A 1,153,433-nucleotide genomic window follows, 5' to 3' on the forward strand; every position below is an offset into this window, starting at 1 on the left:
AAATAATCCTTCTTTGCTGTAAAATCATTATAACACACAGTTCTAACACAGTTTTCACAATAAATGGTAATAAATGGTCTTAACGCATAACTGCTAATTCAACCTTTAACAACTTTAACAAGACTGACGTACAGACTGCTGGTCACATAGCAGCACAAATAACAAAATGGCAAAAGAAAAGATTTAAGAGAAACATCAATTATTTGGAGATGAATGGACTTATTTACTTTTATAAGCACTCAGTTGATTTTCTGATACGTTTAATCTGCAACAACTTGTGAAGCTGAAGTCAGCTTCTCATTTTAAATGGCGCAGCAGTACAGTTAGACAATTTGCTGTGGAAAAATAACACATTAAAGTGGATATTACTCTAGAGCAGTTGGCTCCAGCCCTGGGACTACTAAAGTAGTATTATGAGGATAATGTATTATGCACCTATTTGCTTTCTATATGGCATGTTTTGGCTGATCAACCATCCTAAGGGTAACTGGGAAAACTGGATTATTAATTCTTTTTGCCAAACTATCTGTTTAATTAAACCAACTTTTATGAACTTGCTAGTTCTTATTCTCCTTCACAGTTCACCTTCAATCAGAGCCCTAAATATCAGTCTGGATTCTGGCACCTCATAGTACAGAGGGACATCAATAGTAAAAATTGTAAACAATGTCTTATTGTTTTCTGACAAAGGAAACATGTTTTTGCTGGTTTTGCTTGATTATAGGGTGGCATTTGATACAATAGACCACTCTGTCCTACTAGACAGACTACAAAATCTTGTAGGAGTAACAGGAATAGCTCTTTCCTGGTTCAGATGTAACCTGATTGATTGATATCATTTTGTGAATGTAAATGGAATATTATCTTACAAATCTATGATGTTCCACAAGGCTCTATTTTAGGACCTTATTATTTACACTGAACAAAAATATAAACGCAACATTTTTCATGAGCTGAACTCAAAGATCTATGACTTTTTCTATGTACACAAAGGCCTTTTTCTCTGAAATATTGTTCACAAATGTTTCTAAATCTGTGTTAGTGAGCACTTCTCCTTTGCCGAGATAATCCATCCACCTCACAGGTGTGGCATATCAAGATGCTGATTAGACAGCATGATTATTGCACAGGTGTGCGTTAGGCTGGCCACAATAAAAGGCCACTCTAAAATGTGCAGTTTTACTGTATTGGGGGGGGGGGGGGGCGTAAACTAGTCAGTATCTGGTGTTCTGGTGTGACCACCATTTGCCTCATGCAGTGCAACACATCTCCTTTGCATAGAGTTGATCAGGTTGTTGATTGTGGCCTGTGGAATGTTGGTCCACTCCTTTTCAATGGCTGTGCGAAGTTGCTGGATCTTGGCAGGAACTGGAACACGCTGTCATATAAGCCAATCCAGAGCATCCCAAACATGCTCAATGGGTGACATGTCCAGCGAGTATGCTGGCCATGCAATAACTGGGATGTTTTCAGCCTCCAGGAATTGGGTACAGATCCTTGCAACATGGCGCTGTGCATCATCATAATGCAACATGAGGTGACGGTCGTGGATGAATGGCACAACAATGGGCCTCAGGATCTCGTCATGGTATCTCTGTGCATTCAAAATGCCATCAATAAAATGCACCTGTGTTCGTTGTCCATAACAAACATCTGCCCATACCATAACGCCACCGCCACTATGGGCCACTCAATTCACAAGGTCGACATCAGCAAACCGCTCACCCACACGACGCCATACGCAGACTGCCATCTGTCTTGTACAGTGAAAACCGGGATTCATCTGTGAAGAGAACACCTCTCCAACGTGCCAGACGCCATCGAATGTGAGCATTTGCCCACTCAAGTTGGTTACGACAACGAACTGCAGTCAGGTGGAGACCCCGATGAGGATGACGAGCATGCAGATGAGCTTCCCTGAGACAGTTTCTGACAGTTTGTGCAGAAATTCTTTGGTTATGTAAACCAGTAAAGGAGAAATGCTCACTACCAGATTTATACACATTTGTGAACAATATTTGAGAGAAAAAGACCTTTTGTGCACATAGAAAGTCTTAGATCTTTGAGTTCAGCTCATGAAAAATGGGAGCAAAAACAAGTGTTGCATTTATATTTTTGTTCAGTGTACATTGTACATGCTACCAATGGGTACCGTGATCAGCAAACATGGTATAAATTTCCACTGCTACGCTGATGTATATATCATGCAAACCAGATGATAAATTCCAACTTAAAAGATTGAAGACTGTGTAAAAGATGTAGGAGACTGGATGTCAAGTAATGTCCTTCTATTCACCTTGAACAAAACAGAGGTTCTTCTTCTTGGTCCAAACACTGCTAGAAACAAACTACCTAAATTAATGCTTAAACTTAATAACTTATCAGTTGCATCAGGTACATCTGTACAAAAAAAAGCCTTGTCATAATTGATCCTGATCTGTTCTTTGACACACAAATAAACAATATACCTAGAATACTGTAGCTTTCCTTATGCCACATCATCTGCCACCAGTTCCCCTCCTCGCCAACAGAGGTCTCACTCTCCTGCACACTGAGCCTGTAGCACACGCCTATGTTTCATTAAATGCCATTTTGTAGGATATTAAAGGGGCATTGAGACTATGTTCTGTGTGAATTCTTGTTTGGGTATATCCTAGATTTCTAAACATTGTGTTTCCTGTCTAACTTCTCTGGTTATGACCGCATGTTGCATTTTAGAGCACCGGATCCTGATTTTGGATTGTTTGCCTGCTATTCTGTGATGTCTTGATGGTTTTGAACACTCCCCTGTTATAGTTGATACCCCGTCTGGTTGTCTAAAAACCTGCCTCTGATTTATGCTGATCCTGTGTGACCTGTCACTGTTGCTTCTCTGCCTTGATCAGGTGCCCCTGCTCTCCTGGCTTTGGACCAGTTTGACCACCATGGAGCTTCCTGCTGTCCAAAGCTGTGCCTCACCTGCATGCCACTGACCCTTTTGATGATATTGCTGCTGTGCAGACATTGCTTCACTTGCCACAGCATTCTGAGCTTTTCTCAATTTCATACTAACAGATCATCATTGTAGGCTTCCAGCAGTAGCCACCAGTGGTGTACAGTAACAAAGTAAGCGTAAGTAAGTAGTTTTTTGTAAATAAATCTTAAACTGAAACTTTTTTTGTGTGTAAAAAGTGATTTCAGAGCCACTCGGTTCTACCTGATGGAACTCAAGTACATGATTTATGAACTTTGTCCACCGCTGGTAGTCACTGATGTTTGGATGTTTAGGGTGCCAGGCTCGAAAGATCCAGCTTCAGGCACAGCAGCTCTGATTCCCCATCTCCATACCCACACTGATGAACCACCTGTCTCCCTGTCTCTCCATCCCCTACACCCCTACCAGTGAACCAAGCCTGTCTCAAATTGCCCTTCTTAGGAACATGATACAAGCCTCACAGAGACACAAAGCCAAAGATCCATTATTTCTAGGTGTAAGAAATATATTCTTGAGAAAAATATTCTACATTAAAAGATTTAAATTTAATTATTGGAGATCATTTTATCCCTTCAGTGGTGATGCTGTACAGTGCTTAAAAACATCAGTTTTTCAAATGTCACATGATTATATTTGATTATGTACATAGAAAAGTCATGCACTGGTTATTATTTATTAATTATTAATGGAACTGACATAATGCCTGCTTACCTCAGGGGCTTCTATCTTGAAAGAGTGACCACATAATATACTACTGCAGTTTTTAATTAAACTTTCTATGATGCAGATACTTAAAATCATAACTCACTGACATGTGAACATTAGGGTTTTGCTTATAGTTTCAATAAAAGACATGAATACAGTATATTTTCTTTGTGAAATAATGAATACTAACAGATCAACATTGTAGGCGTTTGAGATTTCTAACAAGTACTTTAGAAGATGTAAATGAAAAACGTAAGAAGTAAAGAGTATTAGAGTATCTAGCATTTACAGTTATTTTACTAGACAGTCAAAATGATTCATTCATTCATAAATGATTGTTACTTGTATGCCCTGATAAGTTTTCTTAATTTTGATTTTAATATTTGTATGTGTTGTCTATTTTTATGTAGGCTTGTTCATGAATTTTGCTAGGTATGCATTTTTGTAACTGTTATTTTTATTATTTTTTTTTATGTAAGCTATTTGCAGTTTACTCTTAACAACAGATCACCATGACAGGAACAAGAGATTAAACAAGGCTTTTGGTGAACTCTGGCTCAGGTGATTTAATTTTTTTTTTCTTTCTGGTGGAAATACCATTGAGAAAAAGTAACAGTATTCAATTTCAGCAATAAGTACAGATTTTACTAAATAATGCTGAACTTTAGTAGCATCATTCAGTATATTCACTCACAAATATTTTCCACATGTATTTTACATTTTCCAAAGCCTTGCAGTATTGAATTTGATCATAAAACCTGTGGGCCGATCTATGCAAATTTCAGGTTATCAAACGTTCATTTTACTTAAAAAAGCCCTATTCCATTTAACCAATACCTAACAGGGGGTATTTTCTAGCTTTAAATCATTATATAAATCGCCACAGTTACAACTGCCCTGTATCCAGTGTTGTGGTATGACAAACAATGCTGTTTTTGTAGGCTTGTCTGGAATATTTCCAAACCTTTTTTTCACCCTAGTGGCCTGCCGTGGGGGACATCGCTGTCTCGTCGAGGAATCCCCCGAAGCCTAATTTTATTTTGGGCGGCCTCTTCCTGCAGGCGTACTGACAGTCTCACCAACAGGGGCTCCTATGTAGCAGAGCCTAGAAAATGCAGATGAACGATCGAGTACACAAATATGCTGGCAATGCCTCCTTGACTTCAGAAGGTTCTCAGAGACCACAGGAACAACAGCCTGCTCTTGCTACAACGCCAGTTTCTTTATAGCAGACGCCGGCGCTGTATAGCGATCATCAGTGACAGTTTAAGAAATTGAACAGTTTCTTGTTAGAAGCAGGCGTCGGAAATGAAGAACCCTCATGTAATCGTGGATCAGTGCAGTCCAACAGATGGAAATAAGAAGTTTAAACGAAAAGTTCGGGGTCCTTTTAAACGTGCCTTTGCGGAAAAGGACAAACATGATTCTAAAAAACTCGTCGATGCAATGGGACTTCTTGTGGATGAAGTTTATGGAAATATTTGCGAAAAAGGGCTCCAACACTTTGCTCCAGCCGGATCGAATGGAGAGCACATGCAACAGCCCGGTATTTTAAATACTGCTCTTGATATGAAAATGTATAGCTTGCCTTTAATAACTGGGAATATGACTGAAACACAACCTGGGTCGCTTTCCGAGGCAGCAGCTGAGCACAACAAAACATCGCCACCGGATACAGTCTTTGAGAGTCAGCAGGCGTTTCCAAAAGATTATGCTCCGCAGACGCGTATTGTGTTGTGCAAACGTTCTGAAAGGTCTCTGTCTTCAACCTCTCGGGCGTCCTACACCAACAACAACGCTGAGCCTATAGACTCGTCTAGGAAACGACTGGTAGAGCCGCCTGGCGTCGTCACAGAGATCAAAGCAATTCAGCAGACCCGAAGACTGCTGGCGAATGCTAGGGAGAGGACCCGGGTGCATACTATCAGTGCCGCTTTTGAGGCACTGCGAAAACAGGTATCCCCACTTTATTTACTAAACGCACAATATATTACTTTGCTCTGTGCATCTTCACCCCACTTCCATCAGAATAAGGTAGTTATCATCTTTTAGTCAAGTTATTTGCCACCTCTTTTAGGTGCCTGCCATTTCTAGTTAGTTTGTGTTAATCAGTTTGTTAATGTTATCAGTTTCTTTTGCTATGGTCAGCTCAGAAAGACTTCATTTACGGAATCTAGTGTAGCCTGCTTAAACTAGAGTGAAATTACACTCTGGCTGACTTTAACTGTGCACAGGATGATTCTGGTTGGTTAATGGGTGCTATTAAAAAAAAAAAGAGTTCCAGCCCCTAAAGAACATGGATACAATAAAACATCCCAAGCCTAACCTTAGCCTCATTTTGGTTGGTCCTATGAATAGGATTTGGGCCCAAAACTTGACCTTCTATCACACATTGGCCAAAGCATTCATCAGTCTATATTGCAGTAAAATCACTTCATCTAACAAGGAGTCAAAGAGTTTTTAATGCCATATAACATGTACTGAACAAAGGAGGTACTGTAGCAAAATATGAATTTTACATTACTTCACAGCACTTAGAAACAATGTCTACCCTAAAGGTACTCATCACACTGCAAGCAAGGAATGCCTGTAGCTTCTTTAAATCTGTCTGATGAGCACATTGCTGATCGATGCTGAGATACTAATTCTGCTGTACTTCTTAATAACTATATAATAATAATAATACTTTAAGCATTAGAAACTCTTAATATCTCATCCTTTGATGTTTATGTTTATTGATAGTTTTGTCATGGAGACTGTGGGGAATTCATTTATACTTGAGGATTTTTGTGTGGTGTCTATTTTACATGGTTGAATCACAATGATGTGACCTAGGTAGATGCCTGTGGAGTTAATTTTGTTTCAAAGGTATCAGTGTAAAAATTCTAAACCTCAACCACCTAAGTTGATTCTCCTTTTCGTTAGCCAAAGTTGTACTGCCTCAAATGTTCCTCATTGTGCAGACATATCTGTATGTATAAAGAATGATACACTGCAACATTTTCTACTTGAACATGTAGTTGTCCTAAATTGCTTCTTGAATACACATGAAAAGAAAGACAGAACTGTAGAAGTGCTACAGTATAATTACTGCTAGAGAATTAAGAAGTAAAGATTGCTCCTCAATAAATCCAATATAATTCTTTAGTATATCTTATGCAATGTTATTTTATTTGCAATATGAAAATGCACTTAGCAAGAGTATGTGACGGGCATAACAAATGAATGAATGCTACACGTTTCCACTGGTAGGATAATGGCTGTACCTGAAGCCATGTATGCTTGAGTAACCATGGGAAAGCTGTCAGAACCATGTAGAGAATGCATCAGACTCAGCGTTGCTAATAATTGGTATGCATGCCATTAGTTGTGGAGCACTTTTCTAATGAAACTGTCAGTCAAAAATTCAAGGTACATAGTACATGTGAATGTTTCTATGGCTGTGCAGTAGGTTGTGCTATGAAGATTGGAAATGTACTGTTTAAACACACTAGTAAAAAAAGCAGGCTAGACTGTCTATATATCATCTGTTCAACCATTCATCTAACCCAGGGGTGTCCCATCTTATCTATAAAGGGCCAGTGTGGCTGCACATTTTCATTCCAAACAAGCAGTATCACACTTGATTCTAACTGTTTATTGATCAGAACAGTTGATCAGGTGACCTGCTACTTTGCAGCCATGCTGGCCCTGCAGATCTGAAAGATTGGACACCTGCCCAGTCCACCTATAGAGCTAATTGTGTCAAAATAAAATCTACAAGCAATATATATATATATATATATATATATATATATATATATATATATATATATATATATATATACATACATACATACATACAGAGAGAGAGAGAGAGAGAGAGAGAGAGGGAGAGAGAGAGATTGAGAGAGAGGGAGAGAGAGAGTGAGAGACTATATTGGCAAAAGTATTCACTCACCCATCCTGATCAATAAATTCAGGTGTTTCAGTCACTCCCATGGCCACAGGTGTATGATATCAATATCTATGGCTGTGCAGTAGGTTGTGCTATGAAGATTGGAAATGTACTGTTTAAACACACTAGTAAATAGTTAAACAGCCTTATAGTTGTACAGCAAAGTCTTTAGGAGACTCTATACAATCTATTTAAAAATGCTATTGTTGTCATCTTTGGAATTTAAACTGAGTGCAGGCATCTAATGTTGATGCATAATTATTCATATAAAATTAGCTCGCTCTTTTTGCTTAAATGCCATATCTTCACTAGCAGAGAATTATTTTTATATTTGTAAGCATAAAGAAATGTATGCTTGCATATATAAAAAGAATTCTCTGCCTGTGAACATGTGGCATTTAAGCATAAAGACATTGTTTGCGTTTTTTAATGTCCAAAGTTGAAAACAACCAAATGGAGATACAAGGGTTTGTTCTGCAGCAAGATATAAGATATTCCAGTCCCCTGGTGCACTGTAACTGAAAGATGATTTTCCCAATTCAGTAAAAAATGTTATAACCTGACAGATCCAGGCATTAGAGCAGGTCTAGTAAACACTATACTTTACAGAGGGCACAGATTTGAGATAAGATGGCATTTGGCTGGAGAGCGCCCTATCGATAAAAACAAAATAAGGAGTTTCCCATCCCACAAGTAGAGCAACCACCCAACTTTTCCATAGAGTTTGCAGTGATGAACTGAATCTAGCGGTTTAAGGCTACTAGTAGACATGTGTCTATAGATTATGTCACCGTAATCTTGGATGGACAATGAGGTTTTCTCCATGATCCTCTTCCTAGTGTGCACTGTCTTATTCTGATATAAGTATTTTAGCTTTTGTCTACATTTACTGAATAGCTTATTATTGTACTATTTAAACTTTGTTAGTCTCTGAGGACATGTTATAATGTCCTGTGAAAAAAGTATGTCCCCAATTTCTTTTATTTTAGCACATTTCTCACACTTCAATGTTCAGATTACTTTTAATACAAGACAGAGATAATGCAGCACCAACACAATGCTATTTTTTAAATGATACCATTCATTAAAGGAAAAATACTGTTCAGCCCTACCAGGCCCTACGTGAAAAAGTAACTGCCCCAGTTAACCAAATTCAATTGACTGTTGGGTTTAAGTTTACTAGCCACACCAGGCATGATTACTGCCAGGTATGATTATTGATCTAAACATCACTTAAATAGAACCTGTTTGGCAATATGTTGCAGGCTAGAAAGTCTGAAAAAGCAACGGATGATGCCATGTTTTAAAGAGATTCAAATACCGATCTTCTTCTTATTCTTTCGGCTGCTCCCTTTAGTGGTCGCACAGCGGATCATCTGCCTCCATCTTGCCCTATCCACTGCTTCCTCTACTTTTACACCAACCATCTCCATGTCAACCTTCACTACATAATTCACATGCAAAGAGATTCAAATACAGATGCAGAAAAAAAAAAAACGAATCGAAATTTACCAATCTGGAAAGGGTTACAAAGCCATTGCTAAGACTCTTGGACTCCAGTGAACCACAGTGAGAGCCATTATACACAAATAGAGGAAACTTGGAGTAGTGAACCTTCCCAGGATTTCCCAAAATTTCACCAAGAATGCACTGACAACTCACCAGATCACAAAAGAACAAACACAAACATCTAGGCCAATGTACATGATTCCACAGTAAATAAGACACAGGGCAAAAATGGCATCCAAGAGAGAGTTGCAAGGCGCAACCCACTGCTGAACAAAAAACCACAAAGGCTTATCTCACATTTGCCAAAATAAATCAAGACTTTTTTGAATAATATTCTGTGGACTGATGGGTCAAAGGTGGAACTTTTTGGAAAACATGGGTCCCATTGTATGTATTGTAAATCTAACATCGTAATCAACCATAAGATCATCATATCAGCAGTCAAACATGGTGGTGGTAGGGTGATGCTCTGGGGCTACTTTGCTTCTGCAGGATCTGGTTGACTTGTCATTGATTGAACCCAGAATTCTGCTCTCTATCAGGAAGTCCTGAAGGAGAATGTTTGCTGTCAGTTCCTGACCTAAAGCTCAAATGCAGTTGGGTTATGTAGTAGGGCAATTATCCAAAGCACACAAGCAAGTCCACCTCTGAATGGCTCAAAAGAAACAAAATTAAGGTTTTGGAGGGGCCAAGTCTTGACTAGAATCCCATTGAGATGCAGTGGCAAGACCTTTAAGGGGCAGTTCACGCTTAAAATTCTATAAATGTCGCTGAATTAAAGCAGTTCTGCAAAGAGTGGGCCAAAATTTTAGAGGCCAGTCATGGGCTGGAGGTTAGGGACCCAGCCTTGTAACCGGTAACTCGCTGGTTTGATCTCCCAGGACATGACTGAAGTGCCCTTGAGCAAGGTACCAAACCTCTAACTGTCTCCTGGGCACAGTGGATAGGGCTGCCTACCACCCTGGGCAAGTGTGCTCATTGCCCCCTAATGTGTGTGCATTCACTAACATGTATGTGGCTGTATTATTGTATTGTATTAGTGTATTCCCTGTTGTAGGATTAATTAAGGGTGGGACAACCAGTTAATGAGCATTTACTTTTTTACATGGGTGCTACACATTTTGAATAAAGCTTTATCTTCATTAAATGGAATAATTATGGTCTTAAAAACACAAAATGATTGTTTTCCTGAATACAAAGAAGCCATAAGAGGTAAATGCAATGCAACTGCCCCCACTGACCATCACCAAGGATGATGTGGAATCTCACTCTGAGACTGAACAACTTGATGATTGAAGCTAACTAGCAGGCTAGCTTATCTGACTGTTTATATTATATATCTGTAAAGGTGTGTATCTGTAGGTGTGGCTACACATTTTCATTCCAAAAAAGCAGTATTACACTTGTTTATTGATCAGAACAGTTGATCAGGTGACCTCCTACTTTGCAGCCACCCTGGCCCTGCAGATTTGAAAGACTGGTCACCTCTGATCTGCCCAGTCCATATATATATATATACATATTCATATATATATATATATATATATATATATATATATATATATATATATATATATATATATATACTGCTAAAAAAATAAAGGGAACACTCAAATAACATATCCATAACATATCCTAGATCTGAATGAATGAACTATTCTCATTGAATACTTTGTTCTGTATAAAGAATGTGCTGACAACAAAATCACACAAAAATCATCAATGGAAATGAAATTTATTAACCAATGGAGGCCTGGATTTGGAGTAACACAAAATTAAAGTGGAAAAACACACTACAGGCTGATCCAACTTTGATGTAATGTCCTTAAAGTCAAAATGAGGCTCAGTATTGTGTGTGACCTCCACATGCCTGTATGACCTCCTTACAACGCCTGCGCATGTTCCTGATGAGGTGGCGGATGGTCTCCTGAGGGATCTCCTCTCAGACCTGGATTAAAGCATCCGCCAACTCCTAGACAGTCTGTGGTGCATTGTGGCGTTGGTGGATGGAGCGAGACATGATGCCCCAGATGTGCTCAATCGGATTCAGGTCTGGGGAACGGGCGGGCCAGTCCATAGCTTCAATGCCTTCATCTTGCAGGAACTGCTGACACACTCCAGCCACATGAGGTCTAGCATTGTCCTGCATTAGGAGGAACCCAGGGTCAACCGCACCAGCATATGTTCTCACAAGGGGTCTGAGGATCTCATCTCGGTACCTAATGGCAGTCAGGCTACCTCTGGCGAGCACATGGAGGGCTGTGCAGCCCTCCAAAGAAATCCCACCCCACACCATTACTGACCCACTGCCAAACTGGTCATGCTGAAGGATGTTGCAGGCAGCAAATTGCTCTCCACAGCATCTCCAGACTCTGTCAAGTCTGTCACATGTGCTCAGCGTGAACTTGCTTTCATCTGTGAAGAGCACAGGGTGCCAGTGGTGAATTTGCCAATCCTGGTGTTCTTTGGCAAATGCCAAGCGTCCTGCACGGTGTTGGGCTGTGAGCACAACCCCATCTGTGGACATCGGGCCCTCATACCATCCTCATGTAGTCAGTTTCTAACACATGCACATTTGTGGCATCCTGGAGGTCATTTTGCAGGGCTCTGGCAGGGCTCCTCCTGTTCCTCCTTGCACAAAGGCAGAGGTAGCCGTCCTGCTGCTGGGTTGTTGCCCTCCTACGGCCTCCTCCACGTCTCCTGGTGTACTGGCCTGTCTCGTGGTAGCGCCTCCAGCCTCTGGACACTACGCTGACAGACACAGCAAACCTTCTTGCCACAGTTCGCATTGATGTGCCATCCTGGATGAGCAGCACTACCTGAGGCACTTGTGTGGGTTGTGGAGACCGTCTCATGCTACCACGAGTGTGAAAGCACCACCAACATTCAAAAGTGACTAAAACATCAGCCAGAAAGCATAGGTACTGAGAAGTGGTCTGTGGTCCCCACCTGCAGAAACACTCCTTTATTGAGTGTGTTTTGCTAATTGTCAATAATTACACCTGTTGTCTATTCCATTTGCACAACAGCATGTGAAATTGATTCTTAAATGGACAGTTTGATTTCACAGAAGTTTGATTAACTTATATTGTGCTGTTTAAGTGTCCCCTTTATTTTTTTTGAGCAATGTATATATATATATATATATATATATATATAGAGAGAGAGAGAGAGAGAGAGAGAGACTGTATTACCAAAGTATTCACTCACCCATCCAGATCATTAAATTCAGGTGTTCCAGTCACTTCCATGGCCACAGGGGTATAATATCAGGCACCTAGGCCTGCAGACTGCTTCTACAAACATTAGCGAAATAATGGGTCGCTCTCAGGAGCTCAGTGAATTCCAGCATGGTACCGTGATTGGACGCCAACTGTGCAAGTACAGTTGTGAAATTTCCTCGCTACTAAATATTCCACAGTCAACTCTCAGTGGTATTATAACAAAGTGGAAAAAATTGGGAATGAACACAACTCAGCAATGAAGTGGGGGGTCACCAGATGCGGAGACGCATTTGGTGCAGAGGTTGCCAACTTTCTGCAGTCAGTCGCTACAGACCTTCAAACTTCATGTGGCTTACAGATTATTTCAAGAACAGTGCATAGAGAGCTTAATGGAATGGGTTTGCATGGCTGAACAGCTGCATCCAAGCACAATGCAAAGCATCAAATACAGTGGTGTAAAACGCCACCACTGGACTCTAGAGCAGTGGAGATGTGTTCTCTCGAGTGACGAATCATGCCTCTCCATCTAGCAGTCCGATGGATGAGTCTGGGTTTGGTACAGTATTTGTCTGACTGCATTGTGCCAAGTGTAAAGTTAGGTGGAGGGGGGATTATGGTGTGGGATTGTTTTTCAGGAGTTGGGCTTAGCTCCTTAGTTCCAGTGAAAGGAACTCATAATGCTTCAGCAGACCAAGCGATTTTGGACAATTTCATGATCCCAACTTTGTGGGAACAGTTTGGGGATGGCCCCTTCCTGTTCCAACATGACTGTGCACAAAGCAAGGTCCATAAAAACATGGATGAGCGAGTTTGGTTTGGAAGAATTTGACTGGCCTGCACAGCGTCCTGACCTCAACCCGATAGAACACCTTTGGGATAAATTAGAGCATAGTCTGTGAGAAGAATGGTCAAAAATTCCCATAAACACACTCCTAAACATTGTGGAAAACCTTCCTAGAAGAGTTGAAGCTGTTATAGCTGCAAAGGGTGGGCCAACATTATATTTATATTTTATATATATATATATATATACATACACACACACATATATAATTTGGTGTAACAGGAGCTTATCTAAACGTATCAAATGTAACAGCGTTACAATGCCGAAATAGAGGTTCATGGGTAGCTCAAAGAGACTTGCAGAGGCCACAATGTACAAATGTCTAAAATCTCAACTATACATTGTGCAAATCTGCAGATCTGTGCATCAAGCAAATGCAGCAATTATTTTCAAGCAATAAGATGATCTGTAGTATTAAATAATTGCATACTTTCAAATGCACGTTATGGCTATGCCATGCCACTTCTCACTGTAGTTAACCTTGTTTTTACAGGTGCCCTGCTATTCCTATGGACAGAAGCTCTCCAAGCTAGCTATATTAAGAATTGCTTGCAACTATATCCTTTCCCTGGCTCAACTTGCAGACCTGGACTACACACCAGACCACAGCAACATGAGCTTCAGAGAGTGTGTGGAGCAGTGCACCAGAACCCTGCAAGCAGAGGGTCGCTCCAAGAAGAGAAAGGTGAATAGATATCTGGAAGGTTTTTCAGCTTCTTATAGTAGGATGTGTGTGTTTACCAGTGGTGGATGGTAACTAATTAAATGTAATTAGTTACTGTACTTAAGTAGTTTTTTCTTGTATCTGTACTTTACTTAAGTATTTCCATTTTGAGCGACTTTTTACTTTCACTCCACTACATTTCAAAGTCAAATATCTTACTTTTACTCCACTACATTTTGAGAAATCTGTTGTTCCTTTTGGTTATGTATCCTTTTGGTGTGTATAAAAAGTGCAAAGCAAGAACACCAATCAGGGCACAGCGGTCACTTTGTTCTGAGCTTGTTTTGACCTGTTGGTCATACTAACCCAGTGCAAGCACACGGTTCAATGTCAGTGCAGCAGTGTAAAAATTTGGGAGCATATATGTCTACCTAAATGATGAAGCTAACCTAACTTTGTGTATATAGACCACAATATAGAATTATGTACACATACATGAACACTATTTCATTTTATAGTAACTTAGTTTCGGTTAGATTATGTTTATGAACAGAGACCTACAGATCAATATAGTAAAGGAAAACTTATTTGTGAACCTGAGTTTAAAGCAAGTTTTTCTTTCAGCTTGTAACTAAGTTGCAAATCAATCTTAAACCGAAACTTATTTTTTTTTGTAAAAAGTGATTTCAGAGCCACTCAGTTCTCCCTGATGGAAACTTATGCTTATGATCATTTTAATAGACCTCAGCATCACTAATTAATGATGTTCTATTAAAAGACTGGTTTACCAAGAGAGACACTGGAGTATTTTCACCTAAAATGAGTTCATGAAGCAACAGTCTTGTTACAAAAATGATAACAGGATATTAGGGCCATAATTAATCTTTTAGTACTTTTACTTTCAATGCTTAAGTACATTTGAAGGCAAATACTTTTGTACTTTTACTCAAGTTGAGGTCTAGAGTAAGGACTTCTATTTTTACTCAAGTAATATTTTACCTTGGGTATCTCTACTTTAACTCAAGTACATGATTTGTGTACTTCGTCCATCTCTGGTGTTTACTAAAAGCACAAAAAGTACCCAATGCATAACTCATGCTGGAGGCTTGTTATTGTGGCAGTAACAATGGTAACATTATGGCAAATGTGAACTGATAAAATCATGCACTACAGTGATGAAATTATACGCAATGTATCATAACAAGATTTCTTTAGAAGCTACTTAGATCAAACCATCACTTATCTGTCAACACACTTAACAGTATGAATCTCATATTTTTTGTGAACATCCAACATTACACCAGACATACCTGTGGTATATTGAAACCAAAAAGCATTTCATATTCAGTTATAATGATGTTTAGCAAATTCTTTATGGATTGATGAGAGTAGAAGCTTTCACAAAAGTTTTCACAAGTATGTAAGGATGGAAAAAAGTCATGGTTTTGTTGACTTTCTGAGATATCAACAGCAGTTCTTCTATTCACTGATCATTGGAAAATTTCTTGCTTGACTTCCTCTGTGGGCTTTGAGACAGTACATATCCATCCTTTTCCGGGCAGTTTCATCACATCTGTCTGCAATTTAAGTGTTAACAGTTATTTCAGCTTCAATTTAATGATCACATGCTTATTTTTCATAAAAATGCACCTTTTTAAAACATCTGGCTTGCTGGTACAGTTGTTTGTGGGCAACCATGCACAAATTATTGTTCATTTTCAAAGAAAACAAGTTAATATAGTACCTACAAGGCACTTCAATATGACATATTTCACAAATGTTGAATAGACGATTACCATCCATCCATCCATCCATCCATCCATCCATCCATCCATCCATCCATCCATCCATCCACTAAGCTGCTTCTCCGTCAGGGTCGCCTATCCCAGCAGTCATTGGTGACTATCCCACCTATCCCACCGCCCGATGACTAGACGATTACCATTTATTTGCTAAATGTAATATATTAGGAAAAAAACTAAAATAAAATCTATCATGTACAAAAGTTGATGTCCACCTCAGCTGATCCATTAGTGTTATTGTTTTGTAAGGTCCCAGAGCTTATTTGACTTATTAGGGCTTATTCCATGTCAGTTATAGACAACTCTGGAGCGTTATAAATTATGTGATCCTTTAAACATTTCAGGGTGTTGTGCATTCATAGGCTTAGATTTATATGGTTCCATACTTGTTAAACGCAACTTTAAGATATTAGAGATTTTATATTCAAAATAGCAAAACTATAATGTAGTACAATTCACTTTTTTAATCTTAACAAAGTCAATACCTTGAGATAATTTTGTCCACTAAATGTTAAAGTTCAAAGACGGACCAAAAGATCTGTAGGACAGATAACAGATAGAACCTTTTAATTCTCTCATTAAGTTGGCTTGACAAAGTAGTCAACTACTGTTATTCTACAACCATAAATCTCTACAAGATCGTAGAGCCATTACTTGAATAACACACTTGTTTTTTGGGACCGAACTCACGTATGGTTTTTGAACTCAAACACAAGTTTTTCCCCATATGAATTGAATGGTAATATGTTAAGAAAATTCAAATGGCAGTGTTCTAGCAATACCTTAGCAACCACATGGGATACCACAGCAGTGGCCTAATTAGACCTTAGTAACCACTAAGAATAGCACAGCAACAGCTTATCAACACCTTAGCAACTATGTGGGATACCCTAGTAATGGCCTGAAAACACCTCAACAACCACCCGAGATATCACAGCAACAGCCTAGCAGTGCTTTATCAACCACCAAGCAATGCCCTAAATCCTAGCTGAAATACCATGACAACCTCATAGTAGCAACTACCTAGAATTTTTAAACCCAGTTATCAAAAACAATTAACTGTCTTCTGCAACTGCTTTAAAGTGTTTTTTGCTGGCTTAGTCAAGCAATCTTTCTTTGTTTAGAATAGGTTCCATCTTCAAAATAAAAACCCAGACAGGATTGGAAATTTCATTTACATACTCTCTTGTCATAAATACTTAAAACACTTGAACAGTTGGTATATTCATAGGCATTCAATATCATACAGTTTAGTACACTGTATGCTTGTTTTATTTTCAAGTATTTGAACAGGTGTCATGAGCCATTACATTATCAACAGTATGTTGATTAAAAATACATCCAGATAAGAAGTATCCCATGCATACTTTCATAAATCTATTGTGCTACATACATACATATATGTGAGAAAAAGTAGTAAGATGAATCACATTTGCACATTGTTTTATATAAGAAGGTTAAATCTACTGCGCTACGTTTTTTATGGTGGGGAAAGCAGTGTGAAGAAACAAGAGCATCCAGCATTTTAATTTCTTAATATATATTTATGTACCATTTTCTAATAATTCAAATTTGGATAAACTAATTCTATTGTTCTGTACAAAATTTAATTGTTTCTCCTTGTCAGTTTCTCATCGTCACTGTTAATTCCCAGCAGACACCATTTTAATTTGATTAGTAGTACCTTTATAAGCATACTTGTTAGATGCAGAGCACCTGTTTAGCAGATTGAAGACAATGTACTCTTTGTTTCCAAGCAATATTAAGAAATTGTATAATACTTTGTGAATCAGTTCCTTGTATAGTTAGTTGTTCAGCCACACTGGTCTGTCTGAAGTATCATTACAGCACTCAAGATATTCAGTTCCTTTGAATGAAGTTTATGACACAGCAAGCCATGTCAACTGGACCTGAACTTCCTCCAGTGGTCCTACAGGTCTCTACTCTCAAGAAGATGAATGAGCAGTATTTTGATTTATAAAGATCTGAGCAGGATACTTTTGGTGTTTTTCCCCCCACTGTTTTTTTTTCAGTAGGAAACACTTGGATCTTCTGCATTTGTTGTCTACATTGAGTGCATTTTAGAAGAAATGTACTGAGAAATGTGTCAGATGAGGAGAGTACAATGCGCATGTACAAACATATCTGTACTCTAAAAGTTTTGGAATCATTGCAAGCAGTTTTGCAAAAAAGAGTGAAGAGCTCTAGATCTAGATTTTCTGCTCCATGTGTGTGTTAATGTGCTTTCGTCGCATAAGCACATTCAGAGGGAAACTGGTGCGCCTCCCCCGCCCCCTGGCAGTCCCAGACACCAGATGTTTGCAACGCTAGCTGGGAAGTCCTGCTGGCGCCACTCAGGGCAGAGGGCAGGGTAAAGGCACGCGAGCTGGAACCAGAAGAACTCACTCACTGCAGGAATTGGCACATTCCCCAGTGCAATCTTGGCTGCCTCCCCAGTTCTCCCTAAGCCATCTGTTCTAAAAAAACACTTTGGAAAAAAAAAAAACACTGATCATCACTCTCTCTCGATACAGCACTAAGAAGCAGCTGTTACAGAGGGGAAGAAGGAGGGGGCAGGCCTGAAAGAAATCCTTTTGTCAGAGAGAGCCAGTGAGTCTGAGGGGAAAGTTTCTGAAGAGGAAAAAAATGTTTTGGCAGAGGAAACTGATGAAAGGCATTCAGAGTCTGCTTAAGCTGTTCTAAAGTGAAACATATGTGGATTTTGTCATTCTGGCTTTTTCACTCTTCAAGCTCTTTAGAAAAGTAATGCATATTTAATGTGTTCATTTGTAGATGAAATTATGTACTACTAAAAAAAATTTTTTAATCACACATGCATTACAACTCACAAATGCTTCTCTCTGTACAGGAATAAAATGAAGACTTTGGAGAATTTTTCCACAGTAGGATCGTGACAAGCCTTATTCTACATGTACACTTGGAGCTCTATGCTTGAAATGACTCAATATAAATACAATGATTGCATTTTTATACTAGATTTTAAATAAATTAGTGTAGTAGGTTACACAGACATGGTTCATGACTAATAAAATATTCCAGTTAACATGCAGACTCTCGTTGAGCCAGAATACATGCACCACAAACATATGCAACTTAAAAGAACACACCATATCATCTTTGTAATTGTTTAGACCTAAGACTATAGATGATTACAGAACTGTAAACTGTAAATTACAAAACCCATGATATATGTCTTGATTTCATTTTGCATTGTAACTTTTTTCTCAACATATTTTAGCCATATCTTAATATCGTATGCATATGACATGTTTATAAATTATTAATGTATGTAATTGTTTAATGGTTCAAGAATGCTTGTGTCAGCCTCAATTTGTTTTGTGGCATCGCAAATGTGGAACATTGTCCATTGATTTCGTATTTAGTTTTTTTTTTTTTTTAAAAAGATCCCAGAAATATGTCAGCATATTTTGGACTCTTAGAAATTATTTCCCCTTGTCGTCAATAGGCATAAGTGTTTTGACAGTCAACATTGTTATTTTGCACAAGAACTTTATATGAAAAACATTTGTGTTTTTTTGAATTACAACAGTTCCACCAACTTTAGGGTGGTTTTGTAAACTTTTATTGCTGCCATTTGCTGTTTGGATGTGTTTGCTTGAATGGCAAAACTATAAAGTAAAGTACTGTTCTTGGGTTATGTTCAGTTTTATTTAAAATTCCAGCCATCTTCTTCAGGAAGTTTCCAGCTCTGCTCTTGCTTGTTTGGCACAGCATTAAACAAAAGAGGCAATTCCAGAGAAGTAGCAGTGCACTACTGCTGTTCATTATTGGACGAACACGTTTATCAGTAAACTAGTGTGCCTTTATTACAGAACATTATCATGATAATTGTCTTTTTATAACAGTTTACAATATTATCACAATATTGCATAGAAAAATATTTTTATTATTATAAAGATACATTCTGATGTCATGTTTTAAATTAGGAGTATATGTGTGCAATATTTACAATGCAACAATCAAATCAAAAATAAACATTAAAAGCTGTCCACATATGATGCTTACTGTGTTATCATACAAGACTTTTAAGAGTCAGAACTGGAGGTAAGAACCCTTGTAACAGATTTTATGATCTTTATATGTTCCAGGTTTACAGTGAATCATTTACTTAATGTTCCATCTTAATGCTGCACTGCTGGATTGGTCTGTTAGCTCATTAGAAATCTGTCAAACTGCTTGTTTGCTTTCATGTCCTGTTCTTAGGGTGTCCTGTTCTTCTTCAGTTACACATAGTTTGTGACTGTATTCGTGAGACTGAGTATTTCTTCTTCTCTAAGCTGGGTGGGATGTGACCCATATGGAAAAGATGTTCCAAATGTATTGGTCAAATACATTTTTGTAGTGTATGAAAATGCCAAAAATGTATTTGTCAAATACACAACCCCATTTACAAAAAAGTTGGGACACTGTGCAAAATGTAAATAAAAACAAAATTCAATGATGTGTAAATCAATCAAACCATATATTTCATTGATCATAGTACAAAGGCAACAAATCAAATGTTGAAACTGAGAATTTTTCATAGTTTTTTTGAAAAATATATGCCCATTTTGAATTTGATGGCAACAACATGTTACAAAATGTTGTGACAAAGGCATGTTTACCACTGTGCTGCATCACCTCTACCTTTAAAAACACTGAGGAGACCAACTGCTATAGTTTTGAAAGTGAAATGTTTTCCCATTTTTGCCTAACATGGGGTTTTAGCTGCTCAACAGTTCAGTGTATCCTTTGTCGTATTTTTCATTTTATGAAGTGCCAAATGTTTTCATTGGTGAGAGGTCTAGATTTCAGGCAGGTCAGTTTAGTAGCCAGACTCTTTTAATACAGAGCCAAGCTGTTGTAATACATGCAAAATGTGGTTTGACAAGGCCTTCCCTGAAATGGATGTTGTCTGGATAGCAGCATACAGTATGTTGCCAGAACATGTATACATCGTTTAGCATTAATGGTGCCTTCACAGATGTGCCAGTCACCCATGCCATGTGCACTAATGCCCCTCTATACCATCATAGATACTGGCTTTTGAACTGTGCACTAATAACAAGCTGAGTGGTCTTTAACCCAGAGGACACAGTGTCCATGATTTCCAAAAAGAAAAATTAAAATGTCAGTTTGTTGGACCACAGGACACTTTTCCACTTTAAAAGTCCATTTTAAATCAGCTTAGGCCCAGAGAAGGTGGCAGCATTCCTGAATCTATGATTGCTTATTTGCATTTATGTTTTTATTTGCAATTTTCAATGTCCAGTTTTTGGAAATGGGGCTGTATTTTTAAAATGCATTTTAAACATATTTTCCAAATGTATTTATCAAATATGTTTTACCATGTATGAAAATGACCTAAATGTATTTGTTAAAAAATATATTCTTTCAATTATATGTAACAATGTAATAAAGGTTACAGATATAATTAAATATACATAAACTAAATGAATGTAATAATGTCTGTGTTTAAAGGTGCTCACACAAAATGTACACAGTGTATCAATACCTACAACATTTGACTTTGCCAGGTTTATTTGCTAATGAAAATTGGGATACTGGAATACATATTTATTACAATAGTCACTCCAATCAGGAAAGTGCGTTTTGGCTTTTTTCATGCATTTTCAAATGTATTTGATAAGCACATTTACATACTTTTATTTTGTTATAGTACATTTGTATGTTTATATTTCTATATTCTATATTTCTGTGTCACAGATTAACCACCATACTTCACAGTGAAGTACAAACAACCCTTTCAAACAATGTATGGTTATGTGGGTGACACCTCATTGTAGTTTTGGAGACCTGATGTTAGCAATTCCCCAGCTGTGATCCGTGGAGATTCTTTTGCCTCTTGAATCATCCTCTTCACTGTGTGTCAAGATAGACAAGTAATTTCCCTGGCAGATTCTTCTTAAAGGCTCACCCCAGTATTTTTACTCCTTACTCAACACGTTAGCAGGAAGTATGTGATCATTTTCATACTTCCGAAATTGAACCTAATCTGTAGTGCTTTAAGCTGTAGCCTGTTAGGTTCAGCTAATGCAAGTGCACGGTGCCTCCTGCTGCAGTACAAACTAGGTTCTAGTGAATTGATGATTAAAAACACCAGTTTGAAACATATAAACACATACCTAAGAGCTCATATTTGAATGACTGGTGCTGAAGTGACAGAAAGATTAAAAAACTGATATGTGGTGCTTTGAGCTGTGCACTGCTGGATGACACTAATGCTAATGTAGCTAGTTATTCGGTTACAGATGCAACCCACCACAATACAGTAACAAATGTTTCAGTAACAGATGCTCGAATAACACCTGTTTAGAGGACAAAGATGAGAGTATGCAGAGAGACTGGAGTTGGAGTGACAGACAGGAATCAGGCATGTTTTATGGTGGGTGGTATGTGCATGGGTATTATCCTGTTAGCCACTCGCTTGTATATTTTTCTTGGGTATTTCCTGGTTCTGAATTTGCGGTACATAGATGGAAACAGATACTGTAACCTAGTCTGGTAAAGCACAGAACAGAACAGCCCAGTATGGCCCTGAGAACCATTTGGCTGAATAGTGGAAAAGCGGCCTAGGTGTCAGGGATAATGTACTATTTATTTGTTTATTTGTATACAGCGATCAGGCTTAACTTATTTCTACGCTCATTGTGCATTTTATCTGCACAACTTACTCTGTAGGTGCACTTTGTAGTTCTACAATTACAGACTGTAGTTCATCTGTTTCCCTGCATACATTGTTAGCCCCCTTTTATCCTGTTCTTCAGTGGTCAGGACCCCCATGGACCCTCACAGAGCAAGTACTATTTGGGTAGTGGATCATTAGCAGCACTGCAGTAACACTGATGTGGTGGTGGTGTGTTATTATGTTTTGTGCTGGTATGAGTGGTTCAGACACAGCAGTGCTGCTGGAGTTTTTAAACACTGTGTCCTCTCACTGTCCACTCTTAGTCAAAAAAGTCAAAAACGATAGCTTATCTGCTGCTTCAAGGTTTGTGTTGGTCATCCTCTAGTCCAGAGGTCACTAATAGGGGGACCGCGGTCTGAGTCCGGACCCAGACGCTGTCCTATGTGGACCTGGGCCTCTAACCAATAAATGATTAATTTCGACGGGGTGGTTCTATTTTAATCGGCGTAACTTTTCTAGCATTTACGGTACTGCGTTAGCGGCCCAGGAAACTCACAGACCAATCACATGCGTTTTAAAAATCACAAGTGATTTTCTAATTTTGCTATTTTTTTGTTGCTTCTGTAGTCATTCTTTTGCCTGATTTTAGAAGAGGTCATTCACCTGCACTTTCTATGGGTCATCTGATTTGGAGGGACAGGTTTTCTGACTACATAGTCACACCCACTTCAAGAGCTGTGATTTTCCTTGAACATGGCAGAGCATTTTATACTGAGTGTAGTCCTGCCAGACAGGATTGAACAGATATGTCTGTCATTATTAACAATTTTGGTCATATTTATTGATGTAACAAACACACAGCATTAAGGTAGCACTGGCATAAGCACAGTTAAGAGTGAAAAATACCAGTTATTACTGCCAGCTATGAGTTACTGCTGCCATGAGACAGCTGATAGGCATTAATGTTTTATCACTAGGAAGGCAAAAAAGTGTCACAAAAACCACATGTCATGGTTGTTCATTCTGTTCTAGTATTAATAAAGACTTTTATATCAGTCTCTTCTTGTTTCTACCCACAGTGTCTCTGTGTCAGTCACTGAAACTGGTTTTGTATCTCACCATGCCCATTTACAGAATGCTGCTGCTCCAAAACACTGTCTTTACATTATTGCAGTCAACTAACATCAGATATTTAAGTGGTTTAATTCCATTACTTACACTGCTCTTCTAGTTAGACCTAGAGGACACACCTAGGCTAGTTGGTGCTAGCAGTTGCAAACTCAAAAGGTAATACTTCTTCGTCCATTCATAAATGAAAAAGTTTATGCTTGTCTAAGCCCAAAACAACAGTTATATCTATTTAGACAATGTTGACATAGAACCCATAAAAATGTGTTACAATAATAATTTAAAAGAAATAACAAATTAAAACTCCTAATGTCAGATTTGCCAATACAACACTGCACTCATAGTAGCACTCAGTATGACATGAACCGCCATGCTGGGGGTGGGTCATGCTGAGTGGCTATGTGCTCAGAAGACCTGTCACTCCTAATTAGTTGACCAGTAGAAAGTACAGGTAAACACCCTCTTCTAAGACCCACCTGTTAATAAGTGCCAAAAATCAAAAGCAAAAGAAAAATTTCAGAAGCAAAAGAGGCAGCAAAAAATGCATCAGCAAAATTAACCAATAGAAATAAATGAAAGCAAAAACTGATAAAATGAGTAATAAATATACCACTGAATGAGTAAAAAAGAGTAGAAATCTTTTTGAAAAAATAAGTCTGACTTATTTTATGACAGTTTAATATTTTGCTAGTGGATTTTCTAATTTTATTTGAAACTTTTGGCACAGAATTAACCCCATGAAAGGAAGGACTCATGATATAAAGCATACCACATCATCTATTAAAAAAGTGGATGCAGTGTTATGGCATGGGCAGGACAAACGGATAATGACAAAAAACAAATCATGAAAGCAATCCAAGAGATTTTTAAGGTCAAGAAATGGAATGTTCTGCAATGGTCAAGTCAGTCACCTGACCTAAACCCAACTAAGCATTCCTTTCACTTTCTGAAGACAAAACTGAAGGCAAAAAGACCCACAAAGTGCAACTGAATGCAGCTCAGTTAAGGCCTGGAAAAGCATCTCAAGAGAGGAAACTAAGCATTTGGTGATGTCCATGTTTTCCAGATTCAGGCAGTCACTGACATCAAAGGATTCACATCCAAGTATTAAAAACTATTTTTGTATTTAGAATTATGTTCATTGTTAAACCCCTTGAGCTACTCTTCAATCACATCTTGTCTGCTTCATTCAGAGAGAGAGAGAACATGCAAGTAAATTGTAAGTAAATTCTGTACCGAATCCATAACAATAATCTCTTCAGCTACACTTCAGCCCTTGGTATAAAAGAATTGAATATATTGCTCAATAACTTCAAATTATAAAACAAATTACAACAATATAAAACAAATGCCTTTCTTCTATAGACAAAGTCTGGTGATCATATGAGTAATGTCATAAGGCAAGCAAGACCAAAACCCAAAGCTACCATAAAATTTACAAACATTGGGCCTCATTCAACATTATCTTCCTAAGTTTTTATCTTAAATTTTTTCAAGAAAGGTCCTATAAAAAATTCATGATCTGCTCTTAAACTGCAGAATTGTTCACACCTTTGTGCTCTTGCATGTGTTTAGATTTGGCTCTTATCCAAGAACAAATTTCAAATAGAAAAATGTTCTTGAATGTCAGAATCTTAATGAAAACTGCACAAGTGTGTTTTAAGAAATGTCTTCTTCAAAACATAATAAAAAATTGATTGCAAAAAAAAATCTTTTTAAATTTAATCATCATTTTAAAAATTATGTACATTCCTGTCACAGTACAAATAACATATCTTCTTTTATGACATTTAAAATACTTTAAAACTCTTAATGAGTATCAACATAACATCACATAACCTTGAATTGTTTTTTTTCCTGTCAGAACTGTACTCTTGGAGCGGAGTTGGGCAGAGATCACAGGCTGCAGCTGCTGAACTCACTTTCAAAGTAATGCTACCATGGTGCTTCACAGCGTGTTTTATTCAAATGGATATACAATTATATACAATTATATACAAATGGAACATTGATAGCTTTCAGACCTTAAGTGTTAAAATACATATGCCACATAAACATGTAAACTCACTAGGAGGTTTTAAAACAGACAGCTCTTCTTCTTCTTTCGGCTGCTCCCTTTAGGGGTCACCACAGCGGATCATCTGCTTCCATCTTGCCCTATCCACTGCCTCCTCTACTTTTACACCAACTATCTCCATGTCCACCTTCACTACATCCATAAACCTTCTCTGAGGTCTACCTCTTCTCCTTCTACCCGGCAGCTCCATCTCCAACATTCTTTGACCAATATATCCACTATTCCTCCTCAAAACATGTCCAAACCATCTCAACCTGGCCTCTCTGTCTTTATCTCCAAACGGCTCCACCTTCACTGTCCCTCTGATCTGCTTCTAATCTTGTCCATCCTTGTCACTCCCAACGAAAATCTCAGCATCTTCGTCTCCGCCACCTCCAGCTCAGCCTCCTGTCTTTTAGGCAGAGCCACAGTCTCCAAACCATACATCATAGCAGGACGCACTACTGTCTGCACTACTACTGCACTATTGTAAACCTTCCCTTTCACTCTTGCTGCTATCCTTCTGTCACACATCAGCCCTGACACCCGTCTCCACCCACTCCATCCTGCCTGCACCCTCTTCTTCACCTCTTTTCTACACTGTCCATTGCTCTGGATATTTGAAGATATTTGAAGTCATCCACCTTTACGACCTCTACTCCTTGCATCTTTACCTTTCCACCTGCCTCCCTCTCATTCACACACATGTATTCCATCTTGTCTCTACTGACCTTCATTCCTCTCCTCACCAGTGCAAACCTCCGCCTCTCCAGATTCTCTTCCACCTGCTCTCTACTATCACCACAGATTACAATGTCATCTGCAAACATCATGGTCCGTGTAGCCTCCTGCCTGACCTCATCTGTCAACCTGTCCATCACCACTGCAAACAAGGAGGGACTCAAAGCTAATCCCTGATGTAACCCTACCTTCACCATGAAACCATTTGTCACTCCTACTGCACACCTCACCACTGTCTCACTATCCTCATGCATGTCCTGCACCACCCTAACATACTTTTCAGCTACACCTGACTTGCTCATACAGTACCACAGTTCCTGTCTTGGCAGCCTATCATATGCCTTCTCTAGATCCACAAAGACACAATGTAGCTATTTCTGACCTTCTCTAACAACACTCTCAACGCAAAAATTCCATCTGTGGTACTCTTTCTGAGCATGAAACCAAACTGCTGCTCACAGATCTGAACCTCTCGCCTTAGCCTTGCTTCAACAACTCTTTCCCATACCTTCATGGTGTGGCTCATCAACTTTAAACCTCTGTAGTTACTGCAGCTCTGCACATCACTCTTGTTCTCAAAAATGGGCTTCTCCACTCATCAGGCATCCTCTCACTCTCCAGGATTTTGTTAAACAACCTGGTTAAAAAGTCCACTGCCTTCTCTCCTAAACTCTCTGCCTTTACCAGTCATTGTCCCTATGATCAGAGTCCCTACTCTAACCTCCATACTCCTGCCTTTCCTTCTCTCTCTCGCTGCCTTCTAACCCGCCTTCCTCCTCTCCTCTTCGACCTACAGTAGTCCCAACTTCCACCGGCCCCCTGCTGGTCAACAGCACCGGAGGCGGTCGTTGTTAACCTGGGCCTCGACCGATCCGGTATGGCAATCATATTTGTGATCCGCGTGATAGTTTTGGCACAAGTTTTACGCCGGATGTCCTTCCTGACGCAACCCTCACCATTTATCCGGGCTTGGGACCGGCACCATAAGTACACAAAGTACACCCCTAATGGCTCGTTTAAAAACAGACAGCTCTAAAAAAAAAAACAAAAAAAAAAATTTGCTTGCATGTGCACCTGTGACTGATATTAATTTCCAATGTAAGCTCTCAGAGAAGACTTGTTTGGCATCAATCAACAAAATAATTTCTGAAGCTACTGCAACATTTCCTAACATTTTCATGATCATTTAAAGTCCAGGTTACAATTGGACCTTTAAAAGGTCAACTGAAATGCTTGCCCAGACCATACTTCATGAATAGTTTCTTGCACTTTTTAAAAGAGGACATAGAATTCAGAGAAAAAGCTGTAACACTTAAGTTTTATAATACCCAATCGTTTTGAGAAATTATAGCTGGGGCAATTTATACCTAGAAAAAAAAGTGTTGCTAAAGACATTATTTGCTGTAAATATTTTATTAAAATGTATCTTGTTTCTCAGAAACTGTTCAAATAGGATATCAAACATCAGTGCACATTGTTTAATATGCAAGTGAACCATCTCATATTTTCATTTTCTCCCAGCCATAGATGGTTACAGCACAACAGGGAACTAACCTTGAGTAGAAAAGCTAGGATACAATATTTTATATCAACCATACCATTCAGGATGCCACAAAAGGAAAAACAAAAGTTTTAGTGCAATTTTCAGTAGTATCATCAATAAGTGTATGCCTGGTTTCTATTTGCATGCAACTGCAATGCAGTAATGTTGTACCTTTTTGTCAAAAGGTTCTTTACACATGCAAACCTCTTTATAAAATGATCCATCTAAAGGAAATTGCTCTTCTTGTCTTTTCTGACAAACAAGAGTCAAAGATTTTTGGAAATACATCTCCATACCACTGGAAAGAGATCTATACCAGATACTGTATATTTGCTATTTATTCACATTTCTGGTACCTGTTCCTCTAGAACCACAAGCAAGTTATAAATCATTTATACATAAGTGTGAAATAAAATTCAATTTGAGGCATTTCAAATTTCAAACTCTAGACAAAGACATGGAAATGTATGGCAAACTTTAAAAACTGAACAATTTTCGTGGCACAGTAAAATGAGTTCAAATAGGGTAAAAATATTCAGGTTTATTTTATAATTTTTTTTTTTTTACATATAGTACATACTTTTTTCATCTCACAAACACACTTTGCTGCATATATTTTACTGTACAATTATACCTGGAACTGTAAAAAAGGCAACTTTGTAGAGTAATTCAATAATGTATTCATTCAACAAGGCAGACATCTAAAATGCAGAACTTAGCCCTACAAGTGGGACAAGGTACTCTGCTGCTGAGCCATGTCTCGGGGCGAGTCTGGTCCTGGCGGCTGGCAAACCATTTGCCCATGCAAAGGAGACACCACATAGGGCGGCAATAGCACTGCTGGCACTCGCCATCACCGTCATCTTGACATAGTTGCATAAGTTTTATGTTGGCGCTCGCTTGCATACATCCAATACATGGCTCTAATTCCTAAGACAAAGAAGCAGAAAAGTCATGATCAATGTTTTAATTTATACACATTCTAATGATTTACACACATTCTAATTTTAACCATCTGTTACAACTGTACACTTTGGACCTGAGACATGAGTGCCTAAGTACAAGGACATCAAAAGAAAGAATGCTTTTTTGCTGATTTGATGAAAAGCAGGCAAGGTAAAAGCACAAATATGTCACCTATATGTGTTTCATTTTTGACTTATTAGAGCAGAGAGTTACAGGTATTAACTGTTAAGAATGCACAAGATCAGTGGATACAGGGTGTGGTTCCTTTGGAACGACATTTCCACCTAGAATACTAAGATCTAACAAGATTTTTGATTTTTGTAAAACATAACCGAAAATGACTGTGATATGATAATGATGATAATGTTATGATAATTCCAAATTAAACAGAGCATATCAATTAATTATCTCAACAGTGCTTAAGCAGCAGATGTTGAATTTCACTCCTGACAATCTGTGGTCGGATAACTTGGGTGTTAAAAAATTCATATATAATCACACTGGCCAGGATAGAAAAGGGATGTTACAAACTACTGTTGCATATTAGTCAAAGTAGAGGAAACATAATTAACCAGTTCCCCTGCTTTACGTTGTTCCACACTTAGTGGTGGACAAACTATTTCAACATGTACATGTTGATTGTGCTGGACCATTGCCAAAGACAGATAAATAAGTTTTGACTTTGAATTTGAGGTAATAACCTTTGTCAAAAATGAGTGCTTCAGTTTTGACTTAAGTTTTGGTGAAATTGTTTTCTACTTTTGGTCTTCCAAAGGTGGTCCACACAGATCCAAGTACAAATTTTCTCTTTACATATTTTACACAGGTTAAGACAACTAAGCAGATATATGGTCCATAAAGCACACAATTCTAATGTTGTAGAGTTCTCATAATGTACAGAAAGATGAGTGAGATTTGATCATTAGGACATTAAGAATATCTTAAGAATAACTGTGTTTCATATGTTACCATGTTGGCAGCTTGTCAGCCTCACTAGACTTATGAATTATGGAGAAGTCATAAACTGTAAGACCCCTGTAGTAGGGACAAGTACTTAATGTAATGTAGCCTTAACAACTGAGAATGCAGATAAGCTAAATATATGCAGTCAGTCTCTTTCTAGTGCTGGGCCTTTAGACCAAGAAATTTTGTCTGATTTATCTTAAAGTTGAATCATTTGTCAGAAGAGCAACACATTTGCTCCAATATTAGGAAATTTTTCTACCCAAACTACTATTCTTCACTATGAAATTAAAGAGTGTAAACTGGGGGTTGACTTTACTGCTTGGCAAGGATGCTTTAAACCTGATGTTGACTAGTTGATGGTCATGTGATTAACACTATGGATGCCTCAGAGAAGACAACATGTGAAGAGCCTCGTAATTTCGGGATCTGGACATCCAGTTTCTTGAAGGCAAACAATGCAATCCTGGAAAAAGGCCATCAAACTCTGCTGACCTGTGGAGTTTGGCTACATTAAGGATTTTATAAGGCAGATTTTAAAAGTCAGTCCCTTCTGTTGTGGTTTTATTCATGATGTCATCAGTGATTAGTCAAGGTCAACTTGACTTATTACATAACTGTCAATTTTTTTAATTGTTAAATCATGCAACCCCTACTGACGTCGTGCAACCCTCTCAAACAATTTCTCTATCATGCTTATGCTGCAAAAAAGACTTGTAATTAAACAAGGAGTAGAATACTTGCATGGTTTTGCACCCAGAGTCTCTTAAGGGCACCTTGCTCACTAGTACAAAAATCTAAGCTTTTAGACTTTAGCAGACTATAGAAAAGTTAGCACAGCTACAATTTCACATCCACTGCATACTCATCGAACTTTAGTTTGATTGCATTGACAAGGTGCTTTTATGGTAGTCGAACACCTCATGAGTTACTTTTGTGTCCTTGAACAATCTTCTGCTTCCGAATAAGTTTTTGATAAATGCTTTTAAATAATATTTTCATGTTCCATGCCCTAGATTTAGTAAAACAAGGTCAGAAGTTGTTACAAGCTCAGCAGAAACTTGTAGTACTTTTGCAGGAGGACAGTTATGTTGACCATCCTGTGCGTGCTCACTTGAATTTAATGAACACCAAATAAACTACTCCATTAGCTTTATTGTTGTTTGCACTTTATTCTGAGGTCTGTGTAGGTTCCAGTATTTTAGTTATTGTACAGTTGTATGAAAATATTTGGGCACCCCTGGCCACACTGTATATTGTGTGATAAGAAGGTGAACAACACTTCTGCAGCAACTTAAAAATAATAACACTAATAATGCATCATGTTTGGACATCCAGTTGTAAAGTCCTAGAATTCCAGTTAAGACAAGTTAGGCAGGTCAAGAACTGATTTTAATTCCAGAGTGCGATAAATTAAGATTCCTGATTTTGCATTACCAATTATACCATAGTACCATGTAAATACACTCCAATTTGGCATAATCCCAATATCCTGCTTAATAACTCACCACTAAACTTCACAGCATGGAAACAGAACGGGATCACGCATCTATATCATGTTTTTTAGGGTAACACCTTTATCTTGTTTGATGATTTGGTTCAGATACTCAGTGCCAGGAAAGATCAATACTTATAATATCTTCAACTGAAATCTGTATTGAAGCCTAAAATAAATATTACAAATAACCATCTTCACCCACCCAAACCAAAAGAAGGAGCTAGAGCCTATCCTAGCTGTCACTGGGCGGAACCTACACAACAATTTTGGCAGTCTTTTAACACACACTGGAGAGATCAAATTCTATAGAAATGAATCAAATGGCAATACTCAACACTTCATGGGAACTGTTTATTAAAAATAGACACTAAAATATCACTAATTTACCCACCACTGTCTAAGCCTGTTAATCAATACCCTCACTTCAGTAAACACTAAAATAATTGCAGCAGTTAGTTCACTCATACCAACTTACACACACACACACAAACTCAAACATGATATGAATATGAAACCCTTTCTAACATTATTGCATTGAAATCATTTAATATACATATGCCTGTCTGTTTGTCTACTTCTTGGTCTGTTTGTCTACTCTTTCATCTATGTTATACTGACAAACACACATGTGCACACACACTCTCACACTAACACACCTGCCCAGTCGTTTATTATTTTTGATTATTATCTTGGTTATAATTGTTAAAATTGTAAAAGTTGAATGTTGCTTTTTGTTTTTTTATTCTAATCTAACTGTTCTAATAATAAAAATAAAGTTGTCCTCCAAAGAGGGGGAGGAGGAGTATAGATTTAACTACAGGTAACCAGGCATGAATGAAAAAGCAGCAATTTTCAGTCATACATTTTTTGTAATACTCTTGTCACTTTTCTATAGATGGAGGTGTCAAACAACAACAATGAAATTTCTTAAACTGAGACCTACAAACTGTCAAACATCTCCGGTATACATGCATCAAAATCAACCCAACGAGTTTTTCACACATGTAAAAGTTTTTTTTTTTTTTTACTTTTTTGGGTCTTCATCAACATTTTGAATCATGCATTGTACTACAGACTATAGCCCATGAACAAACAATGTGACTGGCTAGTTTTAATTCGATGCACAGCTAAATTTGACAATTTTTCCACAACAAGAGAGGGTAAAAGTGTATCAAGGCAGTGAATAGTACACTGTTTCCTGAACAGATGGAGTGAAGAAACTTAATGAGTGCAGAACTAATTATATACTTAAGCAGCCATCTCCGTAAAATCCCAGACTTCTTATTCAAGAACTACAGGGGTGTCAGTGCAAACTGGTTGAGCGATTCTTATGTTATAGAAGTGTGTATCAAAACTTTGGGACTGCCACTGGGCCCTGGCCTGTTAAGGGATTAACTATTCTTCTATAACTATTCTATGAGGCACATGTAAAAATGCTTAACAATTTTGGATCAAGATGTCAAGAAAAAACAATGTAAATTAATTTGAAAGGAGGTTTGTTCCTGGGGCACAGATGATAGGAGTTTCTGCCACAAAGACTGATAAGCCATCTAGTAGCTCAGTACAAGTAAAGACAACAGACACATGAGAATTTGGAGTTGAGAAGGACATCAGTAAACGGCAAATACTAAGTGCTGCCTCACATTCAAATCATGTTATGTCTTATGTGTGTACATCTATGACAATCAGACTGCTAGGGTGTTGTCTAATGCAGCTGACTGCGGCAGACAGCTGCTCAGGCAGTGTGAGTTGAAACAGAAAGTGTCTATGCTACGCTAAAGGCTGACCACAAGAGACTGAATGTTCCTTTCATATTTCTCTTGCTAATGGTTGCTCCCTCAATAACAAAATGGACACAGATTAAACACAGGGCAGAACCATTGTCTGTGGATGACGCCATTGGCTTATTTTCAGCAAACACTCAATATTTAAACGCAAAAGATGGAGAGTGTTTGTTTGCCATGTCCTCTCTGAGACATGTCATTTGGAATTCTTAGGAAAGTGTTTAAAACATGCCAAGCTGACACATCACTTGTTACGGACTCGTTATGTTGACTGGCGAAGAGATGCACATCAGCAGCACTGTAAATCAGTTTATAATGAGTTTCTATTGCAAAATGATGTGGAAATCAGCAAAAGTTCAAATTTTTCAGAAGTTGAAATAACCAATTAAAACAAGACCTTTCTCCTGAGGATATCTCCAAAATGCTTAATAATTTATTAGTCATACTCTTCAATAATAAGCTAATTCCTCAACCTCAATGTTGAATGACAGACTAGATAAGTGGTCCAGCAAAAATCGTAATTAATGGTATAAAACGTATCACGATAATGGTGGCACAATATGGCCCAAAATACCAAACATTTTTAACCAATGAAAAGTTAAGGAATCTTCTAGGATTTTTATAGGTGTAGTTAATTTTGATGTGCTGGTCAGGGTATAGTGATGATATAAGAATGATCATTTGTAAACACAAAAAAGCAGCGGTCAATTTGTGATCTGTGCAAACACACAACACCATAATAAAATTATCGGATTAGCACATATCAGAGCAACAATACAAAACAACACTACAACCACATAACCAACATGCTAATGGCTAAGCACAAACCACAGCAAGCTACAAACTAATAACTTACTACAACCCCACAGGCCAACAAAGCTCATAACTGCCTTAAATAACAGTTAATAACAGATGCTTGCTTCATTCATGCCCACAACAGTACAGATAAATGTCATGAATTACCCTTCCTGCTAGACCTGCTTATTTAGAGAATTTATATAATAGAATACTCCCCCATTCTTTGGCTCAGGGTCTAATTATATTGACCCCTAAACAAAAAAGATGCTTTAATACTAGAAAACCTTCATTTATTTATTTTCACACAAAATAAATAAACAAACAAACTAACAAACAATAATTGATGAAACAATCTGTGAATTGTGAATAAAAAGACTCATGTTGGAAAGACACACATGAACCTAAGGTCACTATGCCCAATATTAAGCACTGGCTAGAGGTATAAAGCAGTTCATTCTCTGGAGTGATGGAAGGAGTGGTGGAGTGCCAAAACTAATCATTTAACATCAGTGCTTACTTACTAATACTCTTGTGGCTAAATGCAATTAATTCCTCATAGTAAAGTCACACCAGCCTTATCTGCAAAGGGCTGGTGTGGCATCAACTTTTCAGATGTGCTCCAGATGTGTTTGGAATGGATTTTGATGTAAGCTCAAGTCTATGGTGGTGCTCAAGCCTAATGTGGCTTCAGTAATATTGGCCAATATTAAGATTCTCTAGATTTATTGAAGATCCTGCCGATAAAGCACCAGTAATGTCTTGTTAAATGTTATACATGAAAACTACATTTAGGTATGTGATGCTTTTGAATAAATACTATAAATTTTATATATAATTTTTATATATTTATAAAAATGTTTTATTGACAATTTCACATAATTATAGCATGCAAATATCAGATCACAGAAAAATGTAAGACAAGAGTTCGAAGTGAGATTTAATTCATTCATATATAGCGCTAGCTTTCCTCTTATATTTGCAAAGCCCAGTGAAACAAATACTTGACGCAGTTTACACAAGTTTTTTTGCATGGTCAACATCTGACATGTAGAACTGAAAATACAAAAACTTGACCCTATGCAAAAGCTTTTACAATAAGCCTTTAGCCAAAGTCATCCTGTATGTCTCCATGTTTAGCCTATGAGCCAATTTTTAAACAGTGATTATTAGGGGTACTAGATGAAATGGGCAATAAGTGTAGGGATAGCCAATTGTGACTATTAGAACTAGACCTTCATTTCAGGATATAAATGTCAAAACTCAAAGGAAAAAACCCACCTCTTTCATAATGCTAATTTCTGCTTCTGTGCCTATGGGATTTTAGTCATTTGTTAACACTAAGCTACTGGCAATTTGTATGAACAATTCTGGGCCATTCTAGACTAAATGCATACATAAGAAGTTTCTTAAAGACAAATTTTTTACTTTTTAAAATTTTTTGCTATGACTGTTTTCATGTTTTCCAAGCCAACACATTTCCAGATCATCCATTAAGCAGAAAATATCATTATTTTGCACTGTGAATGAAGTGACTTTGTATGAACTGCCTCTCAACTAAAACTGTAGTGTTTCTAGTGCAAGTTCATAAACTGATTTGACCCACAGATTTTCCTTCACTTTAAAACACTACTGCAGCAGCAGTTTGCCTTAATTTAAAAAATCCTTTACCTGCTAAAAATGACCTTTTGTATTATTGAACTTGCTTAGTAAAACATTTATTTACATACACTATATTGCCAAAAGTATTCACTGGAGTGACGAATCACGCTTCTCCGTCTGGCAATCCGATGGACGAGTCTGGGTTCACGGTTGCCAGGAGAACGGTACTTGTCTGACTGCATTGTACCAAGTGTAAAGTTTGGTGGAGGGGATTATGGTGTGAGGTTGTTTTTCAGGAGTTGGGCTTGGCCCCTTAGTTCCAGTGAAAGGAACTCTTAATGCTTCATTCTCCTAACTTTGTGGGAACAGTTTGGGGATGGCCTCTTCCTTTTCCAACATGACTGTGCACCAGTGCACAAAGAAAGGTACATAAAGACATGGATGAGCAAGTTTGGTGTGGAAGAACTTGACTGGCCTAACCCCATAGAACACCTTTGGGATGAATTAGAGTGTAAACTGCAAGCCAGGCCTTCTTGTCTAACATCAGTGTCTGACCTCACAAATGCGCTTCTCGAAGAATGGTCAAAAATTCCCATAAACACACTCTTTCCAGAAGAGTTGAAGCTGTTATAGCTGCAAAGGGTGGGCCAAAGTCATATTAAACTCTATGGATTAAGAATGGGATGTCACTCAAGTTCATATGCAGGTGAAAACAGATGAGCAAATACCTCTGGCAATATAGTGTATATACAATAAGTCATAAATCATAAATATTGTGTAATGCAGAAATATATTGTATATTTTTGTATTGTACAATGTACTAAACATATTAATACATTGTAATACATAGGGAACTATGTATTACAATGTATTATGTATTATCACCAATATAAATCATCAATTCTCTATGTATTCATTTATAAGGCTGAAAAATATGTTTGTAATTATTCCCTTATAAATTAATTTAAACTATCTGTAAATACATAAAATTCTGCATTAACAGGATGTAAAAATCTATTGCTTGTTTATGTGCTTATTAGTAAATTTCAATTAATAATGTGCTGAATTTGACTCATGAGTCAGTTGTATGGGTAACATATGAACTGGCTTGGCAATGTTGACTGCAAATAACTTTAAAATGCTGCAGTGGATGGACTTCATCTTTGATATGTTCATAGTATGGTAAACCTTAAACCAAAGTGTGCTGTTTTTTGGTCACTTATTGGTAATGTTCATTTTTATAATGTATTGAATTTGACTAATAAGTAAATAAGATAGAGCACATAGCACTACTTTAATAAACTGATTTGGTAACTTTGGATTCCAAATACATTAACATGCTGTCTTCGTAAGAGTTCAACTTTCATATATTTATAATATGACTTTAAACCAAAATGTGCTGTTTATTTGGTATTTTTATTGTTAGTTTTAGAGTGTGCTGAATCTGACTCTTGGGTCAATTAGGGCGGGTACAAATGAACTGATTTGGTCATTTTGGCTGCAAATTACTTTAAAATGCTAAAGCAACGGACTACAAAATGTGCTGTTCTGCATTCTACTCATTGGAAATGTTAATTTTAGAATGTAATTAACTTGACTTTTGAGTCTATTAAATGGGGTGCAAAACATCATCATCAACAGATTTGGTAACTTTGGCAGAAAATCCTTATTTTATATGCTCCAGTAAAATGACTTTATCTGAAGTTTTCTTTAATTGAAAGAATGTTTTTCAAATTTGACATCAGCCTCATAAATACTGATCATACAGGACAGCACACATGTAATCAATGTCAATGTCAATCAGACAAACTTAGGAGTTATAGCACCACCTAGCGAGGCAGTTCCACCAAAATTTGAAAGGTGCTTATGATTTCTCTTACAATACATGCCTGTTAAGTTTCCTAACAACCAGTCGAAGTGCTTCAATGTCAGACCTGCATACATATGAATTTTGAAATATGAGCTCCACCCCTATATTCAGGTTGGGCCTGTATGCTACACAGTGTTGAAATTCCAACATTTTTTGATAATTATTAAAAGGTTAGGTCCTAAGGATTCTTTTGACACCAAATTTGTGCAGATTGGGCAAAAAAACACAAAGACTAAAAAAAAAGAGATTTGTGAACCACTGAGCCAGGAAATTAACAGTTAAACTGTTATATTGTGCACTTAATTTGAGGAACATCTAAGACCTTTGCATAGAGTATCTACATAAAATATATATATATATATATATATATATATATATAAAATCTCACCTGCCCACTTGTGTGTCTGTAAACCTGATTCATCTCTACTTGAGATTTGAAGGTCTCCAAAAAGAGCTCACTCAGAGTCAAATGGACAACCACATTAGCAGCATTTCTGATTGGGGAACGCAATTTCTCACATAGCTCTGCATACTCTGTTGAATTCAACCTAAGAGAAACAACAGATAATCAGTGGCACAATAGGAAAGCACATTTAACATATTTTAAAATGAGACATAAGCTGAGGTCTACTTAGAACGACATGTACCCTATGTAAAAAGATTTGACTCTGGGATTGATGCTGGCAACAGTAAGAGTAAGAATCTGAACTGGAGTGCGTGAATCAGGAGACAGGTCATGTTGTTTTGAGTGTATGACAGTTAAGTGTGCATCCTGCTGCAGAGTGACAAACAAGCGGTAAACTGTAACCTTCATCACCCAAGTATCAGTGATAATCACTCTGGCATCAGGTGGCCCTGTAGCAAATTTTTCAATCCGGCGAAATTCTGTGTTGATGGATGATGCAACTGCCCTCCAGCTGGACTGTGGTAAGGCAAATATGCCAAGGGTCTTAGATATCGGATGATTTGCCCAATCATTTTCAGACCAATGGAACACAAGAGCAAAGCTGAAAAGCTGAAAAGCCATCGACAGTCCAAAATAAAGTTGCCATGCCTGACTTGCTAGATGGATGTACACAAGATTCTCTTCAGGTGCAGCAATACACATTCCTATGTAGTAGCCTGCAAGAGATAACAAACTGGTCTGAACACACAGGTACATAAAAAACATAATTAAAAAAAACACAATACTTCAAAAACAATAATCAAAAGCCTTTAGCTCCAAAGAAAATCAAGTTTAAAATTCTACATCAGACTAGTTCCCAAAAATGTATCATTATGGAAATCAACCAAACTGTGTCAAGTCACTGCACACTTGTAAAATTCTATCGTGTGTGTGTGTGTGTGTGAGAGAGAAAGAGGGAGGGAGTATGAGAGAGAGTGTAAGTGAGTGAAAGAGATGTTTTAGGTATTGCTTAAGTGCAAATGATGTGAGAGTTCTTGTGCATATTAATATTTGAACCGCTAAATTCATAAACCTATATCAGTTACACCAATGTCAAATTACAGTACTGCATCTGTTGCTCCTCGTATTACTAATTATGATGTCTGACCTTTGGAATGTAAAGAGAACTATGTTTTAGAGAGAAATTTAGCTGAACATCAGGCTTATTTATTTTCAATCAATTTGCCCTGCAATGGACTGGCAACCTGTCCAGGGTGTATCCTGCCTTCCGCCTGATGACCACTGGGATAGGCTCCAGCACCCCCCGCGACCCTGAGGGAGAAGCGGCTTGGAAATTGGAATGGATATTTTCAATCATCAAACTGAACACTGGCTAGTGTCCAGGTGCAAACTGCCATTTGCTCTTTCTCTTTGGAGCATTTTATCAAGTCAATCTTCTTTTTTAATTTTTATTTATTAATTATTCCTTCTTACCAAAGCCACATGTTGATTGAGGGATGAAATACAGTTCCTCAAGAATATGATGTTACACTTAACATGAAACTATAGCAGACAAGCCTGCAGGTGATAACAGTACAAAACTGAATTTGCTAAGGGTCCAGACACACCAACCTGACGAGGAAAACCAGCACCAACCAGTCACCATGAACTCTAATCTCATACTTTACACTCAAATGTGACAAACATGACAGCTGACACGAATGTACTTAATGTGCCTGCATAGAAATGAACAACTCTGTCGCAGGAGCTAGTGGTCTGTAAAACTTTTAAACTAAAACATACAAAGTAAAAAATAAAAAAAGTCTGAATGTATTACAAGCTTCAAACATCCATGCTTAAGCTGGACCTATAGGTGGAAGTGAAAGTAATCCACTGTTAGCTTGTTGCTGGGTGGGTAAAACGTAGGCTAACAAGCCTGTACAAAATTCTGTACATTAAACAGTGAAATAAAATGTGTGGGTGGTGCAATTTCACAATTATAATAAAAAAAGCAAGTCCATGAAATGACAAAACTTATTATCATCTGACTGGGAGCATGATATTCAAATAATGCCCACTTAAAATTTTTAACAATTTAATAGCAAAAACTTGTTGAACTGCCCATCTCTAGTAATAAAACATTGCTATTTGTACTGGCATTAAAAAAAAGGGGGGGGCACTCTGTTTTCTTGCTTTGCTCTCTTGAGCTGATTCTCAAATCCTTAATGATCCTCAAATGATTCATCAAAAACAGCTCTGATGAGAGCTGACTAAAGCTGGACAGAGTTAACAGTGTGAGACACACCACACAAACTATGATCTGCCACAGACACTCACGTCGGCCCAGCAGTATCGGAGAGCCAACAGCAGGTTGGGTGTGTCAGGACCCAGCGCCATAATGACCAGGGACAAGTGTAAATTCCAGTGATACCACCGCCATCTGTGAACAGCATGACTGGTCCTGCTGCTCTCTTCCTCTATCAATGGCTACTTTCATGTGTCTCAGACGAAGCATCTGTTACTTTATACCCTCTCAGGTTGGGAGCACTGTGTGACTGGGGAAGACCTAGCTAGCAAGCTGAAATAAGCAACAACTAAACTTGAAACAAAATGTTTAAAAATCAATAAAACAAAAAACCCATATGGTTTTATACATTGCTTTTAAGTGTGAATATCACTTTGGGACAGTCTGCTTTTGGCACTGACATTGGTTCAATGATATCAATGATATGATGCTATGTCTAGAGTAACAACAATTATTTACCTTAATAGAGTTGATGCAAATCCCAAGTGAGACAAGGTACAGCTATCATTTTAATCATGTATGAGGTTTCATATACTCTGAAAATGTCACACCCAGGAACTGTGTACTAGCCAACTGCTGCCAGCTATCGTGAGACGCATTGAAAAAAAACAGTCTTGGGTTATTCTCACGAACATGACAAATACTAAATATTTAATATTTAAATATTCAAACAGTGAGGCATAGCTGAATATTTGAAAATATTAATAATAATAATAATATTGATTTCAATATTTCTGACAACATTTTGTTTTATTATCTGTTTAGAGCAGTCACATTAAGTATTTTAAAGCCAACTATTAAAACACATATATTACCACAACACACTGAGTGCATTTACATGCACTTAATAATGTGAAACTACAGAATGATTTCTGAGATAAAAATCCAGCTCTCTTGCAGGATTTTTTAAATCACATTTACGGCTATAATTCAGTCTAAGAAATCTGAATACGCTGTACTAACCTTGCACTAAACGCGTGACCACTTGAGTAAGCATAAGTGCCAAAATGCAAAAACGATTGAATTGTTTAGGTTATGTTCAGACTGCAGGTAAACTCAATTTGTTCCTCATATCAGACCTTCTGAATATAATCTGGATATGCCAAAACTCAGTTCTGTGGTAATCTGGTCATCTGAACAGAAGCACTTGTAAACACACTGCATCGCCACAGAACAGATTTCTTTTGTCTAATTCACAAGAAAACATTTCAATTTAGAATTTCAACAGTTAAAATGAAAACAAATTCCTTATTATATTAAAAAGACAAGCCATCTAAATATGGTTACAATCTAGATATTATTGTAAACAACAACAATAATAATTTTCCTATTCGATACACAGCTCCAGGTCCTACTAAAACGTCCGAATATTTTTACCTGCGTGCCGTTTATGACACGCCAATATTTATGGAGGATTCTTGATGAGAATGACCCGCTTGATCAACACCTAATATAGCCCAGTAGAGTTCTAGTGTCGCAAGCTAAAGAGCACCTTACAACTGAGAATTAACCTATAGCTTCCGAAGATCTGACGATGATTAAATTCTTGTTTGATCCGTTTCAAGGACCAGTTGGGACGCTGACACGCTCTAATGAAACGCTAACAAACCTTTGCGTGTGGCAAAAATGGGTCCAGAATCTTGAACCAGAATTCAAAACACTGATAGGTTATGTGGTTGGTCGACGCCCGCGTTTTGCCTCCTTTGAAGAAAAGGCTAGCGCGAAATCTCACCAAAGTCCCTCACAATATTTTACGATTAGGAGCATAGCTGCGAAACAAATTCTCAAGCACTGTATTACAGAAATACATAAGAAAGTGTCTTAGAAAACGAGGCCTACCAAGCGGTAAGGAGGAGTGGATTAGCACAGTTAGGGCTGTTCTCTTGATGTGATATTGAATAAAGCCAATGTCTTCGCTGCCAAGCCATTCTGAGAAAATGTTCTGTATCGTCAATCCCGCCGAACGAAATTCATTAGGCGTAAATACAACACAAACTGTAAATACAATGTAGGCTAAAGTAAAAGTTGCGTCTGACTGATCCATAACGTAGCAGCGAAGAGCGTTGACTCCTGGGTTTCTTCCGCGTTTGGTCACGTGGTGTCACCATAACAGTTTAAGCGGAGCCTGGCCAGAGAACTTGTAAACCGGCTCTGGCCTGGCCACCTTTTTCTCCCATTCTTTCAAAAACATCACAGCGAACCGCTAGAGGCCGCTCGCAAGGGAGGCCTCGCTGACTGGGGTGATATAATTCAGAACCATTTTTCTCTGTGTTTGCACACTGTGGAATTAGACCTCTGCATTTAAACCATACGTGCAGTGAAACACCCACATACACGCACACTAGTGAAACACACACTATGGGGCAGTGAGCACACTTGCCTGGAGTGGTGAGCAGCCCTATCCACACTGCCCAGGGAGCAATTGGGGGTTAGGTGCCTTGCTCAAGGGCATTTCAGTCATGGACTGTCAGCCAAGGGTATCAAACCAGCAACCTTCCGGTCACAGGGCTGGTTCCCTTCACCTCTAGCCCACGACTGCCTCCATCAGAAGTTTCTAACGTTTGGTGCCGAACCACATGGAATTTCAGAAAGTAGAAAGATGTATTCTGTTAAAAATACAAGAAACCTATAAGTGTATTTCCATTTTTTTCCTGCAGCAAACTGATTTTGGGCAGTAGGACTGGCATTACAGGTACTGTAGTGTAGTGTAATTTTCATTGTTCATCTATTTCTTGTCCAAAACATATTATTTGGCTATGCCCAAACCAAATATGTAGACAAATTATGCACTTGGCTGACATATTCATTACCCCCAAGACATCACACTGGGGTAGATGTGCATAAGTGTGCGAGCGAAGCACAAATTATGCCTAAATTTGCCTAATATGCCCACAATACACATGAATTTAATGGTACACTTACGAAGACTGCAGACTAGTACACAAAATGTGTACCACTGACCACAATTTGGTAGCTTGAGAGGCACAGGGTTTAAATGTAACATTAAAATTACAGAGGCCTCAACTAGACATAGACAAAACAGAAAATGAAAGTTCAACGATGAAGAGATAGTGATAATGAAGTTTTTTCCCTATGAGAAGTGAAGTTTTTTTCCAACAGTGGTGTTTTATTCAGGCTAAATCTCTGAAACAGTAACTGACTTTGGGGGCCAATATTGTGGCTGCACCTCATTTTGTGCTGTGTGTACTCATACACAAAAATATGGTACAGAGAGTTAAAAAAAATGTTATTCTGATGGAAACATTCTTTCAGTATGTGTTTGAGGGTCATGCCTTAAACACATCCTGAAAACACTGAAGTATTTTTTTTTCATGGTGTATCAGGCAGAACAGTGTTGCTGGGAGTATTTAACACTTCAGTGTCACTGCTGAGCTAATAATAGTTTGCCAGCTGGAAATACCCAACCAAAAGTGTTGCTGTGGTTATAAACTGGCCATTTATGAAGAGCTAAAATGTCTAACAAAGTATCTGCTCAGACTATCTTCCATTTGTGCATGGGAAAATTTGAGTACTCCACACCTACAAGGTCTACCAATAAAGTAAGTGAGACTATTAAAATTGACAGGAAATATGCTGAGTGTTTAAAAATCCCAGCAAGGCTTCTGTGCCTGATGATACACTTAAAGTCACATTCATATGAGACACACACATGGGCAACAGAAATTCTCTGCAAGTTTATTTATGTAGCATCTTTAATACACTGCAGTCATTCAAAGTGCTTTACAATGATGAAAACAAAGATAATTCAAATTATTATTGAAAGGGTAACAAAGTAAACAAGAATAGAAATTAAAAGCAAAATTAAAACAATAGATTTTAAAAGAGAATAATCATTCAAATTAAAAATCTAAATAAAAATTCAATTAGAATAGTACATTGTTTTCAGCCCAGATGTAAAAGTGTCTGGTGTCAGGGCTCTTCTAATGCTCTCTGTCAACCATTTAAGAGCCGCATAGTAGCTAAATGCTGCCTCTTCATGTTTAAGCTTTACCTTCAACAGGACAAACCAACTAGTTCCTAATGATCTGAAAGTTGTGCTTGGCTCATCGTATTGCTGCAGCATATCAGATAAATACACTGGCCCTACACCATTAAGTGATTTATAGATCAGTACCTTATTAAACTCTATTCTGTAATTTACATTTCTGCTTTAGTCAGAAAATCTCAAATCTTGATGTTCTTAAGGTAATAAATGCTAATTTAGTAAGTGCTTTGACATGACTGCTAAAACTGTGATATGAGTCCATTAGTACACCAGTTCCTTATATTTTAGGGCTTGCAAATCCAGATAGACATCTAGTATGTGCCTTTTATTGCTATTCCCAAATAAAATAATCTCTGTTTCATCTTTATTCAACTGCAGAAAGTTTTGTCCCATCTAGTTAGTGATGTGCTCAAAGCACTTACAAAGTGAATCAAGGGGACCATTCTTATTTGGGGACAGGGCCAAGTATATCTGCCAAGTAGATCTGAGTATCATCTACATAGATGTGGTAAAATATCACACAGTCTTGGAGTGTTTGGCCAAGAGGAAGCATGTATAAATTAAAAAAGAGCTGCCCAAGAACTGAACCCTCGTGGACACCACAAGTCACTGGCACTCTCAGAAACATCATTTTCTATTTCATTTTCGTTTTCAGGACTAACTATAATAATTTTATGGTCAATGGTGTCAAAGGCAGCACTGAGATTGAGACATTGTAGAACAGATATTTTACCAGAGTCTGTACATAACTTAATGTGATTAATAACCTTAATAAGATCAGTCTCACTGCTATGATTATGGCTGAAATCCTGACTGAAATCTGTCTAGACAGCTATTTAAGAACAGAAAGCCAGTAAGTAGCTTGAAGATGATTTTCTAAGTGATTTTTCCAATTAAAGAAATCAGTGACTGATTACTCAAGAGTTGTTCCTAGTTTTTTCTTTTATAAGAGAGGCTTCACAACTGCAGTTTTTAAAGTGTTCGGAAAAACACCAAATTCAAGTGAGATGTTTACTATTTGAAGTATGTCCACTGCTATTGAGTGAAACTCTCATTCTTTAAAAGTTGGTTGTTAATGTGACTACAGGTTAAATGTCTACAGTTGGATGATTTGAGATGACTCACTGTATCAATTACAATTTCATGATTAATAGCACTAAAACGGGACAATTTAACCATGATATCTTTAGCAGTAATGGAGGGAACATGGGACCTTTGGTGGATATAGATGTTTAAATGGCTCACCTGATATTATGGATTTTAGTGTTAAAAGGTATGCACTACATCGCTTAACTGATACTAGTTCAAGGGCCATATATGTAGATGACTTTGTTTGTTTGTCAATCAGGGTGAAAAGCATTTTGCTGTTGTTAATATTATGGTTGATAATGCCGAAGAAGGATTGTCTAGCTTTGTACACTATTGTGTTGCAATCACACAGCTCATCTTTGAAGATTTCTATGAGGATCTGAACCTTGGTTTTAGATCCTTGCTGTCTGTTGGTGTGACATGGTCATGAACTTTAATCTAGTGCAATCTAATCTATAGCACTGACAATTTATAAGTTGAAACTACCCAGCAAAGCGTCAACAGAATCAAATGATTTGCATGGTGCAGAGTACACTGTGGTCATATAGCTGTGCTGACATTTATAACCCTTAAAGCAAATGGGTCTAGTGAATCAAGTCAAGCCAAAATTTATTTATATAGTGCTTTTTAGAATAGGTGTTATCACAAAGCAGCTTTACAGAAAGATCTGTATCCACGCCCTCAGCGAGTAAGCCAATGGTGACAGTGGCAAGGAAGTAGTGCCCATTAGCAATAGGACAGAAAACCTTGAGAGGAACAAAGAGAATAAGGTTTGACAATTAGTATAAGATACGGAAAAGTGGAAAAGCAGGTGAAGCAATGGCTATGATTAAATAGTTTCTTTAAATATTATTCTTTAAATATTCTTTATTCTTTAAGTATTCTTAAATGTGTCTGTACATGCAGCAGTATCACAGGAGGGTCAGTGGCCTGCAGGTGAGGTTTGCACAGCGTTGTACAACTAGTGAGTTCCACATCTCAAAGAAAGTATAGTAATGAGTGACATTCTTTACAGGTTAACAGGGCTGATATTTTGAGACCTTTTGATAACCACATTCAGAGCATGACCATGACAATGTGTGCTCGTGGTGTGCTGAGAGAGTCCAAAATAGTTCAATATGGCCCAGAATTCCTTGCAATAATTATCACTGGGATTGTCAATATGTATGTTAAAAACACTAGCAATAACAAAATAATAAATATAGTTAACAGAATCTTTGCAGCTCTGTCCAGACACAACCTAATACTTAACGCTGATAAGTGTGTCCTCTCTGTGCAAGCTATTGTGAATCTGTGGGCTTCCACTTGTCAGTATGTAGCATTACCCAACTTCAGTCTAATGCAGATGCCATTCTAGTCATCTTTAAGCCCAGCTGTCCTGCTCAGCTTCTGGGTATGCTGAGCTACTTAACGCTGATAAGTGTATCCTCTCTGTGCAAGCTATTGTGAATCTGTGGGGTTCCACTTGTCAGTATGTAGCATTACCCAACTTCAGTCTAATGCAGATGCCATTCTAGCCATCTTTAAGCCCAGCTGTCCTGCTCAGCTTGCTGGGCATGCTGAGCTACTATTTACTATTTACTATTTATTCCCTCAGTACTCCACCACCACAGCCCCATTTCACCAGCTGCTTTTTCAACATTTTGGACTTATCTTTGTAGTATTTGTACTCAAACTTGTCTTGGTTTCGGCCGTCAATCTCATAAAATTTATTTTCTAGTCTCATGTGAAACTGCCATTTAAAAAATTATTTTTTAAATGTTTTGACAGTTACTGGTGTTCGCTGACTTGCACTCAGCAGCTCATGGTTTAAATTGGGCTGGAATGAACCAGAGTGAACCAGAGCTTTAGTGTGTTTTGTTCTTCTCAGTGGTAAATAGAGCTGAGTTCTGGTGCTGTAATTTGATTTAAATATAAACTGATTTATAATAAAACATTTGTGAAACTTATCTAAATATTCAATGTGATTAACCACAGTGAGAAATAGCCTGAACCTCGACCCCCTCCCTTCAAGTTCATCTATTTTTCGCCATCACATGTTTAAATGGCCATGCTGTTAAAAGGCAATGTTTTAACTTAGTAAACATGTTTCAATTTGTTATAGCTTCACAAGTACCCCAGGTTATAATTTTTATTCTGTTACAGAGGTGCCTAATTGAGTTTGTGTGGCCAAATAACCTACAGCTGTCATAACTCATACAGACATAAGGTAACTCAAACATTTGTTCATAGAGTATGTCTGTTCCAGGGAAAAAAGTTTTTAGTGAGCAGTATTGTCTGCTGTTTTGCTGTCTTTGATAAAAGTGCTCAAAGGCACATTTGAACCTAGTCAGTCAGCTTACAGTGTCTTTAGTTTAATAGCACTAATCAGTGATAAATTGGTTAGTAAGGAAGTTAGAAAGGAAGACTGGTTTACAGTTTTAAAAAAAAGTATGTTTGCAAAACCTGATTGTAAGGCATTGAACCTGACAGTAAAGTGTTGCATAGAGGAGAATCATTTCACAAGTTTTGTGAAACTCTTTTGTACTGTATTATACTTTTGAAAATAAAGTTCAGATGATCCAAGCAGATAAAAAGATAGGAAAAGTTGTTGATGTAGGATGGGTAGCATTATGGATTAGAACATTTAATTTAGCTAATTTAAAGGTGTTAGCTTTACTTATATTTCCAGTAGCAATCAGAATATATTGTATCTTTATATATTTTTATTACCATAACCGATCAATAATGATTACTTAAAATAGCTAAGCAAATTAACAGATTATATAGCCATGCTTTTATAATACATGCAGAATGTGGCTTGGTGACGTTATGTTGAAATAAGCATGGGTATCCCTAAAAAATGGTGTCTAAATGGCAGCATTTGTTGCTCCAAAATGTGTTGAGAGTTAATGGTGCTTTCACAGATGTGCAGGCTATACACTAATACCTTTCATGCCATACAGATGCAGGCTTTTGAACTTCATGCTTGTAACAATATTGGTGGTCCTTTTGTTTCTTGCCCACAGAACACAATGTCCACTATTCCCATAAACATCCACATTCCCATTCAGAACATAATGCATGTTTCCACTGTGCATCAATCAATTTCAGATGAGATGAGATGAGTCCAGAGAAGTATACAATTTTTCTGGGCATTGATGACATATGGCTTCCACTGAGCATGGTCCTGGATACCTGTTTTATATCCGTGCATAATTGCATCACATGTTTAAGATATTTTTTAAACATTTTATTATGTTTGTTGTTCTTTTTTGATCAATTTCAGAATAAGTTTATATTTACAAAAAAAACAAACAATGACGTTCATAAGATAAAACTTTGTTCTTTGTTCAAAAACAGGTCAATGTAGATTTGTAAATCACTGCTTTCTGTTTTTATTTGCATTTTACCTACACAACTTTTTTGGAACTGGGTTTGTACATGTAGGAATGGTCTCTGAACACTTCTTTTTTATCCTTTATTGATTTTTCATAGAAAGTAAGAGTGACAGTTTTCATTTAGCTATTGTTCCTTAGTTTACCCAGAAGGATAAGCAGTTTAGATGATGATGATGTGTGTGTGTGTGTGTGTGTGTGTGTATTGTTCCGTATTTTTCCAAAACTTTTAGTGGCGTAGTTCAAAGAATGCATCTGCAGTGGAACAAAGCTAAATGATTACATGCCCTGTATTGACTGCAGTCAACAGAAAAAGCAAGCTGGTGCAATAACAGTGAAGGTGCAATAGGGTTTGGGTTAGGGCCTAACGTAAATCAGTTAAATGTTTTTTATTTGTTGCCAACACAATGTTGACAAAATAAAAAAAAAAACAACATACAACCTCATGTGGGAAATGTAGAAATGAGTATTTTTAAGTATTATATAACTAAAGATGACTACAATACAATGACCAAAATTTGGTAAAAGAATATTTTCTGTATATTTATTACATTTCCTTTAGACTCATTGTATTCTGCTTTTAACATGAAAAAGTACTGAAACATACAGTATGAAACTACGACAGCACCATCAACAAAAAGTTACATTTACAGCATTGAACAGACACCCTTATCCAGAGCAACTTACAAGAAGTGCTTTATCTAGAGAAAGTATCTATTATAGTATAACCTATTGCTAGTTACCAATAGGTTAGAGAGAAAGACAAAAAGTCACTGTTGATACCCAGAGAAAAGGAACAGAGTTGAACACAGAACAGTGCAATACAATAAAATACAATAGTTAAATGTTCCAGTAATCCACAGCTAGGGCTGTCATGGATGCCTGGTCACAAAAACTAAAATAAATAATATAAAGAAAATACAACAAATAAATAGTATTAATTGTAATCGTTCTAATGGAATTAGCTACTTCTTTGCTGACTTTTATATTTTTGGTGCTCAATTTTAATTTGGCGCAAAAAATCTTTCGGGGCCATTGGTGTAACACACATACTTGTCTCATCCTTCACAATATCCTGTGGAAAAACAAAGATAATTAGAGAAAAAAGAATAGACGTTATGTTTTGGGTAGATTTGTATAGGTTAGCACAATAATTAAAACATCATCATGTCTTGTCTAAAACAATCATTCCAAAAGCATTTTTCTAAACCAACAATTAAAAAAATGTACATACAATATTTTTAAAAGCTATGCATCAGAAATTAACAGAACATTAACATGCCCCATGATAAATATGTAAATTGATATAGAGCTCTAAAATACATTTTCTAGTTCCATTACTGGGTATCCATAATTGTTGGTAAACAAAAATGTGTTTTATGTGATTCTGATGTTTAATCAATATGCATTCTTACCTTCAACCTTTCAAGCACTTGGCATATTTTTTGTGTCATGATGTTGGAAAAAACACAGTGTAAGTTTAAAGTTTTCAGTCCTTGTTCAATATATTGATAATTAGTGCAGCCCTAGAAAAAAAATAGGAAACATTGGTTGCACATAATCAGGACATATATAAATTAACCCATTTCCATTTGTCTAACATTTGTTTAGAAAAGGGTTACTTACAGTTGTGTTGGGTAGGTAGACACACTTGCATTCAGTCTCCTTTAGTAAAGAAAAGTAACCTCTGTAAACTTTTGGTCTATTCAAGAAACTCTCAAAAAGGTTGAATTCTGAATCTCTTTGCCTTATCTGAGGTCTATTTGTAGGAGCTACAGGTTCAAAAATAGATCTGACTAAAACACTGTTTCTAAAAACAAATTGTACAAGTATTTCCTCTATTAAGAACTACGTGCATTCTTCTGAAGAAGTCTAAGGTAGAAAGGAAGTCACTGCAGTGCATATGAATGATACAATCTAACCATCAGATAACAGCTCGGAAGAGATTCTCAATGCAGCGACTGCTCATGAGTTCTATCAATTCTGATTTAACAAACACCAGTATTCAGCTACAAAACTGTTTCATTATGCTCACTCACATTTCAACTTAATGTAATTGTAAAGCATTGATTTTTAAAAAAGGAATTGATATGTTGAGAGTACTTACATTTGTCTCTTGGCAGTCACTTGGACACATCTATGAAACAAATACAGTTCAATATGTTAAATACTTCTTAAAATATCATTCATTAAACATGTTTTTATGTATATCTGGCTAGGATAGAACAATTGTATTACATCAACTTACCTTGTCTGATTTCTCTAATATTGTTAACATTTCGCCTATTTCTTTAAATTCTATGTCAAACTCTGTTTGAGGGATTGAAGCAGAGTGACATTCTGCAATCAGTGAGACCAACAAAATGAAGCCTAAAACAGCATTCATTGTTCTTTCTAGTAGTTTGAATCCTATCCTCTCTGTGTTTTATGAGTTGAGCGATGCAGCTTTTAAAACTCCTGAATATAAATTCCATGGAATAGGGGAACTCCTTTTGCTTTGCTCGATGCTATAGATATTTATCATACCCACACAACAACAGTTTTACCCAAGCAGTAAGGAAAGGTCCTTTTTGCAAACGTGTCAACCACTTATCTTTTCAATCTCCTACTACCTTGAATCACCCAGTAAATTCAGCTGCATCATTATGATACTGTTTTTCCACCTCTTCCATGGGCATTTTCTGAATGTATTGTCATAGTTTAGGTTACACAGACAATGAGTTTTTGTCCTGAACCTCAGTCTTAATATCAGCTTCGACCCAATTGTAACTTTCCTCTGGTTACAACACCTTTGATTATATATATATATATATATATATATATATATATATATATATATATATATATATATAAACACCTTAAAATGTATGTAGCATTCTAAGCACTCTGCACTCTCATGATTCACAAAGCAGGATTGTTTGAATTAAATCCTGATTTGAGTTTGTGCTGTAGTTCCATGACACTGTAGAGTGGACACCTGTTTAAATATGCCACAAACAGTCCACTAAGCCAAGCTGTTGAGAGAGTACTCATTGAGGTCAAGAGTTTTCAGGTTCCCATTTAAGCAGCATGAGAAAGCATTCTGTTAAAACCAGCTGTACTGTGGAAAGGAAAAATCACTAGCTTTACTCTCTTTCAAACAAAAGAGAATACTTCCCTTCTGAGGATTCACTAAGGAGCATCATGCCATTACCTTTTCTAAGTTGAAGAAAGAGCTCAGGATATAAAAGAAAAGTGTGAGAAAAAAGTGTTAACAGTGTACACAGGTAGAAGACAGAAAAGTAGATCTTCATGGGGCTGTGCATCAGCAAGACTACGGCTTCTCTGGCTCCCAGCGCAAGAGTCCTAAGTGTTGAAGAAGCACGTCAAGGAGCCCAAGGCAGTGCCACACAGAGTCCTACCTGGGGGGAGCGGACCTTGGCCTCGGGCACCAAAGTGAAGACGGACAGCATGCTACGGAGTGTGGGAGCTAACCTTCTTTCCAAAGGCTACATGGAGTTGGGTAGTAAAGGTGAGGGGGAGCCACAAATGTCCAGGGAGGCAGAGGAGGAGGCAGATACAGATGGAGATGAACTGGAGAACCTCCTGAACTTCTCTGACAGTGTGGAGAGCCTAAGGAGTGAATTTCTGGAATGATCTTCTGAGGTGGAACAGGCATTCTCTGTATGCATCATAACAACAAATCAATGTCATGCAGCACATAGTGTAAATTACTTGTGATCTAGATTCATTTGTTGTCCTGCTCTCTGCCCGTCATCTTACAGGGTGCTTAATATCCCCTCTTTTTACTTGTTGGACATATTACAGTTTTGTTTTTGCAAACAAACAGATTTACTTTTAGACTCTTCAAAGTTTAGAACATCTCTTTTTTAAATTCATTACAATTTAATGCATTAGATTTGCTTCTGTTATTTACTATTTAATAATGAAAATAAAAATTACAACAATACACATGTCTCTCTGAGTTACTTGGTTGCTAGAATTTGGCTTTTATGTACAGGTAGGAACCAACTTTAAAAATCAGTCAAACGTTTATTATGTATTTATTCTACAGATATTTCAGCATTTACAATATACTTCTTACACATGCTCACCAAACAAAAACTATTACTTTTAGAACCTTAGCATGTGTGAATGTTATGTCACATAATTATACAAACTGCTTACTTGATTTTGCGTGAGTTTAACCACATGCTAGTAATGGATTAACTGGGTTCCTTATCTCTTGTGGGGAATCATGTTTTTTTCCCTTAGAAAGACAGGGAAAACCCCTTGTGTGCATAGTAGAAACATGTTCTCAGTGGGATTTCTATGTAATGACTAAGCAGTGGGATGCCCATCATCAGTTTTCAGTCATACAGTTTGATACTACAGCAATTTGTACGGTGTGTACAATTGTGGTCAGAGGTGATGAGCACTTACCAAAAAGAAATTTGCCAAAGTGCTTCAGTTTATGTAAAGTTCATGGAAGTACATATTTCAATGAATGCATAAATTCCACTGTTGTGAAAAATGATGTTAATTAACAATGCACTATATAGATTGCACTATCAGAACTAACTTTCTCCAATACCTTCTATCTAAGATATATTGACAAGTTGATTTTGTATTTAAAAATGTTTGATGCTAAATAAAGAGTTCAATAATTTTTTAATAGGAGTATCTCATTAGTGGTTATACATAATGTGGTATGTATACAAGGACATTTTGGAATGTTTGGAACAGCTGTTGAAACAGATAATGTAAAAACATTTTATTCTAAGGAATTTTTGACCATTTGTATTGGCATTTTTCTTTGGAAATTTCAAAACAATGTAAATGGAAACTAGTACACATAAAAATACATAATAATAAGTAGTAACAAGTAAATAAATAAACAGCAAAAATGAACAATGAAAAGCTTATTCTGACATTGACCATATATATGTTTTTACATGTGTGTATAATCATTAAAAATACAAATAAAAAACCACACAGACGATGTTCACTGTGAATGTAATTATCATATAGGTCTACTATCATTTAGGATTTGCATCGAGAACTCTTTCTAAAGAACACTGCAACCTTTGCTGGGTGCTGTACATGCAAGTACACATCATAAGTATATCTCCTTTACTGAACAATGAAGAACAGGGTGAAAAGGTATGCAGACAAAGAGATTGTTGACTCTCCATAATTGTAGAATTAGAAAGTATGACATATGAATCATATATATATATATATATATGATTCAATTAAATCAACTAAACATTATTATTTGTGATCCTGCATGATTCTGCACAATTGAGGAGATTTGGCTGTTATGGAAATAAGCATAATAACAAAAAAATTATGCTTTATAGAACCTAAAAGATTTACATATTGTGGCTTTATTGAGACAAAATCATTCATATGACCGGGGGTCGGAAAAGTATTGAGGTACTGCATTCAGTACCTTACTCAATTATGGATAAGGCATCAAAACCTTACTCAATTATAAGTAGAAGTATGGAGCCAAAATGTTATTTAGTTAAAAATAGAAATAAATAAACATTTTAACAGATAAAATTAAGAATCAGCAAATAATTTTATTGATTTTTAATTCAGTTATTTTATCTCTCCATAACTCCACCGCATCACCCCATTCAAGGCTGGAATCTGAAAATGTTTCTGTTTTTCAATATTTTCATTCTTCTTTTCTCCTTTACACCTGCCACTACATGATGATGATGCTTAGCCCTTTTTTGCACTGGTGCAAAATAAGGGGTGCTGTGTGACATGTCCTATCATTTTGACATGTTTGAGAGTAGCCTTTCCTAACTTTCCTAACTACAAAACAAAACACCTAAATATTGTGCTAGTATGCCAAAAAAGGTCTGCTGCTCATAACAGTCAGTTACCTCATATGAGAAGGTATTTCTGGCTGTTGTAATTACTCATGAAATAAAGCAGATAAAGCAGACACAGCCATCAGCTGTCGTATTTTAAAAAATATTTCCAATAACTCAAAACAGATACTTTTTTTGTTTTGCAAACCACAAACTGCATTTTTAGAGGGTCATGGCTCAGAAAGGATTGAGAACTGTATAGCACTACTATTGACTGCTCCAATATTTATCTTGGCTATTCACTTTGAGTTTGAGCTAACCGCAGAACTTGTATCTCACATGTCATGCACTCCAGCAGGAGTCTGCCTGGTTGTGACTTACCGTCATGATGTTTATCAAATTGGCACTAAATATTTTCATGTGTATTTAATGCAAACTGTTTGCAACATTTAATTTATGTAAATATTTTCTAAAACATGTATTGCAAAATGCAGTTTTATTTCAGTGACAATGGAACAAAATCTGTTAAAAGCCTCTGTTAAGAGCAAGAAACTGATATACTGAATATGCATCAGAAAATACATGTTATTATTCCTGTTAATAATTCCCGTTTAGTATTGTTTCTTTTTTACTGATTTACAAGCCACTTAAGGCCACTTAATATATGAAAATATCACATCCTTCTTCTTCTTCTTTTTCTTTCGGCTGCTCCCTTTAGGGGGCGCCACAGCGGATCATCTGCCTCCATCTTGCCCTAACCACTGCCCCCTCTACTTTTACACCAACCATCTCGATGTCCACCTTCACTACATCCATAAACCTTCTCTGAGGTCTACCTCTTCTCCTTCTACCCGGCAGCACCACCTCCAACATTCTTTGCCAGTCTTGTCTCCACTGACCTTCATTCCTCTCACTATTCCTCCTCAAAACATGTCCAAACCATCTCAACCTGGCCTCGCTGGCTTTATCTCCAAACTGCTCTACCTTCACTGTCCCTTTGATCTGCTCATTTCTAATCTTGTCCATCCTTGTTACTCCAAACGGAAATCTCAGCATCTTCATCTCCGCCACCTCCAGCTCAGCCTCCTGTCTTTTAGACAGAGCCACAGTCTCCAAACCATACATAATAGCAGGACGCACTACTGTCTTGTAAACCTTCCCTTTCACTCTTGCTGCTATCCTTCTGTCACACATCACCCCTGACACCCGTCTCCACCCACTCCATCCTGCCTGCACCCGCTTCTTCACCTCTTTTCTACACTGTCCATTGCTCTGGATGGTTGACCCAAGATATTTGAAGTCATCCACCTTTATGACCTCTACTCCTTGCATCTTCACCTTTCCACCTGCCTCCCTCTCATTCACACACATGTATTCCGTCTTGTCTCCACTGACCTTCATTCCTCTCCTCTCCAGTGCAAACCTCCACCTCTCCAGATTCTCTTCCACCTGCTCTCTACTCTCACCACAAATTACAATGTCATCTGCAAACATCATGGTCCATGTAGCCTCCTGCCTGACCTCATCTGTCAACCTTTCCATCACTATTGCAAACAAGAAGGGGCTCAAAGCTGATCCCTGATGTAACCCTACCTTCACCTTGAAACCATTTGTCACTCCAACTGCACACCTCACCACTGTCTCACTATCCTCATACATGTCCTGCACCACCCTAACATACTTTTCAGCTACACCTGACTTCCTCATACAGTGCCACAGTTCCTCTCTTGGCAGCCTATCATATGCCTTCTCTATATCCACAAAGTAGGTCCTTCTGACCTTCTCTGTACTTCTCTACCAACACTCAGTGCAAAAATTGCATCTGTGGTACTCTTTCTGGGCATGAAACCAAACTGCTGCTCACTGATCTGAACCTCTCGCCTTAGCCTTGCTTCAACAACTCTTTCCCATACCTTCATGGTGTGGCTCATCAACTTTATACCTCTGTAGTTACTGCAGCTCTGCACATCACCCTTGTTCTTAAAAATGGGGACCAGTACACTGCTTCTCCACTCATCAGGCATCCTCTCACTCTCTAGGATTTTGTTAAACAACCTGGTTTAAAAGTCCACTGCCTTCTCTCCTAAACATCTCCATACCTCCACAGATATGTCATCTGGACCAACTGCCTTTCCATTATTCATCCTTTTTAAAGCTACCCTCACTTCCACCTTACTACTTCTCTGCACTTCCTGATCCACTATCTCTCCCCCTGTTGTCCTCCTCTCTCTCTCTCGTTTTCCTCATTCATTAGTTCTTCAAAGTACTCCTTCCATCTACTCAACACTCTCTGTTCACTCACTAGTACATTTCCCTCTCTATCCTTTATCAGCCTAACCTGTACATCCTTTCCAGCTCTATCTCTCTGTTTAGCCAAACGATACAAGTCCTTTACTCCTTCTTTACTGTCCAGCCTCTCATACAGCTCATCATAGGCCTGAGCCTTTGCCTTTGCCACCATTCTTTTTGCTATGCAACTAGCCTCACAGTACTCCTGCCTACTTCCTTCATCTCTCTGGTTATCCCACTTTTTCTTAGCTGCCTTCTTCTTCTGAACACTCTCCTGGACTTCCTCATTCCACCACAAACTTTCCTTGTCTTCTTTCCTCTGACCAGACGAAACACCCAACACATTTTTGCTAGTTTCTCTCACCACCTTAGTTGCCTCAGGTAGCTCCTCACTGCCCCAAAGGGCCTGTTGCAATTTTTCCCTGAACTGCCTGCAACCATCCTCCACCTTCAGCGTCCACCATCTAATCTTTGGTTCTGTCTTCACTCTCTTCCTCTTCTTTGTTTCTAATCTCATTCTACAGACAACCACCCTATGCTGCCTTGCTACACTTTCCCCTGGTACCACTTTACAATCTCCAATCTCCTTTAGGTGGCATCTCCTGCTAAGGATATAATCCACCTGTGTGCACCTCCCTCCACTCTTGTATGTCACCCTGTGTTCTTCCCTCTTCTGAAAATATGTGTTCACCGCAGCCATTTTCATTCTCTTTGCAAAATCTACAACCATCTGACCTTCTGCATTTCTGTCTTTCACACCATACATACCCAGCACCTCTTCATCCCCTCTGTTCCCCTCACCAACATGTCCATTGAGGTCTGCACCAATCACTAATCTCTCCTCTCTAGGGACACCATCTACCACTTCATCTTACTGCAAAATTCCTCTTTCTCCTCTAACTGACAACCAACCTGTGGTGCATATGAACTGACCACATTCAAAATTACACCATCAACCTCCAACTTCAGGCTCATGATCCTGTCTGACACTCTCTTTACATCCAGAACACTTTTCACAAGCTGTTCCTTTAGGATTATCCCTACTCCATTTCTCTTCCTCTCTACACCATGATAGAACAGTTTGAATCCACCTCCAATATTCCTGGCCTTGCTTCCTTTCCATCTGGTCTCCTGGACACACAGGAGATCTATCTTCCTTCTCTCCATCATGTCTGCAAGCTCTCTGCCTTTACCAGTCATTGTCCCTATGTTCAGAGTCCCTACTCTAACCTCCACACTCCTGCCTTTCCTTCTCTCTCGCTGCCTTCTAACCCACCTTCCTCCTCTCCTCTTTGATGGTCTTTAACCTACAGTAGTCCAATTAGTAACTCTAATTGCAGGTGTACTTTTTCCACTTAATTTTATGCTTCAGTTTTGGTTTGTCAGCTTCAGCCTTATTATGTTCACCCCCTGCCCCACTTGTCATATAAATTTGCACCGCTGATTGTATTAATAGAAAAAATTCTAAAATTTGTGATAAAACTCAACTGCTATGCTAGAGGAAAAAAGGGAAAGATTTATTTGTATATTTAGTTGTAACAAATACTTTTAAGGTGAAAATGTATAATATATAAACATTTAAATAAAAGTAGTGTAAATAAAGGTAAATGAGTTACAATACATTATACATTAGTATATTTATTTATTAGTATTATTCATTATTTAGTACAACAAAGTTAATGGTGATGTTATAAGTGAGTCAATGAGTAGAATGAGTTTCTTGGTAGAATAATGCCTGCTGTTTTTATGTTAGTCTGTAAGGAGTGACCTACAGTATCTCACAAAAGTGAGTACACCTCTCACATTTATGCAAATATTTTATTATATCTTTTCATGGGATGACACTATAGAAATGAAACACAGCCATTAATGTCTAAATAGCTGGCAACACAAATGAGTACACCTCACAGTCAACATGTCCAAATTGTGCTCAAAGTGTCAATATTTTGTGTGACCACCATTATTATTTAGCATGGGCATGGAATTCACCATAGCTGCATAGGTTGCTACTTCTCCATGTCCTCCATGAGACATCACAAAGCCGGTGGACATTAGACACCTTACGCTCCTCCACCTTCTGCTTGAGGATGCCCCACAGGTGCTCAATTAGGTTTAGGTCTGGAGACATACTTGGCCAGTCCATCACCTTTACCTTCAGCAAGGCAGTTGTCAGCTTGGATGTGTTTTTGGGGTTGTTACTGTATTGTAAAACTGCCATGCAGCACAGTTTCTAAAGGGAAACTTACGAAGGGAAGCAGGAGCTCTGCTTCAGAATGTCACAGTACATGTTGGAATTCATGTTTCCCTCAATTAACCACAGCTCCAAGGTGCTGGCAGCACTCATGCAGCTCCAGACCATGATGCTACCACCACCATGCTTGACCGAAGGCAAGAGACAGTTGTCTTAGTACTCCTCACAAGGGCACCACCACACATGCTGGACACCATCTGAGCCAAGCAAATTTATATTGGTCTCGTCAGACCACGGGACATGGTTACAGTAATCCATACTCTTGGACTGCTTGTCCTCAGCAAACTGTTTGTGGGCTTTCTTGTGCATCAACTTCAGAAGAGGCTTCCTTCTGGGACAATGACCATGCAGACCGAATTGATGCATTTTGCGGCGTATGGTTTGAGCACTGAAAGGCTGACCTCCCACTTCTTCAACCTCTGCAGCATTGCCGGCAGCACTCTATTTTTTGAAGCCAACCTTTGGATATGACGCTGAACATGTGGACTTCTTTGGTCGACCCTGGCGAGGCCTGTTCCGAGTGGAACCTGTCCTGGAAAACCACTGTATGACCTTGGCCACCATGCTATAGCTCATTTTCAGGGTGTTGGGAATCTTCTTATAGCCTAGACCATCTTTGTGGAGAGCAACAACTCTATTTGTCACATCCTCAGACAGTTCTTTGCCATGAGGTGCCATGTTGAATTTCCAGTGGTCAGTATGAGAGAATTGTACCCAAAACATCAAATTTAACAGCCCTGCTCCCCTTTCACACCTGGAACCTTGTAACTCTAATGAGTCACATGACACCAGGAAGGGACAATGACACAGTTGGGCACAATTTGGACATGTTCACTATATGGTGTATTCACTTGTGTTCCCAGCTATTTAGACATTAATGTTTGTGTGTTGGGTTATTTACAGAGGACAGTAAATCTATACTGCTATACAAGCTGTACACTGGCCACTTTAAGTTTTATCAAAGTTAAATTTCTATAGTGTTGTCCCTATAGTGAAGATATAATAAAATATTTGCAGAAATGTTAGGGGTGTACTCACTTTTGTGAGATACTGTATAAGAAGAAATTTTTAAAATATTTTAAAATACAGAGTTAGGTTAGAGTGAATATAAGGTGATAGATATTTTCAGGAATGCTATATTTTATTTAAAAAATTTTTTAAATATATATATTTTTTAAAAGTTTGATAAAAGACAACATCTTACCTAGTCCACTGATTAACTAAAAAAGCATAATTTCCCAAAGTAAGTGCTTTGTATAAAAACAAACAAACAAACAAAGAAAAAAATGTAATGTTTTACTGACAAAGTGGGGAAAAGTATGCCTCATAGAAGCATGAGCAACAAACTTGCAGGCTAATGTAATTTATATGAGTGATTAACAGTCATGATATACACTGCTCAAAAAAATAAAGGGAACACTTAAACAACACAATATAACTCCAAGTAAATCAAACTTCTGTGAAATCAAACTGTCCACTTAGGAAGCAACACTGACTGACAATCGATTCCACATGCTGTTGTGCAAATGGAATAGACAACAGGTGGAAATTATTGGCAATTAGCAAGACACTCAATAAAGGAGTGGTTCAGCAGGTGGGGACCACAGACCACTTCTCAGTACCTATGCTTTCTGGCTGATGTTCTGGTCACTTTTGAATGTTGGTGGTGCTTTCACACTCGTGGTAGCATGAGACGGACTCTACAACCCACACAAGTGGCTCAGGTAGTGTAGCTCATCCAGGATGGCACATCAATGCGAGCTGTGGCAAGAAGGTTTGCTGTGTCTGTCAGCATAGGGTCCAGAGGCTGGAGGCAATACCAGGAGACAGGCCAGTACACCAGGAGACATGGAGGAGGCCGTAGGAGGGCAACAACCCAGCAGCAGGACCGCTACCTCTGCCTTTGTGCAAGGAGGAACAGGAGGAGCACTGCCAGAGCCCTGCAAAATGACCTCCAGCAGGCCACAAATGTGCATGTGTCTGCACAAACGGTTAGAAACCGACTCCATGAGGATGGTATGAGGGCCCGATGTCCACAGATGGGGGTTGTGCTCATAGCCCAACACCGTGCAGGATGCTTGGCATTTGCCAGAGAACACTAGGATTGGCAAATTCGCCACTGGCGCCCTGTGCTCTTCACAGATGAAATGACAGAGTCTGGAGATGCCGTGGAGAGTGATCTGCTGCCTGCAACATCCTTCAGCATGACCGGTTTGGCAGTGGGTCAGTAATGGTGTGGGGTGGCATTTCTTTGGAGGGCCGCACAGCCCTCCATGTGCTCGCCAGAGGTAGCCTGACTGCCATTAGGTAACGAGGTGAGATCCTCAGACCCCTTGTGAGACCATATGCTGGTGTGGTTGGCCCTGGGTTCCTCCTAATGCATGACAGTGCTAGACCTCATGTGGCTGGAGTGTGTCAGCAGTTCCTGCAAGATGAAGGCATTGAATCTATGGACTGGCCCGCCCATTCCCTAGACCTGAATCCGATTGAGCACATCTGGGACATCATGTCTCACTCCATCCACCAATGCCACGTTGCACCACAGAATGTCCAGGAGTTGGCGGATGCTTTAGTCCAGGTCTGAGAGGAGATCCCTCAGGGTACCATCCGCCACCTCATCAGGAGCATGCCCGGGCGTTGTAGGGAGGTCATACAGGCACGTGGAGGCCACACACAATACTGAGCCTCATTTTGACTTGTTTTAAGGACATTACATCAAAGTTGGATCAGCCTGTAGTGTGTTTTTCCACTTTAATTTTGTGTGACTCCAAATCCAGGCCTCCATTGGTTAATAAATTTGATTTCCATTGATGATTTTTGTCTGATTTTGTTGTCAGCACATTCAACTTTGTACAGAACAAAGTATTCAATGAGAATATTTCATTCATTTAGATCTAGGATGTGTTATTTGAGTGTTCCCTTCATTTTTCCATTGTTACAGCTTTAGCCAATCATAGTAATAATGAGAATTCAGAACACATTTCCAAACTTCCTAGTGGGAATTGCAAGTTAATTAAAGGAAACTTTAATTTGTTACCTATTTTGAGGTTGAACAGTCAAACGTAGCATTATGCAGAACTAATTTCCAATCAGGTTGCTTCCTGAATTGTGAAAAATACATGAAGTTAATCTGGTCTTTACAATTAATGACACTTGATTTGTGTATTAATATGATTTGTGTATTACATATGCTTATTAGTGTACTATATGGGGTATCAGGCAGGTAATTCTAATTAGAATCAACCACTACTACTTATTATTATTATTATTATTATTTTTTTTTGTATTAGTAGTAGTAGTGTGCATAGGAGTAATGTTTTCCTGTGTTGACTGCAGCATAAAATATGTGACTATACTGCGATGAAACACTGTTCAGCGTTCATAAGTTGATATCCATTTTATCCATAAAATCATTCCAGTAACTGTGATATGTGATTCTATATTTCTAATGAAGTTAATTTGCATTGCTGACCTACATCTTTTTGTCAGACTGGTTTTAATCTCAATTGACCCCAGTATCAAACTTCACATGAGAACACACGACTTGTTATTGTATCTCTATTGCCCTAGAGACACAGTGACCAGTCTTTATTCTTCAGCAGAGACTGCAGTTGTGCTTGATGTTTCCTCCATGTGTACCATGGGAAAATCTCGCCGACTATCTGGTCTGGCCTTCTTCACTTCTTCTATCTCTGATTTGGTTGAAGATGTTTTAGGAGAATGTTTACTCTCTGGTAGCATATAAATTTTCTCTTCTGAGGTCTTCAGAGAATTTGTATTAAAAGACTTTTTGTCTGAAATGTCCTCTGTATTAGTTTCAGGAACCTGATCTGAGCCTAAACATTGCTTTGAAGGAGTAGGGAACTGATCAGAGGTCTCATGCAGGGTGTCTCTCTCAGCTGTTCTCTGATTCCCTTTTGAAATCACTGTATCACTGTCCTTACGCAAGCCTAGGAGACTAACACTTTTCTTCCTTTTGGATGCATTTGGTACAATGGCATTAGTCGCTTCAATTCCTTTGAACATATTACGGATATTGTAACTTTCTTGAACTGTTTTAGGAGTATCCTTCATTCTTGTCCCAGAATTCAGGGGTTCTGTAGGATCTGAATGATCTCTTGATTCATTTATGGGCAGATTTGTCGGGTCTTGAAGATTGTTCTTCTTCTCCATGTGGGTGACACGGAACCTGTGATTTTATTACAAAAAAGTAGGATATTTTTTACATTTTGGGAGGGGGAGATGCGGTCAAATATCTACATTTCATCTACAAAAATGCACAAAAGTGACAATGCTCACAATTACAATGATGTTTTCTTCCAGACACCAGGACTATCTTATTGATAAGTATACTTCCCACTGCACATGCACATTCAGTTTTGGGTTTTGTATCTCACCTGCCTACAGAGAATACAGTCTGCTCTCCAGGTCTGCCCTTGCTTCTGACCATGTGGTTTCTGCTTTGAGTTTTCTTGGAATGACCTTGCCGACAGTGATGGCAAAAGCTCTGATTACTTCCCAAGTGGATTGTATGATGATGAAGGGGAATGCCCTGCAAGCTCTCCTTATGTAGTGTTCTAAAAAAAAAACAAAACAAAAAAAAAAACACTTAGTTTACTCTAAGACTCATAGATATACACCAGAAAAAAAGAGACTAAGAATATGCTAACCAAATCAAATATTTTATTCTGGATTTAAAAATACCTATTGAGTTTGAATTGCTAATATTCCCTGGAATGCTAATGTTGAGGAACTATACAAGAACAGGCACAAACAATCTGTTTACACAGTGACCAAGACATCAATACATAAGTTGGCTTGACAAAACTAAATTAGACTTCAAGCCAAAATGATACCCTGTATACTTCAATAACCAAAACATCTCATATATCAGAGTCAGAAGCCTAACTACAGTCAAAACACAAAAACTTTGCAATCCATTTTTTGCATTAGATTCAAGCTAGAACCTCCAAACTTTACACAGCATTCATCTTATAGTAGTCTCATACACATGCACATACGAGCGTGTCACTGCGAGCGACTGAGAGCGTGTCACTGCGAGCGACTGAGAGCGTGGTAAAGTTTTTTGCGCAGAGTGTGGCATGTTTAGCCTAACGCCCATTTCCGCCTCTAGTGATAGTGATAGTGTTTGTGCTAAGTGCCAGCTAGTTAGCTGTTTGGTGGAGAAGGTAGACCAGTTAGAAGTGCGTATCCAGGGATTATTAAGGGATAGGCAGCCAGAGGCAGCGTTAGCAGCTCCGGGTACCCTAGGGAGAGTTAGGACCCCCTCGACTCCGGCGTCAGAGCCCTCACAGCGTGGCGAATGGGTGACGACTCGGCGTTCTAGCCGGAAAGCTAAGGCTAATGCTAACGCTGAGGCCAAAGCTAGCCCACCAGAACACCACGCTCCTCCGATTCGTGTGTCAAACAGGTTTGCCCTCACCCACTGTGAAGCATGTTAAAAGCACTCTGGTCATAGGAGACTTGATTGTTCGACACATGAAGTTAGCTACTCCTTTAGGGTCACCAGCGGTTACAGTTAGATGCTTATCGGGAGCCAGAGCGCCGGACATTAGTGGCAACCTTACATTAGCGGATAAGAGATATTCGAGGATAGTCATTCATGTAGGGGCCAATGATATCCGTCTGTGGCAGACTGAGGTAACTAAGGCTAATATTAGAGAGGTGATGAAACAGGCCCAGACAATGTCCGATGCCGTAATCTGCTCTGGCCCCATCCCAATGTGGCGCGGCGCTGAAACCTACAGCAGGCTTACGGCGTTAAACTGCTGGATGTCCAAGTGGTGTTCCGAAAATCAAGTGGGCTTTATAGACAATTGAATAGAATAGAATAGAATTCAACTTTATTGTCATTGCGTATGTCACAGGTACAAAGCAACGAAATGCAGTTTGCATCCATCCAGAAGTGCTTAGCAGCAATATAAATATATATCTTACAATGTACAGTAAGTATAGTATATACAGGTTAAAAAAATATGAGGGGGTATGAAAATGAAGGGGGTTATACAGGTTATAAACAAGAATGTACAGGTTATAAATATGAGGGGTATAAGTACTATGAACAGGTTATAAATATGAGGGGGTATAAAGTACTATGAACAGGTTATAAATATGAAGGGGGATAAGTATGTACTTATGAACAGGTAGAGTATTTACACAGTATGTACAATATTGGGCAGTATATACAGCAGATGTAAGTGCCGGTAAGTGGTGTTGAGTGGTGTGTAAGTCTGTGTGTTAGGGTACAGTCCATTGTTATTTAGATGTCAGGAGGCAGAGTTCAGGAGTGTGACAGCTGTTGGGAAGAAGCTATTCCGGTACCTGGTGGTCTTAGTCCGGAGGCTCCTGTAGCGCCTCCCAGAGGGCAGGGGGGTGAAGAGTCTGTGTGCTGGGTGACTGGGATCTTTGATGATTTTCCCAGCCCTCTTCAGACACCGCTTCCTGTAGATGTCCTCTATGGCAGGAAGTGGTGCACCGATGATGCGCTGGGCAGCTTTCACCGCCCTTTGCAGCGCCTTCCGGTCTGAGGCAGAGCAGCACCCGTACCATACTGTGATGCAGTTGGTCAGGATGCTCTCAATGGTGCAGCGATAGAAGTTCACCAGGATGTCTGAGGACAGGTGATTCATCCTCAGCCTCCTCAGAAAGAAGAGGCGCTGGTGAGCCTTCTTTTCCAGCTTGGAGCAGCTGGTCGTCCAGGTGAGATCCTTGGAGATGTGGACACCAAGGAACTTGAAGCTGTTCACACGCTCCACTGCCGTCCCCTTGATGTGGATGGGTGGATGTGGGTCAGCATTCCTTCTGAAGTCCACAATTGGTTACGTTTTGAGGGCAAGCCTGGTCTTATAGGTAGGGATGGTGTCCACCCCACGCGGGAGGATGCTGCCTTACTTTCGTGCAGCATAGCACATAGTCTTTTAGTTAGTCGGCAGACTAGTGTAAACAGCTGCTGACAATCCAGAGCCGGGACCAGGCCGCAGACAGACAGGCTAAACCAACCGTCTGCGATCCGCCTTGAGGCGTCACCCAAGATCAGCTTTATAGAGACTGTGTCTTTGCCCCGAATTAAAACTAAATTTAATCATAGGAAAACTCAATCAGTACGTTTAAATAACCTAATCAACATATATCCATGTTCTGATGATAGCACTAACACCTTAGATCTAAAACTTGGACTACTTAATATAAGATCAATAAACTCTAAAGCAGTCATCGTAAATGAAATTATAAGTGATCATAAATTTTTTTGTTTATCTTACTGAAACGTGGGTTAGACCAGATGAATATTTAGCTTTAAATGAAGCTATGCCTGTAGGCTATAATTATGCACATAGGCCAAGATTATCAGGCAAGGGAGGTGGAGTCTGTATAATATACCAAAATACTCTCGATATTAGTCAGAAACAATGTGACACTTTTACTTCCTTTGAGGTCCTTTCTATTCACGTTAAAATTCCGGTCACAAAAAAGGTGTTTTCATTATTTAACATTTACAGACCACCAGGGTCATACTCTGAATTTATAAAATAATTTAGTGACTTCGCTGCAAACCTGGCTGTGTGCAACGATAAAGTAATAATTGTAGGGGATTTTTATATTCACTTTGAGAAGGTAGATGACACATTAAAAAAGGCATTTACCTCAATCCTAGACTCTGTTGGTTTTACCCAAAATGTAACAGGGCATACACACTACTGTAGTCATACATTAGATTTAGTTTTGACACTAGGTCTTAACATAGACAAGCTTAATATCCACAGCAGTCTCCGACCATTACCTAATTTCATATGAGCTACGACTTAGCCATAATATATATACGTCCCCTCGTTATTCAACAAAGCGCTCAATAAAACCTTCTACCGCCCTACAATTTATAGAAAATCTCCCAGAGTTATCAACCCCAGTCTCCACTGCATCAGACCCAATGTAACTAGATTTACTAACTGATTATTTAGAAAATACCTTACAATCCACTTTAGAAAATGTGGCCCCATTTAAAATAAAAAGAATAAGGCAGAAAAAACTCACCCCGTGGTACAACGATAAAACCCGGACCTTAAAACAAACAGCTCGGAAATTAGAGCGGAAATGGCGTCAAACCAAACTGGAAGTGTTCCACACTGCCTGGAAGGACAGCCTTATAGAGTATAGAAATGTTCTCACTGGCCTCGCTGATCGAGAGAAATAAGTATAATCCTAGAATACTGTTTAATGTGATTTCCCAAATCACAAAAAATCAGGCAGGTACTGAACCAGAAATTCCAGCAACTCTCACAAGTGAAGTTTTTATGGACTTCTTTAATAATAAAATTGAAAATATTAGACAACAAATTCAACCCACAGTATCAAATTCAAATCCAGCTTGGCTGTCATCTGACTTGGCTGATATAGAACAAAACACAGCTGTAGAAAAGAGCCTGGAAACCTTTTACCCACTCCCACAGCTAGAGCTAGAGAAGATTATCTCTTCTGCAAATTGCACAACCTGCATACTCGATGTAATTCCATCAAAATTACTCAAAGAAGTACTGCCAGTCATTATAAACCCTATTTCAACTATAGTAAGCTCGTCCCTTAGTCTGGGCCATGTACCCAAAGTGATAACTAGCAGTTATCAAACCCCTGATCAAGAAAACAAATCTTGATGTCGCCGTTTTGTCTAATTACAGGCCTGTTTCTAACTTACCGTTTGTATCAAAGATCTTAGAAAAAGCTGTGGCCCAACAACTTAGTTCATATCTACACAAGAACCATATATATGAAAAATTTCAATCTGGATTGAGGCCACACCACAGCACTGAGACAGCTCTAGTTAAGATAAGTAATGATCTTCTTCTTGCCTCTGATCAAGGCTACATATCTCTCTTAGTACTACTTGACCTTAGCACGGCTTTCGATACAATAGATCACAATATTCTCCTTGAAAGGTTAGAAAACATGGTTGAAATCACAGGGACGGCCCTATCATGGTTTAGATCTTACCTATCAGAACGTTATCAGTTTGTTAGGGTAAACAATTTATCTTCCAATTATTCAAAAGTGAGATTTGGAATTCTATATTCTATATTAGGACCATTATTATTTACACTATACATGTTACCGTTAGGCACAGTTATAAGTAACCATGGCGTAAACTTTCATTGTTATGCAGACAATACTCAACTGTACATATCAGCCAAGCCTGATGACAAATACAGGTTAAAGAAAATGGAGGACTGTGTAAAACACGTGAAAGGCTGGATGTCTATTAAACAGTATCAAAACAGAGGTTATCTTTCTGGGTCCAAAATTAGCAAGAAGTAAATTACCAGATTTAATCTTAAATCTCGCCGACTTTCCAGCCACACCTGGCTCAGCAGCAAAAAATCTTGGCATGATAATATATTCAGATTTATCATTCGATCAACACATAGGCAGCATCACTAGGACAGCTTTTCTACATCTTCGCAACATTGCCAAGATAAGAAATGCCCTATCCCTGCGTGATGTGGAAACACTAGTACATACCTTTATTACTTCTAGGCTAGACTACTGTAATGTGCTACTGTCAGGATGCACTAGCAGGAATTTAAACAAACTCCAACTAGTCCAAAACGTTGCAGCCAGGGTCCTCACTACAACTAGAAAATTTGATCATATTAATCCAGTGCTATCATCACTTCATTGGCTGCTTATTAAATTCCGTATTGATTATAAAATCCTTTCACTGACTTATAAAACCCTACATGGCCTCGCTCCTAAGTACTTACAAGACCTTGTTTCTCATTATGAGCCATCACGACCACTCAGACCACTCAAGAGTGCTGGCTTATTAATAGTCCCCAGAATTCAGAAGGTTTCATCTGGGGGAAGAGCTTTTTCTTATAAAACCCCCAAACTCTGGAATGATCTTCCAGAAACTGTTCGGGACTCAGACACAGTCTCAATCTTTAAGACTAGGCTGAAAACTCACTTGTTCAGTTTAGCTTTTGGTAGCTAATGTTCCCCCTTAGATAAAGGCAGCAGATCCATGGGCACAGGGAATTACAGTAAACTGAGACGCTGGTGCTGTCGTCCCGCTGCTTGCACGCGGTCACTCAAGTTTGTGGACGGTGGAGCGGAGGGATGCCAAACTGTTTCAGAGTGCTGCCGTGTCTGTGTGTCCTTCTGGTTCTCTCCTTTTAGTTAAGCTGTCATAGTCAAATCTGCCGGAGTCATTAGCAACACTCTTCACTTTACATTCCCTGTTTATGTACAAACAGATAGAATAAAACTAATTCCATCTCCCTGCTTTCTTTCCGAGTATACGATCACCCATATGTCCGGCTGGACAATGAAGGACGACCGACTGCCGAGCCCTCCTGCTACCCACTTCAGACCAGCTGCCCATGCCCCAGCTGCCACCACCTGCCTTGGACTAGCTGCACACCCTACACTGATGTTTTCATAGACTCCTAGTTATTCCTAATACCAATATTACTGCTATTAATATTAGTAGTATAATCACTTGTAGGTAGTTTGACCAGAGGAGGATGGGTCCCCCCTGGTGAGCCTGGTTCCTCCCAAGGTTTCTTCCTCAGTTCTGAGGGAGTTTTTCCTTGCCACTGTTGCCCCTGGCTTGCCCACCGGGGGGGTTTCTGTACATTCTTACAGTCCTGTTAAAACTTTGTCTTTTCCGAAATTCTGTAAAGCTGCTTTGTGACAACATCCGTTATAAAAAGCGCTATACAAATAAATTTGATTTGGTTTGATTCAGACTGATCTTTGTGTTCAAATTTGACCTCAATAGTGAAACATTCTGAACTGCAGCTAAAAGGTGACTTAAACATTTAAAGTATGATGAAAAATTAAAAGTTATATTCTTTTAGACACTTAAACAGTAACTGTACAGTTTAACAAAGCAGTAGCATAGCTTAATGCAAACATTCAAACCGCTGCAAGTTCTTCACATCTACTGCTAAAGCCACTAAACTTGTATATTTTTCAGTCCTTAACCAGGCTCTAATACTGTTCACATCTCAAGTAACCTTCACCTCAAATGAACCCTTCAGTTGTCCTGTATATGTATAGCACTGTGCAAAAGTCAAAACCGTTCATCCTTCATTTATTCATTTATTATTGTTCAGGATATATTTCTGAGGAGATTATATATAGATAATCTATTTACACAAGGGAAAGACATTTTAGTCACTACAGTTTGTAATTTTAGTACTCAGACTAATAGTTTGTCCTTGCACCGAGCACTTGTTTACTAAGACACAATCCCATTTCAATCCCTTGCCCCTACCACTTAGTTTCTTAGCATTGATACCTAGGGAGAGGGTGTCCTGATTTTTGACTTTGAGACTCAAAGAAACCCATTAATGTAAGTACTTTCTTCGTCTCCCAGTGAGAGTTGGACTCCGTCACGGCTGCCCTTTGTCACCGATTCTATTCATAATTTTTATGGATAGAATTTCTAGGCGCAGTCAGGGGATGGAGGATGTCCGGTTTGGTGACCTCAGGGTCACATCGCTGCTGTTTGCAGATGATGTGGTCCTATTGGGGACATCAGGCCGTGAACTTCAGCTTTCACTGGATCGGTTTGCAGCCGAGTGTGAAGCGGCCCGGGATGAGGATCAGTGCCTCCAAATCCGAGGCCATGGTTCTCACGCGGGAAAGGGTGGAGAGCCCTCTCTGGGTCGGGGATGAGCTCTTGCCTCAAGTGGAGGAGTTTAAGTATCTCGGGGTCTTGTTCACGAGTGATGGTACAAGGGAGCGGGAGATTGACAGGCGGATTGGTGCTGGGTCAGCAGTGATGCGGGCTCTTTACTGGTCTGTTGTGGTAAAGAAAGAGCTGAGCCATAAGGCAAGGCTCTCGATTTACTGGTCGATCTACGTTCCCACCCTCACCTATGGTCATGAGCTTTGGTTAATGACCGAAAGAACGAGATCGCGAATACAAGCGGCCGAAATGAGTTTCCTCCGCAGGGTAGCTGGACTCTCCCTTAGAGATAGGGTGAGAAGTTCGGTCATCCGGGAGGGACTCAAAGTAGAGCCGCTGCTTCTCCACGTCGAGAGGAGCCAGTTGAGGTGGTTCGGGCATCTTGTTAGGATGCCTCCTGGACGCCTCCCTTGGGAGGTGTCACAGGCAAGTCCACCGGGGAGGAGTATACAGAACCTTTAGATATTTTCACATACATAAAATCACACACACACACACACACATTCTCTAAACTACTAGGGGAGCTAGTACAGAGACAACACTAGTGAAAACTGTAAATGATCTTGTATTATTCTCTAAACAAGGAAGCTTTCTTTGCTGTTTCTGCTCGATCTTAGTGTGGCATTTCATACAATAGACTACTCTATCCTAGAAGACAGACTAGAAAACTGGAATAGCTCTTTCCTGGTTCAAGTCTTACCTGACTGATTGCTGCCAGTTTGTGAATGTAAACTGCAAATCCTCTGTTCATACAAATGTAAAGTATGGTGTTCGACAAGGTTCTGTTTTAGGACCTGTTTGCATTATTCATGTTACCAATGGGTACCGTAAGCAATAAATATGACATCAGTTTCTACTGTTATGCTGATGACACACAATTTTACATAAATTTACATAAAAAACATCAAGATTCAAAATGAAAATACATTACTCCTTTACATTAAATTGACTTACGCTTCAATTGGCTTACAATTGTATATGGAACAAAAGCAGAATAGAAAGTATGTGAATTGTTAAGGTACTTCACTGTATCTGTGCAATAGAAAGAGAGTGAAAATTCTTTTATCTGCTTTTAGTGTACAGTTAAATCACAAATTGCTCTGGAAGAGAAATTATATTTCTAGATCATTATCTAAGAATATATACAGTATTCAAATCACAATAACTCTAAGCATACTGTTGGCCAGAATACATACAACATGCTCTTAAAATTATACCTTTGGTCACACTGTTCAGAAGGATTCTGGTTTCCCAACATTTTGCTGAAAGCATCCAGATTGGCTAGAATCAAAATACAAAGAAGAAAAAAGTCAAATTTGCAATGTTTGTCTAAAAAAAACCCTACAACAACAACAGTAATAATAATAATAATTATTATTATTGAACTGAAGACTGAAGAATCCAGAGTTAGTAATTATACAAATAAATAATTGTTAATTTGCAAACGGATTTCTTAACAAATAAGTCTAAAGCATCCAATGTGTGACACAAATTTTATGTGACACTGAATTGCTTGACATTCATTGCAGGATACAGAAAATAATGTTTTGGGGAATTTGAATGACTTTTTGGGCTGTATAATTTCTCTCATCTAAAAGTTGGTCTATGAAAGAGTTTTAAATGAGGTGATCAGGCTACCTGTTTTAAGGTATTTAAGGCTAAAAAGCCAAGGCCTCAAATATTTATGTGAAGGCCATTCTAGTCAAGCATTTTGATGTTTGAATAAACATTTTTGCATAATTATTTATTAGCACAGAATATTGATTGCTTCAGTAATAATTTTTAAATGATTAGTGTTATTATCTGCTGCTATTAGTGCTATTATCAAACAGTTGGCAAAGGCAAAAATACTATGCATTTTGAGAAAAAAATTCCAAAATAATGAAAAGCATGCAAAAATTCAGCTTAACCGACACACATAACAAAGTATCGACACACCAAAATTGATAGACATGTATCTTTAAAAGTTCCAATGGAGCCTATCAAAATTAGACAAAGCATTCACATGCTCCAGCTGTTCTGGATCTGGAAGGATCGGAAGGATCGACTAGCATGCTGTAGCCAGTGTTGGAGGTAACACAGAACAAAGTAAGGCTTTGCAGTAAGGTAATTATTTTTCCTGTGATGAAGTAGTGTAAAGCTTTGTGGCTTCAATTCTTATAAACACCTTAGTGTTTCTGACTTCACAAAATTTGTGTTAACTTTATCAAATGTCTGCAAGAAAACAATATTTATTTATTTATTTTTTACCCCCCCCCCCCTTTCGAGGATGACTTTATTCTTTATTTTTATTATACAGTTTAAAAAAAAGTATAACATTCAACTTTTATGACTTTTGGCATTTTTAACAAGTATAACCAAGATAATAATCTAAAATAATAATGCCAGGAGAGATTCTGAGATCTTTTTCACATTTTAAATTTGGAAGTACAACAGTATTATTCAAATCAGCAAGAGGTTTGTTGAATTTTGAGAGCAATTTCTTATCAGTTTTTATTTTATTAATGTCTTCAATTAGTTTGGGTGGGTGAGGATGGTTATTTGTAATATTTAATTTAGATTTCAATAAAGATTTGAGTTGAAAATATCATAAGCATTGATCTTCCCCGATATTGTATATCTGGACCAAATCTTCAAACAAGATAAAGATATCCTTAAAAACATGATTTAGATGCGTGATCCCTTTTTGTTTCCAGGTGGTGAAGTTTAATGGTGAGTTGTTAAACAGGAAACTGGGATTATGCCAAATTAAAGTTTATTTACATGGTGATAAGGTGTAATTGGTAATGTTGAGCATTTTCCACTAGGCCCTCAGAGTTGTGGATATGACAGCATTGCGGAAACATGTATACTGTTTTACTGTGTGATTGATAAATGGACGGTCTGAAACAGATATGTCCTTACAGATTTCCTGCTCTATTTTTAACCATGAATGACATTTTTTGGATGTGTCCAGATATATATGTATTGCAGTTGGCTTGCCAGATAATATACATACAACCCCAATTCCAATGAAGTTGGGATGTTGTGTAAAACATAAATAAAAACAGAATATGATGATGTCCAAATCCTTTTCAACCTATATTCAATTGAATACACTACAAAGACAACATATTTAATGTTCAAATGGATAAACTTTATTGTTTTTTGCAAATATTCACTCATTTTGAATTTGATGCCTGCAACACGTTCCAAAGAAGTTGGGACAGGGGCATGTTTACCACTGTGTTACCTCACCTTTCCTTTTAACAACACTCAATAAGTGTTTGGGAACTGAGCACACTAATGGTTGAAGCTTTGTAGGTGGAATTCTTTCCCATTCTTGCTTGATGTACAACTTCAGTTGGTCAACTCCGTTGGCGTATTTTGTGCTTCATAATGTGCCACACATTTTCAATGGGAGACAGGTCTGGACTGCAGGCAGGCCAGTCTAGTACCTGCACTCTTTTACTATGAAGCCACGCTGTTGTAACACATGCAGAATGTAGCTTGGCATTGTCTTGCTGAAATAAGCAGGAGCGTCCCTGAAAAAGACATTGCTTGGATGGCAGCATATGTTGCTCCAAAACCTGTATGTACCTTTCAGCATTAATGGTGCCTTCACAGATGTGCAAGTTATCCATACCATGGGCACTAACACACTGCCATACCATCAGAGATGCTGGCTATTGAACTTTGCGCTGAAAACAATCCGGACAGACCTTTTCCTCTTTGGCCTGGAGGACACAACATCCATAATTTCCAAAAACAATTTGAAATGTGGACTCGTCAGACCACAGGACACTTTTCCACTTTGCGTCAGTCCATCTCAGATGAGCTCGGGCCCAGAGAAGCCGGCGGCATTTCTGGGTGTTGTTGATTTATGGCTTTTGCTTTGCATGGCAGAGTTTTAACTTGCACTTGTAGATGGAGCGATGAACCGTGTTCACTGACTATAGTTTTCTGAAGTGTTCCTGAGCCCATGTGGTAATATCCGTTACAGAATGATGTCGGTTTTTAATGCAGTGCCGCTTGAGGGATCAAAGGTCACAGGCATTCAATGTTGGTTTTCTGCCTTGCCGCTTACTTGCAGAGATTTCTCCAGATTCTCTGAATCTTTTGATGATATTATGGACTGTAAATGATGAATTCCCTAAATTCCTTGCAATTGCACATTGATAAACATTGTTCTTAAACTACTGGACTATTTGCACATGCAGTTGTTCACAAAGTGGTGAACCTTGCCCCATCCTCGCTTGTGAACAACGAAGCCTTTCAGAGATGCTCCCTTTATACCCAATCATGACACTCACCTGTTTCCAATTAACCTGTTCACCTGTGGAATTTTCCAAACAGGTGTTTTTTTTGAGAATTCCTCAACTTTCCCAGTCTTTTGTTGCCCCTGTCCCAACTTCTTTGGAACTTGTTGCAGGCATCACATTCAAAATGAGTGAATATTTGCAAAAACAATAAAGTTTATCAATTTGAGCATTAAATATCTTGTCGTTGTAGTGTATTTACAAGTTTCTGACCACTTTTACTCCATAAAATGTGGCCCACGACGACCAATCCACTTTGGAAGCTGGCATGTTCCCTGAGTTTTTCCAGCAAGATGGTGCACCACCACATTATGGGTGTCAGGTCCGAGCATTCCTAGATGAACAGTTTCCTGGAAAGTGGATTTGTCATCGTGGGCCAGTTGAATGGCCCCCAAGGTCTCCCGATCTGACCCCCTTAGACTTTTATCTTTGGGGTCATCTGAAGTCAATTGTCTATGCTGTGTAGATACGAGATGTGCAGCACCTGAAACTACGGATACTGGAAGTCTGTGGTAGCATTCTTCTGTAGTGTTGCTACTAGTGTGTCAAGAGTGGGAGAAGAGGGTTGCATTGACAATCCCACACAAAGGGGCAGCACTTTGAACACATTTTATAAGTGGTCAGAAACTTGTAAATAACTTGTAAATTATGAAATAATAACCCCATTGTTTTTCTTGTGAAATTCTCAATAAGTATGATGTGTCACATGACCCTCTTCCCATTGAAAAAAACTAAAGTTGGATCCAAAATGGCCAACTTCAAAATGGCCGTCATGGTCACCACCCATCTTGAAAAGTTTTCCCCCTCCCATAAACTAATGTGCCACAAACAGGAAGTTAATATCACCAACCATTCCCATTTTATTTAGGTGTATCCATATAAATGGCCCACCCTGTATATATAAATTTGGTGCTTTAAGTCCCACTAGTTCTTTGTTTTTTTGTAGTGTAGAAAGTTTAATTCTTGGGTTTTTATTTTTCCAATAAAATGTAGTTTTTGCAGAATCTAATGATTTGAACCATGGTGGTTGAACAGGTTTCATTGTAAATAGGTAATTTTGGGAGGATTGGCATTTTTATAGTTGCGATTCTAGCAAGTAATGAAATAGGTAAGTGCATCCAATGTTGTAGATCTTCTATGGTTTTCAGCAGTCATTTGAAATTAAGAGTAATCAACTCTGACAGTTCGGAGGATGTAATGATGCCTTTAATAAAACCTGTCTGGTCTGGGTGAATAAATACTAATACTAATTATTTTGATATCTGTGTTAATAAGTGATATAGGGTGATAGCTAGAGGGAAGTGTTGGGTCTTTGCTAGGCTTAAGCAGTACTGAGATAAGGGCTATGTTCATATGAGGTGGAATTTTTGAGTTGTGCTGCATATCTTCTGTCATTTTTTTTAAATTGAGGGGAGATGATGTGTGAATGTTTGTAGAATTCTGCAGGAAAGCCATTTGGACCAGGAGCTTTATTATTGGGCATCTGCATGAAAACATAATAAAATTCTTCTTCAGTTATTGGCTCATCTGGTGTTTCTGCATTTTCTAAGATCAATTTAGGTAGATTAATAGAGTTTAAAAAGTGCTTAATGTCATCTGGGGATGGATCTTGTTCAGAGGTATGAAGTTTCTTATAAAATGCTTGAAACATTTTATTTATTTCCAGAGGTGTGACCAAGGTCTCCCCTGCAGAACTCTTTATAGCTGGTATAAGAGACTTTTCTTTGTTCTGTTTATTTGCTAAATATTTCCCTGATTTTGTCATTATATTTGAAGTGTTCATACCTAAGTCTTTTAATCATAAACTGGGTTATTTTATTGATTATATCATCTAACTGAGATAATAGTTGGTTTATTTCCAGTTGAGTTTCTCCTTTAGGGTCTTCATATTTAACAGTAAGATCTTTGATTCTTTAATTATTAAATAATTAATTAAATTATTTTCTTTGGTTATTTATGTTATTTCCAATTGCCAGTTCTTTTTCTTCTTATTTGTTGAATATGCAATAATTTTTCCTCTCAATACTGCTTTATCTGTCTCCAAGATTAATGTGAGTGAGATTTCTGGGAAATTATTTATTTCATCGAGGGATACTTAATTTCTTTTAAACTAGGAGTCAAAGTCAGTCTCTTTAAGCAGAGAGATGCCATCTTGGTGCAGGCAGCATGGGTTGCTTACAGTTAAATTGAAAAGAAACTGGGGCTTGGCCACTGATTACAATTGGGTGTATTTTGTTATCTGTTATGTCAGGCAGTATGGCTTAGCTGGATAAGAAAAAATCTATTCTTGAGCATGTTTTATGAACCGATGAGCAGTATGTGTATTCTTTTTTTTGCAGGTTATTTACTCTAAAAGGATCAACTAGACCAAAAACCGCCATATACTGGTTTAGTGTATCCATGGAGTCAGGGTTGTGTGGCTTGTTCACGGTATTTGATCTGTCCAGTGTATGGCTGATAATTGTATTAAAATCACCTCCTATTACGATTATTGAGTTAGTGATAAGTGCTGAAAGGATTGGAAAAAGTGGGGGTGATGTTTGGGCCATGTAAGTTGAATTGTAAATGGTGAAATTTTTATCATATATTGAGACATTAATGATAACATATTGTCCATCTGAGTCAGATATTGTAGTCTTATGAACTAATGGTATTCTCTTGTTGAATAATATGGAAACTCCTCTTTGTTTTGAGTTATATGTCGATGAAGATATTTGGTTGAATTGAAGCAATTATAATTTGTATTGGTCTGTTGGAGTAACATAAGTTTCTTGCAAGAGACATACATCAGCTTGCAGTTTAATTAGGTGACTATTGATTTTTGGTCTCTTAGCCTGTGAACCAGCTCCTCGTATATTCCAGGTTTCAAATCTGATTTCTGACATTGATTCTACATATATACAGAGTTTAATATAAATATGTGTTTACTTGCATTATCCATTACATGTGAGAGTTTGTTCTCAATTGATCTGTAGTGTGTGGTTGATGTTAAGCTTATATGGTTTGGAGCAATAGTTAGAGCTGCAGGCATTTGTAAGAAGGTTGTTATGATTGCAGTGGCACATTTCATACACAGCATTTGTGATCATTTGGCGCTTGAGTGTAAGGAGACTCAGTGGTTTTTTTTCTTCTGCAACCTGAGTCTCGTTACTTTAGAATAACCACAGTGTTATATTAGAGTCATAATACAGCTGGTTTTCTATATAAAGTTTGTCCATTATAATGTTTGCTCTTCTCCTTTGCCGTTTTTCATTATAGGGACAACTTTTCTTCTTCAATCATTTTTTTTCTTGGGAAATTGATCAGTCATGTCGTAGCATGTTCCTTTTAGTTCTTTCTTCTGCTTTTAACCAGTTCTTTATGCTTGTAATGTTCAAACTTAGCTATTATTTGGCCTTGTGCAAGAAAATTAATTAATTATGTGCAATCCACTTAAAACATAAATTTGATCTATATGTATTATGAGTGCCTGTCATTGTACAGAATTTTCACGTGCATGTGTTACCTGTCAGCTGACTGTATGACTTTGTAAATTAGGCTAGCACAGAATGAGGGTAAAAGCTTTCCATCAATGTAAATTCACTGTCAATAAATAATAATGCTAATATGAAACTGATGGAACAGAACTGTAAGTTTTATATTATTTCATTAATACAGATTTATTTTGAACTGTTATTTTTGAGGGTCTTCTGGTTCTTGTGACACCAGTTTTGAGAGGATTCCACAACAAAAGCATGCTTTGCATATTATGCAAAATAGCAAAAAAAAACTTTCCAGGCAGAGCTTTTTGGTCCTTGACGCCTTTCATTCTGGTTTTAGCCAAGGAAACAGCATTGGATATATTCAGTAAGAACAAGTTATCTTGATTTTGCATTCATGGCACATTAACAAATAGCCATTACTTTAACAATTTTACTAGGTGGACTTTTTAAATAAATCAGGTAAGTATTTAATTTATATGTCTAATTATGACATATGTAATATGCTTATAGCACTTTACCTTCATTTTCAATAATACATTTAAGTATTTTCTCTACAGTGTCTTGATTGTCTTCGGATTCATCTGTAAATAAATAAGCAAACAGAAAGAAACAAATCAATGAAAAGTATTTAGAGAATAATGCTACTTGTATCACTTGGACTGTGACAGTCATTTTGCCCTAAAACAGCTAACTAGCAAAAACCTACAGCTAAAATTTACTGTATATACTGACTGGAGTTACAGACATAATGAAGTTGACAAAATTCAGGAAACCTAGATCTGTGTTTTCTTTCTAATTATGTTAATCTTGTTCTTGTAAACAAACAGTAAACATGCAATAAGTATAACCCTTAAATAATGTTCCATTCTTAATCTTTTGCAAAGGCTAAATTATACACTGCTCAAAAAAATAAAGGGAACACTTAAACAACACAATATAACTCCAAGTAAATCAAACTTCTGTGAAATCAAACTGTCCACTTAGGAAGCAACATTGACTGACAATCAATTTCACATGCTGTTGTGCAAATGGAATAGACAACAGGTGGAAATTATTGGCAATTAGCAAGACACACTCAATAAAGGAGTGGTTCTGCAGGTGGGGACCACAGACCACTTCTCAGTACCTATGCTTTCTGGCTGATGTTTTGGTCACTTTTGAATGTTGGTGGTGCTTTCACACTCGTGGTAGCATGAGACGGACTCTACAACCCACACAAGTGGCTCAGGTAGTGCAGCTCATCCAGGATGGCACATCAATGCAAGCTGTGGCAAGAAGGTTTGCTGTGTCTGTCAGCGTAGTGTCCTCCAGAGGCTGGAGGCGCTACCAGGAGACAGGCCAGTACAACAGGAAACGTGGAGGAGGCCGTAGGAGGGCAACAACCCAGCAGCAGGACCGCTACCTCTGCCTTTGTGCAAGGAGGAACAGGAGGAGCACTGCCAGAGCCCTGCAAAATGACCTCCAGCAGGCCACAAATGTGCATGTGTCTGTACAATGGTTAGAAACCGACTCCATGAGGATGGTATGAGGGCCCGACGACCACAGATGGGGGTTGTGCTCACAGTCCAACACCATGCAGGACGCTTGGCATTTGCTAGAGAACACCAGGATTGGCAAACTCGCCACTGGCGCCCTGTGCTCTTCACAGATGAAAGCAGTTTCTCACTGAGCACATGTGACAGACGTGACAGAGTCTGGAGACACTGTGGAGAGCGATCTGCTGCCTGCAACATCCTTCAGCATGAACGGTTCGGCAGTGGGTCACTAATGGTGTGGGGTGGCATTTCTTTGGAGGGCCGCACAGCCCTCCATGTGCTCGCCAGAGGTAGCCTGACTGCCATTAGGTACCGAGATGAGATCCTCAGACCCCTTGTGAGACCATATGCTGGTGTGGTTGGCCCTGGGTTCCTCCTAATGCAGGACAATGCTAGACCTCATGTGGCTGGAGTGTGTCAGCAGTTCCTGCAAGATGAAGGTATTGAATCTATGGACTGGCCTGCCCGTTCCCCAGACCTGAATCCGATTGAGCACATCTGGGACATCATGTCTCGCTCCATCCACCAACGCCACGTTGCACCACAGACTGTCCAGGAGTTGGCGGATGCTTTAGTCCAGGTCTGGGAGGACATCCCTCAGGAGACCATCCGCCACCTAATCAGGAGCATGCCCAGGCATTGTAGGGAGGTCATACAGGCACGTGGAGGCCACACACACAATACTGAGCCTCATTTTGACTTGTTTTAAGGACATTACATCAAAGTTGGATCAGCCTGTAGTGTTTTTCCACTTCAAATTTGTGTGTGACTTCAAATCCAGGCCTCCATTAATAATCAATCAATCAATCAATCAACCTTTATTTTGACTCGGAAGTACATTGAGGACAACCCTCATTTTCAATGTAGACGAGCATTTACAAAAACAGGGATTGACATGATAAAGAAAATAATAACTACATTTAATCATTTAAATTAAAAGAACATTTAAAGTAACAGTGAATAAAAGATAAAAGTAGATAAATATAGAACTTGAGATTTAAATGATAAGAAATTAAGATCAAAAGGAAATAAGAAATTAGTAAGGTAATAAGTAAAAAGAGATAAAGAACTAAGGAGAACTAACACAAAAATAAAAGTTACGAATGAATATGATTAAGTAAAACAGGTACAGGCTGTCTGAAGGTGGTTTGATATTAAAAGTTTAAGAGTTACACTCAGTACATTCATTCAGATCTAGGATGTGTTATTTGAGTGTTCCCTTTATATTTTTGAGCAGTGTACTTTCTGCATACAGCATCCATTGCCTTTGAGGACGAAAGGGGTGTGCATACCTCGCGATGAAGATACGTTTCATACTAAATTATAGCATGTATAAAGGTGCAACAATATTCTCCACTATGCTAGGTGGCCCTCTTCAAAAAACTTAATGTTCCTGTTCGGTATCCATGTCGGCAGTGCTGCCAGAGCTGGTTTATGAGACACCTGGCCACTTCTTATTTCCTGTTATGTCAAAAACATGACTGCAAAATACTACAAGGTTCCTGCGAGCAAGTCCTCAATGGTTTACTCAATGAGTAAATGGTTTGACAGGGCTAAAAATGAAAATTCAAAATAGTTTCTTTGCCAAAAGTATTCGATTGACTGCCTATGCATACGAACTTGAGTGAGATCTCATTCTTAATCCATAGGGTTTAAGATGACAGTCAGCCCACCCTTTGCAGCTATAACAGCTTCAACTCTTCTTATGGTTTTCCACAAGAATTGGAGTGTGTTAATGGGAATTTTTGACTGTTCTTCCAGAAGCGCATTTGTGAGGTCAGACACTTATGTAGGACAAGAAGGCCTGGCTCGCGGTCTCTAACTCATCCCAAAGGTGTTCTGTCGAGTTGAGGTCAGGACTCTGTGCAAGCCAGTCAAGTTATTCCACACCAAACTTGCTCATCCATGTCTTTATGGACCTGCTTTGTGCAATGGTGCGCAGTCATGTTGGAACAGGAAGAGGCCATCTCCAAACTGTTCCCACAAAGTAGGGAACATGAAATTGTCCAAAATCTCTTGGTCTGCTGAAGCATTAAGAGTTCCTTTCACTGGATCTAAGGGGCTGAGCCCAACTCCTGAAAAACAACACCAAATCATAATCCCCCACTCCACCAAACTTTACACTCAGCACAATGCAGTCAGACAAGTACCGTGCTCCTGACAACTGCCAAACCCTGAGTCATCCATTGGATTGGCAGACAGAGAAGCGTGATTCGTCACTCCAGAGAACATGTCTCCACTACTCTAGTGTCCAGTGGTGGTGCTTTACACCACTGTATTCCATGCTTTGCACTGCGCTTGGTGATGTAAGGCTTGGCTGCAGCTGCTAGACCATGGAAACCTATTCCATGAAGCTCTATGCACTGTTCTTGAGCTAATCTGAAGGCCACATGAAGTTTGGAGGTCTGTAGCGATTGTCTCTGCAGAAAGTTGGTGACCTCTGCGCACTATGCACCTCAGCATCCGCTGACCCCACTGTCATTTTACGTGGCTGAGCACTTTGTGACTGAGTTGCTGTTGTTCCCAATCGCTTCCACTTTGTTATAATACCACTGAGAGTTGACTGTGGAATATGTAGTAGTGAGGAAATTTCACGACTGGAGTTGTTGCACAGGTGGCGTCCTATAACAATACCACAATGGAATTCACTGAGCTCCTGAAAGTGACCCATTCTTTCATAAATATAGATTTAGAAGCAGTTCTGCATGAGTAGCAGAGTGGGCTATGAGTGATCAATCAAGCTGCTGAGAGTTGAGTGATCAATCAAGCTGCTCATTAGCCATGCCCATACAGTTCATACAGGTCTGATCAGCAGTTTTTAAGACATGTTTTATCCTAATTATATCTCATTTCACATTGAAGCATTTCTGGAAGTTTAATACAACACTCAAGTTGTATCATATATCATACATCATACATCTCCTGAATCAAACATCTCAAACATTATATATTATATCAAACATTTTTTATATGTGTTCCCTGGGACTATACACACATCAGTTAGTATCAAGAAAACTGTGTGCCTAAAACCATGCTGAGCTGTTACATAATCTCAAATAAACTCGCAAATGTTGTTCATGACACTGTATATGGCTGCACAATGTGACAATATTGAAATAATCATGTGCAGACACAAAAGAGATCACAAAAGACCTTGCAATTGCATTGTAGTTAAGACTGCTAGAGATGAGTACAAGCTGAGTCCGAGCCAAGACTAGGAAGAATAGGGCACGGTGAGTCAGAGTCAAGGCAGAGACCAGATTAAGATTTTTTCCCCCAAAATATATAAAATAAAAAGATTGTTAAACGATATATGCTTCTGTTTTTTCTGTTAAAATGACAATATAGTACACTTATAATTGAGATAAATACTTATTATATGCAACTTCCTTTTTTTAATATCAGCACTAAAAATAACTTGTATTATGACTTTTAAATTATATTATGAGTTTTCAAAAAATTCTCTTATTGCAATACCATGGTAAAAATGAAATAGGCAGACACAGCAATAAACAGCAAAATATATGACACACAAAATGCTAAAATCATTTTTAGTCTGTCACTCACCATCACTGTCTGCCCCAAATGTGTTTTTACAGTCTTCATTTTCAGACTCAGCTCTACGACAGCGGTATCCTTTTTCCTTAAGCATGTGGCAAATGATAAAACCCAAAAGACCCGTGATGAAAAAGCAAAAGACCAGGACAAATATTATATATGGAGATCCGGTGTTCTGGTCAGTCATCCTCTCCTTAGATCCCCACACACAGTCTCTGTTTAGAGTGCAAAGAGAAACAAATGGCTTTATACCAAAAATTCCATATGATGGGGGCTTTCTAGTTGACATATGTACCCTCCCTGCAGAGTTCATGGAGAACTGATATCTTGTCACACCATCGGACTGTCTTGGCTGTGTGTGATAATTTCCCTCTCAGCTCTTGCGGTACACTTCTTGCTAACCCAGTTTTATCTTACTCTGCAGATGATTAAGGAGAAGAATCCACACCCTCTTCTGTTTTTAACAAGATGTATTAGACTTGCCAGAGAAACATGTAATTAAGCTACAAACTTGTTTGTACTGGAAGCTGGAGCAAGTCTAACAAAGAAAATAGTTAATTACATTTGGAATGTGAAAATTAATGTTACCTATTCAGGTAAGGACCTAAGGAACTAGGCCTGTTCATGTGCTTGTCCAGACTTGTTTTTAATGTGTTGTACATGCGAAAATTCAGTTTTTCAATAGTGAATTTTTATCAGTGTTGGAAAGACAAAACCTGTCTCCCTAGGTTGAATTTCTGGCAGAGTTATACAGGTTCTGTCTAGTCAGTGTATGGTGCACCAGTCATGTTACCATCAGTCCTCACTGCATAAAACATAAATACAATTTTATTCAATTGCAGTTGCAGGTATAGCTCTACTCTTGCCCTCTACAAATAGTACTTGGAAATTTCATACACAAAAAAGAAAAAGGAAAAAGAAATTTCATACACAATATGTCACAATATTTATTTTTCAGACATGTGATCAGTGGGAACGAGAAGAGCAAATAGTGCTACACATAAAAATACTGTCAAAACTGTGAATCCAGTTATTTTTATTTGTTATACTGTGTTGCCCTAAAACTCATTAAATGGGACTAATTGTGCTCTCTTTATAATGAAACACGCAGTTCGTCAGTGTACTAAAAGTGCTGACTAATGCCTTTCTGGGCAAAGGTATAAACTGATCCCAGTGATGAGAAACAACATAAAGAAAAATACATGGATGCTACAAAGTTTTCATAGCCTTTTAAAAATAATATTTAGCAATTTCATGCTGAACTTTTTCTTGACAGTGACTTCATCTTACCTTAAAATGCCCATTATTGGAAAGTTGTGAGGAACAAGCAACTGCTTGAAAAACTGTTTTGCTGTCAGACTGATGAAAGTACGTACATATAAATGTGTGGATGGCCAATGAGAGTGGAACTGACGAAATTTCAGTAGTTGTGGCCAACTTAATGTAAGATGATCCAGGGGCTTCCGAGGCTGAGACTAGATCATTCTCTTAATGCAATTGTATAGGAACGTTTTATGCTGTGATTAGAGTTTAGTAACAGTGCCACACACACACATTCTTTCCCTTCAGTAAGTTCTTACCCCTTAAGTATATATTTGCACCAGGTAGGCATTTTATTACACGAAAGTGGTCTGTTTCAGCAAGGAATGGAAAATCTTGCCACCACAAGGACATCTACTTATTTTTCAAATGAGCCTTGGGTTCATTTCAGAATGCAGAAAAACACTTTCGAAAAGCTGTGTGCTGTGATCGGACCCCCTGTAGGAATCACGGTACCATGTGACGTATGGCTTAATACCTAGTTGTTTATTTGAAAAACTCCAATATTTTCCAATATTCTATTTTTTCCACCTCATCCTAATGCAAAACTCTTTTTGCTGTTTTCTGGTGTTTTTGCGTAAAAAAATAATGGATGTAAAACATCCATCCTTCCATTTTCTAAGCCGCTTCTCCGTCAGGGTTGCGGGGGGATGCTGGAGCCTATCCCAGTCATCGGGCGGAAGGCAGGATACACCCTGGACAGGTCGCCAGTCCATCGCAGGGCAGACAGACAGACACAGACAGTCACTCACACACTCACTAAATTGCCCCTAGGTGTATGTCCAATTGGCCTGACTGCATGTCTTTGGACTGTGGGAGGAAACCGGAGAACCCAGAGGAAACCCACACAGACATGAGGAGAACATGCAAACACCACACAGAGAGGATCCTGGCCGCCCGGCCGGGGAATCGAACCCAGGCCCTCCTCGCTGTGAGGCGACAGCGCTACCCACCACGCCACCATGCCGCCAGATGTAAAACACACTAACCTAATTAAATATGAGAGAGATGACCCACCATTACAGTGCCATCTCTGGTGGCTTACAGTTTACAGACATAGCCTGTTATTCTCATCAACAAGCCACGGCCATCAAAGCATGCCCTGCCTTGGACAGTACCTCGTCAGCAATATAACAGTAAGGTCATTTGATTCTATTAAAGCAAAACTAAGTCTGGCATACACTGTCATGTAGGTAACCCCTTTGAAATTTTACATGAAGCTTCGGCTACTCCACATCATTTTTGTGAATGAAGTGATGATATGATTGTGAATGTAACAATTAAAAGCAGATCTGCTTTATTCCACAGTCATTTAATTTAATTATTTATGATCGGCTTACTTTGGATGATGCGGCGATTACTGCACCCAAAGGTCATGGTCCTCTTGTGGAGTCCTGAATCAGCGGGGGATGTAGTACATAGATAAACTCAGCACATCACAGAACAGCAGACTGTCTCTCAGACGTCTCTCATCCAGTGTTTATAAAAAAGCTAAGAGCTGGCGACTTGAGGATGAACTATTGCACCTTAACTTGAAACTACAAAACAGCTTACATTGGTCATTCCGGGCGCAGGTTCGGTACTGGTTAGTCTAAAGATTAATGCCATGTCTTAGAATGATTCGGTGACATTACCAAGATGGTTACTCTAAAGAACTGCAGTAAGCGGTGACGATTTATACCTTTACAAACAGTGACGCTGACTCTACCACCTCAACAACGCTTTCACCTTTTACTAAACCCACCTCTAAAAAAACGCATGTGCCACTCTGCGCGGCATGACACAGCACCAATCCCCATGATATACCAAGCCGAAATGATCCTTACTTAATGTCAATCTCCTACTGCCCTAATCTCTAACATCCACAGAGAAAATCAGCTTCACCAAACTAAACCAAGGACGGACAATGACAAGCGAGTGAACTAATCTGCAGGTGAAAAAGAGTGCATATATCCAGTCCCGGACTGCTGCAGAACGCACACGACACGTCGTTGTTTAACAGCATAGAAACGTGAAGCTTGACTGACCAGTGCATCATCCGAAAACCTGCAGGCACTGTAGCTTCTAGCGGGCACGCACAGAAACAATGATGCTGGCAGCTAGCCCGTCCAATCCTAACAAGCGCATACGCGTGCACTGCCTGCCCGCTTAGTCGCGAAACGACTGTTTAAACCAGATATTTACGCACCTAACATTTGTTTGCTAGTTTTATGACTGTATAAAATTCTACTTGTTTAATATAGGATCGAGCAGGGTTGGTTATTGTCGCTCTCTGCTGTATGTATCAGGTGTATTAGGATAATATATGGTAATAATAACTAGCTGAAAATGAGCGCTGAACATCTTGGCTAAAATAAAGACGCGTTTAATGTTAGTAAATATTTTTAGGTATTTGATCATTTAGCTTATTGTAAGCGTGACTTCATGCTGTGCCAACCAACCCCAACATGGCACAATTTATGTTTGGCCCAACGTTAAAGGCTTCCTATAGTTTAAAAAACAAAGCAAACAAACAGAAATATTCTGAACTTTTCATTTGAACCAGAGTGCTATTATAAACATTCACATTCATTTATCATAGCCCTGTATTGCAAAGTCCTGTACTCGAGAGAAAGGAGAGATACACTTTACAAAATGTTATCAGAGTACACTTAGAAATCTCCGATCTATATTTCAAATTTAAAAGTTCACTTTTAATACATAAGTAGTTTGGGTTTAAAGTAAATGTTCTACAGCTTAGAAGTTTATTATAATAAAGATCTAATGTAAATAACAAAAACACTGCATTCCGGGAGTGGAGTTCGACAGTTACAGACTAGTCTATGTGTTCCACTGATATTTTGTTAGCCCGCTTTTACCCTTTTCCTCAGTAGTCAGGACCCCCATGGAACCTCACAGAGCAGGTACTATTTTGGGTGGTGGATCATTCTCAGTACTGCAGTAACACTGACGTGGTGGTGGTGTGTTAGAGTGTGTTGTGCTGGTACGAGTGAATCAGACACAGGCAGTGCTGTTGAAGTTTTTAAACAGTGTCCGCTCGCTGTACACTCTATTAGACACTCCTACCTTGTCTGTCCACATTGTAGATGTAAAGTCAGAGACGATAACTAATCTGCTGCACAGTTTGCATTGGTCATCCTCTAGTCCTTCATCAGAGGTTACAGGACACTGTTGGCTGAATATGTTTGGTTGGTGGACAGTCCAGCAGTGAGACTTAAAAACTCCAGCACTACTGCTGTGTCTGATCCACTCAAGCACAACACATAGACCACAACAGTGTTATAGCAGTGCTGAGAATGATCCACCACCGAAATAGTACCTGCTCTGTGGGGGTCCTGACCACTGAAGAACAGGGTAAAAGGGGGCTAACAAAGTATGCAGAGAAACAGATGGACTATAGTCTGTAACTGTAGAACTGTAGAAGTCCACCTATATAGTAAGTGGAGCTGGTAAAATGGACAATGAGTGTAGAAACAAGGAGGTGGTCATAATGTAATGCCCGATGAGTGTACCTTGTGGCTTTTGTAGTCTTCCTCTGAGAAACCTATTGAAGGTACAAGGTTGGACTTTAAAAACAACTGTACCTTTGAGGGTACATTTGCATTATTTGTATCTTGATGAATGAAAGATGTACCTACACTTCATCTTTTTTTCCCTGACAGTGTGGGGAAACCCTGACTTCCACTACTATACATCACCAGGGCAACGGACCCATAACCTTTTCAAGAGTAAACTACCATGTTGAAGCATTACTACATCTATTGTGCAGTTCTATACCTTTAGTAAACCTTAGCATATATATTGTATGCAGAGTGTGTGCTCATTTATTGGAACCCATGGGCTGTTTCCAGAGCAGGAAAATGGAAGATGACAGCATACATAAGGATAACAGGTATTGTGGAATGAAGCCTAGGAGACACTGGTGAAGTTCAGGAATACAGATCTGAACTAAAAAGACGTTGGAAACAAAGACGACAGACCAACAAAAAAGAGAGAGCACTTAAAAAGAAATAGAAAAAAAAAAACACAAAGAAACCAAGCTGAAAAGATGGTATTGGAGTAACGAAAAGCTTGAATCTATGATTATTAATAGCTAAAATGTTTACTGTTGATGAAAAAAAAAGTGTGAGGGCAGGAAGGAAAGCGCTGGGAAAAGGACGGGATGGAGTAGACAGTAAAGGGGTCCATAATTGGTTTGGAAGGTACTGCCAAGTGCAACAACTTGCTGAAACAATAGGAGAAGGAGTTTGAATGTGAAAGACAGATGTTGAGAACATTAAGAGAAACGATATGGTTTGTGGGAAGCAAGTAAGCCAAAGCCCAAATAAGAAAGACTGGAAGAAGATGCAGAAAAGAAGTAGTAGTAACTCAAAAGGCCAAAATACACCAGGAGAAAACGACAAATGAACAGAAAGCCATTAAGGATGTGAATGAAAAAAGGCTGAAGAGAAGCTTCTGAAAAAAGACTTTAATAGAATGGAAAAAAAGAGAGCAACTTTAAAATGAAAGAAACGGAATGAGTTTTAGAAACATGGATAAACACTCCATGTTTCTCTTGATGCTTGTTAAAGTAATGCATCTAACATAAAGCAAGAAATGCAACTATACAGGAGAACCAGAATCTTTAGACACTTTACATTATTTTATTTTATTTATAAATTAATAAACAATTGGATGTTACAATGGTCTAAATCGTTGATTGTGACCTTTATGGCACATGGCACTTTTTAAAAGAGATTTTGACTAGACGATTGCAACTACTAGTACCAGTCAAACAATGTCTGTATAATTTCGATAATGTCCCTTCACTGCAATATCTTTTATGTTTGGACACTAATAATTAGAGCAGAGGGACAGTTCCCCCCCACACAAAAGCTGTGTTAGCCGTTTCTTTCTGTGAGCACCACATGCTCCATAACCATCAGGGGACACAATCTTCTTAAAATATTGTTTACTAAAAAGCACAGTGTGCAATGATTCAGGCCAGTAAATTATTAGTGAGGACAACTGCCATGTATTAATCTTTTCCAGATGGAACACTAGAGGGCTCTCATGAGACTGCAAAATGAATGGGGATCCTGTGGAGCCTTTGAGTAAAAGTGCAATTTGTAGGGTAAATTCAACAACAATAGGACACTACAGAACTCATATAAAAGCTACATATTAGTATACAATATTTTTATGTTTGTACTATGATATAACTGGTACCACCCTTGATCATGCATGTATTTAGCTGTGAAGTCAACAAATTTTTTTTTTCTTCTTCTTCTTCTAATGTCTTCTGCATTAACTAAAGACCAGGCCAAACTTACTGGGCATAAGAACAGGCAATAGCCAAAATATGCCTTTGACAGTCTTAAGGTCATTGGTACATCTCCCAACTCTTTTTTAAGCAATTCAAGTGCCAATTTATCTAACTCTGCAGATTTCACCCACATGTGCACATTTATTTTAGGTTTGTCATCTGCAGTGATATCTGCAGTAACTGTTGCAGAAGTTACTTCACAACACCCATGGCATCCACCTATGAAAATAAGAAAATACTATGCTTGTTAGAAGTCTGACCTGTGATGGACAAGCATGTATGCCTTTAAAGACTCCAAATGTTGCTATACATACCCAAACTGATCCTCCACCATGCTTGACTGATGGTTGTAGGGTTTCATTTTGCATGCAGAATCTTGTTACTTTCAAAGATTTCAAATTAAGACTCAGCACTGCATAAAACTTCTCCACATCTCAGATGTCCAGCTTCAGTGTTCTTGTGCAATTTTTCTGCTTTATTTTATTCTCGCAGTGATGCCTTAAGTTACACATGCTTTCAGACCCATAGCCTTGAGCAGCTTTCTCACAGTGAAAGGATGTGCATATACCTGCAGATTTTTCAGAAGCAAAAGAGGAAATGATGTTCTCCCAACCTCTCACATTTCATCAAAGATGAAAGCTTTGTGCTGTTTTAGTCTACCAGGCCTTGCACAGTTGTTAAGGGTCCCATTTTGTCTACACCTTTTAATAATTTTTTTTTTTACTTCAGTTTTGGAATCTCCTGTTTTTCAAGTATTTTCCTTTAGTTTCCCCCATCCTTAGCACAGTACTATAAATGTGAAAACTAAAAATGTGAAAGAAGCTACTTATTTGCCGAAGCTATGACCAAGCTGACAGGAAATTATAGATGACGACAAACTGAATAAAGAATGGGGTTAAAAACTGAAATCCAGCTGTGAGTGAACATATCAACAAACTTCTGTGACAAGGTGAATGATTTTCATCTGTTATTAGTCCATACTTTAACAAGCAATATGTATAATTCCAGCTCTAACATTTACATATGTCAAAGAAGACACCATAATGTGTTATTTCAAGTGTTACACAGCATAGGCTGAAAGAACTGACTTGTTTTGGAAGAAGATCCATTGTGAAGCATCTTATTTCACTAGGAAAGACTTTTGTGACCAGTTCATAGTTTTACAAGTTTACTGCAAATAATACAAAAGAAAGTAACTATTTAAGAAAGCTAAAACAATAATACACAAGAAACATTTTCAAGTCTGAAAATGCTACACAGGCGAGTGTCCTATGTTAAAATACTATGCATTTACAGTACAATAACCAACAAAAAAGTACTTCGAGATGGCTTTTGCTCAATTACATGGCAAGTCAGCTTTTAGTAAACAAAGTCCAATTTTTAGAAGAAATGTGGAGGATTTCCACTGGCTGGAGGGTCAGATTTCCACATCACTCTCTTTGTCATTGTCATGATCGCCGTCATAAAATTCATTTGCTGCCTCAGGCCTGTTGATCAAAGGGAAAAAAAAAAAAAAAAAAAAAAGACACCTGAAGTAATCACTTATGATTAATATCTTGAAAATTTTTGTTCTTTGAAATGTGAAAACCCCAGAAATTACTGTGAATATTCATGCAATGCAGTTTCTTCATGGCTGCAAGAGAAAATTCACAACCTACATTACACAAGAGAGTGTCAGAACCTACTCCAGTTGGGATGTAGATCCCAGATTTTAATATCCTTGGGATGTGGTTAAACAAATAATTTATATCAATTATTTATAACAGGGGTCCAGATGTTTTTCAAAGGAGGGCAGAACAAATCCTATCAAAACACCCAAGGACCAGTGCAGAACAGTGCAACGCATAGTTCACGTGCTTTCACAGCACTTTGCTTTGCACATGGTCGTTTCCCCACTCGGTGTTGCATCATCCAGTTTCAGTCAGTTAACATATAATTTGGCTATGAAGGAAACAATACAATCTATATTTCAATATAACCTATATTTCTGAGAAGATGAAAAGACATTTACATTTATGATCTGCTCCTCTGATTATGGTCATGGGTTTGTCATCCATGCTTGATATTTGGCGAATGAATCCAGCAATATGACTGGTAATTTTCAGAAGGCTAAATGCTGCTGCATCTTGCTGTTATTCTGTGTTTACATCTTTGAGGTAGGTGAACAACAACCAACCAGATATTCTATTATTTTCAGTAGACCAGCAGAAAAGTCTCCCACCAGCGCCTGCATTCCGCAGCTTTTCCCCAAAGTTTGCAGTCAATTAGAGTGGTGGAATAAGCCAGATGTTGATTTTTTTGGGAGCCACGGATGCCAAACATCTTTTTGTTGAATTCCAGACAAACTCAGTATTGCACAACAAAAATAAAAGTGCAGAGCGTCCTCCCGCATTTTCCCACCTTAAATAAACATAAAATCTACACTGCTAAAGCTCTCCCCTGATGATCAGTCATTTTTGTTGGCACCATGGTCACCATGCCAACATTGATGTAGCTTCATGCCACCATCGGTTGCGTACTGCTGAGTTGCAGAATGACTTTTTCAATGCAATCAGAAAATACTGCACATATTGCACAACTGAACTCAAAGATGTCACCAGCTTTCTGCACTGACAAATTACTTTGTTAAAATGTGTACCTGCTATGCAAAATGTGCACAGTTTAGTAGGACTGCCCTTGATTGAAATAGTATTCTGATTTCCACCTGTCTTCAAACTGCTGGTTCTCATGGTCAAGTCTGTGTTTTTTTGGTTGTAGTCATGTCTAAAAGTTATAAAGTAAATTAATTTGCAGGTCTACTCAAAGATAAAAAACAAAACAAAAACAACAACAACAACAACAACAACAAAAACAACTTATACTTTAGCTGGCAGGCGACATATAATGCATTCTAGCAGAAGTCACGGGGCCAATTAAAATCCTACCATGGGCTGCATTTGGCCCAAAAACCAGACTTTGGACACCCCTAATCTGTAGGTTTTTACTAATATACCCTCAACTCACATATAAGCATCAAAAGGTGTTCATGTTAATGAAATGTTCCAGCCAATGTCAGGCCCTGTACTGCAGTTTCTTCCAGGCACTGAGGTCAGCCATAATTTAGTTCTTACATACTTTACAGTTCTTCCTGTTGGTCTGCAGCAGTGAACAGAACAGGCATGCTCACATAGCTAGTTATAATAACGTAACAGAATTGCTTGCATGTTTGAATTGTTTAAATGTTTCATTCATAACCATAACACAACTGTAGGCTACTCAAGCTTTTACATTTACATTGCATTTACAATACATGTCCAAAAGTGTGTGGAAACCACCTTGTCTAACATTACTTCCATAATCAAGGGTATTAATTAGATTAGATTAAGATTAAATTAAGTGACCCTTATTGGTCCCACAATGGGGAAACAAAGAATGATTAAGGGGCAGTGAGCACACTTGCCTGGAGCACTGGACAGCCCTATCCCCTAAGCAGTTTGTCCCTGCTTCGCAGCAGTATAGCCTGTACTCTTTTGGAGAGGCTCTATACTAAACATTGTATGTTAAATGGGTACATAAATGGGTGCATGTTAAAAGTTCCTGAATTCACAAATCAGAAAGGTTTGAATACTTCTGGTTTATGTGTGCACAGTTTATGCATCTTAAAAACACTGTACATATCTAACAGCAGATAAAGTAAAAACAGCACAGGATAGTGCAACAGTAACACATTCAACAACCTCTACCTTAAACTGAAAAGAAAGAGAAGCTGGGTGATTGTTTTAAATGCCGCAGATTGGACTTGCTTCCGTATTTTAGTCAAATATTTTAAAAATAAACATTTAAAAAGCAGCAATCCTACCCACATTCTCTGGCTGCCCTACAACAGGTTTCTATGAGACAAAAAAAAATATCCTGTTAACCACCCAACAGCAGGTAGCTCACCTGGAATAGTTCTCTTCTGAACCTCTTTCATCAGGATCAGCATCATCTGTGCGCTCATAGCTCAGCAGGTCTGAGGGAACGTCATGGATCTGAACACTTGGTGCATGGTTTAGCATCTTCAAATTCTCAAAGACAGTCTGACGAATCTGTTCCAAGTACTGTGGGAAAAGGGGAATCACTATGTTTTTAAGGATTTTTTTAACTGTTCATTTAATGTCCCCAGTCAAGATCTTCATGAAACATTTAAAAAATAACTTGTTTGTAATACCCAGACATTAACAAATCCTAATATAATGAACTTCAGACACTGTTAGTCACTAACATTACAAACACTGCCATACCTGTCTGGAGTTTTGGTTCTCAATCCTTGTGCTGACATCTGGATGAAGTGTGAAATCAGGTGCAAAATATTCAAAGTACTCTGTGTTGAAGAAGCAAAAGCCAAATATCAAAATCAGCACATTTCTTTGAGGGGAAGTACCAGATGCAGAATGATCTGAAATTTAAGTGATAGTTTAAAGTTGTGAAAAAAAGGAAGGGCCAAAAATATGAAACTAGGAATGCCACTTTGGTGGTATTAGGTAGAATTTTTTCTTGCAAGAATCTAGAGTTTCTAGCTTGACCATCGTCAGAGTTTAACATTTAGAAGACTAAAAAAAAGTTTTAGTTGTTTTTAAGATTGGTGGCCTAGCTCAAAAGGTCAAAAGCCGTAAAAATGATTTGTACTATTACATGATTTGAGGAATGAATGACGGGGCAATCTCAAATCAGAAGACACTACATATGAGAATCATAAGCACTACATTTGGTGATTATGGGGTAACTAGAGCATTTGGTATAAGTGCAAAAAGATCATGTTTAAACATTAAACATGTAATCAATGTAAGGCTTTAGATCAGAGAGGTCACAATGGGATCCTTATGAGGCACAACTCCACAGAGATTAGCATTTTCCTCGTTACCACTCAGCACTTGCCAATTAGCTGATCAACTGAATCTAGTGAGCTTATTGACACATGACACTAAACTCAGAGATCTGGCCCAAAAGGAACACAGTTTGACACTCTTGCTTTAGATGACATGATTTTACTGCAGCTGTAAAAGAAATCTGATACACTTTTAAAATGCAACTTAAAAAAAATAAAAATACTCAGACATACCACTATAAGGTAGTTCGTCACTAATGGACTCTTCAACTAGCAAAGATGTTTCATATGTCCTAAAATCAAATGTTACAGATACGGTGCACCATTAATGAAAAGTACAAATATAAAAGTCTTAATCTTTATTTTACAAACTCTAAATTAAGCACGTACAGTATACAGTACGATTAACCCACCAACATCTAGCCACGTTGCGTACAGTGTACCCTCCTCCACCCAGCACAAGCAGGGGGATCTTGAAACTCTTCACAAACTCCACACATTCCCTAAAGTAAAACACAAGTTAAAAAAAGGCATATTAAAAGAGACACACAAGCATCAAACAGCATTATGAAAATATACCCTCTCACTGACCCCCTCACTTCACTCCCTGACCGCCTGATTCACTCACTCAGTTGACTGACCAACCCACTAACCAATTTGGTCAGACTGACAGACTCAGCAAACAACTGATTAACTTACTCACCTTTTGTACTAATTTACTGGTTCACTGACCAAGCAACCAACTCATCAACCCACTCATGCATACAGACATTTACTTAGCTACTAAACGACTCACAAGTTCACTCATACATTTCTAATTTCTGAAAATTTCACAATAAGTGTTTGTCGTTATTTAGTGTGGGCAATATATGGGCAGTAAGATGTCAATATATCCTAGCAAGGCTGGCTATCACAGTGAGTCACTCAGAGTGCATTACATAAAAAATTATTCTTACCCATGACCTCGTATACTGAGATTGAAGCATCCCAGTCTGTCACAGCCCAGTGAGTCTGCTCCACACTACGGACACCATGTATTGATGAACAATATAAACAGAAATATTTATAAGGAAGACCAGAAGACATTTATAAAAAAAAACAAAACAAAAAAAAAAAAAAAAACACCACACATCAACAGGGGATATTCACTTTTACCTGAAGCACAATACAGGTTGGCTGATAGAAGTCAACTACTTGCTTGATCACAGGCTGAAACAATTGTCTGTAGCCTATTAAGAATAGCAATGGAGAGATCATCATCATCATCAACATCATCATCATCATCATCAAGATTATCTTCCAGGCACTGATCCCTGACCAGTAATCTTTGGAATAAGTAACTGCATTTTTGCACTGATGTAAGAAAATTCAGTCTGCAATTTCAGCCTACCATTAAACTTTCACTTTACTTACTGAAAGCTGCATTCAATAACAATACTAGTCTGGAATACTAGGCTCTTTCTGAGACTTTCTGCTCTGTTTAATCACTTGTAGTGCCCCTGATATTGTGGCTTTATTAACATTAGCCACCAGTACCTTAAAAGAACCTAGAGAGGCAATTCCACAGTTTGTGGGTTTAGGAATTCAGTGTTCAAGAGTTCAGTGAACTATTAAGACATTCAGTATCAAAGCCACACACACCAATTCTGTGTTATAAAATATTCTGCATCATGTACATTTTGATGTAAAGTATATTTGGAGTATATTTATAGCTTCTTGAGCCATGTCAATTTCATTGGCATGTTAATTAAAAATAAATTCAGATGAAGAAATATTTTTCAAAATAAACATTGAAAAAGGTCATAGTATGAATCTACTTTGCTGCATCAGTAGTAGAATTTCCTGATATTTGCGCACACATGTACAAAAATAGGAAAGTTTTAGAATAAAAATTGAATCCATCTCTGTACAACATTTATGAGTTAAAAAAGCTGTATTTAGAAATTTATCAACATTAGAAATATTCTCTCCCCACAACTGTGTTCGTGGTGTTTACTTCCCTCCCTCTTATTTTCCATCATTTTTTCAAAAATTCCTTAGAGTAAACCTGATACTGAACAGTTGTTAATCTGATTTCTTTCTCCTGTTAGACAGGGCCATGTTTATTTGTTTACACTGCCTGTGACTCTGTAGTTCTCCAAAATGAAAGACACAAAGTGTAACCACAGTATCCGGCATACCAACGATGCTGAAGTAAGAAGTCTGATATCATCACACTGGTCCCATGATGAAAACTGACTGACGTAAAAGTTGCATGAATTCCGACCTGGTTGTTCAGAAAGAAGCGGCAATGCCACATGAGATCTGTATCAGCATCACATGTAAAAGTGGCCAAAATTGGAATAGAAAATTGCTGCTTAAGTATTTTCTTCTTGACTCAAGATGTTTCCATGGATTTGCATCGTTTACTTAGGAGAAAACTAGGGTCAGATGTAACTTTTTGGCGCAAATCTCAGTTTTTCGAACACATATCTAAATTTGAACAGCAGTGAAATACATTCACGTCCATAGACAACAGCAAAGGGAACAAGACACACGAGTCTCACATGGGTGAACTGTGGTGTCGTTATCAAAAAAAAAAGACGAAAAAAACAGTTTCATTTTCTCAAGAACATTTTTCTGTTATTTCGGGGAAACAATGACACATAACTTGAGATCTCGATAATACAAATAGTAATTAGTCTTTACCACTGGAAAAGGAGGGGTGGGAGTCTCACATGGGTAAACTGTGGTGTCGTTATCTTTAAAATTTATATATATTTATAAAAAAAAAACCTATAATAAGGCTATAATAACAAATATCTCTCCATTCAAAATGTGTTTCACATTTGAAGATCCTGGGCCACATTTACGTGTAGTGAGCAAATAGCCTAAAATAGACAGTATCAATATTTTAGATGGCTTAGCCATTAGTATAGTATAGGGTGTTTAACTGTTTACCCAGGCATAAAACAGGTAAACGTTGAAGGCAGAGGTGTTACCCCACTATGCTACACCAACCACCATGATAAAGCTGACAAGTGGGAAAAGGCAGCTAAAGTTGTAAATCACTCACAGCTGCAGCTTATCTGTCAGAAGTTCCCTTCAATATGTGAATATGTTCAAGTTTGTGTAACAGCAAAAATTTGAGAAGTGAGCGATTGATCATTTAAGGTGTTAAATTTGCTTCATGTTGTAAGATGTTAAGATGCTAACAATATTGAGACAGTGCTGCCTGTAATTGTTTTCAGATTAATTTTGATCCATCAGTGTCCATTCAGTTTAAACTGCATTTTTATATAGATATACACGTTCTGTGCTTTGTTAATGTTAATCCAGTTATCACTCATAAGAGGAACCCCCGCTTCCTTTTTTTTCCCCTCAAAGACTCCAGCAAGGATTAACTGGATGTTAGGGTACAGTGGTGAAGCAGTGTTGGTGTTTGAAAACTATGTTGTCTACAACACAAGGTAAGTTTTTAATTATATGACTGTAAGGGATTTAAAAAAAGACTTCCAAGAATTTAGTCGTAATAGTAATGTCGCTCATTTCTTTTCATAGTGGACAAGACTAACTTCTTGACTGCATTATTAAGAGGAAAATCTTGGTTAATGGTTAAATACACTACAGAACCATCGAAACAGCTGTAATGTACAAAATGCTCATGCAATTCTGTCAGCTAAGGCTAAACTTTAACATCTCGGCCGTGCATTCAAAAGGATAAAACATTACAACAGGACAAGGACATTAGAGCCCACAGACAAATGATACAAAGTCAAGAATTCCAGTAAATTGACAAGAGTTAAGCAATAAGCTTACTCTATTCATGCACTCACTCTGGTCATCAATCCCATCACGGAGAGGCACATTCAGGCAGTAGTAGCGACCACTCTCTGCACCAACTTCATACATGTCACCTACAGAAAATGTCAAAACATTTAATATGCAAGATATAAAAATACACTGATTTTCAAGGCCATAGTCTTTCATGCAACTGACTGGCTCCAAACTGTACAGAGAATGATGATATGAAGGTTTATGAAATGGACTGAACAAAAAAAATAAAAAATAAATCTAAATTACACTTCTTGACAAAGACTTACTCTGCTTTTATTGCAATCACTGCTCTTCTGCTCTGCAATCACTCTTCAACAGTGTTATTTACCTGCTATCAATTTCAGTCACTCATCATTCATACTAGCATTCAACTGCAGGGTGCTATGACTATAGCTTGGGCCTGATGCCCAAACTCAAAATCGATCCCACAATCTGTGGTGGCAAGCAGAGGTCCCCAAAGTTAAATAAGGTTGAGATGACACCCCAAGCAAACAGGGGTTGAACCCACTACCCTAGCATGCACACCAGAATGTAACAGTAAGAAAAAACATTTCTATGGTGTTTTATTAATTCCCTTTTAGGGGTCAGAAGACCTAAAGAGGAATTCTGCTGTATTTTCAAAATTTCAGTATAATTCAAACACTAAGACGTAAACAAAGTCATTCAGTGTGGTTTGACATGATGTTTGAATGGTTTGCTGTAGGGTAATTTCTTTACAATGACGGTGACAGGAACCTGTGGTCATGATGTTAAAAATACAATTATAGCCATTTTTACTGTCCCAATCCATCCTGTGAACCTACATGTATATTTAATGCTGATAATAGTAAAATAGTAGAAAGCTGGGAAAAAAAAGCTTTGCCTTCCGACATCTTGAAGACACATATTGGCCAGTGTACAGTTAGAGGCTATAGCTCATCTTTTTCATACACAACTAGTTTCAGTCATTCTGTAGTGCTTCACACAACCGCTGCTATTTGGATATGTTTATTTGGTTGCCTAATGGTCTCTTTTCCACTGTTCAGGCAAATGGTTGTCAGGGCTGTACTGTGTTGTTCCATACTGGTGCTCATTGGACTGGTTATGATTTCCTTTTCAATCTGTTGTGCTGCTAGAAGTCAGAACCAGGAAAACTGAAGAAAACTGCACATAAGAATTTTAACTGCTAACAGGCTAAAAGCTACACACACCACAACACACATCTGAATCTGTCAAGCCACTCCAACACCAGTCTTACACTGTGCTTTCAGATGACACTTGGGCATCAAGGACTGACACTGAGCATGTACTTTGGCAAGTTGATCCTGTAGTTGGCTAACTGTGTAAGCATTGGAATAGAACAGGAGGGTACAGCTCAAAAGCACCACACAATTCTTTATCTTTGTCACTTGAACTGACACTTCAATTTGAGATCTAGATTTGAGTCTTTATCCTCTAAACAAGTGTTTTTAAGCATAATATCGCTGGACCTGAGCCTGTGCTGCAGTGGGAGGCATCGTACACTCACCTTAGCAGGCTACAGCTTAAAACACTACTCTGATCTCCGCTTTCTGTCACTCCAACACGAACCAGCCAACTTTGCTCTTGCTGATTTAAATTTTTATTGTCTATACCTATGATAGCAGAGCACCAGTTAGTTGAATCAATTCCGACTTCCAAACACCACAGGACAGGTTTAAAGGTTCGGCTTTAAACTGTCAAAGTTGATCAGCTTAATCAGTATCATCTAAACTTGTGTCAGTAAAGCTTTCGTTAGTCAAACTCATACATGTTCTGTGATCAGCAGAGCTGGCTAAGCTAAAGCTGTCTTAATAGGTGTTAGATTAAAGCTTTGCCGTTTGTTGATAGAGTGCTGATCTTAGGTTTCAACGTTCTGTGCTGGATTGTGTCCATGTGGAAATGCCACTGGAACGGTTACCCTCTGCGCTCAGAAATCTTTAGTCCTTCAGTGGAAAAGAGGCCAGTGATTTATAAATCCCATACAAATATTTGGAATATGTAATCAGATTATGGAATGAAGTATCTGTATTCAGTTCGAGTTCAATTTTGTACAGGCAGTATTTTGAACACAGTTACATCTTTATACACAGTTAGTTCTTTATATTTTTAGGAGAATACTTTTAAAATGCTTACATACTAAGTAAAAAAAACTACAATCTTCAAAAGAAACACCATAATGCTTGTTTATAAACTACTTTAGAATCAGTGTAGCAGTTATGCTCGTCACAAAACCTCAATCAACAGCTTCTTTACAAACGCTGAAATTCCTAATAAAACCTGAGCAGACTGATTAATCAATGTGATCAGTTATTATCGTACTGTTAGCTCTGCTAAAGCCAGAGTAAACCAATACATCAATGTGCTAATGAGATCAGTTATTAATCTGTGTTACTGAGCTCTTTTAGAGATGATTAAAATAATAATCTTCTCAGTAGTGGACATGTTTGTAAGTAATAGGCTTGCATTAATGTTGCACTGGATTCCTGCTCAGGGGATTATGGGAGCCACAGTGGAGGATTTTCTAATGAAACACATTACATAAAAAAAACTGCCAACCAGTAACAGCAAAGAACAGTGTGAATTAAGTGTGTATTTAAAAAAAACAAAAAAAAAAAACAAAAAAAAACACAACCCCATGTATTCTAAGTGTATTCTCTATATGTTACATTTTGTGCATTGTAAAGGAATACACTACAGAACACACTTAAAAAAGTGTGTTTAGAAAGTGTATTTTTAATTTTGCCCAATCCTGCTAATAGACTTGTACTAGCACAATGGTTAGTGAGAATAAATACAACGCATCTTCACTTAATAAATTGTTCAGTGTATACAGTAAGATAGGGACTAAGAGAACAGAACCCAGAGTTATTAATAATTATAATAATTAATATCATTAGAGAGGGGTATTCATCAGACATACCTGTCCCTGGAAAAAAATAGTTCCCATACTTATGGAAGGACACGGTCATGACCCGATCTGTAAGATAAAAAGCTTCCTGAACTCCATCACCATGATGAATATCAATGTCGATGTACAGCACACGTGGGTGGTACCTGTTCAAAGAAATTTGCAAAGAGGTATATTGCATTTGAGAAAAATTTATGTTTAATTATACATAAACCATGCCAGGATAAAACTGATACATCTCATAAGAACAATTGAAAATGCTTTAAATAATTAAGAACAGATTAATCTTCATGTGACAACCATACTTTGCCCTTACTTTAGCAGTTCAAGTATGCTGATGACAATGTCATTCACATAACAAAATCCAGAAGCCTGAAACAACCAAAAAAAAAAAAAAAGGGGCATTTAGTAATTAAAAAAATAACATTAAAGGGCAAGTCATTTCAGACTTATACAGAGCAGCCTTCAGTGCATTCTGGTTTAATTGGCACTCATGGTGAAGCTTTGCAATAAAGCCTGTGGGAAAATGTCTTATTACAATTCTGCAGGGCTCCATATTAAAAACAAAAGAAATCTAATATTCAATTGATATAAACAAAAAAAAAATGTAAATCTTATTTATTAAACATTGTATATTTTGTATTGTAAATATCAATTATTTCCTGTAGAGGAATAAATATGAACAAAGATAATAAATGTCATTACTATTAACTATTGATCAGAGAATACGCAAATATAATTAAACTAAAAGTAGTGACCTTGAACAATTTTACATTAGTCATGAAAAATAGCTAGCTACCCCAAAACATACTGTAACTTTTAATGTAGTAGGTTTAAAATAATAGGCCAAATATTTCTTGCAATAGCTGATGAAGAAAGAACATTTTGTTTAAAAAAATAGTGCAAACAGAATTAATACATAATGTGAGATGCTTTACCTTCATAATTGAGTGAATAAGAAAGTTTAATAGCATTGCCCCAATATATACAGATGACAACATGTAGAACCATCACTCAACAAAATTCATAAAAAAAAAAAATAAAAAAAAACCACACAACAAGAAGCATACAAACAAACACAACCTTACCTCAAACTTCTTAGCATGATGTAAACCTCCAGCCCAGTTGATAGCAATGTCACAGATCTATAGATGATTTGGTTTCATATTATTACATGTTCAGTTTGCCCTTAATTTCAACAAACATACAAACGTAATGCCAAAAATACAAGCTACAAATACAAAATATTTTCTCTTGAATGTTAAGGTGTTTCTAATGAAGCAGAATGTGGAATGTAGACAGTCTCACTTGTATCTACAGATTACCTTATGATTTAGTTGAGTTGCTCCTTGCAACGAAGCACCAGTGTATCTGGAGCAAAACTCAAACAACCCTGGAAAGACAGGACTAAAATCCAAAAAACAAACAAATAAAAACTCTTTACATTAGAACAACTACAGACAGAAGAGAGTATGGGTGAATGTATTACATAAACTAATACAAAAAGACAAACTCAAAATAAATAAATGTCACCCGCTTACCAATCATCTCCAACATTGAAGGTATTAAGGCTCTTTGTGAAGCCTTGCATGTTGTTTGGGCTGACCTTCTGCAGAAAATCAATATAGTCTTCTGAATGGAAACGACACATATCATGTTGGGATGCCTTGTATGGTTTGAAAACCTGTTGGGGGGAAAAAAGCAAGCTTAACAAAGCTTAATATAAAGCTTGTGCAGCAGGTATTTTATGTACAATTCTGATATTAACAGTGAAAATGTCAAAATGCAATACCATCATTTTCTTATATAAGCCATAATGCAAGACCAGACTGTGGGTTAAGGACAACCTATGAGGTTTCATTGGATGTCCAGCACCTTAGTGATAAGGAGGGAAGAAAAGTGTTGGAGAAAAAAAAACAAGATACACATGAAGCAAGACATCTAGCATGTAAACAATTACATTATTTAACATATCACTCCCTATGCTTAAAACTGGGATATCACAACAGCTGCAATGTTATGAGATTTGTTTCAAACTAAATCCAGAATAATGTGGATTGTATAATCTATACTTAAGGTTACTTATTTTTTGAGACCTTTTTCCCAATCTTTTTAATGAAACATACTCATCATGTTGACTGAACCACCTGGAAGTGTGACCTTCTGCCACAAATCTTGGCACCACATTATTAACCTATATTAGCCTGGAGTGTTTTACCCCCTCAAAAAAAATACTTTTAAAAGCGTTTACCCAAAGGTATATGGATATAAAACACACCACAGGCTAAGCATTAGATTACCCTTTTTAACGCTCAGTACCAAACCATTTCCAAGCAAATTTATATGAACTATAGCTAATAAAAATCATATTAAGAGATGAGATGTCATGGCTACTCTCTGGGATATTCTGATTAGCGTCTGGTTTGCACCAACGAACATTCCAGGACAAAAAAGTGTAAGATTTGAAGTATAAAAATGGTACTGAAGTCATGTATTATTGCGCTTGAGAATTTCTAGCTTTTAAATCAAGCGACAAATGCTGTAAACAGCCCCCGATGGGTTTGATCTCCAGCTCGAGTTAAGCTAGCTATTCGCAATAGCGATTTATCCGCTCATATTTATCTCCGTAGAAAGCCATTCTGTTTACACACTGACTGTACGCAAATAATGAATGCCTAAAGGGGAACATGTACGGCGCGTGTATGTTGCAAATCCATGAAATGTTTATTAGCTAACGTTAGCAAATTAGCTTCACCGCTTGCAGTTAGCACTAAACCTGGTAGCTAGCAATGTTTGAGGTAACAAACAGCTAGCTAGCCTAGCCTAGCCTAGCTAACGTTCAGGTTTTGCGGTCCGATGATTTTGGCTTTACCATAGTGAAAGTTCCCAACATCTGGATCATAGAAATAAGCCGTCCGGTTCGTCATTTTACTTCCAACCCAGACTGAGAGTGCAACTTCGAAGCTATGTTTTAGTAAACGGCCAGCTAAGCTAAATGTTTCTCACAGCTTCATTCACCAAATGGTCGCCATTGTAAGTTCGTCATCATCAGTAGACGGAACGTCTTTTGAATATTTACAGCAGAGGCTACCGCTGTGACCTCAGACTGTCTCTGAATTATTTTAAATCCCAATTTGATCCACTGCCCAGATAGAAAGAGAAGTAAAATTCTGCACAAGCACTCACCAAATATCAAGTCATCAATGCAGCGTCTATAATGACAGTAATTTTTATTTAAATAGGAAAACTATTACCTCTAAATTTCGTTGCAAAGATTTAAATAGGACATAGAAATTAACTGCACTTTTTGTAATTTAACTCCTAGAATGGATTTGATTTATTAACTGCCTTCACTCTTATGGCTTTTGGAAAAATATTTGTTCTTTGATTATACAATCATCAGTGCTTTTATAAAATTGATAGTAACTTTTATCTTTGTTTTAACATGTTTGTTGGTTTTATAAAGATCCTCCCTAACAAGGCAGAGAAATATTATATAATGGTTTTTTTTTTGCTAAGTTCCATTTTTATAAATGTAAATATTCAAATCAAAATCCTCTTTTCATTATATTTGTTAATGAGGCCAAAGAATACTTAATAAAAGTTGCTGCTGTAAACAATAAGAAAGCGCTGAAATTACACATGGTGTACGGATCATAGTGTTTTAAGTATTTACAAGAGTGGCTGTTGCAGTGATCTCTTAAATGGGTTGCTGTTTCTATGTTGTTTTAAGTCTAGACTAGATCCACTGCCCAGATTAAAGGAGAAGTACAAGTGGATCTACACAAATTCCCCCAATACTTTGAGTGAGTGTCAGATCTTTTGATATATTTGTGTAAAGTGATGTCTGTTTTAGTTTATGAATCTCCTGGTTGTAGGATGTAGGTTACATTTTTATTTTTTGGATTTCTTATCATACTTGTATGTCTGCCTTGTTTTATGATGCAAATGATTATAGGTTACAGGGGTGACATGTCCATTCAAGTTTGGCGGGAGGGGGCACATGCACCACCAGATTTTTGATATCTGTATTTTTAAATATTTTTATTTTATTTTATTACTATTATTTCTATAATAGATAGTTATGGTCATTTTATGTTATGAGTCAAACTTCTCATTATTCCTCTACTGACCACTGTAGCTGTGTGTCTAGTCCTCATTATGCCCATATTAGGAAGTCCGGGTCTAAGCTCTATTTCTCTATGGGCCAGAATGAACAGGGTTTTCGAAAAATCGCCTCTATCATCCCCTGTGTTAAACACAAATCCTGATACGTTTTGTCCTGTGTACACCTTTATCAAGAATACCACTGGATCCTCTAATGACTGCCATTAGGTACCGAGATGAGATCCTCAGACCCCTTGTGAGACCATATGCTGGTGCGGTTGGCCCTGGGTTTCTCCGAATGGAGGACAATGCTAGACCTCATGTGGCTGGTGTGTGTCAGCAGCTCCTGCAAGATGAAGGCATTGAAGCTATGCACTGGCCCGCCCGTTCCCCAGACCTGAATCCGATTGAGCACACCTGGGACATCATGTCTCGATCCATATTCTCTGAATGTGCTGACAACAAAATCACACAAAAATCATCAATGGAAATCAAATTTATTTAACCAATGGAGGCCTGGATTTGGAGTCACACACAAAATTAAAGTGGAAAAACACACTACAGGCTGATCCAACTTTGATGTAATGTTATTAAAACAAGTCAAAATGAGGCTCAGTATTGTGTGTGGCCTCCACGTGCCTGTATGATCTCCCTACAATGCCTGGGCATGCTCCTGATGAGGTGGCAGATGGTCTCCTGAGGGATCTCCTCGCAGACCTGGACTAAAGCATCCACCAACTCCTGGACAGTCTGTGGTGCAATGTGGCGTTGGTGGATGGAGCGAGATATGATGTCCCAAATGTGCTCAATCGGATTCAGGTCTGGGGAACGGGCGGGGCGGGCCAGTCCATAGCTTCAATGCCTTCATCTAGCAGGAACTGCTGACACACTCCAGCCACATGAAGTCTAGCATTGTCCTGCATTAGGAGAAACCCAGGGCCAACCGCACCAGCATATGGTCTCACAAGGGGTCTAAGGATCTCATCTCGGTACCTAATGTCAGTCAGGCTACCTCTGGCGAGCACATGGAGGGCTGTGCGGCCCTCCAAAGAAATGCCACCCCATACCATTACTGTCCCACTGCCAAACCGGTCATGCTGAAGGATGTTGCAGGTAGCAGATCGCTCTCCACAGTGTCTCCAGACTCTGTCACGTCTGTCACATGTGCTCAGTGTGAACCTGCTTTCATCTGTGAAGAGCACAGGGCGCCAGTGGCGAATTTGCCAATCCTGGTGTTCTCTGGCAAATGCCACAACCCCCATCTGTGGACGCCGGGCCCTCATACCATCCTCATGGAGTCAGTGTCTAACTGTTTGTGCAGACACATGCACATTTGTGGCCTGCTGGGGGTCATTTTGCAGGGCTCTGGCAGTGCTCCTCCTGTTCCTCCTTGCACAAAGGCGGAGGTAGCGGTCCTGCTGCTGGGTTGTTGCCCACCTACGGCCTCCTCCACGTCTCCTGGTGTACTGGCCTGTCTCCTGGTAGCACCTCCAGCCTCTGGACACTACACTGACAGACACAGTAAACCTTCTTGCCACAGCTCGCATTGATGTGCCATCCTGGATGAGCTGCGCTACCTGAGCCACTTGTGTGGGTTGTAGAGTCCGTCTCTTGCTACCACGAGTATGAAAGCACCACCAACATTCAAAAGTGACCAAAACATCAGCCAGAAAGCATAGGTACTGAGAAGTGGTCTGTGGTCCCCACCTGCAGAACCACTCCTTTATTGAGTTGATCTTGGACAGGGCCTTTGCCCACCATTCATGGCCCAACTCCCTCCCAAACTCCATCTCCCACTTGTCCCTGAATGTAAGACCCACCTCCGGTTGGAGAGACATAATACAATTATAAAAAGTCGACAAAACCACAGGATTAACTGAGTATTGTTCCTGGGACAGTGGAAGAGTAGAAAAGACCATAGCAAGCAGGGAAGTAGAACTACATGACAAGGATTCCAGTCTACACCAGTCTATCTCCGGTGAATGTAGCCAAAAGCAAATCTTTTGCACATTGGCGGCCAAATAATAATAAAAGAAATTGGGGAGTGCTAATCAACCATCAGTTTTAGATTTCTGCAAAATAGGTTTCCTAATCCAAGGGACCTTCCCAGACCAAATGAAATTAGTAACAGCCTTATCGATGTATTTAAAAAAGGATTTGGGTAGGAATACAGGAAGGCATTGGAATAAATATAAAAATTTAGGTAAAATGCTCATCTTCACACATTGGACTCTACCAGCCAGAGAGAGAGGGAGACTATTCCATCTCTGAAAATCAGCATTCATCTCTGCAATCAAAGGGGGAAAATTATCACGTTCTATAGATGATATATTATGCATAATATTAATACCTAAGTATCTAAAGCCCACTGGTGAAAGGCGGAACGGGATAGCGGCCTGGGTTAAATTATGAGCATCCCGACTCACAGGGAAGCACTCGCTCTTCTGGAAATTTAATTTATAACCTGAAAAAGAACCGAATTCTTTTAATATCGATTCTGCTACTGGGATCGTTTCCAGAGGGTCTCGAAGATATAAAAGTAAGTCATCTGCATATAGAGAAACTTTGCTCTCTATACCTTGTCACAGAATACCTTTGATACGCAAAGATGACCGAAGAGTAATGGACAAGGGCTCCAAAGCTAAGGAGAATAACAACGGGGACAAGGGGCAACCTTGACGAGTCCCACGAAATAAAGGAAAATACGGAGAGCTAACCGAGTTAGTGCACAAACCCAAATTTACTTAGAACAAGAAACATGTAATCCCACTCAATGCAATCTAAGGCTTTTTCCACATCTAAGGAGATGATAACTTCTGAGACAAGGGGCGTACTTGGAGTAAAAATTATATTTAATAACTTTCAGATATTAAAAAATAAGTGTCGTCCCTTAATAAAACCTGTTTGTTCCTCTGAAATAATCAAGGGTAAGGTGTTTTCCATACGTTTGGCCAAGATTTTAGCTAAAATTTTATGCTCACATCTATCTATGGCTATGTTTGTTTTCAACTTAGCCTGACTTTGGTTAACTTGGTAAACCTAAATTGCCAATGACTACAGAGGTGGGGTATAAAAACACTGCCATCAAAATGGACATAATTTACTTCTCCTAGCATGAACTCAATAGCCGATCTTGCATTCTTTTTGTTTATTTTTTGCAGACGAATTAGAAGCGCTTGAAAGTTTACATTAGACTTTTGACACACATCACCTTTTAGACATTACCTGCTACAGCCAAACAGATTTTTTATTTTTTCTGTTTTACTAAGAATCATGTATTTGAGAATACTATAAAAACCAGCTTACAATAGCAATAGCAGTAGCAATATTCATAATTCAACTCATTAATGACTTTGTAATTCAGTGGAACCTGTGATACTCAAGAGAAGAATGTCCACACAAATAATACACAAAATGTATTAGCTTTAGGACATTTTTGATTATCACAGGATGTGAAAGAGGCAATTTTCAAAACTCTGTTTATTTTTCTCATAGAGGAATTCCTTTCAGACCCCTAAAATGGGCATAAGAGCATATAAAATGACATATAAAATGATGACACAACTACAGTGGTCTATTCTCCCTCAATGTATTTGTATCCAAATGTTTTTGTTTTCTCCCCAAATGCTGTTGTATTCTCAATGTTTGCTTCTTAAATGTTGTTGCAATCTGACTCTGACCCTGGAATAATTGTTTCAGTATTTTAATTTCAATATTAAAAAAAATCTTTCTCTCTCTCCATGTAGATGTAGTTAAAAAGCAAGACATCTCTCTTTCAGTGTAAATTTACAATGCCACTTTATGCCTGATTTTAATGTCTTTATTTGCATTTTCCAAGGTTGCTATTATTGCTGTACAAAAGTACCTGTAAAACACATACAGACAGTGGCAGGAGTAGATGCCAAATGTTCTGACACAAGATCCCAGCACGTTCACTCTCTATAGCTTAAGTTGAATGGATGCCCTGTGAATATTTAGCTCGACACAGCTGATTTTTTCCCATTTGTATACACAATATGACTTTTGATAGCATTTTTACATTTAGAACAAAATACCCACAAAGGCAGATGAATAATAGACATTTGATTACAATCAATAAAGATAATCTTTACATTGTTTGCATACGCAGGGATTCTAAAAATTTACCCACTTTAACACACAAGGAACACCTTCCCAAAAACATATATGGGGTGGATGAAATATGAGAAACAGTACATGAAAAAGAATATGAAACAGAATAAATCCTGACATTAGTTTTAAATGTGTTTTTATAGTCCAATGTAAGGATTAGGTAGAAACCTGGACCCCTAAGCAATGGGAAACTGTAGTCTAAAGAGCCATCTTTAACACTGTTCCCACATAAAGGTCTATATAATAAGGAAACAACCAAAACGTCTTTACCTTGTGTTGTCTCTTGCCAACTGGTCATGAGTTCATAAAGATGTGGCTAGCCATCATTAGGTCAGATGACTGCTTTTTGGGGCACACTTGGGTGCAAACATTGTTCTGTGATGTTCCCATATTCCCCTGTGCACATGGCCAAACAGGTGTTTGAAGCTGTTCTGAATAAAAAGGGTAGCCTTAATCTAAAAAGGCAACTATACCTTATATATTAAGTGTTTCTGTTATTTTGTCCACCTTCTATATGCTATATGTATATGGAGTCTACAGAATGGAACAGTATGATGCACAGTGAAGTTTTATAAGATAATTCTTTCAGCAAATTCCATTTTAGCTCTTAAAGGAAAATTCCAGCAAAACTGAACACTTTTTCGGTTTTATAAATATTTAAACATTAGTGTGTGTGTGTGTGTGTGTGTGTACACATGTACATGTACACAAGACGTGCCTCAAATTACCACCCACATTAAACTGTTCTATACCATCAACAGTAAACCATCATGACACTGACATCATGGCAATTCGTCAGTGAAATTTATCTCTGCAGCAGATGGTTGATTCTGTTGGAATGACAAACTTACTTGAAATCACTCATTAGTTGTTTGGATGTTATGATGAAACACAGGCTAAAGTGCAGGATGAGAGATACTACTTTTAACAGCATAAACGTGGCTTATGTAAGTATAAAGAATAAGAATAATGCTTATGATTCTACAATAATTCTCAAAACAAAAATATACTTGAAGGCTCACAGGAAAGTCTATAACTCCTCACTCTCATACAGAGGGGCAGTGTGCCGAGGGCTACTTTCTGAGCCCAAAGAGGAAAACTGGTTGATGATAGGAAGCATCTTCAGTGGCTTGGCTGGAGGGCCTGTCTTGTTCAGCCGAGCTGGAATAAAGGACATTATTAGTTGGTAGAAAAGAACGAACTAATGGAGAAGAAATATGACAGCAGGTATATGTTTTAGTTTAAAATCTGATGGAACAGTATCTCAAATGGCTTACCATCAATTAGGTCATTTGAGAGAAATAACAGATGATTTAAAACTTATGATTTAATGATTCAAAACTTAAATCAGTGCAGTTGGGCCACAAAAAAGTTTAAAACTGTGTTGTTTTGTTTTATAGAGAAGAGCTTGTCCTCTCGTGCACATCACTAGACACAATATTTCAGAGAATAAAAAGCTGTTAAATGTTCCAGGTTTCAGATAGTCTTGTTAGAACTTTGTTTTACTTCCATTCACTGGCCACTTTATGAGCAATGAAGTTGAGAGAAAATCAGAAGCCACACAACCCACCTTCTGTTAAGTCTTTTAAGTTGCCTGTACAACAAATAATCTACAACACTCTTTCATGTGTTTTTTTTTTTTGTGCTCACTGGAACAATAGCTCTTCCACGTCATAGCCAATGTGATCTGTTGCCCCCTGGAGTACCAAAATTTATAACCATCACTTATCACAGCAAAGAAAAAAAATACAGGTTGAGAATGTACAATAGGACTGTATACTTACAATATATTTTCCAGCCAATGCTCTGTGATTTGCTTCTTTACAGATGATGCCCACAGGTTAAAATGCCCCTCCTCCACCTTAATTTCTCATCTGACCAAATGATAGGGAAAAACCTAATCCCAAACCCATTCATTTTCTGTCTAATTTTGAAATTTTATCTGGAAGACTCTGGTTCTTCATTGCCTCAGACTATTTTTTTTTTCAAGTAGTGATCAGTGCATTTGTATTACGTTGTACAAGAAAGGTAAAATGGTGGGTTGGGTGGTACAGGGGGTAATAGGTTTTTTATGCCATAAGAAAATTGACTGCTGTTTGAGTGTTTGTCCTTAGTGATGTGTTGGGTGTGGCACAGACATTGTGTTATCTTATGATGTATTTGGCTGTTCCTGTCCTTAAATATTGCATAATTAACAGCTTAAAAAATGATGCATAGACAAATTTAAAATAAACCAAAATGAACTTTCAACTGAGGAGCAGCTGTGCCCCTGTTAATAAATTCTGAAGATTTCACTTACCCACACATACGTTGATTAATATAAGCTGGATATTAAAACAAAATTAACAGGAATACTTACTTGCCACATCCAACCTAGCATTGCAGGTGGACATTCCAGCCTCGTTAATGGCAGATACAGTATACCAGCCTGCATCAGATTTCACCACCCGGTCAATGAACAGACACTGATGTCCAGAACTGTCATGGGACAGACTGAAAGACACCAAAGGCAACAGTACTGTGGTACATACAGCTGTGCAGAATATGAGGCATAACTTAGCCTTTTTCAAATTATGTGTTTTTCTAACACTCTTATAAAATTATATTGATCCACAAAATACAAGTATGAAATAAGTCATACTTAAATATTCTCTTTGCTGAGTAGCAGATTTAAAAGTTGTAGGTTTTGAAAGCCTTTGTGATACCTGTAACGAAGAATTTTTTTGGACAGCCAATATTTTAGTAAGAGCTGCAGAACTTAGAATGAGCTACCTGTATATCACTGCTGTCCGAACAAAACCTGTTATCTCAATTTTTCAGTTTTTGACATAATTTGAAAATACTTGTTGTTCTTTACATTTTGCATAAATTTCATGATGAATGGACCAAAAGAAACAGCCCAAAATGACTTGGAAAAAGTTCTGGTTTCATTGACTTACATTAAAAGTAATGTATGTTTTTTCCTTCTCCTGTAAAGTTACCATTTTGAAGATACAAGGTTTTGATCCGACAACAGTGTTATGCAAAACATTTAAAATCATAGCTACAAAACAATCAAGAATGCCATAATAATATGCAAATCATTTTACAACCGTTGTATGTCATTAATGTTTTATGCATTTTTTAATGTAAATGTATTATGTACGCTTTTGTCCTTTTGTATCTGCCCAGGGACTACAGTTTCGGCACATTTACAGAAATGTTTATTAATGTGCATTGTTCCTGTAAATCTAAGGTGAATAAACTGAACATTATGTGAAGGTTCTTTAAAACTTTAAAAAGGTCCTTAATGCTTGTAAATCTCTGTTTCAAACATGGTTCTTTAACAAACTTTCAAAGTCATGAAACAACCTTTTGTGGCAATCTTTTAAAGAGTGTACTAGAAGCATATTAGTAGTAATTCATGGTTTCACAAACTTAAAGTCAAAAGTATTTTTTTCTCTGATTCTAATGTCACATTTGCACATGATCCACTTGACAGATTTTTCTTAAGTCACCCAAACTTTACAAAACATGTTTTTAATAATTACATCAACTTGACAGGCATAAGTGCACTAACTGGTCAAAATGCAAAAACTACCCCTGTTGCCTACGCCCACCAAACACAGACACACATGGTTTTAAGAAGCAGGGGAGCTAAAACAATATTTTGTAAAATCATACTTTTGTAAAATCAAGTTAGCATTACTGCATCATATACATACATATGTATTATTGCCAATTAACATACCATTAATCAAAGCCTTTTAAATGAAATTAATATGATGCTACAAAGAGTAAAAGACACATTTTAACAGGGAGTTTAACAGGGAGTATCAAGGAAGCATTTTGTAATACCTAACTACTCTTCAAGCTCAACAAGACTCTCTAACATGCATATAACTGCTGTCAGAACAAAACCTTGTATCTCCATTTTTGTCATTTTTCAGTTTTTGACATAATTTGAAAATACCTATAGTCCTATATATTGTGTGTAAATTCTATGATGATTGGACCGAAAGACAACCTAAAATTACTTGACAAAAAGTCTGGTTCCAATGGCTTACATTCAAAGTAGATTATGGTTTTACCTTCTCCTGTAAAGTTACAATTTTGATCCGACAATAGTGATATATGCCTATCCCACAGAACAGGAACCATGCTGCTCTTTTATTTCCATGTACAATAATAACTGTATGTTGAGGCTTTTCACTGCCAACATTATGAAAGTAGCCTTCAGATGCACATTGAGACCTTTTTATCTACTACCTTCTAAAATTTTCTTTGCCTTTTTTAAACGTGTATATGTGTTTCTCATTCCTCTTGACAAATTAAAAGACAACACTGTGATGCATAGTGGTGGTAAACAGACCTCATTCTGGTGGGATCAATGCGCAACATTTCCTTATCTTTCTTCCAGTAGACCTGTGGAGAAGGAGAAGCGGACACTTTGCACTCTAACCTCACTGTGTCACCTTCAAGGACCCGTAGGTTCTGCATTTTAACCACAAACGTTGGTGGGCGCTGCAATTCTTGAGCTAAGAATGAAAGAAAAGACTCCAAATAAATTTTTAAGATAAAGATATCAAAAACCTTGGAATGATGAGATTATTTAATCAGTGCCCACCAATTACATCCAAACGCAAGGAGAAGCGATTCTCTCCGGCGCGATTCCTGGCAACACATTCATATACACCTGCATGGTGAACGGTCACGATCTCAATGATGAAGGAATGGACGCCTTTCTCACATACAAGCATCTTATGATAATCGTCAGGTCGGATAGCTTTCCCATCCAGATACCAAGTGACATCAGGGGTTGGTAAACCTCCAACCTACACAAGAAAAAAAGTATGTATATGTATACACACACACACACACACACATATATACTGTGTGTGTGTTTGTTTGTGTGTGTACAGTTTTTAGCCATAATCTTAAAATCACCTCCTTGTTTCTATGCTCATTGTTCATTTTATCAGTTCCACTTGCATTTTATCAGGTCCACGTACTTATGCAGGTACACTTTGGAGTTGTACAATTACAGACTGTAGTACATCTGCCGCTCTGCATGCTTTATTAGCTCCTTTTCTTTAATAGTCAGAACCATCACAGAGGAAGTATTATGACAATGATATGGACAATAGTGTGTTAGTTTGTGTTGTGCTGGTGGATCAGACACAGCAGTACTGTTGAAGTTTTTAAACACCTCAGTGTCACTGCTGGACTGAAAATAGTCCACCAAGCAAAAATATCCAGTGGACAACATCCTGTGACCAATAGTGAGGGGCGAGAGAATGACTAACATAAACTGTGGAGCAATGTCTGCCTCCAGGGGTGTAAGGCCCATTCAAGCTGGGGGTCACATGACCCACCAGATTTTTGTATTTTTTATAATATGTAGCTATAGTCATTTCTTATTATGATTATTATTATTATTATTATTATTATTATTATTCTTTATCAGAGATCATACCTTAAAAAGTCACACACACCCTTTTCCTATGGTATCGGTTTCTTCCAAAACTGAGCAACAGCAGGTACAGACAGACATAGCACTCAATGCTGATGAACTGTGCTGACTCAATGTTGATGAACAGTGTGTTGCTGAAGTGGTTATTTGTGCATCAATCCCTTTTTCATATGTGTGTAAATGAAATGCAATGAGTTATACATATTTATGTGCCTCTGAGAAACATTGGCATAGTTTGCTTTGCAAGATATTTGGCTATAGCTAGTTTTGGTTAAAGTACTACAAGCCTATTTGCACTCTCTGATCTTATACAGCCGGACTCCTTAATTCTCCTTCATCCAATCTCCATCGCTTTGGTGAGCAAGCTTTTTCCAGACTTGGTCTATGCCTCTGTAACTCTCTCCCTTCACAAATTCAACAGTAAAACTCTCTGTTTTTGTTCAAATCCAACCTTCTTTATTATTTGCATATAAGCTTCATTTGTCTTTAATATATTAAAACTCATTTCTCATGTCAATTTCTTCCTATTAGTTATTTAGTAGCCATCCCTCAATTTAATTCTTTAGCCTTCTGGCTCACTAGCTAGCCATGATTTGTGATAGCATAGCATCCTATTTAATATTGGTAAAGAAGAGCTATGTGAATCTTATGGCAGTGAGCAGTCTCATCTTCTCTTGCTGCTTCCTATGCATTGTGTTTGAAAATATAGCTATTGGCAGGTTAATTTCATTTGTGGTTTTATTATCTATGTTCTCTAAATTGATTTGGATTGTAGGTATAGACCTTTTATGTGAATTTATGTTCCTTAATTTATGCCCCTTTTTAGGCGAAGCAGACAAAATTTAGCTCTTTTTCCACAAAAGAAAACAAAAATCCACAAAATATTTTCATTCCTAACAACACAAATGTGACATGAAAATCTCAAATAAGTATGCAGTATTTACCATAACATAAAATGAGTGAAGTACAAAAACTTTTGTGAATTTAGTAAAGTTTTAAAATAATCCCCCCCAAAACTCTTTAAATACATATATGTCAAATTGCAGAAAACTGCATCATTGTTTTCTCTTTTTTTTCTGAGGAGGAACCCCAGGATAAGACACCACCACATCAGCTTCCCTGCAGTGCTGAAAAAGATCCACCACCGGTGTCCTGACCATTGCAGAACAGGGAAAAAGAGGTATGCAGAGTGACATATGGACTAGTCTATAATTTTAGAGGTGCAAAGTGTATTCATATGGTAAGTGGTTAGTGAATATATTACTGAATGTCATGGGTATCAGGATATTTGCCTTAAAGTCAATCCGGCAGAAACGGCCCTCTTCCACAGTAAGGTCCTGGGGCACCTGGATAAATCGAGGGGCATAACACTTTTCCTGAATGGCAGATCCCTCAGGCAAATCCCCTCCAGGAAGAAGCTTGCTGCTGCTGGCAAAAAAATTCTATTACTCATAGGGTATTTTTTCGCTTAACACTTTACAATACTGGTCCACAAATAAGCATGTATTAACACTTAACTAATGCTTTTTATCACAGTGAATTAATGCATGTACTAATCCTTAATACATCAGGAATAAAGAACTGTGTCAGATATAAATAGTCATTAATAAAGGTAATTATTAAGTATTAACATATTTATAAAACCTTCTATTAATTAATACCATGACTTGATATATTATTAAAATCCTTTCTATAATGTTTACTTTCAGATGATGTAGGTTAATAGAAATTATAATAACACAATAGGCTTATAATTCATCTGCAGGAAAATCAGCGGCTTGCATCCAACATGTTAAACATTTTTACCAAAATGCAAAACTACAAATTTTTAAAATTGTTTTGGGGCTAAACTCAGACTGAAAAAGCACACATTGTGTTGTTTATTTATTTAATCAATAATGCGACTGGAAAAAGGTGGCTATGTAATGATAAATTAGTCAATTTATGGCTTAACGTAATTATACCTTATCCATATTATATGCATATAACCTATGTCAAAAAAGGTACTAAACATAAATATTAAAGAATGTATAAATTTGTATGTGTTGTGTCATACTTAATTATATTCTATGAATTTATATAATTAGTTAACATCTTAATATATAGTCTATTTATTCTATGTTCAGTGTTAAGTAATGATGATGTACCCCACCAAGTAAAGTCATGGTGTAAATATATGTTAACATGTCAAGTACACATTAGTGTATCATTAATTAAACGTGGACAGGATGCAACCAGAAAGACTAGCGTCTCTGCTAATTTAATACTATCCAACCTTATTTACTGTCATTCTTTTGTTATGACTTTTTTTCAGTCATTGTTTCTGATACTGAACTAAATTTTTCCTAAAGGCTAAAATGAATTCATTGATCAACAGTAAATAAGGTTGTGATACTTTACAAATGAGCAAAATGCTACTCATATCCAAAAGAAACGTGCTATAGAGCGCAAGCGTCAAGTGAGAGCCCTGTGTGTGCAACTGAAATTATGCCTGAACATAAATACCCCGTAGTGCTATGTAGCCTTAGCTACGTGAACTGCATTGGAAAAATCAGAAAAATACTATAATATTTAATAATAATTATAGACAGTATTAAAACACTCAGTATTCCCGCTTCATCTGGAAAAATTTGGAGAAATTTTAGTCTATGCTTGTCCGGCACGATTGTGATGGAGTTTCCACAGCGCATTAATTTGATGTGAAATACATAATGTTATCTAACTGATATTGTTTTATTCTCATATGATGCTCTGTTATGCTGCAAGAGTTTAAAATGGTACGTTTTAATAAATTATCTTCACTGATAATTCTGTGTAGTGCTTTTCAGTCATTTCACTGATCAATAATTTCTTATACACTGTAAATTAACAATATATGGATGTATTAACTAATTATTTGTAAATATATATTTACATCATGACTTTACTTGGCGGGTCACATCATAATTAATTAATGATGAATTTAGACATGCTGTGAGATATATAAATAATGGTTAATGATGCACAGACTTGTGAATCTGAGTGTAAATCAGTGCCAGACTCTCACTGAATTCATTTCATGCACACACTCCAGTCAGTGCTTTCAGACAAAAACTGCTAGGACATATGAGGTATTCTGCGCAGATGAACAGTACATGCACAAACAAAAACACAGCACATATACAAATATTTACCATATTCCAGTCTGTTGATCTTCTTGTGAAAATGTCTGTTAAAACAGTTGATGTAGTGCTTAGGGAGTCACAAAACAACACAAAGCCTGCAAAGACGCTGCTCTGCTACCATAGATTCATTAACATAAAGTGAAAAGTGGAACCTCTTGTCATGTATTGAATATCTCTTAGAAGTACTCTAATGCACTAGGAATTGCTGTGCATCGGACTACTTGTGTATCCCACTGCATAGGTGAGAGTTCAACATAGTAAACAAAATGTTGAGTTGAAGACACCATTTCTCCATCTCCGTGTGCTATATGTTGACATAGTATAAGTTAATGAAATGCTAAAAACACAACAACTTGGCAACGAGGATAAACGACTCTTTTCTCCCTTACTTAAAGAGTGAAATTTTGCTGTGTGGGTACTCTCCATCCAGGCAAAAAACAAAAAAGTGGCACGATGGGTCGTGAGTAAACAAGCAGACAGAATTTTCTTTTTTAAATGCAGATGTGAGAGTTTGTACTTTAACTGGGCATTTGGAGACATGGATATTAATAACTAACTGTGTGAAGGGAGCTGATAAAAGTTACCAACCTAAAATGCAATGGGGAAGCACACAGAGCTAAACTGGCTGGGACAAAATCCTGCCAATGTTTTGAGTATAATGGTGCCAAAAACCATTCGATTTACAGCGCTGTTTAGTGCAATCAGACAAGCCAGGTAGTAAGACCTATGCAACAATCGTTGCTACTCTGTCAGCTCATTTCTCACCGAAGCCCTTGGTCATTGCAGAATGGCAGTTTTAGATTCCATAAAAGTAACCAAGAGGACAGGGAGTCAATAGCACATTTTGTGGCAGCATTAAAAACGCTGGCAGAGCACTGTGAATTTGATACCACACTGAATGACACCATTCGTGACAGGCTCATGTGTGGACTGAGAAGCGAAGCTATTCAGAAGTGTTTACTCACAGAACATGCACTCACGCTAGAAAAGTCCATTGAAATAAGCATGTCTATGGAGCTAGCTGATAAGGAGGCTCACCAGCTCAGTACTAATGGAAAATTCTACAAGGTGGCTGTGGAAAAGGACAGGGCCATGAGCAAATGTTACAGGTGTGATAAAATTGGCCATCTAGGCAGAGTATTGGAGCAAGGATATGGAGTGCAGAAGATGTGGAAACAAGAGTCACATTGAACGTGCATGTAAAAACAAAAAGGGGACAAACAAAAAGCACAACAAAAAAAGATCTAATTTTGCTTTCTATCAGAAAAAGAGTGTGCAAAAGATTCAAGGCACTGAGTGTGACAGTTCTGAAGCAGAGATAGGGCTGAACATACTGACTGCGGGTGGGTCAAAAGTATACTTGGTCTCACCATTAATAGAAGGACAGATGGTATGCATCGAAATTGATAAAGGTGCCACAGTCTCCATTATTTCTGACAGTGTGTACAAAAAGTCACTACAGCACCTGTCTCTGAAACCGTAAAGCATTACATTGAAGATGTACACAGGCAAACACGTTCCTGTTAGAGGTGTTGTTTATGTCACTGTCCAGCTGAATAAACAAACAGCTAAGTTGCCATTGTCTGTGGTGAAAGGGGATTACTTGTTGATCCTGTTTGGTTGTGCTTGGCTGGATGAAATCACACTGGACTGGCCTGCTATTCACATGATGCTAAAGGAGGAAACTGGACTAACTGAAGTTCTGAGAAAACATGATGAAATGTTTAAAGATGAGCTTGCGAGCATGAAAAACATTTCAGTCAAACTAATCACCAAGCCAGGCAGCAAAACAAGTTTCTGAAAAGATTTTGGCTAAAATCTAACTAAAATAAACATTAAACCTTATTAAAGATCTATAATACACAGAATGAAAGTTAGCTAGACAGCTAATGTTAGGTTTATGTGAGTATTTGCCATATACTGCAGTTTACAGTAAGTTAAGCAATCCCTGAATTCCTCAACCTGACCATGAAATTTTGTCACTTAACAGCTTGGCTGTTCCTACTACATGGTCAACGTTTTGGTGCCATTTAAAAAAATTCTCTTGGGGGACGCTTTGATGCCCCAGGTGAAAACAAAACCTGTGAGACTGGGTAGTCCATCTTAAAATGTAAGGATAAACAAAAAATGCTTGGCCAGCACAATGCAAATACTTTTTAGTTTAGAAAGTATAATGCAAATTTGGAACCAAATCCCAGAAACAAATTTATGATTTGTACTCTATTTGTTGTTCAGGTACAAGCATAGTTTAGTAGTTTGATTCTGGCATATTGTTAATCTGGTTGGAGACACATTTTTCCACTCTTTTTGTTTGGTTGGTATTTGGCATTCACACAGTGCTATTTTCAAAACAGTTTTGACCCAAATAGTGTTTGCACTACAACCTGTCAAGACCTTTTAATACAAACACATAATGGTATTTTCTTGGTAAACAACTTTAGCTTAAATTTAATTAATAATATTTCTAAAATAAAAGTTCTACTACAACCCCATTTCCAAAAAAGTTGGGACACTGTGTAAAATGTAAATAAAAATAGAATGCAATGATAAGCAAATCATGTAAACTGTATTTTTTAAAGGAAAATGCTACAGACACAACAAATTAAATGATGAAACTCCTTACTGTTTTTTGAAAAAATATATGCCTATTTTGAATTTGATGGCAAAAATATGTTCCAAAAAAAGCTCTCTTCTTTTAACATCACTGTGTAAGCGTTTGGAAACTGCTGTAGTTTTGAAAGTGAAATGTTTTTCTGTTCTTGCTTGATGCAGCGTATCAGCTGCTCAGGATCTTCTTTGTCATGTTTTCAGTGGCTGACAGGTCTGAACTGCAAGCAGGCCAATTTAGCATACAAAATATTTTAATATGCAGCAATGCTGCTATAATACATGCAGAATGTGGTTTGGCATTGTCTTGCTGAAATAAACAAAGCCTTCCATGAAAACAATGTCATCTGGATGTCAGCATATGTTGCCAAAACATGATCATATCATTCAGCTCTAATGGTGCCTTCACAGATGTACACATTTTAGCATTACACAATTTTACCAGCCTTTTGTTGCCCCTGTCCCAACTTTTTTGAAACGTGTTGTTAGCAACAAATTCAAAATGGGCATATATTTTTCAACCAACAATACAATTTCTCCGTTCCAACATTTAATATGTTGTCTTTGTACTACTGTCAATTAAAAAGAGAGTTTAAATGTCTTGCACATCATTGCATTTTTTTTTTATTTACATTTTGCTCGTCCCAACTTTTTTGGAAATGGGGTTGTAGTTTGATTGGCTGGCATTCAAATCTGTTGTAAAATATAATGAACTGGAACTGATGTGAAATGGAGTGCCCACCCACCTGTGGTGTAGACAGTGCCCTCAAAAATGTTTAGAACAAATAAATTCTTTAAAAATCCTGCAATGTGATTTCCTGGATTTTTTTTTCTCATTTTGTCACTCATAATTGAAGTGTATCTATGATGAAAATTACAGACCTCTCTCATCTTTCTAAGTAAGAGAACTTGCACAATCAGTGGCTGACTAAATACTTTTTTGCCCCACTGTGTGTATATATATATATATATATATATATATATATATATATATATATATATATATATATATATACACTGCTCAAAAAAGGTAGCCTGATTGCCATTAGGTACCGAGATGAGATCCTCAGACCCCTTGTGAGACCATATGCTGGTGCAGTTGGCCATGGGTTCCTCCTACTGCAGGACAATGCTAGACCTCATGTGGCTGGAGTGTGTCAGCAGTTCCTGCAAGATGAGACCTGAATCTGATTTAGCACATCTGGGACATCATGTCTTGCTCCATCCACCAACGCCATGTTGCACCACTGACTGTCCAGGAGTTGGCGGATGCTTTAGTCCAGGTCTGGGAGGAGATCCATCAGGAGACCATCCGCCACCTCATCAGGAGCATGCCCAGGCGTTGTAGGGAGGTCATACAGGCACGTGGAGGCCACACACAATACTGAGCCTCATTTTCACTTGCTTTAAGGACATTACATTAAAGTTGGATCAGCCTGTAGTATGTTTTTCCACTTTAATTTTGTGTGTGACTCCAAATCCAGGCCTCCATTGGTTAATAAATTAGATTTCCATTGATGACTCTTGTGTGATTTTGTTCTCAGCACATTCAACTTTGTACAGAACAAAGCATTCAATCAGAATATTTCATTCATTCTGATCTAGGATGTGTTATTTATACATATACATATATACAGTGAATTAGTGATGTGTAGTACTTGTTACATATCCTCCATACGATTGCTTTGATTCTGCAAATCAGACATCACCAGCTGCTGAGTATTTTAACAGCTAGAAAAGTATTTGGTCTTTAAATATATTGTATTTATTTAATAGATAAAATATGTCATTCCAACTCAATCACTGAAATTCTCTCTCACACACAAACAGGTGTGATGTAGCTCTTACTGGCACTGTGTTACCCAACAACAGTAGGGGGTTTCAGTTGTGAGGTGATGGTGTGTCAAACCATGTATAATGACAACTACATATCTTGTCAAATTAATGAAAAATTAATAAAAAGCATTAACTAATACAACTGTTACTCAGTGACAGCCAGAAATGAACTGACTAAAGCAGCAATTTGTGCCTTGCTTGTTTTAACTAATGTATTAGTTAACATGTGAGGTTTTACCCACATATTTAAAAAAAAATAACAATGGGATGTTTACCTGCTTAGGCTGAGATTCAGAAGAATTCTCAAGATCAAACACTGAGGCAGCATTAGCTCGACCCAGCAATCTGCGAGCCATGCGTTCCTCATAAGAAAGCTTCTGTTAAAAGACAGAAAACAAGGGGGAATATGTCACTTCAGAGGACAATACTGAAGACAGCGTTGAAGAGAATATATATATATATATATATATATATATATATATATATATATATATATATATATATATATATATATACATACATACATACATACAACCCAAATTCCAATGAAGTTGGGATGTTGTGTAAAACATAAATAAAAACAAAATACAATGAATTGCAAATCCTTTTCAACCTATATTCAACTGAATACACTACAAAGACAAGATATTTAATGTTCAAATGGATAAACTTTATTGTTTTTTGCAAATATGCACTCATTTTGAATTTGATGCCTGCAACACGTTCCCAAGAAGTTGGGACAGGGGCATGTTTACCACTGTGTTACATTTCCTTTTAACAACACTGGAGCTTTGTAGGTGGAATTCTTTCCCATTCTTGCTTGATGTACAACTTCAGTTGCTTAACAGTCTGGGGTAGCCGCTGTTGTATTTTGCACTTCATAATGCGCCACACATTTTCAATGGGAGACAGGTCTGGACTGAAGGCAGACCAGTCTAGTACCTGCACTCTTTTACTACAAAGCCACACTGTTTTAACATGTGCAGAATGTGGCTTGGCATTGTACTGCTGAAATAAGCAGGGACATCCCTGAAAAAGACGTTGCTTGGATGGCAGCATATGTTGCTCCAAAACCTGTATATACCTTTCAGCATTAATGGTGCCTTCGCAGATGTGCAAGTTACCCATGCCATGGGCACTAACACACCCCCATATCAGAGATGCTGGCTTTTGAACTTTGCGCTGATAACAATCCGGACAGACCTTTTCCTCTTTGGCCCGGAGGACATGGCGTCCATGATTCGCAAGAACAATTTAAAATGTGGACTCGTCAGACCACAGGACACTTTTCCATTTTGCGTCAGTCCATCTTAGATGAGCTTGGGCCCAGAGAAGCTGCCAGCGTTTCTGGGTGTTGTTGATATATGGCTTTCGCTTTGCATGGCAGAGTTGTAACTTGCACTTGTAGATGGAGCAACGTAGCGTGTTCACTGACAATGGTTTTCTGAAGTGTTCCTGAGCCGATGTGGTAATATCTGTTACAGAATGATGTCGTTTTTAATGCAGTGCCGCCTGAGGGATTGAAGGTCACAGGCATTCAGTGTTGGTTTTCTGCCTTGCTGCTTACTTGCAGAGATTTGTCCTGATTCTCTGAATCTTTTGATGATATTATGGACTGTAGATGATGAAATGCACATTGAGAAACATTGTTCTTAAACTGTTGGACTATTTGATCACGCAGCTGTTCACAAAGTGATGAACCTCACCCCATCCTTGCTTGTGAATGACTGAGCCTTTCAGGGATGCTCCCTTTATACCCAATCATGACACTCACCTTTTTCCAATTAACCTGTTCACCTGTGGAATGTTCCAAACAGGTGTTTTTTGAGCATTCCTCAACTTTTCCAGTCTTTTGTTGCCCCTATGCCAACTTCTTTTCTTTGGAACGTGTTGCAGGCATCAAATTCAAAATGAGTGAATATTTGCAAAAAACAATACAGTTTATCCATTTGAACATTAAATATCTTGTCTTTGTCGTGTACTCAATTGAATATAGGTTGAAAATGATTTGCAAATCATGGTATTCTGTTTTTATTTGTCTTTTACACAACGTCCCAACTTCCCAACTTGATTGGAATTGGGGTTTTATCTCTCTCTCTCTCTCTCTCTCTCTCTCTCTCTCTCTCTCTCTCTCTATATATATATATATATATATATATATATATATATATATATATATATATATATATATATATATATATATATATATATATATATCCTTCTGATAGAAAACTTAAAAAGTGTGTCAAAGGTGGACTCCTGAATGGTTGTTGGCAACAGTTTAGTTCCCATAGCTATTTCATCTGTAAATCCAAACGGCCATCTTAGGCCATGTATGCATTATATTTGACCTCAGATAACTTTTTTATATTGCATCATTGGTGTCAAAGGTACACTAAACTGGCAAAAGTATTGCGTTACCTACATAATAAAACTACAGAAGCTCTTATGACATCCCATTCTACATCCATAGACAATAATACAGAGTTGGTCCCCCCTTTGTAGCTACGACAGTGTCCACCTTTCTGGGAAGACTTCCAACAAGATTCTGGAGTGTGTCTGTGGAAATCTTTGCCCATTCTTCCAGAATGACTTTTGTGATGTCAGACACTGATATTAGACAAGAGGGCCTTATTATCAGTTTCCATTCTAGTTCATCCCAAAGGTGTTAGATGGGGTCAAGGTCAGGGCTCTGTGCAGTCCAGTCAGATTCTTCCACACCAAACTCCAACCATGCCTAAATGGACCTTGCTTCGCACTGGGTCACAGTCATGCTGAAACAGAACATGGCCTTCCTAAAACGGTTCCTACAATGTTGGAAGCATACAATTGTCCAAAATGTCTTGGTATGCTGAAGCATTAAGATTTACCTTAACTGGAATTAAGGGGCGTAGGCCAACCCCTGAAAAAAAACCCAATAGCATTATCCCTCCTCCAACAAACAGTACAGTTGGCACAATGCAGTCAGGTAATGTTCTTCTAGCATTTGCCAAAACCAGACTTATCCATCAGACTGACAGAAAGAGCAGTGTAATTTGTCAAATCCACAAAATATGTTTCCATTGCTTCAGAGTCCATTGGTGGTGTGCTTTACATCACTCCTTCTGACACTTCATTCAAGTCCTACATGCACTGTGCACTGTGCATGTAGGACTTGAGTGAAGTTACTAAGCCATGGAAACCCATGCCATGAAGCTCACAGCGCAGTTTTTTTTACTGATGTTAATGCCAGAGGAGGTTTAGAACTCTGCAGTTAAAGAGTCAGCAGAGCATTTGTGGCTTTTATGCACTATGCTCCTTGGCACTCTGTGACTCAGCTCTGTAACATTACATGGTCTGTCACTCTGTGGTTGAGTTGCTGTGGTTCCTAAACACTTTTCAATATAACAACTCACCGTTGATCATGGAATATCTAGGTGGGAAGAAATTTCATGAATTGACTTGTTGCAACAGTGGCATCCTATTACAGTACCATGCTCAAATTCAGTGGGCTCTTCTTTCGCAAATGTTTGTAAAAGTAGACTACATGGCTAGGAGCTGAAACACCTGAATTCAATAATTAAGAAGTGTCTCCCAATACTTTTGTCCACATTATGTACATGAACTATATGATGAGAGTCTAATGATAAGAAAGGTAGATTGACAGCAGTACAAAGTAAGGGAAATAAAAGGGAAATGGACATTGATTGCAAACTATTATGCATTAAAGATCATACATCACAATATCAATCATATTTATTGATTATAAGTATAGTGTTTCTTTTGGGGTAATATTCAGCACCAACTGTGTATGCATTTTTCTTTCATTGTGTGTATGTTTTTTTCTACTTCACTAATACACAAGGTGTTTTAGATACCTGATTGCTCTTTTGGCGAGCCTCTTTACTGCGTAGCTTCTTCTCTAGGTCTTGTATGAGAGCATCCTTTGAGCCTTGGATCTCTTCATCTGTAGAACGCAGTACTGGTTGGGAAACAGTCTTCTTCAATATTGGTTTTGGCAAGCTATAAAATAAGTGGATAAAACTTTTAGCACACTGTATTAAAGAAACAAACATTAAACATTTTTTGTGAATTCCACACTTACATGTTGGGGGTTTCCTTGTAGTTAACAGGTTGCGAGACATGTGAAGAATGCTGAGGGAGAGCAGCTGTTTTCATAGGCTTTGGGGACATTTGTGGTGGAGTTGGAGAAGAAGGAATATTACTTGGTGGCTGACTTTGGGGAGTTTGTTGTGAGGTCCTTGGCAAGGTATTGGGGGATGTGGGGGAGTACCGAGGAGATTGGGATTGGGGCAGAGACACAGAGATGTATTTGCCTTGTGAAGTTGGTTGCGAAGGAAGCATAGAGCATAGAAAATCTGCAGATGATGTTTTGTCATCACACCGGGAACTTGATACTCTAGGGATCAAAGTCACACTAGTACGCATGGGGGCAGGAGGAGGTGCAGATGGAGGAGGGCTAAATGATGATGGAGTGGTTGCAATGGGTGAGCTTAAATTTGAAGAGTGTGGGGAGGGGTTGCTGCTGCCATTGGACTGGAGGCTGTCATAGCTGGGTGCCTGAAATGTAGGCTGAGACTGAATAAAGTGGCGGGGGCGCTCATAGTTGAAGGCACAGGGTGGATAGAGTGTGTGTGAGAAGGTGGGGAGGTCAGCCAAACTCTTGGTAGTGCTGCTTGGTTGCGCTTGGTTATTCAGCTTGCTTGAGGGAGTGAATGGTTTAGGAACAGTGTTTTGGAACTCCTTCAGTGGAGATGTGGGGGTGTAGAGGACCTTTGAAGCCTCTGCAGAGTTTTGAGAACCAGAGCTAGAATTATTCTTTGACACACAAATGCGGGTCTTCTCTGGTGTTCCACTCGCAGACTGAAACTCTTGCATCCTGTTGAAAAACAGTTTTTATAAAAAGTTTTGAATACACATGAAATAATTATTATATGTTTCAAAATAAAAAAGGAAATTTCTGACAAACAGGTGTTAATGCTACTCTTGTAATAAAATAGCTATATGACATGTCAAAATTACTCTTACAAAAAGATCATTCTGTCATATAAAATATGGCATATATTTTTCATTTTTGTTACAAACAAATGCTTTATTTAAGAATACAAGTAAATAAATAATAATAATAATTTTTTTCCATGGAACACTATTCCAGAGTTTAGGAGCTATAGAAAAAAAGTATCTTCCACCAGCTGAACTGTACGCAATTCTAGGAGTTGCAGATAGCCTCAGATATGTCCTTACATTTTATCTTTATCACAAAAATAAAAATCACAATTTAATATTATGTATACATACATAGTATCAGATTGTGATTTTTTGCATGTTCTTATGGGTATATATATATATAAAGCATACATTAATTTAAGGCTGATAGCAACAGAGGCTGTTCTTACAGGTCATGCAGCTAAAAACAGTAGCCTGAAGTAGCTGTTGGCTGACACATACTAGCAGGTGCAATTCATTTAAAGCTACTCTGGCAGTAGCAAAATGTCTGTAAGGGATTACAGGCAAATCCTAGGCTCATAACTCATCATTCAGTATTGTCTAACATAAAAAATATGCAGCACAATGCTCTCCCAACAAATGGCTGTAATAACCCAACTCCTCTTATTTTATACATGGAAAGTAATGTATTATCACTCACTTATCTGGATACCACCAAAAAATTTAATAGTTGAGTAAACCAGCAATAGTCTGTGAAAACTATAAACACATAGTTGTTTGCATTATTGTCTATTTTGTTTTCCTGCCCTTTTCTTTGAGACAGAAAGAGTTAGATAGATAGATAAAGCAGTTAAGTGAGCAATAGGAGCATACATTCACCATCGTCTGTCAGAGAGACATGGAAAACTATTTTTTATGTGACAGATCTAGGAAGAGGCAAGCTGTGACACAAATACTGAACTACATCTAACATGGCAGTCTCTGCAAAATTTCTTTCTACAGCAGATCTGTACAAAAACATTTTCTAAATTAGCTGTGTAGTCTAGTCACTTTGTCAGGGTAAAATTATTAGTATTCAAGAATTTAAACAGCAAAATAAGCATGAAGCATGCACAAGAATGCTGTGATTAATTGTACAGAGACATTGGAGTGGATTTTCCTGTTTAGTAGTTGGTTGCAAACCTCCATGTGCTATTTAATAACTATTATTTTTGATTCTATCATGATTCTATCATTCTATCATTCTATCATAGTTCCAACAAAATGAAAGCCCATTTCTATTGTTTTGTTCACTATATCGGTGTGGTTTGTATAGTGTAGCTTAACACATCTGCCTTCTACAGTGTAGACTGGGGTTCAGTCCCCCACAAGGGCAAGCACCCTACACTATACCAATAAGAGTCCTTGCGCAAGACTCCTAACACCACTTTGGCCTACCTGTGTAAAATGATCAAATTGTAAGTTGCTCTGGATAAGAGAGTCTGCCAAATGCCGTAAATGTAAATGTATATTTGGCAGCAGTATATCAGCTTTTGGCATGACTAACCTCCTGAAATTTTGAATTATTATAGCATAATTTATTTCCTCAAAATAATGACTAATCTCAAATTAGTTAGACTTATCTGAAGAGAAATGACACAAGAATTTGACGTTCCAAGTCAAACTTTGAAGAAATTAGTCGATATTTAAAAATATTGAGAAAATAAGCTATTAATGACAGATAAAATGTCAAACTTTCAACATGAGTCAGCAAAGGCATATAGAATGATTTTTTCTTCTTAAATGGTAGACATGGGCTTTCATACAAAAATAGCCATTATCCTAAATTAATCTGTGATTAGTTCTTTGATCAAGCTACATGGTTTATCCCTGGCCAAACAAACAAACAAACAAAAAAAAATGCTTTCATGCATCATTTCTTATGCTCTCATGAGTGAAATGACATCTAAAATAATATTATGAAACCAAATGCATCCCCTTCAGTGCCCACAGTGTAGCAGAGTATCGAACACAACATACAGTATACGTCCAGACGTACCCATGTTCCCCTTCCATTTAGTGATTTCAGCTAACTTAAGGTGCACCCATTGCTGACACAGACATTCAGTTGCACCTACCTAGAAAAGGATTCTGTAGAAAAGTAGTGCTAAAACAATGGGATGCTCTGGAACAACTGCACATCAGCCTAAGCTCATCATGACCATTGCTAAGTGAGTTGCCAGCATCAGGCTGTGGAGCAGTGGAATTGTGTTCTCTGGAGTGAAGAAGTGACATCAAATACCTTGGGGAGTTGGAGTTGATGTGGCATTTGTGATTCAGAACTAAGAACTGACCTCACTAGTAAATGCAATCAAATCCTCACAGCAATATTCTAGCATTTAGTGTAAGACTTTCTCAGAAGAGAAGTGGCTATAACTGCAAAAAAGCAGGGACAAACTCAATAAGAACTATTGATTTCAGAAGTAATGTTAGACAAGCAGGTGTCTACAAAGTTTTGGACATATAGCGTAGGTCACTGTGCTGTGTGGCCATTCCCAGGTTGGGGATGTCCTTGTGTCTTGTCTAGGGCACCAAAGGTTACATTGTAGCAGTAAATCTAATTATATTTATTAAAACATGTATCTACTTAATATTCTCAAAACAGTGACTTATCTCAAGTATGTTTACTTGTTTACTTAACTTCTCAAAAACCTTTGAGAAAGTAACAAGAGTACCGGCAAACTTTAAGACAACATTCAGAAATTTTCAAGAAAACTTTTCAAATTTTCAAATACAATAGTACAATAAAATGCTTCTACAAATAAATTCTTAAAGCATTCTGGTTGCAAATTTTGTAAACTGGTTAGTGACCACTGGAAGAAGAAAAGACCTTTTTTGTTGACAAGAGCCTGTTATTTCATAAATGTGTTGAAAAGGCTAATGTTTTAATAGATTTTTGTAGTTTATAGTGTTGCAGTTGGTTTTGCATCTTTATAAAAGCAAGCAATTGAAATGTATAAGCAGCCCACAGTGAAAACCAAACAAACATACAAAATTACAAAAAAAGTTCTTGATAATTTTACCTGAAAAGGCTACTTCAACACTCTGAGGTCGTCTCTGAATGAAAATGTATACAAAAGACTGCTGGTCAGTCAGAAAAATGACAGTAACGTTCTAGGAGAGTACAGAGCATGAGTGTCCGTCTCTTTATTTCCCTTGTCCAAGACTGCGTGACTCACATGACAGCTTTAGCTGGTGCTACCACTCAAGAGTGCTGAAGAGTTAATTTTGGCACTGTAATTTGAGCCACCTTACTCTTTATTCATGTCTCAGCTTCTAGACAACTAATCACTGGCTGTATCTCTAGAATTTCTGCACCTTTAGCACATTTGGATACATTTTTCTAAAGATTCTTAAGTGGTGGAAAAGTAAAATTTCCCAAGCTTTTTAAGCTTTTTAACTTCTGCTTCAATGTGTGACAACTGGTAAATTTAATAGGTCATAGTCTAACAAATACATCTAGACAGGCTAATGTATGGAGGCATATGTAACTATCTATCAATCATGTTGTGCATGCATATGGATAGCACACAGACATATCTTAGACCTTGTGTTATATATATCTAGTTACAAACTTAAGTTGACAAGATTAGTCTTACTCCTCAGACTTGTGGCAAATGTTCTTTTTCTTGCTAAGTTTTCTTGTGACATACTGTATACATGTACATGTACATACTGTACATGAAACAGGTAATGTTAACATTGTAGGTTATAACTATTTGTACAGTTAGATTATTATCCAAATATTACAGGTAATAATTCATGCATAAAACAGTGGTGATGCATACCACTGGAAATAATTTTAATATTTAGTAGAGACTTTGGCATTGTAATTGAAATGGCACACATCCAGCAGGGAAAGAAATAGTAACTGAACTAATTATTAATTATTTATTAAAAACTACTTTTCTTAGGTCACTGGGAAAAAAGGTACATGGCCACTTTTTGCATTGATTTCTAGCACTGTTAATTTTACAATTATTCTGTATTTTCCCTAGACAATTTTCAACAGAGAAAGAGGCATTACACCTATATGTAGGTATTATTCATACCTCTGTTGCTTTGTGTCATTTTACAGGGGAAATATGGAAATATATTAACTGTTTAAATAACAACAACAGGGCAACATTTATTTAGAATCGTGTTTCATGGCTTACTATTGTTTGGCCATGCATTTTTCTTTCAATTCATGATGTGATATATAAGCTCCTTGAGGCTGTTGGCCAATACTAAACACACTGTCATTGACTCCTGCTGCTACTTCATCATGCCTATATTACAAACTCTGAATTTAGGGAGACTTCTCAATGTGGAAAAATGAATGCCATTTTCATACCCTGTGACAGATGAAAATATTCTAAACCCAATATTTTGTAAGTCATAAAACTGTCACTGGACCTTCAAGAGATCATTAAAGTGTAAACCTTGCATTAGAAGTGTTAGCTTGTTTGTTGCATTATTCGTATTTCAGCTTCTAAATTATGTAATTCAGTGATTAAATCCAGTGAAAATGTACACAGGACAAAAAATGGTTTTAAACATAGTGTTTATCCCAGTGTATGACAGCAGCATTAAAAAAAAACAAAAACAAAAAAACAAAAACACTATTCACTTCATATTATTATATTTAGCAGTTGGAGACACACACACACACACACACACACACACACACTTTCTAAGCCGCTTATCCTTCTGGGTCGTGGATGGATTTCAGTACAATAACTGACTAACCAATCACTTATACAGAGCTGAGCAGTTAACGCTTTTAAATGCACCAAATTGTCCTGATGTTGTGTGAGCAGAGTTAAAACCTCACTCTTCCTGATTGGTAGCTAATAAATGATGGGGGAGAATGCAACTATTTAAAGAAAAAACACAAAATATCTTCCACTGAAAACAGTATTCCCCAAGGTGCGGGGACAATTTACTATTTGCAAAAAAGATAATTTATGAAGGTTACACTACAGGATGCTAACCTTTCAGGACAAACATAGTGAAAATATACAGAAACACAGTTGCAACTAAAGGCAAGAGCACCACAGGTACTTTGAGCTTTACAGAGTTGTCGGTGTTACAGTAAAATACCCACAAAGCGCAAAGTTATCTCAAAGTTAACAACTAAAAATACCAACCCAAACTTCATCAGGGAAATGCTTAGAACTAAGAATAAAATACTAAAGTCACCTGGGGCAAAAATGTCATATTTTGGATTACAGGAGTTGTAATTTATGTTCACTCAAGTGTCCAATTCACTTGGAAACTGCTGGAAAAAGGAATCCCTTGAACATAAACAACTACACTATGCCTTTACTAAACTGTTTACTAAACTACTTGCACAGAGCAAATGAGAATAAAACAGATCAAATCATAAAAAGTGAAACAGGGCAGAAATTAATATAAAGAGTTTTAAGATTTGGACTGAAGCAAAAAATATTTTAATTCATGAACTGCTTTAACATAGAACTGCCAGGTCAAGTTTGCTGTGCAGTTGGTCAAGAAACTTTTCAAAATGTATGTCACCCTTGCACCATAAAAATGTTCATATTTTGAAAGAAAACGATGAATAAAACAAGTGGATTTGTGAAAAAGAAAAGAAATGGAAATAGGCTGCCTTTGTGTGAAAGATATCCTCAAGGGTTAGAGTGTATATGAATCTAAAAAGTGTCTGTATAACAAAAAGAAGCCTGAAAGCCCAAAGGTAGGAATGCAAACATTTTCAACAAACACATTTAAAAGAAAACAGAGATCATTACACTGTAAAAAGTGGGACTGGGGTTACTAAATAACTAATAGTAACCTCTACATAATAAAAAAGACTATGCTCAGTTAGAAATCAAACTGAGCTGAATCCAATGAATTTAAATGTTTTATTAATTGTATTTTACACAGTTTTTGTTAAATAAAATTATCTGTGATACATTGACTAGAATTTACTTATGTTTTACAAGGAACAACAACGATGCATAAAATCATTAGATTTTACTCATTGGGAGGTCATTGGTTTTAATCACCTCACATTTCTCGCATTGAAGTCCTCCAACTTTCCAAAGGTAAGACCTTTTTAATTATTGCTAGGAAACAAATCATTTCCAAGTATGTTGCTGTAGCAGCTGCCCTTTCTTTTAAGTTGCTGCAGCTACCAAACATGTCAAATTTCCTGTGCTGCATATCAAATTTAAGCCAGCAGCGAGCTTATGCATTTTAGTTTTGATTAGCATAGAAGCCAGGCCTCGACTTAAACTACAGATTTAGCTGTTGAGGTACGGATAAAGGCGAGGCTCTGATGTGTTGGCAAAAACATACGGGAAGATTCCACTATTGAGCTCAGAGCGATAACTGCGCATCTATAGCCGCTTCTGGATACTTTGGAAGGATTCAAAATGCATTTGGTGAATAAATTATTGCTTTGTTTGACGCAACAGCAGCTTTTCACTCGAATATTTATTCAAACCTAATTCTGTAATTTGTGAATGTTGAACTGTTCATATGTCAAAACAAAAATAAGTATCATTTGCTAACAGCTATCGTTAGCGAGCGAGTCATCTCTTTTAGATGACAGCTCTCACAAAATATGAGAGGCAACTTTTTAGCTAAATTACACTTTTAAAGTGTCAAATTTATTGTATAGTAAACTAGTGTGTAAATAATAATAGCTAAATAACCTAGCAACGAGCTTAGGCTAAGTTAATAGCTCTGCTGGCCGACCCGTTCACTCCGGCTGACTTGTGCTGACCATGATGGGCTCAGATTTGAATGGGAGACGTCGAGGGACTCACCGATGTTTGAATGACAGAAAAGCAGAAACTAGCTCGGTTAGCTTACCTAGCTTAGCTAGCTAGCTAACTATGATGTGTGGGGCTGTTAGCTTGGTGGCCAGCAGGGTGGCCAGCAGCACTCCATAGAGCAAGTTCGATGCTTCTCTCACAGTTTAGAGGTTAAACAGAGAAATCTGAGGGAGAGATGTCGAGTGACTGGTACAGTTAATTGCATTAGTTTAATAAGGATAACTGAACTTCTATTTGGCAACTAACATTAGCTGCCAAGTGATTTTCTATGCTAACAATCCTATAATGTTATCACACTAAAGTTTGTGAAATCTGTTCTTTCTTCTCCTCATGTCACTGTTTTCAGGCTTAACCATGTCTTTTCTTCTTGCAGTTATCTACACATTTCCCACATCTACCACCAGCATTTCTCAGGTATGGAAGCAGCTTGGATTATACAACACATGGATTATATATGTTATTTATGGACAGATGGATTATATATGTTATTTAAAAGAAATAATTAAACAGAGATTCAATGGGAAAAATGCTCTGTGCCTTATTCTGACTAAGTTTTTTTCTAGCGAATTTAAGAAAATCTCTGTTCCAAGCAGCACATTTGTTAAAGATCTCCAAATTCAGAGACATATACATCTATATATTTATGTTTAAAAGTGTGAGATTTCTTACATAGATGTATCTGGAACTGTTTCTTCTTCAGGACTATCAGGCCATTCCGGAGGGGGAATCCCTGCTACGTCCTGTAGCAATGAGGGAAAGCTGTCCTGTTTCGGTCTATCAAAGTCTCCAATTGCATCACCATCTGCTAAAACCTCATCTATGTCTGAAAATTGGCAAATCACAATAATTACTTTGTTTTTTTATTATTTGCTCCTTTTTGATTCTTCATTCTATGAAAGCCAGTTTCTATAGAGTTACTGAAAAAAGAGCACAATGAATCCATATCATACAAATGATTTTTATTTTCTGATGCTTTCTTATCTTGTTCAGTGAGAGTAAGGTTAAAGCAAAATGAAACTTAGATTACCTGTGTATACTTCAAGCAGGGCGCTACAGGATGCTGTTCCAAACTGATTTGCAGTTACACACTTAAAGATGCCCGAATCCTCAGGGTAAGCCTCGGTAATGACTAGAGTGCATAACTCCTCTGTGGAACAGGAGAAGGAGCTGTAAGTATGAACTGAGCCCTCTGATTCAATCATTCTGATACCTATTCATAGGCAACAGAAGCCAATAAATAAATAAATGGATAGTTGACATCAACTTTACCATTATTAGCATCATGAAAAAAAAAGGATTAAATTAAGATCTTCATTACTTAATATATGAACATCTACTGAAAAAAGTCAATGGTTCCTTAAAATAAATTTTAAAATTATACAATGTAAAGACAGAGTAGCCGAGACATAGAGATCACACCTCTACTGTGATTGATGTCTGTTGGTCTTTATTATATCCTAAATATCCCTTTTGGCATCCCCTTTAGTGTATATATTTGCATTTTTTCAATGTTAATATTTTCAGATGGATGTCTGAATACAAGAAGGGCCTAAACATTTTTCTCAATGATGGCCAAAATAAATTTTTTGATGATTTTAAATTTGGCCACCTCCTGCATGAAATGGGTTTCCATGGCTGAGCAGCTACACACAGGACTAAGATCATTATACACAATGCCAAGCGTGAACTGATGTGGTGTAAAGGAGAACACTATCTATCAAAATGCATAGTGTCAACAATAATGTTTGATGGAGGAGGGACAATGGTCTGGGGCTGTTTTTCAGGGTTTCTGAGGACCAATGAGTCAAAGGTGGAACTTTTTTCAAAGACATGGGTTCCATTACATCTAGCGTAAAGCCAACACTGCATTCCACCATAAGAACAGCATACCAACAGTCAAACATAGTGGTGGTTGCACGGTGGTCTGGGGTTACTGTGCTTTTGCAGGACCTGGACGATTTAACATAAACATAAATTCTGCTCTGTATCAGAAAATCCTGAAGGAGAATGTCCTCCCATCAGTTTGTGACTTAAGGCTCAAGTGCAGTTGAGTTATGCAGCGGAACAATGATCCAAAGCACACAAACAAGTCCACTTTTGAATGTGTTATAACAAACAATTAAGGGTTTGAAGTAGCCAAGTCAAAGTCCTGACTTGAATCTAATTGAGATTTGTAAGAAGTGGGCAGACTTTCTCCACAGCATAGAAGACTCATTACAATTTATTATTAAATAAGAAAAAAGAAAAACAGATGGACTACAGTCTGTAATTGTAGAACAACAAAGTGCACCTATAGAGTAAGTGGAGCTTATAAAATGGACAATGAGCGTAGAAACAAGAAACAAAGTCATAATGTTATGCCTGATTGGTGTATATTACTGAGTAAAGGATCTTTTTGCTGAGGTATATTTTACCTTTCATATTTAGTTATTAATTCCTTTTATATGTTTAATTTCAAAATATTTTGAAATGGGCAATATTTGTACTGTTTTGTGATTTTGTAGTTACATTTCTCCAATAAACAAACAGAAAAAAAAATCTGTGATGCAAGATCAGGTTCAGAGAGGGGAAGGGTAGTCTAAATCAATACTCAATTATAAGTATTGACTTCCATAAAATAATTAAGTAAATTTAAAATTACTTTCCCCAAACAACTTGAGTAGAAATATAAAAGCAGCAGGACTTAAATACTAGGAACTGCAGTGGAAGTTCTTATTAAATCCAGCATTTATTAACCTAGGAACTGAAGATTGTGCAGCTCTGTTCTGTTTTGAGATTTTTCTTGGTCTAAAACACAAAGTCAGAGATGTAAGCAATCACAAAGCCGTAAAATTATTGCCACTGTCAAAACACACTGAAATTAAAAAAAAAAAGAAAAAAGAATTAGTAACTGAATACAAATGACAAAAATGTAAAGGATAAAAAAGATCCTTTAGTCACTAACATTCTTTTGTAGAAGTAAAAGTAATATAATCTGGAAATACTTATGAGACTAAAATACATCAATATTTTACTTAGGTACATGAACTTGAGTAACTGTAATTAACTCCTACCCACCTTTATATAGGTTTGTAATGACATTAGCATGACAAGAAAGGACATTTTGGTCAGAAGCCTAATTGCATTTCATCGCTCAGCCAGCAAACTTTTTTTTCCCCTGTAACAATATGTTTTGCCCCATCACTTTTGGATGTGTGGTGCCACCCCTGGGCTACTCTACCCACCTCTGACCTGATTATGAACATTCAGTGTGTGACTGATCCAAAGTTGCATGTCGTTATTTTGTTGCTTGTCTCTCATTATTTACAGCAGCTTGCAGTGCAGGAATGATATGACTGTTTTAAGTAAAATCTAAGCACCCGACTGTGCATATAATACTGCAAATATGTGCACTGGAAAAATTGTACTCTGAAACTTCCTTGTGAATTAACGCGGTTTGCTGTGGATCTGAATACGGGTGGAGTCACATATCAAAACTAAAAAAAAAAAAAAGTTATGAACCACCCACAGTAGGTCTGACAGCTCCACCTAGCTAAAATGGAGATTCTGATTCGCTCCACCGCTGAGTTTTACTCGGCCTGTGCTGGTCAGAGCTTTATGCAGTTTATAATTATTATACTGAATTCATTCATGTGTTACTACTCTAACCTAGACTTATTTAGAACAAAAAAATCTTATGAGATTAATGACATGTTATAACATATTGTTCTGTTAAAATAAAGGTAATAGTGGTGTTATTTCACAACAGTAGGTACGCACCTGGGATAGTTGTAGAACTTGCTTCTGAAAATTAAAAAATAACAGTAAAAGTTAAAAAGGACACTTTCCAAATAAATCTAATTAAATGCATTGATTTACCTTCAAATTAAAATCTTTGTTGTCCAAAGTTCCTCAAAACATGTTGCTTAATACAGCTACTTCAAAGACATAATATATTACTTCCCATCTATTGATTTTGCAGATGCTTCTGGTAATTAGTTACATTTGCATCCACTGATCTGAACTTCCTCTCACTTTTTCTAAGAATGCGGAAATCCGCAGAGTCAGGGATCTGCTCATCCTCTCTGTACCAGGACACTTGTAGTGGTGGTGTTCCCCTGATTCTGCACTCCAGCACCACAAGTTGTCCCTTCACTGTGCTCACATCATGAAGACACTGTTAAGGCAAAAATATGCATAAAAGCCTACTTAGATTTACACATTCTGTGACATCAGAAAATTTATTGCAACTTCATACATTTAGCATATTACCTTGACAAATGTCGGTGCAATGCCTCCATTCCCTGAATATTGGCATGGGGTCTGTGTCTACAGGAACAAAGAAATGAGTTCTTGTGAATCCATACCCCGTGGTTGTAAGAATACTGTTGACGAGTGTGATAAGTTTGTATTTTTTTTCTTTACAATTGTCATAAAACATTATCTTGATTCTTGAAAAATGGTTATTTTCAGTATGAGTAAATTAAGTGCATTATGTTTTGTTGTATGCACATTCTGTTCGTACTCTCTGAGGGCTAATGCAGAGGGGCTGAACCAGGCTGGAGTGTTTCTGCTGAAGACTAGAGGAGGACGTGGAGGAAGAAGAAGAGGAGTAGGAAGAGGTTTCTCGGGAACATGATGAGATGGTTACAGACATGGTGGAGGTCTTCTTCTGGACCCTGGAAGCAGGCGCACAGGATTACTCACAAGTTAACAGAACATTTGAAGGGACAATTGCTTAGGATGAATGTTTTGCGACAGGCTAAACTGTTTGTGTCTGAATTAAACACATTAGATAAAATAAGGTTAGAGTTGTCAGAAGCATCTAATTAAGGAAGTGAAAGAAGGAAAAAAAAGAGTAGAAAAGGGTTTTTCTGGAGCATGACAAGATGGTTAGAGACAAAGACAAATATAGTTCTCTTGCTGTAGTTCCATATTTGAACTTAAGTAAGCAACACCCTCAATTACATCACTGTGCCATTCAGATGTATCAGCATTGAGATAGGATGGGACTGTTTCAGCTCACTCTCACTTTTCAAGACTCAGTCAGAAACTGCCTCTACCAATGCACTTTCTAAAGCTTTATCATCCAGTCTTCTTAGATCTTCTTAGCTTTTATTTGGTATTTAGCTTCTTAAATTGTAAATACTGTTTGACAAGAGGAGGATGGGTCTCCCCTTGTGAGTTTTGATTCCTCCCAAGGTTTCTTCCTCCAGACTGAGGGAGTTTTTCCTTGTCACCGTCAATCATGTATACATGTTTGAGATCAAAATGAAAATTCAGCAATGACATTTATGCTTGCCATTTGTACTAGTACTAGTAAATTTTATTTACCTAAATAACTGTACACTTTCTGAGTAGAAAATATTGCTTTTAATATATTGTATATGTGTAGATGAGGAGGCAGCTAAGTCATATGGCAAGTTCTGTCAATTAGACTGAGAAAATGCTCCAAATGTAGTCCTGACATAGCCACTTAATGGCAATACAGTAGTAAGAGAGCTAGTTCTGGCAATGATGCATCTAGCCGGTAAGTTGTCAGGTAAAGAATGAGAATAAAATAAAAGCACACTATGCCATAATGTAAAAATTGCATGAACAAATAGTTGACCTACTGTTAAATATTAAGTATGAAAGAAATGTGATGGGTCTGAAATTATGTTCTGCACAATACACCACCAAAAAGTATCCAGATGAATGGACTAAAACTTTGGACTATGCCTTTCTATTGTCTGTCTGTAGTGTGATGTGAGAATGTCATGTGATATATTGGCAATGTAATGTAATTTCTAACAAGAATATTTCCTCATTTACTGGATAATAATTTTACATCTCACACCTAACGACCACATAACACTTTATGGTTAATTGAATGAATGTAGGCTGCTTTTGCTAATGACACTAAGTGCTGAGGGAATGCCTACTGATGCCACATACACTAGCAATGGTTGCAGTTTAGCTCATTTTCTGGTAAAATTATGTATTTTGTTATGTAATCTCAGTTTTTACACATGCAATTTATTATACAGTCTCAGTTTTTTGTCAAGAGACAGTTTATGCAAGGCCATACTGGAGATGGGCGGTATTAAAAATACAAGAAATACAACAATTATGCAGGACAAAGTGGACCAGTACTTCAACACTAAGTGCATCAACAAAAACTGCCACACTGTTTTTACTTTAATCACAGTTAGTCACATCTGAAGATGGTTTGGATGTTGATGATGCCGCATGAACTGTTTGGAACACAGGTCAACGATCCTGAATGGATTACTTTATGTCTTGTGTGTGTGCAAATATCTAAAAAAGAGCTGTCTCTTACTGTGCCATATTCCAGACGTCAGGTGACGCTGTAGAGCTTGGTGCTGCCTAAAAACAGAAACATTGTGAATGAAATATACACCATAGAGATAGACTGAACTGCAGTAGTATACCCATTGAGAGTAGTTTGTTGTGAAGTGCATCATTCTTGAGAAACTTGCTATGTCAGAATAGTTGTGGTGATAGGAACCCAACCAGTGGTGATAGAAACCAAACTTCCAGAAGGTTCACTGCAACTAAAAGCTGTAATATCAATCAATCAATCAATCAATCAATCAATCAATCAATCAATCAACCTTTATTTTGACTCGGAAGTACATTGAGGGCAACCCTCATTTTCAATGTAGCCGAGCATTTACAAAAACAGGGACTGACATGACAAAGAAAATAATAACTACATTTAATCATTTTAAATTAAAAGAAAATTTCAAATAACAGTGAATAAAAGATAAAAGTAGATAAAAATAGAACTTGAGATTTAAATGGTAAGAAATTAAGATCAAAAATAGATAAGAAATTAGTAAGGTAATAATACAATATCACAAATTACTTAACTTAAAAATAAAATGAGAGGAAATAAATAAATAAATAAAAAGAGATAAAGAACTAAGGAGAAGTAACACAAAAATAAAAGTTACGAATAAAAATATAGTGGTTATGAATACAATGTCTCATGTCTGAGACATTGTTTTATGATATAATAGTTATAAAAACCTTTGGCCTAAAACATTTTAAAAATACATTTATGGCAGAGAATTACATGCAGTCTGTTGTAAGGTAACATAAAACATGTCTCCAGAAATCAGTGCTTTTGCTTCGAAATAGCAGGAACATGTAGTTATACATACTCTTAAATGAACACATTCAAATGTATTATCCTCTCAGAACACCATGACACATAATTGGAAATGGCAAACACAAACTGCATCAGTTTTATGTTTGTCTTTGTTTTAGCACCTGGATCTTGTCCAATGTTTTGCTGAAAAAATAAGCATGCTTGTGTCACCGTTTCTCATTTTATGCTCCGTCTCCACACAATTCAGTTTCCCTAATTTGAATGCTGCATCAGAGAGCAATATGACACTTTAATATGCAAAGCATGAAGACAACATGTCTCATGTGGTGCTCTTAAAGCAACAACACAAGAGGAACCTTAGTTTCATAATATTCGTGAAACTGATGAACCTCTAGATGACATACCTTTCATTTAACAAACATACATTAAATATGTACTCAGAACCCCACAAAAGAATCCTAAAACCAGACAGTATCTCATATTTGTCATGTGGATGAAACTACGGAGCTGCTGTTTGTATATATTCATCATATGTTGATTCATCCGTGACAAACTAGCCAAACAAACAAACATTTAGCAAAGCTGACAGATTCTTATGCAGTATGTGTGTGACTGCTAGACAGACTAATTTTATGCACTACAGCTTCAACCTTCAATCTCTCCTGATTTTCACTGTGATCCATTGCAACAGTCTAACAAAACAATGGCCAGCAGTGGATTCTACATGCCTTTGCTGGAGCTTGGCTCTTTAGACTGTGAGGTAAGATAGAGGGTACCAAGCGGAAACCTGAGCAGAGTGCACAGGGCTAATTTTGTCACCCTTTTGCATGGTGGATTTAGAAACACATGGTGTAGGATAAATCTTTCCCCCCTGTCCTAGAATGTCACCGACTGCGACAGTGTGGCTCACAAGTTCTCTGAGACCTTTATTTTCTTAGAGGACATTTATGTGTTGGCATATCTTAAAAATTCAGTTAATTTCTGCTTTATTGTCATATTATATACAGCAGTTGGACAAAATGGAGACTCTGGATGAAAATACATTTTTACATGGTATAATAATGAGTATATATTTTAAAATAATTTATAAGGAATAATGGTGAAAGCAAGTGAAAGCATGTCAGTGTTTCTAGTAATTCCTCTTTGCAACATTAAAATATAAAAAGACTAAACTGTAACTGTGCATCCATCACATATCTGAAATGCCATAACCACTTGTAACCAGCAGTCAGGGTTTAAAAAATAACCACCCCCCCAAAAAAAACACATCAATAAATAAATAACCTGGTGGTATAATGACCACAAAAAGACTATTCCAAAATCAAAAGGCAGCACAACACCCAAGTACTGATATGTATATACAGTTCACATTGTGTGTCCAAGTGGGACAGCATTTATATTCTTCTTTTTAGAGCATAACTTCGATGTAGCAAGATACTTGCCACTCATGTTTAATAATAATAATGATCAGTAAAAAAAGTAGGAAATATATATCCATACTGTAAAGACTGTAAACATACTGCATGTCAAGTGTTTAATCATCATGCAACTGATGTTTTTTTTAAACAGTTTTCATTGATATCCATAAGCAGCTAAAAACTCTCATAGCTGATCATTTCAGCTTCTGATTTTATATTTGTATTTTATATTTTAAGATTATATGCTATTAGTTTTAGTCAAACGGTCCTTTACTAATTGATATAACTTTGCATTATCAATTATCTTAGCAGAAATTCATAAATAAACGCACACACACACACACACACACACACACACACACACACACACACACAATATAGGTCTCTAATTTGTATATCTATGTTGTTACAAATTTAAACATTATAGTATGATGAGTGGAGTTTCCAAAAATTGTTTCTATTTTGGTTTCTATTAATGTTTAACAGATTACTGTCCACCAGAGGCAAGACAGACAAAGGTTATCCAGTCTGCTACTAGGGAGCAAACAAAGATCATAAGCTTGACAATCCTATACACACAAGGAATATAAACCAAGACTATTCAGATATTTACAGTGTAACATAAACTTCAGATAAAGATAGGATGAAAGTGATAAAATTCAAATAAAGATGAAAAATCTATGAGACAGACTGGCAGATTTTAGGTATAGTTATATCTGAATGTGTACAGTTGTATGCAAAAGTTTGAGCACTGTTGGCCAAATATATACATGTCAATAACATATATATATATTATATATATAAAATGTTATTAACATATTTTGTCAATACTTTGTCAAAAAAGGTAAACCTACATCTTTCCACAAATATAAATACTTCAAGTAATGATTAACTTGATTAACTTAAAAAAAAAAGCCATACGAAAATGTCCTACCAGTTGACAGTCTCAGAAATGTATTAATTATTAAGCCTTAATTCACATATTAGGACTGGTTACAGCTGATGACAATTTCAGAGCATAATAAATTCTTTGCCACTTTTTTTGACAAATTTGTGGTAACACTTGGCTCCTCAAAGCAGCCAGCTTGAGATTAGAAAAATAGGAACTGTGGAAGTCAAGACATGATCTCGAAAACAAAAAAAATTACATTTTGGAAACAAGTGCAGCGGACTGATGAATGAAAAATCATAATCAATTACTAGTGGCGTGTTTGGAGAGAAAAATGCATTTGATGAAAATACTATTTGCCAACTCTTAAGGGTCAAGAAATGCTGAGAAAAGCTGAAAAGAGGTTGTCTTCTACAAGAGGACAATGATCCAAAACATACATTAAAATCCACCATGAACTACTTTGAGGAAAAGCTTTTGGAATGGTTCTTAGAGTCGCTTGACTTTAACATCACTGAAAATCTTTGGGTAGATTTTAACATGCTGTCATACAAGATGGCCCAAGAATATTACAGAATTCAATGTGTTCTGCAAGAAAGAGTGGGTGAAAATTCCTAAAACCAGAAGAAAAAGACTCCCAGCTGGTTACAAAAGCATTTGCAAGCTGTGGCATTTTCTAAAAGTGGGCATTAGTAAGTACTGACCTAGCAGGGTCAAATTTTGCATGTCACAATTACTACATTAATTTATTTTCTATTTATTTAATCAAATATAAAGTATACATTCTAAAATACATTTTTTGCACAAAAAATAAAATGCTTTGCTGCAGACATTGTGTTTTCTTCTTACCTCTTCAAAAATCAACACAAAATGTAATTTGAAATTTGATTTTGAAACTCTTAAAGCTCATATGCAGACTTCACTACGATAAAGTAAAAGAGGCAGAACATATCTTGCTATAGACACCAATAAACAGTCTTACCAACATTAACAACATAGTATGGACTGTCACTGGAGAAGTACTTCCAAGTGTCTAATATACCTTATAGTTCTTTGGCTGAAAAGGAAACTAAAGATGAATATTTATGAGCATAAGAAAATATATTGATTAGAGAAAGTGCTTTGAAAAGTATCTTAAAGGATAATCAGATCATGGGACATAGATTGGAGAAGGTATTGCATGCAAATGGGCCAGCAGTGCAGAGCCTTTTTCTTACACAGTAATGTTATATGCTACTTCATTTAGTATTTTTATAATATATACAATTTATACGACTTAAATGATTTGTCCCCAAAGTAAACTAAGAGATGTCATTTTTTGTCCAGTGATGGCACATTTAAAAAAAATTTTTTGCTATTAATATACTTGATTATAGAAAAAAATAAACAAGCTCATGTGTGCAGTCTGTTAACTGCATATTTCACGTTACCTTGGATAAGATAATGCATAAGTTGTATAAGTTTCTGTTAGGCACAGAAAAGCATGTGTTAATGTTCCAGTTAAATTTAACAAACATACCATACCAATATATACCAATATAACAAGTATATTTGTACATATTTAAACTTTACAAATCATCACTTTTGGTGCACAAGTATACACAAGTAAACTCCAAAGTATGTCATGAGCTTCTTCTGAGTTCAAATATTGAATTCCACACACACTAACTTCTTCCACATTTCCAAACTCATTTCCTACAAACATCTCATGCTACTTTTTAAAAGAGACATTCCAAACCCCATGCAAAACTAGAATCCTTACTGGTATGACTCTTGAGATTTAGGTGCCAGTAACAATCCCACCAGGCTGATGAGAGAGTGAGACAACGCTTAAAGTTTGCCCACCTTCTTGTTCCTCTCTCTGGCAGCTTGTTGTTTATACAGGGAGTGAAATGAAGGATTGAGGTGGGGGGAAATAAAACTGGCAAACTAACAGATAGTCCACCTTCACTGCAGAGTCTGCCTGAGTGGGTTGGGAGAAAATAAGGAAGTGAGCGCAAGCACATCTCTCAGGTTACAGATTCTCTTTCCAACAGAGCTGACTCCACAGTAAGTGAGTAAACTAAACACTCGGGTCTCAAATATAGCACATGTCCCTGCACTTCCTGCTGCAGAAACTGAAATAGCATGTAGGACAAGGAGTGTCTCATTCTGGCAAAATTTGGTTTTCCAAAGGTATCCCTGGCCACAAAAATACAATGGCCGATTTTAAGTGTAGTAAAATAGATGCTCTCTGATTTAGGACTACTTGTAGAATGTGTATATCGAGAAAAATATGCATGTTTTCACTGTCCAGAAAAAGACCTTTTGGACAGTGAACTTGAACTGTTAAGAGTCTTTCATTGTTGGAACAGAAAATCTTTTCATCACAAATTCATTTGCATAGGGAAAGTCAAATCCATTTCTGATTGTCTCAAATTAAGAAGGGATAACACACACACAAACCTTTGTATATCATCTGAGCAATCATTTAAAAACCAGGACCTGGACCCTATCCCAGCAGTCATCGGGTGGAAGGCAGGATACACCTTGGACAGGTCGGCAGTCCTGTCACACACACACTCACACCTAGGGGAAATTTGGCATGTCCAATTGGCCTGACTGCATTTCTTTGGATTGTGGAAGGAAATCGGAGTACCTGGAGGAAACCCATGCAGATACAGACAGAACATGCAAACTTCACACAGAAAGGACAACAACAACAACAATAACAACAACAATTTTTATTTACTGCAACTCAGAGTGATTTATAGCACTTAGAATGCTAACTTATAATCATATAAGACAATGACATAGATCACACACAGAATGTCATAGAAGTTAAAAGGTAGACAGTAAGAGATGTAGAGCTTTAATTAAGTAACAAAAACCTGTAAGTTAAAGAGAGACATTTTTACATATTACTTAAAAGATACACTGAGCTTAACTGTCTAAAAAGAGGAATTGAGTTCCACAGTTTAGAAGCATAATAACTGAAAGAGGCCTCTCTACATTTTCTGTATTGTACAGAAGGTATTTGCCGAAGGCCAGTCTCTGCAAACCTAAGATCACATGCTGGAATGACCTAGCATCACAGACAGACATTATGTGATGCTAGGTCATTTACAGCCTTAAACACTAGTAGCAAAACTGAATGATACAGGTAGCCAGTGCAGTTCTTTCAAAATACGATGATATGTAATATGATCTCTTTTTGTTTTTTGTTAGGATGTGTGCTGATGCATTTTGTATGAGTTTTGTACAGATAAATTTATTGAAAATGCATATAGTAATATCTATGTATTTTAATAAAATATATAGATATTACTTCCTCTGTGTAAGATTCGGGTCATAACTGACTGTGGTAATAGAGATGGCTATTACTTAGCGAGACTTAATCTATGCCAGATGCTTAAAATGTGCAAATAGTCAAAACACAGCTGGAGCTCAAACTCATGTTATTTCACTCGTTATAAGGTTTTTTTTTTACAAAATTTTACTATGGCGTGTTTTAGGAATTGTGTTTCTGCTTTCTTTTCGTATTTGTTAGTGCTGGTAAGCTATGGGGAAGACATTTAAAGGTGTGTAGCACCACCTGCTGCTGGGATGCAGTGATGCTTGCTATATGTGTGTCAGCAATAGTCAGTGAGTCAGTAAGACACAAACTCACAGGATTTTCACTATTCATATTTGTTTTGAAGCACATATTTTAGTGTATTTTTGTTGGAAACCTCACTTGGTTCAAGCAACATAGAACTGAAATAAATGAATTGTGCTTGCATCACATTACCAGACTTTTGACTCGTTACAGTTAACCCGCCTATGGTAAGTATGGTAGGTTCTAAAATTTCCTCTCATGCTGAATGCTATCCATTAATAAAATTTATTACATTCGCTGAACTGTTTAGCAATGGAGCAGGCACTTGGGCAGAAGTCAGGAAACACCCTGGGCAGGCCAGCAGTTTTAAATTATTTTTTTGCTGTTGTTTGCTGTTGTAATTTCTGTCTGAAATGAGCACCTAGAGAACATTGATGCTTGTATTTTACAATATGTAAAATTCAAATTGTGACTGTAATAAACAGGGAGAATCTAATGAGGCAGCAATAATGTTGGAGAAATAGAGGATATACTACAGCAATAAATGTAGCCTAACAACAAAATGTCATTTATTATTTTTAACTAATACAACACTATTGTTGCAGCAATTAAAAGAGTAAAATTCAACTTGTTTAATCTAATAATTTTCTATTTATACTTTATTGTAAGTTGGTAAACTTAATAGGAACAAAAACACAGACAATTTCATTTAAGATCTTTCAACATATTACTGCGAGAGTCAGATAGACCTTGCTAAACCATCAAAAATCTCACATAATTCAAATTAAGCTCTAAAACATGCATGAAACAGTCAAGAAATAATGAGATTTACATGAGTAGGCACAATACAGTAGCAATGGTGCTACTTAAACATCTTCCATATGGCTTGTACAGTAGTAGAAGTACAATAAGTAGAAAACATTAGGTACATCACAAAAATACAGACATAAGTATTTATTTATATGCTTACAACAATATTGTTTTAGTTTAACCAAAGACTCCAAAGGTGCAAAGGCATAAGTACTTTTCCAATTCAATTTACTGTAGACAGATGATGAGTAGAAAATATGTATAAAACAGTGCAACTGGTATGTACATTCACTATTGTACAAACAAATCCATAGCAGAAGGTAATGTAAACACTTCATTAGTATCTCCCCATGCTTTTCAACAAATTGCACCTATTTGTTTTATATTAATACTTATTCTGGCAAGTTAGACTGATGGAACAGACATTATATTTCTAGAACTTTAGGAACTGTGAAACATGCTTTCAGGACCTGCCGTTTTTCTATAACATATGTATTGTTGTAAAACTCTATCCTATAACAGATGATATTAAGGTCTCTCACATACTTAATCATGAGTGTTCTGGCAAGATCATATGTCAATCAGTTATTACTGAAATATGCTCAAATCTGGGCCTAATAATTTGGGACAAATTGTGTATAATCTGCAGGTTATAAATTTTAGTACCTACATTTAGGAAATTTAATTAAATGAGAGTTTAACATGTTTTTCTGTGCTACAGATTCCCAAAGGAACCATATTTTCTTTCTTTCTTTGACACTTATTTTTGAGATGATGTAATGAACTCATGCTAATAATGTTGTAATGAACTCACACTTTCTAAAAAGTCCTTAATTTAGTATTACATACCTATATCACACAACTGGATCAACTTCATTTGGCCTCCTCACTTCCAAACACTGCCCTTTCTACCTGCTTTGTCTTTGTGTCATTATCTCTTTCTTTATAACAACAGGACATGTTACATTACCAAACCAGCAACATTATTAAGTCACATTACATTACCAAACCATCTGCGCCATGCCTCACTGACATGGCGAACCTCTACTAATCTGGTCACTTTTATTCATCAATGCATCCTCTAGAAATACTGGTGACCTTCATTAAAAAAAAAGAAAAACAAGAAGATGTAAAAAAAAAAAAAAAAAGAAAAATTGTCTTTGGTGTTTATCAGCTTGACTTTGCTCTGGTAGTGATCTTTTATGCCTTCAGATTTACAGTCTTTTTTATGTTCTTTTTAAAAGGTTTAGGTTGGTAGGTGGTAGGTTTGTGTTTATTGTTCTTTAGTAAGAATGGGCATTATTTCACCAGTATTGTTCTAAGCTTTTTCTTAAATTGAGTCTTGAGGAAAAAGTCTGTCAGATTCATGACGTCTTCTTAAACTGCAGAGTTGTTCACAACTTTTGTATTCTTGAGTGTGTGGAGATTCTGTTCTTATCCAAAAAGAAATCCCAAATAAAAAAACACTAGTGATTCTCAGAATCTTTTTGAAAACTGTAATCTCCTTAAGAACGGTTGGTGAATTGAACGGAGGCCATTCTTTTTAAATGTCTGTTGGTCCATGTGAATGAACTTTAACTACTGTTCTTTCTCCATAACATGACTATTCCTAATATGAAATAAGCAAGCCATTATTCTGGGTAATTCTCTCTTGGCTTGATAGTTTAAAAATGTAGGCTTCTGTGACCAGCACATTTGCTATTTAAGAACCCAACTACATATTTACATTTTTTTCTTCCTATATATCCTAAGTTGCTTAGAAGCTCAAAAAGCTGTACTCTACTCAAAATGATATTCATCATTATTATTATTATTAGTCACAACAACTTTTCTATTCATGGTTACTGGTAGTTATTTAGTTATTTAATGAGTTGCCGATGTCAGCTAGAAAAAAAAAAGAAAAAAAAAAAAAACAACAACAAATTTTGCTAATTTTGTAAATGATTGCAAATTAGCAAATAATATATGATCAATATGAAACAAGCAGCTCATCTGTGTTTCTTTTGTCCATATTCCATGCACTAAAGCAGTCACGTATATATATATATATATATATATATATATATATATATATATATATATATATATATATATATATATACACATACATATATATGTGTGTGTGTGTGTGTGTGTGTGTGTGTGTGTGTGTGTGTGTGCTTGACCTTATGTATGATCTTATTATAGATATTTGTGAAATGCTACCTCTGTGGCCATTAAAGCCTTCACCATTTACCACGCACCACGCTGCTTACCACCTCAATATAAAATAAGGTTATTCTATTTTTTATACAAGACCTAGTGTTACATTCACTCACTTTGGCAAGGTCCTCTAATTCCCATTTGGAAGCAGACTGCTTCTGTCTTGTCTCAATCCCTGAGTGACTATTGCTGTGCATTTCCTTTTAAAATACATTGAGAAAAATTAACTTCACATGATGATGAACAGATTTTCTTATCAACCCATCAACCATGCATATCCACGGAGGATACCCTTAATAATAATAATAATATGAATTTAATATGGGGGTGTATTTTAGGTTGCATTATTTAATCTTTGGGCAATTAGATGCATACAATTGTGGTTCTGCAGTTAAAAAGGTTGCATTGAAACAATTTAGCATGAACTGCACAGTTTAATTATATGTGCAAGGTACTGCATATCAAAATGGATAATAACTTTAAATGATTAAAATAAATTTATTTTCATAATGACATAATTACTACATATATTCACATTTATTACATTACATTTTTCCGTCACATTTCATCTAATGATCTTTAGAATTATTCATAACTCAGATACAATTATACTACTTTATATTTGAGTCTATTTGAGTTGTTTCTAAATACCAAATTTAGTGAAAATGCACGCACTGTGGTAGTGTGTTCATTAAGTAAGCATGTTGTTAGGGAATGTGCTCACATAAAGTGCACTGTTTGCTTGCTTAACATCTTACAACTTCCACTGATATCCTAGGATAAAATAATGTACACAGCTTTCAGAGAATTAGGTGGCATTTCATGTATTTAAGTGGTGGGGTCAGGTAAGTTTGCTATAAATTTTTATAGTAGCATTGTATGTAGCAGAACTGACAAGAAAAGCATATGCAGAACAGACTCCTACTAAACAAGTCAGTTGAACATTTCCAAAGAAAGTTTGAGTTAGCAATCCAGCATAATAAAGCACAAATGTTGACAGCAAGTCTAGGCAATATAACACTCGTTGTAACCCATTTAGCTGCCAACTATGTGAATTAGCAGTCAGTCCTTTTCACTCTATGTCTGTGGTGGATGTTGTGGTTGAAGCACATAAATTTAGATTTGTTCTAAATAGATTTTAAAATCAGCATTAATTATTCAGGATCATGTTTTTGACTGAAGCAGGTAATAAATGTTTTTCATTTAATTTCGTGATTATTAAAACTGACTGCCAAAATGAACAAGCACATTAAAAAAAATTTGGAAATCTTCAATTTGGGGAATGATTCTTGCATTTTTATACTTTATTTAAATCTTCTGAAGCATTCTACCCTGAGCAAAGCTCTTTCTCAAATCTAAGAAATCACCAGTTGAAGAGTGAGTTCTGTCCCAGCGTCATGAAGTAGATCTGACTGCTGCCTCCTGACTGCACAGAGGCAAAAAAGACCTGCACAGAAACACAGTGGGGTGAAACACACCTTAGGTAAATGTCTCTTCACTCTTAAATATAAAGGTTTATAAATAATTACTAGGTTGAACTTATAGATCTATAAAAAATAACTTTATAAGGAACATTTGCATTGCATTACGCCTCTTTTGCAAAAATAGTCCTTAATAATCTCTGAAAAGCTTTCTAAGGAGCCAATGGTGGTTTTCTATAGCATCCAAAATAAACCTTTTTAGCACCTTTACATTTAAGAGTGCAACTAAGAACTTCACTTTATAACATATGAGAATAAATAATATACTAGTATACATTTCCTAAGTTTCAATATAACTGAAAGTGTTAATATACAATATACAAGAATATACAATGTATATTTAATATTAAATATTAGACCACTTATTAAACAGATCATTTATATCAACAATACATACTGAAATATTTTTGGTATCAAATCATTATACCTTGTCATTTCTCTCACACAAGAATTTGAGTTTCTGGGCCTTTTTATGCATGAAGACTCCTTCTAAATTTCCAGTTTCAGCTGATCTCAGTTCTATGGCTTTTTCTCCCCAACCCATGACTTGGTTTGACTGAAGATATGCTGTGAAAAGCACACAAATGAAGAGAACATACATTTTTAGTTAACTATACATATACTAATTAAATGTTTGCTTGCTGTTAAAAAAACAAAACTATAATGAAATATTCATGTGACTATAAATATTAAACATTTAAAAACAAAAACAACAAAAAACTTCAAGCAGCTTTACAAAATTTTTAAACAGTAATATCCCATTAAGTACACATAGAGTATTAAATAAGCACTGGGGCAGTGAAGCTGAATGTTATTTGTGCTGCATGCTCAAGCCTGTGCTTAATTAAGAACTTTATTATGGACAAAATGATGGATTTAATGAAAAAAAATTGCTGGGTATATAAGTAGGGTAAAAAGATGTATACAATTAGCACTGGAATAATACCATATCTTAGAATAACAGCACTGTGTTTAATCCCTCATTTTAGATGAAGACAACTATTTGGACAGAATAACTTCTTCCCTGTGACCAAATCATAGCCATGATGTTATTTCATGATAACACCCCTCCTCTTGTGTTCTACTGCTTAAATGCATCATTGAACTGAGCTGCAATATTAACTGGGTATAAATACAACACTAAGAATAACATTTCATTTTTAATTACAATTGTGCAATATTTCATTTTTAAATGCAATCTTTCATTCAGTTTTGCAATGACAGGACTGGACAGGCTTGAGGTGAGTCGGTGTAGACCCATATTCCATTAACCATGACTTTGGAACCCTTCAACAAAAAAATCAGGTCAAAATAGTTTGAACAAGCAAGAAGGTACGTAACAGCACATACTGGATATTTCTGATGTTTAAGGGATTATAACATCACTTTAATATATTACCTAATTTTTACAGTAATAAGGAGGTGCGGAATCAGAGCATTTCCTGCAAAATGGCTCCATCTGCTGGCTACTGGGTTCAGCCAAGCAAAAAGCAAACTGCAAACTAGAGACATGAGTGTTTGGCTATGGTCTCATTACACGCCTTATTACTCAGCTCAGTTTTTCTGCTCAGATCAGATTTTGTTCAGGTTTTTCTTGCTTAGTCATTGTGGCTTGAAGGCTCATGCTAGTGTATGAAAATGAATCATAGCTATCATTAGTATTAGCAGACCCAAGATAATCAATTAACATACCTCACACACACCATGTGTACACCCCTCAAGCATCATATAAAAAAATAACAAATTGACAGAATAAACATTAATCAAAAAGCTACAGACATCATAACACTCCAATCCACAAAAAGGTTATGTGCTATAAAGTTGAATGACCCAGGTCAAAGGTATTGAACATGTAAAAAAATGTATTTAAAATTAAAATTGTAGATGTACAAGCTACATGGTTCACAATGTTACCGAGTTACCACAGAGCAAGGGATTGATCATGTGTAATGTGCACCTTGCACATTTATTCATTTAATAAATGAAGACAGAGATCAGGTGAGTATAAAAGAGTGAAACATTAGTAATAAAAATACATAAAAATATCATAAAAAATAATAAAGCAATTAAAACATAGCTAAAATGTAAAGGTTAATAAAACCAAATAAAATGAGAATAAGATAAAAATAAACAATTTTATTAAAATGACAAATAATAAAATAATAAAAATAACAAAAAAAAATTTAAAAAATAATTAAGAATAAGGATAATAAAGGACAAACTAACAAATAAATAAAAAAATAATGAAAATAAGATAAAAATGTTTTTAAAAAAATCCGATGGTTAGAGAGTAGAAGTTTAAAAGTGAGATCAGCGAGCTGAGCTTTAGTGTTTCCTGTAGTAAGTTCCAGTTTGCTGGTGCTGTAACTAAAAGCAGGTTTTCCCAGTTCAGTAAAAACCCTCGGTACCTGGCATGTGATCCAAACACTGGAGCGAGTCTGATAAATACCATTATTTATAGATATCACTGAAGTAATATAATCTGGCATATGGCCAGAGAGTGTTTTATGAATAAAAATAAACCAGTGTGTTTCCCGGCGTGCTGCTAGTGAGGGCCAACCAACTTTTTCATACAGTCTGAAGTGATGAATGCTATAAGGGTCTCTAGTAATGGTCTCCAGTGCAGAGTGACAGAGTGACATATATATATATATAAAACTGGGCCAAAAATTGAACTTTGTGGTACTCCTTTGGATATACTAAAATAATCTGATTTATAATTACTCAACACTGTTGTCTGTCTGAAAGGTAATTTTGAGTCCATTTTTGTGCATTTGTATCAAAGCCAATCTTTTGTAAGTTCCTTAAAAGAAGAGTGTGATCAACTGGATCAAACACTTTTGATAAATCAATAAAAATGGGAGCACAATGGTTCTTCCTGTCTATGGCCATATAGAGATAAGATAATTTAAAACCAGTGTGATAGCAGAGATAGAATAATTAAATAGGACACAATGCTCATGCAGAAATGATTTCAGTTGATCATTGATTAGGAGTTTTAAAACTTTAGCTAAACATGACAATTTAGAGATTGGTCTGTAGTTACAGTGGGGCAAAAAAGTATTTAGTCAGCCACTGATTGTGCAAGTTCTCCTACTTAGAAAGATGAGAGAGATCTGTAATTTTCATCATAGATACACTTCAACTATGAAAGACAATATGAGAAAAAAAAATCCAGGAAATCACATTGTAGGATTTTTAAAGAATTTATTTGTAAATTATGGTGGAAAATAAGTATTTGGTCAATAACAAAAGTTCAACTCAATACTTTGTAACATAACCTTTGTTGGCAATGACAGAGGTCCAACGTTTCCTGCAAGTCTTCACCAGGTTTGCACACACTGTAGCTGGTATTTTGGCCCTTTCCTCCTGCAGATCTCCTCTAGAGCAGTGATGTTTTGGGGCTGTCGCTCGGCAACACGGACTTTCAACTACCTCCACAAATTTTCTATGGCTAGGCCACTCCAAGACCTTGAAATGCTTTTTACGGAGCCACTCCTTCGTTGCCTGAGTGGTGTGTTTGGGATCATTGTCATGCTGGAAGACCCAGCCATGTTCCATCTTCAATGCTCTCACTGATGGAAGCAGATTTTGGTTTAAAATCTCACGATACATGGCCCCGTTCATTCTTCCCTTAACATGGATCAGTCGTCCTGTTCCCTTTGCAGAAAAACAGCTCCAAAGCTGATGTTTCCACCTCAATGCTTTACAGTGGGATGCAACTCAGCATCCTTCTTCCTCCAAAAACACTGAGTTGAGTTTTTACCAAAAAGTTCTATTTTGATTTCATCTGACCACATGATATTCTCCCAATCCTCCTCTGGATCATCCATATGCTCTCTGGCAAACTTCAGACGGGCCTGGACATATACTGGCTTAAGCAGGGGGACACGCCTGGCACTACAGGATGAGTCCCTCTTGGCATAGTGTGTTAATGATGGTAGCCTTTGTTACTTTGGTCCCAGCTCTCTGCAGGTCATTCATCAGGCCCTGTGTAGTTCTGGGATTTTTGTTCACAGTCCTCATTATCATTTTAACCCCACGGGAAGAGATCTTGCGTGGACTCCAGACTGAGGGAGATTATCAATGGCCTTGTATGTCTTCCATTTTCTTACAATCGCTCCCACAGTTGATTTATTCACATCAACCTGCTTGCCTATTGTAAATTCACTCTTCCCAGCCTGGTGCAGGTCTACAATTTTCTTCCTGGTGTCCTTCAACAGCTCTTTGGTCTTGGACATGGTTAAGTTTGGAGTCTGACTGTTTGAGGCTGTGGACAGGTGTCTTTTATACAGATAACGAGGTCAAACAGGTGCCATTAATACAGGTAACGAGTGGAGGACAGAAGAGCTTCTTAAAGAAGAAGTTACAGGTCTGTGAGAGCCAGAAATCTTGCTTGTTTGTGGGTGACCAAATAATTATTTTCCACCATAATTTACATATAAATTCTTTAAAAATCCTACAATGTGATTTCCTGGAATTTTTTTTCTCATATTGTCTCTCATATAGTTGAAGTGTATCTATGATTAAAATTACAGACCTCTCTCATCTTTCTAAGTAGGAGAACTTGCACAATCAGTGGCTGACTAAATACACTGCTCAAAAAAATAAAGGGAACACTTAAACAACACAATATAATTCCAAGTAAATCAAACTTCTATTAAATCAAACTGTCCAATTAGGAAGCAACACTGATTGACACTCAATTTCACATGCTGTTGTGCAAATGGAACAGACAACAGGTGGAAATTATTGGCAATTAGCAAGACACTCAATAAAGGTGTGGTTCTGCAGGTGGGGACCACAGACCACTTCTCAGTACCTATGCTTTCTGGCTGATGTTTTGGTCACTTTTGAATGTTGGTGGTGCTTTCACACTCGTGGTAGCATGAGACGGACTCTACAAACCACACAAGTGGCTCAGGTAGTGCTGCTCATCCAAGATGGCACATCAATGCGAGCTGTGGCAAGAAGGTTTGCTGTGTCTGTCAGTGTAGGGTCCAGAGGCTGGAGGCGCTACCAGGAGACAGACCAGTACACCAGGAGACGTGGAGGAGGCCGTAGGACGGCAACAACCCAGCAGCAGGACCGCTACCCTCGCCTTTGTGCAAGGAGGAACAGGAGGAGCACTGCCAGAGCCCTGCAAAATGACGTCCAGCAGGCCACAAATGTGCATGGGTCTGCACAAATGGTTAGAAACCAACTCCATGAGGATGGTATGAGGGCCTGACATCCACAGATGGGGGTTGTGCTCACAGCCCAACACCGTGCAGGACGCTTGACATTTGCCAGAGAATACCAGGATTGGCAAATTCGCCACTGGCGCCCTGTGCTCTTCACAGATGAAAGCAGGTTCACACTGAGCACATGTGACAGACGTGACAGTCTGGAGACGCCATGGAGAGCGATCTACTGCCTACAACATCCATCAGCATGACCGGCTTGGCAGTGGGTCAGTAATGGTGTGGGGTGGCATTTCTTTGGAGGGCTGCACAGCCCTCTATGTGCTCGCCAGAGGTAGCCTGACTGCCATTAGGTACAGAGATGAGATCCTCAGACCCCTTGTGAGACCATATGCTGGTGTGGTTGGCCCTGGGTTCCTCCTAATGCAGGACAATGCTAGACCTCATGTGGCTGGAGTGTGTCAGCAGTTCCTGCAAGATGAAAGCATTGAAGCTATGGACTGGCCCGCCCGTTCCCCAGACCTGAATCCGATTGAGCACATCTGGGACATCATGTCTCGCTCCATCCACCAATGCCATGTTGCACCACAGAATCTCCAGGAGTTGGTGGATGCTTTAGTCCAGGTCTGGGAGGAGATCACTCAGGAGACCATCCGCCACTTCATCAGGAGCATGCCCAGGCATTGTAGGGAGGTCATACAGGCACGTGGAGGCCACACACAATACTGTGCCTCATTTTGACTTGTTATAAGGACATTACATCAAAGTTGGATCAGCCTGTAATGTGTTTTTCCACTTTAATTTTGTGTGTCTCCAAATCCAGGCCTCTGTTGGTTAATAAATTTGATTTCCATTGATGATTTTTGTGTGGTTTTGTTGTCAGCACATTTAACAAAGTATTCAATGAGAATATTTCATTCGTTCACATCTAGGATGTGTTATTTGAGTATTCCCTTTATTTTTTTGAGCAGTGTGCTTTTTTTACCCCACTGTATTTACATCTACTGACTCACCTCCTTCATGCAGTGGAGTTATATGAGCTATTTTCCAAATCCTGAGAATTCTGCATGCTAAAAAAATCATGTAGTCAAGTGAAAAACTGAATATTTTAATTGTGGTTGTTGATGTGAGGTGCAAAGAGAACAGGGGAGTAAAGTATAGACTTTATAAAGTAAAAACATTTTCTTTTATGTGACAAATTTGCTATATGGTCAATTGGCACTGTAAGAGAAGTGCATTGAAATGTCTGAACAAACAGCAAGGCATCACTTTAATATAATACCTCATTATTTTACAATAATAAAGAGGTGTGGAGTCAGAGCATTTCCTGCAAAATGGCTCCATCTGCTGGCTACTGGGTTCAGCCAAGCAAAAAGCAAACTAGAGACATGAATGTTTGGCTATGGTCTCATCACAGGCCTTATTAATCAGCTCAGTTTTCTCAGCTAAGTCATCTTGGCTTGATGGTTCATATTTGTATATGAAAGTGAGTCATAGCTGTCATTAGTATGAGCAGACCCAAAATAATCCATTTACAGGTGTACACCTCAAGCATCATACAAAAAAAAATTGAGTGACAGAATAAAAATTAATTACATTACTATTTTTTATCTACTCTCTGCCTGTCCTACAAGCATGAATTGGATATGTATCTGATATGTCTGTTACGTATGTTAAATGTCTGGAGGCCTGCTAACTGAGCTCAAAATGCAAATATTCAGAAACATTCACTTAATTTGATTTTTCTTCTTTCAAATATGCAAATATGTTTGCATTTTAAATACTCTTTCTTTCTTGAATCACTGGACACTAGGAAGGTTGAGGGCCTGCACATACACTTAATGCTTTCATGCGTGAAAGGTTTAAATATGTGTACAAGCCCTCAACCTTCCTATCCTGCAATGTAAGTTCATCTAGTAGTGTATGAGAGAGAATTAGCTATGACTAATGTGATATTAAATGTTAAATCAACAATGCCTGTATTTTTAGTCTAATAGTGCGTTGTCTCCATCTCGTAAAAGGCAAAGTTCTTAAAAAAACTAAAAACACTACCCACTTCAGAACACACACATGAACATCTTTGTATCGTCTCTCTTGCAGCTACTGGTGGCTGGTTTATTTTCAGCTACTCACCAACAGAAGCAGGCATCTCTCCCCATTGCAACACCGTCTCCTTGGTGATGCGGCCGTAGGTGTCGATGTAGATGCCTTCGTCCTCGTAGCAAACCAACAGTTCCATCCCACTGCTGTTGGGCAGGATTATTATGGCATGAGGACGGATTGAGCCTTGGATCTGAAAAACACAGATGCATATTAAATAAGCATTATGTCATACAGGTGTGTATAAATATTTTCCTGTAATTATGTGCAATTTATTTACACATCTCATTATAAAGTAATATATTTTCTGTCAAAATGTCACACGGTGAAATTCTATTGCAGTCATTCTGAACACTGGACACAGAACAAATCCCCCTCTTATCCTTAATAGTGATGAGCTTGACAGTTGCACAAATGTGTAGCATACTCACTTTTAGATTCTCTTTATTAATAATTCATTATAAATAGCAAGTATTTCATTTTCAGGCAGGTCCTGGTTAATGTCATGTTTAGCAATGTCTGTAGTGAAATACTTCTCATTAGCATATCTGCTGCACATTGCAGGCCTTGTAATTTAGCAAGCTAACTTAAAACATAATTTTTAACTTAACAGATTTATAAACATTTATGAATCATTTAGGAATTTGTATCTATTCAATAAATCTATTGGATTTGGTAAACTTCAAACAATACTCAACACTATCCATGCCTACAAGATGTTGGGGAGGCTTACTAAAAGAAAACCTAAGTGTAAGGCCATGATGCCCATTAACAAGTATTGGTAAAAGAGTTTTAATTGGCTCAGAAAAGTAAAGGCTGTTAGTGCAACACACTTGATTATCAGGGGCTTAGTGTAGTTAGTAAGCATCATACTTAGGTCAGTAGCCTAGGTTTAGGGTTCATCAATCAGCAGGTGTAACAAGTGTAGGGTAAGTTGTGGAAAGACATTGTGGGCAAGGCTTAAAAGACTCATGCAGCATGGCAATATTTTTTTTAATCAATTTTAAGTCATTCTGATGAAACTGGCTTTTACATGGAACTGCATTTGCTGCTTTGTGGATGCTCTCAAAGTTCAAGCAAATTCAGCTCTGACCCAGTTTGACGCTGACCTTTCCAAAGTGTAGTCAAGGAGATGAAGTACTGGATATGATGTGAAATATGACCACTCTCATTTTTGTAGTATTTTTTCTCAAAATCATAACCATTTTGGTTTTAAACTAAGGCACTGATTTGCAAAACTCAATGAGAATATGCTAGGTTAAGTGAATGTTTTACATACTTTCACTGATCTGCAGTGTGTGTTATAGTCTGGTTCTGTTTTTCTTTCCTTTGGCGTAATACACTCCATCAAATACCAGGAAAATATAAATAAAAATGGCAAGAGACTAAGACTTTCCCTGACCACAGAATCAAGATCTTGTAAGGGCCATCCCAATCCCTTGATCTAAACTTCACTGAAAACATGTGGGCTGAGCTGGAGAGTCCATGAGTGAGGACCAAGCACTCTGAAGGATCCATAGAAATTTTTTGTACAGAAGGATCCTTGATCCCTTTATGTGTTCTCCCACTTCACCAAGCATCATGACGTTGTTAATTTAATGTTATTTTGGGAAACAGATGGTGCACAAAGTACTAAATAGAGGGGTGTTAATTGTGGCATGTGTTTTTCAGTAATCATTTGTTTCTGTAACGCGGAGCGATGAGTCCGACGCATGTGCGGAGGTAAGCGACTTTTATTAAGGGCAAATCCAGGGTCGTGGTCAAAACGGTCCAGGGTCAAATAGCCAATACGGACAGATTGGGGGACAGACATGACATAAACCAGAATCAAACAACAAACAGAGACCGAGACATCAAACTAAGACCGGCAAACAGAGGTCTTAAATACACAGAGAAAATGAGGGTCAGGTGAAAACAATCAGGGCGGAGTTACAAAACCAAAACAAATGCACATGGACAAACCAAAATAAAAAGACACATGGAGTGGGAGGAGCCAATCTTAACAGTACCCCTCCCAAAGGCACGCACACCGAGGCGTGCCCAACAGAACAAAAAACAAAAGGCACAGAAACAAGAAGACAACACGGGCACAGAAACAGGAACAGAAATGGGAGACACAGACACAGGAACAGACGAAACAGAATGAGGACAAAACACGGAGGGAGGACGAGGAGGCTCAACACAAAATGACGCCGAACGAGGAACGACCGGAGAAACAGGACGAGGAAAACAAGAATGAACCACAGACCACGCAAAAGACAGGGGAACAGGTACCAAGACAGACACAGGCACAGAAACAGGCACACAGACAGAAACAGGAACAGAAACAAAAGAAGACACAGGAACAGGAACAAAAACAGACACAACAGCAGGAAACAAGACAACACCAGGGACAGCGGAAGGCAAAAACACAGGAACAGAAATGGAACGACGACGTCCACGGGGGCAGGCAGGCCTGCTACGACTTCAAACGAGACTGGCGGCGGTTTCGTTCCAACGGAACAACCACATGTCTCGCTTACCTGCATCCTGTGGTGGCCAGTGTTTATGTAACGCGGATGCATGTGTGGAACTAAGTGTCTTTTATTAAGGGCAAATCCAGGGTCGTGGTCAAAACGATCCAGGGTCAAATAGCCAATACGGACAGATTAAGATTAATTAGATTAAGTGACCCTTATTAGTCCCACAACAGGGAAATTTCACCTCCGCATTTAACCCATCTGTGAAGTGAAACTCCACATACACTCTAGTGAGCACACTTGCCCAGAGCGGTGGGCAGCCCAATCCACAGCACCCGGGGAGCAGCTGGGGGTTAGGTGTCTTGATTAAGGACACCTCAGTCATGTGCTGTCCGCTCTGGGGATCAAACCGGCGACCTTCCGGTCACAAGGCTGGATCCCTAACCTCCAGCCCACGACTGCCCCATGATAGACATGACATAAACCAGAATCAAACAACAAACAGAGACCAAGACATCAAACAAAGACCAGCAAACACAAGAGGCAAACACAGGGCTTAAATACCCAGGGAAAATGAGGGTCAGGTGAAAACAATCAGGGCGGAGTTACAAAACCAAAACAAACGCACATGGACAAACCAAAACAAAAAGACACATGGAGTGGGAGGAGCCAATCGTGACAGTTTCACTGAAAGATAAAATTTCTCTCATTTTCAGTGATTAATCTAATAAACATCTAGCAAGATCTAACAATGTTGGAAATATTGAAAAGAAAAATCACTAAAAACTAGACTGATTTCCTCTAATTTCATTGGGGTTTGTAAGCATGGACCTCAACAACTAAAAGGGATCTGCGATGAGGAGCTCTGGAGGATGCTCCCTAGTGGTCAAAATGGTTATACTGGACTTAAGATGGATGACAGAATGCCTTCCTGTAGTCTGGCATTGTTGTACACTATTTCCAGTTGTTGCCATTCAAACAGACTTGCTGTATGTTTGGCATGGAGTGGAAGAAAAATGCAGGCGTTTAATTGAACTAATACAAAAATTATAGTCTTAATCTGGGGTCAAAACACATAGGATATACAGAGTAGAGCAAGACCAGAATTATGGGTTTTGCCTCAAAGAGCTGCTCCTACCAAGCAGCTCCCAAGGCACAGAAAGGGATCCACAAAGCAACAGGTGGAGCTGGATCTACAACAGGAGCAGCGGCAGATTGGAAAGACCAAAAAATTACAGAGACTGGAAAGAGCAGGAATAAAATCAGAAATGGGACTGGGATTGTACACAGCACTGCTCAAGAGACCAAAATCAGAGAAGTTTACAGGAGTGGAACCAGAGCTACAAGAACGTCTGGATTTGAAGTTGCATGAATGATCAAAATAATGAAGCACCAGAACTAGAGTCACTAACAGGGCTGAATCATAGTAGTCTGAAAGACTGAAAAGGGAATTAAACTGGAGCACGGAACGTGGTCCCTGGGATAGAAATGGACTCTGGGAAACTAGACTGACCTGGGGAAGAGAGTGGTGCCGGGAAACACGGTAAAGGACAGCCAAAGCAGCTCTATCAGTGAACATGAAGCAAAAGCAAACATGACTGATATATGGACAAGAGATGAGACTGAAACCAAGTCTCAAGATCTGAAAGGCGATCCAAACTGAGGTCAGGAATTGGTACAGAAGCAGGGGACAAAGCTTGACAGAAGTCAAGAGCATGAGCCATTGTCAAGCTAGAGTCAGAAAGTGCAGCTGAATTTGGCAGGGTCACAAGATCAATAGCCAAGTCTATAAACAGTCATTTGTCAGTGATTCCTCTGGCCTGTGATGCAGTGGCCTCGGGAGGTCAGTGGTGCAGGGGACTTCAAGATGGTTTAATATTCACAGGAAGTGGGGCAGGATCACAAGTAGATGAGACATGAAGAGCTAGTCATCTGCTAGTGCCTGGGTGCCAGCCAGGAGATACAATCTGGGGCCTCTGGCTTGAGGAGTTAGTCAGGGACCTCTGGCTTGGGGTGTCAAAAGAGGCCTCTTGCAAGAGGAGCATGGCAGAGGTTTAAGGCCTGACAGAGACTGGTATGGGGTGACCCATGGACTCAAAGATGTTGCAACAACAAAATGTCTTCTTGTAGTTTGTCACTGTTGCAATCTATTTACAGCTGTTATCATTCAAAAGGATTGTTTTTTTGATGCACAAGAGAAATACAATACTGTTGCAGCAAAATAGCTGCATAAACAGCTAAAGTTGAGCACTAAGAATTTTTTTAAAATAGATTTTCATCCACTTTTCCATTTGCTGACTTTGAAGTTTATAATTATGGTTAATTTACACCCAGTTTGATTGTTGTGAGCTATGACAACCAAAACAAAGCTACCAGAGTATGCACTCTTATTTCAGGATGGCTGTGATTCACTGTGTCTGCCAACACTTCACTTTATTATGCTACTCAACTCTCAATTCCAACTCATAGCAGCCTCGATGCATAGAAAAAAAATTGTGGGGGTGTACTTTGTGAGATCTCATGAATGTTTATTTTTAGTCTCTTACTTGACCAAAATCATCTATCACGTAAGGATAAAGAAGCCAGTTTCAATATTTTTTTAAATAAGCATGTTCACTTTATCAATGCTAACACTGACACCTGATAGAGGGTGCTGAATGCTCATTACACGCATTTTATTAAATTTATGCACGCTTTATGAAATACTCATCACAGACATATTACACAATGAAAATAACAATATTTCTTGTACACCCACAATCTAGTCAACACAGGCATGCAGATTCTCTTACTCTCTTTCTCTCCCTAACACACACACACACACACACACACACACACACACACACCTATCCACTGTACTTGCCTGACTACAGGATTGCCTCACACAAACTGTCCCATCTTCCTGCTGAGCCACTACAATCCTCAGCATCAAAACTGGCATCCAGAGCCGCAGCGCAATCTTAATTCTTTGCCGTGGTATTCTCATGAGCACCGCTGGCAGGGATGGAGTGGTAGAATGTGTGGGTGTGTAAGTGTGCGTGCCTCTATGAGTGTATGCGTGTAAGTCAGAAAGAGCATAGAGATAATTAGAGAAAGGAAAGAGTAGAAACAGTGAAAGAGGTATGAAGAAAAGTGCGTCAGCGTATGTAAATATGCATGTGGAAAAAAGCATGTGATGGCATGGAGTGAGAATGGCAAAAAGTGCTGCACAAAGGTTGCATTTGTGTGCATCTGTATATTGGAGCAAAAAGAGAAAAAGAGAGGGTTGGAAAGAAAGCAGAATGCAAGTGCAATAAAGAGAGAGCAAATGAAGATATGTGTTGCTGCATGTGCAAGAGAGCAAATGAAGATGAGAAAGCATAAATGGCAACAGGAAAGCTATGGAACACAGTCCTGCACTGCTTTCAGTCTCTGCTTCTCTTGTGCTAGCCTCCAAATATATCTACTGTGTCATACTAGAAAAAAAACAGTAGAATAACAGGTCATTTCGACAGGCTTATGCTTTGGGAGCACTTTAAGGTTGGGGAGGGGTATTTTTAGGCGAGCTATTGGTTAGGAGAAACTAGCACAGGGACGCATGCACACACACACACACACACATACACACGTCTTTGCTACATGGTGGGGACACATGACTAAATGCAGCCGGGTGGGGACCACCCTTTCTAAAGTGTTTAGAGGCAAGGCAGAAGCTGATCTGAGTCCAGTAAGATCCCACTACAATGCACATCACTTGAAAATACAAGAATTCAGAACAGAAGCCAGACCTGACATTCTGCATACATGCACACACATGCACGCACGCACGCACGCGCACACACAGAGCAAGATTTTGAGGGTGATCTATGTGGGGCACGTCAGCAGGCCTATACTGGGAATGGATATTAAGATTCGTAGGTGGCACCATAGCCCTCTTTCCCTTTGTCGCTGTGTGTCAGGGAGCCACTTAGTGCTGATACACAGCCATGGTCTGTGGGTATGTGAAATTCTCCTCAGAATAGTCATGAAAACAGTGTCCAGCAACTCTGTAAGTAAAAACACTGATATATTGGTGTGGAACGAATCTTTCTACATTTCAATAGCTTCACTGCTTAAAACTAACAATATTTTGTTAACATAATACACTGTGAAGCAGACTGCCTTTTTCTAGTACAGATCTTTTTTTGTTTTGAAGTTTCTCCCAGAGGCATGCAGCAAACACAGATCTGTTGCTTTAGGCCTGCCAAATAATATTTGTGCCATAACTGGATGATCATGTGTGTTTTTCAATGGCTTCCAAATGGAGCACTGCAATGATCTAGCTTTATACGCCTGTGTTGCGTCCTGATTTAAAAGTGAATCACAGTGTAATGGCAATTGGTGGTAAACAGCTCCTTCCTACACGATTACTGTAGTCAAGAGTAAAAGCTCAGCAGTGTGGGCGAAGCTGAGCTGAGAAGTATCCATCCTACAATTGGTCCAAATGCACCACACTGACAATGCATGGTATTACTATACTTAGGAGGACAGGAAGACTGATGTTAACCTTAAAGGAGAATTCCACAGATTTTGCAAACTTTCTGCATAATTCAGTCACTGAGAAAGTCATTCACAGTGTTATGATGGGAAATGGTTTATTGCTGAGAAACTTACAGACTCTGATCTCTTTACAATAGTGTAGGTAGAAACCAAGGGTCACAATGTCTACAACATTTATTTACTATCCAAAACTACCTGTCAGGCTACACATGTATGAGTTTGGAAATATGAAATGTTGATAATGGTAAAACAAACAAAAAAAAGAATAGAATAGAATAACAAAAACAAAACATTGCTAAAACATTTTTTAAAATAGTGTTTTATCAGGCATTTTTATGTAGTCACTTTCTGTAAGTTTGCTTTTAGAAGCATCAAACTCCAATCAATACCACTGTAAACAGTTATGACTTGGTAAGTCAACATGGAGGATGTCACATTAAACCACTCTGAATGACTGTATTTATATCTTAATCATTCAATTATGCAACATTTAAAAAAATTCAGGGGGATTCCCCTTTAACTACGTTAACTACTTATTATGCATACTATAACATATGTTAATCCTTATCACTATAAATATCACACTATCATTGTATATTCTGACAAATGAGCCCTCTAACAAATTAAATTTATTAAGGGATTACATTTACGGCATTTGGCTAACACTCTTATCCAGAGCAACTTACAATTTGATCATTTTACACAGGTAGGCGAAGGTAGTGTTATGTTAGGAGTCTTGCCCAAGGACTCTTATTGGTATAGTGTAGGGTGCTTGTCCAAGCAGGGGATTGAACCCCAGTCTACAGCACAGAAGGCAGAGGTGTTACCCACTACACTATACCAACCACAGGGATGACAAACAATTAAAACTCTTTGTGATTAATCCTATTATGTTGTACACATTAATAGCAATAAATCACATCTTATTTTCTTCAACTTAATCCAAAAGAAAGATTTTTTTGCATTTAAAAAGTTGTTCATTTAGCTATGTTTATAAGTGGATACATTGCATCAGAGTGTACTGATTACTTTCAAGTATTGCTTTCATGACCGTCATTTCGATAGGGTGAATGCAGTTTCCTATTTTAAAATTTAAAATGTATAGGATCAGTGGTTGCACATTCCAAATAATGGCCCATACTCAAGAAGTGTCTCAGGTTATGAGTGCTAATCTAGGTTCTGTTCCCATCAGTAAAATCAGAGTAAATAAGACATAAATCAGATTCTATATCCTCACTCCTATCCTAAGAAGCTTTGTGAAGCCAATGACTGTGTTCATCATATATGCAGTCAGTGATTCCAACTCTTCTGTGATTATAGCCCTCTCCATCTCATTATCTTACATACAGCTTGTGAAATCTTGTTATAGTTATTAATTATTGCAGATGTTTTCATACAATGTACAGTGTATAATCAGCTGGGTTCCAGCCAGCATTATTATTGATGTTTCGAAGGCTTTAGAATATGCACTAACACCGTTAAAAATGTGCTATTTAACAAGTTACATTATCAATATTTGCTAATATTTGACAACTAGTTTTTAAATTGTGCACAATGAGCATTCTAACCAACTTTAGATGTTCCAGATGAGTTTCTCTGTGTGTTTTCATAAGTCAAGGCATTTAAATGATCCAACAAAACCAATACAACTGGTCAAAAGAATAATAATAATCTTTAATTATATCTTCAGAAGTTCACCATTCTTTTTATATTCAAATGTATATCAACTGTTAACTACTGTTAACTGCAATATGTAGTTAATGTAATTAAATTAGGTTGTATTCAATGTTAAAAACTAATTAAAGGATAACAGTGCCCTCCTCCCAAAATATTACTGCTTATGTGTCTGATGTGTTTTAGACCAAACATGCAAATATGACAGCAGTGTTGGAGACAGATCAGCACACATATAACACATATATATAACTTATTTGACCAATTTGTCAAAATCTGTCCTCTTTTCAAACTCTAATGTATTACAGATAAAAACAGCAATAAGTTCTTTTGACAAATATACTTTGTGAAACTAATTTTAGCTAAATATGTAGTGTGCTCTTTAGTATTTTGACTTAGGTGTAGTTGATCTTATAATATTATATACAGTATGGTACTTTGTACAAAATCTTTAAAAGGTAGTGAGTATTAATAACACTTAAAGAGTGCTTTGGGACTTTGAGTGTTAAATGTAAGTATTTCTATCTGGCATGTCCCCTAATAAGGCTTGATCTCAAAGCATGTTTGTAAGGCAGTCTGAAGAAGAAACTCACATGTGTGGGCAGATACAGGTCATAGGGTGTTCCAGAATCGACATCGATTGCATGAAACCCACATACTGATCCATAGACGACCTTTAGCCTCTGTCCATCTTCAACAGTCAGATCCACGGACAGTGGCTTCTGAGGCAAAGAGGTGAATGACTGCACAAAGATAAAGCACGGATAAAGACTGACTGTATCACAGACACATTATTTAAATTTATGGCCAAAGTAACAGAAAGAAATCACTGATATTTATTGCTAGCATGCTGTATTAGATGCTGTAAAAACTACTTATTTTTGAAAGGGTTTTCTTAAAAGACTATACATGTGACACTTTGTCCAATAAATGAACACAGCTACACAAAGCACAAAGAATATAAACACCTCCTGAATGTGCTCTTCCATATATGTTTGGAAACCTTAACTACTTTTGTGCATTACTCACAGTTAAAAATATTTAGTCAGCACAAATAAAGCAAGGAGAGCTCAGACTGTCTGTAAAGCAATCCATTTTTCACAAAATAGGCAGGGCAATGGTGTTACACAACTTGTGCTTGCTTTAGGGTAAGAAGGCATATATCTCTGTGCTAAAATAACCAATAAATGGATGAGTATGTCAAAACTGGAACAAGTCTCTCAGGACAATACTAAACTAGGACATTCTTCAAGGTGACCTCCTTAGTGAGACAAGCACTGTTTGACTCTATTCAAACTAGATTTATTTTGACCTGAGGAGGTACTTAAATTTAGGTGATTATAGATTGGATCCATGATTTTAATTCAACAAAATGTCCATTGCTTTTGTAAATAAACTTGGGAAAATTACACAGATACTACGCTACGCATGACCATGAGTATACAAGAATGCAATATATGCAAACAGCATAAAAATATTGCCTGTAGGTGGTGGATAGTTAGGTAATACTACACCTTATGGCTATGGCTTTGTTTCTTATTTTTGGTAATATATAACAAGTTCACACAAGCAGTTTTTACTCAGTATTTACTTCATTATGTTCAGTGTTTCCATTATTCAAATATGTGAAAATTAAAACTATTGCTTGGAAGATAAATGTTAACATATGCTAAGCTCCAAAAGAACTGGGGCAGTCATATTTGCTGTGCTTTTAAAAATTTACTGTCATCTAAACTCAGAAATCACTGTACATTTTATGTACTGAATCTGGACAGACGTCCTGAGATAAGATGTCTTGCATCTAAAACACATATCTTAATGAATTCTATAAAATAAGCCCAGAAAAGATACAAAATCTAACAGTAATACAGGACTACATATTGTATTATATATTAGTATTATGCTATGGGTATATGCATGTGTGTTAAAACAAGCCATTAGAAGTTGCTTTTTAGCTCAGCCATTTGTAAAATGAACATAAATCGACACGCAGTATACAGTAAAGTGAAAAGGCACTGTATCTCTAAATAAATGTTTACTTGTGTAATGTTACTCACTTTACTCACTAAAATATGACACTTACTTTGAAAGCCATAAACTTGTGATATGGCTTAGGAGCCCATGCGTAGACTTCTACAGCATTCTTCAAGGCAATAACCAGGAATTTAATCTTTTCGTAACGCACTGAAATCACAAGTCAGATGCCACCGTTCATTACAACTGGAATTACAATATATGATCTATCTAAATTTTCTTACCTTGGTTAATGCATGCAGATTATCAATTCACTAAAAACAGTAAACATAACCGCATCTGACCTCTACCGTTAAAGAAAATACTGGGGACCTAGAAGACATCTCTGACTGAATGTAACTATGAGCCTGGCAACACAAACTCATTGCTGTGGACAGATTCTTAAAATTATGGTTGTAGCCTTTGATGACTAATCCTATGTTACCATCTCTCCATTAAGACATGATTTGAGATTGCACATGTGCTCTTTACGTTTTCTTGTTTTTTCAGCATCCAAGCAGACATGGTTTGAGATATGGAGATGGATGTCATTGAGAACCTTGAGAATGCTCCAGATGGACCTCGACCAGGAAATAGGGAGGCTTCTCCATACACAAGGCTTTGTAATCACTGACACCTACAAGCTCATTATTATCCTCACCCCTTTCCAACAAACTCAGCAACATAAACACTTTCATCCGTTTCCAAACCGAATATTTAAAGCCATAATAGCAAAACAATGTCACATGAAAAATACGTCACATGGGTACAGAGGAAAGATAAAAAAAAAAAGAAAAGAAAGGAAAAAACAAGAAAAGGTTGAGTGAACAGGGGAAGATAGGCTGTGAATGGGCTCAAACATGAATGACACCCTCCCCTCCCCATGATGTCATTGTCAATCGCAACGTTTCCCAGTAGACATTGTCATGTGGCAGTTAGTTAGACATCACCCTACCCTAATGTCAACATTCACCAATTAGAAAGCAATCATAGATTTACAATCCCTAGGTCTTTAAAGTACCAGGGAACACAGTATAAAGCCTGAAAATGTTTGTATGATACTAAAATTCAGTGCAATTTGAACATCCAGCAAAGTTTGAATGAAATAAATAAATAAATAAAAGACTGCTTTAAAGCCAAGTGCAATTGCTGATTAGACCCATTTGAAAACTACCTGAAAAAGGAGTCTGAGAACAGAAAAGTCTGTTCTATGACAACCCCAAAGTAGCTAAGAGAAATAGTTTAATTTGAGACGTCATTCAGTCTACTTTCAAAATGAACAATTCTGTGACATATGTTGCAAGAGCCACATATAAATATCATTTATATGTCACAACATAGACAGATTCAACATAACAGGGTAATCGAGGTAAAACAAGGCAAAATGTATATAAAATATTATAGCCTAAATGTCCTAAACAGCCAACAGTTTTCTCTGACAATTCAGGCATTATGTGGAGACTCACCAACTTTGTAGTGCACACACCCCTCCATGTCTCCCACTGATGTCCAACCCTGTCTCTTCTCCACTTCAGGGTCATTATGCAAGATCTTATTCCTCAACCATGACAGGTAGTATAACCTCAGCTTGTTCTTTTTGCCTGCCCATTTGACAATAAGATCACAAATATTATGAGTGGTATGAGCTCTACTATTATTTTTCAGCTAACATAGTGTATACATTTTCTTTTTTACCAGTGTAGTTTTAAGCAGGAACATCTGCCTAGAGTGTGCTTTTGTGACAAACAAAAATATAACAAGCATATGTCATATTAAGAAATTTGATATAATCAGCACTATCATGGGGCTACATAGAAACATTATAGAGGGACTGAACAACTGAAGCAGATTTCAAGTAAATCACTCAATCACTGTTTACACAAAATATGACCCAATATGCTTACAAGTAAACCAGTGAAAACCAGTGAGTAAAAAAAGGCAGATGTAGCTCTAAATATAATGTGATAAAGATGATGGAATATAATGCGATATTTCCTCCTGCAAGACATTGTACTAGTTTTGCTGCCCAAGTCAGTAACTTGATTAATATATAATGTTTCAATACAAGTCTAGATGCTTGTACAAATGATAATGTAACTAACATAACAGAATCTCACTTAAAAACAGCTACCTCAACAGAGCATGGGCTAACACATGCATCTTTCTTCAAGCTATATCTTAGGATTATAGTAACATAATATCATAGGATATTACTAACAGCACAATTTTAAATTGATCCACAGTTGATGACCCTGCCACAGATAGGCCAAAAATCAATCCTGGTTGGGGATTAGAGATGGCTTATCAATATTGATGGGTATCGGGCCAGTGCTAGCCATAAAACAAAAACTGAATTGGCCATAAAAAGAATGAATCAGATCCAATCTTGTAACAAATCTAGCCTGACATAGCAGACTCTCATACTGCATTATGTCATGTAGTTAAGTGTGCATTTGATCTTGTGGGGTAGTAGTGTCTGAGAAATTTAAGCACTAAACCTTGTTTTAGATGCCTCAGTAGCTCAGAGTAACTTTTCTTTGTCCTGTAAACAAAGTTACTATAACTTCAAATCATGTTCAATAAAGTTACTACACTTTTATATATGTAACTGGCTGTACAAAAAAGCCTGTTCACTACTTAGTCTTACATATTTTTGACCTAGATGTGCAACTATGTACTGTACCTAATGTAAAAAAAAACAAAACAAAAAAAAATACAACAACAACAAACAAAACACAGCTACTAGTGTAAGGGCTAACCTATGCATGCATTTATTTATGTTTGAAGTAATTTTATTTTGATCATAGAGAGGAAAACAGCCCAGCTCCAAAGCCAGAATTGTTAAAAACTACACTAGCAGCAGCTGTAATTTTCTTACACGTAACATTTACATACGCAACATTGTAGAGTGTCAAATAATATGGGAATAAATTAACTTCCATTTGTTTTTTTTTTGTTTTTTTTAGGCTTTCATTGCCCTGATATGTGCTATGTAGCACTATAGAAAAACAACTTTGTATAGGAAATCAAAGATGTATAGAAAAGAAATGTAAGCATAGTAAACACAAAACAAGAATGAACTTTAAGTTCTATTAGACTACCTTCATATGATATGTAGATAACTTAGTGGCAACAGGTGTTCTTATTATATAAGGGACAGTGTTAAAAAGATGCTTTTACAGTCTAAAACAATTACCACATTTATGAACATTGTGTATATGTGTAATCTAGACATATGGATCACATGGTTTACAGCAATTTTCTGCAAAGGACAAAGCTGGTGCTCAGGCTCTTGAAAATGGGGAAGTTTTTTTGTTACTTTACATCCGGTATACTAAATGTAATTAAAGCATTACAGTACTAAGCAATAACAATAGTTTATGTGGCCCATTTAAGAGTTTGTATGTATTGCAGAGGACAGTAGCACAGAACTGATAAAAAAGGGTGAACTTTGAAAATACAAGGTCCCATAGACATGCAAGAAAAAATGTTAAGACGTATTACAAGTAGAGTGAGAATAGAATGACAGGAGTACAACAGGAATAACAGAGGAGGACTGAGAAGAAGTGAAGGCAGGGAGAACTCATCAGTCAAGTCCTGCAACAGCCAACCTCGTGTTTGTGTACAAAATTAGTTATTCAGTTATTGCCTACATTTAAGCTAAACACAGTTATACTAAATCAGTACACCTAAAATAACAGTAATAATAGTAGTCTGTGTCAATTTATCAGATATAAGTTAAGATTTAATGATCAAAAACTTTTCTTAATTATGCTGTGTCAGATGACCTTAGGGCTGCCTCATGTAGTAGGTTCCACTTCATATGATCAAGTTAAACTACTGTTCATTTTAGCAGTTTATTCACTGTAAATTCCATTAAACACAGTAGTTTAAACTACAGTGGCTCCAACTAACAAAACTGTTGTGGTCTGAGCAGCTGTTGTAGAAAAATTTTTAATTGACTGTTTGTTAGTTTAACGATCAATCACATATTGTTTGGCGGTGACTAGCATAATTCTTCTGGAAGTGCACCCCTGATATTTCTAGCTGAAACTATTGCTGTAATGGCTTTGCCTCTTACAAAAACACAGAGCAAACACTATACCTTTAGCTATATATCCTCTGTCCAGCAAATTATGAAATGTATGTCCCTTGTGATTACCTGAGATAGTTATGAGCACATTGAGGCCTTCCAGTACATCCATCTGTTGGAAACGCCTGCGGGTGATGAGTGAGTAGACTTTACCCTGACCACTGCGGTCCAGCAGCCACAGACCATTCTCAGTACCAACCAAGAGATTCACACCTAGATAACGGAGAAAATGCCCTATTTAGCACTACATATACATCAAGTAATCTACAAAAATGTAGTGAATACAGTTTTAATTTTCCCCATTCACAACACAGTTGAAGTATGGCTTACCCCACAGACCAGCACACAGGACCTCAGCATTGAACTTCTTTTTATATTTGCGTATCTCTGGTGTGTCACTCTGTGGACGGATGTTGGCAGGGTTCACATTGACAACTGAGCCTTTCCTGTGGTTCTGCCTCTTGATTGGTTCAGCCTTTACACTGTCTACAGAGCCATATATATATATATATATATATATATATATATATATATATATATATATATATATATATATATATATATATATATATATACATATATATATATATATATATATATACATATATATACATATATATATACACATAGAGAGAGAGAGAGAGAGAACCGATGTATGGGCCATGTATGCTACATCTCTTCTGCTATGACTAATAATATACAGCAATATGGATTTCATGATGACTAAAAAAAAATCTGAAACAACAAACTGGCTAAAGACAGCTTAAGACAAAGAGCAAGTTGGGCAGAGATAATGACATACTCTGACTATTTCCTTGTGGGCTCTGAAGTGGAGAGATCTGTAGCAAGCGAGGATCTATGAATGGCGTGAAGGAAGATGAAGAAGATGAAATGCTCTTTGCTGGCTGGCCATTAAGTGGTTTCTGCAAACACATTCATCTCACAATTATCAAAGCTCAATACAAATCAATTAGAAGAATTTAAGATTACTATATATATACTATGCATGTAATGGTCGCTACAAGAAAATGCTGTCCAAAATCTCCAGAGTAGAATATTTTGGAGAGTTTTGTATCAGGGGTCTCAAACATTGGACTTGATAACATCGCCTGCTGGTCGATCAGTTTTTAATCGTCAAATTTCTTTCATTCAAATGTATATATATATATATATATATATATATATATATATATATATATATAGTGTTACATATAGAGTTTGGCCATGTCCTTGCTTTGATTTATATGAAGTCATATGTTTCTAATGTTTTTTTCTAAGCAATACAGTGTTAATGTATTTAGATTATTTCCTTTTTTTTAGCAATGAAAATGAAGAAAAACCTCTGTGTGAACCTAATATTCTTAATGTAATAAGGTTCTTAATGCTGTTAATGGTACCTTGGAATGAGGGCTCCATTGAGAAGGAGACTGAGGGCAGATGAGGTCATTCTGGTTCAGGCCTAGGGGCTCATGGCTTGGACTTTTGTGCAAGATGTCTGGGAGAAGGTAGTTGTCATTTGACTCCAATCCAATATTACTGTTACCAGCTCCCACCTTGGAGAAGGACACAAGAGCACATCTCATTTCCTAACATCAGTGATGAAAACATTACAACTAAAGGAAGAAAGGAAGCTCAAATGCAAAATGCTGAGCTTACTTTCAAACTCTCAGCATACAGAGGATGCCCTCTAGTGTACATCAGTGAAGCACACAGGACAAGCAGTATGTCTGTGAATGTTTCTACAGACAGTTATTACAGAGCACCTCAATGAAACATCCAAATCTGTCATAAAGCACTATTTAGTCTGATCTGAGATTAGCACCATTCTCTCTTTTTTATACCTACATAGCTGTTATTACACTGCTAGTGTGTTTTCTTCTATTTTGTACAGTTTTGGCTGTTTTTTTTATTGTACTTAGTTTGATTTGTACTGTTGTCTGCTGTCCCATGTTAAATGTAGAACCATGTCTTGAAGCAACATTTTTTGTTCAATGTAGTGAGTATGAATAACAATAAAGCTGACTCTGGCTGGAGCATGCATCTAAAAACCTTTACAGTTATTTCAGGTTAACAGACCACTTACCAAATTGCTGGGCATACTCAGTGGGTCCAAAATGTATTTAGGCAATTGTACAATATTTACATATATTTAATGAATTGTGACAATTATCAAAAAAATGGGATTATTTTTTTAAACAGACCAATCCAAGACTGTAAGTAGCTTTCAAAGAATAACTGGTGTGTATCCAATCATCATAGTTTGAACAGCTTCTGTGAACACTTCTTCAGGTTTGCATCCAAAATGCCTTTGTTTACTTTGGTACATAGAATACTATTACCAAATGCAGTAATGAATAGTGATAAGTCAGTGAGAAACTGTTTGCCACACTTAATTAGTGGATAATGTCTATAAATATTGCATAAGAATCCTTGGTAGTTATTGTGCTTTATGTTTGAAGATGAAATTTACCCGTTGTGGAATAAGATTGCAGTGAGGCTGTAGAACTATATGTTCAGGTGCTCTTTGGGAAAAATTACTCCTGTCATTACTCAGTGGTGACCTGTGTGTGAAAGAGTAAATAGATATAGTAAATGTTTTAGGAAACTGCAGTATGATTTCAAAGATTCAAATAACACTGCAAGACAAAAGACCAACAACAGTTACAAAGAAAACTAATTTCCAGTAGCTGATCTTTTCACTTATGGTGATCTATAAAGCAATCACTGCAGGGAGTCCATGTCCATCTTGAATTGTATGGCAAAATCCTGGTACTGTAGGTCTTGACAGGTGAGTGTAAGGTTTGATATCAAAATATGTCAATGCTCTTCAGCACAGTGCAGGCATTCACTTCAAATATACACACATAATGTTGTTTCTTTTTATGTATTCGTAAGCATAAACAAAGATATGTTTTAAAAAAACCAAGTGATAAAGATTCAGATAGCACAAATTAATAACAATAGTACTTTGTTGCAAAGCTATTGTTGGCTATTACAGCTTTGAGCAAACCAGCTTTAGTTCCCCAAGGTTATCAGGGTCCCTTTGATGGACTTGTGATTTTAAATGAAATTCTTAATGAAATTCAAGTCAGGAGACCTGCATGGTACATCAGTTTATGACCTTTCATGAACTTTCCTGCTGGCAAACCATGATTACAGGTTTCATATTCAACATTTATATATATTTCCAAAAGTATTCACTCACCCATCCAAATCACTGAATTCAGTTGTTCCAATCACTTCCATGGCCACAGGTAAATAAACCAAGCAACTAGACATACAGACTGCTTCTACAAACATTAGTGAAAGAATGGGTCGAGCTCATGAGCTAAGTGAATCCCAGACTGGTACTGTGATAGGACGCCGTCTGTGCAACAAGTCCAGTCATGAAATTTCCTCACTACTAAATATTCCAGTCAACTGTCAGTGGTATTATAACAAAGTGGAAGCAACTGGGAATGACAACAACTCAGCCACATAAAATGACAGAGTGGGGTTAACGGATGCTGAAGCGCATAGTGCGCAGAGCTCGCCAACTTAGTCAATCACTACAGACCTCCAAATTTCATGTGGCCTTCAGATTAGCGCAAGAACAGCGCGTAGAGAGTTTCATGGAATTGGTTTCCACGGCTGAGCCTTACATCACCAAGCGCAATGCAAAGCATCGAGTACGGTAGTGTAAAGCACTGCCACTGGATTCTAGAGCAGTGGAGACATGTTCTCTGGAGTGACGAATCACAGTTCCCCATCTGGCAATCCGATGGACGAGTCTGGGTTTGGCGGTTGCCAGTAGAACGGTACTTGTCTGACTGCATTGTGCCAAGTTTGGTAAAGGGGGGATTACGGTGTGGGGTTGTTTTTCAGGAGTTGGGCTCAGCCACTTAGTTCCAGTGAAAGGAACTCTTATTACTTCAGCAGACCAAGAAATCTTGAACAATTTCATGCTCCCAACTTTGTAGGCACAGTTTGGGGACGGCCCCATCCTGTTCCAACATGACTGTGCACCAGTGCACAAAGCAAGATCCATAAAGACATGGATGAGCAAGTTTGGTGTGGAAGAACTTGACTGGCCTGCACAGAGTCCTGACCTCAACCTGACAGAACACCTTTGGGATGAATTAGAGTGGAGACTGCGAGCCAGACCTTCTCATCCAGCATCAGTTACTGACCTCACAAATGTGCTTCTGGAAGAATGGTCAAAATTCCCATAAACACACTCTTAACCCTTGTGGAAAGCCTTCCCAGAAGAGCTGAAGCTGTTATAACTACAAAGGGTAGGTCAACATCTTATTAAACCCTATAGATGAAGATTGGGACCTCACACAATTTCATATGCATAAAAAGGCAGACGAGAGAATACTTTTGGCTATATATATATATATATATATATATATATATATATATATATATATATATATATATATATATACACACATACATACATACATACATACATACACACACACACACACACACACAACATGCTTGAAAGTTTGTGAACCCTTTAGAATTTTCTATATTTCTGCATAAATATGACCTAAAACATCATCAGATTTTCACACAATCCTAAAAGTAGGAAAAAGAAGGAAAAAAAAATATTTAGTAAAAAGTATTTATGAAACAGGCTGACCTGGCCTTTTCGTCATCATCACTGCTCCCCACCTCATCACTGGAAGAAGAATACTCTGTGGCTTTTACAAATGGACTGAGGTGAGACTTGTGCCTAGGGCTCAGGTGGAAGTCCTTAAAAAACAAAGAATTTATTCTTAACTTAGTGACTGATTTTATGTCAAAATTGATTTCAAAATGCTTTATAGCATGTAGCTTTCTTGCTATGCCAGGATATGTATATGTAGTACATATTATCACTGTTCAAAAAAACGCCTAAGAAACAAATATCTCCATTTTTTTATTTTTGACATCATTTGAACACAGCAGCTGGATTTTACACGGTGTGAACATTTCATAATGAATAAACCAACAGATATGATCCAAAATTGCTTAGAGTAAAATCTCTTTACATGAACTTGCGGTAAAAGTAAAGAACATTTTGCCCTCTCCTGTAAAGTTACTATTTTGGAGATATTTGTTTATTTCTTTGCATGTTGATTACATATATCCTCTAATGTAGGTCAATTAATCTAAAGCAGAATATAATCCAGCTTTCCTACTACAGGATTCATTAATGAAATCAGTCTTGTAATATATTCAAGGGAAAGATCATTGTCATTATGAATGAACTGCATCTTCATATGAGTAATTTTTTTTTAATAAAGCAACTTATAACAACATTTGGCCAATATTCTAATGTGTTACTTAAAATGTATTTTGTGAAGTCTACTTGAAATTGATACTTAATGTAAATATATAATCATAATGGGTTGTTTTATTGTAGAAAAAACATAATCCATGCACACATGCATACAGACAATACCTGGGTATAATAACCTGAAGTTACCTGATATTTAAATGATGTTCCTGAACATGTATCTGGAGAGTTTTTGAATTGCCGAATATGACTGTGAGAAGAACTTTCTGGATGATGGTAACCTGCAACAAAATAAGAGAAGATCATCTCCTTTACCTAATTTTAGGAGCATGTCCTCTGTATATTGTGAAATTGTACTAGTTTTAGACTGTTCTTTGTAGGCAAATTTTTCTTTCTGAATACTACACCAAAAACACAAAAAATCTAAGCACAAACCCAAGTAAAAGTGATATATTCTATCCAGCAACATTCTTTGACACTTTTATGTGTAAATATGCATAAATACTCAGACACTTTTATATTTGTTATTTAGTACACTTCCAGTGTGAACATCCACCTTAAATGTACACATATTAAGGAACAGTTTCATAAAACACAGCTGTAACCACACCACACAAAATGTGAGGTAAGGTAAAAAAGGCCTTCATAAAGTCACTGCAGCAGTGATTAGTAAACCAGTGTCTTTTTAACGCTTCATACATGTTTAAACCCCCATCTATTTCGCCACCCAAATGGATACAATGAAAGAAATAAAAACAAACAAAGACAAGCTATATTGTCAGAAACAAAGCATTTTTAGGAAACAAGTGATAAAAAATAAAAAACTTTTAACCAGGGAATTTATCAAAATACACTATATTGCCATATAAAGTATTCGCTCGTCTGGCTTCACATGCATATGAACTTGAGTGACATCCCATTCTTAATCCATAGGGTTTAGGGTTTAATATGATGTTGGGGAATTTTTAACCATACTTCCAGAAGCACATTTGTGAGGTCAGACACTGATGCTGGATGAGAAGGCCTGGCTCCTAGTTTCCTCTCTAATTCATCCCAAAGGTGTTCTATGTCTTTATGGACCTTGCTTTTTGCACTGGTGCACAGTCATGTTGGAACAAGAAGGGGCTGTCCCCAAACTGTTTCCACAAAGTAGGGAGCATGAAATTGTGCAAAATTTTTTGGTCTGCTGAAGCATTAAGAATTCCTTTCACTGGGGCCGAGCCCAACTCCTGAAAGACACCACTGCATCATAATCCCCCTCCACCAAACTTTACACTTGGCACAATGCAGTCAGACAAGTACCGTTCTCCTCGCAACCACCAAACCCAGACATCGGACTGCCAGATGGGGAAACGTGATTCGTCACTCCAGAGAACACATCTCCACTGCTCTAGAATCCAGTGGCGGCACTTTACACCACTGCATTTGATGCTTTGCATTGCGCTTGGTGATGTAAGGCTTGGATGCAGCTGTTCGGCCATGGAAACCTATTCCATGAAGCTCTCTATGCACTGTTCTTGAGCTCATCTGAAGGCCACATGAAGTTTGAAGGTCTGTAACGACTGACTCTCCAGAAAGTTGGCGACCTCTGTGCACTATGCACCTCAGCATGCGCTGACCCTGCTCTGTAATGTTATGTGGCTGACCACTTCATGGCTGAGTTGCTGTCGTTACCAATTGCTTCCACTTTGTTATAATACCACTGACAGTTGACTCTGGAATATTTAGTAGTGAGGAAATTTCACGACTGGACTTGTTGCACAGGTGGCATCCTATCACGGTACCACGCTGGAATTCACTGAGCTCCTGAGAGCGACCCATTCTTTCACTAATGTTTGGAGAAGCAGTCTGCAGGCCTAGGTGCTTTGTTTTATATACCTGTGGCCATGGAAGTGATTGGAACACCTAAATTCAGTGATTTGGATGGGTGAGTGAATATTTTTGGCAATATAGTGTATGTTGTTGATACAAGAAAAAAAAATTATTTGTATACAAATCTAATTATAATATCTTTTAAATTCAACTGATTATCTGAAATGCTTTTTTCAAAAAAGATTTGTGTGGCATGTATGCTGTGCAGTTTATTACTTAATGTTCTCTTCTCTTACAGGTCATCCTGCAAAGTTGTTTTCTTTTGTCCTATCCTTATCATTGGTCTAAAAGTACAGGCCGCATCTGTCCAGGGATGACTAGTTGTTGTTCCATATTCAATTGGATCCAAACTGCATTATCAAACTAATTGTACTGAAAGGCGTGTTTAAGGTATGAGGTAATCATCTGTAGCTTTTCTGATTTAAGTGCTGTTTAAGAATGCTGTCTCTGAAAGGTTTATGAAGCTCACCTTTGCCATAATTGCTACTTGTTGCAGTTTATTCAGTGGGCTAGCTGAAGATAAAAGATTAATTGAAAAAAGAATATCTTTTACCTTCAAACATTATGCATATAATAAATGTAAATGATAAAAACAGATAAGGAGAGCCGACTAAGAATGTAACTGGCCAACATGTGAAAACAATAACGAACAACATCCTAAGTTTTGAACTAAGGCTAGATTTCAGTAGTAGCCATGACAACAGAAATAAATCACAAACGAAACTTCCACTATACTAAGCCTCCACTAGATGGCTCCACATTCAACAAGCTAGAACAAAATGCACCTCAGTATGCAACACAGTACATGGTGTAACATGGTATTACAAAGTAAGTATCATTCATAAAATTTACTCTGAAGGCTCCTCACATGCACACACCTGACTCAGCGCTGCTTATGCTGCTATGAGAAGCTGGGAACAGTACCCTTTTCTCCTCAGGAGACTGGAGACTTCCACTGCAGATGTGGCAAACAAAATGGAAATGGATGAGAAGAACAGAGCATAGGTCAGTGTTGATCTCAAGAACAAGAAGGAGCTACAGCGCTACGAGTATGTAGTTGCATTTTTTAAAGATGTAGCTTAGCTGAAACACTGCTAACTGGCATGTATCTGCAATAAATCCAAACACAGATTGAACATGACGTGAATAAACTTACTGTGATGTAGTTCTATGGTGGCTCATGAGCTCTTTACAGTAAAATTTTGAAGTTGTACGCTCTGGTACCTTGTGAAAATGCAGGACAGAAAATGTTAGGTTTTTACTGATAACCTTCACACAATGTTTATGCAACTGAAGCTTCTGAATTAACAAATCATAATCAGTTATCTCATAAGCCAGTATATTATATTCATACTTAGGATTCACAAACTAGGATAATGGCCAATTAAGTGCCAAGTTTAGTATTCTGTGAATATTACATGGCTAGTACTCAGTGTATGTAACCTCTCCACCCCCACCACCCATTTGTTTGTGGTTTTCTGTTTCTTTTTACTAATGCGGTTTTCTAACCTGCTGACAGCCTTCCCATCCTGCTCTCATGTGTCACATAAGGGAAGGAAGACACCACCCAGTGAAAAAGGAAGCTGTTTTTGACCAAAGTTTCAGTAGGGTGCCAGCACCTACTTTCAGACTATTTCTTTTAAACTAATGATCACCGTTTCCATCATTTAGCCCACCTTTCGTTGCTTTAAGTATCTATATTAAACGCATGAGCTTTAAAATTAATAAAGCCGTATACTTGTTTTTTTGTGTCACAAGTCTGCATTAACAGTAAGTATTTCATATTTAATTATCCCACAGCAGTCATAATGTCACAATAAGATTTTGTGCTAGAAAACTGTTTTAATGAAAATAATATATAGAAATAACTATATTATACAACCCCAATTCCAATGAAGTTGGGACGTTGTGTAAAACAAAAATAAAAAAAGAATATGATGATCTGCAAATCCTTTTCAACTTATATTCAATTGAATACACTACAAAGACAAGATATTTAATGTTCAAACGGATAAACTTTGTTTTTTGCAAATATTCACTCATTTTGAATTTGATGTCTGCAACACGTTCAAAAGAACTTGGGACAGGGGCATGTTTACCACTGTGTTACCTCACCTTTCCTTTTAACAACACTCAATAAGTGTTTGGGAACTGAGGACACTAATTGCTGAAGCTTTGTAGGTGGAGCTCTTTTCCATTCTTGCTTGATGTACAACTTCAGTTGCTCAACAGTCCGGGGTCTCCATTGTCGTATTTTGCACTTCATAATGCGCCACACATTTTCAATGGGACACAGGTCTGGACTGCAGGCAGGTCAGTCTAGTACCCGCACTCTTTTACTATGAAGCCACGCTGTTGTAACACGTGCAGAAAGTGGCTTGGCATTATCTTCCTGAAATAAGCAGGGACATCCCTGAAAAAGACGTTGCTTGGATGGCAGCATATGTTGCTCCAAAACGTGTATGTACCTTTCAGCATTAATGGTGCCTTCACAGATGTGCAAGTTGCCCAGGCCATGGGCACTAACACACCCCCATACCATCAGAGATGTTGGCTTTTGAACTTTGCGCTGATAACAATCCAGACAGTCCTTTTCCTCTTTGGCCCGGAGGACACGACATCCATAATTTCCAAAAACAATTTGAAATGTGGACTCGTCAGACCACAGGACACTTTTCCACTTTGTGTCAGTCCATCTCAGATGAGCTTGGGCCCAGAGAAGCCGGCGGCATTTCTGGGTGTTGTTGATATATGGCTTTCGCTTTACATGGCAGAGTTTAACTTGCACTTGTAGATGGAGCAACGGACTGTATTCACTGACAGTGGTTTTCTGGAGTGTTCCTGAGCCCAGAATGATGTCGGTCTTTAATGCAGTGCCGCCTGAGGGATTGAAGGTCACAGGCATTCAATGATGGTTTTCTGCATTGCCACTTACTTGCTGAGATTTCACCAGATTCTCTGAATCTTTTGATGATACTATGGACTGTAAATGATGAAATCCCTAAATTCCTTGCAATTGCACATTGAGACACGTTGTTCTTAAAAAGTTGGACTATTTGCTCGCGCAGTTGTTCACATCCTTGCTTGTGAATGACTGAGCCTTTCAGGGATGCTGCCTTTATACCCAATCATGACACTCACCTGTTTCCAATTAACCTGTTCACCTGTGGAATGTTCCAAACAGGTGATTTTTTGAGAATTCCTCAACTTTCCCAGTCTTTTGTTGCCCCTGTCCCAACTTCTTTGGAACGTGTTGCAGGCATCAAATTCAAAATGAGTGAATATTTTCAAAAAACAATAAAATGTATCTGTTTGAACATTAAATATCTTGTCTTTGTAGTGTACTCAATTGAATATATGTTGAAAAGGATTTGCAAATCATGGTATTCTGTTTTTATTTATGTTTTACACAACGTCCCAACTTCATTGGAATTGGGGTTGTAAAATATTATATAAGAGTTAAATCATTCAAAACAAACTGCATATTCCACTTCCCTCAGAACAGTGTCATGAGAACTAACCTTAGGAGGATGCTCCTTAGGACATGGGAAAAATACGTCATCAACTGTAGGTGACAGACCAGGACTAGCCATATCAGACATGGAGTTACTGAGTTGACTTTCTCGACTTGAGCACAAGTTTGCATTCTGCAAAAGAACTTCAGGTTAGCCAGTTCATCTCAAGCCTTGGTGAATTTAGTGTGCTGTAAATGGTACTTACTATATAAATTAAACAAATATCAGTCAGAAGACTACACAGTAATTTATTTATTTATGAAAATCATTTCAGGAAACTTTTTTGACATTCAATTTTTTAGTTACAAGAGTTGTTTGTAAGAGTACTACCAGTGTAATGGCAGCCTGGGTTTAATTATTTATTTATTTATTTATTATTTAATTTACTTTTCATCCAGCACCTGTTTATTGCTGGATTAAGTTAAATCAGGTGTGTTGGTGATGGATTTAAATAAACCTAGCTGATGGCTGGGACATCGAAGACATCGAGGACATCTTCTTAGTAGATTCTTAGTAGAAAGTTCTTCTTAGTAGTCCTAAAGTACTTAAAAATGAAATTCTTGTTTCTTTTCACTTTATTTATGAGGATTTTTATTTGTTCTAATGTTCTGTGTAGTTTTTACCTGCAAAGACAGACTTACTACGGAGATAAATGGTTTTAAACAATTTGTTTGAGTGACTTTTGCATAGTACTATGTGTTATAATCAAAAAGCTAAAAAAATCTGCCAAGTCATGACAGCATATTCTGTGACAATATTATGTAGCAGGGTTCAAGCCAAGTATTACCAAATTATTCATTGACCTCTTAAAGTACCAATGGTGCTACACACACTGGCAAACTATGCATGAACCTATGCTTTCCCTACCTCTTCTTGATTATTATAAACCTGGTAGTTCCATTTCAGAGTCACATTCAAAGTTGCAGTAAAATACTCTACATACACATACATAATCAATCATATCAGTAGAATTCTATGTTGTTATTGTTATTAAAAATATTTTGGTGTTAATGGAAAAATGTTGTGCTGTCTGATAACCATAACCTATGAATGTGATAAGTTACATTGCCTGGCAGAAGATTTTTTTTTTTTGAGTTCTTAGGTATTAAACATGATATGTCATCATGTCTAACAACATGTGACTTTTTAAAAATCTATCTGCAGTATTTACAAACCCATGCATGTGCATGTTCTACCTTCACTATGGTCTTATATTTAGTAGCCTTTAAAATATTAATCACTAGTGATTTTTAAAATGACAGTTGAGAAGCATAATCATTTTGTTACTGATTGTCTTTTAGCAATGTACCTGAATGGCAGCTCTCTGGAGGGCTGGTGTACAGGGACTGGAGTTGCTTCCTGAGCTCAGTCTTGACTGGTTGTGCATGGGAAACCCTGCATCTGTTTTGTTCAGATTAGCATGATGGCTCTTCAAAGCTTTCATTTTGTCCTCCATCTGATTGTTAATATGAGCAACAGAATTGTTTACTGAATGACAGACAAATTGATATGGATACTGATACAGATGTTAAATTAAACTGTGTGTACATATTTAGAGTGTCTTACTGAGGACATAAAATCATACTTGTCAAATCAAAGGTTTAGCATAAGTAAACAAACCTTTACAATATAAAGACAGAGGTAATAAATAACTCTGGTCTTTAAAATGTCATTTTATAAATACACCTGGAAATTAGCCCTATTTTGCTGCAATGTTACATTACTACTGTCATATAGCTGAAGTAAATTCCAATACCGATACACAATAATATCACAGAGGCATTATATTGTTTGGGCTGAATCGAACATTAAACATGCTGAATCAGCAGTGAGAAAATAAGTCCATACTGAACAGGTGTTTTGCAGTCTGCAAGCTGATGATGACAAATGCATGCTATAAGATTTTTATATCTTAAGAACCTTAAAAAAAAATCCATGCACTCCCGGCTGTAGGAACTAAAAAAGACACTTGTTCAGAAGGCAGAGAGAGTATCTTTACAATACTGACATACAGAGGAGCAGCAGGGTAAGCTTGCCACAGCATTTACCAGTTTACGCTGGCTGCTGGCAAGATAGTTAGGAGTGGCACTAGCAGGCTTCTGGGCATCCCTTTGCTTGTGCCTGTGGTCGTGCTGAAGCAAAAGCAGCTGTGTCTGATCTTTGGGAAGTGTGCGGTGGATCTTTCTAGCCAGCTGCTGCTGGGCTGGCTGTTTGGCCTTCCCCTACGCAATGACAAAGACAGAGTACATTCATCCTGTGCCCACCGCCAGATGACAAAGCCAGGAAGCCATGTTAGTAACCACATAGACCAGGCCAAGGAAATTCTGACTGAATCTTGAATAGCATTTTACTCTTAGACTCAAACAGAGATGAGTCTGGATATACTGCTAAGAATGAGCAAACTTGTACTACGCCAAATTTATAACTAATATAGACTGTACACCTTGGACTTTATAAGTCCTCATACTGTTGGCTGCATGTATTCAGTCAGTATCACTGGTTTTCTAAATGTCTTCAAGGGTTATTAGAAATCAGGATGTTTTTAAGCTTATTTAAAAGTTGCTAAATAGAATTTTGTTGTGCAATTGTTGTGGAATTTGTGACAGCAAATTCCTTACCAAATTAAAAGCTGAAATCAAATGCTATGTACCAGACTAGTATTTATTCATTTAAATGCCATGAAAATGCAGCAAAGCTCTAAGCAAAATCACAAACACATTGGCACGAGAAAGCACAAGAACAGTAAGCTTTAGCAAGCATTTAACATTTACTTCTCTGCCATGCTATAATAGTTTTACCACTCTTTACATTAACTGAGAGAGTTTAATTAAGACAACATACACATTGACATATATTAAACTTGAATGAAGTTAAGCTGTGGCGTAATTTAGTTCAAATCAAAATTATTGGATTAGAAAAGCATAAACTTTTTAAAACATACAACTGCATTTTATGCCTGAAAATGAAAGTCTGAAATGTTTTTACTGAATTTCCACTTCAAGATTAAGAAAAAAGACTTTTGAAAAAGTAATGTTTTGGATAGGTAGTGAATGTTGTGTTTATACACCGTTCAGGCATAAAATTATGATCACCCCCTTGTTTCTACACTCACTGTCCATTTTATCAGCTCCACTTACTATATAGGTGCACTTTGTAGTTAATAATAATAATAATAATAATAATAATAATAAAAATGAGTTCAACTAATACAGCGCCTTTCATAAACCCAAGGATACTTGACATAGTGTCAAAAAAAAAAAAGACAAAAACAAAGACTAGAGAGAAGAAAAAAGGATTTAGCAGAGACTTCCAAGGAAGACAAAGTAGAGCAATTATGAAGGTGGAGAATTCCAGAGTTTGTGGGCAGCAGCACTTAAAGATCTGCAACCCATAGTAGAAAGTCTAGTTGAGGGAACTGTGAGGAGTCCAGAATTAGAAGATCTGCAAGCATGAGAGGGACAATATAATGAAATGAGATCAGAAAGGTATGTCAGAGCCAGACCATGTAAAGCCTTGAAGGTAAGAAGAAGGATTTTGTACTTAATCCTAGAACTAATAGGAAGCCAATGAAACTGTCGAAGAACAGGGGTAATATGAGCTGTAAGAACCCTGGCTGCTGAGTTTTGGATGTACTGAAGACGACTGATTAGTTTAGCTGGAAGACCACAGAAAAGTGAGTTATAATAATCAATGTGAGAGGAGATGAAAGCAGCAATGAACATTTTATCTTCAGTGTCACTCAGCATAGGGCATAAGTGTACAATGTTACACAGATGATAAAATGCAGTTTTGGTGACTAGCTTATGTGAGACTCAAAGACTCAAAATCAAGAAGACAGCCAAGGTTCTTAACAAATAACTGGCTTAATATCAACACCATCAATGTTGACTGAAAAGTTCAATAAGCAGGAAAGTGAGGTTTTATCTCCAACTAAGTTGGAGAACTTCAGTTTTATCAGAGCTTAGTTTCTTCTAATTGTTTAGCAACCAAAATTTCAAATCTCTGACACAAGAACTGAAAGCCTGGGCAGAGTCAGAGAGGGAAGTAGTGCTGATATAAATCTGAATGTCATCAGCATATCAGTGAAAGTTAAAACCATGGTTGTGGATGTTCTGACCGAGTGGGGAGATTTAAATGATAAAGAGAAGAAGTCCAAGGACAGATTCGTGGGGTACACCTCGATCGACTGAAGCAAAGACAGATTTTTTGGGGGGGGGGGGGGGGGGGGGGGGGGCACAGAAATGTTTTGATGCTACATTAAGAAATGCATTATCTCTACAGGATGCAGAAAAGTTAGTTCATGCATTTATTACTTCAGGGCTAGATTACTACAATGCCCTTCTGTCTGGATGTCCCTGCAAAAGCCTTAAGAAGCTTCAGCTAGTCCAGAACAGGAGCCAGAAAGTTCCAGCCAATTTTTATCAACCCTGCACTGGTTACCAGTAAAATTATGCTGCATAATCAAAAACTAATCAAATTAACCACTGCCCACCTGTTTTTCCTGCTTTGTACTGTAATACTTTACACTAAAAATGTTTCCTATCCTGTGTCGACCAGAGGAGGATGGGTTCCCCTTCTGAGTCTTGGTTTCTTCTTCCTGCCCTTAGGGAGTTTTTCCTTGCTACTGTCGCCACTGGCTTGCTAATGTGTGCTTGGACCCGGATTTTCTTTCTGTAATATTGATTTTTCTGTTAAGCTGCTTTGTGTAAGCTTACCTGCTGTAAGATGCGCTATATAAATAAACTTTGCTTACTTGCTTTGCTTGCTTGCCTATCAGCAAGGTACGACTGTAACCACTGAAGGGCAAGGCTAGTAATGTCAACAGATGACAGTCTAGACATGAGAAGATGGTTAACAGCATTGAAAGCTGCTGTTAAATCTAAATGAATATGGATGTTACCCTGTTCTTCAGTGGTAAGGACCCCCCTGAACCCTAACACCCTCACAGAGCAGGTACTATTTGGATGGTGGATCATTCTCAGCACTGCAGTAACACTGACGTGGTGGTGGTGTGTTAGTGTGTGTTGCGTTAGCCTGAATAGATGAAACACAACAGTGCTGCTGGAGTTTTTAAACACCTCAGTGTCACTGGTGGACTGAGAATAGTTCACCAGCCAAAAATATCCAGCTAACAGTGTCCTGAGGGCAGTGTCCTGTGACCACTGTAGAGGGACTAGAGGATGACCAACACAAACAATGCAGCAGCAGATGAGCCATCATCGCTGACTTTACATCTACAAGGTGGACTGACAAGGTAGGTGAGTCTAATAAAGTGGACAGTGAGTGGACAGTGGAGTGTTTGCGCAACTTATTGTGTAAGGGGTTGAAAGAGGCCAAGACACAGGTAACAGCATTACTACGCTTCAGTTCAGTGTTTTAACCTCCGTTAGTCAACAACAGTACTTCTTTAAGCAGACATTAAGTAGTATTTTATCATTTAATACTCCTACAAACAAAAATGTGAAGGTTAAACCTTTAATGGAGCATCCCACTTACAATTTTGTGTATGTTTTTGATAAAGGTTAAGTTTAAAGCTACATTCATAAAACCTTAAAACACAAGCATTAACACCAAACAATATATAAATGAAGGAACAGTTTAATATTGATAAACAGCTTATGCCAATAATCGTGAAATGACACAATATGTTTTATGAAGTAAATGACATTGTGCTGACATAAGGGCCCTTAAACTAAATTGACAGACAGTTATATTGAACAGGGGTGTACTCAATTATGTTACATACTGCAAAGTACTGCAAGCTCAACTACCTTAATAACAGTGTTGCAAAGTCACTCAATTCATACAATATTTGTCTTGCTATTTGCAAATAGCTATTTTTGGCACAAGCTGTTCATAAATATTCAAATATTGTCTTATAAATATGTATTCAACTCTTACACATGTATTTCAATGTTCTGATGAGGGTACCCTTTAAATAAAATGCTGTGTGTTGTTTTTGTTTTATTTGCTGCAGATTTACTCCTACTCCTCAAGTACTTTTTTAGGAGGTCATTCAATAAATGAAGAGCATACCTCAAGTTTAGTGACTTTATGATAAGTAAGATAGGTAAATGAAGGCTCTCCTTAGGGGAGACAGTACAATCTGACAAAGTGAAAAGAAAAAGAAAAAAAAAATCAAATTGAACATTCTATAAGCATAAATCAACTGTTAATTGTTGGATTCATAAAGCTTTTTGAACAACTCTATAGTACCTTAATGATTCCTCATGTCATTTCATAAACAAAGACATTCACTTCCCTATCATACATAAAGTTACATGACTACTAAAATCAACTACCCCAAGACATATCCACCTAACTTCCAAAGTCTGAGCATTAATAACAAATAGTTTTCAATAAAATTACTTAACACTTTTGATTGGACTGTTTTGTTGTGTTCTGCTTCTCTTAAAATTACATGAAACAGAACCTTACAGAGTACTGTTAATCAGACCGACACCACATTGGTAGAAAGAATCTATTTTGAATTGCTTTTTAAAAATTATTTAAAGCATGTAATATATGATATACATTACAAGTATGATTTCCATTGTAATGTAAGCTGTAATGTATGTCACTAAAATAAAAATTTATATTGCTCGGTAGCACCACAAGCTGTTTGCATCATGTAAGTATTCTATCACTGTGTTTCAGTAATATTACTTAGTCATGCTGCACTAGAATCAGTTTTCACTGGCATGTCAATAACCCTGACCTATTTGCACAAAGTCAACAGAGAATTCCAGGTTTTTCCACCTTTTAAGATCTTAATTCCACTTAACTCAAACCTTTAAAATAAATCAACAAAGTCCCATTTTAAGAACTGGAAATTTGTCTTTACCTGGTCAGCAAATGGACCTAAAGGCCTGGATCTCACATCAGCCCTTTGACGTCCAGAATCTTCAGGCTGCAATTCAGCAAGAGTAAGATTAGAAGCAAGCACACGGTGCACTGCGACTTATGCAAAGCAATGATGGAATATGAAGGGAAAATGTAAAATATTCAGTGTTTTTCGCCTTGCATAAGTCTCTAAATGTTTTACTTTGGGAATCAGTCCACATCATTCCAAATAGCTTAGGACAGTAAATAAAGATATAACTGAATACATTACTGCTAGGAATTTTGTTCTTTAACTGACCTTTCTGTTGCAATTTATGTTCAATCAGTTTACATTAATTATGAATATGTACGATGCTATTAAACAATTATTTAATTGGTCTGTCTATTCTTCTTATGTACTAGGACAATCAGGTGAATCATTTATATTTTATTTTGATAAATTGTTTACCAATTTTTTACTGTATCCCAGGCTCTTATGCTAAATATCATGCCCTATATTATCTGAATCAAACACACTGCAATTTGAATATGTACCAGAAACAATCTGTACTTAAAAACATCATAATAAAAAAAAAAAAACTGCAATCAGTACAACAGCAATTGGCCAGTTTGACTTACATCAACTGTTGCTGATGATGGAAGAAACGACTGGCATAAATACTGGCTTATATTACTGATGACCAAAGTTATTTAAATTGTTGGATGATGCTAATGCTTTGGATTATTCAAGCACCCCAATAATGTTAGTGATTGGTTAGTCTGTTCATTGCACATAATAAAGCATTTAGTAATTGACTGTTAGCAAAATAATGATTGGCATGCCTCTCAACTAATCACAAGCACCTCTACACATGTCTTTCTCTGTTAAGTGAAGCAAGAATGACTCTAAGCTAAGAAAAAATTCAATGCCAAAACTAAAACTGTCTCAAGGTAAACTAAACTTTATATAAGTAGCTGTATTTGCTAACACTCACTTTAATATGTCTAACAATAAATATTGTTAAATAATAATGTTATGACCTGTTTCCTTAGCTTTAGCATTAGATCTAGTGAAAGGGTAATGTTAGCCCCATCACAAACTCCTCCATATTAGACATAAAAATCTGATGCTTTAATGTGTAGTGAATGAAAGAGTTTGATTAATGTAAATAGGGTCTCCAGAATAATTTTTTGTGCTTTAAATTGGACTACATTCATATATTGTCACTTCTCAGACACGTCTGTGCTGAACTATAGTTTTTATAGAATGTACTCCAATGTGTACTTCTGGATTTTTCGTTATGCTAAGTCTGTTAACACAACTGGACAGAATTCACACACATTTCTCTGATATCAGTATTGCAGCTGATGTCACAGTAATGCTTAAGAAAATATTTACTATGTAGCCCTAGTATGTGTGTAGGACAGCTGTGGCACAGTGGCTGAGCATGAAGAAATGAGAGCTGGAGCAGTGTCCTGTCAAGAGCATGTCATTTCCTCAAGATGCAGTCATGAAAGTTACAGGAACTGCATCAAATACAAAATTGCATGTGTCGACACATTATGAAAGCTGCTATACACACTCACTGATTGAAGCAGTATCACCATTTAACATTTAAACAAATACATTAATATTTCTCAAAACAAGGTGCCTAAAAAGTTACATCTGCACACAATTTCGATTGACATTTATATCAAGTGTGACTTCATTAATTAATTATTGGAACATTAATTTGAAATTGGGGAACATAAACACCAGTACTCTGAGCTATCAAAGTAGGGGTAAAGGTCTCAACATAGCAGCTTATAAATCAACTGGCATATTAACAGTTTGGATGTGAGTGAAATGAATTTTATCTAACCTGTTTCTTGACATTACATTTAGCGTTCTCCTCTTGTAGGCTTCTTTCATCATGATCAGCCTCTTCTTGCCATAACAGTTCCTGAAGCTCTGGGCACTGAAATGCCTGTAACTGCCTTTTTTGCTGCTGCTGCCACACACATACACACACACACACACACACACACACACACACACACTTTTAACCATCCTGCTTTTCAACAACTTTTAAACAAATGCTTAAATCGATCGAAATCATGGCAATTTTGACCCAAATCATAAAACATACTAAACTGGCTCACACCAAACCTAGCTTACTCTGCACATTTTGCTGTTTTATTCAGTATCATAAATAGAAACAGATGCTCAGAGGTCTTGCAGTGACTACTCAAAAACACTTTCATTGTAAACCATTCAGTCCCCAGCTTGTTCTGTTGAAACATTCTGATCCCAGAACCTACACGGTCTGGCAGTTAAAGCAAAGAACAGTAGGTGCAGGCTTTCTTACAGCCTCCTTGGGCATATTAACACCATACACAGAGTCTAGCACTCTTAAAAGTTAAATGAATTGTTCAGGCTTAGATATGCAATCACAGTCATATGCAAAAGTTTTAATACCCCTGGTCAAAATATGTTTTGTTGATTTTCTAAGTGAAGGTGTATAGGGAAGAAACTATATGGCATGCAAACTTAGTGCACATTTTCTATTTATTTGCTGAATTTAGCATTTTGGAAAAAAACACAAACTGAAAGAAAAATGTGTTGTATTTTTTCCCAATGTGTTAAATTCAGCTTAAAAACAGTGGTGTCGTGGATACACACTTATTTTTACTTAGAAAATCAATAAAAACATATTTGACCAGAGATGCCCAAACTTACAACACATAATTGTATTTCACTGATCTTTATGGTATTTTTCCTATAAGCTATTAACATGAGAGTAACTGCCATTATGTGTGTTATTAGGGCTATCACAAACTATGCTGATAGACATAAATGAAAATATACATTCTTGCTATGTACTGTAGTTCAATTACATTATATATTATTAGACATATCGAAGTATCTCAAAAAAAACTATAGGAGAAGGTAAAAACATTCTTAATTTTCAGTGTAAGTAAATGCAAAGAAATTTTATTACAAGTAATTCTGGAGCATTTCTACTGGTCTATTCTTAATGAAACATCACATAATATAAAGGACAGTTGGTGTGTTCAAATGATGTAGACAAATAAAAATAGACAAAAATGGAGATGTGTTTCTTTTTGGACAATGACAATATGTAAATCATGCAAATAACAGCAGATTATTTTCAAACCACATATCATAGACAAAAAATAATCACAAATTTCCATATTAGAATTTGTTGACAACTGCCAATCACCTTTTGTAAAATGACATTACTAAAGTCATGTATTATTGCATTCTGTCAAGTATAATCTAGTGCATCTATTACTATTATTATAGCAGCCATTTTACAAAAAATTACATAAAACAATGTTTTTTATATTTCAGATTCAGTTATATGAAGAAAAGTGTCACCCATACATCTTCAAGGAATTTTCTCTGCTCCTGTTGATGCTCAATCCTCCTCTGTCTATCAGCAAGTAGCTGCTTCTTATAACGTTCCTGATCCTGAAGCTGATGCTGGAGGAGCTGAACCTGTCTCTGAGCTTCAGAGCGGCTTTTATTCTCCTGCTGTAGTCTGAGGAACTCTCGCCTTAATGTGGATTCTCCAGGAAGGTTGACTATAGAACTACAGAGAGAGAAAGAACATTTAAGAACACACAAAAACATGCACGCACACACACACACACACACACACACACTTACACTTGCTTTTATGTAATATCAAGGAATTACACCATGCTGTGCATTTATGTATGGACCTACATGCATGGGAAAAAAATTTACTAAGACTAACCCTACTTCTGCAACTTCTGTATAAAACACTTTGCGACATCAGAACCTTTAAGATGGAAATGAAAAGGGGATTAGCCCTCTGTTTAGCATCTCTGATTTTCCTACATTCAGAAATATTAGTCCTGAAAGTGTAGAAAAACAAGTACAAAATCACAATACTTTTTAAGCCATTGGCATATGGCTTGACAGGGCCACTCACAAATCACATAAGATGGAGCATCTGGTGACATAGTCATGTCACTGCTGATAAGAAGAATTCAGATAATCTAATTTGCAAGGCCAGAATGTGGTTACATAAGATGGTATGCTGGAAGTCCAGAGACCACATTGCTGCAGTCGATCTTCCACACTGGTCACTTGATGTGGACTTAATCTGAATTCATGCATACCTGGGTTCTCCCTCATCTTCATTCACTTCATCCTCATCATTGTCACTTCCACTGTATTCATATTCTGTTCCCTCTGTTATTTATTAGCACAAAACAGAAAAACAAAGATTAAGTTCCTAATAAAATGTATTAAATGTATTATAAGTGAGTGATAACCACTAAAGTTAACCAAAATATTTAAATGAGGGAATTTTAAATAAATTGAACAGTGCCTTTATCGAACACTATGTACAAACACAATTTCTACATATACCATATGAAAACATATAATATGTGCTTTCCTAGAAGGTAAAGATTACAATAAATTAACTTGGCTTCATTCTTATAAACTATGCCCAGGTATCATTTGTATCAGACATAGGCGGTCGTGATAAACATGAGTCATCGGTCATGATCAATTACTGATGACTGTAAAATCTGTTGTGACAACTCCTGACAGTACATGACATCTGCCATGACATCTTTATGTTATCAGTGTTATGCAGCAGGGTTCAAGTAAGGTGTTATTAATGATTATAAGTCTCTGGTATTGGTAAAGTACACCCTCATTTCATTTGACAAAGCCTCTCCTCTCCTCACCTTTTTCTCCTTTCTTCTTCCTAGTTCTGTCCAGATGATCTCTAAGCATGATGCGCACTTGTCTTTCATTCAAGTCTTTGATGAAGGGATGACGTAGAAGAGTATCGGTGCATGGCCTGTGCATGTAGTTCTTTACCAGACAGCTCTCCACAAAGGTCAGAAACTTCTTAGACCTTAATTAAGATTAGGATATACAGTGTGAGGGATAGAGGTAAGTTTGAATTTTTTTTAAAATTTCTCTCAGTTCCTACATCCAAAAAATAAAAAACATTCAAGTTAACATCAAAGTTAAAGTGCAATCACTAATCTGAGATTTGCTCTACAAGCCAGCCTTGCAAGTGCTAACTTCACTTTGACACAACAGGTCCTTTCTGTTGAGCAGTGCAATGCTAAGAGGTTTCATACCATTTTCTGGATTTAAGTTTTGGGGGTGGGTTGCGAGGAATGAGAAAGAGGGCTCTCATTGGATGCATATCACACAAGGCTGTGGAGAAAGCCACAGGAAAACAATCATTATAAATATGGTGAATAACTCTGATAAGACCAAAATCATAGTGGCACAGTTAACCTGAGCATCTTTTTATTTCTTTGAACACACAAAAAGCTTTGTCAGCACAGTAAAACTCACGTGGTGCACCCTCTGCCATTTCTAGAGCTGTGATACCCAGAGACCACAGATCACTCTATAATTGGAAACAAGCAAAAGGCGACTATCAATGGTAACATCAGCTTTCAGTTTCCCACTGCAGTGGACATAAATAAACAGGCCAAGACAAATTATTCTAATAGAAACAAGAAATGGTATATACTTTAAAAAGATGGTTCTTCAAGGCTTCTTTAGTATAGAAAATGATTCTATATAGAACCGTGAAAACTTAAGGAACCCTTTGGGTGATTGACGGTTCTTTGCATCATTAAATGGTTACTTAGATCAATGGACAGTGTGTTTTATATAGATCTACATAGAACCTTTTTTGAAAAGGATTCCATATAGCACCAAAAAGGGTTCTTTTAAATGTTACAGACTTGACATCGTAACAGTAGAAGAACCTACTGTAAGGATACACTGCATCTCAGACTCTATGTACATTTTAGCTGAAATCCTTCCTCTGCTGGGAGGTTAAAATGGGATCATCTTGCACGTCCCACCAAGACAATAATCAAAAGTAGTTCTCTATACTCTCACAAAAATAGCTTACTGAGCACAGAATCATCAACAACAAAACAACAAAAGATTCAACATGGGGGAATGGTACCAGATTCCTTCCTTGCTGTTACTCCTAAAAGGTCACATTCACCATATTCGAGTGCAAAGTTAGTATATATTTCAGGGTCTGATCATTATAAAAATCTAATTTAAAAATCACAGACGCTAACTTAAAAAAGCTAGAATTTCTGATACTGTCAGCCAGTGTAATTTTAAATGGTCAAAATTAAGCAGGCTTCAGCAGTTGTAAATAAATATTACTCAAATAAAATCCAGGGAATGTCATCTGATTTTGCCCGCAAAGCTACATATAGCTTGATCCTCGGTATGTTTTTCAAATGTATGATTCAAACTAATGACGATGTTGAGTTGAAGCAAGGTGTTGCACAACCATGTCCTAGGTGTATAGTACTCACTCTGTAGTCATATGTAGATTCTGGGTTTTCATCACAAGCAATTACTTCAGGCGCCATCCAGTATGGTGTCCCAATGAATGTGTTCCTCCTTCCAATTGTCCTATCTAGCTGAGCACTCACACCGAAGTCCACTGATGTAAAGAATGCAAAGTCAGTACATTCCTCTTAAACAGTATTTTACATTAAAAGTTAGTCTGAAAACACTAAAGGTCTCATTGAGTATTATTTTACAGTTTTTAAAATATGTGAAAATTTCTGAAGGCATTAATTTTACAGATTACTTGATGAAATTAAAGAATGAATTAAAGACCATAATTTGCAATGAGTGACTGACCTCGGGTTTTTGATACTCTTGTAAGTTTTAAAAACTTTCAAAGTGACTACAGGATGAATAATGGAAATACGAATAGTCCCATCTGTTCCTTCTCCTTACCCAGTTTAACCTCAGCATTCTCAGTCAGCAGCACATTCTGCCCTTTGATGTCACGATGGATGACATGGTGTGAGTGAAGATGAGACAGACCCTAAATGGTGGTACAGTGTCAAGAGAACTTATGAGCAGCATTGATGGACAAAGGAATGTAATCAGAAGTTCTATATCACTATCTATCACACACACACACACACACACACACACACACACACACACACACACACACACACACACACACACACACCTTGTCAGAATGTGGGATCATACACAGAGTATTTTATATGCATTTTATACAGACTACCCTTCAGTTATTTGGAATTATTTCATGTGCAATAACTCAATGGTTGATTTTTTTTAAACAGTTGCACAAAGGCATTTTTATATTTCATTCAATATTTTAAGGGTTTTGAGTTAGTATATGCTGTAATTATATATACTGTAATTACACATTTTTACAGTCTTCTTGTCAAGTTATCTACCCTCAGTTGAATAAGGCAATCATGATGTTACATTTAGTACTGTTGCTATATGATATTCAGCTGTCCAATCTTTTTAAAATCATTTACAGCTCTGATCATAATTTGTTATTTTTGTTTAACTAGCTTCCTACTATCTGAAAGCTATGAAGTTGCATAGAACTAGCATATTAGAATCACTTTATACATTTATCTGAAACTAAACTGATTTTATATTGTTGAAAGCATTCATTTAAAAAAAATGAAAATCATTCCAAACTTTTAAGAGTGCAACTACATATAAGTAATAAACATTGAGCACACATGCTCTAACCATAGTAACCAAAAAGAAATTTTACAAATTATTTTATTCTTATTTTCAATACTTCCAAAACATCTGGGCTATTTTGCTGGACCTGACACAGTATGTTATTCTTTTTTTTTGTGTTTCTTTCTTGTCAGACACATACACATGTGCATTCGCGCACATACACATACACGTGCACTCACGCACAAACACGTGTGCACATATACAGCGTAGTTCTGTCATGGAAGATTATCCAAGACACTTCTGGTAAAACACATCTGAGGTCAAATCACTGAGGAAAAAGTATTAAATGAGAATTCCGCCTATTATTCAGTACTTCTGAATGTTTTCTTTGGGTACTGTTTTTCCTTACAATGACCAGCACGTACAGTGCAAAAGTCAGACACCACCCTTTATTTACTCAATTTACAGTAAAAAAGGGCATTAAATACAATAAAGCAAGATACATCAATTTAACAGAAGATTATACAGTAGCCCCCACACTAAAAATAATATCTAATCATTACTTAATATGTCCACCCTTTACTTTTGTGACAATTTACCTCTTCCATCTTTGCATTCTCAAAACTAACAAGTTACAGCTATAATATTTGGATAATATAATATAACACTTGCAGGAAGGAAAAAAAAGGACAGGAGTTTTAATTAGTTGTTGAGGGTTCTGTGTAGTTTTAAATACATGTCAAATATACATTTTCTGTTTTTTTCTTGATGAAAATAACACTTCAACAGCTATAATGACTGGAAATTAAATTAATGAAAAGGTTGTCTCTGATTTTTGTATAGCTCTGTATCTCTCTACCATGAATGGATTTTAGAAATTATGTTTTAGGCCTTACTTAAAAACTATAGTCTCTATAAGTATATAAGTATAGACAGACAATATGTAACCATTTCATGTAATAACTTTGTGATGTAGCTTTTAGAGGCATTACACACTTCTGATGTCTGGTTCCTGTCACCATCATTGTACAACCCCAATTCCAATGAAGTTGGGACATTGTGTAAAACATAAATAAAAACAGAATACAATGATTTGCAAATCCTTTTCAACCTATATTCAACTGAATACACTACAAAGATAAGATATTTATGACATTTATGACAAAGACGTATATATTTATTTATGTTCAAATGGATAAACTTTATTACTTTGACTCATTTTGAATTTGATGCCTGCAACACGTTCCAAAGAAGTTGGGACAAGGGCATGTTTACCACTGTGTTACATCACCTTTCCTTTTAACAACACTCAATAAGCGTTTGGGAACTGAGGACACTAATTGTTTTTTTTTTAAACTTTATTTTTTATTGAATTTTCTTAAACAACACAAAAACACAAACAATACAAAATAAATGTGAACATAAACATAAACAGAGGTCAAGTAGGACAGCAGCAAAGGAACAGAATACCATACATCTCTAAGTACACCATTATTTATATACCCATAGGAGGAAAATGATGGGAACAAACAGATTGTTCATTGTTCTTCACTTGTAGATAATTTGGCTATGTAATTAGCCCACTTCCGCCAGTACCTAAATCTTTTTTCTTTCTGTAGTCTCAGAGAGAATGTCATAATTTCAATCTAGTGTAGATAATTGACAGTCTACACACATGCACCACACATTTTCAGTGGGAGACAGTTCTGGACTGCAGACACGGCGAACTGTGTTCACTGACTATAGTTTTCTGAAGTGTTCCTGAGCCCATGTGGTAATATCCATTACAGAATGATGCCGGTTTTTAATGCAGTGCCTCCTGAGGGATCGAAAGTCACGGGCATTCAATGTTGGTTTTCTGCTTAGCCTCTTACTTGCAGAGATTTCTCCAGATTCTCTGAATCTTTTGATGATATTATGGACTGTAGATGATGAAATCCCTAAATTCCTTGCAATTGCACATTGAGAAACATTGTTCTTAAACTGTTGGACTATTTGCTCGCACAGTTGTTCACAAAGTGGTGAACCTCACCCCATCCTTGCTTGTGAACGACTGAGCCTTTCTGGGATGCTCCCCTTATACCCAATCATGACACTCACCTGTTTCCAATTAACTTGTTCACCTGTGGAATGTTCCAAACAGGTGTTTTTTGAGCATTCCTCAACTTTCCCAGTCCTTTGTTGCCCCTGTCCCAACTTCTTTGGAAAGTGTTGCAGGCATCAAATTCAAAATGAGTGAATATTTGCAAAAAACAATAAAATTTATCTGTTTGAACATTAAATATCTTGTCTTTGTAGTGTATTCAATTGAATATAGGTGGAAAAGGATTTGCAAATCATTGTATTCTGTTTTTATTTATGTTTTACACAACGTCCCAACTTCATTGGAATTGGGGTTGTAGACAATTCTGACTTTGCAAGTTTCTATAGAATGGTGACTTTCCAGTTAAACCAATCCAGAGATAATTTTTTACATCAATGAATTTTTGAAGAATGTGTAGATTTCTCCTTTAAAAGAAGCAAAACCTTGAGCTAATTTGACCAAAAATGATCTGAGCAATGGTAAATGACAATGGGCCAAGCACTCACTCGAAGAACCTCTCTACAGATGTAGGCAATCCAGTCTTCTTTCAAACAGTTCCCTTTAGTCTTCTTTACCAGATCTGTAACTGAGCCTGCTCCACAGTACTCCATCACAAGCTGTGGGGTGCAGAGAATAGGTAGACAACAGAGAAAGCACAGTCATTATCAGTAATAATGACTAATAATCAGAAATTATGAATTTGTTGCCAAGTACAACTGCTCAGAAGGTACAAAAATCCAAATAATTACAAAAGTTCTCTCTCAAAATATATTATGGGATGTATGTACCATATAATTGATTTCTTTTGTGACATTTTATTCAATGAAAATTTAGACAAAAATATTTGTTAACAACATTTTATCAATTTTAATATGAACATTAAATAGAGAAATGTGAGTTAAGTACGTTCATATTTTTGATATGCAAATAAGTATGAAAGACTTCTATTGCCATCGTGCATTAATCCACAACACTGTCCTTACATTTAATGGAAAAGCTCTGCAAAATTATAGAATTACATCAAACTTTTAGCAACTGGCTTAAAAGATTGTTATAAATGTACTTTTTTTCTTTGTATCCATTAAAAAAATAAAAATCACAAAAATGCACACACAGTAATAACCCTTACCTGAACTTCAAAAGGGAATAAAAATTAGCAATGCTCAGCCAAGCTTCCACCTTTGTCAGGTTTACATTCATTTGAAGCACGCATAAAGAGATAAAAAAAAATTTATATCTGAAAGTGACCAACATGCTTAAACAAGGACAAACTAATATTCATCTCATTTAGTTTCCTCCTACATTAAACAAAAGAGAGGATATGGGGTCACTCACCCATAGCTGGTCGTCCTGACCTGCAGGACTTTTCTTCACAAAAGCGCCATAGTATGTGGCTATGTTCCTATGATGAGAATATGTCTTGAGCATGTTTATCTCCAGTTTGATCTCATCTTCCTCCTCCTACAAAAAGTCAACAGAACAAATGAAATTGTACACATATCCCAGAATGATTCAAGAATACAATCAGCTTGTTTTAAAGATATGTTAAATTATATATATATATATATATATATATATATATATATATATATATATATATATATATATATATATATATATATATATATATACACACACACACACACACACACACACAATAAACTGTATCAGTGATATTCTCTAACTAGCCACTATCCCTTTTAATAATGTTTACACATTTGTTGAAAAAGCAAAAATTCACTTCGCTATTAGTTATCTTTCTCTTTTTTATCTCTATAGGAGGTAGGTTACACAAGCTCAACAAAAGCCAGCCAATATTACGGTTTCACATTTTTATCACTATTGGTGACTAAATCAAAGCACCATCACTGTTTTGAAGTAGCTCATTTTATATAGTAATAAACACATGCTTGATAGCAAGCTCATTTTTATGGTAACACATTCTCATACTACTGTTTGCAAGCTCAAGCAGAAGTCATCAAATACTCTATGTTACAGCAATTACAGGCTAAACTGGTAAACTTAATCATAAAACATCATCATGGTCAGAATCGGATTGTAATGTAATACAAGTATTTGTAATAAGTATTCAGAATACAGAATTTAAGTATATTTAGTCTAAGTTACATTTTGTAAAGGCACTATTCAGAATACCATTATTTTTTAGATTTAACAGGAATACTTTTAGAATACCCACTAAATAAAAATACATTTTCAAAAGGAACACCATCAGTGCTTGTTTGTTGACAATTTCAAAATCAGCACAGGGCAAAGAGAAAACATGCTCACTCAGTGAACTCTATAGAGGACTTTAACGGCTTCTTTACAAATATAAATTCCCTACTGATGTCTGAGTGTCACGATTGGTCCCTCCCTGTCCTGTCCATGTGCTCGTGTTGTTTACTTCGCAGTCCTGTCCATGTGCTTCTGTTTTGGTTTTCAGTCCTGCCCTCTTGTTTCATGGCTCCATCCCTGATTGTTTCCACCTGTTTCCCACCTGTCCCTTGTTATCCTGGTTTGTATTTAAACCCTGTATTTGCCCCTTGTGTTTGCTGGTCTTTGTTTGTATGTGCTGTTTGATATGTTTCATGTTTGAAGTTTGATGTGTTAGGCTGTTTGATCTTCTGGCCCTGTTGTTTGTTTGACCCGTTTATTTTCATTATGTCCGTCCCACCTTATCTTCGTGTTGGCTCTCTGACCATGGACTGTTTAGACCCTGATTTCGGATTTGCCCTTATTAAAAGTTGCTTATCTCCGCATGTGTCCACCTCCTCGCTCCCTGTTACACCAAGTAGATACAGCAATGTCATAATCAGTTATTAATCTTTAAGCTCTGATAAAGCCTGAGTAGACTGATAAAGCAATGTGGTAAGTTAGTTATTAATCTCAGTGTTAATACATTCCATTGACTGATGATCCAACTAATGTGAGTAATAAGTTAAGCTGTTGTACTAGACTCCTGCTTGGACGATTGTGGGAGCAGCAGTGGACTGAAGCAGGCAATGACAGACAAAAGAAAAAAAAACAAAAAACTTAATTTAAATATTAAGCAAATTTTCCATGAAACATATACATTCAGAATACATGCAGAATACATTCTATATGTATTTTCAATATGTGATTTTTATACAATTTAATGGAATATGTTACTGAATACATTTAGGACGGTATATTCAGTATTTAGCCATCCTTGCATTTTTTAAAGTATTTTGCCCACCTCTGATCAAGGTTAAAACAATTTAGATTAAAATACTCATTTAAGACTTTGAGAGTTTTCACTCAAGATATTGAACAAAATGGTCATATTTGATAATTCCCCCAGTCACATCAGTCATTAAAACACTGCTTAACTAAAACTATTGAAGCATAGCTTAACCATATAAAATAACACTGATATTCTCACTTATTATAATTGTCAGCTCCTTAAAATCAGCATCAGTTTTAAAGCAAGAGATGGCAAACCAGATCCAGATCAGTATTAGTGAGGCAGGATACGCAATGACAAATCAAGTTATTATTAGGAGCCAGACTGAGCTTCTTGTGGCAAAGAGGAAGACAGGAGCAAAAGAATCTAATCTAGTATGAGCATTCATTTTGGGAAGTGAAACCATATGAGAACTGACAAAGTCTAATTTAAAAAAAAAAAAACAAACAAAAAAAAAACAACAACACATGACTGACATAATGAAAAAATGCAATGCGTCAAATGAATGATTTCAAGCTTAGGCTTATGCAACCAGTATGCTGGAATTTTAATTCTGACAGAGATGCAACCACTGCTTCACCAATAAACCAAGAGTATTGAAATACCACTATGGAGCTAAGACAAGACATACAGGCTGAGAAGCAACAGTAACAGCAGACAGCAGATACAGAAAGCAGATACTTAAACTAAACAACAGTCCACTAGCAATCCATTTCTATTCAAATCTTCTAAAGTAAAAACAGACTAACAATGAGAAGGAAGTAAGTGTCTTATAGACATTCTCAGTATATTAACCAAGAGCTAGTGCACTAAATGACTGGTTTATCAAAGGTCTCAACCTTAAACACAGCAAGTAATAGTGGAGGATAACGTGAAGAAAGCCTGTCTTAAAGGCAACTCAATTCACAGAACATGATAGGTAAAACTTGCACTAGAACACTAATGTAAAGTATATTTCACAAATTTCAAAATAAGTGTGTAAACTGAATAGCTTTTCATGTGAATTTTATAAACGGTTGAAATATTTATGTCCATCAGCTTAGGAAGCTTTGCCTCATAGCCTCTCCCGATTCCAAATCCATCCTTTTGTTTTGCTCACACTGAGAGGCCCATTTCCCCAAAACCTGGATAACCCATAGTACTTTTTTGTTTATCTATTGCGTGATTGGGCCAATAGTCCATAAATACATACTGAATGAAACACAGCAACATGTACTCTCTTGGCAAGGAATAAATGCTTTAGTTTAGACATGCCTTCTTCGAACAATACTTGAAAGAGTACTTCCTCTGGGACTTTTTTCAAAATCCCTCTGATCCATTCCATCTAAATCCTACCCATGATTCACTTCTGAACAAGCTTGAAGATGACAAAAACAAACTATGCAGTCTTTTTACACCAAAATCTTTTACTGTCAAAAAAAAAAACAAACAAAAAAAACCCCAAAACAAACCAAAAAAAACAAAACAAAACAAATATCCACCTAAAAAGACATCAAAAAATATGGCAAAAAAGTACATCAACAAGTATGCCTATCAAGTTCTTATTCTTAGATTCCGTGAGAGAGACCTGTAAAATAATTTAAAATATATAAGCTTCCAACTAATCACTACCAATTCACCAAGATAAATTGTGATCATAATTATCATTACAATCAATAACTATTCTATAGGGAACTATCCCATGCTTCAATAAATATCAAACTTCACTATAACTTCACACTAACTCTCCAAAGGTATTCCTTTTAAATACTGAATCCAGCTCCTTTAAGGTGCAACCACTGCTAACACAGGCATTCATTTGCACATACACAGCTTTTAATCTCCACAGAAAATCATTACCAATAGAATGGGACACTCTGGAGTAGCCACACATGACGTCAAATACAATCGTACAGATGGAACAAACAAACAGGCATATACAGAAATGACAGACATGTCTTAAACATGAAACAATGGATAGTAATGGCTAAGGTACAGCTTGGTCTGCCTTAGGGTTGAAAGTTTTATCGTGTTCATAGCAAAATTGTAATTTGACAGAGTGTAATTTTCAAATGGGAAAATCTGAAAAAACTTACTATTATTATTATTATTAGAATCTTACTTTAGTGTACATCATTATAGTGTCTTAAGTTTTTTTTTATTTAACAAGCATTGTAAAAATAGTAATAATAATAATAATAATAAAAAAATAAAAATAATAATAATTGACACCAAAAAGAAATTAATTTAGGGAAAGTGAAGTCTGAGTGGCTCTGTTGCTCTATATTAGACTGCTCGGGACTGTGCATCTCTCTTGCTTCTTGCTTTGGAGTTGAATGTGCCTCAAAGCAGGAATCAGTTTCAATTAAATCTCCTCGTGTGTACACAGTGCTATTGTAATAAAGCTAGCCTTTGTTCTTGTGGAAAGCTATAGGGTAAGCTCAGCCTATTTTCCTTCTCATCACTGAGTGAGTTTTATTGCCCAAGGGGAATAAGATGATTGAACTTTCCCTAAGTAAACATGGCTTCCGCCAGCACTGCTACTGACTGACAGGTAATGAAATAATAACCCTTGGTATGCAAAGGTAACACTGACTCATTTGCATGCTTTATAATACTTTTTCCCCAAGACGACACAGAGATGACTTTGATTCAGTGCAACTCTGCAATGCTCTGAACTGAACTCTGAGTTGAAGGTAGGCATCTGCTATGGTGAGTCCTGTTTCACTGGCCATGGCTTTCAGAGTCATAGCAGAATCTCTCACCTCTGTCACATCCATGACCTTGATTGCAGCCAGCTGTCCCGTTTTGACATGTCGACCCTGTTAAAGCACAAGGACAAGCTTAATCTTTTCATTATGGCAGGTTTAATGCTTATCACGTCATAAATTAAATCCACCTCACTGAATTAAATGATGGGTCGATCATTTCAAACTATATTTAACAAGGGTTTTTATTAACAAGCAGTGAACTTCAAGTCATTCAGTTAGTACTGTGTCAGTAATTATCTTTACAAACCCATTAAACAAAACAATCTTATTTTCATATCTCACAACCTCTTTAGCAACCCTTTTGAGCACAAAACAGCTACATTACATCACACTCACATAATAAGCAGCTTTATGGACATTTTTAGATTACAATTTGTTTGCATTTTTCATAAACTGCAATCTCTCTGAAAGACAATGTCCAGAAATTGTTGACAATGTTCAGAAATTAACTCTTAAAAACAAAAGTTTGTAAATGGTTACTGTTTGCAAAAATGAATCCACAAATACTGGCTGGCTATGTGGTCATTTATGGTGAGATATCAAGGAACAGGTGCTGTGGTAAATACTAGCAATATGCATTTTGACTAATTTTCATATTAAAAGTATTAATGAGAGAAAGAGTTAATGAATGGATATCAAGTTAACCAAGGGATAGATACTACGATTTTCAAGGGAAAGAAAAAATGTAGGTTTCTGAATCTACAACTCTGTTAACAAGGGAGTATAGGTCCTACTACCTGAAACCAGTTCAACAGAGTAAGCTGAGCAGCAGCAAAAGGAAGGAACATTAATCAATGCCATACTCTGAAGACAGGAACTACTTTCATTTGAGGAAAAAAAAGAGAGACACAGAAAGCAACAGTGCTACGGAAATATTGAAAATGTTGTAGATGTCAGAGCCTGGGGCAGGTCAAGGGAAGTACATTCATCCTTAAGGCAATTACTTGTGAAATACACTGAGAGAAAATGGTACATGGGACTTTACATATCTCATAGGCTGGCCTCTGCTGTTTATTTGAAAAGAGGTTCTTCATGTCCAAGCCAAAATAAAGCAAAATGAACAGTGCAACCTTTATGCACAACCTACTTCCTCTTATAAACCAATATTTTTGTATGTAGCAGGTACACTTCCATTTTTCACTCTTATACCATTAATTGAAACATCTGAAATGTTTTATAAATACATTCACAGATTTTCTGAGTCATTTGTTTACAGTAGTATAAATTCAGTTAAAAATATGTAAATATGCATCAGTACCTTTTCATACCAATTTAGAAAATATAACGTCAAAGGATTATGGTACAATTATGTTCTCTGACTAAAGGTACTACAATGTACCCTTGAGGGTACCACCCTAGTGACAAGAGGAGTACTGCCCCAGTGACAGTTTCATACATTTATTTCTGAGAGTGTAGACCATTTGAAGTGACTTACACTTAATTACATTTTATTATGATTAAACTGAATTGAGTATGAGAGAGCACGTTAAATTGTGACAGTTGCGCTGAACTTTCAGTAGCCTCATCTATGATATCCATTTTAGGTAATTACAACTGGGGAATTAGTTCCTTTATTCTCCTCCGGATTTCAAAATGTTGTTCTCTACAGATTACAAAGCCACTGTTACACAAGCACAGCTCTTTTACAACCTTACTTTCAACTTGTATTGCACAGTTGAAATAACTGGGTCAGGCCTATATGACGCCAACCAAACACAGATGATTACTGGCCAGAGAAGCAGGTAATATGTGCAACGCAATGGTGAGATAGTGAGCCTTGCTCTTATAGGGTTAGGACAAGGCGATTCAAAAACAGCCCAGGGCCAGGAAACCGCTTTCTCAACAAATGCTTCCTGCTTCGACCTTCTCCAGCAAATGGGCCACTCATACAAACCAGATGGCGTCATGCTAGCACACTCAGTCAACATAGAGGAAGTTAGAAGGTCCACATTGCTGAATAAAGGAGGAAACTGTTCTTCAGCCAAAACACTCTCATCATATATATATATATATATATATATATATATATATATATATATATATATATATATATATATATATATATATATAGACATATATAGACATATAGACACACACACACACACGTTGAAACTAATGCTAAAAAGTTTCAATAAAATAAAGCTGAAATACACACTGTGGTACGCAGAGAGAACAATTATTTTTAATCATTGTAATCATTTTGGTGAACAATAACCTCTGCTCCTCAGCTGTCTGTCCATACCTATGGAGGATATTTCTGTCGACAGGGGATTTCCTTACATTCCCCTGGTTTCTGTGAAGCCCCTCTCACTAGCATCACATTGCATTATATGACAGAGACAAAAACAGGAAGTGCTGTCCAGGGGAAAAAAAAAAACAACAAAAAAAAATACTTCTAACAGTGGACCGGCCATCTGCAGCACTGGAAAATATCCCAATGAAATAATCATTCTGTGGCCCAGTTTGTTGGGGCTGGCTCGACACAAATGTAGTCAAAAGTTGTACAAAATAAAATGTAATATATATATATATATATATATATATATATATATATATATATATATATATATATATATATATATATATATAAAACAATTAATAAGTAATATATAACATAACCAACATGATCCATTCCCACCAGCCCTTCATATTTCTCATCCTGCACTAATAACCTAGTCAACGAGGACTAAGGACTGACTTGCTAATTTCACCAGAAATTAACTCTTAAAAACAAAAGTTTGTAAATGGTTACTGTTTGCAAAAATGAATCCACAAATACTGGCTGGCTATGTGGTCATTTATGGTGAGATATCAAGGAACAGGTGCTGTGGTAAATACTAGCAATATGCATTTTGACTAATTTTCATATTAAAAGTATTAATGAGAGAAAGAGTTCATGAATGGATATCAAGTTAACCAAGGGATAAATACGATTTTCAAGGGAAAGAAAAAATGACAAACATGACAAATTGCCAAAATAAGAAGCAACTAGCTGAAAATAACATAGGGTTGGGTCTGGGAGCTAACTCTTTCAAGTAAAAGCTTCAAAAGGGTAAAAAAGATTAGTTACATAAACATATGTATATTAGCAAGCAAAAGAATTTGAAAATGTTTTTAATTCACAAAAAAGCTGAGAAAAATCAGAATACTGCAAAACAAACACAATAAACTACTAAAAACTAAAAACAATAAAACAACTTACGACAAAACTGCAAGTATATTTTTGTGCACTGTAATGTTGAACAAAGACACGCAGCGACGCTGATGCACACCCCTGCTCCTTTAAAGGACTGAAAGCTTTTTGACTGCTAATGGAGCCCACTTGAGAAGAATCTGCAGACGGGGAAAAAAAACTAGTTTCTTCACTGAAAAATGAGGTTCTTCATTCTGCAACCAGTCAGAACGCCCTGACCTGCTTTTGCTATTCATGTTTGCAGTCAGGCTACAAACATCAATAAATCTGTTTCATTCTTTAAATATCACCTTTTATAATGATTCAGATTTGTTGTGACATACATCATGTTACTGCTTTGTCTATTTTACTATAATCCATGCATTTTACACAAAACTCTGAAAGTAAGAATATTACTCATGTTTTGAGCATTTTTACAGGCTAGTAGTTCAGGACAAAGCAGTTTTTGGCTGTGTGTGTGTTGTAATTGGCTAAATGGAGCTCAATCTACCTTTCTGCCAATCTAATTACCTCTTTAGTGCTGCCAGTAAGGCAAGTTGATTTGTTCTCTCATTGCATCGCTTAACAATGAGTCTATCATGGAAAATCATATTTTTATTGACATGAGTTATTATGCAATCCTCTTAAAAAAAATACGAAAGCCTTGAATTGCCATAACAGCAAATTAAAGGGGGCCCCCCTTTCTTCCCCCTTTCAAATGTCTTATATTGCAGGCTTGTGAAATGTTTAAAAATTGTTTTGTACTTCTCATACGCACAATATCACTCTGTGAATAAAGGCATGCACACAAGTTGCAGCAAAATGGTTGGTGGGTGTTTGCAGTGGCACTTACTATAACAGATAATTTACTGTTCATTTTCATGGTTATACTAAATACGGTAATTCTGACTCATTCCTGCTAGTTTAAACTAAACTAAAATGAATGGTTCTAATGTTACACATCAGTTTAGCTTAGTTATGTTTAATCTTATATTAGTTTCATTTAGTTTTAAAAAAAACTAAAATGTTTTAGAATTTTGACAATACCAGAGCAAGATATTTTGTGAGTACTGGTAGCGCACTGTCGGTTCAGGTTTCAAGTTTAATATCCGGAAATGTTCTCTGTCTGGTTAATATTACAACACTGTAAGGTTTTCAGAGAAGAAAACAGCTATTTTGGATGTGTATGTCATTCTTGTAGCACTGAGTTCATCAAATGTACAATTGTAAATCTAAATGTAACCAAACTATGATACAATTGAAAAATATTGTGATATTAAATTGTATAAATATTAGAAGAACCTCTAGCCATACAGGCATGTACCCAGACAACTATGCACACACGCATGCACAGAGAGAGAGAGTGAGTGAGAGAGAGAGAAAACACTAATACAGCTTTGTTTGGATCCGGGGACGATATTCTATTGTTCACTAAGTCCAATAAGTGAAAGGCTTTGGGAGAATGCAAGAAAGAGAAAATGAAAAAGGGACCATTGAGCCACATATGTAGAAATTATACATGGCATTTGCACATTTAACCTGGAGTTAATTTATAATAATGACTTATACACTGAAGTTCTAAACACAATAAATATTATTCTAATTCAAAGCTATGTAAATAGGATAAAATCTGTGGTACCTGACTCAGATGGCTTATGCAACATTCACTACAAATTCACAATAGCACAGTCATCTTTTCTCTCTACAGTGTTTCTTTTGTCTTACTTGGTATTTTGACACATTTCCTTACCGGTAAGAGAATTGCAAAATTTAAAGCATTCTGCGTTGATGGTAATAACCCAAATTGGAAATAATCAGTTCCCTGAGAAAAGAGTAAAAACTGTATTATGATGCCAGGTAGATGACAACACACTTCCTTTTTGGAAGACAGACTAAATTTATTTTTAACTTTGATGAGAAAGCTAGCTCCACCCAAAGGGTGTGAAATATGTATATCCAAAACCACACTCAAGAGTCACTGCCTGTTAGTATATGAAAGGTGTTGACAGATATCAAATTTAAAGTAACAGATCAGAAAAACAGAGCAGCATGTTTTCAAGAGCATAGGAAATCTTCTTCAAAGAGCAGATGCAAGTTTTGGTGCAGGTTTTCACTGGGCTAGAATCTCACAATAGGTGCACAATCTAACAATTCTAACTTAACATAGAGACCAGATTAAAGAAATGGTTTGGAAGAATGTCACAGTTTACCACTTAACCTAGATATAGTCAACTGGCTAAGACATGTATGGAAATTTTGTTAGTCTTTTTTTCTTAACTGCAACTGGAGCAGTGAGGCTAACGTGGCTAACAATTACTAGAATTCAATAGTCACCAAAACAGCTCAAATCACTTCTGGAAAAAAAAATACATTACTACAACTTATTTTACCGCAACCTATGTTTGCATTAAGGTTGCACAGACTTATCAATGTGGTGTAGGACACAGTATGACTTACTACGGAAAATAAAAAAAACAAAAAACTAACGTGGGCCCCCACGTTAGACAACAGGGTCTGTATTCACAAACCACCTCATGCTATGCCATACACTACATCAGTACACTTAATGAACATAAAGACCTGTGTGCAGCTTTGGGAATGTATTTCTACATGAAACTTCTTGGTCTATTTGGGTGACTGTTGAGTTCTAGTGTTTATTGGAAACACTGCCATCTAAAGAGGCAAAATTTGGACTCAAAATATATCTAGATTGATCAATCTATAGCAAGTGAAATAACTGGGTAAATGAGTTTTTCCATAAAACTATTAAGCCAAAATATACTTGATATAATTTATTTTATTGGTGAATTAAGAATGCATTGCAATTTTCTCCAAGACAAGACTTAATCCATGCCCTGGAGACCGATCCAAGTTTGACTTATGACCACAGCCTTCATTGCATTCTATTTAAGGCCAAATCAGACAATACTAGGCTAATATCTATATTTCTTAATACACAGTGTCTTGAAGACTTCAAGCATTTACTGAATAACATGATGAGATATAATAAATTTTACATATTTTAAACCTAGGTACTGGTTTAGCTTAACAGATTGCTCACTAATATTACCAATTCCCCAGCTACTGAAGACAGAATACTACAGTATAATTTAATTTCTTCGCCCATCACAGAGTGCAAAATTAAAAATGCAGGATTCACAATCTAATCCACATCATTCACATACACACAATCTATCATAGGTTTTGCACTACCGGAAACGCGTCCAGCAGTGTCCCACTGCTCAGCAAGTAGTTTTCTTTTTTGTCTTAAGTATGAATGAATATTCACTACATACTGCTGTTCTTGCATGGTGGTGGTGACACTCCACAAAGCAAATTCCTAGTATGCTTGCCATACTTCACAATGAAGTGTTTCTAATTTTGATCTTGAAGTGATCTTGAAGGTGACATTGGATAGTGGACTTCTATTTTTTTCTTTTAAAGGTAGAACTTCTGATTAGCTAAAGGTCCAGCAAAACATATATATATTCACTTTAAATGAAGTGAAAAAGATCAACACAAAAGCAATACACAAATGCAGTGCACAACAGTTGTCCAACTTATACGATTTACCTAGACTGTAGTGTGCATTTGCTCAGACACAAACACTAATATAGCAACAAATATAAATACAATCAACACTCTATTGCAAATAATCAGTTCCCTGAGAAAACAGTAAAAACTGTATTATGATGCAAGCTAGATGACAACACACTTCCTTTTTTGGAAGACAGACTAAATTTATTTTTAACTTTGATGAGAAAGCTAGCTCCACCCAAAGGGTGTAAAATATGTATATCCAAAACCACACTCAAGAGTCAATGTCTGTAGACATCAAATTTAAAATAACAGATCAGAAACACAGAGTAGCATCTTTTCAAGAGCATAAGAAATCTTCTTCCAAGAGCAGATGCAAGATTTACCTAGACTGTAGTGTGAATTTGCTCAGACACAGACACGAATATTGCAATAAATATAAACGCAATTAACACACTAAGTAGATTTTTGTATGTATGTGTTCATTTAATCATTTCCAAAGCTCTGCTTGTGGCAGCCTAGTGTTATTTGTAGTTCCAGTACCAGTTTGACCTTCTTGATGTTAAATCAACTGTGCAAATGATGGACTTTAACAAATCCATGCAATAGCTGGGGGCATCAGGGAGAAATCTGAACAGTGCAGCTTAAGCAGTTCCCAGGTGGTTGCTAGGATGTTGCCAAACAGCTAGTGGTTACTAGTGTGTCACCAAGTGGTTACTACGGTATTTTGAGTGGTTGCAAATTGAGTGGAATCCCAGGTGTTATAATGTTAGCTTAAAAGATTTAGAAATGGGTAAAAACCTCTTGGCCTCAATTTTTCCCTATTCATATGACTCTTGGTCAATAAAAATGTATTTAGTAAATTACCAATGTTTAAAGAAGGGTCTAGCAAGTGAATAACCAAACTCAGTTGGTATAAAAATTCTCTTTAGGAATCTCATAATTTATTAAGAGCTCAGTCCAGGATGTGAATGTTGTGTGTAGGTTATAATGTTAAAGACACACAGACCTAATTTAGGCAGTCCTGAAGTGGCTGCACCGGCTTCAACCTTCAAACTACAAACCGCCATGTGGAGACTCACACTAGGTCACATGGAATATACAAACAGTTACACAAACCTTATAAACTTGACCATATGTTCCATTGCCGACCACCTCAACAAGTTCAAATATCCCAGCAGGGTCCTAAAATGAAAAGGGACATAACGTTGAGTAAGTGACAATACTGAGAATATTTTATTAAACCGGGCCATATAGTAGCCTAGGCCATTTAATGTCCCTAGATCAACTGCGTGTATGATGTCTGCAAACATCATAACGATTGTAACACCACACATCACAGTGAACATACATCAGACTTACATCATCATCATATGTTAAGGCTACTTCTGCTAGTTCTGTCACCCGTAAAAGAACTTGCACTGACATATAACGGTTTTTTTGTCTGACAAAGACAAACTAGCTACAGCGTATAGCAGTCAAAACTTGACATGCCCTAATTTTATCGACTATTTACTGTCTTGTTGGGGGGAACCTTCGTGAACAACCACTGTTAAGGCTGGTTACTTACTGGAAGACACAAAACATTAAAACGTTAGCATTTGTAGCTGACGACAAACATGATTTTACCCGTAAAGCAGAGAGGTCAGTGTTATCCAGGCTCCTTGCAACGCAGTCTCTTGCCATTTTAACAAGTCCTTTTCTGTGTTCAAACGACAAACTAACTTTTCTAACTTTTCAGAGAAAGCTAGCGCCGTCAGTGTGTCTGTCCATTCGTCGCTGTTCTTCTCTGAGACTGTAGACAAACACTGGTCTCTCATCCAGCGAAACCCGGAACACGCTCAGGAAACCGAAAATGTGCCCCCTCCTCTGCACATTTCAGCTGTTTTCTTTGTAAACGCACGGCTGTCCTCCTTGAAAGATGTTGACAGCGCTTGAACGCTTCTAAAGTTTCGACTCTAACGTTACTTAAGCTACGATAATGAACTTCTTTTCTGTTTTGGTTGGGCTACTATAGTTGTCTTCTTGTGACTGTTGTGACTGGTTGCAGTTTTCGTTTTTTTCCTCTTCTGTTCTGGGATTTACTGGTTAACACCACTAACTTAAAAGGTGCTATCATCAGATAAACCTGTCTTTTTCCAGTTCCTGGAACTGTAGCGGTCATACACTGTATGTGGTTTGTGAATAAACCTCTTTTATGCCTGTGCCATTCTCCTTCTCTTCGTGACCCAAGGCTGGAGAAACCCAGCCTGAGCAACAGCTGACCTCTAAACAGGGCCACTGTGTACAGGCTACAGAGGAGCCTTTATTGAGACGAAGCACAGACAGAACTTATGACATTATGAGTTAGCAAAGGATAGCATAGCTTTAAAATAATATTAAGAAAAAGAACTGTAGTAGTACGATAAGACACTTTAAGACTCCTACTCTGCTGTATACTTCTATAAGAATCTATACTGCGTTTTCCTCCATATTATATTTATGAAGTGTCTTCTTATAGCAATCTATAGTACCCTTTAGCAGACTATAGTAATTGTCTATAGAATTTCCTGTAAGATTCCTATATAGTAGTCCAAGGGAAGTGCTCATAGTATTACTATATTTCTTTATGCTGAATTTGGTTAGAAACTGATTTTCATCAACCCCAGGACTAAACGACCAACTTTGCACAATGAGGCAAAGCAGGCCTACTGTAAACTGATAAACTATGATATTCAAACTAATCAGTTTGAAGGACATAGCAGGAGGACAGTATAGTGGAATAATCTCAAACATTGTCCCTGTTGGGTTGCATCAAGACTATACAGCTAAATACTCAGAAACAAAACATGCTTAGATTTTTTATAGTTTCCTGTGTGTGATCACTAGCTTGTTTTCTTGAACTGCTAGGTTCCTGACTGGACCAAGTTATAAAAACATCATAACTTCCCCTATTTCCAGCTGTCAAAAGCCCCATCTGTAGAAGCTTAATAAATGCTTGAATCTCAAAGAGTTTGAAAGTAGTATGTGGGACATTACATATTATGTGTATTAATGTATTGTTACTGTCACAGAAAAACTATAAGAGATGAAAAAAACTTGTTAAATTATAATAGAGGTTAATGTAAACAGAACTGGTTTAAAAAAGATGTAATTGTGGACCATTTCTCTTGGTCAGTTCATCAAAACCCAAAGCAAAGCTAAGTTAGAGATTTAAATTATGTTAAACAAGTGATACAAGTTTTTGTTCTGACAGCAACACTATGTGTATATAGTACATTACAGTATCTGTCATCTTCACAGAGAAATCATATGTTGCAAGGAAAAAGCCAAGACCAAAAATATAAAGAGAAACTTCACTATTTTAATAAGTGATGATTGGTTTTACCTACTTGTTATGGATTAAAGACTTGGTGATTTGAACACTTTTTGCCATGAGCTTTTATTGCACAGAAAAATGAGAGTATGTAACATATAACAAAATCAATTAAACCATTAGTCTAAATACTGTCTACTTCAAATAGATTAATAGGGATACACATGAAAATGTTTAATGAAAATAATGCTATTAAAAGTGATCATTTTCATAATAAAAATAGCAACATCATGCTTTGTGATGGCCACAATGCCTATTTATTGTCTCTAGATGGTGCTATTGAGTTATTTACTTATCCCTGGTTTTTGAGTCTGCTGCTTCTTTTCAGGAACCTTTTTTCCATGCAATAAAGTTCACATTGATTGTCCAAAGTATGCTATAAATACATGTCCATGTACAAAATATAATCTCTCCAGAACTTTGACATATAATGTCTTGTAGAGAGGCATGGAAGCACTGTCTCTGGAGTATAAAATGACATTATCAAGCCATGAAAAAATGACATGAAATCACCAAGAGAATTTGGTGTCCTTTAATCTTTCTAACAATATCATTATCAGTGTTGGCTACAGAATGCATTTTACACCAGAGGCCCTTCATGAGGGTCAATGCTTTCTGATAGAGGTGTCATGACATACAAATGCTATGAAAGTGCACAGAATAATATTTGTAATAAAATCAATATAATTGATTGATATCATTTTGGATTCTTGTGCCTGATACAAGAGACATCTGGAAGGTCAGTCAGATAAACAAACAAACAAAAAAGCAAGCTTTTGATAAAACATGATTAGACAGAAAGTCCTCAAAGAGGAGACAGCAAACTTGAATAACAGAAGATCAAGCAAACTGTATTTGCATCAAATACTCAGATATCCATATTTAGGCTTCAAACAAACACAATTTTTTTTGTAAATTTAAACATGATTTATTTGTTTAAATATACTGTAATGTCTTTTTTTTTAAAGCTCACAATGAAAGTGTTCCACCTGCCTTTATATAATTGTGATGCAATGACCAAAGCAGCCATTCACCGAAAGAAAAAAAAAAAAAAACTTTGAACTTGGGTCCACTCAACTTACACACCAATATTAAGGAGTCATCTTGAATGTTTTTTAGCAGATATGAAACTGTACATTACATCAACACCTTGAACATGAAAAACAAGGTCTTTTTATTACTCCATCTCCAAAAAGGAGAAATTCAAGTAGGAAAATTATATCCATATTAGGTTTTTTGTGTTTTTTTTTGGCTAATAAAAGGAAAAATAACATGGCTAATTAGAGATTTGGAAAGAAAAAGAAAGAGAAAAAAAACATTATGTATTTAGTCTGTTTTTGAATCAACTTAATCTTCATGCAGATTAAAGGAAAGAAAAAGCAAAAACAAAAAGGGTGGAATTCAGGTAATATTGCTGGTAAGATTTCTACCAGATGTCACTAGTCAGTTCTCGGCCAGACAGCGGGACGAATGTGCTGTTCAAGTGAATCTCCTGCTTGGCCTTTCCACCGGTATTGTTTTGCGTCATCTGTCCATTGAGCAGCGTCATGGGGATATTGCAGTACATGTGGCGATTACTGAGCGTGGCTATTTGTAGTGTTGAGGCTGGAATTTCATACTCATAACTCCTGCAGAAGTGTCGCATTTGCAGGTGGTTGGACTGGTTAAAGTCTGGGATGTCAGCGTGGGTAGGTGCCACTGAAGGCGAAGTGGTCGTCATGGCGATGGTGGAGACAGCCTGCAGGTCACCAAAGAGGCCTTGCTCGCCCGAGTCTAGCACCTGCCGGCGAGAGAGAGTCTCCTTTTTTTTTGTTGGCATCTCATAGATAACCTGCTTCCAGAACTTGGACTTGAGCTGGTTGCTCTTGGGCCCTCGCCACTTGACAACGGAGAGAGCTTTGATGGTGTGCTTCAGTGCCTCCACTTCTTGATAGTTGATGACATTGCGCAGATCAGTGCACTCGATCATAATGACCTTGATCTCACCCGTCACCAGCATGCCGTGCAGCCGAGTCTCCAGCTGGAAGATGCTCCATCCTCGCCTAGCCACAAACTCGGGGGTCAGTACGATAATGAGGCGTCGGCTCTGCTCCACGCTCCGTGCCAGGTCCTCAATGTAGACTAGCGAGAGAGAGAGAGATGTGATTAATGTATGTTAGTATGTTAGATACAGAAAGAGTGAGCAAGAGACGTGATTAATGTGTGTTAGTAAAAGAGAGCAAGAAAGAAAGAGAGAGTGAGAGAGACAGAGAGAGAGAGATAATTAACTTGTTACAGAGAGAGAGTGAGAGAGAAAGAAATGGAGAGAGAGAGAGAGAGAGAGAGAGAGAGAGAGATAATTAACTTGTTACAGAGAGAGAGAGTGAAAGAGAGAATGAAACAGGGACAGAGAGAGAGAGAGATTGTGCAAGGCTGAAATGAAATAATTGGTAAAGTGTCCTTTTCATAACGAAAAAGTTCAGCAAGGTCAGTGTAAACCCATTTACTAACTGTAGCCTATCTATTGTTGCATAATTTGTCAGCCTCCTTCTACCTTGTCCATCCAAGGAAATACAACTACAAGTGATCAGACTGATCACATATTTGTCAGATGGTGGACCATCACAGTACAGCAGTGGGAATAACATGGAAATGCTATGTAAGTGACTGGTGCTAGTGCTAATGTATCAGGCACAGCAGCACTGGGTTATTACGCTGCTGGATTGAGAATAATCCACCAATCAAAAACATCCAGCCAGCACAAATTTAGATTAATTAGTATTAACTTTAGACCTTGACAGTCTTCAGGGTCCAAAGCCTGCTGTAAAGTACTCACTATGAAACAGATACTCTGCCATGTTTAAAGACATTTTTAAAAACTAAAAATACACAATTATGATTATAAAATGATGTTTAATCTCATTTTCTTAACGTTTAGGACAATTAACTCAACAGATAGCTGACAGGTTAGCAGGCTTAAGTGTGAGGTTTTGAAGAGATGTATTTACTAAAGGATTCACTGTAAAATTGCAAAATACTAAGTAAAGAATGTTAATAGAATGGTTTAAAAGCATCATACACTCACCAGCCACTTTATTAGGTACACCTGTTCAGTTCAGTTTACACAAATAGCTAATCAGCCAATCACATGGCCACAACTCGATGCTTTTAGGCATGTAGAGGTGGTCAAGACAACTTGCTGAAGTGCAAACTGAGCATCAGAATGGGGAAGAAAGGAGATTTAAGTGACTTTGAACGTGGCATGGTTGTTGGTGCCAGACGGGCTGGTCTGAGTATTTCAGAAACTGCTGATATACTGGGATTTTCATGCACAACCACATTTAGGGTTTACAGAGAAATGGTCAGAAAAAGAGAAAATATCCAGTGAGCAGCAGTTGTATGGATGAAAATGCCTTGTTGATGTGAGAGGTCAGAGGAGAATGGGCTGACTGGTTTGAGATGATACAAAAGCAACAGCAACTCAAATAACCAACCAAAATCTCTGAGGGATATTTCCAATACCTTGTTGAAAGTATGCCACGAAGAAGGCAGTTCTGAAGGCAAAAGGGGGTCCAACCTTTTACTAGCAAGGTGTACCTAATAAAGTGGCTGGTGAGTGTATGTCCATGTTTTTGGTAGACCTAACATAGGTATTATTAAACTCATTGCAGGTTATGTGTGATTCCCAATTTTGCAAACACTTCATAAAATAAATGTGATTATTTAAACAAATGGTCAAAGTGATCCATGAATGCTGCCTTCTGTTGCTCTTCTAATGATCTGTTACCTTCACTGCTTCAGTCTTCTGATTGTCTCTCCCAATCTTGTCCTTTGAAAATCCCATGACCCTTTTGCAGCAATTTCAGATTGCTTAGATGTCTTTTTATTATTAATGCATTCTGATATCTGTTGGTGAATGTACTGAGCATAAATACATCAGCAATGCAGTTTCTTTAGTCTTGTTTTACATCATTTGTCTAATAATGCTTAATTAATCTAATTAGTTGTGGACATTGCAGTATACACTGAGAACAGCGAAGCACTAAATTTACTTGATTTAGCTGTGAACACCATTTCCACATGAACAAAATATATAATTTCAATACACTTTTGGCTTTTAGTGTACTTACTCATAGCAATAACTGTGCTGATGTTATAATATATTTCATCCATGTACCAATGATCTCACAGTTGAGTCAAGTAAATTCAGTGCATTATGTTTTTAGTGCACAAAATATTTGGTAGCCTATTTATGTAGAAAATGTTTGGAAGAAAGAACATGCGTAGGTGGTTTAGAAAGTCAAGGCACAAGACAAACATCAGTCAATAAAATATGGGTTACAGTGATATTATTTTCAGACAGCTGTCATATATTTTTGTGACATGAAATAAGCTCTGTAAGTCTTTTGGGTGACCATGGGACAACTTAAACAGATTGAGAAACCTGGTGCATTGTCCTCTGGGCCAGAAGCCTCACAGTTATCACTGTTTATTGGCATATTTGTTTGCCTCTGTATTTGTGAAAAGGTGACAAATGTAGGGCAGCAGCTGCATATGAGATTAGGATATGCTCTTGATTTTATTCCCTCTGACAGTGAAATAAATGGCAAGACAGATAGAGAGAGAGAGAAGTTTCCCACAAGGGACAGGAGAATGTAAGACAATCTATCATCGATCGTGTGTACTGGGCCACCTCACCATCATTCTTTCTGATATAACACATTTGGATATCTAGTAATGCTTCAGAAAAAAACATTAATGGTTTAAAAACATCTTTCACATCAAACTAATTCAGTCTACTTTTTTGTTGCCTACACTGAGGTGCCAATTTTATCAGGTACAATATGTAGATATACTGAAATACTGACTGTAGCCCATCTGTTGCTGCACAATTTGTTACCCTTTATCAGTAGAAGGAGACCACTATAGGACTTCCACTGACCACTATTATTGGAGCGGTGGAACATCTCAGTAAAGCACTGGCATCAACATGGTAGTGGCGTGTTAGCATGTGTTGCACTGATACGAGTGTGTCAGATACGGCACCATTGCTGGTGTTTTTACAATGTACACTTACTGGCAACATTTTAGGCACATTGACCTTGTTGGTCCACCTCACAGACATAGAGTTAAGAGGTTGCACATCTTTTTCTATGCATAATTTGTATTAATCATCCTACAGCCCTTTATCAGTACTAAATTTCTGATCATTCACTGTTGACTGGATTTTTTGATTGGAGGGCTGCTATCAATTTAGCAGTGAAACTGAGGTAACCAAACTTAAGAAATACTGCAGCATCTGATATACTTGTACCAGCACAACATATAATAACATGTTATATATATATACAGGTAATCACTGCTGTGGTAAACCTGGTCCACCTCCTAAACAGAAATTGATCAGTGGTAGTCCTATGATGGTTCCTTTTCATTGATGGACAGGGTAGCAGCTGGCTGACAAATTGTGCAGGAACAGATGGACTAAAGTCAGTAATTGTATAGCTACAATGTTCATCTACATAGTAGATATATCTGTTAAAATTACCAATAAGTGTAAGCACCAAGCAGATGAAGCTAATAAATTGGTAACTTAGTGTAAGCTAATAAGGTATTGCAATAGAAATCTTATATTTAAATGGCCTGATACTTACTGCTGCTGGGAATCAGGTCACGGTCTGGAATGAAGAGTTTGTAGCCATAGTGTTTCTCCAGCACATCAGGCAAGATCTCCAATGCAAACTGCTCCTCCTCGCTCACCTCCCGGTCTACTGAGTCTAGGTCCACTTTGGTGTATGAGAGGTAGGCATCATACTCCTTGTTGTCTGTGAGCAAATATGTCTGTTATTAATTAAGCCTTGAAAAGAAACTTTATTCCATCACATTTTTCAGCAAAAAGCAAATGAAAGACTGTTTCTGTTAGGCCTTTCATTATCAAGGTGAGAAAAAAATCAATTCCAAAATATTCTGACTGCTTAAGCCCTTAAATATTGTGGATATCCACATTATAAAGTTTACTATTTAGTAAGTTCAGGGAAAATTCATTATTATTAAGTCTTAAGAATGTAACACTGTACCTGGCTGCAGGTCTGCTAATGTTATCAAAAATAGTTCAACCAGAATTTAAAGTTCTTATAATTTTTCATTCAGCCAAATTATGCCCATTAAAATCAAACTATTTCTCAATCAGAGCAGAACTCAGTTTGAAAAATAAATAAACAAATAAAAGGGGACAGAAGATGTCAGAAACTCACTTCATACATCCATTCTCACAGGAAAGCAAATACCTGTATTTATTTTGTATTTATGTCACCAGGAAATGGACTGAGAGCACTGAGCTAAATGAAATGATCTACAATGTATAAATCTTGAAATACACTTGCACACAAGTAATCTTGTGTCAAAATGTATGGATGATACACAACTAAGCTTCTAATAACGCAGACAGTTCTGCTATCTCAGTAAGTATATAAGTATGATATGTTTTGACTTATGGGTTGTGAATCCACAACTTCAGTGTTATTTCAAGTCTCTAAGAGAAAAAATCATAAAAACCACAGCCAGAGAACCTTTTATGTTACAGTGCTATTTAAACGTAACTGCGAAGTGAATGCAACACAGCAAAGGCATAGCATTTTGAAGGCTCTTTCCTTAAAGATTTGAAGGCGGACCATCAAGAGCTTAATACACAAGATCAGTATGGATATTCAGTACGATTATGAAAACAATGTGTACAAATGAAACATAAGAGTAAAGGTCTAAGCTTAACTATGACTGATGCTCTTCCTAAGCTCCTTATTTTGTTTTGAAGAACATAATCATCATTTCATTTATCAGGGTCACAGTATCATGGGCCATCATAGAGTTGTCCATATAAGATGAATAGTACAAACAAGGATGACCTTAGAAGACTTGTTTTCTGAACGTTATGTACTTGTTTCAAGTATGGATACGTTTAGGAAAATATATACAGGTAAAGGTGTAGAACTGACTGTTATTCTGTCAGTTCATCACAGTAATATTCTGTGAATGAGTAGATGGTGACTGAAGTGAGTGGAGCATTATAAGTGCTAGAATGAATTTTCCAAACAAATATTTCTTAAATATCCTTTAAATTAAAGGGATTTTATTAGACTTATGGACATCATCAATGGGTATTTTTCACAAAATGTAATAAACACAAAAATGTTCACTATGCTCAGGTATTAATCATGCTTTTTGGTATTGCTGTTTCTCAGGGCTTAAAACTGACATATTTTGAGCTTTTTTGACATTTTACACATTAAGTCTAAAATAATACACTCTCACATGGGAAATGGAATTGTAAATACATATTTTTGTAAGCATTTTTAAATTGACATTTGAATTTGAAAAAACAAAAGCCTGGGATATGCTGCCACAATTAGTTCTGAGCTTGCGATGTGATTTACTGAGGGCCATTTCACATAGAGCAATGTGTTGTTCTGTCATAGAACAGAACTGTTTAATGAAGAGAAGTCTGTGCCTACAGCAAAAGTGTATTTTATCACTTTTTCTTCATGTATAGTTCCCCTTTCAATGTTGTTAAATTGAGGATCTGTAATTTTACAGACATGCACAACGTCTTTCAAAACAAAGGATTGCTCTCACTGGTTCCTCATCTCAGTGATCATCTGCATTGCTTATGAGTTGGCTGGTTACTGGTCAATGTTATACAGTCTAACATTAAGATCAAGAAGAGAAATAGCTTTACCTTACTTTCATTTGCTTCCAAAACTTAGTATCAAGAGCTGAATTAGGGTAAATAACTAAATGACTGCTGGGTAAATAATGTTTTTATCAATAATGCACATTATTTATTTATTTATTTATTTTTTTTCCCAGTGGGTTGTATTTGTTCTAGTGACACACATTAAGGTGGAAATAGTTCAGAAATGCTGCTGTAGAAGACATTTTTTTACCTATAAAATCAGCAAAATGTGTAAATTGACCAGATGAGTTCAAACATTTGCAGATGATTGTATGTGGCATGCAAATGGCCGACAAATGGCAAAACTTGCAATAAAGTCACTGGGAGAGCTCAACTTTAAAGCTAATCACCTGACTGGTCTTTTTATTTTAATTGCAGGACTATTTAAAGTAAACTCACCATCCTCTGTTTCATCACTGCCAAAATGGCGCCGATAGCAGAGCATGATCTCGATGTTATAACACTTGTAGATGGCCGTGAAGACCCCTAGCAACAGCAAGATGGCCCCTAGTCCACCAGCCAGCTCCAGCCTGTACATATCTGTGAGGATGAGCACATGTAAGACAAGGCATGAGAGGGACAAAGCAACTGTGACTTATTGAACACATGCGGCAAGCTTTCCCCTCCTTTTGCTCTGTCACTTACTACAGCAATTTAATTTCACCCTTTTTGTCATTTACTACAGTAGTGCAAAAACAAGAGCATAGAGAGAAAGAATGAGAGATAAAGAAAGAGAGAGAGAGGGAGGGAGGGAGTGAGGGAGAGAGGAAAATAATTTCCTTAAACTGATGAGAGAAATGTGGATGTCTGGAGAGGGAACCTCAAGATTCCTTGACTCACTGTAATCGTTCATGTTCGCCATACTGTCACTCAACAAAATGAGCCATTAATCTCTGTTTCAGTCAGCCTCTCTGATAGCAGTATCATTTTTCACAGACAGCAGCATCTGTCATATAGTATAGAATGTGCATTTGCCACTTGTTACGGGCACACTGTAGTGCCTGGGGTGATATAGTGTACGTGACTCCAATTATAAAATTTTATTATCTGTAAAGTAAATGTATAGCCACCTTCCTCCAGTTTAAGATTATGACTGATAAATGTATGCTATATATTTCAGCAAAACTGCACAAAATTTCAAATGCTGATCGGAAATTTCTAACTGACAACATGACTGCTATGTTAACTATAGTAGACTTTACCAAAAAGAAGCAGAATCTAATTTTTCTGTAAAATTTACATTCCTGTAAAATTTTGTGCTATTGATGTTTTCTGACTCTTAGAAATACAAGTAACTTTCTTATTTCCATAAAAATGCTTGGCATGACTTACTGGAATAATTCAATCACAGCATGCACTCAGCAAAAAGTCATAAGTTTTAAAGAGGAGAGTTGGAGACTCCAACCCTTTTCAATGCTTCCCATTGCAACCATAATTTGACCCCTAAATCCCAATCCCTAACCAAATTCTATTAATTACCTACATTTTGGATTCCAATATTATTTTGTGGTCTACTGACATACAGACTTCAATATGAGTTTTAGACTTTAAGGCAGGATTAAAAGTGTTTTGATTTTACAAAGTGCATCTCACTTTTTCAATCTCTGCTACCCCAGATCTCTAAAAAAATTAAGCTCCAAAAATCACAACCCCTAGAATTTATTAAAGACTTCAGTGGTTTCCATGAAAAACTGCAAATGACAGACCCTTGGTTGAGTTTAAATTTTTTCCCCCAATCTTCTACCCAATTTGGTCATATTTAATTTCCCCCATTAATTAGGACTCCCCCAAACACATGATGCCACCAGCGCTTTTTGTTTTTGCTTATATTGCCAGTGTCTTCTTATGCTTTTGTTTTTATATCCACCACTTTCACCTTTGTTCATTACATTCTTAAAAACAAATGTTCCTAAATAGTTTATGGAATTAATACATGGCTCTAGAAAAAAAAACACTTTTTATCAGTATAAATTTATAATTTAACAGTTCTTTACTCTTATACATCTCATTTACAAAAATGTTTTTTTAAAGAACAATTCATTGGACCGTTATTCAGGGAGCTGAAAGAGGTTCATCTATAGCACTGGTCACCAAACCTTTTCCTGCAGAGTTTAGTTTCAACCTGCATCTGCATGCCACCCCTCCACCATACAACCCCAATTCCAATGAAGTTGCGACGTTATGCAAAACATAAATAAAAAAAGAATACGATGATTTGCAAATCCTTTTCAACCTATATTCAATTGAATACACTACAAAGACAATATATTTAATGTTCAAACTTTATTGTTTTTTGCAAATATTCACTCATTTTGAATTTGATGCCTACAACACATTCCAAAGAAGTTGGGATAGGGGCAACAAAAGACTGGGAAAGTTGAGGAATGCTCAAAAAACACCTGTTTGGAACATTCCACAGATGAACAGGTTAATTGGAAACAGGTGAGTGTCATGATTGGCTATAAAGGGAGCATCCCTGAAAGGCTCAGTCGTTCACATGCAAGGATGGGGTGAGGTTCACCACTTTGTGAACAGCTGTGTGATCAAATAGTCCAACAGTTTAAGAACAATGTTTCTCAACATGCATTTCATCATCTACAGTCCATAATATCATCAAAAGATTCAGAGAATCAGGAGAAATCTCTGCAAGTAAGCAGCAAGGCAGAAAACCAACACTGAATGCCCGTGACCTTCGATCCCTCAGGCGGCACTGCATTAAAAACCGACATCATTCTGTAACGGATATTACCACATGGGCTCAGGAACACTTCAGAAAACCATTGTCAGTGAACACAGTTCGTCGCTCCATCTACAAGTGCAAGTTAAAACTCTGCCATGCAAAGCGAAAGCCATATATCAACAACACCCAGAAACGCTGCCGGCTTCTCTGGGCCCGAGCTCATCTGAGATGGACTGACACAAAGTGGAAAAGTGTCCTGTGGTCTGACGAGTCCACATTTAAAATTGTTTTTGGAAATCATGGACATTGTGTCCTCCGGGCCAAAGAGGAAAAGGACTGTCCGGATTGTTATCAGCGCAAAGTTCAATAGCCAGCATCTCTGATGGTATGGGGGTGTGTTAGTGCCCATGGCATGGGTAACTTGCACGTCTGTGAAGGCACCATTAATGCTGAAAGGTACATACAGGTTTTGGAGCAACATATGCTGCCATCCAAGCAACGTCTTTTTCAGGGACATCCCTGCTTATTTCAGCAGTACAATGCCAAGCCACATTCTGCACGTGTTAAAACAGTGTGGCTTTGTAGTAAAAGAGTGCAGGTACTAGACTGGCCTGCCTTCAGTCCAGACCTGTCTCCCATTGAAAATGTGTGGCGCATTATGAAGCGCAAAATACAACAGCGGCTACCCCAGACATTTAAGCAACTGAAGTTGTACATCAAGCAAGAATGGGAAAGAATTCCACCTACAAAGCTCCAACAATTAGTGTCCTCAGTTCCCAAACGCGTATTGAGTGTTGTTAAAAGGAAAGGTGATGTAGCACAGTGGTAAACACGTACATTCATTCGGTTACAAGTATTACAGTAAAATGTTGATGGATTTATATTTCACTGAGATATTATCAAATGATCATATTTTACCCCTACTCAAAAACAGCTGCAAGGAAAGTTGTAATCTACTTTTTATTTTGTCGCCTTTAAGCCCCATTTTTGTTGCTCTGTGTTCATTCTTTTGTCTTGGCTCAGCACCAACCATGAAGTGAACAAGATGTTTTGTGCTGTTTTGGTTCAGTTCACTGCTTTGCTGTTGCTCATACCTCCCACTTTCAAGCTTTAGTATTTTATTTGCGACAAACATATTTAAATAAATAAATACATAAATAAATGAAAGAAAGAATAAAAATAATAATAGTAACAAATGTCAGTTTCTCTGCTGATAGGTGCTGAATAACCCAAATGTTTCCACCAGAGCACATAATTGAGTATGCATTTTAGACACTTTGTTGCTCCTGTCCAAGTTGTTTTAGAAGGCTACTTTTACTTCTTCTGTCATTACCTTAACAAAGTAACAAAACATTTGCTCTTAGTTTAGGCTGTACCCACATCTGTAGGTAAACATGAAGCACTAGCTGATCCAGAATGAAACTAAATTAGCCCTTTTTCTATTACCCAGCAGAGGTCACTGTGTGCCTATCATAGTGCTGGAGAATCCTGGTCTCTAGAGTACTCCATTAATTTCCTTACATTCATTTTTTAATGTCAAGAGGGGTGTCAGGATGTTACAGAGCAACATTTCAATAAGCTAGCAAAGCTGGCAAAAATATATTCATGCTTAATGACATCACAATTAATTATTCACCTTTTTCCCATTTATATTATTAATTCCAGTAATTCTACTATTTGGAAATGCACTAAGATAAGATAATCGTTTATTAGTCCACCTCAAAAAAATCTCTAGGGGCCCATTTTCTTCAGTACCACCATACAAATGAAAGATTTAACCAGGCTTAAGGAACCAACTGTTCTTTTACCTCCTGATTTTTTATCAGTTTTCTTATTAATGTACTCTCAATTTCCAAGGTTCAAAATATATCATATAACATTCTACATACAAAAAAATAATTACAACTGCAATATTAAATTATAATATTATTAATATAACTAAAATTAAGATTTTTTTCCTTTCTGATATTAAATTATCATTTCAGAGATATATTTTGTTTGTTTATGTTGTGTTATTTGTGAACATAAGCATTAAGACAATTAGCTGGTCAACTTAGCTGGTGTTTAGATAATGATTAGCATTTCAGTTGACGTCTCTGATTACAGTGACTGAGCACATATAAACCAGCTAAAAGTGTATAGTCAGCATGCACAAATCAACATTGAGAGTCAATAACTTTGGGAAATGAACAGCAATTTGGATGCTTAAAAAGGCATGATTCAGTCAGAAGCAGTACATACATTAAGCATTAAAAACAATAATTAGAAAAAACAATCCAGTAAAAAGATAATTCTAGCAGCACATGTGCTTGAAAATGGCAAGAGATGTGAAGCTTAAAAGATCCGCTTTTAAAATCAATAAATCCAGAAAGGATAAGATAGTACTGTTCCCTTTCAGTTATTACATTTCTAGTCAGAAGGGCCATTAACTATGTTGTACATTTTTCAGCATCAAGAAAAAAGCAAAAACATGAAACTATGCAGAAAAACCACTGTAAATAATATCTTAATATATAACATACCTTTTTCAACATTTAGTGTGTCTAGCTTTTGCTTGCTTTTAGTTTTTAAAGAAATTTGCAAGAATATTTTCCATCCTTCTTATAAACATCTCCAGATTTCAGTCTTTTCTTTTTTCAGCATTTTCTGCTTCTCACAGTTAATGTAATTTCAATTACACATTTAGACTTCTCAGTCCATTAAACCTTATCTCACATCTTAGATCTAAAGTTTTCTTCTTTGCCTATTTCCTTTCATTCCTGGCAGCTGCACATTCTGTTAGATCCACAATGTTGAGTTCTCACAGTGGAAGGATGGACAGGAACACTTTTTTTTCACAACAAAACTCCAATTTTTTACTCCATTTTTACTTTGACTTTCCCCTCTATTATGCAAGGGGTTTAACTTATATCAAATCTCCTCAAAAATATTGTGTGTCTAGGTAGCTGCTTGTGTGAATGTTACAGCCTCTTTGAAGAATAGAATATTAGTGTCTCTTTGAAGGAGTCAGTGACACCTTTATGAACACCTTATAGAGAGAATATGTAACTCATTGTGTTTTAAGATTGGAAGAAAGGAATTAAAGGCTATTAGGATGCACAAAGGTACAGAATGGATAAATTAAATACTGATAGATTTAAAATGATATATGATTTTTTTTGGTTTTTTTACTGAATCACTGAGCGCATTTACATGCACTTAATAATCCAATAACTGCAAAAAATCTGATGTTGTCAGTGATCCGATCAACATGTTTATATGCACTTGAGTAATCAGATAAAGAAGAAACTTCAGGTCTACATAGGTCAAGCAGTAATCAGATTTCTGCTTTGCAACTGCCCAATAAACTCACAGAGAAAGACATGATTACTTCATGAAAAAATGAACATACATCAACAGAAGATGAAGAATATTTAAATCCATTTCATCAAGAATATAGGTGGTTTCAGTGACGCTTAAAAAAGTGTTTTGCTGTCATTTCGCAGCTTGCCACTTCCTTCTTTGCAGTATAGAAGTCTATTCTGCACATGCACTGACTGAGAAATCTGAAAAAAATCTGGGTAAGGGTTTATATGTGCTGAGAAATCTGAAAACTGAGCTAAAATTCAACAATTTTAACGGATTTCTAAATCAGAGCATGGAGTTTACATGACAACCTGAATAACTGGATAACAGCAGATAACTGAGTGCATGTAAATACACCCACTAATTGACTAACTGATGTCCATTGGTGAAACATGCATGCACAAGCTGAGACAAGCAGGTGGTGCTATATGCTACTAAATGTCACCCTTAGACCCTACCAACACTGCCAATATAAGGCTATCATTAATATGTGAAAAAATCAGAAATGCATTCACCGAAACACATTGTGGGTCTTACGATAACGATGCCCTACTAACAGGTGAAATAACAACATTGAGAACATTAAGCTCAAGCTGTGTCTGACATCACCTAGAATTTTTCCTTTATCTTGTTGTATCAGCAGCCTTATTTAACTTATTTACCTAGTGTTCCAGATGAGGATACAGTCACTAAGCACTAGTACATGATCAGTAGGTTAAACTGGAATAATATTTGTATATGCTATTTTTATGATTATCACTTTGTAAAGATTTCACCAAATTATCATAAACTAGCCCAGAAGCTATAATGCTAGCACTATTAACATGTAGCTTCATAACAAGAGGTTTTTATGTATAGGTTTACATTCTCAAGACAAAAAAGTACATTTCCCTTGACCCTACACATTGTTCTGGGTAAATGTAGGCATTTGTGTGAGTGTGGGTGGGAGCAGAAATCTTGCACACATCCTCTCTTTCACTCTAAGACCTGCACTGTTAAAAGCTAATGGTTGTAGTTTTGAATTTGCATTATATAGTCATTTATTTCAAATATTCACGAACTGCATTCAGCAACTGCTCAATGGCTTCTATTTTGAGTTACTGGGTGTTCTGTTTTCCGCTAAGGCAAACACATTGAAATTACTGTTCATGGTCATCAACAGTGCAATACAGGCCCAGCAGAAAGAGATTAGGTTAAAAAACATTGGATGAAAATGCATCTTATGCATCTTTCTTCTTTTGTAAAAACTGTCCTGAGTCTTTGCATTACAATAAGTGTAGGCATCACAGCAAGTGCTGGTTGGGTGGTTACTGTAGTTCTTTAAAAATATATTTTCAAATAATAGTAAGCATTATCCTTGTGATTTATTGAGACCTTCCCATATTCAATCAATATTTTGTATTTTGGACTGAATGCCAGCTCAAGTTTGCATCAGATGCTAAACAACCTGTGGGCGGATACCCTCTGAGCCACATTTATGAAATGTACCCCTCCATTTGGGAATGGGTCATTTCTTCCCAAAAAACAAATTACCATAGGAACATGACGAGGTGGGACTTATTACCTTGTTCCATCATGCGTGGTGCATGCAATCAATTACTTGCTCTCCTCAATTTCTTAGTGAAACTGTACCAAAGCTAGATGCCCTTTACCCTTGATGTGCATCCAGTGATAATGAACAATCAAGAGAGTTTATACAGCCATATGCAAAAGCACCCCTGGTCAAGTGCATGTCCTCTATAGAGAACACACTTCTGTACATTGAAATGTTGTTAATGTTCAACGTGGTTCTACACCTTTAATGCTGTTTATTTGCTGAATTTAGCATATTGCGGGAAACATTTATACATAAAATGTTTCTTATTTCATTTTATTTTATTTAAATTTTCTAATATATTAAACTCAGCAAATAAACAGAAACCGTGCCGTGATGTACAAATGTACAAATATGTCCCTTTTCCATGGAAAAGTAAAAGTAGTAGGTACACAATTGAGCCGAAGACCATTACTGTTCCTTTAAGGGTTTATTTGCTTACTTATACAGTACTGTTTTTCAACTATTGGTCAGAGTCTCCTTTCAGGCACCTTGGCATAAACTTTCTCAGGGAGGCTGAGCAGTGTGATGCCTCAGTAGTTGGCACATACCTCTGGTCCCCTTTCTTTAAAATAGGCACCACCACCACCCCTGTCTGCCAGTCCATGGGTACTGTTCCCAAGGTCAACATACAGAGCCGTAAAGATTTCTGGGTGAATCTCATCCACCCCCAATGCCTCACCACTGAGGAGCTTGCCAACTACCTCATTGACCTCTACCAGGGAAATGGAGCCTGACCTGCCAGAAGCCTCTGGCTCTGACTCCCGTGATGGAGGCATGTCTCTCAGAATAAGGAGTTTCTTGAAGTGTTCCTTCCACAGATAAAAAATATCCACATTTGAAGTCAGAGTTTCTCCACCCCTGCCGAAAACAGCTTGGGCGAAGCTCACGAGTCCCTGGCTGGCTAACGTGCAGCTGGATTTTGTCCTGGTAGATGAGAGGGTTGCCTCAATGTGAATTAAAATCGCACAGAGGAAAACTCTGACTTTTGTGTGTGCTCATGCACCAAACAACAGTTCGGAGTATTCAGCCTTCTTGGAGCAAGTCCTGGAAGGGGCCCTGCCTACAGATTCCATAGTATTGCTGAGAGACTTCAATGCTCATGTTGGCATTGACTAGGAGACCTGGACAAGTGTGACTGGGAAAAACAGCCTGCATATTCTAAATCTCAAATGGTAATACATAATAAATAATATTAAGGATGCTTCTGTATTACTGTTTAATAGATGTGGGTCTGTCTGGAATTCCTGCTGGACCTCAGGGAGAACAGGGAGGCAGTTGACTGAACGTTTTAAATTTGTAATCATAAATGCTGCAACAATAAATATGAAGGCACATCTGTGTGTGTGTGTGTGTGTGTATGTGTGTGTGTGTGTGAGAGACAGACAGAGAGAGTCTGCAGCTATAAAATGAACATTAAATAACAAAATGTTCTCTAACTTGAGCTACAGATCGCATATATCACAGTAACATCATCCGCTCAGCACTAACAGTGTTACAAACATGAAGCAGCACTATAAACACGTTACCTAACGTTACCACGTTAGGCTAATGGCTAAGAACTGATTAAAGCAGCCACAAATAAGTAACTGATTAAAATCGCAAACTAAACCACGTCTGTGAAAGTGAAACTAACTCAAGTACATGACTAGCAAACATCATCCAGGTCTTAACAAAAATAAATAAATAAATAATTCACACACAGCATGTGTGTGTGTGTGAATTATTACTGCTATATCACAAAAACTGAACTATATTGTTGTTACTTTCTCCTAAATGCATGGTATTCAGAAGGAGCTTAAGTGAAATAAAGTAAAATGCAGATTTATTATCTTGAGTTTGCCATGTGCTGAAAACTGTATCAGAAAAGAATGTAATTATGTAGCCAGCTGGTTAAAGGAAATTAAATGATGATTAATGTCAGAATTTTTTTACATACCTCCAACATCATTTGATGTACCCCAGTCCAATTCATACAAAACAAAGCACTATTCATTTAGCTATATTACAAAAATATATATTTATATATATTTATATTTATATGTAGCATAATACAAAATTCCTGCATTGGTTCAACTTTTACAATGCTTACACTGTACTTTACTATTGCATATTAAAATGTAAGTCATAAAAGTCATAAAACCAAATTTTACAATTTTACAAATTGTAAAAGCATTATGTTTAAGTAAGTTTTACCTTTTTTCTGAAGGACAACACTTCCACGCCCACGTCCATTATGGTTCTCCACATGGCAGGTATAGTTGCCCATGTCGGTCTCCTCCACAGCATCAAAGGTAAGAGAGAGCTCCACCTCTTTCTCCCCCAAGTACTCTCTGAGGACCCTGAACAAAGTAAAATTTCACAAATATTTCAATGAAACTAAGGTGAAAATTCAACTTGGCCATTCTAAAATACAGAATATTAGGTCATAGACAGAAGCCCCCGACATACTCTGGACCAGCCACACACAAGACCCCAATGCACAATGCCAAGTATCACCTAGAAGGGTGTAAAACTCTTTGCCATTGGGCTGTGGAGAGCGAAGTGATGAAGCTCCATCAAACACTGTTGAGATGAGCTGGAGTGCCATTTGACCTGCCTAATGCTCTTGTATCTGAATGCAGTCAAACCCTCAAAACTGTTCCATCAGTGCAAAACCCTCCCCAACAGAGATTAGAATGAGTGGAATGTGGTTCCAAAAATAAGTGAAAGCAAGTTAACGGAAACAAGTTAATTTGAAGTCAATATCAATCACATGAATACATGATTTAAAAAAAAAACTCTAGTGGTAAAAATGGCCATTAGTTTTAACCTATGACATGATATTAACCAAAAATCCATCCGTGGTAGGTTAATTTTGGGTCTAGTGTGTATTCACTCATTATTATACACATAAATAGCTAAATGACTGTTGACAGAATAAACATGCCAGCAACAGCTTACAAGATTGTTTTCTCACAGTGATTATACAGGAATCATATCAACATAAGGATGATATTTTCTAATGAATATATTCAGTTAATTTTTACAAAGGTAGCTATATCACTACACCTTTTACCATGTTCTACTACTACATGGTAGAGCTAGCAACTTAGCAGCTATGTAGCTGGCAAGATAAATTCACCAGATAAAGTTCATGTATCAAGCAACCCAATTAATCGTTTTTGGTTGGTTCAGACCCACCCCCCCCCACATGCTGTGCCATGTTTTGTTTTGAAAGACAGACCCTCAACATGAAGTAATTTTATGTGGATTTTATGTACCAAATTATTTTAAAGCAACATTTAGATTTGAAATAAAATTATAAACATATTTGCATAAACTGGCCAGTACTAGAGGCTGGCCAGGGAGAAGCACATCAAGAGCAAACATATTAAAGCAAATCTAAAGTTTACCAGAACACATCAGAGTTGTCCAGCTAAATTGTGAGATAAAAAAATGCAGCTTTTGGCCAAACTTCTAAATGCCATGTGTGGCACAAAACTAATGCTACCCATTCCACAACAAACATCATCCCATCAGTAAAGTATGGGGGTGGCAGTGTCATGGTGTGGGGATGTTGTTTCTCAGTGGGGACTGGGCATCTTGTTAAAATTGAATGACAGATGGTGCAAAATAGAGGGAGATCCCAAGCACAAAGCAATACAGGAGTGGCTGAATGACAAAAAGAACATTGGCCAAGTCAAAGACCAGATCTCAATCAAATCTGAATCAGAATCTGTGGCACCATGTGAAAATAGCAGTCCACAAGCATCATTCAACCAACCTGGACAACCTAGAGCAAATCTGCCAGGAAGAACACAAAGCTGGTACAAACTTACCTCAACAGACTCAAAGCTGTTATTACAGCAAAAGGTTGTTCTACTAAGTACTTGTCTCCAAGGGTTGAATACTAGTATGCAACCAGTATTTTAAGTTGCAGGCAAATTATGAATTTTTACTTAGTTAATTTACTGTGTTTAAGTATTGATTGGGCCATAATGAGTAAGTAAGTAGGTAGGAAGGTAGGTAGGTAGATTATAGTAGGTGGAAACCCAATTTTCAACATATTAACCACATTTAAACCTAAAATTCAACATGCTGAACAAATTTCAGGGGAATGACCAGACTGAAACATAAGGATAGGTGGAGGATGTGAGCAAAAGAAAAGGGAAGGAGGGATAAAGAGAGATAGGGAGATGAGTGGGGGTGGCTGGGTGACAGTGTGGCAGCTAGGCTTTCACATCTTTATTTAGAGGATGTGCTTGCTGTTGGAGGCAGAGTAATTAGCCGTGGTGTTAGCTGGGCTGACAGTGTGTGAGTGTGTGTGTGTGTTGTTTGCGTGTGTGAGAGTGTTCGTGGGTATTGTGTGTTTAAACCTGCTTGGCAGAAAAAGAAACTGAAGAGAGTGCCCCAAAATAAAAGCTGCTTTCAATGGAAAATGCAGTAGAATGATGTCCTCTTTTAAACACAACTGCTTTCTCTCATTCTCTAATGCACTAAAATACAGAACTTAACAATTCATTTATCAGCCCACTTTTCCTGATATGTATTCAATATCAAGTATTCACTCCATTCACTCCTTGCTTTCACATACAAATTAAAGAGGATGCTGATCTAAAGCAAAAAAAAACAAACAAACAAAAAAAAAACAACAAAATTGTAGTGGACACTCGAGTACAAAATAATTAATCTGATCCAATTCTCTAATAAATCTCTCAGATTTGACTGACATGTTGTTTTGTATTGAAATTAGAATGGTTTATTTTAATTTACTTTAATTGTTTAAGTAAAACAGCACAGGTGCTGGAGCCTATCCCAGCGGTCATTGGGCGGAAGGCAGGATGTGTTTCTTTTATGCTTAATAAAAATATAATCACTGTTTTCTTTATCATTTTGTTAAGATGACAGTTATTCTTATGCTAGCTTGACTGTTTTTAGCCTAGAGGTCAGTGGCTATGCTGTCAGGACTGGTTGAGCACCACATGGATTCCCAACAGTTGTATGGTGCATTTGCGTAACACATGCTAGATACTGTAGTGAAAGAACATTGGTGAAGGAAAAAAATTACAGCAATAGAACATGAATAGTACAGGTGGATCATTAATGCGCCATCCCAAAGTCTCGTAATTATATATTCTTATCTAATTTAAACATTAGATAAGAAAATCCTAATTCAATCCATTTGGGAAAAAGAACTGTCAATACAAGACTAGGAAACAGTGTTCATGCATCAAAAACCTCAATCACCAAATGATCCAATTTCAATTTTCACAAGTTACTGTATTTTGGACGCCACAAAAACATTTTATTTACAAAAGCTGCTTAAATCTGTACAATAACCATTGCCCACAACAACAAAAGGGAACAAATGTAAATGTGGGGACATTCATGACGTCTGGATAAATGTTACTACCATAATGATTGTCCTGATTGTGAAAGAAATTCCTGTGGATCCAGCTGTATTATTGCTTAATGATGACTCTAATTTAAAACAAAGGAAGATATTTTGCTGGTTTAACATCAGCTAAAAATCATTTCACAGAGATGGCTTTCCTTACATAATCTTACTATACAACACTGGTTATGTCAACTGTATAACATAGTTATGTTAGAACTGGCCACAGCTAGAAATAATAAAGCTAAAGCATCTACTCTTGAGACATGGTGACATGTATTTTTTGAGCCACATGTACAATGGCTTGCACCTACACACTCACCCAAACCTCCTTCTGCTATAAATGCTAACAAAAACACATTTCCTTTTCACTCTGTTATTATTCTCTGTTATTATTTTTCCTTCCCTCTCTGCACTGCTCTTCTCTCTCTCTCTCTTCTTTCGCTCCCTTGCACAGATTGCATTAGTCTACAGTCACTGGTAGAAACTGGGTCATAGTATCTTGCAGCACTAACCTGACCTGTGCTGCCTTGAATGAATTCTGAGGCATGCTTCGTTTGAAAAATAGCACAGCTTTTGTTCTAAGGTTACTCTCCCCTTCCCTTTTATGTACTTCAGTCACATTAAATGGATAATGGGTGTTCATTGTGGGTCTACAAGCAATGCTTGTATTGTGGCTTTACCTCACATCTGACTGCCCATGACCACTCACTAGCTTTCATTAATACATTTTTACTCTTACCGTATGGGTTGAATAAACAATTCTGTATCTTATTACATCCTATTCCCTCCTGTGTTGCACTGGGTCAGCTATGGGGAAAATGTGTCTCTAGTCTATCCCACAGGGGGACTTATAATATTGATACTGCAACAAGTAAAGCCAGCAGGAAAATTTATAATAAGAGTGCATCAGGGGTCCCTAGTGAGAGGAAATAGCTAGATTAAATGAAGGGGTGGCTAGAAAGAAGGGCTGAGAGAGAAAAATCAATGCCACATAGTATACTATTTTGGGTGAAAAAGTAGTGCCGATATGAGAGGCCCAAGCATCTGTAAGGTACTATTTAACTACTGTTAAATCTATTGGTTTTATATGGTACAAAAATCCATTGTTTTCTTAATCCCTTAAAAATGCAAGGCTTACTAAACAAAAAGACTCATTGTAGTGTAATTACATGGAAGACATTACACATTTTTACATTTTTAGGTTACAGATTTGCATTATTTTGGCTATTTTTAGGTTATACAAGTAATGAAAATCTGCCCACAAATTCTCATTATTTATGGGGTTAACCAAAAGGTGGCTCTCATAAGGCATTTTATATATATCACACTATGTTGTATTGCAATATTAAGTATTGCAAAGTAAGTCACTTTGCTTTAAAATGCATTACAATCATGTTTCATGTATCATAATAATATTGTATCATGGGGCCATCTTCAGACATTCACAGCATCTAATAGACCATAAAATGAATGAGTTCCTATTTAGTTTAATTTCTTAGTTTTAATAAATAATCATCAGCTTTACATATTTACTTTAGCGATTAATATTTAATTATCAACAGCACCAGCAAGAAGAAAGCTATGCCTACACTGTGTTATGGAATAAATGTTTTAGTTAGAAGCACTTCATCAGACCGAAAACAATTCTGTGATATACAGTAATGTGGTGAATGTGTATAGCAGTGTTCACAATGTTGTAATGAGTTTTGTCTTATGGTGTATCTAAAACAATATTCTACCATTAGTAGTATATTCATTAGCATAGCATGTATAGCATAGTAGTATGTGTAGTAATGTCATGATTGGCCCCTCCCAGTCCTGTCCATGTGCTTTTTGTTTACTTTTTCATCCACATGCTTCTTTGTTTTGGTTCTTAGTCCAGCCCCTTGTTTTGTGACTCCGCCCCTGATTGTTGTGACCTGTTTACCACCTGTCCCTCGTTATCCCTGTGTTTTATAAGCCCCGTGTTTTGCCCTGGTCTGTCTGGTCTTTGTTTGTCTTGCTAGTCTTTGTTTGCTTTGTATGCTTGTTTGATATGTTTCATGTTTGATGTGTTGGATGATTTGCTTGTTTTGTTCAAAGTGTTTTGTTAAATATTAGGATTTCTGTGTTCCTTGTCATGTCTGTCTCTCCTGCTCTTCGTGTTGGCTACCAGAACCTGGACTGTCATGACCATGAACCTGGATTTGCCCTCAATAAAAGTCACTTAGCATATGCGTCTGCCTCCTCGCTCCACGTTACAAGTAAAGCCTCAGTCTTAGGGGAAAGAGAATTTGTAACTTGTTCTCTTTACTTACAGTCATTAGTTACTGACTTTTTTTAAAAAATCTTATTGATGTTCAAAGCAATACCACAATGGCAGAATGCCAACCACAGTAGTGGGCACGTGACTGCACATCACCACATCATGCCAATGGCTAGCTAAAGTTTAAATAAGCTATATTGCAAAGCTACGTGCTTGCTCTTTATTTTTAATATTCAAGTGTTACATAAATACATATTTTTTAAATGATGGTGGCAGTAATATTGTGATGATACTCCAACAATGTGTGTTGAAAATTTTGTAACTACAACAGCTCTAATATCAATAATACATTCAAACACCTAAATTATACTATATAAAAATTATAAAACCTGCTCCTTTGATTCAGTATCTAATCAGTGAACATGTTTTATTTTACATAGCCTAATGTGAAGTCTGAGAAGGGACAGAGAAATATCTGACCATTATTAATCTTACCATCATATGCTTTCAAAAGTAAGTGTGCAGAGCACTAACAGGACTAATACCAGTTGATAAATAATGGTTAATACTGTTTATTATTATGGTGTCTGTCAATTATAATGAATGTAAAATTAACTACAAATGAATTTAAGTTTTTATTTACAGTATATTAAGGCAGTCTTGATTTAAACTCAACGTGTTGAGTGCTACAAAGTTTTGGACTTGAATCAGTCCTGATCTGTCAGATCCTCTTCATCTGATGTCTTGGGCCAGTGTTTTACTATTCATTTAATTCATCAGTAACATGTAATTCATCTAACAATAAAGATAACAGAAGTGTAAAGTGTATTAATGTCTTTGCTTGCTCAAAAAAGTAGTTTGTGACACAAACTAAACAAAACTGTACAACTTTTTGGCTTGTTTTGCTATAGATATTGTGGTTGTGATGATGCCTGGAAATTGCATGGAACAGTTATATATGCAACCAAGATGTTTCCTTTCATAACAGTCAGATTTACATTGCCTATGGAAATGCTATATCATCATACCACTGGCAAGCATAAAGCTGATGAAGCTCCAGTATGAGACAGCCACAACAGTAATAAGCCTGCCTTGCTGTCCCTATAGCTGGTGCGACATTCTATCCCTTAGGTCACAGCCTATAAAAGGCACGCTATTGCTACTAATACCAGGAGGCATGGAGATATACACACAGCTGCTACACAGTCTGGGTACAAAAGACTATACTGACATTCAAGCCAAAAAAAAGCACATGGAATCGCCCAGCTTGTCACCATGAAAATGTATGTTTAGCACAAGATGTGGCCATTCTCCTCACAGAAATACCCTTCAAATCAAGAGAAAAAGATGAATGAAGATTAAAACTTAAAAACCATTGAAGTTATGTCAACCACTCAGTCAGCCAGACACTGTTTGGGCCAGTTCAGAGTTCAGGCCCTGTAATGTGTACTCACAGTGCACAGTACATTGTGTGACTTTAACAAAATAAAATACTGCAATGTGAGGCAAATTCCAAAGTGATATATTCAAATACATGACTCAAAAGAAGTGCCAGAAAGCAACTCAACACTAACAGTAGCAAAGATGCATAGCCCCATAGCCCCCATAGCTCCTGAACTAAGGGATAGCAGGGACAGAACTAAGACAAACACATGTACTCCCACCAGATACATATTGAGATTGCTTTATTTGCCACCTGCAAACTGGAAAAATCTTCTTAACCAATGCACTGTAGCTTTTATTTTACTTTTTAGTGCAGAAAACAAAAAAACTGTGAGTTTGTAGAGGAATCCCCACTTAAAAATGATGAGGAGATTATTTCTGTTCCTTATAATTATAGTACTTAATATATCCAATGAAAAAATGCATCAGCATTTGGAGTTGGAATATATGTGCTATTATGTTCTCTTACTTTTATTCCACCAGAATACCAATAAAAGTTTATTTTTTTAGCTTTGTTAGTACAACTATTGCATATTAAAATAAATACAACATCAGCCTTGAGACAACATTCTGTTGTTAATGGGGACCAGTCACATTGTCAAATTGTCTTGATGCATTTCCCAGCCCTTTTAAATAAATATTCAAAACAAACATCCTGGAAATTTTTTCCTGTTAGTTCTAGAGATACTGAATGGTTTTGTTTATTTTGATTCAGACATCTCCCAGAATTCACCTGCACAATCAGGTTAGTGGGGGGTGTGGCTATATAAGCATTGCATAATATGTCCCTGCCATTTCATCCCCCATGAGCTAGCATCACTACTTTTGGTAAATAGCTGCATTTCCTGTTATATGAATAAATGTAATTTTCAAATTTCTGGCATCTTCTGATACTTAAAATAGCCAATAGAGAAGGGTATATTAAACCACAAAAGTAGCCAATGTTGGTAAATATATTTAAGGATTGTGATGTGTTCTTAAGACTGTGTGGAACTGGGCCAACTAATTGACCAATTGCAATACATGACTCAGTTTTCTGGGGTCGATTCAGACAGTCGACTCTGCTGCTTTAGTCAAGTTTAACCAAGACCGCAAGAGCCAATGATAAAGAAATACAGCAGACATGAAACCATCCTAAACATAAGCTGCCAATGCAAAGTTTTCCAATGCTAAGCTTTTTTTTACATTGCTGTAGAGTTACTTGTCCCACTGGTATTGATTTCTGTATTAAACACATTTAATGTTTTATTAGATGCTTGAAATATAAAATAATCAGATGACAAATGCTTAGATCAATGTGAGAATGTGAATGCTACCTGATAAAGGTTATTATAACAAATTTGACTATTCAGCATTATGTGAGTTCTTGTTTTCTATTTAGACACTATTATAACACTATAATTAATTGCACCATATATATTGAGTTCATAAGTATGGCTAGCTAGCTAGTAATATTAAAAGCTCTCATGCCTGTTCCAGCACTTTTCAAAACAAAGTTATCCTCTTTTTTTTCCTTTCTCTTTTTATTGATCTTCAATATTACAAAACAAGCAAATAATAACAGTTGACATAAGATGTACATTAAACAACATAATCTCCAACCCCCACCCCACAAAAAATTAAATAAATAAAATAAAGTAAAATAAAAAAAACTCAGCACTTAGCATCATTTTCCTAATTAATTTCCTTCCTAATGTCTCAGAAACTCAGTCAACGGTGACCATATTTCTTCAAATTGTAAAGTTATCCTCTTTAATGGAAACATGATAATCTGGTAGATGACAATACTAAAACATGAACAGCAAGATGGGAAAAAATATGTTTTTAAAAAAGATTTAAAAGATTTTCATCCAGATTTTAATTACTACATGGTGACAATCTCCTGCCAACAAGTACAGACAAGAACACTGCATATATACAACTGCCAGATTGCTGCTTTAATACTTCAAACATTTCAGAGCTTTTGTGTTGTGTCTTCATAAAGCATTTGAAAAGGCCTGTCATCAATTAAAGGAAATATAAATAACAAGCAAGGAAATAAACAGATGAATAATCATTGTAAAGTTTCAAATATGGGTAATACCTGACTTCGCTTTCTCTGACATGTCCCTCCAACTCCTCTACAAATTTGTCCCCCTTCATCCAGTAGATTATTGGTCTGGACTCTCCAATGTAGCCAAAAAAAGCCTTGCAATCCAAGCTCAGCGGCATGCCTGCAAAAACGAAAATGTGTATCCTGGTCACAACAATTATTTAACTATAAGGACATAAAAACTGGGTCTGTGCAAAACAAAACCACTTCACAGATTCTCCACAAAGTATTACTTGTCCGCAGTATTGCAATATTAAATGTTTTGACAACTTTTACATAATTAACCTACAAATAAAGCAATGTTACATCTTTATTATCTGAAAATATGAACATCTTTAAAAATGGAACTGAGTATTTACTTCTATGGCTCATATAGCAGCAAGTCAACACAAGAGTGACGTCCAATCATCAGAAAAATGAGTGTGGTCAAGACCATGCCAGCCAATTGACATCTGAGAGGGCCTGTGGCTCTCAGCACACAAAACCTAAACAAGAATTTGCAGCAAATCTTGATTTTGATGAGCCCTGCAATCATTTCCTGTTGTCAAATCATGCTGAGAAACGTCCCAGGTTGTTAAAGGTCAAGCTTATTTACAAAGGACCGTGCCATATACACAGACATACACATGTACAGTTTCATTCCTATACTAACCATAACCAAAAACAGATTTTTGACATAGCTTTATAAAAAAGCAAAATAAATGTTTGTTTTTTCATTTTTGTAAGGGTCTTGTAAGCACTGACAGATAAAAACATCTATATTAGAAAGGGAAAAATGTCAAATTTTTCCTGGAACTTTTTTATGTGTACTATATATCTAAAAGTTTGCAGATATGTCCAATGTTTCTCCTGAAATCAAGGGTATTATTAGAAAGATTGTTCCCCCTTTGCTGCAGAAACAGCTTCTACTCTTCTGGGAAGGCTTTCTGCTACATGTTTGAATACTGCTATGAGGATTTCATTGCATTCAGCCACACATTAGTGAGGTCTTATACTGATGCTGGAAGATTACTTCTGGATGATTACTTCATCTCCACTGCTCCACAGCCCAATGTATGGTGATCTTAAGTTGGGGTAAAAGGTGGCTGACATATTGTGCAGAGTCAATAACTGTATATGTAGGACCTCCACAGGACCACAGATATTATTTGGGTGGTGCAAAGCAGTGACACTGATATGGTAACAGCATGTGGAGCTGGTATGAGTGTAAGGCATATCGGTTTTGCCTGGGTTTTTACAAAATGTGCATACTTATAAGCCACTTTACATACTAATCTTGGCACAGCTGAATAAGAAAGTTGCATCCTTTCAGTAGGATCCAAACCCAAATGTCACCATGATCAAGGGCACAAGACTGCACTGCTGACCCTGTTGTCTGAGTGGGAGGGATGCTTTTCTCTAAACTATCTACAGTTGACCAATTATGGACATCTACTAGATAACATGCATATAGGATTATAGAATATAGATTATATTACTTGTGCTTAACTGCTATTGTGATTGGAATAGTGAAGAGTAGGACTTAGCAAAGGACTGTACATTACAAAAGAACAGACTGAATGTGATTTTTTAATGGTCATATAGTTATAGAAAAAATGTGGGTCTATTTCTAATACTGTGATAGTGGCTCTTCCATGATATTGCTTTAAACAACCCTTTTTTGACAGTGGCTGACATATTGGGTTTCCATTTTTTCCAGTTTTCTGTTTTTGTTGTAATTTTCATTACAAAGCCAGTTCAACATTTTCCAGAGCTAGACAAAAATGGCAACGTGTCACTAGTCCCCAAACAGTCAACAGCAGCAATGAAAGCACTATACCCTAGGTTCATCTCTGCACTCTTTTGCCTAAATACAGATGAAAGCACATGCTGGTGGATTTCTGAACAAAAGAAAGAACGCTGGCACTAATTACTACCCGTATTTATTTCATGAGGACTAATCTTGAAGATGTCAGGATAATTACAGTGCTTTGAAAAAAATATTCAGCTCCAAGCACTTTTTCCACATTTTGTTGAATATGAATGAGATTATAGAGATTTTTTCCCCTAAATGATCTACAAAGCTATGATAATAAATGATGTATATACAACTTCAGTTATTTTTAGTCACCTTTGCTTCAGATGCTTTCCTGAAAATATGTGAACTGTGTATTTTAGTTACAAAAATAGTGACAGTTGAAACATATAACATATATTTAAATATGTTTAACTGATTATAAATGCATTTTAAAACTATGTGCTAAAATGTATGAAAAATAAAATGAGTGTGACATGATTATATGTTCTGTTGAATTTAAAATCATTATAACAGTCTGGTAGAAACATATCAAAACCCCTAAAGCAGACTATTCTGTGGCTAAAACATTGTACATGGTTGAAACATCAGTAGTAACCATACTTGTAAAGACAAGCCAACCACACTCTTTGTAACATCTATGCTTGTGTAATGCTTATGTTCATGTTATAAGCTGAATACTTGGAATATAAATCAAATAATATTCTTTCACAGTTTAACCTTGATGCTGTATTTGAAATGCCTTACATTTTGTTTATTTTTCACCCACATGTCACTAAAATAAGAGAAAAAAACTCTTGAAAAGTGTCAACTGATACCGCATTACTAAGTGTAGAAGAAACATTTTATTATGATTTGAAATGAACGAAAAGTTATTGTTGTGCACATTTGTCATTTTTGACACTGAAAGAAAGAGAAAGTAAAAGGGCAGAATCTGACCTCTTATTACAAGTTCAGATGTAAATTTAATTAATTACACTGCCTTGAAAAAGTATTTATACCCCTTGAACTTTTCCACATTTTTCACAACTTAAATGTATTTTACTGGGATTTTATATGATAGACCAACACAAAGTAGCAAGTAATTGTGAAGTGAAAAGAAAATTATACATAGTTTTAAAAATTTTTTAAATATTTAAATATCTGGAAAGTGTGGCATGCATTTGTATTCAGCCCCCCAAGTCAATACTTTGTAGGACCACCTTTTATTACCACGGCAATTACATCTACAAGTTTTTTGGGGCATGTCTCTACCAGCTTTGCACATCTAGAGGGTGACATTTTTGCCCATTCCTCTCTGCAAAATAGCTCAAGCTCAGTCAGATTGGACGGAGAGCATCTGTGAACAGAAGTTTTCAAGTCTTGCCACAGATTCTCAATAGGATTTAGGTCTGGACTTTGACTGGGCCATTCTAACACGTGATATGCTTTGATCTAAACCATTCCATTGTAGCTCTGGCTGTATGTTTAGGGTTGTTGTCCTGCTCGAAGGTGCCTGCTTTCAAAAATGGCTTTCTTCTTGCCACTCTTCCATAAAAGCCAGATTTGTGGAGTACAGAACTAATAGTTGTGCTGTGGACAGATTCTCCCACCTGAGCAGCTCCTCCAGAGTGACCATGGGCCTCTTAGCTGCTTTGCTAATTAGTTCTCTCCTTGCCTAGGCTGTCAGTTTAGGTGGATGGCCATGTCTTGGTAGGTTTGCAGTTGTACCATACTCCCTCCATTTTTGAATGATGGACTGAATAGTGCTCCATGAGATGTTCATAGCTTGGGATATTTTTTATAACCTACCCCTGCTTTATACTTCTCCATAACTTTATCGCTGACCTGTCTGGTGTGTTCGTTGGTGTTCATGATGCTGTTTGATCATTAATTCTCTCTAACAAACCTCTGAGGCCTTCACAGAACAGCTCTAGTTATACTGAAAATAAATTACACACAGGTGGACTCAATTTACTAATTAGGTGATCTGTGAAGGCAAGTGGTCACACTGGATTTTATTTAGGGGTATCAGAGTAGAGGGGGCTGAATACAAATGCACACCACACTTTTCAGATTTTTATTTATTAAAAATTTTGAAAACTATGTATAATTTTTTTTTCACTTCACAATTATTTGCTATTTTGTGTTGGTCTATCACATAAAATCCCAATAAATTACAGTTATTTAAGTTTGTGGGTGTAACGTGAAAATATGAGGAAAAGTTCAAGGGGTATGAATACATTTTCAAGGCACTGTATGTAACTGTGTATTTAATCAAAGAACCATGTACTGTTAGAAACATTTGCAGCCATGAAATAATTATTGTTGTCATCTCTGAAGATGTATGTGTGCTGATCTACAAGTTCCAAAATAAATGTCATTGGTTCCTGAATATTTTGCAATTAAACCAAAAGCCTGAGCTCATAAAAGTTGACCCAACAGCCTAATACGAAACAGTGCATAGCTACAGAAAAACATGTGGTGCTACAGATGCAGCAAAGTGGAATTGTTCTTCTTTTGGAGAAATACAAACCGTTATGACCATGAATATTAAAATGCACATGTAGTATGGGTATTTTTACAAAAATTTGTTTGTTAACTAAATATGCCAATAAGCATATGAACAGTTAGCCTTAAAATGTAAACAGTTCAGTTTTGCCCTTAAAGTTACATTGCATCATTAAAAGCGTGACTTATGTAACATGAATGTCATTCATGACTACAACATAATAGGCTGCGCATGTTTCAAACACCAAAGTAATCTAAAAGTTGACTTTGAGCGACACAGGTTAAATGATTTGAAATTCAAGATATTTGGCTCTGTATTAGCTAAGGAGTGTATTTTCAAGAGAATAAATTATTTGGTTGGAGAAAGTCACCAAATTATTTGGAGTATTTCCAAATAGATGATGTCAACTGGCTGTAGTGAAGGCTTGATAATTTTAATAACCACAGTGAGTGGTAAACATGAGAAAATCCTCTTAGAACATAATCAAATTGAAGAACACTAAACATAGTACAATTACAGGGACACAGAGCTATTCCTTTGCTAAAAGACAACATTCTTTCCCACTGGACTTCTATACTCATATCAAATCAATAACATTCAATTTGTAATGAACACACAATACTATTACATTTCCAACTACCACTTAATTAATTGATTCATGGTATCATAGTTCTTTCATTGTCTTGAGTGTGTAAAAACCTATTTTCTAGTTTGTAAGGACCTCTTGGCCTTCTGGCTATGCCATGTAGACCTCCAGCAACTAATGTATCATAGAACATAAAAATGTATAACTTTACACAGAGAAAGCAGATGCACGGGTTCTATACATCTAACTAATCAAACTCTTTGTCAAAATCATGTTAACTAAGTCTACACAATGTGAATAATAATAGCAAGACAACTTTAATTTATAAGGCAATCAGCTGCCTTATACTCAGTTTCCCACTCCCACCACTTTGGCTATCGCCACCTAGAAGTGTCTCCATGTGGAATGAGGGTGGGTGGGTGAGAACTGTGGTGTAACCAGGATTCAAACTCCTTTTCAATCATTCTTGGACAGAGAAATTTAATCAATTATGTGTCTCCAGTGGCACAAATGTCTAACTGTCCAATCATCAGGAGCTCATGGGTTAGAATCCCAGCAATGCTACAGTGCTCTATGGTCCAGACTCAGATGGTAGAACACTCAGCCCTAGCTTGGCTATTCTGTGATAATAGCAGTAACTCATTCCTAACGTTAGCTAAAGTTAGTCTGCTTGGTAGCTAGCTAAATCTATTCTACAAAACAGAAACCTAATAAAAAAGCTGAGCTCAGGATATAAAAAAATACTGAATGATTGGTCTTCTTAAATCACATACACAGTCAACACATAATAAATGGTATCAAATCAGTGACACGCAGTAGAAGTAGCGACCTTAACTAGTTAGTTCATTAGCCTACAGGATCATGGTTCATGTTCACAAAAATGCAAAATGAGGGAAAGAGAAAGTGTGCTCAGCATAATCAACTCAGCAAGAGAGCAATAGGTCAGTCTTTAGCCTCCTCTACTCAACTGATTCCTCTGGCTAGCTAGGTATTGCTACAAGTGGTTTCCCTTCATGAGGAAATAATAGATGAATCCATCACCAACCAATATTAATATTTAATATTAATGAATATTAATGAATATTTTTGAAGACATTACATGGAGTACATAGGGGAACAGAGGCATTATGCATACAAATATACAGTTACAACATGGATTAAATGCATCACTGAGCTTTAACTTCAAGTACTTAAATTATTGTATGGAATTGAGCATTAATTACACAAGCATGTTTCAAGTGACTCAGGTGGTTATGGTACTGTCATATTCATAGGTGGGTATCATCAAAGGCCTTTGTCAGGAAGTCTGTTCACTCAGTGGCCATCTTTGCAACACCAGTGGGCAGTTATTTCCAGCCATACAAGACCGAACTCCTATCTCTTCAAATGGCCAGAAACCAAAATACTCTAAGTTGAATGTCAAATTATTATCTCAAGAACATGATGGGAAAAATTAAATAAAACATTCCCTGATTAGTAATTAATAAAATAAATATTGGCTGACTAGAGAACATTCTAATAAGGTAATAAGGGAAGCAGACTATGGACTGTATGCTGTAGACTCTCTAAGAGGGAAAGAGTTTCTGGGCTCACAGAAGCTATAACCTAAGATGCAGATGTCAGCTTAAGTTATTGCTGAGGTTCACTCTTGTATGTATATTGAGGGTTGTGTGAGATGCCCCATGGAAAGTTGAGCAAGTAAGGAGAGATCTGTAAGGAGAGAACAATCTGGTAAGAGTAAGACCAGAGTGGGTTTTAAAAAAAAAGACATGCATTTGGTTACCAAAAAAATGTAAGGACATGTTGGGGACTAAAATGGTTTGGAATTTTATAAATATTATATATCTCCCCTAGATTCCCTCATCGCCCCAGAAGGGAATAAAAATGTATGTTTTGAGATGTTCTTTGCATTGTGAATTGACCGGGAATCATCTTGCCATTTGATGCTTGATAAAGTGAAGACCTTTGCCTTCATTCCACAAGAACTCAGCGGTGGAAGTCTTTTTCATTACTTTTTATTCTTTTTCATTTTTGTTGATATTCCTTGCTTCTTTTACTTCTTTTTGAAGATATTATAGCAACAGTATAGGTATTATTAGAGTTACTTATAAATGTCCAGAACCTTGGCAAAAAGAGATAGCTCTTGGTTGCGACAAACATATTTGAAAAAAATGATTTGAGGGTGTTCTGGCTGCTGTGCTTGTGCAAATCTCCACAAGATTGTGGCATAACCATTTTGTTGACTGGCTCTTAATCTTAAAGGGTGAGAATTTTTCCTTGCACAGATGCTATATTTAGAATTTGAAGCTTTTCCATTCATATTTCAAACTGACCTGTCAAAGTGACCTGTCTCCTCCTTTAAACATATTGAATGTCATAGTTAGCTAGGCTATTTGGTATCACATGACATAAAGTTTAAACATCCAAAAAAAAATGCAATTTGATGTACGTTAGTTTAACCATTTTCCAAATCTCTTCTGGGGGGATACCTAGTATTTACAGTTACCATCCTTGTTTTACAGTTTACAGTTTTACAGTTTAGAGTTACCATCCCAGTTACCATACTAGTAATCAGCCCTTTATTAACTTAAATCAGGTGCTGCTGCTGGAATACAGTCAATTGCTAGGGTGCAGTGAGAAGTCAGGAATCAAACCTGTGTTCCTGCAACTGTATTCATCTAACCTGCATAATATACAACACATTCTTTTTACTTGTTTATTTGTATTTATTCCAATGTTATATAGCAAACCAAATACATTAGAGTGGTTAGCCTGCCATGCCTTTAGTGCATCAATTAATTTGAGACAATTTGTGACATAATAAGATCCTAGTTACAACACTGTTTATCTGGTGTTAGTTAACATGGTCATACTTAAAAATTATGATTCTTCAAGGGTTCTTTAAGAAAGAAAATGGATCTATATAATGAGCTATATTCAATGAACTCTTGAAACCTGTTAAAGTGTTCTTCAGGTTGATGGTGAAAATTGCTTAATATGGTTCTACAAAAGAGTTCTATATATTACCAAAAAGGGCTCTTACATTATTAGAAGCTTGACACTGTAACAACAGAAGAAATACTTTTGGTGCAATATAGAGCTCTTTTCAAAAAGGTTCTATATTGGACCATGTACAGAACATTCCCCAACAATCTGAAGAACCGTTTCATGATGTAAAGAACACTTTAATTATGCAATTATGCAAGTGTTCAAAGCCATTTTTCCATTGAGGAACCATTGTTTTTAAGTGTGTAGCTAACTGTTATCCACTTTAATAACTTAACCAAAATTAGCAAGACTATAGCTACCAAATTACCATATCAAATGATTTAGCTATCCAGTTTATCAGTCTGAAACTGAGTTACAGTCTGCAAAATGGCAGAAATGCTTAGTGTGTCTGCAATGAGACAGTGGCAGTGAGGCAGAGGCACAGAGCACTAGAAGAGAAATATACACAGCTGCAGAGAGACAAATTTTTAATGCTGATGTACAGCAATAAATACCTATTAAGAAAGTTACAGTGAAGCCCCCTTTCCTCCATATTGCTTTTCCCCTAGAATAAAGCAGAACAATATATTTATCCTTTCATTATCCTGCTTTTTCATGTAGTGTCAACAATACAATAAATAAACTTTACCCATACAGTTCCAACTTCTTATACAGATGCAGTATACAAAAGATCTTTACTGTTTGGATGTTTATTTCTTTGTATACCTGGCCATATTTCATATTTAAAAAATCTAATTAATATAGTACAATTTAGGTTTACAGGTATGACTATGACTGTGTGTGTGTGTGTATGTGTGTGTGTCTGAGTGAGTGAGGTAGGTATGGAGGTTTTATTTGATCTTATTCCCTATATGTGAATGTCTGTCTGATACTGTGCACTGTGAGCTCCTGTAACCAAAACCAAATTAAATCCAAACCAATAAAGCTTGATTCTGATTCTGATTCTGATTCAATGTAAAATACTGAATTGGTTGCCTTTACACTATTGTTCAAAATTTTGGGGGAATAAAGAATAATGAAGATGATGTGTCCCAAAGAGACCTGTAGATGATCAAATCTAGAAGCAGATAACATATACAAGAAATCATTTTAAAAATTTTTGCTTTCAAAAAAGTAAATTCATGAATGTAGAAATATTATTAAATATGATAGCTTAAAATACCGTCTAGTGTCTAGCTCCTACTATTATAACCTAAATTGTATACCATTGCTAAGGGAAAAAAACAACAACAATTATTAATACTCCAAATATTTTAAGAGTGGTGTATTTTTTTAGTAAATTCACCTAGATTTCATTAATGAGACAGTGTATCTGAAATAGTCTGTAGAAGGTTCCATTCCAGTTTGGGTTTATTCGCAGACAGAACATTGTAATTCTAAGCATAAAAAGAACGCATAGAACGCAAAGAGGCTACTTCCAAGTATCCTACGATTTTGATGTTCTAGTGTCTAAAGTCTAAATTATAAAGGAATGACTTCAGTAGGATAGCAAAATAATAAGCACTACAGAGAGTTCAGCTATTTTGAAAGTGAAATATTTGATCCTCAGTATTGTAGCCTCTTGAACTCCTTGGAACCACATGCAAAATGCACTTCGTCACATTCTTCATTACTTTCATATTTCATAAGCTACATTCAAAGGTGGGGGTCATATGAGAGGTGTAACTTTAGCTCTTTTTTTCTAGTCAAATATATGGTTAAAGCAATTTTAAATCCTTATAATAGAAGAAGCTGAACTCACAAATTTTTCTGTCTACTGAAAGTCGACGCATTTTTCCACATATCTGGGCTATAAACAGATGGCATCTGTTCAGTGATAAACTCTGTAAAAATTATTTTTATAAAATAATATAAAAAGTGTCTGAGATTTTTGGCTTTCAGTAGTAATTTGTAAGCATATAGTAATATGTGTAGATCATAAAACACATTTTCTGTTAATTTGAGGGGAACTTACAAAAAAATTTAATAAATAAAATAAAAATATGCAGTTATTTCATGCAGTTAGGGCGGCAAGGTGGTGCGGTGGGTAGCGCTGTCGCCTCACAGTGGCGTTTCGATTCCCCGGCCAGGTGACTGGGTCCTCTCTGTGTGGAGTTTGCATGTTCTCCCAGTGTCTGCGTGGGTTTCCTCTGGGTTCTCCGGTTTCCTCCCACAGTCCAAAGACATGCAGTCAGGCCAACTGAACATGCTAAATTGCCCCTAGGTGTGAATGTGTGAGTGACTGTCTGTGTCTGTCTGTCTGCCCTGCGATGGACTGGCGACCTGTCCAGGGTGTATCCTGCCTTTCGCCCGAAGACTGCTGGGATAGGCTCCAGCACCCCCCCGCGACCCTGACGGAGAAGCGGCTTGGAAAATGGATGGATGGATGGATGGATTTCATGCAGTTATGGAATCATTTTCCTTATGATTTGGTCATGTAAATTCAGATAGACAAACCAGAACATACCCTGGAGCATAAGAGGTTAAAACCACAGAACTCACAATTCTAAGCCCATGACACTGTGACAGGATTGCCTGTTTTACTTATGGACACAAACATGGTATGAATTTAGCATTTATAATACACACTTCTAACAGATGTTCTCTGCTTTTCTTCAATGAGCTTGGAATGAGAAATAATTAATATAATATGATTTTATGTGGGTTTAAAATATTTAAGTCTAAACATGGAGAGCACAGTATAACTTTTGTTTGGCAGTGTTTGGTGTCCACCTTTTTGCAGTTTATTTAATCTCTGTAACATTGTGTCACATCTGTTAGAATGTGTGTGATGGGATCAAGTGGCATCTCACTTTGATGTTTTATTAATCTCAAAAGCAAGCATGGTAATGACAGTAATTTCCCTTTGATATGTCATTAACGTTATCTGCAACTAACTGTGGGCTATATTACTACCAAGGAAGGTCCAGTAATGTTATTCACTGCTTATTATAAATGAGGATGACATTCAGCTGTGACTGAAGGTGTGGGGGCCACAGGTACAAAACTGCAAGAGGATAAGTTTGCAAGTAGAGTAATATATCTAGTCTAAACAGATAAAAAAATCAGTAGTAACAGTGCTAGGCCACAGTGTAAACAAGAGCTATTTATAAAATCATTATGGAGGATTAGTCCACTGGTGTTTTTATAACACTGTGGTACTTTCACCTGTGCTATAGGCAAGAGCTAATTGCACAAATTGATATAAATTTTATTGTTTTATACTAAAACAGAAATGTTGAAAAAAACAAAAACAAAGAAACAAAGTAACATTTTTTACTAACGTGAATTAAAGTAACAATTTTTCCCCACACACTTAAAAATTGCTAAAATGACAATTTCTATGGCAAGCCATTTTCCTTTCATTTACTTTTTCTTGATCACAAGAATTTAGTTTACACAGATAAAAAGTATATTTCAACTAGTAAATATTTAATTATGTATTTGACCACTTCAATTTGCATGTTAAATTGAATTAAAAACATAAAATTTCTACTAGTAAAATTTCACTTTTTACTTGTAGGAAATATTTTTTTACTAATAAATTGTAATTTCACATGTAAAAATTTTAATTCTTGTATAAAATCCATTGTAAATCCAAAATAGGATTAAAAGGCTAAAACTACTTGCAACAAAATCAACTTGAATAAATAGAATCTCAACATGTCAAACTACTCTCCACTTAAATGGATAACAAGCTAAACCTACTTTACATACACAGGAGAGGGATTTGTGAAACATGAAATTTGACACAGAAAGATGTGGCTGTTGTAAGTACGGTGCCAGTTAAATCTGCCAATCTGAAATCCTACTCAAGTAAGTCTTCTTTCTCATTGTATACTCCTACAACCGTAATTAGAAAGTTTACCAGATAAATCCCTGCAAGATTGGTTATAAATGATCAAACCGGTTACTGCAATGCTGTTTGCGCTTGATGTCATGGTAAATCTAGTGTGTATTACGAATCTCGATTGTACAGTATCTCAACAGGATCAGAGTTTCTGTCTGATGTCTAATATATAGCGATTTTATTTTATTGTGTATGTTTTATTCAAATTGGAGCCATCTGTGGCCAAGAGTATGTGACAGCACATACTATCATTGGCTTAGTTTTTCACTACCTGTCAACATAAAGTACTGCTAGCATGGACATCTTTTACATTATGTTTTCAGCTGTGAGTCAGCTCTCTCCTCCAAGCATGATCAAATTCCCTTCGATGTTGTGTGAGCAACAGCTCAAACTGATGCCGTTGTCAGCTTCACATCAGGATCATGGGTAGGTGCTTTAAACTGGAGGCGCTGAAATTTTAAGTATGCTCTTCTTTGTGTTTCCAGCCAAACACATTTTTTACCTTATATGTTTGTCATTTTTTTTACATAGAAACAGACACAGAGAAACAGAAAAAGTGCAGACTCAATAAAGAATATGGATTAAGTGTAGAAAAAAGTAAAAGACAAAGCAAGTCATGTATGTACAGCACTGGATGAAAATTTTTAAGAGCATTGTAAACAGTACAGTATGCAAATACAACATGTTATTGCAAATATGAAATTACAAAATGGAATTATAGGTTATGTACAGAGTAACAGAGCAGTTATATTATCAATGTATGAAATGGGACAAATGAATATTGCCCTGCATCATTGTTTTGGATAACTTTGACATTCATGCCTTGAAGTGAACTGGATCAGGGCTATTATTCAAAATTATGCAGGCAAATGGTTGGGGGTGCACCACTGACCTAGTTTCAAGTAAACCAAATTAATATATTACCAAATAAATTGAAGGGGCATTGTTAGACTGTGGTTTGACTTACCTTTTCTGCTTTTCATACATGTAAAATAATGTTATGCAAGAGCATCCTTTGAGATTACCAGGATGATTGATATCCAGTTAACAAAGAACATAAGAAGTAACAATAAAAGCAATAGCAAAATCTGCCAAGTGAAAGTGTTCTCCCAAACGGAAGTATGGGGGATATACTATTAGCAACAGGGCTCTATATAAAACCAAAAATGTATGAATTCTTTTTATGCCATATAGATGTTTTGAATGACCTGATTGTGACTTGCCTTAGCATGAAGAATCATAACAAAATGCAAAGGTACAGCTACATTGCACTATATATTTCATTTCAAGTTGAGGGGGGGGGCAGTGGTTGGCAAAGATCATACCACCTAACCCATCAGATTAATTTTTAGTTAAAAATATATGACATTCAGAACATAAATAAATAGAACATTCAACTTTAACTTTTCAAATTACTATAATAAATTATACACTGCTCAAAAAAAATAAAGGGAACATTTAAACAACACAACATAACTTCAAGTAAATCAAACTTCTATGAAATCAAACTGTCCACTTAGGAAGCAATACTGATTGACAATCAATTTCACATGCTGTTGTGCAAATGGAATAGACAACAGGTGCAAATTATTGGCAATTAGTAAGACACACTCAATAAAGGAGTGGTTCTGCAGGGCCCGACGTCCACAGATGGGGGCTGTGCTCACAGCCCAACACCGTGCAGGACGCTTGGCATTTGCCAGAGAACACTAAGATTGGCAAATTCGCCACTGGCGCCCTGTGCTCTTCACAGATGAAAGCAGGTTCACACTGAGCACATGTGACAGACATGACAGAGTCTGGAGACGCCATGAAGAACGATCTGCTGCCTGCAACATCCTTCAGCATGACCAGTTTGGCAGTGGGTCAGTAATGGTGTGGGGTGGCATTTCTTTGGAGGGCCGCACAGCCCTCCATGTGCTCGCCAGGGGTAGCCTGACTGCCATTAGGTACAGAGATGAGATCCTCAGACCCCTCGTGAGACCACATGCTGATGCGCTTGGCCCTGGGTTCCTCCTAATGCAGGACAATGCTAGACCTCATGTGGCTGTGTCAGCAAGTTCCTGCAAGTGTGTCAGCAGTTCCTGCAAGATGAAGGCATTGAAGCTATGGACTGGCCCGCCCGTTCCCCAGATAGTATTTATCACTTGTAGACAATTGAAATAAGAAGGTTAAATCTGCTGTGTGGACAGAAGAGAATACTCGTTTTTTAAAAAGATTAAGATTTTAAATGGATGAAAAGTTACTGTTAAATGTATAGTCTTTTTTTGTGAAAAGGAAAACAACTTCCAGTTTTGTCTGTGTGTCATTTCCTAAAAATGAAACACACACAAAAACACTGTAAGCAAGGCCAATTGTGCTCTCTTGGATTTCCAGCCACAGATGACTGTAGCATCACCAGGGATCAAATTCACAATCTCCTCAATTTAGGAACAATGCTTAGATGGTTGCGTCACTTGGGAGCTTGTTGGTTGCATATCTTAGCTAGTGCTATGAGCTACACAGACTAAGCACTTTAGTTCAGGAATATTACCATTAGATTTGACTGAGATTGACTGAGAAATGTTATTGTTTTTTGAAAAAATATATACTCAGCAACTATGCCAGCAACACACTCCAAAATGTTAGGACAGGGCATTTATCACTGTCACCTCCTCTGCTCTGCAAATGCTTGGGACTGAAGAGACCACTTCCTATAATTTTGAAAGTTAAATATTTTTCTGTTCTTGCTTGATACAGGATTTCAGCAGCTCAACAGTTCAGGGTCTTCTTTGTAATTTTTTTTGTCTTAGAATGCACCAGATATTTTCAATGAGTGACACGTCTAGACTGCAGGCAGGCCAGTTTAACATTTAGACCCTCTTATTACAGAGTCATGCTCCTGTAATATGTGAAAATGTGGTTTGACATTTTCTTGCTTAAATAAATGAGGCCTTCCCTGAAAAAGATGTCATCTGGATGGCAGAATATATTGCCAAAATCTGTGTATATCACAATAATAAACAATAATATTTCTCAGTTTAAACATTTGAAATGTTGCCTTTGCATTATTTTAAATTAAATGTAGGATTTAAATGATTTGCACATCATTGCTTTTAGTTTTTATTTACATTCTGCACAGTGTCACAACTTTTTTGGAAACTCATCTCCAACAAGACAACTGACCTTGAAGGTCTTTGTACATACTAAAGAGACGTTTGTGTTTTTAATACAGGAAAAAATAAGTAACTGATGAATGCAGCTGATGCAGTACAGAGTAATATAGTATGTGCATATCACTTGTCCAGTGTTATGTTTGTTTGCTTAGTTTATTATCCAGAGTTAACTATTATCTACTTCCTCTTCTATGATGCTTCTAAAGTTCAGCCATATGGCTGTCAGGATTTCTGTGAGTCAGACAGAGGGCACTGTGACTCAGACTGAAGTGACTTCACACAGCTGTGACACACAGACTGGGGGGTGAGTGGAGAGGGTTGTGGGGGGTGATTTTATCAGGACTGCACTGCGACTGCTGACAGTATGACACACTGCCTCCTTGGTGGGAGAAAAAGTATAGCACCTTGAACTGACTGGTCAGACAGAATAAAAAGTAAAAGCACAAATAAACTGGAAAATCCAGGACCACCTGAAAATTATTTTGGTTTCTGCTGCTTGAGGAGAAGACAGACCACACTTCCAAAATTGCATAATAACATAAGTTATTGCTCCTTCAAGCATTAGTCTGGGCAAAGTAGTGAATGGAGTTTCATAGAATTAGTAAAATGAATATAAAGACAACATGGAAAGCATGAAGCATGCCAAATATTTAATTTACTGAAACTTAATAATTGTTTCGATGTAATGCATCTTTTTGTGGAAAAATTAAATACTTACTAATTACAATATTCCATCTTCAAACGAGAAAAAAAAATGTACCTCAAAGCTCATTGCACATCGTTTTACATCATTTTGTATTGTCTCAAAGAAACAGGTCATTCATCCCAGAAACAACAGTAAAACAGTGCACAATGTTTTGATATTGAATGTGCACTAGCTGATTTATGAGTCTTTGAATACCATTAAATTATTATTTCAGGCTTTACAGGGTGACTCACAGCACTGTGTATTTTAGTGTCTTTTTTCTCAGTAAAGCAACTTCTTTCAATTTTACCCCAGAAAAATCTTAGTGCACCTTTTAATGTCCTAGTTTTTTTTATAAATTTAAATTTAGTTTTAAAACTATTTGTGGCTGTCTTAAAATCAGTGTTATTCAACATCAAATATATTAAGTTAACAGAAAAATAACTTGTCTTGAGCTCTAATAAGAAAAACATTTTATTATTTAATGTTGTCTTAAACTTTTAGCCAGCCATGTAACTAAACTTTTTAAGTTGAAATAACAATGTATTGTACATTAAACATTTTTTCAACAGAGAAATTTAGGCAACTGTCTAAGGATTTGCTCCATCATCAGGAGACTGTGAGCTTGAACCTCTGGAATGAGGCTGAGCCAACGAAGAGAAAAGACATGCTAATTGCCTCCCCCTCGCAATGAGGAAAGTGAGTTTAAAAATGTATTGTTTACTTAACTGAGATACAGTACTAAGACTGTTTCAAGACTTTTTGGCTAATTTCAAGTAAGGAGAACCCTGATTACCTCAACTTAATTCAACACAATAATGCTGTACAGGATGTTTTCTTTTAAGTTTAAGTTAGTTTAAGTCCTGGACATTTGTAGAGGATTTTTTTTATAAGCCATTGTGTGCAAATGCATAGTGGGGTTTATATACAAGCCATTTAATTTTTTAAAGTGTGCCTCCCAGAGTTAAACTCATCATTAATGACTTGCCAACTACTGTAAACGCCTACATATTCCATTAAAGGAATTAGCTAATTGGGGGTTGCAATACAATCAAGATTGTTATTGATTGTGATTTTTTTTTCAAAGTCTTCATAAAGGAAAAGATGAATGAAGTTTCTAGTTAGGTGAAGGTAAGGCTTACGTTCACCTTGAATGATGATATTAAGTCTCTGATCCACAGCAATTTTGCCCATTTATTTATTTATTTATTAATAGTGGTACCCATTCATCTATTTATGATAATAACATCAGTAACAACGGACCAATCAAAAGCTATATTTACATGATTTTCCACTTTCGCAAAATATGTTTGATTATCCAAGACAAGCATTGTATTCATGGTTCAAATCTGTAGTTTTATACCAGGGCAACAGAGCCACGGCTACAAGAAGTGAAAACCAATTGCATGATTGTAGGGTCATTATTGTGATGATACACATGACCTAGAGTCTGATGACAAGCATACAAAAGCTAGAGCATGGGCCAGTTATGTTGTTGAGTCTGAAAATATCATAGAATCCTTTGAGTAATTGTAATGTAGAGGACAGGCATGAGTATATAATCAGCAATGTAGGCTAGCTAATTCACACCACTGAGCATTAAGCAAGGTATGTTATGTAAACTTGTCTTAATTTATCAGTCACACATAACACAAAGTGAATCATTGTCTTTTTATTTCCTTGCTACAGTAACAACTCCTATTTTTCATCTTCGACATCTCCAACTCTGAGTACAGTGCATTTATCAAGTTGCAAAACCAATGTGGTTCACAAACTGGACCATTATCTCATATATGCTTCCTGGACCAACTGGACCATCATCTCAACAACTTGCCTACAAAATGTCGAATTTAGACTGGTTTTCTTTTTATTGCTCCTCTCACACTGCAGTTATTTCTAATAGGCAGAGGTTAATTTGATTTGAGAATTGAGGGGTGATATTATTCTTTTGTTTTACTATAACCTTGTCAGTTTTCTCATATGGAATCATGTTTATAGATCCCTTACTTGAAAGTGTCTTCTGCTATGTTTAGCATTGTTCTTTCAAGTATTAGCACTGAGCTCAAAGGTCATTTGGACCTGTTAGTACTAGCTAAGATACATTCTCAGACTAGCTAAGCAAAGTAGATAAAGCAATTTTGTAAGTCACTTTGCATAAGAGCTTCCGCTAAATGCTGTAAATGTATATGTTAATCAATTTAAATGTTAAACACTTTATATAACATTGCTGTCAATACAAAAAATCTCCAAAATGGCTACTTAATAGGAAAAGGCAAAAATAGTCTTAACTTTAGGTGACTTTGGAGCATTTCTTTTGGCCCGTTCATCATTACTTTTTTTAACGTAATGTAAAAGACAGCTGCCGTGTTCAAATAAAAATCAGCACGGAGATACATGTTTATTTATTTACAACCCTGTTTCTAAAAAGGTTTGGACAAAATGTAAATAAAAACAGAAATCAATGATGTGCAAATTCTTTAAATCCTGTTTTTAATTGAAAATAGTATATTTTATTTAGTATATATATTTATCTTATCTTATCTTATCTTATCTTATCTTATCTTATCTTATCTTATATAAATGTAAAAATTCCACCGCCTTCTCTGGACCCAAGCTCATTTAAGGTGAACTGAGGTGAAGTAGAAAAGTGTCCTGTTATCCAAAGAAATCGATCAAACTGTTTTTTGGCAAGATTTTCTGCTTTCCAGATGACACCTTTTTCAGGGAAGGCCTTGCTTATTTAAGGAAGACAATGGTGCACTACAACTTGTGTATATTACAACAGCATGGCTCCCCCTTCAGTCCCAAACATTTGTTATTAGAAGAAGAGGTGATGTAACACAGTGGTAGACATGTCCTTGTCCCAACATTTTTGGAATGTGTTGCTGGCATCACATCCAAAATGAGCATATAACAATAAGATTTCTCAGTTTTAAAATGTTATACGTTGTCTTTGTACTACTTTATTATATATAGGGTTTATATGATTTGTATATCATTGCATTCTACTTTTATTTACCTTCTGCAGAACCTTTTTGGTAACAAAGAACTTTTTTTGATGTTTTTTTTTTCTTCAGTGATGATATGCATAATGGCAATTGGCCTATAAGTGTATGCATGAGGACGAAGAAGGGGTATGAAGCCAAGGCATTATGAGAATCATACAAAAGAAAGTGTTTGAAAACACTAGAACTGATGACTGAGCTGCCATTAAGTTGAAGTGCAGCGACATTTTTTACAAGCATTTCCAGAATGAATGGAATATTTGAATTTTGAAGTTATTTAATACATGCTGTTTTGTTTAGACTGTTGAATCGCTGTTCTCAGTGCATTTTGCATTGAAAAAAAGCATTTTTTCATCTCACGAAGGTTTACATATCATTTGTTTGCTTTATGTTTCTATTATATAACACTGATTTGGTGCTTGTCTTTTAGCAAATACTAATGCCAAGGTTTTGAAAATTGTGATGAGGTTTATTTACAAAGAAAAATAAGAGTAAAAATAAGATAAAACTAGATCCACATTATGTTAATAGATCTATAGTACTTATAGATTTGTTACTCTAAACGTGAAGCAAAATATGACATTTCATCCATCACTTGCTTTATGTTTTATCTCTGTTGCCATGGTTTCACTTGATTATTTGCTGCACAGAGACTATTGTTCCCCAAACAATGCATATTTCTTTTTTCTTTCTCTTGAAGCATGTGCTTATCTTACCACTCATGTTCTAGTACTGACTGTAACAACAGGCATGGCCATGAATGGGCAACTCTCTACCTACATATCTCTTGTTCCTGGCTGCCCTACCAACTATATTGCACACTTTACACCTTTGTCCTGATGCCTGTCTCTCTATACTTTCACCTACTGACCACTTTATTAGACACATTCTGACCACAGGATGGCTGTTGGCCGGGTATTCTTGGTTGGATAACTGCTTTCAACCCTGTAATGACTCTGGGGGGTGTAAATATTACCAGAAACAAATGCCAGTACCATGTTGGTGTCATAGCTATTTCACAGCCAAGGGCTATTTTCACTCAGGTTCTGGACATTTATAAGTAACTCTAATATTGTCTATACTATTGCTATACTATTGCCCTAATAACTGTCTATAATCTAAAGTCTTCAAAAACAATTAGAAGAATCAAAGAATATCTACAATATTTAAAAGGGATAAAAAAAAAACCCTTAAAAGATGCGGAAATTATTGGTTCTTCATTGATTTTTCAGCTTTTCTACTTTTTTATTTTGTTTGCTTATTAGTGCTGAATCACGTGGCTCTTAACTGCTACAATATTAATATTTCTGTTATTATATATTATGTTATACTATTAATATTTCTGTTGTCTATATAAACATATTCATTGTTTTTTCCTCAGCTTATGTTTGTTATTCATTCATGAGGTTTCACAACACAAACTTTTTTCCTAATATTTTACCATTTCTTTATTATTTACTTAATCTGTTAGTTCATGATTTGCTCCTGTTACTACTATTTTAATTAAGCTATTACATCAGTTAACCTTATAGTTATTATATGAGTTAATCTGTAAATTCATTGTGTTAATGTACTTTACACAAAGTTAACAAACATGGGAACAGCAAACTTATCTTCGTTCCTTAGTAACATATTATTAATTACATATAATTACTATATTCCAGATACACATCAACAATTAAGAACTTGCTGCAAACTGCCATGACTTTTTTGATGACCCTATCATTTACTGACAAGCACATATTATAAACTGGACCAACCAGGCTATACTTACATGTGTCATTAGCTCTTGCATTAGCCGACTCTTAGCACTAATCATCTAATATTGTTGTCTAATTATCTAATACTGCTGTCTAATGATCTAATACTGCTGCTGCTTAGTTCAAACTTACATCTCTTGAATTCTGATGATATAATTAGTCTACAATGTAATGTTGCCTTCAGATGCAATGATGAGCTGTAAAAGATATAAACATAAGCAGCTGTGCATCTCAATCAGATACATAGATATGATAGAGACCATTTAAACTCACAATAGCAGCATATTTACATTGCAAATACATCATTGAGCATGTGTTGTTTGGAGTGGTAGGTCCTAGGAGTATTTAGACAAATTTAAAGTCAATTTAAATTCTGTTTAAAGTTTCCAGTCCACAATTTGGACTGGAAAAAAAAAAAAACACACACACACACACACACACACACACACACACACACACACACACAAAATCAAAAACAGAATATCTCTGGTGACAAATGCAAATAGCATAAAATAGGATAGGATATACTTCATATACTTCTCCATGGATCACCACCTTATCGTGGTGGAGAGGTTTGTGTGCTTGAAGGACCCTAGGAGCTATGTTGTCTGGAGCAAAAGCTCCTGGTAGGGTCTCCCATGGCAAACTGGTCCTAGGTGACAGGCCAGACAAAGTGTGATCCATAACCACCCCTATGAGGACAACAAAGCAGGACTCGTGTACCCTGCCCGGATCAGGGTTACCGGGGCCCCACCCTGGAGCCAGGCCTGGGGGAGGGGCTCGCCAGCGAGCGTCTGGTGGCCGGGCATTCACTCATGGTGCCCGGCCGGGCCCAGCCCGAAGGAGCTACATGAGTCCCCCCTCCCATCGACCCACCACCGATGGGAGGGGCAGTAGTAGGGGTGCGGTGCATTGTGGATCGGGCAGTGTCCGAAGGCATGGGCCTTGGCGTTCTGATCCTCGGTTGCTGAAACTGGCTTTTGGAACTTGGAACGTTACCTCACTGGCGGGGAAGGAGCCTGAGTTGGTGCGCGAGGTCGAGAGATACCGGCTAGATATAGTCGGGCTCACCTCAACACACAGCTTGGGCTCTGGGTCCAATCTCCTTGAGAGGGGCTGGACTTTTTTCTTTTCTGGAGTTGCCCATGGTGAGAGGCGGCGGGCAGGTGTGGGCTTTCTCATAGCCCCTCGACTCGGCGCCTGTATGTTGGGGTTTTCCCCGGTGGACGAGAGGGTAGCTTCCCTACGCCTTCGGGTTGGGGAACGGGTCCTGACTGTTGTCTGTGCTTATGCACCGAACAGCAGTTCAGAATACCCAGCCTTCATAGAGTCCTTGGAAGGGGTGCTTGAAAGTGCTCCTCCTGGAGACTCGATTGTCCTACTGGGGGACTTCAACGCTCACGTGGGCAATGACAGTAAGACCTGGAGGGGTGTGATTGGGAGGAATGGCCTCTCTGATCTGAACCCGAGTGGTGTTCAGTTTTTGGACTTCTGTGCAAACCACAGTTTGTCCATAACGAACACCATGTTTGAACACAAGGATGTCCATAAGTGCACATGGCACCAGGACACCCTAGGCCGCAGTTCAATGATTGACTTTGTAGTCGTGTCAGCGGACTTGCGGCCATGTGTACTGGACACTCGGGTAAAGAGAGGAGCTGAGCTGTCAACTGATCACCACCTGGTGGTGAGTTGGATCAGGTGGTGGGGGAAGATGCCAGTCAGACCAGGCAAACCCAAACGTATAGTGAGGGTTTGCTGGGAACGTCTGGCAGAAGAACCTGTCAGATTGATCTTCAACTCACACCTCCGTCAGAACTTTGACCAGATATCGGGGGAGGTGGGGGACATTGACTCAGAATGGGCCATGTTCCGCTCCTCCATTGTTGAAGCGGCTGACTGTAGCTGTGGTCGCAAGGTAGTTGGTGCCTGTCGGGGCGGTAATCCTCGAACCCGGTGGTGGACACCCCAGGTGAGAGATGCCGTCAAGCTGAAGAAGGAGTCCTACCGGACATGGTTGGCCTGTAGGACACCAGAGGCAGCTGGCAGGTATCGACAGGCCAAGCGATCTGCGGCTTCAGTCGTTGCCAAGGCAAAAACCCGGGTGTGGGAAGAGTTCGGTGAGGCCTTGGAAAGTGACTTTAAGTCGGCTCCAAAAAGATTCTGGCAAACCGTCAGGCGACTCAGAAGGGGAAAGCAGTGTGCCACTAGCACTGTATATAGTGGAGATGGTGTGCTGCTGACTTCGACTGAAGACGTCATTGGGCGGTGGAAGGAATACTTTGAGGACCTTCTCAATCCCACCGACACGTTCTCCAGTGAGGAGGCAGAGTCTGGGGACACGGGAATAGGCTTGTCCATTACTGAGGCCGAAGTCGCTAAGGTAGTTAAAAAGCTCCTTGGCGGCAGGGCTGCAGGGGTGGATGAGATCCGTCCCGAGTTCCTCAAGGCTCTGGATGTTGTGGGGCTGTCTTGGCTGACACGCCTTTTCAACATTGCGTGGACATCGGGGGTGGTGCCACTTGATTGGCAGACTGGGGTGGTGGTGCCTCTTTTTAAAAAGGGGGACCGGAGGGTGTGTTCCAACTACAGGGGAATCACACTCCTCAGCCTCCCTGGTAAGGTCTATGCAAGGGTACTGGAGAAGAGAGTCCGGCTTATAGTCGAACCTCAGATCCAGGAGGAGCAGTGCGGGTTCCGCCCTGGTCGTGGAACACTGGACCAACTCTTTACCCTCTCCAGGATTCTCGAGGGTTCATGGGAGTTTGCCCAACCAGTCCACATGTGCTTTGTGGATTTGGAGAAGGCATTCGACTGTGTTCCCCGGGGTATTCTGTGGGAGGTGCTTCGGGAGTACGGGGTACATGGCTCTTTGCTACGAGCCATTCAGGCCCTGTACAAACAAAGCAGGAGCTTGGTTCGCATGGCCGGCAGTAAGTCAGACTTTTTCCCAGTGAGAGTTGGACTCCGTCAGGGCTGCCCTTTGTCACCGATTCTATTCATAATTTTTATGGATAGAATTTCTAGGCGCAGTCAGGGGATGGAGGGTGTCCGGTTTGGTGACCTCAGGGTCACATCGCTGCTGTTCGCAGATGATGTGGTCCTATTGGGGACATCAGGCCGTGAACTTCAGCTTTCACTGGATCGGTTTGCAGCCGAGTGTGAAGCGGCCGGGATGAGGATCAGTACCTCCAAATCCGAGGCCATGGTTCTCACGCGGGAAAGGGTGGAGAGCCCTCTCTGGGTCGGGGATGAGCTCTTGCCTCAAGTGGAGGAGTTTAAGTATCTCGGGGTCTTGTTCACGAGTGATGGTACAAGGGAGCGGGAGATTGACAGGCGGATTGGTGCTGGGTCAGCAGTGATGCGGGCTCTTTACCGGTCTGTTGTGGTAAAGAAAGAGCTGAGCCATAAGGCAAGGCTCTCGATTTACTGGTCGATCTATGTTCCCACCCTCACCTATGGTCATGAGCTTTGGGTAATGACCGAAAGAACGAGATCGCGAATACAAGCGGCTGAAATGAGTTTCCTCCGCAGGGTGGCTGGACTCTCCCTTAGAGATAGGGTGAGAAGTTCGGTCATCCGAGAGGGACTCGGAGTAGAGCCGCTGCTTCTTCACGTCGAGAGGAGCCAGTTGAGGTGGTTCGGGCATCTTGTTAGGATGCCTCCTGGACGCCTCCCTTGGGAGGTGTCACAGGCAAGTCCACCGGGGAGGAGACCCCGGGGAAGACCCAGGACACGCTGGCGTGACTATATCGCCCAGCTGGCCTGGGAGCGCCTCGGAATCCCTCCCAGGGAGCTAGTGGAAGTGGCTGGGGAAAGGGAGGTCTGGGCTTCATTGCTCAGGATGCTGCCCCCGCGACCCGAACCCCGGAGAAGCGGAAGATGATGGATGGATGGATGGATGGAGGATAGGATATAATACAAGTCCTTCACAATGATATAATAACATTAGAACATTCTGCAAATTCAGTGAATGTAACTAACAGCAGCTATGCGGCTGCTATATTTAGCAGAGGAGAACCCTTAGGGCTTCCAAGGTCTTCAGAGAAGCTCTAATGATTTCTAGGAGCTAAAAAATTCATGTCTGTAGTTTTTGTTCATTTTTATTTCATAGAATCATCATGCATGTTGTACTTCAATTCTGCAAGTATTATAGTACTCTTATTTTATTGTTAAGTTTTGGTTGGAAACAAAAGGGTTAGATTCTTGAAACACCCAATATGAAATTAAATAATCAGATTTTTTTCTCCGTGGTCTCTAGTCAGATACAGCTGAGCTACCTTTTCCATTGGTTAGGCCTTCGGGAGCTTAAATGAAGGCTTTATGTTTTATGGAATCCACCAACATAATTAGGATGTGACAGAGATATCAACCAATGATGTTCAAATTCCCAGTGGGTCGGGACACTTTTATGAGGAAAGATTTTACTCTATGCCTCCTAGAAATACATGTATCAAACCAACCAATGGATTTTGGTCTGCAAAAGTACTAAATAAAAGGCAAAGAATATATTAATATGTGTGCTACAGGCCTTAAATGTACATGTTGTAACAGGCAAAAAATGTTTAAGTGCATCACCATTAGTGTGGTGGATTTTTCTGTGTTTTTTTTTTCTGGACAGATTTTTATGGCCCAAAACCAAAGACCTAGCTCTAATAATGTGTGTGTGTGTGTGTGTGTGTTTTATTTATTTATTTACTTGGGGAGTAGGAAACTGCAGAGACATGCCATGTAATTAAACATTCACAGTCAAAAAAAATGAACATCTAAGCTGTGCATACACCATCTGCACATAAGACTATAGTGTACTGCTCCAATCCTGTGGACAACACATCTGCTGCAGTTCTACATGTGCAGCATAATGACCTAGCCAGCTCTTTGTCCATGTTTATACCATGGAAAGCAAAACCGTGTATGCTCATCCAGCTGACTGAGTTAAGGAGGTACGCCATGAAGCAAGCCAGCTAACAAAGTCAGAAGCTCTGATCCAAATGGTATTAGAGAGCAATCCACTTCTAAATCTGTACTATGGTGATGTCAACAATTTGCAGACCTATAAGACAAGATACCTTGACTGTGTTGGGTTTATATGCATGCAAAAACTCATCACATCTCACACAGGGACGTGTTCTGTTATTGCAAAGAATTTTGGACAAGAGGCCACTGCTGAGTCTGCATCAGCACAGGCTTTGCCAAAGTGGGCACAGATGACACTCATGAGTACCTATATGACCTCCAAAAAATGGGACATATCAGCCCTCACAGGTATGTGCAAATGAGGATTGTAAAAGTGCAAACACTCCAGTTGGGGTTATGTGATGGAAGCGGTGTGGATTTGATGTATGGTCACTTGCAGTTCACTTAAGGCTGATGTATACTCCTGTGAAGATTACAATAATCTTGCAGTTTGCCTTACTATATAATTTCATGGTCCTATGAAGTATATCTGAGGCCATTCAATGTCCACTAAATCTTGACATTTTACACACTCGCAAAGTAAAGTGATTCTACAGTGTGAAAGGCAACAGGAAAAATCACTTAAGGCAAATCCCTTCCGATTAAAGGCACAAAAATACAAGACAGGGTCATTCTATGCTTAGAGGACAGTAACTACAGCACACTATCTTACCACCAGTCCTTCAGAGACCACTCTGCAGCTGAGGAAATGGTTTAAAGCAGTAAAGGGGAATTGAGACATAGCACTCTGCATTAATTAACCCACTATCACCACTCCAGAGGACGTGTCTGAAGGGCAGTCTCCTCAGCAAGCAATTTGGATTTAAGTTCTAACAATACTGACTGGGTGAGAGAAGTTCAGAGGTTAGAAGCTTAGAGTGTGTCAAGTAAAGGACTTCAAAATTAGGTCAAGCCTTCCAATGCATAATCTACTCATACTCAAATCATTGCTGGCTCCTAGGGGGGTTTTGGAGCTTGAAACTTCATAAAAATCCAATTTTTGCCTCCAGAGTTCATATCTTGATAATACCACCACTATCCATGGTCAGAAGAGGAGAAGGAAGCATAATTCTATTGGCAAGAAAGGCTTTGTTACTCTCTCCTGTTGATCAATAGCAGGTCTGGGCAATCCTGGGTGATGGTCAGCTCATGTGTGGTTCTTGTCCAAAGTTTTTTGTCCATTTACAATAACTAATAATATTAAATAGAATCATCTTCAGTTATCTGCAAAAATTGTAAAACTGATAGAACAAATGACAAAAGTGAAAAATTCCATACTCCACACATTTAAGATCCTTGCTGTAATGTCAGCACTCATCTAAACTCACATGTTTAAAACACATTTAGGCCAAAAAAGTGTTTTAAGGTGTGTTTAAACTTCTATAATTAAATTAAAGCAGGTTCAGAAATGTTTCTTTTCCATGTCCCAAAGAAGTTAAGCTGAGGGGACAACTGAACTGAACCAGTGAACCAAGGCCCACCTGCTCAGGGGGTTTCCGTCCACTTATGTGGTGCACACCAGAGTTCAGCAAAAATGAAAAAAAAAAAAGATACCAAGGCGTCATCAGCAGTCACAATAATTTTACTTGAGCCTTGGACATAACCATGCCATACATTTAAAAAAAAAAAAGAAGAACAAAAAATGTTACCATTACCATTAACTGTCATGACACATATCATAATGTTTGATGTTATGATAACTAACTAAAGTACATTTATCAAAAATTATCATTAGGACATCAAAAGGCATGACAATTACTGGTAATGGCAATATTTACATTTTTATGTAACGCAACAAAATCTGTCATGTGTTATGACATGTTTATGACACATTTTCAGAGTTATATCAGCATTTAAATAAAGTGTTACTTATCCAAAAATGAACATGCAGTTAAGAGACCCTTATTAGTCCCACAACGGGGAAATTTCACCTCCGCATTTAACCCATCTGTGAAGTGAAACACCACATACACTCTAGTGAGCACACACACACACACTAGGGGGCAGTGAGCACACTTGCCCAGAGCGGTGGGCAGCCCAATCTGCAGCGCCTGGGGAGCAGTTGGGGGTTAGGTGTCTTGCTCAAGGACACCTCAGTCATGTGCTGTCGGCTCTGGGGATCGAACCGGCGACCTTCCGGTCACAAGGCTGGATCCCTAACCTCCAGCCCATGACTGCCCCGCATGCATTAGTGCATGTCAGCTATATCAACATAGTAGCTGTGCTGCTAAGAGTGTATCAGGCACAGCAATGCTGCAAATCTGATGATTTTATTTATGACTGTTGCATTCAGTTATGTATTGTCCCTTGAAATCAGGGCATGGTGTATAAAAAAGGATGTGCTTTGCAAAATATGCAATTAAAGGTGACATTCTGTATTTTAATCTCATAGTTCTATTTTAAATCCTAGACCCAAAAACAAGAAAATTATATCACTGTCCAGTTTCTTAAGAACAACATTGTACTTCAAAGACTATATTGTATGCTACTGAGGTTTGGCCTAAGTTGTGTAGCCATTCTGAAGTAATGAAGATTAAACTGTAAAAACGTAAACACACACAAATGTATTCTCTGAATATATTAGCAGCAAAATGTTCATTTTAAAATAAATGAGGTTTTACTATTTAGGCTCCACAAGATTGGCAAATTTATTTACAATATTCAATCATTCAAATTCTGCTTACAAAATGCATGTCAACAATGATTTGAAGTGTGAAATTCTTTCCACAGTAAGAAAAAATGTTCACAACATGTTGCCAAGGCAAGGACATTCTAGAGGATGTTGGAGCCAAGAGACATTTCCATAGAGACATTTTCATGTACAACCATGTACAACCCCATTTCCAAAAAGTTGGGATGCTGTGCAAAATGTAAATAAAAACAAAATGCAAAAATGTGCAAATCATTTTAACCCTATATTTCATTGAAAAATAGTAGAAAGACAACAAGTCAAATGTTAAAGCTGAGAAATCTTATTGGTTTTGAAAAAAGTGTGCCCATCTTGAATTTGATGACAATAACATGTTCCAAAAAAAAGTTGTGACGGGGGCATGTTTACCACTTTGTTTCATCACCTCTTCTTTTAACAACACTCTGTAAGCATTTTGGAACTGAAGAGATCAATTGCTGTAGTATTGAAAGTGATGTTTTCCCATTCTTGCTTAACATAGGATTTCAGCTTTGGGGTCTCCTTTATCGTATTTTTCATTTCATAATGCGCCATATGTTTTCAGGGGGTGACAGGTCTGGACTGATTTGCAAAAAGAATTTCAAATGTTGATTTATCAGACCACAGGACACTTTTCATTTTAAGTCAGCTCAGGCCCAGAGAAGGTGGCAGCATTATTGGACCCTGTTTATATACAGTGGGTTGCAAAAGTATTCAGCCCCCTTGAACTTTTCAACCTTTTGCCACATTTCAGGCTTCAAACATAAAGATATGAAATTGACATTTTTTGTGAAGAGTCAACAACAAGTGGGACACAATCGTGAAGTGGAACGAAATTTGTTGGATATTTTAAACTTTTTTTAGAAATAAAAAACTGAAAAGTGGGGCGTGCAATATTATTCAGCCCCCTTGCTTTAATACTTTGTAGCGCCACCTTTTGCTGTGATTACAGCTGCAAGTGGCTTGGGGTACGTCTCTGTCAGTCTTGCACATCGAGAGACTGAAATTTTTGCCCATTCTTCCTTGCAAAACAGCTCGAGCTCAGTGAAGTTGGATGGAGAGCGTTTGTGAACAGCAGTTTTCAGCTCTTTCCACAGATTCTCGATTGGATTCAGGTCTGGACTTTGACTTGGCCATTCTAACACCTGGATACGTTTATTTGTGAACCATTCCATTGTAGATGTTGCTTTATGTTTTGGATCATTGTCTTGTTGGAAGATAAATCTCCGTCCCAGTCTCAGGTCTTTTGCAGACTCCAACAGGTTTTCTTCCAGAATGGTCCTGTATTTGGCTCCATCCATCTTCCCATCAATATTAACCATCTTCCCTGTCCCTGCTGAAGAAAAGCAGGCCCAAACCATGATGCTGCCACCACCATGTTTGACAGTGGGGATGGTGTGTTCAGGGTGATGAGCTGTATTGCTTTTACGCCAAACATAAGTTCGATTTTGGTTTCATCTGACCAGAGCACCTTCTTCCACATGTTTGGTGTGTCTCCCAGGTGGCTTGTGGCAAACATTAAATGAGACTTTTTATGGATATCTTTGAGAAATGGCTTTTTCTTGCCACTCTTCCATAAAGCCCAGATTTGTGCAGTGTACCACTGATCGTTGTCCTATGGACAAAGTCTCCCACCTCAGCTGTAGATCTCTGCAGTTCATCCACAGTGATCATGGGCCTCTTGGCTGCATCTATGATCAGTCTTCTCCTTGTTTGAGCTGAAAGTTTAGAGGGACGGCCGGGTCTTGGTAGATTTGCAGTGGTCTGATGCTCCTTCCATTTCAATATGATCGCTTGCACAGTGCTCCTTGAGATGTTTAAAGCTTGGGAAATCTTTTTCTATCCAAATCCGGCTTTAAACCTCTCCACAACAGTATCTCGGACCTGCCTGGTGTGTTCCTTGGTCTTCATGATGCTCTCTGCGCGTTAAACAGAACTCTGAGACTATCACAGAGCAGGTGCATTTATACGGAGACTTGATTACACACAGGTGGATTCTATTTATCATCATCAGTCATTTAGGTCAACATTGGATCATTCAGAGATCCTCACTGAACTTCTGGAGTGAGTTTGCTGCACTGAAAGTAAAGGGGCCGAATAATATTGCACGCCCCACTTTTCAGTTTTTTATTTCTAAAAAAAGTTTAAAATATCCAATAAATTTCGTTCCACTTCACAATTGTGTCCCACTTGTTGTTGATTCTTCACAAAAAATTACAATTTCATATCTTTATGTTTGAAGCCTGAAATGTGGCAAAAGGTTGAAAAGTTCAAGGGGGCTGAATACTTTTGCAACCCACTGTATAGACCGTGGTTTTCAGAAGTGTTTGCAGTGCCATCCGAGGGCCCAAAAATCATGGCCAGCAAATATTGTTTTTTGGTCTTGTACCTTGCACACAGAGATTTCTCCAGATTCTGCAAATCTTTTCAGGGTATTATCTACTGTAGTTGATGAAAAACCAAAGTTCTTTGCTAATTTATGCTAAGAGATGTTATTCTTGAATTGTTGCACTATTTGCTCATGCAGTCTTTCACAGAGTGGTGAACCCCTCCTCTTCTTTACTTCTGAAAGACTCTGCCTCACTGAAATGCTCTTTTTATACCCAGTGATGTTACTGACATGATGCCAATCAACCACCAGGTGTTTTTTTGTTGCAATACACAACTTTACCTCAAGATGCAGACCACTGGTAACAGTCAAGAACAGCAAGGCCAAGTTATACTTTGCTGGAAAACATCTAAAAAAAGCCTGCCCAGTTCCAGAACAAGATTATTTAGGCAGATGAAACCAAAATTAAATTGTACCAGAATGATGAGAAGAGAATAGTATGAATAAGGAAAGAAAGGGCTTATGATCCGAAGCATGCCACATAATTCGTCAAACAAGGTGGAGGCGGTGTTATGGCATTGGCATGTATGGCTGCAACTGGAACTGTGTCACTAGTTTTTAACTGATGATGTTACTTCTGTTAGATATAGCAGGATGAATTATAAAGTATATAGAGTTATACTTTCTGCTCATATTCAGTCAAATGCTGTGAAACTGATAGGATGGGGTTTCACAGTACAAACGGATAATGACCTAAACCATACTGCGAAAGCAACCCAAGAGCTTCTTAAGGCAAAAAAAATTAATGTTCTTAAGTGACCAAGTCAATAACCTGACCTTAACTGAAATGGGCATGCTTTTCACTTACTGAAGACAAAACAAAAGGAGAAAATACCACTACAAAGCAGCAACTGAAGGTGGCTGTAGTTAAGGCCTAGGAAAGCATCTCAGGGGAAGAAACTCATTTGGTGATGTCAGTGGGTTCCAGATCTCAGGCAGCTATTTAATGCAATAGATTTGAATCCAAGCATTACAAATAGTCCTTGTAATTATAATAATATTGGTTTGTCCAATTACTTTAGCTCATGTGAACATACAGAGACTACGTCAAAAATGGCTGTTAATTCCTTAACAGTTAATGCAATTTTTTTGTTATTTTTTGGTTAAACCCTTTGAAATAATGCTGCAAGTCTGCAATGAATCACTCCATTTTAAATATATTGTGGTAGTATACAGAGGCAAAACTACAAAAATGGTCTCACAGTCCAAATACTTATGGAATTGACTGTAGATGTCATTAGAGTAAATGTGTGCCAGTTTCAATCAGTTACCACTGTTTTTGTATGTATAAATATGATGAATATGTGTCTTAGTAAGACATAGTAAGGGATTTATCTTGAATGTCAATACTAATAGTGTGGTGCCTGAATCGGCTTTAAAGAAGAGGAAAGCAAATATAAGCTCTGCTTTTCATGGGTAGCTGTGCCCTGGTGAGTGAACACTGCGTTTGCCAAGATTCCATTAGGTAGCTATAGGATTTACTCCAACACATGAAGTATTCATGTTGTAATAGTTTTACTATAAGAACTTGTGTAATTCAATTTGTAATGCATCTATATCAATAACTACATGACACATGACTGTGACTATTACCACATGTTGCTCTATGCATGTTGTGAGGTCAGTTTAAACAGGAATACTATTATGGAATGAGCTATATTGGTTCAGCAAATTATAGAAGGTCATTTACTCATTTTAGCACTATTGTCATTTATTACAATACAGTTGACCTTGTCTTCTAAGTTCAATTCAGCTGTCTTACATGTTTATGTTATTCTGCATTTGAAACGGGAAACTGGATGACGGCTGTCTGACTCGCTCCAGTTCTGGTAGCCATCATGCCTCCAAATCATCTATAATACCTCTCCTTTTCCTGGACCATGAAGCTATAATACATTACAGTACTGGTGACCTGATTGAGCAGCCATTTTCATTGCTCGAACAACTTCTCTTTTGAAAAGGCGACAAGTGAAACACAAATGTCAGGCAATTAGCCTGCTTTGTTTTACAACACGTTTCATGCCTATCACAGGTGTTCTTTTAAAATGCAAATGTGTCGTTCAGAGCAGGCTGAAAAGCAGCAGAAGAGGCCCTTTGTTCCTGGCTGAGTCACAAATAAACCCCTCATTGAAATGGCATGATACCTTTTTTGCCCTAGGCTGGAAGCACAGGAAAACCATTACGGTGGTGCAGTAATGGATCCTTCATAAAGCTTGAGAGCAGCATGCCAAATGAATCGTGCAGTTGGTTAAATCTAGGTGAAGTATATAAATAAATGTTCACAGGAAACTGAAAGATGTGAAGCAAATATGTACTTAAAATGGATGTTCTTTGGAATGTCAAATAGCTGGGTTCAGGTGAATAGAAGACTCCACATAAAATGCATTATGAGCATTATGCAATAACAACCTGTTTGACTTTTGTGAGGTGCAAGCTGGTTCAAACCTAATCAGTCCTAACCTGCTTGAATCACTTTTTGAGCTGTGAGAAGCAAAATTTAAATAAAGATATCAGCATTTTTCTGTAGCATATAGTGGATTATCATAGATATCTAATGTGTTTACCTGTACTTAGTGGACAGTCAAGGACTGTGTCAACTATGATGACCACACAGAACTCAATACCTTCTCATTGGCTTCTATTATGTTAGTTTATTAGTCATTTATTAGTCTGTTTTGAGACCGTGGCTTTTCTGTTTTTTTTTTTCAAAGAAATTATTGGTAAAGATGTGGCAGATAGAGTTTAGGTTAGAAATGTTCCTCTATGACAATATCATCTGCTGGTTCTCACGCCACTGACATCAGCAAGTAACTCAGGAGCGAAACAACAGCATGCTAGCATTTGCTGGCAATAGGCCTTAAACATAAAGGTGGTGGGCTCCTAGGAGTCCGTCAGGTTCATTAGCTAGGTTAACTGAAAACCATGATATAGAAAAAATAGCTTTTGGTTATCAAGGTGTATATCACTTATTCTGCAGAGCATGATGCAAGCCACTATCTAAATGTAACATCGTTTCTGTCACAACAAACCCTGGAAAAAGAAAAAAACAACATCTTAACATTGAATGTGTAGAGCAGCTGCAATGTAGCACTCTTAATAAAAGATATGCAGAGTTGTAATCCAGTAGTGATGATTTAACTACTATTAACAATGTGCAGATTGCTACTTAGCTCTAAAGAACAATAAATAGTAGAGAATAACTATCATCATTCAGGCGCTTAAAAATCACAACAAAAACTTGTATCTCATGTAACTTGAAATACTAACTTCACAGGATAAGAATAAAACTTTAAAATGCATGGATGTAACAAAGTAATTTTCTTCCTAGAATATTCACAATAATAAGACCAAGAAGCATTTTCAAGTGGTTTAAAATGAAAAAGAAAAAACTCAAAACTTTGTTTTTAAATGTTGGCCTTATAGAAATTGAGGTGACAGTATTTTGGTTTAGATTTTTATGTAAAATTCTTGTGAGACTTTAACATGGCAGTGATAATATGACCTGTATGTCTGAAGGTTTGTAAACACTTCTTTAACCAACATTTGTTCTGAACTCAAGAGCCTCATTAAGGACTATGGCCTTCTCTGCTGTAGTAACTGCCTCTTCCCTTCTAGGAAGTTTTTTTATGCTAGAAATTGAAACACATCTGTGAGGATTTGATTGCATTTAGCCATAAAAGCATTAGTTAGGTCAGGGTTCTGATGTTGGATGATTAGTTCTTCATCACAAGCAGCACTTTAATTAATTCCAAAAGGTATTCAGTGGTGCTCCATCACTCAAGAGGACACAGTTTCACTGCTCCACAGCCGAACAGCCCTGAAGCCAATGCATGGCATAGGGCATGGTACTGTTACACTCATGTGCCACTGTTTTTCTAAGGGGATTATATAAACTGTGTGCACAACCTATGTCTGAGTCAGCAATTGGTGCACCATCAACTCACTAACTAGCTCAACTCAGGAGTGGAAAAAGTACTGAAAATCCCTTCGTAAGCAAAAGTACACTCACTGTAACTATACTGCAACTATGTACTGCAACTATAAGTAAGTGTGTGTGTGTGGGGGGGGGGTCACATTGCTGATGCACATGAGAACTTTTGCTATTTGATAAGGTTACATGTCTCACAATAAATGAAATAATTTAAGCCCTACTGAAGAGAATATTATATAATCATAGTGTATATCAAAAGGAATGCAAACTATTAGGAAAAATGCAATTAATATATTTTTAATTATAAATTCATTATATACATTTATGTTTTTTACTGTTTAGAGACCTAACACATATGTTCCTGTTAACCTTAGAGGTTGATTCTTCTCCACACTCCTCCTCAGTATTATTGCACACTTCCACTGGCTGAAGTTGCATAGTTGGCAGTCAGTGCACGAATCATGAAAGGGCAGAAGGTTTGGCCGTTCTTACGCATCTATAATAGGGCTGTGCTAAAGAGAGCATGATATAATTTTGCTAATTAGCTACTTTTTCAAATGAAAATGTGCATGTGCCAGATATAGACTATGAACTACAACTTCTTCTGTGATGGGGAATTCTGATACGGAGTAATGATTAGGTTTCATTTAATGATGCTTAATGTGCAGGACTAGGCTGGTTATGCATAGACCCACTATCATCGCAAAATTCTCAGTGTTGAATTAAACCTCACAGTGATGTTTTGTGTCCAGCTGGACTTAACTAAACACTTTTGGTAGGTCAACTTAAAATTAGAAAGTAACTTCACTCAACTTGAGGGTGTTGATGCTTTTACATTACAAACAAATTTATGGTATTATGAGCTTTCTCAACTACAAACAAGTTATACAAACAAATTAAGTTTAATATTATTAGGTACAAATGCAAATCTCTGAATACCCCTATTGCAATTTTGATGGACGTTTATTTGTGAGATTTTAAACTTAAAATTTAACCAAACTAACTTAAATTAATACTTTGACCACTGAGAAACTAATTGAGAATATTTTTTTGTTTAGAGTTAAAATACATTACTGAATTTAAAAATTTATCATAGATATAACCTGGTGTTACAAAGAGTATAAGTACACATCAGATAAGCAGGAAACATAAATTTATAGACAATGGAATGTCTTAAGTCACTCTGCTAGGATGTTTACATACAACTGAGCATGCTAACAGTTTGGAACTTCTCCTTCTTCTTCCAGTCTGTCATATAGCAACACCTTCCTCTAGAATCTTCCTGAAAAATTGATGATACTTAGATATTGCTTTGTGAGACTAAGAGACTATAAAAATGTAAAACACTTCTGCATATTTTATAAACCTTATGTATATTTTCAACATCTTTTCCAAGAAAGGAAGAAAGCTCTGACTCTGCTTTTAAAGAAATTTTCTATTGTTCCCATATAGACAACTTTATAATCATGATGTTTCCAAAAAAGTTGGTGTGTTGAATGAATAATCAAATAACTGCAGAAATCTGATAATAATTGTATTTTCATGTAAATGCACTCAGTGAGTTAAGTCTGTTATTCGTTTTGATATGGAACTGTGAGAGTGGTCTTCCACACAGATTAATCCAAAAGCATTCCCCTTAATAAACTTTATTTCTGTCATTTTTTTTAGCTAATTTAAGGTTTTGCCTGAACTCTTTCTCCAACTTCCTAACTTTATATACATGTCCCTGTAAGAATGACACTTTTCTGATTCAAACATGCTGTCAAATTGTTAGTGACCTAAGGTTGGTTACAATGGTATGCCTTGATCAGACTAATTGGGATAATAGAGTCCACACAATATGATAAGTAACAGAATCGCTGTTAAAAGGTTGTTTCACTTGTTAGTGTTAGTGCAATAACTTTCCATTTTTGCCTTAATGCTATGTGTTTTTTGCTTTATACTACAATACACAAATCACTTACCTATTTATGGTTTGTTTACCTAAATTTGATCTATAACACTATGTATAGCTTTGAACACTGTGTATGGATATGCTCTGCATTCCACAAATACAGGAAAACAAATATTGTGTAAATAGTACATACAAAATTATGTGACATACCACTTAATATGGAATTAATTACTACAGGCCTACTGCAGTATGGAATCCTATATGCAGAATTATTATATAATGCTGTATATCATTATTGCTAGCCTAGGCTACTAACCTAAAAAGTTTGATCTGTCATTTTCAGTTTCCCTCTTTAGAAGTTCTAGATCACCTCTCTGTCTCATTTTAGTAGTATTCAATAGCCCTCCATCATCCAGTGTGGGGAGTTTTATACCCTTCTAGCCAATGCTTGGCACTGGGCATAGTGACTCTAGCCTCTTGTGCATGCATTGCAAGCAGTGCAGCAGTATGCATGAACTTTAATTTAACTGTGGTTGTTTGATTGCCACTTACCATTAAAGAAGCATTTGCAAAACAGTGAGGACCGCACTTTTAGGGTTCTTCAGTAAAGAAAATGGTTCTATGTAGAACTATGAGCACTCAAAGTTCCACTGAATAGTTAAAAGGTTCTGTGCATTGTGAAATGTTTTGTAAGGCTGATGGAGAATACTCTGTAGATGGTTCTTGAAATTTTTGAAAAGGATTCTATATAACATCCCTAAATTTCCTTTCGGGATCAATAAAGTATCTATCTATCTATCTATCTATCTATCTATCTATCTATCTATCTATCTATCTATCTATCTATCTATCTATCTATCTATCTATCTATCTATCTATCTATCTATCAAAAAGGGTTCTTCTATTGTTACAATGTCAAGCTTGTCACAATAGATTTTTTTTCAGACTCTGCTCCTAGTTTTTAAGGCTCAAAATGACTTAGCACCTGCTTATATCTCAAAATGTCTGTCTATATTCCAACACGTGAGCTTAGATCTGCGGATACTGGCATTTTGCAAATACCTTTCGTTAAATACAGAAAACGTGAAGAGGCTTCTCTTCGCTATTATACTTCTACACTAGGGAACTCAATTCCACTTTTTATTAGACAGTCAAGCTCAGTTCACACATTTAAGAAACATTTGAAAACGTATCTCTTTAACTTAGCATAACTTCTATATCTCTCTAGTATTTCTTTTTCACTTCATATGATGATGTCTATTACTTTAAAGCATTCTCAAAGTGCTCTATAATATATGAATAAAGACATTACTATTGATATTATTTATACTGGTGTAGCATCAGTGAACAAATCATCATTATAAATAAAAAAAAAATCAAAGTCTGTTCTTCTTTAAAAGTCAAATCCAGTTTCCCTTTTTTCAACAAATTTCAACATGGAATTCCATTGTATATCTACACTCACGGGCCATCATTAGGAATGCCTACCTTGCATCTATGCTTATCTTATGAGGATCTATGCTATCATATTTTATGAGGGCTACTTATAGACCATATAAACTACTTATAAACCATATAGATTAACTTTTATTATAAATTGTAGTCTGTCTGTTTCTGTGCATGATCTGTTGAGTCTTTCTTTAACTTATTCATCAGTGGTCAGGACCACTAAAGCACCACCACAGGTGGAGTAGGTATTATTTAGGTGGTGGCATGTAAGTGCATGTTGCATTGGTATGAGGGGATCAGAAACAGAAAGCAGTGTCACTGGAATTTTTAAACACTTTGCACACTTACTATCCACTTTTTTAGATACACCTATCTTGTTGGTTCATCTAGTTCTACCTTGTAAATATAAATTTTAAGACAATGCTCATTGGTTGCTGTAGTCTTTTGGTGGTCAGTTTCTGGCCACAGGAAGTTGTTGGCTGATTTTGATTATGGTTGGTGGACTACTCTGAGCCCAGCAGTGACCCTGAGTTGTTTAAAAACTCCAGCAACACTGTGTCCATTCTGAGGAGCACACACACCCACCACCATGTCAGTTTTATATATATATATATATATATATATATATATATATATATATATATATATATATATATATATATATATGTATGTATATATATATGAACAAACTTATATGCATATACATAAACCTTTTTTTGTTGTAATATAGTAATCATATTACCAATAATTCCAATGTAAAGCATTGCAGCTCACTACACTACACTATTGCAAGCAAAGTCTATTTTCTGAAAATATCACTATACACTAGCAATCACAAAAATGACCTCACTTGTCAATAAAGAAACATGATGCATCTGGCTGATGCCATAATGGTACAACACTTATGAAAACAATTGATGCAGAGAAGCGCTAGACCTCTAGTCCTCAAAGACTCATTTCAGAGGCAGCTATTAGATGGAGTGATTTATTTAAATAATGCACAGAGAGGGAGTAGACATCTTTTGCACTCTGCAGGGGCCCCGAACCTCCATCTCCTCAGCTGTCTCGGCCTAGTCTCTGTGTTGATGCATGTGGAATAATGGCCTATAATTTACCACAGCCCGACAGCTTAAATATGCATTTCTCTGAGCTGTTTTGTTATTGTCAACTGCTCTGAGTAAGGAATAAGATTTAAAGAGTGTTTGCATCCTGAAAGGCTTGTATGCTTTTATCGAAAAGAAGAGGGATTAGGAAAGAGGAGAAAGATATTTTTGGTTTGAAGGAGCAAACTGAGAAAGGTGTGTGTGTGTATGTGTGTGTGTGTGTGTGTGTGTGTGTGTGTGTGTCTGTGCGTGTGATGATGCCCTTTAGGTTTCCAAAGGTTTTTTATGCTTATAAAGCCAGTTTCTGAAAATGGATGAAACCTAGTCCTAGCCTAAATTGCAATGTCAATGCTGGGTCACTATTGAAAATCCTTTTTGTCTAAGCTTGAACCTAATTAGGCTGGTAAAAGTGGCCCATAACACTCTTGATATTGCCATGCATACATCTGTTGAGTAAAATTTGAGTAAATACAGATGAAATAACAAGGAATGCACACAGACTGACTGATCCAATATTATAAACATTCTGTGTCTATGATTTTGAGCATAACAGCCTATTAAAGAACTGACTTTTTGCTAAGTTATTCTACTTCTTCCATGCCCTCATTTAAATATTTACATGACACTGAGCAGCCAGTGTCAAGTGTATATATATATATGCCAACAATCATATAACTCTATATAGGTTTTCGGGCCTTGAGAATACTGAGAGCCAGATGTACTCAAGCACATTGAGCTTGAAAAAGCAAGCATGTTTATGTACGAAACCACCATGCCCCATTTGCACTGACACACACAAATTGTGTGTCTGTTTCTCATACATATTTATTTGAAGGAGGATCACACAAAAATGAGTATAGATATTAAAAGAGCAGCTGATAACATATGCTGCTCCATTAATTTTGACATGCACTTTTAGGGATGTTCACCTAAAACCAGACGTAAATTATCAATAGTGTCAAGAGAGTCTAGAGTTCACTTAGCGGCTTTGGCACTGACATTCCATGTTCTGTCAGTTTTTCCCACTGTTTTTTGGTGTGATAGGATGTCATTTATTAACACTAATATATCTCCATCCCTGAACTCTCTGCTATTTCACTGTTTCTTTTAAACACTGGGCCTCATGGGCCTAGAATGCTTAGTGGATGGTCCTATGTGCTGTTTATGTTGTTAGCTACAGCACTGTACATTAATTTCAGCTACACTGTAAAGACAATGAGGCTGCATCAAGACACATTTTGCATGGAGCAATGTTTCAAATATATCTCATATTTGGACAATGTGGAATAAAGATAATGTTCTTCAGCCTCTTTATTAGGCATGACCTTATACAATAAACTGGAGAACAGAAAGTTCCTGGATAGGGTGGTCAAATCAAGTATTGACAGAAAACAAAAATCAAAACCAATATTTTTCTTTGTTAACAATTTCTAATGCTCTTGGAATTCAATGAGTTATTTATGTGAGCAAATTGCAATTTTGTCTTAAAATTGTCTTTTTACTTATCTGTTAACAAGAAGTGATAACTTTTGTAACATTAATACTTAAAAAAAATGTTTGCTAGATCTTGTTGGAGGATCTTAAAACACAATGAAGATGCCAACAAGACATGGGGAAGGCTCATCTGAACAGCAAACATGGACATTAAAACACCTAAACACCATTGTTTAGCTGAACTTAAAATACAGCTAGTACATACAAAACGCCACCTTAACAAAAAAAAGGATTACACACACAGCCATCCATTCCACATCACAAAACCCTGTGAACCTTGTTGGGACATTTTACAGTAATTCGGGCTAATGTTCATGGTATCTTATAACACTGGAAAAATATAAAGAGCAATTCACCAAAACAGTAGAATTCAGAGTTTTCAGGTTTCATGAAGGTTTCTCCAAATCTGAACAATAATGAAGTTGTGAATGTTAAATGAGCCAACATCCAATCCAATCCAAAACTAGAGAAAATTGACATAAAATGACCATGCCACAGATAATTAGACCAGAAGCTCTACCAAACCTTTAAATCAGCAGACAATGGCATATTACACACTACATTATTCTAAGGAGCACTAGCTGAGACAGCAGTGTGGTATCTTCACATGTAGCCAACAATAATCCCATTTGTCTTTGTCTTGATGTGTGTGTGTGTGTGTGTGTGTGTGTGCATGTTTGTGTGTTACAGTCTGTATATAGTCTTTTCTTTCTCTTTTCTTCCCCAAAAGGAATACTTACCCAGTTGGACATCTATAATACTGGTCTGTCCCTCTGTGGGGAATAGAACTTTTGGTGGTCTGGCTGTGATCAAAGCTGAAAAAAAGCAAAAAACAAGTGTATATAAGCTTCAAAGTAACAAGACTATCAATTACAAACACCTTTGCTTTGTGCATAACCACAGAGAATATGAATTATAGTGGACCTCCAACAATGTACTGCAATATATACAAGACATAAACTAGCCAATTCAGATTTAGACTATTAACCCTCAGAAGCTGAGAATGCTTGCTACTGTTGTGCCATACTATTTAAATGTAATGACACAATTACATGATTAGATGCTTATGTAAGGAATTACACTGAGTTAGATTTACATTACATATTGTTTGAGTCTAATAATTAAATAAATGTCATATTAGAATATTCTTTTGCTATCATGTTTGCATGCTTTTTGGTGATATCAGCAGAGTTAAAATCATGACATTACACTTCATAATAAAAGTTACCAATGCTTGTATGAAAAAAATTTAATTTTAATTTTTACTATACAATTTGACTCAAGCTCCACTGAAGTCTTGGCATCCTTCAGGGACTTTGAGGCTTTTAGAGGAGGCCTAATGATTTTTGGGAACTAAAATATACATAGCTTTTCATATTAGTTCTTTTTTTTATTTCAAAGAATCATCATACATCTTGTAATTTTACCTATGCAAGTATCACCAGTGAAGTTTTTATGGACTTCTTTAATAATAAAATTGATAATATTAGACAACAAATTCAACCCACAGTATCAAATTCAAATCCAGCTTTGCTGCCATCTGACTTGGCTGATATAGAACAAAACACAGCTGTAGAAAAGAGTCTGGAAACCTTTTACCCCCTCCAACAGCTGGAGCTAGAGAAGATTATCTCCTCTGCAAATTGCACAACCTGCACACTCGATGCAATTCCATCAAAATTACTCAAAGAAGTACTGCCAGTTATTATAAACCCTATCTCAACTATTGTAAACTCATCCCTTAGTCTGGGCCATGTACCCAAAGCTTTTAAACTTGCTGTTATCAAACCTCTGATCAAGAAACCAAATCTTGATGTCACCGTTTTGTCCAATTACAGGCCTGTTTCTAACTTACCGTTTATATCTAAGATCTTAGAAAAAGCTGTGGCCCAACAACTTAGTTCATATCTACACAAGAACGCGGCTTTTGATACAATAGACCACAATATTCTCCTAGAAAGGTTAGAAAACATGGTTGGAGTCACAGGGACGGCCCTATCATGGTTCAGATCTTACCTATCAGAACGTTATCAGTTCGTTAGGGTAAACAATTTATCTTCCACTTATTCAAAAGTGAGATTTGGAATTCCGCAGGGGTCTATATTAGGACCATTACTATTTACACTATACATGTTACCGTTAGGCACAGTTATAAGTAATCATGGCGTAAACTTTCATTGTTATGCAGACGATACTCAACTGTACATATCAGCCAAGCCTGATGACCAACACAGGTTAAAGAAAATGGAGGACTGTGTAAAAGATGTGAAAGGCTGGATGTTACGCAACTTCCTCCTATTAAACAGTAACAAAACAGAGGTTCTCCTTCTGGGTCCAAAATTAGCAAGAAGTAAATCACCAGATTTAATCTTAAATCTCGCCGACTTTCCAGCTGCACCTGGACTAGCAGCAAAAAATCTCGGCGTTATAATAGATTCAGATTTATCATTCGATCAACACATAGGCGGCATCACTAGGACAGCTTTTCTACATCTTCTCAACATTGCCAAGATCAGAAATGCCCTATCCCTGCGTGATGCAGAAACACTAGTACATGCCTTTATTACTTCTAGGCTAGACTACTGTAATGCGCTACTGTCAGGATGTACGAGCAGGAATTTAAACAAACTCCAACTAGTCCAAAACGCCGCAGCTAGGGTCCTCACTAAAACTAGAAAATTTGAGCATATCAGTCCAGTGCTATCATCACTTCATTGGCTACCTATGCACTTGATTATAAAATCCTTTCACTGACTTATAAAGCCCTACATGGTCTTGCCCCTGAATACCTGCAAGACCTTATTTCTCATTATGAGCCATCACGACCACTCAGATCCCAGAGTGCTGGCTTATTAATAGTTCCTAGAATTCAGAAGGTTTCATCTGGGGGAAGAGCTTTTTCTTATAAAGCCCCCAAACTCTGGAATGATCTTCCAGAAACTGTTCGGGACTCAGACACAGTCTCAATCTTTAAGACTAGGCTGAAAACACACTTGTTCAGTTTAGCTTTTGGTAGGTAATGTTCCCCCCTAGATAAAGGCAGCAGATCCAGGGGTCCATGGACACAGGGAATTATAGTAAACTGAGACGCTGGTGCTGTCGCCCCGCTGCTCGCACGCGGTCACTCAAGTTTGTGGACGGTGGAGTGGAGGGATGCCGAAATGTTTCAGAGTGCTGCCTTGTCTGTGTGTCCTTCCGGTTCTCTCCTTTTAGTTAAGCTGTCATAGTCAGATCTGCCGGGGTCATTAGCCACACTCTGTAAATGTTTACATTCCCTGTTCATGTACAAACGGATAGAACAAAACTAATCCCATGTACCTGCTTTTTTTTCCGAGTATACAACCGCCCACATGTCCGGCTGGACACTGAAGGACGACTGACTGCCGATCCCCCTGCTACCCACTTCAGACCAGCTGCCCATGCCTCAGCTACCACCAACCACCTTGGATGAGCTGCCCACCCTACCCTGATGTTCTCATAGACTCCTAGATATTCCTAATATCAATATTACTGCTGATAATATTAGTAGTATAATCACTTGTAGGTAGTTTGACCAGAGGAGGATGGGTCCCCCCTGGTGAGCCTGGTTCCTCCCAAGGTTTCTTCCTCAGTTCTGAGGGAGTTTTTCCTTGCCACTGTTGCCCCTGGCTTGCCCACTGGGGGGTTTCTGTACAGTCTGTACATTCTTTCAGTCCTGTGGAAACTTTGTCTTTTCTGAAATCCTGTAAAGCTGCTTTGTGACAACATCCGTTGTAAAAAGCACTATACAAATAAATTTGATTTGATTTGATTTGATATTGTAGTAATGTACTTATTTCCCTGCAATGTTTTGGGTGGAAATAAAAGGCATACAATCTTTTAACACGAAAAGGATTCATGTATTCAGGATTTTTGCTCCTTAAGTCTCTTGAGCCAAGTGACCTCTTCTCTGGTTAGGCTTTCAGGCTTTAAATTAATCTCTACTATATTTAGGAAATAAAACTATAATGTTTTCATTTTCAATGAGCTTGACCAAGTGTCTGAGAAAAAATGGTTAACTTAGGCCTTCTGGAAGTCCTACATATGTTACTGACTGCAGACTGGAGCAACTATTATGTTTCTGACAGCTGTCAGAATCATAGCATTGGCCTGTTCTATGCCAGGGCTTTTTACTGAAGGGGCCACTATAAAAATGCAAGGATAAATACATGTTACTGTCTGATATAACCTTTAAATAAAACATAAGTAATGTCTTTTGCAATCCATCAAGATCTGTGCTTATGGTAGAACTAACAAAAATATTTATGTGCACCACCATCAGCTTCATGGTGACATAATTTCATGGGGTTTAGCATAAAATAGCATTACAATTGCATTTATTTATTTATTCATTTTTTGTTGTCTTTGTTTTGGCCAAATACTAAACTGAATACCAAGTTCTAAGAGAAAAAAACAGCACAAACTTAGTTCGCTAAGTAATATTCAGGGCCAAAAGATTTCTAGCTTTATGCTAACCTTCAGTTCAAGGGGATTGCAGGAATTCCATGTATTGTGAAAAAGCTTATCTTTTTGGCCTTGCTTAATTTGGCCTCTCTATTGTAGGAGCAGAAGTGAGGGATGAAACCAAGACCTATCATCCATCTTGAGAGGACAGCTATGGCTTTAGCATGCAAATGAAAGCTATCATTCTTGTCAACGGCGGGCCTAGACGTTTCATGCCTATACTTAATATTCCTTGTCCGCCAGACCACCACTATCGAAACCTTGAGCTATCCATGATCCTACCCACATTTCACCTGTGTCTAGAAGCTCAATCTCCTTTAGCATGTTGTGTCGTGCTGCCTCCATGTACTCTAGCAATGCAAGTTAATTATTAAGCACACGTAGGATGGTGACATGTTAATAGTGTACCGCGATATGAGTTTTACACAAGGCTGAAAGAGCTTTGAAGAGGTAAATGTGCAGGCTAGACAAAATTAGAAAAACACACCTCTGAGATCCACTGCATTTTTCAAATAATACCAAAAGCCATACCAGCTATATAATAAATCATATGCAAAGAGATGAATCCAATCTAGCACATTTTTCATTTATAAATCATACACATAACACTGTGTGCAGATGACTACATGCATGTATCAGCAATTCTGTCTTGACTAATGCACCAAACCTAACATATACTTCACCTAATATACATCATTATAAAATCATGACTCAATTTAATTAATCAATTTTATATTATTCTCTAACCTGCAATAGCAAAATAACATGCAAAAAACAGTCTACTGTCCTTATAGATCTCTAGGCCACTGCTGCAATATTTATTTGTGTGCCGCTTTGGGTTGTTTCCTAATGCACTGTGTGCTGCAGCTAGATGGTGAGATTTCATGCAGTTTAAATGGACTCAGTTAAAGTTTCATTCAATCTCCTAAGGCAAAAGGTTTGCCCAGAGCAGTAATGTTTGTAATGTTTGTGTTAACTCTACTGCCTCCCCCATACCTAGAAAAAACTATGGCTGCTGTAGCTGTAACCAAAGCAAAACACCAAAACACATCACTTCATCTGTCACTTTTTATCTAACACTCAAGTCCTTATCATCTAGATTAACTTTTTAGGGATGGGAAAAATAATCAATTCCTACATGAATTGCGATACTGTCCTGAAATATTTGCAATAAATTCACAAAATGTTATAATCAGATTTATAAGCTCTGCATTTACCCCTGAGCAAACAGCACAGAGTGGTAGCCCAAAGCTATGTATTCACCACTGGATTTCTTTTGTTTTGGCTGTGCTTGCACTGAGAACATAAACATAAATAGCTAACATTTTAGCTATAATAATCAATATTAATTAATCAATAAGCTCAACATAATGTATTACTTTTGCTAACAATCAAAATATTTGTCAAATACCACTGCTTCCAGTTACAATGCAAAGTTATGCATATGCATAATAGATAAATAATAAATAAATATAATAGATAAATAAATAAATAACAATGTTTTAGGCTCTCCTGGTATCGGTCTTGACTTGGACTTAGCTCTAGTGGTCTTGACAACAATACTAGTTCAAACATGCATGACTATGCATGCTGTGCACGGTCAGTTAAGAGCCACACTGACAATATGGGAGAGCTTTGGCAGTGTCAGTAGTGCAATGCACCACTTTAGTTATAAAATGTGCTTAATTAAGCTCTGCTTCGGGCGAAAGCAGACAAAAAAACAATCCAATAAAACAAAAAAAAAGCATCTACTTTGTGCATGTATTTAATGGCCACTTTATGACTTACATCTACTTTACAGTTACACTATATAACATACGTCTATTTGTGCTATGCACAATATGTTATATGTCATGATTGGCCCCTCCCAGTCCTGTCCATGTGCATTTGTTTTGGTTTTGTAACTCCGCCCCTGATTGTTTGCACCTGTCCCTCATTTTCCCTGTGTATTTAAGCCCTGTGTTTGCCCCTTGTGTTGGCCGGTCTTTATTTGAATCTCTGTGTTGTTTGATGTATGCTGTGGTTTGTTTTGTTCTGTTGTATTCTGGTTTGTCTGTTATGTCTGCATCCCGTCCTATCCGTATTGACTCTATGACCCTGGACCGTGATATATATGTATACCATTATACCATTATAACAACATTGATTATCAATGAGCATTGTTGACTAGATTGAAAAAATATATTGTTCTAGCTAGTGAATATTCACTTTGCTAGAGTTAAACAGTAGTAAGACCTTGTTTCTGTGCTTTTAATGAAATGCTTTTGTGCTTTTAATGACAAGTAATTAAATCTGTGATTAAGCACACTTAAACAATAATATTTTCAATTAAAATTTTTATCTAGCTTTATTTAGAGTTTTGTAGAAATACAGGCCAACAAGTATGAATAACCTGACAAAGGCCATGTAAGAAATGTGGAATGTCCATCCTTACAAAACAAAACCTGAAATAGATTCCACACTGCTGCATTCTTTTCTGGTAACAGTAATAGCAGGATGAATCTTTTGAAACACACTGTTCCTCTCTTTGTCAGGATGCACAATCTGCAAAACTTCAATTTTACAGCCAAAGAAATGCAAGGGGCAGCAAGATGGCCCTTTTGATCCAATTTCCTCACAGAATAAACACTGAAGGAAAGGGACACTGTGAGCCATATATCTCCAAAAAATGACACCATGGTTTGCAAAGTAATTTCTGCAAACCTCTGCTCTTCCCACCACTAACATTCAAACTCTGAATCCTATTTTGAGTGAAACTGAGTATTGATGGATCTGCTGGGTCAGTGGAGGAAGGGGATAAGGTCAGAGAATGCATAAAAATGTATGTATTAAAAAAGATGCAGCTCAGCAGTAAATTGCAAGATTACCACATGAGTTACAAACATCTTGTTACAAAACTCTTACACTTGGGTTTTCCAAACACGCTCACTTGGTAGAAAACTTATCAAAGCATGTTGAAAAACTGTTTCATTGTTAAGCTCTTTTGAAGGCTGCCTGAACTGAGCAACAAAATCAGACACATTTATGCGTGATAACCACAGCATCCATGTTGATTTTAGATTTGTTTTTGTCACAATAGTCAATCGCCTGGATCAGGGCCTTGTGGCAGAAGGGCTTGTGTGGTCTAGGGATCTTCAGAGCTAAATCGTTGGGAGCAATATGCTTCTGGTAGGGTCGCCCACTGCGAAAAGGTCTGGAGTGAAGACCCAGACTTATGCGATCCAAAAACCCACCATGAAAAATGGGCATAGAAAATCGTGTACCCTGCCCGGGAGAGGGTCACCAGGACCTACCCCTGGAGCCAGGCCTGGGGGTAGTGTCCCCCAGCGAGCGACTGGTGGCCAGGCAGCCCACGTAACCCGGCCAGGCTCAGACTGAAGAGGCAACGTGGGAAGACCATGTGAGCCCACCACCCACAAGGTCCAGCATGGGGGAGTGGTGCAGTGCTGCACAGGCAGTGGGAGATTGCAGGGGGGCCCTTGGCACGCAGAAACTGGCTCTAGGCACGTGGAATGTAACCTCACTGGGGGGAAGGAGCTGGAGCTTGAGAGGTACCAACTAGATATAGTTGGGCTCACTCAAACTCCTGGATAGGGGTAGGTCCCTCTCCTACTCAGGGGTTGCGCAGGGTGAGAGGCGCGGGCCAGAGTGGGGATACTCACGAGTCCCCAGCTGGCGGCCGTGCAGTTGGAGTTTGTCCCAGTGGACGAGAGGGCCGCCTCAATGCAAATTAAAATTACAGAGAGGAAAACTCTGACTGTTGTGTGTGCTTATGCACCAAACAACAGGTCAGACTATTCGGCTTTCTTGGAGCGAGTGGGCGGGGTTCTGGAAAGGGTCCCGCCTACATACTCCATAGTCTTTCTGGGGGACTTCAATGCTCATGTTGGCAAAGACTGGGAGACCTGGAGAGGCGAGATTGAGAAGAACGGCCTGTCCGATCTAAACCCGAATGGTGAATTATTATTGGACTTCTGTGCCAGGCATGGATAACAAACAGCAAGTTCGAACACAAGGATGTTCATAAGTGTACATGGTACCAGAGCTCCTTGAGTCAGAGGTCAATGATCAACCTTGTTGTCATTTCATCTGACTTGGGACCATATGTTCTGGACACTCGGGTAAAGAGAGGCGCTGAGCTGTCAACTGATCACAATTTAGTGGTGAGTTGGATCAGATGGCAAGGAAGACTGATGGTCAGACCCGGTAGGCCCAAGCGAATAGTGAGGATGTGCTGGGAAGTTGGACTGTTGGAGGTCCCTGTTCAGAATCTCCCACCTCTGGGAGAGCTTTTCTCATGTCCCGGGGGAGGTAGGGGACATGGAGTCTGAATGGATCCTGTTTAAAACCTCCATAGCTGTGGCCAAAAGCATGTGGGTGCCTGTCGGGGCGGTAACCCAAGAACCCCCTGGTGTACACCAGTGGTGAGGGAGGCAGTCAAGCTGAAGAAAGAGGCCTTTAGGGACAATGGACCAGCTTTTCACCATCTCACGGATTGCTGAGGGGGCATGGGAGTTTGTCAACCCAGTCTACATGTGTTTTGTGAATTTGGAGAAGGTTTACGACCGTGTTCCCTGAGATATCTTGTGGGAGGTCCTCCGGGAGTATGGGGTACTACTCCGGACCATTCGATCTCTGTACTCCCAGAGTGAGAGATGTGTTTGTATACTCAGCATTAAGTTGGACCCTTTCAGTGTTAGCGTTGGGCTCTGGCAGGGTTGTGCCCTGTGCACTCCTGTTCATGATAATCATGGATGTCAAGGCGTAGCCGAGGACAGGAGGGCATTATGTGTGGAGGCCGGAGGGTGGCATCTATGCTATTTGCAGATGATGTTGTTCTTTTGGCTGAATCACATGGATGCCTCCAGAGCTCACTAGAGCAGTTTGCAGCTGAGTGTGAAGTGGTTGGTATGTGGATCAGCACCTCCAAATCTGAGTCCATGGTCTTAGACCGGAAAAGGATGGCATGCCCACTCCAGGTAAGGGGAAAGGACTTGTCACAGGTGGAGGGGTTTAAGCATCTCGGGGTCTTGTTCACGAGTGGTGGGAAGAGGTATCGTGAGATCAGCTGCAGGCTGGGACAGGCGGTAATGCGGTCACTGTACTGGACTGTAGTTGTGAAGAGGGAGCTGAGCCATAAGGCAAAGCTCTCTGTTTACCGGTCGATCTACATCCCAACCCTCACCTATGGTCATGAGCTGTGGGTAATGACCAAAATAATGAGATTGCGAATAAGGAAATTGGAAATTAACTTTTTTTGCGGGGTGGAAGGCTACACTCTATTCGATGGGGTGAGGAGCTCGACCATCTGGAAGAAGCTTGGAGTAGAGCCACTACTCCTCTGCATTGAGAGGAGCCAGCTGAGGCGGTTCGAGCATCTGATTCGGATGCACCCTGGACGCCTCCCGGTGGGGGTGTACCAAGCGCGGCCTACCCCAGGGTCGTCCTAGGACCTGCTGGAGGGATAAAGTTAAGTGATACTTTTTTAATCCCACAAATGGGGAAATTCCACCTCTACATTTAACCCATCCATGAAGTGAAACACCGCATACACACTAGTGAATAAACACACAGTAGGGGGAAGTGAGCACACTTGACCTCACAAATGCTTTTTTTCACTGAATAACCACAAATTCCTAAGGCACACTTCTATGTGGGAGCTGTTATAGTCACAAGGGGGAGTGGGGGCAATCCCTTAATGCCCACTGTTTTGGAATGGAATGTTCAACTCACATAGGCCATTTCATATAGGTATGATGGTCCACCTACTTTTGGCCATACATACATTTTGATCCAGATTGTCTCGCACAAAGCCTTGACTGTAACAAGCGTTAGGTTTATTTATTTATTTATTTATTTATTTACTTACTTATTTATTTATTTATTTATATAACTTGTTAATATTGAAGGGATTGATTGCTCTACAGTGAGCTAGTAAAATAATGTTGCGGCATACTTTAAAAGGCTCTGGTTTCACTCGCTTCAGGCATGTCTTTATGAACCATGATAGGTTATCATTGAAATAAATCTCCTCATCAAGTAGCTGGTAAAAAATGGAGAAGGCCTGAGGTGACAGCAGCAGATAATTATGAAATCTCTTTTTGAAACACTTTCCCTTGGCCATAATCAGGATAAAGTTGCTGGAAATAGGCACCCCAAATGAGGCAAAGAGCAGATTCATTTCAAGAATGTTTATGTTTGGAGAGCACTCTTGTCACTTCCAACAGAGCACACAAACTTTGCTCATAAATAGTATTTAATAATATCTTATACTATTAAATCTACCTATAATTTATTTTATGTTTGGTGTCAGTTTTAGGGAAAGTGATGTGTTGGCAATAAGCTAGCAAATCTTTTTTTTTCAGTTTTTATTTACGTGTTCTAATATTTAATAGCAAATTGTGCTTCACTGTTTTTTCTAGGCACATTCATCACATCTTTTTCTATAACATTTGTTTTATAATTAATTCATAGAGCCCATACTCCAGTTCAAAAGAAGAGCAGATGCTTATGTGCTTTCATGTATGCCTCAAATTAATGTTATCCCAAACATATGGCTCTAAGTTATCATTGCATTTAATGAGTTATGTAGTGATTGTTCCTGATGACTGAGCTCATATTTTTCACTTAGTGGTGACATTTATTCTGCAAATTATCCTATCTCACATCATTGTTTTCATAAGCAAGCAAATTACTATGCCAGTGATACAAGAGTCAAGTGCAGAGCAAAACTGATCTTATAAGACTTAAACAATTCATGGGTCATAAATCTTGAAGGACTTAACTGACATGACATTCAACTACTATGACTACACCCTTAAAACAAGAGGGGTCTTTCAAGGCTTCTTTAGTAAAGGTAGTTGCCATATATAGAACTCTGACAACCCAAAAAACATTACAATGTATAATGTTTTCTTCTCAGTAATGGAGAACCTGTTCTAACAAGTGAATGCAGCAAATTTTAACTGCATCTATTGCTGACACAGGTGTGCAGACTTTCCTGATGGTATGTGCAAACACAAAGCTTGGTAATCTCCTTAGAAAAGCATTGCAAATAGAATGGAACCAATAATAAATGATACCCAGTGGTGTCAACCAGGGGATATAAAGCTCCCTAGCACTGGGTTGTGGAACAGTGGAATTGTGTTCTCGGGAGTGATGGAGCACCATTAAATACCTTTGGGATGAGTTGGAGTGCCATTTGTGTGACTGAATCTAGGCCTTATTAAGACTATCATCCTGTTTGCCTCTGGGCAGGTTCACAGTTGAAGAGCTAAATTGGTTAGGAAAAAAATGGTGACAAAATAGTTCTAACAGGGACCCTTGAGCATGCAACTGGCTCATTTTAGGAGCTTAAACACATAGGGAGTGAGACATGAATTTGACAAGCTCATTTTCCTTTAAGTGCTGCACATCAGTATTTTCATGATGATTTATGAAGAGGCAAGGTCTTTGGTCATAGCCTCTCAGTTACAATTTGCATGAACAAAGCCCTGAAAGATTGTGAGTGCCAGATAAAATGAAAAGGTACATTTTTTCTATTTTATTTTAAAAGGAAACTGGCAACTATTCATTGCAATTAAAGTAATTCAAATGCAGTACAAGCATTTTGATGTAGCTATAGCTTGTACACAAATACTGTCTGATTTGCCATGTTTTGGTTGGGGTGACATACCTCAGAATTACACCTAAAAATCATAATAAAAATAATAACTTCTTTGTGTCAATTTGTATATTTTATGGGTGTGAAAAATGAAATGGTACTGAATCATTTAAAAGAGAGTGGCTACTGCACTGTAACCAATAATTTTACTTTCTTGCATCTTAAAATAAACTAGCAATTGTAACTCATAAAACACTGCAGTGAGTATAATACAGGTTAAAACACTAAAGTATACTAGTTGCTAATGTTAGCTCAATGTCTTTAGGGTATACATCTGCAAACATTCTACACTGCTGACATTCTCACTCTACAGTAAAAAAGCAGCACTATAGCCACACTGTAATATAGTAAATTGTGCACCCTTACCACAGCTGTATATGAAGACTTCAGAACAGTGTATGGCATATACAATATATGTGCCATACATATGTATGGCTCTTATATAACAATTATATTCTGCCGGTGTAGGGTTCAAAAGATAAAGAAGATCCTCTACATGGAAAAGACAAGGCATGTGAGATATGTCTCACACACAGCACATACCAGTGTCCCCTCGCTGTACCCCCTCTTCCTACACTTCCCCCTCCCTAACACACAAACCCTCTTTACTTTTGGAGGGACATCCAATCACCAACTCATTCACATCACACACAGGTTAAGAATGAATCAGTACAGTTCTAATCCAGAGTAAACTACATCTATGCAGGAATCATCAGGCTCTGAATTCATTCTGCTGTTAAATTATTCACAATTAAACTCTTTAAATTCAGATTTTTCCCCTCATGAAAATTCACATTGGTTGTAGCCATTCATGTAACTTTAACTTATCAGCCAAAAAGGAACATGTTGTAAGCTGCCTAGAAAAATGCCACTGTCAATATGTGTTTGAGAGAACAACAAAAAAGAAGCATAGAGCATTTCATTCAAGAACAGACTAAAAATATGACTTCATAATGCCATAATTTCAAAATGCTCAGTCTGATCTTGAATAAATCGAACATAGCTCATACAGCCTGCACCAAACCATTAGTAGACACATTATTAAATGGTGCTACAACATCTCCTATATGTGAATATATATTTCAGTAGGAGGTGTTGTAGCAACATTTAATAATGTGTCTACTAATGGTTTGGTGCAGACTGTATGAGCTATGTTAAATGGTGCTACAGCATCTCCTATATGTGAATATATATTTCACTAGAGGGCGGCACGGTGGTGTGGTAGGGTGGGTAGCGCTGTCGCCTCACAGCAAGGAGGGCCTAGGTTCGTTTCCCCTGCCGGGTGACCGGGTTCCTCTCTGTGTGGAGCTTGCTTGTTCTCCCCGTGTCTGTGTGGGTTTCCTCCGGGTTCTCTGGTTTCCTCCCACAGTCCAAAGACATGCAGTCAGGCCAATTGGACATGCTAAATTGCCCCTAGGTGTGAGTGTATGAGTGATTGTCTGTGTCTGTCTGTCTGCCCTGCGATGGACTGGTGACCTGTCCAGGGTGTATCCTGCTTTTCGCCCGAAGACTGCTGGGATAGGCTCCAGCACCCCCCCGCGACCCTGAGGGAGAAGCGGCTTAGAAAATGGATGGATGGATATTTCAGTTGGTCTTGACTGTAGGGAATGGTGTAATGCTATATCCTTTTTTGTAGATCCTTGATAATTGCAACCCCAGTTCCAAAAAAAGTTGAGATGCTGTGCAAAATATAAATAAAAACAAAATACAACGAGGTGCAAATCATTTAAACCCTACATTTAATTGAAAATAGTATAAACACAGCATATCCAATGCTGAAACTGAGAATTTTTATTTTATTTTATATGCCCGTTTAGACTTTGATGCCAACAACACATTCCAAAAAAGTCCTGTAAAAGTTGTGTAATGCTAAAAATATACTTGGTGGTTAACACGTAATAGGTCAGTAACATAATATGGGTTTAAAAAAGCATCCCAGAGAGGCTGTCTTTCAGAAGTAAAGATGGGGAAGGGTTCACCACTCTGGTAAAGACGATCAAATAATGCAACAATTCAAGAATAACATTTCTCAACATGAAACAGCAAATAACTTTTGGCTTTCATCCTCTCTGGTACATAATAACATTAAAAGATTTAGAGAATCTGGACAAATTTCTGTATGTAAGGGACCAAAAACCAGTATCAGCTGGCCGTAATCTTCAGGTCCTCAGGCAGCACTGCATTAAAAACAGACATGATTCTGTAGTGGAAAACACTGCATGGGCTCAGAACCACTTCTGAAAACAACTGAACACAATTAATCAGTCTCTGAACACAGTTCATCGCTGCAGTCATGAATGCAAGTTAAATCTCTAAAACAAAAAGAAGAAACCATATATAAACAGGATCCAGAAATACTGCCACTTTCTCTGGGCCCAAGCTCATTTAAAATTGACTGAGGGAAAGTAGAAAATTGAAAAGTGAAATTCTTTTTGGAAACTGGGTATATATATATATATATATATATATATATATATATATATATATATAAATAAAATTTCTCATTTTCAACATTTGATATGTTGTCTTTGCAGTCTTTTCCTTTAAAAATATGATTACATGATTTGCATATCATCGCATTATGTTTTTACATTCTATACAACATTCCAACTTCATTGAAAATGGGGTTGTAAAAAAATCTGTTATTTGAAGAGTTGGGGTCAAGAAAAAAACCTACACATGTGAGCATTGGCAACGTATTGTCTTATTTCTCAACCTTTCCACTTTACATGAATGTTAGGGTTAGGGTTTTCTTGTTATGTTCCTAAGTGCAATACAGATTTCTATGCAACTCTTATCTTATTTTATTTTATTTTATTGTTATCCTTATTTTCCTGTAAATTAGTCTAGACATTTAGCTTTAATTTTTATTATTTATAATGTTGATAAGGGCCCTGCGATGGACTGGCGACCTGTCCATGGTGTATCCTGCCTTCCGCCCAATGACTGCTGGGATAGGCTCCAGCCTGGGATAGGCTCATTTCAGCATGAAGGGAGGGTCAAGTCAAGTCATTTCTGACTCCTGATGACAATATAGATAGTGTTTCTCAAGACTATCCTGTCTACTATTTGGGTCTTTAAATTTATGAATGACTTCCTCATGATTTTCTCTTGATTGTTTTTACCCATCTTTTTGCTTGCTGTCCTCTTCCTCTTATGCATTGAACTCTTTCAAGCATGATGGTCTTTTATAACAAATTGGTTCTTCTCAGAATATGTCCAAAACAAGATTTGTTATCTGGTCTGAGTGAGAGGTGTGCCTTGATTTAGTTGAGGATCCATTTTTTTCTTTGCTGTCCAAGGTACTCTCAAAAGTCTTTGTCAATATCAAAGATCTATAGTTCAAAGCCATCTATATTTTTCCCATCTGACTTGTTTATTGTTCACCCTTCATGTCCATTAAGAACCTCAGAGAAGACCATACCCTGGACTGTTTAAATTTTTATTTGTAGAGCCAAATCATTGCATTTAATTATCTTTTCAAGATGTTTTATCCTTGTTCTGCCGAGTGCCAGTCTTTGTCATATTTCTTGAGTGCTGAATCCTCCATTGTAAACAACTGATCAAAGCAGGCACAAAGCAGGCACTGTTGCCATAACCTTAGTCTTCTTCATATTGAACTGAAGTCCCATTTTTTAAAACTGTGTCCTTTAACCTTCCTTATAAGGCCCTTCAGGTCTTCCAGATTTTCCACTGTGAGTTTTGTAACATATCAAAACTTACTGATATTTCTTTCATCAAATCTGAATCCTTGATAATCTTCCTCCAGTCTTTCTTCTCTCATTATATTTCCTGCATGCAGATTGAACAGCTTTGGTACTAGTATGCAGCCTGATGGTTTGCATACTTTTTCTTGTCTCCTTTATTGGAAAATAAATTGACCTCCTGTAAAGTGTTTTACAGATTGGCATAATTTGGTCTGTGCTTTGACTGAATATTCTTCACACTCTTATTTCCATTGCAGTATTGTTGACTCATGTAGCTTTTGTTTTTGACCTGTCTGACTTCATCTTCTAGCACTAAAGGGGTTAAAGTGGCAACTGGCATCTTTTTGTAGAGGTCTTCTGTGTATCTCTTCCATCTTTTTTTTTATTTTTATTTAATCTGTTATGATTTGTTCATTGACATCTCTTAGAGTACTGATTCAAGCCTGAAATTTATCCATATCTTCTGAAGAACCATCATTTAGTTTTTCCATGTTTGTTCCCCTTTTCAATAACTTTGCAGATGCTTTTTTTAGTATTGATCCTTGTCTTTCCTGGTAGCTCTCTGGTACTTATGGTTTCGTTCTCTTAAAAGATTTTGCACTTCTTGAAATTTGTCTTATCTTCTCTTTATTGAGAAGACTATATCCACTTTGATTTCTTACTCCTTTTCATTCTTTCCTATTTTTTGCTTTGATTACCTATTTGAGTTCTATCCATAGCTCCTCTGGTTCTTTCTCAATTATGTCCAGCATTTGGAATTGATCTCTGATGTTTTCTTTGAAGACAGTTAGTATGTTCTCCTGGTCATGTTCTGATGGTTTCATTTTTTTCCTCAACTTTGCTTGGTGATTGCATATTAGTAGTGTGTAGTCTGTTCAGGCCATGTCTTTGTATTTAAAATGGAGCTCTTTCATCTCCTGGTGCATAGTCTATTTGGTTTTGGCAAACTCCATCTGGTGATGTCCAGATGTACAAACATTGTTATGATTGCTTGAAAAATGTATTAGTATTAGTATAAGCCGCCCTCTTGCTTCATATTTTTCATATCTATCCAAGGCTATGTTGTCCAATTGTATTTCCCTCCTTCTTGTTTCCGAACTCAGCATTCCAGTTTCTAATCACCAGCATTTGAAGATCTTTTCAAGCTCCTTCATCCTTGTTCTGCTGAGTGCCAATCTGTGTCATATTTCTTGAGTGCTGGATCCTTTGTTGTTAATAATTGATCCAACTAGGAAAAATCTGTCCACCGTTTCCACATCTTCTCCACCAATAGTAATGTTAGCAGCCTTTCCTGTCATCACAACCTTTATTTTCTTCATATTGAAGAATTGTTTGCAAGTATTGTCAATTTCAGCCTGGGTTTGATCATAAAACCTTTTAGTTTCTTTATCACTTGCATTGGAACATAAGCCTGGATCACTGTAATGTTGAAGAGTTTACTGGATTGACTTCAGTCAATCATTCACAGCACTGTTTCCAATAACAGTCTTGTTGACTTCCTTATTGACAATGAGAGCCACTCTGTTTCTTCTTTGTTGTTTATGACCCGAGTAGTAGCTGGTGTGTACCCCTGATTGCAAGAGTCCTAGTTTATTCCATTTTCGCTCACTGATCCCTACAATACTGATGTGTGGATGATCCATTTCCATCTTCACTGCTTCCAGTTTACCATGGTTTTTACTTTGTACATTCCAGGTTACAACTGTGATTTTGTTTCTGCAGCTTTGAAATCTCTTTTCCCACTGGTCAGCTCCAGCAACTAGACCTCCTGAAGGCTTTGATCTAGCCATGTCATTCACAAAAACTGTACTCTGAGGAATCCTCAGGTCTTTGTAAATAACAAGCTGAGTGCCAACTTCTGGCCCAAGCTTGAAGTACAGGAGGAGTTTACCATTGCCTTCTTCCATGCAGTTGAATTAATTTGCTGTTACCTCTGTGATCATCCACCGATGACAACGTTCTTTGCTGCTGCCCAATATAGGTGGTAGTAGTCTGGCACCTCTGCATAGACATGTCAGCTATGTAAATCCCAGGCAGCATAGTTTTCTGCTTCTCTGCACGCAAGCCTCCTTGTTTGACAAGCTACCATACCACAAGAAGGGAAGGGATGGTACTCAGTATTTCCACATTTTGCCTGTTTATCTGCTCCACATGCTGTTGAGAAATGTTTAGGAGGAGAACACAATGCTGCTGCACCTTAATAGCCCAGTTAACTGTGGTCTTCAGATTGTGGTCTATGGCCTGTTTGATAGAAAGTCATGAGAAGATGAGATGAAGTACAGTGTGCTTACTAAGAGGTATAATTATCATAAGTTGATTTCTCATAGGATTGAGGTTCATCTCCTTTGTGCTTAATATCTGCTTGCCAATAATTTCAGCGGCTATACCAAGGCTTAAAGGATCAGAATTATTTTTCTTTGTTCTGTGTGACCCTGAGTCATGAAACATTATAAACCAGGGCAAAGCAATGCATTACAGTAACAATTACTTTTTAATGTAATTAAGTAAAGTACTGCATTAGAGTTTAAATCTTGTAATCAAATGTTTTGCATTATGATGCCAATGGTTTGCATTTGGAAATTAGATTTTTTATTTATTTTGGCTTTGGGAATTCTGAAATTCAGTTAGAAGTGCAGTTCACGGCTTTAGTACATTTCCATTTTTGCCTTGATTCTGTGTGTTGTTTTTGCTTTCATACACATTTCATACTACAACATAGACATCACCTATTATTTTTTTGCTTTAACCTAGATCAGATCCATACCTTTACATGGCTATGTCCTAAATAAGACAAATAGTTATTGTGTAAGTACTATGTGCAACTTTACACTTTATTTTACAGGCCAGTTTCCATCATATAGGAGAGAACTTTCTGCATATGACAACAATAAATGAAGAGTTAGTTACTGTGTAATTACTATGTACAAAGTAATGATTTTGCACTTCTGTTTCCACAATATTGCAGAGGATTTACCAGTAAACAAACCAAGTAATATGGAATAAAAATGTACTTACTCTAGCATACTATGCATTTCTCTGTCACTTGTGCTTATTCTTACAGTATATACAAAGTTTTAATCAGAAAATTACTTGTACATTTCTCATATTTTAAAATTTGAATTAAGTGCCACTGTAAGTACAAAGTAGTTTATTTATGTAAATTACTATGTACAGGCAAAATATGTTCCAGAAAATTAGCAATACGTTCTACAGTTCACCTATTAAATTCTAGTTACTTACTATATTGTAAAATAAAGTGGCTTTACCTCAGCCTTAAGCTTAACTAGCCAATCAGAGAAATCTCTCATTGATATGTATAACTTTATGTACAATGTCACCTAAAACAGCACATGCATTTCAAAAGGGCAGAAATATCCTAAAAAAATGCATGTTCAGAGATACATAAAACATTTTTACCATAAACAAACAAACAAACAAACAAATAAATAAATAAAAACACATAATCTTAACAGATACCAAGGGCTGATTTAAACAAAGAAAAAATCTAAAAATATTCTTGTTTTTTATTCCATCAAGGGATGTATCTGAAGAGTTGGAAGCCTTACTCAGTGAATTTAAAAACATTGTCTTGAGTGCAATATTGCTGCTCCTTTTAGCCTTCGCTAAGTGTATTGGTCACTTACATGCTCTGTTTGTTAGCCAGGTTCATTTGGGGGTTGCCTCAGGCTTCACTACAGTGATGCTCGGGCCAAGATTGGAGTACTTGCCTGAGGTTTCTTATGCTTCGTCAGAGAGCCAGGTGGTGTCATTGGTAACACTCTCTCTTCCTTCGTTCAATTTGGATGAGGATAAGCTGTTATGTAAACAATGTCCTGTGAGGGTTCTTCACGCTTGTGGGGCATGCACAACCCATGTGTAAAACTGGTCAGCTGTTTTACTGTTACAGAGCCTGCTATGAGGGTCTTTTCAGCATTATGCTGGCAGCAAAGAGCTGACAGTGTAATACAATGTGCAGTGCTCCCACTGAATCAGCTTCTAACACATGTTGACATGACTGATATAAAAGGGAAGCTCTGGGCTATGTACATAAACCAGTACCATAAGCAAGATGCTAGTATGTTGCCTTGACATACTGTTATCCTTGGTCTATACAAAAACTGCCTGTTCATATCCCAATACAATTTGATAAAGGGCTTGGAGTTGATCCTGGCAAATTTGAATATATATTTGCTATATAAAATTCCATCCCATTCCAATTCTTTGGTTTTCAAAATAATGACATCAATTGATGTTGTCTATAAGCTGTTACTTACTTATGTACATCTGCAGTGTGGAACTATTTTGAAGTCAACAGTTTTAACTGTGGATAAACTAGCCACCTTTTACTACCAGCTGCATTGCTATTTGGCTTTGGGTTTGTTTTTCAGGGCTTGCAACAAGCAACATTCCACTAGACGTACATACAAAATAAACTACTGAAAGTTTTTTTTCTCACAACTGGTGAAAAAAACAGAAACATTGCAAAAACCTCCTGCTTTACCAGCTGTGCCGCTCTGATTTTATATATAGAAAAAAAAACAAACAATGAAACTGATGTCCAGCTATTGACAGAAAGAAGGCTGCTGTGCATATGTTAGAACAACTGTAGCATATTCACACTACCATTAAATTGGTATTCTATATAAGTTGTCAGATATCCTTTCAGAGCATCTATGGCTAAGTGCATATAAAATTTAAGTGAATTTCCTGCAGCATTTTTAAGTATGGTAGCAAGAATTTTCAGATCTGTTAACTAAATTGCAATTAATACACTATAATATGGCCAATAAAAAAGATAGGCCAAAAAACTCAAATGTATCAGATCAACCCCACACTACGCATGCACTAAAATCTTAAATGGGTTTACTCTAGATACTATGGATGAAAGCATTCCTATTATTTATTTTCATGGAAATCTTGAGATCAGCTGTTCTACCTTCTTTTTCTTTAGTTTATAGTGATATATACATTCAGTGTTGTTTTAAATATATGATACTGGGTTTTGGAGGGATGAGATGAAGATGGAGATGGAAATGGTGATGGTAATGAAGATGTGGGGTGGACAGAAGATGGAGACCAAATGTTTAAAATGGGAATAGAGAAAATGGGACTCCTACCAACTTTGCAAGTCCTGATAGACCACCAAAACTGTCACAATCAGATAAACAGCACTTAAACCTTTCATATTTGAGACAGAGGAGAAAACTAAGCTCCAGTACCAGCAGTTTCTGTACATTACCTCACTGTGAGAAGACAACTCAATGTTATGAAGAAGCAGTTATTGAGAAAAAGAAATGTAAACAGAAGAAAAGAAAAGAAGCTGCTCGTGTTCTCAGAGCAATGGACTGGCCAGTCCAAAGGCCAGACCTCAACATCACTGAATGTGTTTGGGAATATTTGGTTCATCTGAAGAAAAAAAAATAAAAAATAAAAAAAAATAAATAAATGGCAACCAACTTCTAAGACTGAGTTTTGAAAGTGTGAACAAAAGGTCATGCAGATTTCTTTGAAAAGCTGAAAGCAAGTTTACTAAAAATCAAGAAATCTGTAATGATGGCAAAGGATGTCACATTAAATATTAAAAAAAATTATATTTAACTGATGAGGCTTTTTAGTAATTTTCTGTTAAATCTATGTTTTTGGAGTTTTTCCTGATACTGAAAAAGTGACCTGAAAGAACTTATATGCATTTTTCACTGGAGATGAAATAAAATCTGATTTTTGGCTTTTGCACAGCACTGTAGCTTAAAAAATATTTCTACTGAACTTAAAAATAAAGTAAATAAAAATCCTTTGAGTGAGATTAAAACCTAATTATTAAATGAAGATCTTATTACATTTATAGTAATATATGGGATCTAATAATCTATTAATCTTTTAATAGCATACTATTAATAATAAACAATTGACTTTTCTGCCCTATGACAAAGCATAACAAATGGGCACGTAGAGACTTGAAATCTGCCAAGAGAATTAACCCTTCTTGGCTAGCTAACTTAGTCCTTTGTAGCATGTGTGATACAGCCCTTGAGGCTGACACAGATTTGGGACAGATTGGTGTGGAGCCCTGGAGAGTTTCAGCTTGTCACTCACACTGACAGCCTTTTCTCTCACATAGCTTACACACCATTCTAACAGTCCATTGGGAAAGCAATGCTTTGGAGACTATTGGCCCAAAGGGCCTTTAGTGGAACCAAGCACCCAGGCTGAATCCACTGAAGCATTCAAAAAAAAAAAGGTGTGATCACATTGAAAGTACACTGCTCAAAAATATAAAGGGAACACTCAAATAACACATCCTAGATCTGAATGAATGAAATATTCTCATTGAATACTTTGTTCTGTACAAAGTTGTATTTGCTGACAACAAAATCACACAAAAATCATCAATGGAAATCAAATTTATTAACCAATGGAGGCCTGGATTTGGAGTCACACACAAAATTAAAGTGGAAAAACACACTACAGGCTGATCCAACTTTGATGTAATGTCCTTAAAACAAGTTAAAATGAGGCTCCCTCCCTGCCTGTATGACCTCCCTACAACGCCTGGGCATGCTCCTGATGAGATGGCGGATGGTCTCCTGAGGGATCTCCTCCCAGACCTGGACTAAAGCATCCGCCAACTCCTGGACAGTCTGTGGTGCAATGTGGTGTTGGTGAATGGAGCGAGACATGATGTCCCAGATGTGCTCAATCGGATTCAGGACTGGGGAACGGGTGGGCCAGTCCATAGCATCAATGCCTTCATCTTGCAAGAACTGCTGACACACTCCAGCCACATGAGGTCTAGCATTGTCCTGCATTAGGAGGAACCCAGGGCCAACTACACCAGCATATGGTCTCACAAGGGGTCTGAGGATCTCATCTTGGTACCTAATGGCAGTCAGGCTACCTCTGGTGAGCACATGGAGGGCTGTGGGGCCCTCCAAAGAAATGCCACCCCACACCATTACTGACCCACTGCCAAACCGGTCATGCTGAAGGATGTTGCAGGCAGCAGATGGCTCTTCATGGCGTCTCCAGACTCTGTCACGTCTGTCACATGTGCTCAGTGTGAACCTGCTTTCATCTGTGAAGAGCACAGGGCGCCAGTGGCGAATTTGATAATCCTGGTCTTCTCTGGCAAATGCCAAGCATCCTGCACGGTGTTGGGCTGTGAGCACAACCCCCATCATAGTCCATTTCATGCTACCAGGAGTGTGAAAGCACCACCAACATTCAAAAGTGACCAAAACATCAGCCAGAAAGCACAAAGGTACTGAAAAGTGGTCTGTGGTCCCCACCTGCTGAACCACTCCTTTATTGAGTGTGTCTTGCTAATTGCCAATAATTTCCATCTGTTGTCTATTCCATTTGCACAACAGCATGTGAAATTTGATTTACTTGGAATTATATTGTGTTGTTTAAGTGTTCCCTTTATTTTTTTGAGCAGTGTACATATTCTGTGTGCCATTTTAGACCAAGGCTTCAAAATATTGATTCTTATTAGAGAAAGTAATTTCAGTGTCTGGGTCTAATTATTTATAATGCATGAAGTGGTAACACATGGTAATCCCACTCCAAGAGATGTGGTTTTAAAGGCGCAACTGTGCAGATACTGTGCAGGCACATTTTTCACTTGTTAACGTAGAAACAATCAAAGTGGTCAAATTGTGAGCCTTAAATAAGTTTTTCCTGTGACAAGGGTACTGTGACATGCTCCCGCCCCCCAGGCCCCGATGATGAAGGCTGAGAGAGCCGGCAGAAAGGCGGGGCCTGAACACTCAGCGGCGACGCACCTCAGCGAGGACGCCGGGGAGAGAGCCGCGAGTGTGGAGGGGGCGGAGCACAAAGCCCAAGGTTCCCCGACAGACGCGAGTCACGGGAGTGATGACGGGAGGAGGAGGATGACGCTGGTGCCGACCACTAGAGGCAAGTCCCAAGTGGCCGAGTTGCCAGCTGGGGGTGGTAATGGGGAGGCGGCAATTAATGAGAGCCAGCTGATTGTCATCTGGCCATCAGCGTGAGCGCGTGTAAACAGAGCACAGAGGAGGGAGCGAGAGAGAGAGAGACTGCCTGACTGACTGACTGACTGACTGACTGACTGACTGACTGAAAAGCTCAAAAGCTCAAGGAAAAGACTGAAAAGTCTAGCCAGCTTCAGCCACTGAAAAGCGGCCAGCTTAGGGTTGTGGACACACAACACACACACACACGCAATAAGGTACCATTACATTCCTAATTAAAGGCACTTAAGACTTACCGGTATAGGGTATCACCCCAGTGACAAGATGGGTGCCACCCCAGTGACAGTTCTATACCTTTTTCTGAGAATGTATAGTTGTATAGATTGTGGAGCGAATCATACACTCTTGAACTTTTAATTTTGTACTATATCAACCTCTCACATCAAAAAAATTAGGAATATTTTTCAGTCATATACAACTTTAAACACATTTCAAAATCAGAGGCACACAATGAGCTTCTCAATGGCTCTGTCTGTTGTTCAACACCAAGTTGTACAAACATGGTTTGAAATATTAAAGCATGTTTGGCCTCATTTATTAAACTGGCAACAATTTCTAAGTAAATGTGGACTTATGAAAGATTAACAGAAATCCATTATGCATAACAAATACACCTACAACAAATCCCCATGCATTTTTTATTTCTAAATCACATCAGCCCTCTTTACAGTTGTTTTACAAAATTGTCCAGCACGCCTATAAAACCACCAACTTTCCTTGTCTTCTTTCCTCTGACCAGATGAAACACTCAGCACATTTTTGCTAGTTTCTCTCACCACCTTTGCTGTAGTTTCCCAGTCCTCAGGTAGCTCCTCACTGCCCCCAAGGGCCTGGTGCAATTTTTCCCTGAACTGCCTGCAACCATCCTCCTCCTTCAGCTTCTACCATCTAATCTTTGGCTCTGTCTTCACTCTCTTCCTCTTCTTTGTTTCTAATCTCATTCTACAGACAACCACCCTATGCTGCCTTGCTACACTTTCCCCTGGTACCACTTTACAATCTCCAATCTCCTTTAGGTGGCATCTCCTGCTAAGGATATAATCCACCTGTGTGCACCTCCCTCCACTCTTGTATGTCACCCTGTGTTCTTCCCTCTTCTGAAAATACGTGTTCACCACAGCCATTTCCATTCTCTTTGCAAAATCTACAACCATCTGACCTTCTGCATTTCTGTCTTTCACACCATACATACCCAACACCTCTTCATCCCCTCTGTTCCCTACACCAACATGTCCATTGAAGTCTGCACCAATCACTAATCTCCTCTCTAGGGACACCATCTACCACTTCATCCATCTTACTCCAAAATTCCTCTTTCTCCTCTAATTGACAACCAACCTGTGGTGCATATGAACTGACCACATTCAAAATTACACCATCAACCTCCAACATCAGGCTCATAATCCTGTCTGACACTCTTTTTACATCCAGAACACTTTTCACATGCTGTTCCTTTAGGATTATCCCTACTCCATTTCTCTTCCTCTCTACACCATGATAGAACAGTTTGAATCCACCTCCAATGTTTCTGACCTTGCTTCCTTTCCATCTGGTCTCCTGGACACACAGAATATCTACCTTCCTTCTCTCCATCATGTCTGCAAGCTCTCTGCCTTTACCAGTCATTGTCCCTATGTTCAGAGTCCCTACTCTAACCTCCACACTCCTGCCTTTCCTTCTCTCTCACTGCCTTTTAACCCGCCTTCCTCCTCTCCTCTTTGATGGTCTTCGACCTACAGTAGTCCAATTTCCACCGGCACCCTGCTGGTCAACAGCACCGGAGGCGGTCATTGTTAACCCGGGCCTCGACCGATCCGGTATGGCAATCATATTTGTGATCCGCATGATAGTTTTGGCACAAGTTTTACGCCGGATGCCCTTCCTGACGCAACCCTCACCATTTATCCGGGCTTCGGACCGGCACCAGAAGTACACAAAGTACACCCCTAATGGTTGGTTTAGCAACATTTTATGACTAAATGACAAAAAATAGTTCATATGAGTTGGCACAATGGTACGCATAATTTTCTAATAGGTTCAAATGTGTATTTTAACGTATAAACAGGTGAACTGATGAAGCATGAAAAATGTGAGAAAAAACAATCTCCTGTATGAGGTTCAGGAGGCACCATCCACAAAGGTGTCTTTGTGTCCACAAAGGTGAAACATCTCATAAAGAATCAATAAAAATGAAAGTCAGTCCACATTGACTGCACTGCACATTGTAATTCTATCTGCTAAAACTCTAAAAGCTCTCAATTAGCATGTCATGCTTGGACTTGATGTTTGCTGCTTATGGCTATATTTAATTTAATTGGCAGATGGTCTCTTAGCCCTCATAGTGGTCCATTGAAAACAACATGCTGAATGAATTTTCATAGTCAATAGTCAAGTTTAATAGTCTATTTCAGATGTGGACAAAGTGATAATTTATATGTTAACCCATTTGCACATTACTGTTAGATTTTTAGCTAGTTAAATTTAATGAGTTAAAACTAGAAATAGTCAAATACATATACGTAATACTATACAATACATACAAAGCAGTAGTGTTGCAGTAGTTGTTGCAGTGTTTGGGGAGAAAGGGGAGTCTCCTTCAGACACGCTGGCAGCAGACAACCTTTTTCTACTAATTAAAAACTGAAAGCAGGACTTCCAAAAACAACACTTAGAATCTAAATGTAGGCAAAAAGAAATATCATTAGAAGACAACCCTGAAGACAAACTCAACCCTATGAATACCTCCTATTATGTTCCATGTGCAAGCCTTCTATAACACTAATATTACTGGAGGATTTACTGGAAGATTTAAAATATGCATTATCATAATGCAAATTGTTAACTAATCATTGTTGATTCATTGAGAGTGAAATTTCAATCAGTGACATTTAAATTGAGTAATCTAGTTTAATTGATTAAGCATGAAAGCACTGAGTCCATAAAAACCAAAACATTATTTAGAAAGAAATAATCAACTAAGTGCTTGAAAAAGCAGTGGAAATCTGGAGATGTGGATGTTTATTAGACACCTTTTAAAAATGTTTTCTCTAAAAATATGACAAAGCCAAGTTCAAGTGCCCACTTCAACTTGTGCTACAACCACAGGTACCATCATATGGCAACTTTTAACAAATTCCTACAGTTTTTCTTTTCATAAAGTACTCTTCAAAATGATAAGTGTTTCAGCCTTGAACATAGACATTTATCCAGTTTTGTGTTTTGTGCTACACCTGTTGGCAGAACACAAACTGTACAAAACAACTCTGGTGTGCTTGAACTTGGATCATGTTCAGAGAAATGTCTTCGACAAGATGTCTGCTGAACTTTTTTTATCTGATTTTCAAAATTTTATTGACAATGCTCAATGTAGGCCAAATGAACACAGGAAGGAAATAAAAATAACAGTAGAAGAGCTGCAGAGATTTGTAAGGGTGAGTCAGGTGGCCAATGTGAGACAAGTGGTACAAGAGCACAACAAAACCCTTTCACAAAAGAGATACTTAGAGGAGGAATACAATGAGGACTGCATTTGCTAAAGAAAACATAAATCAGTGCCTGTTTTCCTAGCTGGCTTGCAGCTGTGTGATGCTAGATGATAGATGCTGTTACCTTGTTGCCTGGCAGAGAAGGTTTATCCTTATTATATTAACGGCTTTTTTGTGAGCTCATCTTGTCAAGTGTTCCTTTCCACAAGGGCTGCTGTCAAATTCTGGCATATAAATGAATGAGCTTGCTACTGAATGTTTGGAGGACTAGCATCAGGACTGTCCATCACAAGAGGTTCAAAGGTCACGTTTGTCCAGTAGAGCAATAGCTAAGAGCCATTCCTTTTGGACAGTCATAAAACTTCAACCAGCCTTCAAATTTTGGTCTGCTCGAACCTGCTCACCACCAAATGGAGGCTGAAAGTCTTCATATACTTAGTGATAATACAAAAATATTTTACAGACAATGGCAAATTACTTGTTGATAAGTTATCATTTGAGTACTCTCTGATTGTTCTATCTGTAGAGGCAAGAAGTCTTGGTGTGATTCTGGATGGCCAGTTATCATTCCCGGCTCATATTGCGAACCTAACTTGGTCATACAGGTTTCTCCTGTACAACATCTGGAGGATCCCACCCTTTCTGACTTGAGAGGCTGCCCAGGTGCTAGTTAAATCAAATCAAAGCAAATCAAATCAAATCAAATCAAATCAAATCAAATTTATTTCTATAGCGCTTTTTGCAACGGATGTTGTCACAAAGCAGCTTTACAGAATTTCGGAAAAGACAAAGTTTCAACAGGACTGGAAGAATGTACAGAAACCCCCTGGTGGGCAAGCCAGGGGCAACAGTGGCAAGGAAAAACTCCCTCAGAACTGGGGAAGAAACATTGGGAGGAACCAGGCTCACCAAGGGGGACCCATCCTCCTCTGGTCAAACTACCTACAAGTGATTATATTACTAATATTATTATTAATAGTTAAGTCTCTTTAGTCATCTTGAAGCTTGACTACTGCAACACGCTCTTAGCTGATCTTTCCATGTAGGCCATCAAGCCTCTGCAACTCATCCAGAATGCAGCAGCATGGCTTGTCTTCAATCTTCCTAAGTTCAGTCACATCACTCCACTAATGTGCTCCCTTCACTGGCTTCCTGTAGGTGCATGCATCAGATTTAAAACATTCATGCTTGCCTACAAAGCCAAAAACAGACCAGCCCCTCCCTACCTAATTGCAGTGGTCAAAACCCAAACTGTACCTTAAGCCCTTCAAGCTTTAGATACAGCTCGGCTTGACTCGCCATCCTTCAAGTGGAAGACAAGCATCAGGACTTTACTCTGTACTGGAACCAAGATGGTGGAATGAAACCATCTCGTGGTCATCAAACAGACTAAAGACACATCTCTTTATATAGCACTTACGTGAGCACTGAGTTACATGTTCATTGTAACACATTTTACTGCACTTATTGAAATGTATTGTATTACACTGTTCTGTGTTCAACTCTGTGTTCCTTGTTCTTTGGGTGTCAACATGGACTTTTGTTTCTAGCAGTATATGATCAGTATTAGCTTTCCATCCATCCATCCATTTTCTAAGCCGCTTCTCTGTCAGGGTCGTGGGGGGGTGCTGGAGCCTATCCCAGCAGTCATCGGGTGGAAGGCAGGATACACCCTGGACAGGTCACCAGTCCATCGCAGGGCAGACAGACACAGACAGTCATTCACACTCTCACACCCAGGGGCAATTTAGCATATCCAATTGGCCTGACTGCCTGACTGAAACCCACACAGACACGGGGAGAACATGCAAACTCCACACAGAGAGGACCCTGGTCACCCGGTAGGAGAATCAGACCCAGGCCCTCCTCGCTGCAAGGCAACAGTGCTACCCACTGCGCCATCGTGCCGCCAGGATTACCTTTCTCTCTTACCTATTTGTAGCTATCAAAAGTACTTTCTCTTGATAGACAAAACACTTTTAGTAAGTTGCTCTGGATAAGAGCATCTGCTAAATGCTATAAATGTAAATGATTACTGAGGCAATTTCTTTTTTTTTCTTTTTTTTTTAATTATTATTTTTTTGCTTTATGTAAAAATACAGATTCAGTTGAGCCAAAAAATTACAACCACCTCCCCAATATGGCATGTACTCTACAAGATCTCTGAAGGTGCCTTAGCAACATATACAGGGACACCCATGGTATCTGGCACCAACACATTTAACTCCTGTGCAAGAGACCAGACAATCAAACAGATAGTTAACAAGTACTTAGCTAAGGGGAAATAAAAAAAATATATATATACATAAAGATTACTTTATCTATTTATATAAAGATAAAGACTTTAGTTCTTTATCTAAAGATTTCTTTAGATAAATAACTAAAGAATAATAAAAAGCCACAGAGAGGGGCTACAGGGGTGTGTGAATTTCTATACATATGCAGATAAGAATACCTACAAATATGTTGGTTTGATTAGACATATACTGTAAAAACTATTATATACAAAATATTACAGAATGATATTTGATATTTGAAAGGAGATACTGTAATACAGTAAAGAGTTTTGTTTGGTTTAGTTTGAAGAGAAGTGGCTGGAGGAGGTAATGTCCAGGATGAGAGGGGTCAGCTGTTTTTTTGCAGGCATGCTTCATCAGCCTGCTGTTGTAGATACCCTGAAGTGATGGCAGACAATAACCAGTGATTCCTCTCTGCTGTCCTGGTTATCTCCTGGAATTTGACTTGTTCTTGTGAGGAGCAGAAACCAAACCAGATGGTTATTGATCATTGTGTAGAAGTTCATCAGGATCAACAGGCTGTGCAGCAGGCTGAATTTCTTCACATGTCTTGGGAAGAACATCCTTTGCTGTGCTCTCTTAACTATGGAGACTATGTTCCCTTCACATCCTTGAAAATATGGTGGTGCCCAGAAACTCCGCCATTGGCTGTAATGCTCACTACACTGGTGTCATCTTCATAGCTGGTTCCTTAGAGATACAGTTACTGGTCTAGAGAACGAAAAGAAGGCATCAGAGGACACAACCTTGTGGTACACCAGTACTGAGCATCATGGGGTTTGATATGTGTTTTTCTAGCCAAATCTGTGGTCTCCAGTTTGTCAGAAAGTCTATGATACACCAGCAGATGGGATTTGGAAAAGAAGGATGGGGACTTTTGGCCTGTAGCAGCTCTGACACTATAGGTTGGTGCTAGTTGGTGACAGCAGTGTTTTAGGGTGAATGGAGAGACTAGTTCTGGCCTTCTGTCTGCTGAAAAGCCTGTTAACATCTTGCTTGTTGATGGTGAGATGAGCAGGGGGCATTGCCTTCTTTTCCCTCCTAAGCTGTCTTAGTTCAGCTGAGTTCAGCTGAAAACCATGTGTTATCATTGCTGTTTCACCCATGCTGTAATTGAAATGTAGCTGTAGAAACTGATATATGATGTCACAGTGTCTGTGTATTTGTCTAGGCTCTCTGCTGTCACTTCAAAAATGGTCCAGTTTGTGGATTCAACACCTTCAATGCTGTCATGTTTCTTAAACCATTCCTAAGCAGTGTTTGCTGGGTGGAAGAATGCATTATCCTGCTGAAGGAGTCCACTGGCATTGGGGAAAACCATTGCCATGAAGGGGTGTACTTGGTCTGCAACAATGTTTAGGTAGTTGGCATGTGTCAAATTGACCTCCACATGAATACCTGGATCCAGGTTTCCCAGAAGAACACTGTCCAGAGCACTAAAGTCCCTTCACTGGCATGTCTTTTTCTCATAGTGTTACCTGGTGCCATCACTTATCAAGGTAAACAGCGCACAGGATTCCAACCTTCCATGTAATGTAAAAAAAAGGTTCGCAGCTATGTAGCTGCACTGCATGTGTTCTGACAAATTCCTTTGTTTTTGTCCTCCTCAGACCACTGCTGACTGGCAGCACCCCTCAAGCCTTGTCGTTTCTGAGATGCTTCAATCTAGTATTGCCTGTCCATCTATGAAAACTGACTCTTTACCGTCTAATATATCCCAGGCCTTGACGTATCATTGTTACAAGATAATCATCACTTCATTTGAGTGGTCAGAGTGTTTTGTCTCAGTGGTGTATATTCATCAATGTGGTTATTCATCAGTGTGCTTACAGAATGCACGTGTAGACAACTTGGTAAAATGATCATAGTTTCTAGATTCTATGATCATAGTTGTTCATAGTTAAGAATAGATTGCTATATTTTGCTGCACTTCAAGTGCCTCTCTAGGCAACTGCCTAGCTCACTTATAGATGTGCTTATCCTGAGCAATACTGGGGGTAATCTGGTTAGCCTAAACTGATTACAAAAATCAACGACTTATAATTTGAGTAGGATTCAAATAGGATTTAAAATAGCTCAATTTGATTAGTTCCTTTATCAGAAAAAAAAACATTTTTGATTAGGCAGCACTAATAGATGAGTCCACTAATTTAAAACTTACTCACTGTGTTGGCCATAAAACACATTAAACTGTTAATCTGTAAAAAAAAATACTGTTACTATGACTATAATTACTGTGATGAAATACAGCTAAATAACTATAATAAACTATAGCTAAATTCTAATTATGGTTTAATACTGTGGAATGAGAAGCTTTTTTGAAGTCAAAAACAATAATGACAGTTAACAGCAGGCTACCGTTAAATTTGACAGTTCAATGTAATATTCTTATTTTGTAATGGAGTAAGCCACATGCAACAATTCAAAGCCATTTATCAATAAGCACCATCGTAGTTAGAAATCAAAACTGAATTAAAGTTCAGATCTTACTTAAAGAAATAGATCATTAATTTGTGAGCTAGGTTTAATTTATGCCGACTTGGCTTGATCCTAACAATCATCTTGAAGCATGAAAGAAAGCATTTTCAAATAGAAACTTCAAATTTACACCATTTTCCATTTACCTCAGATGTAGTTGATTGGCCATGAGATGTTTGAGTCCAAATTTAGCTTCCTTAGTTTAGAACTAGAACTGTGAGGCAAATGTTGCTAAAAATGACTAAAAATGAATAGTTACCCAAATTAGCCTTCATTGTTTCTGTAAAAATATATCACCAAAACACTGTGAGGTTCACTGTGAGGTATAAAAATTACACTGCGTATGTAATGTAACTTAATTTAATGTAATGTAATTTAATTAAATTTAATCTTATTTGTTATTTTTCAGATTTTGCATCTGAGTAAGGACTCATCTCAATCTCTGAAGCTGGACATCATAAAAAGTAAAGTGTTTTTTGTACTTTATACAATATTGTCGCCAGTCATCTGCCTCTGCTTTCCATTGTAGACAGTTAATTTATCCTGTGATCCTGTACTTCTGACTAGTTAGTTATGCATCTCTTCATATTTAAATTTGTTGCTCTACCCTCCAATTGTTTCAGCCCCTCTCCATGGATTTTTATTATACTTTAGTTTTTATTCTTTGTCTATTTATTGTATTTTATTTAAATTTTTCCTTAGTCAAGTACTTATTAACTGTCTGTTTGATTGTCTGGTCTCTCTCTCTCTCTTTCTCTCTGTTCTCGATTTTCGCTCTTGTCTAGTCCCGATAGAGTTCTGCTCGGCTCATATCTCTGCAACATATGAAACAAATATACTGGTCCTGTGCCATTAAGCAAATTATAGACCAGTAATAACATGCTAAATTCTGTAACAGACTGGTGTGTTGCCTTCTTTTACTCCTAGTAAGAACTCTGGTATCTGCATTTTGAAACATCTGAACCTGTTTGTCTTTTTTGGGAGTCCAGTTAGGAGACAATTACAGTGATCAATACTGTTAGAAATAAACGTGTGAATGAGTTTCTCCAGGTCTTCTTTAGAAATAAAATCTCTTATCTTGTTGGTGTTCTTGAGGTAATAAAAAGCTGATTTAGTAACTGCTTTGACATGACTGCTAAAACTAAGGTCAGAGTATATTAGTACACCAAGGTTATGTATTAGTTCTTTAGATTTTAGGGCTCTTGAATCCAGATAGGCAGCTAGTCTTTGCCTCTTTGCTATTTCCAAAAAGAAAAATCTCAGTTTTATTTCTATTCAACTGCAGAAAGTTTTGTTCCATCCAGTTAATGATGTGCTCACGGCACTTACAAAGTGAAGCAAGGGGTCATTGTTGTTTGGGGAGAGTGTATCATCTGCATAGCTGTGGTAAGATATCCCTGGTCTTGTATTATTTGGCCATGAGGCAGCATGTATACATTTAATAAGAGTGGCCCAAGAATTTAACTCTGGGGGACACCACAGGTCACTGGCACTCTTAGTTTTAGCTTTAACTGGTGCAATCTCATTCATAACACTGAAAATGTTAATCTAGCAAAGCATCAACTGTGTCAGATGGCTCGCATAGTGCATAGCACATTTTGATCAAGAAAGGTGTAGCTGTGCAGCCATTTATGAACCTTTTCATAAAGCAATTGTGTCTGGTCTTGATGTTTAGCAAGGTGCACATTTAAAAGAAAACACAGAAATGATCTGACAAAGCAACATCCTTAACAGTGGCTGATATGTTAAGATCCTTTGAGATAACCACATCCAGAGTGTGGCCATAGCAGTGTGTGCTCCTGGTCACATGCTAAGAGAGTCCAAAATAGTCCAATATAGTTCAAATATAGTATGATGATAGTAGATGTAAATAATTGTGACAGAGATAACTGTATATCACTGAGAATAAACTTATACTAAAATGAACCTTCAGACAGCCTTACATTTGAGAACCAATAATCGATTCTCAATACAAAAAACATTACAAGGAATAACTGTAAAAAGGTTAACTACAATATTTTTTTCATCACTGAATACTCTTGGTGTTCTCAAAAAGCTGGAAAAAATATTGAATAAAACAATTAAATATGTTCTGGAGTATATTTCATTTGCAGCAATTAGCAGATAATCTTATCTAGAGCATCTTTAGCAGTCCTTTGTTGTCCACTCAGACAATATATCCTAACTAGTACAAATAGGTTACAAATAGTACAAACTTGAACACTGACACTGCTAGAAACGAGAGTTAGTGCTGATACTTAGAAAGAAAGATACAAAATTAACTACAGCATAAATACTAGAATAAAATACCAGAAATCAAAGGGGTTTATTCCAAAATTCAATATAGATCTGTTCCAAGATTTTTTTCCATGTTCATGTTGTTGGGAAATATCAATTCTATATTATGATTAATATATATATATATATATATTATGATTAATAAAGCCACCCTTATTAGAGCAATAAAATGTATTTTCCATTACAGTGAGTTGTATTTTTTTTTCAAAGTCATTACATTGGAAAATGCTATAAATGGATATAAAGGATCTTCAATAATTAAAATAACAACTATAGAATGGTAGTACAGTTTTGAGAGAAAAAAGAAAGGGAGAAAGAAAGAAGGGCCCACCATTGGTTCCAAAGGTTTATTACACACTTTTATAACCTAAAAATAGCTCAACCAGCTTGCATTAAAGTCCCTGCAGTTCCAGAATAATGAATCTTATATTATATATATACAGTTCCAGAATAATGAGTCACAAGCCTGGGATTTTAAGGGGTTAATTCCTCTATTGCAGTCCATATTCTAGAGGCCAGCTGATTGGTCCTTGTAAGAGGCTTGGTTTACTCAATTCTCAATTAATAGCCACTCCTAGCAGCATCTGCTGTTTTTTTTTATTTATTAAGAAAGAATAATGTGGTGAGTGAAATACAAAACTCTGTCAAATCCACAGCTTCTACAAACATTTATATGAAGCACAAGACAACAATCTCCAGAAATAAGATTATTATTATTATTATTATTATTATTATTAACAACAACAATAATAATAATAATAATAAAAGCATCTCCAGTTGATTATGGTTAAGCTCCTTGGGTGATATTTTTGTTCCATCATATTTCATCAGAAAACGGAATGGAATTATTTTAGATTAATACCTTGTTTCAGTCACTATGTGAAAAATTAGGTGGCAGGTTAGCCATTAGCACGGCCTTATCACTACTTTCCAGTTTGAATGGAGGGGTCAAAGGAGGAGGACATGCATCACTAATAACTTCAAAAGTGCACATGCGACTTTGTACCTGCAGGAACTTTAAGAGACTAAAATTTCACATGCTTTGTCTATATGTATACATCAATTTCAGCATGCAGCATGCAAGACAAGTGTGAGTAATTAAATTTTAGAATGCTCTCCATGAAGAGCCTTTTTATCTTTAATAAGCTAAGCAAGCACACTGTATGCAAAAATGCTGCATCTTTTGGATATGTGAGTCAACTAATATATGAGGATGGCTTTAGTCTGTGAAACTTTCACACAACTTCAGCTGCATAATGTAAAGCTCCTGCAACTCAGCCTCAATAGTCGGAAACAAGTTGTTGTGAAACAGACAATGAAAACAACAATAACATAAATTAATAGAAGACATATATAGATACAAAAAGAACAGTAACAACAGCTGGTAAAAATGTCCAAAGACAATAAAATTGCTGCAAATATGTAAAATACACCACACAGGAGACTTTGTGAAGAACAGCTTCAGCTTTACACCTCAAAACACAAGCTGCTAATTTAGCTAATGAAGTACTGAAATGTGTTACACGCAGTGTAAATGTGTTTTTTTAAATTGCTTAGTGTAACTGTCAAACTGCATGGAAGTTGTGTTGCCGCTCAACTAGTTGTAAGAAGGTTTCACTGAGTAAAGCCAACCTAAAGGAGCATCCTGTTGGATGGGTATGGCTTCTAAACAAAAATCACAGACTACAGAGTCAGAGGACTTAACACTTATCCCTTAACCTGTATTCTAACAGTGGATATGAAGAATACCCACTACTAGTCTAGAACAACAGGAACTGGCATTTAAGTTACAATCTGCCATTTTCCAACTTTATGCCTTCGCTCATTGGACATTTTGCACTTAAGCTATTGTACTGTATGGGTCTGTATTCTGAGCTGAGGGTGCATCTGAGAGTGTACTCTATATTCAAATATCAATGAAACCCATGTCACACTATGATTTTAGCATCAATCACAAAGTATAGATCTGAAAACATGCCCACCAGAGCACACTGGAAGACTGGTAACCTCAAGACTCTCTCTCTCTCTGCAGAGTAAGTGGACATATGGCAAATTGCACCTCTCTGACAGGGTTCACCTCAGACAGATTGAAGTTCAAAGTGGTCCAAGGATAGGTGATCCAGTCAAAGTGACATAGAGGCTTCCCATCAATAGGTCAAGCTGTCCCCAGACTGTGCAGTCAAAAGAGTAACTCAATTAATTAAGGAATTAATTAATAGATAAATAACTGCAGTGAAAAAGAATTCATCCTAATGATTTACCTGATGATTCAAAACAACCAAACTGGTTACATCTTTGCATTTAATAATTTATTTAACAGTTTAATTCTGGCAAGAAATAAAGGCAAGTTAAAGTTTTTTTAATATACAAGTCTGTAATTATGAATAGAAATTCTGACCAATTCACATCCACAGTCCATTTTAACTTCTTCAGAATACACTAAATAGCTTTTCTCCTGGATAGTTATTCTCTGGATTATTACTTCTCACAAACACACTCTTAGGTTCCTGGGGGTACTCTGAGATTAAATTAATTCATTGAGAGCTGTTTAAAAAGGATAGTTCAGGACAAGTTCCTCTAATCAGAATCTGCCATAATTTAGGCCCTTAACATTTTCCCCCTTATTTCAAACATGTTACTGACTCAAAGTCAATATTACACAAGTGATTCCATGCCAGAGGAGATCTATTTGTTTTCGTAGCTTTCCATACAGGGACTGAATCATGTATAGGATGTGCATGAACCATAGGTATCATGTACAAGAAATCATATTACTAATCCCTTTAATGCCAATATTTGTACACTACACATACACCATTTCTGCATTTATCTTAACTCTGCCATAAAGGTAATGAAAGTTTGTTCAGAATTAAACCAAGAGAGAGTTTCATGGCCCCTTATTGCCAAAGCCTATTATAGCACCTTAATAGAGGTCACGTAACTTCACTTTATGAATAATTTCATTTCTGGGGAATACGCACTAAGGTTAAAAGTGGTAATTAAGGAATAACTACTTCATGTCTAAAAACACACACACACACACACACACACACATAGTGATTCAGGAATTTGCAGGTTATACTTATACAACCCTGGAATGGTTCCAATGAAGTTGGGACGTTGTGTAAAACATAAATAAAAACAGAATACAATGATTTGCAAATCCTTTTCAACCTATACTCAATTGTATACACTACAAAGACAAAATATTTTAATGTTCAAATGGATAAACTTTATTGTTTTTTGCAAATATTCACTCATTTTGAATTTGATGCCTGCAACACATTCCAAAGAAGTTGGCACAGGGGCAACAAAAGACTGGGAAAGTTGAGGAATGCTCAAAAATGCTCTTCTCTGGCTCTCAACGAAGGCGGTCGCACTTTCCTCCTCTCCTCTCCCTTATCTCTCCTGCTTCGCTTCTGTGTCTAGTCTAGTGTCTGAACTCTTTACTGAGAGACTCTCTCCGCCCCCCCTCCCCTCCCTCCTACCCCCTCCCCCTTCCAACGCCTTCGCCGCTTTTACCCCCCTGGTATGGTATGACGGGTCTGTTGATCAGCGCCGGATTCATGGCTGCAGATCCGGATGGCCGCGTACTACGCTGGGTTTGTCCACACCCCCCCGTCCCCATCCCCGTTGCAAGTCATGGACTATGTGTGTGTGGATCTGTGTGCTAATGCTGAGGTGTTTTTTTCTCTGTTCCTAGACTGAGTTCCCTTAGGAACTCAGTCGGGGGGGGGGTTGTCTCCTCCCTCATCCAATGTATTCTGTTTCTCTGTTTCCATTCTGTCTTCCTGTCCTGTCTCCCCCCTTGTCATATTGTATGTGCTCGGACGGGTTGATCATAATTTCGCTGGTTACTTTGGTGACTATGTGACAATAAAGGCTTCATTCATTCATTCTTTCATTCAAAAAACTACCTGTTTGGAACATTCCACAGGTGAACAGTTTAACTGGAAACAGGTATCATGATTGGGTATAAAGGGAGCATCCCTGAAAGGCTCAGTCGTTCACAAGCAAGAATGGGGCGAGGTTCACCACTTTGTGAACAACTGCGTGAGCAAATAGTCCAAAAGTTTAAGAACAACGTTTCTCAACATGCAATTGCAAGGAATTTAGTGATTTCATCATCGACAGTCCATAATATCATCAAAAGATTCAGAGAATCTGGAGAAATCTCTGCAAGTAAGCAGCAAGGCAGAAAACCAACATTGAATGCCCAACACCTTCGATCCCTCAGGCAGCACTGCATTAAAAACCAACATCATTCTGTAACAGATATTACCACATGGGCTCAGGAACACTTCAGAAAACCATCGTCAGTGAACACAGTTCATTGCTCCATCTACAAGTGCAAGTTAAAACTCTGCCATGGAAAGCAAAAGCCATATATCAACAACACCCAGAAACGCCGCCGGCTTCTCTGGGCCTGAGCTCATCTGAGATGGACTGACGCAAAGTGGAAAAGTGTCCTGTGGTCTGACGAGTTCACATTTCAAATTGTTTTGAATTGCTTATTTCAGCAAGACAATGCCAAGCCACATTCTGCACGTTTCAACAGCATGGCTTCGTAGTAAAAGAGTGCAGGTACTTGACTGGCCTGACTGCAGTCCAGACCTGTCTCCCTTTGAAAATGTGGGGTGCATTATGAAGCGTAAAATATAACAACGGAGACCCCGGACTGTTGAGCAACTGAAGTTGTACATCAAGCAAGAATGGGAAAGAATTCCACCTACAAAGCTTCAACAATTAGTGTCCTCAGTTCCCAAATGCTTATTGAGTGTTGTTAAAAGGAAAGGTAATGTAACACAGTGGTAAACATGCCCCTGAGCCAACTTATTTGGAATGTCTTGCAGGCATCAAATTCAAAATGAGTGAATATATAAAGTTTATCCATTTGAACATTAAATATCTTGTCTTTGTTGTGTATTCAATTGAATATAGGTTGAAAACGATTTGCAAATCATCATATTCTGTTTTTATTTATGTTTTACACAATGTCCCAACTTCATTGGAATTGGGGTTGTGTTAGACTTCGTTCAACTCATATGAAAGACATTAATACTCAAGTACCTTAAAACAAATTGAGTAATGGTCTAGTGGCCCTCAAAATATTTTAACTAAACATGAGATTTGGTTTGTTCCACAATGCTTTTACTTCTTGACCACTGAGGTTGTGTCATTTTGCAGTTGGTGACACATCCAGTGAGGATGTGAGCTATTTATGTCAATGAGAAAAAAAAATATTTTTTAACAAATGCTTTTAAAATTGCATCTAATGCACATGAAAATATTCCAAAGCTGATCCACTTTGTCCTATACAGATCATTCTACTGCGCTGGTTAAAAGACAATTTTAAATTAAACATTTTAAACATTTAACTGACTTGGACTTAAAAATGGCTTTGAAATTTTAATCAATTACTTCAAAATATTTTATTTAAACAAATACTCCAAAATATTCCATTTTGTAACAAACAATTATAACACTGTCGTAACTTTACCAAATGTTTTGCTAAAGACTCTTTTGGTAGAGACAATTGTAGCTAATTTTGAACATAACTCAAAAACAGTTGCCAGTGCATGACCAGTTGAACAGTTGTACACTTGGAACAGTTTTAATAAAACCACAAAATGTTTACTTAATTACTTAATTCTTAAGTTAATTCTTAGGTCTTAACGTTTCACACTGTCCATCTATTTCTCTGCATACTTTGTTAGCCCCCTTTTACCCTGTTCTTCAGTCGTCAGGACCCCAGTGGACCCACATAAAGCAGGTACTATTTGGGTGGTGGATCTTTCTCAGCACTGCAGTAACACTGACATGGTGTTGGTGTCTTAATGTGTGTTGTGCTGGTACGAGTGGACCAGACGCAGTAGTGCTGCTGGAGTTTTTAAACACCTTACTGAGAATAGTCCACCAACCAAAAATATTCAGCCAACAGTGTCCTGTGGGCAGTGTCCTGTAACCACTAATAAGGACTAGAGGATGACCAACACAAACTGTGCAGCAGCAGATGAGCCATCATCTCTGACTTTACATTTACAAGGTGGACTGACAAGGTAGGAGTGTCTATCAGAGTGGATTGTGAGTGGACACAATGTTAAAAACTACAACAGCACTGCTGTGTCTGATCCACTCATACCAGCACAACACACACTAACACACCACAACTACGTCAGTGTTTCTACAGTGCTGAGAATGACCCACCACCCAAATAGTACCTGCTCTGTGAGGGTCCTGACCACTGAGGAACAGGATGCAGAGAAAAAGTTGAACTACATTCTGTAACTGTAAAATTACAGTGCACCTATATAATAAGTGGAGCTGATAAAATGGACAATGAGCATAGAAACAAGGATGTGGTCCATAATGTTATGCCTGATTGGTGTATGTTACTGACCATTATGTTGTATGCATTATGTTACTGACTTGTTGCTTTTTGTTGCTCTTGTCCCAACTTTTTTGAGATGTGTTGCTCAGCACCAATTCAAAAGGCACAGAGTTCTGCGTTCAACTCTGTTTCTTTTTCTCTTGGTGTCTGCAGTGACATATTTGTTTCTAGCAGTATCTGAGCTCAGAGTCTTTTTCACTAAGCTATTGGTAACTAGCAAAGATACTTTCTCTAGATTGACAAAGCACTTCTTGTAAGTCGCTCTGGATAAGAGCGTCTGCTAAATGCTGTAAATGTAAATGTAAATGTAAATGTAAAATGTGCATATATTATATCAGAAAAAACATAAAATTTTAAATTTAAACAGAAAATTCTGTCAGTATTAGAGTTTAAAGGATTTGAACATCACTTTTTTTCTGGTTTTATTTAGATTTTGTGTTGTGTCCCAATACTTATGGAAACAGGGTTGTACATTTAGCTTTTTACTGTATCAATGGATGCACCAGGTTTAAATAGATTGGAACATAATCCTTGTAAATATCTAAGTTCTGAATACTTTTTTTCTGTGAAACTGTTGTTAGAACTAATTTGGTAGTCCACATATATTTTACACCTGAATGTCACTAGGTGAATTATAATATCAGTATACATTTCAAGTATGAATATTGTTACATACATGCTACAAGCAAGCTTACTCAACACAAGTCTCCAGGCTGTGTGTAAGGAAGGCCACTTCAATAACTATTCACTACTTCTGGAAACAGGGCACTTCCAGATGCTAAAGGTAGACAACAAAGTGATGGACTACATGTCTTTAGAGATCTATTCACACAATGTCTAACACAAAAATAATGTTTTATACGTCTGCACTAAGAAAACAAATCAGTAGATCAAACACCCATCACTACTTTCCAATACTAGCCTCAGAAACCTACTGCCAAGGGCTGTGAAAGGATGATTGGCATACACATAATACAGCATTGCCATGTAACAGCTGTAATGAGGATTCTGTAAGTGATCTTGTTTTTTAATCACGCCTTGGTCTCCTAGCCTTTTGCTGGAACCAGTCCATCAGTAAAAGCCTAATATCTTGCATGGGCAAGAAGCTTTATATGCTGTCATGACTAATAAGATCACTCCAATTACATATCAAATTGGTAATCAGTTCTGAGAGGTGTCTAATTGAGCATGGCTTTTTCACCATTAGAAGCACAGTGAAGCCAGACACACCTGCACCACCATCTCCTCAGTTTCTCATAAACCAGCAATCTCACCTACACACACACACACACACACACACATACACACACACACACACACACACACACACACACATAAGTATGCACATACTTATATAAGATCTATTCAATACTCTTATAATCCTTTTCCACTGGATAGCGCCGTATTGCATGTGAAGGTTTTAAATCCTAAATCACACATTTCTGTCATCATTTCCACTGTAAATTTGCATTGCACCTATGCTGAATTTATAACGTTTTGACATGGGTGGAACTAGAAATAGTGCAGATCACATATTGATTAATACAATTGTCACACAAATATATGCTAGTGATATATCAATCAATCAGTCAATCAACTTTATTTTTACTCGGAAGTACATTGAGGGCAACCCTCATTTTTAATGTAGCCGAGCATTTAAAAAAGCAAGGATTGACGTGACAAAGAAAATAATAACTACATTTAACCATTTTAAATTAAAGGAAAATTTAAATAACAGTGAATAAAAGATAAAAATAAAACTTGAGGTTTAAATGATAAGAGAATCAGACCAAAAGAAGATAAGAGATTAATAAAGTAATAATACAATAATACAAATTAAAAAGTAATGATACAAAACAATTAAAAATAAAATGAGAAAATATATAAATAAATAAATAAATTAATTAATTAAAGAAATAAAACTAAGAGAAGAACTAAAACAAAAAATAAAAGTTATGAAGAAATAAGATTAAGTAAAACAGAGACAGGCTTTCTGAAGGTGGTTAGATATTAAAAGTTTAAAATGACTAAGTGACACCAGTGAGCTGAGTTTTAGTGTTTCCTGTAGTGAATTCCAGCTCACTGGTGCACTGTAACTAAAAGCAGATTTTCCCAGTTCAGTAAAAACTCTTGGTACCTGCCAGCTGATCCAATTACTAGAGCGAGTGTGATAATTGCTGTTATTTGTATTCATCAATGAAGTGATGTATTCTGGCGAATGACCGGAGAGTGTCTTATAAATAAAAATCTACCAGTGTGTTTCCCTTCGTACTGTTAAAGAGGGCCATCCAACTTTCGCATACAGCTCACAGTGGTGAGTTTTGTATGGATCTCCAGTAATGAACCTCAGTGCAGAGTTGCTGCGTCCAGTAATTTGAGAGAGCTGGATGGAGCATATTTATACATAACGTTGCCATAGTCCAGCACTGATAGTAAAGTTGCTTCAACTAATCTTTTTCTGGCATGCATGAGGAAACAGGACTTATGTCTATAAAAAATAAGCGTGAGCATTTACTGACTAGTTTATTTATGTGTGGTTTAAAACTGAGTTTATCGTCCAGCCATATGCCAAGGTATTTATATTCTGTGACTCTCTCAATGGTGGATCCTGCCAGGATAGTAATATGTACAGTACTAAAATCAGTATTAAAGGATCTGGAAAACAGCATGAACTTAGTTTTCATGGCATTTAAAACTAGTTTTTGCTTATATAATGCCACCTGCAGAGCATTAAATGAGCTCTGTTCTTGTTGCAGCATGAATAGAATCAGCTGAGCAATATAAAATCATGTCATCTGCATAAAGGTGAATTTTGCAGTTTGAGGTAGAAGCAGAAGCAGCAATATCATTTATCATGTATATATTAAATAAAACTGGACCCAAAATTGAACCTTGTGGTACGCCTTTAGATACAGATACCAAATCTGATTTATAATTATTTAATGCCATGCATTGATTTCTGTCAGTGAGGTTTTGGGTCCATTCCAGAGCAGTTGCATCAAAGCCAATCTTTTCTAAGTTCCTTAAAAGAAGAGTGTGATCACCTGTGTCAAATGCTTTTGTTAAGTCAATAAAAACAGCTGCACAGTGTTTCTTCTTGTCCATGTCTGAATAAAGATCATTTAAAACCAGTGTCATAGCAGAGATAGTGCTGTGATCTTCTCTGAAACCAGACTGATATTTAGATAAAACAGAATTTTCATGAAGAAATGATTTCAACTGCTGGTTCACTAGAGATTGTAACATTTTTGCTAAACATGACAGTTTTGAGATTGGCCTATAATTATTCAGATCTGTTGTCTCACCACCTTTATGTAGAGGAATTACATGAGCTGTTTTCCAGACCCTGGGAATTCTGCAAGATAAAACTGAAAGATTAAAAATGTATAAAATGTATGTGGATTAATTTTAGCCAAGGCTAAAATTAAGAGACCATGCGTTTTAGAAACAGTAGAGATCAGTTTTATTCAATAGGTTTGTGCTATTTCTATCAAAGATGTGGCCAGCTTCAGCAAAATGTGATTTAAAAGCTTGACATATTTACTTCTGGGCAGAAATCAGCTTAACATCACCTGATACGCTGGTTGGAAAAGGAGGGGAATTATTTTTAAGGGAATTTACTATTTTCCAAAAGTTTTGAGGGTTTCTAGTGCTGGTGATTAAGCTAAGGTAATATTCTGATTTAGCTTTTCTAACAGCAGAGGTACATTTATTTCTCAACTGTCTAAAGGTAAGCCAATGGTCTCTCTCCCCTGAGCGTCTTAAAGTTAAGTTAAGTTAAGTGATACTTTTTTGATCCCACAACCGGCGAAATTCCACCGCCGCATTTAACCCATCCGTGAAGTGAGTACACCACATATACACTAGTGAACACACACACTAGGGGGCAGTGAGCACACTTGCCTGGAGCGGTGGGCAGCCCTATCCATGGCGCCCGGGGAGCAGTTGGGGAAAAATATGGAGTTTATGTAGTTGAGGTTAAAATCACCTAGGACCAGCAATTCAGAAGCACTAAATTTGAATAAAAGATCAGCTAGTTCCTCAACTGCAGAGTGTGGGGCAGAGAGAGGCCTGTATATCCCAATTAAAATGAATGAGTTATTTTTTCCGAGTGAGCCCTCGAGGGCTAAGAACTCATAACATTTTTCTTTAGATACTGCACATAAAACAGTAGTTTATAAATTTACTCTGCTATAAATAGCAACTCCCCCTCCCCTTGAAATTCTGTCTTTTCTATGGAGAATAAAATTATTTAAAGCTACAACTTCATCATTGGTACAATGTCTAAGTTTTACAATGTCTATATGTTGATTTTACAGGCAAAACCAAGATAAATGACTTTACATGTACTTAAGTGTCTAAAATCTTTGCACATAATGTACCTATTAGCAATAAGTATGGCTTAAATACTCAAACCCACTAATTAGAAATGACTTCTACATACATTTGGCCATATAGTACAATTTCTCAGGGACTCATGATATCTGCTGGAATCTGTTGGAAAAGACACAAAAGTACCACAAAAAAGAAAGAAAGAACAAACAAAAGACTATCAAAAATTATGAATACAATAAATGCACTTAATCCAATTAAAGATGTACAGTTAGTGACTGTAGTTTATTTTTCCATACACAATTTGAGAGTGTTGCTTTTCATTACTGCTCAGTTTCTAAACACAAGAACATTGTTGGTGGATATTTCTGGTTGGTGGACTATGCTCAACCTAGCACTGACACAGAAGTGAGTACAAAAAATAAAACAGATTCCCTGCTGTGCCCGAAGAACTTCCATCACTACATTGTTGGTATCATTGCTTTGGGGTCCACCCCCAAATAATATTTGGACAGTCATATGATGGCCCTTTCTACATTTGGGTAGGGTAAAGGGTGGCTGAAAATTTGTACATTAACATATGGGCTGTATCTTGAGTGTAGATACAAGGGAGATGTACCAAATAAATTTAGTGTATGAGTTTAACCTGCAAAAAAACCCCAAAACAAAACAAAAAAAAAAACAGTGAATGGTTTCCTGACCATACCAGAGATATTCAGTTGCAGATTACAGCCTTGTCTACATTCTCACTTAAGGAAAGAACAAATATATCTCCCCCTCTTCGCTTTACTAAAGAACATAAAAAATAAATCAATTAGGCATTTGCACCAGCAGATCTGCTCAGCAATCATGCCATAGGTAGCAAATGGAAAAGATGTATAGCATGTAGCATTGACCAGTTCACTACAATAGAAAAAAAAAACAAAAAAACATAGGGACAGTCATGGGCTGGAGGCTAGGAAACTGTGACCGGAAGGTTGCCGGTTCAATCCCTGGTGCTGACAGTACATGACTGAGGTGTCCTTGAGCAAGACAACTAACCCCCAACAGCTCCCCAGGCGCCGTGGATAGGGCTGTCCACTGCTCCGGGCAAGTGTGCTCACTGCTCACTAGTGTGTACGGATCGCTTAAATGCCGAAGTGAAATTTCCCCACTGTGGACTAATAAGGGTCACTTAAAAATATAGTTGCACAAATTTATACAATGCACTGTACCTACAAGGTTGATATAGCTAACAAGCATTGGAGACTTATAATCAACAGTTTAGCAAACTGCCTCAAATCCCAAATAGACTTGATAGTCACGTGATTTGTGACATAAAAATTGACAAAAGTGCATCCAGTACCTACGATGATGGCAGCAGCCATCTTGAAGCCGTAATTTGTGTACACTTTTGTCCATTCAATTACCTTTCTGATACATTACACATGTTGATTTACTTTCATCTCCAACTATATTTTTCAGCCCAGAAGTTGCATTATTTGCCTAGAAGTTGTAGACATCTGTTCATGCAATATTTCTTCTGAAATCACGGGGAATAAATGGAAATTTTTTCCTGCATTGCTGCAGTAACAGCCTCTATTCTTTTGGGAAGGCCTTACACTATATGCTAAAACATTGCTGTGAGGATTTGATGACTGAATTTCTGTATATTATATAACATCTTTATATTTATTGATCATATCAACTAACACAATACACTTTATATCCTCCATGGTTTATCTCATATTATAGTCTAATTTTCTTTCTTTCCTCAACAACATGGGCATGAGGATGATGCTGAAAACAAAAATTGATTTACAAATCAAATTACATTATTCAATTTACAAATTTGATCACACAAAACAATATTTAAGTTCCCATCATTCACTATCGTTGTTGCCTCATGGTTCTCCGGCATACAATTAATAGCGGCAAGCCTCTAAAGTCTTTTTCAAGTGAATTCATGTTTCTCCACAGCGCCTTTTTAGACATGTATTTATTTTAATATTTAGAAGAAATTAACTCATCCCAAAAATGTCAACTGTCATTTTAACTTTTAAATGTCAACTGTCATTTTTTATTAAGTCTAATCAAATTGGGGAACCATTAGCTAAGCAAGCTTCAGACTGCTTTGTAAACTGACAGCTGGAAGTTCATGGTACATGACCTCACCTGACAACTCAAGACTAGTGATTATATTGTGTTAAATCTACAGAACTATGTTTGTAAAGTTTTAACCCTTAGGGTTATAACTGTCATTTTGCTAAAATACTTAATTGAGTAGTTACACACTGAATTGCATTTACATTCATTTTGCATTCTTTTCTTAAAGACTCAAGTCAGACTTTTTTGCAAAAGTAAAGAATTTTTCTTCCCACAAAACAAGATTGTACACACAACAATAACTTACAAATTATAAAAATACAAATTATAATGAAAACTCTCCTGTTCTTCTTACAAACAGAAGTCTTATATACTGATTTTTTTTCACTTAACCATTTTTCTTAACTGCCTTGCCCAGGTAGTGTGTGCATGCTCAAAATCACCTCTGTGTTTCAGTGCAGATGAAGAACTTTAAAAAAAAAAAAACAAAACATTAGATGAAAACATTAATTTGGACAGAAACATTTCTGAAAAGAGAAATGAAATTTTCTGATGTATCTGTATTAGTGTGATGATATATATATATATATATATATATATATATATATATATATATATATATATATATATATATATATATATATATTATTCATGATTATAGTGACTTCCAAGGGTTAACACAGCTGATTAAAGTCATCAGCTAAATTACCAGGCTCTTCGTGAGGTAAGCTTTTACAATAACCATGGCAAATAACCCAAGTTGCATTGCTAACACCAAGGGAATTAATGGGACTCCACTGGAGCATGGGTTTTGTTTTGGGCAGACATTCAATACCCCATACCTTATCTTTTTAACAAATAGTCCCTATTTTCTAGTTTCCAAGTCTTTGCCATTGATATATGGTGCTCAACTTAATCAAATGGCAAATGGCTATGCTCCTTTGTCCCTGAAGCTGAGGGACAAAATTCAACCAAGTGGAATGAGGCACAGTGACAGAGTACACTCTAACACAATAGGCTAAGCTAAGCTATAAGGGGCTGGCCAGCCTGTGGAAGCAAACTCTCACCTCTGATGATGTCTTTTAGTCCTCAGATATGTATGAACAAATACTCTATGTCAGCAGAACACTCTATTAATTTTCTCTATGGATTCTCCTTTGCTGGTGTATCTTTGAAGAAATTACTATTGCCACATAATACTGAAAAACGTATTCTCAAAATAGTATCCTTGAAGAATACTGTATTACTGTTTTGTAAACTTGCGATCTTGGCAGTCTTATCCTTTCAGTATGCAGCTATGGTAGAAATACCCAAGGATCAGGTTAAGTGAAGGAGCATGTGTGTTTCCATCCATCAGCAATTTTCCAAACCACTTTTTTTCCCAAAGGTCAAACCCAAGGGTGTACCCAGCAGAATGCTGGTTACTTGGTTCAGATTTGTTGGGAGGGGGGGTGGGGGGCAGGGGGGCTAAAGCAGAACAACTATCACCCTAAATGACTGGATTAGGCAGCTGCATTTTTATACATGCACAGTTCTAGCAGTCTAGGCTTCTTGGGTAGAAAAAACCCAATATCTACCTCACAAGTATTCATATCCCTTGAACTTTTCCACATTTTTTCACGTTACACCCACAAACTTAAATGTATTTTATTAGGATTTTATGTGATAGACCAACACAAAGTAGCAAGTAATTGTGATGTGAAAAGAAAATTATACATAGTTTTCAAAAAAATTTACAAATAAAAATCTGGAAAGTGTGGCGTGCATTTATATTCAGCCCCCTGTACTCTGATACCCCTAAATAAAATCCAGTGTGACCAATAACCTTCACAGATCACCTAATTAGTAAATAGAGTCCACCTGTGTGTAATTTATTCCCAGTATAACTAGAGCTGTTCTATGAAGGACTCAGAGGTTTGTTAGAGAAAATTAAAGATCAAACAGCATCATGAACACCAACAAACACACCAGACAGGTCAGGAATAAAGTTGTGGAGAAGTGTAAAGCAGGGTTAGGTTACAAAAAAATATCTCAAGCTATGAACATCTCATGGAGCACTATTCAGTCCATCATTCAAAAATGGAGGGAGTATGGCACAACTGCAAACCTACCAAGACATGGCCATCCACCTAAACTGACAGCCCAGGCAAGGAGAGCACTAATTAGAGAAGCAGCCAAGAGGCCCATGGTCACTCTGGAGGAGCTGCAGAGATCCACAGCTCAGGTGGGAGAATCTGCCCACAGCACATCTATTAGTTCTGTACTCTACAAATCTGATGTTTATGGAAGAGTGGCAAGAAGAAAGCCATTTTCAGAAGCAAGCCATAAGACTTCCCATTTGCAGTTTGCCACAAGCCATGTAGGGGTCACAGCAAACATGTGGAAGAAGGTCCTCTGGTCAGATGGGTCCAAAGTTGAACTTTTTGGCCTAAATGCAAAATGCTATGTGTCGTGGAAAACTAACACCACACAACACCCTAAACACACCATCCCCACCGTGAAACATGGTGGTGGCAGCAGGGACAGGGAAGCTGGTCAGAGTTGGCAGGAAGATGGATGGAGCTAAATACAGGGCAATCCTGGAAGAAAACCTGTCAGAGGCTGCAAAAGACTTGAGACTGGGACAGATTTTCACCTTCCAGCAAGACAACGACCCTAAGCATACAATAGAATGGTTGAGATCAAAGCATATCACATGTTAGAATGCCCCAGTCAAAGTCCAGACTTAAATCCCATTGAGAATCCCTGGCAAGACTTGAAAACTGCTGTTCACAGATGCTGTCCATCCAATCTGACTGAGCTTGAGCTATTTCTCAGAGAGGAATGGGCAAAATTTTCAGCCTCTAGATGTCTAAATGTGGTAGAGACATATCCCAAAAAACTTGCAGATGTAATTGCAGCAAAAAAGTGGTCCTACAAGGTATTGACTCATGAGGGCTGAATACAAATGCATGCCACATTTTCCAGATTTCTGTTCCTTTCAACCTCAAAAAGCACAAGTGCCCTAATTGTTGGTGTGTATAATAACTGTATTTTAGATGGCCATTTTAAAAGATCCATTTCAGGAAGGTGAGGCTTAGCCTCAACCTAAGAAAAGAGCTTTGACTTGGGTCCTATGAGATTCAGTGCTCTTGTGAAATATTTTGGTGCAGTACTGACCACCTATGGAGATTCCTCCTCAGTAAATGCAATCTGTCACACTACAGCACAGGAAAATCCCAATTAAGCACTGATCTCTTTAGGAAAGCATCACATTCCATGATGTAGATACTCCAAACAACAGCCAAGCAAAATATCTGCAATAACAGGTGTTAATACCTTTTAATTGGTTTTTGGATCTCTCAAATACAGTTATACATAAATTTGATGTGATAATTAAATGCTCTGCACACTGATGACTGGGGTTCAATGCCCTGCATTAGGGAAAAAGGTGATTGCATATACTGTAAATTAAATTCAGTTTCATTCATGCTGCCCTTTTTTTCCCTGACCACTGATGAAGGATGACTAGAGGATGGTTAACACAAATCATGCCTGAGAAACCATAAGCTATAGTGTCTCTCTCTGTATTCAGCAAGGTGTACCAACACTGTCAGTGTGTTATAGTCAGTGTGTTGACAAATAAAGTCAACAGTTTTCATATGAAATTAATTTTAATGTAAGTTTATAAGAAGGAATACAGTATGAATGTATTTCTTGTGTACAACCCCAATTCCAATGAAGTTGGGACGTTGTGTAAAAAAGAAATAAAAACAGAATACAATAATTTGCAAATCCTTTTCAACCTATATTCAATTTAATACACTACAAAGACAAGATATTTAATGTTCAAATGGATAAACTTTGTTGTTTTTTGCAAATATTCACTCATTTTGAATTTGATGCCTGCAACACGTTCCAAAGAAGTTGGGACAGGGGCAACAAAAGACTGGGAAAGTTGAGGAATGCTAAAAAAAAAAACACCTGTTTGGAAGATTCCACAGGTGAGTGTCATGATTGGGTATAAAGGGAGCATCCCTGAAAGGCTCAGTCGTTCACAAGCAAGGATGGTGTGAGGTTCACCACTTTGTGAACAACTTCGTGAGCAAATAGTCCAACAGTTTAAGAACAACGTTTCTCAATGTGCAATTGCAAGGAATTTAGGGATTTCGTCATCTACAATCCATACTATGATCAAAAGATTCTGGAGAAATCTCTGCAAGTAAGCGGCAAGACAGAAAACCAACATTGAATGCAAATATTGAGTGATTGGATTATTATCAGCGCAAAGTTCAAAAGCCAGCATCTCTGATGGTGTGGGGATGTGTTAGTGCCCATGGCATGGTTAACTTGTACATCTGTGAAGGCCCCATTAATGCTGAAAGGTACATACAGGTTTTGGATTAAAATATGCTGCCAACCAGACGTCTTTTTCAGGGATATCCCTGCTTATTTCAGCAAGATGATGCCAAGCCATATTCTGCATGTTACAACAGCGTGGCTTCGTAGTAAAAGAGTGTGGGCACTAGACTGGCCTGCCTGCTGTCCAGACCTGTCTCCCATTGAAAACCTGTGGCGCATTATAAAGCGCAAAATACAACAACGGAGACCCCGGGCAGTTGAGCAACTGAAGTTGTACATCAAGCAAGAATGGGAAAGAATTCCACCTACAGAGCTTCAGCAATTAGTGTCCTCAGTTCCCAAATGCTTATTGAGTGTTGTTAAAAGGAAAGATGATGTAACACAGTGGTAAAAATGCCCCTGTCCCAACTTCTTTGGAACGTGTTGCAGGCATCAAATTCAAAATGAGTGAATATTTGCAAAAAACAATAAAGTTTACCCGCTTGAACATTAAATATCTTGTCTTTGTAGTGTATTCAACTGAATATAGGTTGAAAAGGATTTGCAAATCATCATATTCAGTTTTTATTTCTGTTTTACCCAATGTCCCAAATTAATTGGAATTGGGGTTGTATATATTTTTTGCACATTACTGATTATTTATTTTAGAATTCAAATTCAAGCATTAAAGGCATCATGTCATTATGAGAGCATGTGTCCCTGTAAATAATTATTGCATAATTATCTGAAATAATTATTACTTTTCTTTCAAAACCGATAGTCTTTTAATTTCAAGGCAAATATTATGTCAGTCCCATATCCATTGGCAGCTGCTTCTGTTATTTGAATGCAGAAACCTTTCATATTTGCAGTCAGATATTTATTCACATTTCCATAAGTTTATTCAATGCCCTCAATTTTAAGTTGATTTATGTAAAGACACGGATTTCAATACATTTGAATATCCAGAATTGTACTGTGAGTCTAATGTGATTCAACCAGTATCTTTTTACTTTTGGTCAGGTCAAATAGCAGCCTAATAAACCTTCTAAGAACATTCACTTCTTTCAATGTGTTTCTCACACAGGAAGTTTCTCTCTTTCATAGTCTTTGCAAAGTTGTGACCTTAATTTAACTCCGAAAAGGAATTCTCTATTCAGAATCTAATAATGTTCCTGCACAAGCTTTAATCTCTGTCCAGAAAATTCTTTCTGAAAGATGAATGATAAAAAAGGTTGGCTGTGGAATATTGCACTTAAAATCTATACATTAATATAATATTACCCCTATATATAATATAATATTCTTATCCAAATAGATTAATGCTATGTAATCAATGCTAAAATGTCCAGCACTTGTTTCCTCTGAAAATCCTAAAATAGGTTTACTGATGTTGTAACTGGGATACTGGTCAGTACACTGATACACACAACTAAATCAAATGGTGTCATGGATACATGTTGGCTTTAATCTGTCATGATCAATCAAAAAAGAATTGGACTAAATATTACAGTACACTTTTACACTTTTCATCTTTGAAAAAGTCTTTAACTGTCATGTACATTCATTCAACATCAGTTTTTCTTTTAGGCCCTGCCATATTGAAAATTGAAAAATAATACTGTTGTTTATACAGTGCTAAATTTAATTTAACATCAGCTTTTAAATGCCTATTGGGTCACCTGGTGGAGGGTGCATGTGTTACGAAAGCCTGAAACATCAGAGGATTCCAGGTACATCACTGATAATGTATCCAGAAACATCAGTACATGTATTTACATAGTTGTCTCCACCAAAATATAATGCTGCAGTTTATGTAATGCTGAATTCTAACAGATAACTTTTCAAATGTTGTTACAAAAAGGAATCAACACAGGATTAAGACAATGTAATTTTCCCCTTTACTGTTTATTTTTCATTCATGACAGATATTTTTAAGTTTGGCTGCTTCAGTGTAAATTAATGTTATTTTGTAAAAAAAAATATAATTTGAGTGAAAGTGAGTACATTCTATCAATTAATAATAATTATCCTGTACATTTAATGAGGAATGTGGCCTATTTCTTTTCAGTTAAAATATTCCTTTCTTTAACTTCTGAAACTGCAGACTTATTTAGCTATTTAAGTACCCATTACATAATGGAAAACAGAATTGTCACATTTTCATGTAGTATATAAACATTGCAGTAATCTTCAATTCAAAATGTACTATTCACTCCCTAGTCCATATGGTCTAGATATGCAACCTAACATGCTAAGCTGAAAAAAATGTTTCAGGATGTCACAAAACCCAATCCTTTTACATATACACAGATGTCTAGTCCACCTAGAGCAGTTTGACCTCACCAACTCACATTGTTTCAGCCCCAGCTACTTTTTGACAATGCAGGGCAGCCAGATCAGAAGTGATATGTCAGTCTCAAAGGCAAATACATAAATAAACACTTAAATTCTAAGAGATGAAGAGAAATTGTAATTGGTTATGTCAAAAATTAATTATGACTTTTTTGGGTCACACCCACCAAAACAACATGGGTCCTGAAAAATATCATGGACATGGACATTATGGACATCGTCTCTGTGACTAGTATGAATTTGTTAACTAAGATAGGATTACTGCACCACGTTACTGTTTTTTTTTCATTTATAAACAGCGGGTGTTTCAAAGATCACAGGTGTCCAGCATGTCCACCAGGTTCTCCTTTTGCAGCTTTAGCCAGTCAGCAGCCTGTCCATGTTGTCTACTCTCACACATACACGGACACACACACACACACACACACACACACACACACACACACACACACACACACACACACACACACACACACATACAAACGTATACATACAGACACACACACACTAACAGCAGGCCATGTAGGATGAGAACAGAGTGAAGGAACTGAAAATGTGTTGTTGTATATGTTCTTCACAGAAAAGTAGCAAAAGCCAAGGAATCTGAGGTTGAAATAATAATAAATTGCATATTTGTTTTCTTTTGATAAACATTGAAAATGGGTCCCACAGACGAATACCACACAAGGATTAAACTAAGCTATCAGTATCTTACTGTGCATTTCTCAGATTTAGTTTGTTTAAAAACAGTGAGACTTCCAATATATCTATCATTTAACATATAATTCTGCTTTACCACAAAGGTAATTATTCATATCTTCCAGTACCTTCTCTTAACAGTATACTGAGCATAACAAGTTAATTAAAATCATGTTAGTTCAGTATGAATAACCTTAAAATATTTAATTTCAAGACACAACAGAAAAAAGCCAACCCTTTCTGAATGTCAGGCTGTGATGTATTTACAGATCATAGAACTCAATCACCGCTATGTATGCTTCCTGTTCCTTTTATTATATGCCAAATTAAAAAGAGAAACTATTAGCTTTTTTTAATAAAGTGTGCCTGAATAATCCCATGGTTCATTACTCTCCTCATTGATTCACACTCTCCCTACCTGTCTCAGCATGGATGGAGTTGAAGACCAATTTTCAAGACAGTGGGCTTGTTGAGAATGTGCTGGATGTCAGTGTAATTAATTATCCAGCTCATTACTGAGCGAGAATAAATCTTTTGCTTTTATCTGGAGACCATCACCACTAATAAAATAGGCCACTGTAGGCTCCCATGGACTCCTAATTTCATTAAGAGGCCTATCACCTTGCCTATGCCCAAAAAAGACACTTGGGTGTCCCTGGCCTGTGTAGGGGGGGTGGTGGGGATGGGCAATACTGACAGATTTACCTTGTGGAATAATACTTATTTATTATACAAGTATGTAAGTTTATGCAAGTAAGACTTTACTTAACAAACAGTAGTCAAGCTATATGTATGGTACAAATGCAAAGCTTAACTGAGATACATCTTTCCTCAGGTTAATGCAACTGCTGCTAAAATACATTACACACACTTGGTGAGCTATTAAAAGAATTCTGTGTTTTACAATTTAATTTCAACTTGCTGCATCCATACCATATCATCAGTTGCCATGGACTATTATTTTAAGACTTTTCCTGTAGAAAATTCACTGATTCAGAACTAACTTATATTACAAACCCGTGGGCAGGTGCTGAATTTCATAAACAAATATTTTAAATATGTGACCATATAACATGAATTCAATACTAAAACCATTCACCCTTTTGTTTAAATTTGCACTGCAGCTTCAAGTAGTCATTAGCTAGCATCTTTGCAGTGGTCTGGTTTGGTGAGATAAGTCAGTGTAAGGAATGTTCTGAGGAGTTGCATTTGTCAGTGTAAGGAATGTGTAAGGAATTTAGGAAAGAGTGAAACAGAATGCAAGTTACACATAACAATGCTACTTTAAACAATGAGCAACTCTCAAGAACTGTCTGTCCATCAGAAACTGTGATAAGATTCTCAGTAAGCACATTGCTGCATACCTATTTTTGCAGTAACTTTCCGCATCCCAAATCACAGAGGGAATTTGTCTGTATTAAGGACTGAGTGGATGCACATGGAAGCATTCAATAATTCATGCTGCCATCTTCCAGTCATCCAGTTTACAGAAGCACCCTTCCATGTGATCTAAGCATGTTCATAAGGCAAAGTCTTGCTGCTTTAGCGTCTTTGTCCCTTTATGGTGGAAGAAGCTTGACCTTGAACTCTGCACTGCTCAGTCTTTCTGTTCCAGGGTAATCTCCATTCACACATTTTAAGTTCAATTTTCTGCAATGAATACACTATCACTTTTAAGCCTTTTAGTTTTGTTCTTTTTATCTTTGTGAAACATTGTCTGTGGCTGTACCACAAGGTATACTCATATATATATATATATATATATATATATATATATATATATATATATATATATATATATATATATATATATAAATATATAAATATATAAATATCTATTTATAATTATTTCATCAGATCAGATTACCACAGGTCAATTCTCTTCCAGATGATCAGTTTTGGTATTCTTGTTTGAGGCTTTAATTCAGTTTGGTTTGTGCATTTAATTTGCTTTGGTATATCAAACAACATGAGTCAAAATGTTTATTCTGCACTGTTCCCATTATTGTTTCAAGGAAGTAATTACAATGTACAGTACACACACACACACACACACACACACACACACACACACACACACACACACACACCCATACACACATAGAGGGAAGTAATCTCTAAATTAGATTTTTTCTCTAAATATATCAGTAAACTGTGATGAGTATTTATTAATATGAATAGTTGCAAAATCAACTGTTCTGCCCAAATTTGAGGCATACTGCATGTCTATATGATCATAAACCTGCATCAAACATCTACAAAAACTTGGCCAAACTCAGCCTTCAAGATAACTGCTTCTACTGTTTTTTAGGCACACTCTTAAAACTTCTGCCCCTTCTACAACTGTAGGCAAAATGTATAATTTATCTAGTCTATTATTAACAAGGACCCATTTGAAGACCTCTATTTCACAATGTTTCTTATAAGCCTATGTCAATTCTTTAAATTTTACTAAACATCTTCAAACTTCATATTGAATCTTTAGAGAAGCACTATTAAAAGGTTCCTGGGGAAACAACAGACCTGATCCATGTCCAGGCCTGTGACACTGTCATTTGCAACACTCTTTTGTCCATTCAATCAAAAGGAGCAAACATTTGGTCTAAGGAGAAAACTGTGCAAACTGTGTCAAAGTTATGTTGTTTTTTTCATTAAACTATTCTTTTAACAGACTTTTTGGACTGGGTTACTGCATTTTCACAGCCCAGAGGAATGAAATGACATTTTTAGAACCATTTTGCCAATGTGTTTTGCACACTATAGAATTAGACCTCCGCATTTAACCCAATGCATTGCATAGCCATTAAAAAAAAACAAAAAAAAACACAACAATGACAACAACAACAACAACATGAACCAAGACTGCAGAGAGTAGAGCAGTGGTATGGAGGACCGCTGAGTCATAATGGTGATTCTGGCATGGCCTGGCTGGTCTCTCTCATGCTGAAAAGGTTGCACATCTGGTGATAAATCACGCTGTCATTGTACATCAGTGTATATCAATCTGGGCACCCACTCTTCCTCCATTTAGAGAACTGCTGAAGTGTTGCTCTCGGTGACATTGGGAATGACACTGCACCATAATGGCACTATTTCCTCCTCATTGTTTTGCTCCAGTCTGTGCCCCAGCATGACTCGCCCTAATCCACAGCCTATCATAACGGCACGGTTAATCTGCCTTTTCACTGCACTTGCCCTAAATAGGGACTTCGGGATGTGATGTCTGAGAGTATGTATCTGGTGTTTGTCCTCATTCAGGGCAGCTACCTTGTTATCTGCAGAGGGGGCTTTGTGGGTTCTTCAGAAAATTTGTGCATGGTGAAGTCATACGTGAATTGGGCACCACAATATTTTAGTTCTCACTGCAGATAGATTGTTTAGTTATTCTAACACTTTGCTTGAGCTTTTGAAACCATGTCAGGTGTGTTTGCTTATTATCATTTAATCTCAGTACAAAAGTACAAAATCAAGAGCAACATACATTTTATAAGGGAAGAATTAGGCACCTTCTGCCCTGGTGACAAAGACAGAGCATGACTTCCTTTTCATATGAAGAGCGTTTAAAAATGTAGAGGAACTGATCCCTTGTTCAAAAATGACCATTTCCAAACAGTATAAACATAAAATACATCTTTAGACACATATTGTCAGTGTCAGGACAAAATCTTTTATACCCACTGTTGTCACTTTTTTATACATTTTGAAAATACCTGGTGGCCTTTACATTGTGTGAAAATGTGATGAATGGACCATAAGAAATTCTCCAAAAATTACTTGGAAACACACATTTTTACATTAAATAATTCCTGTTATGTATCTTTGTTAAGTATATTTTTCATTCTCCTGCAAAGTTACTATTTTGGAAACACAAGGTTTTATTCTGACAGCAAAAACAAACTGCGCAAAGGACATAATGAGAAAAATAGGCACTTGTACTTTTTACATGTATAACATGTGCATGCGTGTGTGTGTGTGTGTGTGTGTGTGTGTGTGTGTGCAATTATGCCTTGCAATTGCCCCATAAGTGGTACTTAGCTGAGATGTTCAGATTAAACATCTTGCTGCAAGAGCTCAACCAAGCCTGCCTGGTGTTTTTATTCATGCATATGAATTGCAAATGAATCTTTCCAGCATTCTCTGCTATGCTGTTTGGAAATGAGTGATCAGCACAGCTAATGGGATGCAGAGGTGGGTGTTGTGTTCACATAACAACTACAAGACAGGCTATCAAAGTGGCAATACAGAGCGTTTCGCGACAATGCGAGGTACAGCAACGGCACATCTATTAAAAAGACAAATGAGCCATACACAAGAAAAGTGGGACCAAAGAACACTGTCACTCTGGGGAGTGAAAAAACCCTGCTCCTTTGCTTGTAGCAGTGGAGAAAAAGTTAAAGCTATTACTCACAGTCATATATCTGAAAACCTTTCACCCAAGAGATAGCAATCATTCTTGAGATGTATATGAATGTTACATTCTATATATGTATGAATGCATTAACGCTTAGTTATCATTACTGCTGTCATGATACTTTTATCATTTTGCTGTGATATTCATATATTACTATATATTAAACTAGATAGTAAATAATTTTATTAAAGTAAGTAATTTATATTTGTGATTAATGATGTTTATGTTTATTTCTATTTAGAAGTGGAAGGTTAGAGTCTGCACTTCTGACTATTTGATGCTAAGAAATGCTAAAAAAAATTATTTTAAATGTCTGTAATACTGTGTAGTTACACATTTACCATAATACAACAACAATATAGTTACTGGTAATGAATTCAGTGGGGAAAAGGGTTACAGTAGAACAGCATATGTAATTACACAAATGTATCTTGATTGTTATAAGATCATATTTTTTTATGTAATTATACATACGTAATAAGATGAGGACAATTACATTTGCATGAACTGCTGTTTTTTCAAGAAGTCTTTTCTGATTGTAACAGGGTGTGTGTGATTACCTACATCATGAGACTACTTAATCCGGATCTGCACAGGAAATTTTCTAACATATAGCTAGCTGTAATATTATGCTTGTGCTACATTACCTTAACCAGAGTTCTGGATTCAAACCATTCTATAATGTGATGGTATTTACATAATACAAGACAAGAAATGTCTGTTTATCTTTATATTGAGACTGTGATATTATAGACTCATAATAATCCATGTGACTTACAGATATTTCAGAATAGTGAAAAGTTACATTCTAAATTAATTGAACTGTTTTTACTGAAACTGAATTAATTTCTGTGAATTTTTTTTATGTACGTACAGCAAAACTGCAGATTGGTAATTCAGACATTGCTATTGGGGCAGGATTATACATTTCTTAATGAATTACATAAACATTACTTTTAAAGATATGTGCTGTTGCTGGATATACAATCAGAAAAGTATTGATGGGGAAAACAGCAAATTATCCATATTCTGTGAATAATTATGTAAGAAATCATTAATCATCAGTAGTTACATTGTTTTTACATGTATTGTTAATGTGTAATTACACAGCAATTAGAAAAACAATATAAATTGGAACCATTTTGCAAAGAATGGTCTTTGCACAAATTTAAAAATCCTCAATGAATTTTAAGAAAATTTAAAAAATCTCTTCCAGTAATATACAAATGTTAAATGTTTACTGAAAGTTTCAAATTCATTCTCTGACCAACAATACTGAAATACTGAGTACCAACTGATACAGAAACCAATGCATATTTTTGTTTAAAACTAGGTTTTAACATGATGATCCACAAGAACTATGATCAAACTGGCTACTATTGCAACCATGTGACCTACTCTACCCTACTTTATGTTGCACTTCAAACTGTTCTATAACATTTCAGGGTAAATTTGTTGCAGAATTGAATTTGATATGTCTGATACTAAGTATTGGATATGTGCCATCTACAGATTTGCTATTACTGACCTGTGCTTTAATTAATGCATAAAGTTAATTTCCACAGTGAATTTGTAATAGATCAAAGCATCACTGATAATGGTTATGATGATAATGGAAAACATTAATTGTCACTTCACATTTCTACTTAAATTCAGCATGATTGGGTGCCATTCAATCCTCCCTTTTTGTTAAAAAGAAGCAAGAAGAGCGAAGTTTGTGGAAATGCTGCAATAGTTCAAAAGTGGTCTACTGTTAATATCCAGCCAAGAATTTCAAGAGCTTTTCAAACAAGTGTGTAACAAAAACTCAACTACTGAACATCACATATGTACAGTCTTAAAAATAAAGGGAGACAAAAAGAGACGATAGAAAAGCCAACATGGCTCTCTAGAGAATCTTTCACTGCGTGCTCTTTACAGAACTAGTTGTAAAAATGCTATGTCCTCTCTCAGAATAATACTACAGGTGAATAGTGTATTGTATTTTTCAGATATATATATAAATTATCTGCAACTGTGCCATGTTTTTAAAGCTTGTTCCCTATGTTCTGTTGTTCAACCTTATGTATAATATGGTCTATCAATGACATAGGAGTACTCACTTTCCTAATATAATAGCATTTTCCTAGCTAATCTCTGTCTGCTGCATCTGTAGAATATGGTCATCTACCATGCACAATAGTTTCTCGGAATTTGGTAAAGAATGGCAAATCAACTGACTCCATTGGGCGTGTATAGGAGAATCCATCCCAATTATTATTAAAAAATGGCACAATGTATTCTCTCTGAACCCCACTGAATAGAACACCTAAATAATGAACTTGAACAAGCTTCAGTTAAATAAGACAAATGAGGTTTACTCATTGACCTCAGTGACACCTTTTTCACCAGGAACTTTCATGGCATGAAAACGCTGTTACGGCTGAGGGAGTCCATCCAATGTCAGTGTGATTACAATCCAAGAAGCATTTTTAGTCAAACAGCTAAGAATGTAACCTTCAAATGTGTGCAGTAGGCGAATCAAAAACACATTCTCAGCACAGTAGCTTCATATTCACCTCTAACTGCAACAAAAACCATCTAACCCTATGTAATAAAAATGCATATCCTGAGGCCAGTGACCAAATGCCTGACAACAAGGTTGAACTTGTTTTGTTATATATAAAAAACAAAACTTTTGTTATACATAAAATGTTGCAAAACATAAAATGGTCGAGAGCAATTTTAAAGGATTTCAGACAAATTATCCATCCATCCATTTTCTAAGCCACTTCTTCCTCAGGGTCGCGGGGGGTGCTGGAGCCTATCCCAGCGGTCATCGGGCGGAAGGCAGGATACACCCTGGACAGGTTGCCAGTCCATCGCAGGGCAGGATTTCAGACAAATTAAGTTATATGAAAAATTATAGCTGCTAAATCCACCCCCAGCCTCTACTTTTCAATTATTTTCATATGAATTTGTATTGAAAATACCTGGAAACCTGCAGACTATGCTAATAATTAAGAGTGCCAGGGTTTGGGTCATTTGTTAAACTGTGTTAGTACTGTTTTTTTATGAAAGCTTTTCAAAATGAATTTCCTTTCTCTGTTCATACAAACCCAATTCCAATGAAGTTAGGACGTTGTGTAAAACAGAAATAAAAACAGAATACGCTGATTTGCAAATCCTTTTAAACCTATATTCAATTTAATACACTACAAAGACGATATTTAATGTTCAAACAGATAAACTTTGTTGTTTTTTGCAAATATTCACTCATTTTGAATTTGATGCCTGCAACACATTCCAAAGAAGTTGGGAGAGGGGCAACAAAAGACAAGGAAAGTTGAAGAATGCAAAAAAACCCCAAAAAACGCCTGTTTGGAACATTCCACAGGTGAGTATCATGATTGGGTATAAAGGGAGCATCCCTGAAAGGCTCAGTCGTTCACAAGCAAGGATGGGGCGAGGTTCACCACTTTGTGAACAACTTCGTGAGCAAATAGACCAACAGTTTAAGAACAACGTTTCTCAATGTGCAATTGCAAGGAATTTAGGGATTTCATCATCGACAGTCCATAATATCATCAAAAGATTCCGAGAATCTGGAGAAATCTCTGCAAGTAAGCGTCAATGCAGAAAACCAACATTGAATGCCCGTGACCTTCGATCCCTCAGGAGGCACTGCATTAAAAACCGACATCATTCTGTAATGGATATTACCACATGGGCTCAGGAACACTTCAGAAAACCACTGTCAGTGAACACAGTTCGTCGCTCCATCTACAAGTGCAAGTTAAAACTCTGCCATGAAAAGTGAAGGCCATATGTCAACAACACACAGAAATGCCACCGGCTTCTCTGGGCCCGAGCTCATCTGAGATGGACTGACGCAAAGTGGAAAAGTGTTCTGTGGTCTGATGAGTTCACATTTCAAATTGTTTTTGGAAATCATGGACGTTGTGTCCTCCAGGCCAAAGAGGAAAAGCAATGTCTGGATTATTATCAGGGCAAAGTTCAAAAGCCAGCATCTCTGATGGTGTGGGGGTGTGTTAGTGCCCATGGCATGGGTAACTTGTACATCTGTGAAGGCACCATTAATGCTGAAAGGTACATACAGTTTTGGAGCAACATATTCTGCCAACCAAGCTACGTCTTTTTCAGGGACATCCCTGCTTATTTCAGCAAGACAATGCCAAGCCACATTCTGCACGTTACAACAGCGTGACTTCGTAGTAAAAGAAAGCGGGCACTAGACTGGCCTGCCTGCAGTCCAGACCTTTCTCCCATTGAAAACCTGTGGCACATTATAAAGCGCAAAATACGACAACAGAGACATCAAGCAAGAATGGGAAAGAATTCCACCTACAAAGCTTCAGCAATTAGTGTCCTCAGTTCCCAAACGCTTATTGAGTGTTGTTAAAAGGAAAGGTGATGTAACACAGTGGAAAATGCCCCTGTCCCAACTTCTTTGGAACATGTTGCAGGCATCAAATTCAACATGAGCGAATATTTGCAAAAAACAATCAAATTTTACGCGCTTGAACATTAAATATTTTGTCTTTGTAGTGTATTCAATTGAATATAGGTTGAAAAGGATTTGCAAATCATCATATTCTGTTTTTGTTTCTGTTTTACACAATGTCCCAACTTCATTGGAATTGGGGTTGTAAATAGACTGCTCTGTAAATAGTCAAATTACCCATTTACACTGAACAGGATTATCTACATTTCAAAAGAGTGCTATGATGATAATCCCAAACTTCACACTTAGCATTCCACACTCCTCTGGCTATCGCAGTACTTTGTTCCCTGCCTGTTCTGACCTCTTCAAATTGCAGCAGGGTCACTGGTAGCCATGACAGTGTTGTAATTCACAACCTAGTGATGCTAAGTGAATTAGACTGAAAATCAATGGCAATATCGCTTTTTAAAAGCCATAAGTCAACCCACAGGTCATGAGGGCCTTTTACTAAACAACAATGCTCCTATTATTATGTACCTTCAATCAATTACCTTCTATGCCTTCTATGCCATCTATGCCAGGATTTATTAGTCCCGATTAAATGATTAATCAATTTGTCCATAATATTAAAGACAGGTAGCTTTCAATGCTGCAGGCATGTCGGTGAGATTTTTCTGCTTGTCTTGACATGCTGTGAGTTATAATGAGAGAAAAACAAGTCTCTGCCACGAGCCAAACTCACTTCTTTTATTCTTACATGGAACAGATGGAGCATTGTGTGCAGTGGCTCTTGCATATGGCAAAAATGGATAAACTATCCAATTTTCTTTTAGTGCAGATGGCAAAATATTGTTCAATCAAAGAGAAGTGAGTTGTGAGGTAGGGTCTGCACATTTATGACTTTGTCTTTCTTTTTTGGCCTTGATAGCATTGAAACAAAAATAATCATCCAAAAATGAATCAGTACATATAGCATAACACTTGCTATGAAATGTAAATAATTATTATTAAAAACAGCCCTGCATATAGGTAGGTTTTTGTTATCTATTTGATATTTTTATTTAGAATCTATTGAGTCTTTTTTCAAAACTTTTTTTAATAATAATAATAATACTTTGTCAAATAAATGGTGTCACAGATATGGGTGACCCTCCTTTTTTTTTGACCTTCGTAATAGTACTAAATACTAACAGAAGCATTTCTCCATGTATATTTTATCACTGTTGTGGTCATTTGAGTCTTTAAAAACTCAAATGTTTGTACATGTAACTGAGGCATAAACATGCCAAACTCAGCTTGAGGAAGGTCAGAGAACACAAAAACGCACATATAGCAGTTTGATGACACATACATATCAAGCTATAATATTTAAAAATGTACAAATCTGAAAATACACATCTGCACTATTAATTGAATACAATTATGGTGTCGATGATGCAAACATACGTTGGTACACATACAGTAAGGAGGACCATTTGAAAAATAAATTTAAAACAAATTTCATTTGTTGATTTTTTAATCTGAAATAAGTTAACACATGCTCTAAGGGGAAACAAGATAACACATCCTCTAAGGGGAAACAAGTTAACACATCCTCTAAGAGGAAATAAGTTAACATGTCCTCTAAGGGGAAATAAGTTAACACAGCCTCTAAGGGGATTTCAACATACCATGCTTTTTTCTGTACATTTCGTGTACAATTTGTATGTATTAATTTTTTTTATTACATATGAAATCTATAATATTCATTGCATTGAATCATAAATCTAAAATTTGTGATAACATAGGCGGCATGGTGGCGTGGTGGGTTTGCATGTTCTCCCCGTGTCTGCGTGGGTTTCCTCTGGTTTCCTCCCACAGTCCAAAGACATGCAGCCAGGCCAATTGGACATGCTAAATTGCCCCTAGGTGTGAGTGACTGTCTGTCTGTCTGCGATGGACTGGCGACCTGTCCAGGGTGTATCCTGCCTTTCACACAAAGACTGCTGGGATAGGCTCCAGCACCCCCCCGTGACCCTGACGGAGAAGCGGCTTAGAAAATTGATGGATGCGATAACATTTACACATGCCACATTTTATGTTTTACTTCTCCTACATATGTTAAATAAAGCAAATAAACAGTAATATTGCATTAAAATGTGTTCTGTGTAGAGGATGTCTAACTATTAAGAAATCAACAAAACATAACTAGAAGAGAGGAGCCCAAATTTTGCATATAAGTGTAACTCCAAGGATCAAGGCTAGAGAAATTTGGATGTTGGTGGTATACTGGTGCCATTGTGCCTCCAAAATGATAAGATACTCCTACCATGCCAGCTCGGGCTAATCAAATTACAAGCAGAATCATCCATAGTTTATTAAATTGTTACTACAACTTTGACTGGAACTGCAGGTCTATGGTCAGATAAGACCAGAACAGAGAACAGCTAAAAACACCTCAGGAAAGTCGATCATAAACGTGATGTGTTGAATTACTAGGTTCAGACGTGTATATTTCCACATGGATAAAATGCATCACAACACAATTTTCTCTTTGAGTTTACACATTTTTGGCAAACATTGTGTTGATGTAATGTATTTATTCATGAAATAATGTACACATTTGAATCAAGTAAATTCAATGCATTACTTTTTCTGTGGTGGCCAGACATACAGCAAAAAACCTTTGCCATTGTGAAATATTGTGCAGGCCTATTTTGTTTCCTGACAAAAAGTATACAGGGGATCATTTGAATGCATGGCATTATTGACGCTGTCACATATCAGGACATTTCTGGAGGAAAATCTGCTGCCTCTGCTGAGATGTGAAAACTGGGTCATGGCGGGATCTTCCTGAAGGACAATGATCCAAAGCGTTCCTGCAGATTCACACAAAAATGGATCACAGACCATAGAAGCAAGCCTTTTTGCAACGAGCATCCCCTGAACTAAATCCTCTGTAAATGTAGAGGATAGGCTGAAGAAAAGAGTCCATGAGCAACAAAGAATTCTTAAGGGGTTTATATTGTAAGACAACACTCATAAAAATAATAATAAATTGAAAAAAATATATAAGAACTTAATTATGCTGCACATTTTGAAGATCCACAGCAACATGCACTTTAATTATATTGCCCATGTAGACAAATGTAGGGAAGTCTTGCCTAAAAACTCCTATAGGCATAGCATAGTGGGCTGGCCCAGGCAGGAAATCAAACCCTAGACTAACACAGGAATGCTACTGTCTGTGTTATTCCAGCCACTCAATTCAATCAGAGTAGAGTCAGCCAATGCAGACCTTGTTTTCTAAACATAAAATGCAAATATATTAAATCGTGATATATCTTCAGTTTATCAGTCAAAAATAAATCCCTTGGTGCACAAGTAAAATATTACATTATAGTTCCTCCTGTTACTTACAATATAGACCCAATTGATTTCAACCTGGTTTATCCTGGGTTGTATGTTATCTGGATAATTATGTGAAATGTTCCAGAACAGATGCTTCAGCATAAATAAACAACTGGATATTTAAAAAATCAGTAGGTAATACAATTCGATCAGTGATGGAATGCACTTCCAGTCAACAAACATGGCTAATCATAAACCTAATTTTCCAAGTCAGCAAGTTCAATCAAACAAAACCTGCACTATGCTCCTTCTGTTGCTAATCCATAGCTATCTACTCAACATTAAGTAATGCTTAATGACTGCTTAAGTAATGCTTAATGACCCAGAGAGAGCTCTTAAGACTTTTAGACTTTAGCTTGAAATCAAGCGCTAATGCAGGCACTGCTGCATGATTCGAGCAGCACAAACTATTTATGCCTAAAACTGAGCCATCAATTAAACAATGTATTTAGTATGAGTTCAGTATGTTGAGCTGAAACCTTGGAGACCAGTAAGCTATCTATTTTTGATCCTACCTTGCATTGCTCTCTTTTTTGTTTTAATGTTTCATGTCTCTTTCCAGGCTTTGGGGTTTATATACATCAGCAAATCTGACATGCTTAGAAGGATCTCCTGTAAGCAAATCCCTAAATCCTGACTGAATTCTATCATCCCTAATGTGACATAAGCAAGTTATACCTGTATTATAAGGTAGAAGATTTGCCCTCCTAACATTAAACAGAGTAAAATGTAACAATTAGAGGTTCATCCATCCATCCATTTTCTAAGCCGTTTCTCCCTCAGGGTCACGGGGGGGGGGTGCTGGAGCCTATCCCAGCAGTCATCGGGCGGAAGGCACACAATTAGAGGTGTCAAAGTTAATGTGTAGAAACTAGTGGTATCAATTTTAGCATGTTAATAACAGTGAGAATTTTTAAAATGCTATTGACATAAATCGCTCGTTTCACCACTCTGAAGCTCAGTTGATCCCTCAATTTTTTTTAATGTCCTGTGGTTATTACTCTGCAACTGTAGTCTTCTCTTGATCAATATGTGAAATTACATTTTACTTTGTGTTGTTGTGTTTTCTAACATTACGTAAAATACGCACAATGATGCAATGGTTTCTGAACAGGCAAGAGTATACATTCATTACTGCACACTTTTGTTCAATCAAAGTAACAATGAAAATGAGAAGTAACAATAGAAGTATGAAAGAAGTATAGATTACAAGGCAAACATTGTTATTTTTTGCCCCAATGTGCAAGAGGTCTTCTTCACAAAAGCTCAAACTTGGAATGAACTGGTTTTAACAGAACTGAGTGCTGAGCCAAAATTCACACACACACACACACACACACACACACACACACACACACACACACACACACACACACACAAACACACACACACACACAAACCTTTAAGAGACCAACGGGAAACAGCCACAAAAGTGAACCGACTCAAGAATTTTAGCACTTGGTTTTGATGCAGTACCACTGCACAGCTGAGAGAAAGAGTGTGAAAAACCTCCCACTTGTGGTAAGCACTAGGAAGGGGAGAGGCCGAGTGATGCCTTTGACATGCTTTAGTGTCGGCTGACAGAACATGAAGGGTCATGGAGTGCTATGTGGAGACAAATGAGTTTGTCATTTGGTGTCATCTTAAAGTAGACAAAGACAGAAAGGAAGCAGCGGCAGATCCTGACAGCCCATACATCCTGTTCCTAGGATTTAGCTCATTAGCACACCAAAACGACTCACTTAGCTCAGGACGCGAGGGCATGAGATGTCTTCTGTCCAACTGTCCCATCAGTTGATACAAAAAGCACAGTCTGAGCTTGACACTGGGTAACCCATATACATCATTATTATCATTCACTCTGCACTCTTTACATGAATTTTCACTGTGTGAAATTATAAATGTGGAATTTCACCACAGTTCAACAAGCTATGAGTGAGAAATAATTAATATTAAATCATGTTTTAAAACATGTTTTAATTATAATTTTTTGGGGAAATCTATGGGTTAATGATTTGGGCAATTTTCATAAATCAAATGAACTCCAATTTATTTAAGAGACTTTGATGTAGTATATTAACATAGTTAAAGTTTCAAAACCTACTGTTCACTTCCAAGTCCATACAGTTCATATATGAAAACTACGTTGCAAGAATGTCCCATATTGATTTGATTGTTTTTGTGAGATCCTCTATCAGCCTATTCAGCCTATATCAATTTAATCTAGCCTGTTCACACTGAAGTTATAAAGAATGTTTCAAACTGGTCTACTTTTTCAACGAGACAGAATACAGGGCGGTCAATCAGAGAAGATGTAATTTACATTTAGCAATTTTAAAGGCACAGTTACATATACAGCTTGAAAAAGAGAAGTCTTTTGAAAAGGTTTTAGGTACATATATTCACACAAATAATATTTGTTCGGGCCTTTTAAATTCTACTAGTCTTACATACAGTAAGCAACAGAGCATATCAATTTCTGTTTTTTTAAAAATAAACAAAAAAGTTTAAAACATTACCAGCTTGCCTGATAGTGGCAGGCCTATAATAATGATTTGCAATGCGATAAAGAGGAGATAAACGTTTGTGGACATCTATTCTACAGAGATAACAGCATTGTTGTTATGAAGTTATAGTTACTAAGCTATGCAGAATGTGTTCCTGAGACTCCCTGCAGGATGAACAGCTCTGAGTTGATTCCACCGCTGTGTGTTGTATACAAGCTATCCTATCAGTGCTGTTTGCTGTGGTGTGCAGAAGCTCCCTGGGATGGGCTAGGCTTTTGTGTTCAGAGGGGCTGAGGCAGGCCAGGGTGAATGAGCTGGGGGCTTGATTTCACACTGCAGTTGGCAGCTGCTCGTCCTACCGTCAGAACCCAGTACACACCCTTAGGGTCAGATGCATTGGCCTGGAATCCTAGGCCTGCTGTATGGCTGAAGAGATGCTAGTCAAAAGCAGAAATGAATAAATCTGTTGGACATCAGGGCTGATAATAATAGCTGTCTTCACAAACCTTTGCAGCTTGTATGCTTGTAGTAATGTACTAGTTGCATCACTGTTTGATATTTAATGACTTTGTGCATGCTTAAGAGGGAGGGTGAGCTATAATATGGGGGCTCAATCTATAAGGGACTGTACATTTAACTGTACATTTTAGTGGAATAATTAGAAACACCTCCTTGGCAATTTTAGCAGCTACACCTACTGATGCAGGTACACTTGCTACAATTGCTGACTTTAGGTCATATGTTGCTGCACAGCAGTGACACTGAGTTGTGTAAAAACCTGAGTAATGCACCCGTGTTTGATCCATTTGTACAAGTGCCATGCACAGTAATGTGCCACTACCATGCTAGTGTCACTGCTGTGCTGGGAATGGACCATAACCCAAATAATTATTTAGTGGATGGTCCCCTTTCCACAGACAAATTGTGCAGTCATAGATGGGTCAAGATAGGTGTACCTTAAAAAAAAGATAAATGAGTTTAGGTAGGTGTAGCTAACAACCTGGCATGTTAGTGCTTCTCTGAGACTTTTTTGAAAAACAGCTCCTATCTTGTACCTCACATAAAGGGATCAAATTCAAGAGTGACTTGGAATGAAAAGTGACTTTAGGTCAATGGGATAAAAAACAATCTGGTAGACATTTGAGATTTGTTCTTCAACATTCAGAGACGATTATGATTTAGGAATTTAATTTTTTTTCTTTCAGATGCACTTAACAAATGTCCTTTTAAAAATGTCCTTTTTCAGAAGGAAGGCCCACTATTAATGTGGTTTGTATAAAACAGTAATAAGCAAAAAGGAATGTTTAGCTCACTTTCAATAAGTCTTCTGTCATTTTCTGAAAAATAAAGATTATATTGGCATCTAACTTTGAGCAACTGTTGCACAACTGATGCTCTTAACCATGATATTACCCATTTATGCAAAATAGTTCAACATGAAAGCAAAGAATATATAGTAAAATCTGCTTTTTTCATTAAATACGTAAGTCAAATAACCAACTCAGTCTCTAAATGCCGTGACAATGCCTAGTTTCAAATGGAACAAAAATGACTGAGGTACCATCTTGAGCAAACAAACGAACCTCACACTTCAGCCACCTGTAATTGTTCCTCTGATTAAACAAATGCAGTTTCACTGGTTAAGTAGACAAGGCTAGCTGTAGTGGGTACATAACACCCTTCTCTTTCTGTTTTTTCCCCCAAATAATATTTCAGTGTCTATTTTGTTTATTATACATTTTTCTGACTATGGGTTGTTTTGGCAGTATTTAAAACATTAAAAGCAGGTTGTCCCTTGGCTATTACGTCATTGCTTATGCAAGACAATGAAGCATAGTTCTCATACCCAAGCTTGGCTGTTGTTATGACCACTGAGCTGAAGATGCTGCCATCAGCTGATTAGCATTCTTAATTGCTTGTCATTCTGATAGTGTGGCAGTCAAATGAAATTCAGAACAACTCCAGAAGTACATATACCACTAAGGAAATCCCACTGAAGGTGCTAAGTAAGTAATAATAATACAAATACTAGTGACCAGGTCCAATGGAAGATACTAGTACAAGGGGGCCTGTGTGAAGGGTCTGTGTGAAGACACTACTAGCTCTTCTACAGGCCAGACTTGATCTTGTAACACATCTGGAGTCAACTTGTTAAAAGTTGGGAGACTGTAGCAGCTAAAAAGGATGTGACCACAAGCATTCTTTCTAATATACAGCACATAACAGTGAATTTTCAATGCATCTAAAGCTATGACATTTGGCAGACACTCTTATTCAGAGTAACTTTGATCATTTTATACAGATAAGCAAAGGTAGTGCCAGGTGTCTTGGTGTAGTGTATGGTGCTTGCCCCACAGGGAATTGAACCCCAGTCTACAGTGTAGAAGGTAGAGGTATTACCCATTACACTACACCAACCACATGTTCTCCAAACCAGTCAACGTACTTAACTTCTAATTCATCTCATTCATCAATAGGCTTGTTGCCTATTGGCTAATTTTTGACTTTGAGTTCCATTCTTGTTCTCTTGGTGAGAGATTTGGGTGCTCCACTGCTCCACCATATCTACAACTATAAGGCCTTACTCCTGCATCTCCATTGGGTTCAAATCCAGAAGCCATTTTCTTAAAGACACGCTCTTTCTTGTATATAATGATCTCGATCTCAGGAAACAAAGAGGACTATCCCTTAAATGAATGGAGTGTGTGCTGTGGAAGTGTAGTGCCTGAATGCAACAATTATAAGATTATGAGACTCCATGAGGTTATCATGGTGACTCCAGACTCAATGTATGTACAAAAGAGGAAGAGTTACCTGTGACTTTAAGCTCTGTTGTTCTTCTCACCACTCTGCTCCCATACTGTAGCTCACAGGTGTAGTTTCCCCCATCATCCTCTTCCACCACTGGAATCCACAGACTGGTGGTGTTAATGATGATGGAGCTCCTCCATTCTTTCTTCTGACACTCCTGTGGACACAAGTCAAAGCAAGAGTACTGTCTGGAAGTCCAAAAAAACACAGCTTTTTTGAAACAGTCAGGTTTACGACTTGATTTATTTTAAACAAGATAAAAATGTGGTTACAAATATAGTTGAATAATGTGATTATGTGATTAGGTTCAGGTTAGGTGTAGTCATGTAAAATATGTCTGACAAAATTAATTTGCCAAGTGAATGGAAACATGACTATTGAAATAGTTCAGTCCAAAAGCATCCATCAGCTCTCCATGCCTCTAGTAAGCACAAAAAATGCAATACTATACCTTGTACCATGTCATGATGGGCTGTTTGTAAGGGGCTAGGTAGTCATCAATGTCAGGGCAGGTGATCAATTTGCTCTTGGTGATTTCTGCATTCTCCAGGTAACGTATTTGACTGCTAAAGCAAAGACCTTCATCATTTTCCTTCACCGTCAAGGACATGGACACCTTCATGCAGTATGTTGTGTTTCTGTGAGGAGACAAGATTTACACAAATATTTGTGAATAGAATTGATGATTTGCTTTATCCAGTGGCATTTGTTGATTCTCTGCATTTGGTTCTGAAAGTACACCAATATTCTCAACTAAAAGCATAACACTGGTAAACACCTCATTTGCCAAAAAACTCTTAAAAAAACAAAAGCAAACAAAAAAAGTGGTTATATTTAAGAAAGTAGCATGACGGTTTCTCATGCACTGCTGTCTGAGGGCGTGAAGGTTATATACATTTAACAATGTTTTTTGGCCTTGCTCTACAGAGACATCTCTGGCTTCCTTCAATCTTTTCACAATATTATGTATGGTAGAGTAGATGCTGAAATCCTAATTTTTTTGCAATCTTGCATTGAGAAAGGTTCTTTTTTGAATTGCTTGACAGTTCTCTCATGAAGTTTGGCAAAAAGTGATGAGCTATGACCTGTCTTTGCTTGCAAATACTGAGCCTTTAGTGAATGCTCCTTTGATACCCTCATCTGTTATCAATTCACCTGCTTATTGTGGAATGTTTCAAAATGGATTAACTTTTTTTGCACTCTCCCAACTCTATTAAGTGTGTTGCAAGCATCAAATTCAGAAATTTTATATTTAGAAAATACAATTAAGCTGGTCAGCTAAAATAGTAAAGTGATTATTTTGTACTTTTGTCAGTTAAATAAAGGTTTAAGAGAATGAACAAATCACAGATTCTTGCTTTTATTGCATTATGCATTTTGCATAATGTCCTAACTTTTATGGAAATTGGGTTCATACACACTTGTAATAGAGGCCACTGATCAATTTGAATTCCATAAGTTTCACAAATAAATGTGACTGTATCATATGTGTTCTAAATTATGACCAATATTCTCTAACAATACAGGTCTTAGAATGAGACAAACATGAAAGAATTTGTACTTGGTAAGTTTAGTTTACTTTTACTTTCATACCACTGCCATCAAACAGAGTCTCTGAAAACTCTATCCTCATCATTATGCTGACAGTGTATTACCACTCTACCCTCTGGTGCATGAGGTGGAAAAAATAATAAATTCTAAACTGATTCACAATTCTGATTCTTGTATAGGCCACGCATTTCCTCTGCTGTAAATAAATAAATAAATAAGTAAGAATAAAAAAATAATTCACACCCAGAAACTTCATAAATTAAGATTCTTGGGCATGCATATTAAGAAGAGACTCAAAACCATAGCACACATACGATATTTCAGAATGTGACTTTCAGAATGTGACAGCCACCTCTGGAGATGCTAACTTGCTAACAAGTTCAGTAAATCCAGTGATATTCAGAGTTAGGCTTTAGGAGATATCTAAATGCAAATGGCAGCAAAAAATAAAAATATAATATCTTGGGAGTTTCTGAGAGGGGTATACCATGTACCACCATGTTTCAGATGAGTTGTAAAATTCTAAAAGTTAAATATTTACTACATGCTTTTCATTAAATCACTCATTCACTACATAAGCTGATTATCCTCCTGAGTTGCTCTCCAATCCTAACTGTATGTCTTTGGACTGTGGGTGGAAACACATGCAGACACAGGGAAAATGTGCAATCTTCACCTAGAAAGGACCCTGGCTGTCCAGCTGGGGAATTAAACCTGAGGCCCTTGCTGTGAGGCAACAGCATGACCCAGTGCAAATAAAAATTTGACATGCTTTGAGAATTAGTTTATATCATTAGCACCCTGATGTGAAATAAAATCAGCCTAGAAAGTCCCACTCCAATGGGTATACTAGTCCTATCTCAGAATGAATGAATTATATAGATGTGTTCTATAAAAAATAAGTTTAAACATTTAATGATGGAATTCAACAACTGCCCACTGGATTCTTTCATAGATGTTTTCTGAGTGAATGTGTTTTCTAAGTTTAGGAAAATATATCAAAATTACTGTTGATGGTAATCAGCTATGTGCTGTTGATGCAACAGATAAACATTAAGTTGAAAATGCTAGAATATTCCTTTAAAGCTCAGCAGGCTGGTTCAAAACAAATCAGCTTTACACAGAGAGGGAATTCTCCCAAGACATCTTGTGCTGTGGTCCCCCTAACGGGCAGCTTGCATCTCAGCGGTTCTGGTGCAGGGGTGATGGTTGTATCCTTATTCTTATTAAAAATTCATGGGGCCTTGGGGCCAAGGATTACACAGCAGCCTGGTGTGTCAGCTTCAGACACACTTCGACACTAAACCTCCTTTAACAAGTTCAGCATGCTGGATGCCAAGATTTAACATTTCACCATGAAACATTCATCGGCTGGCGAGTTGGACATCAGGCTACTGTATGTGGGGCGTCCCTCTGTGAATGACAGGATTACTGTGGGAAAGACTTGGCCATAGTCCCAGTAGAAGAGAAAAAGGAGTGCCTTTGGAAGCCTAGTCCTCATCCATCTCTTTCCCTAACCATCTATCTTGTTCCCTATCCCTCTCTCTTTTCCCACCCATCTATCTCTTTCCCTAACCATCAATAGCTAGCATATTTACATATCTTTCACACCTAGCTGCTTATCTGTGCATCTCTATGATACTAGCTCTATACTCTACTAAAAGCTTTTTCATTACAAGAAACTCTCTCTTAATTTTCATTTTGAATGAGAAAAGCACAAAAGAACATGTTTTGTTTGTTTGTTTTTCATTCAAAGAAATATGAAACCTTTTTTGCTCTATTCTATGCTTTGCACGATACTGTGTACCCTCTATTGGTAAGCAATATGAAGACTGTATCATTAGTGTGTTAAATCACATCATAAAGGTGGTGATTGGAATGGAACCCCTGACTGGTTTTAGGTCACTGTTATAGTTGGTGCACAAATCGTAAAATGGAATTCCAAAGTGATTTTGAGGGCAATACAGTCTTCCACAATTTTCTAGCAAACACTGCAATGTGTCTTGTTACTAAGCAATGGGCAGAGGAATGTTAGTTAATGTTAACCATGGCACTAAGCCACTGAAAACACTGTCTGCTGCTCAATATACTTACTGGTTACTGTATGTTACTGCAATCTTGGATGACTAAGATGAATCAAGTAACAAAATGTACAGCTGAGTCAAGGTTTGTACAAGCTTTCAAGTTTGATTTTTTTCTGGTTCTTGTTCCCTGTACTTCTCAAAACATTACACACATGTACACAGCTTTGAATAAGAAGTCATCTTTAACCTCTCCCACCAACTAATGTTTATTTGTTTATACGACTAGAATTTTCATGCAGGTTAATGATTAACATAATTTATTGATTCATGTGTTTTTTCTGCTGTTTGGTAAACTACATTTTTCACCTTCATAGTGCACAATCCTAATGAGGGAGCAGGGATCCATTTCAGCTACATCCAGTATGTTCTTCTTTTCAGAACATTGATCAGCTCCATGTTTCATAAATAAATTGTAGACTAATTTAGAGCTTGTGAACAACAAAAACAACGAGTACCATAATTTTATAAATTGCACAGTAACAGGTTGTTGGATTATGTCAGCATATATGTGTTTACTATTTGTTGATAGTGATATTTCCTCCTGTTTCTTCTTAAATAGTTTATTTTTGCAAAAGAACTTTAGAAATTCACTTTCAGTTTTTATTGACTGTTTCAGATGTGGCAGTGCTGTTTTGCTGGAGCATTTTGTCAGTTCCTATTTGTCTGCAAACCTAAGAAATATCAAGATACCTACAGCATATGCATGTCAAAACATTCTTTACAGGCAACATACTTAAATATTGCCTTTTCCTGTGAATTCTAAAGCAGAATTTAAATTAATGTTTCAGTTTAGCATATAACAGAACATGTAAAATGTACAACCTTTCTACAGGCCACAGTTTCTATATATATACAGTGCCTTGCAAAAGTATTCGGCCCCCTTGAACTTTTAAACCTTTTACCATATTTCAGGCTTCAAACATAAAGATATGAAATTGTAATTTTTCGTGAAGAATCAACAACAAGTGGGACACAATCATGAAGTAGAACGAAATTTATTGGATATTTTAAACTTTTTTTAGAAATAAAAAACTGAAAAGTGGGGCGTGCAATATTATTCCGCCCATTTACTTTCAGTGCAGCAAACTCACTCCAGAAGTTCAGTGAGGATCTCTGAATGATCCAATGTTGACCTAAATGACTGATGATGATAAATAGAATCCACCTGTGTGTAATCAAGTCTCGTATAAATGCACCTGCTCTGTGATAGTCTCAGAGTTCTGTTTAAAGTGCAGAGAGCATCATGAAGACCAAGGAACACACCAGGCAGGTCTGAGATACTGTTGTGGAGAAGTTTAAAGCCGGATTTGGATACAAAAAGATTTCCCAAGCTTTAAACATCTCAAGGAGCACTGTGCAAGCGATCATATTGAAATGGAAGGAGTATCAGACCACTGCAAATCTACCAAGACCCGGCCGTCCCTCTAAACTTTCAGCTCAAACAAGGAGAAGACTGATCAGAGATGCAGCCAAGAGGCCCATGATCACTGTGGATGAACTGCAGAGATCTACAGCTGAGGTGGGAGACTGTCCATAGGACAACAATCAGTCATACAAATCTGTCACAAGTCACAAATCTGGCGTTTATGGAAGAGTGGCAAGAAGAAAGCCATTTCTCAAAGATATCCATAAAAAGTCTCATTTAAAGTTTGCCACAAGCCATCTGGGAGACACACCAAACATGTGGAAGAAGGTGCTCTGGTCAGATGAAACCAAAATCGAACTTTTTGGCCACAATGCAAAACGTTGTGTTTGGCGTAAAAGCAATACAGCTCATCACCCTGAACACACCATCCCCACTGTCAAACATGGTGGTGGCAGACATACCCCAAGCGACTTGCAGCTGTAACCGCAGCAAAAGGTGGCGCGACAGAGAATTAACACAAGGGGGCCGAATAATATTGTACGCCCCACTTTTCAGTTTTTTATTTCTAAAAAAGTTTAAAATGTCCAATAAATTTCGTTCCACTTCACGATTGTGTCCCACTTGTTGATTCTTCACAAAAAATTACAATTTCATATCTTTATGTTTGAAGCCTGAAATGTGGCAAAAGGTTGTTCAAGGGGGGCGAATACTTTTGCAAGGCACTGTATATATATATATATATATATATATATATATATATATATATATATATAGTTTTTTTCTAATATGTTGACCAGAACAATAATCATGTGTTAAAATGCATGTGTGCTTTCTACAGAGGATGCACACTTATTTTCACTTAGAAAATCAACAAAACATACAATTTAACTGAGGCAGCTAAACGTTTTCATACTACCTGCCTTTAACCTCAAAATCAAAGCAAAACCTTCTTTCCTGGCCCTGTACATTTTATCTGTATTTAATATCTAGAGTCGTCTGAACGTGTGCATGCCATTGAGGTGTACATAAGCTGTGTAAGGTGTCCTGTCTTGCTTTTAGACAGCAGTCAATAGGAAATGAGGAATCCATTTGTTTCATTCAGAGCAAATTTCATGAGCCATTTAACACATACAGGTGTCTGACTAAATTGAGGGAAAATGAAGCCTGGGGGTGTTTATCAGTAATATAATGCTTATGTTGTGACGATGTTCCAGTGAGTGAGCATTTCAAATCCAATGGTGAGTGTGGAGAAGAGCAAGAGGTTTTGGAAATGAAACACTTTTCTCTCACACACAGCCACATTTAAAGAAAACTTTTGCAAATAAAGCCAAAAGGTCATTTGGGGATATAAAGGATACTGTGGTGGCCCACCACTGCTCACATGGCTGTAGAAATGTGGGAGACACAGCTATGCAAAGCGACCATATGAAGAAGCTCTACAGCAATGCCGCGGTCACTATATAACAGACGATTCTTGTAAATAAGCTGTCGTTAGCTTTATGAGGTGTTGATGTGTTGCTCTTGCTTTACTGTGGGGTGGTGGTGTCAGTGCTGGTTTGTACCATGGAGTAGAATTGTATGGTTAGAAGTGACCTGTCTGCTATCCAAGCCACTTGGTTAGTGCTGAGTGGTCGTTCTTATTGGCTGTCTGTTTAATAAAAGAGCATTCGTCTTTAAAGTGCAATGATTATCGTGCAGTCTTTTTCTGCTGATGATACACTGGTGTCAGAAGTGGGATATTAATGCACCAGTGACCAGCCCTCTCGCAGTACTTTGAGCAGGTGTTGGTGGTGTGGTTGGCTAGGCAGCTTCTTTCTGAAGTGTGGACAAATGAGCCAGCGGCAGAGCTGAATATAATGGGTTAACAGGCAAGATGATTCAGCAAGTGTTTGAAGAGGTGGCACAGAAGGGATTTTTTGTGGATGTCATACTTTTTATCACATATTTGTACAGCAGTTAACATGCCCAGAAGCTAAAACTACATTTCTAAACTCCTAGTTTACCAGAGGACCTATGAATAATCAAGATGAGAAGATGTAGTTCTTACACTTCATTCTCTTATGGTGTTAATATCAACTGCAAATCAAATAATGGTTGATCTTTACTCTTTCATGCAAATGGCTGCATTTCTATTTTACAACCATGTCAAGATTTATTTCTAGTATTCAACCCATGTAACTGCTGGAACGAAATGAGTGACAGGTAAACTACATGCTTTACTGTTAAATATTTATCTTGAACTCCATTTTGTGCTGGTGTGACACTTTTCTGATTAAATCTACTGGTGAAACCATGGTGAAAAGGGTGAATTCTCTTTTGCCCTTCTTAAATTATTTATGTATATCTTTTCATTTCTTTTTGTTATTTTGCTCATAGATGAAAATTGAAGACATCAGCAAAAACAATAACAAAACAATATGTCAATATGAGGAATTATGCATAAAAATATCAAAATTACTTTAAAATATAGATTTTAAAATTGACCTTTTTTTGTTTTGCTGTCACCATTAAATACTCTGGCATCTTCTCAAGCACCTTCATGAGGGACCACATTGGAATGGTTTTCCAACAGGCTTGAAGAAGTTCTGCATATACGAAGCTTCCTTTAGGGCACTGTCATAGGATGCCACCGCCTTATGTAAGTTTGTGAAATTTCTGCCCTGCTAGCTCTGCCCCGGTCCACTGTAAATGCTCTTATTGTGAAATGGAAGCATCTGGCAGTCAAAACAGCTCAGCCACAAAACTGTAAATCACACAAGCTCACAGAGCAGGACCATCAAGAGCAACATGTAAAAACACCCATTGCATCATTTACAACAGATTTCAAACTGCTTCTGGAAGCAACAGATAATGATATGGGGCTGTTTTTCAGGCTTTGGGATAAGAGCGCCTTTGTTTCAGTGAAAGGTTATGTTATTGATACAGCATGTAAAAACATTTTAGACAATTATAAGCTTCCAACTTTGTGGCAAACGTTTGGGAAAGCCCTTTACTTTTGCAGAGTCACTGTGCACAAATAGGTGCATAAAAACATGGCTTGACAAGTTTGGTGTGGAGGACCTCCAAACACCTGCACATCCTCACCTCAACCCCACTGAACACCTTTGGCATACATTGTCCAAAATCAGTGCTTGACCTTTTGGAAAACCTTTTCAAAATCTTTTGGAAAACCTTTTCAGATGAATGGAGATTTTTATAGCCACAAAGTGGGGGTCAAATTCATAATGTCCATGGTTTTGGAATGTGATGTCCAGCAAGCTCATATAGGTGTGATAGTCAGGTGTCCACATATTTTTGGTTTTACATGTTCATATTATATTTGCCTTACTGCATTTATGAATCGCTAAACAGCATCATTAAGGACTTTTGAGTGGTGCAATTGTCTCAGTATTGGCCCTATCATTGGGAGATAAGATCGTCAGTTCATCATCAGTGTTGCTACAGCCATCTCTGGCCAGGAGTCCAAGAGAGTGTAATTAGCCCTTCATCTCCCTCATCACTGAGCATGATGCTAGCCAAGTCATCTGTTGGCTGATATAACAGACCTTGGATATATATATATATATATATATATATATATATATATATATATATATATATAAAACCTTCAACTGAAGTAAATTTATTCTGAGATTTTTTTTCATTCTACAGAAATCCCTCATCAAGATCTAGAAATACTTGTAATGTAATTAAAATATTTTTTATATATTATTCGTTTTTATTTTACTTTTTAAAGTTAATCGAAAATATGTAGGGTGAACTAAAGAAGAGACTGCATTTACCACCCAGCATTTCAGCATTTAGTTCCCACTCTAATCTAAGACACCAGACCCAACTAATTTATTTATTCATCAGCAACTGAATGTTAGATGCAAATGTGTTGGAACAGAACTCTCCAGACTGATAAATCTCCTGAACTGGAGCTGGTTCCCTCTGATTTGCAGCAGTTTGGAGCCCTGCTTCTATTTATCTATTGCTTATTACTAGTTTACATAGACTTTTTTGTGGATTATCCTGCATTAACCCTGTCTGCCTGGGCACTGACCCATGCTATGAACTATGATCATGATCACTGTAAAAGCTCTAATAAACAGATTCTGTAAATACACCTTCTTCCCACTAATTTTTTCTTCTTACTGAACCATTTTTCCTACCAAAAAAACAACCACTTAATAAGAGACACTAGAAACTATCTAAATCTCTTTCTTTCTTTCTTTCTTTCTTTCTTTCTTTCTTTCTTTCTTTCTTTCTTTCTTTCTTCTGCCACTGGAAGAAGTTACCTGATCATCAGCTCATCATCAGCTGTTTCTTCCTTTTTTTTTTTTTTTTTTTTTTATAAAGGTAGAACAAATATTAATGTGTGATTATGTTAAGCTTATGTTATTCCTAGTATAAAGGGCTAATGCATGTCTGTTCCTTCTGGAAAGACATCTGCTTAATGTTGATAATGAAAAATAATGCATAGTAAGTCAAAATGCTCCAGTGGATTTCATGTCATCATTAATCTTATTCCAATATAAGAATTATTGCTGCTCTCCATGATACTGAAAGCACTTTTGAGAGTGTCAGCAGCTATCAGTTAGAGAAGGTGCTGCTCACATATTTCACACACAGTGTAAAAAGTGATATTTATATTTAATTTCTGCAATTACAACTAAATTTAATCATTTGACAAAATCGTAACTCAAAAGTATTCTTCAGTTTAAGCCCAAATGATTAACAAAGACTGGATATTTAATGAGCTTTAAAATTTGTCATTGTATTGAAAATTTAATAATGCATTAAAAAAGACAGTGCACTGATTTTCCATGTTTCTGAGGTATAAACATAAAACAAACTGTAGAGAAACTTAATCATTTAGTAACTTGTGACGATATCTACCACACAAGTATAGTCATTTTGACCATAATCCAAAAACTAGTAAACCTACACGGATGAAAAATTGACAACGGCAAAATAATAATAAATCTGGAAAAACAAGTTTTTTTTTGGAGTGATATTTTGCCTTACACCACTGTGCATGTATCTCTCAGGCAACTCACAACATTTCTTATCATATAAGCATTTCATGTAGTAATTTTCAGGTAGATTTTAGAAACATTATATGCTTCAGATGTCTGGTTCCAATCAGCACCCCTGCAAACCATTCTGACTCTAATTCTCTAATCAGTGGAAAAATTCCTGGAATCTAAATTTCCTAATATTTTCTAAATTTCCTATTAACAGATTCCTATTCCTATACAGATTTGTATTTTCAAACCTATCAAATCAATGCAACATTTAAAGATAGCAAATAAACATTTTTGGTGGTGTTCATACAAAATCATCTGAACCACTCGAGCAACATAAAACAAAAATTTCAATTATTTTCATTCAGCTATACAGCAGTATTGCATTGGTTGACAAAAGCATTCATTTTTGACAGCATAAGTCATGAAAATGTCATGAAGCAGTTCAACTGATTTTATGTAATAAAAGAGTTAAACCTGGGAGTTAAACTAAAAAAAATGTAAAACTTGGGAAAACCTAAGCAACTAAGCATTCATGTCACTCAGAGTTTGTCTGACTTTACTTAGCCTGAGTCCTGTGCTGAGTATGCAGTACATGGCAGGACCTGGTACTAACTCAGTTCTATTTCTGTTGAATCATCAACCACGTTGAGTGCTCATCAACAACCTCTCCAGATCAGACGTTGATGTGATGTGGATCAATGGGCCCAAGGGTAAATGAGTGAGAGAGGATATGTCTCGGTGTCTCTGTGGCCACAATGAGAGTAGACATATAAAGAAGTGAGTCTTTCAAGCCCTAAACCTGCTTACACTGCACTGCCTTTCATTCATTGCAGTGATGGTTATAAAGGGAGATAGCCTTTGTCAACACTTGCTATCACTGGTAGCGGCAAGGCAAATGTAGTAGTCACTGGAAGCTAAATTTTAGGGCTCTGCGGGTGAAAAAACAGCTATGCTCATTTCTCCTGGGGTTGCTAATTAGGACATAAGTAATTGAGGAGAAATGATGCTCCAGTAGTCCAGGACAGATAGTCCCAGCACACATATTAAAACAAAAAGATGTGCACATTAGTAGAAGGTTCCCACCTCTTCTAATATGCATGCCTTTGAACCTGAGGACCCTGATCCATTTTTTTTTCATATGTGGTAATATATTAGAACTTTATCTTATTATTCCATTTGAAAAATAAAATACATTGCAAGTTATTCGAATATTAAATATATTACTTTATAACATTTTAATAACACTACTTTTGCAAATAATGGTTTCAAATGCTTGCATATTCTATATATAAGCTGAATCTATAAATTGTTTTTCTGTTTTTTCTGATAAAGTCAGCCAATTCTGAAGTCCCATATAGTTATTGGTATCATCTAAATAAGACAGATAAAGCACACGTATTTGGTGGCTTGTTCTACAGAGTAATGAACAAGCACTACTGATGTGAGGAAAGACACACTGATGAGTTTAAAATGGTGACAACTGAGGTTTAACAATATTAGACAATTTGAAGATGACAGTTTCAGTCAGTAGAGCATGTTCTAACAAAAAAACTTTTGAAGTCTTTTCATTTTTGATCATATTAAGGCCCCAGGGAAAACCATGTAAAATATAAAAAATGTCTGAGTGATAAAAGTGAGTTTAGATTGAACATTCAGTTAAAGTGGGGGGAAAAAAAGAAATAAATCACAGATTCAAAATTGCTTATTTGACCTATCTGAGAACTGTCCGTGTTCGGTATGCATTATTGACATTCCCCTGTCCTGCAAAGCCAATGAAGCAATGGGCTCTACATATGCAGACACAGCTTGCTCCATGACTGACTAAAAACTATTTCTGGCTTATGTATATCAGCATCTTAAAGAAGGTAAAGTTGTTACTCAGTATACTGCTAGATGGGGATTCCGCTAATGCTGGCATGGTCAGTTGTGTAAATGAATGGACGGTCAGATGACAGGCAGATAGGTAATCTGCTCAGCTATGCTTGCTAAGTTACTTTCTGCTTGGTTGTTAGTCTTTTCTCTGTACATTTTTCTGACTCAAATACAGAGAAACAATAGAGTTGTTTAAGCTACACTATATTTCTAAAAGTATTCACTCGTCTGCCTTCACACACATATGAACTTGAGTGACATCCCATTATTAATCCATAGGGTTTAATATGTAGGCCCACCCTTTGCAGTTATAACAGCTTCAACTCTTCTGGGAAGGTTTTCCACAAGGGTTAGAAGTGTGTTTATGGGAATTTTTGACCATTCTTGAAGAAGCGCATTTGTGAGGTCAGACACTGATGTTGAATGAGAAGGACTGGCTTGCAGTCTCCGATCTAATTCGTCCCAAAGGTGTTGTATCGAGTTGAGGTCAGGACCCTGTGCAGGCCAGTCAAGTTCTTCCACACCAAACTTGCTCATCCATATCTTTATGGACCTTGCTTTGTGCACTGATGCACAGTCATGTTGGAACAGGCAGTGGCTGTCCCCAAACTGTTCCGACAAAGTTGGGAGCATGGAATTGTCCAAAATCTCTTGGATTGCTGAAGCATTAAGAGTTTCTTTCACTGGAACAAAGGTGCCGAGCCCAGCTCCTAAAAAACAACCCCATTTAGTGAACATTCAAAGATATTCATATGACATACTTTGTGCATGTATATTGCCACTGCAACAGCTCAACAACAATATATTGGTTGCTTATAACTACCCTCAGGCTTCTCGCTTTACAAGATTTTAAACACTTTGTGCTTATTGCAAACTCTATTAATATTTTAATCCATAAAGTGTCACAATAGCATATAGTGAGTGTTATATGTCATTATAGTATACATGTTGTAAAACACTATAGTTGTAAGGAATGCCTTGGATGCTAGTATTTTAGCTTGGCCTAAAAATACCTAATAAAATAGCAGCTAGTCTAGCATCAACACATTTCTTATCATGCCATGGTAAAGAGACAGTGTCAGTAAAAACTACACCAAAAATTAAGCAAAGCTCAGACTGCGAAATAAAAGCTCACCTTTGAAGTAGCTGAAGGACAACAGCCTTAGACTAAACTAAGACAGTAACATAAAAGGTTCTGTGCCAAAGAATTCTATTATACATTTACAAAGGAGATGTGGCAGCCGAAAGGTTAATAAACCTGGACTTTCAGACCCTCAAACATTTTCTGTGGCACAAAGTATTAACACCAATCTGTCATTATGTCTAATGAGTGTCTAAGAATATTTTAGGGGTTCATCTATTTAATTAATTAATCAGTTCATTAGACTGCTTTAATATAAACGTGTCAGGTTTAGCTATGCAGGCAATTTTCATCCACCATCCCTGAGGGCAAATCAGCATGAGGATTGAGTGCAAGGTAGGTGAAACTATCATTATCCTTTCAAGACAGAAAGATAGCAGTGTAATCTTACAGTTTAAACAGTTACACTGGTCTAAAGACAGATTGAAAAATACACACAACATAAACTACAGTGTATTAATAAATTATTGTCTTGTATGGCCCATTTCTGAAATAATTATCACAAAATGTTCCTTAAAGTTCAAGGTTTATTACATCCATCCATCCATCATCGTTGACCGCTAGTCCAAACAGGGTCGCGGTAGCAGTTGGGAGAGCAGAGAATCCCAGATGACCCTGTCCCCCGCAACTTCCTCCAGCTCATTCCCGGGGACCCCAAGCCACTCGGAGGCCAACTTGGAGACATAATCCCTCCAGTGGGTCCTAGGGCGACCCAGGGGGCATCCGGATCAGATGCCCGAACCACCTCAGCTGACTCCTCTCAATGCGGAGGAGTAGCGGCTCTACTCTGAGCTCCTTCTGGATGACCGAGCTCCTCACTCTATTGTATAGCGTGTAGCCCGCCACCTGATGAAGAAAGCTCATTTCCGCCGCTTGTATTTGCGATCTCGTTCTTCCGGTCATTACCCACAACTCATGACCATAGGTGAGGTTTGGGATATAGATCGACCGGTAAACAGAGAACTTCGCCTTTTGGCTCAACTCCCTCTTCACCAGTACAGTCCGATACAGTGACCGCATTACTGCTGCCACCTGTCCCAGCCTACGGCCGATCTCACGATCCCTCTTCCCGTCACTCGTGAACAAGACCCCAAGATACTTAAACTCCTCCACCTGGGGCAGGTCCTTTCCCCTTACCTGGAGTGGGCATGCCATCCTTTTCCGGGCCAAGACCATGGACTCAGACTTGGAGGTGATGATTCGCATACCAACCGCTTCACACTCAGCTGCAAACCGCTCCAGCGAGCGTTGGAGGCATCCATGTGATTCCGCCAAAAGAACAACATTATCTGCAAATAGCAGAGACACCACCCTCCGGCCTCCACACATAATGCCCTCCTGACCCCGGCTACGCCCTGACACTTTGTCCATGAATATCACAAACAAGAGTGGAGACAGAGCACAACCTTGGCGGAGTCCAACGCTAACACTGAAAGAGTCTGACTTAATGCCGAGTATACAGACACAGCTCTCACTCCGGGAGTACAGAGATTGTATAGCCCGGAGTAGAACCTTGGTACCCCATACTCCTGGAGGACCTCCCACAAGATATCTCGAGGAACACGGTCATAAGCCTTCTCCAAGTCCACAAAACACATGTAGACTGGGTGGGCAAACTCCCATGCCCCCTCAACAATCTGTGAGAGGGTGAAAAGCTGATCCATTGTTCCATGCCCGGGACGGAATCCACATGGTTCCTTCTCAATCTGAGGTTCCACTATCAGTTGGAGTCTCCTTTCCAGCACCTTTGCATAGACTTTCCCAGGGAAGCTGAGCAGTGTGATACCCCGATAATTGGCACACACCCTCCGGTCCCCCTTTTTAAAAATAGGGACCACCACCCCAGTCTGCCAGTCCAAGGGTACTGTTCCCGAGGTCCATGCGATATTGCAGAGGCGTGTTAGCCATGACAGCCCCACAATATCCAGAGCCTTAAGCATTTCTGGACGAATCTCATCCACCCCTGGTGCCTTACCACTGAGGAGCTTACCAACTACCTCAGTGACCTCCACCAGGGAAATGAAACTTGACACCCCAGAAGCCTCTGGCCCTGACTCCCGTGAGGGAGGCACGTCTCCCGGATTAAGAAGTTCCTCAAAGTGTTCCTTCCACTGACTGAAAATATCCTCATTCCAAGTCAGAGTTTCTCCACCCTTGCTGAATACAGCTTGGGCACAGCCACCCCGACCCCTCCTGAGTCGCCGGACAGTTGTCCAGAACCTCTTTGAGGCTGAGCGAAAGTCTTTTTCCAAGACCTCACCAAACTCCTCCCATGCCCTCCTTCGTGTTCATGGCATCCTTCGGGCCAACCAGTCCCTAAAGGCCTCTTTCTTCAGCTTGACGGCCTCCCTCACCACCGGTGTCCACCAGGAGGTTCTTGGATTACCGCCCTGACAGGCACCCACAAGCTTTTGGCCACAGCTACACCTGGCAGCTTCCACAATGGAGGTTTTGAGCAGGGTCCATTCAGACTCCATGTCCCCTACCTCCTCTTGGACGTGAGAAATGCTCTCCCGGAGGTGGGAGTTGAAATCATTCCGAACAGGGGCCTCTGAAAGTCGTTCTCAGCACACTCAGCTCACTATTCGCTTGGGCCTACCGGATCTGACCATCAGTCTTCCCTGCCATCACCACCAGATCAGTTGGTGATCAGTTGACAGCTCAGCACCTCTCTTCACCCTAGTGTCCAGAACATATGGTCCCAAGTCAGATGAAATGACAACAAAGTCGATCATTGACCTTTGACCCAAGGAGCTCTGGTACCATATACACTTATGAACATCCTTGTGTTCAAACTTGGTGTTCGTTATGGACAGTCCATGCCTGGCAGAGAAGTCCAATAACAATTCACCATTCGGGTTTAGATCGGGCAGGCCGTTCTTCCCAATCACGCCTCTCCAGGTCTCCCAGTCATTGCCAACGTGAGCATTGAAGTCTCCCAGTAGGACTATGGAGTCTGTAGGCGGGACACTTTCCAGAACCCCACCCACTCGCTCCAGGAAGGCCAAATACTCTGATCTGTTGTTTGAGACAAACCCCTATCCAGGATATTTATATACTGGTTTAATACAGGTTTATTACATATTAACGCTTATTGTTGATTTACTACATGGGTTATTCTTAGGTTATAGAAGTGTTTAGCAAAACTCTAGACCCACTGGTCTGCGATGGACTGGCGACCTGTCCAGGGTGTATCCTGCCTTCCGCCCGATGACCACTGGGATAGGCTGCAGCACCCCCCCGCGGCCCTGAGGGAGAAGCGGCGTAGAAAATGGATGGATGGATGGACCCACTGGTGGGTCCTGGCTATTTAACTAAAACCCTTTTCAACCTCAGCAACACAACATCCTTGAGATAAAGATAATTAGGGTCAACCTCAGCAATAGAAATGGGTGTAAACTGAAGCAGCCCTGTCAAATATGAAATGCATTGTCCTTGGTCTTACTTAATATTAGTAAATACTAATATTAGTGAAGTAAAGTTAGCAGCATGTTGCACTTAATCAATCTGGACAAAGTTCTATGGACAGACAAATGCCAATATAAAGGTTTAGGGGGATTTAGACCCATATGGAATTCAGCAAAAGTAACATCACCAACAACATGGTTTGGAAGACATTGTAAGATTAGTTAGAACATCTGGCTTCCTGTCAATGAGAGAAACACAAATTCTGCCACTAGAAGGAGCATCATAGACACCAATAAAAGTTATAAATAAATAAATAAAAGATGTAACTGCAGAAATATCTTATGAACAATAAGATACATGGTGCTAATTGCTATTTATGCCTATGAAGGAATAGCTTCCCCTGTATGCAGAAGAGAAAAATGTATTATGTCTACTGCAGTTTTAAGTTTATTCTGATGGCCATCCCTAGAGCATATCAAGGCCCTTTGGGAATCAGAGCTGGAGGAACCTATTTCAAAAGAACTTTGGGATCGCATGTTGCAGAAGGTGCACAGAATCTCTATATGTGCTAAACATGGTCTAATTCAATGTAAGATTCTTCATCTTCAGTGTGTTCCCTGAACCACCCATTTTGAGATCTGTGGAGGTAGATTTTGTTTCTATGGCCATTCTCCTTGCTAGGAAACTTATACTTTTGAAGTGGAAATCTCCTATCCCCCCTTCTCACTCTATGTGGATCTAAGAATTGTGTAATGTGGTGAAAATGGAGAAGATTAGAAGTGTTAAATCGGGTTCCATCCAAAGATTTTATAACACTTGAAACCCTTTTTTTAATTGCTTAGACAAGTTGTCTTGATTGGACCTGCCTTAAAATAATATCTCAGGGTTTAAAATAATTACTACAAATTATTGATATATATTTATGTATCACTGTTTCTTATAAGTTTAATATCCTTTTCAGGTTGCTTTGAATGACTGACACTGATATTTGATTTTTTTTGTTTCTTTGTTTTTTTTTTTTTTTCTGCATTTATTTACATAGATTTTCTTTTTTTTTCTTTTTCCTTTTTTAACAACGGTCTTTGTATTTTCGCTGTTATTGTGTGTGATGTCTTGTTATAAACCCAATAAAAAGATTATTTAAAAAAATTTATTCCGATGAAAATGTGTTTCTAGTAAGTATGAGCATTTCAGTCCAACCTTGATTTTAGAATTTGCTAGCTATTATTTGACCTCCTCAACATCTCTGAGCTTATCATCCCTCTATTTCTGCATAACAATAAACCAAGACCCTGATATTCAAAAGCCAAAGTAGGTAACATGGCTTGAAATTTATACCAAGAAAGGCAGTCAATCTTTAAAACAGATACCTCAGCTAACATTACTAGCCTAGTCACAACATAACTTAATTCACAACTCAGTTTAATTTAGTATCTACAATTACAACACAATAGTACTTTGAAATGATTATTTTAAAAGCATGTGAAAGCTTAGGATAGATCAGGTGTAGTTTTTTTCATGATTTTTAGGGATAAACATCTGATCATAGCATTTGACCAGCAGAACAAATAGTTCACTGGCTTTAGCAACATTTTGATACTTATTATACTGGCATGCATTACTGCTTAAGCCATTTTATTCTTAATAAAGTCAAGGTAAATAGAAAGAGAAAAATGTGATTAGACACACAAAGTCTCTAAAATGTTACATGATTCAAATGATGCTTGCTGTATAGCTGTAGCTATAATGTAGGATGAGATGAAAAAAACCTGATCTATTCTAACACCATGACCTTTAACATGCATATCATAAATATGAAATATTTATATGTATAAATAATGCACACTACATTTAGTTATTACACTGAATGTTTTTGTTGGCAGAGCAAGGTTAGAGGTCAAATAGAGCAAAAGGCATCCAATCAAGATGACAACGGGCTAAGAAACTTTTTATTTCCATTCTACTGTGATACACAGTACACAGGTACACACAATGGGCTTATTTCGCACTAAGATAAACTGAAGGGGAAATAAACAGAAATACAGTTTTTCATGGCATTTTTTTACTCCGCTGGAACAATCTAATGTGCTGCTTATGCAGACGTTATGTAATAATGAGCACTACAGATGTAACTATATATGAATACATTATTTATTTACATAGAATGAACAGACATGTGATTTGAACAGATTTGAATTCAGATACATTAGATATGAACACAGACATAAATAAGTGTCAAATACTTAAGGGTTTTTTTAGGTGCCCTTTTAATTAGTTTTTGTGTTTATATGATATGTAAAGAATATGACCTAAAACTTCATAGATTTGTTTGGCATAGTTGGTACAAATGATCTTTTTCAACAATAAAACATATAAATAGTATTTTAAGTCAGGTATCATTCATGTTTTATCATTAGTCTGATTAAAAAAACACAAACAAGAATTGCCAATCTGAATGGCACTCTGAATATGTTTACACACTCACTTAGGAGAACATAAATAAATAAATAAAAATAACAGTAAATCCAACAATGATGGAAGCCTTGTGAATCTTTAATACAGTGACAAAAAACATGGAGGCATACAGAAAGCTCCACACAATAACACATTTTACTCTGGCCAAAGTGGACATACCAATAATTCCTCTGGCAGTAGATTTAAAAGAGTTCAGGGGCTATCATAACATTCTCAGAATGGAATGCCAGCGTGACTCTCAGTTCTATAGAGTTAATGTCCAAATTAATATAGTTCTACACTAACTGCATCAAATTCACAGTCTGTATCAGAAGTCTTTAACTTCAAATCTAGATTTTTCAGTGGGTACAAAAAATACTAAAACAATGTTACTGCATATTAAGATATTGCTATGTTTTGAATAGATGATTAATTTGTGTATAATCCATACATAGTAGTAAATAAAAGAACAAGACACAGATACTGATCATGTCACTGCGTTATACCTCTATTCTAACAGAGAAAACGTGAAAAGAGGTTGATTGGTTTGGAGTGTTGATCTGAACTGCTATTTTGTTCTGCTTCATGTTCAATGCATGTTTTTGCAGTGAAGACACCATTGTGCGCAACTATATAATATTATGTATGATAAAGTTAATAATAAACATCTCAGTATCTTTACTTGTGAGAGTGAAAGTGACAAAGGGGGTGGGGAGTACAAGTGAGTATAAAAGGGACTGTAGAAAGAAGAAAGAAAACACTGGAGCAACAGAGATAATTACTATAAAAACAAGCAATGGTAGTGTTTCAGGAGGTATTCTTCAGAGCCAGGCAACATGTGTCCTATTCTTTACAGACATCAAGTTATTGAACAAAAGCTAAACACGCCTCCATTGTTTCTGTGGAGGCGTGAAATGTGCCTTGCTCTCCATCACGGCTAGAGATAGAGGACAGGCTGACTAGAAAAATTCTGGAAAATGGGTGTTAGGAGAAGGTCTTGGCATGCATTAGCACTGCAGGTTGCATCAGCCAAGTCTTAACAAGCGTCACACTGCTCCAGTACCCACCGAAAAAGTCATATCTCAAACCTTGAATCATATTTTCATTAAGTCTATAAGAGACATGTTAATACAAATTTTTGTAGTTATTACTGTCATATTTCTACAAGTAAATTACACAATTAATTGTTTACTTATGCAGTTGTTTAGTCAATTACAATTACATTTGATATACATTCTATGTTGACAGGATCAGGTTTTGATTCAGCACTTCCAACCTTTTGTCTTTGTTTCAATGCTCAGTAGAAAATTGGTCAATAAGGAATAGTTTTTCTTTGTGATCTCTATGTAGATAAAGCTAAGTGAGCTCTCCATTTGGTTAAGATAACAAGCACTAAAGAGTCCTAACAAGTTACATTAACTATCAGTATAATCAGTATATCAACCGATCACATTTTGATTTCCAGTGGGTGGGATTTTTTGTGCAAAAAAAAACATTACTCTAGGCCTTCAAATTCCAGATGCATCACAAATGTGAATGCAATAATCACTGTGAAACTGCTTCAAGATAAAATGCATGCTCATATGTTTTCCACAAGTTTAAAGTACGGCATGAAATGTCTTATCGAAAATATGTGAAGCTTTGCTTTCAGTATCTGATGTGATCTCTTTGTGCAACAATAACTGCACCTAAACATTTCTGTTGCTAACTGTTGATTAGTCCTGCACATTGGCTTGGTGGAATTCCTCCATACAAAACAGCTTCAACTCTGTTATGGTGGTTGGTTTCCTCCCATAAACTGCTTGCTTCAGGTCCTTCCACAACATTTCTATGGGATTGGGGTCAGAACTTTCTAAAACATTAATGTTATTCTTCTTTAACCATTCTTTGGTGGAATGATTTGTGTGCTTAGGTTCGCTATCTTGCTACATAACTCACGTTCTCTTGAGTTTCAGCTTACGGACAGATGTCCTGACATTTTCCTTTACAATTTGACGGTATAATTCAGAGTTGATTGTCCCATCAATGATGGAAAGCTGTCCAGGCCCAGATGCAGCAAAGCAGGCCCAAACCATGATACTACCACGACTGTGTTTCACAGATGAGATAAGGCTTTTATGCTGGTTTTCATTTCTCTAAACATAATCTTCATAAGATCTATTTTGGTCTCATTTGTCAAAACATTGTTCCAATAGCCTCCTGGCTTGTCCATGTGATCTTTATCAAACTACAAATTGGTAGTAATGTTCCTTTTTGGAGAGCAGCAGCTTTCTCCTTGCTACCCTGCCATGCACACCATGTTCAGTGCACTCCTGAGGGTGGATTCATGAACTTTAACATTAGCCACTGTGAGACAGGCCTTTCGTTGCTTAGAGGGTACCCTTGAGTTTTTTGTGACCTCGCAGACTTTTATAAGCCTTGCTCTTGGTGTGATCTTTGGTCTACCAATAGACTTGAATTTCCTCCATTTGTATCCTATCTCTCTGACTGCAGATTGGGTCCAGGTTTTGTAACCTTTTCCAGCCTGATGAGCGTCAACAATTCTTTTCCTGAGGTCATTAGAAATCTACTTTGTTCATGCCATAATATGCGTCCACAAACATGCATTGTGAAGTACAGACTGTAATAGACCGCATTTCTTTAAATAAAACAGGGTGGTCACTCACACCTGATTGATATCTCATTAATTGAAAACATCTGACTCTAATTTCACCTTCAAATGATCTACTAATCCTAAAGTTTCACATACTTCTGCAACTCACAGATATGTAATATTGGATCATTTTCCTCAATAAATAAATTACCAAGTCTACATCATACATCACCCCCCCCAAGACCTACTGGTCAGATAGCAAAGCAACAGCAACAGCTGTGCTGTAGCAAGGAACTGTAGAGGAGACTGTAGCAACAGCGATCACACTGTACAACACCTCGTCACTGGTCTGGGACATTATTGTATACTGAGCAACTGACAGGACAGGCTCATTGGGCACCAGGTAGACATTACATTACATCTCTTACACTCATATTGCCATGCACTGCCACTTTGATTATACATTTATACATTTCATATTGTATTGACACTTTATTTATTTGTCCACAAATATTGCACATTGCACATTGTCTCTTTGTTTATGCATCCATAAATGTCATATTGCATATAACTGTTAACATAGGTTATTGTTTATAGTACACAGAGACTTCACTGGAGGGGACTATTTATGCAGTAACATCTTATTTTTGTACTGAACATTATTTTTATTATTATTTTTGTTATTTTTGTACTGAACATTATTATTTTTTGTACTGAACATTTATCTTTTATTTTTATCTTCTATTAGACTTGCGTGAAAATCTGATGAAGTTTTAGGTCATTTTTTGCAGAAATATAGAAAATTCTAAAGGGTTCACAAACTTTCAAACACCACTGTAACTGCTGCACCATTTAACGTGAAACATAAATTTCAACTAAGAAGCTAACTTTAGCCTTGTCAGAAAGTCGTCATGCAAATCACCATTAGCCAAATGCTAACACAATATTTACTCCTACACTGTTAGAAATAAAGGTACTGTGCAGGTAAATTTTTTTGTGTTTCAAGGTACACATATAAATATTGATATTAAAGATAATAGCAGCAGTAAGCATTATTGCTGTTGTGGGTTTTTCACTAATGTTTTGTCATTTATGGCCCAAATTGAAGGCTTACTGAAACAATAAAAAAAAAATTCTTGTTTTATAGGTATTGGTTAAACTTTTAGAATCTGATATTTTTGTTAACACTTGCAATATCTATAAATTCTAAAGGTTTAGGTAAAAGACACTGTGGATGTGTGCTTTTCCATTTGTTTAAACATGTTTCCCTGTGGACATAATGTGTTGTTAGCTTTGTGAGAGTGAGACAGAACTTTTTTGTAAAGTGTCAATGCATATTCACGATGCATGGCTGCCATCACTGCCTGTGGCATATTACACATTAGGAGTGTAAGGATGTGACTTTGTGTGACTAGTGGTGGTGACTGTTTTTTATTGGTTGAGGTGTGTACTTGCCTTGGGTAGGAACACAGAATTACCCCTCCTGCAGGGATTGTATTCTGGAGAAAATAAGATTCCCTACTTTCCGGCTCGTCCTGTCATTTCAAACACAGCTGCCTCTGCCAGTGTTATTTTACAGCTATTGTACCCTGCAGTGGCTGGCTTGTGACAGATGAAATTCCCATTGTCTACTAGTTGGGTATCCTCCCAGCCCCTTTCTGGTCTTTTCTTGACTTGTTTTGAAGGGGTATATTTCTTTTTGTATGACTGTTCTATAGCATTTTGTGTGTTATGTGCTCTTGTCAGTATTCAAATGAGAAAAGGGACTGACACACAAAGAATGAAAGTTATGAATGTTATTGTGTTCTGGAATCATTAATCCAATATAATGACAAGGCACATGAGGAACACACACCATAAGAAGCTCTTTAGAAACATTATCCAGCCTTTTGTAGGGTTTGGGTGGGATTGGTGTAGGGTCTACAATTAAAGGACTTTAGGCAGGTCTGAAGTTTTATTATACACTTCTATAACCTAAGAATAAGTCTGCGTAGTTATTGAGAAGTAAGTTTTAGTATCGGAGTGTCAGACTCAACCAGTAAAAGGACCATATTTAAAATCTCAACAAATCTGTGGCCCAGAGAACAACCATTTTACTTAATTTTTTGCTATGACTCAACATGGCTACTGTTTATTCAAAATATGCCAAAGCTGCAGAAGCGAAATATAAGCATTTGTAGCATAAATACAACAATCTAGATTAGCTACAGAGTTAAACATCTTTAAATGTCCCAATGAGTTTTTAAACTTATTGACTTGAACTAGACACTTGCCAACTTTCCTTTTTGTAACTCTTGTCCTATGAATCGTTATTGCGTGAGTGGGTGTGGGGCACACAATACATTGCACTGCATGCTGGGAATTGTAGCGCAGTACACTGTGAAATGGGCTAAAGTTAATAGAAAATTAAAATGATTTTGTTTAATGGCCATGATGTTTTCATTGGCCTTGAGTTTGACATGTGGGACTTAGCATGTAATAAGCCTGGGATTTTAAATGGTTAATTAGTGTTGCTAGAGAATCTACAGTAGCCATTTCAAGATGTGACTTTTCCAACATAAATTCCAGTATGAAGCTTTTTGAATAGCCACAGCAGGGTAGCTATGTGCTGACACAATGACAGTATATGCCATGTCTGTCTGTGAGCATTTCCAAATGAGGAGGATACTATTGATAATAAGCGCAGTGAGGGAAATGACAGGAACTTGGACCCAATTAGAAAGCACAGGCAGAATGCCACAATACTGTTACAAAAGCACATTAAAAAAGACCAGGGAATCTTTCAAAATGGTACAAGAGGGTATGTGTTACAATTAGGTTAGATATTGTTTGACATTTTCCACTGACCAATTTTTATGTAGATGTAGAATATTATGTTAGATAATTTTGAAATATTCCACAATAAGTAGGTGAATTGGTCACAAGTGAAGGTATATTGGAATTTTAAAGAGATGCCTCATTCTGCATGTGTTACAACAACATGACTTTACAGACACAGACTGTGCTTGACTGGCCTGCCTTCAGCATGGGCTACTGAGCAGCTGAAGACTTGTATGAAGCAAGAATGAGCAAACATTTCAATTGCAGAACTGCGATTAGTGTCATCACTTCCCAAATGATCAAAAAAGTGTAATTAAAAATAAATGTGATGTAACACAGTGGTAAATATGCCTCTGTCCCATCAGATTCTAAATTTGTTTATATCTCAAATATTGGAAATCTTTTCTTTGTATTTTTGTTAGTAAATAAAAGTTAAAGAGAATTGACAAACTGCAGATTCTTGTGTTTTTTTTTCACTTTTCTGGAAATGGGGTTTGTACAGTGTTTTGATGTCATGTGTTTTATTCACATGCAACTGACTGACACATTTGCATTAAGTACATTAAACTCACCATTATTTTCACAGCACTGAACTTCGGATTGTTCATGTACATATTACACAAGCCAAACATCAGCTATAAAAAATATCACACTTTTATTAATACATTTAAGGTGAAACAAGGAATCATAATGTGCAAAATAACTGGTTCTAGCAGAATCAAATTGCTTTCTCTTGATTCCTAAAAAGAACAACAGAAAACAAACAATACCTCCCCTAGTTAAAGTCTGCCATGGATATGTCTGTTTTGGCATTGGCTTTGCTATACTGGAAGCATATCAGTTGAATTAAGGCGGGATGCAAACATGTAGCTAAAAATACATCATGGAGGCATGAAACATACAGCTAAACATACATTATATAGCCCACCAAAGGGTCAAAAATTAGTCCACTAAACCCATAAACTGCTGGCATATCATTTACTAATTAATCATACAACTTAATCGTACAACTTGTATGTTCTGTAATAATTGTTCTGGAACTATAATGAAACTAATCTGTAAATTGCATGCTTATCAGAGTGGAAAACTTAAGTGCTGCCATGGCAGACCATTACAGCTTAAGAGCAGAAACTACACTTACTGGTAATGTTCTAATAACTACTAAAGAATTAATATGTAAGTTATCTCCACAGTCATAATTTTTCTTCTGGAGAAGGCCTGGATGAGGCAAATCCTCTGCTTTGTTCAAAGATGTATGATATATGGGCTCAAATAATCTGCTGAAGGATTTTGGCACCACAATTATACAATGGCTTAAAGCACAAGGCCTCAACCTTTGGTAGTTTAGCATGCCTATATAATACCATTATATACTGGACAACAAATGCCCTTTTTCCAGATGAGTGAATAATAACTATTAAACTTGTAGTAATAAGCACACAGATGGTGTATTTAAAAGTCATTTTGTTAATTGTTCTAAATTGTCTTTTGTCTGCTGACTAAAGCACTTCAGTGTTTGCTGTCCATCTGCACTATTTAATGTTGGAGGTCTCAGTGCCATTTCTGTTTAATGCTAATTTCAGTATTCTCCTAAGGATTTAGCTAGTTTGTATTTGATGTGTACATAATAAAAGAAGTAAAAGAAAAAGTTACATGAATACTGCGGAATGTATATTTAAAAACAAAACTGTGTTTGTGATGCATTTTATTCACATGGAAACTATGCATATATTTGAAAAAATAGATCAATGCATTACTGCAGAAACCTGGAGCTTTTACAGGATGCTGATACTGTAAAAGTGTTTAAGAAGAACTCACCTAAGCACACAGGTGTAAAAGCCATTGTCCTCCATCTCTGCTGAGCGGAACCATATGGAGTCGCCCTCCTTACTGAGCCGGTGGCCAGAGAAAATAATGGGCTCTTCTGAGTCACCTTTGTTCTTATACCAGATGAGCCGCAGCTTGGCATTCTGGGTCATGGTGTAGTTGGTACGGATATAGCTGTAGAAAAGGGCACACTTCACCCTCAGAGGCTCTCCTGCCAGGACTCGATATGTCTTCAGGTCCACCGACCAGTCAATACAGCCGTCCACTGTGGGAGAGAGCAAAAGCATTTAGATTTATTAGGACATGCAAGGTTAAAAACAAAGCATGTGACCTTCATAACTTGAGAGATCTTAATCTCATTTTGCTATATTATTTAAATATAATTACATAATATCCTGCCTTCCAGCCTGAAGACTGCTGGGATAGGCTCCAGCATCCCCCCGCGACCCTGACGGAGAAGCGGCTTAGAAAATGGATGGATGGATGGATAATTACATAATTGCATATTTGTTTACATAGCAAGCTATACAAAGAATGTTGTTTACATTTAATTTAAACAATGTCAAGTCTGCATGTTAAACTTTTTTTGTTTCTTTCACAAAAATAGCAAAGACATGGCAATGAACATAAAGGATTTTTCCTTTACCAAAACATAAGAAAAACCTAATCTCTACAATAATGCTAATTTCTGCTAGTGCCCCTACCCACTGGATGGACATCTACTGTTACTTCCTAATTATGTTTGTCTAATGTGTAAGGCCTTCAGTTTACTCCTGAAGTCCTAATCAACAGGGAATCTTGTTTCCAACCAGAGCTTAACAATGAAAAAAAGGGTTGTACAATGATAATTGAGGAGTTTACAATAAGCATAACGATTCTATTAAATAAACATGAAGTAGAATTTACACATATGCATGTTCCCAAAAACCTTCAAGCCTTCTTTGAAGGCCTTGAAGGCACCCAGAGATTCCTATTGGAGAAGGCACTTGAAACTGCAATGTGAAATTTAAAGTTACACTCACTTGTACGCTTGATCAAAATGTGCAAAGAAGCATGATGCAAACTTAATTACTGAAATAAAACATTCTTATAACGTTTATATTTTTGGCTGACACCACAATATCTGTTGAAAATAGAGACTATATCTAACGTGTTCTAGAAATTGAAGTGCATAATGGATTCAAACACTAGCCATGAGACCTCAGGTTTGATGCAAATTCAGCTCAGAGTATTTGCACTTCGGCCCACCAATACCATTATAAAGCTCTCTTGCATGCCACGTTCAGGCTTTTAATTTGCATCCTTTAAAGAGTGCTCTCTAAGCATTATGGACTCAGTTCTGCGGTTTACACCAGCTTGCTTTAGTAGTGTAAAAGATTGCAGGGATGTGTGAATATGCCTCATGGTTCCTGCTCAGTAGAAATATGCCAAGCAAGCTCAGCATTTGACAAGTTCTGCTATAATGACATATGACAAGACAAAAAGGAGAAGTGTTGTCTACATGACAGAAAAAGTGACCTCCAGTAGATTAATTTCTAATGAAGGCCAGGCTGTGGTGAATTACAATACATATATATTATATATAAGACAACATATCAAATGTTGAAACTGAGAAATTTTATTGCTTTTTGAAAAAAAAATGCCCATTTTGAATTTGATGCCATGTTTGATGGCATGTTTACCACAGTGTTTCATAACCTCTTCTTTGAACAACACTCTGTAAGCCTTTGGGACTAATTGCTATGATTTGAAATGTTTCCCAGTTTAATACAACCCCAATTCCAATGAAGTTGGGACATTGTGTAAAACAGAAATAAAAACAGAATATGATGATTTGCAAATCCTTTTCAACCTATATTCAATTGAATACACTACAAAGACAAGATATTTAATGTTCAAATGGATAAACTTTATTGTTTTTTGCAAATATTCACTCATTTTGAATTTGATGCCTGCAACACATTCCAAAGAAGTTGGCACAGGGGCATGTTTACCACTGTGTTATATCACCTTTCCTTTTAACAACACTCAATAAGCGTTTGGGAACTGAGGACACTAGTTGCTGAAGCTTTGTAGGTGGAATTCTTTCCCATTCTTGCTTGATGTACAACTTCAGTTGCTCAACTGTCCGGAGTCTCTGTTGTCGTATTTTGCGCTTTATAATGCGCAACAGGTTTTCAATGGGAGAAAGGTCTGGACTGCAGGCAGGCCAGTCTAGTGCCCGCTCTCTTTTACTACGAAGCCACGCTGTTGTACCATGTGCAGAATGTGGCTTGGCCTTGTCTTGCTGAAATAAGCAGGGATATCACTGAAAAAGACATTGCTTGGTTGGCAGCATATGTTGCTCGAAAACCTGTATGTACCTTTCAGCATTAATGGTGCCTTCACAGATGTGCAAGTTACCCATGCCATTGGCACTTCCACACCCCCAGACCGTCAGAGATGCTGGCTTTTGAACTTTGCGCTGATAACAATCCGGACAGTCGTTTTCCTCTTTGGCCTGGAGGACACGACGTCCATGATTTCCAAAAACAGTGTGAAATGTGAACTCGTCAGACCACAGAACACTTTTCCACTTTGCGTCAGTCCATCTCAGATGAGCTCTGGCCCAGAGAAGCCGGCGGCGTTTCTGTGTGTTGTTGACATATGGCCTTCACTTTGCATGGCAGAGTTTTAACTTGCACTTGTAGATGGAGTGACAAACTGTGTTCACTGACAGTGGTTTTCTGAAGTGTTCCTGAGCCCATGTGGTAATATCCATTACAGAATGATATCGATTTTTAATGCAGTACCTCCTGAGGGAAATGAAGGTCACGGGTATTCAATGTTGGTTTTCTGCCTTGCCGCTTACTAGCAGAGATTTCTCCAGATTCTCTGAATCTTTTGATCATATTATGGACTGTAGATGATGAAATCCCTAATTTCCTTGCAATTGCACATTGAGAAACGTTGTTCTTAAACTGTTGGACTATTTGCTCATGAAGTTGTTCACAAAGTGGTGAACCTCACCCCATCCTTGCTTGTGAACGACTGAGCCTTTCAGGGACGCTCCCTTTATACCCTCACCTTATATATATGACACTCACCTGTGGAATCTTCCAAACAGGCATTTTTTTTGTGAGCATTCCTCAACTTTCCCAGTCTTTTGTTGCCCCTGTCCCAACTTCTTTGGAACGTGTTGCAGGCATCAAATTCAAAATGAGTGAATATTTGCAAAAAACAACAAAGTTTATCCATTTGAACATTAAATATCTTACCTTGCCAAATGTTATCAGTGGTGGCTGGTCTGGACTGTCAGCAAGTCAGTTTAGCACCTGGACTCTTTTAATATGGTGCCATGTTGCTGTAATACATGCAGAATGTTGTTTGGCATTGTCTTGATGAAATAAGCAAGGCCTTTTCTGAAAATTATGTTGTCTGGATGGCAGCATAGAGTATGTTTCCAAAACATGTATATATCATTCAGCATTAATGGTGCCTTTACAGATGTCACCCATGCTATGTGCACTAATGCATCCCTATACCATCACAGACACTGGTTTTTGAACTTTGAGCTGATAATAAGCTGAGTGATCTTTAGCCCGGAGGACACAGTGTCCATGATTTCCAAGAAGAACTTAATATTTTGATTTGTCGGACCACAGGACACCTTTCTACTTCACCTCAGTCCATTTCTGGATCCTGTTCATATATGGCTTCTTCTTTGTGTTTTAGTTTTAATGCAGCAACAAACTGCTTTCACAGACAGTGTTTTTCAGAAGTGTTTCTCAGCCCATGCAGTGATTTCCACTAGAGAATCGTGTCTGTTTTAATGCAGTACCATTTGAAGGCTCGAAGATCACGGCCAGCCAGTATTGGTTTTTGGCCTTGTCCCTTGCATACAGAGATTTCTCTGGATTCTCTGAATCTTTTAATGATATGTGCTGTAGATGATTAAAGGCAAAAGATGAAAAGCAAAAGATTTGCTATTTTACACTGAGAAGCCTTATTCTTGAACCATTGCACTATTTGCCTGCACAGTCTTTTACAGTGAACCCCATCTTTACTTCTGAAAGACTTAGCCTCACAACTTTACCAGCCTTTTGTTGCCCACCCCCCCCCCCCCCCCCAACTTGTTTGGAATGTGAAATTCATATACTTCTCAAAAACAATAAAACTTCTCAGCTGCAATATTTTATATGTTTTTTGCAACACTTGATATGTATTTGGTATGTCTTTGTACTATTGTCAATTAAATATAGGGCTTAAATTATTTGCACATTATTGCATGTGCATTATAACTTTGTTATCGAAGTTTGATGAAGTTTGATAGAATTTATGTTTTAATAAGCTACAAGCAATACATCTTGCTTTTGTGAGAACTGTGACTTCTAAGTGTTAAAATTGTGTCACTGCATGCAAATTAAAACCTACATGCCCAAACACTGAAGCTCCATCCATAAATAACTGTGATATGCTGAGAAAAATATAAATTAGACAAGTACTAAGGGCAAATTACTGTTCACAATTCTACTCATGTGATTCACTCCTTCTATTGTGAAAAAGATGTTCATGAACCGAATCCATGTCATCTGAATGACAGCTGGAGGACAGCTAGCTTAGAACAAGCAGCAGTGAGGAATGGAATGGCCAAAAAATTTACATTTTCCAAAAAGAATTGTTTGGAATGCACCCGAGCAGATTTTACTGAATAAAGTAAAAGTATAGGCAAAGAAGGGAGTGAGATTTGAAAGAAAACACATGAAAGTAAAATTTTATTTAAAACAGTTCTGCTTTCCTTACTATGAAGCTTGGTTGTAAATTTAATGCCATATTACAAACTTACATGTTTTGGGCATAACCAATAAAATAGTGTATGGTATTTTAATTTGTCTTTTACATTTGGTGAACCTACTATTATAAGAGAGAAATAGGCCAAACTTATTTTCTGTGGTAATCAGCAATGTGGCAGACTGGGGAACACTGTATTCGTTTAATACATATGACAGTTAAAAATTACAGAGGTATTTGTAGAGCTGTCACTCAAAGCTACCTGATTGAATGCTTAGTGCCACATAAATATGTTAACATTCCAAACCTGGCAGCTATTATTTACAATGAACAGTGACAGACTTGCAAATTTTCAGTATAGATTTCTATTATATATGTTTTAAAATGATCAATTGGTGTTACAACATTTTGAAATGAATCATGGACGTAGGCACTGGATGAGGGCAGAAAGTGATAATTCATCACGCATGGTAAGACAGGAGGGACTTAGATACAAGATTTGAAAACCTCCTGCATACACACACATGCACACAAGATTAGAGGAAGATGCAGTGAGAAAGCTGTGCTTTATTTTGGTCTGCTGCCTTAATGTGATGTCTTTCAAGCCGAGGCACCGCGGCAAGTGCACAGGTTACACATTACATAAAGACGCGCTAGCTAGGCAGCCATGTGTTGCCCCGGGTTACAATGCGGAGAATGCACTTTTCTGAATGATTTGTTCATTGGTTATTAGGTGCATCTCAGCGACAGAAACGAGGAGGAGACACATCAGTTGCCACGCCGCTGCCCCCATCCAGGCCCGAGCATTTTTACAAATAGATGAGGCTAATCCTGCTCTATTTGGCACCTTCCTAAATGTTTGCATATGGATGTGGCCTAATTTTGGGGCCTAAGGTTAGAAATAGCCTGTGAACATGGGGAAAAAAAGGATTGTCTGAAAAGAGCAGACGAGGCAATGTGTCTCGCAGAAAACATAACTATAATGGAATAGAGGGCAGCAGTGAACTTTTCACGAAGCACAGTTCACAGTTAAGATTACAATTGAAAATATCAAAGAGACTGCTGTATCATCTGCAGCACATGGGGCTCATTGTAACAATTAAGTGCAGCTGGATGAAAAGCTTTTGGACAAATCATAGACGTATGAATCATAGACGTATGATCGACTCTAAGGATGTGTGTATATTCAAAGTTCAAACCAACAAGCAAAGCCCTCAAACAAAATACTTACATACATCACAATTAAAATCTGATGGATATATTGGTTGGTCAGTAATATTTTCTGATATTTAAGGCGCACAATTTTAACAGCATCAGTGCAATTACGGTTGATAAAGGACAGATATATTGTGCTTCCTTTATTTATTGGAGTCATTACCTACTCATTTCTATTAAGAACTGGCTAATTGGAACACAAAATAAAATGATGCTTTAAATACCAAAACCTATGAGGTGAAGATTTATATTATTTAAAACTCTGTCAGTTGTTGATTTGACAGCTGGCAAACATACTGTACAACTTATAGCTGACAACTATGTGTTGTCTGTTCACAAAACTACTGGAGTCTGTTTAAATGGCCTACAATTTACATTCGTCTTTTCTTTTTGTTTATTTTATTTACCTGGCATCTGTTTATGATATGTGTGGGTTTATGTAAAAAGCATCATATTAATTTTTATAGGACAACTTTCCAAACACTCTTCACCCTTAAAATTACACAGGCTATTATTGTTATTGTGCCTTTTAGACTTACATATGTAAATGACATATGTAAAATCTGTCTGGTATTGTGCCTCATTCAAAAAGCAGACTAGCCTGAAACACTCATTGTAACTTCTAAATAATTTGGGTGAAATTAGTTGCAGCATAATTTCCATACATTCACTGTATAAACTGGGAACTGAACATTTTAAAACCCTTCAATTTCTGATCATAAACAATTATATCAACCATTGTATTCACCACTTTATGTCCTTAAATTTGATATAGATGTGGGTCATAGAATTTCAGCCCATCCCTATAACACTTGATCTCTTTCCTCCTTAACATCATTTGTTTCTCCAACTAGCTTTGAGCTTTCGAACTCCCATCCATTTTAACTCCCCTCTGCCGCTAAGCTGTACATGCTAACAAAATCCATTTTGAAATCCATTGGAGTGCCTGGTGCCTGTCACAATAATAATAGCTTGACCTGCTTGCTACGCACTAGCTGAGTCTATCATGAAGTAGGATAGCAATTTCAGCCATGACAGCTGAGATGGGGGAAAAAAGTCAATGTCAGAGCTATAGTCCACCTATATAATGTGCTGATGTGCAATTTCAGTCACGCTTTGCATTTGATAGCTTGTTTATTATTTCTCAAGAAATCTGAATGAATAGCTTACAGTGGACATGCATCTTTACACAGGTATAAAAAGAATCCCAGGCGACAGAGAAGCAGGCAGAGGGGAGCAGCCATTACGATATGTCCCTTGAAATGAGTTACACTCAGCCACAGACAAAACCAATCTTATCAGAGAAAATAAATATGGAAATGCAGAGAGGGTTATGGCCCTCTTCGTGTGATTGAGCTCGTGCAGCAGTTTATCAGTGAGCAAGTTGTAAGGCGTTTTATATAAATCAACTTGACCACAGCCGCCCTGCAATACTGCAAACCGGATTTGAATTTATTCACCCTGTCAGTGCGTAAAGACTTTGTAAGGGAGATTTGATAGGGTATTAGACTATTTTTTGTTTTGAAGTCTGAGGAATTTGAATGTGGTGAAGCCACACATCATAAATCATATCTTTATATTGAGAAAGGAGGACATTTAAGGCGAGTGGTGTCAGGCAAAGTTAAACTAAAATAAAACAAAAAAAGTAGACCAGAAACATCTCTACACAATTTGATCAGTTGGCAGAAAAGGTCATAAAATAAATATATAACATATACATCACCTTTTGAATATCTTAATAGAAAGGTAGGGGGTCAGCATGATGACATGTATGTTGGCAAATCTGAATTGTTAACATCTGCCATCCTGAAACCATTAGGGTGACCACTGAATGATTTCAGCCTCAATTCATCTTTACGTCATCATAATTTAACATACAGAGAAGTCAATGATTTGACACTCAGGATTGGACTAATACTGCAGCTGAAAATGCTCAGATAGGATCAGATATTTAGAGGAAAATGGAACAAATCTAATCCAAACCTGTAACAAATTCATCTGGACAAATCATCAAATTTCTTGTGGTAGAGCATTATATAAAACAGAGAAAGTCACATGATACCAAAACTAGGCATTTCTTAAAAAATTGTAGTTAGCAAAGTATTATAGTAAAAACTCTATGGATTTGTTTTTTTTTCTGTGCAAGAGTTTAAAGACAGAAATCTTGTTTTTTGTACACACAAAAGTCACCAAAATGGTTCCACACATTTTAAATGAAATTTTAAGGATGCAGTAAGAGTGTTACTACAATACATAAGGATTTAAAAACAACATTCATGATAATGCTACTTATTAAATAAATAAATAAATAAATAAATAAATAAAATATCACTTCCCCACTGGTACTGATATTGTGATCTCCAATACACAAAAGTGTGAGCTTGTGCGTTGGCTTTTCTTTGCATTTTCACCATAGATAAGGATTCTGCATCTCATCTTATTCACTCACTGTGTTCAGTATGCACAGTCACACTATTCAAAAGGCAAAATGCTTCTTTCAAATGTCTTAAGTTGTATACTGGAGTATGAATAATGTGATATTTTCCTTTCAGCCCACCACTTATCTGTTATTGCGAGAAACCTGCAATTCATCACACAGGTGTGGTTTACTACACGACACTACATTTTTGTTTTCACTTGTGATAACAGCGGCTTGTGAGGTTAAGTAATGATCAATATAGTGCCTCTGCTGTCATTCTACTTTAAGAAGTTTAATTCATCTTTATGAAATAGCTGCAAGAGTAAGTAGGTTTATTATTATTATAAGTATATAGAAGTTTAATGCCTCCTTATTGAACACTCATCAAACTAAACCATGTAATATAACAAGTTAGTTGCAGACAGGTTAAATGTGTGTAGATAAATCTTATATTATGCATTATATATCATTGTAAAAGGTGTTACAATAATTCCAGTTAAATATCATCTAATGTAATACTTTAAATGAATCCAGCAAATGTGAAAATAAAACTTCTCCAAAACCTTTTCTATCTCCTATCATCAACTGAATTGAAATTGAAAAAAAAAAAGCAAGCAAACAAATAAAAAAACAAATACAAGCACTCGGAACAGCATTTTGTGCACCAATCTCATCACTCACACATAAGAAAGTAATGTATTAGAGAGAAAAGGCACAATGATTCATCGAGACCTACAGTGTAGGGAAATTCAAAAGCAATTCAATCTTGACTTTAACTTGGATTACAACCCCATCGCTACTTATTCCAGTGGCTTTCAATTTGAGCACCCTGTAAGAGGTCTAGAGCAAAAAATCAGGTCACACTAACACAATCAAATGATAATGATATTGAAATATGGGTGGCAGTCACGTCAGACTGGGAAAAAATCACCCCTTCTGAAGTGTTCAGTAATGACAAAAAATGAGTTTCATTTCCGTTTGCAAGGAAATAAATTACCCCATGCCTTTATAATAATCAAAACAAAGGGACGGATGGCAATGCAGGCAAAAGGACTTGACATTTTCTTTTTTGGTTTGTTGTGTTTACTTTGCTGAAATTTGTGGTCTATTACGACGGAAGTGAGAATGTTCTAGCATCGTTGTTTATAATGGAGGCAAAGGAAATGAGGACAGGATGAACTTCTATAGAGAAAAAGCAGAGTGTGTGCACCTGAAGGCAAGACTACACTATGTACGTGTGAGTTAGTATAATCACATAGAGACAAAAAGAAGGTGTGAAAGAGAGAGAGCAGATGGGAGATCAGATGACCAGGAAAAAGAAAGTAGAGAGAAGATTCAAGAGGCTTATAAGAGAAAAATAATGAGATAAAGACTACAAAAGCAAAAACAAAAGCTTATTATAATCAAAATCCACGGCCAAAAGTACAGATACTACAAATTTCAATCAACAGAAAATTGTTGAGCATGAGAAAAGGAAAATATTTCTTTAAATGTTTAGCATTTTTCACTCGAATCAGATTACATATTACAAGTAACCATAATTCATTATATGAAAATGTAATCATGTGAGAAATGTTGTAATGTTTGTAATGCAAATTAACAATTCTAGACTTCTAAAGGTAAAATCCTCAAGAAAGACAGCAGTAATCTTTTGAACTCAAATATGATGTTGCAACAAAACGGACACAAAGGACAGTAACTACCTGGAGTTGATTTCTGTTGACAGAAATAGATTTGCATTGTGTTCTATACTGAGCTGCACCTTTCCCCCCTCCCAAAGTGCCTTGCAAGGCTGTTCCAAGAAATGTATGCAATGAGTGCAAAGGGCAACTCAGGCTCTGAAGCTTATTTTAAAAAGGTGATAAGGTAAAGAGGCAGTGATGTAATACTTCTGTGCAGAGCTTCCTCTCAGTAAAAATCCAGTTTATGCTTAGCAGACATTACCTTACTTCCAATGCATGTTGTAAAATTATGACCCAGTTGAGAATGTTCTTGAGTGAGAAGAGCTGTACTACAAGTCAATAATAGCACACAGCATGGCATGCAACCATGCTACTCTGGTATGTTATAACACATTTTTTATTTCTTAAAAGAACACAACACCAAACATAACTATGTGGAATTGTTACAAAATTGTTCACCATTAATTACCTTCTTTCGATTAAATTAGATTGAATTAAATGGTGAATTCATGTGATGTTTCCATTTTTTTTTTACCAAAATAGTTTACATTATGTCACAAATGTTTCAATGGAGCTGTGATTGGTCAAGATACTCATAGCAGATAATAAAAAGTTTTGTGATTTCAGCATTCATTTGCATATTGCTTTAGAGCATTCATTGGCATATTCCCTTTGCGATGTATGGTCTGTACTGCAAAAACCAATACTGATGAACAAATGGCATATTTCATGCAGTCTCAATAAGTATGTTTAAACAAAATAACATCATAACACACACTGAACTGAGCATATGGGGTGTCAGCTTTGCTTTCAAATGTGTCTATCAAAAAATTTATCTTTTCTACTTTTACTGTTTGTCGCAAAACACAAATTTGCAGTAATTCACTACAACTATTACTATGCTGAGCCAGTTCTAAATAAAAATAGCTTGCGTCATACCCCTAACAGACATGGTGGCTCTACTGGAAAATACTAGGAATAAAATATCAAACAGTAAAAAGGTAACTGTACTTCATTATTATAATTAAGTATTAGTTTGGAAGATTTTGGAAGTTTGGTTGTACATGAGTATTACTGCAGCTGAAAACTTGTGCTCTCACTCATTTACATTTCCAAGACATTGTAATCGTAACAAAACATACTTTTTACTCTTTACATCTCCTTCTTCTTTCAGCTGCTCCCTTTAGGGCTCGCCACAGCGGATCATCTGCCTCCATCTTGCCCTATCCATTGCCTCCTCTACTTTCACACCAACCATCTCCATGTCCACCATCACTACATCCATAAACCTTCTCTGAGGTCTACCTCTTCTCCTTCTACCTGGCAGCTCCATCTCCAACATTCTTTGCCCAATATACCCACTACTCCTCCTCAACACATGTCTAAGCCATCTCAACCTGGCCTCTCTGGCTTTATCTCCAAACTGCTCCACCTTCACTGTCCCTCTGATCTGCTCATTTCTAACCTTGTCCAGCCTTGTCACTCCCAACGAAAAATCTCAGCATCTTCATCTATGCCACCTCCAGCTCAGCCTCCTGTCTTTTAGACAGAGCCACAGTCTCCAAACCATACATCATAGCAGGACGCACTACTGTCTTGTAAACCTTCCCTTTCACTCTTGCTGCTATCCTTCTGTCACACATCAGCCCTGACACCCGTCTCCACCCACTCCATCCTGCCTGCACCCTCTTCTTCACCTCTTTTCTACACTTTCCGTGCTCTGGATGGTTGACCCAAGATATTTGAAGTCATCCACCTTTATGACCTCTACTCCTTGCACCTTCACCTTTCCACCTGCCTCCCTCTCATTCACACACATGTATTCCGTCTTATCTCTATTGACCTTCATTCCTCTCCTCTCCAGTGCAAACCTCCACCTCTCCAGATTCTCTTCCACCTGCTCTCTACTCTCACCACAGATTACAATGTCATCTGCAAACATCATGGTCCATGGAGCCTCCTGCCTGACCTCATCTGTCAACCTGTCCATTACCATTGCAAACAAGAAGGGGCTCAAAGCTGATCCCTGATGTAACCCTACCTTCACCTTGAAACCATTTGTCACTCCAACTGCACACCTCACCACTGTCTCCCTATCCTCATACATGTCCTACACCACCCTAACATACTTTTCAGCTACACCTGACTTCCTCGTACTGTACCACAGTTCCTCTCTTGGCACCCTGTCATATGCCTTCTCTAGATCCACAAAGACACAATGTAGCTCCTTCTGACCTTCTCTGTACTTCTCTACCAACACTCTCAACGCAAAAATTGCATCTGTGATATCTGTGGTAATCAACTTTATACCTCTGTAGTTACTGCATCTTTGCACATCACCCTTGTTCTTAAAAATGGGGACCAGTACATTACTTCTCCACTCATCTGGCATCCTCTCACTCTCCAGGATTTTGTTAAACAACCTGGTTAAAAAGTCCACTGCCTTCTCTCCTAAACATCTCCATACCTCCACAGGTATGTCATCTGGACCAACTGCCTTTCCATTCTTCATCCTTTTTATAGCTGCCCTCACTTCCACCTTACTAATTCTCTGCACTTCCTGATCCACTATCTCTCCCCCCGTTGTCCTCCTCTCTCTCTTGTTTTCCTCATTTATTAGTTCCTCAAAGTACTCCTTCCATCTATTCAATACTCTCTGTTCACTCACTAGTACATTTCCCTCTCTATCCTTTATCAGCCTAACCTGCTGTACATCCTTTCCAGCTCTATCTCTCTGTTTAGCCAAACGATACAAGTCCTTTACTTCTTCTTTACTGTCCAGCCTCTCATACAGCTCATCATAGGCCTGAGCCTTTGCCTTTGCCACCATTCTTTTCGCTATGCAACTAGCCTCACAGTACTCCTGCCTACTTCCTTCATCTCTCTGGTTATCCCACTTTTTCTTAGCTGCCTTCTTCTTCTGAATACTCTCCTGGACTTCCTCATTCCACCACCAACTTTCCTTGGCTTCTTTCCTCTGACCAGACGAAACACCCAACACATTCTTGCCAGTTTCTATCACCAGCTTAGCTGTAGTTTCCCAGTCCTCAGGTAGCTCCTCACTGCCCCCAAGGGCCTATTGCAATTTTTCCCTGAACTGCCTGCAACCATCCTCCTCCTTCAGCTTCCACCATCTAATCTTTGACTAAGTCTTCACTCTCTTCCTCTTCTTTGTTTCTAATCTCATTCTACAGACAACCACCCTATGCTGCCTTGCTACACTTTCCCCTGGTACCACTTTACAATCTCCAATCTCCTTTAAGTTGCATCTCCTGCTAAGGATATAATCCACCTGTGTGCACCTCCCTCCACTCCATGCAGTTAACTGTTGCATTTTGAAAGAATATGCATATGAAAGAAATTCTCTTTTGATGATAACTTTTTACAGAACCTTAGTGACATGGTTCTAAATTACACTAGCTAAAGAACTCTACCATGGTTCTGTACTTTTGTCAGAACTTTTAACAGCATATAGAACTAACACAGCATCTCCCGATCCATCGCTGTGTGTCAAGTAAGGCTGCTTTGTTTTACTTGTCATTTATAAAGAGAAATGGCCTGCAGTTGGCCAGTGACAGTATCCCTCTTAGGAGTGAGGCAGGAAAGGAGGAGGAGGAGGAGGAGGAGAGACAAGAGAAAGAAATACACAGAAAGAGAGAGAGACAAACAGAGAGAGAGATAGATAGACAGATAGAGAGAGAGAGAAAGAGAGAGAGAGAGAGAGAGGGAGAGAGAGAGGGAGAGAGACAGAGAGAGAGACTGCTTAATGAACTTCAAACGTGCATTGTCATGTTGACGCTGATGGCCTGCCACTTCCTCTTGGTTACAGCTCCTTTCTCCCCACACCATGAATCACTGTAAGAGTGACATTTGCCTCAGACAAGCAATCAAACCCAGGAAGAAGCGGAGATAACGATTTACACACAGCACTTCTTTGTGTAAGCATAGACAGCCTTTCTACACAGAAAACATATCACATAAAATGACTTTTTACCTTACCATTTCCATAATAGCTCTGTAAAATTAAAACCACAGAACTTTTGAAGGTCAATTAAAATACAAACCAAAGCACTTGCCTTTAATAACTGATCAGTACAGTAAGTGTGTATGGTACAGTGCATTGTACCTGATAGCCTGTTTTTCTTTTTGGAGTCTAGAATCTAGATTCTCATTCCAGTACTCTTTAAATAGAATAACAATTAAATAAGTAATTACACATGAAAAAACACATGCAATAATATAGTTAATATAGTTGAAACATAATGGCTTCGATCTGCACTTCTGACAGAATGTTTGAATAAACTAAACATGAGAAATAACATAAAATTATGCAATATTTTTTTTTTCACTGGTGAACTGCAACTTTTAATAATTAAATGCCAACACAAGGTCTCAAAGATTATAGACACAAAGATGTCTGACTAGTTATATTATGTTTTAACTTTTATGCCAGTGTTTGCACCTTTGTGCTTTTTGACATGCTCTGTAGGACAGAGTTATTGAAAGTCCAATTACTATCTGCCAAAGAAAAGCAGTGTCACCTTGCTACCTGCTGCTTTGGTCAACAAATCCTCATGCTGACCCCGGTCACTGCAACCTGCCAACCGCAGTCAACTTGTGCTTCTGAGTTACTATATAGAGTTGGGATTGTGCTCATGGTCATGATGTTTATTTATACTTATTGGGGAGGTTACAAATGTGACAGAAACCTTAATTAAGAAGAACCACTTTGTACTTCAACTCACTGGAAATTATAAAGTTTACAATCTTGTTATATTGTTAAGTTCACAGTTGACCAGCCAACCTCTATTCCATCCATCAAAGGACCACGGAATGTTGCTGACCACACTGATACGATAATTGCATGGGAATTTATACATGTTAATATATGATAAAAAACAAATTATGTATGGCAACAGATTAGTTCATCTGGCAGCAATACACCTGAAAAGAACATATACATTTGCTCACTTTGCTGTGTAAATAACTTTAATTAATGTATTTATATCAGTTGCTATCTACTGAGATTACTCTTTTGGAGCTTAGCATATTGTGTTTTTCAATTTCAAAACAAATTAGGTTGGGTATTTCATTTTCTCAGAGGCAGAGAACTTATCACAAAGAGAGGACAAATAAGCTTGTTTTTGATCCAGTTAAGACACCAGTCAGTGAGCTGGGGCTTTGGCTCATATTAACTGTATTATGAAGAGATCTGTGGCAGTGAGCTTTAACATCCTCATTAGCTCGGTGCTTCTCTAGAGGCTTGAATTTCTCTTGGAGTTGCAGCCAGCATGAGTGCCAGAGACCCACGGAAAGAGTACTTTCATATGCAGCCAGCCATCATAGTTCAAGGACGATTTAACATCATCCAACAGGCTCAGGCACTGCTACCTCACATATATCCTGTCTGACACCTTTTGCTGTTGACCAGCTAACCTTGATTATGTACTTTCCAATCTTTAAAACAGAACAAGGAAAAACTGTTTTGTTTCCTTCTATCATGTTCAGACAGACCAGACTGTCCAGATTTGTCTGAAAAATATGACCACAACAGGTACGTTTATACAGATAATTTGTTCACTAGTTCCTACTGTCTAAATAAGACTTGGGCCTATTATGTCTCAGTCCCAAAGTAAGAAGAGTCAATTACATCTCTGCAGTCAGTTGATATACTTTCAGGCAGACTTGTCAGGCATAAATTTAGTACATGCAGGTTTTCATCTGAGGGATTTTATTCAAAAGCTGTATCCAAGAACAATTTGAAATGTTTGATGGTGTAGTTTGATGGTTTGATGGATTATCAGTAATACTTTACAAATATTAATTTGTCCCCGCCCGACCCAATTTATTTTAGTGGATACTATTTGGAATAGATTTCTTAAGAAAAAAAGTAGGTAAAAAAAGATTGTATGTATGTATGTAACATAGTATGTAATAAAGTGTATCACATGCTAGATAAAACAGCTGGCAGTAGCAAAATTTACAAAGTTTTCTTCAAACTAGTTTTCATATTATTGCTTGCATGTAAAAAGTGCATAAACTCAATGGAATCCAAGCTTATGTGAAACCATATTGAACAGAACCATATAACTAAGGCATAGGTATCAAAGCTGTTAAGTGCATCTTTGCAGAAAATAACAGGTTTAGAACAGTGATTTCATGGTATATACCGTTTCATAAGATTGTGCTCCATTGTTTGGTACACAATGATAAAGATGCATTAATTGGTGTGTTTCAAACCACAGCATGAATAGGCTTTGATTTTGTCCTCTGTTGTGATGACCACGGAAGCAAACCTGCATCTTTAATGGGTTGAAAGACTCAAAGTTTGCAAATTACACAACACGTTCTCATGCAGTTGCAGTCAGTCTGACTGTAATCTGACTGCACAGTCTATTTGATTGCTTTGATGTGCATAGCCAGGCCGTTAAATGTAAAGCATTAGGCCACGTTTCAGGTAGCAAGCCAAAGCATGACATGCATTAATATGAAAACATATCAAACAGAATCAGTAGTTTGGGGCTATGTTTCTATCTCGCCTTTCATGCTAAGCTTTAGAATACGAGTGATGCATGTCAATTAAAAGATCTGGTACATCCACAAGGCAAGTGCTAGTAAGCATACTGTGCTTCTAAAAGTTAAATCATACTGAGCTTGCAGAGATCCACCAGGCTGTCAGCCAGCTTCTCCTTCTTAATAAAAGATTCTAGCAGTCATACTAAAACAGTCAAATACACTTTTTCTAAAAAATGTTTTTATCCATTGCATTATGAAGATATAATATCACCATTTGAGTATTGATTTATATGTTAATTAAAAACAAGGAAAATACTAAGTGTGAAGTTACCAGCCTCAGTGATTTAATATTAATCTAATGTTATTAATCTTACTTCTCCTAATGCTGTCTTTATAAAACAGAGCATAGTACTATAGCAGTGAAGGAAAACTGACAAATAGCTGAACTGAGTTGTCTTTTTATGGGGTAAACCTCGTTTGTACGAATGCCCACTAATATGTCTCTACTGTGTCAGTGTCAATGCTATGTTAAGAATCGGCCACTTATTAAACAGTATATGGTCAACAGCAGTCATAAAGTACATAATAGATGGTGTCAGTGACATAGGGAGAAATGCATTCTTTGGTATACCTGTGAAAAAGTGAGTGAACCATCATATCACGATAGCAGTGCAATCATGCAATCACTGCCTAAACTAAAGGTTCTGCCCTATGGTCATACAAAACATTAACAAGACTGTAAGCACATCAATCAGAATACAGGATGACCATAAACACAACCAACACTGCAACATCTTTTACTATACAGGCTACAAAACTTTTAACAAAAATGGAGATGATATTTAAATGAAAATCACTGAGATGTCCAAACATAAAAAAAAAAAAACTAAACCAACATATCCTAGGCAGCAGTATTCTGCCAAAGCAGGCATGAAAATTTGTATGAACTACTTATGCATTAAAGTAAATGCTTACTTTAACTTTCTGACATACTCAATTGTAGCTTTTGTAGTAAAAGATCAATGTGAGTACCAAATTTGCAAACCACTGATGACTAATAAAAAAAAATAATAAAAAAAAAACATTTAAAAAAAATGGTTTTGGAAGAAAATGCCACATCAGGGACAGAACTCACTTTTCTCCAAAACCTCAAATTCAAATTCAAAATATGGCACGATGAGGAAAAACTGAAGGTGTGAGGCACTGGTGAAAAAGCAAATGTTGCTAAGCAGTGAAGAGCTAAGAAAATATGACAAAATTTAAGACTGCTTGATTGAATTATACTTACACATTCAGGAATGAGGAGGAAAGCTACATGATTGGCCAAAATACAATGACGGCACTCACAGGAAACAAATCAAATTTCACCATCTTAAAAATGTAGCTTAATAAATATTATTTTCTCATTTCAGTGAGAAGGCCTGTGATCACTCTGAACAGGCCTTCCAGTGGCAATTTTTTACTTTGTACTGAGGATGTTGCACCAATGGAGTGATGGCATCAAATGCAAATTATCTGAATTTGAATGCCAGCAGGGGATAATTAGGAAGTTGTGGCTGAAGGAAACAGCCATCTACACTCTGAGGACAAAGTGTCACACCTGTGACACTCTGTACAGTGATGAACCACCAAGACAAAGAGCAAGCAATGAGAGGAAAGGACGGGCAGACAGGGAGAAAATGAAAAGAAGGGACGGGCAGCTAGACCGAGAGGTCAGCGAATGACGACTGACCAACAGATGCGAGGGGGCTGACTCATGTAAAGAGCAGGAGAAAAGAGGGACAGTGGAGGAGAGGGGGCAAAAAAATAATAAAATGATGGCAGTGAGCGAGTGAGGGAGGAAGGAGGAATGGAGGGAGGATGTGCTACAGCGAGGCAGCTCTAAGTGGAAACAGATGGAGCGCTTCCACCTCCTCATCAGCACCGTTCGTCCACCCCATCCCTCAACCTGCAAGCTGCTCAGCCTGACACCTCCTGCAGTGGCTGGGCCCTCCTCGCCCACTGCTGCTGCACAATGACAGCTCTGACAAGGGGGCCGCTCAGATTAGCTCCACATTACAGAGCGTGCCCCAGCAGCACCCAACGATATGCACCTGTGATGGGGAAGAATTCCTGTCTGCTCCTGGCAGCCAGTTCCCCTTGGTCAGCTTGACAGACACGCCAGTCACTAAAAGCAGGCACCATTCTTATTTAGGATACATAAGACTTTATTCATCTCATAGGAGTAAATTGTAAATTAATAGTAAACAGCACAGAACAACTCTAACAATTCTAAGACTTTTTATCATATTCATCTCATTCATATTCATCAGATTTTTTCCACTTGTTTTAATGAACTACAAATTTGAAATGATTAATATAAAGTTACAAAGTGCTTTTGATATGATTGGTGATATCTATGACTTCTGTATAAAGTCTTTGCACAACCCAAAACCATTTAAACTTCAGTCATCATACCTTTGTCAGAATAAGTACCTGGCTAGAGAAAAGGTTTCGCTAGTTTATGAGATAAGGGCCATAGATATATTCCAGTTCCATCATCAGCAAAGAATCTGCTGGGCACAGGCCAAAAACACTAACACAGAGCCAGTAGTTCATAATAGACCTTGTGTGGCCTTATCAAAGTGGGGCGATATCTGCTGTGGTTGAAATTGTCTGGCTTTTTTTTGTTTTTTAGAGGCATCTGCCTGTAGGATCATACTTCCATCCCACTCAAATGCACAACAATCAAAGGCAGATTAAGGTTATTCAAACGGAGGGCATCTCAGAGATCAAGGTCAGGCCAATATAAATACACAGTGGCATATGAGATTAGCACTGAGTTACCCATGCTCTTTGATCACTGTAAGGGATGCTGAATTGTACAGTCTGCAGTGAAAAAGGCAGGACAATCAGCCTCTGCAAATCCACAAAGATCAATAAACACTTACATAGTGTAACAAAGCAAAGCCTGCCAATATTCAGGGTTTGATTTTTTTTAACTAAATATTAACTTTTTAGCATTTTAGCATTTTAACTGATCTTATTGACTTAAGTTAATTTGTATATATATTTGTGTTAAATTTGTCTTGACACAAATCAAGACCTGTAGCTGGCACTACACTACACAATTTTTCTCTACTTCATTAAAGTATGTGTAGAAGTATGTGTAAAATATGTCTATCACTCCCATGATAGAAATGGTAGAGGAAAACACCTTTTGGGCCCTGAACCACTCCTTGAAAAAACTTCTCAATGAACCTCACATTTAAATAGATTTTGCTCAGATTTTTGTTGAGCTTAGAAGCTTAGTCTATTGCACTGTACAGCTGATGTGCACTGCATTATTATTTAATTATAATTACATGACATTGACAATTTGCAAAATTCTGACATGCCCTGCTTTCCTTAGTTACTGTTGCTGTCTGTTAAACTTTCAGCTCAGGCTGTTGGTAGTATCCATAGCACTTGTAGTTATAATTAAAAAGTTCAGTAGTTCAAAGGGAAAACCAGAAGCACACAGATGAGTAATTCCAAAACATTTTTAATTCAAAAGCAAACTGGCTTTACAAGATCTAACATAATGTGAACGTTTGGCCAATTAAAAAAGACCCTTCTTTACATTAATCAATCCAGGGATATTGTTTAGTGACTGGACATGTTAGATGCTGAGGAGGACTTGTCCTTATGAAGCAATTCAAAGGGTATCTGGGCATTAAGATTTATTTTTACACACAATGTTTTTTTCACACAGGAAAGCATTGCAAATATGGTTTCATATTTGGTTCATCACACAGTGATAGTATGACTGCTAGAATCTTTTATTAACAAGGAGAAGAAGGAAAGCTAAGTTAAGAAAAGCTTACTAGTAAGCTAAATGATCTGAAGAGTTTTCTGTAAAATTATTTAACATTAGACTTCATGCTATAGTGGCTTTAGGATATAAAGAAACTGAGTTCAACAAGTAAGCAATAACATCAGCTTACATTAGAGCTGGCATTATTCTTCCTGTTAATAATTTTGACTATGGGTATGGTCCTCCACATAGTTTAATCAAAGCAGAGGAAACTCTTTCACCTTCAGGCATGAAATAAAAACAGCACCACTGTTAAGATAATGAGGATAGTGTTTTAGACATTAAAGTTCCTCAGCAACATCTTTCCACTATTTCTTATCCTAATAATCTGACTAATTTACTGCCACTGCTGTTTTCATGGAGGAAATTCCTTTCACTGCAGAACTCACAGTTCCATCAATTATAACAAGTCATGCAGGACCTGTAGAAGCAAAGCAGCCCAAGACCATCACACTACCACCACCATGTTTGACTGTTTGTATGATGTTCTTATGGTGGAATGCAGTCTTAGCTCTACGGGACTCTTCCAAAAAGTTCCACCTCTGACTCATCAGTCCACAGAATATTATCCCAAAATTATTGGGAGTCATTTAGATGTTTTTTGGCAAATGCGACTTGCCAAATGCACTTTTTGGTTTTGCAGTGTTTTGCGCCTTGCAACTCTCCTAAATATGCTACTATTGCCCAGTGTCTTACTTACTGTGGAATCATGTACGACCATAAATGAGGCCTGCAGTTTTTTAGATGTTTTTTAGTAGTTTGTTTAGATGTTCTTTTGTGACCTCATGAATTTTTTAAATTTCACTACTGATCCAGGTTTTCTTAATTTGTGAATAGCGGCTGTCACTGTGGTTCACTGGAGTCCTAGAGTCTTAGCAACGACTTTGTAATGCTTTCCAGACTGGTCAATGTACCTGTATTTGAATCTCTTTAGAATGTGGCAATTGAATTCAGCTAACTAGTTGATTAAGTAGTAAGGGGTCAGTCATTTTTTCCCATAGGTCCAAGTCCTTTTTCTTTTCTTGTTTCCTTGCTATATTTTTGTCTAATCTTAAAAGTAGTTTGATGACATTCAAATATGATGCAAAAATATATGCAAAAATAGAAGAAATTGGGAAGGGATAAATACTTTTTCATAGCAATATACACTCACCAGCCACTTTTTTAGGTACACCTTGCTAGTAAAAGGTTGGACCCCGTTTTGCCTCCAGAACTGCCTTAATTCTTCGTGGCATACTTTTACCAAGGTGTTGGAAACATTCCTCAGAGATTTTGGTCCATATTGACATGATAGCAAGATGGGTACACTATGGTCATAAAGGGATGGACATGGTCAGCAACAATTCTCAGGCAGGCTGCAGCATTTCAACAATGTTCAATTGGTACTAAGAGGCCCAAAGTGTGTCAAAAAAATATCCCCCACACCATTACACCACCACCACCAGCCTGAACTGTTGATACAATGCAGGATGGATCCATGTTTTCATGCTGTTTACGCCAAATTCTGACCCTACCATCTGAATGTCGCAGCTGAAATCGAGACTCGTCAGACCAGGCAACATTTTTCCAATCTTCTACTGTCCAATTTCAGTGAGCCCGTGCAAACTGTGGTCTCAGTTTCCTGTTCTTAACTGACAGGAGTAGCATCCAGTGTGGTCTTCTGCTGCTGTAGCCCATCTTCTTCAAGGTTTGACGTGTTGTGCGTTCAGAGATGGTATTCTGCATTCCTTGGTTGTAACAAGTGGTTATTTGAGTTACTGTTGCCTTTCTATCATCTCGAACCAGTCTGCCCATTCTCCTCTGACCTCTCACATCAACAAGGCATTTTCGTCCACACAACTGCTGCACACTGGATATTTTCTCTTTTTCGGACCGTTCTCTGTATACCCTAGAGATGGTTGTGCATGAAAATCCCAGTAGATCAGCATTTTCTGAAATAATCACACCAGCCCGTCTGGCACCAACAACCATGTCACATTCAAAGTCACTTAAATCTCCTTTCTTCCTCATTATGATGCTCGGTTTGCACTTCAGCATGTTGTCTTGACCTCCTCTACATGCCTAAATACATTGAGTTGCGGCCATGTGATTGGATGATTAGCTGTTTGTGTACCTAATAAAGTGGCCAGTGAGGGTACATTTCATGTACACTCTGTATCAATAGGTTTAAACCAGCACTTCTGACATAATAGAATATAAGATACGATAAGATAAGATAAGATAAGATAAGATAAGATAAGATAAGATAAGATAATCCTTTATTAGTCCCACAGTGGGGAAATTCACAAGTGGGGAAATTCACAATATCGCTTATTCTAAATACAAACAAATGTGGTATCAACTGAAAGATCAGAATCTACACTTTAAACAGACTTCTTTCATTGTTTTAATGAGTTATGTGTGAGCAATAACTGATATAAATGTACATTATTAGTGAGAAACAGCAACTTCTAAGGTTTTAGCATTTCATTATGCTTTTTCCTGTGTCTTCTGGGTACGGATTCTTTAGGCTGGTGACTGACCCTCCCTTTTTCTGTCTGCAGACGCACTGTGGCAGAGCATGATGCCCTCCACGGGACTAGCACATACGGCCCTGCAAGCTGGTCACAGCAGTCCCCTTGAGGGTCCAAGACCAACAGGAACATCTATCTTGACTGACACTCAGTCTCAGAGAGACCACCGCACAGGCGGAGAGGCTGAGCTGGTAATGGTCTGTAGGCTGCATGCAAGAGGAAAACAGTGCAGGGAGCTGGGGAATAGCCAACCAGAACTAAAGTGCAGCAGGCAAATAAATATGTCCACTTCTTTATCCACTTTCCAATTTTGCTATCCTCACACCAGGTGAGTGATAAGGGTCCCAGCGGACAGAAGAAGCAATGCAAACATGGTACCATTTAATGCCCAACTTATCCCAGGGGTGCCCCTCTCTGTTAAGGTGAGGCTGGGACAATTGTCTAGCTTTGCAATCTTTGCTGTCTGACACAGGGAATATATGTACTAGTGTATAGGATGTTATAATGTGTAAGTTGTGTTTGAAAGAAAGTTGCTATTCCACGTGTGGCTTTAATATCTGTACTTGCAAAGCACAGCTGCACAATACATCGTTTCTTAATCAATATCACAATAATATCATATGTAACATACAAGCCTGCAACCCCTCACTGAATGCTTTATTGTGTGCTGGGAGCATCCTGACCAATCATAGTTGTATTTTGGGTATTTGTATGAATCAAGGCATCAAGGCATCCAACAAACATATATATATATATATATATATATATATATATATATATATATATATATATATATATATATATATATATATATATAAATCAATCAATCAGCCTTTATTTTGACTCGGAAGTACATTGAGGGCAACCCTCATTTTCAATGTAGACGAGCATTTACAAAAACAGGGATTGACATGACAAAGAAAATAATAACTACATGTAATCATTTTAAATTAAAAGAAAATTTTAAATAACGGTGAATAAAAGATAAAAGTAGATAAAAACAGAACTTGAGATTTAAATGGTAAGAAATTAAGATCAAAAGTAGATAAGAAATTAGTAAGGTAATAATACAATATCACAAATTTAAAAAAGTAATGATAAAAAAATAATAAAATGAGAGGAAATAAATAAATAAATAAATAAAAAGAGATAAAGAACTAAGGAGAACTAACACAAAAATAAAAGTTACAAATAAATATGATTAAGTAAAACAGGTACAGACTGTCTGAAGGTGGTTTGATATTAAAAGTTTAAAATGACTGAGTGACACCAGTGAACTGAGTTTTATTGTTTCCTGTAGTGAATTCCAGCTCACTGGTGCACTGTGACTAAAAGCAGATTTTCCCAGTTCAGTAAAAACTCTTGGTACCTGGCAGCTGATCCAATTACTAGAGCGAGTCTGATAATTACTGTTATTTGTATTCATCAATGAAATGATGTATTCTGGCAAATGACCGGAGAGTGTCTTATAAATAAAAATCTACCAGTGTGTTTCCCTTCGTACCGTTAAAGAGGGCCACCCAACTTTCGCATACAGCTCAAAGTGGTGAGTTCTGTACGGATCTCCAGTGATGAACCTCAGGGCAGAGTGATACACTGGGTCCAGCAATTTGAGAGAGCTGGAGGGAGCATATATATGTATATATATATATATATATATATATATATATATATATATATATATATATATATATATATATGTATACACAATAATACACGCTAATCTTTAATGTCACAACAAAGATTTAATATTTGAAACACTAAACATAATATCACTACTTTCTTAATTCCCCCTCTAGACACACTGATTTCATTGCTAGAGGGATATATGAAGTTAATTTGCAAAAACAGACATTTGAATCACTTTTCCGGGTAACATCAATCAAACTGCTGTTGGGTTGTTTTGATTTAGTAAAAATATTTTAAAAATACATGCAACTTACAAAAATGAAACTTTACTGAAAAAAAATATTTTGTTTATTTTTTATTTTTTTGGCAAAATTTCTGATTTCTTTCAGGTGCAATATTTAACATTCTTTAACATAAAACAAGTGGGTAAAGTGCTGAAAAAATGGCAACATAAACAGCACATGAGTGAGCAATGTTAAACATCTATAACATCATATCTTAAACATCTATAACATCATACCTCAGAAAACCCTAGGCTGAGTCTCAAATGGCTCACTGTACCCTGTATAGTGATGAAATGTTGGCTTTTACACACAAATATTGCAATTTATGTCCAGTATGGAGTCATGCACACATCCAGAGTGGTTCTCTGTTAGACATACTGTGCACTGATTAGATGCAGTAGCCATTATTTTAAGACCTACGTGCTGCATTTTGTAGAGAGAAGGGAGCCATTGGAGATTCAGCAGTGCTGAAGAGCTCTCTTTAACTCCACTTTGGTCAAATAATAACTTCCATTTCAAACTCCACTGAACAGATGTTAAAATATTTAAAGTTTAACGTTTCTTTGTATTGACGAACAGCACTCTTAAAAATTTTAATTTTCCTTCTTTGAAAAAGCTTATTTTTGAGAGACACATGACCAAATATCAAAACACTCCATCTGTTTACTGAATTCAGCTGTGGCTAGTGAGGTACACAGCTCCACAGCCCAATGAAACTGTGTTCTCTGAAGAGACAGACTCATGCAAACTGGCAAGAAATGGTTAAACATAAATCATCAGCGCAAAGAGAAAGAAAACAAAAAATGAGAAAAAGTACTTTTTTAACTCAACTTTGGTTTCACTCAGTTCACTTCACCAACCAAAAGAAAAGTGACCATTAAAACAAGGAGCAGAGACAGTTCAAGAGATGAGAAAATGAAACGAAAATGAAAAGAAATGAAAAACGAGGATGAGGACAGTTCAGATGATAAGGAATCGGAAACTGAAAACAACACGAGAGGCAGTAGAATGCTTGGCCTTACAGTAATAAAGAGAGAAATTGAAAAATGTGTAATGATAGAGATGACACTGTCAGTGGACCATCACTTTTCAATACCACTAACTTAAAACATTGCTGGCTTAGCATTTTTAAAATAGTAAATCAATAATCATTCATCTTTACTCTGAACTATGGATTGTTTTCTATTTTGAACAAGTATTTAAAAGTGATTTTTGCAAAGTTCTCTGGAACTCTGGATCCTGGAACTCTGCAACTCAGAAAGGATTTTCAGTCTTCCTTATGGGAAGCTGAATGAATAATTAAATACGTCTTTACTAAGTAGCTGACAGCATTTTTTTCAGTCAGCTACTTTTTTTTCAAGGATCAGGAGATGCATCAGGAAATACATCTGTCATTTATCTGATAAAGAAGTGGAAGTAGATAAAAAGAAATAATTGCCCTAAACAATTCCTAACTTGCACTGTCCTCTCAAGAACTAGGTATTATTAGATACACAATCTGCAACAAGCCTTAAAAAGCTCATAATAGACCACAGTGTAATGAAACAAACAAAAAGCACAGTCAGCTGAACAAACAGAAGTCAGAGGTGTTCAAATACGTACAACATGGCTGATGTTATTTAAGCACTTATGTCTCTCTCTCTCTCTCTCTTAATGAAATATACATAAGAGGGGGGAAACCTAATGTCTTTTATGCTGCCTTGGAACTCTGCTTACTTAGCATAACTGGCTCCGTGACCTACTTACCTGCTTCTAGTATGAGTACTTAGTTTAAAAGTAAAGGACAAGGATAAAAATAAATAAATAAATCTCCTGCTGATTAAAGTCCTGACAACTGATCTATAGCGAACAACTCTAAAAGAGAATGTGTCTTTGGATATTTAAAACTCATTGTGTAATTAACTGTAAGATTTCAAGGTTACTCTGTTCTAAGGTTTGGATCATTTTTAAGCAGGCAAATTATTATTTTTTATAATAATTTTATGATAATATAAGTTTGACCTTTTTTGTCAATTCAGAACTGAAACCAAGAACACATTCTTAATCTGTTAATCTCCATGTCCATTAACTCTATTTCTTTTGTCTTTTACTCTGTTGGAAACCACCAGCCTTTTATGATGTATGAACATTTCATGATGCATGGACCAACAGAAAAGATCCAGAATTACCTGGTGTGATAGAATATCTTTGCATTAATGTAGGCTACATTTAACAATTACTTCCCTTATGAAGCTTTCATTTGAGAGATACATCATATGTCCACATATGAAGACACCCCATCTAATTACTAAATTCAGCTATTTCAAGATGCTTTCATTGTTGACACAGGCATTCTGTTACATACATATAGCTTGTATAACCTCCACAGAAAAAAAAAAAAAACTGGCAAGAGAATGGGACACTCTAGAGCAGCCACATGTGAACTTATGATCATCATTCCCAATGCCAAGCATTGGCTACAGATCATAAGGCTGTGGAGCAGAGGAACTATGTTTTGTGGAGTGATACATCATTACTGAATACCTTTGGGATGAGCTGAAGTGGCATTACTGATCCAAATTTAATCATCCAACAGAACTTGATCACAATAATACCCTTGTAGCTGAATGCAATCAAATTCTCACAGCAATATTTCAACATCTACTGTAAAGACTTCCCAGAACACCTGTTACTGCAGCAAAGAGGGGACACAATATTAACTCTATTAACACTCTTGATTTCAGTAGAAATCATGCATGAGTAGTAACTTCTGGGCTTTTATTATAACAGTGGTGACAAGCCAGTATGGATACCAACACCCATCCGTATAAGGTTGAATTAGGTTGTCACTGGGCAAAGCTTGAGCAATCACCCATATATATGTATGTATCACCATGTAGATCATATACATCTGTCATGTAAATCAGACTATACTGGGTTCAAGTTCAGGGCCTTTTTCTATTTTTTTAACCTGTTTAACCTTCTATGACACTCACATGTTTACCAAACACTAGCTATTCAATAGCTATTGTAGCCATTAGAATATACACTCTTTTCTTGGTTTAGATTAGTAGGCTGAGCTGTTTCTGAAATAAAAAAGGTTTTCTATCTATATATTCAATTCCACAAATCACCATCCTCATGAGATTTAGAAAAAAATTAATGAATAAAAATGATAACTATAAGTATTGCAAATGGTGGTGTTCAAACTAAGCAATTGCATTAGATTTCATATTTAATAGAATGTCTCTACTCCACAGTTCACTGTCACATCTCCACAATGCAATGTAAAATTGACCATTCACCAGAAAACACAACACAAATAAGAGACTTTTCCTACAGAAAGGAAAGAATGGATTTTATTGCATTTGTCACATTTCAGCTCACCCATGGATTAGACCAAAAACTCACACTAGCCACATAATGAAGAGTGGCTAAGACTGATCCGTTCAATGGCAGGTAAGTGGCTCGGAGCAACCAAATGGAGAATGGACAAACCTTTTGACAATACAATCCTTTTCTGCCAAGATCTCAGCGAGCACTCAAGCGCTACTGGAGGGAGACGGCTGTGCTTCTTATCACCAGGCATTTACAACAGTCTGCTGTGTGGTTTGAGTGATGCTTTTTCATGCTGCTGCATATAAATCTCACTCCTGAGCCCTGAGCCTATTAGACCGTTAGACCATTTTCAGGGGCTTATTATGAACCTGTGTCATTGTCATGGTGGAGCAAGAGAGCCATAGTCCTAGGGTTACATAAACAGACCTGAACTCTTTTACTTAAGTATATAGTTTCTATATTTCATTATACTTGATTCTAGCATTCTAAATCAAAGGTAATGAATAACAAGACAAACAAATCAAGGCAAAAAAACTAACCTTCTTTAACTGGATCAGGGCAGGACTTTATTGTTCGTTCATTAGTTCATTCATTTGTTTGACGTTTGCTTAAAGATGCTTCAATTTGTTGTTCTTTTCCTTCTCCCTAAATTGCCCCCTGGGTAACTGCTTGGCCTTTGATCCCATCTGCGCATCATTAACAGTGACGGAACGACAGGTCCACCCGGCTGGGTAGCCCAACTGACACAGCGACCTCAGGTGAGAAGACTGTTTGAATGAGTCTGTGCTGCTTGCACAATATCATGATGGATAGGTGTCAGGTACTGCTCTCAGCAGCCTTTGTCTCCATTTCATTTAACACCTGTCCATGGTTTGTTGTGGATAGCATGAACTGACACTCTGGCCCATTTGCAGCACCGGCAGTCTTCAAAATCTCTCTACTGAATCAGTACCATGCAAAACAAATCACCTTAAAAACAGAGGGAACAAAGAGATTTTATATCCACCATTAGCCCTGTGTAACTTTATAGGCCCCAACAACTCAAATGTCACACCAGGCAAATGCCTCTGTCTTTTTAAAGCTGCACTACTAGGGGTTGGGTTGTATAATGGCAATAAGGGGTACTTTGATGATGAAGGTATTTCAAAATTATGACATTCAAATTTGTATTACATGTATTACATATCTGAACAGCCAAATAAACATATTCCACTCATTTCAGAGGGGTTCACTGATTTGTGTTGGGTACATTCAGAGTTAGCGTTGTTAAGGGAGGGGTGAAATCTGGCCCAGGGTCAAACCCTAGAAAAACTAAGCATGACAGTTGCTCAGTGACAGCTAATAACTACACACAATACAGAACAAGCTCGATTACGGCTTTCACTCTAACCAGTCACTCGATTTTGCACCCTCAGATATCCTCTAAACAGGCATCTTTTTAACATCAGTTAGCTGGAACCAAGCTTGTCAAGTCAAGTCAAGACTTTTATTGTAATTCCATCTTCGTACAAGTACACAGTAGAGTGAAATTACATTCCTCCAGGAACAACACGGTGCAAGAAGGAATAAAAAGTACGAAGTGTGAACATGCAGATATTGTGTGCAAACAAAAAAATAAGTTAGACACAATATAATAAATATGAAATATTAAATAGACATTAGACACAGTGAACAGACAGGACAGTGCAGCACTAACACAGCACACATTCTGGACATGAGGTTGTGAAAATAAGGTGTAGAGATACTTAACATGCTGTGATCCGTGAGTCACACAAACAGATGACATATATAAACACAGCAGTTACTGAGGTAGTTACTGAGGTTGTGTTGTGATGCATGACATGTTTGGCTTGCTAACTAAGCTAGCACTTGATAAGACCACAGAACAGGTTTAATTTGGTTTTCGGTCACTCCAATGCCACTTGACTTTTACTCTCTTCAGACATTAGTTTTCATCATCAACATCTGTTTCAACAGAGCACCAGTTAGTTTGAGTTAAACATGTGTGGTGGTATGTGGATCCAAAGCACAACCAATATTTCAAAATGTTCTTCAATAATTTGCATGCCACTAGAAGTCTCCAATACTGGCCATGTCTTACATAGTGTACAACTTTAAATGATGGACTTCCAACAACTACAGAAGCAAGGACTTCTAACCATTTATCACTGTAGCATGACTGTCTGTAACTGACTGTAGCATATCTGTCTCTGCACATTATCAACCATTCTCTATTGCATCCATCAATAAAAAAGAGGCCACTATAGGACTTTGGCTGACTAGAAATTATTTTGGAGCCTTGATACATTCATGCCAGGGCAACATCCTCTACCCTGTTGGTATCACATGCTGAGAATGGTCTACCACTCAAATAAAGTCAGTTGTGGTCCTATAGTGGTTACTTTCTACTGATGGATGGACTGTGGCTGTAACAATAGGTTGGCTACAATCAGTACCTGTATACCTAAAATGTGCACCTATATTAAAAGTGTACTTGATGAAAGGGTTAATGAGTGTAGGTACAAGATAGGTGTACCTAGTAAACTCAGTGTCTGTGTATTTGGACTGATGAAAGGTTAGACAGCAGATGCATGTTTGGTACATTATCTCATAAAAAGCCACTAGCTGACAACGACGATGCTATTCATAATCTTGAGAGACTTACTTAGCGAAAGCAGCTGTGGGAACATACTTAGCTCAAGCCCACTGTGATAACACGTTAATTACACAGGCTTCCCTAGATCAGGAAAATTTACTTAATCTTCCTAATTCTCATCTTCCCTGAAGAGGATTGTAAGGAAAGTAATGAACACATTTTTGTTTTGTTTGCATGATTATAAAAGCATGATTTGGCAGATGAATATGTGGTATATGATATGCACATCAGTGAAAAATAACTTTGTGTTTAAGGCCATTTAGCACTAGTTCTGTATGCATGCCTGTTTATCTCTAACTATCCAGAAGAACCTCATTAATAGAATCGACTGAACTTCCTAGACTAAACTAGTACAGAGCTCATCCTGAGGGTCAAGAGCACTTTAATGCATTCATGACAGCCTGCCAAGGCATAGTGAAAAAAACAAGGAATCTCCATTCATTAATAAAATAACTACTCTGTAATGCTTCAAGCAATGCCACATGCCAAATGGTGACATTATTAGACTCTTCCCAACACACAGTCAGATATGTTACTTTGGTGGACCACGTATATTTATTCAGCTCTCAGTGTGTGGGCACGCTAGCTTATGCGTGTATCATGTCTGGCTCTTTCTGCTTGTCAGCAGGTTTTTCTGAGCCTGGCAAAAATCAATGAGCTGAATTTATATTTGGTCCATTTCAAGGAGTGAACCAAGTGGCCTGGTGAAATAATGCTGCCGCGTTTGCACCATTTGGAATTTGCAAAGGCATTGCCAGGCAAACATAAGAATTTAGCAAACTGCCAGCACCATTAAGAATATGTAGCCATGTAACATTCTAGGCAAATATAGCCAGTATAAATTAGTGCAAAAGAGCTTATATTTTTGTGCAAAAGCTTATATTTTTGTTAAGGCCTCTTGTGAAGGAAGGAAACAACAAACAACCAAGAAGTCAGTTTCATAAATCAGTTTTTGTATCACAAATATGTTAACACAACAGTTTATGGCAAGGACATCCACATTCATGGAGCAAACATAACAGCATTCTGAGCTGCTTTCAGCCTGAGCACACAGCAGACGGAGCAAAGTCCATATTTGTGAGTTGCTAAAAATAAAGTGTTTTCCGCATTGAGCGATGTGGAGTCTCTGAGGGCACTCAAGAGGAATCCAGAAGCTCCATTACTCCACTATCTGCCAAGATTTCACAGTCTGTCCTCGTACAAACCTTTCATTTGCCAAACCACATACACACAAACGCACACACACATACATGCATATGTATATATATATATATATATATATATATATATATATATATATATATATATACACACACACACACACACACACACACACACATATCCCCGATGTCTGCCGGGATAGGCTCCAGCACCCCCTCGCAACCCTGAGTGAGAAGTGGCTTGGAATGTATATATATAAAATATATATATATATGTATATAAATATAAAATACAAAGTCTATAAGCATCTCACTTTCTTTGCATAGTCTGTTGATCAGCCCCAAAGGCTTACAACAGTTTTCTTTCACCTTTATTCATGTGTAAGCTGTGCTGCAGACTCTTATCATAGTGTGGTCATTTCTTATCTTCAATTGTGCTTCTATTTTCTTTCCAAACTACCTTTAGGCTGAGATAATAAGGCCATGCTATATGAGGCACAACCATGTTTTCCAAATATTCTTTGGTATTACCTCTTTAATAGAAACCGCATTTGGCAATGTTTATGCCAACCTGTCAGATAATGAATCTCCTGTCATAGAAAAAAATCGCACCAATATGTTTCTGTTTGTTTTGCTAGTTTGAAATCCCAAACAAAAGTAATAATATAAATGATATAGTGATACTATATACCTTTATATATATATATATGTATATATATATATATATATATATATATATATATACCTACATACCTTTATGTCTGTTGCTCAGTTCTGTGATGTACATAACTGAATTTATATCAGTTTTTAGTGTATGAACAGTGACGGGCCTACCAGATGTGGTCCACAAGTAGTTTTCATTTAGCTGCTTTGTGTCTATTCATTCATTTTTATTTTTTTCTAATTTGTACATTTTTGGATGCCTTTTACATATTTTTCTTATTTCAACCAGGATGTTCATGTTCATGTTTACCAGTTCAGTCTGTATTTCTGGATAATCATGAGCAATTGATATGTAAAACATGGTATTAAAGAGTGCAGAGTTTATTTTTGCCTATTAATACATGACTCTTTAATTCTGTCCAGTTTTATCAGCTAACTGACATATACGATTGGCATCTATAACAAAAAGTAATTATGTGACTAAATGCAATGTAACTAAACATTTATACAAATTCATTTTTACAAGTTTTGTAAGAAATCATGTCAGAAGTGCTTTCTCTGAAATGTTCTTTTAAAAAGATTATATGATCTGATCCCATTCTTAATGAAAGTAAAATAGCAGGGAGAAAAGAGAAAGGAATGAGTAAGTGCTGTGTTTAAATGATTTGGAAGCCAGCATTTTCCCTTCTTGGCAGACTTCAGTAAAATACTCTGCATGTGTATGATGAGGTCAGATTCCTACTAAGACAGCAAATTAATTCAGTCCTGTGAGGAATATTCTGTCTGATACATACTTGAATCATCATTAGCATCCGCACACAGGCCGCTGAAGTAGTGATGGCTGCCATGTAGCTCGAGGTATGTCTTAAAGCCACAACAGATGGCTAGAGTTATATACTTGAAAAGAATCTCAGCATAGTGTGCACTCGCCTTTTTCGTCAGCACTCTCCTTAGCTCTTATCAGCCACGCAAAGTGGAAAAGACAGTCTTTCACCGCGCATAAACATTCTTTAGCAGAAAATAAATGGTAATTCAGAGGCTGAAAACGTTGTCAGAATCTTTGTTTGCCAGACTTCAGCATAGACACAACTGACAAATAAGACCTGGGGAGAAAACAGCTATGATAACCACAGAAATGTGTTCAACAAACTGATGTGAGGATGATACTGCAGGATGAATACACTTCTATACACTGTTGTTTAATCGTACTCATGAGCCAATCTTGATATAAACTGAAAATATATACAATTAAATCCATAAGCATTTAGACAATGACACAATTTTATTTCATAATTGTGAATTTTGTGTGTTTCTTTTCAACACAATGCAGTGTTTTAAATTAGTCTCATCATAGTTAACTGTACGTATCAATCACAATATCAGAGAACATAATTATAATTATTCTTTTTTTACAAATACTCCAATGAGAAGAGACAGATTTTTAAGCATAAAGAGAAAGTAATTATGGCTTAAGGTTTAGTTTCAAACATCGCTGTTCACACCTTTCTGAAAAAAAGGCCTTAATATATCAGAGTGAGATGCTGAAGTCCATATTTGTGCCCCTAGATAATTACTCATCATGCATGAGAGCTTGTAACATGCTTTGGGATACGCATATGTGTAGACCAAAAATAGAACTTGCCCTTTACAATATATATTTAACACAATGAAATGCCTCTTTGACTTATGAGTAACACATACATATTCAAAAATGTTGTAGAACATGTTGGTGAATCTTGTTCTATTCAAAAACAGTTCTAAAATAGAACATTGGAAAAAGAGAGTATAAAGGACATTTAATATGCAGAACTTGTAGAACTTGTAGATATGCAACTCAGCTTACACTGCTGTCAATCACTGTAGTCAGGGAATTACAACTAGTCCAAGGCCTTGTTACGTTCTAGGCCTGTTGAGCCCAGGAAGGTAAGGTCAGAAGTGTCTCACAAATACATACTGTACATATATTTCTGACACTCTACATCTAGGAGTAGAACTAACAGAACATATTGTAAACCAGTCTTGTTATAAAGTAGCTTGTAGCATGTTCTTCAACACTAAAACAGTTTTCTCAATCCAAAAATTTTCATTCATTCATTCAATATGTGTTGTGCATAATCGTTGCAACTGTGCATTCATTTGTTGATGAGAATGTTTACAATCAACAGTTGATTGTAAATTAAGTAAACCATATTTTAAACGGAAATACTACAAAGTCAACATATGAAATGTTGAAACTGAGAAATTGTATTGTTTTTTGAATAATATATGCCCATTTTGAATTTGATGCCAACAACATTTTCCAAAAAAGTTGGGAGGGGGACATGTTTACCACTGTTACATCACCTCTTCTGTTAAAAACACTCTGTAAGAGTTTGGGAACTGAGTTTTCAAAGTGAAATGTTTTCCTGTTCTTGTTTGATATAGGAGTTCAGCTGCTCAACATTTCAGGATCTCCTTTGTCATATTTTTCATTTCATAATGTGGCAAATGTTTTCAGTGGTAACAGGTCTAGACTCTTTTAATATGGAGCCATGTTGCTGCAACACATGCAGAATGTGGTTTGGCATTGCATTGCTGAAATAAGCAGGGCCTTCTCTGAAAAAGACATCATCTGGATGGCAGTATGCATTACCAAAAGTATCTGTTGTTCAGCAGTATCTGTGTTCCTGAGCCCATACATTTCCACTAGAGCATTATATCAGTTTGCAATGCAGTGCTGCCTGAGGGCCCAAAGATCATTGACAGTAAATACTGGTTTTTGGCCTTGTCCCTTGCATACAGAGAGCACATCATCCCAACTTTTAGGAAATGGGATTGTACATTTCCACAGATATACTACAGATATGTGGGAAGCTGTGTCACTGCAATGACTAGTCAGTTTAAGACCTAAGTTATTGGTACAAAACCAGTAATTTTGTTTGTTTGGTTGGTTGTTTTTTTGCATTTACTAGCAGTGCACTTTCTGTTGTGGACATGATTTTGCTATATAGTCAAAGTCACTGATAATTAGGCTAAATCAATGGTGCTGAACGCAAATCTACCCTCATGGAAAGTTTAGTTCCAACACACGTGGTTCTAATATTCAAGAATTCTGAAGACCTTGATTAGCTGGATCTGGTGTGTTAGATTGAATGGTCAGTGTTTCCCTTCTGTGTCATGTGTCATTATGCAGACAACCAAGCCTCAGTAGCCCATTTTAAGTGAACCACAAACCACACCTTAACTCCTTAAAATCCCAGGCTTATTATATACTAATGCTCATTATTTAGTAACTACAGGGACTTCAATGCAAACTAGCTGAACTATTCTTAAGTTATAAAAGTGTGTAAGAAAAGTTTGGGCCTGTTGGTGCGCCCTGGCCATTTAAATGTATAACATATGTAGCACATATACACACATGTTCAACATACCTGACATGAACTTATGCTTCTAAGATGACTGCCAAGCCCATGTATGAACTGATTATTCCTTAAAATGAAGGAGAGACTTGTGCCTAAATAGCACAGAGATATGTTCATTAAAAGTTCTTATAAGCTGTCATATTTTAAAATGTATAGGATTGCTAGAATATGATTCCTAAGCATTTGATCAGAGTCATATTCTAAAAACTGAACAAGTGACAAACAAACAAACAAACAAAAAATAAACAAATAAAAAACCAGTGACTGACCTTATTTATTAAAATTTTCTAACCTCTATACTGCTTTTTGCTCAAAAATATTATGGAGGACTGTACTAAAAGAGGACTACATTGAATCTGATTTGTGAGTTGACTTGAAGCCCACACTCCCTTTCAAGTCTGCTAGTTTGGGGAAATAAAAACTGGTGGAGCTCCAGCTATTGCTCCAGTTACTCTTAGTTACTAAAATTGCTGATGACTCTAAGCTTAATGTCTAGCTTGCTAGCTGTCTAACCTTTGTTGAACTAGGTCAACAGCATCACAAACATTTATATAGGCTAGATAATAAATTCATTTTAAAATATCAATGTTAAGCATTCAGTATGTGTGTGTAAATAACATGCAAAGCTAACTCATCATTAGAAATCATGAAGTCACTATTTTCTTCAGCTGTTAGCAGAATTTGAATGCCTATAATACAGCCTAAGGAATCTAAGCATAATATGCTATAAGGCAATAAACTTTTCAAAAGTTTTCATTTCATAATTAACTACAAAGGCCTCTATTCTGAACAGGTGATACAGTATTTGAGGTCCTAACAGTGTACTTTTCTCCATGTTAATATACTGGAATCATAGCTGCATTCCAAAAACTAGGTTGTAGTCTAGGAAGGCTTCTTTTATCATTAAAGACTGATCCAATCAGAAGCACCCTTTGAATAGTCAAGAAACGCAACCTAAATTCTGACAATTTTCAAACATACTACCAAAGCATTTTTCTGTTACCCTTAATTCTTAATACAGGTCAGACTAAAAAAAAGTTAATAAAAACTAAAAAAGTTAATGTAAACTGTATTTCTTAAGTTAGTTAGATTAAAATGACTTTACTTTTACAGGTTGGCTTTTGCAATGCAGCTCATGGTTTGCTAACTATTAAGCCTGCCATGAATCACGTGGGTCAGAGGAAAGCATGAAATACACTGCTCAAAAAAAATAAAGGGAACACTCAAATAACACATCCTAGATCTGAATGAATGAAATATTCTCATTGAATACTTTGTTCTGTACAAAATTGAATGCCCTGACAACAAAATCACACAAAAATCATCAATGGAAATCAAATTTCTTAACTAATGGAGGCCTGGATTTGGAGACACACACAAAATTAAAGTGGAAAAACACACTACAGGCTGATCCAACTTTGATGTAATGTCCTTAAAACAAGTCAAAATGAGGCTCCGCATTGTGTGTGGCCTCCAGGTGCCTGTATGACCTCCCTACAATGCCTGGGCATGCTCCTGATGAGGTGGTGGATGGTCTCCTGAGGGATCTCCTCCCAGACCTGGACTAAAGCATCCGCCAACTCCTGGACAGTCTGTGGTGGTTGGTGGATGGAGCGAGACATGATGTCCCAGATGTTCTCAATCGGATTCAGGTCTGGGGAACGGGCAGGACAGTCCATAGCTTCAATACCTTCATCTTGCAGGAACTGCTGACACACTCCAGGCTCTTGAAGTCTAGCATTGTCCTGCATTAGGAGGAACCCAGGGCCAATCCGCACCATCATATGGTCTCAAAAGGGGTCTGAGGATCTCATCTCAGTACCTAATGGCAATCAGGCTACCTCTGGTGAGCACATGGAGGGCTGTGCGGCCCTCCAAAGAAATGCCATCCCACACCATTACTGACCCACTGCCAAACCGGTCATATTGAAGGATGTTGCAGGCAGCAGATCGCTCTCCATGGCGTCTCCAGACTCTGTCACATCTGTCACATGTGCTCAGTGTGAACCTGCTTTCATCTGTGAAGAGCACAGGGCACCAGTGGTGAATTTGCCAATCCTGGTGTTCTCTGGCAAATGCCAAGCATCCTGCATGGTGTTGGGCTGCAAGCACAACCCCCGTCTGTGGACATCGGGCCCTCATACCATCCTCATGGAGTCGGTTTCTAACCATTTGTGCAGACACATAGACAGTTGTGGCCTGCTGTAGGTTATTTTGCAGGGCTCTGGCAGTGCTCCTCCTGTTCCTCCTTGCACAAAGGCGGAGGTAGCGGTCCTGCTGCTGCGTTGCTGCCTTCCTACGGCCTCCTCCATGTCTCCTGGTGTCCTGGTCTGTCTCCTGGTAGCACCTCCAGCCTCTGGACACTACGCTGACAGACACAGCAAACCTTCTTGCCACAGCTCGCGTTGATGTCCCATCCTGGATGAGCTGCACTACCTGAGCCACTTGTGTGGGTTGTAGAGTCCGTCTCATGTAACATGAGTGTGAAAGCACCACCAACATTCAAAAGTGACCAAAACATCAGCCAGAAAGCACAAAGGTACTGAGAAGTGGTCTGTGGTCCCCAACCGCAGAACCACTCCTTTATTGAGTGTGTCTTGCTAATTGCCAATAATTTCCACCTGTTGTCTATTCCATTTGCACAACAGCATGTGAAATTGATTGTCAATCAGTGTTGCTTCCTAAGTGGACAGTTTGATTTCACAGGAGTTTGATTTACTTGGAGTTATATTGTGTTGTTTAAGTGTTCCCTTTATTTTTTTGATCAGTGTATGATGTTAGCATAGAGTCCTAATTATTCTTCTAGTAAGACTGACGCTCATGTTGGGATTCACAATGTTTGTTTTCCTCATAATCTATTGTGTGGGCTTTGAGTTTGTTATCCATTCAGAGAATTCTAGCTGGAATTCTGAAATAAGCAGCAGAGCATTTTTTACTCGCTACTCTTAGTACACAGTTTCAACTTACCAGTGACAAACAGCTGCGCTTGAAGGGCCATGATCAAGCCTCTAATTGGAGAAAGGGAGTATAATTATACAGAGGTAAGGAGGAGGGTTTAAGCTTTCTTCCTTTGCACATGGTGCACACAGCCATTCAGACTGATTCAAGCTATGTTGAATCATATGTCACTGTAGAAATCATGACAGCTCGGGTCTGTCGAGATGTACATAATGCATAAGTGCATCTTCAGGTACACTTTTTTATATGTGTGACAACCTGTGATCAAATGGACAACTAGTTACATCCATTATGAGCATAATCCAGTAGAACATTGTACACAATTTGTTATTAGACTTCACATTCCACTATATTACACAGATTACTGGTTTATGAATCAATCACTGATGTGACAAATGGTAGTTAACATTAAACTTTTTTTTAACCTGTTTCTGAAATAAAAACTCAGCAGCCATTTTCAGTGGTGGGAGTCATAATCACACTACACTAGGATGGAGTCCAAATACTCTGGATGTGTGAAAGAACACAGAATATTTGGATTCTGAACACAGAATATTTAGATTCTAAACACTTGGGAAAACTCGGGTGCCATTCTGTTCCTATAGGCAATTCATTTTTCTTCATCATCTACCATTCATTTGAATAAGAATTATTTTGATATGATGCAAATGCCATACATATCTGTATCTTAATAACACCTATATCTTAATTACTCACAATAACGATACATTATCCATCATATTTTGCATCTGAAATTTATAAAATAAGAATACTTTTTTGTATTTCCCTACTGCATAAAGCAAGAGAGATCTATAACATGCTAACCTTGGTATGAATTATCATTGATTTGTTTACATTTCCCACGGTTGGCTTGGCATTGTTTACCGATATTCTCAGATCTATAAGTGGCGAGGAAAAAAAAAAACTGCAGCAATCCATCTCTGTTCCAGTCTGCACCATTTATTTATCAGTTCCACAAAAATAATTCCATATTGATTCGTTTCACATGCTACAAGCAGCATGATTCCATGGACTGGAAGTAAACACACAAACAGCAATAAGATGTTCAGTAAACAGACAGTTAAAAAAAGAAAAAACATAGTATATACAATATTCTAATCTCTACATACTTGTCTTCTTAGTAGTGTAAATAAAAAAAGTCTTTGAAGAGCCTCTCTATACCTATGAACTCCTCTTTAGCGCCTGGCTTTTGAACACAAATAGTGCTTTTTTAACCAACACCTACAGCAATGAGGCACCGCTGTGTATTCTGTGGGAATATGCATAACACTGTGTGATTTCTCTCGGCTGTCCCTAATTCGCAGAGACGTTCCTGTGCTTTTTCAGCTGTGCACTGAATTCCTGGGGGTGTACCAATCAGAGGTACATTTTCTGTTCCTTCCAACAGCTTGTAATTGTGTTCAATAGATACAGGGCCGCAGGGTGAATTTCATGCTTACATGCAGAGGCACACATGACTACACTTTCAGCACTAGTTTTCCCTCGAAATAAAGAAAAAAAAATGAACAACAAAAAATAATGAGCTGTCTTTTCTTTATCAGACTTCACATCCATTAGGCAGTTGTTATTATACCAATAACCTTTGTTAAACTTACATTCCAAAATTTAGACATCTTAAATAAACAAACAAACAAACAGGATAAGAGACCAATTTGCCAGTTTGGCTGTTAAATACACTGTTTAACTATTGATTAAATGGAATTACACATATTATTATTTTTTTATTTTTATTTTTAGATAATTACATGGCTGAGATAAACAAAGTCATTCAAATTGTTCAATGCCGACACAAGAGAAACTTACAGAGTCAGAACTGTTCACAGTGGTGATAGGGACCAGACATTTGAAGAATTTAGTGCCTCTGAAAGTTCTCTAATGGAAGGTTACTATATGAAATGGTTATGAATACACTGCTTCATAGCTGAAATATTGTTTAAAATACTTATGTGAAGGTTTTGGTTTCATTCATTCATTGCAGAGGGGTAAATGGGCATTGCAGGGCTAAATAGTTCCCAAAGAAAACCTATTTTTAAAATTCAAATTTACTCCTATTTACCATTTTAACAGCAATTACATAACAACTCAGAAGACATGTGTAGACATCATGGTTCCAATCACCACTACTGTTAAAAGATCTGGCTCAAAGAGGTCTTGTAGCATTGTCATGAGTTAAAAATAATTAATGTTGAATTACACGATGTTTGTTATAATTGCGTTCTAAAACTTCTAAAGCATAAATTCCCTGACATGCTTGTTCACAAAGATGACTAAGAAAAGTTAGAGATGTGTGACAAATCTAAAAGCCAAGCCATCTGTACTTCTTCTAAAGGAGTACCAAGGGGACAAAATGTGATGGATCGAGATTGGTTACTTCTTGCCTCTAATGAGCCACGGCGTCAATTGATGAAGCGTTCAGTGGTCTCCTCATAACGCCCCTCTGCCACTGTCAGCTTCCATCGCCAATTACCTCTGCCGAGTGGCCTGGCTGAGGCACTGACTGATGTCATGTGAAAACGACTGCCTTGCTGCCAGTTTGCCGCGTCATTCAGTGTCATGTTAAGTGTAATAGAAAAGGAAAGGGGTGGCATTAATAATATAGGCATCTCCTCTCTCTGCTTCCCATTAGTGTCAACATGTTCATTTAAAACCATAGTGAGGCGTCCTCTAGCTCAGGAATGCACAGGCAAGGGATCATAACTATATATATATGCAGTACCAGTCAAAGGTTTACCTAATAAATGTATAGGTTTCATAAACTTGAAGAGAGGATTTAAAGAATTTTGTGTAAATATTTCAAACTTGTTTCAAAAACTCACAAACACATCAAAATCATATCATCCAATTGGACAGAAGTTTCGATTTTTATTTCAGTTTAGATATTTATTTCAGACTAGAAGAACAGAATGTTTAGGTGACGCTGGGCTACTGTTTTTAAATGCCAGCCCCTTTTTCATTTTAACTCATTTTAACCCACTACAAATAAATGTTACATTTCTCTGCAAACCAATCAAAACAGTTCACACTATATATATATATATATATATATATATATATATATATATATATATATATATATATATGTATATATATATATATATATATATATATATATATATATATATATATATATATATATATATATATATTGGGATTGATATTGGCAGTTACATATAAGAAAACTTTTGGATATCAACACTGGTCCAGAATTCCCACATCAGTGCATGCCCGAACTTCAATGAAATTTAGAGTCAGTCATTATACACCACATATCAAAAAGTATGTGCAAACCCCTCCCCATTATTACAGTCAGGTGTAACCACCACATCTATTGCCAACAGGTGTATAAAATTAAACATATAGCCATACAATCTCCAGACAAACACTTGCAGTAGAATGGGTCACAAGTCAGTCTGTGAAATTTCTGTCCTGGTAAATGTTCCCAGGTAAATGCTATTATAGTGAAATTAAACTGTCTAAGAGAAACAACAGCTCAGCTGTGAGATGGTAGACCACACAAACTCACAGAGTGAGGCTGCTGAGTGTTGAAATGCACAGCTTGTAAAAAAAGCATCTATCCTCTGCTGCATCACTCAGTTCCAAACTGCCTCTGGAAGCAACATCAGCATGTCTGTGCCCCTGTTCACAAAGCCCATAAAGACATGGATGACAAGTTTAGTGTGGAGAAACTCCAAAAGCCCAGACTTCAACCCCACTCAACACTTTAGGCAGAACTGGAATGTCATTTGTGAGCCCAACATCAGTGTCTGACCTCACAAATGCTCTTTTGATTGATTGAGCAAAAAATAACCTTTAGCTAGCTTGTATGTATAGTGCAGTGACACTGTAACAAGCTTTAACTTTGCACCATTCTGTAATGTGACAATGTGTTGCATTACTCCCAAAGCAATGCCTATATTACCACTCAATTATTATACAGTACCTATATAACAGCTACACATGAACTGTCCACTTTTTTAATGGTCTTAAAGGTCTTAAGTTTAACACTACACTACAGGAAAGTTCCTGTGCAGTTGTTTAAGTTAGGTTTCCTTGTTACAACACTCTTTTGCAATCCATCTGTAACGTTGCCTAAATCATCAGCAGTTACACTGTTGTTGCATGTTATTCATGTGTAACTACACAGTTATTAGAGACACTTATATAAATACAATATAAGTAGGATCGCTTATCCTTCTTTGATTCAAAATAACAAAAAACTAAGGTGTATTTGAAGCACAATGATTGAAAGAAAAAGCCTAAATCTTACGATGAAATACTTATTTTGTTCTTATATTATCCAAGAATACTGAATTAATGTGCAACAAATGGTTGTTGAGCTGGCATGCTGGAAAATCAGGAAATTGATAGAAAAAAACAGTTGAAAATGGCAATTTCCAATACCAGGGCAATAATTATTAAGTTTAAAGCAACTGAAGAAGTTATAAATTGGCAGAGAAAAGGGTGTAGGTCTATATTGAGAAGGTTGCCAAAAGAAATCGTCAAGGACCAGCAAACTCAAGCACCAGATGTTACCGAAACTTTCAGTGGAACATGTCCCATGGTCAAATAAGACCAAAGAGTTTTTTGGTAACAAACACCAGAGTTTGACGTAGACACAAAGATAGAAAAGTACCTAATGCAGAAGAGTACCTCATCCCCAATGTGAAGTTTAGTGGTGGATCTGTAATGCTGTGGGGCTGTTGTTCTTACAAAGGCAGTAGAAAACTTGTTTGGTATCATGGACTCTATCAAGAAGCAGCAGGCATTAAGTCTGACTTAATCTCTGACTTAAAATTTGACTGCCTCAGCCTGGAAGCTAAAACAAAGGAAAAATGGTTCACTGATCCCAGAATTAAGGTTTTACCATGGCCACCCCAGTCCCCTGACCTAAACCCCATAGATGAGCTGAAGGTGGGTGTCCACAAGTGTGGACCTCAGAATCTTAAGGATCTTTTTTCTTTTTACATATGCATTACAGTATATCCTACCAGCTCCAAATACATAATGACTAATTGGCACCTTTGTGATTCATATTTTCTATACCAGCTACAGCATCCACAAAGACACACCACAAACAAGATACGATTAGCTAAGAGGCTGATTAACACATGGTTCCCATGTGTTTAGTCAGACCACGCAGCTTCTTAAGGGCTAAAATGAAACTGTTTTGTCTATGAATCGGCTGGACTGGGTCATAGCATTTTAAGCTACTTAAGCTATGTGATGGTGTTTGTATAGTGTATAGTGTATAGAAGGCACACAGTGTGAATCATAATGGCTGTAAATAGCAGGTTATGTGTGATTTAATCGATAATCGATTCACTCGATAATGAATTAATTCTGAATGCTTGCGGCTCTTATTTTTCAGTTTGTCAATAACAAGGTATTTAGCGAAGGAAGAAAGGAAGTTTATCATTCAGGGCTAGCTTTCATAAAGGTACTCCCAATATAATATAGCGTGTGATACCTTTAATTTTTCCCTAAGGCTAATTTGTGTCTCTATTTGGTCATTTCTTTTAGTGACAGTTTTATCCTCACAATATCACAGTGAGCTTGTGCAAGACCATTTCAAAGAGGCCCGAGGCATGCTGCCCATGAGATTCATGCATGTGTCATCAAGGTTTCTGGGCAAAATGTCAATGATTCCTTTTGGAAGAACTCTGGAAGAATATTATATAATAAATAAAAAATAAAACAATGTATACAATTGTTTAGAAAAAGGTCTGCCAAGCAAAAGTCATCTATTAGTAGAATATTGATGTTTACAGCCCCGTTACGTTCACCATTCTTATTTTTTAAAAATCTAATAAATAAATAATAATAATAATTATTATTATTATTAAAAAACAGCATTTTATTTTATCCCATTTCATCTTATAGTACCCTGATAGTTTGCAGTAGTTAGCTAGGTCTAATATATAGAAATTTCATGAAAAGAAAAAAAAAAAACTTTTGCTTGTTATATGTTTGAACATGGTTATGGAACACTCAAGGCTACTGTACTGTTCTCATGCTGCCCTTGTGAACTTCCTTGAACCTCACTGCCAACAACAAGTCCAACATGCCAGAATAATAATTATTTGGCAAATAAAGTAGGTAGAAGTAGCATGCCTAACAAATGAGAAATGATGGCCAACCCCAACTGAACTTAATGTGAACAGCTGACAGTTGAGTAGGCTCGTACAAATATTTCAGACTTCCTGTGATATTCACAGGATGCAGATCTAACAAGGCCTTAGCTTGTGAGGAATCAAATCATTCACAGCTTGAGCCTCAGGGATGATCAAAACCTCTGGATTTATTCTTTGCTCATACTGACTATTATCTCCAGCTAAAGGAGAGAAACAAAACAATGTAGAGAAGTCAGATGAATACTTCCTCCAGAAACCTGCCCAATTTGCTCATCTGTAAGAACCCAGGATCAGTTCACTGTTTCCAGGTGATTTCTTTTCTGCCTGCTTCATAAAATTTGATGGCATGAAACTGTAGAGGTGACACACATACGCTGAAGTCTCTGTGCAAGCTCATTTACGATGCAGAAAAATGGCACCTGTATGATTTCTCACCTATCTTCCAACAATGTGGGAATTCTTTCATCATCCAGTCATCATGCCATGAAGACATGGCCAAAATTTTCTGACAAGACATGGCTAGAATACTTAACCCCTTACTCTATTAACTACGTTCCTGATTTACTGCTTCATTTGTATGCTATCATACTGACATGTTCCCACATTTAAATTCAAATATTCATATATATATATATTAGAATATTTGAATTTAAATGTGGGAACATGTCAGTATGACATGATATATTATATTAAAATCTAAATCTCCCAAGATTAGAAAATGATTGAAAATAATTACATTTTCACTCATTCCAATATAAATATATTACTCATTTGCCAGTTTTTATATTATATTGCCAGTATTTTCCAGTCTTTACTGTGTTCATGCCAGTGTTACATTGTTTCCCTCAAACCACAGCACTGCAAATTTGCGAATTTAACGATTTTCCTGATGCAGCTCATAAAGGGCTTGATAATCAGTTGCTTATCCAGCAGAGCTGTTTCAATGTCATTTTTTAGTGTTTAGTGTGTCCACCTTTTGCCTTTATTACAACTTCCATTCTTTTTTACAGACTGGGTACCTGTTTTTCAAAGAAATCCACAGGGATATTTTTACTCAGCTAAAAAGTTCAGTCTTAGAAGTTGGTAGCTCTTCTACTTCACTAATGCTGAGGTCTGGGCTCTGGGATGGCCAGTCTATTGAGAACACCATAGCAACCTTGCCTGAAATTTCTTCTTTTTTGTCCATTCCTTTTTTTTTTACTAATGGCTTCTTGACAACTTCACATTCTTTCAGTCCCATAGCATTGTGTTTGTTTCTCTAAGTGGAATCAGTTTAAAAACATATATTTTACACAGTGAGGCACAAGATCCTCAATGTGCTACTTTAATAAATATGACAAACTTCCTTCCTAATATTGGACATGCCAGTGCAATCCTCTCTGGCAATACTAGGGCAGAACATGACTTACTGAGCGGGCATGGCTACATGTCAGAAGATCTCTCACTTCAAATCAGATGATCAATGGATACTGCAAGTGAATGCTCTTTTCTAAAACCTGCCCTCTGTGAAAAAGCAAAAGAAAAATTTCAGAAGAGCAACTCCAGAAACAAAAAAATGTTTTTATATTGTATAGTAGTCTCAACAATTCAACGGTGAGGTAGCATCTCATTCTAAGTACATAGGGCAGTAAGTCTATGGGCTGTTCTGAGGTCTGTGGAGAATCAAACATGTTATAGCTGACTGGACAAGGTTTTCTACATAGTGGGCTACTGCATTATTAGGATGCTGCTTTATCCACAATGAATTAGAGATATATGACCAAAAAAAAAAAAAAAAAATCCAGACCTCTCTGTCCTCATTAGGTAGTCACAACCATGTGTCTTGCTGATTGACCATTCTGGGGTTAGTGGAACTTTTACATTACTCATTAATGAGGTCAAATGTATTTAACACATTTTTGAATTTGTGAAATAATGACAGTAGACCCCATTAAGGGCTAGAAAGATAGCTAAAAAGTAAGACTAAATATTGTTGTTGCTAAATCTAAGTATGGATATACTTTCACTTCTGATACGATGAAAAATGAGGTGATACTTTGTATGAGATGTTCAGTCTGTCTCTACCTTCAAAACTACATATACATAGTCCATTCACAGCCATTTGGAAGGCAAGGAAACTGAAGATTTTCGGGGCTTACAGGGACAAAATCATAGGAGCTTATTCTACAGGCAACGATGGCTATATGTGAATATGTACATAGAAATGTACATAGATTTAAATATTTCCCTTTGTCAGACAGCACAACAGTAAGCGCACTGTAGAAAACTTAAAGAAGACAGCCTTAATTCATCAGTTAGTCATTCAAGTGGATAAGACCACAGCTATTTCTTGGGAGAATCAGGAAGCTAGAATTTGATCATCATGTGTGGTGGTTGGTTAGTGTAGTGGTTAACACCTTTGCCTTCTACACTGTAGACTGGGGTTCAATCCCCGACCAGGGTAACCACCCTATACTATACCAATAAGGGTCCTTGGGCAAGCCTCCTAACACCACCTTGGCCTACCTGTGGAAAATGATCAAATTGTAAGTCGCTCTGGATAAGAGCGTCAGCCAAATGCCGTAAATGTTGATTATAATGGGAAGAATTTCTGTTCTTTAAATCATTGCCTGAGGGCAGGGCTGGAGCAGAAGTCCTGAAAGTATGATGACTTCTTCAAAGCTAACCATATGCCGTGGATAAACTGTTTTGCATTATGTAGAGATGGTGTAAGAGTCCCGAGCTGAGTGATGTATTTGACATGACAGTAAAACTTATCTCTTCAGTTCCTGATTTCTTGTTGCATTGTTAAGGCCTTGCTGAGTGGAGTGGCTCTGACATGTTTTAAACTGCGATCTCTTGCTTATGACTTTCTCTTTAAGTTAAAGTATAAGGACCTTGCTGTTAAAATAGAAGAAATTCAGTTGTTTTAATTATCAGCCAACACAGTTCACAGGTTTACCCAGGTTCAAGTTCTGCTCCACACACACACACACACACACACACACACACACACACACACACACACACACACACACACACACACACATTATGAGATTGTTAACTAGCTGATAACTTGAATTAGGTGTGTGAGCAAGGAAACACCAAAATGCACAGTGCAAGGGTACTTTGAGATCAGACACAGGAAAAGCTGGTTTAAAGCAAGGGTAGCAGACATTTTACAGTAAGGCTCAACTGATATACCAACTGGCTGATATAATCAACCAATATTAAGGTTTCACAAACTTATTGTATCAGTGATAAGACACTAATATTCCTCTCACATCTGTAATGTGAGCATGATTTATGCATTTAATTTGAGAATGGATTACCACTATTGTTTGTAACACCAAATCATTTTGCACTTTATTGATAAGGAAAATACTACTTTTTTGTACGGGCCAAAAGACTTTCCTATCCAAAAGAGTTTCATTGGGCCAAATTAAAAAAACAGATAAACTGAAAACAGCATAGTTATTATAAACAGCATGATATTATGCATTTTACTACTACATTTTTTGTTAAATTTACAGATTTGCAAATGCTTCCTATATCATTTCTGTCTGCATATTTTGCAAGTCATGGCAGCGATTGCAATAGCCATGATTTTATTTTAGTTTCTTTTTTTTAAAGAAGACCTCAAAAATAAAGCCAAACACACTGTACAAGATTATCAATATTACATAAGTGTATTGGTTCTATACACTGTGAAAATCAGTTATAAGGTAAAGTAATGGATACAGAGATTTTGAGATTTCAAGGGTTTGAGTTTGAATGCCATGTGTTAGATCAAGGTGATACGTGTCTATAAATTATCAATGGACATCTGTACTGCTGTTCTGCTACCTTGCCTCATGGCAGGGTTAAAGCTGAGGGAACAGAAGCAATCATATGGACTGCACTACAGAGTTAAAGACCCATTTTTGCCCACAGGGAAAAAAAGCTTTCTTAGACATCAGTCAATGGTAAAGAGTGCCTTGTTGCACAACCAGAGGGAGAGGGCCTACATAGAACACTTGCAAGAAATACTTTCAGCTCATGATCCATGATCCAGGTTCTGTCCAATTTTAAATCTTCCTTGAAGGGATAAAACATCAAAAGTGGAATTTTCTGTACATAAATATGACAGAGACATGAGAAAAATGTAGCAGTAAGAATGAATTGTAAACCCCTGAGTGTAGTGTTCCTAAAGCTTTTTAAACTGCACGTCTATACAAATTGAACCATGAAAAAAAGATGCTCAACATAACATGACAGAGTGTGTGCATTATTTATCAGTCTGAGAGGGTCCAACAACATGGTATTACATTAACATTTTTAAACTGCTACCATGGAAAAATAACAGTCACTCTCTCTGAATTGTTGTACAGGGCAACAAAGTAGGTCAAGACTGAAATTATATACCATGAGATGTAAAAGTGTGGACATGCCCCATTATGTTCTCCATTACAGTGAAAACAAAGAGGGATACTCCTCTTCACTATCATAACTAAAAGCCAAGATGATCCTCTGCATGATAAATGTAGTCTTTTAGACAAAAACTAAGTAACTAACCAAATAAATAAACAGTGAGTTATAAAACAGTGGAGCAGTGTAAAATGTTGGCTAAAATAGAGAGAGATAAACAAATATATTTATACACTACACGGCCACCATCACACCTTTTAACTTTTTAAGGCTTTATATTAATAAAATATTAATAATTATAATTATTATCATTTTTTTTTAAAGTTATGTTGGACGAGAAGCCTGGGCTTGCAATTAACATTTCATCCCAAAGGTGTTCAGTGGGGATGAGGTCAGGACCCTGTGTAGGCCACTGGAGTTCCTGCACACAAAACTAATCAAACCATGTTTTAATATACCTCACCTTAGGCACAGGTGCCCAATCATGCTAGAAAAAGTGAGGGCCTTCCCCAAACTGTTGCCACAAATCAGAAGTATATAATATTCTAAAAAGTTGGGTTTTTCACCAAAACCAGAGGGCTGAGCGCAAACCCTGAAACACAGCCCCAGACCTTTATCCATACTCCACCAAACTTGATAGTTGATGCTATGCAGTACAGTAAGGTGCATTTTCCTGGCACCCACCAAACCAAGATTCATCTATCAGACTGCCACATAATGAAGCGTGATTCATCACTCTAGAGAACACTTTTCCACTGCCTCAGAGTCCAACAGTAGCATGCTTTACACCACTCCAGCCAATGTTTGGTGATGTGCATAGTGATCCTAAGCTTGTGTGTAGCTGCTCAGCCATGGAAACCATGGATATAATCAAACCATTAGATAAGTGGGTACAGAACTAGCTTGTGATGTATCTATGCAGACATTATGTTTCCCTTAACATATTGTGCTTTTGTAATGTTTAGTGTTCAAATACATATACATTTTTGAAACAGGTCACATCTTATTTTTAATGTATTCATGTTCATTTTGAATGCTCACCAAGAGGGGTGAGCAGGCATTTGACTCTTTATGCCATAGTTATTTCCACTTGTACCGGACCAGGCTCCTACCTCTTTGACTGGGGTGAGACCTATACATGCAAAACCGCAAGCCACATTGACAGTTTCGAAAATGTGAATGGATTGATCCTTAAAAAAGGGGACTCTTTAAGGGTCCTTTTCATGAAGCTGATGGTTATGAAGAATCAAAGAAGCATTTATTCTTCTATTGATACATTTGTTACTATATAGACACCTTGTTGCTAAGAGCGCTCATAGATAATGCAAAGTAATGAAATCTAGATGGCCACCATGATTTCCTGTAACTCTTGTTTAATAAGTGACTGAAAGAGATTAGCGGAACTGGCAGATCCTATGCATTGATTATGCCATTGTCAGCCACAGTCAACCGCTTCCCCTTGGCTCCACAATTGTGTGATTCTTTGGGTGCCCCATCGCTCATTCCCCTCACATCAACAGAGCTAAAGCACAGAGTAATGGAGAAGCTGAGTGCTTCCCAAATCAGCTGTGACTCTGACCTGCATCAGGACAAGTGGGAACAGTAATTCATTCTTAACTCCCTAATTAATTATCATCCAGATTGCTTATTGATTTCTCCCATTCAGTCAGATGGCATATGAACCCCTCAACCCCCAGCCCCAGTGCCCCCATTTTGGCCAAACTGCTGATAAAGCCAGAATGGTGCACACTGTGTTTCTGCACTAGAGGCAACATGTATGGGGCTTAGGGCTTCCCACATCTGTTCTGGATCCCATACAGTACACTGTATTAATGCACTCAGTCTATTACCAATGATATTCTTATAATGTTACAGCATGTTCATATGTATCAGCATAAACAATACATAACTGGTTTTAAAATGCTAGTCCTGATACTGTTCACCTCATTAGTACTGCATCACTCTCTCTCTCTCATTTTATCACATGACTTTCTGGACATAAAGAATGAGACATCATGAAAAAATTTATTTCAATTAGATTGTAATTCAACATACTTATGATTTTGAAAGAACAATTTAAATAATAGCCAAAGGTTAATTCATACATCTGTATTTCGAAGATTGCCCATTTAAATAAAATTTTCTTGGCAGAGACACAAGTGGGCTTGACAGAAACATCATCATAGCAACATCCCTGTTGAAAGCTTTTGCCTTCAAGGCTCTTTTAGTGGAGGTGTCATCTTGCAACAAATTACTTTTTGTTCAAGATAATTCAGTGTGTGTAGAGGCATGAAGTTTTAATGAAATCTTCTTACCTATGGGGATACTAAACACATAACCTTCCAGTAATCCAGAAAATCATTAGCCCAGTTTCCATTGTTGGGCTTAAGGTATGCAAGCCTATCCATTTTAATCACATTTGCACACTTACTGGGCTTTCACTGTGCTAAAATCCTGAGCTTATGGATTCTTTGAAACTCATGGTCGTCATCGAGCCAAATGCTTTACATGAACCACGGCTCAGTAATAAACTTGCTTCATATGTTGTATACATGCAAATACCTGACATATTGTCCAGTAGACAAAAGATAACTGTCAAACATGAGCTTACAATAATGATAGATAATGATAGATTAATAGATTTTTTTTATCATGGTGATGGTATTTTACTAATAAAAATGTTTAAAAAATGCTATATAGATGATGGTGGGGTGTTGTTAAAAGTAATAATTACTAGCTAATTGAAAAGTAAAATTGTTCAAGAACCTTTAATCCAATAAAATGAGTAATGAGAGGGGAGTGAACAAATGATATACCTTAGAACAATAATTCTAACAAAGTATCTAGCAAAAATCTCAATATTATGTACACATATAAAGGATGATTAACTTTGTCAAACAAGGACACAGTGTCACTAATGCAAAACACCACTCTTATGAAGCACCAAAAGCTACTTGGGTGCTAAAAGTGTTCCCTTGTGAAGATTCTTCAGCCGACTACTCTTAAATGAGTGAATGAGTGAGTGAGTGAGTGAGTGAGTGAGTGAGTGAGTGAGTGAGTGAGTGAGTGAGTTACATGCCAAGACCATGAATTTCACATCTATCACAGCTTCACATCTAAAAAAAAAACCTGATAGCACAATCCCCATTCAGGATGTCTGAATTAACCACAAACAAATCAATGTCAGTTTGCTCAAGTAATTAAATAAGCCTAGTGGGAAAATAATGAAAAATAATCACAATACTGGAATCTCTGAGGAGTGAATAAATCCATTTCACTTTTTGAAACATCAAAGACAAAACAAAACAAAATAAAAACAAAAGAATCAATATTCATACAACCCTGATTTCTTGGCCTATATTCACTAAAACATTTCACTCCTGAGAATTATTTCTAAAGGCAGACCTAAGTTTCTCTTACCTATGCAATTTGATGCATTTGAGGAACTCCCAGAGTATTTCACGTCATTCAGACTCTTCAGACCTTCCATGTGAGATTTAACAGAAATGAGAGCACACCCCATTAAAACCACACCTGGCCCTGAAGCTTTTTGCTTATTTATTTATTGATTTATTTTTAAGGTAGCAGAATAAGACTCAAATAACCAACTGCTGCTTTAAAGTATAATTTTTTAAAAAATTGCATTTGTTATTCCTCAGCATCCTACACAATGTCTTAAGTCTGATTTTAAGCCCAATTAAATGCTCAAATGAGCTTCAATTATGCAATGAGACTGAATGAATTTCTGAGAGAGGTTTTAGTTGTCTATCTTACAGTTTGAGCAGACTCATGAATGGATTTCTCGTCGGACCCAAAACAACACAAACATGATCACAGCCGCTGCTCCTACACAAGACACACATAGAGTACCAAAAAGGGCACAATAAAGTTGACTTTTGTGGTACCAAAGTGCATTTATGCTGACTTCCCTCTATTTGTCTGAAAGGAGATATAAAAATTAATATGGTGATTTAAAAAAAAACTTGTACTGTACTGTCCTACAAACATATATCACTGTCTGATATTAGTTTCAGTGCATAGTATTAGCACAAGTTAGCAAAGCTAACGGTTTATCAGTGGCTGAATCTCAGATGGCTCACTCCTTCTTATATAGATGCAAGTTATGCAATTCTAGCTTATATACACAAACTGTGCATTTTTGTTCAACATGGATTTGCGCATACAAGGCTAAATCCCAGATTCCATATTAAGTACATATTTTATGCTCTATTTGGGTGCAGGAGCCAGTATTTTAATTCATATGTAGAGCACTATATAGAGAGAGTAGGGAGCCATTTGAGATTCAGCCAACATTTTTGCCACTCAGACAAGCATCATCTTGTTTTGAAACTTATTTCAAACTTTATTGGAAATTGTCCATAAACAGAACTGTAGGGGTTGCACTACACATACGGTGTGAGCACCCATATTGAATCATGTGAATCAGGCTAAGTGTTTCATATAGCATGAGCATATAAATGATTGCTTTTGCGATAAACAATGGGTGAATCAAATGTCCAAAATGAATTATCGCCAAAGAACAAAATTTCTCAAATCACATATAATAATAAGCCTCAGTATATCATAAGCCTGAGGGTTAATTAAGGGGTTTAAGGGGTTAATTAAGTAATATAGCTTTCTGACATGCCATTTACAACACAAGCTAAAGTTCATGAAAGTGATAGTACTAATAAAATGTTATGTTGTCACTGATGAATGATTTTTTTAGTTAAATTCAGGATAAATTTAGGAGTATTCATGCCAAAAATTTGCACCCTAATAAGTATGCAACAATTTCAATACAAAACAGTGTTAAAAATTTAGAACTGTTTCTTTGATCTGTTTCTTTTGAGGGTCTTTCATCTGGTATTTTGTTAAAATCCCAAAATGTGTTTAATGTCAGAAAACAGTTTTGCATTTTAACACATACAATTTCAAATCATGCCTGAAAAATATGCAGTTTTATAGTCTTATGATCTATTTGCAAATTATTACTCTTTGGTAAAGTACGAAAGAAAATTATCAACAGAATTGCTTGCTAACACATTCAAATACACAAAAGGCAACCAGTATGGAATACATAAACAATAAAAGAGCAGGGATGACCTTTTTTCCACAAAAAAAAATAAACATATGCAATGGTTCCTGAGAGTTGTAGGGTTGGGAAATAATGACAGGCCTTTTGAGGATTATTGGCTTTTTCAAAAAGATATGTTCTAAAATTTGGCCACAAGGTATTTAGCATATCTTTGAAAGAAACCTTGTGAAAATGAACCATTTCCTAGGCAGTGATTCTCTTTTTTGCATTTTAGCATTGCTGTCTTCTTAAACTATCAAGTCTGTATGTGCCGCCAATAATGGGTAGCTGATTAGAGATTAGCATCATTATTTAGCATCATTAAACAGGAGCATGCAATAAAGTTGTTCACCTCAACATCTCAATTTATACTTAAAATATACACATATAGTTCTTGCAACAGTGTTTCTGCCAAATTGTCCAAGCCCTGCATTGGAATTTCATCCATAAGAAACATCTCATCCCAGCAACTTGGCAAAGCTTCCATTGAGTATTACATTTTTTTTTCCATTCTAGAGGTAGTGAGGAATAGTAGTGGCACATCCGCCAGATGTTGAATCTGTGCCAGATGTAGTAGCTGGAGGTGTGGAACAGGATTAGCGCAAGGCTCATGTGAAGCATCTGTTTAGCTGGAGGCATCATATACAGAGACCACTGAAGGACTAGTGACTCAATATTGTATTTGTATACAAGAAGAGGGACCTCATGATTTTCTCACTATCAGTACATGGTGGATTGCACTCTTCTCCAGCTGTGGGTTTGATAGTTCTTGAGCTATGTCTAGGACTGCTGACACACTCCAATTAGAGAGGCAATGCTATTCTTTAGAAGAAAAATGTTCCTGGGCTAGAAAGACAGAAAAACTCAATGATTAAAAACACTGATTAATCTTTCTGTGCATTTTCTGTGCTCACCTTCTGGCTCCCATTGATTTTCAGTGGGAAAGCACACTGCCAAACTACAGCCAATGAGAATGCTAGAGCAACCTAGATGTTAAAGTTGAAAGAAGGCCATTTCATGCAAGCTGTTTCTTGAAGTAAGGAAGCAATCAATACAATACAAAAACAAACCCACATAAATATCCTTAGACACTGCATTATTTTATTAACATTTTATACCTAAAAAGTAGCAATAAAATGAGCGCAATACACACATATCCTGATTAAGCTGATTTTCTGATTTTTATTTTAGGAGAATCTTTATTGGCTTGACACCATTTAGTACAGCATGTGACTTTACTATCATTACGATGACCTACAATGGCCCTGTGATGTATCTGCCTTCAGGCTTGGTAGTATGCAAGGGTTAAACTTGGCCAGAGCATACTACAGAACTTTACTATATGTGAAAGAGCTTGCTATAATTCTTGATTGATGCTTCTTGCTATAATTTGATTGAAATGTGAATAATTTTTAATAAAATCATCAGAAAATCTTTTTTTAATGTCATAAACAGACAAGCCTTGAGCAGATACATGTCAGTGACACATGTTAATACGATTTTGTGAAGTGAGGCATTTTTTTGTCTCTGTTTGCCGAATTCATTGTCATAAACATTTTTAATCTGCCTATGTTTTACATCTACAGTACTGAGATGTTATATCTGCAGTAATTGCAATTACAGCAAGCAGTGGTGTAATGGTTCTAAACTAAAATGGAAATCCACAGTTCTAAAGCCTTCCGTTCTGCTCATGGCACATGTGATATAAAGAAAGCTACCAACAGCACAACTAATACTTCCAGCAATGTTCAGTGCTCTTATGTCTCTGATTGTGCTCAAACAATAACAAAGGCAATACGATGATAAAAGGAAAACTTGAAAACTGAGTAATGTTTTTTATTTTAACACTATATTTAATAGGTTTTACATTAACACAACATGATATGACACTTGGCATATATGGCACATTAAACTTAAAAACAAAAACAAAACAGGGGGACTCTTTCCAATGTAGCATTCAGATTTTTTTACACTGTTGCTACAGCATTAGATTTAACAAGGCAGTATATTCACTGATACATTTAACTAGCAGATACATATTCATTCTCCTAAGCAAAATATTCAGATTTTTTTCACTAAAATAAAAAACCCAATCTAATGTTCTCTTGCATTTTCACTTTACTGCATTTCAGTGGGTCTGCACCTGTACTGTGCACAATGCCAGTAAAGATGAATAATGTTTTCACATAATGTATTTGCACATCTTGCATTAAACTTGTGTTTTTTGTTTTTAAACTGCACTTGCAATTGATAGCCAGGAGGATAACTTAATAACTTGTTGCTCACTGAAACAAGAGTAAAAATTCTCTCAAAAGGAAAGACTCTAAATTTTAAATCTGTACATCATTTATATTCCTCAGTAGAAGAGATATTTCATTATGATTTGATTTCAATGAAGAGTTACTGTTACTGTTATTTTACAAAAAAGGAAAATAATCCCTTCTGCACACTCTGCATATTCACATCCTGCACAATTCTTGACATCAAAATAAATGGGCAAAAGTGCACACTCAAACCTGTGAATGCAGAACATACATTGAGTGTAATTCAATGCATTTAAATACACTACACTGCCTGAAGTGTCTGGAGACGTGTTTGCTGAACATCTCATTCCAAAACATCCATTAATTAGAGTTGATTCCACCTTTGCTACTATAACAATCTCAACGCTTTTAAAAAGACTTTCCATTAGATTTTGAAACATGGCATCCATCCAGCCACAAAAGCATTAGTAAGGTGGGGCACTGATGTTGGATGATGAAGCCTGGCTCACAGCTGGTGTTTCAGTTCAACCAAAAGGAGTTTGATGAGGTTGAGGCCCGGGATCTGTGCAGGGCAGTCAAGATATTTTTTTCAAAAAATGTATTTAATGACATTGCTATGTTGCCAGATTATGTAGTCATTCTGAAAAAAGAAAGGGTCTGCCACAATACCAGAAGCATACAAGATACTAGAATATCAGAGTATGCAGTACTGGGCCCTTTAGTTAATGCTAAATTATGCCCAGAATTATGACAAACAGGTCCTCCTCCACCAGACTTTACAGTTAGTATTATTTTCTTTTGGTCATCTTTTAACACTCTAAATTTAACTCTCAAAGGTCTTGCTAATTATTTGAGGTTGAAAGGTTGAAGGTAAGAGATACCAAACTGAATTTGCAGCAGCACTGGACCAGTTCTCAAGTTCTCAAGGACACAATGAATCCCTCTATCTTATCCTAATATTAGGTACACAGCCTGAATAATTCCAGGTCCAAAGGTTCTCCAAACTTATTTTAGGAAAAAAAAGCCACATAATTTTGACCAATAAAAAGAGCAGTAAACTGCTAATTATTTTTATTTTGCAAAATTAAGTGTAAAATGTGTAATCCATATTGAATTTATTTTATAATTTATTAAAATACATTTCTGACAAAGTTTTCTATAAAAAGGAAAAACATTTTGTATAAGCTATGTATGTGTCACCTGCATTCATCTTTGGTGATCTGATGTTTAGGCCACGATCCAAAGCAGCTATGTCAGAGCCTGAAACCAGTTTGAAAAAGATCACCAACTCCCCTAACCAACATTTCCCTTCAGATTTTCAATAGTCAGTGCTTTCTAAGACAACACTGTGTAGCTGCTGTAGGACCTTTTGCACACTGGCCTTCTTGCATCATGGCTGGTTAGGCTGTCTGCTGCCGTGCATAACTCATTTGAACTACTGAAAATCTTGCCCACCCGTTTCTGCTCCAGCCCACCCAAAAATCAATTCCAGGCTATGCCTCTGATTCCTACTGAGTAGTACCAACATGCTGAGCCATAGATGCCTACTAAGCCTGTTCAAAAGCAAATATTTTGAAAAAAAAAAAACCTTCCTACCTGGCACAAAGAACAATTTGCCCTTAATGCCACATGTGTGAAACCAGAATGATTAGAATTCTGCATGCATTGGGTATGCTTATTCCTAAATAATGATTTCACAGTTTTCTGTCTGTAAAATTACCTAATACTAAGGTACTAAACTTCAGATCAAGGCAACTAGACATTATTTTTAGGGCCAAGACGTATAGATTTTTTGCTGAATTACCTTTTTTCATTTTCTTTTGTATGCAAGAGCACTGTGTGTGCAGATCCACTATCTTAAACTTATTTCTCAACAATATTGCTAGATTTATTTTATGTGTGAAGAACATGATCTAATAAAGCCAAAAATCTGCAGTTTATTTCAGCCTATCACAAACTGTCACGATTGGCCCTTCCCAGTCTCCCCCATGTGCTTTGTGTTTACTTTTGATCTTCCACGTGCGTTTGTTTTGGTTATCAGTCCTGCCCCCTTGTTTTCTTGACTGCGCCCCTGATTCATTTCACCTGTTTCCCACCTGCCCCACGTCATCCTTGTGATTATTTAAGCCCTGTGTTTTGGCCCTAGTTTTCATTGGTCTTCATTTGTTTGTGCTGTTTAGATGTATGTTTGCTGGATGTTTTGTTTGTTTGATGTAAGATTTGTGTTTGGAGTATATGTGTTGTTTGAAGAGTTTTCTGGCCTGTTTGGAGTTCTGTTTTCATTTTTGTCAGGTTTGTCCCTCCTGCTCTCCGTATTGGCTCTCTGACCATGGACTGCTCTGACCCTGATTATGGATTTACACTTAATAAATCTCACTTTTCTTTGCACATGCGTCCGCCTCATTGCTCCCCAGCGTTACACAAATGCATAATGCATACATAAACATGAATTTACACCATTGAACCAAAACATTATGATCACTCCCAGGTAAAGTGAATAATTTATTATCTCGTACCAACTGTGCATTTCAAGGTATGGGATATATTAAATGGTAAGCAAACAGCCACGCAGTTGACATGTTGGATGTAGGAGAAATGAGTAGGTGTGAAGACCTGAACAACTTTAATAAACAATTATGGCCAGATGTTTGATGTTCAAAACGCCAAGGCTTACAAACCACAAACTCACAGTGGCTATCTCGTAGCTTACAGGACTTATAAGGAACTGCTGCCAACATCTTAGTGCCACAAACCACAGGGCACATTCACAGGTCTTGCAGAGTCCATAAGCTAATAATTTGCCTCTTCGGTCACCCATCAGTCACAGTTTATCATTACTCTCATTAAACAAAACAATAATAAGTTCTTCCCAATTCAAGCTGCGCGCTGAATGACCTTGCATACTCAGACTAAAAAATCACGGTGCATTCAATAATAAAGGAAGCCTCATGCATTTTTATATAGTGACAATAAACAAGAGCACACAAAAAGCTCTGATTCTACATGCTGATATATTTCACTGTAGCCAACATAGACTGAGCACATATTAGAAGCTATAAACTTCCATGAAAGTTTTCTTATGTTCATGGTTAAAATGTTTAGCAATATAATGGATTATGTTAAATAGAACTACAGAATCAATTCCTGACATTGTTTATAATTTGAAATTTTACTGTATTCAATTAACAGCGCAGACTGTCTAGTAACATTAACATGTGTATGATGACACCTTCAGGAGTTGCCTTTTACAGACTCAACATGCCTGAAGAAGTCTGATGCCAGAAAAAGGCAAAGAATAATAAGAAATAGATTAATCAAACAGTACCAATAACAATGTTGTAATTTTCCTTTTAGAAATATACACAGCCTTTTATACTACAATAAAGATCAACAAACAGCATGACAGTCCATGAGTGTCCACTGTGTGCAGGACTGTATTATCCCATGGATTTTGATCACGAACTCAAGGGCCCAACCCACTAGGAGGTCCCTGTGAACAATTCTAACAAAATCGAATTCTTGACTTGGCAGTGGAAATGTCACTAGCAGCACAGCAAAAATTATTAACTTATTTCAACCCTGTCATTGTGTTTCAGTTGACTATAATCCTAAAGCCTTTCATGCCATACCTGAATGTTTCTCCTCCAATCATTGCTTTGCTCTGTCAAGCAGTGAAGTGCTTCTCTGAATGTACTCTAAACTTGAAGCATTACACTCAAAAGACGTTCCTAGGGGACCTGTAAAATGAGACCCCTGACAGAGAAGAGGATGCCTATGTCCAAACCTTAACACAAACAAATAATGTCATGCCAATTTAAAGTATTTCCATGCATAAAGTCATCAAAGGTAAGTTATAAATGGTCCACACCTGTCATATGCTTTTGTTTCGAATGCTCAAGATTTTGTGTATTGTGGTAAAATAGCTATAGTTTTAAATAATGAAAAAATAATAATACATATCAATATTTTTTTTCACAATGTCTCAATTTTCAAAATTTCTTCATGTCTGCCCTAATTCATTTAGTTCTATTCATAGAGTATGTTATATTACAGTCTCATAGTAAGATTCACAAGTACACTAAATGTTTTGCCAGAATTTAGATACTCAATGCCCTTTCCTAAGCAAAACTGTGTTTCTATGATTTGTATTGTTGGCCCAACATGCTGAAATCTGCTCACTGAACTGAGCACACGAGAGTAATGTCATTTCTGATTAAAAATGAGCTGTGATACAACATGCCATAGTCCACACTAGTGGAGATATGACTCATTAGTGCCTCAATGCTTTTTGCTATGTGTCATCTCCTTCATTTGCATGCCTCTTTTTTCATATTTCTCATGTACTCATTTTACATTTCATGTCCTCAAATATCCTTGTAATGGATCTCTTTCATCACTGACGTCAGAAATCAGAAATAATGACTCACATCCTGTCTCTTACCTTTAAAGATGTAACCTTTAGGATTAAACCATTTCTATGAATTGTTCAGTGAATATACTGATTAACACCAGAACATCCATAAACCTGCATTTAATGAAAATTCAGGTGATTTATTTAGGTTTTAATATAGCAAGTGCCATTAGTGTATGTACCCCAAGGACAAGACTGAAGTGTTATTTCATATTATTCCATTCTACATTTCAGTGTCTTTGCATTTGCAAGAAGTGCTAAGACAAGTGCTAAGAAGTTCTTAGACATAAATTTGAATTAATATTTCAACATAATAAAAATGAATATAGCCAAAACAAAGCATTTTTTCATATTGGTACTATAAAGAAACCCACTTTACTACAACCCCAATTCCAATGAAGTTGGGATGCTGTGTAAAATATAAATAAAAACAGAATATGATGATTTGCAAATCCTTTTTAACTTATATTAAATTGAATACACTACAAAGACAAGACATTTAATGGTCAAATTGATAAATTATATTGTTTTTTGCAAATATTCACTCATTTTGAATTTGATGCCTGCGACACATTGCAAAGAAGTTGGGACTGGTAAAGTTGAGGAATGCTCAAAAAACACCTGTTCGAAACATTCCACAGGTGAGCAAGTTAATTGGAAACAGATGAGTGTCATGACTGGGTATAAAGGGAGCATCCCTTAAATGCTCAGTCATTCACAAGCAAGGATGGGGCGAGGTTCACCTCTTTGTAAACAACTGTGTGAACAAATAGTCCAACAGTTTAAGAACAACGTTTCTGAACATGCAATTGCAAGGAATTTAAGGATTTCATAATCTAGAGTCTATAATATCATCAAAAGATTCAGAGAATCTGGAGAAATCTCTGCAAGTAAGAGGCTAAGCAGAAAACCAACATTGAATGCCTGTGACCTTTGTTCCCTCAGATGGCACTGCATTAAAAACCGACATCATTCTGTAATGGATTTTACCACATGGGCTCAGGAACACTTCAGAAAACCACAGTCAGTGAATACAGTTCGTCACTCCATCTACAAGTGCAAGTTAAAACTCGCAAAGCGAAAGCCAGATATCAACAACACCCAGAAATGCTGCCGGCTTCTCTGGGTCCAGGCTCATCTGAGATGGACTGACACAAAGTGGAAAAGTGTTGTGTGCACTGACGAGTCCACATTTCAAATTGTTTTTGGAAATCATGGATGTCGTGTCCTCCGTGCCAAAGAGGAAAAGGACTGTCCGGATTGTTTTCAGCGCAAAGTTCAAAAGTCAGCATCTCTGATGGTGTGGGGGTGTGTTAGTGCCCATGGCATGGGTAACTTGCACATCTGTGAAAGCACCATTAATGCTGAAAGATACATACAGGTTTTGGAGCAACATGGGCTGCCATTCAAGCAACGTCTTTTTCAGGGACATCCCTGCTTATTTCAGCAAGACAATGCCAAGCCACATTCTGTATGTGTTACAACAGCGTGGCTTCGTAGTAAAAGAGTGCGGGTACTAGACTGGCCTGCCTGCAGTCCAGACCTGTCTCCCATTGAAAATGTGTGGAGCATTATGAAGCGCAAAATACGACAATGGAGAGACCGGAATGTTGAACAACTGAAGTACAACAAGCAAGAATGGGAAAGAATTCCACCTACAAAGCTTCAACAATTAGTGTCCTCAGTTCCCAAACGATTGAGTGTTATTAAAAGGAAAGACATGCCCCTATCCCAACTTCTTTGGAACGTGTTGCAGGCATCAAATTCAAAATGAGTGAATATTTGCAAAAAACAATAAAGATTATCCGTTTGAACATTAAATATCTTGTCTTTGTAGTATATTCAATTGAATATAGGTTGAAAAGGATTTGCAAATTATCATATTCTGTTTTTATTTATGTTTTACACAATGTTCCAACTTCATTGGAATTGGGGTTGTAAGATTGTTGCACTTTTTTGATACCCTTGTTTGCTTTTCACTCTAGATAATGTTCCCATCAAGCCTCCAGAGTAACTGGAAAACAGAAGCAAACTTACTCAGAAATAGTAGGACACAATGACAAATGTATATTGAAGCCCTTCTCCCTGACAGGGTTAGAGAAGTGCAATTATCTCCTTCCTTTTACCTCGACAGAGTTTTTCTTTGAAGTTTTATAAAAAATACCTGGATCACACAGTCACTTTGGGCCAATTAAAATGTGTGAAAGAGCCATGACTCTCTCAGTCCACTTTCTTTTGAGCTAAAATTGCAGCCTGCTGACCCCACTGGTTGGCACTTAAACACTGATAATAATGTTGTTAGAGTGCTTCTTTCAGAACAGCTTTACAAAAAAACACAGTAGGTTTTCAAATTGTACACCATTACTGAAGAGGCTGTTGAATTATTAAATATTGAGTTACCGATCTGTAATCTGTTTTGATAAACCACATTCAAAGCTGTTATAAAATACACTATATGTCTAGAAGCATATACCCATTCTAATTAGTGAAATCAGCTACTTTAAGGTGCATCCATTGTTCACACAGGCGTCCAGATGCACACATAGCTTGGATAAAGTTCGTAGAAAAGCATGCCCGATAGCATGGGACATTCTGGAGCAACTGCACATGAGCCTAAGGTCTTGGGCTGTAGGTTTTTTTAGTTGGAGATGTTTCAAGGTAAAAATATATGGGAACATCTCTGTTATGCTTTAGATAAAACATGCAATGTCTTTTACAAATTTCAAATTTCAGTGGTTAATCTAGAATGGCCAAAAAATATTCATGTCATTGCCAACGCCATTAGCTAAGCATTGATTGTACTATTTGAATTCCACAGGGGTGCAAGCAGAATTCAGCATTATCATAAAGCTATTTTTTCCCCTTGATTTTGACATTTATGAGCCAAAATGAAGGCCTAGATTTATTAGTCATTATTTGTCATTGGAATAACTCTTACTTTTACATCGATTTTTCTAACAATTCTGTTTGGTTTAGGTTTTTCATAGATGTATGTTATTTGTACTCATAACTTAATCTTGTTCCATTAGTCTATGTATCTATATTATTATATTATATTATATTATATCATATTATATTATATATATTTTAATGCAAGTTAGATAATGCTACTTTTACATTATACTGTATATCACACCTTTTTTCAAAGAGCCTCAAAATATGAATATACATGTTCATGTAGCACAAGCTGTTTGCTTTTCACACAAGCCAGATAAAGATGGGTAAGCACAACTGCGGAATGAAAGGGGATAGGAAATCAGGATTAGCAAGCAATGGCTGAGTCACTCTGATGATCCAGAATAATCACATCCAATTCAGGGGATGAAAAGATTTAAATGGAGTATGAAATAAACATTATGCAACAAAAATATGTGAGCATGTGTCAGAAATATAAAGTAGGGGAAACATAAATTATGTCCCGAGACATCTAGAAAATAGTATGGTCCACAATAATGGCAGTAAAAGTCTCCACTGTACACGTATTTAGCAAATAATACATATTGTCTTCCTTTTCTGTGACATCATCTTTTATTGTCTAAAAATTAATCCTCATAATTCAACCAAGATTATGTGCAAAGATGGCGGTCTGGCATTGTATATGACTGTGTGTCTGACATTGTATTTGTGTGTTTGTGTAACTGAGGGTCTTCCAAAAACTGAAAGAGCTGAAAGATTTAATCTGTCATCGCAGTAACAGTCCAAACAAGACTCATCTTTGTATTTGGATTATAATATCCAATGTTACTGACCGATACAGCCACTTCACGTTAAGCACCCGAGTACTGATTTTGCACATTGACATTTAAAAGGCCTATGAAAATGATGCTAAGCAAAATCAGCCAGCATTTAAATGGTGTACATATGCAATAGAAACAATGTGTCATTGTGTAAAATGTTGGCATGCTGTAAAAATTGTAAGGAGGTATTGAAATGAAACATGGTATTAGGGAGGGTGTCAGCGAGTGTTTCACTTAATGATAAGTACGAGTGGTTGGAGGGGGAGGTGAAACATACATAATTGATTAATATTATTTTCCCTGGCCACTAATGCAAGGTGATGTAATCAAAACTTGAAGGCATTTTCAAAGTGGGCAAAGATTGTGGGAAAAAAACTGTCTTTTAGGATAGAATTGTGCTTGGAACTGTGCATGGCATGATTACATGCTTAATTTCAGCAGGAACATGAACTAACCAATTAAAAACAAGGTGTATTAGGGTATCAATATTTAACTCCATTAATACATTTAGTTCAGTGAAACAGTTCAGTGTGTGTGTGTGTGTGTGTGTGTGTGTGTGTGTGTGTGTGTGTGTGTGTGTGTGTGTGCGTGTCTGTGTGGGTAATCAGTCTGATGGGGCCCTACATTAGTAAATAATAATGTCATTGAAAAAGACCCACTGTGATTTCCCACCAATAATGGCAAGCTTAATCTTCCCACCAACCATTACTGAAAAGGAGGTCACAAAGCCCAGAAACAAATCTTAATAAAAATGAATGAATGAATAAATAATAAATGAATTAATAAATGAATGAATGAACAACATAAATAAACTACTGTGTATATAAATCAACATCGTTATTTTGCATAATGCTTGTTTAAATATTCCACACATTTGTTCAAGAGCTGTCTGCCATTTTGAGATTCATTACATATGCAGCAAATCCAAAGGAAATCTTATTTTCTCCCATCAACAACTATCCAGCCTACGCAAACTATATTTAGCGTGGACAACCTACATCTTGGATTTGATCCTGTTATTCCATATCATATAAAAGTGATTTTACAAAACAAAAGATATGAAAGGCATCTTGTATAATGTGCGTACACAGTGGCATAAGAAAACCAGGATATTTTTTTTTCCCAAACAGGAAGTCACAAACTGCAAAATATGACACAACATGGTCTCTAATGATCTTTCAGTTATGGTTAGCTTCAGTTTAGTCCAGCATACTGCTGAAAAATTTCCACTAGCCAGGTATTTGATCAATATACTATTGTGTACACTATAGTTCTAAAACAATTAATATAGATATGAAATACTGTATAGCAAATGCATCAGTCAGTGGAGCAGCTGCTAGAGCAGATTACCCTTGATATTTCCCAGAGGAAATGTATCTAAGAGAAACTGTACAAATCTGACAGATCGAAACAACTTCTGACATCCATCTCATAAATACCATCAACAAGGATTTTGATGACAATGGCTTCCTTCTATCAGCGTCAGAATCAATCTGAGATATGATTCAAGATGTGACTGACCTCACAGCAAACATAAAATCCTGCAAGTCCAAGTATAAGTAATCAAATGAGCTGTTTCGTGTTCTACAGACATTTGTCAGTTATTTGCCTTTGGCAAGCACATCTGGCAGCACACAACTAAAGCATTTAAGGAGCATTATTCAGCACTTCTGAGAATAACAAAGAGATCAGTCATGCTACAAAGTTAGAGTTAGTCAAATTTACAACCTATAGGCTGTATTACAAAAACTTCTTGACTCTGAAATCTTATCTGCTTAGTTACCAAGACAAATTCAATTAGGACTGAATTTAGGACAGCAGCTATTAGAGAACAATTCTTAAGTTCATAATATTATCCTAAGAGAATAGTATTTCATAAACGTCCTAACTACACAAAACTTCCTAAATACTGTCCTAACTTTAAGATAACCCCAGAGGTGTCTTAATGAGAGGTGTTTAACCACCTATTTCTATCATTTTTAGGCAACTGTTGCAGGCAACGTAGTTCACTACTAGCATAATGATGTTATATTTATTTATAGGCTACTGCAAAGCAGTGGTTTCACTTTGGAGATGTTTTTTTTTCTTCCAACTCTGCATTTTAAAAATCCTAGACACTGCAGACACAATCTCCATCATCCCCTCTTAATGCCTTTGTGTGTTAATGTGTCTTTTTATTAGGAGGAAAAAAGTTAGTGTACTTTTGTTTGACCTTTTTACATCAGTAACAGTAACTGGCTAACCAACCTTACATTTTTAACATTATTTTGCTTCTGTGTTCACGTTTCAGCTGTGCAGATCATTGGTTGCCTGATAACAGATGACAGTTGATTCTCGACTTTGATCAAGTAATGCTATGATTTCCTAACTTGAGATAAGATACTGTAAGATAAAAAACTTCTAAATTAAGATGAGATTTACTTCTGTAATACAAATTTGTGAAAAATCTTGTTTTGACGTCAGATCTTAACACAAAAAGATAGGAAATTTCTGAAATATAGCCCCGGAAGACTAAAGTAATCACTGAAGATGAGCCAAATAAAATAATATGGACTAATACTAGGGCCTGAACAAATATGAATTTTTGTGACTGATGCCAAGCTTAAGGAGCTACAAGCAAAATTCTCTAAATTTTCTAGTTTCAGTTAAGCAGTGTTTATGCTTTACTGACATGATACGATTCTGACACTGATATGATTCTGAGTTTACATTTTTTAATTGTGTAAAATAATAATAAGAATAAAAGTAAGAATTAATTGAAGAAAAAACTGAGATGTGATTTTATTACAATAGCAATGTTATGTTCTTTTATGACAGCAGTACCCAATGTATTAAAATGCACTGAGTACTGGATAAACATACTAATAACTAGTCTAGACTAACATCTAGTTTAGACTAACATTAGCACAGATGAAGTAGGTAAGGTAGTAGAATTTGCGCTAGTGAATGGGCTGGAGTTTGTGGTTGGAATAGGGGGCCTACAGATGAGCAGAGCACAACTGTTTGCCAATTTCAGCCATGATTCACCAGGCTTCATTGCATGGGAAGAGCAGGAGTTAGGCAACAATTGGAGATATTTCTAGATAGTGACCCAGAGGGAAAATGGATAATTTATTGTAAGATGAATGCAGGACAAGAAAAGAGTGCCAAAGTTGAATAGAGAAAATGCATTCTTTCAGTGCAAAACTATGTGCATCAAATAACATTTGTAGGACTGTGAGGGGATTTTGTTTTGAAGGTGAGAATGAATATTTAGATAAATGCCCTCATTCTACCAGGAAAATTAGGCTACTATTGCCAGTTAGGAATGGTGAAAACTCAATTTACTCATGAAAAATGGACTTGATGCATTACATCAGTTGGCACCAAATTAAAGAATCTGAAAACACATGCAGATACATGTATAGCATATTACACACTGTAGAAGTAGTTAAGTATAACAAATGGGGCCTGTTAGTTCTCATAAGTCCACTATATGCCACTCAGGATTCAAACAAAAGACTACTCTGGTCTTGAACAACTTCTGTGGGGTTGGAGGTAGAATTACATACACATTGAGAGAATGAGAACCAGACAAAATTCTGTAGTACAGAGTCATGGGTGTAGAGCAAGAGGACACAGAGATCAAATAAAGCCTCTACTTTTAGATGTAACAGAGAAGAATAACTATTACAAGTTGCCAACCATATACCACACATTAACACATCTCACAAAAGCTCATGGAGCAGCGCACTTAAGCAAAGGTAATTGATGAAGACAACACCACTGTATACATTCGTACTGCCTACAGCAATGCATGACCTTGACCTGAGCATCGTCTGTGGTGTCTAAACAGCATATCACTGACAAGACTTACTATTCATTACCACAGTAAACAGGACAGCGGTCTGGCAGTAAGGGAGGCAATGTGAATAAAGTAAAAAAGAAATTATATATATAAAATTAAAAATTTTATTTAATCGTAGTGGAAAGCCGTGCAAAACAACATACTAATACTTGTTGAAGAAAATGATTTTTGCCCTTAGATTAGTAGAGTGTTTGTTTCTGCAGTTTCAGACTTTTAAATTAAGTGCTTTAGTGCCTTAAAATTAGCTGTTTTTTCAGCCTAAGAGTTTTATAAAACAACATATACAGTACTGTGTGGCACTTGTAGGCCCTTAAGCCCACTGTTTAAAAACAATTATCTGGACAGCAAATGTGTTTTGCTTGTAAAAACACCACATATTTTTGGAACAGACTCAAATAAACAAATACATTAAAAGTAACAAGAATTTCTTATCTTGAACAAAAGTAGTTTGTTGTCTTGTGATCTTGTTGAAAGAACAAAGTTTGGTTCAGTTTTTCTCCTGGATGCCCTCAGTCATCATACTGAGTTATTAAATTCCGTCAGCGGCACAACTGATTTAACATAATGAAGCATTAATTAGTCAAACCAGGTGTTGGATTATAACTACAATTAATACTGGGCTGCCACAAGGACAGGCTTGGAAATGATTAAACAAACACATTGGCATACATAAAACTAATACTTATTGTATGACTATTATAATCTTGTTGGTATTCATTCTAATACTAGTGTTTTTTTTTTTGAGCAAATAAAATCTTACAGCCCAGATAAACAAGAGCCTAAAGCTGCAGGAATACATATGAGCCATCTCTGAGCCATCAATGAACCATCTCTAGTAACAATTCCACAAAAAGTTTTAAGGAAATTTCTAATTAAAACTAACGGTTGCAAACTGAGAACCAGGTCCAAGTTTGTAGCTGTTAGCAAAATCCAGAGTAAACCGAATGGACGCCCACTCTGAGTTGCTGTACAGCCTGGGAGATCTGACCTTATGAGAAACATGTTTGAAGCTTCGCAAAAGTTGAAAAATATTCTTCAACGATTTCAAACATTGGGTTAAATGTCAAAGCAGCCTTCTTTTAGGTCTATATTGCGAATGAGGCAAATGTCTCAGGAGTTCAGTAACAACGAGAGCTGCAGCTGCCTGAAAAAATACAAAAATGAAAAGACCTGGATTTAATCCAGGATAAGAGAAGTATATAAAATCACCTCAACCCTTCATCGGCTCCATTTTGTTACATAACACAGTATTCTTGGCCATGTGACCCATGCAATACTGCCAAAATCTTATAAGCATTACATGAAGAAGAATATAATACACAAAGCAAATGTATATGTTACAAAAATCTAGTGCATATCTGTTCTACTTTTGGGTTGAATCCAAAATAAGTTTAAGTGCATTCTGATGCTTTCTACTCACCTGCCCATTTGAAAGCACATGCAGAAGTTCAGGAGTTCTTTATTCACTCCTATGCTGCATAAATCATGATAAAATACTTTAGTTAAGTTCTTATTCTTGACACTGGTTGTTTTGCCTTTACATAAGGTAGGGTGAAATTTGACTGGTCAACCCCATCAAGCAAAATGTGTTTCAGGACATACATACAGGGACTTGTCTCCTCTACCTTGCTTAAATGTGCTGCCAGAGGACTTACAGTGCCTGCATATAGAAACAGTGATTTCACTGTACTATCACTTTTCACTTTTCTATCACTTTTATTCTTTTTCTTCTTTAATTGTTGTATGCACTGTACTTTTCTTCTCTGAGCTGATTCAGCAGAATTTGGATTTGTATGCACATATTACTGATCTGCTAAGTCAGAGTAATGATAAAACATGACTGATGTGTAAACTTATCTTATATTATTATATTATTATATGTATTATTCATACATTTCATGTTCAAAAGGTAAACTAAGTAATAGAAAATCAATGAATCTTTAAAATAATCTTTGTTAGATTGCGTTCTTTGCATATCAAATAAATGCAACACCAGTTTTGAGAAATGTACTGTAGATCATTATACATAATATACAAACCAGATGCATTTGTAAAGGCTATGATAAAATTGTATTCCCTAAAATAGCCTGTCTTGCCAAAAGGTATGTGGCCACAAAAACCCAATAGCTTGATGAAATCTCTATAAATGGCAGTATAACAAAAAAATAGTATGTGCTAAGTACCTCTCAGGGGATTTTATTCATTAGCATTGTCTTGATTTTGGAGTGAAGTGCTTCTTTAAGCAAATAAACAGCAAGGATTATAAGAAACTTTATTTATATCATACATTTTTTATATATTGTTATTTTATATAACAAAATCCAGCTTTATATAAAACATAAGACTAAGACAGAAATTTGAGAAATTGAAAGCATTAGGTAAAAAAGGGGATCAGAGTAATAAAATTCTAAAAATGACATCTAAAAAAAGAGAGTTCCGCAGCTTGGCAGCCTAAACAGTAAATGTTGCCTCACCACTATTTGTGTTCTAGGAACAGAGAGCTTAAAAATGTATTCAGTAATGAACATGAAGCCAATGAACTTGACAAGGTTCATTCTTTCATGTTTGGGTTAGGACTCTTGCTGTTGCATTCTGTAGAAGCTGTTATTTATCTATACTCTTTTTAGGTAATGCTTTGAACAATGCAATCCAATACTCCAGGAGAAAATAAATGCATGATTCAACCTCTTAGCATCATGTAGAGAGAGACAAGAGTGGAGTTCAGCAATGTTTCTAAGATGAAAGAATGTTTTTTTTGTTACATTTTCAACATGAGCTTAAAGTCAAAGATAACACCCAGGTCTCACGCTTTAATTTAATGTATGTTGCCAAACTTCCTAGTTTACTTATAATCTTCGCTTTGTGTACAAGCAGGTCCTGTTAGAATTTCAGATCTATCTTCATTAATTTTCAAGACATTTTTGTTGTTTCAATTTATTATACTTGATGAACAATTAACATCACTTATTTCATCAAGTGCAACAGAGATATAAAGCTGTGTATCATCAGCAAAGGTATAGATGTTGACTCCATGTTCACTGATGATATGGCCAAGTGACAATATATGAAGTATTTGAAGGCCCAAGGATAGACCCCTGTAGTATATTTTCCTGATACAAATTCACCAAGGATTACAGGTTTTATAGGGTTTCAGTCAAATATTATAAAACCACTTAAGTCCAACTAACAGTATATGGCGACCAACAGTATCAAATGCAGCAGTAAGGTATAAGGATCTAAATAAAAGGATTTCAATAAGCAGCAAGCATGCAAATAATGCTCAAGAAAAATGACCTAAACTGAACTTAAGCTCCCCAAGGCAAGCCATTTCCTGGATCTAAATCTTCTTATATGCACTTTACTTAACATGGTTATTACAATCAGAATTATTTTAGTACCGGGCATGCTGTCATTAGCTCTCACTATCAAGGGTAGACTAACGGAAAATGAAGGGCTCAGATGCTATACCCTGGAACCCATTAATTAGTAGGTGCTGTATGGTCAACAGCCAAATAGAAGTTAGTATTACGGCTTGGCCTTTGCTAATTGATGCTTGAGGATACATTTCAAATGCATGTGGCAATGTACCACTGACGCTCAGTGTCTGCTCCACTGGCCTTTTCCCACTCTTGTTTTATGACTTCATAAAAATGAGCCTAGAGCTTTATAGCCCTCGGCGAAGTTTTATTTACCCTTTCGCCATCCATCTAAGCACTGTCATATCCTTTTTTATTGACGCGGGCTCTATTGCATTATTAGGCCAAACTCTGCAGCTCTGCGCATGAATAAGGTCAACGGCGTCGCAATAGGTGCATCTGTTTGTAAATCGTTTGTGTTCTGATTAGCTGGAGACAAGCCATGGCCAGAGGACGACATTTTATCATTTGCACAGAGAGTTTAAAGGCAGCTTGTCACTGGGTAAATGTTGGATCACTGCTGAATATGAGAGTGTACAGGCCATTATGTGCTCCATGGCAAGCATTTACTTGATAAGCAAGACTGAGCCATATCAGCCTCTCCAGTCACACAAACACACATGAAGGACTTAACTTGAACAATATGGCAAAAAATATAATGTCACAATGCTTACAGCATTTTCACAATAGATGATATGAATGGGGACATTTACAGTGGGCAGTATTGGTGGGCAGTATATTTCAATTTGGGCTACAACAAGTAAACACAACACACAAACACACACACACACACACACACACACACACACACACACACACACACACACACAAATATTAAGTATATACATAAATATGAGCCAGTTGTAAATCTGAGCATTAGTAATCTCTTTTGAGGGATGACAGAACAGAAATACACAGCTACTACTCACTTTGTAGTCAAATCTGTGAGATTTTGTCAATGGATTATGGCAAATTATTGACTTAGGTCATAAAAGGGCAGTGGGACTATCGGAGCAGCAGTAGACTGAATCAGGTAATAACAGTTCAAATAACACTGTGAAGTTTGTATTCATTTTTGTATTCATTTGAATAATTAAATATTGTAAGAAAGACGTTATCAGAGGAATTGCATGAACAAAACTGCCAACCAGGAATAGTGAGGAACCATGTAAATTAAATAAAAATTGTACCATGTTTCCATTTTGAATGTGTTACATTTCAATGCATTGTAATGGAATGTGTTACTGAATACTTTTAAGACAGTGTATTCAGAATTCAGCCATTGCTACTTTTTTAAGTATTTTGCCTAAGTTGTGACAGTCACTGGAGAAAAGAGCAAAAGCTCAGCATGGTGAAAAACATATCTGTTCTACTTTTGGGTTGAATCGAAAATTCCATTGACAATTTTGAATAGCTCCATCGCTTTTAAATGCATTCTGACACTTTCTACTCACCTGCCCATTTGAAAGCACATACAGAAGTTTATTCATTCCTATGCTGCATATATCATGATAAAATGCTTTAGTTAAGTTCTTATTCTTGACACTGGTTGTTTTGCCTTTACATAAGGTAGGGTGAAATTTGACTGGTGAACCCCATCAAGCAAAATGTGTTTCAGGACATACATACAGAGACTTTGGCGATGTCTCCTCTACCTTGTTTAAATCTGCTGCCAGAGGACTTACAGTGCCTGCATATAGAAGCAGTGATTTCACTGTACTATCACTTTTCACCTTTCTATCACTTTTATTCTTTTTCTTCTTTAATTGTTGTATGCACTGTATTTTTCTTCTCTGAGCTGATTCACAGCAGAATTAGGATTGTTACGCACATATTACTGATCTGCTGAGTCAGAGTAATGATAAAACATGACTGATGTGTAAAAATATTATTCATACATTTCATGTTCAAAAAGGTGAACTAAATAATAGAAAATAATAGAATAGAAGAATAACAGAAAAATAATCGAAAAAAAGTAAATAATTAAATCTTGTAAGAAAGACGTTATCAGAGGAATTGCATGAATAAAACTGCCAACCAGGAATTGTGAGGAACCATGTGAATTAAATAAAAATTGCACCATATGTTTCCCATGGATTTTATTGATATGTTTTCTAAATGTGTTCTAAATGTATTTTGAATATGTTACATTTCAATGCATTGTAATTGAATGTGTTACCGAATACTTTTAGGACAGTGTATTCAGCATGGTGAGAATCTCATTAATGCAGACATTTTGAAATATATTTATTTTCTCTGCATTTGACCTCCCACCTTCACAAAAAAGTTTTAGGTAGCTATAAAAACTGAAGTTACAGAAAATGCTCTCCAGGGTGGAGATTTTTAAATCTCAGTTTCCTGTGTTTATTTGTAAGTCGCTTTGGATAAAAGCGTCTGCTAAATGTAAATGTAATGTAATGTAATGTAATGTGTTCCTACGTGGTTGAATGTTTTTGAAAACATTGTCATTCACATGTATGTTTCATGTGTAGTGACTTGTGTGTGCTTGAAAGCATTACATGTCTAAAATGGCTGGTGATCGGGCTGTATGCTTGTAATATTTTATTTCATTACATGCTGTTACAGCAGCACAAACTGATTAATTTATCTTTACTTTGCTTAAGCTACTTCCAGAATGGTACTTGGACAACCACATAAGATTTATTTATAAATAATGGGAGCACTTTACATCAGTGGCTAAGTCAGGCTTATCTCGCTGTGTAGTCAGTTGCACTGTGAGTTAATGTTAGTCCAGTTTGGTCTTACTGAGGCAGTGAATGTGAAAAGTACATATGGAAGGAACTGCTCGTCTCTTGGGGTAATGAAAACCTTTAGACTTGGTAAAGCCTTTAGAAAGTGGCCCGCTAACCATGCCTGTGTCTCCACTAGCTCCACTTGCAGTCCATGGCCATCAGTCAACTGCATCACACAACAATGTGGTCTTCTTTTGGTTCAACAGACCTGAGAAATCAGCAGCTCAACTGTTGGTACTGATGGAGCAAATGGCTGTAATAGTTACTGAACTCCAGCAGAGTCTGATGTACGAAGATGTAGCATGAGTGTATGGTATGTATGTTTTTCCAACAAGTAGATGCCATTCATTTGAGCTTGGTATGTTTTATTTGTTTATTTGAGACACAGAACATGGTCTTTACCAAAATAAATCATAAAAAAATTAAAAATGAAGCTGTAAAAATATCAAGACTTATAAGCTATTTAGTTTAGACAGAGTTAGTATCAGCACTGGAGTACTAAGGATCAGATATCAGTATCAAAAGAGACAAAGCTGCCCTGATGTATCCCTAAAAGTAACTTAGAATAACTTAAAATAAGGTGAAAGTTTAATATGCTAACCAGCTACTTGTTACGAGCCTAATACTACGTTTATTCATGCAGTTGTTCAATGTTCTAGATGTACTAGCAATAGTATGATTTAGAATGATTTTCACTGTTTACTGCACCACCAGCAGTACGCACACAGAAACACACACACACACACACACACACACACATACACACACACACACACACACACACACACACACACACACACATGAATACACAAACACACCCAACTAGTGATAGACTGAGTGGTGGTTGACAAGACTGTGGGGAATGTTTCTCACCCTTTTGCCAAGCCATACAAACATTGCACACACCCCCACCCCTGCCCTTTATATTAGACACACTTACAGCATGTTACACACACACACACACACACACACACACACACACACACACACACACACATTCATAGAAACGCACACAGAAATGCACAGTTAAGAAGTTGACAGCGCCATGGGAAATGTCCTCACACACAAGTCTTGCAATAAGCCCACACTGTATGCCAGGCTTAATCTTGTCGTAGGGTCATCCAGTCAAAGTAAACCAGAGGGAGTGGGAGTGCCAACAGGGGGCAAGCCCTCTGATTGACTCTACAAATTCAGTATACGAAATGTAAATATTTCCCAAATTAGTGATCTGTAATGTGCTTAATTATTTTTTCCTTTTCAAAGAAGCTCGTATGAATGCAGCACCTATTGAATTACTTGTTACAGATATCAGAGTTAGTAACCGACTGAAAACACATTACGTAACTAGAAAGTCAACAAGTAAAGTATGCAAAATTCTACTTAACATTTGCAAACTGATTTGGTGTTAAAATAGTATGGAGGCTATTTTTCTGGGAGGTGCCATTAACAAATGTGTCCAAGAACCACCAACTTTGGTGGATATGCCAACCATGTGTGTGTGTGTGTTTGTGTGTGTTTTAAAGACCAGATGCCATGAACAGCATAATATTTTATGATAGAAATGCTCCTTTTTCACAGTGTGCAGAACAGGCAACAATAATAAAAAAGTTACTAAAATATAAATTTTTTTCAATCGATTGTGGGTCATTTTTCCTGGCTTATTCATCATGAAATGTAGTTGGTATGGTGTAATGGGTAACTACTCTGTAGACTGGGGTTCAATCCCTGCCTGGGTAAACACCCTGCACTACATCAATAAAAGCCCTAAAAACTCCTAACACTACCTTCGTCTGCCTGTGTAAAAAAATGTAAAACTGTACGTCACTCTGGATAAGAGCATCTGCCAAATGCTGTAAATGTAATGAAATATTTACACACCATAAAAGAACATCTGGTATTTTTTTTAATGGAATTTTTTCTCAAAAGAGAAACCCAAACAAATATTTGCACTATCTATTTGCTACACAGAAGAAAGCCTCAGGCTGTACTCAAATGAAATGTAGCAACCATTTTGGGAAGGAGGCATGTAAATGCTGGGCAATTAAAGAAGGTAGTATCTTCAGCCAAATGGGCTGACTCTATCAGTGCTGTACTATTATTGTTGAGAGGACAGGTGCACCACAACAGACTGGCCCAGCAGGAATCCTAGCTTCACAATCAGCCACACACACACACACACACACACACACAAACACTTCATCACAGTCCATCTTTAAATACCTACTCTAGAAGTCAGCAATCCATCATAGTTTATTATAAGCACAATTAGTCTGTCAAGGGCTCAAAACATTTGTATTTGGTATCTTACCCTGAAAAGCCCTGTGCATCAGACACAGAATACAAGTTGAGTGCATGTGCATTTAAGGGGCTGGGGTCTTTCTATATATAATCTGGTTTATATGTATCAGTTTATTTATTTGTGTTGGTGGTTTGTATTGTTTTATTTTTAAATATATATATATATATCCATCGATCCATCAAGCCGCCTCTCCATCAGGGTCGTGCTGGAGCCTATCCCAGGAGTCTTCGGGCGAAAGGCAGGATACACCCTGGACAGGTCGCCAGTCCATCGCAGGGCAGACAGACAGACAGACAGACTGGAAATCTATGCAGACACGGGGAGAACATGCAAACTCCACACAGAGAGTCACCCACCCGGGGAATCGAACCCAGGTCCTCCTCACTGTGAAGTGACAGCGCTATCCACCGCACCACCATGCCACCATATATATATATATATATATATATATATATATATATATATTCTTTTTTATTTACTATGGTTCATATGTATTGATTTATTTATATATTTGTTTGTGTTTATTCATTAGTATGTATCAGTTTCTGCACATATGTCACGATTGGCCCCTCCCAGTCTTGTCCATGTGCGTTTTTGTTTTGGCTTTTCTAGTCAGGCCCCCTCATTTCGTGTCTCCACCCATGATCGTCTCCACCTGTTTTCCACCTGTCCCTCGTTTACGCTTTGTTACTTAAGCCCTGTGTTTGAACGTTGTGTTTGCTGGTCATTGTTTGGTCTTTGTTTGATGTCCCACTCCTGTTTGAATCTTTTGCTGTTGGATGTTTTGTTCTGTTCAATTCAAGTTATTCTAGTTTGTCTGTCATGTCTGTACCTGGATCTCTCCGTATTGGCTCTATGACCCTGGACCATGATGACCCTGATTTTGGATTTGACCTCAATAAAAGTCGCTTACCTCTGCACATGGATCCGCTACCTCGCTCCACGTTGCAACATATTTAAAGGAAATTCCAAAATTTTATTAAAATTGGATATTCTAATGTCTAACTTGTCCTACGTTAATAAACAGAGGAAATAAAAATATTGCATGCAAAAGTTGAGGCATGCCTAGCACATTTTTTTTAAATAGGTCCAGAAGCCTATACATACAATCAACAACAAACCAATATATATGAAGTAATATAAACAATATTTAAATTAAATAACATATATAAACCTATGTGCATAAAACAATGTACATAAACTGATACATACAAACCAATATATTACCAATAAATATTGACGAAATCAATGTGACTATTACAAAGAAAATGGGTAGTAACTTATGTTTTATCGAGCCAATATAGTTAAAGATTAACATACCATTAAACCAAGTAGTTTCTCTATAAACCAATAAATATGAACAAAATATAGAATACTGCTTTTGTGAACAGCACCCCATAGTGATCGAAGTCCAAGTGACCTGCATTACATTGATCAAAATTATTGTTGGATCATGTGAACATTTTAATTAAAACACACATACACACTCATTTGGAACATGTATGATTGCTCAGATAGTATGGTAGCATACTATTTTCAAACCTTTTTCAATTTCAAATAAAATTGGAAGATGCTTAATAAATTGTGCATTACAAGTTTAAGAGTGCATCAAAATTCAAATCCAAAATGTGTATTTGCCTTTACATTTGTGTATAATAGCTGGAAAAATGTCATATGAAAAAGTTGCTGGTGTATACAATGTGCTTTTCATATTTTATTTTCATTACCTTAATGAAATGACTGACGTATTAAAAACAGAATAACTATTGCCCATTGGTAATTGCACATCTTCTTCATCACAGTTCAGCTCTGACAAAATTTAAATGTATTTGCAACCCTGCCTGCAATAGCATTTTCACTGTCAACAAGGCTTCCTGTCAGTCAAACGCTCAGGATGGGACGTCAGCAGGGACTATTTAATGCAGGCTTGTCTACAATACAGAGGTAGCAACAGCCACTACTGCTGGGGACGTTTAATACACACCAACCAGGCCAAGGATAATTCTGTCAAAAGTGATTTCCTATTGTTTCCTGTGAAAGTATTTTTGGATGGAGAGCTTGCACAAGCACAAGCACCAATGTTAAAGGCCCTGTGTTTTCAAACTGGCATCAGGCAGAGGCTTGCAGGACCTTTGGAGGATCTGGATGGCCAACAGTAGGTATAACTATTACAGAGATTTAGAGGACATGAATATACAGGGCCACTGTGGTTTAACCCAGTGTTTCCCAAGCCTGATCAATGAATACCCTGCCCTGCACATTTTAATGTTTTTAACTGCTCCCAACACACCTGATTCAAATAACTCAGTCTGGGTTCCTGGAAAGTATTTTAACACTCTTAAATAGTAGCACAAACATCACAATGAAATGCCTCTCTACCAGTATTGTTGAGATCACTGTAACAAAAAAATGATTTTGGAAAACCAGACCCAGCTCCTTAACAAATCCTGACTTTTGCATCATGTTTAAGGAAAACACTAAAATATGCAGGGCAGTATTCCTCCAGGACCAGTGTTCCTGCAGGAATCCTGCACCCCTCTGCCTGAAGCTGGTCATGATGACACTAACACTATGACAGCCACAAGCTCTCCTAGTGGGTCAAAAATGACTTCCACACAAAACAACAGGAAACCACTTTTGACAGAAATATGCACAGCCCGGTTGGCGAGTGTTAAAATTCAATAGCAGCAGTTGCTGTTGCTACGTGTGTATTGTAAACAAGCATCTAGCTATGCGTCAGTACCACTAAAGTTTTGTCACTCCATCTTCAAAAATGCCCCAGTCTAAAAAGTCCTTCCCAACATCCCACACACAGTGTTTGACTGACAGGCCGTAAAAATTCAATTGCAAACAAGGCTGCAAATACCATAAAACTTTGGCGGAGCTCATGACAATGAAGAAATACAATTGGAAAATATGTGATATTCAGTTTTTAACATGTCTGAATCACACCTATTAGCACAATAAAATTCAAAACATCAAACGCACTTTGCTTTTCCATATTTTTTCCAGCAATTATGCACAGAAATGTATAGGCAAATGCATGTTCTGCATTTGAATTTGAATTATGTTTTTAATAATGTGTAAATACATAGGAAATGCAACTGTAAACACGCCATGTAATTGCTTTCACCATTTAATTTGCTTTCAAATAACCGTACAATAAAACCAGTGATTTGTAGCCTTTTGCAATATCATTACTGTACAGCAAATATCACAGTAATGATTAGCAAACCATATATTATGCAGCCCTAGTGCTTTGAAATAAAATTTAATTTATATGCTATTTCCATCCTTATGCTTCACATGAGGTAATGCTGACCTACAAAGAGGTCACTGGACTGTGTAACTGCACAACCAAACATTCTTTCATGTTTGCAAACAAATCTCTAATGCCTTTTTTAGAACACAAAGACCACAGCCAGTGGGATAGCCACCCAACTCAGTGGCATGTCAGTGATGATGTCATTACAATGGCTAACCTTGGCCACATTTACAGAGCTGGTGAAAGTGCAGGCTCAGCGCGGTGCTGACAGCCATCAATTGCAACAGAACTGATGAAAGGCGAGAGGCTGAGCATGCAGAGCTTGAGCCTTCCCGACATCTATGACACAAATTCCATCCGTCAGGCCCTCTGCACCTCTGCCCAGCCCCATCATCTTAGCCCAGCCAGTACTGCAAGCTCAAGTGAGCGAAAGTGTGGCTAAACATATCCTCTTTCTCCCTCTAGGCCCGGCATATGAGGAGAGAGTGGACTGTGAAAGTAAAACAAATAAACAACAAGACTGCTTATCTAAACTGTATGTGATGTAAGAACAGGTCTGTACATGTATCCTTTAATGTTGAAGCAAAAAAGGGACTATTTCTGCCTCCTAATAAACTCTTCCCCTACTGAACAACTTCTGAGCAAACATGAAGCTGAAAATTTTGTTTTTATCTTGTGTCCCCACGTATCATAATGAGAAAATGAGTGCATGGGAAAGTACGGCCCTAAGCAAAAGTCAGAGACCATCCTTTATTGAATTTCCAGTTAAACATTAAGTACAAGTTATTCAGTTTTTAGCATCAGAAAAGATACAAACATACTGTATATTTCACAAAAAAGAGAAAAAAACAAAATTACATAGAAGCATCAACAACTAAATATAATACTGTTTCAGTATTTAGTGTGTCCATACTTGTCTTTGTGTGTCCACCCTTCTGTTTTCAAGGACAGGGACATTTTTTCACATCTCCAAAGTTCAGACTTAGAGGTCGATCGCAATTTCTGCTTCTCACAATCTAAGTAATCTCACATACAGTCAGTAATGCTGAGATCTGGCTCTGGGATGGTCACTCCACTATTATGAGCGCACTGGCAGCTTCTTCTCTTGATTTGTTGAGTTGTCTTCTCACGGTGAGAGGATGTGCAGAACTGATCTGAAGTAAGAGTGCCGTTTGAGTTTCTTATAGCTATCAAAGATAAAAGTACAGTTCTTACAGTTCACTTTTAATACTTTATTCTTTATTCCTATTTTAATCTTTATTTTCTTCTGTCTTTCACCTTCCTTATGTCTAATTAAAAAAAATCTTACTTAATGGCCATTTTGACTGGAAATGAAATAAATAAATAGTAGTTTCTGACTTTTGCACAGTACTATCATTCATATTTTAGTCACCTTTTATTGCAATCCTGATGAACTAACACGATAATAACCCTTTTAGCCATTCAAATTACATTCTTGTTAACAGCACATCAAACAGTAAAGGCAAAGGCAGCATCCTGCTGATCCATTATACTATATGTTCCAACTAGTCTAGATAAAGAATTAAGAAAGTTAAAAGGCAAAACTCCAGAGACACTTAACGTACCAGGAAAAAAATAAGGATAAACTACTTCCCAGTGGAATGCCAGTTGAAATAGGCTGTCCGTAATCTCTCATGGAATGTCCATGGCTTGGTCTTGGCTTGGTAACTCATCAGTGAAGACAAAATCCAAAATGCATTTTCCTCAGACACCAAAAGTAGTGATGGATACCATTTTTATCAAATTTGTCATCAAACTGCTCAGAAAAAACTCTCCTATGGCCTGTATCTACAATATGAACTGTTACCTTCAGGTAGGCAAAATAGGATTCCAATTAAATGCAGGAAAATCTACATAAAATGCATAAAAAAGTTTGATTCATCTATCAGTGGATCCTCTAAACTAAGGACATAAGCAGTATTTTTAATGTCTGTGATAGGTCCAAGTCAAATTCTAGGCTGAAAAAAGCAGTCTTATGCTTCAATTTAAATTTAAGCCTATTAATTTGGTGGTTGGGACGTAATGCATGACACATGACTCTTACTGTATCTGCTAAATATTTTGGTTATTTATTTTTAAAAAGTATTTTTTAGTTTAAATGAACAAATACTATAACTCTTTAAGGAAACCCTTTCTCATTTACAGGTATCCCATAACTGATTTATAGCTCAATTGGGGAAAAAGAGATGTTTTGTGCACACTCCAAAATGTGTATACTCTACAGAAAATGCAACCCTAGCAGGCTGCTGACTCTTACAATGAGAAACAGCGAGACAATACTGTCAGGGCCAATGCTGACAAGCGAGGCCAGGTTACAATTTAAGCTGGAGAACGAGACCCTTGACATTCTGAAAATCCTAAAAAAACTGGCTAAACTCCTTCAGAGCTTAAATGTAGGCATACATACTACAGAGCAAAGTGATTTTATCAGCAGAGTGCCCAACCTCATTCCTGGAGTTTCTTTAACTTACAGAAACTTCTGAAAGTCCATGTATCTGCTGGATATGTCAAATTCTGTCAGCACAGTAAGCAGTAATTTAAGCAGCCCAGTAATATTTAATTTTTGGAATAGCTCCAAAGTACTTATAAAATATGAATCATGATGGTCCACGGATTGCCTCACCTATTGGCTAGGTTCATAGAGGGCATATTTGCCATGGACGGTAAGGAAGATTTATAGATAGCATCTTAACCTAGTCAGTACTGTTCTTATTGGATGACAAAAGGTATTTGCTCAACTGGAGCATGAGTTTTTTTTTTTTATTGTAGTTGCAAAGATTTAGCTGTGGTTTTTCTTTCTCCAAAAAAAAAAAAAAAAAATTACCATAACTTCGTTTGCCTGAATTCTAGGTTTCGCAATGTTTCTAACAATGTTAGAATCTCACTCAGTTATGAGGCTGCCTCTGTTTTTTAGCATGCAGAGGTATTTTTAAACACATTAACAGTTGGCCTGTCTGGGGATTAACAAGACAGGAAGCTTGCATATTGTGTTCAAAACACAGTGATAATACACTGATTAGTTTTGCAAAGTGCTTTGGTCCAGGTATGCAATTATTTAACAGAGAGTAGGGCTGGGTGATTGTTCACAGACATCTGAAAAACTAAATATTGTGATATCATGAAAATAGGTATTTTGTGATGTTACATTTTTTCATTTAACTTGCACTGAACAGAGAGTATGAGTATGAGACTATGTGATAATGGCTCAAAAAATGAAACAACAGCATATGGCTGTGCAAGCCTAATAAAATCCCTTCTGTGACCTTTACAGACCTGCAGTGTGTCTACCAGGACATTGAACATGACCCCTTATAGCTCTTTGTTATTTATCGTGGTTTAAGAACCATTGCCAAGCCATCCTGCAAAGGCCTGACATAATCCCAGCAACAGTTTACAGCTCACTTTTGTTACTGTATAATTTTCATTATTTCTCCATATTTTTACTAATGTAGTAATATATTTTTTATGTGGTCAGTCATCAGGCTATAACTAACTTCAAATGCAATAAATCTATCATCTACCAGTTCTTTACCCAAAACAATCCTGTCATGTCAATCATGGTAATTAACGCACAATAAATACAAACATTTTGTTACTAATTTTAAAGAACTATATTTCATACTTTATATTTATGATTTAGATTTTCATTTTATACTCCAATCATTTTAATGCCTCTAAAAGCTACCTCACAGACTGTATTACAGGAAATGGTTATGAATGAATAGTTATGCTGCCTGATGCCTCAGACATCGTTTTATATTTTTTTTGTGTGACCTACAATGCATTTTTTAATACATGCAGGGCTGAATGCATTGTAAGGCAAAATATTACCATAATATTTTCAGATTTATTGCAATTGTACCATTACCAAAATTACAGAAGATACATGTACATGTACTGATTGTTACCAATGGCTATATTTGTGTTGTAGGCATTCCAATTTATCACAACCACTGTAAAGAAATTCAAATTGGTATATACAATGATTATTCATCAAAACATCACAATGACTGTATTATATATAGTGTAAACTGCATGAGAAAGGGACCAAAAGAAATGACCCAGAATGACAATGAAATTCTGGTTCCACTGGCTTACGTTAAAAATCAAGGTTATTCCCTTCTCCTGTAGAAGGTTTTGTCCCAACAACAGCGATATATATATATATATATATATATATATATATATATATATATACACACACTCACACACACACACACACACTCACACACACACACACACACAGTGATTTCACAGGGTAGTAAGTAGTAACTACTGTTTCGAGTTTTTGGTTGCTTGAAGAGACTAATTACAATACACAGCTAAATTAATTTCCTGTTCTTCTTTCCCTCTTTTCCTCCTGTGTCCCCAAGCCCCCCAAATTATCTTTACACAGAATTTAATGTACAAAATGTAATTTTTTAGAAAATTAGACATAAGGAAGGTGAAAGACAGAAGAAAATAAAGATTTAAATATGAATAAAGAATAAAGTATTAAAAGTGAACTGTAAGAACTGTACTTTTATCTTTGATAGCTATAAGAAACTCAAACGGCACTCATACTTCAGATCAGTTCTGCACATCCTCTCACCGTGAGAAGCCTTTTACACACTACTATGCAACAGTTTTAAGTACATTATTTAAAACCATTTATCTTGGCAATAAGTGTGTTCTTGCTTGTAAAATTCCATCAACAGCACCTTTTAAACTAAAGTTTAAAGTTTTAATATTAAGTAAAATTAACAGATGCTAAGTTAAGAACATTTCAGAGATTTTCTTATGACAATGACACTTTAGATTTTGGTGCACCTTGCCATTTATTGTATTGTGAAATACTACAGCTGTGATAACCAATGCCTTGGATTTTTATTTTGTTAGTGTCTTGCACATTGTACACTGATTATAGACTGACATGCACTGTATTAGGTGTGCGGGAAAAAAAATTAAGTCTTAGATGCATCGCGATGCGGATGTGAATGATTCTGAATCGATTAACATATGTCAAAAACTTATTTTCTAAACTTTAATTTATAACAGAATGTTGACGGAAAACAAAGGATGGAACTTGGAAGTGGAGAAGTGCAATGCCCGGACAGTCTGTGGCGGCACATAATGAAAAACAGAATTGGATGACTGAGAAATCAGACCGGCTCCCTCTGCATTAAAGCCAGATTAAGTCAAGAGTCACAACCCAAATGTTAAGAAGAGACATTATGTCCTTTCAACAAAAATCAGACCACCTTGGGAGCCACAAAATTTAATGCCCAGTATGTCTCAGTGTGAGCTAATATACTAGTACAGGCTAAAAAATATGAATGAAAATACAGACTCTGCTTTAAGCTTTAGCTCAGCTATAGCAGCTTTCCTCCCGTCTCAGCCAGAAAACTTTTCCTCAGAAGTAGAGCAGCTTATTGTAAAATTTCTCTCACCGCTCGGCTGTTTCACGAGGCTGAAGTCGTTTCTTATTCTCCAGCTTCTTGTTTGAATTTTTCCAATCCATCTTAAATTCTGAATGAGGTGCCGAATGTAAATGCAGCACTATTTAAGATGGAATGGGACAATTCGATAGAGAAACGACTTCTGCTTCACAACATTTTAATGTTTGATAGTCTCTCATGGCAGATTTAATGTTACAGGAAACCAACTAAGGTGCTTATGAATGCGAATAGGTCTCCAAATGTTCGTCTTAGCCAAATCTCTCTCTGCCTTTTCGTAGCTACTAGCCAGGAGAGACTTTGTTGCTAAGTGACCTGCAGTCTCGTTGAGAAACGGGGCTTTTGCGCTATGTTGCTCATGCCCCGTCTGGCAGATATTTTACTAACACAGTGACAACTGACTCTCTACAACATGACCAAATCTGGAGTTATAAAATCACTAAAGAAAACAGGTAGGATGGCTTTAACTGTGCTGCGTGGACATCCATTATTACTGGATCTTATTTAACCGTAACAGCACATTTTATCACAGATGAGTGGCAGCAGCGTCTAATGAGCTCCAAATAAAAGCAGTGAATGAGAGCCTTCCAGTTGACTTGCCACATCACTTCCATTTGGTTTATTAATAAAAGATATTTGAAGTAAATTCATTATAGATCATTACAAATACTTTGCTTTAAAAGTACCAAGTCATCACATAGTGAGAAAAAAGAGATCCTGTATAGAAAAAAAGATGCATAGATAATTGTTTTTTAATCGCATCATGGCCCTCTGAATTATAATCAAACCGAATCGTGAGTTGCCAAGACATTTGTCACATTAAACACTGATGCGAAACATGAAATCAAATCACATTGTAGAAACAGTGACACAAAAAGAAAAGAAGGCCATGCACAAATAACTCCAGATCTACAATTAAAGGACATTAATGGGTTAGCATCACACAGAGCAAATACAAAAAACAAGGAGCAAATGGCAACTGTATGTATAAACAAAAATGATTTGCAATTCAAGATACTACTGTGTTACCCAGTGTGAACAATACAATGCTAAATGGAGCAAGAAGCAGCTATAAATGCATTTTGAGATGATAAGATCGAAGCTGACAAACTAGCTTGTCTTTGATGTCATCCGCTTGCACTGGAGCAAGCTTCAACAGTGAAATTGGAAATACGCAGGCTGTGTCTGATTAAATTTTGGCCTTAGGGCAAATAAGAATTTAGGCATGGAGCATGTCTCAAAAGCAATCTGAAAAGCTTTTGTTATGATAGCTGCCTAAAGATCCAGAGTGTCTTCAGAAATGAACCTCGAGCAGTCTCTCTGACCTTTCCCATATCCTGAGGGCCAGACTTACAAGATGGCCTGTGATGTTTTTGAAAGGGGTTCCCTCCAAAAATAACTGTGAAACATGGTAAAAGGATCAGTGTCTGATGAGACATTTTAGATAATAACAAAGATAATACACATCAAAGGTTTTTTTTTTTTCTTTAAAGGATAGTTAACGTAAATGGCATCCAAAAGATATTGCAGAGGCCTGCTGGAGATGAGTCACCATTCCAGGTCCTCATGGTCCTCAGAATGGGGCAATATGTTTATGCTGTTTTGCCATAAAGCACATCAGACCAATAGAGTTCTCCAGTGTAGGTGACAGCAAATTCATATTTCAATAAGCCTTGCCTTGAGGGAGGTCTTGTCTTCTGTTTAGGCATTTCAAAGGCAAGTCTCTCCGGCTACACTGGAGAAGCGCTATCAATCCCCTCTGTTTCCTTTCACGGCCTGCCAAGCACAGGCAGCCATGTGCAGTGCACACACTCAATGGATTAGTTCTTCTCACATCTAAAAAGTGAGGTTTACCCTCATGTCAGCTCCATGAGGAATTGAAAAACGGGGGGAAAAAGGCGAGAGACTCAAAGAAGTGGTAAAATGAGTGTAAGGCAAGGGTTTACACTATCTAAATCAGCAATGTATGACAAATGCCCCAGTCATGTACAATATACACTGTAATTCTCTGCAGTTTGCAGTATAACATGTCAAAGCATAGTGCTATGGGGTTTGAAGTTTGATTTCTGGACAAAAATGTTTTATGTCATACATATATTATGTATGACAACCTCCCAGCCACCAACTCAACACAGGAGCTTCATTTATTTAATGAGATCACAGAGGATATATTGTACTGATTTCACAGAGAGTAGCAAGATGGGAAGCTGCACAACACTTTGAGATATGTGAGATATGTGACTGAGACAATGAATTCTGATGCATAGATAAATCTCAGTTCTAAGTTAAAATGCAAAATGGATGACTTAAAAAGCAAAAATGAAAACATATTTTAACATTTGTCTCCATATGAAATGTTCACGGCAGTCATTCATTGAAGAGTCATCACATTTGATTTTGGCTTCTGAATTTAGAGATACATTCTCATAATGAAAAACACCAAAAAGGTTTCTTTGTTGTGATTCCATAGAACAACCTCTTTTGGCTTCTCAAAGAACAAGTCTTTAGCTAAAAATGCTAGTGCTATAATTTTTAAAAACATGTATGATTAGGGCTGTCAAAGTTCATGCATTAATAACATGTTAATACAATAAATTACTAATGTTACTATTTTTTAATGTTGTGAATGCATTTTCCTATAACCCTTCAGATAAATCCGTTGTAACGTAGGCTGAAGCAACTGCTCTCGCCCTGTATGTTGTTATATTTGTGATATAGCCCTCTTGTTCAAATACAGCTTTTAAAGGACTTTTAAAGTAATTTCTTTAAAATGCACACTACAATGGACAGTACATGTGGGAAACAAATAATAAATCAACAAGCAGTAATCTAACAAAAGTAATAGCAAAGCAGGAAGCTACAGTTTCCTTTGAGAGTTTCACTGTAACAAGTATCTACAAGTTACATGAATGACAGCTACAATAGCAGAGGGGTTGGAACAACTGATTGTTTAAATGATATATATCCATCCATCCATTTTATAAGCCGCTTCTTACTCAGGGTCGCGGAGGGGTGCTGGAGCCTATCCCAGCGGTCATTGGGATAGGCTCCAGCATCCCCCCGCGACCCTGACGGAGAAGCGGCTTAGAGGATGGATGGATGGATGGATATAATATTACAAGGTAATTTATTGTAAATGTATGAATATATATTTATAATATTTCATATTATAAAAATTGTAGGTCAAAAACGAGATTTGCTGTTTGCTGAAATTACAGTGTACCCTGCAGCAGAAAAGGGAAAGCAATAGAAAGTGTAGGGGTGGGTGATACCATCGTCTCCCTCCAATTAAAGGCAAACGATGCAGGAGCTTGCAAACCTGCCTGGCTCTCCTTGAGCGACATTTGACTCGCCTCGCCTGCAGCACTGCTCCCTGATAAAATCAGTCCCCTGAGGCTCCTCAGCCGCTTAGCTGACATCTGGAGGGGGATGGTGTGTGTGTGTGTGTGAGTGTGTGTGTGTTGTGTGTGCATGTGTTTGTTTTTCTACATTAGCAGCGCAGAAATGTCTTGACTATATATATATATATATGGCAAAAAAATTTAATTAAAAAACAGGAAATATTTAAATATTTAATCAACACTGATATATATGGAATGAACATTATATATATATATATATATATATATATATATATATATATATATATATATATATATAATAAATTAGAAAATGGACAATATATGTCATTTTAATAGGGACACCCAAACTTTACATACCCATTCAATGTTAAATTCTACTGCAGATTTCACATGGCCATTATCAAACAACCAGGTCTTATTTGCTTGCCGTGGCACAAGGGTAGTGGTGTTATCCGGAAGAAGCACAACCTCCTTTGTGAAAGTCTCAAGCTGAGGAGGTCCTTGAACCTGTCTATTTCTCAAAACATGAATTCAAAAATTAAATAATTTTAAAAATACTAATAAATAAATAAATAAATAAAATAATTTGTTAAATAAATTACCTGTTACTGCAATACAAAACGTCAATACACTGGCATAGAAACTAACTTGCTATATGTCATAAGATATAAAATTACTATTAAATTACATTTATATTAGAAAAAGCCAATTAGCCCTCAAACTTGGGTTGAGGCAAATAAACAAATATGAAAAGGAGAGACAAACAATATTCCCTGAGAGACAACATGGGTCTTACAGAAACAGCCAAAAATATAAAACTACCTGCTGTCTTACAAATATACAACAACATACACTGGTACTGGTACAAAGATTACACAAGTAATAGTATGAATGGTATAAACAGAAAATCACTTAGCAGTCCTACACTTACTTTTATCATGCATTATAGACTCTTTGACTACATTATTCCTTAGAAAATGTCTTCTATACTATGAGTTAATAAACCTTTTGTGCTATAAAACGCTTCTCCGGGAGCGCCTTAACGTTGGCACATAATGACAGTTACCAAGGACATATATGACCACAACGTCCATGAGAATGTATATATATATATCAATGTTCATTCCATATATATCGGTGTTCATTCCATATATATCAGTGTTCATTCTATATATATCAATGTTCATTCCATTAACCTCAAACAAATAAAGGGAACACTTAAACAACACAATATAACTCCAAGTAAATCAAACGTCTGTGAAATCAAACTGTCCACTTAGGAAGCAACACTGATTGACAATCAATTTCACATGCTGTTGTGCAAATGGAATAGACAACAGGTGGAAATTATTGGCAATTAGCATGACACACTCAATAACGGAGTGGTTCTGCAGGTGGGGACCACAGACCACTTCTCAGTACCTTTCTGCTTTCTGGCTGATGTTTTGGTCACTTTTGAATGTTGTTGGTGCTTTCACACTCGTGGTAGTATGAGACGGACTCTACAACTCTACAAAGTGGCTCAGGTAGTGCAGCTCATCCAGGATGGCACATCCATGCGAGGTGTGGCAAGAAGGTTTGCTGTGTCTGTCAGCGTAATGTCCAGAGGCTGGAGGCACTACCAAGAGACAGGCCAGTACACCAGGAGACGTGGAGGAGGCCGTAGGAGGGCAACAACCCAGCAGCAGGACCGCTACCTCCGCCTTTGTGCAAGGAGTACAGGAGGAGCACTGCCAGAGCCCTGCAAAATGACCTCCAGCAGGCCACAAATGTGCATGTGTGTGAACATTTAGAAACAGACTCCATGAGGATGGTATGAGGGCCTGACGTCCACAGATGGGGGTTGTGCTCACAGCCCAACACCGTGCAGGACGCTTGGCATTTGCCAGAGAACACCAGGATTGGCAAATTTGCCACTGGCGCCCTGTGCTCTTCACAGATGAAAGCAGGTTCACACTGAGCACATGTGACAGACGTGCCGGAGTCTGGAGACGCCGTGGAGAGCGATCTGCTGCTTGCACCATCCTTCAGCATGACCGGTTTGGCAGTTGTTCAGTAATGGTGCGGGGTAACATTTCTTTGGAGGGCCGCACAGCCCTCCATGTGCTCGCCAGAGGTAGCCTGACTGCCATTAGGTACCGAGATGAGATCCTCAGACCCCTTGTGAGACCATATGCTAGTGCAGTTGGCCCTGGGTTCCTCCTAATCCAGGACAATGCTAGACCTCACGTGGCTGGAGTGTGTCATCAGTTCCTGCAAGATGAAGGCATTGAACCTATGGACTGGCCTACCTGTTCCCCAGAACTGAATCCGATTGAACACATCTGGGACATCATGTCTCACTCCATCCACCAATGCCACGTTGTACCACAGACTGTCCAGGAGTTGGCGGAGGCTTTAGTCCAGGTCTGGGAGGAGATCCCTCAGGAGACCATCCGCCACCTCATCAGGAGCATGCCCAGGCATTGTAGGGAGGTCATACAGACACGTGGAGGCCACACACAATACTGAGCCTCATTTTGACTTGTTTTAAGGACATTACATCAAAGTTGGATCAGCCTGTAGTGTGTTTTTCCACTTTAATTTTGTGTGATTTTGTTAGCACATTCAACTTTGTACAGAACAAAGTATTCAATGAGAATATTTCATTCATTCAGATCTAGGATGTGTTATTTGAGTGTTTCCTTTATTTTTTTTGAGCAGTGTATATCAATGTTCATTCCATATATATCAGTGTTCATTCTATATATATCAATGTTCATTGAGAGAGAGACACACACACACACACACACACATACAGACACACAGACACTTTATCTCTGTTACACATTTTACACATATTGTTTTGGCAGCCTGGAAATAAAATCAATTGGTGTGGAGCTAATTTATAGCACTTAGAGAAGTAATTTTGATGCCATTTCAGCATGCATTTAGAAATGATCGTACTTCACTGCACAGTTCATAGACTCAGCCTGTTTTAATCATAATAGGTACATAATACAATACAAATGAAATTCACAGTAAAAACCACTAGGTTGGCAATGATGTTCATTTCTTTTACTTCTTGTTTCCAGTAATGTGTTTATTAACTGGATTAAAACGGAAGCCCATGAAAAAAGGAATATTTTAATGCATTTTACTCATAATCCTGGCCTCATTGAACCATTCATAATGAACCATTAATCATGTCAACATGTAAAGTCACAAAGATCAGTCCCTCTGGCACAAGACTACAAGAATATTTTAATGATTTTGTCAAATGGATAGTCAAAATGTGACGTGTCTTAAATAATATATTCTGTATTCGCTGACCTTCAGTTTCAGACAGACCACATTGCTGAGGTTGGGCCCAAATCTAATTAAGATAAGAAACTAAGTCTGTGCTAGAACACTGGTAAAGGTATAGTTAGTGGTTCAAGAATACTAGTCAATAGCATACTTCATAATAAATAGAGACGTACAGCAATACTAGAGATTCTGTAAACAATAACCAGTGGTGCCACACCGTCAAATAAACTCTGTATCACATCTACAAGAGGAATGGATGATTTTACCTTGTTTTATTTTCCCTCTTATTACGTCTTAAAATCAATGTACTCATATTTTTTGCTGGTGCATTGGGTATGTTTCAATTTGTCAGCAGACCTAAGAAAAAAGAAATATCATGATAAGTGCTGCCTATGATGAAGATGTCACAGATATTACATTTTTCACTCATCATCTATTTCCAAGAACTGGAAAAAAAAGTCTCCACATAACAACTTCTACCAACTCAGAATATCTGTCTATGCGGTTAAAGAGATTTCATAAGTTAAGGCTATAAACAGAGTTTGTCCTCTTATGTTGCAGTAACAACATTTAATCTTCTGGAAAGGCTTTACAAATGATGCTAGAACATTGCTGTAAGGATCTGACTGCATTCAGCCACAAGAGTATTAGTAAGGCCAGGTTCTGATGTTAGATGATCAGTTATGAAAGTGTCACTTCAGCGAATCTCTTCAGCGAATGCAATTCTGCTGCTCAACAGCCCAATGCTGTTTGTGCACAACTGAATGCCTATATAAGTAATGGGTTGACCTTTAAGTAGCTGCATTCACTAATTTGAAATTATGTCTGGATACTTGTGGTCATATAGGGGAGATTTGATCAAATTACAAGCATGAAGACCACCGCAGATTTTCCAAACTTAGCTTTTTTTTTTTTTTTTTACTTCAGCTCAAAGATGAGTCCTACCTTTGGACTCTATTTGCAAAATGGCCAACTAAAACTAGGTATTTCTCCCCAACCAATTCAAGTGGAGGGTAAATCCAGTGAAAAATTAGCTGGCAAGCAGACCTGATACCAACCTGCCTGAGACATCTATCCACTCATAGTGGTGTAAAACAGGGCTGTCAGGTGTAAACTACAGTGACTAGACCCTGATGAATGAGAATTTCACTTTCCACCATCCCCCTCAAATTGCACAGATAGCAGTGGAGACCTTGAAAAACTCATCTAATTCTTTTCCATCCCGCTTACTTTAATTACACTTTGCGAGCTGGAGCCATCCTAGATATTCTTCTCCTTAGTGTTGACAAACCAATTACAAGAGACAGCAACAAAGGTGTTGGGCATATATTCCTGACAGAATATTATCTGTCATGATTATGAATTGGACTGTTTCTTGGCAGACACATTGCATGTCTTGTCAAGACAAACCATCACCTGGGCAGGTACAACTGATCTTCACGTTAGCACAGCACACTTTACACAAGCCAACATGCAGCAGTGGTTCATTTTTTTTCTATGATAATAGAGCTATCTCCAATTGACTTCAGATCCTAACCTCAATAAACAGCAAAAACAGACAAATAAATAAACAAATAATTAATTAATCCTAATTACAGTGATTTAAACTTTTATGGTGATTAACAAATGTTACATTAAATTGGAGTCTGGACTGGAATGGACTAAACAAAACATGATAATTGCTTCATGCATTTGTCTCATTAATCTCAAGATAATGGACACTCAGTATTCTTTGATATTGTTATATTTATATTCACAATACTGTAAATTATAAGCACTACTATCTCTAAATTAAATAAGTACTCTGAGCAGGAGGAACACATCCTGGAGACTTAGTATAGCATTAAACAGTGTACAACATGTTCATACACTCAAGGATAATCAAAAGTTCCATTTCAAGTGAGAAAAGCCTTTCTAGGATGTTGTATAACAGTCAGTAGGCACCCGATGTATTGAGTGGTGTTATACCAATCCAATTTTACCAATCGAAGACTTCTGTTTCCATCCTTTTGGAGAGAGCATAGGGCTCTACAGATGGAGCGCCTAATTGCACATTTCACACCCCTGAAAAGGTGCAAACCATAAACGAGAACAGATGGGAAATGCGGGGTCTGAAATATCTTTCCAAATTCTTGACTAGTTGCAGCCAGGACTTCTTAGGCACACGTGTTGCATGCTGAATAAGTCATCTCAGCTTTGTGAGCCAATCCAGTGTGGATGCGCTTGAGGGACAGCTGGAAGGTTTCGTCTAGTAAATGGTAGAGAAGCAGTGCCGAGAAACAAAGATAAACCGAGATGGCATCGATGGGTAGGGGGAATGCATTCACTGTTGGCTGCACTATATAATGCTGTCCCATTTCCAAGCGGTTTGGAGTAAATAGGCTGGGCCGTAAAAAGTGTGCATGTAAAATCCATTTTTGGCGCAGGCCGCCATTGTTCCAGCTGACTGACTTCCAATTGGAATATGATTATACTGCACCCAAGGCCTATAGCCCCTTTCTCTCTCATTCCTCTAAACCCCTATACCTCTCTGCTGGTCCTGTCCAAATGGGGACAGTAAGTTAGTGCCAGCGGCATGGTGGGGTCTTTTTTTCTGTCAGTGAGCGCGAAGATGAGATGAGCCGTGCTGATTTGTTTCTTCCACTGTCAGGCCAACACGTTGAAGGCTCCCTCCTCTCTCTGTCTCTCTGTCTCCTGTGAGTTTAACGTTATATTTGCATCTCTGTCATCCATATTTGGCTTTTTGGAGACAATTATGAAATACATTTTCTACAAGGACTACACAAATGTTCTAAAAAAGTCGTTACAATAGTGGTTCATTTTTATGGCAACATTGTTTTTTGCAATACTGATATTGCAGCATACACAAATTGGTCCTCAATCACAATATTTTATTGCTTTTTGTAAGCATCTTGACTAATCACATTTTCAGTTGAGTTTCTGTGGGTGTTTTGATGAATCAGCACATTCAGACAATGAGAGTGTTCATTTTTGCAGCAAAAAGCTACCTACAAATAATAAGCACCACATGTCAAGGCTTGGTTTTCTGAAAGCGATGTGGCACATAGACAATTAAAAATTACACTGAAACAGTTTAGATGATCTCAACACTATGATTCTTTTGGGAAAGAAATCCATTTTATATTTGCTAATTTCATTTCCATGGATATTTTTATATTCATTAATTCATTTTTATCTTCTAAGTATCTGCTGCATTTAGCAATCATTTCCAACCTTTCCATTCGAAGCACAGCTTCTGAAACCTTTATATTACTCAGCCTCAGTACCTGATAGTATTGTGATCTCTGCATATAAATAGCTTATAATAAAATATAATGATCATTTCAACAGACCATTTATAGAAGCTTCATCTAAGCCTTTCTCTTCAACTAAATCATATCTTGTACTATTCAAATGCTCAATTAAACAATCTATTACCTTTACTATATATTATCTATTCTAAATCAGTCACTCTGCTATTCTCCTTGTAAAGCTTTTCTTCTTTTGTATTACAAAATATCATTAAGGTAGAGTAACTGTCTGAAGGAAGCAAAGACAATGTCAAATTTATTTCTACTCTCACTAATTTTAATATGACCTTTGAAGTGGGACAGAAAAACAGTGAGAGGTGTTTTTGTGCCTATAGGGGGAGGAAGGATGTGAGAGAGAGAGAGAGAGAGAGAGAGAGAGAGAGAGAGAGAGAGAGAGAGAAATCAGTATCACTGCAATATTAATTTATTGCTACTGCATAAATGCTTTGTAAATCCTAGTTTGTAACGTTCCTGGGCATATAAAACCTCCCCAGGCATACAGACCGGTTTCCATGGTAAACCACTGTTCAGTTTGCATATGGGACATGCTCAGATATGACAGGCGAATCACCACCCCTCCAGTAGATCACGCTACCAAACCAAGTCCTGTGATTCAGCTCTGCAAGGCCAAGGGCCTGAGAAATCAGCCACTGTGTTTAATTTTTAACATCACTTTTTGGTCCTGTGACATTAAATTCAGCCTCAATGAATTGTTCATGAGCCTTTAGTTCAGCATACTTCCATGCCAGCTGCTGCTGTTTGTTAATTTTTAAACATTGCTCCAGTCTTAGAAGACTGTTTATATTTAGTAGGATACTGGTTCTTTCCTTAAACTGGAACCAGCACTAAAGAAAACAAAGGGGACAAGCTTGGCTTTGTTGTTTGCTGGTCACTGTGTCCTTCTCATTAAAGTAGACCACACATTGTTACCAGCTACTGAGGCAGGAACTCTAATAGCATTGACAATGCTGGAAGAAGGAAAAAATAAATAAATAATACCCTTGGCAATTCCTGATATCAGTTGCTGATAAAGTTGGATAAAAGGAACCAATTTTAATTAGGATCCAGCATTGATTTCAGGAAGCACAAAAGTTGGGGCGTCTGAATCAGGGATGGAAGTCAGTTCAATACTGACAGTCATGGTTTTGGGGGATTTAATTATCTCACTGAAGCGTACACTTGGGGGGATACCTCAAAGATGTGACAGCTCAATTCCACCAAAATGCAAAGCCCAATCAGTGTATCAGTTGGACGAGAAAACCAGATGATATTACAGTTCCACACGTTCAGATATCTGTGAAAATATAGCCAAAGCAGTGATACTTTAAGTAATTTTTTAAGTTAAGTTTTTAAGTTTAAGAAACTTTAAGTTGTTTTTATCTAAATAACTCACACCTCTGATGTGAAAAACATTACATTTCTATTGTGACCTAACACATGTATATTTCTTCAGTTTTTTTTCTTGTCCTGTAACATTTTTTTCTTGTCCTGTAAAGCTACTAATAGAAACTAATATAAATCTATACAATAAAACTATTAAAAAATAAAGGTAATATATATATATATATATATATATATATATATATATATTATGATATAAGAAACATTATGTAAAGAAAACCGATACAAATAAACAACAAAATAGAACAACCTAACAAAACCAGGATTGCCACATGACTTATATGTATTATATTATTATTATATTTATAGATATTTATAGATATAATATTATATTATTATATTTATTATTTATATAATATTTATTTCTGAGTTTCTGCTGTTTAATTTAAGAAATGTGAATCTGACAGTCATAACAGTCAATGAGCATTGCTTACTGTTTATTACTACTGTAGTTGTTTCACTACATTACATTATGTTATTAGTTAGTTACCAAAAAGTTTTTCAGTTACCAGAAAATGTTAATGTTGATCTGGCCTTAGTACTGAGCAAACCTGCAAACCTGTTTTTTTGCAGCCAACTGTGGCATTCTTCATTCAAATGTTCTTAACTCTGACATTCATGGCCATGAAGTACTAAAAGAAGCCATTTTCAATTACTTTACTGTTCCATGGGAATATATATATATATATATATATATATATATATATATATATATATATATATATATACACATATACAAACATACAACCCCAATTCCAGTGAAGTTGGGATGTTATGTAAAACAAATAAAAACTGAATATTATGATTTGCAAATCCCTTTCAACCTATATTCAATTGAATACACTACAAAGGCAAGATATCCAATGTTCAAACGGATAAACTGTTTTTTGCAAATATTCACTCATTTTGAATTTGATGCCTGCAACACATTCCAAAGAAGTTGGGACAGCGGCAACAAAAGACTGGGATAAGTTGAGGAATGCTCAAAAAACACCTGTTTGGAACATTACACAGGTGAACAGGTTAATTGGAAACAGGTGACTGTGAGTGATTGTGTATAAAGGGAGCATGTCTGAAAGGCTCCATCGTTCACAAGCAAGGATGGGGTGAGGTTCACCACTTTGTGAACAACTGCGTGAGCAAATAGTCCAACAGTTTAAGAACAACGTTTCTCAACATGCAATTGCAAGGGATTTAGGGATTTCAGACGTTCGGTAAAACATAAATAAAAAAAAATAAAAAATATGATGATTTGCAAATTCTTTTCAACTTATACTCAATTGAATACACTACAAAGACAAGATATTTAATGTTCAAACAGATAAACTTTATTGTTTTTTGCAATTCAATGCCTGCAACATGTTCCAAAGACGTTGGGACAGGGGCATGTTTACCACTGTGTTACATCACCTTTCCTTTTAACAACACTCAATAAGCATTTGGGAACTGAGGACACTAATTGTTTAAGCTTTGTAGGTGGTATTCTTTCCCATTTTTGCTTGATGTACAATTTCAGTTGCTCGACAGTCCGCGGTCTCTGTTGTCGTATTTTGCGCTTATAATGCGCCACACATTTTCAATGGGAGACAGGTCTGGACTGGCAGCAAGGCCAGTCTAGTACCCGCACTCTTTTACTACGAAGCCACGCTGTTGTAACATGTGCATGATTTCCAAAAACAATTTGAATTGTTGCTAAAATTGTGACTCGTCAGACCACACTTTTCCACTTTGCATCAGTCCATTTCAGATGAGCCTGGATCCAGAGAAGCCAGCAGCGTTTCTGGGTGTTGTTGATATATGGCTTTCTCTTTGCATGGCAGGGTTTTAACTTGCACTTGTGGATGGAGCGACGAACTGTGTTCACTGACAATGGTTTTCTGAAGTGTTCCTGAGCCCATGTGGTAATATCCGTTACAGAATGATGTTGGTTTTTAATGCAGTGCCGCCTGAGGGATCGAAGGTCAATATATATATATATATATATATATATACATATATGTGTGTGTGTGTGTGTGTGTGTGTGTCTCTAATATAGACACATATTTTATATATATATATATATATTAGATAATACTTGGTGGTTTAACCATTTAGTGTCACATGTTCCACACAGCTCAAGGACTTAGCAAAGTTCAGTTCTAATTATGTTGGAAAATGTTGAATAATGGCTTAGCTAAATGCAGATCTATCAAATTAGTCCTCCACCATGTGATGTACAGAAACTCAACCAATTTCCAATGCAAATTTGAGGAATTAGTTAACAGAGAATCACAATAATTAAATGAGAATTATAGGTACTACATGCATCAACTTTATTATATTTGCTCATGGGGATATATTAATGAATGGTCCAATTCAAAATATGACTTCTATGTGATTTTGAGGCCAGGAGATAAGCATGAGAAATTGTAATTTCCTTGCTGATATGGCTAAAGAATTACTGTAAGATAAATTGGTTAACTGCAAAACTGCAAAATGAATGTCTCAATGCTGGAGAAGAGATATTGTTTGTCAGGAACACTGTAATAAGTCTAATTAATCAAATGCTCCCTTTTGTAGCATACCTAGAGTAAAGAAATTATGTGCATTGCTTTTCAAAGTTTATGCAGTGCTACTTCGGTCTAATACTGCTACTACAATGTGTACTACTACTACTACTACTACTAGTACTACTACTACTACAACTACTACTACTATTACTTATATTAATAATAATAATACATCCCAAGATGTGTCTCAGTATGGCTGTTTCTGTTTCTAGCCCTTCTGATTCTCTATCCATATGCTGCGTAGGAGTGGACAACATGACAATACCACAATAAATATGCTTTTATCAAATGCTTTTCTGAGTACTTTCATAGGTACCATCAGTACTTCTAAAACACTGAACAAATGGATGGATAATAAATATATTTAGATCACTTTAGGCAATCATGTTGTTACCTTAGCTTATTAAATTATGTTAACCAATTAAAATTTTCCTCCTATTTCTTCATTTTCACAAATGTTGAATTGAGACAAACACTGGACTTTCTTTTCTTAGCCTTGTTTAATATCTGACACTTTTGTGTATTTTGTATCAGATAAGCCAAATACATGAAATATAGCTTGTATCGTGAAAATTGTCAAGTATTATGATGTCATGTTTTTGTGTCATCATGCACCCTATGGTGAATTCCACTGACTTATGTAAACAAAGTCATTCAAAGTTATTCAGAGAAACGTCCCAAGCCAGAATTGTTCTCAGTGGTGGTGAGAAGCAGAGGTCCAACGTGCTTACTACCTCTGAAAGCAACCTCACAGAAAGCTTTTACATAAAACGATTATGAATATCCTGCCTGATACCCGAGACGTTTTATGATCATTTTCAGATTACTAATTTTCAGAAGGTTTTCGCCCAAAAACTTATTTTAAAATCCATTCATGGAAGAGAGATATACAGGATTTTGTACAGAAAAAAATCATATATATATATATATATATATATATATATAAATATAATATATATAATATACCAGTACAAAGCGTTACATATAAAACCTTAGAAGGCCTAGGTCCAGAGGAAATAAAATATCTGACTTTGCACTTGGCGCAATTGGCCCCTCCCAATCCTGTCCATATGTTCCTGTTTTGGTTTAGTCCATGTGTTTGTTTTGGCATCTGTAGTCCTGCCCCTCCTTTTGTAACTCTGCCCCTGATTGTTTTCACCTGTCCCTCGTTTTCCCTGTATACTTAAGCCCTGTGTTTGCTGGTCCTTGTTTGATGTCTTGGTTTGTTGTGTTGATTCTGGTTTTTGTCATGTCTGTCCCCCGATCTGTCCCCCGATCTGTCTGTGTTGGCTATATGAACCTGTACTGTTTTGCCCACGACCCTGGATTTGCCCCTAATAAATCTCGCTTATCTCAGCACATGCCTTCTCACTCCCCGTTACAGCACTTTAGACATCAAGATCCCTGCTTCCTTTTATCATTATCGAAAAACAAAGTATTGTGAGTAATTTTGCTTATATCTCAGTGACAGAATTATGCAGACATTTCGAAAAATCTGTGGAATTTCCCTTTGATGTTGGGATATGTAAACTGCTAAGGGTGTTCCTATGATTGCTAGATTGGCATCCTGATTGGTGGCTATTCGCAGGAGCCCTGCAAATATACTTTTTTTTTTCTTCTTCAAAACTCCTCAGTGTTGGTTCTCCCCCTTCCCTGTAGTGTTGTTTTGTTGTTTTGCTTATGCCAGCTGTTAGTTTGCGTATTTTTGTATTGGGGGATTTAGTTGTAATGAAGTTCAGCTTGAACAAATGTCACAGTTGGTAGAGCAGTCTGAGTCATTATGTGTTGAATCACAATGTCACTAAACCAGAAATCAAGTCTGTCTTATATCTCGGGCTGGACCTGCTCCATAAGGCAATAGCGATGGAATGCAACACCTCAATTTTGTAGGTTTATCATTATTCAATATGCAATGTCTAAATTTACTACAGTATGCAAGTCTAAATTTACTACAGTATGCAAGTCTTATGGCTTACTATGCTAACCTTATATACTCTGCTTTACAATATGTGCCAATAATTTAGCTTTCCAGAGTGGGATAATTCATTAATGTGGAAGATAAGTCTTCTGACCAATGACAGCTGGGATAGGCTCCAGAAGGATAAGTGGTTTAGAAAGTATGTTTGTGTGTTATTTTAAATATGAAAAATATTCTTAATTATTTCACAAAAATTAAACTTTATACTTATATCAAGTTCATTGACTGATCTGACAAACTGCTAGCTAGTTATATTAATATTTTCAGTGCAAGCATAGCCAAACTTAGGGAAATCCATAGTGCTGGGCTTCATGCACATGAGAACTGAAAACAAGTAACTACTGCTTTCTCCATTTTGCCGAGGGGTCTTTTCAAATTAAACTTGAAAACCTAATCCAGCACTTGGTCGCTGCCAAATCAGCCTTCACATTAGGTCTGATCAGTTAGGTGGAAGCTTTTGTGGTTATTTACAGTTAGCTCAGATGGAGGTATTGCACTTGGCTGATCTTGACAACAATTTTCAAGTCTGCCTTACCCCGTGACCAAAACAAGATCAGACGTTCAAATGAGGTCTGGTTAAAGGTCTTGAGACCAAAGCTACGCTCTAGTGCTACAACAATATGGAAATGATTGTGCTGACTATTGATTTCCAGTGTTTGTTAGCACCTACCAACTCCAGTTCTGAGCTAAAGAAGTAAAACATCAAACATGCCCTGGCTGATCAACTGCACTTAGGGTAAGCAGAAAATTAAGCAAATTTCATTTGAACTAACATCAGGGAATTAATGAACCGATACCTTTTTATTTAGATTAAAAAATGTCCTAGTTGCAGTCTTGTCAACGTGTAAAGCTTGTATTTCAATATTCAGAATCTAAGCCAGAGCATACTTCTCTTTTTGTTTAACCAAATGAGTTATGAGCTAATGTTAAATTTATAGACTACATGAACATAGCTTGGCAAACTGCTAGCTTGCTCTTGTTGAGTTTGCTACCAGCTGAAAGAAACATGCTTTTATTAATTGCAATATGACTTCAGTTGAGTGTCTCACTGACATTCTCAGCGGGGCCTTCACTCCTCATAGCCTACGCAGAACACTCACACTGTGCTTTTGGCTGATCAACCGTACACTTAGGACCAAAACATCTTGGAGTTTGTTATTGTTTGTGCCAGGACTGGTTCATTTGATAACCTATTATATCACTGTTGCAATTGTAATAGTTAAATTAGAAGTGTGCTTTCTTTCTTGTATTAGCAACAAACATGTTTGCTGGTTCTTAGATGCCATAGACTGAGGAAGATGTAACATTTGTCTTCTTTAATGTGGATGAGGTCAGCCATAGTCTCAGTTCTGGAAATAATGGGTAAACACACTAAATTAATTTAAGCAACAGCATTTTATCTTATGAGTTAATTTCTTTGTGCTGCTTTTGAGCAACGACTGCATTGTTTGTCTTAACATAGAACACTTACCACAGCTCAGTCATCCTCTGGCCCTATTGAACTCTGGAAGAGCATGGATGTGATATAGCACTCTCGCTCTCTCATCATGCAATGAATCACACGTCACCTGGCTTTAATGCATCAGATGTGATTCAAATGGGCAAGTGTAAACATGCACACTTGTGTATTGGCAAGAGAGAATACAGACAGTTCAGAGGTCACCTAAGGTAAGTGCTGCTATTTTAGGCCCAACTGCCACATGTAGCTGACATTTCATCACCCAGAGGCCATTAAAGGTGACATAATACATCACACACCTATTTCTCTCTCTTTTTCTTTGTCTCATTGGACCACTGAAAATGCTCTGACATAAAGAGTCAGCTGTAAGGGACTCTTATATATATTAGTTGTGTTCAAAATAATAGCAGTGCAATATGACTAACCAGATTAATCACTGTTTTTTGGTATATATTTTATTACCACATGACAAACAATTTACCAGTTGGTGCAGTAGATTCTTAGAAAATAAACAGACTCAGCATTCATGATGTGCATGCTCTTGAGTCTGTGTATTTGAACAATTAAGTGAAAGGGGTGTGTTCAAAATAATAGCAGTGTGGAGTTCAATTAGTGAGGTCAAATCATTCTGTGAAGAAACAAGTGTGAATCAGATGGCCCTTATTTAAGGGTGAAGCCAGCACATGTTGTACATGCATTTCTCCTTGAATGCCTGAGAAATATGGGTCATTCGAGACACTGTTCAGTACCCGACGTCTTAGCCATAATATATGTACGTCCCCTCGTTATTCTACAAAGCGCTCAATAAAACCTTCTACTGCCCTACAATTTATAGAAAATCTGCCAGAGCTATCAACGCCAGTTTTCACCCCATCAGACCCAATGGAACTAGATTTACTAACCTATTATTTAGAAAATACCTTCCGATCCACTTTAGAACATGTGGTGTCACTTAAAATAAAAAGAATAAGGCAGAAAAAGCTCGCCCCATGACAATAAAATGATAAAACCCGTACCTTAAAACAAACAGTTCGGAAACTAGAGCAGAAATGGCGACAAACCAAGCTGGAAGTGTTCCACTCTGCCTGGAAGGACAGTCTTATAGAGTATAGAAATGCTCTCACAAAAGCTTGCTCAGCATATCTGGCCTCGCTGATGGAGAATAATAAATATAATCCTAGAGTACTGTTTGTTAGAGTGTGATTTGCTAAATCACAAAAAGATCAGGCAGGTACTGAACCAGAAATCCGAGCAACTCTCACCAGTGAAGTTTTTATGGACTTCTTTAATAATAAAATTGAAAATATTAGACAACAAATTCAACCCACAGTATTAAACCCAACTTGGCTGTCATCTGACTTGGCTGGCATCAAACAAAACACAGTTGTAGAAAAGAGCCTGGAAACTTTTTACCCACTCCCACAGCTAGAACTAGAGAAGATTATCTCTTCTGCAAATTGCACAACCTGCATACTCGAAGCAATTCCCTCAAAATTACTCAAAGAAGTACTGCCAATTATTATAAACCCTATTTTAACTATAGTAAACAAGTCCCTTAGTCTGGGCCATGTACCCAAAGCTTTTAAACTAGCAGTTATCAAACCCCTGATCAAGAAACCAAATCTTGATGTTAGCGTAATGTCAAATTACAGGCCTATTTCTAATTTACCATTTATATCAAAGATCTTAGAAAAAGCTGTGGCCCAACAACTTAGTTCATATCTACATAAGAACCATCCATCCATCCATCCATTTTCTAAGCCGCTTCTCCGTCAGGGTCGCGGGGGGGTGCCAGAGTCTATCCCAGCAGTCTTCGGGCGGAAGGCAGGATACACCCTGGACAGGTCGCCAGTCCATTGCAGGGCCATAAGAACCATATATATGAAAAATTTCAATCTGGATTCAGGCCACATCACAGCACTGAGACGGCTCTAGTTAAGATAACTAATGATCTTCTTCTTGCCTCTGATCAAGGCTACGTATCCCTGTTAGTGATACTTGACCTCAGTGCAGCTTTTGATACAAGAGACCACAATATTCTCCTTAGGGAGGTTAGAAAACAAGGTTGGAGTCACAGGGACAGCCCTATCATGGTTCCAATCTTACCTATCAGAACGTTATCAGTTCGTTAGTGTAAACAATTTATCTTCCAATTACTTGAAAAGTAAGATTTGGAGTTCCACAGGGCTCTATTTTAGGACCTTTATTATTTACACTATACATGTTACCGTTAGGCACAGTTATAAGTAACCATGACATTAACTTTCATTGTTACGCAGACGATACGCAACTGTACATATCAGCCAAGCCTGATGACAAATACAGGGTAAAGAAAATGGAGGACTGTGTAAAAGATGTGAAATGCTGGATGTCACGGAACTTCCTCCTACTAAACAGTAACGAAACAGAGGTTCTCCTTCTGGGTCCAAAATTAGCAAGAAATAAACTAGCAGATTTAATTTTAAATCTTGCCGACTTTTCAGTTACACCTGGCTCAGCAGCAAAAAATCTTGGTGTCATAATTGATTCAGATTTATCGTTCAATCAACACATAGGCAGCATCACTAGGACAGCTTTTCTGCATCTGCGCAACATTGCCAAGATAAGAAATGCCCTGTCCCTGCGTGATGCAGAAACACTAATACATGCCTTTATTACTTCAAGGCCAGACTACTGTAATGCACTAGTGTCAGGATGTACAAGCAGGAATTTAAGCAAACTTCAATTAGTCCAAAACACCACAGCCAGGGTCCTCACTAAAACTAGAAAATTTGATCATATCTGTCCAGTGCTATCATCACTTCATTGGCTGCCTGTTAAATTCTGTATTGATTATAAAATTCTTTTATTGACATATAAAGCCCTACATGGGCTCGCTCCTGAGTACTTACAAGACCTTATTTCCCATTATGAGCCATCACAACTACTCAGATCCCAGAGTGCTTGCTTATTAATGGTTCCCAGAATTAATATGGCTGCAGCTGGGGGAAGAGCCTTTTCTTATAAAGCCCACAAACTCTGGAATGATTTTCCAGAAAATGTTCGGGACTCAGACACAGTCTCAATCTTTAAAGCTAGGCTGAAAACTCACTTGTTCAGTTTAGCTTTTGGTAGGTAATGTTCCCCCTTAGATAAAGGCAGCAGATCCAGGGGTCCATGGACACAGGGAATTATAGTAAACTGAGACGCTGGTGCTGTAGTCCCGCTGCTCGCACGTGGTCACTCAGGTTTGTGGACGGTGGAATGGAGGGATGCCAAACTGTTTCAGAGTGCTCTCGTGTCTGTGTCTCCTTCTGGTTCTCTCCTTTTAGTTAAGCTGTCATAGTCAGATCTGCCGGAGTCATTAGCCACACTCTGTAAATGTTTACATCCCCTGTTTTACGTACAAACAGACAGAAAACTAAATCCCTCTCCCTGCTTTCCTTCTGACTATACAATCGCCCACATGTCCGGCCGGACACTGAAGGATGACCGACTGTCGAGCCCTCCTGCTACCCACTTCAGACCAGCTGCCCACGCCCCAGCTACCACCACCTGCCTTGGACTAGCTGCCCACCCTACACTGATGTTCTCATAGACTCCTAGCTATTCTTACTACCAATACTACTGCTATTAATATTAGTAGTATAATCACTTGTAGGTAGTTTGACCAGAGGAGGATGGGTCCCCCCTGATGAGCCTGGGTCCTCCCAAGGTTTCTTCCTCAGTTCTGAGGTAGTTTTTCCCTGCCACTGTTGCCCCTGGCTTGCCCGCCGGGTTTTTTTTACATTTTTACATTCTTGTTAAAACTTTGTCTTTTCTGGAATTCTGTGAAGCTGCTTTGTGACAACGTCCGTTGTAAAAAGCGCTATACAAATCAATTTGATTTGATTTGATGTTGGGGTTAGTGCTGGGCTGGGCATTTTAGGTCTTTGTAAAGTCTGTTGAAGTGCCTATTCACTACAATGCATTTGCCCATAAACACAATGTTTTCCACATTTTGTTTTACACTGATACTACAGTATTAATAGTGAGGTTGTCTCTCCTGTGATGTAATCACAGTATCCACTCATTTGAAAAGGCTTTTCACTACAATTTGGAACATTCACAAGAGCAGTACTGAGATGATGTATTGATGTTGGATGACTGGCTCTGGATCAAAAACTACATTAAACATCAATTCAAAGGTACTGGGCGGCGGTGCACCATCACTACAAAAAAATGCAGTTCCACTGCCACTGCTCCACAGCCCACTGCTAAGGAGCTTTATACCCTTTTAGCTAGTGCTTGACATTGGGCATTGTGACCTTATGTTCACATACAGCTGCACCACAGTATCCTATTGTATTGGGAATTATTTTCTGTGGTGATTATACAAGCTGGGTATGCACAACTGAACACCTTTGTCAGCAATGGGTGCATCTTAATTTAAAGTAGGTGAATTTAAAGTAAAAGTAATCTGAATACATTTATAGTGTATATACATACATAGTGTAATTGATTATTGTTCCTCATGTGGGAAAATCAACAATGCAAATAGAAAAACAACATACGTAGAATTCTCTTAAATGTATTCAGAACTCTAAAGGAATTGCTTTAGAATCCAGGAAGACTTCTCGTTAATGTCAAAAGTAACAATCACAAGTATACATCCATATGTACACACATCCAAATCAGTCATTTTGAGCAAAAAAATGTGATATACTGCTGCTGTGAGTGAATCATGGGAATTAGGGATGATGTGTTATTAAATCTGATGTCCCACACAAAAAAGGCTTTTGAGAGCATTACTTGTTTTTTGTCTTCAGTGGAATTTGAAGTGCATATGCATTGGAGTGAATTCACTTTCGCTGAACAAAAGTGTCACACATATTTTCAAGTAACTAAACTAAATAAATTGTGCAGGCTTTCAGGGGAGAGGAGCATTTCCCAGAAGGTGAACCTTCCCTGACATTGTGTTGAGCGAGCGTATTGCCAGCTCACTGAGCTGGTAAATGTTTTTACTTCTAATGCACAATTATTAGATGCTCTAGTTTTGGTTTTGTAAGAACCAAACTGACACCTAAAATACATGTAAAATGTTTGTACTGTGTAAAAGAGTAAAAACGGAACTGAATGAGATGTAGACAAACTTATGAAGCATATGTGTAAGCATACTTTTCTGGGTCGGAGTCATTTGTGTCACAAATGCACCCCATACATGCATACTTACATATACTGTCAGACAAATTATTAAAATTTGATAATTATTACAAATCATATACGATATCAGCAGCGCATGGACCAGGCACCAAGATTGCATCACTGTCTGATGCAGCTGATCAAAGGAGGCAGATCCATAGGTGGCGCGAGATGAAACAAAAGTATGAATAGCAGGTTGATGTCACACTAGAATTTGTGCTTATGTTATTCATATATTTAGTCACTGAAGATTGTTCTAGCATAAACTAAGAATGCACATTCTTAAAAGTTATGATATTTGAGTATCTGTAAGAGTTAATGAACTATTATAGAGTTAACCGCAGGAAAAAAAAATAAAAAGGCCACGCTGAACTTCCCCTAAAATAGGCCTGGGAAGAAGCAAATTCACTTAAATTGAAAATGATATGGGAAAGAGAAAAATTCAATTTGCACAATGTTATTTTAGGTCAACTTTGATGCTGCAAATTTGGGGACTTCACAAACCTATGCCTAATAAAAAAATAAGCTGTAGAATCTTCTTTAGAACGAATTGGAGAAACTGCTCCTCAGTCAACATAACATCAAGCATCATTTAAAGTTGCAAAAAAATTAACAACTCAACTAGCTAACATTAACTAGCTGGATTGTAGCTAGATGTTCAGCAAACTACATATTTTCTCCAAAATCATGACACATCAAAACCATCCATACTTGCCTGATATTTGCGGTGCCATAGTGATGAAGAAAATAGAGAAGCATCAGTGACTGCAGCTTTAGTACTGTAGATGATAACACTAGTTAGTATGCTAAAATCAGTAGCATAAAAATTTGCAACACACAGAAGAATACATTTGAAAGGTGTTTCATTATTTTCATGTCAGTTATGGCTGCTCTTCTGAAGAATTAATGAGCTAGGCTCATTATGATGGAGGCTACATTCAACATGAGTTATTTTCTCCTCAGTGGGCCAACATGTTCATCTGTTTAAGAAAAACATATTTCTAATGTTTCACTGGTTAGACCTGAGTAACATTATATAGAGCCCATATATCAAACACAAGGCCCACGGGCCAGATCAGGCCTCAAACACAATCCTATCCAGCCCAAAAAATATTTAAGATTTTCTATTAATATTAGCCTGTTTCACAATGCCCTGCACTACAGTAATGAAATTAATGAAACTGCAGAAAAGAAAAGAAAAAAAAACAGGAGTCTATTTCAAACAAGTAAACAATTCATTTTTAATATTTCAAGATTTACTACAAGCGCCTATATTTTCCTGTTGATGTCTTGCCTTATTCTGAATAAACAATGACCAAATATGGCTATAGCAAAATGTTACTTAAGAATAAAATAAAAACAGGTGTTCTCTGGCCCACAGATTTGTAGATATTTTTTAATACAGCCTTGTTAGTGGTTGAGATTGACACCCTTGAGCTGTAGTTTTTGCCTGGTTAGTGAATAAGCTGTTTCTGAGGTGACAATGTATCTATGCCTTCTCAGTGATGTCTTTAATGTGTCCTTGGCAACGTGCATACATTTAAGGCACTTGCGTTTCACAGTAGAGAGGCTAACTTACATGAGCCTTCCTCGTTCTTTATTAACCACCATGTACTTTATCGACAGTGAACAGTTTGCTTAATTAAGCAAAGGTCTGTCCAAAGAATATTTCCTATAAAAGAATTTGGCCCATTGCTTTACCCAGCTGATTTTTTTGCTGCACTCTTTTTAAGAGATGTGACACCACCCCTGGTAAAAGTAATGTGTATTTTCTGCACCTCCATCACAAATTTGCTTGTTAATTTCTCAGATTTATTCATATCAGAAAAGCTTTTTAGCCTTTTTGTTACTTTGTGCTTCCTTTATAAAAATAATAATATATTAGTGTATTACTATACATTTGGAAGTTAAATAAGCACCTTTGTGTATACAAATTATTATAATGTATTAATTTAGAATTGCAGATCAGTGGCCAATTTTATTAATTTAAAAAAATGAGATTAGGTTTAAGTTATTGTCTTTGATTACAGTGCGGTATGAACAACAAAGTTCATGCTTCGCATAAGCCAACATAATAATACTTTTATCCCTCCCATCTCTGCATGAGATCCCCAGGGTGTTCACACTGCGATGAGCTTACAGTAATCTCTTAAATAGTAAGCAACCACAGTGTGAGTAGAGCTTCATCTACACCATTCGTATTCTTGCACATACTGTATAATCAGTTTGACTGCCTTTTTTTTTTTTTTTACACTATTGTATGTTCCCAGCAGATGCCTGCACACATAAGGCACAGCTTTGGTATCCAGTAAGGGTGGGTGGATAGTGCGTGAAACTGAGTGGAGGGGTTGCTGGAAAGGCTAGAGGTGACCCTAGTACTTTTATCTCCCTCACTCTCTGAATTACGCACCATCAAACACGGTTTGTGAGGAGAATGTTCATGCCATGTTCACCTTTCCCTCAGGTTACTCCAACATCACTGTGCCTCCATGCATTGATATGCCAGGAACAGGCCTAAGCTCAGAATGGTAACAACCCAAGGCCATTGTTGCCCTGCTAAAGAAAACATTTCCCTTCTCCATCACCGCCTGGCTTTTTTATTTGCAAACTCTAGTTGACATGAAAAGCAAGGCAGAAGGCATTCGCTTCAAAAGGGCTGAGCCAAGAAGCCAGCTTCGAGCTTAAAGCAAGTTATCCTCAACATTGTTTCTCTGCTGCGTGAGACTGTGTTTGAGGCATAAACGAGCAAATTTATTGTGGGCGAGAAAGAAAGGACAGACATTTTGAATGACTGATCCCTGTAAACTCTACCTTGAACTGAAAGTTGCCTGTTGTGTTTGCAAGAGGTTTTGTGGGCTCAAGTGTGTTTAGCTGTTAATGAGAGGCTTTTTTCAGTTGTTTGATACTTTGATCTTGCTGCTCTATGAAACAAGGTATGGGGTGGAAGTATTGTATAACTCAATTCACAGTGGGAAACGTTTTGACACCAGCTAACACAATCATATTCAGCTACAACATAGCCCATATCACCTTATACATTCTCACAGTCAAAGTGTATGCACCATGTTCCTCATTTGTTGTTCCAAATCAGTACATATAATATAGTGTGTGTACAAAGTACAAAGTATACACACTATATAGTGTATACAGTGTATGTAATTAGAATATATTGATTAAAGTTTGTTCTCTTTCAGGCTGAATTTAAAGAAAAGCACAGCACCATCTGTGTGACCACACTGGTTTTAAATGATATCTACATGACTTTAGACAGAAAGAAGCACTGCGCTGTCATTTTTATCGACTTAAACAAAATGGGCTTTAAAATGCTTTACAGACTGGCTGGAAAGAAAACAACATTAATACTGATCCAGCAAAACTTGACAAAACTGAGCAGAACTTGATATTGTGGCAGTTTTATGATTCAGTCCGATTTGGTAAGACTTTGAAGACAAGACTTGGTTTATTTCTGGCTAATTCCAGGTTGTTTAGGTGTTCGTCTATCACAGTTGCCACTAAAATCTGCTCAGTGGTGATGACAGTTTTGGAATTTAGTGTAAGGAGCTAGAGAATGAACTGCTGGCTGTGCAGCGAAACAGCGGAGTCCGTTACCCTGCCGTAGCAACAAGCTGCTTGTTAAGGACTTATAAGGAAGGAACAGCTAACATTAAAAAAAATAAATAAATAAACATAGCATATATATATATATATATATATATATATATATATATATATATATATATATATAGCATAATATTTGTTTTTTATTTATTTATTTAACTGTTGTATAAAAGCGATAGCACACCCTCTTGTGTTCTATTGTTTAAATGTATGCCAGATAAAAGAGTCGTGGAGGCAGCCCTTCTATCAGAACTGACCTAAAGTGATGTATATAGACATGTATCCGCCTACACTCTCAAATTACTCAACTCAATCTATCAGTCCACCTTGCGGTCCTCACTGGCACGATGGGAAACACACTGGCTTATTTTATTTAAAAATCACTCTTTGGCCATGTGCCAGCTTATACTTATATCTATGATCTCTATAAATAACAGCAATTATCAGACCTGCACTAGTGACAATCTCTTGTCAAGTACCTAGAATATTTACTGAACTGGGAAAATTTGACTTTAGCTACAACTTCACCAGCGAGCTGGAATTTAATACAAGAGTCTCTAAAACTCAGCTCACTGGTGTCAACCAGTAATTTTAAACTTTTAATCTCTGACCATCTTCAGATAGCCTGTAATTGTTTTATTTGAGTTGACTTTCTATTAAATCTTTAATATTAAATTGGATTTAATTTAATTTGCAACTGTTTTATTTCATATTAATTCATTCATATCAGCAAATAATATTTTTAAGTTTTAATTTTCTTATTGCTTATTATCTTAGTTGGTTATTTTACTTTTAATGTGTTTGCATTATATATTTTAGTTGCTGTCACTGTTTAACTTTGGCTTAACTTGGCTTAGCTACATTGTAAAAACACTTATATTTCCACCATGACTCAGCATGATGATACTATCCAATGTGGGTGTCTGTTAGCTAATTTAGCAGATTTGGCAGGTAGTGTTCTTCTCCATGCATGCTGAACTATAAATGGCGTTGTGTTAGCAGTAGTGCTTCAGAGCAAGCAGATGCTAGTCCTTATCCTCCCATTTTAATAGTATCGTTGATAGGGGTAGACCTACCCAACGAGTGGAAATGGCCTTAATACTGTGAAAAAAATTCTTATGAAAAATTCACTAGCAAGCTATTACATAACTAGATTATTTAGTCTCAAGGTTAACAAGAGCATGTGAATCAATCATTACTCTGAGCCAATCAACTTTATTTGTAGAAGTAAACAAAGGTGTTGTGAACACTAATTCTTTGCCTTGGATAAATGATTTTATATGAGCGTGGTTTGTTGTAGGGAAGTCAGATCCATTGCTTTTGTCCATTTTGATCCATTACATGTTTGTCCAATAACATATGCAGTGCCAAAGGGGAGAATGCACAAACTCAGCCATGACAAATTTCTGCTCACGTGTGTTAGGTTCAACCACTTTTAGATATCTGACCTCTCATAACTGATAAATTCAAAGATGTTCCTCTTGCACCATGAAAATCTGTCAATTTCCCCTGGCTACTTTTAAATAATAAAACTTGATTTAAAAAGTATTCCTTTGTTTGATGCTAAATGTTTGTAACACCAGTACTGTGACCTAAAAAGGTAAGCCTTTCCACACACCCACACATTATCTATGCCCCTAATTCTTCTGGGTTGTGACGGGGTGCTGGAGCCTATCCCAGTGGTTACAAGGTGGAAGGCAGTAAACACCCTGGATAGGTCACCAGTCCATCTGTGAAATCCATTTTTTTCTTTTTTAGTAACTGGATATCTGTTCACAAATTCTTATGGATACTGGAACATCAAAATTAGTCAGAATGCAGATGCCTACTCTACATGGCCATATATATGTCCAGATACAGTCCATAGAAATCTGTAAATGGAATTTTAGAGCACTGAATGAAGATATAGTTCGATACTAGCACTGGACTCGAATGTACTATAATGATGATATCACTCAATGTCAGGAATAGCCAAGGGGCAAAACACAAAAACACTCCCATAGTCAACATTAATGTAAATTGGTAAAGCACTGCTTTAAAGGCCCTGGTGGAAGTGGTGGGCAATATGTCAGTCATGATAAATGCATGACGTTTTTCTCAGTGTACTATTGGCATCATCAGTACAGGATAAAATAAGGCAAAGTTACACATCAGAAACACAGGTTACACTTGTAATGTATAAAATATTATTTAATTTCTAAAATTGCCACTGGCCAAGAAATGCCAAGATGTAAAGAAAAGTTTAACCTTGATCTTATGTACTTCTGTCCATTAGTATGTTAATACAATAAATTATTTTAAATTCAACACACTCAGCAACTCAGCATTCAGATCATTATTCTTATTACCAGCAACCATCATTTCACTGTAATTTCTATTATGTTTATTAGAAACCAGCCCACTCATGGGACACTGGGTTAATTATATCATGGTGGGACATCATACACCCAGTGAAGAGAATTAAGTATTTCATTTAGATTTAAGTAAACTCCATTCCCTCCCCCTGTTCTCTGGAATAGCTTTTTAATGATCTTATAATTAGGATATGAAGCCTTTCAAATGTGAGGCTTAAATTAGGATGGTGTCAATGGCTTCATGAATCTTTATGTCTATCTGTAATCTAAATGTTTGTACTCAAAATGTAGGTAAACATTGAATTGGAAGTGATGCACATTATATGTTGAACAACACAAAAACAGCCCTCCTTCAATTTACTCACATGTAACAATATTTCAGTGATTTCAGATGCCCTATTACAAATCAAAACATGATGGTAGATTACACTTATTTCTTGATGTTTCTTGCTGGAATCTCCAACTCTATATGTTAAAGTCCAACAGTTGGTATATACAGTATCTCTGGAATAATTCTTCCTCTTGATAATTTGCTTGTATGTTGCCAATGTAGATCACAACAGTCCTCTGAGATCTGTCAAGTAATCAGATTAATCATTTTAATTGATCAATCAGATCTACAGTCCACAAGGAGGTCTATTAAAACGGCTTTAATCATCCTAAATTATGACAGGAAAATCTGTGACTAAATGCTTTTTGAAGAAGTGGAGTTTTGATAACAAGTGACATGTCGTCCACCTGAAATATTGCCTGGCGAGAAAGTGGCAGAGATTAAAAATGACTTTGATTCAATAAAAGATAATATGTGGCTATGCTTTGAATTACCCTCCATAATAGCTTCAAATGGGATCTTGGCGACATCAAGGGAAAGTTGCCTGATAAAGGCAAAGGCAATATAGGGCAAAGCTCCCATTTTAAATGGTCTCTTTTCTCCTAACATCACATATTGATAGACTTTAATAACACTCAGTGCTCAAGCAGAGTCAGCTATCCTCATGCAAAGTGATTACATTCCATTTTATATTTAAACGTTGAATATGGACATGCTGAGATCCCATGAATGTAGAACTCGCCAGTTTTTGGTCAGTTTTACTTTTCAGCTGCTCAGATTTAGCTTGGTTCATTGCATAAAACACAAAAGCAATATATCTCAGACGTTACAGTGTCTTTTCTAAAAGAAGCAGGCCAGGGTCTTTGGGGGAGAGAAATGCAGCCTTTTAACCTTGTCTAGCAAAGAAAAAAATAATAAGTAATAAGCTAAGCAATCTTCTACATTACATACTCTGTATTTTCTCTGTACAAACCGTTTCATTACTAACAACTTGGGTGTTAGAAGGGCAGCACTTTAGCTTCTAGGCAGGAGCAATGAATACAAAGTGTAAAGATGTATTTAATATACACTGTAACTAGTTAACAGAATCCAGACAAATGTGCAGATACGGATAATAAGATGAGGTTTATTCTCACCAAACAAAAGTGTAGTCAGAGCACAAGCATGGGTCAAAGCCAGCGAACAAAACCAAAGGAGTAGGCAGAAGACATAGTCACATTCATTCATTCATTTCTAAAGTCGCTTCTCCCTCAAAAGAGGGGGGTACTGGAGCCTATCCCAGCAGTCATTGGGCAAAAGGCAGGATACACCCTGGACAGGTTGCCAGTCCATCACAGAACAGACAGACATACACAATCACACCTAGGGGCAATGTAGCATTTCCAATTGGCCTGACTGCATGACTGTGTGAGGAAACCGGAGAACCCAGAGGAAACCCACACAGACATGGGGAGAACATGCAAATTCCACACAGAGAGGACCCTGGTCGCCCAGCTGGGGAATTGAACCCAGGCCCTCCTTGCTGCAAGGTGACAGTGCTACCCACCGCACCACTGTGCCACCCAAGACATAGTCACAAGGTAGGCAAAAGGGTTCCAAAAACACACAGCAAAAGTCCAAGGAAGAGGTACAAAAAGGGGCAAGCAAAATCAGAAAACGAGAGAACAAGCACAGGTCAAAGAACAAGCAAACACAATCAGAAAAACCACTCAGTATGTTCATCAAGAAGCAATACTTCACTCTGACTAAACTACCTACACAGGACATGTAATACACAGGTGAGGCACATCAGTAATCAGGTGATTGTAAGCGCTGATAGGTCGGCATAACAGAGTCAAAAGTCATGTGATCCCCATTGGGATTGTGGGTGGTCCAATTCTGACTCTGAGTCAAAGGGAAGTTGCAGGGTCACATGATCTCTTGGAGGAGTCTGGGTAATGCAGTCCATTTCGGTCTGCGAGTCCAAGGTGTGACATACACACTAGTTCATCCATCCAACCATCCATTTTCTAAGCCGCTTCTCCGTCAGGGTCGCGGGGACACTGCAGTTCAATGTATTTAATAATATAAAACAATAAAAAAATTGGCCTGTGCAAAGGTTATGGTACTTTTGTATTGCATGATTTATTTTTCCAGCAGTTTAATAGAAATTGTGCACATCTGCAGAAAAAATGTCATATTCAAGTTTGTTTCTTAAAGAGATTGTGTTAACTAATTTTCACTTAGTCAACATGTCAACATGTCATTTGAACAAAGGTATTCAAACATTTGCAAACAATTGTACATGTATAAATTAATTCTAACCCTGTGCAATTTTACAAGTTTCAAATAATTCGTAGAAAAATCTGCAACTTTTGATCGTCCAGAATGCTAAACAAAACTAAAGATGATGATGTAATAAATGAGAATGACAGTATAATAAAATTAATATCAAATATCTTATATTTGTACTTCAGATATAATTGGTAATCAAAATTTGAGGCAGCCAGTGTAGACAACTTTATAAACAGATCATTGCAACACATTATGTATCGATTACCGATTATTTTTTACTGCAAATATATCACAGTATATTGTATGTACATTTTGGTATCTATCAACAACATACTGTGCTATTTATTAAAAAAATAAACAAGTGTACCCATCCAAGAATAACTCTGATGCATGATACGCTAACAACTGAAGTGTCAGCAGTGCTGCTTTGCATGCCAGGCTTAGTGCTGGGCAATGGCTCTTGCCCAACTCAACAGAGAGAGATAAAAAAAACTAAAATAAAAATAGAAACTGAGGAATGAATCTGAATATTTGAAGGGTGAACTGTTAGATTGGCTTCACTTTCTGTGTCAGACTTAATCCACTCTGTATATTCAGTCCTCAGACCTCACTTTACAAAAGTACCCAAAGTTCTAGTCAGACAGACTGGCCAGAAGTGGCAGGGTGAAGAACGATTATGACTGAATGACCTTTATGCTTTTATCTCTTTGCCGACAGACGCCTCTGGCCAGGTCATTGTTGATAAACAGTGCTTGAGATTTACATTTTGATTTGTGCTATATAGCCAGTATGAATTTCTATGACAGGGGGGAAATGTCATGGGGGTTGGGGGGTAGATGGGAGTGATAGGGGGGTGTCTGGATAAGAAACAAGTGCTACATCATTTTAATTGCAGATTTCGAAATTGTTTGCCTATGCAACTTGAATGGGACTCCAGAGAAAAGTTTGATAAATTAAATGTTCACAGTTGTTACTGTGCTTTCGCTATTTTTTTCCTTTATCATATCTCTTCTATGAAAAATGATTTTGCGGATGATGGTCGATGACGTAATGTAGCTTTTATCAATTAAAGCTTTGCAGATTACCTGATGTCTTCTGTTATGATGCATTGCTTGTGGCACAAACAGTTTTCTTTGAGAAAAACCTAGAAGCAATTAACAAATGCTAAACATGTTTTTAATGAGCTCAATGTAGAAAGTAAAATGTGAAGGTGTCTCTATTTGCCCTGAAGTTCCCGCATATTACTACAATAATTAGGTAACAGACATCCAGGAGCACTCTCTCTTCTTGACCTCCAATTTATTTCAGCATTCTACTGGGCCAAAATACCTGGAGGTCAGCTCCAGTGAGCTCAGCCATTGCTTTGCAGGCAGGCACAAGTTCTGAGCTCACACACTGCCTGGGGTCTAATTGACTTTTCAAGGAGCTCTTATCCTCCAAGTGTAGTATATCCAGAAGCATACATTCAATTTCTTCCTCACTTCACAACAGTCTGCTTCTCTGAACAGCAAAAACAGCAACTGCTGCTTTCTAAAATATGCCATTATTATTGAACAGATTATTGAACTCATCACATCAAGTAATGCTGGTCGCACTGTCTAATAAAATATATAAATTCAATTAAGTAAGTAGATGCAAGTCATTTTTAAAACTGTTGTGCACATTTCGCTCAGCTTCTTTTGCACAGCTCAACTGCAATCAATTAAACATTAAGAAATACAAAATTTTCCGTAATGGGTGTAATGAATAATTTGGCAACCTAATGTTTTAAAAGACCTGAAAACTTTATATTTAATGACTTATTCCATGTGCACACTATCCATTACTATTCTTTACACTTTAAAAAATGATTCAATACTTTAACTAAATTAAGTAAACTAGTTGCTTTAAAATTGTCAGTTCTTCAAATAATTGGTTAATAAATGTTATCTTATTTTCAAAAGTTCAAGTAAGTTAAAAATTTGAATTGTTTGTGCAGTTTAAGAAATAAATAAATTGATTCATTTATTAGATTAAATGGTTGAGCTGAATTGAATGTTCATGTGTACTTATATCAAAAGCTTTAGTGCTTGATTTACTGCACAGTACAGTAAATCAAACACAGGGCCAGTTTGGTTTGTTTTATTATGTACCTGTTTTTGTTTGTTATACATATTAATTATATATAAGATCACACATGATCAAGAACCTACTAACATAAAAAAGTTAATATCCATCCATCCATCCATTTTCTAAGCCGCTTCTCCGTCAGGGTCGCGGGGGGATGCTGGAGCCTATCCCAGCAGTCTTCGGGCGGAAGGCAGGATACACCCTGGACAGGTCGCCAGTCCATCGCAGGGCAGACACAGACAGTCACTCACACCCAGGGGTAATTTAGCATGTCCAATCGGCCTGACTGCATGTCTTTGGACTGTGGCAGGAAACCGGAGAACCCGGAGGAAACCCACGCAGACATGGGGAGAACATGCAAACTCCACACAGAGAGGACCCTGGCCGCCTGGCCGGGGAATCGAACCCAGGCCCTCCTCGCTGTGAGGCGACAGCGCTAACCACCACACCACCGTGCCGCCCAAAGTTAATATCATGTATTTTTTTTATTTTATTCTAATTCCCAAGGCCTCTTTGAGTTCAATGTGTTAGCACAGTAATAATAAAAAAGTGTAGTCCAAGAGTTCCCAGGAGATGAAAAACATTATTAAATACAGTATTTTATATGATGGTATCCTTAAAAATGCATGTTTTTATTTGAGATTGTCTAGCAGCAGACATGCTACTGTTCATTTCTTTTCTTCTGAGTACTCCAAATTCTATCATTTCACCCATTACGAAAAGCAGCTACATTTTTTAAATCATACACTGCCAACCATTGAAGGCTATGTGATTTGTATCTATGTGACTCAATTTGGCTGAAAATCTGTTTAGATGTTGTGACAAGGTTGCTTGTACAAAACTGTCAAAAATCTGAAGGCCAAATGTTTTGAAAGTGACATAAAATGACAACTGATCCAAACATGCCAACTGTGCCAGCATGTCCATGAAGAAAATTCACTCGAAGCATGAGTATAGCTCACAGAGTCTGCCGTTTGCCTGATAGTGCTGGAAAATGTTCAAACCTTGCTGGTGTATGACTGATTTCCAAATATCTATTAGGAAATATGTGCTTTAACCTCTATGCAGTCAGGCATTATCTGAATTGGTCATGATGTAAAGTACTTACAGCAGGTCCACTTCCACAGCTGCTGACATATAGGATGTATTGTTTCATTTCTAAAGCGCTAAGCCCTAGTCTTGACTTCTTCACGGGTCAGTTCCAATTAACCCCACAGCATGGTTTGACCTTGGATTTGAACAAAAACCTAAGTCAAAATCCAACTAAATGTCAATTTCAGGGTCTTACATCTAACATTCCTCTGGCTCCTCAAGTCAACCCACAAAAGGTTTAAAGCCATTTTTGGCACAGGTCTCAGAGTTTTTTCTCCTAACACAGCCTTCCCCAACATCTTGGTAGTGAAGCACTTAGAGTAACTGTTTTTAGTAGAGCAGGTGTTTTATTGATGTGCTACTGTTTAATAAAAGCCATATTTTTCCACAAATAAAAAAGGTGTCAGAGCTACATTCACACGACAGGCCCCCTGTTTGAGGGATAATGGTGGAATAAAAAAAAAAAAAAATGCTGAATTAGAAGTACATCAATATTTAATGACTATTGAATGAGTGAACGAGTTGTTTGACGTATCAGGTTCAATGTCAGTTTTACTTTTTTTTAACTAAATATACACTAAATGGCTACTTCATAAGGTACAACTCTTTGTAAATACACATATAATGACAACTGACAAAAAATAAGAAGTAATTTAGAGAAACCAACAAGACCACTAAGAACTCTGTTTTGCTGTTTGCAGACCGTCATTTAGTTTTTTATTCTGTTTAAGAATTGTGATAAGTGATTTAAAATTAGAATTGTTTTGCATTGTTCACTCCTCACATATGAGTCAATACAGCACTGCTTAACTATGGGAGTCTGACTGGTGTTCTACAGGTATTTTGTGCATTTAAAGTTTTGTAAAACATTACACTTAGATATGCAAAAGAGAATTTATCTAATCAATGCATATATTTAGATATTTTAAAAAATCTTTGAATGAATATTTATTTCGTTTTGAAGACATTTCCAGAGAACACTATAATAATATTAATATAAACATATAAACAGGTCATTCTTGTAAAACAAAACATAGCATAAATGCAGCTACTAGCAATATATTCTGAAATTCTTCAGTAATATTCTTCAAAATGGTGTTAGGAATGAACAAAATGCATGAATGTTTTTATTCTAAAAACAGAGATTTCTCATTTTGAATGTACAGCAAAGCTGCTTTTGAAAAACAAAATGATTTAAAGAATCATCCTGAGAACTGCATTACCAAATGAAGGCTCAGAAAACATACACTATTCGTGTCAATGTTGTCATTAGCACAGCTGAATGATTTGGGGATTTTTTTGACCAGTATTGTGACCATGATTTCAACCGTGAGTGTTTTTTCTCTTTTGTACAAAAAAAATGCTGTACACAGTGTGCCAAACTAGCAGACTATATTGACAGGAGCACAGCTTGTGAATGTTGCTTCAGATTGGTGTACACAAACTCCACATTATTATGATAAATTTCCACTTAAAACTTGTTAAGATAACAAGTCCTTAAATTACACCAGTCAATATTATTGGCTTTCAGAATGTTTCAGAGTGTGAAATGCTCCATAAAATCAGTATTAGTAACAACACTTTCATACTGGTCGGGATTCAATGTACACTACCCACCAGTTTATTTTCTCTCCATCATCTGTCCCCTGGTTGGTTTCCACTGCTGCACTGCTTAGCGAAGCAGAGACGATCAATGACCACTAATTGCTGTGGAGCGGCTACAGAGCAAAGTGCTGTGTCCTTAAAGAAAAACTTCTTAATTAAAGATGTCAACCACCTTCCCCATGACTGTGGGTGGCTAAGGTGTCAATGTTTAAAATAATTCCTTGCAGCTGCCATTCCATCATGCTCTTCAATTTTTTTTCTCTCTCTACAAGTTCAATGGCATTATTAGTATGGATATAAGGAGAAAGCAGGAAGGTTTCACGCTTTCAAGATGAAAGAAATACAATGGATTATGAAAGCGACGGCTCTTTGCGTTTCAGAATGATGCCAATGATTCAGCCTGTTAGAGGAAAGATGTGCTGAAATAATCATGTCTTGACTGAGAATAAAAAATTCTGAACTTAAAGACTCTGACAATGTGGCTATCCTTCAACATCAAATTTCAAGTTATAGCATCTGACACCTGCCTACTCTATTCTAAAAACTTCCTGACAGTAATCACTTGGCTTGCTGAAACAACTATCTCTTGAAGTCTACTTATTTACTAGCAATATAATTCATGCTGCAAAATTTGACAACAAATTAATGACAGACCGATTGTGATTCCACACGTGTAAGTATAAAATTTGTCACTGTTGCAACAATGATAACTTTCCAAAATGGTAATTTCACACTTTTAACAATTGAGCTATAGCTAGCACCAGCAGTAGCAAATGCAAGTTATAATTTGGTATTTCCATCATGGTTCTAAAAGCATTTTATTCTGTGTTGCCATATTCATTGATGTACTACCAGTAATTTAATCTTTAGAAATCACTATTATCGCATGCAGTAACAAAAGTATGTAATTTGATGTCAGTCATTTTAGAGAAAATAGTTTTTTTCTTTTTTTATGTAATATGTTAACACTGTAAGTATTAAAATGCACTGTATGCTCCACAATCCATACATGGAAAATCAAGTGTTAAGTAAAATATTGGTGCTCTGCGTGCTTATGCAGCAATACAGGCAAAGCTCATGCTGATGTGATGAATCACCCTTTGCATACTCAACATCAATCATGTGTGCTGACACACATACAAAGCACAAATAAGATATACCTGTTATTATGTTAATCCACTAAACCAAAATCAGGGTAATAAGTGTGGTGGTTCTGGCAACAGCTAATCATAGCCGTGGCTATAAGCTCATTCCTTGTAAGCGGCTGTTAGAAGCCATTGGGAGCATAACTGGCAGATGTTGCTCCAGCAGGGCCATGGTGCAGGAGCTTCTGAGTGTCAGTGTGTGTGGCAGCTGACGGATGCACTAACACCAGGTTTTTGGGTGAGTGGAGGAGCAGCTGCTGTGCTCAGGTACATTAAAATGCAATTAAACAGGCTTCATTAGAGGCCCATCTGAGGAGGAAAGTTCTCTCCATGGGTCCTCACCTCCTCTCACGCATAAGACCAAGCACTCCGTCAAAAAAAACATATGCACCTCTCCATGGGTCCAGAGAAGGAAAGAACACTCTGCAGACTAAGATGAACATGTACATTTCCATTGTAACAGTATAGAGAATGTAGACATGGCACCCATCTGCTACACAGTATGGGTACTATGTCAATACCTACAGAAAATGCTGGGTCAGAATCAGAATGTCAGAATAAAAAAGATTCAGATCTCATATTAAAAATTTAGCCTGAGGTCACATGGTAACAACAGTAGCCACAAAGCCTGTTATTCCAATCATGAGTAGCTAAGTATTAAACTAAGTATTATAGTAGAACTACAATTTTTTTTATTTTAATAGCATAATTTTGCAAATATTTGGACATAAAAAGCTGCAGTTTGTACACAAAAAGTCATTTACACAGAATATTACACAAGCCTCATAGAACTATGCACAATATCACATTTTTCTGTATTTACTGTGTCCCCCAATCTCCTTTAATAGCGCTTCCATTTTTTTTTTTTGTTTTTTGGGAGACTTGCATTAATTAAAGATATCTGCAGGGATATTTTACTGTCTTAGAAGTTGGTTGCATTTTCTGTTTCTCACAATCCAGGTACTTCTAAACATATTCAGTGATTATGCTGGTCAGTCCATTTTTCTGAAAGCTCCAAAAGCGTTTTTGTTTGATTTGAAAGGTTTTTGATTTGAAAGGAGTCTCATTTTCTCTATATGTTTTTTTACCCTTTTTAATCAAAGTGTATTAACTTAGATCTAACCTCCTCAGTAATATTTTCTGAAAAAATAATAACTTAATGGCCATTTTGACCAGAAAATATTTAAATCAAGTCTGTGATTTTGTTCAGTTTTATATTTGTTCTTGTAGGGTAGCTTGGGCACGGCACATTTAGATGATCATCATAAGTGAAATGATTGAATGTGAAATGTAAGTGAAATTATTCAATCGTAAATGAAATGATCTTGTTTTAAAGTTGATTTTAATTGGAAGATATTTAGTATTGGTTCAGTATTGGTGACAGTCAGTAAGCATCAGTATTGGAAATGAAAAGATGGTATAGTGCCATCACTCACAGAACATGTTACCAAGGCTCTCATGTAGAAATGCAGTCTTCCAAGTGTGTGAAAATTCAGAATCAATAATCAATGTCTTTCAAATCTATATTTGCTAATATGAATATCTATACTTGAAATACAGTAAATAATATTTAAGCATGTGCACAACAAATTAAAGACAGACAGTTTAGCTGTAAAAATATTAACTCATATAAGAAGCTCTTTATGTATGTAGAAAACTCAAAACTAAACATATCCTTACACTTTAAACTTACATCCAACTTCTGTGAGCAAACAATTAAAAATCACTAAATCCAGAACAAATTCAGTCTTCTAAAATATTCACATTATCAGAAGTTAACTATTAACAGTTCTTCTACAGATGACACAGATCTTATAGTCACTATAAGTATCAGACTGATTCTAGTAGAATTTACTGGATCAGATATTAAATGGACAGCAAACCCAAATTTGATCAGATTCTTTAACAAATCTAACACAACTTATCACTGAATTGTTTGTATTGCAACATGATGTAAATTGAAGTAAAGCAGGTCACATCATACCTCTAGCCATAAAGTCAAGCATGTATAAAAGAGTTATTACACCACCTGTTTGAAAATATTTCACACTTAAAAGGAAAAAAAATTGAATAAACATTTTACACATGGGTAGTTTTTAAAGCAGTACAACAGGATACTGGCATCTGTAAAAGCTGATACTCACTGTACTGGTATCAGAAAAGTAAAAGTGGTGTCATGCAATCTCTAATTAATTCTTAGAAAAAAGGAATCTGCTGCACTGCATTCTTCTCTACAGGTCATTCTGAACTTGGCCTGAGACGCCCCACTGAGATGTCAGTTACTTAATAGACTCTTTCACTTAAAATGAAACATGATAAAAATTCATTAGGCATTTAATGAAGCAGAGCACACAAAGTCCTGTTGGTGAATATGAGCTGTCATTTCCGATGCTGCCAAGCAGGGTGTTAGCTGGATATGAAAGGTTACCTGCTGACAAAACCCAGCCCAACTATAAATCTTCACAATGCGCAGTCAGATATGAGTGAGCTGGGGAGAATATCAACAAAGGGATTGTAAGTAGCTGCAGAGCACACACAGATGGTAGTCAGGAAGGAGCTCCTTTCATGGGAATTTCCTGAGGTTAGATCCCGTTTAGGACTTAGAGGTAATTACCAATAACATCTATATCTCAGAAACGAGGATCTAATCATCTTTTGTCGCTAACGATGTCCACTGTGAATGCCTTTTTTGGCACATTTCCATCTTTACACACATTTCTCCACCTTTGTAAAGCTTGTCTTGCTTCTCCATGTTTCCTGATAATGGATTCACAAGGCCTATATTTCAAAATAAAGTATTTCCACTTTATTTCACACCACTGGACTGGTCCTTATTTTCTAGTCCTAATTTTTTTACTACAGAAAGAAACTGTTCATTATGTGATACATAGAGATTTGGCTAAGAAACCCTGAATACATCTTGCATATGAAGCTGACAATGCCTGGACTCCCAACATTTACAGCTAATACTTTCAACATATCACCACAACTCCTTCTATCAAAAAATGTATGTTTTGTTTGTTTATTTCTTTAATTGTAAACATTAGTATGATATGCAGACACGGGGAGAACATGCAAACTCCACACAGAAAGGACCCTGATCACCCGGACGGGGAATCGAACCCAGGCAGCGGCAGCGCTACCCACCACGCCACTGTACCACCCTATAAACACTACCCTTCAAAAAAAACAAGCTATCATCACTTATTCTTAACACATTCTTAACATGCATTTTGAAAACTAAATACTTTTCGTCACAAAAGCCATTATTGTCCGTTGGTAAGACATCATAAGTTCACATTTTACAGCAGAAAGAGGCAAACGCCAGCATTGTTCTCTAGCAGAACTTGATAAATCTGTTTAGCGAATCAGCATGCAGTATTCGGGTCAGGTGATGCAAAACTACTGCAAACTGTTTCAGGCAGAATCTCTAATGGTTCCCTCTTCTCTACAAAGTGCGTAGGTCTTAAAATAACAGCTACTGCATCTAAACAGTGCACAGTATGTCTAACAAAGAACCACTATGGATGTGTGAATGACGTCATACTGGAGATAAAGTGCAATACTTGTGTGTAAAAGCCAACATGTCATAACTCAAATAGTGCACTATATAGAGAGCAGTAAGCCATTTAAGATTCAGCCTTAGGAATTTCCAAAGTATAATCTTATAGGTGAAGTCCTACATACTGATCTTTTTTAACAAGTAAGTCAAACATTTAAGACAAATGATAAATGTTTGTTTCATTTACCACATTTAACTACTTGATTTAGATGCATAATGAGGCAGAGTGCAGCCATAAGGCAATTTCTGTCAGAAAGAGGATAAGTGAAAAAAAGAAATTCACACATGTACACATGTAATTTTATAGATGTTTGGAAAACTGCCCTATATTATTTTAAACTGGTTATATGACCATAAGTAAAAATATGTACAAGACAAGACACATTTGATTTTCAGGAATAGCACTTCCTAGTAGCCACAGATAAACTATTCAAGTTTGATGGAGATTGGTAAAATTACAGCCTGAAGAATGCTTGCTAAAAGCTGATTGGCTTATGACCGCCAAAGAATTTGAGTTATCAAATCCTTCTACAGAACTCAATTATAATCTGTCTCAAAGATGTAGCTTATGATGTGCATGTGTCAAAATTGATAGACGTCCTTACAATGATCTTTCACTTCAGCCTATGAAATTTCTATTTTTTTTTTAGATAAAGCATTCTCAGATTACGAAATTTTAATCTACTTTTACTGATCCAGAAGGGTTGATAAGCATATTGCAACCACATTGCTTACAAAAGTCAATACGTTTTGATAATTATTTAGATTTAAGGTCCTGTGAATTGTTTTATACCAGTTACATGAGGATTAAGTGAGAAACCTAGGACTACTTTGAAAAGGTCAGTTTTGCATATTATGCAAATTAGCAGAAAGTCTAAATGGTCTAAACTGCAATTTAGTTTTAGTCAGAGAAGAAGAAGAAGAAGAATAGAAGAAGCAGAAGAAGAAGGATTCTTACCCTTTAAAGTTCAATATCCTAAGGTTATTAGGAATATAGAGGAAAATGTAGAGGTTGTATTATCACCTAGCACTAAATACAGTGACATACTGTTTAAAATGAACCCACTGATGGAATAGAGGGAACAAGTGAAAACACAATTTCTCCTCATGTCTAGTATAACTACAAAATCAGCTGTGCTTCCTGAAAGCAGTGTAGGGGAGAGACCTGCAATAAAAAGGGAATTTATCTGTGTGTACAACACCTTTGTAACAAGAAACCTTTTTAAAGATGCTTTTAAGGAAAAGAATCAGAAGACTGCTCTTCCATTAAAGTCTGTTTTCACACTTAAAGAATCTGTCATGGGAGCTGTGGGCGCTGAGTCCAAAAGGACTTCATCACTCTATTACTGGGCAAAGGGAGATGTTGCTTCCTGCCTACAAATGGGCGCTTTGCTTAAAAGGGGTTGAAACAGCCTCGCCACACACACACACACACACACACACACACACACACACACACACACACGCATATACATACACTCTTCCCCAGATGGCCTGGCAAACTTCAAATATCCTCTGTGGTACCTGAAGGATTAATTAGCGATTAGGCACGTGGTATTGAACATCTCTTTGGCTGGAGCTCCCTTGTGGCACAAATGTTACAGACTGCTGGACTTGGCAGGCGAGCTCCACAGCGATTTTGCCACTAAATAAAACTTAATTTCTCTTTTTATTTAATATTGTTTAAATGCAGCAAATTCTCCATTGAAATTCACTAGATTTAACAGCTTACATTTCCTGAAATACAGTATTAATGCCACTTATTAACATGTTTGGAAAAAATATCACAGGATCCAGTAGTCCTGGTGAAAAAAAAATAAAAACACAAACAAAAACATCTCTTCTTCCTGAGTGCATCTCCTGGCATGTTATGTTCTGCACCCAAGAAGGAGCTCTTTGTCTTGCTTATAATCACTCTCCCCTCCCTTCAGCGAATGCACCAAGAGACAGGAGAAAAGCAAGAAAGCAGCTAAACAAAACCTGAATTATCTTGCGGTTAGTTCAGCTGGAAGACAAATTATTTCCTTTTGGTTAAACACTTTCTGAGGAAACACACACAGGCACCGTAATGCATTGCAGGGCTAAATGCAGCACACTGTAAAATAGCCAGGATCCTATCTTTAGACATTCCCTTTGATCCCCTCTCCAACTGCAATAAGATAAATATTAACTCACTATCGGTCAAATCAGTCTTTTTTTCACTACCAGGCATTTCCTAGGCCTACAGCAATACTGTCCGATAAATTGATGGAAAACTGTGGATTCATTTGGAATACAAATACGGAAAAATGGTAAATTCCACAAAAATAACTATATGCGTGAAAAAAAAAACAAACATTCAATCTTAAGGCATGTCTTTCAATGCAAAAACCCTGAACAGTCAAATGCAAAAGCTGGAATACCCTCAGTTAAATTACATGCTTTGATGATTTCAATGAAGGACATTAACATTTTTAAAATAAAAAAGTGACATAATTTTGCACAGGCCACATTTTATGTTTTATTTTTTTCCCCAACATTTTCAAGACAAATAAAAAAATGCACATTAAAATGTGCAGAAGTGTGTTCTCTGTAGAGGATTTGTATTTATTCTCACTAAGAACATCAACTACCCCAACCCTCAGTATATAGCCTTGTTGTTAATATGTTGCAAAACATATCACAGTTACAGAATGCAGTGATATACGAACAGCACTGTGTGAAAGTTAGAGCCTCCTCTTCAATGATATCATCTCCAGTCAATATGACCTCTATGTAAATTTTTTTTTGTAAAAAATACACATAAACATCAACAATTAAACAATAAACTATTTTTTCCAGTATACAGTGTCCTTCATTTGCCTTTATCACAGCTTCCATTGTTTTCAGGAAACTTTTCAGAAGTTTTCTGCAGGGATATTTTTATACACCCACAAAATTAAGTCTGAAGTTTTTTGCATTTTCTGCTTTTCATATTGCAGTTTTGGAAGCTTGTTTTTTTTTTTTGCTTTGTTTGTTTTTGACTTATGAAAGAGGATTATCATATATCTATCCATGAAAATATTTTCTGATAAACTTGTACTGTACTTGTACTAAACTGGCTGTTTTGTCTGGTTTCTGACTTTTTCACAGTACTGTATATGATCTCAATATGTTAATTTGTGCTTATCTGTTACTTTATCCTATTCTCAATAGAGGCTGGGTTTATGTACCATTACAATCATCAAGGTGTATGACTAGTCATGAACTTAACAACATGTGACTTACAAGCAAAATGCATATATATATCTTAATGTGGCTTCAAGAAAAGTGCTTTTCCATTCCTCGAGGGCTTTGTTGTTGTTGTGAGCCACATGCATGAGGAGTTATTGTGGAGTGTGATGTGCAAAGGAAATGCACAAGGTCAATCAGCTGGATGCTACTGCTCACTGGCCACAGAGACGGGGGCTACAGATGTCCACAGTCACTCTGGCATTGGAGTGTGACCAGGCTCAGTGCACACATGAGGTCATGGTTGATAAATGAGTCATCAACCATGAAGATGTCGGCTTAAGCACTATATATTCCATCCATGGGAGTCCACTGATTAAGAATGATTTCAAATGCAGAGCTACACAGTATATTATTTGTTATAATTAACATTTTAATATATTAACTAATTATTAATATAATTAATATATTAACTACCGCAGATGAAGCATATGTCTGTACCAAATTATGAAACTTCAGAAAAAAAACAAATGTAATGATACTGTATATATCATGTATCATGAAAATATCTTCAACTAAGAGGGGCTGATATGGCAAATATAATATCACAATGCTTAAAGAAAATTTCACACACACACACACACACACACACACACACACACACACACACACACACACACACACACACACACACACACAAACACACACAATATGTTTTTGTTATAGTAGTGCCACATAAAAGTGCCATCAAAAACTGTGGGCACAATGATTCTTAATTAACATTTCACCTATTGTATTACACTAAGTCAAACATGTATAAATATGCCCTATTTTTACATGCAGATAGTCAGTGTTCTTTATGTACTGAAGCTATCCACGGCATGCTCACAAAAGCACATTATCTCAATTAAGAAAAATCATGATAACAATTAAAATATCATCTTATTGCCCACCTCTATCTTCAGGCATCATGATGTAATCTTTTTGCTATATCACTCTTTCCCAGTTGCAGCTATTTCACCCCCATTATGCAAATACTGCAGGTCAATCTTTAAATATGTCAGAATATCACTGTCCTCGTTTTTTTGTTGCAAGTCATTAAACAAACTTGACTTAGTAATCTGTTTGATTAAATATTTTTGTATTTTAAAAGGCTACGTATTCATAGTTTTTTATCTATTTAAGAGGATCTGAATGGATAAGGATTTTGTCTGGAGTTTGTAGTGTTATAAGCATGCAATCAACCAATTTACATCTTTTAAAAACAATGCTGTAACACACTGTGCAAACATGCCCTGAATTTTGCCTGTGTAATGTAGCAAAGCTGATCATAAAATCTGTCTTCTTGAAAGTGGATAAAAGTGCTACTATGCTCTACTCTTTAGAGTGCTGTGTGCAGCACTTAAAATGCATTAGCAGTACACTTTGAGCACTTTTTACAATATTCAGGTAATGTGTAAAAGGGCCCAGGTTCGTGCTCACAGTCAAGACAAGCCTTTCATGCCCTTCTCTGCTCTGGTACAGCATACAGACTACAATATTATTTAAACGTTATTTTGATTCTTACACACATAAGAAAAGTTCACTGTGCTTTGGTATCATGCACTATTAAAGCTTCCACAATGTGGATCAAAGCATGCTTCTATCAGTTAAAAAAAAAGAAGCAATCTTTTTATCCCTTTACAGACGTGTTTAAGTGTTAGGGATTAGGGTTAAGTGTTGCTCCTTTGTGGACTATATGAGAAAAAGAATTGCCACTTAAAGCAAGTAAAGCTCACAAGCATACACTCACTCAAAAGTGCATGCACACACAGACACACACACAAACACACACACACACACACACACACACACACACACACACACACACACACACACACACACACACACACTATAAGTGCAGGCAGAGGTCTGTATACATGGGTAATGATTTATCGAACTGTTTAAAAATTCCATTTGAAATCCATCTAGGATTTGCAGGCTATTAGGGAGGTAATTGTTTAAACTGTTAGTGAATTATGTTGTGCTGCATGCCTGAAAGCCAAATTAACTTTATGCAATCAAAGCTAATCTCATGGGATGTTCATAACTAATAGTACAGCACAAACCAATTAGCAGAAATTATTTTCAAAAAGAAAATTACAAAGATAATCAAATTTAAATGCTTATTACTACAAAGCAAAGAGCTAGCTAGCAATGTAGGCCATTGCCCACACAAATACTTTGCAGCCATCGTCCTTTAAATAAATAAATAAACAAACACACAATACCGTGTTAAATCATTGTGGCTGAAGGACATGCTTTTATTATATAAATGTGATGTGTTGGTCTACTACTCTCTACTGTGATTAACACACTGCCGCTAATCAATGCAACAGCCACTACTCTGTGCCATGGGCCATAGATTATGGGTTAATTACGTTGAACAAAAACTGGTCCCTTGGATTTCCTGACCAATTATGATTCTAGGTGGACAAAAGGTTGTAATTTGCACCTGTTGGTTGCTGTTCTTTTATGTTCGAACTGCTGGCAGTGAATGTGGTCATCACACATTAATCACACACAGCCATCAGTGTGTACAGAGGTTAAATATTACTGTGTTCCATAAAAATAGATTCAAACAAATAACAATACATTGTGACAATTACCTAACTCCCTACCTGTTTTTCAGTCCACTTATTCTTATTAAGGTGTGGTGACTTAAAAATCTGCAAGTGATATTCAGTGAAGTACCACAGAAAGAGAAGTAAAAAGATTTTTGGGAAGTTTTGGGAAGGTAGGGCTTCAGCAATGAATCATTAATACTTGTATTCATAGCTATCAAAACCTAAACATACCTAGACATGTTTATTTAGTTTATTTAGTTATTACTTATCATCACTGGCTACGAAATTCAACACTGGTGCATTTGTACAGTGAATGCTTACTTATTAAATCTCCAAAATTATTTAATTAAGAATAAAGCTCCCACTTCCTCAGATACCAATGCACTGCTGTTATCTGTCCAGGCAGTGTGTAATTTCCTAGAACTCTCTAGCATTCCTGAAGCTTGAAAATAGCATGGATGATTTCAATGAGCCAAGATTCAGAGGTCAGTCAGCGATACAGCATGACTGCTGAGAGTGTCCATGCCAAAAGGGGAAGCATTTCAGAAAGAAAAAGGGTTAAAGATAGGTTGCAAGAGCTTTGCTACCAAATTCTGTATTATATTGACTGCACAATATTTTCAGAGGCTGGAGATTCCATGAAAAAAGTAGATTAAAAATAGTAGATAGAATTAAATATATTACAGACTTCAGTATCCATTCTTATCATTATTTATATATATATATATATATAAAAAATATTTCATGGAATCTTGAATTATGGGATGCACAAAAATAAATGTTTAAACCTTTAAGACAGTGAAGGTATTTCTAAGTTCTTGAGCATAGTTAAACTCAGTGATACTGTGTACATTGACCTTCTTAAAGGTCATTTTGGACGTAATATATTATTAGTGTTTTGAATGTGTGCTTACACCCTTTACATTTAGTAAAAACTATACCTAAACTGGCTACTGACCTTGCTTTTCTATATAGGCTTAACTTTATCTTTTCTCATGTCAAAAAAGGTTTCATTAGGCAAGAGTGATGCACTTCTCTGGGCAATACCCTATAACTCTGATCTCACTATTTCCCACTGGACAGGCCTGTCAGAAAGCACTTATCATTCCCCTCTCTTAGGTTAACAGCTCCATGTCTGGTTCAAAAAATCTTGACCTCTCCCCTTTGTATTCTGAGAAGCATCAATGCCCAGCCATCCAGGACCTGCCAATCACATTTTGCTTGGATGCTCAAGCTCACTGACGCATTGACACATTGCACAACAGCAGGAGTGGCTGAGAATTTTGAAATTTTTGGAAAAAACAAACAAAAAATCCTTGACAGATAGCAAAATTTGAGGCATTTGTTTTTTTGTTTGTTTGTTTTTTTTATATATAAGCACACAACATACACTATATGTGCACACTTTCAAATTTGTGGGTACTTTAAAGTGCATTCACAGGCATCCAGTATTGCACACTCACCTTCTGCAATCTCCTCAGAAAAGCATTGCCAACAAAATGAGACACCATGGACCAGCCAGAACATCAGCCTAAATTCACTATACCCTGTGCCAAGTGTTAGCTGGTGGGGTATACAACTCTCCTACACTGGACTGTTAAGGACCAATGGAGCACCTTTGTAAATTGGAGTGGAATATGTGATACAAATTAACTTATCCATCAGTACCTGACCTCACTAATGCTCTTGTGGCTGAATGCAGTCAAATTGTCACAGCGATGTTCCAACATCTAGTGTAGAGCCTCTCCAGAACAGTAGAGGCAGCTACTGCAACACTGAGGTAGTAAATTTTCCATTAATATCTGTGATTTCTAAATAAACACTACATGAGCAAATGTCTACAAATAGAAATGCTTATTTTGACACTGCGATGTGGCAGGATGTTTAGATGCCGTGATCAGTTCATCATCATATACAATGATTAGTCATTAGTTCACTGGAGGATTTTTCCTCACAGCACTCTAAAATTGGTATGAACCCTCCTCTCTGGCGAAACTGCAGCACAGGCATTAATCCAACCCAAGCAGGAAGTTAGCAAGATGACACCAAACTGGTGCAAAAAAACAAGCAAAAATATAAAATGCACTCAAACTTCACTTTTCACATTAGAATGAAACAACTTAACTAAAAACAACTGAATTCGAAATGTCAAATTTAACCATTTGCAGCTGCTAGTCATTAAAGCACTGCTTCATCTGTGTCATTGTTGAGATTATTAAATATCAGCTGATATTTTCATTTTCCTAATTTTAACAGGATTTTAAGTTTCTTAAATCATTAAATAAAATTAATCAGTTGACAGAATTTCCTACTGCAGAAGCAATCAGATTACAGTCTTCTCTCCAAAGTAAGATGTTTTTCAGTTATCATAGCGATACTCCAGACAGCTGAATTTAAAACTAGCACATGAGGACTAGGCTAATTGTCCTTCTTAGCATGAACATTCTATGAATTCTGAATGTCTCATAGCTTAATGCTAATTTTTCTTGCTAATTGGGCTCAAATTAGCCCTTAGGAAAGTGTACCACATACTTGAGGTTTGACCCCACTTCTTCTCAGAAAAGAGCACACAGTGAGAGCAACACTGGAATTGTACAATGTATCTCTTTGTGCATTTGGCCCTGGAAAAATTACATGGCAGAAGCCCTATCAAGATCTTCACAGCATTGCTTAATTATATGCCTTCTGACAGTCTGGCAGTGTTCCACAAACTACATTCTCTATCCTACATTGTTAATTCCAGATTCAAGATTTTAGGGAAGAAACAGGAGCATTTTTACATCAAGGCACAAACTCCACTAGAAAGCAAATTCAGGAATGGCCCACTGCATTCTAAGAGTAGGAGTGGAAAATGTAAACTTGTTTATTTTATGACAATGAAAAAAAACAGAAAAAACTAGACACATAGATGTGTTCTGATGCATAGAAGTGTGTTTACGTATATGCAAAATGTGCATAATATGTGTAGGAATTTAGAGGTGGTGTTTCAAACAATATTAAGAATATTAGTCAAGTGTTATAGTATAGTATATGCAAAGTCAGACAGCAGCTTGGAATAACATTAAAGTGTAATGTGCATATAATTCAAGTTGTGTTTGTTTTCATGGTCTGGTCGGTGCTATTGGTGAGACCAGTTTGAGGGTAGAAACATGTTTAAATAGGTTCCCAGAACAAATGGATTGTTATTTTTTTATGTGAAAATTATGTTTACAAAAGAGTTGTAATGTATGTAACACTGTGACAGTATGTGCTGATGAACATTCAACAGTTTAATAGTTTAGCCTGCTTAATACTTCTAATTAACAGAATAACTATAACCTGATAAGCTTTAATTTTGTAACAGTAGCACACTGAAACAAATCACTTACAGTGTGACTCTCACGTCCTCGTTCAGCAGTTAAGTTTGTCAGAGCACCCGAGTGGAGGGGAAGCTACACTAACCGTTCTGCAGCTTCAGACTAGACACCAGCATTTCTTCTTTTCCAGTGGTTGACGATAATGTCGTGCTTCCGTGGAAAGTTAAATAAGACTCGCATATGTTGTATGTGATTACTGTAGCCTTCTGAATTACTTAGAATTTGCTTCTTTTTTAACTTTCAACCACTGTTCGTTTCCTTTTGCTATCTGCTCACATAGTTTCATGACTGCAGATGATCCACAGGACAAGAACTACACTTCCCAGAATCCTCTGGGAAGTCCCGACGCTGAGCTATTTCCCTTGCTGCTATTCCCAGAATCGGACTCCATTACCCAGACCCCTCAGTGGAGTCATGGGACTTCTGATGCCCATCAGCGCTCTCACTCTCCCGAATATTGATACTACTCACCTGCTCATGATTGTCTCCTGATTAGTTTAGTTTAGTACTAAAACTAAGGTTGTAGTTATCTCTTTGTGAAGTATTGCTCTTCTCTGTTAACATACTGAGCATTTCTTGTTTCTTGTTTTTTGTTTTGATTCTCTGACTTACTGCCTGTTTTCGTATGACCCTGCTTTTTGGATTTGCCATTCTTGTACCTTTGCTGAACTGATTGCTACATGGTTTTCAGTCCTTGCCTGCTTTTTGGACCTTGCTCTGTCTTCCCCAACTCTGTTATGGTTGCCTTTCTCCTGCTGCTTGCTTTTCTGGATTTGACCCATGCCTGTGTACTGACGACTCTTTGTTCTCCTGATTACACCAGTAAAGCTTCACTGTTGCCTTTTAACCGCACACATCTGCTCACTCCCCGTTACATAGGTAACTGAATTTCTGCTCTCTTTAGGTTAGGATGTGAACTCCCTTTAAAAATATAAATGAAAAATTGAGAACAGAAATATTTATCTATATTTTTATTACATTGACATTATCGATGTTGAATAATCATTTCAGCCCTAATTTATTTATTATTCAGCCCTGTTATTCCTAATTTATTTAGTAAATCCTTCTTCTTCAGTTCCCTTTTTTGGGACCCATTCTTCAAAATAAATGCATGGAGAACATACAAGATGGTGCAAATACATGTATAGTGTACTTCCTGCATTATAAAATTAGTTCTACATAATAATGGTAGTCCAGTCTCACATGCTGTGATGACAACACTAACAGCTTTGAACAATTTCCCTGAAAAAAAAACAATTCTATGGGAAACACTACAGTACATCCTTCTTCATCTAGTTAACAGTTATGTGTTTTGTCAGAAAAAAAGCAGAGCACAAAAAAGAAGGGGAAAAAGGTTTTGCATTTACACCAATCCCTTCTAGCAGCATACTGTATGTGGCATGTGACAATTTTTATGCATCACACTTCTGGTTTAAAATAAACATTTGTTGAGTTTCTATGAATTAAAGATTATGCTCATGTTCTGTTTGTGGTTCACTGTTTTATCAAGGCATCCCTATCCACAATTTAGTAAAATCCATATTCACTGTTGTATACCTCCTACCACAAGTCAATGGTTAAAGCTGAGCAATGCCATCGGTGTCATAGAACACCAACACTTCAAATTTCAGTTCTTTTTCGCTCAAAAATGGAACATTTAATGCACATCTTTTTCATATCCTCCTCCACCCCCTATGAAAATCAAAGGTATAAGGTCCACTGGAAGAATTTTGTTTCTGGCCCCTCAAAACCAAAAAGCTTTGCAGCTACATGCATTGTCATCATGTTCTGTCAGCTTATCCCTCTGTGTACCAAATCTGCTGAAAATGATAGGCTACTTGATGTTTCAATTGCATTCCGCCCTGCTCTTGAATTGCTCCTGCCTGTGGGTTTATATTTATTCATAGTGCTGTTCTTGAGGGCTCCCTTTGAAAGGAGAGCATTTTACATGTTATCTGTAGGTGCTAGAAATGAGAAACTATCTCCTCTCTGATGTTCAAGGGTGTTGCAGAATTACAGAAAGATCACAGCATGCCTTTTTTTTTAAGCCCCCCCCTTCACTTCTCACCATGTGCAAGAGGAATAACCAATGTGGACAGCATTTTAGTTTTCTAAGAACTAATGATTAGACATTAATTAGTGTCCAAGCTTATTTACCGACTGTGCTTCTAATCAAGTTATTTATTAATGCTGTCTGTTATCAAGTTGGTTCTGGCACGGTCACAAAGCTGCTGGTGATCACATAAGTCGACTGTTATTCATAATTAATTCATGCTTGATATCTCTCATTGTTAAGCCCCCCCCCCCCCCCCCCCCACAAACACACACACACACACACACACACATACACACACACACACACTCAGACATAATGGACGAATCTGAATCACGGCACATTAAACCACATTATCCCATCATGAGAAAGGCATACTGCACTTTACTTGTGTCCTGGAATGACTTATGGCCTAACAAGGTGTTTTCAGACTAACCATTTAATACTGAAGCAAGAAAGTGGCTAACTATGGCTTTTAATCTACTCTTCACCTTTAATAACATGATTGCTCAACACTCATCATAATTATTCTGACATCTAAAGAACATCACTTAACAATGGTGTCCAAAATCCATTGACTTTTTTTTCTTGTTTGCATTATAAAATACCATTTTTTGCACAAAAAAGATATTTCAGTTGGCTTTTATGGATACTTTGTTGAAAAAATAAAATAAGCTCTTAGGAACCCAAATGCCATTACGAATGCACATGCATGCTGAGTCAGTATTTAATATAGCAGTGCGGCCAACAATAAAAAGCAGACATCTTTTACACAGTGATAGAAAACACAGCAACCAAAAAAAGCTCCAATTCTCCACATGCTGATCCATTTTATCATGTTTAAAATGAACTTGCAAGTGTTACCTAGTCTAAGGGCAGATATTAATAAGCTTTCCAAATCTCTAAACGTACTGCCAATGGTAAGTAAAATAGCGTTAATATTTGAGATAGTATTTATTTGTAATGTCTAACCAAAAATATTACTCAAAACTAACACTTCAACAGGACTCTTTCAAAAAATATTGTGCCAAAAAGGTTCTTTGCACTATAGATTAGAAGTAAAATGTAAATCATTTTTGTAATTAAGAAGAAAAACCTTTTTAAGAACTTTCTTGGAAGAATCCTTAAATTAAATTTTTGATTATTATGTGGTAGTTCTTTAAATCTTTCCCAAATACTATTTTCACACATCTTTCTTTAAGGAACAGTGATTTTTTTGTTTGGTCTGGATGAAAAGTATTTGAGCAGAATGACCCGAGTGCTTTAAAAAAATCTTATTTACTATTTCTGGTTTAAGAAGGGAAGCAAAAACATTACTTGTTAAAAAAAGATGAGCGTCAATGATGAAAACAGAGTGTATAAAAATGGACAGCTATGCATTTTTCTTCCTGTTTTAACTGAAAAACAAAATTTTGTTTTGAGAATAAATAAATTGGAAGCTTACGATGAAAGGACATTCAGAGTGACAATCTTCTTTCTGACACTGTAAATGTGCAAAATGCTCTTAAGCCTTTACAATAAAATTTAAAAGGAGTTTATCAAGATATAAAAAAATTCTGCTAATGTCTTTTTTTCTTTACAAACAATAGCCAATAGCTAAGACAGTACATCAATATATACTTAACTTGTCTAAGTTCAACTTATTCGTTGCCTGGACTAATTATTAATAGGTAAAAATGTAAAGGTAACTGTTGTAGCAATTTGCTTGTGTTATTTGTTTATCCTGACCTTTGTAAGAAAGAAATTTGATCTAACTGGTCTTTGATTAGTTGAACACCACTGTTCTATGGCATCAGTCAAAGAACCTTTTGTCTCACCTTTTTTAAGAGTGTAGACAAGGCAGACTGTAATCAGAGCTAGTTGCATGTTAATATGTAGTATGTTTAAGGCTTTGTAGAATGTTGTATCATATGACAACATATGACTACTAAGATTAAATGTCCAGAGCTTCAACACCGCACTTTAAAGGTCTCTTCCACAGAAGCTAAAGGCAAGAATGGCTTCGCCAATGGAGTTAAAGGCAAACATGGCTTCACTCCATTTGCTGAAATTAAAACTCAGCCAACTGAAGATAGCTAAAGAGCTGATTCATCGAGATTGCCTCCAATTGTACTGTAACCGTGATAAGTGTCTAAAATATGGAGCTGGATCGCTAAAGGCTTTTTTCTTTGCTAATTACATTATTAAGTAAATGATGTCAAAGGCCAGGGTCCCCGTTATTGAACTGTCACATGGTCAAATGCTAAATAGCTCTAGCTCAACAATTAATCCACACATAGCAACATCCTAGGGCCAGTGTTGTTCAGACACATTAGATTCAACTCCAACACATCGGCTATTAACACACCCTGACTCCTTGTCACATTGCACTTGTCCTTTACTGTATACATAGTAACGAGTTAAATGTGCAAGACCAAGTAAAAATCATAGAAGGCCAAATGTGCACATATGGGTGCTAGAGGAGAAAGCATGGTGCTGTGGAATCATTTGGCTGGAGTCCGACTACCTACGGTACAATCTGACAGCTTTCCCAAGATGACACGTATTCAAATGGTGTCAAATATTATCAATATTTCAGGCTGGTAAAAAAAAACGAAGAGAGCAGCTGAATCTTTTATGCAACCTTGGCCAATATCAAAATCAGCTATAGACTGTTAAATTTGCTTTGGGAGGCTGCATGCTTGTTGCTCTGTAATCTTGAAATGTAACAGCTTCCAAGAAAAGGATGTTTTCAATGAGCGCTACTAAAAATGAGGTTATATTTGGTGAAATTAAATCATTACATAACATGAAAGGAGAAACAAAGTTATAAACCCTAGGGATTTCCCAGGAACTAAAATTGACTAAATATTAAGATTAGGCCTGTCACTGTTGATTATATTAGTAATTGAGTAATCTACCAATTATTATGACAATTATGCAAGCAATCAGAGATTCCTTTTTTTTAATGGCCATACAAAAAATACAAACTTAAAATTCTTTAACGCTAAAAATAAGAGGGAAAATATAATTATGAAATGATATAGGGCAGTCATGGGCTGGAGGTTAGGGATCCAGCCTCGTGACAGGAAGGTCGCCGGTTCGATCCCTAGAACAGCACATGACTGAGGTGTCCTTGAGCAAGACACCTAACCCCCAACTGCGCTGGGCGCTACGGATTGGGCTGCCCACCACTCCGGGCAAGTGTGCTCACTGCCCCCTAGTGTGTGTGTGCTCACTAGTGTGTATGTGGTGTTTCACTTCATGGATGGGTTAAATGCGGAGGTGAAGTTTCCCCATTGTGGCCCTAATAAGGGTCTCTTAATCTTAATATATATTTTAACATATGAATAAAAATATAAATTATAACCATGCAAACTGTCTAACAAGTAATACAGATTTATCAAGAAAGTTATTTTTAATTGGCGACTGCTTTAAATTATGTAAATCTCCTTGGTAGAGCTAGCTCTACATGGCACCTATCAAAAGCCTAGACAATGGCTTTCCCTTCAAAGTAAAATATACAAATGCTGTTCTGCTTGGATTCCTCTTTCACTGTATTTGATATTTCTAATTTGCATTTAATATTTTATAACAGCTTCAGCTCTGGAACCAATGCTGGACAGTCACTCTACTGAACTCTCAGCTACATACCATTAGAACTGCACTGTCAGCTTGAGTAGTTTCCATGCATTTTAGTCATGCTTTCTTATCCTTTCAACTAGAAAAAAAAATATTTTGCTCCCATTTGTTGATTTGCTGCTGCTGCTTACCGATACTGCATCATTAAATTTGAGAATTTACCAATTAGTTTTTCATCTTGATTTGAATACAAGAATGCATTTTTTGTTGTCTGCACTGTGATATGTTGGCATTTAGGCTTATAAATTCATTACCTTTTGAGTGTGCACAGATTAAATACATCGCAAGCTAAATAGAGATTTTGGTAATTTGTTATAGAGAATTGCTGAAAAAAGCAAACTAAAATATATTACATAATACTTACATTTTGAAGTACAGAGCACATTCCTCACAGGAATACAATGTAATACATTTGTGGAGTGTTACAATTAGCTAATCATGAGTAACTAACATAGCGATAAGCACAACCTAATTCCTTTTCTAATTATCAGACTACACGCACTACAAGAAAGGACTTCATCATTATCCCTTTCCCTGTGTTATGCTTGATAACAAAGATGGGTTTGTTGTGTTTCCTCGACAGGAAGAGGCTCCTTAATTAAAAATAGATGCCTGCCGATACTTTCATTAGTGGATGGTTTTGCCTCATCTTGGATTGATGTGTTGAAAACACGAAACAATCTGTCTTACCTAAGGAAAGGCAAGTGAAAGGCCTGCAGCAAAAGTCAGTGAAGTGCTCTGACAAAGTCAGCAGAGAGGAGCCCTTTGAAGATCTTTTTAATTTCCTTTTCTTCCTTTTATCTGACTTGCATATTGGCTGGCACACACGCCGCTGTGGCTGCTGCCACGTCTGAAGCGGATTACTAAAGACTAGTTCAAGGTATTTTAAAACAGGGAGAGGCATTGTTTGGGTTCCATTTTATGGCTGCTTTCAAAAATCAGCCAGCTCCATAGACACTGGGAGCGAATGAGTGACACATGGTGCGGCAGCCGCTTTTCATATGCTAAGCCATTGTATTTATGAAATCAGTAACCTTTCTGCACCTATTGTGCTTTTGCTCAGCATGAGGCTTAATGGAAGTGACTCTAAAAGGCCTAGTTATTTGTCAACAAAAGTTGGAAAAGTAGTGGGAATATCTCCAACAGGGATGGAACAGCTACAATCGGCCCAAGCTGCCTTAACCTAATGATGTACTTCCAAACAATAAAATGTGATATTGATATAAAATTTGAATATATAATATAGAGCATAAGTCAGATGTAAATATGATTCACTGCATAACTTGTGTAATTACTCAAGTAAATCTGTACTTTTAAAACAACAGGAATGACTGCTTGGTTAAATTTACAATTGGTTTCAATTTTTGATCTTGTAGTTTGCACTTTTTAGAATACATGTTCCCCATTTTCAGGTTCCTATGCAGTCTACACCCCACTTTGCTTCTAATCTAGTATAAATGGTAAGTGATGTACCAAAACAATATGCTGGATCATCTGCATCGACTGACCTTGTTAAACAACTCGAGTGTCAAACACGGTTAGGCCACATCCCTCACTGTTTGAAACCACAGCCATTATAAAATCACAAAACTAGCCTACTTTGTCAAACCCTTAGTTATTTTATAATACATATTTATTTACTTTTTAAATGTTTTGCTCCTCTTATTGTCAGGAAGTCTAAATTTGAAAAATATGCAACTTAAATTAAATAAGAAAACAGAGATTGCATTGGGACACCATGCGTTCTGGTATTGGAATTGATATCAGTAGAGAAAAATTAGATCCTTCACAAATTGTGCCAGGCTTTAAAGCCATACTGATTGTGGTTCTAAATCTATTTGCCATTGTAAACAACAAATGGCTTTCATGTTTTTTGTTTCTTTTTTGTTGTTTCCCCATAAATAACAATAAACAATATTCTTTATAAGACAGAAAGTATTGCTTATTAGACACAGAAAAGGGACATTTCAACTGTGTTAGTTTCATCAGGAAGACATCCTATCAGGAAGACACATGCACACTGCTTCATAACTCAGCTCAGCATGTTGGGTAGGGAAAAAGCATTTAAATTATATTTAGGATGACTTTCAAGGGACTAAAAAGTGCATTTCCTTTTTTTCATAACAGACATCAGGGCTGCTTGATATGATTCATTTGGCTGGAAAAGCTCAACTTTCCCACTGAGGGCATTAATTTTCAAGGCATTAATTTTCTCCTCAAATCATGTTGTTCTCAGGTTTCCCACTGTTTCTCCCACACTGCTCAAGGGGCTTGTTAAACATGTGTCGGTAGGACATCACCATATCACATGATCCTGTTTAGCTCACAATGTCCTTTATAACTATAGAAAACCCATAGGCCTTGATGCAGATATCCTAAGAACTATCTGAGCATAATACTTCAGGTATCGGTTAGGTTTAACCAATAAAAACAACATCTAAAAGTCATGGTATACCTTAAACGGACAGTTTTATTACACAGTTCTATAACTTCAGTTTGCGTTGAAGTCCCTGAACTTATTGAATAGTAAGCCTTAACTTGTAACATATCATGTAAAACAGAGATGCCCAAATTGTGGCTAAAGAGAAAGTTATCCTAACCCCATACTTCCTCATCCAATGAGAGAACAAACATGTTTCCCCTCATTTCCAAAAATGTTGGTACACTGTGCAGAATGTAAATAAAAATACAATGCAAAAATATGCAAATCATGTAAACCATATTTCAGAATTTTCAATACTACAAAGACAAAATATTAAATGTTGAAACTGAGAAACTGTATTGTTTCTATTGTTCGAAATTAATGCCAACAACACATTCCAAAAAAGTTGGGATGAGGCATTTAGTAGTACTGTGTTTCATCATGTGATGCTGGGGAGCGATGATGAGGCAGACACATATGCAAAGAGATGTGAGATTTATTAAGGGCAAATCCAATATCAGAGTCTAGACAGTCCAGGGTCAATGAGCCAACATGGACAGAACGATAGGCAGACATGACAACAAGGAACACAGATTAAGAACAAAAACAGAGACTAGGAAAAATAATGTAGGCCGGAAGAATGACGCTATACAACACCAATTGCTGTAATTTTGAAAGTGAATTGTTTTCTCATTCTCATCTGACATAGGATTCCAGCTGCTCAACAACGACACTTGTCATATTTTTCAGTCAATAATGTGCTAAAGGTTTATAGTGGGTGACAGATTTGGACTGCAGGCAGACTCTTTTAATACAGAGCCATGCTGTTGTAATACATGCAAAATGTGGTTTGACATCGTCTTGCTGAAATAATCAAGGCCTTCCCTGAATATAGTTGTCTGGATGACTTCATATGTTACCAAAACATATGTCATTCAGCATTAATGTGCGGAGGACACAGTGTCAATGATTTTAGAAAAAAATTTCAAATGTTGATTTATCGGACAACATGACACTTTTCCATTTCCTCTTAGTCCATTTTAAATGAGCTCAGGCCCAGAGAAGGTGGCAGCATTCTTTGATCTTGTTTATGTACAGTTTCTTCTTTGCATTTTAGAGATTTAACTTGCATTTGTGGATGCAGCTACAAACTGTTTTCAAACACAGCAGTTTTTTAGAAGTGTTTATGAACCCAAGCATTGATTTCTACTTAGAATCATGTCTGTTTCTAATGCAGTGCCACCTGAGGGCCCAAATATCACAGCCAGCAAATACTGGTTTTTGGCCTTGTTCGTGGAATACAGAGATTTCTCCAGATTCTTTAAATCTTTTAATTTAATTCTCTATCATAGATGATAAAAAGCAAACATTCTTTGCGGTTTTATGTTGACAAATGTTATTCTGGAATTGTTGCACCATTTGCCCGTGCAGTCTTTCAGAGTGGTGAACCCTCCTCATCTTCAATTCTGAAGGACTCAGCCTCTCTAAAATGTTCTTTTTATACACAATCATCTTACTGACCTGTTGCCTATTAATCACCAGGTGATTTTTTTAGCATTACACAACTTTCTCAGCCATACCAAATTTTTTGGAATGTGTTGTTGGCATCAAATTCAAAATAGGCATATATTTTTAAAAAAAAATAACATTTCGCAGTTTTAACATATCACATGTTGCCTTTCTACTATTTTCTGATGATTGGCATATCACAGCATTTTTTTATTTAAATTTTGAAGTGTTCTAACTATTTTGGAAATGGGATTGTACTATAAACCATACTTAATATAATTTTATATATTGTAATTACAGTATAAAGTGCACAGTAAAAAAGCACCATACTTATACATAGCTTTGTTGTATTAGTAATGCAATATAATGCAATGTTACAGCATAAAACAGATTTTTCAAAACCTAATATACAACCATACCAATCTAATTAAATGTTATTTATATATAATTTATGTTGTTGGCCCTTGGCTCACCATAAAATGCATTTTGGCCCCACAAGACAAAAATTTTTGTCATCTTCGTCTAAAATCATAAATCAACAGGGATGTAATATCAGTTGTTTTTTTTTTTTTTTTTACTCTGGTCAAGATTTATCTGATTCTAGCTGAGCTCTGTCTTGATTCTAGAGAGCGCAAATAATGTATTACACATTTTATGAGTGCAAAGTATCTTGTCCTTGTAACACATGCCTTACAAAAACAGCATATATCTATTGTCGACCCTCAAAAGCTGAAATTTGAACATGGCACAAAGCCACAACTAAAAGTCTATGTTGTATCTGACACTAAGCCTTAGCTATAACTAAGGTATTGTGTCAGTTTTTTATATTTCATGATTTCAAGTTTTATATTTCAACATCTACACATTCTCTAGCCATATTCTTACCTTTATAACAGTACACCCTAACTCTTCGTTGAGGATATTTCTTGCAGGTATTGTAAGTCTTATCTTTTTTGTTTAGCTGCTTATTTTACACTCAAAATAATTTCTATCTTCAGTACCCTTATGAAATGTGAATTAGCCTTGCATAGATTTGTCCTTTGCATCTATAAACATGGTAGTTATATTGTCTGAACTTCTGAAGACTTCTCTAAAAACTATTACCTTTCATTTTTTATTAATCCACTGATGGTTTTATATGGTTAGCTAAAGCATTAACCTAGCACTCAAACTGATAATTAACACAGTTCTAATGTTAATTAAAATCTTTAGATCTTAGCTGTAGCCTAAACCAAAACCCTATGCCTTTTCTTCCTTCCCAGTTAATTTGAAGTTTAAAGTTAGCTAGCCTACACAGAGACAGTTTTTCATTTTTCTCATCAGAGTTCAATTTGCTCACATAAGAGCAACTTAAGCAGCCTATCCTACAAGAGGTGTCAGACAGTTGATATGATAGAACCTACTTATAGGCTACTTATATTATTTTATTCAAGATTTTACATTAAGCCAAATATGCAATAATCACATTTTAATGACCTTTCATTTTAAATACAGGGCACCAAACAATGCCATACCATGCTTATATAATTTTACATAAAAAAAAAAATATATAAAAATTATTATTAGTTATTTCTACTAGTGTTTCAACTACTTTAAGATAGAACTGTTAAATATGAGATTAATTTATCTTCATCATTTTCCTTGCCTAATACTGCCTATTCTAAATACTTCTCATCTGTATATTCCTTCCTTGTGGAGATAAATAAGGGGTCTTACACAAGAAGAAAAATCTAAACTCAGCCCTGTAACTTGTAGGCTCCCTGTAAACGTCTCTCAAACAATTAATCATGTTTATTACCTGAAATTGGATAATGTATAGTTTTCCCAACACAAGGTCAGTGCTGAGTAGCCCTTTATTTATACTTGGTATAATGTGCATATTTTGTAAGTGATTACTAAATAGGGTTTTGCTTGCAAGAGGCTGGAAGCAAGTGTTTAATTCTCCAAATGAGCTTAAATTTATAATATATGAAAATTGTTATGTTGGGAGTATTTCAACATCCTACCATCACCTTAGATATTTCTACAAAAGCCTTTCAGTATTAAGAAAGGGTAAAGTTAAGCCAAATGTATTTTTTTTTCTACAGTTAAGGCTTTTTAACTAATTTTGTAAAGCAATTTATTAACAGTTGATCCTTTATTTAAAGAAATGTGCTGTTATTTTTCAACCTAGTCTCTGGTCTCTTGCATCTCTAGCAACTGGTCAATTACCATGGACAATAATTCTGACACATTTATATACAGCTAGACAAGAACAGAAAGCCTGCTGACACAAAACTCACTTATTACAGAAGCCACTGGGCAGGTTCTGAAATATGCTGAAATATGAGTCAATCCTACGCATGAGCCCCTGTCCCATAAGCACTGTTTTAGAATCCAGAAGAAAAGGATTTCAATGGCTGCATCCAGGCCTCAAGAGCCACAACTAAATTTTGTCCTCTCTCTCTCTCTCTCTCTCTCTCGCTCAAAAATCCGCTCAGGATGCTCCAGGCGCACTGTGTTCTATTACACTTTAAAGCATTAACTGAGCTACTTGAGTGTCCTGTCGCTTCAAGATCAAGGAGATACTAAGGCTTGCATTTGCTTTCCACTAACCTTCCTTCAATGGACAGCCAGAGCTCAAAAGGTGAAAGACGAGCATTATCTGAGGAGGGTACCCTTTTTAGGTGGGCTGCACAAAGGGGTGAGATCTTAACAGAAATGGCCAAACAATATAATTAGATTATTCCCGTTCAAAATTCTGATAAGGCTTTATCTGAATGCCATAGATCATACAGCAGATAAGCGGTGCTTCAGCATTTTTCCCCCAATATAAGCGAGAAAATGGTTGTTGCCTGAAGCCTATATTTATTCAATCCATTTAGTTCTCTGATGCACTACATGACTCACAATTTTAGAGTTTAGATTTAGATTTTTGTGCAAAGAATGAATAAATTTCTGTTGTTCTTGTAAGATAAAATAAATTTGTCCTTATTGAAATATTACTTTCATATTTTTTTTTATTCTATCCAAATTATATTACATATTTGTTACATAGTTGCATAAGAAATGGCATTTATATTTGATTTATGTTCTGTTTAGACCGGTTCAAGTTTCACTTTTCAGGGTTTCTAAGTGTGTCAATGTCAAGTTGCTGTCACTTGCACACCTGTCAAACACACACAAAGATGGTTTCGCAAAACAAAGCCCTACTATAACAACTTTTCAAATACAAATCATTATATAACCACTTACAGACAATTGTGGTCTCAGTTATAAGTTTGCCTGTCACAAATATTGCCTGATCTAAATTGTTTAACCAGTCATGTTCCACAGTTGTTAGCTCCCTTTGGGTTAAAGCAAAAAAAAAAAAATGCCTTCTTGTTTTTGTCTCTCCATGTCTGATGTAGCTTTAAGAGTTATGGTGCTATAACACCTTTAGAGGGCAGTGATGAGAAACCTTAATGTTTCTTTAGCAATGTTTTTTATTTGTGCTCAAATTATGTCTAGCATTGGGTGGATGCTAAGTTTAGACAGGAAGCTAGGAAAAAAGATCAGCCAGTTTGATGAGTTTAGATTTGGCAATTAAATGTCAGCTTCAAGATTCAATATTGTGAAAAGCCTGTTTATAAGTTTAACCATTTCTAGGTCTGTTTTAAATAGCTACAAATGAGACAAACTTATAATTCATATGTTAGGTTAAGATGTAGGACTTGACTCTACTTGTGCTTATTTTTTCATATTGGTCAAATCAGAGTGTATTTTGCCGAAGAAAAGGTCGAGAGAATAGGTTTTACGAAACCCTAGAAGCCCAGTGCTGATCTTCTCACAGTCCTCAGTGACCCTGGGGTGCAGCAGGAGAATCATGGTTGGTCTCATAACACATTTAGTGGTAACTCAGTTGAAGTTTGGGACATCTGTCTTCCACCCAGCCAACATTTGCTAGCGTTTGAGAGATATTACTTTAGCAATAAGCTCCCCAAAGTGGACTACATTTCTCACTATCAATGATATAATCATTATATATATTTTTATGCTTTGTTACTCCAATTTACTCACTGCCAATGGGTCTTCCACACTGTAGTTCAGTACAGCTGCCTTCCAGAGGGAAGGCAAACATACGCCTTCTGTGATGTATGTAGTCTTTTGCCATGTCATTCTGAACAACTAGCCATGCAGCACTGTAAACACACAAGATGCAATCTCAAAGGCTATATAAAGCCTGATCCAAATCCAATGCTTTGCTATATTTTGCTATATTTACAATATAGTACAAAATATATATAAATATTTATATATATATATATATATATATATATATATATATATATATATATATATATAGAGAGAGAGAGAGAGAAATAGAGAAAGAGAGATTAGGACAATTAGAGAGATTAGATTGATCGTCATTAATCTCCGAATTTCATATAGCTTCTGGTCATTACTCACAGCTGTACCTTGCTGTAAAATTTCTAATTCTCTATTTAAAATAAAAAAAATAAATAATTCATTGTTTGCTTTTTTGCTCAAATAAAACTAAACTAAATACAAAATGTATAATCTTTATCAAATACAATAAACTGAATAGAACTAACTAGAAACTAAATAGCTAAACTCAATGGCAAACAACAACCTCCTGTGGTGCGCCAGTAATGGCCTTATTACAGAACAAAAGACGGTGATTATAGGATGTTAGCTAAAATCCTTCAGGTCACTCGACCCGTCTCTGGGTTCCAGAGGTAGAAATGTTAAATGACCCCTCTCTGGGACTTCTAGTGTTAAATGCGATTAATTGCATTTTTTAAAAAATCTGTGTAAATGTTATAGAAAATAAGGATTTTTAAGTGAAATGTGACAATTAAAATGGTGAACACATTTTATGCTAAATATACTTATGTTAAAACTGCTGGGACATGAGAAAACTGTGAGGGAGTTTTATTCACTCACATAATAGGCAGTAATACTGACCCTACAAAACACAAAATTGGATTTGTAATAGATTAGGGAGCTGTAGTCTCAAATATAATCACACACTACCATGTCTCAGTTCAGATATGTGTAACAAAAGAAAATAAAAACTAAATAAAACTAAAATTGTGCTGAAGTTGTATTCAGTCACAGCCTATAGGACTTCACAGTACTGCGCAAACAAAAATAAATTACACAAAGTTGGACTTCATTAAAGACATGTAGTGTCATACCACAGTGCTACAGAATTGTAAACAGCATGTAAATGTGGCTAGTGAGTAGACATCAGTTTAAAGCGCGCCAAATGGAAACTTATCTCACGCCGAGTGGACCTCATGTTCACTGTCATGGTAACGTTTAAGCGCTATTCCACGCATGCGCGTCATTCGGATTACTTGTAGCAAGCATGTAAATGAAGATTTTCATCAGATTGTTGAATAGAGTGCATATAAACACCTCAGTCTGAATCTGTAATCCTGGCAAAAATCTTTGCATGTAAACATAATCACTTACTCTTCTACTCTTAATGAGAGATGCCGGCACCTTCAAGTCTCAACATGAACTATGGATGATTAGCAGGGCCAAATAGAATTTGCGTTAAAGGCACTATTTTTTTAATCGCGTTAAATTGAGATCACATTAATGCGTTATTATTGCGTAACTTCAACAGCCCTTATATATATATATATATATATATATATATATATATATATATATATATATATATATATATATATATATATATGAAAAGTGTGAAAAAACCAAACATCTCAGTTCAAGGAGTCCCACTATGTACATATTAAAAATATGATTTAACTGAAGCACTGTAGCACTGTAAGGGAGCCTAGTATATCTTACTTAAATTGAATTGATTTTACTTCCAACTTCAAAGTCCTGCATTAACATTGAAAACACAAATGTCAGATCTGATTCTGTATTGGCTGATATTCATTATTAAAGGAATGGTTTGCCAAAAAACTCATTTACACAATCTTCCAAACACCCCAAATGCAGACAATCAGCCAAGACATGCTTGGTTTCCAAAATTTGCTTCCTTAGTTCGTGCTGGAACTATGAGGCAAACATTGAAGTCAATATTCACCGAGAACTTTTTCATAAATACATCCACAACATTTCTCTAAACTTGTTCAAACCACACCCAGGACTTCACTAAGGTTCCTCAGATTGAGCCTCTTGCTTAAAACTAACAAAGAAAATCTAGACACCAAACATGCACCTGACACATGTAATGCCTAATTTTTGGACACATTTTATAGTAGCAGATTATAAATTTGCAATGCAATGTACTGATTATTTAAAAAAATGTTTTAAAAAAGACCAATAATACCAACAATAAATAATGCCAACAAGACCAACAATAAATGAATAATAACACCGAAAAAAATAAAAGAGCTTTCAAAAGTCTTTATTGACAAAAACACAATGTTATGTGGTGACACTATGTCGCAAAAAATGCATGTAATGCATTCAGAAATGCATATCAATGGATCTAATAAGCACAAGAATTCATTTCAAATCTGTAATGCATCTTATTTTAAGATTAGTACATGAATTTTAAATATGCATTATCATCACACAACCTGTCGAGTAATTATAGCCAATTCATCCAGAAGGTAAATTTAAATGAATTTCTTATTTAAGCAATCAAGTTTAATGAACTAACCATGACAGCCCTCAATGCAACCAGTTTCAAATAACTCCACTTTCCTTGTTATGCTTGCAGCCTAAAATATTTGTCTTGAAACAGTAACACTTAATGGCCATTTCAGAGTTTTTGTACTGTAGAAAAAAATACCACGGCTAATACTTAAATCTCATACTGGGCAAGAAAACTGACAGACTAGATTGCCTCTGTTTTTGCCACCCACATGAAAGCCCGTTTGGTGCTGATAAGATAATTGCTCACCACACACCCTCACCCACACACAAACAGACACAATGCAATAGGCACAGAAAAACATTGATGATTTTCCAAAGCCCTGGATTACGCGATCCTGTGGAAGGCTTGGATTTATTTTTTTGAGGGGGCTCAAGGAAAAAACAGTGCAATTCTGTACACGATATCATCAGAAACAGCTTCAATAAGTTTCGGGGACTGAACAATACTCTGTTTGTTTATTACTAGGAGAGCTTTTATAGTGAAAAGGACTTGCAACCAACACACTGCATTTACCCAACATTCTGACATCTGCTCCAAATACAGAAGTTTTAAATTTGTCAGATATGACAGTTAACCCATACAAGTCACAAGCAATGACTACAATGCAAGGTATAATTTGATATTAATTATGTCTCACTTTTATCTCATTAAAAAATAAAAAATGTCATTTTAAAAAATGTAGATTGTAATTTGTTGCATTTGTGTTAGTGAGTAGAATGTTTATCCAAGTTTTATTAGCATTTGAATTTGATGAACAGTTATTATTGTGATTATAGTGTTATTTGGTGAAATGCAAAACTCTTTTAGACTTTTAAGGGTTAACCACTGCACATTTTGCTAACTTTCAATAAGGAATTTGTCAGGACGTGTCCTGTGTCAAGGGACCCACAGAACAAGATAACAAGACAAACCAAAAATATCGAAGATTGAATTCAGTAAGCATGAGACTGTAATTGGCAGAAATTTACTGACTTACCGGAGTTCCTCTTGGAAATGTATTTCAGATTGACACAGGCAGCAGAACTGATAAGAAGAAACATGAATGCTGCAGGCTTCATCTTTTGGTCTTGTGTAGCTGCAAGAAATAGAAGGACAGAAGACTAGAGTTAAGGGGAGAGAGTCATATGATGAAGTCTGATCTCTTTTTAACACAATCTTTTTTTGAAATGCCACAGCACCAAGAATATGCCTCTGTTCTTATCTCTTTTAAATAGATTAAAAGATAACCTTCTTAGAACTGGCATTTTTCTTCCATCTTCAAGACAGGTGATTTGATCTTCTACGTTTCTTTAAGATGCTTTTTAAAATATTTTTCATCATTATATTTTGTTGTGCTTTATTAGTGTAGGCAGAAAGCTAGACATCACACAGCATATTAATAATCACTTTTATTTTATTCAAAAGTAACATATAGTCTGGATTAAAAGACTATAAACTATACACCAGAAAGTATTGATAATCCATGTTTTAAGCTTGTTAAATAATAATATAGAGTATTATCTATTTACAATAATTCCTTTATACTTTATCTGCCTTATCTTCAACACATTTTTATTGTATATTATTGAAAAAAGTTATCCCAAACTTTTTTATTGATGGTTCCAATCTTCTGAACCATAGAGTATACTGAAAGAGAAATATAAAGAAACAGCCAAAATCTAAACGGGATATCGGCAATGTAACATTTAAACTGATAATTAAAAAAGCAAAGTAAAATAATAATAATAATAATAATAATAAACAAACACACAGTATATCCATAACAACATATGTGCTAATGTGCTTTTTACGTGGGTATAATCGGTTCTCATCTAGTCAAACTGGGGACGCGCTTTCGTGAAAAGTGTAATTGTAACTCTTTGTAGCCAAACACATGTTAATGCAGGTTGCAATCAGCCTCCATGAAAGGTTTAACCCTTTAAATGGCCAAGGCCTATTGGCAGGCCCAAAGTTTTATTACACACTTGTATAACATAATAATAATCCAAACAGTTTGCAATAGTCACTGAATACTGAATAATAAAGCTTCGAATGTGATAATCTAGGGATTTTAAGCTGTTAAAGTACATCTATCCTGTTACCCCTGTATACTGGGTGAACCATATAAAGTCAGAATATCTGTGCACAGATGGGTGAAAAAACAACATAAAGTGTCTTAGCAAGAGACCGCAGCTCCTATAATGAGGAGCTGCCCCAAAAATGAACCCTCTGTCAAAGTGACTTAAATCTTGTCCTCTTCCATCGTGATCCAAATTTGAGATCAACCTGCTAAGCATTTCTATACATGCCACAGAGCATGGTAGGATATTAACTACCTAGTCATGTCATACTGTACACCTGTCTGGAACCACATGTGCTTGTTATGTTTCTCTACTCATTCAATATCCTTTGTCTCTTATTTATATATAGATTATTATATATTGTTAATGTCAATTTTGCATCTCCAAAGTGGGAACTTTACAACAGGATGGAAAAATGTTATGTAAGTTAATGCAATGAGATTTTAGGCCACACCTATTGGTCCATTTGTCATAAAATGGTCATACAATGTAAAGGGCAGCTTATTAAATATGGACAAGGACTTAATTTACTTAAAATATCTTTTCACAAAGCCATTGTCAAATAATAATTTTTGGCCTAGATAGCAAATGAATTTGGATTTACAACCCAGTCAAAAATATTCAATATTGCAAAATCTATAGCAGCTCCACAAATCTCATATTGGTGAAGGTCTCAGGGTTTCCATCATAACTGTGTGGAATATGAGCAGAAATTATTTAGGGTGCCTTCTGAGCAGCTGTGTAACACATTTTACCACCTCATTCTGATTTCAGTAAGACATTTGAAATGAAACAGAGGCCTTTCTGTATAGACAAGAGTGTTGAAAGGTGCATCAATTCATTTTGGTGGTGCAACAAACCTACAGAAAGGTTTGTTACATTCTTTAAGTGATTATGTTTCTCTGATATGAACAACATACTATAAAGATATTGTCTTAATTCTGGTTTGCGTTTATTAAATACGTATCAAATATGTATCAAATGAAGCTATGCTAAAATTTCAAAAGTATGACACAGTCTCTCCAATACTCTGCTTGTTTACCAAAAAAAAAATAATATTTCCTTTTAAAAACTCCTATTCCTTAACAAAATCCAGTAGTACCCTCCTGGCATGTAATAATAAATCTGTGAAGCTTTCCATCCATTTAATAAGGCTGCCATCAGTTTGAGAAGCAAGAGGCACAACGTTCAATTCACAATGAGGATCCGAAGTTACTGCTCCTCAGGCGTCGTAAACAGAATACATACCCAACTATTTGGTTTTCTAGCTATTTTGTAATAGTTTTTTCACCACAATTAGGCTTTTACATGTTATTTATTTATACATTGAGATGACTGTTAGAAACACCTACCTTGTACATATACTCACTGACCATTTTATCAGGTAAACCTACTATGTAGCTGCAGTTTGTACTGACTGTAGGTCATCTGTTGCTGCAAAATTTGTCAGCCACCCTCTATCCCACCCATCACTGCAAAGGGACCATCACATAATCACAGCTGAGCAGATATTATCGGAATTGTGGAGCATTCCCTTGACTTGATATCATTTAATTTGTTGCTGTAGTGACAACAAATCTAAACCACTGAGATTTCCCACTAAATTATTGTTTTTGCACCACAAACCACATACTAACACACTGAATAGTATGCAAAAAGTAGCGCACATACCATTAGAAGTTTTGTCATTAGTGTAGTAGATGGTTGGTGAGGTAATAATTATGTCACAACATCTTGGTATAGATGTAACAGCATCATTCAAATGCAGAACATCTGCACTTACCTGCCATTATTTACAGCATAATCTTACTACACAGATCAGCCAAAATAATAATCATAAATATTCCAATTGCTGATTGTAGTGTTTGGAGCAAAACTCTGCCAATTCCAACCCTGGCCAATCCAGATCGGGCAGTTCTACTTATAACCCAAATAAAATATGATATAAGATGCTATATTGTATAATAACACAGTATGTACACCTGATTAAATGGCCAATGACTGTAAATATGAGGTATATGTATCTATGATATATAGTCATCTGCAAACTTTTGGACATCCTTATATATTTTGTTCATTTTGTAAGTGAAATTATGTTAATATCCTCCACAGGGAACATATTTTAAATATGCCATTACTTGCTAATATTAGTGCATAATTTCTATTTATTTGCTGAGTTGAACATATTGAAAAAAATATAAATATAAAATGTGGCAAAACTTTTGCACAGGCCACATTTAAAATAAACAGTATTTGTCAATTAAAATATGTAGAAGTGTGTTCTCTGCAAAGGCAGTGTGCCACTTCAACAAAATGTAAATTGTCCTAGGTACCAAACTTTTGCATATAACTGTAAAGCCACTTTAGTGCACTTGTTTAACAGAAAGGAGTTCTAAGGAAAAACTAAATTTCAAAAAAGCCTCCCATACTCCCATACATATGTATTTTCCATATTTATACAGCTGAAATGAGAAAGAAACTAATAAAAATGTATTTTCCAAAGGGCTCCATAAGAGAACATGAATTAAGACTTCCTAGGTCATAGACTCTGCTTTTAAGCCTAGCCGCCAGCCTTACAACAAACTAGAGACTGTTTGAATTACGCCCAAAAAGCAAATGACTTCAGGGCAATCTCTAAAAAAACACACACTCAGTCAAAATAGCACATGCATTCTCTCACGAATACACTCAAACATTTTCCAAACACTGAGTGCCAAAGTAGTTCATCTAAAATGCATGAGGTGGACGAAAAATACATAGCTCACCACAGAAAGCCCTGACTCACCACAGAAAGCCCTGCTACCCAAGCTCTCACTCTCAGCAGGCACACAAATCCAATCCAACGAAGACCCAATGATGCCTTTATTGTACCCGTAATCATTGCAATATTTGTTCAGTTCAAATTATTGCACTTACTAACTGTTTGAGTATACCACGAGTTTCAGTTACTGTATATATGAGTTTGTATTAACAGCTGTGTTCCTTTTAATAAAACTGTCTTCAGCTTACAGTTTATATGACAGTATTTTTTTTTATTTCTCTTGAAAAGTAAAGAGGGTACCTTATATTCAGTTTGTGTTGTCTTGTATTGGCTTACCTTCAGCAAGTCCCTTGACAGACCATGTAAGCAGACAGATAAACACAGTTTGCCCTCACATGACCTAAGATTTGAGTAAACCAAAATGAGTGATGACAAAAATAACTCCTCGCTTCTTCCCCTTTGAGGGGATTAAAGGGCACTCCTTACTAGCAATTGACTTTCATTTTGTACAAACATCTAACGCATTCAAAGCATAATTCAAAAAGCAAACTGGTAATAGATCTATGGCTGACAAAGTCCTGGTGGGGCTTTCAAGAGACATTTGATAGTGACATGAGGCATTTAGAAACAAAATATAGTTTTGTTCATACTTAGACTGATGGAGAAAGTGTTGTAAATAGAATCTTTTTCAATATGTTTTATATAGCAAGAAAAAGTGCTCTTCTGTTGTTTTGGCAACCTGGTTTGTTGTGGTGTTTTGGGTAAACTTTCCGATATGTTCTACAGGATATATAATGTTCACTAACAGAGTGTGTTTGGCTAAAACAGAAGATGCTTTTAAATACAGTAGGTTAGCTGCAAAAGAATAAGCAAACAAACTGATAGGTGCTGAATTTCATCCAAATATTCCTTTATTGTTTTTTCCACTATTTCATTCAGAAATGCTGTTGACTGCAAGATAGTTTCTTGGAAAATGATTACATGAGTGTGAAAAAAGTCTGAGGTCACAGGTGCCAGAAAGCTTTTATGCTTTCATACAGAAAAACTCACAGGGGGCTGAGAAACCATTTGATATTTTACAGTAGTGAAACTATAACCTAAAAATGGCTTATCATTTGTTTCAATACCAAAACAAAGATGGGATTATGCATTGTTTTTCTTTCACTTAGTGAAAGAAAGGCATAGTAACGGCTGTGCTGCAAAAATGACAACAAAGTGTGCAAGCAACACAGCATTCACTTTATAAGAAACCACTCCACTATATATCCCCTCACTGCCCACTTTATGAACTCCACCTACTCTACAGAACCACCGTATAGGTGTATAATTGGTAACATATTGGTTGTCATAGATAGCCCTCAGTTTGCCATGATTACCCTGTAGCCTATTCATCAGGCCATATTTCTGTGTTTTATCACACTGGATAATACACACTTTTTTTGGTCATCAAATTACTATAAACATGTTATCACTTGTAATTAAACAGCTTCAGTTTAAAAAGAGGTTACTTGCTGTAACTACTAAAGGTTTACTTGCTGTAACTATCTCCACCCTAGCTTACATGGCCAACATGTTGCTCCAGTAGGACTACAAATGGAAATACAGCCCATGTGCTGTCTTGATTATGGGCCTAGATTCACAATATAACATCTAGCTAGAATCCAGTAGCCTGTCAATTGCTGCACAGATGGTATAAAATACTACACTGATTAACATAGGAGTATATTGCAAGCAGCTGGTGTGGTTGTCTAAAATGAGTTTCTCACCCCATTTCAAGCAACTAATATACATCAACCAATGTTTAAAGAGGAGCTGTAGCTCACTTATCACAACCTCACCTTGTCAACAACTAATTACACCCTCAACCCCCTATTAAATTCTTAAAGGGGAAAAATGGGCTCTGTAGAAGGGCTGATGAAGGCTACTGATTAAGGACTAGCACAAATTATGCATCAACAAATGAGCTTTGCTCTCTAACTATACACGCACAAGGTGTACCAACATGATAGTCATTCTAATAAGGTACACAGTGAGTTTAAATGGTCGTATTTTGGATTTATATATTCTATTTGGATTTCAATTATTTTAAAATAATCTGCAGACACCAGGTTTTTAGGGCACTAAACTGTTTCTAGTATCACTAAAACACAATGTATGGTTTCTGTTCCTTCCTTTCTAGCTATGTTTTCGAGGTTGAGCAGCCAGCAGAGAATCTGAGTTTACACCATTTCACAGGCCAGCACCATATCCCAATGAAGGCATGCAGGACTTTTATACAACTCCTACTTCTCTCTCATCCTTTGTGATACATAGCCTACTCTGTTCAACACCAACTGAAAGAGCAGTGTTTGAGTCTAGCTTTTCTGACTGCATAAAAGGTGACCTTTTGTGCGGGCTATGCTCTGCAGCCTCCTTTGGGATTCTCCTCTGTATTTCCGACTCAGGCAGAGTCAAAGATCTTTATGAAGCACATGGGACTTTCTGATAATTTCTTAAATGCAAGCAAATCTCAATGAAGTGCTTGAATTTATTTATTTATTTAATTTTGAATTTGGTCAATCCTTGCCCAGGACTAAATGAGTGAATAAAATAATCCACAATTCCAGTAGTGGTGACCTTGTGACCTTGGGATAGAGATGCGAATGCTTCCTTTACTAAAAGAGTACCAAAGTGATGTCAGAATATGCTTTGGTTCACATGATGCTTGCCTCATGTATTAATGTTTTCAGTTGTTTTTTTCAAGTATGTGATGCTATTATTTACATGTTATGTGAACACAGAAGTAGTTCAGGTAGATACTGTGTTTGGGAGTGTTAGCCATCATAATCCAGGTTTGGGTCCTGATTCAAATCCCCTGGTAGAATTATGTAGTAGGCTAATCAAAAAAAATTGACAACGCTGTTGAATGAAAAGCCAATCGAGAACCAAAATAGCTGATTGTTACTGCTGAGCTAAGCCGATTAATCTGCCGCAAAGCACAGGACAACACATTGTGTCTGTAAACAACCTGAAAGATCAAGTCGGCAGGCACACAGGTAAGACACCAAGTAGACAATTTTCCCCATTACCAGACGAGTCAGGCAACTGGGGCACACTTGCCATTGCTGGATGGCAAGAAGCTAAAGACCCTAGTTAACACAGACAATCATCATAATCAAGCCAGGAGTTCTGCCATGTAAGTGGTCCTGGCAGCCAGCAAAGGTGAGAATGGAGACTGGGTTGTCCAGGTGTCCAGTTGGTGTGGAAAGATTCAGGCAACATACTGTCAGTGAGCTGAGGATGCACCTGGTCCAGGTGGGGTTCTGGCGAAAGTATAATTGTGACCTATGGGTCAAGTGCTTGGAATTTCATCCAGAGGAGAGTGTCTAAGAGTTTTATCCAGGACACTGCCCCATGCAGGACAGTGGACGGATGGGACACTGCCTCGTGGTGGAAAGGTTCACAGACATGATGTATCAGGTGTGCACCAAAACCTGGCACCACACTGTGTGGCAACGGGATCACCTGACTCCATATCTAGAGGAACAGTAGGGACACCCTAGTCCTCTAGACCCTTTAGAGCGATGCCACCAAGAACCCAACCAACACTCCCAAGCCACACAGAGAACCACTTCAGACTCCCCAGCACCATCAGAACACTGACAACCTTTCCCAGCAGCTTAAGAAGCTCCTCAATGCCTACCAGTGATCCAGTAGGATCATGACACCCTTATGGCATCAATATAAAACTTAAAGGCTACCCTCAGGTACCCCCTTTTAGCTGGGAGCCCTCAAACAGGGGGCAACAGACTCTTACACATTTCAAAGCTTCCCTTTATATTTAGCTGGCCTGTAATTAGTTCTTAAAACAGTAAGAAAAGGTTTTCAGTTTTTAGAATTTCTTTTCAAAATGTATTTATTTTATTGTGCATTTGGTCAATCCTTGCCAGGGACCTGGGACTAAATGATTGAATAAAATAATCCACTATTCCAATAGAGGTGATCTTGTGACCTTGGGATAGGGATGTGAATGCCACCCATACTTAAAAGAAGACAATAGTAGCTATTTTTAGTATTTTAATATTTAGTATTTTTTAGTATCAAAGTGGTGGCAGAGCATGCATTGGTTCCCATGATGCTTTGCTTATGTATTAAGGTTTTCAGTTGCAATTCCAAGTTTATTATACTATGTTGCTTATTTTATGTTGCAATTATAAATAAAGCTTTGTTTTGGACACAAATCTAAGAGTGGTCTTAGCTTCTTCTGTGCACCCGTAAGTTTGGGCACCCCCAAGTAACTTACATATATTATTAATTTCTGATGTGAAACAACCCCTGCAGCTAACCATTTAAATATATATATTTTTTTGTAGCCAACTAAAAGTCTTTCTCTTCTTGTTTTAGAAAATCTCACCCCCTCTTTCTTGCAAAGCATGGAATTCCAATCAGAGGGGCATTGCTGATGGATCCCACAACGTGAACTCAGCCCCAATTATCTGTCCTTGTGATGTCTCATGTCTATTTTTTACAAAAAATTATTTCCCAATTCAGTGTTTGCAAGCTCAAACCCAAAGTGAATTGGATTGGTCACTGGATCATTGTGGATGTTGAAGAGGATGGTGGATATTGAATAATGCCATTTCTTCTAGCAACCTCTCCTCCAGTTAGATTACTTAACCACTCATCTTTACTTCTCATTTGCACTTTGTAGCCATCCTCTAGTATATTTCACTGTTTGGTATAGCAAAATAAAAGGCAGCTTGCTATCCCAGTTTATCACTCCGCTGCAGTAAGTTTACCCCCTGCCAGTTGAAGGGTTTTACTAGATGGTACATCCTTTGTAGTCTTTCTCAACAACAATAAAAAAATTCACTCTGTGTGTGTGCCTGTTGCTCTGTTGCTTGCTGTGTGGCCAGCGTAAAAGCTTATACTGAGTAGCTAAGAAGTTTTTTGCAAGAGGTAGCAGTAGTGCAGTAATTACTTATGGTTTATAATTGCACATTTATTGAGTTTAAAGAATGACTTAGAATGATTTGTTTTAGTTCATGCTTAATATGTCCTGGTGTGGGCTGTGTGTGGTTATACTCCCACCCCTTACTGCAGTTAAAGTGCATCTGCCAGACAGTAATAAAGAAAGTACCCAACATGTAAATCATAGAATCTCAAGGGCTGCATTAGGCCTCCTTCCTTGGTGGGAACATTTCTGTGGTCATTGTCATGATCTGGTAGAGGTGTTACTCAGCAGAACACATGCTATAAATTCAGCTATAGGAGTGAATACAACTCACGGTGACCACAGCAGAGGTTCTGTGGCTGCTTCTGTATTTGAGCAAGTGGGGAAGACAAGACCCTTCAGAATGTACAAAGCAGTTACTTTTAAAAGAAATTTAAAAGGCCCATATCCAATGTGTTGTTGGATGAAAAATCTAGAAAATTAACAATACCACAACACATCAAACCATAAATTAACCCTGTGATAATAAAAATTATAATGAAAAAAGAATATTAGTGTTGATAGCAATTTAGTGTAAATGCTTCAGTATAGTTCATAGAAATTTGTCTCGGAGGCATGGCTAGACATGGTTTGATGGTTTTAGGCTTATCATACTGTAGTAAAATTAATAACATGTGACAATGTAAAACCAGTATTTTTACATTGCTATCTCCCACCCTTCACAGTGTATGTGCTTGTCAGAATGTCTCACGGTGCCCACGTGTGCTGTTAACTGACAAAACCCCATTAAGCCCTCTTTTCAGGTATTTACTCCTGAAATATTCAAAAGAATTCTCCTTTCTAAAGCTGTCCCATGAAGGCACGCAGCATTCCACTGGGCCCTTCTATTTAAGCCTCCTGCAGCTCCATATATAAAAAGAAACTGATGGCAATAAAGTTTCCTGGCCTTGCTTGGCAGCACTTCAGTTTGCAGTCAAGATTTTAGCCCTCCACTGTTTTTATACAATATTCCCCAGAGTCCCTAGGTGCCTAAAGACAGCAGCCCCTTCATCGTCTCTCCCTCACTCTAAAGGAATGTTCACCATACTAAGGGGTCTTTTTTATTGCAATTCACACCAATGCAAGCAAGGCTTTTTGCACTCAGAACTGTTTCAAAATAAATTACTAGCAGATATGGTGCTTGAGATCTCTTCAGCGAGATGGGTTGCCATCCCACAGTGCTGTTTTTTTTTTTACCCTGAAAGAATTACTGTGGCTAGAATCCCCAGGAGAGCGCAGGTGTAAGTGAAATCTAAATTGAGGTATAATGTCTAGGATTGTCTCTATTTCAAGTCTAGTGAAACCACTGCTGGAACACTTAGTCTAGAATTGTAGACAATTTTGTTCTGGCACACATGTCTAAGAGAATACATCAGTCAATTACAGCTAACAGGGCAACGATGTCTGTGAATACTCATTAGTGCTTCACATAGCAGCGCCGCTGAACGCTAATTAGGTAAAAGATTAAATATTTGTAATGGTTCGCTATTCCTTCTAGTGTGCCGTCTCATAACGTCTAATTGAAATAGATGATTTATTTGCATTTCCCAAGAATTTTATAACGGCTCTGTAAGCGCATGTCCGCCCTAGGCAGTCTGCTGCTTGAAACTCGCTGGTGCAAGATGACACAGAGGCAAGCCGTGGGCTACTAGCAGTGCTGGAGAAAAGGACAGTGGTTTACTGTCTCTGTGAGCCTGTCCTGTGGGGGTGATTTGCAGTGCAGCCATCATCTCAGCCATCACTCCCTACTGCTGCAGTGAATGCACCGGCGGTCAACAGCGAGCATCCCACCATCCGCTGCTGCACAAGGGTTGAAAGGACTCCACAGACATGTGCCCTCGCATTTCTACCACTGCTTTCTCAATTCAGACATTCTGGCCTCATGGACAGCCTTCGTAGTCTGTTGATATGACTGACAGATGACTAAAGCCATATACATAATGGAGGCTGTGCTGTGGGTTTAAGAGTTTGCATAAAGGGCTGTAAACCAACATCTTAGGTCTGTCATGATGCATTGATTTAACCTTATTCCTCCATTTAAAAAAACAGAGATTGAAAATAATCTTGAATTGCTGATTAGTGGGTGGTGTGATTGATGGGAATGTATATTTAAAATTCTCCTACTGCTTTGTATTACAATCCCAATTCCAATGAAGTTGGGACGTTGTGTAAAACATAAATAAAAACTGAATATGATGATTCGCAAATCCTTTTCAACCTATATTCAATTGAATACACTACAAAGGCAAGATATTCAACGTTCAAACGGATAAACTTGCAAATATTCCCTCGTTTTGAATTTGATGCCTGCAACACATTCCAAAGAAGTTGGCACAGCGGCTACAAAAGACTGGGAAAGTTGAGGAATGCTCAAAAAGCACCTGTTTGGAACATTCCACAGGTGAACAGGTTAATTGGAAACTGACTGTGACTGTGACTGTGAGTGATTGGCTATAAAGGGAGCATGCCTGAAAGGCTCCGTCATTCACAAGCAAGGATGGGATGAGGTTCACCACTTTGTGAACAACTGTGTGAGCAAATAGTCCAACAGTTTAAGAACAACGTTTCTCAACATGCAATTGCAAGGAATTTAAGGATTTCATCATCTTCAATCCATAATATCATCATAGAATCTGGAGAAATCTCTGCAAGTAAGCGACAAAGCAGAAAACCAACATTGAATGCCCGTGACCTTTGATCTCTCAGGTGGCACTGCATTAAAAACCAACATCATTCTGTAATGGATATTACCACATGGGCTCAGGAACACTCCAGAAAACCATTGTCAGTGAACACAGTTCGTCGCTCCATCTACAAGTGTAAGTTAAAACTCTGCCATGCAAAGCAAAAGCCATATATCAACAACACCCAGAAATGTAGCCGGCTTCTCTGGGCCCGAGCTCATCTGAGATGGATTGATGCAAAGTGGAAAAGTGTCCTGTGGTCTGACGAGTCCACATTTCAAATTGTTTTTGGAAATCATGGATGTCGTGTCCTCTGGGCTGAAGAGGAAAAGGACTGTCCGGATTGTTATCAGTGCAAAGTTCAAAAGCCAGCATCTCTGATGGTGTGGGGGTGTGTTAGTGCCCATGGCATGGGTAACTTGCACATCTGTGAAGGCACCATTAATGCTGAAAGGCACATACAGGTTTTGGAGCAACATATGCTGCCATCCAAGCAACGTCTTTTTCAGGAATGTCCCTGCTTATTTCAGCAAGACAATGCCAAGCCACATTCTGCACGTGTTACAACAGCGTGGCTTCGTAGTAAAAGAGTGCGGGTACTAGACTGGCCTGCCTGCAGTCCAGACCTGTCTCCCATTGAAAATGTGTGGCGCATTATGAAGCGCAAAATAGGACAACAGAGACCCCGGACAGTTGAGCAACTGAAGTTGTACATCAAGCAAGAATAGGAAAGAATTCCACCTACAAAGCTTAAACAATTAGTGTCCTCAGTTCCCAAATGCTTATTGAGTGTTGTTAAAAGGAAATGTGATGTAACACAGTGGTAAACATGCCCCTGTCCCAACTTCTTTGGAACGTGTTGCAGGCATCAAATTCAAAATGAGTGAATATTTGCAAAAAACAATAAAGTTTATGCATTTGAACATTAAATATCTTGTCTTTGTAGTGTATTCAATTGAATATAGGTTGAAAAGGATTTGGACATCATCATATATCTGTTTTTATCTATGTTTTACACAATGTCCCAACTTCATTGCAATTGGGATTATACATAAAACAATAGAGCCTGATGGACACACCCTTTTAAATATTTATAGTGGGCTCCAAAAGTCTGAGGCTACATTGATAAACTAGGGTATTTTTCATTTAAACCTGGAAACTACATTCTACACAAAGACACTATTCAAATTTAAGCAAATTTGTGACGCTGTCCATGTTATTGTCTTTATACAAAAAGGTGAGCTGTTATGTTGAGTCTTATCTTTTTCATTGAAGCATGTGTTCTTACAAGTTCCATGTGGACCTTTTGGCCCATTGGCATTTGATCTGCTCATCAGCTTTTGATGAGCTTTTGCAGAAAATTGTTGCATCCCATTTCAGTGTATGTTGTCATTAAAGCCACAGTATAAAACATTTTTTTCATTAGTGTTCTAATTTCGTAAGATCCTTACAATTTCGTATGTTCACTAATGACACCACTGAATATTTTCCTTCGATAATACTTTTACATAATTTTCAATGACATTTTTTTTAGGCTTCTTATTTTATCTTATTACAATTAAGCATTTGGAGAGCTTCAAAGCATTTGGAAAGCTTATGATTGCATAAAAACAATCAAATTAAATAACAGTAAAAATAAATACATCTTTAAATAATATTTAAAGAACACACAGTGTCATGGATGCAATGTAGCAAAATCTAATTAAGTGCTTGAGCACCCCCTTGTGAAGGATCTTTAGCCCCCTAAACAACAGTGAGTGAGTGAGTGAGTGAGTGAGTGAGTGAGTGAGTGAGTGAGTTAACACTGTAGGCAGTGTAGACAAAAAAAAAGCTTGATGATTTTGTTTGCAATTGCAAATAGAAGCAGATTAATACCAGCATGCACAATGTGATGTTACACAAATGTAATAAATCGAGAGATAAAGTAAAGAGATCATACAGGTACCTGTATACAGGCACATACACTCACTGGACACTTTACCTTGCTAGTAAAAGTTTGGACCCCCTTTTGCCTTCAGAACTGCCTTAATTCTTCGTGGCATACTTTCAACAAGGTGTTGGAAACATTCCTCAGAGATTTTGGTTGGTTATTTGAGTTGCCTTTCTATCATCTCGTACCAGTCTGCCCATTCTCCTCTCACACCAACAAGGCATTTTCATCCACACAACTGCCGCTGATATTTTCTCTTTTTTGGATCATTCTCTGTAAACCCTAGATGGTTGTCCCAGTAGAGCAGCAGTTCTGAAATACTCAGACCAGCCCGTCTGGCACCAACAGCCATGCCACATTCAAAATCACTTAAATCAACTTATTTCCCCATTCGGTTTGCACTTCAGCAAGTTGTCTTGACCACCTCTACATGCCTAAATGCATTGAGTTGTGGCCATTTGACTGGCTGATTAGCTATTTGTGTAAACAAGCAAGGTTATATGAAAATGTGTACACAAATAGAGGAAAGAGAAAAAAGGGGTCATGATTTTAGCTTACTGTTGGCACCAAATGGATGGAAAAATAAGGTAGGTTAAGGTGTCAGTTTATTCTCTGTGCAGCACTAATATAGCACTAATAGCTATCCTACCTTTAAACATCAGCACACAAGATAAGGGAGCTTTGCGCAAGGGCTGTCTCATTGGCTGACCTGTAATGGATGCAGCAGCACCTGCTTCAACTGGGAAACTAATTGCTAACCACACATCACCATTACAGCGCTATTAAGGGGCTGTAAAACAGTTGGCCTGCAAAACTTGGAGACAAGCAGAAAGACACAGTTGCCCTTTCATCAGATCAACAATACTGCCAAAGCACATTTCATCATGTACTGCATCTGCCCACAATGCTTTGTCAGCCAGCCATGTACCATACATAGTGTTTAGAAGACACACTCATACCAAGTCCACTTATACTAACACTTCACTGCTGTGCTGAGAAAAGTTCACCACACAAATAATGTACACTCTGTGGCGGGTTCCTTTCTATTGATAAATGGAGTAGAAAACGACTCATGAATTGTGCAGCAATAGATGGGCTAGAGTTTGTAACTGTAAACTTATTAAGTGCACATACATGGTAGGTGCAAGTAATAAACTGGTAACTCATTTTCATGTCTCAAGAATCATGTCAATACTAAGGATTGATATTATGAGCATTTTTCTTCCTCCCCCACTGCTTAGTTTTATTTTTTTGACCTTTTATTATTTTGACCTTGGGTTTGTGAAAGGCACTATATAAATGTAACATTATTATTATTATTCATAAATTATCATGGATTCTTTGGGGGAAAAACCTTGAATTTTTTTTAGATATGGAGAGCAATTTTTTTTGTTTTTTTTTTCAAACAACTCAGCAGGCTAAGAGGCTCCTCCAATAATATTTTGATATAGTTACCATAAGTAGTATTAAACCCATAGTGGCTTAACATTTGCATAAAACTGCAATTCATACAGGAAAATATTATGCTTTATTTTATGTTTGTACAATAGTTTTAGTGTGTTATTGGCCTGAGTGCATTTACAGCCAGCAATGTACCATATATAGTGTTTAGAATGCCTGATATACTCAAATCAATTTCACTTACACTAACACTCCATTTCCACGTTGGTACAATGGGTAGCTCTTGGTCACAGGGCTACCCATATATCCTCAGTATGCTAGCATAGCCTGGGGGAAACACCAAAGCCAGGGGAAACCAAAGCCATGATACCTATTAAGATAGTAAAAAAAGATTCCAGAAAGAAATAAAGACTATTGTGCCATTTTACAATATGCTAAGTTTTTTCAATGACAGAATTCTCCAAAACGCATAACCACCAACCATCTCTACTACTAAAAATGATATGCAGAACACATATATTTAAACACATGAAAGAGCATTTAGGTATTTAGTATGGTATTATACGGTGGCGTGGTGGGTAGCGCTGTCGCCTCACAGCGAGGAGGGCCTGGGTTTGTGGAGTTTGCATGTTCTCCCCGTGTCTGTGTGGGTTTCCTCCGGGTTCTCCGGTTTCCTCCCACAGTCGAAAGACATGCAGTCAGGCCAATTGGACATGCTAAATTGCCCCTAGGTGTGAGTGACTGTCTGTTTCTGTCTGTCTGCCCTGCGATGGACTGGTGACCTGTCCAGGGTGTATCCTGCCTTCCGCCCGAAGACTGCTGGGATAGGCTCCAGCATCCCCCCGCGACCCTGACGGAGAAGCGGATTAGAAAATGGATGGATGGATGGATATATACTGCTGCCCTTTATATTGTGTGCAAGTTTCATGATGAATGGAGAGAAGAAGAAAAAGAAACAGCACCAAATTGATTTGGTAAAATGTCTGATTCCATTGACTTACATTAAAAGTAAAGTATGTTTTTTGCTTCTCCTGTAAAGTTAACATTTTGTAGAGGTAAGGTTTTGTTCACACAGATGTTTAGAGAGCAGTGCTGAGTAATGTTTGTTTATTTTTTGGCTGTGTGGCTAATTCTAATGTTTCTGGCATGTATACCTGCAGAAGGACTTTGTAATTTCATTATTTGCTTATATTTTCAATTTTATGAAGAACATTTAGCTTTGCTCGAGTTTTCATATGATTCTGTAAAACTGTAATTTGGTGTGAGCACATTACAGAAATCTGGAGAGGCCTTGAGCTATTGCTTAATTTTCTGTATTGTTATCTTGAGATAGCGAGTTAATTATCTTGTGATTTCAAGACAACTACTTTGTTATCTTGAGATCACAAGATGATTAACTTGTTATTTCAAGATAATATCTTTATCACAAGAAAACAAGATAATTAACATGTTATCTCAAGATAACAATACAGAAAATTACAACTACCTCTTGGCCTTTCTGGACTTTCGTAGCACACAGCAGTGTGTGTGCAGTATTGAATCGACCAGTGTCTACTAAGTAAATCTATCCAGCAAGTAAGATGGCTAATCAGCCAATTTAGCCTGATTCTGGACTAGATTTAGACTGTAATAGTTGCAAACAATAAACAAGAAAAGATAATGAAATTGTTCATTGCTATTATTTATATAACAATTAATCATCAGCTAAAATTTAATGAATATGACAACCCTACATTTTCATGATTTTTACAGTGAGGAAAAGACGATTAGTACAATGAAGGATTACTTCATTAACTTTAGCAATACACACTTAAATGTTATCTGATGCTTGATATATTAAAAACATTTTGATGTTGAATTGTACCAATATCACCCAACACTATGTCTTCTACCAGGACAAAAATCAGCTCTCAACATATCTATCAAAGTACAGCAAATGAGTTTGTGTGTTTTGTCCAACTGAGAAAGGGTGATTATGTTGGCTCAACTGTTCACTCACAATCTGTTCAGCCTGTATTATTATCACAATGTCATATATTGGTAATCCAGGAAAAATTCTAATTAGTCTATTTTTGGAATGTTACACAGGGAAGGAAAACAGCAATTTATGAGCAGCAGAAATGCCTCCACACTTTTAAGGTCTCAATGAGGTCCTTTAAACAATGTTGGAAAAATAAAATATTAGCACTGCTGTTTTTACATTACAAATATATGAAAATACGTTATGGTATCCAAAGTATAACTGCACTAAATACTATGAATGTTGCTATGTTTACGGATTTGGCTTTATCATTGGAACCATAAAAAACAAAACAAAACAAAAAAACTCATCTCTGTGAAACTGCTGTTTTCTGTTATTGACTCTATGGAATTCTAGTCCAAACCGGAGTTTGAGTTTTTGTGTCACTGTATCTTTTTAATTTGGTTCTCTAGGTTTCACACTATTTCACACTTGACATCCAAGTGTAAAAAAAAGAAAAAAAAAATCACCTTATTTGTTACCTGCTTCTTTATGACTGGTTTGTCTATTTAAACATAATCATATCACTGATGCAATACATTCAGCAAATTAAAAAAAAAAATAAATAAATAAATAAAATAATAAATGTATATCCCTGAATGAGTGAAAATGAGTAGAAATATTTCTGAAAACACATCTGATTTAACTCTAATTATTTGTCTTGCAAAAAATGTTAGACATTTTGAGATTTTGCTTGTGTATTTTATTTTATTTTATTTCTTTGCAACTTCTGGCACAAAATTAACTCCACAGATGAACAACCCCAATTCCAAAAAAGTCAGGTCGCTATGTAACGTAAATAAATGTAAATAAAAACAGAATATACAATACAGAACATAGAACACATATCAGATGTTGAAGGTGAGAGATTTTGCCATGAAAAACATTAACTCATTTAGAACTCATTTAGAAAAGTTGGGCCAGGGGCAACAAAAGCCTGGAAAAGTAAATGGTATTAATAAAGAAACAACTGGAGGACCAATTTACAATTAACTCACATGACATGGTTATAAAAAGAGCATGACATGAAAAATTGCTGCACGGGCTCAGGGACACTTCCAGAAATCATTGTCTGTGAACACAGTTTGTAATGCGATCCATAAATGCAAGCTAAAGCCGTATCATGCAAAGAAGAAGTGACGTATCAACATGATCCAGAAACACTGCTGTCTTCTCTAGGCTAAAGCTCATTTAAAATGGACTGAGGCAAAATGGATAACTTCTGTGGTCAGATGACTCAAAATTTTAAATTCTTTTTAGAAACCACAGATGATGTGTCTTGCAGACTCAAAAGGAGAGGGACCATCTAGCTTGCTGTCAGTACACAGTTCAAAAGCCTGCATCTCTGATGGTATGGGGTTGCATTAGTGCCTATAGTGTGGGCAGTTTACATATCTGGGAAGGCACTATCAATGCTGAACAGTATATAGAGGTTTTAGAACAACATCTGCTCCTATCTAGACAATGTCTCTTTCAGGGAAGGCCTTGCATATTTCAGCGAACCAATTCTAAACCATATACTGCATCCATCACAAGAGCGTGGCTTTGCAGAAGAAGAGTGCATGTGCTGAACTAGCCAGCCTGCAGTCCAGACCTTTCACCAACAGAAAACATTTGCCACATCATGAAAAGAAAAATCAGGCAAAGAACGCAGGACACTTATTAATTGTCATGAAATATTTTCAATCATTGGATTCTGTTTATGTTCCTTGAAAGGGAAGCTTTGACGTGAGATAAAGACTTAGTTCATCTCCAATCTATCCTACTAGACATGATGGCAGCCTATGGTACAGGAATTAAAACTACTAATTAACGTTTTTACTAATCAAAACTAGATGAAAGGTGATGAGGGACATTATCTTTCCTGACTGAATTTAACCAATGACACTGTGTCAGTTATATGGGGACTATCAAATTTATATATCATTTGCATAAAGGTATAACTGCTTTGACAAAGCCTGACACCTGTGAAAATTATGAATGGGTGTTTTTCAAACCTTTCTACATTTTTCTTTAAATCATGCTGTGGTAAACTACTCAACAATGGTAAATCTACTGTCTAACTCCTGAAGGCCTAACCAACGGCTTATGTACCAGAAAGGAAAATCTTTTCATTTCAAACTAAAACCGTGCAATGAAATAAAGGTATTATTTAGCAGTGTCTAAAAATCACAGACATATATTTCACAGTTCCTAGAAATTATTAGGCCTGAAGACCCTGAAGGTTCCTCACTGATACTGATTATTTTTATCAAAATAATTTACTTTTATTGGATGTCTTGATTAATTAAAAAGCCCACAAAAGCACTCATGTGAAACCGCAAATGATGAAGATAAAAATACTATGTACTGGGTAATTTGCATTTTGCAGCATTCTGAGATTCAGTATTGCAAATGTCAAAATCATTATAATAATTAACAATACAACGGGCATCAGGAGTATAAAGATGAAAAAAGACCTGCAAAATATGTCATGTGTAAGGGGGAGCGAGGAGGGGGATGCACACGCTGAGATAAGCGAGATTTATTATGGGCAAATCCAGGGTCGTGGTCAAAACAGTCCAGGGTCAATGAGCCGACACGTACAGATTTAGGGTATGACATGACAAAGACCAGAACCAACACAAACAAAGACCAGGTACAAAGATACAATGATACAAAGACTGGCAAACGCAAGGGGCAAACACAGGGCTTAAATACACATAACAATGAGGGACAGGTGAATACAATCAGGGGCGGAGTAACCAAACAGGGGGCAGGACTGAAACCAAAACAAAGGAGCACATGGACAGGACTGGGAGGGGCCAACCGTGACATCATGGTGGACTCCATTGCACAGAGGTAGAACAGAAAAAGAAGGTCAGTTCACATTCCGATAGCCATTTGGGCAAACATATGACAGTTAGCCAGTAATATGCAACTGGCAAGTGAAACATAGACAAAAATCATTAACCAACCTCAATAACTTGGCATAATGTGAAAGTCTTTAAGGAGTTACAAATACACTTTTTCTCTTCCCCCAGCACACCTCCTCTACCGATTAGATTTTATTAAAAATCTGCCAAATACTGCAAGCAACAGGAGCAGGATATGACCAGTCTAACATGGAAATTACTCTGTGAGAAGATGTGCTATAACTCACTGACTGCAATGCACGGCGATAAGCAGGGGCAGCTGCTGCATGAGCTAATGATGTGCATCGGAATAAGGCGTGTGAGTAAAAATCAATAATTGAATTTGATAGCCATTAAGGCAGCTGTCCAATGAGCAACTCTTAGTGAGCTGGAATGGCTTTGAACTAAGACAATTTACACAGCATACCATGGATGAAATAAACACATTAAATTGCTTTAAAATCCTTAAAGCTTGTAATTTTAACATATACAGTTTTAGTACTATAGTTCTTGAAAGTCATGCTTTGGTAATGCAAAATGATTTTTCACCTGATCACAGGGGATGAACTAAGTGTGTATGAGGAAAAGCAAACAGTTTGTTTTTGCATCTGCTGGAACTGACTTAACGAGCAAGTAGCCTCAAGCTTCAGGCAGTGCAAGGTTCCAACTTCTGCTGATATGGCTCATTAAATATTCACCACTGGCTTTCATAAATATTCAGCTTTTTCCCCTCGAATTAATAACCAAAAACATCTCTTCTGCATGTTTTCAATATGTAATTCTGTACTTAAGCAAGCATATTTGGCAGAAAAAAAAATCTGAAGTTTCCTTACTACAGTTTCAGGAAACACCAATTGCTGTGGTTTACAAACTGCAGAGAACTTGATCAATGAATTACCTCAAAAGTTCTGAATATCATCTACAAACATAGTAGTATTTGATCAATAATTTTATTTGACTAGGGCTGTCACTACTGGTAACATTAATTGACTATCAATTATTTAGACTAGAGAAGGCACCAATGTGACATCTAATCTAATACAGCATTAAAATATCACTCTTTCACATGTGTGATGTCATGTTGTTAGTTATACTAGAGTGCTTGAGCAGTTTGTGATTTTAGATGGTCCGTTTAAATGAAGTGCTTCAATTAAAAACAGCACATTTTAAAGTGTATTAGTTTTAAAGAAAAAACTCCAAGTTACAATATTTGTATTGGTATCAGAGAAGAAAAGTGGGTTCATGTCATCTCAAATTTCAAATATTAATAGAGTAATCAAAGGATTAAAAAAAGACCAAACAGTCTTAACTGGATGATGTGTTGATTAAACACACCAGAGATCTTACCATCTTAAATGCATCTTAAACATTTTGAGTAGCTACAGACCATAGTGATGAAATCCATGCTTGATTCTCAGAATCATTGGCCAAGAGGTGAACCAGACAATCAGACATGTTGGAGTTGAAGACTGGCTCCTGCTCATGTGAACATGTTAGTATTTCTCAATAAAAATGCCTACAATATATTGTTACACAACAAAGTGCTAAGGTAGGCTGCACCTGACTCATTTAAAAAGTAATGTTGCTGTAAGGTTTCAAACACAGTCAGACGCTCAGAGATGAAGGTTACTAAAAGAGCTTTACTGAAATATACAGAGTTCCAAATTGTAGTCAAAACAGGCCGAGTTCAAATCCAAGATCAGAGAAAATAGCAAACAAATCCAAGGAGCAGGATAAAAAGAGCATAAACCAGAAAACGAACAGCAAGAGGTCATACACGACATATACCACAATAGAAAAACTGCTCAGTAGATCAACACAGAGTGAATCGATACGACTATTCTAAGCTTTAGCCCAGGCATGACATGGCATGGTTTGTCATGACATGGTTTGCATTGTGATCTCCCAGAGGATTCTGGGAGATCAAGTCTGTATCCACAAGGGGTTCAGGAGGCTGCGTGACATTTGCATCTGTTGAGTGAATGTAGCTTTAAGCTATTGCCTCTGAATGTGTTTGTTAACTAACTGTCAGCCTATAATGTCTTTTAATAATAATATCTCTATGCATAGCACTTTCAACGTGCATTACAGATAAGTGATAATGCTTAACACTAACAGAAGAAATCAGAAGCATTCATCTGAAAGTATATAAACAGTGACAGGCCAAATTTAAAGATAAATACCAAATGAGCCATAGAATTTTAATTACACGCTAATTTACAGAGAGATGTTTTCAACTGTTTCTTGACCAATTAAAATGTATTACTTATTATATGCTAAGATTTATTATTCAGTAACTACAGGGACTTCATGGCAAGCTGGTCAAACTGTTTTAAAGTTATAGAATTGTGTAATAAAACTTTGGGCCTGCCAATGGGCCCTGGCCATTTAAGGGGTTAAAAATGTTCACTGAGATTGACTGTCTAATAAGTGGAACTGTGTTAAACTGTTTAGAAGTATTAAACTCAAAGAGTAAAGAAGTAAGAAAACCATTACAGTAATCAACCCTGCTTATAAGAAAAGAGTGATCAAATTTCTCAGTGTTGCTCTGAGATAGAAAAAGTCAAGCTTTAACAATATTTATCAAATGATAAAATGCTACTTTAATGACTGTGTTTACATGCAGGATAAACTAGAGCCCAGAATATAAGATTACACCCCAGTTTCGTACTTCATTTTGGGAATATGGAGCAAAAAAGTCTAGCTTCTCATAATGCATTTTTCTATGAATTTTAGCACTAATGATCAGTATTTCAGTTGTAGAAAAATTCACATCCACTGAGTTGTATTTGACAGACACCTGGTATGCCTGTCAACTTGGTCTTAATTGTCAGACAGAAATGGAAATCCCATGTCTATGTTGTTAGTCCCATAACAAAAGGCCTTTAAAAATGGCAAGCTACCACTTCATGGAGATTGTTGTTTAAACTGAGCACATGAACTTCAAGCTAGCTCCTGTTAGGCCACATATGTTCATTAACTTGAGCTAATATGTGGTAATTGTAAGTAAGTAAACTACATTAGATTACTGTTATATCTGTTACATTATGCAGCATTTTAATATTCAATGAAGCCTAAAAGTGATGTGTTTGATGTTTCAAAAGATGGTCAAAAGAATTTCCAAAAATTTGCATACCTAGACTTAAATGAACAACAGCAAATCTTGTGGCCTTTTCAAAATTCCAAGATATTTTACTGGAAAAATATAATCTTAAGAACCTTCTAATTCTTCTAAATAAATAACGTGTCTATCAAGCTCTGTGCTTTATTACAAGAGAAGAGTTTTATTTTAGGAGAAGGCATTATGATCATTAGTTTGCAATCAGCAAACTGCCATCTAATCATTGCTGATTCATTTATTTTTTTTAATATACATTTTAATGTATGACTTTAATTGAGTAACAGCTTTAGACCTTTACTTAATGATACTTTATAATCATGGCATTTAAAACCAATAAAAGTACAAATACCTTGCAAGGCAGGTCTTGGTGTTTTATTTACATAATACCAGCTTTATGCCTAAACAAGTTAACTTATTTTGATGTAATATACAGCTCTGAGCTCAGCTAATATATTCCAAATCAACTGTGCGTTTAGCCCACCCAACTCATGTAATTTGGAATTGACTAGAACAGCAGCTGTGTGTAATAAATTTCAGTCAAGGTTTAGGAAAAAATCATCCTGAGACACACTCTTTTTGTATTCATTCACATTAAAGAGGGCTTGGCAACAGTTCACTTTCACAGTCCACATTGGCAAGGGGAGATGAAAAAAAGGATCTGAAAAAGTGATTTTTGTTTCAATTCTGTCTACTTCACTTACTGATTCTTTCTGCGTTCGGACCTTGCAAAAAGAAACAAACAGAAACAGGTAGAGAGACCAGATGAAGGCAAGTACTGTCTGCTCTTTTGTAACATTGAACTAACAGTGCCTATTTCAAGAAACTGAATATTTAAGTAGGCCATAATTATGTCATAGCAAGCTGCCATGCTACACTGAGAGCAGTGGAGCTGTCCAGACAAAGTGGTGCTGAAACTAATCAAGAGCACAGGGATTAGCATTTGCAGCCAAAATCTACAGGATTCTGGTTCTTTGCTTGGGTAAATATGCAGTAGAGCATGTCAATGGGTGCAGATGAAACTGCCCTTGAGTGGGTTTGTAAGCAAGCACATACAGTATAAATCAGAAAGGAGTTTTGCATTCATTGTGCACATGTGCACTATAAATGTGGAACAGTTACTCACATGCAAATGTTTGCTTTTATACCTTGACAGGATATGTCCCATACATACAACATATACTGTCACTGTTGTAATAGAATCTGATCTCTAAAATGGAAACTCAACATTAACTCAATGCATTAATGCACAGATTTTATTGCGTTTGATTTGCATTCCATTTGTCACAAAATGCTTACAATATGAGGGGTAGCTGCGATTTTAAACGAAAACAAATGGGGGGTGGGGGGTGGGCGGATGGGGAGGGTAAAAAATTACCATGATTTATTGCACAGCTCAAACTCCTACTCTATCCTTAACTTCTAGCCACAACAAGCCTGCATCACTATAATGAAGGTTAAGGAATTAGAAATGTACTTTAAAGTAATGTAGTCCTATACAACAAAAAATATCTTTTGTAAGACTATATAGAAAAAGCACTGATTTAGCTTACAAGTAAAGCTAATAGTTAGCAGTTTGTGGGTATGAACAGACTAGGATCTACCTAGATTAAATAAAAAATGATTTCATACAGTTGCTGTAATATACTCAACATCATTCCTCAGCCTTTCAGCTCTACTCCACCATATATTTTCTTTAACATCTGCATTTCTATTGTGTGTTGTTTGTTTGAATATATATATATATATATATATATATTGTAATGCAGAGCGAGGTAGCGGACGCATGTGCGGAGGTAAGCGACTTTTATTAAGGGCAAATCCAGGGTCATGGTCAGAACAGTCCAAGGTCATATAGCCAACACAAAGCGATCAGGGGACAGACATGACAAGATAAACACCAAACAGGATGCAAAGGTACAAACAGCACAAAAACAACGAGCAAACAATCAGGGGTGGAGTTACAAAATGAGGGGCAGGACTAAAACCAAAACAAATGCACATGGAAGACCAAAACAAAGGAGCACATGGAGTAGTGGGAGGAGCCAACCGTGACATATATATATATATATATATATATATATATATATATATATATATATATATATAAATATATATATATATTAAACAATAGTAAATGGTTCTGTTGTAATTTTGTATTTTGCTTATAGCTTGCTTGAGGGAGAGGTTCATTAGGTTTTTATTTAATTATTTGGAAAAAAGTGATAACTTAAAGGAGTTTATTGACTGTTGAAGTGAAAGCTGTATTTTCCCTTAAGGGAAGCTGCACTGTGTGCCCAAAAATTGAAGAATTCTCGTGTTTTTTTTATTTCTCATCTTATCAAAGACATTAAAACACAGCACCCATATCCACACATACACACACACATACACACACACACACACAAACACACACACACACACACACACACACACACACGCACACAGCTGTGTCACTCTCTGTATTTTGGAGCTTGCTTCAGGTAGTGGCTGACATTTATGCAGAGATTCACAAGACCTCAGACAAATAAAGACACAGATCCACTGATGCATCTAGTGAGACTCTTTATGCTCCTGGAAAATAAAGAATGGAAAAAGTGGAAATCCTTCCACTATACATCTGTTCCTGCGTAAACCATCAGCAGCAGGTGGCAAAAGCATCAGAGCAAGAACAAACAACACAGAACTTACTGGAATTTTCAGTCAGTCAAAAATCAACAAAGCACTATACGCAAAAGCATCAACAATAGCACAAAAAAGCTAAATTGATAGAAAAGAAATTGATAGAAAGGAATTATTTAAGATTATATAAGATATAAGATTGTGCTGGGATTTCACAAATTTGTAAGAAAAGCTAGGGCAATAAGCCCTAATACAAATCTTAACAGTTCATCACTTGTTATATGAGGCTTCCTTGTGGACATTCCAACTAAATTGCAACTGTGTTATTGTGGTCCACTAACACAGACAATAAAGTGAAAGTTGATGAGTTCATATATATCATATAAAACATTCTCATGTAACATACAAAGCTTGTGTTCATGAGGTGACTAATCATTTGTGTCAGATCATTTCCCAGATGGGCCAGATAACTGAAATAACATATGCTATATGATCTGTCTGCTTGCCAGAGCAGCTCTGACTCCTCACGTTACAGCCACTACACTAACCTGTTTCCTATATCAGCTGTGGCGCTAAGTTCCAAACCGACAAGAACGAGGGACTGACTACAGCTGTGTTTCTGTGGTATGTAACCCAGGAGGGGCTTTTCGTGCCGGCCATGCTAGCTGTGGACTGTAAGCTGGGGGAGGGAGTGAGATGGAGAGGGAAAACAGCAAACCACAGGCTGGCCTCATTCCATGCCAGACTTAGCCATCCAGAGAAAAAGAGAGAAAGACAGAGAGAGGATGAGAGTCAATAAAAAAAGAAGAAGGAAGAGATACAAGTACCACAGAGCTCTGTCACACCAATTAACAGCCGCTTAGCAGGCTCTCATGAGTCGCTCATTAGCATGCAGAAAAAGGAACAGAGAGCAAAGCGTCATGTGCTCTCCCGCCCTCTCTTGCACATGGTTCATCTTAAAGGAATTCCTCAGTATTTGCAGCCTATATATATATATGGTCAACAAGCTTCAGATGCCAAGTTCAAAGTACCATAAGTAGTATTAAACCCACTGTAAAAGTAAATGTGCACCATCATTATCTCAGAGCTATAATAACATTGAAAACTGGTGGAAATTGCCACTATTGTAGAGGTGGTCACAAAAGTGGTCAGTATTCATTTGCCATATATTTGAAGCTTATAGTATGAAAATTTACAGGAACGCAATTTCCAGTACTAAACATCTGAGCATTATAAAAATAAGTACAATGATCTTCCACACAGTATAAATGTTTGGAAATGATGATGAGAAAAACGCAATGACATCTTGTAAAACTTTTAATAGATTAACTTGAAATTATATACTTAAAATTATATAAACAGATATTTAAAATAAAAAAAATACAATAAAAGTTTTCCCAACATTTCCTAATAAGGTTTTATTCAAGCTATGAAGTGTGATAATCGCTTGTATCCAATGGCTATTATTATTATTACTATTCCATTTGCAGATTTTTCCCATAAAGACTGGTTCATTACTCCTTCTGTCCATTTCAATGTGTCTGTAATATAATTATTCGTAAAGCAAGTACGTATTCATTCTAAATGTAATATATAAATCCACTTAATAAACAGTTCTAAAAAAAGCACAACTACTTTGCAGATGCCAGAATGTTACCAAACTATGAAAAAGAAGCTCGAACCTGTGCTTACTGTCACCAAATAAATGTGCTGTTTCAGGCAGGTTTTGAGCAGCCTGCTCAAGTCATGTTTGTTTGGCTGAACTGGCTTGAGCATCACAACGAAAACTGTGCAGTCTCTAAAATCTACCCATGGAGCTGTGTGCATGAGAGCGGGTGAGTGAAGCTGTTGCCGAGTGAGTTGTGCTTTTTGCCAGATGACTGCGTTAAAGCGCTGAACCTCAGCATGTCCTCACTGCTCCATGTAGAGAAAAATACAAGCACAGCTGTTTTTTGTTTATTTATTTATTTTTAATAGACACACTGCTTGTTGTCTGTACCTGTGTCTCTCACAAATGCAGGCGATAAGAGTGTTTCGTTTTGCTCAACATGTGGTTCAGGTTTCAACCAATCCACAGCACTATGGGTGAGACACTGAGATGGTGTTTTGAAGTTTTGATTGGTTGTTCTCAGTACATCATATTTGTTTCAATCAATCTAGTAAGGATATGAGTGGGACATAGACAGAAGCATTTCTTTCATACATTGCATCAGAGACTCAATAATTCAAATAAGATTCTGATGATCAGCTAAATACTAAATATCAAATCATATTATTAGCCAGGCTGATAATTGGTCAATCCCACTTTATTGCTACATAATGTCCATATATATTCACAATATATATTGGAACATGTTTTGCTACTTAATACAGACAATACAAAAGACACAATACAAAATAGTTTCTCATTGGGATATTTGAATACTATTACTTTAATTTGGATATGCAAATAGCAAAACCAGTTAAAATGGCAATCTGTAACTTGCACTATGTTTTTGCCAAAGCAGTCAAAGAGCCAGCATTCATGTACTGGCTCACATTAATATGGAAGCTGAGGCAAGTTTTCTGTATTTTTCTAAATTCCTGTCCATGATAACTGAAAGCATGCTACAGATATAGCAGACAGAGATTATGATGAAAAATGCTAGAGTACCCCTTTAAAGCCGCTGTAATGTTTTCTGTTCAGCAGAATCATTTCTACGCCAGAATGAACGTCACTGACATTACTGGTTGGCTTTTTCGCATGTGGACAACAACTGCTTACATTTGCACAAAACATCAGATGTTGACTCATTTCTCCATGCATGCAACGGTGAAAATTGAGGGAGAATTACACAACAATCACAAACATCGTTATTTTTTCAAGATGATTTAAGGTGGAAAATTGACTAGAAACATAGCAAATTGGCTTATTACTGATTGTTTAGTCTGACTTTTTTAAGCAACAATACGGTAATACATTGGTTCATACAATGTGTACAAATACACTATATTGCCAAAAGTATTCACACACCCATCCAAATCATTGAACTCAGATGTTCCAGTCACTTCAATGGCCACAGGTGTATAAAACCAAGCACCTAGGCCTGCAGACTGCTTCTACAAGCATTAGAGAAAGAATGGGTCACTCTCAGGAGCTCACTGAATTCCAGTGTGGTAGAATGCCACGAGTCCAATCATGAAATTTCCTCAATACTAAATATTCCACAGTCAACTGTCAGTGGTATTATAACAAAGTGGAAGCGATGGGGAATGACAGCAACTCAGGCACAAAGTGGTTGGCCATGTAAAATGATAGAGCAAGGTCAGCGGATCCTGCGGTGCATATGAATTAGGTGAGATGAGGTGGATGAATTAGAGCAGAGGCTGCGTGCCAGGCCTTCTCATCCAACATCAAGCTGTTATAGCTGCAAAGGGTGGGCCAACATTATATTAAACCCTATGGATTAAGAATGGAATCTCACTGAAGTTCATACGTGTTTGAAGGCAGATGAGCGAATACTTTTGGCAATATGGTGTATATCTCCTGTCCTAGCACACTTCTGCATAGGTTTGTAAGAATTATTTGTATATGAACTAAAAGTCCCAAAACCATTCATAGTTCATCTAAGAGCACAGCTTTGTTTGACAGCCAGCCACAGCAGATAGCTAACAGGCTAACAGACTCCTCTGATAATAATCAAAGTTACAGTTTTATGCAAAAGTTAGGGACCCCAAATTACATTTTTTGCTGATTTTTTAAGTGAAAAGAAATACATTTACAGCAAGCAATAAAAAATAACATTTTAATGCAAATGTTATTGCACATTGACTTTATATATGAAATTAAAAATAAATAGTAATTGTGGCATGTGCAAAAATTTCTGCCAATCCCACAAAGTCAGTATTTAGTAACACCAGCTTTGGCACATATCACAGCTTGCAAACAGTTTCTGAAGCCAGTAAGAGCATATTTATTCCTGTTTAAGGTTCTTGTTTTTTTTACCCACTCTTCCTAATAGAGCACTTCTAGTTGTGTGATATTTTTGGGCTGTCTTGCGCCCAGTATATTTAAGATCTACCCAGAGATTTTTAATGATGTTCAGTCAGAGGAACAGGAGGGTCATTCCAATGGATTCAGCATTTTATTCATGAAATAGTTCATGGTGGATTTTGAAGTATGTTTTGGATCATTGTTGTAGAACCTAGCCTCTTTTCAGCTCCAGTTTCTTTACTGACACTATCACATTCCTTTTACCAATGCAATGTTTCCTGTGTAACTGCGGATCTACCTCTGTGCTTAACAGCTAGTAATGTGTTCTTTTCATCACATGCTGCTCCTTGTTTCTGATAAACATGTCCCTAACCCCACGACCCTGACGGAGAAGCGGCTTAGAAAATGGATGGATGGATGGATGGATGGATGGATGGATGCATAGATGGATGGATGGATGGATGGATGGATGGATGGATGGATGGTGTTCATTTTTGTCATGTCTGTCCCTCCTGCTCTTCATATAGGCTATACGAACCTGGAACGTTTTGACCATGACCCTGGATTTGCCCATAATAAAAGTCGCTTATCTCAGCACGTGCGTCCGCCTCATCGCTCCCCACCGTTACAAACTGGTTAAAAAGATCATAAGTAGCAACAGGCAAAACAGTAAAGTTAGCATGCATGTACTTAGTTGGCTGACATTAATTTATGTCAAAAAAATTTAACTTGGAAGTTGGAAAAATTTAAGTTCTGCCGAAATAAAAATAAACTTAGGAACAAAACCTGTTAGGAACAAAAAACAACCCTATTAAAATCCTGGCTACTTCCAATTCAGTTCATTCAACTCTTTTAATGAAAAGAAGTAAACAATTTATGCACACAGATCATTAACAGAGCACCACATGGAATTATTTTCTGCACACAGAAATGCATCCAGAAGAATTTCAGAAGTGGTAAAAGCTTTTTTTTTCACAATGACAGTTTGCAAGATCATCCAAAGCCAATTCCCTCCCACACATGCTCACACATAGAGGAAAATCAATGCCTACTATTACGAATTCTGCCGCACATCAATCACTTGATTAGTAGCCAGGAATGATTATATGGCTCTAATAGTAATTATCTCACCCTCAGCAGGGCAATGTACACACCTCCTTTGTCTGTCAAGCAGTAAACACATTTGCCACTATTTACTTCTGAATTTTTGGCTGATTTTACATATTGTTAATTATAGGTGTGATAGATGAGCCCTCCTTTTTACTGCACTCTGTCCTTTCAGCTCTGAAATAAGTTTAGATGTAAAGTACTTTTAAAATAATATGCAATTTATCATATTACTATAAATAAATAAGCATTCAAAAGTGTGCACTTACCATTCAGAAGTTTAAAATAATTGTCTACAAATACACAAAAAGCAGTTGCTGATAAAAAGGCTGTAATGTGATGCTGGTACTCTCAGATTATTAATTTAAATAATTTGTAGAAAGCTGTAAACAAATTAAGAAATTTTAGATTAAGAAATTTTGGGTTTTTTACAATGATAAACTGAGTTGGAACCAATTGTAAAATAAACAAGAAAGTATCAAGAATTAATTAAAAATAAAATCAATATCCAGAACGCTTCATATTTCAAAAGTGGTGAAAACAAAAGTGGTTAATATTTGTATAATACTGTAAGAAACATTGTAAGTAAATCATTTCAATGTGTTATTTATCATTTAATAACTTATTAGTGATAATACTAAAGATCGCTTCCTGTTCACCAGCTTTTTATTTGAATTATTAGTTCCACTTTAAATGGAGAATGTATTTGCTGCTCAATTTAAGGGGGAATAGTAAAACAAACACGAAGCAAACTTCATGTTTTCTCATCGCCTTGGCAACTGATACATTTAGGTGATGTCTTGACAACCAGTTAGCATTTTAAGGCATTAGCATTGGTATTTGATACAAAAGATAAGCAATGCTGGCACACTGTAACCATGTGATCTACCACTCTTTGCCCATTATTATAGTACTCCACTGGGAAATAGGAGCGGTCTCAAACAAGCGATAAATGGAAGGATGATTTTGGTAGTTACAGCTCAAGTTTGCTCTCCCTACTCTTTATTTCAATCCAAGGTAGGCCAATCTTTCACTGTGCAGTCCAGAGGAGCTGTGCAGATGCGTCTGTTTTACGTTTGTGGTTATCACTTGTAAGGATATCATGAATTATGTTACACAGAAATATAGAGGCCTTTCTAAGTATGTTACATTTTATAGCAAAGATTCTAACTGTATATGACCATATTGAGAATAAAAATTTATCATAAAATGTGTACTGTGACATCTCTAGTATCGATACATTGTTACATCTCTATTATATAACATCATACATGTTTATAGTCAGAGAATAAAAGGAGAAATGCAGTGGTCCAGGATCACCACAATCTTGCTGAATGCACACAATTAGCCTCTGTGAAATGCCCAGAGTGCAGCACTTTCAAGCTGAATGGCAGACTTGGACATCCGTATCCAGGTGACAGAGGTAAAGCAGAAAGCCACCGTGGCACCATTAAGCCAGGTCTAATAAAATCAGAGCCAGCAGGCTGGCTCCTTAGCCCACCAGTCACTAAGCTCAGAGAGGCAAGGCTGCATTGTGCATGCACATGGGAGTGGAGTGCAAAATGAGTGTTATCATATGGAATGTCTCCTTACAGCTACAGCTTAACTATCTGTGGTACGGTGCATTGTGACACATTTTTATGTTACTTCAACCATTTTCTATTCTTGACATGACTTATGGCACATGTTAACAACACATGGCAACAAGTAGAAGTGGTGAGATCCAAATAAAGCTGATATGTCATGGCCATGAGCAAGTTCAGTGAATGGTAATTACTGTACCATTAGCAGATGACCAAATGTGTGAGTCATCAAGGGACAAAAAATGACCAAGGGATACACTCGCATTCATACTCTTATAAAAACAAACTGTTGGTCTGCTGCTGTTGTACAATGACTGAACATCTTGGAAAAGGAAAATACTGTTTTGGGTTGAACGTGAAAGTTTGTTTATGATGAGATGGATCGCAGGTGTCATCGGATTTGTAGAACACTGGCCTAATGCATGCTTAAAAAAAACAGACTAGGGATGCACCAATATGAAAATTGTGGGCCAGTGCCAATATTTAATATTTGTCATGTACATTTCTTCCCATGATTATATCAATCCTCATACATATATACTACTTATAATAATTTTTTATTATTAATAATAATAATACTAATAATGTTGTTGTTATTGTTGTTGTTGTTATTGTTATTACATTGTCATTAAACCAAACATTTCTACAGGTTTACAAATGCAGTAAATTGAATAAAATGGCATTTTAACATCACAACTAGGCATCTCTTAAATACTCTGCTGATAAAGTTTTTAAGAAATTCTGATACATAATTTAAGACTAACTACAACTTCTACTAAGTTAGTTCAAACTGCAAACAAAATAGCAAACAACAATTACAAAACAGTTGGTAAAGTTTCAGTAGTGTTATACTTGTTTTGGGAGTCACAACATGATTATTTTTTAATAAAATAAGCAAAATTAATGCACAGTGTCATTCAATGCCAGAGGATTCAAATCTAAAGTTTAAGATACTTAAAATCTGAAGTGTGTTTTCATCTCTTCCTGATTACAGTGAATGAAAATGAAAATCATTGTATTCAGTTTTGCTGGTGATTTTTGCCACTACTATTTTGCTGGTGCACTGTCATCCATTCTAACTTATTAGCAAAAATGTTATTGAAATATTATTTAAAAAACTTTGAATACTCAAGCATTCGTTCATTATGATACTACTGAATGACATGCAAGTGAAGAAGCTGAGCATCCTCAGTCACTTGTTCAGCCCCTGCAGACCTGAGAGATGGAGACCAACAGAGAGAGAGCTGGCTAATCGGTTTAGCTGATCAATACAGTTTATGAACAGCTGTAAATCTATACAAATTTAGTATATAACATGGAAATAACTCACTGAGTCATCAATCCCAAACAAGATTTAAGTTCACCTAACAAAATTTTTTCACCCGTGACAGAACTGAACAATAGAATACGAACATGGCTTTCCATCCAGTAAACCAGTTAATCTGACCAGGAAACATCGCTGGACAAAGATTTTGGACTACCAAAAATCAAGTCAGACTCATATGTGTATTACATATCTGCACATCTGTCTATCTTTGTATTTGGGATGTCCATCCTAAAAAGGATGCGGGCAACTATTAAGTAACAAATCAAACATTGTTGCATTCTGTGCCTGGCTGGTATTGGTGCCCGAGACTCTGAAGGTGTGGCTAGGTAGATAACCATATGCAAAGGAACTTTATGTTGTTTAATGTTGTCAGTTATCAATTTAAGCTATGCGTACATGTTGCTTGTATTATTTATTGTCAGGGGGTTGTGTGTTTTGTGCGTGGGAGGATCACTGTCAGGATGAAGCCAGTGGCTATGGGTGACTTAAAGGTGAGTTCTGTGTTCTGGATATACACCTTTCTGCCAGTGTGTTCAATAAAGAGCACTTGTTATAGAAAAATCAGTTTCTTCTGCTGTACTACATCTGAAATACTTAAAATTTTAGTTATTTATAAAATGCAACTATTAACTATACTATTCAAGGGTAGTATTGAGGAATAAGTACTCAAATACTCGATCAGAAATCCCATTGAATATTCTATACTTGTAAAATATTTTTCATGCCAGCCCTGCTAAATATCATGACACATATCACCCAGCCCTAGTATAACTTGCAATGGAAAGCAACACCTAATTAGCAGTAATCAAGTGACTGAATGCAGCATATTTTCTCTTTCACTTGCGTGCAGGAACAATATACCATAAGGGCCATGTTCACGTGATTGCAAATGCTAAATAGCAGAGAGGATATAATTATAGATCTGATATGCAATCTCCCAACATCCTGCAGAAAAATACAATGGCAAGCAATAAGAAAGCATCCTGGAATACTTTCAAGGTATCTTTTCCAGTTAAAGTGTGTCTTCAGCTGCCCCTTAGCAGGAATAGTGGCTCCTAGTGATGGAAGCAAATGAGCAGAAACAAGGTGTTTGAAAATTATTCATGGCAAGCGCTCCTGCAGTAAGCTTCCTCCCTGTAGGGTCTCAGGCAACTGGGGAAGAACCACACAGATTGCTTTCCCCGCTCCTCAACACCCCTCTGCTCAGCCAAGTAGAAGAAGTAGCAGCCAACAAGGCAGCAGATGGAACACCCAGAGAAGGTTGTGTAAAAGCCCACTTCAAATTCGGATGCTAAAGGAAAGCGTGTGGTGGGCGAAACAAGTGTAAACAGAGCGCCACAGGATTGTTGTTAGGTCTGCTTCATTAGTCTTAAAATATCTGTAACTTGGACATGGAAATGTATGTGCCAATGAGCCATATGTGAAACAATAGGTGATATTTTCATTAGTCGATTTTAATCTGGCTCTTGCATTAGGTGTGTGAGGACACCTCAGAAAGATGCTGTAGGAGTTTTAAAAGCATCTAACAAAAGTATAACTCTACTCTTTTAAAAGACTACAATTAGAGCTGCCTTTTATAGATTCTTGGCATTGAGAGTACAGTCAACTTTTATCTAAAGGGGTTTTGTAAACTCCACCTTTTAAAGTCTGTCACAAAGAATTGCAGCTTCAGGTAGTTGCCTTTTTTATTTTAGCTGATCATCTCAATTAAAGTTCCAGGACGTTCCCATTGTCATCTTGTGAAGTTTTTTATTTTTTATTGGCATGGACAAAACTCACTTGTATTGGATGACTGATTTTCTCATCGTGGTTCTAGAAACTTATTTAGATATAAATAACAATAACAATATTTAGATGTTGCTTAAAATTATTCTTACATTTGCACGTCACACATCTAATTTACAAAAAGATTCTATAAAGAACTTATCACATAAAGGTTCTTTAGGGAACCAAAAGTGGTTCTTACATGGCTTCACTTAAAAGAACTATTATTTTTAAGTAGATTCCCCAACTGTCCAATCATAAATATTTTTAATTACCATTTATTTTTCCAGTGATCTAGCTTTCTGTATTCCTTTGCAGGTTACACATTACAGTATGGATTCGACATTTGCATTTTTACTGATAATGCCTTCTATACCACAAGAATATTAGATTAGAATTAAGGAATCTGCATTCCATACTACAAGAATGCCACTTTTTTTTACATGCCTCCATTATTTTTATCTACTCCAGAGATATTGCACTTATGTTGGGCTTCTCTATTAAGTCTAATGGTGCTATTCATTTTACCTATATTCAAATCTATGATAAAGATATGAGCTGAATCTTTTAAAAAAACAATATAGCAAAGAAGGCGTATATTCAATGAAGTGCACCAACTTACTGATGTGCAAAATACACAAACACCAAGATAGATAAATAGATCAATTGCAGTTGTGCAGAAAACAACTAAAACCTTTATTTGCTAACATAGTCCTATGAGTTCTAAAGTGGATTTTGAAAATTATTTGTTTAATGTGATTTATTTCATTCTAATGCTAATTTACATGAGCCTCTCTATTGGAATCTCTATATTAAGTTATCAAGCTGACTGGGTATACTTTTACTTTTCCACACTGGATTCAATGCTACTTATGGTAGTTCTACATAAAAGAGGATGTCTGAACTGGTGCATGTAACAGATAATTTGTTTGTCCTGTAGTTTTTCAGTGAACCCAACAGAAAATACTTCAACTGAAAATTTTATTCTCAATGTTCTTTAGACAGTCATTCAGCTGGTTAGCTATCTCAGCGATTTCCCAGGCTGGCCAGCCAAGAACTAATTACACTAAACCACATTGTTACATAGGGTAGGTTTACTTTCAGATATGTTGCTTCATAGTCACACAACTTAGGACTCCACACATAAGCTATGTCTACTCTTGCACTTGCACTGCAGTTCTAGGTTCTCTGTACAAAAACAGTTTAATGTCACAAGATCATACAGAATTCATGTATTTTGATTGCAAACAACATATGCCTGAAGTAATCTGAAAGAACACTAGTATCAATCTGGATACCATGTATTCAAATAGCTATCTAAAATGAGTTAATGAAATTAGTCATAAAATTAATCTTTTACACAGATACGCCTGCATGAAATACCTTGCAACAGCCCATAAATGGGATGTAGTTGTTGCAAGAAAATGTAGTATAATTCAGCATTTTTGTTATACCTCCATTTTTGGGGAACATGTTGACATTTTACCCATAGGCAAGCATTCACTGTACAGCATGTATTTATTTTTATTATTATTTATTTATTTATTTGCATAAAAATTTGAATAATGGACTATTTATGCACATATCTGAATTATTCTCTTGCCAGAAGATCCAACCACGACCCAAACTTAACCTCTGGGGAGAGTCTTCCAGCTTTTGAGCTAAAATGTCCAGATATTTGATGATCCCATTGTTCTAAAAAGACACAGATGCTTTTTGGAAGAAAACCATTTTAGATCCACCACTTCTTCATAGTGTAGTGTTTTGCATGACAATTTTTATTTCAAAACTATCTCTTGCCAGAATGTTTAATTTTGTCTCATATGACAAAAGAAACTCGTTACAACTTCCAAATAAGCTACACTGATATTTCTGATGTTTAACAAACATGTGTGGTTCAATGAAAACAGTGGCTTTTTCCTGGCAAGGTTTCCAAATAATTTGTCATGGTTGTGGTGCCGAATTGTAGTCTTGGAGACATAGTGATCCTAGGATACAGCCGGTTCCAACTATCCAAGTGTCAAACCATTCTCCTCCTTGTGTGTGGGACAGTAAGTGACATATCTTCTAGAAATGTTCATCACAGCTCCAGTATTTTATAGCCACTTCCTGATTTGTGAAGGTAAAAGAACTTTTGTTTCATTTCATGTGTGTATTCTGTGATCTGCTCCATGTTGATACACAGCCTAGTTTAATAAAAGTAAACAATTAAATCATGTTAATGCTATGAATACCAGGAATATCTTCATTTATAATTACAAAATATACCTTTAATATAATTTTCTAAACATATTATTGAATGGTTCTGAAGTTTATCTGGAGTGGAATATTCATGGTTTCAATTATATGCTGATTAATCACCATGGTTACTACCTCATTAGAATAAAGGACACACTGTAATTACAAGAACAAACACTTGGTTAATGTTGCTGCATATGGAACCTTTAATTTTGTTTCTGGAAAAAAAAGACTGTCACCATAACTTTCCCATATGGACCAACCATATGTTTCATTAATAGATCATACTTGTCCATTGTTCATAAACACATAGGGATCAGCTACTGCATCATCATTGGTCTTAAGACTTAAAATGTCCTAATGCATTTAGCGTATTTGAGTAAAATAAATTATAATTTTTATCTGGTTAAAAGGTTATGTGTGTCTGTGTGAGCAATGATTCATTTTCTAATTGATTATTTTGTTGGAATTTGTTTAATTTGTTACATTTGTCTGTTAATCAAGGTAAAGTGCTATATGGAATCAGTGATTCAGAAACAACTCAAAAAAGTAAAGAAATTGTAAGTACAGTGATTACAAAAAATGAAATAAACTGTGAGTGATACATTATTAAATTGGACTATTAAGTTATTGCTTGACACCAAGTGATTAATAACGTATTTAATGGATTACGTCAAGTCTCACACATAGGCTTGCACATATGTACACCACACCACTGAGGTCGCCTGTTTGCCTCTTCAAACAGACCTGTGGTCAAAGGGTCAATGTGGTCTTGGCTTACTCCATTGAAAAGTTGCGAAAGGTTTTGTCTGGTGAGGCACACCCTTAATTGCTGCCCCCTCTGCAGGCTTCCCGTGGCACCTTGACGGCTATTTTTAGCTTCTAATGACTGACTTCCTATTTGCTCTGCCTCATTGTTGCAAGGTTATAGCTATTAACTTGCTGGCCTACAACTTTGAGTGTTACACTGTGTCATATATCTCTCTCATCAAATTGAGCATGCCAAGGTAGATCTGGCCTCTCATCAACTGAATTCATTCAATCTGTCATGCCCTATCCATGATAAACTCCAGTTAACACCATTCATTCTACAAGTACAATTTAAGAAGATTTTAGGAAACAATCTTCACATTTTGAAGGGTCAAAAATAAGCAGGACAGAGCTAAGAAAAGGTCTAGATTAAATTCTGTGTAGATTTTGCGGATCTGGAGCCTGTTGCTCTTGTGTCTGAAAATGACTCCAAAAACAATGGTAACAACATTGAGTTGTGGCCATGTGATTGACTAATTAGCTATTTGTGTAAACAAGCAACTGAACAGATGTACCTAATAAAGTGGCTGGTGAGTGTATATACATACACAATTTTCAATGACCCAATGTCAATGTCAATTGCCAATGTCAAGCTTCAAGTGAGACATCATTAATTAATTAATGACAAAAGCTTTGTTATCCCTAGCATTAAATGCAATTTCTAGGGGTTAACCTATAGAAAAATAATTGTAAAAGGAAAAATATGAACTGCTCATGATACAAAGCCTACTTTTTTTCTGTGACCCAGTGGAAATGGCTGCCAGTGGAAATTGTCCACTTGTCTTTACTGATGATATCCTCAGAATCAACCACATGGCTTAAAGCAATTACCCAAAATACAATACTAAATACATTGAATATAGAGCATTTCATGGCCAAAAGGTGTAATGTTTTTAACTGGTGGAGTCAAATACATTCAATTTACATCTCACTGAGCAAACATTTTTACTGAAGACAAGATCGAAGGAAAAACCCCCAAAAGAGCAGGAACTGAAAATGGCTGCATTACAGGCCTGACAGAGCATCACCAGGGAATATCCAGGGTCTGGTGATGTCTATGGGCTGCAGATTTAGAGCAGTTATTGACTGAAAAGGATTGCAACCAACAGTATATATATATATATATATGTATATATATATATACACACACACACACACACACACACACACACACACACACACGCCGATCAGGCATAACATTATGACCTCTTTGTTTCTATTCTACGCTTATTGTACATATTGTACATACTATATAGGTGCACTTTGTAGTTCTACAATTACAGACTGTAGTTCATCTGTTTCTCTGCACACTTTGTTAGCCCCCTTTTACCCTGTTCTTTAGTGGTCAGGACCTCCATGCACCCTCACAGATCAGGTACTATTTGGATGGTGGATCATTCTCAGCACTGCAGTAACACTGATGTGGTGATGGTGTGTGATGGACTACAGATGGACTACGGTCTGTAATTGTAGAAATACAAAGTGCACCTATATAGTAAGCGAAGCTGATAAAATGGACAATGAGTGTAGAAACAAGGTCATAATGTTATGCCTGATCAGTGCATATAGTTAATACCAACTATATAATAAATCAAGTAATGTAATTACATTTTATAAGTATAACAAAACAAAAGTACATTTTAGATTTATAAGGGTTAAGCTGATATTTTAACTTCAGACTCAATGTGCTAGGTCAATGGCTCAAAATACAGGTTCTGAAGTTTAAAAAAAAAGTCAATTGAATCATGTGTGTTAAAGCAGGGATGTGCAGGGCAGTGGTACTAAGGACCTGTACTGAGAGCCACAGTGCTAGAGTACAGAGCCAAAACCACAACAGCTGTGTCAATGTCCAATTACTTTACACTATTTGCTTTCATAACCCAGGGTTACAGAGTGCTGCTTGTAGCACAGGATACAGCAGATATGTTTTCATACTGGATATTACAGCAAATCTTCTGCAGAAACCACATTTGTCCTTTCTCTAATGGTTTTGCCCCTTGTTCTCTCTATCCTAGAAAAAACTTTTATAGCCGACAGGTTATATATCCACTTCTTCATCATCTGTAGGTCAGGAGTTCAGAGTAGCCTTCTTTGCAGCTGTAAGTGCAACAAGAAGAATTTTGTAGCATGAAAACAGGGAGCCAAAGTAATTTTTCAAAAGAACAAATAGCATGGTATCAAACCTAACAGCTGTGATATGCACCCAAAACTGGACATCAACTGTGTGGAAAAAGTTTAAAAAGCTTATATTCTCATTCAGCAACTTGGACAACAAACAAAGTGGACAAAGTGAGATGTTTATAGCTTAATCATCACTGCATTTAAGAGTGGAAGTCTTATAAAATAAAAACTAAATCAAAAATATTCTTCTACTGACAACAGAAACAGTGAGTATCTTTACAATTTAAGGATATCACCTGTGAATACAGATCACAATATGTAAATGAAACAAGTGTGCTATGTTTCTGAAAGAATAGAATGGCCATCGTCCATACACAGAGGTTCCTAACTGCAGAACTAGCTTTCCATCCCAGACTCAAGTCAATTCAAGTTACCCATCAAGCATCTACAAGATACAAATAATGGAAACAAGACATGAAATGCTGGTGAAATTTTATCAGAAATTTGCTATATAAGTGCTCTTTGTGCACTTTGTTTGTAAACCTTTACTGACAGCAGCCCAACGATTGCTGCACCATTCATCAGCTGTGCCTCAACTGCAAATGAAAACAGACCTCCATGTTTTGCATCACAATATTGTTTTCCTGTGATTTGATCAACTGAAACAGACCAAATGGAACTGTGGTGGTTCCATTCCATACACAAATAAAAGTACTATAATAAACCTACAACCTACAAATATTTTTATTCATTAAAAATGTTTCACAAACTGCACTACACTCAATCCACTTAAACTTGACTAATTACGATATCTGAATAATGAACCATGCAGTTGCTTGGTATTCTTTAAGGTATTGGCGATGTCCACAATATGCTGAAAGCACTGTGCACTGGTACACACATTATGCTGAAAGCATACTGTCAGGATAACAATAAAATATTATCAGATTGCCCACCCTAGTTATCATTTTACCATTAAATTAAGGATGTCCTGATTTGTTTTTTTGTTTTTTTTTGCCTGGTAGACAGAAAATGTACACAATATATAAAAACTCCACACAACACAAATGTGTTTTAGCTGTTTTGGTGTCACTGTTGTGCCTAGAATGGTGCAAACTAGGGGTGAATGATACACAAAATCTGATTCATAATATTCATTATTCTAATACTTTGAACAAAATTTAAATAAAGAAAAATGCTGACTATAATCATGTTCTTGCACAACTTAGCATAGATAATAGTGCTGAGAGGTAGGGGAAGTGCTTGAATGGTTTGCTGATCTTCAATTTTGGTTTTCAAACAATGTAATTCCATTAGATGGCATTGAGTAATATACTCAAAGGGTTCATTTGCAAAAGTCAATAAACACCATCTTTAAAAAAGACTAGTCTGCGCTATTTGGGCCAGGTACCGAAACACTATTTCAAACAGAATCTTAAATGGCTCTCTTCTTCCTAAGTACACTATATATCCAAAAGTATTCCCTCGTCTGCCTTCACAAGCATATGAAATTGAATGAGATCCCATTCTTAATCTATAGGGTTTAATATGATGGCGACCCACTCTTTGCCACTATAGCTTCAACTCTTCTAGGTAGGTTTTCTACAAGGGTTTGGAGTGTGTTTATGGGAATTTTTAACCATTCTTCCAGAAGCGCATTTGTGAGGTCAGACACTGATGTTGGACGAGAAGGCCTGGCTCAGTCTCTGTTCTAATTCATCCCAAAGGTGTTGTATCAGGCTGAGGTCAGGACTGGGGCCGAGCCCAACTCCTGAAAAACAACTCCACACCATAATCCTCTCTCCACCAAACTTCACATTTGGCACAATGCAGCTAGACAAGTATCGTTCTCCTGGCAACTGCCAAACCCAGCTTCATCCATCGGATTGCCAAATGGAGAAGCGTGATTCTTCACTCCACCTTTCCATTGCTCTAGAGTCCAGTGGCGACACTTTACATCCCTGCATTCAATATTTGCACTTTGCTTGGTGATGCAAGGCTTAGAAGCAGCTGCTCAGCCTTGGAAACCCATTCCATGAAGCTCTCTACACACTGTTCTTGAGCTAATCTGAAGGCCACATGAGGTTTGGAGATCTGTAGCAATTGATTCTGCATAAAGTTGGGGACCTCTGCGCACTATGCACCTCAGCATCTGCAGACCCCGCTCTGTCATTTTACGTGGCCTACCACTTCGTGGCTGAGTTGCTGTTGGTCTGAATCACTTCCACTTTTTATAGTACCACTGACAGTTGACTGTGGAATATTTAGTAGTGAGGAAATTTCAAAACTGGACTTGTACAGGTGGCCTCCTATCACAGTACCACGCTGGAATTCACAGAGCTCCTGAAAGCAACCCATCCTTTCTCCAAGCACTTTAATATCTCCAAAATGCACAATATCATGGTTTTGCATTGTTGCATCCCTATCTACGACCAAAATATTATGCTCAGCAGTAGTGTTTTTTTCATTCATGGACACAGTAAAGTGGGCTGATGAATTGTGTATCAACAGATGCTCTACAGTCAGTAATTTTAAACCTAAAAAGTATATATTAGGTATACCTGATAAAAGAGCCAATAAGTATGAGTATTTTATATGGTGTTTCTGTTATTTTGGACATCTGTTGTTATAAATAACAGTCACTGAAGCTTTTTAAACATCATTTTAAAAGATAGCTAGGTAAAGGGAGACTACAGAATATTTGTGTGAAATTAAAAATATATGTCTGTAATTTAAGTTTGTTTTTGTTTAATGGAATCTTCATGCTTGTTGTACAACCTCATTTCCAAACTAGATGTGCATTTCCTGAAGGAACTGCAAGAGTGCTTGAAAAGAGCTGCAAGTGTGTGTGCGTGTGTGTGTGTGTGTTTGTGTGTGTTTGTGTGTGTTTGTGTGTGGTGTGTGTGTGAGAGGGAGAGATTTATGTGTTTGAAGGGGGAGGTGGGGAGAGTCATTCAAATTAACTGTCACTCTGTTATTATGCAGCTCTTAGTGGAGAAGCCTTGTTTGAGTCTGATTTGCACCCTCTGAACAAACAGTCATAACTCGGGAAATGTTTTATCCACTTAACTGGATAGATGGTGTGAGATAAGACCCCCTGAGGATTATTTTGCTGTAATGTTGTGTGTACTGAGAAGAAAATGTCTGAGTTATGACAAGTTAAACACAGAGAAAATATTTAAATAAGCAGATTCTGATTTTGAGAAATTTACATGGGAGTGAATGGGGTAGTTTTCTGTGCCTAGTGCCAAACAAATGCTCATTACTCTAAAGCTAATTGGTAAAATTATAAGATATTTTGAGGTTTCAGAAAGGACCAATTTCTCTACCATTTAAAACTAAAATGGAGTTTCTATGTGAAAGTTTAAGGATTTTAAAGCAGATTCCCTGTGTGACAGCTGTGTCTGTGAGACTGAGCGGCCTGCTGTGACATCATCGATGTCAGTTAGAATTTGAAGTTCTGAACATTCCGCCATTCATTCTTATGGGAGGTTTTTAAATTTTAAACTTAATTTTATTTTAAAACTACCAATCCGATCAACTCCAAAAATACATAGGACAAGAATAAGAAGAAGTATGAGAGATAATAATAGAGTAAATAAAATAAAATAATAAAAAACAATATGCAGTGATGTGCAAACCAAGTTTGGGGCAACAACACATTCCAAAAAAATTGGGACTGGGGCAACAAAAGGCTGGTAAAGTTGTGTTAAAAAAAACAAACAAACAAAAAAAAGATGGTTGATTGGCAGAAGGTCAGTAACATGACTGGCTATAAAAATGCATCCCAGAGAGGCTGAGTCTTTCAGAAGTAAAAATGAGCAGGAGTTCACCACTCAGTGAGAGACTGCACGATCAAACAGTATTTTAATTCAAGAATAATGTTTCTCAACATAAAATAGCAAAGAACATTTGCTTTTCATCCTCTATGGTACAAAATAACAGTAAAGATTCAGAGAATCTGCAGAAATCTCTATATGTAAGGGACAAGGCCAAAAATCTGTATTTGCTGGCCATGATCTTTGGGTCCTCAGGCAGCACTGCATTTAAACAGACATGCAGGGGCTTCTGAAAACCATTGTCTTTGAAAACAGTTTGTCGCTGCAGCGACAAATGCACAAACGCAAAGAAGAAATCATATATAAACAGAATCCAGAAATGCTGCCACCTTCTCTGGGCCTGAGCCCATTTAAAAGGGACTGAGGTGAAGTGGAAAAATGTCCTGTGAGCCGACGAATCAAAATTTGATATTCTTTTTAGAAATCATTGGCGCTAACTGGGGTCCAAAGACCACTGAGCTTGTTATCAATCTCCTCGTAGACTGATGGGAACCATCTTCCAGTGACAGGCAGAAACTCTATGACCCCCTCTTTCATTTGGTACGTGATTGGTTCCTAGGCACCTCACCATTGTAAAAATATGGCAGTTTGAAATTGGATTAATCTTTTTGATTCACCTTGTATAATAAAAGCAAAGGGTGGACACATTAACTATTTAAAACATTAGTATTATGTTTTGCTGTTGAGACTCTTGTGTATTTTTCCATTAATTAAGTTATATTCTTTTTTCTGACACTGAAAATAAATAACTTGTACTTAATTGTTATTTTGACTGGAAATCCAATAAATGGTCTCTGACTTTTGTGCAATATTATATACATTTTGTTTTGTATATGTACTTACTATGTGCTTAATTTTAGGCCTATACTGTAGACTGTGAAGGTGTATGCCTGTAGGCAAAGTTATCCTTGTGTGGCACTGCCAAATTGAATGCACAGCACTACTCATCCTCCAGAGGTTTCTTGACAATTGAACAGCTTCAGTTTACCTCAGCATCTTCACTACACAGCCTCTGAATCTGCCTCATCTGTTGACAGTGTCCCACACCCATGAAAGAGCTCCAAATATTTATGTCCCCCTTGCCATCGTCCTCCACCCCCAGTGCAGACCATTTAAATGCTAAGTAACTTCTTCCTTTTCAGACCTTTTGATTATGCCTGTACAGCGATCTTATGAGCATGCTTCAAAACTGGATTTGCACTTGTAAAACTTAATTATAAAAACCCACTTACAATATTTATGCAAATAAATCCATTCAGCCCCTGGTTAAAGCTATTACCATGTTCACTGGAGTGCCGGGGCTCACACAAGAAGGAATCTCCCAGCACTTTGGTGCTGATTTATGTTTACACAAACAACTCCTCCCTCCAAACCGCTGCTGTGTTCCTGAATGTTCCCAGTTGAAAAAGGCCTTACTAATGACAACTACATTTCAATTACCATGCAGAGGAACGCAAAACGCATTTCTGCACTGCCATGCAGGCCCTACTGCCTATTAGCACAACAATAAAAGCTGCTGGCAGAAACTCATTTCAACCTGGTTTTAGGTGCTGACAATAAGCTCCAAAAGAGCTCCATTCACGGCCGCAAATTAGAATTTCTCGCAGAGCGAACACAAGAGTGCTCTTCTCCTTTAAGGGGGTAAAGTCTTTATGATGAAGGGGGCCTGACGGTGATAAATGGTCGCGGCGGAGGCGAAGCAGCTACCGCGCGGGGATTGGCGCCGCCATCTGTTTTCATTTAGCCACCGTTTTTTTTCCCTGAGAAAGCGACAGAGCCACCGTCGCCTGGGAATGGTGCAAAGATGCATTCTCCAGGACACAGAAGGTTAACTACCTTGATTTTACTTGTACTCATCTCCTTCCGTTCTGAGGTCCTTTACAGTGGAACATAACAACCAAGTGTCCATCTGCATGCATGCCTGCTGACAACAGTGGCAGGACATCCATAAAGGGTAACCCAAAAATATGCAGCATTTTTAGTTATAACACTTAAACAACAAGACATTGAAGACCTGAAGAAAGAGATGAACGAGCAGAAATATCACTTCATTTAGTCCCTTTTAGGGCTTTAAAAAAGTGAAAAACAAGACAGTCTCTAGGACCCAAAGTAAAATGAGAACAATTTGTAAAAGTACTGGTAATTATATGTGTTGTATTTTTCTCCAAGAATACTGAATGACAATCTGAAATAAACACAGCAGACATGCATGTCTTTACTAAGTTTACTACAACCAGACCAACCAGGTCTTTTGCTTCCCAAAAGCATCACTGAACAACCACCACAGTTAAATCTCAGACAGTATATCATTTTGAACATTCTTTCTCCATGGTTACCATGATGGTTGCTCAACAACACTTTCAGGAAATGCAGTCCAGGCTATGGCTAAATATGCAGTCAGCGTTCTGGACATAACTTGTATAAAATATAGTTTGTACACACTTTTCATTATATGAGGGACAAAACATCCATGCAGAAGTAGACATTCTAAATTAATGAAGACTAATACCAAATATGTCTGTAAACAACTACTTTAATGGGCATGATATATTTTTCTACACCTTGTTTCCATCCAGGAAGTTTTGGTTGAGTTTCTTAAAATATTTGCCTATCATAGGTCCAAAGATGTTGAACCCCTTCTGCAACCAAAACTGCAACTAAAGAGAAGTTCAGCTATCTACCACCTCAGAGTGCCTCCACTAAGTAACCCCTCACAGATTTTGCAGCCCAAAATATCAACTATGGCAAATGACAAGTAGCAACTTGGAAAACAACAGTTACGAAGGCCCTAAAACAGTTAAAATGGGCCATGTTAAGATGCATAATAATGTGAGTGGGGGAAATAGTATGATAAATGTAACAACTTCATAGCATATCTCTGGCCAGAAGCAGGGAACTGGGGCATGACAGAGAGCTATTGCAGCCCAAACTTTACTTTCTCTCCCAGGGTTAGAGCAGTATTCGATATTAACAACAAGTACTGTAGAGAAACAACTAGGACAGCGAAAAGGCTGACCCACAGAAAACTTTCCATACCTACAAGAGGCTTTAATTCATTTAGCATAGTATCTCCCAGCACAAATGTGGCAAGTGAAGATATAAATACAACTTAATGTCTCAGTAGCTTCACATCTTAGTGCACAGTGCTGTCTACTTTTTACACAAATAATCTATGTTGTGCATGTGTGTGTTGGTTTTATGTATGTGTTGGTTTACTGAGAATTCAAAGGACTTCCTTATTAGGAAAAGCCCAAGACAAATCTTATAAATACACTTTACTGAAGTGTTTTATGCATTGTTCCTCTTTTAAGATTGTAATTCCGTGAGGAAACCCAGAACAGGTCCAAAAAAATTATTTCAACCAAGCAGATAAATGTCTACAATTTAGTGGCACATTCTAGTGGAACAGCCCAATGCTACTTCAAACTGCGCTGGAGTGCAGGTGCTGGATATTGCACTGAATAAGGCAGGAAAAACACTCGCCTACTCTCGCTGTCTCTTCACAGTTTGGCTGGAGTCGATGGCCAGCCTCCCACACGCATCTACTGGACTTTTATTAGACAAATCGATGGAGCTGCTTTAAAACGGCGATTATGGAGACAATATGACGAGTTTCCCGATAAAATCTGAGGACTGGCAAAGACGAATTAAGTGAATTCATTAAACGGAGAAAAAAACTCAAGCTGCTATCACTGCTATAAACGATATAAACTCGTCTTTTGACGGGTACCTTCAGCAACATTAGCGACCATTAGCATCGTGTTTTCCAGGATGTCTGAGGTTGTGACGGAACACTTGAGCGAACGCTGAAAGTTTGTGTTACGAAGAGATCCTCGTCAGCACAAATTATACGTGTATAGGTGTACAATAACCAGGTATCCAACTGTCTCCTGACTGACAGTGGAAGCATAACATCCTTAAAGAGCTAAACTAAAGAAATAAAGATCATTTTAAGATAACAATCGTCTGAGGATGTGAGGAGTGAGATGAGTGGAGAGTTGCGTAGAGATACGCCACTTAAATCATCTCTCGTATTTTAATAAAATGAAAGACAAAAACGCATCCTCTATTGTACCGAACAGAGCACAAAAAATGACTCGCCTGTCTGGATAGAGTCGACAGATGGTCTACACATACACACGAAAAAACATCATTACTAGTAGCTACAAGGCGGAGATGTGACAAAGAGTTCACTCACTCGCTTTTGGTCGAAGTGCTCTTCCTCTTCTCCACGAGTAATTTCCACCGCTTCAGTCACGCCGCACGTTTACCATCTCCAGCAGTACGGCGCCCCGAAATAAGAGTAAAAATCGTCTACTCGGAGGGAGGTCCAGAAGAAGGCAGGTTATCGCTTTACTTTGCTAGTCTGAAGTTATGAGGTCTGAATATTCCGGATTACTGGCTGTACTCGTTTACGTCGACAGCACAGTTCTTTCAAAAAGTCTTAACTTCTGCCCGCGGTTATCTTTTGGAGGTTCTAACTCTGAATCGCACACACTGGCCTGTCTACTTTGGACGTCCAAAAATAACTTCCATTTTCCGAGTCCAGCACCTGGGGGTGGTGGTGGTGGTGGTGGTGGTGATGGTGAGGAGGGATGAGGGGGACGATAGGCTATAGCTGCCTCCTTCTCCTTCTCCCGTGTTTTTTACGCCTCTGAATCACTCTCCTTCCATTGGAGGCGCACCACGTGTGATGAGGTGCGCGGTGGCGCAGACTCGAGCGATCGATGCTCCTCGCGAGTTTCCAATCCCCTAGCACCCCTCTGCCTCCTCACCCTCCTCTTCCTCCTCTTCCTCCTCTCTCATTGAGCACCCTGCGCGCTCTGCTCTCCAGCACCAAACCGCTGGAAACCAGCCCCGTCCTGAATGTTCTGGATCTTGATGAGGTTAAATTAACTCGGTTTTTGGCTTTTGGTCTTGGACAGCACCCTTTAGCCTCTATACTGAAAAAGCCGCCTGAGCGTTTGCTGAAACACTTTGAGACGTATTTCTTTTTTTTTTTTTAATAAATAAATAAATAAATATCCCAGACTACCTACTGCCTCCGTGTGGTCATGCGAATAAAGTTTCCACTGGTTCGGAGTTTGAACACGACTGGACTGGTAAACGGAAACGGACAAATCGATACTGAAGTATCGACACGAACGATTCTTTAGTTTAATGCACTACTGCACAAGTTTGTGGTCGCAAATTTAAAAATTGGGGAGCGGAGGTGCTTATTAGATAAAGGAGATGTTATGGAATGTGATGCAGTTATATATATATATATATATATATATATATACATATACATATACATATACATATATATATATATATATATATATATATATATATATATATATATATATATATATATTAGTAATTTATACTATGTGAATACTATATGAATGAGTTACTATCTACAACTTGTAACTATTAAATTCAGAAGAAATAATCAGCGACAGTTGGGGTTATCTGATCTGAGCTTGAGAAGGAGAATAGTTCTCTAACAGCATTAGACCAGCCATGAACACAATTACATGTTTAGGTTGGAATTGCACTGAGATTAGATCGCTACACTTTTGCCATTTCTTTCCCATAGCTGCACATTCTCAGACTTCCCCCAAAAGGTCCTGTTCAACCCCTCCAACGTTCAACCCAAGTTATGTGATGTATTCACAGAAAAATATCAATATGTATTTTACTAGCTGCTACAGAAATCACAAAAGTCCCCTTCTTATGTTCTTATGTTCACAAGAAGAGTAAAAGGTACTTAAAAGTACTAGTATTGGTATTGTCATATTGTCATAGCCTTCATTTATTTAGCACTGGGTCAAAAATTAAAGTCAGTATCACATATGCCTATTGTAATCATGTTAAAAGCCTCTGCATTTCTAATGTGCATGACTTTATCTCAGAAACAAGACTGAATTCACCACAGAACTGAGGGAAGTGGCATGGAGCTGATCTCAACCCTAACACTAATGGATATAGATAAGGGGTCATACTTGAATTGAATAACAACATAATATATTCCAGTTTTATTTGCTTTTTTTAAAATTAATCTAAGATGGATTTCCTATCTAATGAAGATGACCTTCCGTTGTACTTCTATATAGTGCTTGCCAAATAGGTGCTTATGTATGTCAGCCCTACCCTCATTAGCCTTAGTTAGAGAGGCCCAAAGGGCCAGACATTAATTAAGTATTCAGAGAAATTAAAAATAAATTTCAATTATTTAAATTGCATTTGTCTAGAGACAGGTTGAGTGTTAAAACATGATAGTTAAGCAAGAGTATTTAGACTTTGCTGAGAAAAAAAAAAACTACACCAAACCTCAAACAAAGTTGAAGTGTCTTAAAAAAACCCATATAAATTACTTTAGGCTAAATAAAAGAATGTAACTCAAAAACATTTTCAGGAACTTACCTCCCTAGGTCCTTGTTAACTCTGTTGCATTCAAAGCAGAGTCTTTTTCAGAACAGTGACTAAAGCTTGCTTGAATTAATAATTTGTCTATACCCTAGGTTAAATAAAAGGTATATATTTCATGCAATGCAACTTTACACAGAAACTACAATGGCCAAGGGTTTCTAGGACATATTTTTCCATGATGGATTAAAAAAATCATATAGAATGATTAATCTGTCTAACCATGTCATTTGGCTTTATCTGACCTAGCTTTACCCATCCACTTTTTTACCTAGCAAAATCAAAGATATGTATTCAATTAAATCCAAATTGCAGAACCACTATGGCAGGGAAAGGGAAAAATCATGTCACTTCTAGTTTTCTGTGTTTCAATGTTAAGATGCAAAATGTACTTGCATTTCCCTATACATGTAGCCTATAACATCCTATTGCAAATGGATGCAGTCTGTTGCAGTAATTGTGTGTCAGTGGCTCATTACAGCAGTCAGTACTTGAAAACATATCTGATTCTCAATTCATGGTCAAAATGTTTCATTTGACATGACTTCCTTCCCTAGAAGGAATTATATGTCACTGATAAATAACAAGGGCGGCACAATGGTGCAGTGGCTAGTGATGTCACCTCACAGCAGGAAGGGCCTGGGTTCATGTCTGTGTGGAGTTTGCATGTTCCCATCATGTCTGCGTGGGTTTACTTCAGGGCCTTCTACCCCATGATACCTGGGATAGGCTCCACCATCCCCCGCCACCCAGAAGGAGAAGCAGCTTAGAAGGTGTGTGTGTGTGATAAGTAATGAATCACTTCATCAGTAACTTAAACAAAAAAAACTCAAGAAGCTGGTTTAGGCCATTTGTAAGAAGTGTGCCAAAATTTACAAATATACATATTTTCTTGTATCACAACTTAAAAGTTATTCTCTCTTTAAATCTGAATGAAGCACTTAACATTTACAAACCAGCAGGTCCAGACTCTACAACTTCATAATACCTCAACAACTTTCCATTAATTTCCACATAGTTACAGGTTGCTGCTTGTTACTCTCATCCAAACTGGTTGCTATGTTGCTGTTAACCAACTCTCAACACAATCATTTCACACCTCTTCTATCTGGCAGGTGAAAAATAAGCAATAATTGATAACAGTATTTACAGGATACTTGCCTTCAGAAATCCACAGGGATCTTTTCCCCACCTCTAGAGTTCAGTCTTAGAAGTTGGTTGCATTTCTGCTTCTCATGATTCAAGTAATCTTAAATGCATTCAGTGATGTTGATGTTTGGACTCTCAAATGGGCTGTCCACTGTTCTAAGAACACCAGCAGCTTATTTGTTTGGTTTGCTAATGTTCCTCTTTTTTGTCTATTTCCTTTCCTTTCTTAAGAGCTTTACATCCTTTCAGACCCATAGTATTGAGCTGTTTTCTCACCTTGGTAGGATGGATAGAAACCTGTGGAGTTTTTCAGATCACAGACAACAGTGATGATAGATTTTCTCCTCTACTGTACTGTTAATCTGATTTTGACAGTTTTGGTGTTCTGCCAGGTCTTACACGCTTGGTAGTTCTGTATTCTCTACATCATTAAATTTTAAATTCTAGTTTTTCCCCATCCTCATGCAATTGTATTTTCCTACATCTAATCTACTCAAAAAAATCTCACAAAAAATGAACAACAAATAACTTTCCCATAGTCCTGCATATTTCAAATAACATGCTAAATAAATAAATATTTAAACACTATCAAATGCAACTGCAATTTTCCACTTGCAAAAGTTAAACAATTAAAGTATGATTTAATGGTAAAGGTACAGGAGTTACATAGCACACATGAATTAAAGTTTAAAATGTGAGCAGGTAGGTGTGTGTATGTGTGTCTGTGAATGTTTGAGGCAGAGAAAGACATTTGAGATGCACTGATTGGATGAAGCTGACCTTATGACGATCATTCACTTTCTCCAATATTATCCGGCCTAACAATGTGCAATGAGCCACATGCAGTTTGCCATGTTTGTTTGCTCGCTTGTAGTCAAAAAATCGTTCGTTCATTAGTGTGAAGAGCCTGACTTGCATGCCGAGTCGGGTTGACATGGGAAACACAAGCTGTCTCACTAGAGCCTCATAATGACCTGCTCCGCTGATGGCTAACCACCCACTCAGACACACACCAGGCAAGGAGCAATGCATGTCAGTGTATGTGAGCGTGTGTGTGTGTGTGTTGTATCAGTGGGTTTCTTCACGTGTCCTTTAAATTTCTAACTATAGCAACTGTCATCACACAACCAGCACCACCAAATACCACAGCTTCACAAGTGTTTGCTGTATGATGTGAACATGAGGGATGGTAGCTCTTCATTAGTTCCCTTTACTAGGAAATTTGAAAAATCCATGGCAATCCACAGCAATTGCGGTTTTTGCTTCATTGGTTGAACCTGTAATGTCATATACGTTCTACAGAAGAATAAAGGTTTCAGGATGTAGCTTTTATCTTTCCCAGGTGAAATAGTTTTCTTCAGCTTATAGGCTGGAACAAATCCTTTCTTTAAAAACCTCTGTTGTATTATAAACATACACTGTTCTCAGGTAACTTGTACTGCTGCCTCAGTTATGTTAGCACTATACTGAAGGTTGCATTTATTTAAACTGGCAACACAATTTTATACATGGTATGTACAGCATTTTTATGTGCAGAAATGGTGCACCAATAACCAGGTGTCATTGGGCTTATAAATGAACCTAACAAATCACTATCAAATGATTAATCAAATTAGCTTAATCATACATTAATATAATTCATAATTTAATGGTTATTTAAAAGCAACAACTGTTGTTGATATAATTATTCAGTAAAATAAAAAACTAGAAGATATACTATATTTCCAAAAGTATTTGCTCGTCTGCCTTCACACACATATGAACTTGTGTAACATTCCATTCTAAATCAATAGGGTTTTATATGATATTGGCCCACCCTTTGCAGCTATAACAGCTTCAACTATTCTGGGAAGGCTTTCTGCAAGAGTTAGGAGTATGTTTATGGGAATTTTTGACCATTCTTCCAGAAGCACATTTGTGAGGCCAGACACTGATGTTGGATGAGAAGGTCTGGCTCTTAGTCTCCCCTCTAATTCATCCCGAAGGTGTTTTATCAAGTTGAGGTCAGGCCTGCAGGTCAGTCAAGTTCTTCCATACCAAACTTACTCATCCTTGTCTTTATGGACCTTGCTTTGTGGACTGGTGGGTAGTCATGTTGGAACAGGAAGGGGCCATCCCCAAACTGTTCCCACAAAGTTGGGAGCATGAAATTGTCCAAAATCTCTTGGTGCTGAAGCATTAAGAGTTCCTTTCACTGGAACTAAGGGGCAGAGCCCAACTCCTGAAAAACAACTCCACACCATAATTCTCCCTTCACCAAGCTTTACACTTGGCACAATGCAGTCAGACAAGTATCATTCTCCTGGCAAATGCCAAACCCAGACTCAGCCATCGGATTGCATGATGGTAAAGCATGATTCGTCACTTGAGAGAGTCTCCACTGCTCTAGAATCCAGTGGCAGTGCTGTACACCACTTCATTCGATGCTTTGCATTATGTTTGGTGATATGAGGCTTGGATGCAGCATGGAGTGGATACAACCCACTCCATGAATCTCTCTACGATGTTCTTGAGCTAATCCGAAAGGCACATGAAGTTTGGATGTCTGTATATGTACGTTTCATGTGGCCTATCATGTTGTGGCTGAGTTGCTGTCGTTCCCAATCACTTCCACTTTGTTATAATACCACTGACAGTTGACTGAGGAATATTTAGTAGTGAGGAAATTTCACAACTGGACTTGTTACACACATGGTATCCTATCACGGTACCATGCTGGAATTCTCTGAGCTCCTGAGAGCTACCCATTCTTTCACTAATGTTTGTAGAAGCAGTCTGCAGGCCTAGGTGCTTGGTTTTATACACCTGTGACAATGGAAGTGAATGAAACACCTGAATTCAATGATTTGGATGGTTGAGTGAATACCTTTGGAAATATAATGTATGTTCTAGGAGTGATAAATACAGACAACTTGGTGCAAACAAATGAAACATGTATCTATACTAAAAATAATTTAATTGAAAGCAGCATAGGACTAAGAGACATCAGTATACTGCCTAATGTATATTACTGAATGGCACAGGAAGGAATGAAATATATGTTTCTATCACTTAATTTATCGTGCTAAATGTGATTTTTTTGTTATTGTTTTAATAATTCAATAGAACATTTCAAATGTACAAAGCATACGAATTACATGTGAAAAAACTAACAAGGATGCACAGTGACAATGATGCAAAGCACTGCTCTCATGAAGTATTAAAGGCTATTTGAATACTATTATTGCCCCTGTTTGGAGAATTTTTAGCTTGCTGTGAGTGAGTTATAAGCCAGTTCTGTGAATGGCTTTGTATCCAACAAATATTGAAAGAGTTCTGTTGGTGTTCATCCATGGTAAAAATGTTTTCATGTTATACAAAACTAGTTAGTAAATATTCATTTAATTGGTCACTGGTGTCTGTTTGTTAGTTTTACTGTGGACTTTTGGTACATTCCAAGGGTCCATGTAAGCTCTAACGACGGACATTTACCACTGGTTGTTTTTCAGTTGATAATGAGTAATGCCAAGGCTCATATTCCAGTGTCAGTAGCAATACAAATACCTATAAAATCTTACCAATATCCCTACTGGGGAAGTAGAAATTTGTGATAATTATGGTAAAAATTGTAAATGCAGCTGTCAAAAATGACTACTTAAAGATTCTTATATTCACATTATACTTAGTGGAATTAAAAAACAAAATTACTCCTAAGAATGTTTTGCTTTCTTTCTGCTACCAGCATTTTGTGTGTGATAATGACTGATGTGTATGAAAAAGACAGTGGAAGGAACAGTAATTGATACCCTACTCAGTTGTTCTTTTCATTTGATTTATTCCCTCTTTTCTGTAGCATATACATTTTTTATTTCAGAGAAAATAAAAATGAAAATATTCAGCATTGATATGTTTGCCTGAGAACAGGAAACTCAGAAATCAGAAATACTGGGACTATGGGTTCCCTCATGGTTTATCACATCGAAATTGTGCTTGAACAGCTGACAAAGCCGGAAATTCAAGCAATAAACTTGGGCAAGTTCTATGTTAACCAAGTTTACAAGTTGTGATGTATCGCCATTCAGGCTACATTCTGCGATACCACATGAACACAGTAGACTAAGCCAGCAAACAGTGTACCAAGTTTATAATAACACTTTCCAAATGGAAACAACTAAGAGCAGGCTCTGCTGCAGCATGGCTCTACTATGGTATTTTCGGGCTTCACTGTAATAGTACCTGCAGCTATCTGGAAGCAGAATGTCTCTTGTTGCTAGCTGTTAAGGATAAAGATTATCATGCTAGAATAACTTAGTGCTGCTTATACTGACATGCAATATACACTGAAAGTCAGTTTTGTTATTTTTATTGCATTGAAATAAATCACTATGATATAAATTCAATGTGTACTGTCACGATTGGCCCCTCCCAGTCCTGTCCATGTGTTTTTGGATGCATGCTGATTTGGATTTGCCCTTAATAAATCTTGCTTATCTCAGCACGTGTGTCCGCCTCCTCTCTCCCTGTTACATTTTCCCATGTGACACATACCAACAAAACTAACTAGCTGAAAATAAAAACAACCACTAACTTGAAAATAATGTAGATGCCAAACAACAGAAACCAACACCTCAGCACTGAACAAAATGAACAAAAAATAAAGCAAAATGATGGAGAATTTTGTGCTTGTTTTAACTGCAGATGATGTTCAAATTAAGAGAGTTTAGTTTTTTTTTGTTTAACTAAAAAAAAGCATGTAATGGTCTGGTAAATTACTCCAGTGAAACTACAGTAATATTGATGCTTATTGGTATTTTGCATGTTTACAGCTTACAGAAGTGAATATGAATAGTCATGCTTGTCCCACTTGTCCTCCTAAATAACTAAGTTGTTTTTAGATGGAGGAAAATGAAGGAAACATGGAGGAATTTAAATGGAAGAAACATGTAGAAGCTTGGGACTCTACAGCTTGTCCATATTTCCTCCATTTTGAGGCTTTAGTCTTTTCAAATCATACACCGCAAATCCAAGTCTGAGTCAGTGGTATGCAAGTTCAAGTTGAGTAGCAAGTTATTTTTGATTTTGTCAAGTCATGTTACTTGAGTTCATCCACACTTCTGGCACGACACTAATTTGCATAGTTGTGGGCATTTCAAGTTAGATTTCAATTATTTGAATGTCTAAAAAAAGGATATACAACATTGCTGATGCAAAGCACACCCAGCCTGCCAAATGTGAGTGAGTGGGTTACAAGTCAGGTCCATGAGATGCTTAACATCTGATGATTTAAACTGGTAACAAAAAAAAAAACTGATGACAAGGGATAAACTGAAAAATAGAAAAAGATGTTACAAATTTAATAAAAATAAAAATGTAGGAGTGTAAGTAATCAATTTCACTAAGAATACAAGCATTTACTTTCAATAATACAAAAGTACCCTCCATCCATAATAATAGCATTTACTTTAGCCAGACATCTTTGAAATTCATATAAAATATTAAATCAAACTTAATTAACAACTATACTTTAATACATTTCTTGAACAATTCTGTTAATCTGTGATAGAATCTTAATGTTCAAAAAATTGCAGCAGGCTGATAATGACTGTGCCAGTGTTGACCTAATTTTTACCTAATTTTTAAAGAACAAGACACCAGGCCTTAATTTAGGATTGGTCACCATCCCTGGTATTTTTGTTTTTAATAGCAACCAAATCTTTTTACACAGCATTATCACATTGCAGATGACATATTGGTGGTCCTGCCTGGAGTCATCTGCTTCCTTACAACTGAAGATGACGTTCAGGCTGTGGAAAATGGGTTTGCAAGGCTGGCATGAGGCCATGCTGTTTGAAATGCTGCTGGGGCAATTGCTGGATGCAGTACTAGAGCTAAATCTCCAGCTGGTTCTGACAGTTGCAGCTACAAAAAGTGATTTTCCTTCATTGTTCTTTCGGCAGTATGGCCATCAGGGTCACTTTGTCAACATATTTGTGGGCTACAGTGGTAGTGTGCATGACTCAAGGATTTTAAAGAACAGCCTCATTTACACCAAGGCCATGTATCCACCATAACATTTTCTCCTAGCTGATGGGGGGTAGTCATGCCTTGAGAACCTCTGGCTTAGTGAAAGGTGTGTGAGAGCAAAGGTATAGCTCTCAGCACTCTAGGGGTCTCTAGATAATAGAGCGTGCCTTTGGAATGAAAGAGACCCCTTCAGGTGTACCTTTTTACACACATTTGAAGTACATCTTTGTTTGTTACAAGGGTGACTTCTCTTTTCACTGCATTACTTGACTACTATAGGCTATAGTGATGTTTTCCTATAAATAACAAAATGTAATTATCTAATTCACTGAAAGTGTTTTATATATAACTGTTACTAGTAATTGGTTACATTTAAAAATTAGTAAATTAATAAGCCACTACTACTAATAAGTTCTAGTGCTACTCATCTACCTATGACAATTAATTGTTAGAGACCCAGGTAAACAATGTCATTTAAAACACAGAAAATACAGCCATAATATTGGTTCTATCTCTCTATTGTAAAATGCATGATTGTCAATGGACATTACACATATAATCATATAATAATTTAATCATATAAGCCTATATGTCAAAGTACCCAATGCCAAATGCCTGAGGTGTATAAAACTCCCCAGCACTGGGCTGCAGAACAGTGGTACTGTTTTCTGTAGTGACGGAGTTCCATCAAATGCCTTTTCGAGTTGTTGTGGTGTATTTTTTATCCAGAACTAATCATCACTACCCAAGCTTACTAATTCTAATGCAATCAAATTCCCTTGGCAATACACATGCTGTAAAGCCTTTCCAAAGCAGAAGAGGATGACCATTTTAGGACAATATTATTAATTAAAAGTATTAATACCCTTGATTTCAGTAAATTTGTTGATGAAAAATTATAAGAAAATGTCGACAAACCTTTGGACATATGGTGTATGTAGTTGCCAGAGGATATATCATATGTCATAGCCAGTTAGTCATGGAAACTTCCCATTAGTTTCACATGACTTGATCAACTCGATGATACTGTTGAATGTGTTCCCATAAATATGTTACTGCTGTGTGTCAATTAAGAACAACCTCAATCTTAATCAAAATCTTTCTGCACAATCTGCTGCTTTTCATTTGCAAACACCCATATTGTTCCTGCACTGCAAGCTGCTGTACACAGCGAAAAACAAGCAACAAAATAATGATAATAATTAATAATTATGGATTATGGAGCATATTTTGGCCCAGAAACAGTGACCTGATTGGTTAAACTTAAAATGGTATACACATAGATGATAGGCATCTCTGTTTTCTGTTTTTCTGTTTTAATGGTGGTGAATGTGAGAATGACAAAGTGCTTGCATCCCTGCAAAACCTCCAATCAATAAACAAGCAGTCAGGTGTGTAATTTGGTCAACTTTAACCCTTGTAGTATACAATCTGAACCAAGGGACAGAGATACAATGTTGCAAAAAAACAACAACAAAAAAAAAACAGTCGTGCAGTCTTTAGAAAATGTACTAGACGTTCTTCAGAGATGTTAACCAACAAATATTGCTATCTGAGGCTGCACCTACTGAAGCAGCATCAAAACCAACACTGACACTGTTAAGGATCAGGTTCAGAGGTGGGGAGAGAAGCCTAAGTCAATACTCAAGTAAAAGTATTGATACTTGCTTGAAATAAAAAATATATATATCTTCTAAAAATAACTTGAGTAGAAATTATAAAAGAAGCAAAAATTTACTTAAGTACTCATTACTGCAGTGGAACTTCTTAGTACATCCAGCATTTATCAACCTAGAGACTGAAGAGTTTGCAGCTGTTCTTCTCTTTTTTTGGATTGTTTGGTCTAAAATACACAGCTCCAAAGTCAGAGATGTAACAAGTATTCCCACTATCAAAACATATAGAAATTAAACACAAATAATGGATTTAGTGACTAAATATGAATGCCTAAAATGTAACTCAGTAAAAAGATTCCTTTACTCACTAATATATCGCTGCTGTCAGAAGAAAACCTCTTATATAATATAAAAATTATAACTTTACAGGAAAATAAAAACATACTCCACTTTTATTGAAGTCAGTGGAACCAGACTTTTTTCTCCATCCTTAATGAAATTTACACACAATGTAAAGAATAACAGGTATTTTTAACTACCCACCTCTGAATAGGTTTATAATGACATCTCATTATCATGACATGAAAGGTAGTTTAGTCAGAGGCCTAACTGCATTGTCACTCAGCCAGCTGTTTTTTTTTTTCTGAAACAATATGTTTTGCCCCACCACTTTTGGAGGTGTACAATCAATTGAACATGCTAAATTGCCCCTAGGTGTGAATATGTGTGTGTGTGTGTGTGTGTGTGTGTGTGTGCGTGTGTGTGCGTGCACATGTTTGCCTGTGTGTACCTGTCCAAGGTGTTTCCTGTTGTCTGCTCAATGATAGGCTCTGGCACCCCCCTGCAACCCAGAAGTATAAGCAACTTAAATGTGTTAAAGCAGACTTTTACCTATTGCACTGTCATAAATTAAGTTAATTGCTTAAGGAGTTCTGCAACAGGTGGTTAATGAAAGCAAGAAGCAGAGTCTAGTTACACCGTGATGCATTATTTCACAGTGTTCCTAGTTTTAAATTGACCTCGTTCCAACTTTTCTGAAACATGTGGCAGTCCTCGATTTCAGAATGAGACTACATTGGCTTTGTACTGTTTTCATTTAAATACAGCTTAAACTGGATTCACAAATGACTAGCTTCTGTTTTTATTTGCAGTCCAAACACACTGTTAGAAATAAAATTATTGAGATGTACCATTAAGGGCACCACCCCAGTGACAAGAAGGGTAATGCCCCAGTGATAGTTTCGTATCTTTATTTCTGAGAGTTGTACTGTCTAATTTTTGTTTTTTTGGAATTGAGGTTTGCATAACAATATAGACAATATGTCCTTAAGTGATTTACAACACAAATCTGAATTGTCTATGGTGTAGTGTGAACTGCTTTAATAATTTTACCTGCTGTTCCTTAAAATTTTAGATATGGGTAAAAATGCACAGTCATCTGTTTGGAATCATGTTTTTCTCCAAAGACAGATATTAGCATTTTGTGTTGCAATACAGGAGCCTTTCAAAATAATTATATGATTTAACCAGTCCCAACAATAATTTTACTTAAGAGACCTATGAGTCGATGAAAACTGTAGATTCATTTCTGTTTCCATTACTGTTTTGAAAGCTTTGACTTGAATCTCAAAGTGTAGAAACATGTTGCATCATTTAACAGAAACTGTGGTTGACAATTTAAAGCAGTTACATTACTTCAGCTGATATGAAGTAACAAAAACAGAGCATTCCAGATGTGTTATAGAAGGAAACTGTCTTGATAGCTATGGTAGTTGTTTAAAGAACATGAAATGTAGGAAAAAACATAAAATGAAATGAGACATGAAACATGATGCCAAGGCTGTTATATTTTTTAGCATCTACAACCAAACCAATAAACATCCTAGGTGGAAAAATGAAATTCATACAATTACAGCTTGTTCCTTAATTTCCAACAACATTCTGTACTTTGCCATCTAATTAAGGCAAACATCTGTCTAATAGCAAATGCTATTTTTGTCTACTATTGAAAAAAACCATCAGCTATGAGAAAATAACACAAACAGCTTCACAAGAGCATGGCTTTGCAGAAGAAGAGTGCGGGTGTGCGGGTACTGAACTGGCCTGTCTGCAGTCCAGACCCTTCACCAATAAAAACATTTGGAACATGATTAAACAAAAAATCCAGCAAAGAAGACCTAGGACTGTTGAACCAGGACTATTGAACAGCTAGAATCCTACATCAGACAAAAATGGGACAACATTCCACTGCCAAAACTCCAGCAATTGGTCTCTTAACATACTAGACGTTTACAGAGTGTTGTTAAAAGAAGTGGCAATGCTACGCAATGGTAGACACTGCCCTGTCCCAGATGAGATGCGTTGCTTCCATCATGTTCTAAACAATTTAATATTTTTTCATGAAATGGTAAAATGTCTCACTTTCAATACATCTCATATGTATTCTGTGTTCTATTGTGAATAAAATATGGGTCTTTGAGATTTGCAAATGACTGCATTGTGTTTTTCTTTTTATTGATTGTCATTTTACACAGCATTCCAACTTTTTTGGGACTGGGATTGTAATTAATAATGCAATAACTACATTTTAAATAGTAGAGCAAAAAAATGCTAGATGATCAGATTTCTGATTTGCCTCATTTCAGACTCACATGTTCTGACAGGGTTGCTTCATTCTCTGGTGCATCTGATCACACTGAGATGTCACAGTGGCCATTTTGCACTCGAGTTCAGTGGCATCTTCACCCCCCACCTCTCCTGTCTCTTTTCATATGCTCCCTGCACTCAGCCATGGCCTGGACTATTTTTCTACTTGAAGGCAGTATTTGTCTCTGCTCTAATCCAAACAACCTAAAAGAACAATGTTCTTAAAGCACTGACATTCAAGGATGCCTGTATTTGGAGTTTCTAGCTGATGAATATTTTTTTTTTTTGTTTTTGTTTTTTTCATAACAGAGTTTACATACAAATGTAGCCTCACAGCAGTGTAATTATTACTATAGTTTTGCTGTCCTACTTCAATGTAATTACATAATAATATAATTAAACAATTATGTATATAAATGTACATAATTGCATTTACAATTTACAGTTCAAAATTGATTAATTTCATAGATGGGACATATACAAAATAAATGGTCCAAAACATTACCAATCATCATACACCTATGAAACTAGTTTTCTATAACTTATTTTCTCAAAAACTAGAACTAGACTGATCAACTCAGCAGATAGCTATCAGGCTAGAAGGCTCCTGTCACGATTGGCCCCTCCCAGTCCTGTCCATGTGTTCATGTTTTGGTTTAGCGCATGTGTGTTTGTTTTGGTTTAGCCCCCTCGTTTTGTGACTCTGCCCCAGGTTGTCTCCACCTGTTTTCTACCTGTCCCTCATTCTCCATGTGTATTCAAGCCCTGTGTTTGCCCCTTGTGGTTGCTGGTCTTTGTGCTGATGTTTGCTTTGTTTGAATCTCTGTCTGTGTTGTTGGTTGTACTGGTGTTGTTTGTTTGATTCTGGTTTATGTAATGTCTTGTCCCCGAACTATCCATGTTGGCTCATTGACTCTGGACTGCTTTGACCATGACTCTGGATTTGCCCTTGATAAAAGTCACTTATCTTAGCACGTGCATCCACCTCCTCGCTCCCCATTACAGCACCTCTGTTAGTGTCCAGTGTGAGGCTTTTGATTAAAGCTTTCACTAAAAAAGCTTTTCTGAAGGATTCACAGTGGAACTGCATATATGATAAAGATGTACACAGTATACAGTAAATACAAAGTAATAATATTCAGTTTGATTATCTGCACTTGAATGTCTTTAAATCCAGTGTAGGAAAATTAATGTCTTGCAGTGTTAACTGAAAAATACCTAAACAACCTGGAATTAGCCAGAAATAAACCAAATACCATTCGCTAAACAAAATGGGCTGTAAGATGCTTTACAGACTGGCTGAAACAAAACAACATTAATATTGATCAAGCATAAAATGACAACAATGAGCTAAATGGATCAGTCCGTCCTTCAAAAGGTGAGGTTTACAGCAGGCCGTGCAGCGAGTAAGTGGAGTTTGTTACTCTGACATAGCAACAAGCTGCTTGTTAAGGAACTATAATTTGACAGAAGGAACTGCTAACATTAAAACATATTGTATTAAATGGCATGTTCATAGCCCAATTTATTAATTTCTTTATTTATTTATTTTATATTGTTGTATAAAAGTAATAGAACACTCGAGGGTGTGTGTTATCATGAATAACATCACGGCTGTGAAGTTATTTCATGATAACACACTCCCACTCGTGTTCTATTGCTCAGACAAAGCTCATTATAAGATGAAGGTTTCTACATAAATCAACATTATAGCTGTATGATGATATGTTCATTATTACATAAAAAGAAGTTCATAACATGACTGCAATCTACAGTAATGGGTGACGAAAATTCATGGCTTTGTTCAATCACCGAATAATTCTAGTCCTAACATAGTTCACTACTCTAATTGAACTACATTTATTTATGGAAAAGTCGTTTCTTGTGAGTATTAGTAACAGTAAAATAAATAATTTATTGCACATTTCTGTGACAATTTGGTGACTTTACTTTTACTTTTTACTTCCACATCCCTTATTTGTGATAAAATCACTGTAAGGTATGGTCTCTTAAAGAATGGCCTACCTTTGCAAGCAAAGCCATGATGTTATTTGATGTTAATTATTCCCAACAGCTAACTGAAATAAGGGAATAATAAAGCACTTAGCCATGAGAGGTCATGCTTTGCAGTGATTTTTTAACAGGTGACAGGTAGTGGTGTATTAGAGCCATGGGAAATAATTACTATCAAATAGCATCAGGCTTTTATAATCACAGGTGAATCACAGGAGACTTTTTAGGCTTAAAGAACTTTTAGCTTTAGAGGTTTTTAGGACAAACAAGTTATTCTGGTTAAAGCTGACTAAACATTTTCATTTACAGTAAAAATTAAATCAGTTATGCAAAGTATAATGGCTTCTTCCTACAATTAGTGATCAAAGCCATATATGACTAGTTGCATTACATCTTTCCTGGCCAGAAGCTTCCAAAGGAACAGAGAATGTTCCTTCTTTATAAAAGACTAAGCTGTAGTTGAGCGTAGGGGGTGTGTGTGTGTGCATGTGTGTGTGTGCGTATTTGTGCACGTGCAGCAGAAGATGCCAGTTTTTGAAGCATGTGAATCTGTCTGCCAGCAGGAGACATATTGATGGGTCCTGTTTGCATGTACATGAATAAATGAGGTGGCCATGAGGCAAGAAGAATGCACTTCTCTAACTCTTTCAGACAGGGACATCAACTAAGATGATCACACAATTGCAAGCAATCAATAATGGGCTGTCATTAATAGTGGACATGTAGTTATTGTAAAATTGTCAAACATTTCAATGAATGGCTCAATCAGAAAGAATAAAGTCCTTAAAGGAAGATGTGGGAAGAACTGCGCAAAGGCTATTGATAGTGATTTTAATGCAATTCAACCTTCATATTTTCATCTTCAGAAATTTCAAAGCCTCTGATTTTACCACGTAACAGTTTACTGGTGCACCAACACATCAATTCTATTCAAAGGAAAACATGAAACAGAGTAATGAGCATTTTGAGCTGCGACCTTTGATCCTCATTATTTGATGGTTGGAGAATAACCTGCGTGGGCTAACTGTGGTGCACACTGATGCACATGCATGCACACACAAACACAGCACTTACACACATTTTAGAAAGATAAATTAGTCCGAAGTGCAGTTCATTTAGCCCTTGTCACCCAAAATCCAGAAAGCATGTGCATTTAATGAATAGAAACTGAGGAGGGTTATAAGCACCATGGAGACTGAGGGTGCCAGTGAGACTCTCTTTGCCTGCAGCCTGCAGTGGGAGCATGTGGGCGGTGTACAGTCTGGGGAAAGCAGTGAGTCACAGCCAGGCTGATTCTGCCAGTGCTGGAGAGGTGCGTGGGCGTCTGTGGGAGACTACTTGCTGTCTGTGGGGGTGGCACTGATCCAGAGGGTGCTTCTGCTTGATTTTTTAGATTCTTTGAGGATGAAAGGCAAAGTTCCTTTCCTGTTGTACATCAAAAGTACTTCATAATCTGTTGTACACTCTTTAAAACAAAGGGTCTTGGCTTAGATGCATGGTTAGGTCAGTAATAGAGCATCATTCAGTGCTTTCGGGATGAGTTTGAGAGCCATTTATGTTGTAACAAACAAAAGCAAAAAGTCCAGTGCAAAAGTCAGAAATCATCCTTCATTCATATTATTTCTGGTCCAAATAAGAAATTTGTTTTCCAGCATCAATAAAAAAAAAACTGGAAACATATATTTAACAGAAAAGCTTAATAACTATACATGATATCAGCTTTCTAAAGTATATAATATGTGTGCCCCTTGCCTTCATTATAGCTTCTGTTCTTTTCAGGACATTTGCTTTCAGTTTGCAAAAAAGTGTTTTACTTGGCAGAATGGTAATAAGTTGGTAATAATGTAGTAATTTTAAGGTAACACGTATTAATGTAAAAAAAATCACATGCTTATGTAGTTGTTACTAAAAAATAAGTTGATAATTGATGTTATAAGTTGTACTGTTGAAATTAAATGCTTATTTTCTAGTTTTTAAAAAATAATGAGTTAGCAATTGTAGTAGTGACTATTGTAGTTGATAATAAAATGGAAAAAAATGTAATGTTCATTTTCCAGCTGTTTTTCATTTATTACAAGTTATAATAGTAATTATGAGTAATAATAAACAGTGTGACCTTGATGTTTTAGAATTTAATATATTATTACTTTATTATAGTTATTTAATACAAGATTTATTACCCCCCAAAAATGCAATAATTCTGCTAAAATTACATTATACTAGAACTATAAAAACTGAATTCACTCATTTATATTTGTTTCTTAACTGTTATGTTTATAAGCAGCTAGGGACAGTGTGATATACAAAAAAAGTTACAGGCTTTTAATTACAGTATAACAAATTGATAACTGTAAAATGCATACATTACTTTCCATCTTGTCTCTCAGTTACTGTATCTCACATGAGATAAAAAAGTAAGCTCCTCAAAATAATGTGGGTAACTGCACTGATATTATAACTAAACTATTGCATTATAATCAATCATGGTTATACTATTACTTTTACACTTCAGCCCACCTACAGACATTGCTGTTTCTTGGGAACAGATGAACTAAATATGCTGATATTACACAGAATCATGGCTGACATATTCAACATCACATATTATTTGTGTTACTTTTTAACTAAGGAGGCATTTTTTCTGTACAAGTACATATTTTTAGTACTGGCCTATGCTGAGTTTGATATCATACTGAGTAACCTACTTAAAATTTAGAAGCTGTCGGTGGAAATTAATACAATGCACCTTAACAGTCATGTAATCAAAATCTAGCTGATCTTAAATGATGTGAATTAGCTAGCTATGTTACACCTTGGATCAAGCACTCCTGCAATGGAGAAGATTTTGCTACATGTCAGAAAAGTACTTCTGTACAGCTATAAATAATTTATGTTTCATAGTTTTGCATTATCTGTCTCTTTAACCAACTGTCTCTGTGGCACTATCACAGCAGGATTCACATTCAAGGCTAATGTAGCTCACTTCACTCAGAGGAGCTCACTTGTGGAGTTTTACATCTTTTTAGTCTTTTGTGTAGCTGTAGTTGAATGTCCTCTAAATTCAGACATAAACTGTGCACTTTTAGAAATCTTGTTCTGTGGTGAGTCACTGTGTGTTTGAATAGACCATCATGTATAGACAAAGCCTATGTTTTATACAATCACATTGTGCAAAAATCTTGGACCATGCTTTGTGAAATGCTGAAACTGTCATTGGGGCAGTACCCCTCTCGTCACTAGGATAGTACCCTCAAGGATACATCTCAGTACCTTTAGTCAGTGAACATAATTGGACCATAATTCATTAAAATAATATTTTTACTCCATACACCCCATCTCGTCTCCAGGCTTTTTATTTTATTGTTCTTTTTTGAAACATTAGGTTATGAAAAGGTACAAATACATACCTTTCAACTGGGAAAAAACTGTGAATGTTTTAAATCTGAAAGCAAATCAGAAGTTTTTTTGTGTTTTTTTTTTCTCAAAGATGAGAACTTTAAGTAATTAGCTTTAAGTTTATCTGATGGTGGCAGTTTTGATGGTCTGCCATGTCTTGCACTGTTGTCATTAGTCCCATTTTCTCAATATCTTTTTATCATTTTCTGAACTCAGTTTTGGAAACTTCTTTTTATCCACTTATTTTATTTTGGCTTTCCCCTTTTTACTCAAGTAGACTATGTTATCTAATCTCCTCAGAAATGTATCCTAAAAATGAATAATTTAACAATTGCTTTGGCTAGGAAGGAGATAAATGAAGGGTGGTAGAGTATATACATATGATATGTCATTAAACAAATTCTGTTGCTGGATCTGATAGAGTACACTAGTTACACAGTCCTGAAAATAGACAAAAAACAATCACATACATATTAAAAGTTGGATTCATTTGGAAAATAATTTAAAAGCCAGAAAGACTGAGCTTTGTTCAGGAGTTTTTATGAGAGAATGTGTGAAAAATGAGCCATTAGGAAAATGGTAAGTAATACTCACTGAACATTCCATGCACCCTTGAGCACAAGAAATGAATCTTCAAACACAGTTTGCTCTCGTTACAAATGGGCCTGGGCTGAGGCAGATTATCAGCTCTGTTACAGAGTCAAATGCATACACATACACATGCACACACACACACACACACACACACACACACACACACACACACACACACACACACACACACACACACACACACAGTATTTACTGTAATTCTCTTCATAGTAGAGAATCTGCCTCTTCAATCAGGTTCAGTCCATACATGTGGGTAGGAGACAGAGACTTCCTCCATAAGGATAGACATGAAAAAGACTTGAACTCATAGGTGGGAGAGATTTTTTTAAGTCAACCTACACGCATTCAGTGTGTTGAGGTTCCATGATAAGTGTTTGAGTGGCTCTCTTTAATTAGAGGATTCTAATTTTACACCATAAGGGAAAGCCACAAAGTAAAGAAAAATTCCAATTCAGATCAATTCCTAGTCCAAAAAAACACATAAGGACAATGACAGTGACAAATAAATATCTGTGTATAACTGTACTATAAATACTAAATACTAAAAATCTAAATAATGAAATGCAATCACTCAAAAATATTGAGAAACATCCAAGAACATGTATCTTCATTACTTAAAATAAGAAAGACAGGATTTTGTTCACTTCTTGCCTACACTAACCTAGATTGTTATGAAATTACTGACAATAACCTTGAAGGACTGCAGGATGGTGGGTGGCATAGTAGACACACTTGTCATTTTCACTTTTGTGCTGGACACATAAGAAGGATGATGCATGTATTATGCATCCTGAGGCCATGTCCTATCAAAATCTGCCTCTCAAGTCAGTTTGTTCAGCACTGGTGATGCTGCAACAAACAGTTAATGCAATGTTCAATCCCATCTGCACAGAAGCTGAATAGTCTAACAGCTCAAAAAGTTCTCATGATGAAACCTGAAACTGGTGCAAAAGGCTCATTACATCGGACCCAATGTGTTTGTTCAGCATTATGGAGCTTTTATATGGAATTTCTACATTGTTAATTCATTTGAAAAAAAGGAAACAAGAAGGTTGAATGCATGAAAGGCTGTTGTTTCCCATTAAATCAATGCTATATGTAACAGGTTATCTCACAGGCTACAGATTTTTTGAGCTTTGATACAATTCAGACTGAGCTATAGTATTACTCTAGAAAAGTAATGAAATTGTATTTAGGCCTGGTTAGTAAGAACATCAGGACTGAAGAGTGACAGATGCATAAGAGCAGGCAGAGTTTGTAGTGACATTTGTGTCATGGCATGGGTCTGAAAAGCAAGTTGCAAGTTGTGTTCCTACAGATCAAAACCTTTAGAGGGATATGTGTAGTTAGAAAAAAACAGAAATAATAGGGTGCTGCTTATTCATATTTGTTTAGACTGCAGGACCATGCACAGATACTTTGAAAGCAGGGGCTCAAGATAAACTCTAGCAACCTGAACATGAATGAAATTTAATACATTTGCAGCATTTGTCTACACGTTTTAGATTTAAACAAATGTTGTGTTAGGAGTCCTATTGACAGACTGTTAGGCAGCCTATTATGATTGCATGCTGATAAACGAGTGTTCTGGCCAGAGTGAGGCAATGAACCCCAACCTCACATGCAACACAGTGGTGTTATCCGTGACACTATCAATATACTATAAACAAGTGTTATGACTCTCCTTAAGCAGGTGGTAAGTCAACATTGCTTTACATAAAGCACTATTATTACAATAATTAACAAATTTTAACAGTTTTCATCACGCTTTAACACTAACAAACTGTCTCATTCTTTAGAACAATCACTTTTTGCAACATCAAGCCTTATTAATGAAACATTAACAGTGTGTTATTAGAAGGACTTATTGTGTACCACAGGATTTTCTTGAAAATTTCCATTGGTGGCTGGTACAGCACTAAAAGGGGCATCTAAGAACAATGAAACTCATGGCTGACTAATCAGTAAATTAGCTCCATTTACTGGATGAGGCTGAGCCAAAAGTACCTTACTGAAATGTATCTTGAACAATGGCAGAGGCCATATAAAGCACAATAATTCTACACACTTGTACAGTTTGAGGGCAAAAGGCCTCAAGCATGCTGTGGGGTGTATCTTTGCACGTGTCTGTTAGGATGAGTTATTGTTTGATATTTATGATTTTTTTTGTTTGATAGTTATTGTACTTGCATTCATTACATCTGATTCATGATGAGTTAACAACAGAACTCATTGTATTTTAAGAGTGGTTTATTTCATTGTATGGCAGTGACCTCTTTGCTACATGGTGACCAAAGAACCAAGGAAACCAAAGGGATGTTCCTGCACCACAGAGTCCTTTGATGGATGCACTTGACAAAAAAAAAAATTCTATGACCTGCCCTTGACAGAGTCACTTCTTTCATGTTTGAATTATGAAAAGTATGACAGCATGCTTGAATAGAGATAAAGAAAATTGAAAATGATCAGTATGAAAACGAGGATTGCCCACTGCTTTTGAACATAGCAGGCTACAAGGTTCAAGGACAGTTTTGCAACTTTTAAAAGAATGGTAATGGAAAGAAAATCCTCAGAGTGGATATTGTCATGGGAGGTTGTAGGGTGACCTTAAGAACATCAAAATCTGCTTTGAAAGGCCTGTTTTCGAAACCTTAAGTTGAAAAAAAAATCTGGCCACACAATAGACAGTCTGACATCAACTAAGCACAGAGCATCCCTGAAAAAAAAAAGTCAAGTATATTCATAATATAATGCAAAATGCCAGAGCCCAGAGCTGGGAGGAGAGGGGAGGTACCTACTGTCATTTAAAAAAATTAAAAATAACATTGTTGTGTCTTTCAGCATCTGTTAGTCTATTTATCTGTTTTTAAAACCAAACGGGGTGTCTATTTCTGTTTAATTATCGTCACTGGAAAGAACAACATTGGGAAATCTTATGTTTTATTATTTTGTAATGCTTTAGAACCACATTGAAAGTTTTGGTTTGAGAGTCTGACTTTACTGTGCATTTTTGTTGAAATAACTGCATGTAGGCGGAATGGTTGAAATGACAGAGAAGGTTTTTACTTATTAATATATGTCTGCAGTACATTAGCTTTAAAATTAAAGAGTTACTTGCCTTTGCAAAAGTTATATTCAAGTAAATAGCTTTTGTACAGTTTACACAGTAAAGAAGCAATATTACATTTCTCCTGGTATATCTAAATACTATCAGAGGGAAATGTTTGATTCAGACTTAATACCACTTATTTTCCTATTAATAAAAATGAGAAAAACTATAATTTATACTATTGCTGCCAAAGTTAGCACATTAAACTGTTACCATTTTTTTTACATTTTTATTCATGTATTTTCCTGTTTGACCAATCTGTAGGAGCCTAGGCCAAAGACCAGCAGCACATACACCGTTGCTATGGCTCCACGACTGTAACCCTCTTTTGTTCAAATGCAGCTTTTAAATGGGCTATTGTTGCAATGTTCTATTGTTGGTTCTCTGTCCATTTTGACAGTATTTCATCCTCTTTGAATTAATGTTGATACTGTGTGTTTTATACACATTTTATTTCCATTCACACTTTAGAGTTACACACCAAGTTGCCTTGGAGGCATCACAAGCTCCCCCAACCCCCTGGTCAATAATTCCCCTTCAACCACTGCTTCAAATGCATTTCAGATGTACTACTACTACTAGGTATTACATTTCTATTAGAATACCTCTACCATTAACTACACGTGCAGAAAGAATTTAATTTACATTACCTGTTACAAATAGAAGCACAGTGAATAAGAAGAAAAGCTACCCAATTCTTGCTTCCTATCAAAAGATTATGAAACGATTCTCTTTACTTAAGGTAAGTTTAATACTGTTAAGATGTAAATTATATTCAGATACTAAATCAGGGGAAAAGGGAGACTCAGTGAGCTGAGGAAATAATTTAGCAATTAGTCTTGGAAATATTCAGTAAGTGCTTTGTACCTCTCTCTGGGCACATACTCCTTTGGTCTTATTTGATTTGAATAATGTAAAAGCAATGAGTTGTAAAACACTTGAAGTCCCTGGAAAGAAGGACATGAATACTGATACACTGTTTGATTGTTCAGTGTTGGTTCTCAGGTGTAGTTAGGCTACTTGGACTACTTGATACTTTTAGTCAGTTTTACACTTTTGCTCAGCACTCCATATTGATTTCTGAGAACACATTTACAGTCCAGTCAGACTATGCTATACCTTACTGTGTGGCTACTGTAATATTATTATATCAACATTTTAGTAATGAATAAAAACATATCACTGTTGTCGGAAGAAAACCTTGTATCTCCATTTTTGCCGTTTTAAGTTTTTGGCATAATTTGAAAATACCTGTTGTCCTTCACATTGTGTGTAAAGTTCATGATGAATGGACCAAAAGAAATGACCAAAAATGACTTGGAAAAAAAATCTGGTTCCATTTACTTACATTAAAAGTAGAGTAGGTTTTTTCCTTCTGCTGTAAAGTTACCATTTTGGAGATACAAGGTTTTTTCCCAGGAACAGCGGAATGGTATCAGTTGTTTTAGTTTAAAACTATGCACCAAGTACTTTCTAAAGCAGCTAAGGACCACTGTCTCCACTGAAATTCTTTTTTTTTTTTTTAATTTTCTGTTTTCCATTATTTTAAAAGAGCTAGCTAAGCTGCATCAGTATTCATAAACCAAGTCAAATGCAACAACTTTATACTAGTGGTCAAGTTACACTAGCCAGCTATCTAAAAGCATGCTAGCATACTTTGCACTTTACCAAACATAAGGCAAGGCAAATTTATTTGTAAAGCATATACAAAGGCAATTCTATGTGCTTTAGATAAATTAAACCAAAAAACATTCAAAGAAAAAAAATAACAAAGGCTTAAAATATAAAATAGATCATGGGATATTCAGGGGAGTTCATGAACAATATGTCATATTACAGCAGAATTTAATGCAAAAGCTGTGACTTTTCAGTATCCCTTTTCTTTGTAAGTAATTACATTATTAGTAATTTTGCTAATTTTCATTAAGGGAATGAAATCCCTTACTAAGGGTAAGGGATTTCGTCTATGATGTGTCATGTTGCCAATAAAAAACTTAATTTTTGTTCTCAAAAATGTTGGGATGGGGCAACAAAAGTCTGGAAAAGTAAGTGTTACTAATATAAAACAGCTGGAGGAGCAGTTTGCAATTGGGTATACATGATAGGATATAAACAAATTTTAGAGAGACAGAGTTTCTCAGAAGCAAATATGGGTAGAGGTCAGTATTGGATGCTCATGATCTTCAGGCCCTCAGGGGGCACAGTTGTTAAAAGAAGAGGGGATGCTACACAATGGTATACATGGCCCTGTCCCAACTATCCATCCATCCATCCATCCATTTTCTAAGCTGCTTCTCCCTCAGGGTCGTGGGGGGTGCTGGAGCCTATTCCAGCGGTCATTGGGCGGAAGGCAGTATACACCCTGGACAGGTACACTTCAACTATGACAGACAAAATGAGGAAAAAAATCCAGGAAATCACACTGTAGGATTTTTAAAGAATTTATGTGTAAATTATGGTGGAAAATAAGTATTTGGTCAATAACAAAAAGTTCAACTCAATACTTTGTAACATAACCTTTGTTAGCAATGACAGAGTTCAAACATTTCCTGTAAGTCTTCACCAGGTTTGCACACACTGTAGCTGGTATTTTGGCCCATTCCTCCTGCAGATCTCCTCTAGGGCAATGACGTTTTGGGGCTGTTGCTAGGCAACATGGTCTTTCAACTCCCTCCACAAATTTTCTATGGTGTTGAGGTCTGGAGACTGGCTAGGCCACTCCAGGACCTTGAAATGCTTTTTACGGAGCCACTCCTTCATTGCCCGAGTGGTTGTCACGATTGGCCCCTCCCAGTCCTGTCCATGTGTTTGTGTTTTGGTTTAGCCCATGTGCATTTTGTTTTGGTCCAGCCCCCTCGTTTCATGACTCCACTCCTGATTGTTTCCACCTGTCCCTCATCAGCCCTGTTGTATTTAAGCCCTGTGTTTGCTGGTCTGTGTTGGATGTATTGGTGTTTGAATTGTTATCTGCTGTGTTGGATCTACTGTTGTTTGATTGTGGTTTGTCATGTCTGTCCCCCGATGGATCCGTGTTGGCTCTATTACCCTGGACCGTCTTGACCATGACCTTGGATTTGCCCATAATAAATCTCGCTTATCTCAGCACGTGCATCCGTCTCCTCGCTCGTGGTTACAGTGGTGTGTTTTGGATCATTGTCATGCTGGAAGCCACGTTCCATCTTCAATGCTCTTACTGATGGAAGGAGCTTTTGGCTTAAAATCTCATGATATATGGCATGCCCGTTCATTCTTCCCTTAACACGGATCAGTCGTCCTGTCCCCTTTGCAGAAAAACAGCTTCAAAGCATGATGTTTCCACCCCCATGCTTCACAGTAGATATTGTTTTCTTGTGATGCAACTCCACATTCTTCTTCCTCCAAACATGACAAGTTGAGTTTTTACCAAAAAGTTCTATTTTGGTTTCATCTGACCACATGACATTCTCCCAATCCTCTTCTGGACCATCCATATGCTCTCTGGCAAACTTCAGACGGGCCTGGACATGTACTGGCTTAAGCAGGGGGACACACCTAGCACTGCAGGATTCGAGTCCCTCTTGGCGTAGTGTGTTACTGATGGTAGCCTTTGTTACTTTGGTCCCAGCTTTCTGCAGGTCATTCATCAGGTCCCTCCGTGTAGTTCTGGGATTTTTGCTCACCGTTCTCATGATCATGTTGACCCCACAGGATGAGATCTTGCGTGGGGCCCCAGATCGAGGGAGATTTTCAATGGTCTTGTATGTCTTCCATTTTCTTACAATTGCTCCCACAGTTAATTTATTCACACCAACCTGCTTGTCTATTGTAGATTCACTCTTCCCAGCCTGGTGCAGGGCTACAATATTCTTCCTGGTGTCCTTCGACAGCTCTTTGGTCTTGGCCATGGTTAAGTTTGGAGTCTGACTGTTTGAGGCTGTGGACAGGTGTCTTTTACACAGATAACGAGGTCAAACAGGTGCCATTAATACAGGTAATGAGTGGAGGACAGAAGAGCTTCTAAAAGAAGTTACAGGTTTGTGAGAGGCAGAAATCTTGCTTGTTTGTGGGTGACCAAATACTAATTTTCCACCATAATTTACAAATAAATTACATATTTAATTGTATATTATGTAATTACATAATTAATTGTAAAAATACAGTTTTCTGTAAATTTGGATTATTGTATTACTGGTGTAAGTTATTTTTTTACACTTTACAGATAATTTTATTAAAGTGTACACTAAAATTACTAAATGTAGCCCATCTTTTGCTGAACAATTTTTGAGCCCATCAGTGGTCACCACCTTATGACCACTACTGACCAGCCATTGTTTGGGTGGTGGACCATTCATAGCACAACAGTACCACCACCATGAGTAGTGACAAATTAGTGTGTGCTTCACTGGCAACTGCCATAGCCTCAGGTCTCTCATTACTCTATTGACTCTCTCTCTCTCCCTAAACCAACTGATTAATCTTCATCTATCTGCAGCGGTATCTGTTTGTCTATCACTGTTTGCCTAGAGGCCATGGATAATCTCAAAGTCTGAATGACAGATCCATTGCCTAGCTCTGGACAGTGTATGCTCTGCTTCTTCTTGTCAGCTTTCTTTAAACTGATGAAAACTCCAAACTCACTTTAAGAAGCAAGAATTATTGCTTGTGATAATAGATCTAAAACTTCCTCATTCAAGCAAAGAATATCAAGGTGCTAATTAAAGAAGCAGAAAAAAATAATTAGAAAAATGAATACAATTTTCCTTTAAATGAAAGCCAATTACACACACCAACACCCATGTACAATGTATTTATACAATAATATAAGATGCAGTATGTGATCTCTGCAGTCCTTTAAACATTGCAGGGCCATACCTCCAGAACCACTGCAGGGCCATACCTCCAGAACCTCTACGGCAGTGCAGGCCAGGAGCAAGATGATACATAGCCCTCCCTTCAAAGGATCATCCTGGTGACCCACCAGCGCAAAATCAAGTCCCTGGGTGCACACATCCTGTCCAGCACAAATGCTCCTTGTCGCTGCAGCTTCTTCTGAGCATAGTGGAACTTCCCCCAGTGCACAACATCAACTTTCACACAGTTAGAGAAGACAACAGTAGTAATAACAGGGCTCTACCCAGAGGCTTGCTGCTGCTTATTCGAGCTGGGGCCCTGACTCTGCCACTAGTGACTGCCTGGAGCTTGACAATAGTCAGCCATTCATCTTCCAGCTGTTTGATGTGCCCCTTTCTCTGGTCACTGCAGGGATATCAGTAAGCTTGTGATAGTGAGCAGGATGAGCTGTCTGCCACCCAAGCTGCACTTGACCCACAGCCTCCAGCCACTGCTGAACCTCCTGCACGTTTACCCACCAGCCCCAGCTCGCATCACCACCCGGTGCATGTTCTCTCTCTCCATAATGCCACACAGGCTGCTCGCTATGTTGCTCCCAAGCTGAAACCTTCAACGATTTTGCTTTCGTGAGTCTCCCATTTGTGAGCACCACCATTGTGCCTCATCACAATGTTTCCAGGGTTGAGTCAGTAGCAAGATGCTATAATATTAAACTACAATATTAAAGCAATTAATTTAGATATTTACACCTACACCACATTTGGACTTCCACAGGCTTAATAATTTAATGATAATTAAAAAATTAAAAATAAGGAAGACTGGAGAGAGGATGGGGCTTTAAGCATTGTTTAGAGATTTCATAATTTATTTAGCCATTAAAAGATGCATACTTTAAAAAAAAACTTGAGATTAAGTGTAAGTGGCACATAATTGTTTTCACAGACATCCAAGGTGGTGACCCATTAATTGTTAATAAATAAGAAAAGTTATTTTAAATAACACATTAAAAACTAACAATAACATTCTGTAAAAGCATTAAAAATCACAGATTTGCTTGAAAGTTGATATTACAGTGCTTCAGTGTTTTATTTTGTGAAACTCAAGAAATATGTTTTAATCACATATGCAGTCATGACATTAACATGGTCCCCAAACATCCGAAACAAGAATAAAAAGCATTTTGATTCTGACAAGGTTCGACATCCATTCAATTGTGTTTAAATAACTTCATATGCTTGCAGCCCAAACCCTTACACACAGTAACATGATTGTGTTATCTCAGTGCTGAAATCAGCCACCGCACCATGAGTCAATTGGGTTTATCTCAGTCCATCCAGTCCCGACCATTACGAGCAACGAATACACAGAGACTCCAGTGGGTTGATAGGATTAAAAATGCCTTGTATCATTGAGGCTATGCTCAAGAAGCCCTCTTGCTAAATGCCTGCTCCAAGATTTGATCTGGTGCAATCTAATAGAAAGTACGCTCTCTACTGTTAAGTCCATAATCCATTTTATGGATAAACTGACGCCAGAGCTTTCAGACCTACCTTATGAAGTGATTTATGATAAGAGGGTTATTGTACAGATGCCATCTTTGACTTCAGGCATAAAGGGCAAGATACCAGTCATAGCATTCGTAGCCAGCTAGAGGTTCTTCAGTTGGTGGTGAAATTGTGATTTTGAGAATAGATTGAGCAGGATTAGATTTTCTACAACATAAAACCAATACAAAAAATCAATTTATTGAAAATGCATTTCACAGTATTTATTTTGTATTTTTAAATATACAGAATGCAAATGTGCACAAATATGAGACCAATGTTTATTTATTTAATGTCTAAAAATGAACAAAGAGTTATCCATTTTCAGCAAATATTTCTGAGGAGATATGAAATTATCTTTTTGCAAAGGCAGTGAATTTTTTTTTTCGATACGTGCAGTTTACACATTTCTTAAAAACACAAATAAAAAATGGGACAATCATGTAAGATCTCATAGAACACTCAAAACTCACATTCAGATGACCAGTACTAGTAAAGCAATGTGAAGCAAAGTAAAGCTTTCATCAAGCTTCAATCTTGCCTCAAATCTGGAAAAATCCACAGGTGTTTCTGTCCATCCTTCCAGTATAAAGAGAAATCATGATGCTATGGGTTTGAATTATCCCCTCTAGACTGGTCTTCAAGCTCAAGACCCTAGGAATCAGACATACAGTTTACAGCTGGATTCTGGATGTTCTCATCAGCCTGCCTCCGTCTGTTAGGATGGTCAGCCCATTTCCCATCCTCAATCTCATCACAGGCTTATCACCCACAATTGAATCACCAGGCACAACTCCAAAACCATTATCACGTTTGCTGATGATACAGCAGTAGCAGTCCTTATTATTAACAACAACAAGGAAGCATACAGAAAGAAGGTGAAACTTCTGACAGAATAGTGAACAGACAATGATCTCTCTGATTATTTAGGGGAGCAGAATGCCCACACCATATAGTCAAGAGGTCCTATAGCCAAAGAGCTCACCTGGTCACGCAACACATCACACCTTTTCAAGAAGACCTACAATGCCATTATTTCCTCAAGTGCCTGGGGAGAGTTGACCTGCTACAATAGCTCCTTTGCAATTTTCACAGATAAACAGTGAAGTGGTTGGTATGGCAGCTCCACTGCTGCAGAACTTCAGGTCCTGCAAAGTGTGGTGAAAACTGTCCAGTCCATCACTGCAGCTGTCCTCCCACCCATACACAACATTCAATAAAAGATGTCTGAGAAAAGCCAGAAGTATCACAACAGACCCCACTTAACTCAGCCACATTCTGTTCCACGCACTGCCCTATGGGAATAAAAATACATATTTAATTATTTTTTATTTATTATGATGAAATACAAACACAGATGCATACATTTTCTAAACTGCTTCTCCTTCTGGGTTGCAGGTGGTGCCTAAGCCTATCCCAGCTGTCAATGGATGGAAGGCAGGATACACCCTGGACAGGCCATCAGTTCATCGCTTGGCAGACAGACAGACAGATAGACAAACACATCCACACATACAATCATCCATATCCTCACATAGGGGCAATTCAGCATCTCCAGTTTGCCTATCTGCATGTCTTTGGACTGTGGGAGAAAACCAGAGTATATGATGAAATGTCTTTGCTCAAAATAATAACTTTAATTAATAAATAGTTTTAAGTCATTATTTTGACCAATCATTATTTTAACGTAATCAGTCACAATTTGAACCAGAAGAAATGTGTAACAAATGATAAGGAAAAGTATTCAGACATCAAAATTAATTACATTAATATGCCCATCCTGATGTTCTATTCATATTTCCATGGATGATGTGTAATGCCCTAGTACTGTTTGCAGAAAAGCAGTCCCAATTTTAGAAGCACATCTCTGTGCTTCCTCTTTAACAGAGGAGTTTTGCGTAGGATGCAGGAAAAGAGATCATTGCAGCACAGTTTAATGCTTCTTGTACTCTGTTGTACGTTGTTGTTCACACTGCTTTTAGGTGGGCCTGCAACTCTTCTGACTGCTAGATTCTCACTAGCTAGCGACTAATAGTAATACTAATAGATGAATGCTCGCTTTCATTTCTTATCACTAGTTTGAGAGTGTATGGCACACTTGTGTGGGGACAAGTAGTTGTGGTACTAGTAACTTTGCACTTGGATGTTATACAACTAATTGTACTGAGAAGGATGCATATGGTCTTTGTTATGGCTCTATCTGCTGTAACTATACCATGAAGTAAATTGCCATCCACAATTATTGTGAAATACTTCCTGATCAGAACTCATTCACTTGGAATACACTTACAAGAGAAGCCAATGAGCAGGTGCCGAAGCAACTGCAGCATTCCTTTCAGTACAGTAAATGGGAGTCAAAGGGTCATACTTGACACATTAAGTAATGAAACAGACCTATGCATATTCAGCGTGGATAAAATCACTGTTCATGTTATGCACTCTCTTTAGTGACAACATTAACATGTATGATTGTGGTAATCTGCACATTAGAATAAGCAATACTTTCTATAAATGTATATTTTACAGGAGTAAACAACAGAATAAAATCTGTGCTAAAAATAGTGGCCTATTGTTTTAGTTATAAAAGATAAATGGGAACAGATTCTTAGTAGAACCCTGTGAATAAAGAAAGGGCTTTCTTCAACACCACAACTAATATTGTAATGAATAAAGCTCGGGCCAGTTGGTAAAACTGCCTTATCTCTAAACATTACTTATGTCATTTTTTTCAAATTGAGTGAATCTCTTGCAGGATTAGCACACTTTCCCCACAGGCAAAATGAAATGGGAGGTAATGTATAGTTCAGTGTATGTTGATCCAAATTCAATATTGCTAGTCAGTAGACAGACAGAATGTTGACACTAGACACATAATTTATAAGCTGTATGTAACATGACTTGGCAATGAGCACTCAGTCCAGCCAGCCGCAATAAGACAACATTCATACATGTATTCTTTCTTCACAGGGTATTAGAGCCAAGGACATTATGGCACAGTGAAGCTCAAGGAAATTTACTCCAAGGCTACATTCTCAGACTTTTTAGAATCCCTTCAAGGTGCTCATGAAGTCTAACACATGAATCTTAAGCATGACTCAACAGAGCACAAAAAAGGAGTGAGCAGAATTTCTGTGGAGAATGAGAAGGACACATAGATGAAGAAATGGATGAATAGTGATGAAGCAATTTTTTATGTTTGCTGTATGCTTTGAAAAATCTAACAGAAATAGAACTTTTCTCTTTGACACAAACATGAAGTTCTTTATACAACTCCAATTAGCAAAAAAGTTGGGACGATGTGCAGAATGTAAGTAAAAATAAAAATGCAATGATATGAAAATCATGTAAACCATATTTTTAAAGTAAAATAATGCAAAGACAACATAAAAATGTTGAAACTGAGAAAGAAAAATATGCACCCGTTTTGAATTTGATGCCAACATGTTCCAAAAAAAGACACAACTTTACCAGCCTTTTGTTGCCCCCCTCCCAACTTTTTTGGAACGAGTTCTTGGCATCAAATTCAAAATGGGCATATATTTTTCAATAACCAATAACATTTCTCAGTTTTAACATTTGATATGCTCTCTTTGTACTATGTTCAATTAAATATAGGGTTCAAATGATTTGCACATCATTACATTTTGTTTTTATTTACATTCTGCCCAGCTTACCAACTTTTTGGGAAATGGAGAAAAACAAGAAAAAAAACAAGATTTTTGAGAATTTAAAACAGAAGAACTGATACCGTTTACTTGCATCAAATTTACTTAGCATTATTATTGACCAGTGTTTTTGTAATTTAACTTCCTCACTTTGCTCTTGTGCAGACAGTGCTATTACTAGTGAGAACATTAACTTTGCACAACAATAACTCTTTAAACATAGCACTGAGAACCAGGTTCACTTCCTGAAAAAAGAATGAACAGAATTAATGTGGCTAAAGGTGGTATTCAAATTCAAACATTTTCCCATTTACTTCATGTAGAAAATCTGCTAAAAGATGTTTGGTGTCCAAACTTTGCTTTATCTTTCTGCACTGGATCTAGTGTAGCAAGTAATGAAAACTTAAACTCCACCAAAATACCTTTTTACACTTATGGGTTTGTATGTATGAGATGAAAAATTTAGTGAGATGAAAATTTCTTTGGGTATTCACTGTGGCAGTGTCATCAGTTCCTCCAGCAAGGTATGCTGAATCTGTGGAATAAGGACACTTATTTCCTATCTATTCATTATTTTAAGGGCCATAAGTATTTAAACCCAGAAAGACTTGTCTAAGAAAGCAAAGTGCATATTAGATATACAGCATTGTAGGCTAGATGGTGTCATACATGTTACAATGACTTCTGTCACCAGCAGCTTAGCTTTCACCTTTTTATTTTTTTTCTCTCACTATTAATGATTATTCTCTTAAAATACAGTATAATATCATCACAATGTAATAAAGTTTCAATTAACTAACCCTAGCTGAAAAATATAACGCTGTTTTGGAAAGAAAACCTCATATTTCCAAAATGATAACTTTATAGGAGAAGGAAAAAACATAGTCAATGGAACCGGAGATGTAATTGGTATAGTTGTAATTATAGATGTAAACATAGATAGATAGACAGACAAACAGACAGACAGATAGATACAACCCCAATTCAAATTAAGTTGGGATGTTGTGTAAAACATAAATAAAAAACAATACAATGATTTGCAAATCCAAATTGAATACACTACAAAGACAAGATATTTAATGTTCAAATGGATAAACTTTGTTTTTTGCAAATACTCACTCATTTTGAATTTGATGCCTGCAACATGTTCCAAAGAAGTTGGGACAGCGGCAACAAAAGACTGGGAACGTTGAGAAGTGCTCAAAAAACCTGTTTGGAACATTCCACAGGTGAACAGATTAATTGGAAACAGGTGAGTGTCATGATTGGGTATAAAGGGAGCATCCCTGAAAGGCTCAGTCGTTCACAAGCAAGGATAGGGTGAGGTTCACTACTTTGTGAACAACTGCAGGTATCAAATTCAAAATGAGTAAATAGTTGCAAAAAGCTATAAAGTTGATCCGTTTGGACATTAAATATCTTGTCTTTGTAGTGTATTCAATTGAATATAGGTTGAAAAGGATTTGCAAATCATCGTATTCTGATTTTATTTATGTTTTACAAAACCTCATTGAAATTGGGGTTGTAGATACTTTATTGATTCTGAAGGAAGTATCCAGTAGCAGTCACACAACACAGGACAGTAATAGTAATAAGGGTGTAAACATTATATCAGGAAGAATAAATATAAAAAAGTCATATCTACAGGCATATATAAAAACAGAAATATACAAAAATCTGGTATATTATCTATAACTTGAGATGAAAGTGGCAGTGCAATAAGGACTGTACAAGGAGACACAAGTAATGGCATATAATGACAATACTGAAAAAATATGTGCAGATGTTACAGTGTAAATCATTTTCATGTACTGCTCCACCTTTTCTGAACAAATATGAAACTTGGATTGTGCTCAATTGTTTCATTGTCCCTCCTTAGTGTCATGTGACACTTAGATGTAATTAGAGTTACACGTTTCCAGGTGTGAATGGGGAGCAGGGCTGTTAAATTTGATGTTTTAGGTTTAATTACTGGCCACTGTATATTCAACATGGCACCTCATGGCAAAGAACTCTTTGAGGGTGTGAGAAATAAAACTTGCTCTCCACAAAGATGGCCTGGGGTATGAGAAGATTACTAACACCCTGAAACTGAGCTATGGCATTGTCATAGAGTGATTTTCCAGGACAGGATCCACTTGGACCAGGCCTTGACAGGGTCAACCAAAGAAGTCCATATGTTCAGCATCATATCCAGAGGTTGGCTTCAAAAAATGAGTGCTGCCAGCATTGCTGCAGAGGTTGAAGAAGTGGGAGGTCAGTCTGTAAGTGCTCAGACCATACGCAACACAATGCATCAACTCGGTCTGCATGGCCATCTTCCCAGAAGGAAGCCTCTTCTGAAGCTGACGCACAAGAAAGCCTGCAAACAGTTGAACAGCTGAAGACAAGCGGTCCAAGAGTATGGATTACTGGAACCATGTCCTGTGGTCTAACGAGACTAAGATAAACCAAGATAAGAAGTACAATGACAACTGTCTCTTGCCTAAAGTCAAGCATGGTGGTGGTAGCATCATGGTCTGGAGCTGCATGAGTGCTGCTGCCACTGCGGAGCTACGTTTAATTGAGGGAAACATGAATTACAACATGTACTGTGACATTCTAAAGCAGAGCATGATCCCCACAGGAAGTATTTCACACCCCCGCATGAACCACATGGCAGTTTTCCAACTCGATAAAAACCCCAAACACACCTCCAAGATGACAACTGCCTTGCTGAAGGTAAATGTGATGGACTGGCCAAGTATGTCTCCAGACCTAAACCCAATTGAGTACCTGTGGGGCATCTTCAAGCGGAAGGTGGAGGAGCGCAAGGTGTCTGACATACACATCTGTGATGACATCATGGAGGAGTGGAAGAGGATTCCAGTAGCAACCTGTGCAGTTCCATTAAATTCCATGCCCAAGAGGGTTAAGGCAGTGCTAGATAATAATGGTGGTCACACAAAATATTGACACTTTGGGCACAATTTGGACATGTTCACTGTGAGGTGTACTCACTTGTGTTGCCAGCTTGAGTTATTTTGAGAGGACAGTCAATATGAACTGCTATACAAGGTGTAAACTGACTACTTTATACTATTTATATATATATATATATATATATATATATATATATATATACATATCCACATGTATTATGGCAAGCCAAACAGGAAATATTTAATTAACTTTGATATATATTGAATATATACAATGAACTTTGATATATATGGAATGAACTTTGATATATATATTGAATGAAGGTTACTATTGAAGGGTTGAGGATAGCCAGCAAAATCTGTGCATAAATAAATGGGCAGTGACAAACTCCAGGTGGAGATTAAAAGAAGGGAATTCTGATGACGTGACCAGTATGTATACACGGTGATCCCTTGGACAGAGTGAACTGAGAGTGGCTGATATATGATGTGAAGCTACAGGTGGGTGGAGCTTCAATACATAATTTGATGTGGTGCAGAAGAAGAGTCAGATGAGGCCCTAATTTTTGTTTGAAAAATGCCCTTTTACTGAGAGCAAGGGAAAACAATGCCACTTGAAAAGCAACTGAAAATTGAGGTAGGTCACTCCTAGTGCTACTCTTTCTTCTGATGGTCACCAACCACAAACACACTCTCACTAACTCTGAGCTGGACACAAAAGAACACAGTAAACACATACACACTGTAACTGAGGGACAACAACATAACTACATTAAATAGCGACGTAAACAGCCTGCTTAGCAGGTGGGGGAGGCCCAAGGCTACGACACATACAACCCCAAAAGTCCCTTTTTGTCTGAACAAAACATTTGATAAATTATATTATTAATTTGTTTATCTCCATGTATATCAAAGTTCCATTCAATATATATCAATGTTCATTCCATATATATTAATGTTCATTAAATATTTACTGTTTGGCTTGCCATAATATATGTTTGTGTGTATATAATATATACATACACACACACACACACACCTCCACCTGATTCTCTGGCTCTTTTAACTGTAGGAGAATCAGGCATGATCACTGTGCAGCACAAAGGGAACATGATGCAGGAAGGGCTGAAACTGGTGCAGCCCATCCACAGTTGCCAACGATTCTTGCTGGCTTGCTAACTGCTGGCTGTAGTACACAATGACCCTTATCCAAACTGCCAGCTTCCATCTTTTTCTTTGCTAAGACCACCGGCATCTCGACAGCTTGCTGCCAGTGCATGTTTAAGTCATGGAGGAAATTATGACTTTCTGTGGTTTACCTCGACCACATCCCCCACCCCCAGCCTTCTGTTCAAAGGCTCTAGCGCTGTGTGTTTAGCTCCTTTAGTGCCAATGGTTTCCCTCACATGAAATGAAGGCCTTGCCACCAGAGAACCTTGACTCAGTGCTTCGACTCCATCACTGAATGGGCCTGGATTTCTCACATCCACTTCAGACTCAGCATAGCCTTTGCGAGGTCAAGCACAGTTTCTGTCACTGCCAGGACGTCCAAACCAAGTATACATCTTTCCAGATGGGTGCAAGCCAGTATTTGTGTGCTCGACTCAAACCTCCCAGTATGATGGGAAGTTACTTTCTCCCTCTCATATTGACTCTGCCACTGATAATGGAGCCAAGCTAGAAGATGTTAGCCTCCCAGTCGTCCAGAATACCTTATGTGGGTAAGAATGCCTGCTCACAACAGGGAAATTGTCGAGCCTGTGTCAATGAGTGCAGTGAGCTGTTTGCCGCTGATGCTGTTCTATATCCAAAGCCTGCAATGGCAGTTGCTCTTTCTGGTGGCAGAGACATTGAGGGTTACTATCTCAGGGGGCTGTTTGCATGCTGCCCCCGACACAGATTCTTCTGCAATGTAGCATTGTGCTACTCGCTTCAAAAGTCCCATTGTTGAGGATTGGACTTCATCTTCAGCTATGGTGACTTGGAGGTTAATCAGTTTGGCAAGCCATATGTGCCATCTCAGCTTCTCTGACAACAGTGTGTTGAAGAAATAATACTCTTAACGCCAAATTCTCCAGCAATACACTGCTGAATCCGTCAATATGTACATCCACTCCACCTTTCTGCTTTCACCTAACCAAAAGCAGTTTACCAATAGACAGTGCCACTGGCAGTGGTGGACAGTAACTATCCATCCATCCATCCATTTTCTAATCCGCTTCTCCGTCAGGGTCGCGGGGGACAGTAACTATGTAAACGTAATTCGTTACTGTACTTAAGTCAATTTTTGTATCTGTACTTTACTGAAGCATTTTCATTTTGGGTGACTTTTTCTTAAAATATTTTTAAAGTCTTTTGAAAAGTGTTCAAATATCTTACTTTTTACTCCACTACATTATGTGAAATCTGTCGTTCCTGGTTTATGTGTGTATAAAAACTTAACATGTCAAAACGAAGGAAGCTTAAAGCATGTTTAAAGCAAGATTTTATTAAACTTGTTCAAGTTTAAACTCGCTCTCCATGGATCACCACCTTATCGTGGTGGAGGGGTTTGCGTGCTTGAATGATCCTAGGAGCTATGTTGTCTGGAGCAAAAGCTCCTGGTAGGGTCTCCCATGGCAAACTGGTCCTAGGTGACAGGTCAGACAAAGTGTGATCCATAATAACCCCTATGAAAAGACAAGAACAGGATTTGTGTACCCTGCCCGGAACAGGGTTACCGGGGCCCCACCCTGGAGCCAGGCCTGGGGGAGGGGCTCGCCAGCGAGCGTCTGGTGGCCGGGCATTTACTCATGGTGCCCGGCCGGGCCCAGCCCGAAGGAGTTACATGAGTCCCCCCTCCCATCGACCCACCACCAATGGGAGGGGCAGTAGTAGGGGTTCGGTGCTTTGTGGATCGGGCAGTGTCCGAAGGCGTGGGCCTTGGCGTTCTGATCCTCGGTTGCTGAAACTGGCTTTTGGAACTTGGAACATTACCTCACTGGCGGGGAAGGAGCCTGAGTTGGTGCGCGAGGTTGAGAGATACCGGCTAGATATAGTCGGGCTCACCTCAACACATAGCTTGGGCTCTGGGTCCAATCTCCTTGAGAGGGGCTGGACTATATTCTTTTCTGGAGTTGCCCATGGTGAGAGGCGGCGGGCAGGTGTGGGCTTTCTCATAGCCCCTCGACTTGGTGCCTGTATGTTGGGGTTTTCTCCGGTGGACGAGAGGGTAGCTTCCCTACGCCTTCGGGTTGGGGAACGGGTCCTGACTGCTGTCTGTGCTTATGCACAAAACAGCAGTTCAGAGTACCCAGCCTTCTTAGAGTCCTTGGAAAGGGTGCTTGAAAGTGCTCCTCCTGGAGACTCTATTGTCCTACTGGGGGACTTTAACGCTCACGTGGGCAATGACAGTGAGACCTGGAGGGGTGTGATTGGGAGGAATGGCCTCTCTGATCTGAACCCGAGTGGTATTCAGTTTTTGGACTTCTGTGCAAACCACAGTTTGTCCATCACGAACACCATGTTTGAACACAAGGATGTCCATAAGTGCACATGGCACCAGGACACCCTAGGCCGCAGTTCAATGATTGACTTTGTAGTCGTGTCATCAGACTTGCGGCCATGTGTTTTGGACACTCGGGTAAAGAGAGGAGCTGAGCTGTCAACTGATCACCACCTGGTGGTGAGTTGGTTCAGGTGGTGGGGGAAGATGCCGGTCAGACCAGACAAGCCCAAACGTATAGTGAGGGTTTGCTGGGAATGTCTGGCAGAAGAACCTGTCAGATTGATCTTCAACTCACACCTCCGTCAGAACTTTGACCAGATATCGGGGGAGGTGGGGGACATTGACTCAGAATGGGCCATGTTCCATTCCTCCATTGTTGAAGCGGCTGACTGTAGCTGTGGCCGTAAGGTGGTTGGTGCCTGTCGGGGCGGTAATCCTCGAACCCGGTGGTGGACACCCCAGGTGAGAGATGCCGTCAAGCTGAAGAAGGAGTCCTACCGGGCATGGTTGGCCTGTGGGGCACCAGAGGCAGCTGGCAGGTATCGACAGGCCAAGCGATCTGCAGCTTCAGTCGTCGCCAAGGCAAAAACCCGTGTATGGGAGGAGTTTGGTGAGGCCTTGGAAAGTGACTTTAAGTCGGCTCCGAAAAGATTCTGGCAAACCGTCAGGCGACTCAGAAGGGGAAAGCAGTGTGCTACTAGCACTGTATATAGTGGAGATGGTGTGCTGCTGACTTCGACTGAAGACGTCATTGGGCAATGGAAGGAATACTTTGAGGACCTTCTCAATCCCTCTGACACGTTCTCCAGTGAGGAGGCAGAGTCTGGGGACATGGGAATAGTCTTGTCCATTACTGAGGCCGAAGTCGCTAAGGTAGTTAAGAAGCTCCTTGGTGGCAAGGCTCCAGGGGTGGATGAGATCCGCCCTGAGTTTCTCAAGGCTCTGGATGTTGTGGGGCTGTCTTGGCTGACACACCTTTTCAACATTGCGTGGACATCGGGGGCGGTGCCACTTGATTGGCAGACTGGGGTGGTGGTGCCTCTATTTAAAAAAGGGGACCGGAGGGTGTGTTCCAACTACAGGGGAATCACACTCCTCAGCCTCCCTGGTAAGGTCTATGCAGGGGTACTGGAGAAGAGAGTCCGGCTTATAGTTGAACTTCGGATCCAGGAGGAGCAGTGCGGGTTCTGCCCTGGTCGTGGAACACTGGACCAACTCTTCACCCTCTCCATGGAGGGTTCATGGGAGTTTGCCCAACCAGTCCACATGTGCTTTGTGGATCTGGAGAAGGCATTCGACTGTGTTCCCCGGGGTATTCTGTGGAAGGTGCTTCGGGAGTACGGGGTACATGGCTCTTTGCTACAAGCCATTCAGGCCCTGTACAAACAAAGCAGGAGTTTGGTTCGCATGGCCGGCAGTAAGTCAGACTCGTTTCCAGTGAGAGTTGGACTCCGTCAGGGCAGCCCTTTGTCACCGATTCTATTCATAATTTTTATGGATAGAATTTCTAGGCGCAGTCGGGGGATGGAGGGTGTCCGGTTTGGTGACCTCAGGGTCACATCGCTGCTGTTTGCAGATGATGTGGTCCTATTGGGGACATCAGGCCGCGAACTTCAGCTTTTGCTGGATCAGTTTGCAGCCGAGTGTGAAGCGGCCGGGATGAGAATCAGTACCTCCAAATCCGAGACCATGGTTCTCAGACGGAAAAGGGTGGAGAGCCCTCTCTGGGTTGGGGATAGGCTCTTGCCTCAAGTGGAGGAGTTCAAGTATCTCGGGGTCTTGTTCACGAGTGATGGTACAAGGGAGCGGGAGATCGACAGGCGGATTGGTGCTGGGTCAGCAGTGATGCAGGCTCTTTACCGGTCTGTTGTGGTAAAGAAAGAGCTGAGCCATAAGGCAAGGCTCTCGATTTACCGGTCGATCTACGTTCCCACCCTCACCTATGGTCATGAGCTTTGGGTAATGACCGAAAGAATAAGATCGCGAATACAAGCGACTGAAATGAGTTTCCTCCGCAGGGTGTCTGGACTCTCCCTTAGAGATAGGGTGAGAAGTTCAGTCATCCGGGAGGGACTCGGAGTACAGCCGCTGCTTCTTCACATCGAGAGGAGTCAGCTGAGGTGGTTCGGGAGGTGTCACAGGCAAGTTCACCTGGGAGGAGACCCCGGGGAAGACCCAGGACACGCTGGCGTGACTATATCGCCCAGCTGGCCTGGGAGCGCCTCGGAATCCCCCTTGGAGAGTTAGTGGAAGTGGCTGGGGAAAGGGAGGTCTGGGCCTCATTGCTTAGAATGCTGCCCCCGCGACCCGAACCCCGGAGAATTGGAAGATAATGGATGGATGGATGGAAGTTTAAACTCATTTTTATTGAAATTAAGTTGCAAATAATCTTAAACTGAAACTTTGCTTGTTTGCAAGTTGTTTCAGAGCCAGTTCTACCTAATGGAATTTTTTACCTTCAGTGTTTTGTGCTCATGATCATTGTAATAGAGGTGAGCGTCACTAATTAATGACGTTCTATTAAAAGACTGGTTTACCAAAAGAGACACTGGAGGATTTTAACCTAAAATGAGTTTGAGAAGCGAGTCATGTTTCAAAAATGATAATTGGACATAAGAGCCATAATTAATCTTTTAGTACTCTAATTTTAGATCCTTAAGTACATTTGGAGGCAAATACTTTTGTACTTTACTCAAGTGGAGTTCTAAAGGGAGGGCTTCTACTTTTACTGGAATAATATTTTACCTTGGGTATCTTTAATTTGAGTACATGTTTTGTATACTTCGTCCACCACTGGCCATCAGTAGTTGATTTTCACCCATTACAGACAGATTTATTTCCAACTTTCTTTCTTATCTTTTCTGTAATTTCTTTTTCAACAGATTTAACAGAGCTGGCAGTAACTGGGTATGTCTGGTTTCAGTGGTCCTATTTAACAACTAAATTTAGTCAGCTGGTTGCTTGAGTAACTAAAGGTTAAATACTTTTTCACCCAGGGCCAGTTGGTGTTACTTTTTTCCTTCAGTAAATTAAATGATAACTTCCATGTAATTTGTGTTTAGCTGTGTTGTCTTTTATTAAATCTTGTTTGAAGATCTGAAACAACTGAAAGTTGCAAATATGCAAAAATAGAAATCAGGAGGGGACAAATACCTTTTTTTAATGGTACTGTATCTCAAGTTTCATTCATATATTTAATTTTCAACGCAGACCTTTTATACTATATTATGCATCTGTTCATGTACAAACACAATGTCAAACGATACAATGACTTTTGAGGTAAAAGTGTTGATTTAGTAATATAGTTTGAACAATGCCAACTCAGTGGAAAATAAGCATCCATTACATATGACCTACATTAGCCCAACTGCTCTAGTGCAAAATGAAAGAAGCAAACTTCAGACAACATATCTTGGCTAATGAACATTTTTGGGCTATGGAGATAATTGTATAAATTTACTTTAAGGCCAAACTACTGCTTTAAAATCAGGCACCATAGATTCTAAATTTGGGGATTTACCACAATTGTAATTCATCCTTCCTCTCCAGGAAGCAGCAAATTTTAACAGTCAGAAATATATATTTAATTAAAGATAAAAGATCACAGCATGCATTCATAAGACATTATGTATTTCTAAATGTATTTTAAATTAAACTACTGGGCTTGGTAGTCAACTTGGAAATTTACATTACATTAAATAAGCATGAGGCAAACCTCTGTACAGCATTCATAAAATATAAAGTATTCATTAGCATAGTGATTCATGATTCAAAGCTTTCTGAACACCGAAGAAAGTGTTTGAGGATTCTGTGCACTTGCTTTCTCATGCATGCCACTCTTTGGATCTGTCTGATTTTTTGAAGATCAGATGGCTCAGATAGTATGTTTTGACAGAATGCAATGATGAGGCATTAGACCTCACTAGTGACCTTAATAGAGTAACTGAATTGAAATGTAAGCTACATTTATCATCAACTAAATATAAAATCATAAAGTTGCCACTTGTCCATTATTAAGCTAAAATATGAGGTGTGTCATTTTCCCTAATGGGTAATACTTTCAGAAATGAATAATAAAAATAGATTTTGTGCAAAATAAAAATGCCCAGAACAGGTTCCATGAACGCTGCCTTTCATAATCTAAATTCACTTTGATCACTCTTCAGTTCAGTCATCCCTCTCACATTGAGTAATCCCCTTTAAGTCCCAATGTGTTAATGTACCCATTTAATTTTGCTTGGTGTTGAACTGACCTTGATTTAGCCTCCTTTTCAATTTCATGCCGTTTAGAGATGTTTACTGAGGTGTAGACTTCCAGTGATTCTAAAATAATCTCTCCCAATTCATGGCTAAATTTTGAAATTGAGGTAGGATGAGTTCCAGATCCTCTTTTCTTTTGTTCCTCGTTTCTTTTGTCTTTTTCTCCATACTTTTACATGAACCATATTATGGAAAACACCATTAGTCTGATGTTAGTCTAAGACTACTTGTCTAATTATTAAATGATCATTTAAAAAGCAGGGTTGATTATCATGGTTTCACTAAGGTTGAACTAAGTTTAAGGAGATTGAAACATGGTTGATATTAACTATTTGATTTAGATTATGACAAGCAAATGCTTAGATTGCTGCAATGACTCCAGGATTTTCCAGCACTTCTTGTGTGATCACAGCTTTATTACACTAAAACCAATGATTGACAGAAGGCAAAAGGGCTTGCACTTTTGCAGAGAATAAATGCCATTCCTTGTGCTAAACATTTTGCCATTAGGTATCAGAAATCATTAGGTATTTAAATGGAACATTATCAATGTTTAGAGAAAGAAAAAGCTATGTGATTTATTTCAACATCAGATTCCTTGGCCTTTGATCAATTTCATACAAATTACCACATTTTCATTGACTTCAGATTGTGGGGGTGGGAGTGGGGGTGGGGATGAACACATTAATATTACACATGATGTTCGGGTAAACCCGTGGGGAATAAGTCTTTTCACTGTGTTCTCCTCCTACGTGGCCTGATGTTAGTGCAATTACGCGCTGGCTAAACCAGACCCACTGAGTAACAAAAGCATGAACACCTCATAAGGGTTAAATACAATTTCACCAACATTATTAACAGCTCAATATGCTTGGAGAAGAACTCGAACTTCTATTTCTCTTACATCAACAACATACACCCAAGTCTAGAATTACCAATGATGGGGGGGCGTGGGGGTGGAGAGAAAGTGTCATCCCAAGACCAACTATTATCTCTATGGATGACTCTGGCATCTATCAACCAGATTTGCAACCTCCTGGCAAAGGGGCTGATGCTTAGATGGCTGCACCTTTTTTAAGAGGGTTGGAAACTCATATGTGCATGTATACCTTTGTTAGGTACAGTTCAATAGAATGTAGTCAGGCTACTGTGCGCATGTAAACATAGTAATTGTTAAAAATATTTTCAAAATATACCATGCACTCTGCATGCATATAGTACATATACAAAAATAAAAATAGAACAGAACAAATAAAATCCCCCCAAATTTTTAACTTCAATTATTATTATTATATTCATATATTGTATGTATATATTATATACAATTATTATTTTTTCATGAAAAATGTTTTTGAGTTACATACATTTGAGTTAAGTTCTTTTGCACACATTTTGTATATTTAGTCCTTTTTAACAATAAAATAAAAGTTATTTAAAGTTTTATGTGCATATGTGTACTTTAATCTGCATAAATACCCATTAGCACCAATTATAACAACAATAAACACTGCATAATTACCCATATTTTTCAATTAAGTCATAAATGAACTTGTTAGTAGCGAAACTTCAGCACAAAGTCTTTGCCTGTCCCAACCACACACTTTTTAAACACTAGTTATGGTGTTAAGAGGTCTGAAAAAATCTATATGAAAATTCAGTAAATCAAAAAGAATAATTAATCAGACACACTCCTACTTCCATCCATTTGGGGTGATCCTCACACATTTTACAAGATCTTCTTCAAAAAGGAATATTTTTGTAGAAGAGAAAGCATTTTTTTATGTACATGATGCATAAACATGTCATGTTCAGGCTTATACACCACATTTGAATATAAAATACAGACTTTTCTAGCCAGAATATGTCCTATTTGCACATGAAACATGGCACAAAAGGCTTATTACATAGGCTCTCGGCCTATTTTAGTCCTCATCTATTTAAATACACTGAGGCGCCAATAGTCAAACAGGCCTTACTAAATAAAACAGCACAAAAATGTTTGGCTCAGCCTTGAGTAGCATGCATTGTTGACATACCTCAAGTCACATGCTCCCTTAGAGATTCACTGAAAAGTCATGATGTACAAAGGGGGGGTTTCAACAACCCCCACCAACTTCATTCACTGGGCTTTGAGCTGATTATAGTCCATGCATCTGCTCCTGCCCTCTGCCCTACCTCTAAAAACCAGACACCAGGTCACTGGACTCACAGGCAGTATTAGATGAACATGAGTCATTAAACTTACCAGCACAATGCTGAAGTGTAGACTGGTCCAGTGTTTTCTGTGTGGTTCCATAATAATATACAACAATATTATTTGTACATTAAAGTGGAATGTAAAAGTAAATTCGAAGTGGTTTAACAAATAAAATAAACTGTTTTTGATCTATTTAAAACTGACTTCACATTTTCATATTTGAGAAACACTCAAGAATAATGCATAGGCTTTCTTTGTTGGTATTAGCAGCATATCTGGAACAAGAACATCCTTGCCTCCAGTGGTACAGGGTGAAAGCCACAAAATGAGTCAACATAGGGCCCTGCGGCGGAGCTCTATGCATAGACCCACAGCCTGTGACTCAGCATTTTTGAATCAGACAGCGAGGGTTAGGAGATCTTTTTGATTATAAGGAGCTACCCAAAAACATCTTTCACAGCCAGATAACTTCACTAAGCTAACATCAAGGAATGGTTGAAAAGACCTTAAAGCAGTGGTCACCATGTCTGGCAATGCTTTCCTGTGGAATCTAGCTCCTACCACTGCCACACCTGCTCCAGCTACCTATTTTTGCGTTTCTTGATTGGATGGTTAAGATGCATTAGTGTTAGATAACAGCTGGGTAGCAAGATACAGGTTGGCACTAAACTTTGCAGGGAAGTAGATCTCCAAGAAAAAGGCTGGTAACCACCCATCATCCATAGTCTTGCACCTTAAACTGTATTTACTGCCTTTGTATGGTTGATTGCGAACTATAATTATAGTAGGTGTCCTTGTACTGTATAAAAAATTCTTGTTTTCTCAAAACACCTGCCCACTAGCTTGTAATATGTATGTGTTCCAAGGTCAAAAGATTTTCTGTTTATTTCTGTTTACTGCATGCTACAGATGTGGCAGATAGGGATAAGGATGAAAAATGCCCAAATATTATTTTCCAAAAGCAAGACAGTTTAAAAGAGTGAGTGTGGAATCCTGCTAATTTCAGACTGCATCTCTGACAGCTGAATACCAAGCAAATCAAGTCGACCTGATGCGACTTGCAAGGGGCGTCCAAAACTAACCTCATTAACTCTGATTACATAGGATTTAATGTCAACTAAGCTACTCAGATGAAAAAATCCAGTGTGTGTGTAACTGCGTTCATGTAAGGTCACATTTGCTATTTTTCCACAGTACTCTTTGAAGAGACTGAAGTGTCAGATCAAATATTTCCTGTAGTAAAAGGAGCTCTGTGCTGCCATTAGTCAAAACTGACAGTATGTGTAAGAGATATCAAATTAGTATTCCATTGCTGATTCATTGCTGATTCTAATAATAATAATAATTTACTCTGTGGCATGAAAACATTATTTTGCTCTGTGGTAAATGCTGTACATTATTCATCAAAACATTAACAATATGTAAATAAGACAGTATGACTAAACAGCAGAAAATTCCCATAACAGCACTTGGAAAACTCATCAGTAGAACTGTCAGTGGTCTATATCATTTTGTTATCAAGAGCTCACAAATAGATCACCCATTTAAAAATAATTGCATAATTAATGGGATCCACAATTAGATTGGAACATTTTATTTGTCCAATAACATTTTACTGTCCTAGAATGACTTACTTAGTGTATTCAGAATAGGCAGTTCTATATTTTTTTGTGATCAACTTTTTATTGGCTTTCAACAGATATGTAACTTACATTCCTGTTCAGTGTAAACAAACATGAAGAGGTATAGTCCAGATCACATTCTATACAAGTACAAATAACATTGTCACACCAGACAAGAAAATAAGTGTAGGGTGAGTTTTGCGGGCCTTCATCTAATGGGTTAGTACTGATTTGAATTGCATCGCACGCCAATATTGTAGCTGGTTTAGCTTTCTTTATCCTTGCAGTAGTCTGTTCAAGCGAGACCATATCATAGTAAAATAATAACCATTGTTGCGATAATCGCATATTTGGATTAAACTTTTATGTAGACAGTTATGTATAATAGTTGGTTTAGCAGCAAAACAGATTTCTGCCAGCTCTGATCTTCCGGGCAAAAACTGTACAGAATAATAGCCCTTACTAAAACATATTAACCAAGGTGCACCTAACACAAATGAACATATGTTTGCAACATATGTTGTGCCAAAAAGCAGGGCATTAGACCTATTTTCTTCCACTTCACTGGCATCAAACATAATACAAATGATTTAACTGTTTCCAAATCTTTGCAACTTGATATTATCAGTGATGTCTATTGCAACCCATTCTGGTACATTTCTATTAAGTCAAAGTGGTCCTACCTAGTTGTGTAATTCTGTTTACATAATGTAATGTAGTTTTGCTGAAAGGAATTTGATCAAAAGATTGTTTTTTCAGACCACTTTATGGCAGTATGGCATTGTTTGGCCAGTATGGCATTCCAGCACATTACATCTTTATACTTGATATTATTGAATTAAATAGCTACATATTCTGGCCATTTTTATTCAGTATCTGTGTAATTTTGTTTAGCCACAAAAGGTTATTTATCTTAATGGCAATATGTCTTGAAGCAGGGCTATGCAGTGAGGTTTGTTAGGTTTACTAAACTGAGAAAAAAATCAACCATAAAATTTTATCTTTATGCAAGTTATTAGTACTTCTACCCAAAAATGAAATTTTGGTTGGACTTCATTCCTGAGCATGTTTAAAAGCTTTTTTTGGACTTACCCACAAAAGTCTTTGACTTACTGAAAACTTTTTAAGTTATGTAACCTTCTGGACAGTTCTGACTGTTCTTGAATGTATAGGTGTTTTTGTTTTGTAGTACTCAGCTTTCAGATCACATACACAACATGTAGACACCTCAAACATTTCTTACTTATAATCCGTGCTCATTTGAAGCTAATAGGCAGCATACATAGTTCTGTTGAGGTGGTATTTACTACCTTTCTTCTCTTTTTCATAAGTTAATGACAATCTAACAATAAAATAATGTAATTCCTTTGCAAAAAACAAACATTCCTTCAATATCATAAATATAAGAATAAAAATTAATTTTTTTAGACTGTTAATCACTTTAACAGACTGTAACTCTACCACCTAAAGTGAATTGCATTCCATTTAAATACACTGTAAAGAACAGTGTTTCCGGGCTTCAAGAAAATGTTATTTCTGTAAGAAGGAGTAGTTATGTAATGTACGTGTTGCATTAAAAGACCAGATATGCATGTAATCAACGCGACAGTGACAATGGGTTTGACTGCCAATTCAAAGTGCAACTGGATTAATCCTCAGAGTGGAGCAGGAGAGGGAGTACTTCATGATGGAAATGAGAGCAGATAGTTCATCTCTTTTTATTTGGCCAGAGATGATGGGGTGCAAACTGGGCCTGACATAAATAGTTTACCATGCTGTCATATACGGTCACTACTGGATAAAAAGCAATAAAAAAATAAATAACATCTCGCCAAGCTCTCATATCTAAAGCACTCTATTGCCCTTCAGAATGTGTTAAGTCTGTTTGCAGCTTCAGATTCATTTGACTTAAGCTACGACTGTTCCAGATGAAAAGAGACATCGTTTCTCCTCTCAAGGTCAAATTACAGCTCTGACCAAAGCGACATGTTGAAGCTTGACCTGAATTTATGGCAGAAAAAGTCTAAAATGGCAGTCACAGAATGTCTGTGCTAGATGTTTTACAAAATGTTAATAAAATCATGTACGCAAGGGCTGTGTTTATTACACAACAATACAGCAACATTTCCTAGTGACACACAATATATTTTATGTGTTAGTTAGTTGGTTAATTGTAAGTAAACCACACAAGAAGAATGACTGAATAAAAGATTGAGGCTGAATTTTCTTTGCATTAAAAATGCAAAGTGATGCACACTGGTTCATTTTACACCACTGTCCTGTACACCTACATGGGCAAGTTAGTGAGGAAATGGAAAGCAAATTGGGAATGTGATGTGTAATGCTTGACCCTTTCTTATCCAATGTGTTGTCATTATTGTTCACACTATTTAAAGATTGTATACAGTCACTAATGGGCTATATCTTTCATATAGTGTGTGTGTGTGTGTGTGTGTGTATGTATGTATTTATATACACTGCTCAAAAAAAATAAAACACTTAAACAACACAATATAACTCCAAGTAAATCAAACTTCTGTGAAATCAAACTGTCCACTTAGGAAGCAACACTGATTGACAATCAATTTCACATGCTGTTGTACAAATGGAATAGACAACTGGAAATTATTGGCAATTAGCAAGACACACTCAATAAAGGAGTGGTTCTGCAGGTGGGGACCACAGACCACTTCTCAGTACCTATGCTTTCTGGCTGATGTTTTGGTCACTTTTGAATGTTGGTGGTGCTTTCACACTCATGGTAGCATGAGACGGACTCTACAACCCACACAAGTGGCTAAGGTAGCGCAGCTCATCCAGGATGGCACATCATGCGAGCTGTGGCAAGACGGTTTGCTGTGTTTGTCAGCGTAGTGTCCAGAGGCTGGAGGCGCTACCAGGACACAGCAAGGAGGAACAGCAGGAGCACTACCAGAGCCCTGCAAAATGACCTCCAGCAGACCACAAATGTGCATGTGTCTGCACAAACGGTTAGAAACCGACTCCATGAGGATGGTATGAGGGCCTGACGTCCACAGATGGGGGTTGTGCTCACAGCCCAACACCATGCAGGACGCTTGGCATTTGCCAGAGAACACCAGGATTGGCAAATTCGCCACTGGCGCCCTGTGCTCTTCACAGATGAAAGCAGGTTCACACTGAGCACATGTGACAGACGTGACAGAGTCTGGAGATGCCGTGGAGAGCCATCTGCTGCCTGCAACATCCTTCAGCATGACCCGTTTGGCAGTGGGTCAGTAATGGTGTGGGGTGACATTTCTTTGGAGGGCCGCACAGCCCTCCATGTGCTTGCCAGAGGTAGCCTAATGCAGGACAATGCTAGACCTCATGTGGCTGGAGTGTGTCAGCAGTTCCTGCCAGATGAAGGCCATGAAGCTATGGACTGGCCCGCCCGTTCCCCAGACCTGAATCCGATTGAACACATCTGGGACATCATGTCTCGCTCCATCCACCAACGCCACGTTGCACCATAGACTGTCCAGGAGTTGGCGGAGGCTTTAGTCCAGGTCTGGGAGGAGATCCCTAAGGAGACCATCCGCCACCTCATCAGGAGCATGCCCAGGCGTTGTAGGGAGGTCATACAGGTTGTAGTGGAGGCCACACACAATACTAAGCCTCATTTTGACTTGTTTTAAGACAGTTGGATCAGCCTCTAGTGTGTTTTTCCACTTTAATTTTGTGTGTGACTCCAAATCCAGGCCTCCATTGGTTAATAAATGTGATTTCCATTGATGATTTTTGTGTGATTTTGTTGTCAGCACATTCAACTTTGTACAGAACAAAGTATTCAATGAGAATATTTCATTCATTCAGATCTAGGATGTTATTTGAGTGTTCCCTTTATTTGTTTGAGCAGTGTGTATATGTGTGTGTATATATATATATATCCATCCATCCATCCATCCATCATCTTCCGCTTCTCTGGGGTTCGGGTCGCGGGGGCAGCATCCTGAGCAATGAAGCCCAGACCTCCCTTTCCCCAGCCACTTCCACTAGCTCCCTGGGAGGGATTCCGAGGCGCTCCCAGGCCAACTGGGCGATATAGTCACGCCAGCGTGTCCTGGGTCTTCCCCGGGGTCTCCTCCCCGGTGGACTTGCCTGTGACACCTCCCAAGGGAGGCGTCCAGGAGGCATCCTAACAAGATGCCCGAACCACCTCAACTGGCTCCTCTCGACGTGAAGAAGCAGCGGCTCTACTCCGAGTCCCTCCCGGATGACCGAACTTCTCACCCTATCTCTAAGGGAGAGTCCAGCCACCCTGAGGAGGAAACTCATTTCAGCCGCTTGTATTCGCGATCTCGTTCTTTCGGTCATTACCCAAAGCTCATGACCATAGGTGAGGGTGGGAACATAGATCGACCAGTAAATCGAGAGCCTTGCCTTATGGCTCAGCTCTTTCTTTACCACAACAGACCGGTAAAGAGCCCGCATCACTGCTGACCCAGCACCAATCCGCCTGTCAATCTCCCGCTCCCTTGTACCATCACTCGTGAACAAGACCCCAAGATACTTAAACTCCTCCACTTGAGGCAAGAACTCATCCCCGACCCAGAGAGGGCTCTCCACCCTTTCCCGCGTGAGAACCATGGCCTCGGATTTGGAGGTACTGATCCTCATCCCGGCTGCTTCACACTCGGCTGCAAACCGATCCAGTGAAAGCTGAAGTTCACAGCCCGATGTCCCCAATAGGACCACATCATCTGCAAACAGCAGCGATGTGACCCTGAGGTCACCAAACCGGACACCCTCCATCCCCCGACTGCGCCTAGAAATTCTATCCATAAAAACTATGAATAGAATCGGTGACAAAGGGCAGCCCTGACGGAGTCCAACTCTCACTGGGAAAAAGTCTGACTTACTGCCGGCCATGTGAACCAAGCTCCTGCTTTGTTTGTACAGGGCCTGAATGGCTCGTAGCAAAGAGCCATGTACCCCGTACTCCCGAAGCACCTCCCACAGAATACCCCGGGGAACACAGTCGAATGCCTTCTCCAAATCCACAAAGCACATGTGGACTGGTTGGGCAAACTCCCATGAACCCTCGAGAATCCTGGAGAGGGTAAAGAGTTGGTCCAGTGTTCCACGACCAGGGCGGAACCCGCACTGCTCCTCCTGAATCCGAGGTTCGACTATAAGCCGGACTCTCTTCTCCAGTACCCTTGTATAGACCTTACCAGGGAGGCTGAGGAGTGTGATTCCCCTGTAGTTGGAACACACCCTCCGGTCCCCCTTTTTAAAAAGAGGCACCACCACCCCAGTCTGCCAACCAAGTGGCACCACCCCCAATGTCCACGCAATGTTGAAAAGGCGTGTCAGCCAAGACAGCCCCACAACATCCAGAGTCTTGAGAAACTCAGGGCGGATCTCATCCACCCCTGGAGCCTTGCCACCAAGGAGCTTCTTAACTACCTTAGCGACTTCGGCCTCAGTAATGGACAAGACTGGGTTCGAGGATTACCGCCCCGACAGGCACCAACTACCTTGCGACCACAGCTACAGTCAGCCGCTTCAACAATGGAGGAGCGGATCATGGCCCATTCTGAGTCAATGTCCACCACCTCCCCTGATATCTGGTCAAAGTTCTGACGGAGGTGTGAGTTGAAGATCAATCTGACAGGTTCTTCTGCCAGACGTTCCCAGCAAACCCTCACTATACGTTTGGGTTTGCCTGGTCTGACTGGCATCTTCCCCCACCACCTGATCCAACTCACCACCAGGTGGTGATCAGTTGACAGCTCAGCTCCACTCTTTACCCGAGTGTCCAGTACACATGGCCGCAAGTCTGCTGACACGACTACAAAGTCAATCATTGAACTGCGGCCTACGGTGTCCTGGTGCCATGTGCACTTATGGACATCCTTGTGTTCAAACATGGTGTTCGTTATGGACAAACTGTGGTTTGCACAGAAGTCCAAAAACTGAACACCACTCGGGTTCAGATCAGAGAGGCCATTCCTCCCAATCACACCCCTCCAGGTCTTACTGTCGTTGCCCACGTGAGCGTTGAAGTCCCCCAGTAGGACAATCGAGTCTCCAGGAGGAGCACTTTCAAGCACCCCTTCCAAGGACTCTATGAAGGCTGGGTATTCTGAACTGCTGTTCGGTGCATAAGCACAGACAACAGTCAGGACCCGTTCCCCAACCCGAAGGCATAGGGAAGCTACCCTCTCATCCACCGGGGAAAACCCCAACATACAGGCGCCGAGTCGAGGGGCTATGAGAAAGCCCACACCTGCCCGCCGCCTCTCACCATGGGCAACTCCAGAAAAGAATATAGTCCAGCCCCTCTCAAGGAGATTGGACCCAGAGCCCAAGCTGTGTGTTGAGGTGAGCCCGACTATATCTAGCCGGTATCTCTCGACCTCGCGCACCAACTCAGGCTCCTTCCCCGCCAGTGAGGTAACGTTCCAAGTTCCAAAAGCCAGTTTCAGCAACCGAGGATCAGAACGCCAAGGCCCACGCCTTCGGACACTGCCCGATCCACAATGCACCGCACCCCTACTACTGCCCCTCCCATCGGTGGTGGGTCGATGGGAGGGGGGACTCATGTAGCTCCTTCGGGCTGGGCCCGGCCGGGCACCATGAGTGAATGCCCGGCCACCAGACGCTCGCTGGCGAGCCCCTCCCCCAGGCCTGGCTCCAGGGTGGGGCCCCGGTAACCCTGATCCGGGCAGGGTACACAAGTCCTGCTTTGTTGTCCTCATAGGGGTGGTTATGGATCACACTTTGTCTGGCCTGTCACCTAGGACCAGTTTGCCATGGGAGACCCTACCAGGAGCTTTTGCTCCAGACAACATAGCTCCTAGGGTCCTTCAAGCACGCAAACCTCTCCACCACGATAAGGTGGTGATCCATGGAGAGGATATATATATATATATATATATATATATATATATATATATACACGTATATGTTACTTGTATAACTTACAGTAGTCAGTGTACAGCTTGTATAGCAGTGCAGATTTACTGTCCTCTGGAAAGAACTCAACACACAGCCATTAACGTCTAAATAGCTGCCAACACAAGTCCACCAAAGGGACTTGTTTCAAAGGGAGACATAAAAGTTAATGAGTATTGTCAAGCGATGGATGAGAATAATTAAACCAGAGGTGACCATTCCTGGTCTTGGAGATTTACCATCTTGCAGAGTTTAGTTCCAGCCCTAGTCTAGCACTGTGAGTCCACCTCCCAATGAACATGTCCAAATTGTGATCAAAGTATCAATATTTTGGGTGACCACCATTATTATTTAACATTGGCTTAAACCTCTTCAGCATGGAATTCACCAGAGCTGCATAGGTTGATACTGGAATCCTTTTCCACTCCTCCATGATGACATCATGGAGATGATGGATGTTAGACACCTTCTGTTGAAACAAATCATGTTTCCCTCAATGAACCACAGCTCCCCAGTGCCAGACCATGAAGCTACCACCACCATGCTTGACTGTAGGCAAGAGATAGTTGTCTTAGTATTCCAGTAACCAGGGTGCGGCCACACATGCTGGACACCATCTGAGCCAAAAAAGCTTATCTTGGTCTCGTCACACAACAGGACATGGTTCCAGTAATGCTTGTTCTTGAACTGCTTGTCTTCAGCAAACCATTTGCAGGCTTTCTTGTGCATCAGCTTCAGAAGAGGCTTCCTTCTGTGACAATGTCCATGCAGACCAAGTTGATGCATTGTGTGGCGTATTGTTTAAGCGCTGACAGACTTACCTACCACTTCTTCAACCTCTGCAGCAATGCTGGCAGCACCCATGCATCTATTTTTTGAAGCCAACCTCTGGATATGTGAACATGTGGATTCAAATTCTTTGGTCAACCCTGGTGAGGCCTGTTCCGGATGGAACCTGTCCTGGAAAACTGCTGTATGACCTTGGTCACTGTGCTATAGCTCAGTTTCAGTATGTTAGCAATCTTCTTATAGCCTAGGCAATCTTTGTGGAGAGCAACAACTCTATTTCTCACATGCTCAGAGAGTTCTTTGCCGAGAGGTGCCATGTTGAATATCCAATGGCCAGCATGAGCAAATTGTAGCCAAAACACCAAATTTAACAGCCCTGCTCCCCATTCACACCTGGAACCTTGTAACTCTAACGAATCACATGACACAGGGAGGGACAATGACACAATTGTCACAAATGTTCACCATGAGGTGTACGCACTTGTGTTGCCAGCTATTTAGACATTAATGGCTGTGTGTTGAGTTCTTTTCAGAGGCCAGCAAATCTATACTGCTATGCCATGAAAAGACAGAATAAAATAGTTGCAGAAATGTGAGGCATGTATTTACTTTTATGACATACTCTACATAAATATCCAAAATGTCCAAAAATAGCTTGAAAACATGTGATTCCATGGACTTACATTAAAACATTAAAAGTAAAGTATGTTTTTTCCTTCTGCTGTAAAGTTATTCTCTTGGAGATATGTACTTTGATATATATATATGTGTGTGTGTGTGTGTGTGTGTGTGTGTGTGTGTGTGTGTGTGTATATATATATATATACATTTCAAACTAGATACATAATTGAACAACAAGCAATAGCAATTATTGTAAAGTTCAGGTGATACAAACATGGCACAACCTCCACTGTGTTTTGTCTTTGTGATTATACCTATGACATGGCCATGTCACTGATAAACACAACCATCCCTCCTCAGATCCTCATATCTCCCCCTGCTGGTGGCCTTTGTGTGTGTCAATGCAACAAGTTTAAAAATTAAGTTAAGAAAATAATATTATTGTTTTTTGCAATAGTTTTTTTCAGTAAAAGCTGGAGCAATAGCAGAAAGGCCTTCAGGGGCATCTGAATGTTATAGATTAGGATTGTAAATTTCCAGGACGAGGACTGGCTTAATCAAGGCCTATTCAAACAGAGAGGAAATTTTGATAACTTACACACATATATTAAATACATCTTTCAAATAAATTCTGAAACAGAGACCATGCAGATATTTTTTAATTGGAGTCTGCTCAATTTTCAATTTTATGCATTGTATGGTTGCAATTAAAAAACAGGCTAACCAATCAGAGCTTCTGTTATGGTTGCAGCCTAAACTACTGTGTATCAAGATGGCAGCAGAGTAGCGCATCACGCTTGTAACAGAGTAAATATATATATATATATATATATATATATATGTATATATAGTTGAAAGACCATAGCTGAAAGGCAGGAGAATGACAGTGATACATATTAATTAATATATATTAATTTATTATATAAATTTGTTTTATTTGATTATTATTTTATTAGTATTCTAGTCTGTTTATGCCCACAGAGAGTTCTTAGCTTTACTCTCTTTATTCAATGATGTGACAAAAATGTGGAGAATTCTTCATGACACATTTATCAATGAGCTCCCTGTAGTTTATTCACTCCTTTTTAATGAGAGGAGCAACAAGCAAAAGCAGAAACCCAAATTCCCTCACTAACATACAAAAATAAAACCTGTTTGAAGCAGTGGACCCCCCATGTTGTTGACTTTTCTGTAGAATGGGATGTACACAGCATATGTGTCATTTTGTTGCAGTGCTTAGAAGAAAAATTATGAATATATCATCACTGCTGCTCAAGAAATCAATTTCTTCTTCTTCTTCCTTTCTCATCACACATTTACAAAGGTAGCCTTGGTACGAAGGTCACACTATGTTAAAATCTGTTAAAAGAAAAGTACTTGTTGTGTGTTAGTCTCACAGCCAGTGCATGAGCTCTTGTCATCGTTGCCTAGTACATAAGAGACTGCCCAGCATTGTGCTAACTCCCAATGCTACATTCATCTAATATTATATGATGGAATCCAAAAATACAAACAGTTGAGTTCAAGAACCCCTGCTAAAAACCAAGGTTATATCTCTGACTTTTGAATGAATATTTCAAGCATAGACTTGAATATATATATGACAACAATCAGAAAAGTTGGTCTAATGGGTTAGAATTATAAGGTTCTATCTGACATTTTTGTTTGAAATTTGAAATTGAGTTATGTAAATATAGTTATTTACTTAGTGATACTTAGTTGTACTTTTCAAAAATGAAAAGGTTCTGTCTTCAGGGTTCAGAGGCCCTGGGGCTACAGGTGGTCATGTGCCCTATGGGTCTAGTTCCAGTACTGCCATTCATCATCTTCCTATTACTGCAAAAACTTAATCAAAGCTCAGATTATTTTCTTATCTGTCAGGTTCTTTTCAAATTGTCCATTTCTCCTTAAATAGTGCTGCAGTTGCATTCTGCCACCTGTCACTGCTACACCATTTAAGGTGGAATGGAAATTCTGAATAAGATCTAGAATATAGGATGGCGGTTTCAGCCTCACCAAATGTAAATCTACAACCAAACCACTAACCACTTGAGCACATACACACGAATCAGCCATAGCATTATGACCACCTCCTTGTTTCTACGCTTATTGTTCATTTTATCAGCTCCACTTTGTAGCACTTTGTAGTTCTACAATTACAGACTGTGGTTCATCTGTTTCTCTGCATGCTTTGTAAGCCCCCTTTTACCCGGTTCTTCAGTGGTCAGGCCCCCACACTCACAGAGCAAGTTAGGAATATTTGACTTTTGGGTGAAATTTCAGGATGAACCTAAAATGCACTCATATATATGTGTGTGTGTGTGTGTGTGTGTGTGTGTGTGTGTGTGTGTGTGTGTGTGTGTGTGTGTGTGGGTGTGTGTGTGAATAAACATATTTACGTATCAATGATCTGTCTTTCTGCCTCTGCAATATGCAGATGGCATGATGTTATACTGTTCTGCCGAATCTGCTCATGTAGCAATAAAAAACTCCAGTGCTCATTTAATGCTTTAGAGAATGCCCTATACAAGCACAAATTAGTTTTAAATGCCAAGAAAAGTTTATGCTGTTCTCCAGATATTCTAATATTGATTTTAATGCTGTGCATATTACTACCCTGACACGATCCAAAAATGAGCAAGTCACAGAATATAAGTACCTTGGCATTTGGCTGGATGAAAAACTCACACTTAAATCTCATATTATTAAACTAGAAAAAAAGAACTAGAAAACTACAAAAAATCTTACCATCACTACTGGGCTATGGTGATGTAACTTACAGACATGAGTCTATAAGTACCTATCTATCCTTCCCCCTTGCAATTCATTTCTGGCGACCCTTACAACACTCACCAGTGCAGACTGTACATTAAAGTTTGTTGATCCTCACTAGCAGCATGACAGGAAATGCACTGGCTTATTTTTATTTATAAATCACTCTATGGCTATATGCCAGCTTATACTTATATCTGTTATCTCTGTAAATAACAGTAATTATCAGACCTGCTCTAGTGACTGAATCACCTGTCAGGTGCCTATAAGTATTTACTGAATTGGGAAAGTTTGATTTTAGCTACACTGCACCAGTGAGCTGGAATTTCAACCCTACATGAAACTCTAATACCCAGCTCTCTGGTGTCACCCAGTCATTTTAAACTTTTAATCTCTAACTATCTTCAGATAGTGTAAGGTTTCAACAGAATTCAGACATTTGCAGTTAAAAGACAAAAGTAAGGCTTTACTAAAAAAAATCAGAGTCCAAATTTGTGGTCAAAAAACAGGCAGGGTCCAAATCCAGAAGGCAGAAATATCCAAAAAGGGAGAAGGGAAAAGGCATAGTCAAAAAACAAGCAAAAGGTAAAACAGTAATCAGAAATCCAGGACAAACCTGGCACGGCAAAAGGCAGAGTAGGAGAAACATAAAGTACATGTCATACACAGAAATACACAACAAATATAACACTCAGTGGCTCACACATTGAAACAATACCTCGCAATCATCTAAGGCTAAAGCCTGGGATTATAAGCTATACCAGGAATATCATATGATCAACTATACAGGTGACAATAATTAGTACTCCAGTGATCTAGAGTGCTGATAGGGGCGTGTGGAGATTTTAGGAGTCAGCGGATCTCCCAGAGGATTCTGGGAGATGGAATTCATTTGAGTTTCTGAGTTCAAAGGAAGTGTGGTCATGTGATCTCCCAGAGGATTGGGAGATTGAGTTAGTTAGGACTCCATGGATTTGTGACAGATAGCCTGTAACTGTTTTAGTTGAGTCTAACTTTTCCTGTCTCCTTTTTGTTTTATTTCAATTTTTTTTACTATTTTTTCTTCACAAAAAAATCTGAATTTATTTTACTTTTACCATTTTTATTTTACTTTTACTTTTAACTCATTTGATTTTATGTAAATTCTATTACTGTTGTTATTTATTTATTTTTATTTCCTTTTATAATCCTTTTACTTGACTGTTTTAATTTTTTTGTTCGGCTAATTAGTTTGGCTTTTATGTTGACATCTTATTAATTGCTTCATTATCTTGGTTTTGTTTTCTATTTCTCCTTCTTAATCAGATCTTAATTTTTTTCTTAGTTGTTTTGAACTTTTTCTGGTCTGTTTTTTCTGTTAATTTGTTTTCGTAATTTTGCTCATTTTAGTTTAACCTGATTAAATTCAATTCAATTTCTTGGTCAGTCCCTTTACTGTTGTAAATGCTTGGCTTCTTTGAAAATGAGGCACCCTCAATGTATTTCCAAGTGACAATTAGAAAAAAAAAAAAAGCCAGTGATATAATTGGAGAACATGTTTTATTATTTTACAAATAATTTGTATTTGTGAGATTTAAAAAATAATTAAGAATATTTATTAGTATTTGAAGTATCAGCAGTGGGAGCATGTAGTAAAGCATAGATAATTGCAAATTTGGATAATGACCTAACCCAGCCGGGAAGTTTGATGTCCAAATAGATGACAACATTTACTTTCCTCATTCAGCAAGGAAACTCAACAGATAAATCAGCTAAGGTGGCATAATTTATGAATTCCATTTTCAAAAGAGGAAAAGAAAAACAAATGCGTCAATATAAAACACATAGAGGCTTATTTCAGAAATGTAAATAAAAGATGTAATTAAGTATAACTGTCCAACTTCCAAGATTAAACAAGAACAAAAGAGAGCACAGACAGAAAGTCCTCTTTGTTGATTGCTAAGTTGGCAAAGAAATTTTGGAGCTATCCCAAGTGTACTTGATGTCCGAGTGACAAGCACCTTAAACATCTCCGACGTGCTGTTTCAAAGGATGAAGGGATCACTGGAGAGGGAGGAATGAACTGACAGGTGCCACAGACAGCCATCCCAATCAGCTCCAGTCAAGGCTATTCAAAGTCTGTATCACGCCACACCAGGTCCGCTTTCCTCAGATTGTCAATCGGCGAGATGTCCCCTGACTGCTGACCTGCCACATAGCCCCACAAGTGGCAGGTCCAACGCTAGGCTGATGTAGTGACAATGACACAGTGACACTTCCACACAAATGCCTGGATAGGGGCAGGGGTTAGAAAGCAACCACTGCCAGAAAGGAGTTAAAATAACTAAGCTCAAAAAAGCAACGGCCAGACCTTACAATTTTATAGCTTTGACCAGAGACTAAATGTGCCTGTGGGGATACAGGATTTCCCTAGTCACAGAAACAAAATCCAAAAGTAAAAAAGCAGAACCTCTTATTAACATTGACTTGTCAATTTATTAGATGGGCCTAACACTTGTTGGCTTTTTTTAGTAGGTACATTCTGCAAATACAGCAGATACGCTCTAAAAAATAAAGGTTGCTAAATATGTCTTGAGTGTACAGTTCTAAAATTCTAGAAGTTGTTCTATGTTCAGGCCCAGCAATATCAAGCCCTGTTTCATTTTCTTAGCCCTCAGATCACTGCTTGGAAGCCAGGGTTGGGCTGATAGACAACGTCATCATCAGGGGAAATGTAAGGAAATACAAAGTGTGTAGAGGAAGATGGGCTGTGACTAGACCCCACTCCTCTGATTTCTTTCCCAATAAACACTGTCACTTGCTATAGCACAAGACTACTGTTAGATAGATATTGTGTAACTGTTGCTATCTACCATTACCTTAGCCAAGTTTTTAGTATTCCAGCAGCACATCAGTGTTTCTTGTAAATATATATTAAATTTATGGCTCTGGATATTGTCAGAAAGTTGTGCTTGGGTGACAAGAGCCTGACAGAGGCAGAGGTGGAGGATGTTGTTTTTTATTTATTCCAAATGACTTGTTGAAAGAAAATTGATGTCAAAATGTATATACACACACACACATATATATATATATATATGTGTGTGTGTGTGTGTGTGTGTGTGTGTGTGTGTGTTTGTGTGTTTGTGTGTGTACACAGCACACTCAGATTGGTCTGTGATAAATGAAGAGCAGGAGAAATTCAGACTGTTGGTGGGAGACACCATAACCCACGGGTATCCAGTCCGATTTCTGACCCTGCCTTTTAAAATCTCTGTGAATTTGAATTGTTGATGTAACTGATTGGCAACATAAGCTGTTTCTTCACTGCATGGTACGGCTCAACTCTGCTAGCTTTTGACACCAGCTACTTCGTTTTCTACTAAAGATATAGTACTCTTTCAATGTAGCTGGTCGTCATAGCAACGAGGCATGAAACTGCTGCAATACGAAGGAGACAAATTTTGCTCAGGAAAGGCTGATGGCAGCCAGACAAAAGACGGCTGAAAACAGGAGAGTTTGGAAAATAGTACATCAGTGTTCAGATAATAAAACTATACTCGTTGCTAAAAGCGATGCAAGAGGGCTCACTAACCTGGTAGCTAATGTTAGCATGTCTTTAGTGATTCTGACCAACCAATCAGCAGTCTGCAGCATTCTTACATCATTTTTCGAAATCAGCACAGCTTGCTTGGAACCTCAGTGGAGGTGACACCAAAAATCACATATGATACCAGGTACCAGATGTTACTAATGGAAAACCAAAAAGGTGAGTAGAGTCAAGTCAAGCCAGTACCTTGCAGTGGAAAAGTGGCTCTATGTGACCCTAAAGAGTTGGATCAGGTGTGGTGGGACAGGGAAAACCTAAAATTTTTACTAATGACTAGTGCTAAAAAACCCTGTTCTATGATATAAATTAACTATAAAACATTATAAAATCCAGGACTAGCAATTGAAATCAAGGTCTGGTAAGCTGTGTACATGTTCAAAATTAATCATGTTCAAAATCCCAGGGATCTTTTTGTTTAATTTCACTTGTAAACGTCTATGTGTGTTATACTTCTAATAACCAATTTAACCGCTGGACAGGCCTCTGTCACCTTTGATTTGCTTATTAAGGATAAACTTTTTTGACAACAAGCTATGTAAATAGCATTAAATTGAATGTTCATAAAAAAGGGTCAATAAAAATTCTGTCTTCATTTATTTAAATGTGATCCTATTTTGAGCCATCATATATTTAGGTGTAATCAGTCTCAGACTATATACAAAATGTATATTAATATACTCATGTAGAAAGCACATTCAATTTTCCGGGTATGGAAGATTATGTCTGATGTTTATGAAGGTGTTTAAATGTACATAGCATACATGAACTGGCAGACAGCTACATTGTGTTGGCTGGACCCTGTTTAAGATGTTGTTCCTTTTCATTGCTCTACAAGTTAAGATGCCAAGGGGTACCATATGTCCATTTCAGCTTGTGTCACAAACAGGCTGATGTTGGGCTGGTTCATTGTGCTGTCACACTTTTGCATGCAGATCACAGCTATAGTTCTACATCTTATGGACTGAGGAGGAAGCTGAGCTATTAGGCTAATAATAATTTCATATTTATAAATTCAATGCTTTGTGATCAAACACAGTCCATACCAGCAGGACTGGAGCCGTATTTGTCATCCCCTTGTGATGTGACCGTGCTGGGCTGAGTAATTACATACAAAGTAGGCTTCTGTAGGAAGCAAATGTTGGAGAGATTCATGGCCATTTTTCAGTTTCACATGGAGAGCTGTAGGATTTTTCTGTCTAGGAGAAATAAAGATCAATAAGAAAAACACATCAATAAGAGAAAAACATTGTTCAGCAGCCTCATTTATCAAACATTTCTACAGTCAAATCCAATGTTTAAATGATTGTGCATGAAAAAGTGCACAATCATGTGCAAATGTGAGTAGATCAATGTAAGTTTCCAACCTGATGTATAAACTTTTCATGACAGTGCCAGACAATAAAATGTGCAATTTATAAACATTGTCTATATATATTATGTATAATATGGACCTAATATTATTATTCTAATATTATTATTATTTATTGCAGCAAACTGCAATAAAAAGTCCTTTCTTAAAATGATTTTAAGAAAATGCAAGTAATAATGTTTTATTGATTTTTAAAGTGATAATAAGTGTACATCTGCTACAGAGAACACACCTCTTCATATTTATTACAGTATCCCCGCATTGCCTAAATGTTCTGATCTTCTCTAGTACAACAAATCATCAAAAATTGGCTTGACATTTCTGATAACTTTTTAAAAGTAAATATCTACCAATACTTATATAATTCCTATATTACTGTGAATCCCTACTTCTCGAGGACCTGGCAAATCAAGCATTTTGAAGAAAATGTTTCTTTCGTGACTGATCTGTTAGCTCTTATGATGATTTGGTCCTGAGCAAAGATTCTCTTTGTAGGCCCCTTAGTAAGTCTTTTCAACCAGCTAACACAAAGCCTGCAGGTGAGTAGACACCGTAATTATAATATACTCATTTTGCTTTTGGAGTATATATGGTTGAAAACATTTATATACAAACCAGTTTAATGAAAGTCAAAGTGGACCACAGGATTAAATTCAAGTATGTTTTATAAATCAGGCCTCTGGGATTTGGACCACCTCTAAAGCCCAAGCTGCAAGTCTTATGAGAAGCCTCTAGCAATCAGGCAAAGCTAAGGTAACTCTTTGAATCTGAAATCTAGAACTAAATAGGTATTCGTTTTACAGAGGAAGAGCATGTGCTTATGAAAATGTATCTCATAACGCAGCATGATTCATCTTTTCAATATTCCCATGCCATCACCTCAATCAGTGCACACTGAAAATTGTCACAACTGTTGTTGTTCCCAAACTTCTACAAAATGCCAACAGCCAGGTCATGAAAAAGTCTTGTCATGAAAAACAGAATAATATATAGAAACTCCATCTGTTCCATGGCATTAATTAATGTTCTGGCAGCAGGGGCACATTGAAAACCTACTGTGACATCATATTAGGTACCTTCAAAAACTGTTGTCCAGCCAGGCTCTTTGTTAATTTTTCTGATTTTGACATGAAGAAACTAAGGCATACACTCACCAGCCACTTTATTAGGTACACCTGTTCAGTTGCTTGTTAACACAAATAGCTAATTAGCCAATCACATGGCTAAATCTCAATGCATTTTAGTTGAGGTAGACAAGGCAACTTGCTGAAGTGCAAACCAAGCATCACAATGGGGAAGAAAGGTGATTTAAGTGACTTTGAATGTGACATGGTTGTTGGTGCCAGACGGGCTGGTCTGAGTATTGCAGAAACTGCTGATCTACTGGGATTTTCATGCACAACCATCTCTAAGGTTTATAGAGAATGGTCCGAAAAAGAGAAAATATCCAATGGGCAGACTGGTTTGAGATGATAGAAAGGCAACAGTAACTCAAATAACCAACCAAAATCTCTGAGGAATGTTTCCAACACCTTTTTGAAAGTATGCCATGAAGAATTAAGGCAGTTCTGAAGGAAAAAGGGGGTCCAACCTTTTACTTGCAAGGTGTACCTAATAAAGTGGCCAGTGAGTGTACTTATTCACACTTTTTGTCATGATCCCATAATTTGTGATGCCCTTGTTTATAGTGCAAACAACAGCAAAAGCACAGCTTGACCTGTTTCTCACAAATGACTGGTCTACTTAAATAAAAAAAGAGCCACCTTAATTGATAAATAAAAAAAATCAGAATAAGTCATGCTTAAGTACATTTTCAAATGGCTAATAAAGCATACAATACATGCATCATTAGCATGATCTGATCAATAGTTCTGAGAATAGTTTGCAATAATTATGATTTTAAGAAGCAGTTTTTCATGATTAACTATAGTTTAATGCTTAATCATCATGAAATCTTTTCACACTGAGTTGATTTTTACTGATTTATCACACTGAAATCTTCTTATCAAACCCAATGTATTTTTAACCCATTTGAGAATGCCAGAAGAAGATACAGAGGAAGAAACCGATTTGTTGAGTAGTAACAGCAACAAAGTTATCATTTAGCCAATTACACACAAAGACACATACACTCAGTAACAGCACATTCTAATAAAAAGTTTGAATAAAAAAACAACATGAGGAGTTCCACAGACTCTGATTACCACTGTGAGTGTGTGTGAATGTGATGAAGCTTGATGCTCAGACTCCAAGCTTTAAACAGAGTAAACAAACCATAAGCAACCATTATCTCTTATCTGAAAGTGTGAAAGACAGAATTAGTGTTAATGTGTGTGCTTTCCACTTGATGTGCAACTTTCCTTTTTGGGAGGGAGATGCTAAAACTTGGAGCCATTAGGCTTTGTCGACACCTCTGATGCAAATGGAAACTCTCTTAGATACACTGAACAGGTAACTCAATATACCTGTGGTTTTAAAAAAATCCATAAAAATGTATATATTTATAGAAATAATTTGTCCTGTTTTTTTTTCAAAATTGCTCACTATTCCAAGCTACTCATCCTCCGTAAACTTGAAAAAATATATAGACATAACCCAACTGAGAACTTTTAATGTGAACAGTCGACCTTCTCATTAATTACTTTAGGCATCTTATCATTTCCCCAGCATGGTGCTTCTCTCATTAACACGACTGATGAGCCAACCACTTGTGTATAGAGTGCTATCATCAGCACTTAATATAAGGAGAGACATATTCTGACCCTGACTAGGAATGTTCGCCAGACAGTTTTGAATTGTGTACAAAATTGTGACAAAACTTTTTTTGTGTCATAGAACTTGAGTGGATGAACTCTGGAAGTGTGGAAGAACTTTGAAAGGAAGAATATTAAGATTGTGTATATCAGGATTCTTTAAGATATTCCACAAACATACTTGAGAGCTTTAGATCCACATTTTAAAAAATTGCTTTTTAATTGAAAAAACAAGGGTAACACTGTACTGTAGGATACTCTTCTGCATTCTAGGCTACATGTAAAAGCATGGCATAATTAACCAGAAAGTAATGAGTCATTATGCAGGAACAAATTAATAAACCATATATTAACAACAATAATGTTACATTTCTCAGCATTGGCTAATGCATGTATGAAGATGTGTGATGTATGATAATGTAGGATGAAAGTAATAAAGGCTTTCTTTAAAGTCTAAATTTATCAAGAATTAAGGTATTCGTTAAGTAATTATTTTTTGTCAGATACCCTGGCACAGTGTTCTGGAATATTCTCTATATCCTAACCACCTGTCTTATGTCTGTAGCTCCACTTTGTCAGCAACATGTTCATGATTTTCATGATGGATTCTAATGTCTATGCCCCCTGAGGTGGTGAAATATTAAGACTTTCTGATTAATTACACATAATAAATTCATAATGTTTGTGCCCCCTGAAGTGAAATGGTGAATTACTGAGACATTTTTACAGATTAAATGCTAAGAAATTTGTAGAAGCTAATCATTACATACCAAAATCACAGTCATTCTTTGTGCCTCATAAGAACAGTCATGAATGATAAGAACAATGTAAAAACAGAACTGACAAGATTCAAAGGAATTACAAAAACAATATCATCTTATGACTTTCTCAAAAACGTATGGAACCAGGATTCATGACTATGTCAGTATAGCAGACGGAGAGTGAAGATATGATCACAATGATATGATGTTCCTTGAGCACACAAGTTTCCTACTACTCTTGAAAACAAAAAGGTTTACAACAAATACGTAAGCTCCAATCCAAAGGTTTAATATATTTTAGAAAACAATATCACTGATAATAGCATCTGTTACCATGGTTACAGTACCATGTTTTAGACACTTCTCTGACTTGAGGCATGAAATTACATGCTAATATATCTGTAACAATAAACTTAGGCTTCAAAGGAGATTCCAAGTGCATGTTTATTTCAGGACAATGACAATACTCACCATCCGAGAGTTCTGGCAAGCAAGAGTTTGTACAAAACCAAGGCAACCAACAATCAAAAACACAGTCCAAAAATGTCTATGGTAAGTATAAGGAAAATGATCAAAGCCAGGATAGAATCTACAGGAAAAAACAATCAGAATTGCACTGAATTGCAGTAGCCCTGAGGTCTGTAAGCGGGCTGCCCAGGGTGCTCATGATGAAAATGTGTTTCAGAGATGGGTCCAAAATGTCCCAGTGGGAGCCTATGAATGCTCCTCTGGCCCATCCCAGTCTGCAAGATAAAACATATGCCAGCCACAATCCCAGGAGTCCAAGAGAGCCCTAACACTGTAGGCTGAAGAGCCATTCACATCAAGCAGAGTGAAGGAGGCTCTGAGTCCCACACAGAGGTAGAGACAGGTTTAAGCAGAGATACATGAAATGTAGGAGATGTAAGGTAAAAGACAAGAAATTAGAAATGGTTAAAATATTTAACTGATTTAATTACATCCCAGACACCTGAAGTGAATTGTAGACCCCCGTCAGAAACAATGGGTCTTATTCACCAATTGTCCTTAAGAATAAATTTCTCCTAAAAACCCACTTATGTAGTTTTCACAGATTCTGACATTTATCTATGTTTTCTATTTGGGATTTGTTCTTAGGTAAGCACAGTATTTACGCAACCTCAAAAATGTGAACAATTCTGTGGTTTAAGAACAGGTTATAAATCTGACATAGATATTTGTTCTTTTTGGAAAAAAAAAAGAAAAAGAAAAGAAAAAGAAAAAAAAAAGTCAGCTCCCAAAAGATTCTGGCAAACCGTCAGGCGACTCAGAAGGGGAAGGCAGTGTGCCACTAGCACTGTATATAGTGGAGATGGTGTGCTGCTGACTTCGAATGAAGATGTCATTGGGCGGTGGAAGGAATACTTTGAGGACCTTCTCATTCCCACCAACACGTTCTCCAGTAAGGAGGCAGAGTCTGGGGACACGGGAATAGGCTTGTCCATTACTGAGGCCGAAGTCGCTAAGGTAGTTAAAAAGATCCTTGGCGGCAGGGCTCCAGGGGTGGATGAGATCCGTCCCGAGTTCCTCAAGGCTCTGGATGTTGTGGGGCTGTCTTGGCTGACATGGGTTTTCAACATTGCGTGGACATCGGGGAGGTGCTACTGGATTGGCAGACTGGGGTGGTGCTGCCTCTTTTTAAAAAGGATGACCGGAGGGTGTGTTCCAACTACAGGGGAATCACACTCCTCAGCCTCCCTGGTAAGGTCTATGCAGGGGTACTGGAGAAGAGAGTCCAGCTTATAGTCGAACCTCGGATTCAGGAGGAGCATTGCGGGTTCTGCCCTGGTCGTGGAACACTGCACCAACTCTTCACCCTCTCCAGGATTCTGGTGGGTTCATGGGAGTTTGCCCAACCAGTCCACATGTGCTTTGTGGATTTGGAGAAGGCATTCGACTGTGTTCCCCGGAGTATTCTGTGGGAGGTGCTTCGGGAGTACAGGGTGCATGGTTCTTTGCTACGAGCCATTCAGGCCTTGTACAAGCAAAGCAGAAGTTTGGTTCGCATGGCCGGCAGTAAGTCAGATTCGTTCCCAGTGAGAGTTGGACTCCGTCAGGGCTGCCCGTTGTGAGCGATTCTAATCATAATTTTTATGGATAGAATTTCTAGGCGCAGTCGGGGGATGGAGGGTGTCCGGTTTGGTGACCTCAAGGTCACATCGCTGCTGTTTGCAGATGATGTGGTCCTATTGGGGACATCAGTCCATGAACTTCAGCTTTCGCTGGATCAGTTTGCAACCGAGTGTGAAGTGGCCGGGATGAGGATCAGTACCTCCAAATCCAAGGCCATGGTTCTCAGGCAGGAATGGGTGGAGAGCCCTCTCTGGGTCTTGTTCACGAGTGATGGTACAAGGGAGCAGGAGATTGACAGGCGGATTGGTGCTGGGTCAGCAGTGATGCAGGCTCTTTACCGGTCTGTTGTGGTAAAGAAAGAGTTGAGCCATAAGGCAAGGCTCTCGATTTACTGGTCGATCTACGTTCCCACCCTTACCTATGGTCATGAGCTTTGGGTAATGACCGAAAGAATGAGATTGCGAATACAAGTGGCCGAAATGAGTTTCCTCCGCAGGGTGTCTGGACTCTCCCTTAGAGATAGGGTGAGAAGTTCGGTCATCGGGGAGGGACTCGGAGTAGAGCTGCTGCTTCTCCACGTCGAGAGGAGCCAGTTCAGGTGGTTCGGGTATCTTGTTAGGATGCCTCCTGGATGCCTCCCTTGGGAGGTGTCACAGGCAAGTCCACCCGGGAGGAGACCCCAGGGAAGACCCAGGACACACTGGCGTGACTATATCGCCCAGCTGGCCTGGGAGCGCCTCGGAATCCCACCCATGGGGCTAGTGGAAGTGGCTGGGGAAAGGGAGGTCTGGGCCTCATTGCTTAGGATGCTGCCCCCGCGACCCGAACCCCGGAGAAGCGGAAGATGGATGGATGGATGGATGGATGGATGGATGGATGGATGGATAGATATTTTTTTAGGACCTTTCTTAAGAACAAAATTAAAAAAAAAACTTATGAAGGTATTCGTGAAAGAGGCCAAAAGTTTCAAGTAAACCATACAGTCTAAAAACATATTGAATGGCAGTTTTTCATGGGAATGAGCTGGCAAGCTTTAGAGAAGCAATCAATGATTCCCACAATGGTAGTATAACCTTGAAAACCAGGGAGATCCATGACAAAATTGATTCTTTTCTGTGACCATGGCCTACAAATTACGGGGAGAGTCTCTAGCATCCCCACTGGGAGCTGTTGGAGTGGTTTGATCTGAGCACATACTGCACAGTTCTAAACTTCTTTTGTTAAATCAAAAGACTTCCAAAGACATCAGAATTTGTTTTTAACTAGGAAATGGTTCCTTATATACCTGGTAGCCCTGAGCTGAAAATGGTAAAAAACTAAATATCAAATGTTGAAACTGAGGATTTTTAAAAAACATATACTCATATTGAATTTGTACCCAGCAACACCTTTCAAACAAGTTGGGACAGTGGAATAACCTTTTCTTTTAATAACACTTTGTAAGCATTTTGGAACTGTGGAGACTAATTGCTGTAGTTTTGAAAGTGAAATGTTTTCCTATTTATGTCTGATATATGATTTCAGCTGCTTAAAGTTTTGGGGTCTCCTTTGTTGCATTTTCTGTTTCATAATATGCCAAATGTTTTCAGCGTTCTGGGTGATGGTCTGGACTGCAGGCAGGCCAGTTTAGCACCTGGACTCTATTATTACAAAGCAATGCTGTTGAAATATGTGCATAACGTAGTTTGACATTGTCTTGCTGAAATAAGCAAGGTCTTCCCTGAAAAAGACATCATCTGGATGGCAGCATATGTTGCTGCAAACCTGTATATATCGTTCAGTTTTAATGGTGCCTTCACAGATGTGTGAGTGACCCATGCCATGTGCACTAATATACCCCCACAGTATTGTGGATGTTGGATTTTGAACTGAACACTGATAATAAGTCTGATGGTCCCTCTCCTTTTTAGCCCAGAGGATGTGTCGCCCATGATTTCCAAAAAGAATTTCAAATTCTGATTTGATGTACCACAGGACACTTTTCCACTTTGTTCCTTGCATAGTAGCATTTTAACTTTCTTATGTAGATGCAGTGATAAACTATATTCACAGACAGAGGTTTTCAGAAGTGTGTCTAAGCCTAAGCAGTGATTTCCACTACAGAATCATGTCTGTTTTTAATGCAGTGCCATCTGAGGACCCAAGCTTACAGTCATCCAATATTGGTTTTTGTCCTTGTCCCTTGCATACAGAGATTTCTCTGGATTCTGTGAATCTTTTATTACACTGATATTGTGTACTGTAGATGATGAAATCCTCAAGTTCTTTGTTATTTTGCACTGAGCAACATTATTATTGAATTGTTACACTACCTGCCCTTGCAGACTTTTACAGAGTGGTGAACTCCTCACTACCTTGACTTCTTAAATTTGAAAATTCACTTGAAAGAGGCCCCAGATATTCTGTTGTAACTCCAGTTAGGATGACGCAATCAAGCTACATACCTTGACATATGTGTAATTGATTGCATTAAATGCAATGTTGGAAGTGATATCCATTTTCTACCAGACATGCACCTGGAAGTTGCAAACAGGTGTTAAACATTGTTATGGCAGTCTGGTGCTACCTCATCACTCTGACGCAGGGGCATCCTGACTTGTTCGAAGCTCCATATACTGAGAAATATACTATACGTATGTTGTTTTGTTCAGATTGCTTCATCCTAGCGAGAGATATTACAGAATATTCGGGGCCTCTTTCGAGTGAATCTCCTGTATTTCATCCATTATTTTTACAACTTACTGGGGCTATGACACATGACTGGAGCAAGATAGTTAGCTTCCTCAACTTTCTCCACTAGCTCAGTCATATACAAATGGTATCTACTTGCTATGCTTCAATTCATACTGGTGTGTGACTATAAAATCAAAACGTCTGAAGAATTTTCGGTGGATAAATGGAGACTAATAGTCATGTCTGATGTCCTGGAAAAAATGGATTATTCTGGGCAGGTAACACACATATGTCTTTAGGGCAGAGATGCCTGACTGAGGAAACGTAAAGGTGGGGCCTTGCAGCCCTCTTCTCTTATTTAAAAGTCTGTCTATTGCAACTGAGATTTGAATGACTTAGTCTAGGGAATGTTTTCCCATGACTTAGACCCTTTTGGTACTGTCATAGGCAAGAATCCTGTGCACAACCAAGTGATAGCCAGCTAATAGAACATTAGCTTGCCTTTACAGAATAATTTAAATGTATTTAAAGAAGTGAAAAATGTGAATAGTGTCTAAGTTGTTGTCTGCATAAGTATATATTTAAGTACAAATAAGAGTGAGTGAACTGGATGTGCAGTTAGCGAATGATGTACTGTGGAAATACTCAAACTATCTGGCAACAGAGAAAATCTTGTGCAGAGAAAAGAACATCCATCGATAGGCTGAAGCTTTCTTCTGTAAGCATTTTCCCAGATGGTGAGGGAGTACTGCTGAATGTGGGGGAGCCTGCAATGGTGGAGTTGTTGACATCTGGAACCAAATCAAGGACTGATTCCAGGCTTTTAGAGACAAAATTCTGGCATTTCTCAAGCACTTCTACCACCTCTACAAATCCCTACTATTATATAATCCAGTACGATCTGAATCTCATTCTCATTTTTGACTATAAGTGGGTACAGTAGGCATCAAACAATACTATGGTAGCATTACCTAATTATATTATCTCAGACTCAGATTTTTTTGCCTTTGTCAAATAATTATGGTTCGTGATTAAACTTTGATATTGAAGGCCTTTTCTTCACAGGTAAATGTAAAAATTCTACATTTTTTAGAAAAGGCTTTGTGTACTATGGCAATACTTACACCTAATACCTAATTAAATATTTCATTATGTCTTTCCAATAAATATTTGAATATAGAATATTGTTATGACCAGAAAATAAGGATTTTTTTGTATACAAAAATAGTGCTGGCACATAAATGTGTGATTACATTTCATTGCCTACAGCTTATACACTTACATTTTAGCCTCCTGGAGGACTGAATGATAAATAGGCTATGTAGAAACTACAATGTTAATATGTCAATGTTACCATTGTAGGCCAGACAGTGATAGCAAAATGCCAGAGTTTCTGTTAAATTACAAGTGTGTAATTAATTTGTAAGTGGTAAGTGAGCTGGGAAAGATGCCATGACAGACTGAAAGTATTTGCTGCATCTGTATGTGTTTAATGATCAAACAGGTGTAATGAATTAAAACGCAAAAAATGGCATAAGAGCATCTCTAAACCTCAACACTCAATGAAATTTTGAAGAGAATTTGATCTAAGAATAAATATGCAAATTGTTAATGCCTCCTTTGGGTCCCGTTTCTTAACCCTACCCTTTCCCCCTTCTGACTAAGCTAACATTAGCCTCTGGTGCTAACAAGGACATCAATTAAAAGTAGCTTAAGCTAACAGAACAAAAACACAGGTTTATCTGCTCAGATTTGAGTCTTTATTCACTTGCGTCAGTAAGGCTTCAATGAATTGTAATAAACCTGCGTTGTCGTGTGTAAAGCTTAGTCCTTCTCACTAAGCTAACACTAACTTCTAAACATTTATTCTCAAAACATGCATCAGTTAGGCTTTAGTGAGCTAGAATGAACCTGTACTTGGGCAGAATCTGTTGCATGTTAAGCAACTGCAGTAGCATGCTACCTGCTACCAGATCCTGCAAGATACATCATGAGGTCAGTGCCCAAGCCCCAAAAGCTTACAAGCTGTGGGAAATGGCAGGAGCCCTTTGATCAGTTCCTTGCCATGGCTTCCCAAGCCTCGTAACACGTCTAGCAGCTTGGCCGCCATGCTACAGCTCCCGCCATGGTGGCATTGCCATTAATGTGAAACAGCGCAACAACCCACCCCCAGCCCTTTCCCTGTCAGCTCAGGTTCCCCTGCTGCACCTAAATGAGAGCCAGCTGACCCTGGTTTGGCATGGTGGCATGGTTGAAGGCTCATTCTGCTGCTCTTGTCTGCACTTGGTGTTTGAGTGCCATCCTTTCCTTGGTCTAGGGGGTCTTTTACATATGTATTTTATTTATCCAAAATGGGACAACGGAAAATGTTACTGTACTGCTTGCTCTACACCTAGGCTGCTTGGAAATGTTTCAGGGGCTTCTGATTTGTTTTGTACTAAATAAAACAATGACCTTGAAGAAAGCCAAGGGAAGATATTACTACATAAAAATGTCTATAATCAGCATGATAGATGACATGTCAGCTTGTAAAGGATAAGAAAGCCTGAGGACTGGAAATCTGAGCTGAAATTTTCACACTCAGTAAAAGTCACTGACATGAAATGACAGAAATGCTTAGGTATTAATTAAACTGCCATACCTCCACTAGTATCACAGCCAGGGCTTATCATGCCATCACTTGAGCAGGGATTTGTACGTCTCTCGGCAGCCAGGGGCTCTGTAGCTTAATAAAGCTGGTAATGTCTAGCATGTGAAAACATCAGAGGGGCCTGTCTAATGTTTTGATCATTGTTGACTGGGTCTGTTGCACAGACTGCTGGGAGCCATGGACCAATAGTAAATCACATTCCATCAAAGTCAGAATTCCCCTCCACTCATTACAGGACTCACAATGTGAATTGATTTGCTGTCCTAAAGCACAATACGATTCAAGTGTTCTGACTGATCAAAACAGATGCATTGTTTCACAGGTAATCCTTAGAAGTCTAGAATCATTATCATCATTTTGCTGTGCTATATAAATGTAACTGCACAATTACAAAATAAATAAATACTTTCACAGCTACTTACAAAATGAGTCAAAACATTTTCAATTCATGATCTGTATCATAAAGCTTGAGTTGTTTTAAAGCTTGTTTGTTTTAAAAATGGCCAAAAATGTAAAAAGTTCTATTTATTTTACAAATAGAACACACTAATACTTTTTCATCAACATCAAGTTATGATCAAATTACTTTTACTGTGTGGTTTCAATTAAAAGTTTTAAATATACTTCTTTCAATTAACTAACTACAACTTACCTGCAACACTGGTGTTCATCAAAATTTAGCTCCTCACAGCAAAACACCAATATACATTTCAGTGCCATCAGTGCTGTATTTAGTCATACAAACAAATCTAGGAATCACTTTTTACCCTATTCTTCACACTATAGAACTTGGAGGTGATATTTTTGTAGTAAGTGACACACCTAAATAAGGAGGCCAGTTTACCCAATGCAAAATATGAATGTCATAAACAAAAATATTCCAACGTTAATGTATTTGATGTTGAAATATGAATATGACTACATACATGCAAGCTCACACTTTTTGGTACCTTCATTTTTAAGAGTGTAGTATTTAGTATTTATGTAGCCTCCTATTTTACACTGTCTGAATTACAACATATGGCTCCAGGAAGTACACATATGTTGATGGTAGTAGAATGAAGAAGCTTTCTCTGCCCTACCAGTAATTTCTCAAGCTGTTCTGATACGCAGCAGGATGCTGTAGCTGGACAACACATTTGTTTAAGCAGACATACTAACCTGTGCTGCAAGTGTCCTCCCACTGCCTCTGCATTAATTATTGCAAGAGTAATATGATTCAATGCCAGTAAAGAGACACTTGTATGCTACAACATTAAGAGACATTAGATCCATTAGCTGTGCCAGAGAATCAGAATCAGTATCACTTCTTGTGTGTTAATGTGTGTGTGTGTGTGTATGTACATATATATATATGTAATTTATGTATTTATGTATCCTAGATCTGAATGAATGAAATACCTTGTTCTGTACAAAGTTGAATGTGCTGACAACAAAATCACACAAAAATCATCAATGGAAATCAAATTGAGCGTATGAATTCTGTTGTCCAGGAATAAATTCTTTAGTATGGTACACAAACAAAAATTGATCAGATGATTTTTTTTTATTGTCACAGGACATGTTGGTGGTAATTGTTCCTAATGCATCAAGATATGATTTGACTCAATAGGAACACAGGACATAAAAGTATACAATGTAACACATACAGTAAATAATATAAAATATAATATAAAATATACATTACATAGTATTGGAAAACCATGACACAATAACCCTTCAGCATTGTCCCAATACTTTTATTTTTCACTACAAATGAAAACAGTGATACATAGTCAAGTGGTATATAACTGTAACAGGTGCAAAAGTGAAAAAGTAGGACATGTCAAATGTGCTCTGCAAAAAGTGCAAAAATACAGAAATACCTGTAGTGCTACAGATTTTTAAGTGTAAAAACAAAAAGGTATTAAAAGAGAGTATTAAAAAAGAGGTTGACAAGAAACTCCTCTTTGACTAGAGAGAAAACTCACCACTGTAGTAATGGCAAGCACATCACTTCAGCATGACAGGAGCGCCTCTGCTGTCAGCATCTCTGCCTCCACTAGTGCAGCACAAACACCATGGGTGGGCGTGAGAGGTAGAGAGAGAGAGAATTAAGGACATCATTTAGCTCAGCCTCCCACATCAAGGTTTACGTGGTGGGTGGATGTGTAGGTGTCTGAGAGAGAGAGAGAGAGAGAGAGAGAGAGAGAGACAGAGAGACAGAGAGACAGAGAGATGGGGGTGCATGAGAGAGGATGAGTGAAAGAGAGAGTAAGAAAAATGAAGAGATAGAGAGAAAGGGGAGAAGACAATGATAGGATGAAAGAGAAAGGGGAACAAGAAAGGGGAAAGAGAAAGCAAGAGTGTAAGAGAGGAAGAGGGAATTAGAGGGAGAGGAGAGAGAAAGAGTATGAGAGATAGAGAGTGAGCGAGCAAGAGAGGGGGGGTGAGAGAGGATTAGAAAAAGAGTGGGAGAGAAAGAGGGAAAGAGAGAGCGGAGAGAATGAATAAGAATGAGTAACAGAGAGAAAGAGGGGGAAGAAAAATGAAAGAAAGGAAGAATGAGAGAGGGAATAAGAAATGAGAGAGAGAGAGTAAAAGAAAGACAGAGGGGAAAGGGTATGAGAGAAAAGGAAATAGTCTGTGTGTGTGTGTGTGTGTGAGAGAGAGAGAGAGAGGGAGTGAGAGAGGTAGAGACATCAGCAACAACGTAATAGCAAACCACACTAACATGTACATGCTTCCTCAGGAGCATTAGATCTGTAATTAAACTGTCCCTTATATGTCTCTAGAGGTGGGGGCTACACAAGACATGCAGCATCCTCAGCTGGTGAGACAAACATCAGACCTGCACCAGTGCCCCGTTAACCTCCAGATTCATTCATAGTTCATTACCAGTCTCTAATGTCATACTGTAAAGTATGAACAGTGCTCGCATTTGTTTGTGTATTATTTGCCCTATTTATTCTCTAATTTATTTAGGCTTGTGGGCAAGATCAGCTTGTCCTCCCTCCTGAGTTTTCCTGTGTTGGTTCTATCGCAAATAATCATTTCTTGATGGCATTTTACAGAGGCCCATAGTAAGAGGTACAGCAAGTATTTGAGATTTCTTGTTTAGCTAGTATGTTTCTTCTTATTATTAGCACTAAACTGTTGAAGTTGGCGGAAACGTTTCCATCATTCTGAGCATTCCCAGACTGTATGAAATCTTTAACTTGTTTTTCAGTAGTGGACTGTGTAATCCATTCTCTAAATGTTTAGACTTTAAATGCATTACTTTCACTGAGTAAAGTGTGGAACTAATGCAGTTTGTCTAAGGTTCCTGCCCTGCTTAAGTGAAGGAAAAAAGATTTTCATCAAGATACAAATTGTGCTCACAAGAGAAAAAAAATCGTAATTGAATGTCACGTCTCTCATATCAGCCCTGTGGCAGAAACCTCCAATTTACATTTCACAGGCAGAAGCATTACTCACTTCCAGCATTCATGTTAATCATTTTTCAATTATGAAAATTGTTATCCTGTTTAATGCTGTGGTCTTGTTTTTGGGTTTGGCATTGCCTTCAAACTATAAACTCACTATCAAGGAATAGATGAGTGGGTTTGTCACATTACTTACACTATATTGCCAAAAGCATCCAGAAGCGCACTTCAGAGGTCAGACACTGATGTTGGACGAGAAGGCCTGGCTCCCAGTCTCCACTCTGATCATCTGTGCAGGCCAGTCATGTTCTTCCACACCAAACTCGCTCATCCATGTCTTTATGGACCTTGCTTTGTGCACTGGTGCACAGTCATGCTGGAACAGGAAGGGGCCCCAAACTGTTCCCACAAAGTTGGGAGCATGAAATTGTCTCTTGGTCTGCTGAAGCATTAAGAATTCCTTTCACTGGAACTAAGAGGCTGAGCCCAATTTTAAAAGAACCTCACACCAGAATCCTCCCTCCACCAAACTTTACATTTGGCACAATGCAGTCAGTCAAGTACTGTTCTCCTGGCAACTGCCAAACCCAGACTCGTCCATCGGATTGCCAGACGGAGAAGCGTGATTCGTCACTCCAGCGAACACGTCTCCACTGCTCTAGAGTGCAGTGACGGCACTTTACACTTTTGTATTCGATATTTTGCATTGTGCTTGGTGATGTAAGGCTTGGATGCAGCTGCTGGCAATGGAAACCTATTCCACAAAGTTCTCTACATGCTGGTTTTGAGCTAACCTGAAGGCCATATGAAGTTTGGAGGTCTGTAGCGAATGACTCTGCAGAAAGTTGGTGACCTCTGCGCACAATGTGCCTTAGTATCCACTGACCCCTCACTGTCATTTTACGTGGCTTACCACTTCATGGCTGAGTTGCTGTTGTTCCCAATCTCTTCCACTATGTTATAATACCACTGACAGTTGACTGTGGAATATTTGGTTTTATATGCCTGTTGCCCAGGAAGTGATTGGAACACCTGAATTCAACGATTTGGATGGGTGAGTGAATACTTTTGGCAATATAGTGTGTATTAAAGGAGTTTCGTTTTTTTTAAGCAAAAGAATTTGACCCTACAAAGACTGCACAGCTGCGTGGCCAGTCTTACGCTTGTAAAATGCTATTTTGTGTTGATTGATGTTAAATCAGTACAAAATACAACTGAAGAGTGTTGAAATATGTCCTCAAGGCTTCTTATTAATGTATTCTACGTATTATAGAATTTCTCCATATAAATGTACAGAACAAAAGGATTAGATGTTCAATACGTGATATGGATCAAAATTCTTTGAAAGAAAGATGGGCTTTTGAAATTAAGGACACAACACAGGAATGTGCCAACTGAGCAAAAGAATAATTTATACTGGCATCTAGCAACTGGTCACTCATGTCTGCCAAATTAACCCCTTAAAATCCCAGGCTTATTATTCAGTAAGAAAATGGTCAAGCTACTCTTAAGTTATAGAAGTGTGTAATAACTTCACCTTTTAAGCCATATAAAAGATATTTTGCTATATGATCTCTTCTGCTAGACAGAGATAGTTCTGCTTGTGTTTACAAGATGAAAACCTTGTTTCCTTAGGGTTGTTTTGTGACAGTACAGCATACATGAAATGCCCAATGGGAAGTGCTACATAAAATGTAAAGCTTCCAAGATTTGTACCTCTTGTTCCTACGCATTCCTGAGCAAATATACAAGCACGTTGATTGTCTCAGCCTCAAAAACGTGACTCTTTGGAATTGTGGCACAGATATGAACCTTAGTTGGGGGATGTAAAGCAACAGGAGCAACAAGAATTTCCCTTTAGCACTCCCCTGTGGATGTTTTTTTTTAAAGAAATGTTGCTGACTGCTAAGCTAAAAATGGTTGCTTTTTCTAGAAATGTGTAGCATATTCAGATTATTTGTTAAAAATAATAAAAATAATAATAGAAAGACAAAATTAAATGTATTTAATTACTTTTTCTGCAAATTATTTCAGAATGAAAATGAAAATGAATGAAGTCAAGGCCATTTAGCAATCCTCAGATGTTTCTGTGTAAGTGTAGCAATGAATACTTCATAATTAAAAGTTTTGCTTTAATTCTACACAACCATGGTTAATATGGTTTTGACACTGACAGCTAAATTGATGCTGCAACATCCATCCTCTGTAGGAATTTATGAAAACTGCTGATTGCCCACTAAAGACACTGAAGAGGCAGTAAAAAGGCTAGAAACAATAGATTGATAGGTGTCTCAGTAGTTGAAAGACACCTGAGATTGCTGTCAGCTAATCCTTTCAAGGGGCAAAAATGACAGCCCTGTTTTGTGGTAATTATTACAGAAAACACTTGTAGTTGAATATTCACTGGTTGTAAAGACTGCAGCCTGGATTGGCAAACATCGTGGGACTCACACCTGGGTGTCATTAATATGCATGACAACCTGTTCCCATGACAAACAATGAGATTCTTGTAAACCATTTAATATAAAAGCTGTCATGCAAGGACAGGAAGCTATCAGATTCACACTGAGTTTTTAATTTGAAACTGAGACAGGAAATTGGCCTGGGTTTCCAGGTGACCCAGCCCAATCTCAACAAAGCTTCTTTTTCTCCACGCCTAAGGACAAGGAAAAACTCAGAAGACACGTGCCTCTATGGAACTCTCATTGAGGGCCTACAATCAGATTACCATTCTGCATCCTAATAACCACTGGGCACTCAATACCCAGTTCTTGTAGGATTGATATTGTGCCCTTTGGTTTATTGATAAGGCCATAGATAATGGAAGAGATGGCCCCTGGTGTGAGGGGACTGACCACAGAGAGAAAGGAGATGGGCTGCAGATCACTATTCCACACATAGAAGAGGTCAGTTCAGCTGCAGTTCTGTTGAAATGGACTGCTAGCTGGCTTAGACAGCTAATGAAATTGAATAATGGCAGGGGGTATATTGTGAATAAAGTCACAATTTTATGACTGTTGCTGTAACAGCATGCCTACTTTTGAGTCAGAAAAGAGTGTCTGATGTGTTTTATTCTGCTGACAAGCCATTAATTTTATATTCATTTTGCTACTGCACAATTCCACTTATACCCCCTCCCCCCAAAAAAACAGATTCAGATTCAGTTTGAGTAAACTGCTCATTGGCACAAATACTTACCTGATATTGGATATTTCAGTATTGTGAGCCTAATGTCACATACATAGACTCACATAGGTAAAATATTGCCAACCTATCTGAATAACACTACTGCCACTCAGTGGCTTGTAGTGAAAGAAGCCAACAGCTGTTACACCAAATACATCAGAAACATCATTTCCAGCACTCAGAAAAGAAGAAAGCACTGGGTAGAATGATTTAGTGCTCACCAGTTAAGGCATGCATGCATCATTTTGATTAAGGCTTGCAGGCATCTTTTCTTTTTCTTTTAGATTACATTTCTCTACATGTAATACAGCATCTTCTTGCAGCAAATAGAGTGCTTGAGGCTGCTTGATGTATGTGTAGAGATTCCAATAACCGATAAATCCAAGCATCAAGGTCATAAATATGCAAACGACAGAGCATTGGTAGTGACAGTCAAGTTAATCTTAGCCATATCCATTATTCAGAATCCAGGCTTATAAATAATATATAAAACACCAAGAACTAAGAAGAAAACCCGGAACTTGGATTGACACCGGAACTAGCTAGGCTAACTGGAAATAAAACAAAGAAATAACCACAGCTCAGAACTGCAGAGACAATATGGCATGTAAGATTTCACAAGACATAAACAGAACACAAGAGATATTAAGAGAAATAAGAATAAATTGGGTTACAAAAAAAAATAATAAAATAACACTTGTTAAGAACTGTGTCTAGTAACACAACAACAACAGCAACAAGAAAAACAGTGTAAACATCTTCAGCAGAGATCATCAGTTCCAGCTCTGCAAGCATTTAGTCCAGCCAGTTTAATGATTACTCTAATTTACCACACCTGCTGTTAATTATCAAGTTTAAGGGATGTATTTAAGTAGACAGGTCACTAATGCTACCAGAACTGGTGGAAATATGCAGAAGTTAACTCAACACCATTGATTTCACTTTGCAAGAAACCTTTAAGAACTCTTTTATGCAAAACATTAATGTAGCATTTTGAAATATTTTGAAATATTAACTTACTATATTGTAATAATTACTTATTTTCTCAAAATAAGTACTTACTGAGTATTTCTATGTCATTACTAGATCCATTTATTATATTGGAATAAGACTTAAAATCTCATCATAATGACTTACTGTCTTGTAATGACTTATCTTGAAATAATGACATTTTTGTTTTTGTCATAATGACTCAAGATCTCAAGTAAGTATTTCAAGACAATTTTGATAGGGTGTTGCCAGAAACAAAATAATGAGAAAAAACACTATTTTTCTTCTCTACCTGGCTACCTGGCAAGAACAGACTTTCAAAACAGAAAAAAAGAAAAGAAAAAGGAATAAATAACATTTATTCTAAATGCATTAATCTCACAAGAGGTAGTCAGGGAGCACAGCTATCCAAAGGAAAAGGGCTGGTGTCGTTTTTGCCTTCAAAGCTAATCACATATAGTTCTGAATCCGAGAACCAACAACCTGTGCCATAAAGAATCAAATGTACATGTTCTAAATCACTCGTGAATAATGCTGTCTCAATTTTGGGTAGGAGAGTTTTATTTGGCAACATTCACATCTAACAAGTCTTATCTTTAAGGTATGCAGAAAACATGCCACAAAATAATGTAAATAAAAATGACAAATTCAAATTCATGTATGTAGATTGAAGAAGTGTTTATCTGGGAATCATTACATTAGAATGATTAACATTTGTCACTATTCGTCAATAATGTTTCTAAAGCAGTTTTTCAGTGGTGATTCTCCTTTATTATCTCTTGTGAAAACTACAAAAATTGTAAATGTAGATTAAACAACTAATACATTCCCAGATTGTATCTGCAATAACACCTACACACCATTTGCCTGGTTTTCTACATCGTCTCACTCATCTACTAAACCAAATAGTGAAACTTGATACATGAATATATATCTCAAAGTAACAAAGCAGGGCAGAAAAAAAGATTTTCTGGAATGTTTTTTAAAAATTAGACTAATGAGAGACACATTGGTTGTGTTATTGACACTATGAAATTTTTTAATGGTGGGTCTTCACCCACTGTTGCCCTAGCACAGGCTCATGATAAATCAACGGCTATGAGAGCAGCCAGCCGTCTCTGCTGCGTCTATTATACTGTATTAGTGCATAATTGTGGACTCAATACTATATGCCTGTCTTCGCTGTGATAAAAACTCAATTACTATTTCACCACTCCAGCTAAAGTGGCAAAGGAAGGGCTTGGCATTTCTACACTTGTGCTGCTTAAATATTAATGTTACAACTTGAAACATGATTGTATTCCTTTATTCTGCATCCACAACTAAAGTACAGAGTCTAAAGATTCACATTAGCCAACCTGATTTCAGTGAGTTCTCAGAGACAGTCAAACTTTAACTAAAATACTGGCTATTAATGAAGGTTAACTATCCTTTTTTCAATATCAAGATCAATATCATGCTAATTCAAAAGCTTGACCACCAACCACAGTGCTTTGCTATGGATGGGTCTCTGCAGACATGACACAGCAGTCTGCTCCATGAAACATCCACAATTGTTTTCAAGGTCATGGCAAGAATCAAGATATAAGAAGCTGTAAAACTGAAACTCAATACCTTTATGATCCCTTTATGACCACAGTGTACCCATCTTCTGATGGCTACTTCCAGCAGGATAATGCACCATGTCACAAAGCTCATATCATCTCAAACTGGTTTCTTGAACATGATGATGAGTTCATTGTACTCCAATGGCCTCCACAGTCACCAGATCTCAATGCAATAGAGCACTTTTGGGATGTGGTGGAACAGGAGATTTGCATCATAGATGTGCAGCTGACAAATCTGCAGAAACTGCATGATACTATCATGTCAATATGGACCAAAATCTCTGAGGAATGTTTCCAACACCTTGTTGAAAGTATGCCATGAAGAATTAAGGCAGTTCTGAAGGCAAAAGGGGGCTGGTGAGTGTATATATAATGTATATTTGTACCTACTGCATGAAAACAGACAGACAGGTTAAATTTGCTCCTGGTGGAAATGCTTTTTTTTACATTGTCTGAATAAAACAAGATAATTCAGCAACAGAGTATGCTTTTAGTGTATAAGAGCTGTAGGCTACTGTCCATATGCTCTGTCTGCTTAAGCTTTAATTAAATATCAGATCATTATTGCAGCATTGGGCTGTTGATGACTGCAAACAAGCAATTAAATAATAGCAAAGAGAGGCACATTGAGAACATTAAGCATATTTTTGGAGAGGCATCAGCAACTCTACTATCCATCCATCCATCCATTTTCTAAACCACTTCTCCGTCAGGGTCGCGGGGGGGTAATGGAGCCTATCCCAGCAGTCTTCGGGCGGAAGGCAAGATACACCCTGGACAGGTCGCCAGTCCATCGCAGGGCAGACAGACAGACACAGACAGTCACTCACACACTAGTCAAATTCAAACTGGTAACCCAACCATATCAGGGTATAAATAAATAAATAAAGTTTATTATTATCATCACTGTTTTGTGAAACATATGGTCAATAAGCATCTTCATTTTCTGTTCTCCTGTTTTGGAAAATGTAAGAGTGACAGAGTGCTTACATCCCTTCAAAATTTCAGATCTAGTAAAAATAAATTCCTGATGTTCTTCTTGAACACAGAAAAATAAGTAAAACAGAATCAAAATAGAGTTTCAAAAGTTGTGGTACATCCCAGAAATTTTCTTTGAAATTCTAAAAGGCAGCCATGAAAGCATTCAAATGTCACAATTATGCATGATGTTCGGTCAATAGAGCAAAGTTTTATGTAGGTCATGGCTTTCATATTGTGAACTCCGTATCCTCCGCTAATAGACTGATATGGCACACCTGACTCATTTTCCCTACCTTATTTATGTTCCCTCTCCACCAGTAGTTAGGAAAGCTGTAAGAAAGAAAGACAATGGAAGGAACCCCCTTCAGCCAGAGAAAAAAAAAGCTAAACTGAGGTAAGGTATTTAGATATCCAGCTACTTTGCTAACTAGCTTTTAGCTTGTTGTTGTCATCTAACAAGTCGTTTATCTCATGTAAGTGATCCATTCTCTCTATTGTAATGATTATTTGAAGACAGTTACTACAGTTATACAGCTATAAGAAGACATTTGGCTTCCTAGCAGTAATGTTATTTGCATTCACAAGCTAATGAAAAAAAAAAAATTTAATTAAAAATCAAAATGCCAACCCCCCAAAAAATTCTGTTATAGTTTTTCAAATGTTCCTCTCACCTTTAAGGCACATAATTAGAAGAGGCCTTTTTATCAGCCTAAACCAGAAAAACCCACTCCAGAGGCTTCTGCGGCAGTGCTGTAAGATGTGAGTAAGCATGTTTAGTGTAGTGATTGGCTTATTTTGGCAGGTGTGTTCCTTTAAGACAAGGCAGATTTGCAGGTCTGGGTTACATACCGTGTGATTTACTCATACATTTAAGATACTTTAATGTACAATAAAAAGCATGTGCTGGCACTTATTTTTATGTGATATACCATTTACGTTTTTTTAAGTTTTTAAATTTTAAGTTTTAAGTTTTTCATTTCTGACAATCACTGAGGTATATTTTGCTCCGTACTTCTACTTGTATTTTGGGTAAGAATTTGACATACTGTCGATACTTTCACTTATGTGCAGTTACTCTGTACTTTTTAAACCCCTGACTGTATTCTTGGTCGAGTCCCTTGATGTTCAGCAATGTTTCAGACATGAACTGAATTCATCTGTCTGAGGCCAAATGGTTGAACAATGCCTTTATCATCTCTATGGCAGTTTGCCAACACTTTAGAAGGGCCAACTGACATGCCTTGGAGAAACGGTTTGTGATAACCAGAATAGCAATATAACTCTGAGAAACTTTAAAGTTTAAGGTTACAAAATAAACTACAATTTGTGTTAAAGATCAGCTAAGGGCTGTGAATGCAGATAGAAGATCTGCTTGGGGCTAGTGTGGTTAGTGTGCACATACTCCTTATCGACCAACACATTGTGTAGCATCCTTTTGCTCTTTATCTGCTTCTTGAAAATAGGGATTCTTTTTGTACCTCCTTTTTGTCAGTGTAGGATTTCATTCTATGCTGTATGGGTGTATCCTTGTTACCAACCTCAGTGTCCTTATACATGCCAGCATTGAGCATTTTGCGTCCTTTGAGCAGCTAAAAAAAAAAACTCTTCCAATACCGTCTAATGATCCATCTTGAGAGCAGTGTCCCCGAAAGTACATGCAGCAGATTTCATCAGCCTAGCCCAGGTATTTGCTTTCTTTTCAACTGTAGCATATTTGTGTTAAGTAGCAAAGAGCATTCTTGTTGCAGGTATACAGTGAATCATCTGGCTGCTTGATGTATGCTTTAATTGACTTCACCACAGTGGCATTGAACAGGAACTTTGAGGAGCTGCAGATGTAAAGCAATGCAATTCAGTCATTATTAATAAAAGGTTTGTAGCAATTATTAATTTAGACATTATTAAAATAGAGTATAGAGTCATTGTAACTAAGGCCTAGGCAGCCTTAGGTAGGAAAAGTTAGGCCTAGTGCTTCTAGGCGAGAGGCGTCTGTGCCATGCACTGCATAGAAAGTCTTGAGAGATAAGCGAACATCTCCAAGTAAAGAAATACTGCCTGTTCACTAAAAGCAAGCTAGCTGAAACTTCAAAGAGGTTTGAGGCATAAAATGAACTTCAGTGATGTCTTGTGAGTCCTTGTGCAGGACAACTTGTTGGTCACTGCCCTGTGGGGCTCATCTAGATCAACACAGACATAAATGCCTTCGTATTACTGTGACAACAGCCATGTAAACATGTCATGCTCAGTGACACCAGCAACAGGTTCAGTTCATCAGTCACAATGCTCCTCATAGACACAGGTAAGTGATGTAGTGTACTTGGATCATGGAAATCATGGATGTTGTGTCCTCCGGGCCAAAGAGAAAAAGGACTGTCCGGATTGTTATCAGCGCAAAGTTCAAAAGCCAGCATCTCTGAAGGTCTGGAGGTGTGTTAGTGCCCATGGCATGGGTAACTTGCACATCTGTGAAGGCACCATTAATGCTGAATGTTACATACAGGTTTTGGAGCAACATATGCTGCCATCCAAGCAACGTCTTTTTCAGGGACATCCCTGCTTATTTCAGCAAGACAATGCCAAGCCACATTTTGCTCGTGTTACAACAGTATGGCTTCGTAGTAAAAGAGTGCGTGTACTAGACTGGCCTGCCTGCAGTCCAGACCTGTCTCCCATTGAAAATGTGTGGCACATTGTGAAGCGCAAAATAGGACAACAGAGACCCTGGACTGTTGAGCAACTGAAGTTGTACATCAAGCAAGAATAGGAAAGAATTCCACCTACAAAGCTTCAACAATTAGTGTCCTCAGTTCCCAAACGCTTATTGAGTGCTGTTAAAAGGAAAGGTGATGTGATACAGTGGTAAACATGCACCTTGTCCCAACTTCTTTGGAACGTGTTGCAGGCATCAAATTCAAAATGAGTGAATATTTGCAAAAAACAATAAAGTTTATCCGTTTTAACATTAAATATCTTGTCTTTGTAGTGTATTCAATTGAATATAGGTTGAGAAGGATTTGGAAATCAACATATTCTATTTAAGTTATCATTGCTAGGCTGTATCTTAACTTTGTTATAAATGAGATGCTATAGATAATAATCTATACTGCTCACAAAAAATAAAGGGAACACTCAAATAACACATCCCAGATCTGAATGAATGAAATATTCTCATTGAACACTTTTTTCTGTACAAAGTTGAAGGTGTTGACAACAAAATCACACAAAAATCATCAATGGAAATCAAATTTATTAACCAATGGAGGCCTGGATTTGGAGACACACACAAAATTAAAGTGGAAAAACACACTACAGGCTGATGCATTTTGATGTGATGTCCTTAAAACAAGTCAAAATGAGGCTCAGTATTGTGTGTGGCCTCCACGTGCCTGTATGACCTCCATACAATGCCTGGGCATGCTCCTGATGAGGTGGTGGATGGTCTCCTGATGGATCTCCTCCCAGACCTGGACTAAAGCATCCGCCAACTCCTGGACAGTCTGTGGTGCAACGTGGCGTTGGTGGATGGAGCGAGACATGATGTCCCAGATGTGCTCAATCGGATTCAGGTCTGGGGAACGGGCGGGCCAGTCCATAGCTTCAATGCCTTCATCTTGCAGGAACTGCTGACACACTCCAGCCACATGAGGTCTAGCATTGTCCTGCATTAGGAGGAACTCAGGGACAACCGCACCAGCATATGGTCTCACAAGGGGTCTGAGGATATCGTCTCGGTACCTAATGGCAGTCAGGCTACCTCTGGCGAGCACATGGAGGGCTGTGCGGCCCTCCAAAGAAATGCCACCCCACACCATTACTGACCCACTGCCAAACCGGTCATGCTGAAGGATGTTGCAAGCAGCAGATCGCTCTCCACAGAGTCTCCAGACTCGGTCACGTCTGTCACATGTGCTCAGTGTGAACCCTCTTTCATCTGTGAAGAGCACAGGGCGCCAGTGGAGAATTTGCCAATCCTGGTGTTCTCTGGCAAATGCCAAGCGTCCTGCACGGTGTTGGGCTGTGAGCACAACCCCCATCTGTGGATGTCGGGCCCTCATACCATCCTCATGGAGTCGGTTTCTAACCGTTTGTCCAGACACATGCACATTTGTGGCCTGCTGGAGGTCATTTTGCAGGGCTCTGGCTGACCTCCTCCTTGCACAAAAAACCCTCCTGCTGCTGGGTCGTTGCCCTCCGACGGTCTCCTCCACGTCTCCTGGTAGCGCCTCCAGCCTCCAGACACTACGCTGACAGACACAGCAAACCTTCTTGCCACAGCTCGCATTGATGTGCCATCCTGGATGAGCTGCACTACCTGAGCCACTTGTGTGGGTTGTAGAGTCCGTCTCATGCTACCACGAGTGTGAAAGCACCACCAATATTCAAAAGTGACCAAAACATCAGCCAGAAAGCACAAAGGTACTGAGAAGTGGTCTGTGGTCCTCACCTGCAGAACCACTCCTTTTTGAGTGTATCTTGCTAATTGCAGTGTATATTGCATTCAACAAGCATCCATAAAACTTTTAAAGGGCCCCATTTCCCTTAAATTTTATTTCTTCACCTTATGACATCTGTGGTTTTATGTCCCTAAACTCGTGTATGCAAACAAGCTGTATTCTGATTCCAAGCTGAAACACTGCTTGAAATGTCAGTGAATGGGTGGACAACCTACATAGCTTTAGCATTCAAGCTTGAATGATGAGACCGAGCATGAGACGCTTCCATTCTTTATTTGAGTTCTTGCTGGACCCTGCAACAACGTTTAAAGCTCAACTGCACTGTAAGTATGAAAACGCAGCACGTCTTTCTCTTACAGCAGATGAAGGAACACATTAGGGTCTTTAGAGCTTTATCAATTACGTTTTGATATTAGAGTTTCATTTTCAGGAAAAATGCAGTACACATTGTTTCGCAATGCATGCACACCTGCAAATTTCTGTGAAAGCTACGCCCAGACCCTCCATGTTGCCTCTGTATTGTGGAGGAGACCATTAAATGACATATAACAAGCTGTGAAGAACGTAATGGTCAATATTAGTTCTTTTTAACTCTTAGGGCAAGAAAATAATTACATGTTATTACAATCATAAAGTATTACAATTTAGTATGGATAAAACAATTTAAATCACACTCTGTACATACAGATTCTTGGTGTAATGAATGCATTTCATTTTGAGTCCTTTGGAAAAAGTAGTGTTTTAGACATAATCCCAAAGGGCAGCAAAGTAGATTAAAGAGGAATTCCACCTTTTTTTCAAAATCTTTGCACAATTCAATCACTAATATGTAAACCAAGTCATTCAGAGTGGTTTGATGTGAAATGGTGCACTGTAGGGAAACTTGCTGACTCAGATGTTTTTAAGTGGTGGTGAACCTGGAGTGGCTAAAAAGAAGAACAAGCAAAAAAAATCTTCAGGTGTTTCTAGGCCAACACCGTATCCCAGGCATCAGGCAATGTATCTGTAACCATTTCACGTGATATTAAATGCTTTAGGCAACTGGTTCCCATCACCACCACTGTGAACAATTTTGACTGATTAAGTTTCTGTAGCAGAGCACATTTCATATCAAACCACTCTAAATAACCATTTACAACTCAACAATGTAATTACGCAGAAAATCTGAAAAATCTGCAGACTTCGAAAAAGATCTCTAAGTTCAGAAATTTCTAAGTTTTGCCAGCTGCAACCAGACCACTCTGACTGGAGCACCACCACTGAAAATATTTTTACACTACTGAAAAACAGTTTTAATGCCTTTGACACAAAGCTTTATAAAACACTGTAGCATTAATTCAGCAGGATTTCAGGAAAACTATGTATATATAGTTTTAGTCTTGCTGTGACAAAGCTTTAAAATGGCTTTTTCTAGGTACAGTATTTACAGAAATCTGTCTGCTGCTGTTGGTTTATCTCAAGAGATCTCAAGGCAATTACCTAGTTAATCTGGTCAAGTACAAAATTCCAGGAGCGACTGCGTTTAAGAAATAGTGACATTTGCACTAGCAGAATCTTGTTTCTAATGCACAAGAGATTTGAAAAGGTCAAACATACACAGGGCAGACAGAGAATAACATCACAAAGTGAACTAAAATGATCAATATTTCCAACATAAAGAAAACACTCCCCATCCATTAGTGTTACCAATGCACTTACCCATTGCAAACTTGAAACTATATCTGAAATTACACACGCACTGTACTGCACAATACAAAAATGTTGAAAAAAAAAAAAAAACGCACCTCAGGAACCACGAATGGTGAGTGTTTCACACACTCAAACTTTAGGATTCATTTTTTAAATGATTTGTGATGAAAGAAGAGGGCCTACTTGATTGACGTGAGATTTTTGATTGAGTTCCTTAAGTGCTTCAACACAAATTATGACAGAAATAAAGATACAAAAACATCAGGAGTGATAATGTAAAAATTACAGTAGCCTCTTGACTACTATTTAACACTAAGATAAAACCTGGTCATGTAGGCTACCTACATTAGTAAATACTTTTTTAAATTAGACCACATTGCAATTCCTCCAAGAAAACAAACTGAACAAAGAAAAAAACAAAATAAGCTCCTCTTGAAACTGATTAGAAGTGTCAAACTCCACAAACTTTACCAAATTTATATAACGAGCAGGACACTCATTCTTTACACAAAAGCAAATGCATCAAAACTTTTTTTTTAATCATATCACCAATTCACAATGGAGGCAATGACTTTGTAAGCATTTAGTTTTCAGTGTTCCCTCTATGCCTGATGTTATAAACATGTGTATAACTGAGATAGAAAATGTGGGGATTGATAACTGAAACGGGTGGGTTTTTTTTGTTTGTTTTTATATATAAACATGGGCATGTAAAGACATGGCTCTATACTTTTTAAAGTTCATTCAAAAACGGGTTTACTGCAACATGGTACAAGTTTTCTCTTTGATTAAGTTGTTGGTACTAAATTTGCTTTTGTTATTCATGTTTCAGACTGATTAAGACTTTCAACATTAAAAAGTGATAGAAGAGAGATGACTAACAGAAAGAGCGCCAGAATCAAGGCTTAGAGGGAGCACTGACTAATTCACTCTTGTCACATCAAGACATCAACATCATCACCATGGTCTTCCTCCTCAGTGACTTTGAGCGACAGGACCTCTTCATTAAGGAACAGACCACTGAGTCTTTCCTTGCGAGCCTGTCTCTGCTCTTTCAGCTGCCTTTTACGCAGAGCCTTCTGTTGCAATTTCCTCTGCTTAGAACGTTTCTGTACAAAGAATGTGTAAAAGAAAGACCATCAAAACAAACCTTGTACCCTCAGTCAAATTACATGCTTTAATGATAAAATAAGTCAAGCCAAAACTCTGTTTTCAATACCCTCTTTTTGTCTTGTCATATAGTGTGCAAACCCTTGCACAAAAAGAAAAGATGCTCTATAAAAGACTGGCATTAAGTGTGTGGTACTGAAGTTTTTACACATCATGTAGTGTATGCCCACTTACGCTAAAAATAAAAACAACAAAATAAAAAATAAAATAAATAACAAAACATGTCATTTGACCAGAGGCACATAAAGTTTAGCATAAACCCATATGTGAAGTTCCCCAAGGCCCAGAAGGATAAGAGGTTTAAAAAACATGTGTGTGTGTGTGTGTGTGTGTGTGTATACTTTAAAGACCTAAATAATATAGTGAATATAGAAATATAGTGAAATTTGGCAAGTTCAAATGTTTCCTAATAAGATGACGAACTTATATGGCTAGACACACATGCTAATTTCTGCTGGCGCCTTTGTGGTGGCATACATTCAGCTTCCCACAGTCCTGTTTGCTTGGTTCCATAAAACAGTTTTAGTCAAAAAGCATAATACAGATTTAACTCTATGGGTTTACCTCAACCTTACCTTTTCACTGCTGTTTCACTGTTAAAACTGGCATAAGAAAAATTCTACATACACAAACACGTTCGAGCATACCTTTGAGTCTCGGATGCGCTCTGCCGCAGTGGCCAGGTTGCCATCACTGTGAGCACGGCTGATGTTTGTGGAGGAGTTGGACCCTGTGGAGCCAGTGCTGCTGCTGGCACTGCTCACCATGCTGGCATTGCTGCTGCTGTGGGCACTTACACCACTGGCACTACCACTGCTCGCCACACTCCGTTTCCAGCTGTCTCGTGTGCTGCCAGGCCTCTGCCGCGGACTGTGCTCCCGGATATAGTTCCTCACCTAGAAGACACAAATATATGCCTCACAATTTCTCATATATAGCTCTGTGTATTTTAGAGAGGTACAATAGTAATATAGTACCACTTCATATTTGAAAGTTATATGATATTTAAAAAATGTTACAGACTGTTACTGATACAATGATTCCCGTAAATTCTTGCTTGTTTATTTTCTGGTTAAGGTTACAATGGGAAGACTTCCAAGCTGACATTTTTTGCCACAAACATTTTATGCCACAAACATGCCACAAACTTCTATTTCTGTTGCTGGCAGACAGACTTGCCCTCCACTGTTGTTTTTTTCTGTTTTGTTTTGTTATTTATTTAGTTATTTCAAATTACAGGATTATGATTTTGTCCAATTTTCAGTGTATTATAGTAAGTGACATATATTTTTCATTTCCACTGACCTGTTTCAGCTTTTCATCCGTGAGGCAATTCAGCTCAATGATGAATTCACTGTCTGTTGGAGATATCTGAGCACTTGGGTCGATTATTTTAATTATGTCAAGCTGCTCCCGTAGTCCCATCTCAGTACTCACTTTTCGGCTCAGGTATTCAATATACTCCACCTGACAATTAAAAAAAAATAATTAAATGTTTAGATAATACAAAGCAGTAGTTCTTCATGCTGAATTTAGAAACATTCATAAATGGTGTATTAAAAGTTTCTGGCAGATGCACAGCATTATTTAAAGCCACACCTGTTCATCATTGGTCATGGCACTCCAGGGCAATTCATCCAGGTTCCCATGAGATTTGTTCTTTCTTTTTGAAACAAGGCAGGGTGAACTTGGTACGCTGGGTATGATGTCAGAGAGCACATCACTACCACTGGCAATGTCACTTCCTGGCAACTGAGAATAAACAAGTGTGAGTCCCTTGATATAATGAACCACACACACACACACACACACACACACACAAAACCCCAATTTCTTTGAATTGTGTAATTCATAAATAAAACAAATAAAAAAGATTTGCAAGAAAATGAAGATTTGCAAATCCTTTTCAACCTATATTCAATTGAATACACTACAAAGACAAGATATTTCATGTTCAAATGGATAAGCTTTATTATTTTTTGCAAATATTCACTCTTTTTTAATTTGATGCCTGCAACACATTCCAAAGAAGTTGGGACAGGGGCAACAAAAGACTGGGGAAGTTGAGGAATGCTCAAAAAACACCTGTTTGGAACATTCCACAGGTGAACAGGTTAATTGGAAACAGGTGAGTGTCGTGATTGGGTATAAAGGGAGCATCCCTGAAAGGTTTGTTCACAAGCAAGGATGGGGCGAGGTTCACCACTTTGTGAACAACTGTGTGAGCAAATAGTCCAACAGTTTAAGAACAACGTTTCTCAATTGCTAGGAATTTAGGGATTTCATCATCTACAGTCCATAATATCACCAAAAGATGCAGAGAATCTAGTAAGCGGCATGAACCTTTAATACAAGTTTCAATGCAGTATGACACTTGAGCATCAGGCTTGCAAAATTACACTGAACAGATATATGACAAATATGTTTATGACATCATATAGAAAAATGATCAATTCTGAGAAAGAATAAAAAAGATAACTAATTAAGTAAGTAAACAAAAAAATAGGGAAATAAATAAAATGGAAAAAAACAACAATTAAAAACTGTCAGTTTTGGATTCTACATTTATAAACACAAGCATATCATGTACATCACTGTACGAGTAAGAATTACTGTATGATTCTGTTTTCTTGCATTTATAAGAAATATGTACGCTGTTTAATTTGAAATGGTAGTAGGGGCTGTTTGTGGTTCACTGTTTTTTATAATGTATATCACATTAATGGAAGATTTGGTTTCCATGTGTGGTAAAATCCATATAATGAGATCTCATATCATTATAGCTCCCCTCTTTACACTTCAGTAGGACTATTGTAATGCTCATCTAACACACTAGCATCTTCATAACATAGCATAACATTCATAGGCTTAAAACCCTGTCTGTCATGGGCCCACTTTCTCCCTGTACAAAACCTGCAGCAACAGTCAGTAGTATTGCTAGCTTTTGTATTATTTAGCTTCTTTCGCTACTAAAGGCTATAGTTGTGATGTTACATATCTAATGGGTAATGTAGCAATAATTTGTTTAATTCTATACAGAGGCCATTGGCTCTAGTATTGCATGGTTAATGTGGTTCACTCTATGCTGACTTTTGAAATCAGGTTGATTTGTCAACTCCCTTTATTTGTATCTTTTATAGAAATAAATCATTATTCAAAGTGGATCTAGACCTCTGGATTGCTGCATTCTTTCTGATGGAAGAATTAGACCAGTTCCTGTACATCAGCGGCCTACAATTACACAGCCTTCACACCCTGCAATTGTTAGCTCAGCTTGAATTGTATTGTTACAAGTTCTCCGGTAACCTTTTTTGTTGCATGACATCTGTTCGAACCTCCATCATTGTCTTGGACAAACATAAGCAAATATAAACAGAGCTGTCCCTTTCCCAAGTTCTTACCTGCCACTCAAATTCACTGTCTGACCAGTCCCAGTACGTGCTAATGGAAGAAGACACATCACTGCAGACACTGCCCTCTGGGAAGAGGTCAAAGGAGGTGAGCTCCTGGTCATCCAGGAGAGAGTAGCAGTCTTCTTGATCCCCCACAGACACAGAAGAGAAGAGTTCCTCACTGCATTCTGAGCTGGCCACACTTGTGCCACATGAAGTTAGGTTCCATCTAAAAACAACAGCAAAGTGTTTGATTTGGAAAACAGTATGTTCGTGGAATATACTCAGCTGTTAAGACTGTGTCACTGAAGTACTGAAATACATATATCCAAAAGTTTGTAGACACCTGTTTATCCAGCTTTTCTTCTAAACTCAATGGTTTTAATGAGGAATATCTACCCCATTCACTACAGCAACAGCCTCTACTCTTCTTGGAAGGCTTTCCACAATGCTGGAACATTATGCAGTCCTGATCTGCCAGGAACTGATGTTGAATGATTACTTATGGGTCATGAAAGACAACATTTCTTAAAAGGACTGAATGTTGCTCTGCAAGATCACTGAAAATAACATTTTGCCAATCGAGGTGATGCTTGACATTTGGTATGATGACCTTAGACCTTAAGTGCAGCCACTCCAGATCATCCCATTATACTAGAAATACTTGTGTATGGAGTCTAAACAAACTGAGTGTGTGCAACTGAATACCCGTGTTAGCCTTGGGTGCACCTTAATGCAGTTGAATTTACTAACCAAAAGGTGTGTCTGGATATGTTTGGACATACAATGTATCTGCTGGACAGTAGGCTTAATCTGAGAAGGCTAATGTGTTTTCTGGTCAATTCCAAGTAACAGACAACTCTGGAGGTAATACAGAATGTTTAGAACTACAGGTACGTTCAAAACTAGTTTCTGTTGTGTTTTTATTGACCACCAGAAATAAAGAAAAGCACAGTGGATGAGAAATATCAACAAAGCCGCAAAAATGGGGCCGAAAGTAAAGCTGGCTACAACAACCCATGAAATTGCTACCTCACAGATGCCTACAAATGGGATACCTCTCAGCACTGCCCAGAATGTAGAAATAGCCCAGGCAGATTGACTAGACAAAGTACAATGTGTGTTGTGGGCCAGTGTTTCTGCTAGTAACAGTTCTCTGTGGCTATTCGACATCTTTGCTACCAAAAAAAAGGAGCCGATCCAAGCGGTCATTGGGCGGAAGGCAGGATACACCCTGGACAGGTCGCCAGTCCATCGCAGGGCATACAGACAGACAGACAGACAGACAGATAGACATACACAATCACAAACACACTCACACCTAAGGGCAACGGAGCATGTCCAAATGGCCTGACTGCATGTCTTTGGACTGTGGGGGGAAACCGGAGAACCCGGAGGAAACCCACGCAGACACAGAAAGAACATGCAAACTAAACAATACAACCAATTAATCTTCTCATCCAACACCTTGGTGACTCACCCGGGAAACCCAATTCCCAACCCCCGCCCTTGTGCATGTATTACGTAATTTAGTTGGTTAAGGGCACTAATAGGCTATCAATCACTTTAAACATTTTAAACTTTTAGCCTATAGCTATTTTACTTGAGTTGAACTTTTCCTTTGACCATCTTATTTAATTTTATCATCTCATATACACACACACACTTTCAATAAATTGGTAATTTCCTAATCTCAAACAATGTATACTTTTACTTAAATGCCCTACTTTTATAATATCACTGTAGCATGAACTTTTTACATTTTACAAAAATTTCACCTAAAAGCCAAATATCCCCAACTTTTTGTGAGTAATGTATATATTATACCTTTTATACTCCTTTTACTGTTTTCATTTTTAGTTTGCCTATTCATCCTGTTGTGCTAAAATTAATAACCGGTTTATTATCTTGGTTTAATTTTATATTTCTCCTTCTTAATCTAATCTTAACTGTTCTAATTCTTTTGCCATTTATCTTATCTGATTTTTCTGTTTGTTTATGCAGTTTTGTTCATTTTAGTTTAACTTGATTGAATTCTACTTAATTTCTTTGTCAACCCCTTTAATGTTGTAAATATTCAGCTATATCAAACACGTGGGTCACTCTCAATGTTTTTCTGAGTGAAAATAAAGGTTGTCTGTCTGACTGATTGATTAATTTACTGCTCTCATCCTGGCTCTTATCCTTTCTATAACTACTATACTGCAACCTGAGCTTATCTACACAATTTATGGCTGACTAAAGTAACGTGACTCTGCAGTACTATTTTACCCATTTCTTTACAGTACATGCATTATATTGCATAATAAGAAAATAAAATATAAATTGGTGCTTATTTTATTCTACTGGAATACTTACATCATTTATGTACACCTCATAACTGTGATCAAAATACATGGGTTGCAAAAAAAAAGGCTAGCAAGTTTAGGATTATGTGACAACTAACTGTCAAATGTTTAAAATAAATTTATCACATTTTTTGTGTGGTTAATCATGAAAATGTGTCTTATTTGCTCAAATCTGACCCTAACGAAAGATTTTTTTTTTCATTTAGCAGTACATTTTATTGTTTATGACTTTTAGTAATGCAATAACATTATTTTATTTTGGGCACAGGGTTTACACATCCTGAACCAACCCTTTCCTCATTTTAACTCTCCTGCTCTTGTTCCTACAGCTTGTGGATGATCTTGAGGGGTACTAGAGTATTCAACTTTGCTGTGCTTTTTGATAGTTTGCTGATTGTTGATTTATCCACATCGCTCCCACAAGCACTGTCCAGCACTGTCTGCCAAAATTGCTGGCGATACTGCTTTAAAAGCTGTACCTGAACTACAGGGCAATAGTAGCAAAATTCCATCATAGCAACATAAAGTCCACAAACAGCTGGGTTACTCCCTGCACTACTAGAGGTGGTTTGAAGGGCCAAACTAGAAAAATAACAAAGGAATAAGATGAGGGATGTTTCAAAAAAAGATTGGACATCCCTAATTAGCTTTATTCTTAGTGTCAATCACGGTTATGTCCACAGAATCAGTTACTTTCACTGATTAATTATACATCTAGCATGGCTACAGTGAAATCTATCAGGAAGCTGTTCAAACCATGCTAGCCATGGACATCAGCAGTTGCAGCCTGAACTAGTGATGTTGGCTACAGTAATCCACACTACTGTCATGGCCGTGAACAACAATGAAATTCCCTACTCTGTCATTGGTACATTTGCAGGAATGGAAACACTCAACTAAAAATTGAGTATCAACTGAAAGATTAGTCAGTACAAAAATGGTTAAAGGAAACAGGATAATTTTTATATTGGCTGTCAAGAAGCTCCATCACTGGGATTAAGAATAGATGTACTCGGAGACTGTCATATCTCAACTATTACTGCAGACCTACTGCTGCAGACTGCATGAAGTGTAAAATATAAACACTGCCATACCTGTTGCTGTGAAAGCGACGCAGAGGATCTGTCCTGTGACAAGAGGACAGCTGACAGCCAAAGTCACTGACATCCAGTGTGCCATCTTCACTGAGGTTTCCCCGCTGTGACAGCAAAGGAAAAGGTTCCTCAGGAGCAAGGAACTTCTCATAAAGGTCGTCAGACATCTAGAACCTGAATATGAGAGATAAGATTTTTTATTTTCTGCACAGTTAATCTCAGACAAACAGAAAAGAGAAAGCTGAATACAGAATCAGAGAAAAGTACAACTGGTCCTCTGCCTACTCATACTTAAATAGTATCTTAATATGCAGCACTGTTTCATAAAACAGTTCACTCATTTGCACTGAACCTGGACAAGGTACTTGTGTAAGGGAATTCCACCATATTTCAAAACATCAGCATTATTCAACCAGTAAGAACGGAGTCATTCCAAGAGGTCTGATGCGGAAAGCACAATTTTGGAGAAACCCACTGAGACAGAATGGTTCAAGGTGTTGGTGATGGTAACCAGACATGTGAAGCATTTAATGCCTCTAAAAGCTCCCTCGTAGAAAACTATTACATGAAATATGAATAAAGTACTTGACACTTGAGACATCGTTTTACATGTCTTGAAATAAAACGGGCCTTAAATAATTTTTTTAAATATCCATTTACAGCAGCAAGGTACATACAGAGCGTTCTAATGCAGAAAAATATGCAAACAATCCCCTGATATTTAACGTATATTGCCACTATCAGTGTTACATATACAACTCAAAAGACACGTGTGTACATTGATCATGTGGACAGTAAATATGACTATAATCTGCTATATTATCATTGTGGCCCCTGATACCTATTACTACTACTGTAAGGAAAATACTTTTTCTATTGAATTTATCATTCCACATAAACCGTTTCTCACAAGCAAAGCACGTCAAGATCATTTTAACTAGGAGAAAGTGTTCAATGTGATGCTCGCTCTGCCATATAAGAGTAATCTTTAAGGTAAGATGCGTTGGGGAACTTCAGCCCTGAGTGACATCTCGAAGACTGAATTATGCAAAATGGTGAAACATTAGCGGAATTCCCACTTAGCTTATGTTTTTGTTATTAATACAACGAACTTGCAATGGACACTGTTCTGGCTTATCGCATAAGAACTTTTATCGTTGACACGTCAAACCCTGCCTGTCATAAATTACAAATCATATTTTCAAAGGTTTGTTTAATTCAAAGTTTATGCAATCTCTGTATCAACACTGTATCAACGTAACCTAATATCTGAAAAATGACTCAAAATAAAAATACTGTTAATAACAATGACTCCTGTTTAAAAATACGTGAAAATACTGATATAATACTGTCCTACATATTTCAGATTCGTATCTAACCTGGTCAAACACAACAACAACCCTCTACATGTTTAGACGTGTTACTGCCAAGTGGAAGTTCGGAGTTCCAGCCGCAAGGCTAACGCTAACGCTAGCTAACTCGTTAAATGTTTGACTTAGTTAAACAACCTAACGTGGTACTGAGTGTTAATGAGGAGAGATCGCTAAATCGTCATAAATTAGCGATAGCGAGTAGGCCATCGACATAACAGGCCTTACGCGATATCGTGTAGTTAATATAGCGTTAGCTTAGCTATCATTATCTTTTGTTGACAAAGTACCTAACGCGCTAGCAAACTGATTAGCAGTCCTCCTAAACCGAAATTCTGGATTAGCTAGCGTTAGCACTGCTAGCGCAGATTAGACACTTCGCAGTAGCATCTCGCGTTCCCAACGGACTGAGACTGTTCATGAGCTGAGAGATTAGTAAAATAACATGATAACAAACGAAATGTAAATACTGTGGCTTATCCTACACATTTACCCGTGTTTATTTTGCCAATCTGCGAACTCCATTTCCTTCGTGACAAACCCGTTCATACACTTCTCACAGCGTCACACTACCACGGATTTCGATTAACGCTTAGACTCGATTTAGATATCATCCACAACGGAAGATTTCCCGGGAATAGTACATGAAGATCAGCAATTCCCGCAGTCTTGCGCAAAACCTGCCCCGCTTCAACGAATCAGGAACTCTTCCATAACGCCACCCACTGACGACATGTTCAACAGCTCAAACAGAAGCTGTTAAAGGACCAGTTCGTTTTCTCTCGTACTTACAGCACTTACAGCACGTTATGAGAAGAAAGGGAAAAAAAGATTATATATATATATATATATAACTTTTCTTGCGTTTTGCAAGCCTGAATGGCAGGAATGGATGTACGTTTACAAATGCAATTAAGCTAATAATCATCATGATTAATTATTGAAATTGTCCAGCCCTACTTAACACACACACACACACACACACACACACACACACACACACACACACACACATATATATATATATATATATATATATATATATATATATATATATATATATATATATATATATATATAGGTTCCTTGAAGAACAATCTTTAATCTTAAGGAATCTTCAGCAAACAATATTCAAATAAACAATCAATGCTTGTTCATCAACTATGGCATGCAGCAAGCATGCTCATCAGATGAGTTCTAAATAAAGCCTGAGTAGACTGATCAGTCAGTTATTACTCTCAGTGTTACTAAACTCTGAGGGTTGATCAAATTTATAATACCCTCAGTATTGTAGATTTGCATGTATTGCATTCAGTGTTGTGCTGCCCAGGGAACTTCGAAAACAGCAGCGGACTGAGGCAGACAGTGAGATAGGAAACATTTAGGAGAATTTCATTGGAACTTCAATGATAAGCAAAGTTTTCATGAAACGAACATAAAAAGAAAACTGCCAACCAGTAACAGTACGGAACAGTGCGAGTAAAGTAAAAAAAAAAAACGTATTGCAAATGTATTCTAAATTTATTACTTGTTTATATACTGTAGATGAACATATTACTGAATAGATTTTGGAGAGTGTATTGTTCAACCCTGAAGGTAGCTTAGTCTTCCCAGGAATGCAAGAAACAAACTGTTGGTGCATCACAACCAGCACAACAGGTGATTTGATTAAGTCAATTAAAACATTCCAGAGGAATGTGTAATATGAGTATGAGCAACTCCCAGAAGGTGATTCTCATAAAGCTGTACTGAACAGTGTGGTAAACGTGTAATTACTTTCATCAAGAGATTTTTGCTAGGTTTTCAGCCAACAGTGGAAAAACATAAAAGGCTGGACAAGTTCTTACTGGACTCAGGTTAAAACCACAAAATTGATCACCAAATAGATTTTGTCCAAGTGCAATACCAGGTCCCAAAAGATAAATGTCTCATTACTGGTTCAATTAAATACACTGCTCAAAAAAAATAAAGGGAACACTCAAATAACACATCCTAGATCTGAATGAATGAAATATTCTCATTGAACACTTTGTTCTGTACAAAGTTGAATGTGCCAACAAAATAACACAAAAATCAATGGAAATCAAATTTATTAACCAATGGAGGCCTGGATTTGGAGACACACACAAAATTAAAGTGGAAAAACACACTACAGGCTGATGCATTTTGATGTGATGTCCTTAAAACAAGTCAAAATGAGGCTCAGTATTGTGTGTGGCCTCCACGTGCCTGTATGACCTCCATACAATGCCTGGGCATGCTCCTGATGAGGTGGTGGATGGTCTCCTGATGGATCTCCTCCCAGACCTGGACTAAAGCATCCGCCAACTCCTGGACAGTCTGTGGTGCAACGTGGCGTTGGTGGATGGAGCGAGACATGATGTCCCAGATGTGCTCAATTGGATTCAGGTCTGGGGAACGTGTGGGCCAGTCCATAGCTTCAATGCCTTCATCTTGCAGGAACTGCTGACACACTCCAGCCACATAAGGTCTAGCATTGTCCTGCATTAGGAGGAACCCAGGGCCAACCGCACCTTCATATGGTCTCACAAGGGGTCTTAGGATCTCATCTCGGTACCTAACGGCAGTCAGGCTTACCCCTGGCGAGCACATGGAGGGCTGTGCGGCCCTCCAAAGAAATACCACCCCACACCATTACTGACCCACTGCCAAATCGGTCATGCTGAAGGATGTTGCAGGCAGCAGATCACTCTCCACGGCTTCTCCAGCCTCTGTCACATGTGCTCAGCGTGAACCTGCTTTCATCTGTGAAGAGCACAGGGCACCAGTGGCGAATTTGCCAATCCTGGCCTTCTCTGGCAAATGCCAAGCGTCTTGCATGGTGTTGGGCTGTGAGCACAATCCCCGTCTGTGGACGTCGGGCCCTTATGCCATCCTCATGGAGTCGGTTTCTAACCATTTGTGCAGACACATGCACATTTGTGGCCTGCTGGAGGTCATTTTGCAGGCCTCTGGCAGGGCTCCTCCTTACACAAAGGCAGAGGTAGCGGTCCTGCTGCTGGGTTGTTGCCCTCCTACGGCCTCCTCCGTGTCTCCTGGTGTACTGGCCTATCTCCTGGTAGCGCCTCCAGCCTCTGGACACTACGCTGATAGACACAGCAAACCTTCTTGCCACAGCTCGCATTGATGTGCCATCCTGGATGAGCTGCACTACCTGAGCCACTTGTGTGTGTTGTAGAGTCCGTCTCATGCTACCACGAGTGTGAAAGCACCACCATTCAAAAGTGACCAAAACATCAGCCAGAAAGCACAAAGGTACTGAGAAGTGGTCTGTGGGCCCCACGTGCAGAACCACTCCTTTTTGAGTGTGTCTTGCTAATTGCCAATAATTTCCACTTGTTGTCTATTCCATTTACACAACAGCATGTGAAATTGATTGTCAATCAGTGTTGCTTCCTAAGGGGACAGTCTGATTTCAGAGAAGTTTGATATACTTGGAGTTATATTGTGTTGTTTAAGTGTTTCCTTTATTTTTTTGAGCGGTGTACATCAGTACATGTTCTTTTCACTGTCATGTTGCAGAATCCATATCCAAGCCCCACTTAAACTACTTACTCTTATGAAAAGGCCCCATGTGCGCTGCATGCAGCGTGCATGTGCATTACTGACGTAATGAGTTCAGGTCAAATGGAACATCAGATAAAGCGGGAAACACGCACAGCTCTGCTGCTGCTTTCGTCGGTAGGTCTGAATATGGATAAACGTTTCTGTTGAAGTGATATGGAAAAACAGACAAAACATTTAAAAGACATTTCACATTTAAAACCGTTTAAGAGACGAAAGTCTCGTTGTCCTGTAATTTGAAGTGTAGTGACTTTTGCCCACCCCAAAAATATCTTATGATTTTTTTTTCATTGTGCACCAGTTGGCGTGGAAAAATAATAATAACCGATGATAAGACACGTTTGGTGCCTGCGCATAAGTTATCACCCGAATTCACGTCTTGGCTGTTTTAATACCTTTGGACTGATAGGATTTTCGCTGAACCATGACTTGAACCATGAACCATGACAGCAGATGGAGCTCTCCATGGGAAATAAACAGCAACACATTTAATCAGATAAACACTCATTTAAATTGAGTAGGTACAATAAATCTATGCGGTAGTCCGTCTGCTGTGCTTCTGGTGTTTGTTGGTCGTTTCCCATAATTCCGTGCTGAGGAGTCACATGAGGCGCTGGCGGAACACAATCAAAACATCACCGCTTCAGCAAATTCTCCTTGAGCCTTCATTAAAATGAAGCTGGTACAGAAGCACGAGTTAGATAGTTAATAGTTCTACAAGCTCTCGTCTACAGAATCGTTTCTGTTTGAAGTGACAGCAGGTGTTAGTTGTGTTTCTCTGCGGAACCGTAGCTTAGGTTAGGTTAGTTGGTCCAGATGAGCTCTACACATATAAAGACTACCGGCAGCACGATGGCGGATAATGTCGGGTTTTTAGCTGGAAGGATTCCCGCAGAAATCGAAGTCATGTACAAGGATTTGAAAGATTTAGATAAAGAACTTTTCAGGAAAATCCTTAAAGGTGATTTAACCTAGCTAACCAGCTCATTTCTGCAGCGCGACAATTTCGAGTGCCTTTTTACGATTTGTGGTGTTGTACCAGTTCTTACCTGTTTCTAATACTGTTTTACAGTTGTGGTAAACGCAGTCGAGGGCAAAGACTGCAGTGGAGCTATGGTAGAGATCGCACAGAGCAGTCCCCTTTCAGACGAAAAGTTCAGCCGTATTGTTTCAGGCATGTATGCGCTTCTCAAAGAAGCCTTGCGTCTGCCATCGTCTTCATTAAAACAAGAGGTAAGCACCTTATCACACGTTTCTTTTGAAAAAAAAAACTTCATGATATACAGCATCAGATAGTTTCAGTGTAATGTACGTCACTGTTTTCGATCTTAATTCAACATGCTGTCCCAACCTTTCTGATGTTAGGACATTTTAACGGTGTTAAAATTTGTGGCGTTAATCATTTATCACATTGGCCTTTTATTTTTAATGCTTTTAAATAAATCATTAACGTAAATATATTGCATTTTTTCTAATTTAGACAGTTAGTAAGTTTTAAACAACTTCAGTTTAGACAACAAATATTAGAAACTAGAATGAACTGCTGCCGTGAAAACAATGTTTTACTTCAGATGCAACAGACTAGACAACAGGAGGTGATCGAGGGACTGCTGTGTTTTCATTTTCATTTGAAATGTCACTCATAATCACACACACATCATCTAAACCGCCTATCATTCTGGGTCACGTTGGGGTGCTGGAGTCCATCCCAGCTGCCATCGGGCAGAATGCAGGACACTCCCCGGACAGGTCGCCTGTCCATCGAAGGGCAGTTACTCAATCATAAATCTTATATATACTGTATATATGTGTGTGTGTTTGTGTGTGTACACATATGCACTGCTAGTCTACACCCATGATCATTACCAACTAGAATGAATTTACAATAAAACTACAGAAATTTCAGATGACTGTGTTCTCTTTTTTTTTTTTAGCTTGTTTTGAATGTAGCCTTGTTCCACATGAAAACAAGGGAGAACCAAATGGGTAGCTAAGTCTACCTCTGCAATAAACAAACTGGAACTTTTAACACTGTTTTAAATTCACAAGGAAAAAAGTTGTCAGTATTGTATAGTGACATTATATAATGGTACTACAAGTACATACCATTTTTCTACACTTAAATATTCAGGAAAGATTATCGATTCCCCCACACACCACACTGCAAAAACTTGCACACGGTCCACATGGCACACAGCATGTTGTGCAAAAGATATCATTCTTATAATAATTTTGAAAGCACCTTTTTTTTTTTTAAATTGAGAGCCCTTGCAAATGTTGCAAGAGTCTGTGAGTTTGTGTGAATTTGGACTACTATAATAAGAGGACTGTTATTTTGCTCACAGGAGGATGCACCAATCTTATTTTAGTGTTTTATTAAATTGCTTATCTGTAAGTACTTTAAGTAAGTCATGCTTTTGTTTTTTTTTTCCATGTTGTAGACATGAATGAAAAATGGGAATAACTCAAGAGAAATAGTACAAAAAAGTAGTATAAGTATTATCATATATCAATATATCAATGTCCTACCGTGAAACTGCAGTGATCTTGGAGAACTTTAACTGTTGAATTTGTTATCCTCAGAGAAGTATACTGCCAAGCAAATATCTTGAATTTAATACATCTATTTTTTTTCCTCAGGGTTTCAAAGAGGAGCTCCGGGAGCTTAGGTAAGAGAAGGTTATGACTGTTTAATAACAAGGTTTTAAAATTTAAGTTATAGTGGGTATATGATGCAACATTGATAATCACTTGTGTTAATACACAGGATTTCTGAGGAGTTCATTGCAGATTTTGCCAGTGTTGTCTTTGGGAATAGGTATGTACTAAAGCTAAGTAATGTATATGAGATTGACTGGACCTGTTTTAACCTGTTTTGTATTTGCTTTTCTGGGGACAACCACTTCAAAAAACTAAAAAAAACTTTCAAAAGCTAACTAAACTTTTAAGTAATAACAATGTTTTTAATATGTGTTTTGTTATTACTTAAATACAAATGGGTATGCTGTTTTAAAAGTAATGTGTAAATCCACAAAAACAGACACTGCTTAAAGGGCACGCACATAAACTTACAGATGCTGGAGTGTGGGAAAAAGAAGCTTAAATCACTGATTTTCAGGATACACATATTTGAATTCCTGTTTATTAATGGATAAGCTATCACTCCATTTTCCATTTTAACTCATTTGCTGCCTAATTTTAATGAAAGGAAATATTAAACGGGTGTTAAATTTTGCAGTGCTAAAGTGTGTTTTCCGATTTCCTCTGTCAGACGATCAGCACTAGATGCTGTTTTCACACAGCAAGGCCCAAGATTACCAAGTTTAGAGGAATTCAGATGGAGAGTGGATGTTGCCATTTCAACAAGGTACAGCATTATGCATAAAGAAATGGTTCAGTAAAATATCTCACACATTTCACCCCAACTGCAGTCCATCAGCAGCAATAGGTTTGGTGTCTGAAGCTTGTCTTCAGTTTTGCACTGGACCTGTGAGGATATTGTTGATGACAAGTAATATAAATTATTCCGTTTTTGGTTATTAGCCTGGTTGACAGGCTGGTTGACTACATTTGGATTAATGGAAAGGAAGTTGTGGAAATTTGAATTTTCGGTAAGCCATTCCTTTGTACAGACCTGGTGGGGATTTCCCAAAGCAGAGTTTATCAGGAAGCTTGATAACTTAAGCCAAAATTGAGAACTGCCCAATAAGAATGACCATGACCTCTTCTCCTATTGCTCAGGCTTGACTTTTGACTTGCATTAATCTTCCTTTGTAAACAACCCTCTCCCCCACCGAAGTGATATAAACAAACAGAAGGGTAGAGTGTGCATGCCATTCCTATGCTAAGGGTAACTTCTTGATATAGGAGCTGAGAAATACACTCTTAAAAATAAAGGAATGACAGAGTTCTTTGGAGCCACTTTGCTTCTCCAAAAGTGGAGATGTGGTTTCAGTTAAGTTCTGTAAAGAGCTATCCATTTAAAAGTTTTTCAGGAACTAAATTTTGTTGTCCTCCTTATCACCCCAAAGAACACTTTTGGTACCTTTATTTTTCATTTTTGTACTCTTAAGAATAGATTTTCTAAAAAGTAGCATTAATGCACTGCCTGTTTCATTTAGTTGAAATCATGCTTTCATTGATTCATTGTTACTCACTCACACATTGTTAAAATCATCTTTGTGTATTTCAGTTCCTTGGCTCGAGCTCTGCAGCCATCTGTTCTAATGCAGTTTAAACTTTCAGATGGGTATAGTTGTCGCTTTGAGGTAAATAAGAATGATTGTGTTTTAAATGGTTTATTTATTAATTTTTTTTTTTTTTTTTACTGAGAAACTAACTCATGGTCATGGACTTAGACTGAAGTTTTCTGACCATGCATCCTTTTGCCACTGACTTATAAACCCAATATTCCAAATGATTTGAACGACATCTTATTGTCTGTAAAGACAGTAATTGTGTGCTCAGGACATCATGATTACTGGTCAGATGGACAAGTATACCACATATATCGTCACTGTTGGAACAAAATCTTGTATCTATAAAAACTTAAAATTACAAGAGAACGAAAAAACATCATTAACTTTCTGTGTAAGGTAATATAACAGTATATATGTCAGTCTTTTGTTTGTGAAAAGACGATTTTTACACACAGCGGTAGGTTTTGTTCTGTCTGTGATGTCATTAGAATGCACCAAAAATCACAAAAGTTGAGCCATTTAGCATATTTGAGTTGTAATTATTATTATAACACAAACTGTTTGTCATTTCTGTCGTTTTATTTATCTCTTTTTACAGGTTCCTGTGTCCAAGTTCCATGAGCTACGATACAATGTTGCACTTATTCTAAAAGAGATGAATGACTTGGAGAAGCGAAGTATTCTTAAGATTCAAGACTGATGCATTCCTTAAACTGCCTTCAGAATGAGCATGATTTTTCATGTCAAGAAGAAATCTGTAAATGATGACAGTTGGTGCAATTAAATAATTGTTACTTTTAATTACACACTTTTTTGTTCATGCTTTGCCTAAGCAATATAGAGACTTTGAATAAGCAACACTGCTGTGCCCAATACTCATTGTACCAGCACCATTCACACTTGCATGCCAGTACCATGTTGGGGTAACTTCTGTGCTGTGAAAGGTCCACCACCTAAATAATACCTGGTCAAAGGTGGCTGTATGGTGGTTCCTTGCCATATATGTGTGTGAGTGTGTAAATGTTTATATATATATATATATATATATATATATATATATATATTAGTATGTATGTATAAGGGGTAGGTGTAATAACGTAGCCAATGAGTCCCTAATAAACTAGCAACTCCCCATAGTATAAGTACCATCTTGCTTGTTGTTCTGGCATTGTGGTCAATAAATCATTACATTTAGTGTGCCATCTGCTCAAATAGTCGGGCACTGCAGTAGTAATGGCTGGAATTCCTGCTGACTAAGGAAAATCCATGGTTAAGCCTACTGCTTGCTCTTTACTTCATGTAGGTCTAGACTAGCAGGCTGGATAACAGACGTGGCCCAGTTTCCTAATCAAAAAAGTTCTTAGGAAGGTTGCCCTGGTCCCATTATAGAACTCTGTCTGACACTGGGATTGAGTTCATATGATCCTTGATGACCTACATATCCAATGACAGTTTATGTAATCCTCATTCTTGCAGAATGTAAAAATGCAGTGAATTTAGACCAGATGACAACATTGGAATTCTTATTTGATCTGAACGTTTCTGAACATTCACAAGCATATTCAGAGACTGCATTGCCCTGTGACCCTAACTTCATGTGCAAACAGAATATCACTGGTTGTATAAGCATGCAGGCCATCACCTCCTGTATGTTAGTATGATATTCGCGTCAAGGCAGCAGAACTGTACAGACAGGACGGGGTGACCGATTTAATATCCACCCAGACGCGCCAGTGTTACAACCGAATTGTTTTGTAACAGTTTTAGTAACCCATCCAATGGGAATAGCCGCTCGTGGCCACGTGATGACGCTTTATGTAAGGTTTTTTTCTCAACTCCCATGGGTATCGTTGAGCGATGGAGCTATTTGCGAGGCTCGTTGTGAGAGAAAGGCTGCGAGCTGAGGAAGCCGAGGGAATGGGAATGTGTTGGGCGCCAGCCGCCTCAGAAGAGGTTAGGACATCTTAGGGAGAGAGAGAGAGAGAAAATAAACCCACGTGCGCTGCCATGGGAACGGAGAGCATGGACGGCATGCTGGAGCTCGCGGCCGAGGCGTTCCAGGCGCGAAACTTCGAGCTGGCCGCGGACATCTACGAGTGCCAGCTCTTAGGCTATAGCGACCCGGTCGTGCAGCAGGAGCTGCTGGTGAGGAAAGCTGACGCGCTGGCTTTTGACGGAAAGCTGAGCGAGGCGTTCGAGACGTACCAGAGAGCATCGGAGCTCGACCGCCTCCGGCCCGTGCAGCTGGAGAACCTCCTCCAGTGCCTCTCCGGGCTTTTACGGAGGAAGGACAGGCTCGCCGGCCGGAGCGACCAACCCCCCGCCGCGGAGGCCGTGACCGAACGCATTGGGGACGACAACACCTTCGCCTGCAGAATTTGTTTCGGCTTTCTCTGCGAGCCTGTCACGCTGCTGTGCGGACACAGCTTTTGTAAGAAGTGCTTGGAGAAGGAAACGGCTGAGACTTGTTGCAAAGGCTGTGAGGAGGACAGTTTGAAAGAAACGGGAGTGCACGAGTATAAAGTGAACGTGGTTCTCAGCAACCTGCTGTCCAAGTGGTTCCCGTCTCAGCTAAAGGCTTTCAGGCTGAGGCGAGAAGGTAACGGACTTTACGCGGAGAGGAAGCTGGAGGCTGCCTTAGAAAAATACAACGAGGCAATACACACAGGTAGGTCAGCATGCTCATTCATTCAATTTGGTCATGACCGTTTGCGCCACATTGAGGCCAAAAGCGAGCGTTATAAAATACGCATTACCGCACTGAAAGTTATGTAAAACGTTCAAAAGAACAGACAGTTTAACTAGATACGCCGAACGGGTCGTGAATGCGCGTCGTCATAAGTTTAGCTTTCATAAGCATATGATGACGACATCCGATTACGTAGCCCGTTTCAAAGAGGACCTTGTAACAGGCGGGGAAACTGGGGCGTGGAAGTTGAATAAGATGTAATCTAGGCTAGGAGACCAGGCATTACATAAGCCTGTGCTGCTGCCTTCTCTACATTGTATAAAAACAACATTTTTATATATATATATATATATATATATATATATATATATATATATATATATATATATATAATAGAATATATAGTGGATGGATCTCTCTAAAGAGTGGTATTTTTGAAAAGTGGAAGTGTTTAGGAACCACAGAGTACCACAAAGTGACAGACCATGTAAAGTTACAGAGGGGTTCGCCGAGTGCTGAGGAGCATAGTGCATAAAAGTCACCAACACTCTGGTGACTCACTAACTGCAGAGTTCCAAACCTCCTCTGACATTATCAGCACAGAAGCTGTGCGGCAGGAGATTCATTCCATGGCAGCCAACTTCATGTAAGCCTTACATCAGTGTCAGATGGAGTGGTGTAAAGCACACCGCCACTGGACTCTGGAGCAGTGGAAACATATTCTATGGTGTGATGAATCGTTTCTGTCTGGTTTTTGTTTGTCTGGGTGTGGCGAATGCCAGGAGCATGTTACCTGTCTGACTGCATTGTGCCAACTGTAAAGCTTGGTGAAGGTGGGATAATGCTATGGGGTTGTTTTTCAAGGGTTGGCATAGACCACTTCCAGTAGGTTCCAGTGAAGGGAAATCTTATTGCTTCAGCATAACAAGACATTTCAGACAATTGCGTACTTCCAATTATGTGGAACAGTTTGGGGAAGGCTCTTTTCAGTTTCAGCATGACTGTGAATCCGTGCACAAAGCAAGGTCCATAAAGGCATGGTTGGGTAAGTTTGGTGTGAAAGAATTTAGCTGGCCCACACAGAGCCCTGACCCCAACCCCATCCAACACTTTTGGGATGAACTAGAATGAAAATTGTGGGCCAGGCCCTCTCGTCCAACATCAGTGTCTGACCTGAATGAATGGGCAAAAATTCCCATGGACATAACCCAAAATTTGTAGAAAGCTTCCCAGAAAAGTGGAAGCTGCTGTAAATGCAAAGGGGTGGAACAACTCCACACCTATTAATTTAGAATGGGATGTCATAAAAACTCCTGTAGGTATAATGCGTCTGGATCCCAATACTTCCATATAGTGTAGGTCAAAAGTTTCTAACATTGCACTATGTTATAAGTTGAGCTGCAGTAATATAAAATGGATAGAAGTAGTGTTTGGACACTGTTGCATTTAGATATATTGATGGCGGTGTTCCCCAAGGGTTATTAAAACTGTTCCAAGGGCTCTGACATGCCAGTACATTATGTTCAAGACTTCATATTCAAGACTTCATATTTTTAGATTGTTTTTAATGTTTATGAAATCAACCTTAACCTCTCTCCTTCATTAGAGGAAAGAGCACTGTCAGTAATGGAAACTTCCATCATAGCTTCTAATAACATTTTTGAAATGTTAACTTTCTTTGCAGCCCCAAAGGACCACGTGTTGTACAGCAACCGTTCAAAGATAAACTTCAGTCTGAAGAGATTTGAGGATGCACTCGCTGATGCTAACATGGCTTGTAAACTGAAACCTCTTTGGGAAAAGGTCAGAGAATTAAATTTTTGCTCTTAATGCCTGTTTCTTATTAACACATTTGTATTTCATTAATTTATGCATAAACATTGAGTAGATGCATTCAGTGTTGACAAATTTTGCAAATGTGTTTGCTGGTAGTTCTTTGACCCTCAATGTAATTCGGCTCCAGCTGTTATAAGTGTTTGGATCAAGCATGTTTAGGTGATACTTTCACCTGGAAGCTGTGAAGCACCTAAAATAGCTGAGCAAAGACTAATCTAGAAGATTATAGCTGAATTAAAATTTTACTAATATGGCAACTTAACATGATAAGAGCTGCAAGCCATTTTACTGGTCTGTCAAACAAAAATGAATGGAGGGAAAATTGTAAAAATACAATTAAATCTAAGACACTAGACTAGACTACATTGTTAGCACGTTAATGTATGATTAAAAATAATCAAGTTGTAGTTGTTAGAAACTTATAGAATGCTCTGTATAAGCTAGTCGATAATGTATATTCTAAACAGAATCATTGCTCATAAAAAGTAAATACTTACTTTTTTATTATTATAAAAAAGGACCCAAAGTTGCACCGACAACCTAGTGTTTCCTTATTGTTTTTACTGCAAATCTGGTCTCTCAGTGTATATCAATAGCATTTGCTTGCTCATTTGATTTAATGATACTAATCATAATCTTTACATTTCATTTAGGGACACATAAGAAAAGCACAGGCTCTTACTGCTCTGGGGAAACATGAGGAAGCTTTAACAGAGTATCTTATCTCCATTACTTTGAATCCTGAAAGCAAACTAGCAAAAACTGAGGCACAGAAGGTAAGTAGAATTTTCTTGTATTGTATTTGTAGTCTAGTAAAAATTATTTAAGCCTAATGTAATAAGAAATTAGAACATCATTTAGGAAATGCAAAATCATTTATTTACAGTTGCTGAGTGATCTCCTACAATCGGTCAGAGATCATGTGCAAAAGAAAATTCTTGAAGATCCAAGCTTCCTGTCTTCAAGGACAAGGGTTAAAAGTGTTCTCTCTTCAAGCACTGTTGGATCTGTGTCTTCACCAAGGTCCAAGGTAAGCAAGTGATGTAAACAAAGTACATTATAACTATAGTTATAATATAGCACTATAAGGAGCTCAAACTAAGGCTGAATTTTTACACACACACACACATATATATATAATATATATATATACACACACACACATATATATATATATATATATATATATATATATATATATATATATATATATATATATATATATGTAATATATCATTGTTGTTGGAAGAACTCCTCTCAACAGATAACTTACAGAAGAAGCAAAAACATACTATGGATTTTTCCAAGTCATTTCCAAGTTCCAATCTTCATGAAATGTATACACAATGTAAAGGCCAAATTATGTCAAAAACAGAAAAATTATAAGAATGGAATGAAGATTTTTTTTATTTTTTGCAGGACTACAAGACCTATATCAACAAAAGTGTCACCCAGAGTGGCATTTCAAGAGATGCTTCAGCTACAAGTATTGATGATCCAAGTGAAAGACAAACCTGCTGCAAGAGCAAAGAGGAGACTGAGAGATCTGCCAGCATCAATAACCAGAGCTCCTTCCTCAAGCGTAAACACAGTGGTGAGAAGGATGACACAACAAGTGAAGATGGCACAATCAAGCGTTCTAAACCAGGTAATATCATTGCACATGGTACTGGTGAGAGACATCATATAGTTTCATATAGTATCATATAGTATTGTAATATTTTGGGTTCAAATTAGTATTGGTAAATGGATGAGAAGTTAAATTCACCTACCATTGTAAATTACTGGAAGAAATCATTAGTTAAATGTGTATAAAACCTTGTTGAAATAATATTGCTTTGTCTGTCACAAATAAGTTTAAAAAAATTGTCAGTATTGAATACAGCATTTTTGAATGTTGCTTTAATACCTCAGAGTTCTGTTTTGCTTCAGTAAAATATATTGAAGTGAGACAAATGGTGTTGCTGGTTTTGTTTTCTCATTAGATGAGCAGAGAAACGTGGGAACAACATGGGGCAGTGTGATTGCTGATCTGATTGACCCATCTGATCTGGAGTGCTCACTATGCATGAGGTATTTACATTGCTGAGGCACCATTCCTACAAGTTACATGCATAACTGTAATTTGATATGGTAAGATTTAGAGAGGCAAAAGGTACAATAAAAATATAGATTTACTAAGCACTTTCTAAATGTGATATTTTGATGTTATAGCAGGATTATTTTAAGGGTGCGACAATATGCATAATTCTCAAATATTCACATATTTGTGTTATAAATATCTTGTTCTATTTATACATTACATAGATTAGTTATATATTATTGACTAATTATGTATTACATAGGTTGGTTTGACTCAGAAAATACCCGTTTTATTTACAAAAAATAAGGGTTGTAAAGAAGCATGTTCAACATAAATGGTTTTAAATTTAATTTTCAAATTTTTGAAAAGATTTTATGTGCTTCATTTTTTACTTTACAGTACCATATTACAAATGTTACACATTTATTTTCACACGATCTATTCATTTTAATCAATAGCACTATGAAGTTCAGATGTAGGCTAAAAGAATATTGTGTACCTGTACTGTATTTACATTTTTATGTAATTACTCCATCTTAATGGTGCCTCCTAGACTCTTCTATGAGCCGGTGACTGCACCATGTGGTCATACTTTCTGTCTGAAATGTCTGGAGCGATGTTTGGACCACAATACTACATGTCCTTTATGCAAGGAAGACCTTTCAGAAGTAAGTTGCAAAACATTCCTAATAACCTCTTCATGACCAGTGATATGTTTGAAAAACTCATCATGTAATGGTTCTTCTGAAAAAAAAGTTAAGTTTTTAGTTTTAAGCCCAAAATATACTTCACACAAGAATGCGAAAGCAGGTGCTTTGAGCTACTCAGACAGGGTGTGACGTACTTGCATTGAGTATGCTACTGGCTTTAGTGTTGACAGTGGTAGGATCAACCTGAATATGGCACATGATTATTACACTATTAACATAGTTAATTATGCCTGTTCTCTTGCAGTACTTGGCACAAGGGCAGTACAGTAAAACTATTCTGATGGAGGACATCATATGCAAGTACTTTCCTGCAGAACTTGTAGACAGACAGAAGCTTAATGAAGAGGAAATCGCAGAACTATCCAAGTAAGTATTCAGCTTGTTAGTATGTGGTTTGATCATGTCCCTCTTACTGTCTTAATGTGATTTTTGACATCAAGTACTGCACCTGAACATGTCTTACAATCTTTTTTTACAGTTTAAATAAGAACGTGCCTATATTTGTTTGCACCATGGCCTTCCCCACAGTTCCTTGCCCACTGCACATCTTTGAGCCCTGCTATCGGCTCATGATCCGGAGATGCATGGAAACTGGTACAAAACAATTTGGAATGTGCCTCAGCGACCCCAACAAAGGGTAAAAAAAAAAAGAAATACTAGTAAACCAAGATGACTCTTCTACAAGTATATAATCAATTTCATTGCTTTACTAAAATGTAGCATTTCTTGTCCAGGTTTGCTGATTATGGCTGCATGCTTGAGATCAGAAACGTAGAGTCCTTTGCTGATGGGCGCTCTGTAGTAGACACCATTGGGAGGAGGAGGTTCAAAGTAGTCCAACATAGCCAGAGGGATGGATACAATACTGCAGACATTGAGTACTTGGAGGATATTAAGGTAAGGAATTTTAAAGTATTTTATGTCTATAACTTGAACTGACAATGGTACAGAATGTAAACAAACAAGATATTTTGTGTGTCTTTAAAAGCGAAGATTAAAAATCAATAATGAAATATTCACAATAATGCACTGAAGATCATGCCATGCTGTGAGATATTGGCACTGTTTGCAGCCTCCCTGAACATACAATGCTGAGAGACAGTGGGATGTGAGGTGCCTGAGCTGAGATGATGTATAATTCCACATTCAATTAAAAAGTATAAATATAGTACAAGAATGTGCCTTGCCACACCAAGTTATAAGTAGTTCAGTTATTTTAAAGAGAAGAAATGTTTGTTTATGGATGTTAAGTGCTGTTTTAAGTTTATTCCTACAAGGACTTTCATGTTGAAGAGCCTGAATATATTGAAGAGCCTGTGTGGAGTGGTGGGCTTTCCAGTGTAGATCCGAGGCTATGTTCTTAGCTATTAGTGCTGGAAAGGCTATGTTTCTTCTTGCCGTATTTGGTGCTATTTTCATCAAATTAAAAATAAACCTGCATTATAGTACTTTGCAAGTCTAGTTTATTAATAGCTATTAATCAGCAAAAAATGGGAATATCATAATCCCAAAATTACAATATTCTTCTATTCTAGTCCAGCCCTAGAAATTATATTGACTAATTGCCCTGCACCTGTTGTTTAATTAATTAAGGATTGTCAGGACAACAGACATTCTGTTGTGAGGTATGTGAGTGACTTTAGTACCTAGATACTAAAGACAAAATATGTTCTATTGTAAAGTCATACAAGTAGCTGTTTGTGCCACTTTTAGGAACAAGAACCCATCTATTGTAAGTCAGGAAATGCCTAATTGGAATAGGCATCTGCTAGCCATGTGATCAGCCGTTCGGGCACTCTAAAATAAGGGGCTAGAACAGACAATTAAAACTAAAGTAAAATAAAGTAAAACTAAAGAAAGAAAAGGAAATAATATACCACAGTATTTATTTTCTCTTTAAAATATTCTTTCTTTGCTTATTAGGTGAACGGGGATGCTGAAGCAGAGTTGCAAACACTCCATGACCTGGTGTATGACCAAGCCTTAGTCTGGGTGAACTCTCTCAAAGCAGAACAGAAGGAGCGCATAGTAGGCCACTTTGGTCCTATGCCAGAGAAGGATTCTGACCCACAGGTATCACTTATTATGACTTTTACCACAGAAACAGACAGTTGCATGCAAAAGTTTGAATATCCCTGGGCAAATTAAATTTTAGGTGAAAAAAAAGTTAATGCATCACATCTGCAGAGAGATCCCCATAAATATGGCATTTGTGAGCGAATTTTAGTGCATAATGTTTTTTTGTTTTTTTTTTGCTGAGTTTGACATATGAGGACATAACAAAATATAAAGCATGCTGCACAGGCCACAATTTATTTATATATATATTTGATGTTAAATTTAGCACATGAACAACAGTTGCATTCAAACATGCAGAAGTGTGTTTTCTGTAGATGTGTACATATTTCCATGCAACTTGACTAAGGGTTGCCAAAACTTTAAACAAATAGAAATCATGCTGGAATCTGTGGTTTAGGAGTAGAGAAAGTACAAAATAAAGCCCTGTTACTATATTTCTATTTCAGAAAATATAAAAGTTCTTGCAAAAGTAAAAGACGTTAATACTTTGAACAGTCTTTGTTAAGGAAACATTTTTGGCTGCAAACATGAACAGCAAATACATCTGAAGGCAAGAACTTACAGTTTAACAGAAGTTGTATAGTGGTAATTCAAGAAGGCATTGTTGCATTACCAATCTGACATGGGAAACTTTATCAACCTTAATAACTTAAGAACTGATGCCTAGGCACCCTATTTAGGCTTGTGAGAAAAGTTAATATTTCTAAAAGAGGCAGGATGTATTGTGTTGAATTGTAGTAAGGGATCCTGTGGTCAAAGTAGCAAGACTCTAAAAATTTTCTAGATCCTCTATAATGAATAATATAAAGTTAGGAAATTTAGGAGATAGCAAAGTAATGTTTCCAAGTCCTATGGTAACCCTAGCCTGCATCCTTTCATGTTTTCCCTCTGATATGCCTAATCAACCTAATTGGCTTATTAACAAATCCGTCCTGAGTTGAAGTGAGTGTGTTAAAGTGGGAAACATTAAAACTGTGCAGTGCTGGGTTTGAGCTAGGAAAACACTGGAGTGGAAGACAGGCAATGTTTTCAGCAAGGCAGACCAGCTTACTTAAACATTAAATGATTCATTGTGACACATGGCTGACTGTGTTTATGACATGCTTTGGCCTACTTGTGATTTAATGACATTAGACATTAGAAAAATTTGAATAATAAATGTTAATGTTTCTTCATCCTGTAGAAGGGTTAAATGGGAGAATGTTACTATATTTTCTGATGTAGTATACTGTGGTTTGGTGGTGATGACTGACTGTAGTTTTTCAACTTTTGTACAGGCAAGTCCCAATGGGCCATCATGGTGCTGGTGGCTTCTGGCAGTGCTTCCACTTGAAGGCCGAGCTCAGCTGCCCTTTCTGGCGCTCACGTCCCTTAAAGATCGCCTGACCGGCATCCGCCGAGTGCTTCTCCTAATGGCACGCAATCGCTCTCGGTGACTTCCCCCTTGCCTCGCTGCCTCTTTTCGTAGTCCTCTGCCTCATAGTCCTCTCGACCAAAATCTATTAAGCCTTCTCTATACATACAAAGTCCTTTCATCAGGAAAAAAATGGGCTTCAATTAAATGGCAGTATCAGCTGAAGATTTTGCCTAGCCTACGGAAATGATGGATCCTAGTCATGGACCTGATGGATCACTTGATGCATTTTAGGACACTTAAATTTTTCATTCATATTTGTTTTTGGGCTATTTTGTATTTCTTTATTATTATTATTTATAAATGTGTGTGATTTTGACACACAGTTTACTTTAAGACAAAGATAACATTCTGGACTGATGTTCAGAAATGTACAAATACAATTTGAACAACATTGAGAAACCTATAGAAACACGAACTATTTGCAGATTAAGTTATACATATTCAGTAATCACCTGAATTTACCTCTTTGGTGTGTAAGAGCTTTGGTGATGAGAGCTTAAGCACATTTATGACTGATGGTACAGACTTAAAAATATTTTCAAATTCTTAATATGGATACATGCTTTGATAAGGGACATGAAGGCCTACAAAATAGATTATTACAGTAAATGAGTAATTGATTTCACATATAACCAAGGAAACCTGTGCAGTTTATGCCAGAAGACCCAGAGACTTTGCCTATTGAGACATAATTGGTAAAACTTATTTGACACTGAAGTTCAGGAGTATTCTTCAAGAAGAAAGGTGGAAAAGTCATATTATTATGTTTGTATGCTATGCATTTCAGTATATTATGCATAAAAACATCTTCAGTTAAAGTGATGAGCTGCAAAAACAAAACCCGGCAGTGGTAGTAAGAATGCACAACTGCACTAGTGTATTTTACAGCAATATTGTGTATACCTTGCTAAAAGGGAGACTACTTATGCAGATGTAAAAGTTTATGATTAAGTGAACCATTACGTTTCCGTTTCTCGGTAGTGATATGAACAGAAAATGATTGATTTGTTTTGTTGCAACATGACCTCAGGTAATGTTTTCATTATTCAGGCCATGTAAAATTTTGAACGCCTCAAGCTGTTAGTATTTAAACATTTATGAAGTTACCAATCTAATTGCTGATTTGGCCATGCGTTTTCTCAGAAAAAAGTTAGTGTACCGGATAAAATAATCAGAAATTTTATAATAGCATTAGACAAATAAAAAAAAAAAGACTAAATTTGTATTATAACTCCGGTTTCCAAAGACATGCAGTCAGGCCGATTGGACATGCTAAATTGCCCCCCAAGTGTGATTGTGTGTGTGAATGTGTCTGTCTGTCTGCCCTGCGATGGACTGGTGACCTGTCCAGGGTGTATCCTGCCTTCTACCCAATGAGTACTGGGATAGGCTCCAGCTCCCCAAGTGACCCAGAAGGATAAGAATCTCTTAAAAGTGTTTCCAAAATCCTGAAAACAAAACGAAAAGAAACGTGTATATGTAGTGCCTTAATTCAGATTTGTTCTACAATGCAAGTGTTGGATAATAATATAAACAATATGGGAAATATCCAAAGCATAAAATAGCACTCAAATATAGCTTATTCTGTATATGACCGATTGTATTATTGCCAATTCTAAATTGAGTACAAATAGGGTGCTTTTTCTGGAGACAAATGAATCCTAGTTATAGACTAAAAGGGAATTTCAGTGGGAAATCCCCAGTGTAATTTATTCCTCAGATTAATACATATCAAAAATGATTAATACCCCTAATAAAATCATGAGGTATTAAATAGATGTAGTATTAAGTGTAGTAGAGAACAGAACCAATATTCAGATTATTAACTGTTGACATTTCTTCCAAAATTCAGAGCACAAGATTATGCAAATAAAAAAAGAAAAAGCAAAATTTCTTGAGTTCTATAAACTCTGTTTAGATCCTTGCACTAAAACTCAGAAGTTGTCCTACCTCTGACAAGGTCTAGTAGTTCTTCCAGTGAATCATTTGGACATACATTGTTACGTGACCATTGAGTCTTATTTTGGTTATGACAATGCCTCTAAATGATTATCTCTGTTTATGAAACTGAATGTATGTTACAGGCATCTTGTGTTTTGTTTAGTTGGCAGTCAGTGCATTGTTACATGAAATAAATGTAATTTAAATAAAAAGAATAATTAATCATGTAGTTATTTCTCATTGAAATAAGGGAGCAACAAATCCAGGGTCAGCACAGTGCAGTTGATTTACTTGTCAGTTTACTGCTTATGTCAATGAGTGGGGAACAGCACATTTACAAGAGCTGCAAGTTAAGTTTTATGCAAACCTTTAGTATGTAGGTCACATGTGGAGAAAGGGAAGGGCTTGATGCTAGTGGAGCCCCACTAACCCACATACTGTGACTTTGCCCAGCCCTTTTTGGTGGACTCATGGGATAACCTTGCACTCCAGCCATTTCTCTGACCAACTGGACACAAAGGGAAGAAATGGATCCAATTTGCCGGATCTGTGTCAAGTGGGAGGGGTTAGCAGGATATGTTTAATAAGGCTTACATAATGGGGGCACTTTCATACACAGGTTGCATAAAGTCTTTGAAATGGGGTTAAGCATGTGTGTGGGCATTTTTTTTTCCACAGGCACATTATGGCAACAGGGTGTGTGATTAAGTGAACATTTAATAGACAACAAAGTTGCCAAAAGAGAATAGAAATTTAGCTTTTTATGTAGAGTATAAAACCAAAAAATTGATATTTTTTACATATATAATATAGATGCCAAGAAATGGTGGTGTAAAATATTTGTTTGCATCTTTGAGGTAGTAAATCTTTTAATCTTTAGAAGCAGACATTTGCCTTGTTCAGAAACTCAACTTTCCTGTTCTGTTTCTTGCCAAGTTGGGTTATGCAAGTGAAAGAAGACGGTCACTTGATGGACGACTGATTTGGGAACTTAGAGTATGCACCTAACCTTCCCCCACCCTGCAGTTAAAAATCATGTAACATGGACAAAAGTAGGTCAGAGAGATGCATTATGGGAGATGTTACCTAACTCACCCAGAAAAGAGGCATCTGGAAGGTTAAGTAGCCAACGAGATTATTGTTTAGATTCAAAGCTGGGTAGTAGTATCCCAAGACGAAATCCCATGTTTTTGGTGTTGATATCTTAAAGTCATGATGAAAGAGATGCTTTCTCTGTGAGTGATATAATCCTAGTACTTGGTATTATAAGATTTTTGCACATAATTTTGCTGTGAACTAAATCAGAATTCTGTTTCTTTCCACAAGGTTTGTATTAGAAACTTGACTTAAGAACCAAACAAGTAAGGATATTCAAGTGTAACCTATATCAGAGGTAATATGAGACCATGCTGAGCCTCATCAGCCCTATGAAACTTCCTGCTGTCATGTTCTACTACTCTGTAGCACGCTGCTGTGCTTGTATAATCTGCACAACCTGTCAAAGTGTCTGAGCCCCTCAGCAGCTTGCAAAAAACACAGCCACTCTTGTTTATTCAGATGAATAACGCCAAAAGCGAGGCATAGATCTGTTGCATAACCATCCTACTGGACCATTATTTAAATATCAAATGTTTCAGCCTCCAGCTGGCATTACACAGTACAATAAAAAGCATCTAGAGCTGTGAATTGTTGTTCATTAGGCTAAAATGCATGCATGTAATGTGTACATATGTTTATACATTTCAGCAAATTGTAAAATACATCATGGAAGGAAAAAGACATTGGGTCAATAAAAATAACAATAATTGCAAATTTCACACTGTACACATTACAATTACACATTGCAGAATTGTGTTAACAGTTAATTATTTTTATCTAACTTGTACATAAATGTATGTACAGTTAAAGACTGTGGCCCATCTGTTGCAGGACAATTTGTCAATTACTCTCTACTCCATCTGTTAATACAAAGCACCACTACTGGACAACAGCAGTACAGCTGTGCCTGATATACTTATACCAGAGTAACACACATTAATAAATGCACCCCCTCACTCAAATTACATCTGGTCAGTGGTGTTTCTTCTGTGGTCCCAGAAACTGTGAATCTGCACTTTTGTTTTTCAGTATATTGCAACTTCTAGCCACTGATCAATTTGATCAATCAATTTGAACATTAAACATAAAACGCCTCTAGGCCTCTTGAAACTATAGGAGCTGTCATTATTTCAGGTGATGACAAATGTACATTGACGTTTGATACTGATGATTTCTCATTTATAGTTCAATAAAGCAATTCCATTGAAAATACAGCTTCTGGTTATTCAGTCCATATCCTATTTACATTTGTAAGTCCACTCTTTGGGATTCAAATGAGGAGATTGAGTAGTCACTCACCTTCTTTTTTTACAAATCAGTCTTTTTTTGGCTGTGTGTTTGAAACTGTCGTCTTGTTGAAGAGTCAGATTCAGTTTCTTGGCTGATGACATTAAGTTCTGTAACATGTCCTAGAATATGAAGTTATATAATTACATTCAAACATTATATAAAAACAACAATATTAACTCCAGAGTTAATATTAATATTAGTCTAAAGATCAAAAGCAGTTGAGACAGGATCTTGAGAGTTGCCTGTTCCTACTGATACAAAAAAAAAAAAAACACTCAAGCAACATTGCCCTTCTGGGCAAGAAGCCAAATTGCAGCTTTTACACCAGATGCCTGGTGGGAGTCAGGACAATGAGTAGATTGGATGACATTATTGTAATCATACTCAACAGAGAAAGACAGTGATGAAAAGAATGAAATAGGTAGCATGCGTGATCCATGTCAGATGTCTAATATTAAAAGTGGCTTTGTGCCTTTGAGAGAAGAAAACACATACGTACATGCTTGGGATTTATCCTGGAGCGCTACATGTTTCTGCCAGAAATACGCGCAGTGCCTTGAATATAAATTGTAACTATGACAGGGACACTGTGTAGGCCATTGTGTAGAAGCCTTGGCCTGCACACACTGCCACTTCTTCGACATTCATAGTGTTTAATTGTTTTCTATTTTGTGTTATTTGTTTAGTTTGTTTTATTTTTTAATTAGAAGCATATTTTTTTCCATGACATTACAAGTTTGATAATATGCTGAAAATATTACAAAAATCAAACCTTTCTTTATACAGGAAAAAAATGTCATTAGTAACCTGGTAATTAGTAACCCTAACTACATGGAAAGCAATGCAAACTGGCTGAGGAATGATAGGAATCAAGACTGGAGATTGGCTGATCATGTAAAGTGTTATTAAAAAAATAAATGAATGAGGAGGAAGAACCATGTACAAAGGAATCTGCGTAAATTTCTCTGTACAAAATCTCTCTAGATGCTTTGGAGACTTTAGTGGATTCTCCTCTCTTCTCAGCTCATCCAAGAGGTTTTCTATCTAATATTCTATTATAAAGCATTTGAACCATTTTATGCATAGATTTGGAGGTATACTTTGGATCATTGTCCTGCTGGAAGATCTAACTATGACATAAGCTTGACCTATATTTTGATCTTAAATCACTTGGCCTTTGACAGAGCTGATTACAGTGCATCCGGAAAGTATTCACAGCGCTTCACTTTTTCCACATTTTGTTTTGTTACAGCCTTATTCCAAATTGAATTAAATTAATCTTTTTCCTCTAAATTCTACACAAAATACCCCATTGTGACCATGTGAAAAACGTTTTCTCGAGAGTTTTGAAAATTTATTAAAATTAAAAAACAAAGAAATCATATTTACATAAGTATTCACAGCCTTTGCTTAATACTTTGTAGAACCACCTTTGGCAGCAACTACAGCCTCAAGTCTTTTTGAATATGATGCCACAAGCTTGGCACACCTATCTTTAGGCAGTTTTGCCCATTCTTCTTTGCAGTACCTCTGAAGCTCCATCAGGTTGGATGGGAGACGTCTGTGCACAGCCATTTTCAGATCTCTCCAGAGATGTTCAATCGGATTCAAGTCTGGGCTCTGGCTGGGCCACTCCAGGACATTCACAGAGTGGTCCTGAAGCCACTGCTTTGAGATCTTGGCTGTGTGCTTCGGATCGTTGTCCTGCTGAAAAATGAACCGTCGCCCCAGTCTGAGGTCAAGAGCGCTCTGGAGCAGGTTTTTATCCAGGATGTCTCTGTACATTGCGGCATTCATCTTTCCCTCTATCCTGACTAGTCTGCCAGTTCCTGCTGCTGAGAAACATCCCCATAGCATGATGCTGCCACCACCATGCTTGACTGTAGGGATGGTATTGGCCTCGTGATGAGCAGTGCCTGGTTTCCTCCAAACATGACGCCTGGCATTCACACCAAAGAGTTCAATCTTTGTCTCATCAGACCAGAGAATTTTGTTTCTCATGGTCTGAGAGTCCTTCAGGTGCCTTTTTGCAAATTCCAGACGGGCTGCCTTGTGCCTTTTACTAAGGAGTGGCTTTCGCCTGGCCACTCTGCCATACAGGCCTGATTGGTGGATTGCTGCAGAGATGGTTGTCCTTCTGCAAGGTTCTCCTCTCTCCACGGAGGAACGCTGGAGCTCTGACAGAGTGATCATTGGGTTCTTGGTCACCTCCCTGACCAAGGCCCTTCTCCCCCGATCGCTCAATTTAGACGGCCGGCCAGCTCTAGGAAGAGTCCTGGTGGTTCCGAACTTCTTCCATTTACGAATGATGGAGGCCACTGTGCTCATTGGGACCTTCAACGCAGCAGTAATTTTTCTGTATCCTTCCCCAGATTTGTGCCTCGAGACAATTTTGTCTCGGAGGTCTACAGACAATTCCTTTGACTTCATGCTTGGTGTTTGCGCTCTGACATGCAGTCAACTGTGGGACCTTATATAGACAGGTGTGTGCCTTTCCAAATCATGTCCAATCAACCACAGGTGGACTCCATTTAAGCTGTAGAAACATCTCAAGGATGATCAGTGGAAACAGGATGCACCTGAGCTCAATTTTGAGCTTCATGGCAAAGGCTGTGAATACTTATGTAAATATGATTTCTTTGTTTTTTAATTTTAATACATTTTCAAAACTCTCGAGAAAACTTTTTTCACATGGTCACAATGGGGTATTTTGTGTAGAATTTTGAGGAAAAAGATTAATATAATTAAATTTGGAATAAGGCTGTAACAAAACAAAATGTGGAAAAAGTGAAGCGCTGTGAATACTTTCCGGATGCACTGTATATGTATTCTACTACACTTCTCAAGCTTCTCTCAACTCCTTTAGGGTAAATAATAGCCCCACACCACATAACCACTACTGTACTTCATGCTAGTGATAAGATTGTATTTTTTTCTTTTATGCTTGACTCTGCCTCTTTCATATCAAGCCTGCCTCTGCTCTTTGTTGTCAGGAAGTTCTATTTTTGTCTCATCTGATCATAGACCACACTTCCTAAAAATTCCAGCATCTGCAGCTTTCTTTCTGCAGCTTGTTTTCTTCTGGCAACTCTTCCAAATAGTTTGTTGGCATGGAGGTGACATTGTAGTTTTAGAGATTTGGTGACTCTAGGATACAACTAATTCCTGCAATTTTTCCATTTAATTTTTAGGGAACTGTAGCTGTGTGAACATTCTTCATTATTGCACTAATAGAGAAGATGTTTTTTTCCCCTCTTTAATAGCTGTTATCTGATTTATAAAGGTCAATAATCTTAGTCTTATTTCCTTTGTGCATCAAATGTTTTATCGGCTCATATTTATATATTATATTTACAAGTTAGTAGTGAACTGAAATATGTAAAACCACTATTTATTGTACTCATTGTATATCATTTATATTCATTTTAATATTGGTACTTTCTACCCATATAGATAGCTTTTTAAACCTGAATTTCTCAGATGCCTAAACTTTTGCACAGTTCTCTATATTTTCATAACTTTTAAGTATTTTAAAGTATGTTTGGTTTTCAGAGTCTTTAGTGCAGACATGAATGACAGACCAGCTTATAATTTCTGCTGTTTGACATTTAATGGCTTATGCTTTTGTATTTTCTATACTCCAACACACTGGAGTCAACTGACTGGATAATCATTTAGAAGATGAGTTATAGCAGCATTATGAAGCTGTCCAGAAGATGGTGCTCTAAGCCAATGAGTTGTGTGTTTTTCCCCACTAGCCCTGTTCACGAAAGTACCCGCTGGTGTGATGATATTTTCGAGGAACACTGTGCTCAGGAGAGCGTATTCTATCCTGATGAAATTGTTTTGGGAATAACCACAGGCGGGCAGCTTCTCTCGGTTTTCATAAATGTCTGAACAGTGGAAACCACAGGGGGAGCAATTCAGTATTCACTTCAAATCACTTTTCACCAGTGCAAGAGCATAACAATAAATAACTAATGAAGAAAACTAATGAAGGTGAAAGTGCTGAACAACAGGCCTGCATATTTTAAGATTTTTACCATTTTACATGCTCTAATGAACAGAAACTGGAAACATTAATGCATTATCTTTAATATGTTAACATAAAGTACTTCTTGCTGTTGCTATGTCAAAACATCGAGACACCACCACATCATGTTCACCTATACAAGAACTATGATTACTGATGTTGCTCAATTTTACATTAAAGACCATTTTAAATATGCATTGCTAATGTCTACATGTGTTTCAAATGCATTATCTGGTTAAAATGTGATGATGTGTCATTCAATTAACATTGTCTTAAAATTGTGCAAACACATTCCCATAAACACACAACCTGGAACTTTAGCACTTTGTGGCATCAAACATGCCTGTTTTTGGCTGCAATTTGAAACTTTCATTTGCTTTTAGACACATTGCTTATCCTAAAGTGTGATACATTTGATTTACATGACAGAAAATTGCCAACCAACCCTGATCTGTGTATAACTGGCCAATACAAGTGTTGAAATGAGCACTCTGAATAATAACCCACTGAATATTAAAGGAATAATTAATTGAAAAAATACATTTGCACAATTATCCCACCACTCCAGACATAGTCAATAGGTCAATTATAGGAGACAAAAAGCTAAGGATTATTGGTTCCTGGATTATTCTGAGAAACTTTGCTTTTGGTTGCTCCAACCAAAATGCTAAGACAATGCTCAGAATGTTTTTTGCAAACTGTGAAATTAGACCTCTGCATTTAATCCATCCATGCAGTGAAACAACCACATACATGTACACTAGTGAACACACCACACATGGGGGCAGTGAGCACACTTGCCTGTAGCAGTGGGCAGCCCTATCCACGGCATCAGGGGAGCAATTAGGGGTTAGCTGCCTTGCTCAAGGGTACTTCAGTAATGGCCTGTCAGCCAAGGGGACCAAACCAGCAACCTTCGGGTCACAGGGCTGGTTCCCTAACCTCTAGCCCACAACTGTCCCCAGTTCTATTGAGGTTCCTATATGCTAGTTCTTAAGTTTAGTAACTGGGTAATATGCCTAGAATTCAAGAGGTGCCACAGAGCACCTAACCTCAACATATTAAGCCCAGACCAATACATTTATCTCAAGAATGGCTAAACAGAGGTTTAGATGGATTGAATCCCATGTCACTTTGGGCTAAACTGCATGCTGTTCCTACACAACACTTCTTATCCAGTTTGCAACTGACCAAATTAATGAGGATCCGAGATATACCATAATTTGTCAATAGTCTTTGTTAATTTTAAACCTTAAATAACACAGGGTAGTTTACTGCTTCATGGTTGAGCTATTGTTGTTCCTTGATGCTTCCATTTCACAATAATAGCACCGTAGTTGACTGGAGTAGACCTAGTAAAGCAAAAATTTTACATAATGACTTATGGCAAAGGTGGTATCCTATAAGAGCGCCGCATTTAAAGTCACTGAGCTCTTCAGTACGACCCATACTATCAGTGTTTGTCCTTGGAAATTGTATGGGTGTGTGCTTGATTTTATACACTTTTGGCAACAGGTGTGGCTGAAACATTCAAACTCACTCATTATAATGGATGTTCTCATATGTTTGGCCATGTTGTGAATGTCCTGATTTATATCCAAATAGTCCTAGTAAACAGACAGCACATGTGAATATTTTAAAAAACTGGTGCCCTCAACTCACTGAAATCTTTAGTCAACTCTTCCTCAAGGGAAAGATCTTGGATCATCTTTTGTGACTAAAGTTTATAAATTGAAGTGATAGTGCCTGTTTCAGTATACATTTGTCTTTTGTGAGGACTATCCAAACACTAATATTCGAATGCTATTTCTTCTGCTACTACAACATAGACTTCTGACCTTGTTGGCATCAATTGCCTTGTCCTGAGAGGGCTTCCAGTCCTTTTTGAAGCTAACCCAGCTGACATCTTTAACCCTTTAAATGGCCAGGGCCCACCAGCGGACCCAAAGTTTTTACATGAAATACTTCTATAACTTAAAAATAGCTTAGCTGGTTTACATTAAAGTCCCTGTAGATGCTGAATAATAAGACTTAGTATGTAACAAGTTTGTAATTTTAAGAGGTTAAAGTAATATTACTGTACGATAAATGATTTTCTCTTGTTACATGCTACATATTCATAAGGCATACTGCATAATTCAATTGATACAATGTAAACAAAGTCATCCAGATAGTGAAATTTCTGTACATATTAAAAGACAGGCAACACCTGATGAGGGTGGCTGGCTGTTTACAAATCTCTGCATGCTTTAAAATCAAGATTACATTTTTTAGATTGAAGCTTGCATGTGTAAATATGGATGCACATTGCCAAATTATTATGTATATGTTGGATTTGGTTGTATGATATGCTTCAAAAAAGTCTGCATTCTATTTTCAAGCAAAATGTTGGATAGTTAAATTTCTTTCTTGCATCTAGGCTGTTGATGATGAGGCCTAATATAGACTTATGTCAGTTGGATTTCTTTGCTACAAACAGAAAGATGTAGCACATTATCCTCTAGCACTATGTACAATCCTGATAACTTGCCCCATGTCGTGTTTCTAGTGGTTTCTACCCTAAGTGCATGAACAACATTTTTAATTTCAGAGAAAGGAGTTAAAAAAACAAAAACAAACAAACAAGGTCTTACTCAGCAGTCCATGTGAGATGGGAAGATATTCTATGGTAAAGGGAACATTTTATGATGACATTACAATGGTATTGTTTTGCCACTGAAAATGCACCTTTCATTTGAAAAGGAGAAATTGAAAATCCATTTGTGTTAACATTTCTTTGCTTTGCAAAGCAGAATAGATGTGTAAGCACTGCTATTGAATAGCTTGTTGATTGCTGTTTTTACAAATGAGGACAATCTGTAGTCCTTGTAATGCACAATTTTTACAATGCACAAAGGCAGTAACTCATTAGCTAAAGTAGCTTTGTAGCTGATCATTTGATACATCTGATATATTGTTACATTCCTAATGTTTATAAGGGTTCAGCCTGGCCACCTCCACCCCCCCACACACACACAGTCATCCCAGTGGTGCCTTCAAAATTTGTACTGTTAAAGAAGATTATTGAGAGTATTGAACAATACTGTTATCTGAATGATTTTACTGTGAATGAGAAGAAATCTGTGTAGAGATACCCTGTGCTACTTTAAGCAGACATAAATAATTATCTATGCAATCTAGTAAAGCACAAACTCTAGTTAGTACCTCAATGTTCACAAATAGAAAAATAATCCACTGAGACCGGGTAACAATTTTAAGTAGGGGTTTGTTTAAGCTTATAGCCTATACTGAAATATTTTACAGTGAACAGATAAAAAATGTAACATGAAAATCTTAATTTTCCATTATACCAGTGCTACCATTGACTTTTATCCCATCAGAACAGACTATTCTGATTTTCTAGTTCATTAACTCAACAGATGTTAGAATAAATTCTTCCACTTCCCACAGGTACTGGTGGATGCTCATTCCTAAACAGAGCCTCAAAGGATTTCAGTGGGTACATCACACAACAGAATTTGAATACTGGCCAAATATCCAACAGGTGTAACTGAAGTGAAACATCTGGGCATAGCTAGAATAATGAACATTTGAAACGTTTTCTTATTGCTTGAAGCAACAAACTATGCTTACGTTTTAGCTAGCATTCTAAACTTATGCTAAACAAAGGTCATGTTGGAGGCGACAAGGTAGGATGCAAGTGCAAGTTGTTTTTATTCAAATTAGATTTAACAGAGGACCAAGAAGGAGACAAAAGAACAAACCAACAACAAAGCACATGGCTCACAATATGCAAATGGCACATGACAAAAACACAGGGGAAGAAATAGAGCCTCTCAGAGGTACAATGTGGAAATTGTGACATCATGCATTTCCACATTAATGAAATTGCAACAACTTTTTTCTTTCTTCTTTTATGAGTTGGACCCTGTAAATAGTAAATGAAAGCTGGCTTACATTGACTTTTGAATATCATCAAGAACAATTCAGTTTCTGTATCCCTAGATGACACTCAACATCACCAGTGACCACACACACAACAGTGCGATGTTGCAAATTCCACAATCACTATAATACAGGTTTGTGCCTTAGACCAAGGATGTCATTTTAGCTGTTTTGTCAGTGCCAGCTCCTCAAGCTCTCCTCCACTGCTGGTCTCCCAGTTCCTTGTTCCAGTCTCAGCTCCCAGAACTGCTCCTCCACCAATCTTCGAGTTCCCTGTTCCTGTGCCAAATTATGGTCAAATCTTGGTTCTCCAGCTCTCAAGACTGCTCCAGTGCCAGCTCTATAAGCAGTACCCTGACTCTAACCACTTATTTCATTCTGTCCCATTGCCACAGGTCTGTATAATCAAGCACATAGCCATGTCGCCTGCCTTTACAAACATTTGTAAAAGAACAGATTGTTCTAAAGAGTTAAATTAATTTGAGTTTGGAACTGAAATAGGATGTCACCATAGCAACAAGTCATTTTGTGAAATTTCATCTCTCCTAAATATTTCACGATCAACTGTGAGTGGTATTACTGAAAAGTGAAAGTATTTAGTTACCACAGCAAATCAGCCACAAAGTGCATAAAAGTCACCAATGCTCTGCTCACTCAATAACTGCAGAGTTCCAAACATACTTTGCCATTAACATCAGAACAAAAATGACCAGGAGCTTTATGGCATGGGTTTCCATTTCCTAGCATGCATATAAGCCTTACATCACCAAGCACAATGCCAAGTGTCAGATGGAGTGGTGTAAAGCACACCACCACTGGACTCTCAAGCAGTGGAAACGTATTATGTGGAGTGACAAATCATGCTTTTGTATCTGGCATTTTGATGGACAAGTCTGGGTTTGGTGAATGCCAGGTGAACGATACCTGCCTGACTGCATCGTTTCAGCTGTAAAGGTGAAGGAGCAGGGATAATGCTGTTGGGTTGTTTTTCAGGGGTTGGTCTAGGCCCTTTTTTTTTTTTTCCAATTAAGGGAAATTTTAATGCTTTTGCATACCAAGACATTTTGGACAAATGCCTATTTCCAACCATTAGGGCCAGCCATTAGGGGTGTACTTTGTGTACTTCTGGTGCCGGTCCCAAGCCCAGATAAATGGTGAGGGTTGCGTCAGGAAGGGCATCCGGCGTAAAACTTGTGCCAAAACTATCATGCGGATCACAAATATGATTGCCATACCGGATCGGTCGAGGCCCGGTTTAACAACGACCGCCTCCGGTGCTGTTGACCAGCAGGATGCCGGTGGAAATTGGACTACTGTAGGTCGAAGACCATCAAAGAGGAGAGGAGGATGGCGGGTTAGAAGGCAGCGAGAGAGAAGGAAAGTGGAGGTTAGAGTAGGGACTCTGAACATAGGGACAATGACTGGTAAAGGCAGAGAGCTTGCAGACATGATGGAGAGAAGAAAGGTAATGAGAAATGGAGTAGGGATAATCCTAAAGGAACAGCTTGGGAAAAGTGTTCTGGATGTAAAGACAATGTCAGACAGGATCATGAGCCTGAAGTTGGAGGTTGATCGTGTAATTTTGAATGTGGTCAGTTCATATGCACCACAGGTTGGTTGTCAGTTACAGGAGAAAGAGAAATTTTGGAGTAAGATGGATGAAGTGGTAGATGGTGTCCCTAGAGAGGAGAGATTGGTGATGTGGAGATGTTGGTGAAGGGAACAGAGGGGATGAAGAGGTGCTGGGTATGTATGGTGTGAAAAACAGAAATGCGGAAGGTCAGATGGTTGTAGATTTTGCAAAGAGAATGGAAATGGCTGTGGTGAACACGTATTTTCAGAAGAGGGAAGAACACAGGGTGACATACAAGAGTAGAGGGAGGTGCACACAGGTGGATTATATCCTTAGTAGGAGATGCCACCTAAAGGAGATTGTAAAGTGGTGCCAGGGGAAAGTGTAGCAAGGCAGCATAGGGTGGTTGTCTGTAGAATGAGATTAGAAACAAAGAAGAGGAAGAGAGTGAAGACAGAGCCAAAGATTAGATGGTGGAAGCTGAAGGAGGAGGATGGTTGCAGGCAGTTCAGGGAAAAATTGCAACAGGCCCTTGGGGGCAGTGAGGAGCTACCTGAGGACTGGGAAACTACAGCTAAGGTGGTGAGAGAAACTGGCAAGAATGTGTTGGGTGTTTCGTCTGGTCAGAGGAAAGAAGACAAGGAAAGTTGGTGGTGGAATGAGGAAGTCCAGGAGAGTATTCAGAAGAAGAAGGCAGCTAAGAAAAAGTGGGATAAGCAGAGAGATGAATGAAGGCAGGAGTACTGTGAGGCTAGTCGCATAGCAAAAAGAATGGTGGCAAAGGCAAAGGCTCAGACCTATGATGAGCTATATGAGAGGCTGGACAGTAAAGAAGGAGTAGACATGTATCACTTGACTAAACAGAGAGATAGAGCTGGAAAGGATGTACAGCAGGTTAGGCTGATAAAGGATAGTGAGGGAAATGTACTAGTGAGTGAACAGAGAGTGTTGAGTAGATGGAAGGAGTACTTTGAAGAACTAATGAATGAGGAAAACAAGAGAGAGAGGAGGACAACGGGGGGAGATATAGTGGATCAGGAAGTGCAGAGAATTAGTAAGGTGGAAGTGAGGGCAGCTTTAAAAAGGATGAAGAATGGAAAGGCAGTTGGTCCAGATGACATACCTGTGGAGGTATGGAGATGTTTAGGAGAGAAGGCAGTGGACTTTTTAACCAGGTTGTTTAACAAAATCCTGGAGAGTGAGAGGATGCCTGATGAGTGGAGAAGCAGTGGATTGGTCCCCATTTTTAAGAACAAGGGTGATGTGCAGAGCTGCAGTAACTACAGAGGTATAAAGTTGATGAGCCACACCATGAAGGTATGGGAAAGAGTTGTTGAAGCCAGGCTAAGGCGAGAGGTCCAGATCAGTGAGCAGCAGTTTGGTTTCATGCCCAGAAAGAGTACCACAGATGCAATTTTTGCATTGAGAGTGTTGGTAGAGAAGTACAGAGAAGGTCAGAAGGAGCTACATTGTGTCCTTGTGGATCTAGAGAAGGCATATGATAGGGTGCCAAGACAGGAAATGTGGTACTGTATGAGGAAGTCAGGTGTAGCTGAAAAGTATGTTAGGGTGGTGCAGGACATTTATGAGGATAGTGAGACCGTGGTGAGGTGTGCAGTTGGAGTGACAAATGGTTTCAAGGTGAAGGTAGGGTTACATCAGGGATCAGCTTTGAGCCCCTTCTTGTTTGCAATGGTGATGGAAAGATTGACAGATGACGTCAGGCAGGAGCCTCCATGGACCATGATGTTTGCAGATGACATTGTAATCTGTGGTGAGAGTAGAGAGCAGGTGGAAGAGAATCTGGAGAGGTGGAGGTTTGTACTGCAGAGGAGAGGAACGAAGGTCAGTAGAGATAAGACGGAATACATGTGTGTGAATGAGAGGGAGGCAGGTGGAAAGGTGAAGATGCAAGGAGTAAAGGTGGTAAAGGTGGATGACTTCAAATATCTTGGGTCAACCATCCAGAGCAATGGACAGTGTAGAGAAGAGGTGAAGAAGAGGGTGCAGGTAGGATGGAGTGGGTGGAGACGGATGTCAGGGCTGATGTGTGACAGAAGGATAGCAGCAAGAGTGAAAGGCAAGGTTTACAAGACAGTAGTGCGTCCTGCTATGATGTATGGTTTGGAGACTGTGCCTCTGTCTAAAAGACAGGAGGCTGAGCTGGAGGTGGCGGAGATAAAGATGCTGAGATTTTTGTTGGGAGTGACAAGGCTGGACAAGATTAGAAATGAGCAGATCAGAGGGACAGTGAAGGTGGAGCAGTTTGGACATAAAGCCAGAGAGGCCAGGTTGAGATGGTTTGGACATGTGTTGAGGAGGAATAGTGGATATATTGGTCAAAGAATGTTGGAGATGGAGCTGCCGGGTAGAAGGAGAAGAGGTAGACCTTAGAGAAGGTTTATGGATGTAGTGAAGGTGGACATGGAGATGGTTGGTGTAAGAGTAGAGGAGGCAATGGATAGGGCAAGGAACATGCTCCACTATCCTGCTCCAGCATGACTGAGCCCCAATACACAAAGCAAGGTCCATAAAGGCATGGTTGGGTGAGTCTTGTGTGGAAGAACTTGACTGGTCCGCACAGAGCCTTAACCTCAACCCCATCAACCACCTTTGGGATAAGCTAGAGCGAAGATTGCAAGCCAGGCCCTCTCGTCCCTCTCTTCTGGATGAATAAGCAAACATTCCCACAGACACTCACCAAAATCTTGAAGAAAGCCTTCCTGGAAGAATGGAAGTTGTTATAGCTGCAGTGGGGTGACCAACCCCATATTAATGCCCATTGATTTAGAATGGTATGTCATAAAAACTTCTGTAGATGTAGTATGCAGGTGTCTTAGTACTTTTGTCCATATAGTGTACCTGCAGCCCAATCATAGACACTTATGTGTACATCTTTGTGAAGTCTCTGTTTTCCTAAACAAGTTCAAGTAAAAATCTATCTCTATAGCTTTCTAGTTAGCAATTTACACCCGAATAACACTGACTAAAAGGTAATGCTTACCAGTTCCACATTAATAAAACTGCATTCATTATTTTTATCAATTTTATCTTTAATTTTGTTTACTTTTATGACTTTGACCCTGTAATTAGTAAATGGAAATTGGTGTATATTGACTCCTGAATATTATCAAGTACAATGCATTTGCTGTACCACCAGATGACACTCTCAACACCACAAATGAACACAAAAACAATTTAATGTTGCAAAATCCACAAACAATGCAATGCAGGTTTGTACATTAGCCCTTAGACTAAGGATGTTAAACTCATTTTAAGTATCAATATCACTACTCTCCATCCAAAGTCAAGTGGGCCAGATTGCAAAAAAATCAGTTTAGTAGGCAAGCATCATATCAACAACTTCTCATAAATGTGATTATTGTTATCATCAAGTTAGTCAGTGAAAACATTAGATGGTCTTTTGATAAACCACAGATAATGAAAAGGATTCCATGCATACAGAGGATATGAAGATTTATCTGAAGACAGAATATTTTAATCACAAATATGAGAACTGCACAGTCCTGTTTAATCAGAGCAATATACTAGGCTGTCTGCAATTCAGCAGCTAAGGTATGAAAAGTTAACTTAGTTAACTAACTGATTAACATTGTTCTTCAAGGTTATTTATCACAGCAAATACAGTAACTCAGCTAAAGTTTAGATTTCCTTATAACTGCTTTTTAGTTTTGGCACTGAGTGGTGAGTGTGGTCTTCCTCAGAGTCAGGCATTATTTGTTCCTCAGCAATAACTTTTCTGACTAGTTTATTTTGAGGAATTTTGCCTTCATTCTTCATTCACTTGCTGGAGAAAGTGATATTTAAAAATGATTGTTAAGCAGTGATTAGTTGACCTTCATACCAGAAAGTAATTTGCAAATGGTCAATTGCAGTCTACAAAATGATTTTAACTTAGAACATGATGCCATCAGAACATATTAAATCTCATTGGAGTGCTAGCAGAAATTAACATTTTCTGATAAGCAATTTGTGATAGAAAATGAGAAAAGACTACTTATAAAGGCTACTTATTTTCTAAGCCACTTATCCTTCTGGTTTGTGGATCCCAGCCTATCCCAGCAGTCACTGGGCGGAAGGCAGCTAACAGGTTATCTACCACTTTTCCAAAATTGAAAAGCTACTGAATTTACATGCTTTACTTCATGTTTGCTTGTTTCTGTCATCAGTCTCTATGGCAAACACATTCCAAGATGCTACACTACAGACACAGGTAGAAAGAGGTTCCTATCATATAGGGTTATGGTTTTATGAAGTAAAACTGCTAAAAATGATTAACCTCAACCCAAAACCTAATCCTACCCGTCATGTTTTTGACATGTTACTGAGAGTCCTTTGAGTGTTTGTTTCATCTAAAAAGAACCACTGAAAATAAAGTGTCAACCAGTTTCCCAGTTATTCCAGTGCCAACTCCCAGAACTGCTCCTCCACCAATTTCCCTGTTCTCTGTTCCAGTGCTGGCTCTTCAAGCATCTCCTCTGCCTGCCTTTCATGTCCTCTCAGTCATCTCAGTGGTTGGGGGCATGTCCTCCCAGGGAATTAGTTTTTTACAATTTACAATTTACAAATAGATACTCATTAGTGTTTACCTCTGCCTATTAAATTACCTTTATGCTTCTGATTCATTGAAGGATGTTTCAACTTTCAGATCTAGGGGTTTGGGGGTTGTAAACTTGAGGCAGATGTTGAAGGTGGTCTAGAGAAGATGATTAAAGAAACAAGACTTTGTTCCATGAACCACCATATGTATTATACAACATTGCAAAATATATGGTCAAACAGTGTTAGAAATTTGACAGGAACAGTCTGGAGCCTGTGTCTGCAAGTTATATTCACAAGCTTGCACAGAATAGCTTGATCATCAGTCTGTCACCAGTCCAATGAACACACAGTCTGACATGGTTTAAATAGAGATACTGGGGATTAGGGGAGGAAGCAAAGAGGGAGGGCAAAATGGTGAAGTGGTAAGGATCAAAAGGTTGAGGAGGAAGGTGAAGGGGTTCTGAGTTTGAGGGAGAGTGAAGATATTCTCACCTCAGGAGGAACAATACCGAGAAAACATCAAAAGACACAACTGTAAGACAATAAAGCTGACACAGCAAAAGGACAACGTATGTTAGAGCACAAATGTCAGCACCCCTTTTAAAATGACCTATACTTTCTCTCAACAGTAACAAGTAAACCAAGTTCCTCATTCAGTATTAACACTATACTGAGTTGGAGGCCGCCAAATGAGATCAGCCATGGGTGGTGTCAATTAAAGTAAATCAACAACACATAAGTCCTGTTGTCTAAACCTAACCCATGCACTAAATGAAAATAAATACCTATTCTAAATCTCTGAAAACAAAACATAATTTCACATGTGGTCTCTGCAGTATCTTAAAGCTGAAACTCTTCTCATTCCACTGAAGTCATTCCTCTGATTGGTCACCTGGATAGAACTGGCTTTACCAATATGAAGGGCAGCAAACAGAAACACAAACAACAAAACGGCATATAAAACATATTATAGTGATCCTGCCCTGTTAATTATCCCCAGTGAGAAAGTTTCCAACCATTGAGTGTGTGTGTTTGTGTGTGTGTGTGTGTGTGTGTGTGTGTGTGTGTGTGTGTGTGTGTGTGTGTGTGTGTGTGTGTGTGTGTGTGTGTGTGTTTAGATATGTACAGAGGAAAAGAAAGGCTCAGTGAACAACTCATTACCATTTAGAAATATCACAGGAGCATTTTATCATTGTGTCCATCCTTTGTCTTTATTACAGGTACTCAACCTAGTTAATCCTTACAAATTTAGACTCATCAGTCCATAAAATCTCACTCTACATCCCAATGCCACTTTTAGTGTTCCTATAGCATGGAGTTGTCTTCTGACAGTAAAAGGATGATTTTTTTTAGATGGACAAATTTACTTTTTGAAATGAAATTGAAAGGGTGTTCTCTGACAGTCTTGAAGAAGTCATTACTTATAACTACTACAATTCACTGAAATTCGTTGTAAATCTGTGGGTTATCATATTCATATTCATATAAATCAAATCAAATGAAATCAAATTTATTTGTATAGCATTTTTACAACTGATGTTGTGACAAAGCAGCTTCACAGAATTCCAGAAAAGACAAAGTATGTAAAACCCCCAAGAATGTAAAAACCCCCAGGTGAGCAGGCCAGGGCCAACAGCAGCAAGGAAAAACTCCCTCAGAGCTGAGGAAGAAACCTTGGGAGGAACCAAGGCTCATAAGGGTGGACCTATCCTCCTCTGGTCAAACTACCTACAAAGTTATTATACTACTAATATTAATGGCAGTTGTATTAGTAGTAGTAATAGCTAGGAGTCTATGAAAACTTCAATGTAGGGTGGGTAGCTAGTCCAAGGCAGGTGGCGGTAGCTGGGGCATGGACAACTGGTCTGAAGTGGGTAACAGGAGAGCCCGACAGTCAGTCACCCTTCAGTGTCCGGCAGGACAAGTGGGCAGTCGTTTACTTGGAATATAAGTCAAAAGATCAATCTGTTAGACTTTTTTTTAAAACCCCTCATGGATAACTATTAACTGAGGTCATTCTAAAAATGCTTACTGGCATCTATCTATAGGCCTATACTGGTTCACAAGGTTTCATTTTGGTGTCTTGTGTTTGGACTTTGATGACCATGATTTGCAGACACTCCTTTAGCTTTCAGCGAGCTCAGTCCATAGAAAAGTAATATGCGTAATATAAAAAGCTGATTATCTTATTTGCAAATAAAGGTCCAATTAATTTTAATATATTAACATTTACCTATGCACCTATTAAAAAGTACAGAAGAAATAAATTGTTTGAAACTAACTTTACCACTCTTTAGATTTCTCTCTTTTTTTTATGTTTCAGAAATGTTAGTGTTAGCACAATTCAACATTCAAATCTTGCAGTTTCAAAAAGTTTGATTTTTAGACAGTTAACTGTTATATTTAATGGATCAACAACGAGAATTAAATAGCTTCTACCAGAACTACCAGATCAAGTCAGTTTGCTGTTGTAGACTCAACAGCAATTGAGCAATTCTGGACAATGTGGGCCCGACAGCATGGTACACTGTCCTGCTGGAATATCCCACCACCATTGTAGGGTACATGAAGTCCATGAAAGGCTGCAAATGGTCACCAAGCATTGTAATATAGTGGTCACCTGTCAATGATGTATGTAGGTGGACTAGTGGGACCAATCCATGCCATTAGAATACATCCCATACCAGTATGGAACTGCCACCAGCCTGCACAGTCGCTTGTTAACAACTGAGGTCCATGGCTTCATGGGATCTTTATGGGACACAGAGCCCTTACCATCAGCCCGAAACAATTAGTAACATGACTGCTCAGAGCATTCCACATGTGTCCAGTCCTCTAGGGTCCAGTTAGCAACCTCACAAGCCCAGGTGAGGTGCTGTATCTGGTGATGAAATGAACCCTGGGGAGTTTTCTGATCCCATATCCCATGGAAGCTAAGGAATGCTGTACTGACCTGTGGGATATGTATGTGGAGCCTCCTGCACTGAATGTGGATGTAATTTCTGCGAGTTCTTTGTTTCTTCACACGGACAGTTCTAGCCAAACGCCAGTCATGATCATTAAGCACCCATGGGTAGACACTGTGCTGTCCACTGTGAGTGGTAATGCCTTCTGTGATGTATTCCCAGTACATTTATGACACTGTGGATTAGGGATTTTAAATGCCTGCACATCGGAAATGGAATGTCTCATATGTTAGGCACCCACTATCATGCCTCGTTCAAACACTGATAATTAATGTCGCTTTGCCATGAGCATGCCAGCTAATGTTCCACCTTACTTACAACATAACACAGGATAAAACATACTGGGTACCACAAAGCACAACAGAGGTGATTTTTGGAAAGCCTCATTCATTCTTGCCATAGAGAAGACATACATAAATATATTAGTTCCTAATATAGGCATAATGTCGACTACAGAATGATGTACAACTACTGCAGTCAATTTCACTCAAAATCCAGTCTCTTCTACATAGTTAGTTGGATATCCATTCATCAACTCTTATGGAAATAAGAATTAATGAGTTTCAAAATTAGTCTTAATGCACATCCCTAGTATCTATAGTCTCTGTATTAAAATAAATTCTTGGCAGCTGTAGCCTGTTCTCTTGTTGTCAGGACAAAATTGTGTAAGTAGCATTCTGATTGGTGCTTGAAAACGTATGGTTCTATGGCATGGATCCATTTAGCCATGTGAGCTAAACACCTACTTTTAAAGTGAAAAATGAATACAAAATGGCTAGAAATTGTTCATAAGATTTTCAGTTTATGTAAAACTATCACTATTTTATATTACTACCTTTTAGAACAGAGGTTCCCATAAACAATTAGAGACAATATAGTAAATCCATGAATGTATTGAATGTATATTGATATAAGTCAGGTAGGTATAAATTTTTCACACAGAAACCCATCTGCACTGCCAGGCATTGTGTATAAGACCACCTGATCACAGTAGTCTGATCTCACATTTCTAATCTCAGAGAATCGAGAACACAAAAATCTGCAGTCTGATTCACAACTCAAAAGTAACACAAGTACCTTGATGATCAGAGAATGTATCATGAGAATGACAGCAAACTGACAATGCTGATGAAAAGAGGAAAAAAGTGATGACTTCTGCTGATGTGTAGCTGTTAAAGACAGAGAAGTCAGGGAACCTTACATTGATAGGAAAGAACTGTCAGCAACAGTCTGCCAACGTCAAACAAAAGAGCTTTGATGTGAAAGGTTCTGAGAGAAATAAAAGCACTTCTGTGCATTTCAGCATTGCTCTTCAGCAGTTTTTCTTCTGAGTAATGATTGTACAAAAGACTTTCTCCTGGTCCCAGACAGCCACAGCATGGTGCAGTCTAGTTTTCCCTGTTTTTAACACCACTAAAACACTGCAACTAATTAGAAGCTAATTTTCAAGATGGGCATCTTACAAATAAGCATGTTTAGATGGAAATGGTATTTTGTCAAGTATTATATTCAAGAATCTACATATATACATATAGTTAATATACATGGTGGGCCATTTATATGGATACACCCAAATAAAATGGGAATGGTTGGTGATATTAACTTCCTGTTTGTGGCACATTAGTATATGGGAGGGGGAAAACTTTTCAAGATGCGTGGTGACCATGGCGGCCATTTTGAAGTTGGCCATTTTGGATCCAACTTTTGTTTTTTTCAATGAGAAGTGGGTTATGTGACACATCAAACCTATTGAGAATTTCACAAGAAAAACAATGGTTTTAACGTAACTTTATTCTTTCATGAGTTATTTACAAGTTTCTGGCCACTTATAAAATGTGTTCAAAGTGCTGCAATTGTGTTGGATTGTCAATGCAACCCTCTTCTCCCACTCTTCACACACTGATAGCAACACCACAGAAGAAATGCTAGCACAGGCTTCCAGTATCCGTAGTTCCAGGTGTTGCACATCTCGTATCTTCACAGCATAAACAATTGCCTTCAGATGACCCCAAAGATAAAAGTCTAAGGGGGTCAGATCGGGAGACCTTGGGGCCATTCAACTGGCCCATGATGAGCACTTGAAACTACTATCTCTGAAAATGTCTACGGCTGAATAATTGTATAAACAACTAAACATAGCAAGACATTTCTTTGTGCATGTGTATCTAGAGGAAAGATTTATTTTTCTATTTTTTTATCTGTTTTTTCCTTGTTTTCACCTGATCTCTGCCTTGTGGTTCCATATGCTAGTCAGTTCTGCCAACATATTTAGTAAGGCCATGGGTTACAGATCAGGCAAAACCAAAGAAAGCAGGTAGGAAAGGAAGTTTCAAGCAAGTCTTTGCATGCAGCCCATGTAATGCATGTGGCCCTTCTTTTTCCTGTCATCGTTCTCTTGCTGAAGTGCAAATCGAGCATCAGAATGGGGAAGAAAGGTGATTTAAGTGATTTTGAAGATGACATGATTGTTGGTGCCAGACAGGCTGGTCTGAGTATTTCAGAAACTGTTGATCTACTGGGATTTTCATGCACAACCATCTCTAGGGTTTCCAGAGAATGGTCCAAAAAAGAGAAAATATCCAGTGAGCGGTAGTTGTGTGGACAAAAATGCCTTGTTGATGTGAGAGGTTGGAGGAGAATGGGCAGACTGGTTCGAGATGATAGAAAGGCAACAGCAACTCAAATAAATAAACAAAATCTCTGAGGAATGTTTCCACCACCTTGTTGAAAGTATGCCACGAAGAATTAAGGTAGTTCTGAAGGCAAAAGGGGGTCCAACCTTTTATTAGATAGATAGATAGATAGATAGATAGATAGATAGATAGATAGATAGATAGATAGATAGATAGATAGATAGATAGATAGATAGATAGATAGATAGACCTATCTATAGATATCTATAGATAGATAGCAATCTATTTTGAGGGCTTTTCACCTTTCTTCACAGTTTATTGAATGGCTGAGTAGATTTGCTCAGCTCACGTCGTTTTTTTTTCCATACACCACTTCATATTTCCCAGCAGCCTCCGCAGGCGGTGTTCTTGTCTCACAGTACTTGGATAACTGATGTGAAACGTACGCGCGCAGCCTCCCTCGTCTGAACATCCCCCGTTTTCAGCTGCTCTGAACAAGAAACCAGTCACTACATGCAAGAATCACTCTGTGGTTTGTGTTTGTCTGTTTTTTTTTTGTTTTTTTTTTTAGGGCGGATGAGAACTTGTTGTGTGGAGAGGGAAATAATCCAGAATGTCGCCGTTGTCTTGGGAGAAAGTTGAGCGCTTCTCGAGTTCGCCAGCGCCGTTGCCTCGCGTGAAAGCGCACGGCACGGCGATATGATGGATTGTGATGGGGACTGCTTCTTTCCTCCTGCGGCGAACCGGAGCCGTTCCGAAACCCCACGCGCCTCAGCTGCTGTGACCTCAGCGCTGGCCAGCGTGCTCATCTTCACCATCGTGGTGGACATACTCGGGAACGTCTTGGTCATCCTCTCTGTGTTTAGGAACAAGAAGCTCAGGAATGCAGGTGAAGGAAACACGCCTCCACTCACCAACCAACCGCTGTATGAACTTATTACGCTGTATTTCCATTCAGTCGTATGTCCGCTCAGCATATACTGTTGCCTCAGACTAAGATGCAGTTGCAATATGTCAGCATATAAAATTTAACATTAACAACAGTAACAACAGCCGTCATGCTTCTTTTGATTATATTTATCCAAAGACTTCCTTATGAAGGTCAACATTATTATCACAGCTTGATTGTAATTCTAGAATCTATAATTCTAGAATTTGAATCGAACTGTAATACACCAGCCTTCGCATAGCTTTTTTCTGTGCATTGTTCAAAGTAGATGCTGGTCAGTCTTAAATTACAATGTTATTGTGTGAGGCTTCAGTGTGGCACATCAGCGGCATCATCAATACATGTTTACAACCTTGAGAAGTTCAGATTGTGAGTAAGAACACAGATTAATATATAGCAGACACTGTGGGCACTGTGATTTATCCATGTGCTTTATTTTCATTTTGTACAGGCCAGTTTGTTACATTGAATCTAGCAGTATACAACATGTATTCAGATATTTATTAAACACACTGTAGTTTACATTTCACAAAGAGTGGAGGAAGTCATACAAGATATTAACTTGTAGTGTATAACGCTTTAGCAGAGCTCCAGACATTTTTTAGGTTTCCAGCAATTACTGATTTGACTAATTTTTAGCCAGCTTGGCACCATACAGTTATGTTTTTCTGGACATACCTTAAATAGTGCTGAAATTAAAGACTGCGGTCAGGCATTCCAAAGTTTCCCAGTCACAGAATCTAAAATTGTAAGGACCAGGACTTTATGTATGGTGCATGCTTATATTCCAGATTCTAGGTGTACACAGGCCTGGTGTTTTAGGCATTAGGACCGAATGGGTATTTTGATTAATGGATAGCAAGTGCAAAGGACCTAACTGACCCTTGTATTCATTATATTCACATAAGCATGTTTGAGCTTTCATGCTTTCAGGACTCAGCCATGCAGAACATAAGCCAAATTATCCCCACGATTCTTCACCCATGAGGAAGGAATGTGCACATTATGGTGACTTTTTGTAAGGTCAGGAGTTGCCTAATGGCTTGACTGCATGATTCAACATTTCAGGCCCCTCATCATCGAACAGAGCGCTTGACAGAGAGTTTTTCATTTTAAGCTTTTAGTAAAGAGATAAAATAAACAGTGTAGCAGAGCAGCAGTCCAGATGCTCAGATGCTGAGGACATTTGACTCCTTCTCTGGCTTCCTGGTGTCCCTGTCCTTTGGGCTATAGTTATGTTGCTCATCTGGACTATTTTGCTGTCTGCATCTCTCTCTCTCTCTCTCTCTCTCTCTCTCTCTATACCCAAAAGGATAACTGTGAGGACATTGTAAAATGTGTATTGCTATTTTTTTCTTTTTCTTTTTGGTTAGACATGAAATGAGAACTAGAGAAGCTCTAGGCATAACATGACTTAAAAATAGTCATGTACACCATCATTATATTTGGTTATGGAAAAAAGTGTGTAATGAAGTATTTTAATAGATTACTTCCAAGAAGTTCTTTTATTTCATGATATACATTGTTGAGAGTGAGCTTTACACATACAGGAAATAGTAATGCTATATTAAGCTGAATACCACCTTTTACTGTACATTATACCGCTGTATACGTCAGTTGTTACGGGCTGTAATTGAATACAAAAATTGGGAATGTGTCAACAGAAATGAAACATCTGTATTGTAGTCCAAGTAAAAATTTTTGTGCAATTGCTGAGCATTCACCACCATGTTTAACTTTGGATCAGGGGTGGCATCTCAACAACATTCCAGCATTAATCTTTTTATAATCTATGAAATCAATCTGTTGTTAAGTGTCACTAGTGCACTTATGCAGCAGACACAGACATTTAAGGTGTGAAATGAGTGCAGATCAGCTAAGTGTTAATGCTGGTATGCTTGTCACCAGGGAGGACACCCAAAAAGATATGACATCATATTTGCTAAACGCTTGCATGAAATGAAGTGAAAATCCTTTAATCTATGCTACAACAAAAAGCTTGCATCATGGAACATATAAAAAGTTCACAATTGAATGGCCTCTTTGTATGAATCAAGCTAACTGCTAACAGCTCTTCATAAACTAGCACAATTGAACAATTGAAAATTAGTATATATATTAATACTCTAAATATACTTTAATGTATATATATATGTTTAGACCCTTCCAGAATACTAGAACTTTCTCTTGGAGTCCTGACAGTTTTTAGAATCGCCACTAAAGGCGGTTACTTAACAATGGCTCTGACATTAGGCCATAAAAAAAAAGTAAAATCCAGGCCACCCCCTTTTCTTCAAAAGAATGACACAAGACAGTATTACAATATTATGAAAGTTCAAGTTAGTGAAAGATATTAAAATGACAAACAACATTTAAACAAAGAGAAATAGCCAAATAAATGTTAATTTATTTATATTATTTTTGACTTATCAAAAAAATTAAGTTGAGGAAGCAGAGAGTCCTGAGTCAATCGTTTAGCCGCCACAGAGAGAAATGGAGACAAAAACAGAAACGGAAACAAACAGAGATAGCAGGCAAGCTTATGGTTGTCAATGACCATAAATTTATAGTACTCTAGTATAAAAAAGTGAAAAAGAAAGATTTATGTTCACCAATTATTTTTAGTAACAATGGAATTGAACCTGCACCACTAAATTAGCAATGGTATATGAGCTTTGCCTTCCATTCAGTAAATCAGTTAATCTGACAATGAAAACATGTTGCTAAACAAAGACCTGTTGACCTCTTTGAGATGTGTATAAACATATAAAACTGCTGTTACAGATTAAAAACTGGAATGTTTTAATTAAAACGTTTAAAATGAAAGAACAAATTTAAAATTATGGATAACCACAAGATGTAAATATTGTTTTTAAAGCACTTCATTTAAGCATCTAAAAGTAGACAATCATTCTGACACTCTACCCAAATGCAAACACAGTTTGAGATATTTCAAGCTAGATATGTTGCAGGATTGGATCAGATTCAATGTTTTTTTTCCAATAAATTAATCAACATTTTATGCTCATTCATATATTAAGCCAAAATGATACCTGGTATTATTGCTTGAATTAGAATTGCATCTCAAAACAAAACAAAACAAAACAAAACAAAAACTTATTGCCTTGAAAAAAGTTATTTAACAGGTTTGAACTATTTCATATATGAGTTAAAGTACTTTATATTTTTCAGTAATCCACACTTCTACAGTAAGTAAGGTTAACTTAAACAACCCAGTCTTTTTAAACTGTTTAAGATGAGCTGGCAGTGCTCTACTTTTTAGAGTTCTGTTTACTCTCAGTTACATCTCAATCAGATTAACCTCAATCAGCCTAGTTGGGTTACGTTCTCATTCAATTGCATAATGAACAATTAGCCAGCTGTATTTCCAAAGGCTATATATTGCCTTATGAACTTCTTTATATAATAATGAATAAATGGATAACTCAAGAGTCACCCATTTCTGTGGCCTCTAATGACTTTTAACAATATTTCCATTCTGTTCAGAAACTGTTTGGAGACTGATACACACCAACTGATAGCACATATGGTGACAAGCTGAACTGATAAACCTGAGTACAAAACACCATTATGGTGAAAATGAACAAAAAACACATAAAATGCATCCACATTTAGCATTTTACATAGGAATGTGCTATGAGGCAAAAAATAACATTATAAAAAGACAAACAAATATTCAAAAGTACAGTATTGTATGAAGGTTTTAGGCATCTAAGCAAATTTAGATTTACCTCAGCTGTGAGTTTATCACAATATACATTAGAATAAAATCATATTCTTAATTCAAATAAACATAAAAACATTAAAAAGTAACAAGATTTTCTTGGGTCCCTATTTTTCCTTGGCACCTTCTCAGCCACTGCAGAGGCTTGTTAATATCATCAACTACATCATGAGCACAATTTAATGAAGTACTGATTGGTTAAACCAGGAGTTGCTTTTTAACTACATATAATACTGGGCTTCCTCGAGGAGAGATTTGAAAATGGTTAAACAAACACATTAACATCGATAAAATCACTATTATATAATATATATAATGTATATTTATATATATATATATATATATATATATATATATATATATATATATATATATAAAATCATTAATTAATATTCTATAAATCTTGTTTATTCAAATAGTAACACTTTTCTCAGCAAATAAACACATACTACACAAATAAATAGATTTTTTAAATGTGTCTTGGGTGCCTGAGACTTTCACACACTACTGTGTAGCAAAAATGCAGGGACACTTTTAGGCTGCTGAGACAGTGTTGTGCAAAAGACTCTTTAGTCAAATGTTTTTTGATCTGATCTAGATTTATTTACTAAGGCATAGTTTATTTACTAAGGCTTAAACTAAGGTATTATACAATAAATAGCATGTGTTACTAGATTTCCATTTGTACCTTTAACAAAAAGCAAAAAACAAATCAAATCTGTGCAGTTGTTATGTTTTACAGTTTATAATGAACTGGAACAATGTGCTATAATGTGCATATTACTGGGAAGAAATACTGAATGTGCACAGATGCTTGTAGTCAAAGAAAAAACAAATCAGACAGTTATGTCACGTCTTCTGACCTCAAAAGCATGCTCAAAGATGTCAAATTCACTGACCTCATCACACTGAGTGACTAATTAACAACGCCCACTTCATGTTCATGTCTCGGCATTCAGCCAATACAGCAAGAACATTCACAAAATTGTAAGTAAGTTTGATCCAGCCATTGTTTCCAGGTATAAAATATAAAATGCAACAGGACTAAAACACAAAATCTCATGAGTCCAGCCAAGCCAAGCAGATTGCTGTCCTTATAACAAAAAACCCTGGAAGATAGAGACTAACTGCTTGTTCCAATTAGAAAAGCACTGATACTTAATGGATTACATAACTACCACCGTCCTCTGTTCTAAACAATGCAAACTGACACTGGGAATATGCATTGTTTTAAAGGAAAATGTTTTGAAAGAGACAGAGTGGACATCAGTAAAATAAATCAAATTCAGTTGAAGTTTTAGTTGCATTTTACGCTGAATTGAATGGTGAAATATGTCAGAAGCGATATTAAACCCCTGGACACCCACCGATTCACAGAGGCATGTTATTCTGCCAGTTTGACAAATGCAATCTGACAGGTCTTCCTTCACGGAAAAACCACTGGTGAACAGCAGCATGTTTTTTTATCAACCAGCAGGGAAAAAATATTTCCATAGCTCAGTAGGGAACTGCTTCACTAGGTTTTACAGTGACCAGACCTTTGATAAAGGTTAACAAAAAAGGTATTGAAAAAAAATAATTTATTTATCAGCTTGTACTTGCTGAAAATGAAAATACATTTCAATGAGTCACAAAATAAACCACAAAAAAAAATTCTGAATGACACGCGCCACATTGACACCTCTGCATCACTTTCTCAAAATAACAGCACTGAGTCATTAACCAAACATCGAAAATCTTTCCAGAGGCTTCAGAATCTTTAGCTCACACCAAGTTGTAACCCAGTTAAGTGAACTCCAGATGTTCAGTTCAAATTTTGCTTCCTTAGTTTAGACCTGAAGCCTGAGACCAATGTTGCTTTCAAACAATACTCAGTAGTCTCCCAAACAGCCCAAATAATTCCAGTAAAAATAGATCCTTAAAACTTCTCTCAGTATGCTTAAACTGCAATCAGATCTTCATTGGATGGATGGATGGATGGATGGATGGATGGATGGATGGATGGATGGATGGATGGATTGACAGAAGGAACTTTATTGATCCTGGAAGGATCAGTTTCAGTAGCAAGACATATAATTACACATAAACTTACATAAACAATGCAGAAAAATACAAAATAGAAATAAATCTAGTCAGAAGTTAAAGTAGAAGAGAAATAAAATAAAGTATAAAATTATATCTATTTACATTTTTACATGGCATATGAGACAGATTTGCTGTATTTACAGACAGCAGGCACTGAGTGGTATGAGGTAGTCTAACAGCACATATAGACACGACTAACTCTGAGTTGCATCAGTATTGTAGTGTAAAGTGCATAGTGAAAAATGTCATTACAGTAATAGTTGTGGTATATTGCAAGGTGTGTATTAATCGAAGAGGAGATATAGTGATGTGGTTCAGCACAGTTCAGATAGCAGGAGATCAGCACTGTCTCTGCATTAAGGAGAATTGTTGTGGAGCATTATAGCAATAGGTAAGAAAGATCTCACATGGCGCTCTTAAACACAGCACAGCTGTAACAGACGGCCACAGTAGGAAGAGGGTTGAGCATCCTGACAGCCTGGTGGATGCCCCAGTCTGCTAGTCCAATCAATCAATAATAATGAATGGCAATTTCAGTATTGTGTGATGAGTAGAAATATGATAACAAGGGCTCGTAAAAGGTTGAGTGGCTACTGATCTCTCTAGATCAATAGGGGCAATTGGTAGTCTAGATGTTTTTTTCTTCATTATTTCTGTTTTTTTTTTGTAGTAGTAGTAGTTGTTGTTTTGAAAAGGATTTTGAGGTTTTATGAAATATTAGGTGACCAGAAGACTGAACGGCTGAACAACTTATATATATATATATATATATATATATATATATATATATATATATATATATATGTATATACACTGCTCAAAAAATATCCTCCTCAAAAAAATCCTAGATCTGAATGAATGAAATATTCCAGTTGAATACTTTGTTCTGTACAAAGTTGAATGTGCTGACAAAAATCACACAAAAATCATCAATGGAAATCAAATTTATTAACTAATGGAGGCCTGGATTTGGAGTCACACACACAACTGAAGTGGAAAAACACACTACATGTCCTTAAAACAAGTCAAAATGAGGCTCAGTATTGTGTGTGGCCTCCACATGCCTGTATGACCTCCCTACAACATCTGGGCATGCTCCTGATGAGGTGGCGGATGGTCTCCTGAGGGATCTCCTCCCAGACCTGGACTAAAGCATCCACCAACTCCTGGACAGTCTGTGGTGCAACGTGGTGTTGGTGGATGGAGTGAGAAATGATGTCCCAGATGTGCTCAATCAGATTCAGGTCTGGGGAACGGATAGGCCAATCCATAGCTTCAATGCCTTCATCTTGCAGGAACTGCTGACACACTCCAGCCACATGAGGTCTAGCATTGTCCTGAATTAGGAGGAACCCAGGGCCAACCGCATCAGCATATGGTCTCACAAGGGGTCTGAGGATCTCATCTCAGTACCTAATGGCAGTCAGGCTACCTCTGGCGAGCACATGGAGGGCTGTGCGGCCCTCCAAAGAAATGCCACCTCACACCATTCCTGACCCACTGCCAAACCAGTCATGCTGAAGGATGTTGCAGACAGCAGATCGCTCTCCACGGCGTCTCCAGACTCTGTCACGTCTGTCACATGTGTTCAGTGTGAACTTGCTTTCATCTGTGAAGAGCACAGGGCACCAGTGGCGAATTTGCCAATCCTGGTGTTCTCTGGCAAATGCCAAGTGTCCTGCACGGTGTTGGGCTGTGAGCACAACCCCCATCTGTGGATGTCGGGCCCTCATACCATCCTCATGGAGTCGGTTTCTAACCGTTTGTGCAGACACATGCACATTTGTGGCCTGCTGGAGGTCATTTTGAAGGGCTCTGGCAGTGCTCCTCCTGTTCCTCCTTGTACAAAGGCAGAGGTAGCGGTCCTGCTGCTGGGTTGTTGCCCTCCTACGGCCTCCTCCACATCTCCTGGTGTACTGGCCTGTCTCTTGGTAGCACCTCCAGCCTCTGGACACTACGCTGACAGACACAGCAAACCTTCTTGCCACAGCTCGCATTGATGTGCCATCCTGGATGAGCTGCACTACCTGAGCCACTTGTGTGGGTTGTAGAGTCCGTCTCATGCTACCACGAGTGTGAAAGCACCACCAATATTCAAAAGTGACCAAAACATCAGCCAGAAAGCATAGGTACTGATAAGTGGTCTGTGGTCCCCACCCGCAGAACCACTCCTTTATTGAGTGTGTCTTGCTTCCACCTGTTGTCTATTCCATTTGCACAACAGCATGTGAAATTGATTGTCAATCAGTGTTGCTTCCTAAGTGGACAGTTTGATTTCACAGAAGTTTGATTTACTTGGAGTTATATTGTGTTGTTTGTGTTCCCCAATTACCAGCTTCACTGGCCTTAGATTTTGTCTCATTAGAGCAGAACAAATAGCAATAAACGTACAGGTTGAGGTAGCATGAGGGGCGACCATACAAATATGTGCTGTACTACGAAAAGTGGACAGCAAAGAGTGAGCTGATCAACAAATGTAGGACCCAGACCTGCGGCCAGTGACGCAGTGGGTGAGCATGCAATAACAGACCACTGGGAGGTGTTGGCAGCCCTGTCTCCATACACTAAGGTACTGTGGGTCAAGTCTGACACCCTGCATTTAGTGGGGGTGTTCTACAGCAGGCTTGGAGAACACTCATGCCTCGTGGGCTGCAGGAGGAAGTTTTAAAAGAAGTGCATGGCTTAATGGGGTCTGGTCACTTCAGAGTCATTAAAACACTTCGCTTTCTCAAACAGAGTTTCTACTGGGCACAGCTGAGGTGGAATGTAAAGGACTTTTGCAAAAGGTATAACTTGTGTACTGCACCCAAAAAGCAGTCCTGAGCTCAGTTGCAGTTTCCAGTGGCCGATGGAACTGGTTGGACTCAGTAGGGTCATTTCCATGCACTGCTGGGAAAAATCGGTTAGTCTTGTCTGTCATGGATTATTTAAGCATATGGCCAGGGTCCAGGCCAAGAGGCTCAGACCATTGTCAATGCCCTGGTTGAGGGGATGTGCATCAGGACAAAGAGGCTCCTCAGACCTTTCATAGCAACCAGGGATGCAACTTTGAAAACTTCAAACTTCGAATTGGTGGAAAGGTTCAACCACATTCTGGCAGAGCAGCTAGCTATTCTTACACCACGCACCAGCATGAAAGGGACAAACACTTGCCCCTGGTCTTCATGGCATGACACCCTGCAGTCCAAGATTTAATCCCTACCAACGCTGAGGGAGGGAAATTAGAACCCTTGCGGACCTAGCTTTTGGTCACCCCCCCCGGCACCCTATCAGAACCAGCAAGCCCGGAAGTATGCCTGACAGCTCCAAGATTGCAGACACATAGAACATGCATATGCTAGGAAGCAACTGCTGAGTTTCTGCAACAGAAAAGGAACTATGACCTGCATGCTAATGGGTGGTGCTTCGCAGTAGGGGATCCTGTATAGGTCTATAGCCCAAAGAGAAAGAATAAGACACCCACTTGGTATAACCATTCTGGATCCTAGAAAGGTTAGGAAAACTTGTGTACAAAGTGCTGCTCCCAAACTTTAATGTAAATTAAACTGTAAATTGTTTTGTCATCCCATTTCAGCATATTGCCACCAAAAAAGATAAATAAAACCATCACAGGACACAATGTTACCGAGGTCTTTTTGTAAAGAGTATCACCTTCGGATGAAATTTATTTTTCATGGTTAGGTGGGATAGAGGCAGTTTACCTTAGGATATCTGAAATGTTTGAAACATCTAATCTAACCTTTATTTTGTTTGGCCTGATCATCTAACCTTCTGTGTTAAGTGAATACAGTGTCAGTAGCCTCACTGTTAGCTTAATTCACAGGAAACTGTGAACTTCACCGCTTAAAACTGATTTTTTTTACAGATTATTTAGATGTTCTAAGATGTACACATGAGATAGTAATATAATGACGGTAATGTTACAGAGACAGTAATGCTACATATTGGCCTGATTTTAGCGAAAGAGAACAATGAGGCTGAAGTCAGCTTCCTATTCACAAATTTCTTGTTTAAATGCCCGTTTTTCTTTAAATGGTGTAGCAGTTACATTATCACACTAATATCTGAGAAAATTCAAACAAGATAGATGAACTTATGATCCAGAAAAGCAGTCTACCTACTTACCTAGATTAGGTGCAGGGATGCAGGAAGGTGTTTTAAGTTTTAAGATGAAATTTTGAGCAGCGAATATGTGATGTGACCAATGACAACATGGACAGTGATTTTTATTTGTTTAAGCTCAGAGCTTTGGGGCTCAGAATTGGTCTGTAACATTGTATAGACTTTATCTTTCTGCACCTCAAAACACACTCCACGCTAAAATTATTCAAAGTCCAGAACAATTTATTGTTATTATTATTTTTAGCAGTTGCAGTCCTGAAATCAGGAGGCACCCCCACTTCCTGTGTTCCTGATCAGGTGTGTTAGATTCAGGCTGGAGTTGAATTCTGTAGGAAGATAGATCTCCAGAAGCATGGTTAGTGTTCACTGTTCCATGAAATTGCTTTATGAAACCTTTTAGGCTTTTATTTTTGCAAGTGCATTTGTAGTGAGTCAGGAGTGAACCGAAAACTGGAGTGAAAGGAATGAATGTAGAAATCTAATGGAGGTGGCATTTGAACATAAGGATGATGTGAGAGGAGAAGGAGATTAAAGGAAAAATTATTATGTTTTTGTCTTGAAAATAATGAAGGAAAAAAATTGCACAGACCTGTAAAACTGGTGAGAGCTGAGGGTGTGGGCTTTAAGAGCTTCTTAGTGGTAGTGATAAGTGTCTGGGGTTTATCACTGCATTCTGGTATGATGTAGCAGCATTGAGGTCTCTGCTGTGCAGGATATAATTTATGAATAACTAAAAGTTCACTCCAAGTCATGTTTTCTTGTACAGTACAGAGTTGTACAGCTTAGTTTTAGTTATTCATTTTTAGAGCATTTGACATTATGCTGCAGTAATTTACCATTAAATCATCTGCAGTGAGGAGGGGGTCAAAGAAGAGCATTGTAGCACTTTCCAAAATGTTTTGGATGTGAATATAAAATTAGCCTTTCATCTTTCCCTTATTAAGAGCATCTTTGTGATTTTGTTGGTTCTTTATTGTGTTTTTTTTTATATATGCCACTTTTGAGGTAGGATTATACAAGCCTTACTATACATTACTATACAAACATGCAGTTCTCCTTGTGTTTCTTGAGAAGTTGATTTTATTTTCACCTATATAATATCTTATTTCAGTAGATTTAGATGTGATAGTGATTTTAAAAAAATCACTAAAATCTTTAATTAACTGAAATATATATTATGTATGTTGGAAAGTTTTTGAATGAAATGTAATTTCAAAGATCGAGGTAAAAAAACCTTTTTTTTTTTAAAAAGTTTTTGATCTAATTTATGAGGAAGGATAAAGTACCATGAAACAGCAGTGAAGTATGACAATGCAGCCGGTTTGCATAATTTTGAAAATTGCCAGAAGAAGAAGAGGAGGGTGCATCACTTCACAAAGTCACATAAATGTGTAAAAAAGACTGAGACTGTTAAAGGGATTTCCTGTCAGTGTGGTTTATCATCTCAAAGAGATAAATGTATCTTATGAAGATTGCATGGGAAATAATTTTTTCATCAAATTATTATTGTTCCAGACCTCTGCTCTGCTTGATGTTTACATAAACCAAAGCTCTTTGGTGAGCTCTGGCCCACTTTGAGCCTAGAATGTAGAGAAAATCCATACTCCCCTTGAAACTATGGATAATCTAAAAGGACAGACCTTCATCAAGGCATATTTTCCAGTTGCTCTTACTATTTTTCTGCTGATAGGCATACTCATGGAACCCTATAACAGCCATGTTAATAAAATTTGAAAAAAAAATATGTTCTAAAATGATGATGATGATGATGATGATGATTATGATTATTATTATTATTATTAAGATTCAGAGTCCATTAATTCACAGGCCAGGCTTACATGGATGTAAGTAGCATTGCTACTCTCATTACAAGTGTGTACCCTTGAACTATCAGGGCAAGGACAAGGACAAATGAGTCTCTTCTGAGAAATTTGAGAGTAGCAATGCTACCATTGCTCTCTTCTGAGAATGATGCTTTACATCAACTACACTGTGTCCAGTGCACTAAGCCTTTTGCCACATGCACAAGCCTAAACATGCAATTTTGGGGCCAATGCCTTTTTATCCCTCATCCATATGCATTTGGGAGAGAGATTTCTAAAAACTTCTAAAAACTTATTTTTCTAAAAACCAGGTGTATGTTAGCAGTCAGGTATCAAAAGACCTGTTGTAAGAGACACCTTTTAACAATGGCAGCAGGCACAGTGGTTAGACAGAAGCATATACCTTGAGCACCTTGATGAAATAATGTTTGCCTTCATAATAGCATGTAAAAAAAATGTAAAAAGTAACAAAGTAAATAAGAATGGAAATAAAAATGATCAAAACTGTCGATTTTAAAAAAGAAAAAGTAATCATTAAATTAAAAACCTAATTAAAATGTAATGGCAACATACATGTAAAGTCATATTATCATTTCACAAACATCTATTCTTTTAGCTGCAGTGAAATGATCACATTTGGCAGGAAAGAATAAAAAATAAATTTTGCTAACTCTTCATAATGATCATTCATTTTTTGTTTTGTCTCCCATTTGATTTGTGTCTCCATACTTTCACTGTGCCTCTTAAACCCTGCATCTAATGAGCAAGTAGTGTGCATTTGTGTGATAAACTACAGTCTTAGTAAAAATGAATGTTAAATTCAGGGGCATTTTGGGTACCTAAGGCACATTTTGCTCTGCACCAGCACTTGTACAGACATCTAGCTCTGTATGTCCTTGCTTCCTTTCTGAAAAGAAGGAACATTGATTTGTGACCATGTCATATGTATGTTGCTGTAAAATTCTTAAATAATCTTAACTCTCTCTCGACAGGTAATATTTTTGTTGTTAGTCTGTCGGTAGCAGACTTGGTGGTTGCTGTGTATCCCTACCCCCTGGTCCTCATGGCAATCTTTCACAATGACTGGACCATGGGAGATCTCCACTGCCAGGTGAGTGGCTTCATCATGGGCCTCAGCGTCATTGGCTCCATCTTCAACATCACAGCCATCGCCATCAACCGTTACTGCTACATCTGCCACAGCCTTCGTTATGACCGACTATACAGCTTCAAGAACACGTGCTGCTACTTATGTATTACCTGGGTTCTCACAGCCATTGCCACTGTGCCCAACTTTTTTGTGGGCTCCCTTCAGTATGATCCCCGTGTCTTCTCCTGCACTTTTTCCCAGACAGTTAGTTCCTATTATACAATATCAGTGGTCGTGGTCCATTTCCTCATACCTCTCCTTGTGGTCTCTTTCTGCTACATGAGGATCTGGGTGTTGGTGATCCAAGTGAAACATCGAGTCAAGCCTGGACCCAGGCTAAAAATGAAACCTAACGACTTGAGGAACTTTTTGACCATGTTTATGGTTTTTGTGCTCTTTGCCGTGTGCTGGGCCCCTCTCAACTTCATTGGGTTGATTGTGGCGATCAACCCTGTGAGGATGGCTCCCAGTATCCCAGAATGGTTGTTTGTCACAAGCTACTTTATGGCATATTTCAACAGTTGCCTCAATGCGATCATCTATGGACTCCTGAACCAAAACTTCCGCAAAGAATATAAAACCATCCTCCTGTCACTGTGCACCCCCCGGATGTTTCTCATGGAAACCTCCAGATATGCCACAGAGGGGCTCAAAAGTAAACCATCACCTGCAGTAACAAATAATAACTTGGCAGAGATTAATTTGTGAATTAGTGAATCATTGAATATAAACATTTTAAAAGTCTTCACAAACATTGTGTGATCTTATAATATTACACATCATTTGTTACAATATTATTTGATCAGTTTATACACAAAGTATAATTTAATTTAATTTATGGTTTGTTATGTATTACTTTCACATTTAGCTTGCCTCAAGTATGGAATTGTGCACCAATCACTGTGCAAAACTCAGCACACAATGTGTTGTAAAACAATGTGTTGTCAATGTAACATTTTCACATACAACCTTGTAAAAGTCTTTCTTTCAAGTTGAATAATTTACTGTAGATTTCAAAAATCTCTCATGTACATCAAAAATACAAGTATTTATCACCATGTGTGCCTTCATTTAAGAATAGTCATGAAATCTTTTGGGAAGCACAACAATTCATCCAAAGCACATTAAGAAAAACAAAATAATATCTGAAGAAATAAATTAGCATTTGGGTTTTATTAAAGGGAAACAAGAAGAATAGATAAAGCCCACCTTATGCTCACACACAAACACTTTAAGATGACACATAGTCTATGATCAGGTCAGATGTCAGTTCATCTTTCCCTACAGGATGTAATTTAAATAACTCTCTGACTGCTTATTCATGGTGCTTTATGAAGAGCATCAGGGACACTGGATGCTAACACAATTACCATAATTGAGGTCAGGCAAAAGAACATATTTTGAATGCTCTGTGTTTGCTGCTGGACATTCATTTGTGTATGACTCAACTTTTGCACAAATAAACCAACAAATAAAACAGTATCTTCATATCCCGCAATGTCATGTGTTGAAAACGATATCATAAGTATACATCAAATAAACAATCTTTTATTTTTATATGCTCTCAGTTCACCCTGTATTAGAGAGGGTGTTTGCAATGATAATGGGAGGCAAATCCAGCCAAAAAGGAAATGAAAATGAAAACAATAAAATGCAAATGCAAACCTCTTTTTGCCATTTTTTTCCCAAACATCTGCATAAATATCCTGCCAAAATTGAAAATGAAATGAAATACCTTCATTTGCCATTTCATTTTTCACATGAGCACGAGCCGTTTGTGACAAAAAAATAAATTGAAAAAAGCTATTTGTCATTTCATTTTAGTTGTTATTCTGGTATTTCATGGCCAAATCTAAAATGAAAAAGCTAACAGACAAAAGAGAACACAAACTTCACTTTGGTTTTGGCTTTTCTTTGTGAAAAGCAGAATATATGTCAAAACTAAAATCAAAATGCAATTTCCAGTTTTCGTTTTCTTTTTCTAACTGACAAACATGCAAATATATGTTAATTAGCACTAGGCGGGGCTACTGGGTACATTTTAGAACATCTTCAGCCGTCCACGTCAGAAACACTATCATTGCTCAAGATAAAAGATTTCTCCAGAAAAATGACTCAGATCTGGTGAAACTGAACATCAACCCAAATGGTTTGATGCCTTTTCTCTGGGGCCATTTGGTCACCAGATCTGAGACATGATGGTGTTTTTTCTCAGACGGCTGAGGATGTCCTAAAATGTACCTCATAGCCCCACCTAGTGCTAATTAACATATATTTCAGTTTGAAAAAGAAAATGAAAACTGGAAAATGAAAAGTGAATCTCTTTCAGGTGGCGCTGATGTTTTATGTGATACTTTATTAATCCCACCTCTGCATTTAACCCATCCGTGAAGTGAAACACCGCATACATGCTAGTGAATAGACACACACACTAGGGGGCAGTGAGCACACTTGCCTGGAGCAGTGGACAGCCCTATCCATGGCACCCAGGGAGCAATTGGGGGTTAGGTGTCTTGCTCAAGGACACCTCAGTCAGGTGCTGTCAGCCCTGGGGATTGAACCCGGCAACCTTTCAGTCACAGGGCCAGTTCCCTAACCTCCAGCCCATGACTGCCCCCGAACGTTTCCTTTTGCATTTCATTTTAATTTATCAGATTTGTGGCCAATCGCTATGAAAAAGAAATTAAAAAGTAAACATTGCATTTTGATTTTAGTTTTGACACGTATTCTGCTTTTCACAAAGAAAAGCCAAAGCCAAAGTGAAGTTTGTGTTTTCTTTCGTCTGTTAGCTTTTTCATTTTACATTTGGCCATGAAATACCAGAATAATGACTCAAATGAAATGACAAATAACTGTTTTCAAGTTGTTTTTATTTTTGTCACAAACGGCTCATGCTCATGTGAAAAATGAAATTGCAAATGAAGGTATTTAATTTCATTTTCAATTTTGGCAGGATATTTGTGCAGACGTTTGGTAAAAGAAGTGGCAAAATTAGGTTTGCATTTACATTTTATTGTTTTTGGCTGGATTTGCCTCCCATACAATGATAAGCATATTTGTGATTTAGGATGACATCACAACCTCAGAGATAGCATCTTTCTTTCTTCTGCTTCTTTTTAGTAGACAATTCCATGATTGGTGGAATTGATTTAAGATGAAATATTGGATGGTCAGTTGTTTACAAATTTTTGGACTATTAATGAACTATTAATATACACTAAACTGAGTAAGCCTGCACAGCAAGTGCTTTAGTAAATGAGTATTTCCAGATTACCTTCAGTGAACAGTTATAATTATCAAAGGATTGAGAATTTCATTAGAAATATTACAGGCAACAAATTCTTTAAATACATCTTATAAGTCAACTTGTGTATAAACATGACTATGTTTAAAATTTTTTGATATTATAAGGTTATGGAGCCTTCCAGCAGCATTTCTCGGTGATGTGTCTTTATATGATGATGCTCGATGCATGTGTTGCTTTGGTTATGGCCATAAGTTGGAAGTTGTACTTAATGCAGAAGAACACATTTGGCCATATTTATGACTTTTTTCTGGTTGTTTGTGTTTTTGTGTTTGAAGGCAAATATTTCACTGCGCTCACTTATTCAGTTTTTTTTCTTATAACTTTTATCAGTTTGTAAACCCCACTGAAAGTTTTGTCATTTCTAGTTCACTGTTACTTGAAAAAAAAAATAGTATTGCTAATTAGTGAACATCATACAAACCTAGCACTGACATACAAGTGTTATCCTATCCTTTATGAATGAAAATGTGTTGCTTGCAAATTGATCTCCTTCCTCCAGAAAATAGCTTTTCTGAATTATGAATGTACATCTGAACATGCAGGGCCAAAAGTGCATCCAAAGTAAGAACACAGTACCATAAAAGAAAATGAACTATTTAATGTTTCAGTACGAACAGGGAATAGGACGATAAACAAAGTCAGCTAGTTTTTGCTTTGACTGCTGGGGGAGGTAAGACACGTCACTTAAACTGAGATGTAATCTATGACAGTTCAGCTGTGCCTGAGAGCATATCACTACTGCACATATCTACTGCGACAGCTCTGATGAGTAAACCCCCCCATTCTTGAACAAAAAAGAGCAGCCTCACCACTTTGCATTTTTAGCAGACCAAACATAGATAGGAAAAAAAGCAATGCCCTTTTTGGGTCTGTTGTTTTCAGTGAAATTACCTTGCATCTCCTTTTCTTCCGAATCAAATTCTGTGAAGTTGTAGAACAGTCAAAGAAACATTTAACATTTACAGGTTTACATGAGTCATTTTTTTTTGGTGGTGATTTTTCCAAGTTCTTTCTGTGTTTTTCCTCTGCTTTCTTTTTTTTGACAAAATGAAAATTTTCAATCATTTTTGTACATCATGGAAATATTGTGCATCATTATAATATATTCACTGTGGTATGTAGCTGCCTGGAAGTCTTTGAATGCAGGCATAGTCACACAGTAGTAGTCATACTGCAGTGCCAGAGAGAGTGGAGTAATGCATATGCCAATGGGCTTGCAGTACAGATTCATATTACTGTGAGTCAGGGTCATTCACTCTTCCATGCCAGTGTAATGCCAGGGTCGTCATTCACCCTCAGGCTTCCTTGTCACGTCTCCAAGTCCATCAGCTCAAACAGCACCACTGCACCACTTTTATGGCTGGGAGTGCAAAAAATTATTATAGCACGTGTATAAAACAACTTTACATCTATTTCAATTTAAACTTTTAAACAATAAAGGTTCTCAAATGGTTCTTGGCTTGGACATATCATTCTAACACAAAACTTTAGAATGTAAGGAACTTGAAGAAAATGTAAAGAACTTTACATTTATGAAATTAAGGTTTTTCACACTTACACATATAATTTGCGATTGTTTTTTAAGAGCCATGCATTGATAGGTACTTTGAGGAAGCAAATGTGTTTTTTCTATGGCATCACTGCAGAGACCTATTCTTGTCACATTTAAAGATGCAGATCCTACACCTGTATTGTATTTTATTTTTTCAGGTTTGGTTTAATTGGTATGGTTTTATGTACCAAAAACAGTCATAATTTATTTTAACATGATGATTTTCTAACCTCTGCTTATCTCTTTAGAATTAAGTAGGCTGTTTTTGTTACTGTGCCTCTAAGACTAGCATCTATGTTCTGATTGGCTGCCCTGTAATCCAGGACTTATAACTTCAGCATGAATGGGAGGGGCTCAACTGCTGTATCCTTAATATGCAAATTGGAATGTTTTTATGACATCACAAAAACAATTCATTCGAAGTGGGCTTTTTGTGTAATTTAGGTTTCATATACAGACTGTCATGGACTGGGGTATGAACAGTACTTTTTTCATGAAAACAGTAAGGACAATGTCTTTTTCCATTGAATTTAACTTTAACTTGGAGAGTTATATCTGTAACAGTGTGGCTCCTGTGTTATATTGTATTAAATGTGAATGAGTTTAAATGTAAAGTCATTTTTCACCACTCACAGCTGCAGGAAACTGATGTGTCAAAGAGCAGAAAATCAACACCAAAATATGTCATTTTCTTTCAGTATGAAGACTTGGTGGACAAATTCTGAGTTAGTGTATTTTTAGCCACAATAAAGGAGTTTATGTTTTTATTTATTCTGGAGGAGGCTATTATTAAGTTGCAACAGTTGTGCTTACGTTTTGGGTTCTATTAATTTCAGGCATTTGTTTTATGGTAGTATTCAAGGACACAGCAATCTATCCCTCTGGCACTGATGACTCCCAGCCCTCTACAAGAACATTATGTCAGGATGCAATTTTTTGCCAGATTCACAAGGGTGTGTGGCACAGGCCCTGTGGGAGTGTTTTATGAGGGCCCCCACACCCCTTTCCAGGTGAGCTGATTTTAATGGCGGTCTAGAAATATGAGTCAGAGCATGAATCTCTCCTCAGCTGTCAGAGGGAGTTTGTCAGACTCAGGGCAAGAGCCACATCATTCTTTAAGTGCCATGGATGAGCAGAATGAAACTTTGCCCACCAGTGTCTCAAAGCCCAGAGGTCATAAACAGATTACTTTGTGTATTTTCAGTTGCACATAGTTAATATATCATCTTGTTATAAATCAGCATGATGATCAATTCAAAAGGGACTGTGGCACTATATCACATACTATATCACATATGTCTGGCAATACACCAACAGCTTATCACATTCAGGACAGCCTCTATTAAATCTTATCTCAGACAACAAAATCTGTCAGTCTTGCACCATCTATGTGACTCATTCGATATTCAGAAGGAAGCCACTTCCACTGTGTGCTGAAAACATATCAGTAACTTAAACTCCAATTCTTCAAAAATCTTCCCTTTCCGTTCAATATAAACGCTCACTGCTGGAAGCAAATGACATCTTCTGAAGTCAGTAGTGCCTGGGAGGTATATTGACCAGATCAATATACTCAATAATTGACCAGACCACAGGTGTAATTTAACATCTAATTTATGGTCGAGGGCCATTACAAATTTAATCAAGCAGTACAAAATCATTTGACATTGTCATATAATATACATCATATTATTTAACAATATCAAATGCCCCATGTTATTATAGTGCTTGATACCTTTCCATATTCCATGTATTTGATAAACTATGTCATAGTACAATTTCCTTGAATGCATCACAGTTATGGTCAGTATTTCAACACTGGTGAATTGCATGTTTATTAAAATTTAGATTGTGTTGGTGATATAAACAAACTATAATATTGTGATGTACAATATGCATCAAAATAACTTGTTAATCTGAGTTTGAGTTGGAACAGAATAAAAATGTGAGTAGTGCCACAATTAAAAAATTACCATCAAAAATTGAGTACAGTGATTCTTTAACAATAAGTTAAAATATGTCCTCAGAAAAGCTTTGTGTGATGCAAAGTGACACAATTTATTACAATAGCAATAAATATCATCATATTAGCCATCCTAATCTAATTTAGATCAAATGTCTACAAAATATCTACATCATATTGTATAATGTGAAGATCAAGTATCACAGTGTTGTAAGTTTGCCATTGCCCACCCCTTATTGTTATACTCCCACAGTTTTTTGGAAATGTATAAGGCATTACTATAGCAACAACTACTCAACTTTAAGGTGTCATGGCCACCAGCAGCATATGCTGCCAAACTGGATCCTTTCAAATGACAGCATACAAACATGATGGCTAATAGCATGCAAATGCTAAGAGTACAGCAAAAGCTCAACAAATTACCTAAATTTCATGATCATCAAGGCTTTAGCCAATAACAGAGTTCCTAAAAATGGGGAAGACTGCTCGCCAGTCATAATCTGGCCTTACATCAACATTTTTAGTGTGCATTAGTCCAGGCATATCCTATATATACAATTTACAGTAAATCAACTGAAAACTAAGGTCAATATAATGTAATAGAGCTCTGTAATTCACCTTTGCAGAAAGTACATAGTCCAGAGTGAACAGAAATGAGATGAGAAGTGTTGACTGAGTGAGTATGTATGGTAGTCCGCAGCTTGACAGCTCAAGGGCAGAATCTGGTGGTTATGGACCGGGTCACTGCTTACTGCTTATCAGATGGCAATGGGAGTAAAATCCCAATATTGAACTGGGTTCTTTTCATTATCTGTGATATTTTCTTGTCATTTTCAAGTCTATTGTCAACAATAGACTTTACCCATTTACATTATACTTTAGATGGTCATTTCTCTGTATTGGCAGCAGTGGGGCCTAAAAGCTTGCAAAACCAAGTTTTTCATTATTTTAAAAAAACATGACAGGGTGGATCTTTTAAAGCCCTAACTGACTCATGTCAGATGTGCAGTATCTATTACTAATAACTAGTAATTAGTGCAGAGGTTAATGTCTTTTACTCTTTGCTATAATTAGACTGTAGATAGCAGCGTCTGCCATATGAAGTAAATTAAAGTAAATTTAATTTAAGTTCATGCCCTATACCCCTTGAGCCCCTCCCCTGAAATGTCAATATCTGGGTCTGACTGCTTGGCGCATCCCTGCTGCACACTTTCATTGACTCCTGCCAGCTACACACTTTTTTATTTTTCACACAGTATTATTATCAGCAATAGGCAATACTCAACTAAACCCACATTCATCTCACTACCATTTGCAACTGAAGAAGTATTGCTGAACATTTTCAACAAGCTACAGGACACTGATATTAATTGTACTGATCATGTTCTCATATTTGGTGCTTATGTGAAGCTTGCTTTTGTCACAATTTATTTTGATAGTGAGATATAGATTATCTGAAGATGCTCAATATCTGTGAAATGAAATTAAGTTGGTTATCAACAGGTTTTGGGTTAGCGTTATGTTGACAGAATTTTTTTACTGAGGAACCACAATTTGAGCTAATTCAGTAGAATGGTCCACATACTCACACTTCAAGGGTTCTTTGGTAAACAATATAATTCTATATAATTCAATATAATTAAATTCTATAGAACCATGAAAGGTCAAAGAGCCCTCTGTATTAATATGTTCTTGAGATTAATGGAAAAAGGTGCTGTAGATGGTTTAAATTGTTCTATATGGCACCCAAAATGGTGAGTTACATTCTTAAAAAATCTTTAGACTGATGGAAAATGTACATGAATGTGCAATAGATAGTTCTAGGTTCCTCTGTTGTTACAAGCTTGACAACGTAACAATAGAGGAACCTACAACACCAATTGCAATGAAGTTGGGATGTTGTGTAAAACATAAATAAAAACAGAATATGATGATTTGCAAATCCTTTTCAACCTATATTCAATTGAATACACTACAAAGACAAGATATTTAATGTGAAACAGATAAACCTTATTGTTTTTTCGCTAAAAAAGCAAAGAAAACTAAAGCTCCTTTTTCCTACAGTAAACAGGTCTTGGGCAGTAAGATGCTAGCTTTACTGCTGTTGAGTGCTGATTTGCTAGCATTGGTGCTACTGTGTGCTGACTGACTGGTGAGCAAAGCAGTTCATTGGCTGGGGGAAGTTCACGCTCACTGACGTCATGAACGTACATGAGCCACTGTTATAAAGTCTTATAACTGGAACTCAGAAGTGCTCAAAAATATATCAGCAGTGTTAAAATGCTTTGCTGTTCTCTCTTCAGGAAATGAATGCATGCTTCTGTATACAAAATATAGTAACACAACCCCAATTCCAATGAAGTTGGGATGTTTTGTGAAACTACAACACTACAAAGACAAGATATTTAATGTTCAAAAGGATAAACTTTATTGTTTTTTGCAAATATTCAAACATTTTTAATTTGATGCCAGCAACACGTTCCAAAGAAGTTGGGACAGGGGCAACAAAAGACTTGGAAAGTTGAGGAATGCTCAAAAACCATCCATTTGGAACATTCCATATGTGAACAGGTTAATTGGAAACAGGTGAGTGTCATGATTGGGTATAAAGGGAGCATCCCTGAAAGGCTCAGTCATTCACAAGCAAGTCATTCACCACTTTGTGAACAACTGCATGAACAAATAGTCCAACAGTTTAAGAACAACGTTTCTCAATGTGCAGTTGCAAGGAATTTAGGGATTTCATCATCTACAGTCCATAATATCATCAAAAGATTCAGAGAATCTGGAGAAATCTCTGCAAGTACGTGGAAAGGCAGAAAACCAATATTGAATGCCCGTGACCTTCGATCCCTCAAGCGGCATTGCATTAAAAACCAACATCATTCTGTAACAGACATTACCACATGGGCTCGGGAACACTTCAGAAAACCATTGTCAGTGAACACAGATCGTCGATCCATCTACAAGTGCACGTTATAACTCTGCCATGCAAAGCGAAAGCCATATATCAACAACACCCAGAAACGCCGCCGGCTTCTCTGGGCCCGAGCTCATCTGAGATGGACTGTTGCATAGTGGAAAAGTGTTGTGTGACATCCCAACCCTCACCTATGGTCATGAGCTGTGGGTAATGACCGAAAGAAAGAGATCGCGAAGAGAAGAAATGAGCTTTCTTCGTTGGGTGGCTACACACTATGCGATAGAGTGAGGAGCTCGGTCATCTGGGAGGAGCTCAGAGTAGAGCCGCTACTCCTCCGCATTGAGAGGAGTCAGCTGAGGTGGTTTGGGCATCTGATCTGGATGCATCCTGTACGCCTCCCGGTGGGGGTGTTCCAGGCACGGCCTACCGGGACAAGACCCCGGGGTCGTCCTAAGACCCGCTGGAGGGATTATGTCTCCAAGTTGGCCTGGGAGCGGCTTGGGGTCCCCGGGAATGAGCTGGAGGAAGTTGCGGGGGACAGGGTCATCTGGGATTCTCTGTTCTCCCAACTGCTACCGCGACCCTGTCTGGACTAGAGGTCAACGATGATGGATGGATGGAAGCTTCAACAATTAGTGTCCTCAGTTCCCAAATGCTTATTGAGTGTTGTTAAAAGGAAAGGTGATGTAAGACAGTGGTAAAATTGCCCCTGTCCCAACTCCTTTGGAACGTGTTGCAGGCATCAAATTAAAAATGAGTGAATATTTGCAAAAAACGTTTTTTTAAAAAAAAGTTAAGTTTATATATAAAGTAAAGTTTATCTGTGTGAACATTAAATATCTTGTCTGTATTCAATATACTTATAGTGTATTCAATTGAATATAGGTTGAAAAGGATTTGCAAATAATTGTATTCTGTTTTTAATTATGTTTTACACAACGTCCACAACTGGGGTTGTAGAACCATCTATAGCACATTCATGCACATTTTCCATCAAAGAACCCTTTTTTAACAATGTAGCTCTCCATTTACACTATAACTTGATTAAAAAGAGTTATTTTATAGCACTAATCACACTCTTTTTAAGGCTGTATGCCAAATTTTTGGTCCATTAGATGTTCATTAGATGCTTAATAGATGACAAAACGATATTAGATGACAAAAAGGTCAGATCCTTGATCACAGTAACAGAGACAGTCATGGGAAATGCTTACAAAAAACATGAATGTCCCAATATTGACCTTAGCCATGAATTTTCATTTCATGGTGTAAATTAAATTTAAAGCTTTATTTCCTGGAACATCTAGAGCTGTATTTTAATTAAACAATTTAAAGAGAAATACGAAATTAATGCCTGATATATTTTTTGCGTACTGTTCATGCACTTATTGTTATGCAATCTGGCTAGTACTGAGAAATACTGCCTTTATTATTAATGTTCATGCTGTGGTAACTACTGATGTGATAACTACTCACATGCTTTCCAAAATTCATTGGCTACATCATATAGTATGTAGGCAGAATGTCTTTACCATGTGACATGGGAACAGTAGTTACTTAGAGTCAATTTAGACATCCTGTTCCAAAACCATAGGCACCTTAGGCCAAGTGTAACCACAGCTCTAGACCACTTTCCTCCACAAAACTTTACTGCTGGCATTATGCATTCTGGTAGGTAGCATTCTCATGGCAACACCCAAACCTAGATTTGTCCATCAGGCTGCCAGATGGAGAGTCCTGATTCATCACACAGAGAACACATGTTCTTTTGCATGCATATAACAATCCCAATCTGTGGGTTTGCATTGGTCTACCATGTCATGGCTGAGCCATTGTTCAGTCTAAACAGTTGCGTTTCACAGTAATAACAGCACTAACAGTTGATCAGGGCAAATTTAGCAAGACAGCAATTTCACAAACTAACGTAGGGCACAGATGGCATCAGATGACAGATGACAGATGACATTTTAAGAGAGTAGCTTTCCATTTACACTATAACTTGATTAAAAAGAGTTATTTTATAGCACTAATCATACTCTTTTTAAGCTGTATGCCAAATTTTTGGTCCATTAGATGTTCGTTAAATGCTTAATAGATGACAAAAGGCAAATAGATGACAAAAAGGTCAGATCCTTGATCACAGTAACAGAGACAGTCATGGGAAATGCTTACAAAAAACATGAATGTCCCAATATTGACCCTGTTTTGGGGACAAATTCCTAATTTGTACATCTTTCTATTGTAGAGATCAACTTATTTGCACAGTTAATTTTAAAGCATTAAAATATTGAAATGTCAGAGGCCATGAATTTTCATTTCATGGTGTAAACTAAATTTAAAGCTTTATTTCCTGGAACATCTAGAGCCGGATTTTAATTAAAAGATTTAAAGAGAAATATGAAACTAATGCCTGATATATTTTGTTGCGTACTGTTCATGCACTCATTGTTATGCAATCTGGCTAGTACTGAGAAATACTGCCTTTATTATTAATTTTCATGCTGTGGTAACAGCATTAACTACTCACATGCTTTCCAAAATTCATTGGCTACACCATATGGTATGTAGGCAGAATGTCTTTACCATGTGACATGGGAACGATAGTTACTTAGAGTCAATTTAGACATCCTATTCCAAAAACCATAGGCACCTTAGGCCAAGTGTAACAACAGCTCCAGACCACTTTCAGGTTTCACAGTAATAATAGCACTAATAGTTGATCAGAGCAAATTTAGCAAGACAGCAATTTCACAAACTAACATAGGGCACAGATGGCATCCTATGACAGTACCACATTTTAAGTGAGCTCTTCAATAGCTATGACCCATTCTACTGCCAATGTCTATGAAGATTGCATGGCTCTGTGCCTGATTTTATAAACACTTGTTAGCAATAGGTGTTACTGAAACACCTGCACTCATTAATTAGGAGGTGTCCACATGCATTTGGTGATATAGTATACATATAAATATCATATGAATATTAAATATGTACAAACTATATTCTATCAAGGAAAACCCAACTGAGACCAAATGCATGTGTTCCAGTTGTACTGACAAGTAAGTAGGATGAAAATGTGAGTGAAGTTCATTCACGTTTATATGGAGAGCATAACAGCAACAGAATCTGTATTAATGAAGAACAAAGAAAAAAACTATGAAATAGAATAAACAGATCATTAACAGCACAAAACGTAAACAACACAGCATAGATAAAGACTCTTGGTGCATGTCATATCTTTAATTGGTCATCCTCGTTTCTTTATATCTTAGCTCCTAACTCTAAGGAAACAAGGCAGAGGTGCAAGGATAAAATGCAAAGACAGAGAATCTGCCACTGGGCTTAATGTATCTGCCGATAATAAACTTTTAAATCTTATTTTTAACTGACATGTTAAAAATTCTTTGTTAAAATTAAAACATTTGAACAATTTTGTTTCTTGTTGTTTTTTTTTGTTTTTTTGCCATGCCATTTCATTGTAATCATCCAATGACCGCTGTTACACTGTTACATTAAGGAGGAAAGATGACACCACAGACCTTTTATTGTGTTACAATAAAATAGACTTCTGTGTAGATGCACGTGTTTATCCTTGCTCTGAAAGTCTCCTGTCTCATTTCTCTTCAATTCCTCTGAGCACACTTAAAAACTGATAAGTGGTGGACAATTTCAGAGCTGAAAAGGGACTGAGATCCACCCTATACACAGATAAGTAATGAGACACACCTAGGAGAGATGATTGGACATATGGGTTACAAACTAAACACAGCTGAGCAGGATAAGAGGGGATGGACTTTTGGTGACCAGACAGGGTATACACGGAAAGGGGTGGAGGATGAAAACTGACAGCAGTGGAGCCCTGTGATGCAGTCTCGCAGAGGTACAGAATTCTAACAATAAAAAAAAAACAATTAAATTATCATTAAACCTTATACAAATCCTAAGGAACAATATAATTAAAATATTATAATACATTAATTATGTGTAGTGCATTCCATAAAAAGTTTGGTGATAACAAAAAACTTTAATACAAAGAATAGCTTGAAAAAAATGTTTGTCAAATATATTGCTTTTATTTCCGCAAATTATTTGAACTTATTTGGCTCACATTTATATCTCACGTAAATTTTCCTACAGCAATAACTTCAGTATGATTCATTCATTTCACTTAAAGGGTTTTGTGGGACCACCTGCCAAGACACACCTGAACTTGTAATTACATAGCTACAGAATGCATAGTTATCTCCTTGGCATGATGCTGGCTGCCACAGGCTTTTTTATGTTTTTGGGCAAAGTATATTTTGTTACCCTCAGTAAGACATCATCCACTTTTGCAATGTAGTTCTTCAGCAGAGTTGTTCTTCTGTTCAAGGTTAAATGGGTAAACAAGCCATAGTACATGTTAATCTTGCAATGCTATTGCACTCAATGTCTCTTGTTATTCATCCATAATGATTCTATGCTTTTGAGTTGAGTAAAGTCTGCTCCTCCTTGAGTGCTTCTGCTTGGAAATACGTTTGGGAGAACCTGCTGAGCAGAAAGCCGCTGAATGCAGGAGTAACTGGAGCAGAAAGTGCCACTCTTTAGCCTTTGCTCGCAGTCAGGAGAGCTTCACCAAGCAGAAACACACAGGCCTCACAGATCACTTCTTTTTTAGTTACACCAGCTGAATGCCTCTGTATGTTGCTTATCCAGTAATTAGACCAAAAACACAAATAAGATGCCTTGTGATGTGCCTTAATACATAATTCACCACCTCAAGGAGGCACATGTTGGGCTTTACAAGAAGTTATGCACATTAAATAGTAAAGTGTTTGCCATATAATGTTAAGATCAAAGAAGACCAAGACTTGCGGCAAGACTCAAGGCAAAGATTTATCTTCCCTTTTCATTTTGTAACTTACTATCAGATGTCCTGATGGCTCTATTCAATATAGACTAATCCTATAACTCAAAATGTGAAGAAGAACATCATATGGTGTGCAAAAAATGTTGGTAACACTTTCTATGAATGTTACATTTGTTAGCATCTATAAGCACATTCATAACATGTTATAATGCTTTCAAACGGCATCATAAACATGTCTAGAAATATTTATTTTACACATTATAGCCATGCTTATTATGCTTTATGAATTATTAACATAATGCATTATAAGAAATGTTCATAACAAATTATAAGAGCTCATAAGTTGTATTTGTCCACTCTAAGTAAAGTGAAGCATACTGCACTAAAACCTCCTCCAGTGTTAAGAGTGAGGCTTCAGGTATTTACTGAAGAATTTACTGAAACACTAAAACACAATAAAGCTCATTACAGGATTCAAATGTGATAGTGCTGCCATCAGTGTTTTACCCAGTGTAGGAAAGTCAATGTACACCACTGTTAATGTACAACACTGTTAGCTTGACACTAACTTAACACTACATATCCTATAGAATGCTAGCAGAAATAAGCACAACTGTACTGTAGTGATGTTACAAAGTAAAGGTTTCTAGTGCTTGAAAGAAAAAATGATAATGAAAGCAGACTACTCTCTCACCTCTCCCTCTTCATGCTGTCACTCCACAGTAACTTCATGCTCAGTGTGATGTCAGACGGGGTTCAGGGAAGGGGATGAAGGGTATTTGGATTGCTGTGATGTAATGTAACTTTTAAAGTGACAGCACAGGTAAAGAAAAGCACATTGTAGCAATAATGCTAGGCTGGACAGCCTGTTTGGAGTATCTGAATATTCAACACTGAAGCCCAGAAGATTCAGCACTAACAGCACCAGCACTGAGAAATTAAATATTGGAAATCCCTGGGCATGAATAAATTTATTTATTTGTATTTACCTTTACTTTATTCTCACCAAGCCTGGACTGATTTCTTTGGCACTGACCATACATCATCTTATCAGGGTTGGGATAGCTATCAAAAAAATTGTAGCTACTTTTCCAGAAAAAATAGTGGCTACTTTTTACCTACTTTCAAAGCGCGATTGACACAAATTGTCACATGACCCTAAATGATCTCAAAGGCTGAGGTTAAACAACCTTTAATGCTGAAGACTGACACACAGACTGCTGGTCACACAGCAACGCAGAGAACAAAATGGCAAATAGAAAAAAGACATTGACAACATTGATAATTTGCAGATGAATGGACTTATTTGCAGTTATAAGCACGCAGCTCATTTCCTGATATGTTTAATCTGCAACAATGTGTGAGGCTAAAGTTCCTTCTCAATCTCCAGCTTCTTGTTTGAATTTTCCCATTCCACCTTAAAAGCACAGCAGTTCAATTTGGCGCCTCAAGTACCATATAAGGTGGCATGGGACAATTCGAATGAGAAGCTGATGAATGAGAAGTGACTTCAGCCTCATAAAAAGTCAAACATTCAGAGACATTTTAAGAAACTTGCGGAAAAGTTTCTTGAGATGCGAGAAAAGCGGCTATAGCTGAACTAAAGGTTGAAGCAGAACAAAGTAAGTCTGCATTTTCATTTATTTAATTTTTAGCCTGAATGAGTGCATTACTACATACTGAGACATACTTACAGCCAAGATATAAGATGTTGTGGCTCCCAAGGTTTCAATGGTTTCATTTTTGCTAAAAGGACAAACTGGCTCTTCTTAACATTTCGGTTGCCGACCTGCATGGGGTCAGTGTGTGACTGTTTGCTTGAACTGTCCGCAGCTCAGTCAGGACCAATAGTCAATCACCAATAGCCCAGTTAATGGCCACGTTCTGTGGTATAGATTTTGTGCAGATTTCCTGAGGCTTGTAGTGAAATTGTAATGAAAACTATTACTATAGCTGCACAAAAATGTGTAGGCACTACAGCTACTAGCTACATTAAAAAAAAACTGTAGACACTACAGCTACAAAAAGTTGTAGTTCGCTACAAAAAGTAGCACACTACTTAGCTACTCCTCCATCCTTGCATGTTAACATTACTTACAATGCATTATATTAACAAGCCATAAAATATAATAAACATAAAGTGTCATTTAGTGTAATAAATTTTTAACAAATATTAATAAACATGTTTATAATGTCACATTATTAATGCATTATAACATGTTATGAATGTGTTTATAGATGCTTACAAATGTGATGTTCATAGAAAGTGTTACCATACAAGGATTTGTTCTGACAGCAGCAATAAGATGGTTCATTATTATGTGTGGAAGTGTAGCAATTTAACAAAACAACAAGTATTATATACTTTGTGTTAAAGCAAAAGGGTTATAGGGTGTCAACCCTATATATACTCTATATATAATTGACAAAAATATAACTGATAGTTTACTTTACATCCTGCCATATTGTTCATCTGATCAAATTAATTAATTTCCTATGAATCATCCTAATCTTAAGACTATATAAAGCTCATCTGTGAAACAAGGCCCAAAGACCACATCAGGCCTGCAACACATTCCTATCCGACCCACAAAAGTGTTTTGATTTTCTATTAATATTAGCTCTTTTCACGGTGCACTGCACTACAGTCTCCAGCATGCACTGCAATGTAATGTGCATTCTGACTCTCCTACCATCTATGGAACAACAGTTATACCACAGGTCTACACAACCCAATTCATCTCCACAAACACACTAGCTGCATTTCAGAGGCAGCTCAACCAATACAAATACCTAACATTAGCTCAGTAGCTCAGAAATCTAGCCCAAGTATTAATGAACTCGCAGCAAAGAAAGGAAGCCAGGTGTCTAATTCATGTAAATAGGTAGGCTTAAAAGACAGAGCTCCTGGGGACACTTAAATTTAGATTTTTTTTTAAGTAGTCATGTAATATTTCAAGGTGCACAACAAGACCCTATATTTTACTGCTGATATTTTTTTTGCCTCTTTTGAATAAACAATGGCTAGTTGGGGATAAAGCAAAACATTAATTAAAAATTTAATAAACATTCTTTTCTCTGGCCCACGGATTTGTTGAGATTCTTTTAACAAGGCCTCTTTAGTGGCTGAGTTTGACACCCCTGATATCAATCAATCAATCAATCAATCAACCTTTATTGGACTCGGAAGTACATTGAGGGCAACCCTCATTTTCAATGTAGCTGTGCATTTACAGAAACAGGGATTGACATGACAAGGAAAATAATATCTATATTTAATCATTTTAAATTAAAAGAAAATTTAAAACTAACAGTGAGGGAAAAAAAGGAAAAAAGATAAATATAGATAAAAATAATAAAAATAAAACAAGGTTTAATTGATAAGAGATTAAGATCAAAAGAAGATAAGAGATTAATAAAAATAAATAAATTAATAATAATAATAATAATAAAAACTAATTAAAATAAGTTAAAAAGCAATAAAGAACTAAGAGAAGAACTAAAACAAGAAATAGAAATAAAACGGGTACAGGCTGTCTGAAGGTGGTTCGATATTAAAAGTTTAAAATGACTAAGTGACACCAGTGAACTGAGTTTTAGTGTTTCCTGTAGTGAATTCCAGCTCGCTGGTGCACTGTAACTAAAAGCAGATTTTCCCAGTTCAGTAAAAACTCTTGGTACCTGGCAGCTGATCCAGTTACAAGAGCAAGTCTGATAATTCCTGTTATTTGTATTCATCAATGAAGTGATGTATTCTGGCGCATGACCAGAGAGTGTCTTATAAATAAAAATCTACCCGTGTGTTTCCCTTCGTACCGTTAAAGAGAGCCACCCAACTTTCGCATACAGCTCACAGTGGTGAGTTTTGTACGGATCTCCAGTGCTGAACCTCAGTGCAGAGTGATACACTGGGTCCAGTAATTTGAGAGAGCTGGATGGAGCATATTTATACATAATGTTGCCATAGTCCAGCACTGATAGTAAAGTTGCTTCAACTAAGCTTTTTCTAGTGTGCATGGGGAAACAGGACTTATGTCTATAAAAATAACCCAGCTTCTGTGAGCATTTACTGACTTGTTTATTTATGTGTGGTTTAAAACTTAGTTTATCATCCAGCCATATGCCAAGGTATTTATATTCTGTGACTCTCTCAATAGTGGATCATGCCAGGGTAGTAATATTTACAGTACTAAAATCAGTATTAAAAGATCTGGAAAACAGCATGAACTTAGTTTTCATGGCATTTAAAGCTAGTTTGTGCTTATATAACGCCACCTGTAGAGCATTAAATGAGCTCTGTAATTTTCTTGTTGCAGCATGAATAGAATCAGCTGAGCAATATAAAATCGTGTCTTCTGCAAAAGGTGAATTTTGCAGTCTGAGGTAGAAGCAGAAGCAGCAATATCATTTATGTATATATTAAATAAAACTGGACCCAAAATTGAACCTTGTGGTACACCTTTAGATACAGATACAAAATCTGATTTATAATTATTCAATACCATGCATTGATTTCTATCAGTGAGGTAGTTTTGGGTCCATTCCAGAGCAGTTGCATCAAAGCCAATCTTTTCTAAATTCAGTAAAAGAAGAGTGTGATCAACTGTGTCGAATGCTTTTGTTAAGTCAATAAAAACAGCTGCACAATGTTTCTTCTTGTCCATGTCTGAGTAAAGATCATTTAAAACCAGTGTCGTAGCAAAGATAGTGCTGTGATCTTCTCTGAAACCAGACTGATATTTAGATAAAACAGAATTTTCATGAAGAAATTATTTCAATTGCTGGTTTACTAGAGATTCTAACATTTTTGCTAAACACAACAGTTTTGAGATTGGCCTATAATTATTCAGATCTGTTGTCTCACCACCTTTATGCAGAGGTATTACATGAGCTGTTTTCCAGACCCTGGGAATTCTGCAAGATAAAACTGAAAGATTAAAAATATATAAAATGTATTCTAAAATAATCGGGGCTACGAGACGCAATAAAAAGGGGTCCAGCCCATCTTCTCCAGTGGCTTTTCGTGGATTAATTTTAGCCAGGGTTTTAGCAACTAAGTATGGAGAAAATGGCTGGAGTGAGAAAAGACCATACGTTTTAGAAACAGTGGAGCAGAGATCAGTTTTATTCAATAGGTTTGTGCTATTTCTATCAAAGATGTGGCCAGCTGCAGCAAAGTGTGAGTTAAAAGCTTGACATATTTCCTTCTGGGCAGGAATCAGCTGATCCTCAACTAAAACACTGGTTGGAAAAGGAGGGGAATTATTTTTAAGAGAGTTTACTATTTTCCAGAGGTTTTGAGGGTTTCTAGTGCTTGTGATTAAGCTGAGGTAGTATTCTGATTTAGCTTTTCTAACAGCAGAGGTACATTCGTTTCTCAACTGTCCTAAGGTTAGCCAATGGTCTCTCTCCCCTGAGCGTCTAGCAGTTGATCAAGCTTTATTTCTGGCCTCAAACAATGAGGAACTTCACCCGTAAACCAGGGGCTTGGTCTGTCTCTTATTCTTGACTTTTTGAATGAGGCATGTTTGTTTACCTCTGTTAGGGAAGTTTCACTAAAATGGTTTAGTGCCCCATCAATATCTAAGATTTCTAGTGTAAGGTGGATATAAAGTAACAGGGCTGACCTAGAGTTTGTGCAAGCAAGAATGTATTATTTTATTAAATTCTCCAGTAAATTCATTGTTTATTTTATAGCAACAGGGGACAGTGTAAAATCAGTAATAAGCTTTAGATTTTCTTTTACATTTTTTAAATACATTGTCCGTAAAATGTCTCATTTTGGCACAGTCATCCTAGTAGCTGTAGTCTCAGATGAACTTCAGTCCCCTTTCAATATGCGAAGCATGTGCTTTAACAAGCACTGGGCTATTCGATAGCCGCGGTCACGTTACAGTTCTTCTGTGCACTTTTCCCTTGTAATTCAAGACCCATTCATTTGGACTCATTACCAGGGAGTGCTCCTCCTTCCATTAGATGGCAGTACAGAGCGATGACGTGGGGAAAAGCATTGCTATCATGTGATTCTAACTCGCTTCCTTACAACACCCTGAAAACATCGTAAGACCTGTTTCTGTTATTCAGGTGACTTTAAGAAGAAAATGGAGGGGCTTGTCAGAACGTCTATGAGCCCAACATCTGAAGTGGTCGCTGATTTCAGAGGGTAAGGTTTTCGCCTGTTTCTTTTAAACACGTGGGATTAGCTGATTTCCGATTCATTCATTCTGTAAGCCAGAGCTGATCTTGAGTTCAGTCACCCGAGCAACTAAATAAATAGATAATTAAATAGAGCCTGAGCAAATGTCACTCACCAGTGTGTATACGTTAGCTGTATTTCTCCATGTTCGTGTAATTTTAATATATGTATAATTGTTGTCCAGGCGGAAGACGGTACACTCGTTGGCTCGTTTTTTAAGGATAGCTTAATGCCGTAATGTCATGAGTTCAGTAGTCATCATTCCTCTATCTAAACTGGGGACTCCATGCTTTGTGCCCCATGCTTTAACGTTACAGACTCTAGCAAACCTGACCCAGCCCAATCCCAGATATACAAGAATAAACAAAAACATCATGAATGTATAGGCCTTGGACAAAAGTGCCTGGTACTCGTTACAGTTTGACATTGTAGGTACCCAGTTCATAATTAGTATTTGTTTGATTAAGTAAAGAACGACTGACAGCACTACTTACTGACTAACTTTAGCTGTAAATTTTCATATGGAAGTGCACTGAAGCTAAATTGAATCTAAATAGAAATTAGGTTATATGTAGGCTTTATTTGTTTGAATAGTGTGTAATTCAGCCACGTTCACTTCCTGCTTGTTTGGGGCTTTTGCATTCAGTCTTGTCTTTTGTGACATGCATGCTGAATCATTAATCATCAGTCCAAATAAGTCCATAGTCACTTTAATGGTACACTATATGGACCAAAGTACTGGGACACCTACATATTACACTTACAGCAGCTTTATGACATCCTATTCTAAATCCATAGGTGTTAATATAGATTTGGTCCCCTCTTTGCAGCTATAACAGCTTCCTCTCTTCTGGGAAGCTTTCTACAAGATTTTGGAGTGTGTCTGTGGGAATTTTTGCCCATTCATCCAGAAGAGCATTTGTGAGATCAGGCACCGATGTTGGATGAGAGGGCCTGACTCGAAATCTCTGTTCTAGGTCATCATATAGATGTTTGATGGGGTTGAAGTCAGAGCTTTGTGTGGGCCAGTCAAGTTCTTCCACACCAAATGTACCCAGCCTCTCTTTATGGACCTGGCTTTGTGTACTGGGTCATAATCCTGCTGGAACAGAAAAGGACCTTCCCAAACTGTTCCCACAATATTGGAAGCATACAGTTGTCAAAAATATCTTGGCATGTTGAAGCATTAAGGTTTCCCTTCACTGCAACTAAGGGGCCTAGGCTAGTCCCTGAAAAACAACCCCATTGCATTATCCCTCTTGCACTAAACTTTACCTGGATTCATCACTCCACAGAATACATTTCTACTGCTCCAGAGTCCACTGGCGGTGTGCTTTATACCACTCCATCTGGCGCTTGGCATTGGTAATGTAAGGCTTGCATATTTTTGTGCAGATGTTAATGTCAGAGGGGGTTTGGAACTTTTATACGCTATGTGCATCAGTACTTGGCAACCCTGCTCTGGAACCTTACATGGTCTTCCACATCATGGCTGAGTTGCTGTGGTTCCTAAATGCTTCCACTTTAATATACACAATGATATCACAATAATTCAATTCACAGTTGATTGTGAAATATCTAAGAAGGAAGAAATTTTGTGAACTGGCTTGTTGCAACAATGGCATCCTATTACAGTATCACACTCAAATTCGGTGAGCTCTTTAGAAAACCCCTTTCTTTTAAAAATGTTTGTAAAGACAGACTGCATGAGTAGGTGCTTAATTTTATACACATGTGGCAGTGAAACTGTGAATCTAACACCTGAATTCACTGAATAAGAGGTGTGTCCTTATGCTTTTGTCCATATAGTGTATGTTTCCAGTCCTGTTGCAAGGTGATGTTCCCTTACATTTAATGCAGTTGGTTGATTTGAGCAGTCAATACTTTAGTATACATATGAATTCATGCTGCTGCCATTAGTAACACAAGTGGGAAGTGAGCCTTTCCTGAAGCTATATCTGCCAAACAGTCTCTGCTCTTGCACAAACGGTTTCCTCTTTCTGTTAATCTGGTATGTTTTATAAAAGAATGCAGTGTAGAAACCTGGCAATTCAAGATTTCTAAAGGCTTTTTAATACACTGTTTTACTCAAACTGTAAACTGCTAACTCACTGTTTCTTTTTTGTGTTTTTCAGGAATGATGGATCCATGGTTTCCGCACTTAAAACATTGCTGTTTTTTACAGTTTTAATGGTTACTGTGCCAATAGGGTTATACTTTGCCTCAAAGGCGTATATCTTTGAAGGTAAGGATGAAACGTGTTTGGCTGCATCATCACCTCATAGAAGAGGTTCTCTGTCTCTTGTAGCCTAATAAATTAACACTGTTTTCCCATTTCTCTCTCCAGGTTCACTGCAGATGTCCAACACAGATAGCTATTTCTATGCTGCTATTGTAGCAGTTTTGGCAGTACATGTGGTCCTAGCCCTTTTTGTTTACGTAGCTTGGACTGAAGGTTCGTCACAGAGGAGGAAAGGCAAACATGATTAGACCAGGACAGTAAATGTACACGTTCATCTGCATTGCCAATCTAACCTTTATTTTCAGTGAAGGTAGGGAAAGGTTTAAGTTGACGGTATTATTAAGCTTTTAGGAGGTATTCACTTGCAGTGGTTAATGTGTGTTTGGGTACAAAATACAAATGCTAAAAAAATGGACAAAAGTTAACACCAAATCCTTTGTCTGATTTCATTTAATTAAGTCTTTCTTTTTTATGCAGTTGTTTTCTTCTATGATTGTCATTTTGGGATGCAACAATTTCAGAATTCTGAATCTGTGCCGAAATATTACTTACAGTATTAGCCCCATGTCGTCACCGGTGCTGATATTTTTGGTTTATTAGATCTGAATCATAAATATGGATAATTGGTTCACATAAATACATACATTTAGCAAGTGTATGACAAGTGTGTCTGATGCAAACACACGCTGTTTAACATGTCACTGGTCCCAAACAATGGCATCCTAGTGTTCAGGTTATATGGGAATAATACTGTGAAGATATATATAATCAGGAATATGTATATGATGGAACAAACTGTTGTCTGTCATTCCAGATGTGGCTAGATGTTATTGTAATATCGAGTGTGTTTGGATGCTTTGATGTGCAGACATTCCCCAACATTTTGTTGAATGTGTTGTTTATATACTGTTGTGATCAGTAAAATATGTGTCAGTTTCATACTTTGGCCCAAGTTGATTTTTTTTTCCAAATGTTGCTAAGTGAACTAACAGAAATATTTAAGGTTTCACTGAGTGGTGTTGTTGTTTTTTTTGTTTTTTTAATGAACTTATAGTTCATATGCAATGGATTGGCTTCCTGGACAGGAGACAGTTAAACCTATGCCGACACAGCATTCTGAAAGGAAATTCTTCATAAAAAGGAAATTACTCTAGGATTATCCTGTCTTGTCTGGGAAACCGACCATATACGTCGAGTTCTTGCTACTTGCTATGTCAAAATATCTTTTCAAACATCATGATGATGATGATGATGATGATGATGATGATGATGATGATAATAATTATTATTATTTATTTCTATTATTAGTAGTAGTAGTATCATAAAAATGGATAATATTTTTATGAACACTCGTTGGCTGTTTTCTGGGGTACACCTACCAAATAGCGGCACTTTGTAAGTTTAGAGTTACTGTCTCTAGTCCATTTGTTACAGCACCTGTCCTAATGGAAAGAGGACCACCGTAGGACCAACAGATATTTTTTGGTCCAACCATTTTCACCACAGGAGGGATGCCAACGTGATAGTGGTCTGTTAGTGGGAGGTTGTATCAAACACACTCCTGGAGTGTTTAAACACTGTGTATAGTTACCTTCCCACATTTTTATTATAATAGTTACAATTTTTATTTTTATTGTAAAAATGTGCTAATTACAAATATTTATTACATACATAAGCTATCAGTGGTAAGATTCTGATGGAAGTGTCTGTGCTGGCCAGATAATTTTGGAAGGAAAGCGATTCTGTATTCAAATGATAGCTGGTGTTATGGAAGTGCTGACAAATTGTACAACACACTGTACAACTATAGTCAGTAGTTCTAGCATTCAAAAGTCTGACAGAAGCACACATATTACTTCCTACAAAAATGAAGAAGGTTGAGTTGCATGTTCCGAAATATGAAACGTTTCAAATGAAAGGAATGCAGAAGTTCTAATGTTGCCTATTTCATATCAAAAACTGTGATAATGTTCCACAGCCATGAATGTATGCTTGTGTTAAGATACTTCCTCACTTGTTAACAATCCCTGGTCAGGCTGAATTTGACTGTTATATTGTCTATCTTGTAAGTAACAACTGATTCTCATAGTCTCAAGTCTAATGGAGAGCTGTAGAAGGAAAGCAGTTCTTGTCCCTTGATTGTTAAGAGTTAGATAATGTTTCAAATAAGTTAACCCAGGAATGCTTCTACTAATGTAATGCAACAATAAGTACAGGTGGAAGTATTTTTGTTCCTGGTCTTGAGATGCGTTTCTACTTTTATTTGTTTTGTTCTTTAGAGGGCATAGTTTTCCATGGATGAGAAAGGGTAGGGCACAACCCTTTCAAATGAATGCTATCTTGACCAGTGTTCAAGGTCCAGGATGATAAGACCAGCTCCACCTGACGTAAAGCAATCTTGGATTACCATGGCCTGATATCTTATTACAATTAACTGCAGGTACAGAGCAGCACTACACAGTGTGTCGAAGAGCAGTGGCTTACCTGGCTGTGGAGAAATGGAAAAGGACGAAAGAAAGAGCCAACGGTTCTCATGGATCTGGCTAGCATTATTGATTTCCCAGTTTCCAGCCCATTCAAGAGCCTTTATGGTCTTTTGGAGTGCTTATGTGGAGCTCCGGTATTTCAGCCAAGTGACCAACCAGAGTACAACTAGTGTGTGTGAGTGTGGAGTGTATGGGTTAGACTCACCTTTGTATGCAGAATCAGGGTATGTGGCACTTCCTAATTCGGATTCAGTGGCCTGCTCTCCCAACATCACCTTTGCTGTTAACCATAAGCCATGGATAGCTCTCATCAAAAGGGGTAACTGTAGCCATGCTGACAAGATCCGGGCGGCAGAGCAAGAGGGAGCCTCAGCTGTGGTTATCTACAACATTGATGGCACTGGAAACTCAACAAATCCCATGTCGCATCCAGGTATGATTTTTTCTAATAAAATTGTTTGCTTTAATAAGATGAGCTAGGAACAGTTTGTCTACATTAAGTCTTACTAGCTGCCTGTATAATAAGGAGGCACATTGTCAACTAAACCACCACAACCAGGAATGTTGATCTGAAGATTTCATATAAATTCAGCACATAATTTTAAGCCTCTTGTTGTGTTCTGGTCCAACAGCTTTCCTTTTTTTGTTTTTGTTTTTGTTCTGATCATGAATATGGTCTATCTCACTGCCATAAGGCTTGTTGAGTTTGTTCAGAGAAGGCATCTAAATGAAAGACACAAAATCAATGATAACTAGTTTTGCTGAATTTTGCTCGTTTTCTTCAGAAGTGGGCAATGACCTCCAGTACTTAAGTGTTACTATAGAGGATTTGTACTTGAGTATTTTTTAAATTGAATACTGTATACATTTTCTTTCAGACTTTTAAAGTACTCATCACAAATCTCAAAGGCCCAAATATTTTTCTCTTTTCATAATTTCTTTTCTCCTGCCAGTTAGTCAAGTATTTGAAGTTATTGTTTATTTTAAAACACAGACAAATTAATTTAAAATTAAACTACCCACACCTATGCTAATTTGTCTTTTGTGAGTAACACTTAGTCACATTACACACTCGGAAAACAAAATTCTAATTGTTTAAATCAGATCAAAACTTTTTGGTTTTTGTTCAAGTATATATTGTCTATATACTTCCACTTTTAACTGATTTGTCGCAGTGCCCATACTTTCAGACAGCCTGCTTGGCAGTTTCTTAGTTTTTCCCAGTTTTACTTCCATCTCCTCTGTTAACAACCTTTTAGGTATCATAACTTAAGTATAAGTTGTTCTTTGTGGGTATTCTCTATGTTTTGATAGCCTTTTGTCTCAATTTAGTTCAATGTTTTGATTTAACTTACACCACTCTGGCTTTGCGATGTCAGAGTCCAAGGAAAGGCCAACCTTAGTACAGTAATAAGTCTTTATCTTCAATGCTGAGTCACATTCCTCATTGGGGAGGGTCCGCTTTAACAATTTAATATAAACACAGTACTGTGTTTTAAAGTTTTAAGCATCTAAGCAAATGTTTTAAACAATTTACCTCAGCAGGGCATTTACCACAATATACATTAGAACAAATGCATATTCATAATTTAAATAAACAAAAACAATAAAGAGTAACAAGAATTTTTTGGGTCTATATTTTTCCTTGATACCTTCACAGCCACCATGTAGACTTGTTAATATGATCAATTACATCATGAGCACAATTTAATGAAGCTGATTGGTCAAACCAGGAGCTGCTTTTTTAACTACATATAATACTTCCTCAAGGAAAGGTTTGAAAATGGTTACAACAAACACACTAACATCCATAAAATAACTATTTATTTTATAAACATATATATATGAATCGTTGTTAATTAATATTTTATACATTTTGTTTATTCAAATTTTGTCTGAAAATGTGTCTTGGGTGACTTTCGTACAGTACTGTAGTTATTGAGCATTAGTAAGAAATATCTTTCAAGTCACAAGGGTTAGTAAAGTCTAATGCTGATGTATATACTAAAATTATGATCGACATTCATCAATATGGCAGACTTATACTAGTCAATTTGTTACACTAGTCAAATAGACCTGTCAATTTGTGATAAGGCCAAACAAATTTGAATATGCATAGTTGTATATCCTATTTGCGTTCTTTGTTTCAGTTTGTAAAGTTTAATAAAGATACAAGAAAAATCACTGTACTTGGATGGTCCAAATGTGCTGTGGTCTAACTGATCTTCATAATAGGTCTATGCTGAATCTGCAGTATGACCTTTAAAGCATGTCTGTGTTAAATTGGTAAATATGGTGCTATACAGAGACTCTGTTCTCTAACCTAAAGTGGAGAGATATATTCTGAAATCATCATAAACATTTAGAAAAATATCTAGTAAGCAAATTTATTTTCATTTATTTTTATATTGAATTAATGTAGTATCCCTTAAAAATACCTAGAAATTTTCAAAATTACTTGTCATAAAAATTACTTGACATATTAATAGTTTTTTGTTATTGTGCACAAAATAATACATGTGTTTGCAAATGAACCTTATATAGTCTGGATTTAAATATCATTAACTAGACATAAAGTGTTTTTTTTAGATATTTTATAAAATATTTTATGAATGTATTTTAGGAGCAACAAGAATTTCTTACGTAATAAATCATATTTTGTTTATAATATTCTTTGTCAGGTTTTCTCAAGATTAGATCATCATTTCTACATATTGGAAATGTAAATGGAACTTTTTTTCTGGAACAGTATCATTTCAGAATCCTTTTCAGCTCTGTTATTATTCCGGACAAATATACATTTTATTATTTTTTAATTTTTGATCATTTTTTACAGCTCTGTAGCTTCCTATGGGTATATAGATATAGCATTAGATATATGGACTTACTTTGAAAACACACTAACTTTAAAAATGCATAAACTACCTTTAACTACTTCCAGTACAAAGAGGTCTTACCAGAGCTGTTTCTTTCATTATGTCAAAAACATGACTGGTGTCAACAAGTGCGTCCTAAATGAATGGGGGTGAATTGAATTAAACAGCTAGAAACAAAAAGTAAAAATAGTTTCTAACCGTTTGTTCAAGACTTTCCCTTAATGTTTAAAAGTAGAAGGATGTATTTCGCTAAAAAAGCAAAGAAAACTAAAGCTCCTTTTTTCTTACAGTAAACAGGTTTTGGGCAGTAAGATGTTAGCTTTACTGCTGTTGAGTGCTGATTTGCTAGCATTGGTGCTACTGTGTGCTGATTGACTGGCGAGCAAAGCAGTTCATTGGCTGGGGGAAGTTCACGCTCACTGACGTCATGAACGTACATAAGGCACTGTTATAAAGTCTTATAACTGGAACTCAGAAGTGCTCAAAAATATATCAGCAGTGTTAAAATGCTTTGCTGTTCTCGCTTCAGTAAATGAATGCATGCTTCTGTATACAAAATATATATAGTAATACAACCCCATTCCAATGAAGTTGGGATGTTTTGTGAAACATAAATATAAACAGAACACAATGATGTGCAAATCCTTTTCAACCTATATTCAATTGAATACACTACAAAGACAAGATATTTAATGTTCAAACGGATAAACTTTATTGTTTTTTGCAAATATTCACTCATTTTGAATTTGATGCCTGCAACATGTTCCAAACACGTTGGGACAGGGGCAGCAAAAGACTGGGAAAGTTGAGGAATGCTCAAAAAACATCTGTTTGGAACATTCCACAGGTGAACAGGTTAATTGGAAACATGTGAGTGTGATGATTGGGTATAAAGGGAGCATCCCAGAAAGGCTCAGTCATTTACAAGCAAGGATCGGGCGAGGTTCACCACTTTGTGAACAACTGCGTGAGCAAATAGTCCAACAGTTTAAGACAGTTTCACACCACAAGAAAGTGCCCTCGTGTAAGAAATTTTCACAGAGAGACAAAAAATTGTTACAAATTTGAGTGTTGGACATTGTGATCTCTGCAATATTACACCTTGTCAAATATCACCTCTACACAATGCAGTGTTAATCCAACTTCAGTTTCGTTTATTCAGTTAATTTATTTAGACTTGCAGGTGGTGTCAAAGTAACTCATAAAAGAAATGCCCATGTTTTCCATATCTGTATAAAGGGCTATAGTGAGCTCCATGAGAAGTTTAGTGTCTTTGAAATGGTTTTAACTCAAACTTCATAATTGCTTCTCTGTAGTCAGATTCCTGCCTTGGTTAGAAGTCTTTTATTTTGTTTTGAATCTTTGAGTGGCTTCTATGATGCTATGGGGCCAGAGCTGGAAACTTAGTTGCTTAAGATTTTCAAGTGTCTGTACTTTACTTGAGATTTTCTTTCACGTAAGACTTTTACTCGCTACATTTCAAAAGAATCATGTGTAAACCTTCATACATCAATTTGTAAATTTCTCCATTCACTCAAAACTGACTGGTTAAGCACATGTGTTAATGCAGTGTTTCACAATAAAAAGTAACGAAAAGGACAAATTAAGCAACAGAGTGAAGTAGTGAATTTCTATAGCGCTGTGCAAACCTCACCTGAATGCCATTGAGCCTCCTGATGATACGGCTGCCTGCACATTACTCTTGCCATTACCTCACCTGCTTTTGCCTTCTTCTGTGTTTTTAATGTTTTATGTTAATAGTAAAACCTTGTTCTCTGTTCCTTTTCCTCGTGCTATTGTTTTGCTATCTGGTGTTTACCAGAGGAGGAACTTCTGTGTCTTGTTTCCACCCAAGGTTTCTTCCTCCTGCTCTTAGGGAGTTTTTCCTGTCACCGTCGGCTTGCTCATGAGGGCTTAGACCCAGATTTTTCTATAAAACTGCCTTGTGACAACATTTTGATCTGATTTGACTAAGGGAATAGAGAGGGAGCTAGTCTGTAAAGCAATAGGAATGGTAGGTCATCCAATAAGAAGCCAATAAGAAGAAGCTGAGCAATTGTGTCTCAATACCTTCCCTATCCACTTTCAGCTGTTTTCATCTATGATTCATTCATGACCAGATTAATATAGCCAATGTCTTTAAAAAACAAAAACAAAGAACAAAAAAGCATTAGTTTACTAATTACTCCAGGCTACTTTTACTTTTGAACTTTGAGTAAACTTAGGAGCTTGTACTTAAGTATTTTAACTTTAGTGAAGAATTTAAAGCCATACTCTGTGCTATTTTAGTATTTACAATTTTACCTACTTTGCATTAGGAAAGTTTCTAACTTACAAAGAGATGTCCATTTTGTATGATTCATTAATTTTCCATAAAGCTTGGGTCTATTAACAGTTAACATGTATGCAGGTAAAATAGAGTATGAACTACCTTATGCATTTGAATGATCAAAATAAATTGAACATTTCTTTAATAGGCTTAGGTAAAAACCACCATCGGCCTTTCTTATCATGTCCTTGAGCAGTGTCCCTTTATATGACCCACTTGAGAAAGGAGAGTTACTATTTTACCAAGTACTTGTACACACTTATTTAATGATTACTTTTGTTTAATCTGGCAGTTTGTTCATCTCATATTTTTGTTTGTAAAGCATCAGACTGTTAGACTGGATAGCTCTCTCATTCTTATACAAAGCACTCTTTCAAAGCACTGTAACCATGATAAGGTGTCTGGCCTTGGCCAGCTAAAACTCTACCAGGATTCTGATTTTGGGCTAGATATGACATGGGAAGTATCAGCGTGTTCAGTTTCATTCTTTGTAATGTTTTAATATTCTAAATGAACTAAAAAGACTTTATTAGGTCATGGTCGATATTTTGGTTGTGTATCATTTAGTTTTGGGATGGTTATTTTAACCATGTAACAATTAATGTAACAATCAGTTTACCTATGTGGTGCATTCCATTTTACACTGAGGGTAAATGTTTTTTAATAAATATTTTCCAAAATGCCATTGATCATCTGTACTGCAAATGTACAGAATTTAATGCTATTCTGTCAACAGTTATTTTAGCTGTGTTGCCTATTCTCTCTTACAGGGACTGGCAGTACAGTGGCCATCATGATCGGCAATCACATGGGGAGACAAATCACCAGTCTGGTCGAGAGTGGGACAGAGGTCTATATGAGTCTATTAGTAGGCAACCCATATAAGACTTGGGACAACCCTTTGTGGGTCTATGTCATGTCTTTTACCTTCTTCGGAATAACAGCCATTATTCTAGGATACTTCGTCTTCGTGGTCATTAAACGCCTCTACCGAAACAGACAACTCCGGATCCAGCAGGTTAGGTATTCACTGACCCATTGGGATTTTCTTGATTTTCTGATTCAATCAGTTTCAGACTTTACTGTGAGCTTACAGTTGGTCCACTGACATGGTTCTATCAGCTCTATCAGTAATTAATCATAGATGAATGTATAAAGTATGGGAGGCAAATCCAGCCAAAAAGGAAATGAAAATGAAAACACTAAAATGTAAATGCAAACCTCTTTTTGCCATTTCTTTTTCCAAACATCTGCACAAATATCCTGCCAAAATTGAAAATGAAATGAAATACCTTCATTTGCAATTCAATTTTTCACATGAGCCTGAGCCATTTGTGACAATATAATATAAATAAAAATAAATTGAAAACGCCTGTTTGTCATTTAATTTTAGTCATTATTCTGGTATTTCATTGCCAAATCTAAAATGAAAAAGCTAACATACAAAAGAAAACACAAACTTCACTTTCTTCGTGAAAAGCAGAATATATGTCAAAACTAAAATCAAAATGCAATGTTTACTTTCTTATTCCTTTTTCACAGCGATTAGCTGCAAATCTGAAAAAAATAAAATGAAAATGCAAAATTAATAAATCAACAGTAAAGTGATTCGGCGTGGCTTTAAGTGCCAGAATGAAAAGACAACTGTAAACGAACATCAGCGCCACCTGCTGGAGATTCACTTTTCATTTTCCACTTTTCATTTTCTTTTTCAAACTGACCAACATGCAAATATATGTTAATTAGGACTAGGCAGGGCTATGGGCTACTCCGAAAACTGAATCACAGACTGTCACTTTGCTGTTGATTTATTCATTTTGCATTTTCATTTTAATTTTGTCAGATTTGCAGCCAATCACTATGAAAAAGAAATAAGAAAGTAAACATTGCATTTTGATTTTAGTTTTGAAGAAGAAAAGCCAAAACCAAAGTGAAGTTTGTGGTTTTTTTTTGTCTGTTAGCTTTTTCATTTTAGATTTGGCCATGAAATACCAGAATACTGATTAAAATGAAATGACAAATAGGCGTTTTCAATTTATTTTTATTTTTGTTACAAATCGCTCGTGCTCATGTGAAAAATGAAATTGCAAATTAAGGCATTTCATTTCATTTTCAATTTTGGCAGGATATTTGCGCAGATGTTTGGAAAAAGAAATGGCAAAAGAGGTTTGCATTACATTTTATTGTTTTCATTTTCATCTCCTTTTTGGCTGGATTTTCCTCCCATAATATAGTGGCCCCAAATGTCACGAGAACTTCAGCTGAATCAGTCAACGTCCTCATTATTTTATCAGTGCAGGTTTTTATTTTATTGCAACTTCCACCAGAACTCGAAAATGTAATGGTTCCATAGGAAATAATATCTAAGACATATGTGTATGAATTTCAGTGCCTCTATGAGGAACTGAAGTGAACTGACACATCTGCAAACATGACTAACAACTTTCCTGTGCTAATAATTTTTTACAGAGAGAACTTAAAAAAGTGGCTGAGAGAGCTATTGCCAAGTTACAAGTTCGGACACTGCGGCGAACTGATCCGGTACAGAGAAGCAATTACATTGTTACCAAGTTGTTGATTTTTAAAAACAACAATCAGTGTAATTTGTATAATTACAATTGCATTTCTTTGCAGGAAGTTGAAGCAGAAGAGAACAACTGTGCTGTGTGTATTGACCCTTTCAAGAGGGGTGATATTGTGACAACGCTGCCATGCAGGTATATAGTTTGAGGAAATGTAATAAACATTCAAGGATCCTTTTTGGATTGATTAATTTTGCCGCTTCTAATCAGATAGTTTGACATTATATATTTTGTTGTTTTTTAAGTGAAAAGTGCACATTCTCTACAGAGAGCACATTTCATTACTCTCTATTTTCTGAGTTTATTCTATACTAAAAAATAAACATTAACTATGTCCTGTGTAAAAGTTATGGCACATTCTATAATATGACAGCCCTAGCAAATAAAAGTGTACTAAAATATGCAGAATTAAATATGCAGAACTAAAGTTTGCATCCTGTGAAGGATGTGTTAACTTAGTCTCACTTAGAAAATTCACAAAACATGTGATTTGACCAGGATGTGCAAGCTTACAGTACAACTGCATTTAGCCTTAGACCAACAGGTCTTTTAAAGGCTCAATCTCAGGCGACAGTAAAATCTTGCTTTACTAACACTGACATGGATTTGGTTCTAATGCTGACAGTACTCAGAAATGGACTTCAATGGCAAATATACCTAGGAACCAACTCTATCAATTTTAACCTTTTGTGAGCTCTCTTGTGTGATACAGCAATAACTTTGGCCAAGAAACAACAGAGCACCAATTCTCAAACTGACCTTTTGTTTTGCATGTCATTCTTTGTTTCATTAAAAGTCCAATATGCAAGGCTATTACATGAACCTATTCCATTTCCTATTTTAATGTTCAAAAGGCAAATTTGAAGGTTGTACTGACTAGTATGAACCTTTTGTAGAATTGCATTACAGTATCTTCCATAATGGACCATGTGATGATTTTATAACCCTCAAGGTACAAATTCCAGGAGCTCTAATTTGCTGATCCACCAAACTGTGTATGAAAGTTTGAGACCGTACAGAGTGTAGCAATGGTTTTCTATCTTTATGAGAAACAATAATTTGACTCTTAATCTAAACTGTGTCCCTTTATTCCATTTCAAGCCACCTCTTCCACAAAACATGCATTGAGCCATGGTTACTGGAACACCATACCTGCCCCATGTGCAAATATGACATCCTTAAAGGAGAGGTAAAGTCCATTTGAACAAAGTTGATTTGCCATTATTATAATACTGCCAGTGTCAGTGTCTATCTGCATCACAGTACATTCATAGATTTTTACAGTTTCCCTGAGTAAATCCTTACTTCAAGTCCAAGTATGTACAAAATTTGTTATAAATGTCATTTTATGTCATTATATTTCATTATATGTCATTACAATTACCTTAAAACCAATTACCTAATTTTTAACAATGTGGTTAAAGCAACTAAATATAAAGTTGACATAAATTTGTTTTTATTTTTCTGAAGGTTGGGGTAGAACCTACTCAGGAGTCTTCCATGCCACCAGCAGATGTCAGGTTTTATCCAAGCTCTGTCTCAGGGTCACTGACAGAAACACCAGATGTGGTCAGATCTCTAGAGCAACAAGCTGAAGCCAGGCCAGGCTTAGGTCTTCAAACTGCTGAATGTAAGTGAACCTGAAACCAATCATTTTTTATTCACCACATTTCCTATTCAAATTACTGTCACTTTTCTATCAGTAATGAAGGAATGTTCGTTCCATATATATCAATGTTCATTCTATACATATCAAAGTTCATTCGGTATATAAATGGACCTTGTATAGTGATATATATGGAATGAAATTTTGATATATATTCAATACACATTAAATATTGATATGTGAAATTAACTTTGACAAGTTCAAAAATTGGCTTATATGCAAGATGACATGCTAAAAAATAGAAGTTCACCCAATAGTGTTTAAATATTGACTGGTCAGTGAATGAATTAAATGTCAATGAATGCTTTTTCCCCATGACATCAGGTGCCATTCAATTATCGAATCACATTTATGAAGAGCCATACGCCATGAGAGAGGGGCACATCTATGAGAACCCAACATTTGAAGAGGAACAGCAGATCACTGAGTATCAGGACAGTAACCAGCAGACACATCAAGTTTAGAATTCCATATTAGTCTTCAGTAAGATGATCTCTTGACCTGAGGTATAATAAGGAAAAGAATAGGAAAAAAGGGCTTGACAGGGTTATCTCACCCACAGTTCAGAGCCCCTTACACAAGCAGCTTTAAATAATCATATATAACATATAACACCATGGATTGCACTAATTCTAATAATTCTGAAAACTAAGATTGTTAGATTAGATAATGAGTTTGGCAGCATGTTTTCAAAAGCATGCACTTTAAGACTGTTGATTTTTCATCTAAAGACTGACTCAGTCAGTGACTCTGTGCTTAGTGCTCTGCTATGCAAAATTAATGACTTTATATTTTCAGAAATTTGATAGATTCTAAGAATCTACAAATAATTTTTTCATTTACAATCCAGAAGGGGCCAAATACTGAATCATAAACTGTATTATAATGTATCATAAACTCATTTTCTTCCAATCACAGTAGTTTACCTGTGATACTATAAAATAAACTTATATTTTAAAATAACATCTTGTCAATTTTTTTTAAAAAGAGGTCAGAGTCAGAGAGTTTAATTTTGTTATGTTCCTCTCTTTGCAACATAGCTGTTCACTTGAGCCAACCTCTTGATATGCCAGAATGTTTATTTAAAACTGGCTGCATCTTGCTGACACGCTTATGACCACAGGATAACTATACTCACTTTTACTGACTTGCCAGCAAGTCTTTGCCAAAGAACTATAATGTACATGTGACAAAACCTCCACTGAATACAGTAAACAGTTAGTGTGCTAAGTGAAGCTGAGCTGAACTGGCCAGTCTTAACATTCTGTTTTGTAAACTGTTGTTATTGGGGAGCATGCTGTGTAGAGTATTCAGCGACCCTTGCTGTCAGTAGAAGCTAATTATAACTTTTGACTAGGGATCTTTGAAGTGGACGAAGTCAGAGGAGGAGGTGCAGGCTGGTATGTGACTTAGAAATTGTTGAGAAGACTTCTAAATTTAACCCTTTAGGAAAAGAGACACAATATCTAAAAAGGGCTGTGAAACATAAATCCATCATAACTGTAGGTTCTGCATAGTACACTTTGCACCAGTGGACCAGTAAAGTAATTGTAATTTCCTATATAGCTTTCCAAAATGAAGACTGTTAATGCTGTATTGTGCAAATAACAAAATAATAAATAAATAAAATAATAAATATATTTCCATTGAAAATGTATTCGATTACAGGGAAGAGTTCAAAGTTAAATTAGAATTTTGGAAAGGAAATAAAGAGTATATCTTTATTTGACCTCAGTTTTCTGGATGGGTGTTATTTATTTTGTCCCTTATTCCATGTGCCACCTGATATGTACTGTAACTTTACATGTGCCAAGGTCCTTTGGGGCATACTGATAATAAACCAGAAGTGTAAATGCTTATTTCAATTCATATAATGACACTAGAAATCTTAATAACTGTATAGAAGTTGATGCAGATAATAGAAATAATTGAGATTAGTGTAAATAGACACAGTATAACATCAATAAAAAGTTTGTCAGACATTTTAATGATGGTAAAAGGCTTTTTTAAGTCATGTACTATAACAAAAATGAAAATTTCCATTGCATATGGTCCTCTACTGGACTTTTAAAAGCAGTTATGAAATAACTAAAGTTTGGGAGGAGGGCCATGCCTGAAAGCCTTCCACCTTCCAGTGTAAATGCCCTACGAATTGTCATCTCTACTTTCTGTTTCTCATGACAAAGCTTTCACAGTCCCCACCACCACCCTATCTCTTGTCTGTTCCTCAGTCCTATATCGGTCGTACCACATAAGTAGCAGGGTCCGGCCTTCTAGCTCCAGGCAGAAGCCGCCCAGAACTCCAGGCCAAGTTTTGAGTTCTCTCAATTCCTTAAATCATCCCTAACACTACCACAACAAGTTGAAGGCATGGTCTGAACTCGCAAAATGGGATTTAGTGTTAACAGCATCTTGTAGTTCATTTTGGCATAAGTGGAAGCTGTAAAAAAATGTTTGTGCTAATGAATGAAATTTAACAATTACATCAGGACTTTCTAATGTTCTATTATGAAAGCTTCAAAAGCCATGGTTTAAAGCAAAAAGATTCTTTTGAATATTTCAGCATTTTCAAAATCAATATCAGATCTTCAGATCATCTATCCTGGTTTTGTTGCTGAACTTGCCAGCTCGGCTGGACCTGCTCTGTTGAGCCCCCGGTGACCCAGGAGGTGAACCTGAGCCTTTCTTTATTTTCAGGTCAAATTCCTCTGGCTTACCATTTCTCTCAACAGCAAAGTTGTCCTTGTTCTGCTTGCAGACTGCTTTGGTGTTATACGGAAGAAAGGAGTCTGGATCACCAATGCGTGGAACATATCCTGGGGCAGGTTGATAAGAAGATTGGTGGAAATAGTTATAAGGTGGCACAAATGGATCAGCTGCATCACTCGGCGCCTTGGAAGATGTCTCAGATGGCAGTTCATCCTTTCTGTAACCGATGCTTTGACGGCACTTGGTGAAACCCAAGTGATATATTTCCACTAGGTTAAGAAGAAGCGAGAAGCATGCTACAGCTAGCATGAAGATAATGAAAATAGTCTTCTCTGTGGGTCTGGAGATGTAGCAGTTCACAGGATTGGGGCAGGGTGGCCGATCACATACGTAGAGAGGTTTGAGTTCAAATCCGTACAGGAAATATTGTGCGACTATAAAGCCTACCTCAAACAAGGTCTTGAAAACGATGTTAAAGACATAAGTGCGCAGAATATCCCCCTGTAGGCGAATGTGGCCTTGATCATCACGTACTGAGGGCTTCTTGGCTTTGGCTTCACCAATGAGGGGCTGGTTGTCCCCCTGCTGTGAGAGTTCCTTCTCTTTCTGCTTGTGTTTCTCTTCCATCCGAACCAGGTGCAGGATGTGACCCAGGTAGATAAGTGTGGGTGTGGACACGAATATGATCTGAAGTACCCAGAAGCGGGTGTGGGAGATAGGGAAAGTCTTGTCATAGCAAACATTCTGGCAACCAGGTTGTTTGGTGTCACAGGTGAAGCCAGACTGCTCATCTCCCCACACTTTCTCGGCAGCCGTGCCCAGCACCAGGATACGGAAGATGAAGAGGACAGTCAGCCACACCTTGCCAATCACTGTGGAGTGCTCTTGGGCACTCTCAAGTAGCTTTCCCAGCAAGCCCCAGTCTCCCATTGCAGCTTGTGCTTTGGACTGATTCTGCAAAACATGAGCCCATTAAGGTCTGCAGTAACATTTAGTTGAACTTTGAAATTAACCCCTTGAGGCCCAGGCTTATTTTTCAGTAGTCCTTTATTAAGATTCAAAACTTCAAAGATTCAAAGCCCTCTAGTGTTCAGCCACTGACATAATGTCTTTATTATTTTTTAAATGAAAAACAAAAATAACCATCAGTTGACTGTTTAGGAATCCACCATTTAATGTCATCAGTAGACTCCCTCACTTTTTTCCTTCTATAAAAACTGACACGCATTCATGTCTAAAAGCTTCCCCTTATCTTGTTACCAGGGGATCCAGTTATCACAACAGCACCCTACCCATGAAGAACATACTATGTTGCAGTAGAATGATAGTTTCTCTCTTTTCACTCACATTATCTAAACTTGATTCTTATAATATGATGGAAAAAGGGATATTTCAACTCAAAAATATCTTAAAATCTTAACAAATAGTCACCAGAACTCAAGACACATTCTTGCTCTGTTAACTTGCAATTAGAAGTTTGGTTAAATCAAAATTTTAAGGCAGCCAGGTGAATTTTGATGTCTAAAAAGCAATCATTTTTACAGTATATGTACATCTATCTATTACGGAAAATGTAATATCTCAGAACCTGACCCAAGCCACATCTTTTACTGAAAACAGACTTACATGGCATAATTGTATGTGCCCAACCACCTGTGATCTCTAAGATTTTCTAGTGTGCCTGGAGAGAAAGCTTAACTTTTTTTAACAGTACTCAACAAATGATGTTAATTGATTAAATAAATATTAATTATATTAAAATATTTTGGCACGTCTTCTTGTCTTTCAGTCTGGTTATGGGTTGGGAAAGGGTTTAAGTAGTGCTTAAGAAGTGAAGTCAGAAGAAGGTAAAAGAAATAAATTGAGAATATTTGTGATATATGTAATGTAAATACAGAACATATTTGCCATTGATATACTAGCTAATGCTAATACTATGGTGAGTCAAAAACAGCCTGCCTCACCTGTCACCAGTCTGTCATCAAATATCCCACCAGTCTCTTTTAAAAAGTTCAAGAGACATTTAATCCAACTGTTTGTACCACTTACACTTATAAAGAGACTGAAGTGACTGGTGCTATGATAAAAAGCACGAAGTATAAAACATAAAATATGTGAAGCAGCTTTTGGGTGTTTATTACTACGCTGATGTTGCGAATGCTAACATATTTCTAGGATCATGCTTATTTTAAGCGAGAATGGATTGCAGAAAGTGGCCCACCTTGTCAGCGAATACATCTCCAGCAGTGGCACTGAAGCCGTAAGCATGGACCCATGCGGGTTACTCACACAGGCCCCAGACTCAGGCCCATGTTAAAGCAATGTCCTTGAATGGGAATGAAATCCAGACTGTCTGTGGTCACGGCCCTGATCACAATAAGTCAATTACGTTTTTCTTATCCAAAGCACAGAGTGTTGTTGGGTCACGCAATCCAGACCTGTTGAAAGCACTGCCAGAGAGTCTTCTTTTGACCCCCCTCCCTCCTCTGTCTCCCTGGGGTTAATTTTGGTACAGGGCACACTCTCTAATGTAAACTATCAGGCCCACCACTTGCTCATTTCTTGAAGTGACAGGGCGAGCAGCCAATGAGACGACTGCAAAGTGACCCAAGGGCAAGGCTAAATATAGCATTAGGGTCTCTCCTATCACAAGAGAGTTGACTTGGAAGTGCACAGACATTCAGGCCCTGTAGGCACTGATGAAAATCGTAACTATGGCAGTGCTTCACAACACCGTGGCTGTGTGGTAGATTATATCAAAAATTTATTCCATGCCCTTTTATTTTGCTTTTTTCTTAATCTGCAAAATGTGAAACAGCTGTAAGTGCACCCTATGGTACATGGCATTAGGAAAAAATTTGAAGACATACTCATACAATAGATATGGAGTAAATATATAGCCACATTACTAAGATAAAGACAAATATTGACATTTTATCTTATCAAAACTGTTTGTTGATTCTGTTGAAACAAGATTTTAATTTCATGCATGTTAAAAAGTATGTATTATGCAAACACTGAAAAGACACAATTCAAATGACTGCATTTTATTGAGTAACACTGTACAAGATGTTTTTTATATACTTACAAAGTGCTGATCTGAATTATTTTTATTTTGACTATTTTTCAGTTTTAGCACTACAATAAATAAGCAGCAATGATCAATTCAATAAATCCACAGTGATGAAATGTTATTTACAAACATGCCAGTGCATATATCAGTAAATGTTGTATATTTGTGTGTACAGGGAAAAATAATTATTTTGAACATTGAACTTTAGAGTAATGTCTCCTGTTTTTAAAACAATACAAAAATTAAATAAACATATTCGTTATTTATGTATTACTTAAGATTTTAAACAGGTTCTCAATGGTTCAAATGCATCATACATGTACCCTTAATCCATGTTTGCAAAAACTGTGATACCTATTTGCTCAATAGGTGCACAATTACAGACTTTAGCCCATCATAGCATAACCTGTCAGCTGTCCAGTACTGCACTTCATTTTCTGACCACAGTAGCAGAATTTCTATGTAATGTCACAGCAGTGAGGGTCGGATGGGCGATAGTCTCTAATTGTACGCAAGGTGAATCTACAAGGTAAATGTTTTTTATATAGGTAATATAAAATTTAAAACCTCAAGTACCTGAAATATTTTTTCTAATATTTTCAGATTTCAAGACACTTTCATGGGTTTAATGCTCTGCCTCTGAGTATTTTGCATATCATCCAGCAGTAAACATAAAATGTTAGATCTTCCTTATGAATGTCTTTAAGATATCTTGCAAGAAAAAAATCTTACAGCCGACCCTTTTATCTTGCATTTGGAACAATTTTTACATGTTTAAAGTCTTCCTCTTAATGATTAGCAATTCAAAACATTCTACCCCATGACAAAATAATAAACCTTTTTTCACCTGTTGCCTGGATACTTCCCTGGGCCTAGGTCTAAGACAATATCCGAAATAAATATATAAAAACAAGAACGCAGGGCACAATTATCGAAACCCCACTTCAAGTTTGTTACTGATGTTTAGTGAAACAAATCATCCAGATGATGTTGATGGCTAGAAGGCAGAACACCTCTCCCCTTTGTCAATAGGACTCTTTCTGCCCACATTCAATCTGGGCTTGAACGGATGCTCTGATATGAGCTGATTGATCTCATTTTGCTTGTAGGAAGACAGTTTTTGAGCGAGCCAAGGTCCTTTCGGCTCCCCTTCGGGTCTCTGGAAGTATCGGACACATTCTTTGCCTATCAAATACACCACCTCTGCAATGTTTAGCAAGACACAAACCCCAGATACTGCCAGCATGAAAACAGTAAAGATGGTCTTTTCTGTTGGACGAGAGACAAAGCAGTCCACTGTGTTAGGGCAGGGATAAGAATCACACTTAACCAGCCGCACCATCTTAAACCCAGGGTAGATTAGGTAAAAAATGTACAAGAAAGCCACCTCAAAAATGATTCGAAAAATGATGCTTATCATGTAGGTCCACCAAAGCGCACCAGTAATCTTGAACTTCTGATTCTTGATTTGTTCCAAATCCTTGGCGGTGCCTCGTCCCGATATTTTGAGAATTTTTTTGTCAATGTGGCGGCGATGAGCAACATGCATTGCAACTAGCAGAGCTGGTGTTGATACAAGAATCAGTTGCAAGGCCCAGAGACGAATGTGAGAGATTGGGAAGAACTGATCATAGCACACACTGTTGCAACCTGGCTGCTGGGTGTTGCAGGTAAAGCCAGACTTCTCATCACCCCATACGCTTTCGGCAGCCACAACCAGAACCAGGATGCGAAAGATGAAGATGACAGACAGCCAGATGCGGCCAATGCCCGTTGAATGCCTATTTACACCGCTAATTACGGCATAAAAAGACGCCCAATTCATTTTCGATTCCAGGTCTGCAGAAGGGAGGATGAACAATGTAACAGTGTAAACTTTCAGATTCGACAAATCCTAAATCATTACAATTTAATGTTCAAATTTTTTATTATATTTAATTAAAAAGCAAAGCAACCTAAAAGTTCTTAACAATTTTCCGACAAGCATTCCAGCCACTCTTACTTACAGTAAGTTCCAAAAAGGCATAAAACTAATCAATAATAAACATTGATAATGAATAATGAGCACAATTTACCAGCTCAGCCCGTGGTGTAAGCAGCATAAGCTGTGCCGGGTCCAAAAATATCGACCATCAGGTGCAGTCTGGACATTTGGACACTTTGGGCAGCAAAGTATGACAAAAGTGTTCTGAATGGCTTGGAGCTGTTTAAGAGCATGGGCGATGGCCTACTGCCACATGCTGTCACCTGATGCAAAAGGAAAGGCCAATAGCAAGGTTTGTGGCAAGGCCATGTGACAGCCTCCGTAGATCTATAAAAACCAGATTTGCTGAGGTCAAAGCACCTGTTAACATAGCTACATCCACCAACATCTGATGTCTTTCTCTCAAGCATAGGTTTTACAGCTCATTTCACCTCTGTGTATCAAGTTCCAGCTCATGTACATTGAAATGTATATGTCTAATGCATGAAATTCTAGAGTAAAAAAAGGTCTACAGATTAATATATGGATAAGAAATTACTGGCTTTTAATGGCAGCTATAAAATGAAACGGTTCCTATCAGGAGTGGAAATTTAAAAAGAATTAAACATTTACCTTCAGTTGTTGTGGTACACAATTGTGTCCAGAAAAGGGTAGATAAATTTTCCAAGATGTCTCTCTGAAGAACACCATATCATTGGGAAATGCAAATACTTTCCACAATACTAGCCACTACCCTGCACCGTAGAAGTCATATGCTCTCATAGAAACCATTTAAATACAATGGTGGCCTTTGTTGAGGCTAACAAGACTGGAATTCAGATCAAACGCCTAGATTTCCGCCTACCCGAGGCGAAAGAAAGAATCTGTGTGGACACAAAGGCCTCAGCATCATTATTTATTGTGCCTGGTAGGCTAAGGAAGTGAAGGGTGTCTCTGACATGAATGACTGTCTTAAAAGACAACACTGACATTTTAGCAAATAATCTCATAGTTCACTTGCATCTTGGAAATATTGTGCATTGGTTTTCTTTCATGATAAACTTCTCTTAATATTTTTACGATGCTAGAACACATGGTACTAAAATATGGAAAAATTACTGTATTTTGTACACAATGGAATCAGATTTTTTTCCTACAAAACGTATCACCTGTTTAACAGAATATCAGAGTCTTACATCTTTACTTCACAACTTGTGTCAAAATGGCACTTTGGCCATTACTCTTAGAGTTGGCAATTACTCTTATAGTTGGTGCTGCTATAATAAACACGGTAATTAATCAGGTGTTGGACATTGTTGGACATATTCTTTCTCATAACAAAATTTTCCAAAGCAAAAGAGAGTAGTATCATGATGCTATGTCATTTCAGGGTTCTGATGTTGAATACTGTGACGACAGAGTGACAGCACTCATTAGGGGTGTTGACAATTTAGTTGTGTAATTGTGAAACAAGTGCGTCTGTTGATCTGCCCCCTTATCTTGTGACATGGGCCATGCCATAAGGATTTCACCCTTTATCGTCAGCTTACCCACCTCCTTGGCAGGGAATTATCCCAGTTTATTCAAGTGACCGGTTCAAACGCCTCCATCAGGGAAAGGCAGTACAAAGATGAAGCTTGAGAGTAGCAACTGTGGTTGACATGATGAAACAAAGCAGCTATTTATAAATTACTTTCCCTGTTGGGCTACAGAGAGCCATACTGTAACATAATACTGTTATTTATTACATTTCAATATTTCTGTGTTGTGTAATAATTTGTTTTTGTTATTTATTTATATAATCTAACTTATGTGTGTGTGTGTGTATATACATACATATATATATATATATATATATATATATATATATATATATATATATATATATATATATATATATATATTATGACTTGATTATATATGTTATGCATCTTTTGATCATATATTAAAAGCAATATATATTTAAACTGTTACCCCATTTTATGTCAGGAACTTTGTTTCCATGCATAAAAAAATATATGAATTGTTTATTTAGAGATGTTAAACAGTGATTAACCCCAAAGATAATAAGAGGGTTAAAAAATGTTTTCTCATGAATACCCGTGTCAAATAGATTGTTCTTCTGGATTTTCCTGCAAATGTTGAATTTCATATGCATTTTGTTTTTATTTATTCTTTTAACCACTGCACGATTTTGACATAAAATTTTACTTTTTAGTGCTGAGCATTATTTAGTAAACAATACACTTGAAGCTATCTCTGTGTTACAAATAATTCTGCAGAGCACAATAAATGCTTAAACATGCACACACACACACACCCACACACACACACACACACATTTTCTAAGCCGCTTCTCTCTCAGGGTCGCAGGAGGGTGCTGGAGCCTATCCCAGATGTCATCGGGCGGAAGGCAGGATACACACTGGACACTTTGCCAGTCCATCGCAGGGCAGCTAAACATACATTATACTTCCAAAAGTATTCACTCGTCTGCCTTCACATGAATATGAACTTGAGTGACATCCCATTCTTAATTCATAGAGTTTAATATGATGTCGGCCCACTCTTTGCAGCTATAACAGCTTCAACTTTTCTGGGAAGGCTTTCCACAAGTGTTAGGAGTGTGTTTATGGGAATTTTTGACCATTCTTCCAGAAGTGCATTTGTGAGATCAGACACTGATGTTGGATGAGAAGGCCTGGCTCGCAGTCTCCACTCTAATTCATCCCAATGGTGTTCCATCAAGTTGAGGTCAGGACTCTGTGCAGGCCAGTCAAGTTTTCACATCAAACTCGCTCATCCATGTCTTTATGCACCTTGCTTTGTGCACTGGCACTCAGTCATGTTAGAACAGGAGGGGGCCGTCCCCAAACTGCTCCCACAAAGTTGGGAGCATGAAATTGTCCAAAATCTCTTGGTCTGCTGAAACATTGAGTTCCTTTCACTAGAACTAAGTGGCCAAGACCAACTCCTGAAAAACAACCCTACATCATAATCCCCCCTCTACCAAACTTTACACTTGGCACAACACAGTCAGACAAGTACCATTCTCCTGGCAAACGCCAAACCCAGACTCGCCAGTCGGAGAAGCGTAATTCATCACTCCAGAGAACACGTGACCCGTTCTTTCACAAATGTTTGTAGAAGCAGTCTGCATGCCTAGGTGCTTGGTTTTATACACCTGTGGCCATAGAAGTGACTGGAACACTGAATTCAACGATTTGGATGGGTGGGTGAATACTTTTGGCAATATAGTGTAGATAGAATTTCCAATACATTTCAATTCCGTTTCTGGGAATGCTCTGAAGAAGCCATACATAAGCCTAAGGTCACCATGCCCAGTGCTAAGCGTTGGCTTTATACTGTTGTAGCCAACCCATCATCACCAATGATAACCAATCATCCAACATCAGTTCCTGACCTCATTAAAGCTTTTGTGTCTCAGTACAGACAAATCTTCACAGCAATGCTCCAACATTTACTCAAAAACAGTGGCTGTTTCTGTATCAAAACAAGGGAAGAACTCCATATGAGTACCCTCATAGACCACAAAGTAAACTGGTCTTTCTGGAACTGTCTTCACACATTTTATTTTGTATATTAACTTCATCTTCAAATTTACTAACATCATTCTTCTTTGGGTCAATTTAACCCTCCATAAAACAATTACCTTTAAGACTGTTACCCAAATTTATGTGTCTGGAATATCTCAATATATCTGCTTTTTTAGGTCGCAGATACAATCTGGCACACTGGTCTTGGAATCACACTTGCCTGGTAGTAGGATCTTTTTGAACCAGAGTTGTGTTTGCATTTTTCTCATATGGTGGTGTAAAACATTGAAACACTAGCCATACAATAAGTATATGCACTAGACGACCTAGATAATAGTTATAATTAAATTCTCTTTTCATTTATGGGGTTCAATTGTACTTCTTTTACTTGTGAAGTTTCCATCCAAGTTCATTAAAATTGGCACGCTGAGCCGAGTTGCAACACTTTAACTGCAGGGTTGCCTAGGGATACAACTAAAATCAATTCAATGGTAATTTATGATAATAAACATTTGGGGTTTACCCTAATATCTCTACATCAAGAAAGCTCAATATACTGTATTGTAAAATAGCTAATCTTACATTCCAAATGCATGTTTTGGTATACCAATGAATAAATAACGTCTAAAAAAAAAACTACATTTCAAGATGCTGACGTGCACAGTACCCAATATAGGTCCATGCAGAAAAGAGCATGTTATTCTCCTTTAAGGATCAATTTGTGCTGCGCATACTACAAAAACACTCACCTAGGTAGCATTTGGCTATTTTATTTTGTTGGATAAGAGACTGCTTTATAAGTGTTCCCTGTCAGTACAGAAATGCATAGTTTGGACAAAATGCCTGTCTAAAAACTGCAATATCAGTCTTCTATTAAAAAAAACAAGACAGAAAACGAGCTTAAAGATTTATATGTGCCCAGAACACAGACAAATGTGTCATTGATAACTCCAATAGAGGAAGCATTTTCATTTCAGGCTTAAATTGAATCAGTTTATTAACAGAAGAAAACGTCAGAAGAAAATGTTAAGTGCACATCCACAGGCAATAAAAATGTTCAAATGTGTCAAAACATGACTATTCTAAGTTGCTCATCCCAGATAAACCTTTCTCCATTTACAAATGTTTCATGGACAAAGCTTTTATGTCCTCAATACATTTTTCCCAAAATATCACATTGCTATTTGTATCATGAAGTTGTCAAGTATTCTAAATATAAATACTGCTGCATAAATGCTACATGCAAACTAATGCTCTTGCACATCTAATTGAAGTCATAACATTGGCAACCTTGACAAAATATCCCTAAGCAAGCAATCAAACAATCTCTGTCAAATGTGAGTCAAGTGGCTTTGGCAGTAGTAGGCTAAGCTATTGTTATTATATAACAGTGGCCAAGTTTTCTGTAATTACCATAGTAATATATTTTCTTACAATCTAACTTTGCGGTGCATCAAGTAGACTTGCAAGAGTGTTAGTTTACTTGTAGTAGTATAGAGCAATATTGATATTTCTATTTAACTACACTGTAACTCAGAAATTAACATATGACAATACATATGTGCTCTGGAGGGAGAAAAGGGTGATTTTCAAAAACACCATTCATTTTTGTATAGACAAAAACAGCCTAGACCAACAGTCCCATTTTCACCAAAGAAATGCATATAAGCAATATTCCTACCATTTCTATAAGCAAAACCTTGTATCTCCATGTTATTTATTACACTAGAATACACTGTCATTCATGTAATGGTACAATTTCATGAAAGACCAAAATAAATGGTCCAAAATGACTTACAATAAAATCATTGCATTAACCTGCATTGACAGTTAAGAATGTTTTTTCTTTTACAGTAGTTTGTCTTTTTTGGAGATTTGTAAGATTTTGTTCTGACTTGAATGATAGGAAAGGTTTTTTTTTCTCCAAAAATAAGCTAAAACAATATAAAGTTGTGAATCAGATTAACCTTCTAATGACTGCTAAGTAAAACAAAGAACAATAGATTTCAAGGTATCAGCTGACAAGAAACTCCAGACTAAAGCTCTGCGTACGGCAAATTGTCAAGATGTACTGTTAACTAACAAAATAATAGATAAGTTAACCTCTTATTAAGAACACTGATGTTCAGTCGTGTCCACTATACGACCTGTATACGTATAACAACCACATTACAACAGTGGTCACAAACCCTCCTCAGGGAGATCTACTTTTCTTAAATCTAAGCTTTGTTGAAACTCACATTTAATAGGCAAGTCTGTCCTTACTATTCAGACTAGTCCTGTACCTATCCTCCACAGAAAGGTAGGAATATCTTTGACCAGTGCTGGTAACCACTGTACAATAAGCTGTCATTTTCTGTTTTGAGAGTAAAAGGAGATGAGATACTTCTCCCATTCCAGTGACTGTTTTCTTGATTGCTCTTGGGCATGACCTGAAAGACAACTAGCACATTCAGTTTCACCAAAAGCACAGTGAAAATGTAATGCTCTCTAGTGACAAACAATAAGGTATACTCACTTTTCTTCAATCTCATGCTCATTTTTTCATGCCTGGCATGCCCATTTTGAGCCAATCTCAGGGATAAAGAAGCACCTCTCCTGTTGAAATTACCACAAGATCCAGTATTAAATATGCTATTATTATGTTTAATCTGCAAGCCATTCCATTTCATCAGGTAAAGCAAGCATATAGCTACACTTTGTACATTTACAATTATTGACTATAACCCTTGTTGCTGCACAATCTATCAGCCATTATCTACCCTGTCTGCCAAAGGAAAGGCTCCAGCATAGGACCACAACTGAGCATAAACTATTTCGCTGCTGGGCCACTCTCAGTCTCAGCAGAGACAACAGCACTGTTGTAGTATGTGAATGGCTGGTGTGCTGGCAAGAGTGTAATCAGGCACAGCAGTTTTTTTTTTACCCGTATGTCACTGCTGAGTTGAGAATAGTTCCATCAAAAAAGAAATATGCAGTCAACAGTAGTTCAGCAGTAAAGGCCTGAGCACTGATGAAAATCTATAAGATGAACTGTTCATTGAAGAGCTGCAGTCTGTAAACCTACAAGGTGGGTCAGCAAGGTAGGTGTGCGAAAGTGGCTGGCGAGTGTAGTGTTTCAAAACCCCAGCAGTGCTGGTGCACCTGATGCACTCATACTAGCACAAAACACATTAGCATACAAGTGTAATTGCTATGCAAAAACCAGTCATATCTGGTCAGCACTGGTCCTATGGTGGTCCCTTTCTACTGACAGATAGAGAGACAAAGTGGGCACAGCAAAACATGTATGGAATTTTCTACCAAAAGTTATAAATAAAATAAATACAAAAACAAGGTCAAAATGTATGTTACAAATAAAAATAACAAAACTAAACTTTTCCTGGACTTTCTTTTTTCATATATGCAGTCTTTCATTGCTACCGAGTTGACACATTTTTTTAAGACTCATCTGTGTAAAAGTAAAAATTTTAATGTCTACAGGTCCATTGTTTTGGAATGAAAGTTTATTCAACCCTTAGCCACAGCCACCCTAAAAGTCATGACAGAAAGCATCATATCAAGTGAAATAATGCACTGTCTTGTCAGATTTCAAGTAATCTTTCCAAACTCTAATTTAAATGAATAGTGTAATACATTATTAGATTAACCTTTAACCTTTCATGTTTCTTGTGGATTTTACTATGTATTTATAGACCTTTTGGCACAAAATTAACTCAATACAATACCCTCAGTAGTTGTACATCTGCAAGACCTGATATAGTGTCTTGTCTTACCTCATAGCTCCAATTTTCCCTTTCTCCATGAAGAGCTCCACCCTAACTCTGTTTCCCTCAGGATAGAGCCTAGCATACAGTGTCCTGCTGCTTACTTTGTCTTTGAACCAATTTACTGCCTGAGCAGACCAGCTCTGCCCATTTACTGGGTTCACCTAATAAATCAAACCATGTATGCATTAAACTAGAATAAAAATGTATGCATTTAACAAAGAATAAGAAAACAAATCTTGGTTGTGACTTTATAAAGTTTAATGACACCTACATTTACTAGTGAGACTTGCAGAGCTTGTACTGGCACTTTTGCAACTTCTCCACAGAGTTCCTTGACATTCGAAAGAGAAAGGCAAGCTGAATCTCCATAGTCAATTCTCCTGACCTCCACTTCAAGATTTTTGACGCCATCAAGATGTGTGCACAACTGACTGCTACCTAAGCGATAATGTAAAAATGAGCAACACTGGCACATTTTCAAAAGAACATACAATAACCATTTCTTTGCTTTGGACCTCACCTCTTTTCATTCCACATATCTTTGTCACCTGGGCACGGCACCATAACTCCTGCTCGGGAAACCATCCAATTACATAAGTGCCAATATCCGGGACGCAGTTCCTCTCAGCACACGACTTATAGCTTGTCCCTCTGTTTTATCAGCACAAAAGAGTGTTGGTAAATATAATGAAGAAAGAACAGCAACAATAAGAATGAAACAACTACTTACGCCATGATTTCAGATAATTTCTGCAGTCTGGAATCCTTATGCTGTATGTAGAATCTGCTTGGGCTGACCACATGGGAGACAAGAACAGGCATCTCTTCATATTTCCTAATCTGAAATTCCGGTATACTTAGTAAGTACTCATCTTCTGTTGCTCCGTCTGTCAGTTCCTCCGAGTCACACTGGAGCTCCAAATTGTCTGAGGCAACTGATTCACTGCTTGAAGTACACACTGTTAGACTGAAGAGGTCCAATTCCTTTGAGTTGTTACAGTAAGGAGAAGCCATTTTTTCATCAGATACTGAACTTTGTGAAGAATTTTTCACCTCTGTGGAAATATCCCCAATATCCCACAATTCTGAGGGTGTAGCAATAATACAACTGTAGGTCACAAAACCTGCACAGCTGTTTTTTACTTTGAAGATAGGTCCAGAAACCTTCATCTCAGAGAATGACTGCCTCTTTTGTGTTGTGTATAATGTTATTTTCTTCAGATCCATTGCTTCAGTATTGCTCTTCTGTTGCTGCACTAACACAAAGGCCCTCTCTACAGAACCAAATAAACTGACATCAGGCAAGTTCTTTGTCTTTCCATTCATTCTCAGAAAACGCATGAGCTGAGAAGAGGTTTGTTTTTGGTGCTGAACTTCAGGTTCATTTCCTAATTGCTGCTCAAAGATGTGACTGGTTACATTCTGAGTCAACCTTGGAGAGATGTCTGCAACGTTCCTCAGAGTTTGAGCTTCTGTTGCAGCGATGTTCTCCTGCATGTTGTGCTTGGCAGACTCCATTTCACTCTTTTTGGAATCATCTTGGGTTAATAATTCAATTTCTGAGCCATAATTTGTTGAGATTTTGCCAGATGACTGATCTTTCTCAGATTCAAGTGACAAAACCATGTGTTGAAGAGAGAGTGTTGCTCCAATAATCTGAACAGCTTTTGTAATTGAGCTTTCCTGAATGACATTTTGCAGCAAGGGCCCAAACTTCAAAACATTTGGAATAAACACTCCATTCTGACGACTTCTCTTGTGATTGAAGTGGAGCACACGCTGAGGCGACAGGCTGATTCTGTGCGGCAGGTGAAGCTTCCTCATGCTGTGAGGCTCTAAAGCTAAACATACGAATGGAAACCTTTAATTATGTAAACCTTAAATCTCTAAAAACCTCACTCTAGATAATCTCTACGTTAAAAAAATACATTTGACAGAATAAGAGTTTATTCATTTCTTTAATTTGATTTTTAAAAATTACATTTGATATACTCCATACCTGACTTAAGGCCTTCAAAGACAGTCATCAGTTCCTTTATCACATGACATTTGGCATCTAAAGTCTTCAACAGATTCGCACCAACGTGCGTGCGAGTCGAAGCGGGAGAGTTCAGAAATTCTTCAATCTCCTCAGCTGTCTGTAAACAGTACATGATAATCTGGAGACACTTCCATGTGTTACATTAACGTAATCTCTAACTGTTCCTTATTTGCGTCAAATAATTAAGCTAACCGCTAACCTACCTTTAATACTAAACCGTTTGTTAGCCAGCTAGCTACACATTAGGTTAACGTTAACTCAAATGTAGCTAAGGTAACTAACTAGCCTTAAAACATTCGGTAAGTTTTGTACTCATTATTTACCTGCTTATAAATTATATTTCCTAATATGCTTAAGCCAAAATGCCCCGGTCCCTCAGTGAACTAGCTAACTAACGTCAGTTAGCTTAGCTTAGCTAACCACAACGGCCGCCACCAAGCTGAAAGAACACTATCCGAGGCTTTCCAGGATTTATTCCTCTTACCTTTTCCGTGAAACAACACAACTCTTCATTCATCGCGTTTCTTGCATTTTCGAGATAGATTAGTTTGTAAACAAGACATCGTTTTATGTCTCCAGTAGATTTCCATCCCATCATGTCTTCTTTGCTTCGTGTCTTCTAGTTTGCTTCTTTCCAGCTAGCTCACTGAGAGCTAACCTACCTTGCTAGCTAGCTTGAGGGCGTTTTTCAATTAAGTTAGACACGCAGACAATCCACAGGTTGGTTTTTAGTGTCCGTAGGCAGTCCACATGTTGCTTTCTTACTGTTATAACTAATAGGTTTTTTGGTGTTTGTTCGCTCTGATAAGTTCCAGTTTTAAGTTAAATTAAAAAACAACGTGCAACGCTCAGACACAGAGCAAAAGCGCCGTGGAAACTCTCAGCTACAACCGATCTGCTCGGGGTCGACTCCCTTTTTTCGGTTCCACCTTGCTGTAATTAATTTCTGGCCGGCGGACCCTTAAGGTAAACTAGTGCATCATTCAAAGTGTAACTGAAAAGTAGAATACAAAGCCTGCAGCCTCATGAAAAGAGGGTGTGTTTGCGCCTTTAAGAGGAGAGTTCTCCATCTGCAGTTGGCAGACCACCTATCCAGCTATCTCTTTAACCTCAACCCTGCCTTTCAACGTTAACTTTTCAGGGTTAGCTTTAAGCACCAACAGTTCTACAAGTGAGATTTTCGTAATTGTGCAGGAATTGCACTAAATTAGATTTCGTGCAGATAAATTACTGCGCCAGTCTTCCCAGCATTTCAGCTCACACGTAACCCCTTCCCATTTAATTACAGCTGAACTAGTGTGTAAAGTTCATGTATGAAGTGGGTTTATTTAGACATTTTTGGAATCGAGATTTTTTTTTGATGGAATAAACTCTTGGAATCGACACCCTTATTTGCTGTCACTCAGGTCCTACTAGCCTGTCTGATCGAAATTTGGCCATTCTCTGCTTAATACTGATGCAAAGAGCTTGAAGCAAAGAAAAGGATGAATTAAATACTGACTCACTGGGTTGCAAATTTGGTCTGACATGCGGAGGGGCTAACATCAGAGGCCAATAGCCAGCATACAGCAATGTAAACGAAATTCTAGATGAATAACATGAATACAACTATAACAGTTGTTATGTGTAACTCTATGTCAATATAAAAACACAAAAACAATAAATGTATATGTAATGTTATGAGTTTTCTGATATATTTGAAATAGATCTATTTTTTTCCATATAAAATATCAAAAATATTTTCTTTCTATTTTGCCAGGCTGTTGAGATGTTAAAAGAAGTCTCTAGGAACCCCAGAATTTCAACATCTGCAGGTAACTCCCGCCACTGTTGATGTAAATGTGCATACATCTATTACAAAAAAGCTGTACAAATTTGACCCACATAGGAGGTGCGCCGTGTACAATGCCTGCTGTCTAAAAAGAACATAGGGGCAAGAGTAAAGTTTGCTAATGAATATCTAGACAAGGAACAAGACTTCTGCAACAATGTGCTATGGACAGATGAGTCAAAGATACACTCTTAAAAAAAAAGGTGCTTTAAGGATTCTTTCATAAAGAAAATGAACACTCCAAGAGCTGCATGATTAAAGGGGTCTTTGCAACATACACTGCTGAAAAAAATAAAGGGAACACTCAAATAACACATCCTAGATCTGAATGAATGAAATATTCTCGTTGAATACTTTGTTCTGTACAAAGTTGAATGTGCTGACAACAAAATCACACAAAAATCAATGGAAATCAAATTTATTAACCAATGGAGGCCTGGATTTGGAGTCACACACAAAATTAAAGTGGAAAAACACACTACAGGCTGATCCAACTTTGATGTGATGTCCTTAAAACAAGTCAAAATGAGGCTCAGTATTGTGTGTGGCATCCACGTGCCTGTATGAGCTCCCTACAACGCCTGGGCATGCTTCTGATGAGGTGGCGGATGGTCTCCTGAGGGATCTCCTCCCAGACCTGGACAAAAGCATCCGCCAACTCCTGGACAGTCTGTGGTGCAACAGACTGTGGGTGGAACGAGACATGATGTCCCAGATGTGCTCAATCGGATTCAGGTCTGGGGAATGGGCAGGCCAGTCCATAGCTTCATGCCTTCATCTTGCAGGAACTGCTGACACACTCCAGCCACATGAGGTCTAGCATTGTCCTGCATTAGGAGGAACCCAGGGCCAACCGCAGCAGCATATGGTCTCACAAGGGGTCTGAGGATCTCATCTCGGTACCTAATGGCAGTCAGGCTACCTCGCTCTCCATGGCGTCTCCAGACTCCGTCACGTCTGTTACATGTGCTCACTGAGAAACTGCTTTCATCTGTGAAGAGCACAGGGCGCCAGTGGCAAATTTGCCAATCCTGGTGTTCTCTGACAAATGCCAAGCGTCCTGCACAGTGTTGGGCTGTGAGCACAGCCCCCATCTGTGGACGTCAGGTCCTCATACCATCCTCATGGAGTCGGTTTCTAACCATTTGTGTAGACACATGCACATTTGTGGCCTGCTGGAGGTCATTTTGCAGGGCTCTGGCAGTGCTCCTCCTGTTCCTCCTTGCACAAAGGCGAAGGTAGCGGTCCTGCTGCTGGGTTGTTGCCCTCCTACGGCCTCCTCCACGTCTCCTGGTGTACTGGCCTGTCTCCCGGTAGCGCCTCCAGGCTCTGGACACTACGCTGACAGACACAGCAAACCTTCTTGCCACAGCTTGCATTGATGTGCCATTCTAGATGAGCTGCACTACCTGTGCCACTTGTGTGGGTTGTAGAGTCCGTCTCATGCTACCACGAGTGTGAAAACACCAACAACATTCAAAAGTGACCAAAACATCAGCCAGAAAGCACAGGTACTGAGAAGTGGTCTGTGGTCCCCACCTGCAGAACCACTCCTTTATTGAGTGTGTCTTGCTAATCACCAATGATTTCCACCTGTTTTCTATTCCATTTGCACAACAGCATGTGAAATTGATTGTCAGTCAGTGTTGCTTCCTAAGTGGACAGTTTGATTTCACAGAAGTTTGATTTACTTGGAGTTATATTGTGTTGTTTAAGTGTTCCCTTTATTTTTTTTGAGTAGTGTATAATGGTTCTTCAGATTGTTGGAAAATGTGCTGTAGATGGTTCTATATAGAACCTTTTAGAAAATGGTTCTACATAGCACCCAAAAGGGTTCTTCTATCATTACAAGCTTAACTCTGTAACAATAGAAGAAAACATTTGGCCACTATACAGAATCATGTTCAAAAAGGTTCTATATAGAACCATCTACAACACATTCTCCATCAATCTGAAGAACGCTTTCATAATGCAAAGAACCCTTTAGTCATGCAGAGGGTTCTTTGAGTGTTCATGGCTATTTTTATTTTACTAAAGACCTCTTGAAGAATGATTTCTTTTAAAAGTGTAGAGTTGTTTGGCCACAGTACCAGAAGCCATGTTTGGTAAAACCCAAAGGCAGCATTTGATCAGCAGAGCCTCATACCAACTGTAAAGCATGGACTACTTTGCAATCATAAAATCAATTGTGAATTTTCTTTCATACCAGAGAGTAATTGAGCAGAATATGAGGCCACCTGTAAAAATGTTTAAGCTGAAGAAATTAATTTTCCAACAGGATAATGATCCCAAACATACAAGCAAATCCACCAAGGAATGGCTGAAAAGGTAGAAAGGAGGTTATGGAATGACCTAGTTCAAACCCAGGTCTGAATCCCTTTGAAATACTGTGGAGGATTTTAAATGGGCTGCACAGTTGAAAGAATGGACAAAAATGTCTCCCAGTAGAAACAGAATGACTTCATTTCTCAAAGGATGTTACACATACAACATACAAGGAATTTTCCTTGGTGAGTGAACACGTGTGACATAGCATATTGAACACACGAGACAAGACAAAGACTAGCAAAAATATTTGTCTAAGGGATAAATAAAATAAAAATACAATGAACAGAATAGACAAAGGGACAGTGTGAAAGGAGCTCAAGTGAAGAGTGAATATCTGTACATGTCTGAATAGACATAAAACATAATAGTTTGTATATACCAAATATTACAGAATGATTTGTGCATTTGTGAAAAATAAAAAGAAATAATAGTATCAAACCACCAGACCAGATGAATTTTCACTCAATATTGACCATTGTTAACAAAATCACTACTTTACAAAGCACTGCTGTGTCTGATCCACTCAGACCAGCACAACACACACTAATGCACCACCACCACATCAGTGTTACTGCAGTGCTGAGAATGATCCACCACCCAAATAGTACCTTCTCTGTGAGGGTCCATGGGGTCTTGACCACTGAAGAACAGGGTAAAAGGGGGCTAAGAAAGTATCAGAGAAACAGATGGACTACAGTCTGTAACTGTAGAACTAAAAATGCACCTATATAGTAAGTGGAGCTGATAAAATGGACAATGAGCGTAGAAACAAGGAGGTGGTCACAATGATATGCCGGATCAGTGTATCTTAGTTCAATGTTATTCCAATGTATTATGGTCCTTTTCTTTATAACAAGCTTAAATGATCACTGGTAGTACGCTGACGGTTTGGTAGCTAGCTAGCTGAATTTCATTCTCTTGCCTCAGGCGTCAGAACTGCTGCACCGTTTAAGGTGGAACAGGAAAATTTGAGCAAGAAGCTGGAGAATAGCTGACTTCAGCTTCATATCACTAAAGAATCAGGGGCGGCGATTATACATAGTTGTCAGGTTTGGGGATTTGTTTGGGGATAAGTGTAAAAATAAGAAATGGGATTGGGCCTGGAAAGAGGGTGTTCACCTACACTGAAAAGTCTTCTGAACATGCCTCTAGAATGGTTGGAGAACTCCAAACACACAAAAATGCAGAAGTCCAAGATAAATAAAGGACATAAATGCTTTGTGGAAAAATTCCTTTACAGCTATTAGAGTACAATAATGTCAGCTAACATCTACAGAGTGATAAATTCATGGAGGTGAAAACAACCCTAACCAAAGCACTAAATAAACCATGTTAGCTGGAATTGTTGAAACAGCTTGCTAACAGAAAAAAGCTAAATACACACGACAGCAGGGGGCATGTTATGTCCTTATGACACCTAAGCATGTCCACACCGAAAACTGAATGTCAAACTGTCACTTTGCTGTTGATTTATCCATTTTGCATTTTCGTTTTGTCAGATATGCAGCCTATTGAAAAAGAAATAAGAATGTAAAAATTGCATTTTGATTTTAGTTTTGACATATATTCTGCATTTCATGAAGGAAAGGCAAAGCCAAAGTGAAGCTTGGATTTTCTTTTCTCTATTAGCTTTTTCATTTTAGATATGACCATGAAATATCAGAATAATGACTACAATTACATGACAAATAGCTGTTTTAAAATTATTTTTATTTTTGTCACAAATGACTCAGGCTTATGTGAAAAAACGAAATTGCAAATGTAGGTATTTCATTTCATTTTCAGTTTTGGCAGGATACTTGCACAGATGTTTGAAAAAGAAATGGCAAAAAGTTTTTGTTTTGTTTTGTTATTGTTTTAATTTTAATTTATTTTTTGGCTGGATTTGCCTCCCATACTTCCACCAGCAAAAATGCGATAATGTGAAAAGGGCTTATTGAGCTGACATGTCTGCCCTTATGACCGATGTTTGTCATATAACATAACACACAGTCAGGATTCTCTGTCAAGCTGTGTAATATAGATTATATATATTATAGTTATAATATAGTTGTATATTTTGGAAATTGAAGTATATTAGGTAAACTTAGCTCCTGAACAAAGCTGTACAGTCTAGCCTATTGAGCAGTGTCAACTAAATGGCTAACTAAGCAATGTTTGCAGATGTTTAAATTGGAGTTTATTAACCTGCTCCTGCTGCAGCCTATCAGCTGATTACAGAGCCCTCCAAGAGCTGAATCAGGTGTGTTGTTCAGGAAATCATAAACCCAGTAAAGAATGGAAAATACCACAAGCTACAAGTTACTGCTGCCATGAGATAGCTGATAGGCGGTAATATTTCATCACAACAAAAGGGAATAAAATCGACATGTTGGGTGTTCCGTTCTGGGGTTTATGAAGACCGTTCCTCAGGATCCTCTTGTTTCTAGCACTAGCATCTGCAAACTCGGAAAACAGTACAGTTTCATTCATTAATGAAAAACTGAGTTTTTTGTCTTTTTAGACACATCAACACAGGACTCATAAACAAACATAAATTCATAATTTAAAAGGTAACTGTGTTTTCTTTTTCTTTTCTGAGTTCAACAACTGCCCATCCTGTGTGGTTTGATGCAGTTGGTTCTTCTGCCTTGATCAGGTGCCCAGTGCTTGCCAGCCTTCTGGACCATTTCAGCCATCTACTCAAAGTAAATCTTAAAATAAGTAGAATAATATAAATTGTAATAATTGTAGCCTTTTTAAAAACAAAACATTCTTGTTAGGTTTTAATGTATTTATGTTTGTTACATGTGCAGATAAAATCATTCAAATACAATTTAAAAATCATGACACAATATTTGTTGGTGGTGCATGCAAAACCATGTATAAAACATAAATGTCTTTTCTTTGACAACAAATGTTCTTCTTAAACAATTGATGGTCCCTTGGACTGCATCACTTTCACCAGCACCACAATAGTAAGGAGGATGATTAAACATGATATAAATACCCATATATAGCTTGTACCTTTCCAAAGGGCTTCCCTTTGACATTGTATGGTGTGGTTTTGCAACAAGTGACACATAATATCATCACCAGTCTTATACTGACACTTGGCTCTTTCCAGGTCTGTAATGCTCACATGATTCTCACGCAAAGTTGTTAGCCATCTTGTATTACAACAGTTGTATAGATTATTGCTGATATAAATAAAATCTAATTCTTGAAACATATTTGTTAATAAAAAGTTCAAAGAAGTGAATTTATTGTTTCGTAGATCAAGGACCTTCAGTGGTGAACACCTAAATGATTCTGGAAGAACTTTAAACCTGTTATGAGAGATGTTTAAAGTGCTCAGCTTTGTCATACATGGAGTGAACACACGTGACCTGCTTGTATTGCTGTTAGCAATACTTAGTGATTCAAGGCTTCCCTGCAAACCTTCCAAAGACCCTCGTGGCAGAAATATATTTTTGTTGCCTTCTAGATTGAGAGACACTAATCGAGTGTTAGCAAAGGTATTAGGAACAATAATTTTGATCCCATTTTCTCCAAGATCCAAGTGTTTCAGACTGTGTGCTCCCCTGAAAGACATACAGGTACTGTTTGATAAATTAGCCTTTTCATCACATAGCTTCACATCATTCTGTCTAAGGATGAGTGTCTCTAATTTTGGAAGGGAATCAAATAAGATTCTGGGCAAGTGTTCAATTTCATTGTTGTGCAGATTTAGATGGAGTAAAGATGGCAGGGATATGTTACTGATTTCTGTTTGGTTGTCTTTTATCAGCATACCATTGCTGATGTCCTGGAGACAGTTGTCACTCAAATTCATTGTCTCTAAAGACAAGAGTTTGCTTAAAGAATTTAAAGAGAAATTTGTAAAATCATTAGCACTCAAGTCAATGTAGCGTAATGTTAGAAGGTTCAGGTCATTACTGTTTCCTGCATAATGAATTTCTGTGTCCTGGATTATATTTCTGTGTAATATTTTAGCTTCTGAAATAGAGATTTCTAATCCTGAAACGCCAATTTTGTTGTATTGCAGATGAAGGTACTTCAATCTATTTCTTTTAGGAGCAACAGGAAAGTACAGAAGGTTGTTATAGCTTAAATCCAGAGTTTCAAGGAGATACATTTGGTCATTCGGATTAGTAAAGAAGAATTCGATTGAATTTCGGCTTAAGTTGAGAGTTCTTACTTGAGGAAGCTGAAAATCACAAACATGTACCAGATTATTCCTTGCCAGGTTCAATACTGATAGTTTCTTCAATGGTTCAAACGTTCCTTCATCAATTTCCAAAATATTGTTGTTTTCAATATCAATATTTACAAGGTTCCTGTTATTTTCAAATAGAGTTGGTCTAAGTTTAGTCAAACTATTTCCGTTAAGAGTGAGCTGTTCAAGAGCAGTTGCATTGTGAATATATAAACCCACAGCACCGTCATCTAGATTATTCAGTGAAATGTCCAAATGCTTCAGTCCATAAAGGCTTTCAAAGGCTTTGCTGTTGTTCATTACATTGTTGTCCAATAAATTCATTGCAAGATTCATGTAGTCCAGATGGATCAGGTACTTGAAAGCTTCTTTCTCTATGAAATTCAGATGGTTGTAACTTATGTCTAGCATCTCAAGCGATTCTAGGTTAAGCACATTTAACTGTTCAATTGAATTGCTTGACAGGTCAAGTGCTTTCAGTCTGAGGTCCAGATCTGCAGGAATTGAGCAAAGGTTTCTATTTCTCCAGGACCACTCGAAAGGATTGTACTAGAAGAAAAAACAGGAATAGGAATGTGATAAACTGCTCTAAATAAGTGGAGAAAAGTCAGATCTAGTAGTAAATCCTACCTGCTGGGATCTGTTTGCCATTGCCAAGGAAAGTACGGGTGCACACAGTGTGCACAGAGCAATCAAGCTGATAAGGTCCGCAGCCATTTGTGAAGTGTCCCTGACAAGATGCATTGTGTTTTATTGCACATAGTCCATTCCTTTATAGCTCACTCTTTATCTCTCTCCCCTTCCCAGTGCCATTAGTATTGCAAAAATGCAAATTAAACCATGGCGTGATATACAACCATCACAAAACAGGAAACTGCTCTAAAAAGATTACAGTGACATAACACAGAGTAACACAGTGTTAAAAAAAATGTGCCATAACTTTTGCATACAACCCCCAAATTTTATTTACTTAGATTTTCACCATTAAGACACAAAGTAGTTCACAGACTTTCACTGACTAGCTATAGTGATACCTTGAAGCAAAATAACACAAATTTTTTACCCATCTTGTTGGAGATTAATTTGTATGTCAGTTTTGCAGCTTGGCATTTTTACATATCTACTTAATCTGTTTTGTCATGTTGAATAATAATTTGTCTTTAGCATTAAATGTTGAATGCTATTGTTTGGTTCAGATTGTTATAATACTACTAATAATAATAATAATATAAATAAATAAAGCGGCTTTCCACTTGTCTGGAGCATCAGTGGAACTTCCAATTACTATAACAGTTAAAATATATAAATAAATGCACGAACTATTTAAACTATAAACTAGCTCCAACAAATAACATTAAATGAACATAGATCATTTTATAGAAAAAGTTAATGTAACTTAAACTGAAGTGGATGGAAGCTTTTTAAAATGAAGTGAAATCATTAAGACAAGTAACAAAGGTGTCAATTTAATTTTAGAAAAGTAAGACCACACATGATTAGGAATATAATTTATACACTTTATAACACGCCAATGACAAATTGATTCATGATTCACCCAGCCTTGCGGGTTGTTCTTATCCCAGGTAGCGGGGTATCTGATCTTTTTTGTGCTATAAATCCGGTTTATTTCCCCCAAATGTATAGGCATATGCATCATCATCCTGTATGTGCTAAACTCATACACATATATGGTTTAGCCTTTCAGTACATGACCACTTTTCTTAAAAAAAAAAAAAAAAGGAGCACCTCCCTCCCCTATTTTCACCTACAAATAAAGTGCATAGCACATTACCACCCATATGCTATTTCTCCATATGTTTTTTCCTAATTCTGTGGTTGTCAGCATGGTTCAGTTGCATGAGCTGCATTTGGAATTGGTATCTGGTAAAAGTGACATTGTTTTTGAAAGCTCTTCCTGTTCTGAAAAGCTCTTCCTATGTGTGGCTATCTAACACTGCCAGCTTGTAGCGGTCACTCATGGACATCATCCCCTGGCAGCCTTATTTCCTGATGATAATAGCTGTCTAGTTGTGTGAAATCCTATGAGCCCTGCTGTAATGCGCTTTTTTTTTTTTTTTGTATTTTGGCAAATTCATTTTTGTGTATAGTTTGTTCAGGCTGGTTTGTTACTCTGCACATTGTTGTTAGCAGTTCTTAGAGCTGTATTATTCCAAAGAAGGTAGATTCAGTGTCCATGGCAATCTGTGCGTCAGGTCGGAATGGAACAACAAGCTCCAGCTCATCTTGACAGCCCAGTCGTGCTATTCCTTTTTGAAAAGGCATATAAAGATCAAACATCAGTCAAGCACTTCTTGGTAGAATACAACACAGAAGCTGTTTACAGCAGAACTGGTACTAGAAGTTATTGCTTGCAAAGTTGCCTCAGTCCTTCCTTCCTTTATAATATCAGGCACTTATAATAGCTAAAGTGTGTTCACCTAAGGGAATCTTCTCTCTGCTCTCTATACAGAATCTTGAATAATTGTTTTAAATGATTGTTCATCTTTGTAATTCTGTATTTTTTTTAACATTAGCAAACTGTGATGAAATTGCCTACAACACTCATGATGCAATTCGGGGCCACAAAAGAGTTTAGGGCCCTGTTTGAGCAGCTTGTTGAAAATGTTCACTCAAATGTATATAACAAAATGTTTCTAGCAGGTCAGTCACTTTGTATGTGTAAGTGTCCTTTACCTCTTTACCTCTAATGTAATAATAAGCTTAAAAATAAAAAGCCTCCTGAAAAGTTCCCTAAACAGCACAATTTATCCTTGCTGAAACATTTCCAGCACTTGTTAAAATAATTAACAAATGTCTCCAGTGGTATGTGTTGAGTGCAGAGACTGTAATTTGATTTCATCAAAATATTTTAACATTTTCAACTCAAACTCTCTCAAACTCTTTGTGAGCTAGTGCAACCTACACTGCCCCCATCTGGCTCAACTTGGTATGACAGTTGTAAACTGTGGGACAAAAGAACCTCAAGAGGGCAAAGGCAGCAAAGGGGAATCTACTTTACACAGCTGATCTGACATGTAATAACACCTTTATTGTCATGTACACAGATGTTAAAGAAAGGAGAGTACTACCTTACCCAAATAGTTTTATTTACTGTTACTTTTTTATTATAATAAAAGATTGTATATATTTTATGATACATTATACGTACCAGCAGTATAACAGGTGTTCACTGGGTTATTTTCTGGCATTTCCTGCAGACAGTGAAACAGGCTTGTGATTGTTTGTTCCATCCCTGCTACACTTGATGTTTTCCTTGTGATCACATGGCCCATGACTTCACTTGGGTTTAGAAACAGCACCTAGAAATTAGCACATCGTAAGTTTGGTTTATTTGTAGAATTAATCATGCATTCAGACATTCAGTAATAATACTAAGGTACAGTACTAAAGCACAATCTTCAAGAAATCTTTTTTTGTATTATAAAGTAATCATTATGTCTGGATTGAGTTTTTTATTTTATTTTACCATTTTCTCTGCACAGAGATAGGTTTTGCCTGTATAGAAAGGTGCATATGTACAAACAGGTGACAAAGCAAAATCCTGAATAAAGGAGTGGAGGAACCTGTGCTCTTGTCTGGAAAAGCAAATGCTTTGAGAAAGATGTACTGAATTAAATCATGCCACACTCTGTGACATAAAAATGCTGGCCAGGTACAATTGACCTAGATGTTGGATCAAGACAGTAAAAACAGAGGGACATTTTGAAAAGGGGCACCGAAGCAAAATCCTGGAGTACTCCCCATTCTGCTCTCAACACACCTGATCCAACTAATCTTGATAGCATGCAGAAACTTTTGTGACTGCTCCTCTCCTGCCTCAGGAGAGTCCAGAGGTACCAAGGAGAGGAAAGGGGCAGGAGTGGAGAGAAATAGCAGAGTTGGGGAACAAGGACAGCTGATTCCTTTCAGCGTCATTAAATTTGAGGTCAACCACTGTAGAACTGAGCCGATCACAACATTCACTTGAAAGCACATCCCTAATACTCCTGTATCCAATCACAGCTGTTCTACGGAGCCAACAAATTTACATTTGTGTGGTTCTATTTTCCAATTTTTTAAATTATTATTATAAATCAAGTATAAAAATAACGCAGAGAATACATGAACATAAATGAAACAGAATTTAAAGTATATTTGGATAGCTTCATGCTTGTCTGTCCTTTCTGGCCGTGTATGCAGTGATGTCACTCTAAAATCTGTAAAAGTCTTACTGGGTAGTATGCACTGCTGTGTCCATTAGAAGCCACTACCTCTAAACAGGGTTTGAAATTATGATTGAGAGCACACATTCAATAGCAGTGATTCTCGTGTCTTAATGCAGTGGGAGAACAATCTGTCAACAACAATATAAAGACGGATATATTACAGAAGGGGTCAGTGCATAAACACCTCATTACAACAAACAAAATGCACATTTAGGAGTTCAGAGGTGTGAAAAATAGGCACATAAGATAAAGTAGGACAAGCCAGACAAAGAACATGACAACAGACAGACAGTACAAAAGACAAACAAATAAAGAGAAAAATAATAATAAAAAAAAACAAATAATGACAGGGCGTTATACTAATAATTACAAATAAATAAATAAATAAATAAATAAATAAATAAGTATACACATTCAGCATCTTTGTACCTACTGTAGAAATCTGTATCAACATAACTAGCGAATACTGCTTTGCTGTACAGAAAAAAGGAGAGCCAGGGTGTCCCCAAGACCACATAATGTGTGTGAGCAGTCAACGCTGGCTATGGCTTTAAAATCAAGACATCAAGGAAAAGTCAATTTGCTTTGAGGTGCTGATCTGTGCCAAACTATTATCTTGAGTCCCAATTATGTGTTATTTCCCATGATAATAGATCGTCTGTAATTATCATGTAAATACTGCTTCAGCATATACATCACAGGAGATAACAGCACACAAAGTGATATTCTGTCTTTTGTACTATCATGTACACCATCAAATGTCATCATCAAAGTGAGTAATAGCTACATATTAAGGAAGCACTGATACTATTTTTTCAGACTGAGTAAGAGTATGAGTGTTTTTTTAGTTCTCACCAGAGAGGCCATAGTGTCCTATACTGTATACATCAGTTTTAGTAGTTAGCTGAGCTGCTCAGTTTCTCAGCACATTTACTCAGTACTCAGATAGGCAGTGTGCTGTTCTGAACGAAACAGCTTTTTATGAAATTATCCATAAACAGAGCTGCCTGTAGAGGCTGCATTTCATGTAGCATGGAATTTGTATATGCATGTCTGGCTTTAGAGGACATTCAATTACATCTCAACCAGCGAAAAAGACTTCAACAACACAAAAAATTTGCTCCTCAGATGTGATTACAGCTGTTACGGTGTTTTAAAGAGAGACAGAGAGCATCACAACTATGACATTTACTTTACTAACAGCTGTAGAGAAGCAGATTTCTCATGTGAAACAAAAACCCACCCTTATCCACAGTGACATTACTCGATCCAAGATAATTAATGCAGCATAAATCAGCCTAGAATTTAAATGAGCTTTTCAGTCTTAAGTTACATTGCACTTATTTACACTAATAACCATTTTATTCTAAGTAGGTCATGCCCAGACAGCATGAGCAGACACACTGAAAAACTGAGGAGCTCAGATAACTACTACTACCAAGTGATGCACATGGCAGGACAATACAGCCTATTTGCAGCCTGTTTTACAAAGAGCGTTTAAAAGATCAATATTTTACTCTTTATACCTCTCTATTCTATTAAATCACACAGGGTAAAGTCACAAAAAAAGTCACAATATACAGACTTTGGTACTGCAAATAACAACTGCATAATAAAATGCATCCTTCTATATAAAAAATTATTAAGCATTTACAAACTATGATATCTCTTACTTGGTAATGCCCTCTAGCATCTGACAAACCCAGAAGACATTACAGTGGCAATTATCCTCACTGCACAGTCCTCTGATACTATCTATAACTGATTTACATGTGCGCGTGCCCCTGCGTCAGCCGACTGTGTGACTTGTGGATACAAGATTGTGAATACAAGATTGTGAATACAGTCAGAGACATTATAAAGGAGACCAATCACTTGTTGAAATATGAATGGGAAATCTTGTGCAGATCTCCACAACAGACACCATGTTGAGGGTTACATGTGCAGTAGCCAGACCAAGCTGGAAAATCATGTTTTTTGTGTGCTATTTGAGCCAAACACACCAAACTACACTGCTTATGTCAGATTTTATCAGTAATTTCAAATATGTCTTTAAAACATAAATATGGCTTTTGGTTTTATTTTAATAAGACTCTTCCTGTTCAAAGAAACAGGAGCCTGAGGTCCTATTACAGAAATGTTCATCTAGATCTGACAGGTCAAGATAATATTTTCCGCAAATTCTTACTATAGAAACAAATCTCATCTAAATCTCATATCAAATTTTACAATTAACTCATGCCTGTTATGAAGCAATTGACCATAGGTGCACAACTGAAATTTAAACATGCAATTGAGATAGTTAGCCAGACAGCTAATTATTGTTACTGATATAAAGCAGGTCAAACAAAGTAAATCATGCTAAACTTGTTAAGAATAGTGATAATGCATTGTGCTGTTTATCTGAGCAACGCTTTATCCGAAGCATTTTAGTTTCCCAAATGATTTAGGCAACCGTGCTCACATTATCGCTGTAATAATTCTTTATCTGATGAGTTTTCATCATTAACACCTAATGTTAAGAGGAGGCAGTGGAGATTGTGTCTGCAGTGTTTGGGATTTTTAAAATGCTGTTTAAAAAAAAAAACCCTCACAAGTCAAGCACAGTTTTTAGTGTAGATATAACGTCATTTTGCTAGTTATAGTGAACTATGCTGTTTCTCACCGCATAACAAAATAGAAACAGGCAGTTAAAATAGAAGTTAAGACACCTCTGCGGTTGTCTTGACGTTAGGACAGCATTTAGGAAATTTTGTGTAGTTAGTGTGTTTCTGTAGTACTGTTCCCTGCTGAAAAAGTACCAATTTGAAACCAATAGGATTAAATCCAAATGCTTTTCCTTGCTAATGGGAATTGGCTTAATGGTTCCAAGTAGAGACCAGTAGATTCCTGTGGAATACCTTTGGATCCTATTAGGAAACCATCAAATGCATTTAAAAATCAGTCTCTGGTCACCTGTTAAATTATTCCTTTCCACTGTGATATCAACCCATTAAAAAGGCCACCACATTACATAACAGATGGTAGGTTAGGATAAGATTATGAGGTTAAGAACTGTTATGCTATAATTGAGTCCTAACTTGCCATGGTGACTAAATGGATATAAGATAGGATTTCAGAGTTAAGAGGTTTCTGTTAAACGGCCCTGGTCTTGCATGACTGTATAAACTGCCAGGCAGCAGTGCTAAGATGGCCACTGAGCGGACGGACTTTCCTATCAGGACTTTGACGCAGCACAGTCTGAGCGTGGGAAGCACTGTGAACTCAACGAAGAGTCTGTCAAAGCATCTAATCACAATATGAAACTGATGGATAAAGATCCCCATGCTGAAGACGCGAAAGCCCCAACCTCACCTAAACAGGCCAGAATCGATTTTCCTTCAAGTGCAGCTCTGTAAGATTTATATTTCATTCGTAAACATTTTATTTTGATACAGCCGCTTTTGGACCATTTCTAGTGAATAGTTTGTAGGTTTTCAAACTGCATTAGCTGTTCATTATTTTAATAAAGCATGACTTGCTGTCTTTTTTAAAGGCAGGAATAGTAACAAGTCTTTTAAATGATGCTTATTGTGATTGGCTGTTTTTTCCTAAATAAATGACTGCAGAGAGGGGTTTTCTCCTGCATTGTCCAGCTGATACAAATGTATAAAGGTGTTCTAAATAAATAAAGGTATAAAGGTAAACTAATAATGAGATCAATTTATTTAATGAAAAAAGTAATCACATTACAGTTGAGAGAAGTAATCATGTGTAATGGATTACTATTTTTGGTTAACTACCCAAACATTGCCCTTTATTTTTCACCTGACTGTCTTTGTACAGGCTTTCTGTAGCCTGTAGGCTAGACTTTATATTTAAGTGACCAGTCCTATCTTAGAAAACAATTAGAAAAGTTTATTAAAATGGGTCATACTGAGAATTATATACACTATAATCTATTGCGAAATGACTTATGGAATGGGCCTGAAAGCATTAGGAAAAAATGGACTTCAGGCCCATTCTTTGGGAAATATTTAACAGTTTTACTCATCACCACTTGACATTAGTGACGGATTATAGGACTAATGAGATCTCTGAGCTATCTTAAGACATTTTTGTGATGGTTCATGAGCACTATTGCACTTATTAGATGTGTAAATAATTTGATTGCTTACATTCTCCAGAGAAATATATAGCAAGTTTAAGCTGAACATTAATCAGTGGTTTCATATATTACCTGGCCATACACCACAAAGTAACTGTCTTCTTGTACGATAACTTTGTTGTTGAGTGTAGCTAGGGCAGGTCCACGTTGTGCAGCTATAGTCCACGGAATGACGGTCACATTTCCTTTATCACAAGAAGTAAAACAAAAAAGGTTTGATTATTTAATAAGTATACTCTCTTAAAAAATAGGCAACACAGAAGAACCTCTAGTAGTTATAAATGAATACACTGAATATAACTGAATAAACTTTCAGTCAAGGCTTCTTTGTAGAACGTTTTTTGTTTATATGATATACGAGTAAAGGACTTTGTTTGCAAGTTGTAGTGGTACAGGTTAAATTCCAATGAAAGTTTACATCCAAGAGCCATTTAGGAACATTTATTTTTACAAGGTGTTCATATCGTTGCAATGTCACAACAAATTAGAATCTTTATGGCCGAGTTTCTATTAATGCATCTGTAATTGGAATCTTACCTCTTAACTGTGGCTTCTCATCACCTTTCGCTACTAGCTTCAGGAATGAACGCTCTGCTGTGAGGAATACACTGCTATGAGTGGGTACTCTAATGGATGTCAAATGTTGCCCTGTACATGATCTGTGTAACTGTAAATCATGTGAAAATAGCCATAAGTTACAAGCGTACAAAGTGCAAACATATGGCTGTGGTGTTGGTACTTACGTGTGCAGCCAGCCAGCTCCTGTTTGATTCGCTGAAAGACCTCAGTGAATAACCATTGGTCATATTGGTTTCAAGCATATCAAGTAAACACAGTGATATAAAGTGCATGACAACCAAACATGTCAAAATTTCAAAGCAATTTGGGGGATTCAAACAAAACCACAGTAAGTCAAACTGAGAAATGACCTGACATACCTCCCATGTGTCAGACATCAATATGTCATCCTTGAGTGTGCTTGACGATTGCAGCTGGGCTAACTGAAGGAGCAGATCCCTTTTTATTATCCTCAGTTTGCTTTTCAAGACATTGACTTCTTGGATTACCCAAAAACTTATTGATAATACAATTACACAAATAAGCAGATTAAAACAGGCGACAATCTGCTTCTTGTGGAACATGGTTATGTATGATTACTGTAAAAATTACTGTACAACTTCTTGTCTTCTGAAAGGGAGGATTGGAGAAGTTACTCTCACCGGAAATTCTCAAAATAGACTGCAAAATGAGGAACTTGTTAAATATGAAGAAAAAAGCACAACTCTTATTCGCTTGTGTTGTTGGAGTCAAGATTTTAACTATGTGCTAGGATACCACTGGAACCACTGGAACCAAGTTTACAACATTCTCCATCAAGTAATGTTCATTTATACAATAAACCAGTCAAGTTGTATAACAGTGGTCAAATATATGGAGCAGCCAAGGGTTTGTTTAATCATACAGGATTTGTTTGAGCTTGTTAGTGTTTGTGTCAGTCACTAACCATAAATTCAAGTAATTCAGCACACAAAATAAAATGTGAACATGAGAGCGTGAGAAGAAGGGGAAAGAAAAAAAAAATGAGACACTGGAGCCATGTTTCATTTCATGGCCTCTTAACAGCAAATGCCTGGTAGTAGCTTTGCCAAGTTTGGTCCACACTGTGTGGTTCTCTCAAATCTCCAGAGCCACAGAATATCTTCGTCGTGTGATAAATCCTTGAGTGATATATTGCCATATCAAAATATGAAAACTGCAGTCCACACAAAATAGATTACAAATTAGAGTATTTATTGTACCTGAATCAATTTACAAAAAAAGTATTTTCTATTTTATGTACATATATACATAGAGAAAATAATTTTATGTACATCAAGAAATGAACGATTTCCATAAACTGATCTGTTATTTTGAAAACACTAATAAAAGCAGTATTACTAGGTGTAGGCCTCATATGATTTTTTTAGTGCAAATGTGTGTGAATGAATATTGAGTGGTGGAGTATACACGGGGGCAAGGATGTTCTCTGTTTATGAGAGACCAGTAGAAGGCGCATCTCCCAGTCTCACACTGCCCAGGAAGGTGGCGTGATCAGTCATGCTGATTAGCGAGTCATCATAAACTATGCGGATGGAGATGCGCTGGTGGGCGTGGAGAACGCTCACGCCAGCTGTGTAACACGTGTTGAACTTGCGCTGGCCAGTCTCAATGCTGCATGTGCAGCGCAGGAAGGGCACGCGATCCACCAGCACCTCGTAGCTGGCTATGTCCGTGAAGTTCAGATAGTAGATCTGGTCAGACACAAAAACACATAGAACAGGATACCATAATGTTTTCATGTGCTTTTTTGTGATTCTTCTCCCCTTTACACTCTACTTTCCCACTTACTTTTTCCTGATAAGCAAATGATCTATTAAAATATAGTTTTATCTGCTCATGGATAATCTGTATTATGCTTCCGAGAGTGCTAAACTAGCATCAATAATTGCTTTGAACATTCGCCTGAAAAACATCACATGAACAGGGAAGAACTAAATCAGTGATTTTGATGTCAGGGTGACCTCTAAAACAGTGGGTTAATTTGCCATTTAAATTTGTCAATTTTAAGGGAGTAGTAAACTTAGAGCAGCTACTGTCCTGCACTGATTATGAAGTAAAATCCTTGTTGTGAAACACATATTGTAGAGGTGCATGCCGGGAAAAAGAGGCCCAGGAGCGTACTCACTTCTACCTGACTATAGATGAAGTAGGTGCCATCCATGAGCACCTCTAGCTCTCCAGAGCGGGAATGCATCTTGAAAACCTTGTGGTGCACGGAGACCATTTTCCAGTTTTTCAGCACACCCTCTGGAAGATCTCAGTGAGAGAAAAAAGCCAATCACTCAATACCAGTCACAGAAAATGAAACTTCCCTACTTTTGGTAAAACTGGAAGTGTGTGCCGATTTAGGTACATCACATCAAGACACGCAACCAAGAATAAAGGACAGTGATCAATTAATGATGTAATTTTCATAATAGAAGAAAAAAAAATCTGAAATATACTTACCTTCTCTCACTAGTATTGTCGTCTCCTGACCTTGCAAGTGTACAACAGCAGGCTAAAAACAACAAACAATTATCATTATTAGTATTATTAGAAGGCCATCTTTTTTAAACAATGGGGACATTTATTTTAAATACCACCTGTACAACACAAGAGACATCTCAGTATTATGTCCACTTCCTGCTTAAAAACCTACCTGGAACTCCCTTGACTTTGTTTTGTCAACAGCTCCTGGGGGGAAGAAAAAAAAAAAAAAAAAAAAACACAGATGCCTTTATTCTCACATCTTTTACAAATAATAAGCATTTGGTGTTTGTAGCACAAGCAATTTTTTTACCTGCTGGCCCTTGTGGCCCTGGAGGGCCCCTTGGTCCTGGAGGTCCAGGTGGCCCTGCAGGGCCTAAATCATTTCTTCCAGGAATACCAGGAATCCCTGGAATACCAGGAGGGCCCTGTGGCCCTGGAGGCCCTGGAGGCCCAGGAGGCCCAGATGCACCTAGCAATCTTTTCTTGCCTATAAGTGGAAACAAACATGTAACAACTGATTTTTTTGGGTGCAGACATCACATATAATATTTTTTTCTATATTTACAGACTCTCGTCTATAAAGAATTTGCAAAACATCACTTAGAACAAATATGGCATAAAGTGAGATTAAAGTGAGTGTCTAAGCAGTATGTGTCTAGCTAATCAAATACTGCCCAGTAGCCAGGTCTCACTGTGCTAAAGTGTCCTTAAAGTGAGGTATGGTGGTGGAAGCATTATTTTATTGAGGTGCTTTGTATTGGCATTCCTAGCAAGAAACATTTTCTAGATTTGGGAAAAGGCATACAAAATAACTCTCTACAAAAAACCTCAAAAAGGAGAAGTTGATCTTTCAAGAGTAAAACAAACTAAAGCTAAAACATGCTGAGACCTGCTGTAATAATGTTCTAAAGACACTGCACATCATGATAACCTTGCTGCTGCTCATTTCTGAATGTTCTCTATACATTATTATTGGATATTAATTACATAGTATTAGTTATGTGTTCATGTCTATTATATAATGGATAAACTATGTTACATTTATTATAATAAGTGTCTCTCAGTTTTGAAATTATTCTGTAAAACAGAATGTATAACTCACAAAATGAACACTAAAAACCTCTGGATTGTGACACAATCATGGTATGTTTATCAGTTATACAATTATATAAACCTGCTTCAGAGTGACATTTTTGGAAGGGGGAGCTGAAATTACCTTTTTTCCGTTTTTCCCTTTTTTCTGATTCTGAAAGAGAAAAAAATGAAATAAGTAAGTTGGTGTACTCTCCTGATTAAAGCCCCTGGATAACCCTGGGTAAAACTGGATAGTGTGGAAACAAAAAAGATATTAACAAATATTTTAGCAAAATACCTTGTGACTTATCTTTTAACAATCACACATGTGACTATAATTAAGAGGGAAATGGAAACTAATTATTCCTATAATGACATTTCTACAAACACCAAATAATCATAATTCAGCAAATGAATGTTGAATAAGTGCCATGATGCATAATGTGTTTGTTTTACACTCTAAATTTGCAGGTTCTATAAACTGTTTGCGAGTATTTGAAATAAGGATTACCTGTGCAGTAACTATTTACAATATAAACAATAAAAATTCTGATTTTTCAAATTCAGTTATTGCCCATTTCTACCCACAGCACCTCTTGGGCAGAAATCTTATGAAAGCACAATCGTCATTTTGTACCATTCAGAAACAAAACACACGCATAGACACACACACATACACACACACACACACACACACACACACACACACACACACACACACACACACAAACTTCACTGAGCTTCAGAGAAGACCTGGGCTGCATTTTAATGATGTGGTCAGAAACTCTGGGCCAGGTAACTCGGAGCAGTGCACTTACAGCTTGTAAGTGTGGATTCCGGTACATACACATGTGCCTGAAGCATTAGCCGGCAATGGAACTCGAGAGGTTAATTAGAGAGATACATTATCCTGCCAAAATCCTTTCCTTTGAATTAGGCCCAGATGGAAAATGTAGATGAAAGTGTGTGCATGTATGTGTGTGTGTTGTCCAGGGAGGTGGGCATCACTACAACGCCTGTCTGACTAGTGAAGTTTACACACTTGCATGTTGCAAAAGAATGCTTTTTAAGTGCGCTCCTCTAGGTTAATGTATACCATGTCATTACAACTACAAAGGCCGTTTAACCTTAAAACATTCACTGTTTGAGTCCCCCAACCACCCCCCCAGGACATATGGCCAGTGTGTTTTTTTTTCTACTGCACAAATTACTGGATGCACCCGCATGAATTTGTCTTAATGAGTAACCCTATCTGAAATCTGGTCCACGTTATGAGCACAAACGTCTGAAATACAGACGGCTTTTGTGATCTGGAGTTGAGATTACAGAAGACTTTGTCTGTATGGTTTGCGCAGGGAGCCTGGGAATAATTATTGTTTAGCGTCTGAAATTTTACTGATTTATAGCAAAAGTCTCGCAAGGTACATTTTTTTTCTCGCTCCCCTGCTCTTTCAAACACAATCAGCACACTTTCCTGAAGTGCTCATTGTCACGCAACAGAATGTGGGAAAATTTATCATGTTCCTGGCATACTGTAGCACTTGTTGCGAGACGATCTCTGGAGGGTATGTGAGCAATTATCACAGTGGATGAGCACTGGGGGATTTGCATGCATTCAAAGGACAAACATCAAAAGCACATAGCTGCATGGAGCATATGGATCACTGGTTGAGACATTACAATGCCCTGAGAATCAACATTGATCTCAGAGCCAATAAACTTTTAGAGAGTGTCAAAAATCATAATACAGACACGTCAACTAGGATCATATATGATGTGAGTGTAAATTACTGTTTATAGCAAGGCCCGGGGAATTTACATATCCATACTCTGCTCACAAATGCATTTTTTCATACCAACTCATGCCAGGTTTTGATAAAAATTGCTGTGAAAAAAATCAATTCTAAGACTGCAAAGTCACTACATAATGAGTTTCCAATTTAAACGCTATGCTATGTAAATGCATTTGGCACCATTCTCACAATTGGCTCAGTTATACAACAAGTTGCACACATAAAATAAATATTATTTGAAATTAATAATACACTTAATTGACCTATTTTGGCAATAACTGAGCTGTGCACTGCAATTTACCATTAGGTTGATGTTGATTTTTGTCTGCATTCTGAAAAGCTTGCATAATATCTCAACAGTTGCTACAAAAAAAACATAATTGTGGGTGGAACATGGTTAGGTCAACTATAATGTAATATTCTAAAACCCTGACACAGGTACATATGTCTTACTAACATAAAGTGTTCCATAATATTAATGAGATATTCACAATAGTTTCTTTTGTGTATTCAAATGTAATCTGTTTCAAAATTGGGTAACATTAATCAAACATTGTCTCTTTTTCGCTTCTTATTCCAAGTATAACATATTGATAGTCATAAACCATTCGCTGCGGCTTCAGATTTGTGTTTAAAAAAAACAGAAACTTAAATAAGTGCAAAATAAGTGCAACAGACCCACTGTAATGTTCTGCTGCTGATTAATGTATGTATGCAATGTGTACCAATGTGTGCTCTGAATTAAATTACAAAAAAGAAAGAATACTTGAATATGGAAATGCCAACAGTCCAGATATCTCTTGTAAACATTTTCCAGTCTTCCAGTCACCACACTTGCAACATTCGTTATAATTTAGTTAGCTTTTAACATTCAAACATAAAACTGGAATGCAAACAAAACATTTCAGAACAATCTCCGATATCAAAAAACAACAGTTCTGACGTCTCCGATTTGTAGCAGCGAATGGTATTTTAAAGTCTGTTTGAATATTAAAATGGAACGGACAGAAAAATAAAACCTTTACCTTTGGCTGCCCTTTTTGTTCTCCAGAGAACATTTCTGTTTTCTTCTGTGAGGTGGATGACATCATGCATTCTTGATGGTATTTCTGCCTGTAAAAAGATAAGATTTTGAGTTTAGTTCTTGAAAAATGATTGTAAATGTGCAGTATCAAACACTGTGGTTTGCATGATATATGTGATAGCTGAAAATATGTTAGTCACAGAGCGCACACACACACACACACACACACACACACACACACACACATAAAGCAGACACAAACAAGAGAAATACCATTTTCCCCTAGAGAAGCAGAGGTGTTACATGAACAGTGTCTTATTTGCCACTTTTTAAATCAAAAGAGATATACAATAAATTAAGGTTGAGCAATGTTCATGTTTTAAAAGATTCGAAAAAATACCTGTAGAATTATTTTGGCTCCTTAAAAATAAAAAATTTCACACATGGTCAAGCATGTTGAGAATTCGTTTCCACTGCATGAAAACTGTTTCTCACTATTCCATTTGTGTATTTCTTGCATCTCAAATTCTTACATTTGTACATGGTGGTTTTTGCAAGCATTGCAATGATGGTGGTTATATGTCTGACTTGTGGATAGCATCTTTCATACCTATAAACATGCGTGACAAAGTTGCAGATCACCATCTCAACATAGAAATAACATTGTTGGTCAGGATTGTTGACACTGTGATGATATAGTCAAAATAATGAAGCCTACAATGAATAAACTTTTAAATGCCAAAGACGTGCATATTTTAGTGTGGAAACACCTCCCAAAGTAGACTACACTGGAACCTTCAATGGAAGCAATGAGTGAGCAGAACAAAGGAGCAGTGATATCCTTATGATAAAAGGCATATAAGCACACGAAAGAAGCCTAACTGTCAGCTGTGCAGGATTCCTTTTTAAAGCCTCTGTGCAGAGCTGAATGTTGAATGAATGCAAACCTGAGAAACCACTGGACCAGAAAGCTTTTAGTTCAAGCAGACAAGATAGTGCTTGGACATCACACATGGCGTAAGTCACTGATATAGCACACACCTGGCACAGGATAGCAGGATATCCATATTCTTGCTGCTTGATGGGAAAACATTTGTTCCTATATGGGGCAGTCATGGGCTGGAGGTTAGGGAACCAGTCTTGTGACCAGAAGGTCGTCAGTTCAAATCCCAGAGCCTACAGCACATGACTGAGGTGTCCTTGAGCAAGACACCTAACCCCCAACTGTTCCCCGGGCGCTGCGGATTGGGCTGCCCACCGCTCCGGCCAAGTGTGCTCACTGCCCCTTAGCGTGCGTGTGTGTGTGTTCACACGAGTCTATGTGGTGTTTCATTTCACGGATGGGTTAAATGCGGAGGTGAAATTTCCCCGTTGTGGGACTAATAAGGGTCACTTAATCTTAATGATTTGATAATTAATTTCTTCAAACCAGGGTGCAGAGGTAAAGAACTTTTATCTGATGAAGATACCCAAGTTGATTGTCAGAGTAGTCACTGACCAAGTTTTGAATGGCATAATGCTGAGAGGAGGACAAGGCAGGGATATATGCTAAGCCTCTACTACTGTGACAAAGACTAAACTAAAGAAGCAATTGTGGCAGCATAGTACTTCAGTCAGACCATCTGAAAATGGCAGAAATATCCAGACAGTTTTGAAAGGTTATTCTGACAGGAGTCACAAAAAGTGAGTTCTGGCACAAAGAACATACAAGGTTACAGCACTCATTTCATTAATTTATATTGCTCTGTAAGTACTCCGACAGATGTTTACCTTTACTAATGCAGTTTATGTTACAACAATGTTTAATGTGAGTGGGTAGTGAATGACACTTCTCACAATCTGTAGAACTTAAGTTTATTGAGACTACCAATTTATTTGCTAGCTTTTTTTTTTTAGGTTCAGTACTGTTAACCCCGTTTATGAATCATGAAACGTACTACCAAACATAAGTAATTAATAATAAGTTAATACATCATATCCAAATAATAGTCCTCCTCCCTCAACGATCCCACTAAGCGCTTATGTACACACTTCAAACAAGGTTGATTTGTACAAATTCATATGAAAGTGCAATGACAGAGACATAATACAGACGAGAACAAGTTATTTAATTGTCTAAATCATTGCTACTATAACTCACCCGGTAACCAAAGCCACTTTTGTCTACTTCAGATTTCAGACACTTGCATGAGCACAAATGCCTTGAATTTCACCTCTGTATACAAAAGGTGGAAATTTGTCACTCATCCAAGAAGTATATTCATTCTTAGGTTTTCTAGTTTCCATTCTTTTCAAACTAGCATGAATTACCTGATTATAATAAGAAAAAAATGGTATCACGGTCTCAGATGGCAAGACTAAATTCATCCCTGTGAACAGGAAAAAGGTGTCTAGTTCCCATTGAAGAACTGAAGAATTGGACTGAGAGCTGCCCAGGTGTCTCAGTGTAAAACTACAGGTGACCTAACATGACCTACTTTCAAGCAACCACATCGAATTTTTCATGTCATTGCAACTGACACAAATTGTTTTAACCTGTTGAGATTACACTTTAGATGCTATTACTGTTTCATTGGTCTCCTTTGGGACAGTAAGTGAGCAGAAGGCAAATGGGTTAAACTGACACTGGTCTGAAAGCAGGAAGATCAATGGCATGTATACTGACCTGTGGCAAGAAAACAGGACAATTCGTCTAGACTGTGCAACATGACTCTTAGGCCCTGTGAACAGATTCTGAAGAGATCTACACTACATTTCAGTCTTCTTAAAATACTCCAAAACCCTGTGCATTTCAATATGCCCTGTACACTGATATCAAATGCCTGATCATAGAAAAGATGTCACAGGTCTTTGGTTGACGAGAAATCTTCTTAATAGCCCCAATGGCTTGTACTGTCTGGCTGTTTCCACATGAGAAAAGTCTCTCTGCATGTGCCTGATGGAAAACAGACTTCCATCGTTCATGGAAAAGACAGCACTTGGAAGTGAGCCTATGGGCATGAGCATGTTGTACAGCAACCCTGTTTGGGTCATGGTGCTCTATTAAGCCAGGTTTAACTTCAAGGTACGGTTCACTGTTGTCAGCTAGTTTACACACATTCTCTTTGGAGGGCTCCCAAGACCCATTGTGAGAGAGGCAGACATAAATTATTGCACAATATTACACAATTTGATCGTTCGGAGTTGCGCTCCCAACATCTGCAACCAATTTGTTCAAAGGACGCCATTCGTTTGATGACATGCGCTGCATTTTGGCGTGTTCGATGCTGTGACACTTGAAAATGATGTTGAGAAGAAATCATTTGGGTGGATTACATTTTCCCCCTCATTTTGTTCTCAACGTGCCATGTGTATGAAAACACTTCTTTTTTGATAGCATTTGTCTAAAATATTCCCAGAGTATCCCTTTGTTCTGAACTATTCGCTAATACAAGCAAAGCCAAGCACTGCTCAGTATGGGCTTTGCCCTCATTTCCCCAGTTGGGTTCATTCAATTACAATGCCTTGAAGCTAGAATGACCTAAGGTGCTCTGAGGGAGAACAGCCCATGAGGATCTTTGCCATGGACAATACCATTGACTACTGGGAGTGTCATATAAAAGTCAACTTGGGTTCAAGAACAAACAGTTGTATGTGTGAAGTCATAAGCATAACACCCCAGTGCTGATAAAGCACAGTGATTGAATGGCTCATCTGCACACAAGTTCCCAGATGTTCTCCTGTTCAGTGGGCTTGTTCATTTGGTGCGCAGGTGTTTCCACAGCATGGATCCAGGTGCTGGCACAGGGGTTTCAAGTCAACGAAGTGTCAATGAACACTCCAACACATGGTTTTCTGAACTGCTCTTGCAGCCAACTTTCAAGCCTCATTGTGGAAATCTGTCAAAAAAAAACCTCTCTGCTGCACATACATAGCGATTGAAGAGCATTTGGAATAAATTACTTTGGATATTAGACACATATACACATTGTTAACACTGGATCCCTTGTTCTCCATGAAGAACTGTTTCTTACCTCCATGGCCCTGATTAAAAGCCTAGTGACACTGCAAGCTAGCAGGTGTTGGAATGCCAACAATTAAGGCATGCGCATAAAAGAAACAATTAATTAAAGCACGTTTAAATCTTCAAAGTGGAGCTGTCTGGCAGTCCACAAGTGAGACATGTCTATTTGGTCCCACATGCTCCTGTTTCTTCAGCTATGTAAACTGTGGTATCTGTAATCACGATTGTTTAATGCAGACATCTGGATCGGACAGCACCGCCGTTAAATGTTTACAGCTGCGTGAGTTTTTCACCTCACAGAGCATCACCATCTGGCCTAAATACCACTGACATTTCTCAGACTTTTTTTTGCCCAGCAAAAACAACCACAGAAACAATGTCAGGTATTTAACACAAAGGTTTCTTTCATGTCTAACTAACTGTCACCGATTTGCATGCATGGGAGTAGCACCCATTAGGGGTGAGTGATATAACGATAAGATAGAATTCTCACAATAAATAATTATGATTTTTTTTTTCAAAATATTTTGTGGGTATTGTCAATACCTAAAAAGCACAGACAGTGTGTTTCATTACAAAAAAGATGCAGACAGGCTCTCAAGTGGTGTAACTGTATGTTTTGTCATATTGTCAGGAGATCACAAGTTCGAATCCCTATGATGCTGAGACTCCAAGAGAGCATAATCTGTCCTGTTTGATTAGATGGAGAGATCAGCTGTAGAAACAATGCAAAACATTGTACAGAACAACTGTTTTGCTAGTGCATTATGGCTGTTCCAGCTTATGAAACCTCAAGTACTGTGGTATTATATTTTTGCTATTTTGCTAACCCTTAGCATTTAATGTAAGTCCTGCAAATGGAATTCAGACTGGAATGCCAAATGTGATGCCCAATTTTGGCAATTCTTGAGAACACAACTGACTCAATTTGATCAAAAAATAGCAGAGTCCAGAGGAATTGACTATAAATAAAGGGAAAAGGAAACTGTACAGATAAAAAGACTATCAGCTTTAGTACTGACTAATGTATTGGTCTGAGACTTGAACTGCAGTTTTTGAGCAGCTGAACAAATGAAGCCCTTATCATAGCAAATACTTTTACTATACTGTTTAATATAAACATACAGCATCATTAATTTTTTTTGTATTCAAGACATATGCATATGCTCTTTTATCTTTGACTCATCATCTGCCATCACCATTAGACATGGATACAGTTTGCACGTGCACTTCATCAAAAGCTGATAATGAACAACAAGTACAACACTCCACTCTGTTCTTTATGGGTGGGGGTGTTCATGCCATTGCAGTGGCGTGAACTGTCTGGAACTTAATGATTAATTCCATCTCCTACTCTTTCAAAGCCTGATGCCGCAACTCAATAGCCACATATCAAATTTGAATGGCACACGTCCAAGTTCCTGATGTTCATCCAAGCCCCACTAAATTTCCTCAAGCTGGTGCACCTGCTAGTAATTTGGCTAATGTTTTTCCACCTGCTACCTCATGGTCAACTGCTCCCTAAATCTTCCATATGGTGTGCAGTTCTATTCATTGTGGATTCAAATATTTCCAATTTGGGACAACTACAGAAACAGATGAAACAAGCCTTGTAGATGCAGCCTAACATCTGCTTTGCAGTACCGCCAAGGCTCAGCTTTCTCTGTTCCATCTATTATGCATATTTGCTTTATCACGCTCCAGTTGTTAAGATTCAAGTGAGACGGGTCTCCCCAAGTTTCTCTTTCTTTAGCACATAGCATTACAGTAAAGGATCATGGTACATATGCAGTTCATGTAAAGCTGGACCCCACTGAGGAGACTAGAGCATGCACTTCTTTGCCATTTTAATCCATTTTCACACGTTAGTCTAGAAAAAAATTAAAGTGCGGACAAATTGGAAAAGTAGGGAATGGCTAGGGATGCTATATCTAGTGCCTGTACAGCATTCCCCAACAAACACCGACATTCTAATGTTGCCAACTGGCTTTCTACTGTTCCAGAATAAGAACTGACAGGCCACATATGTGCATGACGGACAGCATTCTAAATCCAGTTTTCAGTCCTGGATTTTTATAGGCATGTCACTAGGTGGTCAATCAGTTTCATCACATCATCAAATCAACTACCCGTAATTACAAAGTACAGGACCAGAAACTATGTTTATGGTCCAGATTTAAAAGACTAAAGCCTACCAACAAGTATAACACCCCAACCCACCAAACATTTGGGTTTGTTAATGGCTGTTGGTGAACACTGTGCTCTTGAGTGGTTTGTGCCTTACCATGAATTGCAATGTTAAACTTGCATACAGCATACAGGTCCAACACTATGCCATTCCATTCAATCCAGCTGTCTGCTGATCATTATGAATTTCCTTAATAATCATATAACATCATCCTTTTGTACACTGAGCATTCTGGAAGAGTGGTTTGCAAATGCCCTATGAAGCCTTAAGGGACAATCTGAGACCAGTTTAATCTTGTAAAATCTGAGTGGCAGGAATCCTATGTAAAAGCATACCTTCCGCTCAGAGTAGGTTGCTTCATCTTTACATGCATGTCCATCACTGCTTATTACATATGTTCAAAATATCTAGCCAGTCTCAAAGCAATTTCACGTTCAAATTCTAACGGACCGTTTTTCAAACTGAATTTAGAAGTCCTTTTAGAATTTTCTTCACAAAATATGCGAAATGTCACAGGCACAAATGAAAGCAGCATATCCCAGTTTGACATAAGGGCTTGCTTTGAAAGTATTTGACCCCCTCTTGTGGTTCCTATAGTACATTAAAAATAAGTGCCGTTTCAAGCAAGAAGACCAACCACTATTCATTTTGTGAGTACAGTAATCAAAGGTTAAATAGGAATTAAGTTAATAATAAATAATAATTTGTGTAATTTGTAATGCATCGTTATTTGAATAATAATAGCATGCAGCCAAATGTAGTTTCTGGCCGACACCAAACCAAAACTTGCTGAAGATTTTTATGACACAAGTGTATTTACTACTATTTTAGCTTACAGCTCATAATACACACACACACACACACACACACACACACACACACACACACACACACATACATACATACATACATACATACATACATACATACATACATACATACATATATATATATATATATATATATATATCACACGATGCTTACCCTATTAACGGCGATTTTAAGCATCAGTTAGGTGCCACAGGTAACGTTAACTAACAGCTGAGACAAGGGAGCAATAACCATACACTGTGACTGGAAACCACTGAGGACACACAGCAAACAGTGCAGAGCCGTAAGCAGCTAACAGCTAAGAGAGATTAACCTTATAACTTCACGTTGTTAGTGAAACACACAGGGGCACACAAAACGGCCAGTGTTCAATTAACTAACTTCCACACCGTTCGACTGTGTCCAGTCCGACTTAAACGACCACTGTATGTGTTCATTCACTGCATGCACTGCAAACTCAGTTGTAGTTCAACACCGGGGGACGCTGTTATGAAGTCAGTACTTCGGGTTAAAACTATTCTGGAGAATTTTGCTTACATTTGAGCTGAAGAGCAAATCATTGGCGTTAACCTCTGGGTCTGCTGGAACGCTGGGTCTCCTCACATCTTCAGCGACAGCGCTGATCTTCGGCTCCCTTTTAGTTTGCGAGAGCTCGCGTTTGACTTCGGACCGAAGATCCAGAAAGCAGGACAGCGTGATCACGTGTAGCGACAGCGAGACAACAAAGAATCCGAAGAAGAACCTGCAGCTGCCGCAGTTTTTCGTACACGCGCAAGAGGAATGAAGATGAGGGCAGTCGGCCTTAAGACCAGGAAACTTGTCCTCTAAACTTTCGCAGGCCATCGTGGGAAAAGGTTAGGATAGTGCTATCTCAACATAATCGCGTCTGTCGCAGGTCCTGAGTCACTACAGCTCATCCCATTGAGAGGCGTGTTTCCGTTACTCAGAAGAACTTTAGTGGTATCGCAGAACAACGTTTGCGGTTACGGTTCTGTAGTTAAGGTGTTCAGACCCCGCCCACCTCGTCTCCAATTGGCCCTCTCACGCTTCCTGCGTCATTTTACGTAAACGTTTACGTTCCAATAGGGTAGAATGTTTTGGGGTTTGATTTGGTGTTTTCTACTCACCGATGGAATTAATGTTTTCTTTTCTTCTGAATTTATGAGGTTAAATTGGGAAAATATTATTTAGAATATATTAAGATTAATCTGTTTAATTATAGTTCTACAGTCGACTTGGACTATCATTGGGCAGATGCTCTAGAGACACGCTTGATTTTCTTGGATTTGTAAATCGATTGGATAGTTATTCTAGGGAATCGGTTCAATAGAACGATTCACGAGTCGGACCTTGCTGTTTTGTTCTCTTGAATTCAAAACTTGGCTTTATCAAGAACCTTCATATAATTTTAATATTAATGTTTCTGGCCTACATCAGTGATTTGCTCCAAGAATAATAGCTACAGGCTTTGACTCAGGCTAGTTGACATTTGTTTGTTCATTTTCATATTTAACCCTCAAAGCTAACAAACAGTGATTTTAGCAAATAGTTGCATGTAACTTCAGCCGGGTAAAGACAAATCTGGATTATTTCTTGTAAGTGTCAAGCATGGTAGTTATTAAGCATTGTGTATTAATCCTGGTTTCTTAATCAAAAATAATACATGGCTATAAAGGGCTGTAAAGCCAGTAGAGGGAATATTAATGGGTGTCACCTGATAGCCCTCACTACATAGCACTTTAGGAACAAACCTGGGAAAATATGTTGACCTATAATGTTTAGCAATCACATCAGTCTACTAATATCAATATGTGTGTATAGACCCTTACATTTTACAATACTGTAAAATGCTTCTACATTAGCAAGAATATTCTGACAGGAGACAAAAGTCACAATGAGTACAATGAGTACAAAAGAGTGGATATAGTACACTGGTTTTCTGACATAAATATATACAGCCATAGTCATAGAAATATGTTCATTTAAAATAGCTTGTTTGGGTTAATTCTATTCTATTAATCATCCATGTGGTTTTATTTGTGCTGGATTACATATAAAATGTCCCTAAGCCAAGTCCCAACTATTCCTGGATCATGGAATACAATCCAGTGTATATACAATATGCATTTGAGTAAAGCCCTTAATAAGTCAAGGACAGCTAACAATCCCTGTGCAGAAAATGAATGATTGGCCACAAAGATTTAACACTTGAACACTTATTTACACTCATTTAACGTGTCTGTAAAAAAATACCAAAAGGCTTTTTCAATAGAGAAGTCCCATAGACTGTGTAATTACTCTGTGACTAGACTTAACCACTAGACTTGTGAGAACTGGAAAGTAGCAAATTACAGTTACTCTTGTCACAGTACTTGAGTACATTCTTCTTTATAACTACTATTTGTAGTATAATTCAGTTACAGTAGACTATTTTAATTTGTAACAACTGTTATACAGGGCGGCACAGTGGCGTGGTGGGTAGCGCTGTCGCCTCACAGCAAGGAGGGCCTGGGTTCGATTCCCCGTCCGGGTGACCTGGGTCCTCTCTGTGTGGAGTTTGCATGCTCTCCCCGTGTCTGCGTGGGTTTCCTCCGGGTTCTCCGGTTTCCTCCCACAGTCCAAAGACATGCAGTCAGGCCAATTGGACATGCTAAATTACCCCTGGGTGTGAATGTGTGAATGTGTGAGTGACTGTCTGTGTCTGTCTGTCTGCCCTGCGATGGACTGCCTTCCGCCCGAAGACTGCTGGGATAGGCTCCAGCATCCCCCCGCGACCCTGACGGAGAAGCGGCTTAGAAAATGGATGGATGGATGGATGGATGGATGGATGGATGGATGGACAACTGTTATACAGCAAAACTATAAATTTCAGTTTCTAAACCAATCAGTATTGTAATAGTATTGTTAAGCACAATTAAATGTCAAAAAAATTTAATCTGAAAGGGAATCAACACAAAACAATGACATGATCAATAAATGCTGCTGTTCAGGCACCCAAAATGATGTGTTCAGACAATATGAAAACGCACTGAAAGATTAGTAAATTTTTTACTAACAGAACATTTTTCTATTTTAGTAGTCATGTTGAGTTTTGGTTTAGTTTTCTTCAGGTTATTTCCAAGTATATATCCAACTCAGGAATATTTTTAGTGAGTTAGTTTGTAGAATTAAAGCAGGGTTCATCAATTTTATCCACAAAGGGCTGGTGTGGCTACAGGTTTTCATTTAAATCAAGGAAAGCACTCCTAATTTCACTTGAATTAATATGATAGTCTCAGTCTTCAAATAGTTGGTTTGTTATATGATGTGTGCTCTTGCTTGGTTGGAGTTAAAACCTGCAGCTACACTGACTCTTTGTGAATAAGACTGATGACCCATGAGTTAAAGCCTGCTCAACCTTATGAAATTAGCGACATCTTGTGGGCATTAAAGAGTACAACCATTTTTTGTTCCCCCTCTCTGTCAGCAGCAACTGACTGCTCCCTACACCCTACTGTGTCTTATAAATTCCACATATTTCCTGAATTAACTGCAGAAATTGCCTGGTCCTGTTGAGTCCCCACCTGTTTGTGAAAAGGGAAAAAAATCAATAGAGGCTAAAATACTTAAAGCAGTCATGAAACATTTTGGCAGCGCTTGAAGCAATATGGTATTCCCACTTTAGGCCATGAACAACTATGACTAAATGAAAGAACTTTTGAGTTTGTTTGATTCTGCAGGGAAGAGAAGTCTGCCAAGCACAGTTGCCAGGAGAACCAAAGTACACACATGTTTGAGTTCTGTTTATTAAAAGTAGTTTGCTGAAAGGCCTGGAGAAAAGTTCTGTATTTGGACATGTTACAAATGGCTCACAACAGCAAAGTTGCCTTTTTGTGTAACATTTGGGCCTCTGTACTTCAGAGTTCGCAGTTCTGCTAAGTAAGAGAAACTAAAAAAAATGAAACAGATCTTTTGGTGCACTGTTAATTAGGTCAGATCGGACAAGGTTTGAATAGAAAAGGAAGGTGTGAAAACCATTAAGTCCATGCATTCTTGAGAGTTTTTTTTAATGTTTCAAAGCAGTCCAGAGCAGTGGATAGAGAACAACATAAGAAGGCCTCCTGAGTCCCTTCTGTAAACAATAAAGGTGTCGGGAAGGAGACCACAGCAGTGTTATCATAAAAAAGAGCGGCTGGCAGAAGATGAAAGCTGGGCCGCCTTCCATTAAACAGGCCCGAGATCAATGATGCTTCATTACAATGATGTCATTATAGTTTTGCTTTACAACCTCCCTCTTATATGTGACAGCTGACAAAGCCTCTCTCATAAAAGCAGGACTATTTGATGAGAAAACCACAACCTGTACTTTTTAACAATCTTTTCCAGTGTTGCGGCAAACAATGTGGTTCCCTGTAATTTGTGCAATTTATGTCCGTTTACAGCTGGCTAAAAATGCGAGGCAATGATCATGCTACTTTGAACAGGCCCTGAAGTCAAATTCAACAGTGAATTATACCATACTAATTCCTGATGTTCTACAGCAACAAAATGAAATTCCACAAGAAAACCACTGATTATGAACCAATGCTTTATGCTACATCGATTTAATACAAATTCATGTGTAAATAATAAATAATTAATGGTATAATGTGGCCTAAGAGGATGAATGTTTTTCAGAAGGTGAGTTTTCTCATACAATAAGCAGGTACATGGCATGTTTAGCTATTCATTGTCCATATTTATGTTTGCAGCTGCATTTTTTTAGCAATTTGATCTGTTTGAAATTTTTAGCTTTGTCAAACATGTGCAGCTTTTATTCTAGGAATAATAGAATTGCTGAATTTTACTGAAACAGGCATACGTGAATAAAACATACTAACTGATACTAATGTACTGTTAGATACATTACTTTCACTTATTTAGCAGATGCTCCAGGTTGACGTGGAACAAGAGAGGTGGTAAAGAAAACATAAAATCTGATCCAGTGCATAACCAAAAAGAAGAAAAAAAAATCATACTTAAGATATTCAAAATCATTTCAGTTCAGATTCTTTTGTAGAGTGTTTTTTTTACAGCAGACATTGTCACAACACAAGCCAACCATGACAGTGCAAAAGACAGATCATAAAAGAAGGACTTCAGGGATGGGGCATTTTGAGCTGAAGTTCTATAGTTGTTCCACTCCCGAGGGACAGGAGCAAAAAAGTGGTGAGATTTTGCCTTGTTTAGAGCATGTTTAGACTTTCACCTTCAAACACATGGGTGTTTCATGATCATTCATACATAGAAGGGCAAATGAGGTCACAGCCGGCTAGTGGCCAGAGGTATGCATTTAAGAGTTAAAGAAGAACATATCAGGCATTCTGAGGAGGTGGATATTGGATATTGTAATGCCCTGCTGTCTGGATGTCACAGCAAAAGCCTTAACAAGCTTCAGCTAGTCCAGAACGCTGCAGCCAGAGTCCTCACAAGAACTAGGAAGTTTGACCATATTAGTCCAGTTTTATCAGCCCTGCACTGGTTACCAGTTAAATTTCGCATTGATTATAAAATTCTATTACTGACTTATAAAGCTCTAAACGGGCTCGCCCCTCAGTACCTGAGTGAGCTCCTCTCCTACTATGAACCATCACGCCTACTTAGATCACAAGGTGCTGGCCTACTACTGGTACCTAGAATAAATAAAGCTACATCAGGGGGGAGAGCTTTCTCATACAAAGCCCCCCAGCTCTGGAATAATCTTCCTGCCAATGTTCGGGAATCAGACACAGCCCCAATCTTTAAGTCTAGGCTAAAAACTTATTTGTACAGTCAAGCATTTGGTGATTAGTCTTCCCTGTCAGGTCTAGACCTGCTGGAGTCTACACTCTACGCTCTGTTTTACTGTAATCTGTGGTCAGCCACTCTTTACAGTATTAACTCTGTTTTTTTTTTTTTTTTTTTCTTCTCCTTTCTCTGCCGAGCTGATCAGCTGCCCATCCTGTGCGCCTGATGCTGTTGCCTCTACTGCCTTGATTGGTGCCGCTGCTCACCAGCCTTCTGGACCGGTTTGACCACCACTGAGCTTCTTGCTGTACAGCGCTGTGCAGTCCTCACCCTCAGATCTCTCTCTTTCTTTTCCCACTTTACTATAATACTTCTTACTAATAATGTTCGCTGTCCGGTGTCGACCATAGGAGGATGGGTTCCCCTTCTGAGTCTTGGTTCCTCTCAAGGTTTCTTCCTCTTTTAGGGAGTTTTTCCTTGCCACCGTCGCCGCTGGCTTGCTCATGGGGGCTCGGACCCGGAGTTTCTCTCTTCTTTTCTCTTCTCTCTGTAATGCTGATTGTTCTGTAAAGCTGCTTTGTGACAACACCTGTTGTAAAAAGCGCTATATAAATACATTTTGCTTGCTTGCTTGCTTGATATGAATTACCCCACTTGGATGTAGTTCTGAATCACGGTTTTGAGCTGGTACTTTTCAGCATTGAGAAGCAAAGACAAGAGTTTTGTATTTGATCATTATTTCCACATGGAGTCAGCAGAGTGATCTAAGATCATCACATGAGAGAACTTTTTTATAGATCAATAGAGTCTATATAGGATAGACAGCAAGTAGTATTATTAGTGAAGTCTAGAAATTAAGGTGTGAGTAGGAACATGGGCAGCCTCTGCTGTCAGGAAGGATCTTCTCTTCTAATGTAATTGAGTAGGGTTCTAATAGTGTATGTAATGTACTCTGTTCATACAGAACCACTCTGAGGTTCTTAAAATTACATGAGGGATGAACAGTGCGAGTGTGAAAGGTAAGCACTGTTAAATATTTTGATGGGATTTCATGGTCTTTTCGAGACAGTTTTGGTTGAGGAGTCTATAACTAATTAGAGATGTTCGCAGTTGGTTATCTACTACAAAACATGGAAAGTAGATGGAAAAAAGACAAGTATAGTTGTAGATCCTCAGTATAAGAACAACCATGTGAACTGATTGCTAATACTGTACACATGGAAAATAAGAGTGGACAAAGACCAAGTTCTATGGTTACAGTGTGAAAGTTACCCTCTCTTAGATACTTGGTGTGATTTAACCTGAAAATATGATGACAAAGGGATTTTTATGATGTACTTAAATATACTCAAAAATAAAAGGTGAATACGTTCACAAAGACAGCTCAAATTCCATGTGCTTAAACAATTCAAAGCTTGGAAAGTTAATAGTCAGGTCAGTCTGATATTAAACTTGGCAGTAGTGTTGAAGACACTTTCTAATTTCCTTGGGGCTTCGCTCACCGATAAACACATTAGCACTAATCACTTACATCATATATCTAGCAGCCAATGACATTTACACCAAAGCAAATACTCTCTCTGCTATTGAACTGAATAAGGTGGAAACAGGTTGGTTGCCAATTAAACCTTGGCACACTCAAGTATGTTTGAGCAAAATGAATGGTTCATTGAAGGTTGCAGTCAAAGCCATATGGTCAAGTATTGTGCTTGTAATTACAGACATCAGTAACACAGGAGATTTTTTATTGACCTCATGAAATGTTTAATGTCACATCTGTCCTGAAGGTATTACAAAGACCAGACCAAGACTCTTTTAGCTACAGTCTGACATTGAGAACAAAATGAACAAGTGACTGAAAGACAGGGATTGTGCTATCATTAGTCACTTAGTTTGTTAGATCTGTCAGTGATACTGTACATATGCTGTATGGTGTCATCAGCAAAGTGCCTTTAGAAGAGCCAATCATCCATGAAAAGCCATGTTATAAAAGAAGCATCATAGAGGGTTAGAAGCGCAGTGCAGTCCTATGTTGAGGTATTAATAAGCACCCTGGCCTTAGATGTGGAAATCTGAGTTACATTTAATCTCCTAACTTTTATCAATAAATTGAAATAAAGTACAGTTTACACTTTATACAGTTTTGTTCAAAACTGTAATTATTTTCAGAAATACATTTGGGATGTTAAAGTTATAAATAAGCCTAAAGGTTGATTGGAGATATTCAGTTTCAATATTGTAATAATTTCCCAATAATGTAATAATGCCCAAAAATGTAATACATTTTGCTTTTGCTTTATTGATTTAACTTAACATAAAATGTAATACATGTAATATAACATTTATAAGGTATAAGGTAACTTATAAGGTAATACAACTTAAACTATAACTTAATATTTTTATTGATAATATAGTAGGCACGTAAAACAAATATCATCTGAATATGGTACACTATGAGAACATTTAACCTATACAATTAAGCCACAGTATTGTAAGTACAACCCCAATTCCAATGAAGTTGGGACGTTGTGTAAAACATAAATAAAAACAGAATACAATGATTTGCAAATCCTTATCAACCTATATTCAATTGAATACACTACAAAGACAAGACATTTAATGTTCAAACGGATAAACTTAATAGTTTTTTGCAAATATTCACTCATTTTGAATTTGATGTCTGCAACATGTTCCAAAGAAGTTGGCACAAGGTGCATGTTTATCACTGTATCACATCACCTTTCATTTTAACAACACTCAATAAGCGTTTGGGAACTGAGGACACTAATTGTTGAAGCTTTGTAGGTGGAATTCTTTCCCATTCTTACTTAATGTGGAACTTTAGTTGCTCAACAGTCCGGGGTCTCTGTTGTCATATTTTGCAGGCAGGCCAGTCTAGTACCCACACTCTCTTCCTATGAAGTTCAAAAAGTCCTATGCTGTTGTAACACGTGCATAATGTCGCTTGGCATTGTCTTGCTGAAATAAGCACGTCCCTGAAAAAATGTTGCCTTGATGGCAGCATATGTTGCCCCAAAACCTGTATGTACCTCTCAGCATTAATGGTGCCTTCACAGATGTGCAAGTTACCCATGCTATGGGCACTAACACACCTCCATACCATCAGAGATGCTGGCTTTTGAACTTTGCGCTGAAAACAATCCAGACAGTCCTTTTCTTCTTTCTGATTTCCAAAAACAATTTGAAATGTGGACTTGTCAGACCACAGGACACTTTTTCACTTTGGGTCAATCCATCTCAGAGGAGCTCAGGCGCAGAGATGCCGCCGGTGTTTCTGGGATGTTGTTGATATATGGCTTTCGCTTTGCATGGCAGAGTTTTAACTTGCACTTGTAGATGGAGCGACAAACTGTGTTCACTGACAGTGGTTTTCTGAAGTGTTTCTGAGCCCATGTGGTAATATCCGTTACAGGATGATGTCGGTTTTTAATGCAGCGCCTCCTGAGGGATCGAAGGTCACGGGCATTCAATGTTGGTCTTCTGCCTTGTTGCTTGCTTGCAGAGATTTCTCCAGATTCTCTGAATCTTTTGATGATATTATGGACTGCAGATGATGAAATTCCTAAATTCCTTGCAGGTGCACATTGAGAAACGTTGTTCATTAACTGTTGGACTATTTGCTCATGCAGTTGTTCACAAAGTGATAAACCTCACCCCATCCTTGCTTGTGAACGACTGAGCCTTTCAGGGATGCTCCCTTTATACCCAATCATGACACTCACCTGTTTCCAATTAACCTGTTCACCTGAGGAATATTCCAAACAGGTGTTTTTTGAGCATTCATCAACTTTCCCAGTCTTTTGTTGCCCCTGTCCCAACTTCTTTGGTACGTGTTGCAGGCATCAAATTCCAAATGAGTGAATATTTGCAAAAAACAATAAAGTTTATCCCTTTGAACATTAAATATCTTGTCTTTGTAATGTAATCAATTGAATATAGGTTGAAAAGGATTTGCAAATCATCGTATTCTGTTTTTTATTTATGTTTTACACAACGTCCCATCTTCATTGGAATTGGGGTTGTAATAATATGATGAGGTTTTAAGTGTGAAACCAGACCATTTTTGTAATTGGTTGTCCTAAGTGGACATTAGATTGTCTTTTGCTGCTGATTGTTATAGTCCACACTAAATTTGTCCCTGATACCATTCTTAAATTAAATGCCATTTGTTAAATCTTGTTAAATTTGGTTACTGCAAGCATCAGTACAACCCAAGTATTTAATTCAATAGCAAATGTCTACTCTGTATTGGCTCCTGGCACCATCTGTTTCCATATTGAGTGTGTCTTTCCCCCATTGTACTAGCCACTGTTTGATGGCCTACCTTTGCCTCTCTCTTCAATTATTAGCTTTCTTGTTGGGGGCTGTGAGTACAAGTTACCAGCAATAAAGAACAAATAGCTGTGATCCTTGTTTAAGCATATTTCCACCAGCTTCAAACTACAAATCAATAAATATTGTAACAAAATTTCTACAATGTAGTTATATAATAGATTAATCCTGTTGAAATCTTGACAGTTTTTGTAAGCTTTAGAGAAATTAAATAATTAAGAATTCACATACTTTTGAAAGATAATGCTCAGCTCATTTTGGTCATCTAAATTTATTTATGTATATTTCATTAATAACATGCAATTGACTTTACTCAAATTATTTGCTTGTATTTGCTTGTGCATTTTTTTTTATTTATTTTGGTGCCTCATTTTGTATGCTGGATATTTGAATGCAAGGTTTCTTTCTGTCATTGTGGCTTTGTCAGCAGCCTTGTCAGCAGCAATCAGCTGTCCTTCTTGTGTTAGCATCCAAAAAGGCCTCTAGAAGAGCATCTAGCTCCCAAATTCTTGTCTTTAGCCTGAAAAGGGCATTACACCTCTTTAGGGTAGATAAAAATGAGCAAATGATGGGTGGTCAAGCATAACTACTAATGGGATTTAGTTTTACATAATTAGTTTTGTGTAAAAGTAAAAGTGATGGTCATAACAGCAAAGCAACAAACGAATGATTGTAGCTGTGTTAGCAATAAGTATATAAATAGCATAAAAGGTATTACCACCCTTTACATTAAATTAAAGTAAAAGTAAATCTAAAGGAAATGTCAATGTAAATAAATATATTCACACATAGAGATTACATCAGTTGGAGCCATTAGGCAATTTAAAATTATTTATCAGAAGCAGAGGTACTGCTTGTACTGATTTCAGGCTTGTTGTGCATGGAAGAACAGCAGAAGGTGTTAATCAGCCCCCTGGTGGGCTCTCAATCGACCTCCTTTGGGACTTTCTGTGCTCAGTCATTTTGTCTTTCAGATAAACAGTCTCTGGATTGACAGGTATCTGCTACTGCATTAATGGAAACATCCAGCATATGAGTAAATGATAGGGGAAAAAATCATCTGAATTTAGAAAACAGATAACTGCTGTACCAATATTGCAGTATTGGTTTCCCAACTCTTCATAGTCACAAAATGGATAGAACATTAGTTCACTTAATGAATGTTAAAGGCACAGCTTTTATAGTGCTCCAGCATTCATAGCACACACACTTGGCACAAATGACTTTGTAAAAATGGAAATATGGAACAAAGCAGAGATTGACCAGATTGTAATATTTAAGTTAATGAACAGTGTGATACAGTATATAGTAGTTATTTTGTGTATATCATTTATAGAAAATCTGTTGTACTTGGTTATTTAAAGATCCTTTTTAAAATAGATGTTCACCATAGATACATCAAAGATCCTTTTTGGAACAGAGGAGAAACATCAGGGCATTCTAAAACTTCAAAGAAGGCATTATGAGTTCTGTGAAATAAAAAAAAAGTCTGTTATTTTACTTCCTATCAGCTGATAGAATCAACATGCTTATTGTACTCTGCAAGTATTGTAGTACTATTCTTTTTCATTGTTTTCTCTGATTGTGAACAGGAGTTTTTGTCTAACCACTGAGCCTCAGTGACATGTCAGAAATGGAAACCAGCAATAGCAGATCTATGCCTGGGCAGTGTAAAACTCCAACATGCAAGGTAAAATATATATACTAAACTGTCTAAAGCTTCACATAAAACATGCAATATTTTATAAGCTTAAGCTTCAAATGTCAGTGTTTGATCTAGAATGGTCAAATAAATGTTTGTGTGAAGTGCTGGTAGCTTAGCATTAATGTCCCAGAAGGATGCTAACAAAAAATTGCATCATAAAGGTGCATTTACCTAATTTTTGACATGTATGGTCCAACCTGAAAACCAAGCACCTTAATAGGAACCTAATCCAAGAACCTTAATAGTCAATGATCTCCACTGTAGTATAGAGGCTGTAGCTAAACTGCTTGTTACCACATAAAGTACAAACTACAACCCCATTTCCAAAAATGTTGGGATGCTGTGCAAAATGTAGATAAAAACATAATGTAATGATGTGCAAATAATTTAAACCCTATATTTTGTTGAAAATAGCATAGAGACAACATATCAAATGTTGAAGCTGAGAGACAACACGTTCCAAAAATGTTGGTACAGGGGCTTTATCACTGTTCCTCATCAAGTGTTTGGGAACTGAGGAAACCATTTGCTGTAGTTTTGCAAGTGAAATATGTTGTCATTCTTGTTTGACATAGGATTTCAGCTGCTCAACAGTTTGGAGTCTCATTTGTTGTAATTTTTCAATAGGTATAAGGTCTGGACTGCAGGCAGGCTATTTTAATATGGAGCAATGCTTTAGTAATTCATGCAGTATGTGGTTTTGGCACTGTCTTGTTAAAATATACAAATCCTTCCCTGAAAAAGATGTAGTCTGGATGGCAGCATTTGTTGCCAAAATATGTAAAGATCGTTCTGTGTTAATGGTGTCTTCACAAATGTGCACGTCACCCATGCCATGTGCGCTAAGGCACCCCTAAACCATCATGAATACTGGCTTTTGAACTGTGCACTGATAATAAGCTGAGTGGTCTTTAACCCAGAGGACACAGACTTCCATGATTCGTCCATGATTTCCAAAAAGAATTTCAAATGTTGATTCATCAGACCTCAGGACATTTTTTCACTTCCCCTCAGTCCATTTTTAATGAGTTTGGGCCCAGAGAAGGTGATGGTGTTTCTGGATCCTGTTTATAGGTGGTTTCCTCTAAGTGCTTTAGACTTTTAACTTGCATTTGTGGAAGCAGCAACAAACTGTTTTCACAGACAGTGGTTTTCATGCAGTGATTTCCACTACAGAATCATGCATTTTTAATGCAGTGCTGTCTGAAGGCCCAAAGATCATGGCCAGCAAATACTGTTTTTGACCTTGTCTCTTGGACATTCTCTGAATCCTTTAATGTCCTTCTCTGAATCTTTTAATGTTTTTATGTACCATAGATGATTAAAAGCAAAAGTTCTTTGCTGTTTTACATTGAGAAACATTATTCTTGAATTTTTGCACTATTTGATCATACAGTCTTTCACAGAGTGGTCAACTACTCATCTTTACTTCTGAAAGACTCTCTGAGATGCTTTTTTATCATGTTACTGACCTGTTGCCAATCAAGTACCAGGTGTTTTTTTAAGCACTGCACAAATTTACCAGGCTTTTGTTGCCCCTCTCCCAACTTTTTTGGAACATGTTGTTGGCATCAAATTCAAATTTCTCAGAAAACAATGCAATTTATCAGTTTCAACATTTGATATGTTGTCTTTGTACTACTTTCAATGAAATATAGGGTTTAAATGATTTGCATATCATTGCATTTTGTTTTCATTTACATTTCACACAGCATCCTGACTTTATTGGAAATGGGGTTGTATTTAAAAAAAACAGCATAACAGAAATAGTGAAAATATTAATTTACATAACTGATTCCTTAATACAACAAAATCTGCCTGTAAGGTAAAGGCAACAGCTGCTTCGACACTACCTTTTTAATATAGGTAATGAGGTTTTATCAATACTGGCTTTTAAGATTTTTTGTTGTTTTTTACTTCAGGTTTGCATTTACATGCAATGAAAAAATTATAGCAGTGATTATTGCTAAATGTAGTGGCCATGAAGTTGCTGGGAAACTGCAAAGAAACTTAAAGAAGCATTAAGAGCTTCAGCTGTGCAGACATGTCAGTGGGGGTGAACACAATGCTTATCTAGGATGTTTAGAGACACCCAGGGATGACCCTTCTTTTACCTTTGCTCAGACAACCCTCAGCTGTCTCCTCCCTGCCATGTTCTACCCTTTAGGTATTTGGACCTCACAGTGTCACCAGCCCTCCCTAGATGTCTGGAGCTTCCACATTATTAGCTTTACAGTTCTTGCCTGCAAGCTGGGCTTCTGAGAAAACATTCAGAATATTTGGGAAGCTAACTGAAATGAGTTCACAGGATTTACATCTGAGGCTCAGGGCATGGAGGGAAGTAGGGGGGGGCAACTTATTCAATGATCAGATGTCTGAACATAAAATGAGGAATGGTGCCGTTCTCAGCCAAGAAATTAATGGAGTTCAAAGAGGGAGCAAGAAACCTGGCCAAGTCATTTCTGCTAATGAGCCTAATCTCACTAATTAGGCCTGTGATTTTCTCTTGTGAATGGACGCTCTATCTTGCTTCAGTCATGTAGACTATATCTGAAATTGAACATTACAAGTAGAGCTGCATAGGGATCAAGTTGATTTGAATCTATATGAAAAATAGAACATAAAATATCAAAGTCTCTTTTTCATGACATGGTAATTAAGAGCAGGGACCACCACTGCTATCTGGATGCGACTGAATAGTACCATGGATAAATGCTGGTAAAAGTGGTGCTGAGGCGTTCTCATACTCAGCTGATTAAACAGAACCTGTCTGTCAGGGTAGTGCTACATCCTCCTTCTTGATGGTTCACAAAAGCAGGCCTCAGTGCTGCTGGGAGATGAGCTGTTTAGCTGCAACTCGTTAGCACTCCATTCATCTCTGCTCTCTTTGTTCAGGGGTCATGGAGCCCTGGAGGCGTGGCCTAGTTGACCCCCGTTGTGCTCTCCTGGTGCTCCAGCATCCACCTGGAATGGGGTCAAGCCTTGACATGGGGGGAAGTGCTGGGCATTGAAATGCAGAGTGCTGCACTTCTGATCCATGTTGTCACTTGATGCTCTACCAAAGGAGGGCAGCATATAACCTTAGCAAACTCCAAACTTTTCACGGACTGCATGAGACTCTAAAGCCTGTTTTGACTACATTAGAGTTAAGTTTTTAACCTTTTGTTCATGGTACCAGTAATACAACAGGATCATTTTTATATTAACATTAATTAGCATTCATTTTAATAACATTGATTATAGCAGACAGCTTTAATATGTTATGTCTAATGTGGCAAAAAGGTGGCTTAGTCATTTGTACCACACACATGCCACATAGTGTGTAATGTTGTACTGCAGTTTTAAAAAAATATTCAGTAAATCATATTCAGAAAAATATAAAATTTTTACCTAGAATGCATGCCATAACTTGATGGTCACCAGCCCTGCTCCTGCTCGCTGAAGATTTACCTCCATTCTCTTTCAACTCAAATGAATAAAAATCTTATTCATATCATCAGTATACTTAAATAGTTTTGTTATGTGTGTTAGAGTTGGACCGGAGCCAAATTCTGCAGGAAGGTGGACCATAAGCACCGCCATAACCCATAGCAAACTTAAATGGGAACTCACTTTCAAAACAGAAGTGCTAAAAACAATATGTAGTTTGTTAAATTTTGACATGTCTGTGCATGTTGTTAAGCACAACACATTTTGTGTTACTTTTAACACAGCGGCTGTGTGATTTAACACAGAGAATGTGCTTGGTTTTTTAACACAAAGATGACTTCTGATCACAGTCAGAACAGTGTTATGTCATATGTCAATTTGAAATGCTGAATGGATATTAATATGGGCCAAAAGTCTTGCTGCCATTTCCTTTAAAAGTTAAGTTTTTGTTCTTTTAGGAGATCAGCGATACAGTGTTATGCAAAAGTTTTGTTAATTTTTAAGGTGGGAAGAAGTTCACATTCATCACAGAGAACACATTTCTGCACATTGTAGTGCATTAATATAGTGTTCATCTGCTGAATTTAACCTATTTATTTGAATTTAACCTAAAAACTAAAAATCAAACATAATTGTCATGTGCAAATCAGAGATCTTCAGAGTTACTCTTGGGTAGCGACCAATCAACACAGCTGACTCAAAATTTCAAAAACATTTAGAAAAATATAATTTAGAAAGCTTGTATATATTGAGTTGAATTAATCTTTCAAAAAATTCATATATATAGAAATTTCATTTCCACATATCTACCTATTTAGTGTGCAGTAGTTTAGCTCCACCCATTCATGTTGAAGTTACAAGGAATGTTTCTATACAGATTGCTTTTTGAATGAAGCATGACACAAGACAGCCAATCAAAACAGAGGTCAGTTACATATACTCGTCTTAAAGGCACAGTAACAAAAGTCCTGTTTATTTCTGTTTATTTATACTAAAATATGTGAAAAACGTCAAATACAAATTAAGTACAAGTGTTTTGGGAACACAACATGACAAACAAGTTATAAGAGGGCATCAGGAAGGAAAAATAAAATCAAAGAAAACTTTTTAAAAAGGTGTGAAAAATGTAATGAAGTAGTGGAGACACACGCAAAGTGTTCAATACCTGCCACACACTCTCCATCCTCAGGGAAAAATTTAACAAGCCTGGTTGAGCACATTCACTTCACTGCATTTGAGTTAAAATGCATGTAAAACAATGCCTGGTATTTTTTTAATGCTATAGCAAACAGGAATAGTTGGTTTAACAATTTCTCTAATAATACATTGTAAATTTTTCATTGGAGATTTTTCTGTACTCTACATTGGAAAACACTCATTAAAAGTCATGAGAACAGAAGCACTATGAGAGCAGTGAAGAGTGATTCATTATTGAACATCAGTTTTTTCCTCCAAAACTATTTACATCATGCATGTTGTCAAATGGCATAAACATTTAACATTACATAAAGTTACACTGAGGTTGATGGCTAAATCAGACAAAGACATCACTGAATTCACCTCTTCCTTCTTCTGGCTTTTTGTAATGATTTCATTGGAATCCAATGCGAATAGAAGCATTATAAGCTGCGAGGAGTGAGACATTATTGAGCAGCAGTATTTGCTCCAACATGTCTTCAACAATTGTTTGTTGTCAAATTATGAACAACTTACTTGTACAAAGCTTGATGGCTAAATCAAAGATCTTAATTAATCTCTTCAAAATGTCTTCCAAAAATACCACCATCCTCAGAAGAGGGTCATGGTAGCCTATAAGCCTATTCAAACCAAATTAAAAACTGCAAGATGCTGATTCTTTTACTTTTCCAGGTCGCTTTCACTGACTTCCACTGGCTTTTTGTAATGGTCTTTGTCAACAGAAAACAGAAAATACATTTAAAATGATGTATAGAATTGTCAAGCTTGACTGTACAAGCTACAACACGTTAAAACGGTTTCTCTATTATCACACTGGAAAGCATTGCAAACACAAGCATTAAAGGCAGTGAGAAGTGATTCATTGTTGAGCAGCAGTATATTTGCTCCAAAACTACTTCCTGAGCAAACAGTCGTGTGCTGTCAAATGCCATTATGCACATTTCCCTTTGCACTGTCACATTAAGTTTGATGGAGAAATCAAAATGTCTCTGAATTCATCTCATCCAAAAATACTGCCACCCTCAGAATAGTGGCATGATTGCCTCCTATTAAGATTTTAAGCTGATTCAAACTAAAGCAAAAACTGTGTTTAGCTGACTCTTCCATTTTCAAGTTGATCCCAATGTCTGTTTTAACAGAAAACAGAACATGCATCTAAAACAAAGTGTAGGATTGTCAAGCAATGGCTCAATTTTTCTTCAGTATCTCATTGGAGACCAATACAAATGGAAGCATTAAGAGTGATTCATTACTGAGCAGCAGTATTTTCCACATAACTACTTCCTGAATGAACAATTGCTTGTTTTTGAATGTCTTTATGAACATTTAACTTTGCACAAAGTCACATTCAGTTCGATGGCTGTCGCTCAGATAAGGCGTTATGCTGTGTCGGCGCATTCCTCTGTGTCGCTGACAGCCTGAAAAGCCATTGTTGCACAGGCCACTTTTATTAGAAGCCCGATAAGATTTTCAGCAGGCTGAGACACTTGAGGAGTAAATCTGCTCCAGCCTGTGTGAAGAGACTTGTTGAGTGTAACTCAATAATGGAATGGATCACGAACACCTTCAGTGCCACGGAAACTCTCCAGTAGTGGGCTTGGGGGGTGGGGTCAGAAGTGGTGACCTGAGGGCTCTAAGGGGGGTGAGAGCAGCAGGAGCAGCTGGAACAACGAGAGGACGCACACTGAGCTATGGCCCAAACTGTTAGTTCAGCCACAAAGTTGGAGGCAAATAAACATGCTCCTTAGAATAGACAGATGATTTGTTTTCTCATGCCTGGGCCAAGTCTGTTTTAACAGCTAGATAGAAATACCAGAACATGCGTCTCACCGAAGGAGATGCTTGTTATCTGAGCTCCAGAACATACATAGAAAGATGCTCAGATTGCACTTATAAATTCTTTAAATGTTTTTGGTCTGTACTGAGTAGGATATTTTTTCAAGACTTGGAAACCATAAAATTGCACAAAGGTGTTAAAAAAATATATGATGGTATTAATTGCAGTTACAGCATTTTAAGTTGTGGTTTCAAAATTTGTCATTGCTGTCATTTCAAAACATAATTTTTCAGCTTGTTTTTTTTTGTGATGCCACACAAAATGTTGCCTTTTGCACTGTACAAATACTGCATGATGAACAGGCCAATAGGACCTGTACAAAATTATTTATGAAATGTTGAAATAAAGGTTTAGAGAGTCAGAAATTAACATGTTCCTTTTACACCTGATAATTTAATATCCTTGGTCACAATAGGTACAATTCACCATATCATTTAAAAGAGAAAATTCTTTGGTTTTCTTAACATGTCACGTTTCACTGCCCACTATTCACACCAATCACTGAGCAAGCTATCAGCTCACAGAACTTCCCTTATTGTTTCACATTATGGTAGAGAAGGAATAAACAATATGACCTCTGATTCATGGTCAGGTTTTAATGCTTATTATAACAATATACTTTATTTGATTGAATATAAATTATACGTATGAGTGTAGCACAAACCATTGATTCCCATGGTGCGTTTTTCTATAGGTTTATTTTTAGAAGGCAAAGACACATATGACTCTAGATGCCACTTTGACTTACCATTCTAGGGACATCCTGTAGAGAAGTGTGCACTCCCTAGATAGAATTATTGCTGCAGCAACTTTGGACCTCGGACAATGACCCCCATAACTCAGGCAGAAGATCTCATACCAAAGTTTGCTTCATGTCACAGGATGACCTGGACCAAAACTCCTGGCATATTGATGAGCCTGAGGGTGCTCTTATCCTTGACTCGGGCACTGGCAAGGAATCAGCACACACAGCCCAAATCCTTTCCTGACCAAGTAAATCTCGACATGCCTTCTCCGCAGGCCTTATTTATGCCCTCCACGAAGCTTTGTTCTCCTTTTAGTGGCTGCGGTGCAAGATAGAGCAGATATTTAGAAAATTCGGCGGTTCGAGGAGTGAGATAAAGGGAGATTTATGCCGCGGCACAAAGTGCAAGAGTAATTGGCAAGGCCTTTGATGCGTCTGGGACGCTGGGCGGGAGACTCCTCTCTCATATCCTCTTCTGCCTCTTAACAAGGGCCAGGCCTGATATACTGCATGTCGACCTGTTTTAAGTGGGAAGGGAAATATCAGGTATGGGACGAACAATGAGGCGCTGATCCAGACCCTACGCAAGCACATCCTGCTTTATTGTATGAGAAGCAGGAAATGTCTTGGAGTTAATGATAAATGATTGTTATTGACTATTGTTAAATGTTGACTCTAATCAACTCAACAAAATGAGCTTGTAACTTTGATTTAAAGAAGATGTGCTCTATGTAAGATATGTAAGGGGCATTTTAAGTGCTCGCTGCAAAAAGTAATGTATTAAATTCACTTGATTTAAGGGTGTACATACACTGTATAACAGTTTTACTTTAATGAAATATGTTACATTCAAGCAATTCTGGCATTCAGTTACCTACTTTTAGTGATAAATGTATTAATATATAGTACTGTGTAAAAATCAGAGACCAATCTTCTAATTATTTAATTTTCATTTCAAATTGTCATTAAGTTCTTTAATTATTTATCAAGAGATATTTCTGAGGAGTTTAGATATAATATATTTCACTTGCATGAGGAAGGTGAAAGTAAGGAAAACGAAGGAAGGAAAAAAACAGAGCTCCACTCTTGTTTCTGTTCATATTTCCTCTAAGACATGACAACTCAGTGCTATGGATCAGACAGGATGTGTAGTTGTCAAGAAGCTGTTATAGAACATGTACAAATCAAACAAAGAAGCTGCTAGCGATCTCAGAGCAATGGACTTGCCACATCAGTGATGCACAAACCTCAACATCATCAAATGGGATTCTTTGAAAAACAGAAAGCGAGTCTCACAAATAGAACTAAAGCTGTAATGAAGGCAAGGGGTGGATACACTAAACACTGAAACATTTGATGTTATGTTTAGCTGTGGAGGGCTCTGTGTAATTTTCTGTAAAATATGTGTTTTCTGTCTTTTTCCTGATGCTAAAAAATGAATAACTTTATGTTAAATGTCCATTTTGACTGGAAATTAAGTAAATGTGGGTGGTCTCTGACTTTTGCACAGTACTGTACTTTATCTTATTTATATGAAAATGATACAACCCCAATTCCAATGAAGTTGGGACGTTGTGTAAAACATAAATAAAAACAGAATACCATGATTTGCAAATCCTTTTCAATCTATATTCAACTGAATACACTACAAAGACAAGATATTTAATGTTCAAATGGATAAGCTTTATTATTTTTTGCAAATATTCACTCATTTTGAATTTGATGCCTACAACACATTCCAAAGAAGTTGGGACAGGGACATGTTTACCACTGTGTTACATAACCGTTCCTTTTAACAACACTCAAAAAGTGTTTGGGAACTGAGGACACTAATTGTTCAAGCTTTGTAGTTGGAATTCTTTCCCATTCTTGCTTAATGTGGAACTTCAGTTGCTTAACACCTCAGGGGTCTCTGTTGTCAACACACCCCCATACCATCAGAGATGCTGGCTTTTGAACTTTGTGCTAATAACTATCTGGACACTTCTTTTCCTCTTTGACCTGGAGGACATGCCGTCCATGATTTCCAAAAACAATTTGAAATGTGGACTCGTCAGACCACAGGACACTTTTCCACTTTGCATCAGTCCATCTCAGATGAGCTCGGGCCCAGAGAAGCCAGCGGCGTTTCGGGGTGTTGTTGATATATGGCAGAGTTTTTACTTGCGCTTGTAGATGGAGCGACAAACTGTGTTCACTGACAATGGTTTTCTAAAATGTTCCTGAGCCCATGTGGTAATATCCATTACAGAATGTTATCGGTTTTTAATGCAGTGCCACCTGAAGGATCGAGGGTCACGAGCATTCAATGTTGGCTTTCTGCCTTGCTGCTTACTTGCAGAGATTTCTTCAGATTCTCTGAATCTTTTGATGATGCACGTTGAGAAACGTTGTTCTTAAACTGCTGGACTATTTGTTCATGCAGTTGTTCAAAAAGTGGTGAACCTCGCCCCATCCTTGCTTGTGAATGACTGAGCCTTTCAGGGATGCTCCCTTTATACCCAATCATGACACTCACCTGTTTCCAATTAACCTGTTCACCTGTGGAATGTTCCAAACAGGTGTTTTTTGAGCATTCCTCAACTTTCCCAGTCTTTTGTTGCCTCATCAAATTCAAAATGAGTGAATATTTGCAAAAAACAATTTTTAAACAAAGTTTATCCATTTGAACATGAAATATCTTGTCTTTGTAGTGTATTCAATTGAATATAGGTTGAAAAGGATTTGCAAATCATCGTATTCTGTTTTTATTTATGTTTTACACAACGTCCCAAATTCATTGGAATTGGGGTTGTACATACATTTGAATCAGGCAGTTCAAAGCATTGCTGTTTTCAGTAACACCACAACAATGATTTTTATATCACAAATGGCAATGCAAAACATGAACTCTGTGGCTGGTTTGCACATGAAAGACTGAAAGACAGGCACACACATGCATTTAATATCTTAAATCATGTGATTACACAAATTTAGATTCTCTCTGAGATTTCCAAATGAGATTAAACTAAAGTGATGCACACATGTGATCATTATCTCTACTAAATGACAAGGCATTCAAGGCAAAAAGGCTGGGGAGATCATCATTGCTAAACCTGATCATTGCCTTAATTCAGTGCGAGCAGACATTAAATCCATCAACAATATCATTGAATTTGTCTCCTGTCCAAAAACACCATCATGCTGAGTGCTCAGCTTTGCCATGATTATGACTCTTATTGTGATTGTAAGATTATTCCAACCAAAATAAATGCTGATTCTTTTACTTTTCCTCTTCAACATAGCCAGGTTGATCCAGCTGACTTCCACTGGCTTTTTGTAATGATCTATGTAAACAGATTTAATAACACTTGCTGTCGTGGGTAAGCCCGGGCCGCTTTGTTCCCGGTCCGAGCGCGGTGTCATCTGAGAAGCAGCACAAACACTGTCAGCATCAGTGACACTTTAATCCTTCGGCTTAAGGGCTGGTAACTGAGACATGACAGGAGAGGGGCTGGGAGAAGTAAGGTCAGATAGCAGCGCTCAGCCTCACTCTCAAGCCTAATCAGAGCCACTTGCCTTCAGAGCAGCCGTGACCTCCGGCCAGGGAGCCTCACATTTTTCACCATCCTCATGACAGAGAAATTCTAACAACTCCTTCCCCTTCGTCCATCAAGCACATGATCTAGGAGTAACATCTCCATTTGGATATCCGGTTCCAGGAAAAACCTTTTAATTGGTATATAAACTTCACATTCCTTTAAACTTAAAAAGTCACATAACTGATTTACAAAAGGTTCCTCAAAAATCAATTTCAGGGAATCACAATTTTGCATTGCTTTAAATAACTCTTTTTGGCACGTTAATTCTTAGGAGTATACAAGCTAAAATGGGATGAAAATATGTAAATAAGAAAATATAGAGGCTTGATACAACCTTTAGATTCTATACAGCTTGCTTTCAGCCAGTAGATGTATCTGTAGATAGTTATTATTAATTCACCAGACAAATGCTACTTCAAACAAAGTACATCCTTGCCACTACTGGAAGAATATTCACTGGTTTTATTCATGAGATTAGTATCAAAAGTACCTAAAGATACAGGCCTTTAAGAGTTCTAGCACTAGTCTGTATAAGTTAAAGCGCAAAAGGATTGGCTCTAAATCAAATGTAAAAACCAAATGTAGTCCATTTAGCCATTAGCCTCTTATAAATAAAGGTACCAAAAATGGTTCTTTGTGCAATGCCATAGGAGAACCACATCTGTTTCCCTAAAGAACCTTTTGATGCATGATTTATTAGAGAAACATTTTTGTAAATTAGATGTGTGATTGTGAAGAATGTCTAATTTACAACAATGTTTTTTTAGGAAACCAAAAGTGATTATTGTACGGAAGGGGTTCCCCAACTTTTTCAGGCCAGGACCAACATGTAGAGGTACTGTTTGCCCTGCACCCCACCAAAGATTCTGTCAAGTGCTATATTTCAGACAACCACGAAGAATGAAATGTGCATGAGCCAATTGTGAGATAGAAATCTAAGAAAATACCTTATTTGCTTTGAATTTAAATACAATCCATTGAGCTCTAACCTTTATTATGAACACAATAATACTTTCATCAATATTTAGTTGAATCAGCTGTACTCTAATCACCACTGATTAGGCTAAAGCAAACTTGTTTTAGATGTGGCATGACAGCAAAGCAAATTGAATTTAGAGTATTTTATGTATTTTTCAGGTAGCTCACTGCTAGCAGACAAAAAAAGTACTCAAAGCTTTGTGTGCAGTGACCTTGGGCATGCCTATCTTTGACGTTCATGTAACACTCCATAACTACTCTTCAGATGTGCATGACCATCAGTTAAAGGCCACACTCTTAACACAGGAGCACTTTCAGAGTGCCAGCAGTGAAAAACAGCATGGTTCCCACTTCAGAGCTAAAACACGCTTCATTAACTCAGCTCACAAAGAAAAAATATACAAACACACACACAAACACATACACACACACACACACACACACACACACAGTATATATATTTCTAAAAGTATTCACTCATCTTCCTTTACACGCATATGAACTTGAGTGACATCCCATTCTTAATCCATAGGGTTTAATATGATGTTGACCCACCCTTTGCAGCTATAACAGCTTCAACTCTTCCACGAAGACTCTCCACAAGGGTTTGGAGTGTGTTTATGGGAATTTTTGACCATTCTTCCAGAAGCGCAGTTTGTGAGATCAGACACTAATGTTGGACGAGAAGGCCTGGCTCACAGTCTCCGCTCTAATTCATCCCAAAAGTGTTCTGTCAGGTTGAGGTCAGGACTCTGTGCAGGCCAATCGAGTTCTTCCACACCAAACTCACTCATCTATGTCTTTATGGACCTTGCTTTGTGCACTTGTATGCAGTCACGCTGGAACAGGAAGGGGCCGTCCCCAAATTAATAGAAGCAGCAAGCAATAGAAGCAGTCTGCAGGCCTAGGTGCTTGGTTTTATACACCTGTGGCCATGGAAGTGATTGGAACACCTGAATTCAATGATTTGGATGGGTGAATAAATGCTTTTGAAAATTTCTATATAGTATATATATAGTATATTGTATATTATATGTATGTTATTCAAGATGTAGGTTAGATGAATACAGTTGGAAGAATACAAGTTTGATTTTTGACTTCTCACTGCACCAGCCATCACACGAATTTGTTCAGTTCCATCAGTAGAACTTGAATTAATTTAATGAAGGTGGGGTCAGATAATCTAGGTATTGAATGGTAAATACTGGACTTCCATCAGAGGAGTTGGACTTTATTTTGTTAGTGTTTCTGAAACAAATAAACATAAATAATAAATAATTGTATGTATCATTTTCTCAGATGCTGAAGACTTGTTCACATGTTATATATTGTAATATTGTTGTTTACAATGAAAAGTGATTGCAGACTTAAACTGTATGTGATACTAAATAGTCTACCTGATACCCATCAATGAAGTATGACAGTGCCATAACCAGCTCACTCACTTAAACACTCCAGTGTAAATCATGATCAATTGAATATGATGATTTAAATACCTTGACACGTGAATGTAACAGTATTTTCGTATGTATGATGCAATGTCTGTGTTCCATGTTTACTCTGTAATATCTCTACATAATAATTTAAAGAATAAAAAATTGGATAGACTAGGAAGCTGAATCTGGGCCATTTTTGCAAGCATTTTTGTCATTATGTGCTGTTATTGCACTGCCTTTTTCATCGCAGGTTATATATCTTATTACAGATTTGTGTATATTTCTGTTTAGATATATGCCTGTAGATAGGTTGTTTGTATTTATTCTTCTTATTATGTTGTTTCATCCGTATTATTATTACTGTGTTGTGTGACTGCTAATGGCTGCTATCCATCCATTCATCCATTCATCTAATCCAAAGCCAGATTGGCTAGTGCTGCTACACATCTCCAATTTAACACAGTTTGTTGCACGTATACCATGTATGTGCTTTAAGAAGACCAATCACATACAGGGGGGAGGGGGTATTAAGTGATGTGGCTGCTCAGTAATCTAGTTTAGTTCATCTTTTGTGCTACTGGTCTGGATGCTGGATGGTCCAACAGACAGGAACTCCTGATGGGCAGTTGGAGGCTGGTCGCCAGGGATGTCCTTGCACTGCAGGCTCCAGTGTGACTGCTCACCCTGCTCCCCTCTAGTTATGCCACTGGATAAGATTATATAAATACAAAAGGTTTGCATTTTCCAGATTTCGTCCTAAAGTAGTACTGCACTATATATTTTACTGTTTTCCCTATTCATACGCACAATTTCTTTGCTAATATCAAACCCTTGAAAATTCTGCAGATAAGGCTATTCAGCTAGCTAAGGAGTTAGCTATTGTTACAATGTAAAGCTTGAAACAATAGAAGAACCCTTTTTGTTGCTATGTTGAACCATTTTCAAAAAGGTTGTATATATACAACACATTCTCAATTAATCTGAAGAATCATTTCAATATGCAAAGAAACGTTAATCAAACGTTGCAAGGAGACACTATAGTCAATTCAAGGCTTTTGCATATATTCTCCTTTTCATTTTCACACATGCAGGTATCCTTTAAAATATGTTTTCTTCACAGACAGTCTTTGCATTTTTTTCTCACACCTATAACTTAATAACAGTATGTTTTCCTTGTACACCATTAGGAAAATGGGACTTTTCAGAGTACAAAATCACTGGGGTGGTACCTTCATAGACATGTCTACAGTACCTTTAGCTAGGGGACATAATTGTAGCAAATCCCACTGCAGTGATATTTTTAAGTAAAACTGACCCCATACTCCAAATCTTGAGTCCAGGCTTTTTTATTCATGAATAGGTATGGATATGAACCGTAGCGAACCTTTAAAATTCTTACTTTTGGGAACTAAAATTTAACAGACAGTACCCTTTTTTCTGACAGTGTAGCTACTGAATAAGGTATAGAATGTGAACATACAAAGAAGCTTAAAGGGTTGAAAGTCTGGGTCATATCTGCTCATTTGTAATACTGAGGTTTCTAGTGAACTAAAAACTTCACTCAACGATAATACACCTTAAATACATAGCACAATTATGTTTAAATCATTGCAAACATATATGCAATTTAAGCATTAAAAGCATTCTCACGAAGAAAATAGAGTTCTTTATTCATACTGAAGGGAGGAACCCAATTAAGCCTGAGAACCCAGTGCACCATTATAGGATTTTATTCAGTTCTGCTGCTCAGTGGGAGACACTTCCTGATTGTGGAAATGTCACTGTCTGGCTTTGGAAGGCTCTTTGTATGGCGTACGCAGAGGAATGCAAGGGTAAATTAGTGTATAAAATTAGCGGCGCAATCTGTGCCAAAAGCAGCATGGTGGCATTCTCCACTAGATAAAAAGTATGATATAGGTGATAGCTGGCAGGACAGAGAGTCATTAAGACAACAATGCGCCCATCATGTGATCATGTGAACCGGTAGCTATGCAAATAATACGTTTTCCATTTTGAGCTAGAAATCAAACTTCTCTGAACTGTCAGGTTGAATTTTTTCAAAGCAAAGCTAATACCATCTGCATGCATTAGACGCTGCATGATTATCGTCTTTGTCTGTCAAAGATGTGTGATTTTTAAAAGGGCTTCATAAAACAAAGGATTACATTGAACATGGAGGGGCCTTGTGAAAGCAAATGAGGCAAGGCATGCTAAAGAAAGCAGCCACAAAGAATGCTGGGAGGTCCTCAGCCCTTCTCTATGAGAGGGGGAAAGAAATCTCAGAATGCAGGAGTAGCGCCATTTAGCTCTATGAGAACAGCAGGTTTTAAAACCTCTGGACCACTGAAGCAAGTGGTAATGGGATCCAGCATTATATTAAACGTTGGCCCTTCCGTGATAAACAACTTAACAGAACACAACCAGGCGCTTGACCGTTTTAGTGTGCATTGCCATTTGAAACAATATTTACCAAGCTGAGCCTTGCAAATGAGTCACAATGAGTCAGTGTAATGGTGTGACAATGGTCCATTCCTCAGTGTGAATTCAGTCATTGCCATTTAATGTGGGCATATGAATTTATCTCTCCCACATCCTAACCTCTGTTTGACGAAAAGCAGAAAAGGACAATAAAGAGGGCATTTAAAAACAACTCTCCCAGTGAAAACACCCAGAGGAAGCAAGTCATGAATCAGATGCTCTGGCCCAATTATATTACGAGACGCATCTCTAATTTGAAGCCACCACGAAAGCCCACAAAAACCCAGCGGGAACGTGGTGAGGAACAAACAGGGGAGCGGAGGAGCCACATCAGAGTGCTCGGGGCGTCTCTTTCTCCTTCCATCCAGAAAGCCTTTCACGGGCAGCTTTGAAGTCTCCATTCACATCTTTTGTCTCTTCCAGCGAACGGCTGCAGACATCTAAAAAAAAAAAGAAAAGAAAAAAAAGTGTGTGGGGGGGGTGCTCGCATCTCTTCCCATCATTACGCCCCGGCTGGGGCAGAGCACTTATGCTGAAGTGTATATTTCATTAGCATTCACACAGAGAGAGCCACAGAGCCGATGAGAAAGGAGACACTTCTGCAGGTCCTGTCAATCACACATGAAACGAGCGCGCCTTAATTAAACTGGATTAAGCCACCGGCTTTTGTCATCGCCTAATCCCCTTTCTTTGGCCCGTTCTTTTTTACCCCGCACGGAGGAGGCTGGGCTCACTGCCCGCACAATCAGCCATTTTCGCTTGCCATCTCAAAGCAGTGTTTGACCTAATGTTTGACAGACAAGTTGCTCGGAAGAATGGGCACGGCTAACATATGCTTGTAATTCCATTAATATGGACAGAAATCCTTATGCCCAGCACCCGACTAGGATACTTGTTCCATCTAACCGCATCAGACGAGTAAACAAGCTGAGCAGAATTTGTGTAAGCCTGAGCATACTTCACATGACTCAGTGTAAATGATGGATCATCTGTGAGATGTTGCGATTTTCTCCCTGTTCAGTCTTTTATTTCATTTCAGAGCCTACTGGTAAGAACTTGAAGGAGGAAACATAAAGAAGGATCATGTTAATATCTGAGCCCTCTCTTTTCATGTCGAGCAATGTAATTATAGTGATCACTGTTTCCTGTGGAGACAAATGCCACCCTCTGTGTGACTGTGGTCTATGTTAATGTAGAACATGTGAATGAGAAAGGAGACATAGTGATTGATATAGAACAAGATAATGAAACACAAAGCAGTTTCATCTTCATACCAGAGCCTGGTATGATATTTAGAGGGGAATGGGGGTTGGGTTGTGTTGGATGGACTTTTTCCTGATGGAAAAAGTCCTGCAGCCCTCATGAATCAGGCCATGGCAGAGGAAGCAGTCTGGACAATAAATAAGCCAATTAAGCACGAGAATTACAGAAAGCCCTTTTTGTCATTTTGCTGAGCTGTTTTTTAAGGAATCCTCCAGTCATCCAAGAACAGAGCTCTTGAACAACATAAAACTGCTTTTCAAATCAAGTGAAGGCCAACTGACCTTGTTCTTCAGCCAAAGGGTATCTCCTGTTTACACTGGCATTGTTTTCCAAACAGTTAATGAGTGAGAGACATTGATTCCTTTTAGAGTTACACATTACGTATCTTTCACCCATGGGCTAGTCCTCTTCTGTAGATAAGGCCACCTAGGATCACTTGACCTCTGGAGTGTCTGACTGGTAACCGAGCATCCCTTAGCTCAACTACTTTTCATCAACTCATAATGCAATTATTCTCATACGGCAGAGCCCTTTCAGCAATAAAATGTCTCACTGGACTGATTTATGTCATTCTGTCCACCTACTTACCCATGTACAGCACTGAGCAAAAGTATGAGACTACTCTTTCATTTGTGCAATTTCAAGTCAAAATTATTTTGTTATTAATTTTTCAGTCTCATAACTAAACAAGCATAACTAAATATGGTTCAGAATTTAGTGTGTCCATCCATTGCCAAAGAAAGCAGGGATATTTTTCCACACCTCGAAAGGTCACTCTTAGAAGTTGGTTGCGTTTTCTCAAGTTTACATTTACATTTACAGCATTTAGCAGACGCTCTTATCCAGAGCGACTTACAAGAAGTGCTTTGTCAATCTAGAGAAAGTATCTTTGCTGGTTACCAACAGCTTAGAGAAAAAGACAGTCCTGAGCTCAGATACTGCTAGAAACAAAATGTCACTGCAGACACAGAGAGAAAAAGAAACAGAGTTGAACGCAGAACTCTGTGCCATTCAATGCAATACAATAACAATAAGATACAATGCAATACAATAACAATAAGATACACTACAATAGAATAAACTACAATACTCAGTGAAGTACAATAAAATAAGTGCAGCTTATAATTCAGTGCTCAATGATCTATTACCTAGTGTATTTTTTCAGATCTGAAGCAAGCGGGGAGCTTGATGCTGTAATGTATAGTCAGTCCTATACTAAGCTTCTGTCTGTATCATGCATGCAGATGATTTAAATGAACTGCTTTTTCTGGCAGAGTGTTTTTTTGCAAAGTGATTGGCTTTAGAAGTCAAAGTGCCACCATGACCTTTCCACCATGACTTCCATCTCAAGCGCAAGGTTGCAGAGCACTATTAATAGATTTTTGAGTAGTGGTCTACATCTAACTCACCAGAGATAATGGTCATGGTTGTACATTCATTAGACACAGTGTAGAATCATGGGCTGTTTTGCCTCGTTCTTCAGTAGGATCAGAAATAAATTCCATTAAATACTTTGTGAAATAAATAAGATTAAAGTAAATTGAATCCAAAATATTAACATGGCTAAAGATGAATGCAATTTAATTGAACCACTTAACACAATTTAATTTATGTGAAGCTATTTAGCTTATAAGTTAAGTGATACTTTTTTGATCCCACAACCAGGGAAATTCCACCTCCGCATTTAACCCATCCGTGAAGTGAGACACCACAAACACACTAGTGAACACACACACTAGGGGGCAGTGAGCACACTTGCCCGGAGCGGTGGGCAGCCCTATCCACGGCACCCGGGGAGCAGTTGGGGGTTAGGTGTCTTGCTCAAGGACACCTCAGTCATGGACTGTCGGCCCTGGGGATCGAACCGGCAACCTTCCGGTTACAGATCCCTAACCTCCAGCCCACAACTGCCCCCTAAGACAATGGGGGCTAAGACAATACCAGGTTTTAGTCATTATTAGCATTATTGAGTGAAGTATTTCTAGAAACTACTTGCTGCTATATGTCATATTTGTATAAGCTAGGAGGTATAAGGTAGGAGGCTGTGGCTTCAGATTACTTTGTAGCCTATGACATTTAATGCATTGCTTACACAGAACGTGGTACCCAAGCCATAGAACAAACTAAATCTTTTGGCTTAACGATAACTATTGTAATATACTTGAATGTCAGCATTTTCAGTTAAGCACCAAACAGTCAAAGCTATGAGGAATCATCTTAAAAGATAGTAATTCTATGTAGAGATCACCAGTTTTTTTTGTTTTGTTTTTGTTTAACAAAATATAAAATTGTTGCAGACATTAATAGTTCAAGAAATATACCTAAAAAATGTTAGATCTAAAGCTGTTGTGGTTAAACAGAATGCATCTTTTTATGCCTCCACTGTAGCCATCCCCACTTGGGGAGTTGACAGTCCCCCACTGATTAGAGCTGCTAATTGTGTCTGAGATATGCAGTGCTATCTTTAAAGTGCTATCTTTAAACTGCATTATATTTTTCAAAATTTCTTTGTGATTCAGTTGTTAAGATGAAAACAAAGTAATTCAGGGTGGCTTGATGTGAAATATGCTATTCTAGAGAAACATATTAAGTCACATTTGTTCGGTGGTGACAGGGAAAAAAAACCTACATCACTTAAAGTTTCATTAAATGTTTATAAACCCATTGTTTGATGTGTGCAACATTGCTTTACAATAAATTTGAAATGACGTTTTGGTCTAAAATGCATTCAAACCATTCATGTCAGAAAGGGACAAGCAGGAAGATGTAAGGTTAAACAGTCCCCAAAGAAAATCTTTCTCAGATTTACCACCATTTTACTATTATCAACATGACATATCGCTGTTACAAGAATTTCTTCCAACAACAGCGATATATGTTTTTATATAGCCCCAATGATGTTTGTTCATTTTATTAGAATTTAGTGTGTCCATCCATTGCCAAAGAAAGCAGGGATATTTTTCCACACCTCGAAAGGTCACTCTTAGAAGTTGGTTGCGTTTTCTCAAGTTTACATTTACATTTACAGTATATAGCAGACGCTCTTATCCAGAGCGACTTACAAGAAGTGCTTTGTCAATCTAGAGAAAGTATCTTTGCTGGTTACCAACAGCTTAGAGAAAAAGACAGTCCTGAGCTCAGATACTGCTAGAAACAAAATGTCACTGCAGACACAGAGAGAAAAAGAAACAGAGTTGAACGCAGAACTCTGTGCCATTCAATGCAATACAATAACAATAAGATACACTACAATAGATGCATTGTCAAAAACTGGAAAACATAAAAAATGGAGATACAAGGTTTTCTCCCAAATAACAGTGATATGTAATGTTGATAATAGTAAAATGGTGGTAAATCTGAGAAAGATTTTCTTTGGGGACTGTTTTACCTTACATCTTCCTGCTTGTCCCTTTCTGACATGAATGGTTTGAATGCAGTTTCGGAGGTACAAGAATTTCTTCCAACAACAGCGATATATGTTTTTATATAAAAGTTTGAACAGCCCCAATGATGTTTGTTCATTTTAGAAAAATCTACACAGAGCAAACTTAAATATGGTAAATAGTGCACAATTTTGGTTATTTGAGATCATTATATTGGGAAAAATCAAAAGCATATTATGTAAAATGTGCCTTAACATTTGCACAGGCCAAATGTCAAGTTTTCCCAATATGTAAAATTCAGTACCTAAATAGTAAGTGCACATTAAAATGTGTAGAAATGTGTTCTCTGTGTGTTCTTTTCCCACTCGGAAAATCAGCAAACATGTAATTTGACTCCAGGGCACACAAATTTTGCATATGACTGTAAAACCAAAGAGACTTGTCATTTCTGTGACTGCTTTGGATATCAAATAAAATAGAATTTTTTAAATGCTTGGGTCCACTATTGCAAAAAACAAATGGCTGTTTGCATTTCAATGATTGAATTATGCAAAAGTTTTTCTAATCAGCAAAATTGATTGATTGAATTAAGCAGATTTTTTCAGTGGGATTTCCCTTAAAGTGTAGACCAGGATGCAAAAGAAACTGCTGGAGGAGAACTTTTCTATAATGTTTAGCAACTCATGCTTAGCTTTTAACATTCATATGTTCCTCAAGACCTTGACTAGCAGGATCAGCTATGTTAAATGAGGGTTGAAACCAAACTGTACAAGAAGGTAGATTTATTTTTAAAGAGCAGGGTTGACTCTAGATTGCACATCGGGCTTCTGCAGTGAAGACTCTCCCAAAGGTTGGAAACCTTGGCTATTTGTGACAGGCATGTTTAATATTTCCTGTGTGGTGAGGAATAGGAGTAACTTGTAAGAGAAGTTAAAAGACAAAGATTCAACACCAAAGGTGACACTTTCAAAAGTGATTTCAGAAAGTTTTAGTTTAAGGAATTCTGTTGCTTTTATAACACAGTGCGGATTAAAAAAAAACTTTAAAAGTGACTTTGCTCCATCATGCATGAAAGTAATTCTTTGATTCAGGAGACTGAGCAGAAGATGGTACTGTTTAAGCTCATTGATTGTGTCAGTAAACTCTGAGCAAACTCATGAATTTCTAAACCCGACGTTTGAAGCAAACATATTTGCCGATTTCACCTATGCGAAATTAACCTCTTGCAACTTCGAAGATGTTTGCGCTATTGCAAATGTGCCCATGAGGGAAAGATGGTGGAAAACAGCTAATATTTGAATATGCTAATGCAGTGTTGCAATCTCCCCCCTCAGTTACGGTTCTGTGCATTGATCTCAGCAGCACCTCATATGCAAGAGGTGTGTTGGAAGGGAAAGGTGCCAGCTTCTTGTGCTGACACAGCAATGTTAGTCATCTCTGCACACCATATCTAGCTATAACACCCGCCCCCATCTCCTATCACTTTCCATTCGAATTACGTGCGTGCTAAATCAATCTGCCCCAGAGGATCTCTGCTGACTGGAAGGATACTTGAGGATCATTCTGCCCACTGGGATTATCCAAACGCATTTATTCAGATATCCGCTCTGCACAGAGACAGAGGCCACCAGATTGCACTCTACAAAAGTGTCGATGTAATGCACCTTATTTATATGTCGTGAGCAGTTGGGAGAGACGGGGAGGATTGCGTTAAGTGTTTTGGCAGTGTCACCACAGCATCTTTGACAAACTCAGTGCGATATGTCACGTGAAGTGCCCTTAGTTGTCTGCCGAGGCGGCTCCTCCAGCGACGTTCTCTGAGAGACAGTAGTGATTCCTGTTCTATCACGGGGCGCATTGGCCTGGTAGGAGCAGAGCAGCTGTGAAACTAATCAGGGACTATGAGCCTCCTTCTGGCCCGCGGCGGATCAGGTATCTCTGTCACTGGTCTGCGGGGACACTGGCAACCCTCACTGCAGGCAATGTTTGTGGTCGCCATGGCAACGCCGCATGCTCCCCCGTTGTGAGGGGCCTGTTGATGCAGATTCTTGGCACTTGAAGCACTCAGTCATCTGTTGCCATTCTGACAATACCTAGCCTACAAAGGCCCAACCAGGAAAGCACCGCAACAACAGCATACTACGCCCTTCCCCACTCATAAATCAACTTATTACAGCAAAGTATAACAATGTTATATATTGTTGTTATCCATAAATATAACTATGTTATACAATGTTGGTCAGAAAAAAAATGGTAAATCTGTTTCTAGCAAGAAGCTACAAAAGACTTAGCCAGGCTGACCCTTCCCATCTGCTCAAGTACATCTACGGCCTAATCTCATTTGGTGTATTGTTTGCACCTGAATGACTACAGACTTTTTCGTGTTACAACAATATGTTTCATCCATCAGATGTCCCAGGGATGAAACATATTTGTCTGTCTCTTGTTTGTCCATCTGATACTTTATATAATATTTAATGCCAACCAAAAATAACAAATACTTAGTTATGATGCTGTCTTTCAGCCAGGACTAACAGACATTTTAATGTGTTTATGGTTGGCCCATTTATTCTGAAAGAAATTTATATAGGTTCTGGAGTGGTCATACATATGATATGGGCACTGACTTTTTTGAGTGTTGTTCATCACTTTGCCCTTAGATGCTAAAATGAAAAAAAAAAGAGTATTGTTTTTATTGCTGTCACATTTAAGTAATACATGACACAACATTTAAGTAATGTTTTCTCTGTACAGTAGAGTCTACTTATTTTCAGTTAGAAAGTCAGCAAAATATGTTGACCAGGGGTGCTCAAACTTTTGCATATGACAGTAAAACCGAAGACCCATGTAGTTTCTAATTAAAAAAGCAGCAAGTTTAAATATTTGGGTGACAGGTATTCTGCCTCTTGGATTCTATCACCACTACTGTGAAGAAATGGGAGTCAATAGGCTACTCTACAGTGCAGCATTTCACAACAACCACTCTGAATAACTGTTTGCATCTAAAAGAATGACTGTTTGCATCTGAATGATTGAATTATGCAGACTTTTTTCAGTGGAATTTTCCTTCAAGTGTAGACCAGGATGCAAAACAAACTTGTGGAGGTGAACTTTTCTGTAATGTTTAGCAAATCACGACTAGCCTTTAAAAGTCATATCCTCCTGGAGACTTTTACTAGCAGGACCAGCTGTGTTAGATGAGGGTTGCAACCAAATTCAGCAATAAAGTATATTCATTTAAGAGCAGGGTTGACACTAGAGTACACATTGGGCATCTATAATGAAAACTTTTCCAAAGGTTGGAAGCCTTGGCTATTTGTAATTTGTGTTTAGTGTCTCCTCTGTGGTGAGGAATAGGAGCAAATAAAGTTTTAGAGGTTGGAAGACAAAGAACATCAATTTTCACTTTCAAAAGTGCCTTCAGAGAGTTTCAGCTGTCAATCATTAAGGAATTCTGCTGCATTTGTAACACAGTGGTGTTCAAAAAAACTGACTTGGTCCATCATGCATTAAAATAATTCTTTGATTCAACAGACTGAGCAAAAGATGGTACTGTTAAGTAAGGTTAGTTTCTGTTAAGTTTATTTCCGATTTATTTTTGTTAATGTTTGCTTCTAGTTTTGTGTTAGTACATCAAATTTGTTAGTAATTAAACTTTGCTCTTGATTTTAAGAGTGCGTCAATAAAAAAAGATTCATTCAGTATAAAAAAACAATCATCAACATGTAGTGATTTCACAGGATATCACGATTACATATTTAGCAAACAAACAAACAAACAAACAAAAAAAAACTACAAACAAGAAAAAACTTAGTTCATGCCCACAATCAAACTGCATTTTCCAAAAGTTTGCAACTTTGGCCAACACTTTGCATAAAAATTTCATGTCATATCTCACTGAAAATCTTATTAACTGTAGAAATTAACTTGAACATCCAAATATATATTTTCCTTTTGTACTAATGACAGCTTTCATACAAACAGTGCATGTTCTGAGTTCTCACCCTCCATTGCTGTTTTGAGGCCTTTTCTAAAGCTTCAAGGATCCCTGCATGGATTAAGTACTACAAAACAACCCAATTTGTTTTCTTGATTAAACAATATATCAATGAGAGTCAAGCCATCTATTTTTTAAAACCAGCTCTCTGGAGTGCGCCCTTCACCAATTAAATAAACAAATCTAACATCATCCAAAAACTACATTTTTGTTGGTGAAAATATGTGAACATATGCATATTTAATTAGGGAACATCTCATTTGCATACCTACGTTTTGGGAGAAATATCAGCAATCACCTGGCAAAGATTCATTTTCATATCTACTGCTTAAAAAGACCCTATTCAGCTGTAATGTCTTGCCTTAGTCGCAGTGCAATGAACACAGGACACCATGTAATTTGCTAGAAAAAGCAGGGTTGTGTGATAATATGGATGAAGTACTATCCTAATCTACATTTAAGCAACAGTCTGTCGCTATAGTTCGACTAATAATCATCTGCTGGGTAGACTGCATTGTTATTTGGACAATGATAATCAATTATGCAATAAACTCTAGGGGGCGACATAACACATCAACTACAAGAAAGAGACCAGAGTAAGTACTATGAGAGAATGCTTGTTATACACCTCATCTCCTCAACAACTCAAATCCCTCCACCAAATATGCTGATTTTCAGTTAATATAAACTGAGTTGCCAATTTACCGTGTGTCTACATATACTGGCCATTTTGTCAGATAAATCTACCATATATGTGTATTTTGTAGGCAGTGTTGGGTAGTAACAGACTACTATCATCTGGAATACAAACATGTAATCTGATCAGGTACTTGTGATCAGAGTAGGTTATCTAAAAATGGTGTAATCAAATTAAAGTTACTTTTTATTGATTACATTTTAAGTATTATATTTTTGATTAGGCAATGTCAATAAATCATTGAATTAATTCTTGGTTTACTGAGTGTGACCATAAACTACACAATGAGTGATAACAGTAGTAATATGCGGTTTTGGTAGAAAAAAGAAGGGGAAGGGCATTTTAGAGCTGTACAAATATGAAACCAAATGAAGCAGTAACATTAGATTACACTTTGTTAGTAATCCAAAAGATGACATTGTACATCATGAAATGTACTTGGTATTAGATGATATTTCTTGCCCAAAAAACAGTTATTGATTTTAACCCACTAACATGCCAATACTATATTTATCCTTGCTTGCTGAGAATATTTTGCTACCCTAATAATATATGGTCAGTGGTAATCCTATGGTGGTCCATTTTCACTGGTGAGTGGGGTAAAGGGTTACTAACAAATAGTGCATTGCACTTATTATGAGGTTGTGCTAATACAATCTAAACTAGCATTTTAAGTTACCTATTGACAAAGGCTTGTACACTGGATCTTGCATGCAATAACTGTATTTTGAAGATACACTATGACTTGTACAGTTAAATTTAATGAGAAGAATAGCAATAGTTGTAAACATTAAACAAAAGCCTTTTGATATTCTAATCTACTTTGTAAAACATTAGGCTTTGATGATTGAGTTGTGTCAAGCACTTATAGTCAAAAAGCTTATTTTCAACACTATTCAAATCAAGCAAGACTTGAACTACCTGCAAGATTTATTTAAGCCAAATGATCACTATATGATGTCCATAAATAATTTGCAATCATTAAATGAACATCATTAATCTATGTGTATCACTGTAGCTTATGTAGTTGCTTCTAAATCAGCTCCTCAGAAGTTTCACTTGCAGGTAAAAAGTCATTAGAAACTGGGAAAAAAAGTGTTTCTTTATAATATAAAAACAAGATATGAGAAAAATCACAGTTAGCATTTGTCCACAACAGATAGCCTGTTTACTTAATCTTATACTAGTGCATCCCAACTTTAGTCCTACAGGCCCCATCTGCACTGTATGCTTTCATGTTTCCATTGCATATCATTACCTAGAGTTGGGTGCTATCAATAGAATGTTAAAATCTTGTTAAAATTTTGTTCTGTTCAGCTTCTCTTCTCTTAAAATTACTCTAAATGGAACATAACTCAATGTAAAGGCTCAAGTAAGCATACTTACATGCAATGTAATTAACTTGGAATTGTAATTAAAAGTTTTAACTAAGGTTAATTACAATTTTTTTCAAAATTTCTGCATAATTATTTGGACAGGATGTAAACAGCCATTCTGAGTTGTTTGATGTGAAAAGCTCAGTTCTAAAGAAACTTACAGAGTCAGAATTGTTCACTGCACTGGTGACGGGAACCAGACGTCTGAGGAGTTCAATGCCTCTAAATGCTCCCTCACAGAAGGCTATTATATGAAATGGTTATAAATACACTGCCTGATGGCAGAGATATTCTTTGATGGATTTAATATAAAGGTTTGACTTAATATGTAATTTAAATGCCATTTATGGTGGACATGTACATGCAGAGTGTTATAAAGGAAAAAAGTCCACAAAGGTTTATGACGGTCTTACTGTTATTGGTGTTATATATAAAAACTCAGAAGACATGTGTATGTTCATTGGTCTATATCTGCTACAAATGGTTCCTAACCTCACAACCATAAGAAGGTCTGAGTCTTAAGTTTCTATACAATGCACAACTTCATACCATACCACTCTGAATGTAAAAATAACCTTTAAACAGCTAAAGCTGTGATTTGTTTTGTGACATCAAGACCAGTAAGATCATACTAACTTCTTACCTACCTTGTCAAAATGTACTAGTTTATCGTGTTAAAAACTTAGTTTCTTTGTGCAGTGAATAAATGGAATAAAGTAAAATAAAATAAAATAAACAATTTACCCCAATCAATCCTGTCTTTTCTTGTATCCCCAGCACTGTCAATACTGTACATTTCTGTAAAGTTCCAGTACTAATGTGTGCTTTTGTGTTTGTTCACATTTGTTCATACTACTAGCACATCACCACAGGGCAAAAAACTGGTTTGCTTCGCAGGACTTTTGGAAAAGTTCAGTACTTACCCTGCTCTTTAACACAGAAGTGCGCTACTCTGGGCTTTTGTGGACCCCGGTTAGTGTTGCACAATTTAGTGTTTTTCTCAGCTCTAACACACCTGATTCAACTCATCACATAAATTGTCAAGGCCTCTACAATTCATGTCAGGGTGTCAAGATCAGATGACTACCCTGCTGTGTTGATCTTAGTCAGAATAACTGACCCTAAACCAGACCTTCTTCTCTGAGATGATTTGTGCGTTGGGTTTCTGGTGTGTATTGAACCCACACAATTATACAGTGCAGTGGACACCCCTTACTGTTCTACGGACAGAATATGCCTAATGCTAAATGCTTTACACTAGAAGAGAGCACACTTAAAGAGATTCTGCATAGACTCTAGAAAAAGTTCTTCTTTTCAATGTATTAAATAGGTTACTACATTTTATTAAAATATTTGTAACTTTTGAGATAAATTTGTTGTATTTTTGCTTTATAAAAATGTTACAATATTTACCGTATAAATGTTTCTAAACATTTATTTCTACGCTGTGGCAAATCAATTCTGGATCTACCGGTGGCTCGTCTGTATGTACCCAACGTGTTCGCAAGGCGAGGAGAACGCCGATGCTGTCCTGGCCTTTGATTGGCCGGAGTGAACTGAGGGGGCGGGGCCACGCCGCTGGAGTGTCAGATTACTGTAGCAGTAGTGTGCGGGGACTGGTGCAATCTGCCAGATCCCAGTAAACGCGAACCTGGCTGGGAACGGTAGCACGAAGCGGCTACGAAGGCGAGCCGAGTCGCTGCTACACTCTTTTCGTCCCTTCCACCCCCTGCATTGCGAATGGAAGTTGCAGGCGTCCTCTCGTCAGCCTCTGAGTGAATGAACCTGCGGTCGCTGGCCGCTGTCAACACTCTGGGAACAGAGTTTTTCGAGCGGACCCTCACGCGTTGGTGTCAAGGGGGAGATGACCGTGAGGAAGCCGCACTACTGACAAAAAAACAAACATTTTCCTCCTGTGATTGGATTTCTGCGAGACGACAAGAGGAGAAAGGTCCGCACCTTGATGAAGCACTTCGGGTTGCAGTACGTAAAATGAGTTGTTGCAGGGAGTTATTTGGACGGACGGACGAACGAGGCATCTGCCGTGCTCTGCAGCGACGGCTGGAAATCCCGTTTCTCTGACAAGGATTGTTTTAGTCTTTCTGTCGTTAGACCTGCGGGACCTGTTCCAGAACTAGCTGTCGAAAATTCGCCACAGGGCGAATTTAAATGCGAAGTCGGAGAAACGTATTCATATCTGAAGCTACAGGTCTGCTGGAATAAACACGGGCTGCGCTGTCGCTGGCTCGTCGTGGAATAAAACGCTTGGCTTCTCACATCGCACTGCTTTCTGAGGTTCAACCAAGGACACGTTCTTGAAAACAGATTGTGAAAGTAGCTGCATAGAGGGCTATGTATCCTACACGGTGCTGCTCATGCTCCTCTTTGGCGAAGCACCCACTTCTAAACTGAAATTGCTCGTTTGTCAAGCGCAGAATCCCTCAAGCTGATCATCGTCTCAAACAGAAATGGCTACAGGCGGCTGCTGGAGATACTACGTATGGATTTGTGTGGTCTTATGCAAGTTTACGCTGCCGTTAGCCAAGTCCCTGGACACCATCATTTGGAACTCCCAAAATCCCAAGTAAGTGTTGCCTCTTCCTGTCAATGCTGCGGCTAGTGCAAGTTTTGACACGAGGTAGACTTGTAGACATGCTTTTCTCCAACATTGTGCAATCCCACCTTCCAAACTGGGCATGTGTAGTCGACCTCAGGTGTTGAGATGCAAAGGCACCTCAGCCTTGTGTCCATGCACTCGTTTGATAAGTCAAAAACTTTTCCCCTCATGTTAGTGGCGTGAAGGCACCGGTTTACTTTAGAGACTAAAGAAGTAGACTAAAAGAATGGTTATAAGGCCTAGGCCCAGCTGACCTCGTCAACTCAGATCCTGCCGTTTTTATAATAGGCCTGTACATGACACTGCCTACGAGTTGGTAGGATGGGATACTTGGTGCGTAGGAAAGGGAGACATTATCTGTATTTGGAGAAAACCCTAAAGCTACTTAAACAGGAAAAAACTGTAATCAAGATGTTGTTTTTAAATCCCTCAAAATGTAGGCCAATGAAGAACACGTGTTTTTGCCTACATAGCAATATAATAAAAGTTGGGTCTGTTTAATTTTATGTCGTGTTAACCACATTTTTGCTTCAGTAGAGCACTTTTTGTTGTGTTCATTTTGCTTAATCTTACTGGTTGAAATTCATGAGAAATTTTGTTCCATTTACATTATCGCTTCTATTCAAACGTCTATTTGTCATACTAGTCAGTGGTCCTACAACTTAATATACAACTGTATACAACTTAATGTAACAGTGAAAACACCTATTAGTTTTATATAATTATTTTATCTATATATTTTACTTTATAAATATATTTTTTATGTACAAACCTAAATTCATATAGTGAGATAAACCTCATGGTTTTTGCATGAAAAGTTCATGGTCATAGCTGCTTTATTACTCAACTAAATTAGTCAGAATCTGGCATTTCTGTGGTCTGTGGTTGTCGCTAAAAGCTGCCTAATGTGACTGCAAGCAAATGGGCCACTTGTGATTCTTCATTGAGGTCAACAAAGTGCTGTTCCCCAGCATTTTTTTATTTGTCAACTTGTTTGTGTCTTGTGTTTGTGTTACTCCACTTCAGAGGTTCCTCCTGTATGTTTTTCACAAGCTCTGTGTCATGTATTGGAGTTTCATTTAAATCATATGCTCGCCTGCTCTCTCTATGGGCGGAATAACTCAAGCAGCCCGTGAAATGTATTAACAATGGTGTGATGTGAATTGGGACATTGCCTAGTGTGCACAGCTACTTGTGCTTCATTGTTGGCCTATATTATCTTCAGTAGTGGAGAGATGACTGAGCACAGCTATCTCAGAGTTCTTCAGGAACACTTACGGTTTTCCGATTGCCTGACCGCTTTGCTCTTTCATTTTGATTTAAGGCTTAGCCTGTATGAACTAGTTCCAATTGATCCAAGACGAGAAAAGCAGAAGTATGGAAATATTTAAGTAATTTCTAAAGGGGGGGCTGAAGTTAGGCCCATCATTTGTTGTGAGGACTGTAACTAAAAGACGTGCAAGATGCCGTAGCCGTTAAGATGTGCCGTGTATGATGTGAAGAGAAGCAAAGACGGGTACTATTCTGATTTCTTGTAACATTTAGGGTCAGTTTAAGTATGTTTGATGTTTATCACATCTATAGAATGCTGTTGTTTGTCTCAGGGCTGAGTAATATAGCACAGCAGCAAGCCCTTTCACAAGTACAGTAGTGATCTATGGAGAAAAGCTGGCACATGCAAACTAAAGCTTAAAGGTTCACAAATATGCCTGTTCCAAAACTACACAGATGCCAGTGATATGTCCTTAATGATAAGATCTTGCACATATGAGAAATTAGCTTGCCAGTACTCTTTTATATGAATTTTTTAAAATAATGTTTGATCAGTCCACCACCTAGTCTAGACAGTGCCTACAAGCATCTGTCATCGTTTAACATTAGTTGTCTAGAACAATGTGTTGTTTGAGAAATAATATGAAAGATATGGTTTTATTTGATCTTTCAGACAGTATACAGGTTACCATGGTATCATGTTGCCACATCACCTCAGGCTGTGAGGTAATATTCATAGCCTGTAACCTTTTCCAGGCTTATTGTCTGCACCTACAAATTCATAAAAGAAGTTGGAGGTTTCATGTAATTTATTCAAGATCATTTAAAAATGAGTGCTCACCAGTGTTATATGACAGATGGGAGGGAATGGTGGGGAACTGGAAAAAAAATAGTCCTTGTAGCCTTTGCCCTTTTATATATATATCTATATAAAAAAATTGCAACAGTAGGATGTTATCCACATCGGCAGACAGATCATCTTTTTATCACTTGTATCACTTTCTTTTATCATTCTTATCAAATGTTTGTCTAAAAACGAGGGTGTGAAAGACATATTTTTAACAGTTTTCAGGCCAGACCCATTACTTATCTTCAAAACGTACTTCAACATGATAAAAACTAATTTCATTTACAAATTACTGAACCTTTTGGACATCAGCTTTGAAGTTGAATCTTTCTGAGTTGCCCTTTGTGGCAGGAGGCTGATCCGTGATCTTACTTTGGACAAAACTACACCAGAAACACATAAATTCACATGTGATGGGCAAAATTCTTCCAAAGATGTTCCGAGTTTGAGTTTGTCATTTTTCAGAGTGCTGGCATGTTTACTTTAACCAGTACTATAAACATTTTCTATGATTCAATTATTAGTTTTTGTGAAATACAGTCTAGCAATGGCTCTGGTTATTAATTCTACATGGACCGCCACCAGATATTTGATTAATTTATTACTGCTTTGCTATTCCTTTTATATTGTAAGTCTCAGTTGAAAGTATTGTATTGAGGAAGAAACACAAATCAATTAATATAATTTTCCCTTTTCGCTTATGTGCCAATGTGCCAATAAGTATAAGTATTCCATTACAGCCCACCAGCTCATTAAAAATGCATGTAATGTATTCAGCCAGTTCAGTTCACACAGGCTCTTGACATAAATCAGCCAGCGCCACTGTTCAAGTTAAAGTTTGAGTATATTGAGAATACAGTCTCCATAAAGAATTCATTGTTTTTCTTCAGTTAGTTTTGGTGACAGTCATACTCACAGAGCTGCTGAGTATCTCCAGATAACATAAAGAAAAGTATCTGATGTCTCGTCTAGATTTACAGCGTGTTGGATCTTGTTGTCTACTTTGGAGACCACTGCTGCTCTGACTAATAAATTAATCCTGCCATCCCCTTCCTTGCTGGGAACAATAACAATACAATCTTACACAGCACTCCCAAATAGGCTATGAATTATGAGTATGAGGATAGCGAGCAGGCTCAGACCAGTTGGGTTCCCCTGCGCTTGCAGTTTGTCTTTATGGATTTTTATTCAGATATCTCCCCACCTCTCTATTCCCAAAAGCAGCAGTTCACTCAATTAATTTTAACCCTGCACCTTGAAATAAATGGAGATATTTCAAGGTCTCTGAATTGACAAGGCAGGACAGAACTTTAAAATTTTGAATGAACTGGCAAGCAGTAGATTTCTTATGATCATTATTATTATCATTTTCGTATAACATATAATCAATACTTTAAATAATAATATTCCTTTGATTGCTAGGAATATTTTATATGTAATGCCAGTTTAATTTGTAGCCTGCTAATGTACTACTCAACTTGGGAGTTGTAGTGTTTCCAGTTTGGAATCCCTTTTTTGAGTTAAATCTGAAGCTGAGTTTTTGGTCCTTTTTTTTTGGCTAACCCAAGACCATAAGTACCAGTTGTTGTTTATCCCTCATGACAAGAAGAGCAAGGAAAGGAAAAATACAAGACAGGCAGCACTTTCAGAATTGCAACTCTGAGCCTTCTTTTTGGAGCGCACATCACATCTGCAGTGTGTTTGAGGACAGCTCGGCTTCCATGTATTTATCCAAGCAGAGCTGTAAACAGCCCCACCAAACAGAAGTAAAACAAGAACCCTGGGCTCATGCTTCTCGCCATTTTTTAATTGCATGGCAGCAGCTGCTTCAGTTCTTGGGACCTTCATTTTTCTCTGCTCCTGAGGTGTCCCCATTACGTTCACTTACTTTCTCTCGGTTTGGTTTCAGTGTCATGTGTGATAAGTCATGAGTTACTGAGTGGTCTGTAGTTAACATATTAAAGTCAGTCGGTGAGGGGAAGTCCTAACATCACCCAAGATGTTCCTGTGATCACAAGTGACAGGCTAGGGATGAGCTGGCTCAGTTCCAATCATTAAAGCTTCCCTGGAAGCTGAGGGTTTACACTTTGCAGTGCAAAGTGTCTCAGAAACTGTTTTTTGTTCTGCTCTGGCCGATCGCCCTCTGCCCCCTCTCCCCCTGTCCTAGGCTCTGATCATGTTTCCCACTGATACGGATCTCATTACAAAGAGCAGAGACTTAGAGCCTTCTCAGGACTACTTGAGCCAGGGAAAAATGCCCAAGTGAAACCAACCATTGTGTGAGCACCAGGCAAACTGCTATTCCACTTATAGGAAGCAACTGGTCCGCCTAGCTTTAAAGCGAGCCCCTGTCTGGGGCTATCTCAGACAGCTGCATCTGCTCTTGTGATAACGGCCGTTCATCTCAGGCACCTTGACACGCAGGAGTTGTCGTTAAGAGTGGGGGAACATTCTCAAGGCAATGCAATTTCCATACATTTTCCTCAACCAGTGAAGCTGTTTTATGTCCACTTGAAATCCCATTATTTCATGAGCCTTAAAATAAATGTTCTTTTGGGCTGTTTGTCTGGTAACATCATTACCTGCCAATGTGGTGAAACTGCTTTTGTTACTGCCACTTGCGGTGTGAGTGGCCACAGCCTGAAACGAAATGGTTTTGAAAATAGACACTGAACACTACAGTTGTGAGGGCAAGCGTTACCATGTGTTGAGGCCAGCATTTCAAAGCAGAAGATGACTGTACTCCAGTTCACCTCGGCAAACAATTCCCATGCACTGTAGAAGTGGCAGCAGCATTAACTAGAGGCCTCAGATGTGCTTGGAGTGCCTTTTTGTTGTCCGGAACAGTTTTTTTTTTTTTCCTTGCAGCATTGGTTCCAAAAACCTCTGAGACAGTGGCAGCAATTTAAATGAAGCTAGCCCTGAGGCCATTTCCAAAAAAAAAGCTGAAGAAAAAGAGTTTGCTTGCAGGAAACAGCCTTCAACACTGAACGTGCAAATTAGAGGCTTGGTGCATAGTAGAGCTGGTGTCAACGCTGAGCCGGGCCAGGGCTTTGGATAACGCAGCCCATCAGCTCACCCCTCCGCTCCCAGGCCAGAGATTATTTCCATGTGTTAGATGCATGGGAGAAAAGGAGAGCAAAAGAAGAAAGGGAGCAAGAGGAACAGCAGAGGAAAGAGGAAAGGGGGGGGGGGGGGGGGTTGTGTGTACGATCTGAAAAGAGGGAGAAGGACCAGCATCATGAGATCATTGCACTGTGCCACGGCTCAGAGTGGAAGGGACCGTGGAACGGATGGATGTGACAGGCATTTCAAAACCCATTAGAACCCACTTCTGGGTGCAGATCTAATTGAATAGATGATACCGTTCCTGCTGGGTGGACTCCTCAGTAAGTGTGTCACTGCACCAGATGGACTCTCGCTTACAATCTTCAGTATTAATTATAAAACAGTCCTAATCCATCCACGGGATAAAGACAGAAGAAATGGAAACCATTAGGCATGCTTGGAAATAACAGCACATGATCCTTGGATTTTATCACCATTAGTGGTCCTGGGCAGATAGGAAAAACTACTCATTTTTCCATTAATCTGTTTTTAGGAATTTATCCTGTTAGACCCATATGTCAGATGAGAGCTGTAAGTTTGATTTACTAGAGAAGTCTCATCATTTGCCCCCCTCCACCTCCCTCGTATCTGTGCTTCTCAGGCCAGACATCACAAAACCTAGTGTTTCAGTGTCTCTCAAACAGGGGGGTTGGGTGTGGAGGTTTCTTTTGCCCCCTTTAACCCATTCTGCCAGGACTTGAAGGCCCCTGTTCACTTATTTCAATGCAAGTCTTCTAGCATGAAATGGTGCTCAGGCCACAGCGGCGAGTTAAGAAAGGCCTGGATGAAAAGTCATGCTGTTAACGTTCCTACTCAGCTCCCAGGATCAGCGGGCCTCCGAACTCCAAGCTGTGTGGCAGCTGTGACTGCCTGGTTCAATCGCTTCACTATAGGAGGCCACAACTGATCCCTGCATATTTTCCCCTTCTTTCACACAAAGATATCTGAAAAGCAAATTATATCCAGAAAACCTCACCCGCCCATCCCCCTTTGAATCCCATCACTGATATATATGCGTATTTACATATATTTACACAGTTTTTGAAAAGCATACTTTGACAGCGTATTCTGCAAGTTAATTTCTCATATCATGTAGCTTGCATTCCTGAACAACTTAGAATGCAATCAGTGTTTTGAGCTGTCCTCTTTTTTTTTTTCTTTTTGCAAAGCAGCATACATAATATGCACAACTGCAGTATATGGAGTGCTCTGTATATTGTCTTTCAATCTAATTTATTGCTAAGTTGAGGGCCAGGGGTCCTAAGCCAGGGGGATTTGAGGCACCATAATTGAATTATTTTGATTGTTGCCTTGATTGATGGAGTCAAATGCTTGCAAATTTCCCAGCTTTTCTTTCCAATAGAGACGCATCAGTCAACACACAAAACGTACAATGGGGGCTTCCTATCAATCAAAAAATTGCACCCCAGTGCATGTTTGTTTGGAAAATGTGCAAGCCCCAGGGTTAAACATTAGTAGGCGTCATTGAATCCAGGTCTGACAATGGTGTCAGATATTAAAACCACTCCCAAGTTTAAGCTTTTTTAAATGCTGTGTTAAACCCAATGTAAATCCATTTTTTCTTGTTGGCAATCCTTGAGCCCTGTCAGCAATGAATGATTCAAGCGAATTGTATGAAGATGTCACTGTCATGGGTTGGCTTAGAGCACACAGAGAGGTAGATGTTCCAGTGAGTCCATTTTGGCAATGCATGCCTGCCCCCCTCCCTTCATCCATTTGAAACGGTCGGGGATCTGCTTTTCCCTAGTCTCCCTCAGTATCTTATTATAGTATATATGCGGTGGAGGCATTTTTAGTCATGGGGAGGAAGCTGTTTCATCTTTACTTCATATGTTTTCGGTTACCTCCCATGTTTATTTTTTATGTGTTTAGCTATCAAATCCTTATGTTACCATGATAATCAGCACAAGAAGGAAGATATGGGCTTGTAAAAAAGAGAAGTTTTAAGATTTATTTTTTTAAGCACCTGAATGAACAAATCACTTAGTGCCAAGCTGTTGGCTGTTGGAGAAAGGCATGGTTGAAGGAGTAATAAGGAGACATGGGGACCATGCCTTCCATCAAGAGTTTATTTCACATCATCAGTAATCCATCTGCCACCCTTTTGAGATGCATCACACCGGCCACATCAAAGTTAAAGTGAAAAGGCTGTTGGAGCATGTGAGGATGGCATCCTCAGTGTGCATCTTGGCTGGCTGGCATGTTTGGGTTTTCCCCTGGCCTCACCCACTGTGCCTTGCTCTCAGGCACTGAGCTTAATCTGCTCACTGGCAATCGCCATTGCTGTCACTCATGATTCTCTTCCACAAGCCCAATTGTGATTTTTCTCCAAATATCCTCTGTGATTCAGGAAAATTAGACATTTCTTATAGCACTCTTGCCAAAATGTTTCCTGCTCCAAAACTTTGATTGTTTTGGATTCTTCCTCCCCTGATTTAGTTCTTGGTGCATTGCTAGACCAGACATGTGCTCCTCTCCAATTTCTTTAGGCCTGCATTTTTTCTTTTTCACACCTTTGCTTCTGCGATTCTGCAATAAATATTTGATTGTAAATATTTGATCCTGTGCATCTTGAGACATCCAGCATGTTCCTGGGTAGGAACTCTAATACATATTAAAAAGAAGGGACACTTGCTGCAAGTGCTTGATCCAAAACTCCTTTTGAAAAATGCCTCTGCAAGATGGACTCAATGGCGGTGTTGGCTTAGATTATACTACCAAATGCCATGTGCGTATTACTTTGCAAATCTCAGTGCTGTGGAAAGAGAAAAAAGGAGAATTCATTTCCTATAGCTGCAGAGGTCTACTTTACACACTTTCGGGATGTTCAGAAACAATCAGCTGCCCTTAGATGCCCCCTGTGTGAGAGATAAGGTGTGTGATGTGTATTTGAAGGCGCCAAATAGAATGGCATTGGAACAGGGGTTCATGTCTCTCCGCTACGCTCTGATCAGGTGGCTTGGAATAACGCATGTCCGAGTTCACATTGCGTGACATGAGCCCAGCTGCTCCTGCAAGTGGGATGGTAGAACAGCAAAGGTGTCCGATCGGCCCAGCTCTACTGAAAATTAAAGCCAAGTGCAAGTTACAGATGGCTTCAATGATGATGATACACCTTCTCTAATACCCTAACTCTCCTTCTTTTTTTCGAAAACCCCTCACACAGCTTCCTTAAAGCAACAGTGGGTTATAAGTCATCACTGGGCCCTTGTGTGTTTGAGATAAAAAAAGAAAAGGAAAAAGAAAACATGATAGTGTATCAGAGGTTTCTGTAAATAATGCTGTTTTCGCTTGTTTGCAACAACAAGCACAGTATGTTTTAAGTGCATGATAATTCTATTATCACATCTAAAATCTCAGATCCAAACACAACATATGTTTTTAAATTCATAATTTAAAAACAACAATGCATTTAACCTATTAGAGCCACAAAACATGTTTTCAGGTTGATAATTGTTCTTGTGTACAGAAATCGATGTATGAATTTTGGTCAGTTTTGGTCACTATTGGTTTCTTAATCTTTAAAGCATATCACTGTGTAGGAGCTAGGGATTTTCATGCATACTCGGTTAACCACTGCATTTGGTTAATTGTTTTAATGATAGCATTCAAATACTGAAAACATTATTAGGGTACTTTGTTGTATTTCATCACAGGAAGATGGAGAAAGTATACAGGCCAGCATTTCAGTCAAATGCTGATTTTGTTTTAATAGAACAGCGAAACAGGAATCTTTTGTAAACATTTGCGAGTAGGTATGTTATGTTATATTTTGCTACTCCAAAACGCAAGTGCCTTAATGTGGGTGCATTACCAAGGAGACATTGTTAGAGAGGTGACCGAGAAGGCAGGGATAGTACTAGGCTGATGGTAGACTGGACCCAGTTAAAATGTATTCTTCTGAAACATCATCCATTGAAGAGGAAATGATGACGAGGCTCTATCAGCATCCAGTTTTGTAGTAATTAGCTGCAGTTTATGCTCATTAGCTCATTTGAGGCAGTCTCTGTTATGGTACTCCGTTATCTCCCTCAGCTACTGATGAATGACAAAACATATTTTTGAAAAATGTATTTCCCTGAGTGTTGCCAAGTTGATGCCAAATTTTGTATGTCTGATGTTTGTATGTCTGAGCTCTACGTTAATGTCAACCCAAATCTGTATTTTCTTTTTTGTGGCTTTTTTGCAGTTAACTGAATATCCATTCATGGACTCTCATGGATACTGAAATATCAAAATGAGTTGGAATGCACATCCCATGTAGGGGACTTTTTGCTGTTAAAAGCAAATACTGCACTTCTAGACAGTGCCTCCACTAGTGTCACATGGCAGGTACCTATGTGTGCTCATATTAAATTGTCATGCTGTGGATGAATGTATCTTGAATAATACATATTGCTCTTTCCAAGAACTTAATTTTTGAAAGCTCCCTCTAAAACATTAGTACAGTCATGAAACTGCGGCAGTCAGACACGTCACTTGGATCCCTTTTCTGCCAAACACATTTATTGGCCCAGCTGAAGCTTTCCTGCACCCTCCACGGTCATGTTAACTTTGGAAAGTTTAATTGTGGCGCATTTGCTTAAATGCATGTCTTTGGGTTCCATGGCCATACATTATTCTGTCTTTATCCTTCCTCTGAGGATTAATTGGAAATCTTTTGCTTTTTCGGGCTTTGGAGACATTTAGCATTCAGTGATAATAACTGAAGCGCTCATTAAATACCCATTATCTGAGACTTATGACAAAGAGGAAGAACAAATTGGTTCATAGATAATTTATGTTTTTGATGAAAGTTCTCATTGATAAAAGCTATTTGTATCCGTCAGTGCTGGGGAAAAATATCTTATTCATGAGCGATCAGAAACCAGCACAGGTGCTGAAAAAATAAACAAGTTTGGGCCAAGCATTCAAAATACCTTCGTTAAGTAATAGTAAACTCGGGCCAGAATACATCTGGGATATCTTGATGCTTTGACTCTCTAGATTTACTCGTATAAGCCTATCTGTCAAGAATGTTAAAAAGCAGTGTAATTCTTGGTAATAAAATGACGTACAAAGGAAAATGCAAAACACAGACTATGACATGACAGGATTTGTACATCGTACAAGGCGTGAGAAGTAAATCCTTTCCCTGACAATCTGGATTCCCTTGCAATCCATTTTTCTATCCCTATTATAACCATGGTTGTGGCCATAGCAGCAGGGGTCTTCAGGCGTATAGAGATGTCTTTATACATGGCAGGCAGCCACACCACTCTTTGTCCCTGCCTAATTTTGCAGCTTTTCGAGTGCTGTCACATTTGGGGGCTCACAACAAATAAACTACTCAGCAAAGAAGATTGATGTAATCATATAGCTGTCTCTTGAAAGATCACATCCAGTCAAATTGATGTGAGGTGATGTTTTACTAAAATAAACATATATTAATCTTTGTGATTGATGCTCATTGCTGCAAGCCTGTCAAGTCACTGAAATGCTTGATATTTATTGCGAGTTTTGCCTCATTTATATTTTCAAGCAACATCATCTGAGCATGCTTATAAAGAGGGCCACTAAAAGGAGAATATAACAGATGGCCTTGCATATAATTTATCCCTGTCATTTACCCAGTGAAATTGAGTTTGTCACCGGTTTTACTGGTAATCTGCTTAATTAATTAATTATTTGACTGAGTATTCCTCAGAGAGCTGCACAGTTGTCCGTTCTGTGCGCTTTACACTGGTGCTGAGTTGGAAATGAAGGGGGGGACCTGCTGAAACATGCTCAGCACCAGGTGTTGGACTGGGAGCTGCAGGGTTGTAGGGAAATATGAGCTCTCTCAGAAAAGCTGGAAGACTCATTAACCTCGTATCAGCCTAATCTCCACGCTAATTCATTTTGTCCTCTGAGCTTGTGTATTAATATCCTCGCCATTCTTTCCTTTTGGGATATTGCATGGTATCCATGGCAATGATTGCGTGTCATTATTTTCTAGTCAGGCAAATGATATCCCGGAGGAGAGCACTGGCTGTTTCTTGGCTGTCCGGACTTGTTGAGAGTATGATTAGAATTGCAAATTTGCCCTTTTTTTTTTTTTTTCTTTTATTGTGTGTACAACATTGAAGACAATCAGGCAAATCAAAGCCCACCATTAGAGAGATGAGCCTTCACAGTTGGCCTCTCAAGCTTCTCAAATTGTGGGGCTGTACATCATAAATGCCCCATATATTTGTGGCCCTTTGTCTTGGTTCGCCCATGCTCATTGTGTGCGGAGGTGCAGCTTTGCCATTGGAGAACAGTGCAGGAGACAGCTGGTTCCCTCACTAAATTTAGAGCACCCTCAATCATCTCAAGTATTCACTGTAGAATAATGTGGCTGAACAATATTAAACATGCTTCATCATAATGAAAGACTAGACCAGGCACGCGTGAGACAGAGGATATACAAGATTTACCACACGTTGTAAAAATGTCAAGCATTCTCACTCATTTCTGTACAGTTTAAGATTTACATGGATGAGTTTTTCTTTCAGGTTTATTCTAACTTCAATCAAATCCTTAAGCTATCAATCTAAAATTCCTATCTTTAGGTTGCTAAGAAGGGCTTATGTGGTAAACCACTGACATTTCACTTTGGGAGTGTTACCATTAGCAGGGGAAATGCCCTAATTCCCATGTTGTCTGCAGCGTGTGAAGAAAGTAGTTGACATATTACACATCTCATCTTCATGTGGCAAGTAGTTCCAACGTGGGCAAAGACATACATGTGACAACACACAAAACCAACTGCTGACACAAAAGACAACCTTAAAACAAACAGAACTCTGCAAGAATATCAGTCTTTCCTCATTATACAAGAACCATTAGTTGTCAGACTTGTCTTGTTTTGTTTCTGCATAACAGCATTCGTGCTTCTCCATACGGGAATTTCCCTAAGGTCATCTGTGTTCCCAAGAAATACTGTATTGCTAGCTAGAACATACTTGTGGGAACTGGTGGTGATTGGAAAAGGGAAGAAAAACGTATCACACCAGCAGATCTGTTTTATCATGTTCCAAAGCCAAACATCAGGGCTGAGAAAGCGGGATGTTGCTAAAATGAGCTTAGCATAAGAGCTTGCCATTTTGGACAATGTTAAATATTCATTAGGAGCTGATATAAAATCGTCCTGGACTAGTTTTCATTTCAGAAGTCAAAAAACGTAAATTTGTGTAAGGATGCAGCAGCTTAATGTGCAGACTGTAGTGTGCCCTTGCTTTTATCAAGAACATGTGCTTTAATTAATGTTTGCCAGTAATTTCTCATGACAGTCACTAGATTCACTTTAATGACTTTGCTTAACTTCCTAAACTCTTGTTTATTGGGAAAGCCAACCCTGTGGCCTGTTAGGGATGGAAGGAAATGCTGAATTGTACCACTGTATGGGCCTTAATTGATGTGAATTAGAACAGAGCAGCATAGTCAGCTATTTTGTAGTTGTATGGGAAGCGCCATTGTGGACAATGCTCAGACACAACACAATAGGTGGCGATAACAGAAACTTGTTTGCTTTTTCTTGTTTTTTTTCTGCTGTTGCTTCAGAAATGTGAGGTGGAGAAGTGTATGAACAACTTTCCTTTGCTTGTCATGTGGCGTTATCATGGACTGGATGCCCTCCACCATCCATTCTAGACTTCCCCTCACAATGCGGAGAGTATAATAAATGTTGTGAGTCATTTGACAAAAGGAGTACATGATAAATATTGGGGCTCATAGTCTCTCGCCCTCACTCACCAAAGGTTTTGTCTAATGCTTTGACACATGAACAATGGTAGTGATCTGAACTTTCGAGCATGCTATCTTTTGCTTTGTCTTCACAGAAGATTCAATTCAAAGTGTCAAAGCTGAGGTTTTTCCCCCAAAAGATTAATTGCCCCCCTACCCACCCCTCATTTTCCCTTCTTTTGTTCTCAGACATTTTTGGTATGACTCCAGTATGCAGGTTTTTATAGAAAGTGGTATTATGTTAGCACCTGCTAAAAAATCCATTGTATATGTTGCGCACACATCCATGAAAAATTGTTTTAACTTTGCTTTGAATGTTCAGTGTTCCCTCCAGCTGGTAATTGGAGATGCCTCACCCAGGTGGCTTGAAGGTGATGGGTGGCTTTCGGTAGATGAAACAGGACATACTGAAACATCAGCTGGTTGTGATCAGTGATGGGAGTATGCGCTTTCGTTCACGGCTTTGGTTTTGACAGAGAAACCATTTCTTAGTTTTTTTCGATGCCCTTAGTTTTTTCACACAGTAGCCTCTCCCTTACATTTTTCCTTTTGAAACTTTAAGTCAGACGGCAGCAAAAAGAATGGGGCTTGTTGTCATCCGCCGGGACGAAGAGCAATTCTTCTTTCTCCCTGCTTCCTCCTCGGCGATATTGCTCTTATTAGAATGTACATCACCATCCAATTCTGGGGGCCAGGGGAATCCAGTCAAGGACCATCATCCCCGAGAGCTCTCTGGCATCCGACGGCTTTTTGACGCCGAGTGGTTTTTGGCTCGCGCTAGCCCAGCTTGGCTGCCGTGAGCGCCTCGCCTGCAGCGGGGATCTTTACAGACCATGAAGAGTCCATCTGTGGCTGCGTTTTCTTCCATGATGGAAGGCAGCTGGCCTGGTCGTGGCCACTTGGGCTGGAGGAGCAAGGGGGGGAAGAAAGAGTCCTCTGTGTCTCTGGTTCATGAGCCGACTTGAGTATGCATCTAAAAAAACCCGCCTAAAAGTGACCCACATTCAACTCCAAGCTATAATTTCTCACTCCTTACAACACTTGGCAAATAAGTGGGGAAAACTTAAGCAGACTTAAGGCGAGGTTATAGGTCCTTGTTGTGCCAGCTGATACCGGGGGATGCAGCACAATCATCATCATTGCAGGCACCCGGAGCTTATTTTTTTCCTTTTCCGAGAGCACAGTGGTGACCACATCTGCTGCAGCTCAATCTGCCATTTGTCTTCTGGTGGTAGAGGCAACTTAGGGATTTTCATGTGATAGTGATTGAGGAAATGTGTGGGGCTGTCAGTTTGTGACTGTTCAGATTGGTCACGCTGAATCTGATTTGCTCTGCATTCCTCCCTCTTCTACTGATCGAACAGTTCGTCTGTTTGTGGAGGGTGCGACAGTTCACACTCACAAAGCAACACAAAGCTGTGAATAATGTGTAGGGGGAATATTCATCCTGTCTGCTTGTCACTGACATCTTCATTCCTTGCCGATATCTTGCACAGTTTAGACAGGAGGTCAGGCAGGCTTTTGTTAGTTGTTTCACGTCCATTACCCAGTCACCCCAGTACTTCCATAGACTTACACATTCAAATAGTGTTGTTAATGTCAACTTGCATTTTGTGGAAAATGATTGAATGACTTTACAAATTCTGTTGTGCATTGCTATCAAAGGAGACAATGAACCAGCTTGCTTGTAATGTATATCGCGGTGGGAAGATAAGTGTTAGAGTGGTCACTGACTACCACAATTTAAATGTGACCATGCCCTGATGGTTTGATACTTGCTTCTAAAACAGTCAGTGAAATTTTGTTAACCTCAGTAATCAATAGATCAAAAATGCACATGTCCAGTGTAAAACATATCAGTGGATCATTGTGGAAGCTTTTGTTCCTGGACATAAAGTAAGTGATTCAGGATCTGGTACTTAACTGCAGAGAATGAAATAAAAATATCTCTTGAATATTTTGAAGATACTGTTACAAACTCCACAAAAGACTGTCATGAGTAAGCTGACATTACAAGAATAAACTTTACTTGACAGAGTCTGCTTAGCTTATTCGTACACATTCTCACTTCTTTTCTTTGCAGTATCAGCTTTTTAGTATGAAAGCTAAAGCTTTCAGAGAGCAAATGCGCAGCTTTCGGTGTGTGCTCAGAAATACGCCTTTTTTTACAACAAAGCTAGAAAAGGGGCCGGTAAGTAGGGAGAGATGAAGCTGCAAGGCAATAACTGCATCGTCCATAATCTGCTTCAAAGCAGTTGCAAATGTAGATCCACGATGCCTAATACTCTCGCCACGACACGGCAAGTACCTCAGTAATCCGAGGGGGCACAGAACAGGCTTTTTCAAACAGAGTCTGCTTTTGCTCCCAAAGCACACACTCTCCCAACATCTGAGATCCTTCGAACTCTTGAATGCCTGCCTGTATTTTTGCTTTGTTTAGATTTGAGCACACCGCACTGATTGACAAAAACATGAACATGCTGTTCTCATTTATATTCTCATATGAAGCAAAGACAACTCAGCACAGAGTTGAACTGTGTAGAGGTATTTCTGTATTGTAAAATGTATTTTGGCCTTGGAAAATGGTGCTGATAAGTGCTCATTGCAGGCTGTAAGTATAAAATTACAATGGCACAGATTCAGAACTGGCTAATTAGGTAACTGGTTAACTAAAGTATTTTGTATTAGCATTTTGTATTGTACATAAAGAAAGCACTTATGTATGGAAACAAATAAATACTTTTTGCTTTTGTTAAAAAGCAAATCAGCTTTTAGGCTGTTGAATGAATGCATACGAACAAAATGTCAATGTGCATGAAAGCTACTTTTTAAAACCTGTTGCACTAATTACTTTAATGAAAGGTAGAAAAAATATGGCAAGTACCTGAAAAACAATGAATTTTAATAGATATGTGTTCTGTTCAGGTTGCTTTTGTGTGAGAGAAATCAATTTAGCACAGTCTACCTCATATGGACTTTCTCATTCAGCAGTCCAGAGGGATTTGCTAGTGGTTCTGTAGACTCACAAAACAGGATTTGGATCTTGCCTTACCTCATTGCCAGCGAGGGGCTTGCACAGGGAGTTATGAATGGTGACGGTTGAGGGGCAGGGGCAGGCCTAGTCTGGCTCTCTTGCCTGTTCCAGCACCCCACCGTTCTTTTGTAGCATAGGGGTGTTTGGGGCTATACTGGAGTGGAGGGGGGCGCCAAATCATGTGCCTATATTCTTTCTCGGAATGTCTGAAGGGGAGGTGTGGAGAGTTAGAGCACGGGGGTTCTCACAGAGAGATTTTTTCTTTTCTGGTATCTTGAGAAGAGACAAAAAATTGACAATTAAATTTGAAATTAATATTTGCACAGATACTGTTCTTCTGTTCAAGACTTAAAGTTGCTTTACTGAAAGTATATATATACCGCATGAATATAATTATTCAATTACATAATTTATTAGTTAGTTCCTTGCATCATATTAGTCACATTCTGTATCAACAAGTTCTTCTCATTTGTTTCAATGTCATCAAGCAACAAGAACAAAACAAAAATTTTAAAATGCTAAGTGAGAAATAATTAATGTTAATTAATTAAACAAGCATTATCACACATCTCTCTTTCACTCTAATATTATAGTTTCAGGAGCGATTTTTTAAAAAGATTTCTATCTTTACTTTTAATCAGTGTTTTAAGTTGTTCTCTCCTACTCATAGACCAATTATTTGAAGAAGAATCCGAAGCCCCTATCATCCCCTGTTACAGCAGTAATCATTACTTCATTTGTCAGTTGGACATTAACAGACTTTTGATAAGTGATTAACTACAAGACAATCTTTAACTTTATACTGCTTTCCTACAACAGATGTGCTGCATTAGCTCCCTTACACCCTGTATGCTGAATGTCACCCAGCTAAAACATGCAGCTGTAAACTCTCCAAAAAGGTATGGAAACAGTAGGAAAGAGCGTGGCACACTCTCTGTGGTTAACTTTAGGTTCCTATTTTGGACGCTAACTGAAATTACTGTTGCCAAGGCTTTTAAAATGGGGTAAACACTAATTGCTGCCCCATTTCTTTTATACCGTTTAGCTCACATCTGCTATGGCGCTTCAAGCCGAGCCAAAACCTCATTATGCTTAACACTTAACAAAGGCCTGGGAAACAGGAGCAGCAAACTCACTTAGTGAGACAGAGACAGTCAGACGCAAAGAGATTATTTATTAGAAAAATGAATCAATAGGTGGCTTATTCCCTTATTTTTGATGACCACTTCGGCTAAATGTGTGATTGTTTCTGCCTGTTTTGCCGAACTCTTCTGTAAATCTGATTTTAAGTGCATATAGATGAGTCAAACCGCAGTAAGCATGTCCCATTCTTCCTAATAAGGGTACTTAAGAAGTTCAATCTGTCTTCATTCTCCTTTATGTTCAGCTCAGTTACTGAGTGAAAAAGCTTAACTCGTGTGTTGTGAAATTTAAAGACTGCGTTTGTGCCATAGGAAATAAGAGTAAGAGAGAGAGAGAGAGAGAGAGGGAGAGGGACAGAGGCGGGGATGGGGGGAGTGGGTGGGGTGGTCAGCAACAAAGCCCAGTGTTGCTATGGCTACTTGTTTATGCCTCACTGGTGCATCTTGTAAATCCAATTAGAAGAAGATTGAGGCCTTGTCTTCTTGGGCATAAATGGGCTCACAAGTGAAAACTAGGCAAATAGCTGGAGAGGTTAGGACAAAGGATGCCTAGTTCCTCTTATCTCTTTGAATTAATGGCCCCCTAAGCACCAGACAATAGATGTGAACCAACGGTTCTCCATTTGTGGGCAGTTATTCTTGCCTGATGGGATATTGCTCATATCTGTCACTTCTTTTACCACATAATTTGCAGTGGGACTTTTTTTTTCTACAAGGGCCCAATTCCAGTTTGAAGGGGAAAGAACTATGATTGCCAAAAAGCCTAATCCCTTAATGGTAATTTTCATGGAGAGTTCATTAAAATCCTGACTCTTTTACGTCTTGATTACACCCAGCTGGTGAGCACATGACAATTCAGTGTCAGAGGTGGCAGCATATTGTATATAGTCAGCTGATAATACCACATTTGTGTTAGCTAGTAATCTGGGTCAATTTGAGAAAATCCTGACTGCATGCAACATCCTTGCATCATCTGGGCAAATGCAAAATGATGAGAGCAGAGATTGTGCAGGCCAAACTAGGGCGGAGTGATTTGTTGAAAAATATCTAATTGTAATTTTGTAATTTTTTCTGACCAGTATTGTGATTTAACTGCATGCTTTAGGCTTCAATGTAGAGTGGGTGACAGTTCACAGGCTCTGTGTCATTAAGTTAAATTTCCCCACTTGGAATTTTTAATAACGTGAGATATAGGGGATGTGTATGTGGGATATATAGAACTTTATATAATGCGAGATATAGGGGTGGGTGATAAATATTACATAACGGTACAAGATCATGATATATGATACAGTTCATTACATTATATAGTTTTTCTGAGATTTAATAAGTTGGAACAGACAAAATAGAACCTGTAGTGCCACATAAAAAATGCTATAAGAATAGAAGAAACAACTGCAGGGATTTTATTCAAGGTTTACAAACTGCTGTGTTTCCTCCAATTGAAGAGGTCTCATTGCACTCACTTTGTAATGAAACATTAGTCAGTATTGTTTAAGTACTGACAATATCCACAAAATGATGTTATATATTGTGACATAATTTATCGTGTTAATGATAAAATGTTGCTTTTTAGATAGATCCACCCCTAGTGGTATATAATTGAAATGGCAGCTCTTGACATTTGCAAATTGTACACTTTTCTAAATAGTGAGTTCAATAGTAAGAGCAATTAAACTTTTAGGGCTATATATATTGTCAGTAGTGTTAACCGGGGATAAAGCAATCTATATCTATATATATATATATATATATATATATATATATATTGCTTTATCCCCGGTTAACACTACTGACAATCAATTTGCACCATTATTACATTCCTGTGTTTCTTGCTTTTGTTCATATATATTTTTTTTAATTTGGTGATTAGAATACATGCAAAGTAAACTACACTGATGTCCATGCGTTAAGCCTGTCTGGGTTAATCGCTCGAGTAACTAGGACAGCGATGCTGAACCCTCTTGACATTTTAAGCTCACCAGAAGTCTACAACAATGATTTTCCATGTCTGTACCAAATCAAAACAGCTCACATCAGCTATTTTATATCAGACTGGGTTTTTGCTTTCTGTCAGACGAACAGTGCAGCTTCAAAGGACACCCCCCCCCCTTCCTGCCCCAAATAAACCAACAAATGAGAAGCACTCTATTATTTACTCATCCGATGTTGTCAGAAATGTGAAAGGTAAGGCAAAAAGGATTAGCAAAAAGCCTAGTATATAACATTGCAAAAATAAATCCCTGAACTGAAAAGTCCTCAGGTTTGAGCAAAACAGAAATAACATACTCATAACCTGGAGCTTACTGTGTTATAACAGAACAAATTTTATGAAACATAGAAATTGAATATCTGCCATGTTGAGTGGAATTTGAGTTTTTTAATACCACTACCCTGCAAACTAAAACTACAAGTTAGATGCATTAATCTACATGGCTCTTCCCTGAAAGCCTCTCCATCAAACATGAAGAGTTTTTTTTCCAATGGCATTTATGTTCCTTTCTACTCAATTTTTGAAGCAGTTTCTAACTTTTTATTTGTAAAAGTTCATTGTTGTGTGATTTGCTTCTTGAAAAAGAGCTTCAGCTGACATGTTGGGATTCAAAATGTTTTGTATTTTCTTTTCCAGGTTCCAAAGTGGTAAAGGTCTGGTGATCTATCCTGATATTGGTGACAAGATGGATATTATCTGTCCTAAGGCAGATGCCAGCCAGCTTTATGAGTATTACAAGCTGTACCTGGTAAAGAAAGAGCAGGCGGAGTCATGCAGCACCGTCTTGGATCCATACGTGCTGGTTACCTGCAATAAACCTGAGAAAGACATCAAGTTCACCATCAAGTTCCAGGAATTCAGCCCCAACTACATGGGACTGGAGTTTAAAAAGAACAAAGACTACTACATCACATGTAAGCCAAAGCATGAATTATTTTTTCATTACTGCATCTGCATCGCACCTGGGAGTTTGCCTCCTCATTTCTAGAGAGCCCCACATGCTGGCTGTGTCACGCTGCAATGCCGAGGTTTCTATAAGTGAAACGTTAACGATTTTTTGAGGGGGCGGAGGGATAAAATAACGCTGTACTTTGACATTTCCTTCATATATTTTTGCTCAAAGCTGCCGTGCGTTGATGAAAAATACTTGGATGCTGAACTTGCGCATTCAGTGGGACTGGGTTTATTTTTACCCACATTGCACAGATAGTGACACCCATCATCTATCTTTTACATAATGGATGTGCTTGTGCATTCATGTAGGCACAACCATGGCCTTAATGAGCTTTGGGAAGAGGGCACATAGGAAGTAGAAGCATTTTCCTAACCTATTTGTTATGAGCCCCTCTTGGAAAAGTGGAGCATGCTGGGGGTAAAAATGCCTGTTATGTAAAGACCCAAGTTTCAGCTGACTATTTCACACAGGAATCAAGGCAAAAGACCAGTTTGCTAGCTTTATGAAAATGCTATTTTCTCTTTCTGAGTACTTCCGAGTTTGTTCTTAGTTTGCATTTTCTCTCTCTCTCTCTCTCTCTCTCTCTCTCTCTCTCTCTCTCTCTTTCTCTTTCTCTTCCAACTCTGTTTCTTTTCGCATGTGGGGAAAGTGCTACTGTCCTCCTGAATGTCATTCCCTTCTGCTTTCTCGACCCTAGTGGGGGCAAAAAAAACAAAAAAAAAACCAAAAGAGTAAATGGTATGAGTGTTTGCAGGTTCAGGTCTCATGTACCCTTCCTCCCTCTCCTGCTCAGTATCTCTAGCAGCCTGGCACCAAAGCCCTATGTCTAAGAGGTCCATCTGCCTGGACTCTCTGCTTACTCAGGGACTCCAGGGGTCAACAGGGCCCTGTGGGGGGCTGGACAGTGATAACCTCCTGATCTAAATTCAAGCTCTGCTGCCATTTGGTGATGGGGAGACCACCAGGTCCAGGTCAACAACCTGGCAGGTTGGACAACAAAAGCCCGCTTGATCGCCTGAGCAGGCACCAAGGCCTGCTAAAGTCATTAAATTTATTAAAAGGCTATAATTGCTCCTTACCTTTGTTTAGGTTAGTGTTAAGGCTGGTCTCTGTCTTATGTCTCTATACCAGTTTCATGGGGGTTTACATGTTCACTATGGTGTGTATGATATGATGACATATCATTATCACAAAAAGTATTCCATTATCTCAATAAACTTAGTCACAGTATGCTTTCTTGGGCATATCGTAAAACTTAGAACTTTAAGAACACTGACCAACTGCATGTTTCATTAAAAAGAGATTTAGAAGAGGTGCCAATTGCAATAGTATTGCTACATTAAAAAAAATCTATCAGAAAATATAAGTATAATAATTTTTATTGAAGATTTTACATTTACATTTACTCAGTTAAACAGGACTAATTCTGCTCTCTTATTAATGTATCAGTCAGTGTTCTTTAAGCACTAACTATGTTCATATAAGCACAGAAAAATATATTGTGATATTGTAAAATAGAATATTACATTTTTAAAATGTGGAACAACTGTTGGCTGTCACAGTGTGTCTATTCCAACTTCTCAAAGCACATAAATGAAATATTGTGATGTATACAGGCATATGCAAAAGTTTGGCCTTGGTCAGATTATGTTTTGTTGTCTTTCTAGGTATAAATAAGTAAACATCCTCTAGAGGGAGTACACTTTAGCACAGTTTAATGCACAATACTGTTATTAGCTAATAATTTAAATATTGGAAATAAAAATAAAACGTTTAATGTGGCTTGTGCAAAAGTCACAGTATATTCAATAGTTCAGTTTTAATTTTTTCATTATATTGAACTAATTTTCACTTAAAGTCAACAAAACATTTCATTTGACCAGAGTTGTTCAAACATTTGCATACTCATGTACCATGAAAATTATGTGAAAAGTATGATATTTTTGCCATATTGCCTGTGTTAACATGAAGGCTTTTTAATCATGACATCCTCTGAGCAGACTCTCAGGCCTAGTTGTGCTGTCATCAGTTGGTCATTGATTTGCTGTCGCAATGTGGGCCGATAACCATGATACGCAGTGACAGCTGCCACTCCTGCTCCACCACCGGAGTACAGCCTAGCATTCATTTTTTTTCACCCTCCTGTATGAAGCGTCCTCTCTCAACCAAAGGCCGCCGCTTCCTTTCCACTAATGCATTGCGTGGGAAAAGGCTGGAGGCGAATTCTCCAAAAGAGAATCAGATAGGAGCGACAGCCTCCAAAAAAAAAAAAAAAGCGGGTCAAGGTTAAAAGCGTTGCCAGAATGGCAGATGAGAGGATCTAATGCGGTCCCAAATGAGACTGTACCTGAAGATGTGTGGATGAGAGACAGAGACAGCAGAGCTAGTTTTATTCCATTCAGGTGAGAGTGTGGCCTATTTGCCATAGCCTACATGCTCCTCTATTTGAGAGAAGCCAGGAATGGAGAGATATTATATGTGTTTTGTCCATCAAAAGGCCAGCATTGTGTTTATCATGCTCTCTCCTTTTCTAGTGAAGATTTAATTTGTAATGCATACAGTGGCTGCCTGCAAAATATTTGCCTCTGCGAATACAGAGCCCTGAATTTGTTGTCATTTGTTCATTCTTCCCTATTGCTTTTTCACCAATCCATTCCTGAATGGCTCAGAGCGGCTTGCTCAGGAGTATGAGAGGAACCCTCACACAGATTTCATCTGGCATTCATTTACGCTGTGTCAATTAATCTTGTCTGGATATTTGAGAAGCAGCCACTCATGCCCGTCTTAGCTTTCACGCTCGTCTTATTAAAGTACTTTGCCCAGGCGTGGTCCCCGTTGCTCCTGTTAGCGTATGCTAATGACTGTCGCACCCTAAGCCTGGCAGAAGCAGAGTAATCAGCATCATCATCCGCTCCATTCACTAGCTTTTCACATTAGTGAGTGTGCATCCTCTCTCAGCTTCATTATGGCAAGTCAAACGGCGTTGTGCCATGCATTTGTCACTTTGAGATACCACAAAATAGACTGAAATCTAATTTTTTTTCTCAGGCAATGAGGACCATTTGTTTGCAACCTTCTTCCTTTGAGGAGGCCTGATATATATTGTACAGCATTGTTTAGTGCCTTGTCATGCTGGATATGGGTAACAGAGGCTGACCGTGGCAGGCAGGAGCTGGCTTTTTCCGCTGATTGGAGAGGACGCGGAGTGGCAGGGGAAGGCCGCTGGGATATCTTCCTCTTCTGCTGTCTCTGGCTGGTGGGCTCCTCCCGTATGCTATCCAATATGCCAAGAGACATTTTAGACGCCTTTCATCAGCAGCCAAACCCTTAAGTCCAATCACAGCTTGAAACCCTCTCCAATTTGGTTGTTGCAGTGTGACAAACAGTGCTTTGTCCTTGCCATGGTTTGACTTTTCCAGGGATGCATTCTGTGGAACGCTGGCCAAAACAACAAAAAAACAACAAAGCGACCTTTAACCAAACGCATAAAGGAAAAATTTCTGATTGGTGTTCTGAAGTGGACTATCTGTAAGCATTGTGCATAATTTACTGTTTTTCCTATGGGTGGAAAAAAAGGTGGTTATGATCTGAACCGAAAATCTCGCCATGTTGGCGTGAAGATGGGTGCTGGACGTTGGGACGTCAATTCAGATGATGATAGGGAATTTTTCTAGTGGTTAAGCTCTCAGGCCTTTGATTAAACAGCAGACGTATGAAGTAATGAAAAAACAAACATGAATCTCGGGGCTGTGATGGAAATAATTGTGGTTGTCCAACATATAAATAAGGGTATAAATACTCGGCTGTTGGCAAAAACCAAATGCGTTTCTGTGAATTCAGCTGAAATGCGAAATGGCCCGTGTTCCATTCCAGCCCAACCACAAACAGCCCTCTTCACATACGAGGCTTCTCATTTTTCAGCTTGCGTAATGGAGGCTAGTGAACGTGGATTGTTAATGCCCCTATACCAGAGACACAATTAGACTAAGGCGGCCTCAGTCAACGCCATTGTGTGAGTGACTTGTTGTAAAATGATTGATGACACAAGACAAAACAGACTGTGCCTGAAGCTAGCATCTCCTGCAATCTCTGCTGTTTTGATGGCGACACTGTGATATGTCCATATGGCTCTTCTCTACAGAAGTTGAATTACCCTCTCTAATTTGTTCTTTCTTCATTTATGATTTCTCTGTTTTTTCCCCACAAAATTGAATTGTCCTCTTTTCCCTTCTACTTTGGAGATTACTTTGCTTTTTCTCTTAAAACACCACAGTACTGCTTAAGGAGTGCAGGCTATCCATCTTTTTGACCCATTATTTTCATAAGTGAGAACATATCATATTTAAAAGACTATTAGACTATGTTATGACCATTACATTGGTTATTATTTTTATTAAGTTTCAGTTACAGCTCACTAATGATTTTTTTCATGTGTAATCTGACTTAAATGCTGGTTGTGCCATTCTTTTCAAATCATTTATTGGAACTCTTGTCAGATTTGATGGAGTGCATGTTGTCTGGCTGTAATTGAAGCTTTCTCAGTGTAGCAGTTCTCACCATATTTTCCTCCACCTTTTCGGTTTTCTTAACAACAGAATACGATTTTTCTCTCCCAAGCCTCATTTGCCACCCTTTTGCTTTTGGCTGGCTAATTAGACTGAGCTACCAAGATCAGTCTCTATTCTCACTCATTCTGTTTAGCTAATATTTTAACTGTTAACTGCAGCCACAGCAGTAGGGCGGAAAACAATGCATACCCAGTGGTTGGTTGTAAATTAACGGAACATCACATTCCATGATACAAAACCTTCTTCTTAGTAAATGATTTGTATGTAAATACATGTTATTAAAGATCACCATTCAAGTCTGCTTTGACAATAAAGGATGATTCATTAAGCTAACAAAAGTTGAGTCTTCCTTGGTTTGTACAAATCACACTCCTGTCTGGCCCAAGTTCATAATTTTTTAGTTGAAGTGTTGCAAGTCCCTGACTCTAATGCTTATATAAAGAACTAAGCAAATTATCTGTGGAGTTTGCAGGGCACTAATGCCAATAAATGTCATGTTTTAGCTGCCAGTGTCATCAACAGACAATACAAGATAGTACAAGTAGTAATAGAACAATTGTAGTGTAATAGTAGTGTAGTAATACAACAGTAATTGAAAAAAAGTAATGAAATGATCAAGCATTGACTCATTTGAGTATAGTTACTCTATTCAGTACATTGTACAAGTGATATGACTCCTAATCAATGTAATGGCAAGAACATTATATGTACCAGGTTTGCACTGAGACCCATTTTTGACACCCTTCAAGTCTCAGAGCGCCATAGTGGTACACAATTATATTATTTATCCAAGCACAGTTGCTCAGGTTTATACCAGCACACATGTTCTGCTGGAGCACAGTATATGAGGAAAGATCTGAGGAGGGTCATGACACATTGGATTTGTCTGGACTTGTCACTTTTTCTTTCAGTAATATTGAGCTAAATGTGTTCTCAATTTCAATGCCAGACGAATGAGCAAATTTACTGGAAGAAGACGGACTTTTCCCCTTCCGACTCACTCTCCTGCCTTCTGTCTCTCTCTCTGTTTCTCCAACTCTCTCTCTCTCTCTCTCTCTCTCTCTCTCTCTCTCTCTCTCTCTCTCTCTCTCTCTCTCTCTCTCTCTCTCTCTCTACATCCCCAGACTTGCATTCCTTATTACACTGAAGATTCAATCAACAGGAAAGTAGGTGTTGTCTTTGAGCCATTTGACAAAACAGTAAAAATTTCCACAGCCTCGTACACACAGGCTTGGCAAAACGAAGCACTTCTGTGGGCATTTCAGTCCAAATAATGTTAAGTCTTGGCAAGAGGAGTCAACTTTTCTTGAAAATGCTGAAGTGCAGCCGAAAGTCTGTTGACACACCCAAGTCAGTGTGAATGGAGGTGCTGAGCGCTTAAGGCTATAGGTGGCTACTCCTTTATGTTACAGCCATGATTTTCTCACTCGTACTTGTCTGGCTTGGAGAACGCTCTTTCAAGCCACATTTTAGTTTTCACAGTACATTATTTTTTGCCCCCTATACTTTGTCCCATTGAACTGAAAGCGTAGGGCTAGTAGCATCGGCTGGTTTTGTTTGGAATAACTTTCTAGAGGCTTCATGTGTCTATTTTAATACCCTGACATTTGACTGTGATCTCAGCTCCTTCCATCTGTATATCATAACCTCTCCATGCAGCCAGGAGATTTGCATCACACACACCACATGGTTCTGATTGCTTACCCATACACTCATATGGTTGATGCAGTTTGGCTATGCCTCGCAGAACTGTTACGGATTTACAGAATAAATGGGCAAACCTGACCAAAAAGAGAAGTTAAAAAAATATGTATTAGGATCATATTTACCATGGCGAAGGAGGAGGGAGTCCTGAAAAAAAAAAGTCCTGCATTTTGTTTGACAATTACAGGTTTGAGTCCCAGCACCTTCTTCTTGAGCGTCATCAGGGCCTGGCCTCAGATCTATTCCTTCTGTAACTGATTGCAGGGAAAGCTTAATGTTTTCAAGGATGTAATCAGCAACATCCATTTTGAGGTCCATAAATGATCCCTGCCAGGGGTTTGGGTGAGCGGCAAGCAGAGGGAGAATTACATTTCCCTCTCTCTCTGTCTTTCTCTTTCTCTCTTTCATGATTCTTTTTTCTGGTGCTACATAGCTTGTGTTTGTGCAATTCCCACTCTTATTCACTTGCTTTTTCTCTCTGTTGCCACCTCTTTCTGTCTCACTCTCTCTGTTGTTCACTGTCTCTTGCTCATGTTGATGGAGAAAATAATCATCCAGCTTGGGTCAGAGAGAGCCCAGTGGAGAGAAAGTGGCCCATGTGAGCAGCCAGAAATGACGGTCATCTCCATCCACCCCACATTCATTCATCAGCAACCCCTGTGTCGGATTTACACTGCCTTGCCCACCCCCCACCCCTGCCTCCACTAAGCAATTTCCACAGCCATTTTTCAAACTCACTTCTCAATAGTGGGCCCACCTCACTTCTGTCAGGAATTTTGACCCTCTCTGGTACAGCTGCACGCGCCCATTCAGGTACTAGACACCAGTCACACGACAAATTTGGTTGACATTCAGTCAAACCTTTCAATTAATTTCAGTCAGACTGGAATTTCTTGCCAATTGGCAGAGCTTAGCAGCCAAATTCCATTAGATGATATCGCAATGCACAGAACTCGCATGCAATTTTTGCACAGGCAGACATGACTTTCAGGCCGTGGTACCTTTTGTGTGTGTGTGCACCATGTGCATATTGTGAGGGCTCAGCAGCGACCAGTTCATCTACACAGTGTGTTCACAGGGCCGCAGTGAGCTCCTGCAGGGGACTTTGACATGCTCGAGCTGGCTTGCTATAGACAGGTGGGGGTAATAAGCCTCTCTTCCTATCTTTTCTGTCTCTCTCCCCCTCACTGTGCACAATGAGTCTCTGCGGAGGACAGATGGTCTCCTCGAGTCCTCTGGAACTCGTGGGCTGCTCGGCCTGACAGGGTGTGGATTTAATGAAATGTGACTGCCCCCATCAAAGTGTGAGATTGAAAAAACAGGCCACTGCACTAAATAGATCAGTGGTCCACATGTATGGGCTGTGTGATGTGGCAAAAATTAATGTAAAATCTATCATCATGATATGTGTCGTGAAAAAAGTTTAAAAAGACAAAATGCATCAGCAAGACAGCAGTGCCAAAATTTAAAAATGGCATGAAAAATAATGACTGCAGTGTTTTTTTAAATGCAGTGTTTTCACAAATTAACAGTTTAAGGAAACAGATGACAATCACATTCAAAGAGTAAGTCAAAGTAAAAAAAAAAAAAGGTTTACAGACCTTATAAGTGGTCTAAACCTTTTTTTCAGATATGTGCACTTCTAGTATTCACTGTTCCAGAAGTACTGACAATGCCCATCACACACAGAAAGTGTGATGTAGTGTCATTTATCACAATAATAATGACACACAATATGCAAAAAGCATGACAATCTCAAGTGCACTAGTCAAAGAAGGAAGGAGTAATTACACTTGCATAATTTATTTTTTTGCAAATCAGCTTGAGTTTAGTGGGAATCCCCAGCCTAGCACAGCTTTATTTGAAGGTTAATGTTCACATTTTGTGGCACAAAATTTTTCCTTCTTTTCTCTCCTTATTGTTGACTCATGGATGGCTGCAGTCAACAGACTGGAAGGCTGCTTTTGTAAAGGTCACTGCAGATGCGCTCAAGATTCACAGTGGAGGAAATCGCAGTCCCCAGCACACACATGCACAGAATAGGATAGACATAACACACATACCGAAAACGTGTCCTGCACAGCTACTTGCATTAATACACGTATGAATTTGAGTATCTAAATCTATGCCTAAGGCTCTCTGCTGCATATTCCAGCTGAGTTTTCATCTACATTTTCCTCTCACAAGCACCATACCTATAACGTTTTTTTCCCTTTGCCTGCCAAACTTATGGATCCATAAGGCCATTTTCACTGCAAATGTTTTAAACATGCATAACGTAAAGTGTGAAACTGAAAGCCATATAATTACAGGGGTTAAAACACATCTGGGTATTTCACACATAACAGTCAGACTTCTGTTCGGTCACTCTTTATAGTCTGTGGGGCTAAGTTCTTAAAGTGTTTAAGTGTGTTTCAGAAAAAAAAGGAAAAGCCCTGCTGGCTAGAGGTACTAAGCGACATTGTTTGCAAAGTTCTTGCTGAATGTTAACGTCCTCTTTGTCTTTATTACGTGCAAAAGACCGGCAGCATAGTAATTGACTGTTTCACACCTTGCCGTGAGTGGCTCTTCAGGAGGCTTAAACGGAGTGCTTTGTGAATCAGTCATCCCATCAGACATCATTTAGCATTAATAAACCTGGGCGACAAAGCTCCCCAGGCCTTCATTCAACAACAAATGTATGATAATTTTCAGTTCTCAGATTTTCCTTGCTTTAAAATGTTCCTTGTGCCATGTCTGACAGTTCTTACACACTGGGGAGAAGGTATGAGGAAAATCAACAGAATTTAAATTGCAGCAGCATTGGCAGATAAATAATAACTTTCAAGTTAAATGCAAGTCTTGGTTTGTTTGTCCAGCATCTTTAACTACAATACACACACTGTTTTTTCCACTTAGGTCATAGTACATTAACTACACGGTGAAAAAAAAACTTTGCATGTTTTAAAAACAAGGAAAAGTACAATGAAATGGTTTACAAATGGTTTATTCAAATTTAAGTTAATTTCTTCAAATTCTGAGCTTAATACACCCAAAGGTATTCAGGAACTACATGGATTATAGTTTAAACTAGCTGAGGTGTTAAGTTTGTGCTTTAAAAGCAAATGTATGGAACACATGTAGGTGTACCTATGGAGTTATGCACTAAATCAATGCACTAACTAGTTTGGACAGGGTGACTTTTTCATGGGAAGGTACAGTAATGTAATGTACATATCTCTATAATTTTAGAATGCATCAATGGCGTTTTGTTGACTGCACATTCACATAATTGCCTATTATAATATGCATTTTTAGAAATTACCTCAGGTTATAAAAGTCTTGTTCAGTTCATTCTTGGAGTCATATACCATAAGGGTTTTTTTGAGTTTGATGAAACATTGACAGTTCGAATTAAGCCAGTAAGCATTGGCATACCTCAAGTTACAGCACCGAATGTGAAAACTTGTAATATAATACCCCAATACACTCCTAAAAATAAAGGTGCCAAAAAAATTCAAGCAAGTTCAAGGAACCTCCACATAATAACAGTTTCTATACCAAGGCTCTCTAACTCCGACTGCCTAGCTTCATATGACCCATCATATATATACAAATTATTTAATCAAGTCCACAAATATTTGTTCTTTTTCCATTTTTGCAGTTAAAACTTAACATCTGACAGATAGATTGCTTCACCCACCAGGCACATTGGCTGTTTACCTAACATAAGCTATGTAAAAACAGCTTAGGCTGATGCTAATGTTTCTAAAAGCAAAAAATAAAGAGCTGCATGCAAGATTAACCATTTAAACAAAATAAAAAATATATTAGGAAATACAACAGTTATGGTTTATGCTAACAGAAGAGTTATATAGTAATAAACATTGATTAAGATGCACTTAATGTTCATGCTATTTTAAAATATAATATACATACTTTTCTGTCTTTAAGATAACATTTTTTTTTCACAAAAAAGTTTACAAAAGTTAGGAAACTGAAAAACTTTATGTAGTTAAAGTTTATACTGTGTGGCCAGTGGCCCTCAAATCATTTGAGTGTGAGACCCTGTTCTTGAAGTTCTATAAGCTGAACTGTATGTTTTTCATGTTTTATATTGTGATTTGTGGCCGGTTGTAAACTCACTCGCCATGCATATCACTCATAACCATTGCAAATGTCCTCTGGCTAAATTACCTCATGGACAAATGTTCTGAAAACCTATCCCATGAGAACTGTGCCATAGGTGATAAATAAATAATTGTGTCCAAACTCTGTTAGACACATTTCTTGTTGCCATGATTTGTCTTCTGTTTGGCATTTGGGATCAATTTGGCACGAGTTTAGCAAGTGACTTTAAATTCTTTATGACTCTGTAGATTCCTTTGCCCTTTCTGTATGAGGGAAAACACAGAAACTAATTGCCCATCTCCATTTGTAAGCATTGATTTAGTGCCCAAAATGTCTTCCCTGAGGACTAGGATGGGTTGTTTAGACAGTTACTTCCTGCACTTTGTAGGGCACAAGTTAACGTTATGTCATTGATCTGGGTTGATATGGAGTCAACTAATGTAAACAACATCCAAGTAATGTGCCTTTGTTGTATTGTCTTGGATGCCATGGACACATTTTGGATGTAAGTAATTAACAGTCAAACCCAACATGACTAGTATTTTTCAACCAATTCTGTTTTTCTTTTTTTCTCCATGCTGTCATTTTGACATTCGTCAGTAATTTGATTTGGATTAAGCCTTTGCCAAATAATCTCCATTTTAGAAGTGTAAGGCTCTCCTAGTCAAATGAATATAAAAATATTCTGTATGAATATTTAAGACTACACAATTTCAGATAGAAAGAAATGCTCATATTATCTCATGCTTGGAACTCATGTTGTGGGGAAGTGATAAGGAAACGGTGCTGCAAAATCCAAGCCGAAGGCTTACAAAATGGAACATAATGTCATAAAATTGCTTTGCTAAGCAATTATTTTACATGCGCCCCACCTTAAAACATGCATTGCTAATCCAGGAGCTTTGCAGTTTCGAAATGGAAGTATTTGGGGACAGTTATAGCTTTGTTGGGGTAGTGGATGCTAACCACATTCGCACTGGTGATGAATGCTTGTATTTGTTTAGGTGTTAACAAGCATTGGCCACATGGAAGAAAAGGGTCAAAAGCAAAAAAAAAAAAAAAAAAAAAAACAACTTACACCTACAGGCAATCATACCTCATGCTGTGTTAACAGGACTGTATAGTGACTCTGTTAACACTGTTAAAAATAAAAAAGAAGTCTTATACAGTTTTAAAAAAACAGACTTGGCTAAACTTTCATAAACTTTGTTTAAAAGTTGGAATTAATGTTTCAACAGTATTAAAGTCATTTGGTTTCAGATATGTGTATACAGTTAATTTGTTATGCTACTCCTGTGCAATTGTGTAGCTTTCAAATAATTAGTAAGAAGCTGAGAAGCTGTAGATAAATTAAGAAATGTTAGATGTATGAAGAATGATCAACAGAGCTGTGGATGATTATAAAATTACTGAAAAGCTGTAACAAGGAAAATGAAGTGAATTTTGAATTTTAACAGCCAGAATGCCTCATATTTGAGTTGTTCTCACAAACATGACAAATACTGTTACCCAAACTAAGTTGACTAAAGCTTAATCTTTTCTCTTTTTTAGATATACAAACAATCATGACTGGTGGCATAATTAAACATATATCTGAATGATTTGATTTATTTTGAATTCATTTTTTGTAACATGACTAAATTCTCATTACCACAACAACGTAAGATTTGTTTTGCAATTTTATCTCATTACCTCAACACATTGACAGCCACTGAGGTTCTTCCCTTTACTTGTGTCACAAAAGATTTTCATTACATAGAAAAACTAGTAGAAATTCACCACAGAGAAAAAAGTAAAGAGATTCAGCAGTTAGGAGTAATACAAAGTCGTTCTAATAAAACTAAGAAATAATCTTAAATAAATGTAACAAGAAACAACTGTGGACGTTGTGAAACCCATACAGAGCTCCAGTTGACCTAGTAAATTTAGCAATTTGCATGATGCCTATGACACTAATGTGCCTATGGACATGTTTTAAGGTGGTTTTTTGAGAATGACGTCTTTTGGTCTCTACTTTCAAGATTTAAATATACCCTATGTATGTTATTATTGTATATAAAATAATATAACAAGTGATTCCAAACTTTTGAATGGTAATGAAATCCTGTAGAGCGATGTCTATTTTCTCCTCTAAGTACTTCCCTTGTTATCATTGGCATGCTTGTTCCCCTTCACAGAAATGTTAGAAAGGGCATTAAAACATCACTGCACTGGTGAAATCTTGTTCATAAAATCATTGTCTCTCTACGATGGATCAGTCATGACTGATGAACAGCTCCCTGTGGTTAAAAGTGGATCACGTGAAAACCCACTGATTCATTGGATTCCCTTACATAACAGCAGGCAGGAGGATCTCTGTGTGGTTAGCGCCAGTGTGTGTGAGGCTTGCGCTGATTTATCTCCAGAAATTAGGGAAGTCCATAAGTTCACTTGAGCCTCCTGCCAGGAAACCAGTCTCTCTACCACTCCCCCATGTGTTTACTATCAAAGCCAATTAAGCCCCAATTGAAGTCCAAATATTAAGTGCACCACAGTAGCCAAGATAACACAGATGTCTCCAAAAGCAACACTCTCTTGGCCCGCCTGGGCTCCTGTCATCCGTCTTTAAGGGGCTAGGCCTCCACTGGTAACGTTGTCCACCTTTTATTCTTTTGTTTCACACTGGTTGTTTTTTTTTCAGCAATGTTGACCAAAAAGAGGTGAAGTGGCTTCTTTTTTTCCACAAAACATCTGGTGCCAGGCTTGCTTTCAGTTATGTGGCCTGCTAAATCAGAGCGAAGGAATAGATTCATTGAAAGGTTAAAGCTGCCTCTTTAAACTTTGGTGATGTTTTTATGAACTATTCCCCCTGTTGAGAAAATTGCATGACCAAAGACTTATTCGGTTCGCTGGCTTGGGTGGAACATCAGTTTATTTCTTTCATTTCATTGTGATGTGGAATAATTACTGGGTGTGAAATGAAAAATATGCTCAAGGGGAGAGCTCGCCCCATTGTCATTGGGTGTTCGCTTCAGTGCAATGGAATGAAATATTTTTTTATTTTTTTTACTGGGACTGTTTCCATGTTAAGGGGAGACGTGTATGATGAAATTTTGTAGTACTGTGTTGAAGGTCATGAGATTTGAGAAGTGCACGTAAGTCCCCCCCCCCCTTTTTTTTTTTGTAGGATGAGGGCAAAAAAAAACAGTCTGATATGGTTTGAGACAGATGAATAGTTCCGCTCCCCAAGGTCTGCATGTTATTCCACATCCTTCATTTCGCCCAGAATTGGTTCCATACCGGAGTGCCTTGTTTACCTTCCCTTGCATCACAGCAAAGCTCTAAGGTCTAGAAATGAACGGAACATTTTAAGAAGATTCAAACAATATTCAGTGCCAAGATTTTGCTCTGAGAGAGGAGAGATTAGTGATTAAAAAATAAAAAAACTGCAATCTGCATCCAAATAGAGCACATAGCTCAAAATGAGTCAGCCAGAGGGAGTTTAACTGAAGAGTGTAAGAGAGACTCTCATGGGGGTTAAAAGCTGTCCTCCCAACTTCTCATCATTCGTGGCTCACAATGAGGCCGTTGAGTGACTGGGCGTCTCTTCTGCATGGCTTCTCAGAGTCTCTCTGCCTCTAATGAAGGGCCTCACTCACACTCACAAGCCGCCACCCACGACTCCTCCTCAGCCTTACATCTTTGCTGTAACTGTGCTGGTAGCCTGTAGTAACTCAGCAATAGAGAGTCTTGCATTAAGTCTAGCAGGCCTAGGGAGAATTTTTTCTGCCATCTAGGAACTTATTAGCTACTTTTTTGTTTTGACATTTGCAGATGTGTTGGAACAATGCAGTACAATAATTACATGTTTTTAAAATTCCAGTACTGATTTTTTTCGAGATATGATTAATAAGCATAATGCATTGAAATGAAATCAGCTACTTGTTACTATGCAGTTTGTGCAGTTATGTGTTTTGTAATATATACATTTCTTTAGTGGTCTAGAAGTGCTGGTGATACTTAAAAATTATCTTTATATTAATCAGTTCAGTTTGGTCAGAGGAAGTTTCCTCTATATTCAGGGCTATGCTGCTTAGGCTGTAAGAAGTACATGCCCAGAAAAATATTGCTCACTTGTTTCTATACGCTTGTCCTGATGCAGAGACTGTTCATTTTCCGGTGGTGTTTTTCAATGCTTGTTTACCTCTTGAGGATTCTCATCCGCAAGACAAAATTCACCAACTGAGGAGAGCCTTTGAGTTTTAGAAAGCATTCAGGGCTTGTGTGTAGTCAAGGGGAATTAATTTTGTGCAAATGGAATGTGCTCTTTCACTCTGTCCAACAATGTCAAACTGCAGCAGCTCAGATGTACTGCTGGTATTTTATATGTATGTGAGTAGACAGGAAACTTCTTGCTGTGTGCACAAATAGATTATTGAAGAAAAAGATATTTGCAGAATGTCTAATACCTTAAAGTGTAATGGAGAATGAAGTAGAGGTTAAAAAAGGGCAGCATATTGCATGCATATGGCTCTATGACTGACCAGGCATCAAATTCATTCATTAAGATTCTATTACTGATCTGTTACCAGATATTTGCTCATAAGCAACACCAGTCAGTTTTCTTATATGCCACATTTACATCATGTAATACTAGTGCTGAATATGTTGAATTATGAGATCATATTAAACCAGCCTTTTAAGTATATGCATATAATGCCCTATCTCCATTTTCTCTGGCACCACATTATGTCATCAAACAAATTGGGCTCCCGTCTTTCAAATTATTCAACCCCTACATTTTGTTTCATTACCTGATTCAAATGACTTGGTTGGAGGGGAGAATGGAAAGCCCCCACTGGGAATGAATGGGAAATATTGAAGAAAGGGCCCTACCAGCGAGCCAGCCTCGTTTCTATATTTACCCTGTTGTCTGGGAAAATTAGGTCACTCAGGTGACCCCTCGGAATAAATTCACTGTCTTCACCATGAATCATTTGCTGTTTATTATGCGTCTCCAGTGCCGAGCGGGACATTAATAATCCATGAGCTATGTGTGGGTGAGCCTAGGTTTCAGACTACCACCTCCAGCTCTTTAAGGTCTTTTGTCCTTGTTGACATAGTTCTCAAGTCATATCCAACCTCTCCCATTTTGGCACCTGATCCCCACTGTTGCTACTGCTATTGTACATCCCAAGCATTAACATCATTCATGAATAACATTCAACACTTGTTGGGCACACTTGACAGCACAAAAACCTTTGTCAGCATCTGACGGTTGATTTGACGTAACAGGTTGGAAACAGAGCCATCTTATTTTTCTACCACAGAGCCGAAGAACATTTCAAAGGATCTGAGTTCCAATTTGGAATTGAAAAGAAAATCCATGTACTGCCACCCACACTTAAAAAAACTTGAACTCTGCTGCCTGATTGAATCCCGGTCTTTGTGAGAAGACCTGAGTCAATGCAGGTAGCGCCCAAAGCTTCCTCCTTCCATCTCGGCCCGTCCCGTGAGCTCTTGTCCCTATTGTAGATAGAGGAAACTCCAAATCCCTGGCTTCCTGTTTCCAAAACACCACACGTGAATCCCCACCACGGTGTCCAAAAATGATGGACGTGCATTAGAGGCATAGCAGAGGGAGGGGGGGGGAGTGGTCTGGTTACAAATGTATGTTACAGACCAGTGAAGTACCTCAAAGAGAATTTAAAGGAAAACATTTGGAACTTGACATGGTGCACCAAGAGGGACTATCAAACTTGTATGACCGACTACTGTAAAATCACAGCTTGCACTTGAGGCCCCTTATTTCTTGTAATGTTGGTGTTGAGTTTTAAGTATCAGCTGGGAAGAGGCATGAGGGCAGATTAAATTCCACTGTCAGTATATTAATTATTTTGTTTTTGTTTTAGAACTGAACTTGGGAACTGCAAGTCTTTTCCGTGGTATACTGGAGTCAGAAGAACCTTTTAGGTTTTATTGTCTACAAACAAAAGCCATAGTGAAGTACATTGTTAAGTAAGCTTATGACTCTTTATTTTTGTGGAAGACTAACTTGCTCTGGAGTATTTTATTAGGATGCAATTAGCTCTCAATTATTGGCAAATTATGCTAAATAGAATACACTGTCCATTTAGTTTTGCTTATCAAAAACAAAGAGGAATTTTCATTAGAGCATGCTGGCTTTGCATTGGCTGTGACGGCACATGTTAAGCCCGAGTTGCAGCTGAAGAATATTTAGACCTAACAGCATTAAGGGGCGAAGAGTTAACATCCCTGGTAGGAAACAAAAACTCTGAGCATGACAGTATAAAGGACAGATTAGCCAAGGACATTTAGCTTGATCTTCAAAGCACCCTTTTTGTGTAACCTTGCTCTTGAAAGTTAAAACCTCCAAGTGCAGATTCTGGTGGCTGGCAAGGGGAAAAAATGAGTGAAGTGGAAAGAAGGCACCATGAGGTTAACAAGTGTGTGTGATAGCTCCAGCCCTGAGGCTAAGGAGGGAGCTACCTGCCTGAACAGTGCTTCGTTTTCTCACTGGCCATTATTGTTCGATAGTTGCACAGAGGCTTTCAGTCTCAGGCTGAGATCTAATTAGATGACTGCTGCTCCAAATGGTTACTTATGTCATTTCGAAGCTTGATGAGTAAATGAAGTCGACAAGGCCTTAGTGAATGAGACAGGGGGAAAAAGAGCTGGGGAAGGAAGATGAAAAGAGCTGGGGGGATGGCAGAGGTTGAAGTTCGCTATAGCAAAGGAGCTCGTGTGAAACTGCTTCATACAACAAAGTGAAAGGAACCCCATGTGCCACAGCTTTTGCCATGCTGGGACCTCAGTAATGCACTTTCCCTGCAGGTTATTTCTTCGGCGCTGAATAAACCTGTGATTGTGCATACCCGCCAGTGCCAGTGACTTCATCCCTGTGAAGTGAGATGTGACAGCATATAAACAGGGTCCATCTCCGCCCCTCTTCTCCCTTCTTTTACCTAATGTTTATGTGGAGGACAAGCCCCTGAAGTAAAAGGTTCTGGCCGTAAGCAGCCACCAGCCCCCTAATTAGAAGCCATGCAGAAAGGGAAAGCTGAGCTCTCAGGCCCCCAGCTCCTTGCTATAATTCTTTCTGGCACAAAATATTCACAGAAATAAACATTGCCCTGTATTATTTTACATCCTTTTTTTTTCAAACAGTGACACTAATGAGAGATACAGTTCTGCACCAGCACTCAAACAGGCTGGTATATCCCACCTAGGACAGTACTCCATAGTGGGTTCTGCATTAACAACTGTGGAAAAGCCAACAAAGGTTTAAAAGGCTGCTTCACACTTCTTCCACACATATCATGGCCAGGCTGCTGTTGATGCTTGTAAGGGGCTTAAAATTCAAATAAGCAGTAATATTGGCTAATATAATAAAAAATTAAACAGACCCCAATAGTTTATGTTCAACAGTTCTTTACTTACTGATATGATTGTCTTCTCTACACTGGAAGTGATCACTTCTGAATGGGAGTTTTTAACTTGTATAGTATGAAATATAAATATAGTAATGCGGGGTCAGAGCATGTCAAAATTCTTTCTGTTCTGCTGCAGTTTTGTTTATGTTAATGAGCTATTTTGTTTGTAATTTTTATAGATTCTCTTCATAAAACACTTTTGTGTTCAAGTTTAGATGTGTTTTACATGGTTTTATTATGTTTGTTTTAATGAGTGGTGGTTTAGAAATGACAAATCATGCTAAATCTGTGGGACCTCACTGTCAGCCAACCAGTATATCAGTCAGGCCCTAGTAGTTAGGCCAGGCTTTCAAACTTATATTCATGATGTTCCCTTTTTTTTGCTTTTCCTGCTACAGCCACATCCAATGGCTCACTGGAAGGCTTGGAGAATCGAGAAGGAGGCGTTTGCAAGAGCCGCTCTATGAAGGTCATCATGAAGGTTGGACAAGGTAAGTTAACCTCAACACTACGTGGCAGATGTGTAATAATGCTATTAAGATTCACTTTCAGTACGTAAGCCATAAACAGAGCAGATAATTGTATTCGGATGGTATGGTGATACTTGTAATTTTAAAAAAAAGTTTAATTTCATGTTTTAATTTGTTATACTGTTCCTGTGAAAACATATTCTTCCACATTTTAGCAAGCTTGTCAGCTTCCTGCTTTGAGTGAATATTTATTATTAAAAATGTTGTTTGGATAATATCAGATTTAAATATAGTGACTGTTAATGCTATTAGTGTTTCAGTGTCAAATTAAGAAAGAATATAACTTTACTTTGTCACAACACAAAGATGTGGCCTTTAACAGTCAAACATGAACTAGAGAGTTCTGGTTTGAATCAAAATCATCTTTTTCATGAAATTTGACAACAAACAGTTTATGAAAGGCTTGTGTAGTTCAGGAGGTCTGCAGCTGAAATGACACAGCAGGCAAGGACAAAGAACATCTGCATACCAGCATTTCTTAATTGCATGTTTGGGAGCTTGCATGGAAATCTACAAAACAGAAATATGCACTCGAGACGGCATGGCTGAATGGGAGCCAGTTGGGGCCCTCGAAATGGATGAGTGATAATGAAAGTTTTTTAGATGAGTACCCTGACCTCAGTGTAAGAAAAGGGTTTAACAAGCTCCTGTCTATAAACTCTGTCGCCCCAGGCGCAGGAATTTACAGTCAAACTATAAGACGGCCCCCCGTCCCCACATATGTAAAGCAGTCTTGTGACTTCACTCTGGCAAAAATGTCGGCTTTAAGGCATAAAATGACTATTTATAACCTCTCGATGAAACTTTACTGCTTGACTTGTTTATAATGAAGCTCTTTAATCATACGATTTTCTTGACAATGTATAGGTCCTAATGTGCAGATATGATCATGAATAATTCAAAACTCCTCTTTTAGATGCAACTTTTCTCTCTATTCCCAGGTAATTATAGCAAGGAGGGAACCAGTGTGACCACAGCTTCCTTATTGCTTGCTGCCGTGCTAAGCTAGAAACCTAGGCCTGTCCCTGGCCCGTTAGAAACTTTTTTGTTCTGTTGTGGGAATCCTTGCATTACCCCCACAAAGAGTCATTGTTACAATGTTCTTGCTTGTGTTCAGTCTGAGGGCACTGCTTGCCAGTGCATGTATCTTAATGCGTCGGGGCATGCAGAACAAGGCCACAGTGGCTGCCCAAACTTGCGGACATCCGTTCACCTTTTTCCACCCAGCAGGATCCATGCCATGACACGCTTGCATGCATCTGATTGTACCCTATCCATGTATTATGGATAGCTGAAAGGACGATGAGTGGCAAAGTCGCTCTCTGCACTCGCTCAAAACCCAAGCGGCAGCCAAGCTATGAATATTTAGGGGAGAGAAACAGATGAGATGGAAAGAAAGACAAGAGAGAGAGGGGAAAAAAGAATCAAATGTGTGTTTCTGTCTTTCGAGCCGGGGCCAGATGGAATATGGGAAAAGCAGACATTCCCCGTAATACCCAGCAGGCCCAGCGCCCGTTTTTGGCGTGGGCTGCAGGAAGCGGAGCCGCTAGCTGCTAGCCACTAGCCATGCTCTCTGAGCGTCTTCTTTTTGGCCTGAGCTGTGCTAGGACAGCCCAGAGGAATCAAACCACAATGGAAAGAGCAGAGTAGCCTCTCCTGACCCTCACCCTTCCACATACACACACAACCAACCAGACTCACTAGGGACACAAAGATAAGACGAGCAAGGAACAAGGAGGGGGAGCAGAGATCTGATAGCTCGCTAAGGGTTCATCAAGCTGGGATAACAATTATCTCTGTTTGACTAGCCCCTGACCCCCCGCACACCCCCCACACCTGAACGCACCCAGTGGACAGCCGGAAATGTGCACTGCAGTTCAAGGCACTACACATAGGAGCGACTGAGCACAGCTGGTAAAACCAGCGTTTTTCCAGCCCACGTCGCCCCTCACATCCCAACATAACCCCACTCTCCTCTGAGAGCACAAGTGTATGAGCTTCTCCAGACAGACTCTGAGCCACTGCAATAAATAAGACATATTATGGGCTTTTAACAGCATGAATAATGAATAATAATAAAAAGTTAATATATAACCATGTTAACCCCATTCTGCCATGCACAAGCATGTGGCAGTTGCTGCTGCTGGCTGGCGAATGTGCAGTCTTTTCCTCCTTTTCTCCGCACTGAGATTAATTGGTGCGTGTAGAAAGCGCATTCTGCTGAATGTTTGTTCAAGGGAGGGTCATATTTAGATATGAAATAGCTCTTATGATAGTGCTGTAATTGTGATGCGTTTCACAGACGTGGGCAGTCGTCTTTTAAACAGTCCTGCATGCTTCCCTGGGAGCCGAAGCCAATGGGCTTATTTAAGAGATTGTGCCTGAGGCAGAGAAACTCTCATTAAGGCACTCCAATATTTGATATTGTGTGCAGTAATGAGGCTACTTAGTAATATGAGCCATAGTAATTTGAGATTAATCTTATTATATGTATTAGATTTACTATGTACGGCATACTGCAGTAAACGCTATACACAGTATGTATGGCGTTCATATATTTAAATTTTTTTCTGCCTTAAAAAGGAGCCTTTTTTAGAAGCCATGAGCGCATCAGGGGAAAAGGTGGCTCAGAGAAGGAAATATTTAATAATTGCTGCTTATTGATTTCACTTGGCGCTCTAACAAAGGCGGTAAATGAGATTTTGATAGAAATTTTAATATCTGGCTTTGTTCTCCATCCAAAACGAATGTGTGTGGGATGCATATATTTTATTCAGCCTTTGTTTCTCCTCTGTTTATCTCCCTCCCAGACCCCAACACAGCAGTGCCTGACACAGAGCAAACCGAATCGCCCATGCCTGAACCTGATGCCAGCTCCAATCCTGCTAACCCAGACATGGATGGACCCCTGGAGCCTGGGAACACTGGTATGGACTTTTTTTCAATATTTAATTATCCCTCTTTCTAAGTTTTTAAGTGCACCCGGAACATTTTGAAGGCGATAGAGACAGAGATAGAGCCATCCACAGCCATTAAAATCAGTCACTGAGGTTGGACTGAGGTGAAGGGAATTTCTGGCATCTGCACTTTGAATGTATAAAAAACAGATTTTTTCTCTCCTCAGATTTCAGTCACTAGAGCTGCCATTTTTTTTATTTGCAAGCCTCTGTCCACCCAGGACGCCAGCCAGTGAAAGGATAAAACAAAATCAGATGTGCAAAAAGCCCCCCTCTGCCTCATTCCCAGAGTATCAGGATTGTACCATATTTCAGCTTATTTTTGTGTATGTGCTTTAGCCAAAGACGAATGTGTCTTGGTGGAAGGGTCCATCATAATCCATCACAATGTATTGGATTACTTTTCTCTGTTTTCTCATCACTAATCAAGTTACACAGTGCAAGGCATATTTTTGCTGTTGAGACCTGAGCATTTTATTAAGAATAAAAGTGAAACACATCAGAATCCAGGTTTGAGTGAGGCGCTTTAACATCCAGAATTCACTTGTCGAAGTATTTAACCCCATTTTCTTACAATTGATGACAATTTTGATTATATAACACAGTAAGGATTTTTGTGCTGATTAAGTTGTACTTGAAAGCAGTAGTTCAGTGACCCAGATTATTTAGCCAAGGTGTGTTTGGTGTCCCAAATTGGCTTATTCTGTCTTGTACTGCAGCTACAAGACTAATGTTTTTAAGAGGTAATGGAAACTTATTCTTAAACTTACTGATTTGCACTGTGAAAAGTGCATGCCTAAATCAACACACACTTACCTCAAACTCACTTGAGTTGTTATAAGCAAGACCTATGTGGGCTTACATACTGTTACACTTTGCGATTAAAAAATCTAAAAATCATTAATTGATGTAAGTTTTGCTACTCGTTAGTTAATTAGCCTTGTAGCTACAATGCAAAAAGTAATTAAGCACACTTTAGATACCAAAGGTGTGTTGGTTCAACTGTGAGTCCACAGTTGTGGTGCCATTTTAAAATATTTAACCGTTTAAACCATTAAAATTAATTAAACCTATAAAACTATATATATATATATATATATATATATATATATATATATATATATATATATATATATATATATATAGTTAAAAGTAGAGGTACCTTCTTAATCATAGAATTAGCAAATAAACAAAATGTAGTTGGCTATTTTTTTTTAGTTTTTTCATATCCTATAATTGATGACTCTTGAACTATGTTTTAAACATTAGATGTTTGGGTGTAGATTCACACAAAAATAATATGTTTTTATATGGTCATATTTCAAGGTAAAATGTAGTTATAATGGGCTGGGACAGAAATCAGAAACCAGAAATCAGTGCAATAAATAGGTATTATTAATATTTGAGTTATTAATGTTTTTATTAATGTTTTCATTAATATTAATATGTTTTTGTGAAGGACACTTTTCCAAAGTTTAAAAAGTCATTTACCTTTACATACATATGAGTAAGTGATATCAGTTGGACACAAGTGGTGCCCCAGTCATGAATTCACCTATTTGGGGTAAGGGAAAATTTGATATTTGACATACTATAAGTTGACGAAGTAGTGTCCTTGTTTTTTTAGACACAATCAACCAGGACAATAAGGACAACGGTGTAGACAGCATCCTGGGCTCCAAGATCGCCGTATTTTCGGCCATTGGTGCTGGCTGCGTCATCTTCCTCATCCTCATCATCTTCTTGGTCATCCTGCTAATCAAGATCCGCAAGCGTTCACGGAAGCCCTCACAACCACGGCCAGCTGCCCTTTCCCTCAGCACTCTGGCCAGTCCCAAGATGACTGGCAGCGCTGGTTCCGAACCCAGCGACATCATCATCCCCTTACGGACAGAGAACAACTACTGCCCGCATTATGAGAAGGTCAGTGGGGACTATGGCCACCCCGTCTACATCGTACAAGAGATGCCTCCACAAAGCCCAGCCAACATCTATTACAAGGTGTGATCCTGAAAAAAGGGGGAAATAAGGAACTGAGGCATTATGCGTCACCCCTTCGTGAGCCACTGTTTTTACTACCTTGACCTCTGACATTGAGAGGCTTCGTAAAAAAAGGAGACCAGACCAGAGACGGTCGACACAGATCCACAGATACTGTGTAAAATGAAACAGTGATTTTGTTCATTTTGTAGGCTGAAAGCTTGCTGTGGGAGCTTTTTACCCATTTTCTTCTTTCTCACATTTGTACAAGTTCCATGAAATGCCATTCAGAGCAGCTGGAACACAAGAAGGCAGTTTTGCTTCGGAAAAAAAGCAGCCAGAAACTGCACACTGAAAATGAGAATAAACAACCTATTTTCTAACTTAAATTAAAGCCAATCCTGCTTTTTTTCAGGCTGGCCATCCGGTTGAAAATGGAGCCTTTTTAATGCTCAGGTAACAAGGGCACAAGGAGGTGACAAGTAATGGAAATCATGTGATGTTTGCCTTACTTTTTTTGATGGAAAACGTTCTTGCTCCTTCCACAAAGGTATTGATTTGCAGTTCTGTTTTTAGGCTTTTTTCAATGTATGCTCTCTAATAAGTGAATATTTCACTTCTACGTTCTTATCACGGCCACTTCTGTATGTTTAACATGTATAGTAAATGATCATTTGGTCCCAGTTGTCCTTTTACATATAGTCGGTTAATCATATGCTGTGTCACGTATTTATGTACACATGGCATTTGCAATCAGGCTTTTGTGTTCACAAGTAGAGGCAACCCCATGGCCTGGTATTTATGACTAAGCCGCTTGCATTTCAGAAGCTGTTTCTGCACACATGTCGAGGCAGGCCATGGAAAATTGTGGCTGCTGAAGCTTCCCTAGCCTGTTAGCTGCTCACTGGAAGAGGAGTAAACTCCGGCTTATGTGGAAGTGTTAATGGGTGCTGTTAATTAGCTTTTCAGCAACAGACCAGCATGACGGATGTCAGAATCAAAAGTTTTTGGAAAAAAAGTAGTTATTAAAAAAAAAAAAGTCATGGACTAACAAATGTTGCTAGAAAGCAATCAGAATGCTAATTAGCTCAGAGGAAGCCAGGCCTCGGCCCTCATGTCAAAATGTGAAGCTGGAAATTGTGTTTAAGTAGAGGAAAAATGCCTGTTAGGTAAGTGCAGTAGGAAGACTTAGTGAGGTTTTAACCTGAGTAAAAAATAATCAAATTCAATCAAAAAAAAAGTGTGGGCCACAGATTAATTAGCAGAAAGCACCAACAAAATTTAACACAGCCTTAGAGAAATGTGAAATTGATTTATAAATGAAATATGAAAATAGATTGTGAGAAGAGATGCAGAAATATGGAAAAACTTGAAACTCTCAAAGCTATGAAGCTCTAAGACTGAGGCTGTGCTCTATCTGGTACAATTGTTCTTTAACCCATATAAGTTTCAGGGCAAAGTACTTGTGACATAAACCATTTGGGGTAATTGTTTTAATTTTGCCTGTGCTTGACAGCTACCGTGATAAAAATCACATTATATTGTTGATTTTTTCCTTGCCAACATTTTTTTCCTCTCCTCCCTAGATTTGACTGTCTGGTTTCTAAGCGACTAAACTAACATGTTTTTCTCTCTTTGATAGCTTGAAACATATCACCACCTTTAACGTCTTGCTTTCAGGTAAATCATAATAATCTTGAGTTGTCAAAGGTTACGCTGTTTTTGAAACCAAGAATAAATTCTAATTAAAGTGTAGCTCTGTGTATTCAGCCAGTTCTAATGGCAGCTTGAGCTTCGGTGATGGGAGTTAAAAAAAACAAAAAGAAAAACAGGCAGGTCAGTTAAGGACAGGCGTTTGCTTGTAAAAAAGAATAGTGAAGCAAGCCCAGTTTTACTCTGCAGTAAAACTGTTGACTGCCTATCGCCAAGTGTTTATGTCCAGAAACAACGACGGCACAGATAAGTCTGCTTGCAGACGTATGAAAGAATTTACAGGAACAGCAACATCTCTGGGAGAATAGAGGTCAACATTTTCTAGTATTTCTTTTCTTTTTTAATGTTTTATTTCTAGTTAATATAGTGACATGTCAATGTTATTTACAATCTGGCAAAAAAGATAAATAATTAAACTAAGACCATGTAAATATGTGGATAAAGTTAAAATAACCTAATATTACCTGAGCCCTGTTTAAGAAACAAATACAAAATTACATTTTTGTATTGGTGATTTTGTAAATAGTTTTCTTTTTAAATTGCATTTTGTACAAATTCTTGCATTTTTGTTTCTTTTTTGCTTTTCATAGATGAACAAAAGCTACATTTTCAATACTCTTTGAGAGGTTGGTGCACAATAGCCAGGCATGCCCAAAGTGCCAGACATTGTTCAGTGTATCCCATTATTTTCTCTTGTTGGCTCACAACACTGTTCTATATGTTTTTTTTTTTTTCACCTTATTATTTGAGATCCCATACATCTTATTATTGAACCCAGACACTGAATCCTTGATGTCAAAGTTGAACCTAAGCCATTCTCATTGTGGAAGTGGAAAATAACTGGAGAAACACATTGCCTCAAAATGGAGTCAAGACCACGAGTGGTGACCGCAGCAGCCATTTATTTGTAACCAGCACTTAGATTTTTACCCTTATTAAAATGATAGCATTTCATTACATTTGAGGGTAACCTTAAATCAACTTGTGCATCCATTACTGTATGTCACAGGGATGTGCCTTTAACTGTGTGCGGGTCAAATTAATCTGGATTTTGGTTGAGTAATTGGATCATACTGAGGTTTGGCACACCATGCCTGATAAATCAGAAGGTGTGTGTGATCTTCATTATCTCATTACCCAGCTCTCTCCCCAGGACAGCTTCTGGGAAAGAGGAACTAAACGATAATAACACCTATATCGCTGAGCCAACCTTGACTTCACTTTTGTAGGCACTACTTTGTTGTGATACGTGTGCGCTCTCCAAGAGGTCACACTCTAATTGCTTGATGTAGATCAGGCCAAACGCTAAGACCCAGTAATCACTCACTCACTCACTCACTTTCGAGGCGTCTGCCAACACATCCAAAAGAGCTTAGCAGAGAGAACAAGAGCGAAGGAAAAAGAAAAAGAGTTGGGGGAAAGCAGACTCCCTGGTGTTTTACATATTTCACTTAAACCGTCACTAAAATTTCACAAAATCCATTCGTTCAGTCTTGTGTTTTGGTTTGCCGTTAAAACACAGAGTCTGAAACACATAGAACCTAGTTTCCTACTTTCAAAAGTATTTTCCTATTACTTGAAGTACCGAGTTCCTCAAGCTTTGTCTTTTATTTCCTATTCTTATTTGCAGTTCACAATTGTTCCCGTTTTTGAAGCTTGTCTCCATGTTGGTAAAGTATGTTGCAATAGCAACACCCAGTTAGAGTTGTGGTCAGTATTGTGGTATGTGTTAGGCCCCCACTCCTTTCCTTTAAAATAGTTGATGTGAGGGTTGTTTTAAATTTTTTTTTGTTTACATTTGTGTCACTTCACCATGATGACCCCAGTTGATTGTGAAACCCAGCAATCTTAGTACTAAATGCTTTGTTGGATGAACATTGCCTTTACAAAACGACTTCTCTTTTTTAAGTTCAGGAACAGTTGTGCTATCTGCGCATTTTTTTCCTTTTTTCAATACACAGTATTATGTTGCGTGTACATGCTCACAAAGCCTGATTCCGTGTGTTTGTAATAGTTTCATGCTGATTTTTGCCATGTACACCACAGCTTTTTTTTGCATAGCTCATCACAACTGATTCAAATGATGGACAATGTTCCATAATACAACAACTTGAAATCTGATATTGCTTATTTGACAAAATAAATTTCTTTTCCCATGGAAGTTTGCCTGTGTCGTTTTCTCTGATCATGTTCAATTGCTTGTTAAACAGGCTTTATGGTGTATTTATCGAATTAAAACAGACCTGAAACTGGCACCTGTTTTGGCAAGCTGCCTGTTGTGTAAGAACGAAGGTACGTTTGAGAACAGCCAGGGCATTAACATGTCTCGGCTTTGACCTGGCCCTTGTCCCACATACCGGAAGGCTGAGGCTCCAGGTGGCAACTTTGCTGCTAGTTAAAACACAGCCGAATCCTGCAGCAGTTTTAACATTTTTACCCATCTTTCCCTACTCCTAATGAACCTTGAGCTAGCCGACAGCAATAAAACTAAAGGCTCGCCTTGAATTCCAGATGTCATGGAGCAGCTAAGCATCTCAACTGGCAGAAGACTTCAGCCGAGTACTGCATTTCCTGGCTTTCTTTCCTTTTTTTATCCTTCCTCCCCCCAGCATACAAGACAGCATGGTTTGCTCAGAGACACTGATGAACAATAACTGGGTGACTAGGCTCCTTCTGCTGCACGCTGTAAATTAGTCTGCTCGTTTAGCTCCAGCTCTCTGGGCGCCCCCACTTCTCAGCCTGGGATTTTTAATAGGATGGAGCCTGGGCTTGAGCGACTCTGAGAAGCAGGTGATTAGGCCGAGAGCTCTTGTGTCAGCGGGGCTGCGGGACGCACGTGCATTCCTCCTCCTCCTCCTCCTCCTTTTGTGGAGACGATGGCAAAACCCAGACAAAGAGCATCCGACCACTTTGTCCAGCAGGGCCTCAGCCAAGGCTAACTAGCCCAGTCTGGTGCCTGCACAGCGCCCATTCAAACCAGGACTATATAAGCAGGCATTACGGAGCACCATGCATTTTTCATTGGTACTAATGTTTGTGTTAAAGGATTTCGATCCAGCTAAATGCTTAACCCATTGAACTTCATGTACACATGCCAAGACTTATTATTCAGTAGCTCCATGTAAGGCAAAGCATAATCACTAAGTTATTATTAGGGATGCACATTATATCTGCAGCCCATCACCTATAAATGGAAAAACAGTTATTTCTTTTAGGCTGATATTGAAATTATACCTGATAATTACAACTGATATTTTAGTACCCTATTTTTTACTCATGCATACTTATGCGTGAAAATTCTGTGATCGATACCAATTTAAATTATTCCAATAACCAATATCAACCAAAATAATTTTTTGTATGTTTTTATATTTTAAATTTAAATTCATACTGTCTCTTTTTTTTCAGTTATATAGTACATTAGCTTAGTCTTCAACAATATAGCATAAATTCCACGTGGAGCGGAGTGACCCAGAATTCTTTGCAGTTTTGGTTGCTGTTAATTATTTTACTTAATTACGTGTTTTCCATTAGTTATGTTCTTTTAAAGGGTTTATTTTGTATTGTGACTTATTATTCACATGCCAAAGGTTATGTTTGGATATATGTGCAAACCCGTATGTCGGGCTCGGGTAGACACTAGTGCGATACATTCCATTCATTTCAACTCAGTCAATGGGTAGCACAGGAGATAACACTACCAACCCTCACATGCAGAATGCTACTATACCAAAAAGCCCGGGGGAACCTTAACGTTACATTCACATTGTAAGTGGCTCTGGAAGTCTGCTAAATAATGTAAAATGTCTATATGAAATACTGTCCATTTCAACAAGGTCTTGTGTTTTATGCCCATTATGGTTTATATTGTAAACAGGTTATTTGTTGTTGTATCAGCCCAGAAATTACATGTCGATGCATCATTAGAAAGGTACAGAAATGAGAAATGACCATCTAGAATTGCAGAATGCAAGAAGAACCGATTTCTTTCTTTGTTGTCACAAAATACTGAGCAGCCTCTTCTCGTCTAAATGTGGTTGGCATGACGAAGGTGAGCGCAGTAGAAACACATGGCTGAAGGCTACAGGCTGCACAGGGATGCAGCCCCAAAATGGAAAGCAGCTGTTTCTTAAGATGGCATTCTATCAACTCTGAACTCTAACTTTGCATATTTTCACTGCTGCGCACTAACTGATGTTCATTCCGGGGCTGGAAAGGATCAGTTTCACTTAGCGTTTTGATCGTCCTCTGTTCGCACCCTGTCTTTTGTTAGCAATGAGCTCCTTTATGTGCAATTACGCGTAGATGGCCGAGGGATTAGCTCCTTGTACGCATCCTTCAGGTTTGAGGGCTTTAACGTTGCGTGAAATGTTATTAACTTTATTGAGCGTCACTTCTTAGATGGATGCCTCAGCAAATATGTCCCTCTTTATTGCAGCCACTCGATAGCACTGCTAAGGCAAATTGCGCATAAATAGGGACGGGCAGCCTGCGGCGATGCTCAGCACCGAACGGATTTCTGAAAACAATATGCAGCACAGTGTTCAAGCCTACAGGCACGAAGTCTCATCAGGGTCTTTTTTCCCTTTTAGCCACCACGAGGCCCCTACCGAGTGAAGCTGTTGTGGGTTTTATTAAAATCTTCCCCCTGCCTCACCACCGGGTGGTTGCATTTGTTCCGAAGACACAAAATTCAATAGTACAAACCGCTGATGCAACGTGCTATATGGCAATAGCACTCTAGTACAGGAGGCAGTGAGTAGTGCAGAGGACGGGATTACGGCTCTTGTCAGAAATGGTTTACTCGCGTGCTCACTCACTGCGCCCTACCTAGAACAACCAAGGCAGCTGGATATGTATGGAATTGTACAGTGAGACGATTCACCCTTGCAGACACATGGACTTAATGTTTTACCTACAAAGTCGATAAGGCCAAAGTCTAAGTATGCTGTCCCGTATAATCCATAAAGGGGAATGATGTGGAATTTTTGGGGACATCCAGAAAGTCTGCTTAGGATGCAGCAAGAAGGTTGTTTGTGGAATGCTTTAAATTCATTGTGAAACACATTGTTTATGACATAAACAAAACTGTTTAAAACATTAACCATTTCAGACACACAAACAAGGCATGCCAGTGTAAGTAATCCATAATTCAGGTGCCAATATCAGCATGGAAGTGAGCTGACGTGCTCTTGTTTCTTTTTATACGTTGCAGCTTTGCGGCCTCAGTAACATCCAGTACCTGAGACAAAACTTGAGGGTTAGAAAAATGCACTAGCTAGCAAAATAATGAAAACTGAATATCAGCACAAGATTACAAAGACTGAAAATTAAAACGGCTAGTATTTATATGAGTTTGGCCTCAACATCTATGTTACTGAATACTAAGCTGAATTCTACTTCTTACCCTTAGCAGCACTAGCTTGCTGATACACTAACAGTTACTTATACAACTTTTTAAATTAAACATGGAAGCAACTTATATATCACTGTTGTCGGAAGAAAATTTTGTATCTCCAAAATGCTAACTTCAATGGAGAAGGAAAAAACTGACCTTACTTTTAATATAATTCAGTGTAACCAAACATTTTTCCATGTGATTTTGAGCTGTTTCTTTTGGTCCATTCTTTGTGAAATTTACATACAATGTAAAGGGCAATGTAAAGGCATTTTCAAATTATGTCAAAACTGGAAAACAACAAAAATGGAGATAAGAGGTTTTCTTCTGACAGCAGCGATGTGTGTAGTAATTGCCTTATACCATCTGCAGATCACATGTAAGGTGAGGCTCACATTTGGTAGGACACCTTTGCATCATGTTTTACAGGAAACAATGTAGGCTACTATAAATGATTTTCCATCCACTAGTTTTTGTGAATTTTGGAAATGCACAAAAACAATAAAAAAGGCTAAAAATGGGAAAAAAAAACGCTAGAGAGAAGTGGAAAAGTTAGAAATACATAAAGGCAAAATGTGAAAAAGGGTGATGGAAAAGGGTTTTTCGAATAAGCAATGGTCAAGCTGTAGGTCACATGATTCCAAGAATCTTAAATAGTCCTATTGTGGTGCATAGCTTTTTGAAGGATGCTCCCAACATTCTGAAATGTCTAATCCAAAGTTTGTTTCAAAAGTAGCATTGCATAATGTGCTCCCAGAATTGTTTGATGTATTTGTATTCCCAGATGCAAGGTGACACTGACAGCTTGGTCAGCTTGTCCTGCCCGCCATCTCTTAGCCACAAATAATGCGGCTATAAAAAGATGGCAAATCACTGTAAAGATAATTCTAAGTTAAGCAAAAATAATTGTGTTGCGTTCTGGATGCTGCTATGTTTGTTAGAAACATTATCAGTTTGCTCACCAGCAAAAATTACATATTGTAGCATCAGTCATGCACGGTTTTAAAAGGGTAGCCCGAAATCTAATGCCATGTAATTGCATTGAAAGGCGAATGCTCTTCTACTGAACAGGCAGTAAGGGAGGATCGATGCCCAGCACCTGCTAGAAGCATTGGATACGCCTGCTCAACCATTACACTCTGATCCACTGCAAGTTGACCCATATGATCTTCTGGGAACATGTGCCTGAAGGAGATACCCACTTCTGACACCAGTGTAGGTCAAGAACAAGATTCAGGAAACATTACACTTTAAAGAAAATGCTCTTTAACTTAATAGACACATAGGGAGAATCATCTCTCAGCACTAAACACCTGGCTTGGGCAGCAGGCAGATCACTTAAAGCCATACAGTTGGACTCCGTGGTAGAACCAAACCCAACACCAACAACCCTAGAGCCTAACAAAGAATAGCACAAGCACCATATCTGCACATGACTAACAACAACTTAAACTATGAAAATTAAAGTCTCGTCGAGAGCCAAGAGCCTCTTTGTATGGCCGCTTCGCATGGCCACACCTCCTGCACAGTCAGAGGTGAGCCACCACAAAAACACTATGTTGTGTTTTGAATGCAGGTATGCTTGTCAGCCAGCATATCCATGCTAAATATATTAGCAGAAGCTTGTAGATAGAAGACAGTAGATAGGAAAGTTTCATTAAACTATTCAGATGGAGCCAAAGTTAAAGTTGAAAAAATAGACAGTATAGTGCACTATAAGGCAGTTATTTCAAATACATGCTATACTGTAATGCTAAATTCACTGCAGTGATGAAATGTGGCATTAGCAGAATGCCAGGCTGATTATCACTTCTCAAGACCATCAAATGGGACATCATAAGACATGATCATGGATTATAGTTATCTTCATGTAGTGAGGGAATAGAGCTCCTCTATCTTAATGCTTTCCCTATCGACCTTTATAGAAAGCTGCCATATCTCACAGTAAAATCAATGCGACTTTGACAGTTGGCCTAATGCGATATCTCCATGTCGCACTGAGACGATTGTTTCACAAGTTTAAAAGCTTGGCCGCCAGTTCTGTTTTGAATAATCAAATTACATGACAGCATTTCACGAACTGGGGAGATTAATCAAAACTGTCAAGATTTAAAGACTTGCGGAAGGAAAACACGTGTGGTGAGCAGCACCCTGGCGTGCATAATGGCGGCCTCTATATTGATATTGATATGGGCCCAATTTCAATCACCGAAGCAAAACCACGCACATAATGGAAGGCTTTTATCTGCGGAGCTGGAAGAAATGAAGCGCGAGGCATGAGCTCTCCTCTTCAGGCCCTGGAATACATGGGAGCCTTCCCTCCTTCTCCAGCCAGCCCACATATTGATGGGATTATAGCCAGAGACATGTTCAGCCATGCCCTGGAGATGGCGGAGATCCAAGCAAAGCTGCTGCTCATCAATCAAAATGAAAGTGGAGCCTTTGAATCAGAGGTAGGAAAAAGAGTTTTTCGTATTGACTGCTCCACAGGTGCAGGGACCGGTTGTGTCTGGGGGGGGTGAGTGCTTCCATGTCCATGCATTTTACTTTTTGTGCGGACCATCCTCAAGATAATGGAATTGCTCCCCATCAGGCCCCCCTTAAGGAAAAGTAGTATTACTTTTATTTGACAAATCCCAAAAGATTTCCCTTTGGTTCCTAAAGTTAAAATATAATTGGGGTAGATGTAGACACAGCAGTATTTAATATAACTTTTATTAATAACAACCAATTGATATTGCAGATATGTGTGGTTAAGTGCTACAGAACACTTATTGTATATATCATTGAATACAACTTTTTTTCAAAAATTTATAAAAAATTGCACAAAAGCCTCAACAGCTAAGTATAATATCAACTTTTTCAGTAATGTATCTATCCACCCTTTGCCTTTATTACAGCGTCCATATTTTTCCATACCTCCAAAGTTCAGTCATTTTCTGCTTCTCATGATCCAACGAATCCCAGACACATTCAGTGATGCTGAGGTCTGGGTTGTGGGATAGACAGTCCATTGTTCTGAGAACACCAGCAGCTTCTTTGTTTGATATTCTAATGTTTTTCTTTTTGTTCCATTTACTTTCTCAGTAATGGCTTCTTGACAGCTACACATCCTTTCAGACCCACAATGTTCAGTTGTTTTCTCAGTGGACGCATCTACAGAAACACTTGTGGAGTTTATTCATATCCAAAGTAAGAGTGGAGCTTGATTTTCTCCTATCTCTCAATCATAAAAGCTAGTACTGTCAAACGGTGATCTACCAGGAAGCTCCTGTTTTTCCTTCAGACTTTCCCCTTCCTTATGCAAGTTGAAGAAATTAGGTAAAGTAATGAGAAGAAATATTTCTTGAAAAATGATGGCCATTTGTATGTGTGAAATCCTCTGCTGTCACGCTTAATAGTAGGTCTGCATATGTTTGCAAATGGATAATCCTGTATTGTTATGCTCATGCTTATGTAGACCTACATTTCATGTGTTTCTTGACAGGGCTGGGCAGTGTTTTGTGGAGCTTTAGCCACAGTACTGCAGACACAAAGTGTGTGTGTGTGTGTGTGTGTGTGCCCTTTATGGATACCATATGGACATTATGAATATGGAAAACATGTAGAAGCTGCAGTTATGCTTGTCAACATGAGTAAAAATGCAGAAATGTCCATATTCCTTTTGGTTGCTAATTTTAAGGTTGGCTCTAAGAACAGGAGTTTTTAGATAAAATTTATAGAAATTTAATTGGCAATACCCACAAAGATAAGACTGCAACCTTGCCCAGTGAGACAGGTTTGTGTATGTGTGTGCTTGTGGGAACTGTACCATGTAGATTCCTTGGTTACATTTCAATTTCACTTCGTGATCAGACGCATCTGACTCCACTCTGATTTATCACAGTAATGGTTTAGACAGAGTCCTCAAAGTAAAACGAACCAATCTTTCTTTGTTTAGATACAGCCATAGCTTCCAATGTTTAATGCAAGTGTATAATCTAAGTTCAAACTTAGTTGTGCTAATTAGAAGGTTCTCTCATGATGCCGTTTGCCTTAGGTGCATGTGCGTGGCATTTACACCATAATTCAGTCAGTCTTAATCAGATTGGACAGAAAACAACTATCAGGAGCCCGTCTAGAGGCCAGGTACAGCAAACGATGGCCTGTTTGTCAGTTACATTTCGTCAGTAGGTCCAGGAATTGGAGAAATAGCTGCCGTGGTGTGTGCTGTTTCTAGGAAATCCAAGCTGCCAGACCTGATGACCATCCATCTGGCGTGTGACCTAAATATGAGGCAACATCTGCAAAAAAAAAAAAAAAAAGCTTTCTTATTTCACATACAATCCAACTGTACAGCGCTGTTCCTGTAGCAAGCATCTCTTGTGAACAAAAAAACACAGCCTGAAACTGCTGAAAACACACAATCTGGCGGAAAAAAGAAAACATCTTGTAAAGAGCGGAACTGAGTCATTCTCTAGATGAAAACAGGTGATGGACAGAGACTGACATGTTCGGTCAGATGATAATCACAAGGTAGCTCTTAAAGCAGGGAAGGGGTCAGCATGCATCTAGTTGACATTTAGAGGTAGAATTCAATTTCCTTTGATGATTTTACTCTGAATACCATGGACTATTCAAATAAAATAAGCTTTCATTAAATAGGTACCTTCAGATTATGTAAACCAGCTCTATTTGCATTTTCTCTTTATGTTCTTCCCACTTATATTCAAGTTGAGATTACTTATCATCATAATATGCAATTAAGTTTATTATTTTTACTCATATGCAACATTATTTCTTTTTATGACTATTGTTACTGTCATGACAGCCCCCTCAGGCAAAATAACTTTAACACATGCAAACACAGTTCTGCTGTTTTGGCCTAATTATCTTAAGACTGTGCTTTCGAGCTTAAGAATGCTGTCAAAAATTAGTAGCAATAGGAGGTCTTAATTAATTGATTCATTAATAAATATTTGTAAGAGCATAGGTATATAATATTATCAGAGGAAACTGGAACTGTGCTCGGTTCAAGATACCAAGTTCATCAAATAATGCAAAGTACATTGTTAGTGGCAGGGTGATAAAGTCATATGCAAAAGTTTGAACACCCTGGTCAAATTAACATTATGTTGATTTTCTACGTGAAAATAAGTTACACAGCCTTTACATGGAATAACTTTAAACAATGCATTTTTCTGCACATTTCAGTGCAAAGTGTCTTTTTATTTGTTGAATTTAAAATAATGGAAAACAATATATAAAAAAAACATTTGCACAGGCCACATTCCTTTTTCAATATGTTATTTATATATAATATGTTGTAATATGTTACAAATATATAATGCTTGCACATAGCAGGCCTAAATATTAGAGATGCTCAATATTTTGTTATCATTAACATGATAATGACTTGAAATATTTTCTCAGAGGGCTCAAATATAAATGTGCTAAGAAGTTTTTTTTTTATCTTTAATCATGTTATCAGAGGTGCATCACTAGAGTAATATATTGCAGGGTATATTGCATTTTAAGTATTGAGCATAATAAATAGTGAAATAATGTAAAAAAACTACACATAGATAGTTATCATCTAATAACTTCCTGGTGTTCCCAAAACTGTGAAATATTGAATAACACATTTTAAAATACCTTCAAATATCTAGCTTATTATATTTCAACTTACATTGCATTTTCTATTATTATTATTATTAGTAGTAGTTGTAGTAGCAGCAGTAGTAGTATTTAATAAAATAACGTTATTAACATTATGTTAATTATTAGCAATTATTAATATGACAAATGACACCAAATCTTATGAGTGATGCACTGCAAACCTACTTGCACTTTTACTGTGAAATATTTGTAAAAAAACACTGGGGATTTGGGGGACACTGTCAGTGGTTTGTCAGTTCAAAAAAATGTGTGTGGCTGCCTCTGAAAGAAACACTGCAAACCAAAAATTGGTTTAGGTGAACAAATGCTTAATTTTACATTAATTCAAATCTCAAAAGCAGCTTCTGCCAATTTTTTTTACAGCGATCTGAGTTAGCAGCCATATGACCAATAGCAGTCTGTACAGTTTGGGCTTATTACACTTATGGTTTCAAAATACAGCATTGAATCACCCTATTCAAATTGTGTAGACTGTTCTTTTGTTTTGATTTTGTTTGATTAGTTTTATATTGGTCATTATTTAGATGGTGGGTGTAAAGGGTTTGCTGTCATGTTTAGTGTTACAGGCATGCTAATTCTAATGGGTTAATTATTGAAATTATACTAAACTGTATTGTCTTGTTTTCAATAGAGGAAACCAATTAGATTTCTGAATTGATAATTTTATGTGTAGAATTACACAAAATACTTTGTCTCACTTGACTCTACTACCCCATTTGTATTGCATTTGTCAATAGATTTTGCATGATGGCCTGGTATCTATGCAGCATGGATCCAGCATCAGTCAAGTGAAAAGGAATAACAGAGATTATCTTCTCTCTGATTTGCTGCTCACAGTGCCAAATCAAAACATGACAGAATGTGAAATATGATTCCCTATGCTGTTAACTGATTTACAGCACTTTTTAAGAATGACTGGCTACAATTTATACACCAAAGCCTCACACTTACATTCAGGCGATATTTGAAGTTCATCAGTCACAGAGTTTATTCCACCTTCTGAGAATCTTCTTTACACATTTTGAAGTGTACCCACACTGAAGGAAGATTTTTAGGATATTACTTGGTTTGCTCTTCAGTTCCCAGTGTGCCAGTATCTGAAGGAGCAGGGGAATCTTTTCTTGCATCTGATTTGCTCTTCAGTACCCAGTGCACCACTGATATGTGTGAGCTACATGGGCTATACTTCTAATTAAGTCAGTGGGTAAATAACATAACAAATGTGATTAGGAGAGCTTTTAGTAAACTAAAAATGCCACGTTTCATCAACTACTTGACTTAGAGGGAACAGCCCACATGTAAAATGCATAAAATGTTAAATATTTGTATTGCTAATGGTTTCCAGTTTAAATATCATTATTAATCTTTCTTCAAAGCTTGTTTCTGTTGTTTACATACTTGTTAGTTATTAGAATTAATTATTTTTCTGAAATAACCAATGAGTGGGCTTATTAGGAACACAAGTGGGCATAAAATGTATAATCATCAGACTTTTCACTTTTTTCTTGTCATTATTTTTAATATAAATAATAAAATTTGCTTGACTATGTTGAAAGAGAGATTAATATGCAATTCATTAAAAGATGTGTCATTAAAAATGGAACATTTCTTGTGAAAAATATGTTTCGGGTGGGCTTATTAGGGGCTTTTCTCCTTATATCAAAGTTAAACAGACAACTGAGTTGAACAGCTTCCTTACATTACTAGAGCACTAATTATCTCCATTTGAGAATACATATTGCATTATTTAAAAAAATATAATAATTTCAGATTGTTTCCCTGTGTTGCATCACAAATGGCAATGTTTGCAAATTGTAAATCTAGTTTTACTGATACTTAGTGGGTCTACATATCACTTTGTTACTTGACAGGCCCAGCCAGTGTTTTGTGCAGCTGTAGCACTGCTTGCTGTTGCTCTTCTTATTTGTCTGCTGTCATTGTATGCGCAATTTACCTCGAGGAAGCACTTCTGCTTCAGTCCAGCGTTCCTGTTCTGTTCGCACGAGGCAGCCGTCGCCGGCTGTCTGAAGGAGCAGGGGGATCTCTTCATAGGAGCATGAGATCATTCCCCCTCCTATAGTCCCAGCACTTTAGCTCCGCCACTTTAGGTTAGTGCAGTTGCCATGGTTACAGCTTTTCTCCCAGGCAAAGCTAGCAAACGTTATTCAGCAGGCAGCATGGCTCATGATAGACTATGTAAATATTCATGTTGGAAAGAGGAGGAACTTGTTCTGACTCAAAAAAAAAACTGGCTGCTTATTTAACATGTCACTAACTCAATTTACATTGCGGGCTGTGTTAGAGAGTAGCGAAAATAAGTATATTCAATATAATGGCCCCTACTGAGTTATATGTGTGTAAATCTATAGCTGAATTGTATAGAATATCTTGTGAATTTCAACAAAAATGATTGTGGTTTTCTCTATTGGATGTAAATGGACCAAAATGTGTTTATCTTTCATGTCACATTTTACATGGCAGATCAAATGATGCATAGAAAGAGCAAGAACATGTGAATGCTCATTACCCTAATGGTAATTTATTATTCTATTTTTGTATGAAAGTATTAGATGCAGCCTAGTACACTAACCAGTAGATTAAAAAAATATATAATAGAACAGCCATATTCAACACTCATTTCTAGAAAGCATTTGTGTTATATTAGTAATGACAAAGTTTCCAAGGTCAATGGAAACAAATGGCAAAGGGCAGCTCTGAGTTTATTTTTTTCAGTGCACTATGCCTTTAAGGGCACACAGTATACACAATTATTGGAGGATTTATTATGATAAGGGTTGAAGACAGATATCCCAGCTTTTGGGCAGATATTTGAAATATTCCATTTCCGTTTCAATCTTCAGGATCACCGCTGACCTTCACAAGCAAATAGCTTTTCCATAAAGTTTACAGTTTCTCACCGATCATGTGTTTTTGCTTAAGATTGGCCCAACTCAGTGAGGGAAGAAAAAAAAAAACAAAGCTCTTCCCACACCACCCCATCATGGAGAAAGTAAAATACAGTGGTGATATACCAAGCATAAATATGCAGTGTAACCAGATGGTATGATTTGTATTAGCTGTGCTATGCTTTCAATTCAATACAGGACGCTTTCATGGTCAACAAGCGCTTCTCACCAAATCCGTCTTTCAAAAAGCCATTCGGTGTTTATAAAACGTCTGCATGGGGCAAAGTGGGGACATCAGGGGCCGACACATCTGGCCAGCGCTGTTAACTATATATCCAAACAGTCCCGCGGCTCAGTCTAAACATGAAACCCCATGGCCCGGTCCCATATAAAAGACCCTTTACTGAAAAGCGTCCGGCGTTGGTGTCAGGCCCAGACTAACTCTTTCAGTCATTAAAGTCACTTTTCAGCGTATGGTTAATTGGAGACTTTTAATTGGTGTCAAACTCTCCAGTCAGTCTGGAGTTATGGGGCCATCTGACATGCCAGAGGTCGTCGGCGTGGTAACAGTCTGTGCATGGGGAGTAGCACCTGTCCCATTACCAGGTACGTGGCTGGAGGAAGCCATATGGGCTTTCTGAAAGACCAAACTGTCCTACAGCCATTTTAACATTGCACATAAAAAAAGCATGTACACAGGGCATATAATGGATACTGCTATGAAATTCTTTACACTTTTTAACCATTTATGTCATCAATGCTTTGCATTTCACAGAAAGTTTGCTTTAGTAAAAAGTACAAACACACATAATTTCTATTCTTCAAAAATGACTAAAAGTGTCTTTTTAGAAAACTGACCTGATATTTGCAAAACCGTGCAGTTCTCAATGTCTTCAACATTCCTTTGAAGCCCAAAAAATTGAATGATCGTAGTCTTGCTGCCTTTAAGGCTTAGTCATCATCTTTTTGCAAGCACACTAAAATTAAATAGGGTACTTTCCAAAAGTCAGCGAGGTGGAAGGTTCTGTCAGACCGAACAAGACACCTACTGGTCCTTTGGCCTAAATATAACCACCTCACCACTCTGAATTCACGGGTCATAGACTAAATTAATTCCCACGCCATTTCCCAGGCTGGCCAAGAGACCTAATTGTTAGGGTCTGAGTTGGAGTTAATATTTCTTCAGATTCGTCAATTTGGCTGGTGTTGTCAGTTTACTGAGGGGGGAAGCGACAGGTTTGTCCTGCTTCACTACGTTTTTGTCCATCCATTGAAATAGACTCCGAAGGACACTGCGTGCAATAAGCTAAGACACAGTTGGTATTTGCTGCACTAGCCGCCGAGGCGCCATGTGAGGCCAGGCACTGCGCTGCTCTGTCAGCAGCACCACTGGACCATGAACACTGACAGAAAGCAGTGGAATGCCGACCGGGCCGGCCACACACTCCCCACTATCGGAAACCCAATACAATGACACTAGGCCTCTCTTTCTCTGTGTACCTTTATCTCTCACACTCTTTTTCTCAATTCCTATACAAATAAGTTACAAACTGAAAATATCTTACAGTATATATTGGTTATTTTAAGAAATACTAGAGTCTTTCTATCCGCCTTTCTTTCTAACTTCATACAAAAAATGAATGTACTGAAAACATATTACAGCATCTGCATTTTAATATGTACCTTATAAAAATATAAAAAGAATTTTTAGATGAGTTTTTCTCTCAATCTCTATATATGAAGCTAATATACTGGAAATATGTTACAATATGATCTGTTTATATTTTGGATTATATTGACAATATAAAACAATATATTAATTTAAGTCTTTCTGATTCTTTCTCTCTCTCTTGCTCGCTGTCTCTCTGCCTTTATCTCTATAGAAAAAAGTAATATAAAGAAAATATATAAATATATAAATATAAATATACCAACTAAAATTTAACAATATATTTCCTATTTTATTTTTATGGGGTGGTCTCTCTCTCTCTCTCTCTCTCTCTCTCTCTCTCTCTCTCACACACACACTTTGTCTCTCTTTCCCTATTTTCTTTCTCTCTCTCTCTCTCTCTCTCTCTCTCTCGCTCTCTCTCTTTTTGTCTCTCTCACTGCACAGTTAACTGACTTATATCCTATCCTCTCTGCTCTCTGCTCCCTTTACTCCAGGCCACATTCTTTGGGGTATTTAGCCAAGACCTTTCACTTTGTCTGGCCCTTTCAAAGAGCTGCTCTTTTCTCTTTTTCCTCCCTCAGTGTCCTCTCTCTCTCTCTCTCTCTCTCATTCTCTCTCTCTCTTTCTCTCTCTTTCTCTATACATGCGTACATATATATATAATTAATGCCCCCCCACCCATTTTTTCTGCCTGTGTGTTTGTGTGTATGTTGTTTGCTAATACCACCTGTGCTCTGGCTCTGAGAACGTGGAATTCTCAATTGAAGTCTCAATTTAACCCGAATTGTCCCATTACTTTTCACATCAGGCATGCCAAAACGTTCAAGACGTTTAAAGGCAGCGTGCTTGCAATGCAAAGCTAATTTTATTCTGTTTGGCTTACTGGAGCCAAACGCAAGCCAAAACCCATTCCACCACTGGAGCTACAAACAGCCTGAGGCACAGTGAACAATGTTAAAACAAAGCAGTGCATATGGAATGTAAACAGGGGTGTACTAAAATCAGGAACTTGGAGATAGAAATTAAAAAGACAATAGATAATTTATAATTGGTGCTTTTAATGAACTGCGCAGACATGCCCTTAATTAATGTGTTGGACTATATGTATAAAATCAAATATAGCTCCTCACAGTCAGGCTGTAGCCTATTAAAAGAAAAACAAAAGTGTACACTGTAGAAATTGGGCTATAGGGATAGTTGAGAATTTAAAACTATATTGTTTCAGAAAATGTTGTTTTAATTCTTCTGGAATGTGCTGCCCCTGCCTCAACAAACAGATATTATTGATATTGGACAGAAATGATAGAAGCTATCAAAAACATTTTCACACGGTCATCTGTTGTACCTCTAGAAGGCCTGCAGCTGGGCCGGGGTGCAAATGCTTAGACAAGAGCAAAAGAAGCACATCTTCAATTTTTTAACTTAATTACTCTTAATACATATGCAAATGCATGGGTGCCCTTTGTTAAATTACATGTTTTGTTGATTTCCTAAGTGAAAAAATCATACATACACATACACATCCTCTCTACAGCTGGGGGGCAAACTACAGTTTGATGGTTTACTTGCTCAAACACATTCAACTCAGCAGCTCATTGGCAGGTTTAGTAGTTGTGTTAACAGCAGGAAAATTATTGAAGTGTGCTGGACAACAGCCCTTCAGGGTAAGGATTCACCACCCCCGCTCTACAGGGAACACATTTCTGAGCATATTATTGCACAATTACTGTTTAGTTGCAGAAACCAGCAGATGTTTTATAATATGTCCATGGTAGTCAGAAAAAATTAAACATAAAATTGAATAAAACATAAAATTAAACATAAAATATGGTCAGGGCAAAAGTTATGGCACAGTTTGTTGTTCATGTTTTATTTTTATAATATGTTAAATTCTGCAAATAGTTAAAATTGTGCACTTAAATTTGCAGAAGAAATGCCATTATGTTTGTTCCCTGTAAAGGATGTGTTAATTTATTTTCATAAAAATAAATCAACAAAATAAACCAAAAAGCCTTGAAATTTAAACATGCTTACATGCTTTTATATTGACATTTTACATTGATATTAATACCTTCTGCCAAAAAGTAGTTCCACAACAAATGAGTTGTTGTGATGCAGCAATAATAATTCCCTAGTCCAGAGGCCTACCATCAAATGGTCTTAAACACAGGAGTTAATGCATTACTGCTGATTCACCCGTTAACCCTGAAGATTGGTACTTAGACTGCTGATACAGCAACACAGGCTTAAGACAAGCATAAGACAAGCATAATATGGAGATGAATGGACTTATGTACATTTATAAGCACTCAGCTGGTTTCCTGATATGGTTGATCAGCAACAAGAAACTGTCAAACACTAAACATTTGCTGAAAAGTTTCCTACAGCAGATGTGAAAAAAGCAGCTATAGCTGAGATAAAAATAAAATCAGTGCAAACAAAGTCTGTGTTTTTTTTTAATATTATATTTTTAGCTTACACTAGGACATTAACATATACTGAGACATATTTACAGCCAAGATTAACATAAAATGGCTCCCATGGTGGTTTGGTTTTGTTGACATGACAAACTGGATCTTCTTAACATTTAAGTTGCAGCCCTGCCCTGGTTTGTTGAGCCAGTGTAAAGCTCTTTATAGCCCATCTTGTTTGCTGAATTGTACTCTTTTCTAGCCAATTCCAGCGTATTCAGCTCTGCCATAACTACGCTCGACCTAACAGTTTTAATGGTAATGGCAGATTCAGAATTTGATATGCAGTCAGTCTTATTCAGAGTCTGGCCAAACAGGCTGCAGGTCAAATGTTTTCTTAAAATCATCCATTTTATTAGATTCTCGTTTTGTATAACCACAAATATAAAACAATTAAGGTTTGTGTGCATAAAGCTTGTTGTTTCTCAGCAACACATCAGCGGAATGATACACTTTTAGTGTGAAAAAGTTTTCACAAATGTCAGCATGGTTACAATGCTTCTCAACCAATCAGATTGCAAGGTCGAAATTAACTGTTGTATAACTGATAATGTAAACTGATGTTAGCTCCCTATTGGAATTTCCATTCTAGTGTTGCATTTACACGCTAGCCACTGAATAGGTGTCTTAATGTACTACATCATTTAAGGTGGAATGAGAAATAACAATAAGCTAACTTCAGCTTCACCTAATCTCTATCCACTGTAAGAGTTACCATCAGCAAACTGTGGTTGTCCAGTATATGGTAGGGGGCACTGGCTTAGCACCTAAATGACTACTCTAGAGTTTCCACTCTGGAGTTTGGCATTCTTTAAATCTCATGCAATGCTGACAGCGCATTCTCTGTTTGAGTTCTGGAACATAACAGACAGGCTCACGGAGAGCAGCAGGGTTTCCTTCTGTCTCATAGAAATCACTCTGTCTTAATAGTCTAACCTGTAATATTTCTGTCTCCTAGATTTGCACTGTATTCATTCTCAAAAATTCGGAACAAAGTGCGTCCTGTATCGGTTCAATACAGAACGTCTTTTAGTTTTTACAGTACATGTATTTTACGCCCGCAACCCTGACGGAGAAGCGGCTTAGAAAATGGATGGATGGATGGATGGATGGATGGATGGATGGATGGATGGATTTTACGGAAGGGTTGGCAAGCCCAGCTGGACCTGATTATTTGACTATTCACATTTTCGTTCACTGGGACAGTATTTGGTTTTTAATGTTGGGATTAGGATATTGTCTTTTTTTTGCTGAAGGTTCATAACAAAGCTTTATTTTTAATTAAACACAGTGAGAAAAATACAGCCACTCCAGCACTAACAACCAAAAATTACAGCCCACTGATTGACTCTGGAAAGCCCACTACTCTTCCCATATTCAGGCTCTTCAACATAAAAGTCTTTGTATGAATAAACCTAAAACAGCCATAGAAATAAATGTCTCTTATCCTTAAAACTAAAAACCTAAAAAGTAAGTTACTTACAATGAGGCATGCACAATACATTTTGTCAGCACATTTTGTACAATATTTATACTTTCTAATTGCACTGTTAAAATGTGGAAATACACACCATCTCTCTGCTCTCTCACAACAGTGAACATCATGCTAACATGGTGCTAGACAGTATGTCCAGGGAGGCTGCAAAGAGTGCCTCACTGTACTGGACCCTTACTAGCGCCACAATGTATGATATTTCAGACAAGGCTTAAGCCATGCCAGGTAAATTCAGGAGCAGCTTTATTCTTGCAAATCTCACAAACACTGAAAAGCACATTTGATTGGATTTACTTGATAAGTAGTCCACATTTCTACCAATCCAGTAATGCTATGAGTGGGACATTAGGCCAGATTTTTACTGCGGTTACCGCGGTTACATCAGATATGAGTGTTCATAACTAAAAGTGATTTTATCTGAAAGGGAGCAAGTTCAAAAACTGATTCTAAAAATTGGAAAAATACAGAATATTGGCTCGATTATCGGCCAGGTCGATAATTGGTTGTTCCACTAGAGATAGAGATGTTTTTGTATACATGAGTACATATGGACATGTGTTTTTATGTTTTGTGTGCGTATATGTGTGTGTGAGTGCATGTGTGCTAAGCATGTATTGTGTATTGCTCTCTGAGATTTGCCTTTTTTTTGTAATCGGCAGTACAAAAAAACAGTAGTTTAATATTTTGGTCTGTTTTAACTTTGGGAGTGCTAATACAATTTTTGGGGACATTTGTGATGGTTCTGAAAAAGTTAGTCTGGAGTTCTGATTTTACTGTTATGGGCAGATGTCATTGTGGAAAAATGAAATGATACGAATCAGCCATTTGTCTTGAAAAATATTTTCTCAATTTACTGAATTGGTAGTCTCATGATCAAGTTAAAATAAAATTCTAATAAAAAATAAATGGAAAACTAAATCAGTTAAACTGTAAGGGTGTACTGGTCTTTTTCAGTGTTATCAATATGATTACTTTTACTGTAACAAAGTAATGCAACACCTTACAGTTTAAATTTTTATAATCACATTACAGTTACTGTCTTAACAAGAATGCCATTAAGTATTTAAATTTCCTCTAAATTAATAATCCGTGCCTGCTACCTGCTGTAGCTGAGTGCATGGCTTTGATGGTGAATTTGACCAGTGTAGTGTCATAAACTCAGCCAATAGTTTGTCAAAGCATCTAATCATGATAGACCTAAAACTAGTGCATGAAGATTCTCTTGCTGAAGAAGACAGAAAAACCTCACCTAAACATGCCAGATTTGATTTTTATTCAGAAAAAGACCTGCAAGTGTTACAATTTTCAAGCTGCATTAGCCATTCATGATTTTCATCAGCATCACTGCCTGTATCTTATTTAAAAGCAGGAATAGTGACAGGCCTTTTAAATGGTGTTTACTGTGGTTGGCCATAGGCTCTATTTTGAATATGATTATATTATGAATATAAATAGATTGTATATTTATTTACATATTCATACATTTATGGAATAGCATTTTTTTTCAGGTTGTGATAGTTGTCTACCAAATTAATATCAATAGTGAAATCTTATGTGATTTTACCAATGCCTAGCCTTGCTTTGGAGAAGGCCAATCACCCAGTGACTCTAAGGATATCACACATACAGCCACATGCAGACATTTAGGCACTTCTGGTTAAATTACATGTTTTGCAGACTTAGTAAGTGAAAATAAGTAAACACACATTCTGCAGAGATCACACTGCATATTTTAATGTATAATTACTGCTTATTTAGTGATTTACATATACATAGAGAGATGTATTATTTTGATTAATAAACTAAATACAGCAAGCTTTCCTATGCACTTAACTCTTAATATTTATAGTTATATATGTGAATAACTATACAGATATGCTTATAGCCATTCATGGCAATAAACAAGTAAAGCACATATGGGCATGATAATTATGAAGGTGTATGAGCACTTTGAGCAAGCCGCATTTGTCCTTGGAAAACATACACGCATGTAAACGTACACAAGTGAAACTCAAAGAGATCAGGCATAAACAGCTAACAAAATGAGCTAAACTGTTCTGACTCCTCGTCAGACTGGGCTGAAAGGCAGGAGCTGCTGTAGCTAAGTAATGGAGCTTTTCAGCTGGAAGGAGAATAGATTGTTCAGTTCCCCCGCTGCCTCTGTCGTCTCAGGTGTCCTACTGGACATGAAGTCACCTTGTCATTTAATATTGCCCAAATTTGAACAGCTGTAGGTCAGCCATCAGCTCCAAGAAAAAGGCAACGGCGGGCTTTAATTATGCAAGTATATCTTTCGCTCGCTTCATTTCCCTCACAAATGAGGGCCTGCGTTCCCTTAAACGCACGAAATCCCCAAAAAGCCATTGGTGGAATTCTTTCTTCTCAATTTCATGTGTGTAAAAAAAAAAAAAACGCAGGGGCTTAAATAAATTGCACATGCTGGGAAATGTGTGCACTTGGAGGTCAAAAAGGCTTCCTAAGCATGTACCATTTAGGGCCAATTTACTAATGTTGGACACCAAATGCTGCCTGATTCACATCTCACTGAAATTTCCTGTTCTCATTTTAAAAATGCTTTATTATAAACAGTATTTAAACTTTTTGGACTAAAGGAGGAAAAACAAACGCCCAAAAACATGAGCCACAGTTCAGAGCTTAGCTACTGGGAGTCCTGCATTGATAGAATGCTATACTGAAACCTAGCCAGCATTTCTGTATTTTGCCAAAGCACCCAAACACTAAGCTGCCAGAATTGAGGTTATGTCCGTTTGTTTTTTTTTCTAATTTACCTCTCGTCATCCTCTCTGGTGTTAATCTACCTCAAAGCTATTGTTCTCCTTGCTGATTGAATTTTATTCTGTAACACAACAAAATGGCTAAGATGAAAGAACACAACAGGCCTGTTGTCTTCAATTAAAAGCCAATTCAGCAAGACAGCTGGTTGCACTTATGTTTAATTTGAGATGAATTATCTTGGCTGGACTTGTTAAATAAACACTAGGCCATCCAGGGAGCTATAACTAATGATTTTATTACTAGTAGATGATGATTATTAGCTAGAATCTAAAAGCAATTTTAGCATACCTATTATCTGTGTTTGTGTTCCTCATACTAATTAGCAAACTTGTCAAGAAGATTGAATGGTACACACATGCTGACTTGGCTTGGTATAATGAGGTATAACTTGTACCCATGGCAAAATACCAAATGTACTTCCTCATAAATGCATATAAAAGAACTGTCTTGGGTTTATAACCCTTTTTTTTTTACAGTGGAGGCGAAGTTGATAGGTATACCAGTTATGAGCTCTGTATCTCAAACAACCATCAGACCAAAATGATAACTCCAGAGCTGTAATGATTCACAAAATTCATTATTCACTTTAGTACATTTTTTATAGTAAAAATAAGGAGTGGCTGACATTGCACCTTACAGTAATACACATTGTTATTATTTTCAGTATATTTTATAAAATTAAAATATTTCAAACAAATGTTGTGCTTTACATTGATTTAAGGCTCTAGCTTCAAGCTACCATGCTAGTTACAATACAATGATACAATACTAAACAGAGCAATACATTACAATGCAGTGAATGAATTTAAGACAATACAGTGTGTTGTCAAGTCAGTCTAACTCGTGGAGCTAAAGCCCTTACCTCCATATACATTTTTAGTCAACTGAAATACAGTTTTCTGGTGCTTGTCACATATATCAAAATCACTTACTGATTGTATGCGCTTGCAAGACAAATACAAAACTTTTTCAAAAGTTCTTTGCTTAAATGCAGAGCTGTCCTCAAAACAGCCCATAATTGAAAAGATTTTGTCCCTCGCTGTGGAAGCTGCAAGTTGTCTCTGCTCCAAACCACACAGAAAAGGCCAGGGGTCAGAGTCCAACTGTTTCTCTATGCCAGGCCAATGAGAAATTTGGTTTGTTAAAAGAGAAGGCCATGAAATTGTTACCTCATCTCGTCACAGACACACACCATCAATTGTTTGTTTTTATTAGAGCCATTGCTCAGTGATCTCATGCTTTTTTCATATTGGCCTGTTCTCGTCTCAGCCAGCTGAAGTTTATGACTGAAATAATGATGCGGGAGGTTAGGCCAGGGTGCAGAAAATGGCCTTCTTTGCATAGATAATCATTGCAGGGTTTCCTACCTGCTGAAATTAAAACATTTCATGAATCTGCATCCAGCTCTTGGCCTGCATTAATATGCAGATCAAAAAGGAGGATTCATTTTCTCTGGCAAACAGTAAGGTGCCGCATTCGAAATTAACATAGAACCCATTTACATGAAATGACTTTAAATGACACCGTCATTAGAGATTATTGAGTTAACCCTATGACATTCACTTTGCTTGATTGCACTGTACAAAAAACATTCAGATACTAACAGATAGTGTCAGCATGCATACAAAATTTGTGACTGCTCTTTCGATTAGATGTTGATATTTATCTTGGCAGAAAGATGCTTTAGAAATTGGAGGCCAAATGGTCAACTGTGATAAAAATTTTGCTTTATGTATGGGAGTACATTGACTGTATCTGTGTAGTAACCGGAATTAGGTGTCTATTAAAGTGTCTGATTTTTGGGGAAAACACTGAATGGTCTGATAAAGGAGAAATTTGTAAGAATAACAGGCTGCATTCACAGATATCTTGCTTTGTTTTTTCTTAAATTTGTTTTTGAGAAAGGTCTACTTCAGATTCATGGTGTTCTTAAACCACAAAATTGTTTGCACCTTTACACTATTGATTATGCATGAATACTATTCTTACCTAAGAACAAATCTCAAATAAGAAAATACTGGTGAATATCAGAATCTTTGTGAAAGCTGTGTGAGAACAATTTGTGAATGAGGCTCAATATTTCCAAAATATCTCCTCCTTGCATTCTATCACTTTGCCTATTTGTTTGTTTCATTTGTTTATTTGTGTAGTGCAGAGGTTTTCAGTCTGGTCCTTGAGGACCTCCAGCCAGTCCACATTTTTAATGCAGTTCCAAGTCCAAACACATCACAGCCAGGTAATCAAGGGCTGGAAACTGGAGAAGGCTGATTATATGGATCAGGTGTTTTAGTAAATGGAACACAACAAAACTGTGGACCAGCTAAGGGCCCCTGAGGACTGAAATTGAACAGAATATGCAGGCACTTGCTTGAGTGATGAGTGCAGGAGAATTATTATTTTTCTATAATTTTTCTCCTCTCCCCCCAAGGGCATGATGACCATAACTTGATCTCCTGGACTAAATGGTGGCGTTTGCGGACTTAGGCTCATGGACTCTCATGTTGCAAGGGCCGGAGTCAGACATATTGCTTCGCGCCTTTTCACCAGCTTTTCTTGCACAATGGTGATCGTGTCTGCACGTCCATACCCGCACCCTTCACATCGTTTAATTACCGGGATTAGCAAACTCAAGCAGCATTCAGTGGGGAAGGAAGCAGCTGCTGCTATGGTAATTACAATGAAACAGGGCTGTATGAACAGCTGTCTGACACATTTTTGGAAGTGTGAGCCACAAATAACAGTGGCAAAAAGAGAAAAAACTGTGCCACCAGTCATTAACAATGGGCTTCATTAACAGTGTTGTTCTGCAGCGCGCTTGGGCTTGGCAGATAATGTTTCACTTTATATCAACAAATGTGTATGAGCATGGTGGGTGAGCTAATGGGGAAAGCATGTGCAGAGATGTTATCTTTCTTGTTGCCTTCTGCTCTGCAGCATTGTCCCCGCTAATGTGAGAATGAGCAGGCTTACACTACATAGATGATATCTGAATAAGTCAGGTGGTACTAATAATTCCTGGTGCGTTCTGATGTCATCAGCTAGACACCTTGGCTAATACGAGCTTAGGCGAAAGGCTTATAGGTTATCGTAACCTAACCTTGCAGTCTGGGAAGCAAGTCTCTGGAAAAAGCAACAATGTGGGCCAAGGTCAAGGGGGTTAAGACAAATAATACCCAAAGTAATTAAAGCTAAACAGCAATTTGTTGATACTATAGGGCTCATTTTAAAGTTATAAGACTGCAAACACATTGGGTTTCTTCCTTCTGTTTTCAGTTGGAGAACATAAAAACACATCACTACAATTATTTCTCTTTTCAGAGTCCCCGATTCCACCAGTTTTCCCTCAGGCTCCACACCACCTACTGCGAGAAGGTGAAATATTACCGCTGGCTGGCATGCGGGCTGCAGCAGAGAGGCGACTCTCTAAATTAGCAAAGCCGCCACTTCTGTAATTCTGCTTTAATTGTCTAGAAGCACTGCATTCAGGTGGAGAGATGTTCACGTCGCAATTTAAATTCTACCGTGACACTCCCGAGGGTTCCTGTCGCATTATACAAGCAGAGGCATTTGAATTCAGCATTCCTTACCTCACCATTCCTGGGCATCTCAACGCAGCCCTTCTCCATTCATTCCTGTTTTTGTGCTTGACCTGTGAAAAGATCATACAGGTTTTGTGGTGCACAAAAACTGTAGTCAATTCGGTAAATGCTACCGCCCTTGCAAAAAGTACACAGCGGATGAAAACACAGCTGTGAGTATGTATTCTGGAGGGAGAGGAACCGTGTCAGATTGGTATTATGATCCTTGCCTTACCGGCATTATGTGGATATTACTGCGGACAACTATAAAGTTTAATTGTGCTGCCTGGGTCGGCCTCGTGAGGTTACCGGTGTTGTCGTACAAGGCCAGGCCGAATGTGGTGAATCTCACACACCATCTCATTATGTCTTGGACCTCGGTCCAGCTGTTCACATTAGGCTTTTATTACATCGGCCCTGGTCACAGCTGTGTTGGCATGCAGTTATATAGGATGCTTACCGCAAGAACAAGGGAGGCAGTCATCCAAATTGCATTAGCACACTTGGAGCGGGCAGCAAAAGCAAGGGTGAGTGAGAATCACAAAACAGAAGATTAAATTTACCACTCAAATGATTTGGTAACTCGAGAGCAACTTGGTTTCAATCCCTCCACCAAGCCCTCCTTCCCCCCCTCCCTGGACCCATGGTTGTACCTTCTCCAGTAAAGTTCACACTGTATGAGATACATTTGCTTGCTTACATTTTCCCTCTGAGGGAAGAAGCAAAGGGGTTGGCAAAAAACAATCACATACCTTGGAAAAACGTAATGTCTCTCATTTCCATCACCTTTTGTATGCATGTTATGTGATATGTCAGATATTTAAATCAATATTTTTATTTTTTTGATGTTTACACGCCAAGTTGGATTTATATGAGATGGCTGGGTGCATCGAGTTGAAGTCTGGAACCTGAGTTGCTTCATGTTATCATAAGCTATTATCCTGCCATTATTTGTGTGTTTGTATGTACATGATGAAATCTTTTTTTTTTTTTTGTTGTTTGTTTGTTGTTGTTTTTTTTAAGAATTGTGAAAAACATATTGTGATATAAATTTAAGTTTATATCACTCTTCCCAACTTGGGTGTATGCAAAGTTCTCAGAGTCAAATCAACAAATTATAGGCAAATATAGGATCCTTGATCAGCCTCCTCACCCCCAGTTGTTTGACACCATCATCCCTCTTGAACTGTTTTACAATTCCAATTCTCATTAGCACAGATAAACTAAGTCAGGAAGAAGATTTCGTCTCCAGCAAGAACTTTTTTTATTTCGCCACACTTTTTAATCTTGGTTACTGGGGTCGGTCCTACAGTCACACTACACACCTCCATGAATTGCATTTTTAATTGTCGCATCAAATTAAGTGAATCTTTGATCATTTTAGAGTCCTCCCCTAGGTTGACAGTGCATAATAAATCTCCTGACTCGGTCATGGAAGGGGCAGTCGACCCTATCTCCACTAAATGCTTCATTTTTCCTCTTAATTAATTAGTCTCTCCAAGGCCAAAAACAGCACAAGTGGTTCTCATGAACGATACTGACTTTCACAGTTGTGTGTATTTGTTCCCTTGGCACGGATATGCATGCTCTTGAGGTGCTTGTGGATGGATTAATGTGACTGTCAATCAAATCAGAGGTGCTGTGTTGTGAGCCAGATATGTCTCAGTCTTCTCCGGAGTGTCCAGGCAGCAGTGATGTCAAGGTTAATGAGAGCAAATGAGCTGCTGCTCTAGCTTGTGTTCCAAACGGTATTTATGCATTCTTCAGGCATCTTGCCACTGCTTTAAAGCAGCAGCCAGTCAAAAGAACATCTTCAGCTTGATGACCACATATGTGAGCAAAATAGTTATTTATTGTTACTTATATTTTGGTACATCTAACATTTCCTCGGTAGTGACAATTTATTTTAGACTTGTTATCTTAATTTATTCACTTATCACATGGCTTGTTTTGGATAGGTCAAGGCTCTCCCCAGATGATCCCAAAGCCTTTAGAGGCACTCCTGGGTATGCCAAATCAAATAGGCTATTGGAAGGCACTAGTCTTGATGAGCCCATACATCATGTATTCTGCAGTGATATATGAATTCCACACAATTTCACTCTGATATTAAATTCGCTGTGTGAACCCTGAGTGAAAGAAAACTCCCGTCCTATCATATTTCTGATTTTCAATTTCTTGTGAAAATTTACTTCCATTTGAAAGACATCACCCTTTCGATTGCATTGCTACAGAGTCACCAGAAATCCAAGACTTACAAGCCACTTGTGTTGCTCAGTTGCTTCATATGAAGCATAAACGATACATTCCCTACAAATAAGGGCCAATTAACAACTTTTCTCAATTCATAAGGTAAACAATTACCAAGCAACTGCTTTTGATTTTTGCCCATCTCCACAATGTAGGCGATATCCGTCTTTGTAGACAGCAGGAATACATTAAGCAGAATTCCTTCAAGGGGAAGAATATTGCTGTGGTCTGCCCACATGGATCAGTGTTGCTTTGGCACTCTGTCCACATCCATTCTTTCCTAAATCTCATGTTGGATGCACTTGAGTGTTGGGGTGGCCAGGTTTGCATGTGGGAGTGGCCACAGAAACCTGACTCGACGGCCTCTTTTTCCCATTGTCACCGCAGTGTGATAGCATGATTAACATGAGCCAGATGTTCAATTGCACACAGGCCGGCTAATAAACGCGGCCAAACTTCACATGGCGAATAAGCTGCAGAGCCAATGTTGTTAAATGATTCTGGAGGGCGATCCCATCTGTCTTCCCTCGAACCCTCCACCCGCGGGCGTACCCCGGGGCCCCTGGCCTCCAGTGATGAAATGCACACAGGGATGCCTATGGATCTCTGGCTGCATGTGTTAATCTTGGATGTAGCCCATTGATTTTCTATTAGCCATGCTATTGCTTGTTTAGCAAAACGTGTCTCACCACAGATTATGATTAGTGCCCAGGACAGGCCTTCAAAGGCATTGTTTCAGGAGGGTTTAAGATATAGCATGATGTGAATGCAGGGCCGAATTAGTTGGGGGGTTAAGTTAACAGAGTTTGCTTCTCTGCTTCTGTAATGTATTCCCCACTGTCAGTGGTGTTTTTTTTTTTTCATATAGTCAGGCGATGGATGACCACCCCACAGTGGACGGACAGCAGAGGAGAGATGAAACCCAGCTGGGGGAGATCAATGAGCCACACCTGGGGCTAATTAAGATCGCCCTCAGGCCCTTGGAGGTATTACTTTCTTTGCCTGAGTGGCTATGAAGGAGGAAGTGCAGTGCTGATACTCCTTCACACACTCCCTTTCTTTCTCACACAGACATACACCCACCACTATTTATAGCCCCCCACCACCTCCTGCGCTGAAACCAAGGCCAGATATTTCATCTGACATGGTCCTTCACAGCAGGGCTCATTAGCACAATAGTCTGCTTATGTCCTTCTGTACATTGTCTTTTATTGTCTTTGCTTCCTGACATCTTTCTCGCTGCCTGACATTTTCACAACAGCACTTGATTATTTTACAAAGGCTTGTACTTTATCATAGCCCTGCAAATCAGAGATTATTTTGGATGTTAAATCAAGTTCCCCCAAATGACATCGAAAACCTTTGGAGACCCTCTTAGTTGTGCCAACTCAAATACTCTAGTTTGTATCAGCCGGTCTGCACTCAGCTAGAGCCCAGTTCCGGCTGTTATGATATCATGACAAAATATTATTTCCCAGGATGGGTTAGATTGCCTCTTTTTTGCTGCAGTAGCAAAGCAGAGCTGGCCTGAGAAAAAATGCAACGCAATCAATCAGCATCGGCCTACAAACAGCCTAATACAGATGATGACCTTGCTTTTAGAGGCATCAATGTTTTCAAGCACTTTTATTTGTTCATATGAAGTGGAATTGATACTGACCTCTGGTACAGTTCAATTACAGCAAAACCATCAGTGTCCTGGTTTAGAGAGAGGGAGCAAGGGGTCAAGGACATACTCAGAGTCTTTGCTGGTTTGCAAGTCTACATGCATGCTTATGAAAGCCCCTGATGAGGGGAATTTTACTTTGAATTTTATCCACGTGGAGTGGACTGCTTAATGATATATTTATATGTCGTACTGTAAATATTGTCTTAAACATCCCTGGTTTCCATCTGTTTCAAAGTTGACGTGCTGTAGCAAAGCAGTGGCACCACCCAGGAAAGCCATCAGTTACGCTTGTGTTTTCATGTTCACAATTAGTTTCTGATTATAGTCTAACTGCCAAATGTTAGCCAACAGAGACATATGCTTCATGCGTTCTGTCTGCCACCCCCATCAGTTGCCTCCACTGAGCACTATTTTGTTTGACATCTGTCCTGAAGCGGAGCTCCAAATGGGCCATCGAACTGTGTAAAATCAAGCTCTCTGCTTGCTGAGATCTCTGACTGGCTTGTGTTTCAACAGTACCATCCCTGCACCATCGAGCCAAAAGCTAAACAGCTGTGACCCCAGATAAGTGAATTTTCGAGGGCCGATGTTTTTCGGGTTCCAAACAAACAGGGGGGTGGCAGATTAACTAGCAGAAGTCAGTTTCATCGAGTTTAGGGGAACTGCAGGTACTTGGTCTGATGGTTTGTTTTATCTTTGAGTTGGTGGGGCATGGTGAGCCAAGTCAATAGCTTCCCTCCTCGAAAGCACTTAGAAGAGAAGCTCTTCTGGCTGCAGAGTTTATCAGCCTTTGATAAGAAAGCATGCCCCAGATAAGCAGAAGGGCTCAAACTGTTGTAATCTCCACAGGAAGGCTGAGGGATCTAAACAACAGCAGATAGTGTACACTTACTGTATGGAGGCACTGGTGTGGGATGTCTCAGCAGTTGTGGCTCAGAGTCATCCGCCACTGAGCTAAAAAAAACATTGATTCAGCTGTGTTTCCTTGCCACATTGAATAATTAAATGAATTGCTTATTGACATCTCAGGAAGAGTTCATTAGACACGCTTTAAAAGAGGGGTTTTCATCTGTAATCCTTTCTGTTCTCTCTATAACATTGCAAAATGCTGAATAAGGATTTAGTTTATGTAGCATCGATCAGCAACAAAATTTAACATCAAATTATCCTCACTGCGCAGTGAGCATTCATCTATAGAAGATTTATCTACCTTTCTTATTAACCCTCTTATCTGGAGAAGAACAATGCTGAGGAACACAGGCTCTCAGCTTGAAATATTGATTCAGCCCTCCATGACGAGGCTCAGTGCCTCGGAGCTGGAAGCATTAGAGTGCCTGTGTGAACTAATGCCCACATTTTCAGTAACACCACTGCGACTGTCTCAGTATGAGGCAGAATTATTCGTCCTCATCGCCGCCACTAACAGTAGGTGACGGAGGTGGGGGGTGTGGTGGGGGGGTGGGGGGTGGAAGAGAACCTCAGTTCCTTAGTACAGGCTCAGCCACAGAGGCCTAATCACGCATAGGTTGTCTACGGCGTGACAATGCAGCTCACTTTAACAAGCAAGAGAGTAGGTCGTGCTCAGACACCCAACATAAATCTCGTTGATCCCAAATCTGCCGGGGAAAATGAGCAGAGAAACCCTGACATCCGGCTGTATTATGGACTAGGTGATGTAAGACTTAGGGCAGCAAGCACTTGTATTACATTCAGCATGATCTGCTGTGCCAGTATGGGGAAGTAGGGGAGCAGACAGCCACCGTGGATTCTCAGGGCCTAGTGACAAGGCTGTTTGAACTCAGTTTTGACTTTTTCAGGATTTGCCACCATGCCACTGCAAATGATTGCTCAGCTGCCCTTTAAAACAATAGGGAACTCCGTAAAGAACTCCCTCCATGGAGCTTGAATATGCAATCATTGGCCTGGTGACACTGCATGATGAGGGATTTGCATACAAATGCACCATGGACATCACAATGCCAACATGTGGCCATACCAATTATACCGTGGTGTGGCATGCAAAGGAGGCCAAGTGCGGAATGCTTTGGTTTGGCGCAAGCTTCTCTATTCGAGGTATCAAGCCTGTCTATGATGAAAGGGTGGAAGAGCTGGTAAAGGAGGGATGTTGCACTTCCTGCCAAAATGGACTCTTTGAAAGATGCATTACAGTATTGATTTGTGGCAAAGGTCTGCTTTTTTCCCAGCCCGCTTTTATCTTCAGCGTGAGAATAGGCGCTCTCTTTTAACAAACCCCAGGGATGTGCTCTTGTAATATTTTAATAACCCTTTATGATGGGGATTATTTACTGTCAGGATGTAATATTATATCGTGCCATCATCAGCCGCATCTCTGGAGCGCTTATGAAAATGGGTGTCTGGAGGAGCGCCAGAGACGACATTTTTCTGCTCCAGAGCACTTGTGAAAATTCGAGCACCCCCTGATGATTTCAGTTCAAAGGTATGAATCTCCGTCAGTCCCGAGGAACAGCGTTTCCCTTTGCTGGTGGCTGGCCAGAGCTCATGTTTTAATATAGTTTTTAAATGCTCCACACTCTCGGCTTCCTTTGAACACACCAGGGGTGGCAAGTTGGAGGAATTTCGTTCCTTTTTCACACATCAAAGTGAGCTTCGGATGTAGGGGCCATGCGTTTAAATGGGTAAAACTGAGCATTGAGATACTCTAGGCGGCGTTTAAGGAGCCCTAGTATTTCTGTTTCAAATTGCCAGCAGGTATATGTGCTTGTGTGCTGGATCCCTTGGGTGCACTGTTGCCCTGACATAATTACAATGTGCTGAAAAAGGTATATATGTAGTTTTAGGAGTAATAGTATATAAATCTGGTATATTGCATTACAAAATGCTGCAGACACTGAAAAATACCAACATGACCACTTGGAATATAGTAAATGGGCTTAACATTGGTACAATCATTTTAAATTGTAATATATTCAATGGGACCTAAAGCACCAAAACTCACAAAACTATTAGATGATTGTGGAAGAAACCTTACATCTGGCTGTATTAACAGCTACATTTTATGTTGTAGTACAAAAACAGAATATTCTTTAACGTATCTTTTACAGAGTAAAAGCAGTTAAAATTCTCCTTCAAGAGCACTGAGTGGTCCTATGACTTTGTGTTCATGTGATTAAAAGGAAACGTCCTTTCCTTTACCTGGAGAAAGAATTTTTTTCATCTAAATTTACATTATATGTTATTTCTCCATTCATTTCTAGTCTTTGTGCCTTCAAAAATCTAGTACTAAATGTATGGCACTAAAAATCTGTATTAAAATGCTAATGATTCCTTTTTATTTTAATATTATTATGTTCAAGGTTAATAGGTAGTTTGTCCTCCCCTTTGCTGCAGTAACCGCCCCTTCTGTTCTATGAAGGCTTTACACTAAATATTTGAACATTGTTGTGAGGATTTGATTGCAATCAGTCACAAAAGCATGTGAGGTCAGGCTGTTGAGTGATGAGTTATGGATCTCAAATGACACTCCAACTCATCTCAGAGTTATTGGATGGTGCTGTACCACTCCAGTGGACACAGCACTTAATATAAGTGCATAGATCACCGTTACCTAATGGCATAAAAGTGTTTTGAAATGTTAAAGTGTTTTTGAATGCTTTGAAATTGTGTTCATATTAGGCTTGTCCCCATTACTGCATCAGAAGAGAAATTTAGAATGGCACCATCTTAATCTAGGAGTGCTTTTTCCACCCATCATACCCTTAGGTTTTTTTTGTTCTTATTATGGCACCTGTGAATACAGAAGGGATTTTTTTTTTCATTGGCAGTCTGAAGCGAGTGTCTTGGTTCTGTGACAATTGAAGCAGTTGACCAGACAGTGCTTACTGCAATGCTGTTCCCTCATAGCTTGCAGTGGCATCAGGTTTGATACAGATTCAAACAACCAACCTTTAATTATAAAATATGCTTTCATCTGATGGATAGAATGAAGCATTGCATGATGTGAATGCAGTGTTTAAAGGCAAAACAAATGGCAAGCAAGCAGTTGGGATGTCAAGTATGCTAGTTGTCGCAATAGCTAATTTAGTTGAAGTTAGCTAATGTAGTTGAAGATTTACCCATCACATTCTAAAACTTTAGTTGAGTTGGCTATTGCTATACAAACTACAGACTAAGAGCTTTGTCTCTTTCTTTTAAACTGTTTAGACTTTCTTATTGTTTTAAACTTATTTTCTTTCATTTACAGCTTATAGTGCTTCTGTCCCTTAACCCAAATGTTTTTCTATAATTAAAGTTTTTTTGAATCCCTGTTAGACAGGTTTCCAGCAGGAGTTTGTTTTTGTAATGAGACTAAATAAACTAGAATTCTATACTAAAGACTCAAGGCTCGACATCCCAGAGATTCAACTTGGACTTGTTTGAACTGACTTGTGAACATCTCTGGTCTGCACCTATATGTCCCTGTTCAGTGACCTTGGTGCCCTGGCAAGAAGAGCAACATAATTTAGCATGGGTACTTGGTTACAGTGTGGGTCACTTGGCAATTCAAAATAAATACCAAAATATGCAGATATGGATTTTTCTATGAAAGGGCAGTGCCATACCACACTGTCTGGCTGAAAAATGTTAATAATTGGAACATTTTTAAAACTACTGCCTGCTAACACACTTTTGGCCTGTTGCATCTTGGCCAGCAAACTCCTGTTGTCCCTGTGGCGTCTTATGCTCTTCATGCTGATTGTATCCTCATCTGTAGGTCAGACTCACTGTCCTGCATTTGTCCTCATCTACTATAAAAGCCTGACTCCAGATATATGCTGCAGCCTTGAAATATTCAACTTTCATAAACTGCTTAGTACTAAATTTCTTGTTGCGGGGTATTGCATGACTTTGAGAGCACAGAGAAAATTGCAATCAGCACAATGCAGAAACCAGAGCTGTATCCTGCCAGATGTGTTTATTTAAGAATTGCGGGGCTAAATGATGACAATTGTCTCATTTGATTGGGCTCCATCTGCATTCCAGAACATAATTACGCAAATTAAAAAACGAAGCAAAGAGTAAAATCTGTCTCCCTTTGTTTATTTCTGCATTCATTCATCCATACTCATGCATCTGAGATGAAATTAGAAAGATGCTAGTAGTCTGAAAATGAACCACAGCAACTCTGGAGAATCAAGGATGATGTAAACATTTCTGAGTCATTAGAATTTTTAATATGTCAGCACAGTTGCAGACTGTTAGAACGTATGTCTGTGTTTATCTTATTCAAGGAAATCCATTTTGGAATTGTTACAGTTGAGCAGGTCCGCATTAATCGTTACTTCCCCCTCCGTTTCTCAGCTCTACTCTTTTTGAAAAGGAGAATGAAAGAATTATGAGGCATATACGAATGAAAGAATAACAGTGGAAATAGGAACAAATGTTCCCCCGTGGACGGGCTTTTTCAACAGCTGTATTAACAGACTTGTTTAATTTGAACGTCCTCGGAGAAACCATTAGCCAAGAGTGCTGCGTGGTATGTTTGTGAAATTTCAAAAGTTGTGTATTCTGGCACTAGGACATAGAACACATTTGACCAAATGTTTGAGAGCTCTAAAGGTCGGGAGGTGTCGTTACATGGTTCTTCTCAAGCTGAGTGCACCTTCATCAGGAGTCGGGGTCAAGAATCCATCATCGCACCATTATGAAAACATATTTACATACTGTCGTCTATGGGAAACAGGGCATAAAGAGATGCGAGGCGACTTAGTGAAATGTTGATTTTCTGGCAAACGGTCATGTGTGGACAAAAAAGATCCATTGCTGTTTTTTTGCTTTGCATGTCACTTCACAAGATTAATTTGAGTTATCTAAAAGCAACAAAGGACTCCATTCATAAGGCTCAGCACTGTACCCTGTGCTGTTCACATCTACAGAGAGTTTTAATGTTGCTGCATAGTGAAAGCCTAACAAACAAGAGGGTCCTCTTTAAGAGCGTATAAAGACATAACTGTCTCTCACACATGGGTTTACAGTGACCACATAATTTTATGACAACAATAAAAAAGTGCCTGTCTTGGTTTTCAGTGCAGGTGAACTGTAGTCTCATAGGAAGTGGAATAAAATGCCAGGTCCTCATCGTGAGGCCTGCAAATTCAATTTTTAAAGTTCATGCCCTATTTCACTTTGTTCGACAGGACTGAAGGAAATTTGCTGATTATGCTCTTCTACCAAAGTTAAAAAGGTCATTATGGACAAAAAAACCCTTCCACCATATATGTCAGCGATTTATTCCTTGGCATATCTCTTAAAATAGCAGTATTCGATTGTATTTTGAGATGCCAGTATCGTGTTTGATTTACTGTGGAGGAAGGCCAATTGTTATATTGCAGATCCATTAATAATTCAGTAATTTGACCCATGACACACTTTCCCGTAAAACAATCTCATCCTCTGAGAGCTGTCAAAGATACATTATATCAAACAAGCTGTCCTATGACCTCACTTGGCTAGGCCGTGGGCTCAAGTGAGCCAAGTTATTTTCAATAGCTGTTAAAGTTCCTGGGTTTGTAATTAATTTAAGAGTGGCTACTTTAAGCGACACTGTTTCACCACATTCACCCTCATTTAGTGAGACACATCACAGCTTTAGTGCATTGCTCTTTTCTACCTGGGACCTGTCTGCATTCATACATACATCCACCCCACACAATGAACTTGTTTTTTATACAATGTCAAGATGTAGGGGCAAATACAGCTATTCATGATTAATGTTCTAATTGTAACCATAAGCTTTACAACAGTACCAAAGAAATGGTTTTGCTGTATCAAAAATGAAGCTTAAAAATGATGTTGTTTCTCTGTTTTTCTCAGGTTTTCATATAAAGTCAGGCCACTTCTGTTCTGAAAATGTACGAAAGCACTTCATACACACATTCACGCAAGCGCACATACACCAGCAGTGAGGCGAAAGTTCAGAATCGTCCTTCCTCTCATGGGAACTGCCTGCTGACCAAGGACAATATCCTTCTTTCTTGCTCAAGAAGGCTTGGCCGTGGGCCACAGCACTGCTGTGAATTTCCTCCTCCATCTTAAAAAGACGAGGAGGAAAAGGCTAACAATAAAACGAAGGGAGAAAAAATCATATGAGGACTCAAATCAGGACACCTCCCCCCTTTCCATAGGACCGCGGGACAGTATGTCAGTAGATAACCATGGGTCATGTGGGTCATCTCCTAGCTCCCTACCTGAACCCTTGTCCATGGACCATCTCTCCCACACAGGCCCATAACGAGGAAATGAAATGATGAAATGCAGCATGGCATGGCCTGAGTGACAACACACACACATAGCCCACACAGTAAAAGGACACCCTACATGCACAAAATAATGGGGCCAAAAAGGAGACCATAAAAGAAGCACTTTTGGTTCTCTTAAAGGAAGAGGAAATAAAAGAAAAATCTCATGTATACAATTTTCCACTTAGTCTAGATGCAGTTGATCAGCCAAGACATGTTTGATGTCCCAAAGTGTCTTTAGTTTAAAGCTGGAGATACAAAGCTAAAGTTGCTAACAAACACTATAAATCTAATGACACGCAAATAATTTTTGTTAGTGCAACCCCAGAATTTCTTCTAACTCAATCAAACCACATTGAGGTCTTCATGAAGCTACATGCAGACTTTTTGATGTGCTTTAGAGCACAGTATGACATACTGTGAATGACAAAAATCTATAAAACTTCATTGCATAGCTAAACATGGGAAGCAGCCATATTAGACAAGGTGTTGCGATAGTGCTCTAAGAGATGTGTTGGCTTGACTACATCTGGGGTAAGTGTATAACTGTAAATTAGATTTTTTTGCCAAACCATTCCTTTAAATTACGTTTTTGGGGGATGCTTCTTTAAAGAAAATTTTTGTATGGGAGATATGTGAGTTTAAAGACTTTTTAAAAAGTCTTGTTTAATACAAAAAGAACATCCAAATAATGTAAAGGTTGACAGAACCATAAATGTAAGCCAAGAGGATTCAGTCGAGCTCTGCTATTTTTTATTGAAAATTGGCTTATTTTTATCTTCCCATAGGCTTACAAATATTATTTTTTATTATAACTTATTTCTTGATTCAATATGACTTTCTGAGGCATTTTATAACCATCTGCAGCTGTGTTCATTGTTCTGGAGACATCTAAATGATCTTAATTTGATTTTAGAGCTACATAGCTTCCTATAAGTTATGTGAATCCTGTGAAATTGCACAGACCTAACATATTAGAATCACTGTATACATTTTTCTGTAACTAAGTTGTTTTAATTATTTATTGAAAACAGTCATTCTAAACTTTTGAACATTTTGAATTAGTTTTCATTTTCCACATGCCAAGAGCCAGGTTCTGCCGCAAGGGCCTAGGCCGCCAAGGGCCCCCCTGCAATCTCCCGCTGCCTGTGTAGCACTGCACTGCTCCCCCATGCTGGACCTTGAGGGTGGTGGGCCCACATGGTCCCCCCACGTTGCCTTTTCAGGCTGAGCCCGGCCGGGTTACGTGGGCTGCCCGGCCACCAGGTGCTCACCAGGGGACACTACCCCCAGGCCTGGCTCCAGGGGTAGGTCCTGGTGACCCTATCCCGGGCAGGGTACACTGTTTTCTGTGCCAGTTTTTCATGTTGGGTTTTTTATATCGTGTTAGTCTTCATTCCAGACCTGTTCGCCCTGGGAGACCCTACCAGGAGCATATTGCTCCCGACGACTTAGCTCTGAAGATCCCTAGACCACACAAGCCCTTCCGCCACGACAGGAAGGGTGCAAGCGGTGGAAATGAGCTTTCTTCGCAAGGTGGCGGGCTACACTCTATTTGATAGGGTGAGGAGCTCGGCCATCCGGGAGGATCCGCATTGAGAGGAGCCAGCTGAGGTGGTTCAGACATCTGATTCGGATGCCCCCTGGACGCCTCCCGGTAGGGGTGTACCAGGCATGGCCTACCAGGATAAGACCCTGGGGTCATCCTAGGACCTGCTGGAGGGAGTACATCTCCAAGTTGGCCTGGGAGCGGCTTGGGGTCCCTGGGAATGAACTGGAGGAAGTTGTGGGGGAGAGGGTCATCTGGGATTCTCTGCTCTCCCAACTGCTACCGCGACCCTATCTGGATTAAGTGGTTAACGACGATGACAACGATGATGATGATCATTAATTAGTTTTCATTTATACAACAAGAAAATGCAAAGTCATTTTGGACTATGTCTCTTAGTCCATTTGTCATGAAACAGAATGTAAAGGGTAGCTGGTATTTTTTTTTTTTGTTTAGACACCAATCTTGAGTTCATTTGCCTGTATGTTGTCTTGTTGACACGTCCTCCTTCTCTGTAGATTCTTCTCCCCAGTTTCTTGGCTGATGAGATTAAATTCTCATGTAATATGTCATGGTTCATCACTCCATTCATGTTTCCTTTGATGATGTGTAATGTACCATTTGCAGAGAAGCAATGTAGTATATAGTGATACTCCCACCACCACACTTCATCATACACTACTTAACTTTTCTTTCTCTAAACATGATGAGCTGCATTACTGCCAAAGAGTTCTGTTTTTGTTTTTTTTGATCAGAGTAAATTCTTCCAAAAGGCCTCTGGTTTTCTAAATACGTGTGTGCAATTTTAAGATGTGCGTATCTATGTTTCTTGTACGCTGAGGAGTTTTGCATGGAGTGTAGATACATGAATGACAATGGTTCAGTTTATAGTTTATTGTTCCCTGTGAAATTGTTGATCATGCCGCTTTCAGGTCATCCTGTATCCTTTTTTCAGCGAATGCTGGATTCTCCCTTGCCTTCCTTATCATTAGTCTGAGAGCATGTTGTGAAATCTTGCATGGTGCACCATGATGGACCTGCATGTTGCATGATGGTTTCATTAACTTTCCACTTGCAGGTTAATAAACAATTTGTGCTGAAAGTGATGTTTTCCATTCAAGTATTGTTCAATAATTTTGCTCCTGAGAACTTCAGAAAGGTCCTTCATTTTCACCATGATTATTATCGTGAAATCTTCTCAACAAATGGCAAGTCTCTTATAACACCATGTGCAATTTGCATATCTAGAACGTACATTTATGTAGCCTTTACACTTACAAATTTACAATTTTTGTTAATATTTGTAATCAGAAAGTCAAAAGCCATTATGTCAGAACTTGAAGTGGATATACAGGATGAAAATATATTAAATGACAAAAACAAAAGTGCCTCAACATTTGTTTACCCTCATTCTATATGAACTTTTATGTTGGGCCTTGAACATTTTTCCTTGACTGTTGTAAAGGCCTTCCCCAAACATTTTATCTTTTTAGGCATCCCTTTAGGAGATGTTGATATCAAAACAAGAGGTGCTTTAAAAATGAAATGCAACACCATTGTTGTTATTGACCACATACAAATAGCTCACTTGCTGCTACTGAGCATATGATTCAGTGTCATCTTCCTCTAAGCTCTTTTCAAAAATAAACAACTGCAGCTATTTGACATATTACGCTTCAACATCAGATTCATGTTCCGTGGGACTCTGACAAAAACAGTGCTGAGATCCGTCCTAACATCTCAACAGCATGTCTCTTTAACACATACATTTTTGTTCACAGATTAGTTTTATTGCATGTAAGCCCATGGTAGACATGATAAAATGTATAAGCACATGGAATAGGAGCTTTCTCTATGTGTATATATTGGGTTATCTATCACTGTATAAAAGAAGCATGATGCTGCCTTTATTATTGGATGACCTGATGGTTTCTAAGTGAGCATGGGCAATAAAACCACTAAGGCTTTATCATTAATTTGTATTCATTTGTAATAATAAAATCGCCACTTTGAAAGCTCAAAATGTATTTCATTTGGTTAGATAATGTTCAATATAAAACTGACTACAACCCTGAGAAATCACATTAAAAAAAGGAGAAAAGTGGATTAAAATACAGAACAGCATACTTTTTTGCCTTAACTTTACTGTGGTAAGCAATAAGGCCTTTCTGATGGTGAAAAGCTTTTTAAAGAACTGTATGTAGTATCGTGTTGAATTTGGGGATGGAGCAATGGGGCGAGCTAACTCAGAGGATAATTAACTTGTAAAACAGCTTTAATGCAGTTCCTGTTCTGGGCAGAAGTCCACCATGGGATTAAAAGATGAGTGCAAGATTTCACAGGAGCACACAGTGTGCTGATAATTGTTTGTTATAGGATTGTGATTGTGAAATTGCATGTGAGTAATTAGACTGTAATTGGAATGTAATGGCAAGCTTTTAGTGTCCGCAGAGTGACTGAAGAGTGACTGAAATCTTATGGAGCGACAAGGATTTGCTTTTGTTCCAGATGAATGAAAGAGTTAGACATGTAACATTTAAACTAAATAGTTTATGATGAGGTTCATGGCAGCCGTGGTTGGTTTTGGGCTGAGTTGTTCTTGTAGTTTTTTGTTTGCGGTTGCTCTATCAGTGTTTGTAGCCAGGCAGACAGGAAGCAGAAGAAAGCTCTGTATGGACAGTGTTTGTTTCGCTGCCAACAGCTTTGAAAGTGAAGGTCAGCATTTGACCTCAGTGTCATCAATGGGCCGCTGTCTGTGTAGTTTGCAAACACAACAACCAAGTCAACACTCGAGCGGGTGAGAAGCAACCCTTCTGTCTCCATCTGTCTCTATCTTCTCCTTTGACTGTGGGCAGCTTTCTGGAGACAAATCAAGCCTGTGTCCAGAAAAAGACCAAATAATAAAAATGGACTTAACCTGGCAATCACAAACTACATGCCGTCTTTTATAGATTCCGATATTTTACTGGAAAAAATATAAATTTGGGAGCATCAATATTAACCACATTAAACAATAAAAACACTATAGAAAAAGATGCAGATTAACATCTTCTTGCTATTAATGGTAACTATTAGAAGTTGCTTAAGGCCCCCGAGTCACCAGGGGGCTTCACAAGTATGTAGTGTGCCCAGTGAGTTGATGTTTGGAAACTCTTAGGCTACTAAAGTTTACTAGAAAAAAGCTAGTATTATTTACTAGTTAGAATCTAGCATAAGAGGCATTTGAGATGAGTTGCACTGAGTTTCTAGCATTTATGAAGTAGTTTAATGATTGATTGTGTCAGATAACAGTTCTGTGCAGAAGTCAGAGACCACACTTTCATTTAGTTTTTTTATAGTCAAAAACACACCAAGTTATTCATTTTGCTCAGAAGCCTCAAAAACTAAGTGGTATATAAAATACTTACACCATTTAATGTGTCCACGTTTTGTGTTTATTAAGCTTCCATTTTTTTCAGTGAGACTTGCTTTCAGTTTTTCAAAAAAACCTGCAGAAATCCTTTTTTCCACATCCAAATCTCAGTTTTAGAAGTTGGTTCCATTTTTTGCTTTTCACAGTACAAGTAGTCTCAATTGCAAATTTACACTCATCAGTTCATAAAACTTTCTCAATGTCTGGTTTAAGTGTTGTAATGTAGATATGCCCCATTTTTGTGTATTTGTTTTTGTCAGTAACCACTTATTGCAGCTACACATCCTTTTAGACTCATAGTTTACCAGACCATAGATTTTTTCAGATCTAAAGGAACAGCACAGCTTCTGTCAAAGATGAAAGCTTTAAGTACTGTTTATCTGGCGATGCCAGTTTGGTCTACCAGGTCTGGCATGGTTGGTAGGAGTCCCTTTCTATTTTATAATAGTATTTAAATCTAGTCTTATTGTTGTTTTTTTCCTTAAAATTAAATGTTGGGTGATCTCTGACTGTGCTCAGTAAAAAATCTGTTTGATTACAGTCAACCAGTCCTTGAATGATTGTTAGATGTGCCATTTTGTCCATAAATTATTGTTATAAATTATACTCCAATTTTGGAAAGTCATGTTTGTTTTTTATTTTTTCACTTATTCTCTTTTGACTTTCCCCTTCCTTATGCAAGTATCATATATTAAATCTCCTTAGAAACATCTCTTAGCCATTTTATTGTTTGGATAGTTGCTTGCGTGAATGTTAGGGTCTCATCGAAGGGGAACACAGTGTCAGTGACCCCTCTGGGAAGTTTTTGTTGAGAGAACACAGCTGTAACACACTAGTTTTAAGATCGGAAGAATGGAAGAGTTAGAGTGACAGAAGACTACGCACAAGTAAAGAGTGGACAAATTGAATACTGATAGATTTGATAATATACTTGTTGGCTTTTGTGTAATTTCCTGATAAATAAATTTTCTTTGGTTTCTGACACTGAGAAATGAATAACTTCTACTTCTGACCGTTTTCACTGGAAATTTAATAAACTAGACGGTGCCCACTTTTGCACAGTACTATACAACAAATACCTCTTCAGTTTAATAAACAGTTAAACATACTGAATCACATTCTGAATTTCAAGTTCTTTCAAATTTTCAAAAAGTAACATGAATGAGGTGGGTTTGCGGCCCCAAGAATGATGTTGCTGAGGGCCCCCAAATGTTTATATGAGCCTTTCAATGTGCATATGTGTCCTTCAGGTTCAGCTTTTTTATCCAGTATCCAGAATTTAAAATATGCAATGCCATTACTCAAATGGTCAACTATTGATTGCCAATTTATTCATTTTTTAAATTGAGTAATCAAATTTATTCAAGTAATTGTGACAGGCATAGTCTAATCACAAACTAAAAACAAAAGTATGCCCATTTTCAATGGAAAATTCCTATTGACCACCTAATGTAGCTCTGTCCAGGACAAAAGTTTTGTAGAGAAAATGGAAATTTTTGGAAATAACAAACAAAAACCTTTACAAAATATGTATACAGATATATAGCAGCGTCCACTGCCTTTAAGGGCAGCACCTATTTGTATGCAGAGAAAAGCCTAAGCAGCATATCCGATCAACACTTGATGGATGATTCATGCTCACGCAAAAAAAGAAAAAAAAAAAAAAAAGTTCAGTGTGTTTTGAAAGGTCAGGTTTGTTTCTCTGGTACGTGGCACTAATAGACCTGTCTCATAAATATAAACATGCATGCATTGTCGAATGCATATTAATGTGGAGTCAGAAATGAATGTATTATGCACTGCTCATGTTTATATGTATTTAATATCAATGGGAAGTGAAGGGAAGAGAGCAAGGCGTTTGGGGAAATTAAAGGCAACACAGTTCTTTCACTGACTCTGAAATAGTGCAGCCCTGAGTTCAGCACAGAAGTTTGGTCCATGGCTACCCCCAGTGGAAGAAGTCAGACACAGCTCCTCCACTGTTGCCATGTATTTTTGTGCCTTTTACAGTATTGAAATTCCAGTTGTTAATGGAAACTGTAAAATCTAAGTGAAAAAAGGGGTCATTTATAAACCACTTATTGGCTCCACACCATATTGTACTGTGTTACATACAAAGTCAAGGCATTCATAAACATTCGCTAAAAGCAGAATTAAGCACTGATGCATGAGCTGCACCGCAGATGTGAACTATAGCACATTTGTCTTTTCTTTCCTTCACCCTTCCCTCTACCACCAATTAAAAGATTTGGAGGTACTGAAAGAGAGCATCTGCTGAAAAACTATTGCTTTCATTTCTCCCTTACCATCATACTTTAGAGTGGGACAAAAAAGCAACAACACACAAAAAAAGGAGCACCGACATAAATATGCTCAGAAGAGGTGCTGGTGGAGGCAGTGGGGAGAAATGAGGATGATAAATGAAAGTGAGGACAAATGCACGCATTCTGAAGAAAGCCTACATAATGGAGGGCTTTTTTGGCTGGGAATGCCCCCGCACGCTGCTCCTATCTCTACCGGCTCTTTTTGTGGCCAGCCAAGGCCTAAGCAGCTGGAGGGAGCTGATGCAGCTATCAGGTTGCATTACCACTTCCAGCCCATTACAGTACGGCTCTTTATGTTCTCCTTAAAAGCAGATCATATTGAAATACTTTGGTGGGGTGGGGTGGTGTGGGGTGACGGGGGTAAAAAAAACAAGGAGATGAGGGCCTGTCTGATAAAATATTAATAAGGAGTTAATTGCTTGTTCACAGACTCATGCTTAGATAATAGTACTTCCATTAGTAGTTCTTTGCTGCTCTTTCAACGACAAGCCAGAGATAATAGTTCTCCTTTTTTTTGGGTTTTTTTTTTCTTGTGTGATTGGCATTGCATAGAGTAAGCTTTGAAAGGTGCCACGCTTTGGGTGGTTTGGTAGGTATAATGGGTTTAATTAGATTCCAGAAGCTTGAAGGTATTATTGTGCACTGTACTTTGTTACTGACTCACTTTGTGAACCACCTACAAGAGCCAGCACATTAAATAAATGGTCTGGTGAAGTACAAATAATTTTAATCGTGATGGAACTCAATGGCCAAAGTAAAGACAAAAAGCAAGTACATAAAAATCTTTAGTAGGCCTACTGTAAGAGCATTTTCAGTCAGAATGGCCCTTATACAGTGGTTGTTCACTTTTCAGCATTATCCAAAAAAAAAAATATATATATATAAAAAAACATATATTTTACTGAAAATTACACAAAAGCCTCAGTAACTAAATATAATAATTTTGAGTATTTTGTGTGTACACTCTTTGCCTGCATTCTATTTCTTTTCTGTCAGGGAGATTTGCCTACATTTTTAAAAGAAACCTACAGGGTTGTTTCTCCCTCTCCAATCTTAGAAGTTGGTTGCATTTTCTGCTTCTTTTTTTGTGATCAACCTTTTATTCTATTTTTCTTTTACATTTTACAACAAAAGTGGGGAATGGTAAGAGGTAGGGGAAGGTAGGATGGTGACATAATTTTTAGGAATACACACAAATCAAGAATAAAACAATGACAATACATTAACAACTAAACAATTAAACAATATTACATAATTTAACTGGATTTTTTATTAATAGAGATACATCTTATTGTTGACATGTTATGCTTTGCTGTAAGACATTCCATCCACACTATATTTTGAAAACTAGATATCCAGAATTTCATAGCTGAAAGCTGTGGGGCAATCCAAAGTTGCAAGACAGTTTTCTTGATAGCTGTAAATCCTGTCATCAGCATCTAAACTGAAGAAAATTGAAGGGCTGAGTCATCATTTAAAAGGCATAAATGTGTTGATAAATGTGGATCACTGAGATCAAGTACTTTAGATAATATCAACTGCAGAGATCCATGTATCTGCTATTTTAGCACATTCCCAGAACATATGCATAAGTATACCATGTACAGACTTACAAATATTACAGGTATAATTAGAAAAAGATTTCATTTGATTGTAATGGATAAAGTTTTCCAATCCAAAGAAGGACTAATACGGGAAAGCTCTCGTTCCCACGGTTGTTTGACTGCCAACTGCTTTATATGATGGTCTACTAAAGTTTTGTAAATAAACAGTACTCTGCCATGTAGATTGTCCAAAGACTTTATCCAGTCTAGCAAGCAGTGAGAGTTGAGAGTGCTGCCCCAGAGAACTCCATAGGCTCAAAGTGCAGAATGGCATTTTCTGCTTACCATATTCTAAGTAATCCCAAACAAATTAATTAATTCTGAGAACATTAACAGTTTTTGCGATTTTCTTTTTTGTCTATTTCCTTTTCTTGATGGCTTCTTGACAGCTACACATCTTTTCAGACCCATATTGTTGAGTAGTCTTCTCAAAGTGGAAGGATAAACAGAAACACCTGTAGATTTTTTCAGACATGAAACATTTTCTCTAATCTGTTTTAGGGAGTTTTGGTGGTCTCTCAGGTCTTGTTAGGGGTGCTATTTTTCTCTTTTGTTCTTTCAACAATTTTTTTGAATTCCAGTTATTTTTCTTTGACTCTCACCCTTTTTCTGCAAATGAATTATCTTATATGTAATGTTCATTTTGACTAGAAATGTAATAAATGAACGGCAGTGACTTTTGCTAGCGTGTGAGACTTTGGTACTATATGAGAAACCTGCACAATAAAACTCTATAAAGAAAAACATTCAAGGTTTTTGATACACTCCAACTGCCTTTGCAGTAACTTCTGAGTTGCAGAATGCAATATTGATGTGGAAATGGCTTTGGTAAATACACAAGCAAAAGCGACGGGATTGTCTTCAAAATATGTACTTTGGCAAATACATTTTTTATTACTTCAATTCTATGTAACTTCTTGCTTTTAAAGCAGACCACATGTGCTGGACTGATGAAAAGGACAGATTTCGAAATAAGCTCCTTTTTCAGTCTGCTCTCAACCTCTTTATGCTCTGTTAAATTTATGAAGACAAAACTGTTACTGGGAGACGATGTTGGGTGATCCACGCTCCACTGTCACACAATCTGAATTTTATACAGACGGCTTTTTACAGTTGCCGTTTGCAGCCAATGATCAAAAATAGAATGCTTTTAGAAGGAAAAGTTTTTGAAATGTTATACAGCAGACCCAGAATAGTGAACAGTGACTTTTCCATTTGTTGAAAAGTCTTTGAAAACTTTAACATAAGTATCACATAAATAATACACATACACTCTATTTCGTCAGAGTTGAAGTATAAAACTGCAAGAGTGAAGAAAAAATATCAAGAGGATGTATGAATAATTGGGCCTGTAGAACCACACAAGTGGAGCATTTATAGGCCATTCCTGGATGACTCAATGCATCCATATAAAAACATGACACAGGTTTAAAAGGGGGTGGAGGAAAAGGTCAGATCTACCAAGGGGAAAGCACTGTGGCAGAAAATTGTATGGAATGGTATGACAAGTGTGGCTGACAGATAATAAACGCAAACAACAGAGTAACAGGGAAACAAAAACAGGAAAATGCATTAACATGTGAAACATCACTTCTTTAATGAAATGTAACATACTTGTGTGATGCACAGACACATGCTGTATACACTTGTATAGAGGTTATACTGTTTCCACTGTAACCACTAGAGGGGTCTACAGTCTACAATCATGTATTGTATAATGGTATCAGTGCTGTATGGAATTGTAAGTGCTGCATGGAATATTTCCTTTACTTTGACAGAAGTTGCATGAAAGATTTTTACATTATTTTATTCAATATAATCCTACACATAATTGATGCCAGCCATAGGGGTACTTTGGGCTGACAGGAAACAACTGCAACAGAAACCACAAAAACTCTCTTGAACATACATTCAATAAATCTGGAAATATTCCTTCATAATCCCAAATGTGCATACATTGTTTATACTTATTAATTAATTCCTTTTGCTTTTTTCTATTTATTAAAATGTTCTATTATTTTCTTTTAAATTCCACCCATGTGAAGTTAGGGGGGTTGGGATAGCACAACATTAAACAGCCTCTCATTAGTAAGGCCTGCAAACAGTTCACAATAATAAGCCCTAATCTAATAAAACAAAATACAAAACATAGTGTGGGAGGTGTTAGTGGGCCATAACCTTTCATGAAACAAATCCTTATAAATAATGAGTTCTGATCCCCTGCATTAGTAAAAAGTCTATTTTCTCACCCCTATGATTTTATTTATAGTAGGGGAGGTGAGTCAGCAAGCCTCTCAGACTTTAAATGCCCTTCTTTGCACAATTTATGGCTGTGCTGACTTTTTTTTTATTCACTGGTTGTGGTCTGTCTTGAAAACAGAATAAAATACAACAGCAATTACAAGTAAAAACAGCATGCTTGTATAGTCTCTTGTGCAGCTCTTTTGCAAGTCTTTTTACATTACTAACAAAATGCAAACTTAAAAAACCCATCAAAATAAGAGTGTTGCAGAACCAAAAAAGTTTAAATAATACATGCCATAAACTTTGCATATATTCTTTAAAAAGTCTTGAAATAAATGATTAATTCATATTAATTACTACTTCACTCAACTTTAGTGTATATGGCTTGCAGCTATTGAAGTAAACACTGGCTCCAGTTGCCAGCAAAAATTCAATACAGTATTTGTACTAAATTACATTCATTACTTCCTTTCATTACTCTACCTTCGAATTGACACAAACTCCTCTGTAGCCTCTTCATCGTCAACGCCATCATCACAACTTGCTGCCTGTCTAGAAGATATTCAGGTATGGGTGGAACACAACTTCCTCCAGTTGAACAGTGCCAAAACAGAGGCAATCATGATTGGCACCCCACATCAGACTCAGTCAACCTCCATAACCAATATTACATTCTCCGGCCACAACATTCCACTCTCCTCATCAGTCTCCAATCTTGGTGTGAGGTTTGACCCTCAACTCACTTTCGAGGCCCATATAAAGCACCTCTGCAAGATCTCCTTTCACCACCTAAGAAACATCGCCAAAATTCGCCCCACTCTGACTGTATCTGATGCTGAAAAACTGGTTCATGCTTTCATCTCCTCTAGATTAGACTACTGCAATGCACTTCTCATTGGGATTCCTGGCAAGAGTCTCCAGAGGCTACAATACATTCAGAACAGCGCTGCTAGGATCCTGATGAGAGTGCGTAAATATGAACACATCACACCCACCCTCTGTTCTCTTCACTGGCTTCCCATCTCTACCAGGATCAAATACAAGGTTTCCCTTCTCACCCACCAGTGCATTTATGGCAATGCTCCTACATATCTGAAAGAACTCCTCACCCCACAGACCTCATCACGATCCCTTCGTTCTACAAACACAAATTGCCTCCTCCCCCCCAGAACTAAACTCCACACCATGGGGGACCGGGCCTTCTGTTCGGCTGCTCCTCGCTTATGGAATGCTCTCCCTGACCATCTGAGGGCACCACAGTCGAGTGAGAGTTTTAAAAAAGGACTTTAAACCTTTCTCTTCAGCAGAACTTACAACCTGTGTTCTTCCTATTGAGTGTAAAGATGTTTTATAACAGTTCTTTGATTTCATTGAAATGCTTCTACTGTATAGCACTTTGAGATTTGTTTAAAATGTAAAGTGCATTACAAATAAAATTCATTATTATTATTATTATTACTTATGTATGTTATACGTTTGGGCACCCTTGGCTAAATTAAATATTTTTTTGATTTTCAAAAAGTCAAAAAGTAAAACACAACCTCTGCAGCTATTTAAAAAATGTTAAAGCACAGTTAACTTTATATTTGATTAAAATAAAGCAAAAATACACTGGTGATTGTGGAATGTGCAAAAGTCTGGACACTCCACTAAATTAGAATTTTGGTAACACCAAAGTCCTTATAGGAAAGTCTGTTCACTCAGCAGACATATTTGAAACACCACCAGGCAGTTATTTTTAGCACACGAGACCAGACCAGATCGTTTCTCTTTGAATGGGGAGAGACCAAAATAATCGACAAAAATCGAAACTTAAGGTTAAATTACCATTTAAAAAATATTTGAAATCACCAGTAAAATTGGACAAAAGAGCTCCAAAATGGAGGGTGCTTTCCCCATTAGTGCCACAAAATCGTCAACACTTCTCCACTTGCAGTGTAACCAGTGAGCTGAATGACTCTTTTTCTTGAAGCGCGGGTAAATAGGCACCATGTTGAGCATTACGAGCATTCTTGTTTATATTTTAACCAATGACTGGTCTCCTCATTTATAACATCTCACAACACAACACCCACTTATGTAGATATTATTGCTTGCAAATGCTTTTGCAGCCAGCTAAGAGTCTTTATTAACTTCATGGAAAACAGAAGAAAATAAAACAGTAATTGTGGCATGTGCAAAAGTTTGCAAAAGTTTGCAGCTACAGCTTGCAGCTACAGCTTGCAGCTACAGTTTGCAGCCTAATTAACTCATTAGGCCTTAACTGACTTTTATGGACTAGTTCATAGTTCATAGACAGGTCAGTAATTGTCATTATGAATTGTCAGCTGTTGACTATTTCAAAGCATAATACTGTAACTGGTGCCCACAAAGAATAAAAAGATATTAAAGTGATTCCAGCTCTGAAATGTCTGTAAGACTAAAGAAACTTCTAGATAGAACTGCTTGTGTGCTGGGCAGAAAGGCATATGACCGCAAAGGACCTACAGGAAGGTTTAACTGACACATGAGGGGTGGTGCACTGTTATGCTGAGCAACATTGTTTGTACAAACATGATCTGAATGGAAGAGCCATCAAATGAAATCTTACCCATGACATAATAAAATTCAACATCTGAAGTATGCAGAACAACCTCTAGATATACCAGAGGCATTTTAGACTGATAAAGTAAAATGGAACTCTTCAGCAACAATAACAAAGGGTATGTTTGGAGAAACAAAGGAGCAGAATTTGATGAAAAGAACATTGTTAAGCATAGGGGAGCGGTTCTATAAAATTTCAGGGTTATGTGGCAGCTTACATTTCCCTGCTATCACTGAAAAGCTGGGGTAGATCTTAAACATGCTGTGCATGTGAAAAGGCCCAAGAACATCAGAGCTAGAACTGTTCTGCAAGGAAGTGTGGATGAGAATTCTGACAACAGAAAAAGTGTTTGCTAGATGTGATTAGTGTAAGTGGGTGTTACCAAGTACTGACTTAGTAGAATTTTGCATATGCCACAAGTGTCTTTTTTTTGTATTTTAAGGTAATCAAACATGAAGTAACAATGTACATGAACATTTGCAGAGAAATAATTTTAAATAGTTTGCTGCTTATGTTGTTTACTTCTTTTCTCTGCAAAAATCTACAAAATCTGTCATTTGGGTGCTCAAACATTTGCATGGCACTACAGTGGCACTCTTAGGACTTTTCTTAAATATTTTCTTTTGTCAGCTTCACCTAATCTGATTAAAAATATATCATTTGTTCTTTCTGCTACACATTTCCCCTAAATTTTATAGTAACTATTGAGAGAGAGAAAAAATCAAAATGAAAGTTGTACATTTCATGCTGCAGTAGCACGTAAGATATGCATCAAAACGAGCATTACAGGCACGCAAGACTGATTTTACTTCAGTGAGTTCTAAACTATTAAGCAGAAGTCCATTAACCATAGTCTTAAAATATTGATCATTACTCATAACTTGCCTATAGTTGCATTTATAACTTTAATTTTTTATTACTATGCCTTTTGTTGCTGCAGTTCCTGTGGTGGATACAATATGCTATAAAACTTCTATGCAAAAGTGCAAGAGAAGACATTCACTTTTGATTAAGAAACTGGCAATAAAGTTGCTCTGACTCAGTTAAAGGGTTTTGCTATGTTTTCTGTTATAGGCTAGGTGAATCCTTGAGCATTTGATTAAAAACAAACAAACAAACAAAAAAAAAAACAATACTACCTATAGCAGCTCTGGCAGAAAATACAGCAGCTGTGTAACAAGCATGGCTAGGGGAGGCAGGCATCTTAAAGTTAAGACATTATCTGTGGAAAAGGATTGGCCTGACCATGCCTGTGAGGATCCTTGGTACATGAACAGATACGATGTGTGAAATCATGTCAGGGAAGTTCACTTTCACTGAATGGGACTGGGCCTGTACAAACAAGTCATACGTAAACTGATGAAGCTTCTTCACAATCTAAAAGACAAAGAAAAGAAAAAAAACACATGAATGTTGCAGGGCATTATTTTGTATTATAGTGCTTCTTTTAACACATCAAAAGTATCTTTAAAATTTGTATTATGAATTTAATAAGACCAACTGAATTGCTTGTTACCATATACATTTTAGGTTAAACTGACAAAGCATTTTTACAGTGTACTAAGCAGTGGGTAGTTACATTTGCTCAAGTCACTTATACTTAAGTCCCAGGAAACATGAATCTTTTAACTTTTGTAGGCACAAAATATACATGTAAAAACTTTTCAATGTCCATTAAATGGCTATTTTTGCCAAATTTCTCCTTTTCTTATGTAAACTTGGCAGTCCTAATCTTCATGTCATGCATACGTAAACAGTATCCTTATCACAAGGCTGATGTGGATTGTCCCGCCCACACAGCTTTAAAAAAACTGTTCCCCAAACAAGTCTGAGAAACCTACTGAGCAAAAGCTAAACTAGCCAGCATGATTGAGCAAGAGGCGTCCGATGTTTAGAGATGTCAAGCGTTTAGTATTCGTGGACAAAGCATGGATAGACCCGTGACCTGATTTTTTTAGAGCCCATTTCACCAATGTGTTTAGTTCTGTGGCTTAGCGATTTGACAGTAGGTGGACTGAGGGATGTCAATCATGTGTGCTCAATGGAATATCAGGACCACACCCAGGCAATTCTTGGATGGATCTAATAAATGATTTTTAAGCAATAATTTATTATATCTTGATTTTATTCAAGTTTTTCTGGATGTTGAGGAATTTTTTTGACCTGTTACTTATTCATTCTTACATCTCTTTCTTCTAACTGGCTGCTACTTGTGTGATTTTTTTTCTCAACAATACTTTTGTAAATTAAACAATACTTTTACTAGACTTTAGGCTACTCTATACACTTCTGACAAATAAAGACTTGAATTCTTACAAAGTAAACATCACTGTAGCCACTGTTGTCACGTCCTAGCATCCCACACTGCCTTACATTAGATAGGTGAATGCATCACTTCAGATTATTAGGGATGCACTGATATGGGAACTTTGTGTAGGTACTGATATCTGATATTTTTTTATTATACATTCCTTTATAAAATGTAGAAAGTGAGACTAGATCTATCTGGATTAATGTTACATTAGAGAGTAATGAAACATTTATTTGTGTAGAGTTACAAATGCAGTAAAATGAATAAAATGCAGACAATTTTACCAACTTGAGTACAATGACCGCATCATCAAATATTAGATATTATTATTGGTCAAATCTAAGCGTTTATCCGATAGCAATCTTTTGCAAATACCGATATTTAAGCAATAGAACACGAGAGGGAGTGTGTTATCACGAAATAGCATCATGGCTGTGACTTGGCCACAAACATGAGCTGAAGGCGAGTGCCATAGATCATCATAGCCATGATGTTATACGTGATAACATCCATTGACCACTGGGATAGGCTCCAGCACCCCCTGCGACCCAAATGGAGAAGTGGCTTAGAAAATGTGTGTGTGTGTGTGTGTATATGTGTGTGTGCCTGTGTGTGTGTGAACATGCCATTTAATATGTTTTAATGGTAGCAATTCCTTCCCGCAAATGTATAGTTCCTTAACAAGCAGCTTGTTGCTATGTCAGAGTAACGAACTCTGCTCACTCGCTGCACAGCCTGCAGTTCATTCCCCAGCTCCTTACACTAAATTCCAAAACTGTCATTATCTCTGAGCAAGCTTTTTGTTTTTTATAGTGAATACTGAAGATGAGACTATGCATTTGGCAAATGGTATATGATTAATTTCTGGGTAAATCCAGGTTGCTTAGGTGTTCTGTCACAGCTGCTGAATGAAAAGCTGCTCAGTGGTGATGAAAGTTTGGGAATTTAGTCTCATCTTCAGAGTCCAACCAAAACGGCTGTAGGTCTTAAAAGTATCCATTTTCTGTTTGTGGCCAAGTAATAAGCAAAAATTTCCAAATGGCCTGAGCATCTCCTATAGTTGTCAAAGGCGTCTCAGTGGAATGATACAGTGTTTGTGAAAAAATGTGATATTATGGTGAAATATCGGCATGGTTAGAACGCAAGTCAAACAAGCAGCTTGTATGGCCAGAGCTAACTGTGGTATAATGTCCTGATATCATAGTGATGATGTCATATTGATAATTGTGTGTGACATTGTGTACCCCTCCAAATTATTGCTACGCCCTCTCTTGATATATGAGCCTGCAGTGAATGCGGTAGAGTATGTGATTGTGATATGTCACCGGGTGCAGGTAGTCCAGCAGCTGTGTGAGCTGGAAAAGCCTCTGAGCGTGGTTGCCGTGGCTTGTGTGGGTAACCAACCGATCGAGCTCGTTGATGTAGGTTGTCCGCAATTCATCAAAACAGCTCTGGTTTTTCAGCCCGTCTGCTGGAACTGAAAGAAATGGCATTTCAAGGAGGGAGGAAACATCCCAGGGCAAACTGACTAGAAGAGACAGGCAATTATGTAGACAAGACTGCTACATGCTAGAGCTTAAGCTGAAATTTTGAAAGGGGGAAAAAAACAGAAAAACATGAGTGGGTGGTCTCTTTGTCTTTTTTTTTTTCATTAAATTTTAACTTATGTTCCAGCACAAGCCAGACTGAATAACTGATGGGATGATGCAATCTGATTCCAACTGCAGAGCTCCAGCCAAGCTTATTTAATATTCACACTCCTTAGATCCGAGAATTGACGGTGTTCATTAATCACTAATGAAATATGTTCTTTGAATACTGTTGCAGGTACCTTGACTAACGTGTAGTGCAGTGCTCAGGAGAAGCTCATTTCATTCAAATATAAATCTGTCCAAATGTGCATATGTACATACACTGTATGTCAAACTGACTTATGTGGTCAAAAAAGAAAAATTTAGAGCTGCATTTAGCATTGTTCCTGTCCTGAAATACTGCAATATGGCCACTTACACTGAAAAAGGTAATGTACTGAATGTACTCAAACAAGCACAGCATTTCCATATGAATAAATTATATTACATCAACACAATTTAGCCTTTCAGTTTACTTACTTTTCACAATAGTTTCAGTGTAATATATTTATTCTTGTTGAAATTATGTATACATTAGAAATTTAATGTGTTGATTTTTTTCAGGGCACACTCTATACAAAACTTTATGTGGTAGAAAAAGACACATTAGGAATAACACTCAGCATTGGTTCTTTCCTCAAACTCTGTAGTTTGGTCACTTAGACAAAAAAAAAAAAAAAACAAAAAACAAAAAATACAAAAACTGTCTATTTACTACAGCCCCAATTCCAATGAAGTTGGGATGTTTTGTAAAACGTAAATAAAAACAAAATACGATGATTTGCAAATCCTTTTCAACCGATATTCAATTGAATACACTACATAGACAAGATATTTAATGTTCAAACGGATAAACTTTGTTGTTTTTTGCAAATATTCACTCATTTTGAATTTGATGCCTGCAACATGTTCCAAAGAAGTTGGGACAGGGGCATGTTTACCACTGTGTTACATCAACTTTCCTTTAACAACACTCAATAAGCATTTGGGAACTGAGGACATGAATTGTTGAAGCTTTGTAGGTAGAATTCTTTCCCATTCTTGCTTGATGTACAACTTCATTTGCTCAACAGTCCAGGGTCTCCGTTGTCATATTTTGCGCTTCATAATGTGCCACACATTTTCAATGGGAGACAGGTCTGGACTGCAGGCAGGCCAGTCTAGTAGCCGCACTCTTTTACTACGAAGTCACGCTGTTGTAACGTGCAGAATGTGGCTTGGCATTGTCTTGCTGAAATAAGCAGGGACATTCCTGAAAAAGACGTTGCTTGGATGGCAGCATATGTTGCTCCAAAACCTTTATGTACCTCTCAGCATTAATGGTGCCTTCACAGATATGCAAGTTACCCGTGTCATGGGCACTAACACACCTCCAGACCTTCAGAGATGCTGGCTTTTGAACTTTGCGCTGATAACAATCCGGACAGTCCTTTTCCTCTTTGGCCCGGAGGACACAATGATTTCCAAAAACAATTTGAAATATGGACTCGTCAGACCACAGGACACTTTTCCACTCTGTGTCAGTCCATTTCAGATGAGCTCGGGCCCAGAGAAGCCGGCAGGTCGTTTCTGGGTGTTGTAGATATATGGCTTTCTCTTTGCATGGCAGAGTTTTAACTTGCACTTGTGGATGGAGCGACGAACTGTGTTCACTGACAATGGTTTTCTGAAGTGTTTCTGAGCCCATGTGGGAATATACGTTACAGAATGATGTGGGTTTTTAATGCAATGCCACCTGAGGGATCGAAGGTCACGGGCATTCAATGTTGGTTTTCTGCCTTGCCACTTACTTGCAGAGATTTCTCCAGATTCTCTGAATCTTTTGATGATATTATGGACTGTAGATGATGAAATCCCTAAATTCCTTGCAATTGCACGTTGAGAAACGTTGTTCTTAAACTGCTGGACTATTTGCTCACACAGTTATTCACAAAGTGGTGAACCTCGCCCCATCCTTGCTTGTGAACGACTGAGCCTTTCAGGGATGCTCCCTTTATACCCAATCATGACACCTGTTTCCAATTAACCTGTTCACCTGAGGAATGTTCCAAACAGGTGTTTTTTGAGCATTCCTCAACTTTCCCAGCCTTTTGTTGCCCCTTGTCCCAACTTCTTTGGAACGTGTTGCAGGCATCAAATTCAAAATGAGTGAATAAACAATAAACAATAAACAATAAAGTTTATCCGTTTGAACATTAAATATCTTGTCTTTGTAGTGTATTCCATTGAATATAGGTTGAAAAGGATTTGCAAATCATCGTATTCTGTTTTTATTTATGTTTTACACAACGTCCCAACTTCATTGGAATTGGGGTTGTAGATTTACTAGACCAAGACTGACATATGCAGTGGAAAAAGAGAAATTCACAACTCAGCCTTATTCCAGTTCTCAAAATACAGCAATATAATCATTTAGCAGGTGGTGTTGTGAATATGTGGAAGCCACCAGTAAGGCTGGCATGGAAGTGTTATGTGATTGGACTCACTGATGCTGAAGAGGAGCAGCGCTTTCATGCAGAGGAACTCTTCCTGTGTGACCTGAAGGTTACTCAGACTCTCCGAGAGATGGCGCATGCGGACGCAGTGCTCATACATGCTGGAGACCTGCATCCTTTGGCTGGGGTGGGGAAGGGGGTGCGAGATGGAGAGGGAGAGATGAGGTGGAAGGGAGATTTCAGGCCCAAGGTCGGTGTTCTCCATTACCCTTGTCCTGCATCAACTGCTGCCCAGTCTACAGAGCTAATGTAGTATGAAATTTCACCCCAAGTTGCAGATAACCAGCCCATTTGAAAGCCACCGTGCACCTTCTCTTACAGCATGGCTTTGGCACAAGACCACATATTTACAGTGAAAAGCGGATGAGTGAAGCCATATCTGTGCATTAGATCCTTAATTAAATATTTACATGGCATGCATTATTGTGAGCAAGTGTTTATGTGTGGCGCATGTATGTTGATGTAGCGGGACATGTGTAAGTAAAGGTAACCTATGTCTCTTGGCTTCAGTTACAGAGCCATACTCACTTTGAATACTCTTAAAGAAATACACCACCAATGAAATAGTAAAAAAGTTTAAATAAAATAAGTAAAAAAAATCATAAGCCTGAGCAAAGAAATGGTAGTTAGTATTAATTAAATTCTCAGCTGGTTCTTATTAATATACTGAATGTGTTACCTTATTTGCTTAGGAGTATTCCTTTAAACTTTGACTTACTCATTGAACACAAGATCAGGTGCAAAGTAAAGCATTCTGGCCTTGACATTCTTGTAGGACCTCCAGCCCAAGGCAAACACCATAATTACCATCCAGGAGTACTGAATGACAGTCATTTGGTCATCCAGGTGCAGTTTCTGAAAGCCTGCAACAACAAAGTGTATAACAAACACAGTACATAACTAAAGAGATACAAAAATAAATTCTTAACAAAACAGGAACAGTGATTTGGTTACTAGTAGGGGTGGGTGATATGAACTTAAATTTATATCATGGTCTCAAACTGGACCCACAATCCTGATATGATATTATGCTGTATTGAAAATTACACAAATGTGTATTTTTCCATCTAACAGTTCATTACCTGGCATTCCCTTTGCCCATTTGACCACTGTGACGAGTTGTCGCTCTCCCAGTTCATTAAGGCTGGTCAGCAGCAAGTTAGCTGAGTCAGGCTGAGCCTGGTCATGGCCGGCATTGACCACTGCAGGCTCAATTTGCTCCAGGATGTCCAGAAGCTCATGTTGGGTCTGGAGAGCAGGCTTGAGAGAAACATGCCTCACTGCTACTGTGAGCGCTTGCGCAGGTTCATTCTTCAATTGTTTGGCCTGTTTGACTCTCTTTAGCTTTTGGCCTTGAGGAAGTAAAGTAAAATAACGTAATAAATAAAGTAAAGAACGAGCTGGTCAAAGGGTCATTTTTACTTTGTCAAAGTAGAGAGTCACTTCTCCTTTGATATGCTGGAATCTGATTAATGCCAGTGGCACTGATTACAACAAATTTATTTCCAATTGTAAAATGCCATCCACAGGAACAAAGTAGATATTAGTGAAGTTTGTATGCATATTCCTCAATCAGAGATAACTAGTGCTAAGAACTTCTATGACCATTTCATAACAGAAGGCAGTTACCTCCAAGGCTCATCCCTGATTCAAGGCATCGTTTTAGACGACAAGATGGGCAGTTTCGTCTCCTGAGCTTATCAACGATACAGTCGTTCCTGCTGGCGCACAGATATTTCTGTCTGCCTAGAAAAAAAGTGACATCATGTGTAATACTTTTTAATTCAGAGCAGCAGACCAGTTAAACCCATGCAGCAGCACACAGGTAAGCAGCATGAGACTATGAGACTCACCTGTGGCAGCTCTCTTGAAAAATACTTTGCAACTTCCACAGGTAAGTGTTCCGTAGTTACACCCTGAAGCCTGCTCCCCGCAGACCTGGCAAATTCGCTGGGCTGGGAATAGGAGCCTTGAGTCTGCCAGTCTGGAAATTCAAAAAGAATAATAACAGTTATTGCTTGAAACATTTTGTTAAAATTACCACCAAGTCTTCTGCTGAAACTGGTGAATATGCAATGTTGTCCCCTTTTATTAACCACTGAAAGTTTTCAATATTTAAATTAGAGATAGCACTAGTCGATTTATGGTAAATTCTTTTGTTTGATAACCAACTGTTATTAAATCAGTGATTAATTACCAGACAAACCTACAACCTCAATTCCAATTAAGTTGGGACGTTGTGTAAAACATGAATAAAAAACAGAATAGGATGATTTGCAAATCCTTTTCAACCTATATTCAATTGAATACATTACAAAGACAAGATATTTAATGTTCAAACGGATAAACCTTATTGTTTTTTGCAAACATTCACTCATTTGGAATTTGATGCCTGCAACACGTTCCAAAGAAGTTGGGACAGGTGCAACAAAAGACTGGGAAAGTTGAGGAATGTTCAAAAAACACCTGTTTGGAACATTCCTCAGGTGAAGAGGTTAATTGGAAACAGGTGAGTGTCATGATTGGGTATAAAGGGAGCATCCCTGAAATGCTCAGTCGTTCACAAGCAAGGATGGGGTGAGGTTCACCACTTTGTGAATAACTGCGTGAGCAAATAGTCCAGCAATTTAAGAACAACGTTTCTCAATGTGCACTTGCAAGGAATTTAGGGATTTCATCATCTACAGTCCATAACATCATCAAAAGATTCAGAGAATCTGCAGAAATCAGCAAGTAAGCTGAAAGGCATAAAACCAACATTGAATGCCCGTGACCTTCGATCCCTCAGGCGGCACTGCATTAAAAACCATTCTGTAATGGTCAATCATTCTGTAACGGATATTACCACATGGGCTCAGGAACACTTCAGAAAACCATTGTCAGTGAACACAGTTCGTCACTCCATCTACAAGTGCAAGTTAAAACTTCTCTGGGCCCGAGCTCCAAGCAACATATTTTCAGGGACGTCCCTGCTTATTTCAGCAAGACAATGCCAAGCCACATTCTGCATGTGTTACAACAGCATGGCTTCATAGTAAAAGCGTGCCTGTACTAGACTGGCCTGCCTGCAGTCCAGATCTGTCTCCCATTGAAAATGTGTGGTGCATTATGAAGCGCAAAATACGACAACGGAGACCCCGGACTGTTGAGCAACTGAAGTTGTACATCAAGCAAGAATAGGAAAGAATTCTACCTACAAAGCTTCAACAAATGTCCTCAGTTCCGAAACGCTTATTGAGTGCTGTTAAAAGGAAAGGTGATGTGGTAAACATGCCCCTTGTCCCAACTTCTTTGGAACGTGTTGCAGACATCAAATTCAAAATGAGTGAATTTTGCAAAAAACAATAAAGTTTATCCATTTTAACATTAAATATCTTGTCTTTGTAGTGTATTCAATTGAATAAAGATTGAAAAGGATTTGCAAATCATCGAATTCTGTTTTTATTTATGTTTTACACAACGTCCCAACTTCATTGGAATTGGGGTTGTAAAATCACAAACATGACTCATGAAAACAACAAACACAGCACTTGGCTTTATATAAATAAGGCTTTAGACGTTTATTTAATGAAAAAACAAAATATATAAAATATATGACAAAGTAATGTAGTTTTTTATTTACATTTACTACATATTATTAGCCCAAGTTAGAGCTACACTATAGACGTTTTGGGGATTTGGAGACCTCTTTGGTGAAAATGCACCCAACATGTGGAAGAACGTTTTTCATTGTTGGTTGTGCTTTGGACCCTTGTGTGGATCTGATGACTCTGAATGAGAACTCAATTAAAACTTGGTGAACGACATATTTTCTCAGGATGTAAGAGAATTATCTTCAACTGGCATCCTATCTTCATTAGTATCATACTGATTTTTCTTTTGAGACCCAAATATTTAGCCCTTCTTTTTGAACCTGTGTGTGTGATGATAATATGGGATCATGTATTATGTGGTGCAAGAAACACAAAATCCAAACGACACCTCTGATTTTTAAAATAACTATTTCAACACACATATACGGTCTGACCAGGGCTAGCCTGATGGTCATATGCATGCTTTAACAGGACTTAATTTTAAAGGTCTTCTTGGGACTAACTACTAAGGCTAACTAAGTAGGCTAATGCAGGGAGTTACATACATTTGCAGGCAATAGCTTTAGGCTACTCTCAACAGAAAGCAATGTTACTTGCAGCCTACCTTAGCACAGTGTCAAGTGACTAAATATGCTTGTCATTTTTGTTGTGCAACATCTGTACATGAGCAAAGGTCAGTCTACTACACAGTCTGTTCAGAGTCAGACTGAAGGCTGAGAATAGCCACTCTACAGGTACTGAAATGCTGGTATGCACAAGTAGCTTTTGGGCCAATGTTGCTTGCCTCAGCAGCTCTCAAAAGCTCTCATTTCACACACCTATTGTGTGATTTCCTAGGACTGTCATGCACCGCACTTTCCCCCTGAGATCATGGATAAAATAGTTGGCTCTCTTTCCTTGGTTAGCACTCGCGGCTGTTTGTTGCTGGAATGGTACAACATTGTACTGTTGTGCCTTAAAACAGCATTTTACATCTGACCACATCAACTTTTTATAAAAAGTGGTCCCGCACAACACTCTTTTTAGCCTCACACTTTATTGGGTTGTAGAGCGTGCGGTGGGGAGTAGACTCCCCAGAGTCAATTCTTCAACTCCAACATGCCTCAATGTCATTGTACTAATACAATTGTGTAAACTACATTTAAGATGGTTTTACCCTTGCTATATCCATTTACCAATGGCTCTGGCACCATCTGTTAAAATTAAATGGCGTCAACTCTGTGATTCCAATGACAGGAGCCAGGGGTTGAAGTTGACTCCAGAAAACCTATAGTTCTGCATCACTGAGTACAGATGTCATTACATGTTACACTTGTGCATACTCTCATGTGTACAATTCCAAACCTTACGTTGAATAAAAAATCCTCCTTTTTAAATACTAGGCTAGTTGTTTATTGAAAATTAAACTAATTTTATTAACTGAAAGCATTGGTCACGTATATGTTTGTCATTTAAAGGTTAATCAGTTCATGAGCATCTCTACTTGCCATAACGTAAGGTACATACATAACGTAAAGTAGCAATGTGACAGAGTTAACACAAGAAAGATCAGTATCTATATTAAAATTACAATGCATAGTCTAATTTTGCACTATTGCGCTACTAAAAGCTGCAATCTTAAACAATCAATTTGTCTGTATACATTTTCCTTACTGTAGGTTTGTAGTGAATAGTTTAAGCTTGGTACTTGTAGAATGCCACCTTACTTGAAGAGTTTCGGTTCATCTTATAGAAAACACTGGAGTGGCTCCAATATTGGCACTGATATTGGAAAAGAAAAGGCTGCATTGGGCAATCTTTAGTTTACATGGCTTGTTACACTCTCAAGCCCACAGTCTAATAAGGCACTTAACATATCTAAATTTGGATGCAACTAGAGCTCACATTATAGGCTACTTGCTACTGAATCCATTATCAGACAGATTTTAAGCTGCTTTAATACAGGCACATAAAAGACTCAACTCAGCAGCAGAGGGTTGTTGAAATGTCTGCTCAGATGACACCTTGAGAAAAACTGCTTCTATGTATTTTTATTTTCCCTAGAACATCTATAGGAGAATAAACCATTCATGTCACATTTGCTAAACGGTACAACTGCATGAGTAAAATGGTAGCACTCATCACATTGCCAGGGACATGATTAATATATCCGCTCCCTTTGACTACAGTAGTTAAGATAAAAAAGATAAAATTTGGAATTAAAAAATTAAATCTGTAACCTCCCAGTAACATGGATTATACATGTTAATACTTGTTACGTGTCACTTTGTCCCTAAAGTGGATTAAATTAAAGAGTACACAGCTGTGCCAAAAATGCCCTGTACCAAGCACACGGACACAGAGACGCAAACTAAAGATTAACCTGTTGAAGGTATAACACACTATGTGTGACATTATTGGTGTATACTATCAGCTCACACTTCAATTTGTCATACTACAAAGCAACATTAGTTTATTAGTTATTAGTTTCAAAGTTTTTACTGAATAAAATGATTATTAAATGGAAAATATGCCTAGGGATTAAGGATTAATTATTGACAGCTATACTCTCAAGAAATGCCAGATCTAGTCCACCTAATACTACATAGTATCAAGATCTGATAGCAATCATGACTAGTTTTCACCTGATAAGTTTTGAACATTAAAAATTCTTAGTTTTGGTAAAAAATACTTATTTTTTTATTTGATTCTTGTGAAATATTCAGCAGCAACTATACAAGCATACATGTAAATATAAATTATCAATATGCTGGATGTTAAATACAAACTTCAACTCAATTCAGTGAAAAATAAGCAACTGCTGAGGCAACTGAAGAAATAAAGAGAAGGGCAAAACTTCATAACAAAAATCATAACTAAAAAAATGTACTGAAGCAGAGATATAGGATTTTGCAAGCTCCCATGAATTTGACAGAGGTTTTGACATTTGACAAGAAAATCCTTGACTGGGAGGGCTAGGTGAGTTGGTATGGAATGATTCTTGAGCACCTTACAAACTAACATGGGTTATGAGTAAGCTTGTCTAAGCTGTACCACCTCCTATAATGCACTAATAGTGTTCCACACCTCCAGAACTGAGCTGAGCTGCACTGCCCAATTTTGTGTTTTTTTGCTATAACACTTATATGACCATGCAAGGAAACGCAAAGTTGCACAATGCTGGTGGTCTACACTATATCTGTAACAGAAAAAAATAAACTGCAAACAGCTTTCTTAAGGGTGCGAATGACTGTACATGAAGCATTATTTTTGAACTGAGAGCTTAAGGCAACTTCCTACCTGGAAAACAAAGAACAATGCATGTCTTCGGTGTTTAACCTCTGAGAAGAGTTACGGTGCTCCATTACTTAACTGTTTACCTAACGGTGTGCTTGGGTTGTTTGGCTACATTGTAGGACTGAATGAACAGTATTTGGTGAACATTAACAGGCTCACTGAAGTTCTACAAACAAGATGGTACATCATATCAGCAAGCAAGCCTAACACACCATCTCTTTTAATGCGATGATGCTGACAAATAAGTCCTTGACACTTCAAACTGCAGACACATTATTCAAATAATCTTGAGACTCAGCAACCACGTTAAAGCACTATAAATTATTCTGTGAGTACTATGAAACTAATTTGTAATCTACATAGAAATCTATTTTTGCAGTCAAAGAGCTGTAAGCCCTACAAAACTGGTTGTTTTATTTTAAGCAGGCGAAAAAGCAGTAATACAACATCCATCATGTAACTCAATAGAACTAAACTGTAAATGCAAAAAGTCGTTTTGAGTATTAAAATGTTAAAACTGAAATAATAAAAGAGTGCAAATGACATGAAGTACATGAAGCATTAACTATATAATTTAACCTAGAGTTAATTAAATATCCCTTTAATCTCACTTTTCCTAGACATGGTTAAGTTCAGTTTGAAATCTGTTAGGGCTGAGTGACACCCTAGTCTAAGTTGAATAATATTTGAATAATAATAATAATAATATTTATTAATGACAAATAATATTTATATAATATTTACATATTTAGCTCTCTTCTTTTTTATGAGAACCACTTTTAACTGCAGAATTGCTTACGATTAAACGCTTAATCTCCACTCTTCTCCGCACTAGGAAAACGAGATCAGAAATCAGTGAAATGTGCTTCATTTCTCATAAGAGTTAACATTTAAGCTTCATATTTGCATTATGCAGGCGTAACACCTGTTCCCTGTTGGCAACTTTGCAGCCAAACTTTTGACTGTAGTCTTAGAGGAGTAACTTTTATTTATGTACCCTATTTACTTACCTACCTATCCATTTATTTAATTTGCTTAAAGCCTTGGCCTACCTTTGTTCAGATCCGAGTGATTGTATCTTGCAGGTTCGCAGAAGCCCTGATGCGGACATGGCGCCAGGTAACCTAGTGCACTTTCCCTCTGGGTACAGATGCTCAGGCTCCTTATCAAGGGAAGAGGGACATGCAGGTAACCCATACCCACTGACAGCACTCAAAGGAAACGCTTCGTGTGCGTCTGTGTAGTATGGAAACGCGCAGTGTCGGGGAAACTGGTCGTATGGGACATTTCCTTCAGCCGCCTGGAAGTTAACTCCGCTCTCGTTCGTCTCTGTTTTGACGCTGAAGTGAAGGGGTGCCGTGCGCGATTCAGCTAATCTCCCTTTGGTTCCGCTTTGGAGTCTCTGGTTTGGAATCCACAGCTCGTCCAGCAAACCGGAGCCTGGGCTCGAATTCATCACGAATTCAGTCTGGCACTCGTTGGCTGCGTCGTACTGCTCCATGCCCTGCCTCGACTGTTGGTCCAGCGTTAAATTATTCGTCGCCATAACGCCTGTTACGCCGTGAGCTCGTTCACACAATTCGCCTCGAACATCGCGGTCAGTCAGTGTTACTGACAAACCGTTGCAGTCCGACACGCTTCCTACTCTGGAGACAAGACAGCTCTCGCAGCTCCACTGGGCTGCGTTCCACTTTCATTTAAGAATCGTCCCTCTCCACTCGGCTCGTAAATCGTTCGGGAGACGGATCAGACTGATTCTGGGTCACAATTTAATATTTTGCAGAACGTAGACAGACGATGGGCGCATTATAGTAATCGTTAGTAGACGCTATCACATACTTATGGCTGTGCATAAAACGACCAGGCATAAATCACAGGCCCTTTGAGCTTCCTTTCCTTCCACAAATACACACACCATGCACTGAGGATGAGTCCAGAGAATTTGTATGAAGTGTGATTCTTCACTCCAGAGAACGTCTCCACTGCTCTGGAGTCCAGTGGCGGCGCTTTACACCACTGCATTCGACGCTTTGCATTGCATCGCTTGGTGATGTAAGCCTTGGATACAGCTGCTTGGCCATGGATACCCATTCCATGAAGCTCTCTGCACACTGTTCTTGAGCTAATCTGAAGGAAAGTGTGGAGGTCTGTAGTGATTGACTCTGCAGAATGTTGGCGACCTCTACGCACTATGCGCCTCAGCATCCGCTGACCCCGCTCTGTCATTTTACGTGGCCTACCACTTCGTGGCTGAGTTGCTGTTATAATACCACCGACAGTTGGCTGTGGAATATTTAGTAGTGAGGAAATTTCATGACTGGACTTGTACAGGTGGCATCCTATCACAGTACCATGCTGGAATTCACTGAGTTCCTGAGAGCGACCCATTCTTTCACTAATGTTTGTAGAAGCAGTCTGCAGGTCTAGGTGCTTGGTTTTATATGCCTGTGGCCAAGGAAGTGATCTTCAATAATGCACACTCACATGGGAAATGTACTTTGCACACAGTCCATCACAGGAAGTTTGCTACTTAGCTGTAGCAGAAACTGTTATGTAAGTAGTTAAGATGTCTGTTCCAGTTGCAACATAGTTTAATCACATATGTGTCAAAGCTTGAGAATACATTTAAAACAGCAGTGCGACATACATGTGATACCATTTGGTGACTTCAGAAACAGATACCAGTGCACACAGAGCTTAACATTTTATTTGATTGTTTTTATTATGATTTGAACAATTTTATATGATCATGTTCATTCTGTAATTGTACTACATTGCATGAAGGCCTACATTTGATTCTTCAATTTCAGTGCCTTTTAATAGGCCCCAAATACACATCTTTTACATTTTGTAGTATGTATTTACTCCTCTTAAAGAAATTGTTTAACAATCTAATTTACACAATTTCCCCCTTGCTGTAGATGTAACCGGTCAGCTAAAAATATTTGACATCCAAATGTTGCTTCTTTAGTTTAGAGCTGGAGCTGAGAGGCTGACATTGCTAAGAAACAGCAGAAGTCAATAATCACCTAAATAATTTCCCTAAATACATCCTCAAAACTTCTCTCAACCTGTCCAGATCGCATCCAGGTCTTCATTACCGTTGTGTAGACTTTACAATGTGTTTTTGAGCACAGTATGACTTTCTGTGGACTATAAAAATGATCAAAACTGCAACCCTTCGGGCAGTCATTTCATGTAACAGAGTTGGTATTCACAAAGCAGTCGTAAATTAGAGGACTGATCTTAGAAAATATTCCTCTGTATTTATGATGGTCATTGTCAGAAAAACAGATTCTAGATCAGTACTCCTACTCTTGCTGTGGTTTGCAAATATAGACCCTGATGTCTAAAAAGACTACCAGCTGTGTTCAACTACACAATGTGGTTTTGTTATTTTTTTATAGTTCACAGTCATACTATGCTTAAAAGCACAAGACTTTGAAACTTTAATGAAGATACGGTTTGAGCATTTGAGGATTTGGGTGATTATTGACTTCTGATGTTACCAACATTAAATTTGCAGCTCCAGCTCTATACTGAACAAGCAAAATTTGGACTCCAAACATGTTTTAGCTGGTCAACTACATCAAGAGTAAGAGAAAAATCTTATAAATTAGATTTTTCACAGAACCATTCCTTGATTTCCTGGATTTGGAGTGTGTCAATTTTTTTCAACACTAATAAAATAGTAATTTAGAGAAAGGTTTCATGGTTTCTATGTCAGGAAGCCATCGCTCCTACTTCTAATTTTTTACATAATTATTATATTTTATGTATATTATGACATCATAACCTCATTGCAGTGAGTCACATAATCAGAGCACTCTGTAATATAGTTGGAGAAACATTTTAATCTAATCTCTCCAGCATTTATAATGATTATCTAAACATAGAGACTGACTAAATGACTGGACTACACTTTTATCACAAGGGAAAAAATCACATGGATTCAAACTCATCAATGCGTTGCTTTGTGTTTCCTTGTCGGATTTGACGCAAGGTCTTGTATTTGTCCCTGCCTAACCGTACATTCTCTGCGTGAATCAAGTCGTTCTCTGTCTTCTTGCTGTCATCACGAGCATCAGCCAACTCTGAACTTAGAGCCTGCGAAAACACAAAGAAGATTCAACCCTAATATGTGTTGTTAGTTCAAATGTCTTGTCATTGTCATGATCCCAAAAAGGAATATTTAAGTCATATATATGAAACAGTGCCATTAAAAACTCTACAACTGCAATTAAGTTTTCTTAAGATTAGGTTTGCAAGTAAGCATTAATTTGTCACTTTTCTCTAAAGATGATTCACTTTTTCAGCATTCTGTAATACTAAATCTAGATGATCTGTTAAATTTCTAACAGGCATTCCTGGTAATACTGACAGAATGCACTGCTATAATCCTTTTTTGTTGCAGTCAAGCATTTTGAAAACTTTATTATTTACTTTATGACTCACTGTAGACTGTTTTTATAGGCCACAGTAAGTCATACTGTGCTCTAGTTTTTAACTCATTCATTTTATGTGCTTTGATTAATTAGAGTTATATAAGAGTATCTAGTAAACAACATCAGTGTAGCACAGAGCTTGGGTCAAAGGTACTTTTGTTTATTGGATTTCATCCATCAGATGAATATAAACATCAGTTCCATTCAATTATCCCTGCTTTTCTTTATATCCTCCCATATTCTATGCATGTGAGATCATTTAAAACTGCCTGGGCTGGCTGCTTTAATGACATTACACTGGGAAGTACACCCCCACTGGCCAGCTGAGGATCTGTGTGTATGTGTTGTGGGTTGTTTTGTTTATAGTTTATTGTGCATTTTGTTATTTCTGAAAAGAGTCCTAAGGTTTGAGAGAGGTGCTATATAAATTCAAGTCATATAACATCTACATTGGTCTTTCTTTGTTAATCTAACTTGCTATTTTGGGTGCAAACTTTCACTTTTCTCCATACTCACCAGAAGACGTTTCTGTAGCCGTTCATTCTTCTCTGTCTCTGTCATACGCTGCTCTTCACTGCGATCCTGATATGTTCCAGCAGATGTGAGCTCGGCACTGGCCTCAGCGCTGCTCTCATCATTCTCATCATGGTCATTCTCTGGATGGGATGTTGCTTGGATGTGGACCCCCACTATCTTGCTCTTCAACACTTCTTTTGTCTTCTCCAGATCCACCTCGACCATGACAGCCTGTCAAGACAGTCAAATAGGAGTAATAAATTGATGCTTCTAGCAGGGGTGGGCAATGTCATGGAATCTGAATTATGACATCATTTCATATTATATTTTTCTGTTTGCTGTTTTAATTCAACATTTCATACTACATAGCTCTACATCCAATTAGGACAAGCCAATTTGGTTCTCTTATAATAATAATAATAATAATAATAATTTTATTTATATAGCACTTTTCATGCTGATGGCAGCTCAAAGTGCTTTACAGACAGGTGATAAAATATAGTTATAGAAGAGATCATTAGTATTTAATTAGAATCATAAGAAAATGAAGAAGATTAAATTACAAGACATAAGATAAACCACGAGACATTCAGTTTTAGTTAAATGCTAGTTTAAAGAGTACGTTTTTAGGTGTTTCTTAAAAGTGAGCACTGAGCTTGACTGTCTAATAAAAGGTGGAATTGAATTCCACAGTTTAGATACATAATAACTGAAATAGGCCTCTCCATGTTTTCTGTATTTTACAGAGGGTATCTGCAGAAGGCCACTATCTGCAGATCTTAGATTATGTGCCAGAACATAAACAGACAGACACTCTGTGATCTAATCAGGTGCTAGGTTGTTTTTAGCTTTAAAGACTAGGAGCAGAACCTTGAAATCTATCCTGAATCATACAGGCAACCAGTGCAGTGATGTGATCTCTCTTTTTTGTTTTTGTTAGGATGTACACTGCTGCATTTTGTACAAGTTGTACAGGGATGTGTAGTTTTCTTAGTAAGTCCAGTAAGAAGAGCATTACAGTAGTCAAGTCTGCTTGTAACAAATGCATGAACAAGTTTCTCTGCATCATTCTGAGATAGAACAGGCCAGAACTTTAGTGATATTTCTTAAGTGATAAAAAAGCTACTTTAGTGATTGTGTTTACATGTGGATTAAAACAGAGCTTAGAGTCTAAGATCACACCCAGGTTTCATACTTCAGGTTTGGTATATGAAGCTAAAGAACCAAGTTTCTCAAAAATCATTTTTCTCTGAGTTTCTGAACCAACAATCAGTAATTCAGTTTTTTCATGATTTAATTGTAGAAAATTTTGCGACATCCACTGAGAAATATCTGACACACAGCTGGTTAGTCTGTCTATAGAGTCTTGATCTTCAGAATGAATAGAGATGTATAGCTGGGTGTCGTCAGCATAGCTATGAAAATTTATACTATGCTTCCTAATGACATCAACTAGAGGTAAGCATGTATTAAGAGGAAAGCAAAGACCCTAAGACTGAACCTTAGGGGACTCCATAAGAAATGGCAAATTGCTTTGATGAATGATTTCCAAGTGAAACCTTGAACTGTCTATTACTTAAATATGATTTAAACCATTCTAAAACTGTGCCAGAGAGGCCGACCCAGCATTCAAGACGCTGGAGTAAAATCTTGTGGTCAAAGGCTGCACTAAGATCTAATAAAACCAAAATAGAAGGATTTCTATGTGCATCTGCGCTGAGCCTGAGGTCATTCATAATGTGAATCAATGCTGTCTCTGTACTATGGTTGGAACTTCTCATATAAATTGTTTGATATTAGATACATATTTAGTTGTTTGAAAACAACTTTTTCTAAGACTTTACTTAGAAAAGGTAGGTTTGAAATTGGTCTAAAATTATTTAGTATGGAAGGATCCATGCTACTCTTTTTTAGCAGAGGCTTCACCAGGGCAGTTTTAAAAGCATCTGGAAAAACACCTGTTGACAGAGAACAATTTACAATAGTGAAAACATCATTGTGCACACAATCAAAAACTAATATGATATAGGAACAGGGTCAAGATCACATGAGGATGAACTTAGTTTGTTTTAAATAGTTGTGACCTCCTCAAAGTTGATAACAGAAAAAGATGTCATTACTGATGTAGCTGGCTTATCAGGGACATTATAGGAGTTTGTTTGAGTCTGTTGAGCTACACCCTGTCATATCAGGTCTATTTTAAATGCATTAGCAGACAAGTTAGGGTTAATTAGTTTGTCTATGGTGGAAAAAAAGGATTTTGGTATTATCTTTGTGTCTATTGATTACACTGGAGATACATGACTGTCTGGATATGTTCATAGCATTATTATAGACTGAGGTCTGCATTTAGAGAATATCATAGTATACCTGCAGTTTAGTTTTCCTCCATAAGCGCTCTGATTTATGACAATTTCTCTTAAGCTGGCATATTTATGCATTCATCCATGGATTTTTAAGAGTGTGCAAGCTTTTCTTCCTTTTTTTGGGGAGAGAAGGCCAAGGCTTTCCCGTAATCTAGCACTTAGATAGGAGACTAGATCATTACAAGATGGAGTCATATCTGTATTCGCTGAACTATTATAAACAGTTTTAAACTTCCCAACTGTTTCTGAGTCAATATAGCATTTTTCAAAGTAACTTTCAGGTAGTTTCTTCTACTTTTAAATTGATTGAAAGAAAATACAGAAGTGATCTAATATGAAAACATCTGAGATTTGAGACACCTTTGTGTTTAAACCTTTAGTGACCTAGCTTGTGGGTAGAGCTGCCCAAGCGCTGCTTCAAATCAAATGACTCTAGAAGTCTAATGAATTCTAATGAATTACTATCTGAAGGACTATCTATATGTAATTTAAAGTCCCCAGACAGAAGGATCTTGTCATAGTTTGTGGACGCTACTGATAAAATTCCAAAATTTCTGACATAAATTTACTATTTTGCTTTGGAGGTCTGTTTACAATTATTAACACTGGCGTATCATTGAAAAGGTTGATTGTAACATACTCAAAAGACATGCATTTACCAATAGAAGTACTTTTGCAGATAAAGTCACTATATATAATTGCAGGCCACTCCTCCTCCTTGTCTGCCCTGTCTTACTGTATGCATAAATCTGTACTTTTCAGGAGCAGCTTACATTGAGTAGAGCAAGGTTTAACTTTCTGCTAGTTACACTATGTGTTTGGGGGGGACTGGTCTTGGAATCTTGATATCATTCAACCTAGATTCAACCTTGCGATCTCTCAAGAACAAGGCCAAACCAAAGCCAAACAGCTACACCACTTGGGAACCTCTTCTAAAACTCTTTTTAATGAAACATATAGTTGGTCAGTGTTGTGAAACTACTGCCATTCCCTACAACATATGCAAAGCTTATCTTGATAGAACTTTTGAAGCTTCATGAAAATATCTCCTTCTTCTAGCATGCTTGAATATGGTTGGCAGTTATGAAAATGAGAAAAAAAAAGGTTTTGTCCCTAGAGATGGCAAAAATGTTACTCTCACCCTTTTCTGCCACTTTCTAGCATCCTCTTCCTTCTTTCTCTTGGCATCTTCTAACAGAGAGATCTTGGATGTTAGCGTAGCTAACTCTGTGGCCTTTGGAGAGTAAAATAAAATGTCAGATAAAATCTCTGACATATATTGATATCTAGTACTTGCAGTCTGTCTGTTATCTACTACTACTTTTTGACACCATGTCAGCCGTGGTAGTTGGTGATGTTTCATACCAGATTCTCTTGGTTTTTCATTTGGCTCTCAGACTGTTGGAGCAGCGTGGCCTTAGCCTCCTCTGCCATCATGCGGTCCTTTTCCAGCCTCTCTGCCTCCTCTTGGGCAAACTTCCTCTCCTTCTCCAGCTCCAAAGCCCGCTTGGTCTGCTCTTCAAGTTCTGCTTTAGCAAACACAGTACAACTAGATTTACATTACAAATGCTATTTTCATTTCAAACAGTTGCAAAGTAATTTGGGGTCTAAGCGTTTTGCTGTTCTAAATTCTTACCCTCTTGAGCCTTTTTGGTCTGCTCCTCAATTTGTCTTAGTCTCTCCATGAGCTCCATGGTCTCCTTGGCAATCTTTTCGGTCTCCCTCTCAGCATTTTCTCGCTTCTTTTTCTCATTTTCCAGCAGTGCTCTGAACCAAAACAACAGGATTAACAGCTTTCAAGAAGATTATGCCACTGATTCAGAAAAGAGAGGGTGGAAGCAGGAATTGATTCTTTTTTCTCAACCCTTTAACCTTCACACACCTCAGACTTCCAAAAAACATGATATCTGATGTTTCACCTTATGAACTTGATTGTTTTCTTTTGGAAATATATGCCTATTCCAAATATGATGCCTTTAATTAATTCCAAGAAACTTAGGACAGGGCCAGGCTTACCATTGTGTTACATCACCATTACATTTAATGGCACCTAATAAATGCTTGGGGGCAAAAGACACTATTTGATTCAGTTTTGAAAGCTGAAATTTTTGCCATTCTTCAGTTATACAAATCATGCAACCATCCAAGGATATCATTATCATATTAAGCACTTCATAACACACCACAATGCTGCTGTCGAAACAAAAACTTGTATCAGGAGAAAGAAATAACATACGTTACGTTTAATGTAAGTCAATGGAACAAGACTTTTTTCTGGTGATTTTGGTCCATTTCTTTTGGCCCATTCATAACAAAGTTTACACAATATGTAAAAGCTAACAGGCTTTTTCAAATGATATCAAAACCTGTAAAATGGTTTTGTTCCGACAGCAGCAGAATGTTTTCAATATTCCTATTGTTGTAGTACTAGCCCTCTTTCTCCTAGTGACCCATACCTTCCCGCATACCATGACAGACCCTGGCTTTTGAAATTTCAACTGGTAACAGTCTGGATGGTCCTTTTCATCTTTGGTCCAGAGAATTAAATATACATTATTTCCATAGACAATCTGAAGGGTGGAGTCGATTCTGGAGTTTCCGGATGTTGCTGACATATAGCTTTCACCATGCATAATACAGACTTAACTTGCATTTGTGGATGCAGTGACAAACAATGCTTATTGATAGTGGTTTGTCAAAGTATTCCTGTGCCCTGTGGTAATATGCATGGCAGAAGCACTCTGGTTTTTAATGCAGTGTTGTCTGAGGTGTCGAAGGTCTTGGGCATTCAGTTGTTTTTTGTGGCCTTCCTTTTTATGCATTCTTAAACATTTGATGTTATTATTCACCAAAGATCCTTGCAATTTTTCATTGAGGAAAATTGTTCTTAAACAGTTGGACTATTTCCAGGTGCTTTTTTGGCAACACTTTAGCAAGCCTTGACCCATCCTTACTTATAAAGGACAAGGCCCTTCCTGGATGCTTCTTTTATACCCAAGCATTATTACATTACTTCTTTTAAAATGTTTTCGGTTATTGTTTAAAAGAACAACAATGTTCTTTTTAAATGTTTTCTGAACACTTCCTAATCTTAAATTGCCCCTGTCTTAACTTTTGGAATGCACTGCAGGTCAAACTGGGCTTACAAAATCACTGCTTACAGTTTTTAGTTACATTTTACCTACTGTTGCATCTTTTTTGGAATTGGGTTTGAATGAAAGGCCTAATGGGCCAAGGTCAGTAAAGGGTTAAACACCACCTGACATGATCATGAAGATCTCAGAAGAGTGAAATATTTCCATCACACTGTGGAAGTGAATCATATAGCTGTTCAGTTATTCCTGTCACCTCTCTTGTTGCCTCTTGGTCTTCTCCTCTTTGGCTTGGGCTTTCATCTGCTGCACCTCAATGGTGTCGGGTTTACGGCGGCGCATGTACAGGTCATGGTTTCCCATGCACAGAGCCAGGATGCGCTTGTTAATGCGCAGACGGGGTGCATAGAAGACAAAGTCCTGTGGGGAGCAGCGATATCTACCACTTTTATGTGTTCTTCTCAATAAGGTTATTTTATATATTACAGTACATTATACCAAAAACACATAAAAAGTCTGTTTCAGGTAACCTAAGACCCTAATTCATTTAGTTAGAATGATCTGATTTTCCTTTGATAATCTGAATTGACACCTTTCAGTACAAGTCCTACAAGATTATAAGTCTAAGTCCTTAAGTCTGAGTCAGTTATATATAATCACTTGCTGAGGTATAAGTTATTTACGTACTGGTGATTTTTTGTCAATTGGTTTAATGACAAATTTCTTATCATTGAATGAAATGTTACGAATTTCACTCCATGGGAATCCAATCTTGGGTGTTAACCTGTTAAAAAAAAATAAGCATATTTGGGCACAATATCAGTAAGACCAGAAAAAAATCAGGATGCAGAAGCTATGCTGCAAATGTGGCCATACTTATCTGAACGTTCATATATATTGAGTCCCAAAGCATCGACTCCCAGCCACAACTCTGATCCTTTTTTGTTCTTGATGCTGAAATAATTCACGCCATACATATCCAGATCCTGAGCAATCTTCAGATATTCGACCATAGCTTCCTCTCTGAATAATTTAACAGATTCAGGAAGGTTTCAGTGCTAGAGGACCAGAGTATTACACAGTAAAATGTATCATGTAAGTCATAAATGGTAGGATGAATTCAGATTTGCTTTGGGCTCAAAAAAGACTTATGCTTTCACCAACAAAGCAATTGGCTGTTTTTTTATTTATTGAAAGATGGGACTTTCTGTATAACATCTGTGATGCTTGAGCATTATGAGATATCCCATTCATTTTTAACCAGTGGACTGTCTTATAATGCCTCTGCCAGTTTAACATATTGGAAAAATAAAACATAAATTTACAATGTGCCATAACTTTTGCATAGGCCACATCAAAACATCAACCTGTCGATATAGAGTGTTAATTGGATGTAAATGTAATCCATTGCTTAACTTACTGTGAAACGACATTTGAATTATAGAGAAAAACAAAGCAATAATTTAACTTTTAAGTGTAAAACACTGAGCCGAGTTAGGCATAATAGGGCTGAAAATAGACTAAACAATGTATAGATCTCTAACTGGAATCGAGTTCCTTGCAATAAAGTATTCAACTCAGTAGACACAAGGTGCGATTTAGAGCCATGTAGGGCTACAACAAATCAGAAGGGCTCAGTTCTGCAGTGTGTTGTTTAAGTATTTATCTTACAGTACCTGGGAAGTCCCTTGTGTTTTTCATGCCACACCCGAATCTTCTCCTCCCATTGCTCTTTAGTCAGCTTATGCTGCTCCAAGACTCTGACCAAAGACATTAAACCATTTATTTTATATACAGTAATGTGCGAAAGTATTAGGCACCAAAGGCACATTCAAAATCTATTTATTTGTGTAGTATGTGTTTATATATATATATACACACTAACATCCATAAAGTCACCATTTATATATATATATATATATATATATATATAAATGGTGACTTTATGGATGTTAGTGTGTTTGTTTAACCATTTTTGAGGAAGCCCATTATTATATGTAGTTTAAAAAGCAACTCCTGGTTTGACCAATCAGTGCTTCGTTAAATTGTGCTCATGATGTAATTGATGATATTAACAAGTCTCTGTGGTGGCTGTAAAGGTGTCAAGGAAAAATATGGACCCAATAAATTCTTGTTACTTTTTATTGTTTTTATGTTTATTTGAATTATGAATATGACTTTATTCTAATATATATTGTGATAAACTCACTGCTGAGGTAAATTGTTTAAAAATTTGCTTAGATGCCTAAAATTTTCGCATTGTTAAATTGGCACTATACAAAACATTTCAGAACAGATTTCAGTAAAGCTAAGAGAGTCGAAAGATATAGCTAACACCTCTGGGGCAGCAGTTTGTCATGGCAAAGATATCCAGGCACATGGTAGTCCCTGTTGTAGTCCCCATGTTTGGTCTGCACAGCGTAGGAGGCCAACAGCACAGCAGTCTCTGGCGGGCAGTAAATGTCATCATTCAGGATTCCCTCCTTGACCTGCAAGAAGAAGAGTCTCTGGGTGGCTTCCTGGATCAGCTCCTCAACCACATCTTCTGGATAGAACTTCGCTCGAAATTTGATCAGCAGTGGGTTCTCCTTCCTCACATCTTGTGCAGTCACCTGATGTAATATATAAACTTGAAACTGCATATGTAGCCATACAAATACACTACAATGCCAGTCAATTAATTATTATTAATGTACCTACTCTGTCATGGCAATGTCAGAGACCACAAGGTCCTTTATTTAATTTCCAATCAAATTGGATGCATTTTGGGCCTCTCACAGTCCAAGTAATCCCAAACACATTCAGTGATGTTAAGGTCTAGGCTCTGGATTGGCAGAGTATTGTTCTGAGAACACCAGCAGCTTCTTTGTTTGATAAATAGCCTATGTCTTAATCTTCTCACAAGTGTACCTGGAATTGTTATCTTGCTATGGAATTAATTTCTTTTCAATCAGAGAGTATTTTGTAATGTTTTAAAAAATGTTTACCTCACTATATCAGCATTCATGATGCAATCAAAAACAAATCAACAAGTCCAGTTGTTGTTATGCATCCCCAAACTTATTCACGCTCATCCACCACTAAGCTTGTCTGATGTTTATAAGCATGGTTCAAAAAGTCTTTCATTGCTTCGGTAGCAAACATACTGACATCTGTTACTTCCAAAGATATCAATTTTAGGCTCTGTCCATAACCTAAACCATATCCAAAACCTACAACTCTACATCTCAGATATCCAGTCTGGGATCATTTCCCTATCCTCAGTATCAGCTTCTTCAAGCTACACACCTTTCTGACCTATTGGGTTGAGCTGTCTTTTCACAGTGAAAGCGCATACATAAACATATTGTTTTCTATTTTCTCCTCTCTCTCTAAAAAGGAAAGCTTTAAGTAATGTTTATCTGATGGTGACTGTTTTGGTGGGTTGCCAGGTCTTGCATGGTTGTTGGGAGTCCCATTTTCTCCATATCTATTAATAATATTTTGAACTCCAGTTTTGAAAACTCCTATTTTTTTCTTTTAACTATAATGTGAACTAATTCAGCACCCTCTGATATTCCTATCCCAAGGCAGCTAAGGTGTGTTTTGAGTGTGTTTGAGGTACTTGTGTGAATGTTAGTATTTGTTTGAAGGGGAACACAATGTCAGTGACCCTTTGGAACTGTTTTTGTTGGCAAAGTAAGAATGAGAATGGACAAACTGAATAGTGATAGATTTAATATTATGATTAACATTGGAGGCTTTTTTGTAATTATGTGATAAATATATTTATCCTGCTTTTAAAAAAAAGAAGAATTTGTGCATAATGGCCATTTTGACTGGAAATTAAATCAACAAAAGGGTGGTCTCTGACTTTTGCACAGTACTGTGCATGCTAGTTTATCAGGAACACTTAACATATAGGTGCACCTTATGAGTTAACAATTACTTATTGTAGTCTGTCTATTGCTGCACAATTTATCAACTGTACTCTTCTCTCAGTGGAACCACTTTTGGATGGGGTAGAGGGCATCTGATAAATTATGCAATGGGCTATAGGCAGCTATCATACCTACAGAGTGCACCTATTGTAACGTTGGGGAGCGATGATGAGGCGGACGCATGTGCGAAGAGAAGCAAGATTTATTATGGGCAAATCCAAACTCGGGGTCAAAACAGTCCAAGGTCACAGAGACAACACGGAGAAAAGGAGGGACAGACATGGCGCAAAGGAACACAGGAACAACAAACAACAGAGGCCAGAATAACAAATACCAAACAAATCAAACAATTCACTACAAAGACCAAACAGCACAATCCAAACAATACAAAGACCAGCAAACTCGCAGGGGAAAACACATTGCAAATGCAGGGAAACAACAAGGGTTAACAATACACAGGTGGGCAACACAGGTGAAAATAAGGGGCGGAGTCAAGAAACAAGGGGGCAGGACAGGGAAGAATCAAAACAAAGCACATGGACAAGACCAAAACAAAAGCACATGGAGGATTGGGAGGGGCCAATCGTGACACCTATGGTATACTGATGTTACTGATAAAATGTCCAAGGACTGTAGATAGAAGTATAAACGGGCAACTCAGTGTAGTAAAAATGTGTCACATACATTCTGTCAGAGACCACCTTTCATTCATTAAAATGTTTATTATACCTTTATTGATAAGTCAATCAGTACCCTTACTGATAAGTTATTTATTTTTCAGGAGATGTTTCTTAGGAGATTAGAAATAAGGAAGGAGAAAGAAAATCAGTGAACAGAAGGAGTTTCCAAAACTGGAGTTCTGTTTTTTGAGAAGTAGGAGACAATCAGATCTAGACTCTATGGCTCTAAAAGGATGTGTGGTTGTCATATGAGAAAAGACAAAAGAAAGTGAACAAATTAAACAAGTTGCCGCTGTACTGGCAGACCTTAGATTCATTGAATGTTTAGGATTGCTTGGGTCATGAGAAGCAGATGATGTAACCAACTTTTAAGCATGAAAAATATCCCGACAGTTTTCGTTGAAAAACTGAAAGCAAGTCTCCTGAACAGAATGAAGTAATTAAATACCGAAACCTATGATGTTATTTTTAGCTGTTGAGGATTCAGTAAAATATGCTTTTGGCTTTTTTCCTTTACAGTGGTATATTAGTTATGTTTTCCAATTTATTCCATTTTTTGAAAGTTATGTCCACAAAGTGACTCAGTAGTAGTGTTTTCTGCTGTGCATGTGAGTATTAAATGGCATTAGCAGGACTGACCCGCTTGTTGAGTTTCAGCCATGTGGAGAAGCCCTTGCTGTCCTGGTACTGCAGTCCAAAGAACCATATCTCCCTCAGTCCAATCGTCTTCACTATCTTCAAAAGAGGAAAGCACAAAGTTTATATGTACCATAATATCAATGAATCATTGACTTTAGGCTTTACATTTTGATCAGAGCTGTGCTGTTTAATGGATTGGCCTGTGACAGATCTCTAAAGTGCTCCATATGTTTTTCCCATTTCAATTACATACTTGGTCAAAAAGCTGTTTGCCAGTTGTGCTGGGCTGGATTGCAAACTCCAGCTCAGCATCCATTGTAGTAACTCGCACATTTATCTGTAGATAAAGAAACAGTTGCATAAAACATTGCGTTGAGCTTACTTACATTCTTCAATTTGTTTGGGCGTGAGCACAAAATTACAGTTATGCAGAAGAGCATAAAAATGCCATGGTTTAATAAACTCTGGAAAATGCTGCATTCTAAAAGAAATTGCTTGTAAATCCAGTTTTAACCTGCTATTCAAACAGTGAGTCAGACATTTCACAGCGATTATCATTAACTGTTTCAACAAACAACTAGAATAATCAGTTTCTAACTACAGATTTGCTGTCTTATCTAAGGTTTGTGCCATTCACCTACACTCAACATTTAAAACGTGAACAACTGAAAGATTCAACTGAAAGAAACTCACCCAAATCTGAAAAGATTACCAAAAAGTTGGCACAAAAAGGGAAGCACTATCTGTTTACTATTTATGTGAATACCCCGACCAAATGTTTTATTGACTTTCAGAGTGAGCAGTTAGAGCCCATCATTTTGAAGTAAAATTGTACAGAAGTCTGCAAATCAGTGTGTTCCCTTTGCCACTACCAAAAAAAAAAAACATATTTTCTGCATTTAAGTAAACCTTTCTGTCCTTTAATGAAGAATATTATAATTTTCTGTGGGTACAACTGTACAAAACTGTGTTTGCTAGTTATGTACTGACTTATGTTCCAATTTAGCTAAAACTGCCATTATCAAAACTCTCACTACTGAAACATTTGGTAACATTTCTGAGGCACTGTTATTTTTTGGTAGTGACAGATTGGAATGTTCAATAATTTTTAAATAAAATAACAATAATTAAGGTATATGGTCTCTTAAAGCAAAATTATTTTAGTCCAAATTCAGTTAAAAGTCCAAAATTTAAATATTACAAACAATTCACTAAAAGGTCATTTTTGATGTGTGATATACATATATCTTTTAATTTCGAGTATTCTGTGTGCTAAAAGTGAATAAAATGATAAATGATGTATTGTAATTATCTTTTTACAGTTTTAAATAAGGTATCTGCCCGGAGATTTGATTTCCACTTTTGTAAAAATATTAATTCTGTATATTAATGTTATTAAAGCTTAATTCTCATTGCTATGTAGTTTTCCCAGTCATTTTAGAGTGTTCTGCATCTGTAAACTTTCTTACATTTTATTTGACTACCCAGTGTTATACTAATTATCTGGAAATTGTGAAATTGTACAAAACTAGCAAGTTTAAACATTGTACAGAACTAACTACAAGTTTAAACATTTATCTGTGACCAAATTTTATATTATTGAAAGTATTGATTCTAAATGTAACAGTCAACAATAATGTAGACATTTTATGATTGGTAAAAACAACACTGAAAGCAGCTTTTTACCAATTGAGACAATCATTCACCATTAAGTGACCTTTTTTGAATCCTGAAGCAGCACATATATAGATTACCAACTATTAGTAATTCATTTATCAATATGCTCATTTGGTTTGAAAAGGTCAAATTAATCAACACTAACAGACAATAAATGAAACAGCATACTGTGAAATATCACATTACCTTTTTAAATACAAATCAGTCTACATAAAAAGTGCATATTAATATAATATAATATATATATTATATTTATATTATATATAATATAAATATGTTGAAAAGTACCCTATCATACAGCACTGTTAGAAGCATGAACTAGAGCAGTACTTACAGACATTTTCTTTTATTTTTGAATAGGTCCAGGTTTTTCTAAACTTGTTCCTGTGCACTAGCCTGCTCCCAAGTCATATGAAAGGACTTGCAATATTTACCAGGATTACCCTTAATTAAACCAGTCCTTTGTGCTGTTAAATGGCCTTTTCATCCCTCTAATCCAATGGCAGCTCTGGAATCTCACTCCGATTATGAACCGCTCTGCTTATATTTGCCAGTCATGTTATCTATTCTGGTATGTTGCATGCTACTGTGTAGACAGTTTTTTTTTCCAGTGTTGTGACAGCATGACTTAATTTTAAAGAATAACCACATATGGAATACCATATAATGTAAAAATGAATTTTCCTAAACTTCTTACATAAGTTTCATATAGGATATAATCACTGTTCAAGTTTCAAAACATACTTTTCACTTGCCAGTCCAGTTCATACATGCCATATATAAACACTAAGATACAAAAATATTGCATTTTATTGTTTTTACAATGTCACAAATACCAAATGTATTTACATATCCACCTATTCCGCCTACAATGGGTTAGCCCCACCAATTCATTCTGAATATATATATATATATATATATGTGAGTGTGTGTGTGTGTGTGTGTTTAAAATCTAAAAATCCATTCCCATTGTTTTCAGTCTCTGTATAACTCGGCCTGCGGGTATGCTAGTTGACGCATGCGCAGACGCGTACAGTCTGCCCTCGCCTGCCACTATAACATTTGATTTTTTTTTACCTAACGGTGATTTGAGATTAATTTAGGAAGCCATCGACTTAATAATTGACGTTGAAACCTCCCGAGACCATGGCGGACGAGCAAGAAATAATGTGCAAATTAGAAAATATTCTGGAAATAAGGTAACGGCGTCTCCCTCATCGGTCTTTCAGTGGTAGCCAGAGGTTTTGCTTACTAGCTGCTGGCTGGCTAATGTTAGGGTAGCTATCTGGTTCACTCATTAGGATTGTCGGTTTGTTTTAATACGCATGTAACGTAAGAAAACTAACGTTACGTATATATTGTCCATAATGACAGTTTCATGGGCTGCACTGCGTGTTTTGTTCGTTTTGAATTCCAGAAGCTCGCTATTATTAGCTGTTGCTTGCTGTATAATGATTATTGGTAGTCAGCTAGGTTAGCTAACTAACGCTAGCTAGCTGGGTTTTTGCCGAACAAAGGAGGGATAGCTAGTTTAGCTAAATTGCTAACAATACCCTAGCAATTGTTCACCTGAACCGTGTATTTTACCACTTGCATTCCGACACAGAACTTAACTTACTGTTGAAAGAGAAAAATTCGGCAAATTGTGACACTTTTTTTGACAAACACCACTGTAGTATTTCTAAATTACTCACCTCAAGTGTTAACTAGCCAGGTTATCTTACTTATTAAATACTTCACGAATGGCTTAACAGTTTTGTGTGCGTGTCGTGTTTCTTCGACATGTACAATACATTATTTAAAAAAAATAATCACTGCCAATATCCATTTATTTTAAAATCAAAGTTAAAATCAGTTCTTATGAGCATGTCACATCTCTCAAAAACAGTTAGTTAACTAGTTAGCGTTAGTTAACCTAACACTGACGAGAGCAATCTGTTTGAAATTGCATGGCCAAGCAAGAACTGTGCTCTCGTGGGTACTGTTAGTTTTGTGTTCTTTTTGACAAAAACACAAATTTTGAAAAATTGCAGAATTCCAGCTACCTAAAAGCTGCATGTGCTTGTTTTAAATGTCTCCATGTAAAATCTTACAACCATGTTCAAACATATGATTCAGGAACAAAACTCTTCAGATGCAGAAGATCAAATCCCGCCTGAAGAGCGAATTTGAAGCCTTGGAATGCGAGGAGAAACACCTGAGGGAGTACAAGCAGGAGATGGACCTGCTTCTGCAGGAGAAGATGGCCCATGTGGAGGAGCTGCGCCTCATCCATGCTGACATCAATGTGGTGGGCGTCCAGACTAATAACGGCTCTGTTTATTTAAACTCTTTCACATTTGAGTTTTAAAAAAAACCCTGTAAGCTCTTTAACCTTTTATGACTCATGATGAAGTGTACACTTCAAGTCAGAGTGCTGGCACGTCTCATGGAGGTGTTCTCCTTTTTGAAATTTGGCTGGAGTAGCTTGAGCACTTTATGCACTCAACACTGGCTATCTGGTTTTGATTCTGACAAGCACCAGAGCCTGTGCGCATCTTAGGTATCTTGGAAAACAACATGGAAATGTACACGTATTTCCAGGGAGTAAAAGCAATTCCTGCATGTAGCTATGAGATGGGGAAACATACAAGTAATGCAGAGTAAATGAGTGATGATGTTAGGAATGCCAGTTTTAATGTCGGTTGCTTACATAGAGTAGTATTTCCCAACACTATGCCATAAGTACCCTGCACTACACATACCAGTTTCATCAACTAACAACCACTCTTGAGTTAAAGAGCAAAAAGAACACTAAAATGTGTGCGCTGTTGGGATAACTGATTATGAGGATTGGGAAACAATGAGCCTACATAATATAATAATATTATAATATTACATAATATAATAACATTATAATAACATTAGAACTTTATTTATGTGTCTGGATTTGCCTCATGAAAATTTTGCATTGCATTGCAACGCAATACTTGCATGCAGACTACAATGACTGGTATTTTTTATCACCATGAGGGCTGAGTATGGCTATGGCATCTGAAAATATCAACAGTAGGAAACAGTATGTGTTTATGAAGTTATGTGGAAGTTACCACTCCAAAGAAAATACTGTAGCTATTCCTCTCTTCTTCACTACTGTCAGGTGTGTTGCCATGAAGTTGGTATTTCTGATGTGTTTGAACATTCACTTATAGTGATATATTTCTTTACATATTTCAAATGGGCCTGTTCATCCATTGGGGCAGACTAAAGACTGTGAATATAACAAAATACTATTCACTGTGTATTACAATCAGTCAATCAATAGGTCTTGAGAAATTAAATGATGCTATAGCCTCTATGTAAAGACAGGGTTGGGGTTTCTTTTAAAACAAATGCTTAAATGATCAGGTCTTGGAATATTCGGGATTTGGTTGTGTAATGGTAATACTTAAACATGCCCACATAAGCTAGCCAGCTTGTACTATTTGGAAAGAAATTTCCAAATTGATTTGTGGATGCTGTTTTTATGATTGAAGCTCTTTTTATTTTTTGCCCTCAAGATGGAGAGCACCATTAAACAGTCAGAAAATGATCTGAACAAGCTGTTGGAGACCACACGCCGCCTCCATGATGAGTACAAGCCCCTGAAGGAACACGTGGACGCTCTGAGGATGACTCTTGGCCTTAACAGACTGCCCAACCTTAATGAAGAGGAGGAGAGGCTCTCATTAGAGTGAGTCATTTTTCAAGCTCAATCACACATCTTTATATTGTAGGCCAAAGTCAACTCTGCTACATGTGTTTTAGATAGAAGGGACCTCAAGCGTGAAGTCTGCTTTTGTTTTCCCATCCAGTTACTTTGAAAAGCAGAAGGCCGAATGGCAGAAAGAGCCGCATGAGCCCATCATTCCAGAGTCATTAGCGGCAGCTGCGGCTGCTGCCCAGCAGCTTCAGGTCGCAAGAAAACAAGATGCCCGACAGCCAGCCACCTTCAGACAGCAGCCTCCGCCCATGAAGGTCAGTGTTTGCACCTAGGGCTGTCACTATTGACCACATTAGTAATCAAGTGATTATATATATATATATATATATATATATATATATATATATAGAGAGAGAGAGAGAGAGAGAGAGACACACACTTTGGGTTTAAAAAACTGAAATGGTAAAAATGGACTTAACAGAATGAAACCATGCAGAGCCTTTCAAAGTTACATTGAAACAATATACTTTATTGGAAATAGATTGTAAAAGAGACTGGTAGGTAATTTAAAATATACCTTGGGCAAATTTTATTTGCTTATTTTTTAAAGAATAGTTTTGGAAATAAGATGTATTTATGAGTAAGTATGTTACTTTGAAAACAGGTAAATACCTGCCATCCATATAGAAAACAGGTAAATACCTTCCATCCATATAAATCCTACCCTGAACCCCCAAGCGAGGCCTTCCTCAAAAAGGAGAAAGAAATATAAAGAGAAAAAATAATCAGAAAATAACAAAATACATAATTGTTAATACATAACACAGAACACACACAACTCCACAGTTCCCACAATTACTGCAACTACGGTACATGACACAGGAGCCTGGCCCGGGAAGCCTCAAAGGTTGACAATGTCCTTAGCCACAAAGGGGTAGCATTTTGTTGTAGCCGAACACCACCAATCCAGGCAACCTTATAGCTGCAACACAGCATCACCCAAGTGACTGGAGCAACACAGCTGGCATATAGTGTTTCTTAGGCAACCAGCCTGAGAGGCCACTTCACTTCATTAGGTTCCTATATATTACATATATAATTCCACCCCGTATAAAAAAAAATAACATAATAAAATAAATTTATTACATTGATTGTTTGCTATTGGATTTGAAGATTAGTCTGTGAAACCATTGACAATAACAGAACCAAAACCTTGACCTGACCCATTTTCCTGTTTTTCAGTGCTGCTTTTGAAATGAAAATGGAATATCCAAAAGATACGCAGACATGATACACTTCCTTGTATCATCTGCACTTACTATATAAGTGTATATAGGTGTACATTGTAGTTCCAAAACGGCAGATCAGTAGTTCCATCTTTTTCTCTGCATACTTTGTTACCCCCTTTCACACTGTTCTTCAATAGTCAGGACCACCACAGAGCAAGTATTATTTGGGTGTTGGATCATTCTCAGCACTGCAGTAACACTGACATGTTGATGGCATGTTAATGTGTGTTGTGGTATAGATACAGCAGTGATGCTGGAGGTTGTGTCCAATCACTGTCCAATTTATTCGACCTACGTTGTTGATCCACCTTGAAGATGTAAAGTCAGAGATAATACAGTGGGGTAAAAAAGTATTTAGTCAGCCACTGATTGTGCAAGTTATCCTACTTAGAAAGATGAGAGAGGTCTGTAATTTTCATCATAGGTACACTTCAACTATGAGAGACAATATGAAAAAAAAATCCAGGAAATCACATTGTAGGATTTTTAAAGAATTTATTTGTAAATTATGGTGGAAAATAAGTATTTGGTCAATAACAAAAGTTCAACTCAATATTTTGTAACATAACCTTTGTTGGCAATGACAGAGGTCAAACGTTTCCTGCAAGTCTTCACCAGGTTTGCACACACTGTAGCTGGTATTTTGGCCCATTCCTCCTGCAGATCTCCTCTAGAGCAGTGATGTTTTGGGGCTGTCACTCGGCAACACAGACTTTCAACTCCCTCCACAAATTTTCTATGGGGTTGAGGTCTGGAGACTGGCTGGGCCACTCCAGGACCTTGAAATGCTTTTTACGGAGCCACTCCTTCGTTGCCCGAGCGGTGTGTTTGGAATCATTGTCATGCTAGAAGACCCAGCCACGTTCCATCTTCAATGCTCTCACTGATGGAAGGAGGTTTTGGCTTAAAATCACTGCATAGTTTGCATTAGTTGGATAATTGTTGGACTATTCTCTGTCCAACAGTCACATTTAAAAACTCCAGCAATACTGCTGTGTCTGATCCACTTGTACCAATGCAACACACACCAACACACTACCACATCATTGTCATTGCAGTACTGCAAATGATCCAAAACACAAATAATACTTTGTCTGTGGAGGTCCTGGCCACTGAGAAACAGTGTATGCAGAGAAACAGATGGACTGCATTATGTAATTAAACTACAAACTCTTCCTATGGCAAGTGGACAGTCCATGAAGTGGCCTTTCGATTTTTTTATATACAGTACATACACACAAGCACATGTATTTTATATCTGTCAATATTTTGTGTGACCACCATTATTATCTAGCACTGCCTTAACCCTCTTGGGAAATGGAATTCACCAGAGCTACACAGGTTGCTACTGGAATCCTCTTCCACTCCTCTATGATGATATCACGGAGCTGGTGGATATTAGACACCTTGCACTCCTCCTCTTTCTGCTTGAGGATGCCCCACAGGCGCTTAATTGGGTTTAGGTCTGGAGACATACTTGGGCAATCCATCACCTTTATCTTCAGCAAAGCAGTTGTCATCTTGACAACTTTGGAGTCGTTATCGAGTTGGAAAACTGTCATGCGGCATAGTTTCCCGAAGGGAAGGGATCATGCTCTTCTTCAGAATGTCACAGTACATGGTGGAATTCTTGTTTCCCTCAATGAACTGCAGCTCCCCAGTGCTGGTAGCACTCATGTAGCTCCAGGCCATGATACTACCACCACCATGTTTGACTGTAGGCAAGAGTAAAGTCAAGTCAAATTCATTTGTAGTGCTTTTCACAAAGCAGCTTCACAAAATTCCAGTACAAAGTTTTAGCATGAATGTAAAAAAATGTAAAAACACCCAGGTGAGCAAGCCAGGGGCGACCGTGGCAAAGAAAAACTCCCTCAGAGCTGAGTAAGAAACCTTGGGAGGAACCAAGGCTCACAATGGAGGACCTATACTTCTCTGGTCAAGCTACCTACAAAGTTATTATACTACTAATATTAACAGTAGTAGTAATAGTAGTAATAGCTAGGAGTCCATGAAAACATTAATGTAGGGTGGGCAGCTAGCTCAAGGCAGGTGGCAGTAGCTGGGGCATGGGCAGCTGGTCTGAAGTGGGTAGCAGAAGAGCTCAGGTGGGTGCGCGTTTACTTGGAAAAAGGTAGAGAGATGGAATTAGTTTTGTTCTGTTTGGGTGTGTGTAAAACATAGAACCTGCACATTTCCACAGTGTGGCTAATGACTCCGGCAGATCTGACTATAACAGCTTAACTAAAAAGAGAGAACCAGAAGGACACACAGACACGAGATCACTCTGAAACAGTTTGGCATCCCTCCGCTCCACTGTCCACAAACCTGAGTGACCATGTGCGAGCGGCGGGACGACAGCACCCGTGTCTCAGTTTACTTTGATTCCCTGTGTCTATAGACCCCTGGATCTGCCGCCTTTATCTAAGGGGGGAACAATTAACTACCAAAAGTTAAACTGAACAAGTGAGTTTTCAGCCTAGATTTGAATATTGCAACTGTGTCTGAGTCCCAAACATTTTATGGAAGATCATTCCAGAGTTTGGGGGCTTTATAAAAAAAAGTTTTTTGCCCCAGCTGCAGCCTTATGAATTCTAAGAACTATTAAAAAGCCAGCACTGTGATCTGAGTAATCGTGATGGCTTGTAATAAGAAATAAGGTCTTGCAGGTACTCAGGAGCGAGACCATGTAGGGCTTTATATGTCAGTAAAATAATTTTGTAATCAATATGAAATTGAACAGGCAGCCAGTGAAGTGATGATAGCACTGGACTGATATGATCAAATTCTCTAGTTTTAGTGAGGACCCTGGCTGCAGCATTTTGAACTAGTGGAAGTTTGGTTAAATTCCTGCTAATGCATCCTGACAGTAGTGCGTTACAGCAGTCTAGCCTTTAAGTAATAAAGGCATGTACTAATGTTTCTATGTCATGCAGGGATAAGGCATTTCTTATCTTGGCAATGTTGCGAAGATGTAAAAAAGCTGTCCTGGTGATGCTGCCTATGTGTTGATCAAATGATAAATCTGAATCAAGTATGATGCCAAGATTTTTTGCTGCTGGACCAGGTGAAACTGGAAAGTTAGTGAGATTTGAAATTAAATCTGATAATTTATTTCTTGCCACTTTTGGGCTCAGAAGGAGAGCCTCTGTTTTGTTACTGTTTAGTAGGAGGAAGTTATGCGACATCCAGCCCTTCACGTCTTTTACACAGTCCTCTATTTTCTTTAATCTGTATTTATCATCAGGCTTGGCTAAAACATACAACTGTGTATCGTCTGCATAACAGTGAAAGTTAATGCCATGGTTATTTATAACTGCGCCTAACGGTAACATGTATAATGTAAATAATAATGGTCCTAAAATAGAGGCTTGTGGAATTCCAAATCTTACTTTTGAATAATTGGAAGAAAAATTGTTTACCTTTACGAACTGATAGCATTCTGTTATGTAAGATTTGAGACAGTTGTCTTTGGTACTCCTCACTAGGGCGCCACTACACATGCTGGACACCATCTGAGCCAAACAGGTTTATCTCGTCAGACCACAGGACACGGTTCTAGTAATCCATGTTCTTGGACTGCTTGTCTTCAGCAAACTGTTTGCAGGCTTTCTTGTGCGTCAGCTTCAAAAGAGGCTTCTTTCTGGGACGACTGCCATGCAGACCAAGTTGATGCATTGTGTGGCATATGGTCTGAGCACTGACAGGCTGACCTCCCACTTCTTCAACCTCTGCTGCAATGCTGGCAGCACTCATGCGCCTATTTTTAATCCAACCAATGGATATGATGGCGGACACATGACGCTGGTCGACCCTGGCAAGTTCTGAGTGGAACCTGACCTTGTCACAGTGCTACTTTCAGGGTGTTAGCGATCTTATAGCCTAGGCCATCTTTGTGGAGAGCAAAAATTCTGTTTCTCACATGCTTAGAGAGTTCTTCGCCATGAGGTGCCATGTTGAATATTCAGTAGCCTGTATGAGAGAATTGTTGTATCCAAGTTTCATTCTAGTGTTATCCCATGAAAAGATCTGAAAATATGAAATTGAAAGATGAAAATATCTGCAGAAATGTGAGGGGTGTCCTTGCTTTTGTGAGATACACATGAGGGGTGTGTGTGTGTGTGTGTGTATATGTATGTATGTATGTATGTACATATATATATATATATATATATATATATATGTATGTATGTGTATATATATATATATATATATGTATGTATATGTATGTATGTATATTATATATATATATATATATATATATATATACACACACACACACACACACACACACACACAGTTCAAAATTATTCAACCCCCACTGCAGTAAAGTGTTTTAGCAAGTTTGACATTTATTTTTTATCTTGTTCACAATTAGATCAAATAAGGACTTGTATAATAGACAAATACAACTTAAATTACAACAATATTTATTCTAATATACCAACAAATGTCCTTTTTGTGATTTCCTTATTCACAAAATTATTCAACCCCTTAAAGATTACTACTCTCATGAACAGAGGTTTCAATCAGGTGTTTTCAATCAGGCATTGAAAGCACCTATAGACGTGAACAGAACCATAACAAGCAGCAATTAAGCAAATTTAAAAGGACTGAGATACTCAGCTCCTTCTACACAATTAATGGTGTCTTTGCAACATGGTGAAGTCCAGGGAATGGTCAAAGAAGTCAATAGAGGAGGTAATTTCTCTTCATGAGCAAGGATATGGATATAAAAAGATAGCAAACACATTTAACATTTTCAAGAGACACTACTGGAAGCATAATTCGCAAGTTTAAAGCTAAAGGCACAGTGAAAACACTACCTGGGAGTGGGAGGATGCTGTCGGCGACTGCTGTCCGGTACCTGAAATGAAAGGTGGAGAACAATCCACAGCTGATAGCTGAGGAACTGTGACAGGACTTGTCCTGTCACTCATGCTATGGGGCTGTTTCGTGCTTCAGGTACAGGGAATCTCCACCCTGTGGGTGGTACCATGAATTCAGTTAACTACCAGAGATCTTGGGTGGAAATGTCATGCAGTCAGTGAGAAAGCTGAAGCGTGGGAGCCATTGGACCTTCCAACAGGACAACGATCCCAAGCATACCTCCAATTCTACCATGGCTTAGTTGCAGAAGAAGGGCTGGAAGATTCTGGAGTGGCCATCGCAATCACCCGACTTAAATCCCATAGAAAATCTCTGGTGAGACAGTTGCAGCACGTAAGTCCAAGAATGTCAATGAACTGGAGGTCTTTGCCCGTGAAGAATGGGCTAAGATACCTGTTGGTCACTGCAAGAAACTTCTGTTTCAAGCTGTGTTTCACGTCTAAAGGGCATTATTACTGCCAAAGGGAGTTGTACTAAGTGCTAATGATATATGATACTAAGGGGTTGAATAATTTTGTCAATGAGGAAATCACATATTAAAAAAAACATAATTTGAGTTACATTTGTCTATTATCCAAGTCCTTATTTGATCTGATTGCGACCAAGATAAAAAATAAATGTCAAACTTGCTAAAACACTTTATTGCAGTGGGGGTTGAATAATTTTGAACACAACTGTGTGTGTGTGTGTATGTATATACACACATTTATTTATTTATTTATTTATGTGCACAAAGTGAATCTTTAGTTTTATTAATGCACAAATTTGTGTCTGCAGGCATGTCTGTCTTGTCATCAGCAAATCCATCGCAATGCACCCATCTGTCCTCTGTGTAAAGCGAAGAGCCGCTCCAGGAATCCGAAGAAACCCAAGAGAAAGCCAGATGAATAAATTAAAAGAGAATTGCCATATTTCCCTGTGGTAGCTGTCTTTCAGAACTTGAGTGCATTTAACCTAAACAGTCCATATCTGAGTCCTGTCCGTTTTGTGTTGTGCCTCAGTAATTGTATTTGATTTAAATTTAATATTCAACATCTTATGATTCTGTTGGGAGAAGCTTATTAATAACTAAGCTAATTAATAACACAAATACTTAGGTTTATACTTTTAGGTTGTTGTCATTACATGTTGCAAAGGGAAATACAGTTTTGTACTGTATGAACTGTGCATTCAGCATAGGAAAATGACATTGTGCATAAGTAACTTCCATAATTTGTCATCAGAGATGAAAATTCATCTTTCACTGGTAGCAGAAATTTAGCTTTAATGCATACAAACACAGGCTCATTACAATAAACCAACATTTATATTAGTTGACAACTTGAGTAATGATTATGCTGAAAGGTCGTACTTGTGTTTTTATTCAGTGCATGTTTGTGGTTCTAAATATTTCAGTAACAAGCTATTATGTGACTCTGTGTTTTGTACTAGCATAGCAGCACAGCTGTTTTTGTGAACTAGTTTGTTGGTTTATTGAAAATGGACTAAAATCATTTTTCTTATTGAGAAGTGTTAATTGTTTCTTAAACACTGTTTTTAAAATCTGTATTGTCATGTGATGTACATTGCGCTTTAACTCACAAATTAGTTTGTTGAGTAAAACTGAAACATCAGTAATGATGAGTGAAGCCTTTCATTTTGTTTCATGTAATGTCCATCTTTCAGTTGACAGCAGTCTTTGCCAAATTTCACCAGGATCATCTGAAGGCTTAGGCAGGTCCTTCAGTATCTCACCAAGCAGGCAAACTGTGTCCTGAAACAGAATCCAGCAGATTATGGTGGTGCTCCAGAACTGTCCACATTTACTTTAATATACCCTTTATCATGTTACTGCTTACCTTATTGTAGAGATGTGACTGGATTCTCTCGTCCAGTAGTTGAGCCTGAAGCTGATTCATCTTCTTTTTGATAAAGTAGTTCATAGCTAAGTCAGCTTGTTTAGCCAGACAGGCCCTGCAGCGAAAGGGCTCGTGGAAGTCCTGTTCAGCACCCTGTTGGTCAATAATACAATAATAAAATGGTTAAACAGCATTTTCTGCATTGTACAGCAGTTACTGCTAGTCAAAGCCAGTTGCAGTTTTATTGCATAAAAAGGGAGAAACCTTGTGACTCTAAAGGCCAATTTCTCAGACATAGAATAAGCTTAAACTAAACTGAATTCTTTTTAGTCCAAGACCAGGCCTCTAATTTTCCCCTGTCGTTTGTCTAATGCTGTCATAACATAATGTTAATGTTACTTTGGCAATCCCTACTACTGGATCAAGATTAGAGGTTTCATTTTACCTTCTTCATCTCCTCTCTAAAAGTCTTCAGCTTTAATGTGCATATAAACTGCACAGGCACATTCTGATCACTAATGGACTCTACTCGTTTAATGGACGTCCGTTTCCTCTTCTGGTGCTTTTCATCACATTCAAGTAAAAGTTTTTGCTGCTCAATGTGTTTAAGCCGCCTTTTACAGTAGGCCTTTAGAGCAACAGCCTCGTCCATTTCTTGACCTTTAGTACCTGGAAAATACAGGAAAAAATTCCTAATCATTACTTTTCAATCACTACTTAAAAATACAAATCAACAGTTATTTTTCCTTCATTACTTTAATTCCAATGGAAGCTGAAGGAGGAGGATGGTTGCAGGCAGTTCAGGTAAATATTGCAACAGGCCCTTGGGGGCAGTGAGGAGCTACCTGAGGACTGGGAAACTACAGCTAAGGTGGTGAGAGAAACTGGCAAAAATGTGTTGGGTGTTTTGTCTGGTCAGAGGAAAGAAGACAAAGAAAGTTGGTGGTGGAATGAGGAAGTCCAGGAGAGAATTCAGAAGAAGAAGGCAGCTAAGAAAAAGTGGGATAACCAGAGAGATGAAGGAAGTAGGCAAGAGTACTGTGAGGCTAGTTGCATAGCAAAAAGAATGGTGGCAAAGGCTCAGGCCTGTGATGAGCTGTATGAGAGGCTGGACAGTAAAGAAGGAGTAAAGGACTTGTATCGTTTGGCTAAACAGAGAGATAGAGCTGGAAAGGATGTACAGCAGGTTAGGCTGATAAAGGATACTAGTGAGTGAACAGTGAGTGTTGAGTAGATGGAAGGAGTACTTTGAAGAACTAATGAATGAGGAAAATGAGGGAGCGAGGAGGACAATGGGGGGAGAGATAGTGGATCAGGAAGTGCAGAGCTTTAAAAAGGATGAAGAATGGTAAGGCAGTTGGTCCAGATGACATACCTGTGGAGGTATGGAGATGTTTAGGAGAGAAGGCAGTGGACTATTTAACCAGGTTGTTTAACAAAATCCTGGAGAGTGAGAGGATGCCTGATGAGTGGAGAAGCAGTGGATTGGTCCCCATTTTTAAGAACAAGGGTGATGTGCAGAGCTGCAGTAACTACAGAGGTATAAAGTTGATGAGCCACACCATGAAGGTATGGGAAGAGTTGTTGAAGCAAGGCTAAGGCGAGAGGTTCAGATCAGTGAGCAGCAGTTTGGTTTCATGCCCAGAAAGAGTACCACAGATGCAATTTTTGCGTTGAGAGTGTTGGTAGAGAAGTACAGAGAAGGTCAGAAGGAGCTACATTGTGTCTTTGTGGATCTAGAGAAGGCATATGATAGGGTGCCAAGAGAGGAACTGTGGTACTGTATGAGGAAGTCAGGTGTAGCTGAAAAGTATGTTAGGGTGGTGCAGGACATGTATGAGGATAGTGAGACAGTGGTGAGGTGTGCAGTTGGAGTGACAAATGGTTTCAAGGTGAAGGCAGGGTTACATCAGGGATCAGCTTTGAGCCCCTTCTTGTTTGCAATGAAAGGTTGACAGATGAGGTCAGTCAGGAGGCTCCATGGACCATGATGTTTGCAGTTGACATTGTAATCTGTGGTGAGAGTAGAGAGCAGGTGGAAGAGAATCTGGAGAGGTGGAGGTTTGCACTGGAGAGGAGAGGAATGAAGGTCAGTAGAGACAAGACAGAATACATGTGTGTGAATGAGAGGGAGGCAGGTGGAAAGGTGAAGATGCAAGGAGTAGTGGTCGTAAAGGTGGATGACTTCAAATATCCAGAGCAATGGACAACGTAGAAAAGAGGTGAAGAAGAGGGTGCAGGCAGGATGGAGTGGGAGGAGACGGATGTCAGGGCTGATGTGTGACAGAAGGATAGCAGCAAGAGTGAAAGGGAAGGTTTACAAGACAGTAGTGCGTCCTGCTATGATGTATGATTTGGAGATGCTGAGATTTTCGTTGGGAGTGACAAGGATGGACAAGATTAGAAATGAGCAGAGGGACAGTGAAAGTGGAGCAGTTTGGAGATAAAGCCAGAGAGGCCAGGTTGAGATGGTTTGGACATGTGTTGAGGAGGAATAGTGGATATATTGTTCAAAGAATGTTGGAGATGGAGCTGCCGGGCAGAAGGAGAAGAGCTAGACCTCAGAGAAGGTTTATGGATGTAGTGAAGGTGGACATGGAGATGGTTGGTGTAAAAGTAGAGGAGGCAGTTGATAGGGCAAGATGGAGGCAGATGATCCGCTGTGGCGATCCCTAAAGGGAGCAGCCGAAAGAAGAAGAAGAAGAAAATGTAGCGTTTGTTATTTATGTTTGTACACTAACGGTACATCTCTGTGAAGCTGCAGTTGTAAAGATTGTGGAATTCAGGCAGGACCTTTGTGTCCACCACAAAACGGTCAATTAGCCACCAGTAACATGTGTATTTAAATTCATATAAGTTATGTGAGTAAAATAATAGCCTTTCGCGTTCTCCTCACCCGTCATTCTGTTCCTATTCGATGAAACTTCGCAGTCTTGTTGCTCAAATGAGTTGGTCGCACAGCACGGATGTGTTTGAACTGCAGACGTTAGCTAACTTATCGAGAGAACCGATAATGATTAAACCTAACCTTACGTTTTTTTTTTGTTTTTTTTGCTTAAGTAGCTATGTTGAAGCCAAATACCCGGATGACGCAACGATGTTCACTTTTGACCACATTTGTATCACAAAATACACGACAATGTTTACATAATCTTGTTTTACGCTCCACAACATTAGCACTTAACACGTTACTGCCACCTACCGTTTCGGAGCAATAATGCATGTGCACAGTGCTTTTAAATGAATCAACCTTTATTTAGTCTCGGAGAACATTGAGGGCGCCCCTCATTTACAGTGCTGCCGAGTTAGTACAGAGTAAGTGGATTGATAATGTGTAAGAACATATCAGATGATAAAAGTAAATTTGATAAATGAAGACTCAGATCAGGTAAGTATAAAAACGTGAAATATTATGAATAATAAAAAATACATAAAAATATAGTAATAAAATTAATACATTAATAAATAAAACATACATAAGATGTATGTGAGGATAAGATTTCCACATATTTCCTTTAAGTAATCGGATGCATTAGAAAGCCAGTTAAGTTTAAAATCCCAGAGGACCAGCATTTCAGCGGTAGTGTATTGTGATAAAAGAGTGGCTATTTCATCAAGAGCAGAAGACGGAGCAGAGGGAGGCCTGTATTTCCAGCTAAAATAAAAGAGTTATTTTTCCCAAGGGACACTTTCAGAGCTATGAATTCGAAGTATTTTCCTTTAGAGACTGTTAATAAGGTGGCTTAAAGGGGAATTTCAATGATTTGTCTAAATTTCTGTGTAATTCAATCTTTGAGATATGAACAATGTCATTAATGCGTACAATGTACAATTGTAAATGAATGTACAACATCTATGACACAGTTTTTATTTGCTATTCAAAAAGACTATGAATTGTTACATATAATGTTGTTAGTCATGTTCTCTGGGCACCATTGCCTTACAATGAATGTACTTCTCTGACATTACTGGATTTCTTTGTTATTTTATATGATTTTCTCATTAGCCTGCATTTTAGGCTCAGAATTACCTCTGAGGAGGGAGTGGGGGAAGGGGGTGACAGAATGCCAGTTCTGCTGAGAGAAGGAGTAGGAAGAAAAGAAAGTAAAGGCATCTGTCTACCATGAGGCATGGAGGCACATCAACAGCTGATTGTCATCTCCTGCTCTTGAGTCAAACAGCTGCGGACTGGTCAGATGGCAGCTTTGGTGTCAGGCAGAGAAGCATGCCTGTAATGAACTTTGCCGTGGGAGCTTTTGCCATTGTGAACTGGATTTTTCTCCTGTTTGTTTCTGTGACATTTACTGTGAAGAAAATCACCCTAGAATACTACAAAAAAAGAGGCGATGTAAGAAACTATAATAATGAAAAGCTTATATACCCTATATTAACCATAAAAAACTGAATATCCCATTTAAAAATGCTTACAATGAACACTCATTGTCTATCAAAACCCATCACCCATGTCCTCACTGAGTGTCACAACTCTGTCACCTTTCTAATTATAACCCTCTCCAAGAATGGAAGTTTAGGCAGATCCATCTGTGCCCTAAAATTAGCCTCTCTTGGTGGCCAGGCCTCCTGAAGCTGTGTCAGACTGACACATTGCTTCAGCTTACATTTTTTGTGTCTCTCTGGATACAACAACTAGATTCCCTTGTCATTCCAGACTGAAGGATAACAGTAGATATGGCAGCATAGCTGTTTGGCACTGTTAAAGTTACCATTTTGATTTTCTTGCTTGGAGGTAAGTGGACCATTGCTTATTAGGTGTTAGAACCATTCTTAAGGTTTCACAGAATTATGTGTACTAAGAAAGTCCATTGATTTCACTTTGCTGTTCGACAAACTGAAAATCTGGAGGCATTAATTGCACTCGTATTTTATGCTGAGGTAACTGTAGTATATATATTGCTGTTGTCGGGAGAAAACCTTGTATCTCCAAAATGGTAACTTTACAGTTCAAGTTCCAAGTAATTTTTGGTAATTTCTTTTGGTCCATTCATCATGAACTTTACACACAATTTGAAGGACAACAGGTATTTTCAAATTATGCCAAAAACTGAAAAACGGCAACAATGGAGAGGTTTTCTTCCGACAACAGTGATATGCTGAGGGAAATGTAATTAAATTTGTAATTAAAGGGGAATTCCATGATTTCAAAATTTGTGCATAATTAAACCATTAAAATGTACATAAGTCATTCAGCGTGGTATGCACCATTCTGCAGAAACCTATAGTCAGAATTGTTCAAAGCAATCTACTAGGTGCCCAAAGCATTTTATGCCTCTAAAAGCTACTTCACAAAAAGTTAGCTGACCAAATGGTTAAGATTGCATAACCTGATGCCTGAAACATCATCTTACAACAGTTTTAAGGTAAGGTTTCTGCCTAAAATTTATATTTGCATTGCAGACATTGTATTGCAAGCCCTGATTCCTATCTTTATATTAAGTACGTCTTCATTTTTTAAATATTGTGATTTGTGTTAATAAAATTTTTTAAGTTACCCCCTTAAGGGCCTGTATGTAGGCTCATACTTATCATAACCGCATAGCATATATTTTACTTTTATAGATGTTGGTTCATTGTAATTACTGAGGAATAAGTCTTAGAATTAATAACTGAATAATACGCTTGGAGTTTAAGGGATTTAAGCACTTGCTAACAAATCTATTTCTCCTCCAAAGTACTGCTGAAGATTAGATGGAGTTTTGAGAAGTTCTCCTAAGAATGATTTTGCACCACCCCACCAATATGAGTTTAATGGACATTTCCAAGATCTTCTCCCTCCTCCAACCCAAAGAGGATGAAGAAGATGGTTCCCAACAGCTGAACCAAGCCATCGCTGATGACAATGACAAGCTCCTGTCTGAACTTCTTGCTAAGGAGCAGTACCGTAAGTGTATCAACAGTCGGAGTGGCTGGGGCATCCCAGGCACGCCGCTGCGTATGGCGGCCTCCCAGGGTCATCTGCGCTGTCTGGAGGTGCTGCTGGCCCACGGGGCCGAGGTGGACAGCCTGGACGTCAAGGCCCAGACACCCCTTTTCACCGCTGTTAGCGCCAAACATCTAGACTGTGTCATTGCTTTACTTAAAGCCGGTGCTGATCCCAATGGTAGCCAGTATAACAACAGTTCCCCTGTGCTGACCGCAGCCAGGGAGGGTGACGTGGACATTCTGAGGGAGCTGCTGAGATATGGTGCTGAAGTGGACGTCAGGGCCAAGGTGCCAGACTGGGCCTCCAACGCTACGGCCTGCCGTGGGCCCCTTTACATGTCTGCTGTTTACGGCCACCTGGACTGCTTTAAGTTGCTGCTCCTGCACGGAGCCAATCCTGACTACAACTGCACAGAAGAGAAGCTGCTGGCCAGAATCAAGCAGCCAAAGACAGTCCTAGAGATGTGCCTCAGGTACGGGTGTGGAGTTGAGTACGTTGAGCTGCTTATAGACTTTGGCGCCAGTGTCTACCTCCCCTCACTAATCATAGACAAAACAACCCAGCAGAATGAGGCGGTGATGATGCTGCTCAAAGAAAGAGGTAAGCTTCGTTACGCAAGTCAGTTTCTTTGTTTAATGTTATAAATAAAGGTCTGGGTGGATTTTCACAAAGAAATGGTTAATAGTTACAAATAGTTAGAAAGATAAATTTAGCAAAAAACCCAAGCCTGGCCAAAAAGGGACATTTCTATTACACAATCCTGACTTTTGATGTAAATAATGCACTTTACTGAGATATTTTGCTCTGTGGAATATCTCTGTGGTGTAGTTGTTCAAATAGTCAAACACAGCTTGCATTTGCTTTGAATGAGTTGTCTCTGAATACATCAATAATGTGTTTATCATTATCTGGACTAAAGCATTTAATTTAAAAATGTTTTTAAATTTTTGATTCATGTGTGTGGGGGAGGCATACAGTTGTATCAGATTAGGTCAAATTTGAATGATTTTATAAGTGAAAGTAAGTCACCTGTCCTCTACAGGGAACACTTTTCTGAAAATCTTAGTACATACTTTCTATTAATAGATTATTTATGACATACTGGCCATTTTATGTTTTATTTTTTTACACAATATGTTAAATTCAGCAAATAAGCAGTAATTGTGTATTTCAGTGTGCAGATGTGTGTTCTCTGTAGATGATGTGTTAACTTTTCACTTAGGAAACTGACAAAACATGTCATTTGACCCAAACGTTTGCATAGGACTGTTTGTGCTAGTGGTTATGCTAAAATTTTATTTTCACAACGTTTTCTCCCTCTGTTTGCAGTCTGCCCTAAAACACTGATGTCCCAGACGCGACTTGCAATATGGAGGTATCTTACTGTGGCAAATAAAGTACGCTCTGTTGATAGCCTGGATATCCCCCAAATGCTAAAGAACTATTTAAAGCATATTACATAATGAAGTGGAGAAACTGTGGCCTCTCAAAATAGCATACCTGTGACTGTTTTATTGAAAGTTTTTGTAATGTTTTATACCATGCTCCCTTATTTCAATGCAGTTTACTAATAATCAAGTTTAGTTAAGTTCATTAAATGTTTTATTATGTACAGTAATGTATTTATTGGCTGTATTAACAATAAATTATTGCACTGAAGGCTTTTATTTATTGGTGTATTGTGTAATTTGAAAAGCAGAGTCTTGCAGGCTGTGCTCTTTAAACTGGGCAGGTTTCATTGCACACCCGGTGTGAGGGTCTGAGACTTGAATGTGTGCAGTTGACAGAAGATTAAAGGTGTTGAGTCTTCGGTTTCAACTTTTTTCATTTTGAAAGCTCGTGTAGAAATAACGAAAGAGCACACACACGGAAGTAAGTGACACAGCAGAACAGCTTTTTGTGATTATTTGTTGGCTTTTTTAATAATTTAATTTTAAGGGCCTGCAATTGTTATTTATTCCCTTGTATTGGATTATTGTTTTAGATTTTCTTTTTTACTTATTTTGTTATTTCAAGCTGTGCATACGTTTATTTTCATGCTTTTAGATCCTTGAGAATTTTGTGATATTCTTTCTTTTCTTCTACAGTATCTCTCTCTCTCTCTCTCTCTCTCTCTCTCTCTCTCTCTCTTCAAATGCGAAGCGCTCTCTAGTGGACGGTATTGTTACTGCAGTGTGGTATGTGCTCGCTCTGCCTCATGGTGGCGCTCTGTGATAAGAGAAATCCTCTGCAGTGAGTGCTGACGGTCTGTGCTGGAGCTGTGAAACCGGTGACACTTGCTTAACAAAAGCTTTGCCTGATTTGTATGCGTAATTTAGCTGCAGGTACCAATATATAGTTAGCAGAGGACAAAATTAAGACCACCAAAATACAAGTTGCCTGCCAACATTTTCCATTGTCTTGCTTTCTAACGAACTAACACACAATCTGACTGTAAAGTAGGGCAAATATATAAATGGTTGAATTAGTTTACTTGTTTGTTTGTTTGTCCTTCTTTCCAACCCTACAATATCTATTCTAAGGACGATAAAGTACAATATCACGTCTGCCTTCACTCAGAAATATGGGGCAGCACTTGCTGAAGTAAACAAAATGACATGGTAACTGGAATATGACATGTATTATGTACACCTTAAAGCTTGAACAAATATAGATAGCCAGCGCTGGTCCTGGATGCCCTGCACATTGTATTTTTTCTGCTCTTACCTACAGAAATTCAATGCAGGAAGGGCTTGTTGAAGGAAAACACCTACATTAACTCTTGAGATTCTCTTAGGAATATTCACTTAGCTTTTAGCAATATTCACAATAGCTAATTTATACACTATCCAAAATTCCCACTGAACACGCCTGTGTGTTGAGCATCATATCGCTGCTGTCGGAAGAAAACCTTGTTTCATCATTTTTGTTCGTTTTGACATCATTTGAAAATATCTGTCAGCCTTTGCCTTGTGTGTAAATTTCATGATGAAGAGACTGAAAGAAATGACCCAAAATGACTTAGAAAAAACTCTGGTTCCAGGGACTTACATTAAGAATAAAGTATGTTTTTTCCTTCTCCTGTAAAGTTACCATTTTGGAGATTGGAGGTTTGGAGGTTTTCTTCTAACAACAGCGATATGTAATGTTGATAATGGTAAAACAGTGGTAAATCTGAGGAAAGTATTTATTAACCTTTTAAGTACCAACATCTGGATGACTTTCTTTACATCTTTAATTTACATCTTGCTTTACATTACTTTAATTTAATTATACAGAAGTTTCTTGAAAAATCTGAGGATTTTACAATGAGCTGACGCATAGAAAACATAGCACTGGCGCACAGAACACACACACACACACACACACACACACACACACACACAATGCAGGCCAGGGATGGTCAAAGGCCAGTGTTGGGAACCACTGGACTGAAGTTGAGCTAGCTAACATTTTAGCTAATATTAGTCAGTCTGTTGTTAGCCACTTAGTCAGTCTCAAGCCATTGCAGTCTCTCAATGGCAAACTGACTCATGATAGAATTCGTCTAGTTTATCTGAGGCATTTTTTGCCTGTGTACTTGTGTTTATAAAGTTGAACATGGAGGCATTTTTGTCCTTTGCACTTGATTATCTATCACCCAGTGTGTTTGTATGTGTGTGTGTGTGTGTGTGTGTGTGTGTGTGTGTGCGTGTACTCATGCTACTCTATCATTCTAGGGTAAAATCACTTTCTGCTGTGTGAGCAGGGTTTGGCAAAATGCTTTGAAGTAGTGATAGCTGAATATGGAATACACTGTCCCAAATTTAGTATATATACAGTGATATGTTCCTATACAATATATATAAAAAATAATGGATTTTGAACACATTTAGAATACATTACAATACATCTTTGCACCGCATTACAATACAACCAAGTTGCATTTTGTAAAGGCAGTATTGAGAATTCAGGTACTTTTTCCACTTTTATGAGAATAATTTTAGAATAATAACCCACAGAATTAAAAAAAAAAAACTTAAAAAATTAGACTATTTTAAAATCAGCACATGACATGTAGCAAACCTGCCTGTTAGACAAACTCTAAAGAGGACCTCAATTAACAGTTTCTTTACAAACACTGAAGTTCCTGTTAAAGCCTCAGTAGACTGATAAATCAATGCGATGAGCCAGTTATTAATATCAGCATTATTGAACTCTTCCAGGAATAATCAAGGGATAATCAAACTAACAATCTCTTCAGTAGTGGACATATTGGACGCTATATGCGTAGCATTGTTGTTGTACTGGGCTCATCATTAATTGATAAAGGAATTATTCATGACATGTATTAACAGAAGACTTATATGAAGAAAATAACCAACAAATAACAGTGAAGAACAGTGTGAATTAAATTTTAAAAAACGCTGTCTCATGATTTTGATTCAGCAGTCCACTCAGGCTTTAGTTGCAACTTCAGTGTTTGTAGAGAAGCCACTTATTTAGATCCTCTTTATAATTCACGCGGCTAAATAAATAAATAAATAAATAAATTTCCATGTGTCTTACCTGTAAGTGTATAATGCACTGTAAATGTATTTTGTGTGCGTATACAGCTGTGTGTGTGTACATCTGTGTGTGTGTATATGTGTGTGCAAATGGTTATGCTGCTATTTCATTTTTTATGATTATAAGAGTGTGTGATGTTCAAAGCCAAGAAGCCAGCATTTGAGATGAACACACTGGAATGTGACACCAACTCCAATGGGATAAAGGCTTTGTGCAAGTAATTATTTCAAACTGCTAGATAATCGCAGGTTATGTAAAATCTGTTACTGAAGCTCCTTGCAGGAAAACAACCCTTTGTTGGCGGGGAAATCATTTTAAAGTCACATCACCAAGCCTTTGAAGCTTGATTACCGCATACTGCTCTCTCTGTCCGGTGCAATTATGCAGCGTTTAACTGAGGGTGAATTCAATTTAAGACGGCGACCATCCATTTTTAAAAAGACAGACATAAATAGCATGGCAATTGGATTAGATGTTAATTTGTTTAACCTCCAGATTCCAAAGCATGGAGAGAGAGAGAGAGAGAGAGAGAGAGAGAGAGAGCGAGAGAGAGAGGCAGGGGGCTTCTAATCTTCTGTGGTTCAATGTTGCCAAAAGGAACTTTTGCACAGATTTTACGTTGTTTCTCTCCAATTAGGCCAGAGGAGTGTAACATGGGGGATTTTTTCTTCTCTCCCTGTGGACTTTTCTATGGCTGGGGCTTGGAGGGAGTGATAACATGTCTGATGGACACTTTTCCTAGGAATATGCCAACTCCCTGAATGTGGAAAAAAAATGCAACTTCCTGCTTTGGGCTGTGACACTGAGGAAAACTGGATATAAGGGATGGAGGAGTTTGTTGGTGAACTGGAAACAGAGAGAGGGAGAGAGAGAGAGAGAGAGAGAGAGAGATGATAAGAATGAGGGAAATATCCCAGAGCAGTGCAGTGGGGAGGCTGTTTAATTGATAGGTGTAATAATCCAACACCAACGCCCACTGCAACAATAAACAGGGCAATTTAGAGGCAAGCACCAGTGGATAGGTTTCTGAATATTTGATTACTGCCTGTATATTAGGAGCTTTAAATTTCAAACTTTTCTCCTAACTGTCTCAAATTCTCCAGCAGGCAAAAACTGTGGAAGATTTGATACGACTGACTCTCTAAGTTTTCAGAGCTGGCTGAAAACATTTGTTAAAAACCCAAAGGCAAATTTTAACGGCTTTCAGGATTCAGGAGCAGTGTTTGCTATAAAAAGGCCCTGTTTGAAGCCAAGGAAATGCAACAAGGGAAGGAAGCTCATTTTTTTACAGGCAGACAGCAGGGGCTATAGTGTTGGGCTGACCCACAAACCCTGCCCTACTCATAGCCAGATGATAAAAACTCTGATATGGGGAACCGGCAGAGAAGATAACAACATACTGGATAAACATCAGTATCATTTACCCAGACATGCTAAGTAGGCCGCTGGATGCATCACTGATGCTCTACAGTGTAAGTAGGGCCTAAGGAATTAATACTAGAAATTGGATTGGATTTAAACACTGAACATAAAAAGCCCATTTATATTGTATTGCAAGAATTCAACCTAGCAAGAAAGTGACTTAAGCATTTTTTCTTAAATAATTCAGCTATATTCATTTGTAAATTAAAGTTTATTTAATATATAGCATAAAGTTTTCTGTTCCTTTGGCATTTTGTCTTTTGGACTCTAAAACTATTTTTGTCTAATGGTGCTACATATAATACAGCAGGAGCAGGTAACAGACATGCTGATGTTAAAGGATGCTAACGAATGCCATTGTGCCAACAAAAAAAGCAGACTACTGCATTCGGTCCTCCTTTCTGAGGTTGTCTCTGTTGATTAGAATTCCTAAAAAATGCCTCACTTCCTTCACAGCCCTGAAAGAGGAAGCATAAGCATGTTTATTGTAGCACGCCTTCCTGTTTTCAGATTCTCCCTGATACCATGTAGCCACGGGTGTCCAAAGATGGCAGACTCTTTCCACTCGCTTTCTGGTGGTATGGTCATGAAGAGCCGTGGAAACCTCAATGCATTTATTGCATTAAGTGGATGTATTCCATATCCTGAGCTCAAAATACCAAGCTTTTGACTTGAGGCTGTGGCAAAAGAAACACCTCAAAGTCATACCTCCTCATAACTAAGGGTTAGAGATAAGGTTCTTGTTCATGGTGCTGTTCTCTCTTAAGGTCTCCACTGATCTTCAAGAGAGTGGAGCTTCCCTCAAATCTACAAATGAAACATCTGGGTTCAGGCTGTGTTTATGCCTGTGATTTGTCTTGAGGTGACAGATGATCTTTAAACCACATCTACCTGATGCTGCAGTTGCAGATAAACATGTCCTCCTGAAGTTCAGGAGCCACCTCGAGGCATTGTCTGGATGGGACCCCATAATTTTGGGTCAAATTTAATGATCATCTAAAATAAGTTCTAATGTACCTCCAAAGCTCAAATGTCATTCCATCAAGTTTGAATAAAAGGGCATTTAGAATAAATGCTACATAATGAAATTTGCCCGTCTTGGACAGTGACAAAAGAGGCATTTTTATGGACATATTTATGCTAATCTGTAGTTCTCAATATCAACCCTGAGCCTCTTTATCTCAGGGGTCATGACAAGCCTTGGCATACCCTAAATTCAGTGCACAAGAAGCCCAGTGACTAGACTTGAACCTTGAGAATACAAATCTCATAAAGAGGAATCACTAGAAGACCACTGCTATGTTTCATCTGCAATTGGACTAGTATATAACTGGGGATAGTAGGGTGTAGTGGTAATGAGGACCAAGGAGCACAAGGGGCTATGAGAAGAATGTGCTCCACCGTTGACAGGAATGCCAAGTATGTCTGTGTAATTTTATCTAAATCCCCCCTGCCACCGATGATTACCTGCGTGTCCATCATGGCGAGACATGGCCTGGCGTGTAGGTAGGAAAAATAGGCCAATGCTGCTCCACACTATCCAAGCCATGCCATGTTATCTGCCATGTTATTAGTGAATTCCTGTGAGCAACCCTTCCAGCAGGAATTCTGAAGAACAATTCAAGCTACATAGTGAGGTGGCAGAGTGCATTCCTATGATTTTATCAAAGCTAAGCTGAATAAATCATGTGTTTGAGATGCTGCTTCTTATAGCCCAAGTTTCTACACACCGGTGCTTTAGGGGCCATATCTCATTTTCACATCATGCTAACTTCTTTTTTCAGCACTAACTTCACAATTACTGGTGAAACAATTACGGCTGGGGCTGAAAACTGAGCTTGTTGTTTTGCTGCAGCGTGTGCTATCAAAGTGCACAGTCGGGACTGTGTCATAGGAAGCTGAGGAAGACGCCAATTGTTCTAAAAACTGAAAAAAAAGTTGATGACATCATTTTGAAGAGGTGTTTTCTGAACAACCTTTCAAGATGAAACTAATGTCTAGGCATCATGAGGAACAAAATTATACAAAATGTTCTCAACGATTCTTTTTATGAAATATATATATATATATATATATATATATATATATATATATATTTTTTTTTTTTTTAAATAAATAAAATCCTGCTCAACAATATTGTTCTCAATATGCTTTTATATTAATCCTTTTTTCTATTCTGTTCTCAATACGTCTCTCTTTATGTAGCTTCACATTATGGAAAGTCCACATTTCCCATGGCTTCTTTTTTTTCCCATTGAAATACATGTTGTGTCTTGACTTTGATTCGGGGAAAAAGGCTGAAAATCAGGAGGGTTCAGCTGTCCAGGATGTGCATTGTGACAAGAATGGACAGCAGGAAAGCTGCCTGACCGTGTTAAGGAAGTGGACTGAATGCAAAGTGCTTGGGAAGTGGGCCTCTCAGTTCTAGACCTGCGTCAAGACAAGAGATACTATTTGCATATAATGCCCTACAAAATGATACACTTTTTATTTATTTTTTATTTAGATTATAAAACTAATTACAGGCAGCTAGGTTTAGCCTTAAAACCTAAGGGTTTATACTTGGGCCCACACTTAAATTCACCACTCCGGAAGCTACATAACTTTATTTTAGTTTTTTAGCCATTGTTTTATAGCAGTAACTGAAACATTCATGATGCTGTCTAAATGTAAAAGAGAATTTCAGCACAATTCATGGAGTCTTTCAGAATGGTTGGATGTGAAATGCTTCATTGTGGAGAAACATAAAGAGTCAGATTTCTTTACAATGGTGGTGATAGGAACCCAGGTCACAATGTCTATAAAACAAAAAGTAGTCATTTTATTCATGTTCCAAAATAATCAGTGAACCCACATGTCCTCTAAGTTTTTATATGTAATGTTGACAGTGACAAAATAGGGGTAAAACTGATAAAAAAGATTATTCATTGGCTACTGTTTTACCTTAGAATGACCTGCATATGCTTTTTTTATATGGTTAAGGTCAAACATATCTCAACACTATCATAAAACAATGTCTCGGGTCAGGCATCATGCAGCATATTCATAACTGTTTCATTTCATAACTTTCCATTGGGCCACGTTTAGAGGCATTGAATTGTTAGATGTCTGGTTCCTATCATCATTGCTGTGAACAGTTATGACTCTGTAAGTTTCTCTAGAATTAAATCTGAATTACTTAATTAATTTGACATTAAAATTTTATTTACTTAATTATGCAGAAATGTTTGAAAAACAGATGTTTATATCAGCCAACACCAGTAAGACTAAGACATTTCTTTGTAATCAAGTTCATCCCTTGCGTCTGGTCATAATGGTCATTCTCACAGGTGCAGTGATTTACTTTCAGGACCACCTCTCAACCTTTAATCTCTCTGTGCATATTTATTTGGTAGGTACTGATTATGGTTGGTCACACATGTTTTGTGTCATGAAAAGGCCATTGTGGCCATGTGATGATGACAAACATGAGTACGTGGAGGGACAGAAACACAATTGCTTTGGTGGTCACACACAGACAGAGGGGAAAGCGTGTATGGCAGAGATATTTACATACAGTCAGCCAGGCTTCCTGTCTTTGTCGGGCTGAGAGCATTTTTTTCTCTCCCATTGATGTAAGATCCACTCTTTCCTGTGTAAAAGGGGGAAAATGCCATGTGATTACAATAGTACCAAAACAGGACAAAAAGGAAATGTTTAAATATGTGCAGAGTCCCAGCATCTTGTCTCTCTGAGCACAATTTTAACGTGTTAGGTTTTCGGTGCCAGTTACCCTGTATTTTAGTTGTGATGACTGTGTTGTGAGGACAAACACTGAGATGATAAGCCTGATTAACAAAAGCCCACCAGCACTCCCTTCTGTCCTGTTCACAACTGAAGCCACTGTAGCTACAGTAGAACAGTAGCAAAAATAACTGTGACTAGACTGCTGACTTGGGCTATGTGCCAAACGTGTGTGTATGTTTGGTCATGTATTTATCCAGTTGTGGGGACCAAATGACACCCATGTTAATGGAAAATGAACATTTTGGCACTGCGGTAATGTTTGTGGGGACCTCACAAGGAAAAACAATTTTTACTTACAAACAGACACTTTATTTTGAGGTGAAACAAACACTCAATGGACTCTCAGTAACATGTCAAAAACATATGAGGATTAGGATTAGGTTCTGGGTTGAGGTTAAGATCAGGGTTAGGTTTTGGGTAAGATTGGCTTTTGCATAATGGAAGTAACATATTAACAACATATTAACATATATTCATGTAATGTACCAACAGTACGTTTTCAGGAAATTTACTTGAGTGTATTCAGAGGCTTCGCTGCTGCTACTTCACTGATATATTATTGATGTGCTAATGATAATCTGTTAAGATAAATTATCTAATTAATCATCTGCAAAGGACCACTCCAAATAAAGCGTCACCAAAAAACAGCCACAATAAGTAATAAGTAAATGCAGAATGTTTACTTTCGGTAACTGAGGTTAATGTTATTGTTTGTTTAGATGTAGACATCACAGCATTTAATCACAGTAATTCAGAAGCCAACGGAGATGCCCCATAAAGGCAGGAAAACAAACTGAATGTGTGCGCGTATGTTTGTGCGCGTGCTCGAGCGTGCACGCGCTTGTCGCATATCTCAGTGTCGGCGTCTGTTCAGTCTCTTCAGGGCAAGAGTTCAGCATTTTTACTGTGCCGCTGCTCTTCGGGAATGCGGGGAATCTCCGAGCTTTCTTTTTTTTAAACGCCGTAAAGTTTTCGGAAAGAGTCTGGGGTGACTAACAACGCTAAAATGGGGCTTGAGAGTTTCTGGCAAAACTTTCTAATCGGTCTCCTCATGTCCAGAACTAGAACTGACATCAGCCTTTGAAGTTCCAAACGGGAAGACTCCTGTAAGGTAAAAATTTCGCCATGAACTCGTCTGCTAGTGTCAGCGTGCTAAGCGATCATTCTTGCGGTAGTGTAGACAGTGTGAGCTTGATTTAAAACTGTAGGCCTACGTTGTTTGAGCAAGTGTAGTTTTATGGACGAAATGGTGATGTCATTATGCACAACAAATCTAGCTCCAGTGTTGAATTATGGCGTACAGTGTTTCAGCTAAGCCAGAATTAAGAGTTCATTTAGCTCTGAGGATCTGCTACGTAGGAAATTTTGCCTAGTCTCAAGCAGGCATCCGGTAATTTTGACACACATTGGCACAAAACGCTTTTTTTCATAAAGGTTGGCAGTTGTCTTTTTCTGTCAAATTGACACTTTTACAAGGATTTGAAATTTGATTTCATTATTGCTCGAAATAAGACATAAATCTGCTTGGGGTAAAATATCGTAAAGTGAGGAAAAAGGTGAATGACGGAAGACCAATGAAGGTCTGGACTCAGTGAAAAGACCATTCTGAAAGAATATGTGCTAACGTGGGTGATGTAATGAGGTAGGGAGAGTGGATATATATACTGACTTACTTACAGATAAGCCAGAGGGGACAAATAAGATGGAGTAACTGCCCAGAAGTTTGTAAGAGGTAATAGTACTTAGTGTTCTAGCTTTTCTACCTTAATCAGCATGGTTGACGCCCTTTTCCTGTATTATAATCATTCTGTTGAGGCCTTTTTGTGTTTATTCTTAATTGATGCGGAATAATTGCTTCAGTTTTCATCCGACACAGTGGTTCCTATTAACTGAATGTTGTAATGAATTAGCCATGCATCTTGAAAATAATGTATAGCTCAGTACAGCCCTTAAATAATCTGTGCTGTCAGTGATGAGAGATGGCATATGACATTGAGACAATTTCAACAGAAATAGCTGGATTGGATATCAGATGTGGAAGAAAAGTATGAATCTAACCCAATCCGATAATGAATATAGCCTGAAATACCTCACATTCACATTCTGTGTCATACTGTTAGCTCTGCATTTCTTCCTGTGGAGTAGTAGAGCAGTGTTTGAGTAGGTTGAGCATGGCGGCCTACTTTTAGATGCTCATGTTAAGTGAAATGCTTCAATTAAAAAACAGCTGCTTAGTTTTTAAAAGAAAGTCTTGATTTGTCATCTGTTCAGTTTCAACATCAGTATCATTATTAAAAAATAAAAAGCCATCTTTATTTCACATTTCTAACTTATTATTTCACTTTATGTTATCTGTGTCTTAGACGTTCATGTTGATCACAATGGTGCTCCGTAAAGTCAAAAGCTGACATCATATCTAACAATGTGAGAGGATGGACAACGTAGTCAGCTCCGTGTCTGAATGTAGCGATTCCAATGGCTACGTCAATAAAGTCTTCAATGTCTCCCTGGACATGGAGAGAGAAACTGGGATTGTGCGAATCCGGGAATCCAAATTTGAGGATCCTGCTGCCTGTCAGACGCCCATCAGAGAGAAGCAGGAGCCCAGCCGGGTGCCCAAGAGTGCTGGCATTTGGAGGATCCTTAATCGCCGGAGGGTTGCCTCTGACAACGAGAGGAGGCCTCACTCCATGATCCTTCCAGGGGAAACGTCCATTCCCAAGCTGTCATTTGCTGACAAGGTAAGGGGCTTCAAAAAGTTGAAGTCCCCCTCTGTCTTCAGAGGGAAAACTGGCAAACTCTCCAGTGCTAAGTTCCAAAGTGGGCTTAAAGATGAGCCAAATGAAGACAGCAGGGACTCTCCTGCTTTGCTGCACTCACAGAGGAACATACTCAGGAATAAAGGCAAGAGACATTCATATGCTGGCTACACCACTGAGTTTGACTGCTCTTTTGAGGATATAGATCTTTCTGCCACACTTGAGAATGATCAGTTACCTAGCCATCAGAATGGTTGTAAGACTGTGGAAAGAGTCACATACACAAAGAAAGCCCACTCCAACTTTTCCAACTGTAACAACTCATCTGTGACAGTCCATGAGGAACGTAATGCGAAAGATAGCCCCAAGGTACCTCAAGGAGGAAGACGCTCAAAGGGGGGTGATGTTTGGAATTACTTGAGGAGAATTTCCTTTATAGGAAAGGGAAGTTCGACTTTGTTGGAAAAGAGTTTTGACTCCATGCATACACTGGACAAAACAATTGACTCTGACTATGGCTCTGTTGACTTAGAATGTATCAAAGACTTTAATCGTGCACCTAAACAAACAGGCTCCGATGTCAAGGGAGGTCATTTTGGAGGCCTCTTCAGGTTCTTTAACAGTGTGGCTGAAACTGCCCGGAAATGGAGGAACTCATCCAAGTCCTTCTCACCTCCTGAAGGAGAACGCTCCCCGGTTGGCTCACCGAGAACGCAGCGGATCGGAGAATTCCTTCACACTGTTTCAATGACAATAAAGAGCGAAGATAAGGCTGAGGCATCAGCGTTTTCAAAGTCTGCTGCCTCTTCTGACATGTGTGAGGTGGTTTCACCCATTGAAGCTGTGAGTAGATCACCAAGAGTGGTGCTAAAATCCTGGAAAGCATGTCCAGACTCATCAAGTGCCAACGGATTCCAGGGCAGTGTCTCAGATGGAACAGAATCCCAGCTAACCTCCACTCACACCTCTCTGGCCACCATTGAGAATCACCAGAGAAGTGATGGCCCAGAGGGGAGCTCCCTGTCTGAGCCTGAGCTTCAGTTTGAACTCCTGACACATGAGCAGAGTGAAGCTGGATCTGAGGCTTCTGCAACTGCAGACAAAATTAAAGACCTGGGCAGTCAAATGAATGGTGAAAAAAGAGATATTTTTAGCAATAGGGAGATAGTTTCGGACTGCCCAGATGAAATATTTAAGGTAAGCATTGTTTCTGAATGTTTAGCTCAGTGTTTGTTTTCAGTGATTGCTGTCAACCAGGAGTTCTGCTGAAAGTTTTTGATAATGGCCAACATTGTTCATTTTTTCACATCATGTCATATAACAATGTCATTGCTGTTCATTCCATGACTAACCATTTCAAATTTGCACATCAGTCCTGTTTTGTCTTCATGATATTTTAATGAAGAAGAAAGATGACACTGTTTAAACATGAATTTCCTTTACCTTTATCTAATGAACATTAGGAGTAAAGCAATTAAGAGAAATCAACAGACAAAATTTAATCTCTCTGACTAGAAATCAGCAACCCTCCAGGGAAATAAGTTATTTCCAATAGCTCTTTATCAAACAGCTTGTAGAGCTCAATTACCTGGGCTGTTAGAGGATATGAGTCATGGTGCATTTCAAGGTAAGCATCATCAGCCTTTTTGTCTTTCAAGCTTAAACTGGGGTTTCTCTTTGAAGTTCCATTCGAGGCTATTAGCGCCATGAAATAAGCAGCGGTGCTCCAGTATGATTTGCTTTAAGGTTTTTTCTTTTTCACAGTGTTGAGGAAGCAGGCTTTTGTGGAAGCTACAGTTCTGTGTACCCTTACATTGAGGTCACTCAGATTTTTCTCTCTCCCATAACCGCTTGCCTAAAATAGGCCTCAGCAGGTGACTGTTGCTTGGGTGAGGGAAGTCCAAGATGCTTCAGAACCTCTGGAGCAATGAGGGTTCCCCCTCCAAAAAGGCCCCGGCTGCGGCCTGCGTCGGTGTGTGTGGCTGGCCCAAGTTTGCAGTGTCCCACCATAATGGAGGGGGTTCTGTCCTCTGGAGAGAACGAGCAGTGTGACCTGTGGGGGTGGCAAGGTTGCTCCGGTATGTCTCAGCCACCAGTTTCAAGGAAGCCCCGTCCTCTCAGGAGGCCACAGTCTGTCATAGAAGGACAAGCACTCATCCAGCCCAGCTCAATGCAAGCACAGCGAGTAAGCCATAGATCTTTTTAGGCAGAGAATGGATGGATTGTTAGCATTTTTATTGGTTATAAGGAAATGCCTCCAATGTGATTCCAGGACAGTGGATCATCAGTCCTCAACTGTCATGACTTAGTATTAAGCTCTGTCAGTTTCCACTATAAACTGTATAAACAGTATATACTTAAATAGTATAAACACTATGTAATTGTAAGTATAAACTCATTTGCTTAGTTATTTATTAACTTTTTGGTAAATGGAGTAAAATATTGTCCTTAATGTTAATTTAAGGGACATAAATTAATATTGAAGGTGTCACATCTTTCATTAAAGAAAGTTATGCCATATCTAAAAAATGCTAACATGCTAATCCTCTCTATACATAATTTTTCTTGAATTCTAGCAGTTCACTGTGGGACTATGAGTGAAATTTAGCCTTTACAGTGTGATTAAATGTAGGACAGTAGTAGTGTACACTATACAGTTTTTAAAGGGGCCATATTGTGCCTCAAAAAACAGTTCTGTGTATGCTCAGAATTGAATGTAACTTGAATGGACAAGCTTATCTGCAGAATGGGCATATATATGCAGATATGTTGGTTTGTGGTTTGTCCTGTGGAAGTGAGCACAAAAACAATTAACAATTAATTGCAGCTTATATATATATATATATATATATATATATATATATATATATATATATATATATATATATATATATATATATATATATATATATATGGACCAAAAAAACTAGTAAATAATATGTTTTTAAACTTTAACATTTACATACAGTACTGTACAAAAGTCAAACACTACTCTAGGCTTGATTTAATTTCCCTTCAAAACAGCCAATAAGTACAAGTACAAATTTTTGGGGTGGGGAAAAAGCAGAAAACACATATTTAACAACATTTAATTAAAAATGTTTTAATATTTACTTTTTGTCCACTGTTTGACTTGTTTTCAGTTTTTCAAAGAAATCTGCAGAAATATTTTTACGTGCTTCTTGTAAACAGAAGTTGGTTATATTTTACATTTCTGACAGTCCAAGTAATCCATAAATTTACAAATTTAGACTAGTCAATCCATAAAACCTAACTTCATATTTCAAATGTCCAGTTTTGAACATTAAATTTTCTTATTTTTTTCTATATCTTTTCTCAGTGATAACATCTTGGCAGCTCTTGATACATTGTTTCAAAGCCATAGCATGGAGTTGTCTTCTCACAGTGGCAGGATGGACAGAAACACCTGTGATTTATTTATTTATTTTTTCAGATCTGAAGCATTGTAAAGTTTGATTATATCTTATTTCTCAAAGATGAAAAGGTTAAGTACTGTTTATCTGATGGGGACAGTTTTGGTGGTCTACTATGTCTACTTTTATATATCCTGAGAAATATCGTTTTGAAGATGTAATAATTGCATAATACTTAATGGCTGTTTTGACTGGCAATCAAATAAATGCAGGGTGGTATCTCACGTTTGCAAAATACTGTATTGTATCAAACTCAGTTATTTAGAATCATAAAGAAATTGGATTGTGGATTGTTTTTCCATGATATGGGCCATTTAAAATGTGTAAATAATTTGCATGCAGCATTGATGAAACTCTGCATAGAATCCTCCAGAGAAGTGCTATTTTTAGCCTGAACTTCCCCACAGTTCAAGTGAGACTGCTTACAGAAAATCATAAATGTGTTGCCGTTGTTTGCCATTAGGATTGAGATACTCTCCTGAGAAAAACGTATCACTGGTGAGACCTGACCTGCACACCCTCACAAGCATACCACTAAGAGTTTGGAAGTAAATCACACATACATGTTTGCATTTTCTGTTTGTGGAGCTCATATCAACTTAGTATTTATGCACTCTGAACAATCCTCTGCATGTGTTGGCCCAGTTTTTTCCTAAGCAACTTGTATTTTTAGATACTGCTTTTCTTGCTTGTGCACTCCCATTGGCCATTCCACTTCCCTTGAGTCATTCCCTGCTTCAATTCATCCACTCACCTGGAAATGATTCAGAAGCTTACATGATTCATGTGGCCATTGATATAGCTAATAAGGTGCTGTTTGTTGGCCAATGTACAGCATCTAATTCTATCCAGTGCATTTCAGGCCCTTTCTCGCCCTCCTGGCACGTCACCCCGAGACCCTCCTTTTAAGGTGGTGCTCCAGAGATGTCGTTCACTGCCTCTTCCCCAGACATCCTTGCCTGGACTGGAAGCAGCCGGCCTGCCAGAGCTGCTAGCTCAACCAGGTACTGCCTTACACCTAAAACAACAGCTGCTTACATTTTGCATCAGTTTTTTAATCCTTATCGTTGGGGAAAACATAAGTGTTTGTAATTTTATAAGACTTATTAAACAATTACAGCTCACATAAACACCAAATTAAGAAATAGAAAAGATGTTTTATTATGATTTGAATTTTATGAAAAGTCTTATTTTGCAGAAAAGTGCATTCTTTTACATTTTGTGTCTGTCACTGATCGCAATCATTACAGTTTTACAAATTACAGTCAGAAGTGCGCATACCTGTTCATACAAAATATAAATATAGTAAATTGAGTAACTTGCAATGTCATTAATTGTGTATGTCAGTGATGTAATTACTTTGGCAAAGTAGATCAAAACAAGAGCAAAAGAAAACTAATATTAGACTTAGGATTGAAACTGCCTAGCAGCAGCTCACACACAAGCACACAGATATAACAGACACACAGATATAGTTTTATGCTAAGGTTTGAACACTTATAGTCAAATGACATGTTTTGTTGACTTTTTACTTTTCTAAAATAAGTTACATCCACTACAGGGAGCAAACTTAAATATGGCACTTCTCTGCAAAACTTTAGTTTTAGTTTAATGTGTTGGAATGGAAACATGTTCAAAAGTAAAAATATAAAATGTTCCATACCTTTTATACCTTTTATTTTTTATCTAATCAGAAATTTTATTAAAATGCTACCATTCATTTGTGCTGTGTTTGTGCTGGTTTGTACTGTAGGAATCATTGATAGTGCTAGCCCCGTTTTTGAGAAATTAAACATTACATTTTATTACCTGTGATGTCATTCAGCCCCCCATCAATTTAAAATTACACAAACATGGTAGCATTTGTTTCTCCTATGTTGGTGCAGTTTTATGCTGTTAAAAGAAACGTTTGTGCTTTTTTGGTTATAAAGTCATAAAGTTTCAATCAGTAATGTCACTCAGCTTTGGTCTCATTCATTTGTGCCATATTTGTGCTGGTTCGTGCTGTTAAAGTAAACATTTGTGCTATTTCAGTTATTAAGTTATTAAGCAAAAGGGTTTGACATGTGATGTCACTCAGTGAGACCATTTGGCTTAATAGCACCCAAATGGTCTCATTCGTGTGTTGGTTTGTGTCATTAAAATAAAAGTTTTGTGCTGTTTTAATTTGGAAGTTCTGAAGCAATAATGTTTAAATGAATTATGTCACTCAGCCTCCCTTTGTGCCAAAACAGTCTCATTTGCACCAAAGTGGTCTCATTCGTTTGTGCTCGTTTTTGGATAAACAGTTTCTGTCATGAGCAGTGGCATCATTTACCACACGATTGTCTCTGGTTGATGATGAAGATCTGAGAAACACATTTTTTTCCTCCTGAGCAGCCTGCATCTGTGATTACCACAGGGTTATTGGGCTTAAAACCTTTAATTATTTACCAAAATTTCACATTGTGGATCACTGTAGCTTCACTCACACAAGTTTAGAACAAAAACACAATTCTGAGCAAATAAACGTGTGTATTTGTGTGTTAACCTTTTGCTCCGCATTCACCAATGCTAGCTAGAAGCTGGCACGAGAAGCTTTACACATAGTCATGCAGATTTACCCTAGTTCATTGAAGTCTCGCAGACGCTAGAGAGTAAAGACTCAAATCTGAGCAAATAAGTTCTTTTTCTGGAGCTGTTAAAATAAACTACTTTTAATTTATATACTTGTTTGCATCAGAAACTAATGTTAGCTTAGTGAAAAGGCCAAACCACCAGCAATTCCATCTCACTAAAGCAAGTGTAGAGAATAAAGAATTAAATCTAATCATTGGTGCTGGAGTGACATAAAGACAGAATCTTTCTGATTATTAGTGTTACAGCGGGAGCTCATTTTTGTTTCTGTTTTGCATCATCTATTCTGCAGGATTGCCAGATTATCTCTGTAGTTTCTGTCCACAAAATGTTCAAAACCTGTGAAAATGGCCAAAAACATTACCAAAAGCCTAAGTTTGTTCTAACCATAATTTAAAATAATACAGCATGTAACCAACATGGCTTCAGTAATGAACTTTTGACTTCTTGCCAAATATTTCTAGATAAGTATTTAAGATGTCACTAGATAGCACTGTTGTAAATTTGATCTCCGCTGCAAAGAACCAAAAGCTTTTCATAATCTGAAAATGCCTTGAGAGAGAAAATATAAACCATTTAAATTAAATTATTTAATTATTTTGATTTATTTCCATGACTTGCAAAACTCATAAAAACTCACTAATGTTTTCAGAGTATTAACATTTTTTACATTGTGTTTGATAGGACTCATGATCCCATGCGGTCACAAAGGCAAATAAATAGCAATAGTATTACAAGCATAACTATTCCTCACACATATTTTTTTAAAACTTGTTTACCTTTCTACGCTATGCCAAACAGATCATGGGTCATTCCAGTTTCCTACTGTAGCAGAACTATGTACTGTCAGTAGTGCAGAGTGAACTGGATGATCTATGTCATGTTTGGCCCGGATACACATCCAGTACATCAATATGTAATTATTACAGATATTAACTGCTGATGTCAATTGTGGATGACAAAGATGTGATAATTGTTTATGGGGAGAATTTAGGCTTATTCTATTTTCAGCTGCATTATTGAGTAATTCAGTTTACTAATTTAATATACTTTTTAAAAACCTGCCAAAATAACAATAAACAACGCCAAATTTGATCCACATGATCAAAATTTTATCAAAATCTGCCCAAATTGGCAAGAAATTCTGTGACCTAGACAGAGATGGTGTACAAGATAGTGGTGGGGAAAGGGCAAAATTTAGAAATGGGGCAGCAAGGGGATGTTCATAATTTGCATAATCATGCACATTCATATATCTTCATTTACATTTACAGTATTTAGCAGACGCTCTTATCCAGAGCGACTTACAAGAAGTGCTTTGTCAATCTAGAGAAAGTATCTTTGCTAGTTACCAATAGCTTAGAAAAAAAGACAGTCCTGAGCTCAGATACTGCTAGAAACAAAATGTCACTGCAGACACTGAGAGAAAAAGAAACAGAGTTGAACGCAGAACTCTGTGCCATTCAATGCAATACAATAACAATAAGATACAATACAATACAATACAATAAACTACAATACACAGTGCAGTACAATAAAATTCTTAATGCGAAGTGTTGAGGTTTAGGGATGCTCCCGTGCCATTTACAGTAGTTTCTATGGCATAACTGTAATGCATAAATATATTAAACTATTTATTATTCAACAGATGTTTTTTGTGGTTAATTCATGACTTTAGGGGCTACTTTAACATTTTGGAAAAAAAATTATACAAATGTGTCCTATGCAAAAGTTATGAAAATGTTTTTTCTTTTTTTCAAAATGTTAAACCCTGCAAATCATGCACTAAAAGCAGCATATTTATTTATTTAAGTTTGTTCTGTCTATTTGGTCTAAGACTTACTTTGATAGCTATTTTTATTTGTTGTGATATGACACTGAGACCTCCATTTGAATTACACAGCATAATGATGAACAAGCCAGTGAATTTATACCTGTTTACCCCTTTTGTCAGCTGGATGTGTCCCTCAGTCAGCCACTGTCCGGCTACGAAATGGAAGCAGATCCAGTCGAAGGAAACTGCTCAGGCCTGGTTCTGGACCTCTACAAGTGAACATGGTGAGTGAACCCAGTGAACCTGACCAATGCCTAATTCATTTTGAGCTGTGGACTCTCTGTCTGCTTTCAGTTTTCAGCATTAGGAAATATTGCAATAAGAGATGCAAATTAACAAACTATTGGGAATTATTGTAATATGCACATCATATTGCATTATAGTTAGGTCTGATCATTTTATTATCCATATATAATGTACTGGCCTCTTTTCTCTGTGTAATAGTTTATTAAATGAGTTCAGTTTGCCGTAAAAATCCATTAATTGTGTCTTTTTTAATGTCAATATAATATCTTTTTAAAAAAAGACTTTTTAAAGACTGCTTATACATCAGGTATACAAGGATAATACATGGAATAGACTTTTACCACTAATGCAACAATTATGCTTTTATGTTTCTTTATTGAAGTTTTGATAACATATGGTTGTGTATCCTTTCTCAGCAACTGTATAATATCACCAGATTTATATTAGATGAAACCTGAAATAAAACATGCATTACATAATTTTAAGCTTGACTTAAAAGACAAGGCTCCAGAGCTTAATGCTACCCTGTAGAATCTTGTTAATTTTTTGGCTTGGGAATTAAGGGGAGCTGTCCCCCTGGTGTGTCTTCCTTATGCAAAAAAGGGACTTCAAACACATCACCATATAGTCACCTGATTGTGAAAGTGAGCATGTGTTATGAGGCAGGTGATTACTGCCGCATCAGAAGGCTCTGTTGCTATGATATTTGTAGGTGCTTGTTTTCTTACCGATTCTATCTTTGGAAAACCCCTTTTGTCTGAGAACAAGAGTGGTGAGAGACTGAGAGAGATTTTGTGTGCGTGTGTGTGTGTGTGTGAGAGAGAGAGAGAGAGAGAGAGAGTGAGAGAGAGTTAAATAGAGAAAATGTGTGGGCGCAAGATCGTGAGTGTATGTGCTCTTGTAAATCGAATCTTTAGGTCAGACCAGGCTTTGAAAACAGAGAATGAAGGTATCAATATGTGAATGGGGGAATCTGTCCTTATAGACTTCAATAAGGAAGCTTACTCATAGGGTTGACACTGGCAAAAATATTAGTAATTGATTTTTTTGATGATTTTCTTTTTTTAAGAAACATTAGTATAAATTGATTTAAATGGGAGTTCCACAGATATTTAAAAAATTCTGCATGATATGAATGGTATATTATGTATGTATGTATGTATGTATTATTTGCTTTCCAAAATGACCAGTGAATCTACATGTGTCTTATATGTATTTCTATGTAATATTGAAGTGTTGATAATGACAACATGGTGGTAAATCTGGGGAAAAAAGTTTTCTTTGCCTTATGTACCTTACCACCATGAGTATTTTTTTTAAATGCATGTAGGCCAAAATTTTATTTCAAAATCATCATAAAACGATGTCTCAGGCATCCATTTCATATAATAGCTTTCTATGAGGGACCTTTTAGAGGGAGTAAATGCTTTGGGCGTCTGGTTCTCCACTGTTATGAACAACTCTAGTTTCTCTAGAGTGGTGCATTTCACATCAAACAACTCTGAATGTGTTTGTAAACATCTTACATCTTACAACTGAACAATAACAAACTGTGTATAGACTCTGCAAAATATATTTTTAGAGAAAGATAAACTAGGAAGTCTTAAACAGGTATGAAAAGACTATGTAACAATGCATATATGTGATTCAGTAAGTTTGGCCTGAATAATTTGATACTAGATACTAGAGTATTCATTTGTTATGTTGGTATATATTTTTTAATTGAGCATTTGGAAACTTTTTTCAATCATAAACATTGCAGCTTAAAATAAACATAATCTGCAAAGGCCTTTAAATAGCATAGTGATTGTGAAAAATGTTAAAAATTAATTATGGCTGGTTTAGTTAGATGCCTAAAAATACTGCCAGGTATTAGCTCACCTGGGAGCACAACAAACTGCACTGCTTTCCATAGAGTTGCATCTGTATTGGAATTGTGAGCTGCTGCCAATATCTAGTATTTTTCAATGCTGTTACCAGTGGCAGTAATACATATTTATAAAATGTACACATTGGCACTAAATCTACCTGGAATATAATTACAGAGAAATGTGACATTTATTTTTATAGGGTTACAAATGCAATTTTTTAAAAGTTTGTATCATCTCAGATATGTAAGGATAGTGACATGTGTCACAATACTGCCATGCAGTCCACGCTGCCCCTTACTCACAATTCATGTGGGAGTATTAGTTTGTTTTCTCCTTTTGTTTTCTACTTAAACAGTTTTCCAGCAGGTTTAGAGTTTGACAGCATAAACAGCAGATTGTTTTTCTTTTCAAGGAAATCACAATCAAATTTTTACTGGTGAATCAGTAAAGTGTCTCCTCCACACTGTTAATACAGAGCAGGTGCTGTTTTGAAACTACTGCAACAAGATCATCACATTAAAGTAAATGATCATGTTAAATATAGTTTTGAAAACTATAGAAGTGGGAGAGTGTTATTTGAATGGTTCTCTATAGATACACTTTGGTTTTGTGTACAAGTGAAAAGTCAAAACACTTGTTTTGATGTATGGAAAACGTATGCATACTGCAGCCAGTGTAAACATTGGTTAAAGAGCCTATGTCCTGCATTTTTCCCCCCAAGGTCCACTTCAACAGTCATAATTTCTTTTTTACATGACCATTTTACAGCCTCTCATTATATGTTAGAATTAATCAAGCTGATTTTGTTACTGTGATTTTATGACTGACTTATGTAAATGACCTCTGTTCTGATTGAATATCCTGTATTGTACTATTTTCAAATACAGTCCAGGCTGAAACAGTCCTTATAACGTCAGCAGGAATGGTTGGAGCCAAACTGCTGTAGGTTAAATAGGTGGATATATGTAAATGCATAGGATTTTGGGACATAATAAAAACAAAAAGTGGTACTTTTAAAGCGTTTTTGTCTTTTATTTTAAAAAATTTTAAAAAAGGGAAAATGAGTTTTTCCATGAACGGAAGACTGAAAATGCTTCAAATATAATGTTTTTCAAGGATAAAAATAAAGGATTTATGAATGAGCAAAAAGCTAAATTAATAAAAAATCTGTAAAATGCTGTTTGAGCCAGCCCTAAAATTGATTGTGACAGTTCTCCTTACTAAACAGTGATTGTGTCCGGGTCACTGTCAAAGGTGCTTTTTGTCTGAGCTCTTTCACAATTCCACCACATTATGGGCAGAGCCTGAGGCTGTGGAGAAGTACTCCAGTGCTAATTAAACTAGCGATAAGGCTGCTGTGAACATCATTTTTCTGTTAAAGCAAGCAGTACCCTTCCTGTCAACTTTGCCTCGTGTAAAAATAGGATTGTCTTGCTTGCATTGGTTGAGTGCTGTTTCTCTTTGAAAGTAAATTGAGGACAAATATTAAAGTTGTTTTTCCACTAATCACATTATGCAACATCACATATTAAGAGATGAGTCATCGAAACAAAGCATGCAGGGAAGTAGAGCGTGAATGAGGATGTGTCTAGCTGGCCTTTCTCCATGTATGTGCCACTGTAATCACACTTGGCCCAGATGTTGAGCTTCTTCCCACCTCAAACCCAGGGTCCCGCCACACTTCTCAGATTTAAATGGATTCCCCAACCCAGAAGGAAATGAGTCATAAAACAGGGAGGATGATTCCTCTCAGTCCTGCAGGCATCATTTTGTCACACAGATTAGACAAGCATGTTGTACTGCACTCGTTTTAGCCTTTCTGTCTGCCTACCTCGCTTTACCAAAAAGCTGTCTGTTCACATCAGCTCGTTCCATATATACTTTGATATATTACTAGAACCACTTCAGTTGTTAATCAAATGGATCCTCATGTATTTCCCCCTTGAGCTACACAAATATATACTCACTGTCCACTTTTTTAGAAATACATACCTTGTGCTAACTCTTCATGAGGTCCAGCTACCAGATAGAACACATACACATACTTTCAGAATTTAAATGACTTTTGATTGGACTTAGCAGTACTGATGGCGATTTTATACACATCAATGTCACTACTAGGTTAAGAGTGGTTTAATAGCCAAAAATATCCAGTCTGGAGTGTTCTTCAGTTAGAAACTGTCCTGGAAGTACCAGGGCCTGCTGGCAGGCCAAAAGTTTCATTACACACTTCTATAACCTAAGAATAGCTTGATCAGTTTGCAGTCCTTGTACTTACCGAGCCTTACTATATAATAAGCTAGGGATTTTAAGGGGTTAAGTACCTTATTTTCATAAACTAGACAAGAATAAATGAAAGAGCATTTCAGAAAATGAAAACTGTTTATGTTGATCGAAAGACAGTTACTTTGCAGTGAAACTGATTTTATGTTGAGATAAAGTCTGTGTATACTGTCTTGTATACACAGATACGTACAATAAGTTATTTCTTTGGAGTGTAGTTAATATTTAGTGTCAGTGTAAATTTTATGTCTACTGTAATTGTTCCGTTGTGATGTGTTGACACTTGCTGACAAAAGTTAGACATGTCATATATATATATTTTTTTGAGGAGGCAGGTGAGGTATTTGTTAATGTTTATTTATCTGGTATTTATTATTGTTTATTGTTCAGTTGTACGTTTGTATAAAATCACTACTTTGGACAAAAACATTTTACTCTGCATGATTTTGTTTTGCAGAAAATTAGCATTTTTAAAGTCAATCAAAACTGTATGTAGTATATAATTAGAATTCTGTAGAAAGTAAAATGTTTAAAATTCAAATTAAATCTTCACTTCAGAATTGCATATCATAACAAACCTGAAAATATGTGAAAGATTACATACCTAATGGCAACAGTATCTAATAGTATCTAACAGTATCTAATGGTACCTGTAATATCTAATAGTACAGCAGCAAGGTGCACCTATAATGTAGCTCATGAATGTACAGTCATTTCTTCATTTTAAAATCCTTGTAATGTTTAATGGCTAGTATGCTATGTTAGACCTCAGAAGCTTTAGACTTTTCTCATTGTAGTCTGTTAGAATGCCACTTAAACCCTGTAATTTCGAAGCTTGTGGGTGGTTAAGGGGGCTGTGGAGATGACTTCATGGAAATGAACAGTTAATGAGGTTAATTGCGGTTGTGATGTTGATTTACAGCAGCTGTGCTAATGGTCAATGCATAAATCATTAGCATAATCTTTAAATGGTCATACATTAGGGTTATGAGGCTACAAATGAAAGTCTGAATATCTTGCTTTGTATAGTAACGTCATCTTATACTATGTTCTGTTAAAACCTTAGCTGCTGAATTTAGAGCCAGCCAGAGCCGAGGACTACTTAAACAGGAATAAAAGGAATTACAGTGATGTAGTTCGGGGGCAGTCGTGGGCTGGAGGTTAGGGAACTGGCCCTGTGACCGGAAGGTTGTCGGTTCAATCCCCAGTGCCGACAGTCCATGACTGAGGTGTCCTTGAGCAAGACACCTAACCCCCAATTGCTCCCCGGGCGCCATGGATAAGTGTGCTCACTGCCCCCTAGTGTGTGTGTGTGTGTATTCACTTCACAGATGGGTTAAATGCAGAGGTGGAATTTCCCCATTTGTGGGATTAAAAAAGTATCACTTAATTGTGAAGCAATAAATGTGCATTATTACAGGATGAAGCGACCTGATTTACATGCTGTAAGTAGCATAATTGTCCCACTTTTTGGATAGGCCTTCTCAATATCACTATTTGCCTTTATTCATACCTTCATTTTCCCATGGAATTAGTAATAAACATTTCTATTGTGACTTAGTTATTTATTAGTTATGTAATGATACTGATCACTGGTTCAATCAATTTAACTAAATTGTTGGCTTATAGTCCATTTCTTCATGTAATAATAATAATAATAATAATAATAATAATAATAATAATAATAATATTAGGTCCAGGACTGCTAACAGATCTGTTAGGACCTGGTAGACCCCGAAAACTGTCACTATCAGATAAACAGTACGTAAAACTTTCATCTTTCAGAGACTGGAGAAACTGGTAACACCAATTTCTGTTCATCCTTCCACTGTTACAAACCAGCTTAACACTCCGGGAGTGAAAGGACGAGCCACTGTCAAGAAGTTCTCTGTTACTGAGAAAAAGAAATAGAGAAAAAAAGAACATTTGCATTAGAACAGCAAAATTGTACATCTAAGATGTGGAGTAAGGATTTATGGACTAGTGAATCTAAATTTGTGGTTGGGATTACTTGGACTGTGAGAAGCAGATCTCTATGGAAAAACAAAGCAAGTCTTCTGAAAACAGTGGAAGCTGTAATGCAGGCATAAGGTGGACACAGGGTGGCATTATGTTGCATTTAGTAGTGGCTTCTGTGCAACTTCATAGTCAATATGTGTTTTTTGCTTTTTTCCTATGCTGGAAAAACTATAACTTGCATATGTAATTAAATGAATGAAGGATTGCACAGAACTGTTGAACTGCAGACGTGCATCACCTGTAGATGTGATGACAAAAGGCTAATTTCCAGACATTTCTATGTCATAATTGTCTGAAGTACCTGATTTATCACTGAGATATAAAGCTGGAAATCATTAACATACTCATGGTATCCTTTTAAGGAATCTTGGATAACAGCCATGCAAAAAAACAGCAGGATTATCTATAATCCCAAAGTAAGCAATCAGAGCGGGGTACTGGCTGAACTTCTCTCCAAATTTCCTTAAAAAGCTAGATAGCATTATAGATTTATAACAAACATGGTGAATAAGGGGGATTTTAAGAGCCTGACTTTGTTAGACTGACATAATTTTAAAATGGTCTCTGCATGCATAGTTCATTTTGAACAGCAGAGTTCTCTTTATTGCTGTCTTTGACAACAAGAATACACACTAGCAACTTAAGGCCAACTGTGGTCCTCTTCTTTCGCTGGCAAAGAGAAGATTGCTATAGCCCTATTTTGTTGAGGGATGACCAGCATGTTTTATTCATGCCGCAGAGATGACAGGTTGTTAAAAGAGGACATTTTTCCTTTTTATTTGATGTACTGCTCACTATTTCCCACTGTCCCTGGAACAAATTCTGAATTGTAAACACTGTTTCTTGTTGCAAAGTAGATTTTCATAGAGTTAGGCTTGACGGGTGATTTCTCCTCTGGGCCAGGGGAGTCTCCTTACAGTAGTGTAAGATGTAATCGTGTGTTTGTTATCTACTATCACTGTCATTGCTCAGAGGCTTTTTCTTGCTTACATAACTGACGAGTATGCTGTTTAAGAACGAAAAGGAGGGGGCGGCAGTGTTACTGCACTCTTGAATGCCTGCTGTTTAGGGCTATTGGCATTCTGTAGTAGCAGGATAGCTTTAAATCTTTAATGCAGAAGCAAAAAGGAGGCTTTTCTGCTATTTAATCCCTTACTATACTTTTATTATGGCCATCTATATTTACAGAAAAGTGAGCTAATTTGCATTGTAGTCCATGTAGTTACTGAATAATAAGACAATTTCTCAATGCTATTGAAACACATGTAACATAATGTTACAAAGCTGAAAATTTGGATATTGTTACTTTATTTTTGTCACAAGCCTCCATACTGAGCTATCAAGCATATAGCTAATTCTGTGATTGGGGTACCGTTTAGCCCTTGGAGCTCTTTATTTTTTTTTCATAATTTTTAAGTTTATCTTATTTAAGGTTTGCCTTTTACCTTTACATACATCTTTGTAAATGTGGAAACGAATTGCACCACAATTGTTAAAATGCCCTTATGAATAGGAATAGACTTAACCCTTCAGTTGCCTTTTATTATTAGTCTGATGAAACAAATCAATAATAAGCATCTCCTTAGCAATCTGAATATGTGCACATGATCTCTGAAACCATAACAATGTGTCCTACAATAAAAGAAGCCTCGTACTTCTTATATACCAGCCAGCCTATTTATTAAATACACCTCTTTGCATCTACACTCCCACATGCACACACACACACACACACACACACACACACACACACACACACACACACACATACACACTCACACATACACACATTGTTAGCCTCGTTTCATCCTGTTCTTCAGGCATCAGAACCCTCGCACTTACTTATTGGTGGTTTGTGTAATGTCTGTTGTGCTGGTACAAGTGGATCATACACAGCAGTGCTGTGTATATAATGTATATATAGCCTTATACACATTAATACAGTTTACTATGGCCAATGTGGACATGCACTGTATATGTTCAAGCTATTATAGGGCCAGATTTTAATGAAATTAAGAGGACAAATCAAACAAGCAAAATTGATTTATATAGTGCTTTTTACATCAGGTGTTGACAGAAAGCAGCATTACAGAACAATCAGCATTACAGAAAAAAAAAATCCGGGTCAAAGCCCCCATTAGCAAGCCAGTGGCAACAGTGGCAAGGAAAAATTCCCTAAGGACAGGAGGAAGATACCTTGAGAGGAACCAAGACTCAGAAGGGGAACCCATCCTCCTCTGGTCGACACCAGATAGCAGACAATGTTAGTATAAAGTATTATAGTACAAAGTGGGAAAAACAGGTGGGGCAGTGGTTAATTTGATTAGTTTATGATTATGCAGCGGCAGCAGCAGCATCTGAGGGTGAGGACTGCACAGCATTGTACAGCATGAAGCTCAATGGTGGTGAAGCCGGTCCAGAAGGCTGGAAAGCAGTGGGCACCCGATCAAGGCAGAAGAGGCTACAGCATCAGACTGAATTTTTTCATGTATATGATTCCTATACAAACTTAATTGTTTTGCTACCGCTTTTTCCAAGATCTTAGATATAAAAGGGGAGATTTGAGATAGGTCAGGGATCGAGGTTAGCTTTCTTAATCAGTGGTTTAATTACTATTAGTTTAAGAGTTTTTGGGATGTGTCCAAGGCTAAGAGAGGAGTTTATTATTGATAGAATAGGCTTGATTATTTCTGGCAAAATTTCCTTGAGTAAACCTGTAGGAATCGGATCTAACATACAAGTAGAAGATTTTGTGGAAGAAACATTTTAACTAGTTCATTTTCTTGAAGTAAGGTAAATGATTCCAGCCTCTCTGCGGTGATTATATTCTCAAGATTTCGACTGGCATTATAAGGCAGCAAGTTTGTAGAGTTTAACCTTGTGTTCTGTGTATTTTTAAAATTTTGTCACTAAGAAATTCATAAAATCATTACTGCTATAGGCTAATGGCATCTGGAGTTCAGTTTTGTCCTCCGTTATTTTAGAAATTGTGCTAAATAGTTTTCTAGGATTATTCTTATTGTTTTTTATGAGACAGGCTGAGCATGCTGTAGTAAGTGCCCTTCTGTAGTTTATAAGACTGTCCTTCCAGGCATACTGGAGCACTTGTAGTTTAGTCAGGTGCCATTTTCACTCTAGTTGTCTGGCAGTCTGTTTTAAAGCTAGAGTATGATCTTTAAACCAAGGGGTGAGTTTTTTCTGCCTTATTATTTTACTTTTTAATAGAGCCACATCATCTAGAGTAGATCGAAAAGTATCCTCTAAGAACTTGGTCATAATATCTAACTCAGTAGGATTAGATGGACAGCTGACAGAAGCTGATAATTGAGGAAGGTTTCTGATAAAGCTACCAGCTGTGGAGGAAGTTATAGTCCACTTAACATGATAACATGGTGATGAACGCACATTACCACTAAAGTGAATTTCATATGAGATTACGTAATGGTCTGAGACGGCTGTGCTCTGGGGGAGAACGGCTAAGTTATCTATGTCTACACCAAAGGTCAGAATTAAGTCTAAAGTGTGGTTGTAGTAGTGTGTGGGCCCATATCTGTGATAGATACAAATGCTTTACTTAGTGCGTCTTGAAGATTGTCAAAGTAAATATTAAAATCTCCAACAATTATTATTTTACTTGAAAACGTTATTAAACTTGATTGAAACTGAAAATTGGGCCCTGGAGGCCTGTAAATTGTAATGAATTTTTATTTGTTCCTTCATCAATATATTAATTAAAAGAACTTCAAAAGAAGAGAATGTATATCCTACTTTCTGGCTCACGCCTAAGGCTTTAGTATGGATGGTTGCCATGCCTCCACCCTGGCTGCTTAAACGAGGGCTATGTGCATAGCTATAGCCTGCGGGGGTCGCTTCATTTAGACTAAGGTCTAATTCACGTTTCTGTGAGGCACAGAGCATCAAAATCGTAATTTGTAATAATTTCATTTACAACAAAAGATTTAGATGTAAGAAATCTTATTTTAAGCAGTCCTAGTTTTAGACCAAAGGTGTAGTCAATTGTAAACTGGTATAACTGGTCTATTATTCATATTAATCAAGTTACTAGAGCAAACTTTTCAAGGCTTTTTGATGCTTTGTTTTATTCGGGGAACAGACACAGTCTCAATTAGGAGGAACCTATGTGGCATCTCAAGGCAGGTTGCGGTTTCAGCAATTGTATTTATAGAATAAGACTTTTTATTAGCACTTGCCTTATTTACAGTATAAGTGCTAGCAATCGCCTTATTTTCAGCAGTAACATTAGCATTATGAGCTGCAGCTTTCTATTTTTGGCCCTACTTATGTGGCCTTTGCTTTGTAGTCAGCATCTTTGAGACATGCTAGGTGAGGAGTTGACTCCTGCAGCACATCCTGTTTAACAGGCTAATGCAGCTTGTTGTAGAGCCAGGCTACAGGATCTATCTGAACACTCGCTGTACTTTCCCAGATGTAAGACAATGCTTCTGCTAGTAACACCCTTGCAGTCTCTGTAGCAAGAGCAGTGATCTCCCTTGTGACTGATTTATTGAGCAAATGACTTAGTTTACGCTCAGTTGGTTCCCAGGCTCAAGTTCTCCTGACTTGCTGGCACCAGAGTACCACGGCTAATGCCTAATTGACTGTGTCCTGACTTGTTGCAGAAATAAGTCACCTGGTGCCCATGAGTTTATGGCAGTACCTTATACTGCATTTTATTCCCTTTTCTTTAAAACACCGACCGCCTAGCTCCCAAGAATCACTTTGCTAGAGACACATTGTCCCAAGATGTTTCATAAGCCCTATTTTCTTCTTGCTAAATAAAAAGGCTCTCTTGCAGTAATGGATCATGAATAGTCTGTCCAGTGTTCTGGATAAATATAAGGTGAGAGCCAGTCTCTTATGAGCATGAAAAACTTTAATGAAAATTCAAATCCCTGGGGTTTCTCAGCATGACAGTGTGTGTGTGTGGGGGGGGTGTAATCTTACTGTAGAAATGTACTGAGTGAGGTGACACTGATAGAACAGTGGTTTGTTATTATTTTAGTGCTGTTAATTGGTCTTTTGTGTAAGACAAAAAACTGTTTTTTTTATCACAGTTACCCTCTGCCTCTTACATGTCACTATTCCTTACAGGTATTTTATGTAATTGAAGTTTTGTAAAAATAAATAAATAAACACATTTAGCTATACAAATGCACATGCATACATCTGCACGTACATATACGTATTAAAAAGTCTTTGGGTGATGTTATTTTATTGAGAGGACACACTCCATTTTGCTGGCCTACTTGTGTAGATCCAAACTGGGGAAGTGGTTGTGATTTTGTGTGTTTAATAATGGGCTAAAATCACGCAGTGCAAGGATATGGCAGGAATATACCAAGGCAGAAAGTTCAATGGGAGCAGATCCTCGTTCACTGCCAGCTGGAGTCATTTGTTAATAAGCGCAGCAGCTACAATAGGCTTACATTATATATTATCAGGTTATATTGAATATTGATATCTGTGTATTTCTATAAGTATGATTAAAGGAGAGTGGTATTGCGCTAATATGTGACACCAGTATCAGTATCAATACAGTCCTAGTAGAGAACAGCCGATTTTAAAAATCGGCCTCAGACATTCATGAGCTAGTCAGATCTCCATCTGTGTGAAAGCTTTCATAGCAGAAAGGAGTTATAGATATTTGCATATTCCAGTTCTCCAGGAATTCTCCAGTGATATATGAGATGATATAGATGTCAAGTGTAGTTAAGCTAGGCCTTCTTTACATTTGCTAAATTTTGGGAAATACAGTTAGACATGAGTGGATACAGATTGTCAAATTATGCTGAAATAAAAAATGTTTATGTTGATTTTTTACATTTTTATCAGCTGAGTTAATGACAAGACTTGTTATAGATGCAGTTTTTTTAAAAACTGAAACATAATTGTTTGAAGTGTCTTGCCATAAAATAAATGACATGGGAAAATTTCTAATGTCTTAGTGGAAAGTTATGTGAGATGTAAAGCATAATGCTGTAAAAAGTAATTTATATAGGTGTTGTTGAGGTGCCACTCATTCACCATCTAACACTGAACAAGACTATGACTACTAGTCATATATTAATGAAGTGACTATAATGCAGTGCAATGTAATATTACATTACAACAAAAGAACAAAAAACTAAAAAAGTGTTGTGTATGCTGTCCTAAAACCTGATGATCAATTGGTATGTAGTCATAATAACAATGAAGCAAATTATTAAGTCATTTGGTATTTGACTTCAGGATATAGAAACAGTTGTATGGATAGTTCTTTAGCGGAATATCATAAAAGCTCAGATTAACTTTCTTTGCAATTACATGAAGGATATTTGCTGTATTAGAGGCTTTTTCATCAGGTAACTGACTCTTGTTCCTTTCTCATAAGATGCTGTATGATGATGAAGTACATCCTATTGTACATCCTATTTTAGATGAAGTAGCTATTTTATTGTTTGAAAATAAGTGTACCTGTCACGTATTGGTAACGCTTTTGGCTTAAAGACTTAATAAAACATTTGTACTTAATCAAATAATGAAATATATGAATGTTTGTGTAAAAAACAGAGGCAGTGCAGCTGTTTACATATATTTTAATCTCTACAAGTCATCGTTGTTGCCGGCGATATCAAAAGCATTATATAGCTTGATATTTCTCTTTCACAACTCATTGACACTAGCGGTAAAATTAAAAATGTTCTATCCATCTCATGTTCATTAATAAATTAACATGTTTTGTTATGATTTTAATTTGCTGAAATGTATTGCATATGAACAATCTTGTTTTGCAGAATATCTTCTTTTACAGTTGTGGCACAGTTAAGATTTGTTGTTATCAATACAATCCAGACTCAAACATCTCGATACAGAATGGAAATGGAATGTGGATTTATTTTTATCTTTGGATTTTAATGTAAAATTTTTACAATGTAAAATAGAAAACAAAATAGCTGAAAATCCAGTAAAAGAGTGGAATGGTCCGCAACTCTGACTGGCTAATGGGCAATAAAGTTCAATGCTACTCATCAGTCAGCATCAAATCAATTAACTTTATTGAACTGAGCATCTTATTGGCTATTGGCTATTAATGTCCACATTGGCTGAAATGATATCTATCAGCATGGAATTAGAGCGTTTTGTGTGCTACTGTGTTTTCTATCACTGTATATATAATGCACAAGGCTTCCTTTTTGTTGATGTAATTGTAATCACATAAGTGTGCAGTCGTTTAGGCACAGATATTCACCAATTCAGGCATATGATCATTTTCTTCATTATGTAAATGTGTTTTCTTGTTTAAAAAGGTAGATTAAATCTACAAATTTTCAGCTGTTACATCACATTCTTCATATATTAAATTAATGCAGCAACGGCGCTGAGAAATCTTATGATTAATGTAGAAGATTAAACATCAGAGACAGCATTTTGCACCGGCCGCAGGACTTATTTTATTTTGAAAAGCCTAGACTGAGTATGAGGGATAGGGAAATATTTTTTACATTGAACTAGGACTGGTTAATAATGTAGTTTTATTTATTATTATTGTAGCACCGCATGTGCTACCCCGGGCTCAAAGAGGACACTGGAGGCAGGATTCACAGCTGCAGCAGACATGCTTTAATTTCATCCAAAACAAACCAAACACAACCAATGGTATGCTGGCCACTTTCCAGTGGCTTAAGCTAACTAGACTTTTCAGTCTGCTTCACTGAGCTTTTCAACTCTGTCAGTCTCTTGCTGCAGCTTGTCCCTCTCTCCAGATCAGAATCAGCATGAGCACTGGAGCCGAGAGGGAACGAGAGCTTGGCGCTCCGCCTCCTCGTTACTGCCCCCAGCTGGCAGCTCGGCTTCCCGGGTCAAACGTGAGGTGTAGTGAGGTGGCCTCACTGTGTAACCGGGGGCTGGGCCCAGGCGGCTGAGCTCAGGACTCGCTCCTTGCCAGCACCGTCGTCATCCTCCTCCTCCCGCTGTCGCTCCCGTGACTCGTGTCAATCTCGTCCATCGGGAGACCTCTGGCTTTGTGCTCCGCCCCCTCCACACTCGAGGCTCTCTCCTCGGTGTCCTCGCTGAGGTTCGTCACCGCTGGGTGTTCGGGCCCCGTCTTCCTACCGGCTCTCGCAGCCATCATTGTCGCGGCCCGGGGACGGGCGCATGCCACAATTATGTTATCTATTATCTATAGTATATGTAAAGTAGATACAGTGTTTCAGCAGTCCATGAAACCGGTATTGTGGCATAGTAGGTTAGCAGTGTGCCAGCTTATAGCCAAGAACTTCACTTTTCTTGACAAGTGCTTTCTAGTTTAAAACTGTAACACTGTGTTCAATAAATAACCTTTTATCCCTCACACAAATAGCCTGCTCACGATATTCTGAAATTGAATGAATAAACAGATGATATCATAACAATGGTGACAGCACGGTGCACAGGAAGACTACTTCATGATATTTATAGGCCTTCTTAGCCTGGCGCTGAGGCCTCTTAGCAGGAAGCAGGAAGTGAGTGCAGCTGACGGAGGGACAGAGGCTGAACAAAAGAAGCAGTCTGTGCAGAGAGGAAATGGGTGGGGTGGCCATTCCCTCACATTAGCAAATTATGCACTACAAATAGCGTCATTTGCTAAGAAGAACAAAATCCTTGTAATCATCTCACACAGTGAACCTCAGAAGCAATTATGTTATGCTGAAATGAAGTTTCAAGGCAGAGCCCAAAATGTGCAGATGGACGGCTCGCCCCAAACCTATTTATGGAATGTGTCAAGGGGTGTTTCCAAAGTGATTACCTCTTAATCTCAGACATTAGAAGCTCCTGTCTGAGATATTTCCATAGAAATCACAATATTTATTTCAATAAAATGGGAAGTTTTTCTGATTATTTGTATTGTTTTTTTCTTACTTAATGTTTGACCGTGATAATGAACATGCAGCATTGAGAAAGCACAAAGGAAAAATGTTGATATGTAAACAACATGAACTAGCTAAGTGCACAGTGCATCCAACAATATTGTTTATCATTTTCATTTCATAACCATTCTCATTTTTTATTTTTGCATTTTTATATGATGATAGAAAACATTGTAGTACACAGAAAGCTCCAATTACACATGCTGATACATTTTCGCTCGGTATTGTGGGCATGCATGCTTTGTAACTCTTCTGGTTGGCAGATTTAAACCAGGTTAAAGGGTAATTGACCACATTCTCTAAATGTATAGCTGATGAGACGTGCAGTTTAAAGCCAGCAGCCATGTGCACAGGAAGACCTCAGGGGATGAGTGAGTGCCCACCCTTTTGCCCTCAGATTATAGATAACGCTCTTGGTTTCTTGGTTCACATGTGTGATCATTTTGTTTTATAGGGCCATTTTTCAAGAATCATTCTGCTAAAGCTTAGCTAAGGTAATAAATCTAGTTGGTTGGCTAGGGTTCCACAAGCTTCATTGCTTTAGGGGCCTCCACTCTGGTGCAGTACCAGTACCTGTACTGAAATCCTGGTACCTGAGATTTCAACTTCGTCAAGTCCAATTAAATGCATATATCTTGCTCATAAAGCACAGATAAACTCTTTAAGAAAGCACCTAATTGTATGTGATTATTTTGAACAACCAAACGTAATGTTAGAGCAGCAATAATGTGTAAAACCAAGTTTTTGTTATTGTAAAGAATCAACTTTTGCCAGGCTCTGTAGAGCTCTTTATAATGTAGTGGGTAATGTTACAAAATTCATATTCATGTTGGAATTTTTTGGGTGCTTTGGGAAAACCTTCTGATAAAATGCTTGGTTTTCTCTGTTTGATAAGAGTGTTTGCAATATTCTGTAACTTATATAAGGTTAAATCACATTTATGTTGCTGTTTTCCCTCCTTGATCCCCTGCCCCCCCAAAATGTCTAAAAGGAAGAAATAGTTTTTTGCCCTGATATCAAAGAGTTAATATTACAAACAATGTATATATTATTGCTGTGCCTGTAAGGAATGGCTTTGTTTATGATAACATAAATTATTGAAGATGTCTTGGCACCTGGGCTTATTAAACCCTTAAATGCCCGGGGTCTGCTGGCGAACCCAACGTTTTATTGCACATTTTTATAATCTAAGAATAGCTCAACCAGTTTTCATTGAAGTCATTGTAGTTATTGAATAATAAGCCCTAGTAAGCCTGGGATTTTAAGGGGTTAAATTGAGTGGTATTTACCTGTCAAGTAGTGAAAACTCCTAACATCTGGCTATATGAAACATAGTTTGATTAGAGCATGATGCATAGTCAAAATAGTCTAAATGTGCGGACGGCAGGATTTTGTAACTGTGTCAAAAAGATAAGAAATGCTGAGGAGTCTTGAATAACAAATATAAAACCCTGCCTTTCTGGCTTTTGCCTGAAAGATGTATAGGCAGGGAAGTGTCAGCTTCTGCTCACTGGCGAAATTCTTAAACCTGAACCCTAAAACTGACAAATCAATGCATAGCTGCCCTAATCACCCGCAATAAAGCAGCATTAGCGGTGACATTTTGAGTTCTCCCTTTTCGCTTTTATTTTGATGCTTCAGCCATTTCCATAATCCCCCCTCTGTCTCTTTTCATGGAGGGACTTTATTTGTCAGTCTCGGTCCACATCTTTCACAACAGCCAGGGAATGAATGGAGGATCTGCTAAGTGCATGAATCTCTAAGTGGTTGAATCACTGCAAGAGAAAGTATGGCTGCGATGGATTCAAAACTGCTCTCCACTGACCTTCTTCTGTTTCTTAGCTGGATATTGACGACACTTTGACAAACTTGACTTTGACCATGTATGAATTCATGAAACGTATTTGCATCTGTTGGTCTTGCAATTTGGAATTTCAGATGTGACCTTTGCTGTCTAAATGTCAGGAGCGAGCAGAGGCAGCAGTTGGGGAGCTTGGTCTCCGGCTTATGTAACTGTCCCCACCACGTCAGCGAAACCTAGTAAACAAAGTGCATGAAGAAGCTTCACATATTTCTATCATTATTTGCTATATACACTATAAGGACCAAAGTATTGGGACACATACACATTGCACCTACAGGAGCTTTTATGACCTCCCATTTTAAAATCCATAGGTATTAATATGGAGCTTGCAGTTACAACAGCTTCCACTCCTCTAGGAAGCTTTTTTTTTTGGAGTGTGTCTGTGGGAATTTTTGTCCGTCCATTTAGAAGCACATTTGGGAGGTCAGATACTGATGTTGGTCAAGAGGGCCTAACTCTCCAGAGTCCATGGTGGTGCGCTTTATACCACTCAATCTAATGCTTGCCCTTGTGCTTGGTGATGTAAGGCTTGCATGCAGCTGCTTAGCCGTAACTTTGGCCTGTAACTTTGCGTGGTCTGACACTTGTTTGGCTGAGTTGCTGTGTCACTCCGGTTGAGGATGTCCGACAGGCGCTTAATTGGGTTAAGGTCTGGAGACATACTTGGCCAGTCCATCAGCTTTACCTTCAGCCTTTTACCTTTATCTTGGAGGTGTGTTTGGGGTCGTTATTGTGTTGGAAAACTGCCATGCGGTGCAGTTTCCAAAGGGAGGGGATCATGCTCTGCTTCAGAATGTCATAGTACATGTTGAAATTCATGTTTCCCTCAATGAACCGCAGCTCCCCAGTGCCAGCAGCACTCATGCAGCTCCAGACTATGATGCTACCACCACCATGTTTGACTGTAGGCAAGAGTCTGTTGTCTTGATACTCTTCAACAGGGCGTACTGAACACCATCTGGGCCAAACAACTTTATCTTGGTTTCATCACAGGACATGGTTCCAGTAATCCATGTTCTTGGACTGCTTGTCTTCAGCAAGCTGTTTGTGGTCTTTCTTGTGCATCAGCTTCAGAAGAGGTTCCATTCTGGGAGGAGATGCAGCCTGAGTTGATGCATTGTGCAGCATATGGTCTGAGCACTGATAGGCTGAACTCCTTCTTCAATCTCTGCAGCAGTGCTGGCAGCAGTCATGTGTCTATTTTTTGAAGCCAAACTCTGGATATGATGCTGAACATGTGGACTCAACTTCTTTGGTCGACCCTGCTGAGGCCTGTTTCGAGTGGAGCCTGTCCTGGAAAACCGCTGTATGACCTTGGCCACCGTGCTATAGCTCAGTATCATATGGATAGATAGATAGATGGATACTTTATTGATCCCAAAGGAAATTTAGTTTCAGGGTGTTAGCAGTCTTTTTATAGTCTAGGCCATCTTTGTGGAGAGCAACAATTCTATTTCTCACATCCTCAAAGAGTTCTTTGCCATGATCATTGTATGAGCAAATTGTATCCAAAACACCAAATTTAACAGCCCTGCTCCCCATTTACACCTGGAACCTTGTAACTGTAACGAGTCACATGACACCAGGGAGGGACATCACACCTGTGATGATTATTCATAAGGATGCATGACCTACATTGTTACAGGACTGAGATACTGAGAAACTGGAAACTGAGATAAAAGCAATTGCAGGCTCAATTATAAATATTACACTATAGTGCCTTCCTTTCATCTATGTTCACCTCTCTTTGAATGCTACCTCATAATGCAGTGAGCAAGTATTATGAAGTTTATAGACAATAGTACAAAGTAATTCCTTCATTGTACTACTGAAGTGAAAAGAACAAGAAATGATTATACTTGATAATGTGTAATTTAGCAAACTGGATCTAATGGGTAAGTCAAGTTATGAGTTCAGTCATTTGGGACAATTTTATTTCCTCTTTTTTAAACAGAGCAAGAGATATTTTGATTTAAGCCAACTTGCACATGATTGATGATTGTAGTGCCCCCCATAAGGTAGTTCCTTTAAAATTAGGCATACTCTCTTAGAGTGTAATACAGTAGATGTGTGCCAAATTTCATCCTCATCAGACAATGCATGACTTAATTTAGCCAAAGGGTTTGCCTTGTTGAATTGGCAAACATTGTATTTAAAATTCATGCTGGAGCCTATCCCAGCAGTCTTCGGGCGGAAGGCAGGATACACCCTGGACAGGTCGCCAGTCCATCGCAGGGCGGAGTTGTACTCAATATCTCAAATATTTTGTTTAGTTTAAGCTAAGAAGTCAATGAAAAGAGAGCACTGACAAATAGTGCAGAAATTGTAAAGAAAACATTTAGTGCTTCACTGTAGCGCCCCCTTCAGGCAGATCACGCTCCTCTCACTTGCCTGAGTAACAGGAGTAATTACAATTTATCCACTAAATTTCCTGTTTGTATGAACTATGATTTTGTCTGGACAATTTGCTTTAGCAGAGGGTCCAAAAAATAAGAAAAAGTTTGATCAATTCCAAAATGGCTCCAGCACTATGCCCCTGGTCCCTAATAAGGTCTTTGGTTCCTAAATGTAACCATTCGCTCTGTGAATGTTGTCCTGTGGTTGTAAGGATATGTATGGCTTACATACATACATACATACATACATACATTCATGTTTCCATACACCTGTCCGTACAGCTGTTCATCCCAGCAGCCCATGAGCCCTCTGTGTAGTGTACTTTTATCTAAAGGGATTTAGGGTGAGAAGATATTTTACAAATGTGGAATAAGCGCAGGGCGGCACGGTGGCGTGGTGGGTAGCGCTGTCGCCTCACAGCGAGGAGGGCCTGGGTTCGATTCCCTGGCCGGGCGACCAGGGTCCTCTCTGTGTGGAGTTTGCATGTTGTCTGCGTGGGTTTCCTCCCACAGTCCAAAGACATGCAGTCAGGCCAATTGGATGTGCTAAATTGCCCCTAGGTGTGAGTGTGTGAGTGTCTGCCCTGCGATGGACTGGCGACCCATCCAGGGTGTATCCTGCCTTCCGCCCAAAGACTGCTGGGATAGGCTCCAGCACCCCCCCGCGCGACCCTGACGGAGAAGCGGCTTAGAAAATGGATGGATGGAATAAGTGCATAACATAATGTGTCAGTTGAATTACTCATACTACGTTGAACTACATTTTGTGTAGACATGTTTGTCAAAATAATAATGGAAATAAATTAATTAAAACTGAATTGCCTTGTCTGCGGAGGACTGGTGACCTGTCCAGGGTGTTTCCTGCCTTCCTGGATTCAATGACAACATTTTATTACTGACATTCACACAGTAGCTCCTTAACGAGAGTCATCACTTAACATGATCATGGGTGTGCTTGAGAGCTTCATGATACAGATTTCCATGGCTAAGCAGCTGCATACAAGCCTAAGATCACTATGTGCAATACTAGATTTTGGTTGGAGTGGTATTAAAGCAGATCACTACTGGACTCTAGAGCAGTGGAAATGTGTTCTCTGGAGTGATCAATCACACTTCATTATCTGGTGGTCTGATGGATGAATTCTGGATTTTTCAGGGTTTGGACTCAGCACCTTAGTTCCATTGAAGGGTAATGTTAATGCAATGAGACATTTAAATGATTTCACGTTTGTGTAAACAGTTTGGGGGAGGCCCACTCCTGTTCCAGCATGACTCCCCTGTGCCAAGTCCATAAAGACATGGTTTGACAAGTTTGGCGTGGGGGAACAGCGGCCTACACAGAGCCCTGACCTCAGCCCCCCACTGAACACCTTTGGAATGAACTAGAATGTTGTTTGCGAGCAAATCTTTCTTGTGCGACATCAGTGCTTGACCTTACTAATGCTCTTTTAACTAAATTTCAAAAGACAGGCTGTAGAATTTTGTGTAATCCTTTTCAGAAGGGTGGAGGCTGTTATGGACGCGAAAAGGGGGCTAACGTCACAACAATGCCTTGATTTTGGCGTGGAATGTCTAAAAAGCTCCTAAAGGGGGTTTGGTCAGGTGTCCACACACGTATTGTTATACTGAATATTTTATTGAGGATAAATCTGTCATATATTACAAAACAATATTTCTGACTGAGAAATCAGTGACCCCGCATTCAAGACACGGAAAGCACTTGTTAGCGTCCATGAGCGCTTAACACGCAGTGGGTGCTTATAAACATTCAGAGCGCGCTCATTAAGACGCTTAGTCCGTCTCTCGCCTGCAGCCTCCCGCAGGGGGAGCGCGCAGCTGCAGCCACACGTCGCGCATGCCGTAGAAAAACCTCCTCACTGCTGCTGCTGCTGCCATCGATGCGCGCGCAGCGTTTTTATGCAAGCGAGGGTGAAAAAAAACGCAACCACCCAAAGCTGCCAGCTAACACCGGCTGGCGTCCGCCCGCCTCGAAGCCAAACGAGCCCTCGTGCCGAACAGACGCAGAATGACGATGACGATGGTGAGGCTGCTGCTTCTTCCTCTGTTTGCCTGCTTTGTCTCTTAAAGGCGTACGAAGACGAAAAATCGGTATCGAGCGCGGCGCGCATCGAGTCCGCATCGTGGTTAATCATGGTGGCCGCATGGACAGTTACGCAGACGGCAGGCTGACCACAGCGCGCGACCTGCCCGCGCAACAGCCGCACGAGAATCACAGCCTCCTGCATTGCACCATGACCTTGGACGCGCAGACGGTGGTGGTGTTTGCCGTGGTCGCCATCCTCGTGCTCGTGAACGTGATACTCATGTTCTTCTTGAGCTCCCGTTAAAAAACAAGGATTTTTGGGGGGCGATCCAGCGGGCCATTTACAGTGAAGGGGGAACCTTGGCGGCCCGACCATGGCAACACAGATATGAACGACGTTGGTACATCATTATAGCCTACATACCCCCTCCCCCCATCCAGTACCCATTTATTTTGTGCTGTCTTGTCTTGCAGATCTTTCTGTTAACGCACGCGCTCGCCTAGTCCTAGGTGTATCTCAGTGGTCAGTTAGTTCTGACCAATTGCTCTCTTGCAGCTGACTCTTGTGACTAACCCCCTCTCCTTCCTCAGCTACCGTGTTATGGATGTGTCACAGTCGTATGTGCTCTAAAAGTTGTTTATTATGAGTCTTAATATGTAAGTTTGCAGTTTTGTGGCCTGCTGTTATGTAAACGAAAGAAAATCAGGCCAGGGCTGATGGTGAGGAAATTGGTAATGTGAGACTTTTAAAAATAAAAAGGCATATAGATGGTTATTGGCTTCCAGTTGTTCTAGAAACTTTACATTATGTGGAACGTTAAAAGGTTCCTCACATTTACATCTCATTTGCAACCATGGGTCTTTAAAGATCCACCCATTGAAAAGTTCTTCAGGGAACAACTGTCCTTCTAAGCCAGAACAAATTATAGTCTTTGAATAAAGGCTCCTAGATGGTTCTACACTCTTAAAACACAGAAAATGGTTCTTCATAGAATCATGAAGACCCTTTCATGATGCAAAGTGTTCTTTGAGTGTTCGTGGCTCCATATACACTGTTAAAAATAAAGGCTCAGTGCAGGTACATTTTGTCTTCATCAAGGTACAAGCAATGTACATGTAACGTTAAAGGTTCATCAGTGGTTTTAAGGTCCAATTGTGTACCCTAAATAATTTTTTTTGCAGTACAAAATTACAAATGATGTAGCCTTGAGGGTACCACCCCACTGACAAGAGGGGTACTGCCCCAGTGACAGTTACATACCTTTATTTCTGAGAGTGTAGTACAGTTTCTTTAGCAAAAAAAGAAAAAAAAATGGAAAAAAAGGACCATTTTTTGTATAAAAGCCTGACTGAAATAGAAACTTGTTGACATTATAAGAAGGTGTACATCTCATTTGCAACAGAGGTTCTTTAAAGATCCATCCATTGGAAGTGGTCCTTCTATGGCATTGCTTCAAAAAAAAAAGCTTATGACATCTTTAGACATAGACTGGCTTTTATTATTAAGAGCGTATATCAAACATATTGTCTGTCTAGTTAATTTGTTTAATAGTGTTATTTTAGAAACTAGTCGTTGTCAGGGCTGTTCAACTTTCATCACTGTGATGCCTAATCTGATGAACTTGGAATTAGATTGAAATGATTCCTCATAGATGAGTGTATAAATGCCAGAAGCATTCCTAAGCACAGCATCTACATCAGTATGCTAATTTTTGATTGTACTGGATGGTGAAATGATAAAAACAACATGGATTATGGATTCTTTGAATTGTACAAAAATGTCTGATCTCAAAAACTCACTGCCATGTTGATAGAAAAAGACATAAATATGTCCAGGGGTCTAGATAAAAACTACTTAAAACTACAGCTATTATAGACTGGTTTGATGGCAGGAAAAGATTAGAAATATGAATGTTTAATGCGTTCAGAAGTGTTGTCACATGCAGGAGTGCATGTGGTGCCACATTTCCTCAGTTTCTGAAACACGTGGCAGTTCCAAATTCAATTTTCACCCCGAAACAGCTGTGAGAAACCACAAAAATATCCCAGTGTCACTTAACATTTGGGGCTTGGACTAAGTAGGACTGTAAAGGAGACCGGGCACTTGATGTGTTTTTTTTTCCCTGTGCCACAAGCTTTCCAGCATATCGTATGTCAAAGACGCATTACCTTTTGGACAAATTGAAGAAGCTAGGAGAAATCCTTTTGATATGCTGTTTGATCCCCAGTGAGGGTTTTTGTGTGTGTGCGTATGAGTCAGTTTTGTGGTGTTTTTTTCATGCTGGTTGGAAGCAGAGCAACTTTGATTGGCCCTCACTCCCAGGACATAAGTGTGTTACATAATATCTTTTGCCAGACATAGACTGGCGCTTCAGTAAAGCTGTGGAATGCTTAGAGGATGCTGTGCTGCTGACTACCTAGGCTGCTGAATAACGCCTCGCAGCTTTCTGCCTTTTTTCTCCTGGAAGACTTATGAATGAATCGGATGTTATTTTGTTTTTCCAATGCACCATGAATGTCTGAGCCGGCTAAATCCATGCATACTCTCGCCGAACATTTGCATGTAGCTGCCACAAATATGGTAAGACTATCATTTTCGTTCCACTTCTCTAATTAAGCTATTGTTTCAGTTTGTTTGCAGAAAGACCTTAATAAAGCCTGTGAAGGACTGAGCTCTAGCTTATCTGGGTATTGTCATCTGTGAGCAAAGGAAAATGACAAAAACAAACAGTGCTTAGCTGCTGCAGTTGATGAAATGGGAACGTAGATGAATTCCTCATATTATAAGAGCAGATGAAGGTAGTTCTGTAGACCATGTATGTAAAGGTGGCATGTTCTTTTGCTTTTATTTCTCCCCCTCTCTTTTTCTCCTTGCATTCAGATCATGTCTCTCTAGCCCTCACTGATACCGTTGCTGCTCAAGACTAGTGTTTTTAGAACGCTAGGCTGTGAAATTGCTCCCATGAAGGAGGATGCTTCAGAAAAAAAAGCATGAGGGGAGGCAGAGCGATTGATTATGTAACAATAATTTATTCAGACATGTTCAGAGAAGCCCTGGGATTCCATACGGAGAGGCAGCATCAAAGGCATATGAATCATAATGATCTTGATATAGCGGCACCTCATGTTTTTCCACTTGATTTTGTGCCCGCAAGATGAGATGTATATGCTTGTTGAATGACTAATAGGGAATGCCTGAGTTACATATAAATCAGTTGGAGTTAATTTGAAGTATTTGCTCATGGATTGATTGCACAAATAACTGATACAGTTCTTGATTTGTTGGCTTGGTAGAGAAACATTCCATTACTCATTCAGAGACATGTTAAAAGTGCTCCTTCCATGGTCAGTGTGATGGCCTGGGATATCATGAATTCAGTGCAAGGATTTTATTTGGCAACAGCCCAGGGAAACCTTCAGGCAGTAGCGGCTGTAGCAGCAGGACTGGAGTGCCTAAACCTGTGGCCATGCTAAACATTTATTACCATAATCACTCATGACTTCTTCACTATTATCCTCAACTGATCTGATGCATGTGCTTTCCATAATAAAGTTGAGATCTTAATAATTGATCACAGGTAGTGCTGGGCAATACTGATAACATTTGGTGTCACAATATTTTGTAGATGAATCACATTATTAAGATATCAGGTGATATTTAGCTTGCATTATTAAAGTTAATGAACTTTCTGAGCCTTATAAACCTGATACAGCTTGATTTGATTGGCTTGTTTTGTTTAGCTCCCTTTCATTTTGCACCAGTAGAAACCTTAAGTATTATTTTAAACAGTAACCTGGCAGAAAACAGATTTCCAGAAAGGAAACATATTTCATTTTTACTTATTTTGAGTTTTTTTATTTGACCTGAAACATCCAAAATACATTGTAGTCAACAAAATTCTTGTTATCTATCAATACCACTAAAATCTATATCACCACCTTCTCTTTTCTATACCAGTAATGAATCCTTAAGTATAGGCCAATACTGAAACCCTTTTTTCTCTTTTAACTCTTCTTCTTCTTCTTTTGGCTGCTCCCTTTAGGGGTCGCCACAGTGGATAATCTGCCGCCATCTTGCCCTATCCACTGCCTCCTCTACTTTTACACCAACCATCTCCATGTCCACCTTCACTACATCCATAAACCTTCTCTGAGGTCTGCCTCTTCTCCTTCTACCCGGCAGCTCCATCTCCAACATTCTTTGACCAATATATCCACTATTCCTCCTCAACACATGTCCAAACCATCTCAACCTGGCCTCTCTGGCTTTATCTCCAAACTGCTCCACCTTCGCTGTCCCTCTGATTTGCTCATTTCCAATCTTGTCCATCCTTGTCACTCCCAACGAAAATCTCATCATATTCATCTCCGCCACCTCCAGCTCAGCCTCCTGTCTTTTAGACAGAGCCACAGTCTCCAAACCATACATCATAGCAGGACGCACTACTGTCTTGTAAACCTTCCCTTTCACTCTTGCTGCTATCCTTCTGTTATACATCAGCCCTGACATCAGTCTTCACCCACTCCGTCCTGCCTGCACCCTCTTCTTCACCTCTTTTCTACACTGTCCATTGCTCTGGATGGTTGACCCAAGATATTTGAAGTCATCCACCTTTACAACCTCTACTCCTTGCATCTTCACCTTTCCACCTGCTTCCTTCTCATTCACACACATGTATTCCATCTTGTTCATTCCTCTCCTCTCCAGTGCAAACCTCCACCTCTCCAGATTCTCTTCCACCTGCTCTCTACTCTCACCACAGATTACAATGTCATCTGCAAACATCATGTCCATGGAGCCTCCTGCCTGACCTAATCTGTCAACCTTTCCATCACCATTGCAAACAAGAAGGGGCTCAAAGCTGATCCCTGATGTAACCCTACCTTCACCTTGAAACCATTTGTCACTCCAACTGCACACGTCACCACTGTCTCACTATCCTCATACATGTCCTGCATCACCCACCCTAACATACTTTTCAGCTACACCTGACTTCCTCATACAGTACCACAGTTCCTCTCTTGGCCCCCTATCATATGCCTTCTCTAGATCCACAAAGACACAATGTAGCTCCTTCTGACCTTCTCTGTACTTCTCTAACAACACTCTCAATGCAAAAATTGCATCTGTGGTACTCTTTCTGGGCAGGAAACCAAACAGCTGCTCACTGATCTGAACCTCTCGCCTTAGCCTTGCTTCAACAACTCTGTCCCATACCTTCATGGTGTGGCTCATCAACTTTATACCTCTGTAGTTACTGCAGCTCTGCACATCACCCTTGTTCTTAAAAATGGGGACCAGTACACTGCTTCTCCAATCATCAGGCATCCTCTCACTCTCCAGGATTTTGTTAAACAACCTGGTTAAAAAGTCCACTAACTTCTCTCCTAAACATCTCCATACCTCCACAGGTATGTCATCTGGACCAACTGCCTTACCATTCTTCATCCCTTTTAAAGCTGCCCTCACTTCGACCTTACCAATTCTCTGCACTTCCTGGTCCACTATCTCTCCCGTTGTCCTCCTCTCTCGTTTTCCTCATTCATTAGTTCTTCAATGTACTCCTTCCATCTACTCAACACTCTCTGTTCACTCACTAGTACATTTCCCTCTCTATCCTTTATCAGCCTAACCTGCTGTACATCCTTTCCAGCTCTATCTCTCTATTTAGCCAAACGATACAAGTCCTTTACTCCTTCTTTACTGTCCAGCCTCTCATACAGCTCATCATAGGCCTGAGCCTTTGCCTTTGCCACCATTCTTTTCGCTATGCGACTAGCCTCACAGTACTCCTGCCTACTTCCTTCATCTCTCTTGTTATCTCACTTTTTCTTAGCTGCCTTCTTCTGAATACTCTCCTGGACTTCCTCATTCCACCACCAACTTTCCTTGTCTTTTTTCCTCTGACCAGATGAAACACCCAACACATTCTTGCCAGTTTCTCCCACCACCTTAGCTGTAGTTTCCCAGTCCTCAGGTAGCTCCTCACTGCCCCCAAGGGCCTGTTGCAATTTTTCCCTGATCTGCCTGCAACCATCCTCCTCCTTCAGCTTCCACCATCTAATCTTTGGCTCTGTCTTCACTCTCTTCCTCTTTGTCTCTAATCTCATTCTACAGACAACCACCCTATGCTGCCTTGCTACACTTTCCCCTGGTACCACTTTACAATCTCCAATCTCCTTTAGGTGGCATCTCCTGCTAAGGATATAATCCACCTGTGTGCACCTCCCTCCACTCTTGTATTTCACCCTGTGTTCTTCCCTTTTCTGAAAATAAGTGTTCACCACAGCCATTTCCATACCATGCAAAATCTACAACCATCTGACCTTCCGCATTTCTGTCTTTCACACCATACATACCCAGCACCTCTTCATCCCCTCTGTTCCCTTCACCAACATGTCCATTGAAGTCTGCCTTTTTTCTCTTTTAACTAAGTTTTAAATAAGCAGTGTAGTTGAAACACTTCACTTAAGATGAGCATTTATTTTGCTGAGACTCCTTAAACTTTCTTCAACCCCACGGGAAGAAATGCACAGCTAACAACATGACATTACTCAAAATGATTGTGCTGTTTCAGGCTAGATTTGTTACAGGAGTGGATTGGATTCATTCTTGCCATAACCCCTCCTATCTAGCCCTTTCTGCAGTCCTATGGGTATACCAGTATACACAATATTGCTTAGCATCAAGCACAGAGAGATCCAGCTCACTGGTTCAAACCTTCTTGACCTGAATCACCAACTTTATGCTTCAGTTCATAGTGCAGGCGTGTTTTGTTCACTTTTTAACAGTGAATGTGGAAAGAATATCAAATCTGCCTACACAACATATCAAGGTTGGCTGTGTCAGCTTCAAGGTGAATGAATCCTTCAGCTGGTTGAGGCTAGCACTGGAAGGCAGGTTGATATGAGGTGATGGGTGCTTGCTAATACTATCTCCTAAGTCTTAATGAGATTGGCCTTTAGTTCGCCGACTGCCTCCCAAGAATACAAATGGACTTACTGCATGTATAACTAATAATTAAACCCAGTACCCCTCTTAATCATTGCAAGAACACATGAACATGTTGTGGGCAGATTCTTTTGTAGTTCCAGCAAGCTTTCTTGTCATTTTTGCATCACATAGAATCAGAATTTAAGCGTACCAGTTTGAGGCCAGGATCAGTTATGCCATTCATGAACGAAATGAGTAATACTGGTGATTGCAGTTCAGTTATACTTCATGAGATGTATTGGATAAAAAAGTTTAAAATGAGGCCTTGTTTGATGCAGCCTAATTTTCTGGACCAGGACAGAATGACCTTGTGTCTCGTTTTGCAGTGTGGAAGCTAGGGATGCAAATTATTGATTAATTCATTAATCATTAGTTGATTGATCTTATCGATCGACTTTCGATTAATTGATAAGTGGCATTTTTCACCTGAATTTCAGTGTTTCAATAGGCCCTTTAAAAATATCAGCTAAATAGTTAAAACACTGAGTTCAAAAGGTATATATTATATTATGATAATTATATTGTATTATATTATATTATATATTCCTCAAGTAATTATGCCTTAGGAAAAGAAAGCAGACATGTTTATGGTATAACAAAATACATTCTTTAATTTAAAAAAAGAAATAAATTAAGGACTGGCTCAGTTCTTGCATTTGAAACATTAGACATATTTAAAAAAAAAAAAGAATAGAAGAAATTAAATAGAGAGCCAAACAGAATATTATTGAGCCTATAGATTATGAAGAAACTGCATCTAGGCTATTAATTAGGAAATCCTCAACAATCCTCAACTGAAACATCCACATTTTTCTGCCTTAATTTTTATAGGGTTACAGCAAAATAGAATGAAACGTTCACAGGGTCCCTGGACATACCATAGAACATTACAGGGCCTCAAACCAGAACAATCAAATAAAGTAATGATCAAATCATGTTACCCTTTCCTGTCTGAAATGTGGCAAATGGCTATACAGCTCATATCACAACTGGACCTATATATTTTTTTGTTCAAGAAAATGAGCATGTTAACGTGGTCAGGGGTAAGGCATGTGCGCAGTCTATTTACAGTGAGGCCAGCTGCTTTTCAACAACCAATGTTTCACCAACCTTCCCGCTGACACTATTGCTCTGCTTACCCCAGCAGCAGCAAAGCCATCATTGACTGCAAGATTTAGCGTGTGTGCAAAACATGCAACTGATTTCCAGCTGACTCGTGTGGGGTTGTTTGCTTGGACAATGTTTCTAGTGTTGTCGTGAACACACGCTGTAACGCGACCGGAGAGTCCCGAAGTCTCCACAACATCATTGAGCTTGTCAGCTAAATTGTCAGCGGTGTGTTTATCCGACATGTTCGTCGTAATCAGCACTGCAGATTTTAGCTGCCAGTTCTCGTCAGTGTAGTGGCACGTCACGTTAATGTAACTTTCTGTTGTCACAGCCGTCCAACAATCTGTTGTCAGGGCTACAGCAGTAGCAGTAGCTAGCTTTGTTTTTAGCTCACTCTTCTTTTTTTCGTAGCGAGCTTCGAGGCGGGAGGTTATTGATGGCCTCGAAGGGATATTGTAGTCTGGCTCTAGGAACGCAATGAGATCCTGAAATCCTGCGACTGCAACTGTGTTGATTGGCATCAAATCTCTCTCGATCATGCTGCATATCCTCTCTGTAATGCCCTCTGCCCTTCTCTCATCACACGCTCGCCTTCCCAGCGTAGCTGTGACTTTAGGTTGACCAGGTGCACGGTGTTCAAATGATAACTGAGTGAGCTAGTGGAACTGTTGTATTTCAATACCGCATTACACAGAGAACATTTGACTTCTTTGCCTAACTTAAAAATGTTGAAATGGTCGCACACCGCACTTCTTTTCGCCCGCTTCATTTTGTTTTCAACCCTGGTCTCTCGTGACACGTGTTCACCTTTCGTTCTTACGCTCTGTTCAAGTTACTACAGTAGCGCCCTTAATACATTTTGTTCGAGCAACCTCTTGATCGACAATTAATCTAAAGTCGATTAATCATTTGCATCCCTAGTGGAACCAGTTGTCACTGCTAAAAGGGACATTTGACCGAATAATGAACCATATTAGGCCAATTCTAGAAAGATGCAAGGTTAGGGCTGTCACAGTTAAAATATTTGCTTAATATAAGTTATTTCAGGTGATCGCAATTATTTAACTCTCTGGGGTCAATGAACTTGCTCATGCATCAAATTCAGTGTTTCTGTTTTTTCTATCTTGAAAAGTACAGAGTAGAAATATATATCCTGAAACAGTAGAGATGCTTGTTCCATTGCATTTTATGGTGAGATCATATGTGACTCAAATCCAGAGTTCTAAAGCTATGAAGAGGAGTTGAGATATATGCAATCTCCCTCTCATTGTGCGTAACTTGTTCATTTGTGTATCCATCTACATTATGCGTGAAACTGACCAACAGACACTCAGGAAAACACTAAGGACTTACTCATCACATTGGAAACTTCGGAGACGCATGTGAAATGGTGTGAATAAGGTTCATAGTTGCTGGAGTTGTTGAAAAGTAGTGAGGAAGATAATGGATTATTTTGATATGAAATTTATGGGCATCAGGAATATTTGCAAGTGCTCTTTAAAGGCGAATTTAAGAAATGCAAAAAATCAAGAAAATTACCTTAGACCTCAGAGGGTTAAGCTGGCCAAAGTTAGCTTTCACAGTCATTTTTAAGTTCAAGAAAGCACAAAAACTTCACAAGTTCTAACTGACTCTGAGGCCATAACACTTTTAGAGGGCATCAGTGAGTATTGTTTGTTAATTTGAGCTCAAACTGTGTCTGTCATCAGTTGGTCACTTTAAACTTGTATATTTAATAGTTGCGTGTACTCAGTATAATTTACAATTTTTAAATTGTATTTAGCGATTAATTGTTAGACAAAATTTCATAATTGTGTGAGGCCTACACATTATTTTAGCAGGTTCCTGAAATATTATGTCTTTTTCTAGTTGAATTACTCAGACTTTGATTTGTTCCTCTACAGCTGATCAGCGGAGGTTCAATTGTCAGCGCAGAGGCAGTATGGGATCATGTGACCATGGCCGACCGCGAGTTGGCATTTAAGGCAGGCGACGTCATCAAGGTCCTGGATGCCTCCAACAAGGACTGGTGGTGGGGCCAAATCGATGATGAGGAGGGATGGTTCCCAGCCAGCTTTGTGCGGGTGAGCGTGGCCTTCATCCATGTCTTTGATCAATGCACCCTTCTAATACTTTATTGATTCTCAGTGCCATCGATCATCCACACTAATCGTTTTCATAACTCAGGCCCTTTGACGGTAAGGCAATGACAAGTTTCGACCCTTAATGTGATTGAACATTTTTAGCTGTGATTTGGAGAATAACAGAAGGTGAAGACTATTTCCTAGCACAGCTTCCAACCCATTTCCATCTCCATTTCCCATTCTCTATTCCTACAAGATCAAATTGAACCAAACTGTATTTTTGTCATTCTTTCTCAAGGTTGAACCCCACCCTCCTCAACCCCAAACAAAACAGGTTTTCTATATCAACCCTATAGCAACTCCAAGGTTCCAAAATACAACAGCAAAGGTGCGTTTACTGGCTCATCCGTTTCATCAAGTGCTGCCGAGTTTGTCAATCGCAGGCACCTCACGAGCATCAAAGCACGTCAGACCGAGATCATGTTCTTAGTGTTCTTCATGTTAGAGCTTGTAGACTTTATTCTGAATGGAATAACATTCAGTGTATGTAACCATTCTGTGATGTGCCTATTTTGGATGCATCATTTAATGTAGTTCATGTCAGTGCTTAGTAGCAATCTCTGTAGTGAGCTGCTTCACATTCTATCAGATACCACTCCTCTCTTTGCTTGTTTTTGTGAGACAACATCCCATTTTTTTCTGTTTTCATTGTAGCCTTTCAGAATTTCGACATGTCGCTAGCCAAATGCTAAGCTTCATAATTCAATGGATGCCTATAATATAAGATGCTCTTTGTTGTCACACCGAGTTAATTTGCTGGTTGGGGGTGTAATTTTGGAGCAGTGGATCCCTGCTGCATCAGTGATATGAGCAGGGAATATTTTTTAGGCACTCAGACACCCTTGAAGACCAAGGCTGAGTCGTTGTTTGATATTGAAGCATTTAAGGACGAGAACGTGCTCCGCAGCAAAGAAAAAACAGTGCTGCTGTCAACATATAAATGCCTTGGAACAAAGTCTATACCCTATTTTAACATTTATCTGTATCTTATCTAAAAGTAAATCTCTTAAACAAATATTAAAACATGATTACATATAGTTCATGTATTCATTGCTGTGTGGCCTTGACAACTTGGGGCCTCAGGTCACCGTAAACAACAGACTAAGAGGACAACCTATTTTTTTGCAGTTTCAAACAACATAGAAAAGAGTCATATGTCCACGTCTATAACCATAATAAGAGTTTTGAAACCTTTCCTTATAGCTGTGGGTGAACCAGGAGGATCGTGCCATTGAGCCAGCTGAGGGCTCTAGTGAGGTCCAGAATGGCCACCTTGACCCAGGCAATGACTGCCTCTGCCTGGGCCAGCCTCTGCAGAACAGGGACCAGATGAGGGCCAATGTCATCAATGAGATTATGAGCACCGAACGCCATTACATCAAACACCTGAAGGACATATGTGAGGTATTGCTGAGCATGCAGGTCCAATCTCACTAAATGGCTAATATGATAACTGCTTGAAAGTCACTATCATTGTGTTTGATAAGGAGACTTGAAAGATGCTTTCAGAATATACTGTAAATTGCATATATACTGTCAGATTTGCATATGACAGTATAACAATTGCTATGTTCTAGCATCATGAGAATGTAGAATGTAGACCCATTTACAATGTCACAGTTATCAGTGGCAATTAAAAAATAAGCATGGTTTAACTGAATTTTATTTTTATTTACTTGTAGTTCATTGTGGAAACATTCTGTTATTTCTAAGTAGAAGAGAAATACTATGATTTGTTTTGGGTAATGAATTGCTGTTCTGTGGCGCTTTGTGGAAAAAAACATTGGCATATTTTTAGCATTTCTTGATAAGAGGTAGGTAAAAGTGATTAGCTTGTGAACAGAATAGCAAAACAAAAAGGATTACTTATAATTGTCTATGCTGATTTCTCACATTCAAAGTCATTTTAAATCTGACAGGTAATCAGAGGTCACTGCAAGTACTAGGGAAACTGTTTGGGTATGTTGAAATGTAGGGCTGAAAGATGAATTGTTTTATATCGAAATTGAAAGTTAAGAGAGTGCAATTTTCAAAATCACAAAAAAAATTTATAAAAATTATAGCCTACATTATCAAAAATGTTGTCTTGTTGTTAAGATGGAGAATTTTACCTAATAACACAGCTTGGGAACTGGCTATAGATAAGTTGGACCGATCAGAGGCAACCAAACCTCCATCACAACCAAAACTAACTGGTAGTCTAGCACTCTACATTCAGGGGTCAAGCTTCAAGCCAGAAAAAAGTGGATATTCTGGACTAAACTTTGCAATTAGATATTTCCCCCAAATTTTCTAAAAATACAATTAGATGTTTTTCATGGTGGTGTGGTGGGTAGCGCTGTTGCCTCACAGCGAGGAGGGCCTGGGTTCGATTCCCCGGCCGGGTGATCGGGGTCCTCTCTGTGTGGAGTTTGCATGTTCTCCCCGTGTCTGCGTGGGTTTCCTCCCATAGCCCAAAGACATGCAGTCAGGCCAGTTGGATATCCTAAATTGCCCCTGTGTGTGAGTGACTGTCTGTCTGTCTGCCCTGTGATGGACTGGCGACCTGTCCAGGGTGTATCCTGCCTTCCGCCTGATGACTGCTGGGATAGGCTCCAGCACCCCCCCGCGACCCTGACAGAGAAGTGGCTTGGAAAATGGATGGATGTTTTTCCCAAATTGTTCAGCTATTGCATTGACATGTGGAGGATTCTTTTCTGAAGTGATGCAACTATACAGTAAAATCCTAAAAGTAAAGAGAAGAACATTATCTTTGAAAGCTTAATACTAGGCAACAGCATGAAACCAATCCTGTTAGGGAGGAAGAAAATAGTGAAATGCCATCAATCACTGATAGGCCTTCACTGTATATTGTCAAATGCCATTGAACACTGCTAGTCTTTCTAGATACAGTGTATATTATTAAATGCCATTGAACACTGCTAGGCCTTCTAGATAGAGCTGAATATTAGATAGGGCTAATATTCTTTGTCACGTACAAGAATATTACTAGTCAAGATCAAATCCAAATAAAAGACTTCTACATAAATTTGCAGATTCACTTTGGACAACATAACTAATATTCATTTTATTCGTATTGTCATTTTGCTGTTCTATTTAAATGAAATAATATAATTGCACAATCAATTAATATAAATAATTTGAATTTAGTTTGTATTCTGTACTGACTGGTTTGAGTATGCACTTTGTCTTTTTGACTTTCTGTTTTGGTATCAGGAGCTGACACAACATTGTGGCAAAAATGATCTTTCTTTCCTTGAAAACAAAATTGCATGCATGACTATTAGATTTCATCAAGTTAAAAAAAAAACAGAAATATCTTCTCTGCCACTTACAAACACAAATGTAGTGTGGACTGAGAATATACAATATGGCCTTAACAGTCCCTTTGTAAATGTAGACATATCTGGACAATTTCTCCTCATTTTTCAGATTGTCTGATTATGCATTAGTGCACTGAGTTCCAGCTCTGAATACATCTGACCAACACAAAGAGAGTCAGCAATTTGGTTTTGAGTTGCTTGAGCAGAAGGCAGTGTGTGCTGGTGAGAGAAGAAAGAACATTACAGGAAATATCTTTTTTTTTCTAAACAATAGCATGTCTCAGTCTCGGTTGAGACCAGAGGCTAAGTATAGCAAGACTGATGGCCAAGACCAAGACAAGTACAAATACTGTGGCCCAAGACAAGTCAGAGACAAAAAAAAACAAAAAAAAAACTAGCTTGAGTTTGAATACAGTCCAAAGTTTCCCATTCGACATTGCTGGACTTTCTACTCACTTTATGTTGCTAAATTCCATTAGACTCTTGTATGACTTCAGCAGGTGAAGTGCAGTGGTAATAGTGATATTAACAGTGCTAATAAAGACATGCACGACTACCATAGGTAGCTAACTTTGCCATAACAAACAGAGGAAGATTTTGTTATGTCATCAATGTTTCTCCCCTATGGTAGGTTTTATTGTAGCACCATCAGTGTACACTGTGCCTGCTACTCCGAAATGGTTTCATCAAACTAGGACTTGTGCTGAGTGCTGGATATTGTCATCTTCACTGAAGATTGTCTGAAGAATGTTTACAACATTTCCATTGGCTCTGGCACAAGGCGCTTTGCAAACATAACCTTTGTCTGTCAACTTCTGCAACATGAAAAGTCTCTATTAGCACACTGACATGAACATTGGAGGGAAAAACAAAGAACTTGACTCAGATGGCTTATTCTTGACCCCATGTGCCGGTGTTTGGCTGTTTAGCTGGCTAGGGATAAAACAGCTAGTAGGCTAGTCAGCAGCACTTTCACATACACATTTCCCAGGCTGAGATCACAGACTTATTCACAAAAAGTCTGGTCTGACTCATCCAAATGATTCTGATTCATATCAGCAAATCGATAGTCTGGGCTGCTCAGAGTCAGAGGCATTTTTCCTCCCCTCGTTGTTGTACAAACACTGGCTGTGTGCTAGATGCTGCTGATATTTAAATAGCACTGTACAAATATGGCATGCTAATAGCAATAGGGGATTTTTTTTTAATGTCAGATATTTGTCAAAGCTTTGTTGAATGCAGATCTTTACTGCAGCAGGCTCATTCAGCTTATTCATGACAATGGGTTTACAAAACAGTATGTTTCTCCTTCATAGGGTTACTTGAGACAGTGCAGAAAAAGGATCGACATGTTCAACGATGACCAACTGAAGGTCATTTTTGGGAATATTGAGGACATCTACAGATTTCAGATGGGATTTGTTCGAGATTTGGAAAAGCAGTACAACACAGAGGAACCACATCTCAGTGAAATAGGACCATGCTTCCTGGAACATGTAAGTAACTTAATATCTGGATACTGACACTGACTACTTTAATGCAATTGTTGAATAATATATGAATGCATGAATAAAGCATTATAAGCCATTACATGTGCTGCTAAGGGTTAGTATGTTTAGCCCAAAAAAATGTACAGTAATTATTGGAAGATGTGACTTTTTGTTGTTATCGCATGAATTTTCATTGCTTTTTTTTAAATAAAAGAGGTTGATATGGTATAAAATAGTCTATTTATTCAATGTTTGTAAATCTGATTTTTAAAATTCCTTGTTATTATGATGAAAAATACCTACCTTACATATATCTGTCTAGTCAGCCTACAGCACTTTAGCCCCAACCATTCACACTTAAGTTTTAAGGAATGTTTCAGGGCTGGGCTGCTTTTTGAAAGCCCAATATTGTGCAGCCAATCAGAAGAGTCATTTTACATATCTTAAAGACACAGTAACAAAAACATCCAGTTTATTCTAAGGCCTGAACATTTTTGTTTCTAACATGTCCTAAGAACGCTAAATATGTGGAAAAAAAGAGATTGGAAACTGGTTATGTTAAAATAAATTGACTGTTTTTGGTACAGTCATGGGGCACCTGTGGGCTGGAGGTTAGGGAACCAGCTCTGTGACCGTAAGGTCACCGGTTCAATCCCCAGAGCCAACAGTATGTGACTGAGGTGTCCTCGAGCAAGACACTTAACTGCTCCCCAGGCGCTGTGGATAGGGCTGCCAACTGCTTCGGGCAAGTGTACTCACTGCCCCCTAGTGTGTGCGCGTGTGTGTGTGTGTGTGTGTGTGTGTGCGCTCACTAGTGTGTATGTCGTGTTTCACTTCACAGATGGATTAAATGTGGAGGTACAACGCTCTTTAAAGACATCTGAATTACAGCAGGGTAAAGATGGTCATACGGAGGGTATAATGTGACCCCCACATTGGTACCAGGATGTTGCAGGATGGCATCACTGAGCTTAGGCTTATCCTGGAGGACTGCCAGAACCATTGCCCTTTGGCTATAACTATGGGCTGTTAATCCCAAATTGCAATAAAACAGTGATGTGAAAAATGGTTCTGCTTTTTTGGAATAGGATTCAAGTTTATGTAGCCTCGATTTCCAGGCAGTATTACTGCCTGAACTCATTGCATCACTGCAGTGTTATCCCTCTTTGTTTGGAGCAGAAGCATTATTCAAATACAAGGTGCCTCGTTTCCTTTGGGAACCTGAATGCAAATGATATACTTCAGAAGCACATCTTCTCCAGTATCTGTTTTGCTGCAGTACAGTTCTCTGTCTGACTCTCTCTGTCAAGCATTTTAACAAGTGTCTCTGTTAGTTAGATATAGATAGTTAATATTTTAGGGACAAATATGAGTCAGTATTGAGTCCATCCAATTACCATTTAAAAGACTCCTGGAAGCAAAATAAGTAGATAGATAAGATATTATACAAGTTAACTACAAAGAAGTTTGAGTTTTTGCATTTTATTTTTTGTATTTTTTTTATTCTAGTGTTTATATGGTTCTGTTACATTCCAGTCTTAGTTGGATAGCAGTTGAACGAGTAAACTGTAGTTGCTAGTGATACTTGGGGTGTAGTTCTAATTCAGTTTTGATCAGCTTGTGTATTCGCTGTCTGCCTCACAGCAAGACGGCTTTTGGATCTACTCTGAATACTGCAACAACCATCTGGATGCATGCATGGAGTTGTCCAAGCTGATGAAGGACGGACGTTACCAGCACTTCTTCGAGGCGTGCCGTCTCCTTCAGCAGATGATTGACATTGCAATCGATGGCTTCCTGCTCACTCCTGTGCAGAAGATTTGCAAATACCCACTGCAGCTAGCTGAGCTTCTCAAATACACAGCACAGGAGCACAGGTAATGCACACATACATGCATACATTGATTAAAAACGAGTTGGGGAATTTACATGATTCATATTTGTTTCACACAAATGAAACGTTACATCAACTAAAATAAGTAAAATAAGGTACTAACACATTGTAAGTATGTTGATGTAATGCATTTGATCCATGTGAAGCTACTCATTTGAATGTAGTACATTTGAAGCAACTTTTAAGCAACCTTTTTTTCCAATGTAAATACCTTTGCTCCCAAGAACTTACCTAAACAGTACCTCAGAGTGCCAATCTGATGGATGAAGTTCTGAAGTTTAACATGCAGTGCAGTAGATGCATATTGTGCAACCTCAGAAATCTTACCTACAGTATTGTGCAAAAGCATTTTTTCTAAGTACATAGTTCTAAGTTATTTACTTAACAGTACTATATGCTGTATATCATCACTGTCCAAAAAACAATTTCTCCGAATTAGAAGAATTAGAAGCTTCACAGGAGATGTAAGTTAAGTAGGATAATGGAGGAAGTAAGGTGATGTAAGTTAATGTAAATAGATATTATTCAAAGCTAAATTATCACACAATGTAAAGGGCAGCTACTGTGCTCAAATTATATATGTGTGTGTGTTTGTGTGTGTGTGTGTGTGTGTGTGTGTGTGTGTGTGTGTGTGTGTGTGTGTGTGCTTAAATATTTAAAACATTTACACTAATTGATATTACATTAATGTTGTAAATGTTTTATAAAGTAATTCATTCGACAAGAAATTTTCATGCAATATAAAGGCTATCTGGTGACTTCCAATTTGGAATTGCATGTCAACTTACTAATTGCTGGTATTTTGTTCAGATGTAGATTGAAATATTATGCAGGTAAACACTAGTAATAAGACATCTTCAAATACCTACACAGTTTTTTGGGAACACCAAGAGGTTACTAAATGATAATTAGTAGACTGTAATGAACTATTTTTAGTAATTCATGATGCATTATCTGAGTGAGATTTGATCCACACCTTTCAAATGTGAGACATTCTGGATATTTTTTGTAATATAGCTTAATTCTCAGTTTTATACAGCTTTCCCTGTCGTTATTAAATTATCTACTATTTAATTATATAAATAATTATCTCTATTCATAATCGATCTAAAATTTCAATTTTTTTACAGCTTACTCCAAACTAGTTGAAATCTATAGTTATGAAGTATAATGTTAATCATAATTTTATATCATCGTATCAGACGTTTTATATAAAGATTATGTAGAGATTTACCTTAATAACTGTTTATTTACATGTCATTTCATATACCTGTGCACCTATATACATACTATATATACTATATATAGTATGTATGCATACTGTGTACCTATACTACATAGATCTACTTAGAACAGGCCACAAGATTACGTTTGCTGTGCTGTAGTGACCAAACTGTGATGTGGCTCTCATTCATTATGCTTCTTCTGATTTAATTACTGATATGTCAGACTTTCACCAAAGCTCAAAGGAATGAAAGCTCAGCCCTGACCAGCTCTATACAGAAGATGCCTTCCAATTAATTCTTATCTAGCTCAATTTCCGGGTGTCATTTCTAATCAAATGTGAACAGCTTTGTGGTTCAACAAAGGGTAAACATCTAACGAGACATTGAAGCCTCTCTCATAATGTCCTTTTGTCTTTGACATCTACATATGCAACGAGTCACCAGAACTTTGCATAACAGCACTCTTAACATATGGGTAGCAGCGTCTGGGTTTGTCTATAGTGACTTTTTCTTTTGAAACTGAAAACAAAGGGATAAGATAACAATGACCAATCCAAGCACTCCTCCTGGCCTGATTCATCATTATATTTAGTATTTGGTGATATCAGACTGAAGGTATTGTAAACACCCAGTGGTCCACTAACCCACCTTCCTCTGGTGGCTGCTCTTTTCTGTGTGTTGCCGGCACAGAACAATGGAACAATAGACAAGGAGCTGTCCTCATTCATTGTCAATTACTGGTGCGAAGTTCGGCAGCCAGCATCTGATCTTGAGCCAGTGTTATTTATAAGCAGTGCAGCCTGAGCCAAACAAAAGGCCCTGCCAAGGAAGCTCAAATGGCTCACCCACGACTCCCTGCATGATGCTTGGCTGAGGGACTAGTACACCACTGGCAGTGATCAGCAGATATATTCTACCTAATGTCTGATGCTCTTTTTTTTTTTTTTTTTTTGTCCTGGACGTGCCTATGACTGCTTTGGGAAACACTTTTCTCTGCATGAAATGCCATTTTTGACTTCTATAGACAGCACATACAGGTATTTGACTTTGCTGTAGCTAACATTATAGTAATGCATCAGTGAATGGAATGAAACAGCTGTGAAGAATGTCATCAGTGTGTTAGAAAACATCCATTCACTATTTATTAAACTGTTAAACTAATGAAATATGTGCATTCAGGAATCTGTAAGAAATCCCTATTTGGGATATTATAGTTAGTCCTGTTTTATGTATGTACTGACAACCATGTGATTCACTGTGAATTTGCTTGATTCAGTTGTGTACATTATTTCAAGTATTTTACATTACAGTTAATGCCAAAAGTGTGCACATTTGAATCAAGTATATATGCTGCAAAGTCAAGGACTTTGTAGTAGCACTGAAATGACAGTAATCACATTTTTGTCTGCCTGCTTCCTCAGTGACTACCGCTATGTGGCTGCAGCACTGGCTGTCATGAGGAATGTCACCCAACAGATCAACGAGCGCAAGAGAAGACTGGAGAACATAGATAAAATTGCTCAGTGGCAGGCATCTGTACTGGACTGGGAGGTCAGTTTGAGAAGGTCACTGAAACATCATACAGAATGATTTGAGCAATAATGTTTTGACTTTTTGAAGTAGAATGAACATGTTCCTCTTAGCAGAGTGATAGAACAAGCAATGGCATCTTGAATGTGTTGGTACCAAAAACATTCTAATATGCTCAATACATATTCCAGAGTTTTTTCCACAGTAGTTCATTTTTTTGTACATTGCTTGTGCAAGTTGACCTTGATATTTTTTTATGCAGTTAACTATAAAGAACATCCTGATTTCATTCATAGAAAGTTAAAACATAGGTTATTTTGAGCATAATTAGCTTCCTGAATATACTGCTTATATAGATCTGAAATTTGAGAATGTCATCCATAACGGTATCCAGAACATCTTGGAAATGTTAACATTTCCTAGTACATGTTTTAACTGGACTATATGACTACCATACCTATTAAATCCTGTAGTCACTGAACAGTAGTAAGTTGTTATGAAACCTTGAATATGTGTCCATGTGAAATTTTTGATCGTCTGTGGCATTGCCTAATGCCACATTTTCCTCCAAAGGTGCTTGAATTCTTGGCTTTTTATGGTATTGTATAAAAGTCTGAGACCATCTTTCATTTATTTAACTTTCATTCAGAAAGGCCATTAAGTACAAGGTATTCAAAGGTGTCCAAGCATTGGCTTTATTTGATTTATGATTTGATTTTATAATTTATTTTAGTTTTTCAAGGAAATTTGCTGGGATATTTTTTCCATGCTCCATGTAAACACCTCCAAAGTTCAGTCTTCCAAGTTGGTTGCATTTTCTGTGTCTCTTGATCCAAGTACTTCAAAACATGTCTAATGATGTTGAGGTCTAGGCTCTAGGGTGGCTATTTCTTAATTCTTAGAGCAACAGCTTATTTGTTTGATTTGCAGATTGTCTTTTTTTATTATTTCCTTAGTAACAGCTTCAGATCCTTTCAAATCCATTGCGTGGACACCTGTTAGTTTTTCCAGATCTAAGTACGAAACAGACCTTGATGTTCTGCTGTCTTTTAAAGATGAAGGCTTAAAGTACTGTGACAGTTTTGGTGGTTCACCAGATCTTGCACAGTTGTTAGGAGTGTAAGGAGTTCTATAAAAGGAGTTTTTTATAAAACTTTTAAAAAAAATTTTTCTCTTTGGAAATCCTTATACAAGCAGATGATTTGTACTTAATGGGCATTTCTACCAGAGATTGAATAAAGGAGCCATGATCTCTGACTTCTGCACAGTACTATATTTCGCAACATGCAAAAAATTTTATGGCAACCCATTTCGAAGAGCTCCTACCAATCATTTCCATACAAGTTGATTTCTTATGCACAGGGCCATGAGGTGATGAATTTAAATCAGCTGTCAGTCTAGCCAGATGTCTCACACCTGTATGGATGGCAAGTCTATTTTTACCACGATACTCCAACCAGTCTTGAGAATGCATCATCAGTGTCAGTGTAATAATTGAATTCCCCCTCTCATGGCAGAATGGTGCAGGCAGAACCAAGTGTGGCAGCTCTCATGTCTAAAGAGCTTGTCACACCTTTCAGATCTAATCTTATTACCTCTCAGTGGACTGAAGGCCTACCATTGGTGGCTGTCAGGGACATGTCATATGCTGGAGAGAGTGCCACCAGTCCATCTCCAAAACCAGCCCTGTCATTACCCCCAACTGTTCTGTTGATGGCATTCAGAGTTTTGAATGTAGCTGATGAGGCTTTCTTTTTTTTTCTTTCTTTTTTTGTAATGGAAGGGATGACATTGTATTCACCATTTATATCAAAGCAATAGGCATAATTTAATAGGCAACATTTAAATGTTAGTAAAAAAAAGTGAGAGTTAAACTTGAAGAATGTAATTTGGGTTTGAAATAGAACACAGTCCTATTTAATGCTGTCATATTTAATCAAATACCATGAAGTCAGTGATGTAGTGAATTTAATGTGCATGGTCTGAAGTGTCATTTATCCATGCAGGGTGATGACATTTTGGATAGAAGTTCAGAACTCATCTACACAGGGGAATTGTCCTGGATCTACCAACCATATGGGAGGAGTCAGCAGCGAGTATTCTTCCTCTTCGACCACCAGTTGGTTTTGTGTAAAAAGGTAACACATCTAAGAATTGCCCATAAAAAAATGTCTTAGTACACAATAAGTAATGTGGTCTGTGTTATTGTTGCTAATATGAAGTAGGCATTTTTTAAGCATCTGGTGAGTTTGCTGCCATGCTAATGTTTGAGTACAGGAACAAAAGAAAAATGACCAGTTTAATCATGAATAACAAATAAATATTATTTGAAATGAGTACACTCTAAATGCCAGTATTTTGATTTTTAAAAAAAGCTGTGCATTATAGTTTTTCATTAGGTTGAAAAAGATTTTTGCCAGCATTCTGAAAAGCTCCTCCTACCTTGTACTGAAAGAACTAATTTGTGGGTGAAGCATGATTAAATCAATTATAGGTCAGTTATTATGTGTTCATGAATTCATAGGCTGAACAAACAGTAATGGGTACAAGGCAGGGACAAATGCATGGTGACAAAAAATGAAAAACATGGGGTAAAATGTAACACAATTTTGAAGTTTTTAATTTCAGGTAGAATATGCTTTTAGATTTTTTCGTATTCACATAACATTATTATCTGCTAATTCTGACAGCTCTGTGAAAGATATTTCATGAGATGCACGCTGAAGACGGCATTTGTATTGTGAAAGTAACTTTTTTTATTTAAGTGTCTGATGATTGACTTGTGTGCACAGAATTCACAACTACATTATTTTAATGACCCTCTTGATGGCTGTAACATAGCACCATTTTGAAACATATAAACAGCTGACAGTAAGAGCTAGCCAGGCTAGAGTATAGTCTCCACATGGCAGGGTTAGTTTTATCACTGTTTTACATAGTGTTGCAAGCGAGCCTCCCAAAGTAAACTTTTTATCCGCAGATTCAACGGTAATTAATGGCACATACATTCCAATTTAATTATTTTAGCAAACAAAATAGAAATGTATTCAATTGTAATTGTAGACATGTACCATATTTTTACTGACTGTTAGTTGTGGCATTTTTACCTACAGCAAGTTTGACTAAATTGTTCATAAATGGCAAGGGTTTAAAATATTGTTTATATTTTCATATGTAATAGAATTGTGTAGAGTGTAAAATTTAAACATAAATTGTGCATGTGTAAAAATGATCAATGTTGCTCAAATACTTGAAATTTACTTAGCAAAGACCAACATGTGTTAGGCTGTGCCCTGCTCTTTCATACCTCTTATTCAGAAGTTGTGGCAGCCTCTGCTCACTGGACCTGTGTGAATGATAAGCAAAAAGCTACTCGGTATGCCTTAAAGTTACTGTAGTACTTGTTTTGTAGTTAATCTACAGTCATAATGGGGTGAATTTGACTGAAAAAGACTGCATAATGAATCAATCTAACTAAGATGGGCCAGGATTTTCACAGCGTTTGTAAACCTCAGTAATATGTTAACACTCTGAGTTCTCTTTATTACTCAATACCATAACTGCAAAATGAGCTGCTGAAGCTTAATGAGTGGAAGCTTTCACTAGCTTGCCCTAATTAGATGCACAAATTGATCTCTGGCCAGAAATATGGTTTACCACATGGTTCTGCATCCTCACAAACAGCCTTTCGTAATCCTCCTATCATCTCCAATGGATGACTATGCTTCCATCAGGGAAAACACGGCCCACTTTAATATTAACAGCAACTGCTGTTTACTTGGAAGTGTCTTCAGGACATGGTTAATTATGTAACAGGAGGCTTTGTTCTGTGTTTTTTATTAGGACAGACGGCTCAATATGTGTAATGATAGTCTCCTGGGCTTGATGGATATGCATGTGCTTTTACTTCCTTTTCTACTAATCAGTGGCTTATAAATACTTGTCTTTAGCCCTGCAGACATATGCATACACTTGTACAAGATGGTCGGCTTCAGTTGTTGTTTTCTGTCCATTTTTGAAGTGTTTGAAGATTCATAATGTGCTTCAATAAAGTGAATCGTTATGCCCTGTTTAAACTTGGCATTACTATACGGTCACTGTGGTGTTTCGAGCATTATCCATTCAAGACACAGCACATTTACTTTTCACATTACCCTTTTCAAACATAGTTCCTGCATCCAGATATTGATTGGATCTCATTTCCCCCCCCGCAAAATTTACATTTTAAATTAGGCTAGTGTGACGCAGAAGTACAGTAGGCATTGCTCTGTAGAGGCTATGCTGTGCTTCCATTTAAAAAAGCTTTGCATTCTTGGTGCAGCCATTTTGTGATAGAAGAGACAGCAAGTTAGGAAAGTTTTGCTTAACCATATTTTAAAGAAAAACATGGTTTAAAATTGCAGCCAGGAGTGGTGGGAGAATTGTCTGTGTTTTTTTACAGGGGGCAATTGGCTATCAGTTTTTGCATTGGTAAGCTTATGTTTGAATACACATGCAGATGTCTAAAAATACCTTTTTTAATGAGTGGCAGAAACAGTATTGAAAGCTGTGGGTGGGACACCCAAGATATGGATTTAGGTATGGGTGGAACAATATTCATGTGCAATATTTATGAGTGTAGGCAAGCTGTCCACGTTCACAATACATGCTTGACTTCCACTGAATAAGGGCATGTAGATCCAAACACATTCCCATTATGGACATACAACTGTGATTGCATTTGTATTTTATGTGGACAAAATCCAGATACAGGAAGACATTTTAATGCCAAATGTAAACAGGATATTGATAGCTCGTAAAACGTTCCTAAACATGAGTAAATTTGCACATAAAAAAGCTTCCAGGTGACTTTAAATAACACTTTGTATTTCACTGTTTCATATGACTGTTGTGTTGAGGAATATTAATCCATGTGCACATTCCTGAATCATCAATTTGCATAAATCCATGCTCATTATTTACTGCTAGTTCTGAAGTGTCTGTTGCACAAGAACTGTTCTACATGTCAAGATGAAAAACTATGAGTAATTATGAGTCAGAGAATACAATTTGTTTCATTCAAGCTGCTGTTAGCAACCTTTTCTAACAAATTTAAGAAAATATATCTAAAATGTCATGCCACAAATCATGCTTTTAAAGTTTTCCAGGAATGTAAAGAGAACTGCTTGTGGGTATGGTTTTGGAATTTTCGCTATAAGCTAACAACATACAGACATATAAACAGGAGAACACATGTACAAACGATGAAGTTGATTTTTGTAGTCATTCAAGCAGGACAGTAAATAATATTACATAATACAACCCCAATTCCAAAACAGTAAGAATGCTGCATAAAATGTAAATGAATGTAAATAAAAACACAATGTAATGATTTTCAAATCTCATAGACCCATATTTTATTCACAGCAGAACATAGAATAAATATCAGCTTTAAATATCATAGAACACATTTCAACATTAACTCATTTAGCAACTTTTTGGAATTAGGGTTGTAAGTACATATAATGCTTTTATTCACTTGTGTTACTGTTTCAAGTTAGTTTGTCACACATTAGCTCTTCTGATTATGTCAAATTTTCCCTAACTTTCATTTTATCACTTGTTGGCTAGCTTGCTTTTCTCACTATAGCATTTCATTGTTTATACTATAGAATATAGAGTAAGCAATGGAAAAGATGAAAAAGAATTGAGAAGTTAGCAAACTTGAAATGAAGAAAGTGGGCAACTGGAATTATGTGCTAAATTAGCCAGTAGTAGTGCTTTTTTAAGGTAAATTAAAGTTACTGGATTGCTGTTTTGTCTGTTTGTTTTTTTATCACAGCAGTGTAACTCCTGGTCTAGAGTTCATCCCACCTGATCAGTTTTGACAAATTCCGTCATGCTCACATTTCACAAATGAGGCTCTTCCTATTGTAAACTATGGAAGGCAGTTGTGAAATTTGGATATGTTTGACATTCACCTTGTATCGTACCTGTTGTTTTTACAGCTAGAATGTTTTGCTTTAGACTCAAATTACTTTTGAAAAACAAGCATTTTAATTTCACAGTCAAGCCATGGGATAAATGCAACTTTTTAATATTCAGCTCAACCTGTCAAACACTAGACAGATGAGACTGGCCTTTGACAAGTGCAATGACAAGTGAGGTAATAATTGCTTCTTGACACTATCTATTCAACTGTGTTCCAATAAGAATGAGAGAAGAATATGAAGTATAGTTACTCTGTTATGCTGGAGTAACAGAGACAACATTTTCCAACAGTCTTCTAACATCAAAGGATACCTCAGCTGGCAAAAAATGCTTCTTCCAAATGTATCGTCTCCTTAGTGGGGCTGATGCAAGTGGGCTGTACCACAGATGGGCACATTTGACAGATGCTTAAAGAAGGAGCTGTCAAAAAAATAGACTATGAGAAGAAGGTGAACTTTTGTGTGAATGTAGAGCTTGATCCCTCTATCAGTGCCCTTTAACTTTAACCATGATAAAAATGACATCTTATAAATATATTGGACAAGTCTACTTATCCATCCATCCATCCATCCATCATCTTCTGCTTCTCCGGGGTTCGGGTCGTGGGGGCAGCATCCTGAGCAATGAAGCCCAGACCTCCCTTTCCCCAGCCACTTCCACTAGCTCCCTGGGAGGGATTCCGAGGTGCTCCCAGGCCAGCTGGGCGATATAGTCACGCCAGCGTGTCCTGGGTCTTCCCCGGGGTCTCCTCCCCGGTGGACTTGCCTGTGACACTTCCCAAGGGAGGCATCCAGGAGCCATCCTAACAAGATGCCCGAACCACCTCAGCTGGCTCCTCTCGACGTGAAGAAGCAGCGGCTCTACTCCGAGTCCCTCCCGGATGACCGAACTTCTCACCCTATCTCTAAGGGAGAGTCCAGCCACCCTGCAGAGGAAACTCATTTCGGCCGCTTGTATTCGCGATCTCGTTCTTTCGGTCATTACCCAAAGCTCATGACCATAGGTGAGGGTGGGAATGTAGATCGACCAGTAAATCGAGAGCCTTGCCTTATGGCTCAGCTCTTTCTTTACCACAACAGACCGGTAAAGAGCCCGCATCACTGCTGACCCAGCACCAATCCGCCTGTCAATCTCCCGCTCCCTTGTACCATCACTCGTGAACAAGACCACGAGATACTTAAACTCCTCCAATTGAGGCAAGAGCTCATCCCCGACCCAGAGAGGGCTCTCCACCCTTTCCCGCGTGAGAACCATGGCCTCGGATTTGGAGGTACTGATCCTCATCCCGGCCGCTTCACACTCGGCTGCAAACCGATCCAGCGAAAGCTGAAGTTCACGGCCTGATGTCCCCAATAGGACCACATCATCTGCAAACAGCAGAGATGTGACTCTGAGGTCACCAAACCGGACGCCCTCCATCCCCTGACTGCGCCTAGAAATTCTATCCATAAAAATTATGAATAGAATCGGTGACAAAGGGCAGCCCTGACGGAGTCCAACTCTCACTGGGAAAAAGTCTGACTTACTGCCGGCCATGCGAACCAAACTCCTGCTTTGTTTGTACAGGGCCTGAATGGCTCGTAGCAAAGAGCCATGTACTCCGTACTCCCGAAGCACCTCCCACAGGATACCCCGGGGGAACACAGTCGAATGCCTTCTCCAAATCCACAAAGCACATGTGGACTGGTTGGGCAAACTCCCATGAACCCTCCAGAATCCTGGAGAGGGTAAAGAGTTGGTCCAGTGTTCCACGACCAGGGCGGAACCCGCACTGCTCCTCCTCGCCTTGAGGAACTCGGGACGGATCTCATCCACCCCTGCAGCCCTGCCGCCAAGGAGCTTTTTAACTACCTTAGCGACTTCGGCCTCAGTAATGGACAAGCCTATTCCCGTGTCCCCAGACTCTGCCTCCTCACTGGAGAACGTGTTGGTGGGATTGAGAAGGTCCTCAAAGTATTCCTTCCACCGCCCAATGACGTCTTCAGTCGAAGTCAGCAGCACACCATCTCCACTATATACAGTGCTAGTGGCACACTGCTTTCCCCTTCTGAGTCGCCTGACGGTTTGCCAGAATCTTTTCGGAGCCAACTTAAAGTCACTTTCCAAGGCCTCACCGAACTCTTCCCACACCCGGGTTTTTGCCTTGGCAACGACTGAAGCCGCAGATCGCTTGGCCTGTCGATACCTGCCAGCTGCCTCTGGTGTCCTACAGGCCAAACATGTCCGGTAGGACTCCTTCTTCAGCTTGACGGCATCTCTCACCTGGGGTGTCCACCACCGGGTTCGAGGATTACCGCTCCGACAGGCACCAACTACCTTGCGACCACAGCTACAGTCAGCCGCTTCAACAATGGAGGAGCGGAACATGGCCCATTCTGAGTCAATGTCCCCCACCTCCCCCGATATCTGGTCGAAGTTCTGACGGAGGTGTGAGTTGAAGATCAATCTGACAGGTTCTTCTGCCAGACGTTCCCAGCAAACCCTCACTATACGTTTGGGTTTGCCTGGTCTGACTGGCATCTTCCCCCACCACCTGATCCAACTCACCACCAGGTGGTGATCAGTTGACAGCTCAGCTCCTCTCTTTACCCGAGTGTCCAGTACACATGGCCGCAAGTCCGCTGAGTCCGCAAGTCTACTTAGATTGATAAAAAATGCATCATAACAAACAGCAACTTAATAATCATGTAATAGTGTAAAATGACCATTAGTAATGATTTAATACTTACATATGCATTTATAAATAGTACCAATTCAATTATTAAAAATTTACTTTACATTAGAATGATCTTTAATTATTTTGAGCCAAAGAAATCTAACTATAAATTGTAGTTTGTTAATGATTTGCTTGAAATTGAAATATTAAGCATTTACATTTTTGCATAAATGATTTTGTAATAATTCTGAATAAATTGTGTATGATATGTTTTCGGTTAAAGATTAGTCCCTAATAATGGTCTGTTATTGGTCAAAAAAATTTGCCAAAATGCATGTCCCAATATAATTCATTTATGAAAAACAGTGCTTATTTGTGTGTCACAATACAAATGTGGTATGTGGTAGCACTTGCTAATGCAGCAGTAACAATTATAGAATTATTAACTATCAGTAACAAACTATTAAATTATTTAAGTTGATATTTTTAGGGGCCTGTTACTGTAATGCCGGGATTGGGCTTGGAGACTGGATGCAAGTATAAACAAGGCAAAAGGGGGAAAACAGGATTCAAAGTCAAAACCCAGTGCAAAGTCCAAATACCAGAAAATAGTGGCAATAAACAATCAATCTAATAGAAATATGAAGGTTAGAACTCAACTACAAAGCAAGACACTTTGCAAAAAAATTGTTGGGACTACAGTAGGTTAAAAAACACGTGGGAAATTAGGACCAAGTGAGAGAGAGAGCAGGTGATCAGTAAGCAGGGAACTCTAAGCATAGGTGAGAGGAGGCAGGTGGAGACTGAGACCTGAAATATAAAGTGTTACAAATACAATGAGGATGTAAATTTGTTAAAATCAGTTAATTGAGTTAGCACCTGACTCAGTTTAGAATATAGGTCCCCATTTAGTAATGGTAAATGGTAAACTCCTTTGCAGATTAACATGTGAGTTGCTTTTGTTCTTCTAGAAAATATCTGAGTTTTGGTTAATTCCTTGTATCCCTGTTCTGGAAGTTTTAGAGGATTTAACCCTTAGTAGTTGAGAATGTAGTTGTTTTGCTAAACTATTCAAATATAATTATGTAACTGCATACTTAATTAAACAGTACATTAAGAAATTACTTTCTGTATTTACATTCTGTAATGAGATGTTCAAGTCTTTACTTCAGATTTTCTTTCCATTTGTTTTGAGACTGTGTCCCAGCAGTCAATTTCATCAAATTCAAACAAAATATAATGTGATAGTACTCTTAGAGGAATTCTTATCTGGTCTCTAAGATTTTAAGACTATTCGAGAATATTCATTCCAGTTCAGGAATAAAGGATGTAGCAAAAGCAATTGTATAAAGCTCTAGAGAGAGTTTTTCATTGTTCAGTGAATTGTGCCATGATTCATTGAGCCTGTAAAACTGCTGGGCTGAGCTGAGGCTAATATGCTTGATGTCTTCCCATATGCAGGACCTCATACGACGTGATATCCTTTACTACAAAGGCCGCATTGACATGGACAGGTATGAAGTGAGAGATGCAATCGATGGAAGGGATGATGACTTTAACGTCAGTGTCAAGAACGCATTTAAACTACACAATAAGGACACAGAGGAGATCCACATCTTCCTAGCCAAAAAACTAGAGGAGAAGATTCGCTGGCTCAGGGCTTTTCACGAAGAGCGCAAGATGGTGCAGGAGGATGAAAAAATAGGTAAACATTTTCTGGTGCAGCTTTACAAATTGAACGACTGAATTCCCGATCCTAATATCTTAATCATGCTTACTTGGTCATAAAACAAGATTCCTATGTATGAAAACCTTTTTATTTTTAAGACTAATAGAGTGCTCATAATACAAGAGTTTCTACTTTGATACTGATACCAAGTGTAGTATTACAGTACTTGATATCATAATTATACAATGGCAAAAATAAGGTCATTGTTGGAACATTGTATTTTAATTGGATTAAATACAGCAAATAATCAAACTGCTACAGCTTCACATATATAATTTTTTTAAACGTATAAAAAAGTAAATGTATCAGAAGTGATTTTATTGAATATTATGCAAATACAGTATGCAAATTACGTATGCACACTTAAAAAGATGGTCATTCTTTACTTCTTTAGTAAAAATGTTTTAGTAAAAAAAATGCTTATACATAGAATCATGAACACTCAAATAACGCTGTGCATGAAGGGTTCTTGATGTCATTATGGAGAATGTATAGATGGTTCTATGCAAAAACTTTTTTAAAAATGATTCTATATAGTACCAAAAGGGTCTTGGTATTGTGACAATGTCAAGCTTGTAACAATAAAAGAATCCTTTTCGTGCTATATGTAACCCTTTTCAAAAAGATTCTATATAGAACCATATAAAACACATTCTCCATAATTCTGTGGAACCATTTCATGATGCAAAAAAACCCTTTAAGGGTTCTCTGAGTGTTCATTGTTCTAAATACAGCCATCTTCTCAGACTTGCATTCCTAAGGGCCAAGAATACACCAAGCAGACAGTCGGCTGTTCAAAGCTGTTAGGCTGTCAATGATCATTGGTGGTGGACCGTCGCCAATAGTTTGTGTGGTGTGTCCCGCATCATTAGCTCTAGTCAGTCTTTATCAGTGCTATTTTGATCGATAGAGCATGTTGAATTGCTGTCAGCAGTCAGCCACAATAGGGAACTGAGAATCAGTAGACGATGACAGAAAGCAAGCAAACGGCACTCTAAAGAGTGCGTTCACAGAGACCTGCCTAATTTTTCATCAGCTCATCATAATTTTATCACCATCTACAGACATTGTAACTGTTTTTATTATTTTAACATGGGCCAGTTTGGGGACAGTTTGGGGAAAATATCTAATTGCAATATAATAACTTTCTCTGTAAATGCAGGTCCAGACCAGCATATTGACTGTATTGCTACTTGCTGTCTGGGCCCTAAAGTTGTATGTTTTAGACATCATATTGAAAGTTTGTCTTCCCAGTCAAATTTGGTTTCTTTAAAGGCACAATACAGCATCAACAAGGTCCTAGTCTATTTAAGTAAATAATTAAAAGTATCAAAAGTTATTTAATTGTTTATCATGTAGTATTGAAAAGCATTGAACCATTGTATAAACATACTAAATCATTAATGTTTAACTCCAAATTTGTTGAAGTCATTTGTTGAATCTTTGCACTGTAAACTTGTCATACTGTTCTAAATACAGAGAGATTCTACTGAACTCTTTATTAATACATTCATTTTTTTTTGTTGTTGTTGTTGTTGTTTTAGGCTTTGAAATTTCTGAATATCAGAAACGGCAAGCAGCCATGACAGTGCGTAAGGTGACCAAACAGAAAGGTGAGGCACCAAAGCGATACCAGGTGAATTCAATTTTTTTCTACTCTTTAAGCCAACCTTGTCTTATCATTGCTGTTTTGGCCTCTTGTGTTGAAACTGGCAGTTATGCAGCCCGTTCTATTTTTGTTCACCTTTTGAATTCACTAAATTGGAGAGGAAAACCACTCTGGCCGAGGCAAGGAGCCAGTACTAAAATTACACCTAAAATTAAAACATTCTTTTTATTTCTAGTTAGGTGCCATCAATTAAGCCAAAGATACAAAGTAAAAGAAACATCAATGCAAAAGTCTGAGAAGTTTTATTCTAATGTGATGACAGGACATTACAGCTTGTAGTCTTCTTCATAATATGTATTTTATGTTTATTTAGTTTTTTAATTCATTTTAAGATTATTTGCTAATGAACATATTTTCTGGTCTTTGTTAGTCTGGCCTGTAGTTTATGTCATAGTTGATTTAAATAATTAAATTAAACATCAATGAAAAGACATATTTTACTATATATATTTATGCATGTTGACTTCTGAATAGTGATCTGTAAAGAGCAATGTAAACCAGTAGAGATATAACCATGTAATTTATGTGTTGTCTGTTAAGTAAAAAGAAAATGCATGAACATTGTTTTTATTGAATGTTGCTTAAAAGTATTTTGCATAATACTTTCTTCTTGTCATATTTACACCTTGTTTTTGAAATCCATTGTACTTCACTGACAAACGGTGAAGTATTTTCTTGAATTTGCAGATTCATTTATAGATATCATCTTGAGAAAGAGGGCCATATTATATGGACATGGTATGAAAATGATAAAGGTATATTTATAAGCGTTCTATGTAGAGTTAAAACTTTCTCCAAGATGCCATGGCAACTGCTGTGAAAATGGCTCTATAGCAAAGTGGGCGATAGCAGCAGTGCTATTGTTGATGCGGTCATAAATGTATCCTTGGACTTGAGTGTCCGTGGAATTTAAGATGCATAGAGCACTTGATATCAAATACTTACCCGCAATTCAGGTAAATAAGCAATTGAGCTCAAAGCTTGCTTTGATGCAGAAAGATTGCTGTGTTTTCTTTTTTCAAGGTGCCATGGCAACTTCTCAAGTTCTTAGCAACAAATATCAATTGTCAAAATTGATATTAGTTCTAGTTGTAGCATAGTTAGAATATGTAGAAATACTTTTAGCTTTGCATCAAAACCTAGTAACTTTAGAATTTAGCTTGTCTTCCTCAAATTTGTAGCTGAACATGTATTCATGTTTGTACTGTATGTTATGTGAAGCATGATTTGTCATAGTTGTACAATGGCTGTGATGCCTTTGATTCTGTTAGTAATGGTTGTTTTTTCTCCCCCATTATCCATTCTTTCCCTTCTCCACTCTTCTCCTTCCCTCTGCCTTTTTGCTGCTCAGGTGTGAGCCAAAACAGGTTTGTGCCCCCTTCATCCCCACCCCCCCAGGACCCCGTAGCCCAAGGACAGTATGTACTCCCTGACGACTTGGCACAATCAGATCTATTTGAGATTCATCAACCCAGACGGAGCCAGTCTCCGTTCAAATTGCAAAATTTTGGTAGGTTAGCATTGTTAAAAAAGTAGCCAAAATAATGGACTTTCTCTCTGGATGATCCCATTTCTGTTGTACTTCAGCTGAGGATGTCATGTTGTGGACAGACAATAGCAATGGACTTTGGACTTTGTTCATCCGGAGATGAAGACATTTCAGCATCCAGTGACTGACATCTATTCCTCAGTTGTTTTTTTTCCAGCAGTAAACTTTCTACCATGGTTAGTGGTACAGTTAACAAAGTTTATGTCATTGACCATTCGCTTAGTGTCTTCTTCAATATATAAAACTGTAGGACTCAGAAGGACTAGTTCATCCAAAATGTTAAATGGCTAACAGTAAATGAAACTAATGGGAGGCAAATTAGCATTTTCTAACATTCACAATGCTAACTGGTCACTCGGTTTCCTTCATTATTAGCAACAATAGCATTTTTGAGCAAGTATTCCTTTTAGTGTAGTACAACAGAAAGACTACTGTGCCAAAAAAGGCCCTTAAAGATATAGCAGGCCTTTAGAAATTCAGAGGGTTATTTTTTATTTTATCGTGGCTGAATATGCTCTATAGTGAACTATCAAAGTGGTAAGTCTAGCTGGCACCACATCTCATTTTGGGGTGACCAAATGGTTCAGTCGCACAGTATTTGCGCTATACTGTCTCGTCTCTAAGAGGTTTTTTTTTTTTTTTTGTGAGGGCATACAAATGTTTTTTTGAACATGTACCATGCAGGTGGGTAGGGGGAAATCAGCTTGACATGACAAAAGACTGTACCAAATCTTCTGAACAGGGTATTCATTTATTCTCGGTGAAGGCGACTATCCATTTTTAAATTTATGGTTTGCCAAAAGGTTCCTTCTCAGAATAGTGTAGTTTGTGCCAAAGTCATGTTAAGCATATACTGTAGGTGTGTCCAAATGACCAATTCCAGATCTTATTTGAAGCACTTTACTCAGTGTTCAGTTATAATGTCTTCGTAGCATTGTCAGATTCAATTCCTAAATTCACACATCTAATGATAACTTGGATATACTTTGGATAATTATTTAGTTCTGTATTTGATAATATACTTTGCGTGTTAAGCAGACATTAAGGCATTGTGGTGGAACATTTAGAAAAAGTTTCTGAATTTCATACAGAGAGAAAGAAATCGTCATTACAGCTTGAGAATATGCTTTGTGCTGTAAGCCCATCGTAAGAACAAACACTGAAGTTTTTTCTATGTCCACTGAGGTCTTGTTTAAAAGTATATTACTGATATTTTTGTCAAAGGGTTTTTATTTTTGTTTGTATTATATCGCCACACTCTAATAAGCACAGCTAAAACATTCATACGATTTGTATTTAAGATTTTTTTTATTGTTTGTCTAATAGCTGCACTACATTCTATTTATCACTCTTACTGATAACATAAATATTAATAAAAATTACAGTTTACTGTAAATACTTGAGAAAAAATGTATTACCCATGAATCAAATCTGGTTGCAGTATCAACCATGTTAAATGTATATCAAAGTTCTCTTTTTGCCAAGAATACTTTGTGACTTGTGACTATGACCATGGACTGAATCTGCCTGCTGATGTGTTTAATGGCTAGACTGAAAGCCAAAGGATGGACAGTGAATCCCTAGTATATTTAAAACTCTCTGCAGTGTTTGTATCAATCTGTTGGTGATAAGAAATGAACTGCATTTTACACAGCACAATGTAGAAAATGTTATCTCTTGAAGGAGACACATCATTTTGTATAATATGGACTTTTGAGCATAGATACCCATAAATAAATGTGATAAACTGAAATCTCAAAATATATAACCTTTTGATGTTAAACAATAATGCACACATTTCTGTTTCATTTTGTCTTCATTGTTTAGTATTGATAACTGAACTGACATGGTGTGGGATTTAAGCTGTGTGGCGATTTATTACGAGTGCAAAACAATCACTTACAGTATGTACTAGTATGTGTGTTTTCTGCCGAATTGCTATCTGCTGCATCTGTAGCATTCCTTGATTACCATGTGCTGTCATTTTGACTACATCTCGTAAAAGAACGGAAAACCTTTTGACACACTTGTAATAGAAGACCATGATAAAGAGCTGAACCTCAGTACAGGGAAATGATTATCCGTGGTAATAGATCGTATATTGCAGATGCAGCAGACAGACATTAGTATGAAAAGCACTTAAGTATTCTTTTAATGACATTCCAGTGGAATTGTGTAGGGTGAAAGACAAGCTCAGGTCAAGCTTAGAATGTGTTTACATAATTCAGCCAGCTTTCAGTGCATAAAACCCAGACATCGTTGAACAGTGCCTTGCAGCATTTCATTAGTGCTTTGAGTTAATAAAGCCTGCACCAAGAGAATTATTTATTTCCTAGTTGATGATCTGACCATAACTGTCCTCACAAGCGGAAGAATGTATGCTTCACAGCAGTGTAATGTTACGCTCAGCATATGCATGAATTTAACAAAATGTAGAATTATACAATGGATGGTGATTGTTAGGGAATCTCCAGTGCTACAGTAAGGCAGTGGTGGCTTCTGCTAATTTTACATGCATCAGTGTTTCAGGGACTGCTTACTCCAGACTTTAACCTTATCTCTGTTTGCTGCATCTGTAGCATATGACCAATTACCAATTAGTCATTTCCTTAATAAAAAAAAAACAGAAGACACTCAAAACATGCTTAAAATATACAGCAGGGGTGCCCAAACTTTTTGTCTTTGGGCACCAAAGTGTTACTGCATATGCACGGAAGGTTGCACAAAATGTAAGAGGATCTAGCAAAAAGTAGGAGCACATATTAGAACAATTATATATTACAAACACTGGTTTGAGCAGCCAGTTGCATATTTTTCTCCTCCGTCTTAGAACCAGTCATAAATTAGGGTTTCAAAAGAGATATTGTTCAGAGACGTTAATTAACAATAATAGTGGTATAGTGGTAAGATAGATGTATGAGCCCAGAACATGTACTGAAAGAATATTTGCCAGCGGAATAACTCTCAGAACCTGGATGTATGCATACAATAAGACCACAAAATATACATGATGCGGCTGCAATGTACATGCACAGCCTGAACTATAATGTTATAAACTATATTTATTAACTGTTATAAAATCATTTTTTTAAAGCATTTTAAAGCGTTTATTAACATGGCTGTCTGTTCATTACTGAACATTCATATCCTGCTTTGTCACCAGCCTGTTATTAAACCCTGAGCTTCAATAGCAAGCAGTAAGTCAGCAGGGCTAGGGGTATTTTGCATAATAAGTTGCAGTCTATTGTGGTTGCATATTACGGTTGCACAAAGGCACATTTTGTGCTGCACTTGCACTCATATATACATATATATATATATATATATATATATATATATATATATATATATATATATATCTGTTTTGTTACTGAAAGTACTTAAAAAGCTAAAAATTAAGAATAATTTTATGTATAAAATTAAGTATAAAAAAAACATGTTCGCTGAGAGTGGAGTGTGAGGCGACTTTTTATCAAGCCAAATAATATATTCTTGTGGACCGCATTTGGTCTGAGGGCCCCTAATATAATGGGAAGCATCTGCCTGCTGGCTTTTATTATAAGTGCGCTTAGAGTCAGTGATTTTTCTGTGCTTTTATTAAGTATAGGGAAATGCATCCTGGTAATTAACCATAAACTACAGATGCGGCAGACAGGTTAGTTTGAAAAATGCTGGAGTATTTTTTTAATGAAGGACTGAGGAAATGCTTTGGGCCAGCCAGATATGATTTGTCCTCCTGTCTCTGGACATTTTTTTTTTGCAGTTTTTATTTTTGGGTTCCAGATTTGGTGGCTATATTTTGTTTGTCAGTAAAACTAGTTGGGTTTTGATCATGTGCTTCTGAATAATAAACATCTGTCTATTTGCAAACCTGCAGCTACACATTGTATGTAATGTAGATATGAAAAATAAAGTATCTGAAATATTTTAAGTATGAGACATTCTGTACAGGCAACCTATATGCCAGAGTTAAATAGGTGCATGTTAATGGCACTCGTTGGTCTGCATGACATACAGATTTCTGTTGCTTCCATCACTGTATTAGTTTTTTTGACTTCTTTGATTCTAGTAGTCATTAAAATGCCTTGCTTAGTCAGGGAAGACAAGTAGAGTGATATAACAAGTGCAAACATCCATTCTGTCTTAATTTTTCCACAGAAAAAAGTGTTAACACTGTGCCACTGTTGATGATGGATCTAAAAATGAATGCAATGCTCTGTCATGTGCCCCCATGCATATTATTAGAACACTTGCCAATTAGAAGGAAAACAAGTTATTTCAGTTCGCACTGTGATGACAGCAGAAAGCGTATGCTGCATTCATTAAAAAAAAAAAAAGAAATACTGAACACTCTGCCTGGTTTCATTCTGACAGTGAAAATATAGCAGTCCGTTTGATTTCTTTGTCAAACCGAAAATTGTAGACAGTATCAAGAAATAGAATTAGCATAGCTTTTCAGACTGGCTTGTTACAATGCAGATTGTGTGGAATGAATGGAGGTGAATGCAGTGTCATGCTTCAAATAGGACAGCACATGAAAAGTATGGGAATATAATGCTGTGTGCTTTTTGTTGCTAAATAAACTCATCCTTTGAACAGTTATTTTGTACCCATTTACAAATGAACATAAAATTTATCATTTTTGAATGTCTCCCTGGTTTTTCAGTGTTTTTGGTTTGACTACACAGCATATTGTATGAGGCTATTCACAGTGATTTGCTTTGCATTGGTGACTGAACTGTTTATGTTATTATGTTTACTTGGATGATTTCTGATGTTACACTGCCAGGGTATTAAAAAAGCTGTGTAAAACTTACAAGAAGAGAGTGACACTGGACACAATAATAAAAAAAGTGATTAGTAGCATCTTGCTATTTTTGTATTGAAACAAACAATTTATAATCCCATCTTTGTCTGCAAAGGAAGAGCATTACAAAATTTGTGTTATGGCACATATTTTTATGTACTCACTGTGAACTCAATCTGTTTTAGCACAGGATTTTAACAAAAATCACATAAATAATTACTTTCAGATTGATGAGAAATTCCACCAAGTTTTCAAAAAATGTGCAGAAGTAAATGGGCAATATGTAAGCATAGGTTACATTCACATTACCAAGCTGAATCCTAAATATGATTTTTTGCCTTAATGTGACACAAATCAGAATTTTTTCAGAGTTGCATGGACACACAAAGCTGATCCTTACATCTCAGATTGGGGCCACTCATGTCCTAGATCGGGTACATATCTGATTCGTGGCAGTGGTACCTTAAAGGCCTGTTTATACCTTGTGTTTAGTGGGAATGTGTCTGCAGAATGCTGACTATTGACTGAGAGGATAAACAATAAGGAATACGCAAGGCTGGAGTTCCCCAAACCAACAGCCTTCTTGCACTCTGTGTCTGAAAGTGACCCAACCAAGCTTGTTGAATTGAAAACGGAAATACTATGTATGTTGATGTGCTTTTGGATCTTATCTTGTCAGATTGGGGATGCCTTTTAGTGAAAAGTGGAATTGGAATCTAGCCAGTATATCTAGTTACAAATCAGACACGAAACACATGTTGATGCAAGATGTAAACAGGAATTCATGTGTTTTTTTCACTGTGCATGCATCATTCAGTGTTAATGAGACAGCGGTACCAAACCTAAAGTCAGTTCCCGGGAAACAGTTCAAAAGCATCTGCCCCTTTTTCACTTTTGGCTTAAAGTATTAATGAAGAGCAGAAAGCTATTTAAAGCAAAATATCTTTGTAATGAATGCTTGTTCTGTTGGTTTGTTGGTTGTTCATGATGCACATCCATTCACGTGATTTTATTGATTATGATATGCGCGTGCAAGCTGTTACAAAGCAGGTTTCGTTCACATGAATAACAGATTTGTGTCACCTTTGCAAAAGTGAACCAGCAAGTTAGTAAGATCGGACTTGACCATTGAGACTTGAAATGTGAATGCAGCCAAAGGCCGATATATACAACTACTGAAAATTATTCATAGTGCTAGTGATAGGAGCCAGATATCCAAAGCATTTAATGACTTTAAAAGTTCTGAATACATTGCATAATACCTAAGACATTGTTTTATGATAATAATATAATAATATAATTACAATAATTTTTTGGATGGGGGTCAGGGGGGATTAACCATTATCTTACCATTGAGAACATCATGTCATCCCAAAAACATAAAGTCATGTCGGTTCATTTTAGACTGCACATATATTTGGCTGTGTTTGGTTTGTAGATATTGCAAGCCCTGGTTCCCATCACCATAACTGTGAAGAAATCAGAGATGGTAAGTTTTTTTTAATGATTCTGTTCACTCACTAATGTCTGAATTATGCAGACATTTTGAAAAAAATCCATGGACTTCCCATTTACATTTAAATTTCTGCCCAGAAATCTCAACTGAATTAACCAAGTTCACATGGCATTGATGCTACTTAAAGAGCTGTTCCTTTGGATTAGTGTAAATGATTGTCAGCACTTGGTACTTTAGGTCTATTTTTGACCAACAGACAATTTTAATCCACATCTTTGAGAATCGTTTTAGTCAGCAGAGCCTTTTTCTTTCCTTTGATTCCACTTTGTAGGCTGGATTATTTGACCATGGATCTGATAAAAAAGTATAAGCTAATCTTTTGACAGTGAATTTAAGCATTACTTTTCACGCAAATCCTTTCATTGTAGTAAGAAGCACTGGGAATGTGTTGTATGTAATAAAACTGAATTCTGTATAATGATTTAATTTGTTGCAATTAAAAAACAGCTGTATGTTAATGTGTTTTGTTCTCCTTGTGGTTTCTAAGTGATGCAACAATTAAATTCATGTATAGAGATTTGGGGGATAATTAAGATGCTCTTTTGCCCTGCATTGTTGGTAACTCAATTCTTCTAATGTTTTATTAGTAAGATTGCATATTATAACAAATCAGCGTGCTTATATAACTACTCTTGATTGAATTGCTTGGTCTCACGCTCTAATTAGACAAAAGATAATAGATAAAATATCATAGAATCAACCAAATCACAAAACACATTTTATCTGCGCTTGTACTTGAGAACCAGACAGGACTGAGCTTCTGCCTTCTATCAGGATTATTTCAAAATGTTGTTTTTTCCTTTCTGGGACTGTCCACTCACAGCCTGCATGTTAGAAACAAGAACAGAGGACAGTAGGAATGATTCCTCATTTCCCTCTTACCTTCATTTAGTCTTTTGGATGGATGGGCTATCTGCAGTTTTGGATAGATTTCTGAAGAATTAATCTTGTATTGGTTACATGAACCATTTACATGAAATTTTTAAAATTACTGTAATGGTACAGTCTCATTATGTTTGGATTATTTTGGGCTCTTTCTGATCTGAGTGCTCTGTTTCATAATCGTAAATTGGTTTTATAAAGTTTGACTTTTTACTGTCTGCAGATACAGTCATATTATGTAACTGAGATTCTTCACTTCTGTGACACACATAACCATGGTAAGTAAAGCAGGCAACACATTCCCAAAGGTAGCTTAAGTTTTCAGTGAAAACTTCTCAATGTTCCACTTAACCCAGATTGATCAAATCATGTTTCATGTACAAACGTTTCATCTTTAGTTTAGTTAAAAGGCTAACATTGCTAAATAACACTGAAAATCAGTAGTCACCCAAATCTTCTCTGTAAACACACTCCCAAAATTGAAGGATCCATGACTTCATTAGGATAGCATAGAAATGTCTACAGAACTGTCTAATTTTGTGTCCTTAGCATTTACAGATATATTACACTTGAAAAACATGTTAGGGTTACAATTATTTTACATTTTCAAATGAAACAATATTTTAACAATTACACCTTCTTCAGCCATGAATTTGGCAATTTTGGTTTTTAAATCAATTGTCTAGAATTCCAAGCACCACAGAAGTGCTCGTCCCCACAGCTATGTGTAAAGGCCGAGGCCAAATTTTGAGGAACAAAACACATCTTTCAGCAATTTTAACTGCAATAATCTATGCATGACAAATGAAACATATAAATTAAATGACATAAAGCAAACAAATCGCAAATAAGTCCACTGTGGCTTTTATTAAGCTCATAAATTCATATGTAGCCTTGGTGTCACTGGTATGACCTACCTTATTCTTAGGTAAGTGTAAAAATATATGTTTCACAGATTATTAATTCCTCAAGGGCAACTACATGTCAATTAGACCCCTTGCCAACACAGGTGAAAGCCTGTTCACCATTTATCTGTCCTCTTATTATTATGTTATCAATGCTTCACTTAGCTCAGGAATGGTGCCAGCTTCTCTGAAACTGGCAGCTATTACTCCAGTTCTCAAGAAACCTGGCCTAGATCCTGAGAATCTCGCAAATTATAGGCCCATCTGTAATCTCCCATTCCTTGCTAAACTGTTGGAGCGTACAGTAGCTGCTCAGTTAACAGAACATATTGTATCATGTTATCTGTTTGAGGTCTTTCAATCAGGATTTAGGAGGAATCACAGCACAGAAACTGCTCTTGTTAGGGTTGTCAATGATGATGTCAGCTGATGTCAGCTGACCAAGGACTGCTGAGTCTCAAATATATTTAGCATAACTGGTACTGTGTAAGGGGGAGCGAGGAGGCAGACGCACACGCTGAGATAAGTGAGATTTATTATGGGCAAATCCAGGGTCGTGGTCATAACAGTCCAGGTTCATGTAGCCGATACGGACAGATCGGGGGACAGACATGACAAAAACCAGAATGAACACAAACAAAGACCAATACATTCATACAAAGACTGGCAAACACAAGGGGCAAACACAGGGCTTAAATACACGGAACAATGAGGGACAGGTGAGCACAATCAGGGGCGGAGTAACCAAACAGGGGGCAGGACTTAAACCAAAACAAAGGAGCACATGGACAGGACTGGGAGGGGCCAACCGTGACATACTGCATTAGCTTGGTTCCAATCATATCTTTCTGGTAGGCAGCAGTTTGTTTCAATGGGAAGTTTTTGATCTGACACATGCTCCTTGTCACATGGTGTCCCCCAGGGCTCTGTTCTTGGGCCCCTGCTTTTTATTTTGTACATCCTTCCTCTTGGTAACATCATTAGACATCATGGGCTGCAGTTTCACTGTTTTGCAGATGATGTCCAGATATACATTTGTACAAAGCTTTCTCACAGCTTGCCACCTAGTGCCCTGCTGAATTGCTTAACCGACATGAGGGCTTGGCTAGTGGAGAACTTCCTGAGCCTGAATAATAAAAAATCCGAAGCCATCATAATTGCTTCTCCTGTAACAGTCAGGAGGCTTAGTGACACTACTGTCTGTATCCCTGGTTTTGTTGTCTCTACCTCTACACAAGTGAGAAATCTTGGAGTAATTTTTGATTCTACTTTATCATTTGAATCACACATTAACAACACATGTAGGACAGCCTTTTACCATCTTAAAAATATTTCTAGGATTCGCCCTTTTCTCTCTTTCACTGCTGCTGAGACCATAGTCCATGCATTTATAACTTCCAGGCTTGACTACTGCTGTCTGGCCTCCCTGCTCGGGCTTTGAGCAGGCTGCAATATGTGCAGAACTCTGCTGCTAGGGTGCTGACCCATACACGATCGTGGGAGCATATTACTCCAGTCCTTAGTCGTCTCCACTGCCTTCCAGTGAAGTACCGTATACAGTACAAATTACTTGTGTTGGTGTTTAAATCCTTGCATGACCTTGCCCCATCTTACCTAAGAAGTCTACTTCAATCTTATACTCCAGTGCGTACTCTTCAGTCCTCTAGCCTCCACTTGCTTGAGGTCCCACATTTTAAGCTAAGCACCATTGGAAATAGAGCATTTTGTGTCGCGGGTCCAAAGCTGTGGAATGGTCTTCCTGAAGAACTGTGAGCTTGTTCATCTGTTGATTTTTTTAAAATCCCGACTCAAAACTCATCTTTTTAAACTAGCATATGGTTGATATTATGTGTTTGTATTTATGGTTATATATGTGTCTATGTATGTATGTATATGATCTTACTTTTTATCTTCCTTTTTTTCTTCTTTTATTATCTATTGTACAGTGTCCTTGGGTCTCTTGAAAGGCGTTTTTAAATAAAAAATTATTATTATATTATTATTATTATTCTTGAATTTCCAAACTGAAGACACATGCAAATGTAATCTGAGGCCTACTTAAAGTGCATGCCAAAGGGAGTTCTTCAGGAGAGTCTAAATTAGCTACCTGCTGTGATTAGCTACATAAGACAGTTTTGTTCATTTTTGAAGTTCACAATAAGTCATACTGTTTCCTAAACCACATCACCAAGTCTGTGCAATCTTTTTTTTTTTTTTTGATCAATTATTTATTTATTTTCATTATTTTCCTCCTATAAGCAATAACATACATTACAGTATAAAATCAAGAATGGGGGTGATTGTGTACACCTCCCACGAACTCCCAGGTCTGTGCAATCTTAATGAAGATCAAGATGCTGTTTGAGCAAGTTGAATGAAGTTTTGGCAAAGTATTTACGTAAAAGATTTGTCTTCTAGTGTTTCTTAGCAATGTTATTGTTGTAGCTCCAGCGTTAAACTAAAGAGGCAAAATTTGGACACCAAGCATGTCTTTGCTGATCGACTACAACTAGCTATAGCTATTTTTCATTGAGCCATTTCCATCAGTTCCGATTTCCAAGCTGTTTTTGTTGCTGGGCTTTTAATATATGACACTGATATATGGTGATACTGGTGTATGCTAATTATCTGTTTTGATTAGTTACTGTGATGCAGAAAGCAGTTCAGGCTGAAACATAATTGGGTGGGACTAAACTGTTGTAAACTGATTAGGTATATATATATGTGGATATGTTGATATTTGTGACATCACAAAAACAGTCCATTCAAAACAAGGCTTTGTGCAGCTTCAGTTTTTAGCTTTCAGTATATGGACTGTATGGACTAAGAAGTGGGGAGTACATTTTAAAACTTGTTTACATAATACACCATCCATCCATCCATCCATCCATCCATCCATCCATCCATCCATCCATTATCTTCCGCTTCTCTGGGGTTCGGGTCACAGGGGCAGCATCCTAAGCAATGAGGCCCAGACCTCCTTTTCCCCAGCCACTTCCTATAGCTCCCTGGGGGGATTCCGAGGCACTCCCAGGCCAGCTGGGCAATGTAGTCACGGCAGCATGTCCTGGGTCTTCCCCGGGGTCTCCTCCTGGGTGGACTTCACTGTCCAGGAGGCATCCTCACCAGATGCCCGAACCACCTCAGCTGGCTCCTCTTGACGTGGAGAAGCAGCGGCTCTACTCCAAGTCCCTCATGGATGACCGAACTTCTCACCCTATCTCTAAGGGTCCAGTCCAGACACCCTGCGGAGGAAACTCATTTCAGCCGTTTGTATTCACGATCTCATTCTTTCGGTTATTACACAAAGCTCATGACCATAGGTAAGGGTGGGAATATAGATCAACCGGTAAATCCAGAGCCTTGCCTTATGGCTCAGCTCTTTCTTTGCCACAACAGACCGGTAAAGAGCTTGCATCACTGCTGACCCAGCATCAATTCGCCTGTCAATCTCCCGCTCCCTTTTACCATCACTCGTGATCAAGACCCCAAGATACTTAAACTCCTCCACTTGAGGCAAGAGCTTATCCCCGACCCAGAGAGGGCTCTCCACCCTTTTCCACCTCAGAACCATGGCCTCGGATTTGGAGGTACTGATTCTCATCCCGGCCGCTTCACACTCGGCTGCAAACCAATCCAGCGAAAGCTGAAGTTCACGGCCTGATGTCCGCAATAGGACCACAGCATCTGCAAACAGCAGCGATGTGACCTTGAGGTCACCAAACCGGACACCCTCCATCCCCTGACTGCACCTAGAAATTCTATCCATGAAAATTATGAATAGAATCGGTGACAAAGAGCAGCCCTGACAGAGTCCAGCTCTCACTGGGAACGAGTCTGACTTACTGCCAGCCATGCGAACCAAACTCCTGCTTTGTTTGTACAGGGCCTGAATGACTCGCACCTCCCACAGAATACCCCAGGGAACACAGTCGAATGCCTTCTCCAAATCCACAAAGCACATGTGTACTGGTTGGGCAAACTCCCATGAACCCTCCAGAATCCTGGAGAGGGTGAAGAGTTGGTCCAGTGTTCCATTACCAGGGCAGAACCCGCACTGCTCCTCCTGAATCTGAGGTTCGACTATAAGCTGGACTCTCTTCTCCAGTACCCCTGCATAGACCTTACCAGGGAGGCTGAGGAGTGTGATTCCCCTGTAGTTGGAACACACCCTCCGGTCCCCCTTTTTAAAAAGAGGCACCATCACCCCAGTCTGCCAATCCAGTGGCACTGCCCCCGATGTTCACGCAATGTTGAAAAGGTGTGTCAGCCAAGACACCCCCACAACATCTAGAGCTTTGAGGAAACTCCGGACGAATCTCATCCACCCCTGGAGCCTTGCCATGAAAGAGCTTTTTAACTACCTTAGCGACTTATGGTAATGGACAAGCCTATTCCTGTGTCCCCAGACTCTGCCTCCTCACTGGAGAACATGTCGGTGGGAGTGAGAAGGTCCTCAAAGTATTCCTTCCACCGCCCAATGACGTTTTCAGTCGAAGTCAGCAGCACACCATCTCCACTATATACAGTGCTAGTGGCACACTGCTTTCCCCTTCTGAGTCACCTGACGGTTTGCCAGAATCTTTTCGGGGGCCGACTTAAAGTCACTTTCCAAGGCCTCACCAAACTCCTCCCACACCCGGGTTTTTGCCTTGGCGACGACTGAAGCCGCAGATCACTTGGCCTGTCGTTACCTGCCAGCTGCCTCTGGTGTCCTACAGGCCAACCATGGACTCTTTCTTCAGCTTGATGGCCTCTCTCACCTGGGGTGTCGACCACCGGGTTCGAGGATTACCGCCCCAACAGGCACCAACTACCCTTCGGCCACAGCTACAGTCAGCCGCTTCAACAATGGAGGAGCAGAACATGGCCCATTCTGAGTCAATGTCCCTCATCTCCCTCGATATCTGATCGAAGTTCTGACAGAGATGTGAGTTGAAGATCAATCTGACAGGTTCTTCTGCCAGTCGTTCCCAGCAAACCCTCACTATACATTTGGATTTGCCTGGTCTGACCAGCATCTTCCCCCACAACCTGATCCAACTCACTACCAGGTGGTGATCAGTTGACAGCTCAGCTCCTCTCTTTACCCGAGTGTCCAAAACACATGGCCACAAGTCTCGTGATGGACAAACTGTGGTTTGCACAGAAGTCCAAAAACTGAACACCACTCGGGTTCAGATCAGAGAGGCCATTCCTCCCAATCACACCCCTCCAGGTCTCACTGTCATTGCCCACGTGAGCGTTGAAGTCCCCCAGTAGGACAATAGAGTCTCCAGGAGGAGCACTTTCAAGCACCCTTCCCAAGGACTTTAAGAAGGCTGGGTACTCTGTACTTCTGTTTGGTGCATAAGCACAGACAACAGTCAGGACCTGTTCCCCAACCCGAAGGCATAAGGAAGCTACCCTCTCCTCCACCGGAGAAAACCTCAACATAGAGGCGCCAAGTCGAGGGGCTATGAGAAAGCCCACACCTGCCGGCCGCCTCTCACCATGGGCAACTCCAGAAAAGAATACTCAAGGAGATTGGACCCAGAGCCCAAGCTGTGTGTTGAGGTGAGCCTATATCTATAACTATATCTAGCCAGTATCTCACAACCTCGCACACCAAGTTAGGCTCCTTCCCCACCAGTGAGGTAACATTCCAAGTTCCAAAAGCCAGTTTCAGCAACCGAGTATCAGAACGCCAAGGCCCATGCCTTTGGACACTGCCTGATCCACAAAGCACCGAGCCCCTACTACTGCCCCTCCCATTGGTGGTGGGTTGATGGGAGGGGGGACTCATGTAACTCCTTCGGGCTGGGCCTGGCCGGGCACCATGAGTAAAGGCCCGGCAACCAGACGCTCGCTGGCGAGCCCCTCCCCCAGGCCTGGCTCCAGGGTGGGGCCCCGGTAACCCTGATCCGGGCAGGGTACACAAGTCGTGTTTTCTTATTTTCATAAGGGTAATTATGGATCACACTTTGTCTGACCTGTCACCTAGGACCAGTTTGCCTTGGGAGACCCTACCAGGAGCTTTTGCTCCAGACAACATAGCTCCTAGGATCATTCAAGTACACAAACCCTGCCACTACAATAAGGTGGTGATCCATGGAGAGGCATAATACACCTAATTGTATAATTGCATAAAACAAGAACAAGAAACAAACAAAAAAAAACATGGAAATTCAGTTCATGATATCTGCCCTATAACTTCCATCAGCAGCACACCTGATATAATTTAATGAAGTTAGTCAAACTAGGCATTTGGTTGTAACTGTAAATACTGTTTTTTTTCAAGGAGAGCTTTGAAAATGGTTAAGCTAATCCATTCACACATGAAATATATTTTTAGTTTATTTATGTTTACTGTAATATTAGTGAAGTTTTCCCACTAAAAAACAGTAACATAGAATGTCATTATGTCAGGATTATTTAAATGCTCTTCATATGTGTCCCTTGAAAGATTCCTTCCTCTATAAGATCATTCAGACTGAACTGTATACCTTTCGCTTCTTATGGTCCTTTGTGTTATGAAAAATAATGGAAAAACAATATTGTTAATAATACTATTAAGAAATTTCCAAAACATGATTCACAATCTGTAGTAATACAGCAGAAATTAAGTGACACACTCCCATAGCTATGAGGTCACAGATTAAAACCACTTCATGGAATGTTGAAGAAACAAAATTAAATATTAGACATCTGCAAAATTTATAGACACTAATTTGTCACTGCCAAACTAATCTGCCACTAATCTGTCACTGCCATGTTGTTACCAAACAACATGTGAAAAAAAAAAAATAGGGCAAATTTTTCAGATGTTGGAGTCCTGCTAAGACAACCTTATAAGAGGAATATTGCTTGACGGAAAGAATCTATCTGACACCAAGCCGTGTTCTCCAGAGACAACTTAAGTCTTTAAGTGGACCTAGAGTTTTTACTTTCAAGAGTCTTCATGCATGCAATGTTTCTGCTAAGCTTTCAGCAAAATGTTCATGAGAGATTACTGTCTACACAGGTTATATACTCAGATGCCCTTTACTGTTGCCCCCTTTTTACATAAGTATATCCAAAGGCCAGGTATTGGTAGAACAACAGTCCTAAACATCGCACAGGGACAGAGAGAGGCATGACCCTTCAACATGACGTCACTTTACTCTTAGGCAACCTGCGGTATGATGTCATTGAACTTTCCTCTTAGGCTCTGTTCAGCGTGATAGCTGTAGAGTGTGCTGGAGCATGAAGTCAGATGTGACAGGGATGAGCATGAAGCCCCTGATCTCCAGCTGACTAATAAGACTCAAGGTGACGGCAGATGGAGAGAATGACTTATATGGTATTATACCACAGATAGACGCTTTGTTGATTTTACCCTAGTTGCTTTCTGTCTGATCCTAATGTCTCACAATTTTTCTGTGCCAGGTACATTATTTCCAGCATTAGGCTATATCAACATAAATACTACACATTTTGTTGATTTTAAGGTATGAAACAAAAATTTTATGGCTGGATTATAATCTGTTTAGGCCATAATGGAGGTGAGACTGTTTCTGTAGTTCAAATGGAAGTGGAAAATGTGTGCCAGTTTCAAGTGGTCATGTTAAAAACTTAGCAATATCTTACATGTCAATATGTTTAGCTGAAGCACACAAAGTGATGTAAGGAGACTGACCAAAAGACAACATACCTACACACATTTATTCCACTCAAAGAGATTTAACTAATGATGATTCAAACTCATTCCACATTAGCAGCAGCTGCCTTCTCTCTTACATAAACACACATACACACATTGTTCTAATTTGCAATGTCCGGGTAACACATTATAGTAATATACTTTTTTTCTTTTTTTTTAGAATAAAAGAGTGTAGCACCACAATATGAATTCTTAACTGTGTCCTATTGACTATAGCACTATTATGTTGTTCCACTTTTTAGTAGTGGTGTCCGAAAACAGTGCACAAATTTAAGTAATAATCCCACAATGCATGGCAATGAGTAGTATGTACCACTGTACTGATGTACCACCACTCCTAAATGTAAGGAGACACTAAATATAAGAAAGGTCTGGTTATTTAGGGCCTGCTATAAATCCCATGACCTAATTATATCCTAAAATACCTCAGTTCACCATAATTTTGGCTAATAAAATTATAACTAAATCAATTAAACATTTCTGCTCAAACATCTGCACCTTTCAACTGGAAATGTTCACAAATGACTATACCCGAGTTGAGCTGGCTGAAGGTGTTTCTGCCATTGGACACGTAGCCTGAATCAGGACACGTAGTAAATCAGGAAGGTTTAAGAACCACAGTCTTGTGGCACTAGTGCCACTACCACTTAGTCCTTGGCCTTCTGTTTTGTGCGTTAACGTCTATGGTTAGGGTGTCCCAATGTTTGTTGAGATATAGGGGTAGGGCGAAGTATTTGGGTTACATGGCCCTCCAAACTGAGGCTTTCCAAACAGTGTTATGGAAAGAAACTGGCAAGATGGCTGTGCGAGCGACCATGGAAACCCACAAATGTAAGTATTTTCTTTGTTTAAAAAATACGATAACCATTGTATTATCTTTGTTTAATGTCATTTCAGTATATTATGGTCGTTTTCTTCACAAACCAGCCATTAGGGGTGTACTTTGTGTACTTCTGGTGCCGGTCCCAAGCCCGGATAAATGGTGAGGGTTGCGTCAGGAAGGGCATCCGGCATAAAACTTGTGCCAAAACTATCATGCGGATCACAAATATGATTGCCATACCGGATCGGTCGAGGCCCGGGTTAAAACGACCACCTCCAGTGCTGTTGACCAGGAGGGTGCCAGTGGAAATTGGACTACTGTAGGTTGAAGACCATCAAAGAGGAGAGGAGGAAGGCAGGTTAGAAGGCAGCAAGAGAGAAGGAAAGGCAGGAGTGTGGAGGTTAGAGTAGGGACTCTGAACATAGGGACAATGACTGGTAAAGGCAGAGAGCTTGCAGACATGATGGAGAGAAGGAAGGTAGATATTCTGTGTGTCAAGGAGACCAGATGGAAAAGAAGCAAGGCCAGGAACATTGGAACATTGGAGGTGGATTCAAACTGTTCTATCATGGTGTAGAGAGGAAGAGAAATGGAGTAGGGATAATCCTAAAGGAACAGCTTGGGAAAAGTGTTCTGGATGTAAAGAGAGTGTCAGACAGGACCATGAGCCTGAAATTGGAGGTTGATGGTGTAATTTTGAATGTGGTCAGTTCATATGCACCACAGGTTGGTTGTCAGTTAGAGGAGAAAGAGGAATTTTGGAGTAAGATGGATGAAGTGGTAGATGGTGTCCCTAGACAGGAGAGATTGGTGATTGGTGCAGATTTCAATGGACATGTTGGTGAAGGGAACAAAGAGGATGAAGAGGTGCTGGGTATGTATGGTGTGAAAGACAGAAATGCGGAAGGTCAGATGGTTGTAGATTTTGCAAAAGAATGGAAATGGCTGTGGTGAACACGTATTTTCAGAAGAGGGAATTACACAGGGTGACATACAAGAGTGGAGGGAGGTGCACACAGGTGGATTATATCCTTAGCAGGAGATGCCACCTAAAGGAGATTGGAGATTGTAAAGTGGTACCAGGGGAAAGTGTAGCAAGGCAGCATAGGGTGGTTGTCTGTAGAATGAGATGAGAAACAAAGAAGAGGAAGAGAGTGAAGACAGAGCCAAAGATTACATGGTGGAAGCTGAAGGAGGAGGATGGTTGCAGGCAGTTCAGGGAAAAATTGCAACAGGCCCTTGGGGACAGTGAGGAGCTACCTGAGGACTGGGAAACTACAGCTAAGGTGGTGAGAGAAACTGGCAAGAATGTGTTGGATGTTTCATCTGGTCAGAGGAAAGAAGACAAGGAAAGTTGGTGGTGGAATGAGGAAGTCCAGGAGAGTATTCAGAAGAAGGCAGCTAAGAAAAAGTGGGATAATGATGAGCTGTATGAGAGGCTGGACAGTAAAGAAGGAGTAAAGGACTTGTATCGCTTGGCTAAACAGAGAGATAGAGCTGGAAAGTATGTACAGCAGGTTAGGCTGATAAAGGATAGAGAGAGAAATGTACTAGTGAGTGAACAGAGAGTGTTGAGTAGATGGAAGGAGTACTTTGAAGAACTAATGAATGAGGAAAATGAGAGAGAGAGGAGGACAACGGGGGGAGAGATAGTGGATCAGGAAGTGCAGAGAATTAGTAAGGTGGAAGTGAGGGCAGCTTTAAAAAGAATGAAGAATGGAAAGGCAGTTGGTCCAGATGACATACCTGTGGAGGTATGGAGATGTTTAGGAGAGAAGGCAGTGGACTTTTTAACCAGGTTGTTTAACAAAATCCTGGAGAGTGAGAGGATGCCTGCTGAGTGGAGAAGCAGTGTATTGGTCCCCATTTTTAAGAACAAGGGTGATGTGCAGAGCTGCAGTAAGTACAGAGGTATAAAGTTGATGAGCCAGACCATGAAGGTATGGGAAAGAGTTGTTGAAGCAAGGCTAAGGCGAAAGGTCCAGATCAGTGAGCAGCAGTTTGGTTTCATGCCCAGAAAGAGAGTGTTGGTAGAGAAGTACAGAGAAGGTCAGAAGGAGCTACATTGTGTCTTTGTGGATCTAGAGAAGGCATATGATAGGGTGCCAAGAGAGGAACTGTGGTACTGTATGAGGAAGTCAGGTGTAGCTGAAAAGTATGTTAGGGTGGTGCAGGACATGTATGAGGATAGTAAGACAGCGGTGAGGTGTGCAGTTGGATTGACAAATGGTTTCAAGGTGAAGGTAGGGTTACACCAGTGATCTGCTTTGAGCCCCTTCTTGTTTGCAATGGTGATGGACAGGTTGACAGATGAGGTCAGGCAGGAGGCTCCATGGACCATGATGTTTGCAGATGACATTGTAATCTGTGGTGAGAGTAGAGAGCAGGTGGAAGAGAATCTGGAGAGGTGGAGGTTTGCACTGGAGAGGAGAGGAATGAAGGTCAGTAGAGATAAGACGGAATACATGTGTGTGAATGAGAGGGAGGCAGGTGGAAAGGTGAAGACGCAAGGAGTAGAGGTTGTAAAGGTGGATGACTTCAAATACTGTGGGTCAACCATCCAGAGCAATGGACAGTGTAGAAAAGAGGTGAATAAGAGGGTGCAGGCAGGATGGAGTGGGTGGAGACGGATGTCAGGGTTGATGTGTGACAGAAGGATAGCAGCAGCAAGAGTGACGGGGAAGGTTTACAAGACAGTTGTGCGTCCTGCTATGATGAGGTTTCAAGACTGTGGCTATCTAAAAGACAGGAGGCTGAGCTGGAAGTGGCGGAGATGAAGATGCTGAGATTTTTTTTTGGGAGTGACAAGGCTGGACAAGATTAGAAATGAGCAGAGGGACAGTGAAGGTGGAGCAGTTTGGAGATAAAGCCAGAGAGGCCAGGTTGAAATGGTTTGGACATGTGTTGAGGAGGAATAGTGGATATATTGGGCAAAAAATGTTGGAGATGGAGCTGCTGGGTAGAAGGAGAAGAGGTAGACCTCAGAGCAGGTTTATGGATGTAGTGAAGGTGGACATGGTGATGGTGGTGTGAAAGTAGAGGAGGAAATGGATAGGGCAAGATGGAGGCAGATGATCCGCTTTGGCGACCCCTAAAGGGAGCAGCCGAAAGAAGAAGAAGAAGATGGTCGTTTTCTTCATAACAAGCATAAAAATAATAGCACGCTTCAGCCTCGTGCTTATGTCTCAGTAGATAGCTAGGTTAGCTAACTTTCCTGTTCCACCTTAAATAGTCCAGCAGTGCTGACGCCTGAAGCGCCAGAATGTAACTGCTGCACCATTTAAGGTGGAACAGGAAAATTTGAACAAGAAGCTGGCGAATAGTGGACTTCAGCTTCGTTTGACCAAAGAATTAGCAGTGGGCTGTAATATATAATGGTCTTATACCTCCTCTTTGAAAGCATATGTTACCCTAAATGTAACTAAAGCCCAGCAGTGAGGAGCTGAACTTTTCTCTATTGTCATTGAAGTAGGACAGGGTCGCCTACAGATCACACCTAGTAGCCTGTTAATGAAGCAATTTTTAAAAATATTATCATTATTATTATTATTATTATTATTATCATTATTATTATTATTTTATTTGAGGGTTGTCCCATTTCATAGGGCAAGATTTCCACCACTAACTCAGTTCCAAAGGGTTAGGGTGACACTCGAAAACAAGGGGTAGGGGTAACAGAAGAAATTGGATTGGGCCTGTTGTAACAGAAAATAAAGCAGCGTTATTATCATCGTGCACAGTGGCAAGGAACTTCGTTGTTGCCAGCTGTAACTGTTCCTCACACACACACACACACACACACACACACACACACATGCTTATGGAAGCACTGTATGTCCAATGAGACAGGAGAGTATAGAGAAAAGGTTTCAAGAGGTGGAAGAATAAATATTCTTTTCCTAATTACCCACCTTGAGCGGCATCGAATGGAACACCTGCTTCAGCCTGCTATGGAGAATCAAAGCATAATCTCGGTTGTTGCATTAATAGCCACAGAATTGAATTACAATGCAAGCGCAATAATATGCAGGAATAATTATGAGTAAATAGGAAACGTGATTTCATTTGCCTGTAGAAACAAGCAGCAACGTGACAGAAGTGTTGTTTACCCTGCCCGTCTATGAGGGGATGCATTGTAAAGCGCAAGTCTGACACCTAGTGCTAAACCTCAGAACTAGAACTCAAATTCAAATCTCAGTCTTTCTTTTCTGTCTTCACGTTTTCACGTCCCTGTTTTTTTTTGACTCGTCTCTTAATTGTGCTATAAATTGACAGCTACTGAGAATTTCTCACTAAACCGACATCGTAATTCTGAGGTGACAGTTAAAGGATAGCGACATTATAGCCTCTTTAGTGTGTGACTGTCATTCAGATCACAGTGTGCTAGACTGGGGCTTTAGGGGTGTTTGTATGGCTACCGCATGAAATCAAGCGGAAAAAAGAAAAGAGTGAACTCGATGTTCCACAAGATGGCGCTCTAGATCTGCAGTAGTCAAGGAGCGCAGCCCTTCTTCTGTCCGATTTGCTGGACAAGATTTTGACATAGTTCTATTCAAAATAAAAAAATAGTTAGATGCTGTATATAATGTGGTGGACAACTAAACGACGACTTACCACATTCAACAATGTGCTCATTGTGTTGGTTCTTTGATTTATAACAATAGCGAAACTGTTTTTGGTACCATGCAGAACCCTTTTAAAGGTTCTTGAGAAAACCATAGACAAAGTTTTGTACCATTAAGAATAACCATTTAACCATATACGCACTCAAATAGTTGTTATGGCTCTATAACTATTGCCTTTACAACAGAACACTTGAAGAACTACTTTTTTAAAGGTTTACTAATGAGTTCTTATAACAATGGTGGAACCGTTGTAGTGCTATATTGAACTGTTCTTTAAAGAACCATATACAAGAGCTCCTTTATTGTGGAGAAGAACCACTTAACCAAACAAAGAATAATTTAAGCATTCTAATGTTTTTTTAGTTTTTTTTTAGTTGTCATTGATACTATACATTACCGAAAGAACCAGCAGAGAACATTTCAGGTTGTCTAACACGTTATTCAGAAATAATAACTTGTGCAAGTATTTAAAATGGTGACTATAGCATTACAATATTTCCGACACTTTTAGGTCCTTCTACCCTTGATCTTTTCATTTTGTCATCATAGCTCAACAGAAAACAGCATCATTACTCCAACATGAACACCCTTGTGTTATATATTCCATATCATCTGGCTGGGCATTCATGACTGTAGTGACCACAGTTTAATATGAAAACAAAGTTCCAAAATGTACCATTCACTTCCCATATAGTCCATATATGGAAACAAAGCTGAGAAAACAACCTGTTTTTGTGATCTTTGTGTTTAGCCTTCAACAGTTTAACCTTGCCCATTCACACTGAAGTTATACTGAGCATTTCAGCCCAGCCTGCTATTTAAATGAGGCACAATACAGAGCAGGCAATCAGAAGAGGGATCATTTACAAATAGCAGTTTTAAAGGCTCAGTACCCAAAGCAGCCAGTTTAATTCTAGACCTGCGTGCAAACCACAAATGACAGAATCGACAAGGCAGCTGGAAGTGATTTATTTTGAATGAGAGCCAGAAGTACACGGTGGCTCTGTGGCAACTGTTGGCGATGCAAAGTGAGTGATCTGAATGATGAGGTTTAACTCTGCTCTATATAAATGAGCAGTAATGCAGTCAATCAGCAAAGATGTTCTCATATCCTATGGAATGCAGTGCACTGATCTTGATTCCTGTTGAAGATTCTACTGCATTTGTGTAAAAATCGAGGGAAGCTGTGTCTGTTTACTGTGCTGTATGGAGTCTGTGTTTATATATGGTGTTATGCTCTACTTCTTTTTGGGTTACTGTTTATGCCTCTGTTCCCAGTCCAAGATGTTTGTCAAGTCATTCCAAGATGCAGCCCATGTCTTCTATTCCTACCCACTTGTTCTGGTCCGTCACCTGGCTGGAAGAACAAAAGAGGTTTACTTGGCTCCACCAACAGCTTCAGCTTGCTTGCTTTGCTTCGTTCCTTTGCTCTTTTTTGCTTGGTGGCTATCTATTTTGCCTTTTTTCTACTTTGCTTTGTTGTTTGACCTTGAGACTTGAGAATGTACCTGCTGCACGGTTTAAGGTGGAATGGAAAAATTCAAACAAGATGCTGGTGAACAGGAAGCTAATTTCAGCCTCATCATATCTATTTCACTGATAAAAAATATTTTTCTTAAAACTATATTACATATTTGGCTCCTAAATCACTGTAAACTAGCTGTGTGAATGTGTAAAGTTGTAACTAGCTAATTTTAGCTTTGCCTACACTGCACTAGCTTCATGGCCTACAGCTTTGTCAGGGACTGAAAATAAAAACCAGCAAAAACAATTGTACGTAACTACAAAAGCAATTCTATGTCAGCCTTTTTAGGCTTATTTTATTATCAGCAATATAATTCCATAACAAAATCACTGTAATGCATTTCCACTCATGGTCCATTGCTTTTTTTGCCATAGTACCTATTTTTTGCCTTGTATCAAGGTTATGTAGCAATATGCATGCTGTGGAAGACAACTTTCTGCTGGTCACTACATTGTCTCAGAAGTTGCTGTGTCATAAAAGATGACTCCTACTGGTGCACTAATAGGTATGCCACTTTGTGTGGAGAGTAGTGATACTCTTATGGTTGGTTTTCAGAGTGAGTGCCCTTTCATGTGACAATCACTATATCTGCTGATTGCATTGCACTACACCTTCAAAGGAAGAGACTGAGTTCATAGAAGAGAAGAGAATGAGTATGGATGGGGTGGAAAACTTGAAAGCAGCTTGGCGTGGACTTCTGAGCGGCACTGAGCTCAGAGCTGTGGGAGATGGCCATACTGGTGAAAACACAGAAGATGCGGAGGGAATGTGGTCTGAGTGCCCTACACAAAATAACAGAATCACATGAATGATTGTTAAAAATTAGCTAGGGAAACGGAGCTTATGGATGGTGTTCCTCACATGTTGTTAATTGTTTGAGCTTATTTTATAGTAGGCTTTTATCAAGATGGCTTATTACGATCATGGAAAGTTAAACAGAATCCATGAGCAGTCATTTATAGTCAAGATAGTATGAAATGAAATCAAGTTCACTTATAACACAGCACCATTTTGTGACTGACAGTCAGAGTTTGACACTGATGTCCCTGCAAAAAGCACATTCTTTGAAAGAGAGATTTAGTTCACTCATCTGGTTTAACCCAGTTTGCTACCAGACATGAAGTCAGCAATGGCTGAAGATGTTCTTCAAGAGCAGTTGAAAAACAGAGAGCTTCATCTCTCAGGAGTTAATGTGCCAATATCAATCAATAGGACAGGGAGCTTCATGAAGAGAACGTATGGAGAGGGCAGAAAAGTAATTTTGTAAAGGAGAAATTAGAACCTGCAGAAGAGGCTATCATTAAAGTAGGTGTGATTAAAGCTTTAGGAAGCATTGATTGGATCTTTGTTTCATTGCCTGGAGTTATCTAAAACACAAGCTTGCTTCCTTCAGTTCCTGAGCTTCTTTACACCAGTCTTCAGCACTAGTGTGAAAACAACAAATCCATTCACCAAATGAGCAAGCCATTTTTATTTATGGGATTTCAGACAGAGATACAGCCATAAATGGGGTGTGCACTTCTTCTTTTTAGCAAGATACATAATTGAAACAAGTTGATAATGGCCCAACTTAAATTAAAAGCTACAAGTCAAGTGGAACTTCCTTCATCAATTATTCACAGTTACAAAATGCCTCTGCTTAAAGGGCCTTGAGAACTAAGATAAGAAATTCTATAGTTTTAACGCTTAATGCATAATTCCTCCCTGTCCCTGAGAAGTAAAGTAATTAAGATGGGTGAAGTGAGAGAAATGTAGATTAGTGTCAGGTGACAGATGGTTTAATGTTACCTCTCCTTTCAAATATCCATTTCTGAAGCTATTTATCTGCAAAGTAAAAGTGATTTTGCCATTTGGATGGAACCATAACCATCTGCTGATGTTTTTTAGCTCTGAAGCGGCATTAACATGAAACCAAGTAAATCAAGTTTGCTGGTATACAAACAAGATTATGCTGATTGTGATTTTTCATACTCATGTACTTAAGATAAAGCCACATTGGTGAAAGGTCAATTCAGCCTAGTGAGAAATTACACAACATATGAAATATATAATTTAGGTGCATTATTCATTTTAGTTGATATTTAGTTGATATTTGTTTGGCATACTGTTAAGGTTACATGTAGATGTATAGATGTAACTATTTATATTGTTACGTAAAAGATATAATGTGAGCACTGTGTCAAATTAGTCACTGGTTTCAAAACTGCAAAGTTTTGCTCAGCCAAGACAGCACACCTTGGTAATGTAGTATTGAAACAGAAAAGTCGTACAGCTTTGAACAAACAAAAAAAATGCAAAATATGCAAATATTTTCATTGAATTGAATGGATTTTTTGTCACCATTCTATAAAGCTAGTTTAGTGTGGCAACAGTTGCTACAGAAGTGTGGGTGGAGCAAAGGCAGGCCAAATAATGACGCAGCAGCATCTTTATCAGGACCGTTGGGGGGGGGGGGTTTGTGGTTCCTGGTTTGTTCTCAAGGTTGTCACCTGAGTTGTCATATGTGGACCTGATTCTTGTGGACTGTAGATTCAAGTATTCATCCTCAAATCAGGACCATTGTGCTATTGATCTTAAGTTGCTCAAGACTCCTATGTCCTCCACTCCAACGTAAAGGTTTTTGCAAGGTATAAGAACTGTTCATTTGGCCTACTGCATACAAATGTAGTGTGTAGTGTAACTTGGAAAAAAAGTAATTACCTACTCGCAGAGTCAGTTTCTGAGTGTAAAATCTTAAACGTCTAGGTTAAATCTATTTTCATGCTTCAGTCCATAGCAATTAAAAAGACTGAGATGCTTGCATTAGCAGAGCTTGAATGTCAGTTGGTGGATGTGTTTGTGGTCCATGCCAATTGCCAATCTGAAATGATATCTCTGCATATAATGGAGAAGAAGCATACTGAATTTCTCATTTCAGAGGCAATCTATTCAATTAGATACATTATTCTTTTGGTAGAAGAGGAAGCCTAGCATTTGTTTTGTGGAAATAATCCCAGTAATTGCCTTTAAAAGCAAGCATGGCGGCCTAGCACCCAATGTGTCAAAGCTTCTCCACGGTCATTTTATGCAGTAAATAAGGAGAGGGGCCCCACTGCATTAATATCGGCATGGTCTCTCTTGCTCGCTCGGAACAAATCCACTCAGTCCCACTTTGTTTTGGCCTTCTGATAATTACATCCCAGCAGGGTGGTTGCTGTCATCTCCGTAATGATTTTCAACAGGGCAGTTTTGTAGGCTAATGCTAATGTTACATTAATATTGGTTCTCAATCAGTCTAACAATAGCAGGGACTGACTGAGACTGACTGACAGTTCTCTGAAAGTCTGGTAGATCCCTCCTGATTAATTTGAAGAAGGATGTGCTCACAGTGTGTGGTGTCTGGACTAGAAATGAATGAATTAAATAAAAGCCCTGCATGTTTCACTGATCCCATCTGCTTACTTATTCTCAATGGTGATGAAGCGCAACTAGTTATGACTATTTAGCTCACACAATATGGGCGTTTGCTCAGAGGCCTCATTTTGTTGCTTTGAATAAATATTGGCTGTACACCATGGGGCACTTAATGCATGTTTATTGGTCTGCACTGTCAGAACCAACTGCCTCTATTGCGGATGTGAATTTTACTGGGTGATAATGTATTGGCAAGCTACTGACTTGCTGTAACATGAAACACATAAACAGGCAAGGGCATGGTCATGAGCTTATCTGTGTCTTATCAAGAAACTTAATGCAATATGCCAGATCTTTTGTGTTACATTTACCCACAGTACTGTGAAGTCAGAGACCTCTCTTTTGTTTATTTAATTTCAAGTCAAAACAGACTTTAAGTACAAGTTATTATTTTTGTGTGAAAAAAAAAACATGGAAAAAACAAAACATATATTTAACAAAAATTTTCACAAAAGCCTCCAACACTAAGCTTAATTTCGTTTTCTGCACTCTACAGCCTCCTCTATCCTTCCAACCTTAAAACAACGAGTTAGAGCTATGCACTGCTGTTCACAAAGATGTCACTGACATTATGTTCCCTTTCAAAGAGACACTGATATTCACACAAGCAACTACCCAAATGCAACCTAGCTGCCTTGTAAATTTAAAGGAGAGATTTCTGAGGAGATAAAAAATATTAAAAAAGAGAGGAAAAAAAAAAAAGTGGAACTCCTTCCAACCTTGTAAGACCTGGTAGACCACCAAAATGTCACCATCAGATAAACAGATCTTGAAGCTTTAATTTTTAAGAGATAGTAGAGAAAATGAAGCTCCACTATTTCAGAACTGGAAAAATGACAGTATTTCTGTCCATCTGACTCATCTCTTTTGTTCTGAAAGAACATGTAGTTATCAAGAAACTGTTACTGAGAAAAAAGAAGAATATTTTCACTAGAGCACAGAAACTGGACTGGGATGTCATGTAAGGTTTTGTGCACTAGATACTATTAGTCTAACATGAGGAGCATAAAATGCAACCAAATTCTAATACTGATCTTTGGAGATGTTCTCAAAAAAGATGGAAATATCCCTGCAAACCTCTTTAAAAAACTGAAAGCAAGTCTTGAGTAGAATGGAAGCTATAATAAAATGTGGACATGCTAATTACTGAAAAAAAGTAGTGTTTAGTTTTTGAGGCACTGGCTAATGTTTTGTTAAGTATGTTTTCTTTGAATGAATTTCATACTAGGAGTTGTACTAGAGTATTAGAGTTATCCATGTCATGTACAAAAAACAAACAAATAAACAAACAGGAAAACAAACCAATAACTCACAAAGTAAAAATAATCCCAGTCTTTCTTAATAATGGCCATTTATATTTTGTAATAATGGGGCAGTTATGGGCTGGAGGTTAGGGAGCCAGTCTTGTGACCGGAAGGTTGCTGGTTTTATACCCTTGGCGGAGAGTATATGACTGAAGTGCCCTTGAGCAAGGCACCTAACCTCTCACTGCCCCCTAGTGTGTGTGTTCACTAGTATGCATGTATGTGGGTGTTTCACTGCATGGATGGGTTAAATCCAGAGGTCTAATACCTCTGTGTGCAAACACAGTTGGCTAATGGTTCTGAATTCAATTCAATTGCATTACATGAAATGAAAAAAATCTCTGATTTTTGCATACCTATACATTTACTAGGTTTACTGCTGCAGTTTTACTGCTTCTCTTACTGCTCCCGTTACTGCTCTCTCTCTCTCTCTCTCTCTCTCTCTCTCTCTCTCTCTCTGTGTTCTAAAATGCTGTATATCCATTATAATTGTATAACAATTTCAGATTCACTTGAGTTGAGATCTGATGACTGTGAAGGCAATGGAATATGATTTCTATTATTTTCACTCTCATCAAATCATTCAGTGTCCCCTTGTTTCCTGTAGATGGGGGGCATTGTCATCCTGGAAGAGTTCACTCCCATCAGGACAGAAATGTTTCATCATAGGATGAAGGTGATCAGTCAGAATAAATTAGTATTGATTTGCAGTGGCGGTTCCCTCAAAGAGGACAAGTGGACCTAAACCATGCCAGCAGAAAGACCTCCACAGTATAACAGAGCCACTGCACCTACTTACTGTAGAGGTCAGCCATTCAGGCATGTACCATTCTTGTGGTGTATGCCACACTTGCACTTATGAAGAATACTGTGAAGGATGACTCACCTGGCCATATCTCTGTAGACCAGTGTCTGTGGTATTTGCATGACTGAACTCTCCAGTGTGAATTTGTCTTCGTAATGAAGGGTTTACGCACTGCAACACTACTTTAATATAATCTCCCTCTATCCCTACTATAATATCCCTCTCTGTAGTTGTGAATGTTCTTGCTGACACAGTCCGATCACATTCTGCATTGATATTCTCAGTTATCTGAGGAACAGTTGCTCTCCTGTTATTTCATGCATATTACACTAATGCCCAGGCATCATGGTTATTGAATGGATGCTTTTGAACACAGTTTCTAACACTGCACATGTCGTTCCCATAGATCCGTAGATTATTAATGACGTGTTATGGCAGGGTGTTAATTACTTTATTGTATCATGTAGTAGAGATGTGTCAAAGCATCTGTGTTTGCCATGTTTCTCCATTCATTTATTCATGTTTTTTCTATTTTTCTAATTTGTCAATTGTCAGAATTGTAGCTTTGCTTGCCCTGTCATGTACAATATATACACAAGTATAAACCACTACTGAAATACTGGCATATATCAGAGAATTTAAAAAAAAATAGATATGAAAGTGAGCCACTTTTGAAAAAAAAAAATTGTGGAAACCGTGTTAATCTTTATAAAACTAGGGCATTAATATCGAAGCCCTGGATGAAGAGATGAGTAATGGAGATTCTCCTTCAAGTTTGTTAAACCTAACACTAGAGCTATTCAGTGCAATGTTGTGTTGAGCACATGTTTTATACATGAGTTTTTTCATCAAACTTTACTGATATCAGTGTAAAGGACAGCACTCATATGAGTACATTAGCATTTATCTTTGCTCATAATGTTTTCTTAATCACACAGTCCATTTTAATCTGATCACATTCATTTATCAAGCTAACATCCAATTGGTAAGTTAATAAAAGCTCACTAATGTGATTAACATTAATCTGTAACATTATCATGAACTTTATATAATAAAGTGATTATTAGCAAATACAGTAAACTAAATAAAGTTGAGCTTACATCAGAGCTGCATGTTCCATCCACATCGATCTGTGAATGTGGTCTTCCACATAAATTCTTCCAAACTTTTTTCAGTTTAGAAATGAAATAAAACTACAGATGATCAGGATAGTGTTTAAATTAAATGTTTTCAGTGACACTTCTTTTTTTCCATTCTCTTGATTGAGAGAGTAGTGCTCAGAGATGGCTGGTAAACAGTGATTGGTTCAGAGGTATGTCAGTCAGCATACTGCACATGTGTGTGTGCGTGTGTGTGTGTGTGTTGTGTGTGTGTGTGTTGTGTGTGTGTGTGTGTGTGTGTGTGTGTGTGTTGTGTGTGTGTGAGACCCAAACAAATTACAAAATGAGATCATATAAATACATACACTGGCACATGACTGTGTGCCTTGTGCATTGTGAATAAAAGGTTTTACAAGCATGAAGCTACTATACTAGAACTTCAAGCCAGACGGCAGAAGCCTGAAATCAATTCATTTCTATTTTTGCATGCTGCTCCCTTCATAGTAGAATTGTCAGGGCCCATTCACAGGAAATTAAGTGAAAACAACATTTTGAAAAGGAAAGGCAGCGGGGTTTTGTCCTTGAAAATGTCAGCCGGAGAAGGGCCCAGCAGTGCTGAGGTGGGTGGCCACGTGCATGTAAACACAGTGCATTTGTGGTGAGCAATTTAACATGGTGCCCGCTTATCCTCCCAAACCATTTTGAGTTTATTAATTAATGTTAATCAAAACAGCCTGCGCCTTTCTTCTGCTGTTTGTCTCTCTTCGCCCCTATCCACTTGATAATGTACATGGAGGACAATGTGCGAAGGAGGTTTCTGGAGAAAATAAATAAATTAACAAATAAGAATGGAAAGAGGATGATTTATAATTGGATGTGAGTCATCGTTGAAAGTGAAAATTGGAGCCCAAGGTGCTGCCCAAGGCCACGTGCTTTATTTAGAGTTTGGCGAAGACAGGCCGTCACGATCTGTTTAGCGGTTTGGAAGGAGCAGTGGGTTAGTGCTTTATGTATTCGTGACACTTGAAATCACCCCTGAGGCGATTTTGAACCAAAGGGACCAAGGTCACTGAAACACTGTCTGGACCAGACACCTGCATGTCTGGACCCCCACACAATTAGCACTTTATAACTCTGTAATGCAGAATCTTGCTTTAGCTTCAATTGGTCAAAAAAGTATAAATGATTTGAGGAGCCCACTAGCAGTGAAATGACACTTGGAATCTTATGCCTGAAAAGAGACCCTATTATGTGCCAATAGGTGACTATCTCTTTGAAGTGCAAGCCTTTGAGTTTGGAGTCCTATCAAGAGCATAAAAATTAATGCATGGCTGTCTCTTTGCTTTAGATTGTCAGGGAGTATTTTGAAAAAGCCTTGCAATGCGACTGGAGCCTTTTGGCTGAAAGAGTCGGCAACCTAAAGATGATTTTTATGCCTGCTTCACAAGGTGACATGAAAAGTAAATCTCTTTCAACCTTTCAGAACACAGGTTGGGAACAAACTACAAAGGAGAGTAAAGCTTCAGACTCATTTGACAGATGGCATCCAAGTAGGCGGACTGGAGACAAAAAGAACATATAGCTGTGTATCTTTATAAACGGGAGTGGAAGTGGGCCAAAAAAACGGAACATCGTCTGGGAGTAGAAATAGGGATGGATTGTGGCTGTTTTAACTAATAAAAAGAATTAGGCATGTTCTTTAACCATTCTTGCCATTCAAATATCAGACTTTTAAATGAAAAATGTCACAGCAAGAAACTATTTTATATTATGTTATTTGTACAAAGCACCACTCTTACATAGCAGTCCTGCTGCTAGCCAGCTATCACATTACATGCCCACATCTTGTACTAACATAAAGCATAAAGAAGGAATACTTCAGAAAGTTTATCAGCAGTGAATATTGATGAAATAGCAGTATTTAGTGTAGAAACATTGACTGTGTGAGTAGCTTTTTTGTCCACTAGCATAATGCATATTTCTGCTAGCGCATGTTATGGTATTTTCGATGCTATATTAGTTTAAAACTAATGGTAATGTACTCACACTGACCTTAATATTGCTTGTTTCGGTTTTTACATTTGAAGCTCTTGCAATGGACATGTAACATTCTTGATGTTGTTTGTTGCTGTTTTAGATCCTTTAGTAAATATTTCAACTGAAAGGTTACATCTGAATACTGGTGGAGAAGAGGGTAGAGTTTTTCTCTCAGTCAGAATTAGAATCGGTGCAGTTAACCATGGCAGTAAACAGCTCAAAAGTTACAGTAGCACCGAGACTTAATGAAGTGAGACTAGGTATGCATCTTTCTGTAATAAATATCTTATTAATAAATATTTAATGTAAATATGTGTAATAAAAATATAAGAAAAATTGATTTATATTTTTGTCAGTTCATCATAGCATAAGAGTTGTAACCAGGCCCTGAATAGAGACTAAACTAGGAGACAGACCAGTGGACCATGGGTTACATTGCAAATCTTACAATTTTCTTATTGCAGCATAAAAGCTCTTTGCTCCTTCTGTGTCAGTTTCCCTTATTTAACCGTTAAAAATAATTCCCATCTGAGCTGAAGTCCTGCACAGTTGACCGTGTGTAAAAAGGGGTCACTTCTGGAGTTACTTTTTTCACAATGCACAGTCCGTTATGGACCCAGAATATAATAAGCCAGTAATTAGTTTTACAAGTGTAAGACAGGAGGTTAGGTGTGATAACAACACAGAACATTAGGTATGATGTGGATGAGAACATGTGGCTAAAAATAGCACACCAAGTAAATATTTATATAAGTATTTATATATAAGTATTTACAGTATCTATGACTTTTTCTTTGCTTGACAACATAGAGTACTGAATTTTGGTTCCTATACAGTAAAGATGTACCATTTTCTTTTTCAAGGTTTCCTTGATGTGATGATTTTTTTTCTTTTTTCACTGTATAAAATGGTTTGTTGGTTTTTAAGTGGTTTTATTCAGCTGAAATATACTTCCAATAAAACAAAGCAAAGCAACATTTTAGTTTAGATGAACAAAATCAAATGAACATAGACAGACTATGAACAGACTATGCACAAGTTTTTATTGTCAAAAATTTACCCTTGCTAAAATACTTATGATGTAAATTCAAAAAACACCATAGCTGCTTGCCTCTATAATCTATATCTCTATACTGAGATACTTGTTAAACAGCATCACATTCTGTTGTTTTTGGTGTGTTTATTGTGCCATCAGGCTTCAGTTTACCATGGACTCCACCATGCAAAAAAGAACAGAATATAATATAATATAAACAGAATCCAGAAATGCCACTGCATTGTCTGGGCTCATTTAAGATGTACTTAAGCAAAGTGGTAAGTATCCTGTGGTACAACAAATCAAAATTCTTTTTGGAAATCATGGATGCTGCATCCACAGGAGTAAAGAGGAGAGGGAAATCCTATATCAAGCAATAACCAGTGGTGGACAGTAACTAAGTAAATGTAATTCGTTACTGTACTTAAGTAGTTTTTTCTGTACCTGTACTTTATTTAAGTATTTCCATTTTGGGTCAAATATCTTACTTTTTACTCCACTACATTCTGAGAAATCTGTTGTTCCTTTTGGTTTTTGTGTGTATAAAAACATAACATGTCAAAACAAAAGAAGCGCAAAGCAAGAGCACCAATGATGGAACTAACCTAACCTGTAAATAGACCACAATATAGAAATATGTACACATATGCAGTCGTGACTGGCCTGTTTCTTGTTTTCTGAATTCATACAAACACTTTCATTTTATAGTAAATTAGTTTCAGTTAGTTTACATTTATGAACAGAGATCTACAGATCAATGTAGTAAAGGAAAACTTATTTGTGAACCTGAGTTTAAAGACAGTTTTTATTCAACTTGTAAGTAATTTAGAAAGTAATCTTAAACTGAAACTTTGCTTGTTTGTAAAAGTGATTTCAGAGCCACTCGGTTCTCCCTGATGGAAACTGTTTACCTTCAGTGTTTTGTGCTTATGATCATTTTAATAGACATCAGCGTCACTAATTAATGACGTTCTATTAAAAGACTGGTTTACCAAAAGAGACACTGTAGGATTTTCACCTAAAATGAGTTTGAGAAGCGAGTCTTGTTGCAAAAATGATAACAGGACATTAGAGCCATAATTAATCTTTTAGTACTTTTACTTTCGATACTTAAGTACATTTGAATCCAAATACTTTTGTACTTTTATTCAAGTTGAGGTCTAGAGTAAGGACTTCTACTCTTACTGGAGTAATATTTTACCTTGGATATCTCTACTTTAACTCAAGTACATGATTTGTGTACTTCGTCCACCTCTGGCAATAACACATGGATAACACAGGGATTTCACTTTCAAAACTACAGCAATTGGTCTCATCAGTTCCCAAATGCTTACAGAGTGCACAGAGAAGAAGTGCAGTCCAGTTATAAAAATGCCTGTAACTATTCCACATATTTTGAAACTCAAAATGGCCCAATGGCAATGGCCACAATAAACATTCTCCATTTCAACATTTGATCTGTTGTCTTGTACTATTTTCAATTAAATATAGGCATTAAATGACATCATTGCATTCTGTTTTTATTTACATTTTCTGTAGTGTCCCAACTTTTTTGAAAATGGGGTTGAACAACAATGTACCATATCATAAGCAAATATTAACAACAATGGCCATCCAGGCGTTATCCATGTTCTCTGAGAGAAAAAGTGATGCAAGGCATTGTGAGGAAATCATGCATGGGCATACATAATTATAGAGAAGGACACATCTCTTCTATAAGAATGAAAAACAACTAGTTTTTTTTTTTTTTTTAATATGTAAAACACATAGAAGTGACTTTAGAACTGCAGTCTAGCAGTCTCACGTTTATCCAGCAGGGAGTGCTTTTAGAATGCAAGTCACTTTAGTGTTTGTCATTTAGAGAAGAAATGGTCATAAACCTCAGCAGGATCTAACAAATGCATGTTTGAAGCAAATGTCAAAATGAGTGGTACAAAATGATGTTCCATTATTCAGTACTATATTTCCATTAAAGGAGGATTTCATTAAATCAGTTAAAGACCCCACTGAACCGAGCTGCAGTGGGCCCAGTTTATGTGGTTCAGTGTTTATCTGCTGCTGCTCAAACTGTTTGAATGTGTCAGCACTAGTCAGATTCAAAAGTAAAACAATTGTGTGACTAAATCTTCAACAGATCAGATAAGTACATGTAAGCACTGTCTGTGTTTGCACAAATATCCATTGATAATAAAGTCAAAATTTTTGTTAAAATCTATGAAACTTGTTTTGTGAATATCACGTAAATGAATTCTGATTAGACTTATTGTTTGCATTCATAATGTACATATCAGAAGATTTCAAAGAAAATGCTTGAAAAGCTTGGCCAAATATTGTAGCGATGTTTAATATATATATTTGCAACACAAAGTGAAGAGCAGAAGCAGACACTAACTTACTGTTTGAATTTGACTTTAATCACCAATCAGATTAGTTTTACTTTTTTGTTTATTGAGCATATGTAGTTGAGTTTATGTATGTATGATGCCTCTATGTGTATGGGTGTATGTGTCTAAGAGTGATGGAGTAATGTGATAAACTTTCTAGAAGAGACTCATATGGTCTGTGTGTCTAGTGGCAATGGAGCCTCTAAAGCTTTTCCTTTGTACAATCAGTATAGTGATATGAAACAGCTGAGTTTGACAATGACCGTTCCTTTCTTTGACAGAGGGATCAAAAAATTGGACGAACCATCAAAAGACACCTTCACTCCATTATAATCACTTAATATTACCTTCGCCTGATATTAAATTTACCCTTTCATCTTCATCTCCCGTCGACGTGGTGAGGTGATACAGATGGCATTTCTTTGAGCCTCAGATCAGTCGATGTTTAAAGGCATAGTTCAGCCAAAAATTGTTAATGAGGCTAACAGTGGCCGATAGCTAGTAGTGTCAGTTAGCCTGAGATCAGACTGTCACTAGAAGCATTTTTTCATAATCAGAGCACCCATTTAAGTCCAGAAAGGAATTGCATACTCAGATATGCTGGCCTGTGTAATAGAATCCCAATTACTTATGAACAGGGAAATTTTCCTATATGAATCTTCTCCTGACCTATTCTGGGCAGTCACTGTGGGCTCACGATCAAGCGAGGTCCAGTTTACGTGGAATGACAGTTCCACATGAAAGAAGCAATATAGTCTTATTAGATTTGACTCCATGGAGGGTTCTTAAGTCCTGTCAGCTCTCTGAACTGGTTAGTTTGTAGTGCGCATGAACGATTGAAGCGTGCACCATGGTGCAGACTAAGGAGATCAGCAGATATGGCAGATATGGAAGTATACACTTGCACAGGAAAGGCACTACAGGCGCAGCATATATTGACATATTGATTTGTGTTCTCACATATTGGCTTTGGCAACGGAGACAGACAAAGCAGAGGCAATGTGTGTTTTGTGGAAGCGCTTGGTGTTTACTCTTAGCCAACATGACCAGTGGCAGGTGGACTGGAAGGTCTCATAAAACACGGCATGCAATTCATTTTATAATACAGCCAGTGATATGCTTGCATGTTTCTATGTCTCCCCCATCTAAGCTCTTCAGGTTAGATTGATGCTGTTTTTGAAATGATAGCCTGGAGTTAACCAGCTGAAAAATCAGTAAAATGTGTTGTAACTTTACAGTGTATGTGTGAAAATACATTCAAGCAGAGTGTCATTTTTCTTTTGTTGTCAAAGGCTCTCTGTCATCTTTTTTTTCTGCTGTATTTGTCTTTGCTGTTTTAAAGTACAACCCGGGGCAGTGTATTTATTGAAACAGAGTATGAAAGAGAGAAAGAGCGAGAGAAAGACCGAGATAAAGAGAGAAACAAGGCTGACAGAAGGAATAAATTAACAGTTAGGTGAAAGAATGAAAGAGAAGCACAAAGAAACAGCTAGAAAGATAAAAAAGTCATAAGTCCAACAGCACGCATCAATCTATAGGGTTCACACACACTCTTCCCTGTCCTAAAGCTGAAGGATAATTACTGGACTGATGTGATCCAGAAGAGATTCAAGGATATCCTTTGTTTGTCTTCCTAAAGGCAATGAGTACTTTGGGGACACACCGAGAAAGTCCATGGATTAAAATGGAGCAGTGGCTTGCATATCAAACTGATTCAAGGTCTCCTCCTTTCACCACAGCACCTGAGCCCCGGTGAACATAGCCAAAGTCTACCAGGCTTGCGATTTTTAATTACAGCTCAATATGTTTACCCTGGCATCGTCCACGCTCCTTTCGACCCCCATGCCTGATCTGTTGCCACTGTGAACTTATGGAAATGATACTGACACTGCTTTACCAAGTTGCATGTTTACGGTGTCCATAAGGGATTGCAATATAAAACTGACCCCAGCCAGATCAATTTTGCAGTGCCCAGGTTTATTCGAGTCATGCATGTGCAAAGAGATGGTCAATAGTGAAGGTCAGGTTTGTGTATCTTCATTACCGGCTTTTGCTGCATTCCAGTACACCTACAGCCAGCTACCTTTGTATGGATCTGATTCATTTTCCTAGAATAATACACTTGCTGTTCATTTTGATTCATTACTGCAAAAATGCTTTTATTACAATCAATACCTGGCTTGTTTGGTTTGACTGATCAAGATGCTATTGACCCTAACTTGGACAAAGGCACAGAAATCTTTGCTGTATGTTTGTACATTAGTACGCCCCATAAGCAGTGGTGTTCTGTCAAACACTGAATGGTTTCTGTAACCTTGACTCATTGTAGTCTTCTTGTAATAAGACTGTACATATGGGGGCAACTTGTTAACTTTTCAGTGCTATTTGCAGTTTTTTGATAGGAACTATTCACTCATCTTAACTTACGTTACAGCAAGGGCTGCCAACAGGCTTGTTGACCATAAGATGATGCTGATGAGCACACCATCACAATCTGAGGTGGACTCTGCCTTCGCAAGCTGTTGGATTGCTCTAGAAATTTCACACCTGGCTTGCTATGACCATCCACCCTCATTTCGTTGAACATTTCTTATGAATGTCCCCAGACTTGTCTATTCTAGATCATGTCTAACTAGACTTAATTTTAGATGTCATAACTTAGTGGAACATCTTGTGTATACCAGTGGTTGTGCAAACAAGTCAATGCAGCAAAATTTCCGTAAACCATTAAACTCAACTAATTAGGTTTTACACCTGTGCATTTTCTGTGCATTAACCTTAATTTCCTGTAATGCCATGCTCGGTTTCAATGCTCTGTCCAATTCCTCTTCACCTTGTTCTCTATTGCCCCACAGAACTGGCGCCCTTTAATTAGGACTTTCATGCTCCTGGCAAGTGAATTTACCCCCAGCTGGGTCGACATGGCTTAGCAAGAGTTTTACAACTCGCCTCATTGATTTACAGATTATCTCACATTGGAGACAGTCTTCCCATAGGGAGGAGAGAGGGTGTGGTGTGAAAATGTGGGAAAGAATGTAGAAGTGTCTCGTCCCTCTCGTGGGTTGCATTGATCAGCCTGGAAAATCCACTATAGGAACCTTTCTTCTTTATATCTTCCTGAAAGCTGTTGTGCCTTCGTTTAATCCTCACCTTTTTTTCCAGAAGAGTTAGCAAGCTTTCTCTGTGCGTTTGACTTCACATTATCTCATTCGTTTCTTCAAAGAGCTGAGGAGTATGAGTTAGACCCTGTGGTTGTTGATGAGTTTCGGCTGAGTAGTTCGAGAGCGCATTAATCCGAGCCAAAACTTGCATTGTTTACCCACTTATGTAAAAATTATTGCTACATGAACTTGGCGGGGATATGAAAAAATATTCATAACTTTCCTTCATGTTCATTACTTGAGCTACCCTATGAAGTTCCTTATTATATATTATCATTCATGTAATTTTGAATAAGGTAGTTACTTGGGATTCCTCATGCAGAATTTTAAGCATGTGCATATGAAAATAATGGCATTCTCTGGAGTTGCAATTTCTCAGACCAGTGGACGTAAAACAGATTGAAACCTTGAGGAAATAATTCGCCGCTCAAGTACTGTTCTCACTAAGGAAGATCAACTAGCACTTTTTCTTCCCTCCACTCGATGCTCTTCTGTTGACTCTTTGAAAGTTGGGCGCACTGGGAGACGGAGGAGAAATCCATACGTCTATGGCAAATCATTGATATTCACATGCCTCACCTCTGTCTCCTTGCTCCTTTGTGTCCAATCCATCCTGCGCGCCCTTAGCGGAGTAGGTCAGGAAATCCAATAAACCTGGGATTCAGATTTCTTGCTCTTAGCCTCTTGCACCTCCCCAAATCGAGGCTCCTTGTTCTCCCCGCTCCTGCTGCCCCGCTGGAGCCAACCTGTGCTGTTTGGATGCTAATCTGTACCCTGTTGCTTTCTCTTAAAGGGCGGATTCTTGTTTTAATCTCAAATCACACATTGTGTTTATGCCAAGGACGCATCCTCTCACTCTCACGCTTGACCTCTACTCATCGCAGAGATCCGTCTGTGGAGTCTAAGCATTGTTCTAGACTCCATCCTATTTCATTTCAATCAGCGTGTGCCTCTGAATTAATATGCCATTCTGGCATATCAGCTGCGGTACATGGTAACCTTCTGGAATGCAGTCATTGAGCGCAGTATGCTATAGAATAGTGATTGAGTTTGAATCCATATGCTTTATAGTTGCATATGAGTCGCTGCCTACACAGACCATAGACCATATATCTTATTGCCTGCTAGATATTTTCCATCACACATGGTGATTCACCACATTATCAGACTGATTCACAGGTCCAAGGTTTCGCACACAATCTGCTGCCACTGAATGCTTGATCAGAGGGTGCTTTAATTGATCTGGGACAGGATTGTGGAGGGATCATCACCTCAATGACACATTGACACTGTAAGGATTGTGTCAGAATGGCCACGAATAATTGGCAAGGAGGTATGAGGTGCACAAAAGCATAGCATGCAGGGTTGACTTACAAAAGTTCTTTTTTCTGTCTGAGTCAGCCTTTTGTGCTCAAGCCACCATCTATGGCATCTCTTTCCCTGCCTTCGGCTGTCCTTTCCACCCACTCGCACCCTTTAACTTCACCCGCCTTGCACCTGGCAGTGCCGCATCTTTACAGGTTTGGCTTTGGCCTTTTTTTAACAGCTTTTCAAAGATACTGATCACACTCGATATCACAGTGTGGCTCATATAAGAAATTGTCTACATCCTTTTAATACTTGCTCCCTGAAAGTTAGATCTTTCAGCAATAAAGAATAGATTTGTGAATTATTGACTATAGTGTTTTAAAGGTTTCTAATTGGCTTAACTGATGTGAAATCATTTCAGCTTTTTGTCCCTGGACATTGCTCAGTATTTATCATATTAGTTAATCATTAAACACTCAAAAAAAGAATTACAGTGAATATAAAAATATAAAATTTTTGTATATAATTGAAAAATATAAATACAGTACTGTGTGGAAGTTTTAGGCATCTAAGAAAATATTTACACAATTTAGCTCAGCAGTGAGTTTATCACAATATACATTATAATAAAGTCATATTCATAATTCAAATAACCGTAAAAACAATAAAAAGTAACAAGAATTTCTTGGGTCCATATTTTTCCTTAACACCTTCACAGCCACCACAGAGACTTGTTCATATCATCAATTACATCATGAGCACAATTTAATTAATAATGATTATATATAATCATTATTAAGGCCTGGACTTCACATTGAACAGTCTAGTGTCCATTTTTTAGATCTGAAGCAGGAGAGAATAATTTTATTTTGTCTCTCAAAGATGAAGTCTTTAAGTAGTGTTTGTTTGATGTTGACAGTTTTGGTATTTTGCCATATCTTTCTCGCTTGTTAGGATTCCTATTTTCTCTCTATATCATTTAACCATTTTAAACTCCTATTTTGGAAACTCATGTTTGTTTTTTTGTTTTTTGTTTTTTATTATCTTACTTTGATTATCACTTTCCAAGTGGAGTGGATGATCTTTCTAATGTCCTCAGAAATATCTTATAATTTGCTCTATTCACTATCAGTAATACAACATTATTTTTAACTTCTGAATCTCAGTATTCACAGTTAGTATGAACAAATGCTCAGGTTATAACCCTGTCTCAGTGTCTCAGTCTTCCAACTACAAGGCAACAAAATAAGCTGGAAATCTCTTTTTATAATGCGGGTGAAGAAAATGAGCATTATCTTTTTAATCTATGCCTTTTTTGAATTCATGTGTATGTCCCTAATGCCTTTTTCATTCTTTTTTAGTGAGGCATATAATATGTCATGAGTTCAATGCGGAAGTAAATTTTGTGTTTATTTTTGTACATAATGATACTGTCGTTTCAGAATGTGTGAATTTGTAACAGATCAGCATCGTTGGCATGATGAGAACTGTAAGATTGTGCCAGTTCATTTATACCTGTTTTAGGCTTGAACTACTCATGATGGTACATGAATTCCACCTCGCTGTTGTTGATACAGTTGATGAAACAGTTGCTTCCAAATGAAACAGAGAGGAGTCTTACTCTGTTTGGCAGTGTCTCATGCAGAATTAAATTGAGGTGCAGTTAATGCATAGAGATAAGCAAACTTATTTAGTGGGACCTCATTCTGATTTTTGATGTCCCCAGAGGCCAATGCCTAGAGTGGAAGAACATTCCCTTCACCGTACTCATCTGTCTCTGCATTAATGACAGTTAATAAAGCTAATAAAAACTAATAATAAAATAATAATAATAATAATAATAATAATATTAGGCTAGGTAACAGTAAAGAAAATGCACAGTGACAGTAGCAGCATGCTGTAAACTTCTTTAATAGACCATTTCATTATTTTAAGGAGAAGTGAATTAAAGGTTATAAACATCAGAATTATTACACCAACAGTCAAAACTAATCCTAACCATACGAAGAACAGCTAAACCACAATCAATAACAACGTTAACTCTCAGGTTTCTCAGCAGAAATTTGTTTATCTGTGTTTAAACAGTTTTTCTATGGTGTTACCACATCACCAGCCATGCTGAAAAGGTTTACTGAGGAAAGGAGCTTCAGACATCCACAAAGAGGGTCCACAGTCTCAGTCTCAATTCTCAGCACAGAAGTGACACCAAGTGTGTGACACCAAGTTAGTGCCTGTTGTGCTAGTATGAAAATATGAGCCACAGCGGTATTGCTGGGCTTTTTAAATAACTCAGTGTCTGAACTGAGAATAGTCCACAAAATACTCAACCAGCTATGGTCCTGTGGTGAGTTTGACAGAATGTTCACAGAATCAGGCAGGAATGTCAAAATGGTAAGAGAATCGAACAGAATGACTGACTCTTGAAGGGCTAGAGCAGAGGTGCACTGTGCTGGTCTTGGGGATCTTACATCCTGCACAGTTTAGCTCCAGTGCTAACACACCTGATCCATGAAAGCCTGCAGGGGCATCCAAGTATTAGAGGCAGGTGTGTTTGATGTGATTTACTCAGGAGTGGGTGGGGTGTGGGTGGTAGCTCTCCAGATGCAGGATTGGGCACCGTTATAGAGCACACCTAAAAAACTGCAAAATGAAAAGGATGAGCTAGTCTCTAACTGTACAACAGCAAGGCGGACCTACAAGGTAGATTTGTCTAATAAAGTGAACAATAAATCTACATAATGTTTAAAACTACAACTGCAACACTACTGCATCTAATACACACATAGCATCTGAACATTAGAACATACCATTACCATGTATAGGGTGGGTATTGAAGTACTTTAAAGTGCCAACCAAATTTTTCAATGCTACTTTCTATCACAAAATTCTTTGTTACCCGATATCTTATTATTCACTGGTTATTCTGGCCCAGACCTGCGATGGAATGGTGACCTGTCCAGGGTCACCTGTCCTGCTTTCCACCCAAAGACTGCTGGGAATATGACATTTCCAAAATCTCATTAAAGGTGAAATTAAAGTCAAATTGCTCAATACTGATGCAAAAAAAGTTATACTGTGACTTCACATCATCAGAGGTGAACTTTCTAGCAAGCAGGTTGTTGCTCCAGACTTGGTAATTAAAATGGTGTTCTCCAATGGTGTAAAGTGATCTCATAATACTAATCGTTATGGCATTAATAATAAAGCATTCAATGCCCCAAGTGCTACGACAACCAATGTCTTTGGTTCCTGACGGAAAGGGAAAGATAAATGATTATTTATACATAGAATCAACCTTAAATCACTAATATAATCTGTGGCGTTCATATGCCTGTGTGACGTGCGCGTATGCGAAGGGGAGTCGGATTCTGCTGGTTTGCATGCAGAAAGAGATCGGGGGTGGGGTTGTGCAGAGAATGTGTGAGAGCAGAGATGCAAACATGTTTCTTTACAGAAGAAACAGGTTACGTATTTTAATGCAACACCAAACACTCTTGATATAACAGTACTGTCTTTTTTAATTTTTTCTCATATCATTTTAAATATATGTTTGAAAATATATCAATATAAAGTCAATGTACTACTCAGCCATAGTGAGCAGACCATCATTCACTGCCTGCTAGGTTTGTTCAATTGTTCATTAGCATGATGATATACGCTAGGCTTAGTATCGTTATCGATGCATCCCTATTCCAAAGTAAATAGTTATATAGGTAAACCTGATAAAATGGTCAGTGATTATATATGCAAAGTAGGTGTGCCTAATAAACTGAAAACTCAAAGCAGTATTGGTTTGCAAAGCAGTATTAGTCTCTATAGCTGTACTTCAGAATAGAATAAAAGAGAGAGAGAAAAAGAGCAGTGTCAGTGTTTTAGTTCTTTAGGCATTGTGAAAGGTAGAACACCAGTGGCTCAGAGGAGTTGTTTGCTCAGGGTAACACAGTGCAAACAGTGAAGGTGTTAGGTCTGTGACAGGTTCATTCTCTTAAGCACCTCTCGTTTTGTTGCCTGCCATGACACGTGAAACAGTAGCCCAAAGGAAAAACTTGTTCAGGTGCTATTGCTGCTTTTCTCTCATTTCTTAAAAGATAGGCAAGAAATAGAAAAGGCAAGGTGTTGATTTAAAGTGCTCATAAGATTTGGATAATTAAATACCGCTTTTACTCATCTGGAGTTTAATTTTGTTTTGCTTTACTTTAACACTTAGAAATCACAGTTATTGTCAGCTATAACAATGCTGGGATATAATTAGAAAGTAGTTATTTGAAACTCATAGTGTGGATATTTTCAATTCTTAAATTTTAGCATTTCTTTATTTATGACTGTATATAAAAGATGTACCATGATTAAAATTTTATGAAAAGTTATTGCACAATGTTGTTTTGCAGTAAGAAAGAAACATATTTTTGCAACTTATTGTTTGCTGTCAAAACAAACAAAAAAATCTGGATATAGAAAGTAAATAAAATTTAATCAAATGCAAATGTTATTTATTAGGTTGCTATGTATTAATTGTGTAATTACATGTAAATAGTATGACAAAACAAGCTGAGACTAATAACTGAATAGTAAGGGAGAGCTTATTACCATGTAAAGTTTATATTTAGGTTAGAACTTACTAATAATTTTTCGAATGTGAGCATAGATTGTATGATAGTAAGGAGATGTTAAAGGTGAACCTTTTTGCATAGAGTTGCAAATCATAAAACCTATTAAAACTTATTAACTCATTAAGGGTTACTTTGCAAAATTAACGTTGTTTGTCCATAATGCATTTCTACTATATTTTCTCATCTCTTTGTACACAAAACATGCTGCTCCAAGGAGATAGCTTGCACCATAACAATGGATTTTAAAAAATCACATAATGACCAATACATTATAATTTATATACATCTTCAGAAACTTTAACACTGTAAATAATAAAAGTCTTTTAAAGTACCACATTGTTAATTACACTGTAAAAAGTGGCCTGTGAGATCTACTTAAAAATTACTTCATGTGGTAACAAGTAAATTAACTAGTTTTATTCAACCTAAATAAATACTTTGAATGAATGGTTCTTTGAATCAAAGTCATTTGATTGAACTAGTTAAGTTGCTTGCTGCCACATGAAGTATTTTTTTTAAATAGATCTGACAAGCCATTTTTTACAGTGTATACAGTTACATTTACAGCATTTAGCAGACACTCTTATCCAGAGCGACTTACAAGAAGTGCTTTGTCAATCTATAGAAAATATCTTTGCTAGCTACCAATAGTTTAGAGGAAAGACAGTCCTGAGCTCAGATACTGCTAGAAACAAAATGTCACTGCGGACCCCTGTATAAATATTCATTTGAAAATATTGCATCATAATTTGTAGAAATCTTCAGATTTTGCCTTATACTTTATTGAAATCTCTTGCAAATGCCATACTGTAATTTATAAAAGTCTCTTGTAAACATCCCTTTGCCATTTTATAAATATTTTACTATTTGAAAATATTGCTTTTTAATTGATAAAAGTCTCTTGAAAATATCATGTTGAAATTAATAGAAGTCTTCAGAAACATTTGCACTGTGATGTATTGAAATCTGAAATGTCAATTTGTAATTTACAGAGGTCTGCTGAAAATAGTACATTGTGATTCATAGAGGTCTCCTGAAAATGTGGTGCTTTATTTGAATATGGTACATCCATGCAGAAATTCAGTGAAGCCTTTCAGTAAATGATTTGGCTAAACTGAACAGCAGGTGTAATCAGATTTCTTATAAGTATCTGGATTTCACAAAAGCCATTTGTGATATGGGTTATTCATGGCATGCACGCTGTCTTGTGAGCAGGCTATAGCTGAAAAAGCTTTGAATTAATATGATGATCAGAGATGATTGCCGCACTGCAGAACTTTCAGGGCTGTAGGCTTAGAGCAGGTGAAAATTCTTTAGAACTTGCTGGAGCTCAGACACCTCACATGAAAAAGTATGATGAAAGGCTGGATGAAAAAGTGCCAGATGATTCACGCAAACATTTCACTGCTCATGTCTCTTATATTAAGCTTGCATGAGTGAACTGAACAGTGTTTGTCACATTTCTCTGTGAGCTTGCCCAGAGATGTGCAGAAAAGAAGAGAACCATGTCTTGTGTCTGGTCACTCAGACAGAAGCAGTAATAGGGAAAACAAACATGTTTTACGTGGGATCTCTTTACGGATGGTCTTTTTTTTCCTCCCCTTCTTCTACTTCTTTCCTTAACCCTGGTGAACTCAAATCCCCTGGCCCGCTGTACCTGAGCCCAGGAGAAACTTTTGGAGTGCACTACTTTATAATTGGAGTGCACGATAGGAGATGTAATGGACCATTTCTGCAGAACTTGGTCCTGATCACACTTGAGCAGTGGGCGATGAGCACTGCTGTGGTTGGAGGAGTATGACCTATACGCTGTGTGCCCTTTCTCTCACCAGCATCTCCAGCCTCAGTTCCCTCCTAATTTAATCCTTGGAGCTTAGGCACTGAGAGTGTGTGTAAGCTGTAGAACTCACAGGGATGTGGGGTTTTATCAGTGTGTGTGGTGTGTGTGTATGTGTGTGTGTGTGTGTGTGTGTGTGTGTGTGTATGCTTGTGTACGTCTATATGTGATTTTTTGTTTAAAAAAGAAACGTCATGTCTGGCACTATGATATTTTTGCATATGATAATAATAATAATAATAATAATAATATATTTGTAACTATGCTATATTGCAATATATAAATAAAATCACTGTCGGTTGTAATTAAAATCAAGAGTACAATCATACAAACAGAATTTCAAAGTGCTTTGCAGGTATAAGGAAAAATAATTAAAGCCAAATTGGCCAATAGCTTTTTTTTTGGTCCGTTTTTATTAGCTTTTTTATTAGGGCTCACATCATGCAAAACTTTAGGATAGAAAGTAGCTCTGCAAAAAATGTATTATACAGTTTTTGTTACATAATCACAAACACAAATGTATTAAGTGGAACTCAGGGGAAAAAAATTGAAGAAAAATGTAAAACATGAGCCCTTTAACCCCAGGCTAACAGTGTGTGGGTTAAATGAGCACATGGAACACACTCACACATTTCCAGTACTTTCTATTAGCCAAAGTCATAATTATAAATAATGTTATAAGTAATATTATAATTAAAAGTTGCCTATTTAAATGATGTGAATCAATTAAAGTGCTACATCAAAAGTGACAGGCAACTGGCTATTAAGCAGAATGAGTCATGCATAATTAGGCTACAACATTTTGGTATCAGTGTAGCAGCATTCGAGTGTAAGTGCACTTACCTGCCTTATATCATTTACGTCACAACACTGCAACAGAGATCAGCCAAAATCAAAATAATAATTTGGCCGATTGCAAGTATCAGTATAAATACCTGCCCATTCCAAGTGTGGCCAATTCCAATGCATGCCTAAAATCCACGACAACTAAATAAAAAGGTGCTGAGTAACTGAATGCTAAATAAACTTCAACCAATAGATAACTGTATAAATACATGAAGCATATTATACACATGTGGTGTGGGTAACACATTATTTGAGCCCGGCTACATAACAGTGACATAAACATATCTTAAACATATCATGGTAAATAGTCATGACATAATTTCTTGTTACCATTACCAGTAATTGACAAATTATTGTTTATTGAATATTTCAATTCATGACATCTTATGTCAAAGGATTTTTTTGGTAGTTTTTTAGTGACCTCTGTTCATTATTATTATATTATTCTGTTCATTATTGTTTACTATTATTATTATTATTATTATTATTATTATTATTATGACCTCTGTTCATTATTATCTGTTTCATTATGACCTCTGTAATGAGAGTTACTGGTAATGGTAGATGCTGTATTACTGAACATAATCTGTCATGTCAACTTGTAACAACAAATGACATCTGCCATGACATGCTTATGGTATGATTATGGCAATGTCATATAACATTGTTTAAATGAAGTGTTACCAAGGTATTCCTTGGTGGTTAGCACATAGTGTGTTTCTTGAAAGCACAATGCTGTCCTTTACATCACTGTCATGGCTGCAGGAGATTAAGCAATTCAATTAATTATCTGCCTAAACTGAACCCAGTCTAATGTTTCTGCAATATCTCATATCTGAATTTTTAGCTTAAAACACAGCTAAATTATTATTATCATTATTACTACCAAAACGCTATTACCTCTATTATTATACTATTGCTGACATATTTTTCTTAGTGTGCTAGAAATGGAAATGTTTCTCTACTGCTGAAATATCTGAATAAGAATTGTTGTTGCCAGGCATGATGCCTAATCCAACTCAATGTTTTTTCAGTGTTTTCAAATGTGTCTACAACAGTCAAGCACAGTATCCGTTACTGAAAAAGAATTTTAAATCTGTCTTTTCCAACTCAGAATCTCATTTATTTTAGCATTTCTTCTGGATGGCTTTTTTCCCTTTCTGCTTTTCCTTTCTTTCTTTTCAACAAGCCAGTAAGCCAGAAAGTGTTTACACTGGACTTTAACCTGCCCAAAGGAGAGGCATGCTAAAGTCTGCCATTAGCATGAATAAATGTTAAAAAATAAAATAAAGAAAGAAAAGAAACATTGAAATAGATAAATAAAATAAAAAGCTAAATGCTTTGTGTTGGAGGATGTCCTAAGAGATTTCAGTGATTATAACTGGTGGAGGAGCTAAATGTTTATGTATGCTCACTTCCTAAGGCGTTAAAGCCCATTTGAGAGAATCATCATGGATCTAGTGTGCTCAAGAGCTCGAATATAATTCCTTGTGTTTTCTGAGGCTTTGAATGATAGAGAAGGCATTTCTTTAAGTGATTACACCACCACTGAAGAGAAAACCACTTGCAAGTGTCATAAAAGAAAGCACAAGAAAAAATGTCTATCTTAGAAATCCAGAATCTTTTTCTATTCATGAAGAACCAGAATCTTGTTATAAACATTTGAATGCAGATTAGTCAACTGATAGGAATTCACATCTGAATGTCCCTGATAGTCCATAAGTTTTTTCTCCCTATTTACCTTACTATTAAAACATGTTAAATTGAATGAAAATGTGTGGTGTAACATAAGGGAATTTCCACAATTCATTTGAACGTCTGTATAATTCAGTTGATTAGATGTAAACAAATTTATTCTGAGTGGTTTAAGGGGAAATGCATTGTAGACAAACTTACTGACACTGATTTCTTTACAGTGGTGGTGATAGGCAAAAGTGTTCAAGATGTCCACAATGTACACAAAGTAAATGTGACAAGGAGCGATGAGGAGGATGCACATGCTAAGATAAGCAAGTTTTATTTTGGGCAAATCCAGGGTCATGATCGAAACAGTTCAGGGTCAGGGAGCCAATACGAAGAGAACAAGAGTCAGACATAATGAAATAAATATAGGATCCAAACACTACACTTCAAAAAGAACAAGCAAAACATCCAACACAAACAGTACATCTAACATCAAATAATCAGCACAACAAACATATCAAACAAGCATACAAAGACCAGACACAGGGCAAGACACAGACCAGGGCAATCACGGGGCTTATATAACACATGACGAGGGACAGATGGGAAACAGTTGGGAACAATCAGGGGCAGAGTCACAGAACAAGGGGGCAGGACTGTGAAAACCAAAACAAAGAAGCACATGGACGACTGGGAAGTAAACACAACACAAGCACGTGGACAGGACTGGGAGGGGCCAATTGTGACAGTAAATGACAGTAAATCATTATCTCACTACTGCCATAAAACAACATCTTAGGCATCAGGCAACTCATTTGTAATGTTTTTGTTTAAATATGTTATTTCTTTTGAGTAAAAAAAATTGCTTTCATGGCATTAAATGACATCTGGTTTCTATAATCACCACTGTCTCATGTCAAGCCGATCTACATGACTTTGTTCACATCTTAATGTGACTGTAGATCATATCTGTTCATGAAACATAAAACTGTATAAAATAAGGAAACAACCCTCTCTCCATCATCTCTTAAACAGCAAACAAACAAAACCTATGCTGAAATTAGTAGTTCATTAACAAATATCCGAAAAGGTATCAGGGGAAATAAAGAAAATCTAAATTACAGTGGGTTGCAACAGGAAATAAAGGCTTATAGTACAGTAAGCAGATTGTGTGCTTTGTGAATTGTGAGTAATCAAACAAACAGTCATAGAGGCTTCTGTCAGGCTCTGAATACAGATAAACACATCATGTAATGAACTGTCATTAATATTTGATGCGGATGTTCTTTATTCAATTTCTCCCACAGATCAAAAACAAAACTACATTTGGTGGTCCCCCCACCCCCATCTCCTCCAACAGTTTTGTCATGAGTGAGAAGTGGGCTTTTCCCAGCACCGTAGCCTCTTCATTATGCATGGCACATCTTAGCAGTTATACTGCAGGGAGCAAGCAGTTTATCATGAGTGTAGAGGCTGGTGTAGCGTGGGAGAGATGGTCTCTTCTCTCCACAGAAACGTTCTCGGGATTTATACAAGTCCCCTGTTAGCACCTGCTGTAGCGTGGCCGGCCATTCTCATTACTGCGCTGCTGTAACCCTCACCGCTGCATGCGTGAAAGTGAGGACATCCTCTATTCCTAATGATTAGCCGTGGCATTAGCTCCTTGGCAGGCCGGCCAGGCGGCTAGGCCTTTTCGGCATTCAGGTTTGATTTGCCCATCTGTTTGACTGCGCCGCTCCGCAGCTGAGCAATGAATCATTTCCAGTTACACTGTTGCTAATGGCTGCTCTTTTTAAGATGCGGGAGCTTTATATTTAATCATGGGTGACCTTCAAAATGCATTTGCTTGAGTGCAGGTAGTAATGACATCGCTCCATTCTCTGACCCCTTTTTCTTATTTTATGACAAAGAACTCAGGCGAGGAATTCCAAAACACCCACTGTGATGTTTTATGAAAGGCGTATTTTGCCTGCTATCAGATTTGTATTTCAGATACTGCTTCTTCTTTAGTTTCCTTCCTCCAAGAAAACTCAAGACTTTGCCAATTTTTTGTGGAGCACTCCAGACTTATGATGCAGAGTTATTCCATAGACTCTGAAGGTGAATATAGTCATACCATATGTGTGAAACATTATGCAACAGCATTAACATTTCTCTTTTATCTGATTCTTGTTTTATTCGCAATAGCTTAAAAAAGCTGAACTCATCTGATATACTCTATCTGTATTCCCTGACCTCTGAAGCAAGCTGCAAGTGCATTGTTTCCAATCACTGTCTTCATGACTTCATGTTCTGCACATTGTTCTCTAAGGGAGAAAGACTAACACACCTAGGGGCAGATTTACTGTTGTTTTGCACCACAGCAAGACTCCATGGCGTCATAAAGTAGGTGCCATGACCCTTTGGCACACATAAAAACATTAAAGGAGCAGTTGCTGCTCTCCTGTACTTTTGAGTCATTCTATTGCATTTATAGGATGTCTCATTCTCAAACTGTAACATATTGGGAAGAGATTATTATACTCGAAGCAACTAGCAACAGTTTACCACAACTGATTAAAAAAGCCTGACTATGTTTATTTTAGGTGCTAATATGGCTGCAACTGTTTGTGCTAAGACACAGAGTTTTTCTAACACATTCATTTGTTTTTAATGAGAAAAAAAATGCCTGCCATGTCGCATTATTCACAGTATTTATGTATTCTAAATTAAGGACATAAAAAAACTAAAACCAAAAATTGCTATGCACCAATCCTTTCGGTATATTCTACAACACAATCCTAAAAGCACATATTGAAACTTTTTGTCTCTGTTTTAATTAAGCTACTCCTTGCTTTGTTATGCATATACAATGTGCTTCTAAACACATCATAGTTTATGAATATGCAGCGTCAGAAGTGTCACAGCCATTCTATGATGCACATATAAGTTACACTCAAAATTATACAGGTACCAAACAACCGGGGTGTGCTCTGTGAAATTCTTATTTTATATATAATATTTTAATATATAATTTTAATATATATATATTAATTATTGTTTTTTTATCATGTATTTAAAAACAGCATCAAAACTTATTTCTGATTTATTATGTCAAAATAATGTTTTATTTTTGATCGCAACATGTTATTATCTTATGGAACTTTAGCTGCTTGGCCACACTTATTTTGGAACTTTATTATCATATATTATATATGATAGTTGCTTTACTACACTTACACGTGTTTTCTTACTTTTTGTTGTAGTTTTATACTTTTTGTATACTTTGTGTGCGGGGGCTGGTAACTTATTTTGTGTAGTGGTATTGTTTTTCTGCAATATTTTTGTGTGAATATATGTATATGTGTTTTGCAACACTGACCAATTAACTGACCGAATTAACTTCACTTGATTTGATAAAAGGGATGTGCAAGGGTACTTGATTTATGTATTTATTACCTTGATGTATTTCGTTAACTGCTTGAGGTGCCAGGATTCAAATACTGATATCATGATTCAGGTATTAATTCCCTTTCATTACAGGAAAGCAGATAAAATGTATAGACTAAAAATTCAGTGCAATGCTCAATTTTGCTATTTGCAATCTAGTATGTTATCATATTTTGGCAAAGCATGAGTGCCTGAATGAATGTGTTGCCAAGGACCTGCTGTTAAGGGCGTGACCAAGAAGGCAGATGAAGCCAGATGTGGCTGTATTGCTAACTAAGCTAACTACTCTAGCTGATGTTAGCTAGTTGCAGAAACAATGAAAATATATTTCCTTAACAAATAACATTTTGGCACATCATTCATTGAGACAAAAATGCCATGTGTATAGTCCATGAGTCCATATTACCTTCCAACATGACATTTGTTGGCTCATTCACTGAAAAGGCAACGTGCGTTATTCATCCAGCACAAAATCTTACCTTTGTCCTTCAGCTGTTTTTATAGTTACACAGCCAAAAACATTATTTTTGGCCAAAGTCCCTTTTTTCCTTCCCTGTAGTTAACTGGATAATTATTCACAAACTCTTACAGATAATCAAATGTCAAAATTAGTCTGAATGCACATCCCTGATGTATAAGCCTAATGTATATACCTAAAATATACATATACACTAACATACCATACTTACACTAATCTTGTTGTACAGTCATGCTAACTGCACTGGCATTGCTGACACAACAAGTACTGACATCATGGTTAATGAGCATCAGACAAGTTTGATTACTGTTGGATTAGTAGGGTACGTGATCCAAATGATTATGTAACCACAAGGATTTACGTATAGCAATGGAACAGCTGCAGGATATAACAGGCTCTGTGTTCTTCTTGTTAGGGCTTTTGCATGCAGCAGGTTTCACATGCAGCAGGTTGTATTCCACCAGCTCTGACTGACCCTACTGCTGAATGTGGTTAGACATTAAAATACCACACTCTCATTTTATGACTCAAACTTGCTGTGTGCATCAACTACCAGTCAGGAGTGAGAGCATCTACTGTCATTTTGGTTTGTCCTTTCATGTGACTCCTGGGTCAGACATATGGTGATTCAGCAAGGTGGAAAAAATAGCCTAAAAACATTCTTGAGTAAAAAAAAATTGTTTATTCAGTGAAATAATTACTCAACTAGTAAACAGAGGTAGGAGTTAATCAAGTTTCCTATAGAACTGGAATGGAACTTGTAAGTCATTCCAGTATCTATCAGCGGAGTAACTGAAGTGTATTAGGCATTATCCTTCACTTTTTTTAAATGATACTTTTGGTCTAACATAAAATGAGAACCCTTGAAAGTAGAAAAAGAGCAAAAAATATCCACATGCTATCACCAATGGAACAGAATGAAATTAGAGGGGATTAGTACAGGATTAAAAGGAATTAGGAACTGACTACAATGTAAAAAGTCCAGTAAATTAATTTCTTGACAAGTAACAGTTAGTATTAGTTACACTACACCATCGTCACTAAGCTTTCAAAATATTCTGCTGCCTATTAAATATTAAATGCCTATTATAATAGCTTATTAAGAAAATGTTAAAGCCCTAAAAAAAACAATGTAGATTCATGTAGCCCATGTTCAGTTTTGTTTTTGGTTAATATTTATGATATAACACTCTACCTTCGTTTTTACCCCAAATGAGACATTCCTGTTTAAGATATTGTAGTGAAATTAAATCCAACTACAACCATAGTTAGAAACTGTTAGACATTCAATTGTATTGTACTTCAGCTTTCGAACTTACTATCATGTCACCCAAAATAATTACCTGGTAGTTTGGAGTTTATACAACACACTTACATGGTTCAAACCTAGAACTTAGAGCCAACAAAAGAAAGCATTACTGCAATTATCAATGTGAGCATGACAGCATTTTCAATGCAGTATTACAGTGAAACCACCCTGAAATTTTATTAAGAAAAAGTTCTGTTCGGTTACTATGCCTAACATTTATACTTACACCTACAATCTTTCGGCTAAAGTGCTGAGAATGCCATCTAAGCTCTCTGAGGGCGCAGTGCCCTGCTTTTTTTCCTCCCGACTCTTCTGATACCACTGTGAATTTTCTGAACGGTCATAGTGTGCTCCGGCACAGTGAGAAAATTATTTATTTTTGTGTGTGTGTGTGAAAGCGCCCCTGTAGCTCCAGCACTTTTTAGGCCATATCAAGCACTGACAATTTTCAACTAATATGAGCACGGTTGGGGATGCCTGATAAGCCTTCATTCCCAAATATGACAGGATAAAGGTGCCAGAATGATGGTGTTTCAGAATATTTATTCCATGGTTGCTTGCAAGCACCTTTGAGGCAGTACAAAATGAGTGTAGCAACTAGCTACACTCTTAAAAACAAAGGTGTCAGAAAGGGTTCTATCTAGCATGAAATAACCACTTTTAGTTCTGTGAAGAACCCTTTCAGTGGTTATTTCTTTAAATAAGTCAGAGATCATTTAGTGGCATTAAGTACCAGTATTTGTGTTTCAGCAGATGGTCCTGAATAGATTAAATGTGAGTTAATCCACTTACATAAGGAAGGTGATATTAAAGTCATATTAAAAAATTCAAGTGGAAAAAACCAGTATTTTTCAAAACTAGAGTTATAGAAATGATTAAACGATGTACAGTAAATTCTCCTGCTTCAGATCTACAAAATCCACAGGTGTTTCTGTCCATCCTTCCACTGTGACAAGATAAATCAGTGCTTTGGGTCTGAAAGGATATGTAGCTGCTAAGAAATCAATGCTACAAAGAAAATAGAATCAGAACAATAGATTTGCCACCACAGACCTCAACATCAGTCAGTATGTTTGGGATTAATTGATTATGAGAAGCAGAAAATGCAACCAAATTTGCAGGTGTAAGAAAAATCTTTGCAGATTTCTTTGAATAGCTGAAAGCAAATTTCCCCTCCAAAAAATTATAAATAATGGAAGCCATAATAAAGGCAAAGGGTGGACAAAAAAAATTTTGTTGTTGGGGCGTCTGTGTAATTTCCAGTTAAATGTGTATTTTCTGCTTTTTTCATGACTCTGAAAAATGAATGAAAACCTTTATTCTTGTGTGTGTAGATGCCGTAATGTCTAATGCCATAGCTTTAAGTCTGCTGCTTGGGTCTACCATCAATGGATATCATTTTAATGTCATTTTAATGTCAGTAGAGTGATCGTCATAAGTAGGAATGCTGTGCCCCCAACTAGAAGCCTAAGAGCCCTTTTTTAGTAGCATATCAGAGCAAAACAGCTATATTCTGTAGGCTGTTACAGTCAAAGACTTGCTGCTAGAGGCAGAGATAAAGTGTGCTACAACACTCTGCCCTAGGGGCACCGCTGCCTCTATGGCACTTGGAAGAGCATTTGGTTATGATGTGCCAGGTCATGAGTGCAAGCCCCGCTCCAGGCAAATTCCCATTATGCTAACATGAAAAGGCACCATGGGGAAGATGTCCAAGAAAAAAAAATATTGGAATTCAATATCACACCAATAACGGGTCTTGTGATTCACCTCTGGCTCACCACTCATATCGTAGACTTCCCATTGATATTTTGTTTTCTTAAATCAAAACCAATCTCGTGTGGCAGTACAAAGCACTCCCCACTGCTCGTCTCTCGAAAATCGCAGCAGGGGAGACACTGTCTCAAGGTTTGTTGTTCTCTTCCCAAATAAACGGTTCTATGCTGTTTGGTTTTGGGCCCAGAATAGGTATAGTACATCTGCCTAGACAGTGTTTGCTATATGTTACTGCCAAACTCGTGATGATTTATTTTTCCTAGAACAGATTCCTCTGTGTCATTTTTACTCCTTCTGCATATTGGGGCAGATGAGAAATACACCATGCTTGTCACATTCCAGTACTTTACAAACATGGAGAGGAATCAGCAGCCTTTCCAGCTTTTTTCTACACTCTTAGAGCATTTTTACACTTGGCCCGAACACTTGATTCCACACCTAGCATCGATTTTTGGCTTATTTTGGGGAACAGGCTTATTATCACAGGTTTGGTTTCATGACAGGTTTGGATTGCATGATTACATATGTCACCATTGTGTTTACAGTTTTTACAAAATGGTAGAAATGTTCACCCCTATGCTTTTTAAGTTTTCTTTGGTACCAACACTCAAACTATGATGAACGGTGGTTGTTGCAAAATTTTACAGCATATGTATTGTGTAGAGCTGACCTAAACAGAAATTTACAGGCTTATTTTGTGGTTTTGAATGAGTACTAGAATACTTGCTCTCAAAATCACCTGTAAAAGCAATAATATTCATGTTTCTTAATGTACCATAATTTAAATTGTTAAATAGCATCACCTTCACCAAAGAATTGTGGTTCTCAGATATGCATACTATACTTACATATTTGAGATGTTTCCTGAAACTCGTCATGCCTCGATGGTATTTCAAGCTCTTATCATAAATTTTGCACTAATTTTTTTTTTTTCAATGTTTATTTTATTTCATATCATTTGAGGACAGCAGCTATGCTTCACGTTGTGTGAAAATTTCATGATGAATGGACCAATAGAAATGCTCCAAAATTACTTGCCATAAAATCTCTTTACATTAAATAAAATGAAAGACAAAACACATTTTTGCCTTCGCCGGTAAAGTTCCAATTTTTTTGGACAATGACAAAATAACAATAATAGTTTTATTGAAATGCTATTCTTGACAATACATATTGTAGTTTAGGCTACAATTTTCATGGCTTGAAGAAAAGATGAAACTTTCAAATACTAAAAAGAGAATTGAATGCCAGTGTCACAATGAATACTCGAATATTTAAATTATTCAGGCCTAGTTTTGTTCCAACACATATTTACATAAAACAAATTTGCAGTTAATTGGAATATTGCACATTTATTGGAGAAAATAAACATGAAGGTCAGTCATTCATATTTCATTGTGCATCTACAAAATCAAAATGGACCATTCTGTATGTAAATAAGAAGAAAAACAGGATGTAATGCAACAAGAGGAATCATTGACGCTAACTGGCTAGTTACAGTACATACACATGATGCAAAGTTTGCTTAAAGCAAACTCTTAAGCACCAAGATACATTTAAAAAAAAAACCTGTGTGAAAACCCTCTTAAAAATACACATTCATAGATGTTTTTTTTTTCCTTTCACACTTGGTTCTTGGTGGTAATTAGTGTGGAACCTTTGCACAATGTGGATATTCTTTAAATGTTAAAAATGTCCTGGGTGATATTCAGTGTGTTCAATAAAAGCACTAAACCAAGTTATTATAAATACTTGCATTTAAATATGAGAGTGACAAGATGCATATTATAAATATTGTACATATTTTCTGTTCTCATGCTAAGACATACTGAAGGTGTCTTACATAACCATATCTGAAATCTGAGTACCATTTTTTCACTCTGCACATAGCTGAACATTTGACTTTGAACAAACTGACCTTGAAAACAATAAAAACAATACATTTTAAACCTTCTTCTTCTCACAAATTTTCTTTTCATTGACTAATTTTTCATTATAAGGAGGATAAACAAGGCTGTGCAGTGAGAAAAGGACAATTTTTTTTTAAAGACAGCATATCTGTTTAATTTGATGGCATTTCCACGTGAAATAAACTATTGTGATGTTATTCTTCTTTGTACGTTGCAGCAGACCTCAGTAAATTGACCATTATGCTGGCCGTGTATGCGAGCACAGGTTTTACCATTCATCAAAATGTCACCTGTAATGGCTGCTAAATTAGCCATGTGTTTCCAAGAGCCGAACATGGCTAATAAATCTTATAGGTGGCAAGAATCTTTGCATGGTTTACTTCGTATGACCTTTATTTTGGCCTTGCTATGTTGCAGAACTCAGAGTCATTTCATAGTTTTTGCATGTATTATATACAGTTGAAACACTGAAGATGCTGAAGAAAATCTTTAATTCTTTGTTTTACTTTTGCCAGACGTTCTGCTCAGGCAGATCAGGAAGAAATGACCCCTGTGCAGCCTGTAGAAGTTGACAGCTGTCATTTTGCTATATAATTCAAATGTAATTACACAATTACATGACTAATTACATAGTTTCATATTTTTTTTTCCTTATTCAATGTCCATTATGTATTGACAGGTTCAAGTGTGGCTTTTCAAAGACAATAAATGACAATGTGTCTGCGTGGGTTTCCTCCGGCTTCCTCCCACAGTCCAAAGACATGTAGTCAGGCCAATTGGACATGCTAAATTGCCCCTAGGTGTGAGTGTGTGAGTGAGTGACTGTCTGTGTCTGTCTGTCTGCCCTGCAATGGACTGGCGACCTGTCCAGGGTGTATCCTGCCTTTCGCCCGAAGACTACTGGGATAGGCTCCAGCACCCCCCGCGACCCTGACGGAGAACGGCTTAGAAAATGGATGGATGGATGACACAAATATATGTATGCTTTTCTTTCCACAAACAAGACATACATACCAGAAACATAGTACATGAAGAAATATTATTTCAGATTCAAATCATAATATAATATATCCAAATTATATATTAAGAATAAAGCTAGAGTATTTGCATTTTTAATAGAAATTTTCAGATTGTTTGAATGAACTATAAAGGTGAAACAGTTAATTACAATATCCTTTTGTTATCACCATTGATAATGGCAGCTTTTAAAAGGGTTAACACATTTTTCTTTTAAAATTCTTTCTTTAAACTGAACAGGTTTACCCCTTCACTCTTTGCATGCTGGGAAGAGCACCCCATATGGTGGCTGCTTCGAATATGAGTTTTTCAGCTTGGTTTCATTCCATCTCTTCACTGCCATACAGGCTGAGGGCTGCCAGGATCTAAGATGGCTGAGGGATAGCAGTAAAAAGGATGTAGTCTGTGCATTAGTGCCTGATAGATGGGGGACAAAATGAGAAGTGTAGAGGACGGTGTGAAGGCTGAAGTTTGGAATGGCGCGTTTTCCTGCAGAAATATCAGGGCAATCACCAGATGGAGGGGCAGGAAGTGACAGGGCGACGGTCTGAAGAGACAGACTGCAGCAGAGGGGAACAGACGATGAGACAAAGAGGGTAGGCAAGAGAGGTGGGAGGGAAAGCGAGGAGGAGAGTGAAAGTGAGGAGAACAGAAAGCTGAAAAAATTGTGAAAAAAATAAGGTTACTGTTAACTTCTGTGACACATGTCAGTGAAATAACACTGGCTTGATTTTGACCGGTGATGATTTCAGCCATGTCTTTTCTGTCTTCTTCTTTTTAAAGCCTCACAGGGATTTGAACAGCCAGCAGTGTGAGTTACTAGTTAATCGGGTATACTTTCTATATAGGTGCACTACATCTACAGTTACTTACTGTAGTGCATCTGTGGCTGTACAATTTCTCAGCCACCCTCTACTCCATTTATCAATGGAAAGGGACCACCGCAGGACCATTGCAGACCATATTTTATTTGATAGGTGGTTGGGTGGTTCTCAGCTCAACAGTGATGCTGACATGCTGTTGTGTGTTACACTTCAATGTCGCTGGGTAAACTTACTGGTCACTTTATTAGACATGCTTATCTTACCACTTTGTAGCTGAACAGACTATGGATGCACAGAATTGACAGGTCTTCGCTCCAAACACAATCAACAGTTGGCCAATTTAGTCTTTTCATTTCAAAATTTCATTTCACACCGTCTAATCTGTGTGATATTATGAGATAAAGACTGTGAGGCATGTAAGTAAACTTGCTCTGTATTGGAATGTTGCTGCTACACCTATACCAAAATGTCATAGCATAATTATGCATGAATTTAATCCTGTTACAGAGGTGGATGAATGCAGCATTAATAGTAGGCATGGGTCTTTTTTATTTTCTGTTACAGATGCTGATCTGAACTTGATTACTGAAAACCAAATACTTGAATAATAAAACCTTTTTTCAATTATGACAAAAAATATAAGAAAATTTTTTTATTTATAAATATTCTACTTTCCCTCTTCTTGGCCATCCACATCAATAATGTTGGTTCCCTGAAGTTGAAAAAAGACATGAAACAATTGGGGCAAATATCTCAGATCTCCTGTGTTGAGGTATAGTGTTAATCATTATTGATTCCATTATAACCTGACTGCAAATAGTGATAAACACTAAGCCACTTACTATAGTCATGCAATGGGGGTTAAAATACCTCTCCAGCTAGTTAGCCTACATCAACCATGGAGCTTATACCGTTGAAAAAGGCTGTAATCATTGTTAATGATACATTTGGTCAGTGCTTTGTGACATTCATCCCCCTCTCTACTGACATCCTTGACTTTTGCAATAATGAAAGATGTGATTCTTCTGTGGACATCTGCATTAGACAGAGAAGAACTGGCCCTACAACATGAAATTGCAATTGATGGGGCTCAATTATGAAATCTTCATAATATGAGTTAGTATGCGAGTATAGTTTTGTCCAGCAGCAGACAGCAACTTGCTGTCTAGCAAATAAATGCTAGTTGAGTCTATACATGTTCGCAACACCAGTGATACAGTACTTAGCTGTCTGTTGCAAAAGTCAAAAAGCTGCCTCATTTGTCTGTGTTTAATTTGTAAGTTTTGCCCACTGACTAGTGCTACTCATGTTTTTTGACTGAGCTAAATGAAATTTTTGATCAATGTTTCATCAGATTTTACATATTACTTGACTTGTTCAAAGCATTTACTGCACGAGGAACTGTTTTTATGTGATGTTGACCACCAGAATGGTACCCAGTTGTAGTTAGGAGTCTTGCCTTAGGACTCTTATTGGTATTGCTTGGCAAACGGGAAATCGATCCTCAATCTGCTGCGTCGAGGGTGGCAGTACTACCCACTGAGCACTGAAAATAAATAATTTGCATGAATATGAATTTAAATACAAGTTTGGCCCATTAAAGAGAAAATAATACTGCTTAAATTCAGACTTCGCCTAATAGAAAGTACTGCACCCATAGTAGGGCGTTTCTTCTGGTCATTTAGCTCACGTCTTGTGAGCTTCAGGTTTGAAAAAAAGGCAATGAAATTGCTTTACCAGTAGTTTTATCTTGTTAGCTGGATGTGCTTGATTGGTGGACTGTTTTGAACCTGGCAGTTCTGGGTAAAAACTCTGCTGTGTACTATACTGAATTAAAGTAAACTAAACATTAAAATACTGAGCATACACCTCATTCTCTACTGTATTTTATCATCACCCTAATATTATAGAGTTAGCTTTTTGTCTACTCTTAATATAAAACTGATCCAAGTTGGCACCACAAAAATTGGTCTACAAACATCTGCTTTGGTGCCTCACACCTGAGGTACCTACAATCACTGCAGGTAATTATTGAACCTGTCACTACAGCATGACATTTCCAGAATAGCTTGAAATTCTCTGTCTTGACCTTCATGCATAGCTTATTATTTCATTATCTGAGAGCCACTTAATTGTGACCAATTATCTCCAACTAAATGTAGGCAGCTTTGTCGAGCATGACCCAGCCTTGTTCCGGTGGGCGTTTAAGAGTTTTTTGCTGTTAATAACCTGTGAGAAGTAATGATAAGTAGGCATGAATGCAGACGGATGTGCCACTTATTAGATTGTTCTGGAAATGGTGGGCGCAAATAGCACTGGTAGATATGACAGCCAAGCTCTGCATTCCATATTGGGGCTTTTTTTTTTTTTTTATTAAAAAAGAACTTAAAAACAGTCTGACTACGACGTATTCACATTAGAGTATTATATTATCCTTCAAGGTTGAATAGTTGTAATTGCTCATCATATCAGTGCATTGAGAAATGGGACCCTCTGAGAAAAGTGGTGATAATAATTGGTCAGTTAAGTGCTTACAGAATGAGATGAGCTTTTTTAACCTCTCCGTCTAGGCAGCCATCCAAAGTCTTTCATTTTCATTTTTAATGAGTGCAACAGTTTCGCGCGAATCCGACACCCTCCGTCAAGTCCGATGAGAGATCCTTTCAGAGCTTTAGCTTTATGTCACTTTGACCTCAAAACGGATGTGAACATATTCCGAGTCTTCCAAAGTGGACATGCATTTTTGCACTCACATTGTCATTAAAATATCTAAGTTAAGGCTTGGCAATGATGCATTGTTCATCCATTTTTCGAGCATCCCTTCAAAATCCATTTCACTGTGCCTAATGTTTTCCGGCTAAACACTGCGCTTGCAATCTGTAGACCAGCAAACCCAAGTATTGTTGTCATCTCTTCAGACTTATTTATTAATAATTTCTGTCCTTCATTCTGAGGTAGCAGCTGCGGGCTAGCATTTCCCATTCCGAGTGAAGAGGCTTGCTGTTCGTTTGGGGGCTTGCATGGCTAACGAAACACTGTGTCTGTGCACTCTTTTTTTTTCTTTCTTTTTTCAGATTTTTTTTTCAAAGCAAGAACAAGGGCAACAGAAGGAAGAATGATTCACTGGCTGCTATCCTTTGTCCCCAGCCAGACAATAATTACAAACTCTTTTGTCCAAGCCACGTTAGCCTCCCTGAGATATTGTCGTAATAATGGTCCTATCCTATATATCACTTTGATAAAAGTGTCAATAGGGCCCAAAAACTAAATTGACCCTTTTAACAAGCAGGGCTGCATCCCTTTCATTGTTATATAGTGGGCAGTCATGCTAAATCAACTGGAAGGAAGGCTGGCATCCACCCCTCTCCTCACCTTTTAATCCGGTATTGACATTTTTGACGACAGTCCAATAATGAGTTATAAGTCACCTTTATGGAAGTGGCAAATAAAGTCAGGCCTGTATCTACTGATGGTGCCTTGAAGCACAGTCTATAAAATATAATAGAGTTAGTGCTTCTTATTTATTCGCTAAGTCAAACATTGTAGAGCAACCTTTCAAACAGTTTGCAAAGGCTATTGTTAAGGAAATGGCCAGGGACTGAGGGCTATCTAATTGGTTCTCCAAAAGCACAAAACAGAAAGAATACTCTCACTTTCTCTCTTTTTCTTCTCTCAAAAGGTGTCAAAACAAGCAAAGAAGGGTTTTGCCATGCTGCTCATAACACAAATAGAAAGGTAGAATTTTTGTCAGCAGGTAGGACCTGGTGAGAATAACACATTGTCAATAGCAAAGCCAAACAGTTGAAGCCATGTCATACAACCCCTGGGGGAAGCACTGCTTTAAAACAACAACGATTATATGCATGCTCTATCACAGAGAGTGTCAGAGGAACCTCTGTCTAAACCTAAGATATTCTAGAGAGAGACCTGGAGATCTGGTCGCATAGATCAATTGCTCGAGAAATTAGCGTGAATTATTAATGTGCACATTCCTTTTTTTTAGTGATGGAAAAATCATTTGAGATGGATTTAGTTCTTGGCTGGAGATTCATCAGTTGTTTAAGGTGTCAATAATAGTCTTTAAGACTGACCAGCACCACCCTGGCTGCTTATTTTTAAGAAGGGGCAGAAGAGTTCACAGTGTGGACCTTTCAATCCTGTGACCTTCAAGAAGACACTTAACCTGGCCTTCCTTGCTGAATATTCAAGGCATCTTACTGTCTGTGTAAGAGGATACTTTGGCCTTTTGGGCCTTAATGATAGCTTAATGTACCACTCCAAGGGCCTTTTGTTTTTGTCTTAGTATTCCATATGGAATAGAATCCAACACAAGACAGAGTGGTGTCTCTGCAAGGTCATGTGACCATAATTCATGCAATTGAAATTGGAGCCTTGTGGCTATATTACTCAATGTTATGGAACTGATTAAAAAGCAAATCTACTGTGTGGAGCCAAGCAGTAGATGTCCTTGACTTTTTTGCTGTAGTGGTATCCACTGCCATTGTGGTCACACTGTCAATAAGACGCTGAACCCAAACGTTGTGCTAATGCCATCCCTGTGTGTGTTCATGAAATGTATAATGCATTATCTTTCTCCAGCGATTTGGTAGGATAATTGCATTCTGTGTACACCACAGATAACGACCTAGAGATGTAATTATTGTATCGTTTCCCCTCTGTTTGCAGTCCGCCTCTTAAAACCGTTGAGCGTCGGCCCATCTTTCAAGTGCACTTTAATTGGGATATTTCACTTTTATGCTTTGGTTACCTACTCAGAGAAATAATTAGGTGAAGGGATGCTTCACCTCTTTCATAATTTCAGGAAACTCGGTCCAGCTAATCGTGTCTAGGGTCAAATCGGCCACAAGTATAAGACACTGGAGCATGAAAATATGCAATAATGAGTGCGAATAGTGAGAGATAAAGAGACTCAGAGTTATAAGTCCAGGGCCTATATTCTTTTTTTTGGCATATTTCAAATATTACTGCATGCTTAATGAAAATAATAATGCTTAGTAAGGCAAAGTTGAGAACTATCACTGTTAATTGTTAACATTAAAAGGTGCAGTTGTTTAGAAAGTTTGAAGATTTAAATGCCTAAAGTAGTTAAATAGAACTTGAAGATGTTATGTAAGAATGGGAAGTGACCACACACACACACACACACACATACACACGCACACACACACACGCACACACACACACGCACACACACCTTCTAAGCCACTTCTCCTTCTGGGTCCTTCGCAGGGCAGGCAGACAAACATACACATTCACTCACACACTCACATCTTGGGGCAATGTACCATGTCCAATTGGCCTGACTGCATGTCTTTGGACTGTGGGGGGAAACCGGAGGAAACCCACGCAGACACGGGGAGAACATGCAAACTCCGCACAGAATCGAACCCAGGCCCTACTTGCTGTGAGGCGACAGCACCACCCACTACGCTGGGAAGGGCAATAAAACAATATTTATCTCTATGGTGATTTATTACGGTATGTCATAATATGCTTTTCTAAGCATATTGTGAATAATGTACTTCAACACCTCCCAACTGTAGGTTTGATTAAAAAGACCTCATGATTATCAATGTTATTTTTTTATTTATTATTTGTATCTTTTAACTGCGGCACTATTTTGTCTGGTCCAACTTATCATGTGTTAGAAAAAATAAATATGGTGGCAAATTATGTAATATGAAAACTATGAGAGAATATTTTGAGAATATGAGAGAAATATTTACTCTCTAGTTAGTTTTCTCTGTGAGTAATCAAGAGCATGGGTAGGACCATGGAGCACACTTTTAAGAAGAATTTAAGGACATTACTGTCGATAGATGTCTTTAAAATGTCCAAATTAATTAGGCAAGCTTAACAAAAAAGAGTGAATGAGGGAGGATATTCTTATTATATTCTAAGCAATCATTCAAATTAAGGTTGTTTTGTCTTCGTCTGGTATATGCGCAACACAGAAACATCACATCATGGGCAAGATGATTAGCATTCTCAATCAAAAATAAAGGCAGCACTCATTTCTATTTTTATAAGTACTCTAACAACGTGATGGCATCTGAAATATTCAATGGCACCATTTGCAAATTGGGTTAGGAGGTCCACTATATTACCTTGTACATCCACTTAAAAATATGTCCATGGGCTCTTGATGCCTTTTCTTCCTACTAGACAGCTCAAACAATGAAAATGCAAAATGAAACTGAACCAATGCTGAACATGCAGTTAAAAGAACTTGTTGCATATTGAAATCTGTGCATGTAAACTGAACGATTGGGCCTCCATTTGGTGACTGAAGCAATATTTTGGACCAGTCATTGTCAGTAGGATGTTTCAGAATGTGGACTGGTTAAAAGATTTATTTAGCAGCCAGAACAAACTGCACAATACAAACTACATCATATTTATGTGTTATCAACAATGCAATGGCACGTTGAGAAACGTTCTTAAACTGTTGGACTATTTGCTCACACAGTTGTTCACAAAGTGGTGAACCTCACCCCATCCTCGCTTGTGAATGACTGAGCCTTTCAGGGATGCTCCCTTTATACCCAATCATGACACCTGTTTCCAATGAACCTGTTCACCTGTGGAATGTTCCAAACAGGTGTTTTTTGAGCATTCCTCAACTTTCCCAGTCTTTTGTTGCCCCTGTCCCAACTTCTTTGGAACGTGTTGCAGGCATCAAATTCAAAATGAGTAAATATTTGCAAAAAACATTAAAGTTTATCCGTTTGAACATTAAATATCTTGTCTTTGTAGTGTATTCAATTGAATATAGGTTGAAAAGGATGTGCAAATCATCATATTCTGTTTTTATTTATGTTTCACACAATGTCCAAACTTCACTGGAATTGGGGTTGTCATTATAGCATCGTCAACAAAACGCCACACATTCATAATGCAAAACAGTTCTATGAACATGAGTGTAAAACATCGTGCTGAATCCAGGTTGGTGGTTGGCCCCTTTGCAGCAGTCTCTTCTCTGACTCATGTTGAGTCAACACACTGTGCTACTCTGCGACCGACTGTGAGCACTGTTCAGTTTGCCCTAACCAGCATTTTGCCATTATTACATTAAATTAAAGCCATATTGAGACCAAAGAAAGCCACAACAGACATTTACATTTTACATTTACAGCATTTAGCAGACACTCTTTTCCAGAGCGACTTACAAGAAGTGCTTTGTCAATCTAGAGAAAGTATCTTTGCTAGTTACCAATAGCTTAGAGAAAAGACAGTCCTGAGCTCAGATACTGCTAGAGACAAATATGTCACTGCAGACACCAAGAGAAAAAGAAACAGAGTTGAACGCAGAACTCTGTGCCATTCAATGCAATACAATAACAGTAAGATACAATACAATAAATAAAATAAGTGCAGCTTATAGTTCAATGCTCATTTAAGTGCTGTGTAAAAAGATGAGTCTTCAGTCTGCATTTGAAGACAGCAAGAGACAGTCAGTGGGAGTTCATTCCACCACCTGGGTGCCAGTACAGAGAACATTCTCGACGCTCGTCATCCGTGCACCTTGAAGGATGGCGGGTCAAGCCGAGCTGTACTCGAAGCTCGAAGGGCTCGTGGTACAGTTCGAGATTTTACCATTGCCATCAAGTAGGTAGGGGCTGGTCCATTTTTGGCTTTGTAGGCCAGCGTTAGGGTTTTAAATCTGATGCGCGCTGCTACAGTGAAGGGAGCGCAGCAATGGGGTGACGTGGCTGAACTTGGGCAGATTGAAGACGAGTCGTGCTGCCGCATTCTGGATGAGTTGCAGAGGCTTGATGGTCTGCATGGGAAGACCAGCCAAGAGCGAGTTGCAGTAGTCAAGCCTTGAGATGACCAGAGACTGCACTAGCACCTGGGTGGCCTCTCGGGTGAGGAAGGGTCGGATCCTCCGGATGTTGTACAGTAGATACCTGCATGACCGAGTCAGGTTCGCGATGTGAGTCGAGAACGATAACTGGCCATCCAGGGTCACACCAAGACTTCTTGCCTCTGCAGATGGAACAATCCGGGAGTTCTCGAATGAGATAGCAAGATCATGAGGACCTGTAGTCGCAGGGATGAATATCAGCTCAGTCTTGCTGGGATTGAGCTTCAGGTGGTGGGCTGCCATCCATGTAGAGATGTCAGACAGGCATGCCGAGATGCGACTGGAAACCTGTGTGTCAGAGGGAGAGATGCTATGTTATCAGGTGTATACATGTATATAATTACAAATTATAAATTTTTCTGTGTCAGGAAAAAAACAGCACATTTTTATAAAAAATATAACAGGAGCCTCAACAATTAAAATGTCCATTGTTCTGAGAACGCCAGCAGCTTCTTTGTTTCATAAGTATGTCTGGATCTGATATAGATAGATATAGATAGATAGATAGATTCAACTTTATTGTCATTACTCAGTACAAGTACATGGCAACGAAATGCAGTTAGCATCTACCAGAAGTGCAAATAGTAGCAAATAGTGCAAAAAGAGACTGTGCAAGTGTGCAATAATAATGTCTGGATCTGCTCAGCACTGTGCTTAGGGTCGTTATCAATTAAATGCAACGTACTGAATTTCAATGATGCTTGAGTAAAGTACAAATCTGTGCAATTATTTACTCAAGTATTTTCAAACAAAAAGTATTTTTTGATCTGACTTATGATCGATTTTGAACTTTTGATTGTATCAGTTGAAAAATTATTTCTACGCCAATTCTACAGATGTCTAAATAGCAAAATAGCAGAAACAAATGAGTGGTAATATTGTTCTTTATTAATATACTAATATTCATTAATATTATTAATAAATATCCTTGTTACTTGGTTTGTCATTGTATTACCATTGCCATTAAAGCCAGTGTGTTGCACCACTGTGTTTTAAGTGTGAGTAGTACCATGCACTTTGAAGTTTATGAGAGCTTATTAATGCATCCCCTTGATAAGTAAGGCATTTTATTGGGATTTAAATGGCTTTAGAGTGAGTGTGTTTTTTTTTCATGTACGCTATGTGTGGATTTTACTAGACAATGTGTAATAAGATCCATTGAACACACAAAGAAATATGAAGAAAGAGCCAGAGCTTAAGGTGTCAGTTGTTTTTATATCCCCTGGGCTTCAGCTTTGATTAGTCCTCATTTATACCTTCTGCCCTTGTTAAATATCGCAGTTGTGGAAGTTAAACAAATGCATGCACACTTATGATCCAGACTGCTTGTTTTGATAAATAGCACAAGTAAGTCTATGAGTCTTTTAATAGGTCCAATGAGCTGTCGGGAGACCTTTAAACAAAGAGATGCAATGAGTGATGGGATTGCAGCATAGAAACAGCAAACAATTCAAGAGAGAATGGCATAATGGAGCCATCACATGCATTTCAGGCCAGCCATCCCTTATGAAGATTTAAAAAAAAAAAAGGTTAGGCCTATGAGAATGCATTAAGCTGACTAATTCTGTGCCCCGCCACCATTAATTAATTAGAATATAAACAATAGGATGCATCAGGATGTGTAAATGATTTAATGTTTTACATTCAAATGAGCAAGTATGAAGGCAGATGTTGGGTGTTTCGAGTTGGGGGCTACAAAAGAAGGTAGGCGTCAAATGTGGTCCATGTATTTTCAGCCCAGGCTTGCTGTTGTCAATGGCAGGCATGATGTGAGGTTTGGTGAAAATGAGAAAACGTAGTGTGTGGTGACCCAAACATGAGGTCACGCTCAACGCTTTTCCCTGCAGCTGCTTTCATCCTGATCGTGCCCGCATCTCCGGTGAGGGGTACCCACCGACGAGCATGAAGCGGAGCTGACAAGTCGGCGTTGATGAAAAGCAGTAGGGAAAGAAGCAGCCTTGCACCAGCTAATTAATCATGACATCCCGAATACACCCACACCTCCATCTCTCCATCTCTGCATGCCAGTGTTGCGTTTCTCACTTGCGGACCCACTGCGGCGTCTCCGGGATCAATACAGGACGGAGGCGAGCCCTCCTCTGATGAGAGGAGCGCTGATGAAAGCATCGAGATGGTGCACAGGCCCAAGCCAAAAAGGGAGGCAGCCGTGCCTCGTGATTTGATGTGTCAAAACAGCTTGATTGAGTTTTGTTCTCTGTGACATTAGGCTAGACAGTCTGTGTTCACAAGTAGATGTACTGCAGCCGGAATCAGTAATGATTTTCATTCTCACGGTCTGAATGCGTTTTGAGCATGCTTGCTGGTGTCAGAAAGATTGTGTCTAGATATTGAATAGGAAACTTTTGTGGTACCCATTCATTCTTAGATGCGAGCGAGAGTCACCAATACAAGAATAAAGAGACTATTTCAAAGGAGTTTAAAGGTTTCCAGCAAGCTAGTGTGGATTAAAGATAGAGTTTGCAGATTTCGTAAAGCCACCAAGTCAGACAGTCTTTTTTTTCCCAGGAAATGTGATGGATATGACAAGTGTCACAGACTGCGGACCTTACATTGATTTACGGATGTTCTTTGTTCATTCTGTTCTCATGTTGAACTGAAACTATGCCTTTTTTTAGACTGAATCTGTTTTCTTGACCTTCTGTGTGTTTACTCAACTCTTCACTGCAATGTTCATGTTCATGTTCTTTAAGGGTTTCAACTTCTTTTCATCTTCGGCCTGTCTTTTTTAATAACAGATTGGTTTATCTCATTCTTTTTCCCCAGACATCCTTTAGATCCATCAAAGGAAGACATGCTATGCTTGTTTTTGTCGAATACTTGGTAAAACTCAGTTGAGTTTCTTTATTTCAATTAAGCTAAGCGTTAGGCAGTTTGCCTTCACTGACTCACAACTCAACTCCGATTTGAGACATATGACTTAAGGCTTGTCAGTTTTGCTGTGGTCTTGTACAATCATTACTGCAATTCCGTTCTCCTGCAGCTTGCAGCAGCATCAAGTTTGATACAGCTTCAAATTATAAGCTATTCATTAAACAAAAACATTTAGTGTTTTGCATTAAATGAGGCATTACATGCAGTAAATGTGATGGTGTGTAAAGGAAAAAGATGAAATCACTTGAAACAGTTG

General features: G+C 37.8%; 26 protein-coding genes and 1 long non-coding RNA gene across 61 annotated transcripts; 10 read left to right on the forward strand and 17 right to left on the reverse strand.

Moving 5' to 3' along the window:
* Window positions 1-4,675: 4,675 nt before the first annotated feature.
* On the forward strand, window positions 4,676-20,134 carry atoh8 (atonal bHLH transcription factor 8). The gene is made up of 3 exons (XM_017713394.2): window positions 4,676-5,635; window positions 13,687-13,878; window positions 18,529-20,134. Exons 1-3 carry the CDS (start codon window positions 4,988-4,990, stop codon window positions 18,532-18,534), a joined length of 846 nt encoding a protein of 281 aa, XP_017568883.1. The 5' UTR covers window positions 4,676-4,987; the 3' UTR covers window positions 18,535-20,134.
* Window positions 20,135-28,318: 8,184 nt separating this feature from the next.
* On the reverse strand, window positions 28,319-42,083 carry tmem129 (transmembrane protein 129, E3 ubiquitin protein ligase). Its single transcript, XM_017713393.2, has 4 exons — window positions 41,805-42,083; window positions 37,923-38,397; window positions 37,664-37,823; window positions 28,319-28,727 (listed from the first exon to the last, which is right to left on the reverse strand). The coding sequence occupies exons 1-4, from the start codon at window positions 42,007-42,009 to the stop codon at window positions 28,479-28,481; spliced, it is 1,089 nt and encodes a 362-aa protein (XP_017568882.1). The 5' UTR covers window positions 42,010-42,083; the 3' UTR covers window positions 28,319-28,478.
* Window positions 42,084-49,217: 7,134 nt separating this feature from the next.
* LOC119263885 lies at window positions 49,218-51,184 on the reverse strand. The gene is made up of 4 exons (XR_005130607.1): window positions 50,545-51,184; window positions 50,064-50,102; window positions 49,853-49,963; window positions 49,218-49,512 (listed from the first exon to the last, which is right to left on the reverse strand). It is a non-coding gene; the product is annotated as an uncharacterized LOC119263885 (long non-coding RNA).
* A 10,414-nt stretch (window positions 51,185-61,598) lies between these two features.
* rell2 (RELT like 2) lies at window positions 61,599-87,485 on the reverse strand. 3 transcript variants are annotated; one of them, XM_017713392.2, is made up of 6 exons: window positions 86,022-87,482; window positions 83,371-83,576; window positions 78,787-78,849; window positions 71,706-71,769; window positions 63,182-63,361; window positions 61,599-62,973 (listed from the first exon to the last, which is right to left on the reverse strand). In XM_017713392.2, the coding sequence occupies exons 2-6, from the start codon at window positions 83,546-83,548 to the stop codon at window positions 62,373-62,375; spliced, it is 1,086 nt and encodes a 361-aa protein (XP_017568881.1). In that variant the 5' UTR covers window positions 83,549-83,576; window positions 86,022-87,482; the 3' UTR covers window positions 61,599-62,372. The 3 variants fall into 3 exon arrangements, with proteins under 3 accessions (XP_017568881.1, XP_037396661.1, XP_017568880.1); XM_037540764.1 differs by lacking the exon at window positions 83,371-83,576 and having other exon boundaries at window positions 86,022-87,485; XM_017713391.2 differs by lacking the exon at window positions 86,022-87,482 and having other exon boundaries at window positions 83,371-83,717.
* A 3,455-nt stretch (window positions 87,486-90,940) lies between these two features.
* Window positions 90,941-104,606, reverse strand: hdac3 (histone deacetylase 3). The gene is made up of 15 exons (XM_017713389.2): window positions 104,429-104,606; window positions 103,349-103,431; window positions 103,098-103,240; window positions 102,882-102,963; window positions 102,645-102,701; window positions 101,873-101,928; window positions 101,569-101,702; window positions 98,648-98,728; window positions 95,988-96,061; window positions 95,789-95,853; window positions 95,246-95,335; window positions 95,067-95,125; window positions 94,249-94,328; window positions 93,908-94,065; window positions 90,941-91,473 (listed from the first exon to the last, which is right to left on the reverse strand). The coding sequence occupies exons 1-15, from the start codon at window positions 104,481-104,483 to the stop codon at window positions 91,404-91,406; spliced, it is 1,287 nt and encodes a 428-aa protein (XP_017568878.1). The 5' UTR covers window positions 104,484-104,606; the 3' UTR covers window positions 90,941-91,403.
* Window positions 104,607-109,087: 4,481 nt separating this feature from the next.
* myot (myotilin) lies at window positions 109,088-145,999 on the reverse strand. Of its 2 annotated transcripts, none has more exons than XM_017713387.2 (17): window positions 145,790-145,999; window positions 140,926-140,972; window positions 139,129-139,282; window positions 138,876-138,932; window positions 138,639-138,780; window positions 138,384-138,407; window positions 135,652-135,771; window positions 135,294-135,447; window positions 126,938-127,732; window positions 126,711-126,855; window positions 123,129-123,230; window positions 118,420-118,454; window positions 116,539-116,671; window positions 114,401-114,608; window positions 114,146-114,311; window positions 112,154-112,287; window positions 109,088-110,955 (listed from the first exon to the last, which is right to left on the reverse strand). In XM_017713387.2, exons 2-17 carry the CDS (start codon window positions 140,931-140,933, stop codon window positions 110,825-110,827), a joined length of 2,508 nt encoding a protein of 835 aa, XP_017568876.1. In that variant the 5' UTR covers window positions 140,934-140,972; window positions 145,790-145,999; the 3' UTR covers window positions 109,088-110,824. The 2 variants fall into 2 exon arrangements, with proteins under 2 accessions (XP_017568876.1, XP_017568875.1); XM_017713386.2 differs by having other exon boundaries at window positions 116,539-116,674.
* Window positions 146,000-151,890: 5,891 nt separating this feature from the next.
* On the reverse strand, window positions 151,891-215,821 carry si:zfos-2326c3.2 (mitogen-activated protein kinase kinase kinase kinase 4). 4 transcript variants are annotated; one of them, XM_017713384.2, is made up of 32 exons: window positions 215,505-215,821; window positions 214,995-215,060; window positions 207,161-207,217; window positions 202,547-202,672; window positions 201,718-201,828; window positions 198,403-198,493; window positions 197,970-198,100; window positions 196,975-197,029; window positions 196,752-196,830; window positions 196,347-196,519; window positions 195,768-195,840; window positions 195,004-195,211; window positions 193,478-193,603; window positions 191,638-191,703; window positions 186,842-187,015; window positions 186,103-186,249; window positions 184,800-184,925; window positions 182,435-182,502; window positions 182,157-182,233; window positions 179,596-179,687; window positions 178,768-178,880; window positions 176,608-176,698; window positions 175,535-175,690; window positions 174,940-175,060; window positions 174,468-174,623; window positions 174,207-174,350; window positions 171,511-171,645; window positions 170,115-170,215; window positions 168,625-168,774; window positions 159,414-159,573; window positions 152,525-152,664; window positions 151,891-152,063 (listed from the first exon to the last, which is right to left on the reverse strand). In XM_017713384.2, exons 1-32 carry the CDS (start codon window positions 215,559-215,561, stop codon window positions 151,980-151,982), a joined length of 3,654 nt encoding a protein of 1,217 aa, XP_017568873.1. In that variant the 5' UTR covers window positions 215,562-215,821; the 3' UTR covers window positions 151,891-151,979. The 4 variants fall into 4 exon arrangements, with proteins under 4 accessions (XP_017568873.1, XP_017568872.1, XP_017568874.1 ...); XM_017713383.2 differs by having other exon boundaries at window positions 193,478-193,606; XM_017713385.2 differs by lacking the exon at window positions 186,842-187,015 and having other exon boundaries at window positions 193,478-193,606; window positions 215,505-215,820.
* Window positions 215,822-217,746: 1,925 nt separating this feature from the next.
* Window positions 217,747-584,441, reverse strand: il1rapl2 (interleukin 1 receptor accessory protein-like 2). Its single transcript, XM_017713361.2, has 11 exons — window positions 583,692-584,441; window positions 535,246-535,344; window positions 382,197-382,470; window positions 356,529-356,715; window positions 356,081-356,234; window positions 284,654-284,728; window positions 243,706-243,835; window positions 234,751-234,896; window positions 225,335-225,475; window positions 222,861-223,031; window positions 217,747-219,351 (listed from the first exon to the last, which is right to left on the reverse strand). Exons 2-11 carry the CDS (start codon window positions 535,325-535,327, stop codon window positions 218,657-218,659), a joined length of 2,055 nt encoding a protein of 684 aa, XP_017568850.1. The 5' UTR covers window positions 535,328-535,344; window positions 583,692-584,441; the 3' UTR covers window positions 217,747-218,656.
* Window positions 584,442-672,842: 88,401 nt separating this feature from the next.
* On the reverse strand, window positions 672,843-684,317 carry fam199x (family with sequence similarity 199, X-linked). Its single transcript, XM_017713382.2, has 7 exons — window positions 684,145-684,317; window positions 682,282-682,455; window positions 678,849-679,068; window positions 677,047-677,199; window positions 676,753-676,914; window positions 676,095-676,343; window positions 672,843-675,386 (listed from the first exon to the last, which is right to left on the reverse strand). The coding sequence occupies exons 2-7, from the start codon at window positions 682,446-682,448 to the stop codon at window positions 675,213-675,215; spliced, it is 1,125 nt and encodes a 374-aa protein (XP_017568871.1). The 5' UTR covers window positions 682,449-682,455; window positions 684,145-684,317; the 3' UTR covers window positions 672,843-675,212.
* A 3,534-nt stretch (window positions 684,318-687,851) lies between these two features.
* On the forward strand, window positions 687,852-692,241 carry commd5 (COMM domain containing 5). Of its 2 annotated transcripts, XM_017713381.2 has the most exons (7): window positions 687,856-688,197; window positions 688,309-688,469; window positions 689,877-689,905; window positions 690,004-690,054; window positions 690,508-690,603; window positions 691,429-691,504; window positions 692,034-692,241. In XM_017713381.2, exons 1-7 carry the CDS (start codon window positions 688,053-688,055, stop codon window positions 692,133-692,135), a joined length of 660 nt encoding a protein of 219 aa, XP_017568870.1. In that variant the 5' UTR covers window positions 687,856-688,052; the 3' UTR covers window positions 692,136-692,241. The 2 variants fall into 2 exon arrangements, with proteins under 2 accessions (XP_037396272.1, XP_017568870.1); XM_037540375.1 differs by lacking the exon at window positions 691,429-691,504 and having other exon boundaries at window positions 687,852-688,197.
* A 1,018-nt stretch (window positions 692,242-693,259) lies between these two features.
* LOC108436720 (LON peptidase N-terminal domain and RING finger protein 3-like) lies at window positions 693,260-704,412 on the forward strand. The gene is made up of 12 exons (XM_017713380.2): window positions 693,260-694,103; window positions 695,809-695,927; window positions 696,614-696,736; window positions 696,847-696,990; window positions 697,380-697,608; window positions 697,946-698,033; window positions 698,597-698,711; window positions 698,998-699,119; window positions 699,232-699,390; window positions 699,488-699,650; window positions 700,677-700,826; window positions 702,110-704,412. Exons 1-12 carry the CDS (start codon window positions 693,443-693,445, stop codon window positions 702,266-702,268), a joined length of 2,232 nt encoding a protein of 743 aa, XP_017568869.1. The 5' UTR covers window positions 693,260-693,442; the 3' UTR covers window positions 702,269-704,412.
* A 22,691-nt stretch (window positions 704,413-727,103) lies between these two features.
* On the forward strand, window positions 727,104-740,873 carry LOC108436701 (melatonin receptor type 1C-like). Its single transcript, XM_017713350.2, has 2 exons — window positions 727,104-727,180; window positions 740,008-740,873. Exon 2 carries the CDS (start codon window positions 740,079-740,081, stop codon window positions 740,871-740,873), a length of 795 nt encoding a protein of 264 aa, XP_017568839.2. The 5' UTR covers window positions 727,104-727,180; window positions 740,008-740,078.
* Window positions 740,874-760,770: 19,897 nt separating this feature from the next.
* Window positions 760,771-764,138, forward strand: LOC108436707 (vacuolar ATPase assembly integral membrane protein vma21-like). Its single transcript, XM_017713360.2, has 3 exons — window positions 760,771-760,922; window positions 763,091-763,200; window positions 763,303-764,138. Exons 1-3 carry the CDS (start codon window positions 760,861-760,863, stop codon window positions 763,443-763,445), a joined length of 315 nt encoding a protein of 104 aa, XP_017568849.1. The 5' UTR covers window positions 760,771-760,860; the 3' UTR covers window positions 763,446-764,138.
* Window positions 764,139-765,617: 1,479 nt separating this feature from the next.
* LOC108436718 (ring finger protein 128) lies at window positions 765,618-776,043 on the forward strand. Its single transcript, XM_017713376.2, has 7 exons — window positions 765,618-766,116; window positions 771,659-771,906; window positions 773,358-773,429; window positions 773,523-773,605; window positions 774,572-774,659; window positions 774,941-775,100; window positions 775,461-776,043. Exons 1-7 carry the CDS (start codon window positions 765,696-765,698, stop codon window positions 775,598-775,600), a joined length of 1,212 nt encoding a protein of 403 aa, XP_017568865.2. The 5' UTR covers window positions 765,618-765,695; the 3' UTR covers window positions 775,601-776,043.
* An 828-nt stretch (window positions 776,044-776,871) lies between these two features.
* On the reverse strand, window positions 776,872-780,721 carry LOC108436719 (gap junction alpha-3 protein-like). Its single transcript, XM_017713377.2, has 2 exons — window positions 780,067-780,721; window positions 776,872-778,799 (listed from the first exon to the last, which is right to left on the reverse strand). The coding sequence occupies exon 2, from the start codon at window positions 778,773-778,775 to the stop codon at window positions 777,717-777,719; it is 1,059 nt and encodes a 352-aa protein (XP_017568866.1). The 5' UTR covers window positions 778,776-778,799; window positions 780,067-780,721; the 3' UTR covers window positions 776,872-777,716.
* Window positions 780,722-780,876: 155 nt separating this feature from the next.
* On the reverse strand, window positions 780,877-783,668 carry LOC108436706 (gap junction beta-1 protein-like). 3 transcript variants are annotated; one of them, XM_037540646.1, is made up of 3 exons: window positions 783,515-783,607; window positions 782,994-783,165; window positions 780,877-782,757 (listed from the first exon to the last, which is right to left on the reverse strand). In XM_037540646.1, the coding sequence occupies exon 3, from the start codon at window positions 782,741-782,743 to the stop codon at window positions 781,916-781,918; it is 828 nt and encodes a 275-aa protein (XP_037396543.1). In that variant the 5' UTR covers window positions 782,744-782,757; window positions 782,994-783,165; window positions 783,515-783,607; the 3' UTR covers window positions 780,877-781,915. The 3 variants fall into 3 exon arrangements, with proteins under 3 accessions (XP_037396543.1, XP_037396542.1, XP_017568847.1); XM_037540645.1 differs by having other exon boundaries at window positions 782,994-783,229; window positions 783,515-783,600; XM_017713358.2 differs by lacking the exon at window positions 782,994-783,165 and having other exon boundaries at window positions 783,515-783,668.
* A 3,788-nt stretch (window positions 783,669-787,456) lies between these two features.
* LOC108436705 (tudor domain-containing protein 5-like) lies at window positions 787,457-793,316 on the reverse strand. Of its 2 annotated transcripts, none has more exons than XM_017713356.2 (8): window positions 792,734-793,316; window positions 792,208-792,346; window positions 790,939-792,049; window positions 790,729-790,859; window positions 790,480-790,646; window positions 790,215-790,369; window positions 788,957-789,036; window positions 787,457-788,870 (listed from the first exon to the last, which is right to left on the reverse strand). In XM_017713356.2, the coding sequence occupies exons 1-8, from the start codon at window positions 792,845-792,847 to the stop codon at window positions 788,788-788,790; spliced, it is 1,980 nt and encodes a 659-aa protein (XP_017568845.1). In that variant the 5' UTR covers window positions 792,848-793,316; the 3' UTR covers window positions 787,457-788,787. The 2 variants fall into 2 exon arrangements, with proteins under 2 accessions (XP_017568845.1, XP_017568844.1); XM_017713355.2 differs by having other exon boundaries at window positions 787,457-788,881.
* Window positions 793,317-799,143: 5,827 nt separating this feature from the next.
* On the reverse strand, window positions 799,144-801,400 carry LOC108436715 (transforming growth factor beta activator LRRC33-like). The gene is made up of 2 exons (XM_017713371.2): window positions 801,237-801,400; window positions 799,144-801,155 (listed from the first exon to the last, which is right to left on the reverse strand). Exons 1-2 carry the CDS (start codon window positions 801,348-801,350, stop codon window positions 799,314-799,316), a joined length of 1,956 nt encoding a protein of 651 aa, XP_017568860.1. The 5' UTR covers window positions 801,351-801,400; the 3' UTR covers window positions 799,144-799,313.
* Window positions 801,401-802,056: 656 nt separating this feature from the next.
* On the reverse strand, window positions 802,057-810,128 carry LOC108436716 (tumor necrosis factor ligand superfamily member 13B-like). 4 transcript variants are annotated; one of them, XM_017713375.1, is made up of 6 exons: window positions 809,918-810,128; window positions 809,723-809,753; window positions 809,517-809,573; window positions 809,052-809,164; window positions 803,776-803,926; window positions 802,057-802,873 (listed from the first exon to the last, which is right to left on the reverse strand). In XM_017713375.1, exons 1-6 carry the CDS (start codon window positions 810,119-810,121, stop codon window positions 802,761-802,763), a joined length of 669 nt encoding a protein of 222 aa, XP_017568864.1. In that variant the 5' UTR covers window positions 810,122-810,128; the 3' UTR covers window positions 802,057-802,760. The 4 variants fall into 4 exon arrangements, with proteins under 4 accessions (XP_017568864.1, XP_017568863.1, XP_017568862.1 ...); XM_017713374.1 differs by having other exon boundaries at window positions 809,517-809,570; window positions 809,723-809,762; XM_017713373.1 differs by having other exon boundaries at window positions 809,723-809,762.
* Window positions 810,129-810,749: 621 nt separating this feature from the next.
* On the reverse strand, window positions 810,750-823,975 carry LOC108436703 (ectodysplasin-A-like). Of its 3 annotated transcripts, none has more exons than XM_017713354.2 (8): window positions 823,502-823,975; window positions 815,944-816,031; window positions 813,268-813,297; window positions 812,362-812,538; window positions 812,221-812,255; window positions 812,028-812,079; window positions 811,705-811,826; window positions 810,750-811,270 (listed from the first exon to the last, which is right to left on the reverse strand). In XM_017713354.2, exons 1-8 carry the CDS (start codon window positions 823,805-823,807, stop codon window positions 811,010-811,012), a joined length of 1,071 nt encoding a protein of 356 aa, XP_017568843.1. In that variant the 5' UTR covers window positions 823,808-823,975; the 3' UTR covers window positions 810,750-811,009. The 3 variants fall into 3 exon arrangements, with proteins under 3 accessions (XP_017568843.1, XP_017568842.1, XP_017568841.1); XM_017713353.2 differs by having other exon boundaries at window positions 811,711-811,835; XM_017713352.2 differs by having other exon boundaries at window positions 811,705-811,835.
* Window positions 823,976-862,722: 38,747 nt separating this feature from the next.
* LOC108436714 (ephrin-B1-like) lies at window positions 862,723-911,055 on the forward strand. The gene is made up of 5 exons (XM_017713370.2): window positions 862,723-863,748; window positions 883,581-883,858; window positions 902,113-902,205; window positions 905,055-905,171; window positions 906,829-911,055. The coding sequence occupies exons 1-5, from the start codon at window positions 863,633-863,635 to the stop codon at window positions 907,206-907,208; spliced, it is 984 nt and encodes a 327-aa protein (XP_017568859.1). The 5' UTR covers window positions 862,723-863,632; the 3' UTR covers window positions 907,209-911,055.
* A 47,670-nt stretch (window positions 911,056-958,725) lies between these two features.
* LOC108436713 (androgen receptor-like) lies at window positions 958,726-975,062 on the reverse strand. 2 transcript variants are annotated; one of them, XM_017713368.2, is made up of 8 exons: window positions 974,119-975,062; window positions 968,051-968,181; window positions 967,827-967,943; window positions 967,280-967,549; window positions 966,916-967,060; window positions 966,189-966,319; window positions 963,397-963,548; window positions 958,726-961,137 (listed from the first exon to the last, which is right to left on the reverse strand). In XM_017713368.2, exons 1-8 carry the CDS (start codon window positions 974,610-974,612, stop codon window positions 960,979-960,981), a joined length of 1,599 nt encoding a protein of 532 aa, XP_017568857.1. In that variant the 5' UTR covers window positions 974,613-975,062; the 3' UTR covers window positions 958,726-960,978. The 2 variants fall into 2 exon arrangements, with proteins under 2 accessions (XP_017568857.1, XP_017568858.1); XM_017713369.2 differs by lacking the exon at window positions 974,119-975,062 and adding an exon at window positions 973,070-973,154.
* Window positions 975,063-976,501: 1,439 nt separating this feature from the next.
* msnb (moesin b) lies at window positions 976,502-990,806 on the reverse strand. 6 transcript variants are annotated; one of them, XM_037540574.1, is made up of 13 exons: window positions 990,740-990,806; window positions 988,978-989,061; window positions 988,725-988,820; window positions 985,823-986,097; window positions 985,162-985,245; window positions 984,362-984,508; window positions 984,173-984,269; window positions 983,742-983,905; window positions 982,030-982,160; window positions 981,759-981,922; window positions 981,535-981,627; window positions 978,028-978,258; window positions 976,502-977,173 (listed from the first exon to the last, which is right to left on the reverse strand). In XM_037540574.1, the coding sequence occupies exons 2-13, from the start codon at window positions 989,038-989,040 to the stop codon at window positions 977,009-977,011; spliced, it is 1,710 nt and encodes a 569-aa protein (XP_037396471.1). In that variant the 5' UTR covers window positions 989,041-989,061; window positions 990,740-990,806; the 3' UTR covers window positions 976,502-977,008. The 6 variants fall into 6 exon arrangements, with proteins under 6 accessions (XP_037396471.1, XP_017568856.1, XP_017568854.1 ...); XM_017713367.2 differs by having other exon boundaries at window positions 985,823-985,974; window positions 990,736-990,803; XM_017713365.2 differs by having other exon boundaries at window positions 981,759-981,919; window positions 990,736-990,803.
* A 597-nt stretch (window positions 990,807-991,403) lies between these two features.
* LOC108436709 (zinc finger C4H2 domain-containing protein-like) lies at window positions 991,404-1,001,876 on the forward strand. Of its 2 annotated transcripts, none has more exons than XM_017713362.2 (5): window positions 991,404-991,600; window positions 992,520-992,691; window positions 993,941-994,113; window positions 994,235-994,397; window positions 1,001,037-1,001,876. In XM_017713362.2, the coding sequence occupies exons 1-5, from the start codon at window positions 991,548-991,550 to the stop codon at window positions 1,001,148-1,001,150; spliced, it is 675 nt and encodes a 224-aa protein (XP_017568851.1). In that variant the 5' UTR covers window positions 991,404-991,547; the 3' UTR covers window positions 1,001,151-1,001,876. The 2 variants fall into 2 exon arrangements, with proteins under 2 accessions (XP_017568851.1, XP_037396473.1); XM_037540576.1 differs by lacking the exon at window positions 991,404-991,600 and adding an exon at window positions 991,714-991,733.
* LOC108436710 (uncharacterized protein C8orf48) lies at window positions 1,001,507-1,005,283 on the reverse strand. Its single transcript, XM_017713363.2, has 4 exons — window positions 1,004,994-1,005,283; window positions 1,002,543-1,002,766; window positions 1,002,098-1,002,250; window positions 1,001,507-1,002,012 (listed from the first exon to the last, which is right to left on the reverse strand). The coding sequence occupies exons 1-4, from the start codon at window positions 1,004,998-1,005,000 to the stop codon at window positions 1,001,893-1,001,895; spliced, it is 504 nt and encodes a 167-aa protein (XP_017568852.1). The 5' UTR covers window positions 1,005,001-1,005,283; the 3' UTR covers window positions 1,001,507-1,001,892.
* Window positions 1,005,284-1,006,634: 1,351 nt separating this feature from the next.
* On the forward strand, window positions 1,006,635-1,009,784 carry asb12b (ankyrin repeat and SOCS box-containing 12b). Its single transcript, XM_017713351.1, has 3 exons — window positions 1,006,635-1,006,844; window positions 1,007,788-1,008,638; window positions 1,009,368-1,009,784. The coding sequence occupies exons 2-3, from the start codon at window positions 1,007,831-1,007,833 to the stop codon at window positions 1,009,499-1,009,501; spliced, it is 942 nt and encodes a 313-aa protein (XP_017568840.1). The 5' UTR covers window positions 1,006,635-1,006,844; window positions 1,007,788-1,007,830; the 3' UTR covers window positions 1,009,502-1,009,784.
* Window positions 1,009,785-1,018,633: 8,849 nt separating this feature from the next.
* Window positions 1,018,634-1,086,013, forward strand: arhgef9b (Cdc42 guanine nucleotide exchange factor (GEF) 9b). 13 transcript variants are annotated; one of them, XM_037540329.1, is made up of 14 exons: window positions 1,022,418-1,022,717; window positions 1,024,829-1,024,970; window positions 1,028,537-1,028,640; window positions 1,060,054-1,060,233; window positions 1,060,532-1,060,621; window positions 1,061,497-1,061,697; window positions 1,064,933-1,065,112; window positions 1,066,751-1,066,983; window positions 1,069,648-1,069,777; window positions 1,071,763-1,071,894; window positions 1,079,844-1,080,087; window positions 1,081,656-1,081,747; window positions 1,082,449-1,082,518; window positions 1,083,132-1,086,013. In XM_037540329.1, the coding sequence occupies exons 1-14, from the start codon at window positions 1,022,460-1,022,462 to the stop codon at window positions 1,083,314-1,083,316; spliced, it is 2,241 nt and encodes a 746-aa protein (XP_037396226.1). In that variant the 5' UTR covers window positions 1,022,418-1,022,459; the 3' UTR covers window positions 1,083,317-1,086,013. The 13 variants fall into 13 exon arrangements, with proteins under 13 accessions (XP_037396233.1, XP_037396225.1, XP_037396227.1 ...); XM_037540332.1 differs by having other exon boundaries at window positions 1,022,421-1,022,717; window positions 1,082,449-1,082,535; window positions 1,083,132-1,083,258; XM_037540334.1 differs by having other exon boundaries at window positions 1,022,421-1,022,717; window positions 1,081,656-1,081,724; window positions 1,082,468-1,082,535; window positions 1,083,132-1,083,258.
* Window positions 1,086,014-1,153,433: the final 67,420 nt, after the last annotated feature.

Source organism: Pygocentrus nattereri, chromosome 8, assembly GCF_015220715.1.
Source record: "Pygocentrus nattereri isolate fPygNat1 chromosome 8, fPygNat1.pri, whole genome shotgun sequence".
Taxonomy (NCBI): domain Eukaryota; kingdom Metazoa; phylum Chordata; class Actinopteri; order Characiformes; family Serrasalmidae; genus Pygocentrus; species Pygocentrus nattereri.

Excerpts from the sequence above, each read along its gene's own strand:
- atoh8 (XM_017713394.2), top strand. The coding sequence starts at position 4,988 with ATGAAGAACCCTCATGTAATCGTGGATCAGTGCAGTCCAACAGATGGA. Across the intron at positions 5,636-13,686 it reads TTGAGGCACTGCGAAAACAG|GTGCCCTGCTATTCCTATGG; the intron begins GTATCCCCACTT and ends TTGTTTTTACAG.
- tmem129 (XM_017713393.2), bottom strand. The coding sequence starts at position 42,009 with ATGGATCAGTCAGACGCAACTTTTACTTTAGCCTACATTGTATTTACA. Across the intron at positions 37,824-37,922 it reads GTCAAATCTTTTTACATAGG|GTTGAATTCAACAGAGTATG; the intron begins GTACATGTCGTT and ends TGTTTCTCTTAG. Across the intron at positions 28,728-37,663 it reads ACAGACACACAAGTGGGCAG|GAATTAGAGCCATGTATTGG; the intron begins GTGAGATTTTAT and ends TCTTTGTCTTAG.
- rell2 (XM_017713391.2), bottom strand. The coding sequence starts at position 83,674 with ATGAACTCTGCAGGGAGGGTACATATGTCAACTAGAAAGCCCCCATCA. Across the intron at positions 78,850-83,370 it reads ATTTGGGGCAGACAGTGATG|ATGAATCCGAAGACAATCAA; the intron begins GTGAGTGACAGA and ends ATTTATTTACAG. Across the intron at positions 71,770-78,786 it reads ATGTATTATTGAAAATGAAG|CCAATCTGGATGCTTTCAGC; the intron begins GTAAAGTGCTAT and ends TTTTGATTCTAG.
- hdac3 (XM_017713389.2), bottom strand. The coding sequence starts at position 104,483 with ATGACGAACCGGACGGCTTATTTCTATGATCCAGATGTTGGGAACTTT. Across the intron at positions 101,703-101,872 it reads AGCATACTTGAACTGCTAAA|GTACCACCCACGTGTGCTGT; the intron begins GTAAGGGCAAAG and ends TTCTTTGAACAG. Across the intron at positions 94,329-95,066 it reads TGACGAACTACCTTATAGTG|AGTACTTTGAATATTTTGCA; the intron begins GTATGTCTGAGT and ends TCTTCAACACAG.
- myot (XM_017713386.2), bottom strand. Across the intron at positions 135,448-135,651 it reads CCTGCTTGAAGTATACACAG|ACATAGATGAGGTTTTAGCA; the intron begins GTAATCTAAGTT and ends GCCAATTTTCAG. Across the intron at positions 114,312-114,400 it reads CTTGCGTTTGGATGTAATTG|CTCAAGAATTGCAGCGCCCA; the intron begins GTGGGCACTGAT and ends TTTCATTCTTAG.
- si:zfos-2326c3.2 (XM_017713383.2), bottom strand. The coding sequence starts at position 215,561 with ATGGCAAGAGACTGCGTTGCAAGGAGCCTGGATAACACTGACCTCTCT. Across the intron at positions 191,704-193,477 it reads AATGTAATGTCAAGAAACAG|CCTGAAGATTCTGGACGTCA; the intron begins GTTAGATAAAAT and ends GCTGAATTGCAG. Across the intron at positions 182,503-184,799 it reads CTAAGGAGCATCCTCCTAAG|GTACCAGAGCGTACAACTTC; the intron begins GTTAGTTCTCAT and ends CATTTTCACAAG.
- il1rapl2 (XM_017713361.2), bottom strand. The coding sequence starts at position 535,327 with ATGAAGCCTGCAGCATTCATGTTTCTTCTTATCAGTTCTGCTGCCTGT. Across the intron at positions 356,235-356,528 it reads CCATCATGACATGGTACAAG|GAGTGTCAGAAGAAAGAATG; the intron begins GTATAGTATTGC and ends TTGTGTCCACAG. Across the intron at positions 225,476-234,750 it reads TGTTGTCCTTCAGAAAAAAG|ATATGTACAGGCTGGAGCTG; the intron begins GTAAAACTTACT and ends TCATCCTCACAG.
- fam199x (XM_017713382.2), bottom strand. The coding sequence starts at position 682,448 with ATGTCTGACGACCTTTATGAGAAGTTCCTTGCTCCTGAGGAACCTTTT. Across the intron at positions 679,069-682,281 it reads CGTCGCTTTCACAGCAACAG|ATGGAACCTAACTTCATGTG; the intron begins GTATGGCAGTGT and ends TGTTGTTTTTAG. Across the intron at positions 677,200-678,848 it reads ACAGTGAATTTGAGTGGCAG|TTGCCAGGAAGTGACATTGC; the intron begins GTAAGAACTTGG and ends GTTTATTCTCAG.
- commd5 (XM_017713381.2), top strand. The coding sequence starts at position 688,053 with ATGAGCTCTACACATATAAAGACTACCGGCAGCACGATGGCGGATAAT. Across the intron at positions 689,906-690,003 it reads GAGGAGCTCCGGGAGCTTAG|GATTTCTGAGGAGTTCATTG; the intron begins GTAAGAGAAGGT and ends GTTAATACACAG. Across the intron at positions 690,055-690,507 it reads AGTGTTGTCTTTGGGAATAG|ACGATCAGCACTAGATGCTG; the intron begins GTATGTACTAAA and ends TTCCTCTGTCAG.
- LOC108436720 (XM_017713380.2), top strand. The coding sequence starts at position 693,443 with ATGGGAACGGAGAGCATGGACGGCATGCTGGAGCTCGCGGCCGAGGCG. Across the intron at positions 694,104-695,808 it reads CAACGAGGCAATACACACAG|CCCCAAAGGACCACGTGTTG; the intron begins GTAGGTCAGCAT and ends CTTTCTTTGCAG. Across the intron at positions 696,991-697,379 it reads TGTCTTCACCAAGGTCCAAG|GACTACAAGACCTATATCAA; the intron begins GTAAGCAAGTGA and ends TATTTTTTGCAG.
- LOC108436701 (XM_017713350.2), top strand. The coding sequence starts at position 740,079 with ATGGCAATCTTTCACAATGACTGGACCATGGGAGATCTCCACTGCCAG.
- LOC108436707 (XM_017713360.2), top strand. The coding sequence starts at position 760,861 with ATGGAGGGGCTTGTCAGAACGTCTATGAGCCCAACATCTGAAGTGGTC. Across the intron at positions 760,923-763,090 it reads GTGGTCGCTGATTTCAGAGG|GAATGATGGATCCATGGTTT; the intron begins GTAAGGTTTTCG and ends TGTGTTTTTCAG. Across the intron at positions 763,201-763,302 it reads AAAGGCGTATATCTTTGAAG|GTTCACTGCAGATGTCCAAC; the intron begins GTAAGGATGAAA and ends TTCTCTCTCCAG.
- LOC108436718 (XM_017713376.2), top strand. The coding sequence starts at position 765,696 with ATGGAAAAGGACGAAAGAAAGAGCCAACGGTTCTCATGGATCTGGCTA. Across the intron at positions 771,907-773,357 it reads GACAACTCCGGATCCAGCAG|AGAGAACTTAAAAAAGTGGC; the intron begins GTTAGGTATTCA and ends AATTTTTTACAG. Across the intron at positions 774,660-774,940 it reads ATGACATCCTTAAAGGAGAG|GTTGGGGTAGAACCTACTCA; the intron begins GTAAAGTCCATT and ends ATTTTTCTGAAG.
- LOC108436719 (XM_017713377.2), bottom strand. The coding sequence starts at position 778,775 with ATGGGAGACTGGGGCTTGCTGGGAAAGCTACTTGAGAGTGCCCAAGAG.
- LOC108436706 (XM_017713358.2), bottom strand. The coding sequence starts at position 782,743 with ATGAATTGGGCGTCTTTTTATGCCGTAATTAGCGGTGTAAATAGGCAT.
- LOC108436705 (XM_017713355.2), bottom strand. The coding sequence starts at position 792,847 with ATGATGGGATGGAAATCTACTGGAGACATAAAACGATGTCTTGTTTAC. Across the intron at positions 792,050-792,207 it reads CTTTGAAGGCCTTAAGTCAG|CTTTAGAGCCTCACAGCATG; the intron begins GTATGGAGTATA and ends TCGTATGTTTAG. Across the intron at positions 788,882-788,956 it reads GAGCATGAGATTGAAGAAAA|TTGTCTTTCAGGTCATGCCC; the intron begins GTGAGTATACCT and ends TGAATGTGCTAG.
- LOC108436715 (XM_017713371.2), bottom strand. The coding sequence starts at position 801,350 with ATGCATCTTGTCAGGGACACTTCACAAATGGCTGCGGACCTTATCAGC. Across the intron at positions 801,156-801,236 it reads TGGCAAACAGATCCCAGCAG|TACAATCCTTTCGAGTGGTC; the intron begins GTAGGATTTACT and ends TTTTTCTTCTAG.
- LOC108436716 (XM_017713372.1), bottom strand. The coding sequence starts at position 810,121 with ATGTTCCACAAGAAGCAGATTGTCGCCTGTTTTAATCTGCTTATTTGT. Across the intron at positions 809,165-809,516 it reads TGAGAAGCCACAGTTAAGAG|GAAATGTGACCGTCATTCCG; the intron begins GTAAGATTCCAA and ends CTTGTGATAAAG. Across the intron at positions 802,874-803,775 it reads GAACACCTGTTATACTGCTG|GAATAGCACGACTGGGCTGT; the intron begins GTACGTATAATG and ends CTTTTCAAAAAG.
- LOC108436703 (XM_017713352.2), bottom strand. The coding sequence starts at position 823,807 with ATGGCCTGCGAAAGTTTAGAGGACAAGTTTCCTGGTCTTAAGGCCGAC. Across the intron at positions 811,836-812,027 it reads GACAATACTAGTGAGAGAAG|ATCTTCCAGAGGGTGTGCTG; the intron begins GTAAGTATATTT and ends TCTCTCACTGAG. Across the intron at positions 811,271-811,704 it reads TCATCTATAGTCAGGTAGAA|ATCTACTATCTGAACTTCAC; the intron begins GTGAGTACGCTC and ends GTGTCTGACCAG.
- LOC108436714 (XM_017713370.2), top strand. The coding sequence starts at position 863,633 with ATGGCTACAGGCGGCTGCTGGAGATACTACGTATGGATTTGTGTGGTC. Across the intron at positions 863,749-883,580 it reads TGGAACTCCCAAAATCCCAA|GTTCCAAAGTGGTAAAGGTC; the intron begins GTAAGTGTTGCC and ends TTTCTTTTCCAG. Across the intron at positions 905,172-906,828 it reads CCTGGAGCCTGGGAACACTG|ACACAATCAACCAGGACAAT; the intron begins GTATGGACTTTT and ends TTGTTTTTTTAG.
- LOC108436713 (XM_017713368.2), bottom strand. The coding sequence starts at position 974,612 with ATGGCGACGAATAATTTAACGCTGGACCAACAGTCGAGGCAGGGCATG. Across the intron at positions 967,550-967,826 it reads ATCAGGGATGAGCCTTGGAG|GCCAAAAGCTAAAGAGAGTC; the intron begins GTAACTGCCTTC and ends TACTTCCTCAAG. Across the intron at positions 967,061-967,279 it reads ATGGGCAAAGGGAATGCCAG|GCTTTCAGAAACTGCACCTG; the intron begins GTAATGAACTGT and ends TTGTTGTTGCAG.
- msnb (XM_017713364.2), bottom strand. Across the intron at positions 988,821-988,977 it reads GCAAACAGCTTTTTGACCAA|ATAGTGAAGACGATTGGACT; the intron begins GTATGTAATTGA and ends CCTCTTTTGAAG. Across the intron at positions 984,509-985,161 it reads AAACACAAGGGACTTCCCAG|AGAGGAAGCTATGGTCGAAT; the intron begins GTACTGTAAGAT and ends TAAATTATTCAG.
- LOC108436709 (XM_017713362.2), top strand. The coding sequence starts at position 991,548 with ATGGCGGACGAGCAAGAAATAATGTGCAAATTAGAAAATATTCTGGAA. Across the intron at positions 991,601-992,519 it reads GAAAATATTCTGGAAATAAG|GAACAAAACTCTTCAGATGC; the intron begins GTAACGGCGTCT and ends CATATGATTCAG. Across the intron at positions 994,398-1,001,036 it reads AGCAGCCTCCGCCCATGAAG|GCATGTCTGTCTTGTCATCA; the intron begins GTCAGTGTTTGC and ends TTGTGTCTGCAG.
- LOC108436710 (XM_017713363.2), bottom strand. Across the intron at positions 1,002,251-1,002,542 it reads TTAGAGAGGAGATGAAGAAG|GGTGCTGAACAGGACTTCCA; the intron begins GTAAAATGAAAC and ends ATTGACCAACAG. Across the intron at positions 1,002,013-1,002,097 it reads AGTCACATCTCTACAATAAG|GACACAGTTTGCCTGCTTGG; the intron begins GTAAGCAGTAAC and ends ATTCTGTTTCAG.
- asb12b (XM_017713351.1), top strand. The coding sequence starts at position 1,007,831 with ATGATTTTGCACCACCCCACCAATATGAGTTTAATGGACATTTCCAAG. Across the intron at positions 1,008,639-1,009,367 it reads GATGCTGCTCAAAGAAAGAG|TCTGCCCTAAAACACTGATG; the intron begins GTAAGCTTCGTT and ends CTCTGTTTGCAG.
- arhgef9b (XM_037540336.1), top strand. The coding sequence starts at position 1,020,206 with ATGGACAACGTAGTCAGCTCCGTGTCTGAATGTAGCGATTCCAATGGC. Across the intron at positions 1,021,730-1,024,828 it reads GCCCAGATGAAATATTTAAG|GCCCTTTCTCGCCCTCCTGG; the intron begins GTAAGCATTGTT and ends AGTGCATTTCAG. Across the intron at positions 1,066,984-1,069,647 it reads TACACAGCACAGGAGCACAG|TGACTACCGCTATGTGGCTG; the intron begins GTAATGCACACA and ends CTGCTTCCTCAG.